This window comes from Pleurodeles waltl, chromosome 3_1 (assembly GCF_031143425.1).
Source record: "Pleurodeles waltl isolate 20211129_DDA chromosome 3_1, aPleWal1.hap1.20221129, whole genome shotgun sequence".
Lineage (NCBI taxonomy): Eukaryota > Metazoa > Chordata > Amphibia > Caudata > Salamandridae > Pleurodeles > Pleurodeles waltl.
The window spans coordinates 176,366,851-177,520,283 of record NC_090440.1 but is presented as its reverse complement, the minus strand read 5'-3'; the positions used below and the strand labels follow the sequence as shown (position 1 = coordinate 177,520,283).

Sequence of the window (1,153,433 nt, the reverse complement as noted above, 5' to 3'; positions counted from 1 at the left end):
ATTTGCATCGCCATCGCTTTCTCCTTCAGCTTTTTCTGCTTCAACTCAATCTCATCACTACAGTACTTCTTGGCTTCCTGAGCCATCCTGTTAATCCTTTGCCAATCAACATTTTTCGGCGAAACTCTTGTTTCCAGAAATTCAATCACTTTATAATAATACTTCATCACATCAGGAGACGGTGCCCCTGTCTCTTTGTTCCTTGCTGGTTCATCAGTCGGCCAATCAACACTCCCCTTACACTCAATCCACAAATCAGCTGGGACTATAATCTCAAAGAGAGTGTTCAGGTCTTCCCAAAGACATTTTGCGAGCTTCACAAACCTGTCTGTCTGCTGATACCACTCTACTGATTTCTCCCTCAATCTAGGGTAATCATTTGTAAATGACAGAATGTCACCTCTAGTCCAAGGCACATGGAGAAGCATCCCTCCTGCGGTTTCTCTAATTGGCAACATCTTCACAGGGTTTGCATTCTGTGATGCCTTAACCACCTCATCTATATGATCACTTTTCCCCTTGTCTCTTTTCTTCGCCCATCTGCCTTCCCATTTGTCTAAGGCTCCCCAAACTTGTGCACTTTGCAGTATTTCCTTCAGGTGCGCTTTCATTCCAGCCAACCTCATGTGTTCAAAGTCTTTTGGCTCAAAGTGTAATCTATAACTTCTCTTCAAATGTTTGGTATTCTCTAGGTCCATGCCGTGCTTGTCGTCCACATTTGCCAACCTCTAGTGCACCTTGCTCACTTCTTTTTTTATCTTAGGGCATAAGTACCTCAATTCTGCTTCTGTGTATGACTCTAACCTGTGCACACCCATGTTCTCTTCAACGAGTTCATCTGCTTCCATTCCCAATCTCACGTAGTTTAGGTATTCTTCTCCCTCTGCTCTCCCTGCTACTACAGGATAGCCTGTGGAGTATTGCGTTTGTCTAACCAGTCAGTCAACTGCTGCGCAGTTAAAACTTGCAATGAAATATTTCCAGCTTGCACTAAAGGCGTCTGTGGTGCATTTGCATTCGAAGTCTGCGGTGTCAGTAATCTCGAGCTTGATTGTCTCACAGCACCTGAAGAAACCCCAATCGGACTGAAATTTAATAAGGACCATGATCCTTCTAATGTCAGTTCTATAGGAGTTATTCCTTGTATACTTTCTGCAAACCCTCCTCTTGTCGTATTTTGTGTCATTACGCCTTGATCGCATACACTAGGCTCCGCCTGCGCATACAATGGTACAGGTTGACCACCCGTAATAGGCAAAGATATGGCATCTGGTGTCTGTCTATTTCCCAAAATCTGTGGAACATTCACTCCCACATTCTGATTCATTATTGACATCATGTCTGACTGTGCTCCTGTAACCAAAGTAAATCTCGGTATCATCTGTGGCTGCACCTGAGGCATTAAAAGTGGAGTCGGTTCAGTCTGAATCAACCTTGGCCTCGGATATGTCTCATTTTTCGGCACCATCAGATTGGTGGCAGTTTCTAGAAGGGGTTCATCAGGATAGATCCTCTGTACCTGTGGGGGCTACAACTGAGGTTGCATCATCTGAGTGGTGGGCACACCACAACTGCTCTGCATCGGAACTTGTGTCCGTACAGGACTAACCTGTGTCTGGCTCACTGTCGTTTTGTCTTGTATCAAATCTGCAGGACATGCACTGGTACTTGGACCACTTCCACTTGTCGCATATGGAAGTGGACGATCATTAAGTAACTCATCATCATCTGAGTCATCTGCTTCTGTCAAAGGTTTTCTAACCTCTTTACCTCTGGGAGGACTTTTGTCTGTTTTATGGGTAGCTTTTCTTCCTTTGCCTTCAACCTGTGTGGTTATAGCTGGAAACAACTTAACTCCATCTATTGTCTCTCTTCTCCAAACTCTCTGCGCACTATCCCATCTAGCCTCCGCTAGTGTCTTTTCTGCTCTCTTCATTCTCCTCTCAAATTTCTGCTGATGTTGCTGCCTTGCCGCTAGTTCCCAGATTGCTAACGCATCAAACTGTGCTGGTCTCGGAGGTGGTTTCCAATCATATAGCACCATCCGTAAATTTTCTAAAATCATCAAATTGAACGTTCCATTCTCAGGAAACGCCAAGCACCCATCTTTCTCCGTTACTTGCACCATTGCTTTAGCCAAAGACATGGCGCGATACCCTTTTCCTCCATTACAATGTAAGCTGGTGTACCCTCCGGTGGTGCAACTTTTCCTATACTCGCGGTAATATATGTGTCTCCCCTCAAGGCTCTCTTAAAAGCCTTGAAAAATGTCATCTTTTCGTCTTTATTTTTATTCGCAATCAAATCAGAAAGTGACTTTTATTCCCAGAATTCTCTTCGCCTACCTTGTCAACCAATTGCCTCTCACGGACGGCTGCCTATCCGTGCGCGACCCTTCTCACTAACTGACCTATCCCAGTGCGGCTCCAATTATGTCACACTCACACGCACTGCGGCTGACAAAGTCTTGCAGCTTGTCCTCCACTTCTCAATTCATACAAACTAATGCAATATATATTGCAAGCACCAACCAATATCAAAACACAAATTTGCCGGTTTACAACAGGAAAGGTAGCACAATCGCTTCAGAACTTTACAGAGGTTTCGCTTAGCCTCTGCCGCTACTCTCTCCTTCTCAGATCCCTCACTCGCAAGCAAAATTTGACCCGCAAATTCTACTCTCGACTTGTCAATGGATTATTGTTCTAGTGCACTTTAGAACTCACCAAATCTCCATCGAAGTTTTCATTCACTCATTTTTTACTCAATCTCGACTCGTCGACCACGCCCGATCGACCTACTAAACTGCAGAAATTACAACATAAACCAAGTGTCTCATACACTTATCAATCTACTCCGGAGTCTTAGACCACGCAGGGTCCGTACATCATCGACAACCACGCGGACTATTTTTGAGCACAAAGCGCCACACTCACATGAAATTCGACGACTTCCCTACTCCCATACTGCGGAGAAATCACTCAACTCCTACTAAAACATCATCATCTGGCCCAAATTCTCACAAACCTCACAATTCAACTGCGATTTGCATTAGCTGTGCAAGCGCAAAACCTACTTCATTCACACTATCACTAGAACGCCGAGAACATACTCAAACTCCCTTCAGCAAGCTCCGAGATTCTAGGAAAGTCATTTGGGACTTAGGGAGACATCCTCTCTCCAATTTGCATCATTTAAAAATTATATAAAACCCAATTTATTCGGTACACCTTACCTACCAACAAACTGTTTCAAGGGCCAAGCTCTTCCGCATCAAAACTCATCAACTCTCCTAGACCGTGATTCTTCGTACTGGGGCCCCAAAGAGCAAAACCATTCGCACTGCTACCAAAACTGTTAGCGCGTCAGAGCCTTACTAAGTAAACTTACAAGGAAACGCAAATAGGTCGATAAACCTTTGAACCACGTTTGGGGACTTCCCAGTACGGAAATATCCTCTTTGTACCATAAATCAATAAATAAATAAACATTTAGTAATTTCCAATCCATAATCGATAAACAGTCAATAGAAGTCAGTAATCGAACACACCATGACCTTTCAGTCATGAATAACCACACCAGTTTATTGGAGTTAGAACATTTATTTCCCTATTTTAACAATCTAATATCAAGTAGGTTAATCTCATTCGCTATAAAACTCAATTAGAATCAATGCATCGAATATATATATATATATATGTATATATATATATATACATATATATATATGTCCAGATTATGATGCATATCTTTAATACGAATCAACTTAGCAGAGTCTCATTAGTACATGAATCGACAAAGCAAGAATCCAGTCATTTGTCTATTTGCGTATGATATCAGTGAACACTTATCTAACCTCGAATTAGCATTAGCATGTTGGGCTTCATGCAAAACAATTTAGTAACACAAATTTGGTAAACATCTAACTAAGGCCTCTATCAAAATAGCAGTTGGTACCTAGAAAGGAAAGGCAAACAGACAATTACAATTTGCATTTGATAATTACCAATTCAACGGATCAGCAAACAGTGTCAGTCTTCGTCCTCAGGACATTAGTCGATTCTTCATCAGCAGATTTAGGATGGGGCAAGGTCTTTAGCATTAAGGTAAGCAAGAGTCTCTTCAAGACTCATAGGACTGATAGAGGATGGTTTTTTAACCATGCATACTAATAGGGAATTCAGAGGATGGTTCTATAAACCAATAACTAAAAGAACATTACAGAGAATGATTTAGTTTGGTAGGAGTAAAGTATGGATGCGGAAATGGAGGATGGTTCTAATAAGAGAACAACTCAAGGATGAGTCAGAGAATAAGTCTCTCGGAAAACGCCTACAAGCTAATAGCGAAAGGGCATAAGCAGCGGAAAAGATAATGACAAAAGGCTATTGGACAAAAGGTAAATGGCTATGGCTCAAATGATAAAAGGTAAAGGCAATATGAATAATGGCTGATTTCTTCTCGTGCAACACGGTTAAATTGAATCTATCAAGTTACTTCCAAATTCCCTATTGGCTAATTTTTGGTGCATCCATATCTCTGTCCAATAATTCACTATCAGGTTGCTAAAACCTTTGACAAGGTACAGTTCCCATGTCACGGATTGGTCCAGTTTATTGACGTCTTCAACGGTTTGGAATGTCAGGTGACAAATGTTACATTTCAGCTCCAGTCAGTGTCTTCATTGTCTTCTCCTAGTACAGTTAACCTGTTACGAATTACATTGTTGCAGACAAGTAGAACATCGCCTTCTCACCAGTCGGTTCTCATGAGAAAGAATTTACTACAATAGCACACACATAACTTCTGGAAAAGTACAGCTTTGCGTCCTTCAGGAAAAGCATAATTTTTAAATGCATTAGAAATACAATTCAAATATGAGGCCAGGCTGCTAGGCCAAAGCCCTCACTAAATTAGGCCTTTATTAAAATGAAGCAAACTCTTGACATGTAACCTTAATTATGATATACTACTACAGAATTAGAACCATATTGCATAACAATTCAACATTAATAAGCATTTTCATTAGTGTTCGTATATATTGGTAACCACTCCCTGTGGGCACATTTCAGATGCGTGCATAATTTGATACGTTAAACACATTTTTCTAAGCAGCTTTATTACACCATAAAAGCAACTTTAAATTAGTAAATCTTTAATAAAACACACGCTCCAACAAGGTTCACAATCTTGCCAAATCAACCAAAACCAACACGGATGCAATGCAACTAGTATGGAGCTCCATAAGAGAGAACATCAGCAGCATCAGTGACAAGCTCTCTGATGTGGAACAACAAAGTGGAGGACCTCTTATCCAAAACAGAGAGAGAACTCAAAATGCTCTGATCATCCATGAAAACTCTTCACAAAGAAATATCAAAATTAGATGACAGTAACCACAGGCGCAATCTGCAAATATTTGGCATCCTGGAAGGATCAGAATACTCTGCAGATTCATGCATCACCTTCTTGGAAAACTGACTTTCACAAGTCACCTGAACAACCTTTACGAAAGACTTTGAACTCGAACGTGCACATCGTGGACCCTCATTCAAGCCTGTAAAGAAGTCAAGAGTGAGACAAACTGTCTGTAAACTACTCCGTTTTCAGCATACGGAATTGATCGTCAACTACATGCACAAGCACAGTCATATTCTCTGTAATAGCCAAAAATTATATATCTTGCAAGACTACTCAAATACAAGAGTTGAAACGAAGAAAGGTTTCCTGGCCCTACGTCCTCATCTCAAAAATTGAACCTCCAATTTTCATTTGCTATTCCGGAAAGATTCAGAGTTCTTTTGGATGGCAAATAGCATATCTTTTTGGACGCAAAAGACTTTACTACTTTCATAAATGAGTGTGAAGACCATGAAATGGAAGTCCATACCTCAAATCCTAACAAAAAAAAACACTATTTTTTTAATGATTCCAGCAAACAGCCATCACTGTTGGTTCAGCTACAGATGGACTTGATTCCCTGTTCATCTACAGTTAAGATCCCGATCCGTTTGTTATACCTGTTTTTGCAGAACTTTTGATTGATTCATATTGATGATGACTGTTTGACTGTTATTGATAGCAATTACCAAATCCATATGCCTATACATTTTACTGCCTCCTACTAATTAGTCAGTGTATACATAGGAGTAGCCTAGCTAGCATTATTTTTTGCAAATTGGGAATACTAGCATCTAGCTTTCTATTCCCTTGTTACTTACACCTACTTACATTTACACTACAATGTTATTAAAGCATATTAATTAGCACTTTTAGACTTCACACAAAGTTTCACTAGAGCAGCAATAATGGCCTTATGATTCTACGCTTTTTGTTATACCGGTCAATTATGACCATAAACATATCCTTTAGTCTGACAGAGACTTCTAGCTGCAGGTTCCTTACCTTTGAATTTCCCAGGCATCAGACTGGATCCAGAAAGATTTGTGTGAGCAGTACCCCTGTGCATCGTGGGGTGGCTTTTTTCGGTTCCGTGTGACACCATTGGCACCGGAAGTGACATCTCGGTCTCCTACAAAGGTGCCACCCAGGCACGTGGATGTCAGTTCTTTTCTTTCCAGGCAGTTAGTTCTGATCCGGAGAAGAGCTACCCCTCTGTCTCTATTGGACAATGTTTATCGACTTTTTGTTGACTATTTTTGTTAGTGTGTCGAATGATGTCCTATAGGAAGGTAGGTTTCAAGCCATGCAGTGCCTGTCATTGCACCATATCAGTAACGGACCTGCACTTGGTGTGCTTGTGGTGTCTTAAGCATAACCACAATTCAAAGTCGTGCTCGGACTACCGGGCCATAGCACCAAAAGCTTTGAGGAAGCAGTCCCTAAAGCTCCTCATGGCCTGGAGGTCGATGACAAGTAGCATGACTCCTAGGAGGTCTCGGTCCCGATCGAGAAGGTGGTCACAGAACTGCTCCAGGAGCCCAAAGTCCTCTTCTTCGCACTTGAGGTCATCAGGATACCCGGGGAAGAGGCACAAGAATACGAAGAAGTCTAAATGGACTTTGGCTCATCTTTCAGCAGAGGCAATGAGTGAGGAACATAGGTGTTCCAGGCACAATTCTACTGCGTCGTTGCCAGGTCCGACTCTGTGCCTCCCCTGTTACCAGGAGCCAGAGCAACCCCACTCAGTTGAAAGATTTCTACGAGCCCATGGGCCTCGTATTCGAGTAGGCTGACCCCTCTGGAGCACCTTTGGGCCCCCCAGGGCCAGAAGGGGCCCCATCAGGTTCTGTGCTGACAGTTCTGGCCTTGGCTCCAATGAGGTCTTATGGATCTCATCCTGAATCCGGATCGGTGCCGGTCGTGCCACCACAATCTTCTCCAGTGCCAATCCTGACACTGATGCGCCAGCACCGGCGGCACCAACCAGCAGCGCCAGTTCCATTCTCATCCCAACAACTCGGAGTCGGAATGGTGTTGATTGACGCTGATTCCTGCAGGGCCTATTTGTCCTAGGTCATTACCTAAGCATTTTCTGGAGCAGCCAGGCATGGGGGAAGAGTGGGAAAGGTCACTGGACCCTTTACAATACTAGTTAGTAATCCCAACTTCATTGGACTGGTATTAGGAACTAGGAGATGTCATGTGACTGGACACCTCCCCAGATACTGGCATGCTCTCTCCACCTACCTCCCCTATTGGCCTTTACTGAAGCTGGGAACTTGGTCTAGGCCCAGCACTTAGACTCCTGTGAACAGGACAATTGCCCACTGCCATCACCCTGCCCCGGGTGATCCTAGTTTCCTCACACAACACCTATCACTGAGAACTTGGTTGTCCACGCCTCAAATTCCAATGGTATGTTCCGTGCCTCTCTCCTGGACAGGGAATCCAAGAGTCTGGATAGCTTAGGCAAGAAAATGTTTTCTTCCACTATCCCAGCATTTCAGTCGGTGAACAGTGCATGTCTATTCAGCTGTGATTCCCATACCTTGTGGGATACAGTTGTGCAAGTACTGCCACAGGTCCTGGAGGAGGCCCGGGCCATTCTCTCTCAAGCATTGAAAGAAGGGAGAGATGCAGCGAAGTTCACCATTAGGTGTGGTTTGGGTATGACTGACTCACTGGGTGGAGTGATCTCCTCCACAGTGGCCATGAAGCACCACGCTTGGCTGAGAACATCTGGTTTTTTGGGTGATGTCCAGGCCAACCTCATTGACATGCCCTTTGACGGCACTCGTCTCTTTGGAGAGAAGGCAGGCTCAGTGCTGGAGCGTTTCTAGGACTCGGGCTATGGCAAAGTCCTTGGGCGTCCAGTGACACCTCGTCCCCAGTCTGACTTTCGCCGCTTTTGTGGCTACAGAAGAGATGTGCCACTGCGCCAGCCTGATGCTGTAGTGTGGTTAGGTTTACGTCTCCATTGCGCATTAGCTTCAGGCTTTAGGCCTTTGTGCACTTTGCCCTGGATGTATTTTATTCATTGCTTGCAGCTTAGAGCCTCTGTGCACTTTGCTCTAAATGCTTTTTATTAGGCTTCGTACTGTTATTTTTCAAAATAGCCAGTTCTACGGTCTTGCTTTATATTCAGATCACACTGTTTAGCCTACTTCAGCACTGGAGTTCTCCATAACACATTCTTGTTCACTCTGTGCTTCAGTCAAGGATACAGTCTGGTACATTGCCGATAGACGTGGTAGGAGTTTAGTCTTTGGCATTCCTGCGTAGGGCCATTTTGTGATCACGCTGACATGTTAGTTATAAAAACACTTCCTTGTCATTATACACGCAAGAGGGAGATTCCGACCAGGGAACCACAATTAGACGCTGGCTGCCTCGTTGCAGATGCTGAACCAGATCACAGGCCTTTGCTCAGGTATGAGGGTTTAGGTCTCCCGAGGGACTCAGAAAGGCAAGTTAGAAGCTTAACATGCTGTGCTCGAAAAAGATCAAGGAGAGGGAAGTAGAAACTATTAGACACCATGATAGCATGGTTCTTATGTTTTACTCTCCTGGTGACTATTTCAATCCTACTGTGTTGTATGGTTCTGGTTATTGCGGCTCACGCCTTATTATCTAAAATGCAGTCGTTTTATTAAAACATTATATAAAACTTATACTGCCTTTGTCATTTGTATATGAAATCATACTGTAAATGAGAGAGTTGGTTTGGATCTGAGTGACCACGACTTCCCTGAGAAGTTCCAAAGATGTCATGCGCTCGGCTGCCCAATCATCTCCTTCCCGTGGGAGAAATGAGGCACTGCTACTTCGCCGGAGCAAAAAACGGATTTAGGGTGACAGAATTCCTTACACGTGGGTCAGACTCAGTCCCCCACACCGTTATCGATCCTGCTGCCTAGAAATCCAGTAGTCTCATTTAGGATAATGAGAGCCCACGCGACATGGCGCCACCAACGGTTGGTCTGGCTCTAATTTTTAGGTCCGGCTGACTCTCTCGGTCTCATATATATATTGACACCTCGGTTCCGTAAGCGGAGACGTCCGTGGGGCTGAGGATGTCAGCCACCATGGGATAGGTACATTCTATTACTTTGTGGTTGGTTGTTCAAGCTTGAACTTTGAAAGGAAAACCCCGATATTGGTGTGCCTTCTCTGACCTAGTGCTGTTTTTTTACAAATGGCTAATCCTAATGTAGTGAATGTAGCGCTTAATATGCGACAACCGCTCACGGAACATCTGATAGCACATGGACTGACGGTCCAGGGGGGTCCAGTCACTTTTGTAGTAGACGCCCATGCAGCCTATAGAACAGAACGTTTTTATTCTTGGGTCGTGTTTCCAGCAGTTGATGGGGGTACAAACCCTTTTCACGAATACACTGTTGCGAATGTCCCTGGACAGTACAGGGCTTATGCATACTTAGAGATACCTTTATCTTATCAAGAACACCATAATTGGCTTGATGGCGCCCTCCCACACACAGTAGCACAAGTTAGGTTAGGTCCACTAAGTAATGATGGTCCTACCTGGCCTTTATTGGCTACATATATACCACATCCTGCGGTTGCTCAATTGGCAGTGGCTGAAGTTCGTCGTTTATATACAGACTTAACAGCTACATATAGATGATTAGTTCAATTTGTAATGTAGACGCTAAATACAAACGCAGCGCGTGCTGCTCCGGCGCACCCACAGGCAGTGGTTCCGGGTATCAATCTGGCCACTCTACACTCAGTTATGGGTAAAATACCGGCTAAACGTGAGGAAACTCCATTTTGGCTGGCGCAGAAAATTAATACGCTGGAAGCGGTATTTCCCCATACGGGACCTCAGGATAAACATAGAATTTTGACGATGTGTTTGCCGTATGGAATGGTTCCTCCGGTGGACCTTTGTAATACATGGGGCACGGTGTTTGCCGCGCTCTACACTACGGCGCATGGTACACCGATTTTGGCTAATCTGCCTGAAGTGCTTAAACAGATTCAAGATGAATATGGGGCTGCCCCCGCCTTAGATTTAGGCATGCAGTTGATGGGCAATTTTGCCGCAGTTTCTTCTATTATTTTAAGTAATCTCAAGGAAGAGGCAGTAGCACTAGCAGTGCGTATGCGTCTTCGGGACGTTCCACAGATTAATCAGGAGCGGGAACTCCCGAGAATAATAGCAGAAACATATTCCAGTATTGGTCGCGATAGCCTAGGGGCTAGACCACAAAAACCCCAATTACAGGGTAAAAATAATAAAGATAATGCTAAACAACAGCAACCTGGGAAAAGAAACAGCAAACACCTAAGAAGGATGGGGGACAGTCTCCACAACCGGAGACCCCGCAGAATAGGTATAATCTCAGGAATAGGGATAATTTGAAGACGCCTGATAGATATCAATATACTGATACACGCCAATCTGGTTCCTTTCAGGACTCCTTGGACAAGAGAAGTGAGAGAGGTGGGAGGTCTGAGCGCAGAACTGAGTACGTGAAACCGAGACAGGACTCACAACGCTCAACAGAGGTTTCTATTAAACAAGAAGTGAAACCACTGCAACAAAAACAACAATTTAATTTAAAAATAAAAAAGTGGCAGCAGTCTCAGTTAGACATGCCGCTCAAGAAGAGAGTTCTCTTGACGAACAAAACATGGGCGTTGGCACTGTTAGACAGCGCGGCAGAGGTCACAATAGTTCGCCGGAGTCTTCTAGAGCATCTGGAGGTGAAAGCAACTGATGACTTCATACAAGTCGAAACAGCAGATATGCGAGTCTCTGATCCTGATAGAGTATATAAAGTAACTCTGCAATTAGAAGGGGACATTGACCGCATTGTACACGCTTTTTTTGGGACCATGTGGTAAAATCATATGACGTTCTGCCGGCCGAACAAGATTGGCCGCCTGGCTTTGTTCGTGACTGTTCGGTTGGGAAAGAGGTTATTACACCTTCCTTCTCACCACTTGTTCCGAGAGAACTAGCGGAGTCCTATAGTAAAACATGGGCTCTAGCACAGGCCCCCGCCCTATATAGAAATAACGTGGGGTGGGATAGACAATCACCTTATCATGTAATTCCAATAAAGGGCGAACCTCAGCCGCAGCCGCAGTATCCTATCAAGTTTGAGGCAAGGGCATCGGTTAGGAAAATTCTTACACAATTGGAGTACCAGGGTGTAATTGAACCCTGTGTCTCACCGATGAATAATCCCTTATTTCCAGTTGCTAAACCGGACCATTCATATAGGATAGTGGTGGATTACAGACACTTAAATGGACATACACGCACATATGCCATACAGAATTCACATAGCGCAGCGCTTATGAATAATATTGTGCGTAAAAAATACAAAACAACATTAGATATCTTGAATGGATTTTTCTGCCAAAATATAGTGCCAGAGAGTCGGGACTATACCAGTTTCAGTGCGTTTGGCTCTCAAAAAATATTTTGTCGTTTGCCTCAGGGGTATAAGAATAGCCCAGGACTATTTTCGGCTCGTGTGACCGAAATTCTGCACGAGTTGGACCCTGAGGCGTTATCATATGTTGATGACATATATTTGACAGATGATGAGATTCTGCAACATCTAAGGCGTGTAGCACGCATTGTTGTGGGGTTTGCTGAAATTGGCTATAAGTTTAATTTTAAGAAATCAAAAATTGCCTTCCTCAGCGTCATTTTCCTGGGATATGAGTTGTCGAATGAGGGCAAGAGCTTAGCGCCACATTTTTGGGAGAAATGTGCTCAATTGCAGCCTCCTAATACGGTTGGGAGGCTCCAGTCATTGTTGGGGTTTCTGAATTTTGGCAGAACTTACATTCCTGAATATGCTACGCGTATAAAACCATTATACGAGTTGATTCCACCGAATTTCTCGAGTAGATTTTGTACGATTGAGCATACACATATACTTCGAGATTTACAAACTGATCTCTTGGCAATTAAACACTTGCACACACGGGACAATAAAACACATTTAGTCATCAGGGTGATACCTGGGGCTGTTGGGTTTACATATGTCACCTTTAATGAGGGTGAGACAGTCCCGATTGCATACAAGTCCCACTTGTATTCTGCTGCAGAACAACGATTTGCACAGATTGAGAAAATACTCACTGCAGTACAGATGGCTGTGATTAAAGAAAGACCTCTGGCCCAGGGCCAACGCATCATTGTCGTTTCCCCGGTTCCAGCCTTAGAGGCTGTTACAAAAGCGAGTGTTCCTAATTCAAAAGCTTTACACCCGCGATGGATACAATGGGCTACGTCTCTGACAGCCACTGATGTAGATTACATATTTGACCCTAAACTGCAGACTCAAGAATTTCTTCAGTATGAAATGGAATACCCAGTTCCCGCTGGCACGTTGCCTATTGACCAGTGCCAGATGGTCATGTATACAGATGGCTCTGCGCAGCCAGCGGTTGGGACTAAACAACAGTATTCTGCTGCATGTGCGGTGGTGAGCGGCACTATGGAGGGGGAACTGTTCTGCCCCCGACATACTTATACACGAACTTTGGGTGATTGTACGGCCCAGCTGGCTGAGCTCAAAGCTCTATTGTTAGCATTGGAACACGCAGATCCGGCGACTTTAACGTTGCTGGTCTTTGACTCCTACTACTGTGTTCAGTCTTTCAATGAATATTTACACTATTGGAAGTTGAATGGGTTCAGAGATTCTAAAGGCAACACCATTAAACACAAATTGCTGTGGGGTAAGGTTGCGGATCTGAAGGAAACGCTTCCTAAAGTCCATGTTGTACATACACTTGGACACCAGCGCGTTGGAATACACGTTGTTGGGAATACTTTGGCTGATGAAGCCGCGAAGTCGGCAGTGGCTGTTGCCACTGTAGCCGCAGTAACTCGTTCGAGTTCCAAACCAGACACAGAGATTTCGGCTGCCATAAAGGCCACGGCTGATGGCACGCCCTTTCCTAAAGGATTTCCTTCTAAATATAGTTACTGCTTGAATGGTGCGCTAAATGCTGTTGTTAACATTCCAGGCATTGGTGTACGTGACATGCCCAATAAAATTGAGAGACCTCGATTAATTTCTGCAGCACATGAGGGGGCGGCATCTGCACATGCTGGTGTGGCTGCCACGATTTCACTATTACAGGCTCGTTACTGGTGGCCTGGTCTCTATAAGGAGACAAAGCAGTATGTCCTTTGTTGTGACGTCTGTCAACAAATTAAAGCTTCAACAGCTAGACGCCCGCAGCAGACTCCCCTTCTGATTTCAAATAAACCTTTACAGTGTGTGTACTTGGATTATTGTGGTCCACTGACGCCAGATAGTGCATACAAATATATTTTGGTTGCTGTAGATTCGTGCTCCAGATTTGTGTGGGTCTGGCCACAGCGCTCGGCTGACGCTCGGACTGTTATTAAAGATTTGCGCGTCTTTGTCGATACATTTGCAGTTGCGGCTTTTCATTCGGACCAGGGCCCTGCTTTTGCCTCTAAGGCATTCAGGGACACCATGGCTTCGTTAGGGGTCCAACTCCAGTTCTCGTCTCCATTTCATCCCGAGGGAAATTCTGTCGTGGAGCGTTTAAATCGTGATTTAAAGCAATCCTTAACGGCCAGAGTTATAGGTACGGGTCGTAGTTGGCTAGCCCACCTGTATGGAGTACAGAGAGCACTTAATAACTTGCCTAGAAGGTCCCTGGGGGGTCGTACTTCATATGAGTGCCTGTTTGGAACACGAATGTATGTTCCTGATCTAGATGGTCCTGGTGTGGAGGCGGCAGATACGCCCTTTGACATAAATGATCGTGTCACTGTTTTGCAGGATTTACAACAATTCCATGAAGATAACTCTTCTGCAAGTGCTGCCTCCTCAGGAATTAAGGATGAGCCAGTAACGCCTACTGGTTGGATACCCAGGATTGGGGATCTAGTGCGTGAAAAGGTCGCAGTAAAGAAAGAATTTGGTCCTTCTTATCGAGCACCGGTCCCTGTATTAGGGGTTAGCGGCACGAGAACAGTAATTTTACCGCTGCTGCACAGGGCCAAAGGAAATCGCTTTGTTTCCATTGATAATGTCAAGTTACAACATGTGGCCGATTCTGCACAGCAGACCAAGAGGGACACCCAGTAGTTCCGGAATCCCTCTCACTACTGTGGAAGAAGTCCCGCTGCAGGTGATTTGCACCGACGCTGTTTCCTCTCCGAGCTTGGGGAGGGTGGAAATTGATCTTGCGATTGTTCCACAGACAACGATTAATTTGGAATCTTTTGATCAAGTTGCTGTACGTTCTACTGATGTTTCTGAACATGTGGTTTACAGTGTGCCAAGGCGAGAGCCTCCATCTGCTTCTTTGTTCAAAGTTGCACCTTTTGCAAGAACTGCCTCTGGCTGCTTCAATGACCCTGATGATGCTGTGTCAGACTCCTCGTCCTCACTATCTACAATCCGAGGTCCACGTAAGCTGCTGTGTTGGCTTAAACGCAACTATTTTGTTTTTCCTTGGAACTATTTGTGGCTTTTTATGGCTGTAATGACTATTTTTTTGTGGTTGGGATTTGTGGTTACCTTTTTTCTGGTAATACATGGTCATTTTCTTCCTGAACGATCTGACATTGAGCACGTGGAGACGGTGTTAAAATCAAATTTTTCGTCTCATATGGTTCGAAGAGACTTGTCCAATGTAAACATTTCTGCAATACCGATTCCGGATGGGATTGTGTGGGATAAAGTAATGTTTGATATATATGGTCCTACTGAATTGATTCAAATACCGTATGTTCTCAAATTGTCAATGAATGATATCGTAATACCAGGCATTGTTTCTGATGATTGGGATGTGAAGACAGTAGACTCTATGTTGACAGAATTGCAGTATTATACTGTCTATGACGATGAAGATGCTTACCTATTTAGAGATAATCATGGTGACATGTTTTGCTACAACTATTATGGACACCACTTTATTCATAAAGCAAGTAGCCCTAAGTCCATATTTGATTATGTGCAATGGGAACATTGCCCGACTCCTCCACAGGGGAGTTCAAAAACATATTATGACAAATTTACATATTTTTCTGGGCATAATCAACAAACTGCTAAGTCTTACTATTTTAAGGTTACTCCGACTGCTAATAAGCAAATGTTATTGACCGATACTAAATTACTGTATTCGAATTGGTTTGTATCTAAACTTTTGGTTGAGGGGTATGAATATTGGTTTAAGACTGTTGACTTAAAAAGTGTCTGGGGAATGAAAAATTGGCAAATGCGAGGCAGGGACACATTATTTAGAGCATGTATTATCCCTGTGCAGATGATTTTCCTCAATGACACGGTACAACAGACTAGCTGTTTGGGCTTAGCAACAATTAGAGAGTTGAATTTGCCTACTATACCTGTCCCTTCCAAGTTGAATAATTGGCAGCGATATGTTAATGCCACGTTTAGTGAGTTTACACACTGGGTCCAGAATGGTACGCTTAACACTTCATTGGTACATCCGGGCGGGTGGTTATTATGGCCTGTGGACACTAATAGGTGTCATCAACGTTTTGTCACCTCTTCAGGGGGGTTCAGGACTAGTAGGGCAGACCCTCGCTACATTTCACCAGAACATGCTGATATCATAACTACATACAGCGTGGGAAATCTTTGTCAGCAATGGTTGAAATCATCCACGCTGGATGCAGTTAAATCACATCTCACGTTACTGTCTAATGATACTGACTTACAAGATTTTTTGTCAGGACCTAAGGTGCCCCGGAAGAAACGTTTTTTATACAAAGTATATAATGAGATTTGGAAGCTTTCACAACAGGAGGCAGTGGCCCGGTTGAGGCAAATTGATCAGGAAAACCTGATACAGGCTTTGTCTGTTGTGGATAATGGCATGCATACCCTTTCTGACCGTGTTTACACAATTGACAGCATCGTTTCCTCTGCTATAGACATTATTAAATCGGATATGTTTTCTTTATATCATGGGCAGAGTCAGACGCGGTCCATCATGCAGCTGGGTTGGACTCTACAGACCTTGAAGGCAGGTCGAGTTCCGTGGCAGCACATTCGTGCCAGAGAGATCTTTGCTTCCTTTAATTTGACTCGTCAACAACAGCTGATGGCTAAAAAGGAAGCGACTTATGTAATGTTAAATATTGAAAAATTGGAGAAACTGCCTTTCACGGTTGCTGAGATTCCGTCAGCTGAGTGGTTGATTCATGGGGTTATTAATTTGCCTATCTCCACTCTGCAATTTACTTCTTGTTTGAAGCACATTCCGGTGGGTGGATACGAACGGTTGGGAGACAGTTACATACACGAGGTGTGGGAGCTTCCCTTTCTATACAGATGTATTAATGGTTTGAGGGAGGTTTTTCTTAGCGGTAGTGAATGCGAAACTTCTGTCAGCCATTCCATGGTTTGTAAACAGCTGTCCTTGCACGGGGCGTGTAACGCTTCGATTGCTAACTTAGCTTGTTATCTGAAGGGAGTTCCAGTCCCGGTTATTAAAAACACTTTCTAGGTGCTTTCTAACGGCAGTTACATTGTTCTTAACAGCGAACGCTGCTGTGGCATGCGTGCCGGAATAGTTTACGTGGTCGTTGTCACCAAGGCCGTTACGTGCTGCGGGAATGTGTTGTTTCCACCCACTCAAATTAGGGAGGTAGCAGACATCTGGCCTCATATTGCTACTTCCAAGGTGAATTTCGACAAGTTGAGTCGACTAAAGGCTTTATTGTTTCAAAAGCATGTGGCCCTTACATCTGCTAGAGAGACCTACGCACTTTAGGTGGCATGGTCGTCGGCGGAAATACAGTCCCTTTTGAATACGAACTTTCCGAGTCACTTTGGTGAACTTGTGGGACGTATATTTAATGCGTCCAGCACTGCTGGAATTGCACATTTTTTCAAAGCCGTTGGTGTTGGTTTTGCTCACACCTTCTCTTCCATATTCGGTTTAATACCTTCGGCTATACACTCTATTTTCGGAAGCATTTTTGGGGGTTTCCCGATTACTTTGGCTTTATTGGCTGGAGTTTTGCTAATGCTGCTGTTCTTCCGCAATGGCTGTCCCGCCACGACGAGATCCTATATTGATGATCCCGTCAGCGCAGCTGTGTCGTGAACGCATGATGCGGCATTTTGGTGCGACACTCCTGGGACATTTGGAGTGTGACTGGTCTCTGTCATTCCGACCAGTTTTGGATTGTGTGCAACCTGTGTTTCGGTGCCTTTGGTGCTCGTTTGAACATGCACTGGCTCTCTGTCTCTCACTGCAGCGCCCTCCGGTGGTCGATACTGATCTGTTGATGTTCCCGATTAGGGCTCATTTCCAGACTTGTGCACTACGGTTGCGTTTGCTTCGTGAGGCAGTTTATGAGATTCCCTTCCTGGAGGAAGATGGTATTGTCTCATTCATAGGCCCTGCAGGGGGTGCCACCCTGGATGGTTTTGGGGCTTTGGGACACACCTGCTCCATGGTACTTTTTGACGTGGATCTTCCGATATTGACATCTATCGAAGTGAAGGAGCTCCTGCTTTCTATTGCTTCTATCTGACAATTGGATTATTATTTTTTTTTTTTCTAAATTGACATTATATTAAATTTGGCTTTATCGTCACATGCTTCACAAATTTATGACTTTGTTGTCCTCTGAACTTGTCGAAATATATATTTTTATGTATTGTTTATATCTGGGGCATACTTTTATATTATTGGAACCACTTGCTACCGCCAGGGGAGGGTGTAGTGTGGTTAGGTTTACGTCTCCATTGCGCATTAGCTTCAGGCTTTAGGCCTTTGTGCACTTTGCCCTGGATGTATTTTATTCATTGCTTGCAGCTTAGAGCCTCTGTGCACTTTGCTCTAAATGCTTTTTATTAGGCTTCGTACTGTTATTTTTCAAAATAGGCAGTTCTACGGTCTTGTTTTATATTCATATCACACTGTTTAGCCTACTTCAGCACTGGAGTTCTTCATAACACATTCTTGTTCACTCTGTGCTTCAGTCAAGGATACAGTCTGGTACATTGTCGATAGACGTGGTAGGAGTTTAGTCTTTGGCATTCCTGCGTAGGGACATTTTTTGATCACGCTGACATGTTAGTTATAAAAACACTTCCTTGTCATTATACACGCAAGAGGGAGATTCCGACCAGGGAACCACAACTAGACACTGGCTGCCTCGTTGCAGATGCTGAACCAGATCACAGGCCTTTGCTCAGGTATGAGGGTTTAGGTCTCCCGAGGGACTCAGAAAGGCAAGTTAGAAGCTTAACATGCTGTGCTCGAAAAAGATCAAGCAGAGGGAGAGTAGAAACTATTAGACACCATGATAGTGTTGTTCTTATGTTTTACTCTCCTGGTGACTATTTCAATCCTACTGTGTTGTATGGTTCTGGTTATTGCGGCTCACGCCTTATTATCTAAAATGCAGTCGTTTTATTAAAACATTATATAAAACTTATACTGCCTTTGTCATTTGTATATGAGATCATACTGTAAATGAGAGAGTTGGTTTGGATCTGAGTGACCACGACTTCCCTGAGAAGTTCCAAAGATGTCATGCGCTCGGCTGCCCAATCATCTCCTCCCCGTGGGAGAAATGAGGCACTGCTAGTTAGCCGGAGCAAAAACCGGATTTAGGGTGACAGAGTTCCTTACACGTGGGTCAGACTCAGTCCCCCACACCGTTATCGATCCTGCTGCCTAGAAATCCAGTAGTCTCATTTAGGATAATGAGAGCCCACGCGACAATGCCAGCCACTGTCCTGAGCAAGCTGCCTAATCTGGGTGAGGACGTAGACATGGTGCATTCCAACCCTGTGGGTCTGGTAGCCAGCAGTCATTCACCACCAACCCCCGCAGCTGCAGCCTCTAAGCCCTCCAAGTCTGGTTCTGCAAGACCATGGGTGTCATTTGAAGGGAGAATCCAAATCATTTCCTCCACTGGCAGTCTATTACATGGGACAAATGGGTTTTGCAGATCATTTAGAGGGTCTATGCCTTCCCGTTCCAATTTTTCCAATTTCACCAACACAAGAACAGCTGGCAGAGGATCATATATCCTTTCTTTAGTGACAGAGGCATCACTCCTGGGATGGGGCGGTCATCTGGGAGAGGTGTAAATCAGAGGACTCTGATTTCCTGTGAAATCCAGACTCCACATCAACTTGCTGGATCTCTGTGCAATCCATCTAGCACTGAAAGTATTCCTTCCCTCTGTCAAGGGGAAGTTGGTGCAGGTGTTCACGGACAACACTACCGCCATGTGGTACTGAACAAGCACGGCTAGATGGGGTCGTGGACACTTCGTCAGGAGGCCCTGCGTCTCTGGACATTGCTGGAACAGCAGGGCATAACCCTGGTGGTTCAACCCCCGGCAGGTTTACTGAAAGCCAGGGTGGACAAACTCAGCTGTCGATGCATAGTGGATCACGAATAGAGTATCCATTTGGAGGTGGTGCAAGGACTCATTCAGCAGTGGGGACAGCTTTTGTTATATCTGTTCGCCTCTGAAAAGAACACACAATGTCAGCACTTTCGCACATTGGGGTTTCCAAGGCAGCTATCACTCAGACATGCCTTCCGTCTTGAGTGGAGTTCAGGCCTTCTTTATGTCTTTCCAAGAAGATCAGGCCCAACGGGGTACAAGTCATCCTTGTGGCTCCAGACTGGGCACAGAGTCTGGTATCCTGAGCTTCTGAAAATGAGCATCGATCCTTCGATCAGGTTGCCCCTTTGGAAGGATCTTCTGTCGCAGCTGCAGGGGAGGGTTCTGCACCCGAACCTGTCAACTCTCTGCCCCCTTATGTGGAGATTGAGTGACAACAGTTGATAGCTTTGGACTTTCCTCCTGAAGTCTGTGACGTTATCTTAGCAGATAGGCGTTCCTCCACTAAAATGGCACATGCCTGCCATTGGCAAAAAATAGAATAAAAATTGACAGAAAAGTCTATCGACCCTCTTTCTGTCTCTCTTTCTGATATTCTTCTCTTCATTCTTACCCTTGCCCAGCAGGGCTCTGCTCTGGGCAGCCTTAAGGGTTATCCCTCTGCTTTGTACGTCTTTCTGCGGCTGCCTGACTAACCCTCTTTATTTAAGTCTGCTATTGTTATAGGTTTCTAAAAGGGCTTATACATATGTTTCCCCCGTCGCCCTTCATCATGCCTCAATGGGACCTAAAGCTGGTTCTCAGTTACCTCATGTGTGATCCTTTCGAGCCACTACACAATTGTCCCCTCTGGCTGCTCACCATCAAGCCAGCCTTCTTAGTGGCAATAACATCTGCCCAGAGGATGAGTGAACTGAAGCCTTTCTCATTCAAGTCTCCCTATCTTACTGGGTTCCCAGACAAGGTGGTGCTTCGTACCCAGGTCTCTTTCCTCCCGAAAGCGATGACCACATTCCATTTGGGACAGTCTGTCGTGCTGGGTCATTCTCTGAATTAAAATCTGCAATGCCCTGGCTAAAAAGCAGCCTCCTGAGGGTTTAAGGGCCTATTCCACCCGAAGAAAAGCTGTGACCATGGCATAAGCTCGTGGAGTCACAGTCCTGGACATGTGCCAGGCAGCAACATGGAGGACCCTGCTCACATTTGACAAACACTACTGCCTGGATAGTCAGATCCGCAGGGAAAGGCATTTCCCCCATTCCGTGCTTCACAACTTTCTAGTTTAGAAAATTTGTCCACAGCCCTCCGCCAAGAGGCTATGGCTTGGGTATCTATTCAAAGGTAAGGAATCTGCAGCTAGAAGTCTCTATCAGATGAACAAGTAACTTACCTTCGGTAACACATTATCTGGTAGAGACTATATCAACCTGCAGATTCCTTACACCCACCCATGCCTCCCAACTCTGAGGACATATTTCTAGGGTTAGGAATAATCCCTTTCAGGGCCCTAGTTTGGATACACATTCGTCAGTTCACTTCATGGCTCTGCACTCCTGTCATGGAAAGCCATGAAAAGTAGTTGACATTCGTGCACCTGGGTGGCACCTTTACAGATGACCACAACGTCACTTCTGGCACTAATGACAGCGACGTTGCTGCGCTGAACTGAACAAAGTCACCCAATGGTGTGTAGGGGTACTGCTCACGTAAACGTTTCTGGATCCAATCTGATGCCTGAGAAATTAAAAGGCAAGGAGTCTGCAGCTAGAAATAGGCCCTCTTTACGACCCTCACGGTCCGAAGACCGCCAGAACAGCGGTGACGGTCTCACTGCCGACGGGTCAGCAGAGAAGACCACTAGAAATCGATTTTGGCAGTTTTGCCAAAGCCAAAACTGCTGATATTCTGCCCGTCCCACCTCTTTTCCACATTCTGCCGGGCTGGAGGTGAGCACCTCCATCACGGAGGATGCCATGGTACCGCTTGCGGTGTTACGACGTGGGAGACAGCCAGAATTTTTTCTGGCAGTCGCACCGCCAGAAAAAGCTGGTGATGTTGCATCGTGGCGAAAGGAATAAGCAATCCTGTTGCCAGGATACACTCGCACACATGTCCACATACCCGCACACATGCACCCACATACTCCCACACACAAACACACCCCCACTTACACATTCACTTGCTTCATACACCCCCATTCACACTAACATACATACACAAACACCGCGCTCACACACCCATTCACTTCCCTCTCCTCCCCAGCACATACATACATTCACCACCCCTCGCCCCTAGCGCATACATACATTCACTCCCCCCATCCCCTGATCCACTTTCCTCATCCGTCGGGGAGGTCGTCCGGGAGGGGACGGGTCCTGTCGCTTCCACCACCGGCATCTCCCCACATTCAGGACACTGCCACTCTGTATTACGGGTCGTAATACAGCGTGCGGCGTCCTTTAGGCATGGCGGTGCCAGCATGGCTGGCGTCGGAATTACACCCGATTTCGGGCAGAATTCCGATATCAGTCATAATAGGGTGTTCTAAAGACCACCAGCACTGGCATTCTTTTAGCGCCCATGGCTTTGTGATGAGGGATATTGTCTCTACCAGATAATGCTTTACCGAAAGAAAGTAACTTGTTCGTTAATCGCAGTGCCATGTATCTATATTTTGTCTGTGGTTTATATCTTGTCCCTTGTGAACTAAGGTTGTCAGTTTGAGTATCTTACAAGTTACTACTTAATTATTAGTCTTGCAGCTGTTGGCTGAGGTCTATCTGTCATCTCCACCAAGTAACTTATTATGAGTGGGATGAGTGGATGGGTGGGAAAGGGGTGGGGATAAGGTTTTTTTGGGATGGGTTTTTACTTTTCTGTTTTTTTCTATTTAGCTTTTACACATGTTTGTTACCCCCACCTTTACTGTGCCAAGGATGGTTTAAAGAGTGAATTATGGCTCATTTCAAGCCCACTTAGTACTCAATGTACCCCGATCATCCCCTTTATAAGCAGTCTCCAAATCCCTATAGATCATGGGGCCCAAGGAGTTTAACTCTTAATATCAGTGACACACTGTGTTTCTTTCTCAATACACTTCAGTGACTCCAACCCACTAGACCTGACCAAACATCCCCTCTCACAATGATGGCTAATACACTTCCAGATGACAATCTGAAAATAGTCTTGCTTAACTTTAAAGGACTCAATTATCCTGTCAAGAGAAAAAAATTGAAAACTATTTTTTTAAACTCATGGCTGATATCATACTATGCCAAGAAATTAAAATGGGTCAGAAAGAAGCTATCTCGTTTAACAGCAGTTGGACAAATGAAGTTGTCTTTTCCCCTGCTGTGAATAAAAAGAACAGAATCATAACAATAATTACGAAGAAATCCAATCTCACTTTAATATCTCATTCAATTGATGATGAGGGTAGAATAGCAACCACAAAGCTGTTGCAGGATAGGAAATATATTCGCCTCATTAATGGTTATGGTCCACACAGTGATGCCCATGACTTTTGGAAGTCCCTGAGTGACACCCTGGAAAATATCCCTGAAGACGAATTAACAATAGTGCGAGGAGACCTTGATCTCCCTCTTGACGTACCTCTTGACAGACAATCAAAATCCCCTCTCCAACCATCAAAATCTTACAGGGCCTTGCTAAACATCTAAAATAGATTTAACCTGAAGGATTGCTGGGGATTGCAATACCTTGACATCAAATATTACACTTTTTTCTCTTTTCCACACTCCTCATATTCGAGAATTAATTATTTGCTTATATTGAGCACATTTTCCCACCTCATTGATCAAATGCACATACTTCCTTGGCCAATATCTGACCATTCATTCATATCTCTGACATTAGCTGGGGTTAGTAATAGGAACATAAATAACATATAGGTCCTCATTATGACCCTGGCAGTCGGTGAAAAAGTGGCGATAATACCACCAACAGCCTGGCGGTAATTACCGCCAAATTATGACCATTGCGGTGATATCTCCGATAGACAGCCAATGTACCACACCGACCGCCGGGGCGGAAACAACAGTCACCACGGTGGTAGCTGCCTTCAGCCAGGCGGAAGACAAAGTACCGCCCACCATATTTTGACTCACCAAACCTCCACCTTTTCCGGGGGGGTACCAACGCCAACAAAAGCTTGGCGGCAACAGAGCACAGAAGAGAAGAGAAGGGACTCACCACTGGAGATACAGGGAAGAACCACGCAGCCTTGGAACCAGAACTGCAAGTCTTTCTGATGATCTTCTCTGTTATGCTCCACCTGGAACACCAACACCGGCGAAGATGACGACGGTGAGTACACAAGGTTGGGAGGAAAATGAGAGTGACACACACACACCCGACATACACACACCTTACACACAACCATATGCATTACAAAAATAATTTGACCATTAAAATCTGCAGAATAAAGCAAATGCAACAGGAATTTACGAAAATGATTGTAATCAGTCCAACAATAAAATTGAAAATCCATTTGACACATTAAACAGATCTGTACACATGTATGAAAAAGGGACACTGCCCAGTTCATAGTTCATAGGACCCACAAGGCCACAGGGCACAGTCCAAGGCCCCATTTGAATCCAGCACCAATCTGGAGAGAACACTGCAGGGGCATCAGTTGGCAAATATGCAGGCACCTTGTGGGGAGGAGGGGCACCTCAGCCAGATGTGGGAACAAGCCCACTGGTTCTGGAGGGACCAACATGCCCATTGCTCTTTGTCCTGGGGAGTGCAAGGCCACAGTCTCTCAAGTGGGTGTCTTCCCCACTGGCTCTGGAGGGGGGAACATGCCCTGTGCTCTGTGTCCTGGGGAGTGCAAGCCACAGTCTTTCAAGTGGGTGTCTTGGCCACTGGTTCTGGAGGGGGCAACATGCCCTGTGCTCTTTTTCCTAGGGAGTGCAAGGCCACAGTCTCTCAAGTGGGTGTCTTCCCCACTGGTTCTGGAGGGGACAACATGCCCTGTGCTCTTTGTCGGGGGGGTTGCAAGGCCACAGTCTCTCAAGTGGGTGTCTTCCCCACTGGTTTTGGAGGGGGCAACATGCCCATTGCTCTTTGTCTTGGGGAGTGCAAGGCCACAGTCTCTCAAGCGGGTGCCTTCCCCTCTGGTTGTGGATGGGGCAACATGCCCATTGCTCTTTGTCCTGGGCAATGCAAGGCCACAGTCTCTCGAGTGGGTGTCTTGCCCACTGGTTCTGGTGGGGGCATGCCACACAGCAGCCCTTGGAGGTGGGACTAAATGGCATCCGCCGCAGGTGGTGGCTGCACTGTGGTGGTGATTGTGCGAGGCTCCTGCTCAGCCTCTACCCTCCGATGGCTGCACTGTGGTGGTGGTTGTGGGAGGCTCCTGCTCAGCCCCTGCACCGTCTGATGGCTGCACTGTGGTGGTGGTTGTGGGAGGCTCCTGCTCAGCCCCTGCACTCTCTGATGGCTGCACAAACACAGCTGGCAGTGTGGGCCCTGTGACAGCTGCTGGTGGTGGCGGTGTTTGGCTGGCAGCTTCCGCTGGCGTAGATCGCCTCCTCTCCTCCTGCTCATGGTTTGGGGATCCCTTACCCTTCCTGGCACTGGTGGATGGGATCTTCTCCCTCTGCCTGCTGGTGCAGGCTCCTTCCCCTTCTTTGCAACTGGTGCAGGTTCCTTCCCCTTCTTTGCAGCTGGTGCAGGTTCCTTCCCCTTCTTTGCAGCTGGTGCAGGCTCCTTCCCCTTCACTATTGATGGCCTGGAATCCTTTCCACCACAAGTAGGTGGTGCTACCACTGGTCCCATGGAATGTTTGGCTGAGGTGCTCGTTGGGTCCTTGCTACCCTGGCCATTCGTGCAGGAATGAAGAGGGAGGGGTAGGGAACAGGTTAAGTTGGACAAGGAAAAGCTTTTAAGGGACATTGGGGCGGGAAGAGGGAGGAGTAATGGGAGTGGAGGATGATGGAGTGGTTGTTGTAGGTGTTTGTCTGCTGGATTTGGGTGCAGGTGCTTGGGCTGTATGGTGTTGTGAGGTGGATGGTTGTTGGGTGTCTGAGTGCTTGCGTTTGTGTACTTTAGGAGGGGGGACAGACACAGTAGGAGAGAACACAGGGGACGTGTGCATGGATGTTGTGGGGGTATCTGTCAGTGAGGTGTGTGTTCTGCTTGGTGTGGTGATGATGCTGGTAGTGGATATTGATGTAGTGCATGCAGGAGTGAGTGTGGACGTAACTGGGTGGGAGGTGGAGGAGGAGGCGGAGACAGTGGCGATAGTGGTTGTTGTCCTGTCTGCAACTGAATGGTTTTTGTGTGAGTGCATGTGGGGTGAAGTGTGGTGCTTGTGTTTGTCTGTGACACTCTTGGGTGTTGTCTTGTGTGCATGCTCGCCTGGCTGTGTGCTTGGGATGGGTTGGCGTTGAGGTGAATGGGACTGGGAAGTGGAAGTTGGAGGGGGGACAGTTGAAATAGGAACAATGGCTGCCATCAGAGAGGAGGCCATTGCCTGAATCGATCTCTGTTGGGCCACCAATCCAACGTGAATGCCCTCCAGAAATGCACTGCATTGCTGCATCTGGGATGCCAGCCCCGATGGCATTCACTACGGTTGACTGCTCTACAGAGATGGATGTCAGGAGGTCAAAAGCCTCCTCATTCAGGGCAGCAGGGCTCACATGGGCAGGGCTTGAGGTGCCTGGGGCGAAGGAGATGCCCACCCTCCTGGGTGAGCAGGCACGGGCAACTCGCTGAGGGGCTACTGGGAGGGTGGTGCTGGTACGGGGGTGGCGGCTGTACCTGCAGCTGGGGTGGTTACAGAGATTTCTGCCACCACCAGGGAGCTTTCATCGGAAGAGGTATCTGAGTCTGTATTGTCCCCTCCAGACTCCGTTGTGGTGCTCCCCTCACCCTCCGTCCCATTGGTTCCCTCGGCGTCGGTGGACTTTGCCTCCTGGGTCCTGAGGGATGCAGCTCCCTCTGTCACTGGTGCCCAGCTCCTCTACCAGATAATGCTAATGCACACATGGACAGAATGACAGAAGAAAAAGGGGGAGAGAGAGGGAATGGAAACACTGGGTCAATCACAGCACCACCACCACAGTTGGCATACACAGCACCGTCACACACAGGGATCAGGCTTGAGCACTATGAATTGCACTGCCAGTGATTTGGCTAGATGCGACGGCAAGGCAAGATGAGGGCCACACACCGCCAACTGCAACCCTCCTGGTACCCACAAAGCCCTGACTGACATGGAATGCTAACAAGCTAGGTTACCTGCATTTGCCATACACCCATCACCGTTGAGCTTGCTCATGCTGCAATGTCTGGCCTGGCCTTAGGTGCATCCACTAAGTCACATCCACCACCCAGATCCCATGCCACCTGCCAATTATTGTAGTAATGCCCACTGTACTCACCCCCTTTGGCTGCTGTGATGCCCTCAAGCGCCATCAAGCTCTCGGTAGGCCACCGCCAGTATGGAGGTTATCGGGGGGTCAGGTTCCGACAGGCACCCCTTTCTCGTTGGGAGGCCATCCCCAGCTGGGCCTCCATAGTCTTCCGTGCCCAGCATCTCAGGTCCTCCCACCGTTTCCAACAGTGGGTGCTCCACCTACCATAGATCCCCAGGATCTGCACGTCCTTGGCGATGGCATGCCATAATCCCTTCTCTTGATGGGCGCTAACCTGCAGAGGTAATACAGACAGGAGGACACCATTGCACATACAATCCAGCCTGTCACACATATGGTCCACCAATCCCGTTTCCGTCTCCATTGGCGCACACATCGGCAGGCACACACCATGTACACCACCACAAGAAATTCCCCCGATAACAGGATGCTTGCACACACATCTCTATGTATCCTTCCCATATGTATTGTGCCCAAGGTGTACTCACCTGTTGGTCTGCAGGCCCATACAGCAGTGCGTAATGGGGTAGGACCCCATCCACCAAATGCTCCAATTCCTCTGAAGTGAAGGCAGGGGCCCTTTTCCCGGTCACATGGGCCATGGTAGGTTCCAGACACAGGTCACAGCAGCAGACCCAGTCTAGGTGTTCTCCTGTTGACTGTCAGGAAACAAGTAAGTAATCAGAGAGAAATGGCGGTCATGTCCACGGCGTTGTGCACCGTCACCGCGGCGCAGATCCCCATTGGCCACTGTACTTCATAGAGCCCCATATTATCCATTGAGGAATTGCACGGCGGTGCAAGACAGCCTTCCGCCACGACGCCCAACATCAGTGGAGTTACCTCACTTCCAACTGTCCCCACATACAGGATAGGCAGTTGCCCTTTCATGGTGGCGGACAACGGTCATATCAACCTTAACTGTGTCACAGCCTAGATTAACACATACCTCGCCATTTCCACTGTCCCATCACATAAATGCACTATGTACACTGAGGTTGGGGTTCCATTGTTCAAATTATGACAGCTTACTCACTCTTATGTCCCTTAGATACCTATCGCTGCTGTTACATAGGAGTAGGAGACATACCCCCGTGTACAGACCCCTTGTGGACTTGGCTACACTGGAGGACAGGCACATTATACTCACCTATAGACTGGACAGGGCCACATTCACAGAGCTGTGTGCCCAATTGGAGCCTGACCTGATATCTGATATCCGTCATCCAGCTGGGATCCCCCCTCTTGTGCAAGTGCTATCAGTGCTCAATTTCCTGGAAACTGGTTCTTTCCAAGTGACAGTGGGCTTGGCAGCAGGAATGTCACAGCCAATGTTCTCAATCGTGCTAGCAAGAGTTCTGCCTGCCCTGATGAAACACATGTGCAGCTACATAGCTTTCCCCCAGGTGGAATATCTGGCCACTGTGAAGGCCGGATTCTATGCAATGGGACATATGCCCAATATTGTTGGGGACATTGATGGGACACATATTGCGTTAGTCCCCCTGCCAGAATGAACAGGTGCTTAGGAATCGGAAGAGTTTCCACTCACTAAATGTGCAACCGCTGAGCCTGGCGGACTAGTACGTCTCCCACGTCAATGCTAAGTATCCTGAGTCAGTGCATGATGCCTTTGTTCTGAGGAATAGCAGCATCCTAAATGTAATGGCCCAACTACAGAGGCACAGGGTGTGGCTAATAGGTGAGCCATGGTCCCCACCCATTGTGTGTTAGTGTATGCCTTCAGGTGTCATCCCCAAATCATTGTGTGAGGCTAAATGTTGTCTCTCAATACTTGCAGGTGACTCTGGCTACCCAAACCTATTGTGGCTGCTGACCCCTGTGAGGAATGCCAGGACAGGGGCTGAGGAACATTATAATGATGCACATGGGCGAACCAGAAGGATCATTGAGAGGCCAGGTTCAGGTGCCTCCATCTGACAGGTGCTACTCACTCGGGAAGGGCTGCCAGATAGTAGTGGCATGCGGCACAACCTGGCCTTCAGATGGCATGTACGCTTTCTGCAGGAGGAGGAGACTGGAGATGCCCCTGTAGCAACAGTGGACCCTGAGGACAGAGAGGATGAGGAGGCAGAGGATGAGGATGACAACCGAATGTCAGTTATAGCTCAATACTTCCAATGACACACAGGTGAGACAGTGCAACTGACCATTCCTCTGACTATTGATGTTTTCTGTGTGGCTGTAGCATGATGGCATTAACGTCCATTGCATCTCAACTTACTGTCACCAATGGCTTGCCATTTTACAGATGTTGGTGAGATATGAATCGTGTACTGATGTGATGAGTACAGACAGCTACAGGTCATTGTTTCTATGCTCTCACAGTGTTCGGATCATTTGCACTAGATGTGACTGTTTCCATAAATGCATATTATCAACACATTAAATACTAGTAATCAAGTTGTGTTCAAGGGTGTTTATTGTAGTGCTATGAAATTGAGGGAAAAGTGCAATGGAATGGGGTTATGATGGAGTAAAGTCCAGGGTATTGTTACAGTCTGTTTGTAGCATAGGTCCAGTGTCCAAGGGGCCATAGGAAGGGGAACAAAGGCAGTTCAACGTGGACAAGGTGACAGGGTGGGACACAAGGGGGACAATCAGGAGAGTCTTATTTCCTGGTAGTGATCTTGGCAAGGGTCTCTGGCTTCTGTCTGGTTTGCAGGGAATGTTTGCGGGGTGGTTCACCTTCTGCAGGGGAGGGGTGCTAGTGGCCTCTGGGCCCTGTGGCAGGGCCTCCTGCCCACTAGCTGCAGCTGAAGTAGAGGGCTGGTCAATGGACTGGCTAGTGGTAGGGGCCCGCTGGTGTGCTGTTCCTTCCCTCATGATGTTGGCCATGTGTTCCAGCACCCCTGCTATAGAGACCAAGGTTGTGTTAATGGCCTGCATGTCCTCTCTGATCCCCTGATACTGTTGTATGTATGTATGTATGTATGTATCTGGGCATTTATTTAGCGTGTTCCGGCCTTAGCATTGAAGCGCTTGACTCGAACTACTGTTCCTCCTGCAGCTGTCTGTTCTCCTGCATGTTGTCAAGGGTCTGGACTATTGTGTCCTGGGAATGTTGGTAGGCTCCCAGGATCTCGGTGAGTACCTCCTAGAGAGTTGGTTCCCTGGGCCTGTCCTCTCCCTGGTGCACAGCGGTCCTCCCAGTGTCCCTGTTGGCCTGTGCCCCTGTCCCCAGAACGATGGTCCCACTGCCACTGACCCCAGGTCCCTGATTATCTTGGGGCGAGGTGTGGACTGGGGTCCCTGTACAGGTGGACACACTGCTGATTGACTTATCCTGGGTACACAGGTGTGGGTACGCTGGGTGGTTGCTGTAGTGTTGGATACTGATGGGGGGAGGCTCTGTGGTCGACTGTGAGTGGGCTTGGGTGACCTACTGTCCAGTGGTCCCTGATGGGCCAAGTTCTTGGTCCAGATCCTGTAGTCCATTTTTACTGACATCACTGGGGGCATCTTCTATTGGGGGACTGGATAGTCATGGCACCTCCTCTCTGCTGCGATTGGCTGGGGTACCTGTTGGGATGTAAGTGATGTCTTATGCTTTATGTCTGTGATATATTGTACATCCCTGGCTTCCCCTCTATCGTTGCTGTTGCCCTGCCACCTTGGATTGTGTATGGTGATGTATTGTGTGATTGTTAGTTTCCCTATGCTGTGCATGCTCTGGTGATGGGTGTCCATGCAGGGCTGGGAGGGCTGTCCATGCATTGGTATGGCATGCAGGGCTTGGCACTGGGGTTAGGCATCTGCTTTGGTGCAGTGTGTGGGGTGTAGTGGAGTGATGGGAGTGAGGGTGAGGGGTGTGATGGCATGCGGGTATGTGGTGTGATAAGTGGTAAATGTTGACTTTCCAGAGTCCTCCGGCTATTCCAGCGAGTCCCATAGGATGAAGTAATGCCAAGACTTGCTCCTCCCATGCTGTGAGCTGAGGGGGAGAAGGTGGGAGTCCATCGCCAGTCCTCTGTATGGCGAGCTTGTGCCTTGCGGCCCCGGAACATACCTTCCCCCGTAGGTCGTTCCACCTTTTCCTGATGTCGTCCCTTGTTCTTGGGTGCTGTCCCATGGCTTTCACCCTGTCCGCGATTCTCCGCCATAGCTCTATCTTCCTGGCAGTGGATATTTGCCGTACCTGTGCTCTAAATAGCTGTGTCTCTACCCTGACAATTTCCTCCACCATGACCCTCAGCTCCTTATCTGTGAAACAGGGGTGCCTTTGTGGGGACATGGGTGTTGTGTGGTGTGTGTTGATGAGAGTGTGTTGTGTGGTGGGGTGTGTGATGTGGGGTCCATGAGGGATATATGGGTGTATGTGGTGTGTATATCTAGTTGTCTCTGTGCTGTTTGTGTCAATCTCCTAGCAGTAATTGTTGTTTGTAAAGGGTTGTGGGTAATGTGGGTGTGTATTTTATAGTGCTGTTGGTGGGTGGGTGTGGTGTGTTTATGAGTGTCAGATGTGTGTTTTTGGCATTGGCAAATGTAGTGTTGTTTTGTATGTGGGTGTCCATTCTGAGCGCTGCGGTATGTACCACCAATGGTTTACCGCCATTGAATGTCTGCCATGGTGATTCGTGGGTCATAATGTGGTGGGCGTTGTTTTGTTGGTGTAACAGTATGGGTGTTTGTACCGCCACTTTAGCATTGACCTTTGGGCTGGCGGATTTGTGTGTTTGGCTGTATTCTGTCGGTTTAGTGTGTGTGTGTGTCATAATATGGCGAACAGATATTCGCCACAGCGGCGGTATGTTGGCGGCCGTCACCGTGGCGGTAAGAGGGATTCACCGCCAATGTCATAATGAGGACCTTAATCTGGAATTGTTGCAGAAAGACTGTTTGCCATCATAATTCTTCATTTGTCAATGTTAAAGACAAAGGGCCAGATGTATCAAATGATTTTGCACTTGCAGACCACAAAATGAAAATCGCAAAATTTGCGATTTTCTGCATTGCGACCTGGATTTTGCGAATCGCAATTTGAATGTAAAACTGCATTTTTAAATTTAATATGTAAAGCACACATGCCCTTTTGGCATGTGTGTACTTTACATGGACCCAAAAAATATTTGGGGTGCAGGAGAGGGGGCCTTAGGCCCCCAGCACCCTGGCCTTTTGCATTTCCCAAATTGCGATTTCTGTTTCAGAAATCGCAATTTAGGAAATGCAAAAAATTTGCAGCTATGGGCCAACAGGCCCATAGCTGCGAATGGGGCCAGTATCGCAATTTGCGATTCAGTAATTGCATTTGTGATTTTTAAGAAATCGCAATTACCGAATCGCAAATGTGATACATGGCCCTTTGCGAGTCGGTAATTGCGATTTCTTAAAAATCGCAATTACCGAATCGCAATGGGCCAGATTCATACATCTGGCCCAAAGTACTCTAGTTTTCCTGCAAGAATATAGGGACAACAATGCAGTATTCTTTGTAATAAGGACTACACAGGAATGCGATTTCAGCAAAATGTCAATGGTCAATGGTAGTAAAAATGAAATTGCACACTCTTTGACCCGCCACTCATGATATCACAGAAACTGAACAATCATGGCCTTTGATACTGGTTACTTTCCAGGACGTGAGATTACCGAACTTTAAAGACCTACAATAAAAACAAATTGCAATAACAAGAGTTGCCAAAGCAGATAAAACTCATTTAATTTTCCGCTTGTGTATAAAGTATGATGCTGCCAGAGATACAATTGTGATAAGCCAAAGTGCAAACCATTATAGTTGAGCAGCACAGTCCCATGTTCAGTCTCAAGCAGCCAGGCACAGCCATACTTTTCTCAGACCTAGCCTAAAATGCCCAGACATGGCCTTTAATAACAAACGGTAACCTTGCATGTCCAGGCACAACTTTCATATGCTCAGAAAGAACCTATTTATTTCCTGTCATAACCTCTACAGGCCCTGGTAACGACTGCCATGAATGTATATCATAGAGAGATCAAGGGTGCAGACTCTCATCCCTCAAAAATATACAGGCGCCCAGATCACTCCGGATGTGCGCTCATGTTCCGCCGCCAAAACTGAGTGGTTGCTTAGCAAATAGGGGCATCTGTTTTAGCAACATCATGTGGAGTTGCTACTTTTAATAGTAATAATAATAATAATAATATTAATGATAGTAATAATAATAATAATAATCATAATAATGACAATATTAATAATAGTTTGGTTTGCTCACGGGCTCCAGTTAGCAGTAGTTCTGTGGCTAGGGGATACCGGAACCATTTTCCTGAGCTGGCTGCAACACTCCGCCGACCTCGCCTCCATGGTCTCAAAAGTTGCAACTACTGGGCCCTGGAAGATGAAAGCACATTTTGTCCTGTGTACATATACAAAGAGTCCGATCTCTGTGGCACAGGGCTACAGGTCTTATTTGTTTCCTGACTGTAGTTGTGACGCAATTTCACTGCTATTTGCGAAACGGACTGAAACAAAACTGGAAGCTCTATACGCTTGCTTCATTTTCAGAAGTAAAATATTGCTCAGCAACTCTGTTCTCTGCTGCTGTGATCGAAGCTGCGACCCCTGCTGACCAGGAGTGGCTGATGCAAATCTCAAAGGGTGGGAGGCAGGGGAGACTTGGGAGTAAATAAAAATAAAGTTACCCATCCCATCGCTGCCAGACACCTCGCGCTCCTCTTCTGATGGTATCCCAGCTGTCCGTGGACAACAGAACATGCTCCACACGCAATCCTTTCATTGCTCTCATCCCATACTGAGCATGAGAGCAGCACCAGGATTGGTGTGAGTAGCTTGATCTGCCACTCAGACAGTGCGTTGCAGTCTGTGCAGTTTCTCCAAGACAGCTAGCCACACTAACGTGCACTTGAGTGCACTCCGCTCCTCCTCCCACCTTCCCCCTCCCACTGCCCAGTCCCATCCCTCCCTTCACACGCTGGCTCAGCTAAGCCAGCAGCTGAAAAATAAAATTAAATATTGTTTTATTTTTCAGCTGCGGAGGAGCCACCAGTGCCGCTCACCTGTAATGGACAACCATAGGGCAATAGTCCATTCAGTATATTTTTAAAAATTGCCTGCCCATGTTTTGGTATGCTCCTACCATTGGTTGTTTAATCTTTTTGGTATCTAATGGCCAGTTGCCCCAATGCTACATTTGCGACCATTAAAATGCATTTTCCTATGTACTAATCCCTTTTTTTGTCTCCTAAAATCGGATTCTGACTCCTAGAATGGGATTCCGAATGGATAGAGATTAGATGTCTTGACAGGGAGTGCTGTAGCCACCCCTTCAAAATACCAAATTGGCATCTAATGTATCAATAGTCTGTATCCTGTACAAAACACTAATGTTTTACCAACATCTCAAATGAGGTGATGAGCCATTTGTAAGAGGGAAGGTGTCTCCTTGGGATCTCTTCCTCTTTTTGAATGCAAAAATACAGTTTGTTGAAGAAGAGGCAGTGGTCTGTTCTGAAAAACCTTTACTGCTCTCAAAATTACTAGTCACAATTTAAGACCAGTATTCTGTGACCACACATCTGTTCATCGGGCCATACATTTCTTATCATCTGCTAAACAATTTATTCCCTTGCATAAGAATGGTCGTGCTCTTTTGGATAATGGTTGTTGTTTTATGTAACCATTAAAACTGATTGTTTCTCTAGCAGTCGCTTACATTACTAGATGGTTTGTTTGTGCTGTTTGCCAACAAGAGTCATAGTTTGCTGCATGATTCATGGATGGCTGCTGTGATATGCCAGTAAAGTTTGGCACTGCCTGTTTGTTTAATAAATGCAGGTTTATGACATGGAAGAGGAATTAAAATATAATCCTTTCTGCACTTGCAAGTTTTATTAGTTACCATCTACTGCAAGGAAGACTCTGGTCCACGCCCTAGTTATAAGCCACCTTGTCTATGGCAACGCTCTGCTCATGGCAGGCAAGGATATCGTATTGGCCAAACTCCAGGTGGGGCAAAACATGGCTGCATGCCTATTATGTCATCTCCTGGCAGGTTCTCCATCGGCAGCCACTCTGACAACCTTACACTGGCTTCCGATCAGAAAGTGCATTGTTTTTAAGATTTTAAGATCTGCTGCCTTACCCACAGAACCATAATGGAAGGAGCTCCCTCCTATCTTAAAGACCAACTGTGGCATTATTGTCCTGCAAGAACACTTAGATCAAGTGATAAGGCGCTTCTGATTGTTCCCCGCATATGCACTTCCAGATTTGGTGGAAGAGCTTTCTCCTTGACCACCCTATCTGATTGAACCCAAGTGCTGTATTATCTCTGCTGTTGTTTTGACTTTGCCAAGTTTAAAAAACACCTGAAGACTTGGCAGTTCTAGGCTGTTGTGTGGTTTCTATGTTGGCTTAGCATCGAGATATACCTCTGGGTATGAGTCACTGCTCTATATCAAGTAGAAACAGCATAACCTATTGCAATTGATCCTACGCTGTTGTGTCACAGTTCTAGGTGCCCCCTTCCAACAAGATAACCTGTGTCTCTAATTCATATGGTGCTCATTACACTCACACTTACTGTGATGGTAAGAACGCTGCACTCTAGGCGGTCTGACTGTCATATTACAACCCTGGTCGGTGGATCCACCTAAAGATCGCCGTCCTCATGTGGTGACGGCGACCTGAGTTTTACTCAGCCAGGGTGGTGCTGAAATCAACTCTGTATGGCTGATTACAACTCAGCTTTCCACCAGCCTTTCCATGGCATGTGCAGAACAGGGGTCCCCCTGCCCTGCTGTGCAGACAGTGTGCATTCCGATGGTGCTGGAGTGCTATGATATTGGGCTAAGGGAGCCAATATTCGAGCACTGCCCAGGGGGAACTGCGTACTACAGTATTCCTGCTGGTCAGCCTGGCACGAACATTGTAAAACACTCAGAGTTACGTCACCGCCATGGCAAAATGAGGCCCTGAGTAGCTTTCACCAACTGATCCCCTAAGGTTCAGGCACTTTCGTCTTGCCCTTTCCAAATAATTTTCTAAATGAAATCAATAATTTATAGCTGATACAGTTCATTGAACTAAACCACAATGCACAGTCCATCATATAAGAGATCTCAATGATTTGAAAAACATGAATTTAAAAGGATGTTCATGAGCAGCACAACCAGAAAAAATGAAAAAATAATATTAACATAGAACTTAGAACATTCTACAATTACAACAAAACTATGCACTTATGAGGTATGTGAAATGCCTTCAACATTTACTAGAATTAGTCGATATAACTACAGCACAGTAGTTATCCCCAATCAAATCGTTCAGCCAACCAGGGTTTCCATTCCTACTTGGATGGGTCTCAGCATCATCTAAGGTACCAGTTTCCCGAAGACAAAAAGGGAATTATCCTGAATGTGACAGTCATTATTCTTCTTACTCTGTGACTTACCACGTATGCACTTCACCAACCTTCGTACCTTCACCAGCCTTCACTCAAGTGCACCACCATCACATTCCTACTTACCTTCAAGCAAGGTCCAAAGATGCCCAAGGTTTCTTCATTTTACTGTCCTTGGATTCCTCACTAAAACATCATCACTGCCACACTATTCACCTCTCTTCACTTTGTGCATCTTATTATACCATTTCTTGTACTTCTCTGGTGTCCCTCAGCCCTACTACTCACACCAACCTTCCTAGTCACACTCCTCACATGATTCTGGTCACAGAAAAGTCAGCTTTGTTTCATCTAAGCACCCCCTCAAACCTTCAAACGGTGCCACACCTGTCACACTGTTCTGTGAGCCCATAATATCTTTCTCAGCGCATAGTTCAGTGACATTTCAAGTTGCACCTCCTATTCTGCACAGCTCTTGACAAGATTATTCATGCTTTCAGCCAACTCATTTGCTTGGGAATAACAAAGAGTAGCTCTCTGATTAGTAATTGACAGGTATTCATAACGAGTAATTGTCAGGTCTTCAAGACTTCTGACAGAAATTGCACTTGTTGTCCCTTATTGTAACCTGTTGTAACCCCTCATCATCAAATTCCAATACATTACATAATGTGGCTGAGGTTACAGGTTCGATAGTTTCACCCCCCTTAGCCAGAGTGCCACTGTACCTGCTGCACTAATTATGGATACATCACTACAGCACAGATGTCCGGGTAGTGCATGAAGCATCTGTTTTGATGAAGCATGCTTTAATATTGTGAACCAGAAAATAAAAGTGTACGTTCACTATCTGACGCTGTGGTTTCTGTGAAAATCAATTGGCTCGTCTGAGCTTGAGGTTAATGAAAAGTGAAAAAACATGTAAAAAAGCATTTCTGCTTCTCTTTATTATTGAAAATGAAACTAGAAATATGATATCAAAAAGAAACGCGTATTTGGATGCACTTCTATGATAATAAATAAACATGACTGTAGGGGCAAACGTGATTGCACGTTGAGACAGCTGTGCCATCATGCCCTTTCCTTATATTTTGTAGCTGACACTATGAACTTGTCATCCATAAGCGCTCCGGAAGAGCTGCATGTGTTTGTGTTGCTCAGCAGCAGAACGCAAGGCTCTGAAGTGCTGGCCTATTTCCAGTTTCACCACAACCCATGATACAGTTAGACTTGTACCCCATCTGCAGGCTATGGGGAAACTTACAGTTGGTTGAAGCTGACATTCCAGGGAGGGTCACTGCTCCTTTGACCTATGGCCATTGAAGACGAGTCTACAGATCCTCCTAGGATGACAGTCATTCAGGCCTCCTTACCTGAGGTACCCCTGTTCCCCATATTCTCATAAAGAAAATATGTTGTTACTATGATGAATGATGTTGCTCAAAAAGTGATAAAATGAACATTTGCAAAGACGATTTGATAAAAGTAATTGGATTTGGTTAATTGAATATATGTCTGATATCAGAACATTTGAATAGTGGGATCTCATTAAAAACAATAAAGTGGCTGAGAACTAATAATGACTGTCAGGGGCGGCTCCTCCGCTATGGCGGAGGAGCATCGCCCCCGCCAGCAGCAGCAGCAGCTGCAAAACATTGACAAGAAAATGATAATAAACTGTTTATTGTCATTTTCTTGTAAAAGGGGCGGGCCACGAGCTTTGACAAGCATGTATGTTTGGTCGGCCACCTTGAGCCGCCCAAACACACGTGCGCACTGGGCTCTCTCCAATCGCCGGATTGGAGACAGCAGGCAGAGACTTCCACTCTGCCTCAGAGCACCCTGGGTGGATGCTTTGTCCAATCCTTACGCTGCTTTCATTCTCCTAGAAGCATGAAAGCAGTGTTAGGATTGGACGCAGGGCAGGCTGGGAGCCTGTGTCTGCAATGGAGTCGAGGACTGAGAATCGTTGCGGAGCTCCGTGATGCAGCAAGAAAGGTTTTTTTCAAATTTATTATTTTTGTATTTTGTGCCGCCCCTTTTCCCTCCTGCCAGCCTCCACTGATGACCGGTATAAGCCTTCTAACATTCCAATGTTTTTCTTTCTGTTTCTCCCTTTTTAATGCAGAACATTCTGCCCTCAGTGGATGGAATTCTCTACTAGCCTTATAGCGCTTCAACCTCGGGTATACCAGTTGTTAAAGGCCCTCTGGCCAGTTATAGGGCCTCATTTGTGGCTCGCGCTTATAACTTGGGTTCAAGGCCTTTAACAACTGTTATAGCCTTTGGCAGTGGGCTATGGGGCTATATTAATTGTCCGGAGTCTAGCCATTGATAATGATCAAGTTTCTTGTCAATATATCATTGTCAAACCATCAGTCTGAGAAGACCACGTTTATTTTTTTAATTTTATTTATTTTTGTAATGCTACATAGTGCAATACTTTAACATTCCCTATGAGTCAGCTACAGTCTGACCAATGTTGTGGTGGGTCTAGTCATTAGGGAACATTCCATTTCTAATGTCACACATGTTACACTATGAAATGTTGTGCACACTACCCTGTGGGCAGCAAGATGTGTATAGGGGTGATCTATTTAATATTTAAAATCAAATTTTCCTACTAGCTAAAAAGGTGATTCAAGCAGGATTCAAGCTGCTGCTATCAGGATACACAGGGTAGGCTTGGAGCCATGCTTTCAGGCTAGTGTAGTGTAGGGTTAATAGGTGCTGCAGTCCTCAAGTGGTATTTAGCTTTTCATGCAAAGTACGTGCATATGAACAATGGGACTCATTAGGACTAGAGGCTATGGGAAAGTGGATTATTATTTGGGGTTGACAAGGATTAGCCTCAAAGGATCATCAGGCTCATAGGATCACCTCAAAGGATCAGGCTGCCAGCTGCTAGATGTCACACAAACTAAATAAAATAAACCTGTGCTCCATCCCCGGTAATGTGATACAAAGCAGTTGGGCTTAAGACAAAGGCAAGGAGTAAAGTATTAAGCAGTGCATAGACTGTCCAAAAGACAACAGAAAACTAAAATAAAGAGAGAAATCTTCTGAGTAAAGTGGAAATAGTGCCAAAAAGCACAAAGTGCCAATGATATCCCATAGAAGCAGTGGACAGGACTAGGCATAATTTGTGTCCTGGTCGGATACAAAAAGTGGATTGGTCCCAGTGAAAGTCAAAAAGTTCAAAAACATTTCTAAGTCTCAATTCAGAAAGACTTTGGTCCTCATTATGAGGCTGGCAGTCATCAGACCGCCAGCCTCATGGACTCAGCGGTAAAGACTGCCACATCACAAGTTGTGGGATTTGGCAGTAGCCAGACCTCCACAACATCGCCTGTCCTTCTGGTGCAATCGCACCAACGTGGTCGGCGGTGAGCAACTCCAACCCGGCGGCAGGCTTCAGCCTGCTAGCCGGGTTACAAGGCTGCAGACTGACGCACACAGACACCCCCATTCATGTGCACATACATGCACACAAACATTCACATTCAATCACATACATGCACGCATTCACCACCCCCTACGCATACTCGCACTCTCGCACCCACACACACAGAACCCCCCCCATCAGATGATCAACTTACCTTTTCTGGCGAGCTGGTCGTCAGGGAGGTGATGGGTCCTAGGGGTTCTGCATCAATAGCAACACCACGCCAGCAAGACTCCGCCAAGCCGTATCACGGCTCATAATACGGCAGGCGAAGTCTTGCTGGCATGATGGTGCTGTTGATGCAACCGCCTCTTCGGAGTCGGAACGTCCATTGATTCCAAATATGGCGGTCAGCAGACCGCCAACACTGGTGGTCTGCTGGCTGCAGCAGCTTTGATGGTCTTACAAAAAGATCACCAAAGTCGTAATGAGGCCCTTTGTCACTTTGTGAGAAAAAAAGATTTCAATGAGCAAATACTTAGAGCAAGTTTGTCCCACTGGAGCTATGGAGATTTCTCACTGAAAACCTTTTAAATCCCAAAGCAGAATGAGACTTAGGGCCTGATTTAGATCTTGGCAGATGGGTTACTCTGTCACAAACATGACGATTATTCTATCCGCTGTATTACAATTACCAAAAGATATAATGGAATTGTAGTACAGTGGATGGGATATCCATCACGTTTGTGACATTGAAACCCCATCCACCAAGATGTAAATCAGGCCCTTAGTCATTTTGGAGGTGATGGAAGACTTGGCCCAGATGAAGATGAAATACACCTTGATGCCGTGGAACTGATGTTACAATGCTTTTTCCAGGCAGGACCCCTGAAGCTCTGGAAGAAAAGGTTTTCAAAGTTTACAAATTTTCATCTGATGGCCCAAACAACTACAGGAGTACAATTTTAATGCTTCCTGGATCTTAAGGGCCACTTCTTTGTCTTAGTACATGAGTGAGCAGGTCCAGTCATTCAGAGCTCATCTCAAGTCAGAGACAGCAGGTCCAGTCCTCGTCTGACATTACACAGGTCTGGTAATTCTTCTAATGCAGGTGCCTTAGGGTGTATAGCTCACACTCAAAGCTGGCGTTTTCCCTGAGGTGCATGGATGTCGATTCAACCAAATGCCAGGGGTAGCAGAATTGACATCATACACTCGTTCACCTCAAAGCCAACACAGGAAGTGATGTCATGGCATTTGATCCTGAATCTTCCCTGGAAGTGATGTCACATTAACTAAATCCTGATGACATCACAATAAGTATCATCATTAAAGTTCCATAGTAAATGCATGAGCTAACAACACACATAAATCTCTATTTTATATTCCACCTATATATTAATTAAGGTGCTAACGTGGTATGCCAATGGAATAGTGCTGATTTCTCTTTAATGCACATGATAAATAATGTGCTTGTTTGAAGAGGAGAATACAGTGCCACAAAACACAGTCCAATGCTTGGAACTCAAATTACTTATACCTCAATGAGAAACTTAGGGCTTCATTATGAGTTTGGCGGTCCCACCATGGGACCTGCAAAAACTTTCCCGCCAGGCTAACCTGCAAAAACATTGCAACACGCGTTCCCGATGGGCTACCTGGTAGAAACATATCCTAACACTGCAGTACCCTTAGAATACGCACTGCCTAGCCACAAAGTTAAATTTAGTTGTAAACGTAACTTACTTATGCATTCAAGTAAAAAAAGGGATTATGGCAGACTTAAGTCCTTTAATGAGTGCAGAGGATCTCCACAATTCCTTGGTGTTCCAAGGTGTGGTTTGCCTAGGAAGTTTGTGAATACCTGCAAATTACTACGTTTGTGGGAATTTACAAACTCCTGCCATTCCCATTTCCAGCCTGGAAAGAGTTATATTTTTAATCCCAATCAAATGCTGGCATAATTTCCTTTCCAGGGTAGGAAGATAAATGGATCACTTCCAAATTTGAGAAGGTTGTAGGGGATTCTCCACGGGGAAATATTTTTCCAGCAGAGAAAAAAGAAATAGAAAATGTGCATTTGCAGAGGGGAATCCACTCCCCCAAATCAGGGTTCAATGGAGACCTCCGTACAGTAGGGATGGATTAAATGGTGCAAGAAGGGTATCTCTATTCCCTGGATAAATTAAATGAAATCTGTTGCATGAGTCATCAGCTGAAAGGGATTACTTTCCTCTCCCCAAAATCTGACCAAAGGAGACATTCTCCAAGCCAACACAATTTTTTTTCTTAAACACATGTCCTCAACAAGACAGCAAGAGAAACCAAAGAAAACTTCCCTGTGGGATAATATCCTGGTCCAAATTACACCTCTCATTAAACCATGTCTATCATGGGTCCCCCGTCCGTGGAAAAGATCCCGCTTGGCTAAATTCCAGTTAGGGTCAATTAGGTCAATGCTTTGCATCCCTTTAGGCCAGTTTGATAAAGTCTCTATCCTTGTGTCTATGCAACGATAACTCAGTTCACACTCTGGAGCACTTTTTCTTTTTCTTCAAGTATTATGAGTACCTAACAAAAAAGTTCTCACCTATTGCTAAATTGTATTTATTTTACCTAGTATAGGCCTGCTATATATTTTCTCCGCCAGTTTACGAACCCTGGAATTCATTTTTTTTAATGTGGCTGTTTTTTAAAGTCAGCTATCTGCAAATGCTAAAAATGGTTGTCGATTTTATATGCTGAATTTTAATGAAGGATGCTTATTTTTATTTATTCATTCATTTTGCACTTTGCACATCGGATGCTGATTTGCACACCTTTTTATATATCAATTTGATCGTTTAACGACTTCAACATTGTTAAGGTGCATTGCAATGTTATGGGTTTTTATCCATCGTATTTTTAATTGGAGTCTCTTTATCCTGTTTGTCTTGTATCTTTAATGTTCATTTGTTTTCAGTAAATGAATAAAGAATGACATTGATTTTAATTGAATACAAACTTGAAAATCATGTGATGTCCTAAAGAATCCACAGGAAAACCTGCACAAAATGCAGCTTTCCATATGAATGCCAGTCATAAATTGTGAATTCCAAAAGCTAGTAAATCTACACTGGGCAGTAGAATTAAAATTGTAGGTTTATTCATTTTTGGTGACTTGGACCCTATAAATTGAACATTAACTATTATATAGGTTCAAAGTAGTCCTTCCATTTTAATACATTTACATGCACAATCACTTTTAACACTCTTGTGAAAAGCACATAGGGAAATATTGTATTCAAGCATATCATATTTTCATGTAGCCACAGTAATAAAACATGCCAAGTTGTTTAAAATTGTTTCTTTTTATGCTTCCTTTTTGTTTATTTATTCATAAGACTGCTCCCAGCTCGGAATACTGTTACAGTCTGCTCTTAGCTCTGATTTTGCCACTTCTGAGGCCAAGGTATACAAAGGAAGTGCCATAGGTCACAAAGCCAGGCCGTGGGTTCATGGTGACCCTCCTGTGCCCCTGATTTCCTTTTCACCTTGCCCATGGGTATTTTGCCACTTACAACTGCAGCGCTGCTTCATTAGATGCTGCAGTGCAGGCATTGAAATGCCCGTTGACATAATGATGTTGCACAAAATCTGATAGTAGGAATACCTGTTGGTTGTTGTATTTGATGGTCACTCCTTTTCAGTTTTAGCCACTAAACATTGGAACAATTTGCCACACCGTCTCCATATGTTTGATAACCATTTGCAATTTCACAAAGCTATCAAGATGCGGCTCTTTTCCTCTAAACATCCGAGTATTAACCTGCAGCTGCCTTCAGTTTAAACCTTTACCAATGAAACCGTTTCAAAGTAATTGTATACCTTACAAAATAGATAACATATTGTAAAGTAATGCGATGAGGTGTATTTTGAGACATATTTTGAAATGCACCCACGGAGGAGCAGGTCTGAGTTGCAAAGGAAGCCTATTCCAGAATGTCATTCCATATGCATAAAAAACTATTGCCATGTACATTCTCTGTGTTTCATTTGGATTTCCAACCTAGCCAGTGATGCACATAGTCACTAATCATGGAGTTTAGAAGCAACGTTGTTCGATTTAATCAATTGAATTATGGTTCACACAACAGACTTTTAAGTGGATTAAGGTAGAGAGAGGACGTCAATTAAATTCTTTCAAGGTAGGGGATACATTAATTGTGATTAATTGAGATGCTACTTGGAAAAAGCATTTTGTTGGTGTCAATGGTGACTCTTAGAAACCAGGAAATATTGGCATGCTTCTGTCAATGCAATATAAGATGAGTGTCTGGAGTGTGGAGTGGACATTTATAGGAAGGTAGAAGGGATTATTTCTGAAATTGTATTCTGAGCTTTTTTTTGATCTGCACCTTAAAGGACAGAGACGGGTTCAATAAGAAATTCCAGGTATTTAGTAGTGCATGAAAGAGCGGTTAAGAAGCCAACAAGCTCACATTGTTGATACGCTCTTCGATGAGGAGCTTGAGACTTCCTCCAGCTATGCGGTCAAATTAGCTTTCTATTGAATTGTTTCAAATACACTGCAGACACTGGGATTGGCATTGTGTCCACTCATGGTCTGAGTTCAACAATTCTGTTAACCAACAACACTTACATTTGTTCATAGGTTATGCTATTAGTACACTGTAACAGAGTATCCTGCCCTGTGAGGATTAAAATAGTAAGAGGAGAAGGAGAGCTGCCAGTGGCTATACAGAATTGGTGAAGGACAAGAACATTGCTTAAAAAATAACAGCTTGCCGAACAGTGTAAAAAATATTGTCAATACAAAATTGCAGGGGAATTGAATATGGAAGGCAAGAATACTGTTTTTATGCATATAATATACTTTTTAAAAATACTATTGTATATAACATTGTTTACTTTAATATAGGTGTGTTAGTTATTGTTTTTTAATTAATTCAATATATGTTATTACATAGTGGGTTGTTGGGTTGTTGGGTATGAGGAATATGTTGAGAAGTTATGTAAAGTACATTTTTCTTTAAATTTAAAGTCATATATATGTTAATTAGGTGTTCAATTGGTCATTCATTGCGTAAATTATTTCATTCATTATTATTTTAATTTTTGAGTGTATCTTGTGATTTTTAATGTGTAAATATATTATTTTAATGCTCAATTATGAATTTAGCATTTAGGCAAGGTTGTAGGGCCCATAGGGGTGCTTGTTGTACTTTAATCAATTGTTAATTTGTTGATAGGTGTATTTATTAATAAACTTTGTAAAACACATTTTATATTTAATATTGGTTTTACTTTTGTTTCATTACATTATTATTTTAATGGTATTATTGTTTTATTTATAATTTATTTTACATTTTTTGTTTTGTGTTAGTGGGTGATTTAGAATGTAGGGAAGGAAGTGCATTAATTTTTAATTAATTCATTTTTTAATTTGTTACACTTTTTGTATGATTTTTTAATTTAATTTTACTTGTGCATAAAGGATTTATTTTTCATTTTCAATATGTTTTAATTCATTTATGTTTTTATGTGTCGTCCAAAGCCCGACACTTGTTCTACTGTGAAGTGAGAATAATACATTTAACCGTTCCAAAGTCCAACATATTTCCTACGGTTGTTTATTTTGGAATGGGAATAGTAAATCAAATCCTTCAAAGGCTATCACGTTTCCTATTTTAGCTTATGTTGGAAACGGAATAGTAAAGACAGCCACTCCAAAGTCCAACACGTTTCCTGCTTTTGCTTAAATTGAAGTAGGAATATTAAATATAGTAAGTCCAACACTTTTCCTCCTTTCTCTTTTTTTTCAAATCTCTTTATTAGATTTAGTTCAATCATGCAGTTAGTTGCAATAATAAATAGTAACAGGGAAAAGCATGACAATAACCAAAACATTTAACCTGTGCCGCAATGGCAATAGTACTTTATTAGGAATGGGTACTGGGGGTAGTGATTTGTCTGAAGTATACATGAATATGGGTCTGGGAAGAGGATAGTGTATTAATCATCTGCATACTGTAAGCCACTTGATCCCTATATATATTGGTAGATGTGAGGCAGTTGGGTGCACTGTATTGCTAGTTATGCGTGAGGAACAAGTTTACCAATGTCTTGTTAATATAGGCCCATTTTGTCCCAATGCAGTGTTACTGTTAGGAATTCCTCAGCCTGAGGATCGTGAGTACTTAGCTAATCCAGGTGACATATTATTTCCAGGATGGGACTTAGATGCGCTTATGTGTTCATGGGGGTAGTGTGTCATTTTTTGCCTCTATATTTATAATAAAAGCGTCCCACACTTTGCAGCCACCTCTTGTCAAGCCTCTAGCCTGTAGTAGGCATAATGTCCGTGCCTCCGCCTGGGACCACTGTAGTAAGTCCTGTAGCCATTTGATGTGAGTTGGAGTACAGGGCACTTTCCAATGTGTGGCTATAAGGCGTTGAATGTTATAAATGCGAGCTCAATAAATCTGTGGAGATGTTTGTCACCTTTTGCTCATTTGGCGTAGACCTAATAGGCAGGACTTTGAGTTGGGTACTGGAGCATGATTAGTTATATCGGCCGTAGACTCGACTACTTGTCGCCAGGCTGTTAGTAATGGAGGATAGTCCCATACCATGTGGTAAAAATTTGCTTCAGGTGCTGCACAACGTAGGTATTTGGGTTCTGTTGTGGGAAGCATGTGCTTAATTCAAGATGGAGAAAGAGAGGATTGGTGTAGGTAATTAAACTGTGTATAACAGAACCTAGGGTTGCGCAAAACATTTTTGACAGTACCTCGTCTCCCACATTCCAGGTGTCCTGTATTTAGCGTCTTATTGCACAATATGTCAAAAATGCGCCAGCGTGTAGGCCTTTAGTGTCCCTTAATTCATCAAACGTCAGTAGTGTGTCCGCTGAAAAATAGTCTCCCACCAGCTCAAGTTTTGCCACCCGCCACAGAGCCATGTTGTGGTGTTCAAGCATGACACAGGCCTTTGGAAAGTGTGAGATTGGTATCGCGGTGAGTACGGTATGTTAGGCTTTTTGCAGTGAATGTATCTCAGCCAGCAGGTTCTGGCAGCATCTGTCAGGATGTTACCTCGAAGGGGGGGGGTGGGGGGGCATGTCATATCAGTCAACCACGTGTATATTGGTGTCTGGCCCAGGAGGTTGGAAATTATAATTTGTTCCCCGTTCGATGTCCCCCCATCCAATGGAGCGGCCATTGCAGTTGTGCTGCTGCATAATATAATTCAAGATTAAGTATACCAGGTCCTGTGAACACTGCGTCGTAGTCAATGCCACACGGCGCCTGTCCTTCCTCCAAAGCAAGTCTGTTAAAAAACATTGCAGTGTTTTAAAAAGAGAACGGCAAAGGATAATTGGCAGCTCTGCAAAGTAATATAATAGTCTAGGGAGAATTAGCATTTTAGCTGTGGCCATTCAGGACAGTGAGCCTTGTATGGATCGGATAGCACGATCGATGTTGCCCTCCTTCAGGTCTTTAGTTGTGTGATATATTTGTATCCCCAAATATTTAAAGGTGGTGTGGCATCATGGTAGGTGATAGCTCGGGAGGGTTGGCTGCACATTCAAGGGGACGGGTGCTAATGGGAATATACAGGACTTAGTCCAATTTACTCTCAGCCCTTTAATTGCAGCAAAGGAGTATAATAGGGACATAACCTCTGTACAGAGGTTGTGTGGTCACGTAAATATATTAAGGCATCATCTGCGTATAGGGAAATGATGTGATGCATATGAATTTCTGGTATTCCCCAGAACCCTGCATTCTGGCACAGTCGGGCTGCCAGGGGTTCCATCGCTATTTGCGAACAGTAAAGGTGAAATTGGGCATCCCTGTCTGGTGCCCCGGTGTATAGAAAATCTATCTGAGATAATTTGCCCTTCCTTAACTTGAGCTATCGGGTTAGAGTACAGAGTGTTTATCCAGGATATATCCTGGTCCGAAACCCATTCTGTGTAGGGTTTTGTTAAGAAAGTCCCAACTGAGGGTGTCAAACGCTTTTTCAATATCCAGGGATATGGCCACACTGTTGTGATTTGCCCCTGGGGTGCTGTGGAGGAGGCGTATCAGACTCCTATTCTTCAAGAAAGTGCTCCGTCTAGGGATGAAACCGGACTGGTCCTCATGTATCAAGTGAGGAATTAAGGGGGATGAGTCTGTTAGCTAGTATTTTCCCCAGGAGTTTGCAATCTATGTTTATTAAGGAGAGCGGGTGAAAAGAGTGCACATCCAGGAGATCATGGAACAGGCTTAGGCAGAACTACTGTGAGGGCCTCAGGCAGTGACTCTGTTAGTTGACCTGTTGTGTGTGCTTCTTTGAACATGACAAGCATGTGTTGCAAAAGATGGTTCGCATGTGCTGCATAGTATTCGAAGGGCAGGCCATCTGAGCCCAGAGCCTTATTGCGGGCCATTTGAGCTAAGGCAGTGCGAACCTCCTCTAAACTGATGGGACCATTTAGTGCACTTATTTGCTCCGGTTGTAGACGCAATAAAGGTGGACATTTGCTCAGGTGTGGCTGCTGGGGTAGCCGCATTCAATGATTCTTATTAGGTATGAAAGGCTGTGTTTATGGCTCCCTGTGTGTTAACTACTTCACCTGAGTCCAGTCTAATTGCTCCAATGGGGGATCCCTGTGGCGTGTCCCGAACCAGCCACCCCAGTAGGCGGCCCGATCTATTATGCTCCGAATATAAGCCCTCATTATGACTTCGGCGGTCTTTGAAAAAGACCGCCAGAGCTGCAGGAGCCAACATACCGCCAGTGCTGGCCCAGCGGAAAAGTCACATTAACATTGAATCTGGCTCATAATAGATCCGGCGGAAATGTTGATGTGCAGCAGGTGCAGGAGCACCCGTCGCACATTTCACTTCCCGTAATTCGAGCAGTGAAATGCACGATGGGGTTGTGCCTGGGGGCCCCTGCACTACCCATGCCAAGTGCATGGGCACTGCAGGGTCCCCCAGGGGCACCCCGAGACCCTTTTACTGCCAGCCTTTCCATGGTGGTGTTTACCGCCATGGACAGGCTGGTGGTTGGGGACTCATAATCCCCAGGGCAGTGCTGCTTGCAGCGCAGCGCTGCCTTAGGGATTATGACCGCCTGGCGGACGCCTGCCGGTATATTGGAAGGACAGCAGTATGACCGTGGCGAATACGCCACGGTCATAACACGATGTTGGCGGTGTTACCGGCAGTGTCCCGCCGACCACCAGGTTGTAATGAGGGCCATAGTCTTGTCATGTAGTGCATGTAGTCGTATCTACCTAGCCGAGCATCGGCTTCCCTATAATTGGTTTGTATTTCACTGAGAATCACAGGGTCAGCCGTCCGATCGCCGACAGCCACCTCTGTCTCTCGCATTTTAGCCTCCAGTGAGATCACCTCGTGGAGCAATACCTGTCGAACACCCAGAGAGGCAGCCATGCAGTGGCAGCACGTATCACTTCTTTGTGTGCATCCCATTCAGTGGCACAGCGAGATCTTGAATTTCTGTTCTGTGCAAAATATGTGGATATGCATTTGCTTAGTTCCTCATGAAAAGGGGGATCTGATAGTGTTTCTACATGTAAGCACCAAGCGGTATTTTCGTGATCAGTCTGCCCCATCATAAAACCACCCTCAAAGGGCAATGATCAGACATGGTGCGTGCCAGATATGCAGAACTCTGTACTCTTTGTATCATGGTCGCTGGTGCCAACAGCAGATCTATCCTACTGTGCAGGTCATGGACCAGGGAATAAAAGGAGTATTCACGCTCCTATGGGTGCCCGTCCCACCATAAATCGTACAATCTGCTATCTGACCTCCAGGTTGCGAACTCGTAGGAGTTATGTCTGCTTGGTGCACTCGGCAGTGGAGGGTGGGACAGGTCTAGTAGAATATCAGGTACACAGTTAAACCCCACAAACTGTCCCCAGCTGGGTCCCAAAACAGACAGAGTGTCAGTGTGTTCAAGAAACTCCCCTGATTGACATTGGGTGCATATATTCCTACAAGTGTCAAAGGTGTACCATTTAGTTGGCCTTTAGTTACAACGTACAGAATATTAGGATCTATGTGTGCTCGGTCCGCCACGTAGTGTACTCCTGGTGCAACCCATATTACCACACCCCACCCAAAGGATGATGTCACAGTACTGAATACTTGCCCCTTCCAACTGGAGCCCAGTTTCTTAAGGGTGGCTTCTGATATGTGTGTTTCCTGGAACATGGCTATATGTACTTGATGTCGCGTCAAGTATGCATGTATACAAAGGGGGTCATTCCGACCCCGGCGGTCCTTGACCGCCGGGGCCGGGGATGCGGGAGCACCGCCAACAGGCTGGCGGTGCCCTGCAGGGCATTCTGACCGCGGCGGTTTGGCCGCGGTCAGACAAGGAAAACCGGCAGTCTCACTCCGGTTTTCCGCTGCCCTGGGAATCCCCCATGGCGGCGCAGCTTGCTGCGCCGCCATGGGGGATTCCGACCCCCTCACCGCCATCCTGTTCCTGGCGGCTCCGACCGCCAGGAACAGGATGGCGGTGAGGGGTGTCGTGGGGCCCCTGGGGCCCCTGAGGGCCCCTGCAGTGCCCATGCCAATGGCATGGGCACTGCAGGGGCCCCCGTAAGAGGGCCCCACTTTGTATTTCAGTGTCTGCTTTGCAGACACTGAAATACGCGACGGGTGCCACTGCACCCGTCGCACATACCCACTCCGCCGGCTCCATTCGGAGCCGGCTTCCTCGTGGGGAGGGGTTTCCCGCTGGGCTGGCGGGCGGCCTTCTGGCAGTCGCCCGCCAGCCCAGCGGGAAAGCCAGAATGGCCTCCGCGGTCTTTCGACCGCGGAGCGGCCATTTGGCGGCCAATGGCATGGGCACTGCAGGGGCCCCCGTAAGAGGGCCCCACTTTGTATTTCAGTGTCTGCTTTGCAGACACTGAAATACGCGACGGGTGCCACTGCACCCGTCGCACATACCCACTCCGCCGGCTCCATTCGGAGCCGGCTTCCTCGTGGGGAGGGGTTTCCCGCTGGGCTGGCGGGCGGCCTTCTGGCAGTCGCCCGCCAGCCCAGCGGGAAAGCCAGAATGGCCTCCGCGGTCTTTCGACCGCGGAGCGGCCATTTGGCGGCTCCCGCCGCCCGCCGGGGTCGGAATGACCCCCAAAGTCTCTTGAGTGGTGTTGCCATACCCCTCACGTTCCATGTAACCACATTATAGCGTGTTATAAAATATTGCGCTTGCGGCCATATGTGTATGTGATCGCGACATTGCACTAGGGTCTTATTCGCCCTCCCTTTGTCTGTACTAAAAGGATTTGTTTGCTCCCTTCGTGATATGGTGCTCCTACCCATATATCTTCCATCCCTTCCGACTCTCAGCTCACTAGCATTGAGTGGCGGCAATAAAAGGGAAATGATAACATTACGGATGGAAATTCAAAACAACACTTTGCGAACAACATTAAACTATGACTACGTAACCTGTAATCAGGCATAAGGGTGGTAAGTGCCTTGTGTGTTTTTGGCTCATGCGCTTGGCTCACCGGATGTCGGACTGGACCCTCCAACCACTTCATGCTTATTTGTAGAATCCAGTTCCCTTATGTGAGCCATAGTGATCTCGTTGCAGTCTATAGGGCAGCCACAGTTAGCTAATGTGGATGTTGAAGTTGCAAAACAAGTGTATAGCTCAATCTATCTGTGGGGACCGATGAGCTATTTCAGTGCAGGCGACCTGGGGCTCCATGTGGTTTAGACTTTTCTCCCCTGAGGCTGAGCAGGTTGCCCATGATTATCAATGACCCTCAATGAAGGAGCTCAGCCTCATAGGTCATCAGCTGATCATGGAGTGAGTGGCGGCCCACGGCTAGATTCCTCAGAGTCACTGTGGTCTCCCAGTTTGGGTTCTGTGTCAGGGGACTCCTGAAGTGTTGCAAATGGACTCGAGGTGAACTGTGTGGCCTCAAGCATTGCCCGGGACTATTCCTCCTCAACCTGCGCTGGCATAGGTTTAACCCCCAGACCTGTATGACGTTTGCCTTTCCTCTTGGGGTTCAACCATTGCTCCGCTGTGTGCACCTTGTGTGGTGGCTGGGCCAGGCCCTTGGCATGAAGCCAGGTCCAAGTGTCCTCAGGTGACGTGAATATATACATTTTTGCACCATCCCGCAAGTGCAATTTTGCCAGATATAGCAAGGCATACTTGATGTTGTGTTCACAGAGACATTGTTTCGCCATAAAAAAGGAATTGCGTTTTTTTTTTAACTTCCACTGTGAAATCGGGGTAGGCAGTAATGTTCACGTCTTTGAATTTCCATGGCCCATGTGTCCGAAAGAGTTTTAGCACTAGGTCTCTGTCACGATAATTAAGAAGGGGAGCTATCAAAGCTCTTAGGGGAGCACCTGGTGGCGGTGGTCTGCCCAGCATTCTATGGGCACGCTCTGTTGAGAAGAATTTCTGAACTTTATCCAGCAAGACTATTTCTGTAAGCCACTGTTCCAAAACCAGTTTGACGTTGGGACCTTCCACTCGTTCTGGAAACCCCACCAATCGGATATTGTTGTGCCATGACATCCCATTTGCACCTTCAGCTCTCCGCTGTAGTGAGGTCACCTCTGTACTCAGTTGTCTTATGTGATCCTGCAGTTCTTGGATTGATGGATGAATTGCCACAGTCTGATTCCGTTTCACCAACTCTTTCGAACAATTTACGGTGGTCCGCACAATGTAAGTTAAAGTCCAGTGTTATGGCATAAAAACATTTTCCAGTGAAATTTTAGTGTCTAAGATGGCTTGCAGAACTTTCTCAAATTGAGAAGTATGATTATGAAGAGTGGCATCTATATGTTGCAGGGCATAAGTTGTCCCCTCCAACAATAGGGGCAGAGTGGTTGGAGTAGCGATCACTACAGTGGGTGTTGTTGACGTTTTCAGTTTTCCCATCTGGCTTCCTGAGTATGTAGCGTTTATGCTGTATTGTAGACTTCCCTGTGCTGGTGGCAGGTCCCCCCAGTAAACGCTTGCAAATGGGATTTACAGTCCACAGTACTTATGAGAGAGCCCTCACCCAAGAGAGCGCGGCCTCCTCAGATACTGCGTTAGTGTGCAAAGCGCTCTCGATCCCTCCATTGAGCACCACACCACACGTTTCAAGTGGTGGGTTGGGTGCAACAGGCTAGCACAGAAGTGATTTCTACTATTTGGATGATGGCCTCTGTGTGTTAAGCGAAGTATGTGGTGGACCCCACATCTCACTTTCTTGGCATCAATACCCCAAGGCACCTTAGTACTCTGCCGGCTTTGCTACTGGGTTGTCCAAGTTGGCGCTGTATGGCGTGTTCGCACCAGTATTATTTTTTATGTGGCATTTCAGAGTGTATTCTGTGCCCTCACGGGGTAACGCAGCACTTCACAGCGCAGGTCCTCCCTGTTTTAATGCACAATTTGCTCCTGTGTTACTAGTGGCGTCATCGGTTCCCCTCAGACCGCTGATGCTTTAAATCTGAATGCTTTATAAATACCGGATTTTAACTCAGGGTGTTCCAATGCCACAGGGAAGCGCGGCTGCTCCTCACCTCGACAGCCGGGCATCCTCACACATCTCCCAGTGAGGAGCCAGAGTCCCCGTGAGGGCCGATAGGCATCTTCACAAAGTCGTCCCTGGACCCGGCCAAACAGAAGAAGGTCATTCGGCATCTCCCACACTCTGCAGCGCCCACCTCAGTAACCCTCTGGGTAATATATTGGCAAGGGAGGGCTGGGGTGGATAAGAGCGGGTGGAGAGATTTAGCAATCTATGCTGTACAAGATATTTATTCGGCTGAGCGCGTTGCTCCGATTCAAGCTGCTGCTCCGGTCGCTATCTTGGAGACATCCCTCCCTCCCTACTTTCTCTTAAAGTGGAGTTTGAATAGTCAATCCAACTCCTTTGAAATTCAACACTTTCGCTAGTATTGTTTATTTTTAATTGATGTTTAATACATTTTTTTAATTTAATGTTTATAATATTTATAAAAAAATATGTTTTATTTAAATTGTATTTGTATACTAATTTTATGTTTAATTAGGTGTGATTTTTTTTGTTAACATGTGTTTGTGAAATTAATTTTCAAGTTATTGTTAATATTATTAATGGAATTTTATTTAAATTGGTTAAATAAGTTTTGTTTACATTTATTAAAGTATTTATGTTTATATATGTGTTTTTGTCCGGGATGCGTAGGGAGCTCCCGTTATGCTCTGCGGCTGAAGTGCTGATAGCTTTCCAAAGGCGTTCGAGATGGTGCACAATGCTGTGAGCAGTGTTTTGGCTCCTTCCCCAGCTCAAAGCTCAACCTAGCCGAAAAAAGAGGATGGTACCAACACCACAATGCAGAACCCGACTGTTTTAAAGCCTGTAGAACCAGCTCCTAACAGCAGTGGACTCCAGTGGACTCCAGCAGATCCACAGCGATATCGCACAGCCTTCCCCTTCGTTTCTCTCGCCTCTCCTTGCAATGCAGCCTCGTAAGCAGCACTAGCAGCAGGTTGCTGCACAGACCACCACAAGTGGACCTCAGGAAAAAACGTGTGACACCAGAAGCTCGGTGAGTTGATACACCCCTAGAAGTTCCCAATGCACTAAGGAGGAAAACACTGTTGCTTTCTCTTATAAAGATTTATCTGTAGCAATTAAGCATAAACTGGCATTAACGAAAATACAACTTTAATACTGATACTGACTGCACTGAGGAACAGTGGGAGCAAAAGTGAGAGGAGGAAGGAAAGGAGGGTGAAGTGATTTGCTCATATATTGCTGGAATAAAAACAATTGGCAGAAGACTATTTGAAGCACATCCTAGCGATAAGCAATAGGCGTCTCATTGGGGGGGGGGCAACACTTGGGGTTGTCACATAAGCGGCCTGCGTAGTCATGGGTGTGGCTTGTGACCCTCAAGAAGAGCCCCAGGCGTGGTTAGCTAACCATGATCAAGTGGATTGTGTGTGACTCTCAGTTGAAGTTACGTACCTCCACTAAATCAACACGTAACCTGAAACATCAACATCACAACTCTCATGACAAGAAATCAGGGCCTGGTTCCATAGGGTCTGGAGTGCTCCCTCACCAGCTTGGAGAAGAAGGGTGTGCCGGATGCAATCAATGGGTGTAAGCCTGGTAAAAACTATTGCAAATTTTGTGGAGATAAATGAAAATATCCCCCATATCTCAAGTGGGTTACAATGTGATCAAAATCTTTTATCCGCACCTGATGACAGTTGCAGAACAGAGGAAGCAGGGGAAAAAGTATGTGTTAATAATTATTCTGGAGCAAAGTGGCATCAAACATACCCTCTTTTTATGCTGGCTTGGCCTAAGGGACCTGCAAAAGAGTCTGCTCCTGTTTGGTCGCATTTGGTGCAAATCAATACCCTGTGCACGGAACTCTATTCCGGATGCACAGCCTGAGTTGAATATTCAGGATCCTTCCACACTTGCGATTACGGATTTTCAAAGTGCCGGGGCCCGGCAGGCATTGTGCAACAAGCAAGACTCAAAGTTCTCTTTAAGGGACAGTCACATATTTTTTTTATTCCGTGACGCAAGCAAGAAACTTTGTGCACTCAATCCAGCAGGGGGGGATAGGTAGGCAGTTGGATGGGAGGTCATAATCACCAGTGACACAGTGCACAGCACATGTTTCAGCAGAAATGCCCTTGGTGGTCGTCGTCGGTACTCAGTGCCATGACAAGGCAAAGTATCAGGAGGGGGAGCGTAGGGGGAAGGCACAGCATAGGTGAGGGGAGGGTGTGAGTCTCTTGTCTGGGAGGGAGTCTATAATAGGTTGGGCTTAAGAGTTGTCAGGGTGGTCAGGAGCAGGGTGGGGGTATGGAAGGGTCAGTGGTGGGTGGGGGGCACGGGTAAGGAGGTTATAGGCAGATGAAAATTTGTATAACATGCAAACAAAATCAGAAGTGTTGCTGTCACTCATAATAACACTGAAAATATGAAAACATCACACATAAGCAATATGAAACTTTGGCACCTATGGTACCCTTTTTCTCATTAGTAGCCCTTTTGGGCTACCTGGGGCTGTGAGGGGAGCATCAAGACTCCCCGGCCCATGGTCCTAGCCAGATCCCGCCTCCTGCGGGATTCAACATTGTTCCAGCAACCAAGGAGCTGCTTTAAGTAGCAGCTCCCTGGTTGCTGGAGCAAGTTTTTCATCTCTCTTCCCTGCATGCCTGAAAACTCCACTGTCTGGCAGTAGGACCTGCTTGATAGATCCCGCTGTCAGAAAGCTGACTTTGTTTGCTTTTGCATGGTGGGAGTAGTCAGCAAACAACTAGGTCCCAGGGGCACCCTGGGACATAGCTGGAGCTGGCCATCATTGGCTCCTCGAAGGGGGCCGCGTGGCCCACTTCAAAAGAACACTGCCCTGGGGAGGAGGTGGTTGCCGGGACTCCGAAACGAACCACCTTTACATTTTTATCGTCGAGTCTGCTCTAGCATGCGCCTGCGTCTGCGCATGTGTATTGCTTGCATGACGCTTTAGTAGTTAGAAAAGGGCTTGGAGCCCCGTCCTTGTCACGTGAGTGTCTTTCATTGGTTCGTGGGCTTGTCTTTTAAAATCTGCTTGCTTTCATCAGTGGAACGCATGCATACGTCATGCCTTTTGCGGTGGTTAGCCCTCCTCGAGCGCAGCGACCAAGAACTGAAAACATAGGAGGCTCGCTGTTTTCTGTACGGTTTGTGATCTACTTTTTATCTTTTTTCGCAGCGCGATCTTGCTTGGCAGAAGTTGAGTGCTTTGCATGACAACAACCCTGTTACATAGTTAATTGCATTTTTGCCGGTTACGTATATAATTGCACTTTTGCCAATAGGTTTCACTATGAGTGAACTGTAGCAGCGCGATCATGCTCTTTTTTTACATTTAATGTGGCAAGAAAAGTCCGGTTGGGAGTTTACAACTGCTAATAGCTCTAACTCGGAGAAATGCGAGACCCGTTGCATTGCAAATGCTTGTTATCATAGCCCTGTGGAGGTGGTGGTTCCTGGTGCTGCTGGGGCCAGACGGCCCCGCATTCATTTTGTTTAAAGCCCCAGGGAGATGGTCGTCCCTGGGGCTGCAGGGGAGGTGGATGGGCCTTCCCCAAACAAATAAAGATGGTGGTCCCCTGGGTGCGGCGGGGCGGCGCATATTTACATATGTCTGAATGTAAGTTAGCTTCGTATGTTTGTTTATCTTTTGCAGATAACATCCACATTCAACTGTATCGCCTCTTGGCACTTCTAGTGGTAGCAGGATCCCTAATAGCCACAAGGGATGGGAGGATTCAGTTTAATTTAGAAACATTTAAAGGGCGTTCTTACACCAAGAATAAATTCACTTCAGGATGATTTGTAAAAGTCTGTGTGAAGGTTCTTTGCTCCAAATATCTAGCCTTAGCTTTAGGAAGAATGAAATCTTTGCAGGAAGGGCTGAGCCCAAGGAAGAAGTTAAAGTGGCCAGTGCTCTTAAAGGGCCACTAAAACCGTGTTCAGAATGAGGCAGTGAGTTATTGTTAATTGGCACATGCATAGCGTACAATCTGCCATTGGTATATCAAGTGAGCTCCTTTTGACAGTGCAGGGTATTTCTTTTGAAGTGATGTTATGAAATGTTAGATTGAAAACCAAAAACAATAGTCCTGGAAGCACTACAAGACTCAGGCACCTGCCTGCAAGGCCAGAGACTCAGGTTTGGAAAGGGCCAGAGGGGGTGTGAGAAGCTTCAGAGCACGAGGTGCTCTCATATCAACTACAGTGCTTTGTGGGTGGTCGTAGCTGCTTCTGGCACTATTGCCACTATTCTTGCATAGGTCACCGAATCCCAACAGAAAGATGCATTGGTGTGTTTAAACGTGGCCTTAAACATGTTATTTTTTCTATTTTTGCGTTGAATTTGTGAATTCGCAAACTTGCAGCACAAGAACCTTCTTCAATAATATTTCAGAATAAACATTGCATTTTTACATGAGGACAAAGGCTATCTGAACATTCCCTGGAAACAACAGGAACTGTATTAGGAACTTAATATGTACAAAGAATGTCGCACTTTAAATTAAGCATTTCAAAGAAATCCAAAAGCTCAGGATAAATGTGTGCACCTCAAAAAACACGGCACACTAAAGTTTCCAAAGTCATGAAATTCTCGCGCACACTGGCGATCCAAAAGCCAAGCGTTTTATGCCAGGGTTAAATCGCGCACCCTGCCTATTCAAACAAGAATATGCAAATGCCATGAAATGATCGCGCACACTGTTGCCGATCTGAATGCCAAAGTTGACATGTTAGAAATGAATCGCGCACTCTGCCAATTCAAACAAGAATATGCAAATGCCATGAAATAATCGCTCACACTGTTGTCGATCTGAATGCCAAGGTTTACATGTTAGAAATGAATCGTGCACTCTGCTGATTTGAACAAGAATATGCAAATGCCATGAAATGATTGTGCACACTGTTGCCGATCTGAATGCCAAGGTTTACATGTTAGAAATGAATCGCGCACTCTGCCGATTCAAACAAGAATATGAAAATGCCATGAAATGATAGCGCACACTCACGCACACAGAGAGAGTTTCACAACTAGGCTCAAATGCCATGAAATGATTGCACACACTGTTGCCGATCCGAATCTGAATGCCTAGGTTTACATGTTAGAAATGAATCGCACACTCTGCCGATTCGAGCAAGAATATGCAAATGCCATGAAATGATCACGCACACTGTTGCCGATCTGAATGCCAAGATTTACACGTTAGAAATGAATTGCGCACTCTGCCGATTCGAACAAGAATATGCAAATGCCATGAAATAATCGCGCACACTGTTGTCGATCTGAATTCCAAGGTTTACATGTTAGAAATGAATCGCACACTCTGCTGATTCGAACAAGAATATGCAAATGCCATGAAATGATCGCGCACACTGTTGCCGATCTGAATGCCAAGGTTTACATGTTAGAAATGAATCGCGCACTCTGCCGATTCAAACAAGAATATGGAAATGCCATGAAATGATCGCGCACTCTCACGCACACAGAGAGAGTTTCACAACTAGGCCCAAAACTCGAATGTCTTTGAGAACAGGGGTCGGGGGCCCAGCCCGACCTCCGCCTTACCGCCCTGCTCAAGCATCACCAATATAATTAGGGCAGGCCTTGAATATCAAGGTAGGCCTCCGGAACAGGAGCTCCGGAAGTTGCTACTGCTCTGCACTGGGACCTCTGAATAGTGAGCACGTGGAGCTGGGCTGGCTCCCTTATATAGAGTCAAGCCCAGCCCACAAACCTCACCCAGTCATGCTGCAGGGAAAGCTTCTAGAAGGTCCTAGAAAGGGACCACACCCTAACACACTCAATAAGCCTGCAGCAATACCTTGCAAATGAACAGTTATTGCAACATCATTAATAGTGCTTTTCAAGGTTATACTCTGCAATGCAAAAGGTTAACATACTGCATATAAACACAATTCATGAATTATGCTCTTGCATAAAGACTGGGTTTTTGCATTTTTGTCGCCCATAGAGTGTGCACTGTCCTGATGTTGACAAGAACAAACTCTAGCTTTGTGCCAAATTTGGTATAATTCCGTCCAGTGGTTTGGGCTGTAGTCATGTTCAAAACCCCTATGGGAATTAACATGGGAAAAACACTTTTTTTGAGCCCCCCCCTTTTTCTCAGCCCCGGCTTGACAGATCACCCCAAAACTTACCATGCTCAACAATATCACATATGTTGTCACCCATAACTAGACAAGTTCTGAACCAACTGTCCGAAAACATAATACCAAGATATGACTCATAAAGTAGAATACCCACATGTGTCTTGGAAGAAATGGATAGGGGACTCCCAGTCAGAGTCCACCTCAGCATGACTGGATCACCTTCCTTTTGTCATAAAATAAAATAAACATATATGCAAGTTAAAATAGAAAACAACAAAGGAAACTCACAAAGAGGAATTATTTTTTAGAAACTAGGCTATTAATCCTCCTCTAAATGTACTTTGAATTCCTTCCCTGTATTTAAACCTCTAGGGCATTTCACCTTAAGATCTATTATATTTCTAGAATCTTTCCTTCTGCGCATCAATGTTCTATTATCTCATCTCCTGTCTTGCCAAAGGATACTGGAGGTCAAGGTTTTTAAATGCCCTCATGTGTTTCAGAATGCACTTAACTGCATGAATGGTGCTCCCCATATATCTCTTTCTGCATGGATACTCAAGTATGTAGATAGGTATGTAGATTGCAACTTGTAAGCTGCAAGTCAGAAGGTGTGTTATGTTCTTACTACCCTTACCATAGGGGACCTAATTTCCCTTCTACTCTTGCTGTTTATACATGCCTTGCAGCGACCACAGGGAAAGAATCCCTGCAACATCTGTTCTATCTTCCAATCTTTTACAGTGATGTTGCTGCATGCCCGGAAAATTTCTTAAGGAGCATCCCTTACGGTATGTTTTACTGAGTCTGTCACTAATTAGATTATCTATGGTAGGGTCACTTTTCAAAATGTCCCCATTTTTAAAAATCACATTAAAGATTCACTGTTGTAGGTTGTAATCATGCAAGTGGTTTCCTGTTACATGCCTTGTTTATTTCTTTTATTGTCAAATAAGATTTTGTTACAATTATTCTCCTCAACCCTCCCCATGGCCTTATTCAGATCCCGTTGTGGATAGCCCTTTCCCCCTGAATCTGGACACCATCAGCTTTTTTTCCTTCAAGTATGACTCAAGTATAAGGCTACATTCAGGGTATTTCTCCTTAATTTCTCCATAAACCTCACAGCTGATCCCTCGATATATATAAGCTAAAGGATAGCCTTCTTCATATCCTCAGCAGTGGTTGCGTCTATGGACACTTGCTCCGCCTACCAGCCCAGGAAGATATCCACAAAGCTGGGAGTGAAGCAGGTGCCCCTCGCAGTCCTGAGAAGCTGTCTGTATAGGGTATCATTAAAAAGAAAAATGTTATTTTTAAATAGTACCTGATCAGATCAATGATCATTTCTGTATTGGCTATGTTCATTATGGGCCTGACTCTCAAGAAGAACTTACAAGCCTCCATTCCTGCTTCTTGCTCAATGATAATATATAAAGAGCGTATGTCCAGTGTCATAAGTCAGAAGTCATCTTGCCACTCAAGCCCCTCTAATCTACAGAGGAAGTCCTTAGTATCTCAAACATACAATGGGGGACTAGTCACAAATTCTCTTAAACCATACTAAGGCACACTTCCAATGCATTTTCCTATTGAGGAAACAATAGGCCTACCAGGTGGGTCTAATCTACTCTTGTGTACCTTAGGAAGCAAATAAAATACAGACACATTTTTAAACACTTTTTTGAGGAAATTATATTACTCCCACACTAATTGTCCCTTATCCTTTCATGCACTTGTTATATGTTTCCTTATCAATGATTTAATGGCATGTCATTGAGTTGTCTCATTGCCTCCATTATATACATCTCCCTAGATAATATCACAATGTCCCCCACTTATCCGCAGGGCAGATGATGATATTCGCATCCTTTTCTAAAGAGTCAGTAGCTGCTTTTTGTTCCTTAGTTATGTTCCACTTCCTAATATATCTATATGTTCTCATTTCTTTAAGATCTGTGATCATTTTGTCATGAAATGTGTCAATGGCATCATGGGGCATCTGTTGAAGCAAAATGGATTGTGGTTTGAGGTTGGTGGGACACAAACAATCATAAATAATACCCAATGTATGTAAAAGGGTTTCTACCTCCATCCCACCAGGCCCTCTTGTTGGATTCTCTCTTCTTCATGTAGAGTTGCAAGCATGTCCATATTCCCAATCGTTAGTTTAGAAGTGTCTTTGTTATTGGGTATTCTAGTCCTGTTTCCTAGGATATTCCCCCTTTTTATCAAACTGTGCCACTTCTTTAACTTCAATTTTCTGACCAGTTTGAAAAAATCAATACATTTCTCTGCAAAATTACAATTTGAGACAGGACAGAAGGAGAGACCAAAACATAAAGTTGATTTTTCCTCATCAGTGAGTGCCCTATTAGATAGGTTAATGATAGTTCTATTTACCATGTATTTATCCATTATTGTTCCACACATAGGCTCTTCTCGTCACTTCCCATGAGAGCTCCTACTTTTTCAGCATCTTTTCTGGTTTCTTTTCTTCCTCCGTCTGTTCCTCTGTGTCCCCATCCTTGGTCCAGTCCTCTCACTACGGTTCTTCTTCCTTTGCCCTTGTTTCCTGTAGCTTCTTGAGTTATTTTCTGTCTTCTCCTCAGCATCTGTTATTCATCTAAAAAAGAGGTGTTTTTGACTTCTCTCTGATTCTGATGCACTAGTTCCTGATACCTCAGAGATTTCTTTCTTCTCTCCTGTTTTCAGGTTCACTTCTGATGTAGTAGTTTCGTATTGGATTCGTTCGTTTTTGCCACTCATCTTTACTTTATCCATCTCATCACATTTATGATTGAATGTAAGAATGTATCCATTCTCATAGTCATAGGCCGTATGACCATGGCGGTTCGGCCACAGTTGGACTGGCAGCACGGCCAGTTTCCCTCCACTGGAGGGACCGGAGGTCCAAATCCACCAGGGAAGCGCCACCCAGGGGATTACGAGCTCCCTGTCCGCCAGCTTTTACATGGCAGTTGCACCGCCATATAAGAGCTAGCAGAGATGGGTGTAGGGGGCCCCATGGGAGCCCCTGCACTGCCCATGCACTCGGCCTGGGCAGTGCAGGGGCCCCCATGGACAGCCTTGTTGTGCTTTTCACTGTCTGCATGATGGGTGCTGTTGCACCCTATGCACCGCAACATTGCCTCCGGCTCCATTATGAGCTGGCGTCAATATTGTGGGCTGTTCCCCGCTGGGCCAGCAGGCAGAAACACTGTTTCCACCGGCTGACGCAGTGGGAAACTTGTAATGGGGCCCACAGGAAGGCAGCCGCACTGGCGGCAACCTGACCATGGGAGTTTGGCGGGCAGGCTTCTACGCCCACCAAACTCAAAATGACCCCCATAATCTTGTTCCATTTCTCTTCGGAATCTTTCTGTTGTCTCCTTCTGGGGTCTTGTTTTAATTTCCTTTTTGGTAGTGGCTATCTCCCCCATGATCTTTTCTCTGTCTAACTAGGATAATTTGATAAGAATTTCCAGCATTCCCCTGGAGCTCGCCACAGAGATTTCTGCTCACACCTCTAGCATTTTGAGATTGGAAGATTCATATGATGGTACTGTATAGATCCATAGTCCTATTGGGATCATAGCCTTGTGGACATATATTTGTAGGGTTGTAGCCTCCCACCATTTCAACTATTCTAATCTTCGCAACTTTTAAAGCCTTTTAAGTCTCTCCCAGAGTTCTTCATCTTTACTGGGACCTTTTTGTGTGCCCGTTCCCTTCGGGTGTATATTTGCAAATAATGCTTTTGCCTTCCATGTCCTGAGAGTTTCCCAATTCTTTGTCATGGTTGCTTACCAAGTGGTGGAAACCAGTATCTCAAGAATATCCTGATATCACAAGAAACCCCCCCTGGTTCAAATATCAGGTTTCCCTTACATGTGAGTATCCAAAAAGGTAGCTGACGGCACACCAGGTTACTTTAAATACTGCAGCATAACAAAAATGTGAAAATGCAGTCGGCCCGCTGCCTCCCAGGAATGGCCCTGCATGTCCTACAACCCGTAGAGACCCATCCAGAAAAGAACAAAGCACAAAGCGCACTCACCTCTTTTAGTTCGTTATGTCAGCGTCCCATTTCATGCAGTCACCGCGTACCGGAGAGTACAAATTTGCAATGTAGTCCTTGATGCACCAATTCAGGTGTCCACTTATAAACAAAACACACGTTGCTCCAGGTGGAATCCCAAACCATGGGGTGTGGATCATAAAGCAGTACAAACAAACCCAAATAGTAAACATGCTCACTCATGTCTGAAATCTTGCGGAGTGAAAGTTTAAGGAAGCAAGCAACTCGCCATTGATTTCAAGCCACAGTTCTATCCTTAAAGGAATAGAGGTTTCAGATACTGCAGCTACAGGAAAAGAGGATACCAAAACTCAGGTATGCCCGTTTCTTGAGCCAAACCGCCAATGTCATAATTTGGCAAAAGGTATCGCCAGCTTGTTGGCAGTACCTTTCCCCAAAGTACCGCCAGGGTCGTAATGAGGGCCTATGTTCCTCACAGAGACCTGGCTGCATGAAGGTTCTCTCCCAGGCATGATTCAGGCCCTACCTCCAAGATACAATAATGGTAGGTGTTGGACTTTTGCTTATGCAGGGTCATCCCCAGTCTTTTTGCCTCCTGCCTCCTATTTTTTTCTGACCTGTTGCTGTTGGCTTTTCAACTCTGAGCACTTTACCACTGCTAACCAGTGCTAAAGTGCATATGCTCTCCGTGTAAATTGTATGTAATTGGTTTATCCATGATTGGCATATTTGTTTTACTGTTAAGTCCCTAGTAAAGTGCACTAGAGGTGCCCAGGGCCTGTAAATCAAATACTACTAGTGGGCCTGCAGCACTGGTTGTGCCACCCACATAAGTAGCTCTGTAATCATGTCTCAGACCTGCCACTGCAGTGTCTGTGTGTGTATTTTTACACTGTAAATTCGACTTGGCAAGTGTACCCACTTGCCAGGCCTAAACCTTCCCTTTTCTTACATGTAAGGCACCCCTAAGGTAGGCCCTAGGTAGCCCCAAGGGCAGGGTGCAGTGTATGGATAAGGTAGGACATATAGTAATGTGGTTTATATGTCCTGACAGTGAAATACTGCTAAATTCGTTTTTCACTGTTGCTAGGACTGTCTCTCTCATAGGATAATATGGGGGCTACCTTTAAATATGATTAAAGCGTAGATTCCCCTAGAGAGTAGATGGACATGTGGAGTTTGGGGTCCCTGAACTCACAATTTAAAAATACATCTTTTAGTAAAGTTGATTTTAAGATTGTGCGTTTGAAAATGCCACTTTTAGAAAGTGAGCATTTTCTTGCTTAAACCATTCTGTGACTCTGCCTTGTTTGTGGATTCCCTGTCTGGGTCAGTTTGACAGTTGGGTTGTTTTTCACCTCACACCAGACAGTGACACAAAGGGAGCTGGGGTGTAACCTGCATTTCCTGATTAGCCATCTCTGCTAGGAGGGAGGGGTGGAGTGGTCACTCTCATCTGAAAGGACCGTGCCTGCCTCTAACAATGCCGGCTCCAGCCCCCTGGTGTGTGTCTGAGGCCTTGCCTGGGCAAGGCAGGATTTCACAAGTAGGTGTGAGTCCCCTTTGAAGAAAGGTGACTTCAAAGGCTAAAATGGGTATAAGAAGGGCACCCAAATCTACAGACTTCAGAAACACTTCTGGAATCAAGAGGAACCTCTGCCTGGAGAAGAGCTGTTAGCTGAGGAGGAAGTGCTGCCCTGCCTGTGACTGTGCTTTGTGGAGCTTTCCTGCAGTGCTGCTTCTGCCAGAGTAAGAGGGCAAAGACTGGACTTTGTGTGCCTTCCATCTTGAGAAGAAATCTCCAAGGGTTTGATCTAGAGCTTGCCTCCTGTTGTTTGAAGTCTCAGGGACAGCAAAGACTTCTCTCTGCCAGCACCTGGAGTCTCTGGAGAGACTCCTACTCTGCCCTGTGGTGCCCATCCAGTTCCTGGGACCCTGAAAGGAGAAGCTGGCAGCCTAAAGACAAGAAAATCCACGCACAGAGCGCCGTGCGGGGAAAAGATCGACGCGAATCCGATCGGCGGCTGAAAAACGACACGCCGCCAGCTCCGTGGCTGAGAAACGACGCTCGCAGGAAACGCGACCGAAGAATCGACGCACGGAGCAGGAGAAACGACGCGCAGCATCGCTGACGGAGGCTGGGAGATCGCAACCTGCGCGGCTGGATCGTCAACTCATCGTGCGGCTGGATTTTTGACTCGAGTACCGCCGTGCGGAGTTATTTTCGACGCACGCCCGCCCGTGCGGGGTTATTTTTGACGCACACCAGGTACATTTTCACTCTAGCAGCGCTAGTGTGTTTTTAAAACTACTTAAAGACTCTTTTTGATTTTTTATTAATAACTTGACTTGTGTATGGTGGATTTTTGTCGTTTTGGTCTTGTTTTGTTTAGATAAATATTTCCTATTTTTCTAAACCTGTGTTGTGTCATTTTGTAGTGTTTTCATTGAGTTACTGTGTGTGTTGGTACAAATACTTTACGCCTAGCACTCTGAGGTTAAGCCTACTGCTCTGCCAAGCTACCAAGGGGGTAAGCAGGGGTTAGCTGAGGGTGATTCTCTTTTACCCTGACTAGAGTGAGGGTCTTTGCTTGAACAGGGGGTAACCTGACTGTCAACCAAGGACCCCATTTCTAACATTGGTGATCAGCGGTCGGGATTTGGACTTGTATTTGTGCCTGACATACAGTGATTAAGTGTACACTACTGTTTTGATCTCAGACCACTACATGACCACATACTACTTGTTTGGTGATCTTTTGCTTTTTCTCTTAAGGACTCCTTTTTGTTCTACTTCCATGATTTTGCTGATCCCTTCACTGATTCTTTTTACTTCATTGGGAACTTATTTTCTGCCTTTGGAACTTTGCACTTGTGACCATCATGTCTCAATCTGAAGATGCAACAGCTGGAGCTGTGTTTGAAATGGGGAAACTGAAGGAGTACTCAGTTGCTCAATTGAAACAGTTCCTTAAAGATCTTGACTGTCCCACTAAGAGCTCCACCAGGGAGGGGGAGCTGCAAAAGGCACAGAGGGCCGGGGTGACAATCAAGAAGGCTGGAGGGCACACAGAGGAGGAGAATGTGGGTGGGGAAGTGCAGAGGATACACAGTGGTGTAGTGGAGGTACCTGTTACGCCTGGGGGGAGGGTCCCCAGGAGGGGTAGCAGGGTGTCGTCTAAGGGTCTGACTCCTAAAGATGTGCAGGACAGACAGGCAGAAAGGGTTCGCCGGTTGGAGGCAGAAAAGTTGAGGATGCAAAGGGAGTATGACAAGTGGGAAAGGGACTTCGAGATGCAAAGGATGATTTATGCTTACAAGCTTAAATTGAAACCGCTGGAAGTCATGAGGGCTGAATCCAGCTGGAATGGTGGCAGCAACAATTTTATATCTAGTGCTGCTGAAGAAATGCACATGCCCAGAGATGTGGTGCCCTACTTGAAGGAGGGAGTTAACACACACCAGGAGGTTCAGGGGTATGAGGTAGCTCCAGTGATGCACAGGGTCCCTGAGGTGGATTGGGGAACTGGCATGGGGAGTCATATTCCTACTGGTGGGAAGGACACTCTACTGACTCTAGGTGAGAGTGACAGGGAGAGGGGTTCCCCCCAGGTAGAAGTCCTGGTTATGGAGTGTGAAGACATCCCAGAAGAGTGTGGGTTGAGTGTCAGGGACAGTCAGGTACTGTCTCACCAGTCTCAGGAGGGTGATGTGGGGTGCTTTTTCAAACAGAGTCACTGGATGGTTGGGTGAAGGGTACTTTGGTTAATTCATGTGAGGGGCTGAGTGATGTAATTGCTGGAGAGCATATGTCTAGTCCTTATTTTCCAGAGCTATGCCAACACCAGGTGGAGTGTGAGTTCTCTGACCCCAGGGAGCTTACAATGGAGGCAGACCTCTTGGTGAGTACCAGAGAGTCTGAAGAGGCATTTGGGGGTGCTCCTGAGAGGAGTGGTCTAGGTATTTCCCAACCAGGTGAGGTAGGGAAGGATTGTAGTGTCCCAGGTAGGTCCCAGTGTAGTGGGATGGGTGAGGGACCCCATGTCCAGTCTATGAGAAGAGGGAATGGGGATGGGCTGAGGTCCAAGGTGCCCGAGATCCAGTCCCAGGTCCTGGAGGGTTCCATGAGGGAACACCAGGAGGGGAGCCTAGCCTGTAACATAGGGCCATCTGTTGAGGGAGACCCCACAGTGTCAGGAGAACTTGGGGGGGCGGCTGTAGCCAGCGTCCCACCAGTTCTGGTGTCTGGCAGTACCACTCCTAGTGAGGGGGTGCAGAAGTCCAGACAGAGGGTTGAGAGGGGGTTGCGGACCCCAGTGGAGAACCTGGAGGGTCAGGGGTCAGCTCTGAGAGCAGAGCCCCCCAGTAATGACCTTGGTAAGACCATTTCTGGGTTGGGGGGAATCCAGACTCTGTCAGATGGGCAGAGGTCAGGAGACCTGCGCCAGCCAGACTCTTGTGTGGCCCTTGGGGACAGTGTGTCCCTTGAGGGGGGTAAGTGTGCCCCCCTGGAAGTCCTGGTGTGCCAGGCAGTGGTTCAACTGCAGGGTGGTGACTCTGGGTTGAATGATCAGGTTCAGGGGGTAAACTCTGACCTGATGGGAGGTAAGTGTGCTCCCAAGGAAGTCCTGGTGCGCCAGGCAGTGGTTCAACCGCAGGGTGGTGACCCTGGGTTGGATGACCAGGTTCAGAGGGTAAACTCTGACCTGGTGGGGGGTAGGTATGCCCCCCAGGAAGTCCTGGGTTGCCAGGCAGTGGTCCAGTCTGTGGGTACAGACCCTGGACTGGAGGATCAGGTGCAGGGGGTAAACCCTGACCTGAAGGGGTGGGCGGTTTGCCCAATCACCCCCCCTGGTGTGACTTCAAGGGGTACTCTCCCTGAGGGGGGGGTGCAGAACCCTGAGAGTAGGGACAGGGGAGAAAGAGCCTCACCCCTGGCCCCAGTGCAATCTAAGGGTACAGACCCTGGATTGGAAGGCCAGGTTCATGGTGTCATCCCTGACCTGGTGGAAGAGAGAGTGGTCAAAGGGTGCCAGGCACCTGGGGCTACCGCCCCCCACTTTCCACAGTCACAGTGGTTAGAGAGGCCTGAGGTCGGGCTCCCATCCCTGACAGTTGTCAGGGGTCACCGTGGCTTGCTGTCCTGGTGGACAGAGTTGCCCCTGGGGGGGGGACGAGAGTCACACCCCGGGGGTGGAGTGGGCAACACCACTGTGTTGGCCCTGGTGGTACTATCTGCCCATTGCAATTCATCTGTGAGAAAAGTAAAGTTAGGTGCTGCACAGATGGTGACTGTAGATGTGGAGAAGGGTTCCCCATGGGTTAGCTTAGTGGGCCCTGAGAGTATGGACAGAGGGATCCAACTGGAGTCAGGAAGGCGTAGAACTGGAACATGCCCCTGCTGTTGTGGGCCTGGGTCCTTGTTCTATCGCCCCAATCAGGGAAGTACATCAAGGTATTGATTGTTCTCCCCTGGCTTTAGGCTGGTAGGGGGTCGTGTTGGACTTTTGCTTATGCAGGGTCATCCCCAGTCTTTTTGCCTCCTGCCTCCTATTTTTTTCTGACCTGTTGCTGTTGGCTTTTCAACACTGAGCACTTTACCACTGCTAACCAGTGCTAAAGTGCATATGCTCTCCGTGTAAATTGTATGTAATTGGTTTATCCATGATTGGCATATTTGTTTTACTGTTAAGTCCCTAGTAAAGTGCACTAGAGGTGCCCAGGGCCTGTAAATCAAATACTACTAGTGGGCCTGCAGCACTGGTTGTGCCACCCACATAAGTAGCTCTGTAATCATGTCTCAGACCTGCCACTGCAGTGTCTGTGTGTGTATTTTTACACTGTAAATTCGACTTGGCAAGTGTACCCACTTGCCAGGCCTAAACCTTCCCTTTTCTTACATGTAAGGCACCCCTAAGGTAGGCCCTAGGTAGCCCCAAGGGCAGGGTGCAGTGTATGGATAAGGTAGGACATATAGTAATGTGGTTTATATGTCCTGACAGTGAAATACTGCTAAATTCGTTTTTCACTGTTGCTAGGACTGTCTCTCTCATAGGATAATATGGGGGCTACCTTTAAATATGATTAAAGCGTAGATTCCCCTAGAGAGTAGATGGACATGTGGAGTTTGGGGTCCCTGAACTCACAATTTAAAAATACATCTTTTAGTAAAGTTGATTTTAAGATTGTGCGTTTGAAAATGCCACTTTTAGAAAGTGAGCATTTTCTTGCTTAAACCATTCTGTGACTCTGCCTTGTTTGTGGATTCCCTGTCTGGGTCAGTTTGACAGTTGGGTTGTTTTTCACCTCACACCAGACAGTGACACAAAGGGAGCTGGGGTGTAACCTGCATTTCCTGATTAGCCATCTCTGCTAGGAGGGAGGGGTGGAGTGGTCACTCTCATCTGAAAGGACCGTGCCTGCCTCTAACAATGCCGGCTCCAGCCCCCTGGTGTGTGTCTGAGGCTTTGCCTGGGCAAGGCAGGATTTCACAAGTAGGTGTGAGTCCCCTTTGAAGAAAGGTAACTTCAAAGGCTAAAATGGGTATAAGAAGGGCACCCAAATCTACAGACTTCAGAAACACTTCTGGAATCAAGAGGAACCTCTGCCTGGAGAAGAGCTGTTAGCTGAGGAGGAAGTGCTGCCCTGCCTGTGACTGTGCTTTGTGGAGCTTTCCTGCAGTGCTGCTTCTGCCAGAGTAAGAGGGCAAAGACTGGACTTTGTGTGCCTTCCATCTTGAGAAGAAATCTCCAAGGGCTTGATCTAGAGCTTGCCTCCTGTTGTTTGAAGTCTCAGGGACAGCAAAGACTTCTCTCTGCCAGCACCTGGAGTCTCTGGAGAGACTCCTACTCTGCCCTGTGGTGCCCATCCAGTTCCTGGGACCCTGAAAGGAGAAGCTGGCAGCCTAAAGACAAGAAAATCCACGCACAGAGCGCCGTGCGGGGAAAAGATCGACGCGAATCCGATCGGCGGCTGAAAAACGACACGCCGCCAGCTCCGCGGCTGAGAAACGACGCTCGCAGGAAACGCGACCGAAGAATCGACGCACGGAGCAGGAGAAACGACGCGCAGCATCGCTGACGGAGGCTGGGAGATCGCAACCTGCGCGGCTGGATCGTCAACTCATCGTGCGGCTGGATTTTTGACTCGAGTACCGCCGTGCGGAGTTATTTTCGACGCACGCCCGCCCGTGCGGGGTTATTTTTGACGCACACCAGGTACATTTTCACTCTAGCAGCGCTAGTGTGTTTTTAAAACTACTTAAAGACTCTTTTTGATTTTTTATTAATAACTTGACTTGTGTATGGTGGATTTTTGTCGTTTTGGTCTTGTTTTGTTTAGATAAATATTTCCTATTTTTCTAAACCTGTGTTGTGTCATTTTGTAGTGTTTTCATTGAGTTACTGTGTGTGTTGGTACAAATACTTTACGCCTAGCACTCTGAGGTTAAGCCTACTGCTCTGCCAAGCTACCAAGGGGGTAAGCAGGGGTTAGCTGAGGGTGATTCTCTTTTACCCTGACTAGAGTGAGGGTCTTTGCTTGAACAGGGGGTAACCTGACTGTCAACCAAGGACCCCATTTCTAACAGTAGGAATTCCCAATTAAAGAGGCCCAGTGTGGGATTGCCATTGTCCATAAGATGCAATAAAATGCACTATGCCCCCACTCTTGTTACCAGATTGCCAAAGCGTCACCTTCACAATAAATTTCACAATCATTTTTTAATTTTTGGGGGCAGTAATTTACGGACCACCGGGATCCCCCTCCCTCTTTCATCAGCTCTCCCTTAGGCAGTGGCCAATCTGCCCCTTAATAAACCCAACTTTACCCTACTGGGAGAGATGAATATTCATTTTGATTTCCCCAATGACTTAGGAGCCATTAATTTAATTTATTAGTTACCTACCCTGCAGCTTCTGCAACGGGTACAAGGCTCTACACACAACAAAGGATATCTCCTGGATCCTGTCTTCACTAATATTCCACATTTATCAATCTTGGATCACCTTCCCATTATCTAGTCTGATCACTTCTTGATTTACTCTGCCCAAAATGAGGCTAATGATAAAAGACCAACACAGATAATAAAGACAGACCTTTGTTGGTCCACATTCCAACCCCAAAAATGGGAAGTATCTCTCTGGAATGCCATCCTGCATTTCCCGTTACTGCTGATTCAGGAACGCGCACTCGGCTGCGCAAACTGAACTTACAACTATGGGCGCCGTCTACCCTTATCGCACCTTCATTATGTTATAGCAGGCCCTTTCGGACTTTGATACAAATCTTCTACATGTGTTCACATACCAGCAACTTCAAGCAGCACATTGTGAAGTATATGGCACATTTTGCAAGGCCCCACCTACGTTACAGGTGTTCCACACAATGCTGACTAATCAATCCCCTCGTAAGTTGATAACGGGGCTTTACGCTGAAATGCAGACTACAGCACCAATATGTACTCCAAAGAGTAAGATGGCGTGGAACTCAGATATAACGTCAGCTCTCACAGATGAACAATGGTGATATTGCTGCATGCAGGCCTACATGCTCCCGCCCAACTATAGGCTCCGCCTTATCCATTTTAAATACATACACTGGCTATACTACACCCAATGAGCTTACACCTCATGTGCTTGATTGCTGATGTGCACTGTCTAGAGTGTTCTTACCACGCTGCAGATTGTTTAATCTTGCCTGGAATTGCTTGAAAATTTTTGATTACTGGACTGAAATATTTGCTAGAATTCAAGACATTATGGGACACCGACTTGAGTGCGCCCCTGCGATAGCGCTGCTGAGATTTGTTAAAGATGTTCCCACTGAAACTTGACAACTAACAGCAATTCTTTAACTGCTTGCTAAGTGCAGGGTAGCAATGCAATGGGGCACACGCACTGTGCCGCTGGTAGCAGGTTGGCTCTCTGATGCCGCATGCTTTCAGGAGCAGCTCATGACATATTGGGATCTTATGCCTCCAAAATCCTGTCCCAAAGATATTTTGCTTCCCTTTCAGCTATACCTGCATGCCCAACATAGTACAGCAGTTGCTGAGTGAGATGGAGTGATTGCCGCACCCTCGACTAAACTGGCTGTAATACAGATAGATCCTGCCCCTCACACCCTCTTGAACACTGAACTTTGCAACTGCACTTGATAGGCCTTCCTGTCTCTGCAGACATGCCCATAGGCGCATGCGTATGCGAGTGACTGCTTTATACTCCCCTTCCCACTTTCTTGCTTCTTTCTTTCTCTCTGTCTCCTATACATTTGTTACTACTTCCTTAAAAGGTTTTTAACTTGCATCATGAATACTATGTGTTTACTTGTATGCATACTGCAGTTGGAGACGGGATATGTCTTCATGTTGTACTCTGTTATATTTGCTGTAACAGAAATTTCAAAAATTAATTTAAAAAAATCTCTCGGGAATGCCAGGTCGGAAATGAGGAAATGGCACCTGTTCTGCATCCCGGGAATTTACAAAACGGATCTGTACTTCCCTCGACCAGGACATTCCCTTAAAAAAACTGAAGCAACAAAGCAACAATAGTGCTCATGGTTTAACCCTCTTCTCTCCCATTTAAAAAGGTATTGCAAGAGAGGGAAAAGGAAATGGAGAACACTGTATGATGCTAAAAGTAAAGCAGACTATTAGAGAATAATAAAACATATAGTAATGAAATCAAGAATGCCAAAAACAATTATTGTGCATCTAGAATTGAGAAGGCATCTAATTCCTCCCAGGAGATCTTTCAAACAGTTAAATCGCTCACAAACCCCTCACCCTCTAATTATTTCCCTTCACCCTCATTAGTTTGTTGTCACGACTTGGCTAAGTTCTTCCTGGAAAAGGTCACTAAGGTATTCCCCAACCTTTTCCGCAGGTAGGAGGGACCCAAAATGGTCCATTATCTCCGAACAAGCCAAGCCAATTTAGGAGTATCTCACATCATTTCCACCCATTAGTGGTGAAGATTTTATGTCCCTATGTGAGAAGGTAAAATCAGGTTCCCCACTGGACCCTGCCCCCATTACATGTGCTGATGCAAGGGATGAGCAAGATCTTTCCAGTTGTATTAGATCTGCTCAGTCTATCATTAAGAAGTGGGACTGTGCCATACCCCTGGAAGCATGCAGTGGTAAGACCTTTACTGAAAAAATCCACCTTAGACCCGCTGCAACTAAAAATTATAGACTACCTCTCTGCTACCCTGTGCGGGTAAGATACTAGAGGAACATGTGGATCAACATCGAAAACAATTTCTTGAAGCTAATGAAATCCTACATTCATCACAGGCTTTAAACCCCAACATAGCACTGAGAGTGCACTTCTCGTAGTGACATAAGATTTAAAGAGAATCTTGAATCAAGGGGGCTACGCTTCAGTCATATTACTGGACTTAAGTGTGGCATTTGACACCGTAGCTCATCCAACTCTCAGAGAGAGATTAGAGAGCGCAGGAATAAGTGGTATTGCAGTGCACTGGCTTTCCTCATTCTTAGAAGATAAGAGTTTCCAAGTGTGTGACAACCCCTGCTATTCAGAGGTCTTTCCACTAAAAAGTGGGGTCCATCAAGACTCTTCCTTGATCCCCACTTTATTTAACCGTTATGTAAGCCCACTAGCTGACATGGTTTAAACCTCTGGCCTCTATATTGTTAGCTATGCAGAAGATACACAACTTGTATTTTTCCTCACCCCTGATAAGCAGGCAAAAGGATTACATCTGGGACCCTGCCTAAAGGAAGTGGCTGACTGGATGGCACACTACCGTGTTAAAGTTAACGATAAAAAACTTATGGTGGTGGGCAACAACCTTAAGGCTTGGTCTATAGAAATCTGACAATTCACTCTCTTTTGGGACCCAAGCCAGGAAATTTGCAGCAAACGTTTTTGGTATGATTAGGATGCTGAGCAAAATACTGGACATCCTGCCATTCTCCACCATAAGGCTTGTTACATAAGCACTTGTCCTCTCTCGAATTGACTAAGGAAACTCTTTGACATTGGTTCCCCATAATATGTGACACAAAAATTGCAGATAGTACAAAATGCTCCTGCACACCTACTACTAATCCTTCCTAGGCAACAATAATCTTGAGCGCCTTGACTTCACTCCACTGGCTACCAATTGAGCAGATAATAAAATTAAAGGCCCTCTGCATAGCTCGTTGGATCAACTCAACAAAAAAGGACCCAAACTGCTTTAGTCCCTTTTACAGTCATATATCCCCCGCAGACTGCTGAAGTTTGCCAACGCTATGCAATTTTCAGGTCCCAGAATTCGCAAAGCAAGGGCTTGCGGTAGGTCCTTTTCATATTGAGTTACAAAAGTTATGGAACTCACTCCCAGTTAGGATTCATAAGATCCCAAAGGAAGTTCGTTTCAAGAAGCACTTAAAAGCATGACTGTTTGTTAAATACTCTGCTTTACTTAACCAGACAGACAGGATCACAGATTGAATGCTATTATTCAGGTGGTCTAGCGCTGGGAAGCCTCAGCTTTGATCTCTATAATTCACCCAGAATAGAATAGGAAATATTCTTTGAAGCCACTGTGGTGACAAGTACCACTGGCTTTATAGTGGCTTTCAAAATGCTGTTAACATGTGTTGCCTTGTTGGTATACCTTGTCTCTTAAGGTCTTGATCCAAGAACAACTGCTATTTTCACCACCATCTATCCCTTTAAAGCCTGCACAGGATTTATTAAAATGTTCATACAATGTTAGATCACTGACTGCTGCCTGTTTGTCATGCGCACTTATGACCCATTGTCAGAGCTATGTATAGCTATGCCTAGCTGCCTAACTTGGATTATATTCCTTCTAAAATCTATGAATAGATTTAATGGCTCCCTTATCAAATCGATCCACGATCACTCTACAACTCCAAAGTGTCTAAGAAATTTTCACTATGCAGTACTGAAACATGAGGGTTAAAACAGATGCATGTTTAGGGGTAAGAGGATCTCACAAACTTCAGGTGCGACACCAGGTGAAACCATGTCTCCAGCATTGTTGTAGTTACCTTGCTATCATATTTCACCACTTTGTCAGGGTTATTAAGCGCTATAGTCTATTGCATTTAGGTATCCATTAAAAAAAAACTCACATGTTGCAGCTGACCATGTTCATGCCATACTTACCTACTGCTTGAGGGATTCACTGCACCTGTATATGGATGTGTTAACAATGATTGTCTGGCTACTAAAAGGACCTTCCCTCACTACACATACATGACCAATCTAGCCTGGAGATCTTCAAGCATACTGCAAGGAACAGCTGTCATCATGGCCTGAACCTACTAAAACAGTCTGAGTAGCACACTCATTTTAACAACATTACTGGTGCATCTAAATCAGGGATCTCCATCCTTTTCACTAATAATAGCTACTTATGTTCAATGAAAACCACCCAGCTACTTATAGTATTACTAGTGTTGTACACATCAGACAAGATTACATTAGTGGCCACACTATGCCACCTGTGATCATTTCAATGCAGGACTGCCAGCAGTAATGTAAAAAAGGCTTAGTCAATTAGGAGTGCCTCTCAACGGTAATACATAACACCCACACCAGCAATGTCCCCTGCACCAAGGTAATAATACCAAGGCATTAATATTAGTAATATGTCTCAAAAAACGGCATGATTTATGATCCAAATATAAACTTTAAAAAATATTTTGAAAACTGCAGGTTCTGAAATTACACACATTTCTGTCCTTAAAACTCACTTTTCAATTTTGGTATACGAAACATATTCAACCAAGCAAAAACTTCTAGTAGGTTGGGCTGCACACAAGAGAGTTACTCTAAGGTAGATAGAGAGCTGGAGAGCTACCAGTAGCTCACAAACTACTTGTTGGAGACGCCTGATCTAAATTATTTCCCAGCAGGTCTCTCAACTGAGTGCACAATGTTCTTTACCTCAGCTTCGTTTATGTACCACCATCCCTCAGCTTGTTTCAGGCCACAGCTAGTGTCTTTTCCCCATGGTATGGGCTACCAACCTAATGGTTGCTTACAAGGAGTCATACTGCTTGAGGGTATCCTGCCCTTCCTGCACAGCTCTCCATATGGCCAAAGAGGACGTTCACTTCTCTGCTAGGCACCAAGCCCAATGGGTCTGTCAGCGCCACCCGCACATGGATGGTGATCCTGTGGCTGAGTATAAGGCCACACCTGGTTTTGAGTATTTGTGGTTAGAGAATAATTGTATAAAAACAGGGGCTGGTGCAACATTGAACCAGGTCTCAATGATGATGGGACCATCTATGTTGGTGTAGGCAATCAGGTCAGAACTATGGGAGTGCCAGTAGCTACAATGAACTGACAGAGGGCTCTCTAAATTTTCACTGTTTATATTTCTGTTTCTTTCTGTTTAATTAAGACCATTCTATCCACAGTGGATGAAATGTTCTAATAGCATTGTAGCCCTTCTGCTATGGGCTACTCGTCCTGCTAACACCTTATTAGAAATGCTCAGCTATTTGAATAGGAGTGATAGTTCACAGGGGTTATATGAATACTATATATAGGTGGGTATTATGACATTGGAGGAGCAATAAGGTGGCGGTAATACCGCCAATAGGCTGGTGGTAATTACTGCAAAATTATGACCATGGTGGTGATAACTCCCATATACAGCCAATGTACCACACCAACCGCCAGGATGTAAACACCACTGACCACGGCTGTAGCTATCAACAGCCAGGCGGAAGACAAGGTACCGCCCACCATATTATGGCATAGCACATCGCCAAGATTTCTGGGGCGGTACCAACACCATCAAAAGCCTGGTGGAAACAGAACACAGAAGATGAAAGACTCACCCTCGGAGACACAGAGAAGAACAAGGCCGCCATGGAACTGGAACTTCAAAGCTTCCCGATGCTCTTCTATGCCATGCTCCACCTGGAACACCAATGCTGACGAAGATGATGACGGTGAGAAAAGCTGGCTAGCACACAAGGGAGGGAGGGAGGAAAAGGAGAGTGGCACGCACACGCACAACACACACCATACACACAACCAGCTGTAGAGGAAAAACAATGTCACAGACCCACATCATAATAATGCAAGGACTACAGCATTCTGTAACAGAAAGTGTAATTGGATGAAAACAGCAACCATTTTGTCCATGAGACAAAATACATGTGAGTCACTGTGCAGAAAGGGCCAATGGCCAGTCCAAAGTACAAAAGGCTCACATGGCCACAGGGCACAGTCCAAGCCCCAACTCTTTCCCTGACGTAAGCCGCACTACACTGTGCAGGGGCATCATGGTGAAAATGGCCAGGCACCTCGGGGTGGGGAGGGGGCACCTCAGCTGAGTTGGGGGACTTGCCCACTGGTTCTGGAGGGGGCTCCATGCCCATTACAATTAGCTGGGGAGTGCAAGGTCACAGTCTCTGAGTTGGGGACTTGCCCACTGGTTCTGGAGGGGGCTCCATGGCCATTGTGCTATGCTGGGGAGTGCAAGGTCGCAGTCTCTGAGTTGGGGGACTTGCCTACTGGTTCAGGAGGGGGCTCCATGCCCATTACAATTAGCTGGGGAGTGCAAGGTCACAGTCTCTGAGTTGGGGAACTTTCTCACTGGTTCTGGAGGGGGTTCTATGCCCATTACAATTAGCTGGGGAGTGCAAAGTCACATTCTCTGAGTTGGGGAACATGCACACTGGTTCTGGAGGGGGCTCCTTGTACAACAGTCCCTGGGGGTAGCCTACATGCCCTCTGCTGGAGGTGAGGAGTGCTGTGTCCCAGCCTGAGGCGAGGGCTTCTGTGTCCCAGCCTGAGGTGAGGGCTGCTGTGTCCCAGCCTGAGGTGAGGAGTGCTGTGTCCCAGCCTTAGGTGAGGGCTTCTGTGTCCCAGCCTGAGGTGAGGGCTGCTGTGCCCCAGCCTGAGGTGAGGGCTGCTGTGTCCCAGCTGGAGGTGAGGGCTGCTGTGTCCCAGCTGGAGGTGAGGGCTGCTGTGTCCCAGCCTTAGGTGAGGGCTGCTGTGTCCCAGCTTGAGGTGAGGGTGAGGGCTGCTGTGTCCCAGCTTGAGGAGAGGGTGAGGGCTGCTGTGTCCCAGCTTGAGGTGAGGGCTGCTGTGTCCCAGCCTGAGGTGAGGGCACTTTGACCACTACTCTTGGGAGGTGGAGGGGGCTCTTGCCCCTCTTAGATGGTGGGGTGGGGTCATTCCCTTTCCTGGCTGGTGGAGTGGGATCCTTCCCTTCCCTTTCCTGGCTGGTGGAGTGGGATCCTTCCCTATCCTGGCTGGTGGAGTGGGTTCCTTCCTTTTCCTGGCTGGTGGCGTGGGATCCTTCCCTCTCTTGGGTGGTGGAGTGGGATCCTTCCCTCTCTTGCCTGCACGACTAGGAGGTGCCTCCACTGTCCCTGTGGACTGTTTGGCTGAGGTGCTGGGCTGGGTCATTGGGACCCTGCTCTAACAGGCAGGACGGAGGGGGGGTGTAGGGGGAGGGAGGGGGGATGGTAGGAACAGGGACAATGGCTGCCATCAGAGAGGAGGCCAGAGCCTGGAACGATCTCTGTTGAGCTGCCAATACACTGTGAATGCCCTCCAGGAATGCATTGCAATGGTTGACTGCCCTACAGAGATGTTCTCAGGAGGTCAACAGCCTCCTCACTCCAGGGCAGCAGGGATCACTGCGGCAGGCCCTGAGGTGCCTGTGGCGAAGGAGATGCCCACCCTTCTGGGTGAGCGGGCACGGGCAACTCAGTGAGGGGCTACTAGGAGGGCAGTGCTGGTACGGGGGTGGTGGCTGTACCTGTAGCTGGGTGTCCACCACCACCAGGGAGCTTTCATCGGAGGAGGTATCAGAGTCAGTGTTGTCACCTCCTATCCCCGCCGTGGTGCTCCCCTCACCATTCGTCCCACTGGTCCCCTCGGTGTCGGTGGACTCTGCTTCCTTGGTCTTGTGGGATGCAGCTCCCTCTGTCGCCGGTGCCCCTGCTTCTCCGCCAGATTATGCAAATGCGCACATGGACATGATGACAGAAGGAAAAAGGGGGGGGGGGTAGAGAGAAATGGAGCACTGGGTCAATTACAGCACCAACACCACATATGGCATACACATTACCGTCACACACAGGGATCAGGATTATGTCCCATGCAACGCACTGGCATTACATTGGCTAGGTACCACAGCAAGATGAGAGCTAATCACCACCAACTGCCCCCTCCTGGGACCCTCTGCACCCTATCTGACATGGTATGCAACCTGGTACCAGGTTTAGCAATACATCCATTACCCTTGAGCTGGATCACAGTGCGTTCTCTGAGCTTCATTGAGGGGCACCCACTAACTGACAGCCACTACCAGGTTCCCATGCCACCTACCAATCATAGTTGTAACACACACTGTACTCACCCCCTTGTGGCTGCTGTGATGCCCTCAAGCGTCCATTCAGCTCTGGGTAGGCCACTGCCAGTATGCAGGACATCAGGGGGCTCAGGTTCCAACAGGCACCCCGTCCTCGTTGGGAGGCCATCCCCAGCTGGGCCTCCACAGTCTTCCGGGCCCAGAGTCTCAGGTCCTCCCACCTCTTCCTACAGAGGGTGCTCTGGCTGCTGTAGACCCCTAGCATAGTTGGTGATAGCACACCACAATCCCTTCTTCTGATGACCGCTGACTTGCGGAGGAAACACAGACACAAGGACACCATTACTCATAGAATCCAGCCTGTCACACATATGTCCCACAAATCCCCTTCCATCCCCATTGGTGCACACATTACTCAGCGCCCACCATGTAAACTACGATGAGACATACGACCCCCCAAAATGACACAATGCTTGAACACACATCTCCATGCAACCCTGTCACATGCCCCGTGCCCAAGGTGTACTCACATGTTGGTCTGGAGGCCCATACAGCTGCCCATACTGTGGTAGGACCCCATCCACCAAACCCTCTATCTCCTCCGAAGTAAAGGCAGGGGCCCTTTCCCAGGTCACACAGGCCATGGCAGGATCCAGACACAGGTCACAGCAGCACACGCAGTGCAGGTGTTGTCCAGTGGAAAGTCAGAAATCGAGTGAGGTTATGGATAGAAAATGGCGGTTACGTCCACGGCGGTGTACACCATCGCTGCCGCCGGTGATCCCCATTGGCCACTGTACTCCATAGAGCCCCATGTTATCCAAAAGAAAAATAGCACGGCGGTGCAAGACCACCTTCCGCCATGACACGGAGTTACTCCACTTCCACCTGTCCCTACATACAGGACAGGCGGTCGACATTTGCCATTCACAGTGTCCCATCATGTTCCTGCTCTATTTACACTAAAGTGGTGGTTCCATTCTTTAAATTGTGACAGCCTACTCACTCTTGTGACCCTTAGATACCTACCACTGCGGATGAATCGGAGGGCAAGACAAGTCCCCTTGTGGACTTGGCTACACTGGAGGAGAGGCATATAATACTCACCTATACACTGGACAGGGCCACAATCACAGATCTATGTGCTCAATTTGAGCCCTGATCTGATATCAGCTATCCGTCATCCAAATGGGATCCCCCCTCTAGTGCAGGTTCTATCAGTGCTCCACTTCCTGGCAACTGGTTCATTCCAAGTGACAGTGGTCTCGGCAGCAGGAATGTCACAGCGAATGTTCTCAATTGTGCTGGCAAGGGTTTTGTCTTTCGTGGTGAAACACACGTGCAGCTACATTGCTTTCCCCCGGGTGGAAGACTTGGCCACTGTGAAAGTAGGATTCTATGCAATGGGACGACATATACCCAACATTATTGGGGCGATTGACAGTACACATGTTGCGTTTGTCCCCCCACCAGAATGAACAGGTGTTCAGGAATCGGAAAAATGTCCACTCACTCAATGTGCAAATGGTGTGCCTGGCTGACCAGTACATCTCCCACGTCACTGCCAAGTATCCTGGGTCGGTGCATGATGCCTTCGTCCTGAGAAATAGCAGCATTCCACGTGTGTTTGCACAACTACAGAGGCACAGGGTGTAGCTAATTGGTGAGGCTGAGTCCCCACCCAATGTATGTCAGTGTATGCCTTCTGGTGTTGACCCCATACCATTGTGTAAGGCTAATGGTTGTCATTCAATACTTGCAGGTAATTCTGGCTACCCAAACCTATCGTGGCTCTTGACCCCTGTGAGGAATGCCAGGACAGGGGCTGAGAATCGTTATAATGATGCACATGGGCAAACCAGGACAATTATTGAGAGGACCTTCGGTCTACTGAAGGGCAGGCTCAGATGCCACCATCTAACCGGTGGATCCCTGTGCTACTCATCCTAGAAGCTTTGCCAGATAGTAGTGGCATTCTGCATGTTGCACAACCTGGCCCTCAGACGACATGTGCCTTATCTGCAGGAGGAGGAGACAGGAAATGCCCCTGTGGCAGCAGTGGACCCTGAGGACAGTAAGGATGAGGAGGCAGAAGATGAGGATGTGGAAAACAGAACATCAGTTATTCATCAATACTTCCAATGACACACAGGTGAGACAGTGGACCTGACCATTCCTCTGATTATTGATGTGTTCTGTGTGGCTGTAGCAGGATGGCATTCACTTCCTTTGCATCTATACTTACTGTCACCTATGGCTTCTCATTTTTCAGATGTTGGTGATATGACAACAGTGTACTCCTGTGATGTCTATAGACAGATACAGGTCTTAAAATGTATGGTATCACAGCTTTCTGATCATTTGCACAAGATGTAACAGTTTCCATATATGCACATTTTCATCACATAAAACACTTTCACTTAGGTTGTGTTCAAGGGTGTTTATTGTAGTGCAAATAATTGATGGAAAAGTGCAATGGAATGGGGTGATGGTAGAGGTTAGTCGAAGAATGTTCCAGTCTGTTTGTAGCACAGGTCCAGTGTCCAAGGGGCCATAGGAAGGAGAGCAAAGGCAGTTCAAAGTGGTCAAGGTGACAAGGTGGGACACAAGTGGGACATTCAGGAGGGTCTCATTTCCTGGGGGTGGTCTTCATCTTGGCAAGTGTCTCTGGCTTCTGTCTGGGTCGCAGGGAACGTTTGCGGGGTATTTCACTTTCTGCAGGAGGAGGGGTGCTGGTGGCCTGTGGGTCCTGTGGTCCTCCTGCCCACTAGCTGCAGTGGAAGTGGTGGGCTGGTCAGCAGACTGGCTAGTGGTAGGGGCCGCTGGTGTGCTGTCCATTCCCTCATGATGTTGGCCATATCTGTCAGCACCCCTGCTATGGAGACCATGGTGGTGTTGAGGGCCTGCAAAACCTCCCAGATCTCCTGGTGGTGTACCTTCTGCAGCCGATTGTTCTCCTGCATGCCATCTTGTCCTGGGATTGTTGGTAAGCCCCCAGGACATTGGTGAGTGCCTCCTGGAGAGACGGTTCCCTGGCGCTGTCCTCTGCCTGGCACACAGCGGTCCCCGCAGTGTCCCTGTCCCCCTGTGCCTGTGTCCCCTGAACGGTGTGCCCACTGCCACTGACTCCAGGTCCCCGATTGTCTTGCGTGTGAGGTGTGGACTGGGGTCCCTGTACAGGTGGGCACACTGCTGATTAACGTGTCCTGGGGACAGAGGTGTGGGGACGTTGGGTTGGTGCTGTGGTGTTGATTACTGATGGTGGGAGGCTCTGTGGTGGACTTGAAGTGGGTTGGGGTGGCAGACTGACCAGTGGTCCCTGATGAGCCAGGGAGCTCATCCAGATTCTGAAGTCTAGAGTTACTGTCATCACTGGGGGCATCTTCTGTTGGGAGTCTGGTTAGTCGTGGCACCGCCTCGCCGCTGAGATTGGCTGGGGCACCTGTGGGAATGTAAGTGATGTATTATGCTTCATGTCTATGACATATACAACCCTTGCTTCCCCTCTATTGTTGCTGTTGCCCTGCCACCTTTGTTTGTGTATGGTGAGGTATTGTGTGCTTGTTAGTTCTCGATGCTGTGCATGCTTTGGTGATGGGTGTCCATGCAGGGCTGGGAGGGGTGTCCATGCATTGGTATGGCATGCGGGGCTTGGCATTGAGGTTAGTCATATGTGTAGGTGCAGTGTGTGGGATGGAGTGGAGTGATAGAATTGAGGTTGAGGGGGTGAGATGGATGCAGGTATGGGGGTGATATTGACTCACCAGTGTCCACTCCTCCGGCTACTCCAGTGAGTCCCTCAGGATGCAGTATTGTCAATACTTCCTCCTCACATGCTGGGAGCTGTGGGGGAGGAGGTGGGATCCACTGCCAGTCCTCTGGATGGGGAGCTGTTGCCTTGCTGCCATGGAACATACCTTCCCCCGTAAGTCATTCCACCTCTTCCTGATGTCGTTCCTTGTTCTTGAATGCTGTTCCACGGCGTTCACCCTGTCCACGATTCTCCGCCGTAGCTCCATCTTCCTGGCATTTGATATCTGCTATAGCTGTGCTCCAGACAGCTGTGGCTCTACCCTGACTAGTTCCTCGACCATGACCCGCAACTGCTCATCTGTGAAACAGGGTTCGTTTGTGAGGACATGGGTGTTGTGTGGTGTGTGTTGTGCAGAGGGTATTGAGTGATGTTGTGGGGCGTGGGATGTGGGGTGCTTGACGGACGTATGGGTGTTTGTGGTGTGTTTGTGTAGTTGTCTCACTGGTCTTCTTGTTAGTCTTGTGGCACTTATTGGTATTCGTAAAGGGTGGTGTATGATGTGGGTGTGTGTTTTATAGTGCTATGGGTGGGTGGGTGTGGTGTGTGTATGAGTGTCAGGTGTGTGTGTTTAGTTTTGGCCAATATTGTTTTTTTTTGTATTAGGGTTGCCATTCTGAGTGTGCGGGTGTGTACCGCCAATGGTTTACCGCCATTGAATGTCCGCCATGGTGATACGTGGGTCATAATGTGGTGAGCGTTATTTTGTTGGCGTAACGGTATGGGTGTTCGTACCGCCACTTTAGCAATGACCTTTGGGCTGGTGGATTTGTGTTTGTGGCAGTATTCTGTCGGTTTAGTGTGTGTGTGTGTTATAATATGGTGAACTGATATTCGCCACAAGGCGGTATGTTGGCAGCCGTCACCACAGTGGTAAGCAGGTTTTACCGCCAATTACATAATGAGGGCCATAGTGTTATATAGTAGGGGTTATATGGGTTATGTATAGAAGGGCTATATGAATGTGCTGGACCGTGCTGTCTGTATAACTTAGGGCCCAATTCAGAATTTGGCTAGCATTGTTCTGCCATTGACTTTTCCTTGGTCCGTTCGCTGCCTCCTTGGCCCGATCCTGATTTGGGCAGTGACATCACCCCAAGACCGCCACCACCACTGACATCACTGCTACAGCAGCTGCGGCAGCGGCAGTAGAGGCGGTCAAGGGAGGTGGGTCAGCAACATCAGCCATCAGGCTGACCAGGACCTTTCTGCCGACCTCCATCTGACAGTGTCTCCGCCGGGTGAAGGTCGGTGGAAAGGAAGGGAAAGGGTCACCGCAGTGGTCTTAGGGTGACTATGCTCTTCTGTAATGTGAGCTATCGGTCTCTCCCAGACCCATATTGATGGTTCGTCGGAAGCATGCACTGTGTCACTTGCTAAGGATGCTGCAAGGACACAGTGCATCCAATTGGCTTGCGGCCCTACAGCATGGATTGCATTGGCTTTAGGCTCTTACTAGAGCCGAAGCATGTTGTTGCCATGACTGCAGTGCCAACACATTGCAAGCCCCTCGGGCATCTGGAATTTGCCTGTTGGGATGCCGCCGGCTTGGCTGCCTGTTCTCGACTGCCACTACTGTGGGCTGGTGATGTGCCCACCAAGTTCGGAATCAGTCCCTCAGTCTGAACAGATTTCACAGGGATAGTTTCCCTATTTTGCTAATGGGAGTTACAATCCTCCAATGTTTTCACTGTTTTATTTATCATATTGTAACCGGGCGTCTATTGCCATGGTTACGAACCATAACCACGAGCCGATAACCCCATACCCCGGGGGTACGGCAGAGCGAACAACTAAACCGAAAGTGACGTCGGAGGAGGAGTTCCGAGTCACAAACACAGAAATAGAGAGAGCCGTAGGACAAAACGTGTGTGGGTCCGACAAGCCGGAGGAAGACTTGTGGATGGAGACCGGAGAGGGAGAAACGCCCAGAACCCAAGGAGGACAGCGACCCGAGGAAACTGAAAGAAGGGAGACCGCAAACGAAGACCGACGGAGACCCAAGACCGGAGAACAGCTGCGGGAGAATCCAAAGATCCCTAGAGAGACGCCGAGTAGAAACTAAGGAAGCCGCCACGTCCCAGGAGGGGCGTGGCATACTCAGGTACGATCGTACCTCACCTTAAAACTTCTACCCGAATGGCTGAAGGGTGGGAGAAGCCTTGAGGAAGTGGAGGGAGGATCGGGGAAGAGGTGTTTAAGGGAAGGCGATACCATTTAACACACGGACAAGGTGGTGAAAATAACCATCCTCCTATATAAAACTACTATAAAACAGAGAGAGAGAGAGAGAATCTATACACAGGAAGGTGAACACACTATAAATCCAGTCCCCACGCACCACCCTGCACCCCTACCCTCCCACAACCGTACTAACCCTATAAAAACCCTAAACCAACATCTACACTTACCTTTTTTCCGTTCTTTCTATTGTTTTGGGGAAACCGGTCCACCTCTTCTCGGACGAGCTCCTGACCCTACTCGACCATCAGACAGACGCGTTTCGGGCATCCACCGGAACGACCTGAAGGAAAGCAAATGCATCACCTCACAGTTATGAATTAAAAGGAAGAAGAAACGTTCCCCCAAGAAAGAGATAAGAAAGACCCTGGAATAGAATACAAATAAAGGAAATATCATCCAAGCCCTGTGCCTATAGAGTCATTTCAATATCAATCACGTGTAGACCAGGAACCCATTACAGTGGTGTCAGAAGTGGGATTCTTTAAATAGGCACCCCGACAACGGACAGTCTCATTATGGAATGCACTCCCACCATAGCTGATATGATGCAACAATTGGCAGAAGGACAGAGGCATCTTCAGATCGTGTGGGAAGAGCAACACAAAGAAGCCAAGGTTGAAAGGGAAGCCCTTCAAAATGCCCTAAAAAGTCAGGCCACTATCATGGCCAACAATCAGTTGGTACATGAGAACGCTCTAAAGTCTTTGACACCCACCATTGCGGCCACCTGGGTATATCCTAATGTGCCGAGTTCAGTGTTACAACGGTACCAGGAAGGCGAAGATCCGGACGCCTTTTTTACAAACTTTGAACGAGTTGCCACATAAGCCACCTGGCCCCAAGATCGATGGGGACAGTATGTCGCCCCTTTATTAACCGGGACCCTCCAGGCAGCTTATCAAGCCATGAAACCAGGAGGGGGCACGCCATACTAAGATATTAAGAAAAGCATTTTGGAGCGGGTAGGGTTCAACACAGAACATTATAGACTACGGTTTAGGAAAGCCAAATGGGGACCTTCCAAGAATCAAAGAGCCTTGTACTTTAGGGTAAAGGACCTGGGGCTCAAATGGCTGGTACCCATAGGGACCAACCGGGAAGATATTATAGAAGTCATATTGCTGGAACAATATCTAGAAGCTCTACCTGTCACCACTCGTAACTGGATCAAACAACACCCTAATCCAGATATGAATACCACCATTGAGTTAGCATGCGCCTTTCACCGCTCCCTGGAGTTTAAAACTCCTCCCCATCGTACGACCCCTACAACATCTCATCAGAACATGGGGCCGGTTCCCCCCCTGGGAAGAAGACCACTCGAGGACGCTGTAAAAACTAGAGTGACGGAGAGACCATTTCCACAACAACCCCAATGTTATAGTTGTGGGGAGTGGGGGCACATAGCCCGGGTATGCCCCCTTAAAACCGACAAACCAGAACCTATGGAGATAGGCATTAATCGAGGGCGGGTCTATTACACCGGAGGCAAAGATAAACAATATAAAAAGGAACAGCTGCTCAACGTGCGATCAACCCTGGCACTCATTGATTCAGGATGTAGCCAGTCCGTTATCAGGGCTGACATGATAGCCAGCTATACCATTACTCCTGGGGCTACCGTATCTTTTTGTTGTATCCACGGAGAAACCCGAGAATACCCCATGGCCTGGGTCACACTTTCTTGGGAGGGAAATGAAACCCAAATCAGGATGGGAGTAGTAGAACGGTTGGTAGAAGAAGCCATAATCGGAACTGATTATAAGGACTTTGCTACTCTTTTGGATAGTACGAGGAACATGGAAGAACGCCCCTTTTTCCAGCGAACAAATACAGCCTCAGGCTATCCGTTATAAACCGAGTAGGAATGAGAAACGAGAAACCAAGAGACTCTATGGACAGAAGAATAAGAACTCTTGTAGGGTAATTACACAAGTTCACGACCTCAATAGTCTTCCCCCGTTTCGCTCGTGTCAGAGGGAGGATCCCAGCCTACTCCATGCTTGGAGAAGCACCCGACCCCGAACCCCTGAAGATAAGGGCCCTTCTTTTTCCATATTCAAAAATCTGCTTTATAGATTCACTAAATCTGATAATCAGGAAAAGAAACAACTGCTTGTTCCCGAGCCTTATAGACTCCAGGTATTACATTTGGCCCATAGTCAACCGGGAGGGGGCCACTACGGGAGAGAGAAAACAGAAGAATATCTGTTAAGACGGTTTTATTGGCCTGGCGTGTTTTCCCAGATCAGGAAGTTTTGTCAACAGTGTCCTAAGTGTCAGTTTATTGATCCTGGGCCAAAGAAGAGAGCCCCCCTCCAACCCCTACCCATTATCGAAGTACCCTTTTCCCGGATAGGGATGGACATCATAGGACCTCTCATTCCCTTCTCAAAGGGTTATAGATATGTACGCGTATTAGTGGACTACGCCACCCGTTATCCCAAAGCCATTCCTCTCACAAGTATTAATCCCCCAGTTACACAGAGAGATGTCAGAAAGGTTTTGGGTATGCTGAGCTATTATCGCCAGTGGATTCCCAATTTTTTGATGATTTCAAAGCCATTGCAGAAGTTGACCCACACACATGTTACTGGTCCCTTGGAATTAGACCAAGGGTGTGTGGAAGCTTTTACGAGTTGAGAGAAAGTCTGTGCAAAGCTCCGGCTTTGGGAATGCCTGACTACACAAAACCTTTCATGTTGTTTTGTCATGAGCGTGATGCATGCACACTCTATGTCCTGACACAGGTACATGGTGGTATAAACTGCCCAGCAGCATATTTTTCAGCTACTTTGGACACAGTTGCAGCAGATTTACCTGGCTGTTTACGAACTGTGGCAGTAGGTGGATTGAGCCTCAGTCAGAGTGAGAGCATTGTGATGGGACATCCCTTTACTGCTTTGGTCCCTCACTTCATTGAAGTTTTGCTCACCCGAATGAAAACTCAGCACCTCACAAATGCAAGATTGACCCAATAGGAAACTGTAATGCTGGGTTCACCAGTGCTTAACCCAGCAACCTTACTTCCAAAAGAAAATGATGAAATTGACAATTTAAAAGATGTTGAACATGACTGTCTTGAGGTGACTGAACTGTGTACTAAACCTAGACCTGACATTCAAGATACCCAATTAGAAGAGAATGAACAACTTATTTTTGTTGATGGTTTCTGTATAAGAGACAACATGGGAACATTGAGAGCAGGATATGCTGTGTGAACAATTTCTACACGTAATCACAATAAATAATAGCAGGCAGGGACAAATCTATTCATTAATTAAATTAACCAACCCACTCACTTTTGGCAAAAGGGTAAATTACTTTCCCACATTTATTTTATTTATTTACAAATAGCAGTGTGTACCTCATCATGATAACATATAATTAAACATTTACACATCAATAACATATATTACACAACACAATTCTAAAATACTAAACAAACAAAATGGGTAATGCCCAACGGAATAACTCAAAAAGATCACTCTAGCTTAATTCACATTGTGATCATGCCTTAGACAGATGGCCAAGGGGTTAGCACCCAGCTGAAAACACCTAACAATTTTTTATGGTATTATGTAGTGCTTCTCATTATTTGATCTCTCAATTTCTTAATTATAAACCCTTAGTCCCATTAGACTAGTGTCAACGCGTTTCGGCCTCAAAACTCGTGGCCTCCTCAGGACAGTCGTAGGGCACTGGCACCTCTACAAAAAATAACATATATATTAAATATTAAAAACGAGCAATTACACTATATTGCTTCTCTATCTCTCTTCAAATATGTACGGTAACAAAGTCTGAATTTTATATTATGAAGCGAGTTATCAAGACTCAAAACTATAATTGTACCAAAAAAATGGTAACTAATAATCTAAATTATATCACTCCCAGTGCACTGGTTACGTGAGATCGAAATAACTACACACCAACCTGTATCTCCAAGTGATATTTGTGCATCCCACAAAGAAATAAACCTATTCAATAGCAACCAAAGTCTCACATACCTTTTTCTACAAAACGTAGTCAAACCTTGTCAACCTTCAAGCCACATTGCCTATTTGTCTATTTGTTTTACTCTGAAACTAGGGAAAGAAGACAACAATTGAGTCCGCTTCGCCATATCAAAGAAGGCTTTTACATTCGATTTAAGGATTACAGTATTGTAACCAATCTACATTTAAGTTACCTTCTGATTTCACAGAGCGGTAATGGCACCAAGCAATCACATGCTTTTCATCACTGCCAAACAAGAGAGAAATAAAATCTTTCTAAGTACCAATGGCAAATCACTCGATCGCATAGCCTACTGCACATCGCTCCTACTCCGAATAGTATTGCTCTAATGGCACTTACTTTTCACCAATTCTCATCTCGTTCTGCCACTCGGTCCTTGTCTGACTCTTGTTGCTGACTGCGCGCCCGCTGTAACGACGCGATCGGCCGTGTGTCGGCCATTTTTAAAAACATTATCTCGAAGCAAACTAGTGTGCTATTATTTATCAACAGTGTATCTTGGTCGGCGCCATCTTGGGGGAACTACGTCCCTTCCTTATTCTTATCTAAACTTCCTATACGTGTAATATACCCTAATCACAGCCTCTCTGTAAGCTTTGGTATATGTACAGTTCTGCCATAGTCTACAGGATAAGGGAACATTAGCAATCATGTCAAAGACACATTTATCTTCATTGTAAGCAACACCAAGTTGTCAATTACCACATTAGAGTAGTCTTTGCAAAAGTAAATACACTATGGGGGTCATTCCAACCCTGGCGGTCGGTGATAAAGCGGCGGCCAACCCGCCAACAGGCAGGCGGTCAAAAAAATGGAATTCTGACCCTGGCGGGAACCGCCAACACAGCCTGCCACTTTAACACTCCGACCGCCACGGCGGGACAGACAAACAGCGCAGCGGTCACCGCCAACAGGCAGGCGGCAGACAATGTACCACCCACCCTATCACAACTCACCAATCCGCCACCTTTTCCGGGGCGGAAGCCCCGCCGATAAAAACACGGCGGAAACAGACTACGAACGGGAAAACGCTCACCTCTACACACTTCACGAGGAAGGAGGACAGCATGGAACCCGAATTAAACATCCTACCAGCTATTGTCTACCTGCTCATCTACCAGGAGTACGAACGCCGGCGCAGACGACAACGGTGAGTACTGCACCTACGACACAGGGGAGGGGGGAGGAGGAAAGCTTACGGGCACACACATACGCCATACACCCACCCCCCACCCCAAATACCTACACCCCACTGCAGAGCAACAAGTCAGAGTGACACCCCCCAAACCCACCGGAATAATGCAAAGACACAATTAAAATGATCTATAAAATATATGTATAAATAGCTCCATTGAAGTTATGGGAAATATGCAATATGAAAGATACAAAATAAGGAATGAACATAGTTAAAAATATATACATAGGCAATAAGTCCTGCCCATTCTGTCAAAGTTCCATAGTCCGTGGGCCAATGTGCACAAACACATGGGCAAAGCCCACACAGGAGACCAGATACCATTGGAGAGAACACTGCTGGGGCATCAGATGATAAAACTACAGGCACCTCAGGGGGAAGGAAAGGGGGGGCACCTCAGCCACATGAGTCCACGACGCCAGATCCACGAGGGGCCTCCATGCCCACTGTCCCATCCTGGGGAGTGCAAAGCCACAGTCTCACAAGTCTCTACAGTGGGTGGCTTGGCCACTGTGCCATCCTGGGGAGTGCAAAGCGACAGTCTCTCAAGTCTCTACAGTGTGTGGCTTGCCCACTGTTCCATCCTGGGAAGTGCCAAGCCACAGTCCATCAGATGGATTACCGACTCCACTGTTAATGGAGGAGGCATGGTGCCCAGAGTGCTTCGTGAAGCCCTGCTCGACACAGAACCGGCACTGTCAATGGGCCAGCGGTGCTTGAAACGGCGTTGCCCAGCGGAGCGGTGCTTGACAGGAAGGGCCCAGCGGAGCGGTGCTTGAGACGGCGGTGGCCAGCGGAGCGGTGCTTGACAGGAAGGGCCCAGCGGAGCGGTGCTTGAGATGAAGGGCCCAGCGGAGCGGTGCTTGACAGGAAGGGCCCAGCGGAGCGGTGCTTGAGATGAAGGGCCCAGCGGAGCGGTGCTTGACAGGAAGGGCCCAGCGGAGCGGTGCTTGACAGGAAGGGCCCAGCGGAACGGTGCTTGAGATGAAGGGCCCAGCGGAGCGGTGCTTGAGACGGCGGTGCCCAGCGGAGTGGTGCTTGAGATGAAGGGCCCAGCGAAGCGGTGCTTGACAGGAAGGGCCCAGTGGAGCGGTGCTTGAGATGAAGGGCCCAGTGGAGCGGTGCTTGACACGAAGGGCCCAGCGGAGCGGTGCTTGACAGGAAGGGCCCAGCGGAGCGGTGCTTGAGATGAAGGGCCCAGCGGAGCGGTGCTTGAGATGAAGGGCCCAGCGGAGCGGTGCTTGAGACGACGGTGCCCAGCGGAGCGGTGCTTGAGACGGTGGTGTCCAGCGGAGCGGTGCTTGAGATGAAGGGCCCAGCGGAGCGGTGCTTGAGATGAAGGGCCCAGCGGAGCGGTGCTTGAGATGAAGGGCCCAGCGGAGCGGTGCTTGACAGGAAGGGCCCAGCGGAGCGGTTCTTGACAGGAAGGGCCCAGCGGAGCGGTTCTTGTCACGGCGGGCCCCTGTTCAGCGGTGCTTCTCACGGCGGGGCCCTGTTCAGCAGTTCTTGTCACGGCGGGGCCCTGTTCAGCGGTGCTTCTCACGGCGGGTCCCTGTTCAGCGGTTCTTGTCACGGCGGGGCCCTGTTCAGCGGTGCTTTTCACAGCGGGGCCCTGTTCAGCGGTGCTTCTCACGGCGGGGCCCTGTTCAGTGGTTCTTGTCACGGCGGGGCCCTGTTCAGCGGTTCTTGTCACGGCGGGGCCCTGTTCAGCGGTGCTTGTCCTGTGTTTCTAGGGAGCCAGACCTGGCCAAGACTTCCCGCTCAGTCGCCATCCGACCTTGCGGTCGCGGGGCCCTCCTGTGATGGAGTCCTGGGCCCGTGGGTGTCGTCCGTCACAACCGGAGTGGGGCTGGTGGGGCCCTCCTGGGCAGCTTGCCTGCTGCCTGACTTCTCCGCCCTGCTGCCCTTGCCCTCCTTCGCTGAAGCTCTGTGGCCCTTGCCTCCCTTTGATGATGTGGCAGGTGACGGGGCAAGGCTACTGTCCTTGGTGGCAGCCGTCTCAGGCTTGTCGCGCCGGCCCTTAGTTTTTTTTGTCCTCTTCCCAGGGGGTGGGCTGGCTGTCCCCTTGCTGCTGGCCGATGTTCCTGCCCTAGGAGCTGGTGGACTCCAATAGCCCTGCACTATGGTCATAGTAGATGCAGGGCTGGTGGTGGCTGAGGTGCTTTTTTGACTCTTACCAGATGGAGGGGGTGGGTCAGTGATTGGAACGAGCTCAAGGTTGGAAAGGAAAAGCACTTTGGAAGGACAGGGACGGGTAGGTGTAGTGGGTATGGGAGTGGAGGAAGAGGATGTGGTTGTAGGAGAGTCAAGTGTGCTGTCTTTGGGTGCAGGTGCTTGTGACGGAGGCTGTCGTGAGGTGGATGGCTGTTGGGTGGGTGGCTGCCTGCGTTTGTGTGCTTTGGAAGAGGGGGTGACAGACACACTGGGAGAGGACACAGGGGACATGTAAATGGCAGTGGGGGTGGTGACTGCACGTGTGCGGACTGTAATGGAGGGTGTGCTGGTGATGGAAGTACTGGCTGATGGTGGTGTGCATGCAGGTGTGAGTGGAGACGTCACAGGGAGGGAGGAGGGAGATGAGGAGGTGGGGGACACAGAGGTGGTAGTGACTGTTGGCATGTCTGCATCTGGATGTTGCTTGGGTGAATGCTTGTGGGATCGGTGGTGCTTATGTCTGGATGAGCTGCCCTTGGGTGTAGAGGTGTGTGCAGGCTGGTCTGATGGTGTGGATGGGATAGGCAGAGGAACAGGAGACTGGGACTGGGTGGAGGGAGTCAGAAGAGGGAGGCTGGAGACAGGGACAATGGCTGCCGTCAGTGCTGAGGCCAGAGCGTTGAACGATCGCTGATGGGCAGCCTGACCTGAATGAATGCCCTCCAGGTATGCATTGCTCCGATGCACCTCCCTTTCTACACCCTGGATGGCATTCAAAAGGGTAGACTGCCCAACAATGATGGTCCTGAGGAGGTCAATGACCTCCTCACTGAGGGCAGCAGGGGTAACTGGGGCAGGGCCCGAGGTGCCTGGGGCGAAGGAGATGTCCGCCTTCCTGGCCGAGCGGGCACGGGGCGAACGCTGAGGGGCTGCTGGGAGGGCGGGGCTGGTGCGCTGGGTGGCGGCTGTACCTGTTGTGGCGGTGGGCACGGATGTTGCCGCCACCGCAAGGGAGCTCCCTTCCGAGGGCGTGTCGGTGTCGCTGACGTCTCCACGGGTCCCCGTTGTGGAGCTCCACTCGCCCTCCGTCTCACTGGTGTACTCGGAGTCTGTTGCATGGCCCTCCGGGGCCATGTGAGATGCAGCTCCCTCGTGCGCCGATGCCACTTCTCCTCCGCCTGATGATGCTAATGCACACATGAACAGGAAGACAAAGAAAATAGGGGGGGGGAGAAATGAAGACAGGTTGAGTGCATGCATTGGCAACACCGTTGTCGGAGAGGACAGACACAGAAGCCCCCTGCACTAGGCCGCGCAATCGGGGTACACTACTCAGTTATTGTGACTAGGCCTACAGGTCTATGGACGACAAATGCACACATGGGTGAGGCCGAACCATGGATAGCTGTACTTGGCACCCTACAGAGGTGGGGGGCGGGGGCACAGGGCCATGCCTAACGGAGGGGCCTAGCCTACAGAATGCGCCCTGGCCTAGAGATAGCCACAGCTCTCCTCCCCCACCCAGACACCTTCACTGCGCGCAAAGATAGCAGAATGTGCTGATACTCACCCCCTTGTGTCTGCTGTGATGTCCTCACGCGCCCATCCAAATCGGGGTAAGCCACCGCCAGGATCCGGGACATCAGGGGGGTCAATTGGCGGCTGGCACCCCTCCTACGTTGGGAGGCCATCCCCAGCAGAGACTCGGCGGTCTTTCTGGTCCCGCGGCGGATGTCCTCCCACCTCTTTCGGCAGTGGGTGCCCCGTCTGTTGTGGACCCCCAGGGCCCGGACGTCCTTGGCGATGGCACGCCAAATGTCGATCTGATGGGCGCTGACCTATGTGACATGTACAGGGTGGTAAAGGAAATCTCATCACTTTTCTGCCTGGTCAATGTGAGTGGCCCCCCCCTCCCCAACCTTGCCATGTGGCACATGCTCTCATCTTTCGTGCATTGCACTCCTCATTCGCTCCCCTCCCCACCATCTTACATACACCCCACTCAACACAGGCATAGCCCATTCAACGTGCACCCTGTGTACTAACCTGTTGGTCTGGAGGACCGTAGAGTAGCGCACACTGGGGGAGGACCCCATCAACAAGTTTCTCCAATTCTTCAGAAGTGAAGGCAGGTGCCCTTTCCCCAGTCGCAGCAGCCATTGTATCTCCCAGACCGAGGTCACAGCAGCACTTGCAGTATCGGTCCTCTCCTGTGGATGATCAGGTCTCGAGTGATTAATCAGATAGAAAATGGCGGTCACGCCCGCGGCGGTGCGTACCGCCGCGGTGCGTACCGCGACCGCAGGCGCCCATCCTCATTGGCTACTGAAACCCATAGGGTGCAATGTTAACCAATGCGGCTTAGCACCGCGGTCTTCGACCGCCTACCGCCACGGTGTGCCACGCCAGCGCATTGACCTCACATCCCACTGTCACACTTCACAGGTCAGGCAGCCGCCATTTCAAGGGCCCACATGGCTGAATTTCTACTGCGTCACACAGGCCTAGGCCTTGCATTGCCACTCACACAAGCCTTTCAATGCATAGCGATTCGTGTACTGTGCAAGCTGTGTGAACGAACCTGTGGGTTGCTTGACTCTGTGCTCCATGTTGTCCTTCCTAGGCACCGTCCGCTGGGACTTGCGAGGAGAAGGATGAATCCTCCCGTGTACCGACTGCTGGTGGACCTGTCGACAATGGAAGAACGACATATCATACTTACATACAGGCTTGACAGAGCAACTATACATGAACTATGTGCCCAGCTGGAGCCAGACCTGATGTCCCCCATCCGCCAACCCACAGGGATTCCCCCTCTGGTGCAGGTTCTGTCAGTACTCCATTTTTTGGCAAGTGGGTCTTTTCAGACAACAGTGGCCATATCATCTGGGATGTCTCAGCCTATGTTTTCGAAGGTTTTGTCCAGAGTGTTGTCTGCCCTGATGAAATACATGCGGAGCTACATTATTTTCCCTGAGGTGGGCGATTTGGCTACAGTGAAGGGTGATTTCTATGCCCTTGGACATATCCCCAACATCATTGGTGCCATTGATGGGACCCATGTGGCTTTGGTTCCCCCCAAAGAAAGTGAGCAGGTGTACAGAAACAGAAAAAGTTATCATTCGATGAATGTCCAGGTGGTCTGTTTGGCTGACCAGTACATCTCCCATGTAAATGCCAAGTTCCCTGGGTCAGTGCATGACGCGTATGTCATGCAAAATACCAGCATCCCTTATGTGATGGAACAGCTACAGAGACACCGTGTGTGGCTAATTGGTGACTCTGGTTACCCCAACCTGTCGTGGCTACTGACCCCAGTGAGGAATCCCCGGACCAGGGCAGAGGAACGGTACAATGAGGCCCATGGGCGACCTAGGAGGATCATAGAAAGGACCTTCGGGGTCCTGAAGGCCAGGTTTAGGTGCCTGCATATGACAGGGGGATCCCTAATGTACTCACCAAAGAAGGTGTGCCATATCATCGTGGCCTGTTGTATGCTTCACAATCTTGCTTTGCGACGCCAGGTGCCTTTTCTGCAGCAGGATGGTCCAGATGGTGGTGTTGTGGCAGCTGTGGAGCCTGTGGAGAGTGAAGAGGAGGAAGACGACGGGGACGACACGGACAACAGGGATACAGTCATACAACAATATTTTCAGTAGCACACAGGTAAGAATCACCCACGCCATTTTACATTTACTTAAGGCCTCATGCGTCTCCACTGTCTGTGTTTCCCCCCAGTTCCTGTTAACTGATTTGTGACTTTCCCTTCCCTTTTCAGAGCTGTATGACCCACTGCGTGACTTCTGCTTTGTTTGCCCATGGACTAAAGCTTATTGAAATTGGTATGTAGTCATCACAAAGTAACTGGACATTATTGCACCGTTATGTGCAATACATTTGTTAAGAATACAAGCAGACTCCTGTTATTTTAAGTGCAATAAGTGATTTATTTTAAGTGCTACATATAGGTACATGATTGTAAAACGGTGATGGGTGGGGGTGGAGTAATGTCCATGGCAGAGTCCAGTTCTCAGTTGCACAGGTGCATTGTCCATATGCCTGTGGAAGGATGGAGCAGGGGCAGTTAAAGGTTGGACAGGGTGACAATGTGGGACAGTGGGATGACATCAGGGGGTATCTTATGCTGGCGGGGGTCTTGCAATCCTACTCTGTCTTCTTGTGAGATCTCAGGTTCCGCTTGCGGGGTGGTTCTTCTTCTGCAGGAGGTGGGGTTCTGGTGGCCTGTTGTTGTGTGGGGGCCTCCTGTCCACTAGCGCCGGCGGAGGTGGTAGGCTGTTCCTGGCCTGGGCTAGTGACAGGGGCCCTTTGGGGTGCCACATGGTCCCGCAATGTGGTGACTATCTGGTTAAGGGCCACGACGATGGTCCCCATTGCGGAACCGATGTTCCTCAGTTCCTCTCTGAACCCCATGTACCGTTCCTCCTGCAGTGCCTGGATCTCCTGGAACCTGGCCAGTACCGTCGCCATTGTCTCCTGGGAGTGGTGATAAGCTCCCATGATGGAGGAGAGGGCCTCCTGGAGAGTCGGTTCCCTGGGCCTGTCCCCCCCCTGTCGCACAGCAGCCCTCCCAGTTCCCCTGTGTTCCTGGGCCTCTGTCCCCTGGACGGTGTGCCCACTACCACTGCCCCCAGGTCCCTGTTGTTGTTGGGGTGGTGGGTCAACCTGGGTGCCCTGTAGTGGTGGACACACCGCTGATTGACGTGTCCTGGAGACAGAGGCATGGGCCCGCTGGGTGGGAGCTGTGCTGGTGTTCCCAGAGGGGGTTGGGTCTGGTGTAGCCTGTGGCTGCCTGTGGGGAACCGACTGTCCAGAGGTCCCCGATGGGCCGGGCTGGTCATCTGGGTCCAGGGAGACAGAGCTGCTGTCATCGCTGGGGGCCTCTTCTGGGGGAGGGATGGACATCTCTGGACCCTCCGTGGCGGTGTGGTGGCGTTTGGGTCCTGCAGGGGTATAAAGGTATGGTTATTGCTTCTGTGTGTGGCATTTCGTGTGATGGGTGGGTGTCCGTGTACCCAAGTGCAGGCATTCCCTTGTGGGGGCTTTTGTGAGGGTGGCTTGTGGGGGTGATGTGTGTGTGCAGTGGGCATGCTTTGGTGATGGGTGTCCATGCTTTGTGGTCGCATGCAGGGCTTGGTGTTGGGATGGGTGGGTTGTGATGGTGAGCCATTTGCAAGGAGTTGGTGTGATGGGGGTGGGGGTGAGGGTGGGGGTATGATTTGGCATGCAGGTGGGGTGGGGGTGGGAAGCAGTAGTGAAGATTTGACTTACCAGAGTCCATTCCTCCGCCTACTCCTGCGATGCCCTCAGGATGCAGGATGTGCAAGACTTCCTCCTCCCATGCTGTAAATTCTGGGGGAGTAGGTGGGGGTCCGCCGCCAGTCTTCTGCACCGCAATGTTGTGCCTTGATACCATGGAACGCACCTTCCCCCGTAGGTCGTTCCAGCGCTTCCTTATGTCATCCCGATTGCGTGGATGCTGTCCCACCGCGTTGACCCTGTCCACTATCCTTTGCCATAGCTCCATCTTCCTGGCAATTGTGGTGTGCTGCACCTGTGCCCCGAAGAGCTGGGGCTCTACACGGACTATTTCCTCCACCATGACCGTGAGTTCTGCGTCAGTGAACCTGGGGTGTCTTTGGGGTGCCATGGGGTGGTGTGGATGAGGTGTGGGGTGGCGTTTGTGGTGATGAGTGTGGTGCGTGTGGTGGTGTGTGGTGTTTGGTGCGTGGATTCTGTGTGGGTGATGGTGTTGTGTGCCTCTGTGTTGTGGGATTGTCTATTCTGTGCTCTCTCTCTAGCCTTCGTCAATAATTTCGGGTCGTAGGGGTTTGTGGGTGATGTGGGTGTGTGTTTTATATTGTGTTGGGTGTGTGGGAGTGGTGTTAGTATGTGTATCAGGTGTGTGTGTTTCAAACTGACCAATGTGGCTGAGTTTTCTATGTGTGTGTGTATTTTGACCGCGGCGGTGTGTACCGCCAATGGAATACTGCGTTTGAAAGACCACCGTGTGGATTTGTGGGTCGGAATGGTATGGGCGTATTTCTGTTGGCGTGACGGTGGAGGTTTGGTCATCGCCATTTTTTCGCTGACCTTTGGTGTGGCGGACTTTTGTGGATGTCGGGTTTTTGGCGGTTTGCAAGTTGCGGGTTAGAATGACCGTGGCGGTTTACTGCGCCCGCGGCGGTGTTATGGCGGTCTTCTGACCGGCGGTAAGCGCCTTTTACCGCCGAGGTCAGAATGACCCCCTATATGTTTCAATCACATTTTTTCACATACAATCCATATTTAGTTATCTTTATGGTGACTTACTCATACCTGTAATTTCTCACTATTATTTTCACACATTCCTTAAGGCTAAGTTAGCAAATATAAGCCATATTTCAAATACAATCCATTAGTAATTATTATCTAGATCAAAAGATTACACTCTCTTTTCCTGAGTCTCCAAATCAATACAAACATTCTCTTCTACTGGTGATTTACAAAAACGCCTTAATCGAAGTTTATATTTTCAAGCCATATCCAAAGCCTAATAAACTGCAGATTATTCCATTAGCCAAAGGGTTCACTCCCTTTTCCTGGAGTCTCAAGGCACTGTAATCAACCATGATCATATCCGGTATCATTTACCGATGACAGCCCAGTTTTTTGTGTGTGTGAACAATTTCTGGCATACTCGAAGCTTCCTGACTTCCGGTAGTATTTTCTGCACAAGTGGCTGAATAAGTGGCTCTTATTAGAGCATGCCATGCTTCTGCACAGCTTAAAGTTACTATTTATACAGACAGTCAGTATGGATTTGGAATTGTGCTTGACCTAGGCCAACTGTGGTCAGAGAGAGGATACATGACCTCTTCTGGTTCACCAGTTAGAAATGGTGAAAGAATTCATGATTTGTTACAAGCTTTGCAAATGCCCATAAAGATTGCTGTGGTGAAATGCAGTGCACATCAGAGATAGCAAGATTTTGTTATTGATGGGAAATGGATATGCAGATCAAGTCACAAGATTTTGTGCATTGAATTGTAAATCTTTCAAAGACAAATGGGAACTGTTACCTGAGTAAGAGTTTTGTACACATTATGCACTGTCATTGACACCTGGGAAGAAATAAAAGGTCTTTAGGAGAATGCTGACAGAGAGGAAAAGAAAACGTGGGTTAAATTAAAATGTGTCCAATGGGAAGATGATGTATGGGTGTCTGGGGAAGGACAAGGGGTTCTGCCTAACTGTCTACTGACTCAAATGGCTAGATATTATCATGGAGAAGCACATGTAGGGAGAGAGGCCATGATTCATATTTTTAAACAGTCTTGGTTTAATCTGAAATTCAGACAGGTTGCTGAAGCAGTTTGCCACTGTTTCATTACCTGCCAACAAATAAACGTGGGTAAAAGGACAGTCGTAAGTATGAGCCACATTGGAAAAGTGGGAGGTACATTTAGCAGAATGCAAATAGATTTCATTGAGAAACCTGTATGTGGAGGATTGAGACACGTGTTGGTGATTGTTTGCATTTTTAGTCACTGGATTGAAGTATATGCTACATGAAGGAATGACAGCCTTACTGTAGCGAAATTACTGCTTAAGGAATTATTACTGCATTTTGATTTTCCAGGCTTTTTGGAATCGGAGAGGGGAAGTCACTTCAACAACGAAGTAATTAAATTACAGTGTTCATCCTTAAGCATTGAGCAGAAACTGCACTGTAGCTATCACCCAGAAGCATCAGGACTTGTAGAGCAGACGAATGGTACCTTGAAGTCACGACTTACAAAAATGTATGCATCAACGAGTATGAAATGGCCAGATGCATTGCCATTAGTTCTGATGGGCATGAGACATAACCCTGACTAGAAAACTGGACTGTCGCCACATGAAATCCTCATGGGGAGAGCTATGAGGTTACCAGCGGTTCCTACGAATGCTCTTGTGAACATAACAGATGATATGGTGTTGGATTAGTGCAAGGGTCTAGCTGATGTGGTTCGCTCTTTCTCTTATCAGGTGAAAGCTACAACTGTGCTGCCATCCCAAGATCAAAGTCACAACCTGAGAGATGGAGACTCGGTTGTGATCCGGAAACACGTGAGGAAGGCTTGCTTGGAGCCTCGGCCCTTATCAAATGATACTAGTTACCAACACAGCTGTGAAGTGTGCAGGAGTACCAAACTGGATTCATGCCAGCCATACTCAGAAAGTACATGTCCTTTGGACTATGAGGAAGAGTTGTTGAGAGTACCAACAACCTTCAGGCAAGCTCTGGAACCGGAGAAGAAGGGAGAGTCAGAAACAGACTCTGAACTGTCAGAGGAAAATCCAGATACCCTTGTAAGGGACAAGGAGGACATACAGCAGGTTGATATTGAACCAGTTTCAGCCAAGACAGCAGGAGAGGCTAGTCAGGGGAGGGCTCTCCCAGAAGCAGACAATTTGAATGATCAAAGAGAGCAACCCATTGACCTAATAGAAGGGGTTGAAGCAAACCAGAGTCAAACAGACCTGATCCCGCAAGAAACAGTTGCAGGTACCTCAAGCCAAAATCCTGCAGAGCTAGAAAAAACTGTAAGTCCAACACTAAAAAGAGCATCGAAAAAGAGAACCCCGAGAGAAGATAAGTGGCCAAGATGACAAGCTAAAAGAAAAGAATCAGCCACATTGACAACAATTGAAGAAGAAGTAAACATCACAAGAAGCAAAGACTTGAGCGATGGAGAATTAAGTGGAGATTGAAAGCTGAACAGAAAAATAACAGCAAGTCGAAGATATTCAGGACCTGAATGGGGATATGTAACAACTGAAGAGTAATAATTTTTGCCATTTTGTTTTGATCGCAAAGCTCCAGGTCAATATTTTGGCATGTGAAATTGGTTCATGAACTGAAAGGAGAAAATACACTGTGAACTGAAAGCAAAAAGGAAGAGAGACATTAAAGATAACTTGAAAAGTATTTTTGTAATTAATTTGACAAGCTGCTAACCAAATTTGACAAGTATTACTGATTTTGACAAAAGCTCTGAAGAAGAAACTGAAAGCTGTAAATAACCGCAAAGAAGATTTTGAGTTTTGTTGTATAGGTTGGTCTTTTACTTTCTGATTCTTTACAGATTATGGGTAACCATAACAAGCGGGATAGAAAGAGTAGGTGTTGTAAATACATAAGTATTGGTTTGCAATTTTGTGTATGATACTATGCATGCTATTGATTGTGAGCGTGAGCTTTTTCATTAAGCCTGAAACTAATCACACTTCTTTTTTAGGAGTTACTACACTTACAGAATTACAAAAGTTTAGGCAGGATGAGAAATATTTGTACGTAGACAACTCACAAGGTAATCTTTCTTCCAATGTTTTCTATTGCTTGCTGTATGACTATGTTAAGACGATGAATGTGGGAAAATGCTATGGCCCATATTTATACTATTTGACGCAAAACTGCGCCGGCGCAGTTTTGCGTCAAAAAGTTTACCGCCGGCTAACGCCATTTTGGTGCGCTGTGCGGGCGTCATATTTATACTTTGATGCACAGCGGCGCAAACCACAGGTGGGAGTCATTATTTTTGACGCACACCGCAGCGTCAAGTCGTGAAGCAAACAACGTTAATGCGGCGGAAATGACTGTGGGTCGATTTACGACCCCGCAAACCGGATATGCGCCTTTTTTTTACGCAATAGCGTAAAAAAAAAACGCGAACACCGCCATTACACCAGAGGAGAGCCAAAATGGATCCCAGATGCCACTACAGACCCCAGGAAGATGACAGCAGACCAGGAACCAGCTAGGAGGACCCACACAAGAACCAGGACACTTTTAAGAAGAAAAGAAAGTGTCGCTTTAGTGCAGAGGAGCAGGAAATTCTGGTGAAAGAGGTGACGGAACACCAGCACCAACTGTTTGTCACATCAAAGTTGCCAATCAGTAGGAGAGAGGCTATATGGCAACAAATTGTCGACAAGATTAACAGTGTGGCTGAAGTACGCAGAACAGTCATCAAGTGCAAGAAACGCTGGCATGACTGCAAGCGCAGGACCAAGGAAAAGATGGCCAGGAACAGGAAGGCAGCACTGCAGAGTGGAGGGGGGAGTCCAGCACACCAGGAGGCCCTGGACCACATGGAGGAGATGGTCGCAGCCGTCATCCCTGAGGAGATCGTCACAGGGATTCAAGGACAGGACAGCGCAGACTACCAGGAGACAACGCACATGCAGGGTAAGTCGCATGGGAAACTAAAATGCACTAATGTCAGCTGTGAGCAGGGGGGGGATTACGACCACTAAATGCATGGAAGTCATCTAATACGTGGAGTGGCATGGGTAAAGGGGCACGGCATGGGGGCATGGCCCGTTCTGAGAAGACCTGGGGCACACCATTACACAACACCAACAACAGTCCCATGGGGGCATGCTGTCATGCCAACGATGGAGCAAAGGGAAAGCCACGCCAGGAGGGAAGGCCACAACGTCAAACTGACATCCCGGCACACGTCAGCCACTATACCCCATACATTAACTAGGGCCCTATTAACAACCTCTAGCCATACCGACAACTGGAATGTAACTGCGACAACAGTTGCCACTACCACCACTGCTCTGTGTGCAGCTCAAGTAGCCAATGGCAGTAACCTCCCCATGAATCATCCACACCTAAATTAGGGGGTGAGGATGACAACTTTAACAATCCCCAGAAACAAGACAAAGGCCCCAGTACTCTCAAATGTCAATGCCCATAGTTCTCTCAAACATCAGCCAATGTAAACAACAATAGGAGCTACACAGCACTAAGGACACACCCATGCTGCATATGTCAGGGTCCATCCTGTGCCTGGGTAACAATGTAACATCCCAAATGTCATACTGCTCAGACAACAGCATTGAGGGGGGGGGACACATGTAACTGGTCACTGAAATACACCTGCACAGTCAGAGGAGGAAATAAGACACTGATACAATTATCAGGGCAATCCAATGTAACACACATTCCCCAACATCAGCAGGACACATTACCAATGTCAACATCCATATCGGATCATAACATTGCCATGCATAGGATATGCCACATGTCAATTACATTTAAGTGGATGTGAAAGATCAGAGACTGGGGCAGGTCCAGATTGTTAAGTGTGCTGCCAGGGCCATCAGTACACCCACAGACAGTGAAAGGTCTCACCATGAGAATGGATGTAGACGGAGGCTTGAGTAGGAAAAGAAGGTGGCAATTCTCTATTTGGCATAAACCAACACCTAGAGGCAATGAGGCTGACAAGTCTGATAACTCAATAACATGCATGTGACACACAGGTGGGCCATAGGCCTGGAAGAATGTCCATCTGAAGGACTGGAGAAATTAACACAAAACAAGATCACAAAGTGAATTCATCAAAAGGCAGGCACTTCACATCAGAATTGCCACAACACAGACACACTAATTGTACCCTGTTTCATTGCAGAGGAAGATTGATCTCCTGCCGATATGCCTGTCCCAGATTTCCCTGATGACATGGATGACGAGCCGATAAACATTCCCCAGGAGACTATCCAAAAGGTCCTTGACACCCTCCCGACCCCACCTTCAATCACAAGGAGGAGCATAGAACAAGCAGCCATCGCAGAGGATCCACCCACCACCCCAATTGTAAGACCTGCCAGCTCCAATACAGCTGAGGACTCAAACGACACTGGCACCAGCTTTGAGAGAACTGTAGTTGGAGTACAGCGGGAGCTGGCCAAGGAGGTGCGGGTGGGGATGAAAACTATGGCAGCCAGCCTTGAGGGGATGCGTTCGTGCATGATGCCATCTGCAGATCAGGCAGCAGCTATGCAAGCCCTAACATCCATACTGCAAGGACTACAAGAAACTGTCAAGGAATTCACTACTGCAGTAAGGGAGTTGCCACAAGACCTCGCACCCCAAACCTTCCACTGCATGCACGAATGCAATCATGACTCCCTCAGGGCCGACCTGGCTGCTTACCATCGTGATGTGGCTGCTATTCTCAAGAACCAGCAGACCCTCCTTGCTGCAGTACTGCCCTTAAGACCTTCACAGGGAGCGGCGACCGGGATGTCTGACTCCACGTCTTCTAACACTGAGGTGTGTGTTGCCCCTTCACAACCAACAACAACAAGGACAGAGGAGGCAACACACACAACAGAAGAAGAAGACATGGAACAGATCACATTCACAAGGAAAATGACCCGGAAGCACTAGTCCCTGCCACATGGCCCACATTTACCAAGGTCCTGCGCTTTGTAACTTGCCAGTCTTGCAACAACTTCACTCAAGCACTGTTCTGCAAACCACTGTATATCTTGTCACCCAGCCCAGTGATTGTCTCTCTCCTACTCATTGACAAATCCTGTCCCTCTGCACTGTCTGAAACATCAACCCCAGCATGTCAAAAGCATTTCCGTAACCCCTTGTGTTGGATCACAATGTAAGATGTCACTATAATGGACTCACAATCATGGACAATGTACAGATAGCACTACAGCACATTTCAATAAATAGCACTTACACAGCAAATCTGTCTCTGGGTAATGTGACATATCAACTGTGCAGTAGATAACTGAAATGTGCCTACTGACAAATTACGTAGCTTGTCAATACAACCGTCCTGATAATATGTAGTCAGAGAATTCTGCACAGTGCCCATGATTGCATCATACTCTGCCCATCCTGAGGGACAAATCTGATGAAGTGAGAAACCATACACCACCATGCTGTGTTAGACAGAAGAATGCTTCCTCAGGGGATAACTAAGTCATCAAATAGTGGCCGCAAAATGTTGTCAACATGCAAAAATAACACAATAAACATGCCACACTAATCTAAGTAAACACAAAAAAAACTGCATAAATGAAGGTGTCTGAGTTAACATACAAATAGGTAATCATGCCGAACTGTGTCACAAATGATGTATGAGGGTCATGAAGACAAGAATACAAGATTGCCAATGAGAACTCATCTTATAAGGGTGTGCATGATCATCACACTGCAGTCAGACCTAAAACTGTTTCCCCAAAACCAAGTCTAGAAGCACTGTTTGTGACTTTCAAAACACACTTATCAACAGAAACACATTGGGATCCATATTAACTGTGATTGGTGGTTGCAACGAAGGGTCGACACTTTGCAAGGTAGCTCTGGGCTAGCTGCCAATCGTACAGCTCAGTTGGGATTTGTTTGTAGCATAGGACACAGATGTTATAGTACAAAATTGATGTACACTGAATCCAAACCCACGATCAAGTACCATTCAACACATACAATTAAGGGTTAACCAAATATTTATTAAATGCTAATCACAGATGAGGAAACTGAGGGAAAAATCGTATCTACCTTGACTACTCATTACCCACAACTGTCCCTAACTAACCTAAGCTACACTTACTTATCACATGTAACGAAACGTTCTAAACATCTACCACCCACCCACCTTATGAGACGGGACACATGGAGGACAACACATACTAACCTAAACACATACTATACTATCCTATACAAATATATATATATTTTTTATTTTTTTGTAACTTTGTTTAGTTTTTTTGGATTTGTTTTTTTTAAAAACACACAAGAACCCCAACATAGCCCCCCACCCACCCACCCACACATGTAATAAGTAAAAATAGAAACAAGCAGGACCCCCCACCCCCACCCACTAACACTAACTAAACTAACAGCCTATACTAACCTAACACTAAGCCCCCTAAGCCCACTAACTATAAGAACAAGGAAAGAGGAGGGAGGGGAGGGAATCATGTCCACAGCAAAAAGTCTAGAGGTTGGCCCTCCGGAGGGTCCTCTTAATGGACTTAACACGCCGGTTAATGTGACGCACATCCCGGCTCAGGTGGCTCAACTTGCGCAGCACTTTGTCCATCTTACGATCCATTTGGTTGAAGGCTTCAGGGTCAACAGATGGAGCAGTGGCAGTCTGGGTACCGGTGGAGGAGGTCTGTGTGGGTGTGGTGCCAGGCCTAGTGGGCTGTCCTGCATCGGTGGCAATGCTGGGGCCTGGAAGTCCAGCAGATGTCGGACCAACAGTGGCAGGTGTGGGTGGGGCCACCTGACTCGGATTGGTGGTTGTGCTGGTGGTGGCTGTGGTGGGCAAAGTAGGCCCACCCCGGGGGAAGGCTCTCCATGCCCCGGCGGCCCGTTCATGGCGATATCGCCGGGCCATCCTCCGGAACCCCGTCTCCACCAGCAGGATGTGCTGGTATCGCATGGCCCGGCGCTGAAATTCACGGACCTGGTCTGGAGTGATGTTAGCAGCTGTGAAGACAAATGCAGATATTCTACATTAGTAACTGCATTGTGTGAAATGGCACAGCAAGTTAATCAGAAAATACATCTACTGTACTTGTAACAGCTCATATCACAATACAGATCATTGAATGTCCCTGAGGAAGTACATGGCAGGCCAGACTACAAAGGTCACATCACACATAGCACATCCATAACCTACAAGATGGGTAACAACTGGCTTTGACTTGCAATCTGAGTTCTGCCAGTTATCAGCTAAGAATCATGCTGCATATCCTCCGCCAAGACCTGTGCTACAAATGTCAGTGTACGGAAAGCAAAACTAAAGCCAGATGGTCTGCAAGTTGTAACTGGACTTGCCAGTATAGTACCAAGTGCCAAACCTGAGTGTGTATACTAGTTTGTAACCAAACCGTCACTTATTCACATGTATGTGTAACATACTGGTAGCATCAGTACTAGGTACCCCATTCACAAACCCATGCCCGTGTTTGAGGGAGGGGAGTGGATAAACAACTATAATTTGCCAACAACATGTGCACCGAGGAGTGCATAGAAAACTCCACACATGTTTGTCTCTACAGACACACCACAGGTAAGGTCTATCTACAATTAGGAGTCAGCAAACCCTAGAGCACTCATAGGGTCAGACATGTCAGGAAATGCAGAACTTGGTACACAACATATACTTCCAGTGAGTCCTGACTTACATCAGACACAGAGTTGCTAGAACACCCATGATCATGAATTGCATGCACACCTAGGCCATTGCACTCATGTTCCACATACTTGTAGCACTACATGTGGAATTACATGCTGCTAGGAGGTTCTACCTACTGTTTCAAAATTACGTAGGTAAATAGGGAAGCAGATGTCTATTGGAAAGCAATTTGCTGTACCAATCTTAGAGAATGTGGGTCTGACAGGCTGACTAAATCGGGGCTGACTTCCAGTGCGACTCTTGGTGATACAAGTGTCATACACATGACTAACCCCTGTACTCACAGTGGGGCCTACAGGAATGGCCTACAATCCCTACATGATACCATTGGATATGCATTGGCCAACTCAAAACATGTGAGAAACTGAATTCCCACTCATGGAACAAGAGAAAAGCTTGCCCAACGCATCACACCTTGCTATGCGTCCATCTCACACGAGTCCATAACCAGCAAACACAACACATAACAGATATATCAACGCTTACTGAAGTGGTCGGGGTCCTCAAATGTCGCCACCTCTCCCACAGTGTAGGGTGCCGGTCCACCTGTAAGGTATGGAAGGAAAAAATGTGCTCAAAATCTGTGCACAGCGCAACGATTTCATAAACATATACAATGTGTAGGCTGAATGAGGAAATAGCAGCCATTCAGACATGATGGTACTGCATCTGATATATCACGGCCAACTTGTACGTAGCATGGGTCTCCTGTGACAGTTACACACCAAAACTGTATTTGCGTCATTTGTTTTGACGCACAGAAGTGAAAATTAGCCCGCATCCACATAATAGTACATGGCCTGTACACATATCTGGATGCAGGCTAAATTTCACTCCTGTGCTTTAAAAAAAAATGACGCAAATACAGTTTTGGTAGTCAAAAAATGACGCAGAACGCTAGGGACGTCAAAATTACAGTGCAGTAACTGGTTTTGGGCAATTTTACTTGTGTTTTGGTTATGTTACATTTGGGACACATCAGAGATAGGCTGATTGAAGACAGTATGGTGTTGATGGTGTATGTTCACATCTGTGACATCATACTGCAGTGGACCATGATCGGCTACTCCCTTCACAGTATTTTTACGGTTGGCTGACGCAATAGTTGGTCATAAGTGTGGCCTACATATATGTGTTGCACAAATTGTGCATGTTTGGCATAAGGAGAGGATAGCAATGTGACGCACATATGTACAATACCTAAATGCCTTTGGCTCAAATTGTGTGCTTTGGCAACTAATGTATTTGTTGACCAAGTGTGTGTGTATCACATGAAGCATATTTGTACATATGCTTGTATGAATGTGACGTCCATGTGTCAAATCCTTAGATGCAAGTCATATTGGAAATGAGCGAGGGCATGTGTTAGTCATACATGTAACAACAGCCGTAAAGTGGACTTCCAAGTTTTAGGGTCACGTAGACACCACATGTGACATAGCATGCACCAGATGGATGGCAGACGCTTGTTCATGTCAATGGTCCACATTTTCTACATCCTATGTCCTACAGTATTGGCAAGAGCTTCCTAGGCACTACTTGGTGAATCCCACAGTGAGTCATACACATGCATTGAGGAAGTGGGTACCATGTTGTTTGCACAGACAGACAAGGGTGAATCTCAAATGTATGATGACACCACAGTTGAGGCCATAGAAGTGAGCCCCAACTATCAAGTGGCTGTGGTGGACCAGCATACAAGACAGCACGTGTCCACTTATTTCCAGTGACCAATTGCACATAGGTGTCTTGTTCATGTGTGTGGTCCAATGATGATCCTGTATATTTTTGGGGGTGTAATTTGTCACAGTTTGGTCTAGGACTCATCATGAGTCAGTGGCAGCTATTCCTGTATCTACTGAGTATCCTTGGTTGATCAATGTGAGTAAAGTGGATGTGGACATGTGAACCAACATGTGGATGGTCCCACCCTGTCACTAAAGACGTGTAATGAGACAGTCAACAGGGCAACCTTGGTGTGCTGAGTGAGATAATGTCTCAGGTGTCATGTTCCGGCAGGTGTCATTACAACATTTGTACACAGGTTGGCCTCTGCACTTCCCACTGCATCTGGGAACATCATAACCTCTGTGCTGATTATTTTCGCAGCTATTCACCACACACAGCCCATCACTATGTTGTGCGCACTGTGATTCTGTGTGTGAACTGTCATGGTCCTGACATTTGTGTATTATTCATGAACATTATCAGAGGTTGCTGGTTGTGCTGAAAGCCCCGTACCCAATCCCTGCCTACGGCCCTGGGACACTGTCACACTTTGTCATTCATGCATAAATGCAACCCAGACAAGGGATGGGCCATTAATTTTGATTTTCCAAGAGGATGTAACTCAAGTGGTACAGTTAAAAGGCAGATGATGCTATACAATGTATTTGTGTATGCATTGAAGAAGCCCATGCCCAATACCCCCTGATGAATGAGAGGTTTGCTAACGCAAGCGTGGTACATATGTAGACACAGGGATACTTTAGTGTGACGCACAGACAGTTGTCTGTCAGGCTGACAGAATGCAAGGTGATTCAGGATCCAGCTACTTGACAAGTTACATAATCAATGGTCTGACTAAGAGTGTTTGGAGGACAAACTAGAGAGGTGACATGTCAAACTGTGTATGTCCTGTGTTTTTGAAGGTGACAAATGAATCCAGTGGCTGTGTTACACGGCTTAATTAGTATCAATGCTCAACGGTGTATTTGACATAATGGCAACTCCTATGCTGTTCCAGGCATCAGCAGGGGCAGTGCTTTTTTAAATGGGTGGTGTGCATGGAGGTGATCACAGGTGTGGGCTGCATCTGTTTCTCACCAGTCCTGCAGGTGAGACTTGCATTCTAAGGGCCAACAGACATTTTCACAGGGGAAGCAATCTACATGTGCTAACAGGGCTTTGAAACTAGAAGACAGTGTATAAATTGACCTGACGTCCTTGCAGTCAGATGTTCTATGACAATGGCATACCATAGGAAAGGAGGTATCACACTGGTTTGCTAATGTTGGTCTGTGTGTGTAGAAGAGGGAATATCAGGGTACACATCTTAGTATTCCAGGGACCTCTTCCGACAGGTGGGTTGTGACCAGGTGCATGGGTGTGTCAGGAGTTAGGAAATGGGCTGACATGTATATGGAATGGCATGTGTGCAATGCTGCTTATATGTGTGGCACTTGCGCAGTCTCTGTTCTGCTTCTATGGGACTCTGGTCACAGATATTCCTTGCAAATATTGGATGCAGTTGGACTTACTGCTGTCAAGGGTCTGGTCAGGCATTCATGTTACTGATGCCAAAGCACATTGACTGCCTCATGTATGAGGCTTGTTTTCCCCTTATTGAGTGATGGTGTCTTAGTTGTGTGCCATATGCTGCGTTGGACCTTGATTTCAACATGTATGTGTGAAATAGTTGTGGTCCTCTGCTATTGACCTTCAAAGGAGAAATTTACATGATATATGTCATTAAGAGTGTGTGTGTATGTGACCATTGTATGTTAGGCATTACATTAGCTCTGGGATGTTCTGTGTCCTACTCAGTATCTCAGCAATGCTCCATGAGGCAACACTCTTATTCTGATAAGTAGAGATGAAGGTGTGCAAAAAGGAATAGCCAGACCATGATATGGTGATTAGAATAGGTGTTTATTTAAATCCGTTAAATAAAGTGGTGAAGGTGATCATATTCAAAAGAAATTGTTGACGATCTGTTGCCGCCTGCGTATACCAGCGGCCGTGTTCTGTAGTTCCCCCTCATGTTGCAGACCAGCATCCTCCTCTTCCTCCTCTTCAGGCATGTGTGGCTCTGGTTCCAGGAGGGGAATGTTTCTTTTGATGCAAATGTTGTGCAATATTGCACATGTTAGGATGATCCTACAGACCATCTCCGGGGAATATAGGAGGCTACCACCAGTGATGTCGAGGCACCGGAACCTTGACTTGAGGATGTCGAAGGTCCTCTCGACAATGCTGCGTGTCCTCCTATGGGCGTCGTTGTAGGCACGCTCTGCAGCAGTACTTGGGTTGCCAAATGGTGTCATAATCCATGGCTGGATGCCATACCCCTGATCAGCTGCAAGAGAAAATGATTGGGATCATGTTGATGTAGCTGGCACTATTGAAAATACCTTTCATGGCAGTAGTTGTCTTGTGTTGTCTGTGACTCTTTTGTGTAATAATGTGGCGTCCTATGCTTGTAGGATGTACCATCTGCATTGTGTTGTTTCCTTGGCTGAACGAGTGTTTGTCTGCTAACCGTTTGTCAGCAGTATGTTTTGGGATTTGCAGTACAGTGTGCCCTCCCTAGCATTGTGACTTGTGATACAAGTGTCCGTGTGTCTTCACTGGGGGTGAGATGATAGTTCCATGCACAGTTAAAATTTACAGTGTTGTTAACGTTCATATCAATGTACCCTGGACATCCCATACCTTTAGACTTAGGCAATGGATTCATGTAAACGTCATTGGGACACTTACATTTTGCAAGGTGACATTTGGGCAACCCACTCCACACGTTGTGATCTTTGACGTCTTAACATTAGGCTGTACAGTAATTTCCGATGTGTGACAGGTTCAATGGTGAGCTAAGAAACATGGCTAGCGATGTCATGACCTCAGTATGTTCCTGTTCACATGTTGCTGTTGTGGTGTATGTGTTGTGTGTCCTAGAGGGTTGCTGTGCAGTGTGTATATAAGTAGGTTTTGTACTTACCAACAATTAGTCCATTGCCATACCGTCCATCCTGGAAGCGTTCATTGATGGTGCAGTGACGGAGGATGAATGAGTCATGTACACTCCCAGGATATTTAGCCACAATGTTGGTGATCAATCCCTGGTGATCGACTATGGCCTGCACGTTGATGGAATGTGTGTGCTTCCTGTTGCGGTAGAGGTGTTCAGTTGCAGCAGGTGGCACAAGGCGTACATGTGTGCAGTCGATTGCACCAAGGACGTGTGGGAAGCCACTGATGAGGTAGAACCCCTGTTTTGTTTCCTGCTGCTTCTGCAGTGTGTTAGGGAAGCAGATGTGGCGGGGTGTAAGTCCAAAGATGGCATCCAGTACTTTGGGCAAAAAGGCAGAGAATGATGGTTGTGACATTCCGCCAACCAGGGCACCAGTTGTTTGGAAAGAGCCACTTGCCAGCATGTGAAGTACGGCAAGCAGCTTGGTTTCTGTTGGGATGGTGCGGGGTGTCACCAAAGTGGGGGCCAACTGCAGTTCAATGTTGCGCAGCAGCTACTGAATGGCCTGCCAGTTCAACCGGTACCTCTGGATGATGTTGTGTTCCCTGAGGCTCTGAAGGGTGGTTCTGGGGCGAAATAACCTCTCCTGCCTTCTGCGCTGCCTTTGGGATCCCTGCTGGTGTTGTTGTAGCTGCTGTTGTTGCTGCTGGGCTCTGCGTCTGCGTGCACGCTGGATTAGAATCACCTCCATGGCTCCCTGTTGCTGCTCTGCTGCTCTGCTGTTTGTTCTGTGTGTTCTGATTAAATACAGGTGTGTTTGCCCCATTTTAACACCTGCCCTGACCCAGGCGTTATTTTTTTACGCAAATCGGGCTGTGCGTAATTTTCGCCTTTCGCCGTGAGTCATTTTTGCCCGAAAGCATAAATACGACGCACGGCCGTTTAAGCCATTTTTTGGACGGGAACGCCTACCTTGCATATAATTAACGCAAGGCGGGTTGCCGCATCCAAAAAATGACGCACATGGCGGAATTTTGCCGTCCGCGGGTTGGGGCGTCAAAGTTTAAATATGGGGCAACGTTTGCGCTGATTGTGCGTCAAAATTTTTGACGCACAATCGGCGCAGACGGAGTATAAATATGCCCCTATGTTTGCAAGCAAATTCCTTCATCAGTGAAAGGAGGAGTAACCTTCCACAGCTAGCCACTAACTTATGGAATTAGTTGCAGTCTTCTAAGGGGTTTCTTTGAGCCTTCCCTAACTTTTGGCACTGCTTATGCTCACCAGAATAACCTCACCTGCTTACTAAGAACCGTGGAAAAAAAGCTTTCTAGATCAGACCGATGACAGGAGAAAGGCATTGAAGGAGAAAGTAGAGATATGGTTAGTGAAAAGAACATTTAGAAATGATCATGCTTTTAGTGTCACAAAAACACAAGGGAAATTAGCTTTAGATGCACATTATGTAGGAAAGCTTTGTATAAATAGAGCGCAATCCAAAGCTGACACATTATTTGTGGGAACGAGTGAGTGCCGGCATTTGTTTCTTTTTCAGAGTAAATGGACGTTCATGCTAAATGGACAGGACCCAGCGATTCCTGGGGTTTACTATATTTGTGGACAAAATGCTTATTACGATCTTCCAAAGGGATGGTATGGTACATGTTATTTGGGAATTGTTTTCCCAAAGATATATCAACTTGAGAAATTAAATGAGACACCTAAATTAAATGAATTACACCTTGCTAGATCAAAGAGAGAATCTTCTGCTGCCATAGTGGGAGATATATTTGGAGCAATTATTCCTTCAGTGGGAGTAATCCTGAATTCTTGGGAAACTCGAAAGTTGTCTACTATTGTGGATAACATGCTGACAAGCTTTTCTGGAGCCATGGTCTTAATGGACACTGAAATGGCTGCAGTACGATCTATGACTCTTCAGAACCGCCTTGCGTTAGACATCCTTTTAGCAAAGGAGGGTGGAGTCTGTAAAATGCTGAAAACGCAACATTGTTGCACATATATTCCCGAAAATAGCAGAGAAATTAGAAGCTTTATGAACAATTTGACTATTGGTAACTCTGACTTAAAAGCTCTAAAAGAACCTGTAAAGTGGGAAATGGTTGGCAAAGTTTTTACAGCCATTGGAAAGTGGCTAAGCAACCTAGGGAAAGGTATAATTGTGAAAATATTTCAGGCAATATTGATTATTATAATCTGTATAATTGGCCTATGGGGAGTTTATAAATTCCATTCTGTGATGACAGAAAATGAAAAATGATCAGAGGAGGGAAGAAGTTGAATTAAGAACAATACGAAGTAGATATCTTAATGAAAATTGGAGAAATAGAAATGCCAAAAGTTATGAAGAAACACAATTTTAGAGTAACAAAAATATGGGTTATGTAAACGTAAGGTGTAATGGCATATTAGTATCAGAGGGAGGGTTGTGGAAGCTGAACTAATCAATAATGAATTGCATTAATAATTACATTTAGAATTATACATGTTTTAGGTTAACGTAGAGAAAATAAGAGTATATGGAAAATGTGCCCACCAGAGTGGCCATCATACGTGTGCAATGTTAGTAAATAAATAGCATCAACTGTTATAATAATGTGGACAAGTGAATAAAATGTATTAGTAGACCATAATGACGTATAATTAATATGTACTTTCTTAAACATATTATGCATAGACTAATTGAAAATTCTAGGCCTGCTCGACTAAGATTTGTGCTAAGTTTCATGATATTAAATAAATGTTCAAAATTGTTTTTCTGATGCAAGGAGATAAGTTTCACTGTTCATTGTTCCTTGTTCACATAGAATTGACCAAACAGATTGTGATGTTGCAATGTAAACCAGCTGATGTCCTAACTTCCTCATGCGAACTGCTTGCTGTAATGTCCTGTACTAGGTGTTGATACTTTTTTTCGGTGCGTGAGAAGCTAAGGTTCCCAGAGACAAACAATGACCGTACTGATGAGAGATGTGAAGTGCTACGAAAGTTACTCAAAGAAAACTGATGACAGAACGTGGAGAAGAGGAGCCAATCATCAACATGTGAATGACAGTCTAACTATATCACTGATTTGAGATTAAATAATTATTGGTTCTAGTTTGAACATTCAGTATTCTGACCAATGGCAATGTGATAAATTATTAAGTAGTTTTAATTTATCCCGACTTCCCTTGACAGGAGTAGTTATAGTTCTATAGGTAGTTAGCTGTGTTCATTAGCCTTAGAGAGTTTGTCAGGGAGAAGAGACAAACTCTGTCTCCTATAGATGCTGTTTCCTATATGGAAGTCCTTTTATTGGTTCACCTTACTTAGAGCCTACAGGGGCTGAGCCAGTACCTTTTGCTGTCCTCAACTGCGAATGCTGACCAGACAGATGTCCAGCTGACGAAGAAGACTCTGCTCGCTGATCCATTGAGGAGAGGTATAAATGAAATGAAATGTGTTTGCTATAGATTTTTTGTCCCTTTTTCTTTTATGTACCAACTGCTATATTTTTACTAACAGCCATAGCTAGATGTTTTCCAAATTAAGTTTTGTCTGTACTTTCCTTTTTGCATGAAGTCCAAACATGCCATTTGAATTAGTGGGTTAGATAAAGCGTCCATGTCCAACGAATGTTATTAACAAAGGATCAATTTTGTTCTTCTGTGAAAGCTTAAATGTATGCTATTTCTTTAGTTCAGTTATTGTTGATATTAATGTGTTTGATTACTCTGGAGTGCTTAGTGTTAAACGCATTGGTGAAGCTGAGGTTCTTCCGCTGTTTCGGTCAACCTGTGTTGTTCATTTATGCGTATCAATTAACTTTGAGATTGCTTTACATGCCTTTAGCATTGTTGATCTAAGGAAATAAACAATTAACTTTTACAAGAAGGTGTGGTTATTCATGGACACGTGGGCCATGGTGCGGAAGGTTACTGACTCTAATTTGATAAATGTTTTATTCTGATTACGTTATTGTTATGCAGGTTAGGTGCAGGTATTTTGTCTATGACAGAAGACTCTTAACCTAGTCCAAAGGTCCATCGAACATCTAACACATCCCCCAATAAATAAATTAATAAAAGGAAAAATAAGGTCAGACACGCTCACATAACATAGGTAAGAATTATACTAATTGGAATAGCAGACCTAATGAACAGACACTTTGGGGGTCATTACAACCGTGGCGGACGGTGTTAAAGCTGCAGTAATACGCAAACAGGCCGGCGGAAAAAAAAAGGGAATTATGACCGTGGCGGAAACCGCCAACATAGACAGCCACTTTAACACTCCGACCGCCACGGCGGTACAGACAAGCAGCGCGGCGGTCACCGCCAACAGACAGGCGGAAGACAAAGTACCGCCCACACTATTACAACCCACCAATCCGCCACCTTTTCCGGGGCGGATTTACCGTGGATAAAAACACGACGGAAACAGCTTTTGCAATGGGAAAACGCTCATCTTAACACACTCCACGAGGAAGGAGGGCACCATGGAGCCGGAACTCCAAATACTCCCTGCCCTTGTCTTCCTGCTCCTCTACGAACACCAGCAACGGCGGCGCCGAAGACAACGGTGAGTACTGCACCTACGACATAGGGGAGGGGGGAGGCAAAAGTCACAGACACACACACGCAACACCCCCACCCTCAACCCGACCCTCGCACACTACAACACACACACCAATGCATTTCCAAACATCACAGTAACAACCCCCAACCCCCCGGAAGAATGCAAAGACAAAACCAAATTACTTGAACCATTGTAATGTTTCCAAATACAGTAAGCTCATATATACAGAAAAATATACATATTCCAAATATATACATCACGATTAGTAGTGCAGGTATGCACAATTCAATGTCCGTGGATCACTGGTCTCCCAATGCATGGGCGAGGCCCACACTGGATACCTGTCCACAAACGGAGAGAACACTGCAGGGGCATCAGATAGAAATACAACAGCCACCTCAGGGGGAAGGGGGGGCACCTCAGCCGGATTACAGCACCACGCCAGATCCACGACGGGGCTCCATGCCCATTGATGTATCCTGGGGAGTGCAAAGCCACAGTCTCTCAACTTGATAACAGTGGGTGGCTTGCCCAATGTACCATCCTGGGGAGTGCAAAGGCACAGTCTCTCAAGTCTCTACAGTGGGTGGCTTGCCCACTGTACCATCCTGGGGAGTGCAAAGCCACAGTCTCTCAAGTCTCTACACTGGGTGGGTTGCCCACTGTACCATCCTGGGGAGTGCAAAGCCACAGTCTCTCAAGTCTCTACAGTGGGTGGGTTGCCCACTGTACCATCCTGGGGAGTGCAAAGCCACAGTCTCTCAAGTCTCTACAGTGGGTGGTTTGCCCACTGTGCCATCCTGGGGAGTGCAAAGCCACAGTCTCTCAAGTGGATAACAGTCTCCACTGGTTCTGGAGGGGGACTGGTGCCCAGAGTGCTTCATCCTGTGAAGGATTCAGGTAGTGGATGCAGTTCTCCACTGGTTCTGGAGGGGGACTGGTGCCCAGAGTGCACACGCTCCCCGTGACGGTCCCAGTTCCGTCACTGTCCCAGCTGCAAATGGGCTAACGATGCTTGCCATGGCGGTCTTTGCCCTGTTCAGCGGTGCTTCCCATGGCGGTCTTTGCCCTGTTCAGCGGTGCTTGACTTTGCAGTTTCTGACCTGTTCAGCGGTGCTTGCCATGGCTGTCTTTGTCCTGTTCAGCGGTGCTTGCCATGGCGGTCTTTGCCCTGTTCAGCGGTGCTTGCCATGACGGTCTTTGCCCTGTTCAGCGGTGCTTGCCATGACGGTCTTTGCCCTGTTCAGCGGTGCTTGACTTTGCAGTTTCTGACCTGTGCAGCGGAGTGTGGCATTATGGTCCCTCAGTGCCCAGCGGGGCTGTGGCTGCCGGGGCCCTCCGGGGCACTGACTCTGGCGGTGGTCTCCGGACCAGTGACGATAGTGCTGCCCTTCTGGGAACTGACCCTGGCGGTGGTCTCCGGACCAGTGACGATAGTACTGCCTTCCTGGGCACTGACTCTGGCGGTGGTCTCCGGACCAGTGACGATAGTGCTGCCCTCCAGGGCACTGACTCTGGCGGTGGTCTCCGGACCAGTGACGATAGTGCTGCACTCCAGGGCACTGACGCTGGCGGTGGTCTCCGGACCAGTGACAATAGTGCTGCCCTCCTGGGCACGGACTCCGGCGGTGGTCTCCGGACCAGTGACGATAGTGCTGCCCAGGCGATAGTGCTGCCCTCCTGGGCACTGACTCTGGCGGTGGTCTCCGGACCAGTGACAATAGTGCTGCCCTCCTGGGCACTGACTCTAGCGGTGGTCTCCAGACCAGTGACGATAGTGCTGCCCTCCAGGGCACTGACTCTGGCGGTGGTCTCCGGACCAGTGACGATGGGGCTGGCGGTGGCGTCCTGGCCAGCGGGGAGAATGGCGGCCTTCTCCGCCGTGCTGCTCTTACCAGACTTTTGAGACTTCTTCTGCCCCATCACCACCTTGGGAGGAGTCACAGCTGACTCGGCACTCCCCTCGGGACCCTTGTGAGCGGCTTTGCCGGCAGGAGTCTTCACCCTCTCCCGTCGGGCACTGTCCAACTTCTGATGCTTTACAGGGGGTGGACTGGCATTGCTTTGGCTCCGTGTCACACTGGCTGCCCTGGTGCCCGGTGCACTCCACATACCTCTAACACACACCACTGGAACCGGACTTTTTTTGGCTGAGGTGCTAGTACGGGACCTATGAATTGGAGGGGGGGTGGTGGGAAGGAGGTCAAGGTTGCTCAGGAAAAGTTTCTTACTAACACTGGGACGGGTAGCTGGAAAGGGTCTGGGAGTGGAGGAAGAGGAGGTGGTTGTAGGAGGTGTAACTTTAGATGATTTGGGTGCAGGTGCATGTTCTGGAGGCTGTCGTGAGGTGGATGGATGTTGGGTGTGTGGGTGCCCGTGTTTGTGTACTTTGGGAGGGGGTGTCACAGTTACACTGGGAGAGGACACAGGGGACGTGTAAATGGTAGTGGGGGTGGTGAGTGCAGGTGAGCGGGTGTGGTGCTGGGTGTTCTGGTGCGAGCCCTAGTGGCTGTAGACGTAGTGCATGCAGGTGAGAGTGTAAACGACACTGGGAGGGAGGAGGGAGACGATGAGGAGGGGGACACAGTGGAGGAAGTGGATGTTGCTGTGTCTGTATGTGGGTGATGCTTGTGTGAGTGCCTGTGGGATGTGTGGTGCCTATGTTTGCCAGAGCCATTTTTGTGTGTTGAGGTGTGTGCATGCTGGTCTGATGGTGTGCTTGGGATAGGCTGGGGTACAGGGGATTGGGTCTGGGTGGAGGAAGTTGGAGAGGGGAGGCTAGACACAGGGACAATGGCTGCCATCAGTGCTGAGGCCAGAGATTGCAGGGTTTGATGAAGGGAAGCCTGACCAGAATAAATGCCCTCCAGGAATGCATTACTGTGTTGCAACTCCCTTTCAACACCCTGGATGGCATTCACAATGGTAGACTGCCCAACAGTGAGTGACCTGAGGAGGTCAATGGCCTCCTCACTGAGGCCAGCAGAGGTGACAGGGGCAGGGGCTGAGGTGCCTGGGGCGAAGGTGATGCCTACCCTCCTCGGTGAGCGGGCACGGAGCGAAGGCTGAGGGGCTGCTGGGAGGGCGGTGCAGGTAGGGCGGGTGGCGGCTGTACCTGTAGAAGTGAGGGGCACAGATGGTGCCGTCACCACAAGGGAGATCCCATCGGAGGACGAGTCCGTGTCGCTGTTTGCTGATCCGGTGACCGACGTGAAGCTCCCCTCGCCCTCTGTCCCACTGGTGTATTCGGAGTCCGTGGTGTGGCCCTCCATGGCCATGTGGGATGCAGCTCCCTCGTGCTCCGGTGCCACTGTACCTCCGCCTGATGATGCTGATGCACAAAAGAACAGGGAGAGCACAAAAAGAGGTGGGGAAACAGAATAAAGACAGGTTGAGTGCGTGGCTTACCGCTACCGTTGGCGGACAATACAGACACAGCAGCCCCCTGCACTACGCAGCGCTCTTGGGCTCTACAGATGCAGTTCCTGGGATATGGCCTACATGGCTATGAGTGTCATCTGTCCACATAGATGACACAGGGGCATGTATACCTGTACTTGGCACTCTTCAGAGGTGGGATGGAGTGGCACATGGTCTGCATTCTGGAGGGGCCTAGCCTACGGAACTCGCCCTGGCCTAGGGAAACCCACAGCCCTCCTCCCCCACCCAGACCCCTCCACTGCGTGCAAAGTCATCAGAATGTGAGTGTACTCACCCCCTTGTGTCTGCTGTGATGCCCTCAAGCGCCCATCCAACTCAGGGTAGGCCACCGCCAGGATCCGGAACATCAGGGGGGTCATGGTGCGACGGGCACTCCTCCCACATTGGGAGGCCATCCCCAGCTGAGCCTTCGCCGTCTTCTTGCTCCAGCGGCGAATGTCCTCCCATCTTTTACGGAAGTGGGTGCTCCGTCTCTGGTGGACCCCCAGGGTCCGGACTTCCTTGGCGATGGCACGCCAAATATCCTTCTTCTGGTGGACGCTGACCTACATGACATGTACAGGGGAAGAAGAGAAGTCATTAGCAACAGCACCGTCAAAGTGAGTGGCCCCCATCCCTGCCCTTGCCATGTGGCGCATGCATTCACACTCCTTCATGCTTGCATAACTCTGCCCCCTTCCTACTTACATCCAGCCCTCTCCACCCAGGCATAGCCCATACAACTTGCACCCTATGTACTCACCTGTTGGTCTGGAGGACCGTAGAGTAGCGTGTACTGGGGGAGGACCCCGTCCACGAGCTTCTCCAACTCCTGTGCAGTAAAGGCAGGGGCCCTTTCCCCAGACGAACGTGCCATTGTCTCTTCCAGACCGAGGTCACAGCATCACTTGCAGTGTAGGTCCTCTCCTGTCGAAGATCAGGTATCGAGTGATTGAACAGATAGAAAATGGCGGTCACATCCGCGGTGGTGACATCCGCGGCGGTGCGTATCATCACCGCTGGCGCACTTCGTCATTGGCTCCTGGGACCCATAGGGTCCAATGTTAACCAATGCAGCATTGCGCCGCGGTCTTCGACCGCCTACCGCGACGGTGTACAACGCCAGCGCAGTTACCTCACATCCAATTGTCCCAGTTTAGAGGTCAGGCAGCCGCCATTTCAGGGGCCCACATGGCTTCATTTTCAACTGCGTCACACATACCTAGGCCTGGACTCAACACACTTACAGACAACTTTTTGGATTATGTTTCGTGTACTGTGTAGCTGTGGGTACATACCTCTGAGTTGCTTGACTCTGTGGTCGCTGTTGTCCTTCCTAGGCACCGTCAGCTGGGACATGTGAGGAGGTGGCGGAATCCTCCGGTGTACCGACCGCTGGTGGACCTGTTGACAATGGAGGAGAGACATTTAATCATCACCTACAGGTTTGACCGTGCCACAATCCAGGAACTGTGTACCCAGTTGGAGCCAGATCTGATATCACCAATCCGCCATCCCACAGGAATCCCCCCTCAAGTGCAGGTGCTGTCAGTACTCCATTTCCTTGCAAGTGGGTCATTTCAAACAACAGTGGCCATGGCATCAGGGATGTCCCAGCCTATGTTTTCCAACTTGTTGTCCAGAGTGTTGTCTGCCCTGCTGAAACACGTGAAGAGCTACATCGTTTTCCCTCAGGTGGAGGATTTGGCTACAGTTAAAGGTGACTTCTATGCCCTGGGACATATCCCTTACATCATAGGTGCCATTGATGGGACCCATGTGGCTTTGGTCCCCCCCCCCAACAGGAGTGAACAGGTGTACAGGAACCGGAAGAGTTATAATTTGATGAATATACAGATGGTATGTTTGGCAGACCAGTACATCTCGCAGGTAAATGCTATGTTCCCTGGCTCAGTGCATGATGCCTACATCCTGCGGAATAGCAGCATCCCTTATGTGATGGGTCAACTTCAGAGGCACCGTGCGTGGCTATTAGGGGACTCTGGTTACCCCAACCTGTCATGGCTATTGACCCCAGTGAGGAATCCCAGGACCAGGGCAGAGGAACGCTACAATGAGGCCCATGGGCGGACTAGGAGGGTGATCGAACGCACCTTCGGCCTCCTGAAGGCCAGGTTCAGGTGCCTCCATATGAGAGGTGGTTCCCTATTCTACTCACCAAAGAAGGTGTGCCAGATCATCATCACCTGCTCTATGCTTCACAATCTTGCTTTGCGACGCCAGGTGCCTTTTCTGCAGGAGGATGGTCCAGATGACGGTGTTGTGCCAGCTGTGGAGCCTGTGGACAGTGATGAGGAGGAAGCAGAGGAAGAAGACATTGATAACAGAGACTCTGTCATACAGCAGTATTTCCAGTGACACACAGGTGAGAACAATTTTTTTACTATTACATTTACTTTCACACTTCTACCTCTATCCTGTCTGTCAATTTGAAGCAGTATATGCTAACTGAGTTGTACATTTCCCTTACAGTTTCACAGGTGTGGTTACCAACGTGTGTCATCTGCTTGCATCCTTCATGGGCTTGTGATGTGTGACATTACATTTTCGAACGGATTTTGTCATTGTCATAGATAATACACATTTTCATAATCACAGACTGACTCCAGATTGTTTTGTGGTTCAAGGGTGTTTATTGAAGTGCTAATTATTGGAGGTGGTGGCAAAATGGTGATGGGTGATGGTGGAGGAATGTCCACGGCAGAGTCCAGTCTATTAGTCTCACAGGTGCACTGCCCATATGGGCATAGGAAATGGAGCTGGAACAGTTCCAATCTGGACAGGGTAACAAAGTGGGACAGTGGGATGACAATCAGGGTGGTGCCATTTCCTGGTGGGGGTCTTGCCATCTTGCTCTGTCCTGTTCCTGGATCTCAGGGACCGCTTGCGGGGTGGTTCTCGGTCTGCAGGGGGTGGGGTGCTGGTGTGCTGGTCCTGTGGCGGGGCATCCTGTCCACTAGCGCCGGCGGAGGTGGTGGGCAGTTCATCGTCCAGGCTAGTGTCAGGGGCCCCTTGGAGTGCCACGGTGTCCCTCATGGTCTTCTGTATGTCCTTCAGCACCCCTACGATGGTGCCCAGGGCAGAGCTGATGGTTCTGAGCTCCTCCCTGAACCCCAAATACAGTTCCTCCTGCATGAGTTAGGTCTCCTGAAACTTGGCCAGGACCGTCACCATTGTCTCCTGGGAGTGGTGGTATGCTCCCATGATGGAGGAGAGGGCCTTGTGGAGAGTGGGTTCCCTAGGCCTGTCCGCCCCCTGTTGCACAGTAGCCCTCCCAGTTCCCCTGTGTTCCTGTGCCTCCGTACCCTGGACCGTGTGCCCACTGCCCCCAAGTCCCTGTTGTTGTTGGGGTGGTGGGTTATCCTGGGTTCCCTGTAGTGGTGGACACACAGCTGATTGACGTGTCCTGGGAACGGATGTATGGGCCCGCTGGGTGGGTGCTGTGCTGGTGTTACCAGAGGGTGGAAGGTCAGTGTTGGGCTGTTCCTGTGCGAGGGGAACCGACTGTCCTGACGCCCACGATGGTCCGGGCTGGTCATCTTGATCCAATTGGCCAGAGCTGCTGTCATCACTGTGGGCCTCTTCTGTGGGTGGGGTAGAGATGTCTGAACCCTCCTGTCTGGTGACGTTAGGTAGTGGTCCTGCAGTGGTATAAAAGCATGATTATTGCATCTGTGTGTGTCATGGTGTGCAATGGGTGGGTGAGCGTGTACCCCAGTGCTAGCATTCCTGTGTGGGGGCTTGTGTGATGATGGTTGGGGGGGGTGTTATGGATATGTGCAGTGGGCATGCTTTAGTGATGGGTGTCCATGCTTTGTTGTGTCATGCAGGGCTTGGTGTTGGGATGGGTGGTTTGTGTTATTAGTACATTAGTGAGGAGTTGGGGTGATAGAGGAGGGGGTGAGGGTGGGGGTGTGTGATAGCATGCAGGTAGGGTGGGGGATATGATAGTTAAGATTTGACTTACCAGTGTCCCATCCTCCACCGACTCCTCCGAGGCCCTCTGGATGCATAATGGTCAAGACCTGCTCCTCCCATGTTGTTAGTTGTGGGGGAGGAGGTGGGGGTCCGCCGCCAGTCCGCTGAATCGCAATGTTGTGCCTGGAGACCACGGAACGCACCTTCCGCCGTAGGTCAATCCACCTCTTCCTGATGTCCTCCCGATTTCTTGGGTGCTGTCCCACTGCGTTGACCCTGTCGACGATTCTTCGCCATAGCTCCATCTTCCTAGCTATGGAGGTGTGCTGCACCTGTGATCCAAATAGCTGTGGCTCTACCCGTACGATTTCCTCCACCATAACCCTGAGCTCCTCCTCCGAAAACCTGGGGTGTCTTTGCCGTGCCATGTGGTGGTGTTGGTGATGTGTGGGGTGGTGTATGTGGTGATGAGTGTGGTGATGTGTAGTGGTGTGTGGTGTTTTGTGCGTGGATGTTGCGTGGGTGATGGTGTTGTGTGCCTCTGTGTGGTGGGGTTGTCTATTGCTGTGCTCTCTCTGTCGCCTTCGTCTCTAATTTTTGGTCGTAGGGGTTTGTGGGTGATGTGGGTGTGTGTTTTATATTTTGTTGGGTGTGTGGGAGTGGTGTGTGTATGTGTATCAGGTGTGTGTATTTTGAATTGTCCAATGTGGCTGTGTTTTGTAGAAGTGTGTGTATTTTGAGCGCGGCGGTGTGTACCGCCAATTTATTACCGCGGTTGAAAGACCGCTGCATGCATTCGTGTGTCGTGATAGCATGGGCGTGTTTCTGTTGGAGTGACGGTGGAGGATTCGTTTTCGCCAGTTTATCACTGACCTTTGGTGTGGCGGACTTGTGTGGGTGTCTGAATTTTGTCGGATTCCGAGATGTGGGTCATAATAGCTGTGGCGGAATTCCGCAGCCGCGGCAGTGTGTTGGCGGTCTTCTGAACGGCGGTAAGCGGCTTTTACCGCCAATGTTGTAATGACCCCCAAAGTTCTTTCAAGCAAAGCCTTTGTCGTGTGTATTTCAGATGCTTGTTAAAAGTGACTAAGCAGGGGGCGTGGCCAACCATCATGGCCGCACGGAGGTGATCTGTACGAGCATTCACTGCTTGCTCGAGGTACCGGAAGCCCTGAATTTCCCCTGCCAGTCTCTCATGCTTGCACAGCGACCAGGACTGAGTGGGCACTGGGAGCCGGACCACCGCCTTGGCCTCCTTGCGAGATATCGAGCTGTGAAACCACCGAGCGACACAGTGATAGAAGATCGCCCAGAGGCCTGACGCAAGCATTGTAGTGTAAACCAGGAGACTTGAAGCTTGTTTCCAAATTCCTTTATAAGAAGTCTCCTTCATAAAAGCCAACACTTCTGTTTCCTTTCAACTCCAGCTCTGTTCTAACTCCCCTGCATTCCATTCAGTCATCACATTCTCTCATCTCATACATTCTCTCCTACCTCACTACTTTCCTTCCCATCAAAACACTAATCTACATTTCACGTAATACATAACAACAATTCTGATCAGATACGGCTGACTCCGGATTTGTGCCCCCTCCTGGTCTAACCCCTACCTCGACCATTACTACGGGGGCTGTCTGCAATTTCAGAGTGCCCTGTCGTCCTGACACACTGTTCAGGCCCGAGGGCCACCAATGGCTGCTTTCTCTTTCTGTACCCCGATGGCAGTGCACTGCAGCCCTCTATGCACTTTTTTTCCTGTGTGCCGATTCAGTGCAGCAGGCTACCCACCACAGTTTGGCCCACTTACTGTCCTATTGTCCTGTGGATCATTGATCTAGGAGAACAATGCGCGCTCCCCCCGCCTGATCCTGCAATGGGAGGTGCATTCTGTGGCAACTCTGTGAACCTTATTTTAGTGAAGCTCTTGCTCTACACCCCTGGCGGATTCCTGTTCTCTCCGATACCGACAACCACATGTAGAGTGAGTACTACTCTTCTCCAAATGAATATAGAGTAGTGGCATGCTCACTTTCACTGAATGGCCTTTTGCCGTGCAAACCTATAGTGGAAGTGGTATGATAGCATTATTACCCTTCCATTAGTGGAGTCCTCAGACCATTACCTCACAAGTGGGCCCATAGGTACAAGTGTTTCTGATAGACACTGAGAAGATGCAGTTTCATGGGCAGTACCCCATCTATACTGGACATCCTTCTTAACGGCCGTGGCCCACCATGAAGCTTGTTGCTCAGTACAGGGGGGTTCTTCATCCCACATTATACCCCACAACCTTGGGTGATCTTTACTGACAAAGGACGCTCCTGAAGAGGGCTATTTAATGCATATGTGCGTGCCCCATGATATAGCTGAAGGGATAATAACTATCTAGGAGTGCATTGACACTAGTGGGGGACTCACCGGAGCCCACATACTGTGCAGGGTCTTCCTGGAATTACTGTGGTCCTCATCTACATGCCACCAAAAAAATCTTAAATGAACAGGGTCTCCAGCTACTTTCAATCTATGGAAGCGAGCATCCCACGTCCATCGCCACCAACAGATAGTGCCATGGCCTTGATGAAGGAAGACCTTCTTTCTTCTCTGCATGATTTAAAAAAATAGCTATGGAAAGAGCATCAAAATGACTTTGCTACCTCCCTAGAGGCCCTCGGCTCTTACTTCCATACACACTACCCTCTTACATGATGTGGACTCCATTGGGGCTCGGACACAGGATCTGGACACTATCTGTCAAACAGTGGATAAGATGGTGTGCCATCTCGATGCCTCCTCAGAAGCTCATGAGGACCATCCCCAACTACTCTACTGAAATGCAAAGATCTTGAAAATCGTTCTAGGCGCAACAAAATTCACCTGCAAAATTTGGAAGAGGGCATGGAGTGTCCTGACCTGGAAGCATTTGTGGTGGGCTTGTTCACTGAACTTTTAGGTGAGAAATGCCCTAGAATTAAACTGGACAGAGGCCACTGTGTGGGCCCACCAAGCCAAGGGAAGGAGAAGATCCCCAGAGATGTCCTAGCTAAACTCCACTCTTTTAAAGTCAAGGACGCCATACTGCAAGCAGCACGTAAAGTGGAAGAGGTATCTCTCCAAGGCATCACCTGCTCCCTATATCAGGACATGGCTCAAGGACCTCTCACCTGTCTAATGCAATTAAAGCTAGTGACTGTTAAACTGTGCCACGGGAACACTCAATACCAATGGATCTATCCTTTTGGCCTCACCTTTACTTTTAGAAATAAAGCCTACCATTTTTAGGATCTGTGTGAAGCAGCCAAAGTGCTTGAGGTACAAATCCCTGATCATGATCACTTCAGAGGGCGATCAAAAGACACGGCTTTCAACTCCATGGCTGACTCGGCTCAGAGAAAATGGCTACCTCAAAGAAAATCTCAGCGATAAGGGAAACGTTGGGCCCTGGGGTGACCTGTTCTCTAACCTCAGAGTGTGCAGTTATCTTTCTCTACAAAATAAACACTTGAGTCTTTCTTGTGAATGTCTCTACTTATTTCAGTTGAGCACCTGTATGGTAGGCCCCGCTACAGGGCTCTTAATATTTTGTATTCTGTACACCTGTCTACATTAAGCATAAAACATCTGGGGTGACTCATTGTTCCTTGAGGCGATCGATGCCTCCAGGGAGCCAAACCGCTCCATTGTGGTTCCCTGTTATTCCCCGATTTTAGGCTACATAACCATGAATGCCAAGTGTGGTATAGAATGTCTTTACACCTACAATTTGTGCTTCTAGTACTTACCTGTTGGGGACTTGGGATCCCTAGTGTTTATGTTTTAATGATTGTTAGTTATTCCATGAGTGAGCAATTTGTGATGTACAAGGGGAAGTCTGAGGAACTAATTCTGGGGGTAGAAGGTGTTCCAGACAACTGGGATGAGTTGGAATGGGACCTCCGGGGAACTGCTAAGGATCATCCTCGTGATGCTTCTGACTGCCTTAACGTGACATATTAAGGGCTTAACTCCCTGGCAAAATGACATAAAGTGTGGCAATACCTTCTAGATAAAAGATATGACATAGTGGCCATACAAGATACCCATCTAAAAAGTGCAGATGACCACAGACTCCGCTTTAAGACTTACCCCCAGATATACTGTTCTTCAGTGCCTACTAAACGTTTTTTTTTAAATATCTTTTATTGATTTTACAAGCAAAGATAGTGAAAAACTCACATCTACCATATATAACAAACATTACACTTCTCCCATACCCTCCCCCCCAACTTCGCTCCTAGCATACAACATGTCATTTCTCAAATATCATAGTACTTCCAAATAAGAAAACTGATCCTTAACATTTTATTGTACTTTTATGTAGTAGAGGTTTCGTTCGTGTCAGACTCAGAGGTTACTCGTAAAATGTCTGAGATTGTGTCACCTGGGTTTTTGAGGCAATCTAACAGTGTGTCCCATTGTCTTGCCATGTCTCGAGTCCCTCTCCCCGCGCGGCCTCTTGATGTAATAAATTTCCCTCTGCCTCTGCCCATTTTATCATTGCATTCTGCCACCTTTGAATGTGGGGGCCCCCAGCGTCCTTCCAATGAATCGTAATTTCTCTTTTGGCCAAAATTAAAGCTAGGTCAATATATTTATTGGTTGTCTTTTTGGCAGAAGGGTAGGGAAAATCCCCTAATAGTGCTGTCAAGGGAGGCAGCCTGAGTTTTCTGTCCGTAACCGCAGCCAAGTTCTTGAATACCTCTTCCCAGTAAGGCATTATTTTTGGACAGTGCCATAACATGTGTTCTAGTCCTGCTTCTGGTTCTGGGCATCGGGGGCAACCCCCACCTTCGTTGGCATACATCTTTGCAATTTTTTAGGGGGTAAGATAAGCTCTGTGATAGACATAGAGGTTTATTAATTTAACGCGAGCATTCCCAGTTGCGGAATATATATGTGTAGTAATCCTGGCCCATCTCTGCTCGTCTATGGGTGTCCCCAACTCTGTCTGCCACTTCAACCTGAGTTTGTCCAAAGGAGTGGATGTGTCTTTGTATAAGGCTTTGTAAATTGCTGATATCACACCCCTTTCTCTCCCCTGTGAACAAATAATACGGCATCCTTCTTGTATAGGTGGTTCGTGAAACCCCAACTTCCAGGACCTCTGTATAATCCTAGTAATCACGTTATATATAAGAAACATTCCGGCGGGCACGTAAAACTGCTCCTTCAGCTTGGCGAAGGTATGTATCTTCCCAGTATGATACAAGTCCCTCAGTACTGTAATATTATATGTAGCTAGTTTCTTGATCCTTGCTAGGGCCCGCCATACAGGAGCGCTGCAGACTGCGTTCCCAACACACCCGTATAGTATACAATTCTGGTGCTGTTTCCCTCTTGGGCTCAGCAGCACGCTCAGGAGGGCGTGAGATCATCCACCTAGATTATACTGTAAGTTCCGTTCCGCTGGTTTTTCACCTAGAGATCTTGCCAGCCATTGCAGCTGACCAGCCCAGTAATATATCTCCATGTCAGGTGCAGCCAACCCCCACCTAAGGTGGGTTTCTGAAGAGTGCCCAATGCCAGTCTGTGCCTGACTGATCCCCAGATGAAACTAGTCATCATGGAGTTTGAAAAGGACGCCATCCAGGTTTTCTCTTCCAAAGGTTTATTTTCAGTAAGTAAGACTGTACCAACCATGGCAGCTCCAGCAGCAACTGTCACTGCTGTCACTGCTCACAATCTTTCCACTCCCTGCATTCCATCCTGTTGCCTAGACACCGTTACATGTCAAACATTCCACCAAAACATTCCACCACATAACCCAACATATCTCCCTCCTTTAACAAAATAAACTTAATAACAAATAAGATACAATAACTATTTACACTAAATATGATTTCCCAAAACAAAATATCCCGCATGGACATAAATGTCAAAACTTCAGCAATAATATATGTGTTGCCTACACTGCCTATGCAATGTAGTCCCTCAAATAATCTGGTCTCTTGACCATTCTTTTTTTCTTTTCCTCCAACACCGTTTTCCTCCCCTCTTCACCCTGCTCGCCATGCTCGCATGCAACATTCTTCCACTTTCTCATTTCCAACTCATTACATTTCACCACACTACCCACATTCCATTTTCTTCCATCATCCACAACCACACTATATTTACTCACTTTCGTTATGCGCTTGGGTACGGACCACCTGGACAAGCCTTTTTTCGACTTCTCCCATTTCTTTGTTCTTACCCAATCACCAACCGCCAGATTTCGTTCCGCGACACCACCCATTTGTCCGCCATCATACCTCCCTTGCTCTTCAGCAACACGAATCCTCAATCTCCTCTCATTCACTCTCTTTCTACCAGCCTTGCCCATCCACCCTGGCACGGCCTTAGTACACGGTTTCCTCCCTTTCAATAACTTAAATGGAGTTTCCATGGTAAGAGAATGCGGAGTGGTGCGGTAGTTCCATAACATATCCTTGATTTCCTTCTTCCAACTCAACCCATTTTGCACAGCCAACTGAATGTTCTCTCCCAACACCCTGTTAAATCTTTCCACTAGTCCATTTTCCCTGGGATGTGCAACAGCAGTTTTGATATGCTTAACCCCACAGTTCTCCAAATAGTTCTTAAATTCATTAGACGTAAATTGCGGACCATTATCAGTCACCAGCCCCTCGGGATAACCTTCTCGCCTCCACACCTCTTCACAAAATTCAATTACCACGCACTAAACTGACCTCTGGCCATTTAGAATAGTAATCCATCATCACGATGGCATAGGTTTTACCACATCCATCCAATTCAAATGGACGCACACATCCATGCCCACCTTCTGCCATGGCTCACAAGAAAACGGTATAGGGACCACAGGAGTGCTCTTTCCAACGTGTGTTTTATCGCTGCACGCACAACACACGCAATTTCTAACAAATCTCTCAACATCACGATCCATGCCTGGCCACCAGAAATCCTCTCTAGCTTTCCTCTTCATACCTGACATTCCACCATGACCCTCATGCAAAATCCCCAATACATTCTTTCTCAAATTGCGCAGTACTATTACTCTGTTACCTCTTCTCAAAACACCATTATGTTCCGATAATTCTGGCCACACATTCTTGAAATCTGACAACACAATTGACACATCTTCTCTTAACTCCCGTCAATGTTTGTTAAAATTATCCTTTAACAATTTCAATTGCACATCCTCTTCCATCTCCCTCTTCCATACACTCTCTTCTAGCGCTTTTGGTTCCATAGCTTGTATGTCCGCCACCAACCATTCTTCATCTTCCTCACCCACAAATCCTTTAATTGGTAATCTAGATAGACAGTCAGCCTTCACATTTGCTATCCCCGGCACATATTCAATTACAAAATCATACTCTTGCAATCTGTAGAGCCATTTAGCTATTCGAGGAGACGCGTGATTTGCACCCTTTGTTGTAAAGATGTCCACCAAGGGTTTATGGTCGGTTTGTAATACAAACCTTCTACCCCAAACATAATTCCTGAAATTTTTCAATTGCAGAATATGTGCTTTCTGCACCTTTAAGCGTTCTTGATGCAAACGCAATCACATGCTCTCTCCCTTTACTCACTTGCATCAATACTGCACCCAAGCCATACATACTCGCATCTGTGGGAATAATTGTACGATTTTTCGTTACAAATTGTTTCAATTCGACAGCCTCGATGATGTTGCATTTTAATGTATCAAATGCTTGTTGGCATTTCTCAGACCACTCAAACTTTTGGTTTTTCTTCATCAACGCTCTTAAAGGTTGGGCAATATCAGCAAAATTCTTTAAAAATTTTGAATAATATTCAGCCAAGCCCAAAAATGATCTCAACTGATCTTTATCCACAGGGTTAGGTGCCTTTTCAATAGCTTCCATTAGTCCAACTCTCTGCTTAATCCCATCACCAGACACTGTATGACCCAGGTATTCTACTGTACTGCACTCAAACTTGCACTTATTCATCTCAACCGTCAGGCCCGCTTCCTCCAGGATCGAACATACCCTTCTTAACATATCGTTATGTTCCTCCACATTCTCTGCCCACACTAAAACATCATCTTGAAAGAATTTCACATTCTTAACCGCTCCCAATAAACTCTGCATCACCCTCTGGAATACTGCCGAAGCAGATGCCAACCCAAATGGCATTCGCACAAATCTAAATGCCCCTTCAGGTGTAATAAAAGAGGTGAGATGTCTTGACTCAGGATGCAGTACAATTCGATGATACGCATTGGATAAATCCAGTGTGGAAAACACCTTACCACCTTGAATGCTGGTCAACAACTCATTTATGTTGGGGATAGGATGTCTATCAACCCATATCTCCTTGTTTAAATCCCTCAAATCCACACACATTCTAATCTTACCGTTGGGTTTCCGAGCCAACACCACCGGACTCAACCATTCTGACGATTCTATCTCCTCTATCACTCCCAACTGCAGCAATGTTGCCAATTCAACTTTCAGCGCATCTCTTAACACCAATGGTACCCCTCTCACTTTGTGTACTCTGGGTACAGCACCTTCCTTTAAGATGATCCTCTGTTGAAACTTCTCCAGACAACCTAGTTTTCCTCCAAACAACCTTGGAAATTCTACTTCCCACCTCTTTGCTTTAGATTCATCACGTAACACAGTCAACACTTGTTCCTTAGTATTAGGGTTCAATATAATACCTAACGCCCTTTGCTCTTTCCACCCCAGCAAACACTTTCCAGATTCCACCACATACACATAACACTTGACTTCCCTCTGCTTAAAACTTACCATCCCATGGAAACACCCCATAACCGGTATCTTGCTACCCCCATACCCTAACGGAGCAATTTTGGAAGCAGTCAATTCCACCTTGCCCAGTTTACCCCATGCATCCTTATCTATGAGCGTGTTTGGGGAACAAGAATCTGCCCACATGCTGATGTTTATACCATTTAAACTCACGTCACACTTAGGTGGTCTGTAGCGATCATTATCTAACGACATAATATCATCTTCCAGCATATCTTCTTCTGGAACGGCTTTGCCTAACATGAACACCTGTATGCGGTCAACATCTTCATCTGAAGACGTTTTGTCCCCTTCATTACAATCGTTCTGTAGACAATTTATACTTTTCTTTTTTTACTGTACTCTTCTTCTGGTTACACATTTTTGAAAAATGTCCCACCTTGTTACAATTAAAGCATTTGACACTTGCAGCCGGACAATTCCCAGAAAAGGCCATGTGTCTCATAATACCACATCTATAGCATCTCCTTGTCCCTTCAACTTTCCTGTCACAATTACTGTTCTTAACTCTATCAACTTCTCGCATTGTCACTTGCTCAGCCTCATTTTTTCCTAATTCCTTAATATATCTTGAAGTATCTTCAATGCGCCGTGCAATGACAATCGCTTCCTCCAAAGACGGATCCTTCATGCTTAAGAGTTTTTCTTGAATCTTTAAACTTTTAGTGCGGTTTATTAGCTGGTCCCTTATTATTTCTTCGTGCAATTCCCTAAACTTGCACGTATTCGCCAATGTTCGTAAAGCACTTACAAATTGGTCAATCGATTCACTGGGTGCTTGTGCTCTAGAGAAAAATTTGTGACGTTCTACCACAATACTCACTTTCTTACTAAAATGATTTTCCAGTGCTATCATGGCTCTGGTATATACATCATCCTCCTCTGTCTCCTCATCAGAGCCTTCCCCATGTACAGCAAAGTTGTCACATGGTAAGGTTTTCAGTACCTTCCTGCCTTCCACTCCCAGATTATGTTTTAATAAAGCTAATTTTCGCTTAGCAGTAAAAATAGCACCACCCAAAGCCTCCAAGTAGGTCTCGAAGGCTTCTTGCCAATCTTCCCACGGCATATTCGGTTCACCAGGTACAGCCAAGAACGTGGGAGGAGGCGCGATTGACTGCATTGTGTTAATAGCAATGGAACAAAACAAATTTATGACAGTGCAAACCGGTCAATGTTATTGACAGCGTATGTCTATCCAGAGGCGGTTGCCCTTGTCTCGGCAACGCGAAGCATCTCTACGTTGGTTGCCGTAGTTACAGCAACGTCATCCTCCATCGCTTGGCCCCTGATGCGCGCGCTGGAGCAGCCCGCGCGGTGACAGCTTCTCTGCACGAGCCCCCTTGTAGCGGGAGGTTTCGCAACGGCTGTACCTCGCGGTGATCCTCCGATGCGCGGTGGAGCAACCCGTGCAGTAACAGCTTCCCTGCATGAGCCCCTCTGCGGTAGGAGGATTCGTAATGGTTGTTCCTCGTGGTAGGTTTGAATACGCCGCTGCGCATCCCACGCCGTTCCCGAAATACTGTTGTAAAACTTATATTGTACAAATAGTTCACACAGTTCTTATCTGTCTTAGCGTTCACTCATACAGAAAGTACCAAAACACACTACAGACTTCACTACACGGTACCTCAGCCTGTAGGACTGGATCCTTAAGTACGCTCCTCCTTGTTTTCTGCTTTACATTTGACGTTCAGCCCTTCCCAGACTCGTCCAGTTCTTCCTAGGTTCTTTTCCACGGTACACTCCACACTTCTTGGTTTCCAGGTCACAATTTCTTTTTGGCACGATGCGCCCCAAATCTGCTTCTTCCCAGCACGGTTGACACTCTGCCAGGGTTGGCTACCCTTGGTATCCCACCCTCGTCGCCACTGAAAAGGACGCCATCCAGGTTTTCTCTTCCAAAGGTTTATTTTCAGTAAATAACACTGTACCAACCCTGGCAGCTCCAGCAGCAGCTGTCACTGCTGTCACTGCTCACAATATTTCCACTCCCTGCATTCCGTCCTGTTGCCTAGACACCGTTACATGTCAAACATTCCACCAAAACATTCCACCACATAACCCAACAGAGTTAATGTCTCTGGATACTGATTTTGGAACAACAAGCAGGAGAGTAGAGAAATAGTACAACAATCTTGGCAGCATTATCATTTTTAGTAAGGCCACTCTTCCCGTGACCAATAGCGGGAGCGTTCCCCAAAACTGTATTTCAGTTCTCAATTTCCTTATTGCCCTATGTACATTCCCCTCTAGTAAGTCTTCTGATTTATGGTATATGTTGACTCCTAGGTAACGGAATGTAGTGGGTGCCCAAGTGAGCCCTCGCGTGTCATTGATCCTCGGGACCCTCTCCATTAAGGGGAAGATGGAAGATTTCTGCCAATTTATCCGTAAACCCAATGCACCCCCAAAGCGCTCCAACATAGCCATAGCTCCCGGCAGGCCAGTTTCCGTGTCCCCCAGGAATATCAGCATGTCGTCCGCATGTAGTGCAATGTGATGTTCTTGCGTTCCCACCCGGAGCCCCTCAAAATAGGTGCCTGATCTTGGCATTCGGGCAAGCGGTTCCACCACTATTGCAAAGAGCAAGGGCGACAGGAGACAACCTTGACACACCTCTGCCAATTTGGTATGAATCAGATATGGTCCTGCCCGTACGTACTCACGCAGTGAGATTCGTATAGAGCAGCTTCGTCCAGTGGACAAAGTCATGCCCTAGACCCAGTCTCAGCATTACCTTTTCCAGGAAATCCCACCTAAGGCTATCAAAAGCCTTTTCAATATCCACTGAAATAATCGCTGCCTGCTGCAAGGTTGGAGACAGAGTGCAGTATGGAGACCAATTGTCTTATGTTCTGTGCTGTGCTATGCTGGGGGACAAACCCTGATTGATCCCTATGGATCAGTGTTGTCATATGGGGTAGAAGACGGGCAGCTAGTATTCGGCTAAGTATCTTTTAGTCCATGTTAAGCATGGTCAAAGGGCGCACATCCCTCGCCGGCCTGCCAGGTTTTAGAAGTGGTATCATGACAGCTTTGTTTGTGGACTCAGGCAGTGATCCCTTCTCCTTCGCCTCTGCGTATAGGGCACACAAGTGTGGGGCCAGATGTTCCAGGTATACGCTATAAAACTCCACAGGGAGTCCATCAGCCCCCGGAACCTTTCCTCTTGCCATATTTTGGACTGCAGATTTAATATCCGCAATCGAGATTGGCTCAGCGAGGACTTGCCTGTCCTCCCCCCACAGCCGTGGGAGATCAAGTACATCAAAGCCCTCTATTTGGGTGGAGCTCAGAGCCACCATAGGTGAGGCATACAGTCGGGAATAATAGCTAGCAAACCTGGCATTTATTTCACTCTGCCCATAGAGACAATAGCCTGCTGCATCTTCAGTCTCTATTACCACTGTCTGAGGTCTTGGCAGAGCCGCAAGCCATGCTAGTAGTGAGCCCGCTTTATCTCCCTCTGCGTGTTGCCTAGATAAGTACTTTCTGTAATCAAAATGGCTCAACTTTTCTGTTGCCGGTGCAATTTTTTCTTTGACATCAGCGAGAAGAGGGGCCAGGGCTGGATTAGTGGGCCTCCAACATTCAATGTCTCTAAGGGAATCCTCATGCTTTTGGATTTCTAGTTCTAAGGTCCTTCGAACCCCTACGTTCTCCGCTATACACGTTCCACTAATGACTGTTTTGAATGTCTCCCATTCAATCGCTCTGGAGGACGCTGTTCCTGTATTAGAAGCAAAACAATTCTTTATTGCAGTCGATGTCGAGAGTTTGAATGCCTCGTCCTCAAGCATTTCTACTCTGAGACTCCAAGTTGGGATTGCTAGTTTTTCCCTGCGTCAGGCTAGTGACAACAGCAGGAGATTATGATCTGAAATAGTGCGGCATAGATATTCTGCTGCTTCTACTATGCTTTGTATCCCAGGGGAGGCAAGGAATGCGTCCAAACGTACATGCAAGTCTTGTAGTGTGGAATGAAAAGAATAGTCTCGGGCTGTGGGGTGAATGTGCCTCCAACTATCACTAAACCTCCACTGTCGCTGCCATTCAGAGAACAGTCTAGCTACTTTAGTTGTTTTGGAACGCGGCGGGGGGGTGCGACCTATCTAATCTAATTCAGGGTCTGCAATACAGTTAAAGTCTCCTCCTATCAGAGTAGCTCATTTAAAGTAGGGTCCCTATTCCTGCGAAAGCGTATTAAGAAAAGCTCCCTGTTCTTGGTTTGGTGCATATATGCCCCCTATTGTGATATCTCTACCCTCCAGTCTCCCAGGTATTAAGACATATCGTCCCTCCTTATCTATAAGTTCTAGTAACTTTTGGAAAGGTACCCCAGGGCAAACCCATATTAATACGCCTCTTGCAAAGGCTGAGTAAGTTGTTGCAAATATTTGGCCCCGCCATCTCTTCGCGAGGGCCCTGACTTCTTGTTCTCAGAGGTGTGTTTCCTGTATTATGGCTATGTGGACTCTCCTTCTCCTAAGCTGATTGTATACTTTGTACCTCTTACACATGCTATTCAAGCCTCTGACATTCCAGGTAACGATTTTATAATTCAAGGGGGAACCCATAAAGTACAAGTGTGGAAAGTCAGACTATGTTTACTCCCTCCCGACAGCCTGGGACTTATCCTCAAAAATGCATTCCTAGTGTGAAGTACAGTTAATGTCACTGTGCTGGGTGCAAATTTCTTGTAACACACATAACTAAAACCCCAATACCCCAACTCCCTTTCCCCAGGACCGGTATCTAAAACTATCCCCGTCCAAACTGTTAACGCAATAACTAACATCATGTAGGTAGGGCGACACACCAGAAACCAAGAGCCCACATCCCGGCGTGTCCCAGGGGCCCAATCAGATTGAATCATGTTCCAACAATCTTGTTACACAGTTGCTCCTGTATCTGACATGGTTGACCATATTGTGCAATCAGAAAATAGAACCCTGGCCTCTTGTAGCGAGCTTCTCCGAGTTAACCTCCACCCTCCCCCTCCCAGAACCCATGCCTCTCTTGTGTAGCATCTAACCTTGTACTGTGACAAAAGCTGTTACTGTCCGACTGCATGGCCATTCTCCGAGACCCACAATCATCCATGTGCATGGTGTTCAAATAGGATCCTCTGAGGATCTCGGGGTTACTTTAGGCATGCTGACGAATGTTTCTCGAGATGAAACGGAAGTACTACCAAAATTGGAGTCATGATCAGAAAGGGCCTCTGAGGACTGAGTCAAAGCAAGGGTCCTCCCACTCATAACTGCTGCAACATCCACTGCTTCTCGCATTTCCTGCAATGCCTGATGTCGCGGAGGTGCCACGTTCGTTCCTCACTTGCTGGACCTGTTGCGCCTCCTGTTGGTTGTTCGAGGGTTCCCCGCTGTGGGTCTGATGTCGATGGGTCAAGAGATTCCAAGCAGTCCCAAACCAATTGGGGTGAGGTAAAGAAGTGGGTCTTATTGCAGCAAGATACTCTCAGTTTACCGGGAAGAGCTTAGCATATTGAAGTCCACGGTCACGGAGCTGCCGTTTAGAATCTTTGAAAGAGGCTCTTTGCTTTTGCGTTTCCCTGGTAAAGTCCGGGAATATCATTATCAGTTGGTTTTCCAGCATTATTTCCCCCGTCAGTCTTGCCTGTGCTAGGATAAAATCTCTGCCTTTAAAATGGAGCAGTTTGGCAACAACCGGGCGAGGTCTTGCTCCCGGGGGAGGAGGTCTAGCTGCTACCCTGTGGGCTATTTCGATGGCAAAGAAGGGGGACAAGCCCTCTGGAACTACTACTTCCTTTATCCATCTCTCGAGAAAAGTCTCCATATTCGCTGCTCCCTGCTCCACCTTTTCAGGAAGTCCCACCAGTCGGATATTGCTTCTACGAGCACGATTTTTGGCGTCCTCCACCCTTGTTTCCAGCAATTTTACTCGAGAAGTAAGCCCTATTAGGTCTGCAGAGAGGGCTTTGTGGTCTGGGCCCAGTTGTTCTAGGGTCCTTCCATTGGAAACCACTCTGTCCGTTAACCTGCGATGGTCATCTCTCAACAAGGAGAGATCCACCATTAGAGAGTCTATTTTATGTTCAAGGGCCTCTCTGGAGTCTTGGATCACTTGGAGTGTAGTCTCCAGTGTAGTCTCAGGGGTTGGTGCATTGAAGTTTGCTCCAGCGTTAGTCGCTTGTTCAGGCGGTTTACCAGCACCCATACCTTCCATTTCCTGGCCCTCTCTCCTTTTAGGCTTGTCCATCGTACCAGACCCTGTCTCCCACTTCTTTTGGGACCAAGCGCCGCTGGCAGCCACAGATTGCTAGTATTTATTTAATCCGAGGGACATGTCGACCAGCTCCCGCTCCCGCTCATGTGAGTCTCCAGTAATTTTAGGGGGGCTCAGCTCATATGAACCAAGTCTCCTCGCTGGGGAGTAATGCGGCCCTGCAGTTCCACGGGTTGTGTGCCTGTGCTTTACTTGGCCGCAACCCCGCAGGACGGGAACACTACAGTCCGCTATGCCATTCCTCTCCGGGCTCCTGAGTGCCAGGATACCCGTATCCCTAACAGCGCTCCGCTGCATTGGATTATGCGCTGAGGGGCAGTTGCGGGTCAATGGTGTTGTGCTCCCATCCCCCAATCACTTAGCATTGAGGAGGGGCTGGAGGGGGTATTGCTGATGGCTCCGTCTTTCTCCCCCGATCCACAGGAAACGGCACACATCAATGGAGCAAGCTTCCTGCTCCAAACAAGTTAGCCGCCGTCTTCGTTCATCCCCACATCGCTTTTACGAAATCCTCCGGGCTGCCTGGGGGGGGGGTTGCTCTTGCCGTACCTGGTTGTAGGTTCTTTTTCTGGTCACTCGTGCATCCGAGTCGCTTCCAGCTCTGCTCCGTGTAGGCCACGTGGCTTCTTCCTATTCTCGAACCGCATCCGCCATCTTAACTCGCTCTGGTTTGGGGCTCAATGATTCCGTGTGGTGTCGTGCCACCTCCTCCAACTCAGGCATTAGCTGGCGTCGGTGCCCCAGACACTCAGAGCCCCCGGGTGCCACTCTGAGCTGTTCTTGGGGCTGCTGTGATATCAGGATTTTACGAGCCCAGCGACTGCCGCCGGGAGCTCCGCGTTAGGTGTTAGGCGTGCGGCTTCATCGGTCACAGGCCACCCCCCCCCAGTGCCTACTAAACATAACAGGGTCACTCTGCTCTTCCACTCTTTTATTAACTTTCCTTTACTGGGCACAGGCACAAAGACAGATAAAGAAAGGAGGATGGTGATGATGGAGGGGAATCTCCATAGCAGACTATGCACAATTGTATCATAATACACCCCGAACACTGTGCAGGCCGCATTCCTTCACTCATTTCTTACCTTACTGGGTTGGGGGGGTTTGCGGAAGGGGACATAATCCTCATGGACGACTTCAACCTCATCTGGGATTCTGATCTATACATTATCCATCCCCAACGTTTCCACACTGGAGTTTTACAAAAGCCCTTAAGCACAACATTCAATCTGCAGGCCTGAGAGATGCCTGAAGGTCAAGCCATCCTACTACATGCAAATATACCTTTTTCTCCCATTCTCATCACACCTACTCATAGTTATATTATACATTTCTTGGCCAATCCTTAGAACATGCAGTCATGTCAGCCATGTTCCACGCTATAGCCCTCTCTGATCATGCACCAATAGAGATAATCCTTAAATGGGCACCCCACATGTCCAAACTATGCCATAGGTTCTTCCCAAACTCCCTCAACAAGGACCACCTCTTTAGGGTTGATCGGCGAGAAACAATTAAATACTTTTTCAATTAAACCCTCCGCAAGACAATACTCACGCCATAATGTGGGATGTCTTCAAAGCAGTAATAAGGGGTAAGTGTATCTCCCTGTTTTCAGCACAAACCAAACAAAAGGCCCAAGAAAGATTTCCCCTGGAAGCTGAACGTTTCTCAGCAAAAAGGGCCCACAAAGACACTCCCACACTGCCACTACAAAGAAAGGTTACAGCTCTACGGAGAAAATTGAGCGCAATTTATATGAATAGAGCGGAGTTCACTTTACTCAGACTCAAACCCATGTCTTATGATAAAGGAAACAAAATTGATACTCACTTAGCTTGACAATTACAGGTAAAAAATGGAAAGAAATATATTGGCCACCTTAATGCAGATATAGGTACGGTGATTACCTCTGAACACAAGAAAGTGAATGTATTCTGCACCTTTTATGAATCTCTTTACATAGCTGAGACACCTAGTGAGGAGATTAATCTTGACTACTTAGGAGGAATTACCTTGCCCCAGGTTTCCCCAGACCAAAATGATGACCTGAGCAGTCTTATCACTGTAGAAGAAGTCAGTTAGCTATTAATGCTCTTAAAATTCATAACTTCCCTGGCTCTTATGGGCTTACAGCCCATTTCTACAAAACATTTAGCTCCAAATTAACCCCCTACCTTACTCTCTTATTTAATTCTGTAGCATGCACAAAAATGGTTACTCTGTCCATGGGTGGGGTCTTATTTACAGTCATCCCTAAACCGAGAAAGGACCCACATAGCTGTGCATCCTAAAGGCCTATTGCTCTTTTGAATCTCTATACCAAATTGTACACTAGAATATTAGCAACAAGACAGGAAATTATCATGCCAGATCTGATACATCCAGACCAGTCTGGCTTCATTCAAGCGCAACAGTCACACAACAATTTAAGCAGGGTAGTCCACCTGGTCGGAAAGGCTACCAAAAAACAGATTCCTGCAATACTGTGGTGTTAGAAAAGGAGATAGCCTTTGACTGGGTGGATTGATCCTTTCTTTTTCACACTCTCTGCAAATTTGGCTTCAATTAACATTTTATTGCTATGGTCCAAGCAAATTACACAAATCCCTGATCCAGAGTGATGGTAAACGGGGTGGGCTCTGATACCTTTTCTTTACTTTTGAGGCACTCAGTAGAGATGCCCTTTTTCCCCACTACTAGCTGCACGAACTAGGGTCGGAAGGCTTCTCAGCGCAAGCGGTAGCTACCATCCGTGACAGGCTGCTTTGAGAAATCTCGCTGTGAGGTGGTCTGAGTAAGGTTTTCCCCACTTGCGGTTGCCAACTTAATGTTGGAGAGTGCAAACGTGGAAAAAAACACAGCTATGCAGAGTTTTTTGTAACTCTGTGCTCTAAGTAGAGCTGTGAGTGGGAAAAACTCCACAAACTCAGTGAAAAAAGTAGAGTTCACTGCCCACCCCTAGTCACTGCCTGCCCTACAACAGGAACTCGGATGCTACAAAACTGCAGAGGGATACCACATCAACCTTCACAAATCCTTGCTGCTGAACTTAACACTCCCCACATCAGAGATGGAAACCTCAGTTCAAACAACTCCCTTTCAGCGGGCAAATGTTACCGATCTAGGGATCAGAATCACACCTAAAGTCTTCAAATTATATCAGGCAAATTCCCCCCCCCCCCCGCCAATTCAAAGTGGATTTTATGTGGCAGGCATCCATGTTTTTTACATGGTTGGGCCGTATTAGCGCGATTAAAATGACAGTCTTGTCTCAAGTTTTATATCTTTTTCAAGGTCTTCCGATCAAACCCATCTGAGAATTCTTTTCAGAGCTTTGATTCCTGATAATACATTTTATCCGGCAAAATCGTTAAGCCCGTCTCTCTTATAAACAACTGAGATGATGAAGAGAAGTGGTGGCACTGCCTGACTTCCTCTTATCGTACAAAGCAGGTCAATTAAGGGTTATTACTGAATGGTCCCAAAGGCAGTCCGATATATACAATGGTTACACGTGGATAGGATAGTTTGGGGAAGCTTTGGGGAAGGAACATTGGAGACCTGGATTGCAGGAACCCAGTGCACTTCAGTCAAAGTTGCATCTTAAAACCAGGCAAAAGTTGGGGGGTACTGCTCCAGCTTCCCTACACACCTCTTTCACACCTAATTCAGGCTGGGCAGTTCCTGGAGAGCTAATGCAAATTAGCCCCCAGCAGCTTCAGCCAAGGTACAGGTAACTTGCTAAAAGTTACATTTCCCATATATTTTAAAAAAATCTGATTTTCAATTATATTGGATTTTTAGAAAATATAAAAATGTCTTTGAATAGTGTGTGTAGCTTGTAAAAGTCAAAAGTTATAGATTTAAGTACACAATCCGTGTTTTGAGTTGTCCTGTCTACTCGCCACAACCTAACCAGTGACAATGTCATTTGGGGCCTAGTAACTGAAGAAACATGCCATTTCTAAACTTAACATGTTCCACTCTTAAATATTACACACTCTACCATGTGGGCAGCAAGGTGTGCTTATAGGACTTATTTTATATTTAAAAATATTTCCTACCTTTACCTCAGCTACAAATGCTAGAATGGATACTTATCAGCTGTTTGGTAGCAAAGAAAGAGAAGGATCAGGAAATTACAGACCTTTAAGGACAATGAAGACTCTGATTGGCTTAATATTGCTCTACTATTTTCTATAATTCTCATGGTAACTGCAGTTTGTTGTAGTTACAACTGTTGTTCGGAACTGCTGCTGGAAAGTTTAAAGTGAGATAAGATAAGCATAAGTCTAGCCTCTGATCCTCAAATAGAATAAACAGACACAGCCTTCAACAACCTGCAAAACATGAGGCAGGTGAATGGAATCTTGCCATTATCAGGTTTTTGTGAAAGAAAGTTAAACATGAAAATAAAAGCCTTTGTTGCTAACCTTAAAGACAACCAAGGGCATATACGTTTCACATAGGATTAACCACATATCCAGAGGTGCCCAGATCCAGGGAGGCGGAAGTGTCTTTTAAAAATGATTCCACGGTTAAACCACTAATGTAAATAGGGTGTATGCCAATGGTCAAGTGCTAAGCGTTAAATTGCTACAGGTGTGTGGTCTTTGTGGTGTCTACTCATTTGAGAACCTTCATCAATTTGCTTAAGACCCTATGAGGTTTGCTAGCTGAGTTATAGTGTGTCTTAAATATTGGTGGACATTGTCTGCAAAACGAGTCTTGCTGTTATATTTTGTGCATTATGACACTATTATTTATTTGTCCATTGCTGCTGTGACCCCAGTCAGGAAGGCTGCTAGGTTTCTGCACCCTCAGCAGTGGAGTGCCAACCAAATATATGGTGAGAGCAAGCAGAGCCAACTCTATGGCATGCAGTCTCAAGGGGACAAGGGATGTTTTCAAGAAAGACCCAGAGATAGTAAGAACTGGACTGCCAAATGGTAAGGACCCCTCACACGTATAACTGGGTGGTGTTTCAAACTGTGGCCAAACCATCATGCCTTTTGATTTCCATTTTCTTGTCACAGAATACCTAGGAATTTTTGCAATCTGTCCCTCAGTCACAATTATATCAATTCCCCAGGGCCTTCAATTTTCTTTTCTAAAAAATCAGGCTGTTATTTTAATTTGGTCATAGAGGCGTATATTCTGCTTTGTAAATTAGTTTTCATGTGTTTCTTAGTACCTACGTTTATAAACACCGTAATTGTTTTCGCCGCCTCAGTCGAACGTGGCTATTTCGCTGTCAACAAATCTCAGGATGGCTTATATGCAAACCTTTTTCTATTTGTATAATGTCAATTCTCACCGCTCCTGTATCGTCATCATCACTACTCTCTGGACTGAGAACTCAGCCTGTCATGTTGGTGTACCTGGCTGCATCATTCTAAGCACTCGTTCATTTATTGATCCGTTCACACATTCATGAACTCTGCCGACTCGTGTATTCAACCATTCATCTATTTAAACTTTTATTCATGCAACCCACCACTTAATTATCCTTTCACGTTGACTCTAGCTCACTCATTCATCTTTCCCTGCACTTGCTAATAGATGTACTGATGTTTTCTCACAATCACCCACTCTCCCATCCACACAAAAACTCACAAACTTGCCAACCACTGGGAAACCTGTTTCACCTAGACATAGGAATACCACGCAAATGAAGGGCAACCAACCTACCCAGTCACATATTTCTCTAAGGTGTGCTCTTGGGCTGGGTATGCATCACTCGAATAGCACTAGTCATAACCACACTGTGAGCCTTGTACAATGGACATACTCGTTGGTCCACATCACTGAGCAGGACTGGCTATTATGTGCCTCCTTCCCTATCACTGCCTTCCTGTCACCTCAGTTTTTATTCAGTAAGCGTTAGCAGCAATTCTGGACTATCAGCGTTAAAATGGTCCGCACATCTTCACAGCGACGTTTTGTGGAATGTAGATGCCAATGGACGCATGACTCTGGATGTAGCAGGACTGGACATAATTCTTCCTGACCTTACTTCTAGAGGATGCTGAATCTTCTCAAGGTTTCTGCAAAATCTGGGTTCTTGTAACAAAAATGGCATGTCGAGTCATTTTTTTCCAAATGAATGGTATCTATGAAGAGGGATGAAAGATTCCAAGAAAGTTACAAAATTGTTTACATGACGTCTTCAGAATAGGCCTTCCTTGGGAGCTAGACTTGGGTCCTCTTAATGCAATGGAGCAAAGGAGCGAGGCATTGAGACCCCAAGCAACTAAGAAATGTCTAAGGTCATAATATTGAAATAATAGCACTGAGTTTAAAACATGAGTGTGAGACTACAGAGGATACATTGTGTTTTCTTCAGTAGGTGACGTAATAGACAGAAAATACTTATTATAAAAATATATCATGGCCCACTGACAAGGACGAGATGGTTATTCCCATCAGTAAAGTACCTGTTGCTGGGGCAGTGTGTACTTTACCTCTCCCTTGGCACTATGTTGAACACCACGGGCCATGTTACATAAAGTGACCCCTGGGGATGCAACAGGCGTTTGCACCCGCTATGCTCGCCCCAGGGGCATTTTGGTATTACAGGAGGGGCTTCAGACGCTTGTGTGGGCCCTTCTGTAATACTGATAGTGCTGTAGTCCAGCACTATCACCAGAGGGTGTTTCCTCATTTGCATTGGGATGTGGCCCCATGCAAATGAGGGATTCCCTTTGCTTCTGTGCCCACGCTATATTATATAGGCGGGTGCAGAAGCAAAGAAGCTGTCAAGAGGCACAATGACAGTATACCTCCTAAGGGATGGCACACTGTCTGTGAGCCCCCTGATGGCAGCCCTCTGGAAGGAGGAAAGAGGCCATATGTACCCTCCGAGACATCCCCTTGCAGGCGGGTGCAGTAACTCACCACACCCATCTGCAAGGGGATCTCTAATCCCCCTTAAAATTGCAGGCGGGTTGCCACATGCACAGTGAAAAAAACAGAGTGGCTTTAAAGCAGCCGCTTCGTTTTTCACTTGAATGCACTGCCCCTAGTGCAGCGCATGGTCGCCGCTGCCCTGGGGACAGTGCATTCAAAGTAATAGTGTGTACTGGCTCTGTTTGCACACAGCGCACCTCTTTTAAGGTGAACCGTGGCACAGACAGAGAAAGTGCGCTCTATGCATAATACAGCACCAGGATGAGGAACTAGAAATAATTGAGTCATATGCTCAGACCGGAGCTTACCATTAGTGAGACTTTAAACTTGCTTCTAGCTAAGGACATTAAAACATCTTCCCATTGTACATCTTAACACCAGATGTGGTTTCACTCTGTTAATCTCAGGCTAAGTCTAGCTGCTACTTTTATCTGCTACAGCAAACCTGTCCCTCGGGCCTGTATTATCTCGGAGTATGTCTTATAATGCATTGTGGCTCCCCTTTACCTATGTTAAAGAAATCTTCTGAAACTTTGCTGTGCAAGACGACAAACGACTTGCACAATAAGCGCAGTCCACTACAGGCTAGTAACGAAATACTGTCTCCAGCTCCAGTGGATGTAAACAATTATTTTGTTTATTCACTTTTTTTTGTCAAACTTACTTTCTTAGATGTTTTGATACAGGCAGTGAGACAAACAAATGTAGCACCCCAAAGGCCTTCAAGGCAAGTCACATACAGTATGCTAATGAAAGTTACAGCTGCATAAAGAAAAAACGAAGCATGATGAAAGTGTCAAACTCATTCAGATGGGGTACTGTCAACATATTATAGATAAAGGAAATCATCCCAGTGCCCACCAGACCCATTCCACCCTAGGAAAGTAAAGATGTTTTCTTTCCCTGTCAGGAAGACCATTCAGGGCAAATTTCCAGCTTTTGTCCCCATAGTTAGGCTGGTACCAAATGTAGTGGGGGGAAAGTACCCTCAGACTCAGGTTTGAATTACCACAGAGGAGGTGACTGCTCATTACCCTGACTACAGCTCTGAGTGGGCATACAGGCTCTCCACATGGACAGAAGGGTTTCCTCATCTTGAATTTTGAGTGTGAGGGGCAATGTTGGATTATTTGCAGTAGGGCAAAGAGGAACCTCTGGAAAAGTGGGTAGGGTTGTGCTGGAGCATTTTCTTCCTTCGCAGGAATCAATGCCCAATGAGATCAACTGATCTTTGGACCCAGCATAATGGTGTGGAAAACCAGGCAACAGATTTCAATACAAGCCGATTCAATGACACATCAATCAATGAATCAGTTTTTGTAGAGTGCAGCTACTCTGGGCACTGGGAGGTGGGAGAGGGTGGAGCCTGATCTGAAAAGCCACGTCTTGAGGTTCTTCCTGAAGATGGTGGGCGATGGGCTTTGTCTGAGTTATAGGGGTAGATTGTTCCAGCTCTTTGCTGCGGTGTAGGTGAAGGATCTTCCTCCAGCAGTGGTTTTCCGAATACGAGAGATAGTGGCCAGAGCCAGTTGAGCAGAGTGGAAGGATCTGGGGGGGGGTGCTTGAAAGTGATTCATTTTTCTCTCCGGAGCCAGTGAAGGGTCCTCAGGTGCTGGGAGAGTTGTTCTTGGCATGAGAGGTGAAGGACAAGTCTGGCAGTAGCGTTCTGGATGAGTTGCAGCTTTTTGATGTTTCTTGTTGTGGTGCTGGCATACAGAGCATTGCCGTACTCAAGCTTGCTTGTGACTAAGGCATGGGTGACTGACCTGCGGCAGTCTACTGGGATCCATTTGAAAAGTTTCCTGAGTTTGCGGAGGGTGTGCCAGCAGGAGGAGGTTACTGAGTTTACCTCTCAGGTCATAGTTAGGGAGGAGTCGAGAATGATGCCTAGGTTGCGGGCATGCCCAGTCTGTGAAGGTGGGGTGCTGAGAGATGTGGGCCACCAGGAGTCGTCCCATCCTGAGGTGGCGTTTAAAAAAATGATGAACTCTGTCTTTTCAGAGTTGAGCTTGAGGCAGCTTTCTCTCATCCAGGTGGCGACTGCTTCCATTCCCAAGTGGAAATTACTTTTGGCCATGTCTGGGTTTTCGGTGAGGGAAATGATGAGTTCTGTGTCATCGGCGTATGGCAAGATGTTCATTCGGTGGTTTCTAACGATGGCTACGAGTGGGGTCATGTATATGTTGAAAAGAGTTGGACTCAGAGAGGATCCCTGGGCAACTCTGCAGCTGACTCCTGTGGGTATAGATGTGTAGGGGGGAACCTGACAATTTTGACAGGAAGGCGTGGATCCATTTCAGGGCTGTTCCACGGATTCCTACGTTATGGAGTCTGGTGCATTGTGTGCTGTGGGAGACCGTGTTGGAGGCCGCTGAGAGATCGAGGAGTATGAGTGCTGCAGTTTGGCCGTGGTGTAGTAGTGATCAGATGTTGTGGGTGGCTGCAAGAAGAGCTGTCTCATGCTGTGGTTGCTCCAGAACTCAGATTGGGAGCTATCCAGAGAGTTGTTGACCGATGAAATTTCACAGTTCTGTGCTGATGGCTTTTTCCATTACTTTGGCCCAGTAGGGTAGCAGCGAGATGGGCCGGAAGTTCTTTCGTTTTGATGGGTCGGCCGAGGGTTTCTTCAGGAGGGGGCATATTTTGGAGTGTTTCCATTCCTCAGGGAAGGTGCCAGTGTTGATGGAGCGGTTTATTGTGTTACAGAACTCGGGGGTTATGGATGTGCTGGCTCTGACATAGATGTGGTGCGGGAAAGGGTCCGTGGGGGCTCCGGAGTGGGTGCTGTTCATGATGCTTTCTGTTTCTTCCGTGGTGAGCGTGGGTGAGCTGTGGATGGTTTGGGTGGGTTCTGGGGGGTGTTGGTCGTAGGTTCTGGTGCTGGGTTGGTTTTCCGGGAGGAAGCTGTCATAGATGTCTTAGATCTTGCGGTGGAAGAAGGTGGCAGGTTTGTCGCACAGGTCTTGCAACAGGGGGGTGTTGGTGGCTTTGGAGGGGGTATTTGTGAACTCATTTGTAACTGAGAAAAGTTCCTTTATGTTGTGTGTGGAGGAGTTGATGCGTTCCCATAGTGCATTGTTGATATGTCAGCAGTGGATGGCGGTTGTGACTCTGAAGGAGGCGAGGTCTTCGCTGGTTTGGCTATTCCTCCATTTTTCCTCTGGGTGCCTGCGGGTGCATTTGGATTCTTAGAGTTCGGTGGTGAACCAGATGGCTTTCTTTGGTATGCTCTTGCCCGATGTCAGACGGAGGGGGGGCTAGAGTGTTGACGCTTTCGGTGATCCATGCGTTGAGATTGCATGCTGAGGTGTTATCTTTATCGGAGGGAGGCAGGAGGGATTTGGCAAGAGTTGTGGTGAGTTGCTCATTGGTTATTTCATTCCATTTCCTGTGGGGGGTCTTGGGGGCACAGATGTGGCTACTGGGTGTGGTGATGGTGAAGTGTAGGCAGCGGTGGTCGGTCCAGTCTGGGGTGCAGATGGTCTCAATGGTAATCTGTTTGCTTGATGTGAAGATGGGGTCCAGTGTGTGTCCTGCAATGTGCGTGGGCGCAGTGATCAGCTGTCTGAGGCTGAGGTTGGCGAGGTTGTCTAGTAGAGCGGTGGTGTTTGGATTGTTGTGGTCCTCGAGGTGGGAATTCAGGTCGTCAAGGAGGAGGTAGTCATTGGATGCCAGGGACTGGGGGGTGGCGATGTCCATGATGTTGTCGATGAATGCTGGGCAGGGGCCGCGTGGTCTGTAGACCAGGGTGCCACGGATGGAGGAGTTGTGATTGGTGTGGACCAGGAAGTGAAGGTGTTCCATGGTGGTGCACTGTTCTTCGCCCGAGCGGGAGGGCAGGTGTATGAAGCTGGCTCTGTATATACTATCTCAAAGTGAGAGATAGTGTGCACAGAGTCCAAGGGTTCCCCTTAGAGGTTGATTGTGGCAAAATTAGACAATGTTAATGCTCTATTTTGTGGTAGTGTGGTCGAGCATTATGCTTATCAGAGGGCAGTGTTAAGCATTTGTTGTACACACACAGGCAATAAATGAGAACACACACTCAAAGACTTAAATCCAGGCCAATAGGTTTTTATATGGAAAATATTATTTTCCTAAATTCTATTAGAACCATAAGATGCAGAATTCAAGTAAGTACATAAATTGTAAGGTACTTGGCATAGGTAAATATGGAACTTTGAATTAAAACAGTAATGAACACAGTTTTGTCAAAAATGGCAATAAGCTATTTTAACAGTGGACACTGCACAAATTAACAGTTCCTGGGGGAGGTAAGTAAAGGTAAGTTTTTCAGGTAAGTAAAACACTTACAAGTTCAGTCTCTGGGGCGTAGGCAGCCCACTGTTCGGGGTTCAAGTCAACCCCAAACACCCAGCACCAGCAACACAGGGCCAGTCAGGTGCAGAGGTCAAAGTAGGGCTCAAATACCATAGGTGCCTATGGAGACATGGGGTGCTCTGGTTCCAGTCTGCTAGGAGGTAAGTACCTGCGTCCTCGGGGAGCAGACTAGGGTTTTTTTGTAGAGCATTGGGGGGGGTCACAAACAGGCACACAAAATACACCCTCAGCGGCACAACGGCGGCCAGGTGCAGTGTGCAAAATAGGTGTCGGGTTTTAGGTTGAAATCAATGGAGAGACCCAGGGGTCACTCTGGCAATGCAGGCAGGGCACAGGGGGGTTTCTTGGGCCAGCCTCTGACTGGGCAAAATTGAGGGCCGCCTGATGGTCACTCTTGCACCAGTAGTTGGTTTCCCTCTGGCCTGGGGGCTGCGGGTGCAGTGCTTCGCCCAGGCATCGGGTTCTTTGTTACCGGGCAATCGCGGTCAGGGCCTCTGGATTCTCTCTGCAGGCGTCACTGTGGGGGTGCATGGAGGTCGTCTCAGGGTGTCCACATCGTTGGAGTCACCTGGAGGTCCTCTCTGCAGTGTTGGTTCTTCCGGACACGAGCCGGGGGCGTCGGGTACAGAGTGTTGGGGACTCACGCTTCTGGAGTGAGGCTGGAGTCCCTTTAAAAATTGTTGTTTCTTTGTTTCTTGGACAGAGCCACTGTCCACGGAAACTTCTTGGTCCTTTGGGTGCAGGGCAGTCCTCTGAGTCGGCAGAGATCGCTGGTCTCGCTGGATGCGTCGCTGTGCAGGTTCTTTAAGTCTGGAGACAGGCTGGTAGGGCTGGGGCCAAGTGAGTTGTCGTCTCCGTCGTCTCTGCGGGGCTTTTAGGTCAGCAGTACTTCTTCTTCTTTAGGTCATCAGGAAATCTGTTTTCCTGAGTTCAGGGTTACCCATAAATACTCCATTTAGGGGAGTGTTTAAGTCTGGGGGACAGTAGCCAATGGCTACTGTCCTTGAGGGTGGCTATTTCTCCCTGTTGGGAGGGGGCCACATTCCTAATCCTATTGGGGGGAATCCTCCAAAGCAAGATGGAGGATTTCCTAAGGCAGGGGTCCCCTCAGCTCAGGACACCTTAGGGGCTCTCCTGGCTGGAGGGTGACTCCACCTTGTTTTTCTCATTATCTCCTCTGGACTTGCCGCCAAAAGTGGAGGCTGTGTCCGGGGGGGGGGGGGCGGGCATCTCCACTAGCTGGAGTGCACCAGGCTTGAGCCTTTGAGGCTCACCGCCAGGTGTTACAGTTCCTGCAGGGGGAGGTGTGAAGCACTCCACCCAGTACAGGCTTTGTTCCTGGCCACAGAGTTCACAAAGGCACTCACCCCATGTGGCCAGAAACCCGTCTGGATGTGTCAGGCTGGCAGAAACTGGTCAGCCTAGCACTAGTAGTAGGACTGGTATACAGGGGTCATCTCTAAGATGCCCTCTGTGTGCATTTCTCAATAAATCCCACACTGGCATCAGTGTGGATTTATTGTGCTGAGAAGTTTGATACCAAACCTCCCAGTATTCAGTGTAGCCATTATGGAACTGTGGAGTTCATGTTTGACAAACTCCCAGACCATATACTCTTTATGGCTACCCTGCACTTACACTGTCTAAGAACTGGCTTAGAAACTGTAGGGGCATAGTGTTCATGCAGCTATGCCCTCACCTGTGGTATAATGCACCCTGCCTTAGGGCTGTAAGGCCTGCTAGAGTGGTAACTTATCTATGCCACAGGCAGTGGATTGTGAGCATGGCACTCTGAGGGGAGTGCCATGTCGACTTAGTCTTTTTCTCCCCACCAGCACACACAAGCTGTGAGGCAGTGTGCATGTGCTGATTGAGGGGTCCCCAGGGTGGCATAATACATGCTGCAGCCCTTAGAGACCTACCCTGGCCACAGGGCCCTTGGTACCAGGGGTACCATTTACAAGGGACTTATCTGTGTGCCAGGGCTGTGCCAATTGTGGAGACAAAGGTACAGTTTAGGGAAAGAACACTGGTGTTAGGGCCTGGTTAGAAGGGTCCCAGCACTCTTACAATCATAACTAGCATCAACAAAAGGCAAAAAGTAATGGGGCAACCATGCCAACAGTGGCATTTTAGCCGGTCTCTCCTTAGGATGAGGTATCCATCCAGTGTGGCAATGGCGATGTCTGGTCCTGAGGTGGGGTTGGTCCAGGTCTCGTTAAGGAAGGAGATGTCCGGTCGAGTGGTGTTGATCAAATCCCAGAGTTTGGTGGCATGCTTGTGGAGGGATTGGATGTTCTGGAGGAGGCAGTTGATGGAGTTGTGGTGGGTGTTGTTGTTTCTGGGTGTGGGAGTACCTTCTGCTTGTTGCCGCCGGCACTGAAGTTACAGTTCCTGCTCGAAAAAGGTCCATCCATGTCCTTGGGGGATGTGGTGAGCAGTCGCTGAGACGTCAGGTGTTAAGGCGGTGGAGGGTCACGGGGTCATAATGGATGCTGGCCAGGGGATGGCTTGTTGGAGATCCAGGGTTCCTGGCGCTGGCCGCAATCCGGGCACAGATGGGCTTGCCTTTGGCACACCAGCGTCTCACCCGCTGTGCACGGCCGCCCTGAGGCCACCATTAAGAAGGGGAGGGGGGCAGGTGGTCCGGTCAGCTGGAAGGCCAGAGGGTGGGAAAAGGTGCTTTGTGGGTGGAGGGGGTGGAGCCACAGGGGCAGGAGCAACCCGGGAGGGAGAGGGACAGAAAAGGAAAGAAAAAGAGAAGAACCAAAAGTAGAAAATGAGTGAAAGGAAAATGGCAGAAGTATAGAAGAAGGAGTAAAGGAGAGATAGGGAGAGATACTTACTTGTTGATGGCCACTAGACCACCAGGGATGAGGCGCAGGCAGGAGCCTGAGGGTGGAGAAGGGCCTCGAACTTGAACTGAAAGTCAGGCAGACTATCAGTTCATTCCCAGGCAAGGCAGGGGCAGCAGCAGCAGCCAGAGGAGCTGAGGAGGGCAGCAGATGCTGACCAGGAGGTATGATCAATTTGGCCATACAAGGAAAACTCCAGTCGGGAATAAAGTTAAGGGGTTTAATTACAAACTTAAGGCCTGAATTAGAAGTCGGCGGAGGGGAATTCTCTGTTGCAAACATGACGGATATCCTGTCCGCCGGATGTTCCTCACTCAAGGACACTTTCTCATACTCTCTATGTGTAGAACAATAGACATCTACTACCAAGCTAGCATTCTCATGGGAACAAAATGTGGAAAAAAGGTACACGTTCACAAAACGACTTGACATTTTCTGCACAGTCATAAATACACGGCCGAGCGGGCCGAGCTGATGGCCTTACTTAGGCTAATGAAAATGAATTAAAACAGCACATTAAACATTCAAATAATACACATCCTAATATGCAAACTATAACTTCAGCATTAATAAACTTTAATTAGAATTTATGTTACAATAACGTTAAATGAAAATAACTCTGTTCATACATTTCCATTAATGTGGCGCAGAACTACATTTCTTTATTTTGCATACACATTTAAAACACTTGACATCAAAAAATCTAATCTTGTTTTAATACAGACTGTTAGTTTAAACTCTAAAGTATAACATAATGACAGATTAATTCTTCAAACATGTAATTTAATCTCAATACCACATAGGTTTCGGTAACTAGTCTAAAGTGAATGCACACTAACATGACTTTTCAGTGCATCACATTACAATCAAATGATTAGTACTTTGATTACCACAATGCATAAACTGTCACGTATAGATGATTACTGTGACATGAGGGACAACATTAAGTTTTCCACTACATCAGTTGCCTCTGGGAAGTTTTACCCCATTTGCTATCGAGCGGACAGCAGTCTCCTTCACCCACTAGCTGATGCCAGACATAAAAGTGGTACCCCTAAGTAACATTCTCAGAATGCTCTTTGGAAAAGGTGGAAGATCAAAAGAGGACTAGATCTGCTGTTTGTCACTGAGATAATCCCTATAGGACTGGATCTGTTCTGTCGTGTTCCCTGGACAATGAAGGGGAATCCAACGGTCAGTTTGCTGACCACCTGTGTGGCTGCAACTGTGAAAAACTATTTTTTAAAAACTTCAGAGCTAAGCCCCATTCAGGTTGAAACTTAAAAATAATTTAAGTGCAAAATCTCAAAAGCTCCAGAGGTTCAGCTAAACCAACCTGCTTCAAGAATCTGGCCTTTAGTTTCCCTCCAATGGCTACAGTTTCAGCTGTGGTCTATTGAGTTAGGATTTTTCCGCTCTCTGCATTGGGACCTTGAAAATTTTAACTTTTTGACTTTTAGACTTTCACTAGAATCAATTCAATTGTTGTTCCCAACCATGCTCCTTCGCAATCAGCCTCAAATCACGCCTATGTCCTGGTTTACATCCTCTGTAGACTATTACTGCTTCAAGTCTGAGTACTGTGTGCCACTTTACCAGGGATAGAACAGAGGTTAATTTTATTTAACTTGCATGACATTTAGCAGGTTGTGGCCTTATACTTTGAGGTAGACACTTGTCACTTAAAATAATATTCCTCATTCCTATATATATATTATATGCTGTCTCTTTATCAGGCACACGTGTTCCTAATTGCCTTTTACCTGGATCTTCCTATATTGCCAGCACATACCTACTCCCACTCCCTGCTCCAGCAGAGGGGAGATGTGGTCAGTCTGTGTGCTTGGACAATCACGTAGAAAGTTTGAGTCAAATATTGGATGGCCACGGAGAAAGCAATTTACATTTGCTTTTCCAGGTGGTGTTTGAAAGAGGTACAAAAAATATGCAAGTGGCTATTTACATTGCATATTTGGCATTTGAAAAGCAACTTACAAAGTATTAATGTGGGGCACTTTGCTAAAAGATAGTGTGAGAAATTGTGTTGTTGGCTGACTGGGGTGTGAGTCGTGGTCAAGCTACAGCCACAATTCCTTACAGGGTGAACTAAAAAAAGTCACTAAATTAACCTGTGCTAACCCCTGTGTAGCTTGGCACAAAAGCAGACAGACTTAGAGGCAATGAGTAAAGTATTTCTGCAGCACACAAACAGTAATAAAGTGAAAACATGACACAAGAAATATCCCAAACCAATTTAGAACAATGGAGCAAATTTGAATAAATTGACATCAAAATGACAAAAAGTACAACCAGAGTTATGATTTTTCAAAATTTTTAGTAAAATCTAGTACCTAAAAGATCATAGCACCAACCGTGGACTTCTAGTCGCAGGAGACCGGGTCAAAGTAGAAAAATATGGCCAACTGTGATGAAGTGCAGTTTGGAAACAAATTTATTCTGGGCTCTGTCAGCACTTACTTTCGGAGGTAGAAAAATTCTTGAGAAAAATGTTCTGAGAAGGTACGGTTCAGCGGGGCAAGGCTGCAGGAGGCATCTGAGGAGGGAGCGTCATTGTTGGTTGGCCGTGGGTCGAAGCATGGTGAAGGGCTCTAGGTTCGGACTTAGTCATTGAGATGGAAGGCAAAAATCTTCAGTGGGACAAGGCAGAGGGCTGTAAGCCGAAGACAGTTCCACGAGGTCAGAAACCCCTTTAGTGAAGGACCTCCAAAAAGGATTTGCTGCCACACAGAAGAACATAGTAGGAGAAGCTGCAAAGTCAATCCGACAAGTGATGGACCTCGGGCTGATAGGCAAGCAGGATGGCCCCAGTCTCCTCCTGGTTTTCAGAGTAGTTTGTAGCAAAAACATTTCTAAGTCCTCACTTTTAGATTTTGGCCATTGGAGCACTTTTAGCACTACTTCCAAGGGTCCAGGACTGGAGGGGCACCACTTGGAGGGTCAGGCTTCACTAAGGCTGCATTCAGGTGCAGGTTAAAGATGGAGGAGGTCTTTTGTGTCTCTGTGACTCTAGAAGTGTACAGAAGAGTTGGTGCCTAGGGTCCCCTTTTTGTACTGTGGTGCCCTGGTCCTGGAAGGTGGGAGAAGCTTCTAGCCAGTGGCTTTGAAGTGCATGGAATTTTCTGAATCCCCTGTCCTGGCTCCAAGCTGGCTGTAGTGAAAATGCGGCCCTTTGTGTGAGGGCAAAGCACAGGCTATTCAGTCTGCCCCCCATTCTACCAGTAGATGACACACTGAAGAATACCAAATTTCTCTATGGTGTGACTCTCTGGAAAGAATTTCTAAAGTCTAACTGTCAAATTACTTCCAGTCATGTGACCCAGGCCAGGCTGTACTCACAAAAGGGCTAAGGGCAGAAAAATGCTAACTTTCCAAAAGTGGCATTTTTAAAATAGTGATCTAAAACCTGACTTTACCATTAAATGGGGCTTTTCACCACAGTTCCAAAGACACCAAACAGCACATTTCTACCAGCTCCCAGTTGGAAATTATAGCTCATTAAATGTAATAAGGAATCCCCAATGTTATCCCATGGGAGGCGTAAGCCGCACAGTAGTGAAAAATGAATTCATGAGTTTTTCACTACAAAGACATTCAAACTTTAAAAGTACATGTCCAGCCTTTTCCTTAGTCAGCACCCTGCCCTATGAGGTACTTAGGGCCTACCCTAGGGATGATTTTATATAACAATAGGGGAATTTAAGGCTTGGCAAAGGAGTTTAAATGCCAAGTCGACATGGCAGTGCAACACTGCATTCAGGCTGCATTGGCAGGCCTGGGACACGTTTTAAGGAGCTACTTAAGTGGGTGACACAATAAGTGCTGCAAACTCGGTAGAAGCATAGGCCACGGGTAAATGGTATACCACTGTACGAGCGACTTACATGTAAATTAAATAAATATGCCAATTGGGTATAAGCTAATTTAACCATGTTTTAGGGAGAGAGCACAAGCACTTTAGCACTGGTTAGCAGTGATAAAGTGCACAGAGTCCTAAGGCAAACAAAAAGATATTCAGCAAACAGTGGAGGGAAAAATGTAAAAGGTTTGGGGCTGACCATGCAGAGAGGACCAGGCCTAACAGGTAGCATACAGCCAGAAACTCTATGCCACTTAGAGCTGCTGGGGTATAGCATGACATAGGGAGGAATAGAAAGCATTTTAATTTTAATGTCTCTTTATTTTTCCAACTTTGCATGTGTACAGCACACAAAGTGGGAAAATTATTAAATGACAGCTTTTGCACTGGAAGGGTCCCTTTCCAGTATAAAATCTATGGTTTAGAGAACGGCCACACCCTTGCACTATTGCACATGGCAGTCAAAAGTGTGCCAATGTTGGGTGAGGGAAAAAATGTGCCATCACTTAGTTGATGTAGCGCATGTTTTCTTTATCTGTTAAGCTCAAGGGAGTGCAGCAAGTGCAGCAACTCTTGACATATTAGTAAATGTGGGCTTTAATTTGGCCTCACAGAGCCTTGGATGATGACCTGGCTATTATATTGTTTCCCTTCTGTACCGATTGTGGGCTAGTGAGACTAGGGTTAGCTTTATGTTGTCCTTGTAGGGCGGTCAGTATCACCAGAAGTAAATGCCATGGAAGCAGCGCAGCGGCAAGAGAGTTGTCATCTTTCTGAAGAAGAGCGACCTGTGACGCAAGTACAGTCCGGATGACACACTGAGTCCAAAGGTACTGTTTAGGTATTGTGCACCATCCGTGCTGCTCAAATCTCATTCAATACTTTACTGTACATATATTTATGTCTTTCCACCTGTGTCCACCTGTCTCGCACAGCAGCTCCTCTGCGGGCTGGTGTGAGGGAGTGGTGTAACTTTCTTCTTCTCAAAACATTGTGGGAGTCCAAAACAAGCATTGGCAATACCAGTAAAAGGCGTTTACACAATGAACATAATTTGGCACTACACAGAAGAGATGGCCAGGGGAGGTAGAAAGGAAGAGATCTGGAGCACATATGGATTGGGACTCGGACAAGAAAGGTAGGTTTAGCCCACAGAGTGAAAAGATGATGGTTATAGCTGAAGATGCTTCAGAGGCAAGGTGTTAGGAGCACGGACAATACTTAAGGCATTCCATGCCCACAGTTTTAAAGGTATTCTCTAAACCATTTTGCAATTCAGTAAAGGCTTGTCAGATCCCAAAGTGGGCTTAGAAATGGATATGGAATCGCAGTTTGGAATGGAAGTGTTTATAGTATTGCTTTGAAATGGTGACTCAGTATAAAAAAAAACAAATACACGCATGAACAGAGACCTCTTAGGGACAGCAGATCTGAATACCAATCTTCGCATTTTCTGCCTAAAAACATTTTTTAACTGCTTGTTTCCCTTAAAGAGACAGCTACTGCTTTTAAAAATATAACGTTTCTTCTCAGTGGCTAAATCGGGCGGATCATGCAGTGGTCCCCTTGTACGCTTACTAACGTAGTAAGGATGCCACGGATCCTGGCGCAAAGAAGGAAGGAAAATAGCCCTTCGAGTGCAGTTGGGTGGTATATTACAGCAATTATCAGGGCTCAATGAGACCCCTCAGAGCTCTGGGCCCCATTGTGGCTACACCAGCTTCACAACTGGCCGCTACACATCTGTGTCCACTGCATACTCGTCTCGATGCCATCCAACATGATTTCAAAAGCGAAAGGTCAGGGAAGCTTGACTTTTGCCAACCAGTTACCAACTCCCGCTCAGGGCTGTCCATGGGCACCTTTGTAAAATTGGCAGGCAAAAGATATGGTTCTCCCCAAGTTTTATTGGACTCAGTACTGGTATTCCGAGTTTAGAAGATTATTCAGTCCTTAGAAGTATGGAAGGTAGAGCTACCCTTACTAGGATTCTCACTCGTGTAACATGCAGACCATAGCAGATGTCAGCAGTGAGCATTAACTGCTGAGGAGATCTAAACCCAAATTGCAGCCGCACATTGTCATTCTTGTGAGGTCGATTGGATGCGTGCCATACATGCTTATTAATAACAGCATCTTTGAAAAGTTGTAAACATTATGGCCCTCATTCTGACCCTGGCGGTCGGCGGAGAGACGGCGGTCGGACCGCGAACAGACCGGCGGTATTAAAAATGGCATTCTGACCGCGGCGGTCCCCGCCGCGACCGACCGCTACTTCTCCACTCCGACCGCCACGGCGGTCATGACCGCGGGACTGGAGTTTGCGCACTCCGGCCCGGCGGTCGTCCCAAGACCGCCAAGGGTATTATGACCCTGCCTACCGCCGCGGTTTCTTGCGGGCGGGAACCGCCGTGCGAACCATGGCGGTAAGCACTATCGGGGCCAGGGAATTCCTTCCCTGGCACTGATAGGGGTCTCCCCCACCCCCCACTACCCACCCGAGTCCTCCCCCCACACCCTCCACCCCCCTGCCACCCCCCAGAGGTGGTACGAACCCCCTCCCCATCCCCACCCCCACATGCACATACATGTACCCCGACATGCACACACCCCCAACATGCACATATACACACCCCCTACACACACATACACAACGGGGACACATACCCGCACACATACATGCCGACATGCGCACCTGCCGAACAGCACACATTACCCATAGACACAGCAGCACCCCCCGCCCGCATACACGCACTCACACACCCCCTCTACACACTCACACGCACACCCCCATGCACGCCCACATCACACAACACCCCCCCACCCCCTCCCCTCACGGACGATCAACTTACCTTGTGCGTTGGTCCTCCGGGAGGCGACGGGAGCCATAGGGACGTGACCGCCAACAGAAGACCGCCAACAGAAGACCGCCACACAGAAATGTGGGTCGTAATTCTGTGGGCGGTGTTCTGCTGGCGTGGCGGTGGAGGTTGACCAGTCTCCACTTTCCCGCCGACCGCCAGTGTGGCTGCTGGCGGTTTTCCGGCGGAACGCTCCCAGCGGTCAGAATGCGCACAGCGGCACACCGCCGCGGTCGGCGGTCTTCACCGCGGCGGTAACTCAGCGGTCTTGCGAAAAGACCGCCAAGGTCAGAATGAGGGCCTATGTGATTCTTGTAGTAGTTTTCGAAAGGATCCCTACAGTGTATGCACATGCCAAGGTGAATCTTTATGTTATCCAGGCATATGGGGGCCCCAATCGGCGATAGTTTGTTAGACTGGGCATCTTTTGGCGTGTTTCTCACTGTCTTTTTGCTTTCTGACCTCCTGTTTTTGTGATATGCTGTACTTCGTTTTTGCTAGTTTCTTGTCTCTGCGCATTTTACAACTGCTGATCAGTGCTAAAGTGCAAGTACCACCTGTTTAAAATATGATTATGATTGGTTTTCCATGATTGGCAAACCGGATTGACTAGTGAGTCCGTAGTATAGTACACTATGGGGGTGATTCTAACCCTGGCGGTCGGTGTTAAAGCGGCGGCCAACCCGCCAACAGGCTGGCGGTCCAAAGAATGGAATTCTGACCCTGGCGGGAACCGCCAACACAGCCCGCCAACTTAACACTCCGACCGCCGCGGCGGTACAGACAAACAGCGCGGCGGTCACCGCCAACAGGCAGGCGGCAGACAATGTACCGCCCACAGTATCATAACTCACCAATCCGCCACCTTTTCCGGGGCGGGAGCACCGCCGATAAAAACACGGCGGAAACAGACTACGAACGGGAAAACGCTCACCACTACGCACTCCACGAGGAAGGAGGACAGCATGGAACCCGAATTAAACATCCTACCTGCTCTCGTCTACCTTCTCATCTACCACGAGTACGAAGTCCGGCGCAGACGACAACGGTGAGTACTGCACCTACGACACACGGGAGGGGGAGGACGAAAGGTTACGGGCACACACATATGCGACCCCCCCCAACTATGTACTCACCAATGCAGAGCACCAAGTCACAGTGACACCACCCAAACACCCCTGAAAAATGCTAGGACATAATCATATTTGGAATAAATATTTATGTACCAAAAAGCTCCAGAAAATTAGCGTACAACCATGAAAGATATCCACAACAAAACAAATGACATACACATCAGTGTATAACTGAAGTACCAAGTCCTGCACATCCTACGAATTCAGCATGTCCGTGGGCCAAAGTCTTGAGAAACAAGGGCAAAGCCCACACAGGAGACCTGAGTCCTTTGGAGAGAACACTGCAGGGGCATCAGATGTAAAAACTACAGGCACCTCAGGGGGAAGGGAAGGGGGGGCACCACAGCCACATGAGTCCACGACACCAGATCCACGAGGAGCCACCATGCCCACTGGACCATCCTTGGGAGTGCAAAGCCACAGTCTCACAATGTCTCTACAGTGGGTGGGCTGCCCACTGGACGATCCTGGGGAGTGCAAAGCCACAGTCTCTCAAGTCTCTGCAGTGGGTGGATTGCCCACTGGACCATCCTGGGGAGTGCAAAGCCACAGTCTCTCAATGTCTCTACAGTGGGTGGGCTGCCCACTGGACCATCCTGGGGAGTGCAAAGCCACAGTCTCTCAATGTCTCTACAGTGGGTGGGCTGCCCACTGGACCATCCTGGGGAGTGCAAAGCCACAGTCCATCAGGTGGATGACAGTCTCCACTGGTCAAGGAGGAGGCATGGTGGGCACAGTGAACCATCAACGGTGCTTGAGACGGCGGTGCCCTGTTCAGCGGTGCTTGAGACGGCGGTGCCCAGTGGAGCGGTGCTTGAGAAGAAGGGCCCAGCGGAGCGGTGCTTGAGACGGCGGGGCCCAGTGGAGCGGTGCTTGAGACTGCGGGGCCCAGCGGAGCGGTGCTTGAGAAGAAGGGCCCAGCGGAGCGGTGCTTGAGACGGCGGGGCCCAGCGGAGCGGTGCTTGAGAACAAGGGCCCAGCGGAGCGGTGCTTGAGAAGAAGGGCCCAGCGGAGCGGTGCTTGAGAAGAAGGGCCCAGCGGAGCGGTGCTTGAGACGGCGGGGCCCAGCGGAGCGGTGCTTGAGAAGAAGGGCCCAGAGGAGCGGTGCTTGAGAAGAAGGGCCCAGAGGAGCGGTGCTTGAGAAGAAGGGCCCAGCGGAGCGGTGCTTGAGAAGAAGGGCCCAGCGGAGCGGTGCTTGAGACGGCGGGGCCCAGCGGAGCGGTGCTTGAGAAGAAGGGCCCAGCGGAGCGGTGCTTGAGAAGAAGGGCCCAGCGGAGCGGTGCCTCAGAGGAAGGGCCCAGCGGAGCGGTGCTTGAGACGGCGGGGCCCTGTTCAGCGGTGCTCTTCTGCACCGCGGGCCCTGTTCAGCGGTGCCTATCTCCACGGTGGGGCCCTGTTCAGCGGTGCTCTTCTGCACCGCGGGCCCTGTTCAGCGGTGCCTATCTCCACGGCGGGGCCCTGTTCAGCGGTGCTCTTCTGCACCGCGGGCCCTGTTCAGTGGTGCCTATCTCCACGGCGGGGCCCTGTTCAGCGGTGCTCATCCAGCAGGTCAAGGGAGCCAGACCTGGCCTGGACTCCCTGTTCAGTCGCCCTCGGACCGTGACGTTTCTGGACCCTTCGGGGACGGACTCCTGGCCTCCTTAGTGTCCTCCTTCCCAGCTGGGATGTGGCATGTGGGGTCCACCTTCTCCGCGCTCCTGCTGCCCTTCCGCTCCTTTGATGGGGCTCTCGGGCCCTTGCCTCCCCTAGATGGTGTGGGTGGTGAAGTGGCCGCACATTGCTCCTTGGGGGCAGCCCTGTCGGTCCTCGCACGGCGGTCCTTGTTTTGGCGGGTCCTCTTGCCGGGGGGGGGGGCTGGACGTGTCCTTGCTGCTGATCGATGTGTCACTGCTGGCAAAGGGTGGGCTCCAGAACCCAGGCACAACAGTGACACCCGAAGCTGGGCTGGTGGTGGCTGCGGTGCTCTTGGGACTCTTTGAAGATGGATGGGGGAGGTCATCGGGGGGAAAGAGGTTAAGGTTAGCCAGGAAAAGTTTTTTAGGGCCAAGGTAAAGGGTAGGAGAAGTGGAGATGGAAGTGGAGGTAGAGGAGGTGGTTGTAGGAGAGTCAGGTGTGCTGTCATTGGGTGAAGGTGCTGGTGCTGTAGGCTGTCGTGAGGTGGATGGCTGTTGGGTGGGTGGCTGCCTGCGTTTGTGTGTCTTGGAAGAGGGGGTGACAGACACAGTGGGAGAGGACACAGGGGACGTGTACATGGCAGTGGGGGTGGTGACTGCACGAGTGTGGACTGTACTGGAGGGTGAGGTGGTGATGGAAGCACTGGCTGATGTTGGGGTGCATGCAGGTGTGAGTGTAGACGTCACAGGGAGGGAGGAGGGAGACGAGGAGGAGGGGGACACAGGGGTGGCAGTGGCTGTTGGCATGTCTGCATCTGGGTGTTGCTCGGGTGAGTGTTTGCGGGATCTGTGGTGCTTGTGTTTGGATGAGCTGCTCTTGGGTGTTGAGGTGTGTGCAGGCTGGTCTGATGGTGTGGATGGGATAGGCTGAGGAACAGGAGACAGAGACAGGCTGGAGGCAGTAAGAAGAGGGAGGCTGGAAACAGGGACAATGGCTGCCGTCAGTGCTGAGGCCAGAGCAGTGAACGCTCGTTGATGGGCAGCCTGACCCGAATGAATGCCCTCCAGGTACGCATTGCTCTGTTGCACCTCCCTTTGCACACCCTGGATGGCATTCAAAAGGGTCGTCTGCCCAACAATGAGCGTCCTTACCAGGTCAATGAGCTCCGCACTGAGGGCAGCAGGGGCAACAGGGGCAGGGGCTGAGGTGCCTGGGGCGAAGGAGACGCGCGCCTTCCTGGGCGAACCGGCACGGAGCGAAGACTGAGGGGCTGCTGGGAGGGCGGGGCTGGTGCGCTGGGTGGCGGCTGTACCTGTAGAGGCGGGGGGCACGGATGTTGCCGCCACCCCTAGGGAGCTCCCATCCGAGGACGTGTCGCTTTCGCTGCTCTCACCAGCGGTCCCCGTCGTGGTGCTCCCCTCGCCCTCCGGATCACTGGTGCCCTCGGTGTCTGTTCCTGGGCCCACCGGGGCCTTGTGTCCTGCAGCTCCCTCGTGCTCCGATGCCAAATCTCCTCCGCCTGATGATGCTAATGCACACATGCACAAGAAGATGGAGAGAAAGGGTGGGGGGAGAAAAAAGAAGACCAGGTTGAGTGCATGCAATGTCAACACCGTTGGCGGAGAGGACAGACACAGGTGCCTAATGCACTAAGCCGCGCATTCGGGGTACACTACTCAGTACTACTGACTAAGACAACAGGCCAAGAGACGTCAAACGCGCACATGGGAGATGCTGGACCTTCAATGGCTGTACTTGTCACCCTACCGAGGTGGGGGCCGGGGGCACAGGGCCATGCCTAAGGGAGAGGACTACACTACAGAAAGCGCCCTGGCCTAATGTCACCCACAGCCCTCCTCCCCCACCCAGACGCCTCCACTGCGCAGAAAGATAGGAGAATGTGCTGATACTCACCCCCTTGTGTCTGCTGTGATGTCTTAAAGCGCCCATCCAATTCAGGGTAGGCCACTGCCAGGATCCGGGACATCAGGGGGGTCATGGTGCGACTGGCACCCCTCCTAGGTTGGGAGGCCATCCCCAGCAGTGTTTCTGCGGTCTTCCTTGTTCCGCGGCGGATGTCCTCCCACCTCTTGCGGCAGTGGGTGCCCCGTCTGTTGTGGACCCCCAAGGTCCGGACTTCCTTGGCGATGGCACGCCAAATCTCGATCTTCTGATGGGCGCTGACCTATTAGACATGTACAGGGTGGAAAGGAGGAAATCATCAATGGCCTGCATGTTAGATGTAATTGGCCCCCCCCACCCACTTTGCCATATGGCACATGCTCTCATCTGTCGGGCGTTGCACTCCTCATTCGCCCCCCACCCCACCAACTTACATCCACCCCAATCCACACAGGCATAGCCCATTCCATTAGCACCTGGTGTACTCACTTGTTGGTCTGGAGGACCGTAGAGTAGCGCATACTGGGGGAGGACCCCATCCACGAGCTTGTCCAATTCTTCAGACGTGAAGGCAGGGGCCCTTTCCCCAGTCGCAGCAGCCATTGTATCTTCCAGACCGAGGTCACAGCAGCACTTGCAGTATAGGTCCTCTCCTGTGGATGATCAGGTCTCGAGTGATTAAGCAGATAGAAAATGGCGGTCACGTCCGCGGCGGTGCGTACCGCGGCGGTGCGTACCGCGACCGCCGGCGCACTTCGTTATTGGCTCCTGAAACCCATAGGCTTCAATGTTAACCAATGCGGCTTTGCGCCGCGGTCTTCGACCGCCTACCGCCACGGTGTGCCCCGCCAGCGCATTGACCTCACATCCCATTGTCCCACTTCACAGGTCAGGCAGCCGCCATTTCAAGGGCCCACATGGCTTAATTTTGACTGCGACACACAGGCCTAGGCCTTGCATTGCCACACATACACGCCTTTCAACCCATTGCCATTCTTTAACTGTGCAAGCTGTCTGTACGTACCTGTGGTTTGGCTGACTCTGTGCTCCATGTTGTCCTTCCTAGGCACCGTCCGCTGGGACTTGCGATGAGAAGGAGGAATCCTCGCGTGTACCGACCGCTGGTGGACCTGTCGACAATGGAAGAACGCCATATAATACTTCGATACCGACTTGACCGTGCCACTGTCCATGAACTGTGTGCCCAGCTGGAGCCAGCCCTGATGTCCGCCAACCCACAGGGATTCCCCCTCTGGTGCAGGTTTTGTCAGTCCTCCATTTTTTGGCCAGTGGGTCATTCCAGACCACAGTGGCCATGTCATCTGGAATGTCTCAGCCTATGTTTTCTAAGATTTTGAGCAGAGTGTTGTCTGCCCTGATGAAACTCATGCGGAGCTACATCATTTTCCCCGAGGAGGGTGACTTGCCCACAGTGAAGGGTGATTTCTATGCCCTTGGACATATCCCCAACATCATTGGTGCCATTGATGGGACCCATGTGGCTTTGGTACCCCCAAAAGACGATGAGCAGGTGTACCGAAACAGAAAAAATTATCATTCGATGAATGTCCAGGTGGTCTGTTTGGCTGACCAGTACATCTCCCATGTAAATGCCAAGTTCCCAGGGTCAGTGCATGACGCGTATGTGATGCGAAATAGCAGCATCCCCTATGTGATGGAGCAGCTACAGAGACAACGTGTGTGGCTAATAGGTGACTCTGGTTACCCCAACCTGCCGTGGCTACTGACCCCAGTAAGGAATCCCCGGACAAGGGCAGAGGAACGCTACAATGAGGCCCATGGGCGTACAAGGAGGGTGATTGAGCGAACCTTTGGGCTCCTGAAGGCCAGGTTTAGGTGCCTGCATATGACTGGTGGATCCCTAATGTACTCACCAAAGAAGGTGTGCCATATCATTGTGGCGTGCTGTATGCTTCACAACCTGGCTTTGCGACGCCAGGTGCCTTTCCTGCAGGAGGATGGTCCAGATGGTGGTGTTGTAGAAGCCGTGGAGCCTGTGGAGAGTGAAGAGGAGGAAGACTCAGAGGACGACACAGACAATAGGGATAGAGTGATACAACAGTATTTCCAGTAACACCCAGGTAAGAATCACCCACGCCATTTCACAATTGCTTCTAGCCTCCTGCATCTGTACTTTCTGTAGTTCCCCACAGATGTTTTTCAGTAATTTTTGCCTTTCCCTTCCCTTCTCAGTGCTGTCTGACTCAGTACCTGACTTCTGCTTGGTTCGCCCATGAAATACAGCGTATTGACATTGGTATGTTGTCATGACTAATTGACAGAACAGAAATTGAACAGTAATATGTTATCCATTTGTTAATAATACAGCATGACTCAAAACTGGTTTGTGTGCAAAATGTGATTTATTTACAGTGCTAGATATCGGTACATGTGATTCTAAGGGTGATGGGTGGGGGTGGAGGAATATCCATGGCAGAGTCCAGTTCTCAGTCTCACAGGTGCATTGTTCTTTTGCCTGTGGAAGGATGGAGCATAGGCAGTTCATGGTTGGACAGGGTGGCAATGTGGGACAGTGGGAAGAGTTCAGGGGGTATGTCCTGCTGGCGGGGGTCTTGACATCCTACTCTGTCTTTTTCTTTGGTCTCAGGCTCCTCTTACGGGGTGGTTGTTCTTCAGCAGGAGGTGGGGTTCTGGGGGGCTGTCGAGGTGTTGGGACCTCCTGTCCACTAGCGCCGGCGGAGGTGGTAGGCTGTTCCTGGTCCGGCCTAGTGACAGGGGCCCTGTGTGGTGCACCATGGTCCCGCAACGCGTCCTCTATCCTGTGGAGGGCCAGGACGATGGTCCCCATTGCGGTCCCAATGATTCTCAGCTCCTCCCTGAACCCCATGTAGCGTTCTTCCTGCTGTGCCTGGATCTCAGTGAACCTGGCCAGTACCGTCGCCATCGTTTCTTGGGAGTGGTGGTATGCCCCCATGATGGTGGTGAGGGCCTCTTGGAGAGTGGGTTCCCTGGGCCTCTCCTCCCCCCCCTGTCGCACAGCAGCCCTCCGAGCTGCCCGGTTTCCCCCGGCCTCTGTCCCCTGGCCGGTGTGCCCGCTCCCACTGCCCCCAGGTCCCTGTTGTTGTTGGGGTGTTGGGTTAGCCTGGGTGCCCTGTAGTGGCAGACACACCGCTGATTGAGCTGTCCTAGAGACAGAGGCATGGGCCCGCTGGGTGGGAGCTGTGCTGGTGTCGGCAGAGGGGGTCGGGTCTGGTGTGGCCTGTGTCTGGGTGAGGGGAACCGACTGCCCAGAGGTCCCCGATGGTCCGGGCTGGTCATCAGGTTCACTGTCGACAGAGCTGCTATCCTCAGTGTGGGCCTGTTCCGGTGGTGGGATGGACACTTCTGGACCCTCCTGGCTGGTGTGTTGTCGTTCGGGTCCTGCATGGGGTAAGAGAGTTTGGTTATTGTTTCTGTGTGTGCAATAGCATGCGTGTTGTGGGTGCCCTTGTCCCCCAGTGCAGGCATTCCCTGGAGGGAGGTGTTGTGAGGGTATTTAGTGGGGGGGAGGGGTTAGTGCAGTGGTCATGCTTAGGTGATGGGTGCCCATGGTTTGTGTTGGCATGCAGGAGTTGGTGTTGGGATGGGTGGGTTGTGCTGGTGAGACATTGTCAGGAAGGATGTGTGCTGGGGGGTTGGGGGTGAGGGTGGGGGTGTGGGTTGGCATGCTGGTGGGGTGGGGGGGATATAGTAGTTGAGATGGGACTTACCAGAGTCCATTCCTCCGGCTACTCCTGCGAGGCCCTGAGGATGCAGGATGGTCAAGACCTCTTGCTCCCACGATGTAAATTCGGGAGGGGTGGGTGGGGGTCCGCCGCCAGTCTTCTGGACCGCGATGTTGTGCCTGGAGACCATCGATCGGACCTTCCCCCGTAGGTCGTTCCATCTTTTGCGGATGTCCTCCCTATTCCTGGGATGCTGTCCCACCGCGTTGACCCTGTCCACGATCCGCTGCCATAGCTCCGCCTTCCTGGCTATACTGGTGTGCTGCATCTGCGAGCCGAAGAGCTGGGGTTCCACTCTTAGGATTTCTTCCACCATGACCCGGAGTTCTTGGTCGGAAAATCGTGGGTGCCTTTGGGGTGCCATGGGGTGGTGTGGGTGAGGTGTGGGGTGGTGTATGTGATGATGAGTATGTTGGTGTGTGGTGCTTTGTGCTACTATGTGGTGTGTGTGATGGTGTAGTGTGCCTCAGTGTGTCTTGCTTTGGATTGTCTGCTGTGTCTCTCTCTCCTTCTCTCAGTAATTAGGGTCGCAGGGGTTTGTGGGGGATGTGGGTGTGTGTTTTATAGTTGGTTGATTGTGTGGGAGTGGTGTGTGTATGTGTATCAGGTGTGTGTATTTCAAATTGTCCAATGTGGCTGTGTTTTGGTGATGTGTGTGTATTCTGACCGCGGCGGTGTGTAGCGCCAATGGAATACCGCGTTTGAATGACCGCCGTGTGGATTCGTGGGTCGTAATGGCATGGGCGTATTTCTGTTGGCGTGACGGTGGAGGTTTGGTCATCTCCAGTTTATCGCTGCCCGCCGATGTGGCGGGCTGCAGTGGAGGACGGATTTTTGGAGGTTTGGCCGTTGTGGGTCAGAATGACCGTGGCGGTTGACCGCGGCCGCGGCGGTGTTATGGCGGTCTTCTGACCGGCGGTAAGGGCATTTTACCGCCGAGGTCAGAATCACCCCCTATGTGTGACCAGGGCCTGTAAATCAAATGCTACTAGTGGGCCAGTAGCACTGGTTGTGCCACCCACACAAGTAGCCTTCCAAAGATGTCTCAGACCTGCCACTGCAGTGTCTGTGCACAGTTTTAAACTGCCATGTCCACTTGGCAAGTGCACCCACTTGCCAGGCCTAACCCTTCCCTTTTATTGCATGTAAGTCACCCTAAAGTAGGCCTAGGAAGCCCCCTGGGCAGGACGCAATGTAGTGATGTTTTTCACAAGTCCTGATAGTGAAATACTGTGTATTTTGTTTTTCACTATTGAAAGGCTATCTCTTCTATAGAATAGCATGGGGTCTGCCTTGAAACACCTTTCAAGTGCAGATTCTCTGGGGAAGATGATAGGAAGTTGCAGTTTTGGATCTCTGAACCCACAATTTAAAAATACATCTTTTAGTGAAGATGGTTTTTAAATTGGGAGTTTGAAAATGCCACTTTTAGAAAGTGAGCATTTTCTTGCTTAACCATTCTGTGCCTGCCTGTGGAATTCACGTCTCTGTAACTGACAGATGGGACCTCCTGCATACACTCTAGACAGTCACACAAAAGTATCTTAGGTGTACCTTGCATATCCTGATGGGTCTTCCAGGTCTTCCTGGGTTAGAGTGGTGAGAGGAGCTAACACATGCACTTGAATAGGACTGGACCTGTCCTGCACAAAGATGTCTGGCCCTCCTTGAGAGTGTCTCAGACAGTGTAGGAAAGAACTAGATCTTGTTAGGAGAAAGGATTGCCTTTGAAGTTTGCCTACTTGAACTACAATAAGTAGTGGGGCCCTGACCCCAAAACGTGAGATCTTTTGGACTAAGGAACCTGCCAAGAAGAAAATTTGGAGAAGCTGTCAGAAGGGACTTCCACTTTGCGGCTTGCTTTGCTGTGTTGGTCTGCTGCTTGCTGCTTCTGTTTTGGGCAGTGAAAGGACTGGACTGAACTTTCTGTAACTTATTTCCTGAGTTTCTCCAAGGGCTTGAGGTAGAGCTTGCCTCCTGTTGGAATTCTTAGGAACATCAAAGACTTGAAGTTAATCTGCAAACAGCACTGGGAATTGTGTGTTTTGTGCTGCAACAGAAGAAAAAGAACTATGATGCCACCAACGATGCTGCTGCCTGCACCGTGACCTGAATTACTGCACAGAGCATCGCTCTGCTTCACAATACAACCCTTGTCTCACTGTCGCTGCTGCCTAATGCCATCATTGAGCCACTGCTTGCACCGTGACTTGTGGGCACTGCACTCTGCATCACCTCACTTCACACCGCAGCCCTGGTACCACCGCTGCTGCTGCTCCACGCTGACGCCACTTCCTGCACCGTGGCCAGTGGACACCACTCATGAGTGTAGGAAAGTACCATCTTCCTTGACATTTTACCCCTATTTTTACCTGTATTTCAGTATGTTTTTGCCTGTCTCACTGGGATCCTGCTGGTCAGGACCCCAGTGCTCATAGTTTATGGCCTAATGTGTGTATCTGTACAGTGCTTGACTGTGTCACTGAGGCTCTGCTAATCAGAACCTCGTTGCTTATGCTCTCTCTGCTTTTAAATTTGTCACTGTAGGCTAGTGACTTCATTCACCAATTTCAATTGGCACACTGGACCTCCCTTATAAGTCCCTAGTATATGGTACCTAGGCACCCTGGGCATTGGGGTTCCAGGAGATCCACATGGGCTGCAGCATTTCTTTTGCCACCCATAAGGAGCTCCGACAAAACCCTTGCACAGGCCTGCCATTGCAGCCTGCGTGAAATAACGCACACGTTATTTCACAGCCATTTTCACTGCATTTAAGTAACTTATAAGTCACCTATATGTCTAACCTACACTTGCTGAGGGTTAGTTGCAAAGTTATTAAGTGTGAGGGCACCCTTGTACTAGCAAAGGTGCCCCCACATAGTTCAGGGCCATTTCCAGGGACTTTGTGAGTGCAGGGACGCCCTTATACGCGTGCAGTACATATAGGTCAATACCTTTATGTAGCTTCATAATGGTAACTCCGAATATGGCCATGTGACATGTCTAAGATCATGAAATTGTCCCCCCATTCCAAATCTGGTATTGGGGAGCCAATTCCTTGCATCCTGGGTGCTCCACCATGGACCCCCAGTACTGCCAAACCAGCTCTCTGAGGCTTGCACTGCAGCTACAGCTGCTGCCACCTCACAGACAAGGTTCTGCCCTCCTGGGGTCTGAGCAGCTCAGACCCAGGAAGGCAGAACAAAGCATTTTGTCTGAGAGGAGGGTGTTACACCCTCTCCCTTTGGAAATAGGTGTTACAGGTTGGGGAGGGGTAGCCTCCCACAGCCTCTGGAAATGCTGTGAAGGGCACAGATGGTGCCCTCCTTGCATAAGCCAGTCTACACCGAGTCAGGGACACCTTGTCCCCGGCTCTGGCGCGAAACTGGACAAAGGAGAGGGGAGTGACCACTCCCCTGTCCATCACCACCATTGAGGTGGTGCCCAGAACTCCTCCAGTATGTCCCAGACTCAAGCCATCTTGCTTTGCAAGGTGTGAGGGCACTCTGGAGGGCTCTGGGTGGCCAGTGCCAACAGGTGACGTCAGAGACCCCTCCTGATAGGTCCATATATGATAAGGTAGACAATCCACCTCTCAGGGCTATTTAGGGTCTCTCCTGTGGGTTCTCCAGATTCTACTAGCAAGTTTCTTCAGGAATCCTCTGCAACTACTACTTCATCCTCTGACCTCGGATCAACCGCAGCCTGCTCCAGGAACCTCTGTAATGGCAACAAAGTATCCACAGGGGATACTTTTCTTCTGCAACTTCAGCTCCAGCCAGCAACTGTGACAGTTTCCACAGTGTGCATGCTCTGTGGACTCCCTGTCTTCATCCTGCACCAGAAGGACCGAAGAAATCTCTAGAGGAGTGACAAAGTCACTCCCCTGCTCTCGCAGGCACCTTCTAAGATGCAACTGGTACCCTTGGACTCCTCTCACAGTGACAAGCATGCTCCTAAGGACACAGAGGGTAGACCCCATCGACATAGACTGCCCTGAGGTCCTGCTGATGCAATTTGGAGGAGGTAAGACCTTGCCTTCCCTGAAAGCAACGGTACCCCTGTGTATTGCATCTTCTTCACCTCCTGAGGCCTCTGTGCACTATTTGCAAACTTCCTTCATGCACAGCCTGGCCCAGGTCACCAGCACTCCATCCTGTGACGCTTAACTCGCTGAGTTGTTCTCCGGCGGTGTGGGACCTTCCTTTGTTGTGCTGAACCAACCACATTTTACACCTCCTTTGCTCCCATGTCCTGGAACTCCCATGGGTGCTGCCTGGCATCCTGAGGGCTCTCTAAAGTGCTGAGAGCCCCCTCTTCCTTCTCAGACAGAGTTGAGGCCCCAGCTCCCTTCTGGGTCCAACCAGCGCCATTTTGACACAAAATGCATATTTGTCGTAACCAAGGCTTGTTGGCGACTTCCAACACAAAATCACATCTGCACCTATCTTCACGTCGTGGAACATCTTTTGCATCATGCAGGAACCCACTGGCATCTTCCTATGGTGCATTCTGCAGTCTTCGTCCGACCAGGGACTATTCTTTTGCACCCTCTTCTGGGTTGGCAGGGGCTTCTGTCCTTCCTGGAATGTCTTTCGACTTCTGGACTTGGTCCCCTTCTTTTGCAGGTCTTCAGGTCCAGGAATCCAGCAGTTGTTGTCTGCAGACTTGGTTGGTTACTGCAATAATCCATATCACGAGGTGTAGTGTGTCCTAAGGAAACTTGCAGTACTTTACTCCTGCTTTTCTGGGCTCTGGGTTGGGGTAATTTACGTACCTTTACTGTATTCTTGTTTGCACTATCCTATGACTAATTACTTGTCTAATTTTGGTGCCTAGTTTATATATTGTGTATAATACTTACCTCCAGAAGAAGTATTGTCTCTTAGATATTTTTGGTACTGTGTCACCCAAATAAATACCTTTATTTTTGGTAACACTGAGTAGTGTCTTTACTTGTGTAAAAGTACTGTGTAACTACAAGTGGTATTGCATGAACTTTGCATGTCTCCTAGTTCAGCCTAAGCTGCTCTGCTATAGCTACCTCTATCAGCTTAATCTGCTAGAACACTACTACTTCACTAATAAGGGATAACTGGATCTGATATAAGGTGTATGTACCCAAGGTACCCACTACAAACCAGGCCAGCCTCCTACATTGGTGGTGCAGCAGTGGGATAAGTACTTGCAATTGCTTTACCACTTTTGTTACTGGTGCTTTTCACAAGAAAGGCTTGCTCCAATACTTAGAGCATATATTTCTAACTTTCTGAAAATTCTTTAAACTTTGCAAAAGTTTTTGCAAAGTCTTGAAAAGTTTTCTTCTTTTCTCTAAAAAGTTAGCTCTGTTATTCTACTAACTTTTTACTCACTTTCCCAATCTTTTTTTTCCTCTTTCAATATGTCTTCTGTAGAAGCTCCCCCTAGAGTTGTGAAAACAACATATGAAAGTCTTAACTTTAAAAGTTTGAGGGGTCTCTGTATTGAAAGAAATTTGGGGATTGGGAAGAACCCCAATAAAGAGTTCCTCTTAAATCTTCTCCTCCAAGATGACCAGGGACTCGGCACTGGTTCAGATCAGACAGTGGAAGAGGTAGAGGATGATTCCAACCAGGAGGGCTTAGAGGAGCAAACTGACAATCCTGGGGAGGGTACTTCCACAGATCAATCTGTCAATAAGCCACTTAGTACAACTGGTAGTGGGAAGGGTTCACACACAAGTAGGGCTCCCTTCACCCCTAGAGGCCAGGTCACTAGAGTGGCCCCTGTTAGAGATAGATCTACCTCTGCACACTCTCATATTACCTCTGTTTCAGAGGCATCCCACAATTCTAACCCTGAGGACCAGTATTGTCTTTACTTGTGTATAAGTACTGTGTAACTATAAGTGGTATTGCATGAGCTTTGCATGTCTCCTAGTTCAGCCTAAGCTGCTCTGCTATAGCTACCTCTATCAGCCTAAGCTGCTAGAACACTACTACTTCACTAATAAGGATAATTGGACCTAGTGTAAGGTGTAAGTACCCAAGGTACCCACTACAAACCAGGCAAGCCTCCTACAGTGAGGTACACAAAACATCGTCCCATCCCACACCGCAGCCCTGGTCCACCGGCGTCAGAGGCATCGACTCCAGCCTTGTCAACAGACTTTGCTGCTTGCACCGTGATCTGTGGGCACCCCACGAAGCATCGCCCCGCAGTGCTACCTTGAGTGAACTGACGACAGCGCTTCAGCAATGACACCGCTGCCTGCACTGGGACCTGAAGACACCACACACTGTATTGCCCCACTTCACACTGCAGCCCTGGTTCCACTGACAATGAAGGATGTCATCACGAGCCGCTGCCTGCAATGTGACCTGTGGGCACCACACATCGCATGGTCCCACTTCTCATCGCAGGCCCGACTCCAGCGCTCCTGACTTCACCCTCACGGAGTTCGATCTGCAACATGTGTGACTTCAAGGGCCCGATGACTCCTTCACCGACCTCCGGAACCAATGCCTGCCAACACCAGTGTTGCCACAACTTCAGAACTCATTGGAAGGTCCACAACGCACTGCATTGCCAAGGCACTGTTTGTGGGTCTTCCCGACACCATAGCTGGCCCGTGACCTCGTGGTCAGCCTGAACTATTGGATTTGTTTTTCACAACATCATGATAGCCCCAGACCGAACTATCGACTTCAAGGAACTGTATTTTGAACTGATTCTCACAAAATTTGTATTGTATGTTGGAGTTTTATCGTTTTGGTCTTGTTTTACACAGATAAACATTGGCTATTTTTCTAAAACTGATGGGGGTGTCAATTTGTAGTGTTTCACTCCATTACTGTGTGTTATGTGCAAATGCTTTACACATTGCTTCTGCGATAAGCCTTTCTGCTCATGTCAAGCTACCCAGGGGGCGAGCAGGGGTTATTTTAGGTGTGTAACCCGCTTATTCTGACTAGAAGGAAGGTTTCCTATTTGGGCAGGGTACAAACCACTACCAACTAGTTGCCCCCATTTCTAACATTTTCCTTATCTCACTAACCCATAAATTGTATACTTCCTCCTGCGCTTTTACTATTTAACTCAGACTGTTTGACTCCGACAAATATTCAGTTACTGGGACTCAAAACACCGCAGAAGCTACCTACATGAACAGGCTCTAAACACATAACTACTGACAAATTCACAACTTCCTGTCAGGCCCCATTTGGTAGCCAAAGGGCAGACAGGGGCTAGTAGACCACGACCAAGGTTGAGGTCGTTTGCCACTGGTGTCCTGGGGACTGTCATTCCAAACTGGGCCAAGTACACTTTTCCTCTCTTGACCTTTAAAGTATCAGTGAAACAGTGTGGGGAAAGATGGGGTAGGGACTCAGGACTCAACAGTTAAGGAACAGACACAATAAATCTCTGTCCAGCCTGGTGCTTGTCGTGCAGTAAAAGAAAGTACTTTACTATCACAGCAGTATGGAATACTACAAAATTAGGGGTACAGCTATAATGTTAAACAATCTCACCCACAGGCTTTTAATCAAGCACTCCACTATGTATGGCACCCTCCTCCCTGCTCTACAGCATTCCCCAATATCATTGGTGATCTCTCTGAAGACAAGGAGTGTCTTTAGGCAATGTTAGGTACACGTGCAAATTTAGAAAGTTGTTTCCATTTTCACATTTTGTAGGTGAGTTTGATAGTTCTGAGCCCAAAAATTCTCACATATAAGGATAACTTCCTATTATGGCGTATTCTTGTTTACATTACAAACTCTCAGTTTGGCATCTACTTTACTTGCCCAGTTGAGACATGGCTTGGCTTGTGCTGGAGGGTGCATGTGTCGCTTTATACAGGGGACATCTTCTTCGGCTTCCCTCGATCATGTTGATGGCCTCATGTCTTCCACTGGGACCACTGAAGATATCAGCACAGCCGGTTGAACTTGTGAATGCCATCCTCATGAGTAGGCTCACTCCTCAGGCTGGGCTAGCAGGCACTTGTCTTCTTCTGCAGTTGCAGCCTCCAGGCCCGACCGGTGGGTACATGCCCCCATCAGTAGGTGTGAACTATGGGCCACGGCAGATATCCTTCTTTGACAACAATGGTTCTCAGGTAGCACTTCACATTAATAGTGGTAGCTACAGACCTTCAGACTGCAGGAGTTGTTGATTGGCTCAAAGTTTATTGTATGCAGTTCACCATGAGAACCATGCTCTAGAGACTGGATGACCCATAATGGGATAAGTCAGCCTCTGTGGCACTCCTTCTTGTCAGTCATTTGTTTCTGAATGTTTGCTGCTCCAGGAACATTGCTGGGCTCCTCCTCCTGCAGGTAATGTACTGTTCTTCCCTCTGAGCAGACATGCATAATTCTAGGTCCAAAGTAGACACAGCTTCTCTAGCAGGTTGTGCAGACTTCAAGTGATATCCCCTCCCCTCTTGGGGACTGGCGGATGCAGACCTCTTTGAGTATTCAGCAGAGAGCTTCATTCCTTGGTCAAGAAAAACTTGGAACTGGACGTTGGGTGGTTTAGTGACCACTTTTATATTTAATTTCCAGATGGGGGATGTTTATCCACCTAAAAGGTATAGAACCTTGCACTGAGTTTCTTTCAGATGTTATTCTTTTGGCAGTAATGCAGACACAGCCTTTGTGGAAGACAATAGCCCATGCAGCAGGTAATGATGATGGGGGCTCCAAGCAGGTGTATCCAAATATGGTCACAATTAAGTGTTAGGATTCAGCATTTGGCTCTCTTCAACCTTCCTGAAGTGACAATAAGCTAAAGACAAAAGGGCAGGCAGGCCCTGACTAGAAACTTTCTCACCTTTGACAAAAGAATCCGCTGACTCACCCCTCTTCAGTACCATCCACCAAATACCAGTGCTCAGGAAAATCTGATCAGCAATGCCTTGCTAAATGCTCTTCATAGAATTTATAAGGGTAGCCTCTCACTTTCTCACTTCAGTGTCTGAGTCACCACCATTTAGCTTTGGAAATGGAAGCAATATATTTTCAATATCTAGAGGAAGCTGTATCCATCCTCCATATTGTGCCTTCCTAAGCTAGGAGCCACCAATAATGGATCCCAATGGTCCCAGCACACATACTCACAATGCACACAGTCTCACTACCATGTATGTATCAGACACACACAATGTATACATGCACTTAACATGCACACTGAATGTTAGAGCAATGATCTGGATGCCACATCGATGCTGAAGTTTCACCCGAGTGGGGCCAGTAGGCTACACTCCTCTCTGAGACAGAAAAAAAGGATCGTCCGGGACTATTAATGTACAAAAATTGGTATGATGCCACCAGTAATTTATGTCAACAACCCAGGACATGGACAGCAACAGGCCTTTAGTGACAAAAGAGCACAGCAGCTTTTGGGGTGCCGCTCCATGTCACAGAAGAATTTCTGGAGCTTGTGATTAATATAGACAGGCATAGGTCACAGGATGCACACTAGATTACTGTGTTAGCTTGGCCGCTAAAAGTTCAGGCAGTTTCACAAGCAGTTGGGTCACCAGGGCAGGAATAAATGCTGCTATACCATGCAAGGGATACTCATTTCCCAGCACCTACTCACCTATAACAAAAGCAGTAATTATATGGAAAAATGGCAGAGTACTTACATGCAGTTTCATGAAGAAGCTATATAAGCAATGTATGTTGATAACAATTAAACTCCCCAAATCTAAACCATGCTGAGCCCCTTGCTTAATATTCCATACACCCACACCACCAAAAGGCAACGCATCTGTTCAAAACTGTCTAGAAATAAATGCTACATGTACATAGAAACAAAAATATACTGTAACACATCATATGCAAACCTCAGAATCATTATGAAAATATGAAAGTGTTAGATGGCTCTAAAATTGTTTTTTAACAATGTGGTTATAGACGTTAGTTCACATGTACAATCATTTTTTAATTGATTTGTTTATTAGTTTTCTCCAACTTTATGACCAAGACCCCAAAGGGGCTTCAAGCATAAAATAAGTAGCAGTTACATATCGATTGGTCTGGTGGAGACACTGCAAAGTAGGCATAACATGCAGGTCAACAGTTAACAGCCAATCCCTTGTTACAGCCCATTAAGTTTATCAGTCATAAAACACAAATGAATCACATCCACCAGTAAATATGTGTGGGGTCTTACAGCTATTCACCAACAGCTGCTTTTCACTGTACCCTATCATGTTCTGGATCCACATACAGAACATATTTCCTACTACCATTTTTTTGTTGCGGCATTCTGCTAATGTAGAACGACCTAAACATAGTTCACTATTCAATGTCCTGTGGCATTCGTGCATCAGAGGGCAATAGAGTGAGTTAGTAGATAGCAATGCATGGAATCCCAAACATCCTTAGGCCCAAAAGCCAGGAGGCAGGGTTTCTTCATACAAGTCCAGCTGGTCATTACAATATATGAGGCCGGTGAGCCAGTCTTTGAATTTGGATGATCTTCACCTTCCCCATTGACAAACAATTTTGGGATATGCCAGTAATAATGCCAGTGCCACAAACTTTCTATAGCATGGTTCAATCTGCTGTGTGTATCCCAACAAAGCTAGTAGGGGGTGAGTGTGAGGGCAGGATCCACCATCACCCGCAGCGCACCCTCTATCTCACCAGAATACGCACAAATAGGGCTACATTCTCAAACTGAGGGGCATATTTATACTCTGTTTGTGCCAAATGTGCGTCAAAACTTTTGACACACAATCTGCTCAAACAGTGCACCATATTTAAAATTTGACGTCTGAATCCACGAACGCCAAAATCCCGCCTTGTGCATCATTTTCTGGATGCGGGAAATTGCCTTGCGTTAACAGCATGCAAGGTAGGCGTTCCCGTCCCAAAAATGACTTAAACAGCTGTGCGCCTTATTTATGCTACCGCGCAAAAATGACGCACAGCCGGGAGGCGGAAAATGGCGCACAACCCGATTTGCATAAAAAAATAACACCTGGGTCAGGGCAGACGTTAAAATGGGCAAACACACCACTACTTAAGTAAAATACACAGAAGCAACAGCAGAGCTCCAAAAGGAAGACATGGAGGTGCTTTTCATCCAGCATGCACACAGACGCAGAGCACAGGACCAACAACAGCAGCTTCCACAACACCAGCAGGGACCCCAAAGGCAACGCAGAAGGCAGGAGAGGATATTTCGCACCAGGACAACCCTTATGGGACTATGCCAACAAGACATAATTCAGAGGTACAGGCTTAACTGGCAAGCCATTCAGCAGCTGCTGTGCAACATTGAGCCACAGTTGGCACCCAGCATGCAGACACCCCACACCATTCCACCAGAAACCAAGCTGCTAGCTGTACTCCACATGTTGGCAAGTGGCTCCTTTCAAACCACTGGCGCCCTGGTTGCTGGGATCACACAGCCATCATTCTCCGCCTTCCTACCCAAGATACTGGATGCCATCATCTCACTCACACCCCGCCACATCAGCTTCCCCAATACACAGCAGAAGCAGCAGGAGCCAAAACAGGGGTTTTACCAAATGAATGGCTTCCCACACGTCCTTGGTGCCATTGACTGCACACATGTACGCATTGTGCCACCTGCTGCAACCGAACATCTATACCGCAACAGGAAGCACACACACTCCATTAATGTGCAGACCATTGTTGATCACCGGGGTTTGATCACCAACATTGTGGCAAAGTATCCTGGGAGTGTACATGATTCATTCATCTTCCGTCACTGCACCATCAATCAAAACTTCCTGGATGGACGATATGGAAATGGCTTACATGTTGGTAAGTACAGAAACCTACTTATATACACACTGCACAGCAACCCTCTAGGACACACAACACATACACCACGACATCGACACGTGGACAGGAACACTATTGAAAGTGCACATTCCTACACATACGCATTGCAACAAATTAACACACACTCAACAGATGTACTGCCATACGGACCTTCTGAAACTCTAAATGACAACCTCACAACTAAGTTAGCCATCTGAACATGAACATGTTCAGTAGTATAGGTACACATTATGACCTGAGTCGAATTGACAAGGGCAGAGAAATAGGTCTGCAATGAACTTGTCACGCATGTGAAATTAGTGCATAGTCAATTGTTAACACGTCAGTGCTCACAACGTACGGAGATGTTTTGCACATTCTCACCTTGCAAAATCTAAGGGTCTCACTGATGCTTAAATTAATCTATTGCATATGTCAAATTGTATGGGATGTCCAGGGTACATAGATGCAACCGTGTTACCACCACTGTCGAATTTATTCTGTGTATGGAAGTATCATCTCACCCCCAGTTAAGACACAGGGACACCTATTTCACAAGTCACAATGCAAGGGAGTACACACTGTACTGCACCTCTACAAAAATACTGCTGACATCCGGTCAACAGCCACACACGCGTTCAGATAAGGAAACAACCCAATGCTGATGGTACATCCTAGAAGCCTAGGAATCCACACAATACCACAAACACCAATGAGTCACAGACAACACAAGAGAACAACTGCCATGCAAAGTGATATTTATGGTGCAAGGTACATCAACATGTTCTCACTCATTTTATCTTTCAGCTGATCAGGGGTATGTGATCCAGCCATGGATTATGACCCCATTTGCAAACCCAAGCACTGCAGCAGAGCGTGTCTATAATGAGGCACATAGGAGGACACACACCATAGTCGAGAGGACCTTTGGCATCCTGAAGTCAAGATTCAGGTGCCTCGACATCACCGGAGGCAGCCTCCTATACTCACCTGAAATGGTGTGCAAAATAATTCTGACCTGTGCCATCCTGCACAACATATGTGTAAGAAGGAACATTCCCCTATATGAACCAGACCCACAAATGCCTGAAGAGGAGGAAGCGGAGGATGCTGTCCATCAACATGAGGGGGACCATCCAAACACAGCGGCAGGATTGCGTTGGAGACAACATATTGCCCAAAATTTCTTTTAACTCTACTCACCCATCACCACTGTCTTACCAGATGTAAATAAACACCTATACTAATCACTATATCATGGTCTGGATAATCATTTTTGCATAACATTATCTCTAACTATCAGAATCAGAGTGTAGCCTCAAGAGCATTGCTGAAATACCGATTAGGACACAGAACATTTCTAAACTAGTTAGATGCATATGAATGTACAGCCACATCACTCACACTGTAAATGACATATATCATGTACATGTCACATTTGAAGGGCAATAGCAGAGTACCACACCTATTTCACACGTACATGTTGGCAACATGGTTCATCGCAGCATATGGCACACAACTAAGACACCATCAGTCAATAATGGAAAAAAATGCCTCATACATGACGCAGTCGATGTGCTATTGCGTTGGTAACAGGAATGTATGACCAGACCCTTGAAAGCAGTAAGTTGTACATCACCTATCTTTGCAAGGACTATGTGTGACTAGATTTCCATATAAGCAGCAAATTCATAGCACAAGTGCCCCAGGTATGACTAGCATTGCTCACATGACATCCCCCGCATATGGCAGCCCATGTCCTAAGTCCTGACACACCCATGTTCCCGGTCTCACCCCACTCTTCGTCAGAGGTTCCTGGAATGGTAATATGTGTCCCCAGATAATCCCTCCTCTACACACTCCCAGACTCACAATGTAAATCCAGCGTGCTACCCTCTTTAGTATGGTATGCCATAGTCATTGTACTTCTGTCTGCATGGACGTCAGGTTAAATAATGCACTGGCTTGTAGTCTTTAAGCCCTGTTATCACCTGTACATTGCTTCCCATGTGAAAGGTACTGTTGGCCATTTGAACTTGAATCTCACCTACAGGACTTGTGAGAGACTGATGCTGCACACACATGTGAGCACCTCCATGGACACCAGCCATTTGAACATGCACTGCCCTTGCAGCTGCTTGGAACAGCATAGAAGCAGCCATTTCATCCATAACACTGTTATGCCTTGCTGTATAAATCAGCTGTGTAACACAGCCCTTGGGTTAATGTGTTATTTTCCGAACGCACAGGACAAACACACTTTTCTGTTTCCACTGTCTTGTTCCTCCTTTAACCACTCTCAGTCTGACCAATGTGTATTTACCTTGTGAAATGTTTGGATCCTGATTGACCGTGCATCCTGTTAGCCTGACTGGCTCCTGTCTTAGCGTTACCCTAAAGGTTCCTTGGGCCTACATTTGTATCATAGTTGCTTTCCCAATCCTCATATTCCTCCTGTGGTATTGCGTCAGGTGGGTCTACAATGCATACTCAAATACATTGTATGGCATAATCAGTTTATTTATTGCACCATGGGGGGAAATTTGTCTCCAAATAGCTGAATCATGGCCTATCCCTTGTCTGGGTCTCATGTATGCATGAGTGACAAATTGTGACAGTGTACCATGGCTGTTTTCATGGATTGGGTATGGTGCCTCCAGCACAACAAACAAAGTCAGATAATGTGCATGAAATGTCTACACATGTTAGGACCCTGACAGTCCACACGCTGATTCACATTGCTCCCAACATATTGATGGGGCTTGTGTGGTGAATAGCTGTGAGAGTAATCAGCACAGAGGCACTGATATTCCCAGATGCAGTGGGAATTCTAAAGGTCAACCTGTGTATAAATGTTGTGAGGAAACCTGCCGGTATAAGAATCCTGAGACATTAACTTTGTCAGCACACCAAGGTTGCCCTGTTGACAGTCTCATAACATGTCTGCAGTAACAGGGTTGGACCATCCCCATGTGTGTTCTCAAATCCCCATTGGCTTTCCTTCTATTGATCTGCGAAGGATACTTTGTAGATACAGGAAATAGCTCCACAGACTCATGACTGGACCTGCAAGTAACTGTGACATCATAGACCCCAATAATTATACAGGCTAAACATTGGCCCACATACATGAACCAGACACCTCTCTGCATTTTACCACTGGAAATATGTGAACATGTGCTGCTTGGTCTGCTGGTCCTCCACTGCCACAGGAGAGACATGGCTCATTTATATGACTCCAACTGTGATGTAACATTACAATTGTGTAGAATATTTGGGACTCCGTGTCACAAACACGGTACCCACATAGTATGATCCCATGCCTGATTCATGGTGGGTTAACAAACAAGTGCCTAGGAAGTAGTATCCAACATTCCAGGACATGTGATGGCTAAGTTTTGTAACATTGACATGAACAACCGTCTGCTATGAATCCAGTGCATGCTTTGTCATTGGTGGTGTTTATGTTCCAAAAAACCTAGGAAGTGCACACAGCAGTTCTTGCTATGTGTATGACTAACACATGTCCTCTCTCATTTCCACACTGACTTGCATCTGAGGGTTGGACACATTGACTCCACATGCATACAAGCAGATCAGCAAAAATGCATCTTGTGATGTTCACACAGTGGGTCAACAACAATAGTAGTAGCCAAATCACACACATTGACCATAGGCTTTGAGTTATTGTAGTGAGTTGTGTCGCCTTGCTATCCTCTCGATGCAAAACATGCCCAAACTGGGTAATACATAATTGTATCCCACACGTTTGGCCAACTTTCGCGTCAGTGATGCGTGAAAATCCGGTACACCAAGTAGAGGATCATGGTCCACAGTAGTATGATCTGTCACATGTGCCCATACACCGTAATGCCCAATGTGGGTGCAATCAGCCTGTCTCTGTATTTTCACAACTGTCATGTCCCATTCAAAATGAGAAATGACTCAAACACTGTTAATGACAGAAATTTTGAAGCATATGCGTAAAAAAAAGACGCACATGCGTCTAAAAATGATGCATATGCGTCAAAATATGATGCACAATGCCCTGAAACATCCATTGGCCCTGAGCGGTAATTTCCACACTGTCCCCCCGGAAATTGGTTAAGTATAACACATATTTAACAATATGGATGTGGGGTTATTTCTTATCATGTGCGTAAAAGAAAAATGACGCACAGACTGTAAGCATCATTATATTTTGACGCATAACAAGAAAAATGCACCGCATTTGATGCAGGAAGTGATGTAATAGGATAACCTGTTTACAGAATTGGTACAGTGGGTGTACTTTCACTTTCACTTTGCAGTCTGTGATATTTCCTGACTGTGTGGGTGTGTATAGACTTGTGTCTTTGTGCATTTTGTGATTTTGTCTCCAGTGTGGTCTTAAAATTGTCTTTTTGTGTATAATAACTGTCTGTGGTATCCTGTCTGAGTGTTTTTGTGGTCATTTGTGTTGTCAACATTTGTCTTTGTTGTGTTGGGAGTCTGTTGTGGGTAGTGGTAGTTTGGGTATAGTCGGGCTGTGTTTGTAGTTATTTTGCATTTTCCTGTCCTACTTTCCCTATATTCTCCTTTTTTTCCCTTTATCCCCTCTTTATTTTTGGTACAATAATGTTGGGTAGGCCTCGTCTTGGCAGGATGGGAGAGGAGGAGCTGGGTGGGTTTATTTGGCTGGTGTGCCACTTCCTACCCCTGATGATAGAGACAGGTGGTCGTGTGATCCTAGGCTATCACACAGAGGCAAGGAGGCTCCGGTGGGCAAAGGTGTTGTACCATCTGCAGAGAATATACAACACACCGCGAAATGACCACAAGCTGAAGCACCGCTGGGCTGACCTTGTTGCCAGGGAGCAAGGTCTGCTGGACCACTTGGGGATTGTGATTGGTGGCCCAGTTGGTGAGTAAAAATCAGAGTAATGTGCACATTTAAATGCTCTGTAGTGGCAGTAGCTGATTTTTTCATATTCTGCCGGCAATGTTTTTGAACATGTGGAATGCTAGTGAAACATACAGGGCCATATTTCTACTTTGTTAGCACCGCAATTGCGACCTGTTTTGAATCAAGAGCGGCGCAAACTTACAAAATACAATTGTATTTTGGAAGCTTGCACCGCCTTTGTATCAAACAGCAACACAAATGCGGTGCAAAATATGTATAGATATGAGCCACAGTTGCCTGTGAGGTATACAAATTTCCTACACATTACCGTCATTTGTTGATGCAACAGCTAGACTAACTTTCTAAACACAACAGGAGCCTGAAAATTAGTGCTGGATTCACGTCAATTGATGATGGCAATGTGACTCAAACATATGTTTCATGTGTGGTCATTGAGTGTATCAGGAAACGTATCTTGGAAATCCAGAAATTTTCCTGAAATATTGTGTCCCTAAATTGTTTTTGGATACATGTCTGAACTGGATTCTGACACATACGTAACAAGTTATAGCTTACCTCAGGTAACATCTTAGACTGATATATTGAGTTTGTAGTGCCACATTCCAATTAGGGATGGCTGGCAAAAGGTTTGCACACGGGTTCATATCTCTATGGTTGGTGCAACTCACCATAGCTGTGGCACATCAAATGAAGAAAATGATACAAATTGAGGGCTAACAACTATCCCTGGCCCTCTGTACATTGTACCTGTGTGTCTAAAATTGGTCTTAGTCACAATGTCTGGGTGACTGGTATTGCAGTCCTCACGGAAAGTGGCTTTGGATGTCTCTCATGATACACATGATGAGAGGAATACACTCCATGATTTTGTCTGCTCACTAATGAAGGAGCATGTTTGCCACCACATGATAGTTACGGCCACTGCATGTGTGAGGATATGTGTGTATCACTCACTGGAGTCCCCGGGTCCGTACATGTTTGCAGTGGTATGTAGGGTGCAGTATCATCATGTCTGAGAGGCTTTACATTCTGAGTTTATATTACACATAGTATTTGTATTTTGAAGTGTTGTATGGTGCACAGACATTGAGCACATTTCTCCCTTCCATGCCTTACAGGTGGACCTGCACCCTACACTATTGGAGAGGTGGCTCGATTTGCGGACCCAGACATCTCCAGTAAGTGTTGATATTTCTGTTCTGTGTTGTGTTCGCTGATGACGTGTGATTGACTCCTGTGTGTTGGACACATAGCAATACAATAGTACAATGGCCTAGGTGTGCATGCAGCTCATGGCCAGAGGTGTGCTTGCATCTATCTGTTTGTTGTAAGTCATGGCTTACTGGTAGGAAATGATGTAGACAATGGTCTGCATTTCCAAAGATAAGTGTTCATAGGATTGTCCAAGGTTTGGGTGTATCCTATTTGGAGTTCCTCTTTACCTGTGGTGTGCTGGCCAAGCCCATGTACAGCTTTCAAAAGCTTCCTGGTTGTCATTGTTGTTAGAAATTATTAGTTGCTTGTCCACTCCCCCAGACACAGGCGTAGGGTTGTGAATAGTGTACCTAGGACTGATGATCCAAGTTTGGTACACAGACATATAAATCAGTAAATCACTTGTCCAAACCTAGGATACCCACTCATGATTAGCACATGCATTCTATACTGGCAAGTCCATTTACAACTCGCAGATCTTGTGGACCTAGATTGCCATCCAGAACATAGAAATCTGTTGGCCTGTCAGTGGTGGAGGATATGCAGCATGATTTTTACCTGACAACTGGCAGAACTATGATGCCAAAGTCATTCCAGTTCTTACCCATCTTGTGGGGTTTGGATGTGCTATTTGATGATAGGACATTTGTAGGCTGGCTTGCCATGTACTTACTCAGGGCTATCAGTGATCTGTATGATGATATGGGCTATTACAAGTACATTAGATGTATTGTCTGATTTACTTCTTGAGCCATTTCACACAATGCAGTACCTAATGTTTGGTTTTCTATTTGCCTTAACAGCAGCCAATATGACTCCCATCCAGCTTCGAGAGTTTCAACGCAGGGCAATGCGTTACCGCCACGTTCTGGATGTGGAGTCTGGGTACCACAACATGGCAAGACGATATCGCCATGAGAGAGCCTCCGGAGTGTGGAGGGCATTTGCACAATGTGGCCCTTGTAGGTATGTTTTAGGTATTTCTTGACTACCTCCAGGAACAATCTGATGCCTGAGGATCATTCACCATTTGTTGAAGTGAGTCATGGGGGCATATGTTGGTGTATGAACACAGCAATTGCCAACTTTGTCCATAGTATTTGATGTTGAGCCCCATTGACAGTAAAAACTAGAAGGCTGACACTTTCAGCAAGTCAGTATAAATATTGCTAAATAGATCAGTGAACTTATACCCACTCCATTGGATATTTTGATCAAATCTCAGAATGTAAAAATCAAGTGGAATTTTGCATAAGTCAGCTTTGGCCCTTAATCATTTTTAAAGTGCCTTCTAGATAATTCTACATTTATAACTTTTGAAAGAGTGATCTTGACCACTCTTGTGTACAAAGTACCTTTTTGGTTAGCAGGACAGCGAGTTGTGGGGTCACTTAGATAGCTTCATATTTTAAAGGAAAACAAATTGTTATATAAGAAATGGTATTTCTTCAACAAGTTAAATGCAAATGTGACTGGAAGCTTTGTCTCCTCAGACAATTTTTAGCTCATGCAACGCAAGTCTTAAAAGATCAAAAACCTCCTTAGCTTTAAAAGGTGAACTTCCTGTCACAGTATGAGGAGTGCTGCGATAGGACCAAAGCATGGTCTGAACTGCATCATTTACATCCACAATTTTTACTAACATTCCACTGACACATTCAATGATCACTCTGTTGGTTATTTTTACTTGACAATTCACTTGTGGATGATACAAACTACACTTTTGTGTTTGATCCCTGTCTCAGTTAGAAATGGCTTGATATTCATAGACGTGAATTGTATGCCATTTTCCGATACAAGTTCCGACTGAAATCCCCCTCTAGCAAAAAAAAATCAGTTGAAAATCAATTGACACTTTTGGTGATAGGATCACGTACAAACTTGAATTCCAACCACTCAGACAAAACATCTATCCTAACTATAGCACAACTCTGATTAAAAAGAAGATATAGGCCCTGATTCTAATTGAGGCGGGCGGCGGTAGCCGCCCGACTCGCGGGAACCACCATATGGCCGCTCGGAGACCATTCAGGCTTTCCCGCTGGGCTGGCGGGCGACCGCCAGAAGGCCGCCCGCCAGCCCAGCGGGAAACCCCTCCCCACGAGGAAGCCGGCTCCGAATGGAGCCGGCGGAGTGGGTATGTGCGACGGGTGCAGTGGCACCCGTCGCGTATTTCAGTGTCTGCATAGCAGACACTGAAATACATGGTGGGGCCCTCTTACGGGGGCCCCTGCAGTGCCCATGCCATTGGCATGGCACTGCAGGGGCCCCCAGGGGCCCCACGGCACCCCCTACCGCCATCCTGTTCCTGGCGGGAGACCCGCCAGGAACAGGATGGCGGTAGGGGGTGTCAGAATCCCCATGGCGGCGGAGCGCGCTTCGCCGCCATGGAGGATTCTCAAGGGCAGCGGAAAGTCGGCGGTACACCGCCGACTTTCCGTTTCTGGCCGCGGCTGAACCGCCGCGGTCAGAATTCCCAGCGGTGCACCGCCAGCCTGTTGGCGGTGCTACCGCTGTCATTCGCCCTGGCGGTTTTTACCGCCAGGGTTAGAATGACCCCCATAATGGACCAAGAAAATCGCTATACACTTTTGCTCAAACCTTCTCAGGTGCCTCCAGCTTCCTCACAGGAAACGTCATGCATTTAAGGCCTTATCATTATGTGCGTATGATATGTATTTATTTTTCCCTCCCCTCCCTCCTCTTTCCTGGTTCTTTAACTTAGTGGGTTTAGGGGGCTTAGTGTTAGGTTAGTATACGCTGTTAGTTTAGTTAGTAGTAGTGGGTGAGGGTGGGGGTTTCATACTTTTTTCAACTGTTTTTATTATGTGTGTGTAGGCAATGTTGTGGTTTCGGGGTTTAAAAAATGAAAATAAATAATAAATAAAAAAAATATACAACAAATATATTTGTTTAGTATAAGATAGTATGTGTTTAGGTTAGTACCTGTTGTACTCCATGTGTCCCGTCTTATAAGGGGGGTGAGGGGGATGATGTTTAGATCATTTAGATCATTTAGTTAAATGTGATAAGTACGTTTAGCTTAGGTTAGTTAGGGACAGTTGTGGGTAATGTGTAGTTAGAGTAGAATAGGTTAGGTTAGGTGTTTCCCCTGGTTTTAGCTTCTGTTTTTACTGTAACCCTTTACAGTATGTGTCACATGCTTGTAGATCAGGGCCTTGCTATGAGTGAACAGTGTCTCTTTTGTATTAGCTTTTGTGTCCCATGCTGCAACCATATCCCAACTGAGCTGTTACATTGGCAGCTACACCAAAGCTACTTAGCTAAGATTCAGCCATCCATTGCACCCACCACTCACGGTTACTATGTATCACAAAGTGTGGTTATTTGTACTGTATGTTTTCAATGTCGCATACTTTGCTACCACATTTGGTATTGTGGACACTGTGTAAAGTCTGCGTGCAGCCTGATGTCCCAGCAAATCCTTATAAGGTGAGTGGTAGTATGCTCTCATGTAGTATGGTGTACATAACTCACACCTATCATTTGTTACAATGTTCAGCACAGTTACTTATTTGTATGGAAACTCATACACATCCCTTCATGTTGTTTGGTGTGTGTTTGGCGAATATGTCACATAAGTAAGTTTTGACTTTCAGTAACAATCGAAGGCAATTTTTTCTGGCTTAGACATCCCTTGAGGAGGCGTTATTCTGTACAACACAGCATTTTGGTGGATAGTTTATATTTTGCTCAGAAATAACCCTCAGGGATGGCAGATGATGGTACAATCCAGGCCACTGTGCATAGTTATCAGCCAAGAATCGTTCAGGTCAGTTGTCTAGACAATCAATGCTCATTGACCTAAGGTTAACATCACTGATGGCCATCACGGTTGATGTGTCACATTACACAGAGACAAAGTTGTTGTGTAAGTGCTATTTATTTAAAAGTGCTGTAGTGCTATATGTACATTGTCCATGATTGTGAGTCCATTAGTGTGACATCTTCCATTGTGATGCTACACAAGTGCAAAAGGACATGTCATTGGACATGCTGGGGTGAAGTGTCAGACAGTGCAGAGGGACAGGATTTGCCTATCAGTTAGTGAGAGACAATCACAGGGCAGGCTGACAAGATACACAGTGGGTTGAAGAACAGTGCTTGAGTACAGTTGTTGCAAGCCTGGCATGTTACAAAGCACAGGACCTTGGTAGTAGGTGGCCATGTGGCAGGGACTAGTGCTACCGGGTACTCTTACGGGTGAAGGTGATCTGCTCCATGTTTTCATCTTCGGATGTGTGTGTTGTCTCCTCTGCCCTTGGTGATGTTGGTTGTGAAGGGGCAACACACACCTCAGTGTTTGAAGACGTGGAGTCAGACATCCCGGTAGCTGCTAACTGTGGGGGTCTTAAGGGCAGTACTGCAGCAAGGAGGAGCTGCTGGTTCTTAAGAATAGCAGCCACATCACGGTGGTAGGCAGCCGGGTCGGCCCTGAGGGGTTCAATATTGCATTCGTGCATGCGTTGACAGGATTGTTGTTGTAGGTGTTGGGTCAACTCTATTACAGCTGTACTGATTTCCTTCAACCTTTTTTCAACTTCCTGCATGATTGTTGTTCGCCCTTGCATAGTTGCTGCCTGTTCTTAAGTTGACATCATGCACGAACGCACCCCCTCTAGGCTGGCTGCCATAGTTTGCATCCCCACCGCACCTCCTTGGCCAGCTCCTGCTGTACTCCAACTACAGTTCGCTCAAAGCTGGTGCCAGGATCGTCAGAGTCCTCATCTGTGTAGGAGCTAGCAGGTCGTACAATTGGGGTGGTGGGTGTTTCCTCTGTGATGGCTGCTAGTTCGGAGCTCCTCCTTGTGACTGAATGTGGGGTTTGGAGGGTTCCAAGGACATCTTGGAGGGTCTGCTGGCTGATCTTTGTCAGCTCACCATCCATGTCATCAGGGAAGTCCAGGACAGGCATAACCGCAGGAGAGCTATCATCCTCTGCAATGAGATATGGTACAATTAGTGTGTCTGTGTTGTGGGCTTTGTAATGTGACATGCCTGCCTTCCGATTATTTTAACATTGTGATCTTGGTTCCTGTTCATTGTTCCTGTCTTTCATATTAGCATTCTCCCAGGCCTATGCCCCACCTGCATGTCACATGTATCGTGGTCAGTTTGTGGACTTGTCGGCATCACATTCTCTATGTGTTGGTTCTGGACAAATTGTGAATTGCCACTTTCTTGTCCTACTCAACCCTCCGTCTCCAGTGAGGCCTTTCACTGGTTGTGGGTGCTCTGATGGCACAAGCACCACACTTAACAATCTGGACCTGCCCCAGTATCTGATCTTTCACATCCACCTATACGTAGTTGAGATGTAGCATATACTATTTCTAGCTTTGTTATGGCACAATAGGGATGTCAGGATTGGTGAAGTGTACTGCTGATGTTAGGGAATGTGTGGTACATTGGATTGCACTGATAGTCGTAGCAGTGTTCTATTTCTGCCTCTGACTGTGAAGGTGTATTTCTATAACCAGTTACATGTGTCCTCCCCCTCAATGCTGTTATCTGAGCAGTATGACATTTGGGATGTTGCAAGGTGTCATAGAGCTATTGTGACCCAGGCAGAGGGTGGACCCTGACATATGCAGCATGGGTATGACATTAGTGCTGTATACCTCCTAATGTTAATGACAATGACTGATGTTTGTAGCACCTTTGGACAATCACATTTGACAGGATTGGAACATTTGTCTAGATTTCAGGGGATTGATAATGTTGTCATCCTGAACCCTCTAATTTGGGTGTGTTTGATCCATGTCGACATTACTGCCATTAGCTACTTGACCTGCACACACAGCAGAGGTGGTAGTGGCAACTGTTGTCAATGTTACATTCCACTTGCAGGTATGGCTAGAGGTTGTTAATTGGGCCCTAGTTAATGTAGGGAGAATACTGGCTGACGTGTGACATGCTGCCAGTTTTACGTTGTACCCTGCCCTCCTGGCCAGGCTTTACCTTTGCAACATCCTTGGCATGGCAGCATACCCCCATGCAAAGGTCGTTGGTGTTGTGTAGTAGTGTGCCCCAGTTTTCCTCAGAACGAGCCATGCCCCCGTGCCCCTTTACCCATTCCACTCCCTGAATATCATGACGTACATGCATTTTGTAGTAGGTATGTCCACCCCCCCTGCTTACAGTTAACATTTGTGCATTTTAATTCCTCATGCAACTTACCCTGCATATGCGTTGTCTCCTGGTAGTCTGCGCTGTCCTTTCCTTGAATCCCTGTGACGATCTCCTCAGGGATGATGGCTACCACCATCTCTTCCATGTGGTTCAGGGCCTCCTGGTGTGCTGGACTCCCACCTCCATTCTGCAGTGCTGCCTTCCTGTTCCTGGCCATCTTTTCCTTGGTCCTGCGCTTGCAGTGATGCCAGCGTTTTTTGCACTCGATGACTGTTCTCCGTACTTCTGCCACACTGTTGATCTTGTCAACAATTTGTTGCCATATTGCCTCTCTCCTACTGAAAGGCAACTTTGAGGTGACAAACAGTTGGTTCTGGTGTTCCGTCACCTCTTTAACCAGAATTTCCTGCTCCTCTGCACTGAAGCAACACTTTCTTTTCTTCTTTTCCCTGCCCTGGGTCTCCTGTGGGTCCTCCTGGCTGGTTCCTGGTCTGTTGTCATCTTCCTGGGGTCTGTGCAAGCATCCGGGATCCATTTTGGCTCTCCTATGCACATTTAGCAGTGTTTGCAGTGCTTTTTGACGCAATTGCGCCAAAAAACGGCACGTATCCGGTTTGCGGCGTCGTAAACCAGCTTACAGTCATTTTCGCCGCATTAACATAGTTTTCCTTTATGACGTTATGCAGTGGTTTGAGTAAAAAAAAAAATTACTCACACCTGTGGTTTGCACCGCCGTGCGTCAAAGTATAAATTTGACACCTGCACGGTGCAAAGAAATGTCGTTAGCCGGCGGTAATATTTTTGACGCAAAACTGCGTCTATATTGCAGAGTTGAAATTCGTCTTCTGTCTGCAGCCCATGCCTGTATTGTCTATGCAGAGTGTAATAGACTGTGGATACATTTATAGTTTATGATTTAGAGACGACTACTGGAAGCAACTTTCCCAGTGTGCGCACAGCACCCGTCCAAAGGCCCATATTTATAAATTTTTAGCGCCACATTTGCGTCATTTTGTGATGCAAAATCGGCACAAACTTACAAACTGCAATTATATTTTGTAAGTTTGCGCTGCTTTTGCGTAAAAAAATAAAGCAAATGCTGCGCTAAAAAAGTATAAATATGGGCCCAAATGTCATCTGTTAAGTCCCCATCTATGTCTATTTGCCAACTTGCACATGCCTGTGTTTCCACTGGGACTGCCTCCAATTGTATTGTGCGATATAGACTAGAAAGTAGAAGCTGTGGCGTCTTCACCTGAAGCGATGTATGTACGGTGTTCAGTGTCTGAGGCTCTTCAGGAAAGCTAGGTGTGGCTGCCTTCAAAGTGTGTCTAATTGTGGCATACATGAATGTGTCTAATAGGGACGGCACTACTCCCGCAAGGAATTGCTCTTTCATTTTAAACAGGCCATCTAAATACAAATCAACTCAGTGGAGGTAGTCGAGTCTTTGTAGAAGCATCCGACAAGCAGCTTCATGTGTAATAGGTAACAGAGGGGGGCGTGGCCAAGATGGCGACCGGAGCGGCTGCATAATTTGCAGCTCCGCTCCCGGCTAACCAATTATCCTGCATTTAGGTGTCCTCCGGCTCCCCGGTGGAACGACGCGCGCCCTGCTGTCCCTGGAGAGGCCCAGGAGCGGTACGGCTCTCGCTGAGTGCGGAGGTGCCAGACTACTGAGGCGGCACCTCTGCCGAGGTGAAAGGAGTGGGTGGCACATGCGACATGCAGTGGGGTTGCGTGCTCCCCCCAGCGCATGAGGCTGGTGGGCTGCTGAGACTCGGGCGCCCCCCGCTCAGAAGGGTTGAACATCGACGGGGCTCGTGTGCTGTGGACCCCATGATTGAAGACGCCGTGGGAGGGAGAGGTCCCGCGGCTGAGAGCTCGAGGGCACTGGGGCGGTGTCACAGCGACCTTTCGGGCCTCTGCTCGGATCGAGCGCGGCCTGCGCGGCTTCCGCTACAGATACAGCTGCACGTGGGCATCCAAACACGAGGGGTGAGTTGCCGTTTCTTTTCCTGCGGATTTTGCACTACAAACTGGTAGCTAGTGGATCACACTGGCAAACTGTGGCCTAGTGCCGACGCCTTGGAGACTTGGCCAGCTGGCCACCCTGTGTTACTTACATGAGGCTGGCTTTTGGAACCACGAGCGGAGCTGTGACCAAGGGGATGCCCGAACTGCATCTCTCGGTCCGTGGAGTTCTGTTTGTGAGCCGATTAGTAATACTTGGCCAGAGTTGACTCAGAGGGGTGGTCGCCCCCCCCCCCCCACCAGTGTCACCTTGTTTTACCTCCTTGCCGTGCTGAGGCTTGTTGAACTTGGACTACTCCAGCCTCTTATTGTGCTACTAAACAAGGGCACTACACTATCCAAGCCAGTAGTGCTGGCGCTGCGCAAGGGTGTTATTTTCTGGATGTCTTACGACAGATTGGCATAGCATCTGCCTCCTTCCCCTGGATGCTCACCGCCGTTGCTGACCTAGTGGATGTGAACCTGGTCGGTTGTCCCTCTGCGGGGCCTTCCCGAAGCTCGGGTGGCCGGATGGGTAAACTGAAGTCTGCCAGGACACCTGCGACGCCCATGGTGGCAGAAGATGCTCCGGCTGGGAACCTGGATACGACCTCCCAGGCGCTGCGTCAGATGAAAGCCACTCTGCACAACCAAACATCACAATTCGAGAAGGTGCGGCAGGCCATACTAGACACCAAACCCACTTTAGAGACAAAGATAGATGCTATAACACTGGAAGTTAACCTGCTACGGACTGATCATCGGGCATTAGTAGAGAGGGTGACGGAAACGGAGAATGACATGGTGACGCTGACCCCCAGTGTGAAGGCCCTTCAGGAGAAGATGACCCATTTAACCACGGAGGTGGATGAGCTCCGACACAGGGCGGAAGATGCGGAGCCGAGGTCATGGTGAAATAAGATACGACTGGTGGGATTCCTGGAGAGGGCCGAGGGACCCAGCGCGGAATTGTTCTTGGAAAGTTGGCTGACAGACACTGTTTTACAGAACAAAGTGCCAAAATTCTTCTCTGTGGAACGTGCGCATATCGTCCCGGGCAGACCTCTGCTACCAGGTGCTTACCCCTGTCCACTAATAGCCCGCTTCCTCAACTACCATGACAGGGATCTAGTGCTGCAGTTGTTCCAGAAGGAGGGCCCACAGAAGTTTGAGAACGCATCAATATCTGTCTACGTGGACTTCACTGTTGAAGTCCAAAAAATATGTAGTTCCTTCTACACAGTGAAACAGCGCCTCCGTGAGTATAATATTAAATATGCCCTTCTCTTCCCCCGCGAAATTACGAGTCCAGGATGGCTCTACAGCGCACGTCTTCGCTTCCTTGGAGGACGCTTGGACCTGGCTTCATGCTAAGGGGTTCACCCAGTCTGCGCAGCTAGGGGATGCAGGAGAGCAATGGTCACCTCCCAAGGGGAAACGCGGATGCCGGGCTCGCTCAAGAGCCAAACCTACCATGGCACAATCGGTGGAGGAGCGCACCTGCCTGTTACATGAGACCACACAGTTTGTATCTAACCCATTCTCTGCACTGAGTGACCTTGCCGATGCCGAACAAGTAGACTCCTCTGACACTGGGGACTCTCACCGGGGCCCGTTGCTCACCCCACGCTCTGCAGACGACATATGACCTACATGCTCTGCACTGCCAGAAACTCTTCAGGGGCGGTTCCCTACACACTTTCTACAGGCCTGCTCATGGGATGTCTCGCTGAGCCAGTAAATATGTGAGACCAGGCTCTACTTCCGGGGTATTCCGGCTGTGCTGGGGTGCGGCGGGGCCCACGCTGCTATTCGGGTAGCCGGGAGCGTGGCTCTCGGAACCTATTATCCAGCACCGTGCCCTATTCCGTATGGACCAGTTCTCTCTCATGCCTGCTCGCAGGACCTGTTTTGTTTTCTTGTGTTTGTTATCAATGATTTATGTTGATGTTTTAATGTTTATTTCACTAGGGGCTTTCTTTTTATATCCCCAGGGATTTGTTTTGTTATTGCCATGTGTTGTAGTTAGAGGGGAAGGGCAGGGGCATGCTGGTGGCACTGAGCTGAGCCGGCATCCTGGACGAGAACGTCCGTTGAGGTTGTTCGGAGCGTGGAGGGTTAGAACTCATGAGCTTCCCCACTGCCTTAAATCATTGCATAGTAATGGTTGTACAGTCTCAGGCACACATCCGTCGCTATAACGTGGTCACGTGGAATGTCAAGGGCATGACTTCTCCGTGCAGGCGACAGCGCATACACGCATTCCTGAGGCGACACTTGGTCCATATTGCAATGCTGCAGGAATCACACTTATCATCAACTACACTAGAGAGAACACGCACTAGCTGGAGGGGCCAATTGGTGGCACTAACTCCTCATCCTTTGCTCAGGCGTGGCAATTTGAATTGCACTGGGGGCACCCTATATGATCTTGCGCACACAGATAGACCCTGACGGACGATATGTGGTGAGGGCTCCCTGGACGGTACTCCATTGGCTCTTGTAGTGCTTTATACTCCCAATTCCAATCATTTTTTTTTTTTACATGCAATGACAGCTGGGTTATTCCGGAATCCCTCTGAGGAGAGTATCTGGGGGGGGAAGCTTCAATTGTGTCTTAGATGTCCATATCGATCGCTCCTTCCCCCCTCTGCCGTCTGCTCCGAGCAGGCAGATTTTGCATGAGCTCGAGGCCTGGAGAGAGAGGAACGGCTTGTGCGTTGTCTGGCGCTTGAGACACCCGGCAAGATGCGAATATTCCTTTTACTCCCAGGTGCACGATTTACACACCAGGATAGATTTTATTTTTGCCCTGCCCTCATTGGTACACAGGGTTCATGCCTCTGATTATCTGGCCCCTACCGTGTCAGATCACTGCCCACTGTGGGTGGTCTTGGAATGGAGTCATCTGAGAGCTCGGATATCTACGTGGCATTTGCAGCCGAAGGCCTTGGTGGATCCTCCCTTCCGCGTGGAGCTTGCTCAATGCCTAGCCACTTACTTCTCACAAAATCACAACACGACACTGCACAGGGCGACAGAGTGGGATGCTCATAAAGTAGTACTACGAGGCTACTGCATGGCTGCCTCCATTGGAGTCCGTTGTGTTCTGGTTGGAGAGCTGTCGGAACTGGAGTCTAAGCTGCACGTAGCAGAAGTTGCGGTGGCTCGGGGTGAGGTACCAGCGAATGTGCTTGTTCCCTTACGGGCAAGCCATAGAGAAGCCGATGATACACTAGGCAAACAGGATTATCAGCACTATATAGCACGACAGTACGCAGAGGGGGACAGGGCAGTACGCCTGCTGGCGTGGTTGGTACAAGAAAACCCCCAATCCTCGCCCATTGGAGGGATCCGGCTGGACTCCGGAGAGATAGTACACACCCAAGTGGTGATTAATGATGCTTTTCATACCTACTATCGAGAATTATATGCGCCCCCCCTCTCTCGACAGGACGAGTGCCTGGCTTCTTGAGCTCTACACATCAGAGATGCCAGCGCTCCGAGCAGGCGGATGCATTAGATGGCTCTATTGGTCTGGAGGAGATACCCCTTGCGTTATCCCAAATGTCCCTAAACAAGGCCCCTGGCTCAGATGGCCTCCCCGTGGAGTACTCTCTGGCACCTCATCTCTTGCAGCCCATGCTCCAGGGGTTTAATGAAGCGCAGAACCGGATGCAGCTGCTTGGCACAATGCGCGAGGCCCTCATAGCAGTGCTCCCGAAGCCTGGCCGTGATCCTCTTGATGTTCGTTCATACCGCCCTCTTTCATTGTTAAACACAGATTGTAAAGTGCTCGGGAAAATATTAGCCAATAGGCTCCTCCCGTATATTCCTCATTTGATACACGAGGATCAATCAGGCTTCATACCTGGCAGGAATACTTTCCTGAACATTAGGAGATTGACCCGTATACTACATAACAACAAATCAGTGCCCAGCCATAACGGTGTAGCCTTGTCGTTAGATATAGAAAAGGCGTTTGACACGCTGAGTTGGGACTTCCTTTTTCAATCACTTGTTGCGATGGGCTTTGGTGAAGGATACATAGCATGGATTAGGACATTATGGGGGTCATTCCAACCCTGGCGGTCGGTGATAAAGCGGCAGCCAACCCGCCAACAGGCAGGCGGTCCAAAAAAAGGAATTCTGACCCTGGCGGGAACCGCCAACACAGCCCGCCACTTTAACACTCCGACCGCCACGGCGGGACAGACAAACAGCACGGCGGTCACCGCCAACAGGCAGGCGGCAGACAATGTACCGCCCACCCAATCACAGCTCACCAATCCGCCACCTTTTCCGGGCGGGAGCCCCGCCGATAAAAACACGGCGGAAACAGACTACGAACGGGAAAACGCTCACCTATACACACTCCACGAGGAAGGAGGACAGCATGGAACCCGAATTAAACATCCTACCAGCTATTGTCTACCTGCTCATCTACCAGGAGTACGAACGCCGGCGCAGACGACAACGGTGAGTACTGCACCTACGACACAGGGGAGGGGGGAGGAGGAAAGCTTACGGGCACACACATGCGCCATACACCCACCCCCCCACCACAAATACCTACACCCCAATGCAGAGCAACAAGTCATAGTGACACCCCCCAAACCCACCGGAATAATGCAAAGACACAATTAAAATGATCTATAAAATATATGTATAAATAGCTCCATTGAAGGTATGGGAAATATGAAAGATACAAAATAAGGAATGAACATAGTCAAAAATATATACATAGGCAATAAGTCCTGCACATTCCGTCAAAGTTCCATAGTCCGTGGGCCAATGTGCACAAACACATGGGCAAAGCCCACACAGGAGACCAGATACCATTGGAGAGAACACTGCTGGGGCATCAGATGATAAAACTACAGGCACCTCAGGGGGAAGGGAAGGGGGGGCACCTCAGCCACATGAGTCCACGACGCCAGATCCACTAGGGGCCTCCATGCCCACTTTCCCATCCTGGGGAGTGCAAAGCCACAGTCTCACAAGTCTCTACAGTGGGTGGCTTGCCCACTGTGCCATCCTGGGGAGTGCAAAGCCACAGTCTCTCAAGTCTCTACAGTGGGTGGCTTGCCCACTGTTCCATCCTGGGAAGTGCCAAGCCACAGTCCATCAGAAGGATTACCGACTCCACTGTTAATGGAGGAGGCATGGTGCCCAGAGTGCTTCGTGAAGACCTGCTCGACACAGAACCGGCACTGTCAATGGGCCAGCGGTGCTTGAGATGAAGGGCCCAGCGGAGCGGTGCAGAGACGGCAGGGCCCAGCGGAGCGGTGCTTGAGATGAAGGGCCCAGCGGAGCGGTGCTTGAGATGAAGGGCCCAGCGGAGCGGTGCTTGAGATGAAGGGCCCAGCGGAGCGATGCTTGAGATGAAGGGCCCAGCGGAGCGGTGCTTGAGATGAACGGCCCAGCGGAGCGGTGCTTGACAGGAAGAGCCCAGCGGAGCGGTGCTTGAGATGAAGGGCCCAGCGGAGCGGTGCTTGAGATGAAGGGCCCAGCGGAGCGGTGCTTGACAGGAAGGGCCCAGCGGAGCGGTGCTTGAGACGGCGGGGCCCAGCGGAGCGGTGCTTGAGATGAAGGGCCCAGCGGAGCGGTGCTTGAGATGAAGGGACCAGCGGAGTGGTGCTTGACAGGAAGGGCCCAGCGGAGCGGTGCATGACAGGAAGGGCCCAGCGGAGCGGTGCTTGACAGGAAGGGCCCAGCGGAGCGGTGCTTGAGATGAAGGGCCCAGCGGAGCGGTGCTTGAGATGAAGGGCCCAGCGGAGCGGTGCTTGACAGAAAGGGCCCAGCGGAGCGGTGCTTGAAACGGCGGGGCCCAGCGGAGCAGTGCTTGAGATGAAGGGCCCAGCGGAGCGGTGCTTGAGATGAAGGGCCCAGCGGAGCGGTGCTTGAGATGAAGGGCCCAGCGGAGCGGTGCATGACAGGAAGGGTCCAGCGGAGCGGTGCTTGACAGGAAGGGCCCAGCGGAGCGGTGCTTGAGATGAAGGGTCCAGCGGAGCGGTGCATGACAGGAAGGGCCCAGCGGAGCGGTGCTTGACAGGAAGGGCCCAGCGGAGCGGTGCTTGAGATGAAGGGCCCAGCGGAGCGGTGCATGACAGGAAGGGCCCAGCGGAGCGGTGCTTGAGAGGAAGGGCCCAGCGGAGCGGTGCCTCAGAGGAAGGGCCCAGCGGAGCGGTGCTTGACAGGAAGGGCCCAGCGGAGCGGTGCTTGAGATGAAGGGCCCAGCGGAGCGGTTCTTGTCCCGGCGGGCCCCTGTTCAGCGGTTCTTGTCCCGGCGGGGCCCTGTTCAGCGGTTCTTGTCCCGGCGGGCCCCTGTTCAGCGGTGCTCCACCCGGCGGGGCCCTGTTCAGCGGTTCTTGTCCCGGCGGGCCCCTGTTCAGCAGTTCTTGTCCCGGCGGGGCCCTGTTCAGCGGTGCTCCTCCCGGCGGGGCCCTGTTCAGCGGTTCTTGTCCCAGCGGGCCCCTGTTCAGCGGTGCTCCTCCCGGCGGGGCCCTGTTCAGCGGTTCTTGTCCCGGCGGGCCCCTGTTCAGCGGTTCTTGTCCCGGCGGGGCCCTGTTCAGCGGTTCTTGTCCCGGCGGGGCCCTGTTCATCGGTGCTCCTCCCGGCGGGGCCCTGTTCAGCGGTTCTTGTCCCGGCGTGGCCCTGTTCAGCGGTTCTTGTCCCGGCGGGCCCCTGTTCAGCGGTTCTTGTCCCGGCGGGCCCCTGTTCAGTGGTACTTGTCCCGGCAGGGCCCTGTTCAGCGGTTCTTGTCCCGGCGGGGCCCTGTTCAGCGGTGCTCCTCCCGGCGGGGCCCTGTTCAGCGGTGCTTGTCCTGTGTGTCTAGGGAGCCAGACCTGGCCAAGACTTCCCGCTCAGTCGCCATCCGACCTTGCGGTCGCGGGGCCCTCCTGTGATAGAGTCCTGGGCCCGTGGGTGTCGTCCGTCACAACCGGAATGGGGCTGGTGGGGCCCTCCTGGGCAGCTCGCCTGCTGCCTGACTTCTCCGCCCTGCTGCCCTTGCCCTCCTTCGCTGAAGCTCTGTGGCCCTTGCCTCCCTTGGATGATGTGGCAGGTGACGGGGCAAGGCTACTGTCCTTGGTGGCAGCCGTCTCAGTCTTGTCGCGCCGGGCCTTTTTTTTTTGTCCTCTTCCCAGGGGGTGGGCTGGCTGTCCCCTTGCTGCTGGCCGATGTTCCTGCCCTAGGAGCTGGTGGACTCCAATAGCCCTGCACTATGGTCACAGTAGATGCAGGGCTGGTGGTGGCTGAGGTGCTTTTTTTACTCTTACCAGATGGAGGGGGTGGGTCAGTGATTGGAACGAGCTCAAGGTTGGAAAGGAAAACGACTTGGGAAGGACAGGGACGAGTAGGTGTAGTGGGTATGGGAGTGGAGGAAGAGGATGTGGTTGTAGGAGAGTCAAGTGTGCTGTCTTTGGGTGCAGGTGCTTGTGACGGAGGCTGTTGTGAGGTGGATGGCTGTTGGGTGGGTGGCTGCCTGCGTTTGTGTGCTTTGGAAGAGGGGGTGACAGACACACTGGGAGAGGACACAGGGGACGTGTAAATGGTAGTGGGGGTGGTGACTCCACGTGTGCGGACTGTAATGGAGGGTGTGCTGGTGATGGAAGTACTGGCTGATGGTGGTGTGCATGCAGGTGTGAGTGGAGACGTCACAGGGAGGGAGGAGGGAGATGAGGAGGTGGGGGACACAGAGGTGGTAGTGACTGTTGGCATGTCTGCATCTGGATGTTGCTTGGGTGAATGCTTGTGGGATCTGTGGTGCTTATGTCTGGATGAGCTGCCCTTGGGTGTAGAGGTGTGTGCAGGCTGGTCTGATGGTGTGGATGGGATAGGCAGAGGAACAGGAGACTGGGACTGGGTGGAGGGAGTCAGAAGAGGGAGGCTGGAGACAGGGACAATGGCTGCCGTCAGTGCTGAGGCCAGAGCGTTGAACGATCGCTGATGGGCAGCCTGACCCGAATGAATGCCCTCCAGGTATGCATTGCTCCGATGCACCTCCCTTTCTACACCCTGGATGGCATTCAAAAGGGTAGACTGCCCAACAATGAGTGTCCTGAGGAGGTCAATGACCTCCTCACTGAGGGCAGCAGGGGTAACTGGGGCAGGGCCTGAGGTGCCTGGGGAGAAGGAGATGCCCGCCTTCCTGGGCGAGCGGGGACGGAGCGAAGGCTGAGGGGCTGCTGGGAGGGCGGGGCTGGTGCGCTGGGTGGCGGCTGTACCTGTTCTGGCGGTGGGCACGGATGTTGCCGCCACCGCTAGGGAGCTCCCTTCCGAGGACGTGTCGGTGTCGCTGACGTCTCCACGGGTCCCCATTGTGGAGCTCCACTCGCCCTCTGTCTCACTGGTGTACTCAGAGTCGGTTGTATGGCCCTCCGGGGCCATGTGAGATGCAGCTCCCTCGTGCGCCGATGCCACTTCTCCTCTGCCTGATGATGCTAATGCACACATGAACAGGAAGACAAAGAAAATGGGGGGGGGGGGATAAATGAAGACAGGTTGAGTGCATGCATTGGCAACACCGTTGTCGGAGAGGACAGACACAGAAGCCCCCTGCACTAGGCCGCGCAATCGGGGTACACTACTCAGTTATTGTGACTAGGCCTACAGGTCTATGGACGACAAATGCACACATGGGTGAGGCCGGACCATGGATAGCTGTACTTGGCACCCTACAGAGGTGGGGGGCGGGGCCACAGGGCCGTGTCTAACGGAAGGGCCTAGCCTACAGAATGCGCCCTGGCCTGGAGATAGCCACAGCCCTCCTCCCCCACCCAGACACCTTCACTGCGCGCAAAGATAGCAGAATGTGCTGATACTCACCCCCTTGTGTCTGCTGTGATGTACTCATGCGCCCATCCAAATCGGGGTAGACCACCACCAGGATCCGGGACATCAGGGGGGTCAATTGGCGGCTGGCACCCCTCCTACGTTGGGAGGCCATCCCCAGCAGAGACTCAGCGGTCTTTCTGGTCCTGCGGCGGATGTCCTCCCACCTCTTTTCGGCAGTGGGTGCCCCGTCTGTTGTGGACCCCCAGGGCCCGGACGTCCTTGGCGATGGCACGCCAAATGTCGATCTTCTGATGGGCGCTGACCTATGTGACATGTACAGGGTGGTAAAGGAAATCAAATCAGTTTTCTGCCTGGTCAATGTGAGTGCCCCCCCCCCCCTCCCCAACCTTGCCATGTGGCACATGCTCTCATCTTTTGTGTGTTGCACTCCTCATTCGCTCCCCTCCCCACCATCTTACATACACCCCACTCAACACAGGCATAGCCCATTCAACGTGCACCCTGTGTACTAACCTGTTGGTCTGGAGGACCGTAGAGTAGCGCATACTGGGGGAGGACCCCATCAACAAGTTTCTCCAATTCTTCGGAAGTGAAGGCAGGGTCCCTTTCCCCAGTTGCAGCAGCCATTGTATCTCCCAGACCGAGGTCACAGCAGCACTTGCAGTATAGGTCCTCTCCTGTGGATGATCTTGTCTCGAGTGATTAATCATATAGAAAATGGCGGTCACGCCCGCGGCGGTGCGTACCGCGACCGCCGGCGCACATCGTCATTGGCTCCTGAGACCCATAGTGTTCAATGTTAACCAATGCTGCTTTGCGCCGCGGTCTTCAACCGCCTACCGCCACGGTGTGCCACGCCAGCGCAGTGACCTCACATCCCACTGTCACACTTCACAGGTCAGGCAGCCGCCATTTCAAGGTCCCACATGGCATAATTTCTACTGCGTCACACAGGCCTAGGCCTTTCATTGCCACTCATACAAGCCTTTCAATGCATAGCGATTCGTGTACTGTGCAAGCTGTGTGAACGAACCTGTGGGTTGCTTGACTCTGTGCTCCATGTTGTCCTTCCTAGGCACCGTCCGCTGGGACTTGCGAGGAGAAGGATGAATCCTCCCGTGTACCGACCGCTGGTGGACCTGTCGACAATGGAAGAACGACATATCATACTTACATACAGGCTTGACAGAGCAACTATACATGAACTATGTGCCCAGCTGGAGCCAGACCTGATGTCCCCCATCCGCCAACCCACAGGGATTCCCCCGCTGGTGCAGGTTCTGTCAGTACTCCATTTTTTGGCAAGTGGGTCTTTTCAGACAACAGTGGCCATATCATCTGGGATGTCTCAGCATATGTTTTCTAAGGTTTTGTCCAGAGTGTTGTCTGCCCTGATGAAATACATGCGGAGCTACATTATTTTCCCTGAGGTGGGCGAATTGGCTACAGTGAAGGGTGATTTCTATGTCCTTGGACATATCCCCAACATCATTGGTGCCATTGATGGGACCCATGTGGCTTTGGTTCCCCCCAAAGAAAGTGAGCAGGTGTACAGAAACAGAAAAAGTTATATTTCAATGAATGTCCAGGTGGTCTGTTTGGCTGACCAGTACACCTCCCATGTAAATGCCAAGTTCCCTGGGTCAGTGGATGACGCGTATGTCATGCGAAATAGCCGCATCCCTTATGTGATGGAACAGCTACAGAGACACCGTGTGTGGCTAATTGATGACTCTGGTTACCCCAACCTGTCGTGGCTACAGACCCCAGTGAGGAATCCCCGGACCAGGGCAGAGGAACGGTACAATGAGGCCCATGGGCGATCTAGGAGGATCATAGAAAGGACCTTCGGGGTCCTGAAGGCCAGGTTTAGGTGCCTGCATATGACAGGGGGATCCCTAATGTACTCACCAAAGAAGGTGTGCCATATCATCGTGGCCTGCTGTATGCTTCACAATCTTGCTTTGCGACGCCAGGTGCCTTTTCTGCAGGAGGATGGTCCAGATGATGGTGTTGTAGCAGCTGTGGAGCCTGTGGAGAGTGAAGAGGAGGAAGACGACGGGGACGACACGGACAACAGGGATACAGTCATACAACAATATTTTCAGTAGCACACAGGTAAGAATCACCAACGCCATTTTACATTTACTTAAGGCCTCATGCCTCTCCACTGTCTGTGTTTCCCCCCAGTTCCTGTTAACTGATTTGTGACTTTCCCTTCCCTTTTCAGAGCTGTATGACCCACTGCCTGACTTCAGCTTTGTTTGCCCATGGACTAAAGCTTATTGAAATTGGTATGTTGTCATCACAAAGTAACTGGACATTATTGCAACGTTATGTGTAATACATTTGTTAAGAATACAAGCAGACTCCTGTTATTTTAAGTGCAATAAGTGATTTATTTTAAGTGCTACATATAGGTACATGATTGTAAAACGGTGATGGGTGGGGGTGGAGTAATGTCCATGGCAGAGTCCAGTTCTCAGTCGCACAGGTGCATTGTCCATATGCCTGGGGAAGGATGGAGCAGGGGCAGTTCAAGGTTGGACAGGGTGACAATGTGGGACAGTGGGATGACATCAGGGGGTATCTTAGGCTGGTGGGGGTCTTGCAATCCTACTCTGTCTTCTTGTGAGATCGCAGGTTCCGCTTGCGGGGTGGTTCTTCTTCTGCAGGAGGTGGGGTTCTGGTGGCCTGTCGTTGTGTGGGGGCCTCCTGTCCACTAGCGCCGGCGGAGGTGGTAGGCTGTTCCTGGCCTGGGCTAGTGACAGGGGCCCTTTGGGGTGCCACATGGTCCCGCAATGTGGTGACGATCTGGGTAAGGGCCACGACGATGGTCCCCATTGCGGAACCGATGTTCCTCAGTTCCTCCCTGAACCCCTTGTACCGTTCCTCCTGCAGTGCCTGGATCTCCTGGAACCGGGCCAGTACCGTCGCCATCGTCTCCTGGGAGCGGTGGTATGCTCCCATGATGGAGGAGAGGGCCTCTTGGAGAGTCGGTTCCCTGGGCCTGTCCCCCCCCTGTCGCACAGCAGCCCTCCCAGTTCCCCTGTGTTCCTGGGCCTCTGTCCCCTGGACGGTGTGCCCACTACCACTGCCCCCAGGTCCCTGTTGTTGTTGGGGTGGTGGGTCAACCTGGGTGCCCTGTAGTGGTGGACACACCGCTGATTTACGTGTCCTGGAGACAGAGGCATGGGCCCGCTGGGTGGGAGCTGTGCTGGTGTTCCCAGAGGGGGTTGGGTCTGGTGTAGCCTGTGGCTGTCTGTGGGGAACCGACTGTCCAGAGGTCCCCGATGGGCCGGGCTGGTCATCTGGCTCCAGGGAGACAGAGCTGCTGTCATCGCTGGGGGCCTCTTCTGGGGGTGGGATGGACATCTCTGGACCCTCCGTGGCGGTGTGGTGGCGTTCGGGTCCTGCAGGGGTATAAAGGTATGGTTATTGCTTCTGTGTGTGGCATTTCGTGTGATGGGTGGGTGTCCGTGTACCCAAGTGCAGGCATTCCCTTGTGGGGGCTTTTGTGAGGGTGGCTTGTGGGGGTGATGTGTGTGTGCAGTGGGCATGCTTTGGTGATGGGTGTCCATGCTTTGTGGTCGCATGCAGAGCTTGGTGTTGGGATGGGTGGGTTGTGATGGTGAGCCTTTTGCTAGGAGTTGGTGTAATGGGGTGGGGGTGTGATTTGGCATGCAGGTGGGGTGGGGGTAGGAAGCAGTAGTGAAGATTTGACTTACCAGAGTCCATTCCTCCGCCTACTCCTGCGAGGCCCTCAGGATGTGCAAGACTTCCTCCTCCCATGCGGTAAATTCTGGGGGAGTAGGTGGGGGTCCGCCGCCAGTCTTCTGCACCGCAATGTTGTGCCTTGATACCATGGAACGCACCTTCCCCCGTAGGTCGTTCCATCTCTTCCTTATGTCATCCCGATTGCGTGGATGCTGTCCCACCGCGTTGACCCTGTCCACTATCCTTTGCCATAGCTTCATCTTCCTGGCAATTGTGGTGTGCTGCACCTGTGCCCCGAAGAGCTGGGGCTCTACACGGACTATTTCCTCCACCATGACCCTGAGTTCGGCGTCACTGAACCTGGGGTGTCTTTGGGGTGCCATGGGGTGGTGTGGATTAGGTGTGGGGTGGCGTTTGTGGTGATGAGTGTGGTGCGTGTGGTGGTGTGTGGTGTTTGGTGCGTGGATTCTGTGTGGGTGATGGTGTTGTGTGCCTCTGTGTTGTGGGATTGTCTATTCTGTGCTCTGTCTCTAGCCTTCGTCAATAATTTCGGGTCGTAGGGGCTTGTGGGTGATGTGGGTGTGTGTTTTATATTGTGTTGGGTGTGTGGGAGTGGTGTTAGTATGTGTATCAGGTGTGCGTGTTTCAAACTGACCAATGTGGCTGAGTTTTCTATGTGTGTGTGTATTTTGACCGCGGCGGTGTGTACCGCCAATGGAATACCGCGTTTGAAAGACCGCTGCGTGGATTTGTGGGTCGGAATGGTATGGGCGTATTTCTGTTGGCGTGACGGTGGAGGTTTGTTCATCGCCATTTTTTCGCTGACCTTTGGTGTGGCGGACTTTTGTGGATGTCGGGTTTTTGGCGGTTTGCCAGTTGCGGGTCAGAATCGCCGGGACAAGAACCGCTGACCCCCTATATTCTAGCCCATCAGCCCGCGTCAAGACAGGGCAAATTGTCTCCGACCCCTTCGCCATCCACAGGTGCCCGCTGTCCCCTTTGCTGTTTGCCATAGCTATGGAGCCATTGCTATGGAGCCATTGGCCGCCAGACTCAGAACACATGCACAACAATGGGGCATTCCAGAGTTACACAAACATTACGGGGGTTATTACAACTTTGGAGGAGGTGTTAATCCGTCCCAAAAGTGACGGTAAAGTGACGGATATACCACCAGCCGTATTACGAGTTCCATAGGATATAATGGACTCGTAATACGACTGGTGGTATATCCGTCACTTTACCGTCACTTTTGGGACAGATTAACACCTCCTCCAAAGTTGTAATAACCCCCTATATCATCTCCTTGTACGCACATGATGCTTTGATTTATTTACATGATCACACTGTGTCTCTGGGACGAGTTCTGGAGACATTGAACTACTATGCAGATATATCTGGCTTGCATGAAAATAGATCTAAATCTAGCATTTTCCACCTGACTCCTGTCCCACCAGAACTCCAATCAGCACTGCCAGAATATCACCTACCAAGGTGCCATACCACCTTTAAGTACCTGGGTATACAGGTATATCACTCTGGAAGACCTCAGGGGGGGCATTATTGGCAGAGTTCTTTGCTCCATATGGGGCTCTCTGCCATTTTGGGGGGCACTCCCTTTGTCGCCTATGGGCAGGGTGGCCATCGCTAAGATGCTCATCCTGCCTCATCTACTTTATTACTTTGCAGCACTCCCAGTTGTCCTACCACGCTCATTCTTTAAGAACCTACAGGGCATGGTGACAGATTTCTTATGTGGTAAGGACAGACGCTGCGTGGCCTCATCTACGACACAATACCCGCAGACTGAGGGAGGTTTGGGTATGCCCAATTTCGAAATGTACTACGCAGCCGCCCAACTACAATGGCCAACTGCTTGGCTGGGTGAACGCCACACGGCAGAAAAATCAGTATTAATGGATACGCTGGTTCCGTTGCCAATGTTGGCTTGGCTGGCAGATAAATCCTATCCCTCACCACGTGGCAATGTCATATTGGATGCCAAAAAGACATGCTGGCTGCAATATGTTCACTGTGGGAGTCCCCGCACACCATATTCCCCTCTATGTCCTTTGACACATCTGCCCAAAGCTCGGGCCCTGCTGGCACATCACAACATATCCCCGTGGAGGGAAGCGGGCCTTGATAATGTTGGGAACTTTTACTCGGATAATACATTACTGACATTTGGCGAGCTGATGGCGAGCGCGAAGATACATGTGGTAACTTTTTAACATATTGCACCATACGACACCTACTCCATGTCACATGGGACATGGGCTATGTTGAGCCCCCAACCTCACACTGGTCCTTTCAGTGGGTGGCGTAAGGGGAGTGGTGTTGCGATTGTATTCCATCCTGTTGTCGGGAGAGCACCGTTGGGATTTGGCGTTACCTGCGCCCCTGTCTCAGGTGGCATGGTCGGCAGCGCTCTCCTTTGTTAAGAATGTCTCTCAGAATTCTAGACTCCGATACACCCAATTTAATTATCTACACCACTCTTACCTGTCTCCCTCCCGCATAAAGAGCATGTTTCCCGCATCGGACCCGGTGTGCCCCCGTTGCGCGGAACCTTTGGTAGATTTTTATCACATGGTGTGGAGATGCCATCTATAGCTTGGCAACGTAATACTGTTACAGTAACTGACATCACGGCCCATGCCCTAAAGGCGATGCCAGAGCCCTGCCTGCTGGGTCTTCGTCGCCGCACCAGTAAGGACAAGCAACTCCATAGGTTCATAGATTTGGCATTCATTGTTTTTAAACGATTATTAGCAACCCACTGGAAAGCGCCAAATACACCCAGTTACGACAGTTGGTTGCGAGTTTTGCTGCAGCAATCCCATGCGGATGCCCAAACACTACGCAGCTTGCAGCATAGAGGGTTAGTACAGGGCGGATCCGATACCAGGGATGCCTTCATCTTTAACATGGAAGCTAAGGATGACACACGTCCACCCTAAACCTCCCGCAGACATCGATACACTGGATTGGTATATGCTCCTCCTGTCTTATGCGACCTCCATGGTCGGTTGGTGTGTTTATCACAGCTTTCATTGACGAGGCAGCGCACATAGGAGGGTGGTCTGTGGGAATTTTCAGCACCCTTTTCATCTTGACCACTGTGGCTTAGCCCATCCTACTCCTCAGTTAATATTGCTCGGCACCCTCCCACAAACATAATAGGCTACTCTGGCGCACCTGGGTGTCCTAGGTTGTCCCTCTCCCTAGGGTTCAGAGTCTGGCGCTTCCCCCAGCTCGATGCTAGGCAGTGTTATTCACGATACGTGGCATAGTTCATTGTTGATGTTTCAGTTGTATCTCTGCTTATTTGATATAAGGAATGTCTTTATGTTTGTGTATCTGAACTGTCATCTCAGGGGTGTTTTACCCTGTGTGTCAATTTCGAAACAATAAAGAGATAAAAAAAAAAGAATTAGGTAACAGAGGGTGGTATGGAAGTGGGACATGTGGAGAGTACAGTAAAGATTTACGGGTGTGTTGTGCTAGATTGCGCCATGCAGCAGTGGTGCATGTAACTGTAGGGTCTGTTGAATTTGGAAAGTGCATTGTAGCATCTAAAAAGGATTTTGGTGGCAATAGGCTCCTGTAGCCCTCCTCCACCGCAAGAGGCGGGAGATATGGGTTGGGTTTATACCAATGAATGAAATAGTGGGCTTGTGCACATAAATAATATAATTTCAGATTCGGCGCTTCAAATAAATCCACCTTTTGAAAAAGGAAGGGTAAGAATATCCCATTGTATACGAGGTTGCTTGCCTACCCACGCCAACTGTATCATCTGAGTGTGAAGGGTGTGAAAAAAGGAGCAACCGGGCGGGTATGGGATGTTTTTAAGAAGAGACAGAAAAGCTTAGGGAGTATGATCATTTTCTTGAGGCCAACACGGCCTGCCAAAGACAAAAGTAGGGATATCCATCTAGTAATGTTATCCGTGATGGTAGAGAGTGCAACGCCATAATTGTCTTTCAGCATTTCCTGCTTACTTCGAATAATCAACACTCCTAAATAGTTAAGGTCCGTGAGGAACCACTGTAGCGGATAGTCTGGAGTGAAGGGCCACACACTAGACGTCACCAGGAAAATATGTGATTTCCCCCAGTTTATCTGCATACCCGGACAATTCCCAAAAATAAACAAACTCCTGTAGTACCCTGTTCAGGCTTGTCTGCAGATTTCTCAGTTATAAAGTAATGTCATCCGCATATAGCAACACTAAAATTTGCCTCGAGGGGTAACAAAGAGCAAAATACCGGTGTTGTTGCCTCAGTTTGCCAGCCAGGGGCTCCACTTCCAGCGCAAACAAAAGCGGTGACAATGGGCACCCCTGTCTTGTGCCCCTGAATGCATCTTTCAGATCAGAGACTGAGGGGGTCATTACGACCTCGTCGGTCTTTTCAAAAGACCGCCGAGGCCGCGGGAGACAGAATACCGCCATTGCCGGTGGTATTTCTGTCTCCCTATTATGACATTTCCGCTGGGCCAGCGGAAATGTCACATCAACATTGCAGCCGGCTCGTAATAGAGCCGGCAGCAATGCTGATGTGCAGCGGGTGAAGTAGCACCCGTCGCGCATTTCACTGCCCGTAATTCGGGCAGTGAAATGCGCAACGGGGCTATGCCTGGGGGCCCCTGCACTGCCCATGCCAAGTGCATGGGCAGTGCAGGGGCCCCCAGGGGCACCCCAAGTCCCCTTACCGCCGGCCTTTCCATGGCGGTGTGTACCGCCATGGACAGGCAGGCGGTCGGGGACTCATAATCCCCAGGGCAGCGGTGCTTGCACTGCTGCCCTGGGGATTATGACCGCCAGGCGGAATCCTGGCGGGAAAATGGAGGGGCCGGCGGTATGGCCGTGGCAATTCCGCCATGGTCACAATTGCTGGCGGAACACCGCCAGTTTGTTGGCGGTGTTACCGCCAACATACCGCCGGCTGCCAGGGTCGTAATGACCCCCCTGAGTCATTAATTCACACTCTTGCTATGGGGTGTGAATATAAGAGGGCTATCCAGGCCAAAACGTAACTGGAAACCCCAACACCGCGCAACACAGCCATTAAAAAATGCCATTTGAGGGAGTTGAAGGCTTTGGTGGCATCTAAGAAGATATCCACCACAGTAAGATCTGGATTATATCTTGTAGTACAAAGTTCTTAGGTTCTATGAAGTTGATCTTCCCGGAATGAATCCAGATTGAGCCGGCCTTACAAGAAATGGCATGAGCAATGAGGGCAATTGGCGAGAATTTAAGCTAATAGCTTAACGTCGCAGTTGACTAAAAATGGGGGTCTACATGAATCACATTCATCTGAGGGTTTGCCAGGTTTGAGGATGGCCAGGATCACAGCTTTGCACGTGGAAGGGGGTAGTAAACGTACGTACTTTGATTCTTGGTAGACCTTTTTAAAAATTTGTATCAGCAACTTGGCATATGTTTTATAAAAGTCCACTGGGAGGCCATCAGGCCCAGGGCCCTTTCCAGCCTGCCGCTTCATGATTGCTTTACGTATCTTATCCTCTTTAAAGGCCTCAGCAAGAAAGTGATGCTGTGTATCACTGATCCAGCCCAGTTCCACCTGATCTAGAAACTAAGTGAAGTCTGCCTGTGTCTTCCTCTGAGAGCCATAAAGGCTCTCATAAAATTGTGCAAAGAAATGTAGTATATCTATTGTGTCTCTGCAGACGTGCCCCTCCGGTGCTTTCACTTCTAGTATCTCATTAGTCACTCGTAACTTGTGAGTCATAGTGGCTAGGGAGCGACCTGGCCTTTCCTCTTCTCCATAGGCTCGAGTCATGGCATATTTGCCCCGAGATAGGCGCTCTCTCTTGACAACTTCTTAATACTATGATAGATTTTCCCTAAGTGCAGTCAGCATTGCGGGATCAGCAGGGGCGCTCTGAAAATGCTCAAGTCGTTTAAGTTCTGTCTCTAGCCTATGCAAGTCTGAGCGTAGAGAACGCTGTACTCTGCAGCTCTTCGCAATACAAAATCCTCATATTGTGACTTTAAGCGCTTCCCATACAGTGCTTACTAATGGGACCAAGTCAACATTCCTGTTCAGGAAGTCTGCATTTCCTTGTCTCATTTCCTCCTGAAAGGGTGTATCTAAGAGAATTGTAGAGGTGAGCTGTCAGTTAGCCGAGCCCCCAACTCAGTAGGCAGGCAGCACCAGAAGAACGGGAGAGTGATCAGAATACATTCTTGGAAGGTGTCGCACTTCATGAACTGATGGGACCATCCCACTGGAAATAAGCCAGTAGTCTATTTGTGACCAGCTGTTGTGGATTCCTGAGTAGTAGGTGCCCTCTCAAGTAGTGGGATTAACCTGCCACGAAGCATCAACTAAAGAGTTCTCCTCCATGATATCAGTAACATGTCTGGCTGCTACACTACGTGAGTTGTGGATACAACCTGATCTATCATCTCAGTATATAGTGCTTGATTGAAGTCTCCATTCCAGAGTATTAGGCTTGGGCCAATATTCGTAATCAGGCCCATAATCTATCCAAAAAGGCACGGTCTTCCGTGTTAGGGCTGTAACAATTGGCTAAAATAAGTGTATGGGAGAGCAACCAGCCCCATAGGATAGTGTAGCGACCTTGATCATCGTTAAGAGATCCCTGTGGCTGGAAAGGCACTCTCTTGCGAAGTACTGTTATACTCCCACGTGTGGACGAGGAGTAGGTGGAGTTTTGCCTATGGGAAGCCGCAAGGAGAATGTGGCAAAGTTACTGCCTGGGCAAAACGGGGCAATTTAAAGTTAAAGTCTCTAGGGTGAGAATTCTCAGTCTCTTTCTCTGTGATAGAGAAAAGGGCATCAAGATGTCGTCTAAGCTGGCGTCTGGCATTTGGCTTCAAAGATGGCATCAAGGAAAATGGCTGACTTCTCTTTGTCCAGTGGGTTTAAGTAAGAAACAATCCAAATTCTGCAGGGTCTTCCATTGGAGGGTTCATAGGGTGGCTTCAATCTGACCAATGGAAAGTGTCTTTCTCCTAGTACTCATTTATGCATAAATTGTCCTTGGAGCCTTGGAACACAAGTTGCAACATGGTTTGCCAATTATTTCAATATCAGTACTCTTATTGTCCGCACCTGCAGAGACTGACCTTGCTTCAAAGGGGATGAAACTTGCCTAGCACGAAACCTTGGAGATAAGTATGTTAGTCATCCCTACTGGAAAAATACAACTTTAAAGTAAAATATTAATTTTATCAGTTCAAGGAAAAGCCACGCAGTTAGAATTTGAGGCCAGGCAACTAGGCCAAAGCCTCTATTAAATTTAAGCTAAGCACACACAGTTTCAATAAGAAATCATGGCACACATTTGCAATTATGACGGATTACTACGGGCGTGGCCAACATGGCGACCGGAGCGGCAGGATAATACTGCAGCTCCGTGCCTGACCCACATTAAAATCCTGGAAACGGCACCCACCACCCTCTCTAAGGCGGGTGCCGTCCATTCTACTTCTCGGGACCACTGGCCGAGTCGGTGACCCTTCTTGCGACGCCGGGGTCGCCTTGGATGCCGGGGAGGAGCTGCGGCCTACCTTGTTGGCGCCTGCGGCCGTGGCGGGTAAGTCTGCTTCTCGGGGCCTCGGCCCGGCTCCCTCCCCGGGCCTCTGGGGCTCAGTGCTGAGCCGGGGGGGCCCGCAGGGTGCTGGGGGGCGCAGGAGGCTGGGAGGATCAGCGCTCAGGGGACCGCGCCGCTACAAGAAGATAGAGGGCACCCCCCACCTGAATTGGAGCTGCCGCTGCGGCTTTGGACCCCCTCCGGGCGCCCGGCTCGGCGCGGCTCGGCGGTCCGCGGCCGCGTCCGGACTCCTCGAACCGCAGTGCTCCCTCCCCAACTGGATACCATGGTAAGCACTCCCACTGGAGGGCATCAGAAGCATCCTCTGTGGCCCCCCATGGCGCTGGAATACCGCACTCAACACGGCAGCGGCCCGAGTGTGCTGAGGCAGCCGTAACTACATTTAATTAAGCCCGGAGGGCTTCCTGCGTGGGAGGAGCAGCCGACGGGCTTGCGCTTATTGGGGAGTGATCATTTTCTTGAGGCCAACACGGCCTGCCAAAGACAAAAGTAGGGATATCCATCTAGTAATGTTATCCGTGATGGTAGAGAGTGCAACGCCATAATTGTCTTTCAGCATTTCCTGCTTACTTCGAATAATCAACACTCCTAAATATTTAAGGTCAGTGAGGAACCACTGTAGCGGATAGTCTGGAGTGAAGGGCCACACACTAGACGTCACCAGGAAAATATGTGATTTCCCCCAGTTTATCTGCATACCCGGACAATTCCCAAAAATAAACAAACTCCTGTAGTACCCTGTTCAGGCTTGTCTGCAGATTTCTCAGTTATAAAGTAATGTCATCCGCATATAGCAACACTAAAATGTGCCTCGAGGGGTAACAGAGAGCAAAATACCGGTGTTGTTGCCTCAGTTTGCCAGCCAGGGGCTCCACTTTCAGCGCAAACAAAAGCGGTGACAATGGGCACCCCTGTCTTGTGCCCCTGAATGCATCTTTCAGATCAGAGACTGAGGGGGTCAATACGACCTCGGCGGTCTTTTCAAAAGACCGCCGAGGCCGCGGGAGACAGAATACCGCCATTGCGGTGGTATTTCTGTCTCCCTATTATGACATTTCCGCTGGGCCAGCGGACGGTAACAGTGTTACCGTCCGCTGGCCCAGCGGAAATGTCACATCAACATTGCAGCCGGCTCGAAATAGAGCCGGCAGCAATGCTGATGTGCAGCGGGTGCAGTAGCACCCGTCGCGCATTTCACTGCCCGAAATTCGGTCAGTGAAATGCGCGACGGGGCTATGCCTGGGGGCCCCTGCACTGCCCATGCCAAGTGCATGGGCAGTGCAGGGGCCCCCAGGGGCACCCCAAGTCCCCTTACCGCCAGCCTTTCCATGGCGGTGTGTACCGCCATGGATAGGCCGGCGGTCGGGGACTCATAATCCCCAGGGCAGCGGTGATTGCACCGCTGCCCTGGGGATTATGACCGCCAGGCGGAATCCTGGTAGGAAAATGGAGGGGCCGGCGGTATGGCCGTGGCAATTTCGCCATGGTCACAATTGCTGGCGGAACACCGCCAGCCTGTTGGCAGTGTTACCGCCAACATACCACCGGCTGCCAGGGTTGTAATGACCCCCCTGAGTCATTAATTCACACTCTTGCTATGGGGTGTGAATATAAGAGGGCTATCCAGGCCAAAACGTCACTGGAAACCCCAACACCGCGCAACACAGCCATTAAAAAATGCCATTTGAGGGAGTTGAAGGCTTTGGTGGCGTCTAAGAAGATATCCACCACAGTAAGATCTGGATTATATCTTGTAGTACAAAGTTCTTAGGTTCTATGAAGTTGATCTTCCCGGAATGAATCCAGATTGAGCCGGCCTTACAAGAAATGGCATGAGCAATGAGGGCAATTGGCGAGAATTTAAGCTAATAGCTTAACGTCGCAGTTGACTAAAAATGGGGGTCTACATGAATCACATTCATCTGAGGGTTTGCCAGGTTTGAGGATGGCCAGGATCACAGCTTTGCACGTGGAAGGGGGTAGTAAACGTACGTACTTTGATTCTTGGTAGACCTTTTTAAAAATTGGTATCAGCAACTTGGCATATGTTTTATAAAAGTCCACTGGGAGGCCATCAGGCCCAGGGGCCTTTCCAGCCTGCCGCTTCATGATTGCTTTACGTATCTTATCCTCTGTAAAGGCCTCAGCAAGAAAGTGATGCTGTGTATCACTGATCCAGCCCAGTTCCACCTGATCTAGAAACTAAGTGAAGTCTGCCTGTGTCTTCCTCTGAGAGCCATAAAGGCTCTCATAAAATTGTGCAAAGAAATGTAGTATATCTATTGTGTCTCTGCAGACGTGCCCCTCCGGTGCTTTTACTTCTAGTATCTCATTAGTCACTCGTCACTTGTGAGTCATAGTGGCTAGGGTGCGACCTGGCCTTTCCTCTTCTCCATAGGCTCGAGTCATGGCGTATTTGCCCCGAGATAGACGCTCTCTCTTGACAACTTCTTAATACTATGATAGATTTTCCCTAAGTGCAGTCAGCATTGCGGGATCAGCAGGGGCGCTCTGAAGATGCTCAAGTCGTTTAAGTTCTGTCTCTAGCCTATGCAAGTCTGAGCGTAGAGAACGCTGTACTCTGCAGCTCTTCGCAATACAAAATCCTCATATTGTGACTTTAAGCGCTTCCCATACAGTGCTTACTAATGGGACAGAGTCAACATTCCTGTTCAGGAAGTCTGCATTTCCTTGTCTCATTTCCTCCTGAAAGGGTGTATCTAAGAGAATTGTAGAGGTGAGCTGTCAGTTAGCCGAGCCCCCAACTCAGTAGGCAGGCAGCACCAGAAGAACGGGAGAGTGATCAGAATACATTCTTGGAAGGTGTCGCACTTCATGAACTGATGGGACCATCCCACTGGAAATAAGCCAGTAGTCTATTTGTGACCAGCTGTTGTGGATTCCTGAGTAGTAGGTGCCCTCTCAAGTAGTGGGATTAACCTGCCACGAAGCATCAACTAAAGAGTTCTCCTCCATGATATCAGCAACATGTCTGGCTGCTACACTACGTGAGTTGTGGATACAACCTGATCTATCATCTCAGTATATAGTGCTTGATTGAAGTCTCCATTCCAGAGTATTAGGCTTGGGCCAATATTCGTAATCAGGCCCATAATCTATCCAAAAAGGCACGGTCTTCCGTGTTAGGGCTGTAACAATTGGCTAAAATAAGGGTATGGGAGAGCAACCAGCCCCATAGGATAGTGTAGCGACCTTGATCATCGTTAAGAGATCCCTGTGGCTGGAAAGGCACTCTCTTGCGCAGTACTGTTATACTCCCACGTGTGGACGAGGAGTAGGTGGAGTTTTGCCTATGGGAAGCCGCAAGGAGAATGTGGCAAAGTTACTGCCTGGGCAAAACGGGGCAATTTAAAGTTAAAGTCTCTAGGGTGAGAATTCTCAGTCTCTTTCTCTGTGATAGAGAAAAGGGCATCAAGATGTCGTCTAAGATGGCGTCTGGCATTTGGCTTCAAAGATGGCATCAAGGAAAATGGCTGACTTCTCTTTGTCCAGTGGGTTTAAGTAAGAAACAATCCAAATTCTGCAGGGTCTTCCATTGGAGGGTTCATAGGGTGGCTTCAATCTGACCAATGGAAAGTGTCTTTCTCCTAGTACTCATTTATGCATAAATTGTCCTTGGAGCCTTGGAACACAAGTTGCAACATGGTTTGCCAATTATTTCAATATCAGTACTCTTATTGTCCGCACCTGCAGAGACTGACCTTGCTTCAAAGGGGATGAAACTTGCCTAGCACGAAACCTTGGAGATAAGTATGTTAGTCATCCCTACTGGAAAAATACAACTTTAAAGTAAAATATTAATTTTATTAGTTCAAGGAAAAGCCACGCAGTTAGAATTTGAGACCAGGCAACTAGGCCAAAGCCTCTATTAAATTTAAGCTAAGCACACACAGTTTCAATAAGAAATCATGGCACACATTTGCAATTATGACGGATTACTACGGGCGTGGCCAACATGGCGACCGGAGCGGCAGGATAATACTGCAGCTCCGTACCTGGCCCACATTAAAATCCTGGAAACGGCACCCACCACCCTCTCTAAGGCGGGTGCCGTCCATTCTACTTCTCGGGACCACTGGCCGAGTCGGTGACCCTTCTTGCGACGATGGGGTCGCCTTGGATGCCGGGGAGGAGCTGCGGCCTACCGTGTTGGCGCCTGCGGCCGCGGCGGGTAGGTCTGCTTCTCGGGGCCTCGGCCCGGCTCCCTCCCCGGGCCTCTGGGGCTCGGTGCTGAGCCGGGGGGGCCCGCGGGGTGCTGGGGGGCGCAGGAGGCTGGGCGGATCAGCGCTCAGGGGACCGCGCCGCTACAAGAAGATAGAGGGCACCCCCACCTGAATTGGAGCTGCCGCTGCGGCTTTGGACCCCCTCCGGGCGCCCGGCTCGGCGCGGCTCGGCGCGGCGCGGCGCGGCTCGGCTCGGCGGTCCGCGGCCCCGTCCGGACTCCTCAAACCGCAGTGCTCCCTCCCCAACTGGATACCATGGTAAGCACTCCCACTGGAGGGCATCAGAAGCATCCACTGTGGCCCCCCATGGCGCTGGAATACCGCACTCAACACGGCAGCGGCCCGAGTGTGCTGAGGCAGCCGTAACTACATTTAATTAAGCCCGGAGGGCTTCCTGCGTGGGAGGAGCAGCCGACGGGCTTGCGCTTATTGGGGAGTGATCATTTTCTTGAGGCCAACACGGCCTGCCAAAGACAAAAGTAGGGATATCCATCTAGTAATGTTATCCGTGATGGTAGAGAGTGGAACGCCATAATTGTCTTTCAGCATTTCCTGCTTACTTCGAATAATCAACACTCCTAAATATTTAAGGTCAGTGAGGAACCACTGTAGCGGATAGTCTGGAGTGAAGGGCCACACACTAGACGTCACCAGGAAAATATGTGATTTCCCCAGTTTATCTGCACACCCGGACAATTCCCAAAAATAAAACAAACTCCTGTAGTACCCTGTTCAGGCTTGTCTGCAGATTTCTCAGTTATAAAGTAATGTCATCCGCATATAACAACACTAAAATGTGCCTCGAGGGGTAACAAAGAGCAAAATACCGGTGTTGTTGCCTCAGTTTGCCAGCCAGGGGCTCCACTTTCAGCGCAAACAAAAGCGGTGACAATGGGCACCCCTGTCTTGTGCCCCTAAATGCATCTTTCAGATCAGAGACTGAGGGGGTCATTACGACCTCGGCGGTCTTTTCAAAAGACCACCGAGGCCGCGGGAGACAGAATACCGCCATTGCCGGCGGTATTTCTGTCTCCCTATTATGACATTTCCGCTGGGCCAGCGGACGGTAACAGTGTTACCGTCTGCTGGCCCAGCGGAAATGTCACATCAACATTGCAGCCGGCTCGTAATAGAGCCGGCAGCAATGCTGATGTGCAGCGGGTGCAGTAGCACCCGTCGCGCATTTCACTGCCCGAAATTCGGTCAGTGAAATGCGCGACGGGGCTATGCCTGGGGGCCCCTGCACTGCCCATGCCAAGTGCATGGGCAGTGCAGGGGCCCCCAGGGGCACCCCAAGACCCCTTACCGCCGGCCTTTCCATGGCAGTGTGTACCGCCATGGACAGGCCGGCGGTCGGGGTCTCATAATCCCCAGGGCAGCGGTGCTTGCACCGCTGCCCTGGGGATTATGACCGCCAGGCGGAATCCTGGTGGGAAAATGGAGGGGCCAGCGGTATGGCCGTGGCAATTCCGCCATGGTCACAATTGCTGGCGGAACACCGCCAGCCTGTTGGCGGTGTTACCGCCAACATACCGCCGGCTGCCAGGGTCGTAATGACCCCCCTGAGTCATTAATTCACACTCTTGCTATGGGGTGTGAATATAAGAGGGCTATCCAGGCCAAAACGTCACTGGAAACCCCAACACCGCGCAACACAGCCATTAAAAAATGCCATTTGAGGGAGTTGAAGGCTTTGGTGGCGTCTAAGAAGATATCCACCACAGTAAGATCTGGATTATATCTTGTAGTACAAAGTTCTTAGGTTCTATGAAGTTGATCGTCCCGGAATGAATCCAGATTGAGCCGGCCTTACAAGAAATGGCATGAGCAATGAGGGCAATTGGCGAGAATTTAAGCTAATAGCTTAACGTCGCAGTTGACTAAAAATGGGGGTCTACATGAATCACATTCATCTGAGGGTTTGGCAGGTTTGAGGATGGCCAGGATCACAGCTTTGCACGTGGAAGGGGGTAGTAAACGTACGTACTTTGATTCTTGGTAGACCTTTTTAAAAATTGGTATCAGCAACTTGGCATATGTTTTATAAAAGTCCACTGGGAGGCCATCAGGCCCAGGGGCCTTTCCAGCCTGCCGCTTCATGATTGCTTTACGTATCTTATCCTCTGTAAAGGCCTCAGCAAGAAAGTGATGCTGTGTATCACTGATCCAGCCCAGTTCCACCTGATCTAGAAACTAAGTGAAGTCTGCCTGTGTCTTCCTCTGAGAGCCATAAAGGCTCTCATAAAATTGTGCAAAGAAATGTAGTATATCTATTGTGTCTCTGCAGACGTGCCCCTCCGGTGCTTTCACTTCTAGTATCTCATTAGTCACTCGTCACTTGTGAGTCATAGTGGCTAGGGTGCGACCTGGCCTTTCCTCTTCTCCATAGGCTCGAGTCATGGCGTATTTGCCCCGAGATAGGCGCTCTCTCTTGACAACTTCTTAATACTATGATAGATTTTCCCTAAGTGCAGTCAGCATTGCGGGATCAGCAGGGGCGCTCTGAAGATGCTCAAGTCGTTTAAGTTCTGTCTCTAGCCTATGCAAGTCTGAGCGTAGAGAACGCTGTACTCTGCAGCTCTTCGCAATACAAAATCCTCATATTGTGACTTTAAGCGCTTCCCATACAGTGCTTACTAATGGGACCGAGTCAACATTCCTGTTCAGGAAGTCTGCATTTCCTTGTCTCATTTCCTCCTGAAAGGGTGTATCTAAGAGAATTGTAGAGGTGAGCTGTCAGTTAGCCGAGCCCCCAACTCAGTAGGCAGGCAGCACCAGAAGAACGGGAGAGTGATCAGAATACATTCTTGCAAGGTGTCGCACTTCATGAACTGATGGGACCATCCCACTGGAAATAAGCCAGTAGTCTATTTGTGACCAGCTGTTGTGGATTCCTGAGTAGTAGGTGCCCTCTCAAGTAGTGGGATTAACCTGCCACGAAGCATCAACTAAAGAGTTCTCCTCCATGATATCAGTAACATGTCTGGCTGCTACACTACGTGAGTTGTGGATACAACCTGATCTATCATCTCAGTATATAGTGCTTGATTGAAGTCTCCATTCCAGAGTATTAGGCTTGGGCCAATATTCGTAATCAGGCCCATAATCTATCCAAAAAGGCACAGTCTTCCGTGTTAGGGCTGTAACAATTGGCTAAAATAAGGGTATGGGAGAGCAACCAGCCCCATAGGATAGTGTAGCGACCTTGATCATCGTTAAGAGATCCATGTGGCTGGAAAGGCACTCTCTTGCGCAGTACTGTTATACTCCCACGTGTGGACGAGGAGTAGGTGGAGTTTTGCCTATGGGAAGCCGCAAGGAGAATGTGGCAAAGTTACTGCCTGGGCAAAACGGGGCAATTTAAAGTTAAAGTCTCTAGGGTGAGAATTCTCAGTCTCTTTCTCTGTGATAGAGAAAAGGGCATCAAGATGTCGTCTAAGATGGCGTCTGGCATTTGGCTTCAAAGATGGCATCAAGGAAAATGGCTGACTTCTCTTTGTCCAGTGGGTTTAAGTAAGAAACAATCCAAATTCTGCAGAGTCTTCCATTGGAGGGTTCATAGGGTGGCTTCAATCTGACCAATGGAAAGTGTCTTTCTCCTAGTACTCATTTATGCATAAATTGTCCTTGCAACCTTGGAACACAAGTTGCAACATGGTTTGCCAATTATTTCAATATCAGTACTCTTATTGTCCGCACCTGCAGAGACTGACCTTGCTTCAAAGGGGATGAAACTTGCCTAGCACGAAACCCTGGAGATAAGTATGTTAGTCATCCCTACTGGAAAAATACAACTTTAAAGTAAAATATTAATTTTATTAGTTCAAGGAAAAGCCACGCAGTTAGAATTTGAGACCAGGCAACTAGGCCAAAGCCTCTATTAAATTTAAGCTAAGCACACACAGTTTCAATAAGAAATCATGGCACACAGTTGCAATTATGACGGATTACTACGGGCGTGGCCAACATGGCGACCGGAGCGGCAGGATAATACTGCAGCTCCGTACCTGGCCCACATTAAAATCCTGGAAACGGCACCCACCACCCTCTCTAAGGCGGGTGCCGTCCATTCTACTTCTCGGGACCACTGGCCGAGTCGGTGACCCTTCTTGTGACGCCGGGGTCGCCTTGGATGCTGGGGAGGAGCTGCGGCCTACCGTGTTGGCGCCTGCGGCGGGTGAGTCTGCTTCTCGGGGCCTCGGCCCGGCTCCCTCCCCGGGCCTCTGGGGCTCGGTGCTGAGCCGGGGGGGCCCGCGGGGTGCTTGGGGGCGCAGGAGGCTGGTAGGATCAGCGCTCAGGGGACCGCGCCGCTACAAGAAGATAGAGGGCGCCCCCCACCTGAATTGGAGCTGCGGCTTTGGACCCCCTCCGGGCGCCCGGCTCGGCGCGGCTCGGCAGTCCGCGGCCGTGTCCGGACTCCTCGATCCGCAGTGCTCCCTCCCCAACTGGATACCATGTTAAGCACTCCCACTGGAGGGCATCAGAAGCATCCACTGTGGCCCCCCATGGCGCTGGAAAACCGCACTCAACACGGCAGCGGCCCGAGTGTGCTGAGGCAGCCGTAACTACATTTAATTAAGCCCGGAGGAGCAGCCGACGGGCTTGCGCTTATTGGGGAGTCCGCTTGGAGGATCCCCGGCTGGGCCCCGGGTATCCATGCCTGTCGCGGCGTGGTGGAGTTATATTTCTCTCGCCGACACAGCTCAAGTCACAATGTGAAGGGGAAAGAATCTCCCCCCCTCGAGGCCTGCGTAAATGAAGTGAACTACAGAGGAACAGATACGAGGGAGACACCACCCCTGGCTTAACCAGCTGAGCAGGTACACAGCGTTGTCCCTGACCCTCATCGCTTCGTGCATTCACGACCTGCCCTCCATTGATCCACGGCATTTACAGCATACTGGAAAACTAAACTCGTGCGCCAACTGTCTTACTCGCATAGTGAACTCCTCGCACCCTGGACGCACCGCCATCCCAGCACTGAGTCAAGCAAAAGGGCTCTGCTGATATGAGGGCTGGAAGTGAAATAGTGGCCCCCTGGCAGAACCGGTGCTCTTACGGGGCTGCGCCGTGCAGGACTACGGCGCACTTCACCAGTCCGCTAGCATCACCAAGGGTACTATCACAGTTCCCAACCTGGGAATCTTACGGAGTACTGAATTTTGGATTGCCCCTCCTGAAGAGGGACAACACGCACGACAGTGGGCCCAACTGGGTCCTGCTGGTTGCCAGGAGCGGCGGCTGCTGCGAAGGGAGAATCGGATAGGCACCAGACTGGGTCTAAAATTACAAAAGACAAAGCAAGAAAACGGAGAAACCAAAATAGACACTAACACTAAAATGGTTATACGCTACTCCCTCCTGAACTACTGATAAAGAGAACTTTGGGACGCACTAGGGGAAGACCGAAGGCAGGGGCGGAGACTCTCGGCAAACAGCTAATCCTGGAGTAATGAACTGGTGCAGGCCAACAAGAAAACCATGGTCAAACCAAAACACCCCAAAACGGGGGCCACCGGAGAGGGAGACCCTACCCAGCCGACCGGCCAAGCAGATACGCAATCGCTCACACAGCTACAGCTGCATGAAACATTATGCACACACTCCCTCCAATTCGATAAAATTATGCAAGCTATAATGGACACTAAGGGGGTCATTCTGACCCTGGCGGTCCATGACCGCCATGGCGGAGGGCGGCGGAAGCACCGCCAACAGGCTGGCGGTGCTTCCTGGGCTATTCTGACCGTGGCGGTAAAGCCGCGGTCAGAAAAGGGGAACCGGCGGTTTTCCGCCGGTTTTCCCCTGGCCCAGGGAATCCGCCATGGCGGCGCTGCTTGCAGCACCACCATGGGGATTCCGACCCCCTTCCCGCCAGCCTGTTTCTGGGGCAGTGCAGGGGCCACGTAACAGGGCCCCACAAAGATTTTCACTGTCTGCTTTGCAGACAGTGAAAATCGCGACGGGTGCCACTGCACCCGTTGCACCCCTGCAACTCCGCCGGCTCCATTCGGAGCCGGCTTCCTCGTTGCAGGGGCTTTCCCGCTGGGCCGGCGGACGGCCTTTTGGCGGTCGCCCGCCGGCCCAGCAGGAAAGTTGGAATGACCGCCGCTTTTTGACCGCGGTGCGGTCATTCGGCGGTAACCGCATGGCGGCCGGCGACCGCCACCCGCCGCGGTCAGAATGACCGCCTAAATCCTCGCTTGAAGGGAAAATTGACGCCGCAGTACAGGAAGTCTCTTTGCTGCGGGCCGACCACCGCAAATTAACTGGAAGGGTTCAAGACACTGAAACAACACTGAAAATCCTCCAGCCAGAAGTAGCAGAAATGAGAAATAAAATGCCAAAAATGGAACTAGACATAACTCTACTCCAACGCAGAGCAGAGGAAGCTGAAGGATGCTCCAGACGTAACAACATCAGATTCCTAGGAATTCCAGAGAGAAGCGAGCAACCTAAGGCAGAGGAGTTCTTAGAGTCCTGGTTGAGGAACACACTTAAAGAGCAGTACCCCAACACAATACCAGTGATCGAAAGGGCACACAGAATACCGGGCAGACCGCCAAGGCCGGGAGCTCCACCCCGACCTCTAATAGCTCGCTTCCTAAATTATAGGGACAGAGACTTAGGTGGTCATTCTGACCGTGGCGGTCGGCGGTCGCCGACCGCCAAGCGGTTCCCGCCGAAAGACCGTGGCGGCCATTCTGGCTTTCCCGCTGGGCCGGCGGGCGACCGCCAGAAGACCACCGGCCGGCCCAGCGGGACAGCCCCTTCAACAATGAAGCCGGCTCGGAATGGAACCGGCGGAGTTGAAGGGGTGCGACGGGTGCAGTGGCACTTGTCGCGATTTTCACTGTCTGCACAGCAGACAGTGAAAATCTTTGTGGGGCCCTGTTAGGGGGCCCCTGCACTGCCCATGCCAGTGGCATGGGCAGTGCAGGGGCCCCCAGGGGCCCCACGGCAGCCGTTCCCGCCATCGTGGTTCCGGCGGTGGACAACACCAGAAACAGGCTGGCGGGAAGGCGCTCGGAATCCCCATGGCGGTGCTGCAAGCAGCGCCGCCATGGCGGATTCCCTGGGCCAGCGGGAAACCGCCGGCTCCCCTTTTCTGACCGCGGCTTTACTGCTGCGGTCAGAATCGCCCAGGAAGCACCGTCAGCCTGTTGGCGGTGCTTCCGCCGCCCTCCGCCATGGCGGTCATGGACCGCCAAGGTCAGAATGACCCCCTTAGTCCTTCAGCATTTCAGAACGTCTGACCAGATTATGCTCGAGAACAGCAGAGTAACTGCCTACCCCGACTACACAATGGAGGTACAAAGCAGAAGAATCGCGTATAGCAAGATTAAGCAGTTGCTGCGTGAAAAAGGCATCACTTATTCCCTTATGTTCCCAGCACGACTACGTATCGTCATGGACGAGAAAACCCTAATGTTCCCCACCCCCCAGAGGATGCATGGACCTGGATCCATGCTAAAGGATTGGCCGATCCGGCCAAGGAAGACACAGTATCTGAAGAATGGTCTATCGCTAACTCCAGGAAGAAAAAAAAAAAAACACCAAAACATCCTCCCGCCCTACAAAAGCGCAAATGGCGCTGGATCGTGCACAAATAATAAAAGACACAAATTCATTCGCCTGTGGGATGCTGGACGCCAGGAGCGAAACGGACACTAATGACTCCGCCTCACACGGGGGAGACACAAGTCCATCCCCCTCTCCATTGTTAGTGGGCCCAGATCTCACGCCGCGATCGGCGGACAAAATTTAAAAATGAAGAACTGGTATCCGCGGACCCCCCACGACGGCGGCAGCAATTGAGATGCGACGAGCTGCCGGCACCGGGCCGCTGCCCCTGAGATCCACAGTGTACGACTGCCATAGGCATGAGCATATAGGACTGATTCATTGATCGCTGCACAAGGCGAATGGAACTGTAGAAACGTGAAGCATCCTGCAGGTGGGCCATCCAAGAGATCGACATCAAGGAATCCACGACCCCACATACCTGAACGGTATCCGAGTGGAACTGACCTTTAAGGAATCCACTTTAGGCACTGGTTGTGCCACGTTAGTTAGCGGACGCACACAGTCCGCAATATCCTTTTTGTTGTTATACTTGTCTCTCTCTTTTCTATCTTTAGGCCACTATGGGCTTACTCTTCACTCCTCGGAGCCTGTGGGTTGGGGCTGGGGGGTTGGCGGCCGGGGGCGGGGTGGGGGGGCGGGTCGGGGGGAATTGCGGGTGGGCGAATGTGCCCGGTGCAGTTTAGGTAACCCCTCACGCCTCAACATAACACAATGAATAAGGAACCCATTTATAATCTCATAACTTGGAATGTGAAGGGCATGGCCGGGACAAGCAAACGTCACAGAATACACGCGTTTTTAAAACGACATCACATACATATAGCTATTCTACAGGAAACGCACATTACATCCACAGAGGCTGCTCGGTTAGAAAAGTGCTGGATGGGCTCAATATACAGTGCTGGCGACTCTTCCTTCGCCAGAGGGGTACTGATCTGGATAGCGCCGGGTGTCCCTTACACAGTACAACACAGTACAAAAGACAAGGAGGGCAGATTTATACAACTAAGGAGACTGTTGGATGGAGAGGAACTCGTGATAAATGGGCTATATGTCCTGAACATTAAACAAGGTGAATTTTTACAAACTAAGGCCTCACAATTAACCTACGATCTAACTTCACCATGCATATGGGGGGGGGGACATGAACTGCGTTCCAAACATAGTTGAAGACAGATCACACCCCCGCTTGTGGCCGCCCCAACAATGAAAAATGCCCAAATACTGGGCGCATGGATGGAAGAGCGACGATTGATTGACATATGGCGGCACTTGCACCCACACGAAAATGTGTACTCCTACTACTCCTACTACTCCCTAGTACACCTATTACATACCCGAATAGACCTCATCCTCACCTCACAGAATCTAACACATAAAATAACAAGAGCGGAGTACTCCGCCAGGGTAATATCAGATCACTGCCCACTCATAGTACAAATAAGATGGGGCAGACCTCGCTCATGCATTCCCACATGGCGACTGCAAACACACCTACTGGAGGATCCCCTTTTAGGAAGGACATTGCCACACACATCTCAACATATTTCACAGCGAACGAAGGGACGGCCAGCTCAAGGGCCATTGAATGGAATGCACATAAGACAGTCATAAGAGGGGTATGCATATCGACCACAGTAGGAGTGCGGCAAACACTAACGCGCGAACTCCGAGCATTAGAACAAGAAATTCAGTTAGCTGAAGGCGAATACGCTAAAGGTTCCATAACATCGAACATCCTCACTAACATGCGCTACAAATGGACCGAGACAGACAACCGCCTCAGACATTTTGATTATCGACATTACATGGCCCGTACACACGCGGAGGGCGACAGATCCAGTAAATTATTAGCGTGGCTTATAAAAAACGAACGTCGGAACACCCCCATAGGCGCTATCCGACTGGAATCAGGTCGGATAGTTAACACACAGGCAGAGATAAATAATGCTTTCAAAGAGTACTATAGCTCTCTGTATCAGGCTCGGCCGCCGCCCACCAATGCTCAATTAAACAGCTTCTTCAATGGTGTCACCCTGAGCCACCTGACAGCTACTCAAACTACAGAACTAGATAGCCCAATACAGATAGCTGAAATCCAACGAGCATTGCTACAATTGACACACGGCAAAGCACCAGGCAGCGATGGTATACCCATAGAATACTATAGCACGTTTCAACCGCAGATCTTAGCACCATATCTGGCAATGCTAAAGGAAGCTCTGGAACTAGGCCAACTTCCTGACACATGTCGTGAGGCATTGATAGCAGTATTACCGAAGGCAGGCTGTGACCCTTTGGATGTCCATTCATACAGGCCATTATCATTACTAAACACAGACTGCAAATTACTCGGCAAAATACTGGCCAATCGATTGCTCCCATGCATAGCGGAGTTAGTACATCAAGACCAAGCAGGTTTCATACCCGGTCGCAACACATACAGCAACATCAGGAATCTATTACGTCTAATGAGAAATCCCCCGGTAGAAGATGAGCAGCAGGTTGTAGTCTCATTGGACATAGAAAAAGCGTTTGATACGCTGGGTTGGCCTTTTTTAATAGAGACACTCAAACGGATGGGCTTCGGGCAAACATACATTGGATGGGTGAGAACATTATATACTGACCCTACGGCTAGGGTTAAGACAGGCGATACGATCTCCGAGAAATTCAGCATTGGTAGAGTCACTAGACAGGGATGTCCGCTGTCTCCACTGTTATTTGCATTAGCGATTGAATCTTTGGCTGCCCATCTTCGCATAATGGCCCCCGCATGGGGTGTCACGGATGGCCAGACACATCAGATAGTATCCTTATATGCGGATGATGCGCTGATCTTCCTACGTGATCACACGGTAGCCCTTCCGGGACTGTTGGACCTTCTAGAAAAATTTAGCTCGTGGCCGGGTTAACAGTGAACTGGACAAAATCTTGCATATTTCCTATGCGCCCGGTCCCCGAGGCAATGAGAACACCAGCGGGTCTGGGTGGCTTGAAATGGTGTCACACAATATTTAAATATCTAGGTGTAAATATATACCACGACAGCCAAGATCTTAGAGACGGCAACCTTGGCCAAGTGATTAGATCAACGAGGGGCTCCTTACCCTTCTGGTGCTCACTCCCACCATCCCCTATAAGCAGAGTGGCTATAGCAAAGATGATAGTGCTGCCCCGTCTACTCTATTATTTTATGGCATTGCCTTTGATACTCCCGAGCTCATTCTTTAAACTACTGAATAGCTTATTAACGGATCTAATATGGGGTAATGGCCGTAGACGCGTCGCATTGACAAAAGTGCTCCAACCGGTCCAGGTGGGGGGATTGGGCGCCCCCAAATTTGAAGCGTACTATGCAGCTGCCCAGATACATTGGATAGCCACATGGGGCGGTAACCCACCTGGGGCTGAAGCTCAGAAGGTGCTGTCAGAGCTCGGCGGTACAGAAATAATACAATACCTCATGAATCGAACCAACCCAGCACACACTAGCAACGTGCTGCTGTACACGGCACATTGGGCCTGGGGCCGATATGCGTTGCAAAGCGCAAAAGATCAGCAGTACTCACCGAGGATACCACTGTTGGCTCTCCCGAAATTAGCAAAAATAGCAGCCAAAGTGGGCCTGAATGCGTGGGGTAGCAGGGGCATACACACACTGGGAGATATTTGCCAGGACGGACAAATCCAAACCTATGAGGCACTAGCCGACAGGCACGCGTTGGGTCGGGGAGGATTCATAGCCTATGGTGCAGTTCGGCAGGTACTGCGAGAATATTGGAGAAAGGGCAACTCTGAACCAGATGTCTCCCCTCTGCTACATGAGCTGTTGGAGTGTACAAACGCCCCATCAAGTATATCGAATATATACAATATCCTCACAGCCCAGGCGGAACACAAACAGGAACAAGCAAAAAATAAGTGGGACCATGTGCTGCCGGAACCACTGTCCCTAAATGCATGGGAGCAGGCGATGAAAATGACCCGCGAGGTTTCACGTAATCCCCGCTTCCGATACACACAGTTTAATTATGTGCATCAGACTTACCTATCACCACACCGCTTAACACGCATGTTCCCCCGATCACTGCAAACATGCCCCAGATGCGACACAGAAGAGGCCACTTTCTATCACATGACATGGGAATGCCTCTCGATTCGGAACACATGGATAGAGATAATAACGTTGCTAGCTGAATGGACAAACACCTCACTAACTCCCACTCCTGAGGTGTGCCTATTGGGTATAACACCCCACCCCAAGAAATGCAAACGCACATATAAATGCATTGCCCTGGCGTTGGTGCTGTACAGACGCCTCATTGCCATGAAATGGAAGGCCCCTGGCGCCCCCAGTATTACCCAGTGGCGAGAAGAGGTAACACGATGGACCAAAGCAGAAATACAGAAATTACAGAATTTACTGGATAAGGGTATACTAGCTAAAGGCCTAGAGGTATGGAACTTATTCTTGTTAGCCGCAGAAAACAAAGACGATGAACGCCCTCCCTAAACAGACGAGAATGAGATAATTGACAAATATTAATGACCATAGTAAAACAGTATCATATCGATCGATTGAGGTGCACAGGAAAAAAAAAAAAAAAAAAAAAAGTTGAACTAATATAAAACTTCGGTGCTCCTGGCGTATGCCCCTGGGCGCATCGTGGGAGCCCCGTGGTGCACCGGTGGGCATGGGGGCCGGGGGGACTTGAACCCTGCTGTTCCCTCCTGTTGTGGACGGCTGCCCATGCACGGCATCCCACGGCTAACGGTGGGCTGGTCCCCTGTGGTCCTGGGACAACAGGGCTGGGCGCCGAGGCGGCGTTATTGCAGGGATGTACGCGCAACTGCTTTGCATAGATCGTGGAAGGCACCTCTGGCCTCTCTGGTGACCGGCTCTCCCCCCCTTTCTGGGGTCTCCCCCTCCTTCTGCTGGTTCCCCCCCCCCTCGGAATGGGTCCTCCGGTGCCGCCTCAGCTCCTATCTTACTCTTTCTCTCTATATCTTTAGTGTCCTGAATAACTTGGCACACGTAGACTGCACCTCATGTGTGGATGCGCGGGCCTCAAGGCCCAACTCGGGCAAAAGCGCACTTGCACTGGACTCGCAAAATGTGCACACGTAATAATTACAAGTATAATGTATGATGAAACATAATGTAACCTCATGTATCTCAGTTAAATGTTCCCACTTGGCTGATAAAACAATAAAATTATATAAAAAAAAAAAAAAAATGACGGATTACTACAATTTTCAATTTTTCATGAATAATAAAGCTTGTTTATAATATTGGCGAACTACTCCGAGGGTACAATTTCCCACGTACATTATTTTCTTTACTAAAATCACACTACATTATACGATTTTGGTTACATGATATATGAATATATGTTGGTCCTTCTTTTTCTGCATCATCAATCCCTCCTCTGATGACTAATTATGTCATCACATCAAATCTACCCACAAATTTTATTCCATTAAAATTCTGTTTTAGTAATTTGGCATTTCAGTCAACTCCCTCTTTCTTTTGGTTCCCTTTGATTTCTCTCTGTATATTTCTACTATTTTGTTTTCTATTTTCTCTTCTCTTTTCCTTTTGTTCCTTGTTTTCAATATTTTAATAGCTTTCCATATTCCCGAAATGCCTAATAAACAAATTAATATTATCAATATTCCCTTTACTATTTTCAGTAACAATCCGTTCCAAACGTTGCTGAGCCAATTTCCCACAGAAGCAAATTCTTTTCCAACCTTCTCCCATACTCCTGGTTCTTTCAATTCCTTCAAATCTGTACTTTTGTTAGTTAAATTTGTAGGCATCTTTCTAATTTGCCAACTGCTGTCCGGTATATAAGTACAACAGTGACGTGTACCAAGGATTTTGCAAACGCCGCCATCCTTTGCTAAAAGAATGTCTAAGGCAAGCCGATTTTGAAGAGTCATAGCTCCTTCTGCAGCAAGTTCAGCATCCATCAGGATTATAGCTCCTGAGAATTTTGTCAGCATGTTATCCACAATAGTAGACAACTTTCGTATTTTAATTGAATTCAATATGACTCCCACTGAAGGAATCAAGGCTCCAAATATGTCTCCTACCACACCAGAAGCTGTTTCCCTTTTCGGAACATGATGTGATTCAGACAGCTTTGGGAATTTCTTTAAGTCATCCAGTTGATAAACCTTTGGGAATATTATTCCCAAATAACATCTCCCATACCATCCTTTAGGAAGACGATAATAGGCGTTAAGTCCACAAATGTAATAAACCCCTGGAATAACTGGGTCTTGTCCATTCAGCATGAACGTCCATTTAGGTTGAAACAAAAACATATGTTTACATTCACTCGTTCCCACAAAGACTGTGTCATAATGTGATTTATGTCTATGTATACAGAATCTCCCTACGTGTAATGTATCTAAAGCTATTTTCCCTTGTGTCTTTATTGAGGCAAAAGCATAGTTATCTACAGATGTCCTCTTATGTAATTCCCTTTCTAATTTCTCCTTCACCTCTTTCCTCCTATCATCAGTGTTATCTAAAAAACTTATCTCCATCGGTGAAAGTAAGCATGTAAGGTTCTCTCTATGTGCGTGAGCTGTGTGGAAAGGTGACAACGGCTCAAAGAAGCCCCTCATCAATTTTATATAATAATCTCTCGCTACTTTACTCAGGTACTCGATTATGGGGATATATGCAAATGTAACATCCTGATTGGAATAGAAGTAGTGAATATACTCCTGGCCATAAAATCTGGTCATTATTAAACTACATGTAATCCCGTACGTAAGAGGCATGCTATGATATGTCACCCCTTCCACTACTGAGGTAGGTATTTGTGTGCACACATAACAATATTTCGCATCCATGGTCTCAACATACTCACTCAGCAAGCGATAGAAAACATTGGACGAAAGTTCCTTTTTATCATGCAGATGTCTTTCGTCTTGTTCGAGTTTCTTTAAAGGTGTTAGTTCAGTAGTAGTAGGTCCAGAAGTAGAAGCATAATTTGTCTCTTTCTCATCCTTTCCATGCATTCCAAGAACTATTGCTACAATGATTAGTACACATGCAGTTATTAGACCTATACACACGTATTTACAACACTTCATTTTATGCCCCTGTTTAATGTAGCCTGTCATGATCTATATAGAATCAGAAAGTTGAAGACACTTTATCAAATCGGGTTTGCTGATATATACAAAGCTGAACGAGTTCAATGTTCACAAGGTTTTCTTTAGCAGCTTCGTCTTTGATCGGTTTAACAGCTTTGTCTCAAAATCGGTTTAGCAGCTTTGTCTCAAAATCGGTTTCAAAGTCAATCAAGTTTAGCAATGTCTTAGCCGGTTTAAAAGTCAATCAGGTTATCAATGTCTTATTCGGTAAAGTTCATGGAGCTTCACTCCTCAAGTGCCAAAGTGAAGTTCTGCCTCTTCGTTCTCAAGACTGAGAGATAGGAATTTGTCTGACCAATCGTTAGTGGCTATGTATGCCCACTCCGGACCAGAATACCTTCTGCTCTGAATTCTTTTCCTTTTCAATTTTGCATCTCCCTTTGATTCTCTCTCGCCGGTGCTTTCTTCCTTGGCTGAGTCTTTCTCTTCACTTGATGTTGCTGTTTCGACAAACGCTTCTTTTCTTTTCTCTTTCAACTTTGGTCCTTCACTTTAGTTTAATATTTTCTCTGATCCTTAACTTTACTGGCGAAATGCTTTGTCTTCGTTTTGCACTATTTTCGCCTGATGGACCTGCAACTGCTTCTGGAAGGGTTTGAACAGTTTCACTCTGTCCTGTCTTGTCTTCTCTCTCTAGGAGATCAATCAGGTTGTCCTTTTCTTTTCCTGTATCGTCTGCTTCTGGGAAAGCCCTCCTCTGATCAGGCTCTCCTGCTCCTTCACCTGTCTCAGGCCTTTTGTCTCCTTCACTTGTCTCAGGCTCTTTGTCGCCTTCACCTGTCTCATGCTCTTTGTCGCCTTCAGGACCTTCGTCACTTCCTGAGGCTTCTCCTTGGTCCTCCTCAAATGGATCGGTTTTTCTTCCTCAGAAAATATCTCTCCTTCCTCTATTTCTACCTGTTCGCCTTCAGGTTCTCTTTGTTCTGTCTCGGTGCCTGGTACTCTCTTGTCAGACACTGGCGATTTCAGCACCTCAACTTCTTCTTCTGTGGGGCACGTCACCCTTTTCGTGTGACTGCCGTGAATCCAGTTGGGAACTACTGCACACTTCACAGCGGTAGTAGTTGTCAGAATCACTTGGAAAGGTCCTTTCCAACGGGGTTCCAGACACGACTTCCTCACGTGCTTCTTTATCACGACCCAGTCACCTGCTTTCAGGGTGTGTCCTGGACCTTGGATCGGTGGCAAGGTGGTTGCCTAGCGCACCACATCAGCTAGACCTTTGCAGTAGTCCAACACCATATCATCTGTAATATTCAAAAGGGCATTTGCAGGAACTGCTGGAAGCCTCATGGCTCTACCCATGAAGATCTCGTGCGGGGACAGTCCAGTCTTTCTGTCAGGGGTGTTTCTCATTGACATTAACACCAAGGGCAATGCGTCAGGCCATTTTAAGTTTGTTGAAGAACATATTTTCGCCATCCTTGATTTCAATGTGCCATTCATTTGCTCCACTAGACCTGAGGCTTCAGGGCGGTAACTACAATGCAACTTTTGCTCAATGTTCAGCGCTGCACAAAGTAATTTTATTACTTCGTTATTGAAGTGACTTCCCCTATCTGATTCTAAGGAGATCGGGAATCCGAAACATGGTATTAGTTCTCTCAAGAGTAGTTTTGCAACTGTGAGACTGTCATTTCTGCGTGTAGGGTATGCTTCAATCCAGTGACTAAAAATACACACAGTCACCAACACCTACTTCAAGCCTCCATGCACAGGCATTTCAATAAAATCCATTTGCATCCTGCTGAATGGACCTCCTGCCCTCCCAATGTGGCTCAAATTTACTACTGTTCCTTTCCCTGCGTTCATTTGTTGACAAATGACGCAACAATGGCAAACTGCTTCAGCAACTTGACGGAATTTGGGGTTAAACCAATCAGTTTTGAATAGTCTAACCATGGCGTCCCTTCCAAGATGGGCTTGTCCATGGTAGAATCTGGCCACCTGCGTCAACAGACTGTTTGGCAGAACCAATTTCCCTTCACTTGAAACCCACAAATCATCTAGTTTCTTTACGCATTGCAATTTGGTCCATGAGAGTTTCTCATCTTCACTAACATCGTTCTGTAAGGACTTCAATTCTTCCATTGTATCTACAACTTTTAGAGCAAAAGCTTCACTTGGTTCAAGTTCTGGCTCATTTATCAAGTTCCATTCATCTCTGAGCAATATACAGTTCAATGCGCAAAACCTTGCGACTTGATCTGCGTATCCATTTCCCAAAGAAATGTAATCCTGTGATTCGAATGTGCACTGCATTTTACCACTGCTACTTCCTGGTAACTGGATGGCATGCAACAATTCTCTTATTCTTTCACCATTTTTCACTGGTGATCCTGAAGAGGTCATGAAACCTCTCTGTGACCACAACTGTCCAAAGTCATGTACTATTCCAAATCCGCACTGACTGTCAGTGTAAATGGTGACTTTCATCAATGCGGAAAGTTGGCAAGCTCTAGTAAGTGCTACCCGCCCCTTGTGCAGAGTAAACTCCTTGAAGCCAAGATGCTTCCAGAACACCTTTTATTGTACATACAGCATATCCTGCTTTCAATATTCCTAGTGCATCTCTCAAACATGAACTATCAACAAAAATAACTTGATCATTTTCTTTGTCGGGTGTCTTTGATATCAGGTCTTGGTTTTGTACAAAATTCAGTCACCTGAAGACAGTCGTGCTCGATGTCTTTCGCGTTCTCAATTTCAGTATTTTCACTGGGAAACAAGGTTGCTGGATTCAACGTAGTGCACCTTTTCAGCTGAACATTAGGTGATCCCAGAATTATTGTATTGTCTCATACCTTCTAAGCCTAGCACCAGTCATGTGCTGTGTTCGGGAACGTGTCAAAAGTATCTTGACTGAGTGAGGGACCATGACTGTTAAAGGATGTCCCATCACTATTCCTTCACTCTGATTTAAGCTGATACCAACTGCTGCTACGGCACGCAAGCACCCTGGCAGTGCTGCTGCAACCGGATCCAAAGTAGCTGAAAAATATGCTACTGGTCTGTTTACGCCACCATGGGCTTGAGTCAAGACAAGGAACATGCATCACGTTCATGACAAAACAATGTGAAAGGCTTTGTGTAATCAGGCATACCTAAAGCTGGAGCCCTGCACATGCATTCCTTTAATTCAATGAAAGCATCCATCTCATCTCCTTTCAGCTCTATTTCATCCTGCACATCTTTCTGGGTCAGTTTCAGTAAAGGTTTTGCTAGAGTTGAGAAATTGGGAATCCATTGGCGACAATAGCTCACCATTCCCAAAAACATTCTCACCTCTCTTCTCGTCTTTGGTGGACTCATTTGGAGTATACTTGTTATTCTTTCTTTCATAATTCTTCGTGACCCTTTCTCTATTTGGTGACCCAAATATTTCACTTTCTTCTGGCAGAATTGTAATTCCGAAGGGGACACTTTATGTCCGTTCCTTCCCAAATGGTTCAATAGGGCAATGGTATCAGCTGTACAGTCACTTTCTGTCTTAGATGCGATTAGCAAATCGTCAATGTACTGCACCAAGGTTGATTCAAATGGTAATTCCAACGATTCAAAATTTTTCTTTAGAATCTGATTGAAAATTGATGGTGACTCCGAAAACCCTTGAGGAATTCGACACCAACTGTAGACCCTGTCTAGGAATTTGAAACAAAAGAGAAATTGGCTGTCCTCATGAAGAGGCACAGAAAAGAATGCTTGTGACAAGTCGATGACTGAGAACCACTCAGCATCACAGGGAACTTGAAACATTATCACAGCTGGATTTGGTACTACGGGACAACATTTGACTATTATGTCATTTATCTTCCTCAAATCTTGAACAATTCGGACCTTTCCACTCGGTTTTATCAGTCCCATAATTGGTGAATTACATGGACTGCTTAACACTTCTTTTAGTACTCCCTGTTTCACAAACTCATCAATGAGTTAGGCGACTTTCATGAGGGTGTCTTGCGCCATATGGTATTGTGGTGTCTGGGGAAAGGTTACATTGGGTTTTACTGTCACTTTCACTGGTTCTACTCCTTTGACCAATCCTACTTCTTTCCCTGTCATATCCCACACTTCCTTTCCGACTGTTTCCTGTAACTCAGCAGGAATATCTGCTTCAGTGAGCAGTGGATAAAGAGTAATCAGGGGATACTCTTCATCATCAGTTTCCACTTCGTCCCCTCCTACACTGTCCTCTTCTTCCTCATCACTGTTTGTCTGAATTTTAATTCCATCATTTGAACACATAATCGAACACCCCAATTTGCACAATAAGTCTCTCCCTAATAGTGATATCGGGCTTGAGTCACACACCACAAATTTATGTGACCCTTGATAGTTACCAATCCTGACTTGCACTGGATCAGTGATTGGGTTTGTCAAGTACCTATTTGCTACTCCCACTACTTGAACTGTTCTCCCTGAAAGTGGCAAATTTGGTACTTCAATGCTCCTAACAGTAGAGCGTGTAGCTCCTGTGTCAACCAAGAATGAAACGCGATGACCCATAACTCTTCCTTCCACATACGGACCCTTTTGATCAACTTCCAAAGATGCTGCAAGCATACAATTTCCCTCCTCATCTGAACTTTCACTCTCCCATACATCGTTTATTCCATTCTCACTGTGTAATGGGAATTGGTGTAATGTGTCATTTTGGTTCATTCCTTGACCCGTGACCTGTTGAGGAAGCATTACTTGTTGCTGATTCATTGGTGCTAAGGGTATTTGCATTTGCTGATTAGGTACCATAGGAAACTGCTGTTGCATCGGCTGCAACTGTGCCATTTGTGCATGAGGCATTTGCACCTCATGCGATTGTATGGGTTGTAAACCCTGCATCTGATTTATATTATTCTGAAAATTTGGGTTTGGACCTCTCAATTTCGGTCCTCTCATATTCTGAAATGCATTGACATCATTGTTTTGCTGACCTACACCTTCCTGCACCATCATTGGGCACTCCCGTTTCCAATGCTTGACGATTCCGCACGTGTGACATGGCATCAGCTTTTTCATTGCCTGTATACCATTCGGAATCATAACATTATTTAAATCAGGACCATTATTCACAAAACCTCCTCGACCTCTGCCTCTCATCTGCGGCTGAAACATAGCATTTCCCTGCTGTTGCTGCTGCGGCATCTGTTGTTGAAAACCTTGCAAACCTTGCAAACCTGTCTGAGCTGCTCTAAGCTGCATCACCTTTTCTTTCAACCTTTTCTGTTTTGTCTCAATCTCATCACTGCAGTATTTTGCATAGTTCAACACTTCATCGATCGATTTTGACTGCCAACCAATCAAATGCATTTTAATCATCTGACTGACCTCGGGTCTCAACCCTTCCACAAATCTGAAAACCAAATGGAGCATGTCCTTTGCCTCAATCGTTTCCGTGCCACTGTAATTTTTAAACGCTTTCAACAATCTCTCATAGTACGCATGTATCGACTCTTTAGCCTCTTGTGCTGTTCTGACAAACCTCTGCCAATCCACATTTTTCGACGCAACCTTGGTTTTCAAGTGCTCAATCACCATATGGTATAAACTCATTACCGTAGGCGATGTTGCACCTGTGTCCCTATCTCTTTCTGGTTCACTCGTCGGCCAACCTACAGCCCTTTTACAGTCTTCCCATAAATCTGCCGGAACCACAATTTCAAATAAGGTATTCAGGTCTTCCCAGAGACATTTTGCGAGTTTCACAAATCTATCTGTTTGTTGATACCACTCGATCGGTTTTTCTCTTAATTTAGGGAAATCATCCGTGAAGGATTGAATATCGCACCTGTGCCATGGTACATGTACAAGTTTTCCCCCTGCTGTCTCTCTCATTGGCAACATGGTTATCAGATCGTCATTTGGTTGTGCTTTTTCATTCCGATCTAGGGTACTTTCCTTTTTCTTAACCCATCTGCTTTCCCACTTATCTAGACATCTCCAGACCTGCGCGCTCTGCAGTATCTCCTTAAGGTGCGTTTTCATCCCTGCCGATCTCATGTGTTCGAAATCTTTTGTCTCAAAGTCTAACCTGTAACTTCTGTTCAAGTGTTTGGTCTTACCTATATCAATCTCGTTTCTGTCTGCAATTTCTTGTAACTTCTTATGTATGCTGCTCACTTCTCTTGTAATTCTAGGGCACATGCATCTCAGCTCTTCTGTGTATAATTCTAACCTGTTCAGACCCATTGTTCCCTCCACCAGTTCATCTGCCTCCATGCCCAATCTTATTTTATTCAGATATTCTTCTCCCTTCCCGCTGGATGTACTCTGTGGGGAGTTCAGACTGTTGAACCATTGTGTTAGCTGTTGTGCGTTCAGTCCCATCAATGTAGCACTTACATCAATTGCTACTGATGGTTGCTGTAACGTTTCAGTCTTTGAAGTTAACGGTACTAATAGTGGTGGATTTGACCTTACCACAGTCGACGGAGCACAAATTGGAATTGGACTACATCCCGACAAGGACCCAGATCCATTTGGCAGTGTTGCTATCGGAGTCGTTTCTGAAGTGTTTTCTATGCATCTTCTCCCTGTCTCGCTTTGTGTCATTACCCCTTGGTCGCATACGTTTGAGTTTGCCTGTATATACAATGGTACTGGCGGACCCACGGCAATAGGCAGAGATATTGCATCTGGATTCTGTCTGTTCCCCGAATTCAGTGGCATGTTATTCCCCACATTATGGTTCATCATTGCTGGCATTCCTAACTGACCCTCTGTTACTCGAGTGTACCTCGGCACTTCTTGTACCTGCTTTTGAGGCATCAAAAATTGTGTTGATTCGGCTTGAATCAATGTCGGTCTTTGATAACTCTGTCCTCCCTGTGCCACTAAATCAGAAGTCATTCCCAAGTTATGCTCATCACAGCAACGGCTTTGAACCTGCGGCTGATAATTATCGACAGGTTTCAATTTAGGCACGTCAGGATATATTCTCTGAATTTGCGGTATTTGCGTTGAGAAAGGCATATCGGAACCGTTCTGCCTTTGTGATATTCTTAAATTCGGTGTTACATTACCCTGTGTTGGTTCTGGAGGGGCAGTACTAATGCTTGAGCCTTTTTCGCTTTCCACATATGGTGGCGGGCGATCATTCAGCAATTGTATAATGAACTCCTCATTGTTTGACTCGTCTGACCTTTTCGAGTTTCTGTTATTCTCTCTATCTCTGGACTGACTCCTGTTTGTTTTATAGGTAGTTTTCCTTCCTTCCGTCTCTGCTTCATCAGTAATTGCTGGGAACAATTTAATTCCCTGCAATACATCTGATCTCCAAACCTTTTGTGTGCTATCCCATCTAGCATCCGCTAGTGTCTTTTCTACTTTTCTTATTCTTGTCTCAGATTTCTTTTGTTGTTGGTTTCTAGCTATTAGCTCCCAGATTGCTAGTGCCTCAAACTGTGCTGGCCTTGGAGGTACTTTCATGTCGTATAGCGCGAATCTTAAATTCTCCAAGACTCTTAGATTAAACGACCCATGGATAGGGAAAGCCACACTTCCAAGCTTTTCTGTTAATTTACACCATTGCTTTAACCAAAGACATGGTGTGACACCCTTTTCTTCAATCACGATGTAAGCTGGTGTACCCTCAGGCGGTGTTTCTTCTCCTACATTTGCTTTAATATAAACATCTCCCCTCATGGCACTCTTAAATGCTTTGAAAAATTTCATCTTTCCGTCTTTTCTTTTTCTAAAATAAGTAATCAATAAGTGACTTTAATTCCCGGAATACTCTTCGCTTGCCTTTCCCCACCAATTGCGCTTCACGGACTGTGTCCAATCCGTGCGCGACCCTTCTCACCAACCAACCTATCCCAGCGCGGCTCCTAGTGACGTCACACCCACACACTGCGGCTGACAAAGTCCCGCGGCTTGTCCTCCTTCAATCAGCTTCACTCAAAACGAATTTCTGCAGTATATCGCGAGCACTAACCAAAAGAAGAAAACAAATCTCTTGGTTTACTACAGGAAGGATAACACAATCGCTTCAGAAACCTTAGGGATTTTTCACTAGCCTCAGCAGTTATTCCATCTTTCTCGGTTTCCCACTTTCGCAAGCAAAATTTGACCCGCAAACTTTACTCTCAACTGATCAATGAACTATTCTAGCGCGCCTTAGAATTCGTCAAATCTCAAAGTCGAAAATTTTCTTTCATGCCTCAATATTCGTACCGACTTGTTGACCACGCCCGATCAACCTACTAAACCGAACAGATTACAACATCAATCAAGTGTCTCACACACTTTTCAACATACTCCGGAGTCTCTTGACCTCGCAGGGCCTGTCTCAACATCAACAACCACGTGGGCAATTGTTCATGCACAAAGCGCTACACACATGTGAAGTTCGACGACTTCCCTACTCTCACACTTTGGAGTCACACTCCTCTAAAACTTCAACTGGAGTTCGTAACCCCCTAAAATCCTGAAAAACTTCTCAATTAATCTGCGGCAATAAGCTGTGCAAGCGCAAAACCCTAACTTCACTCATACCGTCATTAGAAACGCTGAAAACATTCTCACACCTCCATGTCCTCCATTCGCAAGCTCCGAGATCCCGGGAAAGTCATTGGGGACTTAGGGCATCATCATCTCTCCAACTTGTTTTATCAAAGAAAATTCTAACTTAACTCCGTCTATTGCTCGGATGGGGTCCCAAAGGGCGAAACCATAAATCTCTGCTACCATCTACTGATAACGCGTCCAGCCCTTATAAATTACCTGTACCTGGACAGGCTGGAAGTCGGTGAACCTTTTAGCCGAGTTGGGGTCTCCTCATCCTCGAATAGTCGGGTCACTTAAATCAATAATCAATAACTATTGTATCCGATAGCCAATACTCAATTAATAGATCGAAATAACACATTAGGGATCAATAACAGTATGAATTTCGACGCAACATGACCTTTCAGTCACGAATAACCACACCAGTTTATTAAAAGTTAGTGAATTTATTTCCCTATATTAACAAAGCTAGTAATATAAGTTTCAAAACCAAATGGTATATGTATACGAACATTACTAGCTGTCCATAGCGGCGGAAGAAACGCAATCTACGCAAAATCTGAATTATGATACATTCAGATATAGCAATACAAATCACTAATATGAGTAATTGAATTTGACTAATTGCATACGTCTGTCAGCATGACAAGATTTCAATTCAACATGGTGCGTCAAGTGCATACCTCGACTAACCTCTAATTAGCATTGGCATGTGGGGCTTCATGCAAAACAAATTTAGTCAACACAAATTTAGAAAACTTCTAGCTTGGGCCCTATAAAAATAGCAGTTGGTACCTAAAAAGAAAAACACAATGCATAATACAATTATCCTTTCATAATTACCAATTACAATCAGCATTCAAGAAAGTCTTCGTCCTTCAGGTACCGGTTCGATCAGCATGGGGCAGATCTCAAAGGGGCAAAGTTAAGGGTAAGTTTCCTTGCAGCAGCAAGGAGAATGTGGCAAAGTTACTGCATGGGCAAAACGGGGCAATTTAAAGTTAAAGTCTCTAGGGTGAGAATTCTCAAAGTCTCTTTCTCTGTGATAGAGAAAAGGGCATCAAGATGTCGTCTAAGATGGCGTCTGGCATTTGGCTTCAAAGATGGCATCAAGGAAAATGACTGACTTCTCTTTGTCCAGTGGGTTTAAGTAAGAAACATTCCAAATTCTGCAGGGTCTTCCATTGGAGGGTTCATAGGGTGGCTTCAATCTGACCAATGGAAAGTGTTTTTCTCCTAGTACTCATTTATGCATACATTGTCCTTGGAGCCTTGGAACACAAGTTGCAACACGGTTTGCCAATTATTTCGATATCAGTACTCTTATTGTCCGCACCTGCAGAGACTGACCTTGCTTCAAAGGGGATGAAACTTGCCTAGCACGAAACCTTGGAGATAAGTATGTTAGTCATCCCTACTGGAAAAATACAACTTTAAAGTAAAATATTCATTTTATTAGTTCAAGGAAAAGCCACGCAGTTAGAATTTGAGGCCAGGCAACTAGGCCAAAGCCTCTACTAAATTTAAGCTAAGCACACACAGTTTCAATAAGAAATCATGGCACACATTTGCAATTATGACGGATTACTACAATTTTCAATTCTTCATGATTAATAAAGCTTGTTTATAATATTGGCGAACTACTCCGAGGGCACAATTTCCCACGTACATTATTTTCTTTACTAAAATCATACTACAGTATACGATTTTGGTTACATGATATATGAATATATGTTGGTCCTTCTTTTTCTGCGTCATCAATAGTGAGGGATCAGGTACAATAGGGTTAACCTGTGAGGGTTGCTCCAGGAGCAAGGCGAGTCTCTCCTCAGTGGTTCGAGGGTGTCTGGGGGTACTGTAATATCATCAACATTTTTAGCTAAATGATGCAACCTCTATAGAAATTTCAAAGGGATATTTTTTTTTTAACTGTCTAGTGCAGTCTAACTGTCTGGCTACCACTTCCCACAATGGCAGAAACTCAGTGTTAGTCAATATCAGAGGTTGGACAGCTGGGCCTGGATAAAGCCGCCCTAGATTCCTTCCTTGGTTGACTGATAAAATTTTTCCACATGATGTCCAGTGCCTGTTGCGGGTTGCCAAAAATATAACCCTGCCCCTTATAAGTAATCTTCAATCAGGTTGAATATAGCATTGCATAGGAGATCGTTGCCTGATGTAGCCTCTACTTGATGGCAATTAATTTTTTCCGGGCCTCGTCCACCGTTATAGTAAAATCAGGGTCAATAAACACAGTGTTACTGCCAAAATTTAGAATCTTCTGTTCTCTAGCCCCCTGAAGTGTTGCGTTGTGGTCTTTATAGTTCAAGAGCAGGGTGATAATCAGGCGTGCTGAGGCCCCTGGTGGTGGCCAAGTCATTAGCGATCTATGAGTCCTCTCCACAATAAGCACTTTGGCGAAGGAGTTAGCACCAAATAGCGTGATGAGGAGTTGTTACACATACTCCTACATCCTGCCTGAGTTGATCATGTGCTTCCAGGTCTTCATTTTTGGCCACTATGATTTTCAATACCTTTTTCATATTGAGAAGTTACTCTCCATGGGAGGCCACGGTGTCCACTACATTGGATAACCTCTGTCCTGCTTCCTGAAGTCGGCCATTGTGACCCTCCAGTTTGTGTGCCAGGGAGTCAATTCTGGTACACATGGTGTCCATTTTAGCCTCTATTGATGTCAAGCTGTGTTTCATAGCTAATAGAAGCGTTTTCATTTCTGTACCATCTCGTGAGCCGTCTGCTGGATGCTCTGCGGCTTCAAAGGGCCCAGAGGTATTTTTGCAGAGCGCCGTGAGTCAAATTGAAGCTTGGATTGTCGGCTATCGGTCTTGCCCATTATATTAGTATTGTGTAATGCAACCAGGGTGCCACGAAATATCACAGGTTGCAGCACTCAGAAAAGAACGGTTGTTGGTTGCGTTATCTCACAGGAGAGTCCCAACGTCATCACGGCCACCCCCATGTGCACACCTGGTATAGGAGGGTCAACTCAGCAGCTGACAGTGCCAAGCTTAAGCCGTAAGCACCCCAGTGAAGTCCCAAAGTAAAGTCTTTGCATAATGGCAGGTACAATGTTTTACATTTAGTTCTGCAGTCACGGGTACAACAGCATGACTGACACACCGTGCCTTCCTTCCACACACCTCACAGTGATCAAGGACGGTCCCAACTCACCCCACAAGGATGTAGTTGGGTGGTACGAGCAGACTGATCAGACCAAAGTACTCATCTGTAAAATCACAGGAAGGTCAGCAGAAGAATAGTGACCTATAGCGAAGGCAGCCAGCATAGAGGGATCATCTTCAGTTCTCTGCAAAGCATCAGCATCTCACAGATCCATAGTGATGTGTCATTTGCAAAACAGGGGAGTCTTCAGCTGTGGCATGTAAATTAGTAAAGCAACCACTGCAGTTTTAGTGTTAGCGCAGGGCGGCCGGGGACATAACATATATCGTAGCATACATTATTGCATAGTTGATGCAGCCTCGTAGGCTGCACCGTGCACAGGGCTCATGTGGCCTGCCAGCAGTCTAGGCCCCCACCGCACTCACCGCAGATCATAGCAGCCAGTACAATATTTGCCCACTGTATAAAAGCAGGTATGTGCGGGATGGGTGTCGGAGCCTCAGCCTCACCCGGGCCTAACCACCGCAGCCCTGGCATCTCCATGATACACCCCAGCACTGGCATGGTCTGCAGCCTGCTATTTAAGCTGCCTGGTAGTTGGCTGCGTAGTTCAGAAACAATACCTCAGGGCAACTGTTGGACTTTTTTCCTTATGCAGGGTCATCCTCAATCTTTTTGCCTCCTACCTCCTATTTTTTCTGATCTGGTTTTGTTGGCTTTAGAACTCTGAGCACTTTACCACTGTTAACCAGTGCTAAAGTGTATGTGCTATCTGTGTAAATTGTATGTAATTGGTTCATCCATGATTGGCATATTTGATTTACTAGTATGTCCCTAGTACAGTGCACTAGAGGTGCCCAGGGCTTGTAAATCAAATGCTACTAGTGGGCCTGCAGCACTGATTGTGCCACCCACATAAGTAGCCCTGTAATTATGTCTCAGACCTGCCACTGCAGTGTCTGTGTGTGCAATTTTTAACTGTAAATTCGACTTGGCAAGTGTACCCACTTACCAGGCCTAAGCCTTCACTTTTCTTACATGTAAGACACCCCTAAGGTAGGCCCTAGGTAGCCCCAAGGGCAAGGTGCAGTGTATGGTTAAGGTAGGACATATAATAATGTGTTTTATATGTCCTGACAGTGAAATACTCCTAAATTCGTTTTTCACTGTTGCAAGGCCTGTCCCTCTCATAGGTTAACATGGGGGCTACCTTTAAATATGATTAAAGTGTAGATTCCCTTTGGGATCGGATAGACATGGAGTTTGGGGTCTCTGAACTCACAATTTAATTTTGAAATACATCTTTTAGTAAAGTTGGTTTTAAGATTGTGTGTTTGAAAATGCCACTTTTAGAAAGTGGGCATTTTCTTGCTTGAACCATTTCTCTGACTCTGCCTGTTTCTGGACTCCCTGTATGAGTCAGTTTGACAGTTGGGCTGTTTCCACCTCTCTCTAAACCACTGACACAAAGGGAGCTGGGGTATAGTCTGCATTTCCTGATGAGCCATCTGTGCTAGGAGGGAGAGGATGAGTGGTCACTTACACCAGAAAGGGCTGTGCCTGCTCTCACACAATGCAGTCTCCAACCCCCTGGTGTGTGTCCTGGCCTGGGCAAGGCAGGATTTCACAAACAAGAAAGACTTTCCTTTGAAGTAAGCCTACTTCAAAGTGCAAAATGGGTATAAGAAGGGCACCCAAAACCACAGACTTTAGATCACTTCTGGACATCATGAGGAACCTCTGCCTGGAGAATAGCAGAAGAGCTGAGGAGGAGTGCTGCCCTGCCTGAGACTGTGCTATGTGGAGCCATCCTGCAGTTGCTGCTTCAGCCTCTGCAAGAGGACAAAGACTGGACTTTGTGTTGCCTTCCATCTTGTGAAGATCTCCAAGGGCTTGATTTAGAGCTTGCCTCCTGTTGTTTGAAGTCTCAGGGACAGCAAAGATGTCTCTCTGCCAGCACCTGGAGTCTCCGGAGAGACTCCTACTCTGCCAAGTGGTGCCCATCCAGTTCCTGGGGCCCTGAAAGGAGAAGCTGGCAGAACAAGACTGAAAATCCACGCATGGTGGTCCACTGTGTGGGGAAAAATCCAACACACCTTCCGAGACATGGAGGAAAAACGGTGCGCCGCCGGCTTCGTGGCAGAAATCGATGCTCCACAGGCATCGCGGCTGGAAAATCGACGCACGGAGCTGCTCACACCCGCGGATGGAGGCAACCCACATTGTGCCGTTTTACTGAGACCGTGCAGCAGGATTTTCGACGCAAACCTTGCTGGGTGTGGAAAAATGACGCAATGCCTGCCCGGACCCGAGTGCTGCCCTGATCAACGAATCGCTCCCCTGCAGGGAGTAAAAACAACACACGCCGGTCCGACCAGAGAAGGAGAAACAACGCACAAGCTCGCTTTTACGTGAGAAAGCGACGCACCGCTTACCTTTTTCGATGCACACTCGCCTGTGCGTGTTATTTTGACCCTACCCAGGTAATTTTCAATGGTAACAGTGTTTTACCTGTTTTCTCCAGGATTTAAGACTCTTTTTGCTTTTTAATCAATAACTTGACTTGTGTATGTTGGATTTTTGTTGTTTTGGTCTTGTTTTGTTTAGATAAATATTTTCTATTTTTCTAAACCTTTGTTGTGTCATTTTGTATTGTTTTCACTGATCTTCTGTGTGTGTTGGTACAAATACTTTACACCTAGCACTCTGAAGTTGCCTGCTCGTGCCAAGCTACCAAGGAGGTGAGCGGGGTTAGCTGAGGGTGATTCTCCTTTACCCTGACTAGAGTTAGGGTCCTTGCTTGGACAGTGGGTAACCTGACTGCCAACCAAAGACCCCATTTCTAACAGCAACAGATCACTCCCTAATTTTGCCGCAGTCAGGGGTTGCCAGCGCAGTCCATCTCAGGCAGTGCCAAGTCTTGGCCGCAGGGCATCGGACATCTTAGGCCGCTCATCAGCCACACGGCCACTCAAAGTTCCCAAAAATCTAGCAGGTCTCAGTGCTGCAATTCTCCACGACTACTTGTGTGTCTGTTGAGATCAACATGCAGGTGTTTGTTGCGAACGGTGAGCACAAAGCGCTGTTAATTTTGTCAGATTTCGCCCCAGACCGCAAGAGACTCACTAATGTGCAGCCATCTTGTGCACCGACTCTCTGGAGCCCCCCCACATGTGCAATCTTGGAATTAGATTTTTCTGTTTTAAAATTTCAAATCTGTTATGTATAGGTTAAAAGTATCGCCCCTGTATTACCTCACTCCATTAAAATGATATTGCATGAAAATAATCTACCATGCATTATTTTAAGCATATTATACAGCAACAGCTTTTAGTGCTCCGTAATCCTGCGCCTAAATGCAAAAGTTTGCCAAAGGCAAAAGAAGCAAGAGATGAACAGCAACAGTCAGACAGCATGTGAGCAAAAAAAACATGCCCCCTTCGGGAATCCATCAGTAAAGGGGATCAGGGGAAGAGTAAAAGAGGTGTAGTGGGGCCATAAAGGACAGGTAAACAGTCAAGGAAATAAGTACAATCTTAATAATTCAGATTTTCCTAGCTTTAGTGAAGGAAAGTCTAGATTTTATTAAAGACACGGAGGCGAGTATTATGCTTTCCTTTCTTGCTTTAATCGAATAGCAGCCAAGATAACATATTACAAAAACTACATATCCCATGAAACATGGGGAAAAAAATCAATAGTGATGTCACAAATAAACAACCAATAATGAACGTCCAATCCCAATAACCATCTTAACTACGAGCAACAAGTCCTCTTTTCTTGCAGGAGCAGGTCAAAGCGGACGGAATAAAGGAATTATAATCAAAATAATGGAAACAGCCATTAATAAAGTGAAAAAGTCTTTGGCAAAGTCCAGAGAAGAAAGAGGAGACAGTTCCTTGGGGGGATCACAACATCCAGATAACGGTAAGCGATGAACATGGGAAGTGCCAGAAGAAAGATGACTCCGAAGAAGGGCCGTACACCCGGAATTGACCTCTTCAGGATGAGACGATTGGTTCAGGAGGAGCCGGCACTGAAAAAGAAAGGGTGGGTTAATAAAGCGGTGGGATAATACTCGCCTCCGTGTCTTTAATAAAATCTAGACTTTCCTTCACTAAAGCTAGGAAAATCTGAATTTTATTACAAGAACGGAGGCTCTTATTATGCTTGTTTAAAGCATATTAACAACTGAATCAGCCATAGAAGAAATAGGTTTGCAATAAAAGGTTCTAAAGGTAGTAACATTAGACCAATCCGCTGATCTAAGAATGTCCTCCAAGCAAGCTCCAGTCCAAAAGGCCTTAGAAGCCATGGCACCTCTAGTAGAATGAGCTCCAAAAGCGGTAGTGTCAATACCCGCAAGGGTCATAACCCATTTAACCCAACGAGCCAGGGTAGGGGAAGAAACGGGTTTATGAGGTTTAGAAAATGAAATCAATAACTGATGAGAGGAGGACGTTCTTAAATCTGCAGTTCTGGCAATATAAACTTTTAAACATTTACCAACGCATAACTTAGGATGCAAAGGAAAATACGGATAATGAATTAAAGAAATGTTGGTTTTAGTTCTTCTATGAACTCTAAAAGTTACATTAGAAGGAGAAAACTGGACGGAAGATATATCCAAAGCTCTTACGTCAGAAACACGCTTCAAAGAAACTAAGCATAATAACATAGTCAACTTCGCAGAAAGACACTTTAAAGAAAGTAAATCATTATCGAGCCAAGAATTGAACAAATTTAAAACCAAATTTACATCCCACAACTGCGAGTATCTAGGAGTAGGGGGATTAGAAAATCTTACTCCCTTCAAAAGACGACACACCAGAGGGTGTTCTCCAACCGGTTTACCATCAACTCGAACATGTTCAGCAGAAATGGCGGATCTATAAGTATTCACTGTTCTATATGCCTTTCCTTGGGAAGCAAGAGATGCTAAAAAATTAACAATTAGAATTACATCGGCTGAAAAGGGATCTGAGTTCCTGTCCAAACACCAGCCACACCAGACCAACCAGGCAGACTTGTAGGCCTTGGATGTTCCTGGGGCCCAAGAGTGACGGATATATTGAGCAGCTTCTTCCGAAATTCCTGGGGTTTTCCAGGCTGACCCGAAATCTTCCAAGCTACCAGAGTTAAGGAGTGGTCGAGAATCATGTCGTGAGGTCGTCCTTCTGGATCCAGCAGGAGCTCTGGGAAGGAAGGAATCAGGACAGGAGAATCTATTGACAATTCTAGAACCGAGGGGAACCAAGGTTGGGTTTGCCAAAAGGGGGTCACCAATACAAGGGAGGCTCGTTGACGACGAACCTGGGCTATAACTCTGGCAATCATCACAAAGGGAGGAAAGGCATAATTGAACTGGGGAGACCAGTCTTGAAGAAAAGCATCCGTATCGAGAGCCTGGGGATCCGGTCTCCAGCTGTAAAAACTTGGGAGGTGAGAATTCAATCGTGAAGCGAATAAATCTATTGACATGAGACCGAATTTCGAAGAAAGTTTGTTGAACACTAAAGGATGAAGACGCCAATCGCTGGAATCTTTTAGGTAGCGTGAGCACCAATCTGCTATGGTATTCATTTTCCCCGGAAGGTATTGTGCCGTGACCGACAATTTTCGTAGAAGGCAAAATTCCCAAAAGCTTTTGGCTAGATCGGCAAGGGGTTTGGATTTTGTTCCCCCCAGATGATTGATATACTTTACGGCGGAAATGTTGTCCATCTTTAGAAGAATAGAACAGTTTACCCTGTCCTTCGCAAAGGTCTTCAGAGCAAAGGAGCCTGCAAGCATCTCTAAACAATTGATGTGCAAGGCAGACTCCCTCCCTGACCATACGCCTCCAGTCGAGACGTTGCCACACCTTGCGCCCCAACCTGTCCGACTTGCATCGGATTCTAATACTAGATCTGGGGCCGAAGAGAAAATAGCTCTTCCGTTCCAGGCTTCCAAATGATCGAGCCACCATTGTATCTCTGCGCGAGAATCCTGATCTAATCGAACGATGTCCGAGTACTGAAGGCCCTTGCGGAGATGACGAATCTTTAGTCTTTGGAGAGCCCTGTAATGTAATGGACCCGGGAATATGGCCTGAATGGACGAAGCCAGTAGGCCCACAATTCTTGCTAAGGATCGTAGAGATAGATGGGAAAGACTGAGGACCTGTCGTAATTCGTGCTTTATACGACTTACCTTCTGATGGGGAAGGGACAGAGATGTGGTTTTGGAATCTATGAGGAAACCCAGAAACTCCACCTGAGTTGAGGGAACCAGAGAAGATTTTTCCATGTTCACTAGAAAGCCAAGGGATTGTAGTAGATGAAGGGAAATGTGCAAGTGTTGCAACAGGGTATCCTTGTTTTGAGCCATAATGAGAAAGTTGTCTAGATAGACGATCAATCTTATTCCCTGAGCTCTTAAAGAAGCTACCACTGGTTTCATCACTTTCGTGAAGCACCAAGGAGCCGAAGCTAGACCGAAAGGGAGGGCTTTGAACTGAAAAATCGAGTCTTCCCATTGAAACTGAAGGAACTTTCTGTAAAAGGGATGGATAGGAATTGCAAAGTAAGCGTCCTGAAGATCCAGTCGAACAAACCAATCGCCCTCCAGCAGAATGTCCCTGAGATGCAGGATCGATTCCATCTTGAAATGATTGTAGACAACATAATTGTTGAATGATTTTAAATTTATCACTGGGCGAAATTTCCTGTTTTTCTTTTGTACCAAAAATATGGTGCTGAGAAAACCCAAGGGATGGAAGCAAGTCTCTTCTATTACATTTTTTGAAATTAAAGATAACATTTCTAGATTCATCAAACGAGATTGTTCTTGAGAGAACCTTAGAGGAAGAGGTAGAGAGGTTTGGCTGGGAATTTGATAGAGATCTATGCAGTACCCTTGAATGGTTTGAAGAACCCAAGGATCCGCGGTAATTCGGTACCAATTTGACAAAAAATGGGCTAATCGACCACCTACAGGAAGAGGGCCAAAACATAAATCTCTTACCTGAGACCTGTCCTCCCCTTTGACGGAAGCTTCTGCTCCTGAAGCCCCTTCCTCTTTGGGGATAGAACTGAGGTCTGAAGTCCGTGGAGTAGACGGAAGAGCCTCGGAAACTGCCACCGCGGGTGGCGAAACGGCCGGTAAAGCGGCTCCTTCCTTTACCGGCCCTGGCAAAAACTCTGGAATTGAAGATCTTCTTCATTGAAAATTGAGCCTTATCCAAAGTTGTAAAGGTAGAAACATATCTACCGAGCTCTTTAATAAATGAGTCTCCAAAAAGAAGGCCGTCCGCCTGCTGTCCTTCTTCTCTGGCTGCGAAACTGCCCAATTTAGGCTCTATCTTGAGCAAAAGACTCTTGCGTCTCTCTTGAGAAATTGCGGTGTTTGCATTTCCCAGCAAACAAATTGCCCGCTGGGCCCAATTGGACAGAGCTTCAGGGTCAATTTGTGAGCCTTCCAACCTGGCATCCTCAGCTAAATCAAGGATCCTAGTTAAAGGACCAACCAAATCCAATAATCGGTCCTGGCAAACGGACCACGCACGGTCGACCCCTTTCTTAGGATCCTTACCAAACTTGGAGAAAAATAACACCATGTTAGGATCAATTACCGGTGTGGAAGTAATTTTACAAGGAAGGGAGGGACGGGGACATTCAGATCGTAGTTTATTTCTCGTGGCTTTATCTACCGAGTGTCTCAGATGACACGAAACATATTCCGCCACGTGATCCGACGGGAACCATTCCGTAGAATTTGGATGGTGAATTAGTGTTGGATCAAACATTGGTTCCACCATAGCATCCAATACTGTGAAATCATTAACCTGTGAAGGATTTGCATCAGAGAGAGAAAATTTTAGCCTCTTCTCTAAAGGCCCTTTCCAAGGGTCGTCAGAACCCTGTAAATCATCATCGTCCCCATCATCATATTCCATTTCATCATCAGTATCCCTCAACTGAACAATATTCAAAGGAGAGGGACCCTTTTCCACCGTTTTGGATTCCTTACGGGGGGAAGGACCAGCCATCTGGGGAGATTCATCAGCGCTCGAATGAATTTGAACTTTGGAAAAAATGCGCTTTTTACCTTTACCCGGTTCCAAATTATTAGAACCCTGAGAGGATATTTTCTTAATAGACAACTCTAGCTTTTTTGACATTTGTAGCATAGACGAAGAAACAGCCTGTTGTACCGTATCCTGAATAAAAGAATTCAAATCAGCTCGTAAATTATCCATATCTATGTCATTAGACTGATCAGTTATTTGTTTTGACATATTAAAGAATAAAAATACTAATAATAATAAGTAGGATGCCAGGCAGGAAAAAAACCCAAATTGAAGGGAAACTGTTTAAAAAATTAAATAGTAAAGTAAGGGTTAAAATGTGGCCAAATCGGAAAGAAAATATACAAAATACTAAAAAGGGGGCGTGTCGCGCCTCCCGCGATGAATCCAAGCCTCTCAGAAACAGCTGAGAGGAAACGGAGCCTTCCGATGCAGGGAAAGGGTTTCCCTGACGACGCGTCAGTGCCGGGCCGATCTCTTCAGAGGAACGCGTCTGAGGAAAGACGCGCTCCTCAGGAGAGATCGGCGGGAGAGCCGAACGTTCTAAAAGAACGCTCCGCTCTGCCTGTAAAGCGCGAGGCAGCGCTTCTGGAAAAGAAAAAACGGCGAAGAGACGAAATAAATAAAATAAATAGATTAGCAATAATAAATATTACACGAACACAAGTCCAACTATAATATAAAGAACTAATGTTAATATACACGAAATACACAAGAGAAGAAAAACGAGATGAAGAAAGAACTTATCTTGACTGCGAGCAGCAAGAAAAGAGGACTTGTTGCTCGTAGTTAAGATGGTTATTGGGATTGGACGTTCATTATTGGTTGTTTATTTGTGACATCACTATTGATTTTTTTCCCCATGTTTCATGGGATATGTAGTTTTTGTAATATGTTATCTTGGCTGCTATTCGATTAAAGCAAGAAAGGAAAGCATAATAAGAGCCTCCGTTCTTGTAATAAAATTGTGTGCCAGTTGATGCCTTGAAGCACATTCTCATTTTCTGAATGTGAATCACACTTAGCACAGTCTCACTCATTGTTTAAACATTTCACGTTTTGAAGCACAGTCTTGCACAACCATGGTGCACCGTCTCTCTCAATGTCAATCCCATGCTATGTTACACGCTCTTTCTTAATGGGCCACAGTCTCTTGTTGTACAAAACACTTTCACTTGGTGTGAGATTCAGTTCTTAGAGCACAATATCACTTAATAAGTGTGAGTCTCATTTCTTGGAACACATTTTCAGCTTTTGGATGCGGTTCAGTTCTTGGTGCACAGACACACACATTGTCTGTCTTGTTTCTTACAAGAAAGCCTAAATCACTTTGTGTGTGTCATATGTCTTTGTTCGCGGTCTCACACATTTGTGGTGAGTTCCACACCTTATTTACAATATCTTTCAGTGAATGAGAGTCTTATGCATTGGTGCACAGTCTCTCTAACTTGACACAAATTTTACTTCTTCGACTATTCTTCCGCTCACTGGTATTATGTCACTCAGTGTTAGTATTAGATATTAAAACACAGTTTACCAAATTCCCGATAGATCTCACTCCTAAGCCTCACTCCTTTGGTGTGTCTACCGCATGCTTTGGTTCTAGTGGCGGATGGCGACAATTGAAAGTTATCGGGTGAGCAAATAGATCAAAATGGTGCCAACTCGGAAAAAACGAAAATGCTCGTATTGCAATCAACACTAACTAAATTGCCAACATGCATTACATTAACATTTTAATGTTGAAATGGTTAACTTTAAAATGTTAATGTAATGCTGTCGGCCATTTAGTTGCTGTTTAGAATGATTACATGTTTAAAGTAAAATGATATACTCACGTACCTGCCTGCACATTCTGCTGTAATGGTGTTCTTATCCAGTGTGGGCTCTAGCCAACTGCCTTAACCAGTTCAGAAGCTGCTCTCATGCTATTAATTAGTATGTGCGAAGCACCAGGATTGGTTGGAGCGGGCTGTGTCAGTGTTTCTACAGGCACTGGAGGCCTGTGCCTGCTCTCCACACAGCTGTCTAAGACAGCTTTGGTTGGGGAGGTTTAAAGTTTGCACGTCAGGTTGGCCGCTGGAAGATAGCCGACCAAAGTTATGCTGAAGCAGGTGTCTTAATTAGAAATTATTAATGAGTGCTTATGTATTTTGAATAACGAATTATGTAGAAAATTAATAGCGTAGAGAAAAATAATGCACACGTTTGAAAATGTGACCTCGGAGAATGGCCATCACGAGGTGTACTAATTGATGATTTATACTAAATGAAATATTGAAAATGTTGTAGTGAATCCTAGTTTGTTTTAACGGGATAGCAGGAGTTGGCTTAGCCATAGGCTTGTAAACTTGTGCCCCCGTCACCTAGTGACTTTTAACCTACTTAGCTTGCTCTGTCTTAGCCCATTTAATTATTTATTTCCTCTAAGATGGCTGCCTTGTTTATAGTTAGGCCACTTGTTATGAGTTTTATTATCAGTGTCACTGCGCCAAGTTCAAACACGAAAGACAAACAAACAGTAGGTGTTCACACTTAGGGATTTTCCCTCTCTATACTTTCGAGGGATTGTTGATATTAATTGCCGTCCCAAGCATGCCTGTTATCTATTGTTTTGGAATACACCTACGTCAGGGGACCTTGTAGATCTGTATAAATACATCACACTTTAGGCAGATAATCAGAGGGATTCCGACCAGAGGGCATCGCCACCATCGCTGATACCGATGCTGCAGTCGTCTTGATGCTGACCCAGTCTTCGTGTCCCTACGGAGTCTGAGATAGAGACCTCATTCCAAGGTAACGAGGGTTGGGGGCTCCACTCATGGACACGGTTTTGGCAAATTAGGTTTAGCAAACCCAGCTCTCCTTTAGGTAGGAGGTTAGGCCTATTCTCATTAGGATATTAGGGTATTAGGGCATATTCCATCTTATACATACATATATATATATATATATTTATTTCATATATTGCAAAGATGGTGGGGGTCTTTATAACCATGACTCTCTTCTTCACAATACTTTTCTTGGTATATTCATTATCCTAATCATTGCAGTTCATGCAACTTATCGCAAATTGCAGTTATGTTAAATAAAAACTATTATAACTTCACTGCATCTGTGTTATTGCCTTTGTTTGTATGAGACATAATATATCTGTGAGAAAAGGGTAATCTCCGTTTAACCACGACAACCCTGAGATATCTTACTTTGAGTCCATGCATAAGCGACTGCCACAAATCACCATTTACTATTGTGTTTCTGGTGAGGTGCTACTAGTGAGCCGGTGAGGTTGGGACAACAGTTGCGACTTATTGTAGGAAAGACTCAGTCGCCTACAAACAAAAGTACTGTTATCTTTAAACCAGCAGTCTTGCTCAGAGCAAGAGTCAAACTACGACATGGCGCCACCAATGATGGTGTTTAGGCACTAATTTACGGATACCCTGACTATCACTGTCTCACAGACAACAGGTACCCTAAGTACCATCATACGGAGACGTCCGTGGTCTTTGGGAGAATCCTCCTCAGCTGAACAGGTAACACCTAATTAAGCTGTAGGATGTTCGAGCTCGAACTCATAAAAAGGAAAAACTTCCCCTTTATGGTGTTCCGTTTCTCTAAACAACTATGGCTAATACCATAGACATTCCTGCAAATGCTAGACATGCACTTATACAACATTTATTAGCGCATGGCCTTACAGAAGAGGGTGGGGATGTTACTCTGATAATAGAAGCAACTGAAGCATACCAAACAGAAACGTTTTACTGTTCGGTCACCTTTCTTGAGGCTGACCAAAGAACGCACACATTTCACACATATGAAATTGCGAACGTACCTGTACGGTACGAAGCATACCAGTATCATGAAATATCGCTCACATATCAAGAGCATCAGAACTGGTTTGAAGGCGCCCTACCACATGTACTACGAAGAGTGAGGCTAGGTCCTTTAAGTAATGAGGGCCCTACATGGTCTATGTTTGCCACATATACACCTCACCCAGGCATACAGAATATGCCGATCGCAGATTTACGAGTATCATAAAATGAATTAGTGGCATTATATAGACGACTGGTTCAGTTCGTCATGCGAATATTGAACACTACACCAGCGCGTCCAGCACCGCCAGTAGCTGGTGGATATCAATTGACTACTTGGATTAATCCACAGACAGTGCATACTATTATGGGTAAAGTGCCCACGGAACGGGAAAAAATACCTTTCTGGATTGCCCAGAAAACTAATCAGCTGGAAGCTGTGTTTCCCCATACGGGATCACAGGAAAAACATAGGCTGCTCACTATGTGCTTGCCGTTTGGGATGGTTCCCTCGGTGGATGACTGCGCCACATGGGGTACAGTCTTCGCTGCCGTTTATACTACCACACATGGTACCCCGACACTTGCCAATTTACCGGAGGTGTTAAAACAAATACAAAATGAACATGGGGCTGCACCGGCCCTGGATCTGGGGATGAAATTAATGCGTAACTTTGACGCCGTCTCCTCGATAGTACTGAGTAATATTAAAGGGGAAGCGGTTGCACTGGAAATACGCCAGCGTCTCCGGGAAACTCCAAATGTGGAACAAGAGAGACAGCTACCGAATATAATTTCCGATACATATACTAGTATAGGACGGGATAGTTTGGGAGCCAAACCTAAAAAATTGGAATTCCCAAGTACCACCCATAAGGAAGGTACAAAGCAGGCACAAGAGGGCTCTAAAAAGCGCTGGGACAAACAAAAAAATTTCAAAGAAGGGAGATATAAGAGAGCTGATTCTCCACATCCGGAGTACTCTGAAAGGAGGTATAATCTCAGAAATAGGGAGAACATTAGAACTCCAGACAGATATACTGATTCACGTCCCTCTCGTTCCTTTCAGGACGCACCGGACAAACATAGCGAGAGAGGGGGCCGTCAAGATCGACGTCCGGAAAACGTGAAAGAAAAGAAAGACTCACCACAGTCTGCCATTAAAAAAGAAGAAAATACTACTCAGCAAAAACAGCAGTTTAAAAAGAAGAAGGTGGCAGCACTGACAGTTAAAAATGCCAGTAGTGTTGAGGACACTGTTGAGGAACAAGAAGTGGGCCGTGACTCTGTTGGACAGTGCGGCAGAGGTCACGATATGTCGCCAGAGTCTGAAAGATCATCTGGATGTGACCGCAACTAGCGATTACATTGCGGTTGAGACAGCGGATGGCCGCGTTCTCCCACCCGATCGGGTTTATGATTTAACAATTCAGATAGAGGGAGACGTGGAACGAGTTATTAGTGTAATATTTTGGGATGAACTAACTAGTGATATCCTGTTGGCCGAGAGAGACTGGCCACCTGAACACGTCCGCAAGCTCCCGCATGGGGAAGATGTCATTTTGCCTTCTTTCTCCGATCTTGTTCCAGAAGCAGACAAAAAAGCCTATGCTGCTGAATGGGCTTTAGCGCAGGCACCTGCGCTATACCGTAGTCATGTAGGTTGGGACAAGGACTCTCCTTGTCATGTTATTCCCGTTAGGTCTACACCCCAACCACAGCCACAATACCCTGTTAAACATGAGGCGAAAGCTCCGGTGACGGAGCTACTGTCACAACTTGAGTACCAGGGAGTGATTGAGCCCTGTACATCGGCAATGAATAATCCACTATTCCCTGTTGCAGAGCCGGATCATTCATATACAATAGTGGTTGATTATAAACACTTGAATAGTCATACACGCACATATGCTATACAAAACTACCACAGCACAGCACTGATAAATAATATAGTGCGTAAAAAATATAAAACAACATTGGATATATCTAATGGATTTTTCTGCCAGAATTTAGTGCATGAGAGTAGGGACCTAAGTGTATTTTCATATGGCTCCGAGAAACGCTTTTGTCGTTTACCTCAAGGCTATAAAAAAATAGCCCAGGCCTGTTTTCAGCCCGTGTAACATCAATTTTGATTCGGATGCATTGTCCTATGTGGATGATATCTATCTCACTGACGACGCCCTCGACATTCATCTTGCGAGGGTCGATCGGATCATTTTGGGGTTTGCAGACCTGGGGTATAAATTCAATTTTAAGAAAAGCAAGATAGCCTTTCTTAGTGTGTTATTCCTGGGATATGAGCTATCAAACCAAGGGAAGAGCCTGGCCCCGCACTTTCTAGAAAAGTGTGCTCAACTACAGCCTCTCAACCGACTTAAGAAATTACAGTCATTACTGGGTTTCTTCAATTTTGGCAGAACATACATTCTAGATTATGCAGAACGCATCAAGCCACTTTATGACTTAATACAGCCCAATTTTTCTAGCAGACGATGGACGATTGAACACACACATATCCTTAGGGATATGCAACGGGACATGCTTGATGCTAAACACTTACACACATGTGACAATAAAACAAATTTGGTCATCAGAATAATTGCTGGAGCACTTGGATTTACTTATGTCACCTTTAATGAGGATGACATAGTGCCGATAGCATATAAATCACATTTATATTCCAATGCTGAAAAACTTTTTGCACCTACAGAAAAGATTCTGACAGCAGTTCAGATGGCCGTCATAAAGGAGAGGCCACTTGCCCAGGGGAAACGCATTATTGTTGTCTCCCCGGTGCCGGCCTTAGAGGCGGTCACTAAAGCGAGCGTTCCGAACGCTAAGGCATTACATCCACGTTGGATTCAATGGGCAACGTATCTGACCGCCACTGATGTCGATTATGTATTCGATCCCAGACTTCAGACACAAGAGTTTCTCCAGTATGAACAGGAGTACCCCGCTCCTCTAAATATTTGGCCACTAGACAGTTATGATACTATCATTTATACTGACGGATCAGCACAACCGGCTGTAGGTACTAAACATCAATACTCGGCAGCTTGCGCAGCCGTGTGTGGAGTGATGGAAGATGGCATTTTCCACCCTCACAATACCTACACGCAGACCCTAGGGGACTGCACAGCCCAGTTGGCTGAGTTAAAGCTCTTCTTCTAGCACTCAAACATACTGAGACAGGAAGCCAGACTTTGATAGTCTGTGATTCATATTACTGCGTCCAGTCATACAATGAATATATCAATCATTGGAGACTGAACGGGTTTAGAGATTTCAGGCGGAACACCATTAAACACAAAACATTGTGGGGGAGGGTGGCTGATCTTAGAGATAAGCTGCCGTGTGTCCATGTAGTTCATACATTAGGACACCAGCGTGTAGGAATACACGTTGCCGGGAATACATTGGCTGATGAAGCAGCCAAAGCACCAGTAGCTACGGCTTCTGTGGCTGCAGTGACTCGTTCTCGGACGAGATTGGATAATGAAATACTGATTGCCGTTAAAGCTTCGGCTGCAGGCAAGACCCTTCCGATAGGATAACCTACAAACTATACTTACCATATCAGTGCACAGAATGTTGCTTATACAACAATTCCTGGGGTTGGAGATCGAGTGATCCCCAATGAAGACCAGAGACTAGAGCTGATTACGCCCGCACATGAGGGTGTCGCTTCTGCACATGCTGGTATACAGGCCACAATAACAATTTTACAGCAGTGATACTGGTGGCCTGGTCTATGCAGACGGACTAAACAGTATGTCCTTTGTTGTGACATTTGTCAGCAGATTAAGGGTTCTAATATCAAACGCCCTCCGCAGACATCCCTCATAGTGTCAGACAAGCCACTCCAGTGTGTGTACCTAGACCATTGTGGTCCCTTACAGCCTGATGGTGCATACAAATACATTTGAGTGGCTGTGGATTCCTGTTCTAGATTCCTGTGGGTATGGCCACAGCGGTCGGCTGACGCTCGGACTGTTATAAAAGATTTGCTGATCTTTATCGGTACATATGCGGTTGCAGCATTCCATTCGGACCAGGGCCCTGCATTTGCCTCTAAGGCATTTAGGGACACCATGGGGACAATGGGTGTTGAATTCCATTACTCTTCACCATACCATCCCGAGGGAAATTTGGTCGTGGAGAGGCGGAATCGTGATCTAAAGCAGTCCTTAACGGCTCGAGTATTAGGTTCAGGCCGCAGTTGGTTACACCACCTATATGGGGTCCAGAGAGCACTGAATAATCTGCCAAGACGGTCCTTGGGGGGGAAGTCTCCATGTGAGGTTCTCTTTGGGATACCTATGTATGTCCCAGATCTTGATGCCCCTGGTATGGTGGCAGCAGATACACCATTTGACATAAAAGAACGTCTCACTGTTTTACAGGAGCTTCAGCAATTTCGTGATGATAGATCATCTGCAAGTGCTGCCACCTTAGGAATAAGGGAACTTGCGAAAACTTCGACTGGCTGGATTCCTAACGTTGGGGATCTGGTTCGTGAGAAGATCGCTGTAAAAAGGAGTTCGGTCCATCATACAGAGCACCTGTACCGGTCTTGGGAATAAAAGGCACAAGGACTGTCATCCTACCACCATTATCCGGTTCTAAATCGAATAAATTAATCTCCATTGATGACATCAAACTACACCATGTGGCCGATTCTTCACAGTAGACCAGGATGTCCCTTGGGTGGTTCCCGATCCCCTCTCACTACCCAACAGGACATCCATCTCCATAGTAGGATGAACATCACTGCTACTGACTATGCAACTATGTCAACTGCTGTTCCAGACACTTCCTCGACCATGGGGAGGGCGGAAAATGAACTTTTGTTGGTTCCAGTCACATCTTCGGTGACCACCCCGCTTCAAGATTTGGCTGTATTTTACACGAACACTTCCACGACTAATGACGTTGTCTATCAAGAACCTCCACAAGCAGTGGATCAGGATACAGAGGCTCCTGTGTTTGCAGAGACTACCTCTGGCTATTTCATTGACATTGATGATTTTTCTTCGGATTCATCCTCTACAGTGATTGACAATATTTCGAAAAGTAGTAAGCTGTATCGGTGGCTTAAAAAGACCTATTTGATCTACCCATGGAACCATCTATGGTTCTGTTTGACATTTATTGCATTATTTTTATGGATTGGTTTTGTGACTGTTTTCTTTTTGCTGATTAATGGTCACTATATTCCTGATCGCTCCTCTGTGGAGCCTGTTGATGAAATGTTAACACCACATCATTCTTCACATAAGGTCCGAAGAGGTTAGTCCCCTGTGAATATTACAGCTATACCAATTACTGATGGGATTGTGTGGGACAAAGTTCCATTCGATATATACGGGCCTACAGAGATAATTCAAATACCATACGTGTTCAAAATTTCAATGTGTGATGTTATTTCACCTAATGTTGTCTCTGATGATTGGGATGTCCAAACAGTTGATTCCATGCTAGCTGAAATGAAGGACTATTCCGCTTTTGGAAGTGATGATGTATATGATTATACAATGAATTATGGGGAACTGTTCTGCTATAACAATTGGGGACATCACTACCTACACTGTGCGACTAGATATAGGCCTCTCTTGAACTACACGCAGTGGGAACACTGTTCCACACCAGGGGTGGGGAGTCCAAAGTATTACAGCGATAAATTTACATACTTTTCTGGGCATGATACAAGGAAAGCAGAGTCGTATTATTTTAAAATACCTCCGGCACATATTAGTAAACTTTTGCTAACAGATACAAAACTGATTTATTCAGATCCCTTTGTTTCCCGGCTCTCGCTTGAGGGTTACGAATATTGGAAAAACACTATTGATTTGAAAAGTGTATGGGGAACACAAGATTGGCAGATACAGGGTACAGAGGCTTTGTTTCGGGCATGCCTGATTCCTGTGCAAATGATTTTCTTAAATGACACTATAGAGCAGACATCCTGTCTAGGGTTAGCAAAAATTAAAGACATGAACACACCCAGTATCCCTACTCCTACAAAATTTAAAGATTGGCAACACTTTCTTAATGTCCCAGAAGACAGACTAGATGCAATGGTTAAGGCTGGTGCCTATAATTCTTCACTTTCTCGTCCCGGCTGGTGGTTGGTATGGCCCACCGACACTGATGAGTGTCAAAAGCGTTTCTTGAACTCTTCAAGGGGTTTTTCCATTCACAGGCCTGACCCTCGCTTTCTATCAGGTCAACATACAGGTATAATTACGACATACAGTGTGGGTAAGCTGTGCCAGCAATGGGTGCAGACTAACACGTTAACATCGGTTAAGAAACACCTGAACACTCTTTCTGACAGTATAGACTTACAGGATTTCCTGTTAGGTCCTAGAAAACAACGCTCAAAATGGTTTTTATATGCTATGTACAATGAAATTTGGAAACTTTCCCAGATTGGGGCTGCTGCACGTTTAAGGCAACTCGATAAAGAAAATTTGGAAAAAACATTAGCTGTTGTCAACAATGGCATGAACACGCTGTCCAACAGGATTTATACACTATCAAATATAGTGTCGTCTGCTATTGATATCACTCAGACAGACTTGTCCTGGTTATATCATGGGCAAACGCAGCTACGTTCCATCATGCAGCTGGGTTTGACATTACAGACACTGAAAAGTGGCCACAGTCCATGGAGGTACATTAATGGGAGTGAACTACTCACTGCTTTTCATTTTTCCAGGGAACAAGAGACAATGGCTAAAAGGGAGGCTAGTTTCACCCTGCTTCATGTAGAAAAGTTAGATAAGTTGCCCTTCACAGTAGCAGAGAGTCCCTCAACTATCTGGCTCTTGCATGGCATTATTAATTTACCGATTTCAACGTTTTGTTTCTCGAGCTGCCTGAAACATCTTGCCGTGGGACAATATGAGCGGCTAGGAGATAGCTTTATTAAGGAAGAGTGGGAGTTGCCCTTTGACTATAAGTGTCTGAATGGTGAACAGGAGGTCTTTCTTAGCGGAAGTGAATGTGAGACTGCTGTTCGTCATTCAATGATATGCAAACAGGTGTCTCTTCACGGTCTTTGCAATGCGGGGGTAGCAAATTTGGCCTGTTTTCTGAAGGGTACTCCCGTCCCCTTGATTCGTCCAGTGTTTCATGTACTTTCCAATGGAAGTTATGTTCTACTGAACGATCAAAGCTGTTGCGGCTTGCGACCTGGAATTGCCTGCGCAATCTCAGTCACGAAGGTCGTTACGTGTTGTGGACATATTTTGTTTCCCCCCACACGAGGGATAAAAGTATCCGACATGTGGCCCCACATAGATACTATTAATATGAACTATGACAAGTTGAGTAGACTAAAGGCGCTATTGTTTCAGAAACAGGTCGCCCTTGACTTCCGCAAAAGAGACGTATACTCTCCAGATTGCGAGATCATCAGCCGAGATACAATCCCTATTAAATACCGATTTCCCCAAACACTTTGGAGAGCTGGTGTCCAGAATATTCAATGCTTCAAGCACCACTGGGATTGTGCATTTCTTTAAGGCTGTCGGGTCTGGTTTCGTGTCCATCTTCCAGACTGTCTTCGGAGTCATCCCATCAGCCATCCATTCTCTCTTTTCCAGTGTGTTTGGTGGCTTTCCGATTATTTTGGCTTTATGGAGCCGCTCCTGTCAACTCCACTGTGCCGTGAGTGCATGGTTCGGATCTTCGGTACACCTTTGCTGGTGGAACTGGAGATTGACTGGTCGTTGTCATTCCGGCCACTTCTCTGGTGTGTACAACCGGTCTTCCGCTGCATATGGTGTCTCTTTGAACATCTGCCTATGGTCTGTCTTGCTGTTGCACCAACATCTCCTGTGGACCACGAACTGCTGATGTCCCCGATGAGGGTTCATACACGGTCATGCCCCTTGAGACTGAGGTTGCTCCGCGAGGCCACCTATGAGCCTTCCGTTATAAGATCTAACATGGATGAGGACACTGCAGCAAGTATCGATGCACCAGTGTATATGGCTCACTTCTGTTCTGTGGATTCGTTTGTCCGCCCAGCACTAGACTTCACTTCGGATGATGTTGACTCATTTTTGAGGTCCTTGACTAGTGACTTCGATGACATTCTTCAAGATCCTGCGTATAACACATAATTTGATGAATTTGCTTACCATTCACGATTCCAAATTATGCAATTATAATAAACATTTGCTGTACTTGTCATGGTTGATATTAACATCTCTGTACGTGTTTTTAGACAGCTTTTTAACGTGTTTTTCACACACAGCGATTTTTATTATTAGCTTCTTTTGTTAGCTTGTTTTTTGCCTTTGGCCTTTAGTTCAGAAGCAGCTTTTTTAGCATTTGGGTTCCTGTACCTTCATCATACCTGTTACGGCAATGGGGAGGGTGTAGTGAATCCTAGTTTGTTTTAACGGGATAGCAGGAGTTGGCTTAGCCGTAGGCTTGTAAACTTGTGCCCCCGTCACCTAGTGACTTTTAACCTACTTAGCTTGCTCTGTCTTAGCCCATTTAATTATTTATTTCCTCTAAGATGGCTGCCTTGTTTATAGTTAGGCCACTTGTTATGAGTTTTATTATCAGTGTCACTGCGCCAAGGCGTCAAGTTCAAACACGAAAGACAAACAAACAGTAGGTGTTCACACTTAGGGATTTTCCCTCTCTATACTTTCGAGGGATTGTTGATATTAATTGCCGTCCCAAGCATGCCTGTTATCTATTGTTTTGGAATACACCTACGTCAGGGGACCTTGTAGATCTGTATAAATACATCACACTTTAGGCAGATAATCAGAGGGATTCCGACCAGAGGGCATCGCCACCATCGCTGATACCGATGCTGCAGTCGTCTTGATGCTGACCCAGTCTTCGTGTCCCTACGGAGTCTGAGATAGAGACCTCATTCCAAGGTAACGAGGGTTGGGGGCTCCACTCATGGACACGGTTTTGGCAGATTAGGTTTAGCAAACCCAGCTCTCCTTTAGGTAGGAGGTTAGGCCTATTCTCATTAGGATATTAGGGCATATTCCATCTTATACATACATATATATATATATATATATATATATATATATATATATATATATATATATATATATATATATATATATATATATATATATATGTATATATATATATATATATATATATATATATATTTCTTTCATATATTGCAAAGATGGTGGGGGTCTTTATAACCATGACTCTCTTCTTCACAATACTGTTTCTTGGTATATTCATTATCCTAATCATTGCAGTTCATGCAACTTATCGCAAATTGCAGTTATGTTAAATAAAAACTATTATAACTTCACTGCATCTGTGTTATTGCCTTTGTTTGTATGAGACATAATATCTGTGAGAAAAGGGTAATCTCCGTTTAACCACGACAACCCTGAGATATCTTACTTTGAGTCCATGCGTAAGCGACTGCCACAAATCACCTTTTACTATTGTGTTTCTGGTGAGGTGGTGCTGCTAGTGAGCCGGTGAGGTTGGGACAACAGTTGCGACTTGTTGTAGGAAAGACTCAGTCGCCTACAAACAAAAGTACTGTTATCTTTAAACCAGCAGTCTTGCTCAGAGCAAGAGTCCAAACTACGACAATGTATTAGATTAATGTAGTAATATGTCATATTAAGGGTTATGAAGTGGGTTCTAACTTATTAATTGTAGGCCTTAACTTAGCAAGTGTCTTGGTCTAGTTGCCAGGCCTCATGCAGAAGCTGTTTTTCTTTTAATAAAATGCTGACAGAGTGAACTAAACTGTGAAATGTTGATTGTCTTGTTAAAAGTACTTAGCAGAAGCTTTCTGCGGAACCGACGGACAGGAGATGATGTCTCTAGTAATGTATTAAAATGTGTGTAATATGTGTTAGATGTACTTTCCAGGACGCAAACAATGAAGACACTGACTAGAGATGAAGATGCAACAAATTTGTTACCTGATGAGCCGGATGATGAGGACATTGTAAAGCGGACCAATCAATTTTGTGTGAAGAGCAAAATATTAGAATTCATAGATTTGGTGTAGAAGTATTATTGGGTAGTGTATAAACGTACGATTAATTGACCAATAGGGAATTAGGGAATAGTTTAGGTGACTTTGATATAACAATGCGACAGAGGAGAATTATTCAGACCAGATGATCAGACTAGAGAGAGATTTTAGGGAAATTACTGCAATATTAAGAAGAAGAAGAGACTTGAGATCCTGTCATTGGGCTCATACTCTCTGACTGAGAGCCTGATGTTTTGCTGATCGATTGATGACCTGAGGACGAAGACTGATTCTGCTTGCTTACCCATACCGTGGATAGGTAGATATGACTATGTGACTGAATTGCTTTTTATGCCTTTCCTTTCTAGGTACCAACTGCGCTGTCTTGATAGTTTCCTTAGCTAGATGTTTTTCCTAAATTTGTGTTCTAAATTATTTTGCATGAAGCCCCACATGCTGATGCTAATCTGGGTTAGTTGAGGCTATTCACATGACGACTGACAATTTGCAGGGACAAATGTTTGACGAGCTATGTTGCTGAATTGTATATATCATATATCGCTATTGCAGCTGACTTTGCTATTGATCTGCACCGTTGCCTTAGAATGTGTTGTGATTTAGGCTTTGATTAGATTGCGTTTCTTCCGCTGCTTCCGACAACCAGTGCTGTTTTTGTATGTGTTTCTTTTGATTTTGAGATTAATCTACATGATTTTAGCATTGTTAATATAAGGCAAATAGACTTACTAAACGTTTACTAAAGGTGTGGTTATTCATGGCTGAAAAGTCATGGTGCGTGACAATTACTGACTCTATTGATTATTGACTAATGATTATTGATTATTGTGTATTGATTATTGTTTCTGTTCTGGACCTATGGTAAGAACATCTTAAACGAGTCAAAAGGTTCATCGACCTATACACGTCCCCTTGTAAGTTTACTACCGCTAATAGTTACATGCATAGTTTAGGCTGCTGTAGTCAGCCACCCCTCCTCCCTGTGACCTATCAGCAGCTATGGCCCCAACCCACTCTCAGCTCAGGCTGAATGAGGAAAAATAAAATGGTATTAAAGTATTTTTATTACTATTTAATTTTTCTTTCTTTCTGTGCTCTCAGCTGGGGGTGGTCGAGGGGGGGGGGGAATCTTAGGGTCAACTCTCCTCTGCCCAAATGGAGAAGCTGATGCTGCTTCATTCACTTTCTCACTTATTTGGGGTCTGATTTAAGAAAAGCAGCGCCACTTTCCTTGTGCCCCTTACAGCCTCCCTACTGCCACCATGACGCTATGGAGGTGCGAAGGTGGTGCTAGAGCTTCTTAAATCAGGCCCTTGGTGTGAATCCCACAGTATCATTTTAGGTGTGACTCACACGTGTTGGACCAGAGTTGTAGCCATGCTCAATGATCTGACTGACTTTAACAGAGTTATACACCTGTGTTGTGTGGTATGTTTTTATGAATGTTGCAAATAACACGGGCCTTGGCGTATGTTAAAATGTCCACTATGTTTTAAATGCACTGCAAAGGATGTTGGAAGAGCAAGGTGTATAAGGGCTTCCTTTTTTAGGTTGAGCCTAGGCAGCACACAAGCGCTGTCTTTCGACATTTTGTAAATGCTTTATGTTTGTCCTGCCTTGAGGCAACTTTGTTACCGCCTTGGAGACTGACTCTGTTACATGGATTATTGCACGATCGGTGTCAGGAATATGGCCATGCGCGGTCCAGTTGAAAATCTGCTGCGCGGCTCTGCGGTGCCTTATGCGCACCACTTGTCATCCCCTCTTGTTCCAAAGGTGGCCATCAGCGTCATCTGCCCTGTTGGCAAAGCTCATAGAGCTGCAGGTTCAGGACATTGGTGGACAAGATGCACTTATCAGTGCTATTCCATGAAGGGACTACAATTCCCATGTTTTTAGAGGCAGCAGCCATCTTGGAGTGTGGCAGGCCTATAAAGCCCAGCACACCCAAGCACGTTGCTCACTATTTTGAAGACTTCGATGCAGTCAGACCTCGTTTGGGGTTCTCTGAAGAAGAGCAGAGTTCCTGCATGGCAGAGTGACATCCAACAGAAGTATCCTTGTTTCCATGGTGAATTCAAAATGAGTAGGTCGTACTTGTAGCGGTAAGGCCTTGATGAATCCAATTTTGGAGGAAGTCATTACTTCCAGAATTAAAGCGCCCCTTAGCACAACGAGCAAAGCGTTTCAGTTTCCAGAGTACAGCAGCCTTGGCGCGACGATCAAAGGCGTTTCAGTTCACAGATGTAAAGCGATCCAGGCACGGCAATTCAAGCACTTCAGTCCACAGGTGTAAAGCGCTCTTGGCACGGCAATTCAAGCGCTTCAGTCCACAGGTGTCAAGCGATCTAGGCACGGCAATCCAAGCGCTTCAGTCCAGAGGTGTAAAGCGCTCTTGGCACAACAATTCAAGCGCTTCAGTCCACAAAAGTAAAGCGCTCTTGGCACGGCAAATCAAGCACTTCAGTCCACAGGTGTAAAGCGCTCTAGGCACGACAATTCAAGCGCTTCAGTCCACAGGTGTAAGGCGCTCTTGGCACAGCAATTCAAGCTCTTCAGTCCACAGATGAAAAGCACTCTTGGCACGGCAATTCAAGTGCTTCAATCCACAGGTGTAAAGCGCTCTTGGTACGTCAATTCAAGCGCTTCAGTCCACAGATGAAAAGCGCTCTTGGCACGGCAATCAAAGTGCCTCAATCCACAGGAATAAAAGCCTCTTGGCACAACAATCAAAGTGATTCAGGCCACATGAGTAAAGCGCCCCCTTAGCATAACGAGTGTAGTGCTTCAGGCAAGACAAGTAAAAGCGCTTCCTGGTATTATAAGTAAAGCGCTTCAAGTTCAATGAGTAAAAACTTTTCGGTCTTTATAGTTGTGAATGTGTATTTTTAGAGATAAGCAAATCATAGTTTTCATTGTTGTTTGGAAAGCATAATATGTGAAAAGCATATTTAATTCTTTGAGATTTTCTAGGTCATGATCAAATGCATAGATGTTACAGGATTGATATTCTGAGTATGATCATTGTCCAAAGCTCTTGCCATCTCTTGGTTCTGAGGTCGTAGTTTATTCTTGTTCCATGATGATCATAGTTCAAAGCTCTTGCCATCTCTTGGTTCTGAGGTCGTAGTTTATTCTTGTTCCATGATTCAAAGAAGGGGCTTTTCCCTCATTTCAATAGGGGTCTCCATCTGATATCGGAGACGTATTTAGTCAAGAGTCTATTGATGAGTTATATTTCTATGAATGAGTAAGTGCATATTTGCTCTAACCTTTTTCTTTTCAGATCTCTCTCCCTGCTGTTCCCTACCCTAATTCCCTTCCCCCGACTGGCTTCATCATAACTCTGTGCTATAATAGCTTTCTGAGTTGGTGACGCCGGAAGGTGAGCCTTTTGCTCAGCAACGTGCAGATACGAGGAAAGGACACTGTGACAATCGGCCACATACCTTTGTGTGGTGCACTACAATTTTTTTCTTTTGCCTCGCAGCTTCGCCCTGCATGGCTGTATGCTGTTTCTTACTCTCCCTTGGTTTGGGCATGCTGCTGTTTCTTTGTGGTGTCTGCAAGCTGGAGGGGGGGTTCTTTTTAATTTATTTCATATTTTTCACAAAACCATTTTTGCCCAAAACTCACTGTATGGTGGTCATAGGACAATGGGACCACCATCAAAATATTCAGGACGGCACACTCCTTCTGTCTAGCGAATCCCTGAGTCCCCTCACTAGGTTGGGGGGAGGTGCAAAATAATAATCCCTCCCACAAGTCAGTGTCTTTTTAAGTTCTCTCATGGCTAGACCTTTTATTTTACCGCTGGAAGTAGTTGGTGTTTAAGGGCCTTGTTTGTAATAATATTCCAGTAGGCCTGCTAGGCCTGAAAATGTGTACTGCACTATGTCCCCTAGGTGCTAAATCTATGGTTGCACTGCATTACGTTCTGTCATTCTGTTTTCATGTGGTTATGCTCCTTAGGGGCTGACTATATTGTTACATGACCATGTTTCTTACAAATGTTATTGTTATAGTGGTGCCTTCTAGAGGCTGTTCTGAGCATTACAGTCAAGATACTACCATATTCATTGGGCATAGAAACTCACCCAAGGAAACTCACCCCATAATGTTTTGTGGGGCATTCCTTCAACAAAACATTTTAACCCATAACTTACTGCACATGTGCTCTTTCTGTCTAGTTCATCCCTGGGACCCCACCCAAAATAATGATATAAGAAATATAATAAATAATGGCACTATTTTCTGTTTTGCTGCAGATAGAAGACAAAGGTAAATGGAAGTGTTTTAGTTATATGTAGGGCCACTGGAATTAGGTGGCAGAGAGGACCAAATTATGCTGCAGGATTGACCAATATATGTTTCAAGAAAAGTCCAGCTATGCATTTACAACACCTATAGCTCTAACCCAAGCAACTGCAAGACCTATTCGATTGCAAATGCTTGTTTCTAACAAGAGGCATTCTATTTATGCAGGCTACCAAAATATGTGCTTAATTGTTATGTTTCCTAAGCTACATGTTAACCAACAGGAGAATGGATTTTTTTCATTCTCTGAAGCTCTTTATGAAAGAAAAAAGCTGAAAAGTGTCTAGGAGGACAAATGTCCTTGTGAGTTCTGTTTTGAAAGGAGGAGGAGAAGGTGATACTGTAGCAGTGTGCTTCTGTGTACTTTCTTTATTTTGACCTGAAGTACAGTTGTCTGTCCTGCAAAACAGAAGCTGAGTGCGAGTTGACACTTTTGTGCTCCAAAGACCAAGACATAAAGGAAAGGGGATATGATACGGGGATATTATACTAGTAATTTGGACAGGTTTCAATACTTGGGGCAGTTGCTGGAATAATGCTGAAATGGGGGTGGAGGGGTGCTCTAACATCAGGCTTGATGGTATGAAATCTTCGGGGAGGGGGGTAGCTTTACATGACGTGTATAAATAATCTAATACAGCTACACTGTTAGTTAGCTAGTCATAATTTAGGTAGAAATTAGCAGGGCTTGATGGCAAAAGCGAGCACAGGCATCTACGCATCAAAAGCGAACATCCTAGGTGGGACATGGGCTGGTGGCTGGCTTGTGTTTACTGGGGCATCATAATTGAAGACAACACAAAGTGAAGCCAAACTAGTCTTCCTCTGAATGGCAGTGCTGGGCATACTTTCGGCATTACACTTAGGGGCAGATTTACAAGACCCTCGCTTTGCCTTAGCGAAGCCAATGTGTCATTTTTCTGACACTAAGGCAGTGCTAAGGTGACCATTTCCCCACACCAGATTCACAAAGTGCCACAATGCTTGCATTGTGCCACTTTGTAACCCCTTGTGCCAAATTATGCCTGCATCAGGCATAATGTATGCAAGGGGGGGCGTTCCCACGCAGGGAGGCCTGAAAAAAAGGTGCAGTGAAATTTACATTTCACTGCTCACAGCAGGCATTAAAATGACGCTCCCAAATCAACCTATGGGCCTCCCCGTGCTTTGCTGCACTGGCATCAACATATTTTTGATGCTAGTGCAGCAAAACGCCACACTAGCATAAAAAATGTTGACACTATTGTGCTAATGACTTCCATGGTATGCCACATTAGCAACCATGGTGTCGTTAGGTGCCGGTAGGTGGACACAAGGAAAGTGGCGCATCAGGACGCATGCACCACTTTCATGTAAATCTTTCCCCTCTGTGTCTTGGGGCTTTGCAGCCAGTCAGCACAGTGCCCAAGTAATGATAAGCACTGATTTTGTGTTGGGACTGCACCATAAAATCATAGTAAATCTGGGCCATGATTTGTAGGGAAGTGATTCCGTGACTGCTCCTATGGACTATATACTTCTACCCAAACTAGCATAACTTAGCAAGTAGGGGTGAGAGACTTGCAAGTTATTTTCATTTGGGCTTAGAAAATCTAACGGGTGTGACCCCAATAATTTCAGTGATCTGTGACAAGCACCAGGGTTATATGGCTAAAACCCCTTAAAACATGCTTCTGTTGCCTCGCTGTGCTGAGATCTCTAAGACCTTAACTAGGGCCTTGGTGACCATGCCTTTACCAGTGGGCTGGGGAGAAATCAAGCAGCTGAAAGGCCAGTGACTTCACTTCAAAAGACACTTCTGTTTGGAACAATGAGTGTAAGAATGGAACATTTCTTCTGATCAAGAGTGTGTATTCACACCTTGTGAAGATGTCAGACTTCGCTCCCAGACCGCTCCAACACAAGAAGAGGAATACATTTGAAAGAGAGAGTGAGGTAATACAGGGGAGATGAATAAAAAGAGATGGGGGAAACTCAAAAAGGAAAGAAATGGAAATAGACCTTTGGGGGAAACAAAATGGTGGAGAATAAAAAGAGACGGTGGGGAAACAAAGGGGCATATTTACAAGAAACTGGTGGATCTTTCACTGATGCACCAGTTTTCTTGCTTCACCCCTGCCCCACCTAGCGACACCATGGTGGTCGTTAGGCCTATTGTGTCAGAACTTTTTTATGCTATTGTTGCGCTTTGCTTCACCAAAAATGTTGACGCTAGTGCAACAAAAGTGCGGGGAGGCCCATAGGCTACTATGGGTGCGTCATTTTAATGCCTGCTCTGAGCAGGCGTTTAAAATGATGCCAAAAATGGCGCAGTGAAATCTTGTAGTTTTTATGGTGCCATTTTTGCAGGCCTCCCAACGCCGGAACACCAGCCCTTACATACAGTATGCATTGCACCACTTTATAAATGCAGCGCTGCAAAAATAGCTCCTTAACTCCACATTAGCGTAAAATAAATGATACTAATGTGAGGTAAGGAGCCACTAGGGACTTGTAAATATGCCCCTAAGAGCGGGAAGAATTATCATCACCATGTTTCTGTCTCCAGGCAGAACTGAAGACATACTGTAACATTTAAATCCCAAAGTCAGCTAGCCTGCATCACAGCACAGGTATCAAGAGTGAGACAGAGAACCAACCTGGAGGCAGCAGAAGAACAGCACCTGAACAGGCATTCAGAAAATCTGAGCACAGCGGTCATCTCAGCAGAACAAAAGAGGGTCCCACGGAGTCGGAGTCCAATTTAGAGAGTTGGGCAATGCAGGACGGAGTACTGAGGACCTGGGCTGTGCTGTGCACAAAAGAAGTCTTACAAAAGTGCACAGAAGCCCTAGCAGGTGCAGTTCACGCAGTACACAGGATTACTGTCTGGCGTGGGGAGGCAAGGACTTCCCTCCACCAAATTTGGACAGAAGGACCATTGGACTGTCAGGGTCACTTGGATCCAGCTCCTGTGTTCCATGGACCATGCTCGTCAAGATGAGAGGGGACCCAGAGGACCGGTGATGCAGAAGTTTGGTGCCTGCGTTGGCAGGGGGAAGATTCCGTCGACCCACGGGAGATTTCTCCTTGGCTTCCAGTGCAGGGTGAAGGCAGACAGACCTCAGAGCATGCACCACTAGGAAACAGTTGAGAAAGCCAGCAGGATTAGGCGCTGCAATGTTGCTGGTAGTCTTCTTGCTACTTTGTTGTGGTTTTGCTGGCGTCCTGGAGCAGTCAGCGGTCGATCCTTGGTAGAAGTCGAAGAGAGAGGTGTAGAGGAACTCTGTTGAGCTCTTGAATTCGTTATCTGATGAGAAACCCACAGGAGAGACCCTAAATAGCTCTCAGAGGAGGATTGGCTACCTAACCAGGTATGAGCCTATCAAGAGGGGTTTCTGATGTCACCTGCTGGCACTGACCACTCAGAGGTCTCCATTGTGCCCTCACACCTCGGCATTCAAGATGGCAGAGGTCTGAGACACACTGGAGGAGCTCTGGTCACCACCCCTGGGGTGGTGATGGACAGGGGAGTGGTCACCCCCCTTTCCTTTGTCCAGTTTCGCACCAGAGCAGAGGCTGGGGGATCCTTGAACCGGTATAGACTGGTTTATGCAAGGAGGGCACCATCGGTACCCTTCAAAGCATTTCCAGAGGCCAGGAGAGGCTATGCCTCTCAGGCCCTTAACAACTATTTCCAAAGGGAGAGGGTGTAACACCCTCTCTCAGAGGAAATCCTTTGTTCTGCCTTCCTGGGACCGGCTGCCCAGGCCCCAGGGGGGCAGAAACCTGTCTAAGGGTTGGCAGCAGTGGTAGCTGCAGAGAAAACCAAAAAGAGCTAGTTTGGCAGCACCCGGGTTCCATGCTGGAGCCCCGGGGATGCATGGGATTGTCCCCCCAATACCAGAATGGTTTTGGGGCGACAATTCCATGATCCTATACATGTTACATGGCCATGTTCGGAGTTACCATTGTGAAGCTACACTTAGGTATTGACCTATATGTAGTTCACAAGTGTAATGGTGTCCCCGCACTCACAAAGTCCGGGGAATTTGCCCTGAACAATGTGGGGGCACCTTGGCTAGTGCCAGGGTGCCCTCACACTAAGTAACTTTGCACCTAACCTTCACTAAGTGAGGGTTAGACATATAGGTGACTTATAAGTTACTTAAGTGCAGTGTAAAATGGCTGTGAAATAACGTGGACGTTATTTCACTCAGGCTGCAGTAGCAGTCCTGTGTAAGAATTGTCTGAGCTCCCTATGGGTGGCAAAAGAAATGCTGCAGCCTATAGGAATCTCCTGGAGCCCCAATACCCTTGGTACCTAGGTACCATATGCTAGGGAATTATAAGGGTGTTCCAGTGTGCCAATCAGAATTGGTAAAATTAGTCACTAGCCTCTGGTTAGCAGAGCCTCAGTGGTACAGTTAGGCACCACACAGGGAACACATATAGGCCACAAACGTATGAGCACTGGGGTCATGGCTAGCAGGATCCCAGTGACACAAATCAAACATACTGACAACATAGGGTTTTCACTATGAGCACTGGGCCCTGGCTAGCAGGATCCCAGTGAGACAGTAAAAACACCCTGACATATACTCACAAACAGGCCGAAAGTGGGGGTAACAATGCTAGAAAGAGGCTACCTTCCTACAGTGTTGTTTTAGCACAAAGTACCTGGGGGCATATTTATACTCCGTTTGCACCAAATTTGCGTCGTTTTTTTCAACGCAAATTCGACGCAAAACTAACTCCATATTTATACTTTGGCGTTAGACGCGTCTAGCGCCAACGTTCATGGAGTTAGCGTCATTTTTTTGCGTGAACACCTTCCTTGCGTTAATGATATGCAAGGTAGGCGTTCCCGTCGTAAAAAATGACTGCGATGCATATGCGTCGTATTTATACTCCCGGGCAAAAATGACGCCCGGGAGTGGGCGGGTCTAAAAAACCTGCATTTGCGCCAGATTTTAGCTCCTGGGTCAGGGCAGGCGTTAAGGGACCTGTGGGCTCAGAATGAGCCCAGAGGTGCCCTCCCCTGCCCCCAGGGACACCCCCTGCCACCCTTGCCCACCCCAGGAGGACACCCAAGGATGGAGGGACCCACCCCAGGGACATTAAGGTAAGTCCAGGTAAGTATTTTTTTTTATTTTTTTGTGTGGCATAGGGGGGCCTGATTTGTGCCCCCCTACATGCCACTATGCCCAATGACCATGCCCAGGGGACAGAAGTCCCCTGGGCATGGCCATTGGGCAAGGGGGCATGACTCCTGTCTTTGCTAAGACAGGAGTCATTTCAATGGGGGATGGGCGTCGTAAAAAAATGGCGCAAATCGGGTTGTTGCGATTTTTTGCCTCAGCCTGACTTGCACCATTTGTGGACGCCCATACGCCATTTTCCCCCTACGCCGGCGCTGCCTGGTGTACGTCGTTTTTTTTAACGCACACCAGACAGCGCCGGCGGCTAACGCCGGCTAACGTCATTGAATAAATACGGCGCCCGCATGGCGCTTCAGAATGGCGTTAGTTTTGCGTCAAAAAGTATAAATATGGGCCCTGGTATGCATCAAAAATAAAGTCACACAGGCGAGGATACATAAGAAAAGCAAGCAATTTATTGATTCCTTACTCGCAAGTGCGTCTGTGCTTCAATTCTTTCTTTGCCAGGTAAGCAATGAATCGGTTTCCGAACAAGCAGCCTCAGGTCCCTTGGTGATGTTAAAGATTTTGATGCCCAAGGATAATTTGTGGAAAATCCGGATGCACAGCAGCTTTGAATCCGCGCTGAGCTGTCGATGTGTCAATTTCACTGGCGCTGCATTGATTTTTCAACCTCTGTGCAGGCACCCTGTCTGCAGGACTGGATGTGGCACCACTTGGCAGGGTAGGGGGCCTCAGCAAGAGAGTCCAGGTGCTGGCAGATTAAGTCTTTGATGGCCATGAGACTTCAGAACAGGGGGAAAGCTCAGTCCAAGCCCTTGGAGAAACTTCACAAGCAGGACTTCAGAAGGCAAAGTCCAGTTATTTCCCTCTAAGGCAGAAGCAGCAGCAGCAGGCCAGCACAGCAAAGCAACAGGAAGAGTGTCAGGTCTTCCGCAAGCATCAAGCTCTTCTTCTTGGCAGAGGATCCTCTTGATCCAGAAGTAATCTGAAGTTGTGGGTTCAGAAGTCCAATACTTATACTCATTTCTATCTTTGAAGTAGGCAAACTTCAAAGGAAAGTCTTTTAGTGTACAAGACCCTGACTCTTCCTTGCCCTGCCTCATTGACACACTAGAGGGCTGGAGACTGTATTGTGAAAAGACAGGCACAACCCTTTCAAGTGCAGGTGTCGGCTCTTCCCTCCCACTTTAGCCCAGGAAGACACATCAGGAAAAATAAGACACACCTCAGCTCCCTTGGCGTCACTCTCTAGAGGGAATTCACAAACAGCCCAACTGTCAGTCTGTCCCAGATGTGTATTCAGTAGCCAGGCAGAAGCACAGAATGGAAAGCAAGAAAAGCCCACTTTCTAAAAGTGCCATTTTCAAACAAACAATCTAAAAACCTACTTTACCAAAAGATGTATTTTTAAACTGAGAGTTCAGAGACCCCCAAACTCCAGATCTCTATCTGCTTCCAATGGGAAAGGTAATCCCCATGTTAACCTATGGGAGAGATAGACCTTGCGATAGTGAAAAACGAATTTGGCAGTATTTCACTATCAGGATATGTAAAACACATCAGTACATGTCCTACCTTTTAAATACACTGCACCCTGCCCATGGGGCTACCTGGGGCCTACCTTAAGGGTGACGTACATGTAGTAAAAGGGAAGGTTTTGGCCTGGCAAGTGGGTACACTTGCCAGGTCAAATTGGCAGTGCAAAACTGTACACACAGACACTGCAGGTCTGTGAAATGTTTACTGGGCTACTCATGTGGGTGGCACAATCAGTGCTACAGGCCCACTAGTAGCATTTGATTTACAGACCCTGGGCACACATGATGCACTATACTAGTGACTTATACGTAAATCAAATGTGCCAGTCATGGAAAAGCTAATTAACAATATAATGCAGACAGACACCACTTGCACTTGGTAAAGTGTCCAGAGTATCAAGACCAGCACAAACGAATCACAACACATGATTAAAAAAACAGGAGGTCAGAAGCAAAAAGTACAGGGAAACCATGCCAAGGGCAGCCAGGTCTAACACTTACCTATATGCAGTTAACTCTTCCATATTTTGCTCCTCTGTATTTTGGCTATGATATTCTTGTAGTTGCAGTTCCCTACCTGATACTCCAGAGTACCACCAGTCTGAAATACACAAATATAAACAGGCTCTAAGGCTTTGGCTGAAAATTGCAGGTTACATTTTCTAATGTGTTTGAGTGTTTCATTGGCCAACAATATCCAGAAAGGTATTGTCACCTTTTCCTACCCCAAGAAGCATCAGAAAAATACTTCATCAACTGTAATAGATCGGAATACATTGTGTAAGGTTTTCCCTGACTCTAACATCAGATATTCGTTCCAAATGACTTTATTTCCCTTCCTAGATTAACTGTATACTTTTAAACTATATATCATGGACTTTTACACATATTGTATGTGTGATATCCTGTGAGTCCCCACCCATGTAAGTCTGAGCTGCAGTGTGAAATGCTGGGAGTGAATGATGTTATAGAATGTTGGTGTGTGATGTATTGTGAACGTTAAGAGTTGGAGTAAGTGCTGTTGTTGTAACCTAAGGCTCTAACTTGAAACACAGAATTCACCTCCTACCTGAGTGGCTTCAGATTATGTTCTGTAACCTCAACATTTAGGTGAGATGGATAGACAGTGCTAGTCTCTAAGGGGTTATTTACAAGCCCCGCGGCGCAGGGCGATGCAGCAAGTGTCTTGCTGTTTCGCCTTCACCAGGGGGAAAGGGCACAAATGTGCTCTATCGACAAGATACAGCACATTTCTGTCCTCTCCCCCTGCACTGGAGCACAAATTGCTGCCTAGTGGCAACACAGGAACCCTTGCACCATGGTACAAGGATGCCTGCATTGTTGGGATGATTGTTTTTGGGGAAATCTTCCTGCACAACAACAATCAAGAGAGGTGTTTTCCTCTTCCTATGTGTGCTACAAAATGCAGCACACATAATTGAGGAAAAAACGGGGAGTAATAAAGATATTTCTCCCAGTTGCGTCCCCTCTACGCCACCTCTGAGGTGTCATAGGGCTCTGACGAATTACCAGACTTGTAAATCTTGTAATGGGCAGATTCCTTAGCGTTCCATGGGTGTTGCCTGGGAACAACCACAGCACCACACATGGAACACCCCTTTCACACAGTTTTATGCGTGAAAGGGGCCCATATTTACAAGGCTATGAAAAGCAATGCAAGGTGGCTTTGTAAATATGGGCTGGTACACTGAGGGACCGGAGAGTAACAAACAAAATGACGCTCTGGTGGGGCAGTGTGCCGATAGGGCCTCGTAAATGTGGCCCTAAGAGCGCTTATAAAGGCATCTGCATATTTTAATGTGCCCGGGCAACAGTGAACAGAGAAGATGGCTCTGCTAGTGCTGTGGTCAAGGGGTCTTGTGACAATGAGCAGCACCAGGCAAATGGGAACTTTCTTTGTCAGTACTGGAAGAAGAGGGTGTGGTGTCTGGGGACATAGCAGTGCAACTTGCTTTTCGAGAGAGCCTCACCAATGTCTTGGGTTTCAGACCTGGGAGTCAGAGTGGAGGTACTGGCTATGTAGACCTTGCCATTGTGAAGGACAGTAGTGTGCTGATGTTTAATTGGGAAAGGTCTAGAGACATTGAAGAAAGACTACCCCGGGGGCCCTGGTTAATTTAGAAGGAAAGGCAGGACTGTTAGATAGAAATTAGACTACATTGTTTCACAACTGTGTCCTGAAGTGGAAACATGGCCTGTCACTTGTCAAATTGCAATGTTAAAGTATGACAATCAGTTAATTAATCAGGAAGGTTATTTGGTCTTCATGCAGTTCGTATTATTCTATGTGCTTGTGTTAAGAAATTTGCTATTTCACACTGAGACGTTCATTGAGGAATTGTTTGGTGGGTTATTCTTGCATATTGATGTGTCATATACATCTCATTAGTAATGCATTTATTGAGTTATTAAGATTCTGTGCGCATTGTCTTCACTTGTTTTGGAACTGCAGTGTGTGCTGAATGGTTAGTAATGCAAGACAGATTTGGAAGTTTAATTATCCACCAGTTGGTTGTTTTGAGAGTACAGTGGAAGCATTTTTTTCTACTCTATGTGGAGGCTAGTTAGCAGTTTGCACAAGAGAATTTAGTACCCAGACATCCAAGTGTTATACGAAAGGAGAGTTCTCTGACATAGGAAATGAGTGCAGTATACTGGTGTGTGTTTATGTGAATTGGAGAAAGAACAGTACCAGGCTGCTAGAGGTTTATGTGGGGAGTGTACCATAGTATGCCAAGTTGTGTAACTTTAGTACCAACTCATGAGAAGTTGTATGGAGGGGAACCCCATGGTGTACTAGGCTGTGGAAGAGTAGTACCCTGTCATAAGAAGCTGAATGAGGTAATACCCCATGGTTACGGTGGGGAAGAAGAGAAGTACCATGCCATAGGAGATTACAAGGTGAACTAGCCATGGAGTACAAATGTGAGGAATTTTAGTACCCTGTAGTGATGTTGGCGATAGCCACAAGTTTCTCCTGGGTGTTGTTGGTCTAGCCACAAGTTTTATCTGAGTTGTCACCTGCACAAATGGGAAGATTTGACAGGAGTATGGTACAAGAGAAGGGGTACTATCATAATTGTCTTGTGGTGCGTTTTATTAATTTTGCATGTAATGGAGTTGGTCAGTTTTTTGTTCGAATGGTAGTGTTTGATGTTGCATTAGAGTGTTGTAGGTGAGTACTTCTTTATGTACTGGCATACTCTGGTGTCAATGGTTGTATTGCTGGCTAGGTCCAATTGTTTGAATGTTTTGTTATGTTAATAATTTTGTCAGTATGCTTTTAATGAAGGATGTCTTCACTGTGTTTGGAAGACATCCTGACCTTATCTGGTGCAGATTCCAGAGCGCGTGGTACTGGGTGCAGATTAAGGGCCTAATTTTACTAGACAGTGCAGTGCCAAATTTGGCAGCACCATGCTGCATCGCTTCAGAAACACAGGGATGCGCTGTATTTATGACAATACAGCGCACCCCTGTGTTTTCCCTGGCACTAGCGCTAAATTTAGCTGCCTTGCTCCAATGCAGGCACCCTTGCACCATGGTGCATCGGTGCCTGTGTTGCAGGGAATTATTGTTTATGTGCAGGAAGGTGTGCCTTCCTCACATAAACAATCAATAATGGTGCTTTTGTTACTTCTATGTGTGCTGCAAAATGCAGCACACATAGAAGTAGCAAATCGTCATTATTTAATGATTATGTATGTGCAGGAAGCTCTTGCTTCCTGCACATAAACAATCATTCATGGTGTTTTGCTCTTTCTGTTTTTGTTGCAGAATGCAGCACACATAGAAAAAGCAGAAATGAGTAGAAATAAAAGTATTTCTCCTCGTTGCACCATGCTAATGCCACCCTGGAGTCGCGTTAGTTTTTGGTGCTGCCTCAGGTTTACGAAGTAGCGTAAATCTGGGGAGTGTCAAAAAGCAATGGGTGTTGCGGTGGAACGCCCACAGCAACACCCATTTAATGCCCCCTTCATGCTAAGTGATGCGTGTAAAGGGGTCGTATTTACAAGGCCGCATGAAAGCCACAAAAAAATGGCTTAACACAGCCATGCAAATAGAGTACAGGGCATTTCGCCACCGGAGGACAAGGTGTAAAGATGAGTCACAATACAGAGTTGAGATGTAGGTTCTTTATTTAGAGCATCCTATCCACCAGCGATCACAGGACATCCATCTCTCTACTCAGTCTCCAGCAAATGACTCACAACACTCCACACTCCAATGTGATGTCATGAGTGACATCTGCCTCAGGAATAGAATCCCTTACATTCTACCATATGCTGAGATGCCATGAGAGACATCTACCACACACCTTCCCTCTTAAAGATAGGATACGAGATTATAGTGTTCAATAAAACTAAAATATACAAATAAAACAAACAAAAAACAAAAAAACTAAACAAAAGAAAAACACAGAGAGGAGAAAGCCTATAAATAAACTTAACATCATAAAGCTTTTTTAGAAATTACCACTCGATTGATATTCCACACTCTTCCGTCCCTAATTTTGACAGCATTACTGAAAAGTTTGATTACTTCAAATGGTCCCATGAGGTTACTCCCACTTTTACACAGTGTTGGTTTCTTGACTAAAATCTGATCTCCAACTTTCACACCAATGTTTAGTGTGTTCTTCTTTTCATCAAAATATTCCTTCCTTCTTTGTATGCACTTCTTTTCACACTCATTACCCCCACTCATGCTGCCCCATGAGACACTGTCATTTTTCCCCCAACACACCCATCCTGGTGCCAAAAGAGTGTTAGCTTTACGACCTCTAAAAAGTTCAAAAGGGACTTCACCTGTAGTAGAGTGAGGTGTGAATCTGTAGGCATGAAGGAAATTCTTGAGACCATCTTTCCAGTTCCTATTGGCTGTACTCTCTAATTGCATACATTCTTTTACACATTTGTTAAATCTTTCCACTATACCATTCCCCTTGGGATGATACAAGGAACACCTTCTATGTTTAATATCTCTGCACTGAAAATATTCTTCCATTTCAGAAGAAACAAATTGCGGCCCATTGTCTGTCACAACTGTATTTGGCAAACCTTCACGGCTGAAAATGTCAATGAAAAATTCAATAATTCTCTTGGTTTCTATGCTACTACAAATTCCTATTTCCGCCCACCTGGAAAACTGATCTACCAAAACCAAAATGTAGTTGGACCCACCTTTCCCGTGAACAGGTCCAACAACATCCACTGCTACTACTTCCCAAGATTTGTTAGGCATGTCTCTTATGCACATTGGTGGTACTCTAGTCTTATACACCTTGTCACAATTGCAACAGTCTGGACAATTCCTGACCTTCCTTTCAATCATTAAATCCATTCCTGGCCACCAATAATTAAGGCGAATGCTGGCTTTCGTCCTACTCATTCCTTGATGTCCTTCATGTCCCAACTCAATAATCTTGTCCCTCAAAACAGCTGGAACTACTAATCTCAAACCACGCAAAAGAATACCATTCTCTATAAACAACTCATCTCTCACTTTCCAAAATCCTCCCAACTCTTTATCCCGTTACACATTATTATTCCACCCGTACCTAAGCCCTTCACGCACCCGCTGTAGTACAGAATCTTTAACTACCGCTCTCAACCATTCATCCTGCTCTACAATACCTCCAGTCACACTGCACACACTGATATCACTTTCCTCACTTTTTTCTGAGCATTCTTTCATTTCAGAACTCAGTCTAGATAAACAATCAGAAATCTTATTCTGGGATCCAGGAACATAGAACATACTGAAACAGAAATCCTGTAGATTGACAACCCATCTGCTGATTCTACTAGAAATCATATCCAGACCCTTTTTCATAAAGACTTCCACAAGGGGTTTGTGGTCCATGAAAATCTGAAATTGTCTACCCCACACAAAATTTTTGAATTTGTTAGCCGCCCAGAAAACACTCAGAGCCTCCTTCTCAATTGTGGAATAATTGACTTAAGCTCCACGCCAAGTCCTAGAACTGTACACTGTGGGCTTAAGGTCACCGTCACCCATATCCTGTAACAACACTGCCCCTAAACCTCTCACACTATCATCTGTCATAACCACACATGTCCTATCTGGATCAAATGAATTCAAACTCCCAATCGTCGACAGTTCCCTTTTTATCCCCTCGAATTCTCTTTTGCACTCATCATACCATGTAAACTCAATCCCCTTTTTTAGTAGTTTGCGCATATGTATTGTTTTGGAGGCTAAATTAGGCAAAAACTTAGCATGAAACTCTACCATTCCAAGAAAAGATAATAACTCCTCTTTCTTCTCTGGATTACGCAGATTCAATATGTTCCTGACTAGATCTTCCTTTGGACATAAACCCTTAGCTGTAATTTTGTGACCTAGGTATTCAATCTCAGTTTTGCAAAAATAACACTTCTTTAACTTGAGAGTTAAACCATGATCTCTCAATATAGCTAGAACCCTCCTAACTCTCATTTCATGCTCCTTTACAGTTCGTCCATGTATTAAAATGTCGTCCTGGAAACATTTCACTCCAGGTTCTGAGCCGAACAAGTTGTACATCAAGCGTTGAAATACTGCAGCAGCAGACACCAACCCAAAAGGCATCCTTATAAACCTAAAAGTTCCAAAAGGAGTAATGAACGTGGTGTAGTCTCTTGAGTCAGCATGTAACATAATCTGATAGTACGCCGAAGTCAATTCAAGCATGCTGAAATATTTAGACCCATGCAACATTGTGGCCATCTCAGTTATGTTGGGTAACGGGAACTGATCACTGACCACGCACTTGTTAAGATTTCTCAAATCAATGCATAGTCTAATCTCTCCAGACTGCTTGCGTGCAACAACAATGGGTGAAATCCATTCCGAGGATTCTACTGGCTCAATTATTCCTTCTTCACACATTCTACAAATTTCTCTCTCAACGTCATCCTTCATGGATATAGGAATGGAACGTACCTTTGCAGCCACAGGAATGGATCCTTCTTTTATCCTTATACGATGGGAATACTTCTTCAAACAACCTAATTTGTCACTGAATACTTCTTTGTATTCATTAACAAAGTCAGGTAAGGTTTCTCTCTTTCCATCTTCCACAGAAGCTCACATACGTTTCGCAACCTGTCTATAAAATCATCCTTGATCATGACAGGTGTAGACGAATTGGGGTCTAGAATGATATTCAATTCCTTTTGGTGTGGCCAGCTCAGAACACTATCCCCCGTTACAGGAACATACATTTTTCCAAAGATTGTGTTTGTCTTGAAAGAGATTTCAGCTTCAAAATAACCTCTTAAATCAATATTTTGCCCCCCCATAAGCTCCCGGAACAACATCAGGGTCTTTCAATTCAACCTTGTGACTCAGTTGTTTGTCAAATAAATAGTTGGATATCAAAGTCAACCATGCTCCTGAGTCGAATAGTACTTCACTTGCAACACCTAAAATAGTAACAGTATCCTTTGGGTGCTTCTTCCATTCAGCGCACGTAGTAACCGATAATAGGCAATCTTCTCCGACTTTCACCAACGTCAGACTTTTGTTAGATTTGCAATACTTAGCAAAATGTCCCTTTTTGTTGCATAACTTGCAAGTCATATTGACCGCAGGACACTTCCTGTATGACGCATAATGGCCACTATTCCCACAACAAAAGCACCTAGCATCTTTGAATCTGACCCACTGTCCTTGATCAGCTTTTTCTTCCTCTCTATCGCTATCTGCCTCTTTTCTTTGTTTTTTTTCTTTTCTTGTAGTATTGTAGTAATTTTATTTATCCCAAAATTCTTCCCCTTTTCTAGTTCTTCAACACAAGCTAAGGTGTGTTCTACACTCTTAGCTAATATAATGACTTCATGTAGAGATGGATCATCCTTGTTCCACAGCTCCTGCCTTATTTTGTCACTTGAACACCTCAACATAAACTGGTCTCTGATCCACTCATCAATAGTACTCCCAAACTTACAAGTAGATGCTAATTCCCTTAGAGCGGTAATGTATTCTTCAATACTTTCGCCAGATTTTTGCTCTCTCATACCGAAATGGTAACGTTCTAAAATGGTACTAATCTTAGGTAAGAAATGTAGATCTAGTTTCTTCAAGCATATTTCAAATTCATTTAGATCTGTACCTTCATCACCTGGGTCCGGTAGATTTTCAAAAATTTCTTCTCCTTCACAACCCAAACAGTGCATGAGCAAAGCTGTTTTCCTTTCATTAGACAGATTAGTACCACACACCCTGGAGTAATGAAGAAATGTTTTTTTCCATTTTGACCATTTTATGGGTGGTTCTCCAGGCATAGTGAAGAAAAAGGGGGAGGTGAAATATTTTGCATTGTACTTCCAATATACTTCTAAAAGTCTAAACAGCAAAAACACAATTACTGAAAATTAAAGCAAAACTGTTTTGTGCAGATATTTCTGTCAATAAGAACAAGTATTTCTATAAACGAATCATATAGACTTTGTTTGAGTTTCACATCGTTTCTAAAATAATCCTGAAAGCAAGACGTTCATGTTCGTATCTGTTGATGTTGTTGTGCTTCCTCTAACAGAAAGGTTTATTTTCTCAGAAGATACCTCTTGTTTTATTTTCCAGTTTACTCTCCGATAAACACGGGAACTCCCGTCCGCGTATAACTTCAAACGCGCTTGCCTGAGCGTGTAATTTAAAGTGCAGATTGTGCTGGAAAACGTGCTGTAGTTGACGCACGAGCAACTGCAGATGCACGGGTGATGATGGGAGTTTGCCGAATGGAGAACCCGCTGAGGTTGACACGCGAGCTGTCGGAAGTTGGGGTTTTCCGAAGACACACGCGCTATAGAGCGTGAAGGAAAATCCTCTGCTTGGAGAAGGTGCGCGGCAAGCACGAGCAGCGGCAAGTATAGTTTTAAACACTAACGGTTCGGTAACTAGCGATTAGCGACTAGTTAAAGAAAAGGAAAAAAGTGAGGTTGAAATATAATTGGTAATATGCTCACCAGAAGCAGCAGCAAATATTGAAGAAGAAAATGTACTTTTGAAATGTTCAGTTCAGTTCATCAAATGGTAGAATGTTCCTCGATGGGCAAAATGTTCCTCAATGGTAATTCCGAGAGGTACGACGATAGTATAAGTGTTAGGATGCTCCAAAGGACCCTCATCATCAATTGTAAAGATGAGTCACAATCCAGAGTTGAGATGTAGGTTCTTTATTCAGAGCATCCTATCCACCAGCGATCACAGGACATCCATCTCTCTACTCAGTCTCCAGCAAATGACTCACAACACTCCACACTACAATGTAATGTCATGAGTGACATCTGCCTCAGGAATAGAATCCCTTACATTCTACCACATGCTGAGATGCCATGAGAGACATCTACCACACAAGGGCTTCATAAATGAGGCCCTAAGTGCTTTCAGCTGCCTTTCACTTGGTCATGTCGGTTTGGTCAGCTAGTATGACTAGGTGTGGAGAGTATTGGAGTGCTGGGATGCATTTTTGTGTGTGAGTATGTACTGCAGTGTGTTTCTTTGTGGGGATGTGTGTGTTGCTTGTGGAAGATGGAGAAGGTGTGAAAGGTTGTTGTGCTGTGTGGGTGAGTAATGTAAGGTGGATGTCTGGGGACATTGTGTATGACTGTGTTTGAGTTAAGGTGTTGTATGGTTAAACTTTCCACTTTTGTTCTGTTTGTACCTTGAATACGTAGACTTAGGGATGACAGGGAAACCCGTTGTCGAATGAAGCCAGTGGGTATCATGGCCTGGCTATTGATTGACTGAGGGCATATTTATGAGAGAGTTGTACCACCAGTGCGTCACTCTTAGTGATGTAACAGCGGTGCAAACCTCTAAAGCATATCAATTTGGCCACGTAGAGCCACTTTGCGTGGGTTTGAACGGCCTCATAGATATGGAGTAAGGGAAGGCAGAGCAAATCACTGCATTGCCTTACTCTGCGGAAGAGAGCCGTTCAATGGACATTGTGGTGGGTGCTCCCATGCAACCCCCATGGATTTTGATGCATCCCCAGATATACAAGAGATTCTAAACCTAGGGATGCGCCAAAACCTTATGCCTTCCCAGGGAAGGCCAGCAAGGAGAAATATCTTTATTTCTCTTTGTTTTTTTCTCTTTGTATGTGCGCTGCATTCTGCAGCACACACTGAAAGAGGAAAAGAGCCTCCCAGGATTGTTTTTGTGCAGAAAGGTGCCCCTTCCTGCACAAAAACAATCCTGCCTTCAACACAGACACTCTTGCACCAAGGGTGCTTGCATTGGCGCTAGGCAACCCAGACAGCACCAGCGCAGTGGGAAAGGACAGGAACGTGCCACATTGCATCAATACAGTGCATTCTTACCCTTTCCATTTTATGCAGGGCAGTGCAGCAAAGTGACTTGCTGCGCTGCCCTGCGTCCAAAACCCATAAATACGGGCCTTGGTGTCTCTGACTACATGCCCTGAATGCATGAATGTTGTATGGTATCATTGTGTGTAGTCTTGTGTTGATAGTGCCTTACGTCTGAGCAGATCCCAAGACTTGCATGCTGGGCAATGGTAGCCACATTCTAGTTGTTGTCTTGTTTCTTTTTTTTTACATGAGGTGTGGAGCGCCTCATGTCTTGACCCATCGCAAAGTTTCTGTGACTTCCAATTATTTTCTTTGTGTGCCTGCATGGAAACTGGAGAGCTTAAGAGGTTATTGGGTGAATGCGTAAGGTAGACATTCTAGGGACTTAGTGATTGTGAATGATTGTCCCTGCACTTTATAAGCAAGAAAATGGTTGTTCTTTTTTGTTGTTTGTTATAAAGTGAAGTTTGTAGTGTCCTGTGTCCACCAAATTCCCTACATGTCTGAGCTGCTTTGTGGAATGCTGAGAGTGAATGCTGTAACTGAATGTTATTGTGGGGTGTGGAGTAATAGGTAGGCGATAGGGACAGCTAAAAGGAGGATGGAGCCCTGATAGGTTCTATCTGATATTGCTGTAACTTAAGGGCCTAGCATGAAATATAGAATTTACCTCCTACCTAAGTGTTGCTCCAGGCTCTTTAATGACTGCCCTACATCTTTACCATTTTCACTTGTCCTGCACTCATAATGTAGTGTAGAAAGGGATTGTGGAATGTGTTTAACAATTATGATATGCAAAACTGCTGTTGAGCTGTCATTTTGTTTCCTAAAGGGCGAGCATATGCTGGTTGTCACAACATTCATCAGATTAATGGTCGTAGTTTCTCTGTATCTAAATTAGCCCTGGAAAGATGCTTATTAAAGACCTCTGTGACAAGTATAGCTTTAATCTTTTTGTGATTTCAGTGCTAGGGTGGCATATGTTGGAAATATGGAATGGGATTCAGACTATTATTTAAAGTATTATACATTTATGTTTCATATAATTATGCTTTGAATTTTAATATTATTTATTAACTATTAATTATGCAATAAATAATTTACTTGCTTTCCACAAGTTTTCCAAACGTACACAATGAACTCTGTCGCACTGTAGTGACCAATGAAGCAGCAGTCCAAGCTTCCTGTAAATGGCCTAAGAGATTAAGGTCCTCATTACGACCCTGGCGGTCGGTGATAAAGTGACGGTAATACCTCCAACAGGCCGGCAGTAATTACAGCCAAATTATGACCATGGCAAAAAGATCTCTGAAAGACAGCCAATGTACCACACCAGGCACCACGGCGGTTGCCGCCTACAGCCAGACGGAAGTCAATGTTCCTCCCACCATATTACAACAACACAATCCGCCACCTTTTCCGGAGCAGTACCAATGACATCAAAAGCCTGGTGAAAACACTGTACAGAAGTGAAAGGACTCACCATTGGAGACACAGGGAAGAACCACGCCGCCATAGAACCAGAACTGCATGTATTTCCGATGATATTCTATGTTTTTCTCCACCACGAACACCAACGCCAGCGAAGACAACGACAGTGAGAACAGCCACCTAGCACCCAAGGGAGGGAGGGAGGAAAACAACAGTGACACACACGCACCACACACACACCCCACACACACACACACCATACACACAACCAGATGAACAAGAAAACAATTTATTCCCCTAAATCGGCAGAATAATGCAAGGACAAAACAAATTTACCAAAGTGAGTGTAATAATATCAACACAGTTAAAAAATAATAAGTTAGCCAATTTAGCAGATATTTACAAATGTACAGCACAAGGGACACTGCCCAGTCCTCAGTTCGCGTGGGCCACATGGCCACAGGCCAAAGTCCAAGGCCCCACTTGTCGCCTGCATCAACACGGAGAAAACACTGCAGGGGCATTAGTTGGCAAATAGGCAGGCACCTCAGGGGGAGGGGGACCTCAGCCGGGAGCGGAAACAAGACCACTGGTTCTGAGAGGGGAACATGCCCTGTGCTTGGTCCTGGGGAGTGCAAGGCCACAGTCTCTCAAGTGGGTGACTTGCCCACTGGTTCTGAAGGGGACAACATGACCTGTGCTTGGTCCTGGGGAGTGCAAGGCCACAGTCTCTCAAGTGGGTGACTTACCCACTGGTTCTGGAGGGGGCAACATGCCCTGTCCTTGGTTCTGGGGAGTGCAAGGCCACAGTCTCTCGAGTGGGTGACTTTCCCACTGGTTCTGGAGGGGACAGGCCGCACAGTAGCCCATGGAGGCAGGATTACATAGCGTCCGCCGGCGGTGACGGCTGCACTGTGGTGGTGGTGGTGGTGGTGGTGGTGGGAGGCTCCTGCTCATCCCCTGCACCCTCGGTGGATGCACTGTGGTGGTGCTGGTGGTGCTGGGAGGCTCCTGCACATCCTCTGCACCCTCGATGGATACATAACCATGTTTGGTGGTGGGGGCTCTGTGACAGCTGCTGGTGCAGGCTCCTGGCACTTCTTGCCTGCTAGTGCAGGCTCCTTGCCCTTTTGTGTGGCAGGTGCAGGCTCCTTGCCCTTCTTGCCTGCTTCTGCAGGCTCCTTGCCCTTCTTGCCTGCTGGTACAGGCTCCTTGCCCTTCTTGACTGCTGGCGCAGGCTCCTTGCCATTCTTGCCTGCTGGCGCAGGCTCCTTGCCCTTTCGTGTGGCAGGTGCAGGCTCCTTGCCATTTTGTGTGGCAGGTGCAGGCTCCTTGCCCTTGTTGACTGCCGGTGCAGGCTCCTTCCCCTTTAGGCAGGCTGATGCACGCTCAATCCCCTTCAGTAACTGTGGCCTGGATCCCTTTCCACCACGAGTAGGTGCAGATGGAAGTGGGCCCGTGGACTGTGTGGCTGAGGTGCTTGCCTGGATTCTTCCTACCCTGGCCATACATTCAGGACGGGAGGGGAGGGGTAGGGAAGAGGTCAATGGTGGATAGGAAATGTTTCTAGGGACATTGGGGTGGGAAGAGGGAGAAGGAATGGGAGGGGAGGATGAGGGAGTGGTTGTTGGAGGTGTCTGTCTGCTGGATTTGGATGCAGGTGCATGGGCTGTATGCTTTTGTGAGGTGGATGGCTGTTGGGTGTCTGAGTGTTTGCGTTTGTGTACTTTAGAAGGGGGGCAGACAGAGTGGGAGAGGACACAGGGGGCGTGTGCATCGATGTTGTGGAGGTGTCTGTCAGTGAGTTGTGTGTTCTGCTTGGTGTGGTGATGATGCTGGTAGTGGATGATGATGTAGTGCATGCAGGTGTGAGTGTGGATGTGGCTTGGAAGGAGGTGGTGGAGGGGAGGAGGGGGAGACAGTGGAAATAGTGGATGTTGTATTGTCTGCAAATAAATGGTGTTTGTGTGAGTGCCTGCGGGATGAAGTGCAGTGCTCGTGTTTGCCTGTGACACTCTTGGGTGTTGTCTTGTGTGCATGCTCATCAGTATGTGTGGCTGGGATGAGTTGGGATTGTGGAGAAGGGGACTGGGAGGTGGAAGTTGGAGGGGGGACAGTAGATACAGAGACAATGGCTGCCATCAAAGAGGAGGCCAGAACTCAAATCGATCTCTGTTGGGCCACCAATCCAGTGCGAATGCCCTCCAGGAATGCATTAGATTGTTGCATCTGGGCTGCCAGCCCCTGGATGGCATTCACAATGGTTGACTGCCCTACAGAGATGGATCTCAGGAGGTCAATAGCCTCCTCACTGAGGGCAGCAGGGCTCACTGGGGCAGGGCCTGAGGTGCCTGGCGCGAAGGAGGTGCCCACCCCCCAGGGTGAGCGGGCACGGGCAACTCACTGAGGGGCTGCTGGGAGGGTGGTGCTGGTACAGGGGTGGTGGTTGTAACTATAGCTGGGGTGGTCACAGAATTGTCCGTCACCACCAGGGAGCTTCCATCGGAGGAGGTATCTGTGTCTGAAGTGTCCCCTCCAGTCTACCCCGTGGTGCTCCCCTCGCCCTATGTCCCACTGGTGCCCTCAGCGTTGGTGGTATCTGCCTCCTGGGTCCTGTGGGATGCAGCTCCCTCCGTCGCCAGTGCCTCTGCTCCTCCGCCAGATGATGCTAATGCACATAAGGACAGGATGACAAACCAAAAATGGCAGGGAGAGAGACAAAGGATACACTGGGTCAGTGGCTGCACCACCGTTGGCGTACACAGCACCCTCACACACAGGGAACAGGCCTACGCACTATGCATTGCACTACAAGTGATATTGCTAGCCACCAAGGCATGTGGAGGGGTACATACTGCCAACTGCAGCACACCTGGGTCCCATGCAGCCCTGACCAGTAGTGGATGCTTCCATGCCAGGTAGGCAGTATTATCCCTTCAGAACCCTAGCCACGAGAGGACCTACGATGCTATGTCAGGACTGGTCGAGGGGCACCCACTGACACACATCCACCACCCGGATACCACCCCACCAGGCGTAAGTTGTAATGATGGGCACTGTACTCACCCCCTTGTGGCAGCTGTGATACCCTCAAGTGCCCATCCAACTCAGGATAGGCCACCGCCAGTATGTGGGCCATCAGGGGCGGGATCAAGGTTCAACGGGCACCCCTTCTTTACTGGGAGGCCATCCCCAGCTGGGCCTCCTCCATCTTCCGTGCCCAGCATCTCAGGTCCTCCCACCGTTTCCGACAGTGGGTGCTCCGCCTGCCATAGACCCCCAGGGTCTGCACCTCCTTGGTGATGGCATGCCATATACACTTCTTTTGATGGGCGCTGACCTGCAGAGGGGATACACACAGAAAAACACCATTAGACAAACAGTCCAGACAGTTACACATATGGCCCACCATACCCGTTCCCAAAACCATTGGCACACACATAGACCAGCACACAAGCTGTACGCCACAAAGAGGACATCCAACCACCCCCTTATTCAATGCCTTCACACACACCACTCCATGCATCCATGCCACATGCATCGTGCCCACAGTGTACTCACCTGGTGGTCTGGAGCCCCATACAGCAGTCCATACTGGGGTACGACTCCATCCACCAGCCTCTCCAACTCCTCCGAAGTGAAGGCTGGGGCCCTTTCCCCGGTCACACGTGCCATGGTAGGTTCCACACACAGGTTACAGCAGCACATGCGGTGTAGGTCCTCTCCTGTCAAAGGTCAGGTAGCAAGTGAGGAATCAGATAGAAAATGGAGGTCACGTCCGCGGTGGTGCATACCGTCACCGCCGGCGTAGATCCCCATTGGCCACTGTACCCCTTAGGGTCCAATATTAACCAATGAGGAGTTGCACAGCGGTTCCCGACTGCCTCCCACCATGGCACATAACGTCAGCAGAATTACCTCACTTCCTCCTGTCCCTCCACACAGGACAGGCAGATGCCAGGTGCCAGGGACAGCCCTATGGATTCATGCTGCGTCACAGGAGAAATAGGCACATATTGGACAAATCACATAGACACATTACAAGTTAACAGATTGCAAACTACTTTTGTGGCTCCAATGTTCAGTTTGTGACAGCCTCCTCACTCTTGTGTCCCTTAGATACCTACCACTGCGGATGAATAGGAGATGGAGACATACCCCCTTGTACAGACCCCTGGTGGACTTGGCAACACTGGAGGACAGGCACATTATCCTCACCTATAGACTTGACAGGGCCACAATCACAGAGCTGTGTGCCCAATTGGAGCCTGACCTGATATCTACTATCCGTCACCCCACTGGGATCCCCCCTCTTGTGCAAGTGCTATCTGTACTCCATTTCCTGGCAACTGGTTCTTTCCAAGTGGCAATGGGCTTGGCAGCAGGAATGTCACAGCCAATGTTCTCCAACGTGCTGAGAAGAGTGTTGTCTGTTCTGATTAAACACATGTGCAGCTACATTGTTTTCCCCCAGGTTGAGGATTTGGCCACAGTGAAGGCCGAGTTTTATGCAATGGGGTATATCCCCAATATAATTTGGACGATTGATGGAACACATATTGCATTTGTCCCACCCCAGCAGAATGAACAGGTGTTCAGGAATCATAAGAATTTCCACTCCATGAATGTTGGTGTGCTTGGCGGACCAGTACATCTCCCACGTCAATGCTAAGTATCCAGGGTCGGTGCATGATGCCTTTGTCCTGAGGAATAGCAGCATCCAAAATGTGATGGGTCAACTTCAGAGGAACAGGGTGTGGCTAATAAGTGAGCCCTGGTTCCCACCCAGTATATGTAGGTGTATGGGTATGGTGTTGACCATATAGGATAGTGTGTGGCTAAATGTTGTCCCTCAATATTTCCAGGTGACTCTGGTTACCCAAACCTATCAGTGCTGCTGACCCCTGTGAGGAATGCCAGGACAAGGGTAGAACAACGTTATAATGAGGCACATGGGCGAACAAGAAGGATAATTGAAAAGACCTTTGGCCTCCTGAAGGCCAGGTTCCGGTGCCTCCATCTCACAGGTGGATCCCTGTGCTACTCACCCAAGAAGGTCTGCCAGATAGTGGTGGCATGCTGCATGTTGCACACCTGGCCCTCAGACACCATGGCCCTTTTCTGCAGGAGGAGAAGACTGGAGATGCCCGTGTGGCAGCAGTAGACCCTGTGGACAGTGAGGATGAGGAGGCAGAGGATGAGGATGAGGACAACAGAACATCAGTTATTCGACAATACTTCCAATGACACACAGGTAGGACAGTGTAACTTTACGTTCATTGACTTTGGTTGTAATCTGTGTGGCAATGGCATGCTAATATTTCCCACTTCTACGTCCACTTAATGTTCCCTCTGGCAATTCATTTTGCAGATGTTGGTGATTTGACAAATACTCCTGGTGTGATCATTAAAGCCAGCTACAGGTTAATAATCTATGCTCATTCTATGTACAGTTCATTTGTAATGTTTGTATCTGTTTAAAAAAATACATATTTGATGTACATGACATACTCAAAATGGATTTGTTTCAAAGGGTGTTTATTGAAGTGCTAACATATAGGGGGAAATTGCAATGGGATGGGGTGATGATGGAGGAAAGTCCAGGGTATTGTTTCAGTCTGTTTGTAGTACATGTGCATTGTCTAAGGGGACATAGGAAGGGGAGCAATGGCCGTTCAAGGTGGACAGGGTGACTGAGTGGGACACAAGGGTGACAATCAGGAGAGTCTAATTTCCTGGCGGGTGTCTTGGTAAGTGTCTCTGGCTTCTGCCTGGATCGCAGGGAACACTTGTGGGTTGGTTCACCTTCTGCAGGGGAGGGGTGCTGGTAGCTTGTGAGTCCTGTGGTGGGGCCTCCTGGCCACTAGTGGCAGCGGAAGTGGAAGGCTGTTCAGATGTCTGGCTAGTGGCAGGGGCCTGCAGGTGTGAGACTGCCTCCCTCATAATGTTGGCCATGTCTGCAAGCACCCCTGCTATGGAGATCAGGGTGTTGTTGATGGCCTTCAAGTCCTCCCTGATCCTCTGGTACTGTCCTTCATGCAGCCGCGTGTTCTCCTGCACGTTGTCCAGGATCTGGCCCATCTTGTCCTGGCAATGTTGATAGGCTCCCAGGATCTCCGCGAGTGCCTCCTGGAGAGTTGGTTCCCTGGGTCTGTTCTCCTCCTAGCGCACAGCATTCTTCCCGGTTTCCCTGTTGGCCTGTGCCTCTGTCCCCTGAACCGTGTGCCCACTGCCACTGACCCCAGGTCCCTGATTGTCTTGTGTGCGAGGTGTGGCCTGGGGTCCCTGTACAGGTGGACACACTGCTGATTGACGTGTCCTAGGGACAGAGGTGTGGGTACGCTGGGTGGGTGCTGTGGTGGTGTTTCCAGATGGGAAGGCTCAGTGGTGGTGTGTGACTGGGCCTGGGTGACCGACTATCCAGTGGTCCCTGATGGGCAAGGTAGGTCATCCAGATCCTGAAGTCCAGAGTTGCTGTCATCACTGTGGGCTTCTTCAATTGGGGGACTGGGTACTGCTGGCACATCCTTTCCGGTGACATTGGCTGGGGTACCTGTGGGAATGTAAATGTTTTGTTATGGTTTATGTGTCGGACATATTGTACATCCGTGGCTTCCCCTCCATGGTTGGATTTGCCCTGCCAGCTTTCACTTGTGTATGTTAGTGTATGGTGGGATTGTTAGTTCTCTATGGTCTGCTATTAGTGATGAGTGTGCACGCAGGGATGTGAGGGGTGTCCATGCACTGGTACAGCATTCAGGGCATGGCATTGGGATGAGTGAGATGTGATGGTGGGATGTGTGGGAAGTAGTGGATTGATGGGAGTGAGGGTGAGGGTATGTGATGGCATGTAGGTAGGGGGGTGATAATAGTAGAGAGCTGACTTACCAGAGTCCAGTCCTCCTCTGACTCTGGCCAGGCCCTCAGGATGCAGTATTGCCAAGACTTGCTCCTCCCATGCTGTGAGTCGTGGGGGAGGAGGTGGGGTTCCACCGCCAGTCCTCTGGATAGCAAGCTGGTGTCTTGCTGCTATGGAACGTACCTTCCACCGTAGGTCGTTCCACCTCTTCCTGATGTCATCCCTAGTTCTGGGGTGCTGTCCCACGGCGTTGACCCTGTCCACGATTCTCCACCATAGCTCCATCTTCCTAGCTATAGATATCTGCTGCACCTGTGCTCCAAAGAGCTGTGGCTCTACCATGACAATTTCCGCCACCACAACCCTTAGTTCCTCCTCTGTGAAATAGGGGTGTTTTCATGGTGCCATGGGTGTTATGTGAGGTGTGTTGGTGAGGGTGTGTTGGGTAATGTGTTGGAGTGTGTAATGTGGAGTGCATGAGTGGTGTATAGGTGTGAGTGGTGTGTGGTTCTAGTTGTGTCAGTGGTCTTGGTGTCTCTCTGGTGGCAATGCTTTGTAGTTGTAAGGGGTTGTGGGTAATGTGGGTGTGTGTTTTATAGTGGTGTGGGTGTGGTGTGGTGTGTGTATGGGTTTCAGGAGTGTGTTGTTTGAATTGTCCAATGTGGTGTTGTTTTGTATGTGGGTGTTCATTGTGAGCGAGGTGGTATGTACCGCCAATGGTTTACCGCCATTGAATGTCCGCCGTGGTGACTCGTGGGTCATAATGTGGTGGGCGTTGTTCTGTTGGCATAACAGTGTGGGTTTTGATACCGCCACTTTATCACTGACCTTTGGTCTGGCGGATTTGTGTATGTGGCTGAATTTTAACGGATTGGTTTGTGTGTGTCATAATATGGTAAACAGATATCCGCCGCCGCAGTAAGTTGGCGGCCGTCAGCGTAGCAGTAAGTGGGATTTACCACCAATGTTATAATGAGGGCCTAAGTGATGTCACTAGTGCTGTGTACCTTTCTAACTGAGGATAACGATAAGGTGATGGATTGAATGCTTGAAATGAAATGATCTCAGCCAGACACCAGGAATAGTCAAGTTAGTTTTGATCCCATTACAGTAGCAGCAGTTCACCCCAAACTGGCAGGCCAGGTTCCTTCAAGTAACCCCAAGTTACTCCAAACTGGATCTGGCCTATGTAGGCTTCCTCACTGAGATAGAGCTTTATTCCTGTTGTACAGCGAAGACATGACTCACATCTGGACCTACCTATTATTGTATAATGTACTAATTAAAAGGTAATGGATCGAATGCTCAGACCCTGGTAACCACTCAGGATGCATGTCCCTTTCTGAAGCCTATTCTATTCCACAACAGTATAGCGTGACAAATAGGCCATTTGTAAACGTGACTGGATAATGTCCCCGTAGTCCCCATATTTCTAGAGCAGTGTTTCCCTAACTGTGGGTCCCGTCCCACTGGTGGGTCATAAGATGATTTTTGGACGGTCACAAAAGTTCAAGCAATATATATATAGATGCCTATACATTCTATATTCATCTTGTCACATTTGTTGAACATCAAAGATGGACTCAAATGTCAGGCTATGTCTTCTGAAAAATTACTGCTCATGTTTTGTGACATAGAGCAAGTGTCTCACTTTGCAGGCAGAGAAAGGAAGGTATAGTGAATTATGTGACTATCTTGCTAGGGTACTGGGAGTGTGAAAGGAAAGGCCACTGGAAGACATTTTTTGTAACACACAACAAAATGTACATACCTGTAAGTGAATTTGCATACATTTCAGCAGGTAGGAAAGCAAACGCAAAGCACATTTATTTGTAATTCTGAAGTGTGATGAAAACAAAGATTTTAGAATGATCAAAACAAATCCAGAAACTTTACTTGATGATGCACAGATGATAAATATTCACTGAAACCTGATTTCCATACATAATCATTTGTGCGCAATATAGTTTTATCAGTGAAAAAAGTATGTTTGTGCAAATTTAGTTACAATTCCAATTGATAATGTGCTGCCTGTACAGGACAGTGCGCTACCACACAATGCTTTAGTTACATTATAAAATTCTCAGTTGCCTGCCCATTGAAACTAGGTGGGTTGCAAACGTCTTTTGTTTTGAAAATTGGATCATGGCTGTAGAAAGTTTGGGAAACACTGTTCTACATAACACAATCTCTATTTGCTGGCCAGTCAGAACCTTGAGGCACCAGGAACAACAACTGATGTTCAATCCTTGTGTTAAACAAAAGGGTAGGGAAGCATAACCCTGTCAGTCAAGGGGCTCATTTTATTACCTCTTCAACTAATACACTAAATCATACAATACAACCCTTTAGGCCTCTTTAAAAAAATGCTTGAAACACACCCATTTTAGGTGCCTCAGAGGACTGCAAACAAATACCCCATGGGTAGTGTACGTGCTATAAATGTTAAAATTTAGTCATTCCGTCCAAACATTCCATGGACAGAGTAAGCCACTTCAACTTGGATGAGTGGGACTATGAGACACTCATCAGGAGTGCAGAGACCTGCATGTTCGATGAAGATGTGCTTGGAGAAGACAGATACTCCTCCATGCGATTCCCATGGTAATACAAATCTAATGTAACATTTTTGCTAAGGATTACAAGAGTAACTGGCAGGGTCCCTTGCAAGTCTGTAGCCAGATGAGTGGAAATCCAACGAGTAGAGAGGTTCAAACCCTGTCGGTAACCTTCCAACAGATGTAGATAGGAGCTCTCCTTTATTTGAAATATCGGATCCTGAACACACAAATACCACTCTCAACTTTGATATAACACAATTCAGAGATTCTGTGCGTGAGGCTTGCAGAAAAGATAGATGGGTTGCAGCTCAGATGGATGGGCAGGCCTGGTAGTGAGCTGTCAATTGGTCACCTTGGATTCAGGTAACAGGGACGAAGTGTGGTGACGGCATCTTGCAGCTGAGCTGGTGAAAGTGGTGAATTGTTCATCTGAAACATCTGAGCATGCTGATTCAGTGGAGCAGGTTTAAGTCTAGGTGGATCTGCGTGGATGGGTTTCACAGGTGCGGCAGCCTGGTGGGCATCAGGAGGCACTGGCGCACGCTTGCAGTGGCAGGTGTAAAACCAAGCAGGGAGCTCTTGAAACTTCACTGTAGTGTTGGTGATCAGCAGGACTTGGTAGAATCCCCTCAAATGAGGTTGCAGAGAAGGCTTTCATTAATGGATCTTCTCATTCAGGCAACTTTCAGGCACCTCTTGGTTCGGTACTTATGTACTGCAGCTCAGACCTATGAAAGGAAACTGCTGTAGAGACTTCAAATCAATTACAGGACCATATCACCATTTAGTTCCAGGTTCATAGGAGCAGGAAACACTGGAAGGTGTGAGGGGAGCATATTCTGTCCATCACAATTTCGAAGGGGGTCAGTTTTTTTCTGGGAAGGAATGATTTGGATACGTCACCTGGGGTAGAGCATTAGGCTATTTTATTTGGGTTTCTGAGCCAGTTTTGGCTACTTTATTTTTAATTGCAGAGTTACTATGCTCTACCTTTCCTGACGAAGTGTTGTGGTAAATGTTTCTGTGTCGCTAATGCCTTTCATATTCCCTGATCTAGAAAAGAAATAAAGTGGGCACCACTGTCACTGAAAAGGCAAAAGGTCACACCAAGATGAGGAATTAAATATTTCAATTACTTGCAAAACAGTCACAGCGTCACCCCATTACTAAGGCTCTGCTTCGACCCAGTCCGAGAATGTACACACAATAATAAGATGAGAGGAATATGAATAGCATACAGGCATCTGAATATAGCCCATTGCAGATCGAAGAAGGGGATCCATGGAGTAAGTTGGGCAGCTGGATTGCCTCAGGGCCTTTCCTTATGTTGTGAGATTGGCAGGTGACACAAGAGTGGCAGTAATTCCTAGCAACAGAAAGGCAAGAGACAAACCAGTGGGTCACTGGAGCTTGAATTATACCACTCCTTTTGAAAAGGGACCCACCATGATACAAACAGATTAGGTTAGGGAGCAAGAAACTGGGTTTCTGGTATGCACCCTGTCAAAGCAAGAACCACAACCCTAGTCCGGGTACTTCACAAACACATCCTAAGCTAACCTGTGCTCACCCCCTAGCAGCTTGGCACAGAGCAGTCAGGTTTAACTTACGAGGCAATTGGATAACTATTTGTGCAACACTTCAAAATGTAAAACAGTGAAAAAATAAACAAAAAGATATCAGACCTGGTTAGAAAAATAGAGCTTTATTTAACCCCTTCGCTGCCCGGCCTTTTCCCCCTCAGGTGCCAGGCCTTTTTGTGGCTATTTGGGGCAGTTTGCACTTAGACCCTCATAACTTTTTGCCCAAATAAGCTACCCACACCAACTTTGCGTCATTTTTGTCCAACATCCTAGGGATTATATAGGTACCCAGAGTTGGTGGGTTCCCCTGAAGGAAACCAAGAAATTAGCCAAAATACAGCGAACATTTCGTTTTTTTGTTTTTAAAAAAGGGCTGCAGAAGAAGGCTTCTGGTTTTTGCTTTGTTTTGCTAAAATCACCATCTTCCCAGCTTCCAGGAACAGGCAGACCTGAATCAGAAAACCCAATTTTTCAACACAATTTTGGCATTTTACTGGGACATACCCCAATTTTACGATTGTTTGTGCTTTCAGCCTGCTTCCAATTAGTGACAGAAATGGGTGTGAAACCAATGCTGGATAACAGAAAGCTAAATATTTCTGAAACGTAGACACAATTCTGAATTCAGCAATGGGTAATTTGTGTAGATTCTACAAGGGTTTCCTACAGAAAATATTGAAATTGAGGTGAACAAACAGCCATTTTTCTCCACGTTTTACTCTGTAACTTTTTCCTGCGATGTCAGATTCTTGAAAGCAATATACCGTTCCGTCTGCTGGACTCTTCTGGTTGCGGGGATAAATAGGGCTTTTAGGTTCATCAAGAACCCTAGGTACCCAGAGCCGACAAATGAGCTGCACCTTGCAGTGGGTTTTCATTCTATACCGGGTATACAGCAATTCATTTGCTGAAATATAAAGAGTGAAAAATAGGTATGTAGAAAACCTTTGTATTTTTAAAATGGGCACAAAATAAGGTGTTGAGAAGCAGTGGTTATTTGCACATCTCTGAATTCTGGGGTGCCCATACTAGCATGTGAATAACAAGGCATCAAATAGATGTCTTTTTTACACACTTTCTCACATTTGGAAGGAAAAAATGTAGAGAAAGACAAGATGCAATAACACTTATTTTGCTATTCTGTCTCCTGAAACAAATGGTACCTCACTTGTGTGGGTATGCCTAGCGCCCGCGACAGGAAATGCCCCAAAACACAACGTGGACACATCACATTTTCCCAAAGAAAACAGAGCTGTTTTGTGCAAAGTGCCTACCTGTGGATTTTTGCCTCTAGCTCAGCCGGCACCTAGGGAAACCTACCAAACCTGTGCATTTTTTAAAACTAGACACCTAGGGGAATCCAAGATGGGGTGACTTGTGGGGCTCTCGCCATGTTCTGTTACGCAGAATCCTTTGCAAACCTCAAAACTTGGCTAAAAACACTTTTTTTCTCACATTTCGGTGACAGAAAGTTCTGGAATCTGAGAGAAGCCACAAATTTCCATCCACTCAGCGTTCCCCCAAGTCTCTCAATAAAAATGATACCTCACTTGTGTGGGTTGGCCTAGTGCCCGCTACAGGAAATGCCCCAAAACACAACATGGACACATCACATTTTCCCAAAGAAAAAAGAGGTGTTTTTTGCAAAGTGCCAACCTGTGAATTTTGGCCTCTAGCTCACCTGTGCATTTATGAAAAATAGACACCTAGGGGAATCCAAGATGGGGTGACTTGTGGGGCTCTCACCAGGTTCTGCTACCCAGAATCCTTTGCAAACCTCAAAATGTGGCTAAAAAAACACTTTTCCCTCACATTTCGGTGACAGAAAGTTCTGGAATCTGAGAGGAGCCACAAATGTCCTTCCACCCAGAATTCCCCAAGTCTCCTGATAAAAATTATACCTCACTTGTGTGGGGGCCCAGGTGCCTGCAACAGAAAAAGGCCAAAAACCTGTACAGATTGAGGGGATAGCACAGCGAGTTGAGAAGCACATATTTTTCTTTTATACATCCTTAGGCTGACTCTGCTTTGGGGACCCACACAAGTGAGTTAACATTTGACTTGGGAGACTTATAGGAATGCTGGGGAGTAGGAATTTTGTGCCAGAGCGGTGATCCTACAAAGAAAAGTCAGGAAATTGTGCTTTTTTAAGCAAATGTTGAGGTTTGCAGAGGAGTCTGGGTAAGAAATTGTGGGGGGAGCCACGCAAGCCACACCTCCCTGCACTCCTTGGGGTGTCTAGTTTTAAACAATGTCTGGGTTTGGTATGTTTCCCTAGATGAAGGCTGTACCCGGGACCAAAAACATAGTTGCCCCCTCCCCCCCTAAACACAGGTAGTTTTGTAATGTATCATTTTGATGTGTCCACGTACTTCTGTGACTTTCCAAACACTAAAATTGTGAAAAGAAATGCACTTAGGTTATGTTAAAAAGACCCCTCACCCACCAACCAAGTTGGTGGCATCCTTCATCATGAGGGTCCCACCTGAGACACCTAGCGTTTCACAGGTGTGCTGCGACGCCTGATTACAGTAGAGCAGGGTTTGTCCTTTTTACCACACATACTGGTTGGATTTGGCATGAGGGTGAGTGATGGTTCAGTAGATCAAATTTTATTAGCAAGAGATTTCACAAAAGTGAAATGCACTGTTATTAACTGAAAGGCCAAAAAACTGAACCAATGACTCACAGCTCGTGAGCTGTAAAGCTGCATCAAGGCACCAACCATTTTACAGTCGATTCACGCACCTTCCATACATGACATGCACAAGACCATTCATGGACCCAGCACATTACAACACTCGCATCGACAGAGAGCGCCACTCAAGGGCCCATCACTTACAGTCGCCTTACACTTACAGATATAGCAATCACACTAGCTGATGGGAGTGTGTGGACTGACGTTTGGCTGGAACCGCCAGCCAAGAGCCACTCCACTCACACCACCAGCCAAGCGCCTAGTGCCCGCTACACGAAATTCCCCAAAACACAACATGGACACATCACATTTTCCCAAAGAAAAAAGAGGTGTTTTTTGCAAAGTGCCAACCTGTGAATTTTGGCCTCTAGCTCACCTGTGCATTTATGAAAAATAGACACCTAGGGGAATCCAAGATGGGGTGACTTGTGGGGCTCTCACCAGGTTCTGCTACCCAGAATCCTTTGCAAACCTCAAAATGTGGCTAAAAAAACACTTTTCCCTCACATTTCGGTGACAGAAAGTTCTGGAATCTGAGAGGAGCCACAAATGTCCTTCCACCCAGCATTCCCCAAGTCTCCTGATAAAAATTATACCTCACTTGTGTGGGGGCCCAGGTGCCTGCAACAGAAAAAGGCCAAAAACCTGTACAGATTGAGGGGATAGCACAGCGAGTTGAGAAGCACATATTTTTCTTTTATACATCCTTAGGCTGACTCTGCTTTGGGGACCCACACAAGTGAGGTATCATTTGACTTGGGAGACTGAAGGGAATGCTGGGGAGTAGGAATTTTGTGCCAGAGCGGTGATCCTACAAAGAAAAGTCAGGAAAATATGCTTTTTTAAGCAAATGTTGAGGTTTGCAGAGGAGTCTGGGTAAGAAATTGTGGGGGGAGCCACGCAAGCCACACCTCCCTGCACTCCTTGGGGTGTCTAGTTTTAAACAATGTCTGGGTTTGGTAGGTTTCCCTAGATGAAGGCTGTACCCGGGACCAAAAACATAGTTGCCCCCTCCCCCCCTAAACACAGGTAGTTTTGTAATGTATCATTTTGATGTGTCCACGCACTTCTGTGACTTTCCAAACACTAAAATTGTGAAAAGAAATGCAGTTAGGTTATGTTAAAAAGACCCCTCACCCACCAACCAAGTTGGTGGCATCCTTCATCATGAGGGTCCCACCTGAGACACCTAGCGTTTCACAGGTGTGCTGCGACGCCTGATTACAGCAGAGCAGGGTTTGTCATTTTTACCACACATACTGGTTGGATTTGGCATGAGGGTGAGTGATGGTTCAGTAGATCAAATTTTATTAGCAAGAGATTTCACAAAAGTGAAATGCACTGTTATTAACTGAAAGGCCAAAAAACTGAACCAATGACTCACAGCTTGTGAGCTGTAAAGCTGCATCAAGGCACCAACCATTTTACAGTCGATTCACGCACCTTCCATACATGACATGCACAAGACCATTCATGGACCCAGCACATTACAACACTCGCATCGACAGACAGCGCCACTCAAGGGCCCATTACTTACAGTCGCCTTACACTTACAGATATAGCAATCACACTAGCTGATGGGAGTGTGTGGACTGACGTTTGGCTGGAACCGCCAGCCAAGAGCCACTCCACTCACACCACCAGCCAAGCGCCACCCCACACACCGCCAGCCAAGCGCCACCCCACGCACACTGCTAGCCAAGCGCCACCCCACGCACACCCCCATCACTTTTGTTTTCTTTATAAACAACAAAGAAACCACTAACTAATTATCAAATAAATACAAAACTACAAACACAAAAGCTCTAACTGAAAACATGACAGAAATGTGAGACTGAACATCTGAAATATAAAAAAGGCAGTTTACGCTCACAGTATTTCCCCCATTTTTTTTTAGGTGTCGTAACTCCTGAAACAGCCAGCCACACACAGCCCAGGCTTTAAAGGGCAATCGGGGCAGTACATCCGGCTCTCCCTCCGGATACCTCTTCAGGCACATGCTCTACATTTCTTAGTGGGCAAGTCTTTTTTGAGAGTGGGAGGAATGTGATCTGGAAAGTAACAATCTTTCAATCTAGCCACATCCTCCACCATTGGTACTCTAGGAACTCTTGCCTGTTCCACCACAATAAGGCTCTCTATCACTGACTCTTGAAATTTAACAAATGTTATTCTTGACTCAGGTGAACAATCCTTGAAGACAATAAAAGCATTAAAAGTTGCCAAATGAAATAAATGTAGGGCCAACTTTTTATACCACACGTAAGACATAAGAAGAGCAGTGTAAGGTTCCAACCTCTGATCTACTCTATTAAGACCACCCATATGCTTATTGTAGTCCAAAATGCATGCAGGTTTGCACACTTCGGCAACCTGACCCCAAACAGTCATAGGGGAAGTACTCTCATCATGGATGGTAGATAGCATGTACACAACCCTCCTGTCTGAAAATTTCAGAGCTAGCAGCTCATTACTCTGCAAGGCACTGCACTGTCCCCTCTCAAGTTTTTTACAGACAAGCTCCCTTGGATATCCTTTCCGGTTAGAACGGATTGTGCCACAAGCAACAGTGTCCACGCTAAACAACTCCTTGAACAACTGCACTCCAGTGTAGAAATTATCTACGTACAAATGGTGACCTTTGGTAAACAAGTTCCCACACAATTTTCTCGCTAACTCCAAAAGTGGGCGGACAACCAGGGGGGACAATACTGGAATCCCTACCAGTGTAGACGGGGAAATAATACAGGTATCCTGTACTACTTTCTAACAGTATATACAATTTAATTCCATACCGTTTCCTTTTATTAGAAATGTACTGCTTAAAAACCAAACGCCCCTTGAACAGGACCAAAGTCTTGTCTATACTTATCTCTTTGCCTGGAACATACACCTCTGAAAACCAATCTACAAAAGGATCAAGGACAGGCCTAATCTTAGAAAGATGGTCACAATCAGGGTGATCTCGTGGCAAGGCTAAAGCATTGTCCACAAAATGCAGCATACGAAGAAGAAGCAAATAGCGATTAAGAGTCATCATTGCAGGAAATGTAGCCGTTGCCATCAAGGGACTAGTAGATCAATAAGAAGTCAGTGATGGCTTCCTTATCAACCCCATCAAAAAAGTCAAACCTAAAAACTTTTTCATCTGTTCCAGATATGTGGAAACCCACTGAGTAGCTCTAGACTGAGGCCTAAGTCTGGCAGCGTTGTCCCTCAAATTTTGCTCCGCATACAAATTAGTCTGCTCAACAATCTATTCCAAAAATACATCGACCATAAACAAGTGAAAGAAATTGACAGGCAAAAAGCTTTCCGTATTGACTCTACACCCTGGGAGACCAGTAAATGCAGGTAACTGTGGCTGCTCTATGTTTGGGGCAATCAAGGTGTCAGGTCTTCTAATGTGAAACCCTTCAGCATAGGCTGCTGCACTCTTGGCACATCAATATCCTCCTCTAAAACAGGCCCTTCATCTCCACTGAGAGTGGCTTCCTCATCAGAAGAATCCTCTCGGACTTGCCAAAGGGGCTGCCCCCCCCACACAAAACACACACACACACAAGATCCCTGGTGCCTGAGTGTATTCTGCCCCCCTTGGGGGGCAGATGGGCCTAAACAAAATAGGCAGATCTGCCCCCAAGGGGGGCAACAATGGCCAACAGCTCTGTGCCCCTTCAGGGGGTGACCTTTGTCAAAGGGGGCACCCCAGCACACAAAAAAACAAAGGGGAATGCAAAAAAACAAAATTCCTGACGTCTTGGTGGCTTCGGCCAAAAGAAATTAGGCCGATCTGCCCCCAAGAGGGGCAGAAATGGCCATCAGTAACGCGCCCCCTTTGGGGGGGGCGACCCTTGCCAAAGGTGCTGCCCCCCACACAAAACACATACACACAGGGTCCATGGTTCTGTCCAGTCAAAGGGGGGGATGCAGTAGTTCTGGAGGAGCAGCACCTGAAGATCTACCTCCAAGGGTCCAATTACAGGAGTTGCAATGCTTGACAGGTCAGGCTCACAGCTGACAGAGTCCAGGTGGGTTGGTTGGAAGTCGGCTGGTCCTTTGGGTCACTGTGGGTGTTGGGTTCAAGTGATGTGGGTCCAGTCCTGCTCACCCAGGTGAAGGAGGAAGCAGGCAGCAGGGCAGCACAGCAGGAAAATAGTTCTTCCAGAGAAGCAGTTCAGCAGAGTGGCAGCCCTTCAGCAACACAGCAGTCCTTCTTGCTGGCATAGTATCCACAGGTCCAGAAGGGTACTGAGTTGGTGGTGTCAGAGGTCCAGTACTTATACCTAGATGTGGGGAGATGTCAAAGAGATACCTTTGAAGTGCATAGAGTTCCTGCCCTTCCTGCCCTGGCTCCAGACTCACTATAGTGGGTTAAGCAGCCCTTTGTGTGGGGACAAGACACAGCCTATTCAGGTATAAGTGTGAGGCTGAGGATAGCTCTTCCCTCCCTTCCTGTCCAGAATGGCCCATCAGGATGTGGATGGCCCATCACATCACACCTAAGCTCCATTTGTTTTTGGCTGCCTAGAAGGAATGCACAAAGCTCAGCTGTCACCCACCCCAGACGTGTATTGGAGACAGGCTGCAGGCACACAGGGCTAAGAGCAGTAAAATGCCAACTTTCTAAAAGTGGCATTTTTAAAATTTTAACAATAAATTCAACTTTACTACTAAAGAGGATTCATCATTACAGCTCCATAGGTACTAGTCATATTTATCTCCTCCCAATCAGGAATTACAGCTAATTAAAAATGTTAGAAGGAATCCCCAATATTATCCTATGCGGAGTGTAGGCCTCACAGTAGTGAAAAACAAATTTGGGAGTTTTTCACTAACAGGACACGTAATGCTTACATATACATGTCCTTCCTTTTAACTATACAGCACCCTGCCCTGTGGCCCACCTAGGGCCTACCTTAGGGGTGAGTTATATTTAATAAAAGGTGAGTTTAAGGATTTGCAGGCGATTTTAAATGTCAAGTCAACATGGCACTGTAACACTGCATTCAGGCTGCAATGGCAAGCCTGGGACATGTTTTTAAGAGCTACTGAAATGTGTGTCACAATCAGTGCTGCAAGCCTACTAGTAGAATGTAATTACAGGCCCTGGGCACATATAGTGCACTTTACTAGTGACCTATAAGTAAATTAAATATGCCAATTAGGTATACGTGAATCAAACCATGCTTTAGGGAGAGAGCACAAGCACCTTAGCACTGTTTAGCAGTGGCAACGTGCACAGAGTCCTAAGGCCAAAAAAAAGAACATTGGCAAAATTGGAGGAAAGCAGGCAATCTGTTTGGGAGAAGACCACTCTAAGGCTGTCAGGTCTAATAGAAGTCAACGCTGCTCTTTTAGTTGTCTTGTTTGCCAATACATTTCCCTGTGAAACTTCACCTGATGTAGATTGATGCACAATACATCTTAGAAGTGCTATCTTGAGAGCGAGGATGAGAGCATGTAATACATTATACACATACATCTCGTTCTTAAAGGGTGTCTCTGCTGAGGAGAGGAAACTCATCTGCATCCAGAAATGCTTGAAGTAATGGATATCTCCAAAAGCATACTTGGAGTCTGTGAATATAGTTTCAATCTCTTTAGCAACCCAAAACATGTGTGGGTCAAGGCAACAAGTTCAGCCATCAGTGATTAGTTCATGTGAGGTTGTCAATAATTTCCATAACTGGTAACTTGTAACCAGATACAAGTTCTCAAAAGTCATTTTGAAGCAAGTCCCATCCACAAAATGATCACTGTAGAATAATTATAGACAATGGACCTTTCCTCATCCCCATGGTCTTTCACCAACTACTGTGCTGATGCCAACAGGATATATAGGGTTTAACATAGTTAGGAAGCCCAGCTAATTCAGCGAGTAGGCATAGGGAATTTACCTCATACTGTTTAAAAGTGGTATATGCAACTAGAAGGTAATCAAAATACTAAATATCATACATGTTTCTGGAAAGACCAAGGTGTGCAGATGTCATTTTAGGGCTTGGGAAAAGATGGGACTCCATAAACTCCTGTAGGAGCCTTACCAAGTTAACTGGTGTATGGCAAATTCAAAAGCGAAAAGATCATTGCTTTCATATATGGGGATATAAAAGACAGAACATAGCTGTGCCACTGTGAACCATTGAAGGGCGGATGGAATGCTGGAAAATATGGTTAAAGGATTGGGTACTACAAGAACACTGGGCATTGCTATGTTATTAATCACATAAAGGTCCAACACAGAATAGCACACTTAAATCTTTCCCTGCACTTTGGTCTTTCCCACCTTTTTAACAGGGTGTATTGGCTCACAGATACTGACTAAAACCTGATGTTTTATTAAGTAGAAATTAGCAGTTTTAATTCCTACAATATATGTTGGTGTAATGTATATGGCGAGTACAGGTCAAATTTTTAATTGGTTTCACTTTGACCTTAACAGGGTCTTTAGATGTACTACAACCGATGTCATTGGGATGGTTAGACCACATAACAGAAGGAACATGTTCAAGTAACTCAGTGAATTCTTCAGACACTTGAGAATCATACAATACTTTTTCTTGGTTTGACTCACAAAGCACTGCTAGCACTTCATTCTTGATGACTTGTCAATCATAGCCCAGAACTCGACTTATTTAAGAAGACTCCATCATAGGATCAAAAAACAGTGCTTTTCAGCTTGCAGAGGTTTTGCAGGTGAACTAGTACTCAAGAAAAAAGCATGTTGATTAGTAACAGGTTCAAAAGTAACACAAACAGGATTGGTAATGTTATGAAGAACTCTTTGGTTTGAGATTCTGATTGCATCTGTGGATGAGCCAGAGAAGTAGTGAAGGGAATTCCGAAGTCTTGAGGGCAGATCTACTTGTGCTAGTATTATTCAGATATGTGATGGGGTTAGCACTGATCAAACACTTAACATAAGGGTCATTATTATATATTGGAATGAGAGTGTTTGTAACAAAGTCAACAGTTTCTTTCTTTCTTGACTGGCCAGAAAGTAGTTTGCCACCATGACCAGCTCACCTTGTGTAATTAATTCTGACACAGAGACAATCTGTTTACAAAAGCTGCTCCCACAACTTCCTAAGCGAAGTCTGTGGGACGGTCTATCATTTAATTCAAATACACCCTTAAACCTGTCTACGTAATCTGCAAGCAAATTTTCTCCCTTATGCTTTTTGCAGTTGAAGATCTTTGTCCAGTCAGTCTCGACCGAACATGCACCTATCACAGCATTCAACAACTTACCTTTGTTGCTGCTAAGGCAGCCTCATCCACCGGCACCCTTTGCGACTAATCACTTTTATTCATTAACCTGTCTCTCACTTCATTCTGCACACCAATTGCAACAACTGATTCACAAATGCATAATTCTGTTCATACATTTCCAACACCATTTTCAATCCTCAGGGAACTTTAAGGATTCTCACAAATTTTGTGGAGTGGGGGGAACAGGAAGCCTGAACTCTTTTAATATTGAAGATTCTCATGAATCTGCATCATCCAGTGTATGTGTGCATGTTCTCTTCCTCATACCAATTGAGAAACATTGACTATTGTTCTACATCTATCTTATTTTTAGGATCCTTTAGCTGTTTTCTCAAACTAGTTAGGTACTGGAAATCAGAGGCAACTCTGTCTGGAAATCTCCTATGTGTGACCTCAGTCCCGCCCATTGTTTTAAAAACTTGCACATGCTTTTTCCATGCTAGTTGTACAATGCCTGGACAAGAGTCATTTTTGCCTGGGGTTCTTCACCTTAGATTTCTTTACCACCATCATTATTCCACATTCACACACTTCATAGGAATACAAGAATGTGTCTGCCAGCCTAGTGCTACAGCTCATCCCGGGAAGGGGGTGAAATGGGTAAGAAGGGAACCACATTTAGTTCATATAACTGATGTTTTGGGGGAGTCAGGTAGGGATTTATCTCTCATGTTCACTAACCCTCTTGCATTCAACTGATCTCCAGTTAGCCTCGGGGGGATACAAAAGAAGCTGAAGTGGAAGATCAGGGAGTCTCTTTACTACACATACATTTAAGGGACTGTGTATGAGTCCTGGCACTCCTGCCTAAATTCCTCTTTCTAGACCCCACTCACTTTATACCATGCGATGCTCACACACTGATGTTTCAATCCAGGACTCCTCCCTTCTAAAGGGGAAGTCTAAACTGGATGGATTTAAAACCAACAAACATGCACACATAGCTACAAAGAAATATGAATGTGTAATTGGCTATGCTAGCACAATGCACCCTGATTAGCAGGTCGAGTGCTGGTCAAGCTCCGTCGCAATTACCTGGAAAAATGTCTCCTTTACCTTTGGAGACTGAGGTCATCATGTGGAGTCCAGTCCAGCCAGTGATGCTTGAACCATTTTTAGAGTGGGCGATGCTGGTCAGTAATGTCACCTCATAAGGAAGTGTGGTAGGCTCTCTTTGAAAGCACAACAAATATTGACAGAAGAAAAACATTTGATTGACCCATTTTTTGGAAAATCTACATCTAAACTGTTTCATGTTTTATGGGTATGTGTGAGAAATGGGATTGTTTGTTGAAAGGAGAGGGATCTATTCAAACATCAACCACAATCCCCATCAAGGTAAACCACAAAATTGACTAAATTACTCTATGTTTAACCCTCTGGGAGCTTGGCACAAAAGTAGTCACGCTTAACTTAGCAGCAATGTGCTAAGTATTTATGCAGCACACAAACAGTAATAAAGTGAAACACAACACAAGAACAATCCCACACCAACTTAGAAAAATAGAGTTAATTTGTAATAAATGATCTAACACCAAAACAACAAAAATCCAATTAGGAGAACCGGAGTTATGAATTTTAAAGGTTTTTAGCAAAAACTAATGCTTAAAAGATCAAAGTGACAACAATATCATGATAATTTGGGCAACTGTTTTACCTAATTTTAGTACAGCAGTCAATCATCTGATATTCTATGAATGACTCTTTTAGTCATTTTCGCATATGACAATGCAGCACAACTCCATTGTACATGTACAGCAGAGTGTAGTCCTGAAAGTGCTTCCAGTGATGCTCTAAAATGTTATTCTAAGTCTTTCAAGACATAAGGCCCTTATACTTATGTCCTTGCAATCAGCTTCTAACTCGTCCCAGAAAACCCAGATGCCAGTGGCATTCATAGCTGCAGAGAAGGAGGTGGTAATAAAATAACAGGGATCACAAGTGGGAATCTAAGGGTCTCCTTACAATTAAAGATTAATCTGGGGGAATCAGTAACTTGATTCTCAATTCTTCCTAGTATTTCACCTTAAGATCCATTTTCTTTCAGTTGGCAGAGTCTCTGAGTGAGTACTAAGGGGTACGAAGAAGTTTGAAGGGTACAAGAAAATGATAGCATGAAGGGGTAGTTTGCTGCTTTCAGGGTTCACGGATGGGTAGTGGCAAGGTGTATAAAGGTTTTTTACTTTTCAGGGAAAGGAAGCATTAAGGGATGGTAATGGGTTTGTAGGGTTCAGGTAAGGGTAACGTTATGGGGTATCAAGGAATTTGTATAGTTCCGGATAAGGATAGCGTTAAGGGACACTAAGGGTTTTTTTAGGATTCAGAGAATGGTAATTTAAAATGACAGTATATTAAATAAGTAAATAATGTAATTTCATAAATCAAAATATTAAATATGAAGTAAATAAATATAATATTAGGATAGCAATTTAAAAAAAGTAAAACTAATAATTAAATTACCTTTTGGAAGGGAATACTAAAACTAGGAATTAGAAAGAAAAAACATTGTTCTCTGAAGGAGTGCCAGAAAAAGGTATCTCCGAAGCTGACGAAGGAAAGGAACTGAGGCGGTGGCATTGCAACAAATGCAAAAAGAACAAATGATGGATGGAATGCTGAACAATGCCAAACATTCACGTCCAGTACAGAGATCTAGGCCTAAATCCATAGTTTTTTTGCTACCTATGCCATTCCAGTTTGGACCCAGCCATATGCAAATCAGTCTTTACCCTGCTCCCCACGAGAACAGTCCAGCCTGAACTGCCGAGCCACGTCCTCCCTGGACAGGAAACAAGCATCCTAGGACCAGTTTCAGGGTATCACCCATCATCATCCAGGCTAGCTTGAATCTAATGTCATGGGGAGCAAGGGACCCACTTTTGGGCATACCCTTCCCACTTGGGAAACAAATGCAAAAATAACACATGATGGAAGTACAATACAGAAACACATTTCTCCTTTCTGCCCTCCTCCCATCTGTGCTCCTGCCAGAGAGAACCAGTACCATAATCATCTAGTTATCTAGGAAACAGATAGCTTTGGATTTGCACAAGTTTGACCTAAAGCTCTGTTGTAACACAATAGCACAATAGCTAGATCTGATAAAGAGCTCTGGCTCACGCAACTTGTTAAACAAATGGTTACAGCTCTTGTAGCATAAGCACTTTTTCTTTGGAAACACACATCTGCCCAATCAAAACATGCTCCCCTGTCCACCAACATGTGGGTGTGGAATCAAAATACAGTAGTTCTCCTGAAAGATCTTTTTTAGGTTGATCACATGAAGTCTAGCGACAGCTGAGGTGCACAGTCAGATCTAAACACCTCCCTCCAGGTCATTACAGACATTATTACACTCCTACAATTTTAGGTAATAGCCTAATGCATTCTGTGTGTTGTAATCTTGTTTGCTTTCATAGAGTTAGTTAGACTAACATACCTGGAATCGGTTTGTACAGTAGATGAAAAGTTCAGGAACTGAGTCACTGTCACTAATGTCCTGGAATGAGTTGGTCACCCTAAACACTATCAATCAAACACTATATAATCTCTTACTAAATATTACTCTTACCCATTCTAACCTTGCCAGTCACTATCCAATATGACTCACTTCTAAAACATATGAAACAAAAATAAATAGAATGCCAAAAGACCATTAAACTCCAGTCAACAAGTACCAAAGAACCATAAATATCCACAAATGGCTATGAGGACCATAGAAATGGTAATGATCACTAATACATATGCACATAACATGAAACCTAAAACTGGGCCTGTGGTCGCCTGAGGCTGTTAGAGACACAAGGGAGCAGCAACAATTTTATTTTCGGGGGCACACTTACTGCAGCCCGTCAAGTTTCAGTCTGAAGTCCAAATGGTAAGTTTCCCGGTCTTGTCTGGTCATGCCCAGCCCAGTCGCAATGTGATGTAATTCTACCATCATCAAGTCGCATAATCATCCTCATTCATCATGCATGGGCTGCTCAGTGCACAGTGTCCTAGTGAGACGTATCTCATTATGTAAACAACTATGTATTCTAATTGAGGGGCTTTTGTTAATAAGCCGAGTAGTTCTGCTTCTGTGTGCGTGCATAATTGTTAGTATCCTTGGCATGGTCTCCCCTAACTTTTTGTCTCTAGTTCCCAGATTGGTGCTGTGTGCTGGACTCTGTTTTTGCTGTTTGTGTACTCTGGGCACTTTACCACTTCTGACCAGTGTTAAAGTGCCAGTGCTCCCTATGTGAAATTGTATGTGAAAGTGGCTTTTCCATAATTGCCATATTTGACTTACTAGTAAGTCCCTAGTAAAGTGCACAAGAGGTGCCTATGGCCTGTAAATCAAATGCTCCTAGTGGTCCTGCAGCACTGATTGTGCTACCCACAGAAGTAGCCCTGTAAACATGGCCCAGACTGGCCACTGCAGTGTGTGTGCAGTTTTAAACTGCCAATTCGACCTGGCAAGGGTAGCCACTTGCCAGGCCCAAACCTTCCCTTTTTGTACATGTAAGGCACCACTAAGGTAGGCCCTAGGTAGTCCCGTGGGCAGGGTGCAGTGTATGTTAAAGGTAGGACATGTATTTGTGTGCTTTTACATGTCCTAACAGTGAAAATTCAGTTTTCACTGTTGCAAGGCCTATCTCTCTCATAGGTTAACATGGGTGCTGCCTTTAAAATATCCTTAGAGTGTGGTTCCCTTTGAGAGCAGATAGATATCTGAAGTTTGGGGTCTCTGAACTCACAAGTTAAAAATACATCTGTTACTGAAGTTGGTTTTTAGATTGTTAATTTGAAAATGCCACTTTTAGAAAGTAGGCATTTTCTTTCTTAAACCATTCTGCGACTCTTTCTGTTTGTGGATTCTCTGTCTGCGTCAAACTGGCAGTTGGGCTGTTTGTGAATCTCCTCTAGACAGTCACACAAAGGGAGCTGGGGTGTAGCCTGCATATCCTGATGAGCCATCTGGGCTAGAGTGGAGGGAGGAGTGGTCACTTACACCTGAATGGGCTATGCCTATACTCACACAATGCAGTCTCCAATCCTCTGGCCTGTGTCTGGGGCCCAGCCTGGGCAAGGCAGGATCCTGTAAACAGCAGAGACTTTCTTTTGAAGTCTGCCTACTTCAAAGGCAGAAAGGGGCATAAGTAGTGGACCCAAAACCCCAGACTTTAGATTTCTTCAAGATCACTTCTGGATTCAAGAGGAACCTGTGCCAAAGAGAACAGCTGAAGAGCTGAGGAGAAGTGCTGCCCCTGCCCGTGATTGTGTTTTGTTGGGCTATCTTGCAGCTGCTGCTTCTGCCTGTGAAAGGGGACAAAGACTGGACTTTGTTGTACATTCCTCCTTGAGAAGAATCTCCAAGGGCTTGGACTGAGCTTGCCTCCTGTTTTAAAGAGTCAGGGCCATCAAAGACTTCCTCTGCCAGCACCCGGACTCTCTGCTGAGACTCCTGCCTACCAAGTGCTGCCTCATCCAGTCCCTGGGCCCTTGAAGGTGAAGTTGGCAGAACAAGGACTAAAATCCACCGACAGGACACCATGCGGGGAAATTTTTGACAAACCACCTGCAACACAGCTGCAAAACGACGCGCCACCCGCTTCGCTGCTGAAACTGACACCCCACCTGCATCGCGGCTCGGAAATCGACGCATCACAGCTGGAGAAATGAAGAAACACCCGCTTGCGGCTGCTAATAATGACACAAACCCCACGTAGCACGGTTTTCTAACACTATGCAAACAGATTTCTCATACATCGTCATTGGGCGTCAAAGTCATTGTGAACCTGCGCGGGTCTGAGGCGCCCTATCTGGAAATCGATGAATCGCTCTCTTGCGAGGGAGAAAAATTATGCACTGCCGACCCGACCAGATAAGAAAATGACGCACGGCCTCACTTGCGAGTAAGGAATTGACATATGGCTGACTTTTCCAATACACACTCGCCTGGCGGCTTTATTTTTTATGCAAATCAGTATCTTGTGTAAAATCAACGTTTCCATGGAGTAAGACTCGTATTCTTTTGAAAATTCTATTTTGACTTGTGTATGTTGGATTTTTGTCGTTTTGGTCTTGTTTAATTTAGATAAATATTACCTATTTTTCTAAACTGGTATGGTGTCCATTTTGCAGTGTTTTCACTGTATTAGTGTGTGTGTGTTAGTACAAATACTTTACACATTGCTTCTGACTTAAGCCTTTCTGCTCGTGCCAAGCTACCAAGGGGTTTAACCAGGTGTGTTTCTCCTTTGCCCTGACTAGAGTGAGGGTCCTTGCTTGGATAGGGTGTAAGCGGACTGCCAACCAAAAAAAACATTTCTAACAATAATTTTCCGCAGTTTGTGAGAAGTGGTGCCTGTTAGTGTCTGAGGTCCAACTGTTCCATGAGCACAACCAGCAATTGAGTAAAGTCTCAAAGAGAGCAACATAGAGTGTGTGTGTTGTACCAAAGTGGTTAGTGTTTCAAAAGAAGAAAATCTGCAGCTGTGTTGAGAGGCACTCAAAGAAGGGCTGTATTACAGTGGCAGCTACTCCGTTATGGCAGAGGAGCATCGCCCCACTGCGAGAGCCAGAAGATGAAGCCACGAAAAATAAAATGATAGTAAAACAATTTTAATATCATTTTATTTTTCATCATGGAACCGGAGCTGGATCCGAGTCTTGGGGGCAGGGCCATCCTGATGACAGCAGGCTCAGCAGCAAGCATGGGGGGAGAGTGGTGGACACTGCAAGTGTGCATGTCAGTTTTCCTAGCTGTCTTAGGATGGCCAAACCAACATGCACACCTAGGTTACTCTAGACTCCAACCCGAGCTGTGTTACACAGCTGAGTGAAGAACAGCAGGTACAGGCTCCCAGTCCCTGTGACAGTGCAAAACCAGCCCGGTCCGACCAATTCCAGCTCTTCTCTCATAATGAGTAATAGTAATACCAGCACGAGAGCTGCGTCGGGATTGGCATAGGGGAGTCTGGGACCCTGTGCACTAGGAGCAGAGGAGCAGAAGAGCACTGATAGGTAAGTTTTCTTTTATTATTATTTTTTGTTGTTGTCCCCTGCACTGCCCCAACACTTTTCCCTGATAGCAGCCGCCACTGGCTATAAATCTGTGCGCACGCGCACAACAACCATATATGACAGATCATAAAGCAGGTCAATCTATCAGCAGGCTGTGCTTACACGAAGTACCTTAGTCAGAGGCCAGGCCAGTCCAGTCTCATAGTAGAGTGGACTTGTGCATGTGGTCTCTCTGTGGGACACTGGGAAGTCTTTCACAAGGTAGCACAAGTGCAGACTGTCTTTATGTGAGAGTTCAGGCCAGTCTATCAGCATGAAGTACTTATGCACCATGTATCTCTCTGAAAGACCAGTCCATGTTCTCAGCAGGCTGCACTAGTGCTGATGTTCTCTAGGTCAGAGATTAGTCGAGTCTTCCATCAGGCTCTGCTAGTGCAGTCTGTCTCTCTATGACAAACAAGGCCAGTCTCAGCAGGGCTGGTTCTAGGACTTTTGGGGTCCCTGGGCAGAAAGAAAATGTGTGAAACCGCCCCCACCCCCTAATTTGCATACCTTATGAATTCACAGAAAATGAAATCATGTTATCAATTGACTATTGTTGAGCACTTTACAAGAAGCATTGTTTTTGGTGCGGATATCAGTAAAACAGAAACATAAATATTAACACTAATAAAACAAGCACAGATATGTCACATTTCAATTAACTGGAATACAATATATAAGTCATACTGGATGGACAGGTCTGGCCTAGGTCTCTTCAAAATGTATAAGTTCAATCAAATATTAACATTCTGTTTCCAGATTAGTGCATTAGATATGTATATATGCATGAGGTGTTTATATAATATAAACCTAGCAGAAAGGCTGCAAAGCACTGTATAGGGTCAAAGATGCAGTCAACATAAGGTAAGAGGAGTAGATGGTTTGTGGATACTGACTGCACCATGATTTCGTTTTTTTAAATGTTAAGTGTTAGCTGTTTCCTAAATCGGAGATGGGTTTGAAATGTCCGGATGGATGTAGGAATAACATTCCGGATCCTTGGTGCATAGATGGGAAAGGCATTTTTTGTGTGGACAGCTTCTGCATTTGCGAGCTTGACATCCAAAAAGGCAGATGTGTCAGTGTAAAGTGCAAACCTTGGTAAAAGCCGCGGGTCAATATACAGAGTCAATGACAAGCATAAAGCCAAGGAGTGATGGGAAAGGTAGATAGTTTGTGAACTGTTAACTAATTGTGACGGCTTTGCAGATGATGCAGCTGAGCCTGAAAATAGTTCGGGCCAGCAAGAGAGGACCTGTGGGGTTCCAGCATAAGTGTTATGATGTGGTTGTATTTCTTCATGCCCTAGTGAGGTGTGCTGCTGCATGTAGAATGCCCTAAAGGGGGCCAGTGTGAATTAAGCTTCAAAGATGATTTCCCAGACACCCAATACAAGATAGGGTATGAAAGCAAATAAAGTAGTTGAAAATAGCATGGCTTCTATTAAAAGCATTGCCTTGGGCACTGAAAAACACTATAAACTTAACAGAATACAATTCAATGTATGCTAAAAGGGTTTAAAGGCACGTACCATGAGCCATGGATATAATACCCCTATCAACATCCTCAAAATCCTTTAAATGCTCTAATACTAATATTACACTTACATGGTTCCAGAGTGCATTTTATTTTGTAAATTGGCATGATGCAGATAAGGTTAAGAGATTTGAGATAAATCTCCTCTCGTTTGATTTCTCTTAACAACACCTTGAAATCACATAATGCTGCAAGCCAGGCCCACTAACTGGCCCATTTCCTTGGGCCTCACAGGGCTGAGCTATGGCTGCAAGGCACATGGGAGAAATGCCAGACCTAAAGATTTTTGTCTGGTCAGCATTTTGCAATCATGGATAGTATTTTCATGTCTAGAACGGAACAAAAAAGCAAAACATGTCAATACAACTTCTAGGGATATAACAATATAGAAAAAACTATCTGTGCCTCATCAACTAAGTAGAATCTCTCAAGCTGGAAGTGCACACAATATAAAGACAAATGGTTTAAGAAGAATTGGAGTGAGGATTCCTTGGTTGACCTATATTGATCTCAGGAGGGCATCAGCCTCAGAAGTGGCTGAGATTATTTAAAGCATTCCATCCTTCACTTTTTGTATACTTTAGTGTGTCTCCCTAAGTGGGATGGTTATGCCCACATGTTGGTCCCATGAACACTGCATCACTGGATACCTTAGAGATGATCCCTAACTAGGGTGATGCCTGTCCTGGGTTGCTGTGTTCTGGTTCAGGGAGGACTTGGCCTGGTAGTTTGGTCTGGACTTTTCCCACTGGATAAGGGTCAAGACTGATTTGCGTATGGCTGGGTTAAAAATTAGGTGGCATGGTGTGCAAAATAACAATGGAGTGGGATGCAGCCCGAGTAACTGCCAGTTGCTGAGATTAATTCAAGCATTCCATCCATCACTTTTTGTTTACTTATTTTGTGGACAGTAAGATATAACCATAATTTGGGAGCATTGGATCCATAACCCCACATGGTCCAACTGCACCTGGTGCACTATTGATAGCTGCGCCCTTTAGAGGGGCCTTTGCCCTGGGTCTTGCAGCTATGGACCATGGCTGCAAAGGCAAGAACAGCAGGATTCCTCCATTGGGCCTCTCACAACTGAACCATGACCGGAGGCCTAGGGGAAGATGGACCTTCCCTGGGCTTCACAGCTGTAGATCATGGCTATGCGGTGCATGAGAGAAGGCATGAGTGGCACAGTAATTTAGCCATGGCCCCTGATGCAAGAAAATGATGCCATACACTAAAAGACAGCTATAATGTGGGTGCACTGGTAGAAGTGCGAAAATAGGCAATATAATGAAGTGAAATTACAATACAAAGTGCTGAATTATGCTACATAACTTTCCTTTTCTTGGTGCACAGTTACTTATCCTCCTCTGCCACACAATTCCAGTGTCCCTGCTAAGTGCTCTGCTGCTCCCTTTCTGGCAAAATTGGGAGTAATTTGATTAATTGTAAAAACTGCTAGTAGCTGTCATTTTAAAAAACATGTTCTGAATATTTCCTGAAAGGAGGGAGGTGCCCAGTCACATATCATAGTCACCTAAATGCAATACAGTGTTACGTATATAGCCTTTGTACCATGTATCAGTTTACTGCAATCCTAGGTCTACTAATGTAGCAAACTGTTTGGATCCTCGAGAAAATACAATCTCCTTTGCCCAGTCCACCAATCTGACAATACAGCAGCATTTTGAAACAAGCTTATTGTGAGAAATAGACACCAAATGTGTACTCCCTGGCTCTGGCTCAGTTCGAGGTCCAGTTTGAATCTCAGGTCCATAACGAGCCAAGCTTTCATGTGGCTTCTGCCTGTCACCCTCCATCTAACCAGGATGTGGTGTTATGGCTACAGCTGCCAATTTAGTAACCGGGGAAACATGTCCATTCTTGCCGTCAGCTCAACATACTGTGATTCTGGGCAAATCACACAGGGCCTGATTTAGAGTCCGCCGTATTACAATCCTATTGTATCCTATGTGGAAGGTGGGTCTTTAATTGTGTGGCCTGCACAAGTAATGAGTCCGCACAGGACCACCACTGGGAACCAAACACCCCATTTTAGCGATTGACTCTCATAGGGTGGCTTAACAGAGCAGTCCAAGGCTTACTCAAGGGAGGTGGTGTGGCCTAATAATCACCATTCACAAGCACACAAGAATAACACTCAGTAAATAATTGTCCAGTCTGTGCTTTTTCTTTTGATAATGTAAAAGTACATTTGTTACACACACACTAATCAATACTATGCCATAATTCACAAATCTGATGGAATAACTTTTGGATGACATTGCATAATCATTTTTGTTTCTCCCAAAGGGAGATATAAACCAGCAACCCACATGGCAGAACATTCACTTGTATTACAGTGCAATATTTGACTGTAACGTAGAATGAGAACACCTAATACCGGCAATAAAGTACATCTACTTGGATCACTAGTGGCTGTCAATCTCATTACTCAAATAAGCATCAACAAATAACATGTCTAAGGAGGCTGGAGTGGTTTGTGTTGCTAGGACTACACTCAGCATGATCTACGCAGTCCACCCAGACCTCTAAATGGTGTGGGCCAAGGGTCATCATATCCCACATTGAAACATTCAACATAAAAATTATGCACACTTGACACAGTCCTTAAAGGACTTCACTTGGTTGTTATTCATTATGTAATACCATCTTTCCCCCTAGAGGGTGACTTTTCTTATGACCATTCATGAGTCATATCATTAGCCACAACACTGCAGCCATCCTTTGTTAAACACATCTAGCATAACAAGCTACCATTTGAACTATAGTCCGTAAAAAACTTAATTGTATATAGACGCCTGTAATTACAGCCTTTCAACCCTAGAGGGTGTTCTCCATTGTGACAATCAATTGTTCTCATCAGTCAGGCCACAAGGGCTGCAGCCATGACCATCTCCCCTAGAGGGCACAGTTCCACCACCCTGGAACAAATCTTATAAACACATTGGAACCCTTGAGGGGTTAACCTTTTCAAGTCTACTGAAACTGAGGATGGGGACAGTTGATAACTACTTAGGTGGAGGCTGTGCTTCACCTGCAGCTCCCCCCACACTTAATGATCCTTTTGTTGGTGACCCTGCCATCCTCGGGGTCACCACCATGCCAAATGAGTGGTTTTTAGAATAAGGTAGGCCTGGCCCTGCAGGGCATTATGGGGCACTCCTCGCAGAGCGTGCATATCAAATGAGCAGCTCACCCACTGCTCTGGGGTGAGGGCTTCTGACGTTGTGGTGGTTTCCTTTATTGTTTTTATTGGGGGTTGTCCAGTCCCACCCGGATGCCCCACAGCCATCACCTTGTTGGAAGAGAAGCTCAGAGAGCCCACCCCCGGCTGCTCCCACCAGCTCGCCTTCCCGTGCTGCTGCGGGAGCTGGCTCCTTATTGGGATTCTGCCCGCTCCAGCTGGCAGATGATTCTGGTGCTGAGGCCGGGCTGGCCACATGGGAAAGTGTGGTGGTACTTATTCCACTTTTCCATCACCATCAGGCCCAGGTATGGGGTCCAGTGCCCTTCCTCCACCTTCATTGGGAGTGCAACAATGCTCCTTGACTTCCTCTTTGGCCGCTGGCCCCACCCTCATCTGCCGGCCATCTTCACGGGGAGCGCAACAATGCTCCCCAACTCTGTATCCTTGTGGGGCCCCAGAATGTGGTCCAGCGCCCCCTCTGACATGTTAACGAGGGGTGCGACGGCGTCCCCTGACTTTACTTCCTTGTGGGGCCCTGGGATGGTGTCCAGGGTCCCTCTTGACATCTTCATTTTGAGTACAACGGTGTCCCCTGACTTTGCTCCTCACGCCAGGCTCCATTGATGGGATCCAAGACCCCTCACTTTTAAGGGAGCAGAATGCAAGAGCACTCTCTCCACACAGCCTTTTCGCTGGGGACGCGCAACGGTGATCCCCAGCTCCATTCTTCATTGGGGGCAGCCTCCGGCCCTGGCCTACCACAGAGGTAGGTTCACTGTCGGTGGAGGATCCCGATGTGTTTCGTCTCTGGCCAGTAAAAAGGTTGCCAGAATTCACACCATGATATTTCGGGCCCCTTTGGGCCAGTTTCGGTGGTCTTCAGCTCATTTTGCTCCTGGTGGCAAGCCACCTGGAGCACTCCCATTAGGCCTCCTGGCTTAGAAGTTTCCAAAATTGGTAGGGAGTCAATCCCACTGACTCCCTGCGCCATCCTTTCATCTGGGTGCCTTCTTTTCTTCTTGGCAGCATGCTCTACTTGCGCCCAAGCCCAGTCTTTCCCTCCAACTGGTCCTCAGGGAGTGTAAGGGGACCAGCTTACCTGGTGCAGAGTCCCTGCCTCAGTGGGCAGTCATTGGGTTCTTCTTTCCAGTGGCCATGATGCCCGTCTCCAGTCCCAGTGTCCTGTAGAGAAGCACAGCCAAGAGAGAGAGCCCTCCCCTGTGCAAGACCTTCAAGTGGGAGTGGAAGTGTTCAGCAGGGCTGTGCCTCCGGCCTATCCTGATGTGCCACATCACTTCTCCACCCGTGCCCCAACCTTCCTGTACATTCTTCTGGGATAGTTCCAAGATGGCGTCAACCAGGAGTCAGTTGCCACATGTACTCTGAGAGTCTCAGCTCCCTCTCCCTGACATTGCTGCCAGGTCTCTCCCAGAATTTCCTCCAAGAAACCCCTCCTCGCTGGCATGGAGTGACAGCTAGCTTATTGATGCAAGGCCATGCTCCTGCAGCTGGACAGAACAGTAATTGGTCTTAATCCTGAGCTGAGTCAGAGAAAGATGACATTCCTGCATGACCAAAAATCTGTACAAATATGCTTTTATAACCTACTGCATTATTCTTTTCATTTCGGTAACCGTGGGCATTGGAGTTGTGCCCTAGACCCGCAATTACCATTGGTATATAATTGAGTGTCACAACAGTCAAGACAGTAAAGCACACTGACTATCCCTCACATGTGTACACCCATTTCATAATGCATACTGCAGGCCACTACCCAATCTGCAGTGTCCCTTCTGCGCCAGACTACTTAAGCGTAGTTCTTGGCTATGCATGCCAGGAATCCTCCCCAAGCAGCCCTCACATGGGTGCACACGTGTGTACACAGGTGATCACGTGTAACCAGCCCCGGGCCTTCTACCCTTGCTGCGTCACTGTAGCCTTTGATTAACAAGGCGACACTGGCAGTAAACATGCGCAGTAAAAGGTAAAAAACTAGGTGATCCATAAGCAAAAAAAAAAAAAACAGGGCAGACAAGTTAGTCAGAACCGTCCTCTCACACCTATTATATCCAATGGGAATCGTAATATGGTGGATGGGATATCCGTCATGTTTGTGACGGATTAACCTGTTTGCCAAACTCTAAATCAGGCTCTTAATCTCCCTGTGCCTAAAAAAAGAATGTCTCCTTGTGTAATTGTAGGAAGCTGGCTCTGTATATACTACATCAAAAAGAAATATAGGGGCTCATTATGACCCCGGCGGTCGGCGTTAATATGGAGGAAAGTACTGCCAACAGGCTGGCGGTACTCTCCTCCATATTATGACATTGGCAGTTTGGCTGAAGCCAAACAGCCAATGTACCACACCAACCGCCACAGCGGTAACAGCTACCAGGCTGGAGATTTCAATCTCCAGCCCGGAGGCGGTCACTTGCCCGCCTCCGGTATGATGACCCCACCTACCACCATGGTTTTCGTGGCATTCTTACCACCACAAAAACCAGGGCTCTCCCCCTCCCCAGGCTTCCTCTCCAAACCCTCCTTCATACACGCCCCTCCCTTCACACACTCACACACACACACACATTTCAACATTCATCCACGCATGCATACATCCATTCACGCACACACATTCGCACACACTTACATACATACATGCACACACGCATTCACATAACTCAACATACACGCACTGACACCCCAAACATGCACACACATACAAAACGCAACACACACCCGCATTCACGCACACACAGACATACACACACACACCCAAACACACACACAACGCCCCCACCCCTCCTCCCCGGTCGGAGCACCCAACTTACCTGTAGTCAGGGGGTCCTCCGGCAGGAGACGGGACAGGGGCGCTGCTGCCAGCAGCAGCGTCCGCCAGCAGAACACTGCCAGGCCGTATTATTCTCATAATATGGCTGGCGGTGGTCTGCTGGCGTGGCGCTGCTGCTGGCAGCAGCGCCATTTTACCGCCATCTGCCGGAATGGCCAGAGCTGGATTCCCACCATCCTTCTGGCAGAAATCCGGCTGTGGTCATAATCTGGCGGACGGCTGGTAGCCACGCGACGGTCTTTTGGCGGCTGTCGCCACGGCGGTAGGTGGTTTTTACCACCGGGGTCATAATGACCCTCATAGTGTGCAGAGAGTCAAGGGGTTCCCCAGAGGCTTAAAAGAGGCTAAAGTAGATAATACTAATGCTCTCTTTTGTGGTAGTGTGGTCGAGCAGTTAGGCTTATGAGAGGGTTTTGCAAAGCATTTGTTGTACACGCACAGGCAATAAAGGAAGCAGACACTCAATTACTAACTCTAGGCCATAGGTTTTTATATAGCAAAAATATACTTTATTTCTAGAACCATGAGATTCAGTTTGCAGATAAGTACATTTGCGAGTAAGTATCCAACATATGCATCAATACCACTTTGTTTTGGATTGGCAAGTTATACGGTTTTTGGGTAAATACCAATAATCTGTTTCAAAAGTTGACACTGCAATTTTCAAAGACAGTTCTAGGTGGGAAGACAATTAGCACAGTTTGAGGTAAGTATGCAACTTACAGTTCTAGGCCCTAGGGGTTAGGAAGTCCACTGGTCGGGGTGAAAGTTAACCCTAAACACCCAGTAACACGAGGCAGGCCGGGTGCAGAGGTCAAAGTTGAAGTTGATTTAACATGGGCTCCTACGGAGGCTGTGGGCACTCGGAATCAGGCCTGCTTTCAGGTAAGTATCCACGTCTTCAGGGGGCAGACCTGGGGGGGTTTAGAGGAGCACTGTGGGGGCCACAGGACAGCACCAAACACACACCCTTAGTGGCGCAGAGGCAGGCGGATGCATGGTGCAAACACAACATCGGGCTCCAAATGCTTTCCTATACGGGGACCCCAAGGGTCACAAAGATGCTGCAGGGTGGGTCCAGGGGGTAAGTTCCAGAGACCCACAAACTGGACAAGGAGAAGGGCCTCCTGCTAAACTTTGTTGCACTGGAGGTCGGGTTCCCCAAGGCCAGGGTGCAGGGATACCTTTTGGTGTTGGGAATCTTCGTCCGGTTCTGTCGTGGTCAGGGATGTTCCTCCAGATTCAGGCTGCAGGCGTCGTCGTCTTAAACAGGACAGATCAACCCAGGGTGGGTACTTGCTCAGAATTGCCTGGGGACCAGCTCTAGCTGGCTGGGCCACCTGGACATGGGCCATTGACGTCAGGTGCAGAGTGGGCAGGACTCACGGATCAGAGGCAATTCTGGAGTCCTTGGATGGAGTTTCTTCTTGGACAGGGCCACTGTCCACAGGAGTTCTTGGTCCTCTGGGGTGCAGGCAGTCCTCTGGAGGCTTTTCAGAAGTCTCTGGTCCCACAGGATGCACCTGGAGACAGGCCAGTAGGGCTGGGGCCGAGTCAGTTTGCTTCTTCAGTCTGGGGTCAGCTTAGCAGTCCTTCTTTTTTCTTCTTTCTTCTTGTGAGGTCGCCAGGAATCTGGTGAGCTGGGCTCAGGGAGGCCTTTAAATCCTGCATTTAGGGGTGTTACAGGGTCAGAGGGCAGTAGCCAATGGCTACTGTCTCGGAGGGTGACTACACCCTTCTGGTGTCCACTCCCTTTGGGGAGGGGGAGAAAGACCTAACCCTATTGGCCCCTGTCCTCCAAGCCAAGATGGAGGATTCTTCAGGGAGGGGGTCACTTCTGCTCTGGACACCGTAGGGATGGTCCCAGCTGAAGTAGTCACTCCTCCTTGTTTTTCCTAAGTTTCCCACCAAACCTGTCGCTAAAAGTGGGGCTTTGTCCGGGGGGCGGGCATCTCCACTAGATGGAATGCCTTGGGGATTGTAACAGACCTGAGCCTTTGAGGCTCACCGCCAAGTGTTACAGTTCCTGCTGCGGGAGGTGTGAAGCACCTCCACCCAGTGCAGGCTTTGTTTCTGGCCTCAGAGAGCACAAAGGATCTCAACCCATGGGGTCAGAAACTTGTCTCTTAGTGACAGACTGGCACAGACTGGTCAGTCTTGAACTAAAGGATTGGGTAAAATACAGAGGGCATCTATAAGATGCCCTCTGTGTGCATTTTACAATAAATAGTAGCATCAGTGTGGGTTTATTGTGCTGAGAATTTTGATACCAAACTTCCCAGTCTTCAGTGTAGCCATCATGGAGCTGTGGAGTTTGTGATGACAAACTCCCAGCCAATGTACTCACCATAGCCACACTGCACTTACAATGTCTAAGAATGGACTTCGACACTATAGGAGCATATTGATCATTTAGTTATGTCCTCACCACTGGAATAGTGCACCCTGCTTTAGGGCTGTAAGGCCAACTAGAGGGGTGACTTACCTATGCCACAGGCAGTGGTTGTTGGGCATGGCACCCTGAGGGGGATGCCATGTCAACTTTAACTCTTTCTCCCGACCAGTACACACAAGCTGCATTGGAAGTGTGCATGTGTTTGGTGAGGGGTACCTTAGGGTGGCACAATATATGCTTCAGCCCATAGGGACCCTCCCTGGTCACTGGGCCCTTGGTACCACTGGTACCTTTTACAAGGGATTTAGCTGTGTGCCAGGGGTGTGCCCATTGTGGAACAATGGTACAGTTTTAGGGAAAGAACACAGGTGCTGGGGGTTGGTTAGCAGGATCCCAGCACACACTGAGTCAAGTTAGCATGAGATATCAGGCAAAAAGTGGGGAGTACTGCAAACAAGGGGCTAGTTTCCTACATTAATGTATCTGGTTCTCTTGTAAAGCACTCCAGTACCTTCAAGTTGAGTTTGTGATACACAAAACTGCAAAAAATGGGTTTCATTTACCCATTCAAGGCTGATTGCATCTAGGGTTGTCACCTAGCTGGTTTTCTGTCCCATTCTGTTTATAGTTAATGTCCCAGCCAGTACAAAAATAGATAGCAAAAATAAGAAAATCACCTAAGGCTTCTATTTTAGCCCTTATCTGTATATACTTCAAACAGCAAATATCAACAGAAAACACATTTAAATGTGTTCTGGCGCTGTGTTGGAACCCAATACTAATAATTAAAGTAAACAAAGACAAAAAAGTCTTGTTCCAAATAAATACAACCAATTTTCTTTAAAGCCCTATTTAGTATTATATATACCAGCCTTTGCAGACTCCTAAAGCAGGAAACAAATGGCTTGGATTTTTCGCTTGGAATGGTGGCAACCCTTTTTGCAAACGAATAGTTAAAAGTGATCCTGAACCTGCATGGTGCAGGACCCCTCCTGTGCAGCAACGCCTCCTTCCCGGACACTGACGAGCATCTCTTTCACAGCTCATCAAGAGCTGGAGGAATCAGAGTTGCTTCTCATCTGAAAGGGCCCTTTATTCCTGGCAGCACTAAATATGCCTGCAAAGCCCAGGAGAAAAGTGCCCCTTCCCTAGTCTTCTCAGTGCTGAAGCATAGGTGCGAGGCCCAGGTCAGGGGGTACACCGGTGTGAGGCCCCATGTTGGTGGGCTGAGCACGGGTCCTGGGCAGCTGCCCAGGCTTAGCACTGGCCTTTATTCTCAGCAGGCTAGGCTGGTGCACCTTGTCACTCTGTGACAGACCAGGCTAGCTGAGAGGGTTGATTAGTGAAGAGTAGGAGGGTGATGAGTGTTGAGACGGTGATGAAACTATTGCAGACGGGGTTGAAGGATAAAAGAGGTGTGTGAGTAAGTGGGATGATGTAGCAGAAAAGAGGTGGAGAATGGTGAGCAGATTTGGCAAAGGGAGCAAGGTAGTGTGTAGGATGTACTGAGAGGGGGATGAGAGTTGAACAGAGCAAGAGCAGTAGGAAAGGGTGAATGTGGAGGAGAAGGCTGTTGAAGGATAAAGATGATGCGAAAGGTGCATGGTCAGAGACAAGGGTGATGAGCAAATGATAAGTGATGAGGGAGGGGCCACAGACTGGTGGAGAGTGGTAGAGCTAGAACTTTCAAGTCAACATTGTTCCGCCCACCGTATTTAGATGTTACAGTAGTGCAAGTGGTGTACTGTTGGCAGTTAGCTGACAGACGGAGGACATCATGGGACCCAACGGACAATGACAGTGGATACGGAATAGAGGTAAGTCTCATACACACACACTGTACCTTTGCCATATGAGTCCCCCTGCATCCCACATGACACAATGCACCACATACACACCATTTTCCATTGCCATTCCACCAAAACCCAACACGTACATGCCGAACACACACATTGCCATACATCCATACCACAACATAAAGAACAGATGATGGAGGGAATGCTGAACAATGCAAAAATTCCCCCCAGTCACAAAGATCTGGGTTTAATTCATCAATTTTTTGCACACCACACCACCCAGTTTGGACCCAGCCATATGGAAATCAGTCTTGACCCTGCTCCCCATTAGAACAGTCCAGCCCAAACTGCTAGGTCAGGTCCTCCATGGACCAGAAACAAGCATCTGGGGACAATTTCCAGGGTATCAACCCTCATCAGCCAGGCTAGCTTGAATCCAGTGGCGCAGTGAGCACCGGACCCACGTCTGGCATATCCTTCCCACATAGGGCGACAAAAGTAAAAAGAAACAATTATGGATGGAATGCTGAATACTGCAAACCTTCACCCCAGTCATAAAGATCTATCTGGGTATAATTCATCATTTTCTGCCCAACATACTACCCCAGTTTGGACCCAGCCATATGCAAATCAGTCTTGACCCTGCTCCCCATTGGAACAATCCAGCCCGAACTGCCAAGCCAGTTCTGGACTGGAAACAAGCATCCTTGGACCGGTTTCGGGGTATCACCCCTCATCAGCCGGGCTGACTTGCATCCAGTGACGCAGTGAGCAAGGGACACACATCTGGGCATTCCCTTCCCACTTAGGGTGACATTCATACCACAACATACACACACTAGTGATGCTGCAGCCACACACGATACAACCACAACAACCAACACAACTACACATTCATCTACACAAACACACTCACACAACATCACACCTACACACATTACGACAAAGACTGCCACATAACAACACTCAACTGTATGTTGCACTCAGCAACATGCACAACATACACAATGACAATGATGCCATATGCAAGTGACACACATACTGACACAACCACACCACCCACTACAGCTCCCTCCACCTCAACCAGCCAATCTCATTGTACACATACATACACATGCTGACTCACACACACAACTCGAAGCACAACATTACAGGTCCCCCTTGCAATGTGCACCCATAGACACAGTTGACAGGTGTGAATGTACCATCATTGTGGTGCCAGCATTCATTTGCCAATGAATACAGAGGCCATAATTACAGTTGTATGTGTGTGTATATATGTATGTGTGTTCCAGTGTGTCCACATCCGTCTGACCCACTTATGTCCCCGACATATGCTTATCACAGTGATTTAAAAAATTACTGTGACATGCACACTTCCAATGCAACTACAGTGGTCCTGTGTATACAGCCAATGCAGGTTCCCTACCTTTGTGTCCAGCGATGGGGTTTTGTGTTTTCACCGTGGTCCACTGACAGCAGCGACGGAGGGTGTTGTCCAGTGCTTTCCAGCCGGAGACAGAAGAGAAATCAGGAGAAAAGGTAAGTTGTCACACCTCCCCCCCCCCCAAATCCACTAAGTCAGACTTGGAGGTTGGACGGACAGTCTTTGCTTGGCAGTAAGGCACACCAAGATCTGCACTGCGGTAAGTTTCCTATGGCGCTGTGGCTAGGGATGGTAATCCTTGGTGGAGTCGCGGGATTTAGGCAGGTTATCATCTGTGTGACCGCCAACATCTAAATCTGGCAGGCAGACCACCAAGGCGGAGGGCGGGTTTTCAGTCGGTAAACCGACGGCAGGACCATTACCTCCAACATCTAAATAAGGCCCCTAGTTGCCTCTTCCAATTATCACACCATCTTGGAGAAAACTTACAGCATCAGGACCTAGTCACAACTATTGCTTTAAAATACAGATGGCCACCAATTCTTTGTAGCTTTTTTGCACGTTGATGAGCACACTCTAAATAATCTACAGTTTGGTGCTGCAACTGTTCAAAATGTTGAGAGCTGTCAATGAAGAACACACCTAGGGTAACAGCAGGGCAAGGTCAGAATAGCAAACCCGCACACACACACCACTGCACGCATATCTATCTATCTATCTATCTATCTATCTATCTATCTATCTATCTATCTATCTATCTATCTATCTATCTAACATTTAAGAACTTTTGTTCACTTATTCATAGAGATTTGTGAAAATGTGTGATGTAAAAATAAGAAGAAAAACAAGTTGAGCATTCACCTTTGAAAATGACAAAATGCAATCACTTGATGTGTGGAAAATGAGTTACTTTCTAAAGTAAGGTCTCTCACACATGGTACTGAAAGATCTCCAATCCAAGGTTTTAGAATTGGAACTCTGGCCCTCATGTGGCACTCTGATAATCATTTTCAAAGAAGCAAAGAGTCTTGTTTTTTGAAAGAATGTTTGTCTAGTGCCCAAGTTTTGCATGCAACATCCAACATAGTGTAGAATGTTCTTTAACTGTATAGACAAATAGTTCTTGTCATGCTATGTGAGGTGTTTTCCATCAAAGAAATCCAAACATTGGTCAGGTTCACCTAGCACTTCACTATTCTAAGAGACCGTCACCAGAAGTGTTCAATTATACTATAATTGACTAAATTATACCATCACTGATACAGAACTCTGGGCCAATAGGAGTTGTTTTGTTAGGAGCTAGAAACACTCTAACAGTTATTTTCAGGGCTTTATTTATTTCAGGTACTTGTAGCAACTGAGCTAAAAAAAAATGTTTTCGAAAATATATGTATTCTGCCTTCTGCATAAGAAGGTTAATTCTAGAGCTGCTTCTCCAGCAGCAGGCTCATTCCATGAGATAGGGGAACATTCTAGCTCTTACTCACAACTCTACGATATTTTCAGTCAGCCATTAGAAGAAGAGGGTGTAGTAATATATAGTTTGACACTGTACTGAGACTTGCATCAGGTACTAGCTATGACTTTCCTGGGTAGATATCGACTGGCTCAGAGCCAATCAAAATTCAGTAGTTTTGATAGTGCACAGCTGTCTGAATATTTACAATTATTCACTATTATACAAGGGTGAGGGTGCTCCAAGGTAGTCATTGACCTGGGGCGGACTTAAAGGGCCAAAGGTGTGAGGAATCTTATTTGGTGATTTTTACTTTGGCGTCCACCAGATATCATTGGAGGTTTTCACCTCTGCTTTTCTGGCAGTGGATTACCTGCCATATTAAGAGATCCTCATCCTCCTGACAGGGGTCTCCGTGAGGAAAGTTCACCCTGTAAGACTGATGCACTTTCGTCACTGCTAATGCTGAGTGGGCTCTGCATTTAGTTTTCCTTTCAGAATTACTCAAAATGTGGCTTTACTGTGGAAAAGAAAGAAAATATCAATGACTTTAATGCACAGGGACTGTTCTCCCTGTGCCACATGGAAATGCATTGAAGGTGGGCCCATCTTAATAGAGCGGGCCATCAGTACCATGGCCTGGCGGCCCGGTATTGGGCAGGCAAGGGTCAAGGGTTTATGGCTGCAGGGCCAGGTATGGGCTCTGCCATCAGAACCTCGGTGGTTATTATCTAAACGTGGGGGTGAGCTGCGAGATCGATGGGCGAGGCCTCTGCCAACCTTAAAATTATCCCCTTAACGCAAACATATTTTCTACTTATTACACATGCCTCTCATGCCATTTCTCACAATTGAAGCAATATCTGAGTTGTGTGCAAATATAAACATACACCTGGGCAAAATTACACAAGCTTTTCAGTAATACAAAGATGAAGTCCTCATTTTGCATCATGCACAAAAAAGAGTTAAACAAACAGACTTTGCCTTACGTCTTATTATTTGAACATATTGTTGCATCCGGGAAAACTTCGAGAACATTGATTATAGTCTAAGTAATAACTGGCTGTCTGATAAATTAAGCTGATGCAATTTGCAGGCCTGACCCTCTCCTCGCCTAGCCTAGTATGCCTAATTTGTTTATCAGGTTGTCATGTAATCTGTTTTTGGGTGGAAAACGGGTTGAGACTCCTTAGGAGATGGGCCAACTCCACCTTATGGATATAAGTGATAATAGTGCGGAGTGTCGATTTTCCTGTAATTGTTTTGGAAAACGTTATTATATAACTCTGATTACTTTCATCTGGGCATCAAATTCCTTAACACAAACAAATTATATTTGCTTTTTTTGTTTTGTGAGACTTTTTATATCACATGGTTTTTCACAAAATATAGTTGCAAGGTATCCTTTCCATAATAAGGTTTATGAAACATTTCCACTTGACAGCCACCACGTGTTTCACCCCCCATACAGCTTGTAAGGAAGGGGCTTTTTCAGGGCTAGAAGCCAACATATTCATTATTCAGTTATACATTCTTCGCAAAGTGTTACACCTCGTGTGAACCGTGATATTCTTCAGAAATTGTGCTCATGGACATTTGCCCTTACGGTTGTACTTGTGTTCAGAATCCTGTATTTGGAAATGGATGTGCCCTTTTATTCCTCTGAAAGAGATTTTTTTTTACGTTTTATAAATTGCATTGTTTGATATTAATTTTATCTACTAACGTGCCCTAAATTAAAGGGAGTTAAATTAAATTACATTAAAAAGAAGTAACGGCCACTGGCATTCAGAATTAACTTGTTACAATTCAAAAACAAAAGATGCTCATATCTTAGTCCTGTATGTGTCCTGCTTTCAAATCTCTCAAAGAAAGTTAATAAAGTAGGTATAATGCTACGTGTAAGGAATCACTTGTTGAATGCCTACTCATTACTTCAAAGTCCGAAATTATTTGGGGTCACTGAAAAGAAGTGGTGAACCACAGGCCATACCCGGTGCATGTATCTCCAAGTACAAGGCCAGGAAACATGAGTGGCACCGACAAGCATACCCTTGAACAAGACAAGTATATGTCACGCCGGGCATAAACAGCCGAATGCTGTCACATTTAGGTCAAAGCACAGCTATAAATTAACATGGGGCTATCAATGCTCGTAATAATCAGAAAATAAGCAGAATATGGTGAAAAGGCACAGGTGTTTTTCGGAGTATGATGCCCAAAGAGCAATTTTGGGAATGTGATGCCCAGATGAAAGGAATCCAGAATTATATAACGACTTTTTCCAAAACAATTACAGGAAAATCGGTGTTCAGCACTGTAGGAGGCTGGCCTGGCTTGTAGTGTGTACCAATGGTACTAACACCTTGTGCCAGGTCCAGTTATCCCTTATTAGTAGAGTAGTTGTGTTCTAGCAGCTTAGGCTGATAGAGGTAGCTATAGCAGAGCAGCCAGGGCTGAACTAGGAGACGTGCAAAGCTCATGCAATACCACATATCATTTAGGTACTATATCTTAAGAAAGACAATACTCAGTGTTACCAAAAATAACAGTACTTTATTTTAGTGACAATATGCCAAAAATATCTCAGAGGATATACTCCCTTAGGAGGTAAGTAAAATGCACAAAATATACACAGAAAATCAAATCAGGTAAGTAAAACAGTCAAAAAGTAGTGCAAACACTGTAGTATACAATAGGAAGCAATAGGCCTAGGGGCAACACAAACCATATAGTAAGAAAGTGGAATGCGAACCACAAATGGACTCCTAGGCTAGTGTAGTGTGTAGAGGGTCGCTGGGAGTGTAAGAAAACACTAAGGGTGTCCAAGATACCCTACCCCAAGACCCTGGAAAGTAGGAGTAAAGTACTACTATTTCCCCAAAAACACACTAAAGTCGTGATAAAGGATTTTGCAAGGACCACAACTGACTGCAAAGCACTAAACATGGATTCATGGACCTGAGGATATGCAAAGGAAGAGGACCAAGTCCAAGAGTCGCTAAAGTGTCCAGGGAGGGCAGGAGCCCACTAAACCCCGGATGAAGGTGCAAAATGGCTGCCTCTGGATGGAAGAAGCTGAAGATTATGCAACAACGAATGGTGGTAGGAACTTCTCCTTCATGCAGAAGATGTCCCATGGCATGCTGGAGGATGCAGAGTTGTTTTCTTGGCAAAATACTGCAAACAAACCCTGCTAGCTGAAAGAGTCGTGGTTGAAGAAAAAAGGGTGCTGCCCGGGCCCAGGAAGTACAAGGATGTTGCCACTTGGGAGAGGAGACAGTGGGGGCCCTCAGCAATGTAGAGAGCCCATGCACAAGAAGGTAGCACCCGCAGAAGTCCTTGAACACGGGTTCAAGAAGTCTGAACATGGTGGTCCTCTCAACACTGCAAAAGGAGGTCCCACAACACTGGAGATCAACTCAGGGAGCTGACAATGGCAGGACAGAGTGCTGGGGACCTAGGCTCAGCTGTGCATGCAGGATTTCTTGGAAATGTGCACAGAAGCCCTTGTAGCTGCAGTTCACTCGGTGCACAGGATTACTGTCTGTAGAGGGGAGGCAAGGACTTACTTCCTCATAATTTGGACAGTTGGACCACTGGACAGTCTGGGTCACTTGGGTCCACCACCTGTGTTCCAGGGGCCACGCTCGTCAGGATGAGAGGGGTCCCAGAGTACCGGTGATGCTGAAGTTTGGTGCCTTCTGGAGCAGGGGGAAGATTCCGTCAACCCACTGGAGATTTCTTCGTGGCTTACAGTGCGGGGTGAAGGCAGGCAGCCCCTAGAGCATGCACCACCAGGAAACAGTCGAGAAAGCCTGCAGGATTAGGCGCTTCAATGTTGGTGGTCTTCTTGCTACTTTGTTGCAGTTTTGCAGGTGTCCTGGAGCAGTCAGCGGTCGATCCTTGGCAGAGGTCGAAGAGAGAGGTGCAGAGGAACTCTGGAGAATTCTTGCAAGTCGTTATCTGAGGAAAAGCCCACTGGAGAGACCATAAATAGCCCTCAGAGGAGGATTGGCCACCTGGTCAGGTAAGCATCTATCAGGAGGGGTCTCTGATGTCACCTGCTGGCACTGGCCACTCAGAGGCCTCCAGAGTGCTCTCACACCTCTGGATCCAAGATGGCAGAGGTCTGAGACACACTGGAGAAGCCCTGGGCACCACCCCTCAGGTGGTGTTGGACAGGGGAGTGGTCACTCCCCCTTCCTTTGTCCAGTTTCACGCCAGAGTAGGGACTGGGGGGTTCCCTAAACCGGTGTAGACTGGCCTATGCAAGGAGGGCACCATCTATGCCCTTCAAAGCATTTCCAGAGGCTGGCAGAGGCTACCCCTTCCCAGCCTTTAACACCTATTTCCAAAGGGAGAGGGTGTAACACCCTCTCTCAGAGGAAATTCTTTGTACTGCCTTCCTGGGACTGGGCTGCCCAGACCCAAGAGGGCAGAACCCTGTCTGTGGGGTGGCAGCAGCGGTAGCTGCAGAGAAAACCCCAGAGAGCTGGTTTGGCAGTACCCAAGGTCCATAGTGGAGCCCTGGGGATGCATGGAATTGGCTCCCCAATACCACATTTGGCATGGGGGGACAATTCCATGATCTTAGACATGTTACATGGCCATGTTTGGAGTTACCATTGTGAAGTGTGTGATGGTGTCCCCGCACTCACAAAGTCTGTGGAAATGGCTCTGAACTATGTGGTGACACCTTTGCTAGTGCCAGGGTGCCCTCACACTTAGTAACTTTGCACCTAAACTTCAGCAAGTGAAGGTTAGACATATAGGTGACTTATAAGTTACTTAAGTGCAGTGAAAATGGCTGTAAAATAACGTATGCGTTATCTCACTCAGGCTGCGATGGCAGTCCTGTGTAAAGGTTTGTCTGAGCTCCCTATGGGTCGTAAAAGAAATGCTGCAGCCCATAGGGGTCTCCTGGAACCCCAATACCCTGGGTACCTAGGTACCATATGCTAGGGAATTATAAGGGTGTTTCAGTGTGAAGAAAGAATCATTTCCTAGTAAGCAGTCTTCAGGTAAATCAGTGGCTACCACAACTTTCTTTGGGCCAGTAACCACCCCCCCTCCCAGTTGAGATTCACAAAAGCCATGGGGTGGCTAAGAGTGTTGTCATGAGCAACAGTCACTTGGTACTGCTGACCAAGTAGGTGTTGTTTAGGGGCAACTAGTTTCTCTATCACCATGGTGACACTGGCTCCTGTGTCCCTGTAGGCCTCAACCTCAACACCATTTATAAAGGGTAGTTGCTTGTACTTACCCATATTAAGGGGACAAGCAACCAAGGTGGCAGTCAATACCACCATTAGAGACTAAAACAGCCTCTGTGGTCTCCCTAACAAGACCAACCCCAACTACATTACAAATGGTGAGCCCAGCTCCACCCTTTGATTGGCTATTTATAGTGTTCTTCCCACCACTACTGCTATTACTAGGGGCACTAGTGGACGCAGTTGGGGTTGTGGTGGTTGGAGCCTTGGTGTTTTTCTTTGGACAAGTGGAACCACTTGCCCATTGGCCTTTACTTTTACATAAATAACACCATGGCTTCTTTTGATTGTGTGAAGAGGATTTGGACCCACCTCCCCCAGAGGGTTTTTGTGGGCCTGATGAAGACATAGAATTTTTTTTGTCTTTGTCCACACCCTTGTCAGAAAACTTACCAACCTTCTTTTTGCCATCCTTGTCACCCCCTGGATGAGCTTTTCTGCTCACCCTTGTTCTGACCAATTTGTCTGCCTTCTTTCACAGTTCTTGGGGAGAGGTCAGATCTGAGTCTACCAAGTACTGGTGCAACAAGTCAGACACACAATTATTCAAAATATGCTATCTCAAAATAAAATTGTTAGAAATTGGGTTTCTGGTTGGCTAGGGTATGCACCTCAGCCAGGCAGAACCTACCCACTCTAGTCAGGGCAAGGGAGTTACACGTCTAAGATAACCCCTGCTCACTCCCTTGGTAGCTTGGCACGAGCAGTCAGGCCTATCCCAGAGGCAATGTGTAAAGCGTTTGCACAACACAAACAACACACGTGCCACAAAATGTACACCACAAAGTAAACACAACACTGAGCTATGTAAAAATAATCTGTATTGTACAAAACATAATTAGACAAACATTACATGTAAGTAATACCCTGCTACCTTAGCAGTTGTCAGAATGTTACACACGTTACTAATACTCAGCAAGAATATGCAGTTGTCACATTAGAACACGTAAATACTCATAAATCAGACAATACCCCTTACCCATAAGGCAGGGCATTACCAATGCAATCCTATGAGGAGGCAGCACTCACAGCAGTAAGACACCAATTTAGGCTGTTTGTCACTACCAGGACAGGCCACGCAACATGGCACATGTCCTACCTTCTACATACATGGCACCCTGCCCAAAGGGCTAGCTAGTGCGTACCTTAGGGGTGACTTACATGTAGTAAAAGGGGAGTTCTGGGCCTGGCAAGTAAATTTAGATGCCAGGTCCCTGTGGCAGAAAACTGCGCACACAGGCTCTGCACTAGCAGGCCTTAGATAGGTTTGACAGGCTACTTCAGTGGGTGGTGCAAGCAGCGCTGCAGGCCCAATAGTGTCAGAGTCTCCAGATCCTCTGGGTCTGCGCACGTTCCCAACACGTCCACCACTGAACAGCTCCAAGACTCTGATAGATAAATCACAGAGGCTAAGAGAGTTCAAGAGGGGAAGAGGGGATTAGGAAGGGAAACAGCTGGGAAGGAGACCTGTAGTAAGAAAAAGGTTAGAACACACAATATGAAAATTATTTCTCCTGAAATCAATACTAGACTATGATTCTTAGCATAGTCATTCTAAAAACATGAACAATCTAAGAATTAAGTTTAAAATGACTAAGTTTCAAGATGGCCGGATACCTGTAAGGGAATCAAGATGGATTAAATGAAAACTTTCTTATTCAAGTACTTTCCTTTACATGAGAATCAGAAAAAACATTCTGACTAAATTTTAAACCAGTCATATAAATCCTTTTTTGAGAATGCATACTAGAACCATACAATATTGCATCTAGAAAATCTAATCTTCTGTGTACTCTTAAAATGTTTCAACACAAATTGCGCATATTGTAGATTTATACATATCTATATAGTAAACACCATAAAAGGAATGTGCACCATGAATAACACAATATGGATTCAGGAAAACAAATCACATAACTTGTCAACTCGAATATTACATGATAAATATCTTAGTATAGTGGCATACAATAAACAAGATGAATTAAACTCGAGGAGAGAATCGTGCGTCTTGCCGATTCGAGTGTCACCATGTAAAATGCCAAGAAATGATAGTACGCAATGAATATCAAAGTCAAATCATCATTAAACGAATCGCGCGTCTTGCCAATTCATAAACCACGATGTAAAATGCCAAGAAATAACAGCTCACAATGAACAACAAGATCAAAGTACAATGAAACGAATCGCACGTCTTTTGACGATTCTTAAGCCACCATGTAAATGTCAAGAAATGGTAGCGCGCAATGAACAACAAAGTTAAAACACCATAAAACAAATTGCGCGACTTGCCGATTCTTAAGCTACCATGCAAATGTCAAGAAATGGTAGCATGCAATGAATAACAAGATTAAATTATCATGAAACGAATCGCGCGTCTTGCCGATTCGCAAGTCACCCTGCAAATGTCACAAACACTCAAGCGCATATTTCACACGCGCAAAGTACTCTGTCAAATCATAAAAGAATTAGGCCCAAGAACATGAGAGTTCTCGATAACGGCATAATGAGGCAAGCCCAACCACCGTCTTACCGCCCAGAACAAGGATCTCCAAATGAAGAATGAAAGGCAGATGTCTGGAAGATCAAATAGGCCACTGGGACAGGAGCTCAGGAAGTAGCTGCTGCTCTGCACCGAGACCTCTGAATAGTGAGCACTTGGAGCTGGGCTGGCTGCTTTTTATAGAGTCTTGGCCCAGCCCACAACCACACCCAGGCATGTTGCAGGGAAAGTCTCTAGGAGGCCCTGGAAAGGGACTACACCCTAACAAACTCTGAAAGCCTGCAGCAATACATTGCAAATGAACTGCATTTGTAAGCACATTAAAAATAAGTCTTCAGGATTGAACTCTGCAATGCAAAAGGTTAAACAACAACATATCAGCACAATGCATAAATTATGTTGTTTTGAGAGTGCTGGGTTTTTGCATTTTAGTCGCCAATAGAGCGCGCATTGCCCTGGTGTTGACAGTACTCCCCTCTCCCAGACGCGCTCTAGGGCCTGGTTTGCCTGGATTAAGATGATGAAAGCGTCTCACAAGTACTGGAGCATGAACATCAGAAGCGGAAACCCATGAGTTACTTTCAGGACCATAACCTTTCCATGAGATTAAGTACCATAGATTACGCCCTCGTAGTTTAGAATCCAACACTTTCTTAACTTCATATTCTTCTTCTCCCTGTACTAGAACAGGAGCTGGATGAGGGTGGACCTTTTGAACTGCCCTTTTCAATAGGGAAGTGTGGAACACTGGATGAATCCGTAAGGATCTGGGCAATTGTAGTTTATAGGTTACTGGATTGATTTGCTGAAGGACTGTGTAAGGACCTATAAATTTGGGATTAAACGTGTGCTTCTTCTTGAAGTCTATATGTTTTGTGGAAAGCCACACGTTGTCACCTGGTTGATATTGCAGTCCCTCACAATGTTTCTTGTCATAATGCCTTTTGTATTTTTGTTTGCCTTTTTCTAAATGCTGTTGAATCAGTTTCTGGGTTTGATGCAAATGCTGAATGGTTTCTGACACAGCTGGAGTAAGAGAACTTTCTTGAGGAATTGTGATGGGCAGGGTGTCAGGATGATAGCCAAATAAACCAAAAAAGGGTGTAACGCCAATAGAAGTGTGGAATGAGTTATTGTAAGCTAACTCAGCTAACCAGAGCATACATGTCCAAGAATGAAGTGCCTTTTCAGCGTAGGCACGTAGGTATTGTTTCAAAGTCTGATTTAGTCTCTCCGTTTGACCATCTGTTTGAGGATGGTGACTAGTAGATAGCGTAGATGTCACTTGGAGTGTTTTACACTATGTTTTCCAGAAATTGGAGGCAAATTGCGACCCCCGATCGGAGAGGATAACTTTTAGCAGTCCATGATAACGAACCACTCTGTTCAGTAAAATAGTTGCCAGTTCACTATAAGTGGGCAATTTTTTACAAGCAATGAAATGTCCATATTTCGTGAGACTATCTACTACCACCAAAATTACTGAATGCTGTTGAACCACTGGCAGACCGGTAATAAAGTCTAAAGAAATGTGCTCCCATGAACGACTTGGGGTTGGAAGTGGATGTAACACCCCTTTTGGTTTTTAATGACTTGTTTTAATGCAAGCACAAACTTCGCAGTTGTTTACCATTGCTTTTACATCTTTTGTTAGGGTAGGCCACCAAAAATAGCATTTGATCAGTTCAAGAGTTTTAGGAGTACCTGGGTGACCTGCTGTCGGTATAACATGCAACCAATGAAACACTATCTTGCGAAGTTTTGTAGTGGGTACGAACAAACGAGCGTCATGAAAGGGTAGTCCTTGCTTGATTGACCTTTTGGGATCTGCTTGGGCCCATGTTTGCCATTTTTCAACAGTGAAAGAGTTGCAAATTTCTTCAAAGAAATCTTCAGTTTTTATGATACATAGAACCTTGTCAGGAGCAATGATAGCTCTGGAGGCTTGAAATGCAGGCAAAGTGGTAGACTCTTGACGGGACAAGGCGTCAGCTTTGCGATTATCTTTACCAGGCCGGAAGGTTACTACAAAATCAAATTCGGCAAAAAACAGCATCCAGAGTAATTGCCAAGGGGTCAAAAGTCTGGCGGAACTCATGAATTGAAGATTACGATGATCAGTATATACTGTGACAGTGTATTTGGCACCCAACAAATGATGTCTCCATTCTTTAAAGGCGTCACGAATTGCCAGAAGCTCTTTTTCAGCAATGACATAGTTCTGTTCGGCTTCGTTCAACTTCCGGGACATATAAGCTATAGGATGAATTTGACCAGTGTCTTTATTTCGTTGTGATAAGACGGCTCCTATTGCTACATCTGAAGCATCAGCTTCCACTATGAAAGGTTGATTCGCATCAGGATGAGTCAAGACTGGGGCAGTGGAGAAAGCTTTCTTCAAAGTCGAGAAGGCTTGATCAGCTTCTGGGGACCATACAAACTTTTCTTTCTTTCTTAGTAGCTTAGTGATTGGAGCCACTGTCTGGGAGAAATGATTTATGAATCTCCGGTAAAAATTTGCAAACCCCAGGAAACATTGTACATCACGAACAGTCTTTGGGGTGGGCCAAACAGATACAGCTTTTACTTTCTTTTCTGCCATCACCATACCTTGAGGGGTAAGAATAACCCCTAAAAACTCAACTGTGGTAACATGAAACTCACACTTAGTTAGTTTGCAATATAAATGGTGCTTTCGAAGGGCTGCAAGAATTTTCTTGACATGTTGGACATGTTTGTTTTCATTGTCAGAGTAGGTCAAAATGTCATCGATGTAGACTATGGCAAATATGTTGAGGTCCTCTCTAAGAACGTCATTCAAGAAAAATTTAAATGCTGCTGGAGCATTACACAGACCAAAAGGCATGACAGTGTATTCAAAAAGGCCATATCTTGTCTTGAACGCTGTTTTACATTCGTCACCCTTTCTCATTCTGACCAAATGATAAGCACCTCGAAGGTCAAGCTTCGTGTAGATTTTTGCTCTCTTTACTTGTTCCAATAATCCCGGAATTAGGGGTAAAGGATATTTATTCTTGATGGTGACTTTGTTCAAACCTCTATAGTCGATGCAAGTTCGAAGTTCTCCATTAGCTTTTGAAACAAAAAACAAAGGCGAAGCTGCAGGAGACTTAGAGGGGCGAATGAAGCCATTCTCCAAAAATTAATCTAGGTATTTTCATAAATGTTGATTTTCATGTTCTGACAGGGCATATACACGACAGTTGGGAAGTATCGCACCTGGAGCTAGATCAATTTGACAGTCATAAGATCTATGAGGAGGTAGAGTCTCTGTTCCTTTCTCATCAAATACATCTTTGCAAGATGAATACTGTTTGGGCAGCTGAATTTCTTTCTCCGTGGCAGTAGCTATGTAAGAGTTACAAACTTTTGGTACTTGAATCTTTTGGAGACATTGTTCGTTACATAGCGCAGACGAGAACACGATTTTTCGTTCTGCCCAATTGATCTCTGGATTGTGATGAGTTAACCATGGCAAGCCGAGGATAATCCCATATTGGGGAGCATGAATCACGTCAAGGATGCTTTTCTCTTTATGTTTCTTTCTTTGATTCTTATCTTCACAAATCATCGACAAGGGGATAGTCTGAAGAGTTACTGGACCTCCAGTCAAGAGTTTTCCATCGACTGCCTGGATGATTTCTGGGGTCTTCTTTTCAATACATGGGATGCCCCATGCACGAACCAATTGGACATCAACAAAGTTCCCAGTAGCCCCAGAATCGACTAGAGCTTTTTTAAAATAGATCTTTTTCTTGACCTGAACTCTTATTTCCAGTTTAAGATGTCTAGATTGTGAAGGGTCCACGGTGACACCCAAGAGCAACCCTTCTCTGCATCTCGGGTGTTTTAGTTTTCCAACTCGACTGGTGCATTGGCTGCGACCTTCTGAAACTGGACCTTGCTTGTTCTTTGGTTTGATTGGACAATCTTTGGCAAAATGACCCTTTCGCCCACAATAAAGACATTGTCAATTTTTTCTGCGTAGGTCCTTTTCATCTTTGGTCAAAGGTCTTCTGATGGTTCCAATTTCCATTGGTTCCGGCGTTCTCTCTTTCGGAGTTCTTGAGTCTCTGTTATCATGATCACGTCATTAATATTTTTCAATCTTGTTGCGCGTTCCTTTATGTTCTGCTAAACGATGATCAATCCTCAAGACAAGGTTTATTAATTCTTGACAGTCTGTAGGTTGTGGGTCGATTTGCGCTAAGATATCTTTTAGTTCCTCTTTGAATCCCTTGTAAAACAAGACCGCTTGTTTTTCTTCAGGCCAGGATGTCTCGGCAACCAGCCGGTTAAAGTTGGCTAAATACGACACTGGGTCTTGATTTCCTTGGCGTAAATCTAATAATTCACGATCTGCTGACTGTGTTACAGTTCTACGATCAAAAACTCTCTCAAACTCACAAACAAAATTTCTCCAGTTGTACAACAAGGGACTATTTTTACGCACAAGAGGAATTGTCCAAGTAGCCGCATCCCCAGCCAAATATGATAACAAGAAAGCTATTTTGGACTGGGCATCTTGGAAAGTATGTGGTCTGCAGGTGAAGTGTAGTCCCACTTGAAACAGGAAAGATTGCGCTTTCAAAGGGTGACCTGAGAGACGTTCTGGGGGAGCTAAAGGAATTGCGGAAGGAACATTTAGGGAAATGTTTGTCGGATTACTTCTAGAAGCCTGAGAAGAAGTACCTGGCCGGGACACACCTGAGGGACTTTGTTCCTTCTTCTCTACCTTATCTTGCAACTGACTCACTCTCTCAGCTAAGCTAGTTGTCAATTCTTTGGATGATACAACCTCTGCCTGGAGCTGGGTGATAGCCTTGACTAACTCGTCAAGCGTGGCCATGTTGAGAACATACACAAACCAAGAGGATAATAATTTGTGGGCTCACTATTCTGTCAGAGTCACCAGATCCTGCTCACTCCCTTGGTAGCTTGGCACGAGCAGTCAGGCCTATCCCAGAGGCAATGTGTAAAGCGTTTGCACAACAAAAACAACACACGTGCCACAAAATGTACACCACAAAGTAAACACAACACTGAGCTATGTAAAAATAATCTGTATTGTACAAAACTTAATTAGACAAACATTACATGTAAGTAATACCCTGCTACCTTAGCAGTTGTCAGAATGTTACACACGTTACTAATACTCAGCAAGAATATGCAGTTGTCACATTAGAACACGTAAATACTCATAAATCAGACAATACCCCTTACCCATAAGGCAGGGCATTACCAATGCAATCCTATGAGGAGGCAGCACTCACAGCAGTGAGACACCAATTTAGGCTGTTTGTCACTACCAGGACAGGCCACGCAACATGGCACATGTCCTACCTTCTACATACATGCCACCCTGCCCAAAGGGCTAGCTAGTGCGTACCTTAGGGGTGACTTACATGTAGTAAAAGGGGAGTTCTGGGCCTGGCAAGTAAATTTAGATGCCAGGTCCCTGTGGCAGAAAACTGCGCACACAGGCTCTGCACTAGCAGGCCTTAGATAGGTTTGACAGGCTACTTCAGTGGGTGGTGCAAGCAGCGCTGCAGGCCCACTAGTGTCAGAGTCTCCAGATCCTCTGGGTCTGCGCACGTTCCCAACACGTCCACCACTGAACAGCTCCAAGACTCTGATAGATAAATCACAGAGGCTAAGAGAGTTCAAGAGGGGAAGAGGGGATTAGGAAGGGAAACAGCTGGGAAGGAGACCTGTAGTAAGAAAAAGGTTAGAACACACAATATGAAAATTATTTCTCCTGAAATCAATACTAGACTATGATTAAGTTTAAAATGACTAAGTTTCAAGATGGCCGGATACCTGTAAGGGAAACAAGATGGATTAAATGAAAACTTTCTTATTCAAGTACTTTCCTTTACATGAGAATCAGAAAAAACATTCTGACTAAATTTTAAACCAGTCATATAAATCCTTTTTTGAGAATGCATACTAGAACCATACAACATTGCATCTAGAAAATCTAATCTTCTGTGTACTCTTACAATGTTTCAACACAAATTGCGCATATTGTAGATTTATACATATCTATATAGTAAACACCATAAAAGGAATGTGCACCATGAATAACACAATATGGATTCAGGAAAACAAATCACATAACTTGTCAACTCGAATATTACATGATAAATATCTTAGAATAGTGGCATACAATAAACAAGATGAATTAAACTCGAGGAGAGAATCGTGCGTCTTGCCGATTCGAGTGTCACCATGTAAAATGCCAAGAAATGATAGTACGCAATGAATATCAAAGTCAAATCATCATTAAACGAATCGCGCGTCTTGCCAATTCATAAACCACGATGTAAAATGCCAAGAAATAACAGCTCACAATGAACAACAAGATCAAAGTACAATGAAACGAATCGCGCGTCTTTTGACGATTCTTAAGCCACCATGTAAATGTCAAGTAATGGTAGCACGCAATGAACAACAAAGTTAAAACACCATAAAACAAATTGCGCGTCTTGCCGATTCTTAAGCCACCATGCAAATGTCAAGAAATGGTAGCATGCAATGAATAACAAGATTAAATTATCATGAAACGAATTGCGCGTCTTGCCGATTCGCAAGTCACCCTGCAAATGTCACAAACACTCAAGAGCATATTTCACACGTGCAAAGTACTCTGTCAAATCATAAAAGAACTAGGCCCAAGAACATGAGAGTTCTCGATAACGGCGTCGGGAGGTCAGCCCAACCACCCAGAACAAGGATCTCCAAATGAAGAAAGAAAGTCAGATGTCTGGAAGATCAAATAGGCCACCGGGACAGGAGCTCAGGAAGTAGCTGCTGCTCTGCACCGGGACCTCTGAATAGTGAGCACTTGGAGCTGGGCTGGCTCCTATTTATAGAGTCTTGGCCCAGCCCACAACCACACCCAGGCATGTTGCAGGGAAAGTCTCTAGAAGGCCCTGGAAAGGGACTACACCCTAACACACTCTGAAAGCCTGCAGCAATACATTGCAAATGAACAGCATTTGTAAGCACATTAAAAATAAGTCTTCAGGATTGAACTCTGCAATGCAAAAGGTTAAACAACAACATATCAGCACAATGCATAAATTACGTTGTTTTGAGAGTGGTGGGTTTTTGCATTCTAGTCGCCAATAGAGCGCTCACTGCCCTGGTGTTGACACTAGTAGCATTTAATTTACAGGCCCTGGGTATAGGGATACCACTTCACAAGGGACTTAAAGGTAAATTAAATATGCCAATCAGGTATAATCAAATCATACCAAATTTGTAAGAGAGAGCACATGCACTTTAGCACTGGTTAGCAGTGAAAAAGTGCTCAGAGTCAAAACGTCAGCCAACAAAGGTCAGAAAAATAAGGAGGCAAAAAGCAACAAGTCTGGGGAATGACCCTGTAAAAGGGCCAGGTCCAAAAAAGATTATACAGGCTTTCATAGTCAGTCACCTTATTGCCATGCAACCATCCCTCCAAGGCCTTCACTGAACAGTCTACAAAGTCTGTCCAGGACTCTTTTCTGGTATCTCTGAACTTTATCCTATATGTATCTCTGAACTTTATCCTATATTGTTCAGTGGTTAAGCCAAATCCATTTAAGAGCGCATTTTTCAAAACTTTGTAGTTGTTGGCATGACTCTCTCTGACAGTAAGGAGTCTGTCCCTACCTTTGCCAGTGAAAGAGAGCCACAATATAGCAGACCACTGCCTTTGAGGGACCAACTGTACCATACAGGCCCTCTCAAGTGCAGAAAACCACTTGTTTATGTCATCCCCCTCCCTGTAAGGGGGTACATTCTTATGCAGGTTTCTTGAATCTGTTTCTCTAACGGGATGACTATCAAGATTGCTGCTTTTGCTGCCAGTATGGGGAACTAACCCCAACTTCGGTCTTTCTTTCTCTACATCTAGAGACTCCCTATCTAAGGCCAACTGCTGCTGTCTTAGCTTCAGTCTGGCCTCTTCCAACCTCAGCTTTCTGTGTTCCCTGTCTAGGGTATTATCCTCAGGGTGGGAGGCTTGGGAATTCTCTGACACAGAGGTAATGTGAGAATTGGCACAAGTGGACCTTTCTCTAACTACCTGAACCCTAGTGACCTGGCCCTTTGGAGTGAAAGGTGCCCCACTGATGTGTGACCCCCCTCCCACTGCCAGCTTCACTAGGTGGCCTGATAACTAAAAGGTCTTTGGAAATACCCTCCCCAAAATCCTCAGGGTCCTCCCCTGATTCTACCTGGGTACCCTGCTCCTCTACCTCCTGATCCTGGGTTTGACTAGTCTGACTCTGGTCACTTTCAAGGAGAAGGCTAAGAAGGAGATCTTTGGTAGGGTTCTTACCAATCCCTACATTTCTTTCTATACAGAGACCCCTCAAACATTTAAAGTTTATATTCTCATAAGTTGTCTTCACAACTTTGGGAGTGGCATCTACTACAGACACAGTGAAAAGAAAGAGTTTAGGGGAGAGAGAAAAAGTTTTAGAGAACTTTTAAAGAAAAGGAAAAACTTTTTAAAACTTTTAAGAAAGTTTTTAGAGAGAAAGTAAGACTGTTAAGTTTACTTGTGTATATTTCTAAGAATTTAGAATATGGTTTTCTTATGAAAAGTACCAATGACAAAGTGGTAAAGCAGTTACAAGTACTTATCCCACCACTGCACTACCAATGTAGGAGGCTGGCCTGGCTTGTAGTGGGTACCAATGGTACTTACACCTTCTGCCAGGTCCAGTTATCCCTTATTAGTAGAGTAGTAGTGTTCTAGCAGCTTAGGCTGATAGAAGTAGCTATAGCAGAGCAGCCAAGGCTGAACTAGGAGACATGCAAAGCTCATGCAATACCACTTATATCATCTAGGTACTATATCATAAGAAAGACAATACTCAGTGTTACCAAAAATAACGGTACTTTATTTTAGCGACAATATGCCAAAAATGTCTCAGAATATATACTCCCTCAGGAGGCAAGTAAAATGCACAAAATATACACATAAAAACAAATCAGGTAAGTAAACCAGTCAGAAAGTAATGCACTGTAGAATACAATAGGATGCAATAGGCCTATGGGCAACACAAACCATATACTAAGAAAGTGGAATGCGAACCACGAATGGACCCCTAGGCTAGTGTAGTGTGTAGAGGGTCACTGGGAGTGTAAGAAAACACTAAGGTTGTCCAAGATACCCCACCCCAAGACCCTGGAAAGTAGGAGTAAAGTACTACTATTTCCCCAAAAACACACTAAAGTCGTGATAAAGGATTTTGCAAGGACCACAACAGACTGCAAAGCAATGAAGACGGATTCCTGGACCTGAGGACCTGCAAAGGAAAGGGACCAAGTCCAAGAGTCGCTAAAGTGACCAGGGGCTGCCTCTGGATGGAAGAAGCTGAAGATTCTGCAACACCAAAAGGTGGTAGGAACTTCTCCTTCATGCAGAAGATGTCGCACGGCGTGCTGGAGGATGCAGAGTTGTTTCCTTGGCAAATTACTGCAAACAAGCCTTGCTAACTGCGAGAGTCGCGGTTGAAGAAAAAAGGGTGCTGCCCGGGCCCAGGAAGGACCAGGATGTTGCCACTTGGGAGGAGAGACAGAGGGGGCCCTCTGCAATGTAGAGAGCCCACACACAAGAAAGTAGCACCCGCAGAAGTCCTTGAACATGGGTTCAAGAAGTCTGAATATGGCGGTCATCTCAACACTGCAAAAGGAGGTCCCACGACACTGGAGATCAACTCAGGGAGCTGACAATGGCAGGACAGAGTGCTGGGGACCTAGGCTCAGCTGTGCATGCAGGATTTCTTGGAAATGTACACAGAAGCCCTTGTAGCTGCAGATCACGTGGTGCACAGGATTACTGTCTGGAGAGGGGAAGCAAGGACTTACCTCCTCCAAATTTGGACAGTTGGACCACTGGACAGTCTGGGTCACTTGGGTCTACCACCTGTGTTCCAGGGACCACGCTCGTCAGGATGAGAGGGGTCCCAGAGTACCACTGATGCTGATGTTTGGTGCCTGCTGGAGCAGTGGGGAGATTCCGTCAACCCATGGGAGATTTTTTCATGGCTTCCAGTGCAGGGTGAAGGCAGGCAGCCCCTAGAGCATGCACCACCAGGAAACAGTCGAGAAAGCCTGCAGTATTAGGCGCTACAATGTCGCTGGTAGTCTTCTTGCTACTTTGTTGCAGTTTTGCAGGCGTCCTGGTGCAGTCAGCGGTCGATCCTTGGCAGAGGTCAAAGAGAGAGGTGCAGAGGAACTCTGGAGAATTCTTGCAAGTCGTTATCTGAGGAAAAGCCCACTGGAGAGACCATAAATAGCCCTCAGAGGAGGATTGGCCACCTGGTCAGGTAAGCACCTCTCAGGAGGGGTCTCTGATGTCACGTACTGGCACTGGCCACTCAGAGGCCTCCAGAGTGCCCTCACACCTCTGGATCCAAGATGGCAGATGTCTAAGACACACTGGAGGAGCCCTGGGCACCACTCCTCTGGTGGTGATGGACAGGGGAGTGGTCACTCCCCTTTCCTTTGTCCAGTTTTGCGCCAGAGCAGGGACTGGGGACCATACAAACTGGGGCCTGGGGGTTCCCTAAACCAGTGTAGACTGGCTTATGCAAGGAGGGCACCATCTGTGCCCTTCAAAGCATTTCCAGAGTGTGGGAGAGGCTACCCCTCCCAAGCCTTTAACACCTATTTCCAAAGGGAGAGGGAGTAACACCCTCCCTCAGAGGAAATTCTTTGTTCTGCCTTTCTGGGACTGGGTTGCCAAGACCCCAGGAGGGCAGAACCCAACCCCAGAGAGTTGGTTTGGCAGTACCCGGGGTCCGTAGTGGAGCCCCGGGGGTGCATGGAATTGGCTCCCCAATACCAGATTTGGAATGGGGGACAATTCCATGATCTTAGACATGTTACATGGCCATGTTCGGAGTTACCACTGTGAAGCTACATATAGGGATTGGCCTATATGTAGTGCACGCGTATAATGGTGTCCCCGCACTCACAAAGTCCAGGGAAATGGCCCTGAACTATGTGGGGGCACCTTTGCTAGTGCAAGGGTGCCCTCACACTTAGTAACTTTGCACCTAACCTACAGCAAGTGAAGGTTTGACATGTAGGTGACTTATAAGTTACTTAAGTGCAGTGAAAAAGGCTGTGAAATATTGTGTGCGTTATTTCAATCAGGCTGCAATGGCAGTCCTGTGTAAATGTTTGTCTGTGCTCCCTATGGGTGGCAAAAGAAATGAGGCATCCCATAGGGATCTCCTGGAACCCCAATACCCTAGGTACCTAGGTACCATATCCTAGGGAATTATAAGGGTGTTCCAGTGTGGCAATTAAAATTGGTAAAAGTGGTCACTAGGCTATAGTGACAACTTTAAAGGCAGAGAGAGCATAAGCACTGAGGTTCTGGTTAGCAGAGCCTCAGTGACACAGTCACTACACAGGTAAAACATTCAGGCCACAAACTATGAGCGCTGGGGTCCTGGCTAGCAGGATCTCAGTGAGACAGGCAAAAACCAACTGACATGCATGTAAAAATGGGGGTAACACGCCAGGCAAGATGGTACTTTCCTACAAGCACTATAACTGTTTGTTTATAAATTAGTTTAATTATGTAAGATAGTTTCTAATCAAAAAACAACTGATCACCGAAGAACGTTTTTTAAAAACATTGAAAAGTAAAGCAAACATATTTTGTATTATTTATTTTGCTTTCATAAAACAACCGTTCAAATTGAGTTTGCCTCAATAAAATAACATATTCTCTTTTTAAAGGGGTGAAATACTGACTGTCTTCCAGTTCTTATTACTTAAATCCAGTTGAAACGGAGCAGCTTTAGTTTGTTTCAGTTTTGCCCTGATGCTGAAACTTTTTTTTTTATAAAGGACCTGAGCAAACTTTGCGTGTAACATTTCCTACAACAGAAATGCAAACGCATTCGCTCCATTTTCCGTGAATGAAAAACTTGCGCAATTTAGCCCGGATCCAGACGTGTAATCTTGCTGGTTCTACGTCAGAGCAGCGGTGCTACTGTATTTGTTGAATGAATCACGTATCCTGGAGAGTGGGGGACCCCGCCCCCTACTACCGTCCGTCCAACATCTGGCTGGCTTCAGTATGTACACTGTGCCTGCCAAAACGAATAATAAGATTATGGGAACAATTTATGAAATGTGTATTGCAAAACGAATGACACATTTAGAATTCAGCTGTGTACATTTCAGTACACTGTTCAAATATGATTCTTCATGTATTCAGACGCTCGATCGTACCCTGTGCATTATCTACGGTTGTATACATTTAAAACTAGCACACGACCATAGAGTCTGTCAGATGTACAGCTTAGCCCTCCGACAGCCTGTATTATCTTTGCACTGGGACAGATCACGGCCTAGAAATCCACGATAAACCATGTGGCCAAAAACTCTCCGTACTCATTGAAAAGAAAGATTATCAAACTTTTCCTGAATGGGAAGAGGGGATGCTCAACACACAAATGGAGGGGGAGAATGGCCTTACCCCCAATTCTACCTCTGAAGGTATTATCTGCAATGACATGAAGTTTGGGTTTCAGGTTGGGTATCATCCTGCAGAGAGACTCATGTGGAACAAACAGCTAGAGGAGGCCTACGAGATCTGTCTTTCCAGACACAGTATATCATCAATGGTGAAACCAAGGGTAACAGGAGTGGGGCAAGGACCCTTTATTATGGGCCATGGGACAGCAGCTCAAGAAGAAAGTCTCTATTGATGATCAAAAGCTTGGTTTTAAAAAGGTCGTTTCTATCCATCATTGAAATTGCACTGGGCAGTGGTTTAACAGGAGCATCCCTGACAAACTGTCTTGAAGCTCACATGACAGTTTAAAGAACAACACACATGTAGGGTCTGATCCCCAGTCTGTAAAAGAAAGCCAGATGTCACAGGTAGATATTAAATAAAAAAGGGGAATGGATCTAACACACCAGTGGAGTCTGTGAGTTTTGGAGCTGAATATAGGAATACCTGGTATGTGGGAGTTGTTAGTGAGAAAGATTCTACCCAAGGCCTCTGAACTCAGGCTGCTCTAGGTGATCCAGAAGAAAGGCATCAAAAGCTGCTGATTGTTCCAATGGACCAGTGACTTAGCACATATTTCTCCCCGCAGGCCGCCCAGGACAGATAGCACTACCAGTTTGGTGCAGTAGATTGGAATGGCAAGCAGTTCATTTGATTCAGCAAACTGCTGGACCCGTTTCATCACCATCTTTTCCATAACTCGAGCAGGATATGGGATCAAGGAGATAGTTTTGTAATGTTTTTTAAGTCGACAGAGCGAGAGTAGAGCTTGCCAGCATAGGCTTCACTGCAACAATTGTCTATTCCTTCTGCAGAAGTCTGGACTGAAATAGTGAGCTGTGAAGCAAGGCCATTTTTTTGCCAGCTGATGGGCTCGGCTTTCAAGATGCTTGCAGAGCAGCAGTTTCTTTGTTTCTCTGGGAAACAGAAGAGAGACTGGACACGGCTGCTTCAGGGTGAGTGGCAAACTCAGTATGAGAAGTAGTAAAGGATGGGAGGTTCTGCATTTCAGATAATAGTGGGTGGTTTCACAATGGACTACTGTAAGGTCACAAGACACGGTAAGACACAAGACAAGACCTATATTGAAGAGATGGCTCACAGGATAATGGAAATTAAAGTGTGATACATAACACTTAATTTTCCAGAGTCAGTCACAGCCCCATCTACTAGAGGACAACCACATTCAGACATGTCTGGGCTGAGAGTGGCATATGGAGTATGTTGATTTGACAAACATCGAGCTCCCTTGTCTGAAAACAGTAGTTGTTTTTGACTCCTCATTATTCGTATTAGTTTGCATCCTGCTTGATGTGTCCCTTTATCTTCGTTTTCCTTGGTCCTAATCTTTATTTCCCTGTTGTGACTTATCTACCTCATTCCCAGTTTGCTTTGTTTGACCTTTCTGTCCAAACTTCCTACCTCCCGGTATTGCAATGGTCTTCATTTTTAGCTCCTGTGTTGGTTTCGTGGAACATCATAAACTAGTTACAGTGCACCATTGGCTTGCAATGACTAAGTCCTGATCTGTGGTATTTACATGTCTTAATTACCTCCTATTGTATGGGCCTTTAGTAATTTGTGTTATTTCACCCCTAGGTGGAGACCTGACCTTGATAGTTTAAGCTTCAGCCATTTTGCCTCAGGCATCCAGCCTCTCTCTCTCCCTTTCATTACCATGCTTGATTTAATTCGAGGGAACGAGTAGGCCTCCAGGGAGGGAGGGAGGGTTGGAAGTAGAGCCTGTGACATCTCCTGAGCAATGTTGGGTCTTATCACGGCTCCCTGCTTTTGCTGTGCAAAAGGTAAAGAGTTTAACACAAAGTTCTTTCGGAAGGGAGCAAGCATGATCAGCATTATACAGAGAGTTTCATTTGGCAATAAACCTAAACAATTATTTAACAAGGTTCAATACATTCCCCTTCCTAAGTGAGAGTAACCTTTTGTGTGATCGATTCATTGGCTTATAAATACTTAAGCATCTGCGAAGTGTGACATAATGAACGGTTGTATGCACTTACTGCTCTCAAGCAGGGGCGTAACTTCATGGGGTGTGTCTGGGGTGTCACAGTGCCCTTTTAAATGCATCATCCACCTGATTATTGGGTCCATGAACTCTGAGTTAGGTTTGGCAGTTTCTGTGCTGGGATTTCCTTTGCCTCATAAGCACTCACAGAGCAACAATGCCCCATTAACCTGGTAGGCACTTGTTTCAAAAATACCATTTGTCTTGCATGGCAAAGACAAAAAACAATTTTTAGCCAGCACTGAGAACTCATTACGCTGTCATGATTTGATGCAGAGAAACCTTTCACATAGAAATCTATGATTCTTGCCCTTTCAATCTTAACGTGTTTGTTTGATCAAGTATTTGGGGTTCACAAACATATCAAAGCATCTTTGCCGTGATGAAAGGGCAGGAGCAAGCTAAATGCCCTACGTCCCCTGTTGAATAGTGTTTTTTGAGAGGGTAGAGACATGAAGTGGGACAATGTACACAACATCCCCTCTTGTACATCTATGTTTTATATCAGCAAGTAACGAAAAATAGTGAATGTACTAAGAATTCGAATCCATATCCGTTGATGCTTTCCAGTTGACTGTTTTTAACCTGGAAAACTGCGCTCTAAAACCTCTAATTGCAAGTGTACATAAATACACCAGCCTTTTTCTTCAGAAAAATCAATTTTGAATGTCGGGAGGCATCGTTTTCTTTGTAGGAGACATGAGTGATGGAACAGGTACCAAGATGATTACCAACTGGTTCCAGCAATGTTGCGCTCTCCATTTCCAACACAAAAGGATGATGGATGGAGTGTTGAACAATGCAAACACTCACCCCCAGTCACAGATATGGGTTTAATCCATTGTTCTTTTGCTCACTATGCCACCCCAGTTTGGACCCAGCCATGTGCAAATCAGTCTTGACCCTGTTCCTCAAGGGAACAGTCCAGCCCGAACTGTTAGGCCAGGTCCTCCCTGGACAGGAAACAAGCATCCTGAAATTCTCAAGGGAACTCCTAAGTTTATCCCTCTCCGTCTTGATTTTATTAAGCTGCCATTTGCGTTGCTGTCTACGATAAATTCTCTGCAAATTTTCAAGTTCCTCTGAGTACCAAGGAGCAGATAAAAAGCGCTCTTGTTTAAATTCGGTAAAAACCAGAGGAGCTAATGTATTGACGGCGCTCTAGTTCCTGTTTCAAAAATCTCTAAACTTGAGAGGCCCATAGCTTTAGCTTGTTCCCAGCATGACTTGAGAGCCCAGGCCAGATTAGTCTCCTGTACCTTATGCCATGGTCTCCTAAATCTGGGCGCCGGGGATGTTTTAGCAGCCACTTCCGTACCTACTACCTTAAAAGATAGCAGATGATGATCTCTCCAATCAAGGGCCCTATTATCTGACCTGGTGCCATTTCCGTGCCGAAAAAAGATGCCATCCAGCGTATGCCCTGCACAATGTGATGGGGCCAAATCTAAAATATGCCAATCCAAACTCAACATTAGGCTAAAAAAATCACTGATAACTGGATCGGACTGCACTTCCAAATGAAGGTTAAAGTCTCCCAGAACAATTGCTTTGGGAGACAGAATAATAGGTTCAAGAATTGAGGGCCACGCAGAGATAAAATCCTTCTTGGGGCCAGGGGGTCTATATAATAATAGTCTCTCCAGAAGGATCAGTGCTTAATTTGTGCTTGTTGTTTCCGATGCTGAGCACCGGCACTTATTTTTGAGGGCCGGGGCTTATTCTTCTGCCTCAAGCATTTGCTGCGAGCAAAAGACACATATGCGAAAAACGAATGAAGGAAAAAATGAAAAAATTTCACAAAGGGCGAAAGAAGAAAGCTGCAAGAGTGAGCTGAAGGGGCAGGGAGTGGCTTTATATGGATTAAAGAGGCCCAAAATGGTTCCAGGATTACGCCGCCTCAGTATTTTATGTGCACACATTTAATTGCAGCAGCCGCATGTTTAAAAGGAGGGCTTTGAGAACCGGAACCTTTTTATTTACAAATTAAGCACTGAGAAGGATCGTATACTGGAGGCGAAGTTTAAAAAAAGCTCCTTCACAAATGGACTGGCTAATATTAAGTCCTTCCAGTGAACAATGAAAATTATTCCTAAAAATTACTGCAAGCCCACCTCCTCTCTTCTCCAGCCTATCTAATCTGGAAAAATAAGAACCTGGGGGAGAGGCCAGCAGGAAATCTGGGTTAGAGTCTTCTCTAGCCCAGGTCTCTGTGATGAAGAGGCAGTCAAGATGAGCCGCTTCAATCAATTCCCTAATTTCAAGTGTGTGCTTGCCCAAAGAACGAGTGTTAATTAATCCACAATTAATGTTTGGCTGTATGCTGTCTGCCAGATAATTATTTCGCGATTTAGTTTGTGTCTTTAGAGTGGGGCAGCCTTTATTAAATGTTGAGTTAGTATTCCAGCCGCACATCCCGCAACTCCATTTGTTGAGGTGGTTGGGATCTGCTGGCACACAGTGCTCATGAGTGGACTCATATTTAAGAGCTAAAAGCTCCTGTTTAGAAAAAGTCCTAAGTAGGGGAGTGCAAGTACTTTGGGCAGCATGTCTGGCCCTCCGCCCCATCCGGGCGCGGACAGGCGCAGTCAGGGTTGCCTTAGGTGTGCCTTTGGCGCGCCATTGGCTCACCCGCTGCGCACACCCACTGGACGGCCGCATCTCCATCTGCTTAAATGCGGGAATGGTAGCCGTCAGGTCAATCCTGCCTGAGGGAAACTAGACCGTTGACTAGTTTCTCCCTCTAAGATGGCCGCCGCTGTGCCGATCGAGGAGGGCTCTAACAGGCCCTAACCTCGAGACTGCAAAGCAGCCATTTGGAGGAGTAACTAAAAATAAATTCCGGGAGTGGCAGTGTGACAGGGGTAGCGCAATGATGACACTAAGTCTGAGATATATAGTGCACATGCTGTCTTTATTAATGGTACAGGTGATTATTTGATTATGTGTTCCATTGTTCTGCCGTTATTCATATAGGCCCTCATTCTGACCCTGGCGGTCTTTGACCGCCAGGGCGGAGGACCGCGGGAGCACCGCCGACAGGCCGGCGGTGCTCCAATGGGGATTCCGACCGCGGCGGTAAAGCCGCGGTCGGACCGGCACCACTGGCGGGCTCCCGCCAGTGTACCGCCGCCCCATTGAATCCTCCACGGCGGCGCAGCTTGCTGCACCGCCGCGGGGATTCCGACCCCCCCTACCGCCATCCAGATCCCGGCGGTCCGACCGCCGGGATCCGGATGGCGGTAGGGGGGGGTCGCGGGGCCCCTGGGGGCCCCTGCAGTGCCCATGCCACTGGCATGGGCACTGCAGGGGCCCCCGTAAGAGGGCCCCTACATGTATTTCACTGTCTGCTGCGCAGACAGTGAAATACGCGACGGGTGCAACTGCACCCGTCGCACAGCTTCCACTCCGCCGGCTCGATTCCGAGCCGGCTTCATCGTGGAAGCCTCTTTCCCGCTGGGCTGGCGGGCGGTCTGAAGGCGACCGCCCGCCAGCCCAGCGGGAAAGTCAGAATTACCGCCGCGGTCTTTCGACCGCGGAACGGTAATCTGACGGCGGGACTTTGGCGGGCGGCCTCCGCCGCCCGCCAAGGTCAGAATGAGGGCCATAGTGTTCATCTCTCGTCTTCTTCTTTCCAGGTGGGCTCTCAGGAGGCACATGTGGGAAGAAAATGGAGACAGACAACGGTAAGTGGACTGGTGAGTTTTGCCTTCTTGTTCTTTTTCTTTCTATCCTGTTTCCTCTTTTCTATCTTCTTTATTTCTCTTTCTCTGCTCTTTGGTTTTCTCCCTCTTTCTATCTTTCTCGGGGTCTGTTCTCTCTCTTTTCTCGTCTGAGCCTTCCTTTTCTTTTCCTTCTTCCTTTTCCTTCCTGTAGGATATGACTTTTACTATAAGATGGCCTTATGTATCTCCCTTCTGTTTTGTTTCTGGGGTTTCTATTATTTCCTATGCTAATTTTGACTGTCTGGAGCACTGATATTCAAATTACGGCCCGGGGGCCGCATGCGGCCCTCCTGACCTTTATATGCGGCCCCCAGGTCAACAGCAGCAAAGTGCTGCCATTTACCCAACTCAGCACTAGCATACACAGATGTTACATAAACAGGCAATCATTTATTTAAAGGTTAACGAAGTAAAGGAAAGGAACACCTTCATTTTAAAGACATCTAGCAGAAAAAATCACTTAAAAATTCAAAACAGGTCCTTTTATTTACAAGCAGAACCGTTTTACCTTAGTACATCTAATTACATATGTACATTCAGAAGTATTTCTTTTTTAAAGTGATACTTTCAAAAACGGATTTAGGAGCATTCACCCCCACAATGAGACCAGTGAACTAAGACGCAAGCCAGTTGTTACGTGCACTCTTTGGGTGGCCTGGGCTCTTATTATACATGAACACCATTATAGTTTATTAAATCAAACACAGGACAACGTTTTGTATGGTGCACATCCTGAAGTTGTGTATTTTAAGGCCCTCTTATATGTGAAAATGAAGAAAAAAGAGGGCTATAGAAAGAAAACAATTGACTAGAATCACACAATTTGGTTAAGTGGGGAAGCTGGGATTAATCCTAGGTTTTCTTGTTACACATTGTGCAGTTCCGCCTCTAAATGTTTATGCTTTACTTCCCCTACACCCTCCTTACTGACAACCCCTCTCTTCCTCCCACGCCACCCCCCCCCCCCCCAAGCCCCTCACTGCTGGCGTTAATGCGGCCCTCGCTCCCATCGCAGCCCAAAGATTTTGGCCCCTTTGAAAATGTTTGTGAGTACCCATGGTCTGGAGGAATCTCACTCCTGGGGTTTTGTTAACTGAAATGCTGCACAAATGCAAAAACGGGGGAGAGGGGAAATGAGAAAAGAAAAAAAAAATAACAAACAACACAAACAGCTAACCGTCCCTCGGTTCAATTCACCCCCTCCAGCTCACCACAGCTATTAGGGCCTGCCCCATGTACCTGCTGAGGCCACGCTCTCCCCAGAGTGTGGCCGGAGTTTGGGTGTTCTGTTCTGGCCCTCTGCTGCATCTCGAGGCGCCGTTGGTGATCCTGGTGCTGCCGCTCCGTGCTGGGGCGCTGCCGGTGTCTTCCACACTCTCCTCTGCCTGGATGCTGCTGGCTTCTTCCCCACTCTCCTCTGTCAGAATGCCGCCGAGTTCTTCCCTGCTCTCCTCCGCCTGGACGCCCCTGACGTCTTCCCTCCTCTCCTCTGCCAAAACGCCGCAGAGTCCTTCCCTGCTCTCCTCTGCCTGGACGCCGCTGGCGTCTTCCCTCTTCTCCTCTGCCGAAACGCCGCTGAGTTCTTCCCTGCTCTCCTCTCTCGTGGTGACGGCGCAGAGGGATTTTCTCTGCCTGTCGTCACCCAGAAGTTGTTCCTGATAGGTTTCCGACTGGAGGATATCCGGGTCGGGAATCACGTCATCACTGGTGCCCCTTGGACATGGTGGGGTCGACCAAGACAGTGTCGACCTGTCACATTCACCCCCCCAGGAAGTGGCTGATGGAGCCACATGTCTGACGGGTACTGGGACGGGAAGTCTACATTAGTCTGGTGGGACCCAGGGGAAAGAAGAACCTGAAAGGAGAAAGATTGCAGTCAAAGGAACCACCGGAGGACATGGGCGTTAGTATCCTTGTGTCGAGCCAACCACATGAAAGGTGCATGATCAGTAAGCAAAGTAAAAGGACGCCCAGCTAAATAATACCGTAGGGACTCTACAGCCCTCTTGATGGCCAGACACTCTTTCTCAAGGGTCGGATAATGGTGCTCAAATGGTAACAGTTTCCGGCTGATACAGACGATAGGATGAAAAAAACCATCCTCATCCTATTGAGTCAACACTGCCCCCAGACCCAGATCAGAGGCATCCGTTTGGACCTGCAATGGTTTACTAAAATCCAGACAACAGAGAACTGGTTCAGAGGTCAAAAGAGTCTTCAGGTGCTCAAAACGTTGTCTCTCGAGGTCAGAGAGGGACACTATATGATTGGGTTTAGTCTTACCCAGCAAATCAGTAAGAGGGGCAACTATCTCAGAAAAATGGGGTATAAACCGCCGGTAATACCCAACCATGCCTAGGAAAGCCCGGATGTCTTTTTTACAATGCAGAAGGGGCAGATGAGTAATAGCCTGTACCTTCTCAATTTCGGGTCGTACCTCCCGTCCCCGATGATGTAACCAAGGTATTTAATGGTAATGTGTCCCAATTTACACTTCTCAGGGTTTGTAGTAAGATGGGCTGCGCGTAATGCTTGTATTATGTGGTGTAAATGGTCGAGATGGTCCTCCCAAGTGGAACTATAAATAACTATATCATCCAGGTATGCGGCCGCATATGCCTGAAAGGGACGTAGGACCATATCTCTGAGACGTTGGAAAGTAGCTGGTGCCCTGTGGAGACCAAACGGTAGCACAGTAAACTGATACAGGCCTGAGGGTGTGGCGAACACAGTCTTTTCCCTATCTTTGGTTTTAAGGGGTATTTGCCAATAACCCTTTGTTAAATCCAGGGTGTTCAAATATGTAGCATGCCCTAAAAGTTCCAATAATTCATTAATTTGGGGCATTGGGTATGAATCAAAATGAGACAGAGCATTTACTTGCCTAAAACCAATGCAAAACCTGGTGGTCCCATCTGGCTTTGGCACTAGAACTACAGGGGAACACCATGGGCTGGAAGAGGGCTCAATAATACCAGCAGCTAGCATATTCCTGACTTCCTGTTCCATCACTTGTCGTTTGGCTTCTGGTATTCTATAGGGTCTTTGTCGGGCTACTTTGTGCCCAATTGTACGTATATGGTGCTGTATCAAGTGGGTTCTGCCTGGGGTTCTAGAGAATACGTCTAGGCTAGTTAGGACTAAGTGTTCCAGTTGATTCCTTTGTTTTTTTGAGAGTTTTTCACTTAGTTGGGGCATTGGTATTTCGGTCAGAGTGTTTACCTTTGTGGGATATACCAGAATATCGCTTTCACTTTCGGTGGCTATATATAGATTTGTAGGGGCCTGAGTATTCTCATACCATGTTTTAAGCAGATTAATGTGAACGATTTGTTCCCTACTGGACCCGAGGGGTATTTCAATCTTATATATATTGTGGGCGTGATCTGGTCTAAGACCGTATATGGGCTATGCCATTGGGCCAACAGCTTATTTTCGCTAGTGGGTAAGAGTACCAACACCTTGTCTCCGACATTCAGGCTACGTGGGCTACTATGTGTGTCATAATAAGTTTTTTGTTTTGCTTGAGCATCTCTCAATGTTTTATGAGCGTCTTCCCAAAGAGTATGTAAGTTCTCTCTAAGGTCTTTGGTATATGAAAGGACGTCCTTTAGATCGTCCTCAGACACCTCCCACTGTTCAGCCAGCATTTCCAGTAAAGAACGCGGCTGTCTGCCAAATAACAGTTCAAAGGAACTGTGCCCGGTAGAAGACTGTATGTGTGTTGGTAATGCGTAGAGGACTAGGGGTATTTTTTTTTCCCAATGTCTTCTGGAGTCACTTATGACTTTCCTCAGTAGGGTCTTAATAGTCTTATTATAGCGTTCCACTAGACCATCCGTCTGTGGGTGGTACACTGAAGTCCGAATTTGTTTACCCCAAGGGTATGGTATATTTTGGACATGAGTATTTTGGACATGACTCTTTGGGGAAACCTACGCGTGAAACAAATTCGATCATGGCCTGAGCTATGGTTTTAGTGTTCATACTGGCTATCAGGATAGCCTTAGGATACCTAGTAGCATAGTCAACTATAACCAACAAATACTGGTGCCCCTTTACGGACGGGGTTAGGGGCCCCACCAGGTCCATTCCTTCCCTGGAAAAAGGGACATCTATTATGAGTAAAGGTTGTAAAGGAACATTGCGGTCGTGAGATGGGTTTATTAGTTGACATTTTGGTCATACCTGGCAATGTCCATAGACTCCCGGCCAATAGAACCGTTTTAGAATAGCTGCCTCTGTTTTTGTCCCCCCCTAAGTGGCCTTCTCCATTATCCCCGTGCACCAGGAGGAGAACTTGTTCTCTATAGGTTTGGGGCACTACGAGCTGGGGTTACTTTCCCGGAATGTCTGGACATTCCCTATACAATAAGTCATTCGTAATTGTAAACGTAGGACCTACCTATGCCATGTCCGGGGCTAATGCAATTTGCCATGCATTTTTCAGAGTAGGATCCTCTCTTTGGGCCTGTCGAAATCTTCCTGCTATAGACATTATGGCCTTTGGGACGGCAGTGACAGAGGGTTTGGTGGGATCACTATTTGTCCAATATCCCTGCTTCTGTTCGCGTTTCTGTTTCTTACTGAGTTTCCTTCTGGTATTGTGCTCCTCTATCTCGGAGGAAACTAAAGGAGCGTCATTCCACCATGAATTCGCTATATGATCCTGATTGACGTTATTCAGTAAGTGAGCAAAAGCGCAATAATCAGTTCCTATAATCATGTTCTCACCAAGGTCTGGAATTACCCCTATGGAAAGGAACTGCTCTTGTCCTCCCCAATTACTCGAGACCGTAGCCACAGAATAGGTCTTCCGGTCTCCATGGACGCCTGTTATTAACACTTGGGCATTTGGGATCCACTGATCAGGCTGGACATAGTCTTGTTTTACTACACTCTGGTTACACCCGGAGTCAATAAGAACGTTCTTTTCTTCCTTATTAAGCCACATTGTTGTAGTATATTTCACCATGTTATGCCCCAACCATAAAACCCGACCTTTCATCATACCAATTTCCATTGGTTCTTCGGGTTCCTTTTTTAATGGACAGTGCTGGGCTATATGGCCCCACTCTGAGCAATGAAAACATTGGGGACCTGTCATGGCCTCTCTAGAAGGGGTGGGATGAGACATACTAGCTCTATCAGTACTGGAACCTGCTGTTGGTCTAGTGTATATGGGCTTGGAAGCAGGAACTCGTGAGGTAATAGGAGTGTTTTTTGGATGAGCCCCTCGAAATTCGGGAGCTCGATGGAAGGCACAAGCCAGATCAATTGCCGTACAATTAGTGAGATCATGGTGTTGTCTGACCCAGTTGTGAGTGGTGGGTGGGAGGTCATCAAAGTATTGTTCTAAAATAACAGCATCAAACATCTCATCTTTAGTGGTCTCGGAGGGGTGTAGCAACTTCCCCCTGCATGATATACCCGATAATACAAGGTACGCCGATTTTCTTGTGGCACCCATTTTGTTTGGCGGAACCGGACGCAATAGCTTTCCTGGTCTATCCCAATCCTTTCAAGGATTTCTTTCTTAATTTCGCTGTATGGAGTTACGCCTCCCAGGTTTGACGGCCTGATATGCTGCCTGTAGATGACCCATTAGTAGAGGGGCGATATATTGGCCCCATTTGTCTGTCAGCCAATTGGCGGAGCTTGCCAACCTCTCGAAATGAGTGAAAAAAGAATAAGGATCCTCATTGTCCTGATAGGATACTGCTTGGGACGTTGGGATGTACCCTGAAATGTGCTATGGTTTCTGTAAATTTTCCCAATGCAGTTTCATGCACCAGTTGATTATTTGCAATAATTGTGGCCTGGCTCTTTAGAGCGGTCTGCAGTGCTTCTCTTTCTTCCTTCGCTTCTTTCAGCTGCTCCTCCCAGACTAATTGGAGATGCCTTTGTCCTTCCGCCAACTGGGCTATCATGTCAGCGAGGGAGGTTTTGTCTTCCATTGCGGTTCCCTGTTTGTGGGGTCTTCCTAAGAAGAATATCCCACTTCTGACACCATTGTGACAGGGGCAGTGCAATGATGACACTAAGTCAAAGGTAGATAGTGCACACGCTCTCTTTGGTAAAGGTTATTATTTGATTATTTGTTCCGTTGTTCTGCCGTTATTCATATAGTGTTCATCTCGCGTCTTCTTTTCAGGTGGGCTCTCAGGAGGCACATGTGGGAAGAAAATGGAGACAGGCAACAGTAAGTGGACTGGTGAGTTTTGCTTTCTTGTTCTTTGTCTTTCTACTCTGTTTCCTCTTTTCTATCTTCTTTATTTCTCTTTCTCTGCTCTTTGGTTTTCTCCCTCTTTCTATCTTTCTCTGGGTCTGTTTTCTCTCTTTTCTCATCTGAGCCTTCCTTTTCCTTCTTCCTTTTCCTTCCTGTAGGATATGACTTTTACTGTGAGATGGCCTTATGTATCTCCCTTCTGTTTTGTTTCTGGGGTTTCTTTTATTTCCTATGCTAATTTTAACTGTCTGGAACAATCTCCCTCCTGGGGTTTTGTTAACTGAAATGCTGCCCAAATGCAAAAACGGGGGTGGGGGAATGAGAAAAGAAAAAACAAACCCAAAAACAAACAACACAAACAGGTAACCGTCCCTCGGTTCAATTCACCCCCCCTTCTCAGCTCACCACAGCTTTAGGGCCTGCCGAGGCCACGCTCTCCCCAGAGCGTTGTCTGAGTTCGGGTGTTCTGCCTCCTGGCCCTTCGCTGCGTCTCGAGGTGCCACTGGTGGCCCCGGTGCTGCCCCTGCTTGCTGGGGCAATGCCATCTTCTCTTCTGCCGAAACGCCACCGAGTTCTTCCCTGCTCTCCTCTGCCTGGACGCCGCTGACGTCTTCCCTCTTCTCCTCTGTCAAAATGCCACCAAGTTCTTCCCTGCTTGCCTCTCTCACGGTGACGGCGCGGAGGGATTTTCTCTGCCTGCCATCACCCGAAAGTTGTACCTGATTGGTTTCCGACCAGAGGATATCCGGGTCGAGAATCACGTCATCACTGGTGCCCCAGGGACATGGCGGGGTCGACCAAGATAGTTTCGACTCGTCACAGGCAGTTAAAGGAAAAAAGATTTCCCCTATAAGAGGAAAGGGCGACTGGCCCAGAGTATCAAAGTGCGCTGTGCTCGAAATGTGCTATGCCGTGCGATGCTGAACTCATGACTTTGTCCTGGTCCGATGAAACAAAATATCCACAGTTAGACTGAGAAAGGGAATTAAAATGGCATGTTCATTTATACAAAATAAGGCACATATAATAATTAAATCATAAATCCAACATTACTAAGCTATGTCAGTGTTCATGTTACAGTAGATTTAAAACATAGTAACTTTTTAAAGACTTTGGCCCTCATTATGACATTGGTGGGTGGCTGAAGCCGCCCGCCAAGATCGGAGCGCCGGGCGGCCGCCAATGCAGCCGCACTCCCGCTGCGACCATCAGGAGATCCCTGCTGGGCCGGCGGGCGGAAACCAGCGAGGATCTCGGCCTCAACACTGAAGCCGGCCGGCCGTGCGACGGGTGCAGTTGCACCCGTCGCGCTTTTCACTGTCTGCATAGCAGACAGTGAAAAGCTGCACGGGGCCCTGTCAGGGGGCCCCTGCACTGCCCATGCCAGCCCCGCATGGGCTCCCCGCCCCGCAACTCCCCGTATCGCCAGCCTTTTCCTGGTGGTTCAAACCGCCAGGAAAAGGCTGGCGGTACGGGGACTCGTAATCCCCTGGGCAGCGCTGCAAGCAGCGCTGCCCTGGAGGATTACTCCCGCCACGCGACGCCACGGTCAAAATACACAAGATTGCACCGCCAGCCTGTTGGCGGTGCAATCGCCAAAACAGCCCTGGCGGTCTTTGACCGTCAGAGTTGTAATGACCCCCTTTGTTTTAACAATAGTGCAGAATTGCAATTTTAAACTTTTGCATGTAACATTTTAAACATTATTTTTCAGAAATTCATTGTTGTTTTAATGCAAACTACTAATTAACATTGCAGCGATTCACAGAATTGAATTAATTGATTATACGTAAAGTTTTAGGGCTGTGCCACTACACTTTAGTCCTCTACTTAAAGTGAATGCACACTAAAATAGACTTTCAGAGCACCACTTTAAAACATACCCATTAGTACTTCAATTAACAAAATGCATACATTGTCACATATAGACATTTCAGCTACATCTGTGAGTTGTGCCTTTTGGCTCTATATTTAGTAAAATCTTTACATTTCCAAAATGTTGGTTCTACTGATTGGATTTTGTTGTTTTGGTTATTTCATTTATTAAACATTGCTCTGCTTTTCTAACCAGGTGTGGAATCCTTTTTGTGTGGTGTAGGAAACTGGCACTTGTTGCAGTTACCTCCCCCACTCTTTTCCTGATATTGATGCTGACTTGACTGAGAGTATGCTGGGATCCTGCTTACCAGGCCTTAGGACTAGTGTTCCTTCCCTAAAAATGTACCATTGTTTCCACAATTGGCACACCTCGGACACACAGATAAGTCCCATGTAAAAGGTACCAATGGTACCAAGGGCTCTGTGACCAGAAAGGGTCCCTAAGGAATGCAGCATATGTTGTGCCACCCTAAAGGACCCCTCACCTAACACATGCACACTGCCATTGCAGATTGTTTGTCTTGGTGGGGAGAAAAAGGCAAAGTTGACATGGCATCCCCCTCAGGGTGCCATGCTCACAAAACACTGCCTGTGGCATAGGTAAGTCACCCCTCTAGTAGGCCTTGCAGCCCTAAGGTTGGGTACACCATAGCACAGGTGAGGGCATAGCTGCATGAGTAACATGCCCCTACAGTGTCTAACTCCATTCTTAGACATTGTAAGTGCAGTGTGGCCATATTCAGTATATAGTCTGGAAGTTTGTCAAAACGAACTCCACAGTTCCACAATGGCCACACTGCTTACTGGGAAGTTTGGTATCAAACTTCTCAGCACAATAAACCCCCACTGATGCCAGCGTGGGATCTATTAAAAAATGCACACAGAGGGCATCTTAGAGATGCCCCTGTATTTTACCCAATCCACTAGTGTAGGACTGACTGGTCTGTGCCAGCCTGCCTCTAGCAGAAGAGTTTCTGATCCCATGGGATGAGGGCCTTTGTGCTCTCTGAGGCCAGAAACAAAGCATGCTCTGGGTGGAGGTGCTTCACATCCCCCCCACAGGAACTGTAACACCTGACGGTGAGCCTCAAAGGCTCAGACCTCGAGTTACAGTGCCTCAGGCTACTCCAGCTAGTGGAGATGCCCGCCCCTGGACAAAACCCCACTTTGGACAGCCAGTTTGGTGAGAAACTTAAGACAAACAAGGAGGAGTGACCACTTTTAGCTGGGACTACTCCTAAGGTGTCCAGAGCTGAAGGGACCCCCTCCCTGCAGAATCCTCCATCTTGGTTTGGAGGACAGGGACCAATAGGGATAGGAATGTGCCCCCCTACCCAAAGGGAGTGGACACAAGGAAGGTGTCGCCACCCTCAGGGACAGTAGCCATTGGCTACTGCCCTCTGACCCTTAACACGCCCCCAAATCTAGGATTTAAAGGCCTCCCTGAACCCAGGTCACCAGATTCCTGGTGACCTACAAGAAGAAGAAGGACTGCTAAGCTGAAACCCCCAGCAGAGAAGAAAGAAGATGACAACTACTTTAGCCCCAGCCCTACCGGCCTGTCTTCTGCTTCAAAGAACCTGCAAAAAGACCATTGATGTGTCCAGTGGGCCCAGTGACCTCTGCCAACTCCAGAGGACTGCCCTGCACCGCAAAAAGACCAAGAACTCCAGAGGACAGTGGCTCTGTCTGAAGAAACCTACAACCAGGGACTCCCACCTCACTCCAGATGCGTGAGACCTGACCTCTGTGCACCTGATACCCACGGCCCATTTCCAGGTGGTCCACCCAGCAAGTGAGAGTCCTCAGGCGATTGTGAGCCAGTGCCCACCCTGGGTTGACCCCTCCACGATGACGCCTGCAGAGGGAATCCCAAGGACCCCCCTGACTGCGAGCTCCAGACAAAGATAACCGACATCTGAAGAACGGCTGCACCCGCAGCCCCCAGGCCTTGAAGAAACCGGCCCACAAAGCAGCATCGACCAGCAGGCGGCCCTCCTCTCTGTCCAGCTGGTGGTTTGCCCGAGAAGCCCCCCTGGACCTCACCTGCAGCCTCAGAGTGACCCCAGCGTCCCCACATAGAGTTGCAATGAAGACACGATGCCCTGTTTGCACCCGGCCACCCTAGTGCTGCTAAGGGTGTGTGTTTGGTGCCTACCAGTGCTCTCTTAAACCCCCCGGTCTGCCATCCGAAACCTTGGGTACTTACCTGGCAGCAGACCAAGTTCCGGGTGCCCCCTGTCTCCATAGGAGCCCATGTTAATTTGGTACCTCTTTGACCTCTGCACCCGACCGGGCTGTGTTGCTGGTGGTGAGTGTTTGGGGTTAAGTTGAACCCCGCACTTTTAAAATAGCTTTTTGCCATTTTACGAAAACCTGTATACATTGTCGATTCGATTCAAAGTACTGATCATGCATATGCAAAGTACATTTTATTTTATGTTCTTACCTGTAGACTGAATCTTGTGGTTTTAGAAATAAATTAACACAACCTATTTTTCTATATAAAAATCCTATTGGTCTGGAGTTAAGTCATTGAGTGTGTGTTTCTTCTATTGCTTGTGTGCTTGTCTGTTAAGCCTAACTGCTCGACCACACTATCACAAATAGAGCATTATCTATTTTTACCTCTGTCGAGCCTCTGTGGAACTCCTGGACTCTGTGCACAATATATCTCATTTACATGTGGTGCTTTCACTGTACTGTTGTTTGAAGTGTTGCACAAATTGCCTCCAAGTTAAACATGACTGCTCTATGACAAGCTGCCAGAGGGTTGAGCACAGGTTAATTTAGAACTGGTTTCTGTTACACCCTGACAAGGATTGTGGGCTCACACCCTATTCAACCAGCAACACAATTTCTTACAAAGAGAATCTAAGTTTCAACAAGATTTTGTTTTTACAAGACTGAATAATATGTGTCAATGTGATTCAATACTATTCTAAATGAAAACAAGACCTCTCTCCCAGCTGGACTCACAAAAATATGAAATAAATCAAATGTTCTATGGTAGTCTGCAAGGCCAATGTCATACATCAATTTTGTAAACGATCATTGGCAATGCCAATGGATTTGCCTAATGAAAGAATGTGTCTTCTGTGTCATTAATGGGTTTAAACACTCAGTAAGTATTCATATGTCTGCCCTGTTACTAACCTTTGCAATCATTCATTTATCCATCCACTGACTCATATGTGCATTCATTGACACAGCTGAAAAAAAACACACACAAACTTAACAACATATGCAAGACATATAAAATTAATACAAGTAGGAAAAAAAGCATGAAACCATCTAAACATGGTGGGCAAAAGCTTGTAAAATTGAAACTAAATATGTCAGTTGGTGTCCGTCTTGCAGTGGTATTTCAAATAGTGTATCTCTGTTATGGAGTTTCAGCATGGCTGTCACATTTAGAACCAACATGTTGGCCAACTTGGAACGCTAAATCAATCATACACTATGGACAATAGCATTCCATAATGGTCTCCTCGTTTAGAGAAAGTGGCCAAGTGGATATGGCAAACTGCAGATGAAACAAGAGGCAAGCAGGCAGCCTGGTAACACTGCCTGAAGTGATGTAGTATCCTTTTAAGAAACATTGAAATTAAAAAAGGAGAAGCAAAAAAATATAAAAGAGGAACTATAAAAGGAGAAAGTTTAAAAAGCTAAAAGGCATGGCCAATGAGCCCTGACAGTGAAGCAAAGTCATTTTGACTTCACTGTACACACGTGATAAGAAAAGTCCATCATTCTAAGGGCAGGAAAGCCAATGACTAATGTGGATTGAACCATTACCCTATGCAGAATGATGTCATGACTGGAAGCAGAGAGTAAATAACACTCTGACTGACCAATGACAAAACAGAGCTGACCCAAAGACCAAGACATTTCATATAACAACATACTAATGTGTAAGTTTTAATACAGAGTTATGACAATCCACCCCTAAATGGCTACTGACTCTAAAATATACTTTTTACAATCAACATGGTAGACCTACTGCATTTATTGTAACCTTTTTATTATAAACAATCAGGCCTATAACCTTAATAACTGGCTTACCACCAAAACTGATTCAAGTCTTCTGTACAGAGGGGAGGCGTCCACAATCCACAATTACAGTTGGCACAGCAAAAATGCTATCTCTCCTAAGAGAGCCTAACAAGGATTATTGTAGAACATATTTTTCATCCCCATGGTTTGTTGGGTAGTCCAACACCAAACCCTTGCCTACTATAGTAATATATGAAATTGTATTAACAATATACTTGCCTTTAGGTGCTTTTAGCATTTATGTAATAACAATTCATCCTTGAAAGAGTATGTCTTTAACACATGCTTTTTGCAATAAGTAGACCAGGCCTACTGACGTTGTCATAATCTTTTGGAAATAAATAAACTGATCAAAACTATGAAATCTGCCATAATATTCCCTAATGAATAGATGGAGACTTTACCTTTGGCTTTACACTTTTACCAAACACCGGCTTATTCAAGTACACATAAAGTGGCAACAATCATGCATACAGTTATAAAACTAAACTGCAAATATGCAGACAAACAGAGCTTGCTTAATAATATACAATTGTTCTCAAGAGGGCCTATAAAGAATCATCAAAGTAAAAATTGCCGGGGTTTGGCAGAGTGGTGGCCAATGCCGGAACCTTGACTACCACGATAATCTGTGAGATTACACTTACCTAAACACCTGTATATTGCTTGTAGCACAATGTGATAACAAGCACGGCTTAATGGTTTAAACAACAGTTTTTACAATTAGTAAGCCAGACCGACTGCATTTGTCACAATGTTTCACAATAAGCAGACCAGACCTGTTGCCTAGACATAAAATTTGTCAGTGCACCCATCAGGCCTATAGCTTGTCACCATTACCAACTCAGGCCTGCAGTTTTGCGAGCAAGCTTTCCACAAAGCAACCATCATACTCACAGGCATCAAATTGGTGAAGTGGACAAATTTACAGTTAGCTAAGCAAAATACTACTGCTCCTAAAAGGGCCTAAAAAGTATTCTCACAGAGCAAACTTTCTATAACTACAGTAAGTCACACAGGGTAACCAACACCAAAACCATTGCCTTCTATGGTGATCTGTGAGAATCCATGTAACAAAATACCTCTCTGTTGGCTTTAGTACAGAGTAATAACAATCCACACTTAAGTACCTATTGACTTTAACATATGCTTTTCACAATAAGACCGCCGGGCATAGTTTTTTATTCATAGCATTTCAAAATAAACAGATCAGGCCCATAACCAAGATCATTGGCTTACAACCATAGCCAACCACTTCCACCTGTATTGAGTATAAACTTCGCCACAAGCCAAAAAGTGCAGTACAAACAGTCTTTTTGGTGGAAGCACATAATTCAGCATGATCAAGTCTTGTAGTCAAGGGAACCAACATGTATAAGAAGCCTAAGCTCTGTTAACGCGTCCTTCTATGTTAATTTATACATTTTAGGGCTCGTTTTAGGCCGATGAATCTTTGGACCCAGTGGTGAGACACTATAAGACGAGGTAACTGATCAATATATCAAGCAATATATCAATAATATTGTCAACATATATCACCACAATATATCTCACTTTAGACATTAGTTAAGATCGTTAACGCAACCATGACCTTTCAGTCATGAATAACCACACGTTCTTGAAGTTTTGTGAATTTTATTCCCTATTGATTACAATCTAATAGCAGATGTATTAATCTCAAAACCAAGAAGCAAAGAGGCATAGTCACGATATGGCAACTGTGATAAGATTTTGACAATGTAAAAATCAGAACCATTGAGACACTAACATAAGAGATACACAAGTCAGAATGCATAGATCATCATATAAACCCAGTTCAGCATAGTACAATGTCAGTCACGTCTGTTGGTGTCAGTCAAGGTGAATACCTAATCTAACCGCTAATTGGCATCAGCATGCTGGACTTCATGCAAAACAATTTAGAACACCAATTTGGAAAACATCTATCTAGGGTTTCTAACCAAAAATACAGCAGTTGGTACCTAGAAAGGAAAAGCATTTAGACAAATTACAATAGCAGTTGTCATAGTTACCCTCCTCGGAATGAGTCAGGACATCAGTTGAATCGCCGTCAGTCTATCTAGTCTAAGGGCAGGGGACACTTCCCTCATAAGGAAGAAAGTGTAATGGGGCGACTAAGGGTGCGGATGGTTTTATTAAGTCTCAAGTCACAAGTGACAGAGTTTCTGGATGCAATCGATATCATTCCCTACCTAGTGCCCCCGAGTCTCCTGTGTCATGGGTTTTTATCCCTTTTTCATAATACATTCCCCCAAAATTCTATTGGATAGTCACTACACCCCACTATCTGTAACCTATCAAATTATACATTAAGTAATGCACTTGTCATCTCGGGATAACATATAATATTTTGATTGGTCTTCATAATTGACGTTTTCCGTAGGTGGCACGTCCGGGATTACTTCATTTTCTGGCACACTCTTCGGGTCAAGAGTTCTCTTTTCCGTGGTTTAATGTCCTTGAAAGTGTCCATATTTTGTTGCAAAGCGTATAACTTTATAATAAAGCAGCTAGCATGCGGATGAGAAAAACTAGCAATGTTACATAAAACAGAGAAAAGAACAATTGCTGGGTCATGGCCTTTTGCGAGTCAGCACACTGAACAAACAGAAAAATATGCTTTAATATGAGAGTTACACAGCTAGTTTTCGACTCACGCTGACTTAAGACTTATGGATGCTAATAAATACAATCTTCGTAGATGTTAACGTATTCAATTAATCATAGTACAAGCAATTATTTCTTACAGTCGACATTAGTTTATGCATACAATAATTCTTCACGTTTATAGGTATGTTAGAATACATTTCCAATGAATAATATTTTATAACTATTAATGCAGCTTTGTTAATTGTAAGCATTTCACATCTAGATATATAATATTTAAACTACGCTCTCTCAGTCCCTCCTCTGATGATGCTCGTCATCACACAATTTTCTTTTTGATCTTAAGTTTTCACCTTGCGCATAATACGCATTTCAACATCTTGCCCTTTATGTGAGCTTTCCCATATTTCATTGAACATTTTCTCTCTTTCATTTTCTTCATTTCATCGGGCTCTTTTAGTCCAATTTCTTTTTACTTTGTCATTGATTTTACATGCCCCCCCATAATCCTAATAGACAAACCAAAACAATTAATAGACCCATCATAATTTTTGCAAGTACCCCATTCCAAATGTTGGTAAACCAGCTTCCCACTCGGGCAATTCCTTTCCCAAATTTCTCCCAAACACCAGGTTCTTTCAGATCCTTCAAGTCTGTACTATCTCTAGTAAGGTTAGTAAGCATGCTTCTAATTTTCTTACTATTATCTGGTATGAATGAGCAACAATGACGCTCATTAAGCATTTTGCAGACACCTCCACTCTTTGCTAAAAGAATGTCTAAAGCAAGCCGATTTTGAAGAGTCATAGCTCTTTCTGCAGCAAGTTCAGTATCCATCAGGAGTATGGCTCCTGTAAAATTTGTCAACATGTTATCCACTATAGTAGACAACTTTTGAATTTTCATAGAATTCAAGATAACCCCTACTGATGGTATTATAGCTCCAAATATATCACCAATGACAGCCGCCACTGATTCTCGTTTTTGTCTAGAATGTTGCAATTCGGACGTTTTAGGTATTTGTTTTAAGTCATCAATCTGGTATATCTTTGGGAATACTATCCCTTAGGGAGACGGTAATATGCATTTAGTCCACAGATATAATAGATTCCAGGGATTGCTGGATCTTGTCCATTTAACATAAAGGTCAATTTACTCTGAAACAAAAACACATGTCTGCATTCACTCGTACCCACAAATATATTATCTTGATCAGATTTTGGCCTATATATACAGAGCCTTCCTACGTGTAATGCGTCTATAGCTAATTTGCCTTGCGTTTTGATTGCAGTGTAAGCATAATCATTTGCATAAGTACGTTTTTCTAGTCCTTTTTCTAACCTTTCTTTTAACGCCTTGCGTCTATCATCTGTGTGATCTAAAAAGCTCTTTTCTACCGGCGACAGCAAGGAAGTCAAATTGTTGCGATGTGCATAAGCAGTTCCAAATGTAAGTTTTGGCTCAAAGAATCCTCTAACTATTTTTATATCATGCTCTTTTGCTAATCTATTTAGAAATTCAATCACAGGCACAAAAGAAAACACAACATCCAAGTTTGAATAAAAGTATTGCACATGCTCTTGATTATAGAATCTTGTTAATAGCAAGCTGCAACTAATTCCATAAGCAAGAGGGAGGCTATGATAAGTAACTCCCTCCTGCACAGATGAAGGAATTTTAGTACATACATAAATTTTTTTCGCATCCATGGTTTCCACATACTCATTTAATAAGCGATAGAAGACATTAGTAGATAGTTCTCCTTTTGCATTAGTCCCTTCATGCATATGTCTTGCATATTGCTCAAATCTCTCCCACGTGTTAGTTTAGTAGTGGTAGTTTCAGGTTTCGAAGTTGCATTAATAGTTTCTTTCTCTCTCCATGGCATTCCCACAATCACTCCCACAATTATCACTGCACATACAACATTTATTATAAGACCTAACCAATCACACACCCTACTCCCTTTGCTACTATTCCTATTGTAAGCCATGTTTGTATAGAATCAGTATAGCAGATCAACAATCAACTTGATGATAAACTCTTTGCGTATATTACAGCATCTTCATTCACTCCAGGACCCCTTTTTGTCGATTCCGGTTAGCAGCTTGTCATAATCAGGTTTCTTTAAAAGTCAAGTTCGGTTTTAGTGTCACTTCCAGTAGTTTCTAAAGTCTCTTTCTCTCTTTTGTTTTTTTTAGTTTTCACGAATTCAATTTTAGCCGAGTTTCCCTTTGAATATCTTCAGGTACCGTAGTATTGGCCTGGTACTTCTTGATCAAAACAAAATGCTAAGAATTCTTGTTGCCATTCAGAGGTTGCAGCATATGCCTATTCAGGACCTGTATATCTTCTGTTCGCTATTCTTTTTCTTTTTAACCTTCGTTCACCTTGTTGTTCTCCTTCACTCAGATCATCTGCTTGTGAAGTATCACTTTCTTCTATTATTGTGTCATTCGATACCTCTCTTATTTTAGGATGTGACTTGCCTGGCCAATTATCGCCTCTATGTGTCTTGGTTCAATGTTTTCCTTCAGGACGTTGGACAGCACCCTCCTCTTGTGATATGGTGTTTCCTCTTGACGGACCTGCAACTGGTTCGGGAGACTCTGACACGTTTTGATTTGTATCTACAGTTTCTCTTTCTCTTTCGTCTTCTGGTTCTATGTTGGGTTCAGACTCTAACCTGTACTCATCTACTTCTGGGAGAACTTCTCCTTGGCTTAGTTCTCCTGCTGCCTCGACTGAGATAGCCACCCTGTCACCTCTCTCGAACTCATTGACAGTTTGAGGGACGAGGCTGTTCTCAGTAAGCTCTCCGATAGTCTCAGTTACTTCTTGACTGTTTTCTGACCCTGAGACCTCTCTTCCTGAAGTCGCCGTGCCAGAAATTTCAAGTTCTTCTTCAACCGGACACGTTACCTTTTTCATATGACTGGCATGTATCCAATTGGGAATTCCGGCACATTTCACAGCAGTGGTAGTCGTCAATATTACTTGATACGGCCCCTTCCAACGCGGCTCAAGACACGATTTTCTCACGTGTTTCTTGACAACCACCCAATCTCCAGCTTGCAGAGAGTGACCTGGATCGCCAATCGGTGGCAACGTGTTAGCTTCCACCTGGTGAGAAAAAGAGCGAATTACGTCAGCCAAACCTTTGCAGTAATCCAACACCATATCATCTGTAATATTCACTAGTGCATTTGTAGGTACTGCTGGTAATCTCATAGCTCTGCCCATGAGAATTTCGTGGGGAGATAATCCTGTCTTCTTGTCTGGGGTATTTCTCATAGTCATCAGCACTAGAGGTAAGGCGTCTGGCCACTTCATGTTTGTAGCTGCACACATTTTTGCCATTCTTGATTTTAAAGTACCATTCATCTGTTCAACTAGTCCTGATGCTTCAGGGCGATAGCTACAATGCAGCTTTTGTTCAATGTTGAGTGCGGCACACAGAAGTTTAATCACCTCATTGTCGAAGTGTCTCCCCCTATCTGATTCTATAGAAACCTGAAACCCGAATCTTGGTATCAGCTCCCTGAGTAGTAGTTTTGCAACTGTAAGACTGTCATTCCTACGTGTGGGATATGCCTCAATCCAATGACTGAAAACACACACAATCACCAACACGTACTTCAATCCTCCACAAACAGGCATTTCGATAAAATCCATTTGCCTTTTGTTGAATGGACCTCCAGCTCTCCCAATGTGGCTCAAAGTTACCACAGTTCCTTTTCCAGCATTCATCTGTTGACAGATGACGCACCTGTGGCAAGTGATTTCTGCAGCATGTCTGAATTTTGGATTGAACCAATCAATCTTAAAGGACCTGATCATGGCATCTCTTCCCAGATGTGCCTGGCCATGATAGAGCCGGGCAAACTGTGATAAAAGACTATTTGGCAGAACCAATTTTCCCTCTTCTGAAACCCATAGATCATCTGCTCTTTGTACACATTGCAATCTCTGCCAGGAACGTTTTTCTTCTTTGCTAGCACGACTTTGTAATGTTTTCAGTTCGTCTAAGGTATCAACCGCTCGTAATGCTAGACTTAAACTTGTGTCGTTTTCAGTTTGTGGTAACAATTCCCACTGCTCTTTAAACGATATACAGTTCAATGCACAAAATCTTGCGACTTGATCTGCATAGCTGTTTCCCATAGACACAAAATCTTGTGATCTGATGTGAGCACTGCACTTCACCACGGCAACTTCGAGAGGTAACTGAATCGCATGTAACAAATCTCTTATTTGTTCACCATTTTTCACAGGAGAACCAGAGGAGGTCATAAAACCTCTCTGTGACCAGAGTTGTCAAAATCATGCACAATTCCAAATCCATATCTGCTGTCAGTATAGATAGTGACTTTCAAATTTACAGCTGCGTGGCATGCCTTAGTAAGAGCTATTAATTCTGCCACTTTTGCAGAAAACACTTTCTCGAGCCAGGAGGCTTCGACAATGCCAGTTATGGTACATACTGTGTAACCGGCTCTCAATGTCCCTGCTGAATCTCTTAGACAGGACCCATCAACAAATATAATGCAATCGTTTTCTTTTAACTGGGTATCCTGTATGTCTGGGCGAGGTTTGGTACAGAGTTCAGTCACCTCAAGACAATCATGTTCAAATTCTTCCCCATCTTTGATTTCAGTATTTTCATTGGGAAGTAAGGTTGCCGGGTTCAGCACAGTGCATCTCTTTAATGTGACATTTGGTGACCCCAGTATAATCGTCTCATATCTAGTGAGACGTGCATTTGTCATGTGTTGTGTCTTAGTTTGTGTCAACAGAATTTCAACTGAATGTGGAACCATTACTGTCAGAGGCTACCCAATGACTATGCCTTCACATTGTGAAAGGCTTTGACCAACTGCTGCAACTGCCCGCAAACAACCCGGCAAGGCTGCTGCGACAGGGTCCAAGGTAGCTGAAAAATATGCTCCAGGGCGATTTTCATCTCCGTGGACCTGTGTTAAAACAGACAAAGAACAAGCATCACGTTCATGACAAAACAACAGAAAAGGTTTCTCATAGTCAGGCATTCCCAATGCTGGTGCCCTGCACATGCATTCTTTTAATTCTACAAATGATTCAAGCTCCTCTTTTGTCAAAGTTATTGTGTATGGCTCATCCTTGACTTCTTTTCCTGTCAATTTTATTAAAGGCTTTGAGATGATTGAGAAGTTGGGTATTCACTGACGACAGTAGCCCACCATTCCCAAAAACATCCTGACATCTCTTTTTGTTGTTGGGGGATTCATCTGCAAAACAGCTGTTAATCTTTCCTTTGATATTCTTCGAGACCCTTTCTCAATCAAATGTCCCAAGTATTTCACTTCTTTTTGACAGTATTGTAACTTTCTGGGTGACACCTTGTGTCCATTCTTACCCAGATGATTCAATAATGCAATGGTATCATATTTACAACTGTCTCTGGTTTTGGATGCAATTAGCAAATCATCAATGTACTGCACAAGAGTCGAATTAAAAGGCAGCACAAGAGGTTCCAAGTCCTTCTTCAATATTTGATTGAAGATGGATGGTGACTCTGAGAACCCTTGAGGAATTCTGCACCAACTGTACACCTTGTCCAAAAATGTGAAACTGAACAAAAATTGGCTGTCCTCATGAAGAGGTATCGAAAAGAATGCTTGTGATAGGTCTACCACAGTAAACCATTCAGCATCACAAGGAACCTGGAACATTATTACCGCTGGGTTAGGTACCACAGGGCAGCATTTTATCACAATTTCATTTATTTTCCTCAAATCCTGCACAATTCGAACTTTTCCACAGGGCTTCTTTAAACCCATTATGGAAGAGTTACACGGACTGCTCAAGACTTCTTTCAGGACTCCCTGTCTGAGAAAATCTGCAATTATTTGTGACACCTCAATGAGGACGTCTTGGGTCATGTGGTATTGTGACACTTGTGGGAACACTGCATTCGGCTTTATCTGAACCTTGACTGGTTCTACTCCTTTTATCAATCCTACTTCTTTCCCAGTCAAATCCCACACTTTCTCTGTCACGGTCCCTTGTAGTTCAACAGGTAGGTCGATCAAAGTATGCATTGGGAATAAAGTAATCAAAGGGTAGTCTTCACTTGTCTCTCCTCCTTCCTCTATGAATTGACTCTCATCTCCCTCATCGTCACTATTTGTCTGTACTTCTATTCCATCGTTGGAACAAGTAATTGAACATTTTGTCTTACACAGTAAGTCCCTTCCTAGTAAGGATACTAGACTTGAATCACATACAACAAATCTATGCAGCCCTTGAAAGTTGCCAATTTCAACCTGCACCGGATCAGTAATCGGATTAGTCAGGTACTGATTTGCCACACCAACCACTCGTATAGTACGCCCTGAGAGAGGTAATCTCGGGACTTCTGCACTTCGAACTGTAGAGCGTGTAGCTCCTGTGTCGACCAAAAATGAAACCTTATAGCCCATTACTTTTCCCTCTACGTATGAGCCTCTCTGATCCACCTCTAGAGATGCTGCAAGCCTGCACTCTTCACTGTCTGAGCTGTCATCTGACCAATCCTCATTCATGCCATTTTCACCTCGTAATGGGAATTGTTGCACAGTATTATTTTGATTGGTTACCTGGCCTGTGACCTGCTGAGGAAGCAGCACCTGTTGCTGTCCCATCGGAGCCATTGGTAATTGCATTTGCTGTCTATGCACCATAGGAATCTGCTGCTGCACTGGTTGCATTTGTACTGACTGAAAACGCGGCATTTGCATCTGCGGCATGGGCAGTACCCCTTGCATTTGTACCAAATTATTCTGAAAATTCGGGTTTTGATGTCTCACTTTTGAACCTCGTGAGTTTTGTAATGTACCAACATTAATGCTCTGCTGAACTGCACCATCCTGCAGCATATTCGGGCACTCCCATTTCCAGTGCCCCACGCCCCCGCACGTGTGACATGGTGACATCCTTTTTACTCCTTGAACATCATTTTGAACAACAACATTATTCATGTCCAAACCACGGTTCACAAACCCTCGACCTCGGCCTCTTGGTTGAGCCTGAAACACATCATTCATTTGCGGTTGTTGCTGTATCATGTGCTGAACTCCATTTCCCTGTTTTCCAGCTTGGGCAGCCCTTATCTGCATCACCATCACCTTTTCCTTCAACTTTTTCTGCTTCAACTCAATCTCATCACTAAAGTATTTTGCATACTGCAACACCTCATCAATCGGTTTAGCTTGCCAAAAAATCTAATGATTCCTAATCATTTGGCTAACCTCTGGTCTCAACCCTTCAACGAATCTAAACACAAGGTGATTCATGTCCTTCGGTTCGATAGTCTCAGTACCACTGTAATGTTTGAACACTTTCAATAATCTCTCGTAATAAGCTTGTATTGACTCCTTAACCTCTTGAGAGGTCCGGTCGATTTTCTGCCAATCGGTCACCTTCGGCGACACCTTTTGTTTCAAGAACTCAATTACTTTATGATAATATTTCATCACCTCTTCTGAAGGTGCTCCAGTCACCTTATCTCTTGCCGGCTCCTTCGTTGGCCAATCTACCCCTCTCTTGCACTTGAGCCACAAATCAGGCGGAACAATGATCTCAAATAAAGTATTTAAGTCTTCCCAGAGACACTTTGCAAGTTTCACGAACCTGTCCGTTTGTTGATACCACTCAATCGGCTTCTCTCTTAATCTAGGATAATCGTTTGTAAAAGATAAAATATCTACTCTAGACCACGGCACATGTACTAAAACACCACCAGCTGTCTCTCTCATAGGTAAGATTTTTACCGATCCCAGGTCAGGTGACGTCCTAACTTCATTGGACCCTGGACTGTCTCCCTTTCCCTTACCTCTTTTCTTTGCCCATCGGCCTTCCCATTTCTCCAATGCACCCCAAATTTGTGCACTTTGCAACAGTTCTCTCAGATGTGCCTTCGTGCCTGCAGATCTCATGTGTTCAAAATCTTTGGAGTCAAAATCTAGTCTGTAACTTCTTTTCAAATGCTTAGTGTTTCCGATATCAATATTATATTTATCTGCCAAATTCGCTAATCTCTGATGTACTTTGCCTACCTCTTTGGAAATCTTGGGGCATAAGTACCTCAATTCTGCCTCAGTGTATGATTCCAACCTATTTACTCCCATTGTTCCTTCCACTAACTCGGCAGCTTCTGCCCCAAGTCGTACAAAATTCAAGTATTCATCTTGTTTTTCTTTCTCAGGTTCAATGGTGGTCATTGCAGTCTTTTGTGAGGTACAAGTTTTCTCTAACCACTCATTTAACTGCTGTACTGTAAAACCCTGCAGTGAAATATTCCCTGCATGTATCATTGGGGTGTGTGAGGTATTTGTACTCATAGTTTGGGGAGTTAAAACTCCAAACCCTGCTTGACGCATCGCTTCGAGAGGTGCCCCTACTGGACTAAGGTCCATTAAGGGTCTCGGTGGCTCATTTACTTGTTCTCCAGGGGCCATTATCTGGGGTGTTCTCATAGGCCCTCCTCTTATCGCTTCCTGAGTTATCACACCCTGATCACACATCCCTGATTTACCTTGTGCATACAATGGTACGGGGGGACCAACAGTAATGGGTAACGATATAGCAGCAGGTGCCTGACCTGGACCCAGACTTCTTGGGGCCTCAACACCATAGGTCTGCTCCAGTGTACCCGGTATAGGTACTAACAGTGGTCCCGCTACAGGGTTATACCCTGGTATCAACTGTGGTGGTTGAGACATTAGCTTCGGAGTCGATTCAATCTGTATTAACTTTGGCTTTGTGTATATCGGGTCTAGCGGCATTATCAAGTTTGTAGTAGTCTCAAGCACTGGAACATCAGGGTAGATTCTCTTTATCTGCAGTGGAGGCTGCGACTGTATCGGCAAGTCTGGTGAAGTGGGTACACTGACACCATTCTGTATCAAAGCTGTATCGCTAGTCTGTACTGTATCAGTAACTCCCTTTTCCTGCGTCTGGTTCCCAGGATCCAAGCTAGTACCTGGAGTATTGTCACTCACCGCATATGGTGGCAGACGATCATGTAACAATCTATCCATAAATTCCTCATCATCTGAATCATCTTCCTCTTCCCAGGACCTTTTATTTTCTTTAGTTTAGCCTGAATCTTTGTCGGTTTTACAGGAGGCTTTCTTTCCCTGTGTCTCTTCTCCCTGGGTTATTGCTGGGAATAACTTCAATCCATCTATGATTCCCCTCCTCCACATTTTGCTCTTGTTGTCCCACCTAGCCTCTGCATATGATTTTTCTGCCCTTCTCAGCCTTCTCTGAAACCTTTCTTGTCTATGTTTAAGGGCCATCAAGTCCCAAATCGCCAAAGCCTCATATAGTGCCGGTCTCGGAGGTGGCTTCTGTGTACTTAACATTCACCTCAGATTTTCTAGTACCTTCGGATTAAACGTCCCATGCTCTGGAAACGCTAAACACCCTTCTTTTTCTGTTAATTTGCGCCACTGTTTCATCCATAAACAAGGTGCGACACCTTTCTCTTCCATAACCGTGTAAGCCGGAGTACCCTCAGGTGGTGTGGGTTCTCCATCGGTTGCAACAATATACACATCTCCCTTTAGAGCGCTCTTGAATGCTTTGACAAAATTCATTTTTATGATCCTCTTATTTGTATTTAATCAGAAATGGCTTAGTTCCCAGGACACTCTTCACCTGCCCTTCCTCAACCCATTGCCTCTCACGGACGGCAGCCAATCCGTGCGCGACCCCTCTCGACATCTGACCTGTCTCAGCGCGGCACCACTGACATCACACTCACACACACAGCAGCTGACAAAGTCTTGCGGCTTGTCCACTCTTCACTGACCCTTACAACTCACACAAACTAATGCAAATGATTGCGAGCACCTTAAAATGACAACACAAATCTGTCGGTTTACTACAGCAAGGGTAACACATTCGCTTCAGAACTTTACAGAGATTTCACTTGAAGCCTCGGCCGCTACTCTCTCCTTCTCAGTTCCTGCATAGGCAAGCAGAATTCGACCCGCAAATTCTACTCTCGACTTGTCAATGACTCCTTCTAGTGCACTTTAGAATTTGTCAAATCTCCATCGAAGGTTTCAATCACACGTTACAACTCAAACTCGACTTGTCAACCACGCCCGATTGACCTATTAAACCGTACAGATTACAACATGAACCACATTTATCATCATACTCCGGAGTCTTAGACCTCGACAAGTCCGTACACGACAACCAACCACGTGGATAATTTTGAGCTACAAGCGCCACATTCACATGAAGTAAGCCGACTTCCCTACTCTCATACTATGGAGTACGCCTACTCCTTCTAAACAACACTTAATTTGGCCTAAATACACACAAATTTTTCACAACCACCTGCAAGATGCATAAGCTTAGGCAAGCGCAAAGACCCTAACCACGCACACTATGGCGCCGAGAACATTCCCAACTCATTTAGGCAGGCTCCGAGATCCCGGGAAAGCCATGGTGAACTTAGAAACCCATCATATCTCCAAATTGCATTATCACAGAAAAACAAATTAAACAATGAAACTCCGTCCTAGGGCCCCCAAGGGCCAAACCGTCGCTCTGCTACCAGAACTGTTAACGCGTCCTTCTATGTTAATTTATACATTTTAGGACTCGTTTTAGGCCGATGAATCTTTGGACCCAGTGGTGAGACACCATAAGACGAGGTAACTGATCAATATATCAAGCAATATATCAATAATATTGTCAACATATATCACCACAATATATCTCACTTTAGACATTAGTTAAGATCGTTAACGCAACCATGACCTTTCAGTCATGAATAACCACACCTTATTGAAGTTTTGTGAATTTTATTCCCTATTGATTACAATCTAATAGCAGATGTATTAATCTCAAAACCAAGAAGCAAAGAGGCATAGTCACGATATGGCAACTGTGATAGGATTTTGACAATGTAAAAATCAGAACCATTGAGACACTAACATAAGAGATACACAAGTCAGAATGCATAGATCATCATATAAGCCCAGTTCAGCATAGTACAATGTCAGTCACGTCTGTTGGTGTCAGTCAAGGTGAATACCTAATCTAACCGCTAATTGGCATCAGCATGTTGGACTTCATGCAAAACAATTTAGAACACCAATTTGGAAAACATCTATCTAGGGTTTCTAACCAAAAATACAGCAGTTGGTACCTAGAAAGGAAAAGCATTTAGACAAATTACAATAGCAGTTGTCATAGTTACCCTCCTCGGAATGAGTCAGCATACGGGATCAGTCTTCGTCTTCAGGACATCAGTTGAATCGCCGTCAGTCTATCTAGTCTAAGGGCAGGGGACACTTCCCTCATAAGGAAGAAAGTGTAATGGGGCGACTAAGGGTGCGGATGGTTTTATTAAGTCTCAAGTCACCAAATAGAGTGACAGAGTTTCTGGATGCAATCAATATCATTCCCTACCTAGTGCCCCCGAGTCTCCTGTGTCATGGGTTTTTATCCCTTTTTCATAATACATTCCCCCAAAATTCTATTGGATAGTCACTACACCCCACTATCTGTAACCTATCAAATTATACATTAAGTAATGCACTTGTCATCTCGAGATAAATTATAATATTTTGATTGGTCTTCATAATTGACGTTTTCCGTAGGTGGCACGTCCGGGATTACTTCATTTTCTGGCACACTCTTCGGGTCAAGAGTTCTCTTTTCCGTGGTTCAATGTCCTTGAAAGTGTCCATATTTTGTTGCAAAGCGTATAACTTTATAATAAAGCAGCTAGCATGCGGATGAGAAAAACTAGCAATGTTACATAAAACGGAGAAAAGAACAATTGCTGGGTCATGGCCTTTTGCGAGTCAGCACACTGAACAAACAGAAAAATATGCTTTAATATGAGAGTTACACAGCTAGTTTTCGACTCACGCTAACTTAAGACTTATGGATGCTAATAAATACAATCTTCGTAGATGTTAACGTATTCAATTAATCATAGTACAAGCAATTATTTCTTACAGTCAACATTAGTTTATGCATACAATAATTCTTCACGTTTATAGGTATGTTAGAATACATTTCAAATGAATAATATTTTATAACTATTAATGCAGCTTTGTTAATTGTAAGCATTTCACATCTAGATATATAATATTTAAACTACGCTCTCTCAGCTCCATTCTCAATAGTTCCCTGAAAGCCCTTTTTTGTTTATCACATAAGATCATGCAACATTTGCACTGTAAAGTCAGATCTAAAAAATCATATAAATGCCCTGGGAATCCCATACTGCTTTCAAACACAAAACTGCCTTCTGAGGTCTAAAATGAATGATGGAAGGGATGGGCTCTGGGAGTGCAATACATTCCTCACAACAGCCCCATCTGGTCTGTGCTGCTAGCAGATAATACCAACACCGGAAATCATCTAGTTATGCAAGAAACATTAACAGTATTACAATGCCATGTGTGGGCCCCTGAAAGTTAAAGCTCTGGATGCCATACTGCTGCTGGCTCAGGCACCTGAATAAATAAACAAAATCATCATAGTGAACTGCGTGGAGAAGAAACATTTTTTTCTGTGGAAGCATAACACATCAACCCCATCAAACATGTACTCCTGGCTACCAACATGTGGGTGGGGGCAAAGCTCCTCTCTGTAGTACTTCTGCACAGAGAAGGTTTGAAACATGGCCGGAGAGGGCAATTGCCCAGGGTCTCTGACTTTCAGTGGGCCCCTGGTATAATGATTATGATAGCCACAGGAAGCTTTCTCCCTCTCTCTTACTCTTCTTCTGTCTTTCTTCCCTCTTGCTCTCTCTCCCCTCTCTTTCTCCCTCTTTACGTTATCTCTGCCTCTTTACTTATACTTAACTCACCACATCCTACCTCTTTTTCTGTACCTCACTTACCTTTTGCACTGTTACATCCTTCTAATTACATTGCTCTTCCTCTTTTCCCATGTCTAGTTCTCTGACTACCTCCATGTAACTTACTCTTACCTCCTGCTGTCTTTTAAGGCCCTTCTCTATATCTCCCCTTTCTTTCTACTTCATCTTTCTCTACGTAATTTCTCTATACCTGTGTATTAGTGTAGCTGGTTCCTCACTACCTTACAAATCAGTAAATCCCCACCTTTGTTTCTGCACCCACCCATCTTTACCACAAATCTCTGAAACTCACCACTGATGTATTAGCTGAAAATGAGGGTTGAATTTAACATTATTCTGAACAAGAATGCCCACATTATGCATTGGCCAAAGCCCCATGAATCCTCAAGGTGACAATTCTTCTGAAAGCTTTTTTTTTGGTTGATCACATTACGTCTGATGACTGCCCTGCTGTCAAGCCAGATCTAAAAAAATAAAAATTAAAGCAGCAGGCCTTCCCCATCTATGCACCCAGACCCTGGAATGATATTCCTGTGTCCATCAAGATCGCCCCAATTCTCCTTCAGTTTAGGAAAGAGTTGAAGACTCGCCACTTTAAAGAACACAACATTACAATGCATTAACCGTACAAAACACAGCTACTTCCACAATTATTCTTTGACTTAATGCTTGTCTATGACCATATAAAGTGCTCTACTGCCTTTAGGATAGGCTTGTTATCAAAGTGCCTCAAAACAATACCCACTATTACAGGAACACGGTTACATCAAACAAATGCACACATAATGAAATATTTTGTTCAAAAACAAAAAATATACAAAAATCAAAAGGTTTAACTTTAATTGGAAAGTTTGAACTTTTCAAAATGTGTTTTTTGTCTCTTTATGACAAAGCAGTATGGTAGACTCTAGCATACCACTTTCTCTTTTTGCATCTAATTCATGTTATGTTGTTGTTGGAACATAGTAGCGCTTCAGTTTAGGCCACCAATCGTCCATATTACTGTTTGGTTCATATTACTGTTTGCTGTACTTACACGGCCCCCTTAAAGCAAACTAACTTAATTTGTAGCCTCCACTCTCGAATTCCTTCACTTTTGCAGAGTGCTTTTTTATGTATATATACTTGATTAATCAGATGATTTGATCCGCTAGAGTAGGTGTCATGGGCCCCCAGGGGAATGCACACCCCTAGTTAAGAACGCTGGCCAAATGCCATTGTTAAAGAAAATCTATTCACATGCCAGTCGAAAAAGGTTTATATTTAACAAAACAAGAATGAATAGATTCAGTCAGTTATAAGGTTTCCAGGTACAGCTGGAGCAAGCTCAACAAACAAAGTACAAATTTGTAGATTTATCCCCACAGGCTTGCAATGGGGAACATGTGACAAATTCAAATGAAGGGAGCATACATGTGTTAAAAGACTGAGATGATGAGAAAGGAAGCAGACAACCTTCAGATTGCAACAAGTTTGTAAACATTTCAGCTGAGTAAGCTAATCAACACTTTCTCATCTTGGGATCCAAGAGATGAAAAAAACTTAGCAGCATGGGCAGAAAAACAAAAATATGGCTGAAGCAAGTTACATTCAGAATACAGTAATGAAAAATGTTGTTCCATAGTCATGAATGGTATTGCATTCAAGCACTGACAGCTGGTTGTGCGCTGCCTACAAACAACGTATGCCACTTTACTCTGTATAGATTGCAATACTTTTGCCATGAGGATCATTACATATCAAACCTAAAAACTACCATTTTCACTGAGAAGTAAAAACTACTGAGCGTATTTTATAAAGGGACACCAATTTGGACATAATGCTTTGTTTCCAGCTATTGCTTTATACCACCATCAAAGCACAAAACACTCCCTCAACACATTACAAACATTCACACCTCATTAAGCAATAAACATGTGATTGGTGGGCACTTTCATCTGCAGCTAAAAATCTCTTTGGTACCAAGTTTTATTGTGTGCAAGGCAAGTTGACTATGTGCAGACACTGTCGTAATATCAACATCATATCCTACGTCGATGACACATAACTCATCCTCTTGCTCTCAGTGGACCCCGCCACTACCAAGGCCAACATCCACAACTGTATGATGAACGTCGCATCCTGGATGAAGGACAACTGCCTGAAGCTCAACATGGACATGACCGAAGTGCTAATCTTTGGCAAATATGGCTATCTCTGGAACGACACTGGTAGCCCGCTGAACTCAGATCCACCCCCACACCAAAAGACCATGCCCACAATCTTGGCATCACCCTGGATGGAAACCTCACCACGAAGTAACAGATCAACATAGTTGCCTCTGCCTGCTTCCACACTCTCTGCATGCTCTGTAGAGTCTTCCAAAAACTCCCCATGAGCAAAAGTAAAAAGCAATCCCTAATCACAAACCGTATGGACTACAGCAATGCACTGTACACAGGAACCACCGCCGACCTCATGGGAAAGCTTCAGATGGTACAGAATTCAGCAGCCAGACTGACCCTCAACCTGCCTCAACATCACCCCACAGCTGAGAAACCTCCACTGACTCTCTGCCCAGAAAAGAAGGCAATTCAAACTACTGACACACTCCTACAAAGCTCTCCATGACCAAGGACCAGCACACATGAACCACCAATTGAAATTCCAACACCCATCCAAAAACTTTTGCTCCACCTCGCTTGCACCTGCACAAACATCACACATCCACTGCAGCAGAGACCGCTCCTTCTCCTACCTCACTGCCAAGTCTTGGAAACACCCTCCACCACCACACTTTTCCCTCACTGTTGGACTTCAGGAAGAAACAAGACCTGGCTGTCTGACTGAGCCCAGCTACTCAGTGCCTGGATGCTTTCATGGGTGATAAACCAGGCTTTACAAGTAAAGTTTGTTTGATTGATTGATTGATTGATAGCCAGCTTGAGAACAGAGATAAGGGGGGCTTTGTCTGTAGTCCTCATTCCACATAGCTACAATTACAAGTGAGATCTATTCACCCCCGCTTTCAGTTGCACAGGGTGGAGCATTGCACACCTTGTCACTTAAAAAGTCAAGATTTAAAACGTACATCAAGCAGGCAGTAGTGAAACGTACATGAGAAAGGGGGAAGGGTGCCTGTACTCCCGATGTCACAAGCCGAGCCTTGCACAGTGGAAGATGTCTGCTGTAAACAGCTTACACCTTGTGAGTGGTATGTATGTATGTGGTATTTGTATAGCACAAATCTAGGGAAAGGATCAGCAATGTTCGGCAACCCCGTGCATGACTGCAAGATTGTATACATTTCCTTGCCGGTGGTAAAGGGAGGGCACTTTCTTGCTGGACTTTTCCCTTGCATTACAGGAATTTAAAATGTGGGCCTCGAGCTGTGCAATGCTAATTGCAGTCAATCTTTCTCAGATTTAACCTAGAAACCAGCTTTCAATAGAACATTTTAAATTCTTAGAAAACCCACAAGTATGGGAATGAACATATCTTGTACTTAAGGTATCACATACTTGCCCGTATTTATACTTTTTTTGCGCCGCATTTGCGTCGTTTTTTGATGCAAAAACGGCGCAAACTTGGAAAATACCATTGTATTTTGTAGGTTTGCGCCGTTTTGCGTCAAAAAGCGGCGCAAATGCGGCCCTAAAAAAAAGTATAAATACGGGCCTTTGTATCTGTATTCAGCAGCTACTAGATGACATTTGCTTTCCAAAAACGAAGTAACTGTAATTTTTAGGTCTGGTGTTAGCCAAGACTTTTTCACTTTACTAAAGTTAAATGTATAAAAATGTTTATCAGTACGAGTAGTAGTTTCACGTAAATGTATTTTAACATTCAAACCCGCAGCCGCGGTAGTCTGAATACCCTCTTTCAAAAATCCTTTTGACCAGGCCATTGGAAGAGGGAGTGTATAAGTCAGTTTTTCATTGCTTTACACCATGGAATCTCAAAAAAATGCGCATTTTCTCAGACGTGAAATATGTCTCACCCACTCTAATACCAAGCAACTTGGAGCACCCTTCAGTGCAAAGACACTGGACAAAAACTCGAAATACGCTTATTTTATTGCAGCTGTCTCAAAGTCATAGTAAACCCACCTAAAAAAACAATTACAATGAACAATAAAATATCTCACGTCCAAGAAATAAAGTGAATGGACCAGAGCAATCGACACCCACTTTCTTCCTGGGATGTTCTGGTATCTCAACCTCGTGCAGAGGTTTATTTCTACCCTTCTAGTGCTTGTTAGTATATACATACACTTTGCATAGATTGACATAGCTATGTACCTATGCATTTATTAATGGCCATCTGTACAATTTGTGTAACCTTCGATAATGAGTTCCGAAGCAACCTGTAATCAGTTGTAATAATCTGGACAAAGGTAAAAAAAAATTTAATTCCCGCCCATCGTATATACCAGCGGTTTATGATTCATAAATTAATGAAAGCACATCCCCAAAAGGTAAGCTTTACGTTCCTCTACAGCTTGTGCACAAGCTAAAGCTTGTCGCTCAACAGTGCTATAGTGTCTGTTAGAGCCAGACGTTACGGCAGAAATTAAAGCAATTGTATGTTCTTTGTTATTGACCTAATGGCGCAACACGGCTCCTATGGCACTGGATTGAACAGTCACAGCGTCAATTACAAATGGTTTAAAGGCAGGTGCATTAGTTATTAAATCCTTGACCTGCATAAAGGGTACCCCCTGTTCAACACCCCCTGTCAAATGTTGTGCAATTCTTGAGAATAGCCTTAAACGCTCCAACACAATACCCACACATAAATCTTACATAGTATTAACCCATACCCAAAGGACAAAGCCAACTATGTCCTTTGGACAAGGCACATTCTTGATAGCAGTGAGTAAATCTTCTTTTGGGTTTATGCTTATGATGAAATGGTAAATAATCTACAGTCTGAGTCCTACATTGTCATTTTTCTAATTTAGCAGTCATACCCCCTTTCCTTAAGACCGTCAGTACTTTACACAAAATGTCATTGTGTTCCTCATGAGTGCTAGCAAAAGCCAGGATATTATTTGATGTCACCAAAAAGAGTGGACATTAGTTTTTCGAAAAACACTTCCAGACAAAAGAACGCTATAAAGATGCAAGCTCCAAATGATACAATGAATGTGAGTTCTCGAGATTCCTCTGATAAGCACACCGGGTAATACTCAGATCTCAAGTAGGTAATGGAAAAATACTTTGCATTTCAAAATGATGCCAACATCTCCTGAATACATGGAAGCAGATGGCAATCAACCACTGTGTTATTATTTAAAAAATAAAGATTTGCTCACAGACAGAGCTCACCCAATTTATCCATTGCAATACCAGCAGTGGAAAGCCATTTGAGTCTGTAGGTGCTAGGATTCCTTTGCACACATTAAATCAAATGTTTTTTTTCTAAATCATCCTTCATTCTTAAGGTATTTGCTTCAACCTGTACATAATTTAGGCAGCACCACTTTTCAATTTTATTCAACTCCATGAACACATCCAACCAGCAGTGCTGAAACAATTCAAACTTATTCAAAATACTCCATCTTTGTATGTATACATATGCAACATAATCCCCACCCAAACATCAAGGGAGGGTGAGCCCCACACTCCCAGGAAAGGCATGCTTTTATATACAAAATAGATTAGAAGAACATATTCAATACATTTGTGTAGGTGTCTCACAAATTGAACCAATCAGAATGAAGAAACAGCAATACAGTTTCTGAAATCACATTTTCAGCACTATCCAACAATTTAATGTAATGCAGATCCCCATTCCTTCTGCCCTTCGGACACTTCAGTAGTTAGTACAAATACCCCTACTTGAGAATTCCCCATCGCCCCAATAGATGGTAACTCTGGAACTGTCACTCTCGATGAAACAGAGTGCCACAGAACTCTGAAAAAAAATCAATCTGCACCTGGGAAAGAACATTATGACCCATATTTATACTTTTTTATCGCCGCATTTGCGCCGCTTTTTGACGCAAAAACGGCGCAAACTTACAAAATACAATGGTATTTTGCGTTTGCCCCGCTTTTGAGTCAAAAAATGACGCAAATGCGACGCTAAAAAGGAATGAAAATGGGCCTACATCTCAAAGCAGTGTTTACAAATGTTCTTGTATATGAAGAGGCTGTGTGCTGTGTGAGAAAGAAGTGAAAAGATGGCTGTGTGCTGAGAGATGGCTGCAGACACTGTTAGTCATTTTGAAATCCAGTCCTACATTTCCTATTGTCAGCATATGGACAAATTCCTCAACATGTCTTTATGGCAACTACATGTTAAATTTCTCCTGTCGTGTCAATGTGAGTATGCATAACATCATAAAACTTTACATCTTTTACAAAGAATGACTGACACACAGAGCTCTGGGTGGTCCCTGGTGTGATACAGCCATTAGCTCCATCCCAAATTTTCCACATCGACAGTTAAATTCTTGGACTGAGCACAAAAAATGAACTCATTCTTTTTCCCGCATAGCACTACTGCTCTCCGTCAGTCTCCAGACAAGAGCATCACTGTTGTGTGTACTGGGTATGCAGCCACTACATAGCAATCGTACAGTTGAACGAGGGTGACTCAGTCTGCAGCTCCTGGACCAGCGCAGTCACATGTCAGTGTGGAAGATGGGAGGCAGGGACTGGAGCCACATGCATTGGGTGTGCCCTGGCTTGACTGGAACTAGGCTGAAATGAATTTATTTGTGTATTTTGCTGAGGGACAGTAGTAAATGAGCACCAGTTCATAGATTTGCACTTCCACGGTTCCTAATCACACCCACCAATTTGTCTAAAGCTGGCCCTTTCTCCAGCCTCACATAAGTGGCAGGATATTTCAGATAACTCAGTAGGCAGTGGTTCAGCCAGAAAAGCAGTAGCTTGAAGACAGGGGCATATCTCAGAAGAAGTCAAGGGGTGTTAGTCTGAGATTTCCAACTGTTGTACACCGAACAAAAAGATGTCACAAAGATGTTTGTGTACCATCATTAAATATGGCCTACTTGCTGAAGAAGCTTGGTGGAAAACGCACAGTTGAAGGAGCCTTTTCTGTATCACATATGAAAAAGAAACGTGCAGCACGTTCATAATGTGAAAAGCTGAAAAGAATGTATAACCTTTAAGGACCATATTTATATTTTTTAAACAAACCAGCGGCGGCGCTGGTTTGTGTCAAAGATTTTACTGCCGGCTAACGCCATTCCTACGCGCCATGCAGGCGCCTTATTTAAGGAATGACATTAGCCGGTGCTGCGGACTGGTCAGAGTAAAAAAAAAAAAATGACTCAAACCAGGCAGCGCCGGCGTAGGGAAAAATGGGGGTTGTGCATCAAAAAAAGGTGCAAGTCAGGTTTGAAGCAAAAATCATGCCTCAAACCGGACTTGCACCATTTTTTGATGCACAACCCCCATTGAAATGACTCCTTTCTTAGCAAAGACAGGAGTCATGCCCCCTTGCCCAATGGCCATGCCCAGTGGACTTTTGTCCCCAGGGCATGGTCATTGAGCACAGTGGCATGTAGGGAGGCCTAAATTAGCCCCCCCATGCCACTTTAAAAAAAATAAAAAAAATACTTACCTCATCTTACCTGTACTTACCAGGGATGGGTCCCCCCCATCCATGGGTGTCCTCCAGGGGTGGGCGAGGGTGGCAGGGGGTGTTCCAGGGGGCAGGGAAAGGCACCTCTGGACTCCTTCCATGGTAAGAGACCATGGAAGTGAGCACACAGGTCCCTTAACGCCTGTCCTGACCCAGGCGTTAAAAAACGGCGCACATCATGCTGTGCCCCGTGTTTTAAGGCCCGCCCCCTCCTGTGCGTCAAAATGACCCTGGAATATAAATAAGGCGCACAGGCCTTAAAGTAATTTTTTGGGCGGGAACGCCTACTTTGCATGTCATTAACGCAAGGCTGATTCCCGCATCCAAAAATGACGCACACAGAGGAATTTTGACGTCCGGGGGCTCGGGCGCCAAAGTCTAAATATGGTGCACGGTTTGCGCCGAATGTGCATCAACATTTTTGACGCACATTCGGCGCAAACAGAGTATAAATATGCCCCTGAATGTCTTGATTGTAGAAGGCAAAATAGTTTTTCATGTAGCGATATGCCCAAAATAGTTGTTGTTCATCATCATTTTGTCTAAGTTCTCCAGTGTCTACTTTTGCACCTTCATAACTTGAGCCAGTGATGTTCACTTGGCATTGGCGAAATTTGCAATAAACTGGAGTAATTAGCATTTAATTTTTGAATGTTTTCCCTCATGTGAAGTTCTCAAAATGATACTATCACACCACGTAACATAAATATACATATTCACAATATAAATTTATAGCGCGTTCGCAGTAAAAATTTACCACAAACGCACAGGATCAATGTGAATGATAGAGTGTGAGTGTGAGTGACTGTTTTTGACAATGCTTGTTTTAGAGCATCCTCTTATCCAAAGTGGACGAGAGGACGCATTTCACACTAAAATACAGCACCAAATGCCAGTTTAGCATTGCACGTAATTTTGCTAAATAGTTCACAAGTTACACAAATGCAAATTACGCAGATTCTGCACACCCCTAGTGTTGATCAAGATGTCCACATTTTCAACTTATGTCAAGATCTGCTTTGCAGCTTTACAGACCGCTTTAATATTGACAAGGTCAAAGCTCACATTATGAGTGTTCTGTTTCCTGTCACTTCTGTTCATTTGAGGTCAGTTGCGGCACTAGGTCCTGAAACTTCTTGTGGTCTCTGCCACAGAACACCAATCAGGCACCTGGTTTGAAGAACGCTTAATTTCACTAATTTATGAAAGATATTTATCATGTTTCTTCTTCTCCACGGACTGCAGGGTCCAGCGGCGCACTCTCTCTGAGTGTGAATGTGGTTAAAACTAAATACAAACCAAAATTGAGCATTCTGTTTCCTTTTTTAGTGTCTCGAGGAGTTTGGTCGAGATCCTGAGCATCCATCCCTGACAGGATAGGTTCGACCTAAGTAACAGCTGGCAGACACTGTCACACTATAAGAAGCCCCCTAGAACCCAACTTAAGCATTTGTCATGGGTTGGAGGGCGGGATGGGGGTACATTACACACCCCTTTTTGAACAGAGTCTCGTCGTAAAACACTACAATAACACCTACACATAGTCAATTCTAGATAGTGTCTGCATTTGTTATCAACGTGATATTTTTTTTAAATATTGATTGCTACTACCCGTTTGCACGAGGATTAATTAAAGTGCACTAAAAAAGATTATCATAGCAATTTAAAGCTACCTCAGAGTACTAGGGGATATAACACTATAAATAATGCAACTGCATATGAGTTAGTGCAATTTATTTTTCTCGTCTGACAGAGGAGTAAATTGGATAAGGGCAGAATTTTGAGTTTATTTGCATTTGTTTGAATACACTTTTAAACTGTAGTACCCTTATGAAGAGGGTCGCAAACATCAAATTTGCTACAGAAAAAGGGAGTAACATAAGCCCCCCACAGCTACCTGAAGTGTGGGAGGGGGAGGCAGAGCTCCATGGGGCCTCTCAGCAAAAGTAGTAGGTGGTGGGCCGGGGAGGGAGCCCCCTCCATGTATTTTGCAAGGGGGCCTCCTCAAGTTTCGTTATCTCACTGTACAGAAAGATGATGTTCCTGTACTGTAGAGGAATAGACAATAACAATACACATGGCAAATTACGTAATCTGATGAAAAAATAGTACTCGTATTCACAACCAGAGTTGTACAGGCTCAATCTAATCTACCTACTAAAGAAGAGTGGGATGGTGAAGAGTTTTATAAGGAACAGGATGGGGTTAAGTTTATGGGGGTGAAGGGTTTTAAGGATTCAAGTATGGGAGGAGTTTAGATGTAGAAATGGCTTTTTAGGGTTCAGAGATGAGTAGTGTAGGGTGATGAGGACTTAGGCCCTGAAGACCACCAGTGTTGGCGGTCTTCTGCCAACCATATTATGACTGCTAGCGACCCCCCCCCCCCTATTTTGGGCGGAGAGCCGCCAGCAGCCATACTGGCGGTCGGCTGTGCAGTGGAGGTTGCCTACTTTCTTGCCTTCTTTCCTTGTCTTTTTTGCCTCTTTGTTGTCCATTTCTTGTTTTCTTGCTTCTTTTCCTATGTTCTTTCTTTTTTGTCCCTTCTTTATTTCTTTGCTTTTTCCCTTCCTTCATTGCTCATTTTTTCTTTATTTCTTATCTAGTCTTCTTTTTCTAGCCTTTCCCTTGCTTTTTTCTTCTGCAATTTTTCCCTACTTCTTTTTTCTTCCTTCCTACTTCCTTTCCTTCTTCTATCTTTTTCCTTCCTTCTCTTTTGCCTTCTTTCTTTTCATCCTTCTTTCTTGCCTTTCCTTTTTTTCTTTCTTTCTTATTTCTTTATTTCTTTCCGTTACTTTTTCCTTCTTTCTTCTTTCCTTTTGTCTTCCTTCTTTCTTGCCTTATTTCTTTTTGTCTTGATTTCTTTCTTTCCTACTTTTTTCATTTTTTCTTTCTTTTGCTTCATTCATTCTTACTTTTGTTCCTTCTTTGTTTCTAGTTTTCTTTCCTAAAGGCAAGAGGCTAGTGCCAATGCCAGGCCAATTGTTTTTTTATAGGTGTATGTTAGGGAAGACCTTTTGATTTTATTAAAATTATGTCTGTAACATAATTGCTTATTTGGCTTTTTCAGTCATACTTCATCCATTAGTCCGTGGTTGTATCATTCACATTTTTCTTCCACTCACTCCAGCGTACATCCAGGGGCAGTACAGCCAGAGAACTGGTCAGGTTCAGCCAGAGAACCACGACTGTATGCTGAGTGCCGAATGCTTCGCTACAGATGCTAACGCAGACTACAGGACTTTGCTCAGGTATGGGGGATTAACACACTGTGCTCTATCAAAGCCTAGATAGGAGTTAGTCTATTGACTGTAGTGACAATATGATAGTGTTATTTTTATGCTTCACTCTCATTGTCACCATATTAATACTGTCATGCTGTGTCATTCTGGTTATTGTAGCTCACGCTTTGCTATCTAAGATGCAGTTGTTTCATTAAAATCATTATTGAAACATATACTGCCTTTGTTCGTCATTTTATATATGAGACTAAGGTAACCGAGAGAAACGGATGAGACCTGAGTGACCACGGCTTCCCTGGAAAACCAATTATGTCATGCGCTCGGCTGCCCAGTCACCCCTGCCCCTGGGTAGGGATGAGGCACTGCTAGTTGGCCGGAGCAGAACCCGGATTGGAGCGACAGGTGTCACCTGCAGTGGGTCAGACTCAGTCTCCCCACACCGAGGGCGATTCTGCCACTCAAAATCCAGTAGTCTCATTAGAATAATGAGAGCCTACGCGACTGTACATCACCCCACTTCAGCCATTGGATAAATTAACTATGAGCTACGTCATACTTCCCTTTCACAAGGGAGCACTTCCACACATAAAGTAGTTCCCTTCAGTACCACGGAGTGCTATGGTAATGTGTGTTTTTTGATAGCGGCTCAGCAGCTTGCAGAACAAAGTTTTGCAAAAAGGATGACAAAACAAAACAAGAATTACCAAAAGGCTGGCAGCCAACACCAGATCCATTAGCCGTGCCAATGCTTGCATTTAACTGTTACAACTGTTATATTGCAACCAATGCTAAACATTTCATTACAAAGTTAAATTTTCCTTAGCTCCTGACAGCCTAATCAAGACACTGAAGCTGCTTTGCAGTATATATGGGTCTTGAAACAAACTATTTGAGGATAAGGAGGTTTGCACCCTCCTGTCAGAACAATAATGCCTACGCAGCAGTTTATAATCCCTAATCGTCAAGGACTAGACACTGATAAGGTCTGCTATTTACTCTTCTACATTGCCTGATGAAAGGGCGCCTTATCTCACTAGTCATAAAGCCACCCTGCAAAGAATAGTATATGCAGGAGTAATGGAATTATGTGATTCTGCAGCAAGTTCATTTTCACCATAATTATCACTTTGCCGCATCTGCCACATCATTTTCTGCATAGTCTGCAGATTTGACCAACGCAGCGACATTTTACTGTGCAGCTGAAAGTCGAAAATTGCATTAAGTGACATAATTTGCTGTTTCCTTCCTCCTAATTTAGTCACCCCTGCAGATCAACATGGTAAAATAACCTCAGTTTTAAATATTAGTAAGTCACCCCAATGAAGTCCTTATAGCCCACAAAAAAGGGAGCATGGTATTTAAGAGTGAATGTTACCATGTCCCTACAGTGACCAGGACCTAAAAGCTATTTTCACCAAGGGAGGTATAGCTGTCCTGTGTAGAAAATCAGTGCATAGATTAAAATACTAACACTGTATCTCAAAAATAGGATAATCTAGAAAAATAAACAACTATTTTTGATAGTTATTAATAACCCAATTCATAGATGAAGTTGGATTTTTAATAAATATTGAGGAAAAGTAACGTATAAAAATGTTTCCTGCTTGAAATTCCTGGAGGCTAATTTGCATTAACTAACCAGCTTCTCCTGGCCTCTACCCAGCCTGAATAAGATGTCAATGAAGGATGAACTTTCTACAATGAGCTACAAAATAGTTCACTATAGTTGACTGTGATTGTGCTTGAATGGGTGAGGACGACTACTTTGAGCTCAGCAGAAGGGTGGGGGCTGTGCCCCCTTGTTGACACCACAGTGCTAAATCCTGCATGACATGTCTGTCTTCAGGACCCTTGAAAGAGAGAAAACAGGATGCTAGTGCAATTCCTGTGTATGCTCTGTCTGGATGCTGAAGTACCCTGCTTTTGTCCTTCCAGACTTCTGTCTCCTGTTTTGTTGTGGGCATAGGACATGCTTCAAACTGGATATTAATGTTATTTGCAGATGGATACTAATTATTCCCATAGTCCACTCCTATACACACACACCAAGACTGCAGAGCCAACGATTTGTGTGACTGAAGAATTTTGCAATCTGACATTTACCCTCACACATTGTATTTTTTACATAAATACAGTAAAGCAAACAGGAATTACTGAACAAGTAGGTTAGTCAGGGCCTGGGAACATTTACTCAGTTGGTCAGCAAGAGATTAGCTAGGTCCTCACTCAGCCATCATCAGAACACTTTCTGCACCTACAAATAAACAAAAGAGACTGCAGTGCATCAGTTGTCTGGCCTCCTGTATGGCTACACGGACATAACAAGCTGCAAGAGGCCTTTTCCTAGAAACATCCAGATGACCAGTGGCAATTGGAACTTGAACTGGAATATCCTGGTGGCCTTTTCCTGACACCCAGAAAGTCTTTTAGTGCTCTCCCTGAGGTCATGGGGACCATTAGAAGTGTACTCCTGTGGTTGTTTGGACCCTAGAAGAGAGTGTGGAAACTTTTCCTCCAGACCAGTGTGCTTCAAAGAACAGTTCCTCTCAAGCCACTTTCAGCAGTGCCGACTCTGAGTCTTACATACAACAGAGGATCAGGGTGGCTAAACGAGGGGAAGCGTTTTGGAAAGGGTACACTAGGGAAAGATCATTTGTTGCGTGGTATTCACCCCAATTTTTTTCTTTCTTTAGTTGAACCTGTTTTTTTTGGCTATATGATTCTGCACACTTTACCTCTGCTAACCAGGGGGAAGTGCTTCTGATCTCTATTTTAAACATGACGTAATTGTAACTCCCTAGTATGTGGTACTAGATGTATCCAGAGCCTCTGTAAATGAAATGCCGTCAGTGGGCTGCATCACTCAGTATACCACTCTCTAAAGTAACACTGTAAACACCTGTCTCCAGGCTTGCTAGCCACTGCAGCCTTGGTGTGCAGTTTTAAACTACCAGTTCAAACTGTCAAAATAGCCCTTTACACAGGCCTAAACCTTCCTTTCTAATACTTATAATTCACTTTCTACAGTTGCCGATAAATGCCCATCGGCCAGGGTGCATGGAATTTAAAAGTCGGGCATGTATATTTAATATTTTAGGTCCTGGCAGTGGAAAATCTCCAAAGTAATTTTTCATTGTGGCAAGGATGGCTCTCTTATAGGCTTACACTATTATACTTGATATGTGCTAAATTCAGTTTGGAAGCAGTGTAGTATTCTTAATGTTGCTGTATAACTTATCAAGGGTAATTTTATCACGAATCCACATTAGAACCATGTATCCACTGTAGAACACAGGAGTGTTAGGAATCTATAGAATGTTGATGATAAAATGTCAGTTGGAGTTTGGCTTGCAAGCAGCTTGTGGTGACTATTGTTTGTTCCTGCAACAATAAATCATGATGATTAACAACTTCATAGCAGTGTTGTGTGCCTCTTTATATGTGGCAACAAGTGGCTGGTCACCCCAGAATCAACAAACCCACAGAGTACCTGTTTCCAAGACAGAGGCAGTTGTAACTTCACTGAGGCTGCCTCCATCAACGGTTGCTGTAATTGTTGTAGCAACGCGTGTCAGCGAAAGAGCTTCAAGGAAAGTTGGACAGTTTGTTCGCACCGATGAACAAGGTCCTAGACTCACAAAGTGCTGCTGAGAAAGGAATCCTAGTGTCCTGGTACGAGGAGAGCCTTAAAACCTTTGCACTTTTTTTAACACTCAAAGGGCCAGATGTATCATCACAGCCCTTTGCGAGTCGGAAATAGCGATTTTTAAGAAATCGCTATTTCCGACTCGCAAAGTGCCATGTATCACATTTGCGATTCGGTAATAGCGATTTCTTAAAAATCGCAAATGCTATTACCGAATCGCAAATTGCGATACCGGCCCCATTCGCAGCTATGGGCCTGTTGGCCCATAGCTGCTAATTTTTTGCATTTCCAAAATTGCGATTTCTGAACCAGAAATCGCAATTTTGGAAATGCAAAAGCCCAGGGTGCTGGGGGCCCAAGGCCCCCTCTGCTGCATCCCAAAAATGTTGTGTGGGACATGTAAGGTGCACACATGCCAAAAGGGCATGTGTGTTTTACATTTTCAATTTAAAAATGCATTTTAAATGCATTTTTTAATTTTACACCAGGTTACCACCTGGTTTCATTTCATGGTATTTTGCATGTGCAAAATGCCATTCTGCGAAAAATCGCAATTTGCGATTTTTTGCAGCATCGCCTTGCAATGTGGATTTTGCGAATTGCAAACTGCGACTCGCAAAACTAGGTAGCAACGCAAGAAATCGCAATTTTAGCGATTTCTTATTTGTGGTCTGCGAATGCCTTTCATGCATCGCAGACCACTTTTTTTGCAGTCGCAAACGGCCGAATTTTGCGATTCGCACCATTTGCGAGTGCAAAAATTTTTCATACATCTGGCCCAAAGTCCTTTATAAACGAATGAAAAACTTTGCAGCCATTTTAAAGGTTTGGGCAGAATCCCTTTGGAATGAATGGACTTAGCGGCAAATGTGCACGTCTTCTAGCACGCATAAGCATGTCAACTGTAATTAAGGGCCTTATTTTCAAATGAACTAAGCACCATTAGTACTAGAGCAGCCATCCTGATTGTATGGGCACAGAATCCTTTTACTTTACACAGCGGATATTTTGAAAGGGTGCAACACCCTGTTTGAGTGTGTTCTGTCAAGAAGCACGTGTTGCGCAGTGGTATTTTTTTAGAGGAGCAGTTGGACAGCAGTGTTATATCGACCATCCAAAAGAAAGTTTGCTGGTATCTTTAGACAATACATGAAGGTTAAAGGTTCTGCATAAGTAGGTAGCTTGTTTACTGATATTTTACACAGTGAGAGGCACACCTCAAAACTTTCTGCTTTACAGTTCACTCCAGAGAAATCTGGTAGCTGTCACGATTTTCAACATACTTCTCTTGGCAATACTTTCAGCTTGTTTACTTGTGTTTACCACAGTAACAGGCACACCTTGAGAATTATCTATTCCATTCTTCTGAAAAAATTCTGCTCAAAGCAAGCAGCTGTTTTATGTGCTTCTCACTGTGATTGGCACATCTTTACTATTATCAATTCCAGTTGTACTTATCTTGTGGTATAGCAGTAGAGTTTGTGCTGCTAACAAACACTAAAGAGTATAGCAACTAAAGTGAGTGGTGTACAATAAGTGTGTTTAGAAAAACATATGCATAAATAAAAATGCAGTTGGTAAGTCAAACACCACCTTTCTTAGAGGCATCAGGGGATCCACCTATACCTTTGTAAGCAGTAGTATGATGCATTTGAAACCTAATTGGGTGCTATTGGGGCATCAAGATTTAGGCTAGAACGTAAACTAGCTTATTCGCTGGGACTTGAAAGGAAATCCACATTTAAGCATCTGCCTGACATCCAATTGGTTGATGGTGAGGAGCTGGATGAATTTTTGGAGACTGTTAAAAAACTCATCACAAGATTTGATGTGCCACCTAGTCTGGGTGTGTCAAGACACAAATTCTTCAAAAGGGAACAGAAAGTAAATGAAGATGTGAACACATACACCTCAGTGTTATGTAAGTTGATGGCGGACTGCCAATTTGAAAGCTTTAGTGCTGAATTAATTCACAATCAGTTTGTCATTGCACAGATAGATCAATTAAACCAAAATTGCTATCTGTGGGAGATCATTTGTTGGCTGAATCAATTAGAGTAGCAAAAAGCATAGACGCCTCTATCAAAGCAGAGAAGGAGCTGGATTACAAAACTCCGAAATGGATAAATCTGGTTTGAAAGAAAGAGGAAACATGTTTGGTCTCTCAAATTCTTTCACAACTAACTCTAGCCAATATAATTCAGTCTTTAAACAGTCCAATATTTGTTTTAGATTTGGTAATCCATTCCATGTAAAAGGAGGAAAATCTTGCCCATCAACAAATAACCAATTTCAATTATGTAGCATAATAGGTCATTTTCCTAAGGTATGTGTTACAAAGACTGTCAGGCACAAGTCATAGGTGCAAGTCTTCAATAAGGAACCACCAACCGAAGCAGGCAACTCATCCAAGAGCTCACACCAACTGCCCCAGAACCTCCAGCCACCAAAGTTCCCATTACATAGCAAAAGAACCCAACAATTGGCAGAATTCTGTCACATGCTGAGGATTCTGCCAGCCTATTTACAAAGTAGAACATAACACGCCCCCCTTACCTACATATTACAAAACAATAGCAATTTGAAACAAAAATAAAACAAAAAGAAACCAATAAAATTACAAATATTAAAACTGCACACATACAAAAATTCAGGACACATAGGGGGTCATTCCAATCTTGGCGGGCGGCAGGAGCCAGAAGACCGTACCGTGGCGGTCATTCTGAGTTTCCCGCTGGGCTGGCGGGCGACCGCCAGAAGGCCGCCGCCCGCCCAGCGGGAAACCCCCTTCCACGAGGATGCCGGCTCCGAATGGAGCCGGCGGAGTGGAAAGGGTGCGACGGGTGCAGTTGCAGACACTGAAAATCTTTGTGGGGCCCTGTTAGGAGGCCCCTGCAGTGCCCATGCCATTGGCATGGGCACTGCAGGGGCCCCCAGGGGCCCCACGACACCCGTTCCCGCCAGCCAGGTTCTGGCGGTCAAAACCGCCAGAACCAGGCTGGCGGGAAGGGGGTCGGAATCCCCATGGCGGCGCTGCCTGCAGCGCCGCCATGGAGGATTCTTAAGGCCAGGGGAAAACCGGCGGGAAACCACCGGTTTCCCTTTTCTGACCGCAGCTTTACCGCCGCGGTCAGAATTGGCCTGGATGCACCGCCAGCCTGCTGGCGGTGCATCCGTGGTCCCCGGCCCTGGCGGTCTATGACCGCCAGGGTCGGAATGACCCCCATAGTCTTTCAACCACTGAGGTTTGATTCGATCTCTAGAACCTCTTTCCAACTTAGTTGGAACTTTGGACTTGTCTGAATGATGTGTCAACACATTGGGCCTGTCAGACGAGTAAGATGGGTTCAGATCATTGAATGGACACTCCCATCTTACAATCCGGGACATGCTCCATACATCATTGTGTCTAAAACAACTACATTTCTTCTCACTTCTTTGATACAGAACCGACCCATGAATCCCGAACTACCTTTCCTACCAAAACCAGGTTTTTTACCATCACCTTCTCACCCACTACCCATTTAACTTCTGAGGCACCATGTTTGGAATCATACCTAGATTTATATTTTTGCTGATAAGCTCTCCTGAGCTCAGGTCCCCTGTTAAACTTCTCACTTCCCTGTTCCAACTATAACAACGTCCTCTTCATCCATGCTGGATTCATTTTTGTACACCCCTTCCTGCCTCTCAAATACTCAAAAGGGGCAATCGCAGTGATGGCATTAGGAGTATTGCGATGTGCCCACCACATCTCTCTAAGAAGGTCAGACAAAGGAGCTCTGGTTTCTACAGCCTTTTGAACACAAAACTTTACCATCCTATTCATGCGTTCAGCACAACCATTGGTTTGAGGTAAATACAGAGCTGTCCTCAAATGCACCACAGCTAACGATCTCAAGAAATCCTGCATCTCCTGTGATGTCAACTGCACTCCATTATCTGTCACTAGGTGACTAGGTATACCTTCTTGAGAGAACTCCTCTTTAAGAATCTCAATCACAGCTCTGGTATCTAAAGTGCTCACACACTTTGTCACTACCCATTTTGAGGCATAATCAACAAGAAGTATGACATAGCGCTCATTGGCAGGTAGTAACTGGAAAGGATCCATGATTTATAACCCTAACTTCATCCACGGATTCTCAGGTACCTCGACAGTGGACCTTTGACTACAGATTTGCTCTTATCACTTTGTGCACAGGATACACAGTCCTTCACCAAAGCCTCCACTTCACGATCCAAACCCGGCCACCAGTAGACCTCCCTCAACCTTGACTTGGTTAAACTCCTGCCCAAATGGCCTTCATGAGCCAAGTTGATTGTCTTTTCCCTCACACCTATGGGTGGTATAGTCTTGTTACCTCTGAATAACTCACCTTTGGAAACACAAAGTTCTTCTCTTGTATTCACGAACCCCTTCAGAGAGTCAGGAACCTCTTTAAAATCCAGCCATCCTTTTACAATAAATTCCTCAAGTACTTTCCTTTCAGAGTCCTGCTCCTTCTCACACCTCCACTCCTCCTCAGAAATGGCCACTTCTCTCACCCAATTGATTACACAACCAACTTCCTCCACTTCATCCTCACAATCGATTGAAGCTTGTGATAAAAAATCAGCTACACTATTACTTGTACCTGGTATGTATTCAACCTGGAAATTATACTCCATCAAACCAGTCACCCATCTTTTTAATCTGGGTGTTAATGCTTCATTCTTCTTTGAGGAGAAAATCTGGATGAGGGGCCTATGATCTATTTTTACCACAAAAGGCAAACCCCACAGGTACAATTTGAATGTCTAATTGCCCAAGTACATGCCAGAGCCTCCCTTTCTATAACAGAATATTTATGTTCTGCACCCTTATGAGATCCAGAAGCAAAAGCAATTACTTTTTCCTCACCACCCACTTTCTGGGTTAAAACAGCTCCCAAACCATTAATGCTCACATCAGTATGCAATATGTTTTTCGCAAATACATCAAAATGCCCCAAGGTGGGCATCTTACCAATACTGTTTTTAATAAAGGCAAAAGCAGACATACACTCACTCGACCAGATTTATTCACTACCTTTCTTCAAAAGAGATCTCATGGGCTGAACCATACTTGAAAAATTTGCACTAAATTTAGAGTAGTACTGGGCCAGGCCTAAAAAGGACCTGACTCCATCCTTATCCTTTGGTTCAGGTGCCTGAATGATGGAGTCCACCAACTCCAACTTGGGTTTGATACCTTCACCGGAAATAGTATGGCCTAAATAAGTCACAGCAGTAACCTAAACTTGCATTTCTCTTTCTTTACAGTCAGTCCTGACGAAGCCAATTTGCTCAACACTTCTCTTAAAATCTTATTATGGTCACTCAATGTTTTCCCATGCACCAAGATGTCATCCTGAAAGAATAACACACCAGGAATTCCGCCTAGAACCTTCTTCATAATGCGTTGGAAACAAGCGGCTGCCGAAGCTAGCCCAAACTGCATACTTAGAAACTGGTATGCACCCAACGGTGTCACAAATGAAGTAAGGTGCCTAGACTCAGGATGTAGAACAACCTGGCGATAGGCTGACGAAAGATCCAAAACACTAAAAAATTTGGAACCCCCAAAACCTGACAACTCCTCTGAAATATCGGGTAAGGGTTGGCGATCCATCCATATATGTTTATTGAGATCTCTAAGGTCTACACACATACAAATCTGTTTCCCACCTTCCTTAGGTGCTAGAACGATTGGAGCCAACCATTCAGAGGATTCGATTTCCTCAATTACCCCTGAATCCAGTAATTTGCTAAGTTCCCTTTTAAGAGGTTCCATCATCAACTTGGGAACCCTCCTCACCTTGTGCACAGTGGGAATGGCATTACTCTTGAGTATAATTCTATGATCAAAGTCCTTCAAACACCCCAAAGCATCACTAAAGACTGTGGGAAATTCCTCGAGAATGTCAACATTAGTATTTCCATTGTTTACTACCATGACCTGACAAGGAGAGTGGGGATCCAACTTGATACCCATGTCTTGTTGATGGTGCCAGCCCAACAGGTTATCCCCTTGTTTTGTCATATAGACTTTCCCAACGGTTGCTTTGTCCTGGAATTGAATTTTCATGACCCTGTAACCTACTACATAAATTTTAGTTCCCCCGTAACTCACAGGATTGATATCAGGTTCTATCAGAGGACTGTACTCATCTCCAGATATCATTTGCCATTTCTTATCGCCTATCATGGTGTAAGGTGTCCCTGAATCTGCTAAGACCTTGACGACCTTATTGTCTATCCTGACTGAGCATTCAGGCATAATGATTGGTCCTTCATCCACAGTCTCAACATTCCCCACCACCTGGTTAACCTCAGGTTTGACACACAAAATATCATTTTGTTTACATTTTCTGTAAAAGAATCAGCACTCCATTGTTTGTCACCCTTGCAAACCCTAGCATAATGACCCTTCTTCCCGCACTTCCTGCATACAGAGTTTCTAGCATAACAATTTAGATTATTAGCCGAATTCACTGGATTTCCACTGCACTAACACCGCATTCCAGTGTCCTTGTTTTCCTTTCCTCTCTTTTTTGTGGAAACAGATGCCTTATTGTCAACGCTCACTTTTAAAACTTCATCCTGAACATGAGTCATTTTCACAGTATCAAAACTAGGGGCACCACATGTCTTGTGGTCATTCATTTCTTTAATCCAGTTATTAGTACTTTCCATTCCCTCTACTATAGAAATTGCCTCCCTCAGGTCAGGATTTTTAGTTAATAGTTTCTCTTGGACCCGCCTGCTGTTAGTACAGCATACAAGTTGACCTCGGATGAGAGAATCAGTGATGTCACCAAAGTCAAAAGTACATGCCAATGTACGTAAAGCGGCAACAAAATTCCCCACACTTTCTGTCTTTCCTTGAACTCTTGCGAAAAAGTTTTGTCTTTCTAAGAAAACATTGAGCTTAGATTAAAAAAAAATTGCCAACATTGTTACAGACATTTCATAAATATCTCTCAGTTCTCCTTCTGCCCCTCCAATTGGCAATGTTTCAAGACTGTAATATATGTTCCTGCCTTCCATCCCCAAATTATGTAAAAGAACACCTTGTCTCCTTGCTGGAAAAAACTTTTCACCCCCAATTGCTATCAAGTAAGAGTCAAACAAATTTTTCCAACGCTTCCATGACAAGATAGGTTCACCTTTATCGGATAAGAAGGCAAGTGGTTGTGACATTGAAGCTGTTGCCGTTGTGGAGATAACCAAAGGAGACAAGAAAAAGAAAAATGGCAAAAATTCAAAAGTCAGAAATAACTATAGAGTAAGCTTTCAGGAAATAAATCCAAAATACATCCAAGATGGCGGCAACAGATACAGTCTAGTTGTTTGAAAATGACGTTGGTAAAAAAGAATCCGGAAAAGACACACGTCTCCGGCGACACGGTCCAGATGATGTGTGAAAGTTAAGAGCCTATCTGGATTGCTGCTGCAAATGAAATTGGATGCACATGCATCTGGAGTGCTGCGCCGAACACCCAACGCCACCAGCATCCAAGGAAAATGCTCCACTGCAAAGAAAATCCGAAAGTAGCGCTGCGCGAAGGAAATCCGAAAGCAGCGCTGCACAGGGCACACGAAACTGCCTAAACAGCAGGGATAAAACAGGCACCTCACCAGCAGGTTTTGCAAACAGCACCGCACACACCACAGACGGTAGGTTCAACAGGATGGTCTTCCGTCAATGGACACAACTAGGTTCTGCAAGCAGCACCGCACACACCCCAGACGGCAGGGTCAACGGGATGATCCCTCGACAACGGATTCAACCAGCCGACAGCAGAAGTTCCGCAAAGAAAGAGTAAGTCCACTGATTCCTCTTGTTCCGTGGGTTCAAGGAGAGGTTGGTGGCGATGCCTGACCTCTCCCAGGCACTCGTCACCAGTGTTACAAAGACTGTCAGGCACAAGTCATAAGTGCAAGTCTTTAATAAAGAACCACCAACCGAAGCAGGCAACTCATCCAAGAGCTCACACAAACTGCCCCAGAACCTCCAGTCACCAAAGTTCCCATTACATAGCAAAAGAACCAAACAATTGGCAGAATTCTCTGTCACATGCTGAGGATTCTGCCAGCCTATTTACAAAGTAGAACATAACAGTATGCCAAAGTATGAAATGCAAAAGTAGCAATTTTGCAGTAGTCCATGAAGAGAATGAGAGTGATGTAAGTGATCTGATCGGTGAAGTCAGGACATGATTCTGGTCATGAATGAAGGTGAAGTGAAGAGTGGTGATCTGGAAAAGTGTGTTGATACATACGTCAATGTCCAGGTTACAGATAAAATGATAAAATTATTAGTAGACTCTGAGGCCAGGATCAGAGTGGAAACACAAGAACGCTTACAACAAAAATGGATAAATCATCAATTGGCGGCATCAGACAGATCCCCAGTCTCTTATGAATTGAGGAAAATTGAGTTGCACGGCTATTTTGAAGACATCTTGATTTGTTAAGGGAGGCGCATTCAAGGAAAGATTTAAGTGGCAGTTGAAAGGTTAAATATATTGGTATGGTTTCACCAAGGAATGTTCAGTATGGTTTTTGGTCCAGGAACAAGTGTACAGGTTACTGTTGTGTGAGACAGCCGTACAATTGAAGGCTTGCTAAACCAAATTCCTAAGGTGCTTTCTGGTGAACTAGGGAAGTTAAAAGAATTCTGTCAGAGTCACCAGATCCTCGGGGTCTGTGCACGTTCCCAACACTTCCACCACAAGACAGCTCCAATACTCTGATTAGATTTATCACAGAGTCTAAGAGAGTCCAAGTGGGGAAAAGGGGATTAGGACGGGAACAGCTGGGAAGGAGACCTGTAGGAAGCAAAAGGTTAAAACACAACATCAAAATTACATCTCATGAATTCAGTACCATACTACAACTTTAAGCTTCGTCTTTTTTCCGAAAAACATGAACAACCCTAGAATAGTCCTAAAATTGACTAGGCTTTAGATGACCGAATACCTGAGGAGGAAACAGGAAAAGTTAAATAGGACTTTCAGATTCGAATACTTTCTTTAGCATGAGAATCAGGAAACACTCTGAGCAATTTCTAAACAACCATATGAATCTCCTTTTAAGAATACATATCAGTAACAAACAGCATTACATCTAGAACTCTGGTATTGTTGTGTTCTTCTCAGAAAAAACATTGGGAAGTGAATTGCGCACATTGCAGATTTTTATATGAGTATTAAACACCACAAAGGAATGTGCACCATGAAATCACACAACGTAGATTCAAGGAATAAATCACGCAACATGTCAACTTGAAATGCTACCAAGAAAATGTCTTAGAATAGTAGCGCACAGTAATTTACATTATTTATACACGAGGAAAGAATTGCGCGTCTTGCCGATTCAAATGCCACCATACAAATGCCAAGAAGAGGTAGCACACAATGAACAACATGAAAAGCACTCAGGGAAAGAATCGCGCGTCTTGTCGATTCAAATGCCACCATGCAAATGCCAAGAAATGGTAGCGCACAATGAATAACATGAAAAAACACTCAAGGAAAGAATCGTGCGTGTTGCCGATTCGAATGCCACAATGTAAATGCCAGAAAATGGTAGCGCACAATGAACAGCATGAATTACACACGAGAAGTGAATTGCGCGTTTCGCCGATTCGAATGCCACCATGTAAATGTCAAGAAAAGGTAGCGCACAATCAACAACAAAGTTAAATGCTCATGAAACGAGTTGCACGTCTTGCCAACTCGTAAAACATAATGTAAATGTCAAGAAATATCAGCGCGCAATGAACAACAATGTAATAACGAAGTCAAATCTTTATGGAATAAATTGCGCGTCCTCCCTATTTGCAAACCACCATACAAATGTCAAAAAATGGCAGCGCACAAGTAATCTGTTATTCATTTAAGAATTAAAGTCAAGAATATGAAAATTCTCAATTACGGTGTTGGGAAATGTCCAAACACCGTCTTACCACCTGGAAACAGTGATCACCAATGAGAGATGAGTGCAGAAGACTGGAAAATCCAAATAGGCCGCCGGGACAGGAGCTCAGGAAGAAGCTGCTGCTCTGCAGCGGGACCTCTGAATAGTGAACACTGGAAGTTGGGCTGACTCTCTTTTATAGAGTCTTGGCCCAGCCTAGAACCACGCCCAGGCATGTTGCAGGGAAAGTCTCTAGAAGGCCCTGGAAAGGGACCACACCCTAACACACTCTGAATGTCTGCAGCAATACATTGCAAATGTACAGTATTTATAAGCACCTTAAAAATGAATCTTTTGGATGGAATTCTGCAATGCAAAAGGTTAAACAATAACATATCATCACAATGCATAAATTACATTATCTTGCGAGTGTTGGGTTTTTGCATTCTAGATGCCCGTAGAGAGTGCACTGTCCTGGTGTTGACAGTACTCCCCTCTCCCAGGCGCGCTCTAGGGCCTGGTTTATCTGGATTGAGACGATGAAAGTGTCTCACAAGTACTGGAGCATAAACATCAGATGCGGAGACCCATGAATTACTTTCAGGGCCATAACCTTTCCATGAGATTAAGTACCATAGGTTACGCCCTCTCAGTTTAGAGTCCAACACTTTCTTGACTTCATATTCTTCTTCCCCCTGCACTAGAACAGGAGCTGGATGAGGGTGGACCTTTTGGACTTCCTTTTTTAAGAGGGAAGTATGGAACACTGGATGAATCCGTGATGATTTTGGCAATTGTAGTTTATAGGTCACAGGATTGATTTGCTGAAGAACAGTGTAAGGACCTATAAATTTGGGGTTGAACATGTGCTTCTTCTTGAAGTCTATATGTTTTGTGGAAAGCCACACTTTGTCACCAGGTTGATACTGCGGTCCCTCACAATGTTTCTTGTCATACTGCTTTTTGTATTTTTTTTTGGCTTTTTCTAAATGTTGTTGAATCGATTTCTGAGTTTGATGCAAATGTTGAATGATTTCTGACATAGCTGGAGTGAGAGAACTTTCTTGAGGAATTGTGATGGGCAAGGTGTCAGGATGATAGCCAAACAAACCAAAGAAGGGTGTAACACCAGTAGAAGTGTGGAAGGAGTTGTTGTAGGCTAACTCAACTAACCAGAGCATTGATGTCCATGAATTAAGTGCTTTTTCAGCGTAAGCACGTAGGTATTGCTTCAAAGTCTGATTTAGTCTCTCCGTTTGACCATCTGTTTGAGGATGGTGGCTAGTAGATAGGGTAGATGTCACTTGGAGTGTTTTACACCATGTCTTCCAGAAGTTGGAGGCAAATTGCGATCCCCGATCGGAGAGGATCACTTTTGGCAGTCCATGAAGACGAACCACTCTATTCAGTAAGATAGTTGCCAGTTCACTAGAGGTGGGTAATTTCTTACAGGCAATGAAATGTCCATATTTCGTGAGACTATCTACTACCACCAGAATTACTGAATGCTGTTGAACAACTGGCAGACCTGTAATAAAGTCTAAAGAGATGTGTTCCCACGGACGACTTGGGGTTGGGAGTGGGTGTAACAACCCTTTCGGTTTTGAATGACTTGTTTTAGTGCGAGCACAGACTTCGCAGTTGTTTACCATTGTTTTTACATCCTTTGTTAAGGTAGGCCACCAAAAATAGCGTTGGATTAATTCAAGAGTTTTAGGAGTACCAGGGCGACCTGCTGTAGATATAACATGCAACCAATGAAACACTATCTTGCGAAGTTTGGTAGTGGGCACGAACAAACGAGCATCGTGAAAGGGTAATCCTTGCTTGATTGATCTTTTCGGATCTGCTTGGGCCCACGCCTGCCATTTTTCAACAGTGAATGAATTGCGGATGTCTTCAAAGAAATCTTCTGTTATTATGATACATAGGACCTTGTCAGGAGCAATGATAGCTCTGGAGGTTTGAACTGCAGGCAATGTGGTAGACTCTTGGCGGGACAAGGCGTCAGCTTTGCGATTATCTTTACCAGGCCGGAACATACCACAAAATCAAACCCGCAAAAAACAGCATCCAGCGTAATTGCAGAGGAGTCAAAAGTCTGGCAGAACTCATGAATTGAAGATTGCGATGATCAGTATATACTGTGACAGTATATTTAGCTCCCAACAAAAGATGTCTCCATTCTTTAAAGGCGTCACGAATCGCCAGAAGCTCTTTTTCAGCAATGACATAGTTCTGTTCGGCATCGTTCAACTTCCGAGACATGTAAGCTACAGGAAGAAGCTGACCAGTGTCTTTGTTTCGTTGTGACAAGACTGCTCCTATCACCACATCTGAAGCATCAGCTTCCACTATAAAAGGTCGATCCGCATCTGGATGAGTCAAGACTGGGGCAGTGGAGAAAGCTTCTTTCAAAGTTGAAAAGGCTTGGTCTGCTTCTGGGGACCATACAAATTTTTCTTTCTTTCTTAATAACTTAGTAATTGGAGCCACTGTCTGGGAGAAATGATTGATGAACCTCCGGTAAAAATTTGCAAAGCCCAGGAAACATTGTACATCACGAACAGTCTTTGGGATGGGCCATTCAGATACAGCTTTTACTTTCCTTTCTGCCATCACCATACCTTGAGGGGTAAGGATAACCCCTAAAAACTCAACTGTGCTAACATGAAACTCACACTTGGTTAGCTTGCAATATAAATGGTGTTTACGAAGGGCTGCCAAATTTTTCTTGACATGTTGAACATGTTCATTCTCATTGTCTGAGTAAATCAAAATGTCATCAATGTAAACTATGGCAAAGATATCGAGGTACTCTCTAAGAACGTCATTTAAGAAAAATTGAAATGCTGCTGGAGCATTGCACAGACCAAAAGGCATGACGGTGTATTCAAAAAGGCCATATCTTGTTTTGAATGCCGTTTTCCATTCGTCACCCTCTCTCATTCTGACCAAATGGTAAGCACCTCGAAGATCAAGCTTCGTGTAGATTTTTGCTTTCTTTACTTGTTCCAGTAAGACCGGAATTAGAGGCAAAGGATATTTGTTCTTGATGGTGATTTTATTCAAGCCCCTATAGTCAATACAAGTTCGAAGCTCTCCGTTCGCTTTTGGAACAAAAAACAAAGGAGAAGTTGTGGGATACTTAGAGGGGCGGATGAAACCATTCTCTAAGAATTGATCCAAGTATTTTCGTAAATGTTGATTTTCATGTTCTGACAGGGCATACACACGACAGTTGGGAAGTATCCCCCCTGGGACTAGATCAATTTGACAGTCATAAGATCTATGAGGAGGTAAGTTCTCTGCTTCCTTCTCATCAAATACATCTTCATAAGACGAATACTGTTTGGGCAACTGAACTTCTTTCTCTGCGGCGGTAGCTATGTAAGAATGGCGAACTTCCGATTCTTGAGTCCTTTGGAGACAATGTTCTTTACATAGCACTGATGAGAACACGATCTTTCGTTCTGCCCAATTAATCTCTGGATTGTGATGAGTTAACCATGGCAAGCCAAGGATGATCCCATACTGGGGAGCATGGATCACGTCAAGGATGAGTTCCTCTTTATGTTTCTTTCTTTGATTTTTACCTTCACAAATTGTCAAGCGGACAGTCTGAAGAGTTATCGGACCTCCAGTCAAGAGTTTTCCATCAACTGCCTGGATGGTTTCTGGGGTCTTCTTTTCAATACATGGGATCCCCCATGCACGAACCAATTGGGCGTCAACAAAGTTTCCGGTAGCCCCAGAGTCGACTAGAGCCTTTTTGAAATAGGTCTTTTTCTTGACCTGAACTCTTATTCCCAATTTTAGATGTTTGGATTGTGAAGGATCCACGGTGACACCCAAGAGCAACCCTTCTCTGCAACTTGGGTGCTTTACATTTTCCGACTCGACTGATGCATTGGGTGCAACTTTCTGAACTGGGCCTTGCTTGCTCTTTGTTTTGATTGGACAATCTTTGGCGAAATGACCTTTCCGCCCACAATAGAGACATTGCCCATTTTTTCTGCGTAGGTCCTTTTCATCTTTGGTCAAAGGTCTCCTGATGGTTCCAATTTCTACTGGTTCCGACGTTCTTTCTCTCGGAGTTCTTGAGTCTTTGTTATCATGAGCAGGCCAAGAATGTTTTTCAGTCTTTTTACGCATTCCTTTTCGTTTATTTAAACGATGATCAAGCCTCAAGACAAGGTTTATTAAATCTTGACAGTTTGCAGGTTGTGGGTCGATTTGCGCTAAGATGTCTTTTAGCTCCTCTTTGAGTCCCCTGTAAAACAAGGCTGCTTGTTTTTCTTCAGGCCAGGATGTCTCAGCGACCAGCCGATTAAAGTTGGCTAAATATGACACTAAAGTCCTGATTCCCTTGGCGTAAGTCTAATAATTCACGATCTGCTGACTGTGTTACAGTTCTACGATCGAAAACTCTCTCAAATTCACAAACAAAATTTTTCCAGTTGTACAACAGGGGACTATTTTTACGCACAAGAGGAATAGCCCAGGTAGCTGCATCTCCAGACAGATATGACAACAAGAAAGCTACTTTAGACTCGGCATCGGGGAAAGTATGTGGTCTGCAGGTGAAGTGAAGTTCCACTTGAACCAGAAAAGATTGCGCTTTCAAGGGATCACCTGAGAAGCGTTCTGGGGGAGCTAAAGGAATGGCTGAAGAAACATTGAGGGAAATGTTAGTCGGATTACCTCCAGAAGTCTGAGAAGAAGTACCTGGCCAAGACACACCTGTGGGACTTTGTTCTTTCTTCTCAACCTTATTCTGTAACTGACTCACCCTCTCAGCTAGACTATTTGTCAAATCCTTTGATGATACCACTTCTGACTGGAGCTGGGTGATAGCCTTGACTAGCTCGTCCAGTGTGGCCATGCTGAGAACATACACAAACCAGGAGGATAATAATTTGTGGGCTCAATATTCTGTCAGAGTCACCAGATCCTCGGGGTCTGTGCACGTTCCCAACACTTCCACCACAAGACAGCTCCAATACTCTGATTAGATTTATCACAGAGTCTAAGAGAGTCCAAGTGGGGAAAAGGGGATTAGGACGGGAACAGCTGGGAAGGAGACATGTAGGAAGCAAAAGGTTAAAACACAACATCAAAATTACATCTCATGAATTCAGTACCATGCTACAACTTTAAGCTTCGTCTTTTTTCCGAAAAACATAAACAACCCTAGAATAGTCCTAAAACTGACTAGGCTTTAGATGACCGAATACCTGAGGAGGAAACAGGAAAAGTTAAATAGGACTTTCAGATTTGAATACTTTCTTTAGCATGAGAATCAGGAAACACTCTGAGTAATTTCTAAACAACCATATGAATCTCCTTTTAAGAATACATATCAGTAACACACAGCATTACATCTAGAACTCTGGTATTGTTGTGTTCTTCTCAGAAAAAACATTGGGAAGTGAATTGCGCACATTGCAGATTTTTATATGAGTATTAAACACCATAAAGGAATGTGCACCATGAAATCACACAACGTAGATTCAAGGAATAAATCACGCAACGTGTCAACTTGAAATGCTACCAAGAAAATGTCTTAGAATAGTAGCGCACAGTAATTTACATTATTTATACACGAGGAAAGAATTGCGCATCTTGCCGATTCAAATGCCACCATACAAATGCCAAGAAAAGGTAGCGCACAATGAACAACATGAAAAGCACTCAGGGAAAGAATTGCGCGTCTTGTCGATTCAAATGCCACCATGCAAATGCCAAGAAATGGTAGCGCACAATGAATAACATGAAAAAACACTCAAGGAAAGAATCGCGCGTGTTGCCGATTCGAATGCCACAATGTAAATGCCAGAAAATGGTAGCGCACAATGAACAGCATGAATTACACACGAGAAGTGAATTGCGCGTTTCGCCGATTCGAATGCCACCTTGTAATGTCAAGAAAAGGTAGCGCGCAATGAACAACAAAGTTAAATGCTCATGAAACGAGTTGCACGTCTTGCCAACTCGTAAAGCATCATGTAAATGTCAAGAAATATCAGCGCGCAATGAACAACAATGTAATAACGAAGTCAAATCTTTATGGAATAAATTGCGCGTCCTCCCTATTTGCAAACCACCATACAAATGTCAAAAAATGGCAGCGCACAAGTAATCTGTTATTCATTTAAGAATTAAAGTCAAGAATATGAAAATTCTCAATTACGGTGTTGGGAAATGTCCAAACACCGTCTTACCGCCTGGAAACAGTGATCACCAATGATAGATGAGTGCAGAAGACTGGAAAATCCAAATAGGCCTCCGGGACAGGAGCTCAGGAAGAAGCTGCTGCTCTGCACCGGGACCTCTGAATAGTGAGCACTGGAAGTTGGGCTGACTCTCTTTTATAGAGTCTTGGCCCAGCCTAGAACCACGCCCAGGCATGTTGCAGGGAAAGTCTCTAGAAGGCCCTGGAAAGGGACCACACCCTAACACACTCTGAATGTCTGCAGCAATACATTGCAAATGTACAGTATTTATAAGCACCTTAAAAATGAATCTTTTGGATGGAATTCTGCAATGCAAAAGGTTAAACAATAACATATCATCACAATGCATAAATTACATTATCTTGCGAGTGTTGGGTTTTTGCATTCTAGATGCCCGTAGAGCGCGCACTGTCCTGGTGTTGACAAATTCATACAAAAGATTAAAACTAAAGAAAATGCCACGCCCAATAAACACAAACTGAGAGGGGTGCCTTTCAGTGGTATGGAAGACTTGAAAAGAGAACTTGAGGGGTTGTGCAACAAGGGCATCATTAAACCTGACGAATCCTTGTGGTGGCTTTCGCCTTTAGTGGTAGCTGAAAAAAAGGAGGGAATTGAGAGTGTGTATGGATCGCTGGATCTTAGAGCACTTAATAGAGAGATCTGGGTTGATTCACACACACTTCCAAAAATCAACTTATCATCAGGTAGAGTTGGAACCTGAATTGCATCACTTGAATGCATTTGTGTCATCATGGAGAACTTACCAGTATTGCTGAATGTCATTTGGGCTCGCGTCAGGGGCTTCCGTGTTTCAAAGGGTGATGACCAGAATGTTTCAGGGTATAAATAATTTGTCTGTCTTCCAAGAATGTAGTGAGCATGACAGCATCCTCAGACGGGTCCTCACCATTTTTGACTATGCTGGGGTGGTTCTAAATAAAGACACATGTGAATTCTTGAAACATTCAGTCGAATATTTGGGACAACTGATCTCTTGTGAAGTGATCCACCAAAACCAGAATTGATTGATGCAATATTTGAGGCACCACCTCCTGCTGACAAGATTAGCATCAAAACATTCCTGGGACTTTGTGAATTCTATTCATATTTTATTCTGGAGTTTGCATCCAGGGTCATGCCCATTTCTAATCTACTTAAGATCAAGGTGGATTTTATTTGAAGTCCTGATTTTGCTGCAGCATTTTCACATATCAAGCAACAGTTGTCTAGTGTGGGGTGCTCAAACCGTATGATCCCAGCCTAAAGTGTTTCGTAGGTATTATCACAAAAGTCTGGAAAACAAGAGTTTACAGTAGAGTGTGCTTCTGGGGTTCTCATGGACACTGAAATCCACTACTCTGTAATAGAAAAAGAGCTTTTAGCTTGCTAGTGTGCCATTGAGAAATTTAGAAGTTACCTTTCGGGCATTTAGCCTTTCAGACAGACATAAGCTACTTATCACTATTCTCTGTGGTACTAATGCCAAAACCAGTACACCAAGACTTGCTAGATTTATGGCTAGATTGCTCCAATTCCATTTCAATGTAATTCACATATCGGAGCAGAATATCTGTCAAGGTTTCACATCAAAGAAAAGGTTGTGGAAGGAGATGACTGTGAAGATTTGTGTTGTTTAATTGCAGCTGTTGAGGTTGAAAATGTAAGTTGTTCACAGATGTAGAATGGAAAAGTGCCACAGACAATGGTACAGTAATAAAAACAGAAGTCAGGTACATTGCAGATGTATGGCCAAGAGAAAAATTGGTAAATATGCCTATTCAACCTTATTGCAAAATATCTGATGAATTGACCACAGAAGATGGTTTAGTCACTGGATCGGAAGAAGTAGTGCCTCCAGTGGGTTTTAGAAACTTAGGGCCTCATTATGAGTCTGGTGATCAACAGACCACCAGACTCACGATGGGGGTTATGACTGATGAACAGGTTGGTGGCGATCGGACCGCCAAACAACTGCCAGCTCTGCCGGGAACAGTGTTCCAGATGGGCTGAAGGTGGTGAAGTCAGCGCGGCCCTGCTGATTACAACCTGGTTCCCTCTTAGCCTTTTCATGGCAGTTTCAATGCCATGAATAGGCTGGCAGAGGCCAGGTCCAGGGGGCCAGAGGGGGGCCTCCCGCACTGCTTATGCCCATAGCGTCACCCTGCCCAGCTCCCTCGTAATGCAAGGCAGTGCAGGCAGGTCACAGGTCAGCACAGCAGCAGCAGTCCAAGGTGGTCCTGGTGAGTCCTCTCAACAGCGTACTGTGTCCAGCTCCAGGTAAGGTTTCTGGAGTCCCAAGAATGTCTAAATTGTGGGGAAAATTCCCCTGTACTTATACTAAGTTTACAGTGTGTTTTACAATGAGGAGGAGAGGGGGTTCCAACTAGTTACAACTGGTTCTGGGAGTGCCCTTTCTCTCCTCCAGCACAGGCTCCAAACATCAGTGGGGGGTGAACAACCGTATTGTGCGAGGCCAGGGCACAGCTTTTACAAATGCAGGTGTGCCCTGCCTCTCCCTTCTCTCAGCCCAGGAAGGCTATACAATATGTAGATGTACCTCTGTGACACCTCCACCCTCCCTGTGTACAGGCTGTCTGAAAAGTATGCACAAAGCCCCAACAACAGTCTGCCCAGACGTTGATTGGAGGCAAGCTGCAAAACACCAGAGTCATAAGCACAGATAAATGTGCACTTTCTAGAAGTGGCATTTCTGTAATAGTAATACAAAATACAACCACACCAGTAAGCAGCATTTCTTATCACTATCACAACCATACCAAACATGCCTACGCTACCCCTCAAAAATCAGACAATACCCCTTACACATAAGGAAGGGCTTTTCTAATGCAATCCTATGAGAAGGCAGCACTCACAGCAGTGAGACACAAAGTTGGGCTGTATGTCACTACCAGGACAGGCCATGCAACCTGGCACATGTCCTGCCTTCTACATACATGGCACCCTGCCCATAGGGATAGCTCCTGCGTACCTTAGGGGTGACTTACATATAGTAAAAGGGAGTTCTTGGCCTGGCAAGGAAATTTAGATGTCAGGTCCCTGTGGCAGAAAACTGAGCACACAGGCTCTGCGCTAGCAGGCCTGAGATAGGTTTGACAGGCTACTTCAGTGGGTGGTGCAAGGACCACTGCAGGCCCACTAGTAGCAATTAATTTACAGGCCTGGACATAGGGATACCACTTTACAAGGGAATTATAGGTAAATTAAATATGTCAATTAGGTATAAGCCAATCATACTAATTTTACAAGGGAGAGCACTGGCACTTTAGCACTGGTTAGCAGTGAAAAAGTGCTCAGAGTCATAACGTTAGCCAACAAAGGCCAGAAAAATAAGGAGGCAAAAGGCAAAAAGTCTGGGGAATGACCCTGTAAAAGGGCCAGGTCCGGCAGAGGGATTATTATTTTTTACTATGTGGATAGAGAGAGAGATCTGCGAACTACAGAACAGTAAGTCATATTTATTTTACTTGTTTTGGGTGGGAAATGTTATATTTTATTGTTTGTATAAATAGTATGTGATTGTTATTTTGGTTTATGTGTGGTATTTATTTTACTTAATGGATTGAGTTTGTTCTTTGAGCTTTTTGGGTGGTGAGGTTGAGATTTCTCTTGTAAATAATGTATATATTATTTAACATTGAATTTTTATTTAATGTTTAGACTGATGGAATAAAATATTATGTTTACTATTTATAGAAAAAAAGATTTGTAATGTTGGTTAAGATTATGCTATCATTTTTTGTGTATTTTGTAAGTTAGTATTTTTTTTTTTAATATGTTTTTGGCTAATATTTCTAAGTAATCTACTCCTTTGGTGTTTTTGAAGAGTTTTACTTTAACCCTTTTTCTGCCAGGCCTGCCACCCATCAGTGCTATGCCTTTTTCGGATATTTGGGGTAGTTTGTGCTTAGGCCTCCATTATGTTTTGTCTACATCAGCTACCCATGCTAAATTTGCATCCTTCTTTTCCAACAACCTGGAGATTCTAAAGGACAAAGAAATTAGCCACAATAGAACAACATTTTATTATTAGGGGGAACATTTAGGAAAAAGTGCTGCAGAAGAAAGTGTCTGGATTTTTTTCCTTCTATAGGACATCAACAAAAGGTTTGCGGTGCTAAAATCACCATCTTCCCAGCTTTCAGGAACAGGCAGACTTGATTCAGAAAAACAGTTTTTTTGCCACAGTTCTGGCATTTTACTTGGAGCCCATTTTTCCCTATATTTTGTGCTTACAATCTCTTTCCAGCTTGTGGTGGAAAAAGGTGTGAAACACATGGTAGATCCCAGAAAGCTATACATTTCTGAAAACTAGACAACATTATGAATTCAGCAAGGGTTCATTTGTCTAGATCAGTAGTTCCCAACATGTGGTCCGGGGACCCCTGGGGGTCCGCAATGCCTTCTCAGGGGGTCCACGAGAGCCTAGAAAATAAAAAAATATTAACAAATATGGATAAATTAGGTCCCCAGCTTCCAGTAATGACTCAGGCGGGGGTCCCTGGATTCCAATTATGATTCAGTGGGGGTCCCTGGGTTCCATTAATGTTAAAGTGGGGGTCCACAGAAATCAAAAGGTTGGGAACCACTGGTCTAGATTCTCCATGGTTTTCTTAAAGAAAATAAGGGCCTTATTAAGAGGCTGGTGGTCTTCGGACAGCCACATTGCAAGGTTGGCGGGTAGGCCCGCCAACCTACCGCCATCTCCACCAGGGTCAGTGATCCCAATTGGCTGACGGCGGTCCTGGTCGTAATCAGCCAGGGTGGCGCTGAACTCAGAGCTGGCCTGCTGATTACAACCTTGTTCTCCGCCAGATTTTTCATGGCTGTCTGACTGCCCGGAAAAGGCTGGCAGAGAACAGGTGCAGGGGTCTCCCTGCCCAGCACCCTCGAAATGCACCCTGTCTGCCATTTCAAGGGTGCTGGTGCCCCCTGTGTGTGGCAGCACTGCAGCCGGCTCTATTATGAGCCGGCGACAGTGCTGCAGCACCTTTCCCACTGGGCTGACCTTTCCACCTGTCAGCCCAGTGGGAAAGTCATAATGGGGCCGGAGGAGAGGTCACAAGCAGTGTGGCATCCTCCCTTTCAGAAGTTTGGCGGATGGATGTGTCCATCCGTCAAACTCATAATCAGCCCCTTAGTGTTGAAATAAAGAAAATATTGAAAATGAGTAGGAAAAAATGGTCATATGTGACAACGTTGCCATTTGTAACTTCTCATTACGATGGTTGATTTACAAAAGCAATATAACATTACATCTGCTAGACCCTTCAGCTTGTGGGGATACATAGGGTTTGTGGGTTTTCCAAGAATTTGAGATACCCAGAGCCAATAACTGAGCTGCACCTTGCAATGTTTTTTTATTGTGTACCGGGTAGACAGTAATTTATATGATAAAATATACTGTTGCGTAGGTTCTCATTATTCTAATGAGACTACTGGATTTGAGCAGCAGAATTGCCTGCGGTGTGGGAGACTGAGTCTTAACCCACTACAGGTTACACCTGTCGCCCCAATCCGGGTTTTGCTCCGGCTAACTAGCAGTGCCTTATCTCTACCCAAGAGCGGGGATGATTGGGCAGCCGAGGACATGACACAATTGATTCCTCAGGGAAATCGTGGTCACTCAGATCTGATCCATTTCTCTCAGTAACATTAGTCTCACATTTACATGGACAAGCAGAGGCAGTATATGTTTCAGTAAGGGTTTAATGAAGCAACTGCATCTTAAACAATAAAGCATGCACTGCAATAACCAGGATGATAAAGCTTGACAGGATTAAAATTGTGACAAGGAGAGTGAAGCATAGAAATAACGCCATCATATTGTCACTAGAGTTAATAGACTAATTCCTATCTAGGCTATATTGGAGCACAGCATGTTAAGCTCTAGTTCTGCCCTTCAGGTTCCCCTGGGAAGGCATCATCCTCCATACCTGAGCAAGGCCTGAAGTCTGCATAAGCAGCTGTAGCTAAGCGTTTAGCAATCAGCATACAGTCATGGTTATCTGGCTGGAATTTCCCCCTAAAGTGTATTGGACAGGGAGGTGTTTTTATAATAAAACATCTGATGTTCTGAGAAAATGTCCCTATGTAAGGATGTGAATGCTTCTATGAATACCAGAGACAAACTGTTACCACGTTTACCAGCAAACTATCTTACTGCAGCCTTGAGAGAAACACAGAGTGAAAGAAAGGTCTTGTTTAAGAACACAGTGCTTGCCTAGGCAAAGAACAGCTAGATAGAGAGAAATGAAACAAGACCGCAAATGTGGCTATTGCTAAAATTATAAACAAAGCTGAATAAAATATATCTAGGTTAAAGTGCACAGTGGCAGGCCTAGTGTGCTAATATAACGTGCATGGAGCTATAACTAAAATGGCTACACAACAATACGTGTGGAAATGAGGTATCAAGGAAACCAATATAGTTTTGAAATGGGCACAATATATGGATTTTAGAAGCAGTGGCTGTTTGCAGATCTCTAAATATGTGGGTACCCAAACTAGCATGTAAATCAGAGTGCATTTCTCAAAAAGACTTCTTTCATTTGGAAGTCGCAAATGCAAAGAAATCCAATTGGTAATAACACTTGTTCTACTATTCTGTGTTCCTCTAAGTCTCAATATAAAAATTGTATCTCAATTGTGTGGGTAGGCCTAGTGCCCGCGACAGCAAAAGGCCCAAAATGCACCATGGACACCAACTTTTTAACTGAAAAATTAGCCTTTTTTTTGCAATGTGCCTAGCTGTGGATCTTGGGCCCTAGCTCAGCCAGCACCTAGGGAAACCTAGCAAACCTGTACATCTTTTAAAGCTAAACACCTATTGGAATTTAGGAAGGGGTGAAATGCTTGGCTCTCACTAGGTTGTGTTACCCAGAATCCCTTGCAAACCTGAAATGTTGACTAAAAAACACATTTTCCTTCCATTTCTGTGATGGAAAGTTCAGGAATCAGTGGGGAGCCACAAATGTCCTTCCACCCAACATTTCCCCAAGTCTTCTGATAAAAATGGCACTACACTTGTGTGGGTAGGCTTAGTGCCCGTGACAGGGAGCAGCCCAAAACGCAACGTGAACACATCACATTTTTTCACTGAAAACTGACTCGATTTTTGCAGTGAGCCTAGCTGTGGATTTAGGGCCCTAGCTCAGCTGGCACATAGGAAAATCTAGCAAACCTGCACATTTTAAAAAACTAGACACCTAAGAAAATCTGGGCTGTGGTGACTTGTGTGGCTCTCATCAGGCTGTGATACCCAGAATTCCTTGCAAACCTCACTCTTTAACTAAAAACAAATTTTCCTCACATTTATGTGATGGAAAGTTCGGGAATATGCGGACAGCCGTAAACTTCCCCAGTGATATAGATGGTACCTTGCTTGTGTGGCTGGGCCTAGTGCCTGTGACAGAACAAATCAAGCCAAGGTCAGTGAGGGTCCCATTGACCCCATTGATCTTAATTTGATCCGTTCCTGTGGGAAAGCATCTTTATTGGGACAAGTGGGGAAATGCTAGGTGGTAGGAATTTTGTGGATTCCACCTGATTCTTGAAACAGCAACACATGGGAATTTGTGATTTTAGTCAAATTATGTGATTTGAGAAGCACATCATCCTGGGTGTCTGGCTCTCAGAAGCTTGGTAGGTTTTCTTGGGTGGCCGCTGAGCCCAGGCCCAAAAATTGCAGCTACAGTTGTTGTTGCCATATTGCATCTTGGACCCTGCACATTTGAGGGCACGAGGCCCACCCACACAGGTGAGGTACCATTTTTATTAGGAGATATGTGGGAACTCTGTGTTGCATGATGTTTGAGGCTCCCAGCAGATTCCAGTACTTTGAGGGATACACGTGAACCGCCCTGGAGTCCCCCTTGATTCTAATTTACAAAAATATCTAGAGTTGGTAGATTTCTCTAGAGATGATGTACACAATGGCAGAAAAAGACAAATTTTACTAAACAACCATCTAATCCTTAAGTACGCACACATACTGATTTGATTCGACAGGAGGGTAAGTGAAAGGTTCAAAATGTAAATTTTATTAACAAGAGATTTCACAAGAATGAAACACACTGTTAATAATTGAAAGTTCAAAACACGTAATCAATGACCGACTGCTTCTGAGCTCTAAAGGCTTGACAAGGTATAAACTACTTTACAGGCCATTCACACACCTTTAATGTGTGACACACACACAACCATTCACACTGCCAGCCACTGGCCCAGCACATTCCAACACTCACATCAACAGACAGCACCATTCAAGGGCCCATCACTTTCATATGTCCACATGACTGACACAGCAATCGAACTGGCTGGCAGCTGACAGAGTGTGTGGACTGGTGTTTGGCTGGAAATATATGCAGGTATTAAATAGCAGCAAGTCACTATACACACACTACGAGCCAAATGCCATTGCACACAAACCATTAGCCAAGGGCCAGGCACACACACCACCAGCCAAGGGCCAGACCACGCAGACTGCCAGCCAAGAGCCAGGCTGCACACACCAACAACCAAATGCCAGTCCACAAATACTGCCAGCCCACACTGCCAGCCAAACGCCTTCCACGCACACTGCCAGCCAAGTGCCAGTTCACACACACTGCCAGCCAAGCACCAGTCCGCACACACTGGCAATACATTTTTTTAAAGAAAAAATAAACACAAACCAGTTTGAAGGAGATAAAAAAACAAATAGGACTACACACACAACAGGTCTAACTAAATACATCAAACTACTACCAACCATAAAACTAAACTAAAAATATAAAATGATGCAGGCCAATCAGTTCACTTTTACTCTCACGGTTGCTTCCAATACTTCAGTTGTGTATGGTACTAATTAAAACATGTGGGCACACACACAGCCTAGGAATAGAAAGACACTTGGGACAGTACATACAGCTCTGCTTCCGCATGCCTATTTGAACAGACTCTATGTCTCCTACAGGGAACGTTCTTTTGGGGCATGGGAGGAATGTAATCAGGAAAGTGGTGATCTTTCAATCTAGCCACATCCTTAACCAGTCCAACTCTAGGAACACTTGGGTGCTCAATTACAACAATGCTGCCTATCTCAGACAACTGAAACTGAACAAAGGTCATCTTTGAATCTGGAGAACAATACTTGAATACAACATAAGCATTGAAGGTTTCTAAATTAAACAAATGGACAGCCAACTTCTTATATGAAATGTATGATTTACAAACAACAGTGTAAGACCTCTGATCTACTCTACCTATGCAACCCATGTGCTTATTGTAGTCTAATATTCACACAGGTTTGTGCACTTCAGCAACCTGACCCTAAACAGTCACAGGTGATGTACTTTCATCATCAATGGTTATCACCATGTAGACATCTCTCCTGTCTGAAGATTTCACAGCTAGAAGTTCATCACTAATGCACTGCAATGTCCCCTCTAAAGGGTTTTTACATACAAGCTCCTTAGGGTAACCTTTAAGTTTAGGGTGGATTGTGCCACAAACAACAGTGCCCACTTTGAACAACTCCTTTAACAACTGTACACCAGTGTAGAAATTATCTATGTATAAACTGTGACCTTTGTTAAAAATTCCTTTACCAAGTTCCCACACAATTTTCTCACTGACTAAAAAAATTGGCAGAGGACCCGGGGGTCATTAGGACAATTCTTACCAGTGTACACCCTTAAATTACAGACATATCCAGTACTACTCTCAGACAGTATGTAAATCTTCATTCCATAATGTGCCCTCTTGCTGGGAATATACTGCCTAAAAACCAAACTGGCCTTGAACAGGACCGAAGACTCATCCACAACTATTTCTTTCCCTGGAGCATAGATCTCTGAAATGCAACCTACACAATGATCAAGGGAATGACAAATCTTGAGGAGACAGTCACAATCAGGGTGATCCGGTGGCAATGCTGAAGCATTATCAACAAAATGCACCATCTGAAGCACAAGCAAATACCGATCATGACTCCTGGTTGAAGAAATATAACAGTTGCCATCAAGGGACTAGAAGGTCAATATGAAGAGATGGACAGTTTCCCATTCAAGCCCATCAAAAACATTACACCCAAGAACTTCTTCAAATCACCCAGATTTGTGGGAGTCCACCGGGCAGCTCTAGAATGGGGATTTTATGGGGCACTGTTGTCCCGCAAATATTGTTCAGCATACAAATTAGTATGGTCAAGAATCTCATCCAAAAAATAATCATCCATAAATAACTGAAAGAAATTAAGAGGCAAAAACTTTTCAGTATTGACTGTACACCCTGCAACATCAGTAAAGGCAGGCAACACTGGCTGCACCATGTTTGGGGCATCCCAGACTCAGCACCTCCAATGAGAAGCCTTTTCACCACAGGCTATAATCCAGATGATTCTTGATGCATGATCAACATATCAGTGCCCTCCCCTAAAAGAGGCGCTTCCTTTGCACTGAGAGTGGATTCTTCTCGCACAGAAAAGTTACTGCCAGAATCATGGACTTCCTCCTGTGCAACAAATGGAGAGTCAGTCTCAGAACCATGGTCAGAGGAAGAATCGAAAAGCAAACTAACAATTTGCTGAGCAGTAATCCTGTGGCTAGCCAAACAATGACTAATAAAAGGTAGATAACAAATAAGTCAAAAATAACCAACATTGTGTAAAATAAGTAAAAAACAAAGCGTGGTTTATCAAATGGAAATTAAAACTACTGGTTCATAGTAATCTTGAAGGAAAAGTCAATCAGTCAATCAGTACAAAGCACACAAAGATCTAAATGCTCAGAAACTATGCCACTCACATGCCAGAGACAGCTAGCCTGAGGATCACCTGCACCTACTCTGCACAGCAAGCACCAACGATATCCACTAGAAAGGAAAAACAAAATTACCCACAAGACAACACAATATACCTCTTGCACAAATCCGAAGAAAATTTGACACACAATAAAACAGAAGCTAAATATGCTGTAATTATTACACCATTTTAAAAAAACACATTCATGCAGGGAAATGACACTCATTTGAAATAAACAATACTGTTAGAAATGGGGTCTTTGGTTGGCCGTTAGGTTACCCGGTCCAAGCAAGGACCCTTACTCTAGTCCGGGTAAAAGAGAATCACCCTCCACCCTCAGCTAACCCCCGCTCACCCCTTTGGTAGCTTGGCACGAGCAGGCACGCTTAACTTCTGAGCACAAGGTGTAAAGTATTTGTACCAACACTCACAGTAACTCAATGAAACATCTACAAAATGACACAACACAGGTTTAGAAAAATAGAAAATAGTTATTGAAACAAAACAAGACCAAAACAACAAAAATCCACAATACACAAGTCAAGTTATCAATTAAAAAGCAAAAAGAGTCTTCATGCAGTTTTAAACACAACGCTAACACTGTTAGCGTGAAAATGTGCCTGGGTGTGTCAAAAATAACCCCGCACGGGCGAGTGTGCGTCAAAAAGGGCTTGCGATGCATCAATATCACTCACAAGCGAGACCTTGCATCGTTTCTCCTTCAGTCGGGTCGGCGTGCGTTGTTTCTTCTCTCTGCAGGAGGGCGATGCATCGATCCAGTCAGCACTCTTGGATCCGGGCAGGCCTTGCGTCATTTTTACGCTGCCAGCAATGGTTGCATTAGAATTCCAGCCACACGATGGTCCGAAAACCACGCAGCGTGGGTTGCGATCTCACCAGTCTCCGTCAGCGATGTTGCGCGTCGTTTCTCCAGCCGCAGGAATCGATCTACCAGCCGCACAACAGGCCAGCGTCAATTTCAGCCGCGAAGCCGGTGGCGCATCGATTTTTCAGCTGCGGATCGGAGTTGCGTCGATCCTTTCCCCTGCACGGCGGTCTGTGCGTGGATTTCTCACTCTTGTCCTGCCAGCTTCTCCTTTCAGGGCCCCAGGAACTGGATGGGCACCACTTGGCAGAGTAGGCTCCAGGTGCTGGAACAGAGAAGTCTTTGCTGTCCCTGAGACTTCAAACAACAGGAGGCAAGCTCTAAATCAAACCCTCAGAGAGTTCTTCACAAGAAGGAAGGCACACAAAGTCCAGTCTTTGTCCTCTAACACAGGCAAAAGCAGCAACTGCAGGATAGCTCCACAAAGCACAGTCACAGGGAGGGCAGCTCTTCTTCCTCAGCTCTTCTCCAGGCAATGGTTCCTCTTGATTTCCAGAAGTGTTCTAAAGTCTGTGGTTTTGGGTGCCCTTCTTACAACCATTTTGCCCTTTGAAGTAGGCCTACTTCAAAGAAAGGTCTCTCTTCTTTGTGAAATCCTGCCTTGCCCAGGCCAGGCCCCAGACACACACCAGAGGGCTGGAGACTGCATTGTGTGAGGGCAAGCAAAGCCCTTTCAGGTGTGAGTGACCACTCCTCCCCTCTCTCCTAGAACAGATGGCTTATCAGGAAATGCAGACTACACCCCAGCTCCCTTTGTGTCACTGTCTAGTGAGAGGTGCAACCAGCCCAACTGCGAAACTTACCCAGACAGGGAATCTACAAACAGGCAAAGTCACAGAAATGGTTTAAGCAAGAAAATGCTCACTTTCTAAAAGTGACATTTTCAAACACACAATCTTAAAATCAACTTTACTAAAAGATGTATTTTTAAAGAGTGAGTTCAGCGAACCCAATCTCCACGTCTATCCGCTCCCAAAAGAATTCACACTTTAATCATATTTAAAGGTAGCCCCCATGTTAACCTATGAGAGGGACAGGCCTTGCAACAGTGAAAAACTAATTTAGCACTATTTCACTGTCAGGACATATAAAACACATTACTATGGTCCTCATTACAACCCAGGCGATCAGTGTTAAAGTGGCAGTAATACCGCCAACAGGCCGGCGGTAAATAAAATGGGATTTTGACCATGGCGGTTACCGCCATCCAAGACCACCACTTTAACACACCGATCGCCAGGGTGGTAACGGCCGCTGGCTGGAGTCTTCGTTCTCCAGCCTGGTGGCCGTCACAATCCCACCCTCAGGATTACGACCCGGCCTACGGTCATGGTTTTTGTGCCAATCTTACCGCCATGAAAACCATGGTGGTAGGCACTATCAGTGCCAGGGAATCCCTTCCCTGGTACTGATAGGGGTCCCCTGCCCCCTCCCCCCCAGAGTACACCCCCACCCTCCTCCTCACTCTCCTGCCCCTGCACATATACACACCCACACGCAAACCCATATACACACATGCGCACACGCATACCCACCACCACCCACACATGCACGCATACATACCCACACACCGCAACACACACCAACATACCTTGTCACACACATGCATTCACAACACACAACATTCACAATCACTCATTCACGCATGCATCCTACGCGACTCACACCCGCATGCACGCATACCAAAACATACACCCCCCCACATACACACAACACCCCCCACCCCACTCTACGGTCAGAGAACCCAACATACCTGCTTGCAGGGGGCCCTCCCAGCTGGAGACCGTCAGCGGCACGCTGTGAGCACCACCGTCCTCCAACAAAACACTGCCCGGCTGTATCATTGGTCATGATACTGTCGGTGGTGTTTTGCTGGCGAGGCGGTGCTGCTATCAGCAGCGCTGCCTTACCGCCGTCCGCCACCATGAATTCTGGTGGAATACCATTGGCAGTCATGATACGCGTAGACAGCTGGTAGCCACGGCGGCGGTATGGTGGCGGCTGTTGCTGTGGCGGTAGGCGGTCAATACCGCCAATGTTGTAATGAGGACCTATATGTCCTACCTTAACCATGCACTTCACCCTGCTCTGGCGCTGCCTAGGGCCTACCTTAGGGGTGTCTTACATGTAAGAAATGGGAAGGTTTAGGCCTGGTGAGTGGGTGCACTTGCCAAGTCGAATTTACAGTTTAACACTGCACACACAGACACTGCAGTGGCAGGTCTGAGCCATGGTTACAGAGCTACTAATGTGGGTGGCACAACCAGTGCTGCAGGTCCACTAGTAGCATTTGATTTATAGGCACTGGGCACCTCTAGTGCACTGTTCTAGGGACTTACTAGTAAATCAAATAGGACAGTCATGGATGAACTCATTACATACACATTTTGTATAGGAACACTTGCACATTAGCACTGGTTAGCAGTGTAACAAAAACAGCAAAAACAGAGCCCAGCACACATTAACAACCTGGGAAACAGACGCAAAAACTTCAGGGAGACCACGCCAAAGATGAAAAGTCTAACACGTGTCCCCCCAGCTGAAAGTGGGGAGCAACTACCCAACCTCATGGGAGTTCTCATCATTAAAGCGGAAGAATCTGGACAGACCATCAGCATTGGTGTGTTCTTTACTAGGGCGCTTTTCCACCATAAAGTCCATCCCCTGTAAGGAAATGGACCACCTCAACAGTTTTGGATTCTCACCCGTCATCTGCGTTAACCATCTGAGGGGCATGTGGTCGATCTGAACCCTGAAGTGATTCCCAAACAAGTAGGGTCTTAGCTTCTTCAGCACCCAGACCACAGCAAACGCTTACCGTTCTATGGCACTCCACCTGCGATCCCTGGTAAGTAACCTCCTGCTACGGGTTGATCTAGGCCCTCTTCATTAAGCTGTGAGAGCACTGCTCCAATACCATATTATGAGGCGTCTGTTTGCACAACAAACTCCTTGGAGTAGTCAGGTGCCTTCAGCAAAAGTGCTGTGCACATGGCAGCCTTCAGGGCATCAAAATCGGTCTGGCAAGCCTCTGTCCAGATCACCTTCTTTGGTTGCTTCTTAGAAGTCAACTCAGTCAAGGGGGTAACAATGTTACCATATCCCTAGACAAACCTCCTTTAGTAGCCAGTGAGACCTAAAAAGGCTCTCACTTCAGTCTGGATCTTGGGGGGCTCCCAAGCCAGAATGGTTTAATAATTTTGCTGTAGGGGTGCCACCTGGCCACTCCCTACCTGGTGTCCCAAGTACACCACAGAACCGTGCCCTATTTGGCGCTTGCTCACCTTAGTAGTGAGGCCTACCTTCTGCAGGGCCTCTAACACTCTCCAGAGGTGTTGCAGATGTTCCTTCCATGTGGAACTAAACACAGCAATGTCATTCAGGTAGGCGGCACTGAACTCATCCAGCCCAGCCAACACCTGATTGACCAATCTCTGAAAGGTGGCAGGGGCATTCGTCATCCCAAATGGCATCACTTTAAATTGAAAGTGTCCATCTGGGGTAGAAAATGTTGACTTCTCCTTGGCCCTCTCAGTTAAGGAAATCTGGCAGTACCCAGACGTTAACCCAAACGTACTGAGGAACTTGGCAACTCCCAACCGGTCAATGAGCTCATCAGCTCGGGGGATGGGGTGTGCGTCAGTCTTGCTGACCACATTGAGTCCCCAGTAGTCCACATAGAACCTAAGTTCTGGAGTGGCACCAGGTGCAGCAGCCTTTGGGATCAATACCACTGGGCTGGCTCAAGGACTGTTGGAATGCTCAATAAACCCTAAGGTTAACATTTTGGATACTTCATCCTTAATGCTAGCCCTGACCCTGTCAGTCACCCTGTAAACCTTGTGTTTAATGGGTGTACTGCCCCCAGTGTCCACATCGTGTGTGCACAAGTGTGTGTCCCCTGAGATCAGGGAAAACAGTGAGGCGAACTGTCCTAGCACCTGGTGACAGTCCTTCAGCTGCTCTTCAGTCAGGGAGGGGGAGAGGATCACTCCCTCCATAGACCCATCTTTTTCTCTTGCAGACAGGAGGTCAGGGAGAGGCTCACTCTCCTCCTCCACCCCATCATCTGTTGCAAGGAGCATGGCCAGTTCAGTCCTCTCACAGTGTGGCTTGAGGCGGTTGACATGCCGGACCCTTAAAGGGTTACTTGAAGACTGAAAGTCCACCAGGTAGGTGACTTCACTCTTGCACTCCACAACCTCAAATGGCCCAGTCCACTTATCCTGGAGTGCCCTAGGCTCCATTGGCGCCATCACCCACACTATCTGACCAGGTTAAAACTTGACCAGAGTGGCATTCCGGTCATACCATTGTTCCATATCCTCCTGGCTTGATTCCAGGTTCTCTTGTGCGAGACTCCTGAAGGGGGCATCCTAGTAGAGGGGAGAGATCCTGCACCAGGATCTCTCCCCTCTACCTCAAAGTGCTTCCACAGACCCCCCCCCCCCCAATCAGCTTCAGGGACTAGATTCATGTGGAGAGCAGACTCATACCCCTTGAACCACAAATATATGTCATCCTCCCTTTTGTAATCCTTCACAAGATCTTTAGGAACGTGCACCATCCTCTCAGGCTGCACTGTGATGTGGCTGCCATCATCCTTACTAGACTGTCTCCTCTGATCCAGCTCCCTTAAGCTGAGCTCATGAGCCAACAACAACTTTTTCTCCTCTATGGCCATCCTCATTTTCTCCAACTCCCTCTGGTGCTCCCTCTCTGCCTGTCTGTCCTGCAATTCTTCAGGGGTCAGACCCTCAGATGAGACACTGCTACCTGCCCTGGAGACCTTCTCCCTGGACATAACAGGCCCACCTACAATACCATTGAGTATGGAATGCTCTTCCTCCTCCTCATCCTCCTCATCCTCTGTGTGCCCTTCAGTGCTCTTGGCTGTCACCCAGGCCCTCAGCACCTTTTGCAGCTCCTCTTTCTTGGATGAGCTCTTAATGGGGCAGTCAAAACCTTTACAGAACTGCTTCATCTGAGCCTTTGTATAGCTCTCTAATTTCTCTAGGTCAAAAGCAGCTCCAACTGATGCATCTCCAGATTGGGATATGATGAAAAGTCAACAAAAGTGCGAAGTTCCAAAAGGCAGGAAACAAGTTTCCAAATGAAGTTCAGATGTCAAACAAAAATTACCACAAAAATGGATGTAGGGATAAATCCAAGCAAAAGAGAAAAATCAAAAATCACAAGACAAGTAGTATGTGGTCACGTAGTGGTTTGCACTCAAAACAGAAGTGTACACTTAATCACTGTATGTCAAGTACAAATACAAGTCCAATCCCATCCGCTGATCACCAATGTTAGAAATGTGGTCTTTGGTTGGCCTTCAGGTTACCCCCTGTCCAAGCAAGGACCCTCACTCCAGTCAGGATAAAAGAGAATCATCCTCAGCTAACCCCGCTCACCCCCTTGGTAGCTTGGCATGAGCAGGCAGGCTTAACTTCAGAATGCTAGTTGTAAAGTATGTGTATCAACACACACAGTAACTCTATGAAAACACTACAAAATGACACAACACAGGTTTAGAAAAATAGAAAATATTTAACGAAACAAAAAAAAGACCAAAACGACAAAAATCCACAATACACAAGTCAAGTTATCAATTAACAAGCAAAAAGAGTCTTCATGTAGTTTTAAACATAACGCTAATGCTGTAAGCATGAAAATGTACCTGGGCCATCAAAAATAACCCTGCACGGGCGAGTGTGTGTCAAAAAGGGCTTGTGATGCATCGATATCACTCACGAGCAAGACATTGCGTCATTTCTCCTTCAGTCGGGTTGGCGTGCGTCGTTACTTCGCAGGAGAGCGATGTGTCAATCCAGTCAGCACGCTCGTGTTCGGGTAGACCTTGCGTCGTTTTTACACGCCCAGCAATGGTTGCGTCGGAAATCCAGCCACACGATAATCCGAAAACCACGCAGCACAGGTTATGATTTCACTAGTCTCCGTCAGCGATGCTGCGTATCGTTACTCCAGCTGCGTGCGGCGATCTTCCAGCCGCATAACAGGCGAGCATCGATTTCAGCCGTGAAGCCGGCGGCGCGTTGACTTTTCAGCCACGGACGAGAGTTGCCCCGATCTTTTTCTCACTCTTGTCCTACCAGCTTCTCCTTTCAGGGCCCCAGGAACTGGATGGGCACCACTTGGCAGAGTAGGAGTCTGAGCAGAGGCTCCAGGTGCTGGCACAGAGACATCTTTGCTGTCCCTGAGACTTCAAACAACAGGAGGCAAGCTCTAAATCAAGCCCATGGAGAGTTCTTCACAAGAAGGAAGGCACACAAAGTCCAGTCTTTGTCCTCTAGCACAGGCAGAAGCAGCAACTGCAAGATAACTTCTCACAGAGGCAGGGCAGCTCTTCTTCCTCAACTCTTCAACTCTTCTCCAGGCAGAGGTTCCTCTTGGTTTCCTCAAGTGTTCTAAAATCTGTGGTTTTGGGTGCCCTTCTTATAACCATTTGTCCCTTTGAAGTAGGCATACTTCCAAGAAAAGTCTCTTTTGTTTGTGAAATTCTGCCATGCCCAGGCCAGGCCCCAGATACACACCAGGGGGTTGGAGACTGCATTGTGTGAGGGCAGGCACAGCCCTTTCAGGTGTGAGTGACCCTCCTAGCACAGATGGCTCGTCAGGAAATGCAGACTACACCCCAGCTCCCGTTGTGTCACTGTCTAGTGAGAGGTGCAACCAGCCCAACTGTCAAACTGACCCAGTCAGGGAATCCAAAAACAGGCAGAGTCACAGAAATGGTTTAAGCAAGAAAATGCTCACTTTCTAAAAGTGACATTTTCAAACACACAATCTTAAAATCAACTTTACTAAAAGATGTATTTTTAAATTGTGACCTCAGAGACCCCAAACTCCACATGTCTATCCGCTCCCAAAGGGAATCTACACTTTAATCATATTTAAAGGTAGCCCCATGTTAACCTATGAGAGGGACAGGCCTTGCAACAGTGAAAAATGAATTTAGCAGTATTTCTCTGTCAGGACATCTAAAACATATTACTATGGGCCTCATTATGATGCTGGCGGGCGGCGGTAAGCTGGCGGTAACACCGCCAACAGGCTGGCGGTGTTCCGCCAGCTATTATGACCGTGGCGCAATAGCCACGGCCATAGTGCCGGCCCCCCCACTATGCAAGCACCGCTGCTCTGGGGATTATGAGTCCCCGACTGCCAGCCTGGCCACGGCGGTAAACACCACCATGGAAAGGCTGGCGGTAAGGGGGACTCGGGTGCCCCAGGGGGCCCCTGCACTGCCTATGCACCTAGCATGGGCAGTGCAGGGGCCCCCAGGCACAGCCCCATCGCGCATTTCACAGCCCGAATTTCGGGCAATGAAAAGCGCAAAGGGTGCTACTGCACCCGCTGCACATCAGCATTGCCGCCGGCTCTGTAACATAGGCAGCCACTTTCATCATCAACGGCACCACCTCTACGCTCTATACCCTCCCACCCACGACCATGACTGGCACCTCAAATGCGGCCCAGATCTAGCACAGTCTGACCCCAGAAGTTCTGTGTGGGGTGTCTGCCATTAACCAGATGTATTGACGCCAGTATTGAGAGCCCAGCCTTCCGTTTTGGAACACCCCGGTAGCCTCATGACCCCTCCACCACAAGTGACACCTCTCTCGGGCTTGGTTTACTTTGTTGAACGCACACATAGGCCATAGTGCTAGAGGGCCTGACGGTTGCAACGCAGACACCGTTGCGCTCACAGCAGTGACGAGGCCTCATTGCCACTAACATACTCTGCAACTCTCTCCCAAGAACCCTTATCCCGCGGGGCAATGCCAAACGGGAAATCATCAGGCAAACACTCCCATCAACTGCTATTCTCTGAGGCCATAGCGCAACCGAAAAAACATGGCAGCGCATGCGGTTCCTTCCTTTCCCGCAACCTAACCAGCTGACCCCAGTACAATCGATGCCAAGGACTGCATACTACAGGCGATTACTGCGGTAGGGCGGCTCCTGGAGGCAATGGACTTAAAGATCTCTGACCTATCCTTTGCCTCTACCTTCATACAGGCAGATATAGCCAGGTTCCGAGAGACGGTAACAGACCTAGATCAGCGCCTCACGACTGTGGAGGATCACATTGCGACATTGCCAGACCAAGAAGCAGAGTTTCGGTTCCTACGAGCAATGATCACAGACTTAAAGGACAGGAGCCGAAGGGACAATGTCCATTTCTTTGGCATTCCGGAACACAAAGAGGGCTCAGATATCAAAACTTTTCTCAAAAGTCTCCTCCCCAAGCTCACTGGTCTGGATTTTTCACCGCTATTGGAGTTCCAAAGAGTCCATAGGATTGGCCCTATGCAAAAAGCAACCTCTGGACAGCCTCGTCCCATTATCGCATGCTTCCTACGCCATGACCAGGCTCGCCAGGTTATCTCAATGGCACAATCCCAGGGCTCATACTTCCTGGAGGGTCAGGAGGTCAGAGTGGCAGTGGACGTCTCCAGGATAACGAATGAGAAGCCAAAAGCATTCTTAGCCCTCCGACCGCAACTTAGGAACCTAGACATTAAATTTGGTCTTTTTGAGCCTGCTCGTATGTGGATTACATACAATGGCAAATCAAGAGACTTCATTGAACCTGCGGACTTCGGCTCCTTCTTGGACGGCCTCCCTCAACACCCTATGGACTACACGACAGCACACCCGGGACCTGATACCTTTGCCCCAGGTGACTCCCCCTCCGTCTCTCCTTCCTTGTCCCAACACCATCGATCCACTTCGCAGAAGAGGGGCAGAATCTACGACCGCTCGCTCAAATCGCAGGAAGGCCAAGACCATGCTCTCCAAGCGGTGATTGCCCACACACAAGACCAAGGCAGAGACAAATCTCGATCCCCTCTGAAGTCAACGCTCGAGGAACAATCCGTAAAGCCGGACTCTATGGCACTGAGAGAACTTTTCGATCCACAAACTGCAATGGATAACCCCTCATTGGACAGCTAAGTGCCATACTCGCCTATCTCTATTATTGTTTTTCTCCTCCGATAGGGTGGGCAAGGGAGGTCCCAGTGCTGTACCCTTGTCTTAGTGCTGTTGCTGGTGTTATTTACCCCCACACATGAGTCTGTTCTTTCGCGAGTCTCACTTGGGCGCACTTCACCATCCTGGAGGTGTCACCATGGTTGGGGCCACCGAGAAGAAGTGTGATCAATAGATACGTCCATGTCTTTCACCTGTGTTCCAAGTTGCAGTTTACCCAGGTTCATTTGTTCACCATTAGCACTACCTACCTGTACTGTACAAAACACCTTACCCACACCTCTTGACCTGCCTTTGGATGATTTCGCCTCCAGGCGCCTTTGGTACCTTCTTCCCTCGTGCTCCTTCTCTCCGCTTACCCTATTGGTCTGCAACCACCATGGACGACTACGGGATATGGCCCCAGGAGAAACCTGGCTTCCAGCCCACCTCAAGCACCTGTGAGGTTTGCCTCTCTCCTCCACCTCCACCCACCGTCGCTCGCCATTCTGGAGAGATGCTCGGGTGGTGCGTGCCGTGAGGGTTCCTGTCTCTCCCTTTCTGGGGCCTCCCCTTGCCCCCTCCCCCTGACCTAATCCGATCTCCCCTCAGCCCACTTTATTCGCCTAGCGCACTCCTTCTGCCATGTTGCCTTCACAATCCCCAGCCCGCAGTTTTGGGGCCTTCGCCCCACTTCCTTGGTATTCTCTGCAGGGCTGACCAATGACATTCCCGTAATGGCCCCCGAGACATTTCACTGGCAACGTCGGCCATGACATGGTATGGTAGTCACCCTCTCTCTCTGCCCTGATATGTACTGCATTACACTCACCTGTTATTGGCTAGGTTATGACCCTCCTCCCCACCCTCTTTCAGTTACGCCCCACGCTGCATCCTGATTTTCCACACACTCTATGCCTTTCATACCCATACGTACCGCCCAACGCTGCTCATCCTTAGGTGTTCTTTGGTAGTCCTATTGGGCCACATACACACTTCTTCTTCCCCCTTTTGCCTCCCCCCTGTGCTTGTCTGGCGTGCGGGCCCTACAGTTCCGACCCGCAGTCTAACAGGGCTCCCAGTAGTGAGGTACTGCCTTGCATACTGTAGTTCTAGCTTCTTATCCATCTATCTCTACCTTCTCTATTCAACTCTCCATCCACTTTTTGTACGCCACCTTTCCCCTTTGAACCTGCATGCTTGCACACTTCTCCCCACCTCCCACGTGAATGTTCTATCTTTCTCTGTCCCTCCCTTTCTTTCTACCTTCTCTCCTGACTGACCAATTCTCTTCTATTCCTTGACCGAGTGTTCCCCCTGCAATCTCCCCCCAACCACCTGTCCTCTTTCAGTACACAAGCGCTCTGATCAATGCTACTCCTGTAATACCACTCCATTAGGTGTATCAATACACAAGAGATCCCCCGCTTCCCCTGAATCAGGCTCAACTAAGTTCAGTAATGGGATCGGTAGCCCCGCTAATGGTCCTCTCTTGGAACGTACATGGCATGACGCATTACATCAAATGGCAAAAGCCCTATCTTACCTCCAATCTAAAAGAACAGATATTGCCCTATTGCAGGAAACACACCTTTCCCCAATCAGAATCTGAGAAGCTCCGCAGAGACTGGGTAGGCAGAGTGCTCTTCAGCGAAGCGCCGTCCGTGCACGGTGAGGAGCAGGGTTCGGGGAGGAAGTGTGGCGTGGCAATACTCATTTGTCAGTCACTGCAGTTCAGGCTCCTGAAGACGTGGTATGATCCAGAAGGGCGTTACGTCCTTGCCAAGCTTGTCCTGGGCTCCTCCACAGTTTGTGTTGCTTCTATCTACGCTCCCATGGGTTAAAAACATTCTTTTTTCCTCTCTCTTAACCGACTGCTGACAGAGCTTGGAGCCTCTCAATACCTATTAGGTGGGGACTGGAAGTTAGCACAGGACACCATTCTGGATAGATCAGGTGGTCGTGACGTGGGCAATAATGCTGACCGGGCCCTCCTAGGTGATGTCCTGATGAACCACGGTCTGCTGGACCACTGGCGCCTTTCCCACCCATCTGACCGCGTATACACCTTTGTTTCCCCAGTCCATGGCACTCAATCTAGACTAGACTACTTTCTCGTTACTCACCGGCTATTACAGGTGATCAGAGCATCTGAGATTCTACCGGCCGCACTGTTTGATCAATCCTCGGTTTTATTGGCCCTGGAGTTGGGGCTGGCCTCACCCGGTCAGAAGTCTTGGCAGCTCCAACCCTCATGATACCGAACCCCGAAGGGGAAGGGGCAGCTCAGATCCCACGTCTCCATCTACCTCCTGAACAATAAAGGTTCGGTCTCTTTGCCTCAGCTACTATGGGCGGTGGTGAAGGTGACAATCAGAGGTCAGCTCAGGAGGGTCACGGCCATTGCCAATGCCCAAAAACGTGACCAACAGAGAGATCTGGAAGACTGCATAGCCCAGACCACTCGTGACTACACCCTAACTCCCTCTCCGTCCACCCGCCGCCGCTTGGAACAGGCCAAAATGGAGCTTAACTCTCTCTATACATCTCGCGCGGAATACGCCTTACAGCGGCTGAGAGGCCGCCACTATGAGCACGGGGAGAAGGCGGGCCACCTGCTGGCCGCCCAACTCCATCAACATGAGGCGGCATTACCCATACCAGCCTTATACAGTGCCAACGGCATGCTTATTACGCATCCTCAGGCAATCACAGATGAGTTTAGTCGCTTTTACCAAACCCTCAACACTCCAGAAACAGCTGAGGACCAAGACCGGTTGACCGCCTTCCTTGAGAAGGCAAACATACCATGTCTCTTGGAGTAGGGCAGAGCTCTTCTGGAGGGTGACATCAGTAAGGAGGAGATACAGCAGGCGATAGCCAACCTCCGATATCATAAAGCACCTGGTGAGGATGAATATCCAACAGAATCCTATAAATGGACAGGGGCGGACACCGTAGATGCCTTATATGAGGCTTTCCGCGGGACTGACCAGACAGGTTCTTTACATCCCCTCTCCAACAAAGCCTCTATCATAGTTTTACCCAAGCCGGGTAAGAATCCTCTTCTTTGCAGTAGTTACTGTCCCATATCCCTCCTCAATGGAGATGTCAAAATTCTGGTGGGGACTTTGGCATCCCACCTCCAGAGGGTCATACCTTCCCTGGTTCATCATACACAAGTTGGTTTTGTACCCGGCCGTTCTTCAAGGAACCACCTACGTACACTACTCCATAAATGAATCAATCAATCAAATAAATGTCTTAAGTGCGCTACTCACCAGGTAGGGTCTCAAGGCTCTGGGAGTGGGGGGGCAGTTACTGCTCGAAAAGCCATGTTTTAGGTGCTTTCTGAAGGTTAGGAGGTCCTGGGTCTTGCGTAGGTTGGAGGGGAGGGAGTTCCAGGTCTTGGTGGCGAGATGGGAGAAGGATCTGCCACTCCATGCTATTTGGGCGGCTCGGGACTCAGGGGAAGAAGCCCTTGCCCTCTCACTGGATGCCGAGAAGGCATTTGATAGAATAGAGTAGTGGTACCTCTTTGAAACCCTAAAACGTTTCGGTCTCGGGACTAGTTTTATTAATAGGGTGCATTTGTTGTATGACTCCCCGATAGCACAGGTCAACTGCGGTGAGTTCCTTTCCGACACCTTTTCTGTCAACAGGGGGACCTGACAGGGCTGCCCCCTATGCCCATTATTATTTCTACTAGCCGTCAAACCCTTAGCGGCAGCAATCCGCAACTCCAGCCTTGGTCCCTGGTGGTTGTTCCACCATTTTCTTATATGCCGAAGATATCCTACTCACTCTCAACGACCTAACTAAATCCTTACCGGCTCTCTGAGTGATTTTATCGGAATTTGAACTTATCTCGGGCTACCGGGACAATTGGGATAAGAGCGAGGCATTACCATTATCCCCAGTAACGGTAAGCGCGTCCGTTCAGGGATTCGCTGTGAAATGGAAGCAGTCGAGTTATCACTACCTGGGTATTGACATTAACAGAGGATTGGAAAAAAAATGGTTGCTGACAACCTGGACCCACTGCTAGTCAGTACGAACCGAGATTTTGTAAAATGGACACACTTAGGCCTCTCTATGTGGGGCAGGACACAGGCGGTGTGCATGGTGACACTGCTGCGATCCCTGTACGTCCTAGGCATGTTGCCTCTACTGATACACGTGGCTCTTCTCCGAGAGATAGATCATCGCATCCGAGCCTTCGTCTGGGGGTCAATGCGTCCATGGCTACCTAGAGCCGCATTACTTGCCAGACCCGAGTACGGGGGACTAGGTCTCCGCTCAGTAGAACACTATACCCTAGCATTACATCTCTCGCAGGTGGTCTTTCTACTTCCAGGAGTGAGGGACCCACCGCTTTGGGTGGACTACTCTCGAGCTCCCCACCGGGACTCCATGTGCTCTATAATACAGGAACAGCTCCCCTCCAATCCACCAATCCCATGATCAGAGCCATGCGAAACTCTTGGCGGCAGGCACACCGCTTATTGAAAGTGGACCCCCCGGATACATGACAGGGCACCAATCTGGGGCAACAGGGATTTTCTAATAGGGGGAAAGACTATTTTTTGGGAGGAGTGGCATTCGAAATGTCTTCTTTCGGTTGGATCAACTTCTAACCGGGAACAGACTGAAGTCATTCATGGAACTCAGGGAGGAATTTTACCTTCCGGCACACCATTTGTGGCATTTTATACAGCTCAAGTATTGTTTGGAGAGACGCATGGGGAACCCCCCTTGGCGACTACCCCAAACCCCGATACTCCACTATCTGGAAACCTGAGGCCACCTGCGGGGAGTTATATATGGACTACAGGCTCTGTTGAACCGACAGATCTTCTCTCTCCCCCTCCTGATCTCCCTCAAAGATAAGTGGCAGGCACGCCTCCAGATCGAATATGAACTAGAGGACTGGGCAGAATTAATTGAGGCCAGATACTGCGGAGCTCGGGAGGCTCACTTGAAATTCGGTCTTTTCAAGACATTGCATGAGTGGTATTGGACCCCTCAGAAATTACGTACTGCAGGGTTGCTGTCCCACGCCTCCTATTGGAGATGCCCCCACTTCTGCTGTGATTTGCCACATATCTTACATGACTGCCCAGTCATCCAACCTTTCTGGCGATCAGGGTGTACCCTTAGAGAAGTGCTACCCTTGCAGCCTTCTCTCAACCTCTCTCTTTTACTACTGCATGATACCAGAGATTTATACGACCTCTCCTGACCGCAACATCGTTTATTATACACAGCACTGGCCACTGCCAAAGTGTGTATCCTCAGGCATTGGCGCGCAGAAGCTGCCCCCTTCCATGGGGAATTGATCACTGCGATGTATCAAGCTGCCTCCCATGAACAGCTCAGATACTGCCTACAGGATAAGACGGATGTGTTCCTACAAACGTGGACCCCCTTTCTCTCAGGGCCAGAGGGCTGAGTGCTCACCGCAGATATCCTGATTCGAGATACCATGTGAGGACACTCCTGTCCAGGAACCGCATAACCCCACACCAGCACGCTACCCATCCGCTTAGCTCTTAGTTGAGTACAGATGTACACCTTCGTCTGGACTTACCTTTGTTTAACCAAGGGCGAGTTATCCCCTTATTCCTCTTTCCCCTCTCCTCCCTTCATCCCCTCATAGCTTCCGCCACTCCTAGTCCCATGACCTCCGCTACCCCTCCTTAAACACTCCCCCTGTTCCAACTCCCTCTCCCATCTACTTTAACACCCCTCTTCGTTCACTACCACTTCCATCTACATTAACATCTATACCATCACTTTCACTCTCACTCTTCCCTTTTCACTTAATCACATTCCCACCTTCCCCCTCTCTATCACTCTCATTTCCACGGTTACTGATACCCCGTAGCTATATTTCTCTCTGTTTCCCCACTGCTCACACATACTGCAGTCCTGAGATATCCTCTGCTAATCGCCCACGATGCGTGGAATGGCAGATACGACCCGTATCCCTTGCCTATTCTACACCTCTCTCTCTCCAGATACTCCCCTTACTGCACTGAGACCTAATTCATGCTATTGCCCACAGGCATCGTCTCCTCTCCCCTGCTATACTGTATGCAATTCGCTATTCCGCCTACTCCTCTCCCCTTTCTTTCACCTTCCACACTTCTCCCTCTTCGATATGAACGTCACTCATCCCTGCACACCGTCCGGGTCATTCCTTCCTGTCATCAGCTCATGTCTTTTGCCTGGAGGGTCAGCAGTACTGCCCCTTATACCTAACTAATCATTCACATGAGGCATCCTCATACTTCCCCCCCCACATACAACTCATACAACTCAGATGATGGATAATGGAGCTTTGAGAGACTCAGGGGAGGGACAGTTGGAGGTGTTATGTCCAGACTTCTAGGACCTTTTATGCCTTCTGTTGTTGCTGGGGCATGGGTTGGGACGTAGGAGGAGTCCCGCAGTATGGTCAATCCACCTATTTTATTTCGGTTGCAGCATAGTGATTCAGACATGTACCTGATGTTCTTTGGTCCTTTTGGATATTGATATATGTCAGAATGTCTTTCCCTCCTTGTATGTTTGGCACTTCCCGCACTGTTATGTCAGAATTCATGGTGTGCTACACTGCAGTGGCAGGTCTGAGCCATGGTTACAGAGATACTAATGTGGGTGGCACAAACAGTGCTGCAGTCTCACTAGTAGCATTTGATTTACAGGCCCTGGGCACCTCTAGTGCACTGTACTAGGGACTTACTAGTAAATCAAATAGGCCAATCATGGATGAACCAATTACATACACATTTTGTATAGGAGCACTTGCACGCCAAGGAAGAAAAGTCTAACAAATACAAAAAAACATGTTCTTACTAAACACCTGCAACTACACAAACTACAGATCTACCTGTGCCAAAACTGCAAGCAGAAGCCGCCACCAAGGACATCAAAAGTTTGCATTAGAATAAAAAAGAAAAAAAACCATTAAGATCACAATGCAAATGATATCAAGAAATAAAACAGTTGACATCATGAAACAATATGAAGTCTGCTTTTGGGGACAGATCAGAATCTCAGCCTGATCTGGCCTCAAGGGGGGCACAAAGCAAAGACAAGAAATTGATACCCTTGTATACCCTTGTAGAAAATGACCTCTATCCTGGCAAAACACTACTTCACACACATACCAGCCACACACATCACCAAACAGAAGCCAGTAGACACACACCACTAGCTAGTAGACACACACAGCCAGCAAAATCCCCAGTTCAAACACACCATCAGCCAAACGTTAGTACACACGCACTGCCAACCAAATGCCAGTGCACACAGAGCCAGCCAAACCCCAGTACATGCAGACTGTCAGCCGAACTCCAGTTCACACAAACACAGACAGAAACATTCCCTGGTGTCTAGTGGTTTTCAGCCACCTTTGGAGGCAGATGGACCAAAAATATGGGCGATCTGTCCCCTACGGAGGCAGAAATTTGCCAAAATATTGTCCTAATAAAGGGGAGAAAATAATGCCACAATAAAGCAGAGCAGCCCTTTCCCAAGGGGCCACCCCCAACATATAAATGTACAAATCCCCGTTGTAAAGTGGCTTTCTGCCCCCATGGGGGCAGATGAGGATAAAAATATGGTTGATCTGCCTTTGGAGGCATAAAACAGCTAAAACATTGCCCCAATAAAGGGGAGTGACCCTTCCCCAAGGTGCCTCTCCCCAACTTACAAATATTCATCTCCCTGATGTCTAGTGGCTTTCTGCCCCCCTTGGGGCAGATGGGCCTAAATAAATGGCTGATTTGTCCCTGTAGTATGCAGAAAATGGCCAAAATATGTGCCGCTATAAAGGAGAGTGACCTTTGCCCAAGGGTCCGCACCCAACATGCAAATAAAATGATCCCGGTTGTCTTGTGGCTTCTGCCCCTCCCAGGGGCGGATCGACCTAAAAATACGTTCGATCTTCCCTCAAAACGGGGCAGAAATGACTGGAATATGTGCCCCAATAAAGAGGACTGACCTTTGCCCAAGGGGCCACTCCCCAAAACAAAAGAAAATCCCTGATGGCCTAATGGGTGCATTCCTCCTGCACGATCACGGCCTCATTCGCGATCACACAGCAGGAATGCTCCTGCAAAGAGACACCAGGCAAAAGGAAAACTCTTTCCTTTTCCCTGGTGCCTCTTTGTCCTCCCAAAACCCTCCATGAAGGAAAAACTCACCCGATTGAATGAAGCAAATGGCTTACAGTGATTCCAGGTGTTTTACAATTACGTTAGCATGCGGCAAGAGTGCAGACTTCATCAGATTGCTGAGGGGTGGTCGGGGTGGCAGCAGAAGTGCTTCCGCTGCCCCCCCCCCAATGGAGGCAAGGTGCGATCGGCAGTGAGGGGAGTGCCAGCACTCCCAACATGGGTGGGTGAAAGGATGACTTGAAGCCATCCTCAGCACATGCCCACCATGGTGAAGGATGGCTCCAAACTGTCCTCCACACATAACGAGTTAAATTGCAGCATGTCTGCTTTCTTTTGGCTGGTTTGCTACGTTTAGGTGCAATTTGTGCTACAGATTGCTCCATTTGTATTTGTTGGTAGCTTTGCTCTTTTTGTAATGCTTTCATAAAGTTATGGAGTGTAGGTTGGTTTTTGGCTAGTATAGACTGGATGGCATTGTGTCATCCTTTCACTGCGTTCTTTGTTTGGGCATCATTGCCAAGGTGTTGTCATAAACATTTCACCAATGTCTCTGGATTTTGGGTTGGTGTCTGTGCTCAGACCGATGCAGTCTGCCAACCCAAATGTCTATGAAATAACCCATTAGGGGTCATAGTTTGTCTTAATTTTGTTGGTAGAAAGGGCTATCCATTAGTAAATTGTAGTGGTTAGTTACCTCTGTGAAAGGAACATTAGCTAGTGCTATCATATTTTTATTTCAAGCACAGTTTGTAGCTTGTTCTACACTTAGGGGCTGATTACGAGTTTGGCAGATGGAAACATCTGGCTGCCAAACTCCTGACGAGGCAGTCGACTTTCCCACTGGGCTGACTGGCAGAAACCAGGGTTTTCGCCAGTCAGCCAAGTGGGAAAGGTGTGCCAGCATTGCCGCCGGCTCATAATAGAGATGGTGGCAATGCTGCCGCATGCAGGGGTCACCAGCAGACAGTACGCATTTCAAGGGTGCTAGAAAGGGAGTCTCTGAACTGCCCATGCCTTGCTATAGGCATGGGCAGTTCAGGCACCCCCCTGCGGTCCCCTATACTTGTTCTTTGCCAGCCTATCCATGGCGGTGCAACTGCCATGAAAAGGCTGGAGAAGAACAAGGTTGTAATGAGCAGGGTGGCCCTGACTTTAGCGCCCCCTGGCTGATTACAACCAGCACCGCTGTTAGCCCATCAGGATCCTGGCAGGGACGGCAGTAGGTTGGCGGGTCTGCCCTCCAGCCATAGCGGTCCAACCACCACAGTGAGTCTGGCGATCCTAGGACTACCATCCTAGTAATCGTAGTGCAGTTTGCTTGAAGTGTCTCCCTATGCTTTGATTGAAATTTTGGAAATGGTTTGAATAATGGCTTGTTCAAAGTCTATGATGCTTTGTTGTATGTAGTAGTTTTTTTATATTTAATGTGGCTTAAGAGTTCATATTAAGTGCTGCTTTGTTTATTTGGCAGTACGGCATATGAAATGAATATTTGTGTTGTGATATTCATCATGTATTGTGTATTTCTGAGTGAATGCTTTGAGTCACATTTTGAGGTTCCAAACCTCATTCAGGTTTGACAATTGCTTAGTTTTAGTAAGTTATGTGCTGTAGAACATATTATGATTTGTTTCTCATTGTTTATAACAGAAAATGTTCCTCATTGTGTGTCACTGTTAAATGTTCAGGTATTTCTGTGTCTTGGTATCTCCTGAGGTAGGAGCCGTACAATTAAATGTTTAAAGTGGGTATAGTTGGTAGATGGCGTGTGTTGTGTCAGGGGACTGTAGAGAGTATATCTTTTAATGTTCTGATTGTGCGTTCCTGGAATCTAGTGCTTGCCACTCTTCTATCCTGCAACACCTCTCTTACTTCTATTTCTGTGACATTTTGGGGGTGGTTTTGTTCCTTTACATGAATTAGAACATATTCTGTTGTAGTGGCGCTCCCATAGAATGCATTAGAATAATACTTTGTACATTGCCAGTTCACATTTTCTGTCTGTGTACTTTCTTGGCTGTAAGTGTAGCCCATTTGACTTAACTGATTTTCTTTCTGGGGATGTTATATATTTAGCTTTCTTTGTCATTGTATCTGAAAGTAGTGTGATAGTATAACTAAATGTTTTCTTTAAAGTTTAGTTCGCTATTTACTATTACAATTATGCAACAACTTCAATTATGTATATTTACATGTAAGTTATTTTTAGTTGTTTCATAATATTTTTCAGCTTTTCCATTGGGGGTGTTATAATGTGGAGCAGGTGCTTTATTTTTTGTTGGAAGGAAAAAAGTATCAGTTTCATTTTAAATGTTTATTTGTTGGTAGTTTGTAGAGTTTGAGATTGTTAGGTTAATATTTACTCGCTTTTGGGATGAGTTTCTGTTTTTTAAAATAATTTATGTATACTTACTTTGTTATATCTTTTTGCTGGTGTGTGACAGATGTTTTTTTCGGCAGGTAATCACTTTTCAAAGTTTTACAGTTTTCTTTTAGAAAGTACATGTAAAGAGAGAGAAGTTGGAAAGTGGTTTGTTAAAAATTTGCTATTTTGCATTTTAATTTTACTTAAACACTATGTTTTAGTTTCAATATATGTTTTAATAACTTTGTTAGGTAGTTGTTGAGATGCATATATTTCTTCTTCAAGGGTCTGGTCAGAGAATCTGGAAGAGTTTCCTGTCTTGCAGCGTTTGCCATTTTTGAAGTATTTGGCTGTTAAAATTAGTGTGCCTTTTACATTGTTGATTAATTGTTTGTTTGATTTTATTGGTTAAGGTTGTTCATAATTCGAATTCATTAGTTAGTTTAGTTTTAGTTTAATGTTTTTTTATCATTATGTCCTTCTATTGCAAATGCTAATTTGGTTGTATTTATAATGTTTGATATATAGCATGAAGTTTTGAATATCATTTATAGTTTTACAAATATTTAGATTGTTGTGTAAATCTTTGCAGTTAATGCACATTTCTTTTGGTTGTATTGTTATGACTTTAGTTATATTTTTTATTAGGGTTAATTATAAATATTGTGGTGACATAATATATTTATTTTGAAAACAAACATGTTTATACAATGTTTTAGGTTTATTTTAATTAATTGTTTTACGTATACAGTGCTTTTTCAGTAATGATGTCATTATTTTTGCAATAGTATTATAGTCATTGTGTGAATCAATACTTTTGATATATTATGTGTTTATTTAAAGGAACAGCATTTTTGCTTCAGATATTTGTGTCTTCTTTAAAAGTAAAAATGTAAATTTTTATCAACGATATTTGTCTTCTCAATATTTGTATTTTTATTAGTTAAGTACAGGAAGGTGATATTTTTGTTAACAATATTTATTTCCCAATATTTTTGTTTCTAAATTGTATGCATCAATATTATGTCCGTGATGCTGTGCCACACTGCACAGAATAGTAAATGTGACATGTGCCAGTGTGAATGATAAATCCATGAAAGAAAAACATTTTCTCTAGAACATGTGTTAAATGCTGATGAAAATTAAGGTAGCACTGTAAAAAGCAGAAAGGCACCAAACGCCTCCTGAAGTCAGGAAGGAGAAAAAAGTCAATTCAGTCAACAGATGATCCAGACAAAAAACAATCCAACCTGCTGGAAGGAAAGGCAGGGACAGAAACAGCAAGGCAAGAAGACTGCAACAAAAAACAAAAACTACTAAACATATGCTTCAATAAGTAACTTACATCACAGAAAGAAACATCCTAAATGCTTATACGTAGACATCATTCAATGGACTTACCACTATCTTTGAAAGGGCTTTGTATGGGGGTGAGTTCTTCTACTTTCCACAACCTTCTGGCTTTAATTCTATCTTTAGGAAGAAGCCCTTATTTCACATCTATCTATGCCACATGGGGACCTTGAGTCCCACTCCTTCCCTTTAAGCTCCACACTCGACATCCAGGTGCAGGAAACTCCTGTGGGAGTTGAAACTTGTGTGGAAAAATTCTTCTCCTTTTTATGCCACGCAGTCTCAGGTGTACTTACCTTTACAGTTCTCCTGGTATGAATGTATCACCAACTAATGGGAGAAATTTAACAGAAGCATACAATATAAAGAATACAACTTGCACTGAAAGAAATCAAGAGTGTTTCGGTGTCTGAATTAAACATTCACATGACTGGAAAATGTTATTCATTTCATAGTGTAAAGTTAAGGTGGGACAGTACCTATAAAGCTTGATATCTTGTGACCTAAAGGTCCTAGAAACTCTTGGTAAATGGCATCATGCTTAGGCCCTTTGAAATAAAGTAAGACTGACTTGGGTCTGACCTTTGGGAGAAATTGTGCAGGTTCACTGGCACAAAGGGCACACCCAAGGACCATGCAGGCCAGCTGGGTACTGGACATCTGCACAGCAAAGCAGCATTTGGGTTTCACAAAGTGTAGCTCAGGTGCACTTCCTTTTTTTGCCCAGACCATTACGGGTGATGATGGCTCAGTGCCACATCAAAAGGAAGCTGGTGGGTACTTGGCAGGAAGAGAGCATGTCGCATAAGGATGAACAAGCAGAAATGGCCAGAGCAATTAAGTGTGTTTGCCAGGCAGGCAGAGGTAGAGAAGGCTTCTTGTTTCTCAGATTTACATTGATTCTTGGAACTTCCATGCAGGAAATGTCAGCAGCAGTAGCAGAGCAAGCCAGCTAAAATTAATCTCACCATTTAGGGACCACTGTGTCAGTGGCTACTCTGGTCTGAGTCAACAGAGATCTTCCCACTGCTGGAAGGCTGATATCATATGAATTTGGATAGATGGCAGTAGTCCACTCTGAATCACTTCAAGTGCATTCGAATAGTTAAAAAATCCAATCAGTCAGATTGGGAAAGATTCTCACAGAGGACATTTTGTAAAATGGCCTTGCTGTGTTCCCATAACACATTCTTCAGGCTGGTGCACATGTGACACCATGGAGCTCTTCAATGAAACAGTGAGTACTACTTTCAAACAGGCTCTGCAAGGGAAAGGAAGCCAGAGGGCTGAAGAAGAGTTTGTCTGTTGTTTTTTTGTGGTTAGTTGCCATCCCACATCTTATCTTCACTTTCTAAACAGATGATTGCTTTTTCAAACCTTATTTAGATTTTATGCTGCAACAAAAACAAACAAATGGCAAATAAAGTCTATTGAGGAAAAACATGCAGAAGCTGAAATAAAAAAAGAAATGGCAAATGACGGCAGTTCAAAAGTATAAAACATGACTATATAGCTAAAGAGCTCAAAGGGGAGAGGCAATATATAGGAATAGAAGGCGATATTAGGAGGAATCAGCGTGACAGAGCTCAGGGATCCATACATGGAGGGGGAAGAGAGAGATAAGAAAGAAAAAGGAATCCAACACAGGAAAGTATACAAGGGGGCTGTGTACATAAACCAAAATGAAAATTGATCAGTGTGCTACAAGTCAAAAGAAACAGTCCTTTGATTATCCGGTGTTAGTGGTTGCACTGTCAGGAGAGAGCTCCAAAGGGGTTGCCAGATGTCTTTGGGCCTGGAAGATGGCAGTTGTAGAAATGAATAGTTTTCACTGGTGGTATCGCAGTAGGACATGTGCTATGTAATCGATGTATGATGAATCTATCCATGTGCATTGCATTGTGCCCCTCTAATATTGAGGTAACAGATTTCATTGTGGCATTACTGTAAAGGTCTCTAAAAGTGTGTATCTGGTGTGCATTCAATGCACATTGGGTGAACCATTACCAGATAAGAGGGGGCCATGGGTTTAAGGGAATCTGTGGAAAATACAAGGTGTCTTGGTGTACACAATGGAACAGCTTAGACCATGTCCATGTTGAGTGTCTGAATTTTAGCTGGGTTTCTGGGAAGTCTCGGAGGACATAATGTGGAGAGGGAAAAGGGGAGGGCCTGCGTATGCTCCAGTTTAACGTCCTGAAGTCTAGCATTGGGATGATACCAATAATAGGCGAAGATTGCCTGGGCTATCAGATAATAAAAGTGCAAGTCAGGTACCAATAAACCGCCTTGGTCATGGGGAAGTGTCACCGTATATGGTGGCAGCAACCAGCCCATATGACTTTAGTGAGCAGACTACACAAAGTATCAAAAAAACTATTGCATTGAATAATAGAGATGATTAGGAATAAATAAAAAACATGGAAGGACTACAATTTTTATGATAGCCATAATCCCAGCCATTGAGATTGGGGGTTTAATCCAGCTGTCTATCTGTGATGTAAGTTTAAAAATTGCTGGGCCATAATTTAGATGGACCACTTCCGCGCTATCTCTATGAAGGTAAATGCCAAGGTATTTAGACAGGTCTACGCAGCATTGCAGAGGATATCCTAGATACATGGAGTAGTTGTGCCAGTCAGAGCAAAGAGCTCTGACTTACTCCAATTTATGGATAGGATAGAGAAGGTGCCAAAGAACCCTCACCTCCTGTACCAGTGGAGGATGGTTAATAGCATGGTCTCTGACAAACAAAAGAACATCAACAGCAAAGAGCATAGCTAACAGAAGGCCAATTCACTGTCCAGCTGCTGACCAAGGAACCAGGCACCACAGCCAGACCAAACTCCACCCTCTAGGGCCATGAATCCAGAAGCACCCAGGCCTTTCTTTGCAGGCTGAGTGTTCTGATGCAATCCTAAAAGACAAACTTGACATGGCACACAGCCTGTGCCCCCTGTCCACTACACACTGCAGACACTATAGGTATATCACCCCTCTGGCAGGCCTTCCAGCCCTAGGCAGGGTGCATTGTACTGTACATGAGGGCATAAATGCATGAGCAATATCCCCCTGCAGTGTCCATTCCAAACCTGGGACATAGTAAGTGAACAGAGCAGCCATTTAAATACATGTGCAAGAAACTGGTCAGTACATGTTTCACAGCTACATGATGGCTACTCTGAACCCTTGGGTTGTTTGGCATCAAACAACTCAGAATAATCAATCCAAACTGGTACCAGTATTGGATGTTTTCACAAAATGTGCCCAGGGGTCACCTTAGAGGTGCCTCCTGCAAAAACTAACTACTCAGGCATGGTTGCTGGCCAGACACAACCAGCATGCCACCACCTGACAGGATTCTGGAATCCTGGGGTGAGAGATCCTGCTCTCTGGGACCCAGAACAAAGCCCTTCCTAGGTGGAGGTGCAAATTCCCCCTCCACCAGGAAGGGCTAGACATCCTTGAAACTCAACCCCCAAACCTACTGCTGGCAGTAGATGGCCACTCACATTGCAAACCCTCACGTTTAGGGGGCGCAACGGGGGAAAACCACACAAAGGACAGGAGAAGTGGCCATCCTCAGTTTGCACCACCCTTAAGGTGCTGCAGGTGAGACGACCCCTCCATTTCATTTTCCTTCATCTTGCATGAAAGGTAAATAGCCAATTAGTGTAGGAAAGTGACGTCTGCCCACAGGCACGGGTCACTTAGTGGGTGTAGCCACCCTGAGGTAGATGACCCATTGGTCACTACTGGGTACTCCCCTAAATGCCCAATAACAACAGTATTTAGTGGGCATCTCTAGACAAAGAAATCAGATTCCAAGGACAAAAGAAGACCAGCAACAAAAAAGACCCAAGTTTTGACAATTGAAGTCCTGTTGCACCAAGTAAAAGGTACCAAACCCTGCCTGCTGCACCCAGGACTCGACAATCGCCACTGAGGGTTTGATTGGATGTTGGATGGACTCTAAAAGTCATCAGAGGACCCCCACACTTTGAAAATCGCCAACGATCTCCCTCCAGAGTGAAGGCATCACACCCCTGCAACCAAAGACCCAGTGAAGGCCACTTCACTGTGTGGCTGCAGACTAAGGACCAGACACCACAGCCAGACCAAACCCCATCATTTGGACCATGAAGACAAACCCTGCAAGTGTGCCAAGTTTTGTGAAACTGCCCCCTCCACTGGCCAAACCATGCAACAGCCCCTGGTTCTGGGCACCTAATGTTGGTCACCAGAAGACAGTCCATTCCGGACTGTAAAAGGACCAGGAGGAAGTTCCAGTCGAGGGACTTCAGAAACCAACAGGATCTCCCACCAGAGTGCCATTGCTGGCCTGCAAGCAACCCTCAAAGTGACCTACCTCCTGCTTCCGAGGACACCTTTGCTCACAGCTCCTGGCTCACCAATTCGCTCTGCACCTGGCCGCCCTGTGCCCTGCACTGAAGATACAGCGGTGCTTAGAGGTCCCCCACCACTTGCAACCTCAAAATTCCAAAAGGACCCACAAGATTTATCTTTAAGTCCCCCTGTGCAGTGCTTTTCCATTTGGTCCCCTGCAGTGGCCTGGCACCAGCTCCAATGACTTTCTGCAGCTGCTTCTGTCGAAATCGGGAACTGCCCAAACATCTCCAGCTGTCCAAGATGCCCAACAATGACCTCAACATTCCTGTGAAAGGATACATTGGTAAATACATTGCCTGATTTTACATGTATTTTTTAAGTATTTCTCCATTGACTCCTACGGTGTGTAATTACGCACAAAAAGAAAAGAAAAATCTGAAACTTAAAAAATTCATAACTTCAGTACTTACTCAATTTTGATGATCTTGGTCTTAAAAGTTTACACAAATCTGAAGTATTTTTGCTAATTGGTCTCAAGTTATTCTTTTGAGTGTGTGGTCTCATTTATTAATCCTGTGAGTACTACAAATGCTTTGCACTTCTCTAGGATTAGCCTTACTGCTCAACCAAGCCACCCTAAAAATTAGAGCATTAGGTGATATAGTTTTTACCTCTGTAAATAAACGTTTGGTTGCCTGGACCCTCTACACAGTGTGCCTGGTTTTGTACACTACCTAGATGGCCAGCCTCCTACACTTGGTTTAAGTAACAAAGTTATGACTGCCTCTCTAAGGGTGGGAGGAAGTGTGCCCAGCTGGAGGGTTTCAGCATACACCTCCAGTAGGTGAGGGATTAAAAGATTTTTGCAATTCTTAAAAAAGTCCCCTGTGAAGCCATCTAATCTCAGGGCCTTTGAACCACTTAGAGCATCAATAGCCTGAGAGATCTACTGACATGTAATAGGAGCAGCCAGGACATGTTCTTGGCCTCCATCCAACCATACTACTGCACCGTCAGTAAGGTAATCTGCCAGAGCAGCAGTAGATGTGCCAACTCGGAAAGTATACAATAGGTACAATAGTATGTAGTGAACTCAGACATTATGGCGGTATTGTCAGATATAATGGTGTCATCATCCTGATGCAGGCTAGTAACATATGAGGCCTAGTACTGGGGCGCAGAACACAGGCAAGTTTTCGACCAGGCATCTCTCCTTTGGATATCTATGGGCCCTAGAATAAATACTAAGATAGGCTACTTCACAGGTTGCTAAGTCATGAAATTCCTGTAGCACAGGTGAGCATCAAGATCCCCTTTTTCCACTGTGACATTGGTAAGCTTCCTGTGATCCAAAGTTCTGGATAACAAAATCTTGTCCTTATTCCTCCATTTTCCATCTTCTAGTTTCACAGCACTGTCTCCCACTTGTACTATATTTTCCTTTCAGAAAATCTCAACTGTCCTTTTGCAATAATTCTAGGACACTTGACTCTTACACCATCTCCTTCCCTCCATTTAAACCTCCGACTTCTCCGTAAATGATCTAGGACTTACATTTTTTGCGCACACTCCCTTTTTCTCATCACCCCCTCAACTTTATTCCATGGTACCACACATTGACCCATCCACTCTCTCACCAACTTGGATGAAGGAATATGACCACGCAACAAAACAAAAGGTGAGATGTGTATCAGCCTTATTGGTGGTACGTACCGCCCACAACAACTTTTCAATTTCAGATTTACAATTCAACCCACTTACCTTAGACAATTTCACATTATCCTTTATAACTAAGTCTTTCTACAAGGCCATCGCTCCTGGGATGACACAGGGAAGTTTTAGTATGTTTAATGCCCAAAAATACAAAAAATTCTTCAAATTACTCAGACGTGAATTGTCCCCCATTATCCATTAACATTTCATCAGGAATACCTTCTCTCACAAAAATATATTCCAACCACTTTATTATGTTGCAAGCGCTTGGTACCTTCATAAACTTTATCTCTGGCCAACGACTATAATAATCTATTAGCAGTATTCCATATTCCGGAACACCACCTGATAGGAACATTGGCCCAATTATATCAATCGCCAGCTTGCTCCAAGGCTTTTCTGGAACCTTAACAGCCTCTATCGGAGTCTGAGCAGTTACTTGAGACTTGTCACTGACAGCACAATTCATACACTCTCTAACAAAATGTTCCACAGACCTTTCAACACCTGGCCACCAGAAGCCTCTCTAATCCTTCTATTCATGGCTCACATTCCTATACGACCTTCGTGTGCTAAACACAACACTTTATTCCTCATACCAAGGGGTACTACTAAGGATCTCACATGGAACAATAAATTGTTCACTATGGATAATTCATCAAATACGTGCTTGTACTTCTTACTAAGCTCTTCACCAGGATTCCACTTGGACCACCCTAACACAACCCCTTGCATTATTTTCTTAATATCCTGATCAGCCTCACACGCATCCCTCCACTCTTGTTCCAACAAAGCTCCTTCCAATTGATGATTTACTGAGCACACTGCTATGTCAACATCTTCACACTCGTTATCTGCACTAATAGTCACTTCCTCCGCACAAGCACCGCTTAATCTAGACAAACAGTCTGCTAACACATTTTTTTTTCCTGGTATATACTCACTCTTGAAGTTATGTTCATACAGTTTATATTGCCACTTGGCAATTCTGGGGGTTGCTCTATCAGCACCTTTTGTTGTGGAAAGTTGCACTAGCGGTTTATGATCTGTCCTCACAACGAACTGAGTCCCCCACACATACTGTTTAAAATGATTAATGTCCCACCAACATGCTAACGCCTCCCGTTCTATCACAGAATATGTCGCTTCTGCACCTCTTAAACTCCTGGATGCAAATGCTATAACTTCTTCCTTGTCATTTCTCTTCTTCATCAGAACTGCACTCAACCCTTTCATACTCGCATCTGTTATGATTATGGTCTGATCCTTGGTGTCAAAGGGTTTCAATGGTATAGCCTAGGCAATTTCTTTCTTAATGCACTTGAATCCTGCTTCACAACCCTTATCCCAAATAAACCCAGATTTTTGAAAAAAAAAATCCTCATATTAAAAGTTTTCTCTGAACATCCAGGTACAAATCTTGCATAAGACTCGATCAACCCCATAAAGGACCTTAGCTGATCTTTGTCGTCGGGACACACAAAATTCTCAATGGCTTTCACTAGACTATTTTTAGGTTTGATGCCCACTTCAGATAATTCAAATCCTAAGTAGTTTATGGATGATAGACCAAATCGGTATTTACTTGGACTAAGAGTTATTCCCTTTGTCGTCAATACATCCAATGCACGACTCAATCTCTCATCATGCTCTGACATGTCTTTGCCATAAACTAAAATATCATCCTGAAAAGCTTGAATGCCAGGCATATTTTTGAACATACTTGCAACAGTTCTTTGAAAACCAGCAGAAGCCGAAGCTAAACCAAAAGGCATGCGCTTAAATTGAAATAAGCCAAATGGAGTTATAAAGGCTGTATAATGCCTCGAGCTGGAATGTAAATTGATCTGATGATACGCAGACGTCATATCTAATAGTGAAAATATTTTTCCACCTTTGATGGACGACAACATTTCGGATATATTGGGTAAGGGATACCCATGTTTGTTCGTTTAAATCTCATAAATGTACATACATCCATAACGATCCATTGGCCTCCTGGGCTCGGACCACAGGTGCAACCCAGTCTGAAGATTCAATCGGCTCAATGATGTTATCCTTGCACAGTTTGTCTAGTCCCTTTTTAAGATCATCCTTTAAGGTCAAAGGTACTTTACGTACTTTATGTACCCTTGGTTGGGCATGCTCTCTGATTTTGATTTTAAGGGCAAAACCCTTGAATAAGCCCACACCCCTCTTAAATACCTCAGGATACAGGTATTCCCACTTGGTACTTCGTACTGTAGACACTTGCATGTATTCCTGTTTCATTGCTACTTGCTCAGTATTCTGGTCCAATACTACATTTAAATTGCCTTGGTCGCACCATCCTAAAAGACAAACTCTTTGGCTACATAAACAGATCCCTGAGACACATTACACTTGAATTTTAGTTCTGCCTCAAATTCTCCTGTAACATCAATAGACTTTCCAACGTACCCTCCCGGTTGAATCTTCGAATGTCGTAAAGTGACTCCTTGACTTTTAAATAATTTATTCCATTTTGTTTCACTCACAGTGTGAAAGGAGACCCTCAGTCCACCATGACTCGTACTTCTATACCATTAATCGCTGCCATGCAATAAGGCCTTCTTGCGCTTGATGTATTTAACTCGTAGACTGGTGACTTATATTCACTGATGAAATATTTCGTCCTCACCGCTGGATGGTGAAGTATTGTTCAAATCTATGTTATTCATTTTACTCGTATCTGATTGACTCGACTTGCATATCCTCGCAAAATGTCCTTTTTTATGACATCTGGCACAAATGTTGTTGAAAACTGGACAAATTTTAGCGTTGCCAATGTGAGACATACTGCCACACCTGTAGCACTCAGTAGGTGTACTAGGACAATTCATTTGTTATTTGTTGCTTGCATTATGTTTTTGAGTATCTTTCTTAGTGATTTTCTTGTTTTTAGTTTTTATTTCGATCACATCATGTCGCTGAGATTGATTTTTGTTGTCAGTGATAGCCATTTGTTCCATGAAGGACACAGTGCTTTCAATTCTGGTGGCTACTTCAATTGCCTTCTGTAAAGTTAGATTTGGTGTGCATAACAAGGCTTCCTGTACCTTTTTATTGTTAGTTTTTTCTTCTAATTGGTTTCTTATCATTTCTTCCTCATATTCCTTGTACTCACAAGACACAGCCAAAATCCTTAATTCCCCAACATAACTGGTCGTTGATTCACCTTCCGCTTGCTACCTCTTATAGAATTTATGTCTCTCCAATATGACATTTTTGCACATTTTAAATCTGGAATCTAATGACTTAATAGCAGTTTCATACTCATCTTCAATTCCATCACCTTCCCCTTCAATTACCAAAACCAACTCCTTTGGAATTTGTTTGAGTATTTTCCGACCTTCAGTCCCTAAACAATGTCTCAAAATAGCAAATTTCCTTTTGTGAGCAACGTTTTCACCTTCTAAAGCATCCAAATATGATTCAAAAGCCCACTTCCATTGTTCCCAGTCAGAATCTGGATGAAGCAGGATTTGGAACAATGGTGTGGTTGGTAATATAGAATGTTACATAGTGCCAAATTTGACAACAATAAAATACTGTTGAAGAAAAATTACCACATGTATGTTTTTTTTTTTTTAACAATGTGTTTGCCACCTGATTAAATGTGAATTTCCATGCACTTGTTTCACTAAAAATATGAAGCTCGGAGGCTCTTACTGGGTTGAAATGTCAATCACAAAAAATTGTCATTAGAGACGTGCATAGAGACCTCAAAATTGACCAAAATGGCCTGCAATAATGGTGTGCGTGTCACCGTGACACGCTTCGTTCATTCCCAATTTAAAATGGGCACTATGCGTGACGTGCATGTGCTGATGTAAATGATGTAGGCAACGCACGCTATGAGGAGAGATAATATCCAATAATGGTGTGCGTGTCACCATGACACGCTTAGTTAATTTCCCAATAGAAAATGGCCGCCATACATGATGTAAGGGAAACGACAAAATGGCATCCAATACTGGTGTGCGTGTCACCTTGACACACTTAGTACAGTCCCCAATGGAACATAGCCGTCATACATGACGTGCAAGGAGGAGGAAGGTGCACGTTATTTGTAATTTAAAATAGGTTGCGCTTTCAACAATATAAGGCTTACGATGCAGGAACATCCAGAAATCCTCCTCCACAGCATGATGAACGAAACACCTGAGAAGATTAAATAAGGCAAGGTTCAAGGAAAACCTTTGTCAGGAATTACTGCCACTCCGCAAGAATGGGAGTCCTGTTGTTACACAGCACTCGTCGCCAATGAAAGGATCGCCACTGGTCAGTGTTACGTAGGTTTATTCAGCAATAAACAGAAATACATTGCTCTCCGTACTTCGCTCTGACCTCGGTCCCCGCTCTGACTTCCACTAACTGCCGCCCATAGAATCTTCCACCACCCACATTTTTTATTACATCACGATGCCAGGTGCACGGGAGAGTACAAGCACTACAAGATAAGACCCAACAGTACCCTCCCCACGGCATAGGCCGTCAGCAGGTCTGACCGCCAATGTCATAATGAGGCCCCTGGTTAGCAGTAAAAAAACCAGCAGCATCACTCCACAAAAATGTGGGAATCGTGCAAAAAGAGGCATTATCCTACAGAATCCCTACATGCCATATAAAGCCATTGGGTCTGCAGTCGGATATCTGCACTTCGGCAAAATCTCATCAGCAATCAGTCCTTATCTATCACTCTCAAAAGTCCCTGCATCTCTTTATAATTTCTGCTCGAATTATTCTCAATGGAGAGGTCAGAGAGAATGTGCTGAGCAGCTTCTCATATCCGGAAAACTCACAAGGCCTCTGTTGCAAAATCACACAGGATTTAGGGAATCACAGGCATTTCTATTTCCTTCCATTTCAGATTTGCACAAAGCAGGATGGCCTTGTAACTACAATTGGTGCATGAAGCACTGCAGCTTTCAGAGTGTTGTAAATGTGTAGTTCTGTTTTGTTAGGACAACTAATATTAACTTACTTTTCTGGAAATAATATCTGAAAATAATAAGGTGATCTTGCACACACTTTTAACATTACCATTTAGAAAATTAGTTTTGTAGGCCCTAAGCCTGTCATATACACACTCTAAAGAGTTAATGGTTTCATGCTGGTCGAGTATCAGGCCTGGATTGTTTGTAACTTGTATGTTTTATGGAAACAATCTTGCCACCCATTACACATCTCTTTCAAATAGAAACTGCCCTTGCTCAGTAATATGCCCACTTTACACAATAAAAGCAATAAGTGCTAATGAGGGATGGAAAGAAGTTAAGTCCCACAACTGTAGCTTCTGGACAGCCAGCAGTGGCAGCTCTGTGAGTACTTTTCATCCCTAACCCCAGGTGTGTGTGTAAGCTGTTTGAAGTTAAGTTACTATTTATTCTGCCTCTCATTGCGAGTTTAGTGGTCTGAGGACTGCCACGGTGGAGGTGGCGGTTGCACCACTGCAGGCCCGGTGGAGAAGACCATCATATAATGAGAATGGAGTTATTCCCAATGGGACACACCGAATAGACCGTCAGTACCACCAGTGCGGCTGGACCGCCGTGGCTGTCAGCAGGCATCTCCAATCTGACGGGGACCATGTTACCGCAGAGCAAATTACGAGGTTGCACACCGCCAGGATTTCTGGCATGGGCAGACTGCCACCAAAACCCTGGCGGAAACAAACACTATAAAAGGAGACACTCAGTTTCAGGAACACAGACACGCCTGGAGCCGCCCTGGAACCTGAACTTGAAGGCTTCCCACTGCTCCTGATTGCCCTACAACTCCAGAACCAGCGATGGCGATGAAGACAACAATCGTAAGTACACCCACCTAGCACACACTGGAAGGAAAGGCAATAGTACACACATCCGGGATGGCTAGTGACTGCCACACACGCAAACTGACATCCGTACCAACACACATATACACACCAACATACACACACACAAACTACACACAACACGGTCAAGATACACGTTCCATCAACACACCATACCGTACACACAGACCACCACCAATGTCTAAATCAAACATACACAACTCCTCAGACTCACAGAACAACAGCACTACTGCAAACACACAAAAGCATTGGCAAGAAATAACACTGCACACCTTAACATAAAAACACATACTGACAGCAACACGTAACAACCACATACACACAACTCATACCAAAACACTGCCACACAAATTGTCAGATGTCACACCATGTCCACACAACACACAACGCACATGACAAATCCATTACCACACACATGCACGACTACACAATGCCACACAACACCATCACAACACATCACACCGAGTATAATGCACAAGGAAACCACACAACACATGCTGAAACACAATCACACCACATTCACAAAACGAGCACAAAGCAAATCACACTAATACAACACATCCATCACGAAGGAAAGACAGGACAAGTATGACTCCATCGAGACCAACAGGAAGTTGGCCCATATATATTAGCCATGTATATATGAAAGTATTCAAGTACAAAATGGGCTAACGGGCCAGTCCAAATAGTCCAAGTGCCACCAGGCACCTATGGCACTTACGAATGCCCCAACTTGACTCCTGACTGAAAAGGGGCCAACACATGGTAGGGACATCAAGGGGGCAGGAAGGCACCTCAGGGGTGATGGGGTGGTGGCTGAGGGGGGGTTTAGGTTTGGGGGGGCAGTCCTTGGGTTTGCCCTTGGGTTTGGAGGGGCTTGGCTTTTGCCTTAGTCTGTGGCTCTTTAGGTTTGTCCTTGGGAGGGGTGAGCTGGGATTTGAGGGGTTGATTTTTGGCAGGTGGAGGGGCACGAGCAACTCTGGGGGGGCAAGGGAGGACTCGGAGGTGGAAGGGCTGGGGTCGGGGAGAGACACTGTGCGCTATGGGGAATGACAGGGTGGGAGAGTGGTAGGGAAGAGGGAAAACTCATATAGGAATCTTTTCTTAGGGACATAAGGGTGGTCATTAAAAAAGGTGGGAGTGGTTGTGAGGTGTGTCCGTGTAGGTGCGTGGGTGGATCGCATGTGTGTGCTGGGTGTCTGTTGGGTGTGTGACTGCGGACAGTAGGTGTCTTGGAAGAAGAGGGAGGGGCACAGGGATATGCCATGGTGGATGGGTGACTGTCTTGTTGGGGTGGTGCCTGCCGGTGAGGTGGATGTGCTGCATGTGGGGGTGTTGGTAGTTGTGGTGAGTGTGGATTTGGTGAATGTGGTGGATGTTTGCAGGTCTGTGAATGTGGTGACTGTGGGTATGATGGGACTAGTAGCTGGATCAGGTAGTGTTGGTGTAGTGCCAGCAGGTGTGAGTGGTGTAGTGTCTGTGAAGGAGGGGGCGGTGTGGGGGTCAGTGTAGGGAGTGGATGTTGCCTGTGTGCATGCTGGTGGTGGGTCTTGTGTTGGCTGTGTTTGTCACTGCGAACTGTATCTGTTGAGGTGGATGAATGGCAGTCTGACTGCTTGCCCTAGATGAGTGTGGGGAGAGGGGTATGGGATCGGGCAGAGGTAGCTAGAGGGGGGACGAAAGAAAAAGATACACTGGCTGCCGTCAGCGAGGAAGTCATAGCCTGAAAGGATCTCTGAATGCCAGACAGGGCACTGTGAATGCCTTCCAGGAACGCATTGCTCTGCTGTACCTGAGCTTCCAGTCCCTGGATGGCTTTCATGATGGTTGTCTGACCTACAGAGATGGACCTCAGGAGGTCATTAGCCTCCTCACTAAGGGCGGCAGGGCTGAATGGGGCAGGGGCGAAGGGGACGTCCACCTTCCTAGGTGAGCAGGCACCGGCAACTGGGTGGGGAGCAACAGGGAGGGCGGTGCTGGTAAGTGGGGAGGCGGACAAGGATGGTGCTGGCCTGGTCCAAGATGGGTCCGTCACTGCCAGGGAGCTTCCATCAGAGGAGGAATCTGTAGATGATGCAGATAATCCTGTCTCCCCCGTGGCACTCCCCATGCCCTCTAATCCACTGGTCCCCTCGGCTCCGCTTGTGTCAGCCTCCCGGGTCCCATGGGCTGCTGCTTCCCCAATCGCTGGTGTGCCTTCTCCTTCGCCTGATGATTCAGATGCACACAAAGACAGATAAGGTGGAAAAGGATCAATACCTACTTACCATTAATACAGATCGACATGTCCATCTCTCCAGTTACATTATGGCATGTCGTACCATTACAATGACACTGTATTTAAAAAAATACACATTGTGAATTGCATGATGAAAGCTCATAATCCAGCTATTGTGGAAACATTTTGACTTAGTGAATTGGCAAGGCTGAAACACTGCACGGCAACATTGTGATTGCCAGGGCGATGTCATGTATGGCATTTAAACAATAGGTTTAGACTCCAGGGACCTCCCAGGAGACTTACCACATCTACTACCATACCATAGTTAGAAAGGCTAGATCCCAGAATCATAGCTTCTACAATAGATTTTGCTGTGTTATTTGCACACTAGAGTCACATGTAGTAGAATGCCATGGTTGTTTTCCTATCCATACCCTACACTCCTAGGTCTACATATGACAGCATGGTAAGGAATCATGTCCAAAATACTGTCCCATATAGCCCATCCATGTTGAGGACCCCTGATGTCACCCCCACAACCAGTCCATGGCAGCTACTGTGCAAGATAGAGATAACCTCAGTCATAGTGGGAGGCACATACTGATGTGATAGCACTTACACCTCAGGTACATTGATGCAGATGGAAGAAGCTGGTCTGACACAATGCGTACGATGTCCACGCTCATCCATCCATAGAAATTGTCCATTGGATATACACTGACAGCACTACATTGCCATAAATGACCGATTCAGAGCCTGGCAGGGTGACTGATACTCAATGTGGATGTGTATCAATCACTGGTCACATGCACATTTGCCCAGGAGTAAGCCACCCTTACCTATCCTAACAAAGCCTATCATGTGGGAGCCAATACTTACCCCCTTGTGGCTGCTGTGCTGCCCTCTAGCGCCGATCTACCTCACGGTAGAAACCACCAAAATGCGGGCCATTTGGGAGGTCAGGGTCTCACGGGCATCCCTCTCTCTTTGGGAGGATGTCCCCAGCTGGGCCTATGCGGTCTTCCGGGGCCAGCGTCTCAGGTCCTCCCACCGCTTTCTCCAGTGGGTGTTCTGCTGGCTCTGGACCCCCAGGGTCTGCACGTACTTGGCGATGGCATGCCATATCCCCTTTTTTTGATGGGCATTGACCTGCATGGGTGACACAGACAGAATGAAAATGTCATGTAGAGGGGCAACACATCAGCAGCAGTGGACTATTCACAGCATACACATCACATGCCCACACTAATGTGTCTTCATGGCACAAATGCATGTAACGCATGACCCCTGCATGCACCCACTCCGTGTGCAGCATGGAAAATCTTTACAGCCTCACACACCCCTATCACACAGGCCAATGGAATTGAGCTCACCTGCTCCTCTGGTGGCCAATCCAGCTGTTCCTACAGGGGCTGGACCCAGTTCCCAGCTTTCCCAGATCCTCCTGTGTGAAGGCTGGGGGCCTGTCTCCTGCAGGATGTGGCATGGTGGTTCCCAGAGACAGTACACAGCAGCTCACGTAGTGGAAGTCTTGCTTGCACGAGTGTCAGAAGGCAAGTGAGATAGGCGCCAGAAAATTGAGGTTGTGGCCGCCACATACATGACCGTCAATGCCAGCGGTGATCATCATTGGCTCCAGTCCCCTATAGGCAGCAATGTGATCCAATGAGGAGTTGCACAGTGGTTGAGACTGCCTACCACCATGACAACATACGCCGGCGGAATTAGGTCACGTCCATCTGTCCAGTGCACGCAGGATGGGCAGCTGTCATTTTAGGCACATATGATGATGTGTAAAGAAATAATAAGTGTGTCATGCTAGATATATGTACTGTTAGAAATGGGGTTTTTGGTTGGCAGTCAGGTTAACTTCTGTCCAAGCAAGAACCCTCACTCTAGTCAGGGTAAGTCAAACACAATCCAAAATCAGCCTGCCCACCCTCTGGTAGCTTGGCACTAGCAGCCAGGCTTAACTTAGAAGGCAATGTGTAAAGCATTTGTGCAATAAATCATACAATACCATAATATAGCACCACAAAAATACACCACACAGTGTTTAGAAAAATATATAGGGGGTCATTACAACATTGGCGGTAAAAGCTGCTTACTGCCGTGCAGAAAACTGCCAATACACCGCCGCAGCGGCGGGAGACCGCCACAGCTATTATGACACACATCACGGATTCCGCCGAAATTCAGACACCCACACAAGTCCGCCACACCAAAGGTCAGCGATAAATATGTGGAAACAAATCCTCCACCTCCACGCCAACAGAAACACGCCCATGCTATTACGACCCACGAATCCACGCGGCGGTCTTTCAACCGCGGGATTCCATTGGCGGTACACACCGCCGCGCTCAAAATACACACACACCTCCAAAACACCGCCACATTGGACAATAACAAATACACACACCTGATACACATACACACACCACTCCCACACACCCAACACAATATAAAACACACACCCACATCACCCACAAACCCCTATGACCACAAATTAGAGACGAAGGCCAGAGAGAGACAGCACAGAATAGATAACACCATCACACAGAGGCACACTACACCATCACCCACACAACATCCATGCACAAAACACCACATACCACTACACACACCACATACCACTACACTCACCACACTCAACACATACACCACCCCACACATCACACACAACACCCCATGTCACGCCAAAGACACCCCCGCTTCTCTGAGGAGGAGCTCAGGGTCATGGTCGAGGAAATCATCAGGGTAGAGCCACAGCTATTTGGCTCACAGGTACAGTACACATCTATAGCCAGGAAGATGGAGCTATGGCAAAGAATAGTCAACAGGGTCAACGCTGTGGGACAGCACCCAAGAAATAGGGAGGACATCAGGAAGAGGTGGAACGACCTACGGGGGAAGGTGTGTTCCACGGTATCCAGGCACCACATCGCGGTACAGCGGACTGGCGGCAGACCCCCACCTCCTCCCCCACAACTAACAACATGGGAGGAGCAAGTCTTGTCCATCCTGCATCCTGAGGGCCTCGCAGGAGTCGTTGGAGGAACGGACACTGGTAAGTCAAATCTTCACTATCAAATCCCCCACCCTACCTGCATCCTATCACACACCCCCACCCTCACACCCTCCCCTATCACCCTAACTCCTCACTAATCTACCCATAACACCAACCACCCATCCCAACCCCAAGACCTGCATGACACAACTAAGCATGGACACCCAGCAATAAAGCATGCCCACTGCACAGACCCACAACACCCCCTAAACATCACCACACAAGCCCACACACAGGAATGCCTGCACTGGGGTTCACGCACACCCAACCATTGCACACCATTACACACACACATGCAATAATCATGTACTTATACCCCCGCAGGAACCCGAAGGTACGTCACCACACCAGAGGGTCCAGACAACACCACTCCACCCCCAGAAGAGGCCCACATTGACGACAGCAGCTCTGCCCTACTGGATCTTGATGACCAGCCCGGACCATCGCGGGCCTCAGGACAGTCAGTTCCCCTTGCCCAGCCACAGCCCAACACCGAGCTTACACCCTCTGGTAACACCAGCACAGCACCCACCCAGCGGGCCCATACCTCCCTACCCAGGACAGGTCAATCAGCGGTGTGTCCACCACTACAGGGCACCCACGCTAACCCACCACCCCAACAACAACAGGGACCTGGGGGCAGTGGGAGTGGGCACACGGTCCAGGGGACAGAGGCACAGGAACACCGGGCAACTGGGAGGGCTGCTGTGCGACAGAGGGAGGACAGGCCAAGGGAACCTACTCTCAACGAGGCCCTATCCTCCATTATGGGAGCATACAACCACTCCCAGGAGACAATGGCAATGGTCCTGGACAAGTTGCAGGAGACCCTGCGTCTGCAGGAGGAGCAGTATTTGGGGTTCAGGGAGGAGCTCAGGACCATCGGCTCCACCCTGGGCACCATCGTAGGGGTGCTGACGGACATTCAAAAGAGCTTGAGGGACACCGTGGCACTCATAGGGGCCCCTGACACTAGCATGGACGATGAAATGCCCACCACCTCCGCCGGCGCTAGTGGACAGGACGCCCCGCCACAGGACCAACACACCAGCACCCCACCCCCTGCAGACGGACAACCACCACGAAAGCGGGCCCTGAGATCCAGGAACAGGACAGAGCAAGATGGCAAGACCCCCGCCAGGAAATAAGACCACCCTAATTGTCCCCCCACTGTCCCACTTTGTTACCCTGTCCAGCTTGGAACTGCCCCAGCTCCACTTCCAATGGCCAGATGTGCAATGTACCTGACCATGACCTATCCCCATTTCACAACCCCCCACATTTTTATGCACTTCAATAAACACCCTTGAAACCTCAATAATATTGGAGTCAGTCAATGATTGTGAACTTTGTATTGTCAATTACAGTGTTAAAAAAGGTTACCCATTGGAAGGTCAACATACCAATGTCACACATCACAAGCCTTTCAAGGGTGCAAGCTGTTGACACGTAGGTTACCACATTACTGAAACTGAAATGGAAGGGGACAACTCAGTTACCAAATAGGGAGTGTAATGTAGGTACAGGATAGAGGTAGACGTGTGAAATGTAATATTATGTGAAACATGAAATTGTACTCACCTGTGTCTCATTGAAAATATTGCTGTATGACTGACTCCCTGTTGTCGTTTTTATCTTCCTCAGCTTCATCCTCATCACTGTCCACGGGCTCCACAGGCTCAACCGCTGCAACAACACCGTCATCTGGATCATCCTCCTGCAGAAAGGGCACCTGGCGTCGCAATGCCAAGGTATGGAGCAGGCGATGATGATGTCGCACACCTTCTTCGGTGAGTAGAATAGGGACCCACCTGTCATATGGAGGCACCTGAACCTGGCCTTCAGGAGGCCGAAGGTCCGCTCGATCACCCTCCTAGTCCACCCATGGGCCTCATTGTACCGTTCCTCTGCCCTGGTCCTGGGATTCCTCACTGGGGTCAGTAGCCAGGACAGGTTGTGGTAACCAGAGTCCCCCAATAGCCATACACGGTGCCTCTGGAGTTCACCCATCATATCAGGGATGCTGCTATTCCGCAGGATGTAGGCGTCATGCAATGAGCCAGGGAACATTGCATTTACCTGCGGGATGTACTGGTCTGCCAAACAGACCATCTGGACATTCATGGAATGATAACTCTTCCTGTTCATGTACACCTGTTCATTCCTGTGGGGGGGGGGGGACCAGAGCTACATGGGTCCCATCAATGACACCTATGACGTTGGGGATATGTCCAAGGGCATAGAAGTCACCTTTCACTGTTGGAAAATCCGCCACCTCAGGGAAAATTATGTGTCTCCTTACGTGTTTCAGCAGGGCAGACAACACTCTGGACAAAACATTGGAAAACATGGGCTGGCACATCCCTGATGCCATGGCCATTGTTGTCTGAAAAGACCCACTTGCAAGGAAATGGAGCACTAACAGCACCTGCACGTCAGGGGGGATTCCAGTCGGATGGCGGATTGGTGACATCAGGTCTGGCTCCAACTGGCTACATAGTTCCTGGATTGTGGCACGGTCAAACCGGTAGGTCACAATGACATGTTGCTCTTCCATTGTCAACAGGTCCACCAGCGGTCGGTACACCGGCGGATTCCGCCATCTTCCAATATGTCCCAACTGACGGTGCCTAAGAAGGACAACAGCCAAGAAACTGTCAGCATTCCTCCACAGTCACACACAAGACTACAACAGACAATTAACTTATCCGGGAAAGGTTTTGAGTGTAGGCCTTGGTATGTGTGGCGCAGTAGTAATTGAAGCCATGTGGGCCCTTGAAATGGCGGCTGCCTGACCTCTAAACTGGGACTTTGGAATTGTGGGGTAACTGTGCTGGCGTTGGACACCGTCGCGGTAGGCGGTCGTAGAGCGCGGCGCAATGCTGCATTGGTTAACATTGGACCCTATGGGTCCCAGGAGCCAATGAACAGGTGCGCTGGCGGTGATGATGCGCACCGCAGTGGACGTCACCGCCGCGGATGTCACCACCATTTTCTATCTCTTCAATCACTAGATACCTGACCTTCGACAGGAGAGGACCTACACTGCTAGTGCTGCTGTGACCTCGGTCTGGAAGCGACGATGGCTGCTGCGTCTGGGGAAAGGGCCCCTGCCTTCACTGCACAGGAGTTGGAGAAACTTGTGGATGGGGTCCTCCCCCAGTATACGCTACTCTACGGTCCTCCAGACCAACAGGTTAGTACACAGGGAGCACGCTGGATGGGCTAGGCCTGGGTGGAGAGGGCTGGGTGGATGAGGGAAGGGGGCAGAGTACATAGAACAGTCATGCATGGGGATGAATGGGCCACAGGGATAGAGTTGGGAGGGGGCCAATTACAACGACGGTGCTGTAGGTAATGACTGTTCCTCTTTCATTGTGCATGTCATGTAGGTCAGCACCCACCAGAAGAGGGAAATTTGGCGTGCCATCGCCAAGGAAGTCCGGATCCTGGGGGCCCACCAGAGATGGGGCACCCACTGCCGGAAGAGATGGGAGGACATTCGCCGCTGCAGCAAGAAAACGGCGGAGGCTCAGCTGGGGATGGCCTCCCAACGTGGGAAGTGTGCCCGTCGCACCATGACCCCCCTGATGTTCCGGATCCTGGTGGTGGCCTACCCGGAGTTGGATGGGCACTTAAGGACATCACAGCAGACACAAGGGGGTGAGTACAACCTCATCCTGTGGACTTTGCGTGCAGTGGAGCTGTCTGGGTGGGGGTGGTGGGCTGTGGGTGTCCCTAGGCCAGGGCGAGTTAGGTAGGCAAGGCCCCTCCGTTATGTAGGCCATGTGGAACTCTACCCCAGCTCAAAAAATTGGCAAATTGATGTATAGTTGCCCCTTTGCCATCCATGTGGGCAGATTTCTACCATTGCCATGTAGGCCATATCCCAGAAATTGCATGTGCAGAGGGCAGGAGCACGGCGTAATGCAGGGGGCTGCTGCGTTTGTTTTGTCCGCCAACGGTAGCGGTATGGCATGCACTAAAACTCTCTTTCTTCTGTCTCCACCCTTTTTCTGCTCTCCCTGTCCTTCTGTACATCAGCATCAACAGGCGGAGGTACAGTGGCACTGGAGCACGAGGGAGCTGCATCCCACATGGCCATGGAGGGCCACACCACAGACAGACTCTGAATTCACCAGTGGGACGTAGGGCGACTCAGCCTTCGCCCCGTGCCTGATCACCCAGGAGGGTGGGCATCACCTTCGTCCCAGCCACCTCAGGCCCTCCCCCAGTCACCCCAGCTGCCCTCAGTGAGGAGGCCATTGACCTCCTCAGGTCACTCACTGTTGGGCAGTCTACCATTGTGAATGCCATCCAGGGTGTAGAACGAGAGTTGAAACACGGTAATGCATTCCTGGAAGGCATTCATTCTGGTCAGACTGTCCTTCAGCGAACCCTGCAAACTCTGGCCTCAGCACTGATGGCAGCCATTGTCCCTGTGTCCAGCCTCCCCCCTCCAACTTCCTCCACCCAGACCCAATCCCCTGTACCCCAGCCCATCCCAAGCACACCTACAGACCAGCATGCACACAAGTCAACACACACAAGTAGCTCAAGCAAACATAGGCACCACACACACCACAGGCACTCACACAAGCATCAGACCCATACAGACACAGCAACATCCACTGTCTCCACTGTGTCCCCCTCCTCCTCTTCTCCCTCCTCCCTTCCAGTCTCATCTACACACACACCTGCATGCACCACATCTACAGGCACTAGGACTCGCACCAGGACACCCAGCACCACAACCCGCTCACCTGCACTCACCACCTCCACTGCCATTTACACGTCCCCTGTGTCCTCTCCCAGTGTGTCTGTGACGCCCCCTCCCAAAGTACACAAACGCCGGCAATCACTCACCCAACATCCATCCACCTCACGACAGCCTCCAGTACCTGCACCTGCACCCAAAACACCTAAAGTGACACCTCCTACAACCACCTCCTCTTCCTCCACTCCCAGAGCCCCTCCAGCTACCCATCCCAGTGTACCTCAGAAACTGTCCCTATGTCAAATTGACCTTTTTGCCCCCACCCCCCCTCCAATTCATCAGTCCCGTCGTAGCGCCTCAGCCAAAAAGCCTCCAGTACCAGTGGTGCGTGTACCAGGTTTTTGGAGTGCCCCGTCCACCAGGGCAGGCAGTAGGACCCGGAGCCAAGGCACTGTCAGCCCACCCCCTGTAAAGGCTCCGAAATTGGAGAGTGGACGACGGGACTGTGTCAAGACTCCTGGAGGGACAAACAGTGAAATGGGATCCAAGGCGATTGGTGAGTCATCTGTAACTCAAAAGAAGGTGGGGAAGGTCCAGAGGAAGTCTCCCCAACCTGTTGTGAGTGTCACGGCGGAGAAGTGCGTCATCATTTCCGGCGGTCCAGACACAACCGCCAGCACCGTCGTTACTGGTCAGGAGACCACCGCCAGAGTCATAGCCCAGGAGGGCTCAAGTATCGTTACTGGTCAGGAGACCACCGCCAGAGTCATAGCCCAGGAGGGCTCAAGTATCGTTACTGGTCAGGAGACCACCGCCAGAGTCACAGCCCAGGAGGGCTCAAGTATCGTAACTGGTCAGGAGACCACCGCCAGAGTCACAGCCCAGGAGGGCTCAAGTATCGTTACTGGTCAGGAGACCACCGCAACCGCCAGAGTCATAGCCCAGGAGGGCTCAAGTATTGTAACTGGTCAGGAGACCACTGCCATAGTCACAGCCCAGGACGGCCCAAGTATCGATTTGCTGGTCAGGAGACCACCGCCAGAGTCACAGCCCAGGAGGGCTCAAGTATCATAACTGGTCAGGAGACCACTGCCACCACCGGAGTCACAGCCCATGAGGGTCCAGAATGCCACAGCCCCACTGGGCAATGATGGAACGTCATGCCACACCAATGTCCAGTGTGAAGTTCGTCATGCCACACCCCAATGTCCAGTGTGGAGTTCGTCATGCCACACCCCAATGTCCAGTGTGGAGTTCATCATGCACACCCCAATGTCCAGTGTGGAGTTCGTCATGCCACACACCAATGTCCAGTGTGGAGTTCGTCATGCCACACACCAATGTCCAGTGTGGAGTTCGTCATGCCACACACCAATATCCGTACCAGAACCGCCATGACAAAGCACAGCTGAACAGGGCAAAGACCGCCATGGCTAAGCACCGCTGAACAAGGCCAAGACTGCCATGGTGAAGACCGCTGAACAGGGCAAAGACCGCCATGGCTAAGCACAGCTGAACAAGGCCAAGACTGCCATGGTGAAGACCGCTGAACAAGGCCAAGACCACCATGGTGAAGACCGCTGAACAGGGCAAAGACCGCCATGGCTAAGCACCGCTGAACAAGGCCAAGACTGCCATGGTGAAGACCGCTGAACAAGGCCAAGACCGCCATGGTGAAGACCGCTGAACAGGGCAAAGACCGCCATGGCTAAGCATCGCTGGACAAGGCCAAGACTGCCATGGTGAAGACCGCTGAACAGGGCCAAGACCGCCATGGTGAAGACCGCTGAACAAGGCAAAGATTGCCATGGTGAAGACCGCTGAACAAGGCCAAGACCGCCATGGTGAAGACCGCTGAACAGGGCAAAGACCGCCATGGCTAAGCACCACTGAACAAGGCCAAGACTGCCATGGTGAAGACCGCTGAACAGGGCCAAGACCGCCATGGTGAAGACCGCTGAACAGGGCAAAGACTGCCATGGTGAAGACCGCTGAACAGGGCAAAGACCGCCATGGCTAAGCACCGCTGAACAAGGCCAAGACTGCCATGGTGAAGACCGCTGAACAGGGCCAAGACCGCCATGGTGAAGACCGCTGAACAGGGCAAAGACTGTCCCCGTAACTTTTGCCTCCCCCCTCCCCCGTGTCGTAGGTGCTGTACTCACCGGTATGTTCTGCACCTACGTCGCTGTTGGTCGTAGATGAGCAGGAATGCAAGGGCAGGTAAGATTTGTAGTTCGGGCTCCATGGAGTCCTCGTTCCTCGTGGGATGTGTTGAGGTGAGCGTTTTCCCATAGCACAAGCTGTTTCCGCCGTGTTTTTATCCACGGTAAATCCGCCCCAGAAAAGGTGGCGGATTGGTGTGTTGTGATAGTGTGGGCGGTACTTTGTCTTCTGCCTGTCTGTTGGCGGTGACCGCCGCGCTGTTTGTCTGTACCGCCGTGGCGGGCGATGTGTTAATGTGGCTGTCTTAGTTGGCGGTTTCCTCCAAGGTCGTAATTCCCTTTCTTTTTCCGCCGACCTGTTTGCGGTATTACCGCAGCTTTAACACCGTCCGCCAGGGTTGTAATGACCACCATAATATTTATCTGGGTATTTGCAGGACAAAATGATCAAAGATGCAATATGAATTTGTAAGGATATCACTGAAAAGTGATATAAAGGGGGTCATTACAACCCTGGCGGTTGGCAGAGAACCAGCGGTCAGACCGCCAACAGGCTGGCGGTCTTACCTTGTTGAATTATGACCATGGCAGTTACCGCCATGGTCATCCGCCGGTTCTCCGTCCCGCCCGCCAGGGTGGAAACGACCGCCGGGCTGGAGACCTGGGTCTCCAGCCCTGCGGCCGTCAGTATTTGGACCCGGCTTACCGCTGTGGATTTCCAGCGGTTTGAACCGCCATGAAATCCATGGCGGTAAGCACTATCAGTGGCAGGGAATTCCTTCCCTGGCACTGATAGGGGTCTCCCCACCCCCACCCCGACTCCCTCCCCTACATCCCCCACCACCCCTGCCACCACCCAAAGTGGCAGGGCCCCCGTCCCCATCCCGACCCCCAACATAACATTACTCACACACACCCGACACGCATGCAGGCACCATCAACACACACACACACCCGACATACATGCCCACAGCCACACATACAGTCAGGCACGCACACCCACATTAAAACATACACGCACACATCCATACAGACATACCCACAGGCATACACGCACTCATTCCCATACACACAACACCCCCGCAAGCATACATGCATGCACACACCCCCTCTACATACACACACGCACAGCCCCATGCACGCACACAACACCCCACCCCCCTCCCCTAACGGACGATCGACTTACCTGTTCCGTCGATCCTCCGTGAGGGGACGGGAGCCATGGGGGCAGCTCCGCCGCCACGCCAACAGAACACCGCCACAGCGAATCACAGCAACCTCCACTTCCCCGCCGCCCGCAAGTATGGCTGTTGGCGGTTCTCCGTCGGACTAACGACGGAGAGCAGCCAACAGTCATAATACACCGAGCGGCAAACCGCCTGCACAGGCGGTCTTCCGCACGGCGGTCCCTTGCCGGTCTTCCAAAAAGACCGCCAAGGTCATAATGACCCCCAAAGTGTCTTAAGTCTTTAAAAAGCAAAAAAATTCTCTTTCAAGCACAAAGTACCTGGTTTCTGGTGGAAAATCTCTGCAAAGGGCCGCAGAAGAAGAGATAAGTGGAAAAATAGTGTGTGCGTCGATTTCGCCCCAGCACACACAGACTTGCGTCGTTATTTTTCATGCGGGGAAGTCATGCGTCGTTTTCCCGCATGCGGACAGTCTCTTTCTATGGGTCGCGGGGATTACCAGATGTCCCGGGTCTGTGCGTGGATTCTCTTGCTTGTTTTCCGGCTGCGCGTCGTTCCGAGGGGCTGTGCGTCGAAGCTTCGCTCTCACGGCAGGCATCGCGTCGATTTCTCCTCTGGAAGTTGGACGGCGTTGTCCTTGTGAGGCCGTGCGTCGAAGTTCCGGTCGTCCCGAAGGCGTCGCGTCGATCAGCGTCAGTGTGGGGCATTTTTCTCGGTGTGGAACAAGCTGTGCGTCGAAAATTTCGGCGCACGAAGCGTCCAAGTGAAAAAGAGAAGTCTTTTTGGTCCTGAGACTTCAGGGAACAGGAGGCAAGCTCTATCCAAGCCCTTGGAGAGCACTTTTACAGCCAGACAAGAGTTCAGCAAGGCAGCAGGCCAACAGCAAGGCAGCAGTCCTTTGTAGAAAAGCAGACAGGTGAGTCCTTTGAGCAGCCAGGCAAGAGTTCAGCAAGGCAGCAGGCCAACAGCAAGGCAGCAGTCCTTTGTAGAAAAGCAGACAGGTGAGTCCTTTGAGCAGCCAGGCAGTTCTTCTTGGCAGGATGTAGTTTCTGGTTCAGGTTTCTTTTCCAGCAAGTGTCTGATGAGGTAGGGCAGAGGCCCTGTTTTATACTAAATTGTGCCATTGAAGTGGGGGTGACTTCAAAGAGTGTCTAAAAACTGCACCAGGTCCCCTTTCAGTTCAATCCTGTCTGCCAGGGACCCAGTAGGTGGTGTGGCAGTCCTTTGTGTGAGGGCAGGCCCTCCACCCTCCCAGCCCAGGAAGACCCATTCAAAATGCAGATGTATGCAATTGAGGGTGAGTACCATGTGTTTGGGGTGTGTCTGAGTGAATGCACAAGGAGCTGTCAACTAAACCTAGCCAGACGTGGATTGAAGGGCACAGAAAGATTTAAGTGCAAAGAAATGCTCACTTTCTAAAAGTGGCATTTCTAGAATAGTAATATTAAATCCGACCTCACCAGTCAGCAGGATTTTGTATTACCATTTTGGCCATACTAAATATGACCTTCCTGCTCTGTTCAGATCAGCAGCTGCCACTTCAACAATGTATGAGGGCAGCCCCAATGTTAGCCTATGAAGGGAGCAGGCCTCACAGTAGTGTAAAAACGAATTTAGGAGTTTTACACTACCAGGACATATAACTACACAGGTACATGTCCTGCCTTTTACCCACACAGCACCCTGCTCTAGGGGTTACCTAGGGCACACATTAGGGGTGACTTATATGTAGAAAAAGGGGAGTTCTAGGCTTGACAAGTACTTTTAAATGCCAAGTCGAAGTGGCAGTGAAACTGCACACACAGGCCTTGCAATGGCAGGCCTGAGACAAGGTTAAGGGGCTACTGAAGTGGGTGGCACAACCAGTGCTGCAGGCCCACTAGTAGCATTTAATCTACAGGCCCTAGGCACATATAGTGCACTCTTTTAGGGACTTATCAGTAAATTAAATAGCCAATCATGGATAAACCAATCAATAGTACAATTTACACAGAGAGCATATGCACTTTAGCACTGGTTAGCAGTGGTAGAGTGCCCAGAGGTCAAAAGCCAACAACAACAGGTCAGAAAAAATAGGAGGAAGGAGGCAAAAAGTTTGGGGATGACCCTGTCAAAAAGCCAGGTCCAACATGTACCAAATGCAGTTTAGGCCTATGTTCAGCACCATGGCTGTGCCCATGAATGTGATTATCATGCCACAGTGGTGTACGATGGGTGGGTCTCAAATCCAGGGTATGACCAGTGGCTTGGTACCTCATAGGCAGTATAACCACACGAGGCAGTGACATTTGTACATACATGGGACATGCTGGATAAATATGCAGCTTCTATCTGGACCATTGGACACGTGATGTGTGTGACATGCTGTTGTCCAGGCCCTGTTACAGGCAGCTAGGTTGGTATACATGGGCCCTCTACATGGCCATAATGGTATGTGGCGACTATTTGGGCCGGTCACAAGTGTTTGTTGTGTTGCAACAAAGATCTTATTAGCTAGCATGTGTTGAGTGGTCATCAAGTTGTAAAATCTCTTCTCTCAATCCTAGATACCCGGTATTGGGGAGAATGAGACATGCACCAGTTTACCGCCTCCTAGTGGACCTTTCAATCCTGGATGAGTGATACATTATCTAGACCTATCATCTGAATCGTAACACCATAATGGAACTATCCATTTTTCATCAAGTGAAAAAAAATATCCTCCTCCTGTTTTGGCATACTCAGACTTCTTAGAAAGATTCCCAAAATACTTCCGTTCATTGCAAAGAAGCTCATCATACAGGCCTTAATAATCTCTCGGCTGGATTATGGGAACGCCCTGTTTCTTGGTGCACCAAAATATGTTATGAAGAAATTGCAGGTGGTGCAGAACACTGCTGCCCGCCTTCTCTTCATTCTACCCAGGCATGAATCGGTCAGATCAGCTTTATCAGTGTTGCACTGGCTTCCTTTGGAGCAACGGATACAATTTAAATCTTTATGTTACATTCATAGAGCGCTATATGACAAATGCCCACCAATATTGCGAACCCTGGCATCTTTTTACAAACCTACCAGACATCTTAGATCACCCTCCACGGCCCTAGCTGTCATTCCCCCAATAAAAAAGGCCAAATGGGGAGGAAGATTAATATTGTATCTTGGAGCTAGACTGTGGAATTCATTACCACTGAATCTACGTCAAACCAGCCATGAACTGTCATTCCGGCGGCTATTAAAAACGTGGTTATTTTAGTTTGTGTCCCAAAGCCGTATATTCAAAGGTTTATCTGTATAGTGCTGGGAGGCCTTCGGATAGCTATGTGCTCTATACATTTTCATAACATAACTTAACTATATACACAGTAGGAGCCAGATCTATTGCCTTCTACATGCAATCCCTATGCCATCCCTCCCACAGTACAAGTCTTGTCTGTGCTACACTTACTTGCCTCTGGCTCTTTCGAGATTACAGTGGGTTTGGCAGCGGGGATGTCACATCCCATGTTCAGTCTTGTGTTGACAGATGTACTGTCTGCCTTACTGAAACACATAGACAGCTACATCAGGTTCCTGCAACATGTGAATTTGCCTACTGTTAAAGCTGACTTCTATCATATTGGACGCATCCCTAATGTGATTGGGGACATAGATGGCACCCACATTGATTTGGTCCCTCCCAAGGCCAATGAACAAGTCTATAGGGACAGGAAAAATGACTACTCCATCAATGTACAGGTAGTGTGTCTCACTGACCAGTACATCTCCCAAGTGACAGGCAAGTATCCAGGATCTGTGCATGACTCCTTCCTCCTGAGGAACAGCAATGTCCCACACATGATGGCACAACTACAGAGAGGAAGAGGGTAGCTCAGTTGGTATGTTTGCAGTAGGATATGTGTCACTGTAATGTCAACTATCATCCCATTCAGCCCTGTGCCTCTACCGGTATTGTGACAGTTCCTCCCTTTGTGCACACAGGTGACTCTGGCTATCCTAATCTTTCCTGGCTGCTGGCACCAGTGAGGTACCCTACCACGATTGGGGAACACCGTTTTAATGAGGCCCATGGCACTATGAGGCGTGTTATAGAAAAAACATTTGGGCTCCTGAAGGCCAGATTCAGGTGTCTCCACATCTCTGGAGGTGCCCTCCTATATACTCCCCTAACGGTGTGCCATATCTTAGTTGCCTGGTGCATACTACAAAATCTGGCCCTGAGACGTCAGATTCCATTACTGGCTAATGAGGAGGAGGCAGCTGGACCAGCGGCTATTGATGGGGACATGGAAAGTGATGAGGAGGCTGATCAGGAAGGTGCAGCTGAATCTAGGACTGAGCTGTTCACTCATTACTTCCAGTAACAAACAGTTATGTTGTGTGTGTATTGTCATTTGTATTATTTCCAAATTGCCTTATGACAGTGCTGCTAATGGTCAGGTACATCATTGGAGATGTTCAGTGTACCTATTCCTGGGTGTGACTTGTGGTGGGAGACAGATAGCCTATCAGGAGCTGTGTTACTGGTGAAATTGCACATACATGGGTGGTGAATGCAGATTGGTAGGTTCACAATTCCTATGTATAGGCATGTGGTGTGTCATTTGTCCTGCAAGCAGATGTCGACCCAAATAAAGATTGTGTAGTGTGTCTTACTCCCTATCAAAACTGTTGGCTGTGACATTCATAGACACTGTCCTTTCCTAACAGTAATAAGTGTAGTTATTTACCCATTTCAGCTGTGATCTACTGTGTAATAGTCATGTGAGTCCTGATCTTGTGGGTGTGACATTGTCTTCTGTTGTCCCCTGCGTAGTTGCAAATCCACATTGCGCACAACAATGTACTGCATATGTGCCGTGGCTCCCACCATGCCTACTATCTTGAGTCCCTGTCTTTGTCTGTTTGCAGGTTGGATTTGTGGATCTACTCCTGTGTGTGTCTGGGCTATTGATTCCCTTGCAACTGGAATTTGGATCCTGTCTGGTGTAGGGTGTCACCTGCAAGAAATGGCTTCCTGTGCTGTCCATGTGACATACTTTTGGTGAAGGGAAATTACCACACATTACATTTCGCTAGGATTGACATTCGTACATGTGACAATAAAGTCACAAAGACAGTTCCTGTAGTCTACGGTGTTTATTGTGCACAAAGTGTGGAAGAGTTGATGAGTGGGGTCATGGTTGGAGTAATGATCAGAGTAGGTAGCCTAGCTGTAGCCAGTACAGGTCCAGTATCCAACGGCCATGTGAAAATGGAGTAATTACATTGAACAGCCAACAAGGTATCTCAGTGGCACACAAGGGAGAATTTTCAGAAGAGGGTTACTTCCTGGCAGTGGGTTTGGTCTTGGAATCTGCTCCTGCAGAATGTCTGGATGGATGACCACGTTTACGCAGGGTTCCTCAGCTGCAGAGGGTGGGGTGCCATTGGCCTGCGGTTCCTCTGGCAGAACCTCCATTCCACTAGCTGAGGCTGATGTTGATGGCTCAGTTGGTATCTGGCTAGTGGGAGGGGCCTGCTTGTGTGTAGAGGTAGCATGCAGGATGGTTATGAGCTCCTTGAACACCCCTATAATGGAGGCCATGGTGGTATTGTGGGCCTGCCACTGCTGCATGGGCTCCTGGTGGTACTACCTCTGCAGCCTTAGGTTTTCCTCCAGAATGGTAAGGATCTGGGCCATCATGCCCTGGGATTTCTGGTATGGTCCCAGGATTTGGGAGATGCTTTCCTGGTCAGTCGAGTCCCTTGGGGGCCCCATCCCCAGGCCCACAGGTGCCCTCTCATGGCCCCTGATCCCCTGTGCCTGTGCCTCTGGCACAGTGTGCCCACTCCCAGTTACCTCACCATCATTGTCTTGGGTGTGGGGGGTTGACTCAGGTCCCTGCACTATGGGGGCACACTGCTGATTGACCAGTCCTTGGGACCAGGTTTGGGGGTGAGGGTTTGGCTGAGATGTAGATGCCAAAGTTTGCGGGGGTTGGATGTGGGCAGGCTGAGGTTGGGAGTGGTGGAGTGATCAGTAGGCCCAGATGGGCCAGGTAAGTTGTCTACGTCCAGCAATCCAGTGGCATTGTCATCACTAGGGCCATCCTCCTGGGGAGGGCTGTCTGTCTCTGGTATTTTCTCCATTGTGGTAATGGCAGGGGTACCTGTGAATTAAGTGGGAGAGTATCACATGATGGAGATGTGAATGTCAGTCTCTGTGTCTGATGCACACAATGACTTAAATTATTTCCCATTTATGGCAATGACAGATGCAGCAGGACAGAAATTGTTTATGGGTAATGTACAGTGATGTGGGTAGGACGTTCCATTGAGGGTTGAATTTCTGTCATTGCCATGTATAGGTCCTCAGTCGAAGCATCCTTTTGGAATCACATGACTATTACGAAGTTGTACATGCAGGTGTTGTACTGTGACGTAGACAGATCAACTTTTCAGGAGGATGCACAGGTGCCTTGTGGGAATCACAGTGATGGTGCTTGGCTGTGCTATCAATGCAGTGGCCAGGGACTGTGTGGGCATTGTGGCTGGGTGGTGGAGTGACATGCAGGAGAGGTGCTTTGGGTGATGGTGTGGGAGGTGTAGTGGAAGGTAGGGTGACTTGGGGAGTGATAGGATGGTGGGGTAGCATGCTGGAGTGCCGAACTGGTGCTAGGGGCGCGTGGGTACATTACCAGTGTCCAATCTTCTAGGTATTCCAATCAGGCCTTCAGGATGCAGGATGTCCAAGATCTTCTCCTCCCATGATGCAACCTCTGGGGGGAAGGTTGGGGCCCACCGCCAGTCTTCATCACGGCAATTTGAGGCCTGGACACCATAGAACGCACCTTCCCCGTAGGTCGTTCCATCGCTTACGGATGTCCTCCCTTTTCCTTGCCAACTAAGTTGACCATGTCGATGATTCTCTGACAGAACTCAATTTTCCTGGCTATGGATGTTTGCTGGACCTGTGCTCTGAGCAGTTGTGGCTCTACCCTGACGATGCCATCAACCATCATCGTCTCTAAAGCGTGGGTGCTTCTGATGGGACATGGTGGTTGTGTTGTGAGTGAGGTTGTATGTAGTGTGCAAGGGTGCAGTATAGGGTGCTTGGTGGGGTGAGAGGTGCTTGTTTGTGTGTGCTGGTTGTGTGTGGTGTTTGTATGCTGTGACGATGTGTGTATTGTATTATTGGTGCAGTTGTCTGGTGTGTGCTGAGTGTTGTCAGTGAGTGTGCATATGGTGTAGGTGAGCAGTGTCTCTGGTTTGTGTGGTCCTCGCTGTCGGTATATTTCATTTTGGTTGAACACGGTTGTGGGTTGCCTGGTGTTGTGCTTTAATGTGGTGCGTGTTGGTGTTTCTAATATGTGTATGTCCGTCAGGTGTGGTGGATTCGATTTGTCCAATGTAGTGCTGTGTTCTGGTAGAGATGTGTTTTTTGCTGCAGTGGTTCACACCGCCAAATGTTTTCTGTCGTGCTATGATCGCTGTGCTGATTTGTGGGTCGTAATATGGAGGGCGGTATTTGTTCGGCATGGCGGTGCTGGTGGTGGGACCACCTCCATCCTGCACTAGGTCGTCCTGGTGGTGTCAGATTTGTGTCTGTTTTGGGACGAATTACTTTGTGGACATTTAATAGGGCGGGTGGGATACCGCCAACACTGGTGGTCTTTTGGCACCCACAACCACAGAGGTCTTTCTGTAAGACCACCAAACTTGTAATGAGGGCCTCTGTCTTTTAATGTCAGTCATTGTTTTGTTGACCTGGATTGAAATCATGAGTTGTGCATAATGACCTGGGAAAAGTTGATAAGAGAGTGCATTTTTCAGCTACAATGGAAACTCAAAGATCTGTTTAGTGTTTATCCTGCACAAAGAAAAAGGTGCCAAACCCTGCCTGCTGCACCCAGGTCTCAACAATCGCCACTGAGGGATTGCTCAGACATCGAACGGACTCTAAAAGTCCTCAAAGGACCTCCACTCTTCTGAAAATCACCGAAGATCTCCTTCCAGAGTGAAGGCATCACTCTTTTGCAACACAGACCCAAAGACCAGTGAAGTCCTGGTCACTAACCGGATGCTGACCAAAGAAACAGAGGCTGAAGCTAGATGAAACTTCACCCAATGGACCCGGATGACAAACCCTGAAAGTCTGTCAAGTGTGGTGGCACTGCACCCTCCAGTGGCTGAACTGCGCCATAACCGGAGTGCTGGTCACTCAACGTCGGACACCAAGAAGAAGAGTGTACTCCAAACTCCAAAAGGACCAAGAGGATGCCCCAGTCGAGAGACTTCAGAAACCACCTGAGTGGCCGTGCTCACCTGCAAGCAACCCTCAAAGTGACCTGCCTCCTGCTTCCAAGGGCATCTTTGCACACAGCTCTTGACTCATCTATCTGCTCTGCACCTGGCCTCCCTGGGCCCTGCACCGGAGAACCAGCTGTGGTCTTAGGGTCCCCACCACCCCTTGCGACCTCTATAGCCCAAGGGGACCTAATGGACTCACCTTGAAGTCCACTTGTGCATTGCTTTTCTAAGTGGTCCCCTGCAGTAGTCCTGCACCAGCCTGAGGACTTTTCAGCAGCTCTTCCCACCAAAACTGGGAACCACCTGAACTCCTCCAGGTTCCAGCTGGCCCACAAGACTTTCTGATGATCTCAACTTAAAAGCAGAAGGAGACACGGGTAAACACATTGCCTGATTTTATATGCATTTTTAAAGTTTTCTCCCATTGATTCCTATGGTGTGTAATTAAGCACAGAAACAAGACACTTTCTAAACTTTGAAAAATCATAACTTAAAAAGTAGTTAACTGATTTTTATGATCTTGGTATTAAACATTTTATAAACATCTTAGGTATTTTTATAAATTGGTCCTGAATTATTCCTTTGAGTGTCTGTCTTCATTTATTGATACTGTCAGTACAACTAATGCTTTGCACTTCTCCAAGATTGGCCTAACTGCTCGAACAAGCTACCATAAAACCTAGGGCATTAAGTGGTTTAGTTTTTACCTCTATAAACCAACATGTGGTTGCCCGGACTCTCTGAACAGTTTGCCTGGTTTTGCACACTACAGAGAGAGCCAGCCTCATACAACAACAGTCACTTTCCTTTCTCTGAACTCTCAAACAACATTCTAGGCTGCACACTTAGCAGCTCACTACCAGAGGAAATGAAATGTGACTACAGTGTCTGCGAGCACATCAACACTAGCCCACAGACTGAGACAAAGGAGACAGGAATATTTTCTTCATGCCAGGTGCACCAACTTCCCATCTTCTGATATGGAAACAGAAGGAACAAAGAACACTCCTCTGTGAGTTCTGCCTACGGATGTAACAAAAAGAAGCATTGCCAAAAACCAATAGGTCTGGGTTTAATATGATAACACATACGTACCAAACTCAAGCATGTAGAAATAAGGGTCCAGATGTAAAAATGCTTATTTTTCTATGTACCATACCAAATGTGACTTGGTAACTTGTTTACAGAAAGGCATTTTGCTTTTGCAAATTGATATTAGAAAGGGGCGTGTTTAGGGCCCTTCTTAACACCAAATCACACTCTCATGTAGGAATGCTTTGCGACATTCACAGTTACCACCAACTTCAAGTTGGAGGTAACCCATTCGCAAGCCCCTTTCCCTTTCCCTTTGTGATTGAAAGAGTAAATATTTTTTCAGAAAAGGCTGTGGTCTCATGGACCACAGCCTATTCTGAAAAACTGAAAAGAAAACTTTACATTTTTTCATTTATAATGCATCCTATTTTCCTTTAAGGAAAATGGGATCGGGGCAGCTGGTGTTCAAGGGCTAAGGGGTTGCGCCCCTAGCCTTTTCTGGCCTCTCTAGTGAAGCATATATTTAATTACATGATGAAAGTAAAACATTTTATGCACAACATTTTGCGAGTGAGAGTTGTGCACTTTGAAAAGCCCCACTGTGCCTGCGTCAGTATGTGGCTGAAAGCTGCACAGTAGGGCTGACAGGGCTTGCCCACGCACAGCCCTTATGTTTTCTCAGAATGCAGTGAGGTCCCTGACTTATCTCCTCCTCCACCAGAAGCCCTGATAGTGAACAGCCTGGAGCGTTTTTTGTTCAGCCCGGGTTTCTGAAAACTTTATGTCACTCCGGTATTATTCTCCACCCTTTCCTATTTACTCAAATGGTGGGTTGTGATCAGAAGGGTATACGTACCAGAGTTCACATTTTATTAAAAGAAAATGGCATTGCACAAAGAAAATCCCCTTTTCCTGCATTGCAAGCAGTCTGTGGCAGAGAAATTTAATAAATACCATAAATAACTCCATCCAGGGCTCTCTGGGAGACAGGAGTGTGACCTGAAGACCTCAAGTCATAAATATGGCGAAGACAACCCTGCACACAAGTAAGTTGGAGCTCTATCTTTTTTACAGACAATAAGAAAAAATCTGTTCTCTCAGCTCTCCTCTCCTTTCACTGCCTCTGTAGGTGATTTTGTCTCTCAAAGGCAGTAATGGTTCCAGTAATTTATCATGGCTAGTTATTGTTTTATTTCTTCTGCAGACTAATGACGTGATATGTCATATTAAACATGTAATCTGCAGCTCAAATAAACGTGTATATTTTATCACTGAAACTGCTGGATACTGGATGGGTGAGGCAATGTGAGTTTGTTTGAATGTGTTTGCAGGGCTTGACAGAGTGGCGAGAAAATGTGGGTGTCTGTGTATAAGAGTTGTGTGAATGGCAGTGGATGACAATGTGGATGAGTAAATGGGTAGGTGACCAAAGGCAGTGGGTGAGTAGGTGAATGGAAATACGTGGGTAGTGAGGCTCTCTCACAAGGTGCAATTCCAACTTGTATTTGTGCCCCACCACTGCTTTCAGTCACCAGCCACCACTGAACGGGATGCATTTTAAAAAACTGCTTTTTTAAAAGCAGTCACAGACATGGAGAGGTCCTGCCCCCAGCATGTCATCATCCCTGTTAGTGCAGCCATTTTCAATGGGGTCACAAATTGCGAACTACCTCATGAATATTGAGGAGGTAGGTCTTTGCGACCTCATTGGGTATTGCTAAATGTGTCTGAGACATATTTGTACATATCATTTTGAGTCTCTAATTGCGACTCACAAAAAGTCGCAATTAGAGACTTGCAAGTGAAATAGACATACATCTGGCCTTAGGTTCCAATGCACCAGCATAATCTGACATGCTTGGTAATGGTGGTTGCAGTAATGTCATGGTGATGTGCTACCTGTGATAGTAATGTTGATACAATCATAGCAGTACTGGTAGTATTGACATTGGTGCTAGTATGGTATTGGTGGTGGTATTGATTATGGTGGCTCTGGTAGTGGTATAGGTGTTGTTTGTAGTGAGGGTACTAGCAATTATTGCTACTTATGGAAGTATTGGTTGCTGTGGGTGTATATTGGTGGTGGACTTGGCAGTAGTGGCATTGATGGTGCTATTTTTGATAGTGGAACAGGTCTTGGTATTAGTGATGATATTCATGGTGATGCCTTGTTAATGTTGTTGGTGAGATTGATGAGGATTTTGGTGGCATCATTGGTGGTAATGGTGATGGTAAATGTGATACTGGTGGTGGTGTTGGTGGGATTGGTAGTGGCGGTTTAGTGTGGATTATTATTGGTGATTATATTGGTGGTGATAGTATGGTATTAGTAGTGTGTTGGAAATTACCATCTTCTGGGTGTGGTGCCACCAAGAATTTTGGGTTGACTATCTTTACTGACTTTAGAAATCTGTGCACTTTACCCCTGCTACCCAGTGGTAAAGTGCCTTTGCTTCCCTTTAAACATGATGAATTTGGCATTCCCCTGATTGGCATACTTAACTTACTTATACATTTCTAGTACATGGTACAAAAGTGTACCCAGGTAAAATAAGTTAAATGTCATAAGTGGATTGCAGTACCTTCTGTGCCATTAACTACAATGACAGTGCAAATATGATTGCAGACTTGCCACCCGCAGCCTGTCTGCAGAGGTTTAAGCTATATATTTCACCTGTCAAACTAACCTCTTTTGACAGACTTAAACTTTACTTTTAAATATTTAGGTCACTCCTAAGAAGGCATGACTGCCCAAAGCGAAGGGTGTTTCGTATTTAAAAGTAGGGCATGTAAACGTTAAATGCCATACATGTAATACAGTGAAAGATCCCTGAAAGCTATTTCAGGAGCAAAGATGACTGTTTCATAGGAAAACACTGGGTGACATTAATACCTTTAATAATGCTAATTTTGGGTTGGAAGCAGTTAGAAATATAATTTAAGAACTACTCTTTTTAAAATCCCATTCAATGGTAAAATCAATGGTGCAATAATGATTAAGGAAAATGCATTTTTAGAAAGTTATTGCTTCCCTGCCTAGAGCATCTGGGGACTCTTTGCATTTTTTCCTCCCAGTTCTGCCAGCTAGTACTTGGCATTTGAATATGTTTGAATTCATGTTAAATGCCTCCCAGGAGCAAACAATAGGCTAACCTAAATGTGGAGAGACGGCACCTCTGAACAAGATGGAATATGCATTGTGGGGCTACGAGGATCCTAATTTAACATTAAAGTGTCAAATACGGCTTCTTACTACTGGGACTACTGGGTCTTTTCATATGATACTTGGGGAGCACTCCCCTGTCGCAGGCAAATAGTAGTTGACACTTGAGCAGGACCATTCTTTTGTTTCCCAGGCAGGCCCCAATCATAGTCTTGTAATGTATTTTTACATTACTATCTCAAATCCTGTTCGACACCTCTGCTGGGTTTACATATTACACTTGTGGTGCAGAGGTGCAATTCAAAGGAAAGAAAGAGGACTCCCCAAAAATTTTTGTATCAACTGTCTGGTTGCTGAAAATTCAGCTTTTCTTCTACCAGACCTTTGTCTCTGAGGCAGTTGTGGGTACAGGACTGCCTCTAACTAGATGTTAGTGCTAGATGTGGATAGACACTAGAATTACCGCTGTACACCCCCCACAGACAAAGCCCCAGACCTCAGACCCAAAGTTTAGTGTGGTCATAACCTTGAAAATACCCAAAGTAGGTAGAGTTAGCCCCAGGGATCTTTGGGACATCCCAGGGGTCATTCCCATCAGCTAGCTTATGCCAGGCATAGATATAGAATCTCCAGGCACCCACTTCAAAACATTTGCGGGACCTGTGAAAGAACATAAGGCGACTGGTCCTGCTGTTTGAAAACAGAAAAGAGTGTTGAAGACTGGACTTTCTTTCACTGATATTCAGGAAAAAGAAATAGACTTCTTAGGGTCAAAAGGCTGACCTCTTCTTAAAGCTAAAAGAACACAAGAAGTTACAAGAGGCCTTTCCAGTAGCAACTTTACTTAGACTTGACTCTCCTGTTCATATTTGCCTGTCACCCTATGAGTCTCTAAGTGCCTCGCCTGAGGACTTGGGAGGCTTTAGAAGTCTACTCCTGTGGGGGATTGAGACTTAAAGAACTAAATTCAGAAGGTAAAATATTTTACCAGGATGAATCTGGTTAGTGTATTCTACCAGAACTTCATCACGGTCAGCATCAAATTGCACTTAGGTCATGTTCTACCATGACCACTATCATTGGCACTTGGTGCTGCTTGGCGCTTTTTCTACTTAAAACTAAAAAAAAAATCAGACCTTCAGTTCCCTCTACAAGAGTTTGTCATTTTGGTGTCATTTTGGTTATTAAATTGTACTATGATTTTGTAACTCATTTTGAGAGTTTTAATATTTTGCATTTTAACTTTATTACTGTTTTAGTACTGCATAAATAAATATTATACACATTGCTTCTAGGTTACGTTCTGTTCCTTAGCTACAAGGGAGTTGATCTCAGGTTAATTTACTCATTTTAGTAGTTCACTCTGACAAGGATTGTGATTATTTGAGGTGGGTACTCACCTGCCTCAACTAATACTCCCAATTTCTTACATGGTGGTGTGGCATTAGTGGTATTTGTGGTTTTGGTATTGCTGGTGGTGTAATAAAAAGCAACTAACAGGCCATGTTAGTGTAAGGCTTGCATTCAAGTCAGGAAAAAATCCCTGACATTCCTGCTGCTGTAAACAAAAAAGATTACTTTCTGTATACAAACCTTGAGTGTTAGATAAATATTTGAATGCATGCATATCAGACTTTTTTGCAGTTCCTGGGTCAGAAATTCCATGCAGAGCTCTACATAATATTTCCATGTTTCTAAGCCTAAAAAAGCTTCCTCCAGGCATAGAGAAAATACGGTGCCTCTTGCATCTGGTGCCATCTAGTGGAATAACATTATTGTCTGCTTCATCATTAATAAGCAAGACATGTTTTCTTCAAACTCTATAAATACTTTTTGCAGTACATTTGCAGGTCCTGAAAAGGCAAAAAAGCATAGGGCCTCATCTCATGGTTCTGCTTGAATATGACAAAATGTATGATGATCAGGTGTCCTTTTAAGTAGATAATAGCCCCTGGTGCAGTTAATGCGAGCACTTCTTAGGTTGTTACATCAAAGGAACAATAGGATGACAGTGAGAAAACAATTTTCATTTGAACTGATCTAAGATGTTGACAAAATCCCAAGCCACTGGTTGAAATAGGCTGATCATTACAAGTTAATGGCTGATGGAAGCTGACCCAAAGTGCACTTTATGTATAATGCAAGCAATAAGTTGTGCATTCAGCAACAATGTCAAACCAAACCAGACAGCTGCACTGTCACAGCAGACCTAGTGACAGTATCCATTCCCTGGGCACAAATGCGGCTCCTAAATCTTGAAGTACCTCCATGAAATAAAAAGTAGTCTTCTAAAGAACGAACTTGAAAAATACTTTTTACAGTTTTATTTAACTGCAGGTTGCAGGAGTTATTAGCCGCTTCAGGATTAACAATTTTCGGGATTCCACTAGGGACTTCGGCTTCTCAAAACAACCGAAATCTCTATGTGCATCTTCAGGTGAAAACATGCCTAAAATGTCCCCAAAACATGTTATGGGAAGTACGCGCTTCCGGGCCATTGCTTTTTGCTCTTTTAATGACAAACGTCCCCTTTGTGGAACATGGTGCCTGTTCCGCAAAGCTTCAGTTCCTTCAGTGGAGATGCCGCGGCTCCACTGAAGGCACAGAAATCCGTGCCTGCTTGACTGGGAACTGTAAGTATGGGGGGTGGTCATCTTCTTGGGGAGCAAAGGCTATAAATCCGGCCACATTGGATGGTAGGTAGGCCACCCACCATACACTACATTAATTCAATAGAATATGCAGGGGCACCCCCTCCCTCCATTTGAGTGGAGGAACGTCACCCGCCAAACAAATGCCCCCCATAATGGAAAAATTAAATGATAATAAACGTTGTTACCATTTTATTTTTTAGCGCCCTGTCCTGAACAAAGTGTCAGGGCGGGTGGGGCATTTGCTGCTGAGTGGCAGAAGGGAGCTCTGCACTTCTTTTAAAGTGCACATGTCCCTTTAGTTGGCCGCCTTGCAACGGCCAGCCTGACAGGTGGACTTTAAACATCTCTAACCCAGCTGTCTTAAGACAGCTGCCTTAGAGAAAGCACCGGCCTCCAGCACTCTGGTGAACACTGAGAGAGGCCACTCCCACCAATCCTGAAAATGCTTTCTGCTCGTTACCAGCATGAATGCATCGTCAGGATTGGTTAGTGATGTTTCCTGTTCCCACTGTTGGAGCTTCAAGAGCAGGAGGACGCCGCGAGGAAGGCCACTGCACGTAATTGGCATTTTTTATTTTATTTTTTTATTATTATTATTATTGTGCCCAGACCCCACCTCCCCCCATCGTAAACATAAGCCAGCCGCCTATGCATCTGCAGACATATTTTTCTTCTGCAGAATAATGTTCACAGATCGCAATGCATGTTGACCTCCACAGATGCCCTGGTACTTTAGGGGCTGCGTTCTACAAATCCAAATCCAGAATTACAATATGGAAAATCTAGGACAAAATTAAAAAACCTTTATGTTCGATGGTGCTGGAATTGTATTATCGGTTCAGGTCTCTTGTGAATATTCAAAGGAATATGCTATTCATGAACAGGGGGCCTGATTTACAAAGAAAAGTGTGAAAACAACTTTTAACACCTTTTTTTTTTACTATTCATTAAACAGATTTAATAGTAAACCTGGTAGTATGTACAAATTGGAGATTTCCCAGGGTACTATTGTACCTGGCATGTGACTTTTTGAGAACCTTTTATTCCTCCAGGATTAGACTGTGGGACGGTATAATACTATTCCGTACAGTAGGAAGGTTAGCTATATGCGCAAATGCCCATTTTTGTGTTTCTGGTTTTTCTCCATGGGCAAACCATTTCTGATATGAGTAAACCCTTCCCGTACACCCTGACCAAGAGGTGAACCATTTCCTTTCACATCCTGGAAGGGACGTAACTGTAAATCTATGACTATTTCCAGGGTGGAAAGTGATTGGATTGTAATTTGTGAATGCTTTGAAGGTGCCTAGAAACGTCCAAGCCAAACCAGGCCTTATAACACCCACTCCAGACCTCTGGTTGGGATTTACTACTGTGGATTTTTCTGAATTTATGATAGAGAAACCTCCAGTAGTTAATCAATTTATGTCTGTGAGGAATCCTTTTGTATATTTCTGGAGGTGTAAGTACGATATTTTCGGCAGTCAGGTGTATTTTTGAATACCTTGTGAGTTGTGCCACTGAGTTTTAATCTTTAGGGAGGTTGCAACCTTCCTCTAGTTCTAAAGAGTTAGTTGATCGTCCTCTCAACCTATACTTATCAAACCCTTCTCCAAACTTGTGTCTTCCATCTTGACAATGTCATCACTTCCGATCATGTCAATAACACCTGAGTATGCACACTCAAATGTACTTCCTTCAGTCTTATTCTCAACTTAATACAACTCAAATTCAGCCCATCCATGCAGATATTCATCTCATAGACTGACTTCACACTTTGTGTGTAAACCACTCCTATTATCGTAGCCTAGAATGTTTATCTCTTGCTAGTACTTGACAGCACTGAGTTGTCATCCCATTCAGATTTGGAAACAGCTAGAGTACGTTGTCATCCCACAAGTGGAGCGAAAGAAATATAATGAAAAAGAGTGTTCACTAGAGTGCAAAGTGGGATTCTCACTCCTGCTTTAAAAGGCAAGTACTGCCTGCCTAAGAAAGTAGTTGTCATCAGTGGCGGCTCGTGGGAGGGAAAAGGGGTGGGGTGGGGTGGAGTATGGCAGGGGGAGCATGACAAAAAATAATAATAATTTTTTCAAATGTACCTTTTGTGTCGAGCCTCGTCGCTCCAATCTGCTCCTCGACTGAAGGCACAGGCTCCCAGCTTGCCCTGTGTCCAATCCAAATGCTGCTTTCATGCTATGGGCAGCATAAAAGCAGCTTTAGGATTGGAGGGAGAGTCCAGCCATGGCACTCCGAGGCAGAGTCGAAGTCTCTGTCTGCTGTCTACAACCAAGCAACGCAGTGTCTGCATTGCTGGGTTGGAGAGAGCCCAGTGCGCATTTGTGTGTTTGGCCAGCGTGAGACAGCCAGCCAAACAAACATGCACTGAGGGGGAAGTGGTGTGTTCTCCCCCTCGTCCCCGTCACCGCCCCTTGGCCCGCACCTTTTACTATAAAATTATAATAAACATAGTTTATTATTGTTTATCATCATTTTATAGTAAAAATATTACAACAGCTGCTGCTGGGGGGTTGGGGGGAGGTGACGCTCCTCCGCCATAGCAGAGGAACCACCCCTGGTTGTCATATATTGGACCCCTAACTATTTTTCTGCACCACACGTGGTGGACATTGATATAAATTTCAGCAAATCCATCACCATTCCAACAACTAAATTTATCATCGGGGACCATGTTTTATTTGGTTACAATGATAGTTGAGAAAATACACTCTGAAGATAGCTAGAAGAAATGGATGTGATCAATACATTAAGCTGTACAGTTTTTTGCATGGTGTATTGTTTTATAGTACACAGGTGTAAAGACACTACAATCAAAATTCTTGTTATTAAAATTAAATCGATTTACATCCCTGGTGCATCCAATTCCATAATTGGTGTTTCCAGGTTCGTAGTCGCCCGGGTAATACAGAGAGTCTCAGAACTATTTAAAAACTTCTACAGTTTCACAATGGAGGCTTCAATATCGTACTGAGATTTGGAGTCATTTATTATAATTGTTTACAAGATGGGAAAACAGTTCTGCTAATGTCAGAAAAACAAGTAACAAAGTAATCTAATCTCACAGAGTAAAAATTACACTTTTTATTTTCATAAAAAAGTAGGGCTTTAGAGAAGATCCTGCCCCTTTATAATGCCTGACACTAAACTCGTAAAGATTTGCTCCCAAGAGCTACATTTCTTTGCTTAAAATTTCAGAATCTACCAAATTGAACCTCTTGTGACTATTTTTTGTATTTTATTCGGTGCGGTCTAAGAAGCTCCTTAGTTCTGTGCAGCTACTCCAGGGCATAGTGAAGGGTGGCACTACTTAAACTTCATGGTAGACCCATGCTTAATTTGTATTGCAGGAGCGGATCTCCCAGATAGTCTTATTTGGCTACCTGTAGCTCTTGTAATTACCTGTTTTTTCAAATGCTGACCACATAACTTTCTCTCAGGGGAGAGTTGGTTTGACCAGAAGTATCCCAATATCTTATGGTAAATGCTGCGTTTACTTATTGGTAATAGCATTACTCTGAGTCCTTCTCTTGCGGTGATGAATCACATAGTGAGGCCCCTGTGCCTCTATTCACAAATCCACTTCCAATGTATAAAAAAACCCTTACTTCCTGTTCACTAGCAATCCCAAACACCACATAGCTGGACAGTATAGAGCGGGAGGGAGTCTTTGATTCATTGCAGAGAGAAGAGGACTCCGAGTAATGCTGTTAACGGTAAGTATATGCAGCATTTCCTCCTCTTCCCTCTCGCTGTGATGAATCACATAGAGAGATGTACGCAAGCCAAGCATATCACCAGGATAACTGTGCTGACTACTACTGTTTACAACACAGAAGCCATAACTTTGCAACCAACAAATCTAGAACCTTTGGATCCTGTAACACCCAATAATGAGCCACAAAGGTAGATGGAAAAGCCCAACAGATCTGCTGCAAAGGAGCACCCTGTGCCTCCGCAACAGAAGTGGGCATGCCCCTAGTAGACCTCCCCTGGGCCCCAAGAGATGATGACAGACCAAACTGCGTATATGCCTGTAGAATCACAGCTCTGTTCCACCTGCTCAAGGTCTGAGTCGAAGGTTTATCCCCCCACCCCCTCCTTTTTACATGCAGGACCAAAATTCACACAAATAAGTCAGAGGAGACCCAGAACTCCTTCACTTAGTCCAGGTAGATCAAAAACGCCCTCCGCACAAAGAGACACCAAAAGAATCACTTCTTGCTAAAGGCTGAAGTTGAAACATAGAATTTACCTTGGGAACAAATCCTGGGCCCAACTGAAGAACAACTCTGTTGTCAAACACTCGAAAGAAAGAAGACAGACAAGACAGAAAGCCTAGCTCCCCCAGTCAGCGAGCTGAATTTAAAGCCACCACAAAGAACACCCTTAATGCCAGAATACATAACCCCACAGATGACATGGTCTCAAAGGAGGTGAAATTACTGGAGGGCCCGCAACACCAACTGCAAATCCCAAGATGTACACACAACCTGAGGGACAGGATGGAGAATGGAAAACCCCTTAAAGATGCTAGAGACTAAAGCCTGATCATCCACCAGTCCATCCCAAGAGGACTGATAAGCCTTATTAGCCACCCACTGAGCCTTAAGAGAAGCAGGACTAAGACCCAACTGAAACCCATCCTGGAGAAATTCCAGCAACATAGACAGAGAAACAGAAAGCGCAGCCACCTGCCTCTGAGCACACCAAGCCTGAACTATTTTCCAATGCCAAGCATCAAAAAAGACCTGATAGACAACAGTCTGAAAGCCTGCAATAGAATTAAAAACAGACCCTGAGAGACCCTGCAACATCAAAACTCCCCGTTCAGACTCCAAGCTGTCAGCTTGAGTTTTGTCAATGGCTGTACCTGGAGACATGGAAACCTCAGGGGAGATGGAACCAAAGGAAGCCACCACTCCAGAACCACCTTCATCTCCATCAGTAGAGGAAACCGATAAGAGCAGGGCAATGCTGGAGCCACCAGAACAACTTGAGCCCCCCTTTTGTACACAATTCAGAAACTTCTGGATCAAAGGGAATAGAGAGAAAGCAAACATCAGGCACCATGAACACTGATGCTGCCAGCTCACCTTGCACCTTCATCCATAGTAAGATCACCTGAACAGGTGTCGACTGCAGATCTTGCAGATGCAAATGAATCTTTAACACCATTAAGTAGGGCAACATCACAATGCACAGATCTGTCCAGAAGCGGGCCCCAATGAAAACACAATCCTGAACACGAGCCAGCTTCAACTTCTTTGCATTCACTAAGAAGTCATGAGATGACAGAAGAGCCAGCACTGTCTCCGCACGAAAACAAGTCAGTGGAAGAGATGCCCCCATGACCAGAGTACGGGAAGATGGAAATCTCATGCAGATGAAGAACTGCCATCAAGGGAGCCAAAACCTTGGTAAATACTCATGGACTGGACTTCAGACAGAATGGCAGGACCTGGAACTGGAAATGTGTTGACCCCCACAGCGAACCTCAGAATCCTCTGATGACTCAAATGAACTGGAATGTGTAGGTATGCATTCTGCAGATCGATTGTAGCTGTGAAGTCCCCAGGAGACATCAGGGGAACGAGCTGCTGTAAGGACAGCATCTTGAATGGAATGGATGCCACCCATTTGTTGAGGTGTTTTAGATCTAACACAGGCCAAAACTCCACCAATAACTTCTGAACCAGGAAAAGGATAGAGTACACCCCTTGACCAACCTGATCCAGCAGTACGGGGATGATAGTGCTTTTCTCCAACAAGGCGTTGATCCCAGCTAACTGTGCTTCCTTCTTTGTCAGATTCTTTGGGATGGGAGTAGGGATGCACCCCGTATCTGGAGGAAGTGAGACAAAGTCTATGAGACAGCCGCTCCAAATGATGCTCCTCACCCATATGTCGTAGACAGAAATAACCCAATGCTGCTATCCATCCCTCTAAATCATCTAATGTCCAAAGAACTGCCATAGCACTGTCCTGAGTGCTATAGTGCCATAGCGCTGACTTAAGCGTCCCAACTAAAGGCTGACTTCCTGCTGCTTACCCCTCCTGGGCTGCAACCATTTGCTACAAAAAGAATAGGAATGTTTATCCTTGCAGGGGAAATCCATTGCCTCTCTGGCATCCGAGCTAGTCCAAGTCTTACAAGATTTGCTGAAAGATGACCGGTAAAACTAAGTGTGCTACTTATCCTTGAAGGACTTCCGAATCGGACCATCCAACCATTCACGGAACTGTTTGCCACCCTCAAACTGCAAGTTAGGAAAAGAAGACTTTTCAACCAGATCTGCCTTTCAGTCCAGCAGCCAGAGTTTCGTCTGGCCATGATAGCAGAAGAGGACACAACAGACGGTGCCATAATCTGCCAACACATCAGCCAGGAATTTAGCCTGTTGTTCCATATGAACCAAGCTATCTGACACACTAAACCCCTCCTGCATGGCCTTCGCCAGAGCCTCAAAATCCTTCATCAAGGCTTGAGCCCTCAATGCCCATTTGATGGAGCCATGAGCAATTAGAGGCAGTGAAGGACTTCTTTAGGCCACCATCCACCTTGCAATCCACTTGATCAGATGGCAACCAGTCATCTGGATTTGATGAGGATCTGCCAGTAAGAGGGGGCAAAATAGAATCAACCTTGATCGAAGGTGGCAACAGCATTTCCCTTCTTCCAGTACATAGAACTTCTGAAGAAAGCAGGACAGGACACCTGGCTATGGCTCAGGTTTTTTCCAGGATATAAAGATCACCTCTGCAATCTTTGGGTGCAATGGCAAAGCGTGGAAAAGATCCTCAGCAGCCCCCTTCATTGGAGACGGTGCCATGCCCAGATTTTCTATGATCTGAGACACAATGTCTGCTGGTTCTTCGCTGGAGATGACCTTTCTCCATCAGGCACCACATGTCTCTCAGGCACGGATTCAGCAGATGACTCTGAATTTGGAGCATCCTCAACCCGGACTGAAGTATACTTAGCTTTTTGTTTGAAGGACAAGGGTTTAGTGACTGCAGCATCAATCATCACCTGGACTTCTACAGCTGACATGGAAACAGACAGCCCAGCCAGGGCATCACCAGCCCTTGCTGACCCCCCCATCCTGCCAAGAATCACTGTGCCCCTCTGAATCAGGAGAGAGTAGGAGGAAGGCATTGCAGACCTCCGGCCGGGCAAAATCAGAACAAAGGAGAAATGCTTGAGTGTCGTACTGTGTGCAGATGGACAATTGCTCCCCTCGCTGGCCTCATTTACCGCAATCATGCCGTCTCCCGCTGCAATTATCCCTCTGAACAGCACTTCATCGCAAAACTAGCCATGCAGCCCCCAGGATTGCTGGCACTGTGCCGTGAGAAGGGAGGCTCTCGAGACACTGGGACTCTGGCACTGTGCCTGCCCAAATGGAGTTTTGCACAAAACAGGAACAGAAAGTAAGGATGGGGCGGGCAATTTGGTTGGGAGTAGATCTGTGAATGGAGGCACAGGGGTCTCACTATGTGATTCATTATGGTGAGGGGAATGAGAAGGTAATGCACATACTGAAAGCCCTGCATTGGCAACATTTACTCTGTGACTTACAGAAACTGGACGGTGGATGGTCAAAGGGGAGAGGTTTGTGAGATTAATTTTGCCTGTGAACAAGTGGTGAGAATGGAGCTTTTGCATTAAAAAGCATTATAGGAATCCACCTTTTCAGGTTTCAGTTGTTGATGGAATTACGCATACTACATGAGAAAAAAAGTATGTCTTCCCCTACTACCACTAGAAAGGACTTTACTATGCTTCTACAAACTGGTCTGATGAAAAGTCTATCTTTCATAAATCTTTGGCTTTCAAATCTCCAGCCCTTTCAATTGTTCCTGCAAAATCTTAATGATGTTTAAAAAGCATGAACTTGTGGGTTAATCAGAACTTTATTTAGTCTAATAATAGTCTGGGGCATAGCTTGATATAATAATTGAGATGAGAATATTATGACTCTCATAGGACCAAGAAACAAGAAATAGCGATGCACCAGTCTTTTACATCAAGGACTGCACAATAAGCCCTGTTTATTTTAATGGGTTTCGTCTTGAGATGGGTAGAGATGTGCTAGCGAATAGGATTGAGTGGTCCAGTAGGAAATGGAAGGAGGCTGCTCTTTCTAAATGGTTAAAATCAAGAGAATGCAAGATTACTATTTAGGCACAAAATACTTTTACAGTCTCTCGCTTCAGAGTTGGTTGAGAAACAATTCCCAATGCAGTAATATGACTAAAAATATCTATGGCAAAATGGATATTCAAACTAAAACTAATGGATATAAAGCTACAATCATGTATCATGAGGACCTCGATGCCCCTGCTCTCTATAGTCATTAAATAGAGAGCAATCCATCAGCAGCAGATTGATCATAATTGCTCATACACTAACATTTTGCCTTATTCAAACATGTACGTTCATCCTCATCGCCATCTTCATCATCATGTACTTTGAAACAGTATTTTCTGAACACTCTACCATCTCTGCTGCTGTACACTACATCACATTCATCTGGGCTTTCTTCTCCTGCATCATTGCCTTGCGTCATGACCACGTGGTCTTCAACATGTTCGTAGACTGGGATCACTCGCGAATTGCCATTCAACCTGTCGTAACTCTGCTTCCAGCACAACTTCCTTTTGGATCTGGCTTTTTGTAAAATTAGCCCTCCCATCACCAAAACAAGAAACAAGGTCCCCAGAACTGGTAATATTGTTGAGAAATTTAGAGACGGTAGGGTTGTTTTCAACGTTGGCATGTAACCCTTTTCCAAAGCTGCCTTCTTTGTTTCATTCTGGAAGACCTTTGTACATAATGCTGAAAAAGACCACAAGAGAAAAAAAACAGTATTATTCTCATAGCAAAGGCTACATCAAGATATACTCATGATAATATAAAAATACATTTGTAGAGCTACGCAACTCGTGGTTAAAGAACTTGACAGTCTCAATGATTTGAGCAAACCGTAAACCTTCAAAAAACCTTGGTTTTTGACAATGATCACACTTTTTGGTAGTATTTTATCCCAATTCAATTAGATATTCACCAGCACGCCAAAGGTCCTCTTTGCCCACATGAGGATAACATGCTCTCTTTCTTAAGTGCACATACCAGTGAAAAGATCAGCTACCCAAATAGATTGCGTCTTTTGTTATCACTTGTCTATCTTATTATATCCAGGTATGCTGAGTTGAGTTCATAGCTTGCCATACTTAACACCACACTCAATTTGAGAGCACAAAACCAGAAGGTATTACAGGATAGACATTTCCTGTTAATGAACACTTGTTGCCTTTCACAGAGAACATGTTGAGTTTGAAAACCTGAATCTATGTATAGAATCAATGGTTATTTTATGGCAATCAGTCTTTTTAAAGACTAGAGAATCGAAGATGATTTGAAGACACCTGCCCTCAAGAAGCAGTGATTACAGAAACTCAAGTCTACCGGGTCCCTTGGAAATCTAAATGAAACAAAGTTTTACTGAGTGATGAAGGTACAGAATACCAAATAATGAACGTCTGCAGTAAGCCTTCCAAACTATTGTTGTATGAAAGAAGCAGCTTAAATGCATGATATGTTACTGGCTTGAAGGGATGTCTTGGGTTTATAACTTAATCAGGGAGTGTGACTCAAATTGATGGCACCCCAAGATATCAGCAGACTTTGTGAATCAAACAGTAGAAGAAAGCAAGCTGCTTCACTTTAAATGAGTTGTAGAGCCCTTAAGATAGTTCAGTGTGAGTGGAGTACACAAATGGGGACAGAGTAACAGTCCTAATGAATGTGAAATAGTGGAAAGGTAAAGGAAATTGAGCGTTGAGTCATGCCACACAATATTTTAGATGATTGAGTGCATGTAATCTCCATGCATTACCGAGTGAAAGAGAATACCAAAATTGCAAGCGAGGTGCATTTAGCCAGTAGAAGGAAAGATCTTAAGGTGAAGAGGCTGCTGCCAGCTACCCTGTCTTAGTACTATTGAGGGCCAGGTGACATGAGGCAAAAAAGTTGCAAATAGAGAGAATAAAACAGACCCAAATACTTAAGATTTTGAGGACCAGATGGAAGTCACTAGTATATTGATGAGTTTAAACACGCACTTCCAACGCCAGTAGACTTATGGTGTGTATCGCATGTGTATTGAGCATGCCCCCACTCTACAAATGCCAAACTGGTTGGTTTGGGAAATGCTTGTTGTTTTCCACGGGACACTGGAGAGATCATGCAGAAAAAAACTAAACAAGTGCTTGCAATACAACAGGTCTTGCATTTGCAAGAGTTAGAGCTATTGGTGCTGTAAAAGCATAACTGGACTTTTCTTGCCACATAATTTGTTCTTCTCTGCCACATAATTCCAGTGACCCTGCATATAAATAAGCACTTCCATTTACCTTCTTCCTCTGTCTGCAGCAAAAAATGTTAATATTGATATTAAGCATTCTAATTTAAATCTGCCACACTAATTAGAATAGAATACTACTTTCACCGCCCCAAAATGTACCAAAAAAAATGAATTTTAGTCCTTGAAATTTCAGGATTTAGGAAACACTTGTTCATGGATATGGCCACAGAGGTGTGGAATTCTCTGCCACGGTCTCGGAGATTGGAATTTTCTCTAATGATTGTTCATAAAAAGTTGAAAATGCAGCATTTACTGGTTTCCTATGATGATTTTGCTTGGTGATTTTTTTTTTATTTGTTATTTTGTATTGTGTTATTTTTTATGTGTTAATAGTACTTACCAATAGGTTTTTGTTCCTTTCTGTTGTTGTGCTTTATGGTGCCTCTGAGCCCGTGTGACACTAAGGAAAGTAGTTATATAAAAAAAAAAAAAAATATGCAACCTGTCACCTCTGTAGAACTACCATTCATTGCTGACTGCATACAGTGTCATGCGTGCCCTGCACATGGTCTCCTGAGTCTGTACATATTTAACAAGCAAGCAAACCACAAATAACACACCACACCCACTCTTTGGAAGACAAGGCCACTAGTTATGAAGAACGAGTTGGAATCCGCACAGAGATAGCTGCATTCCATCAGAAGTGCCTGTAACAAGGCTTGAAACACAATCACACACGGATTAGCATGAAAGAGGCAGTAGGGAGCAGTGAAGGGGAGTGGTACACTTCAAGTGCACCTCCTAACTTGCGCTGAAGAGGACAGTAAAAGCCAGCTGCCTACTAGACACCAGCCCAGCAGGTCACAGAAAGCTCAGCTGAAAAAAAAAAAGAAAGCCACAAAATATAAAAGGCATTGCAGAAACTCGACAAAGAGCCACATCATGTCCAGCCAACTTTAATGTAGACTGCATCCGTGGGCCAGACTTAAACTGACAATGTCTGACTTTTCATTGCTGTCAGGTGTGTGTGTACACATTTGTTCTTAAACTCACACATGTTTAAAAGGAGGGGCAGCATCAAGGAACTGTGAAAGTTTGGGTGGTTGGTCACATAAAGAGCAAAGTTGGCTAAAGTGGGTCCATGTTCTCCCTTTCAGTGTTCCAGGTATCCCAAGTTAATCACGATCATATGGAGAGACTAATGTTCTCAACACCCCAAAACACCATGAAAGCTCCAGACCAAAATACGCAAACGTATAATAAATTAATTATCCTTTCAAAATTGCTTACCACTACTGTCCTCTTTGTATGAAAATGACAAGACAGCAGAATTAAACATGTGATCCAACATAGGCAGTATCAATACTTGATTTTTTTTTTTAATTAAGGGAGGTGGCACGCCTGTTAGTCACTTTCCTGCAATCTCGTATCATGTCTGCCAGTAAAACATTTTGGCAATTATTCCAGAACGACTTTATTGGTAAAACAATTTCATCTGTGCTATTAAATATGAAGTATTTAATGTAATACCAGGTTTGAAGGAGACTGATGTGTCTGCTACTTGCTGTAAATCAAAAAATACAAGCCTGGGACGATAGCTTTAAAACCCCTTTATGCAATAAGAAGACTGGAGTGCTTACAGAAAACAATATTGTTTTGTGAATTAGGTGTAGGAGAGGAGTTGTGACGACGTTGATGGCTGTAAACAAATAAAACGGGACTAAACTAAATTAAAACAAAATTGCAGAGCACTAAAGACCTAAGGATTAAAACCAGCGTGGGCAAAATTACCATAACACAATTTCACGTTTATCCCCCCCCCCCCCCCCCCCCCCCCCCCCATGCAGATTATCGATTTAACAGTTATACTTCACTGGGAAAAAACACAAATGTAGCATATTTAGCAAAAAATCCACGTTCTGCGTTCAGGCACGTGTCTTCATCCTTGCCTGCACAAAAGTAACATTGTTGCCTCCCTCACAGGCCCCTAATTTCTACTCCCATTCAGTTTCTCGCCGTGTACTCCCTTCTGTTTATACAAAGCCAGAAAAATGAAGAGACTATTAATTCCCTGGTTTATTTCTCTGTGGCCCGTGGACGTGGCCAGAACCTATAAACCAGGCTTACAAAACATACAAGCGAAGCATAAATGTGTCTCTATGTAAGGAGGGGCACATACGAATTAGTGGCGTGCTGGGCTTCAAACAAACGTCTCTTATAAACCGAGGCCTTTCCCTTAAGAGTGCACTGTCACTGGAAAGCTCCTCAACACCAGCTCCGCCACCTTGAAGCGCATGGATGATACATGCATACGAGGCCTTAGCTTAGACACAGACCTATCCCGTGTGCCTTAAACACCAAAGAGGCTTGCGGCAAGGAACACTAACCGTCGCCCATTACAGAGTAGTGCAAACAGCTAGAGGCACACAAAATGAAAAAAATACCAATAAATTGGTGCTAGTTGTTTTCATTAGGTTGGTGCTCAGCCAGAACACGTCCATTTACAAGATCCCCATTATTTCATTAACACTTTATCTGGAGCTAGTCCTTTCTCTGTGTATATCAAATGTGCATGCTTTGCATGCAGCAAAAAACGTCCAGTGTGAAAAATGACGTCAGTGACTTGATTTGCATATCCCTGACCGCTGCAATTATCATAAACTGAGACTGCAATTTTATTTAACAGCATTTTTTTGTCTTTCTGATACAAAAAAACTACTGTGTGAAAAGTAGCAAAGAGGAAGTGTATAAACTAAATTTGTGATATTCCAAAAGCACTCAAACTTTAAAATCATGTGATATCCATCCTTTATATACCAGCATGATACCATTATGTCATGCTTGGTTCTCAGCAAATATACTAAAATTGGAACGATAGGTGAAGCGTTCCACGCTGGAATTCCAAAGTAAGAGGGATCAGCTGTGCAAATGAGTGCTTTCCATGCTGTGAGCACAGTAGTGGGATAACCAAAGTCCTTCTTAACCTCAAGCTGAGGCAGGAAGCAAGTAAATAAAGAGTTCCTGAAAACTACAGAATTAAACTGTACTTGGCCAGTGCTCCTCTGCCAAGCACGAAAGTGGGGTATTGGCTTTGAAAACCTGTTAGGAGAAAGCAAAGAAGAAGGACACTACAGTGAACCTATGGTAAGCAGCAGGGGGGAACAGAGGCCCTCATTATGACATTGGCAGTAAAACACACTTACAGCCATGCTGACTGCTGCCAACATACCGCTGCCACTGCAGATATCTGTTCACCATATTATGACACATACACACCAATTCATCACTATTCAGCCACACACAAAAATCCGCCACACCAAAGGTCAGTGATAAACTGGCGGTATCCAAACCCAAACCGTTACGCCAACAGAACAACGGCCACCACGTTATGATCCACGAATCACCACGGCGGACATTCAACTTTGGTAAACCATTGGTGGTACATACCGCCGCGCTCAAAATACACACACTCAAACAAAACAACACTACATAGGTCAATTTAAATAACACACACCTGACACCCATACAAACACCACACCCACACAACTATAAAACACACACCCACAGAAACCACAACCCTTTATCATTACAAACCATTGGCATGAGACAGACACCACGACTACAGACAAAAGCAGGGCCACACACCACCTACACCTATACATTACACACCCCGACACATTACCATACACACCCTCGCCTACATAACTCACACAACAACCATGGCACCACAATGACTCCCCAGATTCTCAGGGGAGGAGCTAAGGGTCCTGATGGAGGAAATCATCCGGGTAGAGCCACAGCTATTTGGAGCACAGGTGCTGCAGATATCCATTGCTAGGAAGATGGAGCTATGACAGACAACTGTGGACAGGGTCAACGCTGTGGGACAGCACCCCAGAACAAGGGACGACATCAGGAAGAGGTGGATCGACCTACGGGGAAAGGTACATTCCACTGCAGCAAGACACCAACTCGCTGTACAGAGGACTGGCGGTGGACCCCCACCTGTTCCCCCACAACTAACAACATGGGATGGAGCAAGTCTTGGCAATCATGCATCCTCAGGGCCTGGCCGGAGTAGCAGGAGGACTGAACTCTGGTAAGTCAACTCTATACTACTATCACCCCCCTACCTGCATGTCATCACATACCACCACGCTCACCCTCACTCCCATCACTCCACCACCTCCCACACACCCCACCATCACATCTCACTGATCCCAATGCCAAGCCTTGCATGCCGTACCAATGCATGGACACCACTCTCAGACCTGCATGGACACCCATCACTAATGCATGCACACTAGAGAGAACTAATCATCCCACCATACACCAACGTACACAAGTGAGATATGCCAGGGCAAATACAAACAAAGAGGGCAACCCACTGATGCACAATGTGTCACACACAGAAACAATAACACTGCATTTACATCCCCACAGGTACCCCAGCCAATGTCAGCGGCGAAGAGGTGCCAGCACTATCCAGTCCCCCCACAGAAGAGGCCCACAGTGATAACAGCAACTCTCGTCACCTGGATCTGGATGACCAACCTGGCCCATCAGGGAACTCTGGACAGCCAGTTACCCAGGCCCAGTTACACGCCACCACAGAGCCTCCCCCATCTGGAAACACCACCACAGCACCCTCCTAGTGTACCCATACCTCTGTCCCCAGGACACGTCAATCAGCAGTGTGTCCACCACTACAGGGACCCCAGGGCACACCTCATACCCAAGACAATCAGGGACCTGGGGTCAGTGGCAGTCGGCACACGGTTCAGGGGACAGAGGCACAGGACAACAGGGAAACTGGGAGGACTGCTGTGCGCCAGGGGGAGGACAGGCCCAGGGAACTGACTCTCCAGGAGGCACATGCAGAAATCCTGAGAGCCTACCAACATTCCCAGGATACGCTGGGGCAGATCCTGGACAATGTGCAGGAGAACAGGTGGCTGCAGGAGGGACAGTACCAGGGGATCAGGGAGGACTTGCAGGCCATCAACACCACCCTGGTCTCCATTGCAAGGGTGCTGGCAGACATGGCCAACATTATGAGGGAGGCAGTCTCACAACAGCAGGCCCCTGCCACTAGCCAGACATCTGAACTGCCTTCCTCATCCAATGCTGCTAGTGGACAGGAGGCCCCACCACAGGACCAACAGGCCACCAGCACCCCTCCCCCTGCAGAAGGTGAAATACCCCGCAAACGTTCCCTGTGATCCAGGTAGAAGCCAGAGACTATTGCTAAGACCCCCACCAGGAAATGAGACTCTCCTGATTGTCACCCTTGTGTCCCACTCTGTCACCCTGTCCACTTTGAACTGCCATTGCTCCCCTTCCTATGTCCCCATGGACAATGCATCTGTGCTACAAATAGACTGGAAAAATACCCTGGACTTTCCTCCATCATCACCCCATCCCAATGCACTTGCCCCTCTACTTTTTAGCACTTAAATAAACACCATTTGAAAAAATACAAGTATGGAATATGTCACACTCATTTTACTATGTATTCGTTTAACCAGGTTCAAACATTGCAATTCAAATGTACAGTAATTTTCAAATAGGAAAGACCTGTAGTTGGCTGCAGTGATCACACCAGGAGCCATAGTGGGGCACCAACATCTGCAAAATGAGTTGCCAAAGGGTACAGTGAGTGTGCATAGAAGTCGGAATCAACAGCATGCCAGTGCCATAGATAATTCAAAAAATGAAAATGAAATGTGAAGTACCACTGTCTTACCTGTGTGTCATTGGAAATATTGTCGAATCACTGCAGTTCTGTTGTCCTCTTCCTCTGCCTCTTCATCCTCACTGTCCACAGGGTCCACTGCTGCCACATAGCCATCTCCAGCCTCCTCCTTCAGAAAAGGTACATGGAATATCATGGCAAGGTTGTGCAACATGCAGCATGCCACGATTCTCTGGCAGACCTTCTTGGGTGAGTAGCGCCTGTTAGATGGAGGCACCTGAACCTGGCCTTCGGGAGGACAAAAGGTACGTTTGATAATCCTTCTTCTTTGCCCATGTGCCTCATTGTAACGTTCTTCTGCACTTGTCCTGGCATTCAACACAGGGTTCAATAGCCATGATAGGTTGGGATAACCTAAGTCACATGCAAATATCGAGGGTCAACATTTAGCCACACACTATCCTATATGGCCCTCACCATACCCATACACCAACATCTACTGGGCGGGAACCAGGGCTCACCTATTAGCCACACCTTGTGCCTCTGTAGTTGTCCCATCACATTTGGGATGCTGCTATTCCTCATGATAAAGGCATCATGCACAGCACAGACCCTGGATACTTTGTACTGATATGGGAGATGTATTGGTCCGCCAAGCACACCATCTGAACATTAATGGAATGAAAACTGTTTCGATTTCTGAACACCTGTTCATTTTGCCGGGAGGGGAGGACAAATGCAATATGTGTTCCATCAATTGCCCCAATTATGTTGGGGATATGTCCCATTGCATATAAGTCAGCCTTCACTGTGGCCAAATCTTCAACGTGGGGGAAAACAATGTAGTTACACATGTGTTTAATCAGGGGAGACAACACTCTTCTCAGCACTATTGAGAACATTGGCTGTGACATTCCTGCTGCCAAGCCCACTGTCACTTTGAAAGAACCAGTTGTTAAGAAATGGAGCACATATAGGACTTGCAAAAGAGGGGGTATCCCAGGTGGGTGACAGATATCAGGTCAGGCTCCAGTTGAGCACACAGCTCTGTGACTGTGGCCCTATCAAGTCTATAGGTGAGGATAATGTGCATGTCCTCCATTGTTGCCTAGACCACCAGGGGTCTGTACATGGGGGTATGTCTCCATCTCCTATTCATCCACAGAGGTAGCAAGCTATGGGGCAAAAGAGTGAGGAGGCGGTCACAAAATGAACATTGGAGCCACAACTGTACAATGCATGATGGTATTTTGTAATGGGTAAGTGGTATTTGTCCTGTATGTCCTATTGTTAACTGTGATGCAGTTATTACCAGGGCCTGCCCCTCCCCACCTGAAAGGGCATCCGCCTGTCCTGTGTGGAGGGACAGGTGGAAGTGAGGTAAGTCCGCTGACGTTCTGCGCTATTGCGGGAGACGGTCGTGAACCGCTGTGCACCTCCTCACTGGATAACATTGGGCCCTATGGGGTACAGTGGCCAATGGTGATGTACGCCAGCAGTGACGGTATGCACCGCCGCGGACTTGACCACCATTTTCTATCTGATCACTCACTTGCTACCTGACCTTCAAAGGAGAGGACCTACACTGTATGTGATGCTGTGACTTGTGTCTGTAACCTACCATGGCTCATGTGACTGGGGAAAGTGCCCCTGCCTTCCCCTCTGTGGAGTTGGAGAGACTGGTGGATGGGATCCTACCCCAGTACAGACTGCTGTATGGGCCTCCAGACCAAAAGGTGAGTACACTGTGAGCACGATGCAGTGGCATGAATGCATGGAGTGGGGTGTGTGAAGGCCTCGTGTAGAGGGGGTGGGTGGATGTCCCCTGAGTGGCGTGCAGCTTGTGTGCTGGGCCATGTGTGTGCAAATGGTGATGTGAAGGGGTATGGTGGGCCATAAGTGTAACAGGCAGGACGGTGTGACTGATACCATTTCCTGCGTGTATTTTTCTGAAGGTCAGTGCCCATCAAAAGAAGGGTATATGGCGTGCCATTGCCAAGGATGTGAGGACCCTAGGATCTACGGCAGGGGAGCACCCACTGTCGGAAATGGTGGGAGGACCTGAGGCGCTGGGTAATGAAGACGGCGGAGGCCCAGCTGAGGATGGCCTCCCAACAAGGAAGGGGTGCCTGTCTTACCCTGACCCGACTGATGGCCCACATACTGGCAGTGGCCTATCAGGAGCTGGATGGGTGCATGAGGGCATCACAGCAGCTCAAGGGGGTGAGTACAGTGCCCATCATCACTACTTACGCATGGTGGGGGATGTGTGTCAGTGGGTTCCCCTAGGCCAGGCCTGACATTGCAGAGTAGGTCCCATGGTGGGCAGGGTTCTGAAGTGATAATCCTGCTACGCAGCCAGTAGGCATCCACAACTGGTCAGGACTGTGTGGGTCCAAAGTGTGCTGAATATGGCTGTATGTGCCCCTCCCCATGCCATGGTGGCTAGCATGATCACAGGTAGTGCATTGCATAGTGCCGTAGGGCTGTTCCCTGTGTGTGAGGGTGGTGTGCACGCCAACGGTGGTGATGGTGCAGCCATTGACCAAGTGTATCCTTTGTCTCTCCCCCCTTTTGCTTAGTCATCCTGTCCTTATGTGCATTAGCATCATCTGGCAGAGAAGCAGAGGCACCGGTGACAGAGGGAGCTACATCCCACAGGACGCAGGAGGAAGAGTCCACCTACGCTGAGGGCACCAGTGGGATGGAGGCCGAGGGGAGCATCACGGCGAAGGCTGGAGGGGACAGTTCAGACACAGATACCTCCTCCGATGGAAGCTCCCTGGTGGTGGCGGACACTTCTGTGACCACCCCAGCTACAGCCGCCACCCCCTGTACCAGCACCACCCTCATCAAGTTGCCCGTGCCCGCTCACCCAGAAGGGTGGGCATCTCCTTCGCCCCAGGTACCTCAGGCCCTCCCCCAGTTAGCCCTGCTGCCCTGAGTGAGGAGGCTATTGACCACCTGAGATCCATCTCTGTTGGGCATTCAACCATTGTGAATGCCATCCAGGGGCTGGCAGCCCAAATACAACAGACAAATGCATTTCTGGAGGGCATTCACACTGGCTTGGTGGCCCAACAGAAATCAATCCAGGCTCTGGCCTCATCTCTGATGGCAGCCATTGTCCCTGTTTCGACTGTCCCCCCTCCAACTTCCTATACCCAATCCCATTCCCCTCAACCCCAACCTATCCCAAGTACACACGCAGACGAGCATGCACAAGGGTCAACACACAAGAGTGGCACAGGCAAACACAAGCACCACACATCATCCCACAGGTACTCATACAAACACCATCCAGATGCAGACATACCAACATCCACTGCCTCCACTGTGTCCGTCTCCTCCACCTCCTTCCCAGTTGCATCTACACTCACACCTGCATGCACTACATCCTCAGCCACTACCAGCATCACCACAACACCTAGCAGAACACACACCTCACTTGCAGACACCTCTACAACAGCCATGCACACATCCTGTGTCCTCTCCCACTGTGTCTGTCACCCCTCTCCCAAGCACTTAGACACCCAACAGCCATCCACCTCACAACAGCATCCAGCTCATGCACCTGCACCCAAACATAGCAGACAGACACCTCGTACAACCACTCCCTCTTCCTCCACACCCAAACATTGTCCCTCTTCCCGCCCCAGTGTCCCTAAGAAGCTTTTCCTCTCCACCACTGACCTCTTCCCAAACCCCCCATCCTGCACATCTGGCCAGGGTGGCAAAAACCTAGGCAAGCACCTCAGCCACCCAGTCCACGGGCCCAATAGTCTCCACACCCACTTGTGGTGGGAAAGGATCCAGGGCACCTGCCAGCCTCAAAGAAAGTGTGCATGCCCCAGCTGCTGTCCAGAAGGGCAAGGAGCCCGCCCCAAGTGCTGCCAGGAAGGGCGAGGAGCCTGCCCCAAGTGCTGCCAGGAAGGGCAGGGGCCGTACGCCAGCAGGCAGGAAGGACATGTGGCCTGGTGCAGGGACTCAGACAGAGCCCCCACCACCAACCATGGTTGTGCAGCCATCTGAGGCTGCAGGGGATGGGCTGGAGCCTCCCCCCATCACCACCAGCAGCAGTACCACCACCACTGAGCAGCCGTCACCGCCAGCCATGGGCTGCTGTGCGGCCAGCCCCTGCAAATCCTGTGGGTACGACACCCAGCTGAGAGACTGTGACCTTGCACTCCCCAGGAACAGAAGCGCAGGGCACGCTGCCCCCTCCAAAACCAGTGGGTTAGACACCCACATGCCCAACACTCCCCAGGATCAAAAGCACAGGGCACGATGCCCCCTCCACAACCAGTGGGTAAGCCACCCACCAACCCCAACCTTCCCAGGATCAAGAGCACAGGGCACAATGCCCCCTCCAGAACCAGTGGGTAAGCTACATACCAACCCCAGTCTCCCCAGGATCAAGAGCACAGGGCACGATGCCCCCTCCAGAGCACGTGGACAAGTCACCCACTTGGGAGACTGCGGCCTTGCTCTCCCCAGGACCAAGCACAGGACATGTTGCCCCCTCCAGAGCATGTGGGCAAGTCACCCACTTGAGAGACTGTGGCCTTGTATTCCCCAGGACCAAGCACAGGGCATGTTGCTCCCTCCAGGACCAGTGGTCTTCTGTGATCTGCCGGCTCAGGTGCCGCCCCATTCTCTGTCCCCCTGAGGTGCCTGCCTGTTTTCCAACTGATGCCCCTGCAGTGTTCTCTCCATGTTGGTGCAGGTGACAAGTGGGGCCTTGGACTTTGGCCTGTGGCCCTGTGGCCTACGCACAATGAGGACTGTGCAGTATCCCTTAAACTGTACTTATGTATATACCATCAGATTGACTTTTCGTATTTCTACTGTGTTGTTTTTATTACATTTCACTTTATCACATTCCTGTAGTCCTTTCATTATTCCTCAGGGGTACGGGGTAAATATGTTTTATTACTGCATCTGATTGTGTGTATGGTGTTGGGGGTGTTGCGTGTGTGTGTGTCACTCATTTTCCTCCCCCCTCCCTTGTGTGCTAGTTGGCTGTCCTCACCGTGGTTGTCTTCGCCGGCGTTGGTGTTCGTGGTGGAGTAGGACATAGAATATCATAGGGAAGATTTTAAGTTCAGGCTCCATGGCGGCATGGTTGTTCTCTATGTCTCCAAAGGTGAGTCTTTTCCCTTCTGTGATGTGTTTTGGCCAGGCTTTTGATGTCGTTGGTAACGTCCCAGAAAAGGTGGCGGATTGATGTGTCTTTATAGGGTGGGCGGAACATTGACTTCCGCCTGGCTGTAGGCGGTTATCGGCGTGGTGGCTGTTGAATCTGCCATGGCGGTCAGTGTGGTAAAGTGGCTGTCTATCTGAGTTGTCAACACCATGGTTATAATTTGGCAGTAGTTACCGCCAGCCTGTTAGCAGTATTACCGCCACTTTATCACCGACTTCCAGGGTATTAATGAGGGCCAATGTCTTTTGTTAAAAACAACAAGTCTTCCAGAGAGCGCATGCGCACTGCCTAGGCTTGACCTAAAAAACGGATCCTGCAGTAAAAAAAAAAAAAAAAGCAACTTTGCTTTCTTATCTGTACTTTCTATTTTTCAGCTGTTTTTGTCAGCACTCAATTTCGAGTGCTGCCAGGCTTCATTGGGGTTGGTAGCTGTCGTGGATGAGTAAGTCAAATATTAGAGAATGTACAATACCGTTTCAAAATGGCCAACATGTTTACAATCAGTGTGAGCATCGCGGCGTCACTAGGGTGGGTAAGAACTGATAAAATTGAATGGTACAGAAAATAAAGCAAGCCTTTTCCTATAGCATGTATTTTTCGGATGCCTTTGTCAGCTCTCACTCCGCCATGTAAGCGGGCTGCTTAATGAAGATTTCAGGGGCAAAATAGTCCGTTGTGCATTCATATGCAAGTGGAAGGACACACCAAGCACCTAAATATGTTGAACATCAGGAAGAAAAGCTATTCCTCCTAGGAGACTATAAGTAATGTAATCTAGATAGAAAGTCTCATATTCAATAATTGTTGCTGAAATGTATAGGAATAGTGTAAGCTTGAGAAATGGGAGACAAAATACATTTCAGGAGAAAAATCTGGAACACATGGAGAAAGGTAACTACGAATGTTTTGTTGTTATATTTTATCCTCTACAGTACTAATTATAAAGTACGTGGCTTTCTTAGGCAAGGAAGCAGGGTTTTAGGATTAAATATGAGATAACTATTCATTCCCATGTGTTGACTGGTATCCACATACCAGTTCACTCCTGCTAACCTCAGCTATTTTAGAAGGGCTGCATACCATATTTGGGAACTGGATTGCTTGGACTTAGGTTAGTGAGTCTTTTTCTCTACATGTCCCTAATAAATGTGTAGCTCAAGTGTAACAAGTTCATTAAGGCTTTTCTTTTCTTTTTGATAAGTCAATATTTCAATATTTGGCTTCCACCAAAAAGCCAAAGTGTTATTTAAGTGTTATTTTTTGTGTCTAGTCCAGTAGTGGCTCGTGGGGAGGGAGGAAATGAAAATGTAATGCTCCTCGCTGTAGGTACAGGCTCCCAGTCTGCCCTGCGCCAATCATGACCAGGCAGACTGGGAAGCTTTGGAGGATCTCTCCAGCCCACCAACTGTTGCTGGGCTGGAGAGAGCCTACAGCGCATGTGTGTTTGACTGGCCCGAGACGGTTGGCCAAACACACATGCGCTGCGAAGGGGGAGTGCTAAGCACTCCCCCTCAGTGCACATCACTCCCGTGGCCCCACCCCTTTAAAAGAAAATGACAATAAACATAGTTTTCTTTAAAAGGTTTTGCAGCTGTCGTTGCTGGCGGGGGGAAGGGGGCTCGATGCTCCTCTGCCCAGATGGAGGAGCCACCACTGGCTAGTGACTTTTAGAGTTGAACGCTGTCCTTTTGATTTAAGAGTGTACTAAACACCTGCATATTTAAAAGTGCTGCTTTTTTTATGCTACAAATTTTTATTACCATGCTCTTTTTATAAGCATGCAAAAAACAGAATGCCAAAAGTAAATTATTACCTTTATGTACAATAAACCATTTTCATCATGTGGTTTGCCAATAAAGTTACTTTGGGAGTATATGTGAGTATATATGTGAGGCGAGTTGTAGAGACAACATTTTTAAATATTTTTAGGAGAAAGCAGTCATGTGTGCACAATAGCTAATAGCAAAAATCGGAATAAAGAGGCCTCAAAATACACCATTCATTTATGTATAGATCCTACGGCTGGAGAAACCAATTCTGAAAATGCATATACATGTATTTGCCTTCCATGAATTTTATTATGTTCAAGGTCTAATTTAATCTCTCCTCGGTGCACATGTACAGGTAGTCTTTCCCGATTACAAAAAATACTATAAAATCATAAAAATTATACAAATATGTGTTTGCCCATTATTAAGAGGTTTTATTATCCCAAATGATTCAAGGTAAGCTATGTGGTTTAGCAGATTCTATACTATATGACCCTTAATGACTTTGTGTGTATACAGACTGCTCGTAAGCCGCCCTAGTACAAGTCACTCAGTCTAGCCATCTTACCTTTGGCCACTTTAATAATGTTAAACATAATTTAAATTCTTCCTCACATTTTTTTCTTGTCATTAAGTTAATTTCTGTCTGAAATTCTCACAAAAATTCTGTTTCGTTCGCATTCCAAGAAAGAAACATGCCTAGAGATTGAATGCATCCATATCTTTTGATTCCCTACACAGTTTCTGGTCACCGCTTTGCAGACCTTAACCAACTTCAAGACTAGAAAGCAAATAGATCTGCTTGTTTGAATCTGGAGCTATTCGTTATTTGCTACATTAGTAATCACTATGCATTAATCTCCGAGTAGTTAGTATATCCTCACTGCTAATGTCTATCTGCCTATGTTACCAATCTTACCAACTCCATGTTGGCAGTAGAAACTGTCATATATTGGGAAATGGCTCAGTAATAACTGATTGTATAAGGTTCAATCCTTATATTCTAGGCCACATTTTGCCTATAATTGACTGAACAAAATAAATCAACAACATTGCACGTTTGTTCTAAGTGTAGTATGCCTATGTCACGAAAGGGCTCTTCAGCATCAGATTCAATAGATACAAGAAAACGTATAATTTGCTTGTGATTGCTTGATTCTCAACTCATCATCTAGCAACTTTTACCAGATAGGTGAAACTTTACAATTCTTTAGATATTGGGGGTCATTCTGACCGCCCGCCAAAGTCCCGCCATCAGAATACCGCTGCGCGGTCAGAAGACCGCCGCGGTAATTCTGAGTTTCCCGCTGGGCTGGCGGGCGACCGCCAGAAGGCCGCCCGCCAGCCCAGCGGGAAACCCCCTTCCATGAGGATGCCGGCTCCGAATGGAGCCGGCGGAGTGGAAGGGGTGCGACGTGTGCAGTTGCACCCGTCGCGATTTTCAGTGTCTGCTTAGCAGACACTGAAAATCTTGATGGGGCCCTGTTAGGGGGCCCCTGCAGTGCCCATGCCAGTGGCATGGGCACTGCAGGGGCCCCCAGGGGCCCCACGACACCCGTTACCGGGTGAACGAGCTGATTGACTAGACAGAATGGGATTTCCAGAGGGAAGATCAACTTTGTATGAGCCTCGTTAGGGCGTTGCAGCTGATGAGTTGCAGAAGCGAAAGGCCAATAAAATAGATCCTTTTTTATTATGCTTTTGTTGTCATTCATTATGTTTTCATAGCTGCATAACCTTAGGGTTAGCCAAGACCTTTTGATTTTTAAAGAAATATAGGTACAGTCCTCCAGGTTTCTTTATTCATTAGTGGGTCATTCACATTTCACTTCTGCCCACTACTGCATAGAGCATGTGGCATGAGGTCAGCTCACTTCAGCCACTGGATAACTTCACTCTGAGTGACTGCCTGAGTGGAGCACAATCACACACAAGATTGTGCCCTTCTGTGCCAATGTTCTGTTTTTTATTTATTACTTTGATGTTGCTTTTGTGTTTGGAGTCTGTTGTGACGGCAGGACATTTTATACCAGATGTGAGCACAGGCCAACGCTGATGTAAATTCTTTTTGTAGTATCCTTTCTCTGACTGCTGGTATTTCACAGCATAACAGATTGCATCCATTTGAAGCTGTTCTATATTAAGGTATATTAAAGCTTCAATATCAGATATGTGAATTCCAGGGGCAGCTCCTTTGCAATGGCGGGTTACACAGCCAGGTTGGAAAAGCTGCACAGACTCCAGTACATTGTCTGAGTAGCACACCAAGCCACTCAGGACCAATCCTGATGCTGCTGTCGTGCTAGGTATAGCATGAGAGCAGCACCAGGATTGCATGGGGAGCCTGTGCTGGTGTCCCAGGGACAGCTGGGACACCAACACCATGAAAAGAGGTGCAAGGTGGTTTGTGGTGGCAGGAACACAGATTTTTTTTTTTTAATTAGTATTTAATTCCCCCGTCACCTCACCTCACCCCCTTATCCTTCCCCCCCACACTCTCTCATCCCTTGAGATTTGCAGCAGCGGCCGCTGGTGAAATAATAAGCATACAACTCTATAGAACACATTTATTTTAGCCCCATTTACCAAAAGTTCTTTAATAAACCTTGTCAAAGAACAAAACCAGTCATTATCATGTTTAATTTGCAGCACTTGTAGACATTTTTATTTCCTTTCTTCTTCCCTTCCTTCTTATTCCTTTCTTTCCTTTTTTCTGTTTCCTTTGTTCTTTCGTTCTTTCTCTTTCTTTTTCATTCCTATGTCCTTTTTTGATTCTTTCATTTCTTCTCCTTTTCATTCATTCATTCATTCCTTCTTTGTCATTCTTTTTACTTCTGTTCCTTGTATCTCTCTTTTTATTTCATTACTTCTTTCATTCTGTCATTTCTCCTTCCATTCTTTCTTGCTTTCCTTCTTTCTTTCTAGTTCACTCATTATTTCTTTCATTCTTTTGTCTTCCATTCCTTCTTTCTTATTTTTATTTTTCTTGTTTACCTTTTTTGTTTTTTCATTCCCTTTCTTCTTTCTTGCTTTCATTTTTCTTTCATTACTTCTTTCGTGTCTTGATTTATTTCTATTGTCTTCTTTCTTTCCCTCTTTCCTTCTTTCTTGCTTTCATTCTTTCCTTCTTGCTTTCATTCCTTCTTTACTTTCATTTCTTCTTTCTTGCTTTCATTCCTTCTTTCTTGCTTTTCTTCATTTCCTTCTTCCTTCTTTCCTTCTCTCTTATTTCCTGTTTTCTTTCCTTCTTTCTTACTTTCATTCTTTCCCTCTTTTTTGCTTTCCATCTTTCTATCCTTTCTCTTTTCTCCCTTCCTTTTTCTCTCTCTGTCCTCCCTCCTTTCTGCCTTGCCTTCTTTCCTCCGTGCCTTATGTCCTCCTTTCTTGCATTCCTTCTTTCTTTTTTCTTTCTTTCCTTTTTTCCTGCTTTCTTTTCTTCTTTCTCCATGGCAAGAGGCCAGCAGGCAATGGCACAAACATTGGCTTTTAGGTCTGTGTTAGGCAAGACCTTTGAATTTCAGTAAAATTATGCGTATGACATAGTAACTGACAAGAGTTTTAGCCATACTTCATTCATTTGTCTGTGATTGTGTCATTCACATTTGTCTACAACCCACTTGAGCATGCATCAAGGAGCAACGTGGAACCCCACTTCAGCCCGTGGCTTACTTTACTATGAGTTATGGCATGCAGTCCTTTACAAGGGGCACATCTGCACACAAAGTAGTCCCCTTCTCTGCTAGGGAATATTATGGTAATGTGTGCTTTTTGAGACCAAAAACATGCTTGCCTTTAGTCAATGCTTTTTAGATCAGCAGAAGCTCAGACAAAGCAAAACAAGAATTGCCAAAAGGCTGGTGGATGACACCAGACATATTGGCTTTGCCAATACTTGTTTCTTCTGTATTCTGCACAATTTTAGACTTATGTCTGTACTCAATTATCAGTTTTGGTACTGTAACTAAACTTTATCAGTACAATCAATTAAAATAGAAGTGCTTCTACCAGAAAAAAAAGGCCCAATGTCCCCTCTGACGCAGTAGGACAGGGCTCCAGACCTTGCCCTTCAAGGAAGGAGAGGCATAAACAATGCAGGGACCAGAGTGAATGTACCAAACATCCAGCTTAGAAGTTGCAGCAAACCTGGTTGAGGCATCTTGCGGGGGTATGCTTTAAAGGAAAGGGTTGGGCCCTGTTCAATGATGAGTAGGCCGCATTCCCATTAGCAATAGGAAGGAACACAAAGCCTAAATGTGCTGGGTGGCAGGACCCAGGCACAGGTACCATGGGAGGTGGCACCAGCAGCAAAAATGTTCTCTTTCATTTTATTTACAACTTTAATAAGTTCCATTTAGCCATCGCTTGAAAGCCAGAGCTGGGTGAAGAATGTTTTTGTCAGACATCCTGCTCTTCTGTCAAAATGTAATGGCCCTAGATGGAGGTGTGCGGAATGAAAGGTTATGTGGGGCACAGGGCAAAGGTGGCAGAAGAAGAAGGATGATTTTACAAGTGCTGAATATGCAGGATATTGAGTCTAGCAGGGTATGATAGCCTTCTTGTGATACTTCAACAGTTCCCGAAATTGCAAAGACATTCACAGAGCTTTCACTGAGGATCTGAGCTTGCCAATACAAAGCTTTTCTAGTATTCAGACGTCATTCTCGACAGGTCAGAGACAGCTGCTGTGTTCTCACCGCATTCATTAAATAACACACAGGATTTCAAGAACTGACACTTTCCCTAATCGGTCATTATGTAACCTAATCTTCAATTGTAGTAATTACAAAGTTTGTAAAGTTTTTAAAAAGTGGCTAAAGTGTTCTTTCCTGTTACAATTGAACGAACCATGCCATCCCACTGTTTCTATTCCACCTGCGCCCATCTACAGATAAATCAACTTCATGGAGCAACCCCCAATCGTTCCCTCGATCCCCTCTCCGATTTCTAGAGACCTCGAGGAGAATGGGAGGTCTCACACAAGAAACACTGCTGCAGGTAATTGGCACTGATGCAGGATCTCGAAACTTTACCTTCACCTCATTGTATGTCTGGACTTCACTTGGTCCTCCTCATTTGAATTATGCAATGTTATACACTGTTCTATCAGAATAGAGATAACCAAAATATATAATGGTAACATTGGATGCCACCTCACTGTATACACTGATTAATCATAAACAAGGAATCGTTGCATGTCAATATTTTTACGAGCATGACACTGAATTATTATCCACATACGCAGATGATCATCACCATGCTGAGATACTGCATCACTCATAATATATTTATGTTTGGGAATGGCATGTGCCTACAGAAAGAGGGTACAACCCCACCTATGAGAACTTGTTCATGGAGTGGTGGGAGAAGGAGGTGGCTAGTCGGAAGAAAATGAAACATTTATGGACCATGTCATTCTGTGGGCACGTTTTGCAGATGAACTATTCCTAATATGGGATGGAGAGGAGAACACCTTGAAATTATTTCTAGAAAAGCTTTACACTCACATATATAACATACAGTTAACTAGTAAAGTCAGTAAAACTGAGGTGGGTTTATTTGATGTGGTAATCTATCTAGAGGATGGGACCCTGCACACAACAATATTCAGGAAAGTTACAGCAATAAACTCCCTGTATATGTGAATAGTGGCCATCTGAAGTCCTTAAAATGGAGTATTCTGTACTGCCAACTTTTACATGTCTAAAGAATATTCTCAATAGAGGGAGAATTTGACAAGCAGGCCCGACTGATGATACCAAGATTTCTCGCAATGGGGTAACCTTAAGAATGTGCTAAAGGATGCATACAACACAACAAAGTTGAGAATTAGAGACACATTGCTATTCTATCTGATTAAGGGAAGGAGAAGTGGTCCCACATCAATACAACAGGACAATAAAGATTTTCATGAAACACCATGGATAACATGCAAACATAAGAAGAATACTATTTATGGATTAGAATGTGTTTATGTGTGATGATGATCTTTAAAAAGCTGCAGGATTCCACTCACAGATTACTTACAAACAACAAGACACTTTGATGAAACCCAAGAATCCTCCACTTGGCTGATTTTAGGAAATGAGGGTTTCTGGAGATGTGGAAATTGCAAGTGTGTGATATTGGAAAGAATAGGAAGGAATACCACACATTTGAAGGTAAAAAGAAACCAATAGAAATCAATTGCAACACAGAATTTGTCATCTACATCCTAGACAGTAGCTATAAAAGACTTTATGAGGAGCATTACAAAGAAAGTCAAAATACATATCCTAAAACAGGTGAGAGCAATCAAAACTCATGTCTACAGTTATCCTGTGACAAAACATATGTGGGATGAACATTAAGGCAATCTTTCACATCTCAAATATTATGGGATTAAGCATATTAAGAAGCATCCAAAGGGAAGGGACCAGGAGCAACAAATAAGAAGACTTGAATCTATTCTTATAGTGTCCTTGGGAACAGGGCAACTTCGGGAACACAATTCAGATGCAGAGTTACATGTACATCTATAATTGGAGTGAATGCAATGACCTTATGTGAGTGTAATCATACCTTGGGCACATTATTAATAAAATTAGCACTTGAGACTCAAAAGTGGAAAACAAATGTCCCAACGAGTGCATATAAATGAATTTTTTGAACTTAACATTCATTTAGTTTGAATAACCAATGACTATGTAATGATCGTTATGATTTACGTGATGGTCCATCCTCTCACAACCTTGTCTGCATATGAAGAAACATATTAGGATATCAATGGATAGTGAAAAACATATTGGGACCCCAACATAATAAGGAGAAGCATAATTGCATTTCGAGAGCTAGGAAGGACTGACAAATTTTAATATTGTGTATGGGTTTATGTCTTCATGAGTTGAGTTGAATAACCTTCGGATTTTTATGAGGAACTAGGTATATTGCATCCAGGAATTTCGGATGTGCCGCTCCTGATTCCTGAAATTGATTGTGGGTGTTTGTGAGATATATATAAAATGCTTTTGTTTCTTTCTTTCACCAACAACTTTGGTGATGTCTGGTAAATTTCTTTTTTTCACCAATAACTTTGATGATGTCTGGTAAATCTGCACAGAACTTCGTAAAAAAACGTCATCCAGCTGGACTCCTTTGTGGAAAGTTTTGTGCTGATCCATCAAGTGGAGGACAAGAAAAAGTGGGGACCCAAAACGTTGATTTCCCATGCGAATTCCCATACAAGCCTTTACTCTCCAATACAGAAAAAGGCTGGTCAGAATTACACCAAATCAAGTGAAAAATTAGAAGTGTGAGCAGTAAAAACGTGGAAGTTGACCACTGCACTGTATATATGCCATAGTAGTGAAAATGTATGTGGTTAGACAGTACAGTGGTCAATTTACATATGCTTGTACTGCTCACTCTATAGGTCTATGAAATGACACAGCTCTGATTCTGATTAAATACCTTTGCCTAATCCTAATACACAGAAAAGGTCATTTTAACATAAACAATGCAAACAGATATGCAGGGACATCAACAGCCATTCATGGTTCCACCTTTTGTGAGTCATGACCCCTCCACATATGAAACCATGGTAATAAATATATTAAACCCTGTACAAGATTCTAGTCACTATGTGGAGAATGATGGTCTACAAGTTGTTGACACCATAGGGTTAAACCATCTAGGTCTCAGGATAACATACACTTTAAATATTTACAGACCTATGCTTAATAATATGAAGCGTGTTCCCACAATCTATAAGGGTTTGGTTAATGCTTTGGTAACTTGAACTTCACGAATCCCTATGGGTCCACTCAGCCTTTCATACTTCCGAAGTTGCTAAAATCAGTACCATTGAGTTGGCGAGCAATAAACACTTGTGATTCTGAAGCAATAGGGTTGAGCTTTACAAATATACTTGTCTTGTATTATTATATATTTACAACTCATTCCCAAGCATTTTAGGGTATAATGCTGTCCCGGAACAGAACTACCCTTGTCCAGCACTAGTCAGGGTTACACGCAGGTAGACAACATCTACCCACTATTACAGAGTGGACACCGTCTCCCTGGTAAGAAGCTAGGCCCCAATGAAGTAAGCTGAGCTTGTCCCTGGGACACATTCAGCAGGACCTGCACTGTTGACTACTTTCTGACGAGCAACACCGTGCAGGTGGTGGAGGGGCTTTTTTATATGTTCCCCTTCAGCTGGGACCAAAACAAAGGGCTGATTTCAAAGTTATCAGCTCTCATGTTGTGGGACTATAATCCTGTCTGGGAGCCATCTGCAGTCTCATACTTAGGCACCATTAGGACTGGAGGGAAACAATAGCACACAGTTTATCTCTTAACATACGTTTAAGAGAAACTATGATTTGAAAGCAAGCTTTTGACTTTGTGCAATCATTATATAAAAGAGCATGCACTGTAGGAACGTCATCTGTAACGGTCGGTGCAGTGGTGGCTTCTCCATGAGAGCCAGGGAACGTCGACCTGATAAAAATATGCCCCCTAGAACTGAAAAATAAAGTGGTGATAAAGTTTATTTATTACCATTTTATTTTTTAGCAACCCGTCCCGAACCGTGTCATGATGGGGCAGGGAAATTTCTGCTGAGTGGCAGCAGTGAGATCTGCACTTTAGTTTAAAGTGCATATGTCCCTTTGGTCGGCCCTCTTGTGACAGCCAGCCAGACATGTGCACTTTAAACTTCTCAAAACCCAGCTGTCTTAAGACAGCTAAGTTAGGGAGAGCCCGCTCCCTCCAATCCTGACACTTCTCTCATGCTGCTTAACAGCATGAGAACAGTGCTAGGATTGGGTAGTGCAGTTTCCTGGGTCCGGAGCTTAGAAGACAGACAACATCAAAGTAAGGAGGATGCGGTGTCAAGTAAATAAGGTAAGTGCCCTTTTTTATTATTATGGTATTGCCGCCCCACCACTTTATATATATATATATATATATATATATATATATACATATATATATATATATATATATATATATACACATATATATATATATATATATATATATATATATATATATATATATATATATATATACGGTAGCCGCCACTGGGTCTTTGTAAACATGAATAGCCATTTAGATACCCATTTTTTAAAATGCTTTTACAGATGCCACTTCCTGTTATGTCACTTCCTGTGATGCCACATGCAATGGCATGCTCAGTGATGCCACACATTGTGATTTCATTTGCATACTGTTTTAGTTAGTCTCCCCACCTCATATTTTTTAGGACTTGTATACTGTCCTAGCCTGAGATAATACTTGGCCTTCGCCGCATAAAAGAAATATATCCATGCAGCTCTCAGACAGAGATGCTTTAGTCCCTTCTCGGGACATCCACAAGCCTCGAAGCAGTGTAGAATTGTGTTGGTGTTTGATTACATTTAACAATGCTCATTTAGATGGAAGAGTTTTGTAGTGAGAAAATAATCCAGAAATCCCGATTCTCACAAAATTGATAAATAGTTGTTTAAAGATATGGTTTTCCAAAAAAATGCAATATATTGTGGTGGAAGACTGAGGGAGTGGGACACATCGTAGAGGGGTGACAGCAATTAGCAGGATATAAATATGAGTGAGGCTCTCATCATAGGCTCCCAGAGTTCCTTAAGGCACTGGCTTTTCTGCACGACAAAATTCCACTGTGGACTGTCACTGATAATCTGCACTAAATGTCAATCGGTTACTCTCCATTTTCTTAATTCGGAGAAGGGTGGAGCCTATCGGGCTATCCCTGGCGGACTGGGAACCAAAAGCAGCCCTGGCAAACATGCCCAAACCAGCCCCACTCCCTTCAAGTAATCACTCTCTATCCAGCCATTCTCTCTCGCCCTCCAACCCTTTCTTTCTCTCTTCTTTGAAGCGTCTGCATGTCTGCCCAGGTAGAAAGTGGAAAGTGACAGAGGCACCAGCAGCACTGGGCTTTCAAAACCGGCCCTCGGAGAGGGGGAGGACGGGCGGCAGTAGAATAAATGGCCTGTCCAATTCCGACTTTGTCCTTTGAATACGGCACTTATTTTGTTCATTTTTTTCTGTTTTCGACATGAAGCAAACATGTGATGGCGAGGCACGAGGAGACCAAAACGAGCAAAGTCAGAAGGGCTTCTCTAGCCAGGGTGCTTGGTTAAACTGCACATGCTGGGCACAGTTGGGCCAGATATCTCTCTGTAAAAGGACTAATTACCAGAATGTTAAGAATAATGTTGGTTTATGGTTAAGGCCCAGGTGCATTGTCCTTTTATTGAGCGGCACTCCTTTGCTTGCTATTTCTGTCTCTCTAATTGCGGGTTCTGATGTATCTGCGGGTTCTCGCTCCTTTTATAACATCCTGCACTCCTCTCATGACACAAGCAGGGTAAAGACCATTTCGTGCTGCCCGGAGCTTCAGGGAGGAGTCAGGCGGATAGGAAAATACAATATTTCCATTTACAAGACATATAAAAAGACGTTTTTTAAAGGAGTGGGTGATTATGAGTTCGGCGCACGCACTACGCCGTTGTGTCTTTATGACTTCTGTCAGCAAGTCATGCTTTTGTTAGCTTTGTTGTGTATGACTGTGGAGACAATTGTAGGATCCCGAGGGGTTTCAGGACTGCAGGTGCGGTGCGATGACGCACCTGCTAGAACTTGGAATGTCGATGATATGAGGCGGTCTGGGTTTGTCAGGGATTTATTGTGAGGTAAAGTAAAGAGATAATATCTGCTGGATTCTCCACACCCACCGAAGACGGTGGAGAGATGCGGGGTTAACCCGGGCACATGACCAATGCTGCTGTGGGGTGCGGGTAGCCGGCCTTGCCTGGGAGCATCACGGATTTGGGACTGCAGGAAATGGGCATCGCCATTGACTTCCGGCTCTTCAGAGCCAGTGTCCCCGAGTTTCGCAGTATTCTTAACAGTGCGTGACTTGAAAATGAGCATGTGGTGGATTAGAGGTTTACATATGTGGCAGTTCTTCGTGGTAGTTTGTGAGGCCTCTTTACAGGAGTGCTGGTGGCAGGATCCTGGGAATCCCCTCTACCTCGATCATCTTTGCAGTGATTCCATTAACAAAGTGACCCTTACCCCACATAGGAGGAGCATTTTCAGTGCATAGTTTATCAATTCAACATTATGGCCCTCATTATGAACACGGCAGGAACAACCGCCGTGTTCATGCTGGCGGTCAAAACACTGACTGCCAGCATCCCCAGATCCCCGCCGGCCAAATAATGAACCGCCCTGTGAGCCGGCGGGCAGAAACATTGTTTTTGCCCGCAGACCCACAGGAAGGCCTGGCCGGGACATTGACGGCGGTTCCACATGGAGTCGCCGCCAATGCCTCTGTGCGGCGGGTGCGGGTGCAGCTGCACCCGTCGCGCAGATCACTGCCCGAAAATCAGGCAGTGACCTGCGCGACGGGGCACTGCACCGGGGCCATGCACTGCCCATGCAAAGTGCATGGGCAGTGCAGGGGCCCCCAGGGGTTCCCCGGGGCACCCCCTCCACCAGCCTTTCCCTGGCAGGGAAACCCGCCAGGGAAAGGCTGGAGGATTCGGAAACATCACGGCTGCCCTGTCGGATGATGTTTCCACCTGCCGCCAGGCTGCCTGGTGGAGAAGGCGGGCTGCTGATGGTGGCCCTCACCGTGTTCATTATGTGGCAGGTTGGTCCGCCATGACAGCTGGCGGTTTCACCCGCCAACGCCGGCATGGCGGGCCAACCCACCATGTTCATAATGACCGCCTAAATCTGGGGGTGTGGGTACAGTCCTTATGGGTGCAGGTGTTTGAGTTTACAGTGAATTGAATCACATTTTGTAGAGTGCAAGCTATTGCTGGAAGGCTTTATAAGTGATGCATAATAATTGTCAATATTAGCAGAGGCACTGAGAAATCAGAAACAGTAATAGGAGGCTAAAGCCCCATATAGCAAAAGGTGTAAAATCCCTTCCGAACATGTGACAGTGGAGATTCTCTTTGGTCACCGGCCAATAACCTACATAACAACGTTTCTAATGAGTGAGATGGAAGGAGAATTACTTTATTCAATACTACCAGAAATAGCAGTTTCTGCAGGTAAAGGTAATCACAGGTATGTAGAACAGCATGAGGAGGCATGAGGTAGAAGTAGAATGTTCCTATAACATCAATATGGATGAACTTTTACTGAAAGTAGAAGCGGGTGCAGCAAAGCAAGACCAGAATTACACCCAAGGATTATACCTGCAGTAGAACATTTTCATTCACCACCTGTAGGACGGAACTAAATTCTGTATCTCTTCCAGACATGCCTATCTCCCTAGCTTAAACCAGGGGCATCCTGTGGCAGGCAATACCTGAAAGGGTGAATGCCACAAGCATGCATGGTGACTATTCTACATAAAGGTGGGATGACTACAGGTTTAGGGTAAAATACTCCTTGAGTGACCTTAAGCTGGAGTCCTTCCCCAGAAGATGAGGGCCTGTCTGGTACTGCTGCTTTGACCCAGGAGTTGATTGGCCAGAATTATTCCCAGTGTCTCCATTGTGGTTGGACTTCAAAGCCCTAAGACTGGAAGAGCAGAAAGCGAAGACCGAAATGAGCATTGACCCTAAGTGTTAGCATAGTTCCCTTACACCTGGCATGACAAGTGTATCATGCACACGTAATGTGATGAAAGTGAGAGCAAACGCCTGGACAACCTCTGCAGGGTTATTTAAAAATCAAAACGGGCACTGCATATTCCTAAGAATATATGGGCATACAAAAGTACACTTCTATATATTTAGAAACTACAACACATTTTTAGCATATGGATAGCTGTCTCTCCTGTCAAAAATGTGGAGTGGAGAGATTTGTAATGCGATACTGTTGCATCACTAGAGTCCTACTGGACTGCACATCTTTACCCTAATACGAGCTGCGTGCTGATGTTGTTAATCCACATTTTAATTGTATTGGGATTTTTAACTAATGCTGATGTTCTAATGTCTATTTATTTCCTCATGCGAATTCCAGGTTTACATTTCAGAAAAAAGGCAGGAAGACACTGGCTTTAAAGTCTTCATCTGAACTGACACAGCAGAAGCAAGGAGGCCCACTTTTACCTATCAAATCCCCATTGTAGCTATCACAGCACCTGTACCTAGGGGATGCGCTGTGGGTGTTCACTGGATGAAATGGAGTACCTTGACTTTGGGTCACCTGTACCCTTGCCTGGGGCAGTGAAAAATCCACCTGCATAATATTGAAATGAGAGTACTGCTATTTTTTAAATAAAATAATACTCAATTTATGTAACAGGAAAAATAGCCTGGCCCTTGACTCCCCAGTCACTGGTAACCAAACAAGTGTTATATATATATGTCCAAATAAAATGGAATCCTTGAAACCTGAGGGAAAACATATTCTCCAACATAATCAATCCACATGGTTCGATTGGAAGATGTTTATTCAATTTTGGGCATCAGTCATCACATCCAAAAAGGAGTTGAAATTTCATTCATCAATTCATTACTCTCAACTCCAAAATTCCAAAGATAATGATGTAATCGACACAGCCAACATGTCTTTTGCGACAAATTTGCTTCTTCAGGACCTAAAAAACGACAGTTTATGGAGCGACTCCATATAAACCACTCATTAGTTGCTCTACCTTCATGATACAGGAGTCTCATAGACATGAGTTTTATAGCATCTCTTGATGTACAAAAGATCGATTACCTCATCCCCATGATACAGGAATCTGTCTTTATGATGTGATTGGCTGCTGTGATCCACTGCTGGCTGGACATTCAGGATGTCATCTTCCATACCGATACACGGTCTCACATAGATATCATTTATTGGACTTAGGCTGGGCCAGTGCTTAATTTGTGCTTGTTTACGGTGCTGAGCACCAGCACTTATTTTTGAGGGCTGGGGCTTATTCTTCTGCCTCAAGCATTTGCTGTGAGCAAAAGACACATATGGGAAAGACGGAGGAAGGGAAAAATTAAAAAGCATCAAAAGGGGGAAAGTAGAAAGCTGCTAGAGTGAGCTGAAGGGGCAGGGAGTGGCTTTATATGGATGGAAGAGGCCCGAGATGGCTTCAGGATTACGCCACCTCAGTATTCCATGTTCCCACATTTAATTGTAGCAGTCACGTCAGGTGGGCTTTGGGCATCGGCACGTTTTTATTTACAAATTAAGCAGTGGGCTAGACCTGCTTTCAGGTTATGTTTAAAAGGTACACTTCCATTTTGTGCATTCTCACCTATCGGCCTCCTAACACTGACATCAACTTTAATTTTCTGTTTTTTCTCAGTTTCAAGAGTAGTATATGTGTCACAGTCTGTCCACTCACAAGCTTCAGTGCTTTAGAGGATAGCTTCACAAGTTAAGGCTGCATCTCAGGTAACAGTGCACTGAGCGGAAGGCTCTAGCGAAATAATCCAGACGGCCATAAAACAGGAATCACTCTGTCACTGCATCAACGTGCTGGGGGTGCATTCCATGAGTGGTGGCACTGTTGCTGTGACGGGTAGCTGAATCCTGGCTGACTGCCTTGAAGGCTCAATGCCACCAGATGTTGCTGACACTGAAGCTGAACCTAATGCTTGGCCCGAAAGTTGTTATGGCAGTTGGGTCTCTCCATCAGGATTGTTCTGTGGTCATGTTTAATGCATGGGCAATTAAAGAATGTTTTGTGTGAATACCACAGCACTAAATCGAATGGTATTTTAACAACCATTATTCATTATATTAACTAGATGCATGTTTAGTTCTTCTGCTTCTACTTCCCTCAGTGGTGTAGCACTCTTTTCTCTGAGGTTGGTGGCTCTCATCATCTTTATTACTTCCAGCTGATGAAGCTCACCTTTTTGAGCCAGCTTCTGCTCTTGTGATTTCTGTTTGTGCATCGTGAGTGCAAGTTAACCATCTGCTCAATAAAGAATCCGGGCCAGTTTTACATTTCAATCTCTTCATTAGGAAGACATATTTTAAGATGGTGACTGTTAGACCAGACAGCCTTAGGGTGGTCTTCGACCCAACTTTTTGCCTACCTGCCTCCATTTTTTGGAACTCATTTTTGCTGGTTTTAGGACTACACACTTTACCACTGCTGATCAGTGCTAACATGCTGTGCTCTCTCCTCTAAATATGGTAACATTGGATACCCAATTGACATTTTATTTATCTATAAGTCGTAATTTCTGATGGGAGAGGAATAGACTTGTCATGTTTGGTATTGTTGGAATGGTAGTAAGAAATCCTACTTACTGGTGAAGCTGGATTCTACATTACTATTTCAGAAAAGCCACTTTTAGAAAGTAGGTATATCTCTGCACTTACTGCTCTCTGTGCCTAACAGCCTGTCTCCAATCCACATCTAATCTGTACTGGTTGACAGCTCCCCTTGTGCATTCCACCCAGACAGCCATAAACACATGACACTCAGCTATATCTACATTCATCTGCATATTGATGGGTCTTCCTGGGCAGGAAGGATGAAGGGCCCCTCGCTTATACTTCAAAGGCCAGTGGCCTTCCCTCACACAAAGGACTGATCCCCCCCCCCCCACACAGCTCCTGACAGACTGGCAGGGTTAAAAGGGGAACCTGTGCACTTCAAAACCACTCTTTGAAATGTCCTCCACTTCAAATGCACTTTTGGATATATATATATATACTGGGTTTATGACTCCACCAAATCAGACACCTTTGGACCAACAACTGTCAGAGAGACTGCCTGGCTGCCCAAAGGACTCATCTGGATTGCTTTGCTGGAAGGACTGCTGGCCTGCTTGTTGCCCTGCTGACTCTGCTGGCAGGACTCTGTCTTCCTCAACAAGCGCTCTTGGATTGAGCTTCCCTCCTGTTCTGAGGTCTCGGAGCTATCAAAGACTTCAACAGATAGAAGCAAATGTAGCGCATCAGAAATTCGACGCCTGTCTAGCGGCTGAAAAGTCACTGCATCACCTGCCAGATTGACACAGCGCCAGTTGCCTCTTCTCAACCCATTCTGGATTTTCCAGGATCATCCCTGGGCATCAAAATATCCCGCATTGCAGTGAGGAACCAAGGTCGCACGCTCGGAAAATGATGCATCGCCTTGCAGCATGAAAAAAACAATGCATCACCTTTGCCGCACCAGAAAAAATTACGCATAGCTTTCTTTTTCAACTCATTTCCTCCTCTGTGGCCTTCTGCATCGTTATTCTTGACGCATCCCAGGTACTGTGTGTTAAAAGGATACACCCACTGATTCATAAGAATTGAGACTCATCTAAACCTTAAAAAAGTGATTTTTGACTTGTGCATATATAATGTTTTTCGTTTTGGTCTTATTTTATTCAGATACATATTAACTATTTTCCTAAACTTGTGTGTAGTACTATTTGTGGTGTTTTCACTGTGTTACTGTAGGAGTTATTGCACAAATATTTTACACATTGCCTTCTAAGTTAAGTCTGTCTGCTCTGGGCCAAGCTACCGAAGGGTGAGCACAGGATAACGGAGGCTAATATTATGCATTCATCCCTTTATTGTTAACCACGCAACACCCATGGATTTTGACGCTGCCCCAGATTTACAAAATCATGTAAACTGGAGCAGTGCCAAAACCTTACGCCTTCCCAGAGCAGGCATATTGAGGAGAAATGTTTTAATTTCTCCTTGTTTTTCCTCTTTACATTTGTGTTGCTATCTGCCGCACATATGGAAAAAGGTACACTGCCTCTCTGGATTGTTTTTGTGCGGGAAGGTACTCCTTCCTGCACAAAAACAATCCTGTCTATGTTGGCGCTAGGTAGCAATTTGTGCGCCAGCTCAGGGGGAAAGGACAGAAATGCACTAGATTTCATAAATACGATCCATTCCTGCCCTTTTATATTGGCTTAGGGCAGTGTAGCAAGAAGAATTGAGGCACTGTCCTATGCCAAATCCTCATAAATGAGGAACTTTGTTTTTAGTTACACCTTTGACCACGCACCCACATTCACTGACCTTTGGTTTGCTAAATACTGTATTATATTAATATTATTTCCTCACCATAAAAATGATTTGCTGTGGGAAATGAGGACATTTATTATTGTCGATGAAGAAGAGTACCAGGTTCTAGAAATTTTTGTCAGGACGGGGTCCTACACCTAAAAATCTTTGAGAGGGGGTCCCAGAATCAAAAAAGTTTGAAGACCTCTGCTGTAGGACGTGAAGTATGCACACACCCTGGGAACAAGATAAAAGGTCAATAGATGTACCATTCCAATGTTTGTACAAACTAAAGATTAAATATGGCAGATTAGTGAAACATGCTTGACACAGTATTGCACCTACACCCGTGCAGTAAAGGGATAAAGATATTAATATTACAGTTTGAAACTGTTGTGCGGTCACGTACATTTTCAGTTGGATTTCAGGTCATGCTCATCTGCAGAGAGATCTTCCATGATGATTGGTTCTCAGAGCCTTTTCAAACAGTTCCCCACTAGATATTGCTAAAGACACCAAATTATAAGTTGTGGGATCATCTCTGTGGTACACAATGCTCTCAGTCTTTGGAGTGGAGATCAGTCCAGGGAGTTCCTTAATGCAAATGGAGATAGACCTTCAGATAAATTTGCAAGCTCTGGAAACTATGTTGTTTGAGCATGAATGTTCCAGTAATTCAAAATCAAGCTAGCACTGCCTAGGCAATTCAGCAGAGGTGACTGGGTGCCACCCCCTGTTAATCTGGCCCAGGAGAATAAACTATGGCCAAAACATTACCTTAAGAACCTGAAATAAATGTACCTTTTGAGGTGGGTCAACAAAATCAGGTCACAGTTACTAAGAACAATAGTTCTATCATCCCGGATGTCCTGTCTGTACATTATAATGTTTCATCCCCATTTGAATGCTTGAGTATGGTTTCTTTCAAGTTAATGTCCACAATTGTTTCTCTGGTGGTATAACGGCACCAAGGGCTTTTACCCGTTCCTCTTTATAAATGCAATTCTATCCCAACAAGGGGTTTTGAGGCTTTTTTTACCTGTTTAACTAAGGAAGGTTTCCAAGCCATTCCCTTTCCTGTTTGGTACACCTGATCGTTCTTCTCTAAACCAGGCCTTTTTACACAAGCTCAGTGGCATAACAATGGCCCCTCTAACCAGGGCCCGAGCTCCAGGGTGCCCCCCCACCTCCACACTGTGCACAGGCGGCAGGCCCCAGACCTAAGAGGTCCACAGTATTTCATTATCCTAATGTTGCAAAGAGGGTTAATTTTGGAAGAAATCAGTTAATATTATGAAAGAGACCCCAAGCCATTTTGTTATCTTTTAAATTCTGAGTTTGTTCTTCTCCAAACCATGTGCTTTTAAACTACAGTGCGTACCAGTAAGAATGACAACTGACTCCTATGCCTTTTAGTCTCCTGCCTTATGTGACATTTCCTATACACTGATTTACAGATGATTGATTGTCTCCACGCAATGTGTGTGTGATGTAAAGAGCTCATGTGTGGCACTATAAACCTAAATAAATGCATCTGAGAAAGAGTGGTTATGGACACTTAAGGGGCACTATTAAAGGGTGGTAGTGAAGTAATCCATGCCGGAGGTGGTCAATGGTGGGGCGCCAACAAATATTGTCACACCAGGAGCCACCAGCGATAAAGCCAGCCCTGAGTGTACACTGAAAGCCCTGTAAGAAAACAAATGACAAAGCCAATATGTCTAGCCACTTTTGAAAAATGTGTTAGCCGGCCTTTTGGCTTTGCCAGTTTTTAGGATCGAGTGCTCAAGCACTTTGGCTTGTTGTAATCTCTCTGTGGGCTTTTAACCACGCCCACTCTTGCTATACATTCTTTGTTGTGCTTGTTTTAAATGGTCCCTCCTTTGTGTGCTGAGTTCCCTCCAAGGTGATGTCACTAAATGAACATTTTTGTTCACTACATCACTACATCACGCTTCCTCCTGTTACAGCGGGTGATGGCCCCTCCTCCGGTTTCGGTTTGCCTTTCATCCCAACTGCAATCCTTTTTATACATTTATGCAGGGAGCCAATAACTCTCGCACTCATGCTCATGGCAGCCATGTCGCTTTGAATTGACTTGCTTATGTCAACCGTTTTACTTTTCATTTTCAACTTATGTGGCAAGAAAAGTCCAGTGAGGCATTTACAACGCTAATAGCTCTAACTCGAGCAAATGCAAGACTCATTGCATTGCAAATGCTTATTTTATCTGATGCTGAACAAAATTGACAAAAATAATGGTTGTTGCTCACACGGAACAGCGCCAGCAAAAACAAAACAAGCGTTTGCAATGCAATGGGTCTCGCGCTTGCTCGAGGTAGAGCTATTAACATTGTAAATTTCCAACTGGACTTTTCTTGCCACACAAACTGAAAATAAAAAGTAAAACTTTTGAAATAAGCGAACCGATTCAAAGCGTCGCTGTCAGCGCGAAGAGAAACAAAAAAGAAAAAAAAAAGAAGTTTGCTCGCAAAGTTATCTGCAAAAGTGCAAATAGCCATGTAACAGGGTCGATGGCTAAGACCATAATAAAACCACCCTGATGAGGAACAAACAAAGCAGTTACCACCGAATACAAAGGCTTTTTGAAAGGCAAGCCAATGAACCACTGGCAGTGATGGGCATGTGGTGGGCATGTTAGCCCAGATACATGCCAACTCGTCAGAAAAGCAGCGCTTGTGCACTGCTAAGCTCGCCATATAAAAACTAAAACTGTGCTGACCACTGTCGTCAATATTGTTGACATCTCAGCATTATGATGGTGCTGTGCCCATTCTATCATACATACAACTATTTCTACCTCAGAACCTCGGTCGCTCAAATTCCAGAATTATGGCTTTCATTTGGTCTCCCATAGCTCTCTGATGAGCAATAGCGTTACCATGTACATGATTCACTGTATGTTGCATACGTGTAACATAAATAAATATATGCGTGCAGCTGGTGTTGGTGTGTGATTGTCACTGGGTATCAGTGGGCGTCCATGCAACTACAGGCATCCGCCCATATGAGGAAAGACACCGGTGCTACAGGTACCATTTTCATCAGTATTCAAAACAGCGAGATGTCCATAACCAATCTTAAGGTGGTCTGAAATTGAAATGCCTGCACAAATCTCTGCCACTGATGTGTGTTTAAGTATACATGACAGGGATGTAATAAGAAATGGTTCTTTAATAAACTGATATCGCCAACTGTGACAATGTATATGGAAAGTAATACGCAAAGTAATGATACAGCGCACAATATGCATGGCAGCAATGATTATCAGTGTCACACCGCTGCAATATTTCGGAGTCTCATTTCTAAAATACAGCCGATCCGCATGACGCTTTCACGACCTTCCCAAAACCCAAACAGCAGCTCCTTGTGACATAGAAGGCAAGCCTGCAAGTAAGAAAAAAACAGTGCGATCGCGCTGCTACAGTTCACACGTAACAATACCTGTCGGCAAAAGTGCAATTAACTGTGTAAAATAGAGAAAAAGTAGTCCACAAACCCAGCGAGCCTCGCATGTTTTCTGTACTTGGTCGCTGCGCTCGAGGAGGGATAACCACCGGAAAAGGCATGACTTATGCGTGCCTTCCACTAATCAAAAGAAGCAGATTCTAACAGGAAAGCCAACTTGCCAATGAAAGACACTGATGTGACGTGGACGGGGCTCCGAGCCCTTTTCTAATACCTAAAGCGTCTCGCTAGCGATACGCATGTGCGAGCGCATGTGACGCAGGCTTGACCCTAAAAATAATGAAATTGTCAGCCCTAATTTGAAGATTTACCTGCGTGTATGAGCCACGCATAAGCATGTTGTAGCATAGCACGATCCAGTTTGATCACACCTGGTAAATTTCCCTAGCCCATCAGGAAGTGTAAGTATACAAGATTAAATCTATATTGCAAGTGGTGCCCCATGAATCCCGAATGAACACAAACCCAGAGTAATGTACCAAGAGCTGCCAGAGCCCCAGACATATTAGTTGGTTCACCTCAGCCCTCCCTTATGCAAGCACACACAAGAATTCTGGACTAGTGTTTTATGAGGCTACATTTGAATTAAGTCTATTGTCCAGCAAATGCAAAAATATTGCAACAGATAGTAAAAGAAGTATGGCTACAATGAATGAACAAAAACTAAATATTATAAAAAAAGACACCAGCATATTACATTATATGAATTCCATTCTTACAAATTCCTGGCTTATATTAGCACTGAAAAGCCTACCATCGTGAGGGGTAGGTCACTTCTTTTGCATGCCTAAATGCTGAAAATAGCCAGCCTGGAGTCTGCAAGGTCAAGTTCTGTTTATGAAAATCGAATTTGTGAATAGCCAGAAAGCTTGATAGAGAATTAACAAGCTCCTCTGAAACCCCAAAAACTCCTTTCTCACAAACAGAATTTAAAACGCTCCTTTTATATCCTACATTAAACACCATACATTATTATATAAATATATGAACTAAAATCACACTATCAGAACTCAGAATGCATGCACATATTTCCAAACATGATTAGCATAAGTGCAGAAAAGTAATTGTTAGAAATGGGGTCTTTGGTTGACAGTCAGGGTTCCCCCTGTTCAAGCAAGGACCCTCACTATAGTTAGGGTAAAAGAGAATCACCCTCAGCTAACCCCTGCTTACCCCCTTGGTAGCTTGGCAGAGCAGTAGGCTTAACTTCAGAGTGCTAGGTGTAAAGTATTTGTACCAACACACACAGTAACTTAATGACTTAACACCAGTTTATAAAAATAGGAAATATTTTTCCAAACAAAACAAGACCAAAACAACAAAAATCCGACATACACAAGTCAAGTTATAATTTTTAAAGATTAAATAAAAAAATAGCGCTTAGAAACAAAAATGCTTCGATGAGGTGTTAACACGGCGTTGAGGCGGAGCCGTTCCCAACAAGCTGACATCAGTGGCGCCGGACACGGAGTCGCGTACTTCAGCGGGGCTGCAGCGGCGTCGGGCCTGCGAACAGCGTTGCGTTCCAGAGAAGGTCACGGCGTCGGGTGCAGGCGGCATCACCGGATTCAGCAGCGGCGTCGGTCCAAAGTCGTCCGAAGTTGATTTCCTTGGATTTCCACCAGCTTTCCTTTCAAGGGCCCAGGGACTGGATAAGGCATCACTTGTCAGAGCAGGAGTCTCTCCAGAGACTCCAGGGGCTGGCAGAAAGAAGTCTTTGCTGTCCCTGAGACTTCAAACAACAGGAGGCAAGCTCTAAATCAAGCCCTTGGAGATTTCTTCACAAGATGGAAGGCACACAGAGTCCAGTCTTTGCCCTCTTATTCTGGCAGAAGCAACAACTGCAGGATAGCTCCACAAAGCACAGTCACAGGCAGGGCAGCACTTCTCCTCAGCTATTCAGCTCTTCTCCAGGCAGAGGCTCCTCTTGTTGTCCAGAAGTGATCTAAAGTCTCTGGTTTCGGATGCCCTTCTTATACCAAATTTCCCCTTTGAAGTAGGCCCAACACACACAGTAACTTAATGAAAACACTACAAAATGTAGTTTGTACTTTGTAGTAAAGTAAAATCTCTTTGGAATGTGAAATCCTGCCTTGCCCAGGCCAGGCACCAGACACTCACCAGGGGGTCGGAGATGGCATTGTGTGAGGCCAGAGAGTGCCCTTTCAGGTGTGAGTGACCACTCCCCCCCCCTCCCTCCTAGCACAGATGGCTCATCAGGAAATGCAGACTACACCCCAGCTCCTTTTGTGTCACTGTCTAGTGTGAGGTGCAACCAGCCCAACTGTCAAACTGATCCAGACAGGAAATCCACAAACAGGCAGAGTCACAGAAATGGTATAAGCAAGAAAATGCTCACTTTCTAAAAGTGGCATTTTCAAACACACAATCTTAAAATCAACTTTACTAAAAGATGTATTTTCAAATTGTGAGCTCAGAGACCCCAAACTCCACATGTCCATCCGCTCCCAAAGGGAATCTACACTTTAATCAGATTTAAAGGTAGCCCATATGTTAACCTATGAGAGGGACACACCTTGCAACAGTGAAAAACGAATTTAGCAATATTTCACTGTTAGGATATATAAAACACATTACTATATGTCGTACCTTAAACATACACTGGACCCTGCCCTTGGGGCTACCTAGGGCATACCATAGGGGTGCCTGACGTAAGAAAAGGGAAGGTTTAGGCCTGGCAAGTGGGTACACTTGCCAAGTCGAATTTACAGTTAAAACTGCACACACAGACACTGCAGTGGCAGGTCTGAGACATTATTACAGAGCTACTTATGTGGGTGGCACAACCAGTGCTGCAGGCCCATTAGTAGCATTTGATTTACAGGCCCTGGGCACCTCTAGTGCACTTTACTAGGGACTTACTAGTAAATCAAATATGCCAATGATGGATAAACCAATCAACCATACAATTTACACAGAGAGCATATGGACTTTAGCGCTGTTTAGCAGTGGTAGAGTGCTCAGAGTTCAAAAGCCAACAGCAACAGGTCAGAAAAACTAGGAGGCAGGAGGCAAAAAGATTGGATCTCTGTAACTTATGTGTTCATCTTGTGTATTGGTGCTTTGATATCTTGTACTTGTACTAGTGCAGTTTCCTTACTTAAGGATTCACCTTATGGCAAATGGTCCCTTTAAGACGTTCCTATAGTCCTATCCATCTCTCACTCTCCCTTTAACTTCATATTTCCTCACTGTTAGATAATTATCTATAGATTTAATTACAAGACCAGAGGCTCATTTTATGTTTTTACATGTCTTGCATTTATTCAATAGCAGCCAAGAAATGAAAACTACATTACCCAGAAACCCTGGGAAAAAACTACTAACCTACATCACAATAGAACAACCAATAGGATGTCAAACACCCTCATAAATATCTTGACGGACAGCAACAAAACCTTTTTTCTTGATGCTTGCAGTCAAGAAAAGTTCTATACTTGTTTCTTCAAAACTCTTCATACTGTTGGTTATGATTGTGGTACATATGTATTTATAACTTAATAGCTTTTTAAGTGTATTGTTCTGCTTATATTTAAGTGTTGGTCGTGCGCACTTGATCTTTTAGATAAGTGTGCTGTAAAATGTTTGTTTCAACGGTTCCCTTTGCATGTGCGCTTCATTACCTCAGCGCCACAGGCCTCGCAGTCATGGGGTTTTCCCCTTTGATTCAACTTCGGACTGCATTTGAAGGGTGATTCAACATGCGTCCCTTGTCAGCTCTCTTTGAAATTTCTCCCTTGGCCGATACGTAAGTTGGAGCTTTTTGCTTAACGCGCTGTCTTTTGTTGTGGGTAGGACTCTCTTGTTCATAACCCCACCTGAAGACTCTCCTTTTTCCTTGGCCCTTCCCCTTTAGAGCCGTGGTCTTTGGGAATAGGATTTTTAACTCTTTTTTCCCCAGTTAATATTTTAACCTTTTGGAAAGACTTTGTTCATCAGTCCATAATGTCTGAAGATGAGGATTCTCAGACAGTATAAGATAATTTGGAATTCTTTATTTAGGATTACATACAACAGGCAGTTTCTGTTTCTATGTTAGATGTTTTTAAGTCCCTTGAGGTTTCTATTTCCAAAATATTGCACAGTACTCCTGATATTCCTTCAGAAAAAGGGAAAGAAATGTGCAGAACCTAATAGTCTGCCTTCTAACAGTGTTTCTCAAGATAATGGTCCTACCACCCGAGAAATTTCTTTTTCAGAGCTTCCCTCTTCTCCCCACAAGAGTTCACTTGTTTTCAGGAAACTGATGATGATGGTGATGACATGTTCAATGACATTAAGGGGGTCATTCTGACCTCGGCGGTAAAAGCCGCTTACCGCCGGTCAGATGTCCGCCACAATACCGCCGCGGCCAGCCGCTACGGACATTCTGACCCACAACTGCAAAACCTCCAAAAATCCGACCTCCACTGCAGTCCGCCACATCAGCGGCCAGTGGTAAACTGGAGATGACCAAACCTCCACTGCCACGCCAACGGAAATACGCCCATCCCATTATGACCCGCAAATCCACGCGGCGGTCATTCAACCGCGGTATTCCATTGGCGGTACACACCGCCGCGGTCAAAATACACACACCTTTACAAACCCCTACCACATTGGACAATTTGAAAGGCACACACCTGAAACACATACACACACCACTCCCACACATCCAATACCATATAAAACACACACCCACATCACCCACAAACCCCTACTAACAAAAACCAGAGACGAAGGAGAGAGAGACACATCAGAGAATAGAGAGCCAGACACACAGAGGCACACCACAACATCACACACACCACATAGAAGCACAAAGCACCACACACCAACACACACATCATCACATACACCACCCCACACCTCATACACACCACCCCATGGCACCACAAAGGCACCCACGCTTTTCGGACCAAGAACTCAGGGTCATGGTGGAGGAAATTATAAGAGTTGAACCCCAGCTCTTCGGCACACAGGTGCAGCACACCACGATAGCTAGGAAGGCGGAGCTCTGGCAGCGGATCGTGGACAGGGTCAACGCGGTGGGACAGCATCCCAGAAATAGGGACGACATCCGCAAACGATGGAACGACCTACGGGGGAAGGTGCGATCGATGGTCTCGCGACACAACATCGCAGTGCAGAAGACTGGCGGGGGACCCCCACCCACTCCACCCGAATTCACAGCATGGGAGCAAGAGGTACTAAACATCCTGCATCCTGCTGGGCTCGCTGGAGTACACGGAGGAATGGACTCTGGTAAGTACAAGCCCAACCACTTCACCCCCCCCAGCATGCTAACCCCCACCCTCACCCCCAACCCCCAGCACACATCCTCCCTGAGAATGTCTCTCCAGCACAACCCACCCAACACCAACCCCTGCATGCCATCCCCAAACTATGGAACTAAGCATGACCACTGCACATACCCATCCCCCCCCCCCCACAAAACACCCTCACAACACCTCCCCCAAGGGAATGCCAGCACTGGGGGACAAGGGCACCCATAAAACGCAAGCTAATGCACACACAGAAACATTAACCATACCCTCTTACCCCATGCAGGACCCGAACGACAACACACCGGTCAGGAGGGACCAGAAATGTCCATCCCACCCCCGGAACAGGCCCCTAGTGATGACAGCAGCTCTGTCGACCTGGACCCTGATGACCAGCCCGGACCATCGGGGACCTCTGGGCAGTCGGTTCCCCTCACCCAGACACAGGCCACTGCAGACCCAACCCCCTCTGGGAACAACAGCACAGCTCCCACCCAGCGGGCCCATGCCTCTGTCTCTAGGACAGGTCAAGCAGCGGTGTGTCTACCACTACAGGGCACCCAGGGTAACCCACCAACCCAACAACAACAGGGACCTGGGGGCAGTGGGAGTGGGCACACCGTCCAGGGGACAGAGGCCCAGGGAAACAGGGCAACTCGAAGGGCTGCTGTGCGACAGGGGGGGGGAGGAGAGGCCCAGGGAACCCACTCTCCAAGAGGCCCTCACCACCATCATGGCAGCCTACCACCACTCACAAGAGATGATGGCGACGGTACTGGCCAGGTTCCAGGAGATCCAGGCACAGCAGGAGGAACGCTACATGGGGTTCAGCGACCAACTCACCAACATCTCAACCGCTCTGGGGAGCATAGTCCAGGCCCTGAACCGTATAGAGGACACGTTTCGGGACCATGTGGCATCACACAGGGCCCCTGTCACTAGCCAGGAACAGGAACAGCCTACCACCTCCGCCGGCGCTAGTGGACAGGAGGCCCCATCACAACGACAGGCCACCAGAACCCCACCTCCTGCTGAACAACAACCACCCCGCAAGAGGAGCCTGAGATCAAAAAAATCAACAGAGTAGGATGTCAAGACCCCCGCCAACATCACATACCCCCTGAAGTCCTCCCACTGTTCAACATTGCCACCCTGTCAAACCTTGAACTGCCCCTGCTCCATCCTGCCACAGGCATATGGACAATGCACCTGTCAGACTGAGAACTGGACTCTGCCATGGACATTACTCCACCCCCACCCATCACTGTTTCACTATCATGTACCAATATCTATGCACTAATAATAAATCACTCATTGCACTGAAATCAATCAGGACTCAGCCTGTCTTATTTACAAATGTATGACACATTACATATCAATTACGTATTTTTAACATTGTGAATTACACATACCGAGGTAACTTAGCATTAGTCCATGGGCCAACCAAGCCGAGGTCACGCAGTGGCTCATACAGCACAGAAAAGGGAAGGGAAAATCAAACATCATGTTTATAGTTCTGGGGGGAAATCGACAAAGTTGAGATGCAGGAGGCTTTCAGGAAATGTAAAATGGCTTGGGTGATTCTTACCTGTGTGCTACTGAAAATACTGTTCTATTACTCTGTCCCTGTTGTCTGTGTCGTCCTCTGAGTCTTCCTCCTCTTCACTCTCCGCAGGCTCCACAGCTGCTTCAACACCACCATCTGCACCATCCTCCTGCAGGAAAGGAACCTGACGTCGCAATGCCAGATTGTGAAGCATACAGCAGGCCACGATGATATGGCACACCTTCTTTGGTGAGTACATCAGGGATTCCCCCTGTCATATGCAGGCACCTAAACCTGGCCTTCAGGAGGCCAAAGGTCCTTTCGATGATCCTCCTAGTTCGCCCATGGGCCTCATTGTACCGTTCCTCTGCCCTGGTCCGGGGCTTCCTCACTGGGGTCAGTAGCCAAGGCAGGTTGGGGTAACCAGAGTCACCAATTAGCCACACACGTTGTCTCTGTAGCTGCTCCATCACATAGGGGATGCTGCTATTTCGCATAACATACGCGTCATGCACTGACCCTGGGAACTTGGCATTTACATGGGAGATGTACTGGTCAGCCAAACAGACCACCTGCACATTCATCGAATGATAATTTTTCCTGTTTCTGTACACCTGCTCATCGTCTTTTGGGGGTACCAAAGCCACATGGGTCCCATCAATGGCACCAATGATGTTGGGGATATGTCCAAGGGCATAGAAATCACCCTTCACTGTAGGCAAATCACCCTCATCTGGGAAAATGATGAAGCTCCGCATGAGTTTCATCAGGGCAGACAACACTCTGCTCAAAATCTTTGAAAACATAGGCTGAGACATTCCAGATGACATGGCCACTGTTGTCTGGAATGACCCACTTGCCAAAAAATGGAGGACTGACAGAACCTGCACCAGAGGGGGAATCCCTGTGGGTTGGCGGATGGGGGACATCAGGGCTGGCTCCAGCTGGGCACACAGTTCATGGATAGTGGCACGGTCAAGTCTGTATCGAAGTATTATATGGCGTTCTTCCATTGTCGACAGGTCCACCAGCGGTCGGTACACGCGAGGATTCGTCCTTCTCCTCGCAAGTCCCAGCGGACGGTGCCTAGGAAGGACAACATGGAGCACAGAGTCAGGCAAACCACAGGTACGTACAGACAGCTTGCACAGTTAAAGAATGGCAATGGGTTGAAAGGCGTGTATGTGTGGCAATGCAAGGCCTAGGCCTGTGTGTCGCAGTCAAAATTAAGCCATGTAGGCCCTTGAAATGGCGGCTGCCTGACCTGTGAAGTGGGACGATGGGATGTGAGCTCAATGCGCTGGCGGGGCACACCGTGGCGGTCGAAGACCGCTATACGAAGCCGCATTGGTTAACATTGAAGCCTATGGGTTTCAGGAGCCAATGACGATGTGCGCCGGCGGTCGCGGTACGCACCGCCGTGGTACGCACCGCCATTTCCTAGCTGATTGATCACTCGAGACCTGATCATCCACAGGAGAGGACCTATACTGCAAGTGCTGCTGTGACCTCGGTCTGGAAGTGACAATGGCTGCTGCGACTGGGGAAAGGGCCCCTGCCTTCACGTCTGAAGAGTTGGAGAAGCTCGTGGATGGGGTCCTCCCCCAGTATGCGCTACTCTACAGTCCTCCAGACCAACAAGTGAGTACACCGGGTGCACATGGAATGGGCTATGCCTGTGTGGATTGGGGTGGATGTAAGTTGGTGGGGGGCGAATGAGGAGTGCAACGCACGACAGATGAGAGCATGTGCCATATGGCAAAGTTGGTGGGGGGGGGGGGCGGGGCAATCACATCTAACATGCAGGTCATTGATGATTTTTTCCCTGTACATGTCAAATAGGTCAGCGCCCATCAGAAGATCAAGATTTGGCGTGCCATCGCCAAGGAAGTCCGGAACTTGGGGATCCACAACAGACGGGGCACCCACTGCCGCAAGAGGTGGGAGGACATCCGCCGCGGAACAAGGAAGACCGCAGAAACACTGCTGGGGATGGCCTCCCAACCTAGGAGGGGTGCCAGTCGCACCATGACCCCCCTGATGTCCCGGATCCTGGCGGTGGCCTACCCTGATTTGGATGGGCGCTTTACAGCAGACACAAGGGGGTGAGTATCAGCACATTCTCCTATCTTTCTGCGCAGTGGAGGCGTCTGGGTGGGGGAGGAGGGCTGTGGGTGACATTAGGCCAGGCCGCTTTCTGTAGTGTAGTCCTCTCCCTTAGGCATGGCCCTGTGCCCCCGGCCCCCACCTCTGTAGGGTGACAAGTACAGCCATTGATGGTCCAGCATCACCCATGTGCGCGTTTGACGTCTCTTGGCCTGTTGTCCTAGTCAGTAGTACTGAGTAGTGTACCCCGAATGCACGGCTTAGTGCATGAGGCTCCTGTGTCTGTCCTCTCCGCCAACGGTGTTGACATTGCATGCACTCAACCTGGTCTTCTTTTTTCTCCCCCCACCTTTTCTCTTCATCTTCTTGTGCATGTGTGCATTAGCATCATCAGGCGGAGGAGATTTGGCATCGGAGCACGAGGGAGCTGCAGGACACAAGGCCCCGGTGGGCCCAGGAACAGACACCGAGGGCACCAGTGATCCGGAGGGCGAGGGGAGCACCACAACGGGGACCGGTGGTGACACCAGCGACTCAGACACGTCCTCGGATGGGGTACAGCCGCCACCCAGCGCACCAGCACCGCCCTCCCAGCAGCCCCTCAGCCTACGCTCCATGCCCGCTCGCCCAGGAAGGCGCGCGTCTCCTTCGCCCCAGGCACCTCAGCCCCTGCCCCTGTTGCCCCTGCTGCCCTCAGTGCGGAGCTCATTGACCTGGTGAGGACGCTCATTGTTGGGCAGACTACCCTTTTGAATGCCATCCAGGGGGTGCAAAGGGAGGTGCAACAGAGCAATGCGTACCTGGAGGGCATTCATTCGGGTCAGGCTGCCCATCAACGAGCGTTCACTGCTCTGGCCTCAGCACTGACGGCAGCCATTGTCCCTGTTTCCAGCCTCCCTCTTCTGACTGCCTCCAGCCTGTCTCTGTCTCCTGTTCCTCAGCCTATCCCATCCACACCATCAGACCAGCCTGCACACACCTCAACACCCATGAGCAGCTCATCCAGACACAAGCACCACAGATCCCACAAACACTCACCCAAGCAACACACAGATGCAGACATTCCAGCAGTCACAACCACCTCTGTGTCCCCCTCCTCCTCGTCTCCCTCCTCCCTCCCTGTGATGTGTACACTCACACCTGCATGCACCCCAACATCAGCCAGTGCTTCCATCACCACCTCACCCTCCAGTACAGTCCACACTCGTGCAGTCACCACCCCCACTGCCATTTACACGTCCCCTGTGTCCTCTCCCACTGTGTCTGTCACTCCCTCTTCCAAGACACACAAACGCAGGCAGCCACCCACCCAACAGCCATCCACCTCACGTCAGCCTACAGCACCAGCACCTTCACCCAATGACAGCACACCTGACTCTCCTACAACCACATCCTCTTCCTCCACTCCCATCACCACTTCTCCTACCCTTTACCTTGGACCTAAAAAGCTTTTCCTGGCTAATCTTAACCTCTTTCCCTCCGATGACCTACCCCCTCCATCTGCAAAGAGTTCCAAGAGCACCGCAGCCACCACCAGCCCAGCTTGGAGTGTCACTATTGTGCATGGGTTCTAAAGTCCACCCTTTGCCAGCAGTGACACTTCGATCAGCAGCAAGGACACGTCCAGCCCCCCCCCCCGGCAAGAGGACCCGCAAAAACAAGGGCCGCCGTGCGAGGACTGACAGGGCTGCCCCCAAGGAGCAATGTGCGCCCACTTCACCAGCCACACCATCTAGGGGAGGCAAGGGCCCGAGAGCCCCATCAAAGGAGCGGAAGGGCAGCAGGAGCGCGGAGCAGGTGGACCCCACATGTCACATCCCAGCTGTGAAGGAGGACACTAAAGAGGCCAGGAGTCCGTCCCCGAAGGGTCCAGAAACGTCACGGTCCGAGGGCGACTGAGCAGGGAGTCCAGCACAGGTCTGGCTCCTTTGACCTGCTGGATGAGCACCGCTGAACAGGGCCCCGCCGTGCAGAAGAGCACCGCTGAACAGGGCCCCGCCGTGAAGATAGGCACCGCTGAACAGGGCCCCGCCGTGAAGATAGGCACTGCTGAACAGGGCCCGCCGTGCAGAAGAGCACCGCTGAACAGGGCCCCGCCGTGCAGAAGAGCACCGCTGAACAGGGCCCCGCCGTGCAGAAGAGCACCGCTGAACAGGGCCCCGCCGTGAAGATAGGCACCGCTGAACAGGGCCCCACCGTGCAGAAGAGCACCGCTGAACAGGGCCCCGCCGTGAAGATAGGCACCGCTGAACAGGGCCCCGCCGTGAAGATAGGCACCGCTGAACAGGGCCCCGCCGTGCAGAAGAGCACCGCTGAACAGGGCCCCGCCGTGCAGAAGAGCACCGCTGAACAGGGCCCCGCCGTGCAGAAGAGCACCGCTGAACAGGGCCCCGCCGTGCAGAAGAGCACCGCTGAACAGGGCCCCGCCGTGAAGATAGGCACCGCTGAACAGGGCCCCGCCGTGAAGATAGGCACCGCTGAACAGGGCCCCGCCGTGAAGATAGGCACCGCTGAACAGGGCCCCGCCATCTCAAGCACCGCTCCGCTGGGCACCGCCATCTCAAGCACCGCTCCGCTGGGCCCTTCTTCTCAAGCACCGCTCCGCTGGGCCCTTCTTCTCAAGCACCGCTCCGCTGGGCCCTTCGTCTCAAGCACCGCTCCGCTGGGCCCTTCGTCTCAAGCACCGCTCCGCTGGGCCCTTCGTCTCAAGCACCGCACCGCTGGGCACCGCTGTCTCAAGCACCGCTCCGCTGGGCCCTTCTTCTCAAGCACCGCTCCGCTGGGCCCTTCTTCTCAAGCACCGCTCCGCTGGGCCCTTCTTCTCAAGCACCGCTCCGCTGGGCACCGCCGTCTCAAGCACCGCTCCGCTGGGCCCTTCTTCTCAAGCACCGCTCCACTGGGCCCTTCTTCTCAAGGACCGCTCCGCTGTGCACCGCCGTCTCAAGCACCGCTCCGCTGGGCCCTTCTTCTCAAGCACCGCTCCGCTGGGCCCTTCGTCTCAAGCACCGCTCCGCTGGGCCCTTCATCTCAAGCACCGCTCCGCTGGGCCCTTCATCTCAAGCACCGCTCCGCTGGGCCCTTCGTCTCAAGCACCGCTCCGCTGGGCACTTCGTCTCAAGCACCGCTCCGCTGGGCCCTTCATCTCAAGCACCGCTCCGCTGGGCACCGCCGTCTCAAGCACCGCTCCGCTGGGCCCTTCTTCTCAAGCACCGCTCCGCTGGGCCCTTCTTCTCAAGCACCGCTCCGCTGGGCACCGCCGTCTCAAGCACCGCTCCGCTGGGCCCTTCTTCTCAAGCACCGCTCCGCTGGGCCCTTCTTCTCAAGCACCGCTCCGCTGGGCCCTTCGTCTCAAGCACCGCTCCGCTGGGCCCTTCATCTCAAGCACCGCTCCGCTGGGCCCTTCGTCTCAAGCACTGCTCCGCTGGGCCCTTCGTCTCAAGCACCGCTCCGCTGGGCACCGCCGTCTCAAGCACCGCTCCGCTGGGCACCGCCATCTCAAGCACCGCTCCGCTGGGCCCTTCTTCTCAAGCACCGCTCCGCTGAGCCCTTCTTCTCAAGCACCGCTCCGCTGGGCCCTTCTTCTCAAGCACCGCTCCGCTGGGCCCTTCGTCTCAAGCACCGCTCCGCTGGGCCCTTCTTCTCAAGCACCGCTCCGCTGGGCACCGCCATCTCAAGCACCGCTCCGCTGGGCACCACCATCTCAAGCACCGCTCCGCTGGGCCCTTCTTCTCAAGCACCGCTCCGCTGGGCCCTTCTTCTCAAGCACCGCTCCGCTGGGCCCTTCGTCTCATGCACCGCTCCGCTGGGCCCTTCTTCTCAAGCACCGCTCCGCTGGGCCCTTCTTCTCAAGCACCGCTCCGCTGGGCACCGCCATCTCAAGCACCGCTCCGCTGGGCACCGCCATCTCAAGCACCGCTCCGCTGGGCCCTTCATCTCAAGCACCGCTCCGCTGGGCACCGCCATCTCAAGCACCGCTCCGCTGGGCACCGCCGTCTCAAGCACTGTTTATGGTTCACTGTGCCCACCATGCCTCCTCCTTGACCAGTGGAGACTGTCATCCACCTGATGGACTGTGGCTTTGCACTCCCCAGGATGGTACAGTGGGCAGCCCACCCACTGTAGAGACATTGAGAGACTGTGGCTTTGCACTCCCCAGGATGGTACAGTGGGCAGCCCACCCACTGTAGAGACATTGAGAGACTGTGGCTTTGCACTCCCCAGGATGGTACAGTGGGCATGGTGGCTCCTCGTGGATCTGGCGTCGTGGACTCATGTGGCTGTGGTGCCCCCCCCTTCCCTTCCCCCTGAGGTGCCTGTAGTTTTTACATCTGATGCCCCTGCAGTGTTCTCTCCAGAGGACTCAGGTCTCCTGTGTGGGCTTTGCCCTTGTTTCTCAAAACTTTGGCCCACGGACATGATGAATTCGTAGGATGTGCAGGACTTGTTACTTCAGTTATACACTGATGTGTATATAATTTGTTTTCTTGTAAATATTTTTCATGGTTGTACGATAATTTTCAGGAGCTTTTTTGTACATAAATATTTATTCAAAATTTGATTATGTCATAGCATTTTTCAGGGGTGTTTGGGTGGGGTCACTGTGACTTGTTGCTCTGCATTGGTGTGTACATAGTTGGGGGTGGGGGGGTCGCATATGTGTGTGGCCGTAACCTTTCGTCCTCCCCCTCCCGTGTGTCGTAGGTGCAGTACTCACCGTTGTCGTCTGCGCCGGACTTCGTACTCGTGGTAGATGAGAAGGTAGACGAGAGCAGGTAGGATGTTTAATTCGGGTTCCATGCTGTCCTCCTTCCTCCTGGAGTGCGTAGTGGTGTGCGTTTTCCCGTTCGTAGTCTGTTTCCGCCGTGTTTTTATCGGCGGTGCTCCCGCCCCGGAAAAGGTGGCGGATTGGTGAGTTGTGATAGTGTGGGCGGTACATTGTCTGCCGCCTACCTGTTGGCGGTGACCGCCGCGCTGTTTGCTTGTCCCGCCGTGGCGGTCGGAGTGTTGAAGTGGCGGTCTGTGTTGGCGGTTCCCGCCAGGGTCAGAATTCCATTTTTTTGGACCGCCAGCCTGTTGGCGGGTTGGCCGCCGCATTAACACCGACCGCCAGGGTTAGAATCACCCCCTAAGTCTAATACAGATATTATTCCTGACCTTGATGATGGGCCTCCAGAGAAAAGGCAAAAAAGTTCTCATTTTGAAGGTGCGTCTCACCTAGTGTCCAATGATCTGTTAGATCATTTAGCTGAACCCATATTCAATACTACCTTAATTCACCATCCCAGCTACACAGAATGGCTCCATTCAGCACATATTTCTGAATTACATCATGCCATGGACAAATCCTCCAGGAATAAACTTAAATCAGAATGCCCCCACCCTTCCCTTGCCAATAAGGTTGCTGATACTCCAGTGATTGATCCCAATATATTGTTTTTTTCCACTAAGTTTAGGAAAGACTCAAAGAAGGAGTTGATAGAGCCTGGTCTAATTGCAAGGACAGAATTGTAGATCCAGTGGATCCTTGAACCAGAATTCTGGATTTGGCAGAGGAGCCAAAAATGGAAGGTGAGCAGGTGGATACAGATTCTCTATCAAATTAGGCACAACGTAAAATTTGTGTATTAGGCAATACCTACACACATATATATCTCATAAGAGAGATGGAAAAGACTCCTTTTAAAAATAGATCCTAAGGTAAGAAGTGTTAGAAATATGTTAGAAATAGGGTCTCTAGTTGGTAGTGGCTTACACCCTGTCCAAGTAGGTACCCTCACTCTAGTCAGGGTAAGGGAGTCACACAGCTACGATAACCCCTGCTCACCCCCTGGGAACCTTGGCAGGAGCAGTCTAGCTTATCTCAGAGGCAATGTGGAAAGTATTTGTACATGCACACAAACACACAGACAGTAACACAGTGAATACAGCACAAAAGAACTCCACACTCATGTAGAAAAATAGCCAATATTTATCTGAGTAAAACAAGACCAAAACAACAAAAATCCAACATACCCAAGTAAAGATACGAATTTTCAAATATTAAATCTTAGTAAAGCACTTAAAAACAACATAGCACATTCCCAATAGTCCAATACCACTCATGAGCGAGTGTGGGCCAGTCATTGAGTCTCATGGACCCTGGGTACCTCTAAGTAGGGGAGGTGAAGTGTCGGTTCCTTACGGTTGCAAGGGAGGTGATGAGGCGTCAGTTACAAGGCATCGGTTCCCTACGACCCGGCAGGGTAGATAAATCCACTAGGTCAAGATGCGAGGCATCAACTTTGCAGTGTCGTGTTCATACCACAGGGCCAAAGGTGCTGCAGCGGGGTCGGAGTCAGGTGTCCCGGACGTTGGTGAAATGGCAATCATGACTCATGCTGTGGTGGGACTTTGGAGGTGCTGCGGCAGTACTGGGCCTATGTTGTAGGTCGCGGTTGGTGCACTCAGCGGGGACCACAGCACTGGTGTAGTTGGCGGTGCAGCATTAAAGAGCAGCACCGTTTCCGAAGTTGCTCTGGAGTTGATGTACTTGGTTTCTCCTTGGTTGGAGTAGAGCTCACTTTAAAGGGCCCAGGGACTAGATTTGGCACCATTTAGCAAGTCAGACTCTGCAAGAGAGCCCAGGCACTGGTAGGTGAAATCTTTGATGGCCCGGAGATTTCCTAACAGGAGGCAAGCTCAGTTCAAGCCCTTGAAGAACTTTAGAAAGCAGGATGTAGAAAGCAAAGTCCAGTCCTTTCACTTTCAGGACATAAGCAGCAGCTCAGCACAACAAAGCAACAGGCAGAGTGGCAGTCCCACCTACAGCATCCAGCTCTTCTTCCTGGTAGAATGTCCTCAGTCCAGAAGTGTTCTAACTATGTGGGCTCAGAGGTCCAGCACTTATATCCATTTCTGTCTTTGGAGTAGGCAAACTTCAAAGAGAAGTCTTTGTAGTACACAAGACCCTGCCTTTCTCTGTCCTGGCCCCAGACACACTCAAGGCTGTTGGAGAATGCTTTGTGTGAGGACAGGCACAGTCCTAATCAGGTGCAAGTGTCAGCTCTTCCCGCCACTCTAGCTCAGGAAGACCCATCAGCCTGGTGATGGACCATCAGAATATGCAGGGCACACCTCAGCTCCCTTTGTGCGACTGCCTAGAGTGAATGCACAAACAGTCCAACTGTCATCCTGACCCAGACGTGTATTCCACAGACAGGCAGAGGCACAGAATGGTTAAGCAAGAAAATGGCCACATTCTAAAAGTGGATTTTCAAACCTACAGTTCAAAAAACAACTTCACCAAATGATGTATTTTTAAATTGTGAGTTCATAGACCCCCAACTCCATATCTCTATCTGCTTCCAATGAAACATTACCCTTAAAAGATATTTCAAGGCGCTCGCAATGTTACTCTATGAGAAAGATAGGCCTTGCAATAGCGAAGTCGATAATTATCAGAATTTCACAATCAGGACATGTATTACATATCCTACATTTTATATACTGTGAGAAAACAGGGCTGATTGCAGAGGACCCCTATCTTTTTGCCCTTATTTTTCACTTGTTGCTGGTGTTTATCTGACTCTGATGGTGCCATGGGTACTGCTAATCAGTCCCAGGTCATGTGCTCTGTATAAAAGGAGTATGCAAATGAGGCTAATTATAATTGGCTCAGTCAACCAACCTATAAGTCCCTAGTATAGGGTATGGCATGCAGGTTTAGGGGGCCCAACATATGTGGTGCATCCATAAGTGCACTGCTGAGGTGCCCAGTGTCATTTTAAAGGCAGGCCTGCCTTGCTGGCTGCTTTTAAATTAAAGTTACATGCAAATTCGACTTTGGAATTAAAAGTAGTTCCAAAGTCTTAAACTACCTTATTTTTACATATAAGTCACCCCTAAGGTGTGCCCTATGTGCCCCTATGGCTGGGTGCCATGTAACTATAAGCAGGGATCTTATAAAATAGTTTTATAAGCCCTAGTGAGGTAAAACAGCCAAATTTGTTTTTCCCTCATTATAGTGAATGGCCGGCATAGGCTAGAATGGCGAGACTTTATTTTAATTGATAAAGTCTCCTTAACTGTCAGATACTTTAAGTTTGGTATCTAAATTAAATGTTATAATAAATCCTGCAAGTTACAATTGTTCAATTTAATATAACTTGTGCAGGTAAAGAGTTTTAAACTTTACCTAAAAAGTTGCCAACTTCAGCCCTGTATTGTTTTGCTGCTTTGCTCTGATTGGCCAGCCTCTGGCAGCCTGGCCAGGCTGCCTTGATGAGGTGTGAAGTAGCTTGGGCTCAGCACAATGAAATGTGCTTGGGGGAGGAGAACGTCCCTCAGCAGATAGAGAGGCAGGAAGGGGGAGGGCTGCCAAACTGGTCTTCAAATGCAGGGAAGGACATTTGGAGCAACCCAGCACCTCCCTCACATCCTGCAAACCCAGACAATTAGGTGCCCCCCTGATTGGATTAGGAGATGGCAAAAGAAGGGTGTGTTTAAGATTTTTAGCCACACCAGTGGGTGGGCTCAGCCAGATGTTACCCCAAAATTCAGTTTCAGCCATGATGGATTTTTTTGGAATGTTTCTCCCTTGGATTGATTTTTGCTACACTTCACAGGAAGTGGTCATCACAGGGGGAAGGACCCTGCACCTGGATTGGAGTAACAGGACCCCCTGTTTTTCACCCAGGAGCAAGGATAAAATTGGCAGACCTGCACCCACACCTCAGTTCCCTACCAGATTCCAACAAGGAAGAACTACAGAAGAAGAAGGACTGTCCTGTTGGACCCCTGACCTGCACCTGGACACTGCACTCTGGAGGACTGCACCAGCTGCACACTTGGGCTCCACCACAAAAAGGACTTTGTCTGGCTTCAAGTGGTTCATGTAGGGACTCCCTGTTTGCTACAGGTGAAATATTGCTAACCAGAGTCCCCTGCACCAACTCCTGAAGAAACTGAGCAGCTGACCTCTGTCGAGTGGCCGTTTTAAAGTTTGCGCCAGGTGCATTCTGTGAGTTGTAGTCCGCACCCTCAAGGAGTATCTCAGAGCTTCTGGAACCTTGGAGTGAGCTGTGGACCCCAAAAGAACCTTAAAAGAACATGTGGAAGAAGATCCAGATGTTTGGAGAAGCTTGGAGAACTTTTTGGAAAAAAGCTGCATAAAGGGACAGACCCGCCGCGGCAACTCTAGCCAGCTTGCCTCGACTGCAACCCGGCCTGAGTGGCAGGTTCGTACCGGTGAAGAAAATCTAAAAAAAAAAGTGACTAAGACCGAACGTATAAAGTTGACCGGGACCTCCCAGGCAGTGTATGCAAAGAGGGCTCCAGGGATGTCGGATCAAGATTCAGGTTTGCCCCAGTTGAAGGATTTTCACCTCGCAGAAATGACTAAGTCAGAAGGTAAAAATCTCCACCGAGGGCTCCCACGACGCGTATCTGAGGAAGAGTTGCAGGATGTCAGATTGGACTGGCGACTTGTTCCCGCTGAAGAAAATCTCCAGAAAAATGACTAAGTCCTAAGGTAAACTTTTGACGAGGCCTCCCGTGAGCTGTAGCCGAGCAGGGCTCCATCACGGTCGGCCTTAAACTTTGACTTTGCACCAATCAAGGTGTGACCAGATTGGCGCTATTCATTTCTAAGCGCTAAAACGCATTAATTCTTTAAAAATTCATATCTCCGGTTCCCCTTATCCCATTTTAATCCTTTTGGTGTCATTTTAAAGACATAAATATAATCTATTTTTATAAATTGGTGTTGGATTTTTATTGTTTTTAATGTTTTACTATTTTACTGTTTTGTGATTTTTAAATGCTTTGCACATATGTCTCCTAATTTAAGCCTTGTCGCTCGTTGCCCCATTAGGATATACGCGTCGGCATATTTTACATCGAGACCCATTTGACAATGCAAGACATGTGGTTAATCCTACAGTCCCAATGAGAGTCTTGTCCCTAAGATGTATTATATTGCGTACAGACAACAGTACCATTTATAATTTGAGGCTTACCCCTGGAATTGAAACAAAAAGTACATCCTTTTTGTCACCGTTAGTGTGGACCTTCCGTTTTGAGAAATCACCACAGAGTCCTGTCACAGATTTTATACATGTATGTGGCATTTATCCACACTTTGGCATATGATGTTGCCAGAATGTCCGGTCATTGGATCCACATCAATAATGGACTAGAAGATTGGGAACTGCCCTGGGGAAAGTACCCTCAAGAAAAGAGGATTACCGAAAAGCACGTAGGCTATAGGTTCCTTGCGTATCTCTGTTTGAGAGTATTGTTACAACAATATTGGACTCTTACAAACAAAATTTATATTGATATTTATTAGGATTTGGATTTGTATATGTATTTTTGGGAATTGTTATTATTATTAAACTTATTAATCGTTTTGCATTGTTTCCAATAGAGGTTTTAATAGAGTTTGAATGAGGGGCGATTGAGTTAGGTTTGTATTTTTCTTATATTAGTTCATGTGTTACTTATTTTGTATTTTGTGAATAATTTCAATAAATTCAGATATTATGGATATTACCAAAATTCAGAGATGTCATGTACAAACTAAGATTTAAATTAAGATATTCAATCATTCTTTAGATCGAATATGAAAGTGCGATATAGTCATTTTGTAATAACATATATACATTACTAAAGACATACATTATCATTCATATTGATTTAAATTGCATTTTTGTTCTTAGTAGAATATCTTTCTTGTTGTATCCAAAGTACCTCATAACCTTGGTTTACTTGCTCGTTGCCAAGATACCAAGGGTTGAGCTGAGTTTAATTTATTGAGACCTAACTGGACCTAAGTGGAGGTTAGTGGTCTCTTGCTAAGTGTAGGTACCTACCTGCCCTTACCAATAACCCATTTTCCAACAAATACTCTGTACCCTGCCCAAGGGGCTAGCTTGGGCCTACCTTAGGGGCAACTTAAAGGTAATAAAATTGAAGGTTTGGGCCTTGCAAGAGGGTGCACTTCCAGGTCAAACTGACAATTTACAACTGCACTCGCAGACACTGCAATGGCAGGCCTAAGACACGTTTGCAGGGCTATTTCATGTGGATTGCACAATCAGTGCTACAGGCCCACTAGTAGCATTTGATTTACAGGAGATCAGTACTCAGGTAAGTACTTTCAAATCTTGACTTCCTCCGATTAGGGGCAGATTGGCTTTGTGTCTAAATGCCCTCACATGTAATTTAATGCACCCTGACTGAGGGCCGTAAGGTCTGCTAGAGGAGTGATATATATTGTATGCAGTGTTTAGAGGACATAGCACACTGGTTGTGTGACATGTAGTGTTTTCAGGTTTGGAATCACCTTGTCACGCAGCCTGCTATGGCAGTCTGCATAAGGTACATGTTGGGTCCCTCAGAGTGGCACAAGTTGTGCTGCAGCCCTGAGGGGCCCTCTTCAGTATCCATGCCCTAGGTACCAGAGATACCATTTACTAGGGCCTGGTCACTTGGGGATCAAGTGACCAGGTGTCTTGTTTTAAGGAAGGCCACTGGGGACCTGGTTAGCAGAAACCCAGTGCACCTCAGTCAAAGGTGCATCTGGAAACCAGGCAAAAAGTGTGTGTGGGGGGGGGGGGGTGGTACTGCCCACAGAACCCAGCTCCCTAAATTTCCTCTGCACCATATTTTTGTACTCGAAAGAACACATTTCATCCTATCATCAATTTGAAAGTCTTCAACATCTTTGTAGTTTATCATCACTTCAAGATGGAAACTATTCTCCATCTCCGAGATCTACTCCTTCAAAACAATTGGTGGTATGTCTAGATCTCCAAGGCGCTTGTTTAATAGTTCCAGTTCATCAATCTTACAGGGGGTATCTCCAGTTCCAGTGGGATCAATCCTTTTTCAGTTCAAGACACCACCTTTCAGTCACTCCTCAGCCCCATGGTGTTTTACCAAGATTTTGAAGCCAGTAGTAGCCTTTCGCAGGGAGTAAAACATTGTTTACCTCGAAAAATCTTTGATGATGGCAAAGACAGAAGATTTTTCCTCACCCTGTTACAATTGTGTCAAGATCTGCTCTCAAGGTTGGGTTTCCTCATCAATATTTAAAAGTCCACCTTTATTTATTCTCAGAGTCTGCAGTTTCTGGTTATCATAACAAACACCTCCCTAGCAATTCTCCAGCTTCCTAGAAAAATGGTTGCCTTAATCAAAAAATAGATATGTCACACTGTATCCCTTTCTCATTGTTCCCTCAGATCTTTAGCACATCTAGTGGGTCTGCTAGCTTCCTCCATCTAAGCTATCTTTCCCGGCCCTCTCTATTATCGGGCCTTACAGAGATTCAAGATTCATCATCTTCACAAAAATCTGGCTTATTCGGATCCAGTAAGCCTGGATTCAGTGTCCAGGGAGGAACTCCTTTGGTGGCTAAGTCACTCAGATGCGTTGAATGGGAAAACTATTTTTTCTGCCACCCCAGATCTTGTCTTAGAATAAGTCGCCAGTCAGACAGGATGGGGCGCAAGATGTGGTTAACTATCGATTGGAGGTACGTGGTCTCTTCAGGAGTCGTCATTGCACATCAACTGTTTAGAGATGCTTGAAGGTTCTTTGCTATCTAGACCTTTGTAAAAAGACAGAGTAAAATGCAATATCCTCTTACAGATGGACAATCTTTCAGCGGTTAGGTACATAAACTGGCCTGGAAGCACAAGCCTCAAATCCCTGTCAGTTCTTGCCAAGAGTCTTTGGGAATTCTGTCTCCAAAGGGAACATATTTGCCGCAGTGTAATATCTTCCATGCAAGTGGAAAGTGGTAGCCAATTGGCTCTCTAGACATCTCCACATTTCAAACGACTGGAGGCTTCATCCTTCAGTATTCAATCATCTTTCTTATATCTTTGGTAAGATCTTTCTTCTATCTTCTGTAAGAAAAATGAACAGACCTTACTGCATCCTGCATCAATTCCCATATACCTTCCTTTTTTAGTTGGAGGGCAGATCCTCTAGCTCTTGTGACAGATGCTTTTCTCCCATCTTAGCCTCAGTATTTTTTTATATGCCCTTCCTCACTTCCACTTCATTATCTGAGTTCTTGTTCAAGTTCACTGACAGAAGTCATCACTAGTTCTGATCACTCACTTTTGGCAGCCCTAACCTTGGTATCTAACTCTGCTAGAACTAGCTTCCGATTTCTGATTTGGATCCCTCCTTTTCCCGATCTGTTGCTCAACCCCCAGGGTTTCCAACATAATCTCCTTCTAGAGGGCTCTCTCTCCCTCAGCGCATGGAGGATTTTGAGGCTTCCTGGAGAACCCCAGGAATTTTGGAGGAAGCTATCTGACTCATTCAGGAATCCTGGGCCCCTGGCACAGCAAAGGTCCACAAATAAGCTTTATTGGTCTAGTGTAGCTGGTGTTTGGACAGGGGTTCAGATACTCTTTCAGCTAATGTAACCTTGGCAGTTAATTTTCTACTTCTTTGGCCTTTTAGGGTAAAGCTTGTAGCACCATTAACACATACAAATCAGCAATTTCACGTCAGAGTAGATGAGAGACCTAACAGAGAACACCCTCTGGTTTGTCATCTTTTAAATGAAGTGTAATATCATGTAGATGGTAATTTGGTTTTACTATTGTTCATTTCATGGCCAGACAATGATTTCATTTCTCTCAAACATTTATCTGCAGTTAACTATGCTTTTATGTTAAGTGTCATTCAAATGTGTTCCTGATGCTAAAGCACTAGATGTTTCTTCTTTTCATTTTTTCTCTCTAGGTGTTTATTTTCAAGTGACTGGACACACTGAGATACATTTAATATTAGTTCATTAGCCCCTTTTTTCCTTCTCAACCAAGTTGTGTATTGGTGATTATTTAAAATCTTACATTTCAGGAGCTGCAGATCTCGGATCTCCCTCTATGTCCCAGCTACTCATTTTCTTTCAGAAACCCCAACAAACTGTTGCCTCTACTACCACAGCCCTTTGGGTGAAATGGATTATGTCTTTGGCTGGCATTAACACTGATTTATTTTGTGCCTCTTCAGCCAGAGGCCATTCAGCCACAGGTAATGTAGTTTCATTTCTTGGCTGCTATAGTATAAATGCAAGAAAAGTAAAAGCATAATACTTGCCTCTGTGTCTTTAATAAAATCTAGCCTTTCTGACACCAAGGCTAGGAAAATCGCAATTTACTGTCTTATTAAAAAGCAGCAAAGTGCTGGGATTAGCTACTATTATGTCATTGAGTTCAAGGACCCTAGATTTTCTATTTCTATTCCAACTTAATTTATTCAATCACTATCCAACCACTGCCTTGTGGAAAAAACGGAGTTGACATAAGACTTCATGTCCCCTTCTCTTGTGAAAGATGAAATAGAAGTGGTATGTTAAGAAAGGCAAAATTGCTTACTTTGATATGTCTATATTCCTGTACTGATATATTTTGTTCTATGAGATTCATAAGTGAACACAATTCTTTCAGAGATATTACACTTCCTGCTTGGAAGACGTTTACATCCAGAATTGAAGAATGGGGTCTTGATTGTGAATGTGCAGCTTATGTCTTTCCTGGCAAATAATATACGGAAGTTTGGAATGAATGCCAGAGATTAAGAAGTATCCAATTTGCTGAATGTAAAGGCAAAGGGTCCCCTGGGTCTGTATTAGTATGATCTGCAGGTACAACTGTAGGAAATTGGGTTACTGGTTGGGGGAGTGTGGGGGTGAAACCTTACTCAAGTAGCAACCACAATTCTTGTTAGGGCGAGACATAATCAAACCCCAAATTAAAATGTGCTCAATCCTCCATGGAAAAGAACTTGTCTTCCCAGAGTCCCTGAGAAAGGAAGTGATGTTAATAGGTACAGTGCTGAGGCCAGCAGGGAGGGCTGGAGACGGGGTAAGTTCCCACAGCTAGTGCTGGGCCCTAAAGAAAGGGCTGTCTGAGGCTGTGTGCAGAGGAAGCAATTGCAAGGCTGGTGCAAGACAGGGAGTGTGATTGGCCCTCCGTAGTCAGTTTGCGAAGGAGAGCAGTTGGTGAAGTGTGCAGGTGTGGTTAAGAGCAGCAGGCTCCAGACTAGTGGGCTGTGTCAGAGGCCAGCAGCTTTAGCTGCCTAGGGCTCTGACCTGAATGTGCCTGATCTCAGAAGTGCTAAGTTTCCAAGATCGAGTGCATTCTGGCCAGGGTGCCAGTAGGGCAGATGGCACTCTGCAGCAAGCCGAACTCTGCGGAATTCCACAGAGATTTTAACTAACTCAGCGGAGTTGAACTCAGTGAGCTCCGCCCACCCCTAAAGTTGAGTCAGACCATGATGGAGCATGTGCCAGGGACCCGGTTAGTCTCACTGAAAAAGTTACCTTCGAAAGTCTAGCACAAATAGCACAAAGAGTCAAGTTTTTGGTGTAGGAATCCCCAATGAGCAGGGAAAGCATTGCAAATAGTCATTGCTGTAAAGCAAAGAGCAGGGCGAGTGTCATGGATGATTGTCGCTGAAAAGCGAAGAGCCAGGTTTATCGGAGCTTCACATTGGTGGTCAGTGTGAGCAGCGACATCTTGGTGTAAAAGGGCCAGTTCGCGGTCACGAAGAATCCATAACTTCAGGACTCCTTCATTCAAGAAGGAGCTCAACTGATGCCACAGCAAACATCCAGGTCCTCAGGAGAACTTCTTGGGTATTGGGAACTAACTCCAACAGTGGCCAGTAGGGCTCAAGCAGTTACAGTTGTAGGTCCTGGTAACAGGGCAGGCGCAGGGAGGCCTATGGAGCTCCCTGTGTCCCTGTAACTCACACCAGAAGGTTAGTCAGCTGACCCTTGGAATCACTTCAGCCTGGGATGAAGTGTTTAGGTCCACCCCCGGTAATCTGGTTGTGTGAGACCAGGTGAAAGTCACAAGTTTGGGTCAATTTGAAGGAGCACGGGCGGGATACACGGACCCACTGAAAGAGTTACCTTTGACAGCCTAGCACAAAGAGTACAATCCCGGAGGAGCAGGGAGAGCGCAGCAGATGGTCATTGCTGTACTGCAAAAAGCAGGTCAGGTGCTATAGACGGTCATCGCTGTAGCATGACATTTTAGGTTCACTGGAGCTTTGCGTAGGTGGTTGACAAGATCTTGATGCGAATAGGCCCTTGTGGGAATGCGCAGAACCCAAAACTTCAGGATTTCTCCTTTCCTCAAGTAGGAGTGCAACTGATGCCACACTATGTGTCCAGGACCTGGGCTACACCTCTTGGGGATCAGGAACTAAATCCAGCAGAGGATAGCAGGGTTCAGGCAGTTCCAGTTGCAGGTCCAGGCAACAGGTCAGCCGGGCAGATGCAGGGAAGTATAGCTGTAGCTCAGAACAAGAGGTGAGTCAGCTGATCCTTAGAGTCACTTAGCCTGGGATGAAGAATGTAGAGCTAGTCTTTCTTCTCAGCAATCAGGGCAGTCCTCTAGCAGCAGGGCAACAGGGCATCTTTCTGTAGTGTACACAAGTTTAGGAGTGTACTAAAGAGTTGGATCTGAGGATCCACAATTTATTCTTGGTGAAGTGTCAGAAGCTTCTAGAGTTCCCCCCTACCAAGGTGCTTGGAATTTCCTACCTCCCTGCTCTGGTCTCATTCTGTCAGGGGGCACAATAGGCTAGTGTGAAGTCCTCCGTGTGTGTTCTAAGGCAGCCCTATTGAATTGCAAGTGTGATAGGTGACAGTTTTGACCACCAATCCTGACAGAGATGGCCCATCCCACCAACACTCAGAATCCCTATTGTGTGACTGTCTAGGAGGAATACGCAAACACCAACTACCCCTAGTCATGTGACCCAGGAACAGGCTGCAGGCATTAAATGGTTAGGAGAAGCAAAAACAAACTTTCTAAAATTGGCATTTTCAGAATTGTGACTTAAAATCCCAAGTTACCATTAAAAATGTGTGAGAAATTGGGTTGCTGGTTGACAGGAGGGTGACCCCTGGTCATGTAACAGCCACAGTCCCTTGCAGGGTGAATCACAAAGTCACTAAATTTAGCTATGCTTAACCCTGGGGAGCTTAGCACAAAACACCGTCAGGCTTAACTTAGTAGCAATGTGTAAAGTTTTTATACAGCACACAAACAGTGATAAAGTGAAAACATAACACCAGAAAAATCCCACACCAATTTATTTAGGAAAAAATTGAGTACATTTTAAACAAGCATTGGCAATGCCGATAAGTCTAGTATTTGAAAGAGTTAGGGCTCTTGGCAATGTAAATGACAATTTTCTTTATCTATGTGTTTTGGTTTGGAGTGGAGTGGGTGTATGTGGTTTGGAGTGGAATTATGTGGGTTGAATTGGAATTCTTAGTTTTGGAATTGTGTGGGGAGGAATTGTGTGGTGTGTAGTGCATTTGTGTAGTGGAATTATGTGACATGGCGAACAGATAGGGCTGAGAGTGCCACAGAACAGACAGTAAGGAAGATAGAGGGGGATAGGTAGTTTGTGCATGAAGTGGTGAATTAATTCTAGATAGAGGAGCAAAAAGAGTGTGTGAGAAGGACGGGGAAAGCCACAGATGCATAAAAAGGGAGCACCCTTGTACGCAGAAGAGACCCTAAGGATAGGAGAAGAGTGTGGGTTTGAGAGACAGACATGTTGAAAACGCATGGGAAAGAAATTGTGCTTCAAGACCTGAAGTAAACTAATATGAGAGTGGCAGGAAGAGTGTGTGTGAGAGCGATAGAGAGGTGAGAGAGACAGGTGAGTAGGAGGGGCACCCAGTTGATGGGGGGGGGGGGCGAGAGGTGGACTTTTGCATAGCGCAGAGTGTTACAGAAAGGTAGCATGTGTGAGCAGGCAGTACAGAGAGGAGACAGGAAGTGTGAGGGACGGATGACAGAAGGGAGTGGCATTGCAAGACGAGGGGGGGGTTCACTCAGTACCCCCCAGTGCCATCCAGTCACTGCCCTTTTACAACCCAGCAATCTGTACAAAGGTTCAGCGCCCTTAATTACCACGGGATTCATACCTAGTTATCAATATTGGATACTTGGCTATAGGTATCATGCAGTATTTTGCAGTTTGTATCCTTCAGTACTAGTAAATAGTATTGAAGCAACACTTTTCAGTATCAATCTGTTCCCTGCAGAACAATATTTACAATACCAATCCTTTGGAGCCCACAATTCGATACTGAAAATAATCAGTACTCTTAAAACAGCCAAAAAACAGTAACTACATTAATATATATTCAACGAGCAGCTGAACCTTTTTAATTTTTGTATTGCAATATCTGCATCTCAGTATTTGGGATGGTCAAGAGGTGAGGAGGCTGGTCGGGTTAAGGAAAGAAGGATGCACAGATTGGAACATTTATTTGGGGGCCATGCAGCTAACTTTTCCATAATTACACATCAGAGAAGGAGAGAGAGAGATTTGCTGCAAATCAAACCTTTTTTTGTTTAAGTGTCGCCACTGGGATTGGAACCCATATTTCCACATCCCGAGTTGAGCAAATCTGCGAGGTCCCCCAATGAAGGAGTACTAGAGTACACTGCTGTGAGTACTCTGTAAGATAGGGTGGTGAGTGCTCACACACATCATATTCAGTGCCCTGCAGTTGTTTCCTGCTCCCTGCTAGAGCCCTGCTATTCGTAGATTATCTACACCTATTTCATTCTCCGAGAGTCCAAATATCAAAGCAATAGTAAAGTCGGTCTGTGTGCCAACAGCAGGCAGTAAGTGGGCTGGCAGGATGGGCCTGGGGGAGCATAGTTGACGTCAACATCTTTACAATCTTAGCGTTTGTGGGCCTTGTATTCCCAGCTTCAAACTGACAATGCCCAACTCATACAAACAGGTCCCAAGATGCTTGTTTCTGGTCCAGGGAGGACCTGTTCGGGCTGGACTGTTCCCATAAGGAACAGGGTCAAGACAGATTTGCATATGGATAGGTCCAAACTGGAATGGCATGGTGAGCAAAACAACTGATGGTTTAAACCTAGATCTGTGACTAGGGGTGAATGTTTGATTTGGTCTACTTTCTGTCCATCAACTGTTCTTTTTGCATTTGTCCCCCAAGTGGGAAAGGTATGCCCATACGTGGGTCCCGTGCTCACTATGCCACCAGATTCAAGCTAGCCTGGCTGAAAAGGGGTGATACCCTGAAACCTGTCCCAGGATGCTTATTTCTGGTCCAGGGAGGACCTGGCCTGGCAGTTCGGGCTGGACTGATCCCATGGGGAACAGGGTCAAGACTGATTTGCATACGGCAAGGTCCAAACTGGAATGGCATGGTGAGCAAAAAAAACGATGGATTAAACCCAGATCTGGGATTAAGTGTGTCATGAAGTGCTAATCAAGGGCTGCATGCTGCGCTTTATTCCTAATCAATAAAGTAACCACAAAAGTTCACTCACAGGCCTTAGGCTAACCTGTAATGACGCGAGCATGCTACTGCTGGTAGCGTGATCACTAAGATTTCAACAGTCTTATTTTGGAAAATACCGAACACAACAAAGTCAGTCGTGAACACAGACTCAAAGGAGATACATTGCAAAATGATAAAAAATCAGTTTCAGTTTACAAAAATAGTTTGTTTACCTGATATCGAAAATGGGAACAATAACAGGAATGGCAGATACATCACGTAAAATAAAATTGAAGTTACAGTGGAAAACAAGACGAAGAAAGCGAGGGCAGTTTCAAGGGGCCCAGTTACAGAGGCAATGCCAGTTATATCCTTGTGGGTCCCAGAGCTACCGTCACAGTGTTTTTGTGTATATTTTTGTGCTTGTTTCTCATTATTCACAGGGAATATTTATCTAAATAAACTGTGAGTAACATTTTTGGTGTTGTTTTCAAATGCAGGTGCCGATACAAACCTTGTATCTGCAATCAACTAAGCAGCAGAACACCCCCATCAAAGTAGCTCCGATCAAAGCACAGCAGCTGGTCTTTCCCGTCTATCGACGAGACAAGGAAATTAAAGGGGGCAGAGTTAAAGCCACAAGACTTATTTGCTCTCCATTGCAAGCTGAGCCTGGCAACTGCCTTCGGGATGAATACAAAAGAATGTCAGACACATGGGAGGAACAAAATCTGCAATAAAATGCAAGTAGTTTTGGCCCTGAGCACCCTCAGTGTGACACGAGTACCAAAGAGAAAAAGGAGGGGCCAAAGAGACAGAACTGACCACTAGCAAGCAAGGATTTTTAAAGGACACTGACAAACAAATCAAAAGCAGGTAGAAGTCCACAGATATTATACTATAGTATACTTGAGGTTGTACGCCTACGTGTGACATAAAAACTATTTGACACCAAAACAACAGAAAATCCAATAAGTAGAACCACAGTTATGAATTTCTAAAGTTGGAAGATAACACCTAAAAAATAAAAGTGACAAAAGAGGACGTTTGGTCACATTTATCACCACAACCAATGGTCCAGGAGTAGATGGAGACCTCTTGGGGGTCAGGGTACACTCAGGGTGGGTCCAGGCATGAGTTCAAGATGGCAGGAGCCTGTTATGTCCCTGTGGCTTTGAACAGGAGGCAAGCAAATTGGCCCTTAGAGTAACTTCTGGAAGTCCTGGGTGCAGGTGAAGAGGCAGGGCTCCACAGCAGGGCTGGGCTTCAAGGGCCTCTGAGTGGGCTCTAGCATCCAGGAGGTCCTTCCAGGTACAGCAGCAGTCTGGAAGAATGCATAGCAGGTGGCAATCCTCAGAGTCCTTCTGCAGGTCCAGTATTATACTAAACAGAGGGTACGAGAGGCTAATTTTTATACCCTGGTGCATTGCTCCTAGAAGGTGAGAGCAGTTTCTGGAAAGGTTATTTGACGTTTCCTGCTCCCTCTGCCCAAGCTGGCTACAGTGACAGTACAGGGCTGTTAGCCCTATTGTGAGGAGACAGGGCACATCCTAATCAGGTGCAAGTGGGACTGTGCATAGCTCCGTCCCTATCAAGCCAGCTAATGGCCCATTGAGGGTCAGCTAATCCCACTATCGTATGACTGTCTGGGAGGAATTCACAAAGTCTGTCACCTACACTCTAATGTGACCTAAGAGAGACTGAGGTACAAACAGTTAGGGCAGGAAAACACCATCAGTCTAAAAGTAAATAAATCAGACTTCAACATTAAAATTGGTTTATCAATGTCATTCCACAGCTACCAAACATGATATATCTACCTTCACTCATTTAGGAATTACACCTTATTACATTTAAAAAGGAATTCACAACTTAGGGGGTTTCCAAAAGAACTTTTATACCCACATTTACAATATTGTTGTGTTAAATAAATGTAAAACTGAATACAAAGTTTACAATTGCTGAGTTTGACAATTTGAAATGTTCAGTAATTTATTTTGTCTCATTTACACAAATTAATGTTGTGTCTCACAAACACATTTATTGGTGTTTGTTAGAGGGTTGCGCCCTACATATTTTTCTGTCTGCACGCCCATTAATAGCATATAATTTACAGTAGGCCTGGGCTGAACTCACAGAATGTCACTCCATGGAATTCTGCAGAGTGACCTAAAAACTTTGTGAAATTCCACGGAGTTCTGCGAGTGGCAGAATTCCGGTATGTCGCACTGCTCGCAATTATTTTTAGCACTGGGAGCTTGTCCTGTACTGTAAAAATTTGCATGAATGGCACCATGTGCTAGAGTAGATTTTCTGAACGCGAGCAGCAGCTTTTTCAACACGAGCGGTAGCAAAATGCTGCAATTGCCCACTTTGAGAAATATTGCTGGGAGACGGTCTAGCGCTTAATTTTCTCACTTGAGCTTGACAAGTTAATGTTATCAAGCCACGCGTGAAAAAATACTCCACCACGTGGCAGCTGGAGGAGGTTTTCCAGAACTCTGCTCCACGTGGAGCATGGAGTGGGCAAAACTCGGCAAACTCCACCGGAGGAGCAGTTTATAGCCCCCTAATTTACAGACCCTGGGTATATGGTATACCATGCTATAAGGAAGTTACAAGTAAATTAAATATGTGAATCAAACCATACAATGGATAGGGGAGTGAGCACAAGCACTTTAGCGCTTGTTAACTGTGATAAGGCGCACAGAGTCCTAAGGCTAACAAGAACAAAAATCCAGCAAAAATAGGGGAGGAAGGCAAAAACTTTGGGAGGGACCCTGTAAAGAGGGCTATTTCAACAAAAAGGTTTTAACTAACATTTCCTCAGACATCAAAATTGATATTCCTACCTGCTCCCAATCAAAATTTATCACATATTAAATGTAATATGGTAACTCAATGTTATCCTATAGGAGAGGTAGGCCTTGCAGTAGGGAAAAATGACAATTTAGTCAGAGTAAGTCAGATACATACCACAACTTAACCTGTGCTCACCCTCTGGTAGCTTGGCACTGAGCAGGCAGACTTAACTTAAGAATGTATGAAGTATTTGCAACACTTCAGACAGTAACACAGTGAAACCAAAGACTCCACATAGACCTTAATTTTATAAACAAAACAAGACCAAAACAACAATAATTCAATAAGTAGAAGTGGAGATACACATTTTTAAAGTATAAACTGAAATGTACTGCTTAAAAGCGCCAACCTGGACTATCTGATCACACTAGACTGGGTTAAACCCAAAAGTTAAGGCTGACCATGATGGAGCATGGGTTGGATACAGTCCTAGACAAGTCCCGCAGAAGTTTTACCTTCTCAAGAGTTGCCCATAGAGTCCCATTCATGGGGAAGTAGTTACCAGGAGCTAGGAAAGTGTTGCTGGCAGTGGCCCACGGGTGCAAGGAGCCAGCTGGGTGTCGCAGGTGGGGCGATTGGAACCTCAAAGTCAAGAGTGTTGATGCTTACTGTGCGAAGAGACAAACCTTTTGCAACTAGTGTTGAGTCTTCTGGTGAGCAGTGCTGTTCCAGAGTGAACAGGCTAGATGGTGGTCGTAAGGAGCCCGAAAGCTTGATTTCAGGAGCCCAAAAAATACTTACAAAGGACATAAGAGGAGCCTCTTTAGGGTGATGAGCTTGTTGACAGCGGGTCCAGGAGCTGTGGGTGATGTGTTGGAAGTCTTTTGTGTCCCCAACGACTTCCAAAGTACAGGAGGCAAACGAGCAAGCCCTTGGAGTCACTTTGGGGTCCTGGGTTCAAGGTGAAGTTGCAGGTCCAGTTCTTCTTCCCTAGGTCAGGAGGGCAGCAGATCGCATGTCAGCGCCACAGAAAAGCAGATCTTCCAGGGCAGCAGTTCAGTAGAGTGGCAGTCTTGTGGCAGCACAGTAGTCCTTCTTCCTGGAAGAGTATCCACAGGCTCAGAAGTGTACTGAGTTGGCAGTGTAAGAGGCCCAGTACTTATACCCAGTTGTGCCCTTCAAGTGGGGGCGCCTTCAAAGAGAGGCCTTTAAGTGCACAGAGTCCCTGCCCTTCCAACCCTGGCTCAAGGCTCACTACAGGGGGTTATACCACCCTTTGTGTGGGATCAGGACACAGCCAATTCATGTGTGGCAGCTCCTCCCTCCCATCCAGCCCAGGATAGCCCATCGTTGACACCTAAGGTCCCTTTGTGTGTGGCTGCCTGGAAGTAATGCACAAGAGCACAGCTGTCAACCAACCAGGCCTGTATTTAGAGTCAGGCAGATTGCACCAGATGATTAAAGCAAGAAAATACCAACTTTCTAAAAGTAGCATTTTCAAAATTACAATCTAAAATCAGACTTTGGCTTCACCATAAATTGTGATTTTAAATTGTGATTTCAGAGACACCAAACTTTGGAGTCCCATCTCTTCCCAATTAGAAATTACACTTATAAAATGTACTAAGGCAATCCCAAGACAGGCCTTGCAGTACTGATAAACAAGTGTAAGAGTTTTTCACTACTAGGACATGAGAAATACTTAAAAGTACATGTCCTACTTTTTTAAATACACTGCACCCTGCCTTTGGGCTGTCTAGGCCCTAGCTTAGGGGTGACTTATATGTATTAAAAAGGAAGGTTTGGGCCTGGGAAGAGGGTTAACTTCCCAGGTCAACATGGCAAATTAAAACTACACACAGGCTCTGCAATAGCAGGCCTGAGATATGTTTGAAGGGCTACTAAAGTGGGTGGCACAATCAGTGCTGCAGGCCCACTAGTAGAATTTAATTTGCAGGCCCTGGGCACATTTATTGCACTTTACTAGGGACTTATAAGTAAATTAAATATGCCCATTGTGGATAAGCCAATGTTACCATGTTTTACGCAGAGACCACATGCACTTTAGCACTGGTTAGCAGTGGTGGAGTACCCAGAGTCCTAAAGCCAACATAAACAAATTTAGCACAAGGTGGAGGGAAACGGTTAAAGGTTTGGGGTGACCCTTCAGAGAGGGCCATTTTTCCTACACAAGAGGAAATATATCAAAGAACTGGCACCATTTCTGAAGCTAGTCATCAAAATTCAGTCTTAAACAACAATCCTTAGCTCCTTCTTCTAGGTCTTTTTCAAGTGTTTGGGGTGGTGGCATTTTTCCTCCTAGCTCTAATCTGGTCTCTTTACACAAATTAGATTGATACTAAAAAAGATAGAGTAATAGAGTATATGATATTTGAACACATATCATTTTAATAGTTAGTAAATACTTTCAACATTTGGAGTGAGTAAAGGTGGAAGTGTTTTAAATGGTGACCACAAAGGACATTCAGAAAATATGTAAAACTATCTGAAAGAAAATGTTTTCTGAAAGAGATTTTAATGAAGCATAACTAATCATGGTACAAATACATGTGTTTGACACCTACCTAACCACGGAGGCAACAGACAAGCATGGGAAGGGAAGTTGTGGCCAATGGCATTACATCTTGCAACAGCATTTTTCTTAAACCTTTGAAATCTTTTGGAACACCATGGTAAAATAGATTATAATCCCATAGACAGTGTAAACGATTTCAGCAAAAGACTAAAATCCACTGCTTTGTTTGGATGCTGTATTACCCTACAGGAATTTCAATTCTTTGAAATTTCAGAATATGAAATACCGACCATTTATACTTGTTAGACTTTTCATCCTTGGCGTGGTCTCCCTCACCTTTTTGCATCTGTTCCCCAGGTTGTTGATGTGTGCGGGACTCTTATTTTGCTTTTTTTGTTACTCTGGGCACTTTACCACTGCTAACTAGTGCTAAAGTGCAAGTGCTCCTGTACAAAATGTCTATGTAATTGGCTTATCCATGTTTGTGGATTCCCTGCCTGGTTCAGTTTGACAGTTGGGCTGGTTGCACCTCACACTAGACAGTGACACAAAGGGAGCTGGGGTGTAGCCTGCATATCCCGATGAGCCATCTGTGCTAGGAGGGAGGGGAGGAGTGGTCACTCACACCTGAAAGGGCTGTGCCTGCCCTCACACAATGCAGTCTCCAATCCCCTAGTGAGTGTCTGGGGCCTTGCCTGGGCAAGGCAGGATTTCACATTCAAAAGAGACTTTACTTTGAAGTAGGCCTACTTCAAAGGAGAAATTGAGAATAAGAAGGGCACCCAAAACCACAGACTTTAGAAACATTTCTGGAAACAAGAGGAACCTCTGCCTGGAGAAGAGCTGAAGAGCTGAGGAAGAAGAGCTGCCCTGCCCGTGGCTGTGCTTTGTGGAGCTATCCTGCAGTTGCTGCTTCTGCCAGAGTAAGAGGATAAAGACTGGACTTTGTGTGCCTTTCATCTTGAGAATAACTCTCCAAGGGCTTGATTTAGAGGTTGCCTCCTGTTGTTTGAAGTCTCAGGGACAGCAAATACTTCTCTCTGCCAGCATCTGGAGTCTCTGGAGAGACTCCTACTCTTCCCTGTGGTGCCCATCCAGTTCTTGGGACCTTGAAAGGAGAAGCTGGCAGCCTAAAGAAAAGGAAATCCATGCACAGAGCGCCGTGTGGGAAAAGATCGACGCAACTCTGATCTGCAGCTGAAGAAATGATGCGCCGCCGGCTCCGCAGCTGAAAACCAACGCTCGCCGGAAACACGACCGAAGAATCAACGCATGGAGCTGGAAAAATGACATGCAGAATCACTGACGGAGACTGGGAGATCGCAACCCACGCTGTGTGGTTTTCGGATCGTCGAGCAGCTGGATTTGTGACGCAAATACCGCTAGGTATGTAAAAACAATGCAAGGCCTGCCTGGACCCGAGAGTGCTGACCGGATCGACGCATCGTTCTCCTGCAGAGAGAAGAAACAAGGCACCCGACTCGATGAAAGGAGAAACAATGCAAGGTCCCGCTCGTGAGTGGAATCTGCGCATTACAAACCGTTTTTGCAGCACACTCGCTCGTGCGGGGTTATTTTTGACGCACCCAAGGTACTTTTTCACGCTAACAGTGTTAGTGTGTGTTTGAAACCACTTAAAGACTCTTTCTGATTTTTAATTGATAACTTGACTTGTGTATTGTGGATTTTTGTCATTTTCGTCTTGTTTTGTTTAGATAAATATTTCCTATTTTTCTAAACTGGTGTTGTGTCATTTTGTAGGGTTTTCATTAAGTTACTGTGTGTGTTGGTACAAATACTTTATACCTGGCACTCTGAAGTTATGCCTACTGCTCTGCCAAGCTACCAAGGGGGCAAGCAGGGGTTAGCTGAGGGAGATTCTCTTTTACCCTGACTGGAGTGAGGGTCCTTGCTTGAACAGGGGGTACCCTGACTGTCAACCAAAGACCCCATTTCTAACAATACTCTCCTTGAGATTGCCAGGAATGTCAACAGGTTCTCATGCAGTCAATTACTCAGCTTGTACGGTTTTTAAGTACTACTAAGATATACCAATTAATTATTGAGTCCTTCTTCTAAAATGGATAACATGCTTTTTGTTGAGGATGTGGTGCTCATGATTCCCAAAGTAGACATATTTATAAACTTGACACCGAGGCTCTTCTTCGGATGTTCAAAATGGGCGTCATAAAAAAGGTAATTAAGTTTTAAGTTGTAAGTTGTAAGTTGTGGTCAGATAAATATACATCTCACCATTCAATTGGTACAATTCACCTGTCTCTGGGAAATGCTGTGCAACGACTATCCACAGCCTGGACAGCATCACTAGAACTCAACCACAATTTCTTTCTGATTCCTCCCTACATGCCTTTTCACTCTTGGGAAAAGTGGACAATCAACACGTGTTTCCATGGGCTGTATAACTCAAAATGAATTGCCAATTGTTAGAAATTGGGTTACTGGTTGACTGGCGTATGAGCCCTGGTCAAGCACCAACAGCAAGCCTATTCAGTGTTAGGTCCAGGCAACCCTAAGTTAACCTATGCGCGCCATTTGGTAGCTTGGCAAAGAGCAGTCAGGCTTAACTTAGAGGCCGTGTTTAAAGTATTTGTTGAACACTTTAAAAAGTAAAACAATGAAAGGATCAAACAAAAAGATCCCATACCAGATAAGGTAATAGATCACAATTTATTAAATAAAACAAGACCAAAATGACAAACATCCAATTAGTAGAACCGGAGATACTGAATTTCAAAGTTTTAAGCAAAAATAGTACCAAGAAGCACATAGCACTACTGGAGATATCTGGTCATGCTGGACCGGGAAAAAATCACAAGTTCAGGCCGACCGTTATGTAGCATAGGCTAGCTACAGGGACCCAGTTAGGCCCGCTAAACAAAGCATCTTAAATCCTGGTTGTGGAGCATTGCATGCATCCGTGTCAAAGATGTGTCGTGCAGCAGAGATGATGCATTGATTCCAAGATGTGGTGAGGCTGTGATGTGAGGTCCTGTTACATCGATGTCGAGGATTCTGCCTACGGGGCTTGCAATGCAAAGGTTGGTGTCTAGGATGCATTGCGCAGTTGAGGCGATGCGTCGGGTTCGGATGAGCGGTGAAGCTGCAATGCAGAGTTTCAGTGTCGTCATTGAGGCTGTCGTTGATGGGAGATGCGAGGAGCTTGCACCGGGAAAACCGTTGCACAGTGGAGGTTCCCTCGATGTAGGGATGCGGTGGCAAAGCAAGTCTTTTGCAACAGGTCCAATCCACGCAGCAGTGGCAATGTGTTGGCTCTGCTCAAGGATGCGCCGCTCAACAAAGAGGATGCATCAATTCCGCTGGGAAGGACCTTAGGCCTAATTTCCAGGGTCTAAGACTAGGGTGGTAACACTTGGCAGGATAAACTCACAGACGGTAGAGTACAGGTGCAGAAGCAGGGTGGTTAGATGTATTTTATATCTCTGAGGCTTCAGATCAGGAAGCCAGCCAACCAGCCTTTGGAGTCAATCTAGGTTCTGGGTTTAAGTGATTAAGGTCCAGTCCTTCTCTTCCCAGGAAGAGGGCAGCAGGTCAGCACAGCAAAGCAGGAGTTCAGCAGAGTGCAGTCCGGCAGAGTGAAAGTCCTTCAGCAGCACATCAGTCCTTCTTCCTCGTAGAGTATCCACAGGTCCAGAAGTGTACCGTAGTAGTGGTGGTTCAGTCCTTATGCCGAGTGTGCCTTTGAAGAGGGGAGAATTCAAAGACATGCCTTTGAAGTTCACTGATGTCCTGCCCCCCCTGCCCTGGCTCCAGATTAATTTACAGGGGTTATATAGCCCTTTGTGTGGGGACCTGACACAGCTGTTCAGGTGTAAGGGAGGATGGGTCTAGCTCATCCCTCCCATCTTGCCCAGGATGACCCATCAAGTCACACTTAAGCTCCCTTTGTGTGTGGCTGTCAATGGGGACTACAAAAAGTCCAGCTGCTAACTGCACCCAGTCATGTAACCAGAGACAGTCTGAAGGCACCAAATGGCCAAGGCAAGAACATGCCAACTTTCTAAAAATGCCAATTCAACTTCACTATAAGTTAGGATTTTAAATTATGATTCCAGAGACACCAAACTTGAAGAAATGATCTATTTCTGTTTGGAAATTAAGCTTATAAAAAGTTATAAGGCAACCTTAATGTTATTCTATTGAAAAGATTGGAGAGATAGGCTTTGAGGTATTGAATAAAGAATTTAAGAGTTTTCACTACCAGCACATATAAAGCTTTAAAGTACCTTTCCTGTCTGTTACATACATTGTAACCTGCCCTCTGGGTTGTACAGGGCCTACCTTAGGCGTGATATATGTATAAAACGGGAAGGGTTTGGCCTGGAAAAAGGGTTATTTGGGCAGGTGGACATGGAAGTGAAACACTGCACTCACAGGCTTTGCAATGGCAGGCCTGAGACATGGTTAGAGGTCGACTTAAGTGAGTGGCACAATCAGTGCTGCAGGCACACTAGTAGCATTTAATTTAAAGACCTTGGGTACCTGCAGTACATCTTTACTAGAAACATCTAAGTAATTTAAATATGCCAATTGGGAATAAACCAATATCACCATGTTTAGGGGAGAGAGCACAAGCACTTTAGCACTGGTAAGCTGTGGCAAAGTGCACAGAGTCCTTGTGACAGGGGATACCGTAATGACGACTCGTAGCCAGTGGCATATTGTGCACACGATGTCTTTATAAAGTGGAATGACAGTTGTGGTTTATGTATTTTGGAATTCTGCCTCTGGGTTCATGGGGTGTTCATCTTCTTCTTCTTCTTCTTCTCTCTTCCAGATGGGCTCTCAGGAGGCACATGTGGGGGAGAAGCAGAGACAGACAACAATGAGTGGTCTTGTAAGTATTCCTCTTGTTAGTTTTCTCTATTCTGTTTTCCCTGCTCTCTTTCTTCATTATTTCTCCTTTTCTGCTCTTCTGCTTTCCTCTCTCTCTCTCTCTGCTCTTTGGCTTCTCTCTCTATCTTTCGCTTTGAAGGTCTGGCTTCTCTTTCGTCCACCTGGTCTCTTCTCTATTCTTCAGAGGCTGTCTTGTTTCCTTGGTTTTTCCCTCTTTGCTCTACCTCTTTGGATTCGATTAGGGCTAAATACTACAACTGTGAGCTTTCTTTGTCTTCCTTTTCTATGTTAGCTCAGTTCCGTAAAAGCCCCGTCTATTTGGACACTGTGGCACGGAAAGTTCCACTTTTGGTTCTCTACTTTTGCACTAATGAAAGCTGAAAACCAATGCCCCAAACAAAAGCAAAGAAAAAAAAAAACACGCCCAACAAAACAAACCAGAACTACTTAATCCTTTCTTTCCTCTCCTCCCCCCCCAGGTTCTCTGAACACATAAGGTGGCTGCTTGTCTTCTCTCCTGCCCCCGCTCCTTTCGTGGGGTGTTAGATTAGCCTCCAATGGGCCTCGTACCTGCCGAGGCCACGCTCCCCCCAGTGCGTGGCCGCGACGGTTGCTGTGGGGAAGACACCCCAGGGGTTGGACACCACGTCCTGGTGTCGGCGTCTGCTGCACGCGACCAAACCAAGACGGTACGCGCCCTTCTTCGGCCGCTCCTCCTGATGTCGCCCGTGGTCCTGCATCTGGTGCTGGCTCTGCCTCCTCGGCTGCCGCTGGTGGTCCTGATGCTGCCGCTGCCTCCCTTGTCTCGTCCGCCGCTTCTCCTTCTCTCCTCTCCTCCCGGGATACGGCGCAAAGGGCTTTACGAGGCCCCACATCACCCGGAAGTCCCTGCGGATAGGTTCCCGATCGGTTTGTAGCCAGGTCAGGAACAACGGCTGCACTGGTGCCCCAGGGCAGGGGTGTAGGAGACAATACATTTCTGGGGGGGATAGGGACAGCCTTGGGGGACTTTCAATCAACCCTATACAAATCGCTCGTTGTTTACGAACTGCAGGCTCCGATAAATATACACAATTATATATATATATATATATATATATATATATATATAGGAAGTGAAATAGGGAGAAAGGAAGGCATGTTTTCACAGTCTGAAAGTATCTTTTATTGTTATTTACATTCACAAAGTAATTAGCTCAAATGTGAAAATAACATGTTGATTAACCTTGCATCTTCATGCACCAAGCAAATAAAGGTAGGAGGGTAAAAAGGAAGAACACACTCTTTGCGCCCCACACCCATCATGCCCTTCGCCTCATGCCAATTGGAACCGCACTGGAGAGATCAAAAGCGATTAGTTACAACAGTTGTAAACTGTGCTCGGAAACCATAGTTCTAATAACACTTCTGCTCCTTTGTGTGATCTTGGGAAGCTCAGCTCCACATCAATCATAACTAGGAGCATTTCAACTGAAGAAGCTCTTGGAGTTACAGGCTATATAAACATGGATTCTCTAATCTCTGTATAAACTACAGTCACTAATTTCTTTAGAAACAGCTGTTTGTGATGCACCATGTCACTGCTTGTAAAGAAAAGACATTCACTGATTATAAAGAAAAGAGATCAGAAAATGACTATGATAGGGTTATTACAGTCGAATTATGACATTACATTGTCTTCTGCCAGAGCTAGCAGCCAAGGTAAAAGGCAGATCAGGTCACAGAGCATAATTAATGCAGCTGTTTAAAGCAAAAAAATTGAATGTTGCTTTTCTTTCTTCTGCTGTACTTTAATAGCGTGGAATGACAGAAGCTATGCACTAGGGTTTTAAGTGGTTTGTGGGAAAGGTGGTGGTGTGACCATGTATTATATGGGGTAAAATACCCCCTGTGTACATAAGGATATTGCAAGTCACCTTAAAGTTCATACCTTATAAACAAGCATTGGCATAGCCAATAGATCTCGCCTATGCAAGTTATATTGCCTTTGCCAATGTGTTTTAGCCATGCTCTACACTAGTGAGACTACTATTCAGCACGGCTGAAAGTTAATGCCATAAAGGAGAATGATGTGTCACCGACTGGTGTGGCGTAGTATCATGGAGTAAGTAGAGTGTCCTAGAATGGAGCAGTAAACTAACTTTAAAGGAACAGGGGTCCCTTGAATAAAATGCTACACCACTCCCATAAACAATGATATTAAAGTAGTATGCAAATGGAATGTTTTATGCATTTATTCAATCAAAATATAAAAGATCAAATGTAGTGGGAAAACATCAACAGGGGAAATCGAGAAAGACTGTTATTCGCGCATTACACAAGTTATCTGGATGACCCAATGTCACCAATTACAAGAAAAATGTAAAAAGTAACCTATATAGTACAGTGGTTTGGAGGAGGCTGGCCTGGTTTGTAGTGGATACCTATGGTACTTACACCTTATACCATGTCCATTTATCCCTTATTCGTGACATGTAGGCAGTGTCTAGACGCCAGGCTCTCTAGGGGTAGCTATAGCCAAGGTTTATCTAGGAGACATGCAAAGCTCATGCAATACCACTGTAGTCACACAGTACTCACACACATGAAAGAAAATACTAAGTGTTACAAAAATAAAGGTCATTTATTTTAGTGACACAAATGCCAAAAATACCATAGAGACTATACTCCCTTAGAAGGTAAGTAATACACCAATTATATACACTAGTATGCAGCAATAGCAATAAAAACAGTTAGAAAACAGTGCAATTAGTGAAAATCACAATGGTTAGAAATGGGCCTAGGGGAAACACAAATCATATACTAAGAAAGTGGAATGCGAATGTCGGTTTCCCACCTAGGCAAGTGTGGTGTGTACAGGGGCTCTGGGAGTATTAGAAAACACCAAAGGTAAGTAATAGAACCCACCTCAGAGCCCAGGAAAGCAGAAGTAAATCACAGTAACTTTCCTAGAACACACAAGAACACGAGAAAGAAGATAATGCAAGAACCAGAAGATACTTCAAGACACAAAGGGTGGATTCCTGGACCTAAAGACCTGTGGAAGAATGGGACTAAGTCCAAGAAGCACAGAAGAGTCCAGGGAGGACAGGAGCCCCTGCTAACCCGAATCAAGGTGCAAAATAAGAACCACTGGTGAAGAACAGCAGTCAGTACTGCACCCAAGAAGATGGATGCAGGTTCGTGGTTGGTGCAGATGATATCCCACACCGGATAGATGATTGCAGTCTGGTTTGCATCGCTGGATTCCACCAACAAGCCTTGGCACAGGCATAGCTCATGGTTAGCGGAAAATGGCCACCCAGGAGGAGGAGTCAGAGGGGGCTCTCAGCAACTCAGAGAGCCCACGGAATACCAGGCAGCGCACATAGGAGTCCCCAGCATGGGGACAAAGGAGTTGCAAAAGGAGGTCCACGCAGCACAAAAACAAAGGATCCCACGCCGCCAGAGAACCACTCAGGAAGCAGTGCATCTCAGGAAGGAGTGCTGGGGGCCGAAGCTACATGGTACACAAAGAATTTCATAGAAGGATGCCAACAAGCCTTGGCAACTGAAAAACACGTGGTGCACACGAGTACTGTCTTGCGTGGGAAGGCAAGCTCTTACCTCCACCAAAGTTGGACAGTAGGACGTCAGGACCATCAGGACCACTTCAGTCCACCACCCGTGATGCAGGATCCATGCATCTCGTCAGGAGAGGGGACCCATGCAGATGGTCATCGTTGCAGAGAGGTGCCTGCTGAAGCAGGGGAGTGACTCCTTCACTCCAAGGGAGATTCGTTCATTATTTTGGGGCAGACTGAAGACAGGCAGTCCTCTGAGGATGCACAACTGGGAAACAGTTGCATTTGCTGGCAAGAGCTGGAGATATAATGTTGCAGAATTCGTCTTTGCTTAGTTGTTGCAGTTTGTGGAGTTCCTGGAGGGTCCAGATGCAGTTTCTTAGGTGAGAAAGTGAAGTAAAGGATGCAGAGTCTTGCAATCTGAATCTGAAGAACCTCTCAAAGGAGAGACCCTAAATAGCCCTGAAAGGGGGATTGGTCAGCTAAACAGGTAAGCACCTATCAGGGGACGGCTCTGACACCACCTGCTGGCACTGGCCACTCAGATGCTCCCAGAGTTTGCTGCCAACTTGGAATCCAAGATGGCAAAACCCAGGGACCCTCTGGAGGAGCTCTGAGCAGCACACCTGGGGTGGTGGTCCAGTTTCGTGCCAGAGCAGGGACTGGGGGTACCTGAACCGGTGTAAACTGGATTATGTAAGGAGGACACCAAATGTGCCCTTCAAAGCATTTCCAGTGGCCTGGGGAAGGAAGCTACCCATTCCATACCTATTTCCAAAGGGAGAGGGTGTAACACCCCTCTATCAAAGGAAATCCTTTATTCTGCCTTCCTGGGCTTGAGCTTCTCAACCAACAGGAGGGCAGAAACCTGTCTGAGAGGTGGCAGCAGCTGGGGCTGCCTGGAAAACCTCAGAAGGCTGGAATGGCAATACTGGGGATCCTCTAAGGAGCCCCCAGAGTGCATGGAATCATACAACCAATGCTTGCAAAAGCCTTGGGGTATGATTCCAACATGTTTGATACCAAACATACCTATGTTCGGAGTTACCATTATGTAGCTGGGAATAGGTAGTGACCTATTTCCAGTACATGTGTAAAATGGCATCCCCACACTCCTGAAGTCTGGGAAAATGGTCCTGGAGGTCTTGGGGGCACCTCTGCTAGTGCAGGGGTGCCCTCACACACAGGTACTCTGCACCCTGCCCTCAGGGCTGGAGGGCCTGCTATAGGGGTGACTTATAAGTGACCTGGTGCGGTGTAACTGGCAGTGAAAGGGTGCATGCACCTTTTCACGCAGGCTGCAATGGCAGTTCTGTAGAAGCCATTGCAAGGGCTCCCTATGGGTGGCAAAAAAAATGCTGCAGCCCCTAGGGATCTCCTGGAACCCCAATGCCCTGGGTAACTAAGTACCATATACTAGGGACTTATAAGGGGGCACCAGTGTGCCAATCTTGGGTGAAATACTGGGTTACCAGTATGCAACAACCATCATTTAAGGGAGAGATCATAACTACTGGGGTCCTGATTAGCAGGATCCCAGTAGACACACTCAAACACACTGGCAAACAGGCCAAATGTGGGGGTAACCAAGCTAGAAAGAGGCTACTTTCCTACAAAGTTAGCATCCACAATAGTGATTTACACGCTGTTATACACCCACTTTTACATGAATGACTCAAATAGTGAATCAAGAAGTCATTAGCTCATAGTACCTATGCTTATGCCAACTTATGTACAATATCACAAATTCAAGTCAAGGTACTTTGGCCGACGATATTTCGATCCCCTAGACAGGTATCAGGATCATCCTAAGCCTTCGTTAAGCTTGAGTTAAAAGGGTTACATAGTGCTTGTAACCAAAATGGCGAAGATAAATCTGACTCACGTCTCATATGAGTGACAAGGCAATCAATGGAGATCTGAATCTCTAATCAAGCGCCAATGCCATAAAGTAGTAGTAGAGTGGAGTAGTGTCACAGTGTAATAGAGTGGAGTGGCAGAGTGTCGTAGAGTGGAAAGGCATAAATAAGAGTGAACTGGAGTAGAGTGAAGTAAAGTAACATGAACTAGCATAGAGAAAGTGGGGTAGAGTGTTGTTGAGCATAGTACATTGTTGAATAGTGGAGTGGCATAGAGGGCTGTGCAGTGGCGTTGAGTAGAGTATCGTAGATTGAAGTGGCATAGAGTGGTGTGGAGTGGCATAGAGTGGAGTAAAGTGGAATGGAGTAGCGTACAGGGAGTTGTGTAGGGAGTTACAGAGTGGAGAAAGTGTTAGAGTTTAATGGAATAGAGTGTCAGAGTCTAGTATCATGGAGTGTAATGTCAGAGTGAAGTGTCATAGAGTGGAGTTGGGTGGTCTAGAGTGAAATGGCATAGAGTACAGTGGTGCAAAGTAGATTGGCGTAGAGTGTGGTGGTATAGAGTGCGTTGGTTTTGAGTAAAGTGGTGTAGAGTGCATTGTCAAAGACAGCACTGATTTAGCGTATAGTGCAGTAGCGTAGAGTGGTGAAGAGTAGAGGGGAGCAGAGTGGAGTGGCACTGCATAGATTGCAGTTGTTCAGAGTGCTGTGTCATAGAGTGATGCAGTGCATGGTAGAGTGGAGTGGTGCAAGGTAGAGTAGACTGGTGTAGAGTGCAATGGTGGGATGCAGTGATGCAGGGTAGAGTGGCATAGTGTAGTGGCATATAGTACATTTGTGTGGAGTGCAGTAGAGTGGCATATAGTTGAGTGGTGCAGAGTAGAGTGCAGTGGTGCAGAGTAGAGAGGAGTATAGTTCAGTGGCAGAGTGCAGTGTTGCAGAGTAGAGTGTCATAAAGGGCAGTGGTGTAGAGTAGAGTGTCATAGAATGCATTGGTGTAGAGTAGAGTGGCATAGAGTGCATTGGTGTAGAGTGCAGTCATGTAGAGTGATACAGAGTAGAGAAGAGTGGCTTAGAGTACAGTGGTGCTGAGTAGAATAGAGTGGCATAGAGTGCAGTGACATGGAGTAGATTGCTGCAGAGTACAGTATAGTGGTGAAGAGTAGATTGTTGCAGAGTGGAGCATAGTGATGTAGAGTGCAGTAGCATAGAGCGGTGCAGAGCAGATTGGAGTGGCGCATTGTACATTGGAGTGGTGCAGGGTAGATTAGACTGGCATAGCATAGAGTGGAGTTGCGTAGATTGCAGTCGCATAGAGGAGATGATTTCAAAGTAGAGTGAAGGGCCTACAGTGGAGTGGGTAGAGTAGATTAGAGTGCAGTGGTGCAGAAAAGAGTGCAGTGGGACAGAGTACAGTGGCATTGAATGCAGTGGTGCAGAGTAGAGTGGCGTGGAGTTCAGTGGCAGAGTGCAATGTTGCAGATTAGAGGGTCGCAGAGTACAGTGGTGTATTGTAGAGTGGCATAGAGTGCAGTCGCCTAGAGTGTTGTGGTGCAGAGTACAGTGGCATTGAAAGCAGTGGAATAGAGTGCTGCGGTGCAGAGTAGATTGGCATAGAGTGCAGTGGCATAGAGTGCATTGGATTTGAGTAAAGTGGTGAAGAGTGTAGGGGTGTATTGTGCAATGGTTAGAGTAGAATAGCATAGATTGCAGTGGCGTGTAAAGTGCTGCAGAGTAGAGTGGTGTAGAGTAGACTGGTACAGCATAGATTGCAGTGGCGTAGAGTAGCACAGAGTGGAGAAAAGTGGTGTAGGGTGCAGTGGCATAGGGTAGATTGTTTCAGAGTACAGTGAAGAAAAGATAGAGAAAAGATAATATACTTCAATATGCTGAAGTATGTAACAATAACAACATAAATAATAACACTAGACATAACGGCCCATAATGAAATATGGCTTCTCCTTGTTAGCCACTCTATAATCAAGCCCTTCATTACCTAGATAACAAAACATTAAACATAAATGTTAGAAAAATATACCCTTCTAATAGCTAAATTGTTGTGTGAAAAGGTAAAATCTGGGCCCAATCTCGACTTCACTGTTTCACCAACTGGTGTGATCTTAGGCAAATACAAACATTGTGTTTCACAGAGTCTCCTTTCTAGCCTGCAGGTGTCAGGCTGAGTGGGACTCTGTTATCTCTTTAGATCTTGCTCAATGTCTTGCAGCTCCTCTTGAAGGCATCCTGCAGTGCTCCTCTTCAAGGCAGCAGGTGATGCAGACAGTAATCATCCAAAACTCTTTTCTCCTCCACGTGCCCTTTGTTCTTATGAGCACCCTTAATGCCCACAGGTGTGAACAGGACAAACAAATGAGCAGAGGGCGCAGGGGGCCTCCTGACTCACCTTCATTCTGTTACCATCAGATTGGAGGATGGTCGGTACAGGGCTGTTATAAGTAGGGCTTTTGTGCGCTAATGGCCCTCTGAATAATAGATGTGAGAGGGGAAATTATTGTGTCCCCTTGTCCCCCCCACCTTCGTCCCCCGTGTCCCCCACCCTCCAAAATCTGGGGGGGATACATCCCCCGCGTCCCCCACACTTCATACGCCCATGCCCCAGGGGTATGGCGGGATCGACCGAGTCGGGGTCGACCCATCACAGCCCTAATACCAGTTAAAACTATATTGGAAAAGTGGAGGAGGTACCCAAAATGTTGGGGGGAGGAGACCACTCTAAGACTGTCAGATTATTGTAACGCCAATTATTTATGAATGTTAGACATCCCCTCAGAGTACTGAACTCAATAGTACTAGTAATTATATACTTAAGTACTGAAATATCTCAGACTTCCGGAGAGAATGTGATTTCACACACTTGTGACTAGTCTGTGCAGCCAAATCTAATGACTCCAACTTGGGCTTGCTTCTGACTGGGAATTCATATAAGCTCCCAGTGTTGAACACTCCTGGTTCATGTGTTGTTTGACGAACCCACTGTGTAACTGAAATCTTGTTGTCTGTTTGCTAACCAATTTCACCCTTTCTTTTGCCACTGTGTGCTATGTTCCAGTGCAACTTGCTGCAGATTCCTTTCAGTCCTGTATTGTGTTTTTCTTACTCCGAACTGTTTTTAGCTTGCAGTCAACTTCAGATTCGAAACAGCTCCTTCAGGCTTCCTTCCTTCTTTGTTCTGTCTTTCACTGGTTGCATATGCATATTCTCTTGTTTCTGTCTTTCTGATCCTTCACATGTATGTATGGATGAATGTATGTGTTTTTTCTAAATGCAAACCTAGCCAAAAGGTAGCAGACCACTGTACAGGGTCAGTGGCAGGTATAAAGTCAACATGCCTTCTACTCCCCAGTGATCTTATGTTTTTTTTTTTTCTGTGCACTGATTGTATTATATCATCTACTTTTATATCACTGCAATCAATGATACTTGCTTGTTACACTTTCCTGACTCCGCATGCTTGTTCTGCCACAGTTAGTCTCCATCTTTTTCCTACCTCATAGCCTTTCTTGACATTTACAACATTTATTGAGCTTGTCCCATGCTGTTTGTTCTCCATCTTTACCTTACTATTATACACTTGTATTCTTTCTTATGTGGTTGGGGTCTTTGCAGTGCTTAATTTGTGCCGATCGATGCAGGTGTAACCCACCAGTACTCATTTTTGGGGACCGGCATTTTTTTTTCCTCAGCAGACTTGATATAAATATAAGGGACCAGCCCTTAGTCTTTTACAAATCAAGCATCTGGTTCTTTGTGCCTCTCTTGCTCCATAGGACCTCTAGCCTTGTCTTTTGTCATGTGTGCGGGCCTGTTTCTTATCCTATACGAGTATATATTTATTTGGAGGAATGGTCTCTCTTTTGCTCGGTTTATGGGCTCCTAGGGCCTGTTTACAAGTGGGTCAGAAAACACAGTGCTATTTATTGCACCTCATAATGATACCTCCAGAGTACATTATTTATTGGGTGTGATAAACGGAGCTTACTACGTGTTTTTGAGGAATAACATGCAGACCTTGGTCCTTAACACAACAAAATATGTGTGGTACTGTTAGTAACACACACATATCCCTTACTTCAACAGGTTTGAACAGCTGAAAATTTTCAAAGGTTGTGGTTTAACGCATCCGATAATTTTTTTAATGCAATAAATACCTTCCAACTCGTAATTCCAACCCGTGTGTAAACAGGGATTTAGAAATGGGTTAGTATTCACAGACCCATTCGTAATCAGGCCCTTAGTGTTATTGGAAGCATACTGTTTTGTTTGACTCTTCACCTGTGCATATCTGTATTCCTTTTGTACATTGAGCGCAGGCACTCCATGCCCTCTACTCTCATGTATTTCACTTAGTCTTCCGTGCATTTGTTATTACAGTGCATTTTTGCTATTTGTTTATGATTCTTCGCTACATTTCTGATTGGAACATGGGTACTTGGCTTGTTTATGTACCTATTAGCCCTGCTTCTGTCACCAGGGTCAAGCTACAGAATCAGTCTTGCTGTCCTCTTTTAAGGGGCTTCCTAGATTGATTATCTGGAATAATAATCTGCACAGAGACATTAAGGGCCTCATTACAAGTCTGGTGGTCTGAAGACCGCCAGCCTCCTGATAGCGGTCAGGACCGCTGCTGCTGTGGTGGACCTACCGCCACATTAAGACCCTGGCGGTCAGACTGCCAAGGCCCCTCCATCTCCGCTGAGGTCAGTGATCTGGTTCTCAGGCAGGTCGCTCCCCTCACCGCCTCACAGCCTCCAGTGTGACCGCTCTCGCTCCTGTGCCCTGTGCTCCTGTGCCCTGACTGCCTTTTCCCGCCTCCAGTGACCTAGCGCCAGCGTCCTCTTCGTTGTGCCTGTGTCCGCTCTTTCTTCTGTGCCCCGAGTGCCTGTGCCCCTGGTATTGTTCCACTGTACTTTTTACCTTTTTGCCCTTACTGTGTTCTTTTCTCTTCCAGCCTCGTCGCGTCACCCCATCGCCGCCCGATTGTTTCCCGCCGCTACACTCTGGTAGCTCCGCCCCCTTGCTCCCCATTGGCCGCCCCGCTCCCACCTCCCAGCTGCTCCTCCCTCCCTCTTCCCCTCATATGGAGGCCGCGCAGCGATAGAGAGAGCGACCTCTGACCCTGGTTCTCAGGCAGGTCGCTCCCCTCACCGCCTCACAGCCTCCAGTGTGACCGCTCTCGCTCCTGTGCCCTGTGCTCCTGTGCCCTGACTGCCTTTTCCCGCCTCCAGTGACCTAGCGCCAGCGTCCTCTTCGTTGTGCCCGAGTGCCTGTGTCCGCTCTTTCTTCTGTGCCCCGAGTGCCTGTGCCCCTGGTATTGTTCCACTGTACTTTTTACCTTTTTGCCCTTACTGTGTTCTTTTCTCTTCCAGCCTCGTCGCGTCACCCCATCGCCGCCCGATTGTTTCCCGCCGCTACACTCCGGTAGCTCCGCCCCCTTGCTCCCCATTGGCCGCCCCGCTCCCACCTCCCAGCTGCTCCTCCCTCCCTCTTCCCCTCATATGGAGGCCGCGCAGCGATAGAGCGACCTCTGACCCTGGTTCTCAGGCAGGTCGCTCCCCTCAACGCCTCACAGCCTCCAGTGTGACCGCTCTCGCTCCTGTGCCCTGTGCTCCTGTGCCCTGACTGCCTTTTCCCGCCTCCAGTGACCTAGCGCCAGCGTCCTCTTCGTTGTGCCCGAGTGCCTGTGTCCGCTCTTTCTTCTGTGCCCCGAGTGCCTGTGCCCCTGGTATTGTTCCACTGTACTTTTTACCTTTTTGCCCTTACTGTGTTCTTTTCTCTTCCAGCCTCGTCGCGTCACCCCATCGCCGCCCGATTGTTTCCCGCCGCTACACTCCGGTAGCTCCGCCCCCTTGCTCCCCATTGGCCGCCCCGCTATCACCTCCCAGCTGCTCCTCCCTCCCTCTTCCCCTCATATGGAGGCCGCGCAGCGATAGAGAGAGCGACCTCTGACCCTGGTTCTCAGGCAGGTCGCTCCCCTCACCGCCTCACAGCCTCCAGTGTGACCGCTCTCGCTCCTGTGCCCTGTGCTCCTGTGCCCTGACTGCCTTTTCCCGCCTCCAGTGACCTAGCGCCAGCGTCCTCTTCGTTGTGCCCGAGTGCCTGTGTCCGCTCTTTCTCCTGTGCCCCGAGTGCCTGTGCCCCTGGTATTGTTCCACTGTACTTTTTACCTTTTTGCCCTTACTGTGTTCTTTTCTCTTCCAGCCTCGTCGCGTCACCCCATCGCCGCCCGATTGTTTCCCGCCGCTACACTCCGGTAGCTCCGCCCCCTTGCTCCCCATTGGCCACCCCGCTCCCACCTCCCAGCTGCTCCTCCCTCCCTCTTCCCCTCATATGGAGGCCGCGCAGCGGCCGCACAGCGGGCGCGCCGCTGGCGCGCCGAAGGCGCACCAAAGGCAAGCCCGTCTGCGCCCTTCTGCGCCTGGACCGCGCCCAGCGCCAGACCCCCTGGCCCCCGCCGCTGCGAGCCTACCCGCTGGACCTACGAAGCCGCCACCCTCATCGCACTCAACACCGGCCGGATCCCCGGGTGCTGCCGTGCCGCCCCAAGACGCACCCACGGACCCTTCACCTGCCAATCCTGCAAGTTCTCCTGCATCCAGACCCGCACCGCGCCCGCCCAACCAAGCACCAACAGCAACCACCTGAAGTGCATCCTGCTTAACACCCGCTCCATCCACAGACACGCCGTGGAACTCTGGAACCTGCTCGACACCACATCTCCAGACGTCGCCTTCCTCACAGAAACCTGGATGAACGCCTCCTCAGCGCCCGACATCGCCATCGCCATCCCGGACGGATACAAGATCACCCAGAGGGACCGCATCAACCAGACAGGAGGAGGCATCGCCATTGTCCACAAGAACACCATCCGCATCACAACCAACTCCGACGACACCCTCACAGCTGCCGAACATCTCCACTTCCAGATTCACACCGACCCCAAGACCACACTCAGAGGCACCCTCATCTATAGACCCACAGGACCCCGCACACAATTCAGCGAAGACATCGCAGACTTCATCAGCCCTCACGCCCTCTCCTCCGCCGACTACATCCTCCTAGGGGACCTCAACTTCCACCTGGAGAACAACAACGACAACAACACCACCACCCTGCTGGACAACCTCGCCAACCTCGGACTCAAGCAACTGGTGAACACCCCCACCCACTACGCCGGACACACGCTTGACCCAGTCTTCTCCTCCAGCAAGTACATCTCCTTCAGCCACTCCACCGGACTCCACTGGACAGACCACAGCTGCGTCCACTTCAGCTTCAGAAAAACCACAACAGGCTCCCCGCAGGAGCTGGAACAAGATCACCACCGACCAGCTCTCCACATCACTGAGCCAGAACCCTCCCGCCAGCTCAGCAGACCCCAACCAAGCAGCCAACAACCTTACACAGTGGATCACCAACTGCGCTGACAACCTCGCACCTCTGAAAACCCATCCCATCAGGCCCAACAGCAAGAAAGCCTCCTGGTTCAACAACGACCTCAAGAACTCCAAGAAGAACTGCCGCACCCTCGAGAAAGCCTGGCGAAAAAACCCGACTACAGACAACATGACCGCCCTCAAGTACGCATCCCGTAAACACCACCAGCTGATCCACACCACCAAGAAGACAGCATTCAAAGAACGACTAGACAACAACGCACACAACAGCAAGGAACTCTTCAGCATCGTCAAAGAGCTCTCCAACCCCAGCGCCGGAAACAACGACATCACCCCCTCACAAGACCTCTGCGACTCACTCGCCTCGTTCTTTCACCGCAAGATCGGCGACATACACAACAGCTTCGGCGCACAGACCACGCACCCAACCACCAAACCGACGCCCCCCAACACCACCCTCCGCGCCTGGACCGCGGTCAGCACCGAAGACACCATCCATACGATGAACACTATCCATTCCGGATCACCAACCGACCGATGCCCCCACCACGTCTTCAACAAGGCCGACTCCGTCATCGCACCCCATCTCCGGGACATCATCAATTGCTCCTTCTACACCGCCACCTACCCGGAGAGCTGGAAGCATGCCGAACTCAGCGCCCTCCTGAAGAAACCATCAGCAGACCCCACCGACCTCAAGAACTACCGCCCCATCTCGCTCCTCCCGTTTCCTGCCAAAGTCATCAAGAAGACCGTCAACAGACAGCTGGCCGCCTTCCTCGAGACTAATGGATCCCTCGACCACTCACATTCCGGCTTCCAAGCCAACCACAGCACCGAGACCGCCCTCATCGTAGCCACCGACGACATCCGAGCCCTGCTCGACAACGGGGAAACAGCGGCCCTCATTCTCCTGGACCTCTCCGCAGCGTTCAACACGGTCTGCCACCGCACCCTAGTGCAGCGCCTCAGCAACATCGGAATTCAAGAGAAGGCTCTAGAGTGGATCATCTCGTTCCTCACCGGAAGAACCCAGAGAGTCCGCCTCCCCCCGTTCAGATCCGAGGCCACCGAAGTCATCTGCGGCGTACCACAAGGATCATCACTCAGCCCCACCCTCTTCAACGTCTACATGAGCCCCCTCGCAGCCATCGCACGCCATCACAACCTCAACATCATCTCCTACGCCGACGACACCCAGCTGATCCTCTCCCTCACCAACGACCCAGCCACCGCCAGAACCAACCTGCACGAAAGGATGAAAGACGTAGCCGAGTGGATGATGAACAGCCGCCTGAAACTGAACTCAGACAAGACGGAAGTCCTCATCCTTGGATCATCACCCTCTGCCTGGGACGACTCCTGGTGGCCCCCTGCCCTGGGCAGCGCACCCAAACCAACGGACCACGCACGCAACCTGGGCTTCATCCTAGACTCCTCCCTCTCGATGACCAGACAAGTCAACGCCGTCTCATCATCATGCTTCAACATCCTACACATGCTCCGAAAGATCTTCCGATGGATCCCCACCGAAACCAGGAAGACGGTCACCCAGGCACTCGTCACCAGCCGACTGGACTACGGTAACACCCTCTACACCGGAACCACGGTCAAACTACAGAAAAGACTCCAACGCATCCAGAACGCCTCCGCACGCCTCATCCTTGACATCCCCCGACACAGCCACATCTCCGGACACCTGAGAGACTTGCACTGGCTCCCCGTCAGCAAGAGAATCACGTTTCGCCTCCTCACCCACGCACACAAGGCCCTCCACGACCTGGGCCCCAGGTACCTCAACAACCGCCTGACCTTCTACACTCCCACCCGCCAGCTACGATCGACCAGCCACGCCCTCGCCGCCGTGCCACGCATTAGAAAAGCCACCATGGGAGGAAGATCCTTCTCCTACCTGGCAGCCAAGACTTGGAACTCCCTCCCCATCCACCTCCGTCTGACCCAAGACCACCTCTCCTTCAGGAAGCAACTTAAGACCTGGCTGTTTGAGCAGTAGCGGTCCCCCCTCCCCCCAGCGCCTTGAGACCCTCCGGGTGAGTAGCGCGCTATACAAATTTTTTGATTGATTGATTGATTGATTGATCCTGATGGGTTAACGGCAGGTGGAGGTCGCAATCTGTCAGGGCAGCGCTGCATGCAGAGCTGCCCTGCAGATTAAGACCTTGTTCTCCTCCAGTCTTTTCATGGTGGCTTAACCGCCATGAAAATGCTAGTGGAGAACAGGTACAGGGGGCTACAGGGGGGCCCATGCACTTGGCATGGGCAGTGCAGGGTTCCCCCTATCCAGCACCATTGCAACATTACAATGGTGCTGGTGCACCCTGCAGGCGACAGCATTGCTGCTGGCTCGATTTTGAGCAGAGACAATGCTGCCGCCTGCTTCCTACTAGGCTGATGGGCTGAAACCTTGGTTTTCCCCTGTCAGCTTTGCCGGAAACACCTAATAGGCCTGGCGGGGTGGCCGTCACTATGGTGGAAACCATCCTGTCTAGAGTTTGGCAGACAGACTCTCCCGTCTGCCAAGCTCAAAATGAGGCCATAAGTCTTAGTTCTGTGAGAAGACCAGTCTTACCTGTGTACATCCCCAGTTTGCCAGTTGCTGCTTCCTTCCTTTTCCAGTTTGTACACATTAGAATCAGTAGCGGCTGCTGCCAGAAAGGGGTGAGGGGCAGGGAGCACTGCACGGAGCGGGGAGGACATTAATAAGCTAATTTTTTGTAACTTACCTGCCGCTTCGGTGCCTCACGGCTCCCGCCGCCTCAGTTCTTCTCGTTTTCTTCCTCACCTTCCCACCTCACCCCCACGCTTCTCTCATGCTGTTACCGAGCATGAGAGAAGTGCTGAGATTCGCTTGAGTGGGTTGAAATGCAGCTAAGTAAGGGAGTGAGAGACTGTGCTTGGTCTCCACCATGCTAAGTGTACTTGTCAGTTTGGCCAGCCAGACTGACATGAGCAATTAGAAGTACACATACCACTCTTAGCTAGACCCCCTCCTCCCCCCCGACGACACCGGTTGACACAGAGGATGCTGGCCTGCCTTAACTAAGTGGAAATTTTTGTTTTTAACAAAACACTTTTATTGTCACTTTATTTTTCTGCTTTCAGCAGCGGGGTAACTCTGCTCTGCCAGAGCGGAGGGGCCACTCCTTATTAGAATTGCATTGACTTGACTCTCATGTGTTTGCACCCACTCCTTCTTTGTGCCTGCCACTGCCCCGTCCTCTGAACCTTTATGCAGTCTTCCTGCTACTGAGTCTGATTTTTCTTCATCTCAAAAGATGTTTTACACTGAGCAGTAACTGAACTTCCCACAATCTATAGATACTTAGGGGGTTATTACAACTTTGGAGGTGGTGTTAACCCGCACCAAAAGTGACGGTAAAGTGACAGATATACCACCAGCCATATTACGAGTCCATAATATCTTATGGAACTCGTAATACGGCTGGTGGTATATCCGTCACTTTACGGTCACTTTTGGGGCGGATTAACACCTCCTCCAAAGTTGTAATAACCCCCTTAGTGTTGTATTATAGTGGGAATTGGTTTATGGTTCTATTAGTGCTTAGCAACTGGGTGGAATGCTGAAGTAGAATGTGAGGTGGACTCAGTTGCTCCTGAGATCTGCCAGGATTGGATGCATACATCTGGTCTGAGAATAAAGAAGGTATTCATGTGAAATGTCGTGTTCCTGGCTCCTTTAGTGGCGACAAGGATGGGATGCCGTCTATAAGGATCAACCCTGGCAGAGCATCTGGTTCTGATGGATGTTTTTGTTTTTGTTTTCTTTAATTGACAAATTGATTATTTTGGTGTTGCTGAACAAGATTTTTTTTTTTTTTTTTGTTGGAGCAAAGACGTGTGGACTACGACACTATTGGGAAGCGTTAATTTGGACACTTGTTCATGTCGGAGTTTGGATTTGCAGGAAGGAAAGAAAACAAGAGAAAAAAAACGAGAAAAAAAAATGAAGGAGATATATTTAAAGTGCTGCAAAACTTGGGTTGTAGTACAGGTTGCAGTGCTTTATATCGCAACGTAAGTGGCAGTGTGTGGAGGAAGTCGTAAATTTTGTTCGTTATTGCTCTTGCGCGTTTGCCGTTAATATGCTCGAGCTGGCTGCACCTTGCCTCGCGTGCTGACAACTCTGTGCAGGGTCCGCGAGGGCACTGTGAGTGCGAACATTGTTGACTCGAGACAGGCTGCGTGAAACACGTCACGACGTTGGTGCGAGGGGAACCATCTACAGAAACAAACCCATTGGTTTGTTTTCTTTTGAAGAAATGGATCGTTTGTTTTAATGAAAGAACATCGCTTTTTTACGCGATTCCTGAGAAGAATTGACTCCAAAAAAAAATTCTTGCCGATCGCGCATTGGAATTCAGAACTTGAAGGCTATTAGACATTTTTTTTGTTTGTGATTCCAGGCAAATTTATCGAAGGACGACGGTGACTACGTTTTTTATGTCAGTTTGTTGTTTTGTGAGAAATATTGTAAATATTAAGTTTAGTATAAGAACATTATAATATAACAAAAAAAAAGAGAAGATGCAATCTATAGCACCTCCACCTATATTTTTGGGCGCACCAGGTGAACCAAACATGTCTTGGGAGGATTGGAGAGAGACATTAGAGACTTATCTGGAAGCTTTAGATGGGGCTATTTTCACTAATAAGAGATAGCTTGCTTTGTTAAAACATAATTTGGGGGTGGAGGCTAGGAAAATTTTGACAACATTACCTTCTGCGAGTTTGTTAACTAGTGAGGGTAGAGGTTCAGATGAGGATGAGAACTGTAATGAAGACGATGTGTATACAAGGGCATTAGAAGCTTTGGAGGAACATTTTGGTCAGAAGTTGAACATTGTTGTGGAGCAACATTGTTTTTTTTCTAGAACACAAGCTGCTCACGAATCTGTGGATCAGTTTGTAAGTGCATTACGCACATTAGCGAATACATGCAAGTTTAGAGACTTACATGAAGAAATTATCAGAGATCAGTTAATCAATCGTACGAAGTGTTTGACGATTCAAGAGAAGTTATTAAACTTGAAGAATCCATCTTTGGAAGAAACAATAAGGGTTGCAAAACGGGTAGAAAGCACATCGAAGTATGTAAGGGAATTGAATAAGAAGGATGATGAGGATGCATTGATACAGGCTGTGAGTTCTGTTAAGATTTCTAAGAAGGCGAACAAGTTGAATGAAAAAAGGAGATGTTATAAGTGTGGAAGTACAAGACATTTGGCATCTTCAATAAGTTGTCCTGCAAGAGATGCCAAATGTTTCACGTGTGATAAGAGGGGACATTTTTCAAAAGTGTGTTATCAGAAGAAAGGGTTATATAAAAGGAAAAGTGTGAATTATCTATGTGATGGTGCACAAACAAGAGCGGAACAAGGAAGTTCCAGCAGTGGTGAGGAGGTAAAAGATGACCATATTGAGATATTAATGCTTAATATCATGTCTATGAATGAGCAGAAAAATGTTTCTGCGTTGGAACTGAGTAAGTACACACCTCCTAAGTGTGAGGTTAGTGTGAATGGTGTAATGGTACACATGTGGACTGACTCCTGTTCACCATATACCCTTATAGATAAAACGACATGGGAGAGAGTGGGTTGTCGGGAGTTGGTTAATGCTGAAGTGGATTTGGTGGGCTACGGAGGCAACAAGATTCCTGTTTTGGGGTATTTCCAAGGGAATTGATGTTTAATCGTAGACAGACGATTTGTGATGTGTATGTAATGGAAAGTGGATGATGTTTATTGGGCTGGAATGAACAGAAAAATTTAAAGGTAGTGTTGGACCCGAACAGTAAAGAACAAGTTATATCAGTTGTGCAAGAGAATACTGAAAAGTGGAGGACGAAGTTTCCAAATCTTTTTAGTAGTAGGTTAGGATGTTTAAAAAAATTCCAACATTGTATCGTGTTGAAGGATGGGGCGGTTCTGAGTGTGCATAAGGTGAGGAGTGTGCCGGTTGTTCTAAGAGATGCGCTGAGAGAGGAGTTACCAAGATTGCTAAACTTAGGTGTGATTGAAAGAATAGAGGCATCTGAATGGCTGAGCCCAGTTGTTTTTGCCTGTAAACCGAATGGAAAAATAAGAATGTGTGTGGATTTAAGAGATCTAAATGATAATATTTGGGTTGACAGACATCCGATTCCAAATATTAATGAATTGTTGTGTGGAATTGAAGGGGGTGAAGTGTATTCAACATTGGATCTATCTAATGCATATCACCACATCATGTTACATCCTGATTCTCATCATCTCACGTCCTTTGTTACACCTGAAGGGGCTTTTAGGTTTGTACGCATGCCGTTTGGGCTTGCATCTGCTTCGGCAGTTTTTCAGAGGGTTATGCAAGATCTACTGGGAGCTATGAAGTGTGTTAGGTTTTTACAGGATGACGTATTGGTTTGGGCAGAAAATATGTATGAGCATGATCATGTGTTAGGAAATGTATGTCGTATTTTGGAGGATGCAGGCTTGACAGTTGAACCGGACAAATGTAAATTTGCACGCCAGAGCGTTGAATATCTGGGACATACCATTTCTGGAAAAGGTGTTAAGCCTAAGGTCAGTCTGATGGAGGCAATTGAAAGAGCACCTAGACCTGTCAATAAGGATCAACTGAGGTCTTTCCGTGGATTGGCAGAATATTATGCTAAGTTTGTAAGAAACTTTGCCGATATAGCACAACCGCTGAGGGTGTTAATGAAAAAAAATCAAAGATATGATTGGTCTGAAGAATGTCAACAAGCATTTGATAAATTGAAGAAAAACATTGCTGAAGCTGTTGAATTGAATCAGTTTGTTACACATTACCATACGATTGTAGCAACTGATGCTAGTATGTACGGACTGGGTGCTGTGTTGAAGCAAGTGCATAACGGGAAAGAACGCGTAATAGCTTTTGCTTCACGTACGCTTAAAGGGGCTGAAACAACTTATTCGGCTGTAGAGAGAGAGGCTCTTGCCTGTTGGTGGGGTATACAGCATTTTAGAAATTGAGGGGGTTATTACAACTTTGGAGGAGGTGTTAATCCGTCCCAAAAGTGACGGTGAAGTGACGGATATACCACCAGCCGTATTACGAGTCCATTATATCCTATGGAACTCGTAATACGGCTGGTGGTATATCCGTCACTTTACCGTCACTTTTGGGACGGATTAACACCTCCTCCAAAGTTGTAATAACCCCCTATGTCTGGGGAAGAAAATTTGAGTTGCATACTGATCATAAACCGTTAGTAGACATTTTTACTACTTCAGGGGCAAGTCGTGCATCTTCAAGGATTGCAAAATGGTTATATAGATTGCAAGAATATACGTTTACTGTGAAATATGTTCCAGGCGTGATGAATGTTAATGCGGATTGTCTTTCTAGATTGCCATTAGAAGGTATGTGTGTGGAAGAAGAGGAAGACTGGTTTGTGGCTAATATTCAAGACATGAAGATAAACGCTATTAATGAAAAGGAGTGGATGAGAGCAGAGTTGGAGGATGTAGAATTGCAGGCAGTGAAAAGGTATTTTAACAGACGTTGGTCTGATACTGGTGATGAAGCGAATTTGGTGAGGAATTTCAAGAATGTGTGGTCGGAATTGTCGATTCAGAATGATTTGATTAGAAGAGGTGATAAATTAATTGTACCTCATAGTTTGAGACAGAGAGTGCTGGAAATATTGCACGATGGGCATGGAGGCATGTCAGGTATGAAAAGGAAAGCCAGGGAGGATTTTTAGTGGCCAGGTATGGACAGGGAAGTTGAAAGATTTGTCAGAAACTGCATGAGTTGTGCTTGTAGTGACAAAACACATCTGTGTGAAAAAACACCTGTGGTTCCGATACCATTTCCTAAGAAACCATGGCAAAAGGTAGGAATGGATGTGTGTGGGCCGTTTGTATTTGGTGATGGAGTAAAACAGTTTGCTTTAGTCATGATGGATTATCACTCTAAATGGCCAGAGGTTAGTATGGTAAGGAACACAAAATGTGATGTAGTGATTGAATTTTGTGAGGAAGTTTAGAAGAGGGAGGGTTATCCCGAAGAGATTGTAACCGACAATGGCACACAATTTACACCACATGAGTTTGAGAACTATTTAGCAGAGTGTGGTGTTTAGCATGTTAGGACTGCTGTGGCACACCCAAGGGAAAATGGATTAGTTGAAAGATTTAATAGAGTTTTATGTGATAACATTCAACTTTCACTACAGAATAGTTTGAACTGGAGATCTGAAGTAAAAAAAATGTTGTGGAACTATCGCACTACTCCACATTCAACGACTTTAGAAACCCCATTTGTGTTATTGAAAGGTAGGAAGCCTTGTACTAAAGCCGTTCCTGGATGGATGAGTAGAGCATGAAAAAAAGGGTGTTGTGTGAGAAATGTGTTGTCACGCCTGGAAAGAAAACAAGACAAATATGACGAGAGACATGTGGGAAAATCAAGAGCATATAATTTTGTTGTTGGTGACTGGGTGCGAACTAGGTTATGGCAAGGCACGAGGAAGGGTTTGTCTAAGTGGTCAGAACCTAAACAAGTGGTCGAGGTAAAGATGTATAGTGTGGTGTTGAGTGATGGGAAGAGGTGGAACATGGTTGATGTAGTTAAGTGTTGTGTTAAGGAGAAGGAGGAATGGGAGAAACGTGCAGATGGGTGGTGGTTATGCGAATAAGTGTCCTAGGAAGTGGCCACAAAGAGTGGCTAAGAGACCTGAATATCTGAAAGATTACCAAACTGAATAGGAAAAGATGTTTAATTATATTTTGTTGTTTTTATTAGTTTTAGTGAAATATGTGTTTGGTTATTTAGTTATTAGAGTGTCTTAATTGGCTGTTATTGTAAGGGGGCAGATATGTTGTATTATAGTGGGAATTGGTTTATGGTTCTATTAGTGCTTAGCAACCGGGTGGAATGCTGAAGTAGAATGTGAGGTGGACTCAGTTGCTCCTGAGATCTGCCAGGGTTGGATGCGTACATCTGGTCTGAGAACAAAGAAGCTATGCATGTGAAATGTCGTGTTCCTGGCTCCTTTACTTAGCACTAGAGCTCAAGTACATTTCAGTTTCCACTGGCTTTTCTAGTACTTTGAGGCAGCTTTCTGGTGGCACTAAGTGCTTTACAACAGTTTAAATGAAGAAGTAGCTGACCTCAGACTCTTCTCCAAAGGTGCCAGCCACCCCAGTTCCATTGCAAAAATACATTTAATAACGTGTCACAAGGCCACGCTGTCCTCAGGACATATCTGCTGTCTCCTTAAAATTATCAAAGGGAAGGGAAAAGATAAGCGGTTCTGTTCAGGCAGGTTAACTAAAATGTTTATTTTGGTGGCTCCAAACCAATATCTGCTGAAGCTCAGTTCTCTGCACCCTTTGAAAGTTGGTCTAACTCAGGCCTGGTCCTAGAGGGTTGGTCATGCCCACCCAAGGGAGCCAACTGGCCTTCTCAAGGCCTTTCAGAAGCCAAAGAGTGTACTCTGCCTGTCATACATGCATTTTGGCAAATTCACCTTATCACCGCAATCACCAGAGATTGCTATACAGTTATGTTGAGGTATGTTCTTTCTCAGTGTGCTTGTAGTGGTGGAGCTGATGCCTGCTCTGTCTTCTGTTTTTTTATTTGTCAGCTGCAGTGCGATTGTGCCAGTAACACTTCTCTGGTTTGGCAAAGGCAATGATAGCCCTCAATGTCTGCAGTTTCTCTTTGCCCTTCCAGGAGATGGATGGGGATAGCCCCAGAAGCACTGTGCAGCCTTCTTGGGACCTCAGAGTGAGTGGTGTAGCATAGGGGTGAAGGGAGGGTGGGTTGAGCTCTACAGTTGATAGAGTCAGAGGCGAGCGCTCCTGGTCTTAGCAGTCTAACTGCTCGCTAATTCAGGTGCGGCTCCTCTGCTAGGGCAGAGGAGCGTCACCCTTGCCAGCAGCAGCTGCATATCTTTTACCAAAAAATGATGATAAACCTTGTTTATTATTATTTTTTTGTAAAAGGGGCCGGGCCACAGACTGTGACGAGCTGTATGTTTGGCCAGCTGTCTCGGGCTGGCCAAACATATGCGCAGTGGACTCTCTCCAGCCCAGCAACACAGTTGCCAGGATGGAAAGTGCATGGGCAGGCTCCCAGACTGCCTGGGAGTGCCCTGGCTGGGTGCTCCCAGCCAATCCTGATGCTGTTCTGAGCAGCGTCAGGATTGGCTGCAAGGCAGGCTGGGAGCCTGTGCCTGAAGCCTGTATGGAGGGGAGAGGAGCAGCATGGTAATGGTGGCAGCTGCAAATATTTAGGTAAGTTTTTGTTTAAATTATTAATCCCCCCCAAACCCTCACCTGTGCGCGCGCCGCCCCGTCCCTCAGTTTCACAGCAAGCCACTCCTGCACTAATTGCAAGCTAGGCTAGCAAGACACCAATAAGATCTCCTCTAGCACATTAAATGTGAACCAAAAACATCCTGAGAGGCTCCGTTGTGGTTGACAGTGCTGGTATGCGAGTCTGAGAGAAGGTACTGTGCATTATTTCCCTATTACCATTTCCCTGCCTTGCCTCTCCCATCCACCACTTGGAACTTTTCTTTTTAACACGTTTTTCTGTCTATGTGTCCTGATGTCATCCTATTCTACTTTCTTTCTACCCAGTCACATTTTTCCCCATTTCGTTCTCCCCTTGCTCCAGCTGTCTCTTTGTCTTACTTAAAAAAATCTTTCCCAAGCTGTTTCTCTCAGGATCTTGCTTTCTCATTCTCTGTCTGTCCCTTTGTGTTTTTTCTCCCCGTACCTTTCCCTGTGTTTCACCTTCCCTCTCTATATCTCCATGTCCTAAGGATGAATAAGGCACTAATGCAACAGGTGCCGTGGCACCAGATTCCAGCATTGTGAAAGCTCCACTACAGTGCTGTGTTGGTTGCCTTTCATTATTCAACAGGCAAGAGGAGATCCCCCCGCACAATCGGACATGTCGCTATAGTAGGTCAGGGAGTTTAGAGCCTGCTGCTGAGATCTCCGTGAGTGCTGCAGTTCGCAGGTTAAAAATAAAGAAAGGTTGACTCAAACGTTCATCCTTCTGAGGTCAATAAAAGATTTTGAATTTTAAGTGAGTGAAAATAATTGCAAATAAAAATGATCTAGGTGTAGTGAAAGCAACAAATTATAATACAAGGCCAACAGTAGAGGTGGGCGATCCACTGAAAGCTCGAGCCTGAAGCCTGGCTCAGCTCAAGGTCCTGTTGGAACCTCAAGACCATAACTACCTGTGCTTTCATGAGGCTTTTACATGCCTATTTCCCGGTATTCTGGATGTGCCTTTATGGCCAGGGCTGTCTCATTTGGTACTGGAAAACAAGGATCAAGTCTAGGCATCTGCTCCTGTGATTCTGGGTAAATCACTTCATCTCCTTGTGCCTACAAACAGGGACGGCCCCTCTGCTATGGCGGAACAGCATCGCCCCACTGTCAAAAAGCAGAAAAATAAAAGTATGTTATTATCCATTCATTTTTCTGCCTTTGTAGGGCAAGGTGGAGCCAGCCTCCTCCATGTCAAGTGGAGAAGGAGTGGTATGTGCGCTTCTAAGTGCGCATGTCAGTTTGGCCGGCCATCTGAGGCCGGCCAAACTGACACGTGCACTTAGAAACTCTTCACTGGCTGTATTTTACAGCCAAGTGGAGGCCAAGCATAGTGCCCCACTCTCCCCTGAGCAACATTTCTGCAGTCAGGCCAATTGTGGCACTTATTTCATACTGTATAACAGCATGAAATAGGCATTGGGATTGGTTGGGGAGAGAAGACGAGGCGGCTGGAGCAGAGCGGCGCATCACGAAGGAGCAGGTAAGTTTATTTTATTTTTATTTAACTGCCCCTGCACCTCCCGCTCCTCGCGCTGGTCCCCGGTCCGCGAGCTAAACACCCACCCCTTCCTGGTAGCAGCCGCGACTGCCTACAAATAATGAAGGTGGCTTTTTCTAACAAAACTGGTCCTTCGCCAAAATCGCCCCACATAAAAACTGCAAAAAAATGCACAAAGAAGTAAAAAACAAAGCCTTACCAAGACAAACAGATACCCATTAAGAGACTGATTTTTACAAAGTGAAACAGAAAATCCAGGCTAAATCGCAGCTTTCTCCACTTAAACTATGAGATCATATGCAAAGATTTCTTTCACCAAAGCAATTTTGCTTCATTATCGCATGCTTTTTAAAAAAACTTAGACTCTATCATATTTTGCGTGATGTTTGTAGTATGATTTACACAGAAAACATTCTCAGAGCTGCGTTCGTGCACAGGCTCTAAAACCCACGCCATTGAAAAGAGCACTTATGCAAGGTACCACTTTGAATCATTGATGTGTAATTCTATTGAAAATGTGCCAGTGGAGACACCTAAGGTGATGGGAAAGAAATGAGATATGGTACCATCTCATGCTTTCCATAAGTACCCACTGCAACTAACCAGATACTTGTATTTTAGTTTAGCCATCAGTGCATTAAAGACTAGCTTTGGTAACGTGAGCGATAATCTAGCAAATCTGAAGTAAAACATGTATTTGTGCTGCAATATTTGCCATTACACTTGCAATATTAATGCATATTCAAGTACTAAAAGTGCCAGTTAAGTATTAAGTGGGCGAGCATCCTCTTTTTCAGAGCAGACGTCAGCCCAAGGGTGTCATATACTGGACACAAAAAGTGCGGGGACTAACCAGGTTAGGCAGTATGCAAGCAACATAACAGTGTGTGACGCTGTGTGTGACGCTGCACTTGCCATTAAAGGAAGTGACATTACAGGAAGTAGCTTAAAAACTCATACTTTTACTGAAGTGACATCATAAGAAGTGACATCAGATTTTAAGACCTCAGACATGTTTAGCAGGTCTATCATGAGTGCATTTGAGTGCATTACGAGTATACAAGCAAACACCCTTGACTAGTGAGTACAGTCATGTTTTTGCAAGGCTTACGTAAAATAATGTTGCCTTTTGTCAGAGTATAGCTTATTTACCCAAGTACTGAACAAACTATATGCAACACATTTCCATGTAGATAAAATTGCTTTAACTGCCTGTGCATTTGATGATTCTGATGCTAGGTACGCTGCCTTGCATTCGTTATTTTTTGTTTTGTTTTAACAAATCAACACAACCGTGATTTTTGTGGCACTGTAAATCCCAAAATAAATTTTGCATCAGTTGTGCCAGAAAAGTGATACAACCCTGACAGAAAAATCTATGTCTAAACTTATTCCTTTGTTTTTTTAAAACTCTGCCACAAAGAAATTGGCAACAAGGAAAAATGGGATAGTAAATCTATTTGCTTAATGGGTTGCAAAGTCTGAATTTTAAGATTTGTTAAGGCACCAGCTGCAGAGATCCTTGGGTTCCATTAAATCTGAGGGAATAATAATGATGGTAAGATAACTGTGGCAGTTAACGCATTTGCTGTAAACATCTGTGTTTTTTCTAGTACCTCCTTTGACTCAGAGTAGCATAGAGAGTTAGCGTGTCTCCTGCAAAGTACATCATGTAACATACAAATGACAGATTTTTATTTTATGTAGGTAGGTAAGTGGGTTACTGCTTTTAACATAGAGACACTTTTGTAACTTGCAGTTCATGAATTGCAATTCTTCTAATACAGCGTAGAGAGCCTTGAAGGGCGAAATGTGACTCCTACACATTGCAACCCTGCTGTCTTATGTAATGTACCCTGAACACGGATGTACAAACTTGCATGATTTATGGTCAATGTAATGAGTATGTGTGATGTAAAGCTCTCTGCCACGCTGCACTTTGATGAGTAGCACTGTAACAGAAATAAGAATTAACAGTATTTAAATTGTTATTTTGGGTAAATATTGGGAGAGGCCAAAACATCTTCTTACAGTGCATGCATATCTCTCATACACAGTGATAGAACAAAGTCAAAAGCATGCCTCTCTTAAGTACCTGTGAAGTGCTAACAAGCTGTGTACCTTTTTTCCCCTCTACTGCATTTGCATTTAGGTGTAAGGCTCCCAATAGCTTCCAGCCAAAGTTACTCCAACAAAAGAAGGCATGATGACCCTTGAACTAGACCTTTGTTATGGGCCCAGCTGGACTCAGAAATTAAAAAAAAAAAAAAAAAAATCCTTGCTGCCTCACTACCTGCACATTGTTGCTCGCAAAGCAGAGAACACACAGGCACTGCTGAATGTGCCCCAGTACCTGAAAATTACATCGGGACAGGTTCAGCATTTTACGGTGGGGCCCAACTTCTTGGCAGGGTGGGCAGCATCCACCCTGTGAAAAAAGTGGTTGGACATTGTCTACCTCCGTGTATCCCTGACTTGTGCCCTGTGCACAGTTAATGTATTCCCCTTTGAGAATGACCGTAGGGATTGGACAGAGAGCGGTCCAGTTAACTAAGGACCACTCCTGGGACGCCCTTGTGGGAAAGAGATAGGGGTGTCCCCTACCCCTGTGACAATAAAAGGCCAATTTTGAATCTGCCACTCCGTCTTTCCCTGCTCCACATGCTTTGGACAAAGCACTTCCTGTTTTACTCAGGAGCATGAATTCAGTCTGCGCCAGGTCAGTGCAATGTGCCACGGTGCAGACTGGGACCGCACGCCCCTTGTTGGAACATAGCGCCTACTCTCATCACAGAGAAAGTCTACTACCTCAGAAAATTCCTTTACATTTCCTGTGTTTTAAGTGACATTTCTGTCCTTGTTCTTTCTCTATGCATATGGACTTTTCTGGTTCAAATCATGCTCATGTTACCTCTCTTAAAGTGTCCCTTCAGGAATGTCAAGCAAAGTATGAACTGGCACGCAAACAAAACTCATCCATGACATCTCTGAAGGCCATCATCCAGCAAGAGGCAAAGCATTGAGGGGGCATATCACATGTATATACATCCCAGTAGCTCCTATTCACACGGGAGACCTCCGATTTTTTTATTAAAACAAAGGCTTTATTTTGGCCGTCTCCGGGCTGAAATTGTCTATGATTCAATAGAAGTCAATGGGAGAAATACATTCTCCTGATTAATATTTTTAAATCTCCCAATTTCCTCTTTTGCATCGTTGGCATGTATGCATGCAACGAAGACCCCCTACAAGACAGGCAAGGACTCAAAGTTGGCCCACCCAAGATGGTCAAGGACTGAAAAAGCGTGAAGGTCCCTCGTGATCACTTCAGAGGTTTACAAAACTATTCCGTTGCATAGTTTTCATTGCGGCCCTTTCCTATAGAGCACACATGGCCCGAAGTCCTTATAGCGCTTCACAGAAGAATAGGTGGCGATTCATTAAAAAACTAAGGTCAACAAAATCCAGACCAGTATTCATATATTAGAGACTAACTTCATCATAGGCAAAAGCAATGGGAAATCTAGACATTTAAATGAAGTCAATACTAAGGGAAGCGGGGTGAAGGGAGGAGTGTCACACACCAGGTGAAGATTTCAGGACATCGATTAGAGAAGCAAATCTTTTGGGATAAGTAGAAGACTCTAGACAAGGAAAGCTGTGAGAGATGAACACCCAACGGAACAAAATACACACAGAGAGACTATAGGGTGAGCAGAAAACACGAGATGGAGTGGCGAGGAAACAGGATTAGGAGGTGTGGGTAAGAACAGGGTACGAGAAAGAACAAAAAGAATGTAACCAGGGGCACAGTTACCATACAGTAAAACTAACTAGTAACACGTAGTAGGTATCTTCGAAAGAGTGCCTGGGAACTTGAAGCCAATCCAGAACCCTGCTGTGTGCATTAATTCCCCAGCTTGCCACATCCAAGGAGCTAGTCTGTCTGCCCCGGAAGCCACATCTTCTGCAACCTGTAAGCAGCTCTGGCAAACACACGCTGTACTCAAGCAGCACTCTGATGAACATAAGCAGCCCCTGGGATAGGAGTTGGAAGGGTGTTCCCAAACTGATGCAGCTTTGAAATAGCATTTTAATCTTCACGACACAATCATGAATCACCCATCAGCACAGTTGCATTAATGGACAAGCCATTTTAAGAATGAGATTGACGTCATTAATATTTATATTTATGGCTCACCTCATTTTGCTTTCCATCCTCCTTTGTGCTGTGACATGCTTGAAATCATTTTGCAATCATCCCACACAATAGGCTTATGGCTTGAGCTTACCTTGTGGTTTTAGAATATTTCGATCTCAGATTGCGCACGGCATTGTAATGGACAGAAAAGGCACTGCTAGGAATGTTATCTTTGGGCAGGACATGACCGTAGATAAGTTATAAGGAAAAGTACACGATTAAAGGCAACTAGGTGTGCAGTGCTGGCTTCTTTTCAACATAAAGTGCGCAGTATGCTGAGCAATAAATACCAAGCCATATCACCTGTACGTTTTGTTGTATATCAACATGGAAACAAGCATCTTAGTTACTTATACCATGAAGGCCTTGAATTCTCTAAAATGCTGGGACATCGGGAGGGTCATTACGCATTTTGACAACTGATGATAATCCCTGTCCTGCACTTTCACCCTCAACAACATCCTATTTGCTAAAAAGTTTAGAAGTGGATGATACAGTAAATAATCATACGCATAGCTCTTCGGGTTTTTAGAGTTGGAGAGATGTGGAGTATCTACCAGAATGGGCGGATGCCTGTTAAACATGTCAGCCTTGGTGTGATCTTCCCCAAACCTTTTTGTCTCCACCCTCACTATTTTGGCTGATCTTTTTGCTAGCCCTTAGGACTCTGTGCACTTTACCACTGCTAACTAGTGATAAATTGCATGTGCTCACTCCTTAAACATGGTAACATTGGATTATACCGAATAGGCATATCTGATTTACATGTAAGTCCCTAGTAAAGAGGCATTACATGTGCCCAGGGCCTATAAATTAAATGCTACTAGTAAGCCTGAAGCACTGATTGTGCTACCCACTGCAGGATAACTTTAAACATGTCTTCAGCTTGTCATTGCAGCCTGTGTGTGTAGTTTTAAACTGTAATTTTATCCTGGCAAAATAACCCTTCTACCAAGCCTAAACCTTCCTTTTTTAGGTCAAGCCTTCAGGCAGTGCGCATGCATTGTGGTTATAGCGACTCTCTATTGCATCTAAAAAAAAGCCTCTACAAAAGGGCTTTTAGCCCACCCGTTACTTACCAGTGGTGCTTTTAGTGTGCCCATTACGTACCATTCATTGGTTTCGTTGGCACCCTCAGTTCTTTGCTTCGGATTAGTCAGTGGGTAACTATCATCGTTGCTTCTTGCTTATCTTTATGTTGCTTGTTGCACTGCTGCTCCCACGTTGTTGATTGTTGCTGTTATCCTTTCCGCACACCATTGATTGTTACCCTGTAACTTGTTGCCCTCATGCCTCACTCCTCCCTTTGTTGTTTGTTCTTCCGTCCATCCCTCCTACAGCATTTCCTCCCTGCTGATAATGTTTTAACAGCTGACAGTTCTTAAATTCATCATCTCTAGGGGATGCTGGCAGTTCTGGAACTCAGCATCTCTTCGGGAGAGTCACGGTAACTGTCTGTGGATTTTAGCAGCTCAAAAACCTTTGTAAAGGGAAGAGGTGCAGACCATGTCTCCTGGCTGCCCCATCCTCTTAAATCTTAATATACCCATATATGTTTTATGCATTTTATTTTTGTGATACTTGATCCTCCAGAGCAGTGCACTATGGAAAGTTGTGAGCCAATGGCCATGATATTTTCTCCTTCAGATCACCAGCTTGCATTTCCATGGGGCCCAGGGACCCGAGTTGGCACCACTTGGCAAGTCAGGACTCTCACCAGTAGAGCCCAGGCACTGGCAAATGAAGTCTTTGATGTCCCTGAGACTTCTTAACAGGAGGCAAGCCCAGTCCAAGCTCTTGGAGAACCTTTGGAACCAGGATGCAGAAAGCCATGTCCAGTCCTTTCACTCCTACGACAGAAGCAGCAAGTAGCAGGTCAACACAACAAAGCAAAAGACAGAGTGGCAGTCCCTCCTACAGCATTCAGCTCTTCTCCCTGGCAGCATTCCCTCAGTCCAGAAGGATTCTGACTATGTGGTGTCAGAGGTCCATTATTTATACCAACTTCTGTCTCTGAAGTAGGCAAACTACAAAGAGAAGTCTTTGTAGTGAAATTAATAATAACTAGTAGTATCTCACCATCTGGACATGTAAAACACACCAGTACATGCCCTACCCTTTAAATACACTGACCCTGCCCATGGGGCTGCCTTGGGCCTACATTAGCGGTGACTTACAGGTAATAATAGGGAAGGTTTGAGCCTGGCAAGTGGGTGCAGTTCTCAGGTCGGCATGGCAGCCTGAGACAGATTTGCAGGGCTACCCATGGGGGATGGCACAATCAGTGCCGCAGGGCCACTAGTAGCATTTGATTTACAGGCCCTGGGCACACCCAGTGCACTATACTAGGGACTTACTAGTAAATCAAATATGCCAATCATGGCCATACATTTTAGACAGATACCATATGCACTTTAGCACTGGTTAGCAGTGGTAAGTGCCTAAAGCCCTAAAGCTAACAAAAACAGGTCAGAAAAAATAGGAGAAAGAAGGCAAACAGTTTGGGGATAACCCTACAAAAAGGGCCATGTCCAACAAGCACTTTAGATACTCGGGACTAAAAGGAACTAAACAAATACAGTTAACGTCATGGATTTACTTTTTTTTTTTTTTTCAGTTGTTATATGGCAAGGACTGGACCCAAGGGTATAAGAGCACTTTACATGGGCATTAGTTCCATTACACAAGGTCACATTCATTTTTTTGGCACAGGTAGATTGAGTGATTTGTCCAGGGTTAGAGAATGTTGAGCTAATTCCAAGGCTCAAACCCTGGTTCACCACTTCAAAAGACAGCAGCTCTGCCATGCTCCATGCTGTGCACGGCAATATGTATATGTGTAATCCATCTCAGTTTTCTACACCCTTGTGAAGAACATTTTGTGCACAAATATGAGTATCATTGCACTCTTTATTTTCAAATGCTTGAAAGGAGCTACAGGCACATTTTGGGTTAATTTCTGCTGTAGGAAGAAACGCATTGCTGCCCTATCCTTACCCTCAGTGTCTTCCCACATAGCAACTCTCCTGCACAGCATCCATTTTAAGCCCCAATCCCCTCCGGACCTACATCTCACCCTACCTCCGAGACGGCCACTGGCTCCTCAGTCATAAACACAGCCATTTCAAACTCCTCACGCATACATTCAAAGTCTTACACAACATTGGCCCAGTATACCTCAACAACCGCATACACTTTCACAATCCTGACAGACACCTATCCTCAGTCTCACTCACACTCGCACATCTGCATTCACAAAAGCAGAACAGGTCGTTCATTCTCATACATCGCGCCAAAAAATGGAAGGACTCCCACAACACATCAGAGCCTCCTCCTCACTTCTTGTGCTCCGACAGAAGCTGAAGGGATAGCTCTTCGAATTACTTTGAGAGGACTCGCCGGCACACTAGCTTGAGCGCCTGCATTCCATCACCAGATGATTCATGCGCTACACAAATCGACATGACATAACATAACAGTTCTGCCATGATTTAAAGCCCCAGACTCGCCCACTTTCCTTTGGTCATTTACCCGCACTATGAAGTGTGCAAAAGTTAAATGAAGTGTAGTGTCTAGTTATGTCCAGTGTTACTCATCAGTCAGAGTGCAGACACAAGGACTAGTGTGTGAGAATTCTTTGAGGTGGATTAAGTAAAAGAGCTGGTGCTGCTGGCTGTGTTGACAGTTGCCAATGCTTGTTAATACATGTGAGTCATTCCTAGGGTGGGCCCTGGACAGTTCAGAAGGCAGGGTGTCATGTATTTAAAAAGAAGGGCATGTACTTTTAAGTTTTATATATTCTGGTATTGAAAAACTCTTAAGTTAGTTTTTCAGTACTGCAAGGCTTATCTCTCCCATAGACGAACATTTATTAAGCTGTAATTTCTAAATGAGAACAGGTAACCAGTTCCTATTTGGTGTCTTTGGAGTAGTAATGAAAACAGCTTCTCTATGGTAAATTCGGATTGTAAATTACATTTTTGAAAATGCCACTTTTAGAAAGTTGGTATTTGCTGGAGACAGCAGACCACCATGTCTATGACTGTTTTTAAATAAAGCATTTTTTTTTTTAATGCAGCCCGTTTTCCTTAAAGGAAAAGAAGATGCATTTCAAAATCAAAAATGAAAAGTTTTCTTTTCATTTTTTCAGAGCAGGCAGTGGTCCATGGGACCACTGCCTGCTCTGCAAAAATATTTTCGCTACCATTCACAAAGGGGAAGGGGTCCCCTGGGGATCCCTTCCCATTTGCGAATGGGTTAGCACCAGTTTGAAACTGGTGCTAACTGCGATTGTTTTGCGACTGCATTCACAATCACAAAACAATCATACATACCATCTGGATTCGGTATTAGGAATGGACGCCCTTGTCACGCCCCTTCCTAATACCGAATATCAAAGCCCAAACTGCGCTTCGGTTACCGAATCGCAGTTTGGGCTTTGTACATCCCAAATAGCATTTTTCAAGTCGCAAATGGGCTGATTTGCCGTTTGCGACTTGAAAACTGCTCGTACATCTGGCCCATACTGTCATATTGCCTACGAGTACTGTGAGACTCCCAGCCAGCTGAAAAGGCGGCAGACTGGGAAGATGAAAGAGTCATTGTAATGATCTCAATCCACAATAACCTCCTACTTAGCCCTTCATTTAATATAGTCTGCATTAAAACTTTGCATGTCAGAAAATACATTTGGGTGTAACTCTTGTTGACAAATGGTGCTCATAAGCATTATCGTAAGCAGTCATATGGAAGATGCTTTAGTGGGGGGATGTCTAGTAAGTCAAAACAGCAAGTGTACAGGAACCACCACAAAGCAATTTGGCCTGTTTTGGAATTTGGTTGATTCTTACACTCAGTAGTCTTGAACAGTTTGTGGGAAGTTGATGTTGTGACTATGTACTATAAGGAGTAAAGTACGGTCTGCTCTACATTGGGGTCCTTGTTCCTCTATATAGTGATGGGATGCCTCAGTAACTTGCAATATCATTATCTGTACTGTAAGGGGGTACTTTATCCCTTATATCTTGGAACTTTACTTGAATATCTTGGTATAGTCCTTTATTCCCCTCCCCAACCACTTAACAGCTGGCACATGGTAACTTCAGTCCTCAAGTCATTAACCAAAGTCCTGAGCTTCTTTTATCAAGCTGCTTTTATACTATACTTCTGCAACATCCAAGCCTGTGCTACCTGCATAAATGATAAGCTGCTTGAAGATATCTTTCTATTCAGCTCCATACCAGTAGCTATTGACTTTCCTCTCCTCAAACATATCTATCATGTTCTCTTGTGTAATTCTACCAACTAGTCTAACTCAGTTTCTTCTCCTAATGTCACTGTCAGAAAGACTTGTCTAGCTATTGAGGTGCTGGCCAGCCATGCATCCAGATGTCTGGCTGCAATTTTCTCAGGGGGAATAAGTGGTTTGAGAAGGCACATTCATTCAATATCAGTAAGTAGGCAAGTGACAGGGGAAAAATGTAAAGTAGAGCATATTCTTAGTCAACTCCTTTGATGCTATATTGAGCATTGGAATGTAAAGTGAAGCAAATAAGGAGCTGCCATGGCATGTGCGCATCACTGCATAGCTAAAACAGTGTATTTGTCCTTGGAAACCACAATGCATGGTAAATTCCTGATGAGGTCACTCGAAGGTGCCTGGAGCATCTGACAGGAAACATGAGAGGGTAAACTGAGCACCACCACGTCTTTATTTTAGCTTTGGCATACTACCTGCTTTTGGAATTCTCCTTTAAAGTGGTGAGTAGTGCCTTGGTGGTAACAGAAGGTACCCAGAAGGCACTCTAAATATGGTGGATGAAGCATTGTAAGAAATTGGGCTGTTGGTTGATTGTGAGCCCCGGTCAAGCAGCAACCATAATACTTGTCAGGGTAAGGTACAAGCAAACCCAAAATTAACCTGTGCTCAACGCCCTGGTAGGTTGGCACAGAGCAGTTAGGCTTGTTCAAATTAGGGGCAATGTTCAAATACTTATGCAACACTTCAAACTGTAACACAGTGAAAACACACCACAAAAGGACCCCACAACAGGTTAGAAACAGAGTAATTTTTAATAAGTAGAACAAGACTATAACAACAAACATCCAATCAGAAGAACGAGCGATATTCAAGTATAGTGATTTTACCTTATTGGCATATTTTTCTTACCTATAAGTCTATAGCATATGAAAGAAAATGCACTTAGAGTCTTATGTTGAATGTCACTAGTAGAGTGCAGCACAAATTGTGCCACCACTAAAGTAACAATGATAAACAAGACTGCATGCCTGCCGCAAGTAACCTAGCTGTGCAGGTTTAAACTTTAAATTCGACCTGTCAAAATAAGCCCTTTTGACAGGCCTTACCATCCTTTTAAATATTAATATGTACACTGAAGTAGGTCTTAAACTCTCATAAGGAAGGGTGCATGATTTTTAAAAGTACCATATGTACGGTCGTGGCCTAATAGGAGATGAAGTAGGAGGCTCATAGCCTCAGCTCCAATCCTCCTTGAGCCCAAAAGTGACCTGGAGTGATCCCAACCAATACCTGTCGACAGGAAGTGCTGCTGAGTAAGTTTGCATTCCAAGCAGAGGACTGCCTGAAAGTGCTGCAGTGGAGGGTCCTGCCCTGTAGGTTGCGGGCTCGCGATCAGCAGCCGCCATTTTAAGTGCATGAGCCATGCTTGCCTGCTGCCCAGACTGCACTTTGTCTCTAAATCTGGATCTTGAACTGCACTCACACTGGAGGTGGGAGCAGGGGGGCTGCGACTGGTCGGTGACTCGCGCCGCAGGACTAGGTGTGCGACCTAACCTCAATCTCTGCTGCACTGTGCTCGTGTCGCAGGCCCTGGAGAGGCATGGGCCTTGTGGGGCGGCCGCCCTCATCTGAGGATCCCGACATTGTGCCTGCCTCTCCCAACACATATCTGCCCAGGTGGACCCCCCGCGAGCTGACTATGCCTCTGTGGTTGGGGGGGGGGGGGGTCATGCGGCTCCTCAGGCATCTATCCTGGAAATGCGCCTGAACTTCCTGGGTCCTATTTTTCCTGGGTTTGCTGCAGGCCCTTGTTCTGGATTTCCCCCCCATCTTACATGATGCTTTCTCTTAGTGCGCACAGGAGTGGGACCATCAGCGGCTTTAAAGGACATGGAGGGGCATGGAGTTGGAGGGCTTTGAGGGAGAGTCCACCCCACGCATATATCTGCCCTACCTAGTAGTTGACTCTGCATCTGACAAGCAGGCGAGGCCATGGGGAAGGCTACTCTTTAATCGGAACTAGTGGACACTCCCACCGCTATGCCGACATTCTACACTTCAGGGACCCTCCCGACCTCTTGGCGAGCTCCCAGCAGAGAGAAGGGATAATAGGCTGCTACCCTTGTCACTGGAGTTGGCTGTGGAAGTAGGAAGATAGCACCTACTGTAAAGGGCAAGGTCCTAATAGACCTAAGGGGTTCCTGCCCCACTCTCTGACCTACCAAAGTTGAGTGGTTGCCTATGAAGCCTAATGGACTCCGCCACGGCCTCTCGGTGCACCCCTAGTTGGAACAATGAACCTGCTGCTTCTCATTACTCGCACCCCCTGCAGTCTTGGCCCATTCTGATTCCTGTGCCAGCCCACCCTCCTGACTCCTGAGGCTGTTGCTGCCCATCCTCGCCTAGTTCCTAGTCTAAACCGTTGCTATCTCTGCAGTTGCAACATGAAAGCCACAGCCGGCGTGGATGCCCCCACCCTTTTGCTAGACCCCAGCGCAAGGCCTACAGGGATTCTTCTGTTGCCTCACTCTTGGCCAAAGCTCCACCAACAGACATAAATATAAAGGGAGAATCCTGCTCCAAGCCATCGAGCTCCTCTGTAGCCCTCCCTAACACACAAGGAACTCTTCTTCAGTGACATTCAGCTGGTAATTGTCTCTCTCAAAGCGGACTTCAAGAATTGCATCCAGGAACTGCACACATCTCCTCTGTGGGTGCACACATGGATGACCTAGGATGTACGATGGATTTGAGGGCAGAAGATCAAGAACTGCTCATGCACCATATGATCACCCTAGAGGAACAACAGATTGACTTACAGGCTAAACTGGAATACCTTGAGAATGGCAGGCGCCAAAATAACATTTGCATTTGGGGGGGTCCCTCAGAGAGCTGAGGGAGAGGACATTATGCCCTTCACCAGGGATCTGCTCTGAGCTGTTCAGGAAGGGCCAAAGGACCAGACTCTCATCTTAGACTGGCGCATCGTGTCACAACCCAAACTGGCCGGTCAGGTGAGGCCCCCTACATTTTCACCAGGGTTCACTTTTTTCAGGACAAGGAGAGGCTCGAGGAAAAAGGCTGATAACTTCTGGGGACACGTGATACAAATTTTCCAAGACCTTACCCCACTGACACCGAAAAACAGGAGACTTTGAACTGTAACTGAGAAACTCTGTGACCTGGGCCTTAAATACCAATGGGCACACCCCTTTGGCCTCCCCCTCGAATGGAATGGCAGACAGCAAATGGTGAGACTGCTGTCAGAAGCTAAATATAACTTGGGCTTGCCTGTTGACCCGCCCAGTCGAGAGTCCTCTCCTCCCTTGCCTGAGAGAACAGACAGTTGGCGCCCTGCCTGGCAAATGGTTTGTGAGCACAGACCTGACTGCCACTCCAAAGTAAAAGCCATCCATGCTGACAAACACATCTTTAGCACTTACAGTACATGAAATCGGAAAGTCCACAGACTGCCCCTGATGCTCCTCGCTGAATATTTAACTCCTCCTCACTCAACAAACATTGTACACGGGGATGCTGTATCCTTTTGTTGTAATGCATGTCTCTCTTGCAGGGTCCACAGACAAGGAGCTGGATCATTTATTGCTTTGCTAGTTATTGAGTTGTGCTTGATTTGGATATATGACACTGTATCCTGCTCTACTGATTGCAACAATGCAGTTACTATCACGGTCACCACACTCCGGCCTTTTACTAGACCATTGAGGGCAACACCTCTAAGGGAATGGATGGGTCGCTGTGCTCATCTTCTGATTGAGAAGTCCACTATGTTGGGTCCTGTTGGTCTGTTAGTTCTTCCCTGGTTTGATCTAACTTTCCCACTCCTTCCTTCTCGCTGCAAGTCCTGTCTAGACCGGGGGTGAAGTCCAAGGCCTTGGGATGCACTGGGGGGGATCCACAACTCCCGACTGTGACCCCATGACCTTACTAGTCATGGAGTCCTTAGCCAACATTAAACTCTTGTACTTAAAAGTCAAAGGACTTACTTCCCCTAGCAAGAAGACAAAAATCTGACACTATCTCCTACAATGGGACCCGGATAATATCTTCTGGCTGGAAACCCACCTCCTTAGGGGAGAATGTCACTGTATGGCCCATCCTTGCTACCCCTACCAGCACTGGGTGTGTGCCAATTTGAAGACAGTGCGGGGTGGCTATCCCCTTTAAAAAGGGTTTCTGTGTAAAGCATTGAAGATGTCCTGGGACACGGGAGGGCAATTGCTAAACACTTGAAAAAAGAAGCCCTACTTTCATTCTACTCAATCTGTACGCCCCGAATCATGCTCAAGAAGCATTTCTACGTGAGACTCTGAAAAGCCAACTGGGCTTCACTGATGGGACTTAAAAGTGGGTGGGGACTTTAACTTAATCTGGGATCCCAACTTAGATAGAACCACGACCTAAAGGCACCAGGCCACTTCCAGCCAGCTCCACCAGGAACTCACAGAGATCTGTCTGGTTGACTCATGACGTTTCTCGTACCCAGACAAGAGGGACTATTTTTACTCACATGTACACCAAACGTATTCCCACATTGACTACTTATTCTGCACACATTCCCTCTTCAGATACCTTGAATCAGCCCAGATTTCTGAAATCTCAATATCAGACCATGCTCACGTCGAACTAGTCAGGACTCCATGCGTAAACTCAACGCCAGGTCCCCCCTGGTGGTGCCTGCACCCCCAGCTCCTCCGTGACCTGGTAGACCTCTGTTACAGAGGCTATCACTGAATATTTTGAACTCAATGCTTTACCTGATAACCTCCCCACGGGTGCTTTGGGATGGCTTTAAGGCAACCATTAAGGGTGCTATCTCCTACATATCCATTGCTAGAGCCCGTGAAGCCTGATTGTTTGAAACCAACCTCACAGAGGGGATCTGATCTTTGAAGTTTGCAGACAAACAACACCCCACCTCGCATACTAAGCATCAATTGGCAGTGCTGAGGGCCCAACTGTGGGCCCAGACGGTTATTAGGGCAGAGACATCTCTACTTCTCCTTAAACAAAAATATTACGAGGGGGAGCCACAAAGTGGGTACCCTTTTGGCCCGCAAGTTATTGGTGCAATATGCTTGCTCCCATATTTCTAAGCTACGGGTGGCTAATACTTATTGGGCTGTCCCCCAGCAATAAGCAAGAGACCTTCTGATCTTATTACCAACTGTTCCAGTGACTGGGATGACCAAGAGGCTATTGACGCTCACCTCCATGACACTCCGTGGCCCCTTTTGGACCCCCGGATTACAGAGGAGCTTAAAGGTCCCTTGACACTCGCTGAACTGAGCTGCACTCTCAAAGGACTTATGATGCGGAAGTCACCGGGCATTGATAGCTTACCAGTCTCCTTCTGTACGCTTATCCCCATCCTCTCTGAAGCACTAACTGCTCAAGGTCTTCAACTCTATCACATGCACCACTGGCTTAACGCCAACCATGTCGGCTGTTGAAATAACGCTCATTCCCAAACCAAGCAAAGACCCAACCGCCTGCCCCTCCTATCGGCCCATCACCTTACTCAATACTGATGCTAAACTCTATACCAAAATGCTTGCTAATCGCCTGGAGTCCCTTCTACCAAGACTCATCGACCCTGATCAGGTTGGCTTCATTAAACAACACCAAGGGGCTGATAACATCAACTGATCAAGAAAGTCCAAGCTCATGCCATCCCAGCCTGCCTTCTCTCCTTAGATGTGGAAAAGGCATTCAACTGAGTTAGTTGGGCTTTCCTTAGAGACTCCACAAAATAGGACTGGGCCCCACAATGATCAGAAAAATGATGCCTTCCTAGTCTACTCCCACAGCCACCAGGGGTAAATGGACGGGCCACCCTCCCCTTTACTTGGCTTATTTAGCTCTGCTTTGATTTCCTTCCAGCTATTTCAAAGTGTGTGAAATGTTTATAATCATGTACTGTCTGTTGACGAATTCGGCTTCAGCTACTATTTACTTTGCGGTTTTGGTTGCTTTTGCATCCCAGGTTGCGGATTGCATTATGAAAGATACTGTGGACAGAAAAGGGGAGTGTAAATTAAACAAGACTGCTACTCTAAATATTTTAACAATACAAGTTGCAGGTAACTGGTAACCACAGGTTTACATAGATTTTAACAGTACGTTTGACCAGAACAGTTACTTTTGACAGCGTTAGTGTCTATACATATGGCCTCACACCGTTTAAGACTAGTGCATGGTGGATAGTGTAATAAGTTAAAAAAGGAACCATATGTTGCAAGAGAGTCTTCTTAAAACCTGGTAGACTGGGTGTGACTCAGTATTTTTAGGAAACTGAGGTTTTTACTGTCAGTCCCATAAGCATTTAGTGCTGAGGGTGGAAATACAGGTGTGAGGAAGCTGTCTGGTGTCCATAGTAAGGGATTTAATGAATCTGCATGGGCAGAACCTGAGCATTCTTGTCTGTGGCCTGGAGTTTAGTCTTTAAGCTTTTCAAATATTTGCTGAATTCTTAGGACTTACTTCACTGGCTTGAATTACAATTGTGGTGGTGTTAAATATGTGTCATGATTATTGGGACAAGAATTGAATTTTGTGGGGATCTTAGCTGTGTGCTGATGATGGAAAGTCCATAGGGAAAGGTGCACCCCCTTGTTAGGCGTGGGTTGGTGGTCCAGATGTCTTTATTAACAATAAATAGACTTTGAATCAGCCCCCTTCAATCGCTGGCCTGTTTGGATCAGCTTCAGCTTTTTAAACCAACGTTTTTGTCATGATACGAGTTCAAGCCTAACTCTAACATAGCCTACTACATCAAAAAGGATAGCCATCTTAGTCAGGATGCCTGGATGTCAAACATAAACCAAATAGGAGATGTACACATGTTGATAAGTGGGCACTACATTAGAAGTGAAAACATCAGTACCACAAACACCACACCCACTAACAACATAATTAATGTCACTACAGAACCACCACCCCCAGTATCACCACTACAAAAAATATTCCATCACCAACAACATCCCGATTATTATTACTAATTCTACCATAATACCAACACCTCTATTATGAATACCAACACAACCAATGCCACTATTACTATCCCTACTGTTATACCCCTAGTACCAGCACCTTGATCAGTAATACCGCTTCCACCGCCAAAATTACCAGATAACACCCAATAACACCACTACCCACAATTATTTTACGCAATTTCCAATACCACAATACTAATACAACCATTACCAATACCACCACCAATGGAATCGCAAATGGCAACATATCCAGACATAAGCAATCCTATTAATACCACCAATACTCCTGCAACTGATTCTAACAGCAACCCATCCTCAATATCACCACCAACACCACTACCACCAACACCATCACTACCAGTGCAATTAATACTACAGCCAATCCTGCCAATACCACTAATACGTATTTTAACATTATCACCATGGCTTCTTAAGATTATTTACACAATGTATGCAGACTGTGCTATTGATGAAGAACTTTTAGGACACATTTTGTTAATATGTGTTAGACCTGACAACATTGGGTGTGAGCCCCCCAAACTTTTTGCCTTCACTCCTTCTGTTTTGCTGAACTCATTTTTGTTGGCCTTAGGACTCTGTGCACTTTACCACTGTTAACCAGTGCTAAAGAGCTTCTGTTCTTGCCTTGAAACATGGCAAAACTGAAGTACATCCAATTGCCACATTTAATTTACCTATAAGCACCTAGTAAAGTGGTGCTACATGTACCCAGTGTCAGTAAATTAAATGTTACTATTGTGCCTGCTGCATTTATTGTGCCACTCACTCAAGTAACCTTTTACAATATTTCTCTGGCCTGAGATTGTAGCCAGTTTTAAACTGCCATTTTGACCTGGCAAAGTAAACCTTCTGTCTGGCCTAATCCTTTATTTTTAATCCCTATAGGCCACCCCTAGGTTAGGTCTTTAAGAGCCCATAGGGCATGGTGCATTGTATTCAAAAAGTTCTACATATTCTTTTATGTTTTACATGTCCTTGTAGTGAAAAACTCCAATTCATTTTTTCACTGTTGCAAGGCCTACCTCTCCTATAGAATAACACTGGGTTATTAAGTGCTAACTTTAGTTTGGAAACAGGTCAAAATATAATCTTTGGTGTCCAAGAAATTGTACTGTACAACTCTCTTTAATGGTAAAGTCAGATTTAAGTCTTAATTCCAAAAATGCCACTTAAGAAAGTTGGCATTTTCTTGTGTTGACCATTTGGTGCCTCCAACCTGTATCCTAAGTAGTAATGTCTCATAGAGCATGGGTGTCACTTGAATATAAGGAAAGGGTAATGTATATGATTGACATTATATTCAGGATTATGTATAGATTACAAAGGGGACTAAATTAATGATCATACAATATGTTGGAAGATATTTTCCTTTAAATGTTCTTACTGAATAATTGTAGCACAATAACCATATGTTCTAGACTCTTCCATTTGTGCTGGCCTGATATGAGTCTAATAGCATATGAAGATATGGGGTGATGATTTCCCTGACAGGTGATGATAGTGGGCAAGGCATAATGAGAGGGTAGGATACTAATATTCTGCTACTGTGGGAATCTTATATTGCTATCCATGGATTAAGACGGCCTCTTTAATTAATCATTTTATTTTCCTTTTTCATAATATGTCAAGTGGGTCAATATGTACATAACTAATTGAATATAGCAACTGCCATTGAATACCCACGATGGTCCTATAATTATTTGTATTATTTTTTCTTTGAGGATGGTCGGGGAATTTCGATCGATAAGGTTCGTGTCTATAGCGATATAGGTGTACACTCAACAGATTATTCATTTTCATCTATTCAGGGTTTAATATATAGAATTAATTGGATGATAATATACAGAAACGATTAGATATTCGGAAACAGAACATATTCTAATATGGTGGATGGCATTGTATATACATTGTCTTTTTACTTTGTTAACATGTATAGATGAAGACAAAGATGGCGCCCAGGCAGACGATATAGTAGCGTACACACCTGCACTTGGACAAAGAAAGTACCATGAGGACCGAAATAGCTTAGGGAGCCGAATACAGACACGAATGGTATGTATTGTTGAGTTCGGCATATATTGTATATGTTGAAGTACACGCCCACTGAAATTGGCGAAGATGTACAAATGGATGCTTGTATGAGATTATATGAAATTGGGGTGCATGAATTATGGAAACTGGAGGGGAGAAATGATTGGATTATGGACATGATTGGGAGGTACTGTTCATTTTGGTGAACATTACTTATTTAGGCATACGTGTTCGCACTAATATCGAAACAGACCAGAGGAAATTGATGATTTGGGTGCCTTAACCGCGAATAACATTACTTTTCTCCTTTTACTTTTTCCTTATGACTCAAGCAAAGAACTGAAGGAGACAATACACGTGGTCTCCGTTCAATGAGGATCAATATTTTTGGAAGATATTTGAAGTAGGCAAGTAATAGTTTGTGGTATTTACTATAAAGATGCCACTTGCATGTTAGTAGAGGCTGATAGTTTGTGATTGGTTACTTATCTTGTACAGGTCTAGCACAATTTGAGCTATCTTCTTCCTTTTCTCTCTTCTTGAAAGTGGCTTTTTCACTCTTCTTGAAATTTGATTCTTTTCATGTGAACATTGGAACTCATAGAGATCTGTTCGCTCTGAGTGTAAAACCTCCTTTTCAGACACTAATTAGTAAAATGCATGTATAAGATTCAACTGAATGTTTCTAGTGTTAAATGCACCTGTTTGACAGTTGTTCTGATTTCCACGAATGTTATATAACTTTATGCCTCTGACACAGAATTGGGGAATGTAATATATGAAATCTAATTGTATATAAGGTTAAAATGGAAGACATGTATGTTACCTTTCAGCCCTGACGAAGCCTTAGCGGTTATGTTTGCATGACGAAACACGTGTTGGCTGGAACGTTGACATTAATTGGAGCAACAGGGATTGTGTGTCAGAAGAGAGCACTACAAGAATGAAATAAAACAAGACGAAACTGAAAAGCACACCATATGAGGATACTGACTCTAATTTGACTTTGAACATGTGCCTTGGATTTTATTCAAGTTGTCAAATCCTCGCCCAGGGTAATTTGGGGGAGATGGGTGGATCTCCCCTTCCAGGAGCACTGTAAATATATAAAATGTACTTCCGATTTTGGTGGGAGACAGTGAGCACCATTACCTATAAAACACCCTTCCATATGTTTTGATAGTACTTGACTAAGTGTAGTTGGCAGCTGGCCTTTGTGCATTCTCCTTAAACAGTTTCACAGAAGCTGGATTGGGTGTTGGCATGATGGGCATGCTGTCACTTACCACACTTGCACTTCAAAGGGGCTGCCTCAGCATGCTAACAAAAGACTTCCCCCGTCTATTGTCACCCCAGATCTCTCAGAGCATTTAAAGTTGGCATCAGGTATAAATACTGGACCTTCAGACCAACTCTTCTGTACAGTCTTGGACCTGCAGAAGACTACAAAAGGACTGCCTTGTACTTCAGTAGACTGATCTGCTACTTGAGGCCTGCCCTGTTTTTCAGAGGACTGCTGTGCTGCTTTAGGCTTGCCTTGTTTTTCAGAGGACAGCCCTGATGCTTGAGACCTGTCTTAAATTTCAGAGGACTGACCTGCTGTTTGAGGCCTGCTCTGTCCTTTAGAGGCCTGCCTTGCTGCTTGAGGCCTTTCTTGCTGCCTCAAGGAGAGAAGACCATGTCCTTGAACCCAGGACTACCACAGTAACTCCAAGGGTCAGTTGGCTGGCCTCCTGTTCTGAGCTACAGGGACACAACTGTGTTTGAGGCCTCCCTGCAACTACCCAGCTGACCTGCAGAAACTAGCCCTCTTGGCACTGCAACTGGGTCTGCCTGGACATGCCTGATCCCTGCTGGTCTTTGCTGAACGGATTTCCAAAAGGTGCCTCTCCAGGCCGTGGACCCTTGGATGGCATAAGTGTAGCCCCTGCGCTCCGGGCTTTGGGAAGATAACTTTTTCAGCTGGACTAACCTGGTCCCTGTATCAGGCCCACACTCCACCACAGTTGGTCTGAACTTGGGACTATGTCCCGGAGTAGCGCGACCAGATGCCCACAGTTAGCTCTTTCTGCTTCTTTGTCCTATTTAGACTTAAACCTTCAAAATCTCCGGTTCTACTCATTGGATGGTTATCATTTTGGGCTCAATTTAATTATCATACTTCTATTTTATTAATGTGATCTGGGATTTTTATTGTGTCATTTTCTCACTTTCTCACTGTTTGTGTGGTGCATAAATACTTAGCTCGTTACCTCTAAGCTAAGCCTGGCTGCTTTTGTGTCAAGCTACTAGATGTTTCTTAAGGGGAGAACATTTTTTGCAAAAGTTAAGGTGTGGCACTGATCCCACACCAAGCGAAGGGAGTTCATTGTGCAGACACTACAAATGAGTGTGCATGTTTTGTGTGCTGTACTGTATGAAAATGCGACTGAGTTTCATGGGGAGCTACCCCGCCGGTCGGCCCAGTGTACCTCTATGGACACCTTGGGTGCTTGGTGTTGACACCGTGTAGGCACTGCTGCTACACAACTTACAATTTCTTGTGAAGGCAGAATATTTCATTGATTCGACTGAGTATTGTAGCTAAACATTCAGCACTATGAAGCAAATAAAGGACTGAAAATGACACTTTATAAAAGTCCCAAATAATGGAGGAAGCAATATATATATTTGGATTTAAAAATGTGTGGGGAAGCTGGCCACTGGGCGCCAAAAACGATTGTGGCACCAGACACCTCTAACACTAAAGCCGGCCCTGTTCGTGACAGTGCCTCGGGAGCACATTTTATTAGTTCCACTCGTTTTACCCAGTCCTGTGGTGCGTGCACTAATCGTTTCGTTAGTATCCGTGACTGAGTGACGCTTTCCTGATCCCGGAAGTTTATCGACTCCCAGGGGTGTGGTGCACGGCACCTGTGAAATTGTTTTGTGATTGCAACGTGCAGTGCTGCGGGAAGGAGGAAGACGGCGTCTTCTCTTTCGACGTCCGAGTAGTTCCGCTGGGGAATTCCCCTGAAGAAAAGGCCACTTTACTTTACATTTAGTCCAAGGGCAGTAAACTGCATATGGGTACCTTGCACTGGCCATAAAAATCAGCAGGCAACGCATATGGCCGTGTTATCTCATACTTCGACACTTTTGTGCAATCCGCAAAGTTAATAACGAGCAGTTCCTTCTCTTGGCTGTTGCTGTTCTGGTAACATGCATCATCTGGAAAGTAACAGCCCAGTTAATTGCGTTACTGCAAATATTGTTCTAAAAGAAGGGAATGAGGGAGGCGTGCTGGAACAGGATCACAGTATGACCAGTGTTTCGCAAGTGTGAACTCTGACAGGGCCTATCCTGCCTTTCATTCTTCCCGCATTGTTGCGCTGAGTACCATTAAGTTGGGTCACAGTATGTACCAGGTATTTACTAATGTAGAGCGTGGACCGTAATTCTTTAAAGAAGCCTGTCTCGCGGGGCTGCAGGGAACTGCCCTAAGCCCCCCCCCTTCGCGTTTTTTGAGGTGCAAAAGTGAGTTTCATTTAATCCTCACTTCTGCTCTGACTTTGCCTTTAGGGATATGACTGATGAGTAGTCAGAACTGCCTCTGTGCTGCTTAAATATAATTGCACAACAGTAAGGTGATGTGCCGCGTGATACTTTTAGGCTACAAGCTGGCAGGCTGAAACACGTTGTTTTACATCCTTGTTTTATTGAAGTAAACTCGTATCAGAAAGCACTAAGACATTATTTAAAACTCATTTCTTCAATAAGGTTCTTGTTATCTATGACTCAGTGAACTGCTTCCGAACAAGAACCAGCACTGCTCATACAAGACAACCACCATGACTTCTACAAAGCATTGCCTTGTACGAGGCGGCAACAAACTCAGGGTACACGTTACTGAAGGTGCTAAGTGTTTCAGCAGGTGTGTTTGATTTTAGGGGTTTACACCTCACCATCACATTCCTCTCAATAATAGGCCAATCTTTGTACATTTCTTTGGATCTCCGAATAGCCCTTCTCAAATGTATGCAAATCTAGGAGTGCAGAGCCTTATGGGTAGAGAAATTAATGTATTGGAGATGCTTGGCCTTCTTGGAAATATCCTCAGCTTCTCTGCATCTATTTGTTCTACTTTCGTTTTAGAAAGGTGCAGTAATGTGATGGTGTTCTGTGCACTAATAGGTGAGCTCAAAACATGTATTTGTAAAACTCTTTCCTACCTTATGTCTCGCAACATGGTGACTTCTATTCCCTGGGATCCTCCTATCACACAGTATGTGCTTCTAGAATCCCCAAGGGGGGTATGAATTGTGGACCTCAAGGCCGAGTGGGGACCAAATATAAGCTCAGGTACCAAAATAAAAGTGGCCAATGACAAATCTGATAGCTAAAAAAGTGGCCCACATTTGCAAATCAGACCAATGCTGAATTTGCGAATACACGCTTTGTGGGTATTGTGCAAGGTACAGGAGACTGCATGCATTTGTGCTCTCGGCAGGCAATATTTGTGGTAATATCAGGGAAATCAAAAGTTAAAACTGGCCCAGTTTGCCATAAAAACAGGCTCGCAAACTGTTACAACTTTGCCCACACCCTGATCTGTTGGATCAACCCACCTGTCACTGCCTGACTGCCATATAGGCCAATCCGACCCTGCTGGGCATAGGTTTTTAGATACACTTTATATTCCACAACCAGGGGAACTCGAATTCCAGGGGCATGCAAACCTACAGACCGTAACAGTTTTAAACAAACACACATCTAGTCAGTATCACACTGGAATTATTAGAAAGGAATCTAGGCTACATGTCCAGGTCAAACAGGATGACTTTAGAAGGCATCCCAGAGTGATTGGTAGATCAGCCAACTACTGCAGGAGTCATTTTCACATCAGAAGACATCATCAAGCTCTTAATTCATCTGCAGAGTTTAGAAACTTAAGCCTGACGAAATAAGGATGATTTGAAAATGAATAGCTGATGCCTTCAAAAGATGTAATTGTTCCTGATGATCGGAGGGTGACTTTAAAATGAGTATTTGTTGACGTCACAATATGTGATTGATCCTGGTGATCTTAGGATGAGTATTTGATTTCTTGACAAGATGACATTGTTCCTGATGTGCTGAGGATGACCTAGAAAATGTGTTTCTGATTATGTCTCAAGCACTAACAATATGGAATAATTCCTTGTGATTCAAGGATGATTTGCTGAATACTTCTAGAGCCTATTTACTACGTTCACTCAATTTTGTATTTAGCATGTTGACTAGTTGGATGATTTGGGAATTATTTGCGGATTACTGCTCAATCAGCTCCATTTATCTAATACATGATTCTTTAATTAAATGCCAATGTGCATAAAGTCTGCTTCAGAAAATAGTGTGCAGTCAGTCATTGGTTAATACTAGACCTGGGCAAAATTTACACGATGCGTAATTATGTGCCAATCACACAAAAACTTATGCGAACAGCACAATTTGCAGTTAATATTTGCAGTTAACACACAGGAATAACAATGGTGCAAGTGCCTGTTTTTCACTGTGCTTTTGTTTAAATATGTCCTTGTATCAAAATACCAAAAATTAACATAGGGGCCCATTTTGTGCTAAAATATATGCAAATACAGATTTGCACTTCACGCTATTATGTATGATTTTGTGCAATTTTGTTGATATTTTGTGTAGTTGTGCGTAAGGGAATTTTGTACATCTCTAGTTAATATATATGGTCTTTCTTTACTTTTAAACCATTTGTATTGATATTAATGGGTAAAAGCAAGCACTGAGTGTTAAAGACACCAATGCTCGATATTAATGATGATAACAATCGGGCTTTGTGGGCATAGCTATTAATATTAAATAGCAAAATACTAGGCAATTAGGGAGCTGGTTTACTAAATGAGTGTGAGGGTAGGAGTGCATTTTAAAAGAAAAGTCAAATTAGACAGCATGTTTGTGTTATCGAATCTTCTTGATATTCCAATTACACATATGTAAAGTTGAAAATTTCCATGAACTACTACTGTGCATCTTTTTTTTAAAGATTCTGATTTTCTGTAAACTGTGAATTTAAGAAAAAAGGCAGATTTATCAGTCTTTACAGTAGAGAGTAATGATTCCCGCTATTGTGGGATTACGTAGGTGAGCTTCTGCCATTTGGAGCTGTCCCTTATTGGAGACCTGTCCCCCTGCACATCCCCTGGTTAACCCTCAATATAAACAAATTGCACAGACCCCTGCTCCATGAGCTCCAACTTCTTTCATGATAAACTAGCTTGCTCTTAGCCGCTTACAAAATCCCCGCAGTTGGATCCTCCTCATAACGTAGCCCCTTGTACCACCTTGTAATGCCGAATGGCAGAAAGTACTGTGTAGGCCACAGGCAGGATAAACAGTCCAGTGTACAGACTGCAGGTAAGTTAATCTTGGCATCAGCAAGTTTGGGCAAAGTGGGAATTCTTCATCCACCTATCTGGAGGAGGACGTTTCTCTACTTTGCACAACTTTACATAAAACAGCAGAACTTTCACTTGCCCTTATTTTTACCACATGGACGTACGGTTAAAAATTGTATCACTATTTTTAAAAAATATATACACATTCAATACTATTTAAAATGCTTTTTTTAATGAGTCTTCCTGACAGCATGGCCGGGGAGGGGCAGTGACCCTGCCCTTATTACACTTCATAGTGTAGCCTGAGCCTGCAACTAGCCCCTTTCTGGCCTGAGTGCCAAACCAAGATTATTCCTAAAAGGCCAGATTTTGAAATCAAAGTCTAGTACTGTAAGAGGCATATACCCCACACAGTTCCTGCCCTTTATAAGCATGCTCCACAGCCAGTTACAATATCCTTCACTCATCGCTCATCTGCCCAATGCCACTGGTTCGTTACCCTTTCCCTTGTCAGTTGCAACAGAATTGTACAGTTCCAGTCATATCATTCATAGCTGGTTACTTGTTATATCAACCAAGCACAGATATTCACAACAGTACTGATTGGATGTTTATCATTTTGGTCTCTATTTATTTATTATACTTCTATTTTATTAATGTGGTTTGGGATTTTTCTTGTGTCATGTCTCACTTCATCACTGTTTGTGTGATGCATAAATACTTAGGTCAGTGCCTCTAAGCTAAGCCTGGCTGCTTTTGTGTCAAGCTACTAGATGGTTCTAAGGGGAGAACATTTTTTGCAAAAGTTAAGGTGTGGCACTGATGGCACACTAAGAGAAGGGATTTCATTGTGCAGACACCACGGATGAGTGTGCATGTTTTGTGTGCTGTACTGTTTGAAAATGTGACTGAGTTTCATAAGAAGCTACCCCGCCGGTCGGCCCAGTGTACCTCTATGGACACCTTGGGTGCTTGGTGTTGACACCGTGTAGGCACTGCTGCTACACAACTTACAATTTCTTGTGAAGGCAGAATATTTCATTGATTCGACTGAGTATTGTAGCTAAACATTCAGCACTATGAAGCAAATAAAGGACTGAAAATGACACTTTATAAAAGTCCCAAATAATGGAATAAGCAATATATATATTTGCATATAAAAAGAAGTTGCTTTTTGTACTTTTAGATTGAGAGAATGGTAAATGAGAGGATACCATAGGACTGGGAATGGTGATGTGTCTTGGGAAGACATGCCTCAGTGTTGAAGGCCTCATCAGTCTTCTGTGTGAGAGACTCCCTGTTGTACATTCAATCTATGTACACATCCCTAAATGGGCCTTTTGGTTACGCTACACAGCTGCCTTAATGATAGTTACCAACGATTTGCAATTACAAGCACCTGGAACTCTAAACCAAGGGTTGGGATGAGTATCGCTATTAAAGAAATAACACGCATTTCTGAGAGAGGAGCTAAGGGGAGTGCACTGTTGGAAGGTGGTAGTGAGAGAGAATTTGTTGGGAAGCTGGCCACTGGGCGCCAAAAACCATTGTGGCACCAGACACCTCTAACGCTAAAGCCGGCCCTGTTCGTGACAGTGCCTCGGGAGCACATTTTATTAGTTGCGCTCGTTGTACCCAGTCCTGTGGTGCGTGCACTAATAGTTTCGTTAGTATCCGTGACTGAGTGACGCTTTCCTGATCCCGGAAGTTTATCGACTCCCAGGGGTGTGGTGCACGGCACCTGTGAAATTGTTTTGTGATTGGAACGTGCAGTGCTGTGGGAAGGAGGGAGACGGCGTCTTCTCTTTCGACGTCCGAGTAGTTCCCCTGGGGAATTCCCCTGAAGAAAAGGCCACTTTACTTTACATTTAGTCCAAGGGCAGTAAACTGCATATGGGTACCTTGCACTGGCCATAAAAATCAGCAGGCAACGCATATGGCCGTGTTATCTCACACTTCGACACTTTTGTGCAATCCGCAACGTTAATAACGAGCAGTTCCTTCCCTTGGCTGTTGCTGTTCTGGTAACATGCATCATCTGGAAAGTAACAGCCCAGTTAATTGCGTTACTGCAAATATTGTTCTAAAAGAAGGGAACGAGGGAGGCGTGCTGGAACAGGATCACAGTATGACCAGTGGTTCGCAAGTGTGAACTCTGACAGGGCCTATCCTGCCTTTCATTCTTGCGGCATTGTTGAGCTGAGTACCATTAAGTTGGGTCACTGTATCTACCAGGTATTTACTAACGTAGAGCGTGGAACGTAATTTTTGAAAGAAGCCTGTCTCGCGGGGCTGCAGAGAACTGCCCTAAGGCCCCCCCCTTCGCGTTTTTTGAGGTGCAAAAGTGAGTTGCATTTAATCCTCACTTCTCCTCTGACTTTGCCTTTAGGGATATGACTGATGAGTAGTCAGAACTGCCTCTGCCTCTGTGCTGCTTAAATATAATTGCACAACAGTAAGGTGATGTGCCGCATGCTACTTTTAGGCTACAAGCTGGCAGGCTGAAACACGTTGTTTTACATCCTTGTTTTATTGAAGTAAACTCGTACCAGAAAGCACTAAGAAATTATTTAAAACTCATTTATTCAATAAGGTTCTTGTTATCTATGACTCTGTGAACTGCTTCCAAACAAGAACCAGCACTGCTCATACAAGACAACCACCATGACTTCTACAAAGCATTGCCTTGTACGAGGCGGCAACTAGTCTCGAGGTACACGTTACTGAAGGTGCTAAGTGTTGGAGCAGGTGTGTTTGATTTTAGGGGTTTACACCTCACCAACACATTCCTCTCAATAATAGGCCAATCTTTGTACATTTCTTTGGATCTCCGAATAGCCCTTCTCAAATGTATGCACATCTAGGAGTGCAGAGCCTTATGGGTAGAGAAATTAGTATATTGGAGATGCTTGGCCTTCTTGGAAATATCCTCAGCTTCTCTGCATCTATTTGTTCTAATTTCGTTTTAGAAAGGTGCAGTAATGTGCTGGTGTTCTGTGCACTAATAGGTGAGCTCAAAACATGTATTTGTAAAACTCTTTCCTACCTTATGTCTCGCAACTTGGTGACTTCTATTCCCTGGGATCCTCCTATCACACAGTATGTGCTTCTAGAATCCCCTAGGGGTGTTTGAGTTGTGGACATCAGGACCGAGTGGAGACCAAATATAAGCCCAGGTACCAAAATAAAAGTGGCCAATGACAAATCTGATAGCTAAAAAAGTGGCCGACATTTGCAAATCAGACCAATGCTGAATTTGCAAAGACACGCTTTGTGGTACAGGAGACTGCATGCATTTGTGCTCTCAGCAGGCAATATTTGTGGTAATATCAGGGAAATCAACAGTAAAAACTGGCCCAGCTTGCCATAAAAACAGGCTCGCAAACTGTTACAACTTGGCCCACACCCTGATCTGTTGGATCAACCCACCTGACACTGCCTGACTGCCATAAAGGCCAATCCGACCCTGCTGGGCATAGGTTTTTAGATACACTTTATATTCCACAACCAGGGCAAATCGAATTCGAGGGGCATGCAAACCTACAGACCTTAACAGTTTTAAACAAACAGACACCCAGTCAGTATCACACTGGAATTATTAGAAAGGAATCCAGGCTTCAAGTCAAGGTCAAACAGGATGACTTTAGAAGGCATCCCAGAGTCATTGGTAGATCAGCCAACTACTGCAGGAGTCATTTTCACATCAGAAGACATCATCAAGCTCTTTAATTCATCTGCAGAGTTTAGAAACTTAAGCCTGACGAAATAAGGATGATTTGAAAATGAGTAGCTGACGACTTCAAAAGATGTAATTGTTCCTGATGATCGGAGGGTGACTTTAAAATGAGTATCTGATGACGTCACAATATGTGATTGATCCTGGTGATTTTAGGATGAGTATTTGATTTCTTGACAAGATGACATTGTTCCTGATGTGCTGAGGATGACCTAGAAAATGTGTTTCTGATTATTTCTCAAGCACTGACAATATGGAATAATTCCTTGTGATTCAGGGATGATTTGCTGAATACTTCAAGAGCCTATTTACCAAGTTCACTCAATTTTGTATTTAGCATGTTGACTAGTTGGATGATTTTGGAATTATTTGCGGATTACTGCTCAATGAGCTCCATTTAGCTCATACATGATTCCATAATTAAATGCCAATCTCCATAAAGTCTGCTTCAGAAAATAGTGTGCAGTCAGTCATTGGTTAATATTAGACCTGGGTGAAATTTACACTATGCGTAATAATGTGCCAATCACACAAAAACAGCACAGCGAACAGCACAGTTTGCAGTTAACATTTCCCGCTAACACACAGGAATAACAATGGTGCGAGTGCCTGTTATTCACTGTGCTTTTGTTTAAATATGTCCTTGTACCAAAGTACCAAAAATTAACATAGGGGCCCATTTTGTGCTAAAATATATGCAAATACAGATTTGCACTTCACGCTATTATATATAATTTTGTGTAATTTTGTTGAAATTTTGTGAAGTGACACGTGAGGGAATTTTGTACATCTCCAGTTGATATATGTGGGCTTTCTTTACTTTTAAACCATTTGTATTGATATTAATGGGTAAAAGCAAGCACTGAGTGTTAAAGACATCAATGCTCGATATTAATGATGATAACAATCGGGCCATGTGGGCATAGCTATTAATATTAAATAGCAAAATACTAGGCAATTAGGGAGCTGGTTTACTAAATGAGTGTGAGGGTAGGAGTGCATTTTAAAAGAAAAGTCAAATTAGACAGCATGTTTGTGTTATCGAATCTTCTTGATATTCCAATTACACATATGTAAAGTTGAAAATGTCCATGAACTACTACTGTGCATCTTTTTTTTAAAGATTCTGATTTTCTGTAAACTGTGAATTTAAGAAAAAAGGCAGATTTATCAGTCTTTACAGTAGAGAGTAATGATTCCCGCTATTGTGGGATTACGAAGGTGAGCTTCTGCCATATGGAGCTGTCCCTTATTGGAGACCTGTCCCCCTGCACATCCCCTGGTTAACCCTCAATATAAACAAATTGCACAGACCCCTGCTCCATGAGCTCCAACTTCTTTCATGATAAACTAGCTTGCTCTTAGCCGCTTACAAAATCCCCGCAGTTGGATCCTCCTCATAACGTAGCCCCTTGTACCACCTTGTAATGCCGAATGGCAGAAAGTACTGTGTAGGCCACAGGCAGGATAAACAGTCCAGTGTACAGACTGCAGGTAAGTTAATCTTGGCATCAGCAAGTTTGGGCAAAGTGGGAATTCTTCATCCACCTATCTGGAGGAGGACGTTTCTCTACTTTGCACAACTTTACAGAAGACGACAGAACTTTCACTTACCCCTATTTTTACCACATGGACGTACGGTTAAAAATTGTATCACTATTCTTTCAAAAAAATATATACACATTCAATACTATTTAAATAAAATAAAATAAATGAGTCTTCCTGACAGCATGGCTGCCCTTATTACACTTCATAGTGTAGCCTGAGCCTGCAACTAGCCCCTTTCTGGCCTGGGTGCCAAACCAAGATTATTCCTAAAAGGGCACATTTTAAAATGAAATTCTAGTACTGGAAGTCTACATTTCAGCCACTTTCACCACCAAATCACAGCTCTGCTTCTAACTGCAGCTCACACCACTTATGACCACGTCCTTCGCAACAACTCAAAGTGCTTATCCCCAGTACTTTACAGCACCAGCTAAGCCATTCAGCAATTCCAGTCCTTAACATTTGCTCACAGCCATTTGAACTATTAATCTACTTTTCTTCACCCACAAACCAAGTAATTATACTCTGCCAACAACACTGCAAATATTTTATCATTCACAACACACCCGCCACTTTATGCAGTACCATTCATCAAAAATTATTTTTAAGCTCACTCACTAGTCTCTCTCCCTCAGCTACAGTCAGATATACCAGCCTGCTTTTCATAATTAGGCAAAATACCACTAAGCCACACAAACGAACTTTCTCCACTCACAAGTTTAAAGACTTCTCTCAACATATTTAATCAAACTGCTCTCCGTGAGCTACTCTTCAGCTCACAGCCACTAGACCAATAACTCAGCACGAACACTTACATAGACTTCCACTGAATTTCACAGTCACACCACATCTTAATTGTTGCACAATGATTGATGAAAATGAAGAATACTTTGAGCCAAAAAAATTGGTCAGATTTTTCTCACCCTTGGAGTTACCAGTATTTGCAGGAGGACGGCTCATACTCATTATGAGTTGGACCATATGGGTAATTCCTGGTTCGCCCTCTTCTAGTAATTCCCCATCTTCCCACCAATTTACACAAAGAAATTTCACCTAATTTAAGCAGTTTAAATGTCAATGTGAAAGAAAATAATCTGTAATTCGGATGCGGCTCGCAACAGCTGTTACTTGTCCCATCAGTTTTTGGACCAATCATTATGTGTTAAATCATACACCCAACAACAGCTCATCACAGCATGCCTCTCCTACAGTCTCAAACTCATGCACATGAAATGGCTCCAAGTAAAACCTCTGATGGTAAGAATAACCATACTTCCACTCACTTATTTACATCTCTTCTCAACCAGCTTGCTTGATAAGAGTGACCAACCCCAAAATGAGAGAGTAGAGGAGACTCGGGTTTAAAAAGAGTGCAGTGATGATACTGATGACTTATTGGTTCTCTTCTCTGGGTAACTCACCACTGCTATGAAGTTGTAATATCGAAGGTGTCAAATGTAGTAATCATGAAATCATCCTGGAGTGGCATGAACTTATCCTGCTGCCCTTATGGGTAAGGCTAGATGACTTTGTGAGTTTGTTAAAGGGAAGCGACTGCTCATGTTAATCTGTCTTTTACTAGACCTAGTTCAGTTTACCACAAGCAGATAAAGCGAACAGCCAGAAGTATCCTGCAGCGATCCATGAGTTGCTAAGATATTAATTGCCCTTCAGTGAAGTCACATATGTTATATGGCTGGCTGTGCAGGAACAGATCTAGATTGACTGGCTTCCTACAAGACAATAAGATGGGTCGAATCACTGATTGCCTGCCATCAACCAATCAGAATGGGTCCCTGTGGTTAGCCACATGGGTCTGAATACTGAAAAAACATCCAAAAAAACAATAGCCCTCCCAGGATCGTTTTGTGAGCAGTTTTCATGTGCTCAAACAAGGAAAAGGAATCCACTCTTCGCTTTATGTATCACCTACAGAATTGTCATTGGTGGTCTTTGAAGCCATGATCTGTTCCACAGAAAAAAATTAAAAGAAAAATGCTTATTCCTTAATTTTCTCAAAAATGTTTGACCATTTCTACCTAAGATATTACCCTGGAGCAACACAGCCCCAAGGCAAAGTAAAATTTGGGGGTGGGAGGGGTTTGAGCTTCAGATTTGTAATTGTAAAATACATTATATGACAAGCAGGGGGCATGAGAGGGGCTAAAGGGGCAATGGAAAGGGAAAGAAATAGGGTTTGGTAGGTGAACTAAGTGAAAAACCCATTGTTTTGTAATATACCCAACATTTGTGAAAACTTTCAAAGCAGAGAAGGAGTGTGTGCGCGTTATCTGTGTGTACGTAAAATTCCTTGTGAAATTTGACAGACACCTCACCATACCTGACTGAAAGCACCTGTACCTAACTATTTTACAGAAAATACATTTATAAGGGGGGTGTAACACCCCAAACACCTCCCTGAAGCTATGCCTCTGACAGCCCCATTCCTAAATCCTTGTGGGATCATCCCCCTGGAGTAATACATCCCCATCCAGTGGTGTGGGGACCCACCCAGTCAATCAGCTTAAGAGGGGGTCACCACTCATCCCCATGTGCTGATGAACTGGGTCCCACTAAATGTTAAGCTGTTTATGGGCCTTTTCCGTCTGCAGACAAAGTACCCATAAATAATACTATCAGGCAATACCATGGCAGGGGTTGTGGTAGGTGGGCTGTTATGCCTAGCAAAGGAAACAGAGCATGACAAATGATTAGAACAGGGGAAAATGCTGAGAGAAAGACAAATAGTACAAGTAAGCATGAGAGAGAAATATAAGAAAAACTAAATAGGAGAGGCATAATATGAGTAGGTAGAAAGAAGAAAGGAAGGGTGAACAGGAGGAAACATGAAAGTATATAATGAGAAAAGGTGAAAGGGAAAACAGAGGGGTTGGAGTAATGACAAAAGAATAAATGGATGGGCAGGTGAAAGTGTAAGAGAACACTGAAAGTATTAATAGGGTAAGAAGTGAATGTATGGAAGCATGAAGAATGGACAGACAGTACTGCCAAGTTTCTCCAGTCCATGCTTGATGTGCTGCTCCAGTCAATGTTTTTTCTTTGAATTCTGGGATTTGTAGTCATGTTTAAACCATTATAAAACAAGGTTACAAGTCCCAGAATTCAAAGGGAAAAATCTGGCCTGGAGTACCACATCTTGAATGGATCTGGGAGACTGGGTTGGTATGGACAGAAGGGCAAGAGTGAAAGGATGGCCACGTGGACATATTGCTGGGTGGATGCATAATAGAACAGATGTATATGTGCAAGGATATATGGATGGATGGAATATCAAAGGTGAAGGTAATTCTCCTCATGGTGGTCGGGTTTGCTTGCCTAATGTGCACAGTGTGATAACAGGTGTGGGTTAAGTGGGGGTTTAGGCGTAACAGTATTTTAATTTACTGGCTACTTCCTTCTCCCAAAACTAAAATCATCATGGAGTAATAATGCTTCACCCAGAAGTCATTGTGGGATCATCCCGGGTTAGTATAGCCTCATCCTAAAGCTGTCATGGAATCATCATTGAGTAATACAGCCTCATCCTGAACAGAGGGCTCAAAATACAGTGTCATCGTTAGAATATCATGGAAACTTTTTATCAAGTTATGGTTTTAACATTGATTTGTTTTTTTCAATGAAAACTTTTTGAAGGAAAGCCTGTTTTTTCTCATGTTTCAAAACATTTTCTGATTGTGCAAGGGAGACAGCAGTTTAGAATGTTGATCTTTCCTCAGATCAAGTGTCATTCTAAGTGAAAGCCAGCAGAGGGAGCAGCTCCACAACACTTCTGTTAACCACGGGCGGTTACATCTGCGGTAGAGAGAAAGCTCAGAACGAGAAATGCACTCTATATCTAAGGGCAATTGGGATGTGTCTGCACTGTCTTCTAAAATTGGGGCACTGAATGTTAACTTTAAGGCCCATATTTATATTTTTTTAGCGCCGCATTTGCGTCATTTTTTGACGCAAAAGGGGTGCAAACTTACAAAATACAACTGTATTTTGTAAGTTTGCTCGGCTTTTGCGTCAAAAAGCAGCACAAATGCAGCGCTAAAAAAAGTATAAATAGGGGCCTAAGTTTGTGCTGGAGTTCTATTTCTATATTTAAAAATAAACATTTTAGAACTGTTTCTTCATTGTTTGAAATTCAATAAATCACTGATGACACTAAATACTTTTTGGACTGTAGTTTCCAATGAACTCTGTTCTCATTTAAATGATCCTTTACATTTTCGATTTAAAAGCATTTCCATTAAAATGTTGCCTCTAATTTTCCTTGTTTTGTTAAAAATGGCTTTCCTTAAAGAAGGATTTCCATGACTTTGTTTCCTCCAATACGCTTTGTGGGTTTTTATTTTTCTATGAATTCACCTACTACCCTCACAAATTACTAGTCCTGATTTCTTGTGCGTGCTCACTTTGGGGAAGGGTCAGAGAAATTACATGTGTTCTTAAGCATGTTATGTCCATTCCTAATGTGCATCTCTTTCTGGAAACTATAGGAGAGGTTCATGGGACACAACGTGTCCGTTTTCCCAACGGCCTAAGGGCTAATGGGAAATCTATAGGTTGTGACCAGGACTAGTCTGGCATGCGTCAAAATCACCTGAAAGTTACAGCACTTTTACATCTTACTCAAACTCAGTGCTGAAATGAAGTTTAGCTGAAATATACATATTCTGAGGAATCCCAAGCAGTTATTGTCCTTATTCTAAATCGTATGCGGAGAACGTAGATTATTGGCATCCAAGTTATTAAGGTACTCGGCGAGGTTAGCTGAGATGCTGCCATGATTACGAGGGCGGAGATGTTGATATTGATACTTTACCCAGTGGCTCTGTCTACAATATAACTTTTTCAACTAATTTGTAACATTTTTCCCACTTCTTGTCTACCTTTATTTTGCTCAGGTTATGCGTCCAAGTAACCTGCTTGAAAACGTCAAAAATGTTTATGGCTTAGGTGAGGAAGAGACAGTTCATCTCTGTATTTCTATTGATGGAAAAAGTTTTACTCGGGAGGGGGGGGGCACACTGCCTCTCATCCCAGCACAGTCCACCCCATTGCATCCTGGTAAATGCATTATGCTTACTTCAAAGTTGCTGCAGGTTTTCACCAAAGTTGGTGCAGGTAGTGTTGTTATCTCTAGGCACGTGTTTCTGGGTTTAGCCCTTCATCAGTGGAGATCAGAAGTAGCGGAGAGCAGACAAAAGTCATATAGGGTTACTGGTATGCTGCCCAAGAATTCACAGGTCCCCGTACCACTCCGCAGGCACACAGGTGCAGCACTACCTACATCCAACTTTAGTGAAAAACTACAGCAACTTTGAAGTAAGCGGACTGCATTTACCAGGATGCAAAGGGGTGGACTGGACTGGGATGAGAAGCAGCGTGTTCCCTCCCCCCTTGTATTTAAAAGGCTTACCTGGGATGCACTTGTCTGCCTGTGGAGTGGTACGGTGACAGGTGAAGACATGGGCAGCATTTCAGCCACCCCAGATGACTTTTCTCTGCTCTCTACTGATGAAGGGCTCAACACAGAAACACATGTCTAGAGGTAACATCACTATCTGCACCAACTCTGGTGAAAAACTACTGCAACTTTGAAGTAAGCGAATTGCATTTACCAGGACGCATTGGGGTGAAATGTGCTGGGATGTGCAGCAGTTTGCTCCTTCTGTACTTGTGGAAAAAAAGTACTGTTAGCAGGAAAAGTTGTATGTCATTTGATAAAGTTCCAAGGGGGTTTTAGTTTTGCTTTACCAAGTACATTTGGTTTTACCTTTTTGTTGTGTTATATTGCTGCTTGCATTTGTGAACAAAATAACCAAAAGCACACTATAGCCTTTGTGGAGGCAAAGGAAGGTAGTAGGAGGCGAGGCAGATGTTTCCAGCCAGGGCTTACACTGATCTAGGTGAAGAAACCTGGTGATGTCACAGGTGTAACAATAGGCCTGAGCTCCAGGGTGGCCCTCAGCACAGTACACTGTGCACAGGAGGTGGGCCCGTGGCCTAAAAGCTCCTTACTGAGTTGCTGGGTAGTCTTCATGTACTTTGCAGGGGAGCCCCTTTAATTTCGATATGCCACTGGGTGATGTAGTCGGTGCTGGAGTGAGTTTTATAACGGAATGAGTCTAAAGTACAACTGTGTGTATGTGTTAATTGCCTATGCTGAATGATATCATATCAAAATGATACACTGCACAATGCTTCAATGGTGGCTGAATATAAAATAAACAAAAATTAAACTTAATATCTGTAATGTTTTACTTTAGTTAGCTTCTCACATTCTGACCAGTTTGTTTTTTAAGATTTTCAGAGACAAATGGGGTATTTTTCACATACGTTAGTTACAATGTGCTAAAGCGAGTGTTTTATGTACAATATACGGAATGTATGCATAAGTACGTACACATGGATGGCAAGAAAGTTTAACAATATTAAAAAACCCTCACTTGTCTTTATACATTAATTGCAAATTAACCAAAAAGACGACTGAAAAAGCCCAACCCTATTCCTCTCCTTTGGTTTTAGGGTACGTTTTATGTTACACCCTCAGTGGGACCCTCAGACCCTTGGACACTGCACCTGCTGCACTGTTGATAACCACACCCTTGGCATAGAGTTCCTCAAAAAGACAACTATATATTTTAACACTTGCACATACCTAGATTTGATCTACAGAAGCAGCAGTCAGGCTGATCTATCTGTGGGTCACAGCAATGAATGCACTTTTTCTCTGCGGGGGCCCAGGCAGAGTTCGCTTTGCATATGACGCAGTGCTCCGGGCCAGGGCCGGTACAATGGCGACACGACTGGTCACATGGTGTGCATTTCTCCTGAAAGACAGACATTCCTCTCAAACATAAAGCATACAATTATTTTACACATTCATTACTGTCTTGAAAGATTTATCATCAAATTTATTACACTTCAAAGATAAACTTTCTCAGGTGATACTTTGAAACACATGATGACAAATGAAAATACATAGCTTTCTACTGATAATTGTGTTGCACATAGACATTGATATCTCTAAGGTGTGGGGCGCAGTTGGGACCAGTGACCGAGGCCTGTTTGTCCGGGCTCCCCTTTGTGTCCCATCACCACAGCTGTTGAGCACCACCTCGCAGAAGAAAACCTGACACCTTACCTTACCATACATAGAAATATGTACAAGGGTCACTCACTGCGAAACAATGCTTGTTTGAAGTAATCTTTAAGCTATACGTTAGCTAAAAGGTATAACATGTTTATGACTTTGTGCATGAGTCGTACGTGTATAAGTAATTATATCTATGTATACACCCACACACACAGGCACTTCAGGCTTGTCCACCTGAAAATTACTTTTTGAGATGGTACTGCGCACAGAGTTAAGGAATGCAGGATTTCCCCATAACAGGAACATTAGAGCACACTTTTGATTGAAAAGACAACTATGCAGCTATGAAGTATCAATATACAAGTTGGTCACATATGTGTTACAAGTTCACACACATTTAAAACTTGACAATACGAAGAGATAGTTGCTGCTCTGTGTGTGGAACTGCATTGCTGCACCAGCTCTCAAGGTTAGGAAGTTAGCATTTGTCTGGTCTGGTGGCTCAGTGCATTAACGCGCCCACCCTAGAAATCTGTTTTTGATCCCAAGCACAGTCCCAGGTTTAAATCCCAGTGGCTTTAATTATCCCTTCACCATTCCAATGTCAATAAAATCAATAGTAATGAGTTAGGTATCAATAAACATCTGTCAATCGCAAGAGCATCTTCTCGATGAACATTGTGCTCTACATTTACGTCATGTTTATATTGTGCACTTAACGCATTTAGATTTCTTAAAAAATGGGTGGACGATTGCCATCTGAGCTTGTGCCCAGAAGATTAACTTTATCCCGAGGCCAAATGACCTGCAATGTGTCCTCCAACCAAAGATCCCAGCTGAAGTCTAGAACAAAAACTTGCAGTACCTGTTACGAAGGAGCATTGACTGAGACTATCAAAAAACTGCACCCCTCTAACTAAAGACACAAAAAACAAAAAATTGATTTTCAGATGGTCTAACCGATGTCAAAGCTTGTGAAACATCATGGTATGAGAATACAGTACACAAAACACATATTTAAAGTCAAAATACCATGTTACCGTACTTAGAAGGTAAAATGACTCCAAGAAAAAACATACCAGCTAACTGTTAGTGAATGCCGATCACAAACCCCTCAGCCCCCTCTATCCAAAAGGATAATAATAAAACTTGGAAATGTTTCCATGTGCTTTGAGAAGGAAAAGTAAAAAAAAAAAAAAGACATTGACCTTTCCCTTACACAATCAAAAAAATTGAATCACTCATTCTATACCATTGCAAAGCTCAAACTCAGGCGTCAGGTCTAGATGTACCACAGAGGCTGCAATCCTTCACATAACTGCTAAAGCCTTACTAATAACTAACAAAAGTGACTACTGCATTAAATTCTTTTTAAGCTGTATGATGCATCTAACATGGTCAAACACTTTGCAAATAGATACTTTCATACTTAAAGAACTGACCTCAACAAATACAGGTTATGACTGTCTGTCCCCGCCCCCATTCCTCTTCTTTGCAGGGTTCCTAAAGGCTCGATCGAATGCCCCACTCTCCTTGATGCGTACAATGAATCACTAATTTCTCTCTTGAAACTCTACAACATCTCCTACTACCTACATGCTGACAGCGTTCAGCTACATATGAAGGCCCCGTTGTAGTAAATACTCCAATATGTAGTTTAAGAAGATTTATTGTAGGCTGAAACACCGAATAACATTCATGGCCTCGACTCGGCTCACTACTTCTCTAACTCCTTAGGCAACTGTTCTCTTGCCCTCACAATCTAGACTCCCTGGTTGTCAAAGGGACAGCAGCTCTATGGAGCCTTGAGCAGTACAATGAAATAAGTACAACATAACACATCTTTCTCCTTTACGACAAATAATTAAAACAAATTATGTACTCAAATCTGGCTATTTGTGAACATTATACTGTAAAAGAACTGTGGAAAAAAAAAAAGAACATTACATTACAAATTATTACAACATTTCATAATCAGATTGCCATTTTGGTTTGTTTCTCATACATTTTTTCTTTCTCATCGCACTACATGTGTCCAACTCAGTCCTTTCTTCTCTATCCATTTTACCACTTACTTTCAATACCTCTAAACTTGTATCTATTGAGTCTACTTCAAGACTTTCCTTTTGATGACTTTCACAGGCCGCATTTCCATCCTGATCTCTCATCTGTTCTTCTTCAACTCGTCCCTCAATATCCACTACTTCCTCCACATTCACTACTTCTTCTACTTGTCCCTCCAGACCATTCTCCTTCCTTCAGGAAACAGCATTTTGATCATCACCTTGCCAGTCCATTCTGGCATTCTTAGTAGGAATCATTTCTTTATTTACAAACCCATCCTTAAGAATTGCAATTCTCTTCAAATTCCAAACCTTACCATCACTTAACATGACAGCATTGCACAATACTTCGATCATTTTCAAAGGTTCTGTAAATTGACTTTAGCCTTTCTTAACTTTCCAAGGTTTTTTAACCTTACATATTGTTCCCACTTCTACCATGGTTTCTTCTGTGTTCTTCCTTAAAGCATACTTTTTTTTGTACTTTTAATGGGTGTCAACAAAGATTTTTCTAATCCCTACAAAAGGAATATCCACAGTTGAAGAACATATTAACCATTCTGGATTACCTTTAGTTCTGGCCTCCCTACCTAACATGACCTCAAAAGCCGATACTCCAAGAGCATCATGAATAGTAGTTCTGTACATCCAAACTGTTTTGAAAACTTGAATTCCCCAATCACTTCCATTGTTGCTAGCTATCTGCAGAGCATTTTTGATTACCCTATTAAATCATTCTATCATTCCATTTCCACTGGGATTATAGAGTGATGTGGTTCTATGTTTTATTCACACTTTACCAAAATACTTTTGTGCTTTATGAGATGTGATTTGAACACTATGGTCACTAATTATTTTTTATAGGTAAACCTTCATTTAAAAAGACTTCATCTAAACACATTTTTACTGCATCACTGTCAACTCTTTCACAATTTTAACAACTGGCCATCTTGAGAAGATATCAATTAAGACAATTACTTCATATTTCTAAGTTTCTCTTATAGGACCCATGATATTTATAGCAAGTGTGTCCCAAGGTTTTTATTGGAACTATAGGCTCACACATACTAGGTCTAAGGGTACTCAGAGATTTATCACAATTGGAGCAAACACTACATTTCCTGACCATTATTTCCACAAACATGCATAAACCCAGCCACCAATACCATCTTTTTACAATTTGCTTAGTTTTGACAATCCCTCTATGACCTTCATGACACAAAATTACAGTTTTCTTCCTTAAGCTAACTTGAGGTACAACTTTATCACCTCTTTGTACAATTCCATTCTCTACTGTTAATCCATTCCTTAAAGTCTTAGTGCTACAGTTTGTGCCCAATCTTGTTTAATGTATTGTATTAACTTTGGTAACACAGTATCCTTAGTATTTTATTTTTTTTCTTCTTCTTTAATGCTAGTTATGCCATGATCATGGACAAGTGCAATGTGGTATTCACCCCACTCTTGCTTTTCACACTCTTTAATATCCAATGGCATTCTGGATAAAAAATCTGTCATAACACTGCTTTTGCCTTGTACATATTTTACATTGAAAATAAAATCTAGCAATCTCCTTGACAATCTTGCTATCCTCGCAGAAGCCTTGAATATTCCTTCTGTTCTTAACACTTTAACTAATGGTTTGTGTTCAGTTTTGACAGTACATAGTTTACCCCAAATAAAGGACTTGGAGTGTTCTAATGCCCAGGCACATGTAAGTTTTTCTGTTTCTATCACTGCAAGCCCTAATCATTGATTGTGCCAAATATTTGATATTTACTTTTAACCACGGCTCCTCATTGTGCGCACTCCTCCATCCCCAACCTTTTTCATCAGTTCCTTAGTAATCTAAACCACATTAGCAGGCTGACTACTGAAAATATTAAGAATGCCAGACAAACAGAGGGGCAGTAAGCCCCTTGAACAGCTCTTCACCCAGTAAATGAAAGCTTCACAGAAGTGAGTTTTTTACTTGGAACCTGTAGTTAAACTGCTGCACAAAGGATGTCTTGCCAAGACAGACAGGCAGCTTTTTCTTTAGTGACACTATTAAGAAGGACAATGAACACCTACACAAAAGCATTTGGGACTGGATGCATCTATTTTTTAGCACTAATGGATGTCTTCAGTGCGTGATTTGTAAAAGAATCAGTGCCCAATGCTCTGCTCAGATGGAAGCATGTGGGAGAACGTTCTTAGCAGTGCCCGGATCTATGAGCCTGTAGTACTGGAGAGGACAGTATTTCTTTTTAGGTCTGGTGTTAGCCAAATCCTTCTGTTTTTGTAAGATTACATACAGTATATACTTACTTCCTAGCCCTCTTCATCCATTGGGCATTCAAATTTTACTTTTGTCAACTACAGCATATAGCATAAGGCAGTGATAGCTCACTTCAGTCATTGGCGAACGTCACTCCAAGTGACACCATTCTGCTTTTTCACTAGAGTACATCCACAGAAAGTAGTTCCCTTCAGTACCAGGGACTACTATGACAAAGTGGGGTTTGTGAGGCCCAAAAAGAGTTTTACAAAAACCAGGGCAAAATAGAACAAGCATTGACATAGCTAAAGTGCTGGCAGCCAATGCCAGACCCTTTGGCTTAGTGAAGACGGGGTCCCTGCCCTAAGGGTTGAACCCTATTATATTTGAACAAGATATAATTTATCAGCCTCTGCAGTTCTCATTTGGCTTCAAATGAAATCACAATTTCACTTCCTTGCACATTTACAACTGATATTAACACTGAGTTTTCTATTTTTGTATGTCTTATATTTGTCACCTAATATAATGCCAAATGTATCTGTATCACCGGCCCATCTCCTACCTATGGCCATATGACTTTCTTTCTTCTTTAAACACAATAATTACAGGCGTTTGTTGATCTACTATTTGACTATATAGTTATCTCTTCTCCACAAATCACACACTCCTCTTTTTCCTCAAGATGTGTGTTGTGAAGAGAGACACCATCCGGGACTTGATGAACACACCGTGTTTTACTCACCACAGGTCACACCAACCAGCCAGGGCAGCTTGCAGGCTCAACCCGACACTGCAGAACTCGCCTGAAGTCAATGTTCTCTATAACATATCAACCTCCTCAAAGCTACACCCAATAGTATGAAGGAACCCACCACAATGTGGAACCGAGATTCGTTGTTTTGGTCACCTAAAACTGGATCGTTTGGAGTGGACAGTGGCAAATCTCATCTAACCATCAATACGGTATGTCAAAATGCACCACATATATTTGATCTAACACAACTTAAAATCAATAGAAAACATCCTCAAAAGGTGAGTTCATCGCCACGACCAGAATATTTACTCTTGGCGAGTTGGCTTGTAGTTCATGCCAAATTCAACAAATGTGCTGCATTAACCAACAGGTTTGTCTGTTGTCTGTTCCAAATTCGAATGTTCCTAAAACATTCAGCAGGCTATTAAATAATGTATGCCTTTCCAAAATGCATATTGAGGAGTTAAGCAAGGTAATTTGTGTAATGCCAGATGCACCCACCCCGAGGGAACAAAAAACGTATTTACATAGGGAAGAATCTCATGCAAAATAGTCCTTTCACCTGGCTCACGTCATAATACATATTGTGCTCAACAAACCTCGTGATTGAGACGGGAATGCAATTTGTTAACAGCTTTAGCGGTGGTAAAAACGAAAACATCCCCAGTTAGGGAGCCATTTTGTGCAAGGAGGACGGGTCTCGTGGCTGCACGCCAATCCTGGGGTACTTTGGCATTTCCTCACAGCAGCACAACGTCAAACTACTCGGAAACATTATGCAGGTTTACGGACAGACATTTGCACCGTTAGCGAATGTTTCTTTCCACAGTACTGGGCTTGCACAGTTTTAGTTCGGGTTGCATATTTGTTTTAGGGATTGGCAACTTTTTTTCGCAAACGTCCTGAAATTTGCGCAAATATGACATTAAATCTACATAATTTGCAAAGGTTTTTGTCCGTGGTTTTTCACATCATATTAAACTGTACTTTTTCACTTATTTTGAGGTGTTCAGGGATGAGCAAAACCAATATTCATAGTTTCAAACGTACGAGGAAAGCGCGTTTAAATCAGTATTCATTTTCAGTGCCACTGAGGAAATAGTGCCAGTTTGCAAGTAAAGCCTCTTGCGGCACGGTGCAAACATAAGTTAAAAAGACAACTCCACAAGCTATGAACAGGCAAATAATTGATATTTACGTGATACTTTGTTTCCATAATAATAACTTTGCACACCTTTAATTTTTTAAGATCATAGAGCTAATACCCCCATTGCTTTGAGATGTCCTGTTTTCAGTACATTTAACATTCCACTTACATCTTTACTAAGGTAGTACTGTTCTTCACACCGTGGAAAGCAAACTCCGTTTTTAAAGACACTGCCCCAGTCACATGACAAGCATCCTTCAGGTGTAGAGTCTACAAATCAAAAAGAAATTGAGGTCATGACACAAAAGTACAGTGTGTTCACCACATAAACAGTTTAAGACGACTTTCTCTATGACATGGACAGCAGCATATTGTAGCTTTGTTCTGCAGAGAGGCTTTTAAATTACAGTGTCCTCTTGCATATGTTGAAATCTTAGAGCTCATCCAATACCTGTTTTAGAGCTGTAAAGTTAACATATCTGCCCTATTGTGTTTTCCTGATCCTAGCCTCTCTCCCCAAGAAGCAAAGAGCAATTCACACCACCTAGAAAAAAGATTGCTTTTAGGAACTTCAGGGTTATCATTTTTAGGTTTTGGCAACAGTCAAGAACTTTTGATTTTACTAAAATTATATGTATAATATACTTATTTATAGAGGCATTCATTCAGGCATCTTCATTCATTTGTTAGCTATTGTCATTCACATTTTCTTTCCGTCCACCACAGCATTGGGCAATGGGTCAGCCCACTTCAGCCATTTGCTAACATTACAAGGAGTGACGCATTCTGCCCTTTCACAATGAGCACATCCACCCACAAGTAGTTCCCTCCAGTGAAAGGGACAATTATGGCAATGTGTGCTTTTTGGGACCAAAAAATGCTTTTGCTTTTAGCCAATATGTGCTTTTTATCAGACTGATGAGTGCCTTGCAGCTTTCCCAACAATAAGGTTTTGCAAAAACCATGAAAGAATAAAACAAGCATCAACAATACATCACACCGGTAGCTAACACCATAGCCATTGGCTTTGCAAATGCAAGTTTTCCTTTGTAATATGTAACTTGAAAAGATAACTGTTGAGAAGACCAACTGTAACAGGAAGTGGCGCGACAGGAGGAGCGTGTTGAGGGGCGAAGCAAGAGAAACCTTGAAAACATGGACATATTTTATGAATGCAAAGGTAATGGGTGATGAACAGGGGTAGAAAACGTTTGCAGGCATCAACAAAATAATGTTGAAATACTTTAATTTAGACATATTTAAAGAAGAAAACATAGTCGCCGAAATTACTAAAATGGTAAATGCTTGATGAAAGAATGCTATTCCGTTCCCTAAGATTGTATAAATAATTTTAAACCTTTTATGTAATCTACGCATTTAACATGCAAACAATGCAGATGTGTGTTCCTTTTTTATGGTGAGTTGCTCTTTTTTTCTTCTCATCGAGGCAGCTGAGATATGGCACAAGTGGGGCATCATGACTCCTCCTATTTAAAGAAGATGCATTTCCTTGTATGAAGCGTGATGCAGCATATTTTTGTACTCCGATCTGATAGATGGGCATGGATCTTCATCAGTGAGTGCAGTTATCTGTTTTTTCAAGTATATTCTATTTCCATTTTCATTTTACTTTGGTCACCATAATGAACAGAATTATTTTTATCCAAACCATTCTGTTGGTCACTAAACTTTTGTTCATGATTCAGGGTGCAGTACTTGTACATACGCTTGACTTTGCTTTTCTTATGACTTACATTTATAATTGCTAGCCCTGACTTCATTGTATCCCTATGGCAGGAGGGCCACTTCTGCTTTAAATTAGTGCTATTTACAGCCTTCTTTTTCCTGTATGTTGGTGCATTACACTTGTTTCTTTTCTTTTTGTGCATTTGAGATTATTTTGGGGGGTTTCGGTTACTAGTATCATAGTCATACACGTACAATCAAGTGCTTCCTGCATTGTCTCCTTAGTTGGTCCTTTAGCACATGACGGAAATGAGCTTGTGAAGCCACTTTTAGAATTGTTCAGAAGATTTAAGCTGCACAAGGACTTGACAAACACAAGTTGAGTTTTGGTGGTCTTAAGATTTGAGCTCACAAAAAAGAGAAAAAGGTCACGCATTTTATTGGTTGTCACGCTGTTGTTCTTGGATGTTATTCCCAATTGTCTTTTTACTTTGAGAGCTGCTGGTGGGGTTATGGAACAGTAAATGTTATGTCGGGTGCATGGTTGATCATTGCTATGCTAAAGTGGACCTATTCCCTGTGTGAAGGTGGAGGGAGTGAGTCATTGTGTGGTCTGAGTGCTTTTACTGGCCAGTGTTTTATATAGTTGTGCAGTTTAGGAATGTATGTTTGATTTTGCTGTGTAACTCTGAATTACAGAAACCAAGTTAAGATGGGGCAAGCGATTCGGGCAGTGCTAGACACAACACTATTTTAGTCTTTGCATTACAAATTTAATATTTCTTTTACACATATTTATATCCTAAGTCAATGCCAGAGGAATAGTTCTCCCAGAATCATGTGACATTTGACTGTCATGTTCGACGGTAAGGCCTCAACACCTAAAGCCCGAGGCAGCAGTTAGAACCCATATCCGATGGGCTCACGATCAGAAACTAGAACTAGTATTGTCTGCAATATTATTACTCTAGAGGGGACATTTAACTTTGTAAAGTAATTAAATAATTAGGGCTGGGTTCACCAGGCAACCAAATAGTTAAATCTCATTGGGTATCCTGAAAAATAAAAAAAGACAAACAAAATCCATTTAAATTTGTGCTATTCCCGTATACATATCCATTGTTGTCCTGAAAACTCCTGTCAAGTTTAATTAATTGTTGGTTGCTGAGCTTACCCCTAAAATAAATTTGCATAGTGTTTCATATGTCATCTTGAACACACATTTGTTTATCCCCGTGTTTGACAGTTTCTCTAAGCTTCATCAGCATGTCCAGGATTTGTTCCTTTTATAGCACCTAATAACATGTCCAATGATCCCGTGATATAGCTGAAGTAAAAAGGTACCACACCTACCATAGAAAGAAGACCTAACAAAAAGGGCAAAACTTTTTGGGGCTTAGGAAATAATATAAAGAATACATCTTCTCACATGGATTGTTCACTCACCTTTACAAGTTTTGCAGCTCGGATGACACTGTTTGCAAATTTGCTGCTTTTGGTGGAACCGCTCCGGGCACTGACTCACACACTGGTTGATGCCATCCAGTTGCAGATTGTTGGGGGGACATGCCAAACATTCCTCAGGTCGCGGGCCAGAGCACATCTGGCAAGAAGGGTGACATTTTTCACAGCGGTCTGATCCTCTGTAATACCTAGGGGTCAACAGTAGCATTAAAAATGATGGTTCGTTCAGGAGTAATGCTTAATTCCAATTTGAGTGCGAAGATTTCCAGAGAAATCATTTTGACGATCAGTGCTCAGGGCGGCCAGATCTAATCCTGTGGCGAATTGGCCCAGGTATCACTCCTGCCACCATAGCAATGTCGCAAGTCGACAAAATAAAAGTTAAATTAGAACGCCCAATCCATCTTCGACAACCATCACGCCTGGCACAAACATGAGTATTGAGTGTGACATGCATATCTATTTCATGCAAGTGAGGGCAAATGCCAAATACAAATCTTATCATACACAACCAAATATGTGTAGGGGAATCATGATAAAAATCAACAGGTTTATTTAGACCATGTTGATAGGAATAGATTTTTAAAACAATATATTTGTCACTGATTTTATTACAAGTGCTTCGCTTCCCCACTTTCATTCGTTCATGTCTTAGGGTCTTGTATTGTTTTGGTTTTGTGTAGTGCTTTTCATACCCTATAGCACTTCAAACCCCTAATGAGGCTGTGAAGCGCTCCTATTTGCATTTCCTCATTTATTTCAAGCATCCTATCTCCTCGATGCTAGCCATTGTTTGAGTGTGTAGTGTAAAACCAATATTAATACGAAGCTTGGAATATAATGTGTAATAAAGCTGCCTAGAAATGTGTTAACAGAAAAATAATGCACGCGTCTAAAATGTGCCCACGGGGAGTGGCTACCAATGTACACGAAGACTGATGAAAAGAGCTTATTAATGATGAAATGTTATGCAATAATGTTTGAATTTGTACTAATATATCATACTTTAGGTTATACGTTAAGGGTTTGCTTTATTAATCAAAATGGGTTTAAATTAACAAGGGCTTGGGCCTAGCTGCCTGGCCTCATATTTGAATTGCTTTTTCTAACGTGTAGTGTGCTGTTTTCCTGAAGGACACGAAGCTGTACTTTTCCAGAAGTTATGTGTGTGTAACCGTAGTAAATTCTTTCTCATGAGAACCGACTTGCTCAAGGCGATGATCTTGCTAAATGCAACAGTGTAATTCGTAACAGGTGCAAGGTTAACTTTCCTAGACGAAGGCAATGAAGACACTGACTGAAGCGCAAAGTGTAACATTTGCTACCTGACATTCCAACCTTTGAAGACGTCAATAACCTGGACATATCCGTGACATGAGAACTGCAAAGTGAGGAAAATTCTAGCAAGGGACTTACCTTGCTATTGGATAGAGATACTGATGCACCAAAAACTATCCAATGAGGAATTAGGGATTAGTTAGACAGTTTTGAAATAACGACGGGACCCAAGGAGAAAACAGGACATTCTGCCATAAACTTTGCCATAGCCGTTTTGCCACTTATTCCTTTTGCCATGAGACTTTTGCTAAAGACTTTTGCCAGTTGCCATACTTTAGTTTAGTTTTGCCTCCTTAGAACCATCCTCTACTCATCTATGCTTGATATTACCTTCTCCTCCATATGAGGGAAGTAATCCGTTTCCTAGCTATGCTATCTTGAGACTTTGCCCCTTCCTACTTTGCTGATGCTGATGAACGGATGTCCTGAGGACAAAGACTGACGCTGCTTGCTGATCTGTTGGATTGGTAACTATCTGATGAAAATTGTGATTATCTGTTTGCCTTTTCTTTCTAGGTACCAACTGCCTTTTTTGATAGAGGCCTCAGTGTAGATGTTTTCTAAATTCGTGTTCACTAAAATGTTTTGCATGAAGCCCAACATGCTAATGCTAATTTGAGGTTAGTTAAGGCGTTCACAAATATCCAATGCAAATAGACAAATGGCTGAGTTCTTGTTTTGTTGAAACATGTACTAATGAGACTCTGCTAAGTTGATTCATATTAATGATGTGCTCAAATTCCGAATGAGCCTAATCTATGCATTGATTAAGTTGTGTCCTGATTGCCAGATAATAGTGGTTTTGATGAGCGTATTGCTATTGAGACTAATAAACATGATATTAGATTGTAACAAATAGGGAAATAAATATCCTAACACTTAACTAAACTAGTGTGGTTATTCATGACTTAAAGGTCGTGGTGTGTTCAATTATTAATTCGTATTGATTGTTTATTGAATACTGATTGTCAATATTGATTTGTCTATTGATCTGTTGATTGATTATGCCAAGAAAATATTTGGTACTGGGAAGTCTCCAAACGTGGTCCAAAGGTTTATCGACCTAAACGCGTCTCCTTGTAAGTTTACTAATTAAGACTCTGAGGCGCTAACACCTTCGTCTCTAAAATAGATTTAATTATATTGTTATGAATTAATTTGTGTCATGTTTAAAGTAACACAAACGTGTTATTGCACTGTGTGCTCCAGCACAATGGTGACCAATGCCAGGCACATTGTTTAAAAGGTCTGGCTACAGAGAGCTACGTTTTCTGATATCTGTTTCAGCATATCACACACCATGACAGAACTAAAACCACTGGGATTATATGGCAGGGGAGGAACACATTAACCCTCAAGGATAACTAAAATAAAAATAAAAAAACAGAAAGAAAGAAAAGGCAAATTATATGGTGTAATGGCATAATGCAGTACATTCTATGAGAGTATTACATCACAATTATGTCATTAGGTCGAGCTTACCTGGTTGAAAAAGATGGAATGTTAGTTTACTATTTCCTACAGTGGGCCTGAAGCCCACCCTCTGCTTACCACTGTTTGGAATTATAGTCAGTCTTACTTGTATCTGTCCTACTGCTTACATCTAGCTCAGAGTATTAATCGATGGTGGGCCTTGCCCATCTTGCATCTGTCCCTTTACTGGAGCCTCTTTTCCTGTGTCTTTCCACTGCTCATTTTTAGGCAACAACTTAAAAAAAAAATTTGCTTAAGCACTCTATGAGAGCTCATGCGCTTTCAGCTGCCTCCCCCAGGTGCCCTCTACTCCGCCCCACACCACCATGCTTTTTATTGTTCGCTCTCACTGATGTGTTTCTTTTTGTCCTCTGCTTCATTCAAAGACAGCCCCTACAGATGTGTGCACACATTCATGGCGGATGAAAAATAAAGCCTCAATTCCATTATCACGGGTGAGACGTATTTACTTTACCAATGCTTGTTTTGTTATAAAGATGACACTGTCTTGGCAGGAGTTGCACTTTATTAGTGTCTGTTTAACAACTAAATGCAGCAATTAGTAAAAGAAAGGTGACCTATCACTGCACGAAAACACATGTAGCATCATTATTTTGAACCATTTGAGCTATTTTTTTCCCCAGAATGTGTACATTATGCATAAGATAAATGATTACGTGGCATGTGCAGTGTAAGAAATTGGCTAGCTGGTTGAAAGGGGTGAAACCCTACTTAAGCAGCAACTACAATTTTTGTTAGGGTAAAACACAAGCAAACCCCAAATTAACCTGTGCTCAACCTTTTTGGTAGCTTGGTGTAAATTATTTATGCAGCACACAAGCAGTAATATAATGGAAACACAGCACAAGAAAAATTCCACAACAATTTAGAAAACTGGAGTAAAATTTAAGAAATTACATGATGCCAAAACAACAAAAATCAAATCAGTAAAACAGGAGATATGCAATTGTATATGCTTTAAAGAAAGTAAGAGCTAAGTAATAAACGGCACCAACCATGGATACCTGTTCATCTCTACAAGAAGGACTCCTTGTGCGGCGAAAATCGACGCACAACCTGCCAGATACAACGTACAGCCTTCATCGCAGTGAAAAATTCACCACACAGACGAGCGGAACGACGCAGCCCGACTTCCAGAGAGGAATCGACATAGCGCCTGCGTGCAGTAGAAATTTCCATGCAATACCCACCGTTTCGACGCAACCCCCTGTGACTTCGTCCTGTCAGCACCGGAAATCCATGCATCGTGCCCGGGCGTCCGAAAACCCCGCAACCCGAAGAAGATCCATGAAAGAGCGCCAGAAATCGACGCACAGTCATCCCTGCGTGAAAACTAAACAACGCATCGCCGTGTGCAGCCCGAGAAATCGACGCACACCTCCTTGTTTTCCACGCATCCCCTCCTCTGCGGTTCTTTGCAGAGATTTTGAACGCAAACCAGGTACTTTGTGGTTGAAAGAGACATTTATTGCTTTTAAAAGACTAAAGACACTTTATATCACTTTTACAGTGATATCTCAACAAATACTTATTGCATTTAATCATTTTTTACCTGCATCTTATCCGATAAATATTATATATTTTTCTAAACACTGTGTGGTGTATTTTTGTGGTGTTCTACTGTGTTATTGTATGATTTATTGCACAAACACTTTACACATTGCCTTCTAAGTTAAGCCTGACTGCTCAGTGCCAAGCTACCAGAGGGTGGGCACAGGATAATTTGGAAAGTGTGTGACTTACCCTGAACTAGAGTGAGGGTCCTTGCTTGGACAGGGGGTAACCTGACTGCCAACCAAAGATCCCATTTCTAACACTGGTGATCAGCGGTGAGGATAGGACTTGTATTTGTGCAGTGACATACAATAGCTAAATGTACACTACCTACCCACAGTTGAAGGTCAACTTGATTTTTTATCTTTTTCTGCAATTTTGTTTTTCTGCCTGACAATTTTTTACTAAAATCCTCATTCAACATGTCTCTGGCTGGGTGTCAAGCAGGAGATGAAGATTTTGATCTGGCCATGCTGGAGACCTACACTGTTAAACAGCTAAAGAGGTTCTGCAGGGATATGGGAGTACCTACCCAGAAGGCCTCCAGAAAGGAGGAATTCCAAATGGCACTGAGGGCCTGGGCAGAAGCCCATTCTGATGAGAATGTTGAGGAGGAGGGTCCAGAGGATGGCCCCTGAGAGGGGGTTTTGCCATTGGTGGAGGATGTTACCACTGTAATTGTGCCCCCTGCCAAACCAGGGAGCAGTGTCTCTGATCAAGGACTGACCGCAGAGGAAAGGAGAGAGGAGAGAGAATTCCAATTGCAAATGGCAAGGTTAAACATTGAAGCTCAACAGGAGGAGAGGAGGGCAGAGAGAGAAGCCAAACAGCCTGAAGCGCAAAGATCAGCCAAGCAAGCTGAGGCTGAGAGAGCCTTGGCTGAGAAGAAACTTTTGTTGGCTCATGAACTCAGTCTCAAGGAGCTGGATAACAAGGCAAGACAGTCTGAGTTCAGCAGTGATGGTGGCAGCATACATGCAGGACCTGTTGGGGAGAGAAAGGTTCGTATACCCAAAAATGTGGCGCCAAGTTATGTGGTGGGGGATGACATTGATAAGTGGGTGGCTGCCTATGAAGTTGCACTAAGGGCTTGTGGGACCTCTGAGAAGTAATGGGGGTGGCCTTGTGGTTTTATGTACCAGTACCGGGGAGGGACACACTCCTTACACTAGATCCACATGATCAGAATGTCTATGCACTGATGAAAGCCGCTTTACTGGCCAAGTTTTGGTTGACCCCTGAAAAATACAGTGAGAGGTTTAGGAACAGCACCAAACTTTCCACACAGACTTGGGAAGACTGTTTTGATTTCTCCAATAAGGCACTGAATGTATGGGTGCAGGTCAGCAAAGGAAATGATTACAAAGGATTATATGATTTGATTCTGAGAGAGCATATGCTCAGTATTTGTTTTACAGAGTTGCGCCAGCACTTAGTAGACAGTAAGCTGACTGATCCTAGGAAGCTTGCTGAGGAGGCAGAACTCTGGGTTAGCACCAGAGTGTCCAAGAAGGTATCTGGGGGGGCACCCACAAAAGTGGTCAGGGTTCCCAACAGAATATATGGGGAGAGAAAAACGTAATGATAAGGAACTCTCAAAAGGCCTCCAAAACAATTCCCAAGGGGGGGGTGGTAACCATTCCTCATCTTAATATGGGAAGAAACCAGAGTACTTCGATAAGAAGATAGGGAAGTTCATCCCCAAATGCTTAGAGTTTTACCAGCATGGACACTCTAAGGGCGACTCCCAGTGTTTCAAGAGAGCATAGCCCACCACTGGAGGGCAGACACCTGGGTTGGCTAGTGTAACGCTCAGGGGGGAGACAGTCCCAGTTAGCTTTGGGGGGAAGATAGAGGTGTCCCTAGTATCCCTGGGAGATAAGGAGATGTTGCGAAAAGCCGACATGCCTGCCAATACTTCCAAGTATAGGCAGTGGGTCACCATTGATAGGCAAAGGGTGGAGGCTCTGCGTGACACAGGAGCCAGTATGACTACTGTCAAGAGTCAGCTGGTGTCAGCAGAGCAGATAGACCCTAATATATTCCGCCAAGTCATAGTCGCTGACAATCGCGAGAGTCACCTACCGGTGGCTCTGGTTACATTTGAGTGGGGGGCGTTCTCTGGTACTCTAAAGGTAGCTGTGAGTCCTGCCATGCCTGTAGATTGTCTGTTAGGTAATGATCTTTAGCATACCGCGTGGAAGGAGGTATTGCTCAGATCCCACCTGGCGATGTTAGGTTTGCCTGAGTGGGTCTGCATGACCACAAGGTCCATGGCATTCCGGGAAGGGAGTCAAGGGCGTCTGGAGCCTGAAAAAATGTCCCAGCCAGCTGCACTGAGGAAGGGCAAGAGGTGTGGGAAACCCGCCTCATATATTCCCACAGTGGTGGAAGGGGTCCCAGAGGAGGAAGCCTCGGAGCCAACTAGAGAGGATATTGCTGACCTGGGCAACCTGCCTGAACTTGCTGGCTGGCAAGTAGAGGGTAGGCCAACCAGGGCAGAATTATGCAAGGTGCAGAAAGAATGCCACACCCCTGAGGGTCTGAGGCAACAGGCCGCAGCCCAAGCAGCTTGTGAAGCCTCTGGCGATCACCATATCTACTGGGAGAATGATCTCCTTTACAGTGAGCCTAAGGCTCCGACCATTGGGGCAGCACATGTGCTGGTGATCCCCCAGTGTTACCGGGCCTTCCTACTGGGCCTGGCTCATGACATCCCCCTGGCAGGACATTTGGGCCAAGACAAGACCTTTGCCAGGCTTGTCACCCACTTCCATTGGCCTAGAATGCGGGTAGCCTCAGATAGTTTCTGCAGGGCCTGCTCCACCTGCCAGGCTAGTGAGAAGACAGGGAAAAGACTTAAGGCCCCCCCCGATCCCACTCCCCGTCATTGGCACCCCCTTTGAAAGGGTGGGCATCAACGTCATTGGTCCCTTGGACCCGAAAACTGCCATGGGCAACAGGTTTTGGTGGACCATTGCACCCGCTATCCAGAGGCAATCCCTCTGAGAACAGTGACTGCACCGGTGGTGACCATAGCCCTGATGGGAATCTTTACCGATGTGGGATTCCCAAAGGAGGTCTGACAGAGGCACAAACTTCATGTAAGCGTACAGGAAGTCCATGTGGGATGAGTATGGGGTGACCTACCGGTTTACCACCCTTTATCCTCAATCAAATGGGCTTGTTGAGAGATATCCCAAGACTCTCAAAGGCATGATCACTGGCCTACCTGAGGCCATGAGGCGTAAGTGGGGCGTTCTTTTTGCTTATAGGGAGGTGCCCCAGAAAGTGGTGGGGTTCAGCCCCTTTGAGCTTCGATATGGTCACCTTGACAGGGGACCACTAGGCATAGTAAAAGAGGGCTGGGAGAAAGCTCCCAAGACACCTCCCCAGGATGTGGTCAGCTACATGCTAGCCCTCCGCAACCAAACCCAACGCTTCTGGAAGCAGGCCAAAAGTAACCTTGAGGCCAGTCAAGAGGTGATAGAGGAGTGGTATGACCGGAAGGCCACTCCTGTCAAATTTTCAGCTGGAGACAAGGTTTGGGTAAGGGAGCCAGTAGAGCCTAGAGCTCTCCAGGACCGCTGGACTGGGCCATTTGAAATCAAGGAGCAGAAGGGGGAGGCCACTTACCTAGTGGACCTCAAGACCCTTAGACACCCCCTAAGGGTACTCCACCACAACTGACTCAAGCCTCATTTTGTGAGGTCTGAGGTCAGTATGCTCCTTGTGACAGATGAGGGCATGGAAGAGGAGAGTGACCCTCTCTCCGACCTCCTCTCTGCCAAAGAAGGTGATGGGGCAGTGGAGGGTGTCAATCTCTCTGACTCCCTGACTCTATATCAGACAGGAGACTGCTACGAATTGTTGGAGCAGTTCTCTTCCAAGCCAGAACTCCGGTTCTGTGTGGACTACTGGGGTCTGAACTCAGTCACACTGACTGACGCTCACCCCATCCCCCGAGCTGAAGAGCTCGTAGACAGGCAGGGTGCTGCCAAATTCCTCAGTGCTTTTGATCCAACATCAGGGTACTGGCAGATCGCCTTGACTGAAGGGGCTAAGGAGAGATCTGCATTTTCCACACCTGAGGGCCATTACCAGTTCCGGGTGATGTCCTTTAGGTTGAAAAACGCCCCGCTGCCCTCCAACGGTTGGATAACGGGGTCCTAGCTGGCAAGGATGCCTTCTGCGCAGCCTACCTTGATGACATAGCCGTCTATAGTTCCAGCAGGGAGGAACACCTGCTCCACCTCAAGGAGGTGCTTCAGGTTCTGCAACAGGCAGGCCTGACCATCAAGGCTAGTAAGTGCCAGATTGGGCAGGGTTCCGTGGTGTACCTGGGACACCTAGTAGGTGGTGGCAAGGTGCAGCCACTCCAGGCCAAGATTGAGACTATCAAGGCCTGGCAACCACCTAGAACACAGACAGAGGTGAGAGCCTTCTTAGGCCTCACTGGATACTACCTTAGGTTTGTCAAGGGCTATGGATCCATTGTGACATCCTTGACAGAACTTACTTCCAAAAAGCAATCTAGGTTGGTGAATTGGACAGAGGGTTATCAGAAAGCCTTTGACTCCCTGAAGGAAGCCATGTGCCAGGTCTGGTGGCTTAGTGGACTAATGCGTCCACTGTAGGGGCTTGTGTTTGACCTCATGGTCACAGGTTCAAATCCCGGCGGGTCCACTCAGCCTTTCATCCAAGTTCTGATGTCAATAAAATGAGTACCATTGAGTTGGGTAACAATAAACATCTGTTATTCAACGCCAAGAGGCCTACGGGTGAACGTGCGCTTTACAAATACACATGTTATGTGCACAGGCCCCGTACTCAAGGCCCCTGACTACTCCCAGGAATTTATTGTGCAGACAGACGCTTCAGATCATGGCATAGAGGCTGTTCTAGCACAGCTAAATTAGGAGGGCCTAGACCAACCAGTAGCCATTATTAGCAGAAGACTATTACCACAGGAACAGAGGTGGAGTGCTATTGAGAGAGAAGCACTTGCTGTGGTCTGGGCACTGAAGAAGCTGAGACCATACCTGATTGGGACTCACTTCCGGGTTCAGACCGACCACAGGCCCCTCAGATGGCTCTTGCAGATGAGGGGTAAGAATCCTAAACTCCTGAGGTGGTCCATTTTCCTATGGAGGATGGACTTTATGGTTGAGCATCGCCCGGGGACTGACCACACCAACACTGATGGTCTCTCCAGATACTTCCGCCTTAGCGATGAGAGCTCCCAGGAGGTTGGGTAGCTCGCCCTACTTTCAGCTGGGGGGGAGGGGGGGACATGTTAGCCCTGACAGCCTTAGGGTGGTCACCTCTAACTTTTTGCCTGCCTCCCTCCACTTTTTAGATACTGTTTTTGCTGGTTTTAACCAGTGCTAAAGTGCATATGCTCTCTCCCTTTAAACATGATAACCTTGGATCATGCCCAATTTGATTATTTAATTTACTTTTAAGTCCCTAGTAAAGTGCACTATATGTGCCCAGTGCCTGTAGATTAAATGCTACTAGTGGGCCTGCAGCACTGATTGTGCCACCCACTTCAGTAGCTCCTTAACCTTGTCTTAAGCCTGCCAATGCAAGGCCTGTGTGAGCAGTTTCACTGCCAATTCGACTTGGCATTTAAAAGTACTTGCCAAGCCTAAAACCCCCTCTTTCTACATACAAGTCACCCCTAAGGTATGCCCTAGGTAACCCATAGGGCAGGGTGCTATGTAGGCAAAAGGCAGGACATGTACCTGTGTAGTTTACATGTCCTGGTAGTGTAAAACTCCTAAATTCGTTTTTACACTGCTGTGAGGCCTGCTGCCTTCATAGGCTAACATTGGGGCTACCCTCATATATTGTTTGAGTGGTAGCTGCTGATCTGAAAGGAGTATGAAGGTCATATTTAGTATAGCCAGAATGGTGATACAAAATCCTGCTGACTGGTATAGTTGGATTTCCTATTACTATTTTAGAAATGCCACTTTTAGAAAGTGAGCATTTCTCTGCACTTAAATCCTTCTGTGCCTTACAATCCACACCTGGCTGGGTTCTGTTGACAGCTCCCTTGTGCATTCACTCAGTCACACCCCAAACACAGGATACTCAGCCTCACTTGCATACATCTGAATTTTGAATGGGTCTTCCTGGGCTGGGAGGGTGGAGGGCCTGACACTTACATGTTAAAGGACAGTAGCCTGCCCTCACACAAAAGACTGCCACACCCCCTCCTGGGACCCTGGCAGACAGGATTACACTGAAAGGGGACCTTGTGCACTTCTAAGCCACTCTTTGAAGTCTACCCCACTTCAAAGGTACATATGGGTATTTAAACAGGGCCTCTGCCCCAACCAACACAGAACAAGACACATCCTGGAGAAGAGAACCAGAACCAGAACCTGCATCCTGCCAAGAAGAACTGCCTGGCTGCCCAAAAGACTCACCTCAAAAAACCCCGCAACCCGAAGAGGATCCACGACCGAGTGCTAGAAATCGACGCACAGCCGTCCCTGCGTGAAAATTAAATGACACATTGCTGTGTGCAGCCCGAGAAATCGACGCACAGCTCCTTGTTTTCCACGCATCTCCTCCTCTGCGGTTCTTTGCAGAGATTTTGAACGCAAACCAGGTACTTTGTGCTTGAAAGAGACACTTATTGCTTTTAAAAGACTAAACACACTTTATATCACTTTTACAGTGATATCTCAAAATATACTTATTGCATTTTAATCGTTTTTGACCTGCATCTTATCAGATAAATATTATATATTTTTCTAAACACTGTGTGGTGTATTTCTGTTGTGTTCTACTGTGTTATTGCACAAATACTTTACACATTGCCTTCTAAGTTAAGCCTAACTGCTCAGTGCCAAGCTACCAGAGGGTGGGCACATGATAATTTGGATTGTGTGTGACTTACCCTGACTAGAGTGAGGGTCCGTACTTGGACAGGGGGTAACCTCACTGCCAACCAAAGACCCCATTTCTACACCTATGTTTCTACCTTGAAGTCCAGGAGGTGATCCACATCTTCCTTTGCACAAGCTACACATCGGGTTCCTCTACATCCCTGCTTTGGAACAACCTAGAAGCAGTCCTCATATTCATACTGATAGCTATCTCTGCAAGAATCAATAAGTGTAGGAAGAAGAAACACACTACTCTGGAGAACCAGGTGAAAGACCTACAGAAGGCTCACAAGCAGTTGGGCTCCCACAAAGTGAGAAGGCAATTAACGTTGGCCTGAACACATCTGAGGGCACTAGAAATGAATAAAGCAGAATATCTCCATCTCTGCACCAAGCAGAGACACCACGCAGGGGACAATAAAGCTGGGTGACTATTTGCCTATCAGCTGAGGGCCCAAGTACATAGAAGTAGGATACATAAATTCAAGGACGATTGGGGCAGAACGCAGACAGCGACCTAGCAATAGCTCAAGCATTCAAGCACTTTTACGCTGATCTATATGCTGCAGACATGCACAATTCCACCAAGACCATGACTGACTTGGCTGGGGTGCATACCGTGTGCCTGCCAGCAAGGGATTCACTCCTACTGGAAAAAGACATTCAAGAAGACGAAATCCTCTCGGCCACAGCCAGAGTCCAGATGGGCAAATCTTCAGGGCAAGACAGGTTCATTCCAAGACTTTACAAGCTATTTGCCACCCAACTAGCACCTATTCTCATCTGCCTCTACAACTCCTTTGGAGACAAGAACACACTCATCAGCACTATGAGGGAAGCAGTCATCACTGTGATTTCCAAACTTGAGAAGGATCCCACCCTGTGCACATCCTATCGCCCATATCCTTGCGGAATGTGGATGCAAAGATCTTCACAGGCATACTCGCAGCCCATCTCAACCCTTATATACAAGGGCAGGTTGACGCAGACCAAGCTGGATTTATACCGGAGAAGAGTTGTACTGAGAACACAAAAAGGCCTTACACCTTATTGATTAAGCATGCTGCTCCCAGACCCCTGCACTACTTATGTTGATTGATGCAGAAAAGTCATTCTATTGTGTGCCCTGACTCTTTCTCCTGCTAATATTGGACAGAGTGGGTCTGGGCATTCGATTCCACAGATTAACATGGTGTAGCTACTCCAAGCCCACAGTACAGGTGAGAGTTAATGGTCTGATCTCACATGCGTTTGATATAGCAAGGGGCACGAGGCAGGGGTGTCCCCTATCCCTGCTCGTATTTGCCCTATACATGAAGCCCCTAGCAGAAAAGATACAGAAAAACACTCAGATCAAGGACATCTCTATAGGCCACCAAGAGCATCAAATAACACTCTATGCAGATGACACCATGTTCCCTCTCACCTAACCATACCTTCCTGCCATCGCTTCTGAACGAGCTTGAGACATTTGACAGAGTATCTGGTTTCAAAGTTAATTTACAGAATTCACAGGCTTTCATCCTCACAATACCCCAGAGTGACAAAACATAGCTGGAGCATCGCTTTCCCTTTCCTTGGGCAACTGAGTTTGTGCCATAACTTGGCCTCAAACTAATTGCAGAACACAACTATCCTGACCTGCGATCGACAGCTCTCTACAGACCTGCACAAGTGTGAACTTCACCTGGTTGGACAGGATAGTTACTATCAAAATGGCCCTTCTTCCTAGGATCCTTTATATAATGCAGACCCTCCCACTGCACCCACATCCGCACCTGCTAGGGGAACTGCAGCATCTGATAAAAAAATAAATTTTGGACAGCAACAAGCCACGCATAGCTACGAAACAGGCCCATCAGTAGCGGAGAGAGGCCCTGGCTTGCCCCACTTAGCCCACTATTACCAAGCACCCCAAATGTGATACATGGTGGAGTGGAATAGGCCACTTGCAGAAGAGCATTATTGCTTCATCGATCAAATTATGGCCTGGGTTCACACATGGAAAATTCTCATGCTCCCTAAAAGACATCGCCCACCAGGGGTCTATATCTCGCCAGTCACACGGGCGACAATCATGACATGGGATACAGTCAAGTTTGCCAAGAACTTGTCCACACATATCTGCCCATACATGCCTAACAAAAGCACAGCACTGTAAGAAGTGCAGGTCCTATTATGAATGTCAGCCAATTCCTTGGGGGGAAAGGAATGTCCTAGTTCGGATTCCCACCATCTCTGAGCCGGCGGTTTGTTGGGACCTGTGGGTTTCTTCAATAAGGTGTAAATGTCTGAGAGAGTACCTTTGTTATTGTGTTGAGTGAGGAACCATTTCTTGAGGTTGCCCAGATGCCTGCTGGCATTTGGGACCGACTAGAGGGTAAGTGACCTAGTGTTTGAAAGTGGTGCAGTGCCAGTGCTCATTGCTCAAGATGTTATATCTGGATTGGTTTTGTGAGAAGTCCATGAGGCGTAGGTGACCAAAGAGACCCCCAACTCTTTTGCAGTTATATTACTACCACTGGAGGAATGTGGTGCCTTGTATGACGGGGTGGAAATCAGATCCCCAAACTCCACAGATATATACTACGGGGGTTCCTTTATGCACTAACTTATCCGCTACACTCCACAAAAATGATGTCCATTACCATTACCTTAGCGCTGTGCGTGGCTAAAAAAAAAGTCATCTTGTCCAAGTGGGGCACGGGCACAACACCGGCAAATGTAGACTGGCTGTATAGACTATGGGACCTTCTCGTCGTGGAAAGATTAATGGCCTCCATAGAAAATAAGCTGACACACTCTGAGAAAACATGTAGAGAGGGATGGATTGGCAACGCGAGCAGTCTGACCAGGTTTCCCAGATGGACCAGAACCGTCCTCCACATCCAGGAGTGCCTTCTTCACTGAGGGCTTCATCCTTAAATTCATTTGAGATAGAGTGGTTATGGAGACTTGAGTGGGTCTGTCAAAGGGTGGTAGTGAGAGAATCCATGGTGGTCATTTGGGGGCACCTACAATCATTCTATGGTCTTTTTTTATTTGGGGAAAATCAGCTTGCACTAGGATAACATTTTGTTGTGTTCATATTTTCCACTGAGACCCTCCTCAGCATGCAATGGGGAATGTTGTTTGCTGATGTTTGCGGCTTTCCCTTTCCAACAGAAAGGGATATTAAAATGTCCAGCCTCACCTCCATATGGCGACACCCCTCCCCCACTGCCTGCATGAGTGGGAAAACAGCAGGCCTATTGGTTTCTGCCTCGCTGCACTGACCACACCCACTTTCTCTGTCAGCCAGTAAGTTGCTGTTTCTGGATTGAAGTGGGGGCGAGAATGCATAGATTTCCACCCGCCTCCTGATTACCAAGCCCACGTTAGCCAGGAGAGGGACATAAAAGCAGGAGGCCTGCATCTTGCATTAGACAACCTCATGTTGGACTCTACAGCACCCGCCACCAGGAGGATATTTTCCAGAAGTCTCAGCAGGAGGTTAAAGCGAAGAACTGCCCAGCCCCCAGGAGCCCTGAAGCCCTATTTTAACAGGCTGCTGCTTCAGCTTACTTCTTCATCTCTTTAAGCCCAACCTTTTGCTTTCCTTCCCAGGAGGAAGGAATCCATGCTTAGGCTTTCAGTGGTCAAGTCCAACTCCTGAGTCTTAGGCAGAAGGGAGTCACAATCATCCCATACAGAACTACAGAGTGTTCACCCAGCCTTTTCCTTTTAGGTAATCTATCCAGATGAACCACAAGGCCAAGCTCCTACTCAAGAGGGCCATCTAATCCTCTTGGCATCCCATCTCCAAAGAGCTGACCAAAGCAGGCTGAGTAAAGCAGTACTCAAAGCCACATCTAGTGCTCTGCAATTGCGGTCCCACCACATCCATAACGTCTTGCACTGGGCTCAGTGAAGTAGGTATGCCCCAAAGCTTTACTGACTTGCCACACCAAGGGACCCAGAAATGCACTGTATTGCTAGTCGATCCCTTCCTATGAAGCAAGAAGGAACAGGTATGAACCATTTTTACTTTTTTTACCAATTTCTTTCAAAATTAAACTGAGTCATTTGGGTCACAGTCACACATTTAGCTCTATTTTAAAGGCCTTATCCCAAATGCAGACAAGGGACTTATTTCTTCATATGCCAGGAATATTATTCAGTAACGTTTGGTTAATGTTTGGTTGTAGTTTGTAGGCCTAAGACTATGTTTTAGGTATCAGTCTGGAATGTGCCTACATCTCTATGTGTTGATTTCAGGATATGTTTAAAACTTTGTGTTAATGTGCTTTCTCAAAAGAGAACTATTTGAGCCTCATTCCAAGCTATGCCCTGCTCCAGGACTAAGCACAATTTGCAAACTTGATACTTCTTTCTCTGTGCAGCAGGATTGCCTCTTCTAGGATGTTGAGGTTATAAGTCCTTTTTGTTCATTTTCTATTTTTTTCATGGTTATTGCCATTCACAGGGGAGCTTTTCAGCAAGATAATTGCCTCAGGTCTGTTTAAGGGCTTAGGCCCTGTTATGACCAAAGAAGTGGCACTATTCTGCCTGGAAGAGGAGGGCCATTTGGTATTGCACAATTTTTTCTGGTTGGTTGTGTTTCGTTATCATGCATGTGGCCCACAGAACATGCTTCAGATTTGGTGCTACAGCATGTGTCTTACACATGGAGGGGCAGGTGAAGAATTGTGAGGGCTTGTTACACAGATGAAATACTTAAACCAATATCACTAGTTGGCTGCAGGTCACTTGAACTATGATTCTAAGAACAGAGGGTATTTATTGCTTCTTCTGAATTCCGTGTGGCATTTGATATTTTGGGGGTTATTCCAACTTTGGAGGAGGTGTTAATCCGTCCCAAAAGTGACGGTAAAGTGACGGATATACCACCAGCCGTATTACGAGTTCCATAGGATATAATGGACTCGTAATACGGCTGGTGTTAAATCTGTCTCTTTTCCGTCACTTTTGGGACAGATTAACACCTCCTCCAAAGTTGGAATAACCCCCATAATCTCTTTGGAAAAGTGAATAAAGAGCACTTTGTAGGTTTGCATGTGTTTTTCTATGACAATAAAGTATTACCTATATCTCTTACATTCATTATCTACCTACCTCTTCCTCTTTCTATACCTATGTATCTTTTCTTCTGTCTACCTGATCTTTCCATCTCTACATTATGTCTCTCCCCATCACACCTATCAATATCTCATTTCTAGTTCCACTTCACTTCTCTCGTTATACTGTCTCTTTACTTCTCTGGTCACCTCTTCTTTTCCCCCAGCCCTCCAGTTGCTACTACCCAGAAGAACTGGGGATCATTATCAGAGTAGTGCACACAAAGAAAGAGGGGAAGAGGGACAAGGTGGGGAAGAGAAATAAGGAGGAAATTATTAGATTTCATCCAATGGAAAGGTGAAAATCCTCAGAACAGAGCTTTGGTTTTCATTGTTGCTGTAAGAATGACCTTAGTAAACATAATTAAAGCTACACTTGCAAACACGATGCCCATGTGCTTTACTGTGATATTATGTGCTAGCTCTCTAAACATCAACCAAATCACCCTTACTGTATCACTAATAATGCACGGAATAGGTTGGTTACACACAGAATTCTACATAAAATGTTGTTGTAATTTAAGGTACAGAGTATTATTAATTGGTGCGCAATTCACCCAGGGAATGTTTTTGAAGCTTCATTCCAGATTGTATTATGTTATGGCATAGGCTCGAACATGGGTAATCACAAACATCTTTTTCAAGACCCACAAAGTTCGGTCTGTGATGTGACCGAAGGCTGCATTGATACCAGCAAGGTGGCGGTCCAGGGGGTTGTGGAGAGGATGTTGGTGGTAAGGTGAGTGTAAGGGAAGTGAGGCACATACATCTAGTTTCTGAATTATACAATGTGAAAACAAAAACTTGAGATTAATCCAAGCTTCTCAATTTATCCAGTTTGTGTAATCCTAGGCAATTGTTTTGTTTCACTTTCCCTCCTATTTCTTCATCATCACATATGAGAGGCTCGAAATACATAACTTCAGGATGCATGCTGTACAAAACCTTCTCCTGTGATTGAGTTAATAAACTATAATGTTGTTCATGTATAATAGAAACCCAAGTCAGACAAAGTTTTCACATAAGAACTGACTTGCCTCTTAGTACAGTACTGGCATTGTTGTCAGGGTGGCGGGGAAGAGTGAATGTTTCCGAGTTCATGTTTTAAAACTATCACTTCTAAAAATACTACTCAATGCACTGATATATTTTGATGTACAAAGAAGAAGCAGTAGTCTGCATGGTAATAAAATACACTATTGGAATTTTAAACAGACTTTATTACACTTTTAAACTTTTGCTGCAAGATATCCTTAAAAAACGTGTATCTAAAGTTGAGTGATGCATGATATCCTACTTATTTCCTTTCTTTAACTTCAATACATACTTGCCTGTTTATTTAGTATCTTTTAATGTTAGTGCTGAGTCAAGTAAAGAGAGCCCAATGCCGCACTTGACCAGGGGGCTGCAAGTTAAGATCAGGAGGGCTGCATAAGGCCACTGGGACGTACTTTGGCTATCACTGCGCTAAAATGTGTTTTCTTTAAGTATCACTGGCCTAAAGTACTTTCTTTGTGCAGTATTCTTACTAAAAAATGTAAATCTGTTAAAATAAAATTACAAATTATGTTTAGCAAATAATCATACTGCACTAGAAGTCCGGGAAGATGCATTTGTTATTAGTTTTCCTATTTTCTGGTTGTTCTCACTTAGCCTGAATTAATGAGATAAACAACAGGATGTTTTATTTGCCATGGGAAAGAAATAGAACAGAAGAAAAGAAAAGGGGGTGTTGAAAAAGTACGAGAGAAGAAGAGAAGATAGTTTGAAGAAGAAGTGAGAGAAAACAAGAACATTTTCGACATGTCCACAATGCAGAACAAAAAGCTGTATTACAATGCTTGTACTACAGCAGTGGGTTCTCTATCGTGAGGTGCAATATTTTGGCCATTACTTTGACAGAACACTCCACTTGCAAGCAAATGATAGAACAACATGATTCTGTAAGAAAAGAGGATGTTCAGTCAGAGGAAGCAGGAGTCTTGTCTGCTGATGAAACTAAAGGTGTGACTAGTGAAGAGGAGTCACAAATCAGTACTTCTGCAATACCTGCAGCAAATGGGGAGGAAGCAACCAAATCCAGTGCAAAGGCCACTCAAGTTGATGAAGCAACTAAATCCACTGTGTCAGGGAGCTCTGTATCCATCTTAGTGGCAGAAGCTGGGATCCAAGATATGACGGAGACACAAGGAATGGACCAATCACAGATGGGTGACTTTTTCTTTCAATGGCCGAGGCATGATAAGCTTTCTGAATTCTTTCAGTATCACCTGATCCAACCTTCCAAAAGTGAACAGTTTAATGGGCATTTGGCATTTATGAGACAAGATGGGAGTATCCGACACTGGTTAAGCTTTTCAGAAATCCAAAAAGCTTTCTTTTGCAAAGTTTGCTTGGCATTTAGCAAATGTGTAGAAAGTGGTCCATTTATTCGAGGGATGAACAATTTTAGGCGCTTGTACATGTGCATTGCAAAGCATGAGGCATCCTAATTCCACAAAAGATGGAGTTGACAAAACCACTATCCTCTTCTCTCGGCAGATTACAAATCGTGCACTACAAGTCAGAAGAATGAGGGATTCAGCTATCGTGGGAAATCAGAGTCTGTTTTTGAGTTGGATAATGATTTGCTTGATCATGGAAACTTTCCTGAACTCATCCTTCTCCTGTCAAAATATGACCAACCTCTTAAACAACACATTGAGTCTCTCACTTCCAAAGCAAAACAGAAAGGTGGCCGTGGTGCATCTGTGACTTTCATGTCAAAGACCACTATTGACCATGTAATAGAAACAATTTCCAAACTGATAAAAAGACACATTACCAAAGAAATACACGACGCAAGTATGTACTCAATCCAGATCGACTCAACTCAAAATATAACTGTTACTGACCAGTGTTCAGGTATCATCCGATATGTCAAGAACACTGTACATGAACGCCTAATAGCAGTCAGAAATTGCACTTTGTCAACAGGAAAAGGATTTTTCGAGTTGGTACAAACTGCAATTCAACAAAATGGTCTTGACATAGCTAAGTGCATTAGAAATGCAACAGATGGTGCTTCCAACATGCAAGGCCAGTCCAATGGACTCAGTACTTGGCTAAGCAAAGAATCCCCAAGCCACATACATGTCTGGTGCTATGAACATGTGTTAAACCTAGTACTTATTGATGTGACCCAGGCATCTATAGCTTCCACCTCTCTCTTTGGACTGCTACACTCTTGTGCAGCCTTTTTCTGGGAGTCATATAAGAGGATGGATGTGTGGCGTGAGCTGGCAAAGGATGGTCGGACAGTCCAGATCATTGGAGAAACAAGGTGGTGGGAAAAAGATGCTGCTCGCAAGAAAGTTTTCGGCTCTTTCAATAACCCTGCCAATGCTATGTTTATTGATTTGGTCAGTCCTTCGTAATATTTCATCTGACAATCTTAGATTTGTTCCAAATGTACAGTGCCAATCCTTACAATATGCTGAGGGGCTATGCACATTTCAAATAGTCCTAACAGCCCAAATGTATCTTCACATTTTTGCATCAACCACACCTCTGTCTAAGTATTTCCAAACAAGTGGAATGGATATCCTGCAAGCACAGAGAATGGTGTCAGACATTATAAAACTTCTTACCACAGACTCCAGCAATTTTTAAACTGTGTACTCTGCTGCCACAAAATTTGTAGAGCGGGTCAACACAGGCTTAGATGAAAGGAACTGCGACCAAGAAGTAGAAATGGTACTTCCTGAAGGGAGGGTGTCCTTTAAAAAGATGCCTGGGATGAGCACAAAGGATAAGCCTATAACCTTAACTAAAGATCGATTTCGTACTGGGGTGTACACTACAGTAATGGACATGGTTATTCAAAGTCTGACCACTCGTTTCAAGACCCACTTAACTTTGGCAGTATATACTGTATAGCGTGCCTGGACCCAAAGAACTTCAGAGTCTCCCAGGCAATGCTCTTGTAAACTTTGTTCCTTACTGCAAAACATAGATAGCTCCATAACTGTGCAGACTTTGCAGGAAGAAATTCAAGATTTTGCTGCTAAATGGGCAAATTTAAAAAGGACACTACCTGAAGAGTATGACAGAGAAGACCAGAATAATGAAGACCCATCACTGCAATTAGAAGGATTTTACCAAGAACCCTAGGCTGGACCTACAAAGTGCAATACTTGCTGTGACTGAGCTGTCTGTTGTTACTCTATCTTGAAAAAGTAACTGCTTTTCAGCAGTGCCTTCCAGCATTTGTATTTGGCATACAAATATGTCTTGACCTTATCCTGTACACAAGTAGCCTGTAAGAGAAGTTTATCTAAACTTAAGTGTATCAAAACCCACCTACGAAACCAAATTGGTCAGGAAAACCTTAAAGCCTTTATGCTCATGTGAGTTGAATTGAATGTGCTTTCTCAGTTGAAAAACGATGACCTCATAGACTTAGTTGGAAAAAAAGTGCACTGCTTCAGGAACTTGATTGAGTAATGCACAGTCTTTCCACATCCCAGACTTAAAAGCAGCAACAGCTGTGAACAAAACTGTGTTTTTCTGGATATGAACATCAACTGCTGGCTTTGGAGCAAATTTACTACTAGATTGTACAGATACATTTTTTTAGCATTCTTTATACCCCAGAGTTCATTTTCCTCATTTGTGAATTCAAAAGAAGATTTATCAGAATAATTGAAATGAGAAGCCACACTGATTTCAAAGCTGCCCTTTTTACCAAGCCTCACTCAATCCTCTGGAGAAGACCCAGTGAAGAGTTTGGCTAGAAGCTGCAAATGTTTAGGTAAAAAAACACATATACTACAAGAATCAGATGTTATGTATGATGCTCAGTTTTGCATAATTTTGTTTTTATTATTTCTTTTGGTACAGGTTATGTTCTTCAGAGCCTCTGTAATTAATTTGAACAAGAGAAGTATCTACATGAATGTTGAAGACAGTAATGATATCCACTCTAGTCCTGTGCAGACAGTCTAGTGAGGACTTTGAGCAACAGGTACATACATTCAGGTAAATAGTAGCAAATTATGCTGGCTTGAGTAACTTTTTAATTTTCTGGGAATATCCTTTGGTAGGTCCTAATCAAGTGTTATGCTCTTTCTACAGGTTCTTTTCTCTGCGAGCCCACTCCTCTTTCCCATGTGAAACAGGGCCTGATGAAAATCCACAGAAATTTCAAATGTACTGTAGCCCTTCAGGGATAATCCTGTGAAATACTCTGGAGAAAAGATACTTACTTTAACCCCTTGGGTGCCTCGGATGCAACGGTTACGTCCAGGGCAGCACCGCTCGGTTGCCCAGGACGTAACCATTACGTCCAAGTAGGGTCCATCGGGGGCCTCCTCCCATGGGCAGGGATGGAAGGGGAATCGCTTCCCCTTCCACCTAGGCCCCCCCCGACTCCCTCATGGCATCTGATCACATCAGCGCGCGATCGCTGACCTCATCAGAGGCCTACCCCAAAAGCATTTCTCCTCCGATCATGGGGAGGGGGCGAGAGAGGCATGAAAGGAGGCAAAAGGCCTTTCCTCTTCTTTCATGTCTCTCTCAGCATTTCTGCTGCCCGATGGTGATGCAATCGGGGAGCAGAAATGCCAGTACACACCAGGGAATGTTTTTTTTTTTATATTTACACATAAGGAGAGCGGCCCCTTGGGCAACGGCCGCTCCCCAGGGGAGCAAAATATTTTTGGGCCTTTTCTGACCCCCCTGGTGGCAGATCAGCCTATTATAATTAGGCCGATCTGCCCCCAGGGGAGGGGGTGGCAGAAACCTCTAGAAACCAGGGATCTTTTTTTTCTTCTTTATTTTATTTTTGTATATGTGGGGAGCGATCCCTTCGGCAAGGGTCACTCCCCTGGGGGGGGGGAATTTGTTTTAGGCCATTTCTGCCCACCTCGGGGGCAGATCGGCCTATTGTAATTAGGCCGATCTGCCCCCTTGGGGGTAGAAACCTCTAGGCACCAGGGATTTGTTTTTTTTGTTTAACTGTTTTATATGTGGGGAACGACCCCTTATGCAAAGCTCGCTCCCCTGGAGGCAAAATTATTTTTAAGCCATTTCTGCCTATTTTTATTAGGCCAATCCGCCCCCAAAGGGGGCAGAAACCACTAGACACCAGGGATTTTTATTTTTTTAAATCAATTTCACGGAAGGGGAGTGACCCCTTAGGCAAGTGTCGTTCGCCTGAGGGGCAAATTTATTTTAGGCCATTTCTGTTCCTCCTGGGGGCAGATTGGCCTATTTCTATTAGGCCGATCTGCCCCCAGGGGGGCAGAAACCACTTAGGCACCAGGGATTGGTGTGTGTGTATGTGTGTGTTTTGTTTGGGGTGACAGCCCCTTGGGCAAGGGTTGCTCCCCATGGGGGAACATTATTGTTGGGTATATCTTGTGGGCAGATCTGCCTATTTTTGGAAGGCCCATCTGCCCGCAAGGGGGGCAGAAAGCCCACCAGAGACCAGGGAATATTTTTTTTTTCCCAAATAAGAGGGTGGGGGTATGACCATACCCCAACCCCAAATAAATGGGGCCAAAGTTGTTCTGCCCACCAGTGGGCATATGGGGCAATTACCCCCGATCAGTCTACTAGATGCCTGGGAATTAAAAAAATAAAATAAAATAAGTAGTGTGGTGGTGGCTACCAACCAGTATGGGCCTAGTTATGCCCCCACCCAACTGAAGGGGGTAACAGCCTTTCAGCTCTACCCCCGCACACTAAAACATCTTATCCCATGGTAAGCAAGAGGACATTTGATTATTTTGGGTTTTGGTTTTACATTTGGGCCATGAGAACTTGGTTAACTCTCAAAATCGTTCCATTTGGAATGGTGAGGGCTGCACTTTTTGGACTTTGTGATGCTGGCATGTCAAAAATCCACAATACCTAGACACATCTGAAAACTAAACATCTGGGTGAGTCCAGGGTGGTGTGCTACACATCCACCTGCACCATTTTCTTACCCACAATGCCCTGCAAACCTCCAACTTTGCTGGAAATCACACATTTTTCTCACATTTTTTAAATGTAACCTTCCAGAATCTGCAGAAATCCACAACATTCCTACCACCTAGCATTGTCGCATCTATACAGATAAAGATTCTGCCCTAGTTGTCAGCCTAAAAATGTTTTTCTTCAAACTGCCCTTTTGGACCCTCTTTGGTTCCCCCTCAATTTCAACATGTTTTTGGCTCTTCCCTGTCACAGGCACTTGGCCCACCCACACAAGTAAGGTATCATTTTTACCAGGAGACTGAGGGGAATGTTGGGTGGTCGGAAATTTGCGCCGGTGCGGTGATTCAACACAGAAATGTGGGAAAAATGTGATTTTTAGCTAAATTTGAGGGTTGCTGGGGATTCTGGGTAAGAAAACATTGGGGGATCCACACAAGTCACACCTACCTCGATTCCCTCTGGTGTCTAGTTTTCAGAACTGTTTGGGTTTAGTAGTTTTCCCTATATGGCTGCTGAGCCCAGGACCAAAAACGCAGGCCCCCCGCAAAAATGGGTAGTTTAGTATTTGATAATTTTGATGTGTCCACATAGTGTTTTGGGGCATTTCCTTTCGCGGCACTAGGCCGACCCACACAAGTGAGGTATCATTTTTATCAGGAGACTTGGGAAAACGCTGGGTGGAAGGAAATTTGTGTCCCCTCTCAGATTCCAGAACTTTCTGTAACCGAAATATGAGGAAAAAGTGTTTTTGTTTGGCCAAATTGTGAGGTTTGCAAAACATTCTGAGTAACAGAACTTGGTGACAGCCCCACAAGTCACACCACCTTGGATTCCCCTTGGTGTCTAGTTTTCAAAAATGTGCAGGTTTGGTAGATTTCCCTAGGTATCCACCTAGCTGTGGATACCTAGGGAAATCCACAGCTAGGCACTTTTAAAAAAACAGCTCTGTTTTCTTTGGGAAAATGTGATGTGTCCATGTTGTGTTTTGTGGCATTTCCTGTCACGGGCGCTAGGCCTACCCACACAAGTGAGGTACCATTTTATGTGAAATATGAGGAAAAAGTGTTTTTGGCCAAATTTTGAGGTTTGCAAAGGATTCTAGGAAACAGAACCTGGTGAGAGCCTACAAGTCACCCCATCTTAGATTCCCCTAGGTGTCTAGTTTTCCAAAATGTGCAGGTTTGGTAGGTTTCCCTAGGTGCTGGCTGAGCTAGAGGCCAAAATCCACAGCTAGGCACTTTCCAAAAAACAGGTCAGTTTTCTTTGGAAAAATGTGATGTGTCCATATTGTGATTGCTGTTGCGGGCATTAGGCCTACCCATGCAAGTGAGGTACCATTTTTATCAGGAGACTTGAGGGAACACAGAATAGCGGAACAAGTGTTATTGCCCCTTATGTTTCTCTACATTTGTTCCTTCCAAATGTAAGACATCTTATCTTGTGCCAATTTTGGAAATACAATTTTTTCTTGATACCTATGTTTCACTTTTATATTTCACCAAATGAATTGTTGTATACCTGTGTATACCCGGTATCGAATGAAAACCCATAAGGAGCAGCTTGTTTATTGGCCCTGGGTACCTAGGGTTCTTGATTAACCTACAAGCCCTATATATCCCCACAACCAGAAGAGTCCAGCAGACATAACGGTATATTGCTTTAAAAAATCTGACATTACAGTAAAAAATTACAGAGTAAAACGTTAAGAAAACTGGTTGTTTGTTTACCTCAATTTCAATTTTTTTTTTATTTCAGCTGTTATTTTCTGTAGGAAACCCTTGTAGGATATACACAAATGACCCCTTGGTAAATTCAGAATTGTGTCTACTTTTCAGACATGTTTAGCTTTCCAGGATCCAGCACTGGTTTCACACCCATTTTGTCACTAACTTGAAGGAGGCTAAAAGCACAACAAAAAGTTAAAATGGGGTATGTTCCAGTAAAATGCCAAAATTGTGTTTAAAAATGTGGTTTTCTGATTCAAGTATGCCTGTTCCTGAAAGCTGGGAAGCTGATGATTTTAGCACCGCAAACCCTTTGTTGATGCCATTTTCAGGGAAAAAGACCACAAACCTTCTTCTGCAACCCTTTTTTCCCATTTGTTTTTAAAAAAACAAAATCTTCGCTCTATTTTGAATAATTTGTCTCCTTTAAGGGAACCCACAAACTCTGGGTACCTCTAGAATCCCTAGAATGTTGGGTAAAGAGGACGCAAATTTAGCGTGGGTAGCTTATGTGAACAAAAAGGTATGAGGGCCTAAGCGCGAACTGCTCCAAATAGCCAAAAAAAGGGCTGGCACCTGAGGGAGAAAAGGCCCGGCAGCGAAGGGGTTAGGAAAAAGATCAGGTGTTGTGATTCAGCTACATTATACGTTTTGGAGGTTTTGTAAGGGTACTTTCTGCAGGTGACATTTACATATTGTTTTTGTTGTTTCTCAGTTGCAGTTCTGTTTTCTGGAGTCCTACACAGTGAAGCTGACCAAGGTTATTATTGATGTGAATGCAATCTAGCCTTGCAGAGAGAGGCCAGTGAAAACATTGGACAAGCATTTGTACTGCCAGGTAAAAGACTACACGTGGTGATAGATCTAGATGTCTTGCTTCGGAATTACTAAAGTATATTTTTGTTGTCCCTAATCAGATATATTTTATTTGTGTCCTTGCAGGTTCTGTTTTCTACAATGTCTCCTCTACTGACCAGGGAAAGGAAAGGATGCTCAGAAATTTCAGATCCACTCCAGCCCTATAGAAATGTTCCTGCAATTATGTAGGATAAACTCTGCATACTTTTAGGTTAAAAAAACAAATTGTGAGGGGGCATAACTGTATATACCTGTGAATTTGTTACACCCTTTTGGTGTTAGTGTCATTTCTCTTTCTCTTTTTATTACAGGATCTCTTGTCTCCCAGTAAATTAGGAGGAAGGAATAATTCACTGGAAATAGCAAGCCATTGGAAACTATACTTGCAGGTAAAATGATATATTTTATCTGGTTTTTTTTTTTAAATCTGCAAGCCCTATTTTATGTATGGGTAAAAAGTAAACTTACTCTGTTTATTTTTGTGCAGATTATGTTCCCCAAAGTCCCTTCATTGTGAATTGGCTGGGGAAGAACTCATGAGAGTTTAAGACCTGTTATTTCTGTGCCATTGTAGGTTATGTTCCCAGATAGCCCGATTTAACCCATTCCCATTTGACTGTGTGTGAGATTTCTGATTTGTATAATGATTAATGTTCAGCCCAAAGTTGTTTGGGAATAGGTATCTTTCCACCTTGTGCAAGATGTTTAATCTTCAAGTAAGTATCAACAAATGTATTATTTTTTCAGCTCCAGTCAGGAGATGTACCAGAAAATGCTTTTCAAAATCTACTTAAATGTGGTTAAAGCCAGACTTGTGAGGGCGCTGGATTTTATTAATATTGGGGAGCTTTAGATTGTTTTCCATAGGTGACTTATACATGTGTTTTTCTCTCTTTTTCTCTTTGTTATAATAGGTTTGATTCTCAGAAGCCCAACCAAGTGGATCATAGAAGAGCTAGCACAGCCAAGTTTTTGAGCAAATGGTATTTGAGTTCAGGAAAAAGTGCAAAATTTGTGAGGCAGCTAGATTTAATTTCTTGTGAGTGTTTTGCAAAATGTTTTTATGGCTGATACGCAAAATATTTGTCATTAAAGGTACTATTCTCTGAGGGAGAGGTCCACAGCTGCTCTTTCTCTTATTTTTGAATATTACATGTTCTGTTCCCAGAGATTCCAGTCTAACCCTTTCCCCTTGACTTTGCGCTAGGTTTCTGATTTATGTGATAATCAGAGTCAAGGACATAGCTGGTTGGGAAAGTGTATCTAACTACACTGTGCAGAGTGTTAAGACTGCACATAGGTATTCAGTCGTCAGAACAGCAGTGATCCTAGTCTTCACCAATGTTACTGGCTCTATAGGCTATAGAATGCTTAATTTCGTAAACATTTCTCTAAAAATGAGACCTCCGAGAATAACCAAATGGTATTTCATTAAAAGCGTACGCCGCACGAATGTGGCCACTTTGTTTGGCAGAGCCAGGGCCAAACTGTGATCCCAATCTGACCCTGCATGTAGGCCATGCATTCAGTTCGTAGAGAGGGACTTCCGAGAACCTTCCTGCCAGGCATACCTGCAAGTGCTCTGACTAACAAGGACAGAGAACCATGCGGACCAAACGAGCGAAAACAGAGCCTGGATGATTTGACTCAATTCGGAGCCGTAGAGCCAACACCTACCGTGCTGGTTACCATTAGGAAGAGGCCCCCCCCTACACACACACACACACTTTTTCCCTGCCCCCATAATGAACTGGACATTCAATTTCCCACCAGTTACTCCTCCGTTCCCACACTCCCTATAGTTTATATCACTTGTCTTTGGATGTAGATGAGACTCAAAGTTTTGTGTTCCTTGTTAAAAAAACAAAACAAGAACAGATATGAAAGAAAGATATGAAAGAAACTGCAACCTCTTAGTATCCAGACCAGACCACCATCTAAATACCATTTTCTTGAAAATTATTGAATAGATTTATTTCAAAACAAGCAAAGGTGCTTCCTTGAGTAAAATTCTATTTACATGCCAAATTTGATCTGTTTTTTTCTATATAAAAGAATTCTCCTATGGGATTTAAATTGGAAAATGTTACTTTTGAGACCCCCGTATAATATTTACGTCAACTAAACTAGGTAAACTAATCATAACTCAGGGTCCTGTAGCTAACGCCCCACTCTGCAGAGCCAGTGCAAAGTGGTACCTCTGGATGATGTCATCAATGCTATTTAAGATGTCTTGAGTTGTCATCAATTACTTATTGAGGTCATATGCAGGTCATATACTCATTACTAGAACCTGTGCACCATGTCTTAAAGTTAAAAAAGCACTAAAATTGTGGACAGCATTGACCACATATAAGTTTAGGTGACTGTGTCGTAATTTATTATTATTTTTTTTTAAACTTTAAGACTTGCTGTGCAGCAGCTAGCGCTGCTGTGTGACGTGTAAAAAACGATGACAAAACCAATACATTTTGAAGGGGTGAAACCTGCTGGCTTTGCCAATCTTTGTTATTTGTTATACCAACTCTCCAAAATTTCACGATTTGCAAGATGTCGCGAATTCGGCACTTTGTAAAAGGGCAACTCTTTTTACAAAACTGCCCATAAAATATGGAGAATGAGGCCATCTTGTGGCCAGGAATGGAAATGTTTTCTGGTGCTCCTTGTTATTTCTGTTGGTGCCTTTAACACACTTTTCAGCTTTATAGATTGTCAGCGTGCTGCTGGATCAATGCAAAATTGTAGTCCTTTAGAATATTGGCGGAGGGGGCGGGGAGGGGGGCGATGGGAAGGCACATGACTATCGAATGAGGAAACACCGACTTTCTTAAAAGCACTGTGAATACATGGCATCCGAATGAAAAGCAGCCAAAGTTTCCCGATTTACATTTGCCTGAGTTGCAACATAATTTTCGAGTTGCAACATAATTTTTGTTGGACTTTTTTCCTTATGCAGGGTCATCCCCAATCTTTTTGCCTCCTGCCTCCTATTTTTTCTGACCTGTGGCTTTTGGCTTTTGAACTCTGAGCACTTTACCACTGCTAACCAGTGTTAAGTGCATATGCTCTCTGTGTAAAATGTATGTAATAGGTTTATCCATGATTGGCATATCTGATTTACTAGTAGGACCCTAGTAAAGTGCACTGGAGGTGTCAGGGCTTGTAAATCAAATGCTACTAGTGGGCCTGCAGCACTGATTGTGCCACCCACATAAGTAGCTATGTAATCATTTCTAAGACCTGCCACTGCAGTGTCTGTGTGTGCAGTTTTAACTGTAAATTGTACCCACTTGCTAGGCCTAAACCTTCCCTTTTCCTACATGTCAGACACCCCTAAGGTAGGCCCTAGGTAGCCCCAAGGGCAGGGTGCAGTGTATGGTTAAGGTAGGACATATAGGCGGTGATTCTAACCGCGGCGGGCGGCGGTCGCCGCCCGCCATGCGGTTATCGCCAAATGACCGCACCGCGGTCACAAGACCGCGGCGGCCATTCTGGCTTTCCCGCTGTGCTGGCGGGTGACCGCCAAAAGGCCGCCCCCCAGCACAGCGGGAAAGACCCAGCAACGATGAAGCCGGCTCCGAATGGAGCCGGCGGAGTTGCTGGAGTGCGACGGGTGCAGTAGCACCCGTTGCAAATTTCAGTGTCTGCTAGGCAGACACTGAAATTCTTTTTGGGGCCCTCTTCAGGGGCCCCGCGGCACCCCCTACCGCCATCCTGTTCCTGGCGGGAGACCCGCCAGGAACAGGATGGCGGTAGGGGGTGTCAGAATCCCCATGGCGGCGGAGCGCGCTCCGCCGCCATGGAGGATTCTCAAGGGCAGCGGAAAGTCGGCGGTACACCGCCGACTTTCCGTTTCTGGCCGCGGCTGAACCGCCGCGGTCAGAATGCCCAGCGGTGCACCGCCAGCCTGTTGGCGGTGCTACCGCGGTCATTCGCCCTGGCGGTTTTTACCGCCAGGGTTAGAATGACCACCATAGTAATGTGTTTTATATGTCCTGACAGTGAAATATTGCTAAATTCTTTTTTCACTGTTGCAAGGCCTGTCCCTCTCATAGGTTAACATGAGGGCTACCTTTAAAACTGATTAAAGTGTAGATTCCCTTTGGGAGCGGATGGACATGTGGAGTTTGGCGTCTCCGAGCTCACAATTTAAAAATACATCTATGTACTCAATCCAGATCGACTCAACTCAAAATATAACTGTTACTGACCAGTGTTCAGGTATCATCCGATATGTCAAGAACACTGTACATGAACGCCTAATAGCAGTCAGAAATTGCACTTTGTCAACAGGAAAAGGATTTTTCGAGTTGGTACAAACTGCAATTCAACAAAATGGTCTTGACATAGCTAAGTGCATTAGTAATTCAACAGATGGTGCTTCCAACATGCAAGGCCAGTCCAATGGACTCAGTACTTGGCTAAGCAAAGAATCCCCAAGCCACATACATGTCTGGTGCTATGAACATGTGTTAAACCTAGTACTTATTTGTAGGAAGTTGGCTCTGTATGTGCTATTTCAAAGTAAGGAATAGCATGCACAGAGTCCAAGGGTTCCCCTTAGAGGTAAAATAGTGGTAAAATAGATAATACTAATGCTCTATTTTGTGGTAGTGTGGTCGAGCAGTAGGCTTATCCAAGGAGTAGTGTTAAGCATTTGTTGTACATACACATAGACAATAAATGAGGTACACACACTCAGAGACAAATCCAGCCAATAGGTTTTGTATAGAAAAATATATTTTCTTAGTTTATTTTAAGAACCACAGGTTCAAATTTAACATGTAATATCTTGTTTGAAAGGTATTGCAGGTAAGTATATTAGGAACTTTGAATCATTTCAATTGCATGTATACTTTTCAAGTTATTCACAAATAGCTACTTTAAAAGTGGACACAGTGCAATTTTCACAGTTCCTGGGGGAGGTAAGTATTTGTTAGTTTTACCAGGTAAGTAAGACACTTACAGGGTTCAGTTCCTGGTCTAAGGTAGCCCACCGTTGGGGGTTCAGAGCAACCCCAAAGTTACCACACCAGCAGCTCAGGGCCGGTCAGGTGCAGAGTTCAAAGTGGTGCCCAAAACGCATAGGCTTCAATGGAGAGAAGGGGGTGCCCCGGTTCCAGTCTGCCAGCAGGTAAGTACCCGGGTCCTCGGGGGCAGACCAGGGGGGTTTTGTAGGGCACCGGGGGGACACAAGCCCACACAGAAATTTCACCCTCAGCGGCGCGGGGGCGGCCGGGTGCAGTGTTAGAACAAGCGTCGGGTTCGCAATGGAAGTCAATGAGAGATCAAGGGATCTCTTCAGCGCTGCAGGCAGGCAAGGGGGGGCTTCCTCGGGGAAACCTCCACTTGGGCAAGGGAGAGGGACTCCTGGGGGTCACGTCTGCAGTGAAAGTCTGGTCCTTCAGGTCCTGGGGGCTGCGGGTGCAGGGTCTTTTCCAGGCGTCGGGACTTAGGTTTCAGAGAGTCGCGGTCAGGGGAAGCCTCGGGATTCCCTCTGCAGGCGGCGCTGTGGGGGTTCAGGGGGGACAGGTTTTGGTACTCACAGTCGTAGAGTAGTCCGGGGGTCCTCCCTGTGGTGTTGGTTCTCCACCAGCCGAGTCGGGGTCGCCGGGTGTAGTGTTGCAAGTCTCACGCTTCTTGCGGGGAGATTGCAGGGTTCTTTAAAGCTGCTCCTTTGGATAAAGTTGCAGTCTTTTTGGAGCAGGTCCGCTGTCCTCGGGAGTTTCTTGTCGTCGTCGAAGCAGGGCAGTCCTCAGAGGATTCAGAGGTCGCTGGTCCCTTTGGAAGGCGTCGCTGGAGCAGAGTTCTTTGGAAGGCAGGAGACAGGCCGGTGAGTTTCTGGAGCCAAGGCAGTTGTTGTCTTCTGGTCTTCCTCTGCAGGGGTTTTCAGCTAGGCAGTCCTTCTTGTTGTTGTTGCAGGAATCTAATTTTCTAGGGTTCAGGGTAGCCCTTAAATACTAAATTTAAGGGTGTGTTTAGGTCTGGGGGGTTAGTAGCCAATGGCTACTAGCCCTGAGGGTGGGTACACCCTCTTTGTGCCTCCTCCCAAGGGGAGGGGGTCACAATCCTAACCCTATTGGGGGAATCCTCCATCTGCAAGATGGAGGATTTCTAAAAGTTAGAGTCACCTCAGCTCAGGACACCTTAGGGGCTGTCCTGACTGGCCAGTGACTCCTCCTTGTTATTCTCATTAGTTTCTCCGGCCTTGCCGCCAAAAGTGGGGGCCGGAGGGGGCGGGCAACTCCACTAGCTGGAGTGTCCTGCGGTGCTGTGACAAAGGGGTGAGCCTTTGAGGCTCACCGCCAGGTGTCACAGCTCCTGCCTGGGGGAGGTGTTAGCATCTCCACCCAGTGCAGGCTTTGTTACTGGCCTCAGAGTGACACAGGCACTCTCCCCATGGGGCCAGCAACATGTCTCTAGTGTGGCAGGCTGCTGGAACTAGTCAGCCTACACAGACAGTCGGTTAAGTTTCAGGGGGCACCTCTAAGGTGCCCTCTGGGGTGTATTTTGCAATAAAATGTACACTGGCATCAGTGTGCATTTATTGTGCTGAGAAGTTTGATACCAAACTTCTCAGTTTTCAGTGTAGCCATTATGGTGCTGTGGAGTTCGTGCAAAACAGACTCCCAGACCATATACTCTTATGGCTACCCTGCACTTACAATGTCTAAGGTTTTGTTTAGACACTGTAGGGGTACCATGCTCATGCACTGGTACCCTCACCTATGGTATAGTGCACCCTGCCTTAGGGCTGTAAGGCCTGCTAGAGGGGTGGCTGACCTATACTCGCATAGGCAGTGAGAGGCTGGCATGGCACCCTGAGGGGAGTGCCATGTCGACTTACTCGTTTTGTTCTCACTAGCACACACAAGCTGGCAAGCAGTGTGTCTGTGCTGAGTGAGAGGTCTCCAGGGTGGCATAAGACATGCTGCAGCCCTTAGAGACCTTCCTTGGCATCAGGGCCCTTGGTACTAGAAGTACCAGTTACAAGGGACTTATCTGGATGCCAGGGTCTGCCAATTGTGGATACAAAAGTACAGGTTAGGGAAAGAACACTGGTGCTGGGGCCTGGTTAGCAGGCCTCAGCACACTTTCAATTGTAAACATAGCATCAGCAAAGGCAAAAAAGTCAGGGGGCAGCCATGCCAAGGAGGCATTTCCTTACACAACCCCCCCCCAAACGAAAGAGGATGAGACTAACCTTTCCCAAGAGAGTCTTCATTTTCTAAGTGGAAGAACCTGGAAAGGCCATCTGCATTGGCATGGGCAGTCCCAGGTCTGTGTTCCACTATAAAGTCCATTCCCTGTAGGGAGATGGACCACCTCAACAGTTTTGGATTTTCACCTTTCATTTGCATCAGCCATTTGAGAGGTCTGTGGTCAGTTTGAACTAGGAAGTGAGTCCCAAAGAGGTATGGTCTCAGCTTCTTCAGGGACCAAACCACAGCAAAGGCCTCCCTCTCAATGGCACTCCAACGCTGCTCCCTGGGGAGTAACCTCCTGCTAATGAAAGCAACAGGCTGGTCAAGGCCATCATCATTTGTTTGGGACAAAACTGCCCCTATCCCATGTTCAGAGGCATCTGTCTGCACAATGAACTGCTTAGAATAATCTGGAGCTTTTAGAACTGGTGCTGAGCACATTGCTTGTTTCAGGGTGTCAAAGGCCTGTTGGCATTCTACAGTCCAGTTCACTTTCTTGGGCATTTTCTTGGAGGTGAGTTCAGTGAGGGCTGTCACAATGGATCCATATCCCTTCACAAACCTCCTGTAATACCCAGTCAAGCCAAGGAATGCCCTGACTTGAGTCTGGGTTTTTGGAGCTACCCAGTCCAGAATAGTCTGGATCTTGGGTTGGAGTGGCTGAACTTGGCCTCCACCTACAAGGTGGCCCAAGTAAACCACAGTTCCCTGCCCTATCTGGCATTTGGATGCCTTGATAGAGAGGCCTGCAGATTGCAGAGCCTTCAAAACCTTCTTCAGGTGGACCAGGTGATCCTGCCAGGTGGAGCTAAAGACAGCAATATCATCAAGATAAGCTGTGCTAAAGGACTCCAAACCAGCAAGGACTTGATTAACCAACCTTTGGAAGGTGGCAGGGGCATTCTTTAAACCAAAGGGCATAACAGTAAACTGATAATGCCCATCAGGTGTGGAGAATGCTGTTTTCTCTTGTGCTCCAGGTGCCATTTTTATTTGCCAGTACCCTGCTGTCAAGTCAAAGGTACTTAAGAATTTGGCAGCACCTAATTTGTCTATGAGCTCATCAGCTCTAGGAATTGGATGGGCGTCTGTCTTGGTGACAGAGTTGAGCCCTCTGTAGTCCACACAAAACCTCATCTCTTTCTTTCCATCTTTGGTGTGAGGTTTGGGGACTAAGACCACTGGGCTAGCCCAGGGGCTGTCAGAGCGCTCAATTTCTCCCAATTCCAGCATCTTGTGGACTTCCACCTTGATGCTTTCCTTAACATGGTCAGACTGTCTAAAAATTTTGTTTTTGACAGGCATGCTGTCTCCTGTGTCCACATCATGGGTACACAGGTGTGTCTGACCAGGGGTTAGGGAGAAGAGTTCAGGAAACTGTTGTAGGACTCTCCTACAATCAGCTTGCTGTTGGCCAGAGAGGGTGTCTGAGTAGATCACTCCATCTACTGAGCCATCTTTTGGGTCTGATGACAGAAGATCAGGGAGAGGTTCACTCTCTGCCTCCTGATCCTCATCTGTTACCATCAACAGATTTACATCAGCCCTGTCATGGAAGAGCTTAAGGCGGTTCACATGGATCACCCTCTTGGGGCTCCTGCTTGTGCCCAGGTCCACCAGGTAGGTGACCTGACTCTTCCTTACTAGCACTGGGTAAGGGCCACTCCATTTGTCCTGAAGTGCCCTGGGAGCCACAGGCTCCACAACCCAGACTTTCTGCCCTGGTTGGAACTCAACCATTGCAGCCTTTTGGTCATACCAAAACTTCTGGAGCTGTTGGCTGGCCTCAAGGTTTTTGCTTGCCTTTTCCATGTACTCTGCCATTCTAGAGCGAAGGCCAAGTACATAGTCCACTATGTCCTGTTTAGGCTCATGAAGAGGTCTCTCCCAGCCTTCTTTAACAAGAGCAAGTGGTCCCCTTACAGGGTGACCAAACAGAAGTTCAAAGGGTGAGAATCCTACTCCCTTCTGTGGCACCTCTCTGTAAGCGAAAAGCAGACATGGCACGAGGACATCCCATCTCCTTTTGAGCTTTTCTGGGAGCCCCATGATCATGCCTTTTAATGTCTTGTTGAATCTCTCAACTAAGCCATTAGTTTGTGGATGGTATGGTGTAGTGAATTTGTAAGTCACTCCGCACTCATTCCACATGTGTTTTAGGTATGCTGACATGAAGTTGGTACCTCTGTCAGACACCACCTCCTTAGGAAAACCCACTCTGGTAAAGATACCAATGAGGGCCTTGGCTACTGCAGGGGCAGTAGTCGACCTAAGGGGAATAGCTTCAGGATACCTAGTAGCATGATCCACTACTACTAGGATGTACATATTTCCTGAGGCTGTGGGAGGTTCTAGTGGACCAACTATGTCCACACCCACTCTTTCAAAGGGGACCCCCACCACTGGAAGTGGAATGAGGGGGGCCTTTGGATGCCCACCTGTCTTACCACTGGCTTGACAGGTGGGGCAGGAGAGGCAAAACTCCTTAACCTTGTGGGACATATTGGGCCAGTAGAAGTGGTTGACTAACCTCTCCCACGTCTTGGTTTGTCCCAAATGCCCAGCAAGGGGAATATCATGGGCTAGGGTCAGAATAAACTCTCTGAACGACTGAGGCACTACCACTCTCCTAGTGGCACCAGGTTTGGGGTCTCTGGCCTCAGTGTACAGGAGTCCATCTTCCCAATAGACCCTATGTGTTTCCTTTTTCTTGCCCTTGGACTCTTCAGCAGCTTGCTGCCTAAGGCCTTCAAGAGAGGGACAGGTTTCTTGTCCCTTACACAGCTCCTCCCTTGAGGGTCCCCCTGGGCCTAAGAGCTCAACCTGATAAGGTTCAAGCTCCAAAGGCTCAGTTCCCTCAGAGGGCAGAACTTCTTCCTGAGAAGAGAGGTTCTCTTTTTCTGACTGTGTTGCAGTTGGTTTCCCAACTGACTTTCCTTTTCTCTTGGTAGGCTGGGCCTTTCTTCCAGACTCCAGCTCTACTTTTTCACCCTGTGCCTTGCATTGTGCTCTTGTTTTTACACACACCAGTTCAGGGATACCCAGCATGGCTGCATGGGTTTTTAGTTCTACCTCAGCCCATGCTGAGGACTGCAGGTCATTTCCAAGCAGACAGTCTACTGGGATGTTTGAGGAGACCACCACCTGTTTCAGGCCATTGACCCCTCCCCATTCTAAAGTTACCATTGCCATGGGATGTGCTTTAGTCTGATTGTCAGCGTTGGTGACTGTATAGGTTTTTCCAGTCAGGTATTGGCCAGGGAAAACCAGTTTCTCTGTCACCATGGTGACACTGGCACCTGTATCCCTCAGGCCCTCTACACTTGTCCCATTAATAAAGAGCTGCTGCCTGTATTTTTGCATGTTAGGCGGCCAGGCAGCTAGTGTGGCTAAATCCACCCCACCCTCAGAGACTAGAGTAGCTTCAGTGTGGACCCTGATTTGCTCTGGGCACACTGTTGATCCCACTTGGAGACTAGCCATTCCAGTGTTACCTGGATTGGAGTTTGGAGTGGAACCTTTCTTGGGACAGGCCTTGTCTCCAGTTTAGTGTCCAGGCTGATTACAGCTACGACACCAGGCCTTTTTGGGATCAAAGTTTTTACCCTTGTACCCAGGATTGTTTTGTGAAGAGGCTCTGAGCCCACCCTCCTGTGCAGGTTTTTGGGGGCCTGTAGAAGACTCTTTACTATTTTTATTTTTGGCTGTCTCACCACCTTTCCCCTGGGGAGGTTTTGTGACCCCTTTCTTTTGGTCACCCCCTGTGGAAGTTTTGGACACCCTTGTCTTGACCCAATGGTCCGCCTTCTTTCCCAATTCTTGGGGAGAAATTGGTCCTAGGTCTACCAGATGCTGATGCAGTTTGTCATTGAAACAATTACTTAACAGGTGTTCTTTCACAAATAAATTGTACAGCCCATCATAATTACTTACACCACTGCCTTGAATCCAACCATCTAGTGTTTTTACTGAGTAGTCTACAAAGTCAACCCAGGTCTGGCTCGAGGATTTTTGAGCCCCCCTGAATCTAATCCTATACTCCTCAGTGGAGAATCCAAAGCCCTCAATCAGGGTACCCTTCATGAGGTCATAAGATTCTGCATCTTTTCCAGAGAGTGTGAGGAGTCTATCCCTACACTTTCCTGTGAACATTTCCCAAAGGAGAGCACCCCAGTGAGATCTGCTCACTTTTCTGGTTACACAAGCCCTCTCAAAAGCTGTGAACCATTTGGTGATGTCATCACCATCTTCATATTTAGTTACAATCCCTTTAGGGATTTTCAACATGTCAGGAGAATCTCTGACCCTATTTATGTTGCTGCCACCATTGATGGGTCCTAGGCCCATCTCTTGCCTTTCCCTTTCTATGGCTAGGATCTGTCTTTCCAAAGCCAATCTTTTGGCCATCCTGGCTAGCTGGATGTCCTCTTCACTGGAGTTATCCTCAGTGATTTCAGAGTTGTTGGCCCCTCCTGTGAGGGGACCAGCATCTCTGACTATTATTTGTGGAGTCAGGGCTTGAGAGGCCCTGTTCTCCCTAAATAGGACTGGTAGGGGGGAATTTTCCTCCAAGTCACTATCTTCATCCTCTGTGTTGTCATCCTCAGAGGGGTTGGCCTTTTCAAACTCTGCCAACAGCTCCTGGAGCTGTAGTTTGGAAGGTCTGGGGCCCATTACTATTTTCTTTATTTTACAGAGTGACCTTAGCTCCCTCATCTTAAGATGGAGGTAAGGTGTGGTGTCGAGTTCCACCACATTCATCTCTGCACTAGACATTATGCTTCTAAAAGTTGGAATACTTTTTAAGAAACTAAAACTGGTTCTAGAATCTAATTCAAACTTTTACCAAACTTTTAAACTCTAAAAGAAATGCTAACAGGGACTAACACAAGGCCCTAGCAGGACTTTAAAGAATTTAGAAAACTTTTCAAATTGCAAAAATCAATTTCTAATGACAATTTTGGAATTTGTCGTGTGATCAGGTATTGGCTGAGTAGTCCAGCAAATGCAAAGTCTTGTACCCCACCGCTGATCCACCAATGTAGGAAGTTGGCTCTGTATGTGCTATTTCAAAGTAAGGAATAGCATGCACAGAGTCCAAGGGTTCCCCTTAGAGGTAAAATAGTGGTAAAAATAGATAATACTAATGCTCTATTTTGTGGTAGTGTGGTCGAGCAGTAGGCTTATCCAAGGAGTAGTGTTAAGCATTTGTTGTACATACACATAGACAATAAATGAGGTACACACACTCAGAGACAAATCCAGCCAATAGGTTTTGTATAGAAAAATATCTTTTCTTAGTTTATTTTAAGAACCACAGGTTCAAATTTAACATGTAATATCTTGTTTGAAAGGTATTGCAGGTAAGTACATTAGGAACTTTGAATCATTTCAATTGCATATATACTTTTCAAGTTATTCACAAATAGCTACTTTAAAAGTGGACACAGTGCAATTTTCACAGTTCCTGGGGGAGGTAAGTATTTGTTAGTTTTACCAGGTAAGTAAGACACTTACAGGGTTCAGTTCTTGGTCCAAGGTAGCCCACCGTTGGGGGTTCAGAGCAACCCCAAAGTTACCACACCAGCAGCTCAGGGCCGGTCAGGTGCAGAGTTCAAAGTGGTGCCCAAAACGCATAGGCTTCAATGGAGAGAAGGGGGTGGCCCGGTTCCAGTCTGCCAGCAGGTAAGTACCCGCGTCCTCGGGGGGCAGACCAGGGGGGTTTTGTAGGGCACCGGGGGGGACACAAGCCCACACAGAAATTTCACCCTCAGCGGCGCGGGGGCGGCCGGGTGCAGTGTTAGAACAAGCGTCGGGTTCGCAATGGAAGTCAATGAGAGATCAAGGGATCTCTTCAGCGCTGCAGGCAGGCAAGGGGGGGCTTCCTCGGGGAAACCTCCACTTGGGCAAGGGAGAGGGACTCCTGGAGGTCACGTCTGCAGTGAAAGTCTGGTCCTTCAGGTCCTGGGGGCTGCGGGTGCAGGGTCTTTTCCAGGCGTCGGGACTTAGGTTTCAGAGAGTCGCGGTCAGGGGAAGCCTCGGGATTCCCTCTGCAGGCGGCGCTGTGGGGGTTCAGGGGGGACAGGTTTTGGTACTCACAGTCGTAGAGTAGTCCGGGGGTCCTCCCTGAGGTGTTGGTTCTCCACCAGCCGAGTCGGGGTCGCCGGGTGCAGTGTTGCAAGTCTCACGCTTCTTGCGGGGAGATTGCAGGGTTCTTTAAAGCTGCTCCTTTGGATAAAGTTGCAGTCTTTTTGGAGCAGGTCCGCTGTCCTCGGGAGTTTCTTGTCGTCGTCGAAGCAGGGCAGTCCTCAGAGGATTCAGAGGTCGCTGGTCCCTTTGGAAGGCGTCGCTGGAGCAGAGTTCTTTGGAAGGCAGGAGACAGGCCGGTGAGTTTCTGGAGCCAAGGCAGTTGTTGTCTTCTGGTCTTCCTCTGCAGGGGTTTTCAGCTAGGCAGTCCTTCTTGTTGTTGTTGCAGGAATCTAATTTTCTAGGGTTCAGGATAGCCCTTAAATACTAAATTTAAGGGCGTGTTTAGGTCTGGGGGGTTAGTAGCCAATGGCTGCTAGCCCTGAGGGTGGGTACACCCTCTTTGTGCCTCCTCCCAAGGGGAGGGGGTCACAATCCTAACCCTATTGGGGGAATCCTCCATCTGCAAGATGGAGGATTTCTAAAAGTTAGAGTCACCTCAGCTCAGGACACCTTAGGGGCTGTCCTGACTGGCCAGTGACTCCTCCTTGTTATTCTCATTAGTTTCTCCGGCCTTGCCGCCAAAAGTGGGGGCCGGGGCCGGAGGGGGCGGGCAACTCCACTAGCTGGAGTGTCCTGCGGTGCTGTGACAAAGGGGTGAGCCTTTGAGGCTCACCGCCAGGTGTCACAGCTCCTGCCTGGGGGAGGTGTTAGCATCTCCACCCAGTGCAGGCTTTGTTACTGGCCTCAGAGTGACACAGGCACTCTCCCCATGGGGCCAGCAACATGTCTCTAGTGTGGCAGGCTGCTGGAACTAGTCAGCCTACACAGACAGTCGGTTAAGTTTCAGGGGGCACCTCTAAGGTGCCCTCTGGGGTGTATTTTGCAATAAAATGTACACTGGCATCAGTGTGCATTTATTGTGCTGAGAAGTTTGATACCAAACTTCTCAGTTTTCAGTGTAGCCATTATGGTGCTGTGGAGTTCGTGCAAAACAGACTCCCAGACCATATACTCTTATGGCTACCCTGCACTTACAATGTCTAAGGTTTTGTTTAGACACTGTAGGGGTACCATGCTCATGCACTGGTACCCTCACCTATGGTATAGTGCACCCTGCCTTAGGGCTGTAAGGCCTGCTAGAGGGGTGGCTGACCTATACTCGCATAGGCAGTGAGAGGCTGGCATGGCACCCTGAGGGGAGTGCCATGTCGACTTACTCGTTTTGTTCTCACTAGCACACACAAGCTGGCAAGCAGTGTGTCTGTGCTGAGTGAGAGGTCTCCAGGGTGGCATAAGACATGCTGCAGCCCTTAGAGACCTTCCTTGGCATCAGGGCCCTTGGTACTAGAAGTACCAGTTACAAGGGACTTATCTGGATGCCAGGGTCTGCCAATTGTGGATACAAAAGTACAGGTTAGGGAAAGAACACTGGTGCTGGGGCCTGGTTAGCAGGCCTCAGCACACTTTCAATTGTAAACATAGCATCAGCAAAGGCAAACAAGTCAGGGGGCAACCATGCCAAGGAGGCATTTCCTTAAATTATTGATGTGACCCAGGCATCTATAGCTTCCACCTCTCTCTTTGGACTGCTACACTCTTGTGCAGCCTTTTTCTGGGAGTCATATAAGAGGATGGATGTGTGGCGTGAGCTGGCAAAGGATGGTCGGACAGTCCAGATCATTGGAGAAACAAGGTGGTGGGAAAAAGGTGCTGCTCGCAAGAAAGTTTTCAGCTCTTTCAATAACCCTGCCAATGCTATGTTTATTGATTTGGTCAGTCCTTCGTAATATTTCATCTGACAATCTTAGATTTGTTCCAAATGTACAGTGCCAATCCTTACAATATGCTGAGGGGCTATGCAAATTTCAAATAGTCCTAACAGCCCAATTGTATCTTCACATTTTTGCATCAACCACACCTCTGTCTAAGTATTTCCAAACAAGTGGAATGGATATCCTGCAAGCACAGAGAATGGTGTCAGACATTATAAAACTTCTTACCACAGATTCCAGCAATTTTTAAACTGTGTACTCTGCTGCCACAAAATTTGTAGAGCGGGTCAACACAGGCTTAGATGAAAGGAACTGCGACCAAGAAGTAGAAATGGTACTTCCTGAAGGGAGGGTGTCCTTTAAAAAGATGCCTGGGATGAGCACAAAGGATAAGCCTATAACCTTAACTAAAGATCGATTTCGTACTGGGGTGTACACTACAGTAATGGACATGGTTATTCAAAGTCTGACCACTCGTTTCAAGACCCACTTAACTTTGGCAGTATATACAATATAGCGTGCCTGGACCCAAAGAACTTCAGAGTCTCCCAGGCAATGCTCTTGTGAAACTTTGTTCCTTACTGCAAAACATAGATAGCTCCATAACTGTGCAGACTTTGCAGGAAGAAATTCAAGATTTTGCTGCTAAATGGGCAAATTTAAAAAGGACACTACCTGAAGAGTATGACAGAGAAGACCAGAATAATGAAGACCCATCACTGCAATTAGAAGGATTTTACCAAGAACCCTAGGCTGGACCTACAAAGTGCAATACTTGCTGTGACTGAGCTGTCTGTTGTTACTCTATCTTGAAAAAGTACCTGCTTTTCAGCAGTGCCTTCCAGCATTTGTATTTGGCATACAAATATGTCTTGACCTTATCCTGTACACAAGTAGCCTGTAAGAGAAGTTTATCTAAACTTAAGTGTATCAAAACCCACCTATGAAACCAAATTGGTCAGGAAAACCTTAAAGCCTTTATGCTCATGTGAGTTGAATTGAATGTGCTTTCTCAGTTGAAAAACGATGACCTTATAGACTTAGTTGGAAAAAAAGTGCATTGCTTCAGGAACTTGATTGAGTAATGCACAGTCTTTCCACAGCCCAGACTTAAAAGCAGCAACAGCTGTGAACAAAACTGTGTTTTTCTGGATATGAACATCAACTGCTGGCTTTGGAGCAAATTTACTACTAGATTGTACAGATGCATTTTTTTAGCATTCTTTATACCCCAGAGTTCATTTTCCTCATTTGTGAATTCAAAAGAAGATTTATCAGAATAATTGAAATGAGAAGCCACACTGATTTCAAAGCTGCCCTTTTTACCAAGCCTCACTCAATCCTCTGGAGAAGACCCAGTGAAGAGTTTGGCTAGAAGCTGCAAATTTTTAAGGAAAAAAACACATATACTACAAGAATCAGATGTTATGTATGATGCTCAGTTTTGCATAATTTTGTTTTTATTATTTCTTTTGGTACAGGTTATGTTCTTCAGAGCCTCTGTAATTAATTTGAACAAGAGAAGTATCTACATGAATGTTGAAGACAGTAATGATATCCACTCTAGTCCTGTGCAGACAGTCTAGTGAGGACTTTGAGCAACAGGTACATACATTCAGGTAAATAGTAGCAAATTATGCAGGCTTGAGTAACTTTTTAATTTTCTGGGAATATCCTTTGGTAGGTCCTAATCAAGTGTTATGCTCTTTCTACAGGTTCTTTTCTCTGCGAGCCCACTCCTCTTTCCCATGTGAAACAGGGCCTGATGAAAATCCACAGAAATTTCAAATGTACTGTAGCCCTTCAGGGATAATCCTGTGAAATACTCTGGAGAAAAGATACTTACTTTAACCCCTTGGGTGCCTCGGATGCAACGGTTACGTCCAGGGCAGCACCGCTCGGTTGCCCAGGACGTAACCATTACGTCCAAGTAGGGTCCATCGGGGGCCTCCTCCCATGGGCAGGGATGGAAGGGGAATCGCTTCCCCTTCCACCTCTGCCCCCCCCCCCGACTCCCTCATGGCATCTGATCACATCAGCGCGCGATCGCTGACCTCATCAGAGGCCTACCCCAAAAGCATTTCTCCTCCGATCATGGGGAGGGGGCGAGAGAGGCATGAAAGGAGGCAAAAGGCCTTTCCTCTTCTTTCATGTCTCTCTCAGCATTTCTGCTGCCCGATGGTGATGCAATCGGGGAGCAGAAATGCCAGTACAGGGAATGTTTTTTTTTAAATATTTACACATAAGGAGAGCGGCCCCTTGGGCAACGGCCGCTCCCCAGGGGAGCAAAATATTTTTGGGCCTTTTCTGACCCCCCCTGGTGGCAGATCAGCCTATTATAATTAGGCCGATCTGCCCCCAGGGGAGGGGGTGGCAGAAACCTCTAGAAACCAGGGATCTTTTTTTTCTTCTTTATTTTATTTTTGTATATGTGGGGAGCGATCCCTTCGGCAAGGGTCACTCCCCTGGGGGGGGGGAATTTGTTTTAGGCCATTTCTGCCCACCTCGGGGGCAGATCGGCCTATTGTAATTAGGCTGATCTGCCCCCTTGGGGGCAGAAACCTCTAGGCACCAGGGATTTGTTTTTTTTGTTTAACTGTTTTATATGTGGGGAACGACCCCTTATGCAAAGGTCGCTCCCCTGGGGGCAAAATTATTTTTAGGCCATTTCTGCCCCCTTTGGGGGCAGATCTGCCTATTTTTATTAGGCCAATCCGCCCCCAAAGGGGGCAGAAACCACTAGACACCAGGGATTTTTATTTTTTTTAATCAATTTCACGGAAGGGGAGTGACCCCTTAGGCAAGTGTCGTTCCCCTGAGGGGCAAATTTATTTTAGGCCATTTCTGTTCCTCCTGGGGGCAGATTGGCCTATTTCTATTAGGCCGATCTGCCCCCAGGGGGGGCAGAAACCACTTAGGCACCAGGGATTGGTGTGTGTGTATGTGTGTGTTTTGTTTGGGGTGACAGCCCCTTGGGCAAGGGTTGCTCCCCATGGGGGAACATTATTGTTGGGTATATCTTGTGGGCAGATCTGCCTATTTTTGGAAGGCCCATCTGCCCGCAAGGGGGGCAGAAAGCCCACCAGAGACCAGGGAATATTTTTTTTTTCCCAAATAAGAGGGTGGGGGTATGACCATACCCCGACCCCAAATAAATGGGGCCAAAGTTGTTCTGCCCACCAGTGGGCATATGGGGCAATTACCCCCGATCAGTCTACTAGATGCCTGGGAATAAAAAAAAAAATAATAATAAGTAGTGTGGTGGTGGCTACCAACCAGTATGGGCCTAGTTATGCCCCCACCCAACTGAAGGGGGTAACAGCCTTTCAGCTCTACCCCCGCACACTAAAACATCTTATCCCATGGTAAGCAAGAGGACATTTGATTATTTTGGGTTTTGGTTTTACATTTGGGCCATGAGAACTTGGTTAACTCTCAAAATCGTTCCACTTTGAATGGTGAGGGCTGCACTTTTTGGACTTTGGGATGCTGGCATGTCAAAAATCCACAATACCTAGACACATCTGAAAACTAAACATCTGGGTGAGTCCAGGGTGGTGTGCTACACATCCACCTGCACCATTTTCTTACCCACAATGCCCTGCAAACCTCCAACTTTGCTGGAAATCACACATTTTTCTCACATTTTTTAAATGTAACCTTCCAGAATCTGCAGAAATCCACAACATTCCTACCACCTAGCATTGTCGCATCTATACAGATAAAGATTCTGCCCCAGTTGTCAGCCTAAAAATGTTTTTCTTCAAACTGCCCTTTTGGACCCTCTTTGGTTCCCCCTCAATTTCAACATGTTTTTGGCTCTTCCCTGTCACAGGCACTTGGCCCACCCACACAAGTAAGGTATCATTTTTACCAGGAGACTGAGGGGAATGTTGGGTGGTAGGAAATTTGCGCCGGTGCGGTGATTCAACACAGAAATGTGGGAAAAATGTGATTTTTAGCTAAATTTGAGGGTTGCTGGGGATTCTGGGTAAGAAAACATTGGGGGATCCACACAAGTCACACCTACCTCGATTCCCTCTGGTGTCTAGTTTTCAGAACTGTTTGGGTTTGGTAGTTTTCCCTATATGGCTGCTGAGCCCAGGACCAAAAACGCAGGCCCCCCGCAAAAATGGGTAGTTTAGTATTTGATAATTTTGATGTGTCCACATAGTGTTTTGGGGCATTTCCTTTCGCGGCACTAGGCCGACCCACACAAGTGAGGTATCATTTTTATCAGGAGACTTGGGAAAACGCTGGGTGGAAGGAAATTTGTGTCCCCTCTCAGATTCCAGAACTTTCTGTAACCGAAATATGAGGAAAAAGTGTTTTTGTTTGGCCAAATTGTGAGGTTTGCAAAACATTCTGAGTAACAGAACTTGGTGACAGCCCCACAAGTCACACCACCTTGGATTCCCCTTGGTGTCTAGTTTTCAAAAATGTGCAGGTTTGGTAGATTTCCCTAGGTATCCACCTAGCTGTGGATACCTAGGGAAATCCACAGCTAGGCACTTTTAAAAAAACAGCTCTGTTTTCTTTGGGAAAATGTGATGTGTCCATGTTGTGTTTTGTGGCATTTCCTGTCACGGGCGCTAGGCCTACCCACACAAGTGAGGTACCATTTTATGTGAAATATGAGGAAAAAGTGTTTTTGGCCAAATTTTGAGGTTTGCAAAGGATTCTAGGAAACAGAACCTGGTGAGAGCCTACAAGTCACCCCATCTTAGATTCCCCTAGGTGTCTAGTTTTCCAAAATGTGCAGGTTTGGTAGGTTTCCCTAGGTGCTGGCTGAGCTAGAGGCCAAAATCCACAGCTAGGCACTTTCCAAAAAACAGGTCAGTTTTCTTTGGAAAAATGTGATGTGTCCATATTGTGATTGCTGTTGCGGGCATTAGGCCTACCCATGCAAGTGAGGTACCATTTTTATCAGGAGACTTGAGGGAACACAGAATAGCGGAACAAGTGTTATTGCCCCTTATGTTTCTCTACATTTGTTCCTTCCAAATGTAAGACATCTTATCTTGTGCCAATTTTGGAAATACAATTTTTTCTTGATACCTATGTTTCACTTTTATATTTCACCAAATGAATTGTTGTATACCTGTGTATACCCGGTATCGAATGAAAACCCATAAGGAGCAGCTTGTTTATTGGCCCTGGGTACCTAGGGTTCTTGATTAACCTACAAGCCCTATATATCCCCACAACCAGAAGAGTCCAGCAGACATAACGGTATATTGCTTTAAAAAATCTGACATTACAGTAAAAAATTACAGAGTAAAACGTTAAGAAAACTGGTTGTTTGTTTACCTCAATTTCAATTTTTTTTTTATTTCAGCTGTTATTTTCTGTAGGAAACCCTTGTAGGATATACACAAATGACCCCTTGGTAAATTCAGAATTGTGTCTACTTTTCAGACATGTTTAGCTTTCCAGGATCCAGCACTGGTTTCACACCCATTTTGTCACTAACTTGAAGGAGGCTAAAAGCACAACAAAAAGTTAAAATGGGGTATGTTCCAGTAAAATGCCAAAATTGTGTTTAAAAATGTGGTTTTCTGATTCAAGTATGCCTGTTCCTGAAAGCTGGGAAGCTGATGATTTTAGCACCGCAAACCCTTTGTTGATGCCATTTTCAGGGAAAAAGACCACAAACCTTCTTCTGCAACCCTTTTTTCCCATTTGTTTTTAAAAAAACAAAATCTTCGCTGTATTTTGAATAATTTGTCTCCTTTAAGGGAACCCACAAACTCTGGGTACCTCTAGAATCCCTAGAATGTTGGGTAAAGAGGACGCAAAGTTAGCGTGGGTAGCTTATGTGAACAAAAAGGTATGAGGGCCTAAGCGCGAACTGCTCCAAATAGCCAAAAAAAGGGCTGGCACCTGAGGGAGAAAAGGCCCGGCAGCGAAGGGGTTAGGAAAAAGATCAGGTGTTGTGATTGAGCTACATTATACGTTTTGGAGGTTTTGTAAGGGTACTTTCTGCAGGTGACATTTACATATTGTTTTTGTTGTTTCTCAGTTGCAGTTCTGTTTTCTGGAGTCCTACACAGTGAAGCTGACCAAGGTTATTATTGATGTGAATGCAATCTAGCCTTGCAGAGAGAGGCCAGTGAAAACATTGGACAAGCATTTGTACTGCCAGGTAAAAGACTACACGTGGTGATAGATCTAGATGTCTTGCTTCGGAATTACTAAAGTATATTTTTGTTGTCCCTAATCAGATATATTTTATTTGTGTCCTTGCAGGTTCTGTTTTCTACAATGTCTCCTCTACTGACCAGGGAAAGGAAAGGATGCTCAGAAATTTCAGATCCACTCTAGCCCTATAGAAATGTTCCTGCAATTATGTAGGATAAACTCTGCATACTTTTAGGTTAAAAAAACAAATTGTGAGGGGGCATAACTGTATATACCTGTGAATTTGTTACACCCTTTTGGTGTTAGTGTCATTTCTCTTTCTCTTTTTATTACAGGATCTCTTGTCTCCCAGTAAATTAGGAGGAAGGAATAATTCACTGGAAATAGCAAGCCATTGTTAACTATACTTGCAGGTAAAATGATATATTTTATCTTTTTTTTTTTTTTTAAATCTGCAAGCTCTATTTTATGTATGAGTAAAAAGTAAACTTACTCTGTTTATTTTTGTGCAGATTATGTTCCCCAAAGTCCCTTCATTGTGAATTGGCTGGGGAAGAACTCATGAGAGTTTAAGACCTGTTATTTCTGTGCCATTGTAGGTTATGTTCCCAGATAGCCCGATTTAACCCATTCCCATTTGACTGTGTGTGAGATTTCTGATTTGTATAATGATTAATGTTCAGCCCAAAGTTGTTTGGGAATAGGTATCTTTCCACCTTGTGCAAGATGTTTAATCTTCAAGTAAGTATCAACAAATGTATTATTTTTTCAGCTCCAGTCAGGAGATGTACCAGAAAATGCTTTTCAAAATCTACTTAAATGTGGTTAAAGCCAGACTTGTGAGGGCGCTGGATTTTATTAATATTGGGGAGCTTTAGATTGTTTTCCATAGGTGACTTATACATGTGTTTTTCTCTCTTTTTCTCTTTGTTATAATAGGTTTGATTCTCAGAAGCCCAACCAAGTGGATCATAGAAGAGCTAGCACAGCCAAGTTTTTGAGCAAATGGTATTTGAGTTCAGGAAAAAGTGCAAAATTTGTGAGGCAGCTAGATTTAATTTCTTGTGAGTGTTTTGCAAAATGTTTTTATGGCTGATACGCAAAATATTTGTCATTAAAGGTACTATTCTCTGAGGGAGAGGTCCACAGCTGCTCTTTCTCTTATTTTTGAATATTACATGTTCTATTCCCAGAGATTCCAGTCTAACCCTTTCCCCTTGACTTTGCGCTAGGTTTCTGATTTATGTGATAATCAGAGTCAAGGACATAGCTGGTTGGGAAAGTGTATCTAACTACACTGTGCAGAGTGTTAAGACTGCACATAGGTATTCAGTCGTCAGAACAGCAGTGATCCTAGTCTTCACCAATGTTACTGGCTCTATAGGCTATAGAATGCTTAATTTCGTAAACATTTCTCTAAAAATGAGACCTCTGAGAATAACCAAATGGTATTTCATTAAAAGCGTACGCCGCACGAATGTGGCCACTTTGTTTGGCAGAGCCAGGGCCAAACTGTGATCCCAATCTGACCCTGCATGTAGGCCATGCATTCAGTTCGTAGAGAGGGACTTCCGAGAACCTTCCTGCCAGGCATACCTGCAAGTGCTCTGACTAACAAGGACAGAGAACCATGCGGACCAAACGAGCGAAAACAGAGCCTGGATGATTTGACTCAATTCGGAGCCGTAGAGCCAACACCTACCGTGCTGGTTACCATTAGGAAGAGGTCCCCCCCTACACACACACACACACTTTTTCCCTGCCCCCATAATGAACTGGACATTCAATTTCCCACCAGTTACTCCTCCGTTCCCACACTCCCTATAGTTTATATCACTTGTCTTTGGATGTAGATGAGACTCAAAGTTTTGTGTTCCTTGTTAAAAAAAAAAAACAAGAACAGATATGAAAGAAAGATATGAAAGAAACTGCAACCTCTTAGTATCCAGACCAGATCACCATCTAAATACCATTTTCTTGAAAATTATTGAATAGATTTATTTCAAAACAAGCAAAGGTGCTTCCTTGAGTAAAATTCTATTTACATGCCAAATTTGATCTGTTTTTTTCTATATAAAAGAATTCTCCTATGGGATTTAAATTGGAAAATGTTACTTTTGAGACCCCCGTATAATATTTACGTCAACTAAACTAGGTAAACTAATCATAACTCAGGGTCCTGTAGCTAACGCCCCACTCTGCAGAGCCAGTGCAAACCACATTAAAGTTTAGGTGACTGTGTCGTAATTTATTATTATTTTTTTTTAAACTTTAAGACTTGCTGTGCAGCAGCTAGCGCTGCTGTGTGACGTGTAAAAAACGATGACAAAACCAATACATTTTGAAGGGGTGAAACCTGCTGGCTTTGCCAATCTTTGTTATTTGTTATACCAATTCTCCAAAATTTCACGATTTGCAAGATGTCGCGAATTCGGCACTTTGCAAAAGGGCAACTCTTTTTACAAAACTGCCCATAAAATATGGAGAATGAGGCCATCTTGTGGCCAGGAATGGAAATGTTTTCTGGTGCTCCTTGTTATTTCTGTTGGTGCCTTTAACACACTTTTCAGATTTATAGATTGTCAGCGTGCTGCTGGATCAATGCAAAATTGTAGTCCTTTAGAATATTGGCGGAGGGGGCGGGGAGGGGGGCGATGGGAAGGCACATGACTATCGAATGAGGAAACACCGACTTTCTTAAAAGCACTGTGAATACATGGCATCCGAATGAAAAGCAGCCAAAGTTTCCCGATTTACATTTGCCTGAGTTGCAACATAATTTTCGAGTTGCAACATAATTTTTGTTGGACTTTTTTCCTTATGCAGGGTCATCCCCAATCTTTTTGCCTCCTGCCTCCTATTTTTTCTGACCTGTGGGTTTTGACTTTTGAACTCTGAGCACTTTACCACTGCTAACCAGTGTTAAGTGCATATGCTCTCTGTGTAAAATGTATGTAATAGGTTTATCCATGATTGGCATATCTGATTTACTAGTAGGACCCTAGTAAAGTGCACTGGAGGTGTCAGGGCCTGTAAATCAAATGCTACTAGTGGGCCTGCAGCACTGATTGTGCCACCCACATAAGTAGCTATGTAATCATTTCTAAGACCTGCCACTGCAGTGTCTGTGTGTGCAGTTTTAACTGTAAATTCGACTTGGCAAGTGTACCCACTTGCTAGGCCTAAACCTTCCCTTTTCCTACATGTCAGACACCCCTAAGGTAGGCCCTAGGTAGCCGCAAGGGCAGGGTGCTGTGTATGGTTAAGGTAGGACATATAGGCGGTGATTCATACCGCGGCGGGCGGCGGTCACCGCCCGCCATGCGGTTACCGCCAAATGACCGCACCGCGGTCACAAGACCGCAGCGGCCATTCTGGCTTTCCCGCTGTGCTGGCGGGCGACCGCCAAAAGGCCGCCCGCCAGCACAGCGGGAAAGACCCAGCAACGATGAAGCCGGCTCCGAATGGAGCCGGCGGAGTTGCTGGAGTGCGACGGGTGCAGTAGCACCCGTCGCGAATTTCAGTGTCTGCTAGGCAGACACTGAAATTCTTTTTGGGGCCCTCTTATGGGGGCCCCTGCGGCACCCCCTACCGCCATCCTGTTCCTGGCGGGAGACCCACCAGGAACAGGATGGCGGTAGGGGGTGTCAGAATCCCCATGGCGGCGGAGCGAGGATTCTCAAGGGCAGCGGAAAGTCGGCGGTACACCGCCGACTTTCCGTTTCTGGCCGCGGCTGAACCGCCGCGGTCAGAATGCCCAGCGGTGCACCGCCAGCCTGTTGGCGGTGCTACCGCGGTCATTCGCACCACCATAGTAATGTGTTTTATATGTCCTGACAGTGAAATATTGCTAAATTCTTTTTTCACTGTTGCAAGGCTTGTCCCTCTCATAGGTTAACATGAGGGCTACCTTTAAAACTGATTAAAGTGTAGATTCCCTTTGGGAGCGGATGGACATGTGGAGTTTGGCGTCTCCGAGCTCACAATTTAAAAATACATCTTTTAGTAAAGTTGATTTTAAGATTGTGTGTTGGACAATGCCACTTTTAGAAAGTGAGCATTTTCTTGCTTATACCATTTCTGTGACTCTGCCTGTTTGTGGATTCCCTGTCTGGGTCAGTTTGACAGTTGGGCTGGTTGCACCTCACACTAGGCAGTGACACAAAGGGAGCTGGGGTGTAGCCTGCATTTCCTGATGAGCCATCTGTGCTAGGAGGTTGGGGAGGAGTGGTCATTCACACCTGAAAGGGCTGTGCCTGCCCTCACACAATGCAGTCTCCAACCCCCTGGTGAGTGTCTGGGGCCTGGTAGGATTTCACATTCAAAAGAGACTTTACTTTGAAGTAGGCCCACTTCAAAGGAGAAATTGGGTATAAGAAGGGCACCCAAAACCACAGACATCAGAAAACCTTCTGGAGACAAGAGGAACCTCTGCCCGGAGAAGAGCTGAAGAGCTGAGGAAGAGGGGCTGGCCTGCCTGTGACTGTGCTTTGTGGAGCTATCCTGAAGTTGCTGCTTCTGCCAGAGTAAGAGGGCAAAGACTGGACTTTGTGTGCCTTCCATCTTGAGAAGAACTCTCCAAGGGCTTGATTAAAGCTTGCCTCCTGTTGTTTGAAGTCTCAGGGACAGCAAAGACTTCTTTCTGCCAGCACCTGGAGTCTCTGGAGAGACTCCGACTCTGCCCTGTGGTGCCCATCCAGTTCCTGGGACCCTGAAAGGAGAAGCTGGCAGCCTAAAGACATGCAAATCCACTCACAGAACGCCGTGCAGGGAAAAGATCAACGTGACTCCGATCTGCGGCTGAAGAAACAACGTGCCGCCGGCTCCGCAGCTGAAAATCGGCGCTCACCGAAAACACGACCGAAGAGTCGATGCACGGAGCAGGAGAAATGATGCGCAGCATCACTGACAGAGGCTGGGAGATCATAACCCACGCTGCAGGGTTTTCGGATCATCGTGCCGACTCAAGTACTGCTGATCGTGGAAAAACAACGCAAGGCCTGCCTGGACCCAAGAGTGCTGACTGGATAGACTCACCGCTCTCCTGCAGAGAGAAGAAACAACGCGCCCGACCCGGCGAAAGGAGAAACGAAGCAAGGCCCCGCTCATGAGTGGAATCAATGCATCGCAAGCCCCTTTGTGATGCGCACTCGCCCGTGCAGGGTTATTTTTGACGCACCCAAGGTACTTTTTTCACGCTAACAGCGGTAGTGTGTGTTTGAAAACTACTTAAAGACTCTTTTTGCATTTTTATTGATAACTTGACTTGTGTATTGTGGATTTTTGTTGTTTTGGTCTTGTTTTGTTTAGATAAATATTTACTATTTGTCTAAACTGGTGTTGTGTCATTTTGTAGTGATTTCATTAAGTTACTGTGTGTGTTGGTACAAATACTTTACACCTAGAACTCTGAAGTTAAGCCTAGTGTTCGTGCCAAGCTACCAAGGGGGTAAGCAGAGGTTAGCTGAGGGTGATTCTCTTTTACCCTAACTAGAGTGAGGGTCCTTGCTTGAACAGGGGGTAACCTGACTGTCAACCAAAGACCCCATTTCTAACAATTTTCACAAGGTAGCAAAATCTTTGTCACTCTAATTGAAACCACCCAATCTGCAGAATATATGTAGAATATTTTTTCTGCAAGTATACATTTTAAAAACATTTTGGCCCTCATTATGACATTGGCGGTAAATGCCACTTACCGTCATGCTGACTGCCGCCAACATACCGCCGCCGTGGTGGATATCAGTTCATCATATTATACACACACACACCAATCCGTCACTATACAGCCACAGACACAACTCCGCCACACCAAAGGTCAGTGATAAACTGGTGGTATCAAAACCCACACCGTTACGCCAACAGAACAACGCCCACCACATTATGACCCATGAATCACCATGGCAGACATTCAATGGCGGTAAACCATTGGCGGTATACACCGCCGCGCTCAAAATACACACACACATTCAAAACAACACTACATTGGTCAATTTGAATAACACACACCTGACATCCATACACACACCACACCCACACCATTATAAAACACACACCCACACTACCCACAACCCTTTAGGACTACAAACAATTGCCACGAGATAGACACCACGACCACAGACAAGACCAGAACCACACACCACTATCACCTATACACCACCCATGATCCTCACAACACACACCCCAACACATCACCCTACACACCCTCACCCACACTACTCACAAAACACTCATGGTACCACAACGACACCCCAGATTCTCTGAGGAGGAGCTAAGGGTCATGGTGGAGGAAATCCCCCGGGTAGAGCCACAGCTAGTTGGAGCACAGGTGCAGCAGATATCCATTGCTAGGAAGATGGAGCTATGGCGAAGGATCGTGGACAGGGTCAACGCTGTGGGACAGCACCTCAGAACAAGGGATGACATCAGGAAGAGGTGGAACGACCTACGGGGGAAGGTACGTTCCATTGCAGCAAGACACCAACTAGCTGTACAGAGGGACTCGCGATCGACCCCCCCACATCCTCTCCCACAATTAACAACATGGGAGGAGCAAATCTTGGCAATCATGCATCGTGGGGCCTGGCAGGAGTAGCAGGAGGACTGGACTCTGGTACGTCAATTCTATTATCACCACCCTACCTGCATGTCATCACGTACCCCCACCCTCACCCTCATTCCCATCACTCCACCACTTCTCACACACCACACCATCACATCTCACTCATCCCAATGCCAAGCCATGCATGCTAGACCAATGCATGGACACCACTCACAGACCTACATGGACACCTATCACTAAAGCATGCACACTGGAGAGAATCAGCTAGCCCACCACATACCAACTCACACAAGTGAAAGCTGCCAGGGCAAATACAACCAAAGAGGCCAACTGTTAGAAATGGGGTTTTTGGTTGGCAGTCAGGTTGCCCTGTGTCCAAGCAAGAACCCTCACTCTAGTCAGGGTAAGTCACACATAATTGAAAATCAGCCTGTGCCCACCCTCTGGTAGCTTGGCACGAGCAGTCAGGCTTAACTTAGAAGGCAATGTGTAAAGCATTTGTGCAATAAATCATACAATACCATAATATAACACCACAAAAATACGCCACACAGTGTTTAGAAAAATATATAATATTTATCTGGGTATTTGCAGGTCAAAAATTATCAAAGATGCAATATGAATTTGTAAAGATATCACTGAAAAGTGATATAAAGTGTCTTAAGTCTTTAAAAAGCAAACAAAGTCTCTTTCAAGCACAAAGTACCTGGTTTCTGGTGGAAAATCTCCGCAAAGGGGCCGCAGAAGAAGAGATATGTGGAAAAATTGTGTGTGCGTCGATTTCTCCCCAGCACACATGGACTCGCGTCGTTATTTTTCACGCGGAGAAGTCGTGCGTTGTTTTCCGGCGCGCGGACAGTCTCTTTCTGTGGATTGCGGGGATTACCAGATGTCCCGGATCCGTGCGTGGATTTTCCTGCTTGTTTTCCGGCTGCGCGTCGTTCTGCGGGGCTGCGCGTCAAAATTTCGATCTCACGGCAGGCGTCACGTTGATTTCTCCTCAGGAGGTCGTGCAGCGTTGTCCTTGCGAAGCCGTGTGTCGAAGTTCCGGTCGTCCCAAAGGCGTTGCGTCGATCAGCGTCGGTGTGCGGCATTTTTCTCGCCACGGAACAAGCTGTGCGTCGAAAATTTCAGCGCACAGAGCATCCAAGAGAAAAAGAGAAGTCTTTTTGGTCCTGAGACTTCAGGGAACAGGAGGCAAGCTCTATCCAAGCCCTTGGAGAGCACTTTCACAGCCAGACAAGAGTTCAGCAAGGCAGCAGGCCAACAGCAAGGCAGCAGTCCTTTGTAGAAAGCAGACAGGTGAGTCCTTTGAGCAGCCAGGCAGTTCTTCTTGGCAGGATGTAGTTTCTGGTTCAGGTTTCTTCTCCAGCAAGTGTCCGATGAGGTAGGGCAGAGGCCCTGTTTTATACCCAAATGTGCCTTTGAAGTGGGGGAGACTTCAAAGAGTGGCTAAGAAGTGCACCAGGTCCCCTTTCAGTTCAATCCTGTCTGCCAGGGTCCCAGTAGGGGGTGTGGCAGTCCTTTGTGTGAGAGCAGGCCCTCCACCCTCCCAGCCCAGGAAGACCCATTCAAAATGCAGATGTATGCAAGTGAGGCTGAGTACCCTGTGTTTGGGGTGTGTCTGAGTGAATGCACAAGGAGCTGTCAACCAAGCCCAGCCAGACGTGGATTGTAAGGCACAGAAAGATTTAAGTGCAAAGAAATGCTCACTTTCTAAAAGTGGCATTTCTAGAATAGTAATATGAAATCTGACTTCACCAGTCAGCAGGGGTTTGTATTACCATTCTGGCCATACTAAATATGACCTTCCTGCTCCTTTCAGATCAGCAGCTGCCACTTCAACAATGTATGAGGGCTGCCCCAATGTTAGCCTATGAAGGGAGCAGGCCTCACAGTAGTGTAAACACGAATTTAGGAGTTTTACAATACCAGGACATTTAACTACACAGGTACATGTCCTGCCTTTTACCTACACAGCACCCTGCCCTAGGGGTTACCTAGGGCAACATTAGGGGTGACTTATATGTAGAGAAAGGGGAGTTCTAGGCTTGGCAAGTACTTTAAAATACCAAGTTGAAGTGGCAGTGAAACTGCACACACAGGCCTTGCAATGGCAAGCCTGAGACAAGGTTAATTGGGCTACTTAAGTGGGTTGCACAACCAGTGCTGCAGGTCCACTAGTAGCCTTTAATCTACAGGCCCTAGGCACATATAGTGCACATTACTAGGGACTTATAAGTAAATTAAATAGTCCAATCAGGTATGATCCAAAGTTACCATGCTTAAAAAGGGCGAGAGCATATGCACTTTAGCACTGGTTAGCAGTGGTAAAGTGCGCAGAGTCTAAAGGCCAGCAAAAATGAGGTCAGAAAAAGAGAAGGAGGAAGGCAAAAAGTTTGGGGATGACCCTGTCAAAAAGCCAGGTCCAACATGACCCCCTTCCAGCCTAAAGCCAGGGTAGACTAATCAACACTCTGATGGACTTCCCTGCTTAAGGCGATAGAACATGGACAATGGCCCACTACTGCAGGGGCACTCGCCAGTTCTACGCCTTCCTGAACTCAGTGAGGCTTCTTTGTCTATACTCTCTGGGCCCACTGATCTGGCCCATGGGGAACCCTTCTCATCACCTGAGGACCCCATCTGTAAAGCTCCTAACTTTAATTTGCTTACAGATGCATCCCAGTATGCAGACAGTACCACCATAGCCAACAAAGTGATGTGGCCCATTCCATTCCTTGGGTCTGACTTCTGTCCCCAACCCAGGGAAAACTCTGCCCATAAGGACAGAAACCAACAGATGCCACTGACAGTTGTCAGAGTTATGAGCCAGGCCCCCGACCATCCACTGCTAGGTGGAGACCCTGAGGGGGGCCGTTGGCTGAGCTTCTCCTCCAACTGGGGGGCTGGTAGGGAGCTCCCAAGGGATTCCTGTAGCATCCCAGAATGGGGGGCAGTAACCCCAGGGGTCTTGCACCCCTTCTCCACTCTCACTAGGTCAGGGGTGGGTCCCTGATACTGGTCCCTCAGCCCAGGGTCTGTACCCCGAGGCTGAACAGAGGACAGGGGTGAGTCCTTCCTCACCGTGCCTCCCCATCTGGGCTAACATACCCTCCTCTGGGGAGTGGTACTGCCAGACATCTGAACTGTTAGGGCACCCTTGGGGGTCAACCCTCTCAGCTCTCCTGACACTAAGGGAAACTCATTCCCCAGAATGCAGTCAATGGGCAGCTGGGGACTAACTATGACCCGCCTCTGGGTCACCTCCCCACCCCACTCTAGGGACACCCGGGCCATGGGGTGGAAGAAATCTTCCCCAATGGCTGGAGTCACTCTACATACCTGTCCGGTGTACTGCTCTGATGACACTAGTCTCTCCACAATCATGGTAAGACTAGCCCCTGTGTCTCTCAGAGCGGTGACTGGGACCCCATTCACTCCCACCTGGTGGAAGTGACGACTCCCACCCTCAGAGATCACCAGTTTACCCTCTGAGTCCACCTCCCAACTAAAGGAGATGTAGGCATGGTCTACGACCTGCCCCTGGGGACTACATTCCCCTAAGGCCACATGGGCCACCCCTGTAGAGGTCCCAATATTGGGTGAGTTCTTTGGACAGACAGAGTCCCCCTTCCTGTGTCCTAGCTGGCAACACTCAAAGCAGCGGGGTTGGGAATGGGATGCTTTGGGCCACTGCCCACCAGAACCCCCACCCTGTTTCTCAGATGGGGTATGGGAACCCTTTCTTCCCCCCTTACTCTGGAACTCGTCTGGGTCATCTCTAACCTCCCCCTCACTTTGTCGGGGGGAACCGGAACTACCCTTCTAGGGGTCACTCCCAGATACCTTTTTGGACACTCTGGTGCTTGCCCAGAGGTCCGCCTCCTCAGCAAGCTTCCTGGGATCAGTCAGCTTACTGTCTATCAAGTGCTGGCGCAACTCTGTAAAAGTAGTATTGAGCATATGCTCTCTCAGAATCAGGTCATATAACCCTTTATAATTATCTACTTTGTTGCCCCGCACCCATCCATTCAGTGCCTTACTGGAAAAGTCAAAGAAATCTACCCATGTTTGTGTGGTTTGTTTGGTGCTGTCCCTGAACCTCTCACGGTATCCCTCAGGGGTCAGCCCAAACTTGGCAAGTAAAGTGGCTTTCTGAAGTGGGTATGTGTTTTGATCAGGTTGATCCAATGTGAGAAGTGTGTCCCTCCCCAATGACGGCACATAACCCCACATAGCTACCCCCCATTGCCCTTCAGGAACCTCATGAGCCCTTGGTGCAACTTCATAAGCAGCCAACCATTTATCTATGTCATCTCCCACCACAAAACTGGGCACCACATTCTTGGGTATATGAACCTTCTTTTCTCCAGCAGGTCCTGTCAGTATGCTGCCACCATTATTGCTGGATTCAGACTGTCTCGCCTTGATCTCCAGCTCCTTGAGACTCAGTTCATGAGCCAACAATAGTTTCTTTTCATCCAAAGCTCTTTCAGCTTCCACCTGTTTGGCTGCTCTTTCAGCTTCAGCTTGTTTGGCTGCCCTTTCAGCTTCAGCTTGTTTGGCTTCTCTTTCAGCTTCAATTTGTTTGGCTTCTCTCTCAGCCCTTCTTTCCTCCTGTTGAGCCTCAATTTTCAGTTTTGCCATTTGCAATTGGAACTCCCTTTCCTCTCTCCTTTCCTCTGCGGTCAGGCTTTGCACAGAGACACTGCTCCCCGGTCTGGAAGGGGGCCCAATTGCAGTGGTAACATCATCCACAGATAGCAACAAATCCTCGGAGGGGCCATTTTCTGGCTCCTCTTCCTCATCATCCTCTTCTAAATGGGCTTCTGCCCAGGCCCTCAGCGCCACTTGAAAGTCCTCCTTTTTGGAGGCCCCTTGGGTGGGTACCCTCATTGCCCTGCAGAACCCTCTTAGTTGTTTGACCGTATATGTATCCAACAGGACTAGGTCAAAGTCTCCCATTTGAGACCCAGTCATAGACATGTTGAGTGAGGATTTAGTTTTTGAAAATTGTCAGGAAAAAACGAATTTTGCAAAAAAATATAAAAATCAAGTTGACCTTCAACTGTGGGTAGGTAGTGAAATACTTAGCTACTGTATGTCACTGCACAAATACCAGTCCTATCCTCACCGCTGATCACCAATGTTAGAAATGGGGTTTTTGGTTGGCAGTCAGGTTGCCCTCTGTCCAAGCAAGAACCCTCACTCTAGTCAGGGTAAGTCACACAGAATCCAAAATCAGCCTGTGCCTACCCTCTGGTAGCTTGGCACGAGCAGTCAGGCTTAACTTAGAAGGCAATGTGTAAAGCATTTGTGCAATAAATCATACAATACCATAATATAACACCACAAAAATACACCACACAGTGTTTAGAAAAATATATAATATTTATCTGGGTATTTGCAGGTCAAAAATGATGAAAGATGCAATATGAATTTGTAAAGAGATCACTGAAAAGTGATATAAAGGCCCTCATTCTGACCCTGGCGGTTCTCTACCGCCAGGGCCAACGGGGGCGGGAGCACCGCCGACAGGCCGGCGGTGCTCCCTTGGTCATTCTGACCGCGGCGCTTTGGCCGCGGTCAGAACGGGAAAACCGGCGGTCTCCCGCCGGTTTTCCACTGACCTTAGAATCCTCCAAGGCGGCGCAGCTCGCTGCGCCGCCGAGGGGATTCTGACCCCCCCTACCGCCATCCTGTTCATGGAGGGAAAGCCGCCATGAACAGGATGGCGGTAGGGGGGGGTCGCGGGGCCCCTGGGGGCCCCTGCCGTGCCCATGCCGATGGCATGGGCACGGCAGGGGCCCCCGTAAGAGGGCCCCGCAAAGTATTTCAGTGTCTGCCTTGCAGACACTGAAATACGCGACGGGTGCCACTGCACCCGTCGCACCTTCCCACTCCGCCGGCTCGATTACGAGCCGGCATCCTCGTGGGAAGGGAGTTTTTCCCTGGGCTGGCGGGCGGTCTTTTGGAGACCGCCCGCCAGCCCAGGGAAAAACTCATAATACCCTCCGCGGTCTTCAGACCGCGGAGCGGTATAATGGAGGGCGGGATCCTGGCGGGCGGCCTCCGCCGCCCGCCAGGGTCATATTGAGGCCCAAAGTGTCTTAAGTCTTTAAAAAGCAAACAAAGTCTCTTTCAAGCACAAAGTACCTGGTTTCTGGTGGAAAATCTCCGCAAAGGGGCCGCAGAAGAAGAGATACGTGGAAAAATGGTGTGTGCGTCGATTTCTCCCCAGCACACACGGACTTGCGTCGTTATTTTTCACGCGGGGAAGTTGTGCGTCGTTTTCCGGCCCGCGGACAGTCTCTTTCTGTGGATCGCGGGGATTACCAGATGTCCCGGGTCTGTGCGTGGATTTTCCTGCTTGTTTTCCGGCTGCGCGTCGTTCTGCGGGGCTGCGCGTCGAAATTTCGATCTCACGGCAGGCGTCGCGTCGATTTCTCCTCTGGAGGTCGTGCGGCGTTGTCCTTGCGAAGCCGTGCGTCGAAGTTCCGGTCGTCCCAAAGGCGTCGCGTCGATCAGCGTCAGTGTGCGGCGTTTTTCTCGCCGCAGAACAAGCTGTGCATCGAAAATTTCGGCGCACGGAGCGTCCAAGTGAAAAAGAGAAGTCTTTTTGGTCCTGAGACTTCAGGGAACAGGAGTCAAGCTCTATCCAAGCCCTTGGAGAGCACTTTCACAGCCAGACAAGAGTTCAGCAAGGCAGCAGGCCAACAGCAAGGCAGCAGTCCTTTGTAGAAAGCTGACAGGTGAGTCCTTTGAGCAGCCAGGCAGTTCTTCTTGGCAGGATGTAGTTTCTGGTTCAGGTTTCTTCTCCAGCAAGTGTCCGATGAGGTAGGGCAGAGGCCCTGTTTTATACCCAAATGTGCCTTTGAAGTGGGGGAGATTTCAAAGAGTGGCTAAGAAGTGCACCAGGTCCCCTTTCAGTTCAATCCTGTCTGCCAGGGTCCCAGTAGGGGGTGTGGCAGTCCTTTGTGTGAGAGCAGGCCCTCCACCCTCCCAGCCCAGGAAGACCCATTCAAAATGCAGATGTATGCAAGTGAGGATGAGTACCCTGTGTTTGGGGTGTGTCTGAGTGAATGCACAAGGAGCTGTCAACCAAGCCCAGCCAGACGTGGATTGTAAGGCACAGAAAGATTTAAGTGCAAAGAAATGCTCACTTTCTAAAAGTGGCATTTCTAGAATAGTAATATTAAATCCGACCTCACCAGTCAGCAGGGTTTTGTATTACCATTCTGGCCGTACTAAATATGACCTTCCTGCTCCTTTCAGATCAGCAGCTGCCACTTCAACAATGTATGAGGGCATCCCCAATGTTGGCCTATGAAGGGAGCAGGCCTCACAGTAGTGTAAACACGAATTTAGGAGTTTTACACTACCAGGACATACAACTACACAGGTACATGTCCTGCCTTTTACCTACACAGCACCCTGCTCTAGGGGTTACCTAGGGCAACATTAGGGGTGACTTATATGTAGAAAAAGGGGAGTTCTAGGCTTGGCAAGTACTTTAAAATGCCAAGTCGAAGTGGCAGTGAAACTGCACACACAGGCCTTGCAATGGCAAGCCTGAGACAAGGTTAATTGGGCTACTTAAGTGGGTGGCACAACCAGTGCTGCAGGTCCACTAGTAGCCTTTAATCTACAGGCCCTAGGCACATATAGTGCACATTACTAGAGACTTATAAGTAAATTAAATAGTCCAATCAGGTATGATCCAAAGTTACCATGTTTAAAAAGGGAGAGAGCATATGCACTTTAGCACTGGTTAGCAGTGGTAAAGTGTGCAGAGTCTAAAGGCCAGCATAAATGAGGTCAGAAAAAGAGAAGGAGGAAGGCAAAAAGTTTGGGGATGACCCTGTCAAAAAGCCAGGTCCAACAGCAACCCACCCATGCATAATATGTCACACACAGAAACAATAACACTGCATTTACATCCCCACAGGTATCCCAGCCAATGTCACCGGAGAAGAGGTGCCAGCAATGTCCAGTCCCCCCACAAAAGAGGCCCACAGTGATGACAGCAACTTTGCTCGCCTGCATCTGGATGACCAACCTGGCCCATCATGGACATCCGGACAGCCAGTTACCTAGCCACAGTCACACACCACCACAGAGCCTCCCCCATCAGGAAACACCACCACAGCACCCACCCAGCGTACCCATGCCTCTGTCCCCAGGACACGTCAATCAGCAGTGTGTCCACCACAACAGGGACCCCAGGGAACACCTCATACCCAAGACAATCAGGGACCTGGGGTCAGTGGCAGTGGGCACACGGTTCAGGGGACAGAGGCACAGGATAACAGGGAAGCTGGGAGTATTGCTGTGCGCCAGGGCGAGGACAGGCCCAGGCACCGACTCTCCAGGAGGCACTCACCGAGATCCTCGGAGCATACCAACATTCCCAGGATACGCTGGGCCAGAACATGGCCAACGTGCAGGAGAAATGGTGGCTGCAGGAGGTACAGTACCAGGGGATTAGGCAGGACTTGAAGGCCATTAACACCACCCTGGTCTCCATTGCAGGGGTGCTGGCAGACATGGCAAACATTATGAGGGAGGCATTCTTACAACAGCAGGCCCCTGCCACTAGCCATACATTTGAACAACCTTCTACCTCTGCTGCCACTAGTGGACAGGAGGCCCTGCCTCAGGACTCCCAGGCCACCAGCACCCCTGCCCCTGCAGAAGGAGAACCACCCCGCAAACATTCCCTGCGATCCAGGCAGAAGCCAGAGACTATTGCCAAGACCCCCACCAGGAAAAAAGACTCTCCTGATTGTCACCCTTGTGTCCCACTCTGTCACCCTGTCCACCTTGAACTGCCATTGCTCCCCTTCCTATGCCCCCTTAGACCATGCAACTGTGCTACAAATAGACTGGAACAATACCCTCCATCATCACCCCAGCCCATTGCACTTCCCCCTTTTATTCTTAGAACTGCAATAAACACAATTTGGAAAAATACAAGTATGTCAAATGATTTGAGTATGTATTAGTATAACAAGGTTCAAACATTGCAAACCAACTGTACAATAATGTGCACATAGGATAGACCTGTAGTTGGCTGCAGTGAACACACCAGGAGCGATAGTGGGGCACCAACATCTGCAAAAAGAGTTGCCAAAGGGTACAGTGAGTGGGCATAGAAGTGGGAAATAACAGCCTGCCAGTGACAAAGTGAAACAAAAAAATGACAATGAAATGTGAATTACCACTGTCTTACCTGTGTGTCATTGGAAATATGGTTGAATCACTGGAGTTATGTTGTCCTCATCCTCATCCTCTGCCTCCTCATCTTCACTGTCCACAGGGTCCACTGCTGCCACACAGCCATCTCCAGCCTCCTTCTCCTGCAGAAAAGGCACATGGCGTCCCAAGGCAAGGTTATGCAACATGCAGCAATCCACGATTATCTGGCAGACCTTCTTGGGTGAGTAGCACAGGGATCCACCTGTTAGATGGAGGCACCGAAACCTCGCCTTCAGGAGGCCATAGGTACGTTCAATGACCCTTCTTTTTCGCCCATGTGCCTCATTGTAACGTTCCTCTGCCCTGGTCCTGCGATTCCTCACAGAGGTCAGTAGCCATGATAGGTTGGGATAACCAGAGTCACCTGCAAATATCGAGGGATAACATTTAGCCACACACTATCCCATATGGCTCATACCATACCCATACACCAACATCCACAGGGTGGGAACCAGGGCTCACCTATTAGCCACACCCTGTGCCTCTGTAGTTGGGCCATCACATTTGGGATGCTGCTATTCCTCAGGATAAAGGCAGCATACAATGAACCAGGATACTTGGCATTGACATGGGAGATGTACTGGTCCGCCAGGCACACCATCTGGACATTCATTGAGTTAAAACTCTTTTGATTTCTGAATACCTGTCCATTATACCGGGGGGGGGGACAAATGCAATATGTGTTCCATCAATTGCCAAAATTATGTTGGGGATATGTCCCATTGCATAGAAGTCAGCCTTCACTGTGGCCAAATCTTCCACCTGAGGAAGTACAATATAGCTGCACATGTATTTTATCAGGGCAGACAACACTCTGGTCAGCACTATTGAGAACATTGGCTGTGATATTCCTGCTGCCAAGCCCTCTGTCACTTAGAAAGAACCAGTTGCCAAGAAATGGAGCACAGATAGGACTTGCTCAAGAGGGGGGATCCCAATGGGGTGACGGATATCAGATATCAGATCAGGCTCCAGTTGGGCACACAGCTCTGTGATCGTGGCCCTGTCAAGTCTGAAGGTCAGTATTATGTGCCTGTCCTCCATTGTTGCCAAGTTTACCATGGGTCTGTACACAGGGGTATGTCTCTATCTCCTATTCATCCGCAGCGGTTGCAATCTATGGGGCAAAAGAGTGAGGAGCCGGTCATCAACTGTACAATGTAACCACAACAATACAATGCATGATGTTATTTTGAAATGTACATGTGGCATTTGCCCTTTTTGTACAATTGTGAACTGTGACGCAGTTATAATCCAGGGCCTGCCCCACCGAAATGGCGCCCGCCTGTCCTGTGTGGAGGGACAGTTGGAATTCAGCTGACGTTGTGTGCTGTTGCGGGAGGCGGTTGGGAACAGATGTGCAATGCCTCATTGGGTAATATTGGGCCCTAAGGGGTACAGTGGCCAATAGTGATGTACGGAGGACCTGAGATGCTGGGCACGGAAGACGGCGGAGGCCTAGCTGGGGATGGCCTCCCAACAAGGAAGGGGTGCCCGTCGAACCCTGACCCCCTGATGGCCCACATACTGGCGGTGGCCTATCTGGAGCTGGATGGGCACTTGAGGGCATCACAGCAGCCACAAGAGGTGAGTACAGAACCCATCATTACAACTTACGCATGGTAGGGTGGTATCTGGGTGGGGGATATGTGTTTGTGGGTGCCCCTAGGCAAGGCCTGACATTGCAGAGTAGGTCCCATGTTGGGCAGGGTTCTGATGTGATATTCCTCCTACCTAGCTAGTAGGCATCCACTACTGGGCAGGGCTGTGTGGGTCCCAGGTATGCTGCAGTTGGCGGTATTTGTCCCTCCCCATGCCCTGGTGACTAGCATTGTTACAGGTAGTGCACTGCATAGTGCTTAGGGCTGTTCCTTGTGTGTGAGGGAGCTGTGTGTGCCAACAGTGGTGTTGGTGCAGCCATTAAGCAAGTGTTTCCTTTGTCTCTCTCCCAGAGGACCCAGGAGGCAGAGTCCACCAGCAGTGAGGGCACCAGCGGGATGGAGGGCGAGGGGAGCACCAAGGCTGAGAAAGGTGGGGACAGTTCGGACACAGATACCTCCTACGATGGAAGCTCTGTTGTGGTGGACACCTCTATGTCCACCCCAGCTACAGGTCCATCCGCCACCCTCCGTACCAGCACCGCCCTCCCAGCAGCCCCTCAGCGAGCTGCCCGTGCCCGCTCACCCAGGAGGGTGGCCATCTCCTTCGCCCGAGGCACCTCAGGCCCTGCCCCAATTATCCCTGCTGCCCTCAGTGAGGAGGCTATTGACCTCCTAAGATCCATCTCTGTTGGGCGGTCAATCATTGTAAATGCCATCCAGGGGCTAGCAGCCCAAATGCAACAAACCAATGCATTTCTGGAGGGCATTCACACTGGCTTGGTGGCCCAACAGAAATCAATCCAGGCTCTGGCCTCCTCTCTGATGGCAGCCATTGTCCCTGTTTCCACCCCCCCCCCCCCAACTTCCTCCACCCAATCCCATTCCCTTCAACCCCAACCTATCCCAAGCACACAGGCAGACCAGCATGCACACAAAACAACACACAAGAGTGGTTCAGGCAAACACAAGCACCACACTTCATCCCACAGGCACTCACACGAACACCATCCAGATGCAGACATACCAACATCCAGTGCCTCCATGTGTCCCCATCCTCCTCCTTAACCTCCTTCCCATTTGCGTCTACACTCACACCTGCATGCGCTGCATCCTCATCCACTACCGCCATCACCAGCACACCTATCAGAACACACACCTCACTGGCAGACACCACCCCAACAGCCATGCACACGTTCCCTGTGTCCTCTCCCACTGTGTCTGTGCCCCCCTCCCAAGGCACACAAATGCAAGCACTCAGACACCCAACAGCAATCCACCTCACAACAGCATCCAGCCCATGCACCTGCACCCAAACACAGCAGACAGACACCTCCTACAACCATTCCCTCTTCCTCCACTCCCAAACCTTCTCCCTCTTCCCGCCCCAATGTCCCTAAGCAGCTTTACTCTCCACCATTGCCCTCTTCCCTACCCATCACCCCCATCCTTCACGTCGGGCCAGGGTGGCTAAAATCCAGACAAGCACCTCAGCCACCCAGTCCACGGGCCTAGTAGTGTCCACAGCAACTTGTGGTGTGAAAGGATCCAGGGCAGCAGGCAGCCTGACGGAAAGGGTGCCTGCCCCCAGTGCTGCCAGGAAGGGCAAGGAGCCATCCCCAGCTGCTGCCAGGAAGGGCAAGGGGCCTGTACCAGCAGGCAGGAAGGACAAGGGGCCTGGTGCAGGGACTCAGTCGTAGCCCCCACTACCAACTATGTTTGTGCAGCGGTCCAAGGCTGCAGGGGATGGGCAGGTGCTTCCCCCCACCACCAGCAGTAGCACCACCACCAGTGGTCATCCGTCCGAGGCTGCAGGGGATGGGCAGGTGCCCCCCCCCCCACCACCAGCAGCAGCAGGAGCAGCACCAGTGGTCAGCCATCTGAGGCTGCAGGAGATGGGCAGGTGCTTCCCCCCCACCAGCAGCAGCAGTACCAGTGGTCAGCCGTCTGAGGCTGCAGGGGATGGGCAGGTGCCTCCCCCCACCACCAGCAGCAGCTCCGCCACCACCTATGGTCAGCCGACCAAGGCTGCAGGAGATGGGCAGGTGGTTCCCCCCACCATCACCACCAGCAGCAGCAGCAGTGGGCAGCCATCCGAGGCTGTAGGGGATGGGCAGGTGCTTCCCCCCATCTCCACCAGAAACAGCAGCAGCACTAATGGTCAGCCGTCCGAGGCTACAGGATATGGGCAGGTGCTCCCCCCCCACCACCAGCAGCAGCACCAGTGGTCAGCCGTTCAAGGCTGATGGGATGGGCAGGTGCTTCCCCGCACCACCAGCAGCACCAGTGGGCAGCCGTCCGAGGCTGCAGGGGATAGGCAGTTGCTTCCGCCCACCACCACCAGCAGCAGCACTATCACCACCACCACCAGTGGTCAGCTGTCCGAGGCTGCAGGGGATGGGCTGGTGCTTCCCCCCACCACCAGCAGCAGCACCAGTGGGCAGCCATCCGAGGCTGCAGGGGATGGGCAGGTGCTTCCCCCCCCACTACCAGCAGCAGCACCACCACCACCACCACCACTACCACCACCAGTGGGCAGACATCGAAGGCTGCAGGGGATGGGCTGGGGTCTCCCGCACCACCAGCAGCAGCTGCAGCACCACTGATCAGCTGTCACCGCAGGCGGACAGTCTGTAGTCCTGCATCCATGGACTGTTGTGCTTTCTTAACCCTGCAAATCCTGTGGGTATGACACCCAGCTGTGAGACTGTGACCTTGCACTCCCCAAGATCTGCATCACGGGGCATGATGCCCCCACCAGAACCAGTGGGTATGGCACTCACTCACCCCATTCTCAGCAGGATTAGAAGCACAGGGCACGATGCCCTCTCCAGAACCAGTGGGTATGGCACTCACTCAACCCATCCTCAGCAAGATCAGAAGCACAGGGCACGATGCCCCCTCCAGAACCAGTGGGTATGGCACTCACTCACCCCATCCTCAGCAGGATCTGAAGCACAGGGCACTCACTCACCCCATCCTCAGCAGGATCTGAAGCACAAGGCACGATGCCCCCTCCAGAACCAGTGGGTATGGCACTCACTCACCCCATCCACAGCAGGATCTAAAGCACAGGGCATGATGCCCTCTCTAGAACCAGTGGGTATGGCACTCACTCACTCCATCCTCAGAAGGATCTGAAGCACAGGGCACGATGCCCCCTCCAGGACCAGTGGGCAAGTCACTCACTTGAGAGACTGTGGCCTTGCACTCCCCAGGACCAAGCAGTGGGCAAGTCACGCACTTGAGAGACTGTGGCCTTGCACTCCCCAGGACCAAGCACAGGGCATGTTGCCCCCCCCAGAACCAGTGGTGTTGCTCCATCTGCTGGCTGATGTGCCCCCCCTTCCCTATCCCACTGAGGTGCCGCCTATTTTTGAACTGATGCCCCTGCAGTGTTCTCTCCATGTTGTTGCAGGAGACTAGTGGGCCTTGGACTTTGTCATGTGGCCCTGTGGCTTACGCACATTCAGGACTGGGCAGTGTCCCTAGATTTGTACATATGTATATATTTTTAGATTGGATGTACGTATTTTTGATCTATTTATATTATTACACTCACTTTCATCTATTCGTGTTGTCCTTGCAATATTGGTGTTGGGGTGTGGGTGTGTGTTGTGCATGTGTGTGTCACTCTCTTTTTCCTCCCCACCTCCCTTGTGAGCTAGGCGGCTGTACTTACCATGGTTGTCTTCGCCACTGTTGGTGTTAGTGGTGGAGCAGGACGTAAAATATCATTGGGAAGATTTGCAGCTCGGGCTCCATGGCGGCGTGGTTCTTTCCTGTGTCTCTAAACGTGAGTCGTTTCCCTTCTGTGCAGTGTTTCCGCCAGGCTTTTGATGTCGTTGGTACCACCCCAGAAAAGGTGATGGATTGGATTGTCATTCTACGGTGGGAGGAACATGGTATTCCGCCTGGCTGTAGGCGGCTACCGCTGTGGTGGCTGTTGTTTTCGCGCTGGGGGTTGGTGTGGTAAAGTGGCTGCCTATCTGAGCTCTTTCCGCCATGGTCATAATTTGGCGGTATTTACCGCCACCCTGTTGGCGGTATTACCGTCACTTTATCACCGACAGCCAGGGTTGTAATGAGGGCCTTTATGTGCAAAATTGCAACGTTCTCAGAATTGTTCTGTTCTAGCTGTCCTTTGAAATATTTTTCTGTACACGTGACAAAATTATTTTTTCCCAATATTCATAAAACATTTTTTTATAGAAGTTCACAAAGGCTGCAAAATAAAAAACGTTTGCATTCCAGAGACTGGGAAGTGGGCAAGCATTTCATATCTTCAAGTCTTTGAAGAAGCCACCATGGAGCAGGACTGTCACCGCCAGACTGTCTGATCCTGTGCTGTGGCGCTGGGCATTGCTAGCCAGGGAACATTCTGTGACTCATGTATAACTGAGGGTGAGGGCATCATCTTTAAATAGTACATCACAAACAGATGAGTAACTCATTCAACTGCCTTGAAACAAACCCAGAAACTTCTCTTCTGGGTGTAATAGAGAAAGGCCCACGTAAAAACGTGGTGTTTCACCAAAGTAAATTGTTTTTTTACTAAAGCATGCAGACTTCCCACAAACTAATATATGTTGCAAGGCCACAATAATAATTTTAAACAACATTAGTAACTTGTTATCTTCCTGTACTCCTACCTTAAACAATGGTGAAATATAAAGTAACAAATGTTCAGCTAATCAGTCCAACGTAAACAAGAATGCTAAGCCACTGCCACCAAGAGAGAAATATGTGGGAGCAGTGCCACAAGAGCCATCAGGACTCACACTGTCAGATGTAATGAAGGCTTATTTCACATGAGAACCTCCCTGGAAATTAAAGTGGATGCCTTGGCCACTGACCTCAATCTGGTGTGTATAGATCCAATAGGAATCATGAAAAATAAGAGTTGGTCACTAAAAATGAGTGCCATGGGGCACGCGGCAGGCCCAGGGCACATTATTTTTTACTTAAAATGTATGGTCCGCCCCCCCTCCCCTCCAATGAGGCACATGTCAGGCCCAGGGAAGCATTATTTTATGCAGAATAGTCAAAAAAAGCGCTGCAAAAATGCAGCAAAATTCCCAAATTCATGCTGCAAAATCCCCAAATTCATGCCACAAATCTACTAATCCATGCTGCAATATCCTGTGGGGCTCTGATTATAGTCAAAGGTAAAATGTGCATGGCATTTTGTAAAAACAGAGTAAATAAGAAACATGCTGACACAAAGGAAACATAAACACAGAGAGGCACACTACTCCGGCAAAATTAATAAAAAAAAACCACTAGGTTTATTTGTTACAAAGAGAGTTGCTGTCAAGCTGCTTCCACCTAGTCATCAAGTGATCACTTCTCTGAGCTTCTGCATGTGCAGCAACGTTAGACATATGCACTTAAAATACACAATAATGGTCAAATTCACAAGCCATTCAAGTGATGATACGCCTTTCAGCAAGCAGGGATTATGCATTAAAGCCGCTTCTAGTATTCAAGTATATTCCATTTTATTTTAAAGGCCTGGCTCTGGGTTACTTTTTTCCTCTCAAAGGAAAGCTAAGAAGCTTAGCTGCCAACCCCAGCAGAGAGCAAACTGGGGACATGGTGGTGGGTCCCAATGAGGCAACCTGCTCCAGTTCCCCACTCTAGCCTGCTACTGCCGCCGAGCTCGGAGGAGGAAATGACAAAGGGATAGGGAAACTTTTATTTGAAAGAAACGTGCCTAAGTGGAGACACAGGGCTTGAAGCACCATCCAGGAAGAAAAAATAAAAATTCATAGCAAGAACATCTTTTCCAACATCACCTGTGAAAAACAGAGGGTCAACCGGCAGCAGTTCTTGACTCACCCCAAGAAAATAAACACAGAAATAAACTCACAGATAATGCGATGTCCTGAGTGCAGCAGCAGCGCCATCTCCTCCCTTTAATTTGTCACCAAAGTCACCGCCATTTTCCTTTCACTGTTTATAAAAATAATAGAAGGCACTCCCAGTGAACAAGCAGCAGAGTCCCAGTCTGCCCGAAACTACCACAAGTGTCCCTATGAACTGCAGTTTGAACCCTGCACGCAGAGATACCCTTGCAAAGCGCACAATTGACAAAAGGAAACCACAGGTCCCAGAGTTCCATGCACTGAGTGCTTGAAACAACAGCGACAACGATCCCAGTCGATTGTTTTGTTTCGTTAAAATGCAGGTTTATTTTTAGTCACTATTGTGGGTTGACAATACAGCAACCCTCAAAGCCACGCACGTCTTAACTTTCAAGCGTGTTTATGTGTAAATACCTGGGAAACAATACAAGGTGGCTCACAAGCAGTCTTTATCTTGTACGAAATCAGTGAAGTCAGTAATGGTGTTTGACCATAAGTGCTGGTGTCAGGGATTTGGCACACACCAACCTAATATATTATATATAACAAGTGCATATTTTCATTAACGGAGAAAGAAATTCTGACTTTGGGGGAACTGTTTTCTGAGGTTTCACTAGAAGAGAATGTTAGTATGTTATAGAAAGGACAGTGCTGATGGGGTGCTCGACTGTAAAGTAAAATAAAAGTGCCTGCACAGTGAAGTAGCCAGTGAAAGGACACTGGCCATCAGCTAAACAAGTGACCGGAAGCTGTACTTAGTCCAGGCTCCACTGGATGGCACTGATGGCAAAAGCAGAGCAGGAACTGAAAGCAGACAATGTGAGACGTCATGCTGGCCAATAAGAAGCAAATAAATGAGATTGGAATGAACAAATGGAAGATAACACTGAATAGAATTATACTAAACTATGCATAGAATTGGAATGTGACTCAGAAGAGTACTTTTGCTTAGTTCAGTAGTTTTTTTTTTTTAACACTTGTGCCATCTGACATAATCTCACAAACAGGTATTGATACACACTTAGGGGATGAGGCTGGAAGGCTTGAAAGACTCAGAGCTGAAGGGTTATCAAATAACTTAGACTGTTCCACATAGCAGAATCAAAATTATGAAAATATAATCAGTCACATAAATGATGAGTTCCTCTACCCTTTTTGGGAAATCTCGTTTGAGGACAAAATAGAGTCTGTAGTGTAAAAGGGTTATGTAATAAGTACACAGTAGACACACAAACTTTAAGGCAGAGCTCTCTGTGCTGTGGACATGCAGCCATGCTGACATACAGCAGTGTTGTCTCTTGCATAAGGGGTAAAAAAAAGATGCAAAATAAAAAGCAAAATAATATTATGTGACTTCTCGCTTCAATTTCATTATTGGAAAAGTTACAAATCCAACGTTCTGGTAACTGAACCAAACAACCACTGACTTTAGGAGTTGGAACATTTTCCACTCCTCCAGACCATAACCCACAAAGACAATCTTGTATCGCATTTCATCATGAAATCTCTCCACCAAGGTGCCCTCATCCCTCTTCTCAACATCGTTAATGCCTCCATCGATCAAGAATGTTTCCACACAACCTCAAAGTAAGACAGTTACACTCAAACACTGCAAAAGTAAACCTTGAACATAAACGATCTCCCCAACTACTGCCTCATCACCCAGCAGCTTTTTGGAAAAAAAATGAGAAAGCAGTTACCATTCAATGTCAAGGTCACATCAGCAAGAACAACGTCCTCTGAGATTATCAGTGAGGCTTTAATCCAGGCTACAGCACACAGACGGTTACCTGTCAGGTAGTCAAGAATGCCCTTACGATCACCAGAAAGAATGACTCCTGCCTCCATATCCCACTCAGCCTCACCACAGCCTTTGCCACAAACAACCATCAACCACAGATCAATAAGCATTGAAAGAAACTCATATAGCTTTTTTAGAAATGGTCCTGCAGTGGCTCAGTTCATATCTCTCCAACTCCTTCTAATCCATGCTTTAAGGGCCATCCAGCTCTCAGAAATGGCTCAGTTCCAGTTAAGTGCTCCAAAGATTCATCCTGTTCCCAAATATGTTCAACCTCTACGTAGAATCACTTGTCACCCTGCTCACCAAATGCACCATCGAGATCCACAAATACACTGACAAGATGAAACTTACATCTTTACTGCCTATGGCACTCAGCAACTCAAAAAACAGCCTCATTATCATTTTGAAACGGATGGGCAGTAACTATCTAATGTTCAATTCAACCGAGAACAACAAACAGGCACAAATTCAGGAGATACTGTCCCCGACAGCTTGCCTCCTTGGCTGACAGCCAACACTAAATCACTTGAATTCATCTTAGATTGACCTCGTCTTCAAACAACACGTCACCAAAATTCTCTAAGCCATCAACAATGAAGAAAACAGTGAAGAGACCAATCCTTGAGGAACTCATATTTTTTCTATCTAATAATATATACATTGTCCTCTATTGTCTATAAGCATATAATGGCAATTGGCAGAATTGTTATTAAACGATTTCAACCAAATATTCAAAAGTTATTTATTAAGCTCATACTATTCAATATTCAAAATCAGGGATGCAAGTAAGTACCCCCTTTGGAAGACCTGACTCACCTATTACTGACTTTATTCACATTCATTTTTAAAGTGCCAGGTTTTACACATAGTTTACTGATAACGATGATAAGCTGCCCTCCAAGGTCAGCAACTGACTGCATAAAGACGACTATTTTACTTTATCAAATACAATGGAAAAATGATGAATGCACAATAACTGCACTGATGGGATATCTGAACTTGGTGCTTTCTTGTTTGCCAAGGACACCACCATTCACCTTTAGAATCCTGCGTGTACAATTTAAATTATATTGCGCTTTAAGTACACATTTTCAATAACTGTATAGGTTCATCTCCTATCCAACCGATTATTGATTCATAACTACAGTGAAAAATAGTTCACAATCAGCTGTAAGCAACATTATTCAGCTACGAAACTTTTAGGATGGTGTAAAGGCCATTATGATCAGAACGAATCCTACACCATTTTGACTGTGTACTTGTCTTAGCCAATTTACGTAAATCTACGTAATGCAAGTGAAAATAAATATGGATCAATAATACATGTAAGATGTTGGAGCAATTGTACTAATCAATGCACATTCGCACATTTATTACTACGGTTCAAAGGCTAAATTCAATGTTATTCCCTAAGTACGATGAAAATTGTTTACAGCCTCACCGATTCTGTTCGACTTTTACGAAACTTAATTAACATTCAAAAGGCCTCTTCGGTATAATTTTACCTTTCTGCATTAATTTAACCACATATATTGTGGTTTTGGACCAGGAACCTTTTTATTAAAACAACGGCAAAGGATAGAAAGGATCATGGCATAAACCATTTATGCATTGGTTCAGAATGTAACATGGCATTGCCATTGTTGAGGGAGAGGATCAGAAACAATACTCACTCGCAACTTCACCTCTCGTGAGTCAGGCCCATTCGCACACGCAACAATGGCAATATGTATCACATAAATGTTGCATCGTTGTAACTAAGCATGTTAAATGCACCTCATGCCAGTTGGCTTTCTGGGACCAGTTTATGCTGCTTTATTGTGGCTGGTCGCATGTTTTGGCTTCCCGCCTTGGTCAAAATCACAACATTAATTGTGCCCAGTCGTCTTTAAAAATACATGATTTCATTATGGACATCGTAAACAGCCTCTTAGTTATATTTAGGAAATAGAGAAAAGCAATAATTCCACTGGTTAATTTGAGGTGGTGGTTTCTGGTGCGGGAACCAGCACTTATTTTTGAGGGCCGGCACTTAATTTTCTGTATCAGGCATTTACTGCGAGCGAAAGACATATGGGAAAGAGAAAAACGAAAAAGTATCACAAAGGGAGACTGCAGAACGTTGCACGAGTGAGCTGAAGAGGCAGGGGGTGGCTGTAAATGGATTAAAGATGCCTGAGATGGCTTGCACATCTAAATGTAGCAGCTCTGTTTTTCAAAGCAGAGTTCTTGCACCGGCACATTTTTATTTACAAATTAAGCAATGGATAATTCCCTTTACAAAATATTGTGTGGACTACATATTAATTAGTTCATATCCATGTCAACAATCATGGTAACGAATGAACAAAGATTAACAGTGATATTGGTCAAATCTGCATCATGAAATTACTCATTTAACCTCGTTGGCTACACCTGATGCATTTGGATGTGTGTCTTATGTGTTTACATATAGCTTGAAGGGTATAAGTGTGTATATCTAATGTAGGTGATTGGGTAAAAACAATGCTATAATTTTGACGAGTGCAGCAATATATATGTATATGTATATGTATATATATATATATATAGAGAGAGAGAGACAGAGAGAAAGAAAGAGAAACATAATCATTCAACAATTTGTAACGAAAAAATTCAGATAAAGCATGTAACACTCTGCTTACCCAGTGGGACAGTGAAGAATGCACAGATGTAACAATTTGTAGTAGCCAGAGGCACATGTAATGCAGTCTTTGGCAGATCCTCCATTGCATGTTGAACACACTGGATTACACTTTAAACAGTAGCCGAGCTCAACACCATTTGCCTCTTCACTGGTGGTATACATCGCCGGAGGACATTCCTTTTCACATGTATTGTCTAAAAACGTAAAATAAGAAACTATGTTAGCTATGCTTAGATTAACAGAATGACTAAAATCATCCAGTGTCTGGCCCTCCAGAACATCTGTGAACGTCCAGTCTTTTGCATAACTACTACCAAAGAAGTGAATCAATGAAACCATCAGCTAAGCCACCCCTTTGCCTGCAGCCTTCAAATACTTACAGCTTTAGGTGTTGATTGCATACTATGCATCACTCAACACAAAGACAATGTAGACGCTATAGTATTTTCAGTACTCAAGCTTTAATTTCATATATGCTGCAATCATATGTTCTAATTTCAAATTCTATTGATTCACTTGACTCATGCACACATGGTGATGAGGTTGTACACAAGGGAGTATGTTTAAAAAAATATACTGGGTAGTCATCTATGGACTTTTGTCTAAGCAGACTATTACACAGACAAAAAGGTGATGAAACTAATGTTTGAATTCTACTCAGCTACTGGCGATTGCTCTGGGCTGCATTCCGAATCTTTGATTCTTTTGTCCACTGTGCCATTCTAGACAGAGACCCGTCTTATGCAAATCAATCTTGGTCCTGCTCAAACAGGACCAGGCAGACTATTAGATATTGCCTTCAAAATATGTGTATTTTACATGACTTCTTACTAACTGAACTAGACAATATTTGGATGTAATCTTGCAGATGGCATCCAATAAGCAAGCACCCATGGCATGTTAATGAATTTACATAGGAAAGAAAGTTATACGTGGAGGAACACTATCAACATTTTGTAAAGACATGACTGCAAAAATTGAATTCTTTGTTGTGAGACATATAGCTCAAGATTGTTTCATTGTGAACCAAGGCGAAGACAATACTGTGGTCACCCTGAACAAACACATCTGCCTCATCACAATTCTATCAGAGGAAATCTATTTGTTAATATTTTATGGTGGGAGTGGGTTATAGTATTATACCTGGGCATTTACCACAATTGTTAGAGCCATACGCTCATCCTTCAATTAATATAGTTATAACTCTAGTCACAAATGATCATAAGTGCTGATGAGATAAACCCTTCATACCCAATAACCCATACTACAGAAGAAATAAAAATAGGGTGCCGAAAACATAACAGCAGATTTAATTATTTTAGTATATTGAATAATTAGGAATCCAATTCTATGCTCTCAAAATATTAGTTACTGTCAACTATGAATAGCCGCTGATGGCATCTATTATTTAACAATAATAAAAACCAAGTAGAATGAATTGAAGCAGTACGGGAAAGATTAGCATCAGCAGAAAGGGAAGCATTAGCATCAGACTAAAGCACAACAGAAGAAGAAGCTGCTTCAGCTGAAGTATTAGCAGACAAAGCATAAGTGGAAGTAGAAACTGTTGAAGCACAAATATCAGCAGAAGAAGCACATAAAGTAGAATAGGCAGCAGCATTCGCAGAAGAAAAATCAGCAGAAAGAAATCAGACACAGCTGAATAAGCAAATACAGCAGTAGATGCACTAGCAGAAACATCAAGAAACAAAGCAACTACAGAAACAAAAATCACAGAAGGGGAAACTTAGGAATCAGACACAGCATAGGAAGAAGGAGAAGATGTGAAGAAACAAAACCATCAAACCAAAACTATGAACAGCAACAGAAGATGAAGAACTGATATTACCTGAAAACGAATTAGCAATTTCAGAAGGAGCACAAACACACAGAAGAAACAGAGGAACCACCAGAATATTATCATTAGCAGATGAAGATAACAATGAAGACTAATAAACATCAGAATTGTGGGATGAAGAAAAACAGTTCAAGAAGAATGGAATGAGGATATCATATTTCTAGAGACGTAAAACCAAATATTGGGCAATATTACCAAGTTCTAATACTACATGGTGTGATTACTCTTTTCTTATTTTAAATCAAAAAGATTAAAGGGTGCCCTGGTAAATATGTGACCATAAGGTTGCAAAGAAATTGCTAGAGTGGGTTCATAAAAACAATGTTACCTCAGCACTGTAAAAAAGCAAAATGTATAAATATATACTGGCCTTTAACATATTCTTGCAATTCAAAAGGATAACTTAAAAGCTCCTGTCAATCATCTTGCACTATCGAGCATCATAAACAAATATGAAATGCAGTAGAACAGATCACTGATGCATCAGCACTTTATTGCATTCTAAATACCTGGAGTGTGTCTTACTCAACTAAATTGGAATAATTTATGAACCTTACAAGGATGAAAACTTGAGACAGGTCAGCCTGAATCTGATCCTTTAGTTTGAAAAATACATCTCAATAGTGAGAGCTTGGTTTAACTTCCTGCGGTATCTTAGCACCAATCATTTAAACATGCTCTTGCACACTGTTGGACCTGGTCCTCACTGCAGGGTCACCCCAGACATTTGCCTTCCTTTGCTGAACCCATCTTTGTTGGCTTTTTGGACTTCATGCACCTTAGCACTGCTAGTCTGTGGAAAAGTGCTTGTGCTATCTCCCCAAAACCTGGTAAAATTATCCTACACCCAATTGGCACATTTAATTTACTTATATGTCCCCAGTAAATGGTACTATATGTACAGAGGCACTATTAATTAAATGCCCCTTGTGCTACCCACTAAAGTAGCACTGTAAAACATGTTTCGGGCCTGGCATTGCAGCCTGTGGTGCAGTATTAAAATTGTATTTCAACCTGGTAAGATAAACCCTCTGCCAGGCCTAAACCTTCCTTTTTAATACTTATAAGTCATCGCTAAGGTAGATCCTAAAGGCTGATTGGGCAGGGTGCATGATATAAAATGTAGGGTTTAAAATTTATATGTTCTTTAAGTGAAAACCTCTTAAAGTTGTTTTTCACTACTGTGAGGCTATCTTTCCTTAAGACCAGTGGTCTTCAAACTTTTTAATGTTGTGCCCCCCCCCCCCCCAAGTGGGGGAAAAAAATCATCAGCCCCCCTTAACATTTTTCACAAATATTCTATTAAACTGACAATATTTAAATATGTCTAGACTTATTGCAACATTGCAGTTAAGTTAGTTCTGTTACCGTTTTAAAAATGCAATCAAATACATGATTGCCAAACATACTATTTTGGTCTTGCAGACCTACTAATGTGTAAAAGTATCCACAGTGTGATTATTAGAAGTAGGGGTGGGGATTTTGGAGAACATTTGGAGTTCCTTCCGCTTTGACACCTTCTCCCAGCCACGATATAAATGACAAAAGATGTTAGTGATGGCCCATTACGGAGCGGATTACTGCCGCTAAAAACAAAGCTGCTATCAGCATAATGCTTCTTGTGGCCAGAGCCTGGCACCCCCCCTGGGATTACTTGAAGCCTCCCTAGGGGGGCCCACCCCCCAGTTTGAGCACTCTTGGTTTAGATTAACACTGGGTTAACCTATCACACGTAATAAATGCTAACTTCAGTTTGGGACCAGATAGAGAAATGCTGTTCCCACTCAAATGAATTGTAATTTAAAATCTTTTTAAATGGTAAAGTCAGATTTTAAGTTACAATGTTGAAAAATGCTACTTTTAGAAAGTTTTCTAGAAGCTGAGAAGGTAACTCTTCAGAGAAATGACCCTAGTCCCTGTACTTGATGTGGGCCTGAACTTGTGGGTTCCCCCCAATCCAGTGTAACTAGATAACACTAGTGGTGCTTTGTGTTTTTTAGTGCTATTTTCACAACTAAAACACTGCAATATGTAAGATCTGCTTCTAAATGTGAGATCTGCTTCTACAACCTAGTCAGACCATAAAATCACACATGCACAGTGTAATCAGAAATTCTACAAAAGGCATTGTGCAGGAGGAGATGTGGCCTCAAGGCTAGAGGTGCTGGATCTGGCCTGGTCTCAATATCTTATGATTCTGAGAAATTTGTATAGCTCACATATAAAAAAAGGATGGTCATTATGTAAAGTACTCTAATGCCCTGGGCTTAGGTCGGACTATATAAAACAGCAAAACAAAATAAATTATATTTTGCCTTTTGTAATGATGTTTGGGGCCATTGTACGAAAGGCAACACAAACTACTTCACCTGCTAAAAAAAAAAAAAAAAGAGTCTTTTACATTGGACCTTGGTTATATAGTTTATTTTGAAGGCACATACTTCAGTAATCCAGAGGTATCTAAGCTGTTAAACCTCTTGAATGTCTCTAGAGGAGAGAGGAGCTAGCAAATCCCAATTTTATCCACTTCTCTAACTAACTAACTTTTCCAAAATCTACTAGTTTTACCGCAGAAAAGGGTACTCACAGAGCTGTAGAACTAGCATAGCAATAGAGACAGTAGCAGACAACAGTCAAATAGAGAGCGGACAGCTCAAGAGCTGCAGTCTTTCGTAGTCCAAATTCCCCATCCCATGTATGACTGTCTGACAGATGTCCCAAATTCTAAACCTAATCATACTATTTATGTCAACTCTACATTAGTTCAGTGGAATAAACTGAATTTAACTTAAATGAATTAGCTGAGAAGTATATTCATTATTGCCATGTACTAGATAAGACGTGCTAACTATGGTGGTCTAAACCAACTGTAAATATATAAAAAATACATCAGCATAAACGATTGCATAGATAACAGCTGTGATCATAACAGTTGTATTACATGTTTATTATCGATTTATATTATGGTCTCTACATATACAGTGGATATATACAGCCTATGAGTGTATACACATATACAAAGCATTTCCAAATAGATGCACTGAATAGTGGATATTTTTATACCGAAAATACAGAAATTCTTACCATAATATTATGTTAACATTTAGATCAGAAGGCAGTGCTATCAAAGTTACTAATTATGGTTTTAGGGTGAAAGCAATGTGATACTGCTGAAATGTGTGGGGATGAAAAATCCATTACTTACTTGAGCTCTGCACTGAGAACGCTCTTGTTTCATTGGGTGATGGTGCTGCTGATATTGTGGACTTCCTTTCTTACAATAACACTCAAATTGTTATAGACTAGGGCCTCAGGAATAAAAGACCAAATCCTAAGTCACGTGGTCTTGACATTTACTGCTAATAGCCAAATCACTGTCCCTGTTCTGGACAGGGTCTGGATATGTAATGCTCATAGGCCCCTCACGGTCCTTATTCTGACATGTAGATACCCTATGGCCCTTTCACTGCGCCTCTTCTGGGCATCGACTGCTCATAGCCCATTCACTGTCTCTATTCTGGACGTGGTTTAGGCATGTACTAATCACAGCCGGATCACTGCTACAGGAGCTTTTTGACTCGCTTCCTGACACAGGGGACAAGGCTGATTTTGACGCAGCGGTAACTGCTCTGAACAGGCACTTTGACCCTCAACTGAATTCAGACTACGAACGTTTTAAACTACGACAGGCCCAGCAGACTGAAATCGAGTCGATGGATATGTTCTATGCTAGGTTGAGAAAGCTAGCGAGCTCGTGCACAGGTCTCAACCAACAAGAGGAGATCCGAGCGCAAATCATTCAAGGGTGCCGGTCCAATGCTTTGAGGAAGCTGATTCTGCGACAGCAAGGCATGTCCCTTGATGACATTCTGATTCTTGCAAGGTCACACGAACTGTCGGCGGTACGAGCAGATGCGATGGCGGCAGTAAGAGGTCAGTCGTTAGCTGCCGCGTCATCGTCTCGCGTAGTCCAGGTAAAAGAGGAACAAGTGGATGCGATTCAGACACGCCCGGCAGCACAGCGTAAGACAAGCACTCCCAGACCCAATGACAGGGCCTGTGGAAGCTGTGGGTATGAACATCGGCCGAACATGGGATGCCCGGCAAAAGGACAGTCCTGCAACCGGTGTGGCAAGTCAAATCACTTTGCCAAAGTGTGTAGGTCCAGGAGGAACAAGCCAGGAGAGCAGAAGGGACGAGATACAAGTGTCAGAGCTGTATCCAAAAGCTCGGAGGAGTCAAGAGACCAGGCGACGGTGAGTGGCCCGGTCTTCGAGGAAGATGAAGAAGAGGACATTTTTATAATATCTTGCACGGGGGGGCAAGACACGGAAAAGGAGGCCGCCGCCCATGAGTGACGTTCATGTCAATGGCATGCTTGTCTCCGTACTCATTGACACAGGAGCGTCGGTCAATGTCATGGATGAAACTTTATTCCACCAGCTAGTACCTGCCCCGCCACTGACCCCGACAGCTACTAGGATATACAATTACGGAGGGCGAGACCCTCTTCCCCTCAAGGGAACGGTGGAGGTGGCTGTAAGCAGTGGAGACAAATCAACAGAAACCAAGTTCTATGTGGTGGCGGGGGATCGTTCCACTTTGCTAGGATGTCACACGGCAGAAGAGCTGGGGCTAGTGTTTTTTGCACGACAAGTGTATGATACTCAAGTGGAGCGCCTTCTCAGCGAATTTCCGCAGCTATTCGAGGGGTTAGGACGGTTAAAGGGAAAACGCATCAAGTTACATATAGACCCCAACGTGGCTCCAGTGGCACTAAGACATCGTCGGGTACCCTTTCATCTGAGACCTGTCGTTGAGAAAGAGCTGCAGCTGTTGGAAGACCAAGGGGTCATAGAGAAAGTGGATGGGCCTACGCCGTGGGTGTCGCCGCTGGTGATTGCGCCAAAACCCAGGCAGCCCGGAGCGATTCGCCTCTGTGTTGATATGCGCCTGCCCAATAAGGCTATTCGAAGGGAGAGGCACATAACGCCCACCATGGACGACATCATTGCAGATCTGAATGGGGTGCAGTGGTTCTCCAAGCTGGATCTCAATGCGGGGTATCATCAGATAGAGCTAGACCCGGAAAGCAGGAATATTACCACGTTTTCGACACATGTGGGGCTGAGAAGGTATAAGAGACTGAGATTTGGAGTGTCCTCTGCTGCGGAGGTGTTTCAAAATGCGATTAGGGAAACCTTGTCGGGATTACCTGGTGTAATCAACTTGAGTGACGACATTCTAATACACTCCAAGACGCGAGAGGAGCATCACTGTCATCTACGTGCAAAGTTGAGACGACTGTCTGAAGCAGGATTAACGCTTCACAAGAAGAAGTGTGCCTTTTACCAAAATTCGGTAGAGTTCTTCGGATATGTGTTTTCGAAAGAGGGCCTGCAGGTGGACCCACGGAAGGCTGAGGCGATCCGTCAGGCTCCGGTTCCGCAAAATTCCACGGAGGTTCGTAGTTTCCTTGGGATGGCCACGTATTGCGGAAGGTTTATACCTCATTTAGCCACCATGTCTGAACCTCTCCGGCGGCTAACGAAAGGGCAGCACCGTTGGGACTGGACGCCCGAGGCACAACAGGCATTCATGGGTATAAAAGAGGCGTTGCTAGATAAGGCAACTATGGCCTATTTCAACCCCAGCAGAAAGACCGAGGTGGTGGTAGATGCGAGCCCCGTTGGACTTGGAGCCGTTCTCTTGCAAGAACAGAGGTATCAGGAATGGATCCCAGTCGCATATGCCAGCCGGGCGTTGTCGGCCGTTGAAACCAGATATGCGCAAATCGAGCGTGAGGCCCTAGCCATTCGGTGGGCATGCCGCCATTTTCACTTATACTTGTATGGGCACGAATTTCAAGTAGTGACTGACCACAAACCTTTAGTTCCGTTGTTCACGGGTTGCCCGCGTCTTGCACCTCCGAGGATTGAGCGGTGGACCGTGCTCCTTCAGCCTTATAGGTTCACTGTCGTTTATCGGCCAGGTGCGAACAATCCAGCAGACTATCTGTCTCGCCACCCTTGTCCGCAGGTGTCAGATGCGCAACAAGATGAGGAGAGTACGGAAGTCTTTGTAAGCATGGTCGTGCAGTCGGCGTGTCCTAACGCCCTTCTCGTAGCAGAGGTTGTAAGTGCCACGCAGGAAGATGTCATACTGGGCCATGTCAAAGAAGCGTTGAGCCACAAAAAGTGGAAATATTTTCTAGAAAAGACACATGCGTCTCGCCCTGAACAGAGAGTGGCCATGAAAAGTATATGGAAAGTGCGAGATGAACTATCTACTGATAATGAAGGGTTGGTTCTAAGGGGAAAGAGGATTGTACTTCCACAAAGTCTCTGGTCTAGAGTGATTGCGTTGGCACATCAAGGACATCAAGGGGCTGCTAAAACCAAAGCGAGGTTACGTGCCAAGGTATGGTTCCCAGGTATGGACAGCCAGGTTGATGAGATGGTAGGACAGTGTCACTCATGTATCATCACGTCAACGGAACCTCCGACTTGTCCAGTGATAACCGAGCCGGCTACTCTGAAACCATGGGCTAAAGTAAGCATGGACTTCGGGAGTTTTCCAGATGGGAGAGTAACTGCTGTTCTGATTGACTCCTACACTAAATTCCCGGTGGTTGAGGTGGTGTCGTCGACGGCATTTGAGAATGTGCGGCCAGTTCTACAAAAGACATTTGCGTTGTTTGGTTTGCCGGATGAAATCCGAACGGATAATGGTCCCCCATTCCAAGGCCAAGAGTTTCGGTTATACCTTGAGGGTTTGGCAATTCGTCATCGGAAGATAATGCCCTACTGGCCTCAGGCAAATGGAGACGTGGAAAGATTCATGCGAACTTTGAATAGGGCTCTTCGCATTGGGGTAGAGAAAAAGGAAGACAGCGAACAGTGTCTACACCAATTCCTGAGTGCCTATCGTCAAACGCCCCATAGTACCACTGGTTGTGCTCCCTCCTCTTTGATGTTCAAAGTATCTCCACGTGACTGTATTCCATCAGGTCCTAAATGGAAACCTCCTGTGTTGGATGTTAAAGCATCTCAAAAACGACGGCGAGCTACTAATCAAAGGGCAAGTGCTCAACGACGATCAAAGTATCGAGGGTTCCAAGAAGGGGACCAAGTGGTAGTGAAATGTCGGAGAGGAGGAGGAAAGTTCATAACTCCGTTTGAACCTGAGATATGGGAGGTTATTGGTGTGAAGGGGTCCATGATCACTGCGGCCAGAGGAAGACAAAGAGTGACACGTAATGTGTCGCATTTTAAGAAAGCTGGACGGAGGGAACCGATTGATGATGAAGGAGAGTTTGATGACGTTACAGGCGGGTCATCCGTGGTGACCAATGAGGTGGAGAGTGTTAGGAGGCCGATGCTGACTGAACAAACCCGACCTGTTTGTGCCCCTGGGCAGGAATGTTTGCGCACAAGAAGCGGCAGATATGATCTACGTCCCAATCCTGTACCGAGTAGTCAGTTGAAAGACTTTGTCTGGCATATAGGCTGCTCATAGTTGGAGTTTCGTTGCCATGTGATCATAACAGGATAAGGAGGGAAGATCTGCTGTTTTGTAAGGACAGTGTTTTCGTTGTGGTGGACTGTTCACGTGTGTTTTTCTTACGAACTATCACTAAGTGACTTTATACCGTCATGTGTTAATTTTGGTTCAAGTTTTTGTTAGTTCCAGTCCCCATGTGGAGTAAAACATGGGGGGGATGTAAAGAGTTAATGGAGAGCCATGCGGGCTCTCCCTGTGTGCCTGACGTGCTCTGCGTGTCCGGGAGGGGCACGGAGCACGAGGGTATAAATAAAGAACGGACTGCAGGTGACGCAGGTCCATGCGTGTTTTGCAAGCAAGCACCGTCTGCGTGTATTCATTTACGGTGCAGGGGAAGGCCCTGTACACCTTGCTGTGAGGATTGAAAGAATGTTCCTTTCACGTTATATTGCTCCTCCATGATTTTGTATTCGAATAGGTTCACACTGATTCATCATTTTGCTTACCTGTGAGACTACTTCACTTTATAAAAGTTTGCCCACTTTACCTATGGCCAATAAAGAGGACTCCTGGAAAAAACAGGCTAGGAATAAGTGATGAGAGCGCCACTGGCTGAAGGCAAATCAAAACACGACAACATGTGTATGTACAACATGGTGTCAAATTGAAAAGTAAGTAAAAGACGAGGTTGAGCCTGATACAAAGCTGAGAGATTACAAGCAATACAGTTAGATGATGTGTACCAGGTTCTACATTCCCTGCCGGTTTCATGACATTATTTTAGAGCGCTGAGTTTAAATTTAAGTGACAAAATGTAAACCAGCAATCACAGTATTCAAGTACAATTAGAGTTAAGATGTACAAGCTGAGGATAATGTTTTAAACAGTCAGGAGTCTCTAGGAGTGTCAGTGTCTATGGAGGTGCAGTTAACTTTATTCCTTATAAAAGAAAGAAGCAGAGCAGTTACGGTCTTAGGATATTAATGATGTCAGTGCTGATTTTTCAGCTCAGAACGAGGTCCAGGTGTTCAATCACAGCGTAAGCAGCAGGGAAACATCCTGAACAACTAGGTCCTAAACAAGTACTTGCCTAAACCACTACTGCTAAACAACTAAAACGTCTCTACAACGGAGTACTTAACAACTACTGTCTAAACAACAATTTTGCCTGAATAACGATTGCCTGAACAATTAATTTTAAGGTAAGGTTTTCTTTTTTTTTATGGTTTATTAGTTGTTTACAATTTATATATATAAGCTGTTTCGAATTTACATAATGATATATTAGAATTGATATATATATTAGAATTGATTATATATATATATATATATATATCAATTATAAACCACTAATAAACCATAAATAAAAAAAATAAAAAACGTACCTCAAAATTCGGTGTTCAGGCAATTGTTATTCAGGCAAAATCATTGTTTAGACAGTAGTTGTTCAGTACTTCGTTGTAGAAACTTTTTAGTTGTTTAGCAGTAGTGGTTTAGGCAAGTAGTTGTTTAGGATCTAGTTGTTCCATCACATATTCCAAGCAGTGCAATATCTAGGCGTCGCACCAATGATTCCTGTCTTATTTTTGGGGGGACTAATTAGATTAACCTTGAAAATTACACAACTACTACAAAACATAGATAATGAATCAAATTTTGGCGACAGGAAGTACCTCTGTTCCATTTCTTTCATGAAAAAACCCACTGGCACAAATTTCACAAACAAAAACATAAAAGTATGGCTGGAGATTTAGATTCCACCTCAATGTATTTTCATTTTTTGGGGAGTAACAAAGAGTCCCGGAAGTACACCGGGAAAGCTGCACAAGACCCTGGTTTGCAGGCCTTCTGAGAATATCATTAGATTTTTTTAAAATACCCATTTCCTGGAGTTCTTCGTGGCCTCACCTGGGAGACATTTTTTCCATTGGTGAATTCTCTGTCCATATAAGCCCTGCAAGTCTTTCTATCTGAGGAGGTGAGTTTCTCTAGTGTTTGGATGGAGTAAACCTCTGCCCATTTCCAGAATGGAAAGCGGAAAGTCAAGAGTTTGAAAACACTCCTTAATGCATGTTTGTGTGCTTTCCCAAAATTCCATTGCAAACCATGCCTTCGAGCGCCACCCTTGAGTAAGATATACTACTAAAGATTTATCTGCAATAATGGTGGAAAATCTGTATTAGGAAATACATTTGTGCTTTCTACAAAATCCTTTGTGAATTCCAGGAGGATGTGAAAAAAGGTAAAATGTAACATTTACAGTAAAATTTACCTTAGAGACTAGGCCCCAGATATATCAAATAGTTTTGTGGTCACCATTTGCGACTGCAAAAACTGCATTCTGGTATGTATCAAATCCAATTTGCGATTCGGTAACTTGATACTGAATCGCAAATTGGATTTACAACTACATACTGATTCGGTATTAGGAAGGGGCGTGTCAAGGGCATCCCTTCCTAATACTGAATCACAGAGGTATGTATGATTGTTTTGTGACCGTGAATGTGGCCGCAAAGCAATTGCAGTTACCACCAATTTCAAATTGGTGGTAATCCATTCGCAAAGGTTAAGGGGTCCCCGAGGGATAATGCATGCGAAAACACTTTTTAAGAGCAGACAGTGGTCCCATGGACCACTGCCTACTCTTAAAAAAATGAATTTTTTTTTTTTCATTTTCCTTTTTAAAATGTATCACGTTTTCCTTTCAGGAAAAGAGGCTGCATTTATTGAAAAGCAATCACAGACATGGTGGTCTGCTGAGCTCAGGCCATTGTTGCCATTCACAATGGGTTGCAAATTGCTACCTACCTCATGAATATTAATGAGGTAGAACTAATACACAGGGAAACATAAATAGTCAGGAGCAGAACAGGAACACGGCCCCCGGGTAGGTCCCCGGTCGGAACCAGGTGAACTGCAATACCACATACCTGTTTCTGGGCACGTACATTTCTATGGAGCCTGTGCTTTAATTTGGGATGGGCGACTTGCTGACTAGACTGACCTTGACGTGCAGTTGGTATGAGTAAGTGATCGGATTTTATCTGCTTCATTGCATCTTAATTGGGCCTGGGTAGTATTATCAGGAGAAGCTATTTTATTGGTCCTAAAGAAGCGTCACTGGATCCTACGTGTCCACTTAGACGCGAAACATGTTGACCTAGTACTATAGTATTTTGGATAGTGTTCATCTTCCCCAACACATATGGAATGTGAGTGCGGCTGAGCATTATCTCTACAAGCACTCCCCATATCTTTTTTAACCTTGGCCTGAACCACTTTCTGAATTATTAAATGTGATGGTTATGGTTTAGAGCCAATTTTTTGTTTCACCTTCTTTTCTCTCCTGCTCACATCTATAGTTTTTGTCCATTACAGGCACATCCACCATTGGTAGTAAGATCTCCGGTTAGGAGCTACCTCCTTTTTTTAAAGGGGTGGCCCGTCAGACATTGCAGTGCCGGTCTGATGAGGAGCTTGCCCAGTGATGAAGCTTGACATCCAATTGGATGTGTGAGGGCTGTTCTGCTCCTGACTATTCATATTTCCCTGTGTATTAGTTGTGTCTCTTTTTCTTTTCTGTGGAACAGTGTACTTTAGAATTGTCATTGGTTACATTAGGGAGAGTGTACACTGGACCAGTAATCTCCCCGTTCCCTCTCTTATTATTTATATTAATGAGGTAGGTCCATTTGCGAGCCCTTGCAAATCGTTATATGAAACTCCTGGAGTTTTGTACATTCCAATAGTGATTGCTTAATTGCGATTCACAAAAAAAATTGCAATTTGGTAATGGCTATTGGGAAACTTGTTACATCTGGCCCTAGGTCCCGATGTTTTCGTTCACCTCGTAAGAATATACCGGTACCTGATTGCAGCTTGTGAACCCCCCCTTCAAGTCTCTAGCATTCTAGGATGCAGGTGACTACATCTGACTGGTGTACACCTGCCGGCTCTTCCCAGAGGTTACTAGACTTGACGGATAATAGTGCCAGAGATGAATGTGCCCTGGAGGGTAATAGTGCAACATACACCACTGTCTACTGGTTTGAGGGTGTAATATGTAAGATAATGTATAGATTTATGGCCTGAATACTTACTATAGAGGTAGAAAGGTAGCGTGCAGGTAAGACAGTTATTTCGAGATGGTCCATTGCATGATTCACAAGTGTCCTCACAAGCCTTGCAGGCGAACAGATCATCGTGGAGATAGGTCTTGGAGGGGCATTCAGCGTCTCCTTGGACACCACACATTCCAGTGTTAGGATCCAAGGTCAGCCCACGCTGGCACTGGATGCAGTCAGTTGGGTCGGGGCCAGAGCAGCTGGCACAAGTTCTATCACATTCTGGCAAAGAAGAGAACAGGTATGAGCTTTGGAATATCTGCCCACATGGGGCAAGACCAAACGTGCACTTGTAAAACACGTACAATGGTTGCAACATGATACAGGAAAGTGCAAGGATTTTATTTTTGAAGCCCTCTGTGAAGCGATCAAAACTGTGATTAATATGCTGGCTTTTATGTAGAGCAAACAGGTCAAAGATTTTCACATTTTTACATGAAGCAAAACATCTAAAACAACCTAAAATTAAAAGTTAAACACAGAGACCAATTTTACTCTTACATAGTTTCTAAACACTACGGCAGAGAAGAAGTTCATGAATGCAAGTGAAAAGTCCCTTTTTTAATTGTAACATACTTGTGCAAAACATACATTCGCTGGGAATTCCCATCAATAACATCTCACTTGTGCATTTAGAGGAAACTAACAGCATGTAAAAGAGTCTTCTTATTGGTTGTTTTTGCAATCCAGGTCAGGCTTTCCCTAGATAATCGTAGGTGAATTGTAGAATTTAGATTGTAATTTTCATTTTGGAGTAGATAAATATGTGACCTAGAGATCCATTTAAAGATTGGCTGCCAGGTTGGCAGAGTCCTTGGCCTTTGTCTCCATGGCATAGGTATGTCTGCCATACCGAAAAGATCCCCAGTTGCCTTATACTCAGCTCACCCACTAGAGCAATGGATGCACAGAAGTTTTTTTTTTTGCAGTTTTTACATAGTGGAGCTCGACCCGTAGGTGCAGGAGTGTTTTACATAAGCACCAATTGCATTACACAAGGTCATTCTTTTTATGTTTTATCTATGCTAACAGACATTGGCCTGGTGTGCAGGGACTTTCCTTTTCACAGACAGTCCAAGGCTGAGAAATTGAGTGACTGTAGCCCTGCCCTAAAAAGGGCGGGACAATCACCACTGAGCCCTGAGACAGAAACCCAGCAGTTCCCTCACCTTTACATGAGGCAAGCGGACTAGGAGGTTGGTGCAAGGGACGTCTGCTGTTTTTAGGCAGATGCTCTAAACTGTCAGACTGGTGTCCTAATTCACACTTTTTGGCTCTGCCTGAAGATGCGTCTATCAAGAAGACTTATTGATATGTTCATCTTCTGGTCCTTCCTCTGATGTATCTGGCTGCTTGTCCTGACATCAGTCTGTGAGTTGTTTTGCTTGATATAAATCTATGACTTGAAAAAAGGTCCATCCCAATTTTACACGGGAGATTGGGGTGATATGTGTAATCTCAATGTGACTACAGAGACGGAAGTTGCCAGACCCCTGGGGACTCTGGTCATATATGAGGTCTACCATTCCAGTAGTAGACTTATACCAATACTTGTGTTCCCTTAGGAGTGTCGTACATGCATTGAGAGATCGCCACATGCAGCAGTGACCAAGCATAGTATTAATACCCTTAAGTATGGAGTTCCAGAAGACAATTACTCCACCTCATGCTCTCGAAACTTTAATCTCCTTACTTTCAACCTAGCTAAGGGAGGAAGGATTAGGAATGCTTATTTCTGTTTTATGCGCTCTCCATATTTTTTCTCCATATAGTGTGTCGCTAATCATTTTTATTCACTCACGATATGAGTCTACCTCAATTTACGTCTCCAGGAAAAATGTGGTCTCTTTTGTAATTAAACACTTCCTTAGTCGGGATCTAAATTTGTTGATAAAACATTTTACACATATCCTCGGTCCCACAATATGTGCTTTACTTTCTAAAAATTATGAACGTCTCATCTACCACTGTATTCATTACATGGTCTGGTCATTTTAAATTAAACTTTCCAGTCGATACACAGAGAACACAATCTAGTTCTCATATTCAACACATTGTTTGCTTTAAAGGACACAACTCTTCATCATCAGATGCAGCATTACTTTTGGTGATCCTGGGTTTCCCAAATAAATTGAAACTTATGTGTCTAAGATGAATACGGCGGTACGATGAATGCGTCGATTAAGTCATCTCTTTATATTTTCGTCATTCTATTTTCTAAGCTAAAAGACAGCCAGAGTGCTGCCATCTCCATTGTCTTTGGACTTAGAAATAGATATAAAGGGCCAGATGTAGCAAGCAGGTTTGCTCATTCTGTGTCTATGGGAAAATGTGTTCGTACATATGGCCCAAAATATCTTATGCACATCGTTTCCTTTTCTGGTTGCCAGTGAAGGACGTGATTTGATTCAAAACTGTTTACATTGCCATTACTTGTCTTTCTAACTTATACTCACAGACCCAATCGATTGTGTCACAAATGCAATTGTATACCTTCTCACTGTCTGTAAAGTTGGAACTAACGATTTCTACATATTCATGACATTTTGGGCTGTCATCTAATAGGGCAACACAATGCCTGAAAATCCTTTTGCTAATACTAAACACAGTGATGGGAGGGCTGCAATACCTTCCACATATCTGGGTACAGCTTAAATTTTTCCTGTTCTCCATTCACTGTTTTTCCTGGTCTAGAGTTATATGGGGGAGTGGGGCAGTACTCTTTATATTCACATTGATGATTACACAACTACACAATCCCTAGCAGAAGTGCTTAATTTGTAAATAAAAACGTGCCAAAGCTCTACTCTGAAATATGTGCATGCTCCAATTAAATGTGCAAGCACGGAATACTGAAGCAACATAATGCTGAAGCCATCTAGGACCTCTTTAATCCATTTACAGACACTACCTGCCCCTTCAGCTCACTCTTGCAGCTTTCTCTCTTTGTGATGCTTTTTTGTTTTTCTCTTCCTCAGTGTTAGAAATGGGGTCTTTGGTTTGCAGTCAGGTTGCCCCCTGTCCAAGCAAGGACACTTACTCTAGTCAGGGTAAAGGAGAAACACACCCGGTTAACTACCGCTCACCCCGTGGTAGCTTGGCACGAGCAGAGAGGCTTAACCCAGAAGCAATGTGTTAAGTATTTATACCAACACACACAGTAATACAGAGAAACACTACAAAATGGACACCACACAGGTTTAGAAAAATAGCCAATATTTATGTAAATCAAACAAGACTAAATATGTTAAAAATCCACAATACACAATTAAAAATATAACTCTAGAAATTAAAAACACAAACATAGTGCCTAGAGGCACAAATGCTGCAATCTGATGTAAAAGCGGCATTGTGACAGAGTCATTTTCCACACTGCAACACCACTGGCACCATTTACTGAGTCACATGGACCCCCAAGTACAGTACCTTAGCAAAATGGGTGGAAAAAAGGCCAGTGCACAGGGTCGGGGAGCGAGGCGTCGCTGGATTCAATGTGGCGTTGGTTCCGGTGCTGCAGGGCGAAGGAGCGGAGACGTTACGAAGAGGCGTCGGGTTCTTGCTGCTGAGCGGTGGAAGTGAGGCGGCGTTAGTTGCGAGGAGTCGGACCCTTGGCACCTCCAGCAAAGTTGAAGTCTGGTGAAGTCCCAATGCTGCGTGGCAACCTCATGGGGTCGCAATCACGTCACAAGGTCACAGGTGCTGTGAAAGAGGCAGGTGTCACGAACGTCGGGTTTACAACACTCCAATTCATGACTTCATGTGGACGTCAGCAGCTGCAGCAATGTTGGGCCTACATCAATGGTGGGGTCGTCGCACATCGGCGAGGGCAACGGGTCCAGGTGTAGGCCGCGTCACAGGCTTCATGCAGCGGCGTCCTTAGCAATGTCGCACGGCGTTGCCTGGCTTCGTTTCACATGATTTTCCCAAGAAATTCCCTTCCAGAGGCCCAGGAACTGGAATGGCACCCTCTGGCAAGCTGGGTCCACAGCATGCAGACTGAGAGACTGGTTGGTGAAGCCTTTGCTGTCGCTTAGGCTTCAAAAACAGGAGGCAAGCTCAGTCCAAGCCCTTGGAGATACCTCTCATGCATTAATGCACAACAAAGTCCAGTCTTTGTTCCGTTTCACACCGAAGCAGCAACAAAGCACAGTCACAGGCAGGGGCAGGGGCAGCACTTCTCAGCTCTTCAACTCTTCTCCTGGCAGAGGTTCATCTTGAATCCTTGAAGTAATATAAAGTCTGGGGTTTTGGGTCCAATACTTATACCCCTTTCTGCCTTTGAAGTTGCCCAACTTCAAAGAGAAGTCTCTGTTGTTTACAGGATCCTGAATTGTCCGGGCCTGGCACCAAACACACACCAGGGGGTTGGAGACTGCTTTGTGTGAGGGCAGGCACAGCCCTTTCAGGTGTAAATGACCATTCCTCCCTCCAGCCTATCCCAAATGGCTCATCAGGATTTTTACAGGTTACACCCTAGCACCCTTTGTGTCACTATCTAGTGCAGATGCACAAGCAACCTAACTTGCAATCTTAAAACCACCTTCACTAAAAGATATATTTTTAAATTGTGAGTTCCGAGACCCCAAACTCAACATTTCTATCTGCTCTCAAAGGGAAACTGCACTTTAAGGATATTTAAAGTCAGCCCCCATGTTAACCTATGAGAGAGATAGGCCTTGCAACAATGAAAACCGAATTTGGCAGTATTTCACTGTTAGGACATGTAAAAACACAAAAGTACATGTACTACCTTTAAAATACATTGCACCCTGCCCATGAGGATACCTAGGGCCTACCTTAGGGGTGCCTTACATGTATGAATAGGGAAGGTTTAGGCTTGGTAAGTGAGTGCACTTGCGAAGTCGAATTGGCAGTTTAAAAACTGCACACACAGACATAGCAGTGGCAGATCTGAGCCATGTTTGCAGGGCTACACATGCGAGTGGCACAATCAGTGCTGCAGGCCCACTAGTAGCATTTGATTTACAGGCCCTACTCACCTCTAGTACACTTTACTAGGGACTTACTAGTAAATCAAATATGCCAATTATGGAAAAGCCAATTACACATACACAATTTCACATAGGGAGCACGTGCACTTTAGCACTGGTCAGCAGTGGTAAAGTGCCCAGAGTAACCAAAGCAGCAAAAACAGAGTCCAGCACACAGCAACAGCCTAGGAAGTAGAGGCAAAAAGTTAGGGAAGTCCACGTCAAGGATGACAGGTCTATCACGCCATCTTTCCCATATGTGTCTTTTGCTTGCAGTAAATGCTTGAGGCAGTAAAATAAGTGCAGGTGCCCTGCAACGGAAACCATCGTCTAAATTAGGCACTGCCTAGCGGTGAAGTAGTGGTACTGCTGGTTCCTTCACGAATGCTATTTCAGAATACTGACTTAGGAGTATTGACTCTCATCTGAATGACCTCAGTTTCACCCCGTGTCAACTGATCACATTTAAAAGTGGTTGGGCATGAACATATAAGTTCTGGTGCACTGAGCCAGTGATCGAAGCAAGTGACACCATCTCTTTCAAGTAGATTTTTGAGGGAACGTTTGAGAATATTTTTATAAATAGAGGAAAAATGTGCATTGTTTGAACAAATTATGCAAAAGAATCTGGCTACAGATTTTAAATGGAATTCTGAAGGAGTACCCTTGAAATATTCAAATAATTTAGAGCGTGCCCTCCAACTTGCCCAGGCCTTCATATAAAGTAATGAAAGAAATGTGCACCCCTACAGGTCGGACAACTCATATGAAAGACTCGATAACAGAATTATTCAAAAAAACTGGGAGACTGAGGGAATACACGTTTCCTTCATTATTTTTTAGTATTTGCTGGTAAGTGACACTGCTGAGGTAGCCCATACTCCCTATGCTTAGGCCACTGGGTGAAAGACCACTTATGTTGTCTCCTAATAGAACAGGTCATTTTTACATTTTAAATGTGTACTTATAAAATATGAATCAAGCTGAAGCTCGATGTTCGCAATCTTTGCTCAGCATCCTGCCCTATGGGTCCACAGCGCTCAATTCAACAACAGACAGGGGGAAGTTTGGAACAACTAGAAACACGTCAAGGCAGGTTTACACAACCTTGTTGGAATTAATGCAGCCTTTGCCTGTTTTTTCTAAACACATCAACATTCCCCACCTTATTGTGGGCCCTTGCAGAGCTGCATCTCGTTGTGTAGTGGGTGGATAAGAAGCCCAACGGCATGACGTTTCATGGAGGTTCATTACTGACACTGCACATCACCTTTATGATAACTAGTACGAACTCATACGGGGACCCTATGCAGACTGGATTGTTTACAAGTTCTGACTCGAGGGGCTGGATCATAAAACATGTCTCAGTGGTGCGAATATATGGCATTGGTGGTAAGTAAGATGGAGGTAGTATGTGTGACAAGGATGTTTGTACACATTTTTTCTGTGCAGCGTTTTTGTGATCTGTTAATTTTTGCGCTTTTGTGCTGTGTATTGTTTCACTATGTTGTTGTGATGCAGTGCGAATGCTGTGTAGCATTCTATTTGGACCTTTTATGTTGTGCCTTGTTATGATTTAGTTAGTTGTTATGTTCATTTGCGTTATGTTGTGTTATTTTATTGTGTTATATTCTGGAGTTTACTGCATTTTCAAGCAAACGTAGCACATGCATTTAAAATTCTTGTGACGAGCGACCATGTCTAATGTGGTAAAATACCACAATACCAGCTCTTCTACAACTTATGACACGAGTCAGCATAAAACTGTGGCAGAGTTCAGACTTAAATTAGCACTTCCAGTACTCACATTTTTTGTTGCAGCCACACGTGTTGTTATCCAAATCAACGTTACTCGGCTCGGCACGTTTGAAAGCAATAGCAGGTTGAGCGGACTCTCAGTAGCTCAAAGTGGTCACTGTCTGTTACCCACAGATGTTGCCTTTCTCAGTCACACAACCCACTCAAGGACTTCAACTGATGCACAAGAAATAGTGTATGCTACCTTAAGTGCCCCAATTACCAAGAAACATAATCGTAAAGTGGTATTCCTCTGACTAATGTGAAGTGACTGACATTCTTGTCTCATTGCACCATTTACCGGAACGTAACTTTTTCTAGTACATTAGTTGATAAGCACGGAGTCTGGTAAAAGTGGGCACTTCTAGACAGCACTGAGGTCAGCTGTGAAGGTTTTGTGCGTGGACACTGATAATGAAGATATGACCTGTTTTAAGAAGCCCTGTAAATGAGGCGTGGACACAAATGCAACGGAGTAGGTTGCTCTAAAGCACGGTGTGTGACTTATGCTCACTTCTCATGCATTAAAGCTCAATTTTATATAAGGCTTGGAGATGTTAGAGACTCCCGGGTCTGTGTGTTGTATAGCCAAGTTTGCAAGAGTCTACTCTGTCCCAAAGATTAAGAACGGCCAGTGGCCTCTTTAACTGACAGTGAACAGCCAACCAAGATGGAGGCCTTGTGAGTGACCTGATCCTTCAGCGCCGAGTGAAACCTTAATGGACTGTGGTGCTGGGTGTGGTGCATCTGGCCGGGCTCTCTGTGCCTTATTACTGGACCTGGAGCATGATGGCTCAGCAGGAGCAACTGTGGACTGTGGTACGGTGGGACGACTGTTGCGTATGGCGGCCCTGGGGAATGCCTAGCCAGGAAGGGAGTGCTGGGGGCACTACCCGAGCTACTACTTCCATCAACCCAGTCTCGCCCACAATAGACTTTAGCTGAGGGGCAGCGCTAAGGCATTGTGAATTGCGATGCTGGTGTACCTCAACCATACCTGGATTCCCTCTTAGTGGTGAGGCTAGGAAATGAAGCTTGAGGCTGGGTGCACGTCATGTCTACTTCTTGAAGCCGCCTGGCTCTGTGAGGTGCCCATACCAGATTGTGTTCCAGCTCTAGTATGGAGACACTGATACTGCCAACACAACAGAGTGGAAGGAAAATGCAAACCATAAATGGAGCGGGGACTGTAACTATATTGACACCTACTGCAATGAGGGGACCTGAATGAGGTGTCACATTGAGACACGCCAGAGGCAGTGGTGCATGGTGGACATGCACTGGTGCCTGCAGGATTTTGTCATCCTGAGGCAATCACACAGCAAACTTGAGGTGCAACATCTTTTCTATATATAATCGGTGAGGTGTGTGAGGAGCATTGACTGGAAACTGGAGACTGTCCGGGTGAGCTTACCTTCGGGGAGCCACTTGAATTGATTGACACCTTTCAGGGCCATAAACCAACATCACTGTGAGACCCAAGGGGAGGGGGGCACAGGCTGATAGGGGAGCTACCTCCGACTCAGAAGCAACAGTGGCATCTTTTGATTCCCTCTGGGCAATGGAGTGTGTATTGATGGGCCATAATGAAAGGTTTGCTGCAATCCTCGAGGCCTTCCAAAATTTTAAGCTTGCATTGGAAAGCAAAATAGATGCAGTGGTGATAGACGTTATGCTACTTCGAGCAGATCAAAAGAAACTGTTTGGAGCGGTTTACAGATAATGAACCTGTTAAGAAGCGGATTCCCATAAGCTTCAAGTAGATTTGTCACATGCATGCACCACCAACAGGGTCAGCTATCCAGGTCAGCTCACAGACTTCAACTACCACAAATGGAACTGGCATCCATGGAAACCATGAGCATTCCTAGCACGGGCCACTTCAAGCAGTTAAAGGAACAGCAATTAAATAAACTATGCTCATAAAATTAGGCTATAAATATAATGTAAAACAAGAGAATCTAACCTGGCAAAACTGCATACCCACGGTGAAGGAAATACAATCTTATGTCAAAGCTTTAACAAGGGAGGTCAAAGCCCTAAAAGCTAGGGCAGAGTACGGGTAGAGATACTTCCACCGCAGCAACATACCCTTGGGGTAGAATGGCAGAAAAACTGAAAGGAATAAACCCTTCAGCAATGGATACTGAAAAATGTGTTGAGCAGCACACCTTCAAACTTCTTTGAGCCCACAGGGTGCCTGGCAAGTGACCAGTCCCTGCCACATGGTCACATAGTTGCTGAACTTCATAGACTGTCATCAAATACTGGCTGCTGTGTGCGATCACGCATCATCCAAATATTCAATGGCATTGTGGGACTGGCTGGAGAATGAAGGGGTCCTCCAGCCAAAAGAGCCAAACAGACCAGGAAGGAAAACAAGCTCAAGACGGCAGAGGAAAAAACTGCTGTGGGTAGCTAAGGCCCACCCTATCAGTGAGCAGTGGTGGAGGAGAGCGCTCGGTCGTCAGAAATATCTAGTCACAGAGAAAACAGCGCTGCTCTGCGTCCCTTCTGGAGCATGAATCCATGTAGATGTTCAGCCTGGCGTATTATCAGATGACAACGGTACCTGCATACCCTTTAACACAAGGAGAACAGATGTATTCTCAGAAAGAGAGAGCATTACTATAATATTTACTAGTGTCACAAAAACAAGATAGTTTAAAGAATTATATAAATTATGTGAGAAAAGGGTGGATAAAAGTGGTAAAACCTCTTCATGACAACCTGCACAAACCACACTGCCCTTTTTATGGGGTTTACAACCCATAATTAAGGCACACACAGAAGCTATGAAGGTGAAGATGATCAAAGATGAACACACACTCGGCTCAAGCTTGTCTACTAGAGCTATTGTTATTTTTCCAGAATATAGGCTTCAGAGGGGTACTTCAGTTTTACCCCATGCAAATGTTTTTAAGTGCATCATTCCATCTCCTAAGGAGTGATTCCATTGCAATGCAAGTGGTGCATTGTTTTCAGCACGTGGCAGGAATTATTTGATGAATCAGAATCCATTGCAAAACTAAGTGTTTTACTCACCTACATCTTCAAAGGTGGCAGGTGAGTATGTTTGTCTCTGCAAGTGTCAATCAATATCACCAAAATAATTCTAGCAATAACATGTAACTCCTATAACATGTATCACATCTGCCAAATTACACAAACTCCCTAACTGTCAGGCTTTTACTGGTTAGCAAGCAATACTTGTCTGTTTTTCAAAGCAATGCTTTTATTGTTGTAGGTTGTCAAAATAGAGATGATGTGTCATTACTGACACGGTACTCACCAGCCGTCATTGATGAAGATACACAGCAAAGCCAACAGTCTTGATTTTAATGTGCTAATCTATTAATACATTTGTTTAAAATGCCATTTCTCACTTGCCTATTCATTTGCCATACTAGTTTATCCAGTATGAGTGCACGGTTGAATCAGTGAGCAGTTGTAATCTTGGGACATCTTGAAGGAATAAAAAATGTGTTCCTGCTGTGACATACTAAACAATGGCTTCTTCCAAAAGAGGCACCTGGATGGCCACATAGAGTTCCAACCTTTGACACATTCAAGTCAGAGACTATGATTAATTGTATTATTATAAATAACCATGCTGAGGATCAATTCAAATCAAACCCAATAACCTACTCGTTCTAACAATCCCATGTTTTAACTATTGATGAAATGAAAACGTTCAAAGTGAATGTTCTTGAGGCAAATGAAGCAGATCAATAAAGGACTAGAGATTAAGGACTGGTGTTCAGTTTATATAACAACACGTGGTCAAGGATGAGACAATCTGCATTAAATAATACAAAAGAGAGGTGAAATGTAACTAGAGTTTATAAGAATTGCACTTTAAGGAAAAAATTACTGGTGCTTAATTTGTATATAAAAATGTGCCAGTGCCCAAAGCTCTCCTCTGAAACACGTGGCTGCTGCAATTAAATGTGCAAGCACAGAATACGGAGGCACCTCAGCCTCTTTAATCCATTGACAGCCACCTCCTTCCCCTTCAGCTCACTATTCCAGCTTTCTGCTTTCTCCCTTTGAGACGCTTTTCCGTCATCCTCTTCCTCTGTCTTTCCCATGTGTGTCTTTTGCTCACAATAAATGCCTGATGCAGAAAAATAAATACCACCGCACCCCCCCCTAAAAAAAAAGTGCTGGTGTCCCCCCACCAGCAACCACCGGCTCAAATTAAGCACTGAAAATGACTAGATCTGGTAAACCAGAGGGGCCACATGCTATGATTTTTCTCCAGGTTTTATGCTAACTGGTAAAGGATTTACCTAATTTCCTGATGGATTTTGGGAGCCCAACTCATAAGGTTTTTTCCTTGCATTAGGCTAGCTTATGGGAATACTTAGGGAAATGCAATTCAGTTCCGTTACTACTAAATGACCCATGCGTAAACTGTAGATGTAAATGGATGAACATATACCAGAATTCTCCATTTTTACAGCGGGGAATTTATCAAATTCAAATTGGTTGCCCTTCACGAGACCCCAGGGAGGGTTTGGATTAATGGGACCATATAGAACTTGGTGGGGTGGTAGAACGATCTTAAGTATGCTCACCTCATTTAAAGGTAAGGGAATTTCCTATGGTGAAGCCCCACCCAGCCTTTGCCAACAGCCCATTCATCACAGATCTGTGGGTTTCAGTGCGTCAGAAGGTCCACCCTTCCTCCTCTCATTTTTATTTTCTATGACTGCCATTGTTAGGGATTCCTTGCCGAACACGACGCGCCCTTTGATCAAATCATGGTTTACTTGTCGTCTCCTCCTCTCTGCTGGTCGGTTTCCATGGAGTCTTTTTACATTACTGCACAGTTCCAGACAGTGTTCTTTTACAGTCACATTCCAAAGACAAGGCATAATGGGACACACCTCTCCAGTACACAACATTTCTGCAATGTTGTGTATAAGTCATTTTCTGGTGTGAGTTATTGTACATTTTGTTAATGAAGATTTTAGAATCAGGTAATTTCCCTCCATCCTGGCGAGGGGCTATCATACATCCGCTACACAAAAAAGGAGCAAAGCAGTGCCCAAGCAATTATCATCTTATTGCTTTGTTGGATGCTGAAGAGAAGCTTTTTGCAAGGTTTTTATGTGATAGATTATCATGCTGGGTGTCCGATTCTAACTTAATTCCCTGGAGCAATACGGATTCAGGCAAGGATGATCAACCATTGACAATATTGCTGCACTAAACAAACTGGTCAACAAAAACCCTAAAAAAAAAGCTCTGTTTATATGCTTATTACATCGATTACTCATCAGCGTTCGATAAAGTGAATCGACAAAATCTCTGGGAGAAATTGTTCAAATATGAGATTAGAGCCACCATTTTACATTTTTTTATATCCATCCATGATAAAAATTAGCTACAGTTTAAGTTTACAAAATATATATTGTCTCCAAAGAAGTAAACTGCCATTGGATTGAAACAGGGATGCATTTTAGCGTCACTACTTTTCTCGTTGTTCATAGTGGATTTATCAATCTTTCTAAATGCTCCAGAGGGATTAGCCCCCAAGTTAGGAGGAAAACCAATCAGTTACTTGGCATATGCCAATGATATCATCTTATTTTCACTGACTCCAGTTGCAATTACAGAATCTACAAAAATTTGATGTAGAAAATTACCTAAAAGTCAGCCTTAGTAAGACAAAGATTATGATCTTTAGGAACGCCAGGAAGCATGCTAAATTACCAGTGGATGGCAACACTTTTGAAGAAGCACCAATTTACAGTTACTTAGGCCTAACAGTTGATACCCAACTAAGCTGGACAGGTCATCTTTCACACACAAGAAACAAGGACCCAAACAGTTTCACATTCAGTTAAAAAATGCATGAAAGCACATGGAGGACATGCAGTCTGTCACTCTTTATGGGTGCTGGAAACAAAATCAATGCCTACACTACTGTACGGAGCATTTGCTCTGCTGAAAAAATCCACAGGGGATCTGGATAAAATGTATATGAAGGAGCTCAGGTTTTTACTGAACCACCGCTCATCAATTCCCCATTGTAAACTATGGTTGGAATTAACACTGGTCTCCTTAACTGTTTGTTCCTTAGCAGCGATGTTGAACTACTTCTGTGACTGAACAAGAGTGAAGAAAGACTCAAGGAGATCTCTGCTCTACAACGAGGAAAATCAATAACCAAGATGTGGGCTTGGAGCTGAACTTGGGTTCCGTCAACAAAATAATTGTTGGAAACAATGTGCCATCATCGGCAGATCTCATAAATGTGCCCCGTGTGGAGCGGAAGACGTTAGTCAAACAGGCTCTTTGGAAGAATGCAAGAGCTGTGGATTTGCTGGCACTGCAGAAAAATGGAAATGCCCGTTAGCTGACAGAATCATGTTCTAGACTAAAACAAGAGTATTCAGCCTCTAATTTGAATCCATGATGCAAACAAAAATATATGAGATTTCGCTTCCTGTTGATGCCAATAGCTCAAATTGAGTAGTCTTAGAATATTAACCCCTTACCCACAACAGCCTGCCACTTGGGCAACTACAAAGAGGAGTTGATTGAGCATTTAATCTGTCTATGTCCTAACATATTAGAGCTATGAAGGAAATACCTGGACAAAACATTTAATGCAACCAGTTGTAGATCCATCAGAGAGGCTGTTGCGTAGTGTTTTTCCACTACAGATTGTCAATTTATTAGGAAGTTAACTACATTTTCAGATTATTTCTATTGTAGTCTCAAAGAATTATGATTGAAATGCTGTTTTTATGGAATATTTGTAGATATGACTTTAAAGACTTTTTCTTTTGTACAAATATTCCCATATATTTTATGCAATAAAGAATTATTCAATTCTATTCAAGTAATTATCTTTCTGGCGTCTCTGAAACCCCATCGAAATTATGAATTGTTATTTTAGCCATTATTTTTTATCTTATGTTTATTTTAGTAATTTCTTTACAACTAAACTTTAAGTAATGCGCTTCCCAAAGGAAGATGGTGACATTTTTTCTGGTCCAATTGTTGATCACTTACTAAAATTACCACATTTTAGGGAGCCACAGTTGGTGCTTAATGTGTCACAACTTTTCCTTTTACATTCATTGTTCTGTGCTTCCTGGACACGTTTTCCTGGTTAGCAGTTTTTTTTATTCACAGGCTAATATACTTCTTTAGTAGTTCCTGGTTCTCTGTCCAAACTGGAGTCTGAGACTCCTGTCTGAAAGGACTATTAAGCTCCATCAAGCGGACCTGTTTGTGAGATGTGTGGCACAGCGTGGCATGCAGGGAAGCAGAACAATGACAGCCCAAGGGGGAGGCCAATGATTTTTGATGTTGCAAATAACACAAACCGGTTTCAGATTTTTCAAAGGTGCTGTCCCCACATCATTAAAATAAATCCCCTCTGGGATTGTAAGGATATCTAAATTTGGAGGGAGGTTCTGCTTGGACAGGACAAAAATTGTCTCTTCATCGACCTGAAAGACCTTGATGCATGGACGTTCAAGTCAAAAAGACCCCCTAAATGATGAAATGGGAATCCTGATGCAGCAGAGAAAACTCATGTGTGACAAAATCCCTCTGGGTGGCAGTGCCAAGCATTAATAAAACGGTCTATGGCAAAGATCGGGCACAGTGGGCCTGTGTCTAAACAAAACCCTGTAAATGTGATCCGATATTTCGAGTAGATGTATTGTTGTTGGAATTCATAAAAAATATGCACGTGAACTCCTGAGAATCAGCTTTTCAGGCGGACTTGCATGAAAAAGTTACACATTCAGGACTTTATAATCATTTACACAGTACATGTGCCTACAAAAAGTGAACATGCACTTCCTAAACTTCTTCCAGTTTTACTCTACGGAGAATATATTTCACTTGGAGAAACACCATTCCCCTATATTATCATCCTGAATAATGATTTACCTTTGTCCTTTACAGGAGTAAATCTTTGACCATGGCCTTGCTTAAGTTTGTGAATATTTACAAACTTGATTTTGTGCGTATTCTCCATCCTTGTAATACAGTCTTACTCTAGTATACTCACTCACAACTCCTGCGAGTAGATCTGATACCATGTAAGATTACAACAAACAAGCGTAATTTTGTAAAGAAATCCATTCATGGCTATGAATTCACCATTTGTGCAAACTAAAATTAATTTAAACTAAAATAATGCACGCCTTTCGCATACCTAAGTTGAATTATGTGCACAAATGGCTTTATGAATTGAGTCTAGTATTTTTGTGTGAAATATAGCATCTGAATGACATAGATCCAACATTATTTCACAGTGAAATGACCCTACCCCTTCTCTACCTGCCTTTCAGATGCACCTGTGTAAAGTAGGACTGACTTGCTTCAGTTCTAGCAGTGAGTCAGAATAATTGGACCATTTAATTACTGACTCTGCTACAGCCTAACTCAGTGCCAAAGGTCTACAAGTTTAAAAGACTAGAAAAATGAGTGATTGCGTCACATTTATATATTCAGAGAGGAAGCTTTTCACTATCTTATGGAAGTCAACATCATGGGTAAGCGCCATCCAGTAATATTTTACTATCTGGCTTTTAGAGCGAGGTGTACAAATATAGTTAACAGTCCTAAGCTCTGCAATTCTCGAAATCACAAGGTTTCTAACCTCTAATTAGCTTTTAGTATCTTCTAAACATATTTTTCAATACTGTAAGTACTTACCGAATCGCAAAATGGGTTTAGAAATGCAAACCAAATCACGATTTGGAAGGGGTGTGTTTAGGGCATCCCATTCAAATTACAGTTCTGAATATTATTTATCACTTGTTCACAACCGCAATGTTGCTGGCAAATCTTTCATACATTGCTGCCTCATCAAAGGAGGTGTTAATCCATTCACAAAGGGACCACTAGCAATTCGCAAATAAACTTTTTAATAAATGTTTTGTTTTGTTTTTTGTTTTTAATGTGGCTCTGTTTCCTTTAAGGAAAGGGGCTGCATTTAAAACAAGCGCTGGTAAAGCCAATAGGTCTGGCCTTTCACGTAGGTATAATACCACAAGTCTTTACCAGAGGCCTTTAACAAGACTGCAGCCCTTCACAACATTACTCTTGGGTCCAATGCAACTGTAGCAAATGTCTTTTTATCACGTGACTTCAACATAATAATACACATATACACTTTTACTACTCTACTGAATTGAGCTTGCTGTCTATGAGATGAGTAAATATTCCAATGCAGGTATATGAAGAGGAATCAATATTGCAACTTTCAATAAACGTCTTGATTATTATCGAAACTTGTGAAGACAATATAGTATAGATAAGTATTAGCAGTCACAAGTAACTCAATGCTTTCACCCTTATCAAACTTATTTTTGGGTTTCACTGTATTTTTGTTGCTTATATTAAAAGCAATGGCCTTGTGCTGTGTGAGGGAGAATCAAAATATTTTTTATGTTAGTTAAGCAAAGTGCTAAAGATATTTGATATGTCTATATTCACTGAAAAAGACAAAGGTTAAAGGGATGTTTAAGTTAGGTGAAAATATAATTTATACTGTTTTAAAACCACTGCAATTTCACCAGTTATAGTTATCTCAAGTAACTATAACTCCCACCTTAAAGTAGCTATAACTCGTGCCCCTCACATGCTCAGTGTTTTCACCAATTATGACATTTCATATGTTATCGAAGATGTCATAGAACAAGTCATGAGTAATGTAATAGGTGAGGTCATAAGTTGTGCATGGTGAGGGCACTAGTTATAGTTACTTGTGATCAAGGCTACGGCAAGCAGCGCCTCTACAAATAAACGGAAGTTTGCAGCAATATCAAGGCGCGCATCTCTTTCCAAAGGTGGAGCTAAAAGGAAAGGAGTGTGGATAGATAGATAGATAGATAGATAGATAGATAGACAGATAGATAGATAAATACTGGTAAAGTGAAGTTCCTGACGTTGTTACTCGAGGTCCCTCTCGAATCAGATGCAAAAACACAATATTTATGCCTCACTCTGATGCGTGAAAGGAAGAGAGCAGAATAGGGCCATATCTATGAAGATGTGGTGCTGTCCTGCTCCTTTCATGCGCTGGTGTATTTTACTCAGTCATGCACCAATCCAGACACCCTTAAACCATAGTGCAAGAGTGTTGGTGTTGCTTGAAGCATGGGATTTCTACTGCAAGGGGTTCCTTCCAATACAAAACCTATGCTTTAAGGTTTTTCCCACTTTGTATGTGTGTATGAAGCACACATGCAAAGTGGTAAACATGCGGAGAAACGAAAACATTTCTCCTTGTTGAGCCTGCCTCGAGGAGGCATAGGATTTCGACTCAAATCCCAGTGTACAATTCTTGGTAGATGGAAATTTGCATCAAAGCTGTAAAATAATGGAATGTGAAATCTACAGGGCACATGGGATGAAGGGGCATAAACATGGATACCTGACGTTGAGACGCTATGTCAAGATTAATACCACTGCTGATTGATGGGGTGGGCAGGTGACGTGACAAAGCTATAATCAGGATGGGTAGGGACCACAGTGTATGTATCAGTGTAATGCTTACTTATTGTTGTAAGTTCTACAATCACAAAAAATATGAACAAAAAGAAATAAACTAAGCAAAAAAAAAACCTCATGGGTAGTTGCTTGGGAATCCCTCTCTTGACTCAATGTAATGCAAGGTAGCGCATGGTGCAACTTTGTGTCACTGTAAGCTAATATTAAATTGGCTTTGGATTGTAAGTCCCTCCTTGACACTTTTAGTTGAGTTTGCATTAGAAAAGTAATGCAAACCTAATGCAAAGCATTTGTACATGCAGGCCTGAAATTATTTTATGAAGGTGCAGTTCCACTTGTCATTACTAGAAATCCCTCTCAAGTCAGATGCAAAATCTTCAAAACGTTTTCACAAAGCTGTAATTCCTAAAGGCATTACTAGAACTTCCTCTTGAGTCAGATGTAAAAGCATTAAAATTCTTTCATGAAGCAGCAGTTCCACAATCAATCAATCAAACAGGATTTGTAAAACGTGACTAATCACCCTCTAGGGTATACAGGTGCTTGCAGGTGTCAGCAGCCCATTCGAATAGCCAAGTCTCGAGGGCTTTATGGAATTCCAGATGAGAGGTGATGGTCAGGAGATGCATGGGGAGGCTGTTTCAGGTTTTTTCTGCTATGTGGGAGAAGGCACGTCCTCCACTTCTGCTTGGGTGGATGCGTGGACTGTGGGCAAGTGCTACAGAGTTGGAGAGTCGTCTTCTTGACTGTCGGGGGAAATTCAGAAGATGGTTAATATAGGCTGGTCCTTGATTGGGTAAAGCATTGTGTGCTTTAGTCACACAAGAGACTAGAGGTTCCTCTGAAGTCAGATGCCAGCATTTCAAATTTCCTTTACCAAGCTGAGTGTTTGTGGGGCTTTACCAAAAACATTTTGCACATTTTAATGATGTGTGCCTGTTTTTGATGGGATAAACACATTTGCCAAAACTGGTTTGTCTGAGACAAAATCACTGATGTCAATACATTTCTTGATTTTATCACAGTAAGTAATGGCTGTATTTGTTAAGGTGGGTATGAAAAGGTGTATAATTAAGTCTTTAAAATTAAAAGGCAATGATAGAGTAGGCATACCCACTGATAGGTTCTGTGTTTTGTGGTGGAGTGGGCATGGTTTGAGTAACAACTGATCAACCTAGTAGATAGAGAAGATTAATTAAAAGTTATGTATTCTTACTATCTTACTATTATTGGGGAACATAAGGCTGGAAGTTTCTAAGTGTAAAGCAGTATAAAGCACTAGCAGTAACTAGTGAATTTAAGTAACTTCAAACTTATTCTTAGCTTTTTAGTGGCACTATAGTTGTACACCAATAATCCCAGGCTCTTATAGTAAAGTCCACTACCCTATGCTGGGGTAGGAAGGAGCAAAATGTCAATGTCACTGGACCAACATATTAGGTAAAGATATTTGGCAAAAGGTTCCTAAATCTGCATTTTCTCAAGCTGTTACTAGAGGTCCATCTTAAGAAAGATGCAAATAAACAGTGAAATTCTTTGCCAAAAACTGGGCCAATCTATTCACCTGTTCACGGAACTGCAGTTCCTGAAGACGTATCTAGAGGTTCCTTTTGAGTCAGATGCAAAACCATTGACATTCGTTTATGAAGCTGCAGTTCCTCAAGTCATTATAAGAGATCCCTCTTGAGTTAGATGTAAAATCTTCAAAATTGTTTTACAGAACTTCAGTTCCTAAAAGCGTTCCTGAGGTTCCTATGATGTCAGATGGAAATTCATCAAAATTCTATCTCAAAGCTTTGGTTCCTCAAGTAATTACTGGAGGTCACTTTCAAGTCAATTACTAGTACTTGAAATATCAATCTCAAAGCTTGGGGGGGGTGGTGGTGGCTTCAAACTAGAAAGCAATACTGCAACTTACACCAAATATGTTCAGTGTTATGTAAATAACTGATGACACCTTACTATAGAGAGGCACTGGCAGTGACTAGGAAGTATAAATGTCTAAAGTTGTAGTAGTGGGGAACTATTTTTTTAGGGGTAAGAAGACACATGCAAGGACAAAATACAGCAGCTCAAAGTGAAGGTATCCAGTTGCTGAAGTGGGCTAGTTCTTTGATGAATACTTTGTTCTGTGGTGGGAGGGAGCATAGCTGGAGTGACATTTGAACAAACCAATGGTGGAAGAGAGTTGATTAAAAGTCTCTGAGAAGTATGTATTTTTACATGATACTTGTTTAAACTCATGAGACTGGCTAGACCAGGGGTCTCTAACATTGTCTGTAATGTGAGCTACTTATGTTGAATGAAAACCACTTTGAACTACTAATATTAATATTGTAAAAGTGACCATATTAAACAAGATTACATTAGTGGGCACCCTATGCAGGTTCCCCAGAAGTTATCCCATCAGCGTCCCAGAGTTTTCAGCAGTTGTGTGAAAAAGGCTTTGCCCGTTTCAGTGCCTTTGCAAATGTAACACATAACAGCCAGAGCTGCAATGCCCTTGGGTCTAAGGTAATAATGTTAGTAATAAATATCCCCAACGTCACATAATTTCCCCCCAAATATCAGCTTCAAATGTATTTTGAAAATCCAATCATTTTTCACAAAACTTCAGTTTATGGGTTCTGAAAATGTACACATTTTAGTGTTGAATACAAATGTCTCAATTTTGGTATACCCATACTAATACAGCCAAGGAAAAGATTATAATTTATAATGCTTGAATGCACATATGAGAGCTACTTGCAGGTACCTTGAGAGCTACCAGTAGCTCACGAGTTACTCACTGGAGAAGCCTGAGCTACACAGCTAAAGCGGTCCTCAGGCCAGATCTAAAAAATGTACTTTATTGAAATGCCTTCACAGGCATGGTGGTCTGTTAAACCCAGCAAGCTTCCATCCCTGTGAAGGCAATCAAAGGGAAAGAGTGCCAAGTTTTGACCTACCTTATGAATAGTAATGCGAGAGGTAGAATTGCTATACACTCCAAGTAGTTAATTTGCAACCTGACCTAATAATACATAGGTCGATTTGCAAAAACTCAGTGCGCAATTCGCAACCACTTTTTGCGGATCGATTCTTCATTTATGTGGCGCTTTCTCCTTCAGTGTCAGTGTGTGATGCGTGCATAAATACATCTACACTGTTAATTTGCAGCTATATTACATTTTTTCATGTTATTCTAACACATTTGGAAAATAAAACTGAAATAATATTTATTGAATGAAAAGGCAACACCGGGACTTACAGCGTTACTGGGCCACACGTTGCTTTTCACATCAAGTTCAGTTCATGGTTTCGAGCGTTCCACTTTCAATGTTATTCCCACAGCGCCATCTGCTGTTCAATTTATGCAGGTAGGAAGTGAAAATCGGCAGTATTTACAAATATCCCAAATGGCAAACAACTTCGATATCAAGGCGGTAAAAAATGAGGCAAGCCCACTCCTAGCCCACTTTCCAGTCATTCCATCACACGTTCACTGCACACGTAAGGCATCTGGATATAAAAATTGTGTCGTGCCCTCCCAGCATGCATCATACTGATCATACTGATGATGCTATAGATTGTCGTGTAGCCTGGTGTTCTCTGGGGGCCTATTGAGTGGTGGGAGACCTCGGCGGAGCAGTAACTACGTCCACTCCAGTGGGGTCTTTCATCCTATTCCTGTAACTTGACCCGTGTATGTAACTAGGTACTAATAATATATTATAAATATATTATAAAGCACCCTGCAAGGACGCTGACGTCCATCTGAATATGTTCCACCAGCCACTCTGCTGAGGGCTGGCTTCAACACTCACCCCACACTCATCCATCACAGGCGTCACCAGTCAGGTTACTCTGCTAATAAAAAGGGCTGGGCTCAAATGCCCAGAGGCCAGTTGTACGAACCCAAGTACTGTCTCTGCATCACCCTATTTAGCAGCATGAAGGCCTAGGGCCCCCAACACTATACAGACCACCAACTCAACAGTGATGCCGAGAGAAAGTGGAGATGCAATTTATAGAAAACAATAGAGCAGAGGGCTGGAGATTTGACGACCACAGTGAAGTCTAGGACCTTACAAGACAGAATTTAGGACTCTACTACAAGTTTCATTGTCATTGGGAGATCAAAGGCAGCTGAAACTATGCTATAGATTCTGCAAGAAGAATCTTCTCTACACAATGAGAAAGTAAACCAGCACAGGGAGTTGAAGGTACTGGATCCAAGTGCAACAGAGTTTGCAGATTAGCCTGCTAAGGCGGCCTCAGCATGATGAAGAAGGCTGGGAGAGAAGTAAAAGCACAGGGAGAATGTTCTAGAAACAGACAAGCCAACAAATAAACAGCGATTCGAGTCACGCACCGGCTGAGCCATTCAAATATTTGGCATGTAAAACATGCAAAAAGCATCACATTACAAATATGAAAAAGTCTCTTTAAAATTCAAAAATATCTGTTTTTATAACAAGGGAAGCATTTTACCTTAGTACATTAGATGGAGTCACTGCATTGAGAGATTTATTAAAAGTGATAGTTTTTAAACATGACCTTACAAACAATTATGCCTCACCTCCTGCCTTGATGGCAAAGTCATTGTTGTACTGAGGAAAGTCAGTTTCCATGCGTACCATACAGGGCTGTAGCCAGCAGTATATATTTTGGGGGCTTAGCCCTCCAGCAATGACAACGAAGTGTTTTGGAAGATGGGGCAAATTGGATGTGGTAGCGTTTGAAGTGTTGTACTAACATTGACACATTGTGTGTTTTACAGAATGTTGGTCAAAACTGAACTGAACGTAGACATTTTTGCAAGATGGGTATTAGGTTTCCTTAAGGAATAGATGGAAACATTAATATTCAGTGTTGTCCATATACCACGATAGACCAGTACACATGGTCAAGAAAAAGAGCGTTTGGAATTTTTTGTTGGGCTATATGGAACATCACAACCCAAACAGGAATACTCAAATTAAATAAAATGGGGTACAATTGAAATAAAACTTTACAGAGGATTTGGAGATTCTTACACCAGGGAATGTTTGTAAATACTGTTGCCTGTGCACGTCAAAATACATAGGGTCAGTAACATTGGTGAAAGCTGGATCAATTAAAAGATAACTTTGGAATATGAGTTAGTACATCAAGGAATGAAAGAGTAAAATATATGCCATATGGTGTGTTTTAAAGCAACTTTGGGTCAAAAGTGCATGCTAGCTATGGTTTAATATCGGTTCTTTGGGGGGCGTGAACTTGATAGACAAAATGTTTGGAGCTGCTAGAAATTAGTGCCAGCTCCCTGCTGAGTAACCAGAAATAGGTCCAGCACTGTAGTCAGTATGTCATGGACCGTAGTGCAAGGTCGGAAATACCCCTCCTGGCTGCTGTTTCAATTATAAAATACAGCAATAATTAAGTAATTAGGGTTCAGTCGACCAGTGGGCATGGGTGCCACTGCATCCATGGAAACGGTGCCCTGGATAGATCTGTGAAAAGCCTTTATTGACCAATCATTGCCAGTGCCCACTTATCTCCACAAATCCATGTCAATGTCCATCAGCAACTACAGTTACTATTCACAAGAAAGATGGCATTTATCAGGTCATTACAGACGGATGCATATATGTAGGCATGCAGATTATGATATGCCGTTTATTACTATTGTTGAGGGAAGGGAGGGGCATCATTACCTACTTGAGGCTTCATGTCTTGTGTGTGAGTACTAGCCCCAGACTCCACAGTGCTAATAAACGGCATATTAAAATATATATGTGTATATATATATACACACACACACACACACACACACACACACACACACACAGACACACACAGACACGCTTTATCTCTCTCTCACTCTCTCTTTCTTCTAAAAAAGCAGAGATAGACATTCACGAGCACAAGCAATTTTGGTCTTCATTCCAGTTGATGTGTGTATATATTTAGAAATGTAATCATTTTGACTCGAAACAGCAGCTTTCCAGTGTCTAATTATATGCAAATTAACCCACTTTTCACTCAAATCTAAGATTTTCCTTTTGGCAAAATAAACTCAATTTACCAAAACAAAAGTTTGTCAGTAAATGAAAAAAGTCAATTTTCTTCCTTCAATACCAGGTTTTTCATTTTCAATAAATGCATGTTTGCTGCCCTAACAGCAGTGTGTGACTTTCATGAAGTGCACATACATACTACTATGACACATGGCTATATTGTACCTTACATGCCCATTTATTACTGTCATGCAATGGATGCCTGTTAGAAATGGGGTCTTTGGTTGACAGTCAGGTTACCCCCTGTTCTAGCAAGGACCCTCACTCTAGTCAGGGTAAAAGAGAATCACCCTCAGCTAACCCCTGCTTACCCCCTTGGTAGATTGGCAGAGCAGTAGGCTTAATCTCAGAGTGCTAGGTGTAAAGTATATGTACCAACAGACACAGTAACTTCATGAAAACACTACAAAATGACACAACACCGGTTTAGAAAAATAGGAAATATTTATCTAAACAAAACAAGACCAAAACGACAAAAATCCAACATACACAAGTCAAGTTATGAATTTTTAAAGATTAAACTCAAAAATAGCGCTTAGAAACAAAAAATGCTTCAATGAGATGTTAACACGGCGTCGTGACGGAGTCGTTCCCAACAAGCCGACACCAGCGGCGCTGGACACGGAGTCGTGTATACCCCCAAGTACAGTACCTTTGGTGAAGAGTGAAAACAAGCCGATGCGCAAAGTCGGGAATCGCGGCGTCTTTGCGAAACGTTGAATCCGTGCACTTCAAGCGAAGTCGGTCACGACGTGGTGCGGCGACTTCCACGGAGTCTTGGACTTAAGCGGGGCTGCTGCGGCGTCGGGCCTGCGAAGAGCGTCGCATTCCAGCGAAGGTCACGGCGTCAGGTGCAGGCGGCGTTACCGGATTCAGCAGCGGTGTCGGTCTGGAGTCGTCCGAAGTCGATTTCCACCAGCTTTCCTTTCAAGGGCCCAGGGACTGGAGAGGGCACCACTTGTCAGAGCAGGAGTCTCTCCAGAGACTCCAGGTGCTGGCAGAGAGAAGTCTTTGCTGTCCCTGAGACTTCAAACAACAGGAGGCAAGCTCTAATCAAGCCCTAGGAGATTTCTTCACAAGATGGAAGGCACACAAAGTCCAGTCTTTGCAGGAAAGCTCCACAAAGCACAGTCACAGGCAGGGCAGCACTTCTTCCTCAGCTATCAGCTCTTCTCCAGGCAGAGGTTCCTCTTGGTTCCAGAAGTGTTTCTAAAGTCTGTAGATTTGGGTGCCCTTCTTATACCCATTTTAGTCTTTGAAGTCACCTTTCTTCAAAGGGGACTCACACCTACTTGTGAAATCCTGCCTTGCCCAGGCAAGTCATCAGACACACAGCAGGGGGTTGGAGCCGGCATTGTCAGAGGCAGGCACAGTCCTTTCAGATGAGAGTGACCACTCCACCCCTCCCTCCTAGCAGAGATGGCTAATCAGGAAATGCAGGTTACACCCCAGCCCCCTTTGTGTCACTGTCTGGTATGAGGTGAAAAACAACCCAACTGTCAAACTGACCCAGACAGGGAATCCACAAACACGGCAGAGTCACAGAATGGTTTAAGCAAGAAAATGCTCACTTTCTAAAAGTGGCATTTTCAAACGCACAATCTTAAAATCAACTTTACTAAAAGATGTATTTTTAAATTGTGAGTTCAGGGACCCCAAACTCCACATGTCCATCTACTCTCTAGGGGAATCTACACTTTAATCATATTTAAAGGTAGCCCCCATGTTATCCTACGAGAGAGACAGGCCTTGCAACTGTGAAAAACGAAGTTGGCAGTATTTCACTGTCAGGACATATAAACCACATTACTATATGTCCTACCTTATCCATACACTGCACCCTGCCCTTGGGGCTACCTAGGGCCTACCTTAGGGGTGCCTTACATGTAAGAAAAGGGAAGGTTTAGGCCTGGCAAGTGGGTACACTTGCCAAGTCGAATTTACAGAGTAAAAATACACACACAGACACTGCAGTGGCAGGTGTGAGACATGATTACAGGGTTACTTGTGTGGGTGGCACAACCAGTGCTGCAGGCCCACTAGTAACATTTGATTTACAGGCCCTGGGCACCTCTAGTGCACTTTACTAGGGACTTAACAGTAAAACAAATATGCCAATCATGGAGACTCAATTACGTACACATTTTAAACAGGAGCACTTGCACTTTAGCACTGGTTAGCAGTGGTAAAGTGCCCAGAGTAACAAAAACAATAAAATCAGAGTCCAGCACCCATCAACAACCTGGGGAACAGAGGCAAAAAGTTAAGGGAGACCACGCCAAGGATGAAAAGTCTAACAATGCCCATGATATATATTGTGTACAGTATTATACCTGATTGCTGTCCTTGTGAGCCCACAGTATGGCAATAATTATCACCAGTATACCAGGGCCAGCAACATACTAACTGAAGACACCATCATGTCATGGATGCCCATAACATGACATGTATTAACACCATTATATTAAGGTCAACATTATAACAGAAGCGGGCATCAACAGGCCAAGGATGGATGGACAACTTGCATGATCTAACTCAGGTATGCAAACACACACATATGTACTAATCTGCACACACATAGCATAAGTATTCAAGTCTTATTTATATGCTCAACCTACTATCCAGTACAGCTTTTGCTGTCATTTGGATCCCGATCCCTCACTTATCTCCTGCTGCCTGGTAGACCTTGGGTCAACTGACATCTCATTGCCTGTAATACAGCCTAGGGCCATGTAGCATAAACCACATGATGACTGATTGTTAAGGCCCTCCACTGTTAGTCTCACTGCAACTTTGACACAAGTATTGTCATTGGCTTTGCATAATCCTGTAAAATTGAGTGATCTGTTCTCTGCCTCTTTGCCCTTTGTACAGCGCATGTGCATCGCTGCTCCAAACAACAAAAACTATGCATGCGTGATAGTCAAATGTTCACTTGTTACTCTGAAGTTACGGACCCTTTACTGCATTAGCAGTTCTGCACAAGTTCTAAATTTTGGAGTGATGAGGGAAAAAGCAGGAAGGGCACAAAAGCATGGCTAGCCACTGTATTATATGTGGACACACGGATAACTTAACTAGGCAGTCAGGAAAATCATGATCGGGCAGATAAACATTTTTAATAAAATAACAAAATGTCTGTTTCATAAAGTGCCTGATCACTGCTAAGGTGGTGGCTGACGCCATATGCGTGGTGTTACCTATCTCAATGGTCCTCATTTTTTTAGCATGGGAAGGATAAATGGCGGAGTGGACCCGTCACAATTTGAACTCGTGACTTGATGGGTAAATACACGGTCTTGTAGTAGACACATCAGGGTATTGAATTACCAGACGGCCAATCATCTTCAATGTTTTAGCAAGGACGGTGATTCCCTCTGTAAATGTTAAGGACTAACTTGTAAAAATAACATGCTTTTTATAGTTATTATTTTCACACTTTGCAGTTTTTAGCAGCTGTAAATAACATGTATTACTGTAACTCAATTTGAAGTTCGTCAGTTTATCGACCTATGTATGTAAAAAGATTGAGTTGGCTCAGCCAGGAATTTAAACTTCTGAAAGATCTTAGAAGTATTGAAGTACCTCAAGATATACCTTTTCACAGAATGGGGCATTAAGATACAAGAGTGTTTCCCTGAGGTGTTGTCTCCTCATATATAGCAGCCCCTATTAACAAAGGTCTCTTGCACTAAAGTGTAAATCTACACTTTTTTGCTATTCACCATCCAAGACTGTAAATTTACACCTACCTGTGGACTTACATGTCTCCACTCCCTGAAAACAGTGAGTGAAAAAATCCAAGATGAAATATACAAGTGTAAAGTTACTATCATTAATGTTTCACTCATAGGTTAAAGTCTTCACCGACAGGGAGGAGCTCTCCCTATGATAAAGTATAGGGAAAAATACTAAACGTTATTAATTCTTTAAAAAATATTTTAATCATAAAAATGTAAATTAAACTAATATTATTATTAACCTAGACCAAATAAAATTAAGTTACAGTACATTAAAACATCCAATAAAGGTTCATTAAATAGTTTAATTTTTAAAATATATGCATAAAACATGTAAATATTTTTTAAACGATATTAAAACAAATCCTACACTCACTACCATTTTAATATTCTATTAATATTTAGTAATTTGAAGTAATAGTTGTTTTTTATTTGCATTTTTATTACAAGTCTTAATATTTAAAAAGTGCTATTTTCTAAATTACAATATATTTAAATGTAATGTAATGTTTTAACACAAAATATATGGATAAAATATATATTTTTCTTCTCAATCTAGAAGATTTTTTATTATTTTGATATTATTCAATGTAGAGTGTTTTTATAAGTCTTTGTCTCCAATTTGAATTTGTGGCAGTACCTGTGAGGTGTCATGTAGTGCTAGATTTACTACTCCAAGGGTGGAATGGAGTACATTTCTAATTGGTACGTAGGGCTGTAGTGGCTGTAGAGGTGTAGCTTGTGAATAGCACTGGTCTTACACTTTTGTGTTGGGTGTTTGTATTAGCATGTCCTTCCCTAAACCCCTCCTTACTGCTCCCCAAACTACTCCTAATTGGTCATAAGTATTCCCCATTTTCCAGCCATTTCCTTAGTCCCACCAAGATTTACTACCAAGCAGTAAACATACATGTTTGGAGATCTCCCCATAGAAAAGATAGGAGAGGTGGAGATTTCGACCCGTGGGCGTAGAACTACTGTAGTACTTCTTTACGTACTGCAAAACGCAGTTTGAGAATCAGGCCAAATAAAATTAATTAATAAAACTGGCACAACCTTTGTCCCTATTTAATTCAATGCCTTTCTCTTCCTGTTTCTCTACATCCATCTCCCCATCATGTTTCTTCTTTTTTTTCTATGTTGTTCACACTTGTAGCTCCTTCAATTTCTTATCCCTCCCTCTCAAAAGCTTCTCAAGTTATTTGACACACTTTTCTTTCTTATTTGACTTGAGGTATCTCAGGGCACCTCTCTCTCTCAGCAGTTTTAAAAAGTGCAATTTAAACCCCTGACCCATCACAAGCAGCAGTTGGTTTTCAATGCCTGCCCTGCTTTACAGGTTAAAAAAAACAGAGAGGCTGATTGTTAGAAATGGGGTCTTTGGTTGACAGTCAGGTTACCCCCAGTTCAAGCAAGGACCCTCACTCTAGTCAGGGTAAAAGAGAATCACCCTCAGATAACCCCTGCTTACCCCCTTGGTAGCTTGGCAGAGCAGTAGGCTTAACTTCAGAGTGCTAGGTGTAAAGTATTTGTACCAACACACACAGTAACTTAATGAAAACACTACAAAATTACACAACACGAGTTTCGAAAAATAGTTATCTAAACAAAACAAGACCAAAACGACAAAAATCCACAATATACAAGTCAAGTTATCAATTAAAAATCAAAAAGAGTCTTTAAGAAGTTATAAACACACACTAGCGCTGCTAGCGTGAAAATGTACCTGGTGCGTGTCAAAAATAACCCCGCACGGGCAAGTGTGCGTCAAAAATAACCCCACACGGCGGTACGTAGGTCGGAAGTCCAGCCGCACGATGATCCGAAAACCCCGAAGGGTGGGTTGTGATCTCCCAGCCTCCGTCAGCGATGCTGCGTGTCGTTTCTCCTGCTCCGCGCATCGATTCTTCAGTTGCATTTCCTGCGAGCGTCGTTTCTCAGCTGCGGAGCGTCGTTTTTTCAGCCGCAGATCAGGGTCGCGTCAATCTTTTCCCCACACGGCACTCTGTGCATGGAATACCTTGTCTTTAGGCTGCCAGCTACTCCTTTCAGGGTCCCATGAACTGGATGGGCACCGCAGGGCAGAGTAGGAGTCTCTCCAGAGACTCCAGTTGCTGGCAGAGAGACATCTTTGCTGTCCCTGAGACTTCAAGCAACAGGAGGCAAGCTCTAGATCAAGCCCTTGGAGATTTCTTCTCAAGATGGAAGGCACACAAAGTCCAGTCTTTGCCCTCTTACTCTGGCAGAAGCAGCAACTGCAGGATAGCTCCACAAAGCACAGTCACTGGCAGGGCAGCTCTTCTTCCTCAGCTATTCAGCTCTTCTCCAGGCAGAGGTTCCTCTTGGTTCCAGAAGTGTTTCTAAAGTCTGGGGTTTTGGGTGCACTTCTTATACCCAATATCTCCTTTGAAGTAGGCCTACTTCAAAGTAAAGTCTCCTTTGAATGTGAAATCCTGCCTTGCCCAGGCCAGGCCCCAGACACTCACCAGGGGGTTGGAGACTGCATTGTGTGAGGGCAGGCACAGCCTTTTCAGGTGTGAGTGACCACTCCTGCCCTCCCTCCTAGCACAGATGGCTCATCAGGATATGCAGGCTACACCCCAGCTCCCTTTGTGTCACTGTCTAGTGTGAGGTGCAACCAGCCCATCTGTCAAACTGACCCAGACAGAGAATCCACAAACAGGCAGAGTCACAGAAATGGTATAAGCAAGAAAATGCCCACTTTCTAAAAGTGGCATTTTCAAACACACAATCCTAAAATCAACTTTACTAAAATATGTATTTTTAAATTGTGAGCTCAGAGACCCCAAACTCCACATGTCCATAAGCTCCCAAGGGGAATCTACACTTTAATCAGATTTAAAGGTAGCCCCCATGTTAACCTATGACAGGGACAGGCCTTGCAACAGTGAAAAACGAATTTAGCAATATTTCACTGTCAGGACATATAAACCACATTACTATATGTCCTATATTAACCATACACTGCATCCTGCCCTTTGGGCTACCTAGGGCCTACCTTAGCGGTGTCTGACATGTAAGAAAAGGGAAGGTTTAGGCCTGGCAAGTCGGTACACTTGCCAAGTCGAATTTACAGTTAAAACTGCACACACAGACACTGCAGTGGCAGGTCTGAGACATGATTACAGAGCTACTTATGTGGGTGGCACAACCAGTGCTGCAGGCCCACTAGTAGCATTTGATTTACAGGCCCTGGGCACCTCTAGTGCACTGTACTAGGGACTTACTAATAAATCAAATATGCCAATCATGGATAAGCCAATTACATACACATTTTGTAAAGGAGCACTTGCACTTTAGCACTGGTTAGCAGTGGTAAAGTGCTCAGAGTAACAAAAACAGTAAAATCAGAGTCCAGCACACATCAACAACCTGGGGAACAGAGGCAAAACGTTAAGGGAGACCACGCCAAGGATGAAAAGTCTAACACTGATAAGTACCAAAAGCAGGAGGGACCGCGAGTAAGCCTGTCACTATGACTAGTGAAAGACACCACAGAAGTGATGCAGAATGGCAACTGTCATTTTGTAGGTGAGTACATGTGTATACCAGCAAAACTGCACAGTCACCTATTTTCATTTTTATTTACTGATCTGAGATGGATCAATAAAATAAGCAGCAAGAATGTATTATTTTTAATCTTTACATGGAACAGCGTATTAACAAGGAAAGCAACAAAGGGAGATGGCGGGGGTCAGAAAAAAGCAACATGGAGGGAAGGTGAGCAGGGCGAGCGGGTAGAGACACACTAATCAAAGTAACATGGACGACTGGTTGGAAAGCAAAACAGGGGTGGGGGAGCCACATGGAAGACAGGAGAAAACAACTAACAGAGAACAAAATGGATGAGAGAGAGAAATATGAAGCTCAGTTGGGGCAGAGAAGCATAAAGGTGAGAGAGGACACATTGAGTGAGTTGGGGCACAGAAGCACTAGAGTGAGAGAAGAACACAAGCACGGGGAGAGAAAGAGGAACCAACTGGAGTAAGGGGTTGGGGAGAGGTACAGGAGAAGGACAGCTAGAAAACACACACTCACTTGGAGTGCTTAGGTTAACAGAAAAAAGTTCACTAATATTCAGCAGTGGAAAGTATAAATACCAATTAATCAGAGAGAGAGTGATGAGGCTATGCTGCAGGGGGCAAATATGTATTTTATATTTATTTATGTAAATGTATTAATTTTGTGTGCCCGAACATCAGCTTTTCAGTTTATGAAAATACATGGACTTTACGTTTTACAGCAAGGGGCTGTATCATGATGGGCTTTTCTGGAGCAGAGCAGAGTAGCCGTTTTATGCGCCTGAAGGGCAGAAAAAGGGAATTCATGTAACTCAATATTTCCTTGAATTAGTGTTTTATATTAAGATATGTAGCTGGGAAACAGTGGGCAAGGTTTGCCTCTTTACTTTTCTGAGCTGTGCTGTCTGAAAATAAAGCACTAAAAGAAATATCTGGTTAAATTAATGCACTTTACAAAACAGGCTCTTGGCTCTGTGTAACTCCAGAAAAGCCCATCATGATACCCCCTCAGGTTATAATTATAGAATCATAAACTTAATTCTCAAAAACAAAAAGGTGGGCACTTTTATCACACACAATTCAATTTTGTATTGAGACATCAGCTTTTAATTGTTAGTAAAAGCAGTTTCGTGGCCAAAAATCAGTTTGTTTGCCACGTTCATGAAGTACCCATATGTACCCCTGCTGCACACCAATAGTCTCTGTGTGCATGCCCATGTACCATCATTCCATGCCACGTATGCCCAGAATATGTCAGGAATTACCAACATTATTTCAGGATCAATTTTGCACCATTCTTGGATGTGCACGTCTCCCTCACACGTGTATGCAAGTTTTAATGATGGCCATTTTCATTTTTTGTCAATAAAATGATTCGTTTTGTACAATGCTGGGGACTGAAATTGTGCCATCTTGTAGGGGTATGCAGAACAGGTGGCATGGTCAACTAATTTATAGGTACAATTGACCAACTTTACAAGGATGGAAATTTAAGGTTGGCAGGCCAAACCTGAGGCTGGTGGCAGAGACGGCATTTATCTCATTAAGCTACACTTAATTGAACTGTTTTGATACATGCAAACACTGGATTTTTCAGAACTTTAACGTTCTAAACTTAAATGACAAATTGTGAAGGTTTTCTTTTAAACAAACTTCAACCACAGCATTTTTGCACCGAAACATGAAAAAGGACACCTTCTGAATACATGCCAACAGCCCCCATTCAGGCGGAGCCTCACAAATTTTACAACCAAAAATGACTTTTATTTTACCCTAACCCACTCAAAATTGTCCCCACTTCAATGCAGGTCAACGGGAAAATAAGTCCTCCTAACGTTTTTTGAAAATCTCCATTTTATTTTTCTTCAACTGTTGGCATGTATACTTAGTATGAAAAATTCCACAACAATAGCGAACTGCATTATTTAACCCAGGTGTGCAAGTAAATAGATAAATCGAATATAAAAATGTATCCTTGGTTGGAGACCTCTCACTCCACCAGCAACCAAAGCCCTGCTCCGCCCCACCTAGTCCAAAAGTAAATGAACTCTCTCTGCATTCCAAGTTGCCCACTACTCACTTGCTAAGACAACTGAAGTTCAGGGACATCAGCGATAAGTACCCTGTTGCAATCAGGAGGGGCAGGGCTTGGAACTTCAAGAACAAGGTGCAGAGTGGGACACACCACACGTATCCCAGGTTTATTCTGTAGCTCCTCTCTGCAGGTAGGTGTGGCTGCTCTCCTTTCCTCTCCGTTCCCGAGCCCTGCGACTCACCCAAATGGTTTGCAGGTCACTTGCTGAGCGTGTGGACAGGGAACAGTTAAACAAACATGGAATTAAAATGCTGCAGTGGCCATTTGTAAGAAATGCACAGCCCCGCTGCAACATTTTAATTTCTTGTTGTAGATCAGTGGACAAGGGCGACAGGGGCTGAATCTGGTCTTCATGCTCCTAGCCCACCTCACAGCCCACTAATTTGCAGTGACAGGCCAGACTTGTTGTTTATATAACGAAACGCCTGAGCTTTTTGGTGGGGGCCGCAAGCAAATAAAGAGGAACCTGGCCCTCGCACCCACCCCTGTGGCTATGGCCTTGGTACCACATATATTGCCTAGATTTTTATTATCCCCTTCGCTGCCAGGCCATTTCCCCCTCCTGTGCCAAGCCGTTTTTTGGCTATTCGGGGCAGTTCGAGCTTAAGCCTTCATAACTTTTTGTTCACATAAGCTACCCACGCCAAAATTTTGTCCTTTTTTTTCCAACATCCTAGGGATTCCAGAGGTACCTAGAGTTTGTGGGTTCCCCTGAAGGAGACCAAGCAATTAGCCAAAATACAGTGAAAATTTTGTTTTTTTCAAAAAAATGGGAAAAAAGGGCTGCAGAAGGCAGCTCGTGGGTTTTTCCCTGAAAATGGCATCAACAAAGGGTTTGCGGTGTCAAGATCACCATCTTTCACCAGCTTTCAGGAACAGGCAGACTTGACTTGGAAAACCCAATTTTTCAATACAATTTTGACATTTTACTGGGAAATACCCCATTTTTACTATTTTTTGTGCTTTCAGCCTCCTTCCAGTTAGTGACCAAAATGGGTGAGAAACCAATGCTGGATCCCAGAAAAAGTAGACAAAATTCTGAATTCAGCAAGGGGTCATTTGTGTACATCCTACAAGTGTTTCCTACTGAAAATAACAGCTGAAATAAAAAAATATTGAAATTGAGGTGAAAAAAAACTGCCATTATTCTCCACGTTTTACTCTATAACTTTTTCCTGCGATGTCACATTTTTTAAAGCAATATACCGTTACGTCAGCTGGGCTCTTCTGGCTGTGGGGATATATAGGGCTTGTAGGTTCATCAAGAACTCTAGGTAACCAGAGCCAATAAATGAGCTGCACCTTGCAATGGGTTTTTATTCTATACCGGGTATACAGCAATTCATTTGCTGAAATATAAAAAGTGAAAAATAGGTATCAAGAAAACCTTTGTATTTCCAAAATGGCCACAAGATAAGGTGTTGAGAAGCACTGGTTATTTGCACATCTCTGAATTCCGGGGAGCCCATACTAGCATGTGAATTACAGGGCATTTCTCAAATAGACATCTTTTTTGCACACTTCCTTACATTTGGAAGGAAAAAATGTAGAGAAAGACAAGGGGCAATAACACTTGTTTTGCTATTCTGTGTTCCCCCAAGTCTCCCGATAAAAATGGCACCTCACTTGTGTGGGTAGGCCTAGCGCCCACAAAAAGAAATGGCTCAAAACACAACGTGGACACATCATATTTTTTCACAGAAAACAGAGGTGTTTTTTGCAAAGTGCCTACCTGTGGATTTTGGCCTCTAGCTCAGTCGGCACCTGGGAAAACCTAACAAACCAGCACATTTTTGAAAACTAGACACCTAGGGGAATCCAAGATGGGGTGACTTGTGGGGCTCTGACCAGGTTCTGTTACCCAGAATCCTTTGCAAACCTCAAAATTTGACCAAAAAAACACCTTTTCTTCTCATTTCGGTGACGGAAAGTTCTGGAATCTTAGAGGAGCCACAAATTTCCTTCTACCCAGCGTTCCCCCAAGTCTCCGAATAAAAATGTGTGGGTAGGCCTAGCGCCCACGAAAGGAAATGCCCCAAAACACTATCTGAACATATCAAAATTATCAAATACAAAACTACCTTTTTTTGCAGGGGGGCACCTTGGTTTTCTGGTCCTGGGCTCAGCAGCCTTCTAGGGAAACCTACCAAACCCAGACATTTATGAAAACTAGACACACGGGGGAGTCCAGTGAGGTGTGACTTACGTGGATCCCCCAATGTTTTCTTACCCAGAATCGTCAGCAAACCTCAAATTTAGCTAGAAAAATCACATGAGTTCCCCCCAGTCTCCCGGTAAAAATAATACCTCATTTGTGTAGGTGGGCCAAGTGCTTGTGAAAGGGAAGAGCCAAAAACATGTCGATATTGAGGGGGAACAAAGAGGGTCCAAAAGGGCAGTTTGCAAAAAAACATTTTTAGGCTGACAAGTGCAGCAGAATTTTTATCTGTATAGATGAGACAATGCTGGGTGGTAGGAATTTTGTGGATTCCTGCAGATTCCGGAAGGTTCCATCACAAAAACGTGGGAAAAATGTGTGATTTCCAGCAAAGTTGGAGGTTTTCAGGGGATTGTGGGTACAAAAATGGTGAGGGGTGCATGTGAAACACACCACCCTGGAATCACCCAGATGTTTAGTTTTCAGATGTGTCTAGGTCTTGTGGACTTTTCTACATGGCAGCGTCCCAAAGTCCATAAAGTGCAGCCCTCACCATTCCAAGTTGGACGATTTTGAGAGTAAGCCAAGTTCTCATGGCCCAAATGTAAAACTAAAACCCAAAATAATCAAATGTCTTCTTGCTTGCTGTGGGATAAGATGTTTTAGAGTGTGGGGGAGAGCTGAAAGACTGTTACCCCCTTCAGTTGAGGTGGGGGCGTAACCAGGCCCATACTGGTTGGTAGCCACCACCCCAATATTTTTAGGTTTTTTTTTTAATTCCCTGGCATCTAGTAGACTTTCTGCCCCCCGGGGTGTGGATCAGGGGTAATTGCCCCATCTGCTCACTGGTGGGCAGAACAACTTTGGCCCCATTTATTTGGGGTGGGGGTATGATATTGGCAGATATGGCCAACAGTAATGTGCCCCCATGGGGCGCGATCCTTGCGCAAGGGGCTGCCCCCCTAAAGAAAACACACGCATACACACACACCAATCCCTGGTGCCTACGTGGTTTCTGCCCTCATGGGGGCAGATTGGCCTAACAAAAATCGGCCAATCTGCCCCCAAGGGGGGCAGAAATGGTCTAAATACAATTTGCCCCCAGGGGAGCGACCCTTGCCTAATGGGTCGCTCCCCATCTCTAAAAAAAACAACAAAAAAAACACACAAACATTTTTGCCCTGGCACCTATAGGTTTCTGCCCCCCTGGGGGCCAGGGGGGCAGAAATGGCCTAAAATAAATTTGACCCCCACACCCCCCCTGGGGAGTGGCCCTTGCCTACAGGGTCACTCCCCTTGCGTAACATTGGCGCAATTTTTTTATCCCTGGTGCCTAGTGGTTTCTGCCCCCCTTGGGGGCAGATTGACCTAAAATCGGCCGATCTGCAGAAATGGCCTAAATACAATTTGCCCCTCCAGGGGAGCTACCCTTGCCTGAGGGGTCGCTCCCCTTGCGTGAAATAAAAAATAAAAAAACTCCCTGGTGTCTAGTGGTTTCTGTCCCCCTTGGGGGCAGATTGGCCTCATAAAAATAGGCCAATCTGCCCCCAAGGGGGGCAGAAATGGCCTAAATATAATTTGCCCCATAGGGGAGCGACCCTTGCCTAAGGGATCGCTCCCCACCTCTAAAGAAAAAACAAAATATAAAAGCAAAACAAAAACAACAAAAAATGATCCCTGGTGCCTAGAGGTTTCTGCCCCCCTTGGGGGCATATTGACCTAAAATCGGCCGATCTGCCCCCAAAGGGGGCAGAAATGGCCTAAATAGATTTTGCCCCTCCAGGGGAGCTACCCTTGCCTGAGGGGTCGCTCCCCTTGCATGAAATAAAAAAAAAACTCCCTGGTGTCTAGTGGTTTCTGTCCCCCTTGGGGGCAGATTGGCCTCATAAAAATAGGCCAATCTGCCCCCAAGGGGGGCAGAAATGGCCTAAATATAATTTGCCCCATAGGGGAGCGACCCTTGCCTAAGGGATCGCTCCCCACCTCTAAAGAAAAAACAAAATATAATAGCAAAACCAAAACAAAAAATATGATCCCTGGTGCCTAGAGGTTTCTGCCCCCCTGGGGGCAGATCGGCCTAATAATAATAATAATCCGGCTGCTAAAACACTGAGAGAGACTTCAAAGGGAAGGAAATTCATTTCCTTCCCTTTGAAGCCTCTCCGGCCTCCTCCACGTGATCGGAAGAGAAATGCTTTGCGATGGGAGGAGGCCTCTGTGATTGCGCTCGCGCGCTGTCGTCACGGGTGGTGGGGGTTTCAGGGGTGGAAGGGGAAGGGCTTTCCCTTCCATCCCTGCCTTGGAGGGGTGGGGGTAACCCCACAGAGGGAGCGCTAGCGCTCCCTCTGGGCTCTGTGCCCAGGACGTAATGGTTACGTCCTGGGCACAGGAGCACTGTGCCTCAGTACGCAACCATTACGTCCTGGGCACACAAGGGGTTATACGTGATGTATTTGAGAGTGCTCTCATTTACTATAATGAAGACAAAGAGGCTTGATGAAATAAAAAATTTGACTAGGATAGCAAAATTTGGTCAAGCAGGGAAGTCAGGTTTGATTCCAGGTTTTCCGGTATCATATTAGGTAATTCAGTCACTATATGGATGTCTCTTTATTCACAACAAAGGTTAATGCTTTCCCTTTAACCCCTTCTGCTGCCAGGCCTTTTCCCCTTGCTGTGACCCTTCCCCAAGGGGATCCACCCCAAACAAAAGTAATCCATAGTATCTAAGTGCTTTCTGCCCCCCCCCCCCCCCCTTGGGGGTAGATGGGAGTTAATAAACTTAGGCCGATCTGACCCCAAGAGGGGCAGGAATGGGCTAAAGTAATATGACCTCATGGGGACTGACTCTTGTCTAATGGGCCACTCCCCATATGTAAGATTACAGAAAAAAAAACTGGCATCTCAAAAGAGACAGTGAGGGAAAGGAAAAGCCTTTCCTTTCCTCTAATGCCTCTTTTAGACACCACCTCTTGGCTGCAGGAGAAACCTACCTTATTTCTCCTTTGACGCGCTAGAAGCAAATGGCTTCCAGCGCGTCTGGCAGCCTCTAATGATGTCAGTACATGGTGCGTGCGGAAGTGATTAGATGCCCAGATTGGCCCCTGGGAGAGAATGCTCCCCCTGTGGGTCAGTGCCAGGATGTAAAGGTTATGTCCGTGGCACAGCAGAACTGCAGCTGAGGATGTAACCTTTATGTCTTTGGCATAGAAGGGGTTAACTCTTAGCACATGAGGTTAGAGCATGGCTGGCAGGCAGAAGCTACATAAAAGCTGGCTTTGGTAGTCTAAAGAGACCTCAAGCTGAGGCACAGTCAGGCATCTGGCTTGAGCCTTGTGTTATTTGTCGGCATCTAGATGGTTCTGATATCAACATAGTGGAACAGTTACAGGGAGTGCTTGCTGAACCCGCATTCTGCCCAGGAACATGAGAAGAGTTAGATAAAATACAACGAACTTCTTTTCCATTTTGAGAATTTGCCATTCACAGTTACTTTTTACAGTATTTTTATATGCTCCAGTGTTTAATTTGTGATTTGGTGCATGTTGGGATACCACACTAGTGGTAATTGGTAAACCAGTACTTTATCTGGGCATGCGGTACAGAGGCTGTGACGTAAACAAGAAAAGGTTAGATGCCATTGCTTGTGTTTGGACCTCTTGCATGTCTCAGTGATGGAGCAATGTGAGGTGAGGAGGCCATTTTTTAAATTCTGTGGCATCATATTTCGAAGATTGGGACTGATCTTGATGGTACTTTGCTGCACGTACAAGCGAGTAGGCAACAAATCAAATACACCCCGCTTTGGACCATTTTGCCATGGCTCAGGGATAGTTCGTGTTTAGGTGTAAGAAAAGGTTTTCAGAGTTCAGGGATGGGTGGTATTTATAGATGGTAAGGAATTTTTTTAGTTCAAGAATGAGTATTGTTTAGGGATAGGAAAGGGGCTTAAGGGGTGCCTAGAAATATTTTGTGATTTTGTGGGATCAGGGATTAGTAATCAAATTTAGAATATAGTAGGTTAAAATATGGGACATTCTTTAATTGAAAGTAAAATCATTTACTTTTGAATTTAAATTAGTAAGTGTTTTCAAAAATACTCAAAATATTATAAAAAGTAAATTTTAGTACATTATTATTAACTATTAGAGTAAGTAATATCTTATTGGATACATTATTAAACATAATTAATTAAAATTATAAAACACACTTAAGAATTTAAACACATATCCCCAAACATATCCAGGTCGGCAATTCCTAATAGTGCACAGCCTCTGCTTCACAAAGGTGCATCCAGAATGCGATGACAAACCACAAGTAATATCCAAACAACTAATCACTCCATCACAAACATGGCGGATATCCCGCCCACCGTTTTACAAGTTACATAGGATATAGTGGAACTTGTAATACGGCGGACAGGATATCCATCACATTTGTGATGGAGTATCCCATCGTCCAAGGTCATAATCAGGCCCTTTGTTCCACCGAAATCATGTTGAACTCATAGCCGAGTTGCTATTTATTACCAAGCATATCACAAACCCAAACCAATGCATTTTGACCCAGGTGGTAGGGGCGTGGCTTCATGGAAAGGGGGTATTTGGGGTGTCACACCCCCTAACAAATGTATTTTCTGATAAATAGTTGGGTACAGGCGCTTTCAGTTGGGTATGGTGATATGTCTGGCGGATTGCACCAGGAATTGTTACATATACACAGACAAAAACGCACACACACTGCCTCCCTCTGTTTTGAAAGTTTGAAAGTCCTCAAAATATTGGTTATTCAAAAAATATTGTGTTTCCTCTCTTAGTACTCCCACCAATCCGCATTCTTCTCCCTTTACACTGCACCTCAAGCCTCTTCATTGCACCCTGCTTGTCGTATAGTGTATTTAAACTTTATATGCCAGCCTCATTTTCTGAAAATCTGAAGCTGACCCCATTGTCCATTTTTACTCTGTCTGTTGCATCATATGCTCCCCTTTGTGTCCGTGATATAATTCCCACAAAGTCTTTTGTGTAATGTAATTTATTATGAGTTTATTGATACTACATTTTAAACAGTGTCCCCAAGAGTGTCAATGTTTATTTTTTTAGTTATAAAATTCATAATGTATTCTTTTGAGGTCATACCAGCATTAATCACTCCTGTTCTCTGGTGGGCCATCCCTTCAATTGGTTTTAATTTCACTCATAGCTGATTCTCCAAATCCATTTACATATATCATGTTTCTTATTATAGTATGTGAAAGTACACTCGCATAACATGAGATAAGTTTCTTTCCTTTAGTTGAGATCCTTAGTACATGACTGGCAGGGTTGACAGGAACTGACCCACACCTTCAAAACCCAGTACTACAATCCCTGCATTATGATGCATTTACATTTTATGCTCAGGGTATACATTCCAAATAAGAACCCAACACTACTTCTCCATTATGCAATTTCATACACATAAACATGCAATTGTTAGTTAAAAACTAGTAACTGATTTCTAACATCAAAGAAACAAAACCTCTAATATACATATTACAATTCTAAAAATTCTGAATAATACATCTTTCTCTTTCTGCAAAGTACATGCACATAAACATATAATTGTTAACTAAAAACTTCAACTAATTTCTTAACTAGAATTAAACAAAACCTATAATTATACATATTACAATTCCTAAAGATTCTAAATGATAGTAAACCAGAAAATAGAATAATAAAGTTAATCTTAGCTCATAATTCTGTAACTTAACAACCATAGATCATTCTCTGGACGATTTTCAGAAAACATTTCCATGGAATTCCTTTCTATACGAAAGGTCCGTATTACGTTTGTTGCCGTCCTTTACCATTTCTTACTTCCTCTGACCCTCCATTCCCTCTCTTTAAATACAAAAGACATTCTCTCTTTATTCGAGCACCTTCCATCCTCCAAAGCCACAGAATGCGTTCCCACTCTTCTAACCCTTCTAGGACTGGAAAACCAACTTTTCCTTTCGAGAACAAGGTCTCCTGACCCTGACTATATCACCTTCCTACACTCTCAAACTTCTAGACATGGCCTACACATACTTATCTTGAGCAGCCCTTCTTCTCTCACTCACACTTTCCAATGTCTCCTTGGATTTCATTTTCTTCTGCAGTTCTGAAATGTGGTTCAACTTTGAACCCGGAACTCTTCCTTTCATTAAAACAAAAAGTGATTTCTTGGTTTCTGAATAAGTGTATACTGCCCACAAGAAATTTTTCATCACCAACATCCAATCCAAACTATATACTAATGACAATTGTATGTTTTCTTTAAGTACCCTGTTACAGCGCTCAACAAGACCATTGCCTCTGGGGGGGGCTTGCTGTTCTTGCAGCAAGTGATTAGTTAGGGCATTCAGGACAGTATTTCTTTAAATATCAACTAGATCAGCTGCTTGAAGGCCAAGCGCAGCAGTTACTACCAAAGAAAACCGTGGAAGAAACAAAGGAAGATACATGTCAATACCAGGGGAATCTGCAGACTGAAGATGAAACAAAACTTTCCAAAAATTGTGGAGGAACAACTGCATTCAATGGACTCTGGAATGGAAAGAATGTTACGCAATTGAACTGAATGCCAAACCCATGGCTGGTAGGGGAAACCAAATACTAAAATCGCTAAGTAATTGGGGATGAAATAAAAAGGACTTTCATTCTTACTCTGCCTTTTCTTTTCAAATATATTTTCAATCCAGAGGGTTATTTTTGTTTTTGCTACAAAGTAGCATTTTTACACGAACGTTTTTGAAAAAACAATCACAAAATGTACAAAACACACACAAAGCTGTTCTATTTAGAAATACCTGCTCTAGTGCACAATCTTTCTTTTCATTTACTCCCATTTGAGAAACACTACGTGTTCCTTTTCCAAGAGTCAATCATGGTTAGCCACCAGGCCAATAACACACGTAAAAATATTCTCAGACTGTTACACGCACTTTGATAACATATTTAGAGGACAGTCAGTATAGCCAGCCTGCCCACGGAATGAAGTCATTTCAGCGATGAACAGCATTTTGAGCGACCAGGCAGTCTGAATTTGAGCGAATATGTCGGATATGACGTGACGGGCTGCCAGGTGCCTCGACGACGTGAGGTCCCACGAGGCATCAGCACGGCGCGCTGTACGTTTGACAGCCACTGTCTTCTTGAGCCAACTTTCTGTTTACGAACTCGTAACCAGCTCTCCTCATGAAAGAGCCATTCACAGCAAAGAGTGGGTCTGTGGTGCTGCGGACAAAAACACATCCTGGCGTCGGATCTGCTGCAGAACAGGTGGCAGGCCAGCTCTATGAAGGACATTCACTTCCTTCCGACCCATATTTCCTGTTACCCGAGTCTATTAGCTCAGTATTAGTTGGAGAAAAAGCTCCCGTTGGTTTCTGCTTATAAAAGAGGCCTTTTGATACATACCGAAGAAAATATGTTTTCAAAGTAGTGTTGTGCCTAAACGTAGGCATCGCATTTGTAATAGTGGTGTAGTCTTAAGTGTAACTCGCGCTATCGTTTGTATCATAATTCTGAGTTTTGCTGCAAACAACAGCAATGTATTTTCCACAAGAAGGTTTCATAGGGTGACACCTACTTCAATTTATTGAGGAGAAAAATCTCAAAAAACGCCAGGGCACGCAGGTGTTCGTGTAGTAAGCACAAAAGGGTTATGGCCATGTTTACAGAGGATAACTGGGTTTCAGTTTTTAAAGATGTGCAATACTTAGGGCATCCAGGTTCAGAGCCTTCACGAGGGCCCTAGCTGGCACATCAATGTGGTGTTTCTTGATATAAAAATATTTGCAGTCAGTAGCTGCATGTTGTGTTCCTTCCAGATCTCTCTTGAAGGCATGACTCAGTCACATTTTGTTTTCAAAGCATCCATAAGACCTGATTCCAGGAGGGGTGCAAACCCTGCGACCTCCGAGGAGAAGACTGCACTGCTGATGAACACCAGTTGTGTAGGCTTCAGGTTTTACCAGGTAGCAACCTGTGGCTCATTCTTCTTTGCCCTATTCGGAATGAGGAATAAAGCGACGAGAGTGCATGCTGGTCCCTATTCTGAGGTTAGCAAAAACTCATGTGTGCTTGTTGTTCTGCAGGCTTGACCTGGCTTAATTCAACAGTCAAAACTCCTAGACGCACATTTTAAGCGTAGTTTCTAACACCCACTTGAGCGAAAGGTAAGTGCGCACCCAAATCATAATTTGCAAAACAAGCAGGATTGGGGCCGATTTAGACTCAAGAGTTTGGAGATTGAACCGGTGCTGGAGTGCTGGTTCCACATCTCAGCCGATAAATACATCCACCACAGGATTCTGGATGTCTCCCTGCGGGTTACAGTTCACATCCGAGTTGGTTCACTCAGCCTTTGACCCTTCCGAGGTTGATCATTTGAGGACCACTGAGTTGGGTAAGAATAAGCATCTGTTATATAATGACAAGATGCCCTTTGGGGTGAACGTGCACTTTACAGACACATGTCTTATGGTTATAACAACGCTGAAGTACAATGGGACATTAAGAATTCACAGCATCATAATGGGCTATTAAGAGAGCAACATTGCAAGAGGCTATAACTAGGCTACACTGCAGGAGGATATTATGCTGTGGCACTGCAATGGGACATAAGACTGCAGCATTATAAGGGGCTATTCAAAAGCAACACAAAGGTGCAGCATCAAGGGGATATACAAAGGTCACGTTTCAAGGGCATATACGAATACAACATTGCAAGGGAACATTAGAAGGTGGCAGAAGAAAGCAACGGCAAGGATAAATACGAATGCAACATTTCAAGAGGATTTAAGATGCATTCGAACTGGCTATCAAGAACGCAATTTGTGAGTATTAACACTGCAACATTCCAAGAGGCCAGAACTATGTTACACTGTAAAGGAAGGACACACATCAAGATACAAAATACCCGAAGTACTTGAAGATGTGGGAAGTAACAGATTTGTAATTATTTAATAGCAGGACTGTCAGCACTGCCGTAGATGCAGTACTGCATATATTGTGTTAATGTATTTAATTGTTATGTAAAATATCAGATTGTTAATATGTGGCTACTTCACAGGATAGCTCAATGATTTATCTTCTGTCCCTCAAGCCACCTGCGTTATCATCCCTGAAACATTCCCTGCATTTCCAGCCATCTGCATCATTAGGGGGGACTTTCACTCATTACCGGGCAAAGAACAAGGGCTGGGAGCGCCATGATGGGTTGGGTGTGGACTGCAGCAAGTTTTCAAGAAGGCTGGAGTTGAGTCAGCCATTGGTGAGAATCCTCTACAGTGGGAGGAGTGTGGAAGCTGGACCATAAGCCCAGTTGCTACTGGGCCTGCCAGAGTGTTTGAGTCCTCTGTTGTCCCCCTGTAATGTCAACCAAAAATAAAAGCTGGCATGTCACACCTCTATATTCTACAAGAGTAGAGCCACATCTAATGTGTGTCTGCACCTTGATTCACTTAACAGGATTTTGGGTGGTTTTACTTTTGGAACCCTTAGAACCTTCGGCATGGGATTCCAAACATTTTAGATATGAAAGCTAATACCACTATATGTGGAATTCAAAATTGTTGTTATTGGTTGTTTCGGGGCATTTAGTTTTGTTGTTTAGCATTTTGAATACAGGTGTGGAGATGAGAGCTGTGCTGGGTAATGCAAGGTGATTGGATCGAGAGTTGAAGTTAAAGAGGCCACCTACTGAAGAGAAAGAATAGTTATCTTTACCAAGCCCTTCATCACTCACACTCATTAACAGCTGTTCTAGAATGTTGCTTTGTTGGGTTTGAGACATATTGTTATATCATTTACTGGATCGTGCTTTTAACTTGTTTCCTTCAGACACCTGTGTGTCTGATATTTGTTTCTTTCACTGCTTGGATTATTCCCATCATTTCATGATCTTGCATTTACTGCACTACATGTTAAAAGCTGTGCATTTATTACCTGTGATTACACAAGAGTGAAAGGGGCGTGTTAGAGCATGTGCCACGCTTCTGGTAATTGACATAACTTACATACGTTATGTTACCTGTTCCCTTGAACCACCAGCTTATCGCATCATGCTCGGCTGATGCTGTGAAGTTTGCTGTACTCTAAGCACTGAGCGCGCACTTCTGAAGCTACTGGAATGACCAAGACTTGACAGACGTGCTCAGAAATTCTTTAGGAATAGTGTTGCCTTCTCAAAAAAGATTTTCAGGGGTCCTCTAAATGAAATCAGCATAGGTTAAATCCACGGTCGTGCACTGAAGCTATCTATCCCAAAGCTTGGGGCGATCCGTACTCTGATATTTCGGCACCTATACTTGAATGATAATCCTTTGTATGGACCATGTACATTCATTTCTTGGCATATTTGCAAAACCATACTTAAAGCAAGAAAATATATGTAAAAGCCTCTCATTTTGAGCAATGCAAAACACAGATGGTCACACTTTGTAAATAGGTTTCAGGCAGATGAGGGCTCTAGACATTGACTTCCAAGAGTCCTCACGTGAGGATTAACTTCAAGGCAGCCTTCAACTTGCATCAAGTATTCAGAGGGCCTTCCCCTGACCAACAACTGAGTTCCCATCCAAGATTCAGTCCAGTGAATACGCTACGGAGTCCACCTACCTTGACAAAGGCTTTTGAAAGGGAATCAAAGTATTTTTGGTTAAGCGATCAGGTGCCCCTCAAATGAATAAACTAAATACATCAGCTGTAATTAGAGTCTTATTCCCTATATAACAAGTGTAATTAGATTATTCTTTTCTATGAAAGTTCAGTTCATCTTTTCAGTTATGGTATAACAGAGCAAGTAAGGGATCTCTTTAGACTTCAAAGCAATGATAATAAAAACGTGACAGGGTAGAAAAGTATAATGTTCACTACTTTTATTGTTTCTATTAAAGCTTACAACCTTTCTTTTACCTAATAAGCAGGTAAATCTGGTACTTTTTTTTGACAAAAAGACTTGACTTCTATAACCCTCAATCAATTTGTGTAGCCTTTCAACCATTTAAACCTCAATGCTGTAAACAAAAGGTAGCATGTGAGTTTCAGGTTTAACAGAAAAAACATTATCAGAAGAGTATGGTTAGAACTAGAGATCCCAAAACGAGTCAGGTCGAGGAACTCAAATGAATGCGCAAAACTGACATTCAGTGGTCTCCGGGGAAAAGTTAATGGAGCCAAAACCAATGATGTGAAGATATTCTTGTATGTTGCAGTCGGTAATGGGGAATTGCACCATGAATCTTTGCTTGTGCACTGATTATCACTTGTTTTCCGTTTCATCCCTTTTTCTTTAAGCACAATTCACAATTTTTTCCTGGTGAAATCTGTGCGATCCCCTCATCGCCTTGGAACCATAAGGTTCAATCATAAACATGGGTTTCATGCTAAATTGGTATTGGTACTGATGGGAAAGGTATCTAAAATCACAAAAAACGACAGTCCGAGTAGGGAACAAAAAGAAGGAGACAAGAAGGAAAGGAAGGAAAGGAAAAAAAGGGGGCATAAACTTAAACAAGCATTTTCAATGCAACGGGTCTCACATTTGTTCGAGTTAGAGCTATTAGCGTTGTAAAGCAAAAAAAACGCAGCGCGATCGCGTTATGTTAAAATGCAGCCCGATCGCACTGCGTGGAAAATAAACAGATAAAGTAGTCCGGACTCCAGGCTAAAAACATCGGGCCTCGTATGTTTTTGGTACTTTACCGGTGCTGTGTAGGTGGACTAAACACCGGAAAAGGCATGAGGTATGCATGCTTTTCACACATGAAAGCAAGCGGATTTTAAAAGACAAGCCCACAAAACAATGTAAGTGACTGACATGGCATGGGCGTGGTTTCAAGCCCAAAGAGAGATAACAGAAAGGACGGAGCACTTTGTGCTCGCTCATAAAAACTAAGTAAAAAAACAACACAAAGATTGCCCATATATGGTTTCAAACCTAGTGGTGTTCTAATACATTCATGTGTTAACAATAGTTTGAATGATATCACTGAAAAAGGTAAAACTATAGAACACATCCCGTTGATGTGGGTTTGATGATTAAGATTTTTGGGCAGATAGAAGCTTAGGGATTTAGCACAATCTTCAATTGAAGGGCACATTCCATGATGTAAAGCATCACACGGGTGCCAGAACAGAGCAAATGGAGAGCTAAATCAATAAGAATTCAGTTTTATAAGAGTTTTGCTTGTTATGATGGTGGGTCATCCAAGATTGTTTTTTATCTATGACGTGAGTAAAAAAATCCCTGGTTTCTGAGAAGGAGACTGTCAGGTTGATCTGTGTATCAATGAAAAAGTAGTAGGAGATGTTAAAGGTTTGTTTAGAAGGGTGCCTAGAGGTTCCATATGAAGATTTAAGAGAACAGGGGGAGAGTATAAAGCCTTGTGCATAATCATGTTGGAATTATGAAGAGTGTGATATTGACTTCAGGATTTTTAAGTATTTAAAGTGTTTGTCAAGATGTGCTGAGAAGCATCTTAATACCACTCCTCTTAAACTCCTTGTTTTGTCAAGAATTTTTAGTGGTGAGGTGTTGAAGATTGCAAAGAGGTTAAGGAGAGTGAAAACCCATGCATCACATTTGTCTAGAATTATAGAATAAGAAGCATGCTGTGTACAATTTGAAACACTGTCAGCTAGCTGAAAGTCATCTGTGCACAATAATAGCTGTTCAAATAGTTGTTCAAGTCTTCAGAGTCAGCCCTTGGCTTTTTCAAAGGTAGGGCGACGTGCCCAATTTTAAATAGGCTGGCAAGATGCCCTCAGACAGAGATGAGTTGATTAGGTTGAAGCATGATGGGATCAGGGAGGGTAATGGGCACAGGTAGTGGATCCATTTCGTAGGTAGAGAGCCTTGCTTTTTGTACGTTTTGCAGAGATTAACTTCTCAGACATTTTTGGATTTGTTCTAAGTAATGGAGGATTTATGAATCAGTTTCATGGTATCAAGATTTGATGATGTCAGTGTAATGGAAATGCAAAAGAAAAAGGTATGGTTTATGTAGCCTGTATTTGGATCATTATTTGGCACCAAAGGATTTGTAGATATTTTTACCATCTTTGCAGGATGATTTTTGACAAGGTTAATCTCAGCTTGAAAAAAGGATGCATTAGATTCAAATATGAATTATTTCCTACTTTTTCTTTCATTGCAAAGATTCTTCAGGTTTTTCCATCATTTGCATTCAACTACTCTAAAGGCATTTCTTTCTTTGGTTCAGTTATTATGTGAGTTATCCTGTGAACTGTTTGGGTTTCTGATGTTTCAATTTTATTCAAGCATCTTTATCCATGATCCTGGTCAAGGCATCTCTGGTCAACTCAGTCACACCTTGGGATGCTAGTATCTCTCGAAGAGATTAATAGATAGGTTTAAGGTTGACATCTATGTCGTTTCTCCTCCATTGTTTGGGTATTTGTTTTAGTTGGCTTTAGTTATCATTCTGGTGACAACGAGGGTGATGGTAATAAGTAATTGTCTGACTAAAATAACAGGACTGGTTCAGCCTTTAGCGACTCAGTTTTAGATATGAAAAGGTCAGGAATCACACACCTTTTTGTACTGATCAGGTCAAAGGAGTGTTGAGTAAGGCCACTGCCAAGGAATAAGGACAACAGTTGTGAGACACAGGTGTTGATTTGATCTTCTGTGCATAAGGAAAAGTTCCATTGAACAATGTGATTTCAAGAGGAAGCTTGGTCTCTAAGATAAGCTTTGTGGCCAGTTCAGTAAGTGATCTGATGTTTCCAGGCAAGCGGTATACAACATAGAATTTGGTAGGGATGGCATCAGCTGTTTTAATTTCTATTGAGAGGCATTGGAAGGTGGGCTACAGTGCAACAATCTGGAAAGGGAGTTACCTATTATGTGCACAGAAGAGGTCAGCCCAGGTGCTGGTGTAGCTTTCCCTCCTGCACTCCCTGGGGCTCCCACTTGTCCCCTCTTCTCGTGCTCTGCTCACCCACACCACCCCACACCATGCGGGATTGCCATTATGAGCATCTCCAGCAGCAGTCTTCATGAGCAGGAACACAGCAAGCTACAAACTCAAGCAAATTGTCAAGCTGAGAATCAGCATCCTGGCAGGAGGAATGCTCAGCCATTAGTCCTGATTGCCAACCACTGGTAGCTAGTGGGCTCTGTTCGTAGCCCTGGAACATCAGCCCTGACTGCCAGTCATCATCAGTGACCTACAATGACCGAAACCAAAACTCTGCCTCCAGATGGAGGTAAAAAAGAACTGAAGCAGGGAAACTTGAAGCAGGTGACTACTTGAAGTATGTGACTCTGTTTCTCTAATGCACTGTTACTGCTGCCAATGGAAGACTGTGCTGTGCTCATGCCCGAGATTATTCTCTCTCACGCTCCTCACTGCTACATGGGTATTCTGCAGCGCTGCCCTGTAGCCCTTTAATTCTCATAAAAGTGAGAGAAGGTTCCAGTGCAGTAGTGAGAACTGTGGTGTGTACAGCCGAGAGCATAGGAAGGCTGAACAAGTTGATAGAAGGGCAAGCTGAGCAATCCAAACAAACTGCACAGCACAAACTGAGGAGTGCATTCATTAGAATTTCTATGGTTAGGCAGCCCTCAGCTTAACTCAATCCAACCCAACTGCACTGGGGCATTTACTGCTACTACCAAGCAACATACTCCACTTATAAATAGGGAGAACACATGCAATAAGATGATAACTTGAAAACAGTGATTCCAACAACCAAGCATTACTTCATGAGCACCAAGAAGCCAGCCTTGGGTAATTCTCCCTTATTTAGTCATGATAATCCAAGCATCTCTATTTAAACACAAGGGGCCACATGTACTATCTCTACATTTTGTGAGTTTCGAATTGCGACTTTTTGCAACTTGGAACTTGCAGAAAGCGATGTACAACAGTGTCTCAGACACTGTTTGCGAATCGCAAATAGTTCGCAAGGGAGCTGCCTCATCAATATTAATGAGGCAGGGCGCAACTTGAGACCCATTGGGAATGGTCTGCTCTCACGTGGATTGTGGCCTGCGGGGTTGGCAGATCACCATGTCTGTGATTGCTTTTTACCTAAAGCATTTTTTAAATTGAATTGCAGCCCATTTCTCCTTAAAGGAAAATGGGGATGTTGTTAGGAATGGAGTTCCTGATTGGCTAGGGTAGGCACCTAAGCCAGGCAGGAATTACCACTCTTGTCAGGGCAATGGAGCTACATGCCTAAGATAACCCCTGCTCACCCCTTGGTAGCTTGGCACAAGCAGTCAGGCTTATCCCAGAGGCAATGTGTAAAGTGTTTGCACAACACACACACACCAGTGACACAATAAATACACCATGAAAGAGATTCCACACAGGGTGATATAAAAATAGGTTTCTGTTATATATATATATATACACACATATCGTTAGACAAAAGTGACAATATTCACAAGTACTGTGTGCACCACGCAAATCCTAAGTCAGTACTCATTATCTTGGTTAGGCATATCAGGACGTCCGCCACCGCATGTAAGTTATTATAGTAACTACATGAATCACCATGCAGCATTAGGCCAAAGGTATGACACATCATAAATACTGTGTAGGTATCCACACAACATAAATCATAAATGTTGCACAGAGAATGACATGGCTGTATAATGACTCAGTATGCAAGAGGACAAATGATAGTCAAGATATTATCCAGGTAGAAAATATTCTAATACATCCCATACATCCCTAAGTGTCATCATAGCAGAAGGGAGCATAACAACCGGACTTCTTATGAACATATGGAGACCTTAATCATTATCTTGGTACTACCAGGCGCAAAAATGATATACATCCCAAAACATCAGTGCAGAAGGTGTAACAGTAAAACATATAATGCCCAGAAGACCAGCACAGGCATAGGCCCCCCTGTCCCCATATTAGGTGGATTACAGGAATTCTTAGAGAGAGCCTGATGAAATATGTTTATGGCCAAAATGTGCACCGTATGCGGCAATCGTACCTGCATTCCTTTAACAAGAATTGCGGTAGTCTTGGGACCGTTAGGCTCCAGGTGGTGGTCGGCCCCCGATAGGGGGGCCCTCCATTGAGGACTTCCTCCAGGTATGTGCCAACATGGGGTGGGGGGCACCTTCTGCAGGGCTTGGTAAGGAGGCCTCCCTGGACCTCCCCACATGCCGTACAGATCAAAAGGCAGCTTCTGCGACTGCGCAGCCCATCTGCCAGCACACAGAGCAGCTTCCCGAGTGATCACGGGTTGAGTCCCTGAAGGCCATGAAGAAGACCAGGCTGCCCGTGAATGCATGGTGCAGCTGCCGAGTGCCTAGGGGCACACACAACACTGGTGAGAGCTCCTGGTGGCTCCGTTGGAGGAGGTCCCGCTGCCAGGAACCCCCACCGCCATGGTCTTCTTCCTGTGGCCAGGTTGTGTTGACTCCGGCCCCTGCTGGTATAATACGGCAGTCCCTGGGCAGGTGCTGCTGTGCTGATGATGGGAGTCTTCATGGTTGCCTTGGCAATTTGCCGGGGGCTCAGTGTGCTCCAGACACGGCCCGGAGTGGCACGTCAGCTGGGGGCACCTTTTGTATAATTTTGGCAGAGCATGATCTCTACGTGCCAGGGAACAATATAGTGCTCATCCCCGAGCGCACAACAACAAGGACAAAGCACGAAACTCCTCTTATCCTGGGACAGTAGAAAGTGCTCCTTCACGCGTTTACCATAAACCTGGGCTGCATGAGCTGGGTACGCGATCCAGCCCTTGGGGAGCACTCGAAGTCACAAGGCAGGCAGCAGGCTAGCTCATTAGGTAGCTATGACAAAGTGGCAATCCTCCCAGCCACTGCATTGGAGCAAGGCTCCTTAAAGGTGGTTCCTCCTGGCAGTCCTTGGGGTGCCACTGTACTGAGGGAACAGGCTGGCAGCAGGGAAACAAGAAGAAAAGCAATCCAGATTAGTCCTTTGGGCCACCCAGCAGGCACCAAGGAGCAGAGCAACAAAAGAAGAGCAGTCCAGATGAGTCCTCTGTGCAGTCCAGCAGTCCTTTTGACAGAGGTTCAGTCCCAGTTCCAAAAGTGCTCTAACATCAGGGGTCACAGCCCCTCTACTTATACTCAGAAATGCATTTGTTCAGGGGGTAAATTCAAAAGAGTTCTTTCAAGTGCAGCACAACACCCTTTCAACCAAGCCCTGTCTCCAGACGTCAGTAGGGGGTAATCAGTCCACTGTGTGAGGGCTTGACACAACCTATTCACATGTAAGGTAAAGACCCTCCTTCTCTCCAGCCCAGGAAGTCCATCAGTATGCAGATGCCTCTTCTGTCACACCAAGCCCCTCCTTTGTGATGGCTTCTGGAAAGTATGCACCAAGTGGAGCTGTCACTCTGCCAGAGACATGGATTGGAGACAGGCCGCAAAGCACTACAGTTATAAGCACAAAGAAATGCCCACTTTCTAAAAGTGGCATTTCTATAATGGTAAGAAAAAATCTCCCTACACCACTAAGCAGGATTTCTTACTACCATTCCAAACATACTAAACATGCCCACACTATTCCTAATTTATCAGAAGATACCACTTAGACACATGTAAGGGCAGTCCAATTCAATCCTATGAGAAGAGCAGCACTCACAATAGTGAGAAACTAAATAGGCTGTTTGTCACTACAAGGACATGTAGTACATAAAGACATATGTCCTACCTTTTTCCCACACAGCACCCTGCCCATAGGGCTATCTAGGGCCTACCTTAGGGGTGACTTAGTTGTACCAAAAAGGGAGTTTAGATCTTGGCAAGTAGTTTGACTTGCCAAGCCAGTGTGGCAATAAAGTGTGCATGCAGGCCCTGCAGTGGCACAGCTGAGCGAGGTTTGAAAGACTACTTCTCTCGGTGGCTGCATGCCCACTATTAGCATTTATTTTAAAGTCCCTTGGTGTATGGTATACCACTTTACAAGGGACTTACAGGTAAACTAAATAAGCCAAACAGGTGTAACCCAATAATACCAAGTTGTAGGAGAGTGAGCACATGCACTTTAGAACTGAGTAGCAGTAGTAAAGTATCAAGAGTCTTAAAGACAACAAAAAGAGGGTCAGAAAAATAGGAAGAGAAAGGCAAAAAGTTTGGAGATAACCCTTCAGAAAGGGCCATTTCCAACAAATCCATTTCAAAATAAAAAATTAAAAGTGCTCTTAAAAAATGTTTGTGCCCACATTCACAAACGAGTCTGAAAAAGATGAATGTTTTGCGACTGCATTCCAGTCGCAAAACATTCATACATGGCCCTGCAACTCGCTATTAATAAGAGACGCCCTTAACACGCCCCTTCCTAATACAGACTTGCAAAACTTATTTAGCAATTCGGTAATTGGTTACCAAATCAAAAAAACAGGGTTGGTACATGTCTAAAGGCTATTTAGCTGTCAAAAACTGCCCAATTTGCCGTTTGCGACTGCCAAAAACTTTTGTACATGTGGCCCAAGGTTCTAGCCTAATTCGAACAACTGGAATCCAGATAAAGACTAATATCAGAAGAAGAAGGGCAAAGATATTTCACTCATAGTAATGTCCTAATTGTTTGCCTCAGCAGACTTTCTTTTACCAATATCAGAACCAGCGGAATCAAATGTCATCATCTCAGTGACAGCAGCTCAACAACCCTGTACAATCAAAACTCTAGCACTAGTTGCTTACATGTCAAAGGAAGCTGAAGGATCTGCAGAAATGAGGAAACTCACCAACGACCTCTCCTATTTTTACCTCCAGCAGAGAGGGGAACTCATACTGATAACGTAGCCAACATTTCAGTAAATGACAGGTGCTGAATTATTACAAGTAATTTAACAAACACTGCCCGAGGAAAACAATATGGCTGGCAGTCTCAAGTCTACTTGAAACCCATCAACTGACACAATATTCACATCTGTTAATTGTACCCTGCTAGCAGCAGCGAATGCGTTAATGCGCCATTCATATAAATTAGAACTTCAGATATATATGATCATTAGCTAATTACATAGCCAACATGGGCTAGAAAATGAATAATTTGAAAAACAAATTAAGCATAATTACTGTGGTTAACACGTCGATGAACTGCGCATGTTCGCCAATTGTAGACAAACTTTGCATTCTCCCTGACCTACTGTTATTTTTGGTCAATGATTTAAAGAAGGTTAATGCTTCAAATAAATTTACCGTAAATACAAAGCTCAGGAAAATATTGGTAGACATAATTTAGCATCTGCTACTGTCAGTAGTGTAACAAAACATAAGGGGGGCCCACTGCACAGTACATTGAGGATCCCAGCTCCAGACTCACTCAGGAGCTCTTAGGGAAGGGTGCAGTGCTGAGGGGGGGCCCTGGAGCTCGCCCCCCCACCGCCGTGGCCTTTGCAACGCCACTGACTACTGTGAACAAAATTGTCTTTGAGTTGGAGAATAATGGCAATGTAAAATGTCAGTAAATTAATGCTCCCTCCATACACACACCACTCCAGAACTAGAATCTGAGGGCAACTTAGTTCCTCAGAGATTGAAAACTTCAGAGCATACAAACATAATGACAGACCCCCACGGGCCCTACATATGTTTGAATAATCTTTCCATGTCCTTAAAGACTATATTAGCTGATAAACCACTAGCCAGAAGGGAAAAGTAAAGAATGAACAAAAGCAAGAATGAGTTAAACAGACTGAGGTGGGAAATTCGGGTGTTCCTGGAGATGCTCTACAAAGTATTTTTGTCCTATATTTCACACGAAACAATAAACGTAATTAGAAAGAACAACCTCAGTAAATAATACAACTAATTAAGCAGACACCCATGGCACACATCTGGAAACATTGACTAACACCGAGCAACAAGAGTATGTTGCACAGTGTAAATAATCATTGCATAGAGGCCCACACACTGACACCTCAGGTTGACAGAGGCAACACAGTGTCACCTACACGTCAATCCAACAACAAAAGTTGCAACGAATGACCAACAGAATCATCCTGACTAGTATGGCAACCTAACTGAGATGCTAACAAGACCCTTTCCCGCTTTAACTGAAACAAGTGTTCACCCACTTTTACAGATTCAACTCAACCGTCAAGAAGGTCTTACCAATGCTGCTCAACAGAGAGAATTAAGAATGGAATAAAAACATGTGAAAACCGATTTGACCATGAATTCCATCAACTAATGCTCAATGTTAATTACATCCCAGATGGAAGGGGAAACCAGTCGGACAGTGTTATTAAGTACATTGGCAATCTCATTTTCACTCCTAATATATCTCACATGGTAGATGTGACACATTAACATGTGACCCTAACGAGCCAGAGAGACAATCTCATACCTTAACAGAAAGGTGACAAGAATCACTAAACAAATTACAAAAATCATCCTTAAGGTTGCAGATAGTGCATCTGAGTCCATACTTAATATGAATCCTCAGATCCGAATAGATCTCAACATAAATAATCAAAAGAACTGCACAACAATCACACAAACATCTCCAGAGAAAGAGTCAGGCTGGGGCTAGTAGGTTCCACATTAACTTTTAGGAACATAAATAACTCCGAAAACTACTCTGCAAAACAGTGAGGGAGTCTGGTTAAGCAGTTGTCAACTTACAGTAATATTGTGTAATATGGCCAATCTTAAAGTTATGCTTAACGATAAAGAAACCTTAAGCTTCATAAAAACATGTGATGTAGTCTGCTTGCAGGAGACATAGGCTATCAAACTCCACCCAATCGAAGGATACCACGAAATAAACCAACCAGCTAATACAATTAACAAGTTTTGTAGACTGGCTGGTTGACTTTGGATCTATGTATCCACAGGTATGAATGCAGAAACAGCCTCACAAGATGCAAAACATCCCTCACTTCGATCTATAACAATTAATGGTTGTAAATCAAACCAATATTAATCATCAATCCCACAGGTTTGACCAAAAGTGAGACCTAGGGTTGGTAACTAAAGCCATTGCTGGAGGAGGACCCGAAAATTGGGCTCATAAGGAGATCACTTTCAGTGAGTAGTAAACAGACTGGGTAAAGGAATAAGACATCAACATGACAGGCCCGAGTGACAAATCAGTCGGTGAAGCATGGAGTTTAAAATCAGGATGCAACTGCACTGAAAGGGGAGGGTACTCTAGAGAACAGTGGGAATGTAGTGTTAGTGATTCATTATGTATCAGTAATTCAGATATTCAGAAGTAGTGTGTGTAAGGGATTGGCTCTTTTTGCAAGATCACCCCCAAAGTTTTGGAATGATGCTGCTGGTTTTTCCACTAAGAGTGCACTAATGCCTGCTAACCAGAGCTCAGTGTCAATGTAATGTGTGATTTGCTTATACCCAGTTGGCATAACGTAACTTACTTATAAGTCACTAGTAAATAGTTCCAGGGGTACAAAGGGCCTGTGAATTAAGTGATATCTCCTGGCTGCAGCACTTATTGTGCCACAATGAGTGTGAGAGAGTAAACCATGACTCTCAGCCTGCCTTTGCAGACTAGCTGGGCAGATTTAAACTTCTAACTCAACTTTGTCATTTAAAGTAATGACAAAGTCCAGACTTCCCCTTTTAATATATATATATATAAATAAGTCGCTCCCACAGAAGGCCTTTTGAGTCCCTATGCTGGGTGCTATATATTAAAATGTAGGACATATATTTGTGCAAGTTCTAATATTAATACCGTTGCTGAGGGTTGTATGAGTTTGCCACGTGCTCCTTGACCACACACATTTTTACAACACAGGTTTTACAACACATACCACTATCACGAATTTACATTCATTCACATGTGAAATACCTTCACTACGCAATCCACTACCAGGCATAGTTTTACCACACTTACTGTTACAGAAAAACCCAGTCACAAACACTGCTACCTACTCTTCAGAAATTATACATTCATTCTTAATCCGTTATTGTTAACAAAATATAGATATGAAAGAAATTACATTTATGCCGATTACAGGTTTGCTACTATTTAAAAAAATTATATTTTTGAGAGGAGACCCCCAAACCCACCTTTTTAATTACCTCTAAAAATATATAAACTACATGGAACATACTCATCAATACAAACATATATGCATTGTAAAGACTTGCATGGTAAATGTAATTCTGATGTAAAAATGCGCTGTGATTGCATTTTGTTGTAAAAACGTCATGGTAAAATGCTGTTCCCCACTGCAGAGTACAGGGTTAAATGCTGACAGTTCTGCTGTGCTAAAATATGAATGGCACTACTAAAGTTGATACTTCAAGTTATCAAAGTAATTGTTACCTCAAACACAGATTGGCACCAAAGTCCATTAAAAGGTAACTTTTAAGCATAAGCCAGCTTTAGAAAGTTGCTGAAATAATTTCCAGTGTCTATTGGCAGATGCTTGGAAAAAGACAGTCTGCTGCCCTCATGGGAGAGGTGTGAATGACTCCCAGGAAAGGAAGCAATAGAGGTCTGTGTTACAATCAATGATGGACACTCATAGGGTATAAAAGAAGTAGGTTTATTGACGTAGTTTTAGGTTACAGTTAAGGCCCCACCAGGAGCAGCATCCTGCTGCTCAGCCCTTCTCACTCCAACTGTCCACTCATCCAAGCACAAACACTCTCAACATTCCAACCAACCAATGACCTCACCCACTGGCTGAGCAGCAGGGAACATTAAGATTGAAGGGAGAATGCATAAGATAGAAAGAGGCACATCTCCCCCTTATGAAAACAATTAAACATTCAGCAGCACGAACGATGGCAAAAGACCCTCACAAAACATCCTACAAAACTATAAGTACCACCTCAATGAACTAAACAGAACTACCTGTTCCCCTCCACATTACATACACTCTGACACTCTTTCACTCTTTCACCTACAAACTACTGCATTGGGGTGTAATCACGTATCCCCATTACCATTCAATTAAACAGGACCAGGGTTTCACCTACCCTCTACTGCACTGGGGTGTAACAATGTACCCCCTTAACATTAGCTGAACACACTGCCCCAAATCCTTAACCCCTTAGGAAGTATTGACATATCACTGGGGTGTAAAACCCCCCCTTTAAAACATTGGGATAAACCCACTGCTCCTTCATCCTAAACCTCTAGGAAGGATGTTACATCTAACCTCTGGGCTTAACACATTGCTCCTACATCCTAAACCCCTTAGGAAGGATGGTCAAAAACACAGTCCCAAATAAGGACCAAGAGACTAATCTCACAACAATAATAACAAGATGGGTATCTTTCAACTACACTCATACTTAACCACTGTAGACAAAAGGTAACTCACCCTCGCTCATCCAAACAATTAGGATACTACATTGTGTTGTAATCAATGATGGATATCGTAGGTTTTAAAAGAAGTAGGTTTATTGACTTACTGGTAGGTTACAGTTAAGGCCACATGAGGAGCAGCATCCTGCTGCTCAGCCCTTCCCACTCCAACTGTCCACTCATCCAAGCACAAACACTCTCAACATTCTAACCATACGGCTGAGCAGCAGAGAACATTTTAACTGTGGGGAGAATGCATAAGATAGCAAGAGGCCACAACAGTCTACCATCGGAAGAGAAGCCACAGAGAGTGGGAGCCCAAAAGTAAAGCTTCAAAGGGGAAGCCACTTTTGAAAGATAAATGGTGGACATCAAACAGATGCTCTTTTGTAGGGGACCAAAGTCAATTTACTTTGCACCCACCAGATAAGGTTTTGGTGGGAGTTAACCTGGACAAGATTAATTCAACTCCTCAGCTGAGCTACCCATCTTCTGCTGTGTCTAAAGTTTAATTACAATGCAAAGAATGTCTTCAGACAAAGATTGATCAAAACAGATACCATATTCAGATAATCAGAAAAGGACAACCATCTGTGTCACACTTCAAATGAAAAAAGTATGAATGCACATTATTGAAAGACTCCAAAGACTTGATTACATGTTGACCCCAATTTGCACCCATATCTCAGTCTGGCAGCTTTTAATAGCATTTTGCCCGAGGCTAACCTATCGATGGGACAGCAGGTTGCACTGAGGCCAAAGCTCTGGGACAGATGAGCAGATGGAGTCAAAAAATATAGTCTCATTTTTTTCCACTGTTGAGATCTGATCTGATTACAAGGAAGAGATTGGTGTTGGGGAATGGTGCTGAGACTACCAGCAATCCTAATAGTTGGGCTGTTTCCTCAAGAAGAGGACATCTCCTTCTTATGGTGCTTTTTGTAGGAAGGTCTTTTGAGAGATCATTCCCTGATAGTGGATGTATCTGGTGGGGAAATAAAATGATTTGATGACTCTCTGCAAGAAACAACTTGGCCTCAAGTTAGACTTAGCCCTGTCCAAAGAATACTGTGGGTGAAACAACAAAAGACAGCTCTGAACTTAAGGTGTGGAAAAAGTTGAGACTTGAGTTTCATACTTCATTGGCTCATCAGCCACTGAATCCTGCATATTTCTGCGTTACTACCTAATCAGCTCATTTTCTATGTCCACCATGTCCCCTTGTGCACCACTGCATTTTCCCTGTATTTTTAAAATGTTAGTAGGTGAAGAACTCTTCCAAATCCTCCCATGCAGGATTAGGCTTGATATATTTGCTTGATTGCTATGCGCCATTCAGGGTACAGTTAAAAAGGGAGAGTGTATTTTATTCTTCTAGCTATTACCTTGGTCATCCTCCTACTACTAATCTGAACCCAAAAAAAGAAGCTCATCATCACATGATACGAACTTCCATCTGTATCCTCTATTTTCAAACCAAGCTTAATTTCGCATGACTGGTAAACTCACACATTTCCTCGTTCATGCTGGCGGTCTTTCCATAGACCGCCAAGCCCCCTTGAGATCCCGCCGGCCGCATTATGAACATTCTGCTGGGCCTGCGCGTGGAAAAAGTGTATCCACCCGCCAGCCCAGCAGAACGCAAAATTGGGAAGTGACCTGCGCGAGGGGGCACTGCACAAGGGGTCCCTGCACTGCCCATACCAAGTGCATAGGCAGTGCAGGGGCCCCAGATGGGCCCCTGACCACCCCTTCTGCCAGCCTTTCCCTGGCAGGTAAACCCGCCAGGAAAAGGCTGGGGGAAACAGGGTTCATTATCCTGTTGGATAATGTATTCTGCCATCGTCAGGCTGCCTGGCAGTGGAAGCGGAGGACCATAATGAGCCCCTAAATCCCCTAAAGGCAAAGCAGTAGGGATTTGCAGGTAAAATGTTTTCCAGGTATAATCATGAGTACACCATTTTGCATCTCAGACCCTACCAATAATACTAAAAGTTTAAATTGTAGTGAATCCTAGTTTGTTTTAGCAGGATAACAGGAGTTAGCTTAGCCGTAGGCTTGTAAACTCGTGCCCCCGTCACCCAGTGACTTTTAACCTACTTAGCTTGCTCTGTCATAGTCCATTTAATTATTTATTTCCTTTAAAATGGCGGCCTTGTTTATAGTTAGGCCACTTGTTATGGGTTCTATTATCAGTGTCATTGCGCCAAGGCATCAAGATCAAGCACGAAAGACAAACATACAGTAGGCATTCACACTTAGGGATTTCCCCTCTCTATACTTTCGAGGGATTGTTGATATTAATTGCCGTCCCAAGCATGCCTGTTATCTATTGTTATGAATAACACTTATGTCAGGGGACCTTGTAGATCTGTATAAATACAACACACTTTTAGACAGATAATCAGAGGGATTCTGACCAGAGGGCATCGCCACCATCGCTGATACCGATGCTGCAGTCATCTTGACACTGATCCAGTCTTCGTGTCCCTGCGGAGTCTGAGATAGAGACCTCATTCCAAGGTAACAAGGGTTGGGGGCTCCTCTCATGGACACGGTTTTGGCAGATTAGGTTTAACGAACCCAGCTCTTCCTTTTTAGGTTGGAGGTTAGACCTACTCTCCTTAGGGTATTAGGGCTTATTCCATCTTTTTACATATACATATATTTCTTTCATATATTGCATAATGGTGGGGGTCTTTATAACAATGACTCTCCTCTTTACAATACTGTTGCTTGGTATATTCATTATCCTAATCATTGCAGTTCATGCAACTTATCACAAATTGCAGTTATGTTGAATAAAAACTATTATAACTTTACTGCATCTGTGTTATTGCCTTTGTTTGTATGAGACATAATAAATCTGTGAGAAAAGGGTAATTTCCGTTTAACCACGACAACCCTGAAATATTGTATTTTGAGTCCATGCGTAAGCGACTGCTACAAATCACCTTTTACTATTGTGTTTTTGGTGAGGTACTGCTAGTAAGCCGGTAAGGTTTGGACAACAGTTACAAATAGTTGTAGGAAGAGACTTAGGGCCTGATTCTAACTTTGGAGGACGGTGTTAAACCGTTCCAAAAGTGGCGGATATACCACCTACCGTATTACGAGTTCCATAGGATATAATGGACTCGTAATACGGTAGGTGGTATATCCGCCACTTTTGGGACAGTTTAACACCGTCCTCCAAAGTTAGAATCAGGCCCTTAGTCACCTACAAACCAAAGTACTGTCATCCTGAGACCAGCAGTCTTGCTCAGAGCAAGAGTCCAAACTACGACATGGCGTTTAGGCACTAATTTACAGTTACCCTGACTATCACTGTCTCACAGACAACAGGTACCCTCAGTACCATTATACGGAGACGTCCGTGGTCTTTGGGAGAATCCTCCTCAGCCACACAGGTAACACCTGCTTAGGCTGTAGGTTGTTCGAGCTCGAACTAACAAAAGGAAAAAACTTCCCCTATTTTGGTGTTCCGTTTCTCTAAACGACTATGGCTAATACCATAGACATTCCTGCGAATGCTAGACATGCACTTACACAACATTTATTAGCACATGGCCTTACAGAAGAGGGCGGGGAAGTTACTTTGATTATAGAAGCAACTGAAGCATACCAAACAGAAACATTTTATTGTTGGGTTGCCTTTCCTGAGGCTGACCAACAAACGCACACATTTCACACTTATGACATTGAGGACGTACCCGTAAGGTACGAAGCATACCAGTATCATGAAATATCGCTCACATATCAGGAGCATCAAAACTGGTTTGAAGGCGCCCTACCACATATACTGAGGCGGGTGAGGTTAGGTCCTTAAGTAATGAAGGGCCTACGTGGCCCATGTTTGCCACATATACACCTCACCCAGGCATACAGACTATGCCGCTTGTAGATTTAAGGATATTATATAATGAATTAGTAGCATTATATAGACGATTGGTCCAGTTCGTAATGCGAACATTGAACACTACACCAGCGCGTCCAGCACCGCCAGTAGATGGTGAATATCAATTGGCTACTGGGATTAATCCACAAACGGTACATATCATTATGGGTAAAGTGCCCTCGGATCGAGAAAAAATACCGTTCTGGATTGCTCAGAAAACAAATCAGCTGGAAGCTGTGTTCCCCCATACGGGGCCACAGGAGAAACATAGATTGCTCACTATGTGCTTGCCATTCGGGATGGTTCCCTTGGTTGATGAATGTGCCACTTGGGGTACAGTCTTCGCTGCCGTTTATACTACCACGCATGGTACCCCTACACTGGCCAATTTGCCGGAAGTGTTGAAACAAATACAAAATGAGCATGGGGCTGCACCAGCCCTAGATCTGGGGATGAAATTGATGCGTAACTTTGACGCCGTCTCCTCGATAATATTGAGTAATATTAAAGGGGAAGCAGTAGCACTGGCGATACGCCAGCGTCTCCGGGAAACTCCACACCAGGAACAAGAGAGACAGCTACCGAAAATAATCTCTGATACCTATACTAGTAAAGGACGGGATGGGCTGGGAGCCAAACCTAAAAAATTGGACATACCAAGTACCACCCATAAGGAAGGTGCAAGGCAAGCACTAGAGGGGTCTAAAAAGCGCTGGGACAAACAAAAGGATTTCAAGGATAGGAGAAACAAAAGAGCTGATTCTCCTCATCCGGAGTACTCCGAAAGGAGGTATAATCTCAGGAATAGGGATAACATTAGAACTCCAGACAGATATACTGATTCACGTCCTTCTCGTTCCTTTCAGGACGCACCGGATAGACGTAGCGAGAGAGGGGGCCGTCAAGATCGACATCCAGAATACGTGAAAGAAAAGAAAGACTCGCCCCAGTCTACTGTTAAGAAAGAAGAAAAGACTCCTCAACAAAAGCCACAATTTAAAAAGAAAAAAGTGGCTGCACTGACCATTAAAAATGCCGGTAGTATTGAGAACACTGTTGAGGAACAAGAAGTGGGCAGTGACTCTGTTGGACAGCGCGGCAGAGGTCACGATATGTCGCCAGAGTCTGAAAGATCATCTGGATGCAACAGCAACTAGCGATTACATCGCAGTTGAAACGGCGGATGGCCGCATACTTCCACCCGATCGGGTTTTTGATTTAACAATTCAGATAGAGGGAGACGTGGAACGCATTATTAGTGTAATATTTTGGGATGAACTTAGTAGTGATATCCTGTTGGCCGAGAGAGACTGGCCACCTGAACATGTCCGCATGCTCCCACATGGGGAAGATGTCATTTTGCCTTCTTTCTCCGATCTTGTTCCGGAGACAGACAAACGAGCATTAGCTGCTGAATGGGCTTTAGCACAGGCACCTGCATTATACCGTAATCACGTAGGATGGGACAAGGACTCTCCTTGTCATGTTATTCCCGTTCGGTCAACACCACACCTGCAGCCACAATACCCTGTTAAACATGAAGCAAAAGCTCCAGTGACGGAGATACTGTCACAACTTGAATACCAGGGAGTAATTGAGCCCTCTACATTGGCAATGAATAATCCGCTATTTCCCGTTGCGAAACCTGATCATTTATATAGAATAGTGGTTGATTATAGGCACTTGAATAGTCATGCACGCACTTATGCTATACAAAATTCACAGAGCACAGCGCTAATTAATAATATAGTGCGTAAGAAATACAAAACTACATTGGATATATCTAATGGTTTTTTCTGCCAGAATTTAGCACATGAAAGTAGAGACCTAAGTGCATTTTCCTATGGTTCTCAGAAACGCTTTTGTCGTTTACCACAAGGCTATAAAAACAGCCCAGGACTGTTTTCGGCCCGTGTCACATCAATCTTACAGGAGCTTGATTCCGAGGCATTATCATATGTGGATGATATCTAACTCACTGATGACACCCTTGACATTCATCTTGCCAGGGTCGATCGGATAATTTGGGGATTTGCCGCCTTCGGATATAAATTTAATTTTAAGAAAAGCAAGATAGCGTTTCTTAGTGTATTGTTCCTAGGATATGAACTATCAAACGAAGGGAAGAGCCTGGCCCCACACTTCCTAGAGAAGTGTGTTCAGCTACAGCCTCCGAACACGCTTAAAAAATTGCAGTCATTACTGGGTTTCTTTAATTTTGGCAGAACATATATTCCAGATTATGCTGAACGCGTAAAGCCACTATATGACTTAATTCAGCCCAATTATTCTAGGCGGCGATGGACAATTGAACACACACACATCCTAAGGGACATACAACGAGACATACTAGAAGCTAGACACTTGTACACACGGGACAATAAAACAAATTTGGTCATCAGAATAATAGCTGGTGCCCTAGGATTTACCTATGTCACCTTTAATGAGGGTGACACAGTGCCAATAGCATACAAATCACATTTGTACTCCAATGCAGAAAAACGTTTAGCTCCTTCTGAAAAAATTCTGACGGCAGTTCAGATTGCCGTCATAAAGGAGAGACCGCTTGCCCAGGGGAAACGCATTGTTGTTGTCTCCCCGGTTCCGGCCTTAGAGGCTGTCACTAAAGCGAGCGTTCCTAACGCTAAGGCATTGCATCCACGCTGGATTCAATGGGCAACATCTCTGACCGCCATTGATGTTGATTATGTGTTTGACCCAAGACTTCAGACACAAGAATTTCTCCAGTATGAACAGGAGTACCCCGCTCCCTTACACATATTGCCAATAGACAGTTATGATACTATCATTTACACTGACGGATCGGCACAACCGGCTGTGGGTACTAAACATCAATACTCGGCAGCTTGCGCAGCCGTGTGCGGGGTAATGGAAGACAGCGTTTTTCATCCTCATAACACGTACACTCAGACCATAGGGGACTGCACAGCCCAGTTGGCCGAGCTTAAGGCTCTTCTTTTAGCGCTCGAACATTCGGAGCCAGGAACACAGACTTTGATCGTCTGTGATTCATATTACTGCGTCCAGTCATACAATGAATATCTTAATCATTGGATACTGAACGGATTTAGAGATTCTAAAGGGAACACCATTAAACACAAAATGTTGTGGGGAAGGGTGGCTGATCTTAAGGATAAGCTGCCATGTGTCCATGTAGTTCATACATTGGGGCACCAACGTGCAGGAGTACATGTTGCCGGTAATACATTGGCTGACGAAGCAGCCAAAGCTTCAGTAGCTACGGCTTCTGTGGCTGCAGTGACTCGTTCTCGGACGAGGTTGGATAGTGAAATACTGATTGCCGTTAAAGCCTCGGCTGCAGGCAAGCCCCTTCCGAAAGGATACCCTACGAACTATACATATCATATCAGTGCACAGAATGTTGCTTTTGCAACAATTCCTGATGTTGGTGATCGAGTGATCCCAAATGAAGATCAAAGATTGGAACTGATTACAGCTGCACATGAGGGTGTCGCTTCTGCACATGCTGGTTTACAGGCCACTATCACCATTCTACAATAACGGTACTGGTGGCCTGGTCTATGCAGACGGACTAAACAATATGTCCTTTGCTGTGACATTTGTCAGCAGATTAAGGGCTCGAATATCAGACGCCCTCCGCAGACATCTCTCTTAGTGTCAGACAAACCACTCCATTGTGTGTACCTGGACCATTGTGGTCCTTTGCAACCTGATGGTGCATACAAGTACATTTTAGTGGCTGTAGATTCCTGTTCTAGATTCCTGTGGGTATGGCCACAACGGTCGGCTGACGCCCGGACTGTTATAAAAGATTTGCTGATCTTTATCGGTACATATGTGGTTGCAGCATTCCATTCGGACCAGGGCCCTGCATTTGCCTCTAAGGCTTTCAGGGACACCATGAGGACGATGGGTGTTGAACTCCATTACTCCTCACCATACCATCCCGAGGGAAATTCGGTCGTGGAGAGGCGGAATTGTGATCTAAAGCAGTCCTTAACAGCTCGAGTATTAGGTTCAGGCCGCAGTTGGTTACATCCCCTATATGGGGTCCAGAGAGCACTGACTAATCTGCCAAGACAGTCCTTGGGGGGAAAGTCTCCATATGAGGTTCTCTTTGGGACAACTATGTATGTTCCTGATCTTGATGCCCCTGGTATGGTGGCAGCAGAAACACCATTTGACATAAAAGAACGTCTCGCTGTTTTACAGGAGCTTCAACAATTCCGTGATGATAAATCATCTGCACACGCTGCCACCTTGGGAATAAGGGATTTGGCGAAAACTTCAACTGGCTGGATTCCTAACGTTGGGGATCTGGTTTGTGAGAAGATCGCTGTGAGAAAAGAGTTTGGTCCAGCACACAGAGCACCTGTACCGGTCTTGGGGATAAAAGGCACCAGGACTGTCATCCTTCCGCCATTGTCTGGTTCCAAATCAAACAGATTCATCTCCATTGATGACATCAAATTACACCATGTGGCCGATTCTTTACAGTAGACCAGGAGGTCCCTTGGGTGGTTCCCGATCCCCTCTCACTACCCAACAGGACATCCCTCAACATAGTAGGATGACCATCGCTACTACTGACTATGCAACTATGTCAGCTGCTGTTCCAGACACTTCCTCGACCATGGGGAGGGCGGAAAATGAACTTTTGTTGGTTCCTGTAACAACTTCGGAGAACACCCCGCTACAGGATTTGGCTGTCTTTTACACGAACACTTCCACGACTGGTAACGTCATCTATCCTGAACCTCCACGAACAGTGGATGGGAATTCGATGAGTCCTGTGTTTGCGGAGACTTCCTCTGGCTATTTTGTGGACATTGATGATTTTTCTTCAGATTCATCCTCAACTGAGACTGACAAACTTTCCAGAGGTAGCAAGTTCTATCAATGGCTTAAAAAGAACTATTTGATATATCCATGGAACTATCTCTGGTTCTGTTTGACATTTATTGCATTGTTTTTATGGATTGGTTTTGTGACTGTTTTCTTTTTACTAATTAATGGTCACTATATTGCTGATCGCTCCTCAGTGGAGCCTGTTGATGTAATTTTAACACCACATCTTTCATCACATAAGGTCCGACGTGATTTGTCCCCTGTCAATATTACAGCTATTCCAATTTCTGATGGGATTGTTTGGGACAAAGTTCCGTTCGATATATACGGGCCTACAGAGATAATTCAAATACCATACGTGTTCAAAATTTCTATGTCTGATGTTATTACACCTAATGTTGTCTCTGATGATTGGGATGTCCAAACAGTGGATTCCATGCTAACTGAAATGAAGGACTACTCCGCTTTTGGAAGTGATGATGTATATGATTTTACAATGAATTATGGTGAAATGTTCTGCTATAATAATTGGGGACATCACTACCTGCACCCTGCAACTAGATATAGGCCTCTTTTTAACTACACACAATGGGAACATTGTTCAACACCACGGGTGGGGAGTCCAAAGTATTACAGTGACAAATTCACATACTTTTCTGGGCATGATACAACGAAAGCTGAATCTTATTATTTTAAATTACCTAAAACATACATTAGAAAACTGTTGCTAACAGATACAAAACTGATTTATTCAGATCCCTTTGTTTCCCGACTTTCGATTGAGGGTTATGAATATTGGAAGAACACTATCGATTTGAAGAGTGTATGGGGGATGCAAGATTGGCAGATACAGGGTAGGGAGGCTTTGTTTCGAGCTTGCTTAATTCCTGTGCAAATGATTTTTTTAAATGACACTGTTGAGCAGACATCATGTCTGGGATTAGCTAAAATAAAGGATCTAAACACGCCCAGTATCCCTACACCGACAAAATATAAAGATTGGCAACACTTTCTAAATGTTTCTGAGGAAAGGTTAGATGCATTGGTTAAGGCTGGTGACTATAATTCTTCACTTTCCAGTCCCGGGGGATGGTTGGTATGGCCCACCGATACTGATGAGTGTCAGAGGCGTTTTTTGAACTCTTCAGGGGTTTTTTCCATTCATATACCAGACCCTCGCTTTTTGTCAGGTCAGCATGCTGGTATAATTACAACATACAGTGTGGGCAAGCTGTGCCAACAATGGGTACAAACGAACACCTTAACAGCGGTGAAACAACACCTGAATACTCTTTCTGACAGTATAGACCTACAAGATTTCCTATTAGGTCCTAGAAAACGATGCTCGAAACGGTTTTTATATGCCATGTATAATGAAATTTGGAAACTTTCTCAAATTGAGGCTGCTGCACGTTTACGGCAACTTGATAAAGAAAATTTGGAAAACACATTAGCTGTTGTCGACAATGGCATGAACACGCTATCCAACAGGATTTATTCCCTGTCGAATATAGTGTCATCTGCTATTGATACCACTCAGACTGATTTGTCTCGGTTATATCATGGGCAAACACAGCTGCGTTCCATCATGCAGCTGAGTTGGGCATTGCAGACGCTGAAAAGTGGCCACATTCCATGGAAATACCTTAATGGGAGTGAAATATTCGCTGCTTTTAATTTTTCCGGGGAACAAGTGACAATGGCTAAAAGAGAGGCTTGTTTCACCTTGCTTTAAGTAGAAAAATTAGATAAGTTGGCCTTCACGTAGCAGAGAGTCCTTCAACTATCTGGCTCTTACACAGCATTATTAATTTACCGTTTTCATTTCGTTTCTCAAGCTGCCTGAAACATCTTGCAGTAGGATGATATGAACGGCTAGGAGATAGCTTTATTAAGGAAGAGTGGGAGTTGCCCTTTGAGTATCGATGTCTGAACGGCGAACAAGAGGTCTTTCTTAGCGGAAGTGAATGTGAGACTACTGTTCGTCATTCCATGATATGCAAACAGGTGTCTCTTCACGGTCTTTGCAATGCGGGGGTCGCAAATTTGGCCTGTTTTCTGAAGGGTACTCCCGTCCCCTTGATTCGTTCAGTGTTTCATGTTCTTTCTAATGGGAGTTATGTTCTTCTGAGCGATGACAGCTGTTGCGGCTTGCGACCTGGAATTGCCTACGCAATCTCAGTCACGAAGGTCATTACGTGTTGTGGCCATGTTTTGTTTCCCCCCACACGAGAGATACAAGTATCTGAAATGTGGCCCCACATTGATACTATTAATGTGAACTATGACAAGTTGAGTAGACTGAAGGCGCTATTGTTTCAAAAACAGGTCGCCTTGACATCCGCAAAAGAGACGTATGCTCTCCAGGTTGCGAGATCATCAGCCGAGATACAATCCCTTTTAAATACCTATTTCCCCATACACTTTGGAGAGTTGGTATCGAGAATATTCAATGCTTCAAGCACCACTGGGATTGTTCATTTCTTTAAGGCTGTCGGGTCTGGTTTCGTGTCCATCTTCCAGACTGTCTTCAGAGTCATCCCATCAGCCATCCATTCTCTCTTTTCCAGTGTGTTTGGTGGCTTTCCAATTATTTTGGCTTTAATTGGCGGACTACTACTGCTATTTTTTCTGATTCGCGGTGGTTGTTTTTTTCCAGCGACACAGAGCAATGGAGCCACTCCCGTCAACCCCGCTGTGCCGTGAACGCATGGTTCGGATCTTCGGTACACCTTTGCTGGTGGAACTAGAGTTTGACTGGTCATTGTCATTCAGGCCTCTACTCTGGTGTGTACAACCGGTGTTCCGCTGCATATGGTGTCTCTTTGAACATCTGCCTATGGTCTGTCTTGCTGTTGCACCAACATCTCCTGTGGAACACGAACTGCTGATGTCCCCGATGAGGGTTCATACACGGTCATGCCCCTTGAGACTGAGGTTGCTCTGCGAGGCCACCTATGAGCCTTCTGTTATACAAACTAACATGGATGAGGACGCTGCAGCGAGTGTCGATACACAGATGAATATGGCTCACTTCTGCTCTGTGGATCCATTTGTCCGTCCAGCTCTCAATTTCACTTCAGACGATGTTGACTCATTTTTAAGATCCTTGAATGGTGACTTCGATGACATTCTTCAAGATCCTGCATATAGCTCATAATTTGGTGAATTAGCTTGCCAGTTCCCGGTTCTAAAAACTAGCAATTTAATTGAAAGTTTGCGATACTTGTCATGCTTGATATTAACATCTCTGAATGTTTTTTTGAAAGGGGAAGGAGAAAAAAAAAAAAAAAAAAAAAAAAAAAGTATTTTAACACACAGCATTGATTTTTGTCATTACGTACATTTTTTAGCTTGAGTTTTCATTTTCGTTTTTTGGCTTTTTGGTTCAGTAGCAGCTTTTTTTTAGCGCTTGGGTTTCCTTACCTTCATCATACCTGTTACGGCAATGGGGAGGGTGTAGTGAATCCTAGTTTGTTTTAGCAGGATAACAGGAGTTAGCTTAGCCGTAGGCTTGTAAACTCGTGCCCCCGTCACCCAGTGACTTTTAACCTACTTAGCTTGCTCTGTCATAGTCCATTTAATTATTTATTTCCTTTAAAATGGCGGCCTTGTTTATAGTTAGGCCACTTGTTATGGGTTCTATTATCAGTGTCATTGCGCCAAGGCATCAAGATCAAGCACGGAAGACAAACATACAGTAGGCATTCACACTTAGGGATTTCCCCTCTCTATACTTTCGAGGGATTGTTGATATTAATTGCCGTCCCAAGCATGCCTGTTATCTATTGTTATGAATAACACTTATGTCAGGGGACCTTGTAGATCTGTATAAATACAACACACTTTTAGACAGATAATCAGAGGGATTCTGACCAGAGGGCATCGCCACCATCGCTGATACCGATGCTGCAGTCATCTTGACACTGATCCAGTCTTCGTGTCCCTGCGGAGTCTGAGATAGAGACCTCATTCCAAGGTAACAAGGGTTGGGGGCTCCTCTCATGGACACGGTTTTGGCAGATTAGGTTTAACGAACCCAGCTCTTCCTTTTTAGGTAGGAGGTTAGACCTACTCTCCTTAGGGTATTAGGGCTTATTCCATCTTTTTACATATACATATATTTCTTTCATCTATTGCATAATGGTGGGGGTCTTTATAACAATGACTCTCCTCTTTACAATACTGTTGCTTGGTATATTCATTATCCTAATCATTGCAGTTCATGCAACTTATCACAAATTGCAGTTTTGTTGAATAAAAACTATTATAACTTTACTGCATCTGTGTTATTGCCTTTGTTTGTATGAGACATAATAAATCTGTGAGAAAAGGGTAATTTCCGTTTAACCACGACAACCCTGAGATATTGTATTTTGAGTCCATGCGTAAGCGACTGCTACAAATCACCTTTTACTATTGTGTTTTTGGTGAGGTACTGCTAGTAAGCCGGTAAGGTTTGGACAACAGTTACAAATAGTTGTAGGAAGAGACTTAGTAACCTACAAACGAAAGTACTGTCATCCTGAGACCAGCAGTCTTGCTCAGAGCAAGAGTCCAAACTACGACAAAATCAATTATTTAAAAAAAAAAATCATTCGATAATCCTTTCACGTAGGTTTTTTAAATGTTAGTCACTTTACAAATAATCAAGCAATAGTGTCCTAGAAATACAAAGACATCAAATATTGTTCATTCAGAGAGCTGTTATATGCCCTTCTAGCTTGCCACTTTAGAGAGCACATTAATCCACTTCTACTTAGGTCTCAATTACATTTTCTAATGCTGGCATTCATTGTTAAAAAAGAAAAGATAAATCCAGTTAATGGATTCAAGCTAGCCTGGCTGATGAGGGGTGATACTCCAAAACCGGTCTCAGGATGCTTGTCTCTGGTCCAGAGAGGACCTGGCCTGGAAGTTCAAACTAGACTGATTCCCTTGGAAGCAGGGTCAAGATGGATTTGCACATGGCTATGTCCAAACTGAGGTGGCACGGGGAGCAGAAGAACAATGGATTTAACCCAGATCTATGACTGGGGGTGAGTGGTTGAAAAGTTTCAACACTCCGTCCATCATACTTGTGTGTTGCATAAATCCAGTTGATCACTTATTATCCATCATGAGCTTTTTGGCCAGATGTAGCAAAGGTTTTTCTAACTCAAGAAAAAACAAACTTGCAATGTACCAAATTGACAGTGCAACTATCTGTGAATCTCAGAGTAAAGGAGGAACAGACTTAAAAAGTTATTGCCAAAGGTACCAGCTGCTTCCCATATCTTGTCCTTTGGTGCCCCTGGCCATTCATTTACTACCACTGGACTCAGTATTCAAGGATACAGCACCAGAAACAGTAAGTCAACATAGTTTTGGTAGTATGTAGGAGGCTGGTGAGTGGCTACAAGCTTGACAATGGTGAATTGTTGCCCATGCGCTTACAAGGGTGTCCTCCACCCCCCCCCGTGACTCAAAAGGAAGTGTATCAATGACTTATGACTGCTACTGTCTTGCCCTGTAATGGAAAAGCACTGACTGCCCTCGGCAGTGGCAATATTATGCACAATGGAATCTTTCAGTACAAGTAGCTGCAGCAGACATCGGAGGGCGCTAACAGTTTTCCTGTCGAACAGGCTGCTTTCCTAATTGGAATGTGCACAGTTTTTTGCTGTTGTGGGACCTATCTCTTTAAGAGAGAGGTCAGCAATAACAAGAAGGCATTAACAAATCCAAGAGATCTAGCTTGCATCTTGAGTAATAAACTAAAGTCACTGGCTTTGCCAATGATTGTTAGTAGCTGCCAGGCTTCAGGTTAAGAAGTGGACACCAGATTCACCAAACTGCAGCTGTGGATTCTTTTTGTCTTGCCACTGACCATGCTGAACAGTAAAAATGTTCTAGCAGATAACAGCCTGATCCCATGATGTATATCTGAAGTCTTTCAAAATTGGCCCTTTTGTTGCTGATAGCACAAGTCCTTGTCATCATAAGGAAAGGCTACCACAACCTGAAAAGAGGCACGCTAGTGAACTGGCCATTTTAAGGTCAAGCTCACACTTGACACATTGGTTTGAAGGTGGCTGACCCAAAGCTAATTCTTTAATCATAGCAGCTCCGGCTTTAGGGCAATGCAACCAGTGCAGCTTACCTGGCACTGACGTAGGTGGGGGGCTCTGTTACTGCTGGTGAGAGATCAGGATTTTGTCTAGTTGCAGTTTTCACTCATCAAAGCAGAGCAGATGGATAATGTGCCTGCTGGAAAAAACGTGTACCATGCAAATCACAAAACTGTGTGTGTGAGAGAACTATGAGTAGTGCTTTAAAAAAATGAAATTAATGTCAGAGGGGTGTTATAGACAGCTGAGGGGAACTGTTGAAGACTGGTAGTCAGGGAATTTGTGGACTGTCACACAAGGTGCCACCAGCGCTCAAGCCGGCCCTGGCTCTTAGAACACGTTAGTTCCAGCGATAGCTTAGGCAGACCTGAAAAATGTCCTTTAATTGACCTTTTCAGGTCAGAGTTTGCATTACCCAGTGCTTAATTTGTGCTTGGTGTATCCGGTGCTGAGCACCGGCATGTATTTCTTAGGGCCGGGGCTTATTCTTCTGCCTCAAGCATGTGCTGCGAGCAAAAGACACATATGGGAAAGACGGAGGAAGGGAAAAACGAAAAATCGTCATAAAAGGAGAAAGTAGAAAGCTGCAAGAGTGATCTGAATGGGCAGGGAGTGGTTTGATGTGGATTGAAGAGGCCTGAGATGGCTTCAGGATTACACCGCCTCAGTATTCCGTGTTCACACATTTAATTGCAACAGCTGCATGTTTAAAAGGAGGGCTTTGGGCACCGGCACCTTTTTATTCACAAATTAAGCACTGGCATTACCGATATTTTAGCAATGCAAATGAAAAACAAGGGGGTGGTTCCTTGTAGGCTTCGATCTCTGAATTCACAGCCATTCCCAAAGATTTGTAGAGGGAATCTTGCAAAAGGCCCAATGCCTCTATGTTTCGTTATGAGATATCTAAATATTTTTCTGTTAAAGACATAAGTTGTCCACACTGCCACAGCCTGAATTAGGGTGACAACTAATGCATAGATGAAAGGTCTTAGGGCCTCATTATGACCCTGGCGGGCGGCGGAGGCCGCCCGCCAGGATCCCGCCCTCCAAATTACCACGCCGCGGTCAAAAGACCGCGGCGGGTATTACGAGTTTTCCCCTGGGCTGGCGGGCGGTTCCAGTAAAACCGCCCGCCAGCCCAGGGGAAAACGACCTTCCCACGAGGATGCCGGCTCGTAATCGAGCCGGCGGAGTGGGAAGGTGCGACGGGTGCAGTGGCACCCGTCGCGTATTTCAGTGTCTGCAAGGCAGACACTGAAATACCTTGCGGGGCCCTCTTACGGGGGGCCCTGCCGTGCCCATGCCATTGGCATGGGCACGTCAGGGGCCCCCAGGGGCCCCGCGACCCCCCCTACCGCCATCCTGTTCATGGCGGCTTTCCCGCCATGAACTGGATGGCGGTAGGGGGGGTCAGAATCCTCATGGCTGCGGAGCGCGCTCCGCAGCCATGGAGGATTCCAAAGAGCAGCGGAAAGTCATCGGGAGACCGCTGACTTTCCGCTTCTGACCGCGGCTGAACCGCCGCGGTCAGAATGCTCATTGGAGCACCGCCAGCCTGTTGGCGGTGCTCCCGTGGTCGGTGGCCCTGGCGGCCACCGGCCGCCAGGGTCAGAATGACCCTCTTAGTTACTGCTCTTTTGGAACATATTTAGTAGCTCCTTTCTCAAGTTCAGAAGATTGGGACACATCTAGAGAATGTTAGTTGTGCTCCACAAACTCTGCAGACATTAATATCTTCTAGCATACTTCCCATGAGCCTGTAATTGCCAGTAAACACATGTCTGAGTGTCTTCAGTAGCCTTGGAGCATACATATGAACGCTACGTAGGAGCTGTGTTCAAACGATGTGCATTACATGATACTGTCTGTTGATCACAGCTTAACACCTCACATCCATTGCGTACTTTCTGTTCTGAGTCCGCCCAGTCCCCCTTTGTAAATAAAAGAGTGGCATACATCTCTCACTTCTCTCCCAGCTCAGGTGGTTTTGAGATGATTGAGGTTCACCCTCATCAGACAACAGCATCATAGGCTCATGCTCTTGAGCTGGACAGGCTGACTGGGCCATTTCCCGTACAGTTTCAGGACTCAATGAGTGTCTTTGTTTCAAATATGATGTGTCCAAAGTGATGGATTGTCCAGGACAATGTGCTGTCACCATGTGTCCTTTGCACGCCGCAATATGTAAAGGATCAGCGGCAAAAGGAATGTCTGTTTTCCATCTGCGTTAATCAATACCAAGTCTACTTTGTCAAAACTGTCTCTTGGGCATGGCAAAGCTGATCTGTGTATGTTTTCATTTTTCTTTTCGGAGTTGCCTTGGTGTCTCGAATCTTGTCAGTATTCATTCATCGATCTAGGGCTCATTGATGTAGTTTTGTTCTGATGACTCCAAATAAGGAAGGTGGACTCTCACTATTTTTGGAGTGAGGAGTTGACCGATAGACCCAGAGGGCTAGACACATGGCTTGGTTCAAGTCATCTCCCTCCATGGGCGCTCACTAAGTAACACTGTTGAGGGTGCCCATGAATCCTTTGACTTCACTTTTGGCTTGTGGTCAGAGAAGCATGCTTTTTTCGTGTTTGACGTTGAGTCGGACATGGAACACTTTGAATTCTTTGCCTTTAAAGGGTGGGCTATTATCTGATTTGAGGCTTTCGTGGCTGCCCCACATTGCAAAGATGTCATCAAGCCATTCTATGACTTAATCATAGGTTGTCAAGGATAGGTCTTCCATTAAAGGGAAACGTGAAGATTCATCTATGACTACCATGAGATGGTAGAAATAAAAGTTAGAACCCCGGCCTACCTTATTCATCAATATTCCAGAAACTTCTCACATGAATACACATCCAACGGCTCAGAGAATATACCTTTTCTTATTCATTCCATTTATTATTCATTACAGAATTATATGATCATTCTCCTTCATATTCAATTTTAGTTCAAAGCTACAATTCTACTCTTGTCAACACAGGTTGCACTGGAAACATGATTACAGTTCTTTAGAAAACCATAACACTCTTATTTTCCATACCCATACACACTACATACTTTTCTTACTTTTCATCCATACATCCAATGATTAAATACATACTTAACATATCATTATAGGTCTTGAGGATATTTCCAGAGAATCTTCTTGCATCCTGATATTTAATACCAAAGACCACAATTACAATAATCGGATGTCATTTCTTCCTTTTTATATTATTTTATTCTATTTTTAGATGTTTTCTCTTTTCTCTTCAACAACTGCAACAAAAATAGGGGGTTATTACAACTTTGGAGGAGGTGTTAATCCATCCCAAAAGTGACGGTAAAGTGACGGATATACCACCAGCCGTATTACGAGTCCATTATATCCTATGGAACTCGTAATACGGCTGGTGGTATATCCGTCACTTTACCGTCACTTTTCAGATGGATTAACACCTCCTCCAAAGTTGTAATAACCCCCATATTGTGTAGTCAACATGCACTTCGGCATTAAAAGCCATTGTCAGGCACACTACATATTATCAAGACCCCAAGAAAAAGTTTTCCAGAACCTGCAGGAACATCCTACTGAGCCACATTTTCTAGATATTCGACATACAACATAAAACATCCTAGTAAGAACACCACTCGCCTAGTCCTCATTCCAACATGCATAAACATTTTGGTGTATGTGACGGCCACTCTACTAAAAATCCATCACCACAGTATTCATTCAATGTGGCCTATGCAGCAATCACAGTGGCTTGTACTTGGGTGTAATACCCACTATCACCAGAACACCATGATACCCTAAAGTGAGTAAGGAATTGAATGTTATAATATACCCGGTTTGCTTTTCCAGGTCTGACAGTCCTCGAGCCTCATAGTATCATGCCTTCTTGAGCAACTGCTAACTCATCCTGTACATTTTTGAACTTTTGAAATTCAACATCCTCCATTATTGCTTGGTAATCTGTTCTTTGATTATGTTCATGTCTTTGTCTGCATTGGTTGCAGCAATGATTTGTTCCACAGAAAGAGCCGCTGGAGTTCACAATAAATTTGAAATATGCTTTAGTTGTCTTGGATGCAGCGGCACTTGTGAAAAGTAATCGGCTGGGTTTTGATCCTTCCTGGCTTGTGTACAATTTCATAGTCATATTCTTGAAATCTTAACCACCACCTCTTTATGCGAGGGGCATCTCAGTCTTCAGGTTCCCAGAAATTGTAAGCAATGCCTGGTGGTCCATGAGAGTAAGCACGTTTCGTATCAGACAGGCTTCGACTGGCATAGGCCACAGTGTGTCTTGAATCATCTGGATAGCCATTGTGTTGAGAAAGGATTGCCCGTAGTCCTACCGGGCTTGCATCAACCGTTATTTCAGTATGCAACTTCAGGTTAAAGTAGGCCATTTCCGCTGCGTTCTCGAAAGCGTGTTTAATGTCTTTGAAAATCTGGTCGAGTTCTGGAGACCACTGGACTGGTACATTTCATTTTGTCGAGTCTTTCAAAGGGGCACTCACTGTAGCAAAATTGCAGGTACTTCTAGAGCAATCACTAGCCATGCTTAAAAAGGATCGTAGCATGGTGATAGCTTAAAGGTGGGAGAGCAAGTGGTTGAAAGTGCTTGCACCTTGCCTGGAGTCATCCCCCTATCAGAGAATATGTGCCCAAAAGATTTGAGTTTGGTCTTGTGAAACTCACACTTTGCAGCATTCAGGGTGAGGCCTGCCTCAGTGAGAAGCTGGCACACTTAGGTCAGGGCTTTATCATGTTCTTTTTGTGTTTGCCCAGACACCAGTATGTCATCACTTTAGATGAAAGCATAGGTAAAAGGCTGAATCACTCGGCAACTAACATCATGAAATATTTCTGCAGCCAAAGACACTCCAAATCTCAGTCTTTTATATCTGAACAGACCAACATGATTTGAAAAGGTAGTAATGTACCTGCATTTCTCCTCTAACAAGTTGATGGAACTCTTTTTTCAGGTCAAGGCGGGAAAATATTTTTGTTCTGTTTAAATGCATGATCATGTCTGTTATATGTGGATAAGGATGTCTCTCTCTATGGCTTTGTTTGCTTTGCACATATCAACACAAATGCTCACTTCTCCTCTAACTATGAGGCGTCGCTGAGCAACAGGGTAAATGTCTTAATTGATATCAAGCTGCTTTTGTTTTCTTGAGTGTTCTCAGACCACGGACCAACGATGGGAATCGGCTCATAATTTACAATTGAACAAATAGGTTGTAGTTTAAGGGATATCAGTCTCGTGTCAGCAACAGTGGCAGAACTCAATAGACAAGCACTCAACGAAGTCCCTTGTAGAATGTGAATGGTGGATTGTACTGATGTCTTTTTGTATTGCACTGTCACTAATAATGATCCTTGGCTTTGCAGTGGTTCAGAGCAGCCCAAGTGTATACCTCTGTGTCTGATGGAGCGAGATGAAGCAAGGCGGATTGGCAGTTGAATTTTTCTACTGGCATGATGTTCATCGACACGCCACTGCCTATGATGAAGGTTACTGGATGATTGCTCACCTTCAAATTGATTTTGGGACAATTTCCAAGTGACATTTGCTGCTCTGTTTGGTGAATTTTCTTTAAATTATGATCCTCTTTACCGATAGCTAACCCCACATTTGCATGCCGTCTTATGGTGGATATCATCAGTGCACATTCATCGTCTTCACTGGAACTTGATAGTGATGTTGAGGAACCTTTGTGCGATGAGCTCGATGATGATTAAATTGTCCTGGTTTCTATTTGTCACAGCTAATGTTGCTTTCATTTTTAGAGGCATGGAGAAAATGCCTCTGGAACATTCTCATGGCCATTATCTCTTGCCGCTGTGACGCATTTGAGTTTTCTTTGGCCTGGCACACAGTTATAAAGTTGATCTCTTTTCCACAACCTTTGCAAACCTGTCCCCTGGCGAGACATTTGCCTTCATGGGAAATGAAAATCTACATCAGAAGCATATTTTTGTTTTCTTTAAAGACGTCAACCTTTGTGTGTCTTGTTTATGCTTGCTTTACACAGCCAATGCTGATTCATGGTGTGCCGGTTGCGCCCATGTAAGCAGCTTGTCGATCGTCCCATTCATCTGCTCTCGCAACCAGCATTTTCTCTAAATTGCGTGTTTATCATAGCATACACCTTCTAAATGATTCTAAAAGGCATCATAAATGATATGGTTTCTTCGTCAGTGAAACTGCAGAAATCGCAATGTTTAATAAGTGCATTGGTTCTTTCAACAAACTCATCCATTGTTTCATTAACCTGCTGTCATGTTTGGTTGAAGATAAGGCATTCGAAGTTGACATCTGGCATTGGATGGAACTTGGCTTCTAGGGCTTCTTTTACCTTCTGGTCCAAATTTGCATCTGTCTATGAGATTTTCTTTACCAGTTTTTTCACTCCGGCACCTGCAAGGTTTTAAAAATATTTCATGACCTTCTTGTCATCATCTTCCTCTAGTGCATCTCTGAAGTCATCAAATGTTTCAATCCACGCAGCCCAACGGACAACAATGTTTTGCTTCTTAGCAGTGCCGAAATGCGGTAGTGGGTTCACAGCTGTATTATGTTTTGTCCTCCCTTCTGTTGCAACTGAGAGCATGTGGTGTTCAGATAGCTTTCGTCATGCAGAGTGGCACGGGCAACTTCTGCAAGAAGAAGTAACGGAAGCAGTGGGCACTGCTGTGCTGAGTGCTTCAATCGTCCTTGTTGGTCAGTAAATGTTCTGTCTTTCATACCTTGCTGATGGGATAGTTATTTCTTGCTTCATCTGAATAATTGTTCTGTACTTAATGCATGAAGCAGAGTTTCTCTATCAGCCACCTTATTTGCAGTTCTGCAGGTCATTTTTAAAGTGTGCCCCTTTGCAGGGTCTTCTATCTTTTCAACTGACGTGTACGGGTTGGAGCAGAGCTTTGACTCCACATGTGCTAGTCACAGACCACTCTATATCACTTCAGGACACACATGGAATGCATGAGTAGTTTGCCATATTGTTGCAAACTCTCAGGGAATGCAGTCTTGTATTCTCAGACACATATCCCCTACTTGTCGCCCGTTGTAGCATTTTCCCCAGTCAAGGATCATAACTATGAAAGAGGCCACGCGGGAGATTCGTTCAAATGCTACTATTTTCATCAGCATACACTAATGTACTGTGCATTGCACCATACTTTCTGTTAACCACACCTCAGTACTTCCCATCCATTGCATACTTCCTGTTCAGATTCAGCCGAGAACCCACAAGGATCTTAGTGCGCTTACCTTCAAGATGCTACAATGTTCACTGCCCAAGCTCGCAAATATCCTCACCAGTGGTCATGGATTAAATTATCAAACAGTTAGCTTTGTACTTGCATAGCATAGTAAGTGTTCTATATACTTATATACCTTTTGACTTTCAGTTTGTCTGAAGATTATAAGTGATCACGATGCAACTATTCTTTAGCATTTTTTCACTCTTGACATTAGCCACCTGTTGGAATTGGCCCTTTTTGCAGGTTCATCCCAAAACATTTTGCCTTTACCCTCCTATTTTCTGAACCCGTTTTTCTTGGCTTTTGGGACTCTGCGCACTTTACCACCACCAACCAATGCTAAAGTTCTTGTGCTCTATCCTCTAAACATGGTACAATTGGATTACGTGCAATTGACACATTTAATTTACTTGTAAGTCCCTAATAAAGTGGGACTACGTGTGCCTAGGTCCTGTAAATGAAATTCTACTAGTGGCCTTCCAACACTGATTGTGCAACGAACTTAAGTAGCCCTTTAAACATGTCTTAGACCTACCACTGCAGTCTGTGTGCAGTTTCAAACTGCCATTTCGAGCTGGCAAAATAAACTTTTGCCAGGCCTAACCCTTCCTTTCTCATACATATAAGTCACCCCTATGAAGAGCTCAGAAGACAGGGTGCAGTGTATTTAAAGAGTAGGACATGCACATTTAAATTTCACAAGTTCTGGTAGTGAAAAACTCATTTTTCACTACTGCAAGACCTACAGCTCCCAAAGAATAACATTTGAGTTAACATATTTAATTTTATAAGCTATAATTTCTAATTGGGAGTAGGAAGTCAAGTTGAGTTTAGTGCCTAAAGAATTGTAATTAAAAGCCCTCTTTAATGATTAATCACAATTTTGAAAATGGCACTTTTAGAAAGTTGGCATTTTCCTGTCCTAACCATTAGGTGCCTGTAGCCTGCATCACATGGCTAGGAGTACCTAGCTTTTGGTCTTTGTGCTGCTCCGGGTCAGTGAGACAAAGGGAAACAAGGTGTTGGCAAGATGGGCCACTCTGAGTTAATGAGGGGGAGGGGCTCTCACCTACAGCACTTGAACATCACAAAGGCTGTGCCTGAGCACTGTCACAAAGGGTTTGACACTGTTCTATTGTGACCCTAGACAAAATGGGGGAAGGACAGGGAAGAAGGGGATGCCTGACACCTGAGGGGGTGGGCACCCCTGATAGCTTCCTCCACTTCAAAGTGGGCATGATGTATAAATGTTGGACCCTTAGACCCAACTCTTCAGTACTCTTCTGGACCTGTGGACTCTCCCAGGAAGAAAGACTGCTGTGCTGCTAAAAGGACTGCTCATGCCACTCTGTTGACTGCTACTCTGAAGATCTGGTGCCCTGCTGTGCTGACCTGCTGCCTGCTGCCCTCTTGCCTGGGTGAGAAGGACTGGACCTGCATCTATTGAACCCAGGACCCCAGAGCGACTGCAAGGGCTAGTCGGCTGGCCTCCGGACTAGATTCTCAGGGACAGAATGATCCAACAGGCTTGATTCCAGCATCTTGACTCTGACATCTGTAAGTCCTAGCCAGCCAAGTGGTACAACTCTAGTCCTGGACCCATGGAAGTGGGCCTGAAGGTGCTCTGCCTGCCCATCCGTGGATACAGCAGAGCTGGCAGATTTCTTCTGCTGTGCAGCGCAACCCTGAGATAAACCAATGCATTGCCTCTGCTGCATGGACTTTCCAGATGCTAGGACTGAAATATGTATCACAGCCTTCAGCCCTATCAAACCACCGCCTTGTGACGCATCCCTAACTTAGGCCCCCACTTTGCAAGCCTCTTGCAATGTCAGCCTCAATGATGATGCATGACTCCGTATCACAAGCCCACAGCTTCCTGGAACTGACACTATCTGACCAGGACATTGCATTGCCTTGGTTGCATAACGCATCCTCGACGTGGGAATCAACAACTTTTTGCAACCAGGCTTTACAGTACTTTTGTTCAGTGGGCCTAGCTGGGTCCCTGTAGCCAGCCTGTGCTTCACCATCACTGGCCTGACCTTATCACTTTGTCCTGGTCTAGCGCTACTAGATATCCATAGTTGGCGCTTTGTTCTTTTTGGCGCTATAGTCACTGAAATCTTTAAATTTGCATATCTCTAGTTCTAGTGACTGGGTTTTTGTTGTTTTGGTCTTGATTTATTTACTAAAATGTACTCTATTTTTCTAAAATTGTTTGGAAATTTTATTGTGTTGTCTGTTCACTTTATAATTGTTTGAAGTGCTGCATAAATATCTTACACAATGCCTCTAAGTTAAGCCTGACGGCTCTATGCCAGTCTACCAAAGGGTTGAGCACAGGTTGGGGTATGCCTGTGTCTCACCTGACAAGAAGGCTGGTTCCTGCTTGATTAGGGGTTCACCCCCTTCAACCAGTAACCCAATTTCTTACACCACCCTAATGTGGGATCAGCCTAGACCCCAAAGAGATTATAACCTTCATTAGAACATTGGAATGTTGGGAGCACTGTTGAAAACAGGGGAGTGCTCCAGGTTTCTAATGGCCGGTAGAAGCCCGGATTTCCAATATTCCAAAGTTGTGTTCATAGCTGTTGCTGTGAACAAGGGCCTCACGGAGCCCGAGGGGATTGAAATCCACTTGGGCTCAGTGAGGCCTTTGTTTTATTTATTAGAACATTCTACCATCTACTGACGGAATGTTCTACTAGCCTTATAGCCCTCTGTAGCTGGGCTATACTGGCATTAAAGTCCCGCTCTCTTAATGCTGGAGCAGGCCTTTAATGGCTGGTATAGCCCACTAGGGAGGGTCATAAGGCTATATTTCAGCACGTTACATAGCAGAGAATTAATCTAGATCAATGTTTTTGGCCAATTTACTTTTGGCAAGGCCTTAGGTGATAGGCCAATAAAAGGTTATCTGTCTAATTTGCTGAACACTGCAAATTCCAAGAGCTGTTGTGCCTGCAAAGTCAGTTCCTACTCTGCAGACATTATGAAAAACCCCTTACTCTTGATATCACATATTGTGGTATTTGTTTATCTTTTAACAAGTATTTGCATTGCAGTGCAAAAGGTGGATAGTAGTATCTCTGTATGATCTTCATGCAGGTACTTCTGCATGTCATCCAGAAATTAAAGCTACTCAGTTGTAGTGCTACAACTTTAACGTTTCATCTCATTATTTAAAGAAGGCCTGCTCAATTTAATATTGGGGTTAATAAATGTAATCTTCAGCTATAGATTTCTACTTGCATGGTCACAGACTTGTAAACATAGACCCTCATTATGACATTGGCGGTAAGTGCTGCCTACCACCATTCTGACTGCCGCCAACATACCGCGGCGGTATACCGCTACTGGTATTATGACCCACAAATAGAAATCCGGCACTATAGAGACACACATAAGTCCGCCAGCCCAAAGGTCAGTGATAAACTGGCAGTAACAAAACCCACACCGTTACGCCAACAGAAATATGCCCACAGCATCATGACCCATGAATCACCGCAGCGGACATTCAACGGCGGTAAACCATTGGCGGTACAGATCGCCACACTCAAAATACACACACACATACAAAAATACACCACATTGGACAATTCAAACTACACAAACCTGACACACATAAACACACCACACCCACACCAAAATAATACACACATACACACTACCCACAACTCTTTACGACCCAAAGAATTTGGCAAGTGAGAGAGAGACAAGCCAGGAGCACCCACTGAATCTGAGCCACAAACCATCACCCATACACCATCCACTCATCTCACAGCACACACCCCAAACACCCTCATACACACCACACACACTACACCCAGGGCACCACAAAGACACCCCAGATTCACTGAGGAGGAGCTAAGGGTCATGGTGGAGGAAATCATCCGGGTAGAGCCGCAACTGTTTGGATCACAGGTGCAGCAGACATCCATAGCAAGGAAGATGGAGCTATGGCGGAGAATCGTGGACAGGGTCAATGCCGTGGGACAGCACCCCAGAACAAGGGATGACATCAGGAAGAGGTGGAACGACCTACGGGGGAAGTTGCGTTCTGTGGTTGCAAGACACCAGGTAGCTGTACAGAGGACTCCCACCTCCTCCCCCACAACTAATAACATTGGAGGAGCAAGTCTTGGTGATCATACATCCTGAGGGCCTGGCAGGAGTAGCAGGAGGACTGGACTCTGGTAAGTCAAATCTTTACTACTTGATCCCCCCCTACCTGCATGCCATCACAAACTCCTACCCCTGCCCTCACCCCATCACTCCACCACCTCACATATACCTCACCATCACAACCCAACCATCCCAATACCAAGCCATGCATACAACACCAATGCATGGACCCCCATCACAGACCTGCATGGACACCCATCACCACAGCATGCACACTAGTGACAATCACTTAGCCAACCAAATCACAACTCACACAATCCAAAGGTGCCTTGGTAATAACAACCATAGAGGGAAACATACCCATGCAAAAAATGTCACACGCAGAAACAATAACACTGCATTTACATCCCCACTGGACCCCCACACCACTTCACTGGAGAGGAGGTGCCAGCAACACCTAGTCCCCCCCCAAGAAGAGGTCCACAGTGACGACAGCAGCTCTGCATGCCTTGATCATGATGGCCAACCTGGCGCATCAGGGACCTCTGGACAGTCGGTGAACCAGCCACATTCCCAAACCACCATAGAGCCTCCTCCCTCAGGAAACACCAGCACAGCACCCTCCCAGCGGGCCCATAACTCTGTCCCCATGACACGTCAATCAGCATTGTGTCCACCACTACAGGGAACCCAGGCAACCCCACAAACACAGGACAATCAGGGACCTGGGGTCAGTGGGCACACGTTTCATGGGATAGAGGCACAGGACCACAGGGAAGCTGGGAGGACTGCTGTGCGACCGGGGGAGGACAGGCCAAGGGAACCAACCCTCCACGAGGCACTCACTAACATCATGGGAGCATACCACCATTCCCAGGAGACCATGGGCCAGATACTGGCCAAGCTGCAGGAGGGACAGTGCCTGGGGATCAGGGAGGACCTGAGGGACATCCACACCACCCTGGTCACCATTGCAGGGGTGCTGAAAAACATGGCCAACACCATGAGGGAGGCAGTAGCACACCAACGGGCCCCTGACACTAGCCACCGATGAACAGCCCTCCACCTCCGCTGCTGCTAGTGGACAGAAGGCCCCGCCACAGGAACAACAGGCCACCAGCACCCCACTCCCTGCAGAAGGAAAACCACCATGCAAAAGGTCCCTGTGATCCAGGCAGAAGCCAGAGAACATTGCCAAGAACCCCGCCAGAAAATAAGACTCTCCTGATTGTCACCCTCGTGTCCCACTCGGTCACCCTGTCCACCTTTAACTGCCATTGCTCCACTTCCTATGCCCCCTTGGACAATGCACCTGTGATAGCAATAGACTGGACTCTATCCTGGACATGTCTCCACCATCAACCCAGCCCACTGCAATACCCCCTACACATATTATCACAGAAATAAACACCCTTGGAACAAATACAAGTATGGAGTCTGTCAAATGAATTAAATATGTATTACTTAAACGAGCTGTAAACATTGCAATTTAAATGTACAGTTATATTTACATAGGTATGACTTGTAGTGGGCAGCAGTAAACACACAAGGAGCCAAAGTGGGGCACAGATATCTGAAAATAGAGGTGCCAAAGGGTACAATAAGTGGACATAGAAATAGGGAAATCAGGCTGCCATGTACAATGGCCAACACAAAACTACAATGGAAGGTGAAGTTACAGTGTCTTACCTGTGTGTCACTGGAAGTACTGTTGAATGATTGTATCTCTGTTGTCCATATCCTCTTCCTCTGCCTCCTCTTCGTCACTGTCCACAGGCTCCACCGCCTCCACACAACCATCCCCAGGCTCATTCTCCTACAGAAAAGGCACCTGGCGTCTCAAGGCCAGGTTGTGCAACATGCAATATGCAACGATGATTTGGCACACCTTCTTGGGTGAGTAGTACAGGGATCCACCTGTCAGATGGAGGCATTGGAATCTGGCCTTCAGGAGGCTTAAGGTGCGCTCAATGATCCTCCTTGTTGGCCCATGCGCCTCATTGTAACGTTCCTCTGCCCTTGTCCTGGCATTCCTCACTGGGGTCAGTAGCCATGAGAGGTTGGGTAACCAGAGTCACCTGTAAATATCGTGGGATACGTGTTAGCCACACACTCCCCCTTAGGGACAACCCCACACCCATATACCTACATCAACTGGGTGGGGACCATGGGCTCACCTATTAGCCACACCCGGTGCCTCTTGAGTTGAGACATCACATATGAGATGCTGCTATTCCTCAAGATAAAGGCATCAAGCACAGAGCCAGGAGATGTACTGGTCCGCCAAACACACCATCTGTACATTCAGAGAGTGAAAGCTCTTTCGATTTCTGAACACATGTTCATTTCTCCGGGGGGGGGACAAAGGCAATATGTGTACCATCAATTGCACCAATGATGTTGGGGATATGTCCCAGTGCATAGAGGTCAGCCTTCACTGTGGCCAAATCATCCACCTGGGGGAATACGATGTAGCTGCGCATATGTTTCAGCAGAGCAGACAACACACTGGTCAGCACGTTTGAGAACATAGGCTGTGACATCCCTGATGCCATGGCCACTGTCACTTGGAAGGAACCACTTGCCCAGAAATGGAGCACTGACAGGACCTGCACTAGAGGTGGGATACCTGTGGGGTGGCGGATAGCTGAAATCGGGTCTGGCTCCAATTGGGCACACAGCTCTTGGATTGTGGCCCTATCAAGTCTGTAGGTTAGGATAATGTCCCTGTCCTCCATTGTCGCCAGGTCCACCAGGGGTCTGTACACAGGGGGATGTCTCCATCTCCTATTCATCCTCAGTGGTTGAACTCTAGGTTGAAAAACAGTGAGCAGAAGGTCAGAATCAAACATATAATCCGATTAATATGCCATTTTTGTTTTACAGAAACAGTATGTGAACTTGTAAGTCAGTTGATTTGCCTATGTCTGCTGTGATGCAGTTAGATGCCATGTCCTGTTCCCCCTTGAAATGTTGGCTGCCTGACCTATGAGGAGGGACAAGTGGAAATGAGGTAATTACGATGGCGTTGTGCGCTGTTGCGGTCGGCGCTCGATGACCGCCATGCAACACCGCATTGGTTATCATTGGGGCCTACGGGTTCCAGGAGCCAATGGCGATGTATGCCGGTGATGACGGTACGCACCGCCGCGGACGTGACCACCATTTTCTATCTGTACACTCACTTGCTACTTGACCTTCAACAGGAGAGGACCTACACTGCAAGTGCTGCTGTGACCTGCCTGTGTCTGGAAGCGACCATGGCTTGAGTGTCTGGGGAAAGGGCCTCTGCCTTCACTTCTGAGGAGTTGGAGAGACTGGTGGATGGGGTCCTACACCAGTACCCTTTACTTTACGGTCCTCCAGACCAACAGGTGAGTACACTGTGAGCACGATGCATGGGGCATGAATGCATGGAGTACTGTGTGTGTAAGCCATGTTGGGGGGGGGGGTGAGGGGTCCTGGGCAGAGTGCTGCATGTATGGTGGTCAATGTCTGTGCATAAAGGACTGGGAGGGATATGGTGAGCCATGAGTATGACAGTCCAGACTGGATGACTTATACCTTTTGTGCTGTATTTTTCCTTCAGGTCAGCGCCCATCAGAAAAAGGGTATTTGGCGTGCCATCACCAAGGAGGTGCAGACCCTGGGGGTCTTTGACACTGCCCACTGCTGCAAACGGTGGGAGGACCTGTGCTGCTGGGCAAGGAAGACGGCGGAGGCCAGCTGGGGCTGGCCTCCCAACGAGGAAGGGGTGCCTGTCGTACCCTGACCCGCCTGATGTTCTGCATCCTGGCGGTGGCCTATCCGGAGTTGGATGGACGCTTGAAGGCATCACAGCAGCCACAAGGGGGGGGAGTACAGATTCATATTCTTGACTTTGCGCGCATTAAGGTGTTACATGGGTGGGGGATGTGGGCTGTGTGTGCCCCTAGGCCAGGGCGAACATGACAGGGAAGGTTCCATGAAGGGCAAGCTCAGATGCACTCCAACCACAATAATGTTGGTGGGCATTTACTACTGGGCAGGGTCCTGTGGATTTCAGGTGTGCAGCTAATGGCATTAGGCATTGCACCCCATGGCCTGGTGACTAGCATTGTAATTGGTAGTGCATGGCCTAGTGCATAGGGCTGTTCCCTGTGAGTTGTGTACGCCAAAGGTAGTGTTGTTGCTGGCATTGACCAAGTGTATCCTCTGTCTCCCCCCCCTTTTTGTTTTGTCACACTGTTCTTGTGTGCATTAGCATAATCTGGCGGAGTAGCAGAGGCACCAGTGATGGAGGGAGCTGCATCCCACATGGGTCTGGAGACCGAATACACTGACGGTGAGGGCACAAGTGGGACAGAGGGCGAGGGGAGCACCACGACGGAGACAGGAGGGGACAGTACCAACAGTGACTCCTCCTCCGATGGAAGCTCCCTGGTGGTGAAGGAAACCTCTGTGGCCACCACAGCTACAGGTACAGCCGTCACCCCCGTACCAGCACCGCCCTCCCAGCAGCCCCTCAGCGTGTTTCCCATGCTCGCTCAGCCAGGAGGGTGGGCATCTCCTTCGCCCCAGGCACCTCAGGCCCTGCCCCAGTCAGCCCTGCTGCCCTCAGTGAGGATGCTATTGACCTCCTGAGATCCCTCTCTGTTGGGCAGCCAACCATACTGAATGCCATCCAGGGTCTAGCAGGGCATTTGCAACAAACAAATGCATACCCGGAAGGCATTCACTCTGGCGTGGCGGCCAAACAGAGAGCATTCCAGGCTCTGGCCTCTCCCTGATGGCAGCATTGTCCCTGTCTCCAGCCTCCCCCCTCCAGTCTACCCAGTCCCAATCCCCTCAACTCCAGCCTATCCCAAGCACACCTTCAGACCAGCATTCACCCAAATCAACACACAGAAGTGGCTCAGGCAAACACAGGCACCTCACTTCATCCCACAGGCACTCACACAAGCACCATCCAGATGCAGACACACCAACATCCACTGCCTCCAGTGTCCCCCTCCTCCTCCTCGTCCACCTCCCTCCCTCCCAGTAGCGTCTCCACTCACACCTGCATGCACTACATCCTCATCCACTACCGCCATCACCAGCACACCTATCACTACATGCCCCTCACTGGCAGTCACCACCCCCACATCCATGCACATGTCCTGTATGTCCTCTCCCACTGTTTCTGTGACCCCTCCTCCCAAAGTACACAAATGCAAGCACACAGACACCCAACAGCCATCAACCTCACAACAGCATCCAGCCCATGCACCTGCACCCAAACACAGCAGACTGACACATCCTACAACCACTCCTTCTTCCTCCACTCCCAAACCTTCACCCTCTTCCCGCCCTAGTGTCCCTAAGAATCTTTTCCTCAACCATTGACCTATTCCCTACCCCTCCCCCCGTCCTTCACTTCGGGCCAGGGTGGCCAGAACCCAGCCAAGCACCTCAGCCACCCCAGTCCACGGCCACTGTGGTTTCTGCAGCTACTGCAGGTGTGAGAGGCTCCAAGGAGGCACCTGTCAGCACAGCCAGTGTGCCAGCACCACCTGCTAGGGCCAAGAAGGGGCCGCCACCTAGCAGGGGCAAGAAGGGGACACCAGCCAGCAAGGGGAAGGAGGCACCTCCAGCCAGCAAGGGGAAGGAGGCGCCAGCAGCCAGCAAGGGGATGGAGGCACCAGCAGCCAGCAAGGGCAAGACAAAAACACCAGCTGGCAGAAGCAAGGTGGCACCACCATCTGCCAAGGGCAGGAAGGGGCAGACAACACCAGCCATGGCACTTCAGCCATCCGAGGCTACAGGGGAAGGGCTGGAGCCTCCCCCCACCACTGACAGCACTGCCACCTGCACCGCAGACAGCACCGCCACCTGCACTGCGGCCATCAGTACAAGCTGCCAGCAGCCCCAGTGGGCAGCCGTCTGAGGCTGCAGGGGAAGTGCTGGAGCCTCCCCCCACCACTGACAGCACCGACACCAGCACCCCTACCTGCACCTCGGCCAGCACCACCACCTGCACCGTGGCCAGCAGCACCACTGCGAGCAGCAGCCCCAGTGGGCAGCCATCCGAGGCTGCAGGGGAAGGGCTGGAGCCTCCCTCCACCACTGACAGCACCGCCACCTGCAGCGCAAATGCCATCCACTGAGCAGCCGTCAACGCCAGCGAGCAGTGTGTAGTTGTGCCTACATGGGCTGCAGTGTGTCCTGGCCCCTGCAACACCTGTCGGTGTGACACCCACGTGAGAGACTGTGACCTTGCCCCATCCAGGATGAAGCACACTGGGCACAAAGCCCCCTCTAGAACCAGTGGAAGAAGTCATCCACTCACCCCCTCCTTGGGAGGATGAAGCACACTGGGCACAAAGCCCCCTCCAGAACCAGTGGAAGAAGGTATCCATTCGAGAGACTGTGGCTTTGCACTCTCCAGGACCAAGCAGTGGGCAAACCACCCACTAGAAAGACTGTGGCTTTGCACACCCCAGGACCAAGCAGTGGGCAAACCACCTACTTGAGAGACTGTGGCTTTGCACTCCCCAGGACCAAGCAGTGGGCAAACCACCCACTTGAAAGACTGTGGCTTTGCACTCCCCAGGACCAAGCAATGGGCATGGAGCTCCCTCCAGGAGCAGTGGCGTTGTACCCTCTTCCGGCTGAGGTGTCCCCCCATTCCCTGTCCCCCTGATGTGCCTGTGTGTTTTCGACCTGATGCCCCTGTAGTGTTCTCTCCGTTTTGAGGCAGGAGATAAGTGTGGCCTTGGCCTATGTGTTATGGCCCCGTGGGCCACGGACATTTTGGAGTGGGCAAGGTCCCTCCTTTTGTATATATTGTACATACTGTTTATTGATTTAAGGACGTATTTCTCAAAAACTGTACTATTACACTCATTTTACTCCATTCCTTTTGTTCTTGCGTTATTCCTGAGGGTTACTGGTTGTATATGTAATGTTGCTGCATATGTTTGTGTGTATGGTGTTGGGGGTGAGGGTGGGTGTGGGGGTGTTGCATGTTGCGTGTGTTTGTCACTCTCTTTTTCCTCCCCCCTCCCTTGTGTACTAGGTGCAGTACTCACCCTGGTCGTCTTTGCCGGCGTTCGTGTTTCCGGTGTAGGAGTAGGTACACCAACATTGGAAAAATGTGCAGTTCGGGCTCCATGGCGTTGTGGTTCTTCCTTGAGTGTCGAGAGGTGAGTTGTTTCCCTTTAGTGTACTGTTTCTGCTGTGCTTTTGTTGGCGTTGGTACCTTCCTGGAAATGGTGGCAGATAGGTGTGTCATATTACTGTGGGCGGTACATTGTCTTCTGCCTGGCTGTTGGCAGTTACCGCCACGGTGTTAGCTGCTACCGCCATGGCAGTCGGTGTGTTAAAGTGGCTGTCTGTGTTGGCGATTTCCTACGTGGTCATGATTCCATTTTTTTTACCGTCAGCCTGTTGGCGGTATTACCGCTGCTTTATCACCGACCGCCAGGGTTGTAATGAGAGCCATAGTCTTCTCTCCGGACCCAGCTCCAAAACATAATAAAAAAACATCTGGCCCATGAGATATGAATGCTAGTCTCTAATTAGGAGGGCAACACTACTTAACAATTTGGACCTGCTTACATTTTGGTGTAGCACTGCAAACACCACAAAACCTTTGTATTGGTGTGGATTCTTCAGCAGGATTGTGGATTATGCATCATATCTCACAATGTCTGCAAAGTCCTACTCTCTGAGGTGAGCTGCCCTTCAGTATGCACATTTTCGCTTGCTAGGAAGGATATTGATGAAACTGAAGAGAAACATTATAAACATACTGCCTTCAATCTTGAGGTGGACTCCAGTAGGATCAGAAAACCCTGTGTCTATTAAGTATGTAAAAGGGATTGTTGCTAATCATTTGGGAGTTCTCGCAGGTCACCACACAGATATCCCAATATCAGAAGAAGGCTTGGTTGCTCCTTAACTTTGCATCGGCACCCGGACCTGCAGAGGGAGACTGGGCACTATGCAATGCTGAGAGCCTTCTGAGTCATACTGGCTTAGAATCGCCAAGCCTTCACTTATGCACCCAAGCATAAGAGCTAACAATATATGCCAGATTTCTCTCATTTTCCCAAGTTTTAAGAACATGTTTTTAAACAAATTGAAAAACACTCATGTAAAGCTCGATGGAACACAGTCTGTACTCAGTTGATGTGCATTAGTACTTGAAGGAGCTGAAGGTTAAAACATTGGTTTTGCAGGAGCTCGGACGCCACCAGACCATCGTCCACACACCCAACCACCTTGCTCCATTTCTTAATATCTTGGACTCTCCCTTTTCCATCACCTTCCTAACAAAATTGCTATCACCATCCTCTTTCACCTTCATACCATTTCTCTCCAGCTACTTGTTCACATCCTTCACTGTCAGACCTCTGACAACTCCTTTCCCTTGCCTGCAGTCTTTCCATTGGTACCATGAAAATTAGCAAGGGAAGAATTCCATGTGATCCTGCTTTACAAAGGGAATTCCTCGCAGAAATGAGGCCAAGCATGCATTGTGTTTTATGTCCCCTTACTGCATGGATACAAATGCAAAAGGCTCAAAGGTCCTAAAAGTTAAGGCAAGGCTTGCACCAAACACATTTTATCACCATATTGTGAAAGTAGGATTCTGGAGGTGTTAATGTGTAACTAAAACATTTGTGCACATCTATTATGTAGCATTTTGATTCAGTGATTATGGGCCTGATTCTAACTTTGGAGGACGGTGTTAAACCGTCCCAAAAGTGGCGGATATACCACCTACCGTATTACGAGTTCCATAGGATATAATGGACTCGTAATACGGTAGGTGGTATATCCGCCACTTTTGGGACGGTTTAACACCGTCCTCCAAAGTTAGAATCAGGCCCTATGTTTTTTATGCTGCATTATTGCAATATGATTCTGTTGTGTTGTATTAAGACTGTTTGGCTGCGTTCTGAATTTTTGTGCTGTGTCCTCTTAGGTTTTAATTATGTTGACTTGTGTATTTCATAATTTTCAGTTGTATACTTTAGATATTTCAGGAAATGCTGCTGTTTCCAGCAAGATGCAGGATGGGCCATGAAAGTTCCTGTGACAATTGCCTAAGGTGGTAAAAAAGTACTGCTCTAGCTCTTCCCGTAGTTAAGACACTAGTATGTTAATAACTGCTGCAGAAACTGTGGGCCTGATTTAGAACTCGGTGAACAGGTTACTCCGTGACAATGATGACAGATATCCCATTCACCAAAATTTAAATCCCATTAAAGATAACGGGATTTAAATTTCAGTGGATGGGATATCTGAACAAAAGAACAAAATGAAAGCCAGTAATGACATGCATGATGCACAGTTAACGGTAGGCTCTTATACTAATGTATGGTTCGTTCTTGTTATTTTTGTGGTCCTTTGTTTTAGTGAGGCCTACCATACCAATTGAAGGCATGCATGCAATTTAAAATGAGCTCTCACTCAGGACACATTGTTATGTTATGAGAATTTGTAGAGCACACTATCACACGGAAGGGTATTCTGGCACATCAGTCTCTTGGTAGTCTTCAAACGCTACCTGCTGTGAATCTCGAGAAATACCTGATGACGTGAAATAGTATTCCCATTTACAAGGTTAATGAGGATTACCTCTAACAAGTCATGATAGTCTCTAGAAGTGAATTTGATAGATATTGTGGATATTGAGAGATAATTAGATTCGTATTTAATCTTTAATAATCTACTGTGGATGTTCCTTTTATTGGTGCTATCACATTTACAAATATCTGCAATTATTTCAAACAGATTTCATCAAAATGCCTGCGGTAGCAGAAATGACACACACAAACTTTGACCCTCAATGACGTCACGGGAAGAATCAATGTCCTGACCTTCAGAACTCAGCAACCTCCTATTTGTAACTGGGCATCTGTGGTGATGGTTAGAAGCGTAAACCACTGCTTTCATTTACCTTGAGACCTAGGGAAGCAAGGGCACATCAAGGCCTGCCTATCCTTACTGAACATCCACGCTCTTTCAAAAATACCTTCAAATGACTTTCAACTCTTTGTTCAGAACTAGTACCTAAACTCTCCATCTCTGCGCCTGCCAGCTACTGGCCGACTGGTCTTAGCTGACAAACATTTAAAAAATGCAGTGACCTCAAATGTCTTAACCGCGGCCACATTCACAAACACTGATCATCCAGAGGTTTGCTTTTTGCTCAATATCCCCTGTAAAAACTACAACCACCTTTCTCTCCCTGCCTGAGGGTGAGATCAGTACTCTTACCTTATGCATTAAAACATCACCCTACCCAACCACTACTGCCACCGATCTTATGAAAGATGCATAGTCCCGATGCATTTAACACAATGGACTGATTTAGCACCACAAGCACACAAAGCATTAAGCTTTAATCTAAAATGTGACAGAAAATGCGACAACCATGTAGCCTCTGAAATGCACAATGTAAAACTAGGAATCCATGCATCAATCCCGGATTCCCCATTGTGTCATCCTGGGCAAATACCTTTTTTACATTGCCTCCTTTTTTCTGCATTATCTCATGAGAGCACCTTGAAATACATCAGTTTGGGGTATGGGGTGCACAAAAGCCAAATACTATAATGTTTCTACATCATAGTAACTCCTTAGGGCATGTATGGGGAGCAAAGGCCACTGACTTTCTCTTGGTTCACTAATAGCATCCCTGTGAGGGCAATGATGATGACGGCAACAATACTTCTATGTTTATGTTTAGAATCTGTCACTTCTAACATTTGCCACTCAATGCAATAGTCTAATTTAATATCACATTATAAATATACCGTTTTGACTTTTGATTAATCTGTATTATTTATTTATTGGCCTCTGAACCAAGCAACAGCAGACGCAGAACCCCTCATCCTTCCACCCCCAAAGGCCATGAAAGTCATCGCTGCTCATGGTGACCCCGCAGGAGACAGGACCGACCCAAAGCAAAAGCAATTGGTTTTGAAGTTCACTTTAAATATATTTGATTTGCATTGTTTATTTTTAAAGCGTCGAAGTGCTTCAACCAGAAAATGCAGTTGTTCCATATCCATCAGTAGAACCTGCCCCCTCCAATAGTGAAATCGGCCACTACCCTTCCAGCCCACCATAATAACGCCCAATGGTCAGTGGCGCCAGTCTGGGCCTGAATACAAAATTCTGATTTTAAAATATAATTTTCAGACTATTTAAGATATGGGCCTAATTTCTGGGATGGAAACGCTTGTTATTACTTTGAGTCCATGGTTATTAGGTAATTGTTTATTCCCCACTGCTGATGCTTAACAAACATTCAGAAGCAAGACATAAGCAACAAAAATGCACAAGGGACATGTACACAAAATAAATGCATGCCAAAGAGGACTGGCTCACCTTGACATTCCATTACCAAGCGGTTGTAGAAGGTGCCCAGTGGACACTCTTCCAAGCACTCCCCTTGATACAGCTTCGGATATGAAGCACTGCATGATTCACAGTCGTCGTAGGAGATCCCAGAACAGGTTGCACAGGTGGAATAGCAGGGGATGCATTTTCCTTGGTCGAGATCTTCATAATACCCATCAGGACATGTAGCTTTGCAGGTGCCATTAAGATAAAGGTAGAGGTAACTGCATTCTAGTATTAAAAAAGTCTATGGTTACTTGTATAAAAAAGTATCAGGTCTAGTACTAGGATGAGAAGGATCAGACACGGATAATTCAAGTATGTCACAAAATATATGCTTAAATTGACATGAATTACTGAGTTACTTTGGCTGAACAATATTTGAATATTCTTTAAAATGTAAGACTTTAACCTTTGCATCTTTTTAGTGGACTAGCTTAATGAGTATATTTGATTTCGACACCACCAATTAACAATACTAGATTGTATACATCACGTGTCTGAATTAAATGACCTTAAGGAAAGTTGTGTAAAAGCAAGTTTGCCCTAAATCCAAGCCAAACAAATTCACAGTAGACTTCAAGAACATCGTAGTTAAAAGCAAATATCTTTATAAATGCAAAGTACATTTTAGAAATTCTATTTCTGGAAATGAAAGAATTCAATGTCTAAAAATATTAGAACCTAGAACAGCCTTAAGATGTATTTAAAAAAAGCACATCATTTTCTTATTATATCTAGTTCTCACATCACTGCTCGATTGTTATAATAAAAATGTCAACATTGGTAACTTTCTGCAGTTGACTGTGACATCAAATACCTTGTGCAAGGCAAGAACCAGCAGATAGTGTGAAAGGGGCGGGTGGGGGCACTAAGCAGAATTACCATCACTACTTAAACAAAGGAAATTACAACTATGTTGTTGAACCCTCTTACTTCTGAACTGGATTCTCTAGAAATGGACAGTCAGCTGACAATGACGTATTCACAGTGGAATGTTTATTTATTGTAGCTCTGGAGTTCATTACAAGAAGGGAGTGTGTTACTAAACCTTCATTCTAAAAGAGACATATTACGTTGCTTAACATGTATTTTATAACCAGTTAAACATCAATATAGAGGTGCTCAAGTGCAACAAATAGAATCAAAATGTATTCAACTGCACTATATGTTTCTCTTAAAATAGCAAACACCCTAGGATTTAAAACAGGATTAGGGGAGGTCCAGGGACCAAAATGTTTTACTGTACTCAATAAGGATGTTGCAAGTTACCTCAGTATTCTGTGACTTTTAAGGGAGCATAGCCTTTACCTGCTTTCTTCTAAAAGCCCATGATCTCCCTGGGGATGTGTGGTTGAAGAATACTATTCCACGCAATTTATCGCATGGAACATCTGCTTCGTTTGCAAACACGGCCCCATGAGGGAACGAGTGCTGGATACAGAGAATATATGTGACAGAGACACAAGGGAAGAGATAACACAGTTGAATGGTCACTGGTTTGTGCTTCAAGGTTGGCCTCAAGAGAAGCTCTGTTCCGAAGAAGAACCCGCCAGAGACTCTCTCATTAAAGTACGGGAAAGAAAGGTCTGAGTTGAACTCAATGTCACTACAGGTTTCCACAATGAGACCATGGACACCATTAGCCATTCTGGAATGCTGGCCTTCGGACACCCACAGTTGTGACAAACTTTCTGGTAAGTCAATTCAGTTCAACAGGGGATCTCGTGCAAGGGAAACTTCTACCACAAGGATTGTACAGAAAGCCCTAAACATACTGCTGCCAGTGACAACACTTGATACCGAAGCTCTCCTGTACTCAACTTTTACAACATTATGAGAGCCTGAGGTGCTCACTTCCTGGCACTGAAGGTAGCAGGTGGCTCTCCTTCCTGTATGATAAAGAATAATACTACTTAAGATAATTAGCACGTGAAGAGCCCATTCTAGGTTGCAATCGGTTTGTGAATGCAGATGGGGGTCACACTCCACTACTGCACCAGTGTAGTTTCTCCCGTGAAACATGGTAGGGATTTACCTCTTTCTTCGTGACTAGACAAAAAATATCCCCAGGCCAACTGGACCTTCATTTGCACAGTCTTGAAGGTTGAGTGTTTGAAATGGTGAACAACTTTCCCCTCTCATTTCTTTTGTGTCTTGCTTTTACAGGCCTTCACTATAGTTGGTTCTATTGTTCTCGTCCAAAATGGGGTCTTTGACCCACCAGGAGTCCACAGAAGGAAGGAACTGTTGGGTCAAAATATCCTTGAAATCCCAGAACAACTACCAAATACCACAACTAATGGTGATGCCATACATATTGTTGTCTCATATATGACTGTGAATAGCAGTCTCGTGGTGGCTGTTGAGGTAAAGGTACTGTCCTGCAGGCTTCACCGTTGATACTGCATGTGGTAAACCAGTGCTTGTTGGCAGAGGGACAGCCCACCAAATAAGGTTCAAAAGGCTTTATTACCAGGTAGGTACATTACTGCAGAAAAGGCACCCTTCGACCCCTAGCTGGTAGGGTAGTTCCTTAACTGTGCAGATATGTTTTCTTATTGTCTGCAGCATGTCCTATGCTCCACCTACGTTGTTGTCCAGAGAAAGTGCAGCACAGCAGAGTCCCTGAGTTTAGCTACGGGTCCTCTTTTATAACGCCCTGTGGGTGGGCTCCTCTTAGGGTCCCCAGAGGTATTGTCCCATTCCAACTTCCACCTGGAAAGGTAAATTAGCATGCTCCTTATATTGAGAGAGCAGTTATCCCCATTTTCTTCCACCTTTCCCCAGGGTTTCAATTAGGCTTGTTTCTCTCACTTTGTATTTCCTTTGTCTTTTGTGGTCTCTTGTGGCTTTATTATGCAAGCCAGGGGGATCTGTGACAAACCCTCTTGTGTCTGGTCTGCCATGGACCCATTGCTGCCTGACAGATTATCAAGCTTTCCCCACTAGTTTAGATATGTTGTTGAGGGGACCCTTGGACATCATTGAGGTTGCTGAGGCTATGGTTTTGGGGAAAAATGGATTTGGGGTTCGCCACGACACAAGTGAAACGGGGCCTGGAGCAGAGATGATTGTCAGCTGGTGCAGGACACGACTTTGGTGGGTTGTGGACTGCTGCAGGGCTATACGAGAGAGGAGCATGAACTACCAAAGGGGTGAGGAGCCATGGATTGCCATGGGGCTGCAGGGGGCTAATCAGACACAGGAGACTGACTACTGCGAGTGGGCAGAGTTGATGCATCACTACAATCGCAGAGAAGCATGAGTAATGAATGAACTAACCACAGTTTAAAATTTCCTAAACCTGCTGGTTGTTAGAAAAAGAAAACAAGTGTTTCACACTTCCTTTCTGGAATCCATCACTGCACAAGAGCTTCGCTTTTCTCTTACCAAAGTCATATTCGCTGGGTCAGAGACTCTGTATGTAAAAGCAAATCCAAGTTAACACCTTACCCTCTCTTACTATTTCAAGCCCCCCCCCCCTTCCCCTTAAAGCAGCTTCAAGCTCCAAGGGCCACACATCACTAACAAAGGAAACTCTGCCTGGTAAAGTTCTCTCTGAGGAAGAAGTGCATTTCAGACCATCTATATTGTTGGATAACAAGTCTATCATAGTGTGTGGGGCTTGATTTCTAAATTGTGGAACTGAAACAGAAGTTGCTATGATTATAGTTAGTAATTAGCCACTGACGCCCTGCAGTGTAAACATGTTGTTTTGGGTATTGTTGATCTTGTCAGTTTGAGTACCACCATTGGCCAACTGATGTAGTTGTAGCCAAAGAAATGTCAACATGGTGACATTTCAAACTCGTTGGGCATTGTTACAGGTTTTATTTAGCATAATGCTTAACAGTTGTGGACAGGGTTTAAATTAAAAGGGAAGCATACAAAAACACTTTTCTTTTTTATGTAGATTACCCAAAGCCCCCCGCTCCTACCCATACAATGGACAAACTGTTCGTGAACCTCAGCCGTACATCAACGACACAGAATTAGCAACTTGCATACTGGGATGGAAATGCAAATGAGCACACAGAACAATTTGCTTTCAATAGTCCTTCGTGTGCGTTTGCTGTCCCTAATCACCGTGTGCATTTAACGTATAAAATACATTTTTTAATTTACAATTAAATAAGGCAGATAGGAAGGCGCATTACAAGAAAACTATAAGCAATGTGTGCACAAATTTTTCAGGGGCCATGTATGTTGTGCTCTTGTTATTAACCTTATAATCTTTGTTAAACAAAATGTGGTGAGTACATTGAATTTATTAACCGCATAACTGGAGCTTTGTATAGTATTTAAGCATTGCACAGTCTATTTGGATTAACTGCGATCATAAAAAAACAACAACATTCAATATCATTAAAAAACTGCATAAAACAGTAATTTGAATAAATTGATTTTCAACTGAACTAATACAAGTATTTCCCTGAAAGTCATGACTGCCTTGAGAAAACTTGAAGTTACAAAACACTCCAGTAGGGAAATTAGCATCAGTAAATACAATGATGTTGGCACACAGTTCTCTAACCCTATATTTCTCATACCTGGGAATAGATACTTCCTTTTTGGCGCATGATATAATTTACAAGAAAAAATGTTTATTATCCTCAATACAAAATCACAGGGCAATCTGGGGTATATTATAAAAGAGCCATGATTTTCGGAAACCTAATGCTATCCATGAACAAGCAGTGGCGGTTCCTTCGCTATGGCGGAGGAGCGTCACCCCCCACCAGCAGCAAGCGTTGTAAATCCTTTAAAAATGAAAGGATATTAAACACAGTTTATTATCCTTTCATTGAAAAAGGGGAGGGGATTTGGGGATGACGAGCCCTGAGGGGAGTGCACTGTGCACTCCCCTCAGAGCACATGTGTGTTTGGCCAGCCGTTTCCGGCCGGCCAAACACACATGCGCAGTGTGCTCCATCCAGCCCCGCACTGTGTTGCAGGGCTGCATAGAGAACGCACAGGCTCCCAGTCTGCCTGGGAGCGCATGGCTGGGCGCTCCCAGTCAATCCTGAAGCTGCTCTGAGCAGCGTCAGGATTGGTCGCAGAGCAGGCTGGGATCCTATGCCTGCAGCCTAAGTAGACGGAGGAGCGGCGGCATGGAAGCGGAGGTACATTTTTTTCCCAAATTAATTTATTTTATTAATATTGCCCCCCTACCTCCTGTGCACTGCCTGCCCCCTTTACCCCTGTGAGCCGCGACTGAACAAGCCCACTCTGAAATCTGATCAAAACCAATCACATATATTGGCCCATTCCATTTTTTATTGGAATGTACAAAGATTTCGTCTTTTAACTCCATTTTATCTCTAGTAAAGTGACACATTCAACAGGTAAACATTTCAGATCTCTCGGTGACAAGATAGTTAGGGCCTCTTTCTCTCTTCCCTATACCCTGCTTTATTTAATATACTATGTTATGGACTGCTGCAGAGTGTAACATTTGCTCTTAGCTACCATATTACTGTGTGTGATGGTTATGGCAGAATGATTAGAGCAGTTATTACTTAAGCTTTCCTGAATTCAATGAAGAAGCTTGGCTACAAAGATTAAAAACGAGAGAGTGAGTTCCACATTTGAGCTGTAGCCTTTCTGTCAGCTGTGAGTAACAATCACTTATTCCCAGACACAGACAGGCTGGGTGGAAGACCAGAATCTGCAGGCTGCGGTGCCATATAGTGGCATCTCTAAAATGGGCCACTCTCCTTGTGCCCCTCCACCACAGCTGCTGAATGGACCAAAAGGAAACACAGAAAAAAACAGACAATGCACCTTGACGCACACATTCATTTGTCAAACCACCTTTTGTTGCAAAAATGCTGTTAGCTTAAAATTTACACACACACACACACACACACACACTCACACACACATATATACTGAAAAAACAAAGGTTAAAGTAACATTATAGTTAGGTAAATATGTCAGTGACAACATTGTTTTGAACTAAAATAGAAACACAGAAATTCACCAGTTCTAGTTAGCAGAACTAACTATAACTTGTGCCCTCGCCATGCACGGCTTATGACCTCACATACGTTCTATGACAGGACATGTTCTATGTCATCATTTATGATCTCACTGATGACATCTCAAATGACATAATCGATGACATCACTGGTGAGGTCATCCAATGAGTGTGCTAGTTTGTTTAATAGTTTACATAGTGGCGGGTGGCTACCATATTACTTTTACTCCTAACTTTGTATAGCCTCTGTCTAGCTAATAGGTGTAAGTGTTTACAAAATGTATGTGCTTCTAATGCAACATGGGTGTGTAGAAGTATTGAACATGTTATAAATCTTTGTACTGAAGAGTAACTCCATGTGCAGGTGACGACTTGCATTCAGCATGTTCCACACAAGTTTTTTGGTTCTGCAGAAAAAGTTTCCAACAGGGTAAAGATTCTATGAAGTAGATACTAAGTATTGTAAGCAGCCTTGAGTTATTAGACAGAATTGTCTTAGCATGATAACCTACAATACATAGACAAGTCTGCACCAGGGACTAACCCATGTGCATGGGCTTCATTTGATCAGGAAGATGAGTATGTGTAAAGTTTTCACCACATTACAAAGGCTGCATGGAGTATAATCTTTTGCATCTTCAGACCTTGGTTACTTTAAGCAGATAGTGCATTTATTTCACAGGTGTTCCATAGAGTGGACACTGTTCTTAGTAGACACTTTTTAGTACTCTATGGTGTATTTCTCATGAGAGTTCCACCAGCTTCAAACAGTGTACTACAGAGTAAGCTTTATCCATAGAGAAATCTCTGTTTACAGTACTCATTTTTCTACTCGTATCCACATCATTCCCCAATGTAGGTTTGGTGACTGTGAAGGGTCTGATACAGATAAAAGCTGTCAATTTGTAGGGAACTACTTTTGAAACAGACTGACTATCTTGAGGTATTTAGGTTTGTCTGAACAGTTGTATACATATTGACTACTGCGTGCAATGAGGTTTTCCCATACATCTGTGGTCTATTGTTAATGTGAACTATGTGACCCATGAAGCATATTGTATGGGGTTAATGCTTCACATAACACATGCTTGCTAAACCTAAGAAAGTTGTATCTGTGATGCCATTAATGCTTCATATTACGCTATTATTCGGAACTATTTTGTACTTGTTGTACTTGCTTTCAGGCCTCCAATGCCATACTAGTTTAAGGAGTAATGTTGGATGATGTTGTCAATGATGCATTTGAGAAGTCATAAGTGATTTAATAAATGATGTCATAGACATCCCCTTGGATGGCAAAATCTTACTGATTAACATAAAAGAATACAAAATATCATTGGTAACTAACATGAAAGACACCTTTCCAGCCCTTAGGGAGGCCTGGGAACGCGACCTAGGTCCACTGGAGGATGATCACGGTGAGGAGGCACTGGCATCCCCGTAAAAGGCAGTGATTACTTCTCAGTTCTAACTCATTCAACTTAAATAATTGCACTGAGTGTATTACACTAGAGACCGGCTATGGAGGCGGGGGCTCATCACCTTGGCAGACTGTTTGATCTGAGGCCATGGGAGACTTTTTACACACTGTGTGGGGCTGCCCCGTCCTGGTTCCCTTTTAGTGTGGAGTTCTCGGTGCCTGGAGGGGGTACTGGGCGTGCCTCTGCCAAGATCCCCTCAATGTGCAATTCTCCACCTGTCCAATTAAATAGATTGCAATCGTTACCGCCAAGCTCTGTTATGGTTGGGACTTACAGTGGCTGAGCATGATATCGCTAAGACATGGAGGGAGCAGTCTGCATCATCATTGGAGACTTGGAAGTTGGGGCTTGACCTGTGCATGGGTGTGGAGCGCCCAGTTTACCTTGCCAGAGGTTACAGAGAAAATACTACAAAATCTGGGAATGCTTGGCTACATACAGGGACATACAGCTGGAGTCATGTCCATAACTCCCAGACAGTGTGACAGCCAAGGGAAACACATTTCCACCATAGGGAGGACTTGAGGGCTGGGGGGCTGTTGGGGCAGGCCTCAAGGAGGGGACATAGCTCTTACACATTCCTTTCTTTGCTTGACACCATATTCACATTTTTTTCTACGTTCTCCATGGGTCTGGTTTCGGGGTGGTAAGAGGGTGTTTTTTCTCCTTTCTAGGTTTGTGTTGCTGTTTTAGGTTCCTTTTACGTTTCTACAATATAGTTGTCTCTACTCATGATTGATTGTATATATCAAGAGCAAGACTCTGGGATATGGACCACATTGTGGAATAATGTATATAAGATTTGTTTTTGTCTTTTTTAGGCTTTACCTAAATTTTGTGTTGGCAATTTCCATGAAAAACAATAAAAATAGTTAGGAAAAAAAAAAAAATGATGCCATAGAACATGTCATGAGTGATGTAAAAGGTCATAAGCAGTGCATGGCCCCCCGTCTGAGCCTCATTAGGCCCTGGGAACCCCATCCCCTTCTCAAGTCTCATTAGGCCCTGAGGACCCCATCCCCCAGGCTGTATTCTTATTTTTTCTATTTATGCTGCTTCTGGGTGGGACCAAGACATTGACCTGTTTCCCTGCCCACATCACTGCAGGTAGAAAAACTGATCTCAAGTCTGCTCCGATTTGACAAGAGCATTTTTAAAGCTCCCACCCACTGGGAGCACACTTTGTGTTTGCTCCCATTTGGCAGGAGTTTTAAAAATGCTCCTGCTAAGCAAGAGCAAACACAAGTGTTCCTGCCTGTGCACGCAAAGAAACTGTAGTGTCATAGAGGTGGGTTCCTTGAGACACAGCATGTGAACAAGCACCGGAGTATGTGGTCCCCGGGCCATTAAAGGCTCAAGGAGGGGCACCCAGCTCCCCTCCCTTTTAAAAAGTTCTTATGTGTCCTGTGTCCCTTCATTGGTGCTTGCGTTTGGTCCTTGGAGAGTCTGGAGTGAACTTTTCTTCTGGGTGTCCGACGCTGGGGGTCCAGTACCCCCAGCTATAGCATGGTTGAGCCACTGGAGAATCCAGTGCCACCAAACTTGGTACACTTCCAGGGTTTGTCCTTTGGGCCCATCGGGTGGATTTTGGTCTGGCTGCTGTATCCGATTATTTGGTCAGTGGCCGATCAGTGATCTGGACTTCATTAGTTTCTGCTTCTTGGTTGCAGAGAGTGATGCCTTCACTCTGGAGGGAGGTCTGTGGCAATTTTCAGAAGGTTAGAGGGCCTCTGGGGTTCTGTATAGTCAACCCCTCAGCTGCAACTGTTGAGTCCTGGGCCCAGCAGGCAGGGTTTGGAACCTTTTTCTTCTTGCAGCAGAACTTCTGTACTCGAGCCTTGGATCTTCTTTGTTGCTGACCTTCTTGTGTCCATCAAATCTGATCTGCAGGTCTAGGGATGCCAACTAAATATTGCGTTTAGTGGGAGTTTAGGGGAGTACCTAGTAGTGGCCAATGGGCCATCGACCTTAGGGTGGCTACACCCACTATGTAACCACTCTCTGTGGGCAGAGGTCACATTCCTATCCCTGACTGGCTATTTTCCTACCATGCAAGATGGACAAAAATGTAATTGAGAGGTCACCTCGCCTGCAACACCTTCGGGGTGGTGCAGATTTGGGGTGGCCACTCCTCCTGGTCTTTGTGCATTTTCCCGCCGCTGCTCCTGCCAAAAGTGGGGTTTGCAATGATAGCGGCCATCAGTTGCTAGCAGCAAGGCTTAGGGTCAAGTTTCAAGGGTGGCAAGCCCTTTGAAGCTTGCAGGCAGGGCTGCGCACATTCCTGGGGGAAGAGGTGTAAGACCTCTGCTCAGGAAGGGCTTTGTTTTCTGATCCCAGAAAACAAAGGTCCTCACCCCAGGGATCAAGAATCGTGTCTAGTGGTGGCAGGCTGGTTAGGACCGGCCAGCAACCATGCCATGGTTAGTGAGCTTTTGCAGGGGTAACCTCTAATGTGGCCCCTGGATATATTTAGCAATAAATCCAATACTGGTACCGGTTTGGATTTTTTGTTCTGAGTTGTTTGATACCAAACAACACAGGGGTCAGAGTGGCCATTATGTAGCTGTGAAACTCGTACTGATCAGTGTCAAGCCAATGCATTTAAAGTGGCTGTTCTGTACACTTACTATGTCCTAGGTTTGGTAAGGACACAGTAGGGGCATATTGCTCATGGTCCTATGCCCACACATGCATTATAGTGCACCCTGCCTTAGAGCTGGAAGACCTTCCAGAGGGGGGATTTACTTATATTGCATGCAGTGTGTAGTGGACAGATCACACAGGCTGTGTGCTAGGTTATGTTTGCATTTTAGGTTTGCACCAGGACACTCAGCTTGCAATGGCAGGGCTGAGTGCACCTGGATGCAGGGTCCCTGAGGATGGCACAAGCTGTGATGCTGCCCTCAGAGGCCTACCCTTAGTACCCCATGTCCTGGGTACCCAAGTGCTGTACTAGGGACCTATAGTGGCAGCTAAAGGTGTTGCCAATTGTGCCAATGCATCACATCAGTTTTTGGGAAAGAAATCAGGTCCTGGAAACCTGTTTAGCAGGGGCCCAGAGAACCCACAACTTTGAAACCGCATCATATACCAGGCAAAAGGTGGGGGCTAACTATGTCAAAAGAGGACACTTTCTCACAAATGCCTTACATGAGCACTAGTTATGTTACACAAGCAATTTTTTTTATTTTTTGTAGGCATAGGGAGATTAAGTTATTTGCCCAGAATCACAAGATGTTGAGCCAGTGCTGAGACTCAATCCCGTTTACCCAGTTCCAAAGGCGGCAACTGTGACAGTTATGCCAGATTCTCTCCATTATCAAGATCAAAGTTCCCTCTGACTAACTATCTGTCAAACAGGGGTACATTTGTAATAACTAAACCCTATGGAATTGCTTTTGGGGTAAATAAAGGCCCCCATACTATCCTCAAACCACTGCCCCAAGAAGACACGCCATATTTTAAGGTACACGAGATTGACAGTGTAATTCAAATGAAATATCCTCACCTCCTTCCTTTTAGAAAATATCTTGCTCCTGGGTACTCTGAAAACTGAAAGCTACTGTCTGGATTTTCTTATCAAGAACCATTTTAGTAATTGTAACCTTGGCCTGGCCACATGCCTCTGGCTTTGCATGATATCCCCTTAACGATCCCAAAATTGTTAACAATTTAAATCCTAAATATTTTAACATAGAGTTCTCAAATGAACTTCGACTCAGTAATTATATATTTATCCCAAAGTTTAACAACAGACTTTAGAAAAGAATCTGAATCAACCAGACCCTGCTGATTGAGGTGGTGGGGGTTCCATTTTTACTTGTGCCTCCGTGTTTGCCCTTTTCAACTTTGATAAAATGTGTTCTCCTGATGGAAAAAATAGACTTTCCATCTGTGGACACACCTACACTTTGGCCAATTCAGCATTTGATAACTCGAAGTTTCTGCAAAGAGGCCACATTTTGGCCACTGAGGATTTAGACCTTTTGTTTCCAAGTTCATTTACCTATCTGGTTTCCTTATTGTCTTACTAGTAATTCCTCATGATGGAAGATACATATACTTTCAGCTGAGTGAAAGAATCCAGACCACCCACCTCGGCCTCTGACCAGCTATGGATGGGCTTTGCCCGGCCCACACTTTTGGTGCACCCTTCCTGCATGCAGCCTGACCTCAGATTTAAAGTCTAGCTCCGCTCTTAGTTGGAAACCAGGACAGGAGCAAGGATTCAGGTTACTAACACACTTCTGGGCTCTGACGTTGTCAGGGAGCGGACCAACAGGCTTCTCTCAGCCACAAGCCCCGTGATAATGTTTGCTGGTGGACCAGGACGCAGGTGGCAAGGTCTGAGGCTTGCAAGGATAGCTTCGAAGTCCACAGATCCATACAGTATTCATGTGGGGGCATAAACATTATGCAAAACAATTGACTTTCCACCCAGTTACACTTAACCTTTCCTCGGGTACTGCAGCTTCAAGTGAATTTTCATTATCAAATTTCCAATGCCTTTAATGTATCCTTCAACTTACTTGAGTAGCTTCACTGGATGGGCTGGTTAAGAAGTTAGGAGCAAAAGACAGATGGGGACAGACTGCAAATGGAGAAGTTTGACAATAGTACAGTTCTGTAATGGCCCCTTGCTTACCACTGAGAAAATGTGTTTTATCTTAATTGACCTGAGTATAAAGGTAGACAAAATAATTCTATAATTATATATTATAACTCGAACTTAAAATGATTATCAAGGCGGTAAAATAGGTGGTAAAATCCGGTAAAACATTGAGCTTCCCTCAAATTTTAATTCTTCTGAAATCGATAAATTAATACCTTTGAGTTGGAGAATAGGATCATCTGGGTCAACAGCATTTTATAGGAGGAAGTATTCAAAAGTAGGTGTAGTAAACAAATGGACTTCAAGGGTCGGATTCTCAAAGCTATTTGTAGTTTTGTATAGCGATGCACAAATTGCATCATTAATGAGTGCACATTCAGGTTTGTGATAGCCAAATAATGAATTTAAAAATGATTTTACTAAAATTACAGCAGGATTGTGTAGTTTGTAGTGTGAGTAAATGTCCTCAGGTGGGAGAGTTGGGAGCGTACCTAGGATCGGTGTCTTTCTTGGGAAAGATGAGGCAGAAACCTTAGGGAGCCACTTAGGGTGGTGTAAGGAAATGCCTCCTTGGCATGGTTACCCCCTGACTTTTTGCCTTTGCTGATGCTATGTTTTGAATTGAAAGTGTGCTGAGGCCTGCTAACCAGGCCCCAGCACCAGTGTTCTTTCCCTAACCTGTACTTTTGATTCCACAATTGGCACACCCTGGCACCCAGATAAGCCCCTTGTAACTGGTACCTCTGGTACCAAGGGCCCTGATGCCAGGGAAGGTCTCTAAGGGCTGCAGCATGTATTATGCCACCCTAGAGACCCCTCACCCAGCACAGACACACTGCTTACCAGCTTGTGTGTGCTAGTGAGAACAAAATGAGTAAGTCGACATGGCACTCCCCTCAGGGTGCCATGCCAGCCTCTCACTGCCTATGCAGTATAGGTAAGACACCCCTCTAGCAGGCCTTACAGCCCTAAGGCAGGGTGCACTATACCATGGGTGAGGGTACCAGTGCATGAGCACTGTGCCCCTACAGTGTCTAAGCAAAACCTTAGACATTGTAAGTGCAGGGTAGCCATAAGAGTATATGGTCTGGGAGTCTGTTTTACACGAACTCCACAGCACCATAATGGCTACACTGAAAACTGGGAAGTTTGGTATCAAACTTCTCAGCACAATAAATGCACACTGATGCCAGTGTACATTTTATTGTAAAATACACCACAGAGGGCACCTTAGAGGTGCCCCCTGAAACTTAACCGACTATCTGTGTAGGCTGACTGGTTCCAGCAGCCTGCCACACTAGAAACATGTTGCTGGCCCCATGGGGAGAGTGCCTTTGTCACTCTGAGGCCAGTAACAAAGCCTGCACTGGGTGGAGATGCTAACACCTCCCCCAGGCAGGAGCTGTAACACCTGGCGGTGAGCCTCAAAGGCTCATCCCTTTGTCACAGCACCGCAGGGCACTCCAGCTAGTGGAGTTGCCCGCCCCCTCCGGCCCCGGCCCCCACTTTTGGCGGCAAGGCCGGAGAAAATAATGAGAATAACAAGGAGGAGTCACTGACCAGTCAGGACAGCCCCTAAGGTGTCCTGAGCTGAGGTGACTCTAACTTTTAGAAATCCTCCATCTTGCAGATGGAGGATTCCCCCAATAGGATTAGGGATGTGACCCCCTCCCCTTGGGAGGAGGCACAAAGAGGGTGTACCCACCCTCAGGGCTAGTAGCCATTGGCTACTAACCCCCCAGACCTAAACACGCCCTTAAATTTAGTATTTAAGGGCTTCCCTGAACCTAAAGATTTAGATTCCTGCAACAACAAGAAGAAGGACTGCCTAGCTGAAAACCCCTGCAGAGGAAGACCAGAAGACAACAACTGCCTTGGCTCCAGAAACTCACCGGCCTGTCTCCTGCCTTCCAAAGAACTCTGCTCCAGCGACGCCTTCCAAAGGGACCAGCGACCTCTGAATCCTCTGAGGACTGCCCTGCTTCGACGACGACAAGAAACTCCCGAGGACAGCGGACCTGCTCCAAAAAGACTGCAACTTTATCCAAAGGAGCCGCTTTAAAGAACCCTGCAATCTCCCCGCAAGAAGCGTGAGACTTGCAACACTGCACCCGGCGACCCCGACTCGGCTGGTGGAGAACCAACACCTCAGGGAGGACCCCCGGACTACTCTACGACTGTGAGTACCAAACCCTGTCCCCCCTGAGCCCCCACAGCGCCGCCTGCAGAGGGAATCCCGAGGCTTCCCCTGACCGCGACTCTCTGAAACCTAAGTCCCGACGCCTGGAAAAGACCCTGCACCCGCAGCCCCCAGGACCTGAAGGACCAGACTTTCACTGCAGAAGTGACCCCCAGGAGTCCCTCTCCCTTGCCCAAGTGGAGGTTTCCCCGAGGAAGCCCCCCCTTGCCTGCCTGCAGCGCTGAAGAGATCCCTTGATCTCTCATTGACTTCCATTGCGAACCCAACGCTTGTTCTAACACTGCACCCGGCCGCCCCCGCGCCGCTGAGGGTGAAATTTCTGTGTGGGCTTGTGTCCCCCCCGGTGCCCTACAAAACCCCCCTGGTCTGCCTCCCGAAGACGCGGGTACTTACCTGCTGGCAGACTGGAACCGGGGCACCCCCTTCTCTCCATTGAAGCCTATGCGTTTTGGGCACCACTTTGAACTCTGCACCTGACCGGCCCTGAGCTGCTGGTGTGGTAACTTTGGGGTTGCTCTGAACCCCCAACGGTGGGCTACCTTGGACCAAGAACTGAACCCTGTAAGTGTCTTACTTACCTGGTAAAACTAACAAAAACTTACCTCCCCCAGGAACTGTGAAAATTGCACTGTGTCCACTTTTAAAATAGCTATTTGTGAATAACTTGAAAAGTATACATGCAATTGAAATGATTCAAAGTTCCTAATGTACTTACCTGCAATACCTTTCAAACAAGATATTACATGTTAAATTTGAACCTGTGGTTCTTAAAATAAACTAAGAAAAGATATTTTTCTATACAAAACCTATTGGCTGGATTTGTCTCTGAGTGTGTGTACCTCATTTATTGTCTATGTGTATGTACAACAAATGCTTAACACTACTCCTTGGATAAGCCTACTGCTCGACCACACTACCACAAAATAGAGCATTAGTATTATCTCTTTTTACCACTATTTTACCTCTAAGGGGAACCCTTGGACTCTGTGCATGCTATTCCTTACTTTGAAATAGCACATACAGAGCCAACTTCCTACAGGTGGCATCAAAGAACAACACATCTATCCAATGAGTGCCTTCTGATGAGTGCATGTGAGAGCTCCAGCCGGTCGGTGGTATTTGGCCTGGAGAGCTGAAAGTTCTTGCAGCGTTCACGGGGGTAACAAATTGGTTCCGAAGTAGAGACAGTTGTAAAAGGTACAACATTCGATCTATATGTTAAGAGTAAAACTACAGGAGTCTCTTTCTTCCTGAATAGAAAGTTACTTGCGCACCTCCTGCTGACCGATATTTTAATAACGAATATATGCAACGTGGATGTTTTTAAATACCACAGTCTTTTCATTCATTTTTTGTCACAGAAAGTTTGTAGAAAATGTTATACTGATGCAGTTATAACTCCATACCATGCATAAAAAAGTTTATTTTCAATCGAAATAGAACTTCACTTATGAGAAAAAGGAAAGGGGTCACAGATTGTTTGTAATAGATTAGTGAAATGCTGCAGTTTCACAGTATTGATAACATCACTGTAATGCCTTCTAGTGCACTTTTTCATAATATTTGTTGTAAACCCATTTAAAACATATTTATGTGCTTTTTTGAATACTACTACTCACCCACTTTGGCCCTCATTCTGACCCTGGCGGTCGGCGGAGAGACGGCGGTCGGACCGCGAACAGACCGGCGGTATTAAAAATGGCATTCTGACCGCGGCGGTCCCCGCCGCGACCGACCGCCACTTCTCCACTCCGACCGCCACGGCGGTCATGACCGCGGGGCTGGAGTTTGCGCACTCCGGCCCGGCGGTCGTCCCAAGACCGCCAAGGGTATTATGACCCTGCCTACCGCCGCGGTTTCTTGCGGGCGGGAACCGCCGTGCGAACCATGGCGGTAAGCACTATCGGGGCCAGGGAATTCCTTCCCTGGCACTGATAGGGGTCTCCCCCACCCCCCACTACCCACCCGAGTCCTCCCCCCACACCCTCCACCCCCCTGCCACCCCCCAGAGGTGGTACGAACCCCCTCCCCACCCCCACCCCGACATGCACATACATGCACCCCGACATGCACACACCCCCAACATGCACATATACACACCCCCTACACACACATACACAACGGGGACACATACCCGCACACATACATGCAGACATGCGCACCTGCCGAACAGCACACATTACCCATAGACACAGCAGCACCCCCCGCCCGCATACACGCACTCACACACCCCCTCTACACACTCACACGCACACCCCCATGCACGCCCACATCACACAACACCCCCCCACCCCCTCCCCTCACGGACGGTCAACTTACCTTGTGCGTTGGTCCTCCGGGAGGCGACGGGAGCCATGGGGAGGTGACCGCCAACAGAAGACCGCCAACAGAAGACCGCCACACAGAAATGTGGGTCGTAATTCTGTGGGCGGTGTTCTGCTGGCGTGGCGGTGGAGGTTGACCAGTCTCCACTTTCCCGCCGACCGCCAGTGTGGCTGCTGGCGGTTTTCCGGCGGAACGCTCCCAGCGGTCAGAATGCGCACAGCGGCATACCGCCGCGGTCGGCGGTCTTCACCGCGGCGGTAACTCGGCGGTCTTGCGAAAAGACCGCCAAGGTCAGAATGAGGGCCTTTGTGTCTTAGCATTTTGTAACATTAAAAAAGCTTTTTGTTAATTGGATATAAATCGCGGGGAATTATGTCCTTTCTAGTCGACAAGAGTCACTGCTTCCTAAACAAGATCACGTTTTCAATAATAAATTCCAACAGAGAAAGACTACCACGTTCAGTTCGATGCAGAATCCTCATTCCACTATCAAGAACAGCGCATAAGCTGTTGTGTTCTATTTGCTAAGGATCAATTACAGGCGTGAGGAAAGGTTGCTTGCTGTGCAGCACAAGCTGTGTACAGCTTCCACAGCTGCTGCCATTGTATCTCGTTTAAATGTATGTGATGTCTACAACTGCTTTTGCCTGCTGTTTGTGAAGGATGCTTGAACTCCTGGTGCATCGTCCTTGTTTCATAGACAGTAGCTGTGCTGCTGCCCACAGTTGTCTGTTGTGTATGTCAAGGGACCTTGCAAAATTGATCCTTTAGAGGCTCGGCCAAGTCTGTATCTGAGAGAAGCTTTCACGGGTGATGCCTGTTTTGTACTTGAACGAAAGTCACACTGTTCGTACCTCCTTGTTTTGTGAGTGAATTTTGCATCACTTCTATCCTCGGCAGTGCAAAGGATGTTTGCTCTGCTGTTGTCCCCACTGTGTCTGCTCCCTTTCTCAGGCAATCTTGCGCTCCTCTTCCCTTAGAGTGTCCTTTTCATAAACGTGTAGCATTCGCCATTCTTTCAATGCTAAATGCCTCAATACCAGATGGATATACCTCTTAAAGCACTATGTGAAATATATTAGCCACTTTCTCTTATTTTGGGGTATATGAAATCTATCATCTACATTGTTAACCATTTTTTGTGTCCCTTGGAAGTTTGAGATCCACAATAGTTTACTATAAAACAATACTCAGAGCACTGCATACAAGTGATAGCATTCAGTGCTGGCGGTGTTCTGACCACCGTATTATGACTGCCACTGGATATTCGCACTGCTGGCAGTCGGATATCTGGCGGCATTCGTGACGCCAGTCAGTGGCGCTTACGTGGTTCCACCGCCGGCACCGCCACGCCAGAAAAAAGACTGCCCACAGAATTATGACCAGTAATTCTGTGTGCCGGTCTTCTCATGGTGGCACGCTGCTGGCAGTGGGCGCGCCAGGTCCCGTCCCCTCACGAAGGAGCACCTCGTCGGACAAGGTAAGTGTCATCCGCAAGGGGAGGGGTATGGGGGGGTGTGAATGGGTGTGTGTGTGTGCTTGCGTGTCATGAATGTGGGGGCGGGGGAGGAAGGGTGTTTGTGGGTGCGTGTGTGTCTGTGTGTAAATGTGTTGATGCGTGTGTTGGTGAATGAGTATGGTAGGTCGGGGTGCATGTGTGTATGCATGTGGATGGGGGTGGGAATGTATTCACGGGTGAATGAGGAAGGGGGTGTGGGTGCATGCGTGCAGGTGTGTGTATTTTTGTATGTGTATATGGTGTGTGTGTGGGTGAGGTGAGGTACGATTGGGGGGAGGGGGTGGTTGTGTGAAGATGAGTGAGGGAGAGGGTGGAGGGATGGAGAGTGTATGTGTGATGTGTATGGGTATGTATGTGTGTCTATGGTGGTGAATGTTGTGAGTGTGTGTGTGAGTGGAGGTGTCGGTGTGTGATTGTGTGTGTGTGGGTGCATGCATGTATGTGTGCGGAGGTGTTTAGGGGGTATCCCGGGGGCAGGAAGGCAGGAAAATGCTGGCCTTGTCCTGAGTCGAAATAGCCTCATCGGTTATTCGACTCCTGCCGGGCTGGAGGTGGAAACGCGGTAAAGCGGTGGGACAGGTGGGGAAGCAGTGGTTTGGCAGTGGCCAAAGCGCAGCGGTCAAAATATGGTGGTCTTCACCACCTGTGGTGGTGAGAGCGCCACTGCGGCCCTGGCAGTCCATGGACCCCCAGGGTCGTAATGAGGGTCCAAGTATTGTATGTATCTTGAACAGTAACTGGCCATTCAAAGAAATTAACACACCATAGAAACATCTTTGGGGGGTGGGGGGAGGTCAGCATCAGACAGAGCTTGCACTTTTGCAGGATCGGGGGTCAGACCCCCATCAGAAAAGATATGGCCCAGGAATTTTAGCTTTGTTTTGTGGAACTCACACTTGTTTGCATTCAAAGTCAAACCTGCATCAGTAAGTAAACAACATACTTGTGTGAAAGCTTTAACCTGCTCTTTCTGTGTAGGTACTAAAACTAATATATCATCATTATAATCGCATTCACAACACGCTGAATGATAAATCGTATGACACTGTGGAAAAGTTCTGCAGCAGTTGACAACCCAAAACGAAATCTTTTATATCGAAACAGACCAACATGTGTAGAAAAGGCTGTAATGTATCTGCAATTTTCTTTGAGTTCCAACTGATGATAATCTTTATTTAATTCAAGGTGAGAAAAAAACCTTTGCACCATTTAATTGCATTATCATGTCAGCAATGTATGGACCTGGATGTTGTTCTCATTCAATTGCCTCGTTTTCCGGATGCATGTGAACGAATAGGTGTACAGATCCTTCACTGTCCTTTTTGGGCATTACCACTATGGGAGAAACCCATGGGATTGGATGGGATTGGAGCAGTAGAACGCTCAATAATGTCATGCTTGAGTAATGATTCAAGTTCTTTTTCAACAACTTCTTGTAAACAAATGCAATTCATCTACATCTGAGCAATAGGACGGATATCCTCATTAATATGTAGCTTTACTTTCATAAACTCAAACTTTCCTTAAAAATGAACTAACAAAGGGAATTGACTTACTATTTGGTGATGATCATACATGTTAAATTCACAGAAACCAGTCGCATATCAGTGTCGGTGCGTAAACCAAGTAGACAGGCACTTGACCCTGTACCTTGAAGCACATGGATGGGTGCTTGCACCATTGTTTTCTTGTGTTTCATTGTCGCTACAAATTAACCTTGACTTTTTATGGGCATCAATGCAGCCCACGTATACACTTTGGTTTTTGATGGCATAAGCTGTGGTACTGAAGATAGTTTGTTGTATTTCTCTTCTCGAATTATATTTAGTGATGCTTCACTATTGATAATGAAAGATATCGAACAACCATTTATTTTCAATGTAATCTTTGTACAGGGATTGTATGATTTTAGTGCTTTGGATGTTGACTTTTCATTGATTAACATTTTTCTTCACATGTGGCCAGTCCAACATACACACATTTCACTGAGGAAAATTTCAACATGGCACAACTGTCTTCCTCATTTTCACTTGATATTGAGGTAGAAGAAATGTTTGACGATGATTTAGATAGCAATCAACTTATTTCAGTGTTGATTTGCATCAACTAATGTCACTGCTTGGCCTTGTGGGTGTGCCTCAAGGGTTGTTTCTGGAACGTTCTGGAGGCCATTTTGTCTTCGCGCCATGAGGCCCTTACTTTTTCCTTCATTTTACAAACCATCACAAAATAGTTCTCTTTCCCACATCCCTTACATATCTGTTCAATGGCGAGACATCTACCTTCAAGTAGAAATGAAAATCCACATCTAAAACATATCTTCTTTTTACGTGCAGACATCATTGTGTGTAATCAGTCTTTTGCTTTGGCTTACTTTTCACTATCATGACAGATTCACTCTGGGCACCTATGGCCTCCATGTCAGTAGCTTGTCTTTCAGGACGCACTTCAGCTCTGGCAGACATTAACACACACTCCAGATTAAGAGTTTCTGTCAGCATTCGTCGCCTGAATGAATCTGTCAAGCATCCATCACTAACTCTAAGCATAGCTTCATCATCATGAAATTAATTGAACTTACAGTGTTTGATGAGTGTATTGAGTCTCTTCACAGATTCATTGATGGTTTCACCAACTTTTTGGCATGCTTGACTGAAATTGTACCTTTCGTAATTAAAGTTTGGTACTTGATTGAATTTGAGATTCAACGCTTCTTTAATCTGACGGTATATGACTTCATCAGTTCTCGGCATTTTCTTTATGACTTCTTTCACTTCATCATGAGCAACATTTTTCAGATACTTGATAATCTTTCCGTTATCATCTCTTCCAGAGCATCAATGAAATCATCAAATGTCTCTATCCAAGCAGCTCATCTATCACCACTATTTTGCTTCTTGACATTATCAAAAGCTTGTGGTGTTCTCAGGAAGGTGGCAGCATTGTAGACTAGTGTGGAATTTACTGACATTGGGGGTCGTGTGCTTTAGAGCGTTGTTTGTGGATCATGGTCATGCAAACCTTCTGTAAGGTTCTTTAAGTTGCTCTACTCAGGATCATCTTTAATATTACTTGGAACTGTGGCTTCTTTCTTAGGTGCCATCTGAAAAATGTCACTATTCCAAAAGTCTCATTTGGCTTTTTATTCTTTGAAGTCCTATGAAGTTATTCTGAGCCCGACTCCGCACCTTTGTGGGTAAACCACTCCGGGTATGGATGGGTCTGTAAGCACACCCCTGAGGACTTCTCCTTGAACCGCATCACCAAGTGCGGTGGTCCGATGACACTCATTAGTGGATCAGGTAAGTCATTTGTTTGTTCTTTTTTAAACGTCAGTTTGCACTTCCTGACACCTGGTTGATCTCCACATTGCAGCGCTTCTGATCAGTATAATGTACTATTTCATCTTGCATGGCCTGACCAGTAAGTTCTTGGCAGATTCTTTGCAATGCTTTCATTGTCTTCTGTTGTTGACTCCACATGCATGAAACAATTATGTACTTAAAAAGCAACACACGTAGCATGCATGAGCAGTTTGCTTGTACCACGGCAAACTCTCTGGGAGAGCAGGATCGTTCCTTAGCCCCTATCTCATTGCCAGTTGTAGCGTCCTCCCCAACCTGCCAATAGCTACGCCACACACAGAGCTGAATATCACATAACTTTATTAGTCTGCGTGTAACAGCAAACTCAACATTCTAAACCAAGTTTTTATTGCATTCCACTCTAATACCTTTGTCACACTTCTACGGAGTCCGTTCAGCACCACAAGAGTTCTGTCATAAAACTCTCAAGACACTACAGCACCCACTGCACTTCAGAAGCATCAGTCTCTACAGCAAACTTTTAGATGTACCAGGGAGGTACAAAATTGGAGCTTCAGTGAACATTCTTTTGAGTGTATTAAGTGTGTTTTCTTCTTGTGCATCCCAATCCAAACATCTTGACAGGTTTTCTTCCTTGAATACACAAGTGATGTCACCGGTTAAATCTGTATCATCCTTGATAAACTGGCAATAAAAATGTGCAAACTCAAGAACATTTTCAGTTTCTTTGACAATGGTAGGAGAAAGCAATTCAAGGAAGGCAGTTTCTTACCTTGGGTTCATAAATAACCCAGTGACTTTCAAACCAAATACAACAAACACAATCTCCTGTTTGTCATTAACAAAACATATCTGTGGTGATGCTGACACTGATAGAGTGGCACAGAAGAATGTGCCTTGTCCTGCTCAGAGCACGAGGACCAGAGATGCCCTGCCTCCCACAAGAACATGGAGTCCCTTAAGCATGTTGCTGTGTCTGGTAAGTCTCCTGTGCATACCTAACATTTCTCTCAGAAATGTGACTATCTTCTACAATATATTTCAATGATAGTTCAAGTGATCTGTGTGATAATATATTGCATACATATCTTTTGCAGGCTGTCAAGTCCAATGGAATGTGAATTGATATTCTTTAACAATTTCAGAGGCCATCATATGATTGTCATATATACTGATGATTAACTACAATCTTAGTTTTAGACTCTCCACAGGGGTAAGCACTGAGGAATCTCATTTCTGCTTGGTGCCTTCCTGGGCCTAGTGGACCCTGTGATACACAATGACAATTGGGCCTGCTTCTGTTGAGCACCGTATAACGCTAGATTAGCTAGGCCTTTGAGATGTGTTTATCTCACCTTGGAGCGCATTATACTGCAAGGCTTGCTAACTTTACAGCCATCACGAGACATCACTACATGCTAGCTTGAGCAATCCTCACTTTCAAAAGTACTAAATAAATGCACTTATTGTTCCTATTCCTCTTAATATAGATGTATCACGCGCTATTAGATTCATAGGACATATTGTACAAGTTCCTTGTCTATGATCTTAACCCTTATATGGAGCGTTATAAAGAAGAAATGATAAATTACGTGTGCTCTATTGCAAATTTGATCATGTGTCAGTATCAAGAACCAATTAAATGTATTAATGTGCTAGCGGTTTAATTGTATAAAAGATCATGTATTACTTCCTCTTTCAGACTGTTCGAGCTGGACTTAGGCTACTCGGTCTCTGTGTACACGTATTTCTTATTAAACTTTATCTAACAGAAAAGCGGGCTGGTCTTTGGATTGTATCCTGAATTGTCTGGATCTGATTTATATCTGAGCTGGCTTCTACATCTTGGAGGATTGGCGGTTCGGATTGGCAATCTCCTCGGCCCCCGCTCCTGCCTTTGTGTTGGGGGGGGGAGCCACGGCACTCTGTGAGCTGGACGGGCCCCTCCTGGACAGGGAGCTGGGGCTGACGTGAGTATCTGTCACTTCCGTGGTCCCTCTCGGTCTGCTTTGTTTCTTTTGTTTTGGGCTGGAGGGGGGTTTTGTTGAACAGGGGGGATGTGCCGGAGTTGTTTCTGTCTTCGCTTATCCATGCAGTTGTGGATTATTTTTATATATGCTATTCCTCTTAGCCTGCTCTTCTTTCTTGTTATGTTTTTTCTTTGTTTGCGCTGGCATACTGATGTTCCTTCCCCCCATCTTTCTGGCCCCACTGCAGTACCTTGTTCGGTTTTGCCGTTGGTGGCCTATAGCTATTCGCCGCCTGCTGGAATTTTTTTGTTGATACTATTGTTTCTGCACCACTTCCTTCCCCCTTTTGTTCTCAGTGCATACATTTTTCATGTTTCAGTATTTTGCTATAGATATCTGCTGAGGTTTAGTTTACCACGTGCGATTACGTGTGTTAGATAACAACTGGTGGAGTTGTCTCTGTACGCAGCGGGAGGCGCTGTGTAGCCACTTCTCCCAACGGGAAAGGGTTGGTGTGCCAGGTGGTAGCATCTCCAGCCGGTGGGGCTGAGGAGGAATACTCTGGTCAGAGGGGGTGGTAGATGTCCCCCCCAGTTTTATGGGTAGGTGGTGCCCAGGTGTTGTTGAGTGGTAGTTCTCCACTCTAGCGGAGCGGCAGATGGTGCCGGGCTCTTTCATGTGTCTCTGTTCCTTGTTACATTGATGCTCTATGTTTGATGTGTGCTGTGTATAGGGTTATTGTTTCTCTGCATATCAACTGTGACAGGACATTGTGTGCTGGTTGTGAATGATGTGGGCAGGAGAGTGATGTCTGGACTGGCAGATTGCATACATGTAATTAAATCATGAAGGATGAATGCACTGATATAACGAGATAGGTGGGTAGGTTCCAGGTTGACTTGACTGACATAAAAGACGATATAGGGTGTATTGACATGTGTATAAACTGACAAGAAAGATGCTACTATAAATGGACCCGGAGGGAGTACGTGAAAATCTCACTACAGTGACTAGGGACCATAATTGCCTTAGGAACCTTCTGCACTTCATATTCTGCAGTTAACACGCACCAGCGCCAGGGTCGGGAGGCACTGCCATCTCTCAGGGCAAGTACCTGTTTTGTGTTATGTTGTCCTATGTGAATGTCCCATGTAACAAGCACCTCCGCCCTACACCACTAATGCATATGATGCCCCTACCAATGACCCGGCTTGTGCGGGATGGGGTACATATCAAGATATACCACAGGCACCCCGGGGGGGCACGGGTTCCGATATCCGCCTCCCCCTGAGATGCACTTCACAGGCCCGGTACTATCAATTGACCAAAAAGGCCCATATATGGATGGGACAGTGCCATTCCTAGTTGACACAGGAGCTACAAGATCAATGGTGAAAGCATCTGATGTACCGAACGCACCATTATCAAGAACACAGATAACAGCTGTAGGGTGACTGGCCAACCTATTAATGAATATCTCACACAACCACTGAAAGTCAAGGTAGGCCCTATCACTGTAAACCACCAATTTATCTTCGGTAGACACTGCCCAGTCAATTTGCTAGGTGGGGACCTCCTACGCAAATTACAATGTACCATCAGTTGCTCACCCGAAGGGATATTCTTGGAGACCAAGGAAATTGGTATAACACTACAGGCTTTCATGAGATGTGATCCAGAAGGAAAGGCGCAAGAGCAGGGTCTCCCACAGGAATTACAAGACTCAGTTCCCAGTGAGGTTTGGGCAAAAGGGCCAAATGATGTGGGGAAAATATTAGATTACCCCCCAGTGCGAGTGACACTGCTCCCTGGAGCCCAACTACCACAGGTGCCACAATACAAAATAGCGAAAGAAGGGGAGAAGGGTATAGCCCAAGAAATAGAAGACCTGCTGAAGAGAGGAATACTGAGGGAGATACGAAACAGTCCCTGCAATACTCCTATTCTCCCTGTGAAAAAGGCAACAAAGGGGCCAAATGGGGCCCCAGTGTTCAGATTTACTCAGCATCTTAGGGAGCTTAATAAAGCAGCTATACCATCATTCCCTGTAGTTCCCAACCCAGCCACCATTCTATCTAACATTCCCAGTACCCCCACTCACTTCACCTTCCTGGGTCTTAGTAATGCTTTTTTTTCAGTGCCCCTTCATAGGAAATTTCAGGGGTTATTCTCATTTACATTCAAATTGAAACGTCTCACATTTACAAGACTTCCTCAAGGGTACCAGGACAGCCCCTCAGTATTCTCGGATGCCCTAAGAACAGATCTGGCATCATTGCACCTACCAGGGGGGTCAACCCTGGTACAATACATTGATGATTTGTTGTCAGCCTCACCATCACGGGAAGCGTGTGTCCAGGACACAGTGGCCCTACTATGTCACTTGACGAGAAAAGGACATAGGCCCTCATTCTGACCCTGGCGGTCGGCGGAGAGACGGCGGTCGGACCGCGAACAGACCGGCGGTATTAAAAATGGCATTCTGACCGCGGCGGTCCCCGCCGCGACCGACCGCTACTTCTCCGCTCCGACCGCCGCGGCGGTCATGACCGCGGGGCTGGAGTTTGCGCACTCCGGCCCCGCGGTCGTCCCAAGACCGCCAAGGGTATTATGACCCTGCCTACCGCCGCGGTTTCTTGCGGGCGGGAACCGCCGTGCGAACCATGGCGGTAAGCACTATCGGGGCCAGGGAATTCCTTCCCTGGCACTGATAGGGGTCTCCCCCACCCCCCACTACCCACCCGAGTCCTCCCCCCACACCCTCCACCCCCCTGCCACCCCCCAGAGGTGGTACGAACCCCCTCCCCACCCCCACCCCGACATGTACATACATGTACCCCGACATGCACACACCCCCAACATGCACATATACACACCCCCTACACACACATACACAACGGGGACACATACCCGCACACATACATGCCGACATGCGCACCTGCCGAACAGCACACATTACCCATAGACACAGCAGCACCCCTCTACACACTCACACGCACACCCCCATGCACGCACACATCACACAACACCCCCCCACCCCCTCCCCTCACGGACGATCAACTTACCTTGTGCGTTGGTCCTCCGGGAGGCGACGGGAGCCATAGGGACGTGACCGCCAACAGAAGACCGCCAACAGAAGACCGCCACACAGAAATGTGGGTCGTAATTCTGGGGGCGGTGTTCTGCTGGCGTGGCGGTGGAGGTTGACCAGTCTCCACTTTCCCGCCGACCGCCAGTGTGGCTGCTGGCGGTTTTCCGGCGGAACGCTCCCAGCGGTCAGAATGCGCACAGCGGCACACCGCCGCGGTCGGCGGTCTTCACCGCGGCGGTAACTCGGCGGTCTTGCGAAAAGACCGCCAAGGTCAGAATGAGGGCCATAAGGTCTCCCCAAAGAAGTTGCAGTTTTGTCGATCCACAGTTAGATACCTGGGACACGAGCTGTCCCCAAGATCCAGGAGATTGCTGCCAGATAGGAGACACCCCACTCCCAGAGGCCAAAGGGGATTTATTTGTTGATGGGTCATGCATTAGGGACCACACAGGGACGCTGCAAGCCGCCTATGCTGTGGGAACAGCCAAGAGGTTACTAGAAGGCGGAAGGATACCCACAATTAAAAGTGCCCAGGCAGCAGAATTGATAGCACTCATCAGAGCATGCAAACTGGCAGCAGGAAGGACAACGAATATTTACACTGACAGCCAATATTCGTTTTGGGTCACACATGATTTTGGTCAGCTGTGGGCAGTGAGGGGGTTCCTCACCTCGGCAGGCCAACACATACAACATGTCTCAATGATTGTTGCCTTGTTGCAAGCTCTACTCTTGCCCAAGAAAATTGCAATTGTAAAATGTACAGCTCACAGCTCTGTGAAAGATTACGTTTCCATGGGAAACGCATTTGTTGACAAATTAGCACGGAGAATAGCACTAAGTGGGTGTGAATACGAAATGGTCCAAGTCACACCTACCATAATAGCTAAGGAAGAAAGCACATATTTTGATCCAAAAAGTGATCAACAGCAGGCTGAAGAATTGGAACTAGCAGACTGGGAAAGGGGCGGTTGCCAGAAAAATGTGGAGGGTGTCTGGGTGGGACCCAACTGTAAAATATGTTTACCATCCTCGTTACTTTCCTCTATGGCACGCCTTTTCCATGGCCCCTCTCAAGTGGGCAGGGATGGAATGATACAACTGTTTTCACAATGTTGGCTTAATACCAAATTTCGGCAACGTGCAGAACATTTATGTAAAAGGTGCACCGTTTGTGCACAATACAACGCAGGAAAGGGTACTCCAATGGCTTCAGGCAACTTCCCACCATCACATGGACCCTCTGAAAGTCTTCAAATGGATTTTATTGAGATGCCCCCTGTATACAAAATAAGATATGTTTTTAGTGATAGTTTGCATGTTCAGCAAATGGACTGAGGCATACCCCACCAGGAATTGTGATCCACAAACAGTGGCCAAATGCCTTTTAGAGGAGCTGATACCGCGGTTTGGGGTGCCGATTCTTTTAAATTCAGAAAATGGACCAGGATTCATTTCACAGGTTATTCAGGGCCTTTACAAAGGGTTAGGGATAACACAAAAGTTGCATTGTGCATACCATCCACCCGCAGCGGGAGAGGTGGAAAGGAAAAATGGGGTGCTAAAGAACAAAATAGGGAAGATATGCGCAGTAACTGAACTATCTTGGATTGATGCATTACCATTGGCACTACTTGCTATGAGGAGTACTCCTGACAGAGTCACAAAATTGAGTCCCCATGAGGTGATATTTTGGCGCCCCATGAATATACCAGGCCACATGTCAGTTGCCCCATTGGCAATAACAGATGATCTTTTGCTACAACATTGCAGAAAAATAACAGAAACATTGCGTTATCTCCACCGTCAGGTGCTGCAGGCCCTGCCCGAAGAAGGACCACCACCAGAGCATGGACTACAGCCTGGCAACTGGGTGTGGGTCAAGGCCCACACTAGACGCCACTGTCTTCAACCACAGTGGAAGGGTGCCTACCAAGGAGGTGCAAGTGGGCCCTGCAAGGATTTCTTCATAGACTGCTCATGCTGCACACCTCAGAGGAGAAAGGGTGCAAGCGGGTCGTACCTGTATATATTCATGAAGTATCAAGAATGGTTTCAAGTGCTAGTAACCACTGACACCACTCTGTGAGGTACCAAGAGGGAAAAGAAAATAAGTGGACCAACATACAAGAACAAACATTGTGACATTTGTTATATTGGAATAATAATAATGCCTAGAAGGAGAGAAGAAAGAAAATGGCCTGTGGTACTGACTGTCATATGCACCCCAGTTCCAGCAATAATAGTGACAATTGTATTGATACTATATGAAAAAGAAATACAAGTACCATTTCTAGACCAAGAACACTATATGAATGAAATTGGAAGTGAACAGGGGATTGTGAAAACAGAACCCAAAGAGAACACCAGCCTGGTGGAAAGGGTGGGGCACAGGGAACGACCAAAATGGGACAAAGATGGGGACACTTACCGAGATAATGCATTTGTACAAATGGTTACATTGTATCAGGAACAGGTAAATGTTTCAGATTGCTATATTTGCACCCACCAGCCCACCACTACCCAGAGGATGACAAATTATACACACATTCCCCTTAGCCAGTACATTTCATGTAATATGGTAAGGAATGTATTGGAGAAATAGACAAAGGGGAATGTGCAGAGTAAGGTCAGAAAAGGATAAAAAGGTGAAGAAACGAAACAGAGGGGGGGAAAAGAGAAAGTGAAGAAGAGAAAAAGGAACATGGTAGAGTATGTGACAAATGAATACCGAAACAAGGAGAGAAGGAACTCCTGGACGCATTTAACATAGAAAGGAACAAGACCTTTGCACTGGGGAGGCTTACACAGGAATGAAAATACCATCCTTTCAAATACATGAGATGAAAATAGCACCATGGTGCATTAGATACAGAAAGGGCAGCACCCCAGTGATGCGCAGCTCTAACATCAGAAAAATGCACCAGCATAGATATCCCTGACAACAGCAGCATAGATGTGGGGCGTCAGTGTCTGCTCCAAATACTCCACTCTGGACCAAATACGCGATGGGAAAAATGGTTTGTCAATAGGCATCTCAGCCCCAAGGGGAATATTCTTTGTATGTGGGACATCTGCATACTTCAGATTGCCAGCAGGGTGGCAAGGCACCTGCTATCTAGCGTTTGTATTACCTCGCATGTTACACATGGCAGATCTGTCCAGGGTAATGAAGGAAGCACCCCGAGGAACACGCAGAAGAAGGGCACCCTCTTGGATAGATAGAGCAATAGCAGTGGAAAGAGTATTGGTGCCGCCATTCGGGATCATACATTCTGAATATCCAATACACAGATTAGCAGACTTAGTGGAAAGATTGGCAAGTTCTACAGCAGCAACCCTGGGGAATATCACTAAGGAACTTATAGACCTGAGAGCTGTTGTGATACAAAATAGACTTGCGTTAGACATCATTTTGGCAAAGGCCGGGGGTGTATGTCATGTGATCCACCAAGAATGCTGCATATATATACCAGATAACAGTGGAAATGTAAGGAAGACAATAGGGGAAATGGAGAAAATAGAAAAGGGAACAAAGGAAGTGTTGGTCTTGACAGACGTGGGGGGAATACTGAGGGACATTGCCGCATGGTACCGTGGTTGTGGATCATGGCTGATAGAAGCATTGGTGGTGGGAATAGTGGCATTATTAACATAGTGTTTGCTGATAAGGGTTTGTGCTTCCTGCCTGACTATGTTGATGAAGAATATCTGTCACAGGGATACTACGCTTACCTGCAAAGGACGGTATGAGGATGATGCCAGGGAGGGTACCTCCTTTGAAATGACACCCATCCATCATGATACTTAGGTTGTCATTGAGTATCAGAGGGCAGAATGTGGAATCACATTTCTCCTTGGTGCCAACTTGGGCCTAGTGGGCCCTGTGATACACAATGAAAATTGGGCCTGCTTCTGTTGAATACCGTATAATGCTAGATTAGCTAGGCCTTTGAGATGTGTTTATCTCTCTTGGAACACATTATACTGCAAGGCTTGCTAACTTTACAGCCATCACAAGACCTCACTGCATGCTAGCTTGAGCAATCCTCACTTTCAAAAGTACTAACGTATGCACTTATTGTCCCTATTCCTCTTAATATAGATGTATCACGCGCTATTAGATTCATAGGACATACTGTGCAAGTTCCTTGTCTATGAGCTTAACCCTTATATGGAGCGTTTTGAAGAATAAATTATAAATCACGTGTGCTCTATTGCAAATTTGAACATGTCTCAGTATCAAGAACCAATGAAATGTATTAATGTGCTTGCGGTTTAATTGTATAAAAGTTCATGTATTACTTCCTCTTTCAGACTATTCGATCTGGACTTAGGCTGCTCAGTCTCTGTGTACACGCATTTCTTATTAAACTTTATCTAGCAGAAGAGCAGGCTGATCTTTGGTTTGTATCCTGAATTATCTGGATCTGATTCATATCTGAGTTAGCTTCTACAGCACAATAATGCTGGCAGTACAGATAAATACAAAGAAATGCATATACTTGTTATTCTCTGTAGTGATAATATGTCTCTCTTATATGGTGGGTTCTGGGACCAGCATTTACTTGCCAACAGCATGACTGGCTCCTGGTTATACTTTTAGAGGTGTAGCATATAATATCAAATACTAGTATCATTTTGTATGCTTTGCTTACACGGACTTTCTAGGTCTTTTGTCCCAATGAAAGAGCAAGACATGAGTTGCTTTTGTGGAGCCAAATATAGTAGACAATAATTTTCACAGAAACTAATGCCTTAAGTGACCATATGTTTTTAACATGTGTTGCAGTTGAGTGAATTATAAAATGGCATTCAGACCTGGGACATGTAAGCTGCATGAAAAGGGTGAAGTTTCAAGCAAAAAGGTTTAGGAAACAATAGAAAAACACATTAGTTAGCAGACTCACTGATCGATGGTGCCTCTATAAATAAAATGGTACCTGGGCTCATGAAACAAGTAAATAAATATACGGTATAGGTACTGACTGCACAATACAAGTTACTAATAACATTCAGATTAAGTTTAATTCACAACATCAAAACATATTTTCCCCATAACTAAGGCTTTGCTAGGTGGAAGACTGCATAAAAGTGGGGGTAACAGTGAGGTAAAGTATTGGGGTAAAAATGTAAATGTAAGGTCTAGTGTATTTCTACATTTTGTCAATATACAAATCAATACTTTTTTTTTTAATCACAAAGGATCTTTCATAATGGGTTTCTCATGTTTCTATTTCTGTATTGTTATGTCCTTCTATTCACATACCTCCATGCATGTATTGCAGATACACCATACAAAGTAACAACAATTTTCCTTTTATATAGTGCTATATACCAAACGTCTGCAGGTTCTAGAAACTGTACATAGCAGATGTTACAATTAATAATTTACAGGCAGCAGGATTTTAGGACGATTCAATATGATTTTACTATTTTTTACAGACCATTAAAAAAACAGGTATCAGCATGAACAGCTGCATATTTTCCCTCATTTGTCTCTTGCACCACAAACAGGTCCAGCTATGCAGATATTGCATATGTTTCTGTCAATTTGCTTCATGTTACTTCAAGTATCCTCTGATAATAAAATAATGGGAGACAGTTGCCCAAATATGTAGCTTGTATACATGATTACAAAGTCACAATAACTCGAAAATCTCTGTATGGATGGAGTGATACATGTACAAATTGACTGGCTTGGTTGAGATCAGGTCTATTGATAGTTTTGCATTAATCAACCATTGACTTATCAAAGACTCTACAAGACGTCCTGTGCTGTAATGTACAATAACAACAAAATACCCATTACGTGTCATATCTGTTCCATTGAAATGTTGGGCAACATTTCTTCATCGCAAGAAATAAAGCAAGTGTAAATTACCTGAGCAACTGCTTGAGTCAGAACAGACATTGCAGTGGGCAGGGCAGCGTTTGCAGATTCCATCTGCATCTGGGTAGTATCTCAGGGAGCAATTCAAAATACACCTGTTGTTCTCCAGAAACAGTCCACTGGCACACGATAGGCATTTTATTCTACTTTCATCGCAGGTCCAACAGGAATTATCACATGCCTCGCATGAACCTTCAGAATTCTCAAAGTAACCACTACAAAAAGAATACAAAAGAGAACAATACAGATAAGACTCATCACAAAACCTTTACTTGGAAGCATTGTGGGATGTGGTATACACAACACAACACCTGCAGCACGATCAATGGTTACCTATGCAAATATTTTCTGAAGCCATATTTTTTTCGGAGGTGCCCACTTGGAGTTCCGAGAAGGTAAAAATAGTGGGTCCTCATAACGAAAAAAATGGGGAAATGGAAAATTGGGTGATGTACAACCATGCCTGCAGGTTAAAATATCCAGGTGAACATACAGCATTCAATAAAGTTTTCTGAAGAATAGTCAATTAACTCACGTCGATTAGAAATTAAGAGAGATTACGGGACAGCAGGAATAGATGAAGCATGAATGTGGGGGAAGAACAGGGCATATAGATATGGTTTAAGCAGAACTGAGGATAAAGGACAAGACTGGTTAAAAACTGTAAAACGAATCAGAAATTCACCGATTTGTGAGGTTGAAGTGGGAGGGCAAGGACCACAGCAGCTCCTGCAGGCTATTTTATAAATAACAGATTTTCTCCTCTTTTGGGATTTTATGTACTTTTCAGATTTTCCTTACCGCCGTATTTTATTTTAACTTTGAGGGCCTTCATGGAACCTAATTGTTATGTCCTTAGACTGATTCAATGAGGATGCTGCTCCATTTGCATTTTTTGTTTTCTGTATTGCACTTTAGTATTTTAATAAACCTTCCTGGTTTTTCAAATCACTGATCTCAAACTCACTTTTTGAGTTGTTTTCTGTATTACTGACTGTATTTTGCAATGCTGTTTTGAATCTTGACTTTAGGGACACGGTGACTTATTTATTCTTGAGAACAGCACACCATCCCTAACCCCACGTCTTGGCGCTTTCAGTGTTGTGACAAAATGCAGGTTTCTAAGTGTACACCACCCAGGGTGTAAATGGGCCTCGCTCCATACCTATTAATGAGCCAGGAGATTTTGTGACTTCCTGTAAATTGCCATTTTATTCTACAACTGTACAGCATTGCAACACGAAATGTAGATGGGACTGCAGAAACGTGTGGAAAAACACTGAAAAAACATTGCATGCGTTGCCAACTTGGTTTTGCGACATACACCCTCTCTGGCTGTAGAGTGCTGACCTCTCTTTCATGGCTTATAAAATAAAGCAGCAGCACTGCCCAGCAGGGATCTTTCTGCCAATGTGAAGTCATAAGGTTAGGGAACAAACAGTGGCGCAGCTTCACAGGGGGTATTTGGTGTGTTACCCCCTCTAGTAAATGTATTTTCTGGTAAATAATTAGGGATAGGTGCTTTCAGTTAGGTGTGGTGAGGTGTCTGTTTGAATTTACCAGGAATATTTACATGCACCCAGGCAAAAACTCCCATACTCTCCGTTTTAAAAGTCTTGAAAAATGTTGGAAGAATGCGTTTTCCCTCAGTATCCCTCCCAATCTGCATTTCTCTTCCTTTCCGCTGTCCTTTGAGCCCCTCTTATTTGCCCTGCAAGTCGTCTAATGTATTTTAATATTATATGCCAGCGTGATTGTTGGAAAATCTGAATTACTTACTCTGGGCAGTTGAAGAGACAGCGTCCGCTGTGCAGAAACAAGCTCTGCCCATCGTTCTTGCATTGTATGCAGTCATCGCTGGAACCGACGCAGCTTTCACAATTCACTGCACATTTCTCACAGGTCTGAGTGAATAGATTCCCAAAATGACCCACAGGGCAGACTTCAACACATCTATTGTCCTGATCCAGAAAGAAGCCTGAAAGAAACATGTGTGAAAAACATTCCTCAAAATTAAGAAATGCTATAAAGTGGCGAATCCATTAGAAGAATGTTCCTCTCTACAAAACACTTATCTCATACCTTGCTTATTCAAACGGTACAAAATATACTCATGAATGTACATCTTTAATTCTAATTTCAGGAAATGAGTCTTTTAATAACTTTCACATATTGAGTGAACATGCATTGGCAAAGCCAATAGGTTCGGCTTTACTGTGCGAAGGCATACAAACAAAGGTATTCACGCAGGTTATTGTGCCATGCTTTTGTGCGATCTCTTCTTTCTGTGCCTTATATTTTAGTTCTGTAGGCTTGCAGTAATGCTCGGTACAAAGACTGCAAACGGACGGAATAATGAACAGCAGTATTGCGATCTTGGGGATTAAAAATGGCTATAGACAGAGGAGGAAGGAAATGAAATTAAGCATCTGTGAAGCTGGCTACCACACAGAAGCTACAATATAATTACGCTTTGTAAATGTGAATTGGATTAGATTTTTCAGTTTTGAAGTAAATCATTTTTCATTTTTGGGCATTCTACCAGCACCCTTTTCCAGGCAGGCTTGGGATACAAGTACACTATTGGACCTGGCCCTTTTACAGGGTCATTCCCCAGACTTTTTGCCTCCTTATTTTTCTGACCTTTGTTGGCTGACATTTTGACTCTGAGCACTTTTTCACTGCTAACCAGTGCTAAAGTGCATGTGCTCTCCCTTACAAAATTGGTATGATTGGATTATACCTAATTGGCATATTTGATTTACCTATAAGTCCCTAGTAAAGTGGTATCCCTATACCCAGGGCCTGTAAATTAAATGCTACTAGTGGGCCTGCAGCTCTGCCTACGCCACCCACTGAAGTAGCCTGTCAAACCTAACTTAGGCCTGCTAGCGCAGAGCCTATGTGTGCAGTTTCCTGCCACAGGGACCTGGCATCTAAATTTACTTGCCAGGCCCAGAACTCCCCTTTTACTACATGTAAGTCACCCCTAAGGTACGCCCTCGCTAGTCCTTTGGGCAGGGTGCCATGTATGTAGAAGGAAGGACATGTGCCATCCTGCGTGGCCTGTCCAGGTAGTGACAAACAGCCTAACTTGGTGTCTCACTGCTGTGAGAGCTGCCTCCTCATAGGATTGCATTGGAAATGCCCTGCCTTAGGTGTAAGGGGTATTGTCTGATTTATGGGAGGTAGTGTAGGCGTGTTTGGTATGGTTGTGATGGTAATAATAAATGCTGCTTACTGGTGTAGGTGTATTTTTTATTATTATCACAGAAATGCCACTTCTAGAAAGTGCGCATTTATCTGTGCTTATGACTCTGGTGTTTTGCAGCTTGATTCCAATCCACGTCTGGGCAGAGTAACAGTTGGGGCTTTGTGCATACTTCTCAGACAGCCTGGACACAGGGAGGGTGGAGGTGACACAGAGGTGCATCTACATATTGTAAAGCCTTCCTGGGCAGAGAGAAGGGAGAGGCGGGGCACACCTGCATTTGTAAAGACTGTGCCCTGGACTCACACAATAGGGTCGTTAACCCTCCACTAATGTTTGGAACCTGTGCTGAAAGGAGAGCGGGGGCACTCCCAGAACCAGTTGTAACTGGCTGGAACCTCCTCTCCCCACCATTGGAAGACACACTGTAAACCCAGTATAAGTACAGGGGAATTTTCCCCACAATTTGAACACTCTTGGAACTTGAAGCTGGACAGAGAACAATGATGAATGGACTCACCAGGAAACCACCTTGGACTGCTGCTGTTGTGCTGACCTGTGACCTGCCTGGTCACTAGGAGGAACTGCCACCATCTGCACCCCTTGTGCTGGCCTGTAGCTGGGCCCACCAGCCCTGTGCTTCTTCTTGTTTTGTTGTTCCCAGAGGCAGGGTGCTGTGGCCTCTGACCCCTGTCACGATCTCTACAGCTTGCCTGAAGCGCTTGGAAAATGCGCTCTCTCTGAAATTTGCTGAAGAAGATCACCGCCGCAGCCCGGGCTGCAGATTTGCCTGAGCGCTTGGGAAAAGCATTTATTTCTGCCCAAATCACCGCTGCAACACGGGCTGAGAAACAAGCCCTTGCGCTTTTTTAAGCGCTCCCCTGCTGCCAAGATTCACCGCCACAGCCGGGCTTTGTGAGTTCTCCTTAAGCTCGAGGTCCGCGCTTACCGGGTGCCCCCAGGGCACAAAGAAAACCTTGTGTTTCGCAACTAAAAGGAGCCAGCCCGCTCCTGTGGTGTCCCCGGGTGACGCGCGCTTTTCGGAGCGCCCACGGGGCACACAGCAACACCAAATCTCGACGCTGCTTCCCTCGCGGACGAGGGAAGGCAGGAGAGTGGCTTGCGCCCCGGACTGGGTGCGGCCGCAGTCGGAAGCAGGTGAGGAGCCTCAACAGAAGCCCCTGCTTCCTGCCCTACCTTTGCAGGCAGCCGCACCGCGGACAAGGGCGGCTGCCTCCCTCCAAGCAGGACGCAGGGAAGAAAGGGAGTTCCCTTCCCCCCCGTCACTGCGCTAGGGGCGCGATCGCCCCTGCTGCTCTAAATCTTTGGCACTTTGGGCCCCCCCCTTTGGAGAGGGCCATTAGAGGCCCGGGGGGCCCCCAAGGATCACGGGTCCCCAGAGGGGCCCGTTCTTTTCATTGCAGAGGGGGTGCAGACCGCCCCTCTCTCCCAAAAGACCTCAGAGGCCCCCGTTTTGTGCATAGGAGCGCCGGCGGCCCCATTGTCCATCTTCTAGGCACGGAGAGTGCATCTCCCACAGAAATCAGGTACTTTCTAGAGAATCTGAGCTCCAGGAGCCTAATGTAGACTTTTGGAAGTTTGTAGATTGCATACCTGTTTTTCTACCACTACATATATGTGCTAATGTTCCTTTTATGGGCATGTCTAGCTGATATGTATTTATATGACTTGTGAGATATTCTCTAATGTTCCTTTTATGGGTATTTAGGAATTGTTCATGACAAGTGCATATATCTCTTACTGTAATTCCTGACTACTGCTTATGTTGCAGAATCCTGAGTACTTACGTGTTCTAGTGTGAAAACTGCATAATCTTGCAGAGTATTAGTACCTTGTGTAACGTTCTGACAACTGCTAAGGTAGCAGGGTATTACTTACGTGTAATGTTGGTCTAATTATGTTTTGTGCAATACAGATTATTTTTACATAGCTCAGTGTTGTGTTTACTTTGTGGTGTACATTTTGCGTCACGTGTGTTGTGCAAATGCTTTACACATTGCCTCTGGGATAAGCCTGACTGCTCGTGCCCAGCTACCAAGGGCGTGAGCAGGGGTTATCTTGGACGTGTAACTCCCTTGCCCTGACTAGAGTGGGTAAGTTCTGCCTGGCTGAGGTGCATACCCTAGCCAACCAGAAACCCCATTTCTAACATACACCAATCAAAAGCACACAAATATCTTTGGAGTGTGTTGGGAGGTGCACAGACACTTGTGTGCCAAGTTTAATGGCTCAATTCATGAATTTGTTATTGGGGAATATAATTCTTAGAGCTTTGAACCAATCGTTTCACAACAATTTTGTCAATTGGAATAAAAACATTTAATTAGACCATATCCAGTGCTGAAAGATTTTAGGATTGCCCCCAATACATTTCAGTGTTGGTCGTCATCAGGGAACAGTTTTATCCACCTTCCAACATCACTATTAAAAGAACATTATGCAGGCAATCAAATTACAATCTATTAGGGTTATTCACAAAGATGATTTACACTTCTGAATAGTTTACACATGTAAGTTTACTCTTCCACTTCTGAGTAACTTTACTACTCTTGACTAGTCATCATTTACAAGCGTAAAGTTATTCAGAAGTGTAGAATTACATGCCTGCACCCCAAAACAAATGTTATGTTAAGTTGATTTGTAGATCACAACTTATCACCCATGAGGGTATCCAGGTGCTGAAGGAGGAACTTTGGTCAGGCAGAGCTCCTAGGTGAACAGACAGGTCTTCATTTTCTTACGAAAGTTCAGTAGTGATGGGGTGATCCTAATGTGATGCAGAAGGTCATCCCAGGTCTTGGTGGCAATGTGGGAGAAGGAGCATCCTCATGACTTGCTTCTGCTAATACAGTGGACTTTTGAGAGGACGAGTAAGGCTGAGCATAGATGTCTGACTTGGTGGTAGAGTAGGAGTCGTCATTGAAGTACTCAGGTTTGGCATTGTGGAGGGCTTTATAGGTGCAGCTGAGCAGCTTGAATAGGCTTCATTTCTAGATGGGTAACCAATGTAGTTCTATGAGGTATAGAGTGATATGAGCGCTTCGGGGGATGTCTAGGATGAGTCTGGGGGTGGTGTTTTAGATGATCTAGATAATCTTTGAGAGAGCTGTTTTGAGATGCCAGAGTGTGTTGCCATAGCTCAGTCTGCTGGTTATCAAGGCCTGGGTGACAGTGCTCTTGTGTAGGTAGGGAGCCATTTGCAGATCTTGTGGAACATTCTAAGTATTAGAAAGCATGATGAGGTCACTCCTTTTACCTGTTTAGTCATTATAAGTTTTTCTTCCAGGATGATACGGAGGTAGTAGAGCCACATTTATGAATGTAAGTTGCTACTGTCATAAAGGAGCAGTAGGTAGTCCTGCACCACACATGACCAACCACTGACTTAAAAAGAAACACCATAGGAAACGAGAATAAACTAAATTATTTAAAATAGTTTAAAAACACCTACATTTAATGTAATATTTTAGTTGAAGTAAAACAAACATTTATTAAACTTTCACCTTAAATGTTTATCAACGTATTTTGAGACAATTTATATAAATACATTACAATAATTGGAAACCTAATTTTAGGTTGTGACTGTGCAGCCTTTATGCAACACGCTGGTGTTTAAATTATTATTTATACAATGGTAAACTTACCAGAATTGCAGGTAAAACAATCCAGAGCCAGTGGTCCAAAACAACTTTGACACGATTCATCACAAACATAACATGTGCTGTCGGTAACTGCAAAAGAAAAAAACACAACAAACAAGTAGTTGAAAATTCAGTACAGTATTGTACTTTTAAACATATTTTGGAAACAAATTGTCATTTGATAACAGGAAAAATTACAACACTATATTTGAGTGGGCAGACTCAACACTGATACTGCTTTCATTTAAGTCACTCTTTGGAGCATGAATGAACTTTACGCAGCATCGACTTGGTTTGGGTAAGAAAGTTCTTTTTTCCTTGGAGGAGATAATGTCTTGGTCATGTTAGTATTACTGTTTATTTATATAAACACTTTTCTAGGTCTGAACACGTATTTGATACCTGAACATCATAACAGTGGATTTTGTGCCACCACACTTTGCCTTATCAAGAATACTTTTTGTAATGTGTTTTTGTAGTGCAAAGAGATTGCTTGGGCAGACGTCTTCTGACACACTGACACTATTTATAGGGTCGAAATATGCTTAGTTTACATTACATACTAGTGCATGTCTTTTCCGGGAGACATTTCAGACACAGATGGTGCCCCTTCGCACTGGAGACGGTGGGTGTCGACGGCCCAAATGCTGGAAAAAACGCTCATTAACCAGTTAGTGCATGGTTTCTAGCAGGTGCACTTTTCCATAAACACAATTGGGGTCATTATGACCCTGGCGGTGAGTGGTAATGTACATACCGCCACATTATGAGATTGGCTATCTCCAGCCCAGCGGCTGGCATAGTACCAGCGGCTGGCATTATGAGCTGGCCTACCACCATGGTTTTCGTGGTGTTAGCAATGCCATGAAAACCAAGGCGGTAGGCCCTACTGGTGACAGGGAATTCCTTCCCTGTCACCAGTAGGCGGCTCCCCCAGCCCCCAACACACACCTGATTCCCCCCACCCCCTCCGATCCTCACACTCACCCCCACCCCCTCCAAACCTCACACACCCACCACCCCCTCTGACCCTCACCCCCACCCCCTCCGATCCTCCCACTCAAACCCCATACACGCACACACCCACAGACGCACCACGCATACACCCAATCACTCACACTGGCATACACGCATACATACACAAACTGGCATACACTCATTTATACACACATACTTCCAGGGATGATCACATACATTCATACAACGATCACACTGACATGCAGACACACACTCACTTCACCATACTTACACGCATTCACTCACACGCATACAACCACACAAACATCACAACACACACAGACGCATTCACCCACACACTCACACATTCATGCACACACTCCGACACACACACACACAAAGTACCCCCCATCCTGCCACCCACCCTCCCCTGATGGACGCCTGATGACCCGGCGAGGAGGTCATCCGGGAATGGGAAGGGGCACTGCTACCGCCAGCAGAACACAGCCAGGCTGTATTACTGGACATCATACGGCTGCTGGCGTTCTACTGGTATGGCGGTGCTGGTGGTAGAAGCGCCAGCTTACCACTGTTCGCTAGTATGAAGTCAGGCAGTGCTCATAATATGGCGGATGGATGGTAGCCGCGGTGTTGGCATGTTGGCGGCCATCACCACGGCGGTAGGTGGTTTTTACCGCCAATTTTGAAATGAAGGCCAATATCTCTTTATCCTCAATCAACCCCTTTTTTCCCCTCGAAATGAATGATAATAGGTCCCATTTTTGTTAAACACCCATTGAGGAATTGGGGAAAATTGAACCCAACGGACACATAGTTAGTCAAGGGTCACTTGTGGGATGCACCATGATGTGCTGAGGTGCTAAACTTGGTATTATATGCCTTTGCATCACAGAAGCCTTTATGTTCAACAAGGCAACCATTCAATCATTCTGGTTCTGTCAATAGATGGTTAAACCATGTATGAACGTTGTTGAAATTTCATATGTGAGTTTTATTGGGGGAAGAGTATTGGGGGAATTATTATGAGCTTTATTGGGGGAAGGTTATTTCTGGGGGTGAGGCGACCGTGGTTATTCCTAGGTCTCTAAACTGATTCACAGAGACACTATTATGCAATTCAAAGTTGTTTTCAAAAGCCCTGGGGTTTGACCATAAAGAACTGTATTACTCTTGTTTTTCTTGAAAAATGTTTTAGTTTTATATAGTGTGAAAAATATATTTGCTGGTATCTTGGCTGAACAACAACTTTTAAAATAGTCACTGAATTACAGTTCAGCCAGCGTTGTTTTTATTTGCCCTGTGACTTCACCTGTTAATTCTTCCCATTTCATATTGGGTGCCACAATATTCCATCAGCATCTATGCTTGCTTCACATGCACCCATATAAAACTGTAAATATTGAATATAGTTTGGATACCCATACCCGTTGTATGATCTGCAAATATTGTATAGATCCATTTGAGGTTTCATTTGTGATGCAAATTTATCCCAAGAAGCAAAATTATTGATCTACTAAATTGCTGGAGAACCTGTTATTTTCCTCCTTAAACAGGGCAGATGGTCTTTCAGTCTTTGCCTGCTGAAGAACCTTTTTAGAAACAGTTCACAGACTGCACTGTAACACTGCTCAAGCATGCACCCGAGAGATAGATAGTTGAATAGGTATAGTCATTGATCATGGTACATATGTGTGATCATATTGAATGCTCTGCCTTTAACACACTAGCCAGTCATGAATCTTAAATGTCATTCTCTTGGTAGAGTCTTAATATCATGGTTTTATGAAGATAGTGTCTGCCTAGCACTAAATATGCATCCCTTCCATCTACAGATAGAGTTACCAATCCATCACTCTGTACACCTCTAGGTTCGTGAGTGTGCCTGTATGTGTTTTGACTGTAACTGTATAAAGTTGTTTGAGTGCCAATGTGCCTCTGTGTCATGTCTCTGCACATATGTGCCTGTATATCATGTTGCGTCTGTGTGCATAGATATCTGGGTGTGTGTGAATAACTATTTGTCTTCTCAACTGTGCGGGTGCCTGCCTGTCTGTTGATGTCCATGCAGGTGTGTCTTGATAGCTGTGCACAGTGGTGCTTTTGTGCATTTTGCTGAGAGTTCCTGTATGTCATTGGTATGTGTGCATGAATGACGAATTGTCTGGTGCGTTAGATTTACATGTTTTGCTTTATCTGTGGCGGGCACTCTGTACAAATAGCACATCAACTGGCTTTGGACTCTATGGTAAAAGCTTGCAATTAAGCAAACATCAATGGCTTAGCTATATTGACTTCAAATGTATTTCTTTCCCACAAAGTTGCACCACCCTCCCTCCAATTTCCACTAACTTAAAAGAGATAAAACTTCCCTGTCACCCTCCCAATAATGGTTTGCCTCCATTGACTTAAGTGGACATTACCCTCCACATACCTGCATCCTCCCCAAGCAGTGATTTACCCTCTGTTTGCAAGACGCTAATCTTCCACATCATCTTCCCAACAATGGTTCATCTACATCGGCCAACAGTATCTTATTATTGACTTCAATAATATCAAACTGCCTGAACACCAAAAAACTGGTTTCCTTCTTCTGAAATCAATAGCATCACCTTGTCACAAATCTTCATTATTCTCGCAACTATGATTCAGCTACTTTGACTTCAATGGCTTCATAATGTAACATTAACTAGCAGCAATGGTTGGACCTTCGTCTCACACCCAACTCAATCTTTTTCACCCCCAAATCCCCCACGAGTGATTCACCTCCAGGACCCCAATAGGTTCAAACCTCTGCACCCCCCTCTCAATAATGGCTCAGCTACATGTCAGTATACCTTAACTGGCAAAATAAGTTTTTGGTTTGACTTTAATGGTGCACACCATTATTTTAGGTTTTATCATAGTGGCACACAGTGCTATTAATGGCAAAATAAAGTAGAACAAATGAGAAAGTGATCTCCAGATGCAGGCATTTGTGAGGGAAAATGGAGTACGGTTGTCTTGTATGGGCAAAAGTAAATCTGTTCAGTGGCAAGGCATGGATAAAGAAAGATTCTTCCTCCAGCATTTCCACTCCCTACTGGTGCAGGCAAGAAATCAGTGCACTGACATTAGCAATCTCAGGTTCTGACCACATGATTGTGGTGTCCGTGGAGGCTCATTTCACTTAGCTGCACTGGCCAGCTGTCTCCTGTATGTGGCCAGTGGCGTAACAAAGGCCCTTGCAGGCCTTGGGGTGCTGGGGGATGGAGGGTGGTGGGAGCAAGCTCCCAGGCGCCACATCAGCACATTACACTATGCATGAACTGGAGGGCCCTGACTGGGTCCAGTGGAGATGGCCCCCCCTCAAGGTACTTTGCAGGGGGGGCCCTCAGGTCACTGTATGTGACCCCCACCTGGTGTGCTCTCACCGCAGACTGTGGAATTTGTAAACTTAGAGGCTCAATGGCTTGCGTTGCACTGCACCACAGCAAACTGGAAACCCTAACCAGTGTAGTAATCTGTGTGGGGCAATTAATGCAGTTACTTTGTGAGGCCATTAGTACTCATTAATATGTGGAGCCATTAATGTTAATGCTGTTAATGCTGAGTGGGGCCACTGATGTTAGCTACTAGTTACGGTATGGAGTCATTAGATCTAGATGCTCTATGGAACCACTAATAATGGTGACTGAATTGCGCCATTAAATCGTTTTATTTAGTGTAGTCATTAATAATAGTTACTGTCAGGGTCAATAAATGCTCATTTACTGCTTGTCGTCATTCTTGCTTATATTGCCCTTTAACCACTGAGACATAGAATACTTGATAAATTGATACACATACTGCCTAGTGCAGAGGATTTCCCCGAGAGGTCATGATGGTAGGATCCATGCTTGGTTTCTGGGATATCCACAAAAGATAGACTTGCATGCAAAAAAGATCAGTGGAAATAATTTACCTTCTAAGAGGGTGTCATACTAATAATGTTACTAATCATGCTCATATTACTGCTACTTCTACTATCACTAATAAAGATAATCCCAATACGTTGGTTTTATAAGGCATTTCATTTTACACCTTTGCTTTTTTGAAGCATGGGTCACTTTTGCCATGTTTAATAATATTCAATTTACCAAAAAGAAGGGATAGACTTATTCTAATATTGGAGGACCGGAAAGGAGATGAATAAAGGTGTTTTCAAATTTAAAGGAGTGGGGGGAAGAGACTATTAAATTATTTAGTTTGCTGATTTGTATGGCACGAACCAGACCCACCAGGGTAGCAGACTTCTTGACAAAAGAGCATGAGGTTGCACAAGATCCAGTGTAAACAGGACAGGATATAAAATAAAACGCATAATAGTGTTACACATTTCTACCAAGGTAGCATCTAGTTTTAATGGTCGTATATAAGGGATGAAATTTGTGTTTAATATATTTTCAATTATAGTTGGTCCAGAATCAGTCGGAGTTTCATAGAGATAATGATCTAAGCATGTAAGCTATGCTTGCAAGGAGAATGCTCATTTGTGTTTTTGGTACGGACATGCATGAGTGGACATCAATTAACTGATAGCAACTAATTAGTAATGTTACAGGGTTTTTGAAAAATTTGTTGTTCTCCAGTAAGGGACATCCAGGCAGGGTAGCTATTGACTGAGAGAAGAGTGCTTAAGACATGTAATGCTTGAACTTATGATCACAAACTGAGAAACACTGCCATTAAAAGCAGTACTAAAATATGTATTGATTTAACCCTTTTGTACAACATAACCTGTCCACTGGGGCATCAGAGAACTTCTCAGATAACATGACATACAAGAAAGGAAGGAAGAAATGTTTGAGGACCATTGGATTTAAAAGTGAAAAGACACAACAAAAGAGAAATTCATGGAAGAATGTGGTGACGTTATAACCAGAAAAAAGAAAATATCTAATAAATGATGCTTACGGAACACCACAATGAAAGGAGAAGAAGGAAGACTAGTGGTTGGCTTTATGCACATTGTTGCAATTAGCGAAGATTACATCTGAATGTGCAAAAGCAGAAAATCCAACTCAGATGGTGTAGAGAAGTGTAAGTTGGTCACCATTTGAAGTGCCACGGCTAGATCAAGAACAGGGAAGCTTTCTAGAAGTTTGTGTATTTAGGGAAGAAAGCCAAACATTAAAGAGAAGCTGATGGATCTAAGAGATGGGCCTTCAAGGATGAAATAACAATGTGTATTAAGATGAGAAAACAGTAAAGAGAGGTTATACTGCAATATGAGATGGGGCTAAGAAAGTGGTCAACTTGAAGAACTAGGGGAGAAGGGTTACCATCAGATGAAGCCACCATGGGAGTGGCTCATTTTGTGAAAGTGTTTATTCCACTTTGGAGATGGAGAGAGAATAGAAATATAGATGTAATCCATGAATTAACATGACATCATTTGTGATACAGTTTAGGTATTTACTAGGACAAAAAACGTGAATTCCACTTACTGTCATAATACCATCCCAGTGAACAGGTGATAACTTCACATAAGCCATATGCAGGTTGTCCTCCACCTGGGCACAAATCACACTCATGGGACGATGGGCCATGGCAAGCTTGACAAGAGGAATGGCAAGCTTCGCAGCGTCCACTGTTCACATCTTGGTAGGTGCCAGTTGGACATTTCTGTACACACGCTGTGTCTGCAGTCAAGAAATACAAGAACCAGAAAAGTTTCACGCAGAGTTGCTGTAAAGATTTAGTTTACATAGGGTGCTTTACTGAAGAACATCAGTTATTCTGATAACATAAATAGAAAATATGTACGTTATTAAGACAGAAGGGAATGCACTTGGTTTTCAGCTATGTATCAAACTGTACTTCTACATTAATAGACACCGATTAGAACAAAGTTCACCAAAGCGGACTTCAAAACAGTATTATTGAGAACAAAGTTGTCTCTACAGTCACTCTGCAAGTTACTGAGATCCTTGTCATCTCAAAATATCTTTTCAAGCCTGCCCCTAGCACCTTCAGGATACTTTATCCACCAGCCTCTCAAAATATGAAACAAAAAACTTCAAACTGAAGGTCATGAGAGCGAACCATGAAACACTCACAGCTGATCAATATCAGTGCATGGATGGTATTTTTGAAAACTATGACTTATTCTTCTCAAACACTACCCCTCTCTTTTTAGATTTGCTTCTAAAACAGCTTAATATTATTAACCACTCCACAATCCTTTATGCTCATAAACTTTCTATTTCCCTCTTTGAGCTCTCGGATGCCAATCTTTTTATTTGCATCACCAAGAATTTGAAGATTTGAAGATAATGATTCACGGCTCCTATGAGAACCTTGACATCACCTCATCCCTCTCTCTTCTTAACCCCCAGATCCCCGAGAGGCCACCCTCACACAGCATCTTCACTTTTCCTTTACCATAAGACTTTCCATCCTACTATGTTTACCTGTGTCCCAGGTCATCAACAGAAAACCAAATCCAATGGCTTAGATGTCATAATGCTGTCAGACCATATATTTCACTCCCAATCCCTCATACAAGGGTCCTACTCTCCTTGTCACTAGCAATCCATGACAAGCTCTGCCAGTAAATCTCTACCTGCAGCACAGTGGAACTGGCACTTTACAGCTACCTTTCAGCCTCACAAAAGATTGTGCAAGTATCTAAATGTGGCTTCTAAATCAGATTCAGATCACCCCTAGTACTGTGAGTGTCATAGGTTTTCGAGCTGCCATGTTGTTCCAGATGTCAGCTGCGGTTTTGCAGCACTCATGAGTTTTGATACGAAGCTGAAAATTCTTGATTGTTTTTGACGATCACAGTTAACAATTCTTTTTTTTATTTTCAGAAACACCAGATTTAAAAAAAGTATTTCACTGCTCTGATGTAAGTGATTGCTCCACTCTTATGTCATCCATTGAAAGCTGGATTCTAATGCCAAGCTTAGGTGGATGCTGGACCACTGCTGCTTTCGGGTCTTCAGAGGGGATCTGACAGTGTGATGGTCAGAATGGTACCTGCTCTTTGCTGAACCATTGAAAGCAGACGACAAAACCCTGAAATAGGAGGACATTCGCAGAGGGTCCGGGGGGGAAGTGACTGGATTCCAAATATTTGTTCTTTTCACATTTTAAAGTATGGTGAAATGAAGGCCGAATAAAGTACTTGTTTGAAGTACTGTATCATTTTCTGGTTCAGAAGAACTTGGGGCCTGGTATAGAAAAGAAAAGTGGTACAGCCATTGCTCAAAGTCAATTCTTAAATCCAAATTTTAGGAAGGACCCTCACATCTTCATCTAATTAGACCCTAGTTGGTATTTTGAGTTTTTGGATCTCAAATCAGAATCAACTAAGTCTCATACTTTACATACTTACACAGTTTACTTTTAGCGTTTAGATTTGTGATCATTTTACATTTTTCCTTGAAGGCTTCATCCCCATTATAATTCTAGGTGTTTGGAGTAGTTGGTTGCCAACTACTTCTACTATGTCAAGACTTTATTGCCATAGAACAGAATATCAGATCCCTCTCTACTTTACAGTGCATGGATTTTGGATTCTGCATAAGAAGTGATGCAATTAATTGGTCGGGATCACCTTTTGCCGTCTTTCCACATGTGTGTCAATGAAAAGGTGCCATTGTTCAATGCTGATCCAACTTGCATTATTGCCCTTGCTCTGGTATATGACATAGTTTGAATCTTTAGTGTGTGGAGTCCACAGGATGTCGTCGTTCCATTGAATAGATGTCCTTCCTTAGAATCTTTACATTTTCTGTTGAGAATGTAGGTAAACCCCCACAGTTTCCTCTTCAGTGCATACTCTTTTGGACACTGAAGCATGTGGTTTAATATTATTTTTGCCACAAACCAGAAATATTTTATTTATTTATTTTTATTTGAGTCAGCCTCTTTTTTTTCTCAATCATGTTTCGATAGTTGCAGATTCCAGAGCTTTCAATACCTGGCAAATCCCTTTTTTTAAAGCAGATACTCACCAAACATTTCTATAATCATGCAGTTAAGTCCCAGCATAAGGAGCTGTATATTGTAATTTACAATCAAATTTGCTTGGACCTTAAAAAAATCTGTGTAGTTAATCCTACTTTTGGTCTAATCTTTAATAACTTAATTGCACAATACAGAGAGAATCCATCCATAGCCAAAGTTTTTTGAAAGCACCAGATATTAAAGGATTATACAAAGGCAACCCAGTTCTTGTCCTCTACTTTATGTTTTAACCCAGCAATATTCCAGCTTACTAGTGTACCTGATAATAATGAAAGTCAAGAAAAAGAATTTCCTATAGCTGAATGTTCTTTGTTGCTGTTACGGGTGTGACCAGCCAGTCCCAGTCATTATTCTTTCGCCTGCCTTGCCCTAGTTGATGATTCTTGTTTCTTATTAGCCCACTTCCTTTACCTCCTGTTTGATGGTAAAGAACAACCTTAACATTTGCCATATAATTAAATGTTGCATAATTAGAAAAAGAACCATTTATCAATCTAAAAGACACTTTGGTGTTATGCCTATTGTGCTTTATATTCTGTCTCTCTGCTTGCTCCAGGATCCTTGGGTATGATTCCTCTATATGTGTGGATATTTTTCCACCTTATTCAGCAAGTGTATCTTTAATAGCCATGATCATCTTTGCCAAGATGTAACTTGATCATAAGCTCTCAGTAGACTCATTTAGTTCACTCAATTCCGTTTTCAATAATTTCATTAATAAAATATCATCTGAAGATGCATGATGCAAGTTTGCCAGTGTCTGAATTACTATCAGAATGCTGCCCCTCTTCAGTCATGGCTTCCTCTGGAGGAGTACAATGGTATAAATATAATTCTGTTATTCACATCTGGCCTTCCACTACTTAGATGGGCAATTGCTCCAGAGCTGTTAACATTTCATCTTTCCCAGCAAGCTCCCTCAGAAGGCACATTTAAGCTGTTTTTTATTACTTTTAAGGTTGGGGTGAGTCTCTGTGGAGGTTCCCTATTCCTTGCCAAGTCTGAACAATCACCTATGTATTCTTCAGCACAGGAAAAAGACCATAGTCAAATAGTGAGTCTTCTAAATATGGCCTTAGAAATAAAGTTATCTGCAATACACTACTCTCATCAATGTAGTCAACTCCTAATGTATTTTTGGCAAGAATATCCCTTTTCTATCTGTCCTTATTAGATCCTACTTCGAGTATCCCGGAGACAGCATACTTTTTATGGGTGGAGATGGTGTTTACTTTCTTTTGCCCATATTCTATGATCTTATCCTAGCTAATAATAGAGTATTCGTCTCCAGTGCTAACCCCTCAGGGGCCGGGGTAGAGTTTCTGATGGGCTTAGTTCTTCAGCCCTGAGCTTTTTTGGCTTCACTTGTGTATAGAACATTGGTTTTCTGAATTTTCTTGTCGTTGTCGCCACTTCTTCCTTAACTTTGCTGTACTTAGTGTTGAGGCATGTTGTGCCCTTTGTTACTGGGGAATATTTAGTGCAGATTTCAGGTGAGTTTGCTTCAAACTTTGATCCTGTCATTAGGAGTGAACCTATTATGCCAGAACTGTTGATAGTCACAAGTTGGGCAGAGGGCCGTAGACAGGTCTTTAATGTTGTTTTGCAGTCAGTTAATATTGTTTGTACTACTTCAGGGACTTTGTCCAGCTTAGACAGGAGTGATGAATAGCTACAACTGCAGCAAGCATCTTTAATGCCACAGGATTTCAACGATGTGCCACAATCTCCTCCAGCCTAAAGTTGAATTACTTCTATGCCAGTTGGATGGTAAGCTAAACATTACAGAATTAAGGCAATTGTGTTAAAACAAAGATATAGTGACCTTACCAAATAAAAAGTAGCCAACTTGACATGATGAGCAGAAAGTTTCATTCTTGCAGTCAAAACAGAATGACGGGCAAGTGAAGCACAGTTTCCTGCCATCGTCCGCGTATGTCTTTTGAGGACAGTGTCTGTAGCACTGATGTCGATATCTATTGAAAAAAGATTAAAAGATTTATTTCAGAGCCACAACATTTGCCCTAAACAAGTACAGTAGTTAGAACATGTGGTATGAGCCAGTTAGGTCTGCTGAACAGAGTACCTTATCTCTTGGAGCATTGCAAGGATCCACATCACAGAGGTGTCTCGACCCAAAGCATTGAGTCAGCTCTGAGATGCAGTGAAGCTGTGGTGTGGCCCTGCTGCGTCACTGACGAAGATCCTGCTGATGACGGCTTGCTTTGCGAAGTTCAAACTTGAGGATGCATTGCACAGTTGTGGTGATGCTTTGGTTCACAGGAGCTGTGAGGCTGCGATGTGGAGTCCGTCATCGTTGCCGAGCATGCCATCAACCTTAGATGAGAGGACCTGTGGTGAGGATGCATCACACCAGTTACATTGCAGCGACGGGCTGGTATGCGGTCTCTGCAGTGGTTCTGATCCATGCAGCTGCAGCAATGCAAATGGGTGATACGTTCATTCCGCTTGTTCCACAGAGGCTGGCAGAGCACCATAGGCTCACTTCTAAGGATCCAGAACTGGGGTAGCACTATTTGGCAGGGTAGACTCACAGACAGTAGAGTCCAGGTGCCAGAGCAAGCTTGCTTGTGCCTTCTGTCTCTGAGGCAGAAGTCAGGAGGCCATCCAACTAGTCCTTGGAGTCACTCTGGGTTTCTGGGTTCAAGAGATGCAGGCCTAGTCCTTCTCACCCAAGCAGGAGGGCAGCAGGTCAGTATAGCAAAGCAGCAGCACAGCAATGCAGAGGTTCAGCAGGGCTGCAGTCTGGCAGAGTGACAGCTCATCAGCAGTTCAGCAGTCCTTCCTGACAGAGTATCCACAGGGCCAAACATGTAATGATGTGGTGGTGTCTGGGGTTCAGCATTTATACCCAGTTTGACCTTTGAAGTGTGGGAGAACCTTCTATATCAGGTGTCTCTAACCAGTTGATCCCGAGCTACTAGTAGCTCACAGACACCTTCAGAGTAGCTTGCAGCCTTGAGTTCATTTTTAAATAAACACTGCAATAAATATTGTTGTGTTTTCCTTTTAACCCCTTTGGTGCATGTGTCGTCCGTTGGCCGACACCAGGGAGGGCTTTAAAAAATCCTCTGGTGCTCCTATCCCAGGAAAAATTAGAACACTCACCTTAGTTATCATTTTCGCCACAATACATTTTAAGCCCTTCCCTGTTGCAGGCACTTGGCCTACCCACAAGGGTGAGGTACCATTTTAATCGGGGGACTTGGGAGAATGCTAGGTAAAAGGAAGTTTGTAGCTTTCATTGGATTCCAGAACTTTCCATCACAGAAATGCGGTAGAAATGTGCTTTTTAGCCAAATTTTGAGGTTTGCAAAGGATTCTGAGTGACAGAACCTGGTGAGAGCCCCACAAGTCACCACTTTCTGAATTCTCCTAGGTGTCTAGTTTTTAAAAATGTAAAGGTTTGCTAGGTTTCCCTAAGTGATGGCTGAGCTAGAGCCCAAAATCCACCGCCAGGCACCTTGCAAAAAACGTGTCCTTTTTCAGTGTGAAAATGTGATGTGTCCATGTTGAGTTTTGGGACGTTTCCTGTCGTGGGCACTAGGCCTACCCACACAAGTGAGGTACCATTTTATTGGGAGACTTGGAGAATTACAGAATAGCAGAACAAGTGTTATTACCAATTGTCTTTCTCTGCATTTGCACCATTCAAATTTAAGACAGTGTGTAAGAAAGAAGTCATTTTGAAAAATGCCTTGTAATTCACTTGCTAGTATAAGGACCCCACAAATTCAGAGATGTGCAAATAAACACTGCTTATAAACTCCATATCTTGTTCCCATTTCGGAAATACATAGGTTTCCTTGATACCTATTTTTCACTCTTCATATTTTACCAAATGAATTGCTGTATACCCGGTAGACAGTGAAAACCCATTGCAAGGTGCAGCTCATTAATTGGCTCTGGGTACCTTGTGTTCCAGGTGAATCTACAAGTTCTGTATATCCACACAACCAGAAGGGCCCAGCAGCTTTTGAGAATCTGCCATAGTTGGAAAAAAGATATAGATTAAACGTATACAGAAATGGCTGTTTCTTTCAACTCAATTTCAATATTTTTTTATTTCAACTGTTACTTTCTACAGGAATACCTTGAAGGATCTACACAAATGACCCCTTGCTGAATTCAGAATTGTATCTACATTTCAGAAATGTATAGTGTTCCAGGATCCACCATTGGTTTCATAGCCATTTCTGTCACTAACGATGTAAAAAATAGGAAAAAGGGGGTATATCCCAGTAATATGCCAAAACTGTGTGGAAAAATATGTTTTTTCGAGTGTAGTCTGCCTGGTTCTCAAAGCTGGAAACATGGTGATGTTATCACGACAAACCCTTCATAGATGCCATTTGCAGGGGAAAAAACAGATGCTTTCTTCAGCACCACTTTTTCCCATTTTTCCCTAAAAACCCAAATATTAGCTGTATTTTGGTTAATTACTCGGTCCCCATCATGGGAATTGACAAACCCTAGGTACCTTTAGAATCCCCAGGATATTGGAAAAAATGGACGCAAATATGGCGTGGATAGCTTATGTGGAAAAAAGTTATGGAGCCCTAAGCGTGAACTACCCCAAATAGCCACAAAGGGCTCAGCACTGGCTGTTCGAGCAGTAGCAGCACTGCTCCCCTCCGCACTTCCCTCCCCCCTCAGCACCTTGAGACCCTCACGGGTGAGTAATGCGCTTTACAAATTCCTGATTGATTTACAAATTCCTGATTGATTGACCTGATAATGAGCAGTGCTCAACTCATATTTATGACCCAGGGTCAGGCAAAGAGGTGAAGAACTGAAGCACAGAGGTATTTAACTCTTAAATAAAAGTTCTTGTCACCTCAGTATTGAAGGGAGAGAGCAAAGTGATGTTTGTGAAGGCTTTAAAATGGGAGAAAATTAAAATGAAGAGTTAACTTAATAATTAAGTGAACTCCAATTTAATTTTCTCCCGTTTTAAAGTGTCACATTTACAAACAGCAGACATCTTGCTCTCAGTGGCCAGTAGATATTGTGCCATATTTATCACTGAAAAATAGTAATTTTTTTAAATGGGATGTCTTAATGTTTTTCTCTATTTTCCTTTCAATTGAGTCAATTTCCTCTTAATGTTTTATGAACCAGGTTTCTTCACTTTAAATTCCTCCCTGTTAACTAAATGGCTGTATTTTTCTTATAAATAAGGTATCAGGCCTACAGGCCACTGGGAGCAAAATGTCTCCTGTAACACTTTGAAATGGGACAAAATTAAAATGATTTTTAATATTGGAAAGCATATAAACAAAGTTTATACACAGCAGGCCTCTTGCTCCCAGTGGTTGGTAGACACGCTGCCATATTTATAACTGAAAAATACGGCCATTTTTTTTAATGGGTGAAATGTAAAGTGTAGAAAAATGTTCCCTATTATGAACATTTTTGCAGAACATTTTTCTGCAGTTTAAATACCTCCTATATAAGTGGTTGTATATTTGTGTTATATATCTAAGAGTACTACATATGGCAAAAGTTATGTCCAGTGCCACAAGAACATGTGACACAGGCTCTCAGTCACCATCCAGATATATCCCATTTATTCACATACATGTTCATACATACCAATAGACCGTGCTCTGACTGACACATATGGCAGCCCTGTCATGGTGCCCCTAGTCAAAGAATTTTGTTCAAACCATAGTAACTGGCTCTATGGACATTAGATTTAAAGACAATGAAGCTGGACGTGGAAGTGTCTGGTAACAATGCATGAGTTGCTTGGCTTTCAGTAGCTCCTGGTGACTTTTACTGATCAGATGTAGCTTTCATTCTAGAAAAGGTTGGAGACCCCTGTTCTAGAGGTTTTTCCTTAAAGTCCCCAGGCATCCTTCCTTTCCTGTCCTGGCTCTAAACTAACTACAGGGGGTATGCAACCATTTGTGTGGAGGCAGGACACAGCCTATTCAGTGGGGCAGTGCCCAGCTTCTCCCTCCCATCCAGGAACATCAAAGCTCCCTATTGTGTGTAGCTGTCTAGGAGGAATATACAAAGCCCAACTGTCAATAACACCCAGTCATGAGACCAAAGACAGGCTACGGGCACTAAAGGGCTAAGACAAGGAAACACTAGCTTTCTAAAATTGGCATTTTAAAAACTGTAATTTAAAATCTGACCTGACTTCACCATAAATTATGATTTTAAGTTAGGATTCCAGAAACATCAAACGTGAACTGATTACCCATTCCTGTTTGGAAATTACACCTATAAAATGCAATAAGGTAACACCAGTGTTATTCTACATAAGAGGTAGGCCTCACAGTTGTGAAAAAAATGAAAGTGTTTTTCACTACCAGGACATCTAAAACAAAAAAAACACATGTCCTACTTTTTAAGTACACTGCACCGTGCCCTTTGGGCTATCCATAATCTACCTAAGGGGTGACTTATATGTATTAAAAAGGAAGGTTTGGGACAGGCTATACGTTTATTTTGCCAGATTGAAATGGCAGTTTAAACTGCACACAAGCTGAAATGGCAGAACCAAGTTGTTTAAAGGGCTACGTAAGTGGGTGGCACAATCAGTATTGCAGGTCCACTACCAGAATTTAATTTACATACCCTATGTATCTGTAATACCACTTCACTAGGGATTCATAAGTAAATTAAATATGCCAATTGGGGACGGGACAATGTCGCCATGTTTTAAGGAGGAAACACATGCACTTTAGCACTGGTTAGCAGTGGTTATGGGTGCACAGTCGTAAGACCAGAAGATACAAGATCAGCAAAAATGGGAGCCAAAGGCAGAACGTTTGAGGGTGACCCTGCAGAGAATGGAAGGTACAACACGGCCCCTAATAATTACCAGTGGCTGAGATTAATTCAGACATTTCAGTCATCAACTGTTTCTTTCATGCAGCCTTGTTAGCCAACAATAGTTTCCATGGTCGGTTGTTAAATTAAGCCTACTTTTATAATGCAAAAGGCTCTAAAATACAGTATCAGTTGGTTAAAAAGATTGTGTTGTCTGAACAGGTGTTATGAGTTACCAGACATACCAGCATCTACCTTAAGATTGCCCTTTAGTACTCCTGGTGCTACCCTTGATTCCACTGGTTCCCTTCTATAGTTTTCTATTCTTTCTTGGTTTCAATCAACACCATTAGCAAATTAGAGAATCCTTAGGAGGTAAGGGTGGGGCAAGACGACAATCCTAAGATTGCATGACAGGATGTTCATGTAGCAGCAACCCTTTTACCCACCTGATGACTGCAGTAAAACATACTGGTTTCAAGTCTCCTGTGGCACTGTGACTTTGCGGTCTTCAGCTCTAGCAGTCTGGTTCAGATCCAGTGTGCTGTCTGTGAGGAAGAGGTAACATAGGTGCATCTTGATCAATTTGGCACTCTAGAAAAGACAACCCTTCTCCAATGTGAAACAGCAATTCTCTGAAGGGGCAATCGGGCTGTGTCTGTGGCTCCATAGTCGGCACAGCCTTTAGAGGCATAGCCCTGCCAGATGTACCTGGTGAGCATTGTTCCTCTCCCTGTATGGCCTTGTGAATGGATTTATCAGGGTCTTACCAGGAATTCTGAAGTGATGGCAACCTAGGATGGAGAGGCGCATGGACTTTGAAGGTGCTCCATGGCCCAGCTGGGAAATGGTGCCAGCACTATGAATCTAAAGGACTCGGAGATGGATGTGGAGGGAACTATCACTATGAAGGCCTTGTCAATACTTTGCCTTGTTTGTCCTTCATGCAGTGAAACTGTGGGTCCTCTGGTGTGCTGCCATTGAGGAGGCTACACCACTGTGGACCACCATATGACGGAAAGTCCCTAAGGTCACACTCCATCTTGAGGAGGCGAAACTTAATTTTCTCTTTTTTCCCCCGATCATCAGCATGTCTGCCTTTGATGTTGAAGCCGTCCATTCTTATCTTTCCAAGAAACTGTGAAATTGTCAAGTCATACAGACAATGGCATTAATAGGATACCTGATGAAAGTGCCTTGTTATCTCCACTTCAAGGTCAAATAATAATAATAACAAACAATGTAGTCTGAATTTACGTTTTTAGTTTGATGCAATAATAATGCATTTAAGGCTAGCACATTGCTGCACACAGGTTATATCAGACATTCTTAAGATTATCTCAGAAATTTCCTATATGGGATAAGTTACAGTATCAAAGGCCAATCGAGGGACCACTTGGCAAGAGAGATCCCTCGTCCCAGATTCTCGCACCAGATACTGCCAGAAGACCCTACACGTGACTGCCAGACTACAGTACTGCTGCAGCATCATCTTCTGAGCTGAAAGCTGATATCAAGAGGAAAGGAGGTGATGCTGATGCATGTTTTCCTTTCTAGGGAACACTCTCTCCTTGCTACTGATAGATACAGGCTATTGCTGTAAACAGCTACACAGTGCTTTGAGTCTCCCTAGGAAACTCTAGATACAAGTTAAACTAGTCCAGGCTCTCATGGTATAGCAGGTATAAGTAGGTTTTAGGGTTTTCGGTTGCTAGATTACATTTTCAATATGGGAGAAATGTTTATATTATTTTCATTGTTTGCAACAGGCATTAGAGCTGTTTTAATAATATTCGTTGGCACTGCACCTGCACCTTCACTTTGGGGACTACATATCCCATCTCATTTGGGCTAGTGAACATTTACACTTGCTGCTCATTAAGGCGCTATAAAGCATGTTTTCCGGTCCCATTGTGGTGGGATTCTTCGGCGATGCAGCTGCACCTTCAGGACTAAATATCCCAACTCACTTCGGGCTAGGTGGACGAGGCCTGCCTAACAATGCCACCTGCTGCTCGTTACGGCACTATAAAGCGCTTTTACCGGTCCCGTTGTGTTGACATTCTTCGGCGCTGTAAATGTACCTTCACTTTGGGGACTACTTTTGCAAGCTTACTTCGGGCTAGGAGAGGCCTGCCTAACATCTACAACCTGCTCTTTGAGTGGCCACCACCTTCATTTGATCTCTGCTGTTGCCTTGAAGCCTTTTTTATCGCCTCCTCTTACGGCTCGCACTATCACTCATTTCTTTTCAAGTTGAGCCTTTGGACGCCAGTACGACTGGATATAGAGGTGAGGTGGTGGGTGTTCTCTGACTGCCGAATATTCTGCCCTAAACTACTTTTATTGAACCTTCAAAATAAAAATATTTTCGTCCGACGAGACGTTGCTTCTCAAACGAATACCAAACTATTAGAGGAGCATTGGAAAAAAAACGATCTTACGGTTGGCATTTGGTACCTTATTGTGAGAATTTACTAGCCTGGAACATTTATTGCGTGGACCTCGCCGAAATGTGTTCTTTTCTTTTATCATGAAAGACAGCTGTATCATTGCCTAAGATCTTTGGTGGGGTAGGCCCCAGAGGCATTACCAAACTTAAAGAGGCCCCCATGCAAAGTACCTGTAGGGGGCCCCCTTCCACCGGGCAAGTCAGGTGCCTGTCGCCCGTGCATAGTGTACTGTGCAGAGTGGGCCCCCTGGAGCTCAGCACTCTCTGCACTGCGGACCGTTGTTACCCTGGCAGGCGCGTACTCATTAACATTCTTGGGGCCTGATTACAACTTTGGAGGAGGGTGTTAATCGTCCCAAATGTGACGGATATCCTGCCCACCGTATTACGAGTTCCATAGGATATAATGGACTCGTAATACGGCGGGTGGTATATCCGTCACATTTGGGACCGATTAACACCCTCCTCCAAAGTTGTAATCAGGCCCATGGTGTCTAAAGCCCGGCCTTAGCGATTTACTTTGTAGTTATTCAGTTGCCATAGTCTGTGGGCATTTATGAGACCTTTAGTTTGTCGCATTGTGCGGGGGATTGTCAATTGAAACAAGCACATTGTTGATCCCATATTCATTCTTGGCGTTTTATAAGTTTTACATATGCGAAACCACTGCCTGCTGATTGAGAACATTTTAACCTGAGTAGAATGTTGGTTGCAATGATTTTTTAAAAACTTTTATGTTACCAGTTTTAGTGGTTGTTAATTTTAGCCGTTTTCTCTCGTTCCCTCTCAAATCAAATCAAATCATTAACATTTATAAAGCGCGCTACTCACCCGTGCGGGTCTCAAGGCGCTAGGGGAAAAAAAGGGGGGGTTAACGGGGCTCGAACAGCCAGGTCTTTAGGAGTCTCCGGAAAGAGGAGTGGTCCTGGGTGGTACTGAGGCTGGTGGGGAGGCAGTTCCAGGTCTTGGAGAAGATCTCCCACCCGCCGTGGAGCGGCGGATGCGAGGGACAGCAGCAAGTGCGAGGCCAGAGGAGCGCAGGTGGCGGGTGGGGACGTAGAAGCTGAGGCGTCTGTTGAGGTATTCCGGTCCCTTGTCGTGGAGGGCTTTGTGTGCGTGGGTGAGAAGTCGGAAGGTGATCCTTTTGCTGACTGGGAGCCAATGCAGGTGTCTCAGGTGTGCGGAGATGTGGCTGCTGCGGGGTACGTCTAGGATGAGGTGGGCCGAGGCGTTTTGAATGCGTTGCAGGCGATTTTGGAGTTTGGCTGTGGTCCCGGCGTAGAGGGTGTTGCCGTAGTCCAGGCGGCTCGTGACGAGGGCGTGGGTCACGGTTTTTCTGGTGTCGGCGGGGATCCAGCGGAAGATCTTACGGAGCATGCGGAGGGTGAGGAAGCAGGCAGAGGACACGGCGTTGACTTGCTTAGTCATGGTGAGAAGAGGGTCCAAGATGAAGCCGAGGTTGCGGGTGTGGTCTGTGGGGGTCGGTGCGGTGCCGAGGGCCGAGGGCCGTGGGCCACCAGGAGTCGTCTCAGGCGGACGGGGTGTTGCCGAGGATGAGGACTTCCGTTTTTACAGAGTTCAGCTTTAGGCGGCTGAGCCTCATCCAATCTGCGACGTCCTTCATACCCTCTTGTAGGTTGGTCTTGGCGCTGGCGGGGTCCTTGGTGAGGGAGAGTATAAGTTGGGTGTCGTCGGCGTAGGCGGTGATGATGATGTCGTGCTTGCGTACGATGTTGGCGAGGGGGCTCATGTAGACATTGAAGAGTGTCGGGCTGAGTGATGAGCCTTGAGGTACGCCGCAGATGATCTCGGTGGGTTCTGAGCGAAACGGAGGGAGGTAAACTCTTTGTGAACGGTTTGCGAGGAAGGAGGCGATCCAGTCCAGGGCCTGGCCTTGGATCCCGGTGGAGCAGAGGCGGTGATTAGGGTGCGGTGGCAGACGGTGTCAAAGGCAGCCGAGAGGTCGAGGAGAATGAGGGCGACTGTTTCACCGTTGTCCATCAGGGTTCTGATGTCGTCTGTGACTGAGATGAGGGCGGTTTCAGTGCTGTGGTTGGTTCGGAATCCGGTTTGTGAGGGGTCGAGCAGGTTGTTGTCTTCCAGGAAGGTGGTCAGCTGTTTGTTGACGGTCTTCTCTATTACTTTGGCTGGGAAAGGCAGAAAAGAGATGGGGCGGAAGTTTTTCAGGTCGCTCGGGTCAGCCGTAGGTTTCTTTAGTAGGGCGTTGACTTCGGCGTGTTTCCAGCATTCGGGGAAGGTAGCAGAAGAAAAAGAAGAGTTGATGACGGTCTGGAGGTGCGGGGCGATGATGTCGTCGGCTTTGTTAAAGATGAAGTGCGGGCAAGGGTCCGAAGGGGCGCCGGAGTGGATAGAGTTCATGATGGATTTGGTTTCTTCCGTGTTGATGTGGGTCCAGTTGTTGAGGGTGATGGCCGGGGGTGTGGGTTCGGTGGTGTTTGGTTGGGTCTGGTGTCCGAAGCTGTCGTGGAGGTCGCTGATGGAAGAAAGTGGCGAGGGATTCGCACAGATCCTGTGAGGGCGTGACGGCGTTGCCGTTGGCGCTGGTGTTGGAGAACTCCTTGACGATGCTGAAGAGTTCTCTGCTGTTGTGGCTGTTTTTGTCCAGTCTGTCGGTGAAGAAGTTCCTTTTGGCAGCGCGGATCAGGTGGTGGTGTTCGCGGGTAGCGTTCTTGATGGCGTTCATGTTGTCAGCGGTGTGGTCCTTGCGCCAGGCTTTCTCAAGGGCGCGACAAGTTTTCTTTGATTCTTTGAGGGTGTCAGAGAACCAGAGAGGTTTTTTGGTGTTGGTTTGTCGATGCGTGCGTTTGAGGGGAGCAAGGTTGTCTGCGCAGTTGGAGATCCAGTTTGTGAGTTTGAGGGCTGCGTCGTTGGGGTCGGTGGTGAGGGTGGGTTGGTTGGCGGCTAGTGCGGAGAAGAGTTGCTCTTCAGGGATCTTGTTCCACTGTCGATGAGGGATGAGTTGAGTGCGGAGGTGGCGGGTCTCGCGTCGGAATGTGAAGTGGACGCAGCTGTGGTCGGTCCAGTGTAGGGCAGAGGTGTGGCTGAAGAAGACGTGTTTGCTGGCGGAGAAGATAGGGTCGAGCGTGTGTCCAGCGATGTGGGTGGCGGTGTTCACCAGTTGTTTGAGGCCGAGGTTGGCGAGGTTGTCGAGCAGGGTGTTGGTGTTGGGGTCGTTGTTTTGTTCCAGATGGAAGTTGAGGTCGCCTGGGAGGATGTAGTCCGGTGAGGCGAGGGCGTGCGGGGAGATGAAGTCGGCGATGGCGTCGCTGAAAGGGGCGCGTGGTCCGGGAGGACGGTAGACGAGGGATCCTCTGAGGGTGGTCCTCGGGTCAGTGCGAAACTGAAAATGCAGGTGTTCAGCGGCGAGAGGGGTGTCTTCGGTGGAGGTGGTGACGCTGATGGAGTCTTTGAAGACGATGGCGATACCTCCTCCTGCTTGGTTGGTGCGGTCTTTCCTGGAGATCTTGTAGCCTTCGGGGATGGCGGTGGCGATGTCTGGCGCAGAGGAGGCGTTCATCCAGGTCTCCGTGATGAAGGCGACGTCCGGTGCTGTGGAATCCAGGAGGTCCCAGAGTTCGACGGCGTGTTTGTGGATGGAGCGAGCGTTGACTAGGATGCACTTGAGGTGGTTGATGGCGCGTGGGCTTGTGGTCGTGGTAATAGCGTGGTGGAAGATGCGTTTGCAGGAGTTGCAGGCGAAGGGTCCATGGGTGCGTTTGGGGTGAGCTTGGAAGCAGGTGTTGGAGCGTCCTGGGTTGAGGGCGTGGAGGGTGGTGGGGTCGTAGCGGATCAGCGGGGCTTGGGAGAGCTTGGGACCAGGGGTCGTGGCGCTGTGCGCGGGCCAGGCGCGGACGGCCATATGAGGTAGGAGGGTGGGGAGGGGTCAGCTGGGGGCGAATGGGAGCTGGGGGGCGGGGGCGTGCAGGAGGTCGCGGCGGGAAAGCGCGAGGGAGGGGGGGACAGGTAGAGTGAGAAGAGTTGGGGGAGGGGGGTTTAAGGGTGGAGGGGGGTGAGTGTTAGGAGGTTTAGGAGATTAGGGAGAAAGATAGGAGTAGGGTTGTGAAGATAGGGGAGGGGGGGTTGTAGAGGTGGGTGAGGGTGAGAGGAAGAGTGAGAGGATAGGAAGATAGGTAATAGAGGGGGTGGCGGGAAGGGGGGGAAAGATAGAGAAGTAGATAGAGAAAATAGATAGATAGAGAAAACTAAGAACAGAAGGCAGAAGACCACAGAAGAAGATGAGGAAGAAGAGAAGAAGAGAGAAGACGGGGAAAAGAAGAGTACAGCAGAAGATTACAGACGAGGAGCGAGGACGAAGAGCAGAGAAGAAGAAAAGAAGAAAAGAAGCAGGAGCAGGAGAGAGGGTGAGTAGCGCGGTGCAGAGAGAGGGGCTGGGAGGTGGGGGGTACTTACTGTTAGGTGGGTCTCAGGAACTCAGGAACCTGGAGGAGCTGGAGGAGCTGTAGCGGCAGGGGGAGCGACCTACCCTTGGGTCAAGGGTCGCTACCACTGTCGCGCAGCGGCCGCCATATGAGGTAGGAGGGGGGGAGGGATCAGCTGGGGGCGAATGGGAGCTGGGGGGCGGGGGCGTGCAGGAGGTCGCGGCGGGAAAGCGCGAGGGAGGGGGGGACAGGTAGAGTGAGAAGAGTTGGGGGAGGGGGGTTTAAGGGTGGAGGGGGTGAGTGTTAGGAGGTTTAGGAGATTAGGGAGAAAGATAGGAGTAGGGTTGTGAAGATAGGGGAGGGGGGGTTGTAGAGGTGGGTGAGGGTGAGAGGTAGAGTGAGAGGATAGGAAGATAGGTAATAGAGGGGGTGGCGGGAAGGGGGGAAGATAGAGAAGTAGATAGAGAAAATAGATAGATAGAGAAATCGATAGATAGGGGAAAAGATAGAGAGATAGGAAGATAGGAGGAGGTGGAGAGTGAGGGAGATTAGATAGTGGGATAGAGAGATAGAGAGATAGGTAGATAGGAGAAGTGAGGGAGGTAGATAGTGAACGGGTTAGATAGGGGAGATAGAGAGGGGGATGCGAGTGAGGGAGGGGGATGAGGTAGGAGCAGGAGGGCAGGCGTGGGGAGAAGAAGACTGAGGAGGCAGAAGAGCCGAAGGCAGAAGATAGAAGACCAGAGGACCAGAAGAACAGAAGAACAGAAGAACAGAAGAACGGAAGACCGGAAGAACAGGGAACAGAAGACCGGAAGAACACAGAAGAACACAGAAGAAGATACAGAAAACGAAGAACAGAAGGCAGAAGACCACAGAAGAAGATGAGGAAGAAGAGAAGAAGAGAGAAGACGGGGAAAAGAAGAGTACAGCAGAAGATTACAGACGAGGAGCCAGGAGGAAGAGCAGAGAAGAAGAAAAGAAGAAAAGAAGCAGGAGCAGGAGTGAGGGTGAGTAGCGCGGGGCAGAGCGAGGGGCTGGGAGGTGGGGGGTACTTACTGTTAGGTGGGTCTCAGGAACTCAGGAACCTGGAGGAGCTGGAGGAGCTGCAGCGGCAGGGGGAGCGACCTACCCTTGGGTCAAGGGTCGCTACCACTGTCGTGCAGCGGCCGCCATATGAGGTAGGAGGGGGGGGAGGGGTCAGCTGGGGGCGAATGGGAGCTGGGGGGCGGGGGCGTGCAGGAGGTCGCGGCGGGAAAGCGCGAGGGAGGGGGGGACAGGTAGAGTGAGAAGAGTTGGGGGAGGGGGGTTTAAGGGTGGAGGGGGTGAGTGTTAGGAGGTTTAGGAGATTAGGGAGAAAGATAGGAGTAGGGTTGTGAAGATAGGGGAGGGGGGGTTGTAGAGGTGGGTGAGGGTGAGAGGTAGAGTGAGAGGATAGGAAGATAGGTAATAGAGGGGGTGGCGGGAAGGGGGGGAAAGATAGAGAAGTAGATAGAGAAAATAGATAGATAGAGAAAACGAAGAACAGAAGGCAGAAGACCACAGAAGAAGATGAGGAAGAAGAGAAGAAGAGAGAAGACGGGGAAAAGAAGAGTACAGCAGAAGATTACAGACGAGGAGCGAGGACGAAGAGCAGAGAAGAAGAAAAGAAGAAAAGAAGCAGGAGCAGGAGAGAGGGTGAGTAGCGCGGTGCAGAGCGAGGGGCTGGGAGGTGGGGGGTACTTACTGTTAGGTGGGTCTCAGGAACTCAGGAACCTGGAGGAGCTGGAGGAGCTGCAGCGGCAGGGGAAGCGACCTACCCTTGGGTCAATTCCATTACTGTCATTCATACCCTAAACTGACATAATCCTCCCTAGTCATAATTAGTTTTGTTATATTTCAACAGTAAGCGGGGTTTAAACTAAGCTAAAATCCAGTAATGAGGAAAAGAAAAAATAATGAAAAATAGGCGAGCCTACCAGCAAGTAAACTCCTGGACCTTCCTCTAAATTAGTACTCCGAGAGATCGATGATCTCATTGGGGAAGTAAGGGGAACACGTTTTACGCCCTGAGGGCCGACTATATAATATGTAAAAAAAAATCTGTAGTTTTCTCTAGCGAGGTATCCACTCCTTGTAACACCTTCGGTCTAATTACTCAAGAACGTGTTCAACCAAATCAACAAATCTCCCTTTAACCCACTATACTTTGTGCAAATCGCTTTTTAAACTTGCTATCTTGTGATCAATCTACTTCCGAACCTAGATCGAGGCTCAGTAATGCTGTACAGCCTGCTGAGCTAGATGAGACCTGCACTCTAATAAAAGACCTCTGGGAAATGATTATTATTTTGAGGTCAGAGATCACGGACCTAAGATCCTCTTTCTAATGGAGATTCATCCATCCACCTGTGCCAACAAAGACAGGATGTGTTACAGGATGCGGCCTCTCGCATAACCTAGACTGTGTCAAGCTGCAATTCACACATCCATCCATCGTAAACGGGTTGCAGGCATTAGAAGCTAGTACCTTTCCCCTAGCCAATTCAAAGATCCAGTTTAAAATCCATATGCCTTTTTTGCAGAGGACCGTCTGCCCCCAACACCCTTCTCCCACGTTCTTAGTTGATTAACTGGACTCAGTAAGACATACTTTCACTACCAGATCTGCTAGCTTCGACCTGCTCCTTCAGGGGCTGGCCCAAGGTTCCAGGACTATTGTCACAAGTCAATCTCAGATACACTTTGTCCACTTTGTCTTGCTGAAAGGATACTTTCCATCCAAAGCCCAATATATCCTTCTCCAAGAGAGCCTGCCATACCATCTAAGAGAATTTCGGCCATACACCCAACTAAAAGCGGTAATCTCTTGGAATATTGCGGGTCTTAAAAGTAATATGCCACAAGAAGACTAGGGGAGGGGACATTACTATGTTAAAAGAAACCTGAAAAATCGAGCAATCCCATAGGCAAGGCTTTAAAAAACAATTTGTGGTAGCCCAAAGATCTGTGGCTAGGAGACCATCAGGCGGTCTCGCCATATGGTTTAGTATCTCCCAGGTTTGTCTTGGGAGACAATAATTATTGACTCTCCCAATTTACTAAGGATAGAAGTTTCATTTTGGAAAGGGGAAAAGCTGCATCTGTACAATGTTTACAACAGAAGAACCCCAAAGTCTTACAAGTCCTCAGCGATAACCTTATTAAGACCTATGATTGAAAAGGCTGTCAGAGAGGTTGTTGTTATAGTAGGTGAAGATTTCAATGTAAGTCTCAAGCTTGTAGCTCTCCTAAGAAATATTACTGGTGAGGAAGACCAATCATGGGGCATTCTGCAACCCTCTGGCCCTCGTGTGCCACCTTTAGCCAATGTTGCTTTGCAAATGATAGACCTTTGCTTAAATTGCAGCATGAGAGCTTGCAATGGCCGTACTACCTCTAACCTAGATAGGCGTCCTACTTTTGGTAGGAACATTTACCATAGTGACATCAACTATATATTCTTGGAGTTCTTCTCAATATGGAAATTACCCAATGGTTCAAGAGTAACCATTTTCCTTTGTTTCTTACTCTTCAGGGTAACCTAGACCATTTAGGCCCACAACCACGATTGCATGATGGGGAGCTACTGGTCACCAACCATCAGAGGAATGTAAGATGGAAATACATAGCAAATAATAAGGGCATTAATGCCCAGCTGTATGCTGTATCACTGTTCGATCCCATACTGTGTGTGTTTGCTGACTCTTCACCTAACACTGTTATGAATTTTCACAACAGTGGTTCAAGGTTTTGAAAAACTAATTTTTTACTACAACCTCCTCAATTAGGAGGAAACCTATGATGACTAATGCATCACAGTATAATAAAGATTGTAGGATAGTCAAGTGTATTTTAGTCAAAGCGCTTAAAAGCGGCTCTTCGCATGAAAACCAGACCACTAGAGACAATTATAAAACATCCCAAAAGAAGGCCAGAGCATCATGGGACATTAATGTCTGGAAATACATCTTAGCTGCTATTCAATTGGGGAACCATTTTTCCTTTGGGCACGAGATCAGCCACATCGCAAAATCTAATATAATAAGACCCAAGAATAACATTCTCCCCCAGGATTGGGCCAGCCACTTCCAAACTCTCCATAATGATAATAATGCTAGCAACTGTTCGGCTACTCCCTCTAATTTGGTACCTAAAGAACCTGGCATCGACCCTCCAGTGACTACCCTGCTACGTGTAAAGGTATTAAATAACGATGCAGGTCCCTCCATTTCCATGACAGACACCAATCATGCCATTTGCTCACAGAAAGCGGGCAAGGCTCCTGCGCCGGACAAGATCCCTATGGATGTTTTTAGGTCAGAACCCACTATTTGGGTCCCCTACTTAAACCATGTCACCAGTGCCATTATGGCTGGTGCCCAAGCCCTGCTTCCTGAAAAGGAGAAGATTTCTATATTTCAGAAGTGCCTGAAATCTGACCCCGCAAATTATAGTCCAATAAACCTCATCAATGCCAACCAGAAAATATTCTATAAGCATATCCTAGACCATCTCCTAGGGTGGACTAAGGGCAATAAAATCTCTCTCAATTCCAGGCAGGCTCTACTGCAAAACGAGTGCAGTGAACCAAGTTTTCATATTGAACCTTATGAGATGGAAAGTGGTCGATATCGATAGAAGTAGGGTCTAAGTGGTTTTTTTTTACCTAAAAGCGGCACTTGACATGGTTCCCAAGGACAGGTACTGGCGTACCCTTAGAGAACTAGGGCTTCCACCTCCCTTTCTATATATTATAGTGCATCTCCATACTGACAGCTATGCACAAATCAAATGGGGAGTTAATGGGGAAACAATGAACCACGTAAAAGTCACTTAAGGGTATTCGCAAAGGGTGCTTTCTTGCCCCAACATTATTCTTTCTTTTTGTGAATGGCTTTATACATGCATACTGAGAAAACAACTTCCTAGTTTTAGGTGGCATAAAAATGCCAGTGCTATGGTTTTCAGATGATAACTTGTTAGTGTCTAAAACACCTAAGGGAAATGAGACCCTACTAGCTAAGTTCAAATCGTTTTGCACTAACCATAGTTTAGTTAGTAACACCAGCAAAACTCATGGCTATTAACTTGTACAGGTGCTTTAAGTCATAAGACTTTGACTACCTAGGAATTTACTTATGCAGCAGTAATTCCAGAGCAGCCAGATCACAAAAATACACTCTTGTTAAACCATAGGGCTGCTGCTACACTCTGATTTGCAAAGATTGCCTCCTTTCATCTTATTTCCCCTTTTTTAGAAATCTGGAAAACCCAGGCAGTGGTTGTCAGCCGCAGTTTACGGGGCTGAAATTTGGGGACAGTAACTTTGAGGCTTTAGGGGTTGCTGAAAATAATTTTTGGGCACTTAGACTCCCTCAAAGCACCCCCCCTAGTCTCTTAATTGGAGTTGGGGATGCAATCCATCATCCTCAAAGTAAGACTTAAAACAATTTTGTGCCGAATGAGGATATGGTCGACCACTGAGATGTAATCTTACAGGGTATGCCATAGAGATATCTTGGATAGGCAAAAAAGTAGTGGATCTGCTACCATGAGTAAAATATGTGAAACAAGTTTTAATCTTCCTAGGGCTGACTGAAGTTTGGACTAACCCAGCTACCTTCACATTGTCTTCTATTAAAATAGTGAAATCTCTCTCTACTGGGTGAACTATGATAGGAAACTGAATCAATCATCAATCCAGGTCTCATTCACAAACAGATTCCTAGAAATAAAACCAATCTCTTTTTTTGAGCCTTACATGGATGATATTGAGCCTCCCTTTACAAAAGCCCTCACTGTAAGATTAGGTTAGGAGCCTCCCCTCTTTCTGTCTTTACTGCCAAGTGTAAAGGCTCAACTGAAGGTAATAAACTCTGCCCAGCATGTAGCAAAGCATAAGAAACTGATGAACATCTTCTATTCTTCTGCCCAAAGTACTCTAGACAGCGCAAGCGCTGGATTGCACCCTTAAGCTGCACTCTTGGAACTCATCAATATAGGATTGACTGAGAATGTGCATGTTCGATATCACGCCCTACATTCTATTCTCAGTAGCAAAACTCCTTGAGAGTATTTAGCCCATTCAAATCAAGACCCTACTCTTAGTACCTTCTATTGAGCCTCCTAGGTCTTAATCACCAGCCCAATATGGCATTTGGTAGATAGGGCTGACCTAGGAACACTGCTAGGATAACTTGATAAAGAAAATTAATTATTGTCTGTTAACTCATATTTAGAATTGCATTTTAGAATTCTATAATTAAGACAAGTACCTCAGTCTGGAGATTTAGATCCCAAATCGACCCTAAACAGATTCATTAACTGTTGTTCCTAGATCTAAACTCTTTACTGACATGCAAGATTTATCTTTTCCAGTAGAGGTACCATAGAGTATAAGACCATGAAGCAATTTCTAATGATGCACATATAACTGCTTGCTTATATTGTACCTCTTAAATCGACTACCAACAGATCTACTTATGGTTGTTCCTAGATCTAAACTCTTTACTGACATGCTAGATTACTTTTTCCCAGTAGAGGCACCTTATAGTCCACGATTTTTAAGCAATTTTAAATGATGCACCTATAGTTGTCGGTTTATTAGTATATTTTTAAATACTTACTATTTTATTATATGTGTGTTTTTTTATGGGAAGCCATTCGTGTCAAAATTACAGCTCCCTATATAGGACACCTCATGGAATGCATAGCGTGTTGCAAAATGAATATGACATACATCAGAATGAATGTACTATGTGTCAAAATAAATATGATACTGGCAGAGTGAATCTGACTTGAACCAAAACAAATATGAAACCATGCAAAGTAAATATGCTACTTAGTGTTTATTATGAATAACGCACACTCAGAATTGAATAAGGAATATACTGAAATATATATCAATCATACTGAGATAAATATGGCCCTCGCTGTAAATAATAAAGCAATCACTGAAGCACATACAATATTTGTAAAAAAGAATGAGACATTTCTTGAAATGACTGACATCTGCCAAGAGGAATATGACACACTTTGGAATGAATATGACAGCTTGAAATGAATATAAGGTACTGAAATGAAAATGCATTATTCTGAAAGGAATATAACGTGCAATGAACATTACTTTTATTAAAAAAATGAATATGGTTTGCATTGAAAGTAATATGATACACATTGACATGATTATAATATATTTTGCAAGTGGTATGAGTCATGTTAAAATCAATATCATGTGTTAATATGAATGAGACATTTATTGAAAAGAATGTGACACATGCTAAGATGAATATGACATGAAATGAATATGAGTCCTTTTGAAATTAATTGAACATGCCTTAAAATGAATATGACCCATGCTGACATTAAAATGAAACTTGTCAAAATGAATGTTATGCTTTGAAATCAATATGATACACAGCAACATGAATATTGCATATATTGAAATGAATTTGACCTATGTTGAAATGGATATGACCCATATTAAAATTATAATAATGTCAGGTGTTAAGATGAATATGACATCCACTGACACGAATATGCCATTCATTTAAAGCAGTATGACACATGTTAAGATTTATATGAACCATTTTCAAATGAATATGATGTCTGATGAAGTGGATATAACCCATATCAAAATTAATATGACATTCATTAAAATTAATATGACACTTATTGAAATGGATATGAAACTATATGAGATAAATATAGCATGTTTTAAAATGAATAAAGCACATATTAAAATGAACACAAGCCATGTGTAAATTAAAATGCTCACTGTTTAAACATGTCTTGCCTTGAATCGATGTTGATTTGCTTTAAAACTGACAATACATATTGGGGGTCATTACAACCCTGGTGGACGGTGTTAAAGGTGTGGTAATACCGCAAACAGGCCGGCGGACAAAAAAAGGGAATTATGACCGTGGCAGAAACCGCCAACAAAGACAGCCACTTTAACACTCTGCTCGCCACGGCGGTACAGACAAGCAGTGCGGCGGTCACCGCCAACAGACAGGCGGAACACAATGTACCCCCCATAGTATCACAACCCGCCAATCCGCCACCTTTTCCGGGGCGGATTCACCGTGGATAAAAACACGGCAGAAACAGTTTCTGCAATGGGAAAACGCTCACCTTAACACATCCCACGAGGAAGGAGGACACCATGGAGCCGGAATTACAAATCCTGCCTGCCCTTCTCTTCCTACTCATCTACGAAGACCAGCAGCGGCGAAGACAACGGTGAGTACTGCACCTACGACATAGGGGAGGGGGAGGCAAAAGTCAGGGGGACACACACGCAACACCCCCACCCCGCATATTACAACACACACACCAATGCATTTACAAACATCACAGTAACAACCCCCAACCCCCGCGGAAGAATGCAAATACAAAACTAAATCAGTTCAAACATTGTAATGTATCAATATACATGTGTCAATTATATACAGATATATATAAACTCATACAAAGGTCTATACAGTACGAGAAGTAGTGCAGATATGCACATCTCAATGTCCATGCACCACTAGGCCAAAAATGCATGGGCGAGGCCCACACAAGATACCTGTCCACAAACGGAGAGAACACTGCCGGGGCATCAGAGAGAAAAACAACAGGCAGCTCAGGGGGAAGGGAAGGGGGGCGGCACCTCAGCCGGATTACAGCACCACGCCACATCCACGACGGGGCTCCATGCCCATTGATGTATCCTGGGGAGTGCAAAGCCACAGTCTCACAAGTCTCTACAGTGGGTGGTTTGCCCACTGTTCCATCCTGGGGAGTGCAAAGCCACAGTCTCACAAGTCTCTACAGTGGGTGGTTTGCCCACTGTTCCATCCTGGGGAGTGCAAAGCCACAGTCTCACAAGTGCATAACAGCCTCCACTGGTTCTGAAGGGGGACTGGTGCCCAGAGTGTTTCATCCTGTGAAGGACAGTGGTAGTGGATGGATCTCTCTACTGGTTCTGGAGGGGGACTGGTGCCCAGAGTGTTTCATCCTGTGAAGGACAGAGGTAGCGGATGGATCTCTCCACTGGTTCTGGAGGGGGAATGGTGCCCAGACTTGATTAGTCTCCCCGTGACAGTTCCTGTCCCGTCACAGTCCCAGCTGCACATGGGATAACGATGCCTGATGTGGCAGTCTTTTTCCTTCTTCTGCGGTGCATGCCCTGTTCAGCTGTGATTTGCCATGGCAGTCTCTGGACTGTTCAGCGGTGCTTGCCCTGTTCAGCGGTGCATGCCCTGTTGAGCGGTGATTCGCCATGGCGGTCTCTGGACTGTTCAGCGGTGCTTTGCCATGGCGGTCTCTGGACTGTTCAGCGGTGCTTGCCCTGTTCAGCGGTGCATGCCCTGTTCAGCGGTGCTTTGCCATGGCGGTCTCTGGACTGTTCAGCGGTGCTTGCCCTGTTCAGCGGTGCATGCCCTGTTCAGCGGTGCTTTGCCATGGCGGTCTCTGGACTGTTCAGCGGTGCTTTGCCATGGCGGTCTCTGGACTGTTCAGCGGTGTTTTGCCATGGCGGTCTCTGGACTGTTTAGCGGTGCTTTGCCATGGCGATCTCTGGACTGTTCAGCGGTGCTTTGCCATGGTGGTCTCTGGACTGTTCAGCGGTGCTTGCCCTGTTCAGCGGTGCTTTGCCATGGTGGACTCTGGACTGTTCAGCGGTGCTTGCCCTGTTCAGCGGTGCATGCCCTGTTCAGCAGTGCTTTGCCATGGCGGTCTCTGGACTGTTCAGGGGTGCTTTGCCATGGCGGGCTCTGGACTGGGCATTGATGTGTGGCATGACGGTCCCTCATTGCCCAGCGGGGCTGTGGCTGCCGGGACCCTCCTGGGCAATGCCTGTGGCGGTGGTCTCCTGACCAGTGAAGATACTTGTGCCCTCCTGGGCAATTACTCTGGCGGTGGTCTCCTGACAAGTGACGATACTTGGGCCCTCCTGGGCAATGCCTATGGCGGTGGTCTCCTGACCAGTGACGATACTTGGGCCCTCCTGGGCAATGACTCTGGCGGTGGTCTCCTGACCAGTGACGATACTTGGGCCCTCCTGGGCAATGCCTATGGCGGTGGTCTCCTGACTAGTGACGATACTTGGGCCCTCCTTGGCAATGCCTATGGCGGTGGTCTCCTGACCAGTGACGATACTTGGGCCCTCCTGGGCAATGACTCTGGCGGTGGTCTCCTGAGCAGTGACGATACTTGGGCCCTCCTGGGCAATGACTCTGGCGGTGGTCTCCTGACCAGTGACGATAGTGCTGGCGGTGGCATCCCAGCCGCCGGGAAGGATGCCGCCCTTCTCCGCCGTGATGCTCACACCAGGCTGTGCAGACTTCTTCTGGCCCTTCCCCACCTTTGGAGGAGTCACAGCTGACTCTGCAATCCCCCTGGGACTCCTGTGAGTTGTTTTGCCTCCAGGAGTCTTCAGCCGGTCCCGTCGGCCACTTTCCAACTTCAGAGCCTTTACAGGGGGTGGACTGGCAGTGCCTTGGCTCCGTGTCACACTGCCTGCCCTGGTGGCCGGTGCACTCCACACACCTTGAACACGCACCACTGGTACTGGAGGCTTTTTGGCTGAGGTGCTACGACGGGACTGATGAATTGGAGGGGGGGCAAAAAGGTCAACTTTGCAGAGGGACAGTTTCTGACGAACACTGGGATGGGTAGCTGGAGGGGGTCTGGGAGTGGAGGAAGAGGAGGTGGTTGTAGGAGGTGTCACTTTAGGTGTTTTGGGTGCAGGTGCAGGTACTGGAGGCTGTCGTGAGGTGGATGGATGTTGGGTGTGTGGGTGCCCGCGTTTGTGTACTTTGGGAGGGGGCGTCACAGACACACTGGGAGAAGACACAGGGGACGTGTAAATGGGAGTGGGGGTGGTGAGTGCAGGTGAGCGGGGTGTGGTGCTGGGTGTTCTGGTGCGAGTCCTAGTGCCTGTAGATGTAGTGCATGCAGGTGAGAGTGTAGACGACACTGGGAGGGAGGAGGGAGACGATGAGGAGGGGGACACAGTGGAGGCAGTGGATGTTGCTGTGTCTGTATGTGGGTGATGCTTGTGTGAGGGCCTGTGGGATGTGTAGTGCCTATGTTTGCCTGAGCTACTTTTGTGTGTTGAGGTGTGTGCATGCTGGTCTGATGGTGTGCTTGGGATGGGCTGGGGTACAGGGGATTGGGTCTGGGTGGAGGAAGTTGGAGGGGGGAGGCTAGACACAGGGACAATGGCTGCCATCAGTGCTGAGGCCAGAGATTGCAGGGTTCGCTGAAGGGCAGCCTGACCAGAATGCATGCCCTCCAGGAATGCATTACCGTGTTGCAACTCCCTTTCTACACCCTGGATGGAATTCACAATGGTAGACTGCCCAACAGTGAGTGACCTGAGGAGGTCAATGGCCTCCTCACTGAGGGCAGCAGGGGTGACTGAGGCAGGGCCTGAGGTGCCTGGGGCGAACGTGATGCCCACCCTCCTGGGTGAGCGGGCACGGGGTGAACGCTGAGGGGCTGCTGGGAGGGCGGTGCTGGTAGGGGAGGTGGCGGCTGTACCTGTAGAAGTAGGGGGCACAGATGGTGCCGCCACCACAAGGGAGCTCCCATCGGCGGACGAGTCCGTGTCGCTGGTTGGTGATCCGGTGGCCGACGTGAAGCTCCCCTCGCCCTCCGTCCCACTGGTGCATTCTGAGTCTGTGGTGTGGCCCTCCATGGCCATGTGGGATGCAGCTCCCTCGTGCTCCGGTGCCACTGTACCTCCGCCTGATGATGCTGATGCACAAAATAACAGGGAGAGCACAAAAAGGGGGGGGGACGACAGAAGAAAGACAGGTTGAGTGCATGGCATACCGCTACCATTGGCGGACAATACAGACATAGCAGCCCCCTGCACTACGCCGTGCTCCTGGCCTCCACAGATGCAATTCCTGGGATCTGGCCTACATGGCTATGGTGGACATCTGCACACATGGATGCCACAGGGGCATGTATGCCTGTACTTGGCACTCTACTGTGGTGGGGTGGAGTGCCACATGCCCTGCATTACGGAGGGGCCTATCCTATGGAAGTCGCCATGGCCTAGGGAAACCCACAGCCCTCCTACCACACCAAGACCCCTCAACTGCGCGCAAAGTCCCCAGAATTATAGTGTACTCACCCCCTTGTGTCTGCTGTGATGCCCTCAAGCGCCCATCCAACTCAGGGTAGGCCACCGCCAGGATCTGGAACATCAGGGGGGTCATGGTGCGACGGGCACCCCTCCCACGTTGGGAGGCCATCCCCAGCTGAGCCTCCGCCGTCTTCTTGCTACAGCGGTGAACATCCTCCCATCTTTTCCGGCAGTGGGTGCCCCGTCTCTGGTGGGCCCCCAGGGTCCGGACTTCCTTGGCAATGGCACGCCAAATGTCCTTCTTCTGGTGGGCGCTGACCTACATGACATGCACAAGGGAAGAAGAGAAGTCATTACCAACTGCACCGTTAATGTAAGTGTCCCCCCTCCCTACCCTTGCCATGTGGCACATGCATTCACATGCATTCATGTTCCCTGAACTCTGCCCCCTTCCCTCTTACAACCAGCCCTCTCCACCCAGGCCTAGCCCATACAACGTGCTCCCTGTGTACTTACCTGTTGGTTTGGAGGACCGTAGAGTAGCGTGTACTGGGGGAGGACCCCGTCTACTAGTTTCTCCAACTCCTGAGCAGTGAAGGCAGGGGCCCTTTCCCCAGACGCAGCAGCCATCGTCGCTTCCAGACTGAAGTCACAGCAGCACTTGCAGTGTAGGTCCTCTCCTGTCAAAGGTCAGGTATCGAGTGATTGAATAGTTAGAAAATGGCGGTGACGTCCGCGGCGGTGCGTATCATCAACGCCGGCGCACTAGTTCATTGGCTCCTGGGACCCATATGGTCCAATGTTAACCAATGCTGCATTGCGCCGCTGTCTACCACAGCCTGCCGCGACAGTGTGCAACGCCAGCGCAGTTACCTCACAATACCATTGTCCCAGTTTAGAGGTCAGGCAGCCGCCATTTCAGGGGCCCACATGGCTTCATTTACTTCTGCGTCACACATAGCTAGGCCTACACTCAACACACATACAGAAATGGTTTTGTGCTTGGTGTCGTGTTCTGTGTATCTGTGGGTACATACCTGGAAATTTGTTGACTCTGTGGTCGCTGTTGTCCTTCCTAGGCACCGTCAGCTGGGACAATTGAGAAGATGGCGGAATCCTCCGGTGTACCGACCGCTGGTGGACCTGTTGACAATGGAGGAGCGACATTTAATCATCACCTACAGGTTTGACCGTGCCACTATCCAGGAACTATGTACCCAGTTGGAGCCAGACCTGATGTCACCAATACGCCATCCCACTGGAATCCCCCCTGACGTTCAGGTGCTGTCAGTGCTCCATTTCCTTGCAAGTGGGTCTTTTCAGACAACAGTGGCCATGGCATCAGGGATGTCCCAGCCTATGTTTTCCAACGTGTTGTCCAGAGTGTTGGCTGCCCTGCTGAAACATGTAAGGAGATACATCATTTTCCCTGAGGTGGAGGATTTGGCTACAGTGAAAGGTGACTTCTATGCCCTTGGACATATTCCTATCATCATAGGTGCCATTGATGGAACCCATGTAGCTCTGATCCCCCCCCACAGGAGTGAACAGGTGTACAGGAACCAGAAGAGTTATCATTCGATGAATGTACAGATGATATGTTTGGCAGACCAATACATCTCCCAGGTAAATGCTATGTTCCCTGGCTCAGTGCATGACACCTACATCCTGCGGAATAGCAGCATCCCTTATATGATGGGTCAACTCCAGAGGCACCGTGTGTGGCTATTAGGGGACTCTGGTTACCCCAACCTGTCCTGGCTACTGACCCCAGTGAGGAATCCCAGGACCAGGGCAGAGGAACGCTACAATGAGGCCCATGGGCGGACTAGGAGGGTGATCGAACGCACATTCGGCCTCCTGAAGGCCAGGTTCCGGTGCCTCCATATGACAGGTGGTTCCCTATTCTACTCACCGAAGAAGGTGTGCCAGATCATCATCGCCTGCTCGATGCTTCACAATCTTGCTTTGCGATGCCAGGTGCCTTTTCTGCAGGAGGATAGTCCAGATGACGGTTTTGTGGCAGCTGTGGAGCCTGTGGACAGTGATGAGGAGGAAGCTGAGGAAGAAGACAACGACAACAGGGAGTCAGTCATACAGCAATATTTCCAGTGACACACAGTTGAGAACATTTTCATTTTTACCATTACATTCACTGTCACACGTCTTCCTCTATCCTGTGTGTAATTTCATAGCATTATTTGGTAACTGAGTTGTACCTTTCCATTACGGTTTCACAGGTGTGGTTACCAACGTGTGTTATCTGCTTGCATCCTTCAAGGACTTGTGATGTGTGACATAGGTATGTTGGCTTTACAACTAGAAACGCATTTTGACACTGTCATTGATAATACATTTTTACCAAATCACAGACTGACTCCAGATGTTTTTGTGGTTCAAGGGTGTTTATTGAAGTGCTAAAAAATGGAGGGGTGTTGTACTATGGTGATGGGGGACGGTGGAGGAATGTCCATGGCAGAGTCCAGTCCATTGGTCACACATGTGCACTAGCCATATGGGCAAAGGAAGTGGAGCTGGTGCAGTTAAAGTGTGGGGTGCTGGTGTGGTGGTCCTGTGGTGGGGCGTCCTGTCCACTAGCGCTGGCGGAGGGGGTGGTTCATCGTCCATGCTAGTGTCAGGGGCCCCTTGGAGTGCCACGGTGTCCCTCAAGGTCTGCTGTATGTCCTTCAGCACCGCTACGATGGTGCCCAGGGCGGAGCTGATGGTCCTGAGCTCCTCCCTGAACCCCAAATACTGTTCCTCCTGCAGGCGCTGGGTGTCCTGAAACTTGGCCAGGACCGTCGCCATCGTCTCCTGGGAGTGGTGGTATGCTCCCATGATGGAGGATAGGGCCTCGTGGAGAGTGGGTTCCCTTGGCCTGTCCCCCCCTGTCGCACAGCAGCCCTCCCAGTTCCCCTGTGTTCCTGTGCCTCCGTCCCCTGGACCGTGTGCCCACTACCACTGCCCCCATGTCCCTGTTGTTGTTGGGGTGGTGGGTTATCCTGGGTTCCCTGTAGTGGTGGACACACAGCTGATTGACGTGTCCTGGGTAGGGAGGTATGGGCCCACTGGGTGGGTGCTGTGCTGGTGTTACCAGAGGGTGGAAGGTCAGTGTTGGGCTGTGCCTGTGCAAGGGGAACCGACTGTCCCGAGGCCCACGATGGTCCGGGCTGGTCATCAGGATCCAGTAGGGCAGAGCTGCTATCGTCACTGTGGGCCTCTTCTGTGGGTGGAGTGGAGTTGTCTGGACCTTCCGGTGTGGTGACGGTCCTTCGTGATCCTGCAGGGGCATAAGTGCATGATTATTGCATGTGTGTGTGTCACGGTGTGCAATGGGTGGCTCACCGTGTACACCAGTGCAAGCATTCCTGTGGGGGGGCTTGTGTGATGATGGTTGGGGGGGTGTTCTGGGTATGTGCAGTGAGCATGCTTTGGTGATGGGTGTCCATGCTTTGTTATGTCATGCAGGGCTTGGTGTTGGGATGTGTGGTTTGTGTTATTACTACATTAGTGAGGAGTTGGAGTGATAGGGGAGGGGGCAAGGGTGAGGGTGTGTGATAGCATGCAGGTAGGGTGGGGGATATGATAGTTAAGATTTGACTTACCAGTGTCCATTCCTCCACCGACTCCTCCGAGGCCCTCTGGATGCATGATGGTCAAGACTTGCACCTCCCATGTTGTTAGTTGTGGGGGTCTGCCGCCAGTCCGCTGAACCGCGATGTTGTGCCTGGAGACCGCTGAACGCACCTTCCCCCATAGGTCGTTCCACCTCTTCCTGATGTCCTCCCGATTTCTTGGATGCTGTCCCACAGCATTGACCCTGTCCACGATTCTGCGCCATAGCTCCATCTTCCTGGCTATGGAGGTGTGCTGCACCTGTGAGCCAAATAGCTGTGGCTCTACCCGTAGGATTTCCAACACCATGACCCTGAGCTCCTCCTCGGAAAACCGGGGGTGTCTTTGGCGTGACATGGGGTGGTGTAGGTGATGTGTGGGGTGGTGTATGTGTTGATGAGTGTGGTGATGTGTAGTGGTGTGTGGTGTTTTGTGCGTGGATGTTGTGTGGGTGATGGTGTTGTGTGTCTCTGTGTGGTGGGGTTGTCTATTCTGTGCTCTCTCTCTGGCCTTCGTCTCTATTTTTTGGTCGTAGGGGTTTGTGGATGATGTAGGTGTGTGTTTTATATTGTGTTGGGTGTGTGGGAATGGGGTTTGTATGTGTGTCAGGTGTGTGTATTTTGAATTGTCCAATGTGGCGGTGTTTTGGAGATGTATGTGTATTTTGAGCATGGCGGTGTGTACCGCCAATGGAATACCGCAGCTGAAAGACCGCCGCGTGGATTCGTGGGTCGTAATAGCATGGGCGTGTTTCTGTTGGCGTGGAGGTTTTGTTTTCACCAGTTTAACACTGACCTTTGTTGTGGCGGACTTGTGTGGGTGTCTGAATTTTGGCGGATTCCGAGATGTGGGTCATAATAGCTGTGGCGGTATTCCGCCGTCGCGGCGGTGTATTGGCGGTCTTCTGCACGGCGGTAAGCGCCTTTTACCGCCAATGTTGTAATGACCCCCATTGAAATTAATGTTAGATATTCTAAAAGGATATCATATGAACACAAATTAATTAACTAAAATACGTATATGTTTTTAACTATGTGCTACATTTAGTTTTTACCGGCTTTTGGACTCTGAGCACTTTACCACTGCTGACCAGTGCAAGTGCTCTCTGTCTAAATTGACCTGATGATTGGTTTATCCATGATTGGCATAGCTGTTTTACCCGTAAGTCCCTAGTATAGTGCAACATGTGTGCCCAGGACCTGTAAATCAAATGGTACTATTGGGCCTGCAGCACTGATTGTGCCACCCACATGAGTAGCCCTGTAAACACGTTTCAGACCTGCTACTGCAGTGTCTGTGTGTGCAGTTTTAAACTGCCATTTCAACCTGGCAAAAAAGAAAGGAGGACTGGGAGAATTGTGGTCCAGTGTACGATCTCCCAAAACCTAAATCTGTAAATAGAATAAGTACACTGTTCCAAAATATCTATATGCAGGGAGAGGACGAGGAGATTGCCCAATGATGATGCCCAGCGTCCTAGTCGATGCTTGAGGGCTCTCCTGAGTATACTGACATGTCCTCTCCCTGCATATAAGTGCACCCACTTGCCAGGCCCGAACCTTCCCTTTTACTACATGTAAGGTACCCCTAAGGTAGGCCCAAGGCAGCCCCATGGGCAGGGTGCAGTGAATTTTAAAGGTAGGACATATACTGGGGTATTTTACATGTCCTGATAATGAAATACTGCTGTAGGAAAGTACCATCTTCCTTGGCATATTACCCCCATTTTTACCTGTATGTCTGTATGTTTTCGCCTGTCTCACTGGGATCCTGCTGGTCAGGACCCCAGTGCTCCTAGTTTATGGCCTAATGTGTGTGTCTGTATAGTGCTTGACTGTGTCACTGAGGCTCTGCTAAGCAGAACCTCAGTGCTTATGCTCTCTCTGCTTTTAACTTTGTCACTGTAGGCTAGTGACTTCATTTACCAATTTCAATTGGCACACTGGACCCCCCTTATAAGTCCCAAGTATATGGTACCTAGGTACCCAATGCTTTGAGGTTCCCGGATATCCATATGGGCTGCAGCATTTCTTTTGCCACCCATAGGGAGCTCAGACAAACCCTTGCACGGGCCTGCCATTGCAGCCTCCGTGAAATAGTGCACACACTATTTCACAGCCATTTTCACTGCACTTAAGTAACTTATAAGTCACCTATATGTCTAACCTTCACTTGCTGAAGGTTAGGTGCAAAGTTACTAAGTATGAGGGCACACTTGCACTAGCAAAGGTGCCCCCACATAGTTCAGGGCCATTTCCTGGGACTTTGTGAGTGCTGGGACGCCATTACAAGAGTGCACTACATATCGGTCAATACCTATATGTAGCATCACAATGGTAACTCTGAATAAGGCCATGTAACATGTCTAAGAACATGGAATTGTCCCCCCATTCCAAATCTGGTATTGGGGAGCCAATTCCATGCATCCTGAGGGCCCCAGCATGGACCCCCAGTTCTGCCAAACCAGCTGTCTGAGGCTTGCACTACAGCTACAGCTGCTGCCACCTCACAGACAGGGTTCTTCCCTCCTGGGGTCTGAGCAGCTCAGTCCCAGGAAGGCAGGGCAAAGCATTTCCTCTGAGAGCAGGGTGTTACACCCACTCCCTTCTGGAAAAAGATGTTACAGGCTGGGGAGGGGTAGCCTCCCCCAGCCTCTGGAAATGCTTTGAAGGGCACAGATGGTGCCCTCCTTGCATAAGCCAGTCTACACCAGTTCAGGGACCTCTTGTCCCATGCTCTGGCACAAAACTGGACAAAGAAAAGGGGAGTGACCTTGTCCATCCCCTGTCCATCACCACCCTAGGGGTGGTGCCCAGAGTTCCTCCAGTGTGTCCCAGACTTCAGCCATCTTGCTTTGCAAGGTGTGGGGGCACTCTGGAGGGCTCTGAGTAGCCAGTGCCAACAGGTGACATCAGAGACCCCTCCTGATAGGTCTTTACCTGATAAGGTAGCCAATCCCCCTCTCAGGGCTATTTAGGGGGTCATGCGGGAGCACCGCCAACAGGCTGGCGGTGCCCCGCCGGGCATTCTGACCGCGGCGGTTTGGCCGCGGTCAGACAAGGAAAACCGGCGGTCTCCCACCGGTTTTCCGCTGCCCTTGGAATCCCCCATGGCGGCGCAGCTTGCTGCGCCGCCATGGGGGATTCTGACACCCCCTACCGCCATCCTGTTCCTGGCGGTTCGCCCGCCAGGAACAGGATGGCGGTAGGGGGTGCCGCGGGGCCCCTGGGGGCCCCTGCAGTGCCCATGCAATGGCATGGGCACTGCAGGGGCCCCCGTAAGAGGGCCCCACTGTGTATTTCAGTGTCTGCAATGCAGACACTGAAATACGCGACGGGTGCAAACTGCACCCGTCGCACATACCCACTCCGCCGGCTCCATTCGGAGCCGGCTTCCTCGTGGGGAGGGGTTTCCCGCTGCCCGCCTCACTCGGAATCAGGCCCTAAGTGTCTCTCCTGTACGTTCTCTTCAGATTCTGCTTGCAAGTTTCCTTCAGGAATCCTCTACAACTACTACTTCATCCTCTGACCTCGGATCAACAGCAGCATGCTCCAGGAACCGCTGTAACAGCAACAAAGTATCCACAAGGGATATTTTTCTTCTGCAACTTCAGCACCAGCCAGCGACTGCAACAGTTTCCATGGTGTACACGCTCTTCGGACTCCCTGTCTTCATCCTGCACCAGAAGGACCGAAGAAATCTCCTGCGGGGTGACGGAGTCACTCCCCTACTCATGCAGGCACCTTCCAAGAGTATTGCCTCAAATATATTGTTGGTACTGTGTCACCCAAATAAATACCTTCATTTTTGGTAACACTGAGTATTGTCTTTACTTGTGTATAAGTACTGTGTACCTATAAGTGGTATTGCATGAGCTTTGCATATCTCCTAGTTCAGCCTAAGCTGCTCTGCTATAGCTACCTCTATCAGCCTAAGCTGGTAGAACACTACTACTTCACTAATAAAGGATAACTGACCTGGTATAAGGTGTAAGTACCCAGGGTACCCACTACAAACCAGGCAAGCCTCCAACATTGGTGGTGCAGCAGTGGGATAAGTACTTGCAATTGCTTTACCACTTTGTTACCTGTGCTTTTCACAAGAAAAGCTTGCTCCAATACTTAGAGCATATATAACATATACCTAGAAGTAATTTTCTAACTTTCTAAAAGTTCTATTATACTTTGAAAAAGTTTTTACAAAGTTCTGAAAAGTTTTCTTCTTTTCTCTAAAAAGTCAGCTCTCTTATTCTACTGACTTTTTTACTCACTTTTCCCACACTTTTTTCTTTCAATATGTCTTCTATAGATGCTACCCCTAGAGATGTGAAAACAACATATGAAAATCTTAACTTTAAAAGTTTAAGGGGGTCTCTGTATTGAAAGATGTTTGGGGATTGGGAAGAACCCCAGCAAGGAGTTCCTCTTAAATCTTCTCCTCCAAGATGACCAGGGACTCAGCACTGGTCCAGATCAGACAGGGGAAGAGGTAGAGGATGATTCCAACAAGGAAGGCTCGAAGGAGCAAACTGACAATCCTGGGGAGGGTACTTCCACAGATCTATCTGTCAATAAGTCACTTAGTACAACTGGTAGTGGGAAGGGTTCACACACAAGTAGGGTTCCCTTCACCCCTAGAGGCCAGGTCACTAGAGTGGCCCCTGTTAGGGATAGATCTACCTCTGCACACTCTCGCGTTACCTCTGTCTCAGAGGCATCCCACAATTCTAACCCTGAGAACCAATACTTAGATAGAGAACTCAGAAAGCTGAGGTTAATGGAGGCCAGACTGAGGCTAATGCAGCAACAGTTGGCCTTAGGCAGGGAATCCCTGGCTGTGGAGAAAGAGAGGCAAGGTTTGGGGTTAGTTCCCCATGGTGGCAGCAGCAGTTTTAGAAATTCAAATGTTAGGGAACCTTCATTTGACTAGAAATCTGCACAAAGTTGTCCCTCCTTACAAGGATGGTTATGACATCTACAAGTGGGTTGATGCACTTGAGAGGGCCTGTAAAGTTCAGAGGGTCCCTCATGTACAGTGGTTATCCTTCTCTGGCAAGGGAAGAGACAGACTTCCTATTGTCAGAGAGGATTATGCAGATAACTATAACATTCAGAAAAAAATGCACTCTTGGATGGTCTGGGCTTAACCACTGATCAGTACAGACTTAAGTTCAGAGAGACCAGAAAGGAGTCATCACAGGATTGGACAGACTTTGTAGACTGTTCTGTGGAGGCCCTAGAAGGTTGGTTAAATGGCAGTAAGGTGACAGACTATGAAAGCCGGTATAACTTGATTCTAAGAGAGCATATTTTGAATAATTGTGTGTCTGACTTGTTACATCAGTATCTTGTGGACTCAGATCTGACCTCTCCCTAAGAATTGGGAAAGAAGGCAGACAAATGCACCAGAGCAAGGGTGAGCAGAAAACCTCATACAGGGGGTGACAAGGATGGCAAGAAGAAGGATGGTAAGTCACATGACAAGCGTGGGGACAAAGATAAAAAATCATCAGAGTCTTCATCAGGCCCACAAAAATCCTCTGAGGGTGGTGGGTCCAAATCCTCTTCTCACAAAGATGAGAAACCTTGGTGTTACATGTGTAAAGACAAAGGCCATTGGGCAACTGACACTCATTGTCCAAAACGAAACACCAAACATCCCACCACCACAACCCCAACTGCAACCACTAGTGTCCCTAGTAATAGCAGTGGTGGTGGGAAAAACACTACTAATAGCCAATCAAAGGGTGTAGCTGGGCTCACCATTGGTAATTTAGTTGGGGTTGGTCTAGTTAGGGAGATCACTGAGGCTGTTTTAGTCTCTGAAGGTGGCATTGACCTAGCCACTTTAGTTGCTTGTCCCCTTAATTTGGATAAATACAATCAGCTACCCCTGATTAATGGTGTTCAGGGTGAGTTCTACAGGGACACAGGTGCCAGTGTCACCATGGTGATGGAAAAACTGGTTGCCCCTGAGCAGCACCTACTTGGTCACCAGTACCAAGTGACAGCCATCCATTGCAACACTGTAAGCCACCCCATGGCTGTTGTGAATCTCAACTGGAGGGAGGGGGGGGGTTACTGGTCCAAAGAAAGTTGTTGTAGCCACTGAGTTACCTGTAGAATGTCTGCTAGGAAATGATTTGGAGACTTCAGCTTGGGCTGAAGTGGAGTTGGTGGCCCATGCAGCAATGCTGGGCATTCCTGGGCATATCTTTGCTCTTACCAGGGCTCAGGCCAAGAAGCAAAGAGGACAGGGAAACTTGGATCCTGGAATAATGGACCAAGTTCTCCCAAAAACTAGGTGTAAGAAGGGCAAACCCTTGTCCACTACCTTTCCCTCCACAGATGATTTCCCCTTTTGAGAAAGAGGAATTCTCTCCCTGTGCAGAACCTACACCAGAGGAGCTGGAAGCTGATACAGCTGAGCTTTTGGGTGCAGGGGGCCTGCCAGGGAAGAGCTGAGTGTGGCATAGCAAGCCTGTCCCACATTGGAGGGCCTCAGACAGCAAGCTCTCAAGCAGCAAAATGGTGATGTCACTGACACACACAGAGTTTATTGGGAGAATAATCTCCTTTATACTGAAGCAAGGGACCCTAAACCTGGTGCCACCAGGAGAATTGTCATCCCCCTTCAGTACAGGGTATTCCTCCTAATTCTGGCTCATGACATCCCTTTAGCCGGGCATTTAGGCCAGAGTAAAACATAGGACAGATTTGTTCCACATTTTCACTGGCCCCGTATGTCAGAAGACACAAAGGAGTTTTGTCGCTCCTGTGTCACCTGCCAAGCCAGTGGCAAGACTGGTGGCACCCCAAAGGCCCCCTTGATCCCACTGCCAGTGGTTGGGGTGCCCTTTGAAAGGGTAGGGGTTGATATTGTTTGCCCCCTTGACCCTCCAACAGCTTCTGGCAATAGATTTATCCTTCTGGTGGTGGACCATGCCACAAGTTACCCAAAAGTTATCCCCTTAAGGACCATTACAGCTCCTGCAGTGGAAAAGGCCCTCTTGGGAATCTTTTCCAGGGTGGGCTTCCCTAAGGAAGTGGTGTCAAACAGAGGTAGTAACTTCATGTCTGTATACCTAAAAGCAATGTGGAAGGTGAAGGGATCACTATCATCCACAGAGAGAACCACCATCACAGACGACACCTCCAGCAAATGCATCTAATATAGCCATATCACCGAACTCACATGGACTGATCACTCATTCATCCATTTCATCATCAAACCCCCTATGCCCTCCTCCGAACGCTACCCAATGCCACCTCACACAGCTTGAACAAGGCCTCAGAGACCAAATGGACGAACATGTGTGCCCTCAATATACCCCAACAATGTGAACCAGGACAGGCAGTTCGGGCTGGACTGCTCCCATAGGGAGCATGGTCAAGACTGATTTGTAAATGGCTGGGTCCAAACTGAGGTGTGTGGTGGGCAAAAAAAAAAGGCGATGGATTAAACCCAGATCTTTGTGACAGAGGGTGAATGTTTGCATTGTTCAGCATTCCATCCATCATCTGTTTTTTTTGCTACCTATACTGGTGACATGTGACTCCTTCACCTTATTTACACACATATAAATTACATACACATGATTTACACACATATGAATCATTTGATGTAAAGTGCTCTGACACTCAACACTGGTATGAGTAGCACTATAAACCAAATGAAATGCATGTGAAAGAGGGCGTATGGAGAGATGAGGGGCACTGGCAGAGTGTGGTAGTGAGGGAATTCGTGGAGAAGGAGTTTGGGAGATGTTGGTGTGAAAGTCTGTCACACTGAGCACCACCAGCGCTAAAACTGGCCCTGATGAGTAAAGATTGAAAGTATACCATTCCGCTGTATAGCCTGCTCAGTGAAGATTGTATTCCTATACTGTTGGTTGGATTTGGCTTATTTGTTTGACTTGACCTACTTACAGTAGGTGTGGCCATCATTTTCTGCATTTTCCTCTTTTTATCAATTTACCTATGTTTAGATGCTAAGGCACCAGGTGGGTGAGAGATAGATTCAGTCTGGCTTCACATTAATTTGAGCAGAATGTGGATAGAAATATTAGGTGCCCTGGTAGATTTTGCTATACTGATTTGGGTGTCTCTGGATGATGGAAGTGTATAGTGGTGTGAGTATCTACTGACTGATAGAGGCTTAAGGGACCTGGAATACAGTATTCTATCAAACTTAAGTGACTCAATCTGTAAAATTAATGATCTGAGGGACTGTAGGAAAGTACCATCTTGCCTGGCATGTTACCCCCATTTTTCACTGTATATATGTTGTTTTAGTTGTATGTGTCACTGGGACCCTGCTAGTCAGGGCCCCAGTGCTCATTAGTGTGCCTGAATGTGTTACCTGTGTTATGACTAACTGTCTCACTGAGGCTCTGCTAATCAGAACCTCAGTGGTTATGCTCTCTCATTTCTTTCAAATTGTCACTAACAGGCTAGTGACCAATTTTACCAAACTACATTGGCTTACTGGAACACCCTTATAATTCCCTATTATATGGTACTGAGGTACCCAGGGTATTGGGGTTCCAGGAGATCCCTATGGGATGCAGCATTTCTGTTGCCACCCATTGGGAGCTCTGACAATTCTTACACAGGCCTGCCACTGCAGCCTGAGTGAAATAACGTCCACGTTATTTCACAGCCATTTTACACTGCACTTAAGTAACTTATAAGTCACCTATATGTCTAACCTTTACCTGGTAAAGGTTGGGTGCTAAGTTACTTAGGGGGTCATTCTGACTTTGGCGGGCGGCGGAGGCCGCCCGCCAAAGTTCTGCCGGCAGAATACCGCTGCGCGGTCAAAAGACCGCCGCGATAATTCTGAGTATCCCGCTGGGCTGGCGGGCGACCGCCAGAAGGCCGCCCGCCAGCCCAGCGGGAAACCCCCTTCCATAAGGATGCCGACTCCGAATGGAGCCGGCGGAGTGGAAGGGGTGCGACGGGTGCAGTTGCACCCATCGCGATTTTCAGTGTCTGCGTGGCAGACTCTGAAAATCTTGGTGGGGCCCTGTTAGGGGGCCCCTGCAGTACCCATGCCAATGGCATGGGCATTGCAGGGGCCCCCAGGGGCCCCACGACACCGTTACCGCCAGCCAGGTTCTGGCGGTCAAAACCGCCAGAACAAGGCTGGCGGTAAGGGCGTCAGAATCCCCATGGCGGCGCTGCTTGCAGCGCCGCCATGGAGGATTCCCTTGGGCAGCGGGAAACCGGCGGTACACCGCCGGTTTCCCGTATCTGACCGCGGCTGTACCGCCGCGGTCAGAATGCCATGGGAGCACCGCCAGCCTGTTGGCGGTGCTCCCGCGGTCGTTGGCCCTGGCGGTCCATGACCGCCAGGGTCAGAATGACCCCCTTAGTGTGTGGGCACCCTGGCACTAGCCAAGGTGCCCCCACATTGTTCAGGGCCAATTCCCCGGACTTTGTGAGTGCGGGGACACCATTACACGCGTGCACTACTTATAGGTCACTACCTATATGTAGCTTCACAATGGTAACTCCGAATATGGCCATGTAACATGTCTATGATCATGGAATTGCCCCATCTATACCATCCTGGCATAGTTGGCACAATCCCATGATCCCAGTGGTCTGTAGCACAGACCCTGGTACTGCCAAACTGCCTTTCCCGGGGTTTCACTGCAGCTGCTGCTGCTGCCAACCCCTCAGACAGGCTTCTGCCCTCCTGGGGTCCAGCCAGGCCTGGCCCAGGATGGCAGAACAAAGGACTTCCTCTGAGAGAGGGTGTTACACCCTCTCCCTTTGGAAAATGGTGTGAAGGCAGGGGAGGAGTAGCCTCCCCCAGCCTCTGGAAATGCTTTCATGGGCACACATGGTGCCAATTTCTGCATAAGCCAGTCTACACCGGTTCAGGGACCCCTTAGCCCTGCTCTGGCGCAAAACTGGACAAAGGAAAGGGGAGTGACAACTCCCCTGACCTGTACCTCCCGTGGGAGGTGCCCAGAGCTCCTCCAGTGTGCTCCAGACCTCTGCCATCTTGGAAACAGAGGTGCTGCTGGCACACTGGACTGCTCTGAGTGGCCAGTGCCATCAGGTGACGTCAGAGACTCCTTCTGATAGGCTCCTTCAGGTGTTGCTAGCCTATCCTCTCTCCTAGGTAGCCAAACTCTCTTTTCTGGCTATTTAGGGTCTCTGTCTCTTGGGATTCCTTAGTTAACGAATGCAAGAGCTCATCCGAGTTCCTCTGCATCTCTCTCTTCACCTTCTGCCAAGGAATCGACTGCTGACCGCGCTGGAAGCCTGCAAAACTGCAACATAGTAGCAAAGACGACTACTGCAACTCTGTAACGCTGATCCTGCCGCCTTCTCGACTGTTTTCCTGGTGGTGCATGCTGTGGGGGTAGTCTGCCTCCTCTCTGCACTAGAAGCTCTGAAGAAATCTCCCGTGGGTCGACGGAATCGTCCCCCTGCAACCGCAGGCACCAAAGAACTGCATCACCGGTACCTTGGGTCTCCTCTCAGCACGACGAGCGAGGTACCTTGAATCCAGCGACTCCCACAGTCCAGTGACTATTCAGTTCAAGTTTGGTGGAGGTAAGTCCTTGCCTCCCCACGCCAGACTGCATTGCTGGGAACCGCGACTTTTGCAGCTACTCCGGCCTCCGTGCACTTCCGGCGGAAATCCTTTGTGCACAGTCCAGCCTGGGTCCACGGCACTCTAACCTACATTGCACGACCTCCTAAGTTGTTCTCCGGCGACGTGGGACTCCTTTGTGCAACTTCGGGTGAGCACCATTTCACGCATCCTCGTAGTGCCTGTTTCTGGCACTTCGGCGGGTGCTCCCTGCTGCTGAGAGGGCTCCTTGTCTTGCTCGACACCCCCTCTGTCCCCTGACGCAATTGGTGACATCCTGGTCCCTCCTGGGCCACAGCAGCATCCAAAAACCCTAACCGCATGATTTGCAGCTAGTAAGGCTTGTTGGCAGTCTTTCGGCGGGAAAACACTTCTGCACGACTCTCCACAGCGTGAGAGATCCGTCCTCCAAAGGGAAAGTTTCTAGCCCTTGTCGTTCTTGCAGAAACCTACGCTTCTACTGTCCAGTAGCAGCTTCTTTGCACCCACAGCTGGCATTTCCTGGGCATCTGCCCATCTCCGACTTGCTTGTGACTTTTGGACTTGGTCCCCTTGTTCCACAGGTACCCTCGACTGGAAATCCATCGTTGTTGCATTGTTGGTTTGTGTCTTTCCTGCAGAATTCCCCTATCACGACTTCTATGTCCTTTGGGGAACTTTAGTGCACTTTGCACTCACTTTTCAGGGTCTTGGGGTGGGCTATTTTTCTAACCCTTACTATTTTCTAATAGTCCCAGCGACCCTCTACAAGGTCACATAGGTTTGGGGTCCATTTGTGGTTCGCATTCCACTTTTGGAGTATATGGTTTGTGTTGCCCCTATCCCTATGTGTCCCCATTGCATCCTATTGTAACTATACATTGTTTGCACTGTTTTCTAATACTATTACTGCATATTTTGGTATTGTGTACATATATCTTGTGTATATTTGCTATCCTCATACTGAGGGTACTCACTGAGATACTTTTGGCATATTGTCATAAAAATAAAGTACCTTTATTTTTAGTATATCTGTGTATTGTGTTTTCTTATGATATTGTGCATATGACACTAAGTGGTACTGTAGGAGCTTCACTCGTCTCCTAGTTCAGCCTAAGCTGCTCTGCTAAGCTACCATTATCTATCAGCCTATGCTGCTAGACACCCTATACACTAATAAGGGATAACTGGGTCTGGTGCAAGGTGCAAGTACCCCTAGGTACTCACTACAAGCCAGTCCAGCCTCCTACATTGGTTGTGCAGCGGTGGGATAAGTGCTTTGAGACTACTTACCACTCTTGTCATTGTACTTTTCATAAGAGAAAAATATACAAAACAAGTTCAGTGTATGTACACCTAACCAAAAAGTTTTGCATTTCTTTTCTCACCTCTTTTCTAAAGTGCTGAAAAGTACCTCTAAACTTTCTTAAAAGTTCTAAAAAGTTTAAAAAGTGTTTTTTTCGGTCTTTCTAAAAAGTTCTGAAAACTTTTTTCTCTTTTTCTATCACTTTAACTCTTTCTAAAAATGTCTGGCACAGGCCAAAATATTGATCTGTCCAAACTTGCATATGACCACCCTAGCTGGAAAGGAGCAAGGAGTCTCTGTGTAGAAAGAGGTTTGAGAGTAGGGAAGAATCCTTCCTTGGAATTATTGCTTAACATGCTTAGAGAACAAGATAAGGCCACAAAGGCCCCATCTGTTGAAAAAGTAGCCAATGGTTCCCAATCTGATCCAGGGACTCCCGCTGGAAAAGATTCAGGAAATAAACTTCCTAGCCTGCCCATTACTAGACAGTCTAGCATAGTTGGTACTGATGTAGAGTCACACCATACAGATAGTGTTGTCTCACATCATAGCAAGAGCATTCATTCTCACCACAGTAGAACTGATGTTTCTGTTTACCAAGCTGTTAGGATGCCTTCTGTAAGGGACAGGTCTCCTTCTGTCCATTCTCACCACACTTCTGTGTCAAGGAATGTCCCTCCCACCCACCCTGATGACAGATTGTTAGAAAGGGAGCTCAATAGATTGAGAGTGGAACAAACCAGACTGAAGCTCAAGAAGCAACAGCTGGATTTGGATAGACAGTCCTTAGAAGTAGAGTAGGAGAGACAGAAACTGGGTTTAGAAACCCATGGTGGCAGCAGCAGTATTCCCGATAGTCATCCTGCAAAAGAGCATGATTCTAGGAATCTGCACAAGATAGTTCCCCCTCATAAGGAGGGGGATGACATTAACAAGTGGTTTGCTGCACTTGAGAGGGCCTGTGTTGTACAGGATGTCCCTCAAAGGCAGTGGGCTGCTATCCTATGGCTATCATTTAGTGGAAAGGATAGGGATAGGCTCCTTACTGTGAAAGAAAGTGATGCCAATAATTTTACAGTTCTTAAGAATGCACTCCTGGATGGTTATGGCTTAACCACTGAACAATACAGGATAAAGTTCAGAGAGACCAAAAAGGAGTCTTCACAAGACTGGGTTGATTTCATTGACCATTCAGTGAAGGCCTTGGAGGGGTGGTTACATGGCAGTAAAGTTACTGATTATGACAGCCTGTATAACTTGATCCTGAGAGAGCATATTCTTAATAATTGTGTGTCTGATTTGTTGCACCAGTACTTGGTGGACTCTGATCTGACCTCTCCCCAAGAATTGGGAAAGAAGGCAGACAAATGGGTCAGAACAAGGGTGAACAGAAAAGTTCATACAGGGGGTGACAAAGATGGCAACAAGAAAAAGGATGGTAAGTCTTCTGACAAGGGTGGGGACAAATCTAAAAATGAGTCTTCATCAGGCCCACAAAAACACTCTGGTGGGGGGGTGGGCCCAAATCCTCTTCTAATCAAAACGAAGAAAAGAAACCATGGTGCTATTTATGTAAAATAAAAGGCCATTGGACAACAGATCCCAGTTGTCCAAAGAAAAGCACCAAGCCTCCTACCACTACAACCCTTACTGCTACAGCTAGTGTCCCTACTAATAGCAGTGGTGGTGGGAGCAAACCTACTAATAGCCAATCCAAGGGAGTAGCTGGGCTCACTTTTGGTAACTTAGTTGGGGTCGGTCTGATTAGGGAGACCACAGAGGCTGTGTTAGTCTCTGAGGGGGCTATTGATTTAGCCACCTTGGTTGCTTGTCCCCTTAACATGGATAAGTACAAGCAACTACCCCTAATAAATGGTGTTGAGGTTCAGGCCTACAGGGACACTGGAGCCAGTGTGACTATGGTCATCGAGAAACTGGTCCACCCTGAACAACACCTACTTGGTCACCAGTACCAAGTAACCGATGCTCACAACAACACACTTAGCCACCCCATGGCTGTTGTAAATCTCAACTGGGGGGGGGGGGTTACTGGTCCAAAGAAAGTTGTGGTAACTTCAGATTTACCTGTAGACTGTCTATTAGGGAATGTTTTGGAGACATCAGCTTGGTCAGATGTGGAGTTGGAGGCCCATGCAGCAATGCTGGGCATCCCAGGGCATATTTTTGCTTTAACAAGGGCTCAGGCCAAAAAGCAAAAAGGACAGGGTGACTTGGATCCTGGAACAATGGACCAAGTGCTCCCTAAAGCTAGGGCTAGTAGAAGCAAACCACTTCCTACTATCCCTCCCTCTACAGTGGATTCAACTTCTGAGGAAGAAGAATTTCCACCCTGTGCAGAACCTACACCAGAGGAGCTGGAAGCAGACACTGCTGAGCTTTGGGGTGAAGGGGGGCCTGCCAGGGAGGAGCTGAGTGTGGCACAGCATACCTGTCCCACACTAGAGGGTCTAAGACAGCAAGCTGTCAAACAAGCTAATGGGGATGTCAGTGACTCTCACAGAGTTTACTGGGAGGACAACCTCTTGTACACTGAAGTAAGGGATCCTAAACCTGGAACTGCCAGGAGGTTAGTGATTCCTCAGGAGTACAGAAAGTTCCTCCTAACTCTAGCCCACGACATTCCCCTAGCTGGGCATCTGGGACAAATGAAAACTTGGGACAGGCTTGTTCCCTTGTTTCATTGGCCTAGAATGTCTGAGGACACAAAAGAGTTTTGTAAGTCCTGTGAAACCTGTCAAGCCAGTGGCAAGACAGGTGGCACCCCAAAGGCACCCCTTATTCCACTGCCTGTGGTTGGGGTTCCTTTTGAAAGGGTAGGGGTTGACATAGTTGGCCCCCTTGACCCTCCTACTGCTTCAAGCAATAGGTTTATCTTGGTGGTAGTAGACCATGCCACAAGATATCCTGAAGCTATTCCTTTAAGGACCACTACAGCACCTGCAGTGGCAAAGGCCCTCCTAGGAATATTTTCCAGGGTGGGCTTCCCAAAGGAAGTGGTATCAGACAGGGGAAGCAATTTCATGTCTGCATACCTAAAGGCCATGTGGAAGGAGTGTGGTGTAACGTACAAGTTCACAACACCCTATCATCCACAAACAAATGGTCTGGTGGAGAGATTTAATAAAACTCTCAAAGGCATGATTATGGGTCTCCCTGAAAAACTCCGCAGGAGATGGGATATCCTTTTACCATGCCTCCTTTTTGCCTACAGGGAGGTACCCCAGAAAGGAGTGGGCTTCAGCCCCTTTGAACTCCTCTTTGGACACCCTGTTAGGGGTCCACTAACACTTGTCAAGGAGGGTTGGGAACAACCTTTAAAAGCTCCAAAGCAAGATATTGTGGATTATGTACTTGGCCTCAGATCAAGGATGGCTGAGTATATGAAAAAGGCCAGTAAAAACCTTCAGGCCAGCCAAGAGCTCCAGAAGCAATGGCATGATCAGAAGGCTGTTTTGGTTCAGTACCAACCAGGGCAGAAAGTGTGGGTCTTGGAGTCTGTGGCCCCAAGAGCACTCCAAGATAAATGGAGTGGACCCCACATAATTGTTGAAAAGAAGGGTGAAGTCACCTACTTAGTTGACTTAGGCACTGCCAGGAGTCCCCTTAGGGTGCTCCATGTCAATCGCCTGAAACCCTACTATGACAGGGCTGATCCCACCCTGCTCATGGCAACTGATGAGGGACAGGAAGAAGACAGTGATCCTCTACCTGATCTCTTCTCTTCCACAGAACAAGATGCTCTAGTGGAAGGTGTAGGTTTGGCTGATTGTCTTACTGCTGAGCAGAAAGACCATTGCATAAATCTCCTGGGTCAGTTTTCTGAACTCTTCTCTACTGTGCCAGGTACCACTTCTTGGTGTGAGCACACTATAGGTACTGGAGACAGCTTGCCTGTCAAAAGTAAGATCTATAGGCAGCCTGACCATGTCAGAGACTGCATAAAGCAAGAGGTGCAGAAAATGTTAGAACTGGGAGTGGTTGAGCACTCTGAAAGTCCATGGGCTTCTCCTGTGGTACTTGTACCAAAACCTCATTCCAAGGATGGAAAGAAGGAAATGCGGTTTTGTGTAGACTACAGAGGTCTCAACCAGGTAACCAAAACTGATGCTCACCCTATACCCAGGGCAGATGAGCTCATAGATACACTGGCATCTGCCAAGTATCTAAGCACTTTTGATTTGACTGCAGGGCATTGGCAGATCAAATTATCAGAAGATGCTAAACCTAAAACTGCATTTTCAACCATTGGAGGCCATTACCAATTCACAGTAATGCCTTTTGGATTGAAAAATACACCTGCCACTTTTCAGAGGTTGGTGAACACAGTCCTGCAAGGGCTGGAAGCTTTTAGTGCAGCATATTTGGACGATATAGCTGTCTTTAGCTCCAGTTGGGATGATCACCTGGTCCACCTATGGAAAGTTTTAGAGGCCCTGCAAAAGGTAGGCCTCACTATCAAGGCTTCAAAGTGCCAGATAGGGCAGGGGAAGGTGGTTTATCTGGGACACCTTGTTGGTGGGGAACAGATTGCACCACTTCAGGGGAAAATCCAAACTATTATAGATTGGGTTCCCCCTACTACTCAGACTCAGGTGAGAGCCTTCCTAGGCCTCACTGGGTATTACAGGAGGTTCATTAAGAACTATGGCTCCATTGCAGCCCCTCTTAATGACCTCACATCCAAAAAGATGCCTAAAAAGGTATTGTGGACAGCTAGCTGTCAGAAAGCTTTTGAGGAGCTGAAGCAGGCCATGTGCTCTGCACCTGTCCTGAAAAGCCCTTGTTACTCTAAAAAATTCTATGTCCAAACTGATGCATCTGAATTAGGAGTAGGGGCAGTCCTATCACAACTTAATTCTGAGGGCCAGGATCAACCTGTTGCTTTTATTAGTAGGAGGTTGACCCCTAGAGAAAAGCGTTGGTCTGCCATTGAGAGGGAGGCCTTTGCTGTGGTCTGGTCACTGAAGAAGTTGAGGCCATACTTGTTTGGCACTCACTTCATTGTTCAGACAGACCACAAACCTCTACTTTGGCTAAAACAAATGAAAGGTGAAAATCCTAAATTATTGAGGTGGTCCATATCCCTACAGGGAATGGACTATACAGTGGAACATGGACCTGGGAGTAGCCACTCCAATGCAGATGGACTCTCCAGATATTTCCACTTAGACAATGAAGACTCATCAGGTCATGGCTAGTCTTATTGTCCTTCGTTTGGGGGGGGGGGGGTTGTGTAGGAAAGTACCATCTTGCCTGGCACGTTACCCCCATTTTTCACTGTATATATGTTGTTTTAGTTGTATGTGTCACTGGGACCCTGCTAGTCAGGGCCCCAGTGCTCATAAGTGTGCCTGAATGTGTTACCTGTGTTATGACTAACTGTCTCACTGAGGCTCTGCTAATCAGAACTTCAGTGGTTATGCTCTCTCATTTCTTTCAAATTGTCACTAACAGGCTAGTGACCAATTTCACCAATCTACATTGGCTTACTGGAACACCCTTATAATTCCCTAGCATATGGTACTGAGGTACCCAGGGTATTGGGGTTCCAGGAGATCCCTATGGGATGCAGCATTTCTGTTGCCACCCATAGGGAGCTCTGACACTTCTTACACAGTCCTGCCACTGCAGCCTGAGTGAAATAACGTCCACGTTATTTCACAGCCATTTTACACTGCACTTAAGTAACTTATAAGTCACCTATATGTCTAACCTTTACCTGGTAAAGGTTGGGTGCTAAGTTACTTAGTGTGTGGGCACCCTGGCACTAGCCAAGGTGCCCCCACATTGTTCAGGGCCAATTCCCCGGACTCTGTGAGTGCGGGGACACCATTACATGCGTGCACTACATATAGGTCACTACCTATATGTAGCTTCACAATGGTAACTCCGAATATGGCCATGTAACATGTCTATGATCATGGAATTGCCCCCTCTATACCATCCTGGCATAGTTGGCACAATCCCATGATCCCAGTGGTCTGTAGCACAGACCCTGGTACTGCCAAACTGCCTTTCCCGGGGTTTCACTGCAGCTGCTGCTGCTGCCAACCCCTCAGACAGGCTTCTGCCCTCCTGGGGTCCAGCCAGGCCTGGCCCAGGATGGCAGAACAAAAGACTTCCTCTGAGAGAGGGTGTTACACCCTCTCCCTTTGGAAAATGGTGTGAAGGCAGGGGAGGAGTAGCCTCCCCCAGCCTCTGGAAATGCTTTCATGGGCACACATGGTGCCCATTTCTGCATAAGCCAGTCTACCCCTTAGCCCTGCTCTGGCGCGAAACTGGACAAAGGAAAGGGGAGTGACAACTCCCCTGACCTGTACCTCCCCTGGGAGGTGCCCAGAGCTCCTCCAGTGTGCTCCAGACCTCTGCCATCTTGGAAACAGAGGTGCTGCTGGCACACTGGACTGCTCTGAGTGGCCAGTGCCATCAGGTGACGTCAGAGACTCCTTCTGATAGGCTCCTTCAGGTGTTGCTAGCCTATCCTCTCTCCTAGGTAGCCAAACCCTCTTTTCTGGCTATTTAGAGTCTCTGTCTCTTGGGATTCCTTAGATAACGAATGCAAGAGCTCATCCGAGTTCCTCTGCATCTCTCTCTTCACCTTCTGCCAAGGAATCGACTGCTGACCGTGCTGGAAGCCTGCAAAACTGCAACATAGTAGCAAAGACGACTACTGCAACTCTGTAACGCTGATCCTGCCGCCTTCTCGACTGTTTTCCTGGTGGTGCATGCTGTGGGGGTAGTCTGCCTCCTCTCTGCACTAGAAGCTCAGAAGAAATCTCCCATGGGTCGACGGAATCGTCCCCCTGCAACCGCAGGCACCAAAGAACTGCATCACCGGTACCTTGGGTCTCCTCTCAGCACGACTAGCGAGGTCCCTTGAATCCAGCAACTCTGTCCAAGTGACTCCCACAGTCCAGTGACTCTTCAGTCCAAGTTTGGTGGAGGTAAGTCCTTGCCTCCCCACGCCAGACTGCATTGCTGGGAACCACGACTTTTGCAGCTACTCCAGCCTCCGTGCACTTCCGGCGGAAATCCTTTGTGCACAGTCCAGCCTGGGTCCACGGCACTCTAACCTGCATTGCACGACCTCCTAAGTTGTTCTCCGGCGACGTGGGACTCCTTTGTGCGACTTCGGGTGAGCACCGTTTCACGCATCCTCGTAGTGCCTGTTTCTGGCACTTCTGCGGGTGCTGTCTGCTGCTGAGAGGGCTCCTTGTCTTGCTCGACGCCCCCTCTGTCCCCTGATGCAATTGGCGACATCCTGGTCCCTCCTGGCCCACAGCAGCATCCAAAAACCCTAACCACACGATTTGCAGCTAGCAAGGCTTGTTGGCGGTCTTTCGGCGGGAAAATACTTCTGCACGACTCTACACGGCGCAAGGGATCCGTCCTCCAAAGGGAAAGTCTCTAGCCCTTGTCGTTCTTGCAGAAACCTATGCTTCTACTGTCCAGTAGCAGCTTCTTTGCACCCACAGCTGGCATTTCCTGGGCATCTGCCCATCTCTGACTTGCTTGTGACTTTTGGACTTGGTCCCCTTGTTCCACAGGTACCCTCGACTGGAAATCCATCGTTGTTGCATTGTTGGTTTGTGTCTTTCCTGCAGAATTCCCCTATCACGACTTCTATGTCCTTTGGGGAACTTTAGTGCACTTTGCACTCACTTTTCAGGGTCTTGGGGTGGGCTATTTTTCTAACCCTTACTATTTTCTAATAGTCCCAGCGACCCTCTACAAGGTCACATAGGTTTGGGGTCCATTCGTGGTTCGCATTCCACTTTTGGAGTATATAGTTTGTGTTGCCCCTATCCCTATGTGTCCCCATTGCATCCTATTGTAACTATACATTGTTTGCACTGTTTTCTAATACTATTACTGCATATTTTGGTATTGTGTACATATATCTTGTGTATATTTGCTATCCTCATACTGAGGGTACTCACTGAGATACTTTTGGCATATTGTCATAAAAATAAAGTACCTTTATTTTTAGTATATCTGTGTATTGTGTTTTCTTATGATATTGTGCATATGACACTAAGTGGTACTGTAGGAGCTTCACTCGTCTCCTAGTTCAGCCTAAGCTGCTCTGCTAAGCTACCATTATCTATCAGCCTATGCTGCTAGACACCCTATACACTAATAAGGGATAACTGGGCCTGGTGCAAGGTGCAAGTACCCCTAGGTACTCACTACAAGCCAGTCCAGCCTCCTACAGGGACAACATAAAACATGAAATTCTCACCCAATTTCTTCACTGACACAAATCTGTTCATGTTTCAAGTCACCCACCTCTTGGGAAATGTTAACGCTGAATATTTCTAATGAATATTTTATTCTGAGTGTTGAATTTGAATAGAAAATGAGTAGAGAAGTAACAGACGCATTTGAAATTGTGCCTGCTTGAGTGGCTGCCAATGTTCACGAAGTGTACTTAATAGCTTATTAATATAAAACATGGAGCAATTGTTTGGAATAATGTAGTAGTATGTAAAGGATATGTATTATGCGATTGCTTTATTAATCGTAGTCCTTACTTTAGCGAAGTCTTGGGCCTAGTTGCATGGCCTCATGTCAAGCTACATTTCTTAGGCGATTATAAAATGGCTGCTTAGAGAATTAAATTGTGATTTTCCACTGTACTGACCAAATGCTCGTAGCTGAAATTCTTTCTCATGAATACTGCTTGCTAGAGTATGCTGTACTACTTAGGGATACAATGTATAATGTGGTGTGTAAAGATGACCTGCCCAGGAGAGGATAATGGATGCACTGACTGGCGTACAATCAGATACAATATTGTTACCTGATGAGCGCAATGACGAGAACAGGAGAAGATGAGCCAATCAATCATCAACATGTGAACAGTGGTCTAGTAAATTCCTAGATTTGGGGTTCTACTTTCATTGGACTAAAAGCAAACATTTGATTCCTTGACCAAAGATGACGTGGGAAGTAGTGATAGGAGATCTAACTTAGCCAGTCTGCACAGAGAGGAGACACGCCATTAGCTTTATTCATTAAAACTGTCCAGGGAGGCCATTGTTGCCATACTTTTTGAGTGTTTAGCGATTGTTTTTTTCCGAACTGCATGAAGAGACTTTGCTTTTCCTGAACTGTAATGCTGAATTCCAATGCCTTGCTGACCGAACTGATGTCCTATTGATAAAGACTGTTGCAGCTTGCTGAACTATACTGAGGCAAGGTATAAGACAATGTTAATGATTGTTATGTCTATTTGCTTTTGTCCCTTGGTACCAACTGCTAATTTTGATAGAGCCATAGTTAGATGTTTTTCCAAATTTGTTTTGACTAAATTGTTTTGCATGAAATCAAAACATGCTATTCTAATCTGAGGTTAGTTCGGGTACTCACTGATGACGCTTGCTATGTGTAATAACAGTTAATGTATTTTCTTTGCTGAAAATCTCAATGTATGTCATTTCATTTGCGCAGTTATTCTTGCTGTTGATTTGTACTGTAACTGTAGAATGTGTAGTGATCCAAGCCTTGATCAAATTGTGCTTTTTCAGGAGGTTTGTTCAGCCAGTATTGTTTCTGAATGTTTGGCATTTGATTTTGAGACTAAGTTACGTGACTGTTAATAACGTTATTGTTAATATAGGGAAATAAATGTTTAAACGTTTACTTAAAGGTGTGGTTATTCATGACTGAAAGGTCATGGTGCGTGGAAATTACAGACTCCTAGATTATTGATGTTATTGATTGTCATTGCCATTGATTTGCATTGGTATGGGGTTTCATGGTGGGAACTACTCTAAGCACAGTCAAAAGGGTCCGTCGACCTCCAACGCATCCCCTTATAAATTAACCAAGTAAGGTCCGACACGCTAACAGAAATCCGGCTTCCAGATGGAGTCTAATCGAGGCGCAATGTATGCCAAATAAACTGTGGCTTTGACACTATCCACAAAAAGACTAGACCAAGATGGATGTCACGTGGCAGAAGGCATGTGTTGTCCCCTGCATATTACCATATTGGCGTATTACCATATTTATATCCTCAACAGGCTCGAAAGCAAGGTTATGGCTATGAAGTCCCCATTTCACTCCAAATAATCTGGGGATATTTTAAAGAGGTAATTGATATCAACTAAGACAAGTCAGGAATACGTGGCTACATGGATTTTAGATCCACAGAGTTGGTGACATTTGCAAGTGCCCTGGGACTGAGCTATTTGTAGTAGCTAAGACATGGACATTATTAGCAGTGCCCCTTTTACTCAAGGGTGTCTGAACCTACACACACCAATGATTGCCTCTGCCTAACCTGTAATACTGATCACTTCATCAAGGGTACAGAGTACTGGCAGGGGCAATCTTTAACAGTCACCTTTGCGATTGACAGTTGGGAACCTCTGTAGGACCGGAGCGACACAAGCATACTGAATTTATTAGACCTCCATTGCATGGTGGTGGACTAAATACCTACCCATGATGACCACTGAAAATAGCCCATTTATTTTGTGAGAGGGATAAAAATCTGTACTCTGTGGATGTCACACTTGGTCTCAAATCCCTGACAATGTAGGATCGGAAGATAGATTTACTGCTTACATAGAACTCACTGCGAATGGTGGCCAACATGAACAGAGTGCCCTGGAGAGACTGAGGGGGGGAATACAAAGCGTTAATGATAGACACTGATAAAATGCACTAACCTGGAGTTCGGAAAATCCAGTGAGACACAGGTAGTAAATTTGAGGAAATGAGGACATTGGTTATCCACTGTCAGGATTCAACCAGATGGAGATAAACAGCTGATGATGCATCAGGTGTACCATCTATGTCTATGCCGGAATGTCTCTCATATTTATTGAATGTGTTAGGAACTTACATAGCTCTTGAATAAATTACTGGGAGACCTTATAAACCCCAAATGTCTTAGAGACTACAGACCGGACGATTCTAGAAGACATCCTTACTAACAATTGAAATCTGGCTGTTGGATTTCTATCAGTTCCTGATAATCCAACAGTTTAGAATGGAAAGATATACCAGCTCGCTTCCCGAGGGAAGCCAGATGGCTAATGGAAGACCTGAATGACAGTAGAGTCTACAAAATGTATGTAACACTGTCCCACGCAATATATTCAGCGCCCTTTGAGATTTGAAAGGCAGATGGATGAGAGACCTGAGATTGATTCGAGACGGTGAGTGGGATGCAACTAAAGGAAGTGGCAATTCAATCCAGATTGGGGCTGGTACAGCTTAAAAGTTTCCACAGTGTGCATTTCCACAGATGATAAATTCAGTTCTCGAGGTTTCGTCACACTTGTGGCTTTTTCTCCTATAGATGTCAGTCTTGTGTGCAGTCTTCTTGTGATGTCATAGCTGTTATTGAAAAATCAATGAAATCTTAAAATAAATCTTGCGGGATACCATTGGGTGTAAAGGGCGTTAACATCACTTCTGGGACCCTTTGCATTTTAGTGACTCGACATCCATTTTAACCCCGACAGTGTCACAGAGGACAAGGGGCCTCTTAGCAGCTGTGCTGGTAAATACCATATATTCTCCCCCGTACTGGACAAAGTCCAAGAAGGAAAAAAAAACAATATTCTTGATGCCGAAATTAAAACAAATAATAGCTCTTTGTCTTTTTTCAGCTAGATAAATACCTATGTCGGGTTGTATTTTTAAAGCAGACTTATAGTCATCTTTTTCAAGATTCATGGCTTTTCATTATGCACGCACCAAATGAAAGACCTATAGATTTCTGTCAAAAAAACCGAAAAAATACCGGCCTGGTAGAGAGATAAGAACCATTCATGTCCGTCTGTCACCTAGAGACCGCCTCACGTCTACATTGCTCCGTCGCATTATCTGTCCTTTTCAGGCACAAAGCATTCAGCAGAGGGAGGCAAATTGCCCTCAATGGTCCTTTACTGGTCCTTAGCTTTGTCAGTTTCCTTATCCATGTTGTAATAGTCACATGAAAAGGTAATTTTTAACAGTTTTTCTGTCACTAGCACAAAACAACAACAAAGAGCAAAATAATTGTCTTTAATTTGTGAGTTAAAAAATAGAACCTGTTTTTACAAATGTGATTGCCAACCGAAAATAAAACAGCTGCTGAAGAAAGAATTAGAGAAGAGAAATGTCGTCATCGGTTAGAGAAAAAATGGCACAGCTCCTCAGAATTACTGCATGTTTTACAAACTGAAATATAAAATAAAGGCTTCTACTTTTTATTTTTTACCGATTTTTACAAGTGGAGACAGAAAACAACGTTTTCCTGCATGCATTTATTTTTTGAAAACAGAAAAATACCGAAAATGGGTCTTTTCCTTGATTTACCTTGCTATCATTCAAAACTTTCAGACATTATAGCTGTGTAGATTGACAACATGAAGGTTATAAAAACAATGCTGAAGTATTCTTAAATAACTAAGTTTGTGTACTTGTTTGAAACGTAATGCTAATATTTTAACATTAATTTATTAAAATATTTGTCATCTCAGAGTGCTAAAACACGACAGGCATCAATGTAGGAGTTCATGTTTATCAGTTAAATAAATAAGGAAACATAGTAGTTACGAGTTGTGTTCGTTAAACACAAAACAAATATGGGTAAATACTAATATGGGCACATAATAAATATGAATGAATACTGACATGAATGTTTAAAAACTAATGACATAAAACCTCAAGCCTTAATTACAAGTGCCATACTAATTACCATAATACCATATTAAGATACAAATTAACATACTAAAATGTGCCAAACATTTTTCTAAGGCTTAATTTCTGAAAATAGCATACAGCATACAGCGCTAACCTAAATGGTCAAAAGCTAAAAACCCACAAAAATGATGTGCAAAAATATCAAAGAAATACACTGACTTAAATACCATAATGGGGAACACCTACCAGAACACAGCCCACACACAGGTGATTTCAACTGAGCACACAAGCCTCGAAATGCATGCTCCAAATCTGCTCTTGCTCACAGAAACATTGCTGAACCTAGCCTCTTCACCGGACATCACTACAGCCACATAGCTAGGTACAAGATCGCTACAAGATTGCCAGGCAAGACCTTCAGCATGTGCCCCAAGGTGGAGTTGCCATCATGTTTAAACATACTATCAGTTGCATGACCTACCAACTACATGGATCACCTCACATTCAAGATATGCATTACAGCCAACATCTCTAATTATGGACTTTGTCGAACCCCTCATCAACACCAGCACCACAGCCTCTTAGGATACCTTAACTTACACCTAAAAGACACTGACATGAACTCTATAGCCCTTCTAGAAAACCTGAAAGACTTGGCCTCACTCAGCATGTTACCAAACCCACCCACACCATCGGACATCTACTGGACCACATTTCCTCCTCAATTAGCAACAGCACAATCAACAAACCAGTGACTAAGACCTGGAAAGACAACGCCCTTACCAGTTTTAGCACACCCCTCCCACACCAACACAGAATTACCACCACCTGAACCACCCACTACAGCTGGAGAAGCATCACAAAAGAGGAGTGTTTCTGCCCTTTCAATGCACTGGTCTGAACACACAAGCACCTTGCTAAGAGCCATCAAGAACCACAACAGTTGGATCACCGCAAGTGCCGACACTCTGGCTCCCATTAAGCGCAATCCAATGGCCACTGCAAGCAACTGGAGTGCAAATCGAGAAAGTCAAGACACCAAAGTTAAAGATATCTTCAAATCAGCACTGAGATGCTACCATCAGCAAATATTGAAAACCAAGCACACAGCTCTTGCAGATAACATTGATGCCGGCACTAACAGTAGCAAGGAAAACTTTGCCATCATCAAAGATTTCACTGCGTCTCCTGCTGCCTTCCGCAACATCACCCTCTCATAAGACCTTTGCAACAAGCTTTCTGAATTCTTCTTTAACAAAATGACTTGCATTTACAACACCTTTACCCCTCAACTGGACCCTGTCACTGTACTATGCAACTTCCCATCATGGTGAAGAATAAACCCTGAGCTCGTGGCCTGCCGCCACCACTTTCCAAAATCACAGGTACCATAAAAATCATCGAATCAGGGGCACCATCTGGGGTCCTCACCACACATTTGCCAAAGGACTCCCTCTGATCAGTGAAGCACTAACAATCATTCTTAAAGCGTCCATCAACTAAGCCACATACCTGGAAACATGCCCCTGCTCAAGAAACCATCAGCTGACCCAGTCACACTTTCCAACTACAGAACCATCTCTCTCCTGACATACCCAGCAAAGGTCTTAACATACAGCCATACAGACACATCTCCCTCCTGTGATACCCAGCAAAGGTATTAACATACAGCCATGCAGACCCATCTCCCTCCTGTGATACCCAGCAAAGTTTTAGGGAAACTTATCAATTGATGCCTCACCCATCACCTCCTCAACGCCTTGCAGTCCAGATTCAGGCCCAACCAAAGTACTGAAGCAGTGCTTATTGCCTATACAGATGCTTGTCACAATATCCTTGACAGAGGAGACATGGCAGCCCTCATTCCCCTGGCCCTTTCTGAAGCATTTGACACATTCTCCCACCTATCTTTATCGGGCACTTGTACAAAATCTGCATTTAAGGACTTGTTTTCTGCTGGAATTGCTCTTTCTTAATGGATAAAACATTAGCTGGCAGCCTGGCACATCTAGCTCATTTGCAACGTGCCTAGAGGTTCATCTCTCAGCCCCATCCTCTTCATACATATTCTCTCTGGAGAATGTCAGGCACGCACACAACATCCTCTCCTATGCCAATGGCATGCAACTCAATCTCCCTCCTGGACAAGATACCCAAAAGTAGAAACAAGTTCACCTCCTTCATGGCCTGCATTGCTAACTGGATAAAAGCAGACTGGATCAAGCTCAACATCAGTAAGAGAGAAGTAGTGATCTTCAGCAAGAAGAACTCATCATCGGACTTCAACTGGTGATCGGCCAAACTTGGACCCACACCCAGGACCCATGCCAGGAACCTTGGAACAATAGTCAACAGCAAACTCAATATGGCCACGCAAGTCAACACAATCACTCGATCCTGCTTCCACTTCCTGAAGATGCTGAGGAAGAACTTCAAATGGCTCCCAAGCAACACAGTAGAAAAACTGTCATTCACACTCTAGTCACCAGTAAGTTGAGCTACAGGGACAACCTCTACGCCCGGATCACCAAGCAACTCACTAGAAGACTACAAACCATCCAGAACTTACCAGCCAGAAACAACCTGCCACACAGAACTCACATTACATCGCAACTCAGGGAGCTCCACTGACTTCCAGTACACAAACATGCTCATTTCAAACTCACACACACATTCAAGGCACTACATAACTAATGGCCCACCTACCTGAACAGTCGCACCTCTTTCCACCAACCACCCTGACACCTCCATTCCACATAACCCCTACTCACACACAGCTCTAGCATACATGAAACAAGATTAGGAAGACAGGTTGTTTCCTACATTGCTCCTAAAGAGTGGAACAGACTACTACTCCACATCAGAGTCTCCTCCTTTCTACTTGAATTTTTCAAGAAGCTGAAGGCCTGCCTTTTCAGTTATCCAACCTACCATAGGCAGGGCTTGACACACACCTGCTCAGCTCCAGGATACCATCAGGGGTGGTAATGCGCTTTACAGCTACACAAAACCTAACATGTAGTCCACATCAACACTCGCAGACACTCATCTGTACCAACGTGGAAGAACCTGGTGTCAATTACTTTATTGGCTTTTTAACCGATACAACTGCCTATCCAGCATATCATTCAGCTGGGAGTAGAAGGGCATGCTGCCCAGTGTCAAAAGTACTTGCCAATCTCCTGCCATAAAAAGCCTAGGGTGGTCAGGACAAGTTTCAACCACATGAAAATATCAGCATCCCAAAATCTGATCACATATTGGGCGTATATGTCATACAACAAACTACACTTCTTAACTTCCATTATGGATGCATAGAAGCCTAAAGCAGATCTACAGACTACTATTAAATTATTTGCCAGCAGTATTTTTTACTATTGGTGTACACATAGTCCACTTTTTTAATTTTCTTGAGACAAGTTATGGGAGCCCTACCCATATTAGTGGCCTAACAGATTGCATTTTCCAGACAGTCGCACACCGTGCACACTGTGAATGCTGGCTCGTTAATGTTTATATAACTGGGGTTTCTGTAATGTTCTAAAATCCATCAATTGCACACACATACCACTGGTTGCCCTCAGGCCTACAGAACAAGACTACTGCAAATGCATGACTCCTTGACTGACAGAAACTGCTGCATCCCATTTGCTATAGAGGCACCATTCACTCAAGACATGGCTACTTGGTAAGCATGTCAGACCCCTCCCTTGCAGAAGGATGAAATGCGTATAGCTGGAAATACTGTGTGTCAAATGTGTGAACCTGTCAGGTTACACAGCTGCTTCATTTGCTCTATATTAACACTCTGCTGATGAATCCAAACATACCTAAACTTGTATGTGATAGTGTAATCAGTGGCAGCCGCCACAAATCTCAAGGGTACGGGTGGGGGGACAGGGGATGGGGGGAAATACATTTTTTTAAAAACCTTACCTTACCGCCGTCTCCATCTCCTGCCGCCTCGCGCTCCTCTTCCTTCCATGTGGTGTCCCTGCATTCACTGGGACACCAGCACAGGCTCCCCAGCAATCCTGGTGCTGCTTACATGCTAAACATAGCATGTAAGCAAGGTCAGGATTGTTCTGAGTGGCAGTCACTGCCGCTCAGACATGAGACTGGGGTCTGTGCTGTGTCTACAGCCAGGCTGTGTATACAGCCAAGATGGAGAAGCCTAAGTGCGCATGTGTGTTTGGCCAGCCTCAGACAGCCGGCCAACACACATGCCCTCTTAGTGCACTATCACCTCCTCCCACCTCCGGTGGCCCAGCCGCGCCCACCCCACTCCTCCCCTGTACTGCTGGCTGAGCTAGCAGATGAAAAATGAAATGATAGACAACTATTGTTTCATTTTTCATCTCCTGGCTCTTCGTCGGGGGGGGGGGGGATTGACACGCCCTTGCCATAGTGAAGGAGCCTCCCCGAGTGTAAAGTGAGCTCTCTGCATGAACACCTTGTAAAACTGGCAGTTCTTGATCCCATATTCACGGAGGAACGTAATATGGGCATATGTTCAATTAAACATTAGTCTAAGTGAGCATCACAAGGCATTAAATGGTCATAAAATGATTTTCAATACTTGCGGAGCAATATTGTATTCACAAATGTAACATGAATAACACAGACTCACATGTTCACAAAAATACATGAGTATGAGCATATACATTCTCCGAATTGCTTCTTCCTAGATCTCATTGTTCATCCCTTGTGGGAGTCCATGGCTAATCACTGTGCCTGTTTTCCATAAGAGTGTGTCAAATGTGTTTAAAAATATATATATGATGCAGTTGTATCACATTAGCACACCGGAACTTCATTACAGATGTTCAGGTGCACCTTTCTAAAGACTCTCCTGGTCACAATTGTCATATGTTCTAATTTTCTGATTCTGGCAGTTTTTATTCGTAAATGTACATGGGTCCTATGCTCATGTTACTTCTCTCATGTCAGGCATAAATCGAAGAAAACGTAAACCATACAGTCTTGGTCATTCCAAAGTTGTAACACACACAAGGGGCGTTGCTAAGTCAAGGGGTGAACCCGATCTCTAGTCTTCTAGCTGGTGAACCATCTTTTTGGTACCCACTCCAGGTGAATCAGTTTGGGAGTGATTTTCGATATTAACCTTTCTTTCAGGGCTCACATCGTGAAATTTGCCTCATCCTGTTTGGGCCTCGTTGTCTCTTCAGTTCAACAGTTTCAACTAAAAAAACGAAGCTGATTGTCTGATTCTTAATGTTCCTAAACACTCTAGAGCCATGCCACCGCAGCATTCCCTACACATGCTCTCCATTTCAAAAAGTATCATCTTTAAAACGCTTTGCATCTGTCATATGCCATTGTTTCCTTCTCAATTTAAAACCTGCAAGTCTGTTTGCCTTCTCCTAGGCCTTCAGATTCGGGCTTATTCACAAGCCCTTTGCGCTGCCGGTACGTCACGTTTTCCTAAATAAAAAGTGATGCACCGGCAGCGCAAGTGGCTTGTAAATAAGCCCCTCTTTGTCTTTGGCCATTACACATTTAAAAAAATCTTGCGTGGGAAGATGAGATTGTACTATCATTACTGCCTTTATCTGTAATAGTCGTCCTGTCAAATCATTTTCTGAACCCAATGTGCTTTTATTCTACAAATTACTGAAGATCTATCTCTTTTCTCTTTAAATGGCTCTCTCTTATCTTAGGTCACCACATCTCTCCGAGCACCAGGACACCCTTGGAAATCTGTCCAGTGGCAGCTGCTGGCAAAAAGGCTCTGTGGGGTGTGGGGTGGGGGGTGGAGGCTGGGGGTTTGATCGATATTTGTCTGCTATATAAATTATTCTCATCATCCTCAAGTGCAGACAATGTAAGCTTAGAGGTTTTCAACATCATATGCGCAGCAAACAATCATGCAGGCCACACCCCTTTACGTCTAGCACCAGGAATCATGTTTTAATTCCTCTTAAACATCATAAAGGAATGTGAGATTGGCATCACTTGAATACCGCAAGGCATTCCAAGTTAAAAAAGACTCTTGTTTATGCTGAACTGACAAAGCCTTATGGAGTGGGGGTTCCATGTGGTAAAGCAATATCTTTGCTGCCAATAGTCATCTACTGTAAAGTTCTAATAACAACCTGGCATCTGACAGGAGATCAGGGTAGGTGACTGTGAGTCCTACTCAAGCAGTAACCACAATCCTCATCAGGGTGAAATCACAAGCGCACCTTCAATTAACCTCTGGTAGCATGGCACAGACCATTTAGGCTTAACTTAGAGGCAATATGAAAAGTATTTATGCAGCACTTTAACTAGTAATAAAATGAAAACACAAACAGAAGAAAAATCCCAAACCAATTTAGAAAAATACAGTAGCGCTCATAATATATATCAAGGCCAAAATGAGAAAAATCCAATTAGTAGAACTACAGATAAGCAATTTTAAAGATTTAAGTGAAAATGGTGCCAAAAATGCTCAAAGGGCCACTTGCTGCAATCTGGTCATGCGAGACCGGGAGAAAGACATAAATTCAGGCCGACCACAATGGAGCACGGGTCAGATACAGGGACCAGGTTAGTCCTGCTGAAAAGTTACCTTGTCAGTCCAGTGCAAAGAGTCCTGCTCGGGATGGAGGGGGCTGTAAGGAACAGGGAAGCATCTCAGATGGTTGGCGATTTAGTGCAAAGAGCAGGCCTGGCGTCACCTGTGGTCATCTCTGTAGCGTGAAAATCCTCTTCTCAGTGCAAATGGTGAGGCAGAAGCTTTGCAGTGGTGCTCCCCACTAGTGGTTGGTGCTGTAGCTTATAGAGTTGGGTTGATGGAACTTTGCATTTTACTCTGGGAGTCCTGAGTTCCGAAGCATGTCCAATCCCTCTGACTCAGGCTAAAGGGAAAGCAGGGCAGCAGACCAGCAAGGCAGCAGTCCAGTAAGGCAGCAGTCTTTTCAGCAGCATAGCAGCCCTTCTTCCTGGCAGAGTCTCCACAGGTCCAGAAGTGTACTAAAGAGTTGGTGCCGGAGGTCCAATATATATATATATATATATATATATACATATATATATATATATATATATATATAAAGGTGCCTCCTTTGAAGTGAGAGAAGATTCTAGAGGTTTCCCTTTGAGGTGCACAGGTTTATGCCTCCTCTGCCCTGGCTCCTGACTAACTACAGGGGCTCTGCAGCCCTTTGTGTGGAGGCAGGACACAGCCTATTCAAGTGTAAATAGGGCTGTACCCAACTCCACCCTCCCATTCTGCCAATAACAGGCCATGCCCACCTACGCTTTCTATTTGTGTGGCTGTCTAGGAGGAATATACAAAGCACAACTGTCAGCTACATCCTGTCAAGTGACGAGAGACAGGCTGCAGGTACTAAATGGTTAAGGCAGGAAAATGACAGCTTTCTAAAAGTAGAATTTTTAAAATTGTAATTTAATATCTGGCCTTACCATAAGAGAATATTTTTCATTACAATTGCAAAGACAACATATTTGAACTTATTACCTGCTTCCACTTGAAGTTACAGCTTATTACATGTAATAAGTTAACTCCAATGTCTTGTGAGAGAGGTAGACCTCTGCCATGGTGAAAACTAATTCAGAAGTTTTTCACTATCAGGGCAGGTAAAACATAAAATTCCTTGGCGTACTTTTTGAATACATTGCACACTTCCCTAAGGGCTGTTTTGGGCCTACTCTAGGGGTGTCATATATGTATTAAAAAGAAAGATTTGTGCCCAGTAAAAGGTTTATTTTACCAGATCGAAATATAAGATCAAAACTGCACTCACAGGCTGCACTGGCAGGCCTGAGACATGTTTAAAGGGCTACCTAAGTGGGAGGCACAATAAGTGCTGCAGGCCAACTAGTAGCATTTTAGTAGGGACTTCTGAGTAAATAAACTATGCCAATTGAGGATAAGCCAATATTACCATGTTTTTAAGGAGTGAGCACATGCACCGGTTAGCAGTGGTAAAGTGCACAGAGTCCTAAGGCCATCAAAAATGAGATGAGCAAAAAATGGAGGAAGGCAAAAAGTTTGGACGAAGACCACCCTATGGCTGACAGGTCTAACAGTGACAGTGTCATCTTTGTCCGAGTGGCTATAATAATAATATCATATATTATCTATATGAAGCAGTGGACATACACCCTCATAAGAATTTTATTTTGTAATCATTCCTTTTCAGGTGGCAGCCAAGAAAGTATCGGGAAGAACAAGATCAAGGGTAAAGAAGGTCAAGTGCCATGGCCACCTAGTTGGTACAGGATGAGAGCACCACCAATGAGGAGGTTGGGAGCCTATTTGTCCCTGTGGCTCTGAACAGGCTAGCCCTTGGAGTCACAAGATCATAATCGAAGTGACTCAAGCAGAGGCTGAAGACACTAAAGGTGGAGTGATCATTTAGGAAACTACATACCAAGAGGACGCTGAGGGTGAAGCGCCTTCTGACAAACACGAATAAGCAGTAAGGGTTTGGGGCCTGAAGCCACCCCCTCTAGAATTGACCTGGCCACCACAACACTGGGGCCTGCAGCTGTACCCCTTGTCAATACTCCTCATCCAAAGATGGATCGGTCAGAAGATTGGAGGTTGAGGGCGAGATTTGCTGTGGACAGCACTGAATGAATAAATGAAATAAAAATTACATGTAAAGCACAAAGCTGCTTCAAAAGAATCTTGGTGCTCAAGATTCAGCACAACAGAAAATAGTACAACTTTACACGTTCAACTAAACAACCAAGTTTCAATGAATTTTGTGAACAGGTTATGACTGTGGATAGCTTGCAGATGAAGACAAAACACATTCCATAGTTTGGAAGTGAGATATGAAAAAGATTTGCCTCCCAATCAGCAAAGTTTGATATTAGCAATGATAAACTGGTGCAGAGAAACAACGTGTAAATTGTTGTCAGGGATATAAAAGGGTAATTTATGTTTTAGGATTTTTTTTTACACGTTGGTGAATGGAGGAATCAAGCTCTGTCGGCCACCATTAGAGTTTCTCAAAGATCAAAATCTCTATTTGTCTCCATTTGGTTTGAACAACTAACAATGCAATACACAACATACGATTTGTAAAGTTAACTTTAGTATTCTCACACTAAGTTGGCACACTTATTGTCTGCCATTCATCTATGAAAATAAATTGAAGCCGAAGGCTCTATTCAGGGAAGCCAAGAGTGACATCTAGATGTTGAAAAGTGTGGAGTATAAGTACAAGCCTGGAAGCATGAGGAAAATGGGAAAGATTGAAAGTGACAAAGAGAAGCAACCAAGTCCATCATAGACGCTTCTGGCATATGCCAAATTCCACTAGTCTTGATAACCGTACTGAATGAAAAATAATATCAAAGGTGGCAGACAGATCTAAAAGGGCCAGATTGGTTTGCTATCCTAGCCTAAAGTCAAGGTCCCTCCAAGGTCATTGGTCATTGCAAGAAGTGCAGATTTCATATTATGAGCAGGTCTGACACTTAACTGAGTTGGGTCAAGCCGTTAATTATGTTCAACATAATCCGATAACTGAGCATTGACAACAACAATGATGTTGGAAGGCAAGTCCTGAATGGATCTAAGCCTGTACTCGGTAACACTCATGGGTCTGCTACTGATTTCTTTAACAGTGGTGTGATAATGGTGTTTCAATGCCCCAGGAACTATACATTATAGAGAAATATCACACATGTCCAGGATGGTGGGGCAGATGCTGCTATCTTAAACATCTGAGGAGGGAATAGGTCAAGCAGTGATCCAAGTTGTCCTCAAACAAAGAGGTCAGAAACTAGTTGGCCATATAGTGACGAACCTCAACTCAGTATGAAGACAAATTGGCAATGGAAGTCAGCTGTGAACAGCATTTTTCTACACAAAGACATTTTAAGGTATCAGTAAAAGGCAATTGCTCGGGTCCCCTATCTGCCAGGTGCCCCATTGCAAAGTGCAATTTCTCTCCAGCCCATTTATGTGTATTTCTTTATTTCAACTTTTAATGTATAGTTCAATATTGTTCTATAACATATGGCTTGAATTGGCAGAATAACATTTTAAGTTGCTGCAAATGATGGCCCAAAAATATTCCTTCCCAGGGCCCTCAATATCCTTACGATGACGCTGTTTGTACCATCTATTGAGAGTACAGGAAATCTAAATACATTAAATAAGACAGCCAGGTTATTGCAGAGATCCTGAGAGGAGGGAACCAAATGATTGCACCCCTATGAGTTACTAAGTTGAGTGACAATGGAGAAAAGATCTCAAATGGAATTTGTAAATGAGAAGATCCAAGAGGTGCAATGAGAAGCTTTGGGAGTTTTGGTAAGTTGTTTGTATTTACAAGAGATTGATACCGTGCTTTCACCTCGTGGGCATAATTTCTTTTCCTGTTATGTTCTAGACATTTACAAATGATTTTTCTCCGCAGAGACGATCTATCAACCAGGGGGCTGAAAGAAAATTGTGTTTAGCATAAATAGTGCATTTCATCCAAATGTCGTTGACCCATTTATTAAACTCCTCTGCAATGCAATTAATATCATTATAAACAAAACAACTAATTGGAGTACAGTTACTTCTTTACCACTAGAAGGCTCACTTTCCAGAGGGATATATGAGAAAGTATTGCAAGCTAAAATAAAGGTGATACAATAAAAGCATATAAATGCTATTATAGCAATTTCAATATGAAAACCATAATTTTCAGGTGCCATGCACCTCTTACACTCCAAATGAGTTACCAGGTAACTCATACAAAGAAATAAAGGAATGTTATTTGTGGTCCTAGAACCTCTGTTCATATTATGCAGCACACATTTCAATGAGCACAGCCCAACTTCCACTGAGGCTGAACCTTCTTGTTTGACACCACTTCCTTAGAATGCCTCTATGGCCTATTTCCTGGAGGCCATGATGCAGCTGCAGTCAGGACAACAGGCCTCAGTCTATCTTTAAGGGCTTGGAAGTGGTTGGTGAGAGCTGTGATTCCTAAAGAAATCACTGTCTTTCCAGTACCATGAGATTGGCGGGTTCGTCCTCAATTGAACTGCACCCATCACTTTACATTCCCAAACCACTATTCATTAAGATTTGTCTTTGTTGACCAAAGTTAATTTCCTCCTTCCAGTGGATGATACTGCTGAGGAGATTTCAGGAACACCCCTGAATCATGCAGTGCCTGTGCCAGCGGAGAAGCTCCAAGTAGTTGAAATCTAGGACCAGGAGAAGGGTCACAAAACTTTACCCTCAATCCAGGACAGCAATTCTGAAACAAAATCTAAGTTAGGGGACTGACCTCTGTCTTACATTTAACTCTTTGAAGATTAATTCGGATTGTCAACATTTCTTTGGGACATTAGAACATTTCTTAGGACTATTTCCTGGACATTTTCATACCTTTTATTTATTTTCCCCTTGAGCAGCTGTTTATGTAGACTTTTCCCCAGATGTCCCAGACTTTCTTCAAGTTGACTCTCCCTCCCTGGACTCTATGGTTAGGTTCCTTATCCTCTCCCCTATGACAATTATCACCATCAGAAGAACCCATACCCTATTTGACTTTTTATTTTGAAAAACATGATGCAGACTTTCCAACTCATTCCTTGAAATTACTGTTATTCGCTTAACTTCAGGCTCATGCGGACAAGAGACCCCTAGGCCTGTGCAAAATCCACATTATTTCCTTTATTGAAATTATATGAAATTCCTTAAAAGTGATATAAATTTACACAGAACACCAAACTAGCATTTTTCGCTATTTTAGTGTGAATTGAGTCCTTGTGTTTTTGGATTCAAGGGCATATTTTGTCCTGAAAAAAAGCACAAAATCATACCCGATGCGAATAGCAGTCACTTCGTTTGTGGTGTTCCTGGATTCCTGTAACAGAATCTTTTACCTACATGTAAACTCAATTATGTGACTTGGCTTGATGGTGTATTTTCAGGTATCTCACGTAACAAGCAACATTAAATGCCAGAAAGTATGCAAGATTATGCTGGTATAATCAAAATTTCAACAGAGCCCCGTGATGACGCAAGTGACAGTAAATGCAACTGGTATTCATGTAGAAATGTTGATAAAATAGATTTTTAAATACAAGTTCAGCAGTGGTATTGACGAGAACAAAATCAGGGTTGCGTTTTGTCTGGCTGTTTCAGTGACTGGAGGGTGAGGCTTCATGTGAGTGGCTGTTGCAGTCCACGGGAGGTTACACTACTGAACAGAACAAGCATTTGCAATGCAATGGGTCTTGCGTTTGCTCCAGTTAGAGCAGTTAGCTTTTTAAACTCCTAACCAGACTTTTCTTGCCACATAAACTGAAAAGTAAAACAGTTTCACATAAGCGAGCGGACAGCCTCCATGAATGCAAAGCAGACACACCAAAGGAAACAGAAGTTCACTCGCAGTGAAATGTATCGGCAAAAGTGCAATTATCCATGTAACAGGGTCGATGTCATGCAAAGAGCTCGATTACTGCCCAGTGAGATCGCGCTGCCTACGAAATAAAAAGAAAAAGTAGTCCAGAAACCATACAGAAAACATCAAGCCTCGTATGTTTTCAGTAACTGGCCAGTGCACTTGAGGAGGGCTAAGCACCGGAAAAGGCATGACGTGTACATGCTTTTCACTAACGAAATCAAGCAAATTTTAACAGGCAAGCCCACGAACCAACCGAACTAATGGGCGTGGTTAAATGTCCATAGAGAGATTACACCAGGGACAGAGCACTTTGCGGGCTCGACTTAAAAATCTACCCAGACTTGGCAAATTGCACCCAGGTGAAGAATCCATACACACAGATGTAGTCAAAAATCTTTACGTATGCAGAGATTTCCCCACATGAAAAGGCCTCTGTTTTTTCAATCTCTGTTGCATTCTGCAGTCGATCAAGGCAGATTCACCGACTGCCCTCGTCTTTATGTTTGTATCTTTGATTTGATTTGATATTTATAAAGCGCACAACTGCCCAAAGGGGTCTCAACACAATCTGTCTAAAAAGGAGACAAATTTAGCAGGCCATTCATGGCAATAGAGGAAGGAGATGGGAATAGGGAAGATGGCTCAGAGGGTGTGTTTGACCAACTGTAAATTGCCTAAGCTTTTCTTCAAAGTGTTGTCAGTCACAGACACCTTGAAATTCCAAACCCTACATACATCCTTCTCATTTTTTGTAACATCCTTGAGGTGGCATTCAATTATGAGTCAACAAACACTTCTCGAAGACCCAAATAGGTATGACCGAAATAGCGCTGCTTACTTAACTAGACACAACGTACACGTCCTTAGGAAAAGGAGCGATTTCTCAATATAAGGTCAGGTCACAATTAGGGCATCTGAGTCCCAGATATGGAAATTGCACTAGAAAAAAACGACTTTAAGAAAAAATTAAGTGTCTCTATTTGCAGTGAAGAATCTTAAAAAAGACACAACCTAAAACACTTTCTCAACCTAAAAGCAAACACTAACCTCATTAATAATCTACTGTGAACAACGTACATATTTCCCCACTCCAGGCCAGATTTACAATGTCTCTGTTTTCTGTTGGAAAAGGAGAATACATACACCACCCTTTGAATTTCATTTGACCATCATCTTACAGAATATATACTAAATGTTTTCATGTTATTAAACATGCACTTAGATGAAGGCAACGTACAACAAAAGTGTCATTATCAATGGTGCAGCAGGTGCCATGGCACCCCAGACTCAAAGGCCTGTGGAGCCCACTGAGCCTGGATTATTGCTGTAGGTTAGTGCTCCAAAAATAGCCAGAGGGACCATCATACTTGCCTGCACTACTGTCAATGGACTCTTGCCATGTCACGGAGTCAGATGCGAAATAGAGGTTGCATTTCACAATTTTGTTAAGAATTACAAAATTACAAATTGATCATTAAAGCCCTTAAAATAAAACAAAAGTAAAACAATGGATAAAAGAAATATGTACTTACAAGAAGTAACTTTCTAAGCAGCTATTGCAAAATTCAGGATTGTCTAGGAAACAAAGACAACCATAAGATATATGTAATGAATTAGCAAAGTAAAAAGAACATACAGAAAGATGAAAAGGTGCATCATTACATGCTACTCTGACCTGAGGTGCACATGTGTAATTCATTTTGCTTTTGCAAACATGCTACTTAGGCTAAACATAGGATGTGGTGTTCAACTTTAGATAACCTTGCTAGCAAGTATTGCATCATTTGGAAAATAGGCCATGGTATTTGAAAATATCAATGTTAGAAATTGGATCTCTGGTTGGCAAAGGGATGCACCCTGTCAAAGTAGGAAGCACAATCCTAGTCAGGGTAAGTCAGATACATACCTTAAATTAACCTGTGCTTATCTTCTGGTAGCTTGGCACAGAGCAGTCAGGCATAACTTAAGAGACAATGGGCCTGATTCCGACCCTGGCGGTCCTTGACCGCCAGGGCCGGGGTCAGCGGGAGCACCGCCAACAGGCTGGCGGTGCTCCTAAGGGCATTCTGACCGCGGCGGTTTGGCCGCGGTCAGACACGGAAAACCGGCGGTGTACCGCCGGTTTTCCGCTGCCCATGGGAATCCTCCATGGCGGCGCAGCTTGCTGCGCCGCCATGGGGATTCCGACCCCCTCACCGCCATCCTGTTCCTGGCGGTTTTGACCGCCAGGAACAGGATGGCGGTGAGGGGTGTCGTGGGGCCCCTGGGGGCCCCTTCAGTGCCCATGGCATGGGCACTGCAGGGGCCCCCGTAAAAGGGCCCCACAAAGATTTTCAGTGTCTGCTTTGCAGACACTGAAAATCGCGACGGGTGCAACTGCACCCGTCGCACCCTTCCCACTCCGCCGGCTCCATTCGGAGCCGGCTTCCTCGTGGGAAGGGGTTTCCCGCTGGGCTGGCGGGCGGCCTTCTGGCGGTCGCCCACCAGCCCAGCGGGAAACACAGAATAACCGCGGAGGTCTTCTGACCGCGTAGCAGTATTCTGTTGGGGGAACTTTGGCGGGCGGCCTCCGCCGCCCGTCAAAGTTAGAATCACCCCCAATGTGTTAAGTATTTGTGCAACACCTAATTACACTATCACAGTAAAAGACACTACAAAAAGACTCCACATCAGTTTAGAAAAATGGAGAATGTGTATCTGCGTACAACAAGATCAAAAGGAAAAAAATCGAATAAGTAGAAATATTCATTTTTAAAGATTATGGGGGTTATTACAACTTTGGAGGAGGTGTTAATCCGTCCCAAAAGTGACGGTAAAGTGATGGATATACCACCAGCCGTATTACGGGTTCCATAGGATATAATGGACTCGTAATACGGCTGGTGGTATATCCGTCACTTTACCGTCACTTTTGGGACGTATTAACACCTCCTCCAAAGTTGTAATAACCCCCTATATGTGAAAACAGTGCTCAGAAGTCACTACTGGTCAAAAGGTTAATTGAGGTTGTGAGGGTCAGGTGCAAATCTAAAGTTCAGGCCGACAACGATGGAGGGTAGGCCAGCTGCAGAACCCACGCTGAAACAGTACCTTTGATGGAGCAAAGTGTTGACATTGAGGGCACGATGCGTCCGTTTGTGCAGTAATCAGGTGCAGAACCCACTTCTGAGGCACAGGATTGGAGGGGGCACCTCAGGCAAGGATAGGACTCACAGATGGCAGAGTCCAGCAGCACCAGGAGAGTTGCAGGCAGTCTTTGATGTCCCGGAGACTGAAGAGAACAGGGGGAATTCAACAAGCCCTTGGATGATGCAAGGATGTAAAGAATAGGTCCAGTCCTTCTCACTCCAGGCAAGAAGCAGAAGGAAGCAGGCCAACACAGCAAAACAAGTAGCAAAGTGGCAGTTCCTCCTAGAGCACTGCACAGCACACAGCACGCAGAAGGCCAACACAGCAATGCAGCTTCAGAGTGGCAGTCCCTCTAACAGCACAGCAGTCGTCCTTCCTTGCAGAGTGTCCTTGGTTCCCAGTTCTGATTTAGTGGGTTTTAGTGTCTAGTACTTATATCCAAATGTGCCTTTGAAGTGGGGGAGACTTCAAAGAGGCCTTTGAAGATCACAAGGTCCCTGTCCTTCCTTCTCTCGCTCCAGATATTCTACAGGGGGTTTTGTAGCCCTTTATGTGAGGAGAGGCAGAGCCCTATTAAGGTATAAGTGAGGCAGTGCTAAGCTCCCCCTCCCATCAAACCCATTAAGGCCCATTAAGTCCCATCTAAGCTCCCATTGTGTGTGACTGTCTAGAAGTAATGTACAAAGTCCATCTGTCACCAAACCCAGACATGTATTCAGAGACAGGCAGAGACACAGAACAGTTAAGGTAAGACTTACAATTTAAAATCAGACTTCACCATAAGTCGTGATTTTAAATTGTGAGTCCAGAGACACCACTCCAAAGTTCTATCTTTTCCCAATTGGAAGTTGCTCTTAAAGCCTGCTTCAGGGTAACCCCAATGTTAAACTATGGGAGAGACAGGCCTTGCAGTAGTGAAAATAAATTTAGCAGTTTTTCACAACCAGGATATGTTAAACATAAAAGTACATGCCCAACGTTTTAAATACACAGCACCATTTCCTAAGGGCTAACGAGGCCCTACTTTAGGGGTGACTTAAGTGTAATAAAAAGGAAGGTTTGGGCTTGTCAAGTGGGTTGAAACAGCAGTTTAAAACTGCACATACATGCTCTGCAGTGGCAGGCCTGAGACATGTTTGAAAGGCTAATGTAGTGGGTGGCACAATCAGTGCTGCAGGCCCACTAGTAGCATTTCATTTACAGGCACTTGGCGCATTTAGGGCACTTTACTAGGGACTTACAAGTAAATGAATTATGCCAATTGTGGTTAAACTAATGTTACCACATTTTAAGGAGAGAGCACTTTAGCACTGGTTAGCAGTGGTAAAGTGCGCAGAGTCCTAGCGCCAACAAACAAACAAAAAGGTCAGAAAACAAGGAGGAAGAAGGCAAAAAGTTTGGAGGCGACCCTGCAGAAAGGGTAATTTCCAACAATTCTCATTAGCAGCTACAAGACATTCACATGGTTGGGGGCTCGGTGAAGTGAATGGGATGGTGTGCCCTGTATGCAGCATAGGGTTGTTATTAATCCCGCCATGGGCAGGAGCTGTGGAGAGGTCATTGGCAGGCATATTCCTGCGAAGTGTTGCCATCAAAACCACAGTGGGCCAGGAGTGCGGCCTCCTTTTCATTGATCATCCAGCACCTCCAGAGGAATTGGCAGGGGCTACATCAGAAGAGAGCACCCACCCACACTGGAACACCTGAAGCAAAGGTTGGAGCAAAAGATGGCAGAAATGTGACCAGAAAATAACAGGGCTAATTGTCAGCTTTTGTCCCCTTGAAGAGGTAATGACATTGGTGGGCATGGGGCTAGCTGGACAGGGCTAACCTGCTGTTGGTCTTGACTTTCAGCCCTAATTATAGGTCGAAGGTGCTTCGCCTGGAGGCTGGTCAGGCATGTGCACCCTGGCAGGGACAGTGCATTATGAGGCTCCCTGGTGTTGTGTGTTCTGTAACAAATGGTGTGTATATTCCATCCCTCACCTAGTTAGAGGAGATTGCTTGTATACATTGATGTTGACTACGTTATTTGCCCTAGAACCCTGGTGGAAACATTAATTGTTGGCACTAGGTGCCTGCCCCTGGGGGGCATATAAATACGATGGCAACATGGGTCCGTCTCTGTGGTGGATAAATAGACAGGATTTGATGGCTACAATGCATTTGTAAGTTGTTTATCACTGGACTGACAAATCATGGCTAGAATGTATTTGGTTCATATATTTGAAGGCTTACTTGGTGAATATTGTGTGTTACTTTCCTTGCTTGTGTCTCATGTCTAACTTTTAAGTAACTGCAAGTTAATCTCTTGTAGGTTCTTTGTGTGATTACATAGGTATGTCCTGGTAGAACCACACGCTTTGAGTACGATTCGCACTCGTGTCAGGGAAGGATAGTTGTGTATGAGTAAAGGACAGTGATTTGCATGTTCTGAGTACACTATTACTTATCCTGTGAAGTTGGGGAAGCCAGTTCACTCTTTGTATCAGCAGGTGTAGTTTTTCAACTTCACCGTAAGCAATTGTTTAGCTTCCAAGCCCACTGCAAATGGTGACTTCCTTCAGAAGGATGTCAGGCTGATGAACAGTGGAACATCGTACCACAAAAGGCCTTTTAGGGCAGGCTCAGAACAAGGTAATTTAAGTTAACTTTGACATATCAGGTATGTTAGCCCTGAGCTGCAGTGGCTAAACAACACCACCTCAGCAGTGATACGCCAGTGACTCTCCACTGTAAGAAATACTCTCCTTTGGCAGCAGGAATTTATATGTGGAAAATAGCTGATCATGGCTGCTGATTATTGCTAGACTAACAACTGCCACTTGTGGAAATGAGCAGCAATGAGAATGGCTTCCCCCTTCCATTTTGTGCCACCACAAAAGTGAAAAGGCAAGGTATGTTTTCAGGCTTGCCCCTGCTGCCGGAGTGTGCAGTTTTAAAACTGGAAATTTTACCTGGAAAAATAAAGCTTTTGCTAGGTCTAAACCATCCTTTTCAATACTGATAAGTAAAGTAGGCCCTAAATGCCCGTAGGGCACGGTGCATGGTATTTCCACAGTAGGACATGTGTACTTAAGTTTGACATGTCCTGGTAGTGAAAAATCCCCAAAGTTGCGTTTCACTGTGCAGCCATAACTTTTGACTTTGACCAAGTCTAGCGTGACCAGGTACCCGTGGTTGGTGCTAGAAATGTATATAATACTTTGAAAAATCATATGTCTGGCTCCCTACATCAGATTTTTGGTTTTTAGGTGCGTTTTTGCTCATAGAACTTTTCTCCATTTTTATAACTTGTAATGGGATTTGTTGTGTTTTCTACATTTTAACTGCTTTTGTACTAATAAATGCTTTAAACAGTTTTCCCAAGTTAAACAGAAGGGGGATGGGAGCATACTGCCTCACGTCACAGCACAGTTCGCCCCTCTGAATTGTGGAAAATGCAGTACAAACTTTGCACTTACTTGAATATTCGCTTTAGTTTTTCACCAGAGTTGGTGTAGAGAGTGCTGTACATCTCAAGACACATGTATCAGGATTTTATCCTTCATCCGTAGAGATCATAAAATGAATTTCATCAGGGGTTGCTGCGAATGCTACCACAGATTTTCCAGGTCTCAGTACCTCTCACTGGTTCACATGTTCATCTCCAAAACCTTGTCAGCTTGTTGGCTCAAGGGAGCCTTTTAAACAGAAGGGGGATTGGAGCACACTGCCTCCCATCACAGCACAGTTCGGCGCTTTGCATTGTGGTAAATGCAGTACAAACTTTGTGCTTACTTAAATATTAGCTTTAGTTTTTCACCAGAGGTGCAGATAGTGCTGCACATCTCGAGACACATGTTTCAGGATTTTATCCTTCATCAGTAGAGATTAAAAAAAACGAATTTCATCAGGGATTGCTGAGAATGCAGTCACAGTCGTTTCAGATCTCAGTACCTCTCACTAAGGCACAGAAGCATCTACAAACTTTTGTCAGCTGGCTGGCTCAAGGGAGCATTTTTTATAAACAGAAGGGGGATGGGAGCACACTGCCTCACATCATAGCACAGTTCGCCTCTTTGCATTGTGGTAAATGCAGTACAAACTTTGTGCTTAATTGAATATTACTTTTATTTATTTTTACCAGAGTTGGTGCAGCTAGTGCTGTACATCTCCAGACACATGTTTTAGGATTTTAACCTTCATCAGTAGAGATTAAAAAAAAACGAATTTCATCAGGGGTTGCTGAGAATGCTGCCACAGTCCTTTCAGGTCTCAGTACCTTTCACTGGGGCACAGGTGCATCTCCAAAAGCTTGTCAGCTGGCTGACTCAAGGGAGCCTTTCTGATAAAGAGAAGGGGGATGGGAGCACACTGCCTCACATCACAGCACAGGTTGCCCCTTTGCATTGTGGTAAATGCAGTACAAAGTTTGTGCTTACCCAAGTTAAGCCTATTTGCTCTGTGCTACAGCTACAAAGGTGTAGGAAATTGGGTTACTGGTTGGGGGAGGTTAAACTCTACTCAAGCAGCAACCACAATTCTTGTCAGGGTGAAACATGAGCAAATCCCAAATTAACCTGTGCTCAGCCCTTTCGTACCTTGGCAAAAATAAATTCAGGCTTAACTAAGAGGTAATGTGTAAAGCATTTATGTAGCATAACTAAGAGGTAATGTGTAAAGCATTTATGTAGCATTTCATACAATAATAAAATTGAAATAAAAGAAAAATCCCTCACCAATTTAGAAAAATAGAGTAAAATTGAATACATTGAGACCAAAAAGAAAAAGATTCAATTAGAACAATTGGAGATACACAGTTTTTAAGATTTAGGTGAAAACCAGTGCTTGGAAGCACAAAGCCCTAACTGTGGTTATCTGGTCGTGATGCACTGGGACGAAGTCACAAGTTCAGGCCAACCATGATAGAGTATGGGCTGAATACAGGAACCAGGATAATCCTACTGAACAAAGTACCCTAAATCTTAGTTGCTGAACTTTCAAGATGCTGTTTCGAGGATGGACTGTGCAGCAACAGTTCCAAAGGGCTGCAGGTGGTGATGCGAGGTCCTGCGTCGGAGGTGTATTGTGCACCAGCAGCTGAGCTTTCACAGCAGCTTGAGGCGACCTACCAGGGGTCCAGGAATGGTCTGGCATCACTTGGGGGGCAAGAGTCCAGGTGCGCGGTTCAAGTGGTTGAATGTTTTTCTGTCTCTGAGGCTCTGATCAGGAGGCTAGCCAACTGGCCCTTGGAGTCAACCTCCTGTTGGCCCTGGGGTCAAGATTCAGGCCCAGTCCTTATCACTCAGGCATCAGGGCAGCAGAGTAGCAGTCCTTCTTGCAGCAGAGCAGCACACCAGTCCTTCTGAGTTTTCCACAGGTCCAGAAATGTACTGACTAACTTGATCAGAGAGTCCAATTTGGTATGTGGTGTAAGCTTTGAAATAGGAGCAGGTTCTAGAGGTTTCCACACCCAGAGGTGTTTGTTTTTTTCTGACGTCCAGCCTTGTCCCAGCTTGTCTGTGGACACAAAAGACTAGTGCCAAACCCTTTATGAGTGTGCTGAGGCAGAGTCTTTGTGGTATGCAGGTGTAGTAGGTGACAGCCCCTGCCCCTAGTCAAGTCAGATGTGGCCCATCATAGTCATGTAACCCAGGATACATACTGCAGGCACCAAATGGCTGGAAAAAGAAAATGCCAACTTTCTAAAAGTGGCATTTTCAGAATTGTGACTTAAAATCATACTTTATCATTAAAGAGGGTTTAAAATTACAATTCTTTTGACACCAAACCCAACACTCCTATTTGCCCCCAATTGAGAGCTATCACTTATTAAATGTAATAAGGTGACCCAATGTTGTTTTATGGGAAAGGTATGCCTCACAGTAGTGAAAAATTAATTAGTGTTTCACTAATAGGACATACAAAATGTAAAATGTTTATGTCCAACTTTTTAAATACACTGCCCTCTGCCCTCTAGGCTGTTTAGGACCTACCCTGGGGGTGACTTATATGTATTAAAAAGGAAGCTTTAGGCCTGGCAAAATGTTTATTTTGCCAGGTTGAAGTGACAGTTTAAAACAGCACCCACAAGCTGCAATGCCAGGCCTGAGGAATGTTTAAAGGGCAAGTAAAGGGGGTGGCACAATAAGTGCTGCAAGCCCACTAGTAGCATTTAATTTGCAGGCCCTGTGTACACGATGTACCACTTTACTAGGGACTTACAAGTAAATTAAATGTGTCCATTGGTTGCGAGCCAGTTTTCCAATGTGTTAGGAAGTGAGCACATACACTTTGGCACTGGTTAGCAGTGGCAAAGGGCACAGAGTCCTAAGGTCAACACAAATTAGATCAGCAAAAATGGAGGAGTAAGGCAAAAAGTTTAGAGAAGACCACCCTAGGGCTGGCAGCTTTAACACAAGATTTGAGCTCAGGATTTAATTATTGCGAACCAATGAGACGTGGTAAAGAATTGTGGTATTATTGCTTGGTGAGGAATCACATCCCCTCCACCTAATATGTTTTTATTGTGATATTATGTGAATTTGTGTATTTTATTGGGTTATGTTCTTTTATGTAATTTAGAAATGTCAACCTGTGATTCACTTAACATCAAAGGCAGCACATTACTGATTGTGTAATGAGTAATTACTTTCCCGGTGTAAGGTTGTAAAATAGTGTTCCTCCAGATCATCAACTCTTTGAGACATCAGTAAGCACAAACGTTTGAAACAGACTGTACTAAATTAGCACCTGCAGCACTCCCTCCAGAAACTTCTATTTGGGGGCAGATTAAGATGAACCTTTCACAGTGAATATGATTGTTTTCCTGATTGCTATTGCCTGTTTGCCTCCTTAGCTGTGATGATTGCCCGATACTTTGCTAATATATTAGCCTAAGGTGCACCTGTAGTAGTTCACTGGAACTCTACTGACCACCTATCACAATGAAAGGTAAGACATTATGTGCTCCTGACTGAGATGTCATATGTTTCCTGCTGACCAGGATGCTGGCCTAAGGTGGAGGGTTAACCTCCAAATTAGCCTCCTTAACTATCTAGTAGTTTATTCAAGAAGTAAATGTCAAGCTCATGGCAGACAATGTGAAAGTTGAGGATGATAGTGTATGAGTAAATATTAATACTTTGTTAAGGAATTTAGATCAGTAACAGCAAAGTCTCAAGTGCCTCTCCCTAACTGCTCCAGACATTCTTAGAGCTGTATTTGTGTTCTGCTGATCGGTTCAGCAAAACACTTTCCACTGGATGTAATTTTTGAATTTCATTTAGTTAGTATTCAGCATTATGGATGGCCTCTGAGCCGATGTGAGCATTGATGTTTTTTTTAATGCTCAAGGCAATGTCATGGGGATATAGCAGAAACACAAACGGCACAGCTGATGGTACAAAAAGGTCCATCCTTTCCGAAATATTAGGCATTTCTTTGGTTATTTTCTTCAATTTCATAAAGAAAAATTAATGGATATCAAATTAAAAGTGCAAATATCCCCACTCCTACAAGTACAAAATATTTCCTTGGGTCTAGAATTTCATAATTAGAGTCAATGATCACAATAAGCTACCACAATTCATATAAATTTCTACTGATTGCTGTCAGACCTTTCCAGTGAAACAGTGCAGCTGTGTTACTCGGTTTAGCCTTCTCTTAGTAGTACGTGGCCTCCCCCTCAAAAAACTATGTGCATCTGCAAACAGCTGATCATGGATGAGACATTCAAATGGCATTTCCATTGTCTATAAGGATTATTTTAGGTTGCAGAGTGCTAGGTGATGGTCACCTGGGAACAATTTCCATAGGGGAAAGAGGGAAAACGTAGTGGATATTTGAGAAAGATGGTTAGAACAAGGAATGGCAAGATGGACAAAGAAGAAGGAAACCAAAGACATTTACTTGTAAACAAGGATGTGTAAAGTGAGACCAGGTGGGGGTTAGGTGTGCAGGGATAGTAAAATGTGTAAACATGTAGGTAAAATCAAAGGACACATGGTTACCTTTAATTTAGGCAAGTGTTCAAGAAACTGACTTGTGGGTACCTGTGTGCAGTGAAATGAGCGGAAGAACAGCATGCTGAAAGAAAATAGTTAACAGTAATGAGCCAGGAGCCCATTTGAGTTCACATTTTGTTCATTAAGAACTTGTTTTTATTCAGTAAAATCTTACATCCTGAACAGCCCTGTAAGTTTATGGAAATCTCAAGTGTGATTCGAGACAATAATATAGCATCCAGACTCAAAAGTCTATCGCCCCAATCAGGGAAGAACATCAAGGTATTGATTGTTCTCCCCAGGCTTTAGGCTGGTAGGGGGTTGTGTTGGACTTTTTTGCTTATACAGGGTCATCCCCAATCTTTTTGCCTCCTGCCTCTTAATTTTTTCTGAGCGGTTGCTGTTGGCTTTTGAACTTTGAGCACTTTACCACTGCTAACCCTTGCTAAAGTGCATATGCTCTCTGTGTAAATTGTATTGTTGATTGGTTTATCCATGATTGGCATATTTGATTTACTAGTAAGTCCCTAGTAAAGTGCACTAGAGGTGCCAGGGCCTGTCAATCAAATGCTACTAGTGGGCCTAAAGCACTGGTTGTGCCACCCACATATGTAGCTCTGTAATCATATCTCAGACCTTCCATTGCAGGTTCTGTGTGTGTAGTTTGAACTGTAGATTCAACTTGGCAAGGGTACCCACTTGCCAGGCCTAAACCTTACTTTTTCTTACATGTCAGACACCCCTAAGGTAGGCCCTAGGTAGCCCCAAGCCCAGGGTGCAGTGTATGGTTAAGGTAGGACATATAGTAATGTGTTTTATATGTCCTGACAGTGCAATATTGCTAAATTTGCTTTTCACTGTTGCAACGCCTGTCCCTCTCATACGTTAACATAGGGGCTACCTTTAAATCTGATTAAAGTGTAGATTCCCTTTGGGAGCGGATGGACATGTGGAGTTTGGGGTCTCTGAGCTCACAGTTTAAAAATACATCTTTTTTAGTAAAGTTGATTTTAAGATTGTGTGTTTGAAAATGCCACTTTTAGAAAGTGAGCATTTTCTTGCTTATACCATTTCTGTGACTCTGCCTGTTTGTGGATTCCCTGTCTGGGTCAGTTTGACAGTTGGGCTGGTTGCACCTCACACTAGACATTAACACAAAAGGAGCTGGGGTGTAGTCTGCATTTCCTGATGAGCCATCTGTGCTAGGAGGGAGGGGTTGAGTGGTCACTTACACCTGAAAGTGAGTGTCTGGGGCCTGGCCTGGGAAAGGCAGGATTTCACATTCAGAAGAGACTTTACTTTGAAGTAGGCCTACTTCAAAGGAGAAATTGGGTATAAGAAGGGCACCCAAAACCACAGACTTTAGAACTTTAGAAGAGCTGCCCTGCCTGTGACTGTGCTTTGTGGAGCTTTCCTGCAGTGCTGCTTCTGACAGAGTAAGAGGGCAAAGACTGGAATTTGTGTGCCTTCCATCTTGTGAAGACTCCGGACCGATGCCGCTGCTGAATCCGGTAACGCCGCCTGCACCTGACGCCGTGACCTTCGCTGGAACGCAACGCTCTTCGAGGGCCCAACGCCGCAGCAGCCCCAGTGAAGTCCGTGACTCCGTGGAAGTCACTGCACCACGTCGTGACCGACGCTGCTCGAAGTGCACGGATTCAACGTTTCGCACAGACGCTGCGACTCCCGACTTTGCGCATCGGCTTGGTTTCACTCTTCACCAAAGGTACTGTACTTGGGGGTCTACACGACTCCGTGTCCGGCGCCGCTGGTGTCGGCTTGTTGGGAACGACTCTGTCACGACGCCGTGTTAACATCTCATCGAAGCATTTTTGTTTCTAAGCGCTATTTTTGAGTTTAATCTTTAAAAATTCATAACTTGACTTGTGTATGTTGGATTTTTGTCGTTTTGGTCTTGTTTTGTTTAGATAAATATTTCCTATTTTGCTAAACCGGTGTTGTGTCATTTTGTAGTGTTTTCATTAAGTTACTGTGTGTGTTGGTGCAAATACTTTACACCTAGCGCCCTGAAGTTAAGCCTACTGCTCTGCCAAGCTACCAAGGGGGTAAGCAGGGGTTAGCTGAGGGTGATTCTCTTTTACCCTGACTAGAGTGAGGGTCCTTGCTTGAACAGGGGGTAACCTGACTGTCAACCAAAGACCCCATATCTAACACTGACTGTCAACCAAAGACCCCATTTCTAACAATAATCATATCCGTGGAGAAAGGTGTGGGTAAATCTTTGAGCTATTAGTTGCTGGCGATAGAAACTAAAAACAATTAGTCATGGGTTCCTCTGCACAGTTGCTATGTTGGCATTAAGGGATTGTGAGAGACACTTCAGAGCTAGCCCCTGTTTAGTTGAATAACAATAAGTCATCGCAGGATTGATCTTTACTGTAATGACGAAAACAATGGCATGAATTATTACCTGAAACACCAACTCTACAAGTGCTAGAATTGTTCAACTACTCCCCAGCTTCCAGGATTAAAGTCACTGAACATATGTGCTGCTGCACCAGCTTAGCGGTTTTCCTATATAATGGAGTTTCACCTGCATTTTTTAAATTATGGTTTAGTTGGAAGGGCCCCTAATCATAATGGACTCCCAAACAGCAGATCTGGGAGTGCCCTTTGACTTGGGAGACAACTGTAGTCTTGAGGGCAGTAGCCCTCTTTAACCCTTTCATTAAAAACCCTGGCTAATGACTGCATTTAATAGGTTTTGGGATGCTGATGCCACGTCCAGGGCAATATCTGTTGATCTCACCCCCCCATTGTAAAAATATTTGCAGTTACCTGTGACAAACAGGTCTTGCCTACATACAGTTTTAGGTGCATTCTGGCAAACAGACCTATTTCATCCAGAGTAGGCATGAGTAGGACTTTGAGCCCCTTTCTCATAATTAGATGGATGTCTTGTCTGTCTCTAAACTATCTTCCTGATCAGATGCCTTTCTTCCCTTTATTATGTTTGTTCTGCCCAAGGATTATTCCTCTCACTGTGTTTTGATTGGATGAGCTGTATCTTGCTGATGCCACAATTCTTCATTGCATTGTGTAGGGCACATCAGAATAGATTGGGCTAGCACTATACTTTTACCCAGGCATGCAGAGTTTATGCCCTTATTTCAGTTCAGAATAAGTCAGACTTAGTGAGTATGGAGAGAGGAACATGGAAGCTAGGCTACTACTCACATATGTGTGAGACAGCTAGGACATTATGGGTCAATGACTATAAAAGGCCAATGTAGGAACTGGGCCACTGCCTGGCAACTTCTCTTAGTTGTTTCGGTTTACCTTGCTTCCATCAATTTGTCTCTCTGCATTTGCAATCAGTCACTTTTTTTTATTTTTATTTTTCTCAGATTACCTCTCCTGTTTGTATTTTGAACCCCTTGGTCTCTTATTTCCTGTTTACCCTTTTGTGACTGCTAAGTTATTTTGCTCCCTTGCCTCTGTGTACCCTGCATTCAGAAGTGTACTGCTGCTTTCCATCTTGGTAGCGCCTCCGTGGTATTTGTATGAACCCCAGCAACAAGGACTGCAACAATCCTGATGAACCAGCATGCTGCTTTGCTCCATTCAGATGTCCCAGATCCTCTTGAGTACTGGGGATAGTCATGGTATGGCTTCACTGAATGAGGGATAAACAATAATAGCCCTTGGAATTATGTAGCCTTTTATGAGTTGCAAACACTCATACCACTTTTTATCTCTCATTGTCATATATATATGCCTACTTGTGTAAGTGTCTTATAATCTACAATGCTCCTCAGTACATTTCTCCCAATAATATATAGAAGTCCATAATAGTTGCTATGCACTTGAAGTGTTGTATATCTTTACTGATCTGCCATACTCATGGATGCACAGGATATAATTTACTGTGCCATTATTCTTGTTCACAAGTTAGGGTTGATACCTTGAGGGAAATTACAGGTCTTGAGACTTATTTCACCCAGTTACTATACAGCTTACAAAAGACTGTTTCTGCTTGAGTGTTGACTTTTGCATAGAAAGACTGCTTCCCAAGGTACCCTTCTGTAGACTTTTTATTCCAAATTCAAACTACATTTTGTCATGGAATCAGCACCATCGTTGAGCACAGTCTGTAATATACAACATGTTAATTCTTACATCTGGAGATGGCCAAGACCTTTTGATTTTACTAAAATTATATGTATATTATGCTTACTTAGAGGGATTTCAGCTAGCTCTCTTCATCCATTGGTCTGTTTTGTCATTTCCATTTTGCTTCTGGCCACTACAGCATACAGCGTGGGTTAATTTCTCAGGCTAGTTCAGCCACTGGACGAATTCCTTTTGAGTGACTAGATTTTGCTCTTTCACAAGGAGCACATCTGCACACTAGATTGGTCTTTTAGTGCCAGAATTGTTGTTCTTACTTTGTATTACTGTAGTGTTTAGAGCTGATGTGATGGCAGGATGCTTTCAACCAGCTTCCCATGGAACATTCTAGCTTTGTCAGTTCCTGTCTCCTGCTAACCATGTTGTAAATTCCTTTGAAAGTGGTTTTTATTTATCAGACTACTGCTACTTCACAGTATGCTGGAATGTGTCCAGTTATCCTCCTTTTAACATGCAGGTAAAGAAGTGCATTCATAACTTCACTCCTGAATGGTATTCTGATAGCCGATTTCCTTTTTTACATCTGGTGTTAGCAAGACCTTGTGATTTTTACTAAAAATGATGTGCATAACATAGTTAGTTATAGTTTCTTTTCAGCAGACTTCATCTATTAGTCTGTTGGGTCATTCGGATTTTTCTACCACCCACTCCAGCCTGCATCATGAGGCAATACGTCACCCCACTTCAGACGTTTCCCGACTTCACTGTGAGTTATGGCATGATTCTCTTCCACAAGGAGTACATCCACACTCAAAGTAGTAACCTTCATTGCCAGGGACTACTAAGATAATGTATGCTTTTTTGAGACAAAAATATTTTTTTTGTTGCATTTAGCCAATGTTAGTTGTCAGATCTTGCCTAGGAGAACCTAAAGGAGACTATTTTCCCCTCTCTCTCTCTCTGATTCTCATCCTTCTCCTCGCCCTATTTTAACTCCCTTCTCACTCTGCCTCCCAATGGCCGCTTGCCCCTACAGCTCCCTTGTATTTTGAAGGCTACCAGTGGGTGGCAATGTTAAAATGTTACATTTGAAGAATACCATTCAACGAAGGCCAGCACAGATGAGTGGCCATCTCTGATTGGGGTTTCTTAAAATATAATAAAATGCATTCTCTGAAGTTAATCGCACAAAGATGGTGACCATCTTTTACTGTATTTTCTCATACTCATATCTTATAGATTTAGCCTCCACCTACGTATGTGACTGCAGAGGCCATCTTTGAATAGAATTTTCTAAACATAAAACAAAATGCATTCAGACAGCTGCTGCGTGTGCGAGTGCATCCAAGGCAAACCCATGTTTGAAAATACAAAATATAAAAATATGTTGTACATTGAAGATAGCGGCCATGAATGTGAGTGCATCCAAAGCAATCATCATTAAATTGGGGTTTATTAAAATATAAGAAAATGATGTGGAAGAGTGGCCCCCTTACCGTAACCATGCAAAAGGTGAAAGAGAATTTGGCAAGTACTATAGGTTTTACCAATGCCTGTTGGATAAATTACATGTTTTTTAAACTTTTAACTTGGAAATTCCTTTTGTGTGTCCAAATACTGAAACCTCTCATTTTGAGTATGAAGCATCTGAATATTAAGAAACAATGCCTCGGGTTTTCACCGCTATTCTTCATTCCTCACACCATAGCACTCTGAAAGCAAGGGAGGCACTTTCCACTGATCATATGGTAATGTCTTAGAACAGCACTTGAAGCGCACCGACTGATTTAATGTCACGATGCTCCTTGGCCCACCACCTCTGATTTCACTGCATCCACCTCCTGCCTCTCACGCACATGATCTTATGTACCACTTTCTGTGGAATCCCTTTACATGATATCTGCACCAGATCTTTGTTCTCTTTGAGCAAGTTTCAGTCTTGGGCTGATGCATCAACATAGTGCAGATTTTTTTAAATTATATATATATATATATATATATATATGTATATATATATATATATATATATATATATATATACACACATATATTTATTGCATTTGCATAGAAGGGATCTACTATTTCACATAAAATTTCACATAAACGTTTGAGGTCTGAGGGACAGGTGCAGAGTCCTGTGGATGGCCCAGGCATATAATGGCTATCAGATACCCCCAGTTCCTACACACACTGCGTAAGGGTCCATCTGTCTGCGTGTCAGAAAAAAACGCTAAGCATGTTCTCAGACCTTCAGCCCTGGCCTGGTTTTCACAAATGTAGTAGTTTCAATCAAAGTGCTGCTTCCTTACTTGCCTCGTCCTGCTTACCTTATTGGTAATCAAAGTGAAAAATGTGTCTATTTCTGTGACTTGAAGTTCTGCAATTCCAAAGGTGGCTCAGTTCCCATGAGTCAAACAACATATTGTGGACTGACTGTCTAATAGCTCATATATCACCTTGCTTAGCTGGAGACAGGGGCAAAATAAAGTTTACAAGTTCCAGAAAAGAACATTTACCAAATAAAGATGCAACATTGGACTGGACCAAAAACGTTATCAGTATCTAGGTTTATGCAGTTAAACAATTTTCAAACACGCAATTGCCTTAAGCCGCCCTACTCTTTGATTGCCTATATGCTGATTATCAACATTAATTAGTTTGTCCACCACGTGTGACTACATGTGTACCTGTTTTAATTAATAGTATACTTTGAAGTACTTACCCACAGCACAGGTTTTGCATCCAGATTGACAGTCAAAGCATTCCCCTGTATTCGGATCTTCCACCTGACCTAGTTTGTAATAATAGAAGGAGAAGCTGAAATAGCGGTGATGGAAATGGCTAATTGTGTCAAACACAATGCAAGCAAACAGACATGGGGAAGCAGTGCCTGGGGTTTTGCTAGTTCATGGACAGCTATGCTGATATTGCCTTCTGTTCGAGGTAATGGGTAAGGAGCCTAAAACACACTAAACTCTGGTTGTGTGGTGCTTTGCGTTTCCCGTTTCATAATGCTGGTGCAATGCTTACAAACTGGATCACTAATAGCCAAAATAGACACAAGCCAGACAAACCAAAAATTATCAGATGTGAAAAACTACAGTCTGCCCAGGATATTTAGCCCTGGCCTGCAGAAAGGACACACACCGTTATCAACTGACACAGTAAAAAGTTTAGGAATCCTTTTGGAAACAGACCTAACTTTAGAACCCAAAACAGAATTCCTCTATCTAAGATATATCTGCCAAGTTTAAGCAGCTGCTACCTTCGTACACCTAGACTATGCAAAGAATCTTTACCTAGCTGCACCAACCCCCTACTGGACAGTACTCATATCATTAGTTTGGTTCTCAGCATTTGGCCTCATGGTCCCAGGTTTTAAACCTGTCTGGTCCACTGAGCCTGGCATCACTCCGGGTTGGAAAAAAACACAAGCATATCATTGAGATGAGTAACAATAAACATCTGTTATTCGGTGCCAAGATCCCCAAAGTGAGAAAATATACTTAAATGTAGACTGTATGTTATGTTACATAATCATTCCACATGGACATTCACTGACAATGACTGATCAAAGTCACAAACAAAAACTATATCCAGAGCATCTCTCCCACACCCTCCCTCCATCCTCCTAACTACCCTCCACACCTTCTAGGGTAAGCGTGTCCGACACCTGTCTTTTGGCTAGGGTAAATCAACAATCGCATACCAAGCTGGGCCTGCTCAACGGATCAGAAAATGAATTTAATTGCTGATGAATTTGTTGACAACCTGGTTGCATTGTTTAGTGAAGAGGGGGAGTCTTCAGAGTGAATGAGTGAATACTGTGTCTGGAGGACTGGAGTGTGGAATCAACCAGAGATGACACAGGTAGGACAACAAAGTCTGGAAGATGAGGAACATGGTGAGAAAAGTACCATTTTCGCAACCTTTGGCAGATCTGTGTTAGTAGTCTCAAATACACAGCGGTTTCAGGGCATCCGAGTGAAAATCCAGACCACTGCACAATATATGTTGAATTTACCCCAGTATGACGCCAAAGAATTGATTTCACACGTTCTCGTCTACAACTCTGAAAATTGTAAACTCGCAGAGCATACAACGTCAGCATACAATTCCAGAATGGATTTATGGAAATATAAGTAGCAAGTCATGTCGCTCATGTAGCATGAAAATTATTTAACTAAGGAAACAAAACCTTCCTACAGGCTAAAGCAAACTGGGACACTACAAACAGCCTAATACTACGTTAATCTGGAGATTTGCAAAACTTTCCAAACAAAATAAAAACAAGTTTTGCAACAACCAACAGATGTGGTTGCTGAGGTAATTCTCAAGCAGGGAAGGTATGCGGACAGTTCTGTTAGTGGGGGAGAGGTACTAGTTGTGAGTGGTACTTCTTGCCTGTTAAATTAAAACCCTGGGAAGGGATGTAAGTGCATTAGTATATTAATTTGAGTTGAGTAAATGGCACGTTGCCTGGAATGCGCCTTTAGAGAGATGTTTAAAAGTCTGTCGTGATGTGTCAGGCACAGGACATAGGTTCCAGCTTACTGACAAGGATTTGTCAGAGGTCAATGCTATTTCAAGTTTTTAAAGGCATTGAGCACGGGAAAAATAAGTTTGCAATTAAAAAAGATTTTAAATAGAGCCGGTGGTATGTCTAATATACATTCCATGACATTTAATGTGGGAAATACCAGTGAGTATCTTACTATTTTAACAAGAATACATTCCTATGCCAGACATTTGTGCGTTTGTTGTAAATGTATATAAACGAAGGTTATACATAATTACATTTCCAGTAGCACTAGAGTATTGTCCTTTTCTGAGGACCACTCCCAGCCGGGAGGTTTCTTTCACAAAACACGTAGTGAATCTCAGTGGTGCGCAGTCAAGGTAACCCTGAAGAAATAAACAATCTCTCTTTGCACTGGCAGTGATCTCTCTGATGCTGACGAAGAATCTCCAGAAGACACAAAGTAAACACTACTATTTCTAGGAAATGGTTACATTTACAACAAAGGACTATATGAAAACTGATGTACTGAGATGCACAGACGCTGACATCAACAACGTGTGCAGCGCTGTAGTCATTGAGGTTCCCTTATAAACAAACACTATGGGGGTTATTACAACTTTGGAGGAGGTGTTAATCCGTCCCAAATGTGACGTATATACCACCAGCCGTATTACGAGTTCCATAGGATATAATGGACTCGTAATACGGCTGGTGGTATATCCGTCACTTTACTGTCACTTTTGGGACGGATTAACACCTCCTCCAAAGTTGTAATAACCCCCTATGTTTACATCAGAAAGGAAACTAAAAAGTAACAAGCAATCAAATGCACCTTCCTTGGTCGGCTATTAATGGAAACGCAGCCTTCATACATTATTCCTTTGGGTGGGCGAAATATTCGGGCAAATTTCAATACGAAATTTGTCCTTTTATTCTGCCAGCTGAATCAGAATTCCTCTGTGGCTCCACAGATGAACAAGCATTTGCAATGCAACGGGTCTCGCATTTCTCCGAGTTAGAGCTATTAGAAGTTGTAAACGCCCAACCGGACTTTTCTTGCCACATTAAATGTTAAAAAAAAGAGCGCGATCGCGCTGCTACAGTTCACAGTGCAATTATCTACGTAACCGGCAAAAGTACAATTAACTATGTAACAGGGTCGATGTCATGGAAAGCGCTCGACTTCTGCCAAGCGAGATGGCGCTGCGAACAAAGATAAAAAGTAGTTCACAAACTGGACGGAAAACAGCAAGCCTCGCATGTTTTCAGTACTTGGTAGCTGCGCTTGAGGAGGGCTAACCACCGGAAAAGGCATGATGTATGCATGCCTTCCACTAATGAAAGCAAGCAGATTTTAACAGGCAAGCCCACAAACCAATGAAAGACACTGACGTGACATGGACAGGGCTCCGCACCCTTTTCTAACTCCTAAAGCGTCTCACAAGTGAAACGCATGGGCAAGCGCATGCGACGCAGGCTCGACCCTAAAAAAGTAAATGACTGATTCAAGAAGTACTGTGAGGGCTGAGAACTGTATTTATTTTCATCATAATTGCATTAAGGTAAATACATTTTCCGGACACTGACATCCATTTGCACAGGAAGTGAAATCATTGAATTTTCTATCATCCTTCCTCAGAGGAAGTTAAATAACTGGGTTTCCCATCATTCATCCGCACAGGAAGTGACATCATTCCATCTTCTTCCCAGAACCTATTTAATGGCAGCCACAGTGGACAAGAGGAGTGGGCATGACGCTAGTGCACAGAAGGTGTACCTAAGGTAAGCCTGTCTGCACCCAACCATGCCTGGGCCATGCCCTGGTCCGCCCCACCTCCCTCCACTGCCATGCATTCTTCCCACCCTAGTCTTGAGAAAGTCCAGTGGGACGACACGCGAGTTGGCTGTATGGGTAAATCGTTTTCTTTGATTGTTTCATTGCATCAATATACACACATTTTAAACAGGGAATATAGTGTGGGCCTTATACTTTGTTTAATAAAACATAACAGGATGCTCCTTTGCTACTATTACTTATCTTGGGAGAAGATGAGGCTTTGTGGCACTTGGCTTGGATGACACCCTTGGGCAGCAGGGTGTTTTGGCCATCGTGATAGCACCATCTCCTACTTAATCTGACTAGTGTAAACTAACTTGCATCCATAGCGTGACCATTGAATGTGGAGTAGTTCTCCACAGCTATTGTAGTTCTGTGTTTCTAAAGCATGGAAAACTTGCCACTACACATGAGAGCTTCCCTCTTCACTTATTCAATTCCGCAAGAAGTGGAAGAGCTGGCTTTTTCGATTAGTCCCAGTAGACCCTAGGTTTGTCAAGACACATTTAATCAGCACCAGGATACCCTCCCAGGTGATACTGTGCTATACAAAGCTGCATGACAAAACATAACAGTGCTCATGAAAATAATTCACCAGCAGGGATCATTGAGACAGTCACACAATAATGGAATTAGGTCTGCCTGGATGGACCATCAACTGACAGGATGGGTGGTGGCAGAGGTGGGTACAGCTCCATTTGCAACAGAATAAGCTGTGTCCTACTTTCACACAAAGGACTTGTCACTATTGCATCGCTCATGCAGCCAGCTTGTAGTCGGAGCAAGAGAGGCAGAAAACTTTAAGAACTTCAAAAAGAATTATCTAGAAACGTCCCCTACTTCAAAGTGGGCACCTGGTATAAATATTGCAGCCTCCGACCCAACTCTTCAGTACACTCCTGGACCTGTGGATACTAGAGAAGAAGGACTGCTGTGCTGCTTTGCTGCCAAAAATACTGCTACACTGCAGTCCTGCTAATCTGCTGCCCATCTACTTGCTGGTCTGCTTGCTGAGAAGGAAGACAGGCCCTGCACCCTTCATTCCAAGCTAAATGACTGTAAGGGTCAGTTGACTGACCTCTGTTTTGAGCTACAGGGACATAACAAGCTCCAAACTTTCCCTGCAACTGCCCAGCTGACCTGCTCCTGGAACTGTCTGAAACCTGCTGGGCTCTGCTGGATTGAGTTCCTGACCCCAAAATGCGCCTCTCAGGTCCTGGACCCTTGGTGTGGTCTCAGTTGAGCTCTTCTCCAGAGTAATGGAAACATCATGAAGGTTTGGGCCCTCCACAAATAAGCCTGTTCCTGCCAAGATCTTGCCATCCGCCAACATGAAGTTCTGGAGAATCAGACTCTTCGCTCCAAAGAAACCGCCAAAGACAGCCAGCAGAGCAAGATCTGCACTTCACGCTACAACACCAACAGCATGCAGTGACTGCCAACAAAAAGCTCCAGCAACAGCCATCCGCGATCCCTGACAAGATCTTGCACTACAGCCGTAACAGTCTGTGACACAAAGCCTGCTCTTTGCCCTACATCAAAGACCATCTGTGAAACTCACCCTGCTGCTCAGGGCACCTTCCAATGTGAATGGAACTCTTTGAACTGGACCTTGCCCCTAACTCTTTCAGCAGGACTAACCTGGTCCCTGTAGCCAGTATGTGCTCCATCGTGGTTGGCCTGAATTTATGACTTTCACCTGGTCTTGCACAACCAGATAACCGCAAGTGGCACTTTTTGTTTTAGGCGCTTCGCTTACCAGAATTGCATATCTCGGGTTCAATTATTGGATTTTTGTTGTTTTTGTGTTAAATATGTTTTTGAAATTACACTCTAATTTTTCTAAGTTGGTGTGTGATTTTTCTTCTGTTGTGTTTTAGCTTTATCATTGTTTGAAGTGCTGCATAGGGACTTTACATTAGGCCCGAGTTGTAAAATTCACTCTGCTCGCTGAGTTTGTGGATTCAGGCACTGTACGCTATGCAGAGTAATGCAGAGTCCCCATCAGATGCGTGGCAGAATTTATTTTTCTGTTAGAGTTCAAGAATTGTTTTTGGCGACTGCCACAATCGTCTCAGGCTGCTTGTGAGTGCATGTGAGATTTTGCACCCAAATGTGTGGCTTTTGTCCATGATGGCATGGTTATAGTGCCGCTTGCGGAGGCCAGAAACCGTGGGAGCACCTTGAGCAGATTCTCCACTCGAGAAGCTGCTAAATGTGCACAAAAAGATCTTTTCGAATGGATTTTCCACTCCAACGGACCATTCAAGTTGTTTTCTAGTGTGAGAAGCCTTTTTTTAAACTTTGTTTTCCCCAACAGGAAGGAAGTGCTCCAGAGATTGCACCTTCCTGTCCAGCAGGCTCCTCGAGATGCTTTGTCCATCTCATGGTCACTTTTCATTTGGATTTTAAGGTGGAAGGATCACTTTCTTTGATTGCTGAATATATACCTTTGGATTTAAAGACTTTGGGCCTCATTACGACTTTGGCAGTCCCACCACAGGACCGTCAACGCCACAAGGAGGGCCCCACCATCATGCCGGTGGCACCCTCCATCATATTGCAATGTTACTGCCGGTATGACCAGCGGGAACATTGTACTATGATGTTCCAACCGGGCTGACCGGAGGAAACAATGTTATGGTACTGGCCTTGATTTTTAAAGTTCATTGTGGTGGGTGGCCTGAAGTTTCGTTAGGGGCTTAGTTATTTTTTTTGCATTTAATTTTTCACCTTTGTAAAGGAAAAACGTTGCACAGTTCAGTACATTTTCTCCATGTTTGTTACATTTCCAATATTCATTTATTTTACTATATGGCCTAATCTGCCAATAGGCCATCCAGCCAGTAGGCACAGTACTAGTCACCAGTGCAAGAAAGAACTGTTTCTCTGGTATATGTTGTTTTAATTAAAACATCATTTAGGGCAGGGATGGCATTGGATTAAATTTTAAAAGTTGGTTATTGTTTGTATTTCATGTTTTTTCCTGCAAAAAGTGTATATGTGGGGTAAAACTTTATTCCATAGTAGGATGTGTATTGTAACATTTTTATAGCTCAGTTAATTTTCGTGTTTGGCATTGCTGAATTAATGGTAGTGTTTTCTTCAGTATCACCATGCCTCCTTTGCCTAGCCAGTGTGTGTTTGAGCATGCTTGCGATAGGCCAGCATTTGTCTTTGATCCCCTTCTCCATGCCATGTTGTCAGGGGCCATTTTATGTAGCCATTTTATAGGTCTGAATGTCTTCTTTGTTTTCAATGCTTTCTTGCTTGTTGGTTCACCATGTCGCTGGAGACCTTTTTTGTGCAGCCATCCAGTGCTTTTCCCATAGGCTTGCATGTGGTCTTTACTCTCCATGCCTCATTGCTTGCTGCTGTTGTTTGACCATGTGGTCAGTGGCAATTTTGTGCAGACAGCCAGTGTGCTTTTGTCATTGGCTTGCATGTGTTCTTTGTCCTCTTTGCCTCCTTCCTCGCTGTTGCTAGATTGACTATGCGCCTGGCAGCCATTATATGTAGCCAGTCAGGGTGCTTTTGCCATAGGCTTGCATGTGTTCTTTGTTCTCTGTGCCACCTTGGTCGCTGATGGTGGTTTCATGCTTCCTTGGTCACTGTTGTTGTCTAACCAATGTCAACATCAGGGCAGTGCGCGCTCTACTGGCAACTAGAATGCAAAAATCCAGCACTCTCAAGATAACGTAATTTATGCATTGTGCTGATATGCTGTTGTTTAACCTTTTGCATTGCAGAGTTTAATCCTGAAGACATATGTTCAAGGTGCATATAAATACTGTTAATTTGTAATGAACTGCTGCAGGCTTTCAGAGTGTGTCAGGGTGTGGTCCCCTTTCCAGGGCCTTCTAGAAGCTTTCCCTGCAGCATGCCTGGGTGTGGTTTGTGGGCTGGGCCAAGACTCTATATAAGGGAGCCAGCCAGCTCCACGTGCTCACTATTCAGAGGTCCCGGTGCAGAGTAGCAGCAACTTCCTGAGCTCCTGTTCCGGAGGCCTACTTTGATATTCCTGGCCTCGCTCCTTCACTTTGCTGGGTGATTCTTGATCAGGGCGGTAAGACGGAGGTCGGGCTGGGCCCCCGATCCCATACTCGAAGGATTTCGAGTTCTTGGGCCTAATTAGCATGATAAATCTATTTTGCTCTTGTGCGTATGAAAGTGCGCTTGATGTTTGATGACATTTACATGCTGGCATTTGAATCGGCTAGACGCGCGATTCTTTCTTTGTATTCAAATCTTGATATTCATTGTGTGCAACCATTTTATGGCATTTACAAGGTTGCATCCGAATCAGCAAGACGCACGATTAATTTCCTGTGCTTAATTCATGTTATTCATTGTACGCTACCATTTCTTGGCATTCATATGGTGGTATTCGAATCGGCAAGACGCGCAATTCATTTCTTGTGTTTAGTTCATGATATTCAGTGCAAGCTACCATTTCTTGCCATTCACATGGTGGCCTTCAAATCCGCAAGAAGCACGATTCATTTCTTATGTCTAATTCATGATATTCATTGTGCATTACCATTTCTTGCCATTCACATGGTGGCCTACGAATCGGCAAGACGCACAATTCATTCCTTGTGCTAGATTCATGATATTCAATGTGTGCTACCATTTCTTGGTATTCACTTGGTGGCCTTCGAATCGGCAAGACACACGATTAATCTCTTGCGTTTAATTCATGATATTCATTGTGTGTTACCACTTCATGGCATTTGCTTGGTGACCTTCGAATCGGCAAGACGCGCGATTCATTTCTTGTGCCTAACTCATGTTATTCATTGTGCACAATCATTTCATGGCATTTATAAACCTTTGTGGAAATCTGCAATGTGCGCAATTCTTGTTCCTGCATTTTAAGAAAACTAAAGTGTTAGAATTCTAGGTGTTATATTGTATGTGCATAATAAGTCCCTCTAGTACAATTCATATAATGTTATAGAACCCTTTCAGATTATTTCCTGGTCCTCATGCAAAGACTATTCTTGAATTTGAAAGTGTAATGCTAGAAGGTTCTGATGTTTCTAATCTATGTGTAACATTTCATTGAGTGGTTCATTAGAAAATGGTACTAATCTTTCTTGATTCCCTCACAGGTATCCAGACATCTTGAGGCCTAGTTATTAAAGTTAATGCTTAAGTTATCCATATTTCCAATATGACAATACTTAGAGTCATAGCCTAGTAATGATTAATATGGTATAATCTTGATATTGTGTGTTTTAACCTTTTGCTTCCTACAGGTCTCCTTCCCAGCTGTTCCCTACCTAATCCCCTTTTCTCCACTTGGACTCTCTTAGATTCTGTGACATTCTAATCAGAGTATTGTAGCTGTCTTGTGGTGGACGTGTTGGGAACGTGCACAGACCCCGAGGATCTGGTGACTCTGAGAGCCAGTGTGCTTTTGCCGTAGGCTAGTATGTATGCTTTGTTCTCTATGCCTACTTGCTCACTGTTGTTGGTTTGACTATGGGGCCAGGGGCCACTCTGTGTAGGCAGCCAGTGTGCTTTTGCCATAGTCTTGTGTGCGGTCTTTGATCTTCATGCCTTCTTGCTCACTGTTGTTTGACCATGTGGCGAGCGGTCATTTTGTGCAGCTAGCCAGTATGCTTTTGCCATAGGCATGCATGCGTTCTTTGTTCTCCGTGCCACTTTGCTTGCTGATGGTGGTTTCACCATGTGGCCGGAGGCCATTTTGTGTAGCCAGCCAATGTGCTTTTGCCATAGGTTTGACTGTGTTCTTTGTTCTCCATGTCTCCTTGCTTGCTGTTGTAGTTAGACCATGTGGCTGGAGGTCATTTCGTGTAGCCAGCCAGTGTGCTTTTGCCATAGTCTAGCATGTGTTTTTTGTTCATTATGCCTCTTTGCTCTAGTTGTTGTTTGACAATGTGGCCAGTGACCATTTTGTGCAGCCAGCCAGTGTGCTTTTGCCATAGGCTTGCATGTGTTCTTTGTTCTCCATGCCCCCTTGCTCGCTGTTGATGTTTGACCATATGGCATACAGCATTTTGTGTGCCCAGCCAGTGTGTTTTGCCATAGGCTTACATGTGTTTTGTTCTCAATGCCTCCTTGCTCGCTGTTGTTGTTTCACCATATGGCTGGTGGGCATTTTGTACAGCCACTCAGTGCATTTTTGCCATGGGTTTGCATGTGATAGTTTAATCATATGCTTGAGGATCATTGTAGTATATGTACATTATGAGTATGATTATGATGAGCAGAGCTTTATGTTACATGTATTTTTTTGCATTTTTGACTTGCACCTCCTTGCCTCCCAATAAGATTTGCATGCAAACATCAGCAATCATTAAAAAAAATATATATATACTTTTTATTTTGACTTTTTTATTATTTTAATGTTTTCAATTTAATTATTTTTTTTTCATTTCTTTTTGATTTATTTTTCCCCATTTTGCCTCAATGATACATTCACCCCCTGGGCCATAGGCACACAGCTGAACAACAGCATTCATTTGTATTTTTAGGTATTTTCCCTTTCACCCTGGGCCCCCTGCCTGCCAGAGTAGGTGCACTGAGCACACACCAGCATCATTCATTTTTAAGGGTTTAGTCCATTTGCTTCTGGACCCCCTTCCCTGACATATGTGCACAACAGAATTTAATTTTTAAAGATTATTCTATTTTCCCAAGCACTTCCCTGACTGCCACAGGTGTCTCTCTTATAATAGATGCACATCAAACAAAGACTAGTTACATCTGTATCTTGTTATCCTGATTGGAAATTACACTTTATGTTATGATGGACTCGTGTGGTTTGACTTTAAAATGGTTAGATAGCTTGTTAATTATTTAGGATAATAACTAAAGTAACCAACTACACTAAATTATATTGTTTTTGTCTGTTCTAATTCAATTTGTAACAATGCCACTTTTCACTAAGTTTTTCTTGCTGGTTTGCTTTTAGGTGAACAAGAGAAGAGACGTCACCCACAGTACTGGCAGACATAAGGCCTTTATAAAACATGTGGCATCTATCCTGAAGTCTCTTCCGCTTGTGCAGCTCAGTGCCACTGTCAATGGACAGCCTTAGGATGGCCCCAAAGAAAGGTACTGTCTAGAAAGTGGCTACTTAGAAGAAACAGCTTCCTAACACTGATGTGCCAATAAAACCTTTATTGGGCACTTGTGTCTGCTGCACCGTCCTCTGGGGAGGAAACTGGGGGCAGCACTCCTGCATCGATGGCACCACCCTAACCTAAGCCCAAGGCCCTGTCTGTCAGCAAGGCAGCCACTGCAATCATGGCGACACAGACGAGCAGTGATGTTGAATTGGATTTGTCTCTTTCACAAAGTAGTATCCAAGGACAGGAGCCACTGTAGCTCCAAGAGAAGGTGAGAAACTGAAGCATGTTTAAGGAGATGAAAGAGCAGTCTGGCTGCCAAATTCTGAACCATCTGCAGACTCCAGAAAGAAGCCTGATCTATTCCCAAGTGTTAAAAATGGGGCCTTAAGAGGGCAGTGGTTTGCAGCCTGTCCAAGAGGGGACCCTCACTCTAGTCAGGGTAAGAGAGCCACACAGCTAAGATAACACCTGCTCACCCCCTTGGAAGCTTGACTCAAGCAGTCAGTGTTATCTCAGAGGCAATGTGTAAAGTGTTTTTTGCACACACACACACACACACACACACACACACACACACACACACACAGTAACACGGTAAAAACATAACAAAAGTACTCAGCACCTGTTCAGGAAAATAGCCTATATTTATTTGAGTAAAACAGGAACAAAATGGCAACAATCCAACATATGCAAGTAAGGATACAAATTTTTTAAGATTATGGGGGTCATTACAACATTGGCGGTAAATGCTGCTTACCGCCGTGCAGAAGACCACCAACACACCTCCGCGGCTGAGGAATTCCGCCACAGCTATTACGACCCACAGCTCGGAATCCGCCAAAATCCAGACACCCACACAAGTCCGCCACACCAAAGGTCAGTGATAAACTGGCAATAACAAAACCTCCACCGTCACGCCAACAGGAATACGCCCATTCTATCATGACCCACGAATCCACGCGGCGGTCTTTCAATTGCGGTAAACACCGCAGTACAAACAGCCGCGCTCAAAATACACATACTTTCACAAAACACTACCACATTGGACAATTCGAAATACACACACCTGATACACATACACACACCACTCCCACACACCCAATACAAGATAAAACACACACCCACATCATCCACAAACCCTTACTACCAAAAATGTAAACGAAGGCCAGAGAGACAGCACAGCAAAGACAACACCAGCACACAGAGGCACACAACACCATCACACATACACATCCACGCACAAAACACCACACACCCCTAAACATCACCCCACACATCACAATACACACCACCTCACACATCACCCACACCACTCCATGGCACCGCAAAGACATCCCAGGTTTTCAGAGGAGGAGCTCAGGGTAATGGTGGAGGAAATCATCCGGGTAGAGCCACAGCTATTCGGATCACAGGTGCAGCACACCACCATAGCTAGGAAGATGGAGCTATGGCACAGAATCGTGGACAGGGTCAACGCAGTGGGACAGCACCCAAGAACATGGGATGACATCATGAAGAGGTGGAACGACCTACGGTGGAAAGTGCGTTCCGTGGTCTCAAGACACCACATTGCGGTTCACAGGACTGGCGGCGGACCCCCACCTCCTCCCCCACAACTAACAACATGGGAGGAGCAGGTCTTGGCTATACTGCATCCTGAGGGCCTCGCAGGAATAGCTGGAGGAATGGACACAGGTAAGTCAACTCTTAACTATTACTTCCCCCTCCCTACCTGCATGCTATCACATACCCCCACCCTCGCCCTCACCCCCATCACTCCAACTCCTCACATATGTCCCACTAGCAAAAACCACATATCCCCACACCAAGCCCTGCATGCAACAACAAAGCATGGACACCCATCACCAATGCATGGCCACTACACATACCCACACAGACCCCTAAACAATTAGCACACAAGGTCCTACACAGGAATGCAAGCACTGGGGTACAGGGTCACCCACCCATTGCACACCATGGCACACACAGATGCAAAAATTATGCCTTTACACCCCTGCAGGACCCCTACCCAACGTCACCTGACAGGAGGTTCCAGACATGTCCACTCCACCCACAGAAGAGGCCCACAGTGATGACAGCAGCTCTGTCCAACTGGATCTAGATGACCAGCCCGGCCCATCTGGGACCTCGGGACAGTCGGTTCCCCTCACACTGGCACAAGCCACAACAGAGCCTCCCCCCTCTGGAAACACCAGCACAGCACCCACCCAGTGGGCCCATACCTCTGTCCCCAGGACACGTCAATCAGCAGTGTGGCCACCACTACAGGGAACCCAGGCTAACCCACCACCCCAAGAACAGCAGGGACCTGGGGGCAGTGGTAGTGGGCACACGGTTTAGGGGACAGAGGCCCAGGAACACAGGGGAACTGGGTGGGCTGCTGTGCGACAGGGGGAGGACAGGCCCAGGGAACCCACTCTCCACGAGGCCCTCTCCAACATCATGGGAGCCTACCACCATTCCCAGGAGACAATGGCAACGGTACTGGCCAAGTTTCAGGAGACCCAGCGGCTGCAGGAGGAACAGTATTTGGGGTTCAGGGAGGAACTCAAATCCATCATTACCACCCTGGGCACCATTGTAGGGGTGCTGAAGGACCTCATCAACACCAGGAGGGACACTGTGGCACAACAAGGGGCACCTGACACTAGCCTGGATGATGTACTGCCCACCACCTCCGCCGGCGCTAGTGGACAGGAAGCACCACCACAGGACCACAACACCAGCACCCCACCCCCTGCAGATGGAGAACCACCCCGCAAGCGGGTCCCTGAGATCCAGGACAAAGACAGAGAACAATGCCAAGACCCCCGCCAAGAAATTAGACCACCCTGAATGTCATCCTTCTGTCCCACTTTGTCACCCTGTCCATCCTTAAACTGCCCCAGCTCCACTTCCTATGCCCCTTTGGACAATGCACCTGTGAGACTAATAGACTGGACTCTGCCATGGACATTCCTCCAACATCACCCCTGAACATTTTACAACCCCCTCCACTATTTAGCACTTAAATAAACATCCTTAAATCACAAAACTATCTGGAGTCAGTCTGTGCTTTCACAAATGTGTATTTGCAATAACTGAGGGAAATAGCAATGTCCATTGTATTGTCAACATACATATGTCACACAGCTCTAGTCCATGAGGTAACAGAGTTCGCACAGTGGGACCCACATCTGTGAAATTGTAAGGGAAGGCGACAAATCAGGGTCCATATACTGGGTGAAAGTGACAGACAGATGAGAGGTAGAACAAGTGTATCAAATGTAGGAGGCAGTGATGTCTTCTTACCTGTGTCTCACTGGAAGTATTGATGAATCACAGTGTTTCTATTGTCGATATCCTCTTCTTCTCCCTCCTCTTCTTCACTGTCCACAGGCTCCACAGCAGCCACAACACCTCCTTCAGGACCATCCTCCTGCAGAAAAGGCACCTGTCGTCTCAAAGCCAAGTTGGGCAGCATACAGCAGGCCACGATGATCTGGCACACCTTCTTTGGTGAGTAGAATAGGGAACCACCTGTCATATGGAGGCACCTGAACCTGGCCTTCAGGAGGCCGAAGGTCCTCTCTATAACCCACCTAGTTCGCCCATGTGCCTCATTGTAGCGTTCCTCTGCCCTTGTCCTGGGATTCCTCACTGGGGTCAGTAGCCATGACAGGTTGGGGTACCCAGAGTCACCTGAAAATGTTGAGGGACAACTGTTAGACACGCACTAACCCTTAGGGACAACCCCAGACCCAGACAAATATTCACACTGTATAGGGTCCATGTCCTCACCTAACAGCCACACACGGTGCCTCTGGAGTTGCCCCATCACATAAGGGATGCTGCTATTCTTCAGAATGTAAGCATCATGCACTGAGCCAGGAAACTTGGCATTCACGTGGGAGATGTACTGGTCTGCCAAACACACCATCTGCACATTCATCGAATGGTAACTCTTTCGGTTTCTGTACACCTGTTCACTCCTGCGGGGGGACCTCATGGGGTGTGTAGAGGTAATCATTTTCCCTTCCAAGTCCTGTTTCCGCTGTGTTTTTGTTTGCGGTGAATCCGCCCCAGAAAAGGTGGAGGATTGGCCTCTCATGATACTATGGGCAGTACATTGTCTTCCGCCTGTCTGTTGGCGGTGACCACCGTGCGGTTTGTTTGTACCGTTGTGGCGGTCGGAGTGTTAAAGTGGCTGTCTATGTTGGCGGTTTCCGCCACAGTCGTGATTCCATTTTTTTTACCGCCGGCCTGTTGGCGGTTTTACCGCCGCTTTAACACCGACCGCCAGGGTTGTAATTAGGGCCTAAATCTTAGTAAATCGCTTAAAAACATAATAGCTCTAACTGGGGCTATCACAGCGTCTTGACAGTCGTTACAAACAGCCTGACGCCACGCATTAGGGAGTGCGGGCCAGTCACACAGTTGCCTGGCCCCAAGTAGAGTACCTTAGAAAAGGATGAGGAAACAAAGACATTGCATGAAGTCTGGGAGGTGAGGCATCTCTGGAGCCGGTGCAGCATTGGTTCCTTACTGATACCAGGGAGGTGAGGTGTTGGTTCCTTTCTGCTAGGCAGGGGAGATGAGGTGTTTTTTCCTTATGGTTGGAGGGGAGGTGCTGCAGTGTTTGTGGCAAGGAGTCGGCTCCTTATGACCCAGCAAGGTTGATGAATCCACCAGTTCAAGATGAAAGGTGTCTACTTTGTGCTGTCATGATCACACCACAGATGCAGCGGCGGAGTCGTATGTCACGACTGTCGGAGACACCGCACTAGAGACTCACGTTGTTCCGAGACTTCAGGCACTTCAGCGGGCCTGTGACGTCGGTCATTGCACTCAGGGGAGACCACAGCTCCGGTGCAGGCAGCAGTGCTGGTTCTGGAGTCGCTCTAAAGTCGATGTGCCTGTTTCTTCTTGGTTACTAGAATTCACTCAGAAGGGCCCAGGAACTGGATTTGGCACCACTTGGCAAGTCAGAACTCTCAGCAAGAAAACCCAGGTTCTGGCAGATGAAGTATTTCATTCCCCTGAGACTTCTTAACAAGAGGCAAGCTCAGTCCAAGCCCTTGGAGAATTGTTGGAAGCAGGATGTAGAAAGGAAAGGCCAATCCTTTCTCTTCCAGGACAGAAGCAGCAAGCAGCAGAACAGGACAATAAAGCAACAGACAGAGTGGTAGTCCCTACTATTGTATTCAGCTCTGTTTCCTGGCAGAATGTCCCCAGTCCAGATGTGTTCTAACTTTGTGGGGTCAGTGGTCCAATACTTATACCCATTTCTATCTTTGAAGGAGGTACATTTAAAAAAAAATCTTTGCAGTCCACAAGACCCTACCTTTCCTTGCCCTGGCACCAGACATACTTCAGGGGTTTGGAGACTTCTTTGTGTAAGGAAAGGAACAGCCCTATTCAGGTGCAAGTGTCAGCTCCTCCCATCACTCTAGCTCAGGAAGACCCATCAGGATATGCAGGGCTCTCCTCGAATCCCTTTGTGTGACTGTCTAGAATGAATTCACAAACAGCCCAACTGTCATCCTGACCCAGACGTGTATTCCACAACAAGGCAGATGCACAAAATGGTTAAGCAAGAAAATACCCATTTGCTAAAAGCAGCATTGCCAAACTCACAGTTCAAAAACCAACTTCACCAAAAGATGTCTTTTTAAACTGTGAGTTCGGAGACCCCAATCTCCATATCTCTATATGCTACCAATGGGAAATTACACTTAAAAGATATTTCAAAGAAATCCCCATGTTACCCTTTAGGAGAGATAGTCCTTGCAATAGTGAAAAATTAATTTAGCAGTATTTCACTATCAGTACATGTAAACCACACTAGTACATGTTCTATCTTTAAAATACACTGCACCCTGCCCCAGGGGCTGCCTTGGGCCTACATCTGGGATGACTTACATGTAGTAAAAGGGAAGGTTTGGACCTGGGCAATGAGTGCACTGGCCAGGTTGAAATAGCAGTTTAAAACTGCCCACACAAACACAGGAGTGACAGGTCTGAGACATGTTTACAGGGCTACTCGTGGGTGGCACAATCAGTGCTGCAGGCCTACTAGTATCATTTGATTTACAGGCCCTGGACACACATGGTACACTATACTAGGAACTTATTAATAAATCACACATGCCAATCATGGATAAACCAATCACCAATACATTTTAGACATAGGGCATATGCACTTTAGCACTGGTTACTAGTGGCAAAGTGCCCAGAGTCCTAAAGCTAGCCAAAAGAAGTAAAACAAATAGGGGGACAAAGGCAAGTAGTTTGGGGATAACCCTGCAAAAAGGGCCAGGCCCAACACCAAGTATAAGATGTTACCATAGTCTAGACATGACAAAATTAGGGCTTGAACTAAAGTCCTCTGAGCAGATTGAGGGATCATCCAGATGATTTTCCTCATTCATTTTAGCACTGCAAAGCAGGTGGATGTCACCTTAGACACCTGAGACCTAACATAGACTCCGTAGCAACACACAACTGGACTTCAACCTTCTAAATATAGGAGTGGTATTGTCTGTCTCCAGCCGCATCTGCTCAACCCATGTGTGTCAGAATCCTGATTGGAATGTGGAATGGGTCCTCTGAACATCATTCAGGATCCTCATTGGTTGATCTTTAAAGACAAAATGAAGATGAATCTTCCTAAAGAATGAAGTCAAATCGCAATTCAATTTGAATGGATTTTCCCTTGGGGTAGACACAAAGCCCGCTCCTTTGTTCAAAACCTGCAGTTCTGTTGGGGTCAGAGATCTTGATAATAAATTTACCACTAGGGTTTCTTCGGTTTCTGCTTCCCTGTGTTCCTTGTGACCATCTGGTGTTCCTCTGCTTCCCACTGGACATGTATTTCTCTCCCTCTGTGTCTGCCTCTTCCCTTGCCCGGTCTCTTGCTAAACAAAGAACAGATGGTACCATGGGGCATGGTTGGTAGACAGGATAAGCAGGTTGCCACATTGGGAGTTGCTGGTAGGGAAATGGTAGTGGAGGATAAGTCTTCTTCTCCAATCTTCCTTGCTGCTCCATTTCTCAGTGCTTGAGTTACTGTTGTAATATTGTGGTTTCCTCTGTGGACTAGTAGATTCAGCTGAGGACCTTGATCCAGCTTCTTCTTGAAAATCCTCTCTGGTGTAGGGGAAGATCCTTTCCTTTCTGAATTTCATGATATCCTTCTGTAGATAGTTTTTGTCTTATCACACTAGGTATGTATGACTTGAGTTTGGCTTCACAGTCCATATGTGTGTCCATGTGTGTGTGCATGTGGACACTGTATACTTTCATGTCAAGGTACCTGATTTGTTTATTATGTTTTATAGGTTACCACATTTAGTGGGATAGTTTCCCCATTTACATGAAATAAGTACTATTAGGTAACCTATAAGAGGAGTGTACATACCTACTTAGTCAGAACTAGGTATCTTTAGGCCTTAATGATTCACTGTTTGATCAAGAAACATGTTCGGGCAAGAAACATGTCGGCCATAATTTCTGTAGTGTAGCTATTTAGTCACACACAGCATTAGATTTTTCCTCCACGTTTATCTTGTGAGTAGAGGATACTTTTATATTTGAGGGGGAAATAGGCCATTATACCTGACATTTTCCCCCTTCTTCTGTTTTTAACCTTGACATAGGTCCCTATCTGTACAGTGATTAAAGATTCTCTTTCCTTATACCTATAGTCAATTTTAACTCCACATTATCCAGTCCTCTTCTTTCACTTCATCCTTTCTTGCAGTAACGATCAAAAGATCTCCAGCAAAGATCCCCCTCGAGGGGCCCGTGAGGCACTGCAGTGATCGCCTGACATGCAGCCATGCCCAATGATGAAGCATGTCACCTAAGGGTGAGTGAGAGCAATTGATTTTAATGAACTAATGTTTCTTGACCTAGTGTCTCCCCACCTAATTGGCTGTGTGTAGTCCACACCATTGGAAAGGTGTACTTTATTCTGTAGTTGCATCTGCTACAGGACCAGTTGATAATGTTGTCTTAAAGATTCACACTTGCAAGTGCGAACAAAAACGCAGAAGCGCATGCCTTGCTTGAGAGCTTATCCTTTGTTTGGCTGTTAATGCAAGGCTGCAAAATGACATTATGTTGTCCAAATAGTACATTTGTGCTGGAAATTAATAGAGTCCCACTCCTGGGCAGAAGGTCTGGGGTACCACCTTCACCTTCAACTTCCAGAGAGGACAGTTTTATCTCATAGCACCAAACAGCAGCAAAAAGAATACCAGCAACAACAGGAACAGAAGAATTTACCCCAACCTCTGCAGTGGCTTGGTTTCAAGTGGCAGATTTCAGATCCAGTGCAGTGGTGAAGGCAAAAGAGGTCAAGCAAGTGACAGTATCAATGACAGTTGAGAGGATATTCCAGGAGTATCTGGATGACCCATAAGAGGTCTATGTGGATCAAAACCCATTGTTGTAATGGTATGCGAAGATGCACCAATGGCTAGTGCTAAGCAGGCTGGCAATAAAGTATCTGGCTTGCCTGGTAGCCAGTGTGTCTACTGAGCCTGTGCTGAGTGCAGCTGGCACAGTTGTCACAGTGAGAAGGACTAGTGGTTTGCCTCAAAACGTGGGGAGATTGAACATGATCAAAATGCACCAACATTTCATACCACACAGTTACATTGTTCTTGAAACAGCACAGGAGGAGGAGGATTTGTCAGAATCAAGTGTTTTAGCTGACAAACATCTGGGCGAACCACCTGAGTTTGAGGATGAACTCAACTAAAGGAGACCATGAGTTTTCATCAACAATCACCATCAGGTGATATCCCTTGACCAGTGAGCCGAAGAAGGTTGGTAGCTATTTCCTACCATGCATGCTTACGGAGTTCAGACATGTTCAGAGTATACATTGACAGGAAGACAGTTGCATATATGTTAGGCCATGAATCCTTTTTCAACTGTTTCATCTACGTACGAAAGCCAAACTCGTTCTCGGAGAGCTCTTTTTGTGGCAGCAATATTAAGGGTGGGCGGTGCTCACAGAGTTTTACACTTCGAAATTCGGCAGAGTTACATAAAAACTCTGAGGGATTCAGCGGAGTTAGGCCCAAAACGGAGCCAGGCCGGGACTATCCCATCAGTCCCAGGGTAACAGCTCAGCCGGTAACTCCGAGTACTGTCCAATCCATTACAAGTGCATCAGACTTGTAAAAGAGCGTTCATATTAACATTTAAAGCAGGGCTGCCACACTGAGATGTGCTCAGAGTCATCACTGGCCTCACCACGGGCTCTTAAAGTGTTTCAGTTTCGCAGTCTATACTTGTCATCGTGACTGACTAGCCTTGCACCTCTCACCACTCGCCACACACCATGAAGTATCTCCATTCTAAACTAAATATTTCCATTCCCAGGACTGCCAGCCAAGAAGGAAAACAAGCTAGCTGCCTGGAGAGAACTGTATACCACAACAAGAGACCAGACCAGCAGTGACTACCAACAGAATACTTGGGTGTGGTGGCCCACTGGCACGAAGAAGCCCTGGTGGGAGGTACAGACACGTTCTTATCTCATGGCTTCATCCTGATGGTCCGGTACTGCCACACAATGTGATCTTGTCCACTGATGTCCCGAGTACCTGGCCAGCTCCCACCACACACCCACCTTTAATACTGATCCCCTCTGTACAGGGACATGGACCCAAAGCTGACATTGGACCCCATGGTGCTGTCAAACTGCACTGATGGTTTGTGAAGGCTAACATCAGATACAACTTTACTAATATCATATATTTCAGATAAATACAAATAGTGAATAGAACAAATACAATAATGTGCAGACTATAGATAGTATCTAAGGGTTCCCAGTAGCATCCCACCACATGCTAATCAAAAGACTCCATCACATCAGCATCCAAGGGAACACACTCAGATGGATCACATCCTTCCACACTGGAAGAACCCAGAGGATCCACCCTCCACCTTTCATCTCCAAACCCTAGGCGATCACCTGCAGTGTCCCCCAGGGATCATACCTCTTCCCCATGCTCTTCAATGCATATATGACCCGGCTGGCCAACATCGTCAGATCCCATGGTCTCAACAGTTTTCTACGCAGATGACACCCAACTCATCCTCTCACTCATCAACAGTTTCCTACGCAGATGACACCTAACTCATCCTTTCACTCACCAACGACCCCTCCATCACCAAAACCAACTTCCACAGATCACTGACTGGATGAAGAACAACTGCCTGCATGTGAACACAGACAAAACAGAAGCAATGACCTTTGGCAAAGGAGCAACACATGGAACGACTCCTGGTGGCCATCAGACCTAGGACCTGTACCCATACCCTCCGACCACGGAAGAAATCCCAGAACCATCATTGACAACAAGATCACCATGAAATCACTGATCAATGCCGTCTCTTTCACCTGTTTCCTCACTTTGTGCATGCTATGCAAGATCGTGAAGTGGCTACCCCTACATACAAGACGCACTGTGACACAGGCCCTCATCACCAGCTGACTGGACTATAGCAATGCCCTTTAGGTGGGAATTGCCACACATCTCCTACAAACACTTCAGACCATACAGAACGGCAGCCAGGCTCATCCTCAGCCTTCCCGTATGAACCCACTTCACACCCCACCTCAGGCAACTCCACTGGCTCCCCATACAGATGAGATGTCAATTCAAGCTGCTGACCCGTGCACACAAGGATCTACACAACAAAGGACCCACGTACGCTAACCACTGCCTGAACTTCCACCAACCATCAAGAAGACTATGCTCTCCTTCACTTGCCCATACTCCCCTCATCTACCAAAGCAGAAGAGGAGAATGTTCCTTCTCTCACGTTGCAGCAAAATCCTGGAACAGCCTCCTCTTGTACCTCAGACCATCACCTTGCTTCCAAAGTTCCGACTGGCCCTCAACATCTGGCTGTTTGAACAAGCCTATGAGACCTGCAGGCACCTAGATACCCTATTGGGTGATTAGCGGTGCTTTTGTTAATCCTGATTAATTGATTGATTGAGTAGTAAGAGGTATACCCACTGCCTGCAGTGCACCCTAAAGGAACAGTATATTGACAGCAAATGTCTGTCTCTGTCTAGCTGCAGCTCCAACATTCCCCTCACATGCCAAACCCAGTCAACAATCACTTAACACAAGCTGTCTTTTAGAGTGGGAGACAGCACTATTGTGTGCCTATCCATAGCTCAGCCATTTTCAACAGACCAGCAGTGCTAAGCTAAGTAATGTGTCTTTTTAACTGTTATTAACAGTCCGTGCATTTGTGATACCAAGAACAAACAGGGTGCTAAAAACTCAGCAGGAAGACGTAAAATTAATCATCAGCATCCCTTAAAAATGGGTGAAAGTACAAACGCATAATGTAGGACTCACATTTAAAGCCATCCCAACGGCACAGTTCAATAGTAACATATAAGGCAATAACATGCTTTTAAAGCGCGTAATTATAAGGCACCTCAAAAAGTACTTCTGGTATTTTTAAGTGCTGTGAATCACAGGTAGTATTAAGTGAAGTACCTATTTAATGTAACGCAATTTACTGACCCTGGAAGGCTGAGTTGACTGGCAGCATAATTCGATTTCAAACTCGAGTTGTGACTTATGACGTGACCTGTAGCTCACCCCCATATTTCTGCAGACAGGGTTTAAGTTATTGAGCCATCCCACTGTCATAAACATGAAGGTTATACAAATAATCCAGTTTCAGAACTGATCATTCAGGTATATTTTTTTTGTTCAAAAGACGAGAGGAAGGCAGCAGGTCTTGGTTAGTGATGGGTGTTTTCCTTTGGCCTTAGAACTGAAATCACCACATTGGGATCAGCACAAACACTTCCGCCCACTCTAGAAGAACGAGCGAGATGCTCTGAGGAGTGGCCCAATCACAGTCTTTTGTCCTGAAGTGCCCTCTAGTGGTTACAATTCAAAAATAATCAAACGTGCTTGATGAGAGCGGCCACACTCCCCTCACCCCCAGGAACGTAGTCAACATACTAGGTGGGTGCCGGCAGTAAACTCCAGCACGTGCTGGTTGATGGAGTTTTTTTGCTGAACTCTGGCAAAACTCTGGAAACTCCACTGGAGGAGCTGAGTTGACTGCCTAGCCATAAACAATACCACAATCTCCTCTGTGAGCCACTTCAATTACTTTCTGTCAGACTCTCTGAAATCAGAATTTGTAATCCTTGTAGGACGACTCCCTCTTGAGCTATGGACAATTCATCCTTGACATTTTTGTATTTTTGATATTCACCATCATGGGTGAGAGGTCGAGTGTGTCAGTTCCATGACTGATGTGTAATTATGTGCTTCAGCATGTCATTATCATGGCAGTGATTATCTGATCTAACGAAATGGCAGCTGGTGCACTTTACTTGACAATGAAATTAATGTAGGCTTCAGCAATCAAGTATAAAGGATAAAGTACAGCAATCTTGTAAAGGCACTCTCAAAAGTACTCAGCAGGATTCTGATCCATTCCTGGATGATGAAGTCTCTTGTCATCGCCGGCTTTTGGATTGATAAAGATAGTAGAGCTTTTTGATCAGTTACCAGCGTGAAAGGCTTTCTATACAGAAATACATGGAAATGTTCACAAGCCCATACAATGGCCAAACTTTTTTTCTCAGGTTGTGAGTAAGCACATTCTGTTTAGAAAAACATCTACTAGCATAGGCCAAAATATGTCATTGAACTTTTGAGAGTCCACAATGCTGTGCAAGGATAGTGTCTAACACGACCGAGCTGGCATCAACAACAACCTCTGTATGAAGCTTTGGATTAAAGTAGGACATTTCAGTAGCATATTTCCCTGACTGAGTATGCCACCAGAGTACTTTTTAATAATTTGTGATCGAAATTCTTACTTTGCCAAAAAAAAGATAGAGCTAGTGATCATTATTTTTGTGTTTGATTGATCCTGCCCCACCATTTCTAGTCACATATGTGGCCGGACTGGAGTTGGACCAGTGTGCAGTGAAGAAGCCTCCCTATTCCCTTCAGGACATTTGAGACAATGCATGCCTCCCTCCCATGCCTATTCTTGTTTTGCATCACCTAGCAGAGAAAAAGATCTCTGATTTACAAGACTGCCAAATCCCAATGTGTTACTTGCATTAAAGAGGAGATACAATTGTGTACCTACCACTGTGCTTGGATTGGAAGAGGTAACTATCGCACCAATTATTATTATTATTTTTTTTTAAATAGTTTTTTATTGGGTTTCTCATATAGGTAACAGTAAGTAACAATGACAACAGGAACATCACGGTCCGCTAGTGCCTGATCTATGATGCTGTATTATCCGTCATCACGATGCACATGAAACAGGATATCTTAATAGAGACAATACTCCAACCGAGCCATATATTGCAGTATAAAACTGTTACTATTACAGAAAACATCCGTTCCATGAAGAACTGTTAAACAGGGTGGGGGTGGGGGTAGGTAGAAGCATTCCAGCAATCACTATAAAGTTTTTCATAGTGTAAATCCTGGGCAACTTCCAAGCGTTGATGAACGACCGCCCAGCTAATTCCAAACCTGTGCCGAAGTTCAGCACCAACTATGTCCTGGGCAGTGCAGTCTGTGTGCGAAGAAATGCGTGTAAACGGGCCCATATGTAAATGGGTCGCGCATTCGCCGGCATTAAGTCCCAGTAAGTATTTTGTTGCTCTTGACAATACGCCGCATCCTTCAGTCAATCCGCTTTACATCGGCTGCGCTCACGCCCTCAACTCATAGCACAGAATTCCGCATAGTTGCATATAGTCGAGTGATGAGTCGTCAAGGCGTTGGGACAGAGTAAAGCAGCTCCAGTGCATGAGATGCCAAGGGGGAGGAAGGAAATGCACTGTTCTATGCATGAACTGCCACTCAGATCTGTAAATATGTATAATAATATAATGCACTGTTGTGGGGTTCATGAAGCGCTACTGTGGGGGTCACAAATTGGCCCTCCATGTGCAGTTAGCCCATAGCAGTTAGCTGCATATCACAAAATTGAGTCTTCGCACATCACCCTCCTCTGTGACAGGCAGCTCGGGCTGGTCTAGAAATGACATAGAGGGTGCATACAGAGCTAAAGCCCCCATATGACAAAAGAGCTCCGACCATGCCAAAGCCGTACATGCCACAATGTCAATGCTCATTTGCGGCCCGTGCGGGGGAAAGAAAAACACCCTGGAGATTGAACACAGTCAAATAAAATCAGGTTCAGGGGTGGTGTGTGGTGGCAGATAACGGATAGGATGGGTCCAGAAGTGAGCAAATTGTGCCTGTGCACAATTGTAATAAAATTCCAAGTCCAGAGTCTTCAGACCACCAAGCTCAAAAGGCGGGGTCAGCATATCCCATGAGATTCTGGGCTGTCTACCCTCCTAGACCAGCGATATTAGCAAAGAGCAAAGCCTCTTTTTAAAACAAGAGGTCAGAGGCATGGGGAAGTCAATGAACAAATATAAAAATTTAGGCAGGCCCACCATCTTGGCGATCGGAATCCACCCCGTGAGCGAGAGATGAAGAGAACCCCAGGCAACAATATTATCTTCCAACCAGGAGATTGCTCTGCTATAGTTTTCAGTCCAGATGTGATTCATGTCTCTGCACAGCCAGATCCGGAGGTAGTGCACCGGCTCTGATGCCCAGTGAAGCGGGTACCTTGTGGCGTCCGTCAGTGGAAATGTAACAGACTTCGCCCAATTTATTGTAATGCCCAAGAGCTGACAGAACCTTATATACTCCAATGTAATAGAGTCCAAATTATTATGTGGGTCCTGCACATACAAGGTGACATCATCGGTATTCCTCAACACCAAGATGGGGCTCTACCGGAAGGACAGCCCCCTGTTACTGTGATGCTGTCGCAATTGCATGGCCAGTGGCTCCATCCCCACAGCAAAAAGCAGCACCAAGAGGGGTGCCGCTGGAGATCGGGAAGGATTCAGTGATACACCCATTGATTCCCAATCTCGCTGTGGGGATCAAATAAAGTAATCAAATCAACTCGATGAACCTGGGGCTTAGTCCCAACCAGGCCAGCAGCATGAACAAAAAGGGCCATGTAAGGAAGTTTGGTGGCATCTAAAAAGAAATTGCCTCAGCCCACCCTTCTGGATCCATCGACTGGGCTACTGCAAAGAAAGTGCGTAGGTTATACGTAGTTGAGTGGCCAGGTACGAACTTTGACTGCTCCGGCAGCACAATGGTAGAGAGCAGAGGCTGTAGTGTAGAGGCAATCAGCTTCGCCAAAATCTTATTTTCCATATTTATTAATGACATTGGCCTATAAGAATCACAAACGCTAGGGTCTTTCCCGGGCTTTAATATAGTGACAATGGGCCAGATGTATCATGATAGGGCTTTGCGATTCGCAAATAGTGATTTTTAAGAAATCGCTATTTCCGAGTCGCAATAGGTCATGTATCACTTTTGCTATTCGGAATTAGCGATTTCTTTAAAATCGCTATTTGTGGTTTGCGAGGCCCAAATACCGAATCGCAATTTGCGAGAACGCAAATTGCGATTCAGTAATTGAAAATTGAAAATTGCGAGAACGCACACCTGGAGGAGCCTGATGACATCACAAGCAGAAAGTGAGTCATCCCAGGCAGTTTGCAGGTGCCACACCCAAAGTAGCACTCAGAGAGAGACAGCCCAGCCACAGTGAGCAACTCTGTGAAGAAGGCAGGACTGCAGAACCACCATGGACACCTCTGCACAGGGAAAGGAGAAGGGAGAAAGGAAAAGTAAACTAAAGTTTAGTGAGCAAGAGCTGGAGGTGCTCACAGAGGAGGTTGTGAGGAGCCATGACCGTTTGTTTGGGAAAAGCTCACTCCAGGTGCCTGAGAGTGAAAAGCGCAGACTCTGGGCAGACATTCAGACCAAAATCTGCGCTGTTGGAGTAGCGCCGTGCTCTCTGGAGGAAATAAAGAAGAGGTGGTACGACCTGCGGTCCTGTGCCAAGGAGAGGGTGGCAAGACGACTGCAGGAGGCCAGGAACACAGGAGGCGACCCACCCACAGAGACACCCTCCACCCCATTGGAAGACCTAGTGGAGTCGACACTCCTCCCAGAAGCAGTCAGTGGGGTCACTGACATCAAAACATCCGGTACACCAAGTACCAGTAAAGGTAAGTGCAATATTGAAATGTAACCCCATATGTGTATGTACAAAAGCCCCTTAGGAATTAGCAAGTAGGGCAAAGCATGGTGATAAGTAGTCCATTCCACATCTTAGAAGCAGCACAACAATGCCTTATGGGAGTGGTAGTCCACAAGCCAGAGCTGAAAGTAGCACATAGAATGTAATTAGGCAGAGCGACACCCAGAAGAACACAGCACGCACAATATTGTGATGAGAAGTAACTGTACATTTATTACCATTGTGTGACCTTTGGTGATACATACATTACTGACATGCTGCATATTGTCATTGCAGGTGGCCCAGGTCCAGCAGCTTCTGCAAGTGCTGCTGCGGGGGATACAGAAACCCACCCTGCTTCTGACTCAAACACCAGCGAGTCACAGAATATAGCACCCATCCGACGTAGGGCTAGGGCAGTACCACTACCCGAACTTAGCCAGGACTCTGATGACCTGCAGGATGACTCCCACACACCTTTCCCAAGTGGCAGATGCACTGGCATGCAGGAGACCCGGCCCCAGCGTAGCACAATACCCCGCAGGATGCCTACGTATGCAAGCGCACAGGCTTTCGAAGCAGGTGAGGGACCATCAGTGTTTGGTGGCCTGGAATCTGCTATGTTAAAGCAGCAGCACCTATAAAAAAAGAAAATCTCTGCTTTACAAAGGCATATGCAGGCACACAATTCAAACATGGGGGGGCTGCAACTCCAGCTGGAGTGCCTCAATGCGAACCTCAATAAACTGCATGAGGGACAGATCCAAGCATCGGAGAACACCAGGGAGCTGACTAGTGCAGTGAGGGAACTGTGTCATGAGCTGCGCCACGACAAAGTTAGCCACCGCAGGCAGGAGAGATGTTTTATGGGGATGTTTGGTTGTTTTTGTCACTCTGTCAATCCCCTTGTAAATTCTACAGCCCTCATATCGTGGCGTGCTGTGGCCGCACAGGTGGAGGCAGCGCACAGCAGTAGGGATGTGGCACAAGGACTGGTGCAGATCACAAATGTGATAGACAATATGATGGGTAACCGCTCCGCCACACCCAGTGAACTGGGACTGGGGGACACTGAGGACACATCTAGCCTCAGCAGCATAGCTGTGCCCACAACTGATGCTAGACGTCACAGTGCCAGGCACAGCACTGTCACTGAGGCAGAAAACAGGGGTGCTAGTGAGGCAACGCACTTGAGTGGCTTGCGTGGCCAGAGGAAATGAGAGTAATGGCCACAGGAGACTGTTAATGTTTGTGGCATACAGGAAACTATGAAGGAATAGTGAAAATCTGTTATCTGCTTTTGTTTATTGTTTCATTTACTTATTGTTGCTACTAGTGAAACTGATGATACCTGACATTAAGGTAATAAATTTGCTTACTACAAGTACAAATGTCAGTGGATTTGTGTTGTTCATACTTACATCTGAAATGGCTGTGCGTGATGTCAGCATGCCTTGGCCTGCCCTCTGCTGCACTGGTCCTGTCTGCTGGCTGTAGAGGTGGTATGGGATCATCATCCTCATCAGATTCAGAATCACATATTTCCACAGGTATGGCCCTGGTGGTTACTATATTATGCAAGATTGCACAAGTAGCCACTATTCTACATGTTGTCTCTGGGCTGTACTGTAGTGCCCCTCCACTTTTGTGGAGGCACCGGAAGCGACTCTTCAGCAGCCCAAAGGTGTGCTCCATCACATTGCGAGTTGCCCTGTGTGCTGCATTGTATCTCCGTTCAGAAGGTGTTGTAGGATTGAGGTAGGGCGTCATCATGTAGGTGCGCACTGCGTAGGCACTGTCTACTGGAAGGAACAGAGGGTATGATGAGTAGCTAAGCCATCTGACATCACCACGCCATCAATGCGCCAGTGTACAGAGGGTCATTACCTAGTAGATATCCTTCACCAAACTCCCCAGCTAGCAGTCTTGTGTGAATCCCGCTGTGGCAAAAGATGTACGAATCATGTGTGCTCCCTGTGTACCTGGCCACGAGATCAGTTATGATATAGGAGGCCTTGTATATCACCTGTATATTCATGGAATGTTGGTATTTACGGTTTCGGTAAGCATATTCTGTGGTTGATGGTGGACAGATTGCAACATGTGTCCCGTCTATGGCACCTAGGACGTGGGGGAACTGAGCTATCTGGTAGAACTCAATTTTTGTCTGCTGTCCTGTGGGGTGTGGGGGGAATCGGATGTACTGGTGTATTCTGCTCAGCATGGCGTTGATAAATGCATTGAAAAATCTGGAGAGGGTACTCTGTGAGACCCCTCCAGCTGCTGCTATGACCCCTTGATAGCTCCCTGAGGCAAGCAGGTGGAGGGAGCATAATACCTGCACATGGATGGGTATGCTATGAGTCCTATGTGTTGTGCGCCGCAGTATGGGTTGTAGCTCAGCTATCAGGTCAAGTATCATGGCTGAGTTCAACCTGTACTTCTCAAATATCTCCTCCGCAATCTGGTCAAAAAGTGTAATGCTCACTCTGAAAATGTGCTCCTGTCTCCTCCTCCCTCTCCTCAAACCTGCCAAGATCCTCATTCTCCTCGCCATGACGTAGAGTGCAGCCATTGTGGAAAAGGGTCTGAGGCATTCTGGGCCTCTTTATATAGGTTGCACCTGGTTACCACCTGATTTCACTTAGAGGTATTTTGCATGTGCAAAATGCCATTCTGCGAAAAATTGCAATTTGCGATTTTTTTGGTGCATCAAATTGCGACTTGGTTTTGCAAGTCACATTTTGCGTCTCGCAATTTCCTACTTGAAATACCGAATCGCTAATTGCGATTCGGTATTTCATGTCGCAAATTGCGAGATGCAAAATAAGACTCGCAAAACCAAGTCGCAACGCAAAAAAAAAGAAAAATTTATATTTTTGTGATTTCGTATTTTTGGTCTGCGAATGCCTTTCATGCATCGCAGACCACGTTTTTGCATTCGCAAACGGCCAAATTTTGCGATTCCCACCGTTTGCGAATGCAAAAACGTTTGATACATCTGGCCCACAGAGCCCTTCTCAAAGCAAGAGGGGGGGAGCACCACCCTCCAAGAATTCCGCAAACATTTCTAGCAAATGCAGCACCAGAAGTTCCGCATATTGCATATAAAAGGCTGCCTTAAGCCGGTCAAGATCCGGAGAATTATCACTCGGGAGCCAATGTATCACTTGAATTACATCTTCCTCCGAGAATTTGGAGTCCAGGTACTGCCTGTGTCAGTCTCCCAGCCAGAGAAGGCTGATCATATCAAAATAGTCAGCGTAACACTCGGGATCCATATCATTCATCAAGGAATACAGAGAGGAGTGAAAGTCTTTCATAATGTGTTGAACTTCATCTGTCCCCACGTGTGTCACCCCAGTCATCCCTGAGCTTTACTATATAGTCATTGGCCCAAGGCTTACACAGCAACAAGGCAAGCGTCTTACCGGTGTGTTCTCCCTCACCTTAGTGCCTAGCAGTCACCTCCTTCCCAAAGAAACAGACTTCACATTGTGCCGCCTCATCATACTGTGACATCTTGTCCCTGGCCTCCACTAAGAGGGCACTGTCAAGTGACTGGTAAAAGTGACTTTCTAGAGATGCAAGCTGACCCTCCAGCTCAACCAACTTGCAGCGCAGTGCCCGGAAAACACTGTTCAGCTTGGAGATACATATTCCCTGGATGACCACCTTAAAAGCTTCCCAGAGAGTACTGGAAAGGACACCGATCCCTCGTTGAGGGTGAAATAGTCAACAACAGTCTCCCACACCTCCATCCTGAATACTTGGTCGCGCAACACACTCGAGGGGAGATGCCAGGTAAATGTTATTTTTACATTCCAGAGAATCCACAGCTCCAGAAACCCTGGAGAGTGGTCTGATAATATTTGCGGCAGATGTCTGACTTCCACCATCCAGAGTTCCGCGTCTCCAGTGTTCAGCCGCAAGTCAATGCAGGACCAGCTATTATGCGCAGTGTTTACACAGGTGCGTTCCATAAGCGTACCATGATTAGTGTGCCAAATATCAACAAGGGCATGCTCCTTCACAATATCATTCAGAACTTTTACAGCAGCCTGGTGTGGGGGTCACGCAAAACTACCACGGTCAACAGCTGGACTAAGCACCACATTGAAGTCGGCACTTAAAGTAGCATCCCAGCGCCAAGCGTGCCTGCTAAGCGCCATACCTCAGTGAAAAATTCTGGGTCATCCACATTAGGGCCGTATGTCGACATCAGCCGGAATGGCCGATCATAAAGCACTCCTGAGATCAGAACATAACACACCTCTGGGTCGCAAATCACTGCCAGGTACTTCATGACAACCTCTTGTGGACAATGATCACAACACCGCAAGCATAGCTAGAATACGCAGCAAAGTGGCACGCTCCCATCCAACCCGCACGCAGCCGTGACCTACACTCCACAGCCAAGTGGACCTCCTGTAACATACAAATATCTATGCAATGTCGGCAAAGATATGCCAACGTCAAACTCATTTTACACATATCATTCAACCCCCTTATGTTGCAGGACAGACAGCGCAACTTTGTACTCAAATTTTGAGGCAGCATACGAGATGACTCAAACCTTACATTCGCTCCACCCCCACCACCTAGACGCCCAATACGCTGGAGTGCAGGAAAGGGAAAGGAAGGGAACTAGGACAATTTGACCACATTAAACTCAGTGTATAACATCTTGCATACCTCCCACCAGCCACGTCTGCGCCCCAAATGGGCTAGACAGCCTGCCCCCACCCAAATTATTCCCACAACTAGTTTCAAGAGCTGGGGGCCGGAGCAGTAGCTATAGACTCATCGTTGGGGATGCTGAAGAGGCCAGAAGTCCCTTCCCAACATAGGTATGGGTCAACAGGAGTTGAGAGAAATGTGTGAGACAGAACCATCAATATGTCATAATGTATAACCAGATCAGTCTATGTTCAACCATTGTTATTCAGGCAGCTCTGTTCTCTCTGTCACCCTCAGAGGGAGCCAATTCAGGTTTCCTGGGGATAGTTTTACGAATTTTAGGAGTTTCGTAACCTGCTTGAGATCTGTGAAGAAATGCAGCTTTCCATTGTGTGGAATCGTCAATTTTGCTGGGTAGATTAGTGAATATTTAGCAACAGTTTGATTCAGCAAGAGCTTCACAGACAGACAGGACCTGCGTGCTGCCTGGACTCCAGGGTTCTAATCTGGAAATACTGTAAGAGTGTTATTGTTATAGACAATTAGGCTGTGCTCTCTGGCTGGGCGGAGAACGTATCCCGGTCTCTATAGTTTAGCAAGCGCACTATAATGGGTTGGGCTGGAGTCCCTGGTGGAGGCTGCGGCCGAGAGATCTGTGCGCCTGCTCCAGCACCAAGGACAGGGCGCCTGCGTAAAGCAACCTTAGTGTGTCCTCCACAAAGTCCTCCATACGGCCCATGTCTGTGGATTCATGGATACCTAGGATGTGGAAGCTGTTCCGTCTCGAGTCCTCATCAACATCCTCATTTTTATTATGGATCCCCTCAAGCACACTTTCCTTCTGATGAAGTCTCTTGTCAGAAGCATGGCGCCCATTCTCTAAGTAAGAAATGTGGACATTTGGACTACCCCAGCTCGTAAAAAGCATCCAGTGGTTCTCAGGGATAGGAAAAATGCAGGATTCATCCTCCTGCCCCACAGAGCCTCACAAAGTGGCGGCCATCTTGCAGTATGGCCAAGCCAGGCCCCTCATTGCACCAATGATTGATTATATATTACTGAGCGATTGTGAGTGATGATTGATGATTTATGTGGCGGCTGTAAGTGAGGGAGGTTGTTCAACCACTCAGTAAACTTGATTTCAATGATTTGTAATGTTTGCACCCTGATGGGTGATTGTTTTTTATGAAAGTGATTGATCCTTTCAAACTTAGCGAAATTTACCGGAAGGGTCCACATCTTTTTTCTTGTTCTTCAGAGGCCAGGCCAATCACTTTAATTAACAAACACAAATCTACACAAAATAATCCAATTCTGTTTCTCTGACTGTTCTTCAACAGCAGTGCACTACAGGTCTACCTCACTTGGGTTGGGACTGGGACTGAGTTACTTGGCGTCAGGAGGAGGATGGAAGGACTCAGGGAAGGACTACCTCAACAGCCAGACTAAAGAAGTTATCGACTTCAAAGGGAAACCATGATGATGATGACTCCGAGGCCTTTGTGGAATGGAGAGAAGTGTGTCGATTTGATAAATGCTGATGACTGTCTGTGCTGCTCTGTTGGCAAATGTAATACTCCTCTTATTTTTGCTCTGCCTTTGAGTCTTCTTTGTAAACTGCTTATGAAACTTACATTGATGTCCTTCTCTTTGACTCTACAATACACTTTCTGTTTTACAATCCGTAGGCTTTCTCCTATCGTACACAAGCAAAAGGGGACAGCTGAGCTCAACACTCCTGCTTACCTGTCGGACCAGTTAAGCCGAGCACCCAAGAGTGACGGAGACTCTGAGAAGAATGCAGATGCACCACCCAATTTGGCACTACAATTTCAATTTTCTTTTATCAATCATATTTGTTAGAACTGGGTGGGTTCAGTTCACTCCTCCATAATTTCTATTTTGCAAATCAAGATGACAGAACATTTAGATATATAGTTATAACTTTGGTCTCTGGGTGAGAAGGACTGTTTGCAATGCATTTAACTGATTGTGTAATAAGTATTCCTTCATTTCCTTCCACAACAGATTGATGATAATTTGCTGCTCATTGCCCTGATGAATACTGTTGTTGTGTTGTGTTGTGTTGTGTAGTGTTTGTCTTTGTCACACCTTTCCAAAATCCCCCTTCCCATCCATTCATCAAACCCCTAACCCTCTCCCCAGGGGCTTTGTGATTTATTGTGGTGTGACTTAATTTACACCAAATGGATCACACACTTGATGAGGCTGATGGGGTTAAATGCAACACCAACTTACTGTAGGGTCTTCTAATGCTTGAGCAATAACCCACACCAGCCCAACTTACCAAACCATGCATAAAAGAATATCATTCTTCAACATCAACATTATCATTCAGGCCTTTGTTATGAGTAAACACTTAACCTTGTTCCCTCCAGACTGAGTCCACTTTTCCTGACTCGAGGATTTTGTAACTTTGGTTTTCATTAAATTCCATGCTCCCCATTGCTCAGAATAGTTTACTATTGCTAGTTTTTGTTAGAATAAAAAAAATCTGGTATTCTTTGCTGTGTCATGGTGGTAGTAGTCTGGTCTTCGTCTTTCTAAATCTATGATATAAATGTATAACTTACCAACACTTTGTTTTTCTTCCAATTTAGTTGCCTGTGATGGATAATCCTGTTGATTGATCATACAGCTGGAGCGCACAGAGGAGGGAGTAGGACCTCCCTTGTGATGTCTTCCCTGTTAGCACACTAACATTAAGAAGGCCCCTTGGGAAACCCTCCAGTAAGGTTTTGAAAGTTTGAGAGAGGTAGCAGCCATTGCTTCATATATTTACATAAGAGAACTAAGGGGTGAAGTGAAATAGTTTAGGTAGTACGTAACTAACGTCCACTACAGATAAGTAATTGTTTATCTAGGTTGCTGTAGGCAATATAGGGAGTGACAGCATACTTCCCCAATGGTCAATATCATTACAGAGGGTAGTAGGACAAGAGTATAAATAACCAAAACTAACTGGCATCCTCTTTCAAAACTGGATTAAAAAGTGTACTAGAAATGTTTCCCTTCACTCATCAATATCCAAACAAAACACACTCTTCACCCACAACAGGCCTACCCCTCTCCCAAAACAATATCTTCCCAAACAATATCCAAAAAGTAAGTGTCCAAGTAAAAGTCCTAAACAAAGTCAAAGTAAACTGTTCTGCCCAATTCCCACCCTATCCACTCACAACAAAACGTCCTCCCACCAAAAGAAAAAATGAAAGAAAAAAATAAAGCTCAAAAGAGGGCAGTCTCCAGGAGGGTCCACAGAGAAGCTGGGCCTCAAGGCGTGCCATCTGATGGCCCAAATTTGTCAGCTCATGCACCATGGGGCAGTGTGATAGGCAGTCTGAAGGGGGGCAGCAATGGTGATACAGGCGCGGGTGGCTGCCAGCTGCCGGCAGGTACTGACGTGGCCTGGAGGTGCAGGCGGCTGCCTGGAGGAACTAGGGTCAGGGCATGTGGCTCACCATCTTCCTCCACCAGTCATTGATATTCCACCCGGGTGGCCTCTAATCTCTGCCGCCACAGCCGGGCTGCTGTTTCCTCCCAATCGGTGGTGGACCAGCAGAAGTACCTATATCAATGAATGGAAAAACAAGACAAATTGTAAAAAATGATCTGTGCAAACACTTATTTAAAATTATATAGTGGCACAGAAGCAGTACATTGTAGGTCTCCTAGGACCATTAGAATGTTTGATGCAAATAGGGGAGTCACTGGGACATGATTTTACCCACACGTCTCACATAAAAGCAATGATTGGATGAAAGGAATTAAGGCAGCATAACCCCAGATTAAAACAGTGATTTATTTTCCTGTAAAGGATTTTCTGAAAAAACACACAGACACTTAGTGTGTAAAAAGAAAACTAACTCTAATTAATGAGTAACACAACATCCTCTCGATAGTACAAGTATTCTGTTCTTGGTGTGCTATGAATGGAGGCATGCCAGCTAGTGCATTGGGTACTAATTTGCTACTCTCTGCAGTCTGCAGGTGGGGCAACTGCAATCAACAATTTTCCTACTTTGAGTCTAATGGCCCTGCTGTTATCTAAATGCCTTTCAATTCTACCTGGACTCAAAGAGGAAAATGAATAACATGTTGCACACGTCAAGTATAACATGTGGATAATAGATATCCTGTCTGCTGTAAGTAGACGGTAGGAAAAACAATGCACTGCAGTATAGGGTAAGGAACGGGATATATAGATTTTATTGGACACTGTTAGAAATTGGGTCTCTGGTTGGCAGTCTGCACTCTGTCCAAGCAGGGCCCCTCACTCTAGTCGGGGTAATGTAGATACACACCGAGGATAACCCTTGTTCACCCCCTTGGTAGCTTGGCACAAACAATCAGGCTTATCTCAAAGGTAATGTAAAAAGTCTTTGTGCAAACATACAACAGTTTAGAAAAATAGCTGATAATTATTTGATTAGAAAAAGATCATAATGACAAAAATCCAACAAACACAAGCAAAGTTGTGAATTTTCAAAGATTAAACTTGAATATAGCGCTTAGAAACACAAATGCTTCAATTTGGTGTTATCACAGCATCGTGATGGAGTTGTTCTCAACAATCTGTTGCCAATGGTGTCGGTCACGGAGTGACAAGGACCCCCAGGTACAGTACCTTGTGAAAGTGAGGAAAGTCGGGAAGTGAGACGTCGCTGGATCCGGTGCTGGGGGGCAGTGGAGCAAAGGCATTGATAGGAAGCGTTGGATCCTTGCTGTTGAGCAGTTGAGATGAGGTGGCATTGGTTCCTTTCGCTTCCAGGAGGATTGATGTACAGCGGATCAAGACACGGTGGGGCAACTTCATGGGGGTCGCAGTCATGTCACCGGGCTGCAGGCGCCGCAGCCGAGTCGGTGTCATGAACGTCGGTGACATGGCACTCCTGACTCAAGACATCACAAGACGTCAGCGGCTGCTGTGGCGTCAAGCCTACAATGTCGGTCAGGATCGTCCCACTCCAGCAGGGATCATGGATTTGGTTGAAGACGGTGTCGCTGGATCAGGCAGCAGCCTCATTCGGGGGTGTCGTCTGAAGTTGGTGCACTTGGTTTTTCTTGATTTTTCACCAGCTTAAACTCCCAAGGGCCCAGAAACTGGAGTTGGCACCACATGGTGTGTTAGATTTGCACAGCAAGTGACCCCGGAGGCTGGTAGGTGAAGTCTTTGCTGTCCCCGAGACTTTTTAATAGGAGGCAAGCTCAGTCCAAACCCTTGGAGAAGCTTCACAAACAGGATACACAGCAAAGTCCAGTCTTTGCCCTCTCTAAGGCAGAAGCAGCAACTGCAGGCCAGCCCATTAAAGCACACACAGCAAAGAGGCAGTGCTCCTCCCCCAGCTCTTCAGCTCTTCTCCTTGGCAGAGGTTCCTTTTGATTCAGAAGTGTTCTAAAAGTCTGGGGTTTTGGGTCCACTACTTATACCCTTTTCTGCCTTTGAAGTAGGCAAACTTCAAAGGTGAGTCTCTGTTGTTGACAAGACTCTGCCTTGCCCAGGCCTGGCCCCAAACACACACCAGGGGGTTGGAGACTGCACTGTGTGAGGACAGGCACAGCTCTTTCAGGCGAGAGGACAGCTCCTCCCTTCCCACTCTAGCCCAGAAGACTCATCAGGATATGCAGGACACTCCCCAGCTCCCTTTGTGTCACTGTTTAGGGGGAATTCACAAACAGCCCAACTGTCAGTCTGACTCAGATGTGAATTCCACAAGCAGACAGAGGCACAGAATGGTTAAGAAGAAAATGCCCACTTTCTAAAAGTGGCATTTTCAAACTGACAATCTAAAAACCAACTTTACCAAAAGACATATTTCTAAACTGTGAATTCAGAGACCCCAAACTCCCTATCTCCATCTGCTCCCATTGGGAACTGCACTTAAAAGATATTTAAAGGCAGTCCCCATGTTAACCTATGAGAAAGATAGGCCTTGCAATAGTGAAAAATGAATTTTACCATATTTCACTATCAGTACATATAAAACACACCAGTACATGTCCTACATTTTAGACACACTGCACCCTGTCAAGGGGGCTACAGGTTTGGGCCTGGCAAGTGGGTGCACTTGCCAGGTCGACTTGGCCGTTTAAAACTGCACATATAGACACTGCAGTGGCAGGTTTGAGCCATGTTTACAAGGCTACTTGTGGGTGGCACGATCAGTGCTGCGTGCCCAATGGTAGCATTTGAGTTACAGACCCTGGGCACCTCTAGTGCAATTTACTAGCAACTTACTTGTAAATCAAATATGTCAATCATGGAAAAGCCAATTACAAATACACTTTACACAGAGAACTTGTACTGGTCAGCAGTGGTAAAGTGCGCAGAGTACCAAAACCAGCAAAAACCAGCAAAAACGAAGTCCACTACACAGTCAAAAATACAGGAGCAAAGGCAAAGAGACAGGGGAAACCATGCCAAGGATGCCAGGTCTAACAGGCCTCGCCCTCAAACACAAATTATTTCAAACAAACACATTCACTTGGCAGTAAGGAAAGGAAACTTGACATACTCTACTGCAGGTTAAGTTAGATGGAAAAGGCCGGGTAGGTAGAGGTTTTGCTATAGAATAGTGAGGTGTCACTGATCATCATGTGCCTAAGCTTTGGCTTAGTCAGTCACTGTAGTGGAAAGCTGAATTTCAAAAGGGAAACATTTGAACAGGTGTAAATTTATTATGGAAGCCATTAAGTATATATATATATATATGTATATGAACCACTTGGCCCGTAAAATGTGACACATGCCAAAATTATATATTTTTTTTAAATTTTTTGGTAGACTAGGACATAACGTAGGAGTGAATAAAGGAGTGAAATACTAGGAGGTGACGGAGTGAAGGGAAACGAACCCTGTTTTTGTTTAATTTCCAAATGCATTGAAAATTTTGCAAATGTCACATTACCTGAAGCAGCCAACACTGCAGTGCCAAATTGAATCATGCTGCAGTTAGGTCATGGCCTGTAGGTCACAAAATACCATGGACAGGGAAGTCATGAATGATGATGGGTGGGATCTCCTTTGCTTAACAAATACAGTGGATATACTAGAAACTGTCAATAATCAAGCAATGTGACTTGCCATCGCCTGTCTCTGCCACCACAGGGCCTCCCCCCTTCAACCGATGCATCATCCCCGGCACTGGTGGTCTGTGCAGCCAGTAATAACATTACACATTTTAGATGCCAGGTACTCCCCCCCTTTTTTTTTTATTTACAATATACAACCACAAGACATCACTACAGTTCAGTTTGTTTGCAGTGTCATCTCTTATCGAAAATAGCACTTTGGACATTTTGCTATTTGACAATGTTAGGAAAGCCAGTTAGTCAAGCCAACCAGAAACGTCTCGTAATGGAGGGGCAGAGATCTGATGATGGCTGCGAGTCATTTGAAGCACAATGAAGGGATAGAATAAAGGACATATGGTTTTCGTTGGCAAATGGAATGGGACCATCCTAAAACTACTTTCCTGTCATGCTGCAATCTCATCAGAACTGCTGAGATACTGAATAATACATGCAACACAACACTGGGGAGGTCTCCATAACCATGGCCACTCTCTCGTCGTTTTACTGCTTTTCGGCGTCATCAATGAGCTCTCCATCCCCAGGACCTGCTCCAACGAACCCCCGCCATCACAGGAGTTCTGCAACTCGCTGGCAACCCACTTCTGTCGAAAGATAGAAGAAATCCACAATAGCTTCAAACCCCAGACCCACCAGCTGACTACAAACACCCAAGAACCCAAAGCTCCAAGCAACACCCACCTCCTCCACACCTGGACCCCCGTCAACATAGAGTACACCGCCACCACCATGGCCTCCATCCACTCCGGATCACCATCGGACCCCTGCCCATACCATATCTTCAATAAGGCAAACATCATCATCGCCCCCCACCTCTGCAAAACCATCAACAGCTCCTTTGAGTCAGCCACCTTCCCAGAAAGATTAAGGCACGCAGAAATCAATACCCTGCTGAAGAAACCAAAGGCAGACCCAGACGACCCCAAGAACTAACGGATGATCTCCCTCCTCCCCTTCCCAGCCAAGGTCATAGAAAAAATCGTAAACAGCCAACTACCCCGGTTCCTGAAAGACAGTAAGGTACTCAACACCTCCCAATCCGGATTCTGCAGAAAACCACAGCACCGACACTGCACTCATTGCTGCCACAGACGACATTAGGACCATGCTCGACGAAGGAGAAACAGCAGCACTCAACCTCCTGGACCTCTCCTCAGCCTTCAACGCGGTATGTCATCACACTCTCCGCACACGCCTCTACAACTCTGGAATCCGCGACAAGGCACTCGACTGGATCTCGTCATTTCTCTCAGGCAGAACCCAGAGAGTCCGCCTCCCACCGTTCCTGTCAGAAGCCTCCAGAATCATCTGTGGTGTTCCCCAAGGATCTTCGCTCAGTCCCACGCTCTTCAACCTTTACATGGCCCCCCTCGCCAACATCGCACGAACCCACCACATCAACATAGTTTCCTACGCAGACGACACTCAGCTCATCATCTCCCTCACGAAAGACCCTACAACTGCAAAGAACAACCTCCTCAACGGACTTCACGCCATCGCCAGCTGGATGGAATCAAGCCACCTCAAGTTGAACACAGACAAGACAGAAATCCTCATCTTTGGCACCAACCAACTTGGAATGACTCCTGGTGGCCCACCTCCCTAGGAACCGCGCCCTCACCCACCACCCACGCACCTAGGCTTAATCTTGGATTCCAGCATGACTCAGCAGGTCAATGCCATCTCCTCTTCCTGCTACAACACTCTCAGACCTTCACTGGCTACCAGTATCAAAGAGGATCACCTTCAAACTCCTCGTCCACGCACACAAGGCCCTCAACGCCACAGGCCCAGCCTACCTCAACAACAGACTCACCTTCCACACCCCCACCCGCAATCTTTGCTCCACCAGCCTCGCCCTCGTCTCCATCCCCCGCATCCGCCACACCACCGCCGGAGGAAGATCCTTCTCTCACCTAGCCGCCAAGACCTGGAACTCCCTACCGCTCCACCTTCGGCAGACCCAAGACCTCTTGACATTCAGGAAACGCCTCAAGACATGGCTTTACGACCAGTAGCTCCCCCCCAGCGCCTTGAGACCCTAACTGGTGATTAGTGAGCTCTATAAATCCTTGATTGATTGATTGATTAAAAGTCTTCTCAACAAACATGTGTAGAATAGCTTGCTTGGGTCTGCAAACTCACCAATCTTCTTAGTAGAGTACCTAATCTATTCTCCGAGTCTTACAGTACCAGTCCACAGGATATATATAAGGCAGGAGAGTAGGAAAATGTAATAACCAAGAAGAAGAAACATACAGATTAGTACATACAAGAGGAAGTCAGCTACAGAAACAAGAAATATAGAAAAAAAGGATATGCAGGAAGGTATAACAAGAATGACGACTAAATAGAGCAAAGAGGATTTGGAGAAAAAAACACAGTCACAGTATAACAAAAACAAGGAAAAACTATTTTAAATGGCGAAAGAGAAAAGTTAGGGAAATAAATAATATTAACAGGAGAACTTACTGGGTCCAGCAGAGCTGTACACCTCGGCCACGTCTGTGATGGTGTCGGTGATACTTCCACCGCCATGGAACTGGTGAAGGCCGCCTCAGCCTGACCCTCCGATACTTTCTTCTTCTTTCCCTTGGGTGCTGATGTTAGAAATAAAGAGTTGGCAAAAATAGATTAGTGGTACACTTTATCTCATAGAAAATATTTTTACAGGGAAACATAGTTACATATTAATATTGTAATTTTCTAAATCTGAATGCCTATATTACTAGTATCGAGTTGACCTATTCCTAATTTCCTAAACCTTACCTAAGCTCTATTCCAAATTTCTTATAATATATTGCATTGCAATAAATGATCTTTGCTTCTTAAACCCCTTTGATGGTCCAACTCAGTCAGTTTCCCTTTTCAATGCATAGATTCATACTAAACATCACAGGCGAGATTGCTTGGTACTGTACGAGCTACATAAAAAACTAAAAGATAGAGAGCGCTAACTCACTGATATTACTACTACCACTATCTTAGTGACAGGGCATTGGAGTCTACATAACTTCTTAACTAATCTGCCAAAGTAAGGGTCTACAAGCGAAGAGTACAACCAGGTAGCATCGTGCACCTGTCTTGTTCAAATTGGATCACATAATATTTGTACCATTACATGAATTTAGCTTGCATCTAAGTGTGAGAAGCTTGCTAGTTAAAAAAAAAATAGCATTGTAGGACACAACAAATACATAATTACTCACCAAGCCCCGCATCCTGGACGCCCAGCAGGTGCTGCTTCCAGTCGAGGACGTCGGCCCAGAGGTGCAACAACTGCTGCTGGGTGCGCCAAACTCCATTCTGCCTCTGCACACACTGGTGCACCCTCTCCCACAGCAGCCGATTCTCCTGCAGACTGCACCCTCTCCTGGGCCTGCTGCCTGCTGTCAGCACTGAGGGGAGATGGCACTGCACAAAAAACCTAGTGCTACCACCTCTGCCTCAGAGAAAATGGCATGGGGCTGCACCACTTGGTAGCGCTGGCGACCGCTAGGTACACTGTCAGCACCCGCACTGGTGCTGCCTTGCCATGCTCTGCCAAGGTGCTGGCTGGAGGGGAAAAAGGGGACAAAGAAGAAATAGGAAAAAGGAAAGAATAGAAATGAAGAAAGGAGAAAGTAAAGGGAAAACAAAAAATCACTACAAAAAAAAAAGTCAAAAATGAAAAGAATACACAAACACAAATACACACACTGATATAAGGTAAAACTGGTGTGAATAAGTGGATAGGAGAAAGATTACAAAGATTAAGGGTAGATTTAAATATAGGTCGAGCACCATGCACAGAACAGGTAAAACAAAATGGCCGAATGTGCACGCACCCATGTGGCGTTGTTCAGTTCGCAGTGCAAAACCTGCTACTGGCACTAATCAGCGTGAATGGGAGGTCGAGCACAACTCTGCCAGTTCGCGGAGTGAGGTGGAGTTCTTTTAGGGTTTTTTGGCCACTTTGTGGAATTCTACTCCGCAGACCTCCGGGAGTTCCACCCAGACCTATTTTACACATTCCTTCTAAGTTAAGACTGATTTCTTTTTTGCCATGCTACTAGAGGGGTGAGCATAGGTTAATTTGGTGTTTGCTTGTGTATCACAGTGATGGAGATTTTGGTTGCTGCTTGAGTAGGGTTTCATCCCCTTCAACCAGTAATCCAATTTTGAACAATTATCTCCAGATTGATGTGTGAGCAACCCACGGGCATGCAGCGGTTGCATAAAGCTGTAGTAAATGATCTGAACACTCCTTCCATTAACGGCTGAGGATTTAAACCACAGTACATGCACGGTTGTGATGCAGCCATAGTAAATGCTCTCTAGAGCCTAGCCAATATAACATAGGAGTAACCCGCAGGCAGCCATGGCCCAAATGTTACAAATGAATGTCAGTTCCACAGATGAAAGGAGGCAAACCTGGGAATGAAGTAGACAGACAGATCCAGCAAGCTAATGAGGATAGGGCCTAATGTCCAGCTTCTTCATGTCGTATTCAGCCTTTGATCATTGCTTGTTAAAGGTGGTAAGGGGATTTCAATATTCTAGCAGTAGTCACTTCCGAGCATTTAATGGGAGCAAACAGCCTGTTTAAAAATATGCCCTAAAGGCTTCACATAGAAGTAGCCTGTGTGCAGCCTACATCTATGCACTGGATGAAGGGATAAATGATCTGAAGATTTCACCTAGATGATACAGCCTAGCAACCAACAGTGGGGCACTGGATGAAGACAGCCAGGATAAATACGCTATAATGTCCACTTAGATGTGGCTTGGGTTGAACCAACATAGCAAATTTCTGGCACATCCAAGTAATATCATTGGAAGTATAGTAAACGTTGTGGGAGGAATAGAATTAGTAGGTTTAATAATTTGAAGGGGAGAGAGGGTTTTAGTAAGCAAGTAGATGGATGGAAGGGCAGAAGCCAGGGGCTCTGTCGCAAAACCATGTGACTGTTGATGGATGGAGGCTGGTGGCTCATGCAGCAAGGAAGTACATAAAGCAGTGACAAAGCACAGCAGAGTCAGTGGAGATGCCAATGGTGCTAAATGGATCCTAATATAGAACAACACAACCAAGTGCTTGAATTAAGTTAATAATTTAGGCGCAGCTCTAGGTATGAGTACAAGTAAGCTAATCACTCATGTTAAAAACTCAAGTAGAGAGGGAGCTCAGCAAGCAATCTGATATATAATTAAGTCCTAAATCACAACCCTAGTAAAACTGTCTTGATAACATTGAACATTGGTGTACAAGGAGCAGGAGCTATGACTGAGGTATTCAGATCCTAAAGTTGGGGAGGTTACTTTTAGGAGGGTGGGAGGACTGCTCTAATGGAGGTAGGGCTGGATAAAGAATGAGTTCAGAACTGCACTCAAGATATCAATATGTTTCAGAGTCTGTCTGTCGCAGGTCGAACAGTATAAAGACCACTGAGACGTATTTTAGGTGATGGTAAGTGGTTTATTTTCCTTATGATAGGGGGGTGGTTTTGGAATAGTATGCACAAAGTCACAAGTTTTATCGTCTTTCTTAGTCACTTGTTCTTCCTTTGTATCACTTCCCAGGTTCGTGATGGTATATCCTTGCTTCTTATTTTACAGGTAACCCAGCTGGCTTACTCGCTCGTCGGAGTCCAGGATGGTGCCTTGTTAAGCCACGACCCTCCAGGGTCGTGGCTGGATTGGTAGTGTTCCTCCTGCTGGTGTCCTGCTTCCAGGTTCAGGAGCTCTTCTCTTCCCTCTCTGTCAGTCAGTTCCTCGTCTGCTTCTTTCCTGGTGTCCTTCTGCTCCTCGCGCTGCTCTCCCCTTGGTCTCTCTGTGTCTTCTTTTTCCTCCTCTCGCTTTTCCTTTACCGCGTTTCTCTCCCCCCTCGTCTCTCCCGCGTCTCCTTTTTTAACCTCCTTAACCCGGGAAACACACGTCGTTTCCCGGGCAACGTTACCCTGCCGGCCGTGTTCCGGCCGCGTCTTCCCGGCAACGGGAAGACGCGGAAATGACGTATCGGCTTCGGCCGATACGTCAGTTCCCGTGTCCGTAGCCGGGATCGCCCGGCTACACTCCCCTCCCCAGGAAAGGTCCTGGTCGAGGACCGAGGCAGCGTCCGGGAAGCGAGATAAATAGTCAGCTGGGGCCTGTTGGCGACCTGGGATGTGACGGACCTGGAAGGAAAATGGTTGCAGTTCAAGGAACCATCGTAATATCCGAGAATTGGTATCCTTGTGGGCAGATAACCACGTGAGGGGAGCATGATCTGTAAAAAGTATGAAGGGGCGGCCGAGAAGGTAATATTGTAACGTATCCACGGCCCATTTTATGGCCAGACACTCTTTTTCAATGGTCGGATAGTGTTGCTCCCGGGGAAATAGTTTCCTGCTCTTATTATCTTATATGGGCCCTGCCATTTAGCAATTAGTTTTTGTTCTGAGGTCGGACGCATAATTAAGACCTGATCCCCTGGTTGTAAAATCCGTAACTTGCTTCCGCGGTCCTAATATCGTTTTTGAGTGTTTTGAGCTTGTTCCATATTTACTTTGACCGTATCCCATAGATTTTGTAGTTGCGACCTTAAATTGTGAGCATACTCTAGAAGGGGTCTTCCCCCTTCTTCGGCCTCTTCCTCCCATGTTTCGATGGCCATGTCAAGAAGAGATCTTGGCTGTCTTCCAAATACCAGTTGAAAGGGGCTGTGTCCTGTAGAGGACTGTTCATGTGTTCGAATGGCATATAACACTAAGGGTAGTTTTTGATCCCAGTCTCTCCCTGACTCTTCCATCACTTTTTTTAGTAAGTTTTTTATTGTTTGGTTATATCTTTCCACTAATCCATCCGTCTGAGGATGATATACCGAGGTACGGATTTGGGAAATACCTAAGGTTTTACATATTTGCTTCATAAGAGTGGACATAAAAGGAGTCCCCTGGTCAGTGAGTATTTCATGTGGGAATCCTACTCGGGAAAAAACGTTAATCATGGCCTGGGCCACTGTCTTAGTTGTCATACTTTTTAAGGGAATGGCCTCGGGGTATCGGGTGGCATAGTCAACCAGGACTAGGATGTACGTATAACCTTTTGTGGATGGTATTACAGGTCCAATTAGATCCATTCCTATCCTACTGAAGGGAATGTCAATAATGGGTAGTGGTAATAGAGGAGCTTTCTTAGGTCTGCCGGGTTCAGTGAGTTGGCATCTGGGACATTGGGAACAAAACTTACGTATGTGAGCAAACACTCCCGGCCAATAGAACCGTCTAAGAAGGTATTCTTCTGTTTTTTCTCTCCCATAATGGCCTCCCCCTGGTTGACAATGTGCCATCGTTAGGACCTGATTTCGATAATGATCGGGTACCACTAATTGCTGTTTATGTTCTCCGGTATTGGTAGTGGTTATCCAATATAAGAGGCTTTTCTTAATGAGGAAGTAGGGACCTACCTCTTCGGTTTCTTCTTCTCTGGCCGACTTCCAAGCGTGAGCGAGAGAAGGATCTATTCTTTACTGATGGGGAAAACTGACAGGGACTTCATGTGTTTCTGCAATAATGCCTGTGTCTGGTCCTGTCCTCTCCTTCCCCAAGTAAGTCAATTTTTCTATTAGTTTCTCTCTGCGTGATAACTTCCTCCGGATTGTGGGGCTTTCTATACTGCTATTGGAGAAAGGAGCTTCTCTCCACCAATCCTGTGTCAGTTTGGGTTGTCGAACATAATCTAGTATTTCTTGGAAATGTTCATAATCAGTTCCAATGATGCACTCCTCAATCAGATTAGGCATTATACCCATCGACAAGATATCTCAGTGTTTTCCCCATTCGACTGTGACGTCACATAAAGGGTATTGTTCTTTATCTCCATGAATGCAACATATATTCACCCATTGTTCTTTTCTCTCATCTTCTACGGGGACTATATCTGTTGTAATCCCCCGACTGACTACACCCTGAGTCAACAAGGGCCCATATGAGTTTCCCGTTGACTGTCAAAAGCTGTTTAAATTTTTGGTTACCTTTTCCGGTACACAGTACCCGTCGCCTAGTAACTCCAATTTCCATTGGCTCACTACTATCCTGTTTCCTGGGGCACATTCGGGCAATGTGGCCCCACTCCCCACAGCTGTAACATTGGGGTCCTGCTACCGAGGGAGGGTTAGGAACTCGGTGAGGTACTGGTTCCTCCGGAAAGGTTTTAAATGCAATTTTAGGAATGGGAGGTCCTGGTTTTAGGCTGGGTCGGGTGGACATATTTCTTACATCAGTGGAGCGATGATAAGCACACGCTAAATCAATTGCCATGTCAGTAGTCACCTTTGGATGTTGACGTATCCAATGTTTAGTGGAGGTAGGCAGGGACTCTAAATACTGTTCAAGGACGATTGTTTGGATCACTTCCTCCCTACTATTTCCGGAAGACCCCAACCATTTTAAGGCCAAGTCCTTTACCCGATAATAAAAGGTTCGGGGGTCTTCATTGGGTCCCCATTTGATTTTTCTAAACTTAACCCTATAATATTCTGTGTCATGTCCCACGCGTTCCAAAATACTAGTCTTTATCTCTTGATATGGCGTGGTTCCACCCGGGTTTGCTGCTTGATATGCCGCTTGTAGAATCCCTGTAAGTAAGGGGGCGACATACTGACCCCATCTATCATCAGGCCATTGGGCGGAGGACGCCACTCTCTCAAAATTAGTGAAAAAAGCTTCGGGGTCTTCTCCGTCTTGATATTTCTGTAACACGGAACTTGGGACATTGGGATGTACTTTACTACTAGCAATGGTCTCAGTCAATTTTTTCATGGCTGTCTCATGTACCAGTTGATTATTCGCGAGGATAGTTGCCTGACTTTTCAAAGCCGACTGCAACGCCTCCCTGTCCTCCTTGGCCTCTCGCTGGTGGGCCTCCCACACCAGTTGGAGATGCCGTTGGCCCTCGGCCAATTGCTTTATCATATCCTCTAATGAGGATTGGTCACTCATGGTTATACTGTTCGATTACTGCGAGGGCTATACAGGTTTAAATCCCACTTCTGACACCACTGTCGCAGGTCGAACAGTATAAAGACCACTGAGACGTATTTTAGGTGATGGTAAGTGGTTTATTTTCCTTATGATAGGGGGGTGGTTTTGGAATAGTATGCACAAAGTCACAAGTTTTATCGTCTTTCTTAGTCACTTGTTCTTCCTTTGTATCGCTTCCCAGGTTCGTGATGGTATATCCTTGCTTCTTATTTTACAGGTAACCCAGCTGGCTTACTCGCTCGTCGGAGTCCAGGATGGTGCCTTGTTAAGCCACGACCCTCCAGGGTCGTGGCTGGATTGGTAGTGTTCCTCCTGCTGGTGTCCTGCTTCCAGCTTCAGGAGCTCTTCTCTTCCCTCTCTGTCAGTCAGTTCCTCGTCTGCTTCTTTCCTGGTGTCCTTCTCCTCCTCGCGCTGCTCTCCCCTTGGTCTCTCTGTGTCTTCTTTTTCCTCCTCTCGCTTTTCCTTTACCGCGTTTCTCTCCCCCCTCGTCTCTCCCGCGTCTCCTTTTTTAACCTCCTTAACCCGGGAAACACACGTCGTTTCCCGGGCAACGTTACCCTGCCGGCCGTGTTCCGGCCGCGTCTCCCCGGGAACGGGAAGACGCGGAAATGACGTATCGGCTTTGGCCGATACGTCAGTTCCCGTGTCCGTAGCCGGGATCGCCCGGCTACACTGTCATAGTGTATTCCCGGCCCTGGGACCATAATAACTCTCTTTCTCTCTTTTCTCCACTATCTCGTGAAAATGAGGATCAAGGTGTTAGGGCTGTTATCTAGAGACAGAGAGAGAAAGAGAGGGAGGGAGGTGGGGGCATCATTGTCACGTGATCTGAGATTATGCATTTTACCTCTTTATAACTCAAATTCAATTATGTATATGATTCCGACTTCTACGGCAGATCGACAAATGGATCCCAAAGTACTCCCGCAGAACTGTAACCTCTGGCATGGTTACCAGCTGACTCGTTTATCGTAACACCCTCTATTCAGAAGAACCTGAAGGCACTACAGTACATCCAAAATGCCTCCGCCAGACTCCACTGACTTCCTATTGAGTAAAGAAATAACTTCAAACTCCTTGTCCACGCATAAAAGGTGCTCCACGATCTAGGACCCACCTACCTCAACCACTGCATCACCTTCTACTACCCCACCAGACCGCTCCGCTCAACAAGCACTAGCCACTGTACCCAGCATGCGGAGGACCTAGGCTGGTGGAAGATCGATCACCTACCTTGCAGCAAAGAGCTGCAACACCATACCCCTTCACCTCAGGCAGTCATCATTGCTATCTCAATTCAGGAAGGACCTTAAAATCTGGCTCTTCAACTGAAGCTCATAGGACAAACCCACTCAGCGCCTTTAGACCCTTACTGGTGAGTAGCTGCGCTCTATAAAACCTGATTTGATTTGATTGGTTCTCAAAGTATACATCCATTTAATTGAATTGATTTGATCTTACATTGAGTTTTGCAGCAAATGAAAGAGTGCATGGCCAACCTGATCTGAACGAAGAGCAAACAAAGAGAAGAGAGTAGCACAGCTGCTTTTGCGAACCAGGTTAGTTTTTAGAAATACAAGAGAGACGAGCACTAGAAATAGTGTACAAGTCCATGCAATGACAGATGGGCATTTTGTTACATCGTGAGCAGATTGTCAGAGAGAAGAAGAACTGCATATGTGTGTTACCTTCTAAGCATTCACTGAAATAACAGGCGCCATTTTGTAGTTTATAGTTCTCTTTGCACATCTCACAGTTCCCATCACTGGTGCACAGTTCGCAGTTGGGTGTGCATAACTCACAGACATATCCATCGAAATCCTGGTAGTAGCCTCGAGGACAGTGCACCTTGCATCGATTGCGGTAGAGGAATCGTTCAATGCCATCTTCACCTGAAAAGGAAAATACATGTAAAACATCTGCATAAAATGTATTTCCAAATTGAAGAGAAAAAGAAAAGAATTACAGCTTACTTAGAACATACTAATAAGCAGTGGCGGCTCCTCCGTTTGGGCGGAAGAACGTCGCCCCCCGGCAGCAACATAAGCTTTAAAAACCTTACCAGAAAACCATACTTTGTTTATGATGGTTTTCTGGTAAAGGGGGCGGGCCACGGGGGAGACGTGAGCTGAGGAGGAGTGGACAGCACTCCCCTTTAGAGCGCATGTGTGTTTGGTTGACCATCTTAGGCTGGCCAAACACGCAGGTGCACAGGTCACTCTCCAGCCCAGCAACACAGTTGCTCTGAGCAGCGCCAGGATAGGCTCAGGGCAGGCTGGGAGACTGTGCATGCAGCTCCAGCAAGGAAGCAGTGGAGCGCGGCATGGGAGAAGGTAAGTGTTTTTTTTTTCTCCAATTTAATATTTATTTCCTCCGGCCCCCTCATCCCCGTGCCGCCCCCTTTCAATCCCACGAGCCACTAATGCTAATAAGCACCATCCCACTGTTAACAACTTAGTTAACCACATATTGAATTTAGGGGTGTCACTGTCGTTTTTGACCCAGAGGCAGTGCACCAGGGCAAAGGAGCCCTGGGAGCCCAATAAACCTCAATTATAACAGCATTTTACTACACAACCAATGGATGGGGAGGAGGTGTGTTGTTTGCATTTCTCTTGCTAAGCCAGGGACAATAATATGCCTTGCTACCCCACTACATTGTATTTAGCAAAATAAATGACCTGGAATACAGTCAAGAGGTTACACAATCAATAACAGTTTGTTACAGTTAGTAAACGTGATTGTGAAAGATTTATGTTTTAATTTAGTTTTATGTTAATTTAAAATATATTTTTTGTTGCTTTTGCAAAAAGAACGGCTACTGAAGTAATAGACCGTTCATGTCTTCATTAATTTCACCTGACCCACTCTTCGAAACACTTCTGCAGGACCAATTCTACTCCTTTGTGAATCTTGTCAGAAGGCTCGGGATCATGCCTTAAAATGGTAACCATTTAAAACAAGTATTTGCAATGCAATGGGTCTCACGTTTGCTTGAGTTAAAGCTATTAGCGTTGTAAACTCCTAACCGGACTTTTCTTGCCACATAAGCTGAAAATGAAAAGTAAAACAGTTTCACATAAGCGAGCCGATGGCCGCCATGAGCGCGAAGTATACGCACAAAAGGAAACAGAAGTTCGCTTGCAGTGAAACGTATAGACAAAAGTGCAATTATCCATGTAACTAGCAAAAGTGCAAATTTCCATGTAACAGGGTCAATATCATGCAAAGCGCTTGACTACTGCCCAGCGAGATCGCGCTGCCTATGAAATTAAGAGAAAAAGTAGTCCAGAAACCATACGGTAAACATAAAGTCTTGTATTTTTTCAGTAGTTGGCCGGTGCGCTTGAGTAGGGCTAAACATTGGAAAAGACATGACAAATACATGCCTTTCACTAATGAAATCAAGAGATTTTTAAAAGGAAAGCCCACGAACCAACCAAACTGATGGGCGTGGTAAAAAACCCACATAGAGATTACAACAGGGACAGAGTGCTTTGCCCACTCCACCCTAAAAATGCAGCTCATATGCTTTTAACGCATTCACAAACAACAAAACAATGTATAGAGTGTAATACTTCCACAAGGGAAATAAGCCTGACCACAATGTGTGACAGAAATCCCATTGTAGGCATTGTCATGTCTGCCTGTGCGCGAATACAGGAGAGATGGTGCTGTGTTAAAAACCTGCTACAAATTATAACTTGGGGCCAATTGTAAAAGAATGTTAGCAGCTGCAAACCCTCTGATTTGATAAAATACATGGTTGCAAATGCTAAAATCCTGTTTCCTACATAAGAAAACTAATTTAGTGATTCTGAAAAGTGTGCCTGAGTCACCTAAAGTGTTTAGAAACAAATTCCGAATTTGGAAGTTTCAACATGAACAGGGGCGGCTCCTTCGCAATGGAGACAGAGCATCTCCCCCTAGCTAAGCCAGGAGCTGAACATTAAAACAATACGTCTTGAACGTTTTTTCTTTCAGCTGCTGGCTCAGCCAGCAGCATATGAAGGGAAGGGCCTGCAGGGCCATGGGAGGTTGGAGGGGAGAGGAGGAGAGAGTGCACCTAAGTGCGCATACACGTTTTGCGGCTGTCTTAGGCCGGCAAAACACACATGCAAACTGAAGAAACTGCACAGACCTCAGGGCAGTGTCTGAGTGGCAGTCCAAGCCACTCAGACCAATCCTGACACTGCTTTCATGCTAGGTTTAGCATGAAAGCAACACCAGGATTGCTGTGGAGTCTGTGATGGTGTCCCAGTGAATGCTGGGACACCAGAAGAAGAGGAGCGAGGCAGCGGGAGGCAGAAGTGACAGGAAGAGATTTGTTTTATTTTTATTCCCCCCCCATCCCTGTCCCTCCTCGGACCACCCTCCACCCTCCTTTGAGATGTGCAGCAGCCACCGCTGGACATGAACATCAATTTACCAAAATGCCAAGGGTAGCAGACGAGACACCACATGCCATTTGACCTTTACTTTCATTCACACACAAATGCTTACAGATTCACACATACGCACTCTCACTCGCAAGCACACACAACATACATTTAAGACATTTGTTTACTACAGCAGCTGGCAGGTAGGGTTATATTCCAGTTTACTGTACGCCATTCTTTATTACACTAATGGTGAATAATATAACATTCACTATTAGTGTAATATAATATGTGACAGAAAACAAAGAAAGTGGAGCGCCACCCGATGTTCATAAAGAAGAGATGCCTCTGTTCCTGGCATTGATTTTCCCACCTCTGAGGGCAGGGGCTGGAAATGCAGTGCCAAGAGATACCAGGGGTCACAGCTGCAACCCTTGGCGATCCCTAAATGACATCTATGAGTTAGGCCTGGGCAGAATTTAAATAATGCCAGAGTAATCAGAGTAATTTTGGTACTTTTTGCATTACTCTTTGTTGCGTAGTTACTGATAATTACCCAATTACTCCAGCTCGTAATTCAGGAGGCAAAATCCTACCACGAGAGCACACTTAGTGAGCGGGAGCAGTCACTTTCGCTAGCTATTCATGTTCTGCTGCATTTATTGCTAATTCCTAGTGCAAAAATGCATCTCTGTGTCCATTTTGGACACAAGGTTGCTTTTATGCTAAGAAAATAGCCCTAAATGCCATGAGGAAGTCAGAGCAAACTGCAGACATGTTGGTGAAATGTGGCTAAACCACCATCCCGGCAGACTAATGTCAAGTGGGTTTGATGATCACTTACTTAGCTGTGATATGTTCAACACAGTACTTGTTTTTGTCTGTCATTTTTCTTGCACAGATCTATCACAAACCATTGATTTATCAGAACATTTGAATGCAATGATTACACTCTTGCATTAGTTAAGTCCCAGTCATTACAGAATGAGGTGTGCTGAGGTGTTCTACACCTGTACAAACACCACATGACCTAGCACAAAAAACTTTGAATCCCACCCCCACCATACAGGGATTGCTTGGAACTACCCACACCTGGGAACCTATAGGATCCCTCAATCATCTATCCAGTATCCAGTCAGTCTTTTGTCTCTGCTATTGCAGACATTATGTGAAGCCCTCCAACAATATATTTTTAATTTTTGTTTTGCTTTTTAAGTCCAGGTTGTGCTGTGGTCCTTATCTGGGGCAGCTTAAAGTGAATTCTTACAGGTAAGCATCTGCTGAAAGTCAAGCCAATTTCTCGTGATGGTGGCAGTCTGATACTGAAGCTGCATGGCAGCTCATACCCGGAGCAAGACCCAGTTAGTGCAGTTTAAGCACCTAAGTATTTAGCTGTACTATTATATTAAAAAATGTCAAGAGCATGACCAGTATTTATGAAGGTGTGTTAGCCTCTCTAGCAGAGGTGATTCATAAGAGGCCCAGCAGTGGTTGGGTGCAGACTCTTGATAATTGATATATGTTGGAAAATGGCCCCTGTTGCAGTTACCACCCCCCACACTTTTTGCCTGATATTGATGCTGACTTCACTGAGAGTGTGTTGGGATCCTGCTAACCAGGCCCCTGCACCGGTGTTCTTTCCCTAAAAATGTACCATTGTTTCCACAATTGGCACAGCTCCGGCATACAGATAAGTCCCTTGTAAAAGGTACCAGTGGTACCAAGGGCCCTGTGACCAGGGATGGTCCCTAAGAGCTGCAGCATGTGTTGTGCCACCCTAAGGGACCCCTCACCTAACACATGCACACTGCCACTGCAAATTGTATGTGTTGGTGGGGAGAAAAAGGCAAAGTCGACATGGCATCCCCATCAGGGGATGCCTGTGGTATAGGTAAGTCACCCCTCTTGCAGGCCTTACAGCCATAGCTGCATGAGCAATATGCCCCTACAGTGTGTAAGTCCATTCTTAGACATTATAAGTGCAGTGTGGCCATATTAACTATATGGTCTGGGAGTTTGCCAAAACTAATTCCACAGTTCCATAATGGCTACACTGAATACTGAGAAGTTTGATATCAGCGCAATACACCCCCACTGATGCTAGTGTGGGAATTATTAAAAAATGCACACAGAGGGCATCTTAGAAATGTCCCCTGTATTTTATACAATCCTCTTGTATAGAACTGGCTGGTCTGTGCCAGGCTGCCACTAGCAGACGAGTTTCAGACCCCCTGGGGTGAGTGCCTTTGTGCCCTCTGAGTCCAGAAACAAAAACCTGCTCTGGTGGTTTTGCTTCACACCTACCCCCTGCAGGAACTGTAACACCTGGCGATGAGCCTCAAAGGCTCAGGCCTCATGTTCCAGGATCGCAGGGTACTCCAGCTATTAGAGATGCCTGCCCCCTGAACAAAGCCCTCACTTTGGGCAGCCAGTTCGGCGGGAAACTTAAGAAAAACAAGGAGGAGTGACCACTTCAGCTTGGACCACCTCTAGGGTTTCCGGAGCAGAAGTGACCCCCCGCTGCAGAATCCTCCATCTTGGTTTGGAGGACGGGGACCAATAGGGATAGAAATGGCATGTGCCCCCTCCCCAAAGGAAGTGGACACAAGTAGGGTGTAGCCACCCTCAGGGACAGTAGCCATTGGCTACTGGCCTCTGACCCCTAAAACGCCTCTAAATCTTGTTTTTAAGGGCTCCCTGAACCAAGCTTGTCAGATTCCTGATGACCTCAAGAAAGAAGAAGGACTGCTGAGCTGAAAACCCCGCAGAGAAGAGGAGACAACAACTGACTTGGCCCTATCGGCCCATCTCCTGCAAAAGAAAAGCGATGCATCCTGTAGGTCCAGCGACCCCCAAAAAACCTCCGGAGGACTGCCTGCATCACAGAGGATCAAGACACTCCCATGGACAGTGGCCCTGTCTAAAAGAAAAGAAGAAACTGCTTCTAAAGGACTCCCACCTCACTCCAGAAGTGTGAGTACCAACCACTCTGCACCAGACGCCCAAGTCCAAGTGGCCCAACCAACCAGAGAGGACCCCCAAGCACAAGCGACCAAGTGCCCACCTTGGGTTGACCTCTCCACCCCCAACGGCGCCTGCAGAAGGAATCCCGAGGACCCCCTAACCACAACTGCCCTGGACGAAGGTAACCAACGCCAAATAACCCACAGCACCCACAGCCCCCAGGCCTTGGAGAAATCGACAACCGGTGCAGCAACAATTAACAGGCGGCCCTCTTCCCTGTCCGACCAGTGGTGTGCCCAAGACGCCCCCCCGGGACCTCATCTGCAGTGCCTGAGTGACCCCCGGGGTCCCCTCATAGAGTTTCATTGGAAACCCGTCACCCTGTTTGCAGCCTGCCCCCGGCCACCCCAGTGCCACTGAGGGTGTGGGAATGGTGCCTACTTGGGGCCCCTCCAGTGCTCTCTTAACCCCCCCTGGTCTGCCCACCAAGTCACAGGTACGTACTTGCTGGTAGACCAAATTCAGAGTACCCCCTGTCTCCATAGGAGCCCACGTTGTTCAATTTTGACCTCTGCACCCGATCAGCCCCGTGTTGCTGGTGGTGGGTGTTTGGGGTTAACTTGAACCCCCAGCAACAGACTACCTAAAACCCAGAGACTGGAACGGTAAGTTGTGTACTTACCTCCATAACTGTACTTTACTTTCTTCCCCCAGGAACTGTCCAGACAATGCAGTATCCACTTTTAAAATAGATATTCTATGTTTTCTTAAACCATGTTCACCGGACTAAAGTGAAACAAAGTTACATTGATGTCTATGCTAAGTACTTACCTGCAACAGTATTTACTTCTGAACTGAGTCTTGTGGTTCTAGTAATAAAGTAACAAAAATATATTTTTCTATATAAAATCCTATTGGTCTGAAGTTAAGTCATTGAAGTGCTCATTCCAACTTCGGCGGAAACTAAACTGCCACGCCGGAAGACCGCCGCCAGGGTGGCAGTGCAGACCCCCAAATAACGAGTGTGATGGTTTTGGCCTGTGCCAAACCGCCATATTCCCGTTGCTACCGCCAAGGGGGCTGGCCCCACCAGGCCAGAGACTAGCATCTCCGACCCAGCTGGCCACCCAATACCACTGGCGATATTCCGAGTCCCTGTTCCATAAGGGATTCCATGAGAGGAGCAACGCTGCAAGATTCCTGGCCGAAAGGCTACCAGCAACAGGAATTTGCATTCCTGTTGCCGGTAGATGACTCCCCCCAACTCCCAGTAGTGACCTCCCACCCCCTCAGTAGAGATCCCCCATCCCCATACTGAACCCCACCCCCCTAAATAAATACACGGGCACCATGACACACACACACACACTCACAACACCCTCACACACACGCATCACAACAATTACACACAAACACACACACGCACACACAAATATTCCCGTCCCACCCCCATGCATTACACGCATACACACACTCACACCCACCCATTCACAGTCCCCACCCCCTCCCCTTGAAGAGGACACTTACCTCATTCGACGAGGTGCTCCTGCCTGAGGGGACAAGATCCGGCTCTGCCGCCTGCCCCACACCGCCATCAGGACACTGCCAGGCTGTATTACAGGTCATAATATGGCTGGCGGAGTCTTTTTGGCATGGCGGGGCCAGCGGTAGCCTGTGTCTGCACCGCCGACAGCCAGCACGAATGCTGGAGGATTTCCGCCGGAAAGGCGGAAGTCCTTCAGTACTCTGTATTTGGCGGTCCTCTGGCGTCCGCGACTTTGGCAGTCTCTCCAGAAGAATGCTGAAGTCGGGATGAGCACCTGAGTTTGTGTTTCTTCTATTGCTTGTGTATGTACAACAAATGCTTAACACTACCCAAGGATAAGCCTAACTGCTCGACCACACCGCCACAAATAGAGCATTAGTATTATCTATTATTGCCTCCGTCAAGCCTCTGGGGAACCCCTGGACTCTATGCACACTATATTTGATTTTGATATTGTATATACAGAGCCAGCTTCCTACAGTATATTCATTTTAAACAGTTGAGATATTGGGTAGCACCCCTGTGTTTTATTCATGGTATCAAACTAGTTATTTATGTAGAAAAGAAGACGGTTATATTGGCTGCCCCTTCCAATGTTTAAAATTTTCCAAAGCAGATCTATCATGTTAAGGGGATATTTGATTTACCTTCTTCTCTTAGTAAACGTTGTGCCCTAAAGCCAAGTTTAGGTCGTCTGCAGCTTCTTCTTGCCTTTTTCATATAGTTGTAGTGATGGTTTAACCCTTTTTTATATGACTGCATGATTTTCATCATGCATTGCTTTGATCACTTGAGGTCCTTAATCATCTTATGAATGACTGAGAAATATTAGCCCAGTATTTCAAGTGAAGGCTACAGAGATGGAGCCTTATAAGCACACATCTAGGTGGTATCATTCCTCCAGAGAGGATGAGAAAGGAATGAGGCCTAGAAGGCAAAAGGTTGATTCAGATCATCGTCTTTTTTTTACAGGTGTGGATTTTAAATCCTAACTGATGCACTGGCACAAATCCAGGTCTTCTACAGGTATCAGAGATGGTGCGGATGACGCCTTCTTTTCTTTCAGCTGGGCAGATTTCCTTTTCTTCATCTGTGTCTTCCTGCCCTTTGCCTTAGATCATATAGGAAGAAGAACCTGAGCCAGTGAAAAGGTGCACATTTATCCACTTAAGAGCTGGGCGGGTTGTCTTCTGAGATTTGGCTGATATTACAAGCACAGGAATGTCACTGCAGCTACAGGTCATTATAACTCCCAGAGTGTCAGTGAATGAAGAGGGAAAGGATATGCCTTTATTTGAATGGAAGAACCCCGGAGACAGCCGTCCTACCTACATTTATTTCAAAATTGTATCCTGCAGCCAGGGGTGATGTGAATCTTCCTGTCCCAATGAACGGGATCTCATGTTGGCTAATCTACCAGAAAAATCTGCGGTTTTAGAACATATCTGTGCGAGTGATCCTGTTAACAGACAGCTCTCATAAAGAGTTTTAAAGAAATACATCTAGCAACCGGAGCTTCAATTTTTGTGGTATATGGTACCACTCATGCTCCCCAATTATTTTTTAAAGAACCTCAGTCTTCAGATTTACATACCAGGAAAAGACTGTTCAGATATTTTGGCCGAGATGGTGATATGAAATAAATTAATCTCAGACGTCTCTTGTGACAAACTGAAAGATGTTGATTTTGCAAAAAAATTAATATAGCAGCAAGAAGGCAAATTTATCTCCGGGACTGGAAAACTGATGGTGTACCGAAAGTAGACCTTAAAAAGTTTCCTTTTGTTGTTTCTTGAAGAGCAATTTGAAGATTTACTGGTAACAGCATTTAAATATCAGAAGCATGTTTAGATGTTCTAGAATAAATCTATACCTGTGGAACAGTCCAGTCATTACTCTTAAAGACAGCATCAGAGAAGATAGCAACTACAGCCTTCTAAAACACACTTTAAATTTTTTCTTGAAAACAAAGAAAGCAATCTGGCTATTCCAGTCCTTTGCCTATTTATGATCCCATTAGAGAGCATCTCTCTTGATTTATTCAAGTTTGGAAGGGTTCAATTTCAGGTGTTTGAGATTTGCACATCAGGCAAAGTTAAATACTAGAAATCAAGTAAGTCCCTCCAAATGTAAGCATTTTCCAGACTCATTGGCCAAGTACTCTTTCCAACCAAATTGTTCATCTTTGGTGAATTTAAAAGCTGCTTCAGAGGAAGGTGGTCAACCTGTTCCCCATAGCAGACACGGGTCAAGATGTATATTCAACAGTTTTCTTGGTTGCCAAGCCACCAGAGAAGTTCGGACTCTTTCTTTGATCATACATTTCAAAATAAAGATACCTCAGTGGACTTTTCCTTTCTGCAATCTGCAGAATGAATGATCCTAACAGAATTGCATTGTGCTTATCTGCATGTGTCAGTAAATCCACATCATCAGAAAGTTCTAGGAATCTGTGCGAGGAGGTTTCTTCATTTCGTTCTCAAAACCTCACCAACAATTCTTACAAGGGTCTTTGCCCCACTAGTAGAGGAACTTCACAATGCAGAAATCCTGGTTCACCCTTACATAAGGGATTTGGTTGGTATACATACCTTCAGTTTGCAAGCAGAGGGATATATACACACAAGGTATACCACCTGTTAACTCATGAATTTTAATAAACCATCTAATGTCCAGGTTAATACTAAGTCTCAATTTCAAACCGAATTGACACATGCTATCTCCCCCAAAGCAAGAGTGTCAAAACGTCAGATAAATCTTAAGCCTCTGTTGAACTCTCTGGTTGCCACTACCAAGGATTAGCTTCATGTCCAGGATGACATGAAAAGGCTTATTTTTCAGGTACCGGGGTGGAGTTTCTGCTTAGCCATGATTTAACCATTCCTACATCTTTTATTGTGTGTTTGTTTTTTTAAACCTCATGCTTTATTTGTAATGCCATGAGTAAGATGCACTTGGAAACCAGCATCCGGGCCTCAAGGTTGTATTCACAACACCTGGGAGATAAGGAGTGCTCTTCATTGGAGATTCATCTCAATCAATCTCTAGAGGGTAGTTTTAACAACAGATACAAGGGGAGTGGGTAACACTGGGCTTTCTCAAAACCCATGATTATTGGCTTTCAGCAGAGAGAAACATTCATCCAGTTGTAGGAAGTTGTCAGCACTGCTGATAGCCTTGAGACATTTTGCTTCTCATCCGCAGAGTCACATGGTGTTAGTAAGGATGGTGAACACTAATGAAATCTTACATTAGTCACCAGTCAGAGATCGAGTCAGCAGCAATAGCTTGCCTTGCTTTCCTAATGGGATGTTGATCAGAGCAAAATCTCTGGGTACATAATTCTAAAAGTGCATCCGTTTGCTCTATGGTGCACCACGTGAGAAGGTGAGTCACTGAGTGCTTTGGAATTGCAGCTGTTTGCTGGTCCTAGTGCATAAGCTAAAGACAACAAGCACACATTGACTGGTTTTCTCCATACGTGTGCTGCATGTAAATCTGGTAACATCGACATTGAGACTGTGCCATAAAGATGACAATTTCAACTATTTTTCTTACTTCTTTCATCTTTCCTTTTACAAGCTGCATTATCCTTAATTGGCATGTTCAGTATCATCCCTATTTAACTGCCAACACACACCCCTCTTGGCAATGTTTTTATGATGATCTCTTTCTTAATGCACTTTTATATATTATACGGTTTTATATTTCTTTGCTTGAAACATGCAGTGTCAAGTAAGTACTTGTCCTTAGCTTAATGCATTATTATGTGCTATTTTATATTATCAACCCTTTTACAAAGTTACATTTATCTATACTCTCTTATGATATATATATATATATATATATATATATATATATATATATATATATATGTATTTGTTTTTTTGAAAGCAAATTCCTTAACTTCACGAGGAAAAAAACGCATTCCAAAGGTGTAAGTTTTCCAGCAATTAGAAAACTTACACCTTTGGAGTGTGGTTCTTTCCTTGTGAAGTTAAGGAATTTGCTTAAATACATTAAACGGGTGTCCTGCCATCAAATCTGCGCCACCATGGAAAGAAAGTGCGCCGGAACACACCCTCACAGGACAACATTGCTGGGATCGAGATATATATATAGAGATTTATATATATATAAAACAGATATTATGAAGTTATTTTAGATATAACGGGCCAGATGTAGCAAAACTTGGTTTTGCGACTCGGAAATTGCGACTCCGAGCGACTCGCAATTTCCGAGTCGCAAAACCATATGCAGAACGGTGTCTCAGACACCGTCTGCGAGTCGCTATGGGGTCGCAAAGACCCACCTCATTAATATTAATGAGGTGGGTCGCAAATTGCGGCCCCATATCGACTATGGGCACTCACTAACATGGAGGCCTGCTGTAGTCAGCAGACCTCCATGTCCGTGACTGCTTGTCAATAAAACAGTTTTTTTTTGTTGTTTTAAGTGTAGCCCGTTTTCCTTAAAGGAAAACGAGCTGCACTTAAAAATAAATCCGAAACCTTTTGTTTCGGAATTTTTTCAGGGCAGGTAGTGGTCCTTTGGACCACTACCTGCCCTGAAAAAATATTTTGGGGTCCATTCACAAAGGGGAAGGGGTCCCATGGGGACCCCTTCCAATTTGCGAGTGGGTTACCATCCACTTCAAGTGGATGGTAACTGCAACTCCATTTGCGACCGCATATGCGGTTGCAAATGGAATTGCATCCCACTGCGAGTCGCAAATAGGAAGGGAACACCCCTTCCTATTTGCGAGTCGGAAATGCATTTTGCGAGTCAGTTCCGACTCCCAAAATGCATTTCTGCATAGGAAACTCCGGTTTGCGACTCGCAAACGGCAATTTTTGCCGTTTGCGACTCTCAAACTGTTTCCTATATCTGGCCCAACGTTCTGAGAGCATGAATTTCTCTACAGATTAGAATAACCCCTATGCATATTTCCACACCTATAACATCACAATTCAGACGTACGAGCCAGGAATGATGTAAAGTTCATAAGGTACAACTCCATCTTGAGCAGGCTGTGACTCAATTTTTTCTATTTTTGCAGAATCATTAACATATCTACCTTTGATACAGATGTTGTCTGCCCTTATCTTTCCAAGAACCTGTGAAAATATCAAATCACTCAGACAGTGACACAGATAAGACACCTGATATGCAATGACATTGATAAGATACCTAATGTGACATCCTTCTGGGAAAAGTCTCTTGTTATCTTTATCCCACGGTCAGAAGAAAATAAGAGCACAAACTGTGTAGCCTCAATTAATGTGTTTGTACCTTAGGTGCTTATAAGAATGCATCTCAGACTAGCATTCTGAGGCATATAGGTTATGTCAAAAATTCCTAAGGTTACGTCAGACCTTTCAAGAGATTATCATACAAAATCCTGCTAGAGAAGTTCTTGACTGTCGGATATGCTGCTGCATCACACTTTTTACTGAAAGCTGATATTGAGCCAAGTCTGAAAAGAGAGGAACTGATGTGACAAGCTGCTACCTCTGTAGGGAACACAGCCTCAATAGTTTTTGACAACTACAGCACTAAGCAGGTATCCAGTGCACCGATTCTACCCAATAAACTCTAGATACAAGGTATGCTACTTCACACTCTCTTAGTGTAGTGCATAGAAGTAGGTTTTAGGGTGTAAGGGCCATATGTACGAAAGGTTTTTCCCATAGACACAGAATGGGTAAAAATCCTTTCGTACATCTGGCCCTTAGTTTTTTAGATGCCATTTTAACCGAGGTGGAAATGTTCACTTTGTTCTCATTGTTCGCAACCTGCATTTCTGCTGTTTTAATGATATTCTGTATGGCTGATTTTGATGCGCTAAGCAACAGAGCGAGTCTGTTGTAATAAAGGCTTTTAAAAAAAAAAACAATTGGCTTTTTCTAAGGGCAGTTGTGTCTGTGACATTACAAATACGATATAGGTATGTTTCTAATCACCAAGGTAGATGCCAGTGAGGGGCGTGTTGTGATAGGTGTGCTGGTGATGGAGGTAGAGAGTGAGGATGTGGTGCATGCAGGTGTGAGTGGAGACACAACTGGGAGGGAGGTGGATGACGAGGAGGAGGGGGACACAGTGGATGCAGTAGATGTTGGTGTGTCTGCATCTGGATGGTGCTTGTGTGAGTGCCTGCGGGATGAAGTGTGGTGCTTGTGTTTGCCTGAACCCCTTCTGTGTGTTGATTTGGGTGCATGCAGGTTTGAAGGTGTGCTTGGGATAGGCTGGGGTTGAGGGGATTGGGACTGGGTAGAGGAAGTTGGAGGAGGGAGGCTGGAGACAGGGACAATGGCTGCCATCAGGGAGGAGGCCAGAGCCTGGAATGCTCTCTGTTGGGCTGCCACGCCAGAGGGAATGCCATCCAGGTATGCATTTGTTTGTTTCAAATGCCCTGCTAGACCCTGGATGGCATTCAGTATGGTTGACTGCCCAACAGAGAGGAATCTCAGGAGGTCAATAGCCTCCTCACTGAGAGCAACAGGGCATGAGGTGCTGGGGCGAAGGAGATGCCCACCCTCCTGGGTGAGCAGGCACCGGAAACACAGCTGAGGGGCTGCTGGGAGGGTGGTGCTGGTATGGGGGTGATGGCTGTAGTTTGGGTGGGCACAGAGGTGTCTGCCACCGCCAGGGAGCATCCATCGAAGGAGGAGTCACTGTCAGTACTGTCCCCTCCTGTCTCCGTCGTGGTGCTCCCTCGCCCTCTGTCCCACTGGTGCCCTCACCATCGGTGGATTCGGCCTCCAGGCCCATGTGGGATGCAGCTCCCTCTGTCACCGGGGCCTCTGCTCCTCCGCCAGATGATGCTAATGCACACAAGGACAGGGTGACAAAACAAAAAGGGGGGGGGGAAGACAGCGGATACACATGGTCAACGCCAGCAACAACACTACCGTTGGCGTACACAACTCACGGGAAACAGCCCTATGCACTATACCTAACGTCATTAGCTGCACACCTGAAACCCACAGGACCCTGCCCAGTAGTAGATGCCCACCAACCTTATTGTGGTTGGAGTGCATCTGAGCTCGCCCATCATGGAACCTACCCTGCCATGTTCGCCCTGGCCTAGAGGCACCCACAGCCCACAACCCCCACCCAGGTAATACCTTAACGCGTGCAAAGTCAAGAATCTGAATCTGTACTCATCCCCTTGTGGCTGCTGTGATGCCTTCAAGTGCCCATCCAACTATGGATAGGCCACCGCCAGGATGCGGAACATCAGGGGGTTCAGGGTGTGACAGGAACCCCTTCCTCATTGGGAGGCCAGCCCCAGATGGGCCTCCGCCGTCTTCCTTGCCCAGCGGCGCAGGTCCTCCCATCGTTTGTGGCAGTGGGTGCGCTGCCTGTCAAAGACCCCAAGGGTCCGCAACTCCTTGATGATGGCACGCAAAATACCCTTTTTCTGATGTGCGCTGACCTGTAGAAAAAATACAGCAGAAAAGGTATTAGTCATACCATCCGGACTGTCATACTCATGGCCCACCATATCCCTCCCATCCCCTTATGCACATACATTGACCACCATACATTCAGCACTCTGCCCAAGACCCCTCAGCCCCCCCCACACGAGGCTTACACACAGAGAACTCCATACATTCATTCCCCACGCATCATGCTTACAGTGTACTCACCTGTTGGTCTGGAGGACCATAAAGTAAACGGTGCTGGGGTAGGACCCCATCCATCAGTCTCTCCAGCTCCTTTGAAGTGAAGGCAGGAGCCCTTTCCCCAGACACTCGAGCCATGGTGGCTTCCAGACACAGGTCACAGCAGCACTTGCAGTGTAAGTTCTCTCCTGTTGAAGGTCAGGTAGCAAGTGAGTGTACATATAGAAAATGGCGGTCACGTCTGCGGTGGTGTGTACCATCACCGCAAGCGTACATCTCCATTGGCTCCTGGAACCCTTAGGCCCCAATGATAACCAATGCAGTGTGCCGCCCGCAACGGCGTACAACGCCAGCGGAATTCCCTCATTTCCACTTCCTCACAGGTCAGGCAGCCGCCGTTTCAGGGGGACACAGGCCATGGCACCTAACTGCGTCACAGCAGACATAGGCACATCAACTGACTTACAAGTTCACATACTGTTTCTGTAAAACAAGAATTGCATATTAATCTGAGTATATGTTTGAATATGACCTTCTGCTCACTGTTTTTCAACCTAAAGTTCAACCACTGAGGATGAATAGGAGATGGAGACATCCCCCGTGTACAGAACCCTGGTGGACCTGGTGACAATGGAGGACAGGCACATTATCCTAACCTACAGACTTAATAGGGCCACAATCCAAGAGCTGTGCGCCCAATTGCAGCCAGACCTGATTTCAGCTATCCGCCACCCCACTGGGATCCCCCCTCTAGTGCAGGTCCGGTCAGTGCTCCATTTCTTGGCCATGGTATCAGGGATGTCACAGCCTATGTTCTCAAATGTGCTGACCAGAGTGTTGTCTGCCCTGATGAAACACATGCACAGCTACATCGTATTCCCCCAGATTGAGGATTTGGCCACAGTGAAGGCAGACTTCTATGCAATGAGACACATCCCCAACATCATTGGTGCCCCCCCGAGAAATGAACAAGCGTTCAGAAATCAAAAGAGCTTTCACTCTCTGAATGTGCAGATGGTGTCTTTGGCGGACCAGTACATCTCCCATGTCAATGCTAAGTATCCTGGCTCTGTGCATGATGCCTTTATCCTGAGGAATAGCAGCATCTCATATGCGATGTCTCAACTCAAGAGGCACCGGGTGTGGCTAATAGGTGAGCCCATGGTCCCCACCCAGTTGATGTAGGTATATGGATGCGGGGTTGGCCCTAAGGGTGAGTGTGTGGCTAACATGTATCCCTCAATATTTGCAGCTGACTCTGGTTACCCCAACCTCTCGTGGCTACTGACCCCAGTGAGGAATGCCAGGACAAGGGCAGAGGAACGTTACAATGAGGCACATGGGCGTACAAGGAGGATCATTGAGCGCACCTTTGGCCTCCTAAAGGCCAGATTCCGGTGCCTCCATCTGACAGGTGGATCCCTGTACTACTCACCCAAGAAGGTGTGCCAGATCATCGTTGCATGTTGCACATTCTGGCCTTGAGACGCCAGGTGCCTTTTCTGCAGGAGGATGAGCCTGGGGATGGTCGTGTGGCAGCAGTGGAGCCTGTGGACAGTGACGAAGAGGAGGCAGAGGAAGAGGATGTTGACAACAGAACTACAATAATTCAACAGTACTTCCAGTGACACACAGGTAAGACGCTATAAATTCACCTTCAATGGCAGTTGTGTGTTGGACATTGTACATGGCAGCCTGATTTCCCTATTTCTATGGCCACTTACTGTACCCTTTGGCATCTCTATTTTCCGATATCTGTGCCCCACTCTGGCTCCTGGTGTGTTTACTGCTGCCCACTATAGGTCATACCTATGTAAATATAACTGTACTTTTGAGTTGCAATGTTTACAGCTTGTTAAACAAATACATATTTCAATCAATTGACAGCCTCCATACTTGTATTAGTTCCAAGGGTGTTTATTTATGTGATAATATGTGTAGGGGGTATTGCAGTGGACTGGGTTGATGTTGGGGAAATGTCCAGGATAGAGTCCAGTCTATTGGTATCACAGATGCATTGTCCAAGGGGGCATAGGAAGTGAAGCAATGGCAGTTACAAGTGGACAGGGTGACAGAGTGGGACACAATTGTGACAATCAGGAGAGTCTTATTTCCTGGCGGGAATCTTGTCAATGTGCTCTGGCTTCTGCCTGGATCGCACGGACCTTTTGGGTGGTGGTTCTGGTGGCCTGTTGTTCCTGTTGCGAGGCCTCCTGTCCACTTGCGTCCGCGGAGGTGGAGGGCTGTTCTTCAGTGTGGCAAGTGTCAGAGACCCGCTTGTATGCCACTGCCTCCCTCATGGTGTTGCCCATGTCTGTCAGCACCCCTGCAATGGTGACCAGGGTAATGTGGATGCCCCTCAGGTCTTCCCTGATCCCCAGGTATTGTCCCTCCTGCAGCCGCTGGGTCTCCTGCAGCTTGGCCAGTATCTGGCACATGGTTCCCTGGGAATGGTGGTATGCTCCCAGGATTCCTGCAAGTGCCTCATGGAGAGTCGGTTCCCTAGGCCTGTCCTCCCCCTGTTGCACAGCAATCCTCCCAGCTTCCCTGTTGTCCTTTGCCTCTGTCCCCTAAACCATGTGCCCACTGCCACTGACCCCAGGTCCCTGATCGTCCTGTGTTTGTGGGGTTGCTTGGGGTATCTGTAGTGGTGGACACACTGCTGATTAACGTGTCCTGGGGACAGAGGGATGGGCCCGCTGGGTGGGTGCTGTGTTGTGCTGGTGTTTCCTGAGGGTGGAGGCTCTGTGGTGGTTTGGGAATGTGGCTGGGTCACTGACTGTCCAGAGGTCCCTAATGGGCCAGGTTGGTCATCCTGATCCAGGCGTGCAGAGCTGCTGTCATCACTGTGGGCCTCATCTGTGGGGGGACTGGATGTTGCTGGCACCTCCTCTCCGGTAACGTTGTGTGGTGGTCCTGTGGGGATGTAAATGCAGTGTTATTGTTTCGGTGTGTGACATCTTGTGCATGGGTATGTTTCCCTCTATAGTTGTTATTACCAAGGCAGCGTAGGCTTAGTGATTGTCACTAGTGTGCATGCTTTGGTGATGGGTGTCCATGCAGGTCTGTGATGGGGGTCCATGCATTGGTGTTGCATGCAGGGCTTGGTATTGGGATGTGTGGGTTGTGATGGTGGGGTATATGTGAGATGGTGGAGTGATGGGGGTGATGGTAGGGGTAGGAGTTTGTGATGGCATGCAGGTAGGGGGAGATAAAGTAGTAAAGATTTGGCTTACCAGAGTCCAGTCCTCCTGCTACTCCTGCCAGGCCCTCTGGATGCATGATCGCCAAGACTTGCTCCTCCCATGTTGTTAGTAGTGGGGGAGGAGGTGCGGGTCCACCGCCAGTCCTCTGTACAGCTATCTGTTGTCTTGCAAACCCGGAACACACCTTGCCCCGTAGGTCGTTCCACCTCTTCCTGATGTCATCCCTGGTTCTTGGGTGCTGTCCCACGGCGTTGACCCTGTCCACGACTCTCTGCCATAGCTCCATCTCCCTTGCAATGGATGTCTGCTGCACTTGTGATCCGAATAGCTGTGGCTCTACCCAGATGATTTCCTCCACTATGACCCTTAGCTCCTCCTCAGAGAACCTGGGGTGTCTTTGTGGTGCCATGAGTGTAGTGTGAGTGGTGTGTATGAGGGTGTGTGGGGTGATGTGTTGGGGTGTGTGCTGTGAGGTGCATGGATGGTGTATGGGTGATGGTGTTTTGTGGCTCAGATTCAGTGGGTGCTCCTGCCTTATCTCTCTCTCTCTCAGTAATCAAATTCTTTGGGTCGTAAAGAGTTGTGGGTAGCGTGGATGTGTGTTTTATATTGGTGTGGGTGTGGTGTGTGTTTGTGTGTCAGGTGAGTGAAGTTTGAATTGTCCAATGTGGTGGTGTTTTGTATGTGTGTGTGCATTTTGAGCACGCCGGTCTGTACCGCCAATGGTATACCGCGATTGAATGATCGTTGCGGTGATTCAAGGTTCATAATGCTGTGGGTGTATTTCTGTTGGCGTAATGGTGTGGGTTTTTGTACCGCCAGTTTATCACTGACCTTTGGGCTGGCGGACTTGTGTGTGTGTCTGTATAGTGGCGGATTTCTATGTGTGGATCATAATACCTGTAGAGGTATACCGCCGCGGTCGCAGTATGTTGCCGGCAGTCAGCATGACGGCCAGCGTCACTTACCACCAATGTCATAATGAGGGCTTATATCCCCTTCTGTGCCCAGGACGTAATGGTTACGTCCTAAGGCACAGTGCTCGTGTGCCCAGGACGTAACCATTACGTCCTGGGCACAGAGCCCAGAGGGAGCGCTAGCCCTTCCCCTTCCGCCCCGACCCCCACCCACCCCCGTGACTTCAGCACGCGATCGTGCACTGATTGTCACAAGGCCTCCTCCCATCGCACTGGAAGCTCAGCTTCCAGTGCGATCGGAAGAGAAATGCTTTGCATTTCTCTTCCGCTCACGTGGAGGAGGCCGGAGAGGCTTCAAAGGGAAGGAAATGAATTTCCTTCCCTTTGAAGTCTCTCTCAGCGTTTTAGCAGCCGGATTGTAAAGCAATCTGGCTGCTAAAATGCCCACTAGACACCAGGGATTTACATTTTTAAAGGAAATTGGCATAAGGGAGTGACCCCTTGGGCAAGGGTCACTTCCAGGGGGGGGGGGGTTTAAGGGCTTTTCTGCCCCCCCTGGGGGCAGAAACCTCTAGGCGCCAGGGATAATTATTTTTTTTTGTTTGTTTTTTTAGAGGTGTGGAGCGACCCCTTAGGCAAGGGTCGCTGCCCTAGGGGGCAAATTATATTTAGGCCATTTCTGTCCCCCTTGGGGGCAGATTGGCCTATTTTTATAAGGCCAATCTGCCCCCAAAGGGGACGGAAACCACTAGACACCAGGGAGTTTTTTTGCGAATTTCACACAAGGGGAGCGACCCCTTAGGCATGGGTCGTTCCCCTGGAGGGCAAATTAATTTTAGGGCATTTCTGTCCCCCTGGGGGGCATATCAGCCTATTTTAATTAGGCCGATCTGCCCCCAAGGGGGGCAGAAACCACTAGACACCAGGGATTTTGTTGTTGTTTTACAGATGGGGAGCGACCCCTTAAGCAAGGGTCGCTTCCCTGTAGGGGCAAATTGTATTCAGGCCATTCGGCCGATTTTAGGTCAATCTGCCCTCAAGGGGGGCAGAAACCACTAGGCACCAGGGATTCTTTTTTTGCGCCAACATCACGCAAGGGGAGCGACCCCGTAGGCATGGGGCAAATTTATTTTAGGCCGTTTCTTTCCCCCCTGGGGGCAGATCGGCCTATTGTTATTAGGCCGATCTGCCCCCTGGGGCCAGAAACCTCTAGGCGCCAGGGCTAATTTTTCTTTTGTGTTTTTTTTTGTTTGTTTTTTTAGAGATGGGGAGCGACCCATTAGGCAAGGGTCGCTCCCCTGGGGGGCAAATTGTATTTAGACCATTTCTGCCCCCCTTGGGGGCAGATCTGCTGATTTTAGGTCAATCTGCCCCCAAGGGGGGCAGAAACAACTAGGCACCGGGGATCTTTTTTTTTGCGCCAATGTCACGCAGGGGGAGCGACCCCGTAGGCAAGGGTCGCTCCCCGGGGGGGTTGGGGGAGGGGGACAAATTTATTTTAGGCCATTTTTGCCCCCCCGGGGGCAGATCGGCCTATTGTTAGTAGGCCGATCTGCCCCCCAAGAGGGGCAGAAACCTCTATTTGCCAGGGCTAATTTTTTGTTTGTGTTTTTTGTTTTGTTTGTTTGTTTTTTTAGAGATGGGGAGCAACCCATTAGGCAAGGGTCGCTCCCCTGGGGGGCAAATTGTATTTAGACCATTTCTGCCCCCCTTAGGGGCAAATCGGCCGATTTTCTGTCAATCTGCCCCCCAGGGGGGCAGAAACAACTAGGCACTGGGGATCTTTTTTTTTTGCGCCAATGTCACGCAGGGGGAGTGACCCCGTAGGCAAGGGTCGCTCCCGGGGGGGGGGGGGGGAATTTATTTTAGGACATTTCTGCCCCCCCTGGGGCCGGCTGAGCTAGAGGCCAAAATCCACAAGTAGGCACTTTGTAAAAAAACACCTCCGTTTTCTGTGAAAAAATGTGATGTGTCCACGTTGTGTTTTGGGCCATTTCCTTTTGTGGGAGCTAGGCCTACCCACACCAGTGAGGTACCATTTTTATCGGGAGACTTGGGGGAACACAGAATAGCAAAACAAGTGTTATTGCCCCTTGTCATTCTCTACATTTTTTCCTTCCAAATGTAAGGCAGTGTGTAAAAAAGACGTCTATTTGAGAAATGCCCTGTAATTCACATGCTAGTATGGGCACCCCGGAATTCAGAGGTGTGCAAATAACCACTGCTTCTCAACACCTTATCTTGTGGCTATTTTGGAAATACAAAGGTTTTCTTGATACCTATTTTTCACTTTTTATATTTCAGCAAAGGAATTGCTGTATACCCGGTATAGAATAAAAACCCATTGCAAGGTGCAGCTCATTTATTGTCTCTGGGTACCTAGAGTTCTTGATGAACCTACAAGCACTATATATCCCTGCACCCAGAAGAGTCCAGCTATGTAACGGTATATTGCTTTAAAAAATCTGACATCGTAGGAAAAAGTTACAGAGTAAAACGTGGAGAAAAATGGCTGTTTTTTTCAACTCAATTTAAACATTTTTTTATTTCAGCTGTTATTTTCTGTAGGAAACACTTGTAGGATCTACACAAATGACCCCTTGCTGAATTCAGAATTTTGTCTAATTTTTTTTATATTTTGCTTTCTGGGATCCAGCATTGTTTTCTCACCCATTTTGGTCACTAACTGGAAGGAGGCTGAAAGCACAAAAAATAGTAAAAATGGGGTATGTCCCAGTAAAATGTCAAAATTGTATTGAAAAATTGTGTTTCCCAATTCAAGTCTGCCTGTTCCCGAAAGCTGGGAAGATGGTGATCTTACCACCGCAAACCCTTTGTTGATGCCATTTTCAGGGAAGAAACCACGGAGCTGGCTTCTGCAGCCCTTTTTTCCCATTTTTTTGGAAAAAAAAAAACTTTTCATTGTATTTTGGCTAATTTCTTGGTCTCCTTCAGGGGAACCCACAAAGTCTGGGTACCTCTAGAATCCCTAGCATGTTGGAAAAAAAGGAAGCAAATTTGTCGTGGGTAGCTTATGTGAACAAAACGTTATGAGGGCCTAAACGCGAACTGCCCCCAAATAGCCAAAAAAAGGCTCGGCACAGGAGGGGGAAAAGGTCTTGCAGCGAAGGGGATATGTTATCCTTGGCTAAAAACATAATTCAGTTTAGGGGTGTCCAATATAGTTCAAGGGAGGGATGAGTACTGGGTCAATCCCTTCAAACTGGTTACCTGATGGACCTTTTTTCATTAACTTGAGAGGTGTAGGAAGTTGGCATCAGTCAAACAATTTCCAATTAACAGTGTAACCCATTTGGATACACACTGAGGACTAGGAATCAGGACTAAAGTTAAGAAGTTTCATTACAGTTTAGCAGTCACTTTAATAGAAATCAGTCTTAAAAATATGCTGTAAAGATACAAGATTACAACAGGATAATCAAACCTCCTGAAGAAATTTAGGTGAGCCAGCATAAGGCAAACAAGAAATTTAATTACAGCAATACAGAAAATTAGCAGTAGAATTTGGTGCTCAGAGAGGAGTCTCCAATCCTCTCTCCTAAACATGAATAATGTAGAAGGTCATCTATTTTTTAACCTAATTTAATCAAAAGTCTGAATCTAGGTAAAATATCAAAAAAGTGGAAATTGTAGAAAAAGGAAAAATATATATGTGTATTCAAATAAGAGGGAAGGTGTCAGCATTTTAGAAGCTCAGTCAGGAGTCTTCAAGAGTAAGATAATTAAATGTTAGCCTAAGCCACACTTTGCAAAGGGGACAGAAAAAAGGGGAAAGCACAGAGGTCTGCTCCTCTCAAAGTCCAAAGGGATTTTCTGTCTAATAAACTGTGAGAGCACTAATTAATACCACACAAACCTTCTAAGCAACACTCCTTGTTCATGCCATCAAGTGTTCAATTGTCCTCTCCATTCTCAAGCTTGGAGTTGCAAAATGTGTGGATACTCCAAGAGAAGTCCTGAGACCAATATTAGCCTTGACTACAGGTTACGTTATTGAATATAGAATGTCAATTAATGCTCTATTTCTTCATGTTCCTCCATCAAGATCCTTGTCTCATGCTCTCTAGCGCTAATACAGTGTAACATCTATTCTCAAGCTAACAATCGTTACTGTAAAGAAAAGACATGCAAGCAGAAATGGGAAAACACTTTCATGTCGAAATAAATTCAGGCCTAGTCATGTCAAGTTAAACGTATAATGTAATAGTGCACATTTTATGAGTGTCATTTGTGCACATGCAACTACATACATGTGAAGATGTCAGTACATCAATTCAAGTAAAATTCATGCTGCAGTTTTTGATAAAGGTGATGTAACTTTAAGTACACAAGTACAAATGTGATTAAGAACTACATTATGAACTCAAATGTGAAAACATTAGTGCACATGTTTACGTAAATTCTCTTTTCTAAAGTAAATACATTTCAATAACGTGAGGATGGGTTTATTCAATCCTTAAAGAATACATTTCATTTAATAAGTTTAAACAACACAGGGTCTATGAATTTCTAGTTCTATAGTGAATGCACTTTGGTATCAAATTCAAGTGCAACACTTTACATTAATAATGTTAGATCACACAAAGTATGTAGTGCTAAGTGTACATATATATTGCGTATTTGTGACATGTAGGTGTGGAGTCAAATTTACACTCATACAGGAGCAATATCCATGGCTGACTGTCAGGATAGCAACATAAAATAGGTTTGCATACAATGTATCTAAACTGAAATGATTAAGGTAGTCAGTGATTATTCTGATAATCTGGCATAGATGCCAATCATTAAACCTTTATTGGACATAACAGAACAGATGATGCCAAACTGGTTTCATATTTAGACGCTTCATTAAAATCACACATCGATTTAACTTTTTATGAAAATCGGCCAGATTTGCCACAGCAAGATCTGGGAAATATGCTTATAATTATACAGCCATAGTTTTGTCACACTGGAGAGCCACAATCATTTAATGCAAATCAGTGGTGCCTCTTGGAAGATCTTAAAAACTCCTATATGAAGCTATCCAGGTGTTTATGAGACCCAATGCCTTATGCAACAGCTACAGCTTCACCGTTCTTTCCTATTATTTTAAAAGGAGCGCCAAGCTGTCAGTCTGCAAAACCCACATGAGAGAGCAACAATTGAAACTCACACTTTAAATTGATCACCCTACATAAAATAAAATCTGACCAGACTCATCTTACTGATGTAGTCTAAACATGGATAAAATATGCCCATTTATAGAATCAGATGAGGGTTAATGTATATTACAGGTCAGAATTCAAGCTATTACTGCTACATAACGAGTCCTTGTAATTATTTATGAGAAAAACCAAAGCAAGAATAGACTTCATCTTAAGAAAGGCTGAGTCAAGTCTACACCAGATTTTAATGCACAATCCAGTATTAACTGAAACGAAAAGCAGAATTATGTCAGAATGGATTTTTTCAACGCTCACTTCAAAGTTATTTTCACAATTTTGACACCCATGAGCACTATAATAACATGGGGCTGGGGTAGCCCAAGTAGGTGCTCTACAAACCTGAGCCGCTGAGGGTGTAAGTTTGGTGCTGCCTTGAGCCCCCCCCTTGTACTTACCCCAACTCCAAGAGATCGACCCCTGACCCCACTTTACTCACCTGTGAGCAGCGCTTCATTTGTTACCCCCAGTCTCCCTCGGTAAACATCGGGCACCCAATGCTGTGTTGGTAATCTGCAACCGACCGTCCCTGTGCTGCTGAGGATGTACATTTGGTGCTGCCTTGTGGGCCCCCAGTGCTTAGCTCAACCCCAGGAGACCAACCTCTGACACTGATTTTACTTATCTGTAAGCAGCGCTTATTCATTCACCCCAGTCTCAATTGGTTAACGTTGGGCATCTGACTCTGAGTTTGACCTCTGAACCTGCGGCCACCCCTGTGCCGCTGTGGGTGCACTCTTGGTGCTGTTTTGATTCTTACTGACGTTGACCTAAAACCCAAAGATTGCATTTGTAAGTTGCTGTTAGACTTTTCATACTTGGTGTGGTCTCCCTTAACTTTTTGCCTCTGTTCCCCAGCTTGTTGATGTGTGTTGGACTCTGATTTTACTGTTTTTGTTACTCTGGGCACTTTACCACTGCTAACCAGTGCTAAAGTGCAAGTGCTCCTTTACAAAATGTGTATGTAATTGGTTTATCCATGATTGGCTTATTTGATTTATTAGTAAGTCCCTAGTACAGTCCACTAGAGGTGCCCAGGGCCTGTAAATCAAATACTACTAGTGGGCCTGCAGCACTGGTTGTGCCACCCACATAAGTAGCTCTGTAAACATGCCTCAGACCTGCCACTGCAGTGTCTGTGTGTGCAGTTTTAACTATAAATTCGACTTGGCAAGTGTGCCCACTTGCCAGGCCTAAACCTTCCCTTTTCTTACATGTAAGACACCCCTACGGTAGGCCCTAGGTAGCCCCAAGGGCAGGGTGCAGTGTATGGTTAAGGTAGGATATATAGTAATGTGTTTTATATGTCCTGACAGTGAAATATTGCTAAATTTGTTTTTCACCGTTGCAAGGCCTGTCCCTCTCATAGGTTAACATGGGGGCTACCTTTAAATCTGATTAAAGTGTAGATTCCCTTTGGGAGCGGATGGACATGTGGAGTTTGGGGTCTCTGAGCTCACAATTTAAAAATACATCTTTTAGTAAAGTTGATTTTAAGATTGTGTGTTTGAAAATGCCACTTTTAGAAAGTGAGCATTTTCTTGCTTATACCATTTCTGTGACTCTGCCTGTTTGTGGATTCCCTGTCTGGGTCAGGTTGACAGTTGGGCTGGTTGCACCTCACACTAGACAGTGACACAAAGGGAGCTGGGGTGTAGCCTGCATATCCTGATGAGCCATCTGTGCTAGGAGGGAGGGGAGGAGTGGTCACTTACACCTGAAAGGGCTGTGCCTGCCTTCACACAATGCAGTCTCCAATCCCCTGGTGAGTTTCTGGGGCCTGGCCTGGGCAAGGCAGGATTTCACATTCAAAGGAGACTTTACTTTTCAAGTAGGCCCACTTCAAAGGAGAAATTGGGTATAAGAAGGGCACCCAAAACCATAGACTTTAGAAACACTTCTGGAACCAAGAGGAACCTCTGCCTGGAGAAGAGCTGATAAGCTGAGGAAGAAGAGCTGCCCTGCCTGTGACTGTGCTTTGTGGCGCTACCTTGTAGTTGCTGCTTCTGCCAGAGTAAGAGGGCAAAGACTGGACTTTGTGTGCCTTCCATCTTGAGAAGAAATCTCCAAGGGCTTGATCTAGAGCTTGCCTCCTGTTGTTTGAAGTCTCAGGGACAGCAAAGAATTCTCTCTGCCAGGACCTGGAGTCTCTGGAGAGACTCCTACTCTGCCCTGTGGTGCCCATCCAGTTCCTGGGACCCTGAACAGAGCGCTGTGTGGGGAAAAGATTGACGCAAATCCGATCTGCAGCTGAAAAAACGACGTGCCGCCGGCTCCGCAGCTGAGAAACGACGCTCGCAGGAAACGCGACCATAGAATCGACGCACATAGCAGGAGAAACGACGTGCAGCATCGCTGACGGAAGCTGGGAGATCACAACCTGCGCTGCAGGATTTTTGGATCACGTACCGCCGTGCAGAGTTATTTTTTACGCACACCCGCCCGTGCTGGGTTATTTTTGACGCGCACCAGGTACATTTTCACTCTAGCAGCGCTAGTGTGTGTTTAAAACTACTTAAAGACTCTTTTTGCATTTTTATTGATAACTTGACTTGTGTATGGTGGATTTTTGTCATTTTGGTCTTGTTTTGTTTAGATAAATATTTCCCATTTTTCTAAACTGGTGCTGTGTCATTTTGTAGTGTTTTCATTAAGTTACTGTGTGTGTTGGTACAAATACTTTACACCTAGCACTCTGAAGTAAAGCCTACTGCTCTGCCAAGCTACCAAGGGGGTAAGCAGGGGTTAGCTGAGGGTGATTCTCTTTTACCTTGACTAGGGTGAGGGTCCTTGCTTGAACAGAGGATAACCTGACTGCCAACCAAAGACCCCATTTCTAACAGTTGCATAATTACCTGCAAACCTGCATTTTTATTTTCCTCCCATAGGTTAACATCGAAGATTCTGAAAACTGCACTGTTGATTTTTGAAACTGAAAAATATTTTTAATTTAAAAACTGCTTACCTTATAACGAAGTTCTTTGGTTCAAAGCATATATAAAAGCCAATGTTATGTTTCCAATTTGGTCTCAGATTTATTCTTTGTGTGTGTCTCTCATTTATTGCCTCTCTGACTATAACAAATGCTTAACACAACTCTATGATAAGCCTAACTGCTCACCCACACTACCACAAATAGAGCATTAGACCTATCTATTTCTGCAAATCTTTGAGGATCCACTGGACTCTGCATTGTGTACTTCATTTTAGTGCGCCATATAGAGAGCTAGACCCTACAAAGAGTGAGCCCAAGATTGAAGTCAGAGCCTTATGATTAAAGGAGAAGCTTTTTGTGCCCTGACGGATCACACCAAAACTCACAAATGCATTGTGAGACTGATGACCGCTTTGAGGCCTACTTAAATAAATCTGCAAAAGCTCTCTCTTACATCAAGTACGTTAGAGGTTATTCCTCTGAAGAGGACTGGATTGGAAGAAAAAAATCAGGAGTACAACATCTGCAGATCTGTGAAAGAAGAGGCAATTTTAGTTATGAAATAAGAATCAGGGTGTGGAACTACTGCCTAATAAAACAAAAAGAATGAGAGGAAGAACATACAGGTAATGTACCTGGTTCACACATTTTCCTAGCAGAGGTAATTTCTACCAACAAGACTATTTTCATTATAAGAAACTTAGGGACACATATACAAAGCAATTTTGTGTTGAATCAGCCCATTACCGAATGTAAAAAGGATTTTTTAAATGTAAAACGCCCTATATGCGATTCAGTAAGCTATTATTGAATTGCAAATTGGGGTTGCAATTCCATATTAGGGTGGGGCGTGTTTAAGGCATCAGTTACTAATACTTTACTGGCATGTAAGAATATTTTGCAATCGAAATGTGGTAAAAAACATTTGTATTTACCACCTACTTCAAGTAGGTAGTAACCCAGTTGCAAATGGGAAGGGGTCCCCAAGGGACACGTTCCCCTTTGAGAATGTTTGTAAAAACGTTTTTTAAGAGCAGGCACTGGTTCCATGAACCTTTGCCTACTCTTAAATAATTAAAATAAAATGTTTTAATTTTATTTTTGAAACACATCCCTTTTTCCTTTAAGGAAGATGGGTGGCATTAAAAAAAAATCTTTATCGAAAAGCAATCACAGACATGGAGGTCTGCTGACCCCAGCAGGCCACTATGCCGGTGATATTTCCAATTCCCATGGGTCGTAGACGGAGACCTACCTCATTAATATTCATGAGGTAGATTTATTTGCGGCCCATTGAGAATCCCAAAATGTGTTGAACACACATTTGCTCATGGGTCTTTGCAATTACCAAATAGCGAATCGCAAAAATTTGATATTTGGTAATCTCAAATATATCTTTGTTCAATTGGCCCCAAGTATCCACTAGATAAACCTCCAGGGATTTCGACACCAGCAGTAAGTCCTGTGGAGGAACCATAAGTTGACCAATTGTCTTGACAAAGTAAAACGTTTATGAAACCTTATCAACAATGATTGCCTCTCTACCAAAGAAACCCAGGGTTTTCTGGAGGATCTAATGACTACCCATTGAGCCTTCATGGTAGATAGAGAAAGGTTAATATTGAAACCATCTGGCAAAAAAATGAAGACTCTCTAGAAGACTCTCTGGACTGCCATGCTGCAGGGGAAACAACTATCTAGAATTACACCAGAATAAACCAGCCTTCCAATGTCTTGCCTATGACTTAAGGATGGAAGGTCTTCTGGAGTTCTGAAATGCTAAAGTAATTGAGAGGGCAACTTTCTGCTCTGTATACCCCTCCTTTCAACTTCCAAACTGATAAGGATAATCTCTCCAAAACCTGTATCCCCAAGGAAAGAAAAGAAGAAATACGTGGCATCCTCTGAGAAGCAACACTTGCCACAGATTGCAGAAGGAGAAGCCATGACCTTTTGGGCCATAACCAAACTACCAGAGTCATCATCCTCTACTCAGTCTGACTAGTATCCTTGAAAATAGGGGGAACAGAGAAAAGGTGTACAGGAGGCCTACTGTCATGGCCTCCATCCTCCATGCTACTTCTGATGGGGTCCTAGAGCAAAACTGGGAAACTTTGACAGTCTCCTTGGTTGCAAGAGGACTATGGGGTCCTAATTATTGGGATATCTCTTGGAAGATTGATGGAGAGAGAACTAGATTAAGAACAGAAGGATAACTCCTGCTCAACATGTCTACTAGAGTATTGTCCACCCCTCTGAGATGAAATGCTTTCAAAGACAATACATGACATACTGCCCACAGTAACAGCAGATGGCTCATTAGAGCATCAGAACTTTACACATATGCAGAACATCCGTACCCTGCAGATGGATGACCCCTTTATTCCTAACGGTATTTCCTCAAACCAGATTGGAGGAATGCATCTTCAGATAAACTACTTATCGGAGCGGACTGAATAAGTGATTTCGCTCCTTCACAAATAATGACACAGATGGGTGGTAAGAAACTAACTCATACATACGTACGAATATTGCATATGTTGGAGGATCACTTCCTTTATACTCCATTGAATACATTATTCAGCAATGAATGAACAAATGATGATTTTTTTAAGCACAACAGCTACTCAAGCTCAGGGATCCTCATGCTATGAATGCTATGAAAAGAACAAACAAGATAGTTAAATCCGATTGAAAAGCTAGGTTTTCAAGATGGAGATAGACACATATGTCAATGAGAAGTCGATAGCAATGTTTAGCTACTTGAAAAGCAACTGAACATCTTCCAATTCTTGTGTGACTTGGTGCTGGACCAATCAAAAAGTCTAGCTGCTCTAGATCTTAAGACTTGACCAGGAGAGTCCAATTGTAAAAGATGTTTGAAAGTAGTCTGGGCCTTCTTTTCTTAGGGATCTGTTTGATAGAACCATTGCTCTGAATAACACCATTTTGTGGGTGGGAAGCCAGTGTAGGTCATGTAATCATGGCGAAATAGAAACGTGTTTAGGTAGTCTCAAAATCAAGTGGGGTGCCACAGTATGAACAGCCAAGATATTGTGAGAGATAGTAGGAGTTCCCATAGTCCACTCTTTAAATGATCAAAGCATGGGTCACAGTTTTTCGACTGGAAGAAGGCAGAAAGTCAATATTCAAGAGGCTAATAATGTCAGGATTTGTGAGTAAAAGGATAGATCGTGATCAAACTAAGCACCTAAATCCCATGCTTTCAAGGATGGGATAGGAATAAGAACCAGTTCTGACGGTTGCCAATCAAGGGACCAAATGCCAGATGAGGAGCCAAAAAAGAAAACCTCAATTTTACTAGAGTTCAGTTGCAAACAAGTGCTATTCATTAATTTGGCTACCGCTGGCAGTCAGTCTTGAAAATGCTCTTGAGAGCAAGAAATCTGATCTGAGATTGATTCTAGTAACTCGGTTGTTAGCTTAAGAAATTATAGAAAAATCAAAAAGAAGCCATTAATTGTGCCAATGATGCAAGATAAACATTAAAAACTGTAGGACTTAAGGATAATCTGTGGGGTACTCCTTTTTTTTATCATGGAGCTAAAAAGTTTGTAGCCACTTTAAGGCAGGGCCACAGATTCCAAAGAATATAAACACTCTAGCAAGATAGTATGTACACTGTTTCAAGAACCGCGGATAGGTCCAACAGAACCAGTGCAGTTCAGCCACACTTTTCTAGATGTTGCATCACTGCCGACGGTCCCATTTCTGTACTGTAGTGCCATCTAAGCTGGGTTGGGAGTCATCTAAAAGCTTATGATTTTTCAAGAAACTGGACAACTGCCTATTGACTGCTTTCTCTAAAATCATGGTAGAGAGCAGCAAAAAAAGAAATTGGCCTAAAGGTGGAACGTTAGAAAGTACCTGATGATACAGGGAGACTACATGAACAAGTCTCTAAGCAAGGGTACCATAGTCAGTTTGAGTAAATTAATCAATAGCCTGCATAACTGAGGTGCAGTACAGTTCATACCAAGCTTTAGGATTTTGTGGGGACAGGGATCTGCTGGAGAGTCTGAGGAACATGTTAATTTATTGATTGAATGTCCTCAAGAGAAGCTGCGGAAAAGCAGTAGACAAAGTGGAGGATTAGTCGAGATTAACATCAGAAATGTGCATGAAATGGGTTGCATCTGTCTGAGAATTTAAAGTGCTATAAATTGTGGTCTTTTTTCTAGAAAAAGACAGATTGTTGCACAATTCTTGAGGCGGTAGAACCATTTGCTGACAATTTAAAGTGTGAAGGAGGGAGTCAGCAATACAAAAGACTCCTTCAATAGAGTTTGGGGTAAGTGTTAATTTATCTGCATAGAAGGTGTCAGGCCCTGTTTTGAGAGCTAATTGTAGTCCGTTATAGTCATAGTCTAGAAATGATTTTCCTTTCTGGACTCAAAGTGGCTCTAAACTAGGTTTCTAACACTTTACAATTACTACTTCGGTCCATGGGTCTTTAGAGAACCAAGGAGCAGAAGGAGAGTTCAATTGAAATGACTTGCTACTGGAACGAACAGTAGTATCCAATACAGTGGAAATCCAAGGTTTGACATTTTGAACCTTACTATCGCTATTGTTCGACAAAACAAGGGATTCCATCGAGAGAGAATTCATCTGTGAGTTATTGTGAACTGTAGCTTTGCAGCAATGCCAGTAACGCCAAGCTAGAAGCTCATTGGAAGAGCAGATTAGTATTTCCTGAAAAGAATGTGCTGTCCTCAACTCCCAAGGCCAGCAGGGAGAGAGACTCAGAGGAGTCACGGAGGCACAACCTTAAAAGAGACCTCTGAAAATACTAAAGTTCTCACTTGGTTCCAAAACAAGAAAAAGCAACAGAATGCTGGGAGTGTAAGTCTCTGTAAACTTCCTGTCTGGAAGTGGGATTCACCTCATACGCAATGACTGGGACGATGCAGGGGGGTGTAGAGATAATGTAACATTACTCAAAGGAAGTGAGGAAAAACATTAACTCAAGCGAACAGATTTAAAGACTGTGATCTTTCTCAACTACCTCCACCTTCTGAACCACTTTAAACTTTAGCACCTTTAGAAACTTGCTCCGCGAGCTAGTAAGATTTGTTGTTTTTTTCATCCAAGAGGCTACTGCAATTGCAACCGCCTCGACTGGCAGAGCTCCCCAGTTCCCCAGTTCCATGCGGTACTGCAACATTCGGGAATGTTTTTCTTTGCCTTCTACCATTTGTAATATTGTTTGTCATTATAAAAAAAAACAGGTCTACAAGTCCCAGAATACGAAAAAGTGACCTGAATGAGTTACCTGGGGAACGTGAGCGCTCTGGATTGGGGGTTAGACACGAAAGCTTCAAAAGCAGGATACTGGCGAGTTTACATAAAGGTACCAAATAAATCTTCGTCACCAAGAACACAGTGCTCCAGTCCTGGACAGTTCTTTTTTTCAAAACAATATTTTCAAGTGCTTTAGTTAGAATGGGCCGACTGGAGAGAATCACGGGCACACTCTCAGAATTGACCTGGATTGTTTAACCAGAGAAAAAAAGCACTGAAGAACTGCATCCTTCATGGCGCATGGCAACTGCTGAATTTATAGTTATTGACAATGTATAATTACTAATAGTTGAATGAGAGGCCTGTTTGGATCCACAGGACACACTAACAAAGGCACACTGTGGCAGAGCAGTGGAAAACGGTACTCTAATTACATGGCATACCTGGTGCGCGCAGGACCACATCCCACAAGTCAGGTGAAAGAAGAGCCATGCTGATGGGAAGGGCGTTCACAAACCAAGACAAGGTGAGGAGTCAGCAAGTACCGAACTCAATACAGGAACGTCACCAGGGAAAAGGCGGGATAATCTCCATTATTAACTATCATATGAGGCACTGGATTATTACTCCTGCAAGTACACTTATGATAGAAATACCTGAGCTTAAAATATATTCTAAATGAGTAACATTTTTCCAACTAATTAATATTAGAAATAAAATAAAAGAACACGTTTGCAATGATGATATGATAAACACGCTAAAGAAAATTAAGTTCATATCTATGTGAAATTGGCAGCGTCACGAGGCAAATGGCAACTTTCATATGGCTTTTATTCCATTCAAAACGTCGAAACTACCGAGAGCTCCATACTCCTTCCAACAAGCAGAGACAGGTGTGGACACAGTCTATGTCCGTGGTCTCATAGTTCAACCAGTTCAGTGGCCTTCTTTGCATTCTGGTACTTTTAGTCCTGCAATAAATTCAGGCCCACATGTGCAAGAATGCAAATTATTTACGCATGAATCTGGATCATTCTGGGCCTTGTCCTTACTGACTGGCCTCAATCCAAAGCTCTCGTGTTTCACAAGTTCATATGTAAGCAGCTCAGCCAGTGGTGTTTTTTTCCCTTTGCAATCTGGGAAATGTAGCCTCTTTTTAAATCTAATTATAAACTCAGCACTGCAAGTCCAGAATCGGATAACAAACCTAGAATGAATGATCTGTTAATGCATTTCAGAGTTGTTTGCTTACAATGTTTAAATCTGACTTTGTGTGCATAGGTCTCTCTCACACTCTCTCTCTCTCTCTCTCTATATATATATATATATATATATACACACATATATATATACACACACATATATACATATATCTCCATTCCCCAGTGGCGATTGCCACTGGGCAGTTATAGTTAGGATTGCTTTTTCAAAGACCAGATTTTTTCTTTGTTTCACTAATAACTTTTAAGTTGTTTGACAAATCTTCACCAAACATTTTAAAAAGAAAAAAAGCAAAAAGCAAATTCACCTCATCTCTTTCCTGAAAAGTTTTGGGGTTATCTGTCAAGCGAGGGCCGAGAGTAAAAGTGAGTCAAAAAAGCAAATCTCCCCATGCATTTTCCATATACTTCTTTAAGCAGTGCTATTGCAAAAACTGCTGAACTGAATGACACCAAATTTGGTAGGAACTAAGGGCCAGATGTATCAAAGGATTTTACCCATTCTGTGTCTATGGGAAAAAGCTTTAGTACATGTGGCTGTTAGTTCTTGGTTCACAGATTGTGCTTTTTGTGATTTGGTGTAAATCTGTTCAGTAGTTTTTGAGAAATTAAGGTTTAATAATATTTGTATATCTGAATGGTTGGGTCTTGGGACTAAAAATAAAGTGTTCTAATTGGCACAAAGAGCTTTTTTCCACCTTTGGCCATCTTGTGCTCACAGGACTCAAACTGCTGCGGGAGAGAGTGTTCTGACTGGCTGGTAGCAGCATGAGGAAGAATGTTCCTTGTAGCCTTTACAGGATTAGGGGACTTAGTCCCCTGTCCTGAAATTTAAAAACAATTGATATAAGGGGGTTAGGGTAGGGATTCCTTCCCCTAAGCCCCATGTGGGGTCCCTAAATGGGCCCCTGGGGACAACGTTTTAAAAAACTTGGCAAATTTTGCTGCAATCACATAGGATTCCTGCTGGATTGTGGTAAAAACTTTAAAAAATAGCAGCTTAATTTTTTAATATATATATGAGGAGGGGACGTCAGTAGGGCCCCCCTTCCCCAGCTCATGTGTGGCCATGGGGACCCCATCCACCGGGGCGAAGTATATTTAATGGGGGGCATGCGCCCCACCCTCCCTAAGTCGATGGTGGCCCCAGGGACCTCATCCCAAGGGCTAATTTTGTAAAAAAGCAGAGGGGGCTGAGCGGCCCCTACCATTAGCCTCTGAAGGCCCCAGGGACCACATCCTCCGAGGATGCTTTTTTTTTTTTTTAAAGGGAGGGGGTTGAGCCTACTTCCTCCCTGGGGACCCCATCCCCCAATGACAAAATAAAAAGGGGGAAAAGGGGTTGAACTGTCTCCCTCCTGAGCCTTAAAAAGGGCCTGGGTCCCCATCCCCAAGGCTGTAACTTAAATTAAAAGGGACGGGGGGCACATGGCCACCTTCCCTAAGCCTTTAATGGCCCCAGGGACCCCATCCCCCAGGGCTAGCTTACTTACTGGGTCGGGGGGAGCCCAGGACACAGTAGTTTCCCAGCATGCACTAAAGCGAGCAGGTAAACATGTGTTTGCTCCCATCTGGTGGGAGCAAACACCAAGTCTGCTCCTAGCCAGCAGGAGATTTCAAAATGCTCTTGCCGGCTGGGAGCAGACTTGTGATCTGTTTCCCTGCTCGCACTGATGTGGGTGGCAAAATACAACCCATATTGCTCCTGGCCAGAGGGAACAGCATAAATTGCTGCTCCCTCCGGTCAAGAGCAATGCTGGCTCCTGCATCCCGCAGACCCCAACATGGTGTTTGGTGGGTGACCTGGGTGTGCACTGGGCCACCCATATATCATTAATGTAGGGACCGGGGATGGGGTCTCCTTGGCTTTATAGGCTCGAGGAGGGGACCACCCTCCTCCCCTTTCAAATAAGGCACAGTCCTGGGGCATGGGGTCCCTGGGGTCTATGAAGGCTTGCGGAAGGGGGTGGGACACTGCCCTATTCCCTTTATATTATAATACAGCCCCAGGAGATGGAGTCCCAGGGGCCTAATAAGGCTTGGGGAGGGGGACCATGGTCCCCTTCCTCTTAACAATGTCATGCGGCCGAGGGGATGGAGTCCCTGGGGCCTAATAAGGCTTGGGAGGGGACCACTTGGCCCCCCTCCCCTTTAAAAAACAGACAGCCCCCAGGGGTCAAGAAAAGCTCATTGAATGGGGACTGCATGCCCCCCTCCACTTCTTAAAAACTGATGGCCCGGGGAGGATTTGGTCCCTGTGGCCGAATAAAGCAGAGAGGAGGTAGGAAGTTTTGGAGGCCCTAATAAGGCTAGAGGAGGTGGGGAGTCCTTATCTCCTTTTTGATTGTATTTGGCCCCGGGGGATGGGGTCCCTGAGGCCTATTAGGGCTCAGGGCGGAAAGCTACACCCACCCTCCCCTTAGATTATAGCCCCAGCGTGAAGTCCCCAGGGCCCAAGAAGGCTCAGGGAGGGCAGGTCCGTGCACCCCTTCCCTTGTTTAATTGTATTTGATCCAGGGGATTGGTTCCACGTGGCCTTTTAAAGCTCGGGGAAGGGGACCACACTACCCCTCCTTTTTCTTGGACTGGCCCTGAGGGATGCATGCCCCCCCCCCCTAAAAAATATGTTTTGGCCTCTGGGGATGCAGCCCCCGATGCCCAAAGGCCAACCCTACACCACGCAGGCCAGAGGCTGTGCGTTGTGAGGTTGGTAGCCTGCTGGGAATTTCACCATTGGGACTGGTGGAAGGCCAAGCCCACTGGCCAACCCCGCTGAGCATGGCCTTTGGCCATGCACAGCGTGGGGCTGGCTTTAAGTATGGTAATAAAATATTATTCTACGTTTAGAAAAAGTGGAAATTCACTGAAAAACACAAAAGTTAAAGTATTGTTATAACTAGGTGTAATAAAAAAAAGATCTGTTTTTGATTATAAAAAAAAAAAAACCTTAACTACCCACTGGCAAAAAGCAAGTGACGTTATAGTTCAGTGAATGTCAATGACAACATTATTTTTTTTAAACTCAAAAAAGCAGAAACTTACCAATTATAATTAGCAGAGCTAACTATAACTTGCACCCCCACCAAGCATTGCTTAGAGCTCACATTTTACATCACTCATGACATGTTATATGACATAATTTATGACATCACTGATAACATCTCAAATGATATCATTGAACAGGGATGCTAGCCCCCTGCTTGCAATTTGAAAAGATTTCTCGCACAAGCTGGATATCAAAAGTTAACCACAATGCAATCTCCCTCAATGTTTATGTTCGAGGGCCCCACCCAACCCACTCTTACTACACTCTGTCACATTAAAAGTTTTATGCCTGCAAAGCCAGTTAATTACTTTGTTTTTAAGTTGTTCCTAAGATTCAGATTGATTGCGCTTTAAAGGTGGTACTCCAGCTAGTACCATCACATAGGAACACAATGCTGGGGTAAGCCTAAAATTGTTTTATTGGAAGCAGGCACATTCCTTAAATCATCCCCAGATGTTAGGATCCCATGTGTTCGATTATCCCTTGAATTTGACATACAGTGATCGTTTGAACTGGGAAGCAAGGCAACTGCAGTTGTTGTGCGGGACCTTAGCTCACAAGGGCCTGGTGGAGGTAACTCACTCAGAACATGTTTTTTAATGAAGATGTCTTCTTCAGCTTTCAGTGGTTGGGCTTCCTTGAGGATTTTTACTGAAAACACCACATCAGGTGCAGAGGCAGGGATTTGAACTGTGACAACTCCAACCTGTATCAGTCGTTAAGAAACTATAACTTTTTTGGTAAAGTAACTTTAGGCCACAAGTTAAAGTTTTGTAACATAAGTATAACTATAACTATAACTATAACGTCCCTGTAACCTTTGGCTGTCCATTCCAATATATATTACTTAGTGGCGGTCGCCACTAGGTAGTTATAGTTATGTAAGGAAATGCCTCCTTGGCATGGTTGCCCCCTGACTTTTTGCCTTTGCTGATGCTATGTTTACAATTGAAAGTGTGCTGAGGCCTGCTAACCAGGCCCCAGCACCAGTGTTCTTTCCCTAACCTGTACTTTTGTATCCACAATTGGCAGACCCTGGCATCCAGATAAGTCCCTTGTAACTGGTACTTCTAGTACCAAGGGCCCTGATGCCAAGGAAGGTCTCTAAGGGATGCAGCATGTCTTATGCCACCCTGGAGACCTCTCACTCAGCACAGACACACTGCTTGCCAGCTTGTGTGTGCTAGTGAGGACAAAACGAGTAAGTCGACATGGCACTCCCCTCAGGGTGCCATGCCAGCCTCTCACTGCCTATGCAGTATAGGTAAGACACCCCTCTAGCAGGCCTTACAGCCCTAAGGCAGGGTGCACTATACCATAGGTGAGGGTACCAGTGCATGAGCATGGTACCCCTACAGTGTCTAAACAAAACCTTAGACATTGTAAGTGCAGGGTAGCCATAAGAGTATATGGTCTGGGAGTCTGTCAAACACGAACTCCACAGCACCATAATGGCTACACTGAAAACTGGGAAGTTTGGTATCAAACTTCTCAGCACAATAAATGCACACTGATGCCAGTGTACATTTTATTGCAAAATACACCCCAGAGGGCACCTTAGAGTTGCCCCCTGAAACTTAACCGACTGTCTGTGTAGGCTGACTAGTTCCAGCAGCCTGCCACACCAGAGACATGTTGCTGGCCCCATGGGGAGAGTGCCTTTGTCACTCTGAGGCCAGTAACAAAGCCTGCACTGGGTGGAGATGCTAACACCTCCCCCAGGCAGGAGCTGTGACACCTGGCGGTGAGCCTCAAAGACTCACCCCTTTGTCACAGCCCAGCAGGGCACTCCAGCTTAGTGGAGTTGCCCGCCCCCTCCGGCCACGGCCCCCACTTTTGGCGGCAAGGCTGGAGGGAACAAAGAAAGCAACAAGGAGGAGTCACTGGCCAGTCAGGACAGCCCCTAAGGTGTCCTGAGCTGAGGTGACTCTAACTTTTAGAAATCCTCCATCTTGCAGATGGAGGATTCCCCCAATAGGGTTAGGATTGTGACCCCCTCCCCTTGGGAGGAGGCACAAAGAGGGTGTACCCACCCTCAGGGCTAGTAGCCATTGGCTACTAACCCCCCAGACCTAAACACGCCCTTAAATTTAGTATTTAAGGGCTACCCTGAACCCTAGAAAATCAGATTCCTGCAACTACAAGAAGAAGGACTGCCTAGCTGAAAACCCCTGCAGAGGAAGACCAGAAGACAACAACTGCCTTGGCTCCAGAAACTCACCGGCCTGTCTCCTGCCTTCCAAAGAACTCTGCTCCAGCGACGCCTTCCAAAGGGACCAGCGACCTCTGAATCCTCTGAGGACTGCCCTGCTTCAACGACGACAAGAAACTCCCGAGGACAGCGGACCTGCTCCAAAAAGACCGCAACTTTATCCAAAGGAGCAGCTTTAAAGAACCCTGCAATCTCCCCGCAAGAAGCGTGAGACTTGCAACACTGCACCCGGCGACCCCGACTCGGCTGGTGGAGAACCAACACCTCAGGGAGGACCCCCGGACTACTCTACGACTGTGAGTACCAACACCTGTCCCCCCTGAGCCCCCACAGCGCCGCCTGCAGAGGGAATCCCGAGGCTTCCCCTGACCGCGACTCTCTGAAACCTAAGTCCCGACGCCTGGAAAAGACCCTGCACCCGCAGCCCCCAGGACCTGAAGGACCGGACTTTCACTGCAGAAGTGACCCCCAGGAGTCCCTCTCCCTTGCCCAAGTGGAGGTTTCCCCGAGGAAGCCCCCCTTGCCTGCCTGCAGCGCTGAAGAGATCCCTTGATCTCTCATTGACTTCCATTGCGAACCCGACGCTTGTTCTAACACTGCACCCGGCCGCCCCCGCGCCGCTGAGGGTGAAATTTCTGTGTGGGCTTGTGTCCCCCCCGGTGCCCTACAAAACCCCCCTGGTCTGCCCTCCGAAGACGCGGGTACTTACCTGCAAGCAGACCGGAACCGGGGCACGCCCTTCTCTCCATTGAAGCCTATGCGTTTTGGGCACCACTTTGAACTCTGCACCTGACCGGCCCTGAGCTGCTGGTGTGGTGACTTTGGGGTTGCTCTGAACCCCCAACGGTGGGCTACCTTGGACCAAGAACTGAACCCTGTAAGTGTCTTACTTACCTGGTAAAACTAACAAAAACTTACCTCCCCCAGGAACTGTGAAAATTGCACTGTGTCCACTTTTGAAATAGCTATTTATGAATAACTTGAAAAGTATACATGCAATTGAAATGATTCAAAGTTCTTAATGTACTTACCTGCAATACCTTTCAAACAAGATATTACATGTTAAATTTGAACCTGTGGTTCTTAAAATAAACTAAGAAAAGATATTTTTCTATAACAAAACCTATTGGCTGGATTTGTCTCTGAGTGTGTGTACCTCATTTATTGTCTATGTGTATGTACAACAAATGCTTAACACTACTCCTTGGATAAGCCTACTGCTCGACCACACTACCACAAAATAGAGCATTAGTATTATCTCTTTTTACCACTATTTTACCTCTAAGGGGAACCCTTGGACTCTGTGCATGCTATTCCTTACTTTGAAATAGCACATACAGAGCCAACTTCCTACATTGGTGGATCAGCGGTGGGGTACAAGACTTTGCATTTGCTGGACTACTCAGCCAATACCTGATCACACGACAAATTCCAAAATTGTCATTAGAAATTGATTTTTGCAATTTGAAAAGTTTTCTAAATTCTTAAAAGACCTGCTAGGGCCTTGTGTTAGATCCTGTTTAGCATTTCTTTTAGAGTTTAAAAGTTTGGTAAAAGTTTGAATTAGATTCTAGAACCAGTTTTAGATTCTTAAAATGTATTCCAACTTTTAGAAGCAAAATGTCTAGCACAGATGTGACTGTGGTGGAACTCGACACCACACCTTACCTCCATCTTAAGATGAGGGAGCTAAGGTCACTCTGTAAAATAAAGAAAATAACAATGGGCCCCAAACCTACCAAAATACAGCTCCAGGAGCTTTTGGCAGAGTTTGAAAAGGCCAACCCCTCTGAGGGTGGCAACTCAGAGGAAGAGGATAGTGAATTGGAGGAAGATTCCCCCCTACCAGTCCTATCTAGGGAGGACAGGGCCTCTCAAGCCCTGACTCCAAAAATACTAGTCAGAGATGCTGGCTCCCTCACAGGAGGGACCAGCACCTCTGAAATCACTGAGGATAACTCCAGTGAAGAGGACATCCAGTTAGCCAGGATGGCCAAAAGATTGGCTTTGGAAAGACAGATCCTAGCCATAGAGAGGGAAAGACAAGAGATGGGCCTAGGACCCATCAATGGTGGCAGCAACATAAATAGGGTCAGAGATTCTCCTGACATGTTGAAAATCCCTAAAGGGATTGTAACTAAATATGAAGATGGTGATGACATCACCAAATGGTTCACAGCATTTGAGAGGGCTTGTGTAACCAGAAAAGTGAACAGATCTCACTGGGGTGCTCTCCTTTGGGAAATGTTCACAGGAAAGTGTAGGGATAGACTCCTCACACTCTCTGGAAAAGATGCAGAATCTTATGACCTCATGAAGGGTACCCTGATTGAGGGCTTTGGATTCTCCACTGAGGAGTATAGGATTAGATTCAGGGGGGCTCAAAAATCCTCGAGCCAGACCTGGGTTGACTTTGTAGACTACTCAGTAAAAACACTAGATGGTTGGATTCAAGGCAGTGGTGTAAGTAATTATGATGGGCTGTACAATTTATTTGTGAAAGAACACCTGTTAAGTAATTGTTTCAATGATAAACTGCATCAGCATCTGGTAGACCTAGGACCAATTTCTCCCCAAGAATTGGGAAAGAAGGCGGACCATTGGGTCAAGACTAGGGTGTCCAAAACTTCCACAGGGGGTGACCAAAAGAAAGGGGTCACAAAACCTCCCCAGGGGAAAGGTGGTGAGACAGCCAAAAATAAAAATAGTCAAGAGTCTTCTAAAGGCCCCCAAAATCCTGCACAGGAGGGTGGGCCCAGAGCCTCTTCACAAAATAATCCTGGGTACAAGGGTAAAAACTTTGATCCCAAAAAGGCCTGGTGTCGAAACTGTAGTCAGTCTGGACACCAAACTGGAGACAAGGCCTGTCCCAAGAAAAGTTCCACTCCAAACTCCAATCCAGGTAACACTGGAATGGCTAGTCTCCAAGTGGGATCAACAGTGTGCCCAGAGCAAATCAGGGTCCACACTGAAGCTACTCTAGTCTCTGAGGGTGGGGTGGATTTAGCCACACTAGCTGCCTGGCCGCCTAACATGCAAAAATACAGGCAGCAGCTCTTTATTAATGGGACAAGTGTAGAGGGCCTGAGGGATACAGGTGCCAGTGTCACCATGGTGACAGAGAAACTGGTTTCCCCTGGCCAATACCTGACTGGAAAAACTTATACAGTCACCAATGCTGACAATCAAACTAAAGCACATCCCATGGCAATGGTAACTTTAGAATGGGGAGGGGTCAATGGCCTGAAACAGGTGGTGGTCTCCTCAAACATCCCAGTAGACTGTCTGCTTGGAAATGACCTGGAGTCCTCAGCATGGGCTGAGGTAGAACTAAAAACCCATGCAGCCATGCTGGGTATCCCTGAACTGGTGTGTGTGAAAACAAGAGCACAGTGCAAGGCACAGGGTGAAAAAGTAGAGCTGGAGTCTGGAAGAAAGGCCCAGCCTACCAAGAGAAAAGGAAAGTCAGTTGGGAAACCAACTGCAACACAGTCAGAAAAAGAGAACCTCTCTTCTCAGGAAGAAGTTCTGTCCTCTGAGGGAACTGAGCCTTTGGAGCTTGAACCTTATCAGGTTGAGCTCTTAGGCCCAGGGGGACCCTCAAGGGAGGAGCTGTGTAAGGGACAAGAAACCTGTCCCTCTCTTGAAGGCCTTAGGCAGCAAGCTGTTGAAGAGTCCAAGGGCAAGAAAAATGGAACACATAGGGTCTATTGGGAAGATGGACTCCTGTACACTGAGGCCAGAGACCCCAAACCTGGTGCCACTAGGAGAGTGGTAGTGCCTCAGTCGTTCAGAGAGTTTATTCTGACCTTAGCCCATGATATTCCCCTTGCTGGGCATTTGGGACAAACCAAGACGTGGGAGAGGTTAGTCAACCACTTCTACTGGCCCAATATGTCCCAGAAGGTTAAGGAGTTTTGCCTCTCCTGCCCCACCTGTCAATCCAGTGGTAAGACAGGTGGGCACCCAAAGGCCCCCCTCATTCCACTTCCAGTGGTGGGGGTCCCCTTTGAAAGAGTGGGTGTGGACATAGTTGGTCCACTGGAACCTCCCACAGCCTCAGGAAATATGTACATCCTAGTAGTAGTGGATCATGCTACTAGGTATCCTGAAGCTATTCCCCTTAGGTCGACTACTGCCCCTGCAGTAGCCAAGGCCCTCATTGGTATCTTTACCAGAGTGGGTTTCCCTAAGGAGGTGGTGTCTGACAGAGGTACCAACTTCATGTCAGCATACCTAAAACACATGTGGAATGAGTGTGGAGTGACTTACAAATTCACTACACCATACCATCCACAAACTAATGGCTTAGTTGAGAGATTCAACAAGACATTAAAAGGCATGATCATGGGGCTCCCAGAAAAACTCAAAAGGAGATGGGATGTCCTCTTGCCATGTCTGCTTTTTGCTTACAGAGAGGTGCCACAGAAGGGAGTAGGATTCTCACCCTTTGAACTTCTGTTTGGCCACCCTGTAAGGGGACCACTTGCTCTTGTTAAAGAAGGCTGGGAGAGACCTCTTCATGAGCCTAAACAAGACATAGTGGACTATGTACTTGGCCTTCGCTCTAGAATGGCAGAGTACATGGAAAAGGCAACCAGAAACCTTGAGGCCAGCCAACAGCTCCAGAAGTTTTGGTATGACCAAAAGGCTGCACTGGTTGAGTTCCAACCAGGGCAGAAAGTCTGGGTTCTGGAGCCTGTGGCTCCCAGGGCAATCCAGGACAAATGGAGTGGCCCTTACCCAGTGCTAGAAAGGAAGAGTCAGGTCACCTACCTGGTGGACCTGGGCACAAGCAGGAGCCCCAAGAGGGTGATCCATGTGAACCGCCTTAAGCTCTTCCATGACAGGGCTGATGTGAATCTGTTGATGGTAACAGATGAGGATCAGGAGGCAGAGAGTGAACCTCTCCCTGATCTTCTATCATCAGACCCAAAAGATGGCTCAGTAGATGGAGTGATCTACTCAGACACCCTCTCTGGCCAACAGCAAGCTGATTGTAGGAGAGTCCTACAACAGTTTCCTGAACTCTTCTCCTTAACCCCTGGTCAGACACACCTGTGTACCCATGATGTGGACACAGGAGACAGCATGCCTGTCAAGAACAAAATCTTTAGACAGTCTGACCATGTTAAGGAAAGCATCAAGGTGGAAGTCCACAAGATGCTGGAATTGGGAGTAATTGAGCGCTCTGACAGCCCCTGGGCTAGCCCAGTGGTCTTAGTCCCCAAACCTCACACCAAAGATGGAAAGAAAGAGATGAGGTTTTGTGTGGACTACAGAGGGCTCAATTCTGTCACCAAGACAGATGCTCATCCAATTCCTAGAGCTGATGAGCTCATAGATAAATTAGGTGCTGCCAAATTCTTAAGTACCTTTGACTTGACAGCAGGGTACTGGCAAATAAAAATGGCACCTGGAGCAAAAGAGAAAACAGCATTCTCCACACCTGATGGGCATTATCAGTTTACTGTTATGCCCTTTGGTTTAAAGAATGCCCCTGCCACCTTCCAAAGGTTGGTGAATCAAGTCCTTGCTGGCTTGGAGTCCTTTAGCACAGCTTGTCTTGATGATATTGCTGTCTTTAGCTCCACCTGGCAGGATCACCTGGTCCACCTGAAGAAGGTTTTGAAGGCTCTGCAATCTGCAGGCCTCTCTATCAAGGCATCCAAATGCCAGATAGGGCAGGGAACTGTGGTTTACTTGGGCCACCTTGTAGGTGGAGGCCAAGTCCAGCCACTCCAACCCAAGATCCAGACTATTCTGGACTGGGTAGCTCCAAAAACCCAGACTCAAGTCAGGGCATTCCTTGGCTTGACTGGGTATTACAGGAGGTTTGTGAAGGGATATGGATCCATTGTGACAGCCCTCACTGAACTCACCTCCAAGAAAATGCCCAAGAAAGTGAACTGGACTGTGGAATGCCAACAGGCCTTTGACACCCTGAAACAAGCAATGTGCTCAGCACCAGTTCTAAAAGCTCCAGATTATTCTAAGCAGTTCATTGTGCAGACAGATGCCTCTGAACATGGGATAGGGGCAGTTTTGTCCCAAACAAATGATGATGGCCTTGACCAGCCTGTTGCTTTCATTAGCAGGAGGTTACTCCCCAGGGAGCAGCGTTGGAGTGCCATTGAGAGGGAGGCCTTTGCTGTGGTTTGGTCCCTGAAGAAGCTGAGACCATACCTCTTTGGGACTCACTTCCTAGTTCAAACTGACCACAGACCTCTCAAATGGCTGATGCAAATGAAAGGTGAAAATCCTAAACTGTTGAGGTGGTCCATCTCCCTACAGGGAATGGACTTTATAGTGGAACACAGACCTGGGACTGCCCATGCCAATGCAGATGGCCTTTCCAGGTTCTTCCACTTAGAAAATGAAGACTCTCTTGGGAAAGGTTAGTCTCATCCTCTTTCGTTTGGGGGGGGGTTGTGTAAGGAAATGCCTCCTTGGCATGGTTGCCCCCTGACTTTTTGCCTTTGCTGATGCTATGTTTACAATTGAAAGTGTGCTGAGGCCTGCTAACCAGGCCCCAGCACCAGTGTTCTTTCCCTAACCTGTACTTTTGTATCCACAATTGGCAGACCCTGGCATCCAGATAAGTCCCTTGTAACTGGTACTTCTAGTACCAAGGGCCCTGATGCCAAGGAAGGTCTCTAAGGGATGCAGCATGTCTTATGCCACCCTGGAGACCTCTCACTCAGCACAGACACACTGCTTGCCAGCTTGTGTGTGCTACTGAGGACAAAACGAGTAAGTCGACATGGCACTCCCCTCAGGGTGCCATGCCAGCCTCTCACTGCCTATGCAGTATAGGTAAGACACCCCTCTAGCAGGCCTTACAGCCCTAAGGCAGGGTGCACTATACCATAGGTGAGGGTACCAGTGCATGAGCATGGTACCCCTACAGTGTCTAAACAAAACCTTAGACATTGTAAGTGCAGGGTAGCCATAAGAGTATATGGTCTGGGAGTCTGTCAAACACGAACTCCACAGCACCATAATGGCTACACTGAAAACTGGGAAGTTTGGTATCAAACTTCTCAGCACAATAAATGCACACTGATGCCAGTGTACATTTTATTGCAAAATACACCCCAGAGGGCACCTTAGAGGTGCCCCCTGAAACTTAACCGACTGTCTGTGTAGGCTGACTAGTTCCAGCAGCCTGCCACACCAGAGACATGTTGCTGGCCCCATGGGGAGAGTGCCTTTGTCACTCTGAGGCCAGTAACAAAGCCTGCACTGGGTGGAGATGCTAACACCTCCCCCAGGCAGGAGCTGTGACACCTGGCGGTGAGCCTCAAAGGCTCACCCCTTTGTCACAGCCCAGCAGGGCACTCCAGCTTAGTGGAGTTGCCCGCCCCCTCCGGCCACGGCCCCCACTTTTGGCGGCAAGGCTGGAGGGAACAAAGAAAGCAACAAGGAGGAGTCACTGGCCAGTCAGGACAGCCCCTAAGGTGTCCTGAGCTGAGGTGACTCTAACTTTTAGAAATCCTCCATCTTGCAGATGGAGGATTCCCCCAATAGGGTTAGGATTGTGACCCCCTCCCCTTGGGAGGAGGCACAAAGAGGGTGTACCCACCCTCAGGGCTAGTAGCCATTGGCTACTAACCCCCCAGACCTAAACACGCCCTTAAATTTAGTATTTAAGGGCTACCCTGAACCCTAGAAAATCAGATTCCTGCAACTACAAGAAGAAGGACTGCCTAGCTGAAAACCCCTGCAGAGGAAGACCAGAAGACAACAACTGCCTTGGCTCCAGAAACTCACCGGCCTGTCTCCTGCCTTCCAAAGAACTCTGCTCCAGCGACGCCTTCCAAAGGGACCAGCGACCTCTGAATCCTCTGAGGACTGCCCTGCTTCAACGACGACAAGAAACTCCCGAGGACAGCGGACCTGCTCCAAAAAGACCGCAACTTTATCCAAAGGAGCAGCTTTAAAGAACCCTGCAATCTCCCCGCAAGAAGCGTGAGACTTGCAACACTGCACCCGGCGACCCCGACTCGGCTGGTGGAGAACCAACACCTCAGGGAGGACCCCCGGACTACTCTACGACTGTGAGTACCAACACCTGTCCCCCCTGAGCCCCCACAGTGCCGCCTGCAGAGGGAATCCCGAGGCTTCCCCTGACCGCGACTCTCTGAAACCTAAGTCCCGACGCCTGGAAAAGACCCTGCACCCGCAGCCCCCAGGACCTGAAGGACCGGACTTTCACTGCAGAAGTGACCCCCAGGAGTCCCTCTCCCTTGCCCAAGTGGAGGTTTCCCCGAGGAAGCCCCCCTTGCCTGCCTGCAGCGCTGAAGAGATCCCTTGATCTCTCATTGACTTCCATTGCGAACCCGACGCTTGTTCTAACACTGCACTCGGCCGCCCCCGCGCCGCTGAGGGTGAAATTTCTGTGTGGGCTTGTGTCCCCCCCGGTGCCCTACAAAACCCCCCTGGTCTGCCCTCCGAAGACGCGGGTACTTACCTGCAAGCAGACCGGAACCGGGGCACCCCCTTCTCTCCATTGAAGCCTATGCGTTTTGGGCACCACTTTGAACTCTGCACCTGACCGGCCCTGAGCTGCTGGTGTGGTGACTTTGGGGTTGCTCTGAATCCCCAACGGTGGGCTACCTTGGACCAAGAACTGAACCCTGTAAGTGTCTTACTTACCTGGTAAAACTAACAAAAACTTACCTCCCCCAGGAACTGTGAAAATTGCACTGTGTCCACTTTTGAAATAGCTATTTATGAATAACTTGAAAAGTATACATGCAATTGAAATGATTCAAAGTTCCTAATGTACTTACCTGCAATACCTTTCAAACAAGATATTACATGTTAAATTTGAACCTGTGGTTCTTAAAATAAACTAAGAAAAGATATTTTTCTATAACAAAACCTATTGGCTGGATTTGTCTCTGAGTGTGTGTACCTCATTTATTGTCTATGTGTATGTACAACAAATGCTTAACACTACTCCTTGGATAAGCCTACTGCTCGACCACACTACCACAAAATAGAGCATTAGTATTATCTCTTTTTACCACTATTTTACCTCTAAGGGGAACCCTTGGACTCTGTGCATGCTATTCCTTACTTTGAAATAGCACATACAGAGCCAACTTCCTACAAGTTAGGACCATGTTTCCATAGAAAAAGCATTTTTTTGCCTTACCTATCTCTTTGGACTGTTTGACGAATTTTCACAAAATTTTCCAAAAATTGTGTTGCAGTGATTCTTGTTGCGCATTGAAAGTTTCACAGTGATCCGTCAAGTGAGGGCTGAGAAAAAGGGGGCTAAAAAAAGGTTGCATTTTCCATGTTAATTCCCATGGGATTCTTTAGACACTACTACAGGCCGAACCACTGGATGGAATTACACCAAATGTGGCAGAAAGCTAGCCGTCTGTACTTAGATTACGCTTTCACTTATTTGGTGCGAATCAGTTCAGTCGTTTTTGAGATATTAAAAGAAAAATAAATGTTTATATCTCAAGCTGTGAATAATTCACAAAATTTGCTATTTTTTCGAGAATACACATGCGCAAAGAAGTGTTACAATTGCCTAAGCGCAACCTGACTACAAAGTTGCGGCTGCCATTTTAGTTCATGGGGAGATGGTGCCTGGGGTGAGAATCCAAATTGAAAGTATCGTAAGGGGTCAGGGTGAAGGCACCCTGAACCCAGGGGTGTGACATAGGTGTGTTTTAGGTGCAAATTATGGGTTTAAAATAATTTTGCGTCACCATGCGCGATATTCACGAACATTCACTGGTATTGAAAGATTTGAAAGAAAAAACACACTAATTCATACACTAATTCATTCACTCACATGCACTCAGACATTCATGCGTCCACTCACACACCCACTCACGACACTCATGCACCCCCTCACACACCCACTTTCAGACCCACTCAAACACTCATGCACCCACTCACAGATCCACTGACAGGGAAAGGCCCTGTGGTAAACCTGCCTGCCCACAGCCAAAGGACATTTGTGGTGTGGGGGTGGGTGGTTATAAGGGCTTGGATGCGAGGCCTGGCTGCAGGCCAGGCCTTGCAACCAATCCCTGCTGTGCATGGCCAAAGGTCATGTGTGACGGGGGCTGGAATAACTTATAGTGATTAAAATTGCTTTACGTTAAAAAACCATTGAAATTCACTGAAAAAAACAAAGGTTACAGGGACGTTATAGTTAGGTTCTGAGTTTACTCGTACCAATCCACAGAAATTCAGCAGTTGTAGTTAGAGTTGTTTTAAGTAACTATAACTCACGCCCTAAGGTAACTATAATGCGCGTCTTCCTCATGCACAGCTAATTACTTCACATAGTATATCATTGATGAGATTTTGTATGGCACATTTGATATTATCACTGCAACATTTGCAACAAAATTATTGATAATAAAACTGTGCATGGCGAGGGCGCAAGTTATAGGTACCTTAGGGCGCGAGTTATAGTTACTTACAATAACTGTTAGAAATGAGGTTTCTGATTGGCTAGGGTATGCACCTCAGCCAGGCAGAACCTACCCACTCTAGTCAGGGCAAGGGAGTTACACGTCCAAGAAAACCCCTGCTCACCCCCTTGGTAGCTTGGCACGAGCAGTCAGGCTTATCCCAGAGGCAATGTGTAAAGCGTTTGCACAACACACACAACACGTGACACAATATCCCCACCACAAAGGAAACACAACACCAGATTATATGAAAATATAAGGTATTGTACACAACACAATTGTCATACCAAACATCACATATCAGTACTATCCTGCTACCTTAGCAGTTGTCAGAACGTTACACATTAGTTACTCTGCAAACTAGCAGTAGTTACACATAACACACAGGTTACTCAGTATTCTGCAACATAAGCAGTAGTCAGGAAACACGTTACTACACCAAAGTACTTGTCATAGGAATATCATGAAACGCCCATAGTAGGAACATTAGAAAACATATGGCAAGTTAGAAAAAAAACATATTAGCAAGCATGTCCATAAAAGGAACATTTGCATATGCACACAAAAACATCATAAACCAGGTAGGCAATATATATTAATTCACAAAGTCTTTAGAAAGAACTTTAGATTAGGAACATATTGGCCCTCTAGGGAATACCTGGAAATGATGAGGCAGGCACCTTCCGTGCCTAGAAGACAAAGAAGGAAGGGCCCCCCAGCGCTCCTCTGCGCATGTGGGGGCCTCCTTAAAATCCTGGGGAAGAGGGGGGCGGCACGCACCCCCTCTGAACTACTGACAGGCCCCTCCTGGGGCCTGCGATCACTGTGGGCCCCCCCCCCAGGGCTCCACCGGCCCTCACGTGGGGGGGCCAAGGTCATCCAATACTTTTATGGAGGAGGGGGCGCCACCCACCCCCTCCAATTCAAGGGTGAGCCCCTCCTGGGACCCGTGAACCTTGTAGGGCCCCCCCGGGCCTTGACTGGCCCTCCAAGAAGGGGGAGCCAGAAGATCCGAAACTGGACCACAAAAGGGCCAAATCCAAGGACCAGCGGTGCAGGAGGCCTCTGGTGAGGCTTCCGCCCCGCCCGCGGTCCAAGAAGGAGCAGGACGGCCTTGTTGGAGCCGGAGGGAACCTCTGATGAGGTTTCCTTCCCCCTGCCCGGCGTCCAGTTTTTACGTGCGGCCCGCCCGGCCGTAGAAGAAGAGACAGGCACCAAAGTCAGTGCCTACCAGTGCCCCGGGGGCGCTCCGCGGAGTGCGCTTCGCTCCGGGGGCACGACAGGAGCACTCGTGCTCCGAGTTTGTAAATGAGGATTCTTCGGGTGCCCCGGGTGCATGAGGAGGAGCTCGCCGGCTCCCCTCTTTCTCGGCCAGTGCCCTGGGGCTGAAGATACAGCACGCTCCGACGGGTTCTAGTAATTCGTGAGGTCTGGCTGCGGCGGTGATTTCCAGCGTCGGGAAAGCGCTTCTACACCGCTATATAAAAAAAATGACTCCACAGCCCTCACTAGGCACTAGGCATTTCAAGATAAAGCGCTCCTCATGCGCTTTGAAAGGAGGTGGTTGCAGGGGTCAAGGGCCACAGCACCCTGCCCCTGGGGGGACAACAGTGAAGAGAAATAGGAGCAAAGGTGGCAGAGTCCAGCAGCAGGCCAGCACGAGGAGAACGCAGGCAGTCCCTCAAAGTGACCAAGCAGGTCACGGGTCAGCACAGCAGCAGCAGTCCATGGTGGTTCCTGGTGAGTCCCTCCAGCAGCATGGTGTCCAGTTCCAGGTAGTTCAAAGAGTCTCCCAATTGTGGGTAAAATTCCCCTGTACTTATACTCAGTCCTTACAATGTTTTGCAATGGCAGGGAGAGGAGGTTCCAGCCAGTTACAACTGGTTCTGGGAGTGCCCCCTCTCTCCTTTCAGCACAGGGTCCAAACATCAGTGGGGGGGTTAACAACCCTATTGTGTGAGGCCAGGGCACAGCCTTTACAAATGTAGGTGTGCCCCGCCTCTCCCTTCACTCAGCCCAGGAAGACTATTCAGTATGCAGATGTACCTCTGTGACACCTCCACCCTACCTGTGTACAGGCTGTCTGAAAGGTATGCACAAAGCCCCAACTGTCACTCTGCCCAGACGTGGATTGGAGTCAAGCTGCAAAACACAAGGGTCATAAGCACAGATAAATGTGCACTTTCTAGAAGTGGCATTTCTGTGATAGTAATAAAAAAATACACCCACACCAGTAAGCAGTATTTATCATCACCATCACAACCATACCTAACACGCCTATGCTTCCCCTCATAAATCAGACAATACCCCTTACACATAAGGTAGGGCATTTCTAATGCAATCCTATGAGAAGGCAACACTCACAGCAGTGAGACACCAAGTTAGGCTGTTTGTCACTACCAGGACAGGCCACGCAACCTGGCACATATCCTGCCTTCTACATACATTGCACCCTGCCCATAGGGCTAGCTAGGCCGTACCTTAAGGGTGACTTACATGTAGTAAAAGGGGAGTTCTGGGCCTGGCAAGTAAATTTAGATGCCAGGTCCCTGTGGCAGAAAACTGTGCACACAGGCCCTGCGCTAGCAGGCCTGAGACAGGCTTGGAAGTCTACTTCAGTGGGTGGCGCAAGCAGCGCTGGAGGCCCACTAGTAGTACTTAAGTTACAGGCCCTGGGAATAGAGATACCACTGTACAAGGGACTTATAGGTAAATTAAATATGCCAATTAGGTATAAGCCAATCATACCAACTTTAGACGGGAGAGCACCTGCACTTTAGCACTGGTCAGCAGTGATAAAGTGCTCAGAGTCCTAGAGTCAACAGCGAGAGGTCAGAAAAACCAGGAGGAAGGGGGCAAGAAGACTGGGGATGACCCTGCGTAAGGAAAAAAGGTCCAACAATAACTAACTATAATTGCTTTATTTCTACAGTTTTGTACGAGTAAATTCAGAACCTAACTGTAACCTTTGTTTTTTCAGTATATATATATATATATATATATATATATATATATATATATATATATATATATATATATAGATAGATAGATAGATATATATATATACACACATGCATACACACACTCAGTTTGAGGAAAGCCTGGAAGGCGCACTCTGCAGCTGGTGCTGGTAAGGAAGGGAGACTGAACCTTCCAAATAATTGAAAGCCAGGAGAAAGAATTTGCCCCACTCCAGGAAGGTAGGAAAACTGTAGTATAGATTTACACAGCGTCACCTAGGCATTTTCAACCCGGTGGTCTTGTTCACGTTATTCTACTTTCCTGGAGTGCGACGTATTCTTTCTCCTGTATATATTCACACACGCACAATCATACAGTCAGTTTAAACATAGCCATACATCATACATATATGCACCTTTGTAGGTGGCCCTACCAGAATTACTGGCGGCCCAATAGGTGTCGCCCTTCAAATTCATTTCTAGTGACACCACTATAAACCAGAAGTACAGCAAACATATGCAATGTTACAACAAAATGTTTGTAAATCAGGCACAGTCGTGTTGCTCCGAGTACATACGACAAAGAATCTCGTGCAAAAAGAAGGGTTCGTTTCACAAAGTACACATTATTCCAGAAACACACCGCAGCAGGGTTATTAATCAATTCTAGGGTTTCTGCATTAATTCTAGAAACATTACTGAATAACAGAAGTACTCCAGTCTGCAAAAATGTACTCACGCCGAAGTTCTAAAAGTTGAACATTCTGCACACATACGTTGGAAATGAGGGAACGTGTGCGCATTTCAGTTACTTTCACCTCATGAAAAATACGATTTCACTGTAAATAAATCCTTTCCCTAAACCACCATCTAACATGTACCTATGGAAGTCCATCTACTTCTTTCCCATGGTTTAAAACTACAGGTAAAGCCTTCTGATATTGTCATTATTCCCCCACCACTGGGAAAGAAGATCCAACGATCACAATTAAATGTTTCATATCTGACAACACCTACCCCCCAAAACAATAAGCCTTACTAGATGGCTTTGTGTCGATGGGACCACTTTCCAATCTTTTATTAGTGGAAACATTGCATTATGGGAGTTGTAGTCTTTGTTCTGTCCAGTTGCACTACAGTGCTCTTCAGTTTCCCCAGGAATATGCATGAGTGGGTCTTCCACTTAGATATGTTTCCTAGAATTCTGTGATTTATAGTACTTTTATAATGGGGGGGGTGGAGGGGGGAGAGAAGAGAACTATACATCACAGAAGTCTGGGATTAACACAACAGAACCGATGACTTGCAAGTAGAAAGCTCCGGACATGAAAAATATTTCCAATGTGGCAAGTTATTTAATAACAAAAGACAACGAGGCAGAGTGAGTTTCTCACCTATCCCGCACTCTGTGCATTCGAAGGGCTCGTGCCCGCTGCATTCCCCACAGCTCGAGTGGCAGTCCACGCATTGGTTGTTCAGGACAAATTGCCCGCTTGGACACACGAGGCCGGCGGCCTGGCTGCTGAAAGGGACCCGGAGGAACAACAGGAAACAGGCAAAGCCTACGAGGCTTTGCATCTTCTCCCATTCTCGGAGCTTCCCCATCTTCTCCCCGTCTCGGAGATTCTTTCGGAGAGAGTGTCTCGGATACTCAGGTGCAGCTCGGCTTCCGGCAGACCAAGATCCCCGACAGTAGACTCGGGGAGGTGCGCACAGCTCCTCACACAGCTCTGCTGCAGGTAATCTGAGCATCGAACTGGTTTGGCGGGTTTCTCATCTGGTCATTCCAACAGTAAAGCAGCGCATTGTTCACATGACTATTCAGAGGGGAAAACTTTAGCCCGAGGGCAGGAAAGGGTAATCCATGATTAGTCAAAGGGGAACAACTTTAATTCAAATACAAAAGCAGGGTGATTCATCTAGTTAGATTTTACACTGTGCAGACACCACCAAAATACCATTTTTAAAATTTAAATGATCTATTTGGTTTTATTTCTTCACAACTGCTTAGCTGACAGGTTGCTGCACCCAATAACTGTTGACGTAGAATTATATGGTGCATTTTTTGTAATGCTAGCTTCTTCCAACGCAGCCGACACAAAGCAGCCGTCCCTTTGATCTGTGCATAAAAGGTATTTCTAGCGCCTTTATTCTTCTCTTGAACCAACATCTTTGTGGGTTTTCATGCTGTGACCTGATTTTTGTTTTTCAAAAGTCTTTGATTCTTCCCAGATAGGTTTAGTTTGTAATTCCGTATATTATGCACGTCCGTGTATTTAAGTGGTTTATGCTTAATATTCTCTCTCCTAGATTAGCATCGGTAGCTGTCCTCTGTTACTTCTTAATGACACCACCTCCCCCCCACAACTTTTTTTGTAGTTACATGACAACTGGCTGAACAGCCAAAGCCTTAAAAACAGAGGTAGTAAGTGTCTCAGATGGGAGTGGGTGAACTCTAAGATTCCATGCTTTGAAGCGGCGAAGGTGAGTGTTCAATAAGACTTGACAACAGCCTGGCACCTTTACATGCTTTTTCTGAAGGAAAGACGACCTACGACGTTTTACACTGGTTTCTGGAGGGAGTAGCGCAGGGGCATATGCCAAAGAATCGGAGACAGCAGCTAGCCCTAGGAAGCACCCTACAACACTTTGGGTTACATACATAGAGGCCCCCAACCTAGAGGTACACCTTTCTTCAGGTACCTAAGCACCACTCATCCACCACTTGCATCTAGGAGGAATTAGATTGTCCAGCCATGAGTCATAACACACTATACGAGCTGGTAGGCCGTCTCTCCACATGGGTGAAGTTATGAAGGGTTGTATCCCATAACTTTTGATCAGCTGTCACAGAAATACTCATCTGTGGCAACTGAAAAACCTACAACTCTCTCTGCACCTCCAACTCCAAAAATATCTAAGGAGGTAAGAAACATTGGAATTGCCATGGACTCTATACTGTCGATGAATGCCAAAGTGGATAAGGTAGCCAAATCAAGCTTTCTCACAATGAAAATACTACTACATGTTTTCTCACAGTTGGGATTCCCACACAAGGTTCAAGCTACCATCTCTTGTCCTGTCAACACTGGACTACACAACTGCTCTGTATTGTGGCTCAACTTTGTCAAGTATAAGAAGAGTGCAAAGAATTCAGAACTCTTTAGCTAGACTTCTCATACATGCAAACCCACAAGCATGCATTTCTCCTCCCTTGAGGGCCCTACACTGGTTACCACTTGGCAGACGACCCTCCTTCAAGCTGATTTGTATCACCCACAAAGTAATACTTGGTAAAGTACCACTCTTTTTAGGAAGCGAATCAACAAATGCATACAACAAAAGAAGCTACACTGAAGAATGGCTCACCACCTAACAATTCCTACATGCAAGACAAAAACCATTGGTGGAACATCTTCCTCTGTTCAAAAAGCCAAACTATGGAATTCCCTACCTGCAAACATATGATCTACATACAACCATCTCCACTTCAGAATATTAGTTAATAGCTGGCTCTCCCCCACATGAAAATCATACTTACATCTTGAGAATGAACCACATCATACTCAGACATGACAATCTATACTTCCCACTGTGTGGAAAAGAGTTCTTATTATACCAGTACTCGTCATTTTAATTCGAACTGTGTTATAAGCCAAGACAATTATATTATGGAAAAGTGTATATTATATTATGTGTGCATGTGTATATCAGACCACACAGGGTTGCTGCTTCTATCTACTTATGGGTACCTAGGTAGAGGACTACACCCTGTTACTAATATCTATAGTAAGTGCCATGTGTATATTTAAGTATATGTAAGTTAATTATTTGAAAACATAAAAATGTACCACATGATCAATATGGATAGCAGACTATGTAAATATTGCTGCTTTGCCACTTAATTTTACATATGGGCATTGATATAGAGAGGTTTAATCAAGCAAATATAACTTTACTATGCATCATATATATATATATATACATACAATCTGCTTTTATAAAAAAGCAAAAAAAGAACACTTCCATCCTTCCTATCCCTGCTCCCTCTAACTCATCCCAAACCTTCTACTATGAACTCCCAATCCTCCTTCTCAAACTTTCACCTCGTTTTTATTTGTGCCACCAAACTAACAAGCACACACGACCATCACTTACAAAACTCACTACTTCCCCTTTTCAAACCCACTCCTATCATTCAATCCCTACCCCAAACTCTACTAAACCTTCAAGCAATCAAGAGCATAATCCTTTTTTTTTTTTAACTTTTCTTTATTGGCATTTTAATCATATATCTCCAGACGGTGTAAAGGGTACAACAATAAACCTGTTCATAAAGGGGAAGGACAGACCTGCTTACATTGACAATATTCATGTAACATATCATACAGCAATGTGGAGGTCGGTAGAATGACATGAGGAAAGAAAACAGAATGTGAACCTAGCGCTATGCAGTGTACCCAGGCATTTAGAAGATTAGGCAATATAGATTAGGGAATATATGCATCGCTAATTAAAACAAAACAGTAACTTTTGGAACCCTTTGACTGACGCTGCTATATGCAGTTCATTGGGAGTGCAGGAAAGTGTGTGACCAGTGCAGAGTGCAAACATGGGGGATATTTATATAAGTGATCGCTCCCCTGGGGTAAAGAATGAGAGGGGCGATTCTCTAGCACATTGTTGGACCTGGCTTTTTGACAGGGACATCCCCAAACTTTTTGCCTCCTTCCTCCTATTTTTTCTGACCTGTTGTTGTTGGCTTTTGACCTCTGAGCACTTTACCACTGCTAACCAGTGCTAAAGTGCATATGCTCTCTGTGTAAATTGTACTATTGATTGGTTTATCCATGATTGACTATTTAATTTACCTGTAAGTCCCTATTAGAGTGCACTACATGTGCCTAGGGCATGTAGATTAAATGCTACTAGTGGGCCTGCAGCACTGGTTGTGCCACCCACCTCAGTAGCCCCTTAACCTTGTCTCAGGCCTGCCATTGCCAGGCCTGTGTGTGCAGTTTCACTGCCACTTCGACTTGGCATTTAAAAGTACTTGCCAAGCCTAGAACTCCCCTTTTTCTACATATAAGTCATCCCTAATGTGTGCCCTAGGTAACCCCTAGAGCAGGGTGCTGTGTAGGTAAAAGGCAGGACATGTACCTCTGTAGTTATATGTCCTGGTAGTGTAAAACTCCTAAATTCGTTTTTACACTACTGTGAGGCCTGCTCCCTTCATAGGCTAACCTTGGGGCTGCCCTCATACACTGTTGAAGTGGCAGCTGCTGATCTGAAAGGAGCAGGAAGGTCATATTTGGTATGGCCAGAATGGTAATATAAAATCCTGCTGACTGGTGAAGTCGGATTTAATATTACTATTCTAGAAATGCCACTTTTAGAAAGTGAGCATTTCTTTGCACTAAAAACTTGTTGTGCCCTTCAATCCACGTCTGGCTAGGTTTAGTTGACAGCTCCTTGTGCATTCACTCAGACACACCCCAAACACAGGGTACTCAGCCTCACTTGCATACATCTGCATTTTGAATGGGTCTTCCTGGGCTGGGAGGGTGGAGGGCCTGCCCTCACACAAAGGACTGCCACACCCCCTACTGGGACTCTGGCAGACAGGATTGAGCTGAAAGGGAACTTGGTGCATTTCTTAGAGACTCTTTGAAATCACCCCCACTTCAAAGGCACAACTTAGTATAAAACAGGGCCTCTGCCCTACCTCATCAGACACTTGCTGGAGAAGAAACCTGAACCAGAAACTGCATCCTGCCAAGAAGAACTGCCTGGCTGCTCAAAGGACTCACCTGTCTGCTTTCTCCAAAGGACTGCTGTCTTGCTGTTGCCCTGCTGCCTTGCTGAACTCTTGTCTGGCTGTGAGAGTGCTCTCCAAGGGCTTGGATAGAGCTTGCCTCCTGTTCCTTGAAGTCTCAGGACCAAAAAGACTTCTTCCTTTCACGTGGACGCTCCGTGCGCCGAAAATTTCGACGCACAGCTTGTTTCGCGGCGAGAAAAACGCCGCACACCGACGCTGATCAACGCGACGCCCTCGGGACGATCGAGACTTCGACGCACAACCTCGCAAGGACAAAGCCGCCCGACTTCCAAGGAGAAATCGACGCGACGCCTACCGTGAGTGCGAAACTTTGACGCACGGCCTCGCAAGGACAACGCCGCCCGACTTCCAAGGAGAAATCGACGCGACGCCTGCCGTGAGACCAAAATTTCGACGCACGGCCTCGCAAGGACAACGCCGCCTGACTTCCAAGGAGAAATCGACGCGACGCCTACCGTGAGATCGAAACTTCGACGCGCAGCCCCGCAGAACGACGCGCAGCCGGAAAATAAGCAGGAGAATCCACGCACAGACCCGGGACATCTGGTAATCCCCGCGATCCACAAAAAGAGACTGTCTGCGCGCCGGAAAACGACGCCCGACTTCCCCGCGTGGAAAAGAACGACGCAAGTCTATGTGTGCTGAGCGGAAAACGACGCACACACCCCTTTTTCCACGCATCTCTTCTCCTGTGGCCCTCTGAGGAGATTTCCCACCAGAAACCAGGTACTCTGTGCTTGAAAGACACTTTATTGCTTTTTAAAGACTTAAAGACTCTTAATATCACTTTTCAGTGATATCTTTACAAATTCGTATTGCAACTTTGATCGTTTTGACCTACAATTATCCAGATAAATATTCTATATTTTTCTAAACACTGTGTGGTGTATTTTTGTGGTGTTATACTATGGTGTTGTATGATTTATTGCACAAATGCTTTACACATTGCCTTCTAAGTTAAGCCTGACTGCTCGTGCCAAGCTACCGGAGGGTGAGCACAGGCTGATTTTGGATTGTGTGTGACTTACCCTGACTAGAGTGAGGGTTCTTGCTTGGACAGAGGGCAACCTATCTGTCAACCAAAAACCCCATTTCTAACATTGGTGATCAGCGGTGAGGATAGGACTTGTGTTTGTGCAGTGACATACAGTAGCTAAGTATTTCACTACCTACCCACAGTTGAAGGTCAACTTGATTTTTCATCTTTTTTTGGCTTTTTGTTCTCTGATGTCCTCCTGGATATACTAGTGATATTTTGGACTTTGGATTTTGGTTTTTGCTGATAAAATCTTATCAGAATGGGATTGCTTACCAACTCATGCTTTGTTCGTACTGACCACCTCACTAAGGCTGACCTAAGGAAGCTTTGCAGACAATGGGGCCTTCCTGTAGCAAGGAGATCTACTAAAGCGGAGATGCTCCATCACTACATAGTCTGGGGGGAGGAAAGATGGGCAGAGAGAGAGGCAGCAAGAAACCAAATGACTAAGTACCCCTCAGATGAGGAGGAAGACTACTCAGATGAGGAGGAGGGCTACTCAGAGTTGGACAGTGACCCAGAAATAGATGAATGGCTCCGAAGTCAAAGGCGACAGGAGCAACAATTAGAGGAGTATCTTGCAGAGGTTGAGGCAAAAAGACTTTTAGCCCTGGAAGAAGAAAAGATTGCAGCTCAAGAGCTGAGCGGTAAAGAGCTGAAACTGGAGGCCGGAAGGGCTGAGTCCAGTTCAGATGGTGGCAGCAAAAATCTTGCATCTAGTACTGCTGAAGAAGGGCACAAGCCCAGAGATGTGGTGCCCAACTTGAAGAAGGGAGTTGACACACCCCAGGTAGTTCAAGGGTATGAGGTAGTTCCCGTTATGCACAGGGTCCCTGAGAAGGATTGGGGAACTGGCACAGGGAGTCATATTCCTACTGGGGGGAGGGACACTTTACTGACTCTAGCAGAGAGTGACAGAGAAAAGGGTTCCCCCCTGGTGGACGTCCTGGATATAGAGTGTAGAGACATCCCAGAAGAGTTTGGGTTGAGTGTCAGGGACAGACAGAAACTGTCTCACCAGTCTCAAGAGGGTGATGTAGAGTGCTTTTCCAAGGCTGAGTTACTAGGTGGTTGGGTGAAGGGTACTGTGGTTAATACATGTGAAGGGCAGAGTGATGTAATTGCTGGAGAGCATATGTCTGGTCCTTATTTTCCAGAGCTACGCCAACACCAGGTGGAGTGTGAGTTCTCTGACCCCAGGGAACTTACAGTGGAGGCAGACTTTTGGGTGAGTACCAGAGAGTCTGAAGAGGCATTTGGGGGTGCTCCTGAAGGGAGTGGTCTAGGTGGTTCCCGACCAAGTGAGGTGGGAGAGGATTGTAGTGTCCCAGGTAGGTCTCAGAGCCTAACCTGTACCGTAGGGCCACCTTTTGAGGGAAGCCCCGCAGTGTCAGAAGAACTTGGGGGGATGACTGTAGACAGCATCCCAACAGTTCTGGTGTCTGGCAGTACCACTCCTAGTGAGGGGGTGGGGAAGTCCAGACATAGGGTTGAGAGGGGGTGGCAGACCCCAGTGGAGGATCTTGAAAGTCAGGGGTCAGCTCTGAGAGCAGAGCCCCCCAGGAATGACCCAGGTGAGACCGTTTCTGGTTTGGGGGAAACCCAGACTCTGCCGGATGGGCAGAGGTCGGGAGACCTGCGCCAACCAGACTCTTGTGTGGCCCTTGGGGACGGCGTGTCCCTTGTGGGGGGTGAGAGTGCCCCCCAGGAAGTCCTGGCATGCCAGGCAAAGATTCAACCTCAGGGTGGTGACTCTGGATTGAATAACCGGGTTCAGAGGTTAAACTTTGACCTGGTGGGGGGTAGATGTGCCCCCCAGAAAGTCCTGGAATGCCAGGCAATGGCTCAACCTCAGGGTGGTGACTCTGGGTTGGCTTACCAGGTGAAGAGGTCAAACTCTGACCTGGTGGGGGGTAGGTGTGCCCCCCAGAAAGTCCTGGCGTGCCAGGCAGTTGTCCAACCTCAGGGTGTCGACTCTGGGTTGGATGGCCAGGTTCAGAGGTCAAACTCTGACCTGGTGGGAGGTAGGTGTGCCTCCCAGAAAGTCCTGGGGTGCCAGGCAATTGCCCAACCTCAGGGTGGTGACTCTGGGTTGGCTAACCCGGTTCAGAGGTCAAACTCTGACCTGGTGGGGGGTAGGTGTGCCCCCCAGAAAGTCCTGGTATACCAGGCAATGGTTCAACCTCAGGGTGGTGACCCTGGGTTGGAGAACCAGGCTCAGAGGTTAAACTCTGACCTGGTGGGAGGTAGGTGTGCCTCCCTGAAAGTCCTGGCCTGCCAGGCAATGGTTCAACCTCAGGGTGGTGACTCTGGGTTGGATATCCAGGTTCAGAGGTTAACCTCTGACCTGGTGGGGGGTAGGTGTGCCCCCCAGAAAGCCCTGGTGTACCAGGCAGTTGTCCAACCTCAGGATGGTGACCCTAGGTTGGAGAACCAGGTTCAGAGGTTAAACTCTGACCTGGTGGAGGGTCAGTGTGCCCTCCAGGAAGTCCTGGCGTGCCAGGCGATTGTTCTACTTCAGGGTGGTAACTCTGCGTTGAATGGCCCAGTTCAGAGGTTAAACTCTGACCTGGTGGAGGGTCAGTGTGCCCTCCAGAAAGTCCTGGCGTGCCAGGCAATTGTTCAACCTCAGAGTGCTGACTCTGGGTTGGATACCCAGGTTCAGAGGTTAAACTCTGACCTGGTGGGAGGTAGGTGTGCCTCCCAAGAAGCCCTGCTGTGCCAGGCAATTGTCCAACCTCAGGGTGTTGACTCTGGGTTGGATGACCAGGTTCAGAGGTTAAACTCTGACCTGGTGGGGGGTAGGTGTGCCCCCCAGAAAGTCCTGGCGTGCCAGGCAATTGCCCAACCTCAGGGTGGTGACCCTGGGTTGGGGAACCAGGCTCAGAGGTTAAACTCTGACCTGGTGGGAGGTAGGTGTGCCTCCCAGAAAGTCCTGGTGCGCCAGGCAACTGTTCAACTTCAGGGTGATGACTCTGAGTTGAATGGTCAGGTGCAGAGGTTAAACTCTGACCTGGTGGAGGGTCAGTGTGCCCTCCAGGAAGTCCTGGTGTGCCAGGCAATTGTTCAACTTCAGGGTGGTGACTCTGAGTTGAATGGTCAGGTGCAGAGGTTAACCTCTGACCTGGTGGAGGGTCAGTGTGCCCTCCAGGAAGTCCTGGCGTGCCAGGCAATTGTTCAACTTCAGGGTGGTGACTCTGAGTTGAATGGGCAGGTGCAGAGGTTAAACTCTGACCTGGTGGGGGGTAGGTGTGCCTCCCAGGAAGTCCTGGTTTGCCAGGCGGTGATCCAGTCTGAGGGTACAGACCCTGGGCTGGAAGACCAGGTTCAGGGTGTCCCCCCGGACCTGGAGGGAGGGGCTACTGATAACAGTGCCCCTACCATGTTGTCTTCTGAGGAGGCCACTCCTAGTTGGAGGGTGCTGGACCCCAGAAGGGAGGGCAGGGGGAGGGAAGCCTCACCCCGGGCCCTAGTCCAACCTGAAGGTACAGACCCCAGGTTGGAGGGCCAGTGGCAGGTTAACAGCCCTGCACTGGTGGAGGAATGGTACAGGGCGACTTCTGTAAGCCCCCTGGCCATGTTGGACGCTGGGGGTACCGCTCCAGGAGGGAGGGTACAAAGCCCCAGAGGGGAGGACCAGGTTCAGGCTGTCATCCCTGACCTGGTGGAAGGGAGAGTGGTTAAAGGGTGCCCAGCACCTGGGGCTACCGCCCCCCACTCTCCACAGCCACAGTGGTTGGAGAGCTTTGAGAGGCCTGGGGCCTGGCTCTCATCCCTGGCAGCTGTCAGTAATCACTGTGGCTTGCTGTCCGGGTGGACAGAGTTATCCCTGGGGAGGGGACAAGTGTCCCACCCCGGGGATAGAATGGGCAACACCACTGTGTTGGTCCTGGTGGTACTATCCTGCTCCTGGGATACATCTGTGAGCAATGTAAGGTTAGGTGCTGCACAGATGGGATCCGCAGGAAAGGAGAAAGGTTCCCCATGGATGGGCTTAGTGGGCCCGGAGAGTATGGACAGAGGGATCCAATTGGAGTCAGGAAGGCGAAGAACTGGAGCATGCCCCTGCTGTTGTGGGCCTGGGTCCTTGTTCTGTCGCCTCAAACAGGGAAGTACATCAGGATAGTGATTGTTCTCCCCTGGCTTTAGGCTGGTGGGGGGTCATGTTGGACCTGGCTTTTTGACAGGGACATCCCCAAACTTTTTGCCTCCTTCCTCCTATTTTTTCTGACCTGTTGTTGTTGGCTTTTGACCTCTGAGCACTTTACCACTGCTAACCAGTGCTAAAGTGCATATGCTCTCTGTGTAAATTGTACTATTGATTGGTTTATCCATGATTGACTATTTAATTTACCTGTAAGTCCCTATTAGAGTGCACTACATGTGCCTAGGGCATGTAGATTAAATGCTACTAGTGGGCCTGCAGCACTGGTTGTGCCACCCACCTCAGTAGCCCCTTAACCTTGTCTCAGGCCTGCCATTGCCAGGCCTGTGTGTGCAGTTTCACTGCCACTTCGACTTGGCATTTAAAAGTACTTGCCAAGCCTAGAACTCCCCTTTTTCTACATATAAGTCATCCCTAATGTGTGCCCTAGGTAACCCCTAGAGCAGGGTGCTGTGTAGGTAAAAGGCAGGACATGTACCTCTGTAGTTATATGTCCTGGTAGTGTAAAACTCCTAAATTCGTTTTTACACTACTGTGAGGCCTGCTCCCTTCATAGGCTAACCTTGGGGCTGCCCTCATACACTGTTGAAGTGGCAGCTGCTGATCTGAAAGGAGCAGGAAGGTCATATTTGGTATGGCCAGAATGGTAATATAAAATCCTGCTGACTGGTGAAGTCGGATTTAATATTACTATTCTAGAAATGCCACTTTTAGAAAGTGAGCATTTCTTTGCACTAAAAACTTGTTGTGCCCTTCAATCCACGTCTGGCTAGGTTTAGTTGACAGCTCCTTGTGCATTCACTCAGACACACCCCAAACACAGGGTACTCAGCCTCACTTGCATACATCTGCATTTTGAATGGGTCTTCCTGGGCTGGGAGGGTGGAGGGCCTGCCCTCACACAAAGGACTGCCACACCCCCTACTGGGACTCTGGCAGACAGGATTGAGCTGAAAGGGAACTTGGTGCATTTCTTAGAGACTCTTTGAAATCACCCCCACTTCAAAGGCACAACTTAGTATAAAACAGGGCCTCTGCCCTACCTCATCAGACACTTGCTGGAGAAGAAACCTGAACCAGAAACTACATCCTGCCAAGAAGAACTGCCTGGCTGCTCAAAGGACTCACCTGTCTGCTTTCTCCAAAGGACTGCTGTCTTGCTGTTGCCCTGCTGCCTTGCTGAACTCTTGTCTGGCTGTGAGAGTGCTCTCCAAGGGCTTGGATAGAGCTTGCCTCCTGTTCCTTGAAGTCTCAGGACCAAAAAGACTTCTTCCTTTCACGTGGACGCTCCGTGCGCCGAAAATTTCGACGCACAGCTTGTTTCGCGGCGAGAAAAACGCCGCACACCGACGCTGATCAACGCGACGCCCTCGGGACGATCGAGACTTCGACGCACAACCTCGCAAGGACAAAGCCGCCCGACTTCCAAGGAGAAATCGACGCGACGCCTACCGTGAGTGCGAAACTTTGACGCACGGCCTCGCAAGGACAACGCCGCCCGACTTCCAAGGAGAAATCGACGCGACGCCTGCCGTGAGACCAAAATTTCGACGCACGGCCTCGCAAGGACAACGCCGCCCGACTTCCAAGGAGAAATCGACGCGACGCCTACCGTGAGATCGAAACTTCGACGCGCAGCCCCGCAGAACGACGCGCAGCCGGAAAATAAGCAGGAGAATCCACGCACAGACCCGGGACATCTGGTAATCCCCGCGATCCACAAAAAGAGACTGTCTGCGCGCCGGAAAACGACGCCCGACTTCCCCGCGTGGAAAAGAACGACGCAAGTCTATGTGTGCTGAGCGGAAAACGACGCACACACCCCTTTTTCCACGCATCTCTTCTCCTGTGGCCCTCTGAGGAGATTTCCCACCAGAAACCAGGTACTCTGTGCTTGAAAGACACTTTATTGCTTTTTAAAGACTTAAAGACTCTTAATATCACTTTTCAGTGATATCTTTACAAATTCGTATTGCAACTTTGATCGTTTTGACCTACAATTATCCAGATAAATATTCTATATTTTTCTAAACACTGTGTGGTGTATTTTTGTGGTGTTATACTATGGTGTTGTATGATTTATTGCACAAATGCTTTACACATTGCCTTCTAAGTTAAGCCTGACTGCTCGTGCCAAGCTACCGGAGGGTGAGCACAGGCTGATTTTGGATTGTGTGTGACTTACCCTGACTAGAGTGAGGGTTCTTGCTTGGACAGAGGGCAACCTATCTGTCAACCAAAAACCCCATTTCTAACACACATCATCCCTGGAGAGCGCAGGGTCCCCCATCAGTGTCTGGGATCATATGTATGTGGATAAGTGAGTCATCCTGGGGAGCAATCTGACAGCCTGTGGGGGGAGTGGATTCAGGCTGTTGAACAGCTTGAGAACATCTGACCCCCTTGCATTCTGTGATCATGTACCATGGCGTCCGCTTCTGCCAAAGCCCGTTTGTGGGTCACCCGGAGCCAGCCCCTGATCGTGGGCAGGTGAGGGGCCTTCCAGGCAATGACGATTAAGCGTTTGAATAGGACCAATGCAAGGTCGACCAACTCTAAGTAATGTTTGGTGTTATTAGTGAGTGGGGAGCTTTTGTGATCCCCAAGAGGCAAAGGAGTGGGTCCAGTGGCAAATGGAAATCAATCACTATTGACACACGTTGCATCGTCCTCAGTGGCAGCCATTCCCATACCATATGAAGGAATGTAGCATTTGTGTGGCTCGATCAAAGGAACATAGGGATACCGCCAGCAACATATTATGCAGGCAGTGTAGCGTAAGGTAAATTTGATGCAAGTAATTAAATTGCATGAATTATAGATGGGCAATACCGCCCAACGGCCTAGTCCGTGAGTTAACAAGCACTGCAACCCTAAATGCCGTGGTGACTCGGTCTGCCCTGTTGCCCAGCTGTCCCCCGTGGCTGCCATTATTACACCGCATGAAGAAAGAAACCTGCTCCAAGCTTGTAGAGTTTCTCCAGCCCCTGAAAAAAGAATAATTCACCATCACGTATAGATCACGCAGTTGAGTGAGCAAAGCCTCTAGCCACAGAGGGGATTCACGGACCTCCCGCAGAGTTGTCATGGCTGATATGCTCCACAAAGGCAGCTGTGGTGCATAAGGGGCAGTGTGTGTTTGGGCTGTACATTTCGAAGCCAAACGAGCTTGGCCTCACGCGTGAGCTTACACATTCCTCTGGCTGGCCCTCCTGGTTAGAGCAGCCACTCCAGCATGTCCATACCCCTCAGGTCCACCCGAACCAGGCTACCCTCTGCTGTTCTGTCGCTAGCCAACCAGCGCAAAGGGCCACTGCAATTGAGCTGCTACAAAACACATCTCCAGGTCCAGGACTCCAAGACCTCTGTCAAGCATGGGATGTTGAAGCATGGAGATGAAAACCTGTTTCTGGGAGGGGCCCCAAACGAGCTCAGACTCCAGACTCCTCAGAGTCCTGAAAAAGGATCTAGCAGGTATGACTGACAAAGCAATGAAGAAATATAGGAAACTTGGGAGAACCAGCATCTTTGCAACTGATGCCCTGCTCATAGGCGAGAGGGGTAGTCTAGTCCTGAAATGCATGGTGGATCGAGGTCAGGGACTTTCCATGATTGTCATCCAGCAAGTTTTTATCATTACGATAAATGTTCACACCGAGATAACAAAATATCTCAAAGCTCCATGGGAGCTGCCCTATGTCCGGCACAATTCAACGCTCTGGTTCAATCCAGCATAAAGGGAACATACAGGATTTATCCTAATTCACCCTGAGGCCTGCCACCTCACCAAATAGATCGAGTAGTCCATAGAGGGCCGGCATCAGGCATGCATGGTCTCTTAGATATACTAACACATCGTCTACATATAAGGACACAGTATGCCAGTCCAATCCCACTCTGATAACGCAAGTAGGACCTTTGGCATGCAGCATCGTAGCCAGCGGCTCCATAGCTAGTGCGAAAATTACTGGTGATAAACAGCACCCTTGACCGGTCCCCCTTCTTTACGGAGAAAGAGCGAAAGACCTGATGGCCAGTTAGGACCTGCACCTGTGGGGCAGTATATAAGATCATGACCCAGCCAAGGAAGTTAGAGCCCATCCCAAGCAACTCCAGCAGCTGTAACAAATAGGACCAACTCAGTATATCAAACACTTTTTCGAAATTCAGGGTACCCATGATACTGCATCTATAATGTGCCAAATGTTGGAGAGCATTGCCCTTTGGGGCACAAACCCACATTGGTCCAAGTGAACTAAGAATCGGAAGCAGCCTGTTAGCAAGGACCTTACTCAAGATTTTATAGTCAATGTTCAACATTGACAATAGGCGATAAGAGCTCACCTCAAGCGGGTCTCCGCCCGTTTTTGGAAGCACCACTATGAGAGCCTTACATAGGAATCCTGGTAGAATACCCCGTTGATGTGCTTCTTGATCAACTTTCAGCAGACGAGGACAAGGGTGGCCCCAAAGGCTGCATAATACTCCAAAGGGAACCTGTCCGTGCCCGGAGTCTTACTGCGTGCCATCTAGCTGGAGAGGCTGCTCGAAGTCCAGCAGCTGTAGCAGAGAAATGTCACTGCTCACAGGTGGTCCTGCACTTGCACCAATGGGAGTTCCTAGAGGAAGAGTACATCTGTTCATAATATTGTGGGAACACCTCATTTCTATCCACTTGGGAGCTTCTCACATGGCCTACATTATCATGTATGGCTAAGGAGGACTTATAGTCAAGATCACAGAGTCGCTTCATTTCTTCCTGATATTGACAATGCAAGGCTGTCAAATGGGGGTGTGCATAAGGTGTTAACACTGCCTCGAGCTCTATAGTTCACAGGCAGTTCTCTAAAGTCATCATGCTACGAACGAGGGTTGACTTAACTCCTCATTTGATGGTGATACAGTGCCCTCTCATGACCACCTTCGGGACATCTCACTCCAGCCCATGGGAGCCCACTAATCCTACGTTCTCCTCGAAATACCGGGAAATATGTGTGGCTCTAGTGCCTCTGAATGCCATGTCTTGCAAGGCTTACATCCAAAGCCAACTTGTTGGCATGAGGGTCCTAGTCCACCCCCACTGGAATGTGACCCAGAGTGGATTATGTTCTGAAAGGGTCCAGCGAAGGTAGTTAGAACTACATATGAGGGGCCAGCAGTCTGTGTTACAGAAAAAGTAATATAACCATGTGTTCACACAATGTCCCAATGCGTAGTAAGAGTTCTCCTTATTCCTAGGGTGCCCCAAGCACCAGAGAGCATGCACATCGGACAACCTAGACCATTGCTGGAAGTGTTTCGTTGCCTGGACACCCTGCATATCCGAAAGCAGGGATATCAAGTGGTCTATGTCAGTTTCACATATGCAGGGTAAGTCCCCTCCCCATAGTCCTTGAGCTTGGGATCCATCCGCAAGACTGGGTAAAGAGTATACAAGAACGCACCTTGAGAGGTGTTGGGTGCATAAAGGGACACAATGGAAAAAGGGCGCTTATCCAAGGTACCCTCCAAAAGCACATAGTGGGCTTCCCCATCTCTGAGAACTCTAGACTTCACAGAGGCTCCTCTGGAGCAACCCAAATAAGGACCCCCATGCATAAGCTGAATATCCAGTACTGTAGATCTGCCCAGTCCATCACCTAGTTACCTTGTCAAGCTCCGCTATGGTCGGGTGGGTCTCCTGGAGACAGGCGAAATGAACATGCCTGTGCCACAGGTAGACATATATCATGTGCCTCCTGGCCGGGGTCACCATACCACGGATGTTCCAAGTTAAATGCAATGGCCATGAGCACAGACTATGTAATTTGACACCCCTGGAATCCACCCCTCTAGTCCTCTCACACTACACTCATCACTCTGGCCACCCGTCCACCCAGCCAAAAAAGAATAAAGAACAATCAAACAATTCTGTAAAACAACACCCCTACCAAGGCCTGAAAATCTTCCGGTCCCAGGCCACAACCCCTCAAACAGTGCAACTAGCACATAACAGATGGCTGTAACATTATCATGTCCATGCGGAATACTCTGTCAGGGAAGGGCCAGGTAAGGCTGTGTAAAGTGTGAAATTGTCAGTGTTCAGTGTTTCTGTGGCATGGGCCCATGTCGGACGATGTGCCATCCAGGTCCATCAGTCAATGTGGCTTACCTTCAGGGGTGGTAACAGACCCAAGAATAATCCAACCTCGATAGGTCGTCCACCCCGCAAACAGGAGAATCTGCCTTACCAGTCGTCCTCCGATCTTGGGGTGACTTTCGGGCCCCGGTGGATCGCTGTAGTCAAGAGGAGTGAACTACCTGAGACCAATCCAAACTCCGACAATTGCACAGAGCGCAGAAGAGCCAAAGAATTTGTACAGTGGAGGGAGGCCTTTGACACCGCTCAGGCCTCCTCAGCCACCACCTGATCCTTGGTTGGTTTTGCTTGGGGGGGAGCTGCATTTGCACCTTCTTAACTTGGGGACCAACCAGTCTTCAGAACTTGCGTTCTCAGGTGGAAGACATTCTAGGTCCTTAGCTTGTAGCCAGGTCCTTAAACCTTCCATTAAATGAAATATGTGGGTTGTTTTGCCATCAATCACTCTGAGCTTTGCCAGGAACAGAAGGCCATATTTAAATTCCAGTTCACAGAGGCGCTGCTTGACTTTAGAGTAGGAGCCCTGGCTGTAGTGCACCTCCATCGTAAAGTCAGGATACGCCATGATTGTTACATTTTCATATCACCAAAGGCCCTTGGTGCCGAACCATTGCAGCAGCAGCAGGTCACAATTTTGATAATTAAGAAGATGAGCTATATTGGTCCACTGTGGGGCACCAGGGAGGGGAAACCTGCAGGTGTCCCATGTGCTCACTCAATGGAGAAGAATTTGGCACCTTATCTTTGAGAATCATCTTCACCAGCCATTCTTCAAGAAATAGTTCCACGCTAGGACCCTCCGAGCGCTTGGGGAAGCCCAGCAGGGGGATATTGTTGCATCTAGATCATCCTTCTGCATCCTCTGCTCGGCAATGAAGGTTGGCAACCTCTTCTTCCATTTGGGTCAGCCACTCCTATAGGTCTTGCACCAAAGGCCTCAACATAGCGAAGGTGGATTCCGTTTCTTCTGCTCTCTTTGTGATCAGCTTGCAGCAGTTAGACAGTGACAATGCAAGCTTCCAGAGACGTTTTGGTATTCATGATGGCCTAGAGCACTTTGTCAAACAGAGTAGAGTGAATTTGTTGGGTTACTTCCAAGTGACAAAGGCTGTCAAGGGACTTGTTAGCAGGTGTGGAGGGTGTCATCACCTCCCCAGCGCCGGTGGGTAGTCTTTTAGTGGTCTTAGTCTTCCCCATCATCAGAAGCCAACCCGGGTGAACCCTAGAGTGGTTAAGGAAGGACAAATGCCGCAGTTTTCCAGTGGCCGCACCAAGATAAGAGACATAGGGCACAAAGCAGGTGGTGGGCTGCACTGTATCGAGATCAATCCAGGCACCCCAGGATCACCTCACTCAGGGTCTAGCTTAAAGTAGGCAGGCTGGTACGCATTTCAGTAGTGAGCTACTTGCAATTGTTCCTGGGTCACAGCATCAGCAGGCTAAGGGCAGTGGGGACTCCAGACAGCAGAGGCCACCAATGGTACTATGGGGCTGATGCGCCCTCCCCCCTTTTATACAGCCAGATGTGGGGGAAAGCAATTCCTGGGACTGTCCAGTAGTGTTGAAGACACTGAGCTCACTGCAGGTCATGAGAATTGTCTGAAGATGTAAAGCGTGTGCCAACGTCTGTGTGTATCATCCAGGTAACACTATGAGTGTGTGAGAAAGAACTGTGCTGCCACAAAATGAGCAAGCAGGCATTGAACAACCCCCCTACGTCGCTTCCATGTGTGAGTAATGGGCCCCAGTGGCAGGATTACCTTGTCTGACCAGCTCTCTCAGGGTCTCGATATGTGGCTGATCACCACTTCCTTGAGCTGCTGGCAGGAGAGACTGTGGAGAAAAGAACGTGCCACCAAGACAAATTCCTTTCCAACTCAATTTAATAAAAAACAAGGTTTGTCGTAAGGGAGCAACGCCAACTCGACATCCTCCAGCAACTGTCCTGCAGCAGCTGCCGCCCACAACATTCTACTTGCCCGACCATTCCATCCGCATTCTACTCCCATTGTAGCTATTCAACATTCCGATCACCACAGAGAGCTCCAGGGAGCTGCTGTCCGGGAGTAGGCCTGGATCTCACAGATGGGCTCAGTCGGGCAGCGGTGTTACAGCAAGGCTAGGAACTACGCCCGCTGCTCAGCCACTCAATCTGGACAGGGAAAGGAGCTGCTCAGCAGGCCACGTCCCATTCCCTGTGCCCAGGAGACTTACAGCAGTGCTCCAGCTGACCAGGCGGAACAGAGCAGCACAGCAATTTGCATCGGCTCCACTGCCAAGGCTGGGCCGTCACAGGTTCACTTAGCTGTGGACCGCAACCCGCTCCAGTCTGCCCCAAGAGGTGTTTTTGCATTTCCGTGGGAGACACTGCTGGGTGATGGGGAGCTTCAGCCCCGGGGCATGATGAGCCATCCTGGGGGCAAATGCAATGCTGTGCTTTCAGGAGGGTGGGGTAAATCAGGCCGCTTCAGTCCGGTCTGCAATGAAAAGCCACGCTGCCGCCCCACAGGCATCACCAGTAAGTACGCTTTCTGCCCCTAGTGCCACCAAGATGGTGAACCTTGTCTCCAAAGCAATGTCAGCTGAGGTCCGGATGCTGTTTTAGTGGCTCTATTCAGTAGTCCATAGCAGCATCAGGATTGCTGGGCAGGCTAGGAGCCTGTGCCTGCTGAGGGGACGGAGGAGCGGCACAGCATACAGGTACATTAAAAAAATCTTTTACTATTTTTATCTTATTATTATTCCCCCCTGCCCGCCACTGGCCACCCTGCCCCACTCCTTTTAACCCCGGGAGCCGCGACTGCTGACTGGTCTACTGATCTGAAGTCTCAGGGACATGGAAGAGTTCCAACTAACCTACTTCTGCACCTGGACTCTGCCACTAGTGTGCTTGCCCTACTTAAGTGGTGCCAGCCCGGTCCTGGACCCTTGGAAGTGGGCCCAACATGCTTGCTCTAGTAGAACCAACGCATAATCTGTCGCCAGCGCTGCATAGATGGGAACTGGTTCCTATTGTGTAGTTCGGAACCGGTGTATTGCCTCTGCTGCGAGGTTTGACCCTGATGCATCGCCACTGTTGCAAAAAGAAACTCAGTTCAATGCTTTCAGACAACCACAGCCTGTAACTGATGCAGAGACACTGCTACATGGAAAAAATGTACATATCTCTGCTACTGCAAGGTGAAAATCAATGTATCTCCTCCACTGTGGGGATCTGCACCGTCGCATCGTTTCTACTGCATCCTGCATCTTCGATGTTGATGCAACCAGGATTAAGGTACTTTTGTTCAGCGGGACTTACTGGGTCTGTGTGTCCGGCATGTGCTCCATCATGGTCAGTCTGAACTTTTGACTTGGTTCCGGTCTGGCATAACCAGATATCCCTGGTTGGCTCTTCTTGCTTCTAAGCACTATTTTACAGTTTAATCTTTAAAAATTCATAACTCAAGTTCTACTTATTGGAATTTTCTCGTTTTGGACTTGTTTCATTTATTAAGTTCTATTTTTTAAAATCTTGTGTAGAATCTTTTTGTGAGGTTTTTTCACTGTTTTACTGTTTGAAGTTTGGCACAAATACTTTAAACACTGCCTCTAAGTTAAGCCTGACTGCTATGTGCCAAGCTACCAGAGGGTGAGCACAAGGTTAATTTAGGGTTTTTCCTGAGACTTACCCTGTCTAGGATTGTAAATACTGCTTTATCAGGGTGCATATCTCTTTTTTTTTTTAGACCAGATTTTATTAAGATTTTCAATTGGTCATTTTATACATCAACAATGTAATCTCTTGCAAGGCAAATTTCAATAACATATTTAGGAGGCTGGTTGCATTACGTTGTAACAGATCGTGGTCAACAAATTACTAAATTATTACTTAACACTACCACCCCTCCCAAACGCACCCCATTCCCTCCCCTTAGAGATCCCTGATTCATATGTTAATAGTGTTCGTGGAGTAGCCCATGTCATGCTTGTGTGAAGTTTAACCACTGGGGCTAGGTGCATCACAGTTCTTCTTATTTTAAACTCTCAGTCCCAAGTTTCAGGACCCAGGCTGAGGCCCCCACAGCTATGAGTTCCTGTACCATGTAAGTCCCTCAACTCATGAGATCACCCGGAGAATACTCAGGACTGGGTGTCGGCTCTAAGAATATCCATTATCACCTCCCAGCCCTCCGCTACTTCAGGGGGTCTAATTCCTCTCTTGGCTTCTCGATGGAGGATAGTCCCCTCACTGCTCGCCCACTTAGATAATTCACTTTTCCACTGAGGCGTTCTAGGTCCCTTCGGGTTTTTCCAAGTTGATGTGATCTCTCGCTTAGCCAGTGATAAGGCCAAGTCCTGGAATCTATCCGTGACTCTGTGTTTAGCAGAGTGAGTAAAACCGTTCAAGAGGCAGTGGTCCATGGAACAGGGTACATCCCTACTCCGAAGGCGCGCCAGGGTTTGGCATACCTCTGACCAGAAAGGCTCCAGCTGGGGGCAATCCCAGAACATATGATTGAATTCTGCCCCAACTGACCCACATCTCGGTCAGCACTCTGTTGCCTTCCCAAAGTATTTGTTTATGCGTGCTGGAGTCAGGTATGCTTGGTGCAGCACGTGGAAATTTATGAGCTTGAATCTGGCATTTCGTATCGCCTTAGGGAGGCCCTTCAGAATGCGCCCCCATTCTTCCTCTGGGATATCCCGGTTCAGATCTTTCTCCCAAGCTTGTTTAAGGAGGGTCAGGGGGGTTATTCTGTCCGCTCATAACAGTTCGTACATGGTTGAGACTACTTTAGATTTGCCATTTGCAGAAGACAAATAAGTGCAAACAGCCTGTGTGGGAGGCTCAGTCCCCCTCCCCCGCCAATGCATGCGAATACTGGCCGTTATTGCCCCATATACTAAAAAGTGTCCCGCTGGTAGGCCAAAATCCGTCCTGAGGGCCTCAAAGGACATCAATGTGCTGTCCCTAAATAGGGCCCCCACCGCAGGGATCCCAGCCTCCACCCAGTCCCTAAGCTCATTCCAAGTGCCCCGATGTGATAGGGCCTGTAAAGACAAGAGGGGTAGCTCTGGTGAATAGGATGTCTCCACTTTGATCCTGCGCAGGAAAGTCTTCCAACGCTGAGTCAGGATTTTTAATTCAGGAGGGTCCTGTTTCCCATCCCGGGGGGTTCTCAATAGGATCTCAAACAGTCTATGTTCCTGCGGAGTCAACGCCTTCACGCACATTCTTGCATCTAATCTATCTGACATCCAATGCGCCATCCACTGTAGCTGTGCTGCTAAATAATAGGTCTCGAAGTCAGGGACCGCCAGACCACCATCTGTGGACTGTCGTTGAAGTTTAGCTAGGGCTACCATCCTCCGCCCCTCCCCCCATATGAATGATATTACCATGGTGTCTAATTCTTTACAGATGGCTTTAGGAATCCAAATTGGTAAAACTGTGAAATGATACAGCAGTCTTGGTAGTACAATCATTTTGAGGACTGCTATCCGCCCAGCCACTGATAGTGGCTGTTGGACCTGGCTTTTTGACAGGGTCATCCCCAATCTTTTTGCCTCCTTCCTCCTATTTTTTCTGACCTGTTGTTGTTGGCTTTTGAACTCTGGGCACTTTAACACTGCTAACCAGTGCTAAAGTGCATATGCTCTCTGTGTAAATTGTACTGTTGATTGGTTTATCCATGATTGGCTATTTAATTTACTTGTAAGACCCTAGTAGAGTGCACTATATGTGCCTAGGGCCTGTAGATTAAATGCTACTAGTGGGCCTGCAGCACTGGCTGTGCCACCCACTTAAGTAGCCCCTTCACTTTGTCTCAGGCCTGCCATTGCAAGGCCTGTGTGTGCAGTTTCACTGCCACTTCGACTTGGCATTTAAAAGTACTTGCCAAGCCTAGAACTCCCCTTTTTCTACATATAAGTCACCCCTAATGTGTGCCCTAGGTAACCCCTAGAGCAGGGTGCTGTGTGGGTAAAAGGCAGGACTTGTACCTGTGTAGTTTATATGTCCTGGTAGTGTAAAACTCCTAAATTCGTTTTTACACTACTGTGAGTCCTGCTCCCTTCATAGGCTAACATTGGGGCTGCCCTCATACATTGTTGAAGTGGCAGCTGCTGATCTGAAAGGAGCAGGAAGGTCATATTTAGTATGGCCAGAATGGTAATACAAAATCCTGCTGACTGGTGAAGTCGGATTTAATATTACTATTCTAGAAATGCCATTTTTAGAAAGTGAGCATTTCTTTGCACTTAAATCTTTCTGTGCCTTACAATCCACGCCTGGCTAGGTTTAGTTGACAGCTCCTTGTGCATTCACTCAGACACACCCCAAACACAGGGTACTCAGCCTCACTTGCATACATCTGCATTTTGAATGGGTCTTCCTGGGCTGGGAGGGTGGAGGGCCTGCCCTCACACAAAGGACTGCCACACCCCTTACTGGGACCCTGGCAGACAGGATTGAACTGAAAGGGGACCTGGTGCATTTCTTAGCCACTCTTTGAAGTCACCCCACTTCAAAGGCACAATTTAGTATAAAACAGGGCCTCTGCCCTACCTCATCAGACACTTGATGGAGAAGAAACCTGAACCAGAAACTACATCCTGCCAAGAAGAACTGCCTGGCTGCTCAAAGGACTCACCTGTCTGCTTTTTACAAAGGACTGCTGCCTTGCTGTTGGCCTGCTGCCTTGCTGAACTCTTGTCTGGCTGTAAGAGTGCTCTCCAAGGGCTTGGATAGAGCTTGACTCCTGTTCCCTGAAGTCTCAGGACCAAAAAGACTTCTCTTTTTCATTTGGACTCTTCGTGCACCGAACATTTAGACGCACAGCTTGCTCCGCGGCGAGAAATTTGCCGCACACCGACGCTGCTCGACGCGACGCCTACGGGGCGGCGGGAACTTTGACGCACGGCCTCACATGGACAACGCCACCCGACTTCCAAAGGGGAAATCGACGCGACGCCTGCCGTGAGAGAGAAAATTCCACGCACAGCCTCACGGAACGATGCGCAGCCAGAAAACAAGCCGAAGAATACACGCACAGATCCTGGGACATCTGGTAATCCCGCAATCCATAGAAGGAGACGGTCCGCGTGCCGGAAAACGACGCACGTCTTCCCCGAGTGAAAAATAACGACGCAAGTCCGTGTGTGAAGGGGCGCAACCGACGAACACACTATTTTTCTTCCCGTAGAACGACGCACGTCTCCCTGCGTGAAAAATAACGACGCAAGTCAGTGTGTGAAGGGGCGTAACCAACGCACACACCATTTTTCCACGCATCTCCTCTTCTGCGGCCCTCTGCGGAGATTTTCCACTCCAAACCAGGTACTTTGTGCTTGAAAGAGACTTTGTTTACTTTCTAAAGACACTTCATATCACTTTTTAGTGATATCTTTACAACTTCATATTGCATCTTTGATCGTTTTGACCTGCAAATACCCAGATAAATATTATATATTTTTCTAAACACTGTGTGGTGTATTTTTGTGGTGCTATATGGTGTTATTGTATGATTTATTGCACAAATGCTTTACACATTGCCTTCTAAGTTAAGCCTGACTGCTAGTGCCAAGCTACCAGAGGGTGGGCACAGGATAATTTTGGATTGTGTGTGACTTACCCTGACTAGAGTGAGGGTTCTTGCTTGGACTGAGGGTAACCTGACTGCCAACCAAAACCCCCATTTCTAACAGTGGCAATGTCTGCCGAAACGCCATAAAAGCTTTTATGGAACACATGGAGCTTCCAATATTGCCCTCAAGAATGTCTTGGGAATCATGATAGATTTTCACTCTCAGATAAGGGAGTCTGCTCGGAACCCACTTGACCAGTCCCAGGTTCAGCGGTGGCGCACGCAGTCCCCCCAATGGGAACAGGCCAGTTTTGTCCCAGTGCACTTTTAAGCCCGAATGTCCCTCAAACCTGGAAAGCATCTGTTGCACTCGGGGTAAATCTCTCTGGACATCTTCTAGGAATATTAAAAGATCGTCTGCATAAAGGGCTATACGATGTCTCTCGCCCCCTGCTAGTATACCCGGACCCCCTTTTCCTGCTTTAGCTGCAGCTGTTAATGGTTCCATTGCCAGAGCAAATATGAGAGGAGACAATGGGCAGCCCTGCCTTGTTCCACGCTCAACCTTATAGCTATTGGGTATTGTGTGCCCTGTGCGCACTCTGGCCGTGGGTTTGGTGTATAGTAGTTTCACCCATGAGATGTAATCGTGCCCAAGTCCGAGTTTGGCCATCACTGTGTATAAAAATTCCCAGTCTAGGCTATCAAAAGCTTTCTCCATGTCTACTGCCAGGACTCCTGTAAGGGTAGCTGTAGAGGCCTGGTCTCTCATGATGGCTATTAGTCTGCGGATGTTCCCAGCTGTATTTCGCCCAGGGATGAAACCTGCCTGATCTGGGTGTATTAATGAGACCATTAGTGGGAGGAGTCTAGTTGCCAAGATCTTACTGAGGATTTTGTAATCGAGGTTCAGCATGGATAAAGGTCTATAAGCCCCCACCTCAGTTGGGTTTTTACCAGGTTTGAGGAGAGGGACTATGGCCGCGTCGCGGGTAGATGCCGGTAATGCACCCTGTTCCCTGGACACTTTATATAGGTTTTCTAATCTTGGGGAAAGTATGTCCGTGTAGGTGGCGTAAAATTCAATGGGGAGTCCATCTGTCCCAGGGGATTTCCCTCTAGCCAGACCCTTCATGGCCTCCCTAATTTCGGCTAGTGTGATGTACCCCTCTAGTTGCTCTGAGATCTCTGGTAACAGTGGTTTCAACTGTAGTTCAGTTAAGTAATCTTCAGTGGATTCCCCAACGTAATTGAGTCTTTTCCTGTATAAGCCTTCGTAGAAGGATGTGAAATGTGAGTTAATTTGTTCTTGCCCGTATATGTGATTCCCCTGGTCAGTGGTTAGATCCATAATAGTAGGGGACCTGATGGATTGAGACACCACCCAAGCAAGTAGTCGGCCTGCCTTGTCCCTCTCTCTGTGCACCCGAGTGAGATCATTTCTATAATCAAAGCACTGAAGGCGTTCAATGCAATGGGCCACCTCTGCTCTAAGCTCCTGCACAGAGTTCTGTAATTGTGGATTCCCAGGTCTGTTTTTCTCAGCCTCTCGCAGCTTGTCATCAGCCCGTTCTGTGTCCCCTACGAGGGTCTTGCGCACACCCACCGTCCCCGCTATACATCTCCTTCGCACTACCGCCTTAAAGACATCCCATTCAGTCAAGGGGCTAGCGGTGGAGGCTTCATTATCCTCAAAATACTGAACAACGCATTGTCGTAGCTCAGCCCGGAAGAGTGTATTCTCTAAAATTTCAGGTTTGAGCCTCCAGGTGGGGATGCTTGGAATAGTGGACCCCCACCTTAAAGACAGCAAAAGGGGATTGTGGTCTGAAATTGTGCGGGTCAAATATTCTGCATCGAGTATGTGTGAGCATACATCTGCAGACCAGAGGAATGCGTCTAATCTAACATGTAATTCATGTAGGCAGGAGAAGAAAGAGTAATCCCTTTCGGTAGGATGCAACCTACGGCAGGCATCGATTAGTCCCCAGTTCGTTTGCCAGGCAGAGAATTGTCAAGCTACTCTCACCAAAGGAGAGTTATTTAGTGGTGGATGTGATCTATCCAAACTGGGATCCCACACGCAATTGAAGTCACCCCGCAGAACCACAGATGCTTGTAGGTATGGGGCTAGTAAACTGGATATACGTGAGAAAAACTCTCCCTGGTCAGTGTTGGGTGCATAGACATTAATCAGTGTTAGGTCTCTGCCCTCTAACCTGCCCCGGACTGCCACAAACTGACCCTAAGGGTCTGTAAGGTTATCTACCATCTGGAAGGGAACTCCGGCTCGGATCCATATCAGGGTGCCCCTTGAGTAGGCGTAATAAGATGTGTAGTATGCCTGGCCTCTCCATCTCTTTTGAAGGGCCTTGCCCTCCGCCTATGTTAGGTGGGTTTCTTGGAGCATTGCTATCTGAATTCCCCTTCGCTGTAAATATGAAAAAATCTTATATCTTTTAACCATCCAGTGCATGCCCCTGATGTTCCACGTGAGGAGCCTATAGAATTTTAGCATTGCCATGGTGGGAATTTTCCCCCCAGTTTCGGGCAATCCCCGCAAAATGGAAGCTTACACATCCTCCAGCCAGATTAGTGGTTTCGAGGGTCAACTCCTTTTTCTCTGTAAGGGCTCTTAAAGGCTCATCTATCCCCATATCAACGACCCAACATGTAACTACCCAACTCCCCATCCCCAGGACAAAAGTAGGAACGTCTCTCGTCCAAACTAGAGAAAATTTAACCCGTCTATCAGAGTAGGGGGTGCTCTTAGCTCAATCCAAGGGTGTACCGTGGCACCGTCTCCCCGCCTCCTGGTAAAGTATAACACAGGGATTTCATAGCCCCAGTTCTGTCATACGCTCAGCCGAACTCTTGATACAGGGTTAGGCGGTGGTCTCACCTCCGATCGCTAATGTAACTGTAGTCTCGGCAGATCTCCGTTCCTGAGTTCTTGTGATCCCTGCGGGTGAGTCCATTTGGTGTTCCGTCAGATGATACAGTCCGAAGTACCTGGCGTCACATCTGGCCGGAGTTTGTCGGAGGAGTGTGACTGACTCTGAATGTTCTAGTTCTTCTTTGGACTGTTTAACGGAACCATGGTCAGAGCCTCTCAGGGAGGCAGCCACCTACATTGCTTTTTGTCTCTCTTTCAATATTTCCAGCGGGGACGGGCTACCCACTCTACCGGCCTTGTTGTGTCTGCTTTTTATCTTTCAATCCGGGTAAAGCTTCTCAGGTCTGCTCTCTCCCTCCTCCGTTGTCCGCGTGTCGAGCCATCGCCAGGTCTCCTCTGCCGTGTCGAAGAATTGTGTACCAGTTTTGATCACCACCCTCAACCTGGCCGGGAACATCATTCCATATTGGATCCCCATCTTGCGAAGTTTTTGTTTGGTGTCTCTAAAGGATGCTCTCTGCTTCTGCACTTCTTTGGAGAAGTCGGGAAAGATACGGATCACATGGTTATCAAGCGTGCAGTCTCCTCTCTTCCTGCTTTGGCTTAGTAGGTAGTCCCTGTCTCTATAATGAAGCAGCCCGGCTATTACTGGACTTGGGGGGGAGGGAGCCGGGACCCTGTGTGCTCTTTCAATAGCAAAGAAAGCAGATAGTCCGTCCTCCGCCACATTCTCTCTCAGCCAGCTCTCAAGGAATTCCACTAGGTTGGATTTTTCAGTTTGTTGTGGTAAACCTATCACGCGGATATTATTTCACCGCAATCTATTTTCGGCATCTTCAGCTCGCAGTTCTAGCTCTCTAATCCGCTTTTCCATTTGGTGTGTCAGCTTAGTATTGTCTTTTATTTCAGGCCGTAGTTCCTCTAATTGTTTGTCTGTGGCGGTCACTTTTTCAGCTAGACGACAGTGGTCATCCCTGAGCACCGTAAAATCTGTGGCCAGTGCATCGATTTTCCCCTCCAGGGCTACCCGAGAGGCTGTAATGGCCAACAGTACATCTTGGAGGCGAGGATCGCTTCTCCCCCCCTCTTGGACGGGGTTTGTGGTGTCCCCCAGCTCGGCCATCTCTTTAGTGGAGGGACCGGTGTTATGGTCGGTGTCCCGTAATCGGCCTGTTTTGCCCATTTTGTACAACTATGAATGTATTTGTCAAAAGAGGTTTCACCTCCGTTCACTGGGATCTACTCAGGCGGTGGGTCAAGATGAGGTGTGGGAGGGTCATCCTCCCCCTCCCTCGACCAGTCTTTCCTCTTCGCGCTACTCTGAGAATCCACCAACCGGGCCTTTGGATGTCACTCACTCACCAGTTATTTGAGCTTAACCTTTTATGCCATCTGGCATTGAAAATGCCCTCGATTAGCCCGGCGTCATCTCAATCCCCTATTTCCAGTGGAGAATCACCATCCAACGAACGGAAAAAAAGGGGGGGGCTCCTCTATCAACAGCCGCAACCCCCAAGCTGAGAACGTGTCCCCAAAGCTGGGGGGGCCACGTCAGAGTCCCCAGGAGCCCCCGCGTCAGCAATGGCTCCCTCCACCTGGTGCAGGCTCGTGGCTGTGGTCTACTCAGGGACCCGGTCAGTCTCGCCGCCCTTCGCCACCTCCCAGGGTGTATATATTATTGCCCCAGGGCTTCTCACCTCAGCGTCGCGGAGAAGCCGATGCTCCCTTAATGCCTCTGGAAGCCCGCACTTTACACTTTGAGCGGTGGCCCCCAGGCCCGATCATCCAGGGCTCTGAGTCAAGGGGCCCCACCAAATCCGCCCCAGCCACTGGGAAGATACCGCCAGTGATCCGGTCACCCGCCCCCGGCCACTCCACTCCGAGGCCTTGGGGGGTCAGAGGTGAGCGCAGCTCCACTCAACACGGTGCTCTCGACCCAGCCAGGTCTCCACCGGCGTCTCAGTTATTCTGCGGACTCTGCAGCTCCAAGGAGCCGGCCTCTGTGTCTGGCGGCTCCTCCAGCACCCAGCGCTGTGTAAGGTCTGAAGGGCGTCCTCGTTCGCTGTTAGACGGGCGCCGGCTCCGTGGTTAAGATGGCGGCCGCCATCTTGGGATTCTCCGCAGGTCTGTGTCGTTCTGCCTCGGCGCTTCTGGAGAGGGCCGCGAGGTCCGGACCACTTGTAAATGAAATGCGATCGGAAGGCTCCACGCACCTTCCGCCCCCCAGCTGATTAATTTACGGGGTTACAGAGATGAGGGAAACCCAGACACGGGGAGAATGAGACGGGAGCCTCACGGAGAGGCTGCAACCGCCTTGGTGTCCGGACACGCCCACTCTATCAGGGTGCATATCTCTGTCAACGAAAAACCCAATTTCTAACAGTGTGGCATCAGTTGAACTCCTCTTTGAAGGAAAGAAAGAACCCTGCAGTTCAGGGCTCTTTGTGCCTGCAAATGGGCCTGCTCATGCCAAAATTATTTGTTGTTGCCTGCTCCGACCACCAAAGCAAAGTTCCGGTGAACCCGACTCTTCTCGCAATAGCACCCACAAGTGAGGACCGAAAACACAAGATCTGTATTTCGCACTACAGCATCGACAGTCCACAATGACCACCAATGTGAAACTTAAGCAACAATCATCCATAACACCCAACACGATCTTTGTACTACAGCAACAACCGTCCGCGACATCCAGTCTTCTCTTCGCACTACAACGACCATCATCTGCAGTGCTCTCCCTTCATACTCCACTGCAAATGGAACTATTCACGCTGGAGTTTATAAGTTAACTTTAGCAGCAGGACAAATCCAGTCTCTGCATCCAGCTTGCATTCTGTTGCATTCTGCTTGAACTTCTGACTTTCACCTAGTCTTACACAACCTGATAATTGGGAATGGCGCTATGTAGTTTTTGCATTAGAGAGAGCTTGTGCCTACTGCCTTTTGCAAAATAGTGGGGTTGTTATACACCAGAGTTTATTCATACACTTCATGGAGTGCGTCAGGGCCCAAATTTATCAAAATTGCAAGCAGTGCAGGGCAACAAGACAACCTGAGGTGGTGCGCTGTGTCAAAGGGAAAGGTCAGGAATGCAACACATTTAGCAGTATATATGTCACACTGAGTTTTGCCTAGCACCAATGCAGGCACACTTGTGCCATGGTGCAAGGGTGCCTGTGTTACACCCGGATTGTTTTTGTTCAGTAAGGGACTTTTCCTCTTCCTAATTGTGCTGCAGCAGAATGAAGCACACTTAGAAAGAGGAAAACGCGAGGAGAAACAAATGTACTTCTCCTGATTGCACCTCTACTTGGAAGGCATAGCATTTTACACATCCCAGGGTTACCAGTGATGGAAAATCTGGAAATGTGCCAAAATACACGGATCAATGGTTGGAAACACTCACTTCCCATTCATGTAACACCTTCCAAGCACAAAGTAACACAAAGCAGTAACTTACACTGCCTTGTACATTTCCACAGATTTACCAAGCCACACAGGGCTACTAAGATTGCTTTGCATGGCTTGCTAAATATCACTTAAGGGTTTACGTTGCCCTTTTGCCACCTTGAGTGGTGCAAGAACAACACAAACCCTTGATAAATCTGGGCCCTGGTATCCAGAATAGTCGTGCATGGTGCCAACCTGACAGGGGGTTTGTAGGACCATAGGAGTGGAGTGGTCGACAAGTGAATGATACTGCTCCACTGTGAACCAGTTTGGGGTGATTTAAGGGATTTCACTATTACCATAGTAGCATATATCAGGGGTGTTCGTGTACTTCTCTATGGATTTATATATTTCATACAATTTCAAGCTCCCTGGGGTGCAGTATGTAGTAAGACTGACTTGGACCATCAATATTGAAAGGGGCGGAGAAGTAAAGATCATTTGTTGGAATGAATGAATAGTTCAAAATTTAATTTTAGGATAGGAATGTAAACTATAAATAGACTGTCTGATTTAGAAAGTACAATGCTGTGCCTGCCAAAATTTTTTTTATGTAGAGTACCAATAATCATTCTTTATCTTTATTCCTTTCATAAGGATCCAAGGGGAAGAAGGCATTACAGGACCGGGGTCCATCGGCTGCCACTGCCACCACCAGTGCTGATGTCACCACCACTACCACTACCATCACCAGCAATGCAGCAGATGGTTCTGCTGGCCAAAGTTAGTGTTCTGCTTTGCTTCAGACTGATAAGTATTCACTATATCTTGCTGTAAATTCTTCTGACAAGTCAGCATGGTTACATTATTTTTGGCTTCAACTAGCTGCCTCTCCAATTGCTGATTTTCTTGTTCTAACTGAGCACATTTCCCCATGCATTTTTCTATAAGCAGATAACAGCATCCAGCCCATGTGCCTAAAATAGATAAATCATGACCCCATTCTACAGGCACTTTCTGTAAACAAAGTAATACTGTTTTTGGTTCAGCATCGACAAGACATCCACTCCAATTCTCACATAACCCTGCTTCACAAGACCATATATTCGTAAGAACATCATAGGATGATTTTTCCCATCCTGGTTTGTCATTTGGCATCTGGGAAACTGCCTTTGACTTTTTGCCAAACATTTTCACTTTTAAATCTTTCACTTCGTAGCCCACCGACAGCACCAAATTGTTCTGCTTTGCTTCAAACTAAGAGGAAAATGACACCAAGGAATGAAGCACTCCTAGTTTGAATATTGCATTTATTAAGACACTTCCCAGAAAGCAAATAAACGCACACGAAGATATAAACATGAACATTTAACTTGAATGCCGCAAAACACATGTAATTGCTAGAATACTTACAAAAGTTAGATAATTAAAAATAAAAATGCATCACCATGGGGATCAAATCCAACAACAGCATCTTGGTGCCAAGATCAAGCTGTGCAACCCTGGACAGCTGAGACAGGAGAAGCTTTCCCGATGGGATTTTGTTTTTGGCAATGCGTCCACCCCAGTGCTCAATTTGTAAATAAAAACGTGCCGGTGCCCAAAGTCCTCCTTTTAAACATGCGGCTGCTGCATTTAAATATGCGAGCACAGTATACTGAGGCAGTGTAATGCTCTTCAATCCATTTAAAGCCACTCCCTGCCCCTACAGCTCACTCTTGCAGAGTTCTCCTTTCTCCCTTTGTGACGCTTTTTCATTTTTTCTTCCTCCGTCCCTCCCATATGTATCTTCTGCTCGCAACAAATGCTTGAGGCAGAAGAATAAGCGCCTGCCCTCAAAAATAAGTGCCGGTGCTCAGCACCGGAAACAATAAGCACAAATTAAGCACTGGTCCACCCCCAAATGAGTTCCTTCTGCCTCAGTGCCAAGCTTCCCCACCTTGTATACCTTAAACAAATCCAAGAGGAAGGTTCTGGCAACCTCCCCCTCCTTTTGCGTAAGTTATGAAAGTCAAGTGCTGGCGGTACTCAGTATGCACTGAAAACAGGCAAAGGAACGGGCCCTGCCCCAATTCACATTCCAGAGGCAGAGGAGCAGAACTTTTTCGTAATGAAAACATTTAAAACATTCTCAAGCTGAAACTTATCACGTCTACTGTCCATATCCCCCATGTTATGTTCCTGCAGAGTGCAACCCAGTGCTGGTGAGAAGAAGGGTAAATATGTTCAGTGTAGAAAACAAGCTTTGTGGAAAAATACCTGAGCCACCAATGTGACTGCATCTGAAGCTAAGCTAAGCACAAAATGGAGTCAGTGGTCAAGTTGGAGTCAGTGGTTAAATATAGATAGCATTACAGTAAGTCATGTTTACTATTATTTTTTTACTTTTATCTATTCCCACTAGTAATGTATTAAGGCCTTTCGTATTTACTTTTCCAGCTCCCCTGTGTGATGTTTATCTCTACATTTCCATGTTTACTATATTTCCTGTTTTTGCAGCTGACTTTCTCCCATCTGTAGCTTTCTTCTGCTCCCTTTTTTCAGTAAGCTTTCTCTTGTCCCTCTGTTGCATGTCTTGTGTTTGTGTAGTACTGTTGAGAGAACAGGTTTTTAGTAGCGTAATAAGGATCTCAAGCAAGTATTAAGAAAGCATGTTTGTTGAGAAGGCTTTCTTGAGCAAACAGTCAAAGAACAAGGACAGAGATAGAGAGAGAGTTAACCTCCCCACTGTTGTTTTATAGTAATAGTTTCCATGAGAGTGCAGCGTGGCAGGATCCCAACCAATACCATACGTCCCTTGCATTCCCTTCCACCCTCTCATTGTGCTTCATTCTTATCCATTTGTAGCCTTATTCCTTCATTAGGACAAAAAGTTGTTTGGATGACTACCTGATTTTAAAAATCTTGTCAACCAAACCTCCCAAAGTGATACTCGTGATAGAAGATATCTAACATAACTTTAGTGAGGTATTGCTATTGTACCTTGTGCAAAGATTTAGGTGGTTAACCCAGTATCTAAAATTGGTGCATTCCACTTTTGTTTAGGCGCACAGTTCACCAGTGCTGCTGCCAATATGAGTCAGCCTGAGGCTTAGGTGGAGGAGTCAAGGTCGAGAGAGGGTTGGGGGAGAAATCCCAGTGGTGGCAGGGACAAGAGGTAAGTCAACTTGCTTTCTTCTTTAGGCTTAACAGAGGATAGTGCTAGGCATTTGTAGTACTCAAAGAGGCAATACATGAAACACACACTGAAAGAATAAATGAAAGACCAATTTAGAAAAATAACAACTATTTTTATAAATGTTTCAAACCCAAGAACTTCTTAATTAGGTAAGTGGACCTTTAAGCATAAACACTTTGCAGTTTCAGAAATCAACACATTTTTCAGCAATTTTCAGAGATCTCTCAATGTTATCCTGTGAAGGAAAACATCAAACTCAGGGTTAACAACGACTTACAAGGTCAAGCTCAGGAAGCAAAGGTAAGTACTGGGCACTGATCAGAACCGCACCAACAGGTCACACCGGGCAGCACTGGGGCAGCTGAGGGCAGGGGTGCGTCAGGTGCCCAATAGTTCTCCATGGGAATTGGGGCTTGTGACACACAGGCTGCAGGCTTTGGCTGGGAAGTCAGTCAGAGACAATAAATAGGCAGGTAGTAGACTTGGGGCGCTCGGGAGACTGGTGCAGCTTTGGTCCTTTTTTCCAGGGCCCAGGGGCGACTTAGGCAGGGGTGTCCTTAGGCAAGGGGATTTCTCATCCGGGAGCGCTTAAGGTCCGGGGATCCTGTATGTTGAGGCTGCAGGCATCATTGGGGAGTCTGACAGCGGTGGACCCAGGGTTGACTCGAACTCTTAGGAGCCAGGGGACATTGTTAACGCCAGTGCCACCCCTCAGATGGGTCAGAGACGACTGGTTCAGTGGCTGCTGAAGGTGTTGGGTTCTCTCTCACCAAAGGCTGCGGGAGAGGGGGCCTTCGTGCAGGGGCTGCAGGTATCTTGGGTGAGTCGAAGATGGGTGAGGCCACACTGGACTCGGTTTCTGGGCAGCTGGGGAACCGCATTAGCACCATTAGTTGGCTTCACCTTGGGTTGTGGATATCGGGTGCAGAGGTCACTTCAAGGGTCAGGTCTTTGGGGTTCCGGCAGAGTCTTTTCCTTGAAGTTTTTGTTGCAGAGCAGGTCCACTGCTCTCAGGAGACTTGAGTCTTTATGGAAGGCAGGACAAGTTGGCTTCTTGGGCAGAGTCCTTTGAGGTCAGCAGGCAGTCCGGCATAGTTAGCTGCTACTTCATTTTCCTCTTCTGCAGGTGCAGCTTTTCTTTATCCTTGTCTTCTTAGGTCATCAGGATCTGAGTTCGAGGGTTCAGTGTGTGCCACCTAAATACTCAGTTTAGGGGTATTACAGGGAATGCCAGGTGGTAGCCAATGGGCTGCCCACCTTTAGGGTGACTACACTCTTCCTATGAACACTTTCGCTGAGAAGTGGCATAACCCTAGCCCTAGTGGCCCAATTCCTTCCAAACAAGATGGAGGAATTTAAAAAGTAGTGTCTACTTCAGCTTGTCCACCTTAGGGGTGGGACTCGCATGAAGTAGGCACACCTGCTAATCTGCCTAATTTTCCCGCTTGTGCTATTGCCAAAAGAGGGGACATCGCAGGGGGGTCGGTCATCTCCACCATCTGGAGAGACGTGGGTCACATTACAATTATTGAATTATTTGATGATCCCCAGGGCCAGACGGGTAACAACAATCATTTATTTTGACAACCTGATCCTTCTATCACAGGATCCGCAAACAGTGATAATGTACCTGTCTTTGACGACCCAAATCTTCAGGATCTGGGTTTTGTCATAAATCAACCGGTTATGTCTGACCCCCTCTCAGCAGATGGAGGTTTTGGGTTGCCAGATCGACTCGGTCTTGTCTCAGCTAATTCTCCCAATGCAAAAAAATTGAAATATCAAGAAGGAATTGAAGTCTACGCTGTGCAGCTTGACAATATCCTTGACAACAGTTGCTCGGATTTTGGGTCTCTTTGCCTCTTCAATCCAGACCATTGTTCTGGGTCCTCTTCATTACAGGCCTTACAGAGATTACAAATCCAGCATGTACAAAAGGTCTTTCATATTCAAACCAAGTTCACTTCTCAGCGGAGGCCAATAGAGAAGTGACATGGTGGATCGAACACATGGATGCCTGGAATGATAAAGCGATCTTCAGCAGTTCCCCAGATGCCAGAAGATGGGGCTGGGGAGCCAGATGTGGGTACCTCACCATAGGGGGCTGGTGATGGGAGTCCGTGCTCAAGCTCCTTATCAATTGTCTGTAGCACCTTGCGCTCTCTTTTGTGATCAGGAGTCTATCCCCAGAACGAACGGACTGTTGCATATTGTTAAGGATGGACAACATCTCAGCGGTCCGATATGTCAGCAAATTGGGAGGAATGAAATCTCAGATGCTGGTGGAAATCCAAGGATTTTTGGCACTTGTGTCTTCCGAATCGCATTTCAGTCTTAGCAGAATATCTCCCTGGCGATCTCAATTAATTGGGGGACTGGAACTCCAGAAACCTCAGTGACTGGAGGCTGCATCTGAAAGTATTCTTCAGCCTCAATCGCAAGTGGAGCCCTTGGTCAATAAGGGCCAGGTTTATCAAAATCCCAATTTGCATTGCCCTAAATAGTGAACTTCAAGAAATCGCTATATAGGGAATGCAAAATGGTATGTAACAAAACAGTGAATCCCTAATGGAGATTCCTACAGAATTGCTACTAGGGAATCGCTATTTGGGATTGCAACTCCGTCTTTTCATATGGGCCTGTAGGCCAATAGGTGCGAATGGTTTTGCATTACCTAAATTGTGATTTCCTAATGGGAAATCACAAAATTGTGAAATGCAAAACGAAGGGTGCTTAGGGCCTAAGGCCCCTTTTGATGCACACCGAAAATAATGTATGCACATGTATAGCGTACATATGACCTCAGGGTATGTGTGCACTACATGGCACTTTAAAAATGCATTTTAATGCATTTTTTAAAAATTGCACATGGTTACCACCAGCTTGGACTTCGTAGTAATAGCATTCCCCAAATTCCCATTTCCCATTTGGGAAATGCTTGTTATATGTGCTTACGGAACCGTAAATAGGAAATCCCTATTTGAGATTTCCTATTTAGAGAATCGCTAATTGTGACTCCCTATTTGGAGTCACAATTTTAGGGAATCACAAAAAACTGTGATTCCCTTAAATGTGACTGCCAATGCCTCTCATACATTTGGAAGGTACTTTTGCATTCACAAACGGTGGAACTTAGTGATTCGCACCGTTTGTGAATGCAAAAATGCTTGATACATGTGGCCCTAGATCTTTTTGCCTCTCGACTCAATCAGCAGATCCCTCAGTTTTTGAGTTGGCATCCAGACCTGGAGGCTACGGTGGCAGATGCCTTCTTGCAGGACTGCTCCCCCCATCTGGGTAATGCCTTCCCTCCTTTCAGCATGATCCCCAGAGTCCTGTCACAAACCTGATAACAGAAAGAGGAGGTTATCCTAGTAACCCTGCTCTGGAGAGCCCAACCTTGGGTTGGCCTTGGCTCTGGAATTGTCTTACGACATTCCTCCCCTGATCCTGCTTCACAGGAACCTGTTGCTGGTCCCAGTAGGATTTCCCCGCCCTTTAATCCTTTCAGGAAGATTTCAAACTTGTAGCATTGAGGGTTTCCAGAATATATGGCAAATACAACAACAAACAACAAGCTTTCACCTATATCAATCAGGCCTGGGCTCCAGGTACCCACAAACTTTATGTGTCAGCTTGGAGACGATGGGTACCTTGGTGTAACGAACAGGATTCAAATCCCAGTGGACAGATGTCAGTCTGGTGATTCATTTCCTTTCTTCTCTGGCACACTCAGCTCTGGCACGTAGATCCATTAATAATTATCGATCTGCAATTTCTGCTCTTCATTTGCCGTTAGAAGGTAAACCTTTTGGTGAATATCCTATGCAAACTCATAAAATTAATCATGTTACTTTGTCTGATCTCTAGTAAGAGAGTTTCCGATGCGTGGGCATTGGATCTATCTGGCACGGTCTTCTCCCCAAACAGGGTGTCATTTACCATTTCGAGAGGTACAAAATGTAATACCAGGGCGATGTCCTAGCCAGTTTTTCCAAATAATGCAAAACTGTGTTTGGTGCATTGTCAGTTTCGGTCAAGTAATAATCGATTTGCCGAAGGCTTATAGATTGGTAGCGGCCAGTATGCTAGCCAGATGGATGCATTTGTTGCTTGTTGAAACAGGTATTGACTTTTCCATTTTTAGTGCACACACAGTCAGGTTGGGTTTGTGCCTAGGGGATATTTTGAAAGCTGCAGACTGGTCATCGGAATCTACCTTTAAGGCTTTTTACTATAAACTTATTGTCAATGTAGCATCTGTAGTGGTATACAGCTTTAAACAAGCATAATTTGAGCCTTCGATCCTGACGTACAATAACAGATTTTTTAGCTTCCGCAATAAGAATTTTCAATTCTATTGAGGACACTGAGGTGAGGATTATCCCACCGGGATTGGATGATGATGTGTATATATCCACTTATGGTATAAGTACGTATTTGTATATTCATTATCTGTTACTATATGTTGAAATCCCACCATGTATATGAATATGATTCATTATTTTATTCAATCTCTGTGGTTTTTACAGCTCATAAACTCTATTTCCATAGGAAATTATTAGAAACATGTTTGAGATAATCAGATATCCAGCTGGGTTTCGGTGCAGTCCAGATGTTCTAAGTGTATCAAGGTTTCACCTTCACCTGATGGTGCTCCGTTCGACTTTGTATATGGCAAGAATTTGGTTACCTTCTTTTGGCGGACAAAGAGACTTTGGTTCTATTTTAGAAAGTTTGATGTTTCCTTATTATGCCAGCTCTGTAATGCAAATCATGTTCTAAGACAGAGCAAGACAATTATTTTGCATAGTTCTAGGGTTTCCTGTGGGATCTGGTTGATTGGCAGCTGCCAGTCAATGGAGTCAATACCTCGGGAGGTAGGAGGGGCCGGCCCTGGGGAGTGACGGTCCCCAGGGCCATCCATGGCTTCACGAGGGGGCGGGAGTGCGGCCTACCTCCAGTGTTAGAATTTAAACCCAGGGAGGTGGTGGTCTCCAGGGCTTTGGTGGGGACCACGCCCGCATTAATTTAAATGCATTTGCCCCTGGGAGGTGGCTGTCCCCGGGGCCCTGGGGGTGGCACACCCCCCCACACACTATATTACACTGAGCCTTGGGGAGATGGCTGTCCCCTTACCCACTATTGCCACAGGTAGGTCCATCCCATAGGTAATAAACTGTGCCCTGGGGAGGTGGTTGTCACCCGGGCATCAGTAAACCCTAAGAGGAGGGCCCGTGCACCACTCCTATTATCAGTCCCCAATGCCCTGGGGACCTGGCCCACCCGGGGGTAAACTAAATAAAGAGCGCAGGAGACTTCACTTTTTATTTTTTAAATCTCAGAGAAATTCATTGATCTATCCATGTATTTTCCTGATATAAAAAAATGCTTTTTAGCTCTGGTGGGGTAAGGAAGCCAAGTCCCAAAGTGGCTGCTAATGCTGCCTTATTGGAGTGTTGTTATAGTTACCTAAGGCATGAGTTATAATTACATAAAATAACTCTATATTCTCTGATTTTCTATTGTTTTGTGTGTGTAAAATCTGAACCTAACTATAACGTCCCTGTAACCTTTGTTTTTCTTGTTAATATATCTGTGTGTGTCTATATATATATATATATATATATATCTACACACGTGGTATTCATGTTAGATATAGCGTAAAGCTTGAAGAAATGCATTGGGATCTTGTATAAGGTCAAAGGCAAGGATGTAATCGAGGAGTGGTTGGAAAGGTAACTGGGCTCTGACAGTGGAAGTGGATTTTAGTAGTCCGAAGAGAATCTGGCCTCTTCAAGAGCAGTACTATTAGTTATATGTAGTTTGGCAGAGAAGCAAACATTGGAACTGTTAGGTGTTGCATTGGCTCAGGTGTGCCTTTGCTAGTGCGCCTGGTCCTTAGTAAGTAAACTTGCAAGGGGACGCGTATAGGTCGATGAACCTTTTGGATTGCATGGGGTATCCCAGTTATATGGTAGACTATTGAACTATCAACATCACTATAATCAATATCAAACATTAATTAAAGCTTGTCTAATAAGAAAATACCATCACTCTCAAAAAGGTTAATCGTTTTTATTCCCTATTAGTTACAATTCTAGTCAAAAACGTTTATTCGACTTTATTGTTCAAAATCTTTATTAATTATCATAAAGTATTATTCAACCAAGGACTCAGAATCAAACAACATTGACTAATGATTTCTCAATACATTACATAGCAATTCAGCAAAGCAATTTCGTCAGTCAATTGTCACCGTCGAAGTCACCCTTGTCAGCCTACCTAACCCAGATTAGCATCAGCATGTTGGTCTTCATGCGAAAACAATTTGGAAAAAACATTAATTTGGAAAAATCTATCTAAGAGAGTAAATATTTAAAACAGCGCAGTTGGTACCTAGAAGAAAAAGCACGTATTAGTCAGTCAGATTATTATAGCTACCTATCCAAGATGGATCAGCAACGAGCCAGTCTTCGTCTCCAGGTCATCAGTCATCAGCAAGACTCAGGATCACAGAAGGTAAGCCCAATTATCAGCACTTTGGACAGCGTCTCCTGACGTCATCAACTTACTCCTCTCTGCTCTCCCTTTTCTCCCCTTGTTATTACTTTTTATTAGGATCTCTCAGTCCGTCCCACTAATTGCTAATTGGTCAACCTTATCAGAAGTTCTGACCCTAACCTATAGTTTTTGTGTACCGCATATACACGTCAACTCAAGATTCAAGTTCCATTAGTTTGACTGGTTATTCTGTCGATGAGAACATCATCCTGGCTCTTCAGGTAACAAAATTGTTGCACACAGTCTTTTAGTCAGTGCTTCCTTTGTTCAAGTCCTGGGAAAGTGCGTTTAGCCTATACTACACATAATTGTATCAAATTGTCTTCATCATCTCCTGTCTACGAGTACATTTGCAGAAAATTCTAGCAGAGCCTTCTGAACTCTGCACAGTTCAAGGTCCTTCTCTCCAGTTCCAGTCCTCGGAAGCCTTGCCGCATCTCCACGTTAAACAAGCAAGTCCCAGCGAAAACCAGGCCCTTAGCATGGCTAAGTTAAGGATGCGGGTTAACACAAAACATAGGTTATACATCCAAATATGACATATTAATACGTTTTTCATGAATATTTTCCATTATTTAGCATCTTGTTAATACACATGGTGACCACTCCCCGTGGGCACATTTTGCTCACACACATTATTTTCAAATATTAGTTTCTTTATCGAATTTTCTCATTAGTAAACACACGTAAATCATTAAAAGTTCTCATACTAGCATATGTGCTCCAACACCTTTAACTGCCGACAAACCATGTCATAAACGGAGTGCAGTAAGGAGTTGAAGTATAACCCTGATGTAACTGAAGGTTCATATACAAATGTATCAATAAGAATGGGCTCTTGCTCCTAAATGAGAACAAGCATTGGCAAAGCATTAGCCGGCAACCTTTTAGGTTTGGCCTTTCTTCTTTTGTTCTGTCATGGTTTTTTAAAAACTGTATTGCTTGGGAAGTTGCTGTGTTCTCATCAATCTAAAAAAGCCATTGGCTAAAAGCAAAAATGCAAAAGCAAAATGGTCTAAAAAAAACACACATTACCACAGTAGTCCCTGGCACAAAAGGAAACTACTTTGGTTGTGAATGTGCTCCTTGAGAAAGGGCAGCTTGCTGTACCTCACAGTGAAGTCAGCCAATGGCTGAAGTGGACTGATCACTGCCATGTGATGCATGCGGACTGGGAGGAATCAAAATATGAATGACAATAACAGACTAATGGATGATATCTGACTTAAAATCCCTGTAACTTCTGTGCTATGCACATTTGTTTAGTAAAATCAAAAGGTCGCTGCTGACTAAAACAGGCCATCGTTTGACATTGGCTGCCAGCCTCTTATCTTTGCTAATGTTTTTGTAAAACGTTGTAAAACGTTATGTCAATTAGAACTGGTTAAAACATAGATACATACAAAGTCTTGCAAAGACAGGTAGAGACAATTGAATAGAAAGTAGATGGATAGATAGATAGATAGATAGATAGATAGATAGATAGATAGATAGATAGATAGATAGATAGATAGATAGAGTTGCATACCTAGAGAAGATTGCATAGATAGAGAGGGTTGCCTGGATAAAGACATAAACAGAGTTGGAAAGTTAAAGCTAGGACACAAAATCTAATAGATACAACTGCTGTATACTGACAGGTAGGCCGAAATAGCTGCATTGATAGGTAGCCAGGTAGATTTGTAAGGAAAGAGAGAAATAGAGTTGCAGGAGTAGATAGATAACTAGATAGATTGCCAGACAGGGTTGTAAAGAGATAGAGTTGTAAAGTGTTGGACCTGGCCCTTTTTACAGGGTCAACCCCAAACCTTTTGCCTTCCTCCTCCTATTTTTTCCGACCTCTTGTTGTTGGCTCTAGGACTCTGAGTACTTTATCACTGCTGATCAGTGCTAAAGTGCATGTGCTCTCCCTTCTAAATGTGTTATGATTGGCTTACACCTAAATGGCACATTCAATGTACCTGTAAATCCCTTGTACAGTGGTATCCCTATACCCAGAGCCTGTAAATTAAATACTACTACTAGTAGGCCTGAAGTGTAGCTTGCACCACCCACAGAAGTAGCCTTTTAAACCTGCCTCAGGCCTGCTACCGCAGGGCCTGCATGTGCAGTTTACTGCCACTGGGACCTGGCATCTAAATTTACTTGCCAGACCTGGAACTCCTGTTTTACAACAGATAAGTCAACCCTAAGTTAGGCCCTAGCTAGCCCTGTGGCCAGGGTGCTATGTGGGTAAAAGGCAGAACATGTGCCTGGTTGTGTGGGCTGTCCTGGTAGTGACAAACATCCTATTTGGTTCCTCGCTACTGGGGGTGCTGCCTTTCTCATAGGATTGCATTGGAAATGCCCTACCTTATGTCTTTGTGGTATTGTCTATCTATGAGGGGTTGCGTAGGCATGTTTGATATTTGGTTGTAATGGTAGTGAGAAATGCTGCTTACTGGTGTAGGTGGATTTTTTAGGACCATTATAGAAATGCCACTTTTAGAAAGTGGGCATTTCTCTGTGCTTATGATTTTTGCCACTTACCTCCAATCCACATCTGGGGGATCTGGGGCAGAGTGACAGCTGGGCTTTCTCCATACCTTTCAGACAGCCTGTGCACAGGAAGGGTGGAGGTGTCACAGAGGTGCATCTGCATAATGAATGTCTTCCTGGGCTGAGAGAAGGAGAGACAGGGCACACCTGCACATTAAAGGCTGTGCCCTGACCTCACACAAAGGGCTCATTTCCCCCCCACTGATGTCGGGAGCCTGTGCTAGAGGAGAAAGGGGACACTCCTGGAACGGGTCAGTAGTGGTTCGAACTCCTTCTCTATCTTTTCTGGAGACTGTGCAAAATGAGTATAAGTACAGGGGGTCCTCCCCCACAATTTGGACTACTGAACTGGACACAGGATGCTGCTTGAAGGGCTTGCGAGGAACCGCCTTTGGACTGCTGCTGTTGTGCTGATCTGTGACCTGCTGGGCCACTAAGAGGCAGTGCCACTACCTGCAAACCTTTGTGCTGGCCTCCTGTTTGGTCCCTGCTGCCCTGTGCCCCATTTGTTGTCTCCAGGGGGTGCATGGTGTGCCCCCTGTTCCCCTGCAGTTTTCCTACCTAACGCGAGAAGAGCGCTTTATTTTTTGAGTTAGCGTGTGGAGATTGCTGTAATTGATGAGGTTTCCCTAAGCACTGAGAGAGTGCTTCAAGTTGTCCTAAAATTTGGCACGAGAAAAGAGCCTGTGTTTCAGCGTGTGTGCCCCTCGCCTTTCGCCAATACAGAACGAAGCCTGGACAGAGGAGAACCCGCGGCGACCACTGCTGACAGGTCCCGTTGAGCTCAGATGGAGTGCAATCCACCTATTGCCCCCGGGACACCGGCAGGCCTTGACAGTGGAGGTTTCACCGTCGTGGCCCGGGCAGAGATAAAGGAAGGAGCCAGCCTGCAGTGGAAGGCCCCCATGGGCTGGCCTGCCTCCAGGAAGGGGGGTAATGGCCCGGTAATGGCCCGGGCTGCAGCCGCACTACTCGCCGAAGGCGCACTGTGAGATGGGCAACAGCCACGCCGTGAGGACATGGACGGCTGCCGAACACATTTTTCTCTTTTCTGGGTGTTGGGGTGCCAGAGCCGGCAGGAGCCGCCCGACCCTCCCGCCATAGCCACAGCTCTGCAATTTCTGGTGGTAGCGGCCCCCGTACGGAGAGTGTGGAGTTGTTACCCTGTCCACGGTGAAAGCACTGCACTACCCAGAATAGTTGCAAAGGTGCCTTGGAGCCTGAAATGGGCGTGGGGTTACCGTGTTTCTTGTAGTGGGAGTATGTGAGCTCCTTGGTGGACAGAGTCCTAGTCCAAATACCGAATTCCCACTATTAGGGGCTCCTGCTCTTCATGTGTGAGTTTGGGGCTTACCGCCCCACATGTAAGAGAAGCGGAGGTACATGTCGGACGGTGTTTTTGGCACCACTAGAAATATGCTTTTGGTGATTTTGCCACTAAGATATGTGCATACTAGGAATGTTTTCAAGCTGTGAACATCTATGTTGGTGATCCTAAGGACTTGACATTTGGGAAATGTTTCTCATAATATGTGCATTCCTGATGATGTCTTGGCAAACATAACTGTATGTTTATTGTGATATGTGCATATTTGGTAACATTGATAACCTAACTACTGCTTGTGTTGCAGAATAACCAGTAACCTATATGCTTACCTTACTAATGCTTATGGTTGAGTACTAGTAACTTGTGTGTAGTAGGGTGTTACTGACATGTTGTGTTTGGTCTAACGATGTTTTATGCAATACAGTTTATTTTTATATAACTTGGTTTTGTCTTTCCTTTGTGGTGTAATCATTGTGTCACGTGTGTTGTGTGAGTTGTGCAAACACTTCAGACATTGCCTCTTGGATAAGCCTGAGCTACCAAGGGGGTGAGCAGGGGTTATCTTGGGTGTGTAACTCCCTCAAACTGACTAGAATGGGTGGGTTCTGCCTGGCTTAGGTGCATACCCTAGCGAACCAGAAACCCTATTTCTAACATAAAGGTAGCTAAATAGGTAACTAGATGAAAAGATATGGCATACAGGTAGATATACAGGTAGATAGACAAGTAGATAGAGAGATAGCTTCATAGATAGACCGGTAGCTATCCAGACATGTAGATAGCCAGACAAACAGATACATAGGAAGATAGATAGTCAGACAAACAGATAGACAGACAGAGTTGTAAATATAGAAAGATAGATAGATAGATAGATAGATAGATAGATAGATAGATAGATAGAGAGAGAGAAAGTACACAAAATTAGAATAAATGACACTGCTTCAATTGGTGATATCATATTTAAATGTCTCCATAAGCACTACCCACAAGAGCACTTAAACAAACTAGAAAGCCAAACAAGCAGGCCATAAAGACTAAATTGGCCTTCAGGTATAGCCGAAGTCCTCCATTGAAATACAACTCAGGAATAACATACAAGAGTGCAGTTATAAATGCACTTCATTGTGCGTATACTAGAAAGAGAATATATTCATAAAAAACTGTTTCAAATGGACCCAATCTGGTAAGATGTGAAATTGAAACAGTCAGATAAAGGCCACTCAAAACAAATTTACAACAGCATCAGCAAGAGAGAAGAACTGAAATGTGCTCTAGCCAGATGGTAGAAACCATTCTGCTATCACATCAGGATCTAAACACAAAGGCAACAATCAAATCATAATTTGTAGCAAATTGGGTTACTGGTTGGGGTGAAACCCTACTCAAGCAGCAACCACAATTCTTGCCAGGGTGAGACATGCAAATCCCAAATTAACCTGTGCTCATCTCTCTCATAGCTTGGCACAAAAGCAGTCAGGCTTAACATGGAGGCACTGTTTGAAGTATTTATGCAGCACTTCAACCAGTAATAAAGTAAAAACACAACAGAAGAAAAATCCCACACCAATTTGGTAAAATAGAGCAACATTTCGTAAATTATTTGAGAACAACACAAAAAAAGTCCAATCAGTAGAACCGGAGAGAGGTGATTTTGAAGATTTAACAGAAAACTGTGTTTAGAAGCACAAGGCACCAACTGTAGTTATATGGTCACTCAGAACTGGGAAAAAGTCACACGTTCAGGCAGACTGCTATGGTGCACAGGTTGGATATGGCACCAAGTTACGCATGCTGAACAAAGTACCTTTAATCTGGGTTGCAAAGAATTGCAAGGGCGTGTGTTAAGAAGGCGTCACACAGCAGTGACTGCAAAATCCTGTGACAAGGTTGTGTCACGCAGTGGTGGTTCCGAGGAGCTACATGGCTGCAGTGCGAGGTCCTGCATCAAGGATGGTCGCACAGCAGCAGTTCTGAGGAGCTGTGCGGTCCTGAGTCACGGATGCGTCTAGCTGCGGCGGTTCCGATGTGAAGTGATGCATTATGCTGCATTGAATCTCTAGAGGAGATCACCACAGCTGAGCTGGCAGAGCACCTTCAGGCACACTTCCAAGGGACCAGAACTTTGGGGTCACCTTTTGGGAGGGAAGACTTGCAGCAGGCAGAGTCCAGCTGCTGAGTTCAAGGTGGTTGAAGCATTTTCTGTCCCTGAGGCTCTGATCAGAAGGTCAGCCAACTAGCCCTTGGAGTCACACTCGTGGTCCTGGGTTCAAGGTGCAGGTCCAGTCTTTCTCATTCAGGTAGCAGGGCAGGAGAGCAACAGATGAGCAGTCCTTGTTGTAGAGCAGCACAGCAGTATGTCTGAGTCTTCCACAAGACCAGAGATGTACTGGAGAGTTGGGTCTTAGGGTCCAATATTTATACCTGGTGCCAGCTTAGAAGTTAGAGAATGTTCTGGGAGTTCCTACCCCCAGACATGTCTAGAAATTCCTGCCCCGAGGCCCAAGCTTGTTTGATAGTACTGATGTGCAAGTGTGGTTAGTGACAGTGCCTCCTCCTTATAAAATTAGAGCTAACCCATTGTGCCAACACTTGTTCTCTTTTTTTCCCACTGTCTAGAAGCAATACACAAAGACCAGATGCCAGCTACACCTAGTCATGTGACAGAGGATACAAGGTGCAGGCACCAAGTGGTTAGGAAAGGAAAATGCCAACTTTCTGAAAGTGCCATTTTCAGAATTGCGACTTAAAATCCAACATTACCATTAAAGAGGATTTTAAATTACAATTCTTTATACACCAAATTCGATATTCCTACTTGCTTCCAATTGAAGGCCATCACTTATTAAATGTAATACCATAATCCAATGTTCTCCTTTGGAGAGGTAGGCCTTGCAGTAGTGAAAAAAGAATGTAAGAGTTTTTCACTGCCAGGACATGTAAAAGTACAAGACCAACACCTTTTGAATACACTGTTCCCTGTCCTCTAGGCTGCGCAGGACCTACCTTAGAGGTGACTTGTGAGTACTGTAAAGGAAGGTTTAGGCTTGGCAAAAGGCTTATTTCACCTGGTCGAAATGGAAGTATAAATCTGTACACACAGGCTGCGATGGCAGTCCTGAGACATGTTTAAACATCTACTTAAGTGGGTGACACTCTAAGTGCTGTAGGCCTACTATTAACATTTCATTTACAGGGCCTGCATACACCTAGTACCACTTTACTAGGGACTTGCAAGTAAAGTAAATGTGCCTGTTGGGTATAAGCCAATTTCACTATGTTTAAAGCACTTTAGCACTGGTAAGGAGTGGTAAAGTGTGCAGAGTCCTAAAAGCCAACAGAAATGGGTTCAGAAAACAGGAAAATTAATGCAAAAGATTTGGGGATGATCGTGCAGAAAGGGCCAAGTCCAACATAAAGTGAAATAAAAAAAACACTGCCACTGAAAGGAACTACCTTCTCTGCAGATGTGCTCCTTGTGAAAGAGCAAAATGCAGTCACTTAAAGTGAAATTGGCCAGTGGCTGAAGTAGGCTGATCTATGGCCCCATGATATAGCTGCAGTTGGCAGAAGCAGAATGTGAATGACACATCAACAGACCAATGGATCAAGTGAGATGGCCGAAAGTAAATATATTAAACACATATGCATGGCCGGCTTTAGGGAGGTGCGATCGGTGCGGCTGCACCGGATGCTGACCTCAGGTGTGGCGCTGTGTTTAGGAAAACTTGCAATTTAAAAGCACCTGCTGAAAAGTTCCCTTTGAGCCCAGCCTCCAGGAAGCAATTCAAATGTCAAGATACCTTTTTTGATTAATGTTCCTGCTAGGGAGAGAGATGGGAGTTTTGTCTAACTGCAGCTTTGACTCGCCATATAGTATTGCAGAGGGTTAATGTGCCTGCTGCAAAGAACTGAACTATATTTTGAGGATAGCCGAGTAGATTAGTAAAGCCAGCCTTTATAAGCACTTTAAAACAAATGAATGTATGTGACAGGGGGGCTATAAAGCGACGAGGGGCTCATTTGCAGAGTGGTAGTGAGTGAATCCAAGGAGGTGGTCATGGGGTGACGGCGTCAAACAAGACTGTCGCACAAGGCGCCACCAACGCTAAAGCCGGCCCTGCACATATGATTATTAAAATCAAAAGGTCTTGGCTACTCCAGGCCTAAAAATAGCACTTGCAGAATGTGTAAACATTGCTTCGATTTTTTTTCCGCCCTACAGGGACATCTCCAGCTACCTTCAATATGCGGGGACAGGGAATTTTTAAGCATGCTTAAGTGCCATGATAATGTCCAATCAGAAGGCAAGTGAGGTGGGAGAGGCGAGGCATATCAGAATTGCTTGGGGTAGTTTCACCTCTGCATTTTTCTTTAGCCCTTAATGAGGTCAGATAATCTCATGACTGATACAGTGCATTGGGAAATAACGTCATCATCTATGACTAGTTATTAGCCAACGCTAGTGAAGGACTAGAAATGAGCTTCTTAGACCTCATGGCCAAAGGTGACTTCAGAATGCCAGTAACCCTATCAAGCAGTTACATTGACATCACCATTACCTTGATTTCCCATGACTTTGGCATGACTCTTCCGCCTCTGGCACTGAAGTTAAGATAGCAAATCTAGCGGACCTGCTCAAGACAGTTGGAAACAATGGTCATGATAAGACAGTGTGCACATCAATGCCTTTGCAGTCAAGATACTAACACACAGCTGGGCAGAGACGCTGCCTGTCTACAGTACAGTTCTTCCCCAAAAAACTGAAAGTCTGTGATCCCAAAAATCACAAGCAAAGTAGCTGTTTCCCCATCCTCCACTCCCTGCTCTGACCCCCTACCTCTTTCAACACTTGCAAAGCCCAGTTGTTCACGCAAAGGACAGGGGTAACTGGTAGCGGGGGTAGGTGGTGCCAAAGCCTGGCGAAGCTGTAAAGTTCTGTAAAGCTTTTGCCAGTGCAGTGTTTTCAAATTTGCCCAGCTTTGCAGGCAAAGATAATGACTTGGCAGGCCAAGGTTGCATATTCATGCACCTTTAGTGCAGGTTGCAGACACCATGGGACATGAGATACAGTTAATAGGCGTGTTTTATGGTATTTATCCGAGTAATAATGTAGACTAGCCTTACCCCTTGGTCCCCAAAGACGTTTTTGTATCTCGCTTTCATGCCATTCTTGTTAAAGTACCTGAAGGTTTTTGTATAAAGGGCCCCGCGTTTTACCCACATTAAGAAAAATAAAAATGTGATTTATGGAACGTTTTCTGAGGCGAACATCCCTGCGGATTAATAATGCTGTATTGTTGAAAATTACCGTGATTCTTTCCACTGTGAATTTGTGAAGAAGCTCGTAGATTATTCTGATTAATGAGTATGTTCCCTTAATTACTCATTGTATTCAATTACACTGATTACCTCTCTTAGAGTAGCTAAACTATTGTTTTTCAAAGGTCTTGCCAGATACTGGCAGGACAAATTAGACAGAATGTAAAAACTCACGCTGTGCTGTGCAGTCGCGAGATTCCTGGGAGAGACTCGACTGTGTGCACAGGCTTCAGATGGGAACATCTTAGTGGCCTCTACTCTCTCCCACCCTTTCATCCGCATAGTATCAGATAATCAGCCAACACCTTCGAAGAGGAGGGATCGTCAGATTTTGAGAGTTTTCCACTGAAATGTATAAAAGCACTTTGAAGCATGAAGCCCTTGTATAATAAGATGTGCTCCCTCAGTGCACACGTTTACTAAAATGGGCGGAACTCAAGGAATTTGATTCTGCAGAATGCCATGGAGTTAACCAAAGCTCCGCATTACAAGAGTAACGCGGAGTCCCCAAAATACCTCCAATTCCTCCGGCGGAATGGGATATTTTTACGTCTGGCCTTTAAGACTGCTTTATCTGTCTTGCCAGAATGGTTTTCCAACAAAATCAAACATTTTATTCACACACAGAGTGGCCTTCATCCACTGGCCTCATAAACAGTCATTCAAATTTTGTTTCCCCCCACCGCAGTATACAGCATGGGACAATAGGTCCCTTCAAATTCAGTGATTGCATAACCCTGTGCACATTGTTCATGTATGCTGAAAAATAGCTCCTTCCTCTTCAGTGATCCAACTGGTTCAAAGTGTCTTTTCTGTTATTTATTTTTATATTAACATTTAGTACTTAAGTTTTAGTACTCGCTCTGACATTTTTTTGCACTTCAGATATCCACTTAAAAAGAGATACATTTTCTGTCTAGTTTTAAACTGACATAGGTGTCTGCAATTTGATTGCTTGGTTAGGTATTGATTTATCCTTGTCTGTTTCACTAATAATACTAATAAAATTAATCACTCTATTTGGAGACTATCACTAAAGTAAATGACAGACATTTTTTTATTTATTTTGTAGCATATGCTTCAATTATATATATTTTTTAAAACAATGCACCATTCTGCCAAGGCCAACTAGACCTATTGGCTTTGTTAGTGTTTATTGTGTCTTGTGACCACCACTGTGAAAATCTCAAGCTGTGGCTCACTGCGAGGACATTTGGAAACAGCTCTGAGGAAAGAACGGTGCAGCAGTTATTTTCTGGGCAATTGACATCGGTGTGAGCTTGGTGTTCTACCAGAGGTCTATCGTATTCTTTCATACGATCTTCAGTGCTTGTAAAATGCTGCAGCTCACCTGGTTGTGATCAGTCCAAGGAGGGAACACACCTCTTTAAGCCTAGATAAGTTTAATTGGTTGTTTGTGCTTAAAAGGACACATCCCTTATGGATCCTTTCTATCATCTAATACATTTGAACAAGGAACCTATATGGGGGGGGAGAGGGTGGTAACTGGGAGGCCAGACCTTTGTAGCCCAAGACTCTCAGCTTTGGAAAATGCCGTGCGAAAGCCAGCAATGACAAGTGACCATTTTGTCTTTCCAAAGAACCCAATGACTGATTTCTTCTTTTGCAACTCTAATGTCTTCTCATCAATATCCACGCATTCTGATCAATGGTCAGTAGTCACCAAGGAAGCTATGGACGAACATGTACTTAATCACGTGACCAGGACAGGGTTGGCCATGCTGTTACTCTGAGAGCAGCTTGAGCACTAGGAGCTTTCATTACTCAACCGTGCCTGCGGAGTCGAGTTGAACATTTGTGCAAAGCTAGGCTGATTTCTGGTCTCTAGTCCCTGCATGTGACATACATTTAACATGGACCATTTTGTGTAAGCACAATGGTTGTCAAACTAGGCATCCAAGGTGCTTTGCAAAGAATGGAAACATGGTTAGGAAGTAACAAATGGCGTCAAAGATTGTGATTTCATAAGGCCATGACTACATAGGATTACATTAAAAATGTTCAGAAACTATAGAAGATTGCACCTTCTTTCCCCACGTTTGTGTGTATGCCTTTACCACCAATAGCATGCAAACATTAAGCAAAAAACTGTCAGCAGCATTAGAGTGGCCACCTGAATAAATTTTGTCACAAACACTGTTTCCAGCATTCTGCTTTCGACCCACAAATCATTAATTTCATGTGAGTTAGTCTAACCAGTTCAATGAAACACAACCCAGGACTGGAACACTCGGAATTCATTAGGTTATCAAATTAAAATGTGGCCCGAGAAGCAGTGTCCGTGATGACCCAGAGTCAGGTACTTTATCTACAGCTACATAAACTTCGGGGTTACGGAAAATTTGGGATTTAACAACAGTTCAGACATTGATCAAAATGGTGAATGCACACAGAAATCACAAAGACCATAGCAGATCAATCTTTGCAAATAGCACCATGAACAAGTGCTTAATGTGTGCTAGTGTCAACCAGTACTCATTTTTGTTGCCCACGACATTTTTAATTCTCACAGTGTGACTTAGAGGAACAGGGAGAAAGGTAGAAAATGGCATAAATAAGGACAAAGAGAAGATACTAACGAATTATTGAGGATTGGATCAAACACTTACATTGGGCTTTGTACTAGCCCATTGCTTACCATTGGCTTGCTTTCTTGTCACTCTCATTTGCTTGCTTTTTATTTCATGTCTTCCCTTAGTCTCATGTTTGTAACTCCCATGTGGCAGAGCTTCTTCACCACGCTTTAGATCATTCACATTCAGGGAATTACTTTCTTTCCCATTCAGCAGTGCATTGTGGTTTTCTTGCTCTCATCCTCCTGTGCTGCTTTTCCATCATATCCTAACCCCTCATGCTCTATTTGTTGCTCACCACAAGCCCCATTGCTCCACAAAGGCACAGCAACAGGCATGTTCGTCAGTTTGAACTAAAGAGCAGGCTTTTTATTGAATTAGTTTTGTTTTATTTCCTGCATTCCACAAGCTGCATAAAAGCACAGGTTTTGGCACACAAAAGCAGCATTTATGGTGCTGACAGAGGTGTGGGGTTTGAGGCAGAAGGTGTACTTAGCATACCTGAAAAGGAGATGCTTCTTCTCCCAGAACAGTGGTTCCCAACCTTTTAACTTCTGTGGACCCCCACTTCTTCATTACAGGAACCCGGGGACCCCCAATGGATCATTATTGGAATCCAGGAACCCCCCCCCCCCACTGAGTCATTACTAAAAGCTGTGGGCCTAATCTGATATTATTATTTAAATTTCTAAGCAGTCGCGGACCCCCTGAGGAAGCTTTGTGGACCCCCAGGCGTCCCCGGACCACAGGTTTGGAACCACTGTCCTAGAGGGCTATAAATCTGTTCCATGGGCTGCTGCTAAACCCCGAATGGCTCTAGTATTTTGCAATTGTGTCAGTTGTGAGCCCTGTAGAAAGCACATTTGGCCTTTGTAAGCATTTTCCTTTATATTCTGACACCTATTTTTTAAATTATGCTCAGAGTTTCTTGCATGAGAAGAATTTGGAAAAATAACACTATGCTATTTATAAAGATTGAACATACTGAATTCAATATACAGATTTGAGAAACTTTACCATTTGTGTATAATTGTTCATCCAGAGTTCTGACATTTTTCCTTTTCCCTTTTCTGTAACAGTGCTATACAAACAAGCATCGGCAAAGTCAATAGCTTGGCACTTTCTTTATGAAGGCGATACCTATTAGCTTTGCCAATATTTGTTTAGCAGGGCAGTGGCAAGGACAGAACAATTGAGTGCCAGAGAGCAATCTTTCAAAAATATCTACAAGTGGGCAGAAATGTGCCAAGAATAGAGGGTGACAGCCCTCAATGAGTCCATTGGGGGAGCGGTGAAGTCAGTTATCTTGGTTGATTCTCCCTGGCTCTGTATGGCAGTTGTTCTTAAACTTTAAATTTCTGTGGACCCCTGATTAATCTTTACTGGAAGCAGGGGACCCCCCACTAAATCACGTTTGGAATCCAGCACCCCCCCTCCCCGAGTCATTACTGTAAGCCAGGACCCCTGCCTAAGCATTTTTGATGGGTTGAGCCACACAACAATATACAAAAGGTAAGCTTTTTATTATTTCTTCAGGACTGGTTCTCCTGAGCCCTGTCTATTTTCGGATAGTTGTAGTGGGGCATCCACAACTAGTGAGTGTTGTGATGTATAGTCTGAGTTCCAGTTTGGAACCCATGGAACCTACGGGCAGTAGGAGTTCTAGGACCGATTTCAGTTGATCCTGAGGCAGTCAGCAGAGCTAGTTGTTTGCTGCCCGTTTGATCACTCTATTATACTAACTATTTAATTAACCTTACTCGCATTGGATTGTCGTGTTTTGCCATAACACATTTTGGCGACGAGGGGAAAGGACCCATTTTACAGACAGCACCAGTCATGGCATACACTTATATAGGATGCTGGAGGCCCTGACCTAGACCAGCTACGTCATCACTGAGAACTTCAACATTCAACATGCCGACCAAGTAAGTCATTTCAAGAAGATTCAAGAATTTGCTACATTTTTTAAAGCCCTGGCCTGTCTAGCCTCAATTATTCACACACTTTATTTAATCTTACCTGATAGTTCCGCGCATGCCAGCACACCTTTGTTCCTCAGCGTCCTCTCAGCGAACTCTGCTTGAACAACAAAAACAAGCTCTTTTTTTCATAAAAATAAACACGCCAATGGCTTTGTGTGCCTTAGTTGCACTTGGACTATACAAACAATACAAATTGTGGAAAGAGAAAAGAGCTAAGAGTAGACAGAGGAGGAAAGAGATAGAAATGAAAAAAATGAGAAGTGTTTATCATGCTAATCTCAAGAAAATTGAGAATTACAGCAGACCGGAAAAAGACATTGAACTGTTGAGTTGTCTCATTGAAATGAGAGTGTGTCCTTTTGTGACGGCATAAATTGCCCTCAGAGGAGGGACTGTTGGAGCTTAAATTTTAGTAATGCTTTTAGTGGACCAGACGTCAGCAGATGGTGAAAAAAAAGTAGGAAAGCTGCACTGATACGTATTTTAAAAGTGCTTGTTTTCATTTGTGCTGGTCACCATTGTGCCTACTGGATTTAACAATGTGCTAATAAGATTTAAATAATATCGAAGTATATTTTAGACTCTTTATTAATTTCTATTATTGAAACACATTTTGTTCTTTAATGTTTAATGTGTGATTTATTTGATTGAATAGATGTGCACATAAAGTTAAATGTGCTTTTCTTTTATATTTAATGTGCTGTATTAACAAAGGTTTACACTTTATAATGGAATGATTTACTTAGTCTGATGGTATATTGTTAATGCTGAATTTACAAGTTTGCATATTATATGTGTTTTATTGACAAATATAATAATTCATTTATATTTCTTGTGAAATCATAACTAGGCCTGCAGAGCTCTTATTTTGCAGTCATATAAAGTGATGAATCATTGTTTTTTCTAACATGAAATGTTCCTCTAGGAAATGCTTTGCTAGTAGCAATAGGTTCTGTGTTCAATTGCACAGAGACTTTTAGTTTAGTAACCTTGAAAAAGAAACATCCACGCCTTTGGACATAACGTGAAATAAACTGTTTTAACTAAACTATAGATTCACATGGGACTGAGGCAAGTCCATTGTACCCCCTGGGAGGAAACTAGATTGTTACAAGAGAAAATTAATTGCTTCTGAACTGTTTAGATTCACACAGAGAGAGGAGACCATCCCAGACCAAACCTGAGAAATTACTGGACTATTGCAACCTGACATTTTATTGATTTTTTATTAGATGACTCTTTTACATGATGTAATGACAAATCAGAGCCATTTGTGTGCTTTTGTATAGGCATGGACTTTGTAAGTTTCAGGCAGTCTTTCCTTGGGTCTTGACCCCGCTGTTCTCTGTGCAGATCATGTTCTACACTTCCCTGATGGTGCTTCTAACGGACTTTGCTGATGATCTAATGCTTTGCTGATGAAGAATCCTTGAATGCTGACCTAGGAGAGATATATGTTCCTGCTGGTTGTCATTTCCCTTGACATGTCTTTTATTTTTTGGAATAGAAACTAGCATGCTGACACTCACTCTTCATTTTTCTCGATAGTAATCTATAGCCCTAGATGTAGATTTCCAAATTATTTTGTCTACTTTTGTATTTTGACTGCTTGTGTTAACCTATCCCTACACATGCATGTCCTAATTTGGTTAGCTATAGGTATAACCTATGTTCAACTCAAATTGTGTGCGCTGCTTAATTTGATTTGACAAATACTAACAAAGTTTGATGTGAGATATGTTTCTGTGGTCCAAGTTATTTCTTCAATGATATGTGTATTATTGTTCTTGAATGCTTAATTGTGTTGATGCTAATTAGATTAAACTTGTTTTGCCGCTTTGGGCAGCCAGTGGGCAGCCAATGCGGTTGATTTATCTTTACAATTTGATTTTGCACACAGTCTATCTGACATTGACTTTGTGGCTATAAAATAAAGCTTTGAAACATTTCATTGATTGGAGTCTCCTTTTGTGGCTACATTGGTCATGGTGTCTAAATTGTTTGGGTGGCATTAATGTAAATTTGTGTATGGTTCACCACACTTCTTACTGGGTCAAAAGCTCCATCGACCTCAGTGAAGTGTTTGAGTCCTGTGAAGGATGAAAAATTTGTTAACAATACTTACACACACTCTCTCACATGTAAACACACACTATCCGGCAAGCACGCACAGAACATACATTTAAAAACATTTTTTCACTTTCCTCAGCTGCCAGGGAAGGTCATATTCCAGCTAATTGTACAACATTTTAATTTCACTAATAGTAAATACTGAAACACTATTCACCATTAGTGCAATAAAAAGAGAGAAAACAGAGTGGAGCACCAGCTGATATCCACAAGGACTAAAGACAAGCTGCCTATGTGTTCCGGTCACTAAGTTTGCCACCTCTGCCACCTCTGAGGCCAGAGGTTGCAAGATCAGTGGCAGAGGTCGCAAGCGGCAAGCCAGGGGTCACTGATGCAACCCCTGCAAGCCCTAAATGATGTCCATGCAAGCGCAATATCTAGAAAATGGTTGAAATTAAATAATGTGAAAATAGCTAAAGGCTCTTACAAATCTAAATAGACCCCACTACAATGAGATCAAATCAGTAGCATCAGATAGAAAGTTGCATGAACATTTAGAGGTTTATCCTGAAAGTTTATACATTTTCCTCGCCATCTTTGGCTCTATCCTCGTAGTAGCATGGCCTTTTTACGTACTCCCATCGACAGGTGTTATGTAAAAGTACTACTCATCCTATCTCATTCTGAAAGGAGTTCTGTTGTGCATTATCTTTACCTTTTATCTTGTGAAAAACATCCCAAAATTATTTATTTCAGCCAGCGTATTTTTCTATATTATATTTCTTCTTCATTCTGGGGCTGTCTTTATGTGCACAGGGACTATTGATTTACTTTCAAAGCAGCCAGATCCAGCCTGACAGTAATTTCTCCTCCATTAGATGGTAAAGGGAGGATTTATTGGTCCAGTTAAGTTCTAACATTCTGCTTTTTCATTTGTGTAATTTATACAGGAAATTCTCTAGAATATGTTTTCATCATAACACACACCACATCACACTGCTAAGAAAGCTAGATGTTATTGACATTTTTCCCACAAATGAAATGAACACCTGGTACGGTGGGGTCCTGTCCATTTAACACAAAAGTCCAAACATTCTTAAACAAAAATACACTAGTACCTACAGAATGTGTGTCTGTCTTTGACTTAGGTCAATATATACATAATGTAAGTATGTGTTGCCAATGTAAAGCAAAATATCCTTATGTATCACTGCCTGTAATGTGTACAGCATCTTTCGGCAAATCCTGTAAAACTACTCCTTTTTTTATCTTGGTTTTCATTGCTTACCTTCTGTCATCTACTTGTCCAATGAACTCCTTTTCTACTGGAGGAAGAATGCAGGTTCAATTGTTCTTGTATGCGTATTCAGTCCCAAAAGTCAGGGTTGGTTCAAAGAAACCTCGCACAATGTCACTGTTTTTCACTTTAGCAAGACTACTCAGGTTCTGATTAATAGGCACAAAGGAGAGCACAAGATCATTGTTGGAATAGAAATATTGGATACACTCCTGGTCATACAATTGTGTTAATAACAGACTGCAAGAAATTTGATATGTTAGTGACAAACTGTGATATGTGATTCCTTATTGTACTGATGAAGGGATCTGTGTACAAACATAACAATCATGCATCCCCATAGTCTCAGTGTATTCATACAATAGCCTGTAATATACATTAGAAGACAAATCTCCCTTAGAGTCATTGATGTGAAGCATTTTCTCAGCCTCATACAGGGGACCTTGTTCTGTACGTGAATCTCCTAGCATTGGTGCAGTTGTGCTCTCAACCTCTTCTTTCACTGGCAGACTTAATCCAGCTGTCAATAAAATGCTCTCAACCACACACACTATTGCTAATCCTACACCCATACTTACATTTACTTCTTTTAACTTGGTTGGGTTTCACGACTTGTCTAGACAAAAATATATATTGAATTAAAAAAATCCAAATCAAAAATGCAAAAGCAACTCTCAATTACTTTATAGCATCTTTTATTTTTCTTATGTGAGCAAAGCAAAAACCAAAATCAAAAATGTATCATCTCAAATTTCATTGCACTCACTTACAAAATTCTCGATCTTTTAGAAAGTTCATCAAGATTTTTCCGTGCTTGCAAATGTTCAAAATCACTACTAAAAGTTCAAGTGTCTCGAATAATAAACCATCTGGTAATCACTGATTATCTCTTCTAGCAAATAATGTCTCTGTTCATCAAGCGGCAATGAGATTTAAAAGTTCAGTTAAAAACAACTTCAAGTTCCAAAATGTTCTGCTGGATTCGAATTGTCAGCACAAAAGGCAATAAACTACTTCTCCCATTCATCAGCTGTGTAATAAGTCCATGCTGAATATTTTCGACCGGGCACTCATTTTCTTTTTGACCTCCTTGCTGCATGACCTTCAATATTACTGTCACTTTGCTCTGATTCTCCAGTCACTTCAGCAATAGCAGGAGGCATATTCATCACTGGGTCTGGGCTTTTTGCGGACCCCTGGTCTCCAACCACAATTCTACTCTCAGGCACGATTGGGACTTCAGCGTTTTCTGAGCTTACAGGGGTCGACTGACTTTGACTCGACCCTCCTGCTCCTTTGATTGATTTTGAAACTCTCAGACTTTCACCAGATTGTGCATGCTCTGCAATTGCGACTCGTCCAGTCCTCACAGTTTGGCTAACCTGGACCCCTTCTCTCACTCTATCCCACCCCAGAGGAATAGGCATTTTATCATCAAGAGGACTTGTAATTTTGTGTGTGTGGCTCGCATGAACCCAGTTCGGTAGACCAGCACACTTCACAGCAGATGTAGTCACCAAGACAACCTGAAAACGCCCTTTCAAGCGCGGCTCTATACTGGCTTTCTGACATGCTTCTTATCCAGAACCCAGTCTCCAGTACTCAAGTCATGGCACAGTGGTGGTTGATCTGTTGCTTCTTCAACTTGGCGAGACAAAGAGCGAACCACATCAGCTAGTCCTTTGCAATATTCCAGCACGAAGTCATCTGTAATGTTCACAAGTGCATTTGCGGGCAAAGCTGGCAACCTCATACCACGAACCATAAAGATTTTGTGAGGGGACTATCCTGTCTTTCTGTCCAGTGTGCTGCTCATGCTCATCATGACAAGAGGCAATGCATCCGGCCATTTCAATACTGTAGATGCACACACCTTCGCCAGTCGAAACCTCAACGTACCATTCATTTGCTCGACTAATCCAGAGGATTCTGGTCTGTAACTACAATGCAATCTCTGATCAATTTGTAAAGCTGCACACAACAATTTTATGATTTCATTATTGAAATGAGTTCCTCTGTTTGATTTCAGAGAAGTCAAATAACCAAATCCAGGTATCAGGTCCCTCAAAAGCAACTTTGCAAATGTAAGGCTATCATTCCTGCAGGTTGGGTAAGCTTCAATCCAATGTGAGAAAAATCACACCACCACCAAAACATACCTCAATCCATTACACACAGGCATTTTCATTAAATAATTCTGTTGAAAGGACCTCCTGACCTCCTGATTTACCTATGTGACTCAGGTTAACCACAGTGCATTTCCTTACATTCCTTTGTGGGCATGTTACAGATCTGCGACACACTGCTTCTGCAAACAACCTTAATCGAGGGTGGTGCCATGTTTGTCTGAATGTTCTAAACATTGTGTCTCTGCTAATATGAGCCTGTCCGTGGTATTATCTTGGCATCGGGACAACAAACTATTAGGCAACACTAACTTTCCATCACTGGAAACCCAAACATCATCATCATCTCTCTGAACACAAACCTGCTTTATTCCAGCCCCTTCCTTCTTCTTCTGGCACTTCTTCCTGTAATCTTTTGACTTCTTTCCAAGTATCAAGTGCTGTCATAATGAAATTTTGATTTGTCTCACTGGTGCTGCTTTTATCGGTTCATTCCTCATTAAAGGGTGTGCCTTGAAGAGCACAATAACGTGCATTTGGTCATCAATCATAGGCATTGCCCAACAATATGCATTTGACTTTTGATGCACTGAGCCTTTAACAACTGCAATTTCCACTGGTAACTGTAATGATTTCCCTAATTGGTAAACCCTGTCACCGTTTCGAATAGGTGATCCAGAAGAGATCAAAAAGCCTCTTTGGGACCATAACTGTCTGAAATCATGAACAACACGAAAACCATACTGATCAGTGAAAATGGTCACTTTAAGCTGTTCAGAAGCACAGCATGCTCTAGCAAGGGAAACCAATTCACCTACTTGGACAGAAAAAACTCCTTGAAGCCATGAAGCTTCTATCACTCTCGAGAGTGTGCAAGCTGCATAACCACATCTCAGAGTTCCATTAGTATCTTTTAAACAGGAGCCATCAACGAACTTAACGTAGTCATTTTCATCTATTGGGGTACCTTGAATATCAGGTCTTGGTTTGGTGCACATTGAGACAGTCATGCTTTACCTCAACTTCACAGTCATTTACATTTTCAGCAGAAATTGGTAAAAGTGTTCCATGATTCAGAACATAACATCCTCTAATATTAATATTTGGTGATCCCAAAACAACTTACTTATAACAGGTCAAACTGGCATTGGTTAGGTAGTAGGGTCTTCGGATTGGTCAAAAGGAATAGAATGGGGAACAAAAAACATTCAGGGGGTGACCCATGAAAATGCCTTCACACTGTACGATAGCGACACAGTTGCCACAGCTTTTAAATGGACAGGCAGTGCAGCAGCTACAGGATCAAGTCTGGCTGAAAAATAGGCCATGGGCCTGTTGGCACCTCTGTGTAACTGTGTCAAAACAGAAAGCATGCAACCATCTTTTTCGCAGCAAAACAAAGAAAAACAATTGTTATAATCAGACATTCCCACAGCTGGGGCTCAGCACAGTCTTCCTATCAGCTCGGAGAAGGCTTTCATGCATGTGTCATCAAATGGTACTGGATCAGATATATCCTTGTAGGTCAATTTCAGTAGAGGCTTGGACAAAACGGAAAACATTTGGAATCCACTGGCGGCAGTAGACAACCATTCCCCAACCAATTCTGACACCTCTCTGTGTTACTAAAGGGTTCATCTTCATGATTACTGAAATTCTCTCTTGGGACAGTTTCTTTGCACCCTTCTCTATGTGGTGACGTAAGCATTTCACTTCTTTTTGTCAATACTGCAACTTTGCTGGGGAAACTTTATGTCTGTTTTCTTCTAAATAGTTTAACAGAGCAATTGTATCTCTCCTACAGGCTTCATGTGTATTTGATGCAACCATCAAATCAGCAATGTATTGCACCAAAACTGACTCATTCTGGACCTCCCTCACCGAGAACACATCTCCCAACACCAGAGGACCCTCCACTAGCTATCGGTCGAGAAGTGAATCGCCTTCAAGCTTCTCACGCACACGTACAAGACCATACACAATGCAGGACCAGCCTACCTGAACCATCATGTCTCCTTTCGCACCCCCGCCAGATCCCTCCACTCTGCCTAGATGGCCCTGGCCACCGTCCCTCGCATCTGCAAAACCACAGCCGAAGGACGATCTTTTACCTAGACTGCAGCGAAGAGCTGGAACAACCTCCCCCTGAACCTCAGACAAATCCCGTCGCTCACCATCTTCAGGAAGAACCCCAAGACATGGCTCTTCGGATGAGGCCCCTCCCCGACCCCGGCGCCCTGAGACCCTCACGGGTGAGTAACGGCACTTTACAAATACTGATTGATTGAATGAAAAGTGACTCCAAATTATTTTTCAATATCTGATAAAAAATTGATGGTGACTCTGTATACCCTTGAGTCGTACGACACCATGAAAAATACAGCTTCTGAATTTAAAGGTGAATAAAAATTGGCTATCCTCATGGAGTGGAATAGAGAAAAATGCTTGCCACAAATCAATGACCATAAACCATTCCGCTTCACAAGAAATCTGAAACAAAATTACTGCTGGATTTGGTACTGTAGGACAACATGGAACAACAATCTGATTAACTTTTCGGAAATCTTGAACTATGCGTTATTTTCTTTTGGGCTTCCCTAATCCTAAAATAGGAGAATTGCATGGGCTTCCCATGATTTCCTTTAGAACACCTTGTTCAATGAAATGTTCAATCACAGGAGTTATTTCTGCAATTACTTCTGAGGCCATGTTATAAGGCTGTATCCTCGGTTACACTGCATTTGGCTTCAATGTGATTTTAACTGGCTAAGCTACTCTTATGCGTCCAATCTCCTTTCCTGAAAAATTCCAGACCTTTGTCACAACTGTCCCTTGCAATTCCTTGGGTAAATCATTAACTGTCATCATTGAGAACAATGAAATGAGAGGTTGCGAATCTTCAATTTTGCAGGGCATTTCTTCATCCTATTTGTCTGGATTACGTGCAGCTAATGGAACAATTTAGCTTACACAATAGAGCGAGACCTAACAATCTCACAGGACATGAATAACCACAAATTGGTGCCGGTCCTCAAATGACTCTGTTTTGTCTGGGATATGTTTTGTAATTGGGTTTATTAACTGCTGATTTGCTACTCCTACCACAAAATTATTTTTCCTCAGAAGTGCACATTTGGTACTTCTGCAGTTCAGACTTTGGAATGTGTAGCTCCAGTGTCAACCAGACATCATGTCCCATAATGCTGGCATTCACATGGGGACCATGTTGATCTACCTCTAAGGATGCTGCTAACATTGAATCCTCATCAGAACTGTCACTGTTAAATGTTTCTCAAAACTCCACATCACTCAAATAAGTTAGGGGAAATTTTGTCACTAACTGTTTTACATTTGCCTTTTCTGTGTGATTCATGTTTTGCTGAGGAACAATCACTTGTTGCTGTGTTATTGGGGCTTGTTGAACCTGCATTGGCTGTGGGACCTGCATCTGTTGCAGGACCTGCATCTACTGTAATCCTGTAGGAACAGCTACATTTTGGACTCTGACTTAGGACTTTGGTTTCTCTGAATTTGACCTTGATCATTAGCAACAGTCTGAGCTACGTCACCATTCTGCACCAAAAGATTCACATTATTATAAGGACACTACCGTTTCTACTTTCCAAAACTTCCACACACATGACATGGCTACACTGGGGACAGAAGGAGACACCAGCGACAGCGACTCCTCCTCTGATGGGAGCCCCCTTGCGGTGGCGGGCACCTCTGTGCCCAACGCACCAACAGGTACAGCTGCCACGCCCCCTTCCAGCACCGCCCTCCCAGCAGCCCCTCAGTGTGGTTCTGTGCCTGCTCACCCAGGAGGGTGGGCATCTCCTTCGCCCCAGGCACCTCAGGCCCTGCCCCAGTCAGCCCTGCTGCCCTCAGTGAGGAGGCTATTGACCTCCTGAGATCCCTCACTATTGGGCAATCAACCATTTTGAATGCCATCCAGGGTGTTGTTGCAGGCAGTGACCATGTGTCTCTTCTGTCTTTCCTCCCCTTTTCGTTTTGTCACCCTGTCCTTGTGTGCATTAGCCTAGCAATGGATCTACACTGGCATGTTTGCCCTGGCCTAGGGGAACCCACAGCCCACTTCCCCCACCCAGAAACCTCATAAAGCGCGCAGAGTCAGATGAATGAGACTGTACTCACCCCCTTGTGGCTGCTGTGATGCCCTCAAGCGCCCATCCAACTCAGGATATTCCACCGCCAGGATCCGGTACATCAGGGGGGTCATGGTGCGACAGGCAACCCCTCCACATTGGGAGGCCATCCCAGCTGGGCCTCTGCCGTCTTCTTGCTCCAGCGGCGCAGGTCCTCCCATCTTTTGCGGCAGTGGGTGCTCCATCTATGATAGACCCCCAGGGTCCACACTTCCTTGGCGATGGCACGCCAAATACCCTTCTTCTGGTGAGCTCTGACCTAGAGTAAAAGTGAAGTAAGGATGGATTTTACTCCCCCATCTGGTTCTTCTTACTCTTTGGCCACAAACCTCCCACCCTGGCCCAGAAACACATACACTGACCATCCTCAAATGCTGGCCTCTGCCCCCCGTATCTTACACCCACGCCATTCCATACATTCATGTCCCATCCATCATGCTCACAGTGTACCTGTTTGTCTAGAGCTCCGTAAACTAGCATGTACTGGGGGAGGACCCCAGCCACCACGTTGTCCAACTCCTCCGCGGTGAAGGCAGGGGGCCTTTCCCCAGACACTGTCGCCATTGTCGCTATCGGACTCAGGTCACAGCAGCACTTGCAGTGTAGGTCCTCTCCTGTTGAAGGTCAGGTATCAAGTGAGTGAACAGATAGAAAATGGTGGTCACGTCCACGGCGGTGCATACCGTCACCGGCAGCGTATATCGTCATTGGCTCTTGGAACCCATAGGGCCCTATGATAACCAATGCTGATTTGCACTGCGGTCTTCGACCGCCTACCACGACGCAGCACAACGCCAGCACAGTTACCTCATTTTCCCTTGTCCATCCCTACAGGTCAGGCAGCCGCCATTTCAGGGGGCACATGGCACGGCAACTAACTGCGTCACAGCACTTTTGGCCAGAAATACGGACAGACAGCGCAACAAACCGAATACATCACAATTGTTCTAAGCACCCTTGTGAAACCTATGTGGTGTATGACCCTCTGCTCACCCTTCTCCTCCTTCGGGGACGTCGGCTGGGGCAGATGATGAGATGGCCGCATTCTCCAGTATACAGACCCCTAGTGTACCTGTCAACAATGGAAGACAGACACATCATTATCACCTACAGACTTGATCGTGCCACAATCCAGGAACTGTGTGCCCAGTTGGAGCCAGACCTGATATCAGCTATCTGCCATCCCAAAGGAATCCCCCCTCTAGTGCAGGTCCTGTAAGTACTCCATTTCCTGGCCAGTGGGTCCTTTCAAACAACAGTGGCCATGGCGTCAGGGATGTCACAGCCAATGTTCTCTAACGTGTTGTCCAGAGTGTTGTCTGCCCTGCTGAAACACATGCACAGCTACATCGTTTTCCCTCAGGTGGAGGATTTGCCCACAGTTAAAGGTGACTTCTATGCCCTGGGACATATCCCCAACATCATTGGTGCCATCGATGGTACACATGTGGCATTTGTCCCCCCGCAGAAATGAACAGGTGTACAGAAACCACAAAAGCTACCATTCCATGAGTGTGCAGATGGTGTGTTTGGTAGACCAGTACATCTCCCATGTAAATGCCAAGCATCCTGGCTCTGTGCATGACGCTTACATTTTGAGGAATAGCAGCATCCCTTATGTGATGGGGCAACTCCAGAGGCACCGTGTGTGGCTAATAGGTGAGGCCAAAGTCCCCACACAGTTTAAATAGGTGTCTGGGTATGGGAGAGTCCCTACGGGTTGGTGTATGTCTAATAGTTGTCCCTCGATATTTGCAGGTGACTCTGGTTACACCAACCTGTCATGGCTACTGACCCCAGTGAGGAATCCCAGGACAAGGGCAGAGGAACGCTACAATGAGACACATGGGTGAACTAGGAGGATAATTGAGCGGACTTTCGGCCTCCTGAAGGCCAGGTTCCAGTGCCTCCATCTGACAGGTGGCTCCCTATACTACTCACTGAAGAAGGTGTGCCAGATAATCGTGGCATGCTGTATGTTGCACAACCTGGCTTTGCCACGCCAGGTGCCTTTTCTGCAGGAGGATGGACCTGATGTTGGTCTTGTGGCAGCTGTGGAGCCTGTGGACAGTGAAGAAGAGGAGGCAGAAGAAGAAGATATAGACAACCGAAACAACATCATCATGCAATACTTCCAGTGAGACATAGGTAAGAGACTGGCACCTCTCCTCTCATATCATACTACTGTTGGACATTGCATGAATCTGCCTTTTCACCTCTGTGTATGGACCCTGACATGTCACTTTGGCTTTCCATTTCACAGATCTGGGTCCCACTTTCTGCCTTCTGCTATGTTTACTGATGCCCAGCAACTGTCATACATTGGTATGTGAACATGAACATTACCATTGCTATTTTTCTGAGAGGTTGCAATTACACATTTGTGAAAGTACAGACTGACTCCAGATTGATTTGTGATTCAAGGGTGTTTATTTCTGTGCTAATAAGTGGAGGGTGCTGTGCAATGGGCTGGGGTGATGATGGAGGAATGTCCATGGTAGAGTCCAGTCTCTTGGTATCACAGGTGCATTGTCCAAGGGGGCATAGGAAGTGGAGTAATGGCAGTTCAAAGTTGTCAGGGTGACATAGTGGGACAAAAGGGTGACAATCAGGAGAGTCTTATTTCCTGGCGGTGGTCTTGGCAATGTTCTCTGTCTTGTTCCTGGATCTCAGGGACCGTTTGTGGGGTGGTTCTCCTTCAGCAGGGGGTGTGGTGCAGGGGGTGTGGTGCTGGTGGCCTGTTGGCCCTGTGGCGAGACCTGCTGTCCACTATCGCCGGCGGAGGTGGAGGGCTGTTCATGGTTCAGGCTAGGGTCAGGGGCCCGTTGGTGTGCCACTGTGTCCCTCATGGTGTTGGCCATGTCTGCCAGCACCCTTGCATTGGTGACCAGGGTGGTGTTAATGGACTTCAAGTCCTCCCTGATCCCTGTGCCTCCTGCAGCCGCTGGCCAGTAGCGTGCCCATAGTCTCCTGGGAATGATGGTATGCTCCCTTGATGTTGGAGAGTGCCTTGTGGAGAGTGGGTTCCCTGGGCCTGTCCTCCCCCTGTCGCACAGCAGTCCTCACAGTTTCCCTGCTATCCTGTGCCTCTGTCCCCTGAACCATGTGCCCACTGCCACTGACCCCAGGTCCCTGATTGTCTTGGGTTGGTGGGTTTGCCTTGGGTCCCTGTAGTGGTGGACACAATGCTGAATGACGTGTCCTGGGGACAGAGGGATGGGCCCGCTGGGTGGGTGCTGTGCTGGTGTTTCCTGAGGGGGGGAGGTTCAGTGGTGGTTTGTGACTGGCAGGGGAACTGACTGTCCAGAGGTCCCTGATGGGCCGGGCTGGTCATCTTGATTCAGGCGTGCAGAGCTGCTATTGTCACTGTGGGCCTCTTCTGTGGGGGGACTGGATATGTCTGGCACCTCCTTCCTGGTGACGTTGGGTATGGGTCCTGTTGGGGTATAAATGCATAGTTATTGTATCTGTGTGTGCCATCTTGTGCAATGAGTGAGTTACCCTCTACTCCTGTACTTGCATTATTGTCTTTGCCCTTGTGTGATTAGTGATTTTGGGGCTTGGGTGAGTATCTGTACTGGACATGCTTTGGTGATGGGTGTCCATGCATTAGTGTGACATGCAGGCCTTGGTTTTGGGCTGTGTGGATTGTGAAAGTGGGGTATCTGTGGGGTGTTGGGGTGATGGGTGTGAGGGTTGGGCTAGGAGTATGTGATAGCATGCAGGTAGGGTGGGGGGATATAGTAGTAAAGATTTGACTTACCAGAGTCCTCCTGCTACTCCTGCGAGGCCCTCAGGATGCAGGATTGCCAAGACTTGCTCCTCCCATGTTGTTAGTTGTGGGGGAGGAGGTAGGGTTCCACTGCCAGCCCTCTGTACTGCTACCTGGTGTCTGGATACCACGGAACGCACCTTCCCCAGTAGGTCGTTCCACCTCTTCCTGATGTCATCCCGTGTTCTGGGGTGCTGTCCCACTGCTTTGACCCTGTCGACAATTCTCCGCCATAGCTCCATCTTCCTTGCAATGGAGGTCTGCTGCACCTGTGATCCGAAAAGCTGTGGCTCTGCACGGATGATTTCCTCCACCATGACCCTGAGCTCCTCCTCAGAAAACCTGAGGTGTCTTTGAGGTGCCATAATGTGGTGTGGGTGATGTGTGAGGTGATGTTTGTTGTGCTGTGTGATGTGTTGTGTTGGTGTGTGTTCTTTGAGGTGCGTCGATGTTGTATGAGTGACGGTGTTGTGTGCCTGTGGATGCTGGTGTTTTCTTTGCTCTTCTCTCTCTCTCTCTAATTCTTCCAAAATTTTCATTTTAAGGGGTTGTGGGTGTGTGTTTTATAGTGGTGTGAGTGTGTGGGTGTGGTCTGTGTATGTGTATCAGGTGTGTATGTTGAATTGTCCAATGTGGTTGTGTTTTGTAAATGTGTGTGTATTTTGAGCGCAGCAGTGTGTACCGCCAATGGATTACCGCGGTTGAAAGACCGCCGCATAGATTCGTGGGTCGTGATAATGTGGGCGTATTCCTGTTGGCGTGACGGTGTAGGTTTTGGTATCGCCAGTTTATCACTAACCTTTGGTGTGGCGGACTTGTGTGGGTGTCTGTATTGTGGCGGATTACAAGATGTGGGTCGTCATACCTCCAGCGGATTTCCACTGCGGCCACGGTATCTTGACGGCCGTCAGCACAGCGGTAAGTGGGATTTACCGCCAGGGTTACAATGAGGGCCTTAGTATGCTAGCGTTCTTTTGGGTGCTACCTGTTCACCCTCTAACTGCAATGAACACATCTCCTCTCAGTGCATTTCTTAAAGATTTGAAAAATGTCATTTCCCCTCAATTTCAATCAATAACAATTTTCAATAAAATCAGAAAGTAAATTCAATCCCACAATTCTTTTTGCAAGTTGTTCTCAACCAATGGCAAAACCGTACTGTCCACAATATGAGCACTGCTTTCTCACCAAGTGACCTATCCCGGCACGGTACAAATGACGTCACACTGACTTCACTCAGCAGCTGCAGTCGCTTCGCAATTGTCTCTCACACAATCGCTCACATATACACTACATTGCAAGCAAGATAAAAAACCAAAAACATGTCTGCACACTATGGGTAGAGCTCAAACGCTTTGGAAGGTGTCTGCTTATACTTCAGACTGTGGCTTTCGCAATTACACGAGTGAAAATTGACCAGAAATTCTCATCCTGGTTGATACGTATCCTCCACATGCACTCAGGATTCACCTAAAACCAACCAACAACTCACACACACTCAAGGAAAAATAATCACACTGTCAATGGTACTGCATGATTTGTATCTCACTGCAGACAATAAATTAACCAAGTGTTTTCTAAACTTGTGCATTATCCAGGGATCTTAGGCCTCTATGGACCCTCAAATAACAACAACAACCACAGACAATTTTTGGGCACAAAGCGCCACAATCAGTTCAAGTATAACAACTCCACAAAACACTTCTCAACATCACACTTCACAGCAATCTTCTAGCAAAAAGCAGTGCAAACCAAATCCCTACAAAACACAACACTTGTAGACACAACGCTGGAACTTCATCAATCTCTCAAATGGACCATGAGACAACTTACAGGGTGGGCAAATTTTGGACTGGGCAATAACCTGCGCCTAATACTGAATAGAATATGGAACATAACCGAAACTCTGTTATCAAAAGTGTGAATCCTAATTCCCTAACATTAACATAAATTATGGTTCCCCCTCTTATGAGACAGAACGTCACTCTGCTACTAACACTGTTACCCCTAACACTGAACAAAAATATGTTTACCCCCTCTTATGGGACATAGCCAATCCTCTGCTACTAAACTGTTAACACGTTTTTTATCCTTCACAGTAATCAAACACTTCACTGATGTCTACAGACCTTTCGACCCAGTAAGGAGTGTGATGAACCATATACAAGTTTACATTAACATCACCAAAACAATTTAGACATAATGACCAATGTAGCCACGGAAGATGACTCCAATTAATGAAAGGTTTCAAAGATTTATTTTATACCCACAAAGCCAATGTCACATTAGTGTGCAAAATCAAATTGTAAAGATAAATCAACACCACTGACTTCCCAAAGCAGCGAAACATTAAGCATTCAAGAAGAATAAAACATATCACTGAAGAAATAACTTGCGCCACAGAAACGTATCTCAGATCAGACTGTGTTAGCATTTGTCAAATCAAATAAAGCAGAGGATACAATTTTAAGTTGGACATAGGTTATCCCTACAGCTAACCAAATTAAGACATGCATGTGTGGGGATGGGTTAATACATGTGTGCAAAATACAAAAGAAGACAAAAATGATTTGGAAAAATATATCTAGGGCTATAGATTATTATCTAGAAAAATGAAAAAAGTGAGTGTCAGCATGCTAGATTCTATGCCAGAAAAAGAAAGACATGTGAAGGGAAATGACAATCAGCAGGGAGATATACCTTTCCTAGAGTCAACTTTCAAGGATTCTTCATCAGCAAAGTATTAGATCATCAGCAAAGTCCATTACAAGCATAATTAGGGTAGTGAAGAACACAAACCTTTTCAAGGTTACTAAACTAAAAGTCTCTGTGCAATAGAAGAAAGAACCTATTGCTACTTACAAAGTGCCTTATGAGAACAGAACCTAGAGGACAATTTCACATTAGAAAGGGCAATGATTCATTACGTTATATGACTGCAAAATATGAGCTCTGCAGGCCTAGTTATGCTAACACATGAAATATAAATGCATTAAAATATTTGTTAATTAAACACACATATTATGCAAACTTGTATATTCCGCATTAAAATAAACCATCGGAATAAGTGAAACATTCAGTTATAAACTGAAACACTTTGCTAATACATCACATTAAATATAACAGAGAAGTGCATTTAACTTTATGCACACATCTATTTAAAATGAGAAATCACACATTAAACATTAAACAACAAAATTTGTTTCAATCCTAGCAATGAATAAAGGGTCTAAAATATACTTTGACATTATTTAAATCTTATTAGCACATTGTTACATCCTGTAGGCACAATAGTGACCATCACAAATGAAAACACAAGCACTTTTAAAATACATGTCAGTGCAGTTCACTAGGTGACGGGGGCACAGGCCTGCAAGCCAAAAGGCTCAGCTAAACTCCTGAGTCCCAATAAGAACTAAAATGGATTCACCACAACCCTGCTCCCCATAGGAACAGTCCAGCCCGAACTGCCAGACCAAGTCCTCCCTGGACTGGAACCAAGCATACTGGGACCGGTTTTGAGGTATCATCGCTCATCAGCGAGGCTAGCTTGAATCCAGTGGCACATCAAGCAAGGGACCTATGTCTAGGCATAACCTGGCCACTTTGGGCAACTTTAGCAATCATGAAACATAATTTGTCACCATCTGCTGACGTCTGGGTCACTAAAAACATTACTAAAATGTACGCTCCAACAGTGTAAATGTGTCAGTAAATGTAAATGTGTGTGTATGTGTAAGCAGGTGAGTGTAAGTGAAATTGAAATTCAAAGGGCATGTGATGTCATTTCCCCTACCATTTTGGTGAATAGACATTCATGTGTGCTTTTGGGATTTATATATAAGGTTCTGTAGCCTTTCAGATAAATGTCTATGTTTTTCGATAGAGTCTTTCACTTCAAATTCAAATGACAGATAGACTCGCAAGCCCATTGCTTGGGTACATGTGGTTAATGCCGAGTACTTAAGAGTTGCCAACAATTTGTTGTTTGGGCTGGATGGTGAAATAGGAGGCATTCTTTGATGTCTTTGTAATATATGATTTTGCTGTGATTTACGCTTTCTGGAAGAGGTGACGCAGAACCTGAAAAGCAATGTTACACCAGGAGTACATAGTACAGTTATGCACCCTAAAAGTTATAATTTTTATGACGGTCATAAGAAGTAATTAACGTACCGATGCACATCCTCATTATTGCTATTTCGGACACGCAAATGCACGGATTCCGCACATAAAGTATGATCTGTATGTCATGTAACCTGGGTGACTTTTGACAAATTAGTTTTATTTCTCATAAGCAGTACTGAATATGGTGGAAAGAAGACCAGAGTTGGGGCTGGCCTGGGGAACATTAAACAGCCCTGATAAAAATGCAAAAACCATGGACATCAATTCACCAAAATGCCTCTGGTAGCGGACGTGACATCACAAGCCCTTTGGCATTAATGACATCACATTAAGAGACACCATATATCCTTTGATCCGAATCTTCCCAGGAAGTGATGTCACATGACCTTAATTCTGATATCACAATAACTGATATTGCTGAAGCTCCATGATAACCACATTACTATAACACTGCAAAAAACACATGCTTATTTGAAACAATACCTATGCTAAGGAGCTGGCATAATATAGCAGGGGTACTTCACATGTTTCACTTTGCATTATGTGAAATGTTATGAGCGTGTCCAAAGAATATATACAGTAGTGCCACAAAACAACACTGAGAACCTAAATCATTTATACCACAGAAAGTTATGATTTCATAACTTACCTAGTTTATTCTGCAATGAGATATGGATTGATAAGTGATAGGAAGAGGAAAAAAAGAATTTTCAAAACAAAAAATTAACATCAATTAAGTGCCATTGACCATGCATATTGAATATCAATTATGTTATTGGTTTAAATTATCCCTTATTGTTAAAACATTTTGATTGATGATTCTTTTGGAAGGCACTATCACTGTTGCACAGCACAGAGGTGAAAGTTTTATCCCACAAAATAATTTTTCATGTATTCACAGTAATGACAGGTTGGAAGAACTTGCTTAAAACATCTGTGTAGTCATGTTTTATTTAATCAGGAGAGTTTGCATTGCACTGTTGGATTTATTAATTTACAAACCCAAAAGTAGAATGTCCCTGTCGAAGCTGCAGATAGAAAACAGTGTTTATAGCAACACTTTTGGCTGCTGTTCTTTCAGTGATGGCTGATGAGCTGAGAAAGTGGTTGGGCCTAATAGTTGCCCTGAATGTGTTATGAGAAAGTGAAGCAAACCCAGCTTCTTCTAGTGGTGCATCTTAAATTACAAATTCACACACATTTGCTAAAAGCCATAGGCTATGAATCCTCGGAAAGCTTGCTTACTAAATGAAAGACTCTTATGGTGTACCAGGCCAATTCAACCTTATGCTCTCGATGAGTTGACCCAATGTTTTAAGCAAATATGCAGTGGGTGTCCCCATATGTCAAAATGTTATAAATTGTGCAAGAGCAAGTATTTTTGTGACACCCATATGCTAGTGCCACAATTTTGCCATTGTTGTCATTCACATGCCTTGGTCGAGCCTTATACCAAAAATGAACTCTAACAATGTAAGACATTTTGGGGGTCATTCCGCCATGACCGCCAGGGCCGGGGACCACGGATGCACTGCCAACAGGCTGGCGGTGCATCCAGGCCAATTCTGACCGCGGCGGTAAAGCCGCGGTCAGAAAAGGGAAACCGGCGGTTTCCCGCCGGTTTTCCCCTGGCCTGAGGAATCCTCCATTGCGGAGCTGCAGGCAGCGCCGGCATGGGGATTCCGACCCCCTTACCGCCAGCCTGGTTCTGGCGGTTTTGACCGCCAGAACCTGGCTGGCAGTAACGGGTGTCGTGGGGCCCCTGGGGGCCCCTGCAGTGCCCATGCCAATGGCATGGGCACTGCAGGGGCCCCCTAACAGGGCCCCACCAAGATTTTCAGTGTCTGCATAGCAGACACTGAAAATCGCGACGGGTGCAACTGCACCCGTCGCACCCTTTCCACTCCGCCGGCTCCATTCGGAGCCGGCATCCTCTTGGAAGGGGGTTTCCCGCTGGGCGGGCGGGCGGCTTTCTGACGGTCGCCCGCCCGCCCAGCGGGAAACTTAGAATTACCGCGGCGGTCTTTTGACCGCGCAGCGGTATTCTGACGGCGGTACTTTGGCGGGCGGTGTCATGGTTGTCTCCCCTGGTGCCATACTTGTCCTATAATATGCCAGCGCCAGCCAGCGTTTTGCAGAATTTCCTGAAGCATGGTAGTGCCTGTATTTTTCCACAGGTACCTCATGTCAAGTATTACATCTAGCATACCAGTGCCAGTATTTTGGTACAGATGCCTGCTAATGCCTACAGCAAGCCAGCACCAGCATTTTGACATTAGTGCCTTCATAAGCCAAGAACTGTATGCCCGGGCAAAAAGGCAGACTCAGAATCTTAACACCATATTCTCACTGACCCGCTCACTCACTCACTCAAATTCATTCTTACACAGGGTAACCCACTTAGACTGATTACAGTGCTTCAAGAGCTGCAGCTTTCACCATTCTGAAATAAATCCACCTCTTGAGTGCAGCACATACAAGGTTCAGTGTTCTGTGCAGCCTGCTTTTCTTTCAGCAATGCATGCAGCGTATGTAGGCAGGTCTACAGCATCATATGCTGGGCGGGTGGATTACAGTCCATGTGCAAGCTCTAGGGAATATTAAGTGTCGTGTTGGGACAGAGAGTGCATTTCAGTTTCACACGCACGTTCAGCGAACCAATATACAAACAGCTGGACAAGGAGGATGACCAGTGCCAATGTGGGAACCTTTGACATGTTTTATGTCAGGTGTCGAGATAGTCCCACACTTGTGTGTCAGGTGGTGTGCGTGTATTCCCGTTAGACATGGTATGCTCAGCAGATTAAAGCTGCTGGCTTCACACGTGTTCTACTAACTTAAAGGGCCGCAGTTTGCAGGCCCAAAGAGGCATAAGAGAATTCTGGAACAATGGTGGAGAAGGATAGTGTGCCTCTGGGAGTCCCAGCGAGACACCCTCTCTGTTTATTTACGCGCATATTTTTTTCTCTACCTATTTGCATGTTCTTAGTGCTTGAATCCAGACATATAGACAGATCATGGCACATAAGCATTGTCTGATCTCTGTTCCTGGTCGCTGTGGGCAACTTGCTTAATCTCAATGTAACGTTTACTTTTCATGTAAAACGTTTGTAAAATGTAAAGTGTTCTAATTCTTTTGGGTCAAGTTTATGCTACATGAAATTGCAAAAAAAAATACCTATGGTCCAACATATCATATTTGTTTCTGATGCTATAACAGTATTCTTGTGCTGTTTATGCGTGTGGGCTAACTGTTTTTGATTTGTGATGTTTGTATGTCCACATGTTCTATGCCTGTTTTCACTTGATGCTCAAAGTATAGTTTCGAAATCAGGAATTTATAAGCAATGTCTTTCCCAAGATGTTTTCTAATCGACCTGAACAGTTCAGAGTTTTTGTATCTAAAGTCGGGAAAGGGCTACCTGCTCATGCCATATGCCCTGCCTGTGAGAAAGTGGCTCTTTTATTCTGTGCCTGGTTTTGGTTTGCGCCTCGTATTTGATGTTGTTTCAAAGTTGTAGTGCCCAGGGTCCCTGCTAAACTGGATTCCTGGGCTAGATCTCTTTCCCCAAACTGTTGTGATGTATTGGCACAATTGTCAACACCTTTAGCTGCCACTATAAGTCCCTACTAAAAGGTATTTATGTAGCCAGGGCATGGGGTACTAAGGGTAGGCCCTTGAAGGCAGCAGCACAGAATATGCCACCCTCAGGGACCCTGCATCCAAGTGCACCCCGCACTGCCATTCAGGCTGGGTGTCATGGTGCAAACCTAAAATAGAAACATGACATGGCACACAGCTGTGTGACCTGTCCCCTACACACTGCATGCAGTATAGGTAAACCACCCCTCTGGGAGGCCTTACACCTCAAAGGCAGGGAGTACTATAATGCACGTGTGGGAATAGGTGCATGAGCAATATGCCCCTACTGTGTCCTAGCCAAACCTGGGACATAGTAAGTGTACGGAACAGCCATTTTAAATGCATGTGCTGGACACTTGTTGGTACCAGTTTCACAGCTACACAGCTACATGATGGCCACTCTGAAGCCTGGGTTGTTTGGTATCAAACAACTCATAACAATAAATCCAATCTGGTACCAGTATTGGATTTATTGCAAAATGTACCCAGGGGCCACACTCACAGGTGGCCCCTGCAAAAGCTAAATAACCCTGGCATGGTTGCTGGACAGTCCTATCCAGCCTACCACCACCAGACAAGATTCTGGATCCCTGTGGTGAGGGCCTCTGCTCTTTAGGACCAGAAAACAAAGCCTTTCCTGGGCAAAGGTGTTACACCTCCTGCCCCAGGAGTATGCACTGCCCTGCCTGCGAGCTTCAAAGGTCTTGCTACCCTTGAAACTTGACCCCCAGCCCTCCTGCTAGCAGAAGATGGCTTCCCCCATTACCCCACATTTGGTGGAAGCAACAGTGGGAAAATGCACAAAGACCAGGAAGAGTGGCCACCCCCAACCTGCACCATCCCTAATGTGTGGCAGGCAAGGTGACCTCTCCATTTTATTTTCCTCCATCTTACATTGTAGGAAAATAGCCAATCGGGGATAGAGATGTGACCTTTGCCCACAGGAAGTGGTCACACAGTGAGTGTAGCCATCCAAAGGTAGATGACCCATTGGACACTACTAGGTACTCCTCTAAACGTCCCTATATCAATTATTTAGTGGGCATCCCTAGACCTGAGGGCCAGATTCGTCAGACACAAAAAGGCTAGCAACATAGAAGACCCAAGGCTTGAGAACTGGCGTCCTGCTGTATCAAAGAAATAGGCTCCAAACCCTGCCTGCTGTACCCAGGATTTGTCAATCACTGCTGAGGGGTTGACTGGACATTGGACAGACTCTAAGAAACCCCAGAGGATCCCCAACCTTCTAAAACTTGCCAGGGACCTCCCTCCAGAGAGAAGGCATCACTCCCTGCAAGCAAGAAGAAGAAACCAGTAGAGTCCAGTTCACTGACTGGCCGCTGACCAAGGAAACAGACACAGCAGCAAGACCAAATTTCACCCAAGAGACCTGGAGGACAAACCCTGCAAGTGTGCCAAGTTTGGTGGCACTGCAACCTCCAGTGGCTGCAACATGCAATAGCCATGGGTACTGGACCCACAATGTCAGACAACCAGAAGAAAACTCCACTCTGGACTCTCCAAAGATCAGAAGCAAGCACCAGTTGAGGCACTTCAGGACACATAAGAACCACCCCACAGAGTGGGCCTGCTGACCTTCAATCTACCCTCTCATTGACATGCCCCCTGGTTGCAAAGGCTCCTTTGCGCACAGCTCTTGGCTGACCTATTTGCTCTGCACCTGGCCTCCCTGGCCACTGCATTGGAGAACCAGCTGTGCTCTAAGAGTTCCCCACCATCTGCGACCTCTATACTCTAAGAGGACCCATCGGACTCACCTTGAAGTCCGCCTGTTCAGTACATTTCCAAGTGGTCCCCCTTGCCTGTCCTGGACCAGCTCCAAGACTTTCAGCAGCTGCTCTCGCTTGAGCCGGGAACTGTCCAAACTTCTCTGGCTGGCCCCCAGGACCCCTCAATGACCTCGACCTAAAGCAGAAGGAGACATTGGTAAACTCATTGCCTGATTTTTTATGCATTTTTTAAGTTTTCTCCCATTTAGTCCAATGGTGCGGAATTATGCACAAAAGACTATTTTTGCTAAACATTGAAAAATCAAAAACTTAAAAAGCACTTACCCGATTTTGATGATCTTGGTGTAAAGATTTTATAAATCTGAAGTATTTTTGTAAATTGGTCTTGAGTTATTCTTTTGAGTGTGTGTCCACATTTATTGATATTGTGAGTGCAACAAATGCTTAGGACTTCTCTAAGATTGGCCTAACTGCTTGACCAAGCTACCAAAACAATTAGAGCATTAGGTGGTCTTGTTTTTACCTCTGTTAACCAAGGTGGGGTTGCTTAGACTCTCTGCACAGTGCACATCATTTTTGTACACTATGTAGAGAGCCAGCCTCCCACACTGTCCCCACCTCCTTGCACATCAGATGTTCTCCAGCATTCTTTATCAGTAACAAAAACAACAGCAAAGATTGTGACATAATAGAAATACTTAAAAAGACTTGCAAGCTGCCAAATCATAAGTAGCCAAAATGAAAATGAATAAACAGCTTTCATTGTTATTCCAGCATAAGGCCCATTTTTTCTCTTTTGCTCTTTTTATTTTAACTTGGCACAGAATCTGATCAAATCTATAAAGGCAAGGGTTGATTATTGGCACCAATGAGGCATCATCCTTGGGTGTGCATAGTGTCTCTCGTAGCGTTGTCTCAGGCCTTCAGTTCAAAATATCAATGGTGTTTTTTTACAATTCTATTACAATTATGTAACAACGCTTTCAACTTACCCTTTCAACTGACTTATCCCACATATGTCAGAGATGTGTCAGATACTCAGGCAGATACATGGGCATACACAACTTCAAAAGCTATATTGGAGCTGCATCTCAATATTGCCACCACAATCATAGCGCTGGACAGCTCAACCAGGTACATACAGCATGCAGGAAAAGTTGAAGGTAGAATGTGTGCAACCAAGTTGTGTGTCCACCCCTTGCCAAATGAATCAGCCAATGGGAAGGGGGTATTCATGGACTAGAAAACAGTTCTTGAAAAGCACGGTGGCAAGAAGCCCTCTGATTGGCAGACTGCGGCAGAGTCTCTGCAGCCCAAGTACACTGCTAGCAGCCAATCAGAACAATTTTCTTTGCCAGCTCTGAGACTTGGTGGTTTCTCTTTCAAGGTCAGCAGGACAGCTTTATTCGGAGTGGTTTAGGTGGTCTGGGCAACTTTGCCTTAGTTATCAGGTGAGTAGATATTTCAAGGCCTGTCTAACCACTACTTTTGCCATCTCTGAGTCTAGGGGTCACAATGGCAGAACCAGGAGTTTCAAGAGACAAGCCAGGGGTCACAGTTGCAACCCTTAAATGATGGCTCATTCTGTAGTGTTGTGTAAGTTGATACTGACGTAAGTGTTAGACTGTGGTGAAGTGAATACAGATTTAGAATTTTGGGCTCATGGTTACACACAAATAAAGACTTGTAATACACAGCTCTGTGTGTGGCATAGTCATTGGCGGGTACCCAGACTGGGGAAGATGCTACAACTGGCAACGATATAGGGGATAAGTAACCCAAAGATAGACTGAGCTCTCCCAGAGAATTTGCTGTTGTCTAAGCAAACTGCTTATGCATGCCACGTGTGCCTTCCTCGAAATGCAGAATGGACCTTTGTCATATGTGGAGTCAAAACACAACTCCAGCCACTGTGCAGCACTTGAAAATAACAAATGCTTCACTGAGAAGTCTACACATCGTTGGTCAAGAACCTGCTGGCAAGGACATAAAGAGAGGTACAGTGCTACTACCCAACATAAAGCTATACATGATACGGAGTGATAACACTAAAGGTGGACACAAACAGATACCAAAACGAAGTGCTGAAAACTACCATAGTCAGATATGAGTAGAATACACAAACACACTAACTGACAGCATACTCAATAATAAAACATACTGTCATTGCACTTACCAGAGCCCCAATAAGAAGAGCTCTATGACCTCAGCAGCAGGCAAAGAGACCGTAGAAGAAGCATAGGGGTTGTGCTTACTGAGCTGTTCTATACCTGAAGCGGCAAATCACCAAAGCTGCAGGTGATGGCTCAGAACAACTCCGGAGGTCTCCAGAAAAGTGAAGGGCCTCAATGGAGACCAAGAAAGAGGTAATAGTTCTACAGATTGTCCAAGATGACCCAGAGGCCAGCACATCACAACATCATAGTAATTACCAACTCCATCAGCAAGACATATTATACCATATTACATGCTAGGTCTATCGCCATACTGATGAACCAAATCACAGGAAGGGTGTGCATACTGCTATTGCGCTACTCGCGCTGTAGCGCATTGTGTCTTGTAGAGTGCAGAATTTATGACAGACATCCAGGTCCGCACATTGCTGACATGATAACACAATTGAATGGTGTGAAGGTCTTCTCTCACCTTGATTTAAATAAAGGATATCATCAGTTGAAACTTGAGGAGAATTGCAGGAACATTACAACCTTTTCTACGCATATTGGTCTAATTCAATATAAAAGGCTAAGTCTTAGTGTGTCATCAGCTGCAAAGCTTTTTCAAGATGTCATTAGATGTATCATACAGCCTTTCATGAATGCTTTCAACCATAGTGATGACATATTAGCTTTCGGAGCTACACAGAAGGAGCACAATAAAGTTCTCAAGCAAGTTAGTCCTTTACTTGTTGATGCAGGTTTAATTTTGAATGCAGAGAAATATGAATTCCATAAGATAAAAATAAAGTTCTTTGGCCATCTCTTCTGAAGGAGTATGACACCCGATCCAGCTAAAGTGCAAGTGTTCTCAACTGCCAGTCCCTCACAAGATGTTTCCATGTTACGTTCATTCCTTGGCATGGCCAGTTACTGTTCCAGATACATGCAAGACTTTACCACCATAAGTGCTCCATTGAGAGACTTGACAAAATAGAATGTTTCATTTCATTGGTCAAATGAGTGCGAGCAAAGCTTTAAGAGAATCAAACAAGCTATTGAGAATGCTACCGGAATGGCATATTGTAATCCAAAGCTTTAAACAGAAGTTTTTGTAGATGCTTGCCAATTCGGGCAGACACCCAAATGCCTGAAGAAATCTTGTGGCATTTGCAAGCAATCGTTTGTCGCAAACTGAACATGCTTACTCACAACCTGAGAAAGAATGTTTTGCAGTGGTGTGGGCTTGTGAACATTTCCACATGTTCTTATACAGAAAGCTTTTTTTTACACTTGTGATAGATCATCAAGTATTGTTGATAATCTTTGTTAAAAAGTCAAGATGCCTCCTCGCATTGAATGTTGGGATCTACAATCACAAGAATATAACTTTGCAATAATGCACCATCCAGGAAAAGATCAAAACCCTGCTGACTACTTCTCCAAAGTGCCTATACAGTGTCATAGTACCTTATTCAAGACAACTGAAGCCTACATAAATCTCATTGTGAAATCAAACACACCAGTTGCCATTTTGTTTGAGCAAATTGTCACTGCCACGAGTCAAGATAGTGACATGTTAAAGCTGAAAGACATTATTACATATCAAGTCTTGAAACCTGCACACTCAACCACTTACCAGTGACAGTGAATACCAGAAACAGAAAAAGGTCAAAAATGAACTGTTCGTGACTCAAGAAGGCATTATCCTGAGGGGTTTGAGAATTTGTATTCTGGAGAGTCTGTGACAACATATAATTGAAGTGGCCCATAAAGGACACCTTGAAATTGTTGCCACAAAACAAGCTCTACATGACTGAGTATGGTTACTTCATCTCGATGAGAGAGTTGAAGGCCTACCTTCTATGCAACTGCCAGTCACTGAAAACTACTCAACACACCTAAAGCATGTCAGAGTTGCCAAAACATGTATGAATAGAGTTGACAGTGGACATCACCTGATGGTGATTGTTAATGATTATTTCAGTTTTCCATTGATAGAAGATCTCTCATCTATCACTCAAGAGAGAGTCATTGAGAGTTTAGAAGGCACATTTGTGACATGGGGTATTCTTGCAATCTTGAAATCTGACAATGGTCCACCTTCAACAGTTGAGAATTCAGAGACTTTCCAAGTCATTTTAATGTGAAGCATCAGGCGAGCACACCTCTTTGGCCATAGGCCAATTGCCTTGTCAAACATTTCATGAGTACATTGAAGACAACTGTTCAGTGTGCTTTATTAGAAAAACTTGACATTAAAACTGTCTTGAATTCTACCCTGCAAGCATACCGTTCAACCCCTCACTCGACCACTGGTGAAAGTCCTGCAACTTTGATGTTTGGGGGAGCCATGATGACCAAGTTACCTCAAAGGACCAACAGAAGATCAAGTACTGAGGAAGAAACCTGTAGCCAAAGACTTGGATCGTAAGAGGAATATGAAGGCCTATGCAGACAAATGACGACATGCTAAAGACATTGTTTCCTGATGCTCCATTCGATGCTGAGCCATTCCATGTCGTAACTAACAAAGGCTATATGGTGACTGCCCAACGTCCTTGAAAGTCCATTACGCAATATTCCTCACATTTCTAACATGTAGCTCACCACTTGTTAGATAGTGATGTCAATATAGAGACTGGTTCTGAAAGGTCAATTGAAACACCTCTGACTGCTATTGCTCCTGCATCACCAATGCAGATCATCAACACTTCTATTGCCAGTTTCCAAAGTCATGATTGGTACGAGTACTCAGAGCGCCCTTGAAGGCTTATCGAATAACTATGATTGTGTATATATATATATATATATATATATATATATAGATGTAAAAAAAAAATCATTTACCGGCGGGGGAGATGTAATGTTGTGTGAGTTCTTAATGACAAACCCTTTTGGCTCCTGATGAACTCCCTAGAACTGTGATGTAAGTGTTAGAGCATGGTGAAGAGAATGCAGGTTTAGAATTTTGAGTTTGCGGTTACACAAAAATGAATAAAGAAGTGTAATGCACAGCTCGGTGTGTGGCATAGTTAATCGTGTGTACCCAGGCTGGGGAAGGCGCTACACCTACCTCTTTATCAGCCCCTTATGAAGACTTCAGTGCCTACTGCAATGAACTTCCCGGAGCGGGGAAAGTGACACAGACACTCAGAACTGTCTTGTGCTTTCAAAACCGGCATCCAAGGCCAGCCCACCAGGGAAATGTCCATTGGAAAAAAGGCCTGTCTGGCCCTGGTGAAAGGTCCGGTTTATAGACCTTCAGCTCATTTCTTATGAAATAACAGCAAAAAGACTTTAGCTGGTTGTCTCACTAGCTCATCACATTTTGAACGACAGCTGGAGTCTAACATTCAGGAAAATCTATGCAATAGCTGGTAAACATCAATAAGAACGCAGGCAAAAAGTGACATCAAAATTTAAAATGAGAACTGAATAGCAGAAGTTAAAAAAAAACACAATGGAAAAACCCACAGTGGCCCACTAATGAATTTTTATTGGTTGTGACTGGAAAGAAAGCCCTGTTGGTTCAATTGAATGAACTGATGGTGCGAAGTCAACGAAATAACCTAGACGTTTGTAATTGCATCTTTGTTGTGAAATTTGCATATTTTATAAGTGCATACCATTATATTTAATTTTACATTGGTGTTTCAAAGCATGTCTTCGTTTACATACAGCAGAGACAGACAGTAATGAGGCAACCTCCCATCAAGGTGCAGATGACCGTGAAGATGTGAATGACATGTACAGGGAGTGCAGAATTATTAGGCAAATGAGTATTTTGACCACATCATCCTCTTTATGCATGTTGTCTTACTCCAAGCTGTATAGGCTCGAAAGCCTACTACCAATTAAGCATATTAGGTGATGTGCATCTCTGTAATGAGAAGGGGTGTGGTCTAATGACATCAACACCCTATATCAGGTGTGCATAATTATTAGGCAACTTCCTTTCCTTTGGCAAAATGGGTCAAAAGAAGGACTTGACAGGCTCCGAAAAGTCAAAAATAGTGAGATATCTTGCAGAGGCATGCAGCACTCTTAAAATTGCAAAGCTTCTGAAGCGTGATCATCGAACAATCAAGCGTTTCATTCAAAATAGTCAACAGGGTCGCAAGAAGCGTGTGGAAAAACCAAGGCGCAAAATAACTGCCCATGAACTGAGAAAAGTCAAGCGTGCAGCTGCCACGATGCCACTTGCCACCAGTTTGGCCATATTTCAGAGCTGCAACATCACTGGAGTGCCCAAAAGCACAAGGTGTGCAATACTCAGAGACATGGCCAAGGTAAGAAAGGCTGAAATACGACCACCACTGAACAAGACACACAAGCTGAAACGTCAAGACTGGGCCAATAAATATCTCAAGACTGATTTTTCTAAGGTTTTATGGACTGATGAAATGAGATTGAGTCTTGATGGCCCAGATGGATGGGCCCGTGGCTGGATTGGTAAAGGGCAGAGAGCTCCAGTCCGACTCAGACGCCAGCAAGGTGGAGGTGGAGTACTGGTTTGGGCTGGTATCATCAAAGATGAGCTTGTGGGGCCTTTTCGGGTTGAGGATGGAGTCAAGCTCAACTCCCAGTCCTACTGCCAGTTCCTGGAAGACACCTTCTTCAAGCAGTGGTACAGGAAGAAGTCTGCATCCTTCAAGAAAAACATGATTTTCATGCAGGACAATGCTCCATCACACGCGTCCAAGTACTCCACAGCGTGGCTGGCAAGAAAGGGTATAAAAGAAGGAAATCTAATGACATGGCCTCCTTGTTCACCTGATCTGAACCCCATTGAGAACCTGTGGTCCATCATCAAATGTGAGATTTACAAGGAGGGAAAACAGTACACCTCTCTGAACAGTGTCTGGGAGGCTGTGGTTGCTGCTGCACGCAATGTTGATGGTGAACAGATCAAAACACTGACAGAATCCATGGATGGCAGGCTTTTGAGTGTCCTTGCAAAGAAAGGTGGCTATATTGGTCACTGATTTGTTTTTGTTTTGTTTTTGAATGTCAGAAATGTATATTTGTGAATGTTGAGATGTTATATTGGTTTCACTGGTAATAATAAATAATTGAAATGGGTATATATTTTTTTTTTGTTAAGTTGCCTAATAATTATGCACAGTAATAGTCACCTTCACACACAGATATCCCCCTAACATAGCTAAAACTAAAAACAAACTAAAAACTACTTCCAAAAATATTCAGCTTTGATATTAATGAGTTTTTTGGGTTCATTGAGAACATGGTTGTTGTTCAATAATAAAATTAATCCTCAAAAATACAACTTGCCTAATAATTCTGCACTCCCTGTATGTGACAGGCAACATTGTGGAGGCAGATAAATAAGGTTGACACATCGTCTGGGTGAGCATCTGTTCGATATGTCTCTTGCAAAAATATGGGAATTTACAGAGGATTGCAGAGGTTGTATTGTTGTTGTCTTTGGTGAGGTCATTCTCGGGTGTACTGCTGTTGAAGGATATGTTTAGCACCTGCAATGCACTCTCAAGACAGACCACGAGGGAGGTACTAAGCATTAGCCAAACAATGCAACAAATTACAATATAGTGACAAATCAGGAAGATACTATAAAAAAATCGCAAACCGCAATCCCTCTAGATCTATGCTAACTAATGTAGTCGGGGGTATGTTACCACAGTACAAGGCGGTTTAAAGGTCATTGAGGCATTCCTTGCTTCAGTGGCAGAGGTGTTTAAAATAAATACAGAGAATGTAATAAGTTTGTAAAAGTTGGGGTTACAATGGTTCACTTAAAATATTATCCACTGAAACAGAAGATCTAGATAATTGAGGAATATCAACATCACAAACAATCTGTATTCAGAAATGACCGCCTCCGTGAGCAGGCAGCCCACGTGTATAACACAAACCCACTAAGACGAAAGTAACACTGTAACTAAGAGGTGTTCATCATTCAAAATGTAAGATGTTTATAAATATGAAATGTTAAATTATTTTACACTAAACCTGAGGGCCTGGAAACGTGCAATGTTAATGTGCCTGACATTATGGGAATAAACACTTTAAAACAACAAATCCCATCCCGTGCATAGCTGGTATTAGATAATTGGTGCTTCTCTACTGAGATAATTAAGTTGTCCTTTAAGGAATGTGAACAGCCACTGATGAGTGATACAAATATTTTAAAGTGGTGTTTTTTTTAACATTGGAGAGAAGCCATTATATTGTAATTCAAAAATGTACTGGGTTCAAATTCAAAGAAACGTAAGTTATAGCCTAGTACATAGGAACACAAATCTTGGTGAAATTTTTTTTTCTGGTTCTGCGGCTACATTTATATTATTTACCTTTTATTCTGCTTCGCTGTCACTTCATTGTGTGGCAAGGATTGAAAGATGCAGCACATGGTAATTATTCTGCATGCTTTCTGAGGGTCATACCTAATGACAACCCCGAGATGTGCAGGCGCCTAATTCTGACTTTCAGGAGATCAGAAGTTCAGTAGCTTGATATATCCCCCATATTATTAGTCATCTCTTTCTGATTGTTGATGCAGATTTGGCAATGAAGGCCGTGAAGCCTTTCTCGCTGCAAATTCAACAGGAAAGTAGTGCATTCATTTTAAGACACTTAGGGTGTCATTCTGACCCCGGCCGGCGGCGGAAGCCGCCGGCCTGGCTGGAACCGCCAGAATACCGCTGCGCGGTCAAAAGACCGCCGCGGGTATTCTGGGTTTCCCGCTGGGCTGGCGGGCGACCGCCAGAAGGCCGCCCGCCAGCCCAGCGGGAAACACCCTTCCATGAGGATGCCGGCTCCGAATGGAGCCGGCGGAGTGGAAGGGGTGCGACGGGTGCAGCTGCACCCATCGCGATTTTCATTGTCTGCATGGCAGACACTGAAAATCTTTGTGGGGCCCTGTTACGGGGGCCCCTGCAGTGCCCATGCCATTGGCATGGGCACTGCAGGGGCCCCCAGGGGCCCCACGACACCCCATACCGCCATTCTGTTCCTGGCGGCCAAAACCGCCAGGAACAGGATGGCGGTATGGGGGTCGGAATCCCCATGGCGCACCAGCAAGCTGCGCCGCCATGGAGGATTCCCCAGGGCAGCGGGAAACCGGCGGTACACCGCCGGTTTTCCGTTTCTGACCGCGGCTGTACCGCCGCGGTCAGAATGCCCATGAGAGCACCGCCAGCCTGTTGGCGGTGCTCCCGCGGTCGTTGGCCCTGGCGGATTTTACCGCCAGGGTCAGAATGACCCCCTTATTGTCGTTTGGAAATCGCAGAGAAAGTGCATAACAATGCCGTCGAGAATTGTTTTTAGTACATCATTATTGTTTAAATTGTTACGTTTAGAAATAGCCAAAAAGCGTTTGGACGTAAAAGTGAATGGTATTGTAAAACAAGCATTGACAAAGGCAATAGGTCTATTGTTGAGAGGCAGCAATTTGGCTTTGCCAATGCTTGTTTTGACACAGGTTTTCTTAAACTTTATTACCAGGGCAGGTGCCTGGCTTTCGGCAATATGAAAAAATGCTAAAAGTAAACATTGCTTCTGGTTTCACAAAGCACAAATTGCCACAGATGTCCTTGGAACTGAATGGAACTTCTTAGTGTGCAGATGTGCTTCCTCTGAAAGAGTAGAGTGCTGTCAGTCACAGAGAAGGTAGCCAGTCGCTGGGGAGGGGGGCTGACATACTCTGTAAGTTGTAATGAGCAAATGAAAAATTTGAAGGACAAAACAACAGACCAGTGGATGAAGAGGGCTGCTTGTAAGCCATATAAGTAAGTATATTATACACATTTCTTAATTAAGATCAAACGGTGTTGGCTAATGCCAGATCCAAAACTATTGACATATAGAAGTCCCTACATTCTGAATTGTGGTAAAATAGGTACACGACCACAACCTTTGATAGGCTCCTAATTCCGGATTTCAGTTGCCTCACTCGTATTTATTGTTGTGCACATTTAGCACTTCAAATATACAGGCACCATTATATGATTACCAAGTCATAAAGAAAAGATCAGATCTTACGAATTAGGTTACAGTCTTCGGAAGTGGGGAAAGTCCTGATCAGGGGGAGGGCTGTGGGCAACAATAAGGGAAGGTCGATAAAGGGAGGAAACTGGGACGAGAAACCCAAGACTGAAGCAAATCCTAACCTGGCAGTCATCATTAGTTCTTGTGTGCCAGTTTCAACAACCTCAATGCTTACCTTACTGCAAATGGGAGGGTTTGCAGCAGTAACAGGTTTTGTTTGTTTACTTCTGATATGAGGTGTCGAGACCACCAAAAGGCACTTTATTTCTGACTTTTCTGATCCATGGTGTCCTACCGCTGCTCAACCTCCCTTAGCAGTTTGTAAGTGTTTGATAGCATAAGAACTCTATGGAATAGTGCCTGTGTGAATTCTTTTAAGCATGGTCTTGTGCCTGATTGACATATGTAACTTGCCTATACGTCCCCAGTATTTGGTGAGGAAAATACACTCAGTGCCGGGAAGTTAAAAGGCACCTGTGGACTGCAGCACATATTGTGCCATCGACCGAGATGCCTGTCAAATGTGCCTTTAGTCTACTATGAGTAACCTAACTGCAGCAGCCTTAAAACCTGTTGCCATACCTGTCAGAATAATGCTTTCTTCATTGGCAGGTCTATAGCTGGAACACAGAAAATGTTACATTATAAATTTGAATGACCATTTAGGAAAAGTGACTTTTAGAAACTTTTTAACCACCTGATGCGCCCAGTCAGTGCTTCACCTTAATGATGTGTGGAAATTGCTCCCAGGACAGGACAGTGGCTTAGGTTTTTTGACAGGGTCTATACATTTGGAACCTTCATTTTTCAAAAACAGGTGAACGGATTTACACCAAATTGCAAAAAGCACTTTCTGGGCAAATTTGGTGTAATTCTGTTATGCCATTTTTTGCTTTAGCTTTGTTTAAAATTCATATGGGAAATTGCATCAGGAAAACATGTTTTTGGACCCCCATCTTTATATCAGCCCCCCCTTGACATATCACCCCAAATCTTTCCAGGAAGGATCTGATGTGGATGAACTTTTTTTAAAAAAAAGTTTTGTGAATATTCACCCAACAGTGCCAAAGTCATTAGCAAAACAGAAATTTCAATTACTATGGAAACATGGTCCTTGCTACAACTACTTAGTGGCGACTGCCCACTATGCAATACACACACATTTAATTATATGTGTATTTATCAAAATATTTTTGTATTTTTCATATAAACATAAATATTTATGTATAAATTTCAAATATGCTCATCTACTATACTAAAATATTCTTATACAGATTAAACAATATATTGTATATTATATAATTATAAACCATATATAATCATACATTCAAATTTTTGTGGTATGTATGTATATGTGTGTGTGTGTGTACATATATATATATATATGATACATATATAAAATATGACACATCACATAAGCATAACATTTTACATAACATCACACACTAGCCTCGCCACTTCCACTCTGAGCAGATCCAGCATGTCCTGCTCCCATTCATGGATATTGACCCAGCAATGTGTCACTTACTGCTGGGTGCGGGAACCTCAGTGTGGTGGCACATTCAGCACCCCACTCTCCCCCATCACAGCTGTTGCAATGCCAGGCCATACCCTTTGCTGGGCCTTCTGCCAGCATGAGGGGGTGGTGGCACTGCACAAATGAAGTTAGAGCAGCCACCTCAGCCTCACTAAAATTGTAGTGAGGCATTACCCTTCACACCATTGTCAGCCACAGAGAGTGTGCATGTGGCGGTGCTGCTTACCTCTGCTGTAGCTGGTGGTGTTAGGGCCTTGGTGGATGGGTAGAAAAAAGACTAATTGGGGAACAAAAATGTAAAGTAAACACATGGGGAGATGCAAAGCTAATAAGAGTGAAAATAAAGCCAAAAAAAGTGATGGAGCAGAATGAGGTAGTTTGGGTTGGATGGGGCCTGGAGATCAGGAAACACAGCCAGGAGCAGGCTGATCTAAACAAAATGGTCGAGCGCTTGCACAACGGGAAATGCCATTCATGTGGCTTTTGAGTGCATAATGCATCACCTAGTTCATGTTTCAATGTGAAGTGGGCCAAAACACACCTTGGATAATTACACATACTTTGACTTAATTTTGAATATGCAAGCTACAAGAATTTGCACAAATTTAATACACCTTTTGTTATGACAGCTAAATATAGGTTAAAAAGACCTCAGATATTTACTGGAATAAGCTAAATTGTGGCACTAGTTGCCAAATAAAAATTGAGAAAACTGTGAAATTTACAAGTTATGGTTTGGCCCGTAATTCATAACTCACAGAGCAGCCATTCAAGCTATGGCTGACATTGACGGCGATAGCACCCATGTAGCTATGAGTACATGAGAGTTTCCATTAAAAGAGCTTTTTCTTTTTCCTAATAATTTTGAATTGACAATTCTGCATGAAACGTACAAAAAAGTATGTCAACTTTGAGTTCTTCATGGTATGTTTTGTGCAGATCCTTGAAACCGAGGCCCACAAATAAGTGGGCTTCCATAGGATTCTTTGCTGCTCAATGCAGGAAAATCTACTTAAACGAATTACACCAAACCTATTGTGTACATAGAACTTTTCTCAAAAAAGTGCTGTTGCTTGGTTTGCTGTAAATCTAATCAGTCGTTTTAAAGAAATTGGCAATTAAAAAGTGTTCCATCTAGGCATGAATAGTTTACGTTTTAGAGACATCTGGACTTTTAGGGCCATATGTACGAAAGCTTTTTCCCATAGACACAGAATGGGTAAAATCCTTTGGTACATCTGGCCCTTAATCCCACAGGCTTTGTGAATCCAATTAAAATATAAAGGCACACCATGGGGCTAGGCAACTTTTTCTTTTATTATCCATTGCATTTCAGATTCGTGAGTTTGGCTGCAGAAATGCAAATCTGCCATGCTGTGATTACCTGGCTGTCGCAGAAACACTGCTGATGTGGACGTCATAATCAGAACACA

The 1,153,433-nt window shown here is 45.7% G+C and overlaps 1 protein-coding gene across 1 annotated transcript; it reads right to left on the bottom strand.

Annotated features, from left to right (window-relative positions):
* Positions 1–493,988: 493,988 nt before the first annotated feature.
* Positions 493,989–1,064,589, bottom strand: LOC138283896 (proprotein convertase subtilisin/kexin type 5-like). Its single transcript, XM_069222102.1, has 16 exons — positions 1,064,177–1,064,589; positions 1,010,517–1,010,720; positions 961,130–961,198; positions 944,731–944,773; positions 878,689–878,834; positions 874,329–874,523; positions 867,889–867,975; positions 862,792–862,990; positions 861,004–861,227; positions 828,601–828,843; positions 732,810–733,055; positions 719,347–719,542; positions 644,317–644,522; positions 641,354–641,454; positions 634,520–634,691; positions 493,989–499,867 (listed from the first exon to the last, which is right to left on the bottom strand). Exons 1-16 carry the CDS (start codon positions 1,064,532–1,064,534, stop codon positions 499,437–499,439), a joined length of 3,120 nt encoding a protein of 1,039 aa, XP_069078203.1. The 5' UTR covers positions 1,064,535–1,064,589; the 3' UTR covers positions 493,989–499,436.
* Positions 1,064,590–1,153,433: the final 88,844 nt, after the last annotated feature.

Excerpts from the sequence above, each read along its gene's own strand:
- LOC138283896 (XM_069222102.1), bottom strand. The coding sequence starts at position 1,064,534 with ATGCTCAGATTACCTGCAGCAGAGCTGTGTGAGGAGCTGTGCGCACCT. Across the intron at positions 878,835-944,730 it reads TGCTTAGAAAGTTACTTCTT|ATATCGACATCAGTGCTACA; the intron begins GTAAGTACATAT and ends TTTTTTCAATAG. Across the intron at positions 499,868-634,519 it reads CTTCTGTAGATCAAATCTAG|CATTATGTACAAAGGTCTTC; the intron begins GTATGTGCAAGT and ends GGTCTTTTTCAG.